We start from the raw sequence: 1153433 nt of genomic DNA, 5'->3' as shown, positions 1-1153433 counted from the left end.
CCAGCCCATCTCACACCCACAGTGGGACAGAACTGGCCAGGAAGGCCACAGTTAGGGCAGCATGGGGGATGCACTGATCCAGCATCACCCCTGCACAGCCTTCGCTGGCAGGGCAGCCTTTGAGGCTGTGCTGATTAAAGCTGCCCCTTCAAACTGAAAGCCAGAAGGAAGGCAAGCAACGGTACTGGAGTCCCATAACTCCCATTTGTCATGCTATTCCTTGCCTTACGCGGAGCATCACAGCATGGCACTATGATTTCATCGAAGCTAGGATCACCCTGCAGAGATTATTAATTAAGCAAGGTCACAGGCTGGGACCAGACACTCCCTCTCCGGGTCAAAACACTCCATGGAGTTTAAGTTCCACAATACAATAGAGACTTAAAACCACATCTGTGAGCTCCTCAGACTTGGATCTGTGGGGATAAACTCTGCAGGCTCGAGAGCAGCTGCTATTTATCCACTTTACTGCTCTGTGTAGAGTCTATCACCTCTGAATTCAGCCTATTGAGGCCAGGACCACTTTGGAATTTATAAGCTCTGTAGGGGAGGAAAACGAATTGGCTGAACGGGTCTGAGGTTTCCCCTGGCATGTACAATGTAGAGACAGCTATTGCAAAACTCTGAGCTGTGCCAGTGACAAAAATAAAACAGGTTTTAGAAGTGCAATCAAAAGACATCCCTTGGAATGTGCTGGCAGTCGCGAATAACCAGCATGTTACTTTGTTCACATTAGAAAAACTAGTGCAAATCTGGAGTTTAGCAATCAGAGTTCAGCACGACGTAAAGTGAACTGTACACATCTGAGAACAGAAGTAGCTCTAGGCAAGACACCTATGTATGAATTCTGAATTGAACTCACTTGGTAGGAGAACCAAGCATGTAAGATCACAGAAACTGGTATTTTCCCTTTCACCTCTAAGAAAGCAATTCAAGCCCACCCTTTGGCAAAAACACTAGCAGGATTTGGTGTATTGAATCTGAAACTACCTGAGGGCTTGTCTACATTACTTGCTGGATCCACAGGCAGCAATCAATCCAGCAGGGCTCAATTTACTTCATCTAGTCTAGACGTGATAAATCGACTGCCGAGCCCTCTCCCGGCAACTCCGGTACTCCACCAGGATGAGAGGCACAGGCAGAGTTGATGGGGGAGTGTAGGCAGTTGACTCACCACAGTGAGTCGATCTAAGTACGTAGCTGAAGTTGTGTAACTTAGATCGATCCCCCCTCCCAGTGCAGACCAGGCCATAGGTGCCGACTTCTCCTGGCGCCGGTGGGTGCTCGACCGCCCTATGCCCCCGGCCCAGCCCCGACTCCACCCCTCCCCCATTCCAACCCATTCCCCAAAGTCCCTGCCCCCTCTCTGCCCCATTGGACTTCTTCCCCGAATCCCCACTCTGGCCCCGCCTCCTCCTCTGAGTGCGCCACATTCCCGCTCCTCCCCCATCCCTCCCGGAGCTTGTTAGGCTGCGAAACAGCTGTTTTGCGGCGGCAAGTGCTGGGAGGTAGGCAGAGGAGCGGGGACCTGGCGCATTCAGGGGAAGAGGCTGAGGTGAGGTGGAGCGGCGGGGGGGACGGGGAGTGGGGGGAAGCTTGGCTGCCGGTGGGTGCAGCGCTTCAGCCACTGAGCACCCATGGAGTCGGCACCTATGGACCAGGCCTCAGATATGAGACCAATTACATACTCTCAGCGGAAAATGAGGATAAGGGATGGGACATGTTGGGAGAAAGCTGCTAACTCAAAAGCAATCTGTGTAGTTTCAGTTTATAACAGATTTTTATCAATCCATTACAAATGTGGCTGCAAGGCAGGACTTTCATAGTGTTCCATCAGCATTTTAATTAATTGGAAAAATCTGGGCTATAAAATTTAACTCATAAAATGAAGACACTTTTCCTGAACACACAAAGAACGTGGAAGACTTCACACTCAATTCAGCCAGGAACCGTGTATTTATTTTCAAAAGAAAAATTCCTTTGCAAGTATCAGCTTCTTTTTGCTTTAATTTGCAGCCAGCAGCAGGGGCTTTGTTTGCTGACTACACAAGGACACTCTACGGCGTGTGCAGACTGGGTTTCCAGATGTAACTGGTGAAGTTATGGTCACGGCTTATGCTGGCTGCGACAGCCCATGGTGGAATCAGTGATGGAACAGCCGAAGATTGGTGTGAATGAGAGTTATTCCCAGCTCATTGCATGCTTCGATCACAACTTGGTCAGCAGCTGAGCCAGATGGGGCAGCAATAAACTGTACTCCGCTCTGAACAGAGATTGGAGAAGCTAAAGGTTAGTGATGAAAAGCAAAAACAACTGGATGAATTGTGCAGTGAAACTGGGATATATGGTACAACCAGCACAGACTTGTGCTCTTCTCCAGTCCAGACGGTCAGCCTGCAATTCACTGTATTCCTGCTGTGCAATTAAAAACCCATGGCTGGCCCGTGCCAGCTGCTTTGGGCTCATGGGGCATGGCCTGCGGGGCTGTTTAACTGCAGTGGAGACTCCCAGGCTTGAGCTCTGGGACCCTCCCACCCTGCAGAGTCCTAGAACCTGGTCTCCAGCCCAAGCCCAGAAGTCTACTCTAGAATTAAACAGCCTCTTAGCCCGAGTCATAGGGCACGGGCCAGCTGTAGACATACCCTTGGAGTCCTAGACATGATCCAGGACCCCACTGTGCTAAGTGATGATCCCTGCCCCAAAGGGCTTACAAGCCAGTGAGTAAGTTACTCACATGACTAGTCCTGGACTACTCCTCACATAAGTAACTGCTTGCCAGTGTGAGTAAAAAGTTCACAATCTGCTCCTCTGAACTTAACAGCATTAGCTGGATATTTTTTGGCTACATTTGTCATACTTTAACACTCCTTTAATTCTAGAGCCAACATCAATGGTGGTTATCGAACACCGCTTCATGGAGAACCACTGTGCTCCAGAAAAACCTCTTCCAGAATGCAGCAGTTCTAGTTGGCACATTTCAAGCACCATGTGTAGAAAATGCAGACACACATTCCCAAGTGCACGAAATGAACAACTAAATAAAGCAAAAAGCACCCAGGTGTTTCCCTTACGTCACCCTGACATCCAGGCCGCACAATGACCCTACCTGTTTAGCTCGGTCCACATTATCCCTAAAAGGGAAGAATGCATCCGAGCTGAGGGAGACTGCATCCAGCTGGCCAATCCATTCCTTCTTCTCGGCCTCAGAGAGCTGTGCTGGGACCTCCTCAAACAGCGCCTTCCATTTAACCAGATCGTCACCCTGCAGGAACAGAGTCAGCTTACCCTGATGGCATTCCCTCCTTTTCCTGCTCTCTGACTATCACCATGCCAGAAATGGCTTCTGGACCTCCCTCCCAGCCACCTAGTCATACGAGGGATGTCATCTCTTTTACATCCAAGTTCACACCTGATCTTACGTGGTGCTCTGCTGCTGTGAACTTCATACCAGGAATTTATTAGATCCGAAGTGACTGTGGAAAGAGATTATCAACTACTGCTCCTGCTATCATCCCTGCTCCTCGCTTGTTTCTAGCCCATATGCTTTGCTTGGCCTGTTTGTGCTATGCCACTCTGTGTGTAAACACAGGACACACACAAACAGGATTTGGTATAAGGAGCTTCACACATGTCTGATGAAGAGGAGCTTGCCTTATGAGTCACCTTCTTAAACTGCACTAATCCACCTCCCATACCACCCCCTTAAGCAAGCAGTTGTTGATGTATGGATGATTCACTAGGCTCCCATTCCAGCTGTTGGGTTTATACTTTAAAAGGGCATATATGCTTTACTGAGGCAGTCACTGCCTGCAACAGCCTGACCCAGTTTGATTCTGGGAATCCAAGCAGCCACAGAAATGAACTGCAAAAATCAGAGTGAAAATACAGCAGGAAAAGTTTAAGTGCCGACCATACTTTGAACCTTTTATTCTTTGTTTTCTAAGATTCAGAATTAATTTAGTACCTGTTGGAGACTGTCAGATAAAACAGCCCTGGAGACGGACATCCTCTGAACAGGTAGAAAGTCAATGCTCCCTTACACTGCAGCACACAGTGGATGGGCAAATCAAGAGACCTGGTTCTACCCCCTGGCTCTCTGCCACTGACCTGCCGTGTGACCATGGGCAAGTCACTTCTCATCTTTGTGCCTCTCCAGCTGCCCCCTTTCTCTACTTATAGTGGAAGCTCTTCAGGGCAAAGCCTATCTCTGTGTATTTGTCCAGCGCCTAGCACAATGAGGCCCCATGCTCAGCTGGGTCCTTGAGGTGCTGCTTCCCAGTAGTAACAGCCCTCCAGCTACCTCTGGCTGCAAAAGACTATTACAGCTTCGCTGCCCACTTGTGTACCTAGGATAATGATTGTGGGGACAGTGCCTGGGGTGTGGACATTGTGTCTTCCCTAGGAGCTGGACAGGGATTATTTTTACACAGGCCAAACAGTTCTCAAACTCAAATGACCTCTGGCCATTAACAGTCTGGACCTCATTTGACCTGTCCCCAAATAACTGAATCCTGTTACCCATCCAACCTTCCAATACGCTCGACTTTCCCCCTCTAAAAAGTGACTGCAGGAGACAGATGGGTGGCTTCACTAATCAAAAGACCCAAATCTGGTTCCAGTTATTACCTCCGGTTTCTGAGGGGCTAAGAGTGCAACCCAGGAAGCATGCGCAGTGTGGTGTGAACAAGGAGAGGCTCCTCTCTCTCTCAACTACAATTCCTCTAGCCAATTAAAGAGTGTGCTGTGAAAGGGTACAACTCTCGCGGGACAGAAGATCCGGCGCTGTGATGCAAGACTGGGATGAGAGAGATGGAAGGGGTAAAAAGGGGCAAAGGACAAGACCACCCACAAGATTCAGGAATCCCTACCCTGGTCTATTTATCAACACTGATCCCACAAGAAACAATTTGCAGAACCTCCTGGACGGTCGTGAGGGAAAATCCTGGCGCATTACCTCGCCGGTCGTCCCGGTGACGTACTGATCAATGGCGTTGGAGATCTCCGCCCTCTTCACTCCAGCTTTGAACTTCATGGCGAGCACTTGGGGGTGGTGTCTCAGCCACCAGTGGTTTGCTTTGTCGCCCGCAAGACGCGTGCAGTGGATTCGGGACTGCTGGCCTGCCCCTATGCCGATAACCTGCAGTCACGTGCAGAACACTGTAATGAACAGCCAAAGCACGTCCCCGCGCACTGCGACCTTTATCAGAGCAGCCCCAACCCCAGAACCATTATAAACAGACATGAAGGCAGAGAAAACCCTAAGCCCTTCATCCTGCAAATTGCATCTGGGACAGATCCCAGCACTCGTGACTTCACTGGGGCTCCATAACTGGGTTCCGTGTGGACACTGGGGTCTACCTGTGTGCAACAAGAAGCAGGATTGGGACCCAAGTAACCAAGACTGGCACTGTGTTGAGGAGAACAGGCTCTGTCCATATTGTCTTTACGTGTCTCCCAAGTTCAACTGCTTATACTTTAATTCCCCACCCCACACTTATTAGTATCTCTCTCCGTTCTATTAAATCAATACTTTCTAGCCCAGGCAGAAAATCTACTCGACCCGCCCTCACTACAAGGATGTTTGTTTCTCTCACCCATTCAGTATGTGCCCCGTTACTATTTATTATTTGTGCTACCATAGCACCCTAGTGACAGACCAGGTCTCTATTGTGCTAACAGCTGGAGAAATGAACTAGCTAAATTTTTCTTCCTGAATTCTACAAGTACCTTCTGCCAAGGGAGTTAAACTATCACACCAAAAAAAGGTCTGATGCAGTTCTGGCTTTCATTGAAAAAGCAGTCTGTCTGTTCCAAGAATGACTAGGCCTGGTGAGAGATTCTAGCCAGCCTACCTGTTCTTGGAAAGAGAATTCAGGTCTGTGTCTAGACCACCTCTGGGTGTAACCCAGGAGCTGTGATCAGCATGGTATAAAACCACTATATAGCTTAGATGCAACTTCTGGCATATTACAAACAAGCCCCAGTCACGGCTGATAAGGAGGAAAAATCAAGTATTCAATCTGAACAACTGGTCTGTCAAATCAGGGCTTTGCAGCTGCCAATACATTTCCTATTCTGCCATGTGCCAGAAAGAGCAGGATTTAAAAATAGCTACACACTAAACGTAGCCCTTGCTTAGTGGGTTTGGAGTTTAATATGAAACTGGGCCCCCGGGGACACTGCCTCCAGGAGCAATGTTTGAAATGGGACCTTTTCAAGCCACCGAGAATGAAAGAGGCAGTGTATCCGCTTTGCCTCCTCAAGCCCTGGTCTTGTCAGACAAATTCTTCACTCAGCATACAGCTTTTCCTTCTCTCCCTTCAATTTGGGGTACATCCTGGAGTTCATATTTTTGCAGAATCTTCTGCTCTCCTGAACTATAAGCCCTGACAGCAGTTTGCCCTGTTTAGCTAAGTGTGCCGTTAATCCCACACCTATGTATGCCAGTCTATATGGCGGATTGTAAACCACAACCATTAAAAGGAGAAGGAACAATATTAAAATAAATTAATAATTTATTTAAAAATCAATTAAAATAATCAAATAAATAAAATTATTTTTGAAAAAAATAAGTAAATACCCCCCCCCGAACTACGCTGCTGAATTCTTCCCAGAGGGCCAGTTGCACTTTTGTGACACGTCTTTTGTCACAAGTCCTGCAGTCTCCAGACCCGCTGGCTCCTCCTGCTTATAAAGCCCCAGCATGCTTTAGGCTGGGAATGTCAGTCGCACACCCTGCAGCGAGCCCCCGAGGATGAGGTACACTCCTCGTTCTACAGTATTGCCAGGTTCATGGTGTAGAAACATAGGTGTGATGTTTTTACACCTCAGTGAATTTACAAACCCCAGGGACACCTGTTTTGTTATGCATCCTGTTGCCCCCCCTCTGCAGCAGAAAGCATGCTGGGAAGCCACACAGAGGAAAAGCCATTGAGCCACATGACATCTGGACATGGTGCAAAATGACAGGCTAGATTTTAATGTATACGTGCGCTGGCTGTCCCACGTAGCCTGGTTCTTTGAGGGCATTCACACACGGGGCCAGACTCGGCACACAATTACTACTGGGTATAGTGCTTACTATTGCTGGCCCCACAGCCTTCAGTATCATGTCTACAGCCGTGTGCCTGTCTGTCTGAGGTATTAATGTGTCCCCACATCACTGTAGTATCTGAGCATCTCACAATCTCCAATAAAAGATCCTCACCCCACTCCTGGCAGTGCTATTAGTCCCATTTTATAGATGGGCACTGAGGTACAGAAACTACAGGTCTTGAGGTGCCTAATGTCCACGGATTTTAGGGGCCTTGTGGATGGCCTGCCTACCCACACTGGAGGGGAATGGGTTAATGTAGGCCTGAGAGGCCAATTAATCCACCTGGAGGGCAAGCCAGGCCTAATGAAAGATGAAGCCCAGCTGTGGAGAAGCTGGGTGATGGGAAAAGAGAGGCCGTCTGGAGCAGAAAGAGACTGCAGGGAGATAGTGTACAACTCTGCAGTCACTCTTGGTAGTGGAGAGCCCTGAAGAGAACAGGAAGGAGCCTGGAGGACCATGACGAAGCCCGGTGGAGGTGAGATCCTGAGAAGACACAGGATTGGAGCAAGCTCTGGGGGGGGAGCCTGAAGAAAGGCTACTGGTGGGAAGGAGTCCAGGAAAGCAGCAGCAAGGTATCTGACAGAGCACAACATGGCTGCTCAGCCTAGGGTCCCCAGACTGGAACCCAGAGTAGCAGATAGGTCTGGGTTCCCCATCAGCCACTGGGAAGGTGGCATGAAGCCCCCTGACAAAAGGGACGAGGATGATTTAAAGCCCTGAGCGAAGGGGTGCTGGAACCTTGGGGACTGAAAACCAGATGTAAGGATTGGGGTGACTGATTGTTGGACTTTGTTGTGGGGCTCAATGTGACTTCGGAGGAGGACCAAGCCATGAGAAGAGAGATCACCACAGGATTGGAGTGACTGTCAGCAGTGGATGCTAGAGAGGAAAGAGCTGCTGTGCCCACGCCCAGCCATGAGGGGGCGAACCAGTGGGAAGTCCACTCTTCTACATGCCTAAACACCTTGGACCTGAGCCTAGGTGACCTGTTCAAGGTCAAACAAAGCCTGGGGCCGAGCAGGGAGCTAAACTGTGGTCTTGAGTCCCACCAGGCCAGCCTCCCCCACGGCTGGAAGCTGAAGCCAGACAAATTCATACGGGAAATAAGGGGTAAATTGTTAACAGTGAGTAATTAACCACTGGAATAACTTCCCAAGGGTCATGTTTTTCCTAAGAGAAACACTAATTCAACCAGGAATTATTTCAGTGACATTGTAGGACCCGTGTTATGCAGGAGGTCGGCTAGATGATCAAAGTGGCTTTAGACTCTATGATCATCCTGTTCCTTTAGTTCTGTCTCTTCAATGGGACTGACTACCCCAGACTGGGCGCACAGCACAATGCATGGACACACACACACACACAGATGCCCTTCGAAAAGTCTTATTAGGCTCCTGGCCCAGGGTAAGTTTTGTTTTGATGTACTGGTAAAGCACTAATCCCCCTCATTTCCATTGCCATAGCAGGGGGTGGAATGGATTCTGTGCTTGGGCAGGTAGCTTTTCAGGGCAGTTTTGCAACGGGTCCTACTGAAAGGTGAACTGTCAGGCTGGAGGGAGGTTACCAGTGGAGTTCCTCAAGGATCAGTTTTGGGACCAATCTTATTTAATCTTTTTATTACTGACCTCGACACAAAAAGTGGGAGTGTGCTAATAAAGTTTGCGGATTATACAAAACTGGGAGGTATTGCCAATTTAGAGAAGGACCGGGATATCATACAGGAGGATCTGGATGACCTTGTAAACTGGAGTAATAGTAATAAGATTAAATTTAATAGTGAGAAGTGTAAGGTTATGCATTTAGGGATTAACAACAAGAATTTTAGTTATAAGCTGGGGGCGCATCAATTAGAAGTAACGGAGGAGGAGAAGGACCTTGGAGTATTGGTTGATCACAGGATGACTATGAGCCACCAATGTGATATGGCTGTGAAAAAAGCTAATGCGGTCTTGGGATGCATCAGGAGAGGTATTTCCAGGAGGGATAAGGAGGTTTTAGTGCCATTGTACAAGGCACTGGTGAGACCTCACCTGGAATACTGTGTGCAGTTCTGGTCTCCCATGTTTAAGAAGGATGAATTCAAACTGGAACAGGTACAGAGAAGGGCTACTAGGATGATCCAAGGAATGGAAAACTTGTACCAGAGGGATAAATACTGGAGAGGGAGAGAATTATTTAAGCTCAGCACCAATCTGGACACAAGAACAAATGGATATAAACTGGCCACCGGGAAATTTAGACTAGAAATTAGACAAAGGTTTCTAACCATCAGAGGAGTGAAGTTTTGGAATAGCCTTCCAAGGGAAGCAGTGGGGGCAAAAGATCTATCTGGCTTTAAGATTAAACTCGATAAGTTTATGGAGGAGATGGTATGATGGGATAACATGGTTTTGGTAGTTAAATATTCATGGAAAATAGGCCCAATGGCCTGTGATGGGATATTAGATGGGGTGGGATCTGAGTTACCCAGGAAAGAATTTTCTGTAGTATCTGGCTGGTGAATCTTGCCCATATGCTCAGGGTTTAGCTGATCGCCATATTTGGGGTCGGGGAGGAATTTTCCTCCAGGGCAGATTGGAAGAGGCCCTGGAGGTTTTTCACCTTCCTCTGTAGCATGGGGCACGGGTCACTTGCTGGAGGATTCTCTGCTCCTTGAAGTCTTTAAACCACGATTTGAGGACTTCAACTGCTCAGACATAGTTGAGGTTTTTCGCAGGAGTGGGTGGGTGAGATTCTGTGGCCTGCGCTGTGCAGGAGGTCAGACTAGATGATCATAATGGTCCCTTCTGACCTTAGTATCTATGAATCTATGAAAGACATCCCCAGCTATTTCAAAACCAAAGCTCACAGGAAAGTGGAAACCCCCTTTCATAGTTTCTTCCTGCATCCATTAAGCCGACACTGAAGAGTTCACCAGATGGGCTAGCTTGGAGGACTGCTGTGCCTCAGACTTTCCGACGCAGCTAGATTGCAACAGATGTTAAAGCTATATGTCAAAGGCTGAGTAGAAAGAAATGAATAATTTGCCTTTTCATTCATCAAGATGAAATGACTTCACCTTTTACTGGAGCCATAAAACACACCTCCCCCAAAGAGTAAATGAAAGACCCAGGCTGTGGTCTTTCTTGGGCTGAGACTTCATATCATTTGTTCATAATTAACTTATTGCTACTGTGTTTAATAAATCCAGAGTTGAATATGAGCAATGTTACTAATGTCATAATATGAAATAACAAAAATACTGCCCAGCTTTTTTTAAATGGTGATTTTCTTCAGTACATCTCAAAAGCACTTTATAAAGTACGACCATTTTACAGATGGGAAAACTGAGCAACTGACTGGCTGTGATGGGGCGGCTGCCCCTCACTGGCAGAAAAGGGGTTAAAAGCAGCCCTAGGGAAGCTGTGCTGGAGGCAGCCAATTAGAAAGGGGCTGAGAGGAGCAGCCAATCATGGCCTGGCAGGCCCATATAAGAAACGGCTGCAGGCAGAGCAGAGTTCAGACGCTGACTGGAACTTGAGGGGAGAAAACCAGGCTCCTGGCAGGGGGAAGAATCATAGAATATCAGGGTTGGAAGGGACCTCAGGAGGTCATCTAGTCCAACCCCCTGCTCAAAAGCAGGACCAATCCCCAGTTAAATCATCCCAGCCAGGGCTTTGTCAAGAAACCACAGCACTGAAGACAAGTCAGTGCTGCAAGCAGGGACTGGGGGAACAAGAGGGAGCTCCTGGCTGTCTGCTAGGACCTACAGGCTGAGGCCCTGAGGTAAGAGCAGAAGAGGGTGCTGGAGCTGCATGGGAAGCCGCCCCAGGACAATGGACTGCAGTTGTCACTGAGGGAAGTGGCTGGGTGGAGATTGCAGGTCCCCCAGAAGAGAGCCCTGAACATACACAGAACCCTGATGAAGTCAGTGGGGTTCTATCTGGCCACAGGGAACTACCTCCGCTGATGCAGTTTCAGCATCAGAGCTTTAGCTTTATTATTTCCCTGGCAACCTATGTAGTCTGGCTAAATTAAGAGATCTACTTTCATGCCTCTGGATTCATTCTGAGTAACGAGCGAAGTCTAATGCCCTCTTAAAGTTTAGATTATAAAGAATGTTGCAGTATGTAGTCCCAAGTGGACAAAATACAGAGTGATAGCTGGAAAATGTCTACGATATTTAAAATAAAAGTTAAGATAAAAAGGTATTTTATCTTTAAGATACTCTGAATGAATGGAAAAGGGGGAAGCTTAATTGCATTTAATTTAGTAATAACGATCATACCCAACTCTCATATCAAGCTTTTCATCAGTAGCTATCTGAGCGCTTTACAATGTTAATGTATTAATCTTCACAATGACACCATGAGGTGGTGCTATTAGCCCCCACTGTACAGATAGGGGAGCTGAGGCTAAATGACTTGCTCAGGGTCACACAGAAAGTCTGTGGTGGAGCAGGGAAATGAACTTGGGTCTCCCAGTGCTCTAATCACTGAGTCATCCTTCCTTTCCTGTGTCATTAAGGAGTGCAAACCAACATGCTGCCCAGTATTATAATGGTTGGTTTGGCCATTGCAGGAAAGCAGACAAAGTAAGGGAGAAGGTCCTTCCTGCAATTCTTGGTGACTGTTGGTTTACTGCAAATTAAATGACAGTTCCACAAATGCTTCTTCCCACCCCAATCTTCCCCAAGCCTAATTAGCAACCTGCCCTGCATGCAGCATCTGTTCCACTTACAATTCCACAGAAACTGAACTGGTTGAAAGAAATCATGGGTCACTGAGATACAAAAGCTCCTCTGTAAAAACTGAAAGAGGTGGGTTGTAGGTAAGGCAATCCCATGGGAATCAAAGGAATGGAAGTTGAGAGCACTCAGCACCGCGTAGGATTGAGCCAGTAGTCCAGAGACAGCACACATCAGATGCCTAGACTATGTCTTAAGACAGTTTGTCATGAATTATTGATCAGGTTTCCCTTCTCAGCTTCTACTTGGGGAGATGAACACTGAATATTCCAGGGAAGAAAGCTGATCTCAAAGCTGTGGGTAGGTGATCAGCATGTCAGTTATCTCCAGACAACACCGCATAGGGAATCGCTTCAGCTAGGTGACTTCTTCTTTGGAATGCTACATGCAGGGACATAAGTTCTCCTTTATGTGTACCTCAAAAATAAGGGAGGGCGATGCCAACCCTTAGTCTTAAAAATCTATGAAATACCCTCTGGGATTCTATCTAGTCTGACCTCCTAAATAACACGGGCACAGAACTTCACCAGGTGGTTCCTGCATCAAGCCCATGAAGGAGTGTATTTTAGAAACATTCAATTTTGATTTAAAGATGGCAAGTGATAGAGAACCCACTGGTTAATTACACTCACTAGTAAAAGAAAAAGCCTTATTTCTAGTCTGAAATTGTGTAGCTTCTGCTTCCAGCCATCAGATCTTGATCTTTCCATTAAAATAAAGGCAGAGTGTCCAATAACAACCAAGAGGAGAAACATGTATGCTTGGCTAAGAGATTTCCCCATGAATGTGCATTAGCAAATTATCAAGCAAACCTAAGGCAATGAACCAGCTGGAATTCTGCTTATACAAACATGATTCTAGCCCACTTCTCACCCATCACAAGGGCCTTTTCACATACACATGGGACATGCAGTACTCCAACCACTGCAGAAATATCTGCAGTAGCACATTAAGATCACCAGTAAAAAGGCACCAAGGGTTGATGGGGCTGCTGCTGTACTGAGTGAGCAGAGGGTGAAGAGGAACTCAGGCTAATCAGACCTTTGTCTTGGGGCAACCAGAATTAATGCTCTCGTAGATGGAGACCTATTTAAAAAGCCTCAGGGACAGAAAATGCCAACCTTCCAGCCAAACGACTTGTCAGAGCTATCACAGTAGCAGCCGTGTTAGTCTGTATCCTCAAAAAGAACAGGCGTACTTGTGGCACCTTAGAGACTAACAAATTTATTAGAGCATAAGCTTTCGTGGACTACAGCCCACTTCACTGGATGCATAGAATGGAACATATAGTGAGACAGATATATACACACACACACACATACAGATAAGTTGGAAGTTACCATACAAACTGTGAGAGGCTATTTAGTTAAGATGAGCTATTATCAGCAGGAGAAAAAAAACTTCTGTAGTGATAATCAAGATGGCCCATTTAGACAGTTGACAAGGTGTGAGGATACTTAACTTAAGGGAATAGATTCAATTTGTGTAATGACCCAGCCACTTCCAGTCTCTATTCAAACCAAAGTTAATGGTATCTAGTTTGCATATTAATTCAAGCTCAGCAGTTTCTCGTTGGAGTCTGTTTTTGAAGCTTTTCTGTTGCAAAATTGCCACCTTTAAAGCTTTTACTGAGTGGCCAGAGAGGCTGAAGTGTTCTTCTACCGGTTTTTGAATGTTCTGATTCCTGATGTCAGATTTGTGTCCATTTATTCTTTTGCGTAGAGACTGTCCAGTTTGGCCAATGTACATGGCAGGGGGGCATTGCTGGCACATGATGGTATATATCACACTGGTAGATGTGCAGGTGAACGAGCCCCTGATGGCTTGGCTAATGTGATTAGGTCCTATGATGGTGTCATTTGAATAAATACGTGGACAGAGTTGGCATTGGGCTTTGTTGCAAGGATAGGTTCCTAGGTTAGTGATTTTGTTGTGTGGTTGCTGATATTTGCTTCAGGTTGGGGGGCTGTCTGTAAACGAGGACTGGTCTGTCTCCCAAGATCTGTGAGAGTGAGGGATCATTTTTCAGGATAGGTTGTGAGATCTTTGATGATGCGTTGGAGAGGTTTTAGTTGGGGGCTGAAGGTGACAGCTAGTGGCATTCTGTTATTTTCTTTGTTGGGCCTGTCCTGTAGTAGGTGACTTCTGGGTATTCTTCTGGCTCTGTCAATCTGTTTCTTCACTTCAGCAGATGGGGATTGTAGTTGTAAGAATGCTTGATCGAGATCTTGTAGGTGTTTGTCTCTGTCTGAGGGGTTGGAGCAAATGCAGTTGTATCGTAAAGCTTGGCTGTAGACAATGGATTGTGTGGTGTGGTCTGGGTGAAAGCTGGAGGCATGTAGGTAAGCACAGCGGTCAGTAGGTTTCCGGTATAGGGTGGTGTTTGTGACCATCGCTTATTAGCACAGTAGTGTCCAGGAAATGGACCGCTTGTGTGGATTGGTCTAGGCTAAGGTTGATGGTGGGATGGACATTGTTGAAATCATGGTGGAATTCCTCAAGGGCTTCTTTTCCTTGGGTCCAGATGATGAAGATGTCATCAGTGTAGCGCAAGTAGAGTAGGGGCATTAGAGGACGAGAGCTGAGGAAGTGTTGTTCTAAGTCAGCCATAAAAACGTTGGCATACTGTGGGGCCATGCGGGTACCCATAGCAGTGCCGCTGATTTGAAGGTATACATTGTCCCCAAATGTGAAATATTGACAGAGCCAGAAGAGTACCCAGAAGTCACCTACTACAGGACAGGCCCAACAAAGGAAATAACAGAACGCCACTAGCCGTCACCTTCAGCCCCCAACTAAAACCTCTCTAACGCATCATCAAGGATCTACAACCTATCCTGAAAAATGATCCCTCACTCACAGATCTTGGGAGACTGACCAGTCCTTGCTTACAGATAGCCCCCCACCCTGAAGCACATACTCACCAGCAACCACACAACAAAAACACTAACCCAGGAACCTATCCTTGCAACAAAGCCCGATGCCAACTCTGTTCACATATTTATTCAAGTGACACCATCATAGGACCTAATCACATTAGCCACACCATCAGGGGCTCGTTCACCTGCACATCTACCAATGTGATATATGCCATCATGTGCCAGCAATGCCCCTCTGCCATGTACATTGGCCAAACTGGACAGTTTCTACGCAAAAGAATAAATGGACACAAATTTGACATCAGGAATCAGAACATTCAAAAACCGGTAGAAGAACACTTCAACCTCTCTGGCCACTTAGTAAAAGCTTTAAAGGTAGCAATTTTGCAACAGAAAAGCTTCAAAAACAGACTCCAAGTAGAAACTGCTGAGCTTGAATTAATATGCAAACTAGATACCATTAACTTGGGTTTGAATAGAGACTGGGAGTGGCTGGGTCATTACACCCACTGAATCTATTTCCTTAAGTTAAGTATCCTCACATCTTCTTGTCAACTGTCTAAATGGGCCATCTTGATTATCACTACAGAAGTTTTTTTTCTCCTGCTGATAATAGCTCATCTTAACTAATTAGCCTCCCACAGTTTGTATGGTAACTTCCAACTTGTATGTGCGGGCGCAGGGTGGTGCTTCCCTTCTCAGGCTCCCCGGGGGAAGGCGGGCCGGGTGACCCTCGCCAGAGGAGGGTCCAGCCACCTCCTGTGTGTGTGTTGTGTGTGTGTGTGTCTAACTATATGTTCCATTCTATGCATCCGACGAAGTGGGCTGTAGCCCACGAAAGCTTATTCTCTAATAAATCTGTTAGTCTCTAAGGTGCCACAAGTACTCCTGTTCTTTTTGTCAGAGCTATGTAGCACGTGCCACCAGAAAATACAGTGAAGTAATGCATGGGTGCATTTTAACTCTAGACGAAGACAATCTGGTGTATGCAGATGAATAATAAGGAGGATGGATTAAACAAGGTATCTTCAAGGTGACCTGCAAAGGAAATAAATTGGGATTGCGCCCGATTTTGCTTCTGTATGATGTATATTGGTGGGGGAAGAGACTTTCAGGCTCCTCTTATCAAAAAAAAAGTCTGCTTTTTTTTTTTTTTAAAATGTCTCACAGGGTTAATTGAATCATGACATCACAACAGCAAGCAATTGAGAGGGGAAACAAATGTCAGTCTGTTAAAACTCTTTGGTAACATTTAAATACAATGCCTAATGAACACCTGGGAATAAATGTTTCTGTTAAAAATTCACACCCCATCTGTTCATTTATGGTGTAACTTTTGACACCACACATGAAAGGCCACCCTCCAAAGGTAAAAAGAAAAGGAGTACTTGTGGCACCTTAGAGACTAACCAATTTATTTGAGCATGAGCTTTCGTGAGCTACAGCTCACTTCATCAGAAGCTCATGCTCAAATAAATTGGTTAGTCTCTAAGGTGCCACAAGTACTCCTTTTCTTTTTGCGAATACAGACTAACACGGCTGTTACTCTGAAACCTCCAAGGTAAGTCTTCCATCAAAATCAAGGAAGACTTGACATTCCTGATACTCCAAAGTTAAAAGACAAAACAGAATAAAAAACCTCATCTGTTTGCAAAAAGCCCTTCTTTATACATCACAAATCAGCAAACTAAGGCAATTAAAATATATCCTTTGCGGATTGCCTTTAAATTAAACACTGTCAGACACCAGGTGTGATACCCACTCTCACATGGTAATGCCTGAAAAGGCCTTTAACAAATGAATGCCCACCAGCAAAAAGATCCCTCTTAAAAACCTGGACAGAAGATTTAGAAAAAAGAATGATTCAGGCCTTGATCCTGCAAACATTTAACAACATGAACAAAATTATTCAAGTTTTAATTCTTTGTAAGCTTGATCCCTTAGTCCCTCAATCACCATCCATTCCCTTGTTGTGAAAAGATCCCAGGATTTCACGTTCACAGGCAGCCACTTGAGAGCTATCGAACTTGAGCTACTGTTCCATGTAACAATGTCTAAGCCAGCTTGCCTATACTTGTTTAATAGCTTCCAGTACACTAAGTGATTTTACACCTGGTGCCTAACAAAAAGTACTACTGGCCAGTTTGGCTGAGACGGTACACCCCCCCCACCCCCCCCCAAGCAGCCCGGTTTGGTTACCTGCCCATTCTTAGCATAGCAAACGGAATTGGACTGGGTGTACTTGACAGCGACGGTGGCTACAGTCAAATTTTGGATAGCAGACTCAGGCAGCTGAAACAACAGAAAGCAATAACGAATGTATCCCTTAAATAACTGAGATTTAAAACATTCTGCAATGGGCTATAAATCTGCAAACCAAAAACCACTACACGTGTTATAGAATACCAGAGGAAAATGACTAAAAATTACCAATAATCTGATTATCTACTAATGTCACCAGTTCTTGTGGCCCAAACCAACCCCAAACTCAGGCCTCAACAGCTAAGTGACTGACAGTCAAACACTGGCCCTAATCCTCAAAACATTCGTGCACTTGCTTAACTTTACACAGGTGAACAGTCCAGTTGAATTCACTACTCACATGTACAAAGCTAAGCTTGTGCTTGCATATTTGCCAGATCAAGGCCATAGCTTGAAATGCTATTGACAATTTTATTTTACACTCATTCCGCTACTAATTTGTTAAATGGTTTTCCCATTGACCACGTTTCTCAGCTCCCCTTGAAGAAAGTAGAATATTTCTACATTCATATAGGTCTGCTACTGCACAGTGAAACATTAGGACCAATGTAAACCACATGTAAACTAACTGCCCACTGGTGATGTGTAAACCATCTGTGTATGGAACAGAGAGATCTAGGAGTTTATACAACACAATGCAACCAAATGAGACTATTAAACAGTGACTCAGAATGACACCACAATGGTTTCTTACTGTATTGCTGTGGAACTGTGGAAATTGAGAGAGGGACTTCCTATTTATAATCCTGATAATCAGCAACAAAGCGGTAGATCCAGCTCATCTTACTCAGGCAAGTAGCTAAAATGAAGGCAATGGCTCTACTTGCATGAGTAGACTTGGCCCAGTGCACCATTTTGCCGAAAAGACAAGTCTGCCTGAATGTTTTAGGGCCTCCTATGATAGGATCTCACTTCCTTTCCTGATTGGAGCCCACCAGTTCACTCAAACAGTCCTCTCGTTTCTCACTAGAATCACAGAATATCAGGGTTGGAAGGGACCTCAGGAGGTCATCTAGTCCAAGCCCCTGCTCAAATTCTCTTACACTTACATTTTTGTTTTTGCTAACAATGTTCTTGAACAGTGACTGGTCAATAACGCCGTTGTTCCTCTTCTGTGTGAGATGCAACCCAAAGAGGGTTCGAATCTCGTTTTCCTCTGGCTCGTAATCAAGCTCCATCTAAAAGCAGACAAATAGAAAGTAGTGCTGCACGCTCTTTGAACCCTTCCAATCCAACTTCCAGCAATGACCCTTTCGAATCTGACTTCCAACAATAGTTTACCTTAAAGAACAATGTCAATCTTTTACATAATCCAAAAGAGATGAGACGAAAAGGGATGGGATGCCAAAACAGACGTAGTACCAGCAAACTGGAGCACCAACTTATCAGCACCAAAACATAAAGAGTCACTTTAAGGGAGAAGATAGGAGTGTGCACACTGGATGTTTACACACACAGGGCCAGACTGTGGCCCACAAAGATCCAAGCGCAGAAAGAACCCTCCCTGCCCAGAACTGCCCCCTCCCATGTGGCAGTGGAAGAGGGCAACCATCTTTGCAGATTTCCCCCACCTTTACAAGGGGCACAGCTGGAGTGTGGAGCAGGACTTGGGGAATGCGTGTTGTAAGTCAAACACCAAGCATAAGGTCCCTTTATAGGGAATTTGGTGACAAGCAGCGATTGAGTCTTTCAAGCATTAAAGATTTACTAGTTACTACCGCAACCTTGCGCAACTGACAACGGGAGGAACCAGCCTTCAAGGCTGCCTGTAATTTCTTTCCTGCTTGCCTGAAGCACCTGAGCCACCTTCTCAAGCTCCTCTGACAGTAATGCTTGAATCCTTCTCTCATCGAGTAAGTTGGAATTTATATGCCGCTACTTATGTGGTGCTACTTAAGCTTTTAGCTTCCCTGTGTGTATCAGCCTCTCAGAGAGGGGCTGGGATAGGAGCAACATGGATACTTTGGCACTAGCATAAAATCTCCTAGGGAATCTACAATTTAAAGTCACGTGTACGCTGCTCAGCACACGTGAGCAGGGGACATGGAGATGGTAATTTGAATTATCTGGCAGCGTCATGTTAAATATTTGACAAGTAATATGGAATCAACGTAATATGGAATCATACATTACCGCGGAGTCTAAACTGTGCCTGCAACGTGATGATTCTTCATCACATGGTGGTTTTTTTTTTAAAAAACGGCTTGCTGTTGTCTTTGGTTGTACCCACAGATTGATCCTGAGATCATACAGAAGCTGTTTTGTTGTTTTAAAAGGCTGTGTGCACTGATGTAACAAATTGCTCAATTATAAGATTAATGACAAAGCTGGAGAATTTCATAGACGATATGGAGATTAGAGCAAAGTGGAGAGCAGTCCAGAAATTTTATTTCTGTAAAGTACTGTTGCTAATGTGCATGTCATTACAAAAATCAGTGAAGACATCATGAAAAATGTTCTGTTTTTAATATAAGCCTTTACTAGATCTTCATGGACATGCCAGTCTGTGAAATTCTAGATCCTTTAGAAATCGAATCCCAAACTGAATCAAAACCCTATTAGCTCAATGGGAACGTTCACATGCTCTTCACTGGGCTTTGGATCAGGCATGATCTGTGTGTAGTTCCAGAGCTGTAAACTCTGATTTGTAGAAAAATATTTCCAAGTAGTATTGAGAGAAGGCCACAGAAAAAGAAGCTTATAATGAAAATGGAGCTGTGGGTGGGCTGAGAAGTCTACATTGAGACCACAAATACTATGAAACATGTAGCATACCCACCTGGAGGATACAGTAACTCCCATTTTTCTTTCTGGAGAGGATTTTGAGAGCTTCCTCCTCATAGCCTGGGGCCACTATTCCATCAGACACCTGCAAAACACACACATACACACAGCATTAGCCCCCCAAGGGGAAAGAGCAACACTGATATGCAATTTTAGATACTGTCATTAGAAACACATTAGAGGCCTGGTCTGAAGCCAACAAGAGTCTATGGACTTCAATAGACTTTGGATGAGGGCTCAACCCTTCAACACTCACAAGTGCAAGTAGCATTACAAACGAGCATAATCCGTTTACGGACAATAGGATACTCACATGCTAAGTGTTTGCAGCATCCAACCATATGGATGGGTGCTACAGTGCCTTCAGGAGCATGTGTTTTTCCCCACCGAAGTCAATGGAAACACACCTCCCACACATTTCCTATGGGTGAATTCATTCCTGTATCTATTCAAGACAAGTTTCTTGTAATGGCATACCGGAAATACTTTACCTATATACAGAAGGGAGGTTTGTATTACATTCTCTTTACTTTGAGCATCTCTGAAATTCACGGTGATCAGTAAAAGTCCTGGTACCTTTGTGAATGTATTTGTCTAACTGGGTTCAGAAGAGATGCTTTTTTGATGATGGCAGGTTTTCTTTTCTAAAAACATCTTAACACTTGCCTACACAACAGAAGTGGGATTTATATATGGAGCAGCACCTTTCGGACCCAGGCTCTGACTGGTCAGAGACAGACAAAAACTCTCGGATACTTTGAGGACACAAATAGTGACGGAATGGAACCGCATTGTCTCTAACAGCATTAAAAACTGACAGAGGTGGTTTATTTTAGGGCCATAAAGTGATACATTTCCTTTTCGTTCATACTCTGTTTTCTTCCCTTCTTAAATAACCCTCAGTGATACCATGCTCAGCCTAGAACAAACACTAACGCTGTTTGGTTACGTATTAACGTTGTCTGGTTTAGTTTTGCATTCAGGGTTGTCATCTATTCTAGTGACTTGGGCGATATGCTCAGTTACGTAGCAGAATTAGGAGTACTACAGGGTCGTAGGCTCAGTCTATTGGTAGGCAGCAATCTACAAATGCATTTCTTTTCCCCCAGAAAGAAGGAGGCAGGCAGCTGTAGGGACAACTAGGAATTCCCCACTGTTCCGCCAGAGCTGTTGAATCACCTATTACTGAAGTACAATCAGGGGTTTAGAGACCTGCTTAAGTGGCCGACGTAGGTTATGATCCACTTTGGAAATTAGTAGTTTGACTGTTCAGTTTTCACATTTGCTGCCACTGATTGCACATGAGCCACAGCTGGGAAAAAAAATCAAGACGGATTTAAATTCTGCACCCTGGATAGCAAATGATCAGAATGGACCAATAAATACAAATGAATAAAATGGACAGAAACAAAAATGGACCAATAATAAAAAAAAAAAAATGTATGATGGAATTGCCATTACAACCAATGAGTTCACCAAGAGCTCTTCACCTTTGCAGAATAACTTGCGGTTTTTACACTAACCTCTCTGGAAATGATTTTAGCAGTCGGGACATCACAGATATCAGAGAGAGCGATGAAGTCACCAAACGAAGACATCCGATCAGCCCCTGTAAAATAATGTTTAAAAAGTGATTCATCTGCAGCACACACACAAACCCACCCCTCCGCCCCACCAAACCATTCACGACTCAGTTTCTTTCCTCAGAGTTTGCTAATTTCATCACAAAGCAGAAGAAAGGGACACTTAAGCACCACAAGAAGGAAAACAAATCTAAGGCAGTCTCCCTGCCACAAAACCCATCCTAAAAAATATTTCTGTAGGTTCCTATTTTCCTCCTGCACATTCTCACTTTCGAAGCTTCTGTAATGAATGTCTTATAGAACACTGACTTTTCTAAGGGAAACCAGAGTCAGAAATGTACATAACAGCGATTTTGTATTTTATATTTAATGAACTGGTGCTCATTTAAAACCAGAGACAAATCGCACCAGATAACACTGTGGAGGTTTCCCGTTCAGCCAGGTCAATGCTCTTCAGTGTTACCCTGCAACAACCTAGTCCTTCTAATCACTTGCCTCTCGTCACAGAGAATGTCAATTGTCTAGTAGTGCTTTTATATGAACAATGACCATCAAAGGTGACCTACAAATTGGGCGGGGGGGAGGGGAGGAGAAGAGACTGGGTGCGTGCCAATTATTTCCTTTTGAAACTGAGGTTTTATCTACCCTGCTTTTCCTGGAACGTGATGGACAACAAGAGAATGGGCAGAATGACATCAAAATATCAAGAGTGAAATCTGAGCCACTGAGAAGGGGCAAAAGGATTTTTAGCCTTCCTTTTTTCCCCTGTCAATACTTTAAACTCAAATATAAAACAAACGGTTGGGAGAAAAAAGATTTCTTTATGAACTATTCAACAGTACCCCACCCACAGTTGAGGGCTGAGAGCTTCCAATCCAGTTCTCTGGTTGTTCAGATTCCGCCAACAAAAGCAGGAAAGAGATTTCTTAAGTGAAAACAAGCAGGAGTTGGTTGAATTAGCTAAACTCACTTTGACTGAGAGCCAGTCCTGATTTGAATCTAGGTCCCTCGAGAGGAGAATGGATTGCGCATTAATCAGAGTTATTTAGACTCTTCTGGAGAAGAACCAAAAAAACAAGATCTACCCGGATCTTCTAAATATCACCATAAACTTGCAAAGAGAAGAACCTGTGAACCACACGGCACATTGCTCAGGAGCAAGTACTCTTGGTCTTCTCAGTTCTTTGCACAGATTAGTTTTTTTACTTGCCATCCCACCTCTTGCTCGTGCATACGCAGTTGCCAAAGGCGTCAGGGTTGCGTGTAAATCATGCACCATGCAGGCCTGAGCTTCTTCCACCGTGAGTGGCAGTCCAACAGCAGCACCTAGTGGATAAAATGAGCAAAGACAGTGGAAGAAGAAAATGAGAACTATGTTCTGGTCCAACTCCTTCATATCAGCAAAGGTGCCGGGGCATTTTAAGGAGGTGAGAGGACAGATATTGCAATGGCATTCGAAGAACAGAGTGTGACGGGTTGGATCACAGAAACCCCCTTGGGACTGCCACCTGATGTGCCAAGACTACTTCTGCCCCTGCTTTCCCTGCCAGCTTGGGACTCCAGCACCCTGTCTTGCTGGGCCAGACACGCCAGTCTGCTCCAACACAGACCCAGTGTCTGAACCACAAGCCCCAAAGCTGCAGACTTAGCTGAAAGTAACTTAAGAAGTGTTCCTGCCTTTAACACTCAGATGCCCAAATCCCAATGGGGTCCAAACCCCAAATAAATCAGTTTTACTCTGTATAAAGCTTATACAGGGTAAACTCAAATTGTTCGCCCTCTATAACACTGATAGAGAGATGGAAACAGTTGTATGCCCCCTCCCCCCCAGGTATGAATACATACTCTGGGTTAATTAATAAGTAAAAAGTGATTTTATTAAATATGGAAAGTAGGATTTAAAGTGGTTCCAAGTAATAACAGACAGAACAAAGTGAATTACCAAGCGAAATAAAATAAAACAAGCAAGTCTAAGTCTAGTACAGTAATAAAACTGAATACAGATAAAATCTCACCCTCAGAGATGTTTCAGTAAGTTTCTTTCACAGACTGGACGCCTTCCTAGTCTGGGCACAATCCTTTCCCCTGGTATAGCCCTTGTTCCAGCTCAGGTGGTAGCTAGGGGATTTCTCACGATGGCCGCCCCCTTGTTCTGTTCCACCCACTTATATATCTTTTGCATAAGGCGGGAATCCTTTGTCCCTTTGGGTTCCCACCCCTCCTTCTCAATGGAAAAGCACCAGGTTAAAGATGGATTCCAGGTCAGGTGACATGATCACATGTCACTGTAAGACATCATTACCCACCTGCCAGCCCACACGTATACAGGAAGACTTACAAGTAAAACAGATTTCAGAGTAGCAGCCGTGTTAGTCTGTATTCGCAAAAAGAAAAGGAGTACCTTTTCTTTTTGCGAATACAGACTAACACGGCTGCTACCCTGAAACCTGTCATTAGGCAAGGCACTGAATTTAGCCGTATGGAGTGGAAATCTATCAACTTCAATAGTCTCTAAGGTGCCACAAGTACTCCTTTTCTTTTTAAGTAAAACAGAGCCATCTACAGTCAATTGTCCTGGTTAATGGGAGCCATTAAGATTCCAAACCACCATTAATGGCTCACACTTTGCATAACTACATTAGGACCTCAGAGTTATATTTCATATTTCTAGTTTCAGTTACAAGACTGATACATTTATACAAACAGGATGACCACACAGTAGATTATAAGCTTTGTAATGATACCTTACAAGAGACCTTTTGCATGAAGCATATTCCAGTTACATTATATTCACGCTCATTAGCATATATTTATAAAATCATATAGAGTGTAATGTCACACAGAATGTCTCTATTTCTTCCATAAGACAAGTATCAATAAGATCCCACTCTTACCTGCAGGACTGACATGTTTGAACGAGGCTGCTGCGGGAATACCTAAAGCCTGCTTGAGTTCTTTCACCAACTGCCAGGCATTCAGAGCGTCGCACAGGTTGATGAACCCAGGGGATCCATTGAGAACTGCACACAGATCATAAATGCACATTAAAGGGCGAAGGCCCCTCTCTCCAAGGAGCCTGAATGCCAAGTACAAGTTATTTTAAATTTAAACTGCTACCGCTTAGAACCAAAAATTATACAAACTGTTTTCTTTTAAACACACCAAGCACCTAGGGAAAGAAAGATCTGTTTTCTGCCCAGCTGCTTTGGATATTGTATACCACGGAGTGCACAGAGCGGAGCCCAAACATAAGGCCACTATTCTACAGGACACCCACAGAGGAAGGACAGCCCCGCAGTTTACTCACTGCACTGTGACTCGGGAAAACCAGGTTCAGTTTCTGTCTCTGCCACAGACTGCCTGTGTGACTTTGAACAAGCCACTCAGGCCCTGATCCTCAAAGGCACTTTGGCATCCAACTCCCACTGATTTCAAACTCCCATTCCAATGGGAGTTAGGAGCCAGATCTTCAGGCATTTAGACACAGAGTATCCCTGTGCCTCAGTTCCCCACCTGTAAAATAGGAATAATAGCACTTTCTTCTACCACCCATTAGTCTTCCGTGTCTACTTTGGGCAAAGACTGTCTCTTCCTGCCTATATACATTCTAGCAGTGTGGAGCCCTAACCTCTAAAGAGGACATTGTAATGTAAGTAGTTAAAGAACATAGGAATACTTTATTTAAATATGTACATTTCTGCTCCTTCTATGGTGGGTCTTCTCAGAAACCCAAGGGTTTTTTTGTTTGCTTGTTTTTTAAGCTAAGTGGATATGGCCCTGATTCAGCAAGATACTTAACCACATGCCTAACTTTAAACACGTGTGCTGCCCAATTGACTTCAGCGGAACTACACACAGGGATAAAGTTAAGCAAATGCTTTTCAGCAAAGCACTTAATCCGGACCTTTAATCAGAAATGCTAAACCAGAAGAAGAGCACAATCTCTCACAGCATCCCAAATATGAAATAATCCCACCATATTTTAATACTATCATGGCATCTGCACACTCAAAACTATAAAAACAAAGAACCACCTGCATTTGTGAGTCTGGATGGGGCGGAGAAGGCTGATGGGGGAAAAAATTGTTCTTGTGTTCCTGAAGGAGACTAGGACACCTGAAACCGATATGGTTCTGCTGACATTCAATGTAGATTTACTAGCAAATCAGCTAGCAAGAGTCTCTTACGAGGTTCTTGAACTAAAACTACAAGGAAATGTGAATCATTAAGACCATTTCTTAATAGTATACTGCCTATACGTGAGGCATGAAAGCCAGAACTTCCGAACAGCGACACTGCAAACACAGTTATGAGGAGACCAAAAAAAAAGGCGCTATCTCCACCATATTTGAGGGTCATTCTGATATCATGGGAATAAGGAAAGGGAAACCAGCAGAAAACTATTTGTAGAAGCATGAAACAGAAGCCTTGCCTATATTAAAGGATCAGCTAGAAAAACAAGTGAAATGGAGAAATTTTGGAGCCACAGATGTCTGAAAGGATGCTAAATAAGGAGAAGAGGAAAGAGAACATTTTAAGAAATAGTAAAAAGGTTTTCCTTCCTGGGTTTTAGTAATAAGTTTGGACAAAATAAGCTGTTGAAACTCAGCCCTTATACACTGACTTAAATGGCACTGCATAGATTTACATCAGTTAAGGATCTATCCTTTAATATGAAATTACAGTAAATCTTGGACAGACTGTAGACACCGATTTTCCTCATGACAGCTACTGTGTCTCACTCTGTTCATTCGTTGAAATGCTTCCTACGCAACAACCAACTCTTTACTAGAGACCTTTGCTGTGTGGCATTTGAACTAAGCAACTGCAAGGCACTTCAATCTTCCAGGCAAACATCATGCCACAAAACAAGCCGGCTACTGTAATGGAAAGAAATCTTTTTAGAACTGAGGTGCAAGGCTGGAAAGTACATCATCATCCTCATACGATACCAGCTCATCATCCTGCTTCTTTTCAGAAAAAGCAAACCGAAGTATTGATCAAACACTTTTGCATTTGCTGCAAAATTAACAACAATTTTACCATCTCCACCTAGTAATGGGCCCAGACAACTGCTAGGATTTCTTTTGTTCCCAATTGCGTTATGTGTGTTCCACTATTGTGGGGATAGGGAAAGAAAACTGCTGCAGGAAACTAGGTGGAAAAGTGTAAAACAGAAACCCTTTAAGAATCAGTTAGAAAAGTAAAAACAAAAACAAAAAAATCAGGAAAAATTCTAGAGAACAAGTTAGGCACGACTTGACTGATTCTGTCTGATCATAGGGAAATAAATACATATATTGCCCTAGGATCAGGCAAGACCAAATCAAGCACCAATCTTACTCTCCCTGGGCTTCCCATAGCCTTGCTGGGGAGCAAGCAGCCAGAACTATGTTCTGCCTACTCCCCCGCAATACAGCAGGCAACCACTGGGGGAGCTACTGACCAAGGGACAACACCTGCACACCACACTCTAGCCCAGGGGTGGCCCCGGCCGGAGCTGCAGCCATGCTGCCCTGGTGCTGGGGAACTGTGACCGCGAGGGAGGGAGGCAGGGGAGGGGCCAGGGGCTAGACTCCGCCCCGCTCACCACGCTGCCAGAGAGTTGGGACGGCTCCTCCGCAAGCCTGTCCTGACCCTACTCCCTGGCAGGAGCTCGGGGGCCAGAGGGAAGGGTCCTGCGGGCCAGATGTGGCCCGCAAGCCAGAGTTTGCCCCCTTCTGCTCTAGCCCAGGGGTGGCCAACCTTTGGCTCCGGAGCCACACGCGGCTCTTCAGAAGTTAATATGCGGCTCCTTGTCTAGGCACCGACTCCAGGGCTGGAGCTACAGGGGCCAACTTTCCAAGGTGCCGGGGGGTGCTCACTGCTCAACCACAGCTCTGCCACAGGCCCTACCCCCTCCCCTGAGCCTGCCATGCCCTCGCTCCTCCACCTCCCCTCCAGAGCCTCCTGCATGCCACGAAACAGCTGATCGGGCGGTGCGGGGAGGGAGGGGGAGGCACTGAGCAGTGGGGCTGTTGGTGGGTGGGAGGCACTGGGAATGGGGGTGGGGGGAAGCAAATGGGAGGCTGCTGACATATGACTGTGGCTTTTTGGCAATGCACATTGGTAAATTCTGGCTCCTCCTCAGGCTCAGGTTGGCCACCCCTGCTCTAGCCTCATACCACACCACAACTTGTCCTGGGACTGCAGAGCGCGTGCTGGGAGGTGGCGCGCCCTCTTGGTGCCAGAAGAGCTGATCCAAACACTTCCCTTTTAAAGTCACAGAGCACGGCTCAGGAAGGCATTCCCAATGCAGAATCAAATACGCATTTTCCCAGCTGTCACCCTGGAGGGCCACAGGGTGAACTCTGCTGCTGTAGCTCAGCCAATCCTTCTGTGTCTTACCAGTCAGAGGAAGCTTAGGCCTCAGCGTGTAGAGCTGTGCAGGGGTCTGGTGGGGATTCATGCCATAACGCAGAGGAAGCTGGGATACTCCCTTGCTGTACTCTTTCCTGAAGTAATCGGAGATAGCTCCATCATACTGAGCAGTGTGAGTGAAAGCCTGAGGACAAAACAGGCAAGACTGTTTGGTTTCTAGGACACGCTCTCCAAAGGGAGCACAATTTTGTTCTAAAGAAAGGGCCAGACCTTCAGTGCCAGCTGACGTCTGGTTTCCAAGGAGGTGTCTTTACTACTAGATGCCTTCATCTCTTCAGCCACAGAGGCATAATCTGCAGGGTCACACACGACCGTCACACGAGCATGGTTCTTTGCAGCAGCACGTAGCAGGGTTACTCCGCCTTCAAAAAAGAAACCCAGAAGTGTGTAATACTGCTCTTCTGTATCCAAAATACCTGGAACAGCACATCTTAATCTAAGGTTGATGCCCTCTGACCTAGAGCTAAGGTATCACGGTTCCCTTCTCTACTAATATTCTTTGGTGCCTGCCATCTGAGGATCTCAAAGCCCTTTGCAAATATTAATGGTCCTGTATGTAAGCTCTGAGATCACCTTTCCCTCTTAAACCCAATCACACACAGCTTTTAAAACACCTTTGATCGCATAAGATGCCTGGTCCTTGCAAGAGACCTGGTGACCAGACACCAGAGAAAGGACATAATTCAGAACCTTTCTCTTCATGAGATGCTGACCAAGGATGCTGTCCTGTTAGGTTAGTAACTAACACGAGGAGCAAAGCTACGTATCAGAGAGAAATCCACATTTGCAAACCCTCCCTAGATGGCACCAAATCAAGGGTCCTACCCAATTTCATGAGGGAGTAAACTGTGCACAAAGACAAGCCCCTGCATTTGTAACTGCTCCTTTACAATGGTGATCTGCCTGGTGCTTTTAACTGCTTAGCTTTTCTTCCCCAAAGCTTCTATTTCTCGTTGCACTGCCGTGTGCTACAGGAAGACACTTAATCTGCTCTCCACACTGCAAAAGAGTCTGCCCAACCTGCCACTTCTAAACAAAACCCCTGCATAGACACCTGGTGCTTCTGTAAGTCAGGCTTCACTATTCCACCAGCTAAGCAGTGCGCTCACCAGTCAGTTAGAATGAATCCGTGTTGCTGTAACTTTCATTATTCTATTCCTGAAGGGCACCCCCATTTCACCTTGCCACCCCAGCCTGATCAACACCCGCCCTTCCTCGACTGGCAGTTGTCATAATGTTTTGCCAAGTGGTCATGACCATCTGAGCGAAGTGCCTTAACACTGTAGTATAGATCAACCAAAGAAAGGCTCAGAGAGTGACAATATTATTATCACCACTGCAGACCTTTATGTGCAGACCTTTGGGGGGGGGAGGAAAAGCTCAGTGGTTTGAGCATTGGCCTGCTAAACCCAGGGTTGTGAGTTCAATCCTTGAGGGGGCCATTTAGGGATAAGGGGCAAAAATTGGGGATTGGTCCTGCTTTGAGCAGGGGGTTGGACTAGATGACCTCCTGAGGTCCCTTCCAACCCCGATATTCTAAGATATGATTCTATGGATGCATGAGGTCTCCCAGGAAGAGGGACCAAGATCTCTAACGGACCAGAGATCAATGCCTTTCATCAGCTATCACATTTCCCATAGCTATCACGTCAGCCCTCAGTGAAAGTTTTGCTCTCAGAGTTTCCCATGGACTTACCGATGTCTATGTTTTCAACCGCCTCCTGTACAGTGACATTTGGGGAAGACACTGTCTTCACAAAGGGGTACAGGTTACAAACCAAAACTCTGGAAAGTGAGCAGGGAAAACCTTGGGTTACTCGTCAAGAAGTAGGGTAGTCAAGTTGGGCGTAGCTGTTTCCACAGTACAGTCACTGTTTTTTCCTCATGTCCTCGTCTCTGACATGAGACCAGCACAAAATCCTAAACTCAGATCTGTGCCTCTCCTAAGGAAGTGGAGATTGCTAAAACTCATCGATTCATACATTCTAAGGCCAGAAGGGACCACTGTGATCATCTAGTCTGACCTCTCGCACAACCCAGCCAACAGGACTTCCCTGTATTAATTCCTGGTTCCAGCTCTGCTTGAACTACACCATCTTTTTTAGGACAACATCCATTCTTGATTTTAAAATGTCCAGTGAGCGAGAATCCACTTGCTAAATTGTCCCAGTGATTAATTACCCTGAGCTAACCATTTTCAATATGGCCTTCATAAGCCTTTCATCTTCCAGACAGACCTATTTTGCCATGTCCCATTCATTTGGGCCTCACCATATTTCTAATCACCTTTACTACCCATCACTGTGTCTTTCCACAGTCTTCGTGAAGAGCCACACCCTCACCTGGTCACTTTGTGGCTGCTAATACCTGTATCTATGCAAGTCAAAACAGTGAATGCAATGGCTTACCATCTTGACTTCAACGCAGCCATGCAAATCACACCAGCTGAGGATAAATTCCCATATCTTTTAAGTCAGTTAATCAAAATTAGATATAGAGAGGGTAAATCATTGCTTACTGAAATACAGAGCAATGAGGACACTTTATTCCCTTCTGAATTTAGTCAGGCCGCATATTCAGACATTTACCTTACAAGGCTGAACCCCTGTTTGTCCATATCAGCTCCATCTTCTGGACTATTACGAGCCAAGATTCCTAATTATAAAAACAGTAGGTTTTTTAACAAAGGATAATTAAAACTTTCTCAGCATCTTTCTTCAGAGTACATGCTCTCTCTGAGATTTTATTCCATAAACACATTCTGATTATGTTTAAATTACAACAGCAGCAGCAAAAAATCCCATTGTATTGGCTTTCTGGTTGCTCAAATTTCACTGTAATAGATTTTCCAGCACTAAATCCCAGGGGAACTCCAAGTGCTGAACACAAAGCCCCAAAACAACCAATTAATGCGCAGCCAGCTGCTTATCTTAAAACATGGGAATGGTCACTGAAGGCTTTGGTGCATAGGTAAGGAGGAAAAAGCCACCCGTGACTTGCCACCCAACAATACATAAACCCCATGAAACAAACGAGGAGGTAAAGTGGAGCCTGGAGCAGAATGAGACAGCTGACAGGCGGGTGTACAGTAAGTGGGACAGGAATCCAGAGCTGAACGTCCCCTGAAGAGACCCTACTTTTCCAGTCCCCTCAAGAGCGTGAAATCAGATGGCCAAATAGGTCCAACCCTAAGAATCTTAAGTGCTGCAACAGGAGATGAAGCACTAGACAGCTCCTTGGCCAAATACCTGGAGTTCTTCCAAAAGTAAGAGTTTGAATCACCTCAATGAACAGTGAGCCAGTGAAGCTTACAAAATGCAGGAATCACCCACCAAAGCCAAAGCTGCCATGGGGCCCCATTCTGCAGGCCAAATTCATCTACAGGCCAAATTCAGTGGAGCTGCACCTGCTGGAACAGGTTTAAATTTCAGTCTGCCAGGAGTTTGCAAGGGAAGCCGAAGGCAGGCCACACTGCACTGCAGTAAGATCGCTGCATGTCACAACTCTCAAGTACTTTCAGAGCTGGGCAGCTCTGCTCGCAGCTGAAACCAGGCTGAAGTATTCTTCCTGTAGATACGTGCTACTCCCAGGATGCCGAGCTGTTCAGTGTGGTAAACCAGGATCAACAGAGAGGGGGGCCATTGCACATGAGCCTCCTGGCATGTCTCCTACTCAGTGAGCAATGCCTCCTACCTTGTTGCTAGAGTGATGAGAGGGGACCCCTCAGCCTCCAGCATCCTGGAGGGAAGGAACTAGTCTGACGAAAGGGTGCTGGTCAGTGTGCTACACGTTCTAACAGCCAGCGAACGACACAGCTCCCGTTGATTGCGTGTGGGTTACAACTGGGTGACCTGCAGCTTCATCGGTCCTCATTCCCCAGTTCTTCCACCCAATCCCCTGAAAGGCCATCCAGCAAGCCACCTTGATTTCCGTTTCAAAATGGAAGGACATCAGCAACCACTTACCAGCATGGACTGCGGGGTGCAGGGTTTTCACACGTCCCCCTAACATTTCAGGAAAGCCGGTCAGATCAGACACATCTCTGCTCAAGGGGGAAACAAAACATTGAAATGACTGCTCAGCACTTGACAGACGGAGTGGCTCTGCAGGCTCAAGATTCTCATTCCTGGCCTAACCTGGTCCCATTTAAGTCAATGGGAGGAGAGTCAGACTCTAAAAGTCTCCAAACTTTAAAGGGATGCCCAAGATTAGGAAGGCCAAAAATTAGACTTTGCAGCTTTGCGTGGCTAAAAATCATGACTTCTCTGTCTCCAATCGCTAATGAAGAGAGAGCACGATTCTTGTAAGTGGAAGGGCCCTGTATGTTCACAAGACTGGAGCAGATGGAAGGCATGATACACTAACAACGTATTTATCACACAACTCAGTTTCTTCCAGTATTGCATCCTTGTCATGAAGGGCTGATAGACGTTTAAGGTAGGTATGATTTATGGTTCCACTACGTCTGGCATCTCTGACATAGCTAGCAAAATGTTTCTGCTAATAATGGTTACTTGCAGGACCATGCTAGGAATGCTTATTTAACTCTCTTCCACAATTTAACCAATTTCCTAAACTTAACAAGGCACAGAGCTATTCTTTATGTAAAACCTACATCCAACACAGCCCAAAAGGGGAAGGACACCGCTTTCCAGATCTGCCCTGAACAGCACATCAGGAGTTCCCAAAATAAATAAATAACTCTAATGGGCATCAGCTGCTTTCCCCGGGAATGGAAACTCAGTAGGTCTTTTAAAATCAAATTAAGCTGACGCGCGCAATTATTTTGTGAGTGGGCTTTTATTCTGAAATAACCAGCCAAGTCAATGTGACTTACAAAAAAATACAACATAACCTCTGACTTAATCTATTTATTCGGACAGATATGGACTAGATAACTTAATAAGAACTTGTACAAGCGAGCTGAGAGATCAATCTTAGAAGAAACGTTATATGTGGAAGTTGACTCAAATCGTTTTAAAGATCCAGCATTTTAGATGCAGTATTATTCTGCTCAGACAGAAGTTCAAGATATCAGCACCATTCCTCCTGTAAAATGTGGCTTTAATCCCACTGCTGTTATGTTGTTCACTGTTCTTCAGAGTTAGCCTTAGCTAACGCATTAAGAAATTATGGATTTGCTTTTCATTTCCTTCACCTCGTGACTGTTTATAATTAGAAGGAACTGTAAATTGGGGAGGAAATGAGACTAACGTGACCATCCCAAAGTGCTGTCACCTCTTGAGAGAGGGACCAGAAACACAATCTCAGGTGAATTTTGGAGGAAGCATAAATTCATGGAGATGCCGCCGCAGCTTCTCTTGCCATGGCCATTCACGGAGAAGGTGAACAACAGCCAGTCAAGACAAGCGCTTTAACAGATTTGCCATCATTACACTGGAAACTATTTATATTTGACTGAAACTGCTTTTGAATGGTGGCGTGCGGACACCCAGAATCAAAACATTTCCTCAAATCATAGGCTGAACTGCATCGAGACTCTGCATGCCTCCCTTTTCAGTGGAGGAGTGCTCACGCTTTCCTGCCTGTCACATACACGGAGGACATCCCAAATCATTTGCCACTTTTGCAAAGCTGGGCCACCGTTTTCAGCTAGACAATTTGTGGTTTTGAACAGAAATAATCTACAAATCCCCATAAAACCCTGTAACATTTCCTACTCTCCAAGAAAGGGTAAAGACCAGTTTTCAGATGCCAGCACAGACTAGCATTAAGGCCTGATTTTTTAGGACAATACATTACCTGATAGGAGAGGAACTGGGTCAGGGCAAAATGAGAACACCGGATTGCAGGAACCCTCACTTCCCCATCAGTCACCACACACACTCCCTCATATCAACATTCTTTGGACTCAATCTGCTTCCAGCCAAGGAGCCAGACCTTGAGTTTTGTTGCATTTAAATGGTATATTTCCCTCCCCATCTTTGCCTCAAATCACAGCAAACTAATCAAATGATTTAACATTTTCAGACGTTTGATATATTTTTGGTTGGGAATAATGTTGACACTGAGAGAGAGCGCTCTTACCTGACGTTCAGGCCAGCACCCCTAAGACAGTTTGCCGTTCCTCCAGAGGCAACCAAACCCAACCCAAGAGAGTTGAGGCATTTTGCAAATTCTATCAGGCCAGTCTTGTCTGAGACACTGAATAAAGCTGGGAGAAGAAGAGAAGAGAGGGAACATTCTGGTAACACACAGATGGATATTTTCCCCTTTACCACATTGCATAAAGTAATAAAGTAACAGATTTGAGGCCAAATATGCAACTAACCTCACTAAACAATTTTTAAATCAAAACTAGAAATTACTTCTGTAGACGAGCTGCATGCTCAAATCCCAGCACGGTCTGCTGCCTGGCTGAGTAACTGCACAATCTAACAGTATCATTAAACATTTGCCCGTACTCCTAGAAGGCTATGCGGCCTAGTAGACAGAGAACTGAATTGGTACTAGGTTCTACACTTCCAGCTCTGTCACTTGCTTGCAGGATGACCGAGGGCAAGTCACTTTGCCGGTCTGTGCCTCAGTTTCCCCACCTGTAAGACAGGAATAATGACACTGACCTACTTCGTAAAGCACTTTAGGATCTATGGATGAAAAGATAAGAGCTGGGTATCATTTACAATAATAGTGTTTGGGTGAGGTTTTGGGAGTGAGATTTGAATGCCCTCTTCCCATTCATTTTAAGACTAATGATTTTAATTATTGATATGAATGGGAATTATGGGGTGGGGAGCAAATTATGTTGACAGCTTTGAAGAGCTCAGTCAGGATATTTTTCTAAAATATACCCTTAGCTCCAGTCATAAGGTGTTTGCTTACACAGTAAGGAAGACTACTTCCCGGCTGAAGTTTTCTGGCCTGTGTAATGCAGGGGGTCAGCTGAAATACCACAATGGTTGCCTTCTGGCATTTCAAATTAGTCTAATTCCACCTGCAAAACCAACATTCAACTGGACATTTTTTTAATGCTCGAACTGAGTGTCCACAACACTGAAAAATAAGGCCCTTTGCAAAAATAGCAACTTGCTTATTTCACTTGGCCTGTGAGTAGCTAATGGAAACTTTACAAGGGAAGAACAACAGTGTCTATGAATGGATTTATCAAAACGTGGCGCACAGTGACCGTGAATTCTTATCTGTTATCTTAGCAGTGCAGATTAATGGCACCTACAACCCACAGTTCACAGATCCAGCACACTGATATCATGAAGCCCTGAACTTGCATACATTTAACTCTGAGTAACTTCATGCATAAAAAGTTACTCAGAGGTGTTTGCAGGGTCAGAGACTAAATGCACCGAATAGGAATGAATGCAGTTGCTACTGTCCTGAGCATTAAACACACACTCTTCTAGGGACGTCTTCATTTTATGATGGGTAAACCAAGGAAAAGAAAGGTTAAGTTACTTGCCTAAGCAAGTGCCATAGCAAATTGGTGTCAGGAATAGAAAAAGCAGGCCCAGTCCCCTGCTGTAACTACAAGATCTTAACCAAGGCCCTGACCAGGGGTTTGGATCCGCACATGCAGACCCCGGGAGCACCAAAGAACTGATTGCAAAAAGCTGGGTCTCTTAACGGTTCCAAGTGAGGACACCAGGTCCCAGAAGATCAATGAGCAAGTCATAATGAGCAGGGAGGCAGTTTTTTATTCCCTATTTTGAAGGAGCTTCTGTATATTTATAGCTGCATCTGCTTATACTTCCAACCAAGTAACTTCTTAAAAAACTCCTAAAAGGAGTACTTGTGGCACCTTAGAGACTAACAAATTTATTTGTATTCATAGCAGCATCTGCTTATACTTCCAACCAAATAACTTCTTAAAAAACTCCTAAAGGAAAAAAGAGCACTTGTGGCACCTTAGAGACTAACAAATAAATTTTTCCTTTTGCAGATACAGACTAACACGGCTGCTACTCTGAAACCTAAAAAACCCCCGTTCACGCTATCAGCCCTGCAGAGCCAGCACAGCTATGGAGTGAGCTGGGTTCTATTCAGCTCCAGACATCACCCCAATCATTAACTAAGGCCATGTCCACGCTTACAAGCTTACAGCGGCGCTGCTGTAAGCGCACTTGACAGGAGAGAGAAACTTACTTTTCTCAGGGGTGTGAAAAAACCAAACACCCCCCCCCCCCCCCCGAGCAACAAAAGTTCTGGTGACGTAAGTGCTAGTGTAGACACGGCCTGAACGCCATGTTAACAGTCACGGCATGAGGCCAATTCATGATTGTGCCTTGCACCTTGCGCAGTCATTTACATCTGTGCAAATGGCAGGGTCCCAGATATAAAAGGCTATCTGGACACATTTTGCACATGCTTTACAGTCAGCTGACACTGGTGCAAATGACTGTGATGGGGACCCTGGACAATTGCAAAGGGAACCCAACCGAAACCCAAACTTGTGCTGTTTGTTTCAAACAGGATTTCACTGCACCCCTGCTGGGCGAGGGGGATCCAACTGAAATCTGTTTAACGGGCAACACGAAAAAACCCACAGGCCCCGCTTCCGACCTGCCCAGGGACATACAGAGATCGGGTCGGCAACCAGCGGCTCCCAAGCGCCCTCAGCTCGTCTCCCCCCCGCTTTCCCCATGGCCTGGGGCAAGAGCACGGCAAAGCCCCAGCAGCGCCAAGCCAGGCCCAGGCCCTACAGCCCCGGATCCGCCCCCACCCCGAGCCCGGGCCCGGGCCCGGGCCCGGGCACGCGCAGCCCCCGCGCAGCCCCCGGGGCGGGGCGGGGCCGGGCGCTGCTGCAGGGAAGGCTCAGACCGCGGGCGTTACCCAGCTGCCGCCCGCTCGCCATGCTCCGCGGCGGGCCCGATCCGGCGGCGGCAGCGGCTGCACGTGGGGCGGCCCCGGGAAGCGCCGGGCAGGAAGTGGGGCGGCCGCTGCATGCTGGGAGCGCCGGGGAGGGGAGGGGAAGGGGGGGGGCTGAGCCGTCTGCAGAGACCCAGCCCCAAGGGCGGGGGCGGGACCGCGGCGACTAGCAAAGGGGCCGAGCCGAGCCGAGCCGCGCCGCGCGCAGGCCGATGCGTGCTGCAAGCCCCCCCCGGTCCCCCCCGCTCCCCCAGCTAGGAAAGTGTCACCAGCCTAGCGGCGCCCGCAAAACCCTCCCGGGGCGGAGGCAGTTTTACGAGCAAAAAAAAAACCCACCCCGACCCAGCACCCCAAGGCCGCTCTTGGCCCGTCTGGCGTCTGACCCCGCGCCCCAGGGCAAGGCCACGTTGTGTAACAAAATCCCACCCGGCGCCCCCCTGCTGGCAAAACTTCCGAGCACCGACCTGGCCTGGCGCAGACCCCACCTCTTCCCCAGCCAGCCCCCGACAGGTCCAGAAGGTTTTCCAGGTTTCCATCAAAAGCGCCAGACCCATTTTGAAGTTCAGTGAAAGGGCAGGGTATAAACCCACCACCCTTTGGGCAAAACCTGGTTCTTGAGTAAAATGGTCAGTGCAAGTTTCGTCTCACAACCAGCATCCCTTCCCCACGCCTGCGGCGTGCCCTGAGCAGCTGTGGTTCTCAGCCAGGGGTGCGTGCACCCCTGTGGGCCCACCCAGGTCTTTCGGGGGCGGGGGGGTCCACCAACTCACGCAGCTATCTGCCTGCTTTAACAAGAGGCTACATAAAAAGCACCAGCGAAGTCAGGGCAAAGTAAAATTCCCTACAAGGACGTATACAGCTCTGTGTACTATACACTAAAATGTGAGCAAAATATTGATATTCCATTTGATTTATCTTATAATTCTATGGTGACCAGGAGAAAGTGAGCCATTTTTCAGTAATAGTGCGCTGGGACCCTTTTATTTTTAGGTTTGATTTTGTAAGCAAGTAGCTTTTTTTAAATGAGAGGAAACTTGGGGATAGGCGAGACAAATCAGACCCCTGAAAGGGGTACAGTAGTCTGGAAAGGCTGAGAGCCACTGGAAAATTAAACCTGTAAGAAAAATGATGCATTTCCCCATTTTGTCCTATAGGGGAAGCCAGAGAGCTTTGGTTCCTTGCAGACCACCTCAGTCTGAAGCTTAACCTCAGAATATAAAATTCTGGGCGTGCTCACCGAAAACAGATTAAAAAAAAAAATAGCCAGTTTAAAAAAATTAAGTTGACAGCTTAAATATAGCTAAAGTGCAAGAGCAGAGCAACAGTGAAAATTAGCGTGTGCTGGTGCTGGCCTATATAATAATACCAAGCTCTTATATTGCATTTTTCATCAGCAGATCTCAAAGTACTTTTCAAACAGGAAGTCAGTATCATTATCCTCATTTTACAGATGGGGAAACTATGTAGGGGTTTGCAGTTAAATGATGATATGGACTTGCTTGGTAACAATCTACACAGCAACTCGACACCTGCAGCTGGCCTTATTGGAAATTCCAGGGGGCGCCTGTCTGCTTCTAAAGGCCCCTCTCCCAGCCTTGCGGGGCGAACCACTGAACCCCGGATCCAACTGAATTCAGGGGACAACTAAGGAATAGCAGGGCAGGGAGTGAAGGTCATAGGTTCAGAACTAGGGATCCAGCGGGGGACACCGAGCGGAGAACCCCAAACAGCGCCCACTGCTCCACAAAGCTGAACCTGCCCAGAGGAACTCTGCCCGGATGCGTGAGACCAGGGAGGAATGGAAATAGGCCCCACAGTCAGAACACCCCCTCGTCCAGTATCCTCCTCCTGGTAGTGTAGATGGCCACTTTGGCTAGGGCTAGGAGGAGGTTGACGAGGACTCGCAACTTTGTGGGGCCATGGACAGGGTGTGAATATATGAAGAGGTGTGGGGAAAAGGGCACCCGGGAGGTTCTGGAATAGGGGGAGGAGCTGGAATAGGGGCTGAAACCTGTCACTTTCTAGATAAGCATGAGCTAGGGTCTCCCTCATGCTGAAAAAGGGGCAGGCATCAGGGATGGGGGTGAACTTTGCGAGGTACGTGCCCGTACTCCTGGCTCCATGAAGGAGCCGCCTACCAATATCCCCAGCAGGCTGCAGGACCAGGGTGGAATAGAGGCTGGCCCACTGGGGTTCCTCGCCCTCTACAGGTGGTAGAAAGTCCCGCAACTTGGTATCGGGGAAGGACACGAGGGTGAGGAAGTGAAACGTGTGGAGCACAAGCGTGTATAGTTGTTCCCTTGGTGCGGTTCGGAAGTGAACTGGCAGCAGGGCCCGCAGCCGGCTCGGATTATGGAGCAGAGGAGACTACGGGGCTCGTGGGACAGGAGCCTGATTAAAAGGTCTGGAGGGCCTGGGGTGAGGGGTGGGCGGAGAGCAGCCTCTCACAGGACCCTCTCAAATAAAACCCAAGAGGTGGGCGACAAGGCTGTCCCCACATCCTGGAGTATGTGCAGGAGGGTCTGAAGGATGGAGAGCCTCATGCGCCGACCGAGCACTTGGGGATTCACCCACTACACTCGCAGCTGGCCTGTGCTAGGCGACTCCGGCTCGTGAGGCTCAGGCTGCGGGCTGTGTAGACTTCCGGGCTTGGGCTCTCGGACCCTGTGAAATGGGAGTGTCACAGAGCTTGGGCTCCAGCCCAAGCCCAGAAGTCTACACATCAATGAAACAGCCCCGCCACCTGAGCTTCACGAGCCAGAGTTGACTGTAAATATATAATACCTATTTAATACGGTTATCTACATAGCACTATGAAACACACAGGGCCTGATTCTCCATTGCCCGTACTTTATGCAGTCATTTACACCAGTGCAAAGTCACTTCTGGTATGGTAGCATTTGACATCCATATAGCAGACATTTTGCAATAATGTGATTGACTGCACAAGTTAGAGGGCAAGGTAGGGTCAGGCCAAATGTTTATGGTGGAAAAAAATCTGTTTTCAGCTTTCCTGTATAATTACAAATACAGAATTTTAAAATCTGTAGTGAACAGTGCTGTGTATACAAATTCTTTTCTGAAATTAAAGAAACGGTTTGACAGTGTGCAGAAAGCACATACAATATATTGAAAAGTAATATTTGCACTTTATGAAGGCAGTTTGAGGACAGATCATATTAACAAAAAAGTTCACAGAGTCCAAGATCAGAATGAACCATTGCAATCATCCAGTCTGACCTTCTGTATAACACAGGCCATAGGACTGCCCCAAAATAGTTGCTAGAGACAATATTTTAGAAAAGTATCCAAATCTTGATATTAAAATTGTCAGTGGTGTTGGAGAATCCACCACGACCCTTGGTAAATTGTTCCAATGGTTAATTACCCTCACTGTTAAAAATGTATGCCTTATTTCCTGTCTGAATTTGTCTAGCTTCAACTTCCAGCCATTGGATCATGTTATACCTTTCTAGATTGAAGAGCCCATTATTAAATATTTATTCCCCATGTAGATACTTAGACACAATATTGCCAACCCATGCTTTTATCACAAGTCCCACAATAGTTGAAATGTATTTTAAAACCTGAGCTTCTAGGATCAAGAGACTGCATGAAAATTTCAGCTTTTCATTTTTTAAAAAAGCAAGTTTCTAGGCATCATGTTTGCCAAGAAAAGCTGGAGAACATGAAGCGAGAACAGCCTAAAGGCTCAGACACTGGAAGGCAAATAAAAACAACCCCAAATTTGGGGGGCCTTATCTCTTGATATTTGAACCCTTAGGTTCATTCTGTTTACATAAGTGAGAGATAAATGAGAAATAGTAAATAGAGTAAACTTTGTGCATGTATTACTCTTAGAAGCAGCTTGTGACTTACAGTAATAAATCTGTTCCAAAGGGTATCTGTGGCCAAATGAAAAATACTGTGAAATAGTACTGGTGCCATCATTATTATAATTTACACCTGAGAGAGAATAAAACTTCCATAAAGAGTACAAATTTAGAAAGTTGTGCTGGGCCTTTGGGACAATTAATGTATGAAAAATGAAAACCTGTGAGGTGTTATGCACCGCTTGTGACAGATATGGGAATTTCCTGCAATATCCAGGACAAACCTTATTGAATTAAGTTAAACCAGACTGAATTAAGTTTAAGTATCTTAGGAGTTCATGTTATTAAAAACGCAAATGTTTATGTATTATTGTGGGATTGTATGTAACTTCTTTAAGGAGGAGACATGGCTAATATAGACCCTATAAAATTTTATGAGCTCCAACAAACTCTTTGAAACAATGTGCTAGACACACATTAAATGACATTCCTAGGAAATACTGGGGAAGAAGGGAAGGCAAGGTCTTCTTTCTGGACCCATACTTTTGAAGCTGCACCCTGAGGAGAACACCACTGTCACCTGGTACATGAGCACAAGATCAGAGGCTCCAAATGGTTAAAAGAGTAATTCACAGATTCATGGGGTGGATGCTCTGAGCTAAGGCAATTACAAACTTGTGACCACAGAAAAATCTCTTGGTGGGGTTTGAAGGTTGACCTGCCGGAGCCCTTGTAGGAACTGGGGTGATTTTTGGTAAGCTTTTTAGAATGCATATAGATTCTTTGATTGTTTTCAGTGTTTTCTCTGTAATGCTTTTATCCTGAGAATAAATATGCTTGTTGAAAAAGAGCATTATGGTAAATTAACTGTGGGTAATTACACTGTTGGTAGCCTCTCAGGGGAAAAGCAAAGCAGGCCTGCTTAGGCAGTTGGATTTGCTTGTGAATTCACAGTATAGATAGGGAACTGGTTAGCTTGGAAATACCCTGGTCAGGAGGGAGAGAGATGCATGTCTCTGCCCGAGAGAAGTGATGGCTGGGAGCCAGAAGCCTAAGGGTGCGGGCCCTTAGCTGGAGGATAAGAGGAAAATACAGTTGCAGTTGACCTGAACTGCGACACAGGTATCCAAGGATGTAAAATAAATTGTAGGATATTACAGTGCACTATCTGAGAAACTGTAAAGAGAGAGACTGTGTATGTCATTTGAGAAATAGGGTATACTGTACTATTACAGAACAGATATTTGATCATACAGTCATTCCTGTGTCATAATACTGACACACACAAAAGCGCAGAGGAGACACAGCATCCAAACAAAGAGTTAAAGGGACACTGTCAAAGTAAATGATGGTGAATTTGCTTTCCCAGCTGATCCAACAGTTTGTTGTCTTTTAGGGCATGCTGCAAGGTCTCTGTCATTTCACGGTTTGCGTGATGGGGTGACTGGAGCCGGGGCTGAGTTTGTTCTGTGGGTCAGGACGCTTCTTGTGAATTGACATTTTAGTTGATCTTATTGAGCTGACAGTTTAGTTGTGCTTTAGTCATCTGTGTGGGTTAATATGTGACATGTATGTGCTGCAATTCACAACAGACATTTTAAAAAAATAGAAAACAAAGAAATAAGAGCAAAGCCTACCTGGGATTTAGTTTGCTTTTTAAAATTACTAAGAGCTAATTTGCTTTTTAAAATGAATATTATTACTAATTGCTGCTAATACATTTTTTGGTGATGATCACAAGCTTAGGGACAGCTGAAGTACCCCACACTCCCGCCTCTTCAGCAGGAAGAAAGGAGCTCACTATAGTTTTGCCTTGTGCTTTGAGCTGCCACTGGGGGCTCATTTGGTCCAAGAATGCAATAGAATCGTACTGAAAATTATAAGGAGAGACTAGGGTAAGACAAACAATAATAGGACCACAGACATCATATAAAATGTGTTACTTTGTTCATACCAAGATCTACATTCGTGCACAGACAATCAGACTTAATTAACTGTGCATTCTGCTGCTTTAATGAAGAAAAGTGAAAAGCAGGTCAACACTGAATAGGAATATACAAAGAACACAGTTCCAGTGTTTGCAGTTGTCAAGGAGATACCCCAGATTCCCCTCTCTGGAGAGGGTAGAAACTAATGGCAATGCTCTTTATCTACCTTGGCTTCAAATCATTATTGTAATGCTCAGTTTTTGCATGCAGAACACTAATAGGATTATAGGGAAAAAAGAGGTTGATTTAATCACTTATTAATTTTGGTATGTTAAAAAGACCTCTGGGTGGCCTAATTTTTTTTTTTTAGGTCTTCTCAATAACTAATTGTTTTGCTAATTGTTCATGCAAATCAAAAGCAATTAAAAGAATGTACCTTTTGAGTCAATTACGTTCGCAAAATCATTTGTCTTCCTTTACTCTCTTTATGTGACTCCACTAAAAACATCACGGTTCTAATAGCATCCAGACACAGATATTTTGTATAATTTGAGGAGAGCCAATACACAACATCTGTTCCATATGAACTGTTTTTCATACTAATGGTCATTTAAAACATCAGAAAATGAGAATCCAACGTACAATTCAGGAAGAGAACTAAATTTTAAAAGGTGATTGCTATTATTTGCATTACAGTAGCACCTAATGTCCTCATTCTGCTATAAGGGCCCATTGTGCTAGCCACACACACAAAAAATGGTCACTGCCCCAAACATTTTACAACATAAGACACCAATTCTGCAAACACTTATGCATGTGTTTAACGTTACTATCCACTATCCACCTAGAGGATAGTAGGGTCATAAGGAAGAGCCAACAAACATTTGTCAAGAACAAATCATGTCAAACCAACCTACTTTCCTTCTTGGACAGGGTTATTGGCCTTGTGGGTAGGGGTGAAGCTGTAGATGTGATGTATCTTGAATTTAGGAAGGCTTTTAAAAAGGCCCCACATGACATTCTCACGTGCTAATTAGGGAAATATGGTCTAGATTAAATTACTATAAAGTGTGTGCAAAATTGATTGAAAGACCTCACTCAAAGAGTAGGTCTCAATGGTTCGTTGTTCAACTGGGAGGATATATCTAGTGGGGTCCCATAGGGGTCTGGTACTAATCAATGTTTTCATTAATGACTTGGATAATGGAGTGGAGAGTATACTGATAAAGCTTGAGGATGACTCTAAACTGGGAGGGGTCACTAACATTTGGAGGACAGGATTAGAATTCAAAATGACCTTGATAACTTGGAAAATTGGTCTGAAAGCGACATGATGAACTGCAATAAAGAAAAGTGCAAAGTGCTACACTTAGGAAGGAAAAATCAAATGCGCAACTACAAAATGAAGAATAACTGGCTAGGCAGTAGTACTGCTCAAAAGGATCTGGGGCATAGAGTGGGTAAAAAACAGAATATGAGCCAACAATGTGATGCAGTTACAAAAAAGGCAAATATCATTCTAGGGTGTATTAACAGGACATATTTGTAAGACACGGGAGGTAACTGTCCCGCTCTACACAGCACTGGTGAGGCCTCAGTTGGAGTGCTGTGTCCAGTTTTGAGCATCACGCTTTAGGAAGGATGTGGACAAACTGGAGAGAGTCCAGAGGAGAGCAACAAAAATGATGATAGGTTTAGAAAACCTGAACTATGAGGAAAGATTAAAAAACTGGGTATGTTTAGTCTTGAGAAAAGAATACTGAGTGGACCTGATAGCAGTGATCAAATATGTTAAGGGATGTTATAAAGATGACTGTTCAGTTGTTCTCCAGGTCCGTTGAAGGTAGGACAAATACTAATGGGCTTAATCTGCAGCAAGGGAGATTTAGGTTAGATATTAGGAAAAAGCTTTTGAATTGTAAGGGCAGTTAAACTCTGGAATGAGCTTGTAAGGGAGGCTGTGGAATCCCCATTGTTGGAGGTTTTTAAGAACAGGTTAGACAAACATCTGTCAGGGATGGTCTAGGAGGTGTACTTGGTCCTGCCTCAGTGCAGGGGGCTGTATGAGATGACCTATCAGGGTCCCTTCCAGCCCTACATTTCTATGATTAGGGAATGACTCACAATAGTGAAGATATGCATATGCGTAAATGTTTAAAGGGGTATGGCTTAAATAGACAAGTTAGAGGCAAAGAGAAGTGATGTGATTTACCCAGCATCACACAGGAATTCAGAAGATTTTAGAACCCAGCTTTCCTGATGCTCAATCCAGCATCCTGTCTATGGGATCAATTGCCTCTCAGATTTATGGTGACTTCAGAAAGGATCATTACTAGCATCACCTGTTGGGTTATAGCATGGAATGCTAGAGTTAAGCTAAACATTTCTTGACTGTATGTTGTTCAAAAGCTGCTCCACACTAAACAGGCCACCAGCCTTCGGTAGCTAATTAACAGAGGTTTATTTAGCAGCTGTGCTGCGGAAAAGACTAGCTAAGTGTAGTCCATGGTAACCAGAGAGGCCCGAAAGCTATAATTATTTTACAGTTCCTCTATCCATTGTCTATCCCTGCGCAAGTGTGCCGGCACCCAGTGCCGAGAGGCAAAACAACAGCTGGGGTTGGTTCGCTACGCGGTGTGCTTCACCCAATAATCACAACGGGGTGGAGAAGCAGAAAAGTTTATTTGAAGCTTCAGAAAGGTACAGGGAGAATAGAATCTCAAATCCTGCACACAGAGCAGGAAGTTACACAGGCTTTTATACATCCTTTCTTCAGCATACTTATCCAATAGCAAGCTGCCCTAAGTATGCATATAGCCAGCCAATCTAGTTATCAGCTAGTTCCCTTGTTTTTTGTATCATTTGTTAAACTATACATAAAGCTGCTTTATTCAGCATTTTTCTTCCATATCTGCCCTGTTTGGCCTTGTTTAGTTTCAGGCAGTCTGACTCTGCAACATATTGTTGCAGATCCTCAGCATAACTTCTGCGAGCGCCTCCGGGGGGGGGGCCAAGGACACTTGGGCCTAGTACGCAGAGCTGCTGCAAGTGCCTCCAGGCCGGAGGGTGGGGGGGCAAGGACACTTGGGCCTAGTGCGAGGGGGCTTCATCGACACTCGTGGTCTTCCATCCCCTCGAGTTACCTACTGGCCATGCCCCAGTGTCCCCAACACAAGCAATTCTTGTGATTCTACCTTCAGTTTATCCTCAGCAGTTGATAGTGACTCAACTCCTCTTTCATTCATCAGCATAGGCTGACCATTCTGCTGGCTGTCCTTGGCACGTCTGGCAGCAGGATCACAAATACAACTGTGGTGACTAGCTTGTCAACAGCTGAGTGTTGCTCTTCTAAAGCAATTTAGGCCAGAATTTTCAAAAGCACTCAGCACCCACAGCTGAGACCAGATTTTCCAAAGTTCAGCTTCTGTTTATGCACCAAAATAAGCGCAGAGGAGCTGAGCATCCAAAGTGGAGAGCTGTTTGGAAAATAGGCACATACTTTTGTAGAAAACAGTACAGACTAGATAACATCTACACTTGCTGTTGGAGGAACTGCTACTGACTTCCTGAGGTCTCTTCCAACCCTAATCTTCTGTGATTCTCACAAGACAGGCAAAGCATGTAAAGAACAAGAGCGTGTGCTAAACAACAGTGCCACCTGTGGGCATACTGCTATCCGATATTTTTTATGACACATTCATCTTTGGCGCTTTTAGGTCAGTTTGATTTCTGGGTCTGCTTCCAAGAAGAAAGCCACTTCTATGTAACCCTTCTGCCCGTCAGAGTTGGCAGCAACAAGGGCCGGGTTCGGTATCTAGGGGATCCATTCCAATAACACAATGCAAACCGGCTCGAGCCCCCACCCAGTGACCTGGGATAAATATATACCACCCCCACTGGGCGCCTCCAAGAGGCAATACTTCCCCTCTCGCAAGCACATAGTCTGAGTGTAGCAAAAGCCTTTTAATAACAGAGAGAAACAATGTGGCATTATGTTGGGGAAACACCACCGACAGGATTCATAACACAACCCATGAGCAAAAAAACCCACCCCAAGCAAATTGGGGCATGCCCCTTTCCCTTTGGTTCTTGAGTCCAGCAACCCCAAATCACCCAAAGTCCCAAAAGTCCAATGACCCAAAAGTCTCTGTCCCTGGTCAGGGCAGCCCCAGAGTTCGAAAGTTTATCTGCGGAGCTTTACCTCCCAACCTGAGTGGAGATGGGACGGGGGTAAGAGGCACCTTACATGATCTGAAGCTGACCACCCCACAGCTCCATAGGCCTTCACTTCGCTCCGCTCCGCCAGCCACCCCACGAACTCTTTCGCTCAGCTCCGCGGCCCACAAGCACCTCCCACCGTCCCACGAACTGCTCCACCAGCCGGTCCACAAACTGCTCCGCGTCCCACCAGCAGCTCCTGCCGTCCTACAAACTGCTCCACCAGCCTGTCCACAAGGCACTCCAGCCCTTCCGCAAACTGCTCCACAATATATCTTCAGGCTCCCCCGCTACTTAACACAATGCTCAGTGATTTCAGCTCTTAGTCAGTTCAGCTCTTTGGTGAATTCAGCTTGTAGTAGGGGAGCCTCAGTGCTGGTGCACCATTAGCCCAAAGTGAGCTCAGCAGCCTGTAACCATACTCCTAATGGAATCAAAATTAGCTCTGATATTCCACAGTGGAGAGAGAAGGAAGTGCAATTAGCATGTAAGGCTCTCACCAAGGGGCCCGTGCCACCAAGCATTAATATTTGTCCCCAGCCTCTCTCAATTCACAGAGTTTAATGTTTAAAACCCATGACCCTTGCCTAGCGAGTGCCACTTAGTTGATGGTGAGTCCCTCCATCATAACAGAAGGCCAAGTACAGTTCCAAGCACAGTTCCCATAATCAGGGTAATAACAATTTATTCTTCCTGCCCCAATAACAGAGACACTGGGGATCCCACAGCAGCCAAAGTGACCATTTGGGCAGCTATGGCCTCATTCTAGGCGGGGTGGGTGTGCCTATGCAAATGAGATCGGCCCCTGAAGTTCTTTTCCACAACTTGCCACACCTCACCACCAGATGTCAGGGTGGAGCTCATCCTGACACTGCTTACATCTATTTTCAATTGTGCTAGCGTACCATCCGATCCCCTAAAGAGGTGGTAGTGGTGGGGAGAATGGGACAAGGCAGGATGTACTAAGCCAAACCTGTGTTCTTCCCGCCCCCCACGCAAAAATGGGCTAAAAAATTGCATCTGAAAAACAACAATTCAGTCATCTAAAGCACCAGCAGGTTAGTTATGAAAAACAGCCCCATTAGAAAAGGGTAGGTTGTTTAAATGGCCAAATTGAAAAAGGCACAGTTGAAAGTAATTTGGTTCCACCACCTTTAGTTTTGCAACAAAGAAAAAGCACCTTGCCCAGAATTCTTTTTTGGGAGCTTAAAAACAAACAAAAAGGCAGTTTTGTAATTATATTTGTCCACTAAGTGCAGAGACCTCAAACACCACCCCTCACTGAACGGAGCTGAGGCAGGTGCTAATTATTTCCAAGCTGCAGAGTTTTGATGCTTATGGTTCTCATCTCATGGTTCCTAACTTGTTTGTTGCATCCCACGGATTAGTGAAGGAGAAAAATTGTAGCTCAAATCCCTCCAGGGTGATTTGTTAGCTTGGCTTTCGCGTTACCTTCCTACACACTCCTTTATTTTATTTTAAATTCCATGAGCAGAAGTCATCGCTATACACCAATTTGTATGCAGTGGTCGGGAGGGTTTTTGTTCTGAAGTCATTTGATGCTAACGATAAAGCTGGCGATAATTTGTGGGGCATTTTTTTTTTAAAGATAAATAATTAGAAACAATTACATTACAAATGACTTGTTAGGATTCAGCCTGTTTACTGTTTTAACACCCTCTCTCTGTAGGAGCCTTCACCCAGTGCAAAAAACTGCTGCGGTAATTCTGAATGCAAATTGGAAGCACAAAAAGGAAAGCGCTAAGCGGGGTTTAAAAATAAGAGCGATTATCTCTTGTTTTCCTTCAAAATGGAGCAAATGGCCATGGCTGAATAACCAGGCCACAAGTATCTTCCCGCAGCCTGCATCTCAGAACAGCTATGGAACTACTCCACAGAAGCTGAAGTAGTCTCCATGAGCAGTGATGCGCCCCACCTATGGGCAGAGAGGATGGAAGGACTGTCCCCTCGGTGCGGTGACTGATACTTCCTAGGACCAGAGAGCCATAAGCAGCAGTAGGGAACAGGAAGTAAAGTGAGGCCAAACTATGGGTCTGATGAGCCACGTTTCTTTTCCAGAATGAACTTAATACATTCAAGGGGTAAAATCCTGGCCCCTTTGAAATTAATGGCAAACCTTCCATTGACTTCACTGGAGCCAGGAATTCACCCATAGAGGTTCAGACCAGCAAAGATCATTGTGATGATCTAGTCTGACCTCCTATAGACCACAGGCCACAGAATTTCACCCAGATTATTCAGTGTATTGTAGTATTGATTATTTTCTTCTCCGTTTTTGTTGCACTGAAGAAATGAAGAAAGTTGTTGAATATTAGCCACATAATTGTGCCCTTGGAGAAATGTCCAATGACATGCTAGAGCGGAGTCGGTTTATCAAAGGGCAGAATGTGGCTGTATTTCATTGACTAGTTTAATGGAGTTAAAATCTGACATTCTAAGGACAGAATCCTGTACATTTTTATTGATGGTATATAGCATTTAGCTAGGGAGTCTGATGATAGCAGGATTTTTTCACCCAATGCTTAAAAGCAAGGTAAACTTTGGCAGAATCTGCAAAATGATGGTTTGCTTCCAACCAAAGTTAGTTGACCCAGGCTGAGCACACTGGTACAGAAAAACACAATTAAAGAAAACATTGAAAAAAACAGGCCTTAACCCAACTAAGAACAGATTAATCACAATAGGTCTGATAAGCATCTTTTAAAGGTAACCTGGGGAGTTTCTCTATTCCAAGTCTATTCCTAAAGTGCTAAAATCCTGCAGCCAAGCACCATCAAAAACTATTGGATGCACAGGATTAGGTGGTTAGTGACCACTTATTGCCTATAGTCTTAAATTTAGATAATAAACCCTTCACGACAGGGACTGCCTTTTTTATAGTATTGTACAGTGCCTAGCACAACGGGATCTGAGCGCTAGGTGCCACCTTTATACAGGAACAATGTTAACAGACATGCCTGGAAGTTAGGAGTCCTGGGTTCTATTTCCAGTATGCATCCGATGAAGTGAGCTGTAGCTCACGAAAGCTTATGCTCAAATAAATTGGTTAGTCTCTAAGGTGCCACAAGTACTCCTTTTCTATTTCCAGATTAGGCACAGAGTTTCTGTGTGAATCCTGGGCTAAATTCTGCCCTGATTGTAAATGCACTGAAATTACTGTCAAGTATCCGAGGGGTAGTCGTGTTAGTGTGTATCCACAAAAACAACGAGGAGTCCGGTGGCACCTTAAAGACTAGCAGATTTATTTGGGCATAAGCTTTCGTGGATAAAAAACCCACTTCTTCAGATGCATGGAGTGAAAATTACAGATACAGGCATAGATATATTGGCACAAGAAGAGAAGGGAGTTACCATACAAGTGGAGAACCAGTGTTGACAAGGTCAATTCAGTCAGGGTGGATGTGGTCCACTCCCAATAATTGATGAGGAGGTGTCAATACCAAGAGAGGGAAAATTGCTTTTGTAGTGAGATTACTGGTGTTACAGCAGGGATAAGCTTAACCTTCTGCATTTTGTGTTGCATTCATAGTTTAGATTTTCTCCTCATTTTTCCAGAGCGTCACCCAACACTTTCTCTGTTCTATACATATTTTCCTAAACAGGGCTCAGACTCATTACAAAAAAAGAAAAACTATACCAATTGCCCATCTTCTCACAGACAGATAAGTGCTTCTGTTCTCGGCAGAGATTTGCATAGCATTTCCAGGGAAGCCTGTCCTTTTCTTACTAAACCACTCACCTGCATAATTCCTGTGTGCTGCATTTGCAAACAAAGCCTCATCTTCAGCCCCCTGAAATCAATGGAAAGACTCCTATTAACTTCAGTGAGCTTTGGATCAGCTCATAGAGCACCTCCATCAACCCCATATCTGTATGACGGGGAGTCACGTTTAGTCAGACAGTCCCTAAGGGTATGATAATATAGTCAGATCATGGAAGCAAGCAGTGCTGGCCATGCTTTGCTTCTAGTTCCCAGAGCAAAGGGGAATCCCCAAGGGAAGCTATCAGACAAGAAGTGTCAGCAGCAACCTACAAAACCAGTAGCAGCAATGGGAGGCGATAGGGAAAATCTAACCTGCAATAAAAGGGACAGAACCTGCTCTACCTGCTGTCACTCAGCAGCATGGGCATGCACCTTGCTCTTTCTGGAGTTTTCAGTATGGGGAGTAGTTGTCTAAGCAACTGCCCATGCAATTACCAGATACTGAAAGAGATGTCAGTGGCTTCAACAGTTTACAAACTCTGCTAGACCAGTTTTCTGGCCCGCTGGCATTTAGACTGACTCACAACCCTGAAATTCACGTTGTTACAAGGCTGAAAGGAGACTGAACTAAACAGGGTTCCAGTGACGCAACAGAATGCCTGATGTCATCTGATACAGCAGCTACGGGATAGAGTAGAAACTATCTTCTCTCTGCCCACGCTCTCCAATCCTCTCCTTGCCTTTCCAACTAACAGCATGATCAATTTTCCTGTCTCCACTGCCAGAAATTGAGCTGTCATTTTTGATCAGCAACTCTTGTTTTTAATCTACTCCCAGTGTTGCCAAATCTTGTGGTTCGGCTGTAAGTCTTGTGATATTTGGTGTGTTTTTTCCCCTTAAAGTCTTAGCTTTTAGAGTCATATGAATACATGAGAATCTTAGGCTTCCTTTTTAGAAGAGTGTATTTTTAGCCCTTGCGGCTGCAAAAAGAAGTTTGAAAACATAACCCCAAAAGGTTCAAAAACCCAGTAGACGAATAAAAAGATAGCTTATAGCTTATAGTTCATAAACTGCAACATTATTTGAAAACCCATGACATGATTTTCAAGGCCCAACTGATGATTTTTGAAGCGTGCCGACGCCACTCCTCCCATGCATGTATCTCATGAACGCTGTATACATCCTCAAGCTTCTTACTCCTGGCAGTGCTAACATGTTAGTTTTCTGCCCTCAGCCTTCGCAGCGCTATCCGCCCTAGTCTACCCAATTCCATGCGTCGGCTTGCTCTGAATTATGCTGCACACCTAACTTTGTGATCTACCTTCCAACTCACAGACTTACCTCCCTGTGTTGTTGCTTTCAGGTTTGTACCTGTATTTTCACTTCGTCCGACTTCTCACACGGACACATACCGCTCTTCCCTCAGCACTCCTCACTCTCTTCCTTCCTTCAGTTTTTCAGAACCTGATCAGAGTTCAGATGCAGAGGGCTGTCCCTAAACCTCATGCTCCAACTCTGCTTATTGCTTGTCTCATTTTCAGTTGAAATCCCCTCTTAACCCCTCACTCCTTCGCATTTGATATTTTACGTTTTATTTCTGTCACTTCCGCCTAACGATACTGACTTTCCACCTCTTCCCCATTCCGTAGGCTGGGATGGAATTTGGATGGGGCGCTACCAGTTTGTTGGTTTGGGCTGGTCTTTCAATTGCGTTTTTCGCTGTGTACGTCATTGTTTCCTCTGCAATCCTTGCCCAGCGAGATGATAGTACAGGTATTACGCAGATAAATATAAGGTAAGGCGATGCAGTGCTCAGGATTAGAAATGGACAAAACCAAGAGGGTTTTGCGAAAGTCTTGTCAGTCAGGTTTTGGTTTGGTTTCAGGCCTCATTATTCTTTGTTGATGGTAGCGCCCACTATATGCTAGGAGCTTTCTAAATGTGCAGTTCTCCCACTCCAAGACTGGGCCCTGGGCTACAGTATCCTGTGTGTTAGGGCTTGTCTACAAGTACAGCGCTGCAGGGAAGATAGTATCTCTGCGGAAGGGAGAGCTTCTCCTGTCAGCGTAGGTACTCCACCTCCCCAAGAAGCAGTAGCTATGTCGATGGGAGAAGCCCTCCTGTCAACGCAGTGCTGTCTACACTAGGAGTTCAGTCGGTATGCCAGGATTGTTGATTTCCACACCCCGAGCAACATAGTTATACTGACAAAAATTTGTAATATAGACCAGGGCTTAATCATTCTTATCCTGACTTCTTTCCTTTGGTAGTCTTAGATCAATGGTGAATTGAGTGACCAAACAGCGTTCTTAAAACCAGAATATTGTTTATATTAATAGTAGAAACAAAGCTTTAAAAGGGGTTTTTTAAAACGCAGTCTGCATGCATGTCTATTTTACCTAAAATCTTACTTACCATCCCTCCATGGTAACCTCAGCCAGCCTAACTTCTTCAGACAGCTCCAGTAGATGTCATCTGTCTCAGTCTGGTTCCTTCAACAACTCCCCTCCCCTCCACTACTTGAGACAGAGTCCTTTCAAAGGCCACTTTAGTTATTTTGATCTCTTGTGTTCCTGTCTGGACTTTGGCTCTTAACAACTCTCAAATGTTTGCTCCTTTCCTGCTTGTGTTTCCTGACTGTCCCCATTAAACTAAATCAATATATTCAAACAGTAACTGTCCCAGTAACCAATCAACCTACCGTATTAATAAATTATTACCGAGCAGCTCCAAACCCATCACAGATGGTCCCTTCCCAGAGTGGCTCACAGTTTAAGGCAGACAGACAAGAGACAGGTAGGCTGAGGTTATGGGGAAGAGAACAGGGAATGATGGATGTAATTTGCCTAAGTCAATAAAATTGTTCAAGAAATGCAGGAAATGCAACTATTCTTATAGCTGGTTAAGCAAAACAATGAAAACATTCAAAATATTTGAGCCAGCTCTTGAAGGCGAGAGGATTCCCTGTAGACAGTGTGGAGAAAGTGAGCTTGTCAGAGGGCTCTAACTGCGGAGAGGGCAGGGGCTTTTGGGGTGAGCTCAGGGAAGTCTTACCATGCACATGGGACTGTGCCTAAGAAGGCACAGAGGTGGTGGTGGGAGAAGCTGGCATGTAGGCAGAGAAGGCTGGGAAGCAACACAACACAACAAGGGCAAGTAAGCAGTAAGGGTGACATATAATATGGATGGACAGTACTGTGTAGTAACTGCCGTATATACTCGTTCATAAGCTGAATTCTTTTAGTAAAAAAGGGAAGCACCAGGGAAGGGGGTCGGCTTATGAACGCGTATAGAGGGGGAGAGGTGGGACACAGCCCCCTCCCCAAAAAAGAGGGGGCAAGGAGAGGCAGCAGAGTCAGAAGGGAAGAGGTGGGGCCAGAGTCACTCCGCTTCTGGCCACGCTGCTCTCCCCACAGCCTCCAAAGCAGCTGCCGCTCCGGCTGGGCCAGAGACATCCTCCTCTGGCCCGCCCCAGGTAAGGTGGGAAGGAATGGGATGGGGAGAGTGTGGGGGTTCCAGGCTAGGGGTGGGGCGGGGAGGGGTTACATGGGGAGGGGTTATGTGGGGAGGTCCTGGGTTAGGGGTGGGGTCATGTGGGGCGTGGTCACAGGGGTTACTCTCCTGACCCCCTGCTTCTCCCCACTCCCCAAAATTTCCCCACCAGTTGGTGCTCTGGCCTGTCAGGGTAAGCCGCTGGTGGGCCGGGACATTTTGTTTACTTAGGTTTACCTCCGTGCCTCCGGACGCTCGAGGTAAACAAACTGTATCGACCCGCCAGCGGCTTATCCTGATGGGCCGGGAGCCAAAGTTTGCCGACCCCTGAATTATAGGGTCAGTTTATGAATGGGTCATAAGAATTTTCCATTTTTACTTATCCATTCTGGAGCGGGGGGGGTGGCTTATAAACGAACCGGCTTATGATCGAGTATATACGGTACTTACAAGGAATTTATATATGGAAGCCTCACTTGTAATGTTACTACTCCAAATTTCTGTTTTACTCCTCATGTGCGTAGCACTGTGGGATGCACTGTAATAAGGCCTATTCCAGTTTTTCAAAATAAATCTGTCATCCAAAGTTAGCTCCACCATCAGGGTGAAGTTGAAACTTACCTCTCAGATTTGAACATGCATATTAATCGACTCACTTTAAATTTAAAAACAGTACTAGACCGAAAAGACACAGACGTTATTCAAATTAGCAACAACATGTACAAGGTAAAACAAGACTTGAATAACCTTATTCATGATGAGGTATGAAATACTGATTTCCCACACTTGGATAGAAATTGCACTTAAGGCTTTGCTTGTATTACAAGGTGTATAGTTTTGGCTGTGTTAATTATGTATTGCCACTTACACAGTTTATTAAAACTCTTTAAATCACTTATAAAGGCTCTCACCACTGGTCCCTCTATTAATTTGGCAAAGCTGTCTCCTTGACTATTACAATCATCAAGACGACAAGCAGGGGCCTGTTGACCAATATATGCTGGCTAGCATATATATAATAATATTAATAACGTGTAATATCTGCACCATATATGTATTAAGTATGCATTAAGCACAAATAGCATTAAGCACAAATATTATAGCAGTTATATAGCCTAAATTGGCCTATACATTTCCTATAATCCTATTCACTTATGCTAAGTATCCTATAACACCTTGCATTAGCTGAAGTAAGCTTTGGCGTAAGTAGATAGGAAAGTCAGGTCCAGAATATATGAGTATTTTACTATGGCAGCAGGTAGGGAGTTATTCTCACGGGCCTGTACTGGAATGTCCCAAAAGAAGAGGACAAGACATATGAATGTCTTTGCCAAGATGATCAGTGCCGCAACCCTGTGCTCTGGGTGTTCCTAAACCTCTGACTGGTAGAGGCTGGGATGGGACAACAGGGGATGGATAAGTTGATAAATTGCCCTGTTCTGTTCACTCCCTCCAAAGCATCTGGCACTGGCCACAGTCGGAAGACAGGATACTTGGGTAGATGGCCCATTGCTCTGACCCAGTACATCCCTTCTCATGTTCTTGTAAAGCCTAGTTTTACCCTAGTAAAAACCTAGGAGGTGCCTTCACGTCCACTGATACCTAGAATGTTCAGAAAAACAAGGTAGAAAGTCGATTGGTTAAATCTAGTTTCTGATGATGTACCTGGTAAATTTTACTTCTAAACGTGTAGGTTATAAAAAGATGACTTAAGAAGTGTAACTCTGGGAGCACACCGTCTATGTAAGGTGAACGTAGCAATGCGGCACAAGACGGCATCCCGGAGACTGGTATCATATAGAACCATTTTCCTGTACTATATTATTACCGTCTGAGGTTGGTTATTTGGTCTCTTGGGTATATTTCATATTGAACCAAAATGTGGTCAGGCAATTGACTATACAATTTATCAACAGGTTTGATAGCGCTTTGGTGCTGGTGAAAATATGCTTTAAGCCAGGGGTCTCAAACATGCGACTGCAGAGTTATTTGCTGTGGCCTGCCAAGCTCCCTTCCCCTCCCACCCCCCCGGAGTTATTTCCTGTCCCCGCCAAGCTCCCCTCACCCGCCTCCCCCCCCGCAGCACTCCGCATCCACGCTCCTCTGCCTACCTCCAGGCGCTTCCCACCACCAAACAGCTGTTTGGCGGCGCTTAGCGCTTTCCAGGAGGGAGGGCGGAGGAGCAGGGAGTACGCACTCAGGGGAGGAGGCAGAGAAGAAGTGGGGCAGGGATTTGGGGAAGGGGTTGAAATAGGGGCAGGGAGGGGGTGGAGTTGGGGTGGGGACTTTGGGGAAGGGGTTGGAATGGGGGCGGGGAAGCAGTGGGAAGAGACAGGGCAGGGGCGGGGCCTCATGGAAGGGGTGGAGTGGGGGCAGAGGCAGAGGAGCGAGCATTTGTATCTTTATATGAAAAGGTGTCAGTGATGCGGCCCTCGGGCCAATGTGCTAGTCCTCATGTGGCCCTCGTGGTAATTTCAGTTTGAGATCCCTGCTTTAAGCCAATGTGATAATGTATGAAGGATTCAAAGAGGGGAGTTACATGGTCATACTGATGCACAATCCACATCCATAGAGTGAAAGATGGTGGTTGTTGTTGTTTTTATTAAGGAACTATGTTCTGTCCATCTGTATTATTTAATGTAGGGCCTGATGTTGTTCCACTTAGAGTCAATGATAAAACATCCACTGAGTCACTGAGATGTGGGATCCAGTCCTTAAGAGTTCTCAGAAATCAAGGAAAATCTGATACCACTACCAGCTAATTAAATAAGTGCATTGATTTCCCCAGTTAGGCAATTAAAAACATGAAATGCTGCATTGCTAATTTTTTTCTTAAAATTAATTTTACAAATGTTTGTTGATTCAAATGAAAGGAAAACTGTATTGCTCAAAAGGAAAAGGTTTATTTGGTAAAAATGCCCCAAAATTTGAGAATATGTTCTTGCAGTCTGCAGATACTGGTTAGTTTAAATCCAGTGCAAATAATTTAATTCTGTTTCTCTACCTATTTTTTACACCATCCCACAATAATACATTCTGCATGGGAAGATATTAAAGGGGATGATGGCAATTTGGGATGTTTCCCAGTAACTTTTATAATTCTTAATAACTATTAGGAATAGCTCCATCAGATTCATATCCCAGTCATCAACAGCCTGAAAGACAGGTCACAGCCAGGCTTGTCTGCACCTGTGGATGGAACTAATGTGTCTTTGCACATGGTTGACTGTACAACAAAGAGTCAAACACATACTCCTCATAGGCACTGACTCTGTGGGTGCTTCAATGATCTTTTTTCCACAAGGAATATGGAGGAGACTCATCAACATTCCTGGAGAAAAACATCTGCTAATCCACCCATATTGGTTAACAGGTTTAACCCCTTTCTTGATAAAACCATTAGGTCCTCTCACTTCATTGCAGATAATTGTGGAGTGCGGGGGCAGGGGGGCACTACGGGAGCAGCTAATATAGTGCCATTTCCAGCTGACTGACAACATTAGAACTTGGAGCCCACACTCCTCTCAAGCATAAAGGAGACTGTCATAAATATAAAGGGAAGGGTAAACCCCTTTAAAATCCCTCCTGTCCAGAGGAAAAATCCTCTCACCTGTAAAGGGTTAAGAAGCTAAAGGTAACCTCGCTGGCACCTGACCAAAATGACCAATGAGGAGACAAGATACTTTCAAAAGCTGGGAGGAGGGAGAAACACAAAAGGTCTGTGTCGGTCTGTATGCTGCTTTTGCAGGGGATAGACCAGGAATGGAGTCTTAGAACTTTTAGTAAGTAATCTAGCTAGGTATGTGTTAGATTATGATTTCTTTAAATGGCTGAGAAAAGAGCTGTGCTGAATAGAATGACTATTCTTGTCTGTGTGTCTTTTTTGTAACTTAAGGTTTTCCTAGAGGGATTCTCTATGTTTTGAATCTAATTACCCTATAAGGTATCTACCATCCTGATTTTAGAGAGGTGATTCCTTTACTTCTATTAAAAGTCTTCTTGTAAGAAAACTGAATGCTTTTTCATTGTTCTAAGATCCAAGGGTTTGGGTCTGTGGTCACCTATGCAAATTGGTGAGGATTTTTACCAAACCATCCCCAGGAAGTGGGGTGCAAGGGTTGGGAGGATTTTGGGGGGAAAGACGTGTCCAAACTACGTTTCCCAGTAAACCCAGATAAAGTTTGGTGGTGGTAGTGGAAATCCAAGGGCAAAGGGTAAAATTAATTTGTACCTTGGGGAAGTTTTAACCTAAGCTGGTAAAAGTAAGCTTAGGAGGTTTTCATGCAGGTCCCCACTCTGTACCCTAGAGTTCAGAGTGGGGAAGGAACCTTGACAGAGACATAAAGGAATTATCTGTCTTTCACATCCATGGCAGAGCCGCTGAACTGTGATCAAGTATCAAATGCATGTCAAGGCAGCCGATCAAAGGCAGCATCCAAGCTAAGACTGGATCCCAGTGTTTTCAACTCCTGAAGCTATTACCAGCTTCTTACCTTAATTGATGAGGAGGTGTCAATACCAAGAGAGGGAAAATTGCTTTTGTAGTGACCTCCTCATCAATTATTGGGAGTGGACCACATCCACCCTGACTGAATTGGCCTTGTCAACACTGGTTCTCCACTTGTAAGGTAACTCCCTTCTCTTCATGTGCCTGTATATCTATGCCTGTATCTGTAATTTTCACTCCATGCATCTGAAGAAGTGGGTTTTTTCCCATGAAAGCTTATGCCCAAATAAATCTGTTAGTCTTTAAGGTGCCACCGGACTCCTTGTTGTTTTTATGGATATAGACTAACACAGCTACCCCACTGATCTTTGAGTATGGTTTCTCAACCATTTATACACCCACCTTATAGTATTTTCATCTAGACCACGTTTCTCTAGTTTGCTGATGAGAATGTCATGTGGGACGGTGTCAAAGCCTTACTAAAATCAAGATATATCACGGCTAATGCTTCTCCCAATTCACTAGGCCAATAACCCTGTCAAAGAAGGAAATTAGGTTGGTTTGGCATAATGTGTTCTTAACAACTCCATGTTGGCCATTACTTATTACCCTATCTTCCTCTAGGTCAGGGGTTCCCAAACTTGTTCCACCGCTTGTGCAGGGAAAGCCCGTGGCGGGCCAGGCCAGTTTGTTTACCTGCCGTGTCCGCAGGTTCGGCCGATCGCGGCTCCGAGTGGCCGCAGTTTGCTGTTCCAGGCCAATGGGAGCCGCTGGAAGCGGCGCAGGCCGAGGGACAAGCGGCAGAACAATTTTGGGAACCACTGCTCTAGGTGTTTACAAATTGATTGTTTGTTTATTTGTTCTAGTACTTTACCAGGTATTGAAATTAGGCTGACTGGTTTATAATCCTCTAGGTTCTCTTTGTTCCACTTTTTAAAGTTAGGTGCTGTGTTTGCCCTTCTCTAGTCAACAGGAACCTCACCCCTCCTCCATGAGCTCTCAAAGAAAATCGCTAGCTCTTCTGACAGTGCTTCAGCTAGTTCCGTAAATACCCGAGGACGAGGTTTGTTAGGCCCTGCTGACTTGAATACATCTAACTTATTGAAAAATTCTTTAATTTGTTTGTTCCGTATTCCGGATTGTATTCCTTTCCCCTGGTTGATAATCTGAATTGTGTGAAGTATCTGGCCTGCATGCTGTCTCACAGCACCATGCACCAACAACTGGTATCCCCTCACTTCCTCTGTTCCCTTAATATTCTTCCATGCTGCAAAATCTGCTGTGACTTAGGTCACCTTTCACTCGGAAGGCTCCCAGAGTGCTTTAAACACTTGGTTCTGATCTGGCAAGGGGGCTCTTGCTCGGCCAGTTCTCACTGAAGGAGAATGGCCTAACACAAAGCATCTCTGAAAAGTATCTTCCCTTTGGTTGGCAAGCTACTCTGAGTGGAAAAGCAGCAAGCACCGTAGTGAAGAACAGTGGTCACAGTCATCAGGGTAAAAGCTGAATTGGTTAAAAACATAACCTGATACAAAGAGGCCATGAAGAAAGTAGGCTTCCTACAAGAGCTGGTATGGAATCACATTTTGCATTGACATTTGTAGAGGGCTGGGTGAGGCATACATAAATCATTTGTTGGTTCGTTATGCCTATTTTTGTCATCATGAGTAGACCATTATAAGTAGGCTTGGAAGGATTCGATTTTTATTGGTACATGTCAGTCAATGTTGGCTTCACCGCACATGCACAAACGGAAAACAAATATTTCCATCAATAATTGAAATGTACAAATAGGCAAAGTAAGAAAAATGCTGCTTTAGAACTTCTTAGAGTTTGTTTTAAGGATATGTACTTCGTATAATTTAACGTGATGCTGAGAATTGGTGTCTTAGCAGTTTTAGGGCTTTTACTTTTTGAATCTCAACATCTAATGTAATTAAATAATTGTCTGCCCCCGTGCCTCCCTCCCAAATTTCCCAGAGCTATGAAAATTGAAATAGATAAAAATAGAAAAAATGCTTAAAATAAACATTGGTATTATCCATTAAAATTATAAAAATAAAAATCAAATTCTGCTAAGCTGAATGATTAGACCATGATTTTTGTAAATTTACTTTGTTCAAAATTATTGGTTAAATTATTCCTACAAGTAATTCTGGATTGGCAACTTCTTTGAGAGCAGTTCATTACAAATCTGCATTGTGCACATAGGCCACATGGTATGTTTCTGCTCCCTGTTGTATATGGGTAACTCTTAGACTCAAATTTCTGTTGCAAATGCTGGTGATCATGAGTTCAGTATTTCCAGCTCCAAGCATTCAAAAATCAGGCCAGCAAAACCATGAGATTGGCCTAAATATTATAAGATTTTAAAAATCTCATATTTTTATTTGCTTTCTGGTATTTGAGACTTTAGGGTTCACATTTTCAAACTTTTCTCTGCAACCATTAGGGCTAGAAACTTACTTTTTCTTTTAATGGAAGCTGACGTTCTCACTTAATTAAATGACTCCAGGAGTTGGGGCTTTAAGAAGAACATCAAATATTGCGAGAGTGGGCAACAGTGCAAATTCAGAATTTGTTTTATCAGAATATTGTGCACTAATCGCTTGGCGTTCCCTTTTTCAGTGAGCTTTCTGCCAGTGCACTCACTGGAAGAGCGTTTGCTGACAGGGAACACTTCAAGAAGTGCAACATAAACTTGGTTAAAAATTCAGATGCATATTTGGAGCTGTTTTGTTTTCAATATTCACCCTTCTTTAGCTGCTAGAATATTCCTGATGCTCTCTGCTAATCTGGCAACTCACATAAGAGTTATTTTTCTTAAATGGAACAGTACTGCACTTAACAGGGCTTTAAAACTGGACGCTCAAAATCACTTTTTCCCCTCCCTCTCAGAACATCCCAGGTCCTCCTGGTTTTGCGGGTATTCTGTCTGATGGAATAATTTCTACAGGCGTAGAACAGTCCCATAGGCAGCTCTGATAGTCTTCTTTGGCGTTTTCCATAATGTCTTCCACAGGCACCTGCGCTGAGCAGTTGGAATGAGATGTCACCATCAGTATTTTCTTTGTAATCCATATTGATTTTGATAATTGACAACAGAGTCCAGGACAATGGAAGTAGCATGGGTAGGATGCTGCTTTTACAAGACTTGCCCTAGTCCCACTCTCCAATATCTGATCTCTCTATCTATGATAGACTAGCAGACTCAGCTGCCGGCAAGATATCTGCAGCTCCCTCCCAGTAATAATGAACTTGGGGTGGCATCTGCAGGTACTCAAGAAACAGCTTGAATCTACAAAGGAAAAGCTTAGGGGTAGAATTGCATTTTTTTTAAGCGGTTGCTGAATGCAATATTTTACTACCTTCACAGTGGGCATTGCAATGTAGGTACTTTAAATCCAGATACTACTCATTAGCCATGTCTGTTTAGAATAACATCTGGCATCAAAAGAGAACACAAAAAGAAATCTGTTAGCTCAGCAATAAAATACAAGGCGTGCCATGCTAAAGATCACTAGGCCAGATAGATCATTTAGGTACAAAGCTGTAGGCTGATTTATGCAATCATTTGAAGGTGGTGATGTTCCGTGACACACTCCCTGTCATAGATAATTACCTTTGAAGATATTTTTGAACAGCAAACATATTATTACATACAAAAATACAATTCCATAACCCAGGATAAATTAAATTAAATTATGCACATAGTAAGAATTAAGCCTTTTAAAACTAAGTTTTCTTGCGCTAGACAGAAGCTGGTCTTAGAACTGATTTTCTTTTTGGTTTGTTGTTTATTTGATATCTGTTAGTTTTCCTGTATGGAATAGAAATGAGCAACGCTCATTGTGCTCCTGCGAAAAGGAGTGAAGTCAAGAATACAAGCTAGCCCAAGCAGCCCAATGCACATCATTTGGTCAGGTGACCTGTGGCTTTCAGGGTCTTGTATGAGTTACACTACAGTCCAGAGTAAGAGAAAGGTGCCAGAGACTTTTGAATATGATCACTGTTTTAGAAGTAAAGGAAGCTAGATTCTGTGGTTTTACAAGGAACCTTCCCTAGCTGGAACTACAGCTTTTAAAGATGTTTTATGCTGTTCCAGCCCTTTTACATGATGTATAGGGGCTGTAGTGTGGACAAGGGTCTCACTCCAGAAATTTAAGGCTTGGTTCGTCACTGTGTTACTCCAGTTTTACCCTGGAGTAACTTACACTGGTCTCCAAATAACTAGCTTTTGTTAGGGGACTTGAATCCACAGAGTGATTTGAAACTGTTCGAGCAGAAGAGAGCCACTGGGAATATCCCACCCCAGAGCATTTTTTCAGTATTTCCAGATCCATCATGATTTAACTGAGCTTAGTGCAAGATTAAGACAAACTGACAGTTACTGCTCTAGAAAAGATACGCTGGATAAGACAGTCCTTATGGAAGCCCATTTCTAAAATTTGCCAACTACATCTTAATATCAGGGGTTCTTACATTTGGAAGAAGAACTAAACCTTAATTATATGGGAGATGGGTGGTATGCTGCATTCAAATAGGTTTCATCTATTTCATATTATTTATAACACTCATGTACATCTAGATTTCTTCATACTGTATATCTCATGTCTGTGCAATGGCCTTCTTTCGTAAGAAGTACCTCCACTCGGTGTCAGATGACTGTCAAGAAGAAATATCTCCATACTGTATGCTTTGGTTATGCAATAACTTCTGGGAAGATGCCATTTCCCAGATCTGGGGCATAAAAAAATTGTGATCTCTGTTTCCCCTGAAAGATCTTCACTTTAAGTATCTCCTCAGTCTCAGGGCAGTACAAATGGAAGTTGCTGCTTTTACTGTCTATTTTGTAATAAGCTTGCACATAGCACACGGGCACGCTATGAAAGCACAGGCGTGAGGGCCCCATCCTGAAACCAGTTAAACATGTGAGTAACTTCACTCCCACAGATTGTTCCATTGACTTTCATAGCACTAGTCATATGAGTCACGTTACTCATGTCCTTAAGCGTTTTCAGCACCAGGCCCCACAATTGGAAGTCAGCCATAGAGGGTGCCATTTAAAGGATAGATTATTCTTTAGGCACAACTCTGAGCAAGAAGTGGTACATAAACTGCACCTCCCCAGAAGCAGCTCCTGGAGGGGTGCCACAAAAATTTTCAATTAAAAAAATTCATTTTCATTTACTTTTTTCACTGAAATTTTGATTTTCAGTGGAAATTTGAAAACTAAAATATTTTGACTTGGAAATGCCACACTGGTGCCTTATGGGAGTTGTAGTCTGGGTACCTTAAACTCTCATTCTCCTCTAGAGGTTGGGGCCTGGGTTCCTTGGCTGGACTACATCTCCCATGATGCACCATAGTCTCCCCCCTCTTGGAGAGCAAGTCACTGGCAATGGTGCACAATGGGAAAGGTAGTCCGGGAGCGAGCCCAGCTCATAGGGGAGAATGGAGATATCAGGCAATTGAACTACAGTTCCCATGAAGCACTGTGGCAGCATTTCCAAATAGAAATATTTTGGTTTGGGGGCATTCCATTTTTGGCAACAAAAAAAGTCAAAATTTTCCAGAGAAAGTGGATGATTTCACAAAAAATTTTACTGTGTCAAAACCCCAATTTTCTATTGGAAAAAGGTTCTGTCCAGGAGTCATTGTTCCTCAGAGGCACGATTCCTTCCAGCTTCCCGTTTGTACTGGGAAGGGGGACTGGGTTGTAATTTGCTGTTGGCCATTACCAGGAGCAAAACACCCCCTATACATGACTCAGTCACCCTGGCTGGTACACTGGGGAGGCGAGGGAGTTGAAGTCAAGGGTCCTGCCACTCCCTGGCTACCTGCCCTTGGAGAGTGGAGGAAACAGTGAGTGCCCTGTGCTCACACCCGCATGCTCTGATGCAAAATCCAGGTGTCTCACAGAGGTGCTCAACTGGGATTCTTACTTCCCTGCACAAGTGCATAGTCCTAGTCACAGTCTCGGCCTTAATCCACAGTGTAATCTTGCCAGGGATCAAGAAGATTACACAGGTGTTAGCCTTAGAAAATTAGGCCTCAGCTAACTTGTGCCAAGGGACCCAATAACCTGGGTGAACTCTCCTCTTGCATGAGTTCCGACACCAGAAGAGCCTCCGCTTGCTTGTGGATCATGATACAGACTTTGAATGTTTGGCTTCATATAAAACAAAAAAAGTGGCATGAGCAAGGCCTACGTTTGGCAAAAATCTGGGACATTGGTCTCATGCTGGGTCCTCTGCTGAGGGGTGAGTTTTATCCATACTAATGATCAGTGATTTTCTCAGGTCATTACAGCTGGTCAGAGACAGGGCTAGAACAGAATCTGGGTCACCTGCTGACTCCAAGGGCATGTCTACACTGCAACTGCGGGGTGTGGTTGCAGCACATGTAGACAGACTGATCTAGCTAGCTCAAGTAACCATAGCAGTGTATGCTATCTACATATGCTGCGGTCACACCTCCCAAGTGCAGTGTAGGCATGCTCCAAGTCCTGCTCTCCTCTCCGTTACGCCATACTGCCTTCTCCCAACACACTGTGTTTCCAACCCTTCGGGGGTGAACATGCTTCTCTCTGGGAAGGATCGGTTAGTCCCTGGGGAAGTATTTTATCTGATTTCACCAGACTAGGCGCTCTTTCCTGCACCACTAAACTGACCCCCACATTTGCCAGGCCGGCACAGGGCAGTTTCTGTGGTGCCTTGCTGGTTGCTCAGGGATCCAGGTGGTGCAGTTCCCTTGGGGTGCCTGGCCTTGGGCTTCCGTCCAGACACACATGTTGGGCATGTGGTGATGGGTTCTGAAGGTCTTGTTTCATCGTGTGGAAGAGGGGGTTCTCCTGATCCTGGGGGGCCGGGCCCCAGACCCAGGTCAGGTGATGGCTTGGATCTTGCCTGGGATGCACGCTTGTGGTTGGTTCTTGTTAACTAGACTAGAGTTTGTTGGCAAGGGGAGAGCAGAGAGAGTGTTGGTTGGAGTATCGGTGTGCATGCAGGCTTGCATTCGGTTCTTGAGGCACACAACAAAAACACTAACCCAGGAACCTATCCTTGCAACAAAGCCTGTTGCCAACTGTGTCCACATATCTATTCAGGGGACACCACCATCGGGCCTAATCACATCAGCCGCACTACCAGAGGCTCGTTCACCTGCACATCTACCAATGTGATATATGCCATCATGTGCCAGCAGTGCCCCTCTGCCATGTACATTGGCCAAACCGGACAGTCTCTACGTAAAAGAATAAATGGACACAAATCAGACATCAAGAATTATAACATTCAAAAAGCAGTCGGAGAACACTTCAGTCTCTCTGGTCGCTTGATTACTGACCTAAAAGTCTCAATTCTTCAACAAAAAACCTTCAAAAACAGACTCCAATGAGAGACTGCTGAATTGGAATTAATTTGCAAACTGGACACCATTAAATTAGGCTTGAATAAAGACTGGGAGTGGATGGGTCATTACACAAAGTAAAACTATTTCCCCATGTTTATTTTCCCCACCTACTGTTCCTCACAAGTTCTTGTCAACTGTTGGAAATGGCCCACCTTGATTATCACTACAAAAGGTTTTTTTTTTTTCCCTCCGCCCCCTCTCCTGCTGGTAATAGCTCACCTTACCTGATCACTCTTGTTACAGTCTGTATGGTAACACCTATTGTTTCATGTTCTCTGTGTATATAAAATCTCCCCACTGTATTTTCCACCGCATGCATCCAATGAAGTAAGCTGTAGTTCACGAAAGCTTATGCTCAAATAAATTTGTTAGTCTCTAAGGTGCCACAAGTCCTCCTTTTCTTTTTGTGGATACAGACTAACATGGCCGCTACTCTGAAACCTCACATTTACCCTTGTAACTCCCACTTTGAAACCTTCCCTTCACACCACACCACAGACCTCTATGACCTGAGTCAGAAGATGGATTCCAGTGTCTTGGAGCGGTAGCAGGCAGCTCTCCTCTGTAGATGAATTAAAGAGGGGAGATGCATACCACTTGATGAATAGTGGATGGCATTAGCATTGCTTATCTATAGCTTAGAGACCTGCTTGAAACACCCTCTGAATGGGAGCAAACCTTCCAACCACAAGCATTTATATTCACGCTTCCCATTCACCTACAGTGCCTAAAGGCCTTTGTGAAATGATCTGCATACACACATCCTCTTGCAGTGGGTGAGCTCAAGCTTTGGGAAGCTGTCATGCAGCTTAAACTTGTGCAATTTGCACTTAGTCATCAGTATAGTCCATTACAGTTTGCAAATAAGGGTGTGTGTTTAGATAGCTAATTTTGTAATAGCACCCTGCTACCATGGTGATGGACACCTAAGAAATCATTCTAACAACAACAACTTATAAATGCCACATATCTGCATGCAGTGTTGTTGTAGCTGTGTGGGTTATTGCAACAATCTGTAACCTACTAACAGCCCTCTCCAGCTGCTTCTCCCCCAACCCTCTTCAACCCTATAACTGGAGGGGTATTCACCTTGAACAGTCCTTTGAAATGTGTTAACTACTTATGCTAAACAATCTGTTCCACCTTGTATTTAGCAGTGACGCTCCTGAGTTAAAAGAAAAGGAGTACTTATGGCACTTTAGAGACTAACCAATTTATTTGAGCATGAGCTTTCGTGAGCTACAGCTCACTTTATCGGATGCATCCTGAGTTAGTTTCCCAGACCTGAAGAAGAGCTCTGTGTAAGCTGGAAAGCTCATCTCTGGTCCAATAAAAGATATTACCTCACCCACCTTGTCTCTTTACATATCTGCACCACATTTTGACAGATCAGTTTTTTTTGAAATGCAGTTTTAGCTATTAGAGGGTCAAATGGCTTCATGAGCAATATCACATTCACTAGTTCTTTTGGTAATGATTTTCATATCTGGGAGTTTTTTCCATATATCCCAGTCCTTCACTCTAGAAAACAGCCTCTAGAAAGTTCCACCTCCAAGCAAACTAGAAGATAAAAAGAGGTTTTATTATCCAGTGAAATGTGTCCATACATATATATATAATGTATCCGCTTTGATCTACACAAATCCATATTTTGTTTGGCTTTATTACAGTAACCACACTCTTAACCTAGTTAGATGGTTTCTGTATTAGCTCAATAACATCTAATTTTACCATCCATTCAATTCTGCTTTTACTTGGGCGAGACCCTTAGTGCGAGACCCTTGGGATCAAGAAATGAGCTTTGTGGTGATTTTTCTATTCTAGCAGCTTGGACATATGGTAACTTAATCTTTTGAGTGCGTTTCCTCGCTGCTTCTGTGCTTGATTAAGCTATATGGGCTTTTCCAGTAATTTGACTGTAGCAGCACTGTAACAGAAATACCAGTGTGGCTGGTTACAGATGCCATTAAGTTACTCTTTGTTATATCAACATCCTGCTGAATGGAGTTGGCTTCTAATTCACTGGGCCATGGTAACAAGACGGTAAAATTCTTTTCATTGTAAAAGGTTGTTAGAGAAAAAAACATTTTTTACTTTGGCTGGTAATTTGATTTGCCTGATGTATGTATTTTTGGAGGCATGCTGGGATCAATAGAAATGTGCTGTATTCTATCTTTGATGCAATCACGTCCATTGGATACCTAATCAATTTCTTTAAGAATACTTTTCTGGAGGCAAGTTACACTTGCTGACCCGTTTGATCATCAATAAGGCGTAAGTTTTGACAGGAGAGTAATTAACTATTGGAACAATTTGCCAAGGATTGTGGTGGCCATTTTTAAATCAAGAGTGGACGTTTTCTAAAAGATCTGCTCTAGGAATTATTTTGGGGCAGTTCTCTGGCCTGTGGTAAACTGGAGATCAGACGAGATGATCACAATGGTCCCTTCTGGCCTTGGAATTTATGAATCTGCAACTCACACCCCTCTGCTACCCGGCTACATACATCGGACTTCCTAAACCACTATCTCAAGCTGCTTTGAGGGGTTTCTGCCCTTATGTAGATGTGTGCACTACCTGGACTGATTTTGTGCCCAGTATATGAAGCAAGGTTAAGTTTCTGTTTAACAGTGGGTGATCCCTAATTATTTTGTACCGAATACACTTTCTGTGATTACGTTACACTTAGCTCCAAGTATCTGTTGTGGAATACACTCTTTATTCATTTATTTCCAATGCCCCAAAGCAATCTCTTGCCTAGCCTTGCCTAGCACATTTGTTAAAAGACTTCATAAAGAACTCTATCTCTGAATCAGCACTATCAGATCTTTGTCCTCCACCCCTATGTTGATGGATATATTTTATATTTGTGTGTTTTTTTGAGCGGAACACACTTTTATAAGAGGCTTTTATTGTAGGCATGACACCACACGCTTGATAGCGATGAAGACCTTTGGGTAATGTTGAAAACTCCTCCATATTTCTCACAAGCAAATCTGGCTTTTGCCACTTAAGCCATGTACTAAGGGTGTGGTGAAATCTCCATGACTGGCAACTTTTAAATAAAGATTGGGTGTTTCCCTGAAAGATATATGCTCTAATTCAAGCAGGAATTATTTTGGGGAAGTCCTATGGCTTGTGTTACACAGTGGTCCTCTCGGGCTTCAGAGTAGATGAAACTATGAATTTCTTTACCCTTGTAGTCTGTCTGTATGTTTTTTAATTAAATGCAGTTCAGTTTTTTTGATTGCTTACTGCCACTTTTATTTGGGAAGTATCATTCTATGCAATGAGGAGAAAGATAGTCCAGAAGAGGATCTTGATAAATGGAGAGATGCGTTGGAGAGACATGGCCTCAAAATCAGCAGAGAAAAAAATAGAATATATGGTATGTAATTTGAATAATGTAAACACTGAAGAAATAGCCCTGAAACTAGATAGGCAGACAATACCAAAAATGCAAAGTTTCAAGTGTCTGGGTTCCAGAATCTGGGGAAATGGGGAAACCGAGGACAAAATTAGAGCTAGGATAAGAAGTGCCTGGCACAAATGGAGAGAGAGCAGTGGTGTAGTATGTGATTGGAAGATACCAGTAAGATTAAAAGGAAAAGCCTATAACCAGTGGTCCATCCCATTTTAATGTATGGTACTAACGTTGGGTAAAAAAGAAGAAACATGAGCAAATCCACAGAGATGCGAATGTTGATGGATGAGGGGTGTCAGCAAGAAAGACCATGTGAGGAATGTGCATGTTAGAGCTCAAAGTAGGACCCCATATGAAAATATGGGGGAGTGCAGGCTCTGATGGTTTGGTCCTGATAACGGTGTGGGTAAGACAGTCCAACAGATCAAGGATGAAGGAAAAAGACAGAGGCCAACCCAAGAAGTAGTGTTGGGATGTCATAAAGGAAGATATGTTCACATGTGTTGTGATAAAGGATACAGCTTTGAACTGAGCACTTTGAAGGGAGAGGAGTCTTAGAGTGGACCCCATTTGCTGGGATTTACACAAGGAAGATGATGACTTTCATTTTGGAAGCAGTTTTCACTGGCCCTGCAAATATCACTTGGACCGTCCCTGAACACAGCTGTTGCCTGGGACACACCTACTCTTGTTTTTGCAAGCTTTTACAACACAGAGACTTTACCATGGCAAAGCCTCAGGCCATCTCTTTGTATTTAAAGGGGACCCTCCGGGACTATAGAAGTCTCAAAGCCCCTGAAATGACTGTATCATCTGGCCAAACAGCCAACTGCCAGGGCTCCAACACCTTCTGATACAACCCCCACCTGTTGTGTCCTCCCTTCCCCTCATCCCAGCATATCCCACATTTCCATAAGAACTGGAACACTCCAAAAAGGCTTTTCGGGAGCTGATTCTGCCTCCTCATCTGACTTCTCCATCCTTGCTATCGCTTCACAAGCTTCTCTTCCAACCAGCCCTCCAACGATGCCCACCAGGCCCCCTGCTGATGGCACTGAACCCACACTAGAATCATACTCTGGGTAAGACCCTGTTGGTCACTCAGAACCTGCTGCATCTTTTGCAGATAAAAATGAAAATTCAAGGTCCTAAAAAGACCACCTCTGGGTGTCTCATCTCCAAGCCTCCATGTTCCACCTCTCGACAGACCAGAGACCTCTTAATGAATGGATACATCTTCCATCCCCGCAACAAGAGGCAAAACAACCCCATCACGTTCCCCATTCACTGGGCTGAGGGTGGCATGCACACTCTGAGCAAGTGAAGGAAGAGCAGAAGCAGGAACTGATGTATCATTCACACTCTGTAGACCAGGGATGGCCAAAATGTGGCTCCAGAGCCACATGTGGCTCTTCAGAAGTTAATATGCGGCTCCTTGCATAGGCACCGACTCCGGGGCTGGAGCTACAGGGGCCAACTTTCCAAGGTGCTGGGGGGTGCTCACTGCTCAACCCCCGGCTCTGCCATGGGCCTGCCCCCACTCCACCCCTTCCCATCCCTTCCCCTGAGCCTGCCATGCCCTCGTTACTCCCTCTACCCCCCCACCCGAGCCTCCTGCTGGCCACGAAACAGCTGATAGGGAGGTGCGGGGAGGGAGGGGGAGGGAGGTGCTGATCTGCGGAGCTGCCGCTGGGTGGGAGGCGCTGGGAGCTGGGGCTGGAGGGACCTGATGTGGGGCTGCTAACATATTACTGTGTCTCTTTGGCAATGTACATTGGTAAATTCTGGCTCCTTCTCAGGCTCAGGTTGGCCACCCCTGCTGTAGACTATGGAGGGTCCAAGCCAGCTCCTCCATCACCCACTCGCCCAGCTCCAGGGCCCTTTCCCAATTCTGTCTTGCAGTTGCTCCTTCCAAGCAGAACTCTGCCCCACACCTTCCTGCTGTACAGCCCTTCCAAAGGAGGGAATGCTGGATCATTGCCACCCCATCCCACTCATCCCCCAACCATAATGCCTTACTCTTTGTCAAATTAACATGGCCCCTGACAGTTGCTCAGACCACTGGACGTAAGTCCCCAGCCTGTCATTCTCCTCACAGTTCGTGACCATGACTGATGTCATCCACAAAAGCTACAACCTGAGGGAAACTGACATTGACATGGACCTGGCCCTGGCCTTCTACCCCCCCACCCCCAACTCCACTATCTGATGTTAAGAGTCTAACAGTGGGATCCACGGAGAACCCCATGTGCTTAAAGAACAGCCCAGACCTCAGTGGGATTGCCTTCTGCCCAAGCCAGCCACTAACCAAAGGGTAGATAATCACTCCCTTGCACGGTATCTGCAGCCAGGAGATACAGGACTGGGGATCCCATAGTGCTGTAGTACATCACACAGATACTCATGCCACACTCGATCAAAGGCCTTGTTTTGATCCAGGGACTACACGTACCCTCACCACGCACCTGCTGCCCCTCCTCAAACACCTGCCGAAGATTACACACTGAGTCTGTTAGCAGCCTGCCCTTGTCTGCACTGGCCTGGGCTAAAGGATCAGGGTTGGAGCCACCTTACCAAGCCTCTTCAGGAGCACCTTTGCTAAGATTTTATAATCTGTATTCAAGAGGGTGAGAGATTTTCAAGTTTTCTAACAACCACCCGTCTCCCCCTTTGGTCAGCAGGATCAACAAGCCCTTGTTAAATGATCTCTCCAACTCCTACCTACTCAGTGCCTGATTAAACACAGTGGTCAACACCCAGGTGAAAACCTCTGGGAAAATCTGGTGCAATTCACTTGACAACCCATCTGTGCTGACCAGGAAGAGGGTGTGGTCAAAGCTGGGTCTGTGAGGGGATCCTTCCCATAAAGAGTGACTACTCTGAGACTCTGCAGCCTCCCTTGAGGATATAACACAACCCTTCTTTTAACTCCACCATTTCTCTACCCAGTGCCTCCTCCCCCCGTCTTCGCCAAACAGTCAGTATCTCTCCATTTTCTGAATCTGCCTGTTGTTGGCAAGATTCCTGAAAAACCGCTTCATTTCCTCCTTCCTATTTAGCCACCGGCTCGCCAAGGAGGGGTATGCCTCAGTTACGGTCTCTGAATTCCTAAACTGAGCAAGGAAATGAAAACCCAGGCCTCTTCCCCTCATTACTTCCATGAGCCTCGGATTCAACTTCCAAATTCCCTTCCCAAAGCGAATGACTGTATCCAAATGCCAAGTGACCTGCACCAAGAAATGATCTGAAACCTTAAATGCAATGGTCCTAAACCCTACACACTTTACTCCCTTCTGTATGTACAGTCTATCAGTTCTAGTCCCCCTTGCCCCTCTAAAAACATGTGTATCCACCACCCTTCTCACTTCTGGGTTGAGGTGTCCAAATCCCCTTTCCCCACCTGGTTTAAAAAGACTGCCTTCACCACCAGCAGCAGAGCAGGCTCTCCCAAGGCACTGGTGAGTTACTGAGCACCAGCACCCCATCACCATGCTTGCTGCTCCCTCCGTCATCCACCTGAGTGGCTCCTGCCAGACCTTGTCACTCAAACTCCACCATCGGGGCGGGCGGAGAAAGCGGCCCAGCTCATGCCCCTCTCCTCCTTCCACACTCCCTAGCTTTGCCTGGTTCTGTTGTTTTTCCTACGCCACCATGTTCAATGACGCCTGCTTGTGGCTTTTACTACTGTCCAGCTCTTTGCCTTCTCCTGGGTCTTTCCCCCCAGCCTTTCCAAACTGCCTGCCCTCCTGAATCCCAACATTCTTCCCTGTCCCCTAATCTGCTCCCTGCTCTCAGAAGTCTTCTGGTCTACTAGCTGCAAGAACTCCTCCTGGTGGGGCAGGCTCCCTAGAGAAGCCCTTCTCCCCACCCCCAGACTTGGGAGAGAGGCCCCTTCTCTCCTGTCCCAGCCCTTCTGGATTGGCCCAAACTACTCTCCATACCCTCTGCTTTATGCCCTTGCGCTTCTGCAATGCCTCCTTCTGTCCTCCTCCCTTCTCTTCTTCCTTTTTCTCCCCTGCTCCTAAATGAGAGCCTAACAGGAGGGATTCAGGCCTTCCTTGCAAATCCCCTGGGTGTTCTCCCTGGAGCTGCCGAGCAGATGCAGCCTGCCCTGACTCAGCAGCCACCTTGCTCCTCTCATCCAGGTTCACAGCTAGTTCTCTGAAAGGGTCAGGGGCCCAGCCTACCTCTGACAGGATCTACAAGGCTGGGGGAATGAGGCAACTTCAGGTTCACCTGGGACTAGTTAACTCCTTGTGTTACTGGGAGCAGGTAATTAGGCAGGAAAGTGGCTGGGTAACATAAAAGAAAACTGCTCCCAGGGGGTCCTCATTAGAACCAAGCCTTCTGGGGAGAGGAACAGTCCCCAGGGCACAGAAAGAGAAAGCTGCTAAAGAGAGGGCTTCTCAGGAGGAAGCTGGTGAGCGGTACTCCCCAGCAAAGGAAGAATGCTCCTCAGTAGGGGAGTTCCTGGAAGGAAGGGACTGTGGATGGTATGTCTCAAAGAAACTTGACTCTGATGAAAGACTTCACCTGACAACAGCAGATGCCCAAGATTAGAGGAATTAGATGCTGTCCTGAGGAAGGGTCCTTGAGGCTTGGCTTCCATGCAGAAACTTGGCTCTTCTTTACCTAGTGCCAAGAGGTCCCTAACTCCAGAGAAGGGTTCTGGGTCATGAAGGCCTCACTGGTAAAGGACCACCTTGTCTGCAACTGGGGTTGACAGACTAAGGTTAACTTAGACCCTTCAGATAGAGATGCTGAAGGGGAAACCTATTTGTGTGATGTTCTGCCATTGGACTCGACTAAACTAGAGTGCTGAAGGGGTGCTGTTTGGGGAAAGTGAGACAGAGCTGCAAAGGTGGTGCTGTGCTGGGTATCCTGGACGCGTTCCAGGGGTGAGGGGGCCCATTACAGGGGGTAGATAAAGATTACACTCCTTGCAAATAGATGGCCGTAGCTGCTAGTCATAGAAGTAGCTGTGTCTTGTTGAAGAGCAAATGAAGGTGGATTTGACTTGGGAGCTGGCATCCAGTGATAAAGAGCTGACCAGCCAAGACTGGTGACTGTGCGGTAAAGCCAAGCAATCAAGCGTATTATTTATTTTGCCTGGCCCTGCTTAATAAGCCTCTGAAGCTTTAAAGGGTCGGCTTTTCATAAGTGCTCAGCTTTGGTGTCACTCTGACTGGATTGGAGTTACCATTAACTTCAGAGGAATAGCCAATAATGAGCACACATGAAAATCCCACCCCAGATTTTTCAATCCTGGGTGCCTGAAATGGAAGCTTGGATAGTTAGCACATTTGAACATGTGGCCACTTTGTTTTAGATGGCCATGTTTAGACACTCAGGTTTGAAAGCGGTGGCCTAAAACTCTCCCTCAGACCGAGGGCGGCTTCTCTAAGGCAGAGTTGATTGGAATCACTCTAAAAAAGAGCAGCTATCCGAGAGCTTGATCCCACAGCCAATGCTACAGCTCCCTTTTCTCTCCTGTGTGATGGGTGCTTCATGGGGGAACTCTTACAACTTCCTTTTAAGAGAGAGAATTAAAAGGAACCCATTATTTTGCCTCCAAAACATAGGAAGACACCTGGTCCAGTGGCAGTGTGCTACCATTGTGGACCAAGCTGTTCCAAAGTGACTGGTGATTTTGGTGGCCTCCATTCATGGGTGCCTAGGGCGAAACATTTTAAGGGGCCTGACTTCAGAAAGTGCTGAGCACCTGTCCTCAGATAATCAGGTCCCTTGCAACTGTCTCAGTTGGACACCTGAGGCCCCAAAGCCACGAGTCACTGTGGGGAAAAAGCCTCTGATTCCCATAGGGGAGACTTACAGTGCCAGACACTTGCTGTCTGCTCACAAGGAGCTTGGAGTGACACATCAGGCCCCTTTATTCATCCTCTGAGGGGAAGGAGTGCCTTGTGTTGCCCAACAAAGCCTTTTATGCTAAATAGCAAGCAGCATTCCTGCTCCGGTAGCATAAAACTCTCACGCCTCTTCAGCATCAACTAAGTGATTGCCCCGAGAGATCAAATACTCCTGCAGAAACCTACCCTGCATAGGAGGAAGACAGCAGATTGAAGGTGGCTGCAGGTCCCTTAACTTTGATTTTCCTCATTGCTGCAAGGGCATGTAATACTAATGAATCAACTCTTTCGTTGCTGTGCTCTGCTCCATCCTCTCTGCTGTGGTAGAAATGATCTTGGTGCTGTGCTGTCTGGCACATGGGATATCTTTTGAGCTCAGTCCTGCAGGCAATCCTGCCCCAAGCCAGCACAGCACTTAAGCATGTGCTTAACTTTAAGTATGTGAGTTGACCCAGAGCGCTCAGCACCTTGTGGCGCTGAGCCCTAACTGAATCTTTCCCTAAGTCACTGGTAGATTATGCAGCAGTCAGAGGGTTAATGCTTTTTGCAAAGAATGTAAGAATGTAGAGAGACTTTTATTGTGCAAATAAGATGTCTGCCATTGTATAATGCTGAAATCTGATCGAAGACGGTGTCAAATCCAAGTGAAAAGAACGATGTACATTGGCCAAACCGGACAGTCTCTATGCAAAAGAATAAATGGACACAAATCAGGCGTCAAGAATTATAACATTCAAAAACCAGTCGGAGAACACGTCAACCTCCCTGCACACTCAATTACAGACCTAAAAGTTGCAATTATTCAACAAAAAAACTTCAAAAACAGTCTCCAATGAGAAACTGCAGAACTGGAATTAATTTGCAAACTGGACACCATTAAATTAGGCTTGAATAAAGACTGGGAGTGGATGAGTCATTACACAAACTAAAAACTATTTCCCCATGCTAATCTTCTCCCTACTGTTACTCACACCTTCTTGTCAACTGTTTGAAATGGGCCATCCTGATTATCGCTACAAAAATTTTTTTCTCCTGCTGATAATAGCCCACCTTAATCGATTAGTCTCGTTAGAGTTGGTATGGCAACCCCTGTGTGTGTGTATATATACATAATACATACACAGTGACCGGGTCAGGCCAGATGGCTACAAGAGAGTGGTCGAAGATAGATACATTAGTTCCAGGTTAAGCAGGTCCCTTTTCCCTGGGTAACATAACAGGGACTATTCCAGAACACTCAGGAACTTTCTAGAGCTAATTAAGGCAGGCAGGCTAATTAGGACACCTGTAGCCAATTGAGAAGCTGCTAGAATTAATTAAGGCTAATCAGGACACCTGGTTTAAAAAGGCTGTCACTCCAGTTAGTGAGGTGTGTGCGTAAGGAGCTGGGAGTGAGAGGACTTGCTGCTGGAGGACTGAGGAGTACAAGCGTTAACAGACACCAGGAGGAAGGTCCTGTGGTGAGGACAAAGAAGGTGTTGGGAGGAGGCCAAGGGGAAGTAGCCCAGGGAGTTGTAGCTGTCGCCCAGCTGTTCCAGGAGGCACTCTAGACAACTGCAGTCCACAGGGCCCTGGGCTGAAACCTGGGGTAGAGGGTGGGCCCGGGTTCCCTCCAAACCTCCCAACTCCTGGCCCAACACAGGAGCTTCCACCAGAGGTGAAGGTCTCTGAGCTGGTCCCCGACCCACATGGTGGATCAGCAGAAACTGCGGGGATTGTTCTTATTCTTTTTTTCCCCATGCTGGCCAGTGATGAGGTTATTTGAGTGAATGGCAGATTTGAGCCATGAAAGTGGCCAAACTGAGGGCTGCCATGAATCTCTGAGGTGAGCAAAATCCGTCAATAAGCGCAGGACCCACCAAGGTAGAGGAGGAACTTTGTCACTCTCTATATATAATCTTCCTACTGTATTTTCCACTGCATGCATCTGATGAAGTGGGCTTTAGCCCATGAAAGCTTACGCTCAAATAAATTTGTTAGTCTCTAAGGTGCCACAAGTACTCCTCGTTCTTTTTGCTGATACAGACTAACATGGCTACCACTCTGAAATCCAAGTGACAATCTCAACAATGGAATATAAATTAAGACTCCAGAATGTGGCCTGTTTGCCAATCAGACTGTTACACAACGAACCCCTGCAGATATCTTTCATATCATTCTGCATTTGGTGTGGTTTTTTGGAATGGTGGCTAATCTGATTATGCTCCAATGGCCGCCTTCAGAGCTCACCCCTCTCCTCCTCCAGGCCCCTGCTGGCACCTAACCACTGCTCACCTTCTGCCTCTTAAGCTTCTTCATGGTTTAGTCTCTGCATGTATACAGCAGCACTACACATTTTTCCGTGGTAGGTGGAGGGCGGCTCTTTCAGCGCCGGTTCCCTTGCCTGCTGGCCGAAGTCTTTGCATTCGCAGGACTGTTCTACCTTCCTTCTGCAAGGGAAAGCTAAGGGTCGCACCAGCCAGTTTAATGCCTTTGCACATCTGGTAGAACATCACTCACCAGGCCTGAGAGCTTCTCAGAGATTATGGCCTTGATTCAGCCATGTATTTAAGCTTGTGCTTAATTTTAAGCACACAGGTGGGCCCATTTGGTGTTGCCATGCATGTGTATATATTTGTGACTCAAGAGTTTTTCCTTGCTTACAGTGCCGTTTCCTCCTTACTGCTTCTGGATGTTTCAATTCCCTATCAAACTGGCTCTCGGAACTGCTCTGTCTGGGCAACCCCCCTGCAGAGGCCATGCTACAAAGGGGCTCAGAGAGCTGAAGTAGCATCTGGACTCACTGCATTGGAACTGGGTAAAATAGACCAGAGATAATTTTAAAAGCCTGGTCTCTTCACACCAGTGATGTATACACCCATTAGAGGTGGGGCTTGACCTCACTAGCCCATAATAACCAGCCACTATTGCAATTCCTTTTCTCACATTCATATTGGGTAATATCTGTGGCTATTCTCATGACACTGGATCCCCTTCCCTGGTCCCTTTCTCTCTGATTGGCTCTGCTGCACTCTGCTTCCTATCTCCCTGATGATGGTGGCAGGGCTGACATCACCCCTTTGATGTGATCCTCAAGGGTGACTATGAGGCCTTTGGGTCATATGTACAGCCCCTGGATAGTGTAAAGAGGTGGTTGTACAGAGCAGTTGTCTCCAGACATTGATTCCCTTGTTTCAGTAGTTGACTACTGTCACATTGTTTGGGGTGGAATCCAGACCAGTGAGAGTCTGAGTCACCCTTCCCCTGTAACCCTGGTTGCCTCATATGCTTCACTGCTGTAACTCCCTGTCTGGGACGTTCACAGTCAGCAGCAAGCATGCATGCCATCACCTGAGTGTCTGTTTAGAGCTACAACCCTGGTCCAGCAACTCTGACCCCAGCAGCCTGTCATCCACACACCAGTCATGCTCGCTGGTTTCGACCAGCCGGGGTTACTACTTGTAGGGTGACCCCAAAACACTCCCAGTCCTGAATTTTCCCAAAACCATGTGCTCTGCAATGTCCAGCCCTCTCCTGGACAGTTCAGAAATAAGTTTTTTTTGTTCCTCTACAGACACAAAAGCCCACCTCAGCTTATTAATTTAAGTGTGTGGCAGAGGAGAGTAAATATACTCTTCTTATTTAAACACAGCACTGAGTTGGTTTATAGTGAAAATAAAACAAATTTGTTAAGTGATGCCAAGTAAAGAATAAAAGTAAAGGTGGTTGCAAACAAATCAAAGTGAAAACAGGTATCTAAAAGTCTACAACTTAATCTAGCAAGGTACAAGTTTTGCTGAAGATGGTTTCTCTCACCAGTCATTCTTCTTCCCAGCCATGGTGGACTTTCTCTCAGTCAGGTCCTTTCACAGAAGTACAAGGTGCTGGCTTCCCTTGTCTTCCTAGGTGAAAGATCTTTGCCTAAGCAGGTTTCTCACCTATATTCAGTTTTCAGAAACTTCAACCCCTCCTTGGCCGAAAACCCATCTTTCTCAGCTTCCAAGAACTCTGGCCTCTTGTGTCTGTCTAGTGATGGGTGCCAAAGATGGCTTGTCTTTACTTATATCTTCCAAAGTTCAATGCCTTTTTTCAAGAGGCAGGATGCTGTTTTCCCCTTCCTGTGTGCTTCCATTCACCTATCTGTCAATGGGGCTTCCATTATTTTGATTCAACCATGCTTAATTTACATAGGAGACAGGTACATATCTCCACCCTGTTTGGCCACAGACTTCAAAATATAGATCAAGTATCAATATTTCCTCATACAGTGCTAATATAGGCATTGTACCATGATATTAATCACCATGGTGTCAGTAGCTTTCAGAAAAGATCTCTCTCTACACTTTTATAATACAGTAATATTGTATACAGTCAGTTAATTCAATTGCTTATCACGTGTGGTTCCGCCCCCACCCTGCATCTTTATAGACCAGTAAACCTTTGCAATGTATTCTTTGAAGATTAAAACCGAGACCCAGTGTGTCTCTCCTGCTGGGCATAGATGCCATGCTGTCTCCTTCCCCACTTGTTAGCTTGATTTCTTTGTTTGCCTGATAGTTGTTGGATCTTCATTGTCTCTGCCTGACAACTATTCAGGGAACCAAATACACATTCCTTTGTCTAGGGCAGATCTGTTTACCAATGCCCTCTGACATACCTGGCTTACACACATTTTAGTCCTCATTCCAGCATGTATCCATAACTCTTAATACACACTACATACATGCATCATGCCAGGATACTAACTATCACTGAGTTATTAAATTTCCAACGATACCTCACAAGGCACGTTTTGTACAAAGAATATTACAATCGTGTGTAGGCTGTGAATTTAGGGATAGTTAGGGTCACTTCCACGCAACGGACACCTTACTACATGCTCTCGTGCTCTGACACGTGTAGTGTTGGCTCAGTCCTGCAAGGTGCTGAGCACTCTGCTGCTGCTCCAACAGAGAACTTAAGAACATGCTCGGCCTTTGGCGTGAACACCAGTGAAGACCACTCAGTAGTTTTTCATTCTCTCCTACTTGGGCTTGCTAGCTCTCTAGGGTATGCCTACCATGCAAGTGGCGGTGTGATTGTAGCTCAGATAGGCAACCAGTGCTAGATTTAATCTAGTTAGCACAGGCAACACTAGTAATGTAGATGTGGCAGCATGGGTTAGCAACCTGAGTACACACTCCCTGGGAATCCTAGGGACCCTTAGTTTCTCACTACTTTCCAGTGCTCTCAGTCCCAAACACATAAAGCTACATTATTTAGGGCAAGTAGGCAAGTATATGGAACATGAAGATGCTCATTTGCATTCACTAGTTTATGCACAGACACCTGTATTTGCATGAATAAAAACTTCCCAAACAAAATCCAGATGCGTGAATGTTTGTGGGAAAGCAAACTAAGACAAACAACTGTTTGGATGAGGAACTATCGTTTTGTTCTGGGTTTATACAGCGCCTTGCACAATGGGGTCCTGGTCCATGACTGGGGCTCCTAGGTGCTACATAATATAAATAATAGTAATAACTAAAAAAAGTGCACACCTGGATTATGCTGAATCATGCTTCAGAACTCACAAATGTGTTTGCAACTCGCTTTCCCCACTCCTTGCGCATCTCCATATTCACAGGAACAGATTCTGCTTTTCACTTCTGTGTGAGTGAAATTGGAAATCAGAATCGGCAGTTTGCACTTGAACCCAGAATGGCAGAAACGTCATTCTCTTCTGCTCTTCAACAAGTTACCCTCTGGCTGCCTCCCACAGGGAGTGTTTGAGGACTCAGTTCAAAAAGGAATGAAGGATATAAATTTGCTTGAGACAATTATTATCCTAATCACAATGTTCTTTTTAAATAAGTGTTTGAGTAAATACCAAAAGGGAGCAATTAAACTCTTGCCTCATAAGACCTTGGCAAAGCGCTGAATGGTGAAGCCATAACTCCATTCCCTTTCTGGAATTTATTCAGCTCGAGAGTAATGGAGTCAGATTGGTAAATGGCAATCGGACAAGAAGAAGTTTGCCATGCTAGAGTCTCATTCACATAGTTAAAATTAGACTTGTATTCCCAGTGTTAGAAAATGCTGTTGAAACACACACACAAATGATACTTTTCTACTCACAGCATAGAGTAGTGGGCAACTTGTGCACAGATTTGGGAAGTGGGGACTAGAGCTGGCTGGGTAACATCTTTTGGACAAAATGTTTTTTTTGTGTGTGTGAAAAAATGTGGATTCCCATTTCCCAAAACATTTTACGAATTTGTGTTGAATTCATCAAATTGTTTCGGTCAGGGAAAAAAGATCCCCCAAAATCTAAATGTTTCATTTTGACATTTTCGTTTGGATTTTTGTATTTGAAATGACATTTGGTTTTGAATTTTGTTTTTATTTAAAAGGTTAAAAAAAATCTCAAAGAGGGAAACAAAATGTTTCATCTCAGTTCAAACCAAACATTTTGTTTGCCCCGAAACATTTTTTTTTTTTTAACTTTTTCATGTCGTCACAAAATTTTCATTTCAGGTTGACTCAAAATAAACGTTTTCCACAATTTTTCAGTTTGAGCAGAGAACCAAAAAGAATCAGTTATTTGCCCAGCTGTAATGGGGACTTTTCATCCTCTTCCTAATTGTTCTGTGACTGGCCAGAGGTATGTTCTTTAAGCTGTCTGAGCCTCTGTTTCCCCTTCCCATCCTTTGCCCTGTCTGTTTACATTGTGAGCTCTTCTGGGCTGTGGTCCCTTAAAGTCTTTGGAGTATCTCCTTCACAGTTCCTGAACGCGCACACTCCTCCTCACAGCATTCCGAACCTCTGCAGGGAAGGCGCATCACTTCTGCAGGCAACAGCTCCATCTTTGTTATTTCAACGCCATTGGCTTGTAGTTGCTCTGCTGCCTCTTCCAGTTGTTTCTGGCCATTAGAACCGGCTCCAAAGTAAGGAGAGGGGAGGGCCTTTTTAATTGTCATCTTGGCTTTGCAAGTCACAAAGCTGGCTCAAGTGTGGCAGAAATATCTTTTTCACCCCACGTGAGCTCCCAGATTTTCTAGTGCGAGGAGAAAAGACCCATCGGCCCAATGGTAAAATAAAAGGTGGGGGACAGGAAATGAGGCTCAAGGCAGGCTTTGCATGTTGAATTCACCCCCTGTTCCATGACATTATTATAAAGTTCTCTTTTATTTCAGCAAGTGTGAAATGTGGGTGTCTCAGTGACAATTAAAACAGCCCATTAAGCGATGCTAATAACTCATGGGCAAGGCTGATTTGTCCCTTCTGTTGCCCTATCCCATCCTAAAAGCATCCTTCCATTTTGCCAGCTAGCCCAAAAGAGCTTGGTAAGACTGTCTGAGTTAGGTAGGGGGTGACTCCTGCTGAAAGAGATTCGAGGCGAGAAGTCGTAACCAAAATTGCATGCACGTTGCCTTGGAACAGGCAGTCAAGATTGTATTGTGATTATTGTTAGAGGAAAAAAAGAAAGAAACTAAAAATTCTGCAGCTTATTCCATGGTGTTTAACTCTGCTTCCTTCCCCAGACCTGAAGAAGAGCTCTGTGTAGCTTGAAAGCTTGTACCTTCCACCAACAGAAGTTGGTCCAATAAAAGCTATTACCTCACCTACCTGGTCTCTGTCATATCCTGAGACCTACAACAACACTGCAAACTGTGTTTAACTTCTCCACTGCGTAGCTGGGGTTCTCTCCCCATTTATACATGCCAAAATTCATAGAGGCCAAGGCCACAATGGTGTTAGTATGTGTTGGCGTTACGTATTATATGTGTAGAGTTGGATGTAGGCAGTTGTAGGTTATGTTCTCATTTTAGGGCGTGTTTGACAATGTTGCCTTGTCTGATCAAATCCAGTTTCATTTATTGTTTTGTTAGGGTCACCACAGAGCTTTGTGCTTGGACCCCCAGGAATTTAGATCCTCAGCGGGTGTTAACCACCTGAGCATCTGGCCTGTTATTTTGAATATTCTTCTGCAGGAGGATTAAACGGAACACTGCAAAGTGCTAGGCTACAACTCAGCATGATGGAAAACTGGGTCAGACTTTTTGTCAGCCCACAGACCACTTTCCTTTAAGGGCAATGAAAACACTGGGGAGCTGCTAATGCATTCAGACACTGATCAAGGGCAATCAGGCTATTTCTAATCACACCTATGACCACGCTCTAATCCCTGCAGTGTTTTGTTCAACCCTGAACAGTAGAGAAATGAGATATTACACACAGGATCTCAAGGTTGGCCTGGTAATCCAGTGACATCGCAATGCAGAGGACACGTCCTAGCTGGGCTGGGGAATGTACGGTGGCAGCCCAATCAAGACCTGAAGGAGAGGAATAATAATACTTTGCACTTACATAGCATCTTCCCAGAACCTCAGCTCTCTTCACAAGCATTAATTAGTTAAGCAACACAGGACTGGGATGTAGGTGTTACTATTCCCGATCTATAAGTGGGGAAATGGAGGTACAGATGGAGTGAACTACTTCCCTAAGGTTAGATGGGAAGTGTTGTGACAGAGGCAGGATTAGACTCTTGTATCTTCTGACTCTTAGGGTGGGATGGGGGAATGGGGAGCCTCATAATCATAGTGGGTTTATAACCATATTTGGTAAATCAGTGGAGCTGGTTGGAAAATGTTTTTTTGTCTCCCATGGAAAATTATGATTTTTTTTAAAAAGAGGAAAAGTACCCAAAACTGGAAAAAATGTCCAAAAACTGTTGGGGAAAAAAATCCCCAAACTACTGGATACCGGGAAAAAATTGACCAAAATTTTAATATTTTTTTTTCAGCTTTTGGCTGAAAACTTTCTGGGTTGGGGTTTTCCAGTAAGAGGTTGAAAGTTTTCAAGGAAAGCTGTTACTTTCTGCAAAACTTCTCATCTTGTCAAAAATCATTTTTCAACAAAAAAAAGTTTCAGGAGAAAATTTTCACCCAGCTCTATGGCAGATCTAAAGCGTAGGCTCTCCCCTCCAGATGTGACTGTCACCTAAATATGAACGCTGGCCTGCTGACTGGTTAGAGAATGCTGATAGACATAAGCACAGTGCATGGTGAAGGCTAAGCTTATGAAGAGTAACAATTTTACATAGAGCCTTCCCTAGGGAAGCATTGCAAGCTGGTTTTCTTGTTGACCCTCATATGGGAACCATTCTTGCAGCTCCATGGGGAGTAGAACAAAGGGGCACATCTGCACTGTGAGGGAAAAAAACGACCCTGGGGCAGCAAATCTCAGAGCCTCAGGCTCTGAGCGTGGCTGGCGGGTGTTTTTTGGGTTTTGTTTTTCGGAGACGTAACCTGCATCCTGCACTAGTGACGCAACACAACTGTTTTTAGGAGGGGAAATGGAAAAAAACCCCTATTGATTTTCCAAGGGGCGCAGCCAGTTGAGTTAGGAGACGTCTCTTGGAGTATGGATGCTGCAGATATTACTATTACTACTTAGTATAGCCACAGTGTGGAATAAAGCTGTGATAAGCATAGTGCTCTACTGACCGGGGAGAGCACTCCATGCTTAAATGCAGTAAAGGTCGGGATTTAGACAATTGTTATCGCATTGTCACACCTGATATGGAGTCTGTAGTACTCATTATCTCAGGGAAGAGTCCTCTCTGAAGTGGAAGGATTTGGCTGAGCTCTTGAGCTTCAAATTGGCTTCCTCTTGGGAAGGGGCAGGTCCAGATTAGCTGCAGCCTGGAGGTAGTTTTGATTGGCACCAAGACCAGCTGAGGGGGAGAGGGGGCATGAGTGATACTGAATGACACCTGTATATAACAAGGAATAAACAAGCAGAATCTTACAACAACTAGACACACAAACCATCTAACTGGAAGTTGACACAGTGTTGCTTGCTGGATTTCTGGCCTTGTGCATTATAAGATGTGCTTTTATAAGGTGGTATATCTAAAATTTATCACCAGAAGTGTACACATTTTAAAGCAATACAGATTAGGATTAAATATCCTGTGTCAATTCATTTCTCTCTCAGCAAGGAAACAACCCACTCCTGGAGCTAAATCCAGTCTAATCTACCTATTTACCAATCCATTTCTACAGCACTCATCACCATGATGAGTGACAGTGGAAGTAATTAACCACTGGAACAATTTACCAAGGGTCATGGTGGATTCTCCATCAATGACAATTTTTAAATCAAGATTGGATGTTTTTCTAAAAGATCTGCTCAAAGAATTATTTTGGGGCAGTTCTCTGGCCTGTGCTATACAGAACAGACTAGATGATCACAGTGGTCCCTTCCGGCCTTAGAATCTGTGAATTTATGCAACTTCCTGACGGCTTAGAAGCTCCCACAATACTACATCACAGCTCTGAGTGTGTATCAGTTTGGAACTGTACAGCTGATTAGTGGCTGACTAGAAAGAGAGATAGATATCATACTTTAATGTGCTTGCAGTGTTCTTTTAGCCATGTTGGTCCCAGGATATGAGAGAGACAAGGTGGGTTAGGTAATATCTTTTATTGAACTGGTGAAAGAAACAAGCTTTTGAATTCTTGGAAATTTGAAATCTTGTGTCTTCCACCACCAAAAGAGACAAACTCTCTCATACTTCTAATCTAACAGATATGGAAGACTATCTTTTAATTCAAGAGCTAGAAGCCTGTGGTTTTGGTAAGAAGGGACTTTCATGGTTATGAACACTGTGTGAGGTATCCAAATCATGTGGTGATCGGTGTAGTACAAAAATGTCAATACATAGATGGGTCCTATTCCCAAATCCACATTTATTCAGGTCGCTAACGATCGTAGTGACTTATATGTAAATGTGGAGATGAGCAAAACTTGATGTGGTCTTGGTTTACTTGGTAGACTTGCTTGACATATAGACTTTGCAAAACTGAAACAAGGAGTATTTCAAATCCAGCTCCCATGGAATCCCAAGCCCCAGACTTTAGGAGAATTCAGATAACTGATTTTGATTATGGCCCAACTTTATTTCCAAACCTCACTGATTAGGTTATGGTTTTGATTGAGTGAGAGGGTATGTGTGTGTCCCATTTTACCTGAAAATCCTCAAGATTTTGTAGTAACAATGATTTCAGGTCAAAGATTTTACTCTCAACTTTTCTTTAGTAGTGGCCTTAGACTATAATAGATAAATCCCACTCACTGTTTAACTGCACTGCTGTTCTCCCAACTCCTGACTATGGGACTGAGTTGTAGCTATTTGAGAATGAACTCAGCCTTACAAGGCAAGGTATCCATGTATATGTGTGTGCAGTTGCCCTCTTTTACATAGAATCAGAGCTGCTCAGATCCTCCCACTGGCTGAGCTGTTGAGCTATTCCAACAGTGGTTGAATTTTACAGGCAATGGATGTATTTTTCTATCCTTACCATTCTTATCATAATTTCCGTTAAGTTGAGATTTGATAGAGAACCCCCATGTATACACAGCTAATCTGACTTCAGCTAAGCAGAGAATGCACATGTCGCTGCTGCTGGTTTTGACTCCCAGCCATTGCGTGTGTATTAAAGGAGGGCAGAGAAATATGATCTGTCATACGGGCCTGGCAAGCAGCCGAGTCATGAATTTTTTATGACACCTCTTCCTCAGGTGCTATGTGTGGGCAGATAGGTAGTTTCATCAAGGCATGTAGCAACTTCAGCAGACGCATCTTGGAATGCCACCCATTTTATCACTCAGGGACTGAACAAAGCACAGTTAAGAGAGACTGGATATTATAATTAACACAAGCCACTACAGGCTGCTGCGTCTGTCTCCGCACCATTAGAAGAATAACCTGTTGCCTTTGCTAGGAGCTATTGCAGTGGAGAAGGGAGCTAGATTTACTGAGAATACAGCAGCTATGAGTGGCTGAGGTAGCTGCTCCAAAGCTATGCTGTGGGGAGGAGGAAGGGGCTCGTATGCTGGACGCAGCAAATCTGGTTGGGTCAGAGCATAAATTTTGGCTTTCTGAGACTGAGGGGAGAGAGAGGAAGCGGCTCGTCTGCTTTTGCTTGGGCTCTCCCAAGGATGGCTTCACTCTTTCAGCACTTGCGGATCCTGCTGTGGAAAAACTGGCTGAGCGTCAAGAGGCAGCCTGTGAGTATGAAAATGAAGCTGCTGGAGGGGTGAGGAGAGAGAATGAGGCAATGGAATGGAGGGAAGGGGAGTTCAGTAGTTTTTAAAGCCTTTGGGAGCAAGTGACAGGTGTAGAGAGAGGAGGAGGGCTGGAAGTGAAAACTTGTATTTTTGCATCAGCTGAAGTCAAAGGCTCTGATCCTGCATCGGGATCCACCAGTATGGACCCTGAGCATACAAGTGGAGTTCCATGGAAGTCAGTGGGGCTCTACAGGGGTCCAGAGGTCCATGCTGGGAGGACCTGATGCAGGAACATGGCCATATCTGGTATTTTCACTGTCTGAACTAAGGACTTGATCCTACTGCTAGCTCCAGGTGAGCAGAGTGCAAGGTACAGAAAAGTGCAACAAAATGATTAGGGGTCTGGAACAGCTTCCATATGAGGTGAGATTAATAAGATTGGGACTTTTCATCTTGGAAAAGACACCTAAGGGAGGATATGATTGAGGTCTCTAAAATCATGACAGGTGTGGAGAAAGTGAATAAGGAAGTGTTCTCAGAACACAAGAGCTAGGGGTCACCAAATGAAATTAATAGGCAGCAGGTTTAAAACAAACAAAGGGAAGTATTTCTTCACACAATGCACATTAAACCTGTGGAACTCTTTGCCAAAGGATGTTGTGAAGGCCAAGACTATAACAAGGTTCAAAAAAGAACAAGATACATTCATGGAGGATAGGTCCATCAATGGCTATTAGCCAGGATGGACAGGGATGGTGTCTCTAGCCTCTTGTTTGCCAGAAGCTGGGAATAGGCGACAGTAGATGAATCACTTGATGATTACCTGTTCTGTTCATTTCCTCGGGGGCACCTGGCATTGGCCACTGTCGGGGAAGGATACTGGTCTAGATAGACCTTTGGTCTGACCCAATATGGCCGTTCTTATGTCTGCAGCTAATTCTAATTCTGTCAAAAGAATGCTGCTGAGGGGAAACTTCTCGAGGATGGTGAACATGGGGCCATTTTGGCCCCAAACTCTAAGGAACAAGGACTTGTCTATAGAGAGAAACTCAGAATGCATTTCCTCCCATGGTGCACCCAGCAGCCCTGCAGATCTTCCTAGCCTCCTCATAAGCAGCAGTGTTTCTTCGTCTCTCATTGATTCTTGTGCTGCTCCCAACACCCTGGCCTGCAATTACGTTGCAGGAGTTTACATTAGGAATACCGCGCGTGTGTGTGTGTGTGTGTGTGTGTGTGTGTGTGTGTGTGCACAAGGTATTCTTAATTAAACATCAGAGACTTGATTGCAAGGGAGGAGGAGAAAGTGGGTAATAATATAAAAGGACTATTTTCAGTGACATGTTGGTGTTCTAAATAGCACAGAGATGAAAAGGCAGGTAAATCAGTTGTCTGTACAGGCTCAAATGTTGCTGAATGCTGAAACTGTGCAAATAGCCGCTGAATGGGAAGGAGCATTTTCCTGTGTCTGGTTTGGTGGAGTTGTTTCCCCCATTGGACAATGCAAAGACTCTCTGTCCCACTCCTAGAAATCAGCTCTGCTGTCAGTTACACGGGCGTAAGTCCACATGCCCCATTGCCCTTGCTGGAGTTCCTCTGATCCATCCTCCCTCTGATGGTGTATCTCAGAGACGAATCAGGCTCCTAGGCAATGGGCCTAACTCTGGGTTTTCAGTAAAGAGAACATTTCATCACCTTTTGGAAAACTGTGTGGATAATATCTTTTTTTAAAAATTGTGAATATTGTTGAAAAATATGTTTAAAATGGGTCGGCTTTGAGCACAGCTGACAGTAAAACAATCCTCTCACGCTTTGACTTCTGGCATAATATCCACCATCCCAGGAACTTTTACACTCCTGCCATTACTATTATCTAGCACTATCTCAAGGTGTATAACATTATCTCCATCTAAGAGATGAACCTTCCTGTGTTTCGGTATTTCCAAGTGAATCACCTTAAGGTCATTTTGCAATTCTATTGCCCTTATAAATACTACCTGGTTTTTAATAGTGTACATATAATAGTAATACCCAGTTTTTATCATCAGTAGATGTCAAAGCACTTGGAGGTCAGTATTCTCATCTCCACTTTACAAATGGGGAGGCTCAGAGCAGCGAAGTGATTTGCCCAAGCTCACCCAGCAGCAGAGATGGGAGTAGAACCCTACTTTTCCGTATCCCTGTTCTAGCTACTAATAGCTTGTCTTCACTACAGCTGCTGGTTAATCTAAGCTATGCAATTTGAGTTACGTTGGTAGTGTAACTCAAGTCGACGTAGCTTAGATCTACTTACCGTGGGGTCCACACTATGCTATGTTGACGGGAGAAGCTCTCCCGCTGACATTGCTTCTGCCTCTCGTTGAGGTGGAGTACAGAAATCGATGGGAGAGCGCTCTCCATCGATTGAGTGTGTCTTCACTAGACCGGCTAAATCGATGCCGCTGCATCGATTGCAGCAGTGCCAATTTTGCTCATAGTGAAGACGAGCCCAAAGCAACACGGCCTCTCAAAACAAGACAACCGCTATTTACAGCATACTATTTATGATACATACCTATTGGTACTTGTACTTTCTAACCAAGTTCTGGTGTTCACCAATACCACCAATATAACAAATATGCCTTTATTCCTATTTTATAGCTTTGGTCGTTCACCTTAATTTCCTGGCCTTTGATTGTTTTTATAATCCTGGCTATTGTCCGAATCAAATTCCCTCTGGAACCACAACCAAACTGTAAGTAACTGGAACATTTCTATATCTTTGGGATTTAGTTCCCATTTCAGTGACGGACATATTACTTTTAAGTATTTGGTTCCTTTACATGTACAATTCTTTATAGTTTCCAGATGAAATTTCCTTAGGTACAGAATGCTGCATACAAAATGTCTGCTTTTCTGAGGTTATTTTTGTTTACAGGTCTTTCATATTATCTTCATAGTTAGAAAGTGGGGTTTACACATGTTCCCCATTGAGATCTTCTCAGGTACTACTGTAATGGGGGGCAATATAACCCCCTAGATAAACAAAGGGAGAGAGGGCAGTATGAGACAATCAGCCTGCTAAACCCAGGGTTGTGAGTTCAATCCTTGAGAGGGCTATGTAGGGATCTGGGGCAAAAATTGGGGATTGGTCCTGCTTTGAGCAGGGGGTTGGACTAGATGACCTCCGGAAGTCCCTTCCAACTCTGATATTCTATTCAGCAAAGAAAGTAAGTACAAAGCTATTGGCCCGTGCTGAGATCCACAAGGGTATTTAGGCTTCTAACTTCCACTGTAATCAGAAGTTAGGAGCCTAAATACTTCTATGGATCTGGGCCCATACCCTTAGCTGGTGTAAATGGGTGAAAGAGATCTGCCTCTTTATGCCAGCTGAAGATCTGGTCTTAAATGTATTCCATTTGGTTTGCACATAACCAGTGTTGCCAACTCTTGGGATTTTATCATATGATGAGCAATATTTGCTGTTTTGTTGTAAAGCTTCACCTCTGGGAGTCATGTGACTATGTGGTCGGCTTTCATTTTTGTAAAAAAGTAGGTTTTTAGTTCTTGTAGTTGCAGAGGAATACTTGGAAATATGGGGTGAAATCCTCCTCCCTGCTGTGGCCCTGTTACAGCACAGAAAAGGACTGTAGCCCTGTAAAGGGCCCTAAAACCCCTGTATCTGGCCAAAGCAGGATTCCTTTGGTGCAGCCACCACAGAAACAGCCATAAGTCTGCCTGCTAAGGACCCCCTTGCAAGTTGTGATGTAGTGTGCATGGCGGGAGTAGGACAAGGAATATGAGAGAAATGTCAGGGGCAGGGCTACAGCACCCCATGCTTCCTGACCAGCTGTAGTGCATATTTTTAAGGATGCAGTCACTAAGCGTAGGTAAGGAATTGTTTACAATCACATAGCGATGGACAGATTATTACATGTAGCTAGCACAGTCAGGAAAGAGAATAAGCTGCAGAGAGATAGAACGAGCTTCTCAGACACCGACTTTTGTATGCTTAAAGATTCTCACGGAAAACGTCAGTTTAAGAACATAAAAGTACCATGAGATCTGCAACTATGTCCAGTCAAGACTAACACAGCTCACATCTTAATATCAAATTCTCCATAGGACAGGCTCATATGCAATCGACAGATCTGGAATAATTCAGTAACTAATGTTCAATAATGAATAAATTGTGAGATTTTTGGGGTAAGGAGTATCTTTTTTTTGCATATCTGTACAGCGCCTAGCACATACTGATGCCTCTAGCTGCAACAACAGTACACATTGTAATAATAATGTGCTGTTCACAGATAATTAGGAACAGAAAAAGAGCTGAAATGGGTCAGGTACATTATTTGCTATGCCTACTAAAATATTCACTCTTGGAGTGGAAAAATTAACTAATTGGTACAGTAACTATGGAAAAAACATCACTCTGCGCCATCCAGGCAGCCCAGATGGTTTTACAGGTCATGGGAACGTGTACAAGATAGAATCTATCCCTAAGGGCTCAAGCCACTCAGTCTGCTGAGGAACATAAATTAAACTCCTCGCCCTGACTGGCACTTGCCTGACCCCACCAAACCTTCCTGTCCCTCTCCTCCACCTTTTTATTCTACTCCTTTTCTTTCCTTTCAGTTGCCCCCTCACATCTTTCTATTCTCAGTATATGCTCTCCCTAGGAGACTGATCCCTGTCTTCTATTCAGTGCATGATGTCTTGAAAACCACAACCAGATTCAAACAACTATTTGATATTCTTACTTAGCTGCCCAGTTACAATGCACCCATCACTGTAATGCCAAGTGCAAGTACATCGCTCTCCAGTTAGACCATAAGCTCCGCTCTTCCAATGACATGGACTTTCTGAGGAATCGTGCTCGACACAGTTTACAAAGGAGATGTCACTGGGCTGATTCACAGCCTGCTTCGCCGAGGAAAGGCCTGTGCACAAAGCAGAACCATGCACTGTGTGCTCTTAATGTGTCAGGAGCGTACCTCATTTCTGCCCTGAAAGGGTTCCTCATCTGGGGGCCCTCCATGAAGAATGTTCTCCTCCCTGCCCCACTTTCCATCATCCAGCATGTCCCTGGTTTTGACACTTGTAATCTCGGGGGTAGGGTCGAGTGCAGAGAGAAAGATGATCCTTGTGCTGAAAGCCAGTCTTGAGTCTAAGCTCTGCCCAGACACATTTGTATTGTAATGTACAAAGCGGGAGGACTGTGCTACCCATGAGCAAGGACTGGGTGGGTGGACACTGAAAGCCCACCGAGTGTGGAACTCCCATTGGCCTCAGAGGGGAGTACTGCTTGCAGGATTGGGCTCTAAGTTAGTAACTCAAGAGGGAGATGATAAGGCATGAGATAATGATTATCAGATTAATACTGGAAAATGCCACACCTCCGTTTAAAAGTAGAGGTTATACAATTTGCCTGTGGCACATGAGCCAGGATTTACCTAGGGTCCTACTAGTGTAGCAGAAGCAACAGATACATATATTACATTTTTAAAATAACAGACATTTAAAAAGCCCTGAACAGTTTCACTCTGGGGCTAGGAAGAGAGAAAGAAAGAACCCCAGGTGACAGATGCGAGTCACAAAGGCGCATCTGGAAAGCGCTCAGGTACTACAGAGAGGACGATCATATCTGAACACGAGTAGAACGGATCCTGCAAGGTGCTGAGCATCCTCAACTCCCATTGACTTCATGGGTGGTACAGGGGAAACCTGCACTTCCAATGCAGCATCATTCATGGGGTGAAATCTTGGCCCCACTGAATGGAAGTTTTACTGCTGATTTCAATGAGCCAGGATTTCACTCATGATCCCTAAATTAGCTGGTAAAATGAGCTTCCAGACACTAAGGGCATGATCCTGTGTTTAACGTTAAGCTCATGAGTAATCCCATTGAAGGCAATAGGACTAAACATGTGTTTAAAATTAAGCACGTGCTTGAATGCTTTCGTGGGTCGGGGCTTTGCTTCATGTTCTCTTCTGTATTGGAAAGCTTTAATAAAAGGTTACATTTTTGATCATTTTGAAGTTTTTCTTTTAACAAACGATACTTTAAAAAAACTTCTTGTGACACAGGAGGGAAGAACCTTTGCCCCAGGGCAAAGCAGATCACAAACACCCTGAAGGACAGCATGCAGACAAGTCAATAAGTGCTACCTAAGCAGCCCAGGTGGCTATAAATTGCACCAAGGGATGAGTCTGCCTCAGGATCAGCTGGCTAGATTGGTTCTTTAAGGCCACCTTTGCTCCCTGCCCTGGTTCCCTTGCCAAGCACAGTTCAACTGAACCTGAGAATTGGAATCTATAGTTTAGAAAACTTGTTTTGCGTTTTCAGACTAGTTTACCTCGTTCTCCCGCTAAAGAATTTGGCAACCCCCATCACGTTTTTAGGGAGCTAGTTCAGGGCTCATTGATGTTGCAGGTTTCCTTCTCTCTTTGCTGATACAAAACTGTCACGCAGGGACGGCCGATAGAGCTGAGCCCTGGCCTCTCTGTGGGACAGGCTGCCAGTTAGTATTGGTTTTGATGGTGACTGTTGCTATGTGGAGACCTACCCATTAGGCACTGGATTGAGATCACCACAACGAATGGTTGGTATGAGGCTACCAGCAGACTGTGCTCAGGCAGAAGACCAAGTGGGAGCCAGCTGGCCACAGATGGCACTAAGAAAAGGAGTACTTATGGCACCTCAGAGACTAACCACAGATGGCACTGATATCGTGGCTGTGAAAATGAAGGGAAAAAGCCTTAGTTAGAGTGGGATTTCTAAAGAGTTGGCACCGACCTCACTCTGCTCCCATTGAAGTCAATGGTAAAACTTTTATCAGTTGGTGATGCCTGTTTGTTTCTCCTGGGCCAAGTTCAGTCTTGACTTTTGGAGAGATGCCAACAACTCTGTTGTCAATATGTCACAATACACTAAACTGCTGGCAGCAGAGACCAGCTGGTAAACATTTTTAATGAAATCCTTTTCCCTGTATTCATGTGCAATATCTTATTACCAGATTCATAAAGCTAGGGATGGACCAGTCAGTTATTGGGTCATTCAGCAGATAATTCTGAAGTTGTTTGATTTTTTTAATATGTATATTTGGTGTCAGAGCTACATTTCGGAGAGATGCCAATGGCTCTTATGTCAGTTGTCCTTAAAGGCCACATAGTTGTCGCTAGGGCAGAACTGGTCAATATTTTAACAAGACTCTTTACCCCATGTTGATAGTGTTGTGGTTATGCCTCATCACTCAATGTACCGGTAAATAAAGGAGGGATAAGCAGATGAGATTTGGTAAAATAGGAACAACCTCAGTCTTCTATCCAGAGCGAGATTCAGATATTTTCTAAGGATTGAAGGAGTTCATTTAACTTTCTTTCCATTTCTGTGCACTTCAGTATTTTCTCATTCAGCCTGTGAGAGGCCTGCTCCAAGGCCCTGGATCTGAAAACCCCAAACTTTAGGAAATTCTGGATCTTGTTTAGTGTCTGGCCCTCATGCTTATAATGGAGTAAATTGAAACCTCATATTCATACTGGTGCTTTTAGCTAAATAGTTGCCTTTAATTTGGGAAGGTTCAGATCTTGACTCATCTGGATCAGTTGATGCTACCTAGTTGATACTAGACATGGGTGTATAGATTCAGATAATATAAGGATTTTGATCCCGTTCAACTACCATTGAAAACCTCAAACCAAATCTTTTTTTGGATATTCTACTTTTCTTTCATTATATTTCACTTCTGCCACTGTTCCGCATTTCTGGGTTTCAGCTGGATGTGGAAGTGCCAAAATAAAATTAGAGAGGCTGTTCTTGTACAATGTCCAGCCCAGCTGGAAACAGATGAATCTTGTTTCTGTAGATCCAACATGTCAGGATTCCCTGGATAAGGTTGGGAGAAGCATCCACATGGATGGGCAAATATTTGAACAAAACTTCCAATTTTTTCTTTAGCTTTCCCAATTGCACTCTAATAAACAGTCGGATGCCAGGCCCGGAGGTTAATAGTTGCATTTGGTACAGAGTTTTGTCAAATTATTCTTCACAATTAAGTTTTAGTCACCAATTAAAGGGATAAACATGGATTTGGGGAAAGACTGGGAAGTTCTGAGGAGCTTTCAGGTCACACAATGAAATCTTCTAAGGAAGATGGCAGAAGTACCACTGGAACGATATATCCATTAAAAAGCAATCAGACAGTAACTACAGTCCTGGCAGGGGGAAAGAAGAAGTTGAACAAGGAGGAATAATTCAGTAGTGTAAGAAAAAGCACATAATGCAGCAGTCTGAATTAAAAGCTACACGTTCTCATATAGTCCATGAGAAGGCAAATAAGCAAAAATGGACTCGTTGGAACACCGGTATTAGGTTAGTGGTTTCTAACCTCTCCTCACTCCCTAGCCCCCTTTTATCACCTCATGATGTGCCCTGGCACAGATTCTCAATAAGACCTGAATATAATTGGTAATTTGAGAAGAGGGTTGTCAAGGTTCCTCCCCCACTCTGAACTCTAGGGTACAGATGTGGGGACCTGCATGAAAAACCTCCTAAGCTTATCTTTACCAGCTTAGGTCAAAACTTCCCCCAAGGTACAAAATATTCCACCCGTTGTCCTTGGACTGGCCGCTACCACCACCAAACTAATACTGGTTACTGGGGAAGAGCTGTTTGGACGCGTCCTTCCCCCCAAAATACTTCCCAAAACCTTGCACCTCACTTCCTGGACAAGGTTTGGTAAAAAGCCTCACCAATTTGCCTAGGTGACTACAGACCCAGACCCTTGGATCTTAAGAACAATGAACAATCCTCCCAACACTTGCACCCCCCCTTTCCTGGGAAATGTTGGATAAAAAGCCTCACCAATTTGCATAGGTGACCACAGACCCAAACCCTTGGATCTGAGAACAATGAAAAAGCATTCAGTTTTCTTACAAGAAGACTTTTAATAAAAATAGGAGTAAATAGAAATAAAGAAATCCCCCCTGTAAAATCAGGATGGTAGATATCTTACAGGGTAATTAGATTCAAAAACATAGAGAACCCCTCTAGGCAAAACCTTAAGTTACAAAAAAGATACACAGACAGAAATAGTTATTCTATTCAGCACAATTCTTTTCTCAGCCATTTAAAGAAATCATAATTTAACACATACCTAGCTAGATTACTTACTAAAAGTTCTAAGACTCCATTCCTGGTCTATCCCCGACAAAGACAGACTATAGACAGACACACAGACCCTTTGTTTCTCTCCCTCCTCCCAGCTTTTGAAAGTATCTTGTCTCCTCATTGGTCATTTTGGTCAGGTGCCAGCGAGGTTACCTTTAGCTTCTTAACCCTTTACAGGTGAGAGGATTTTTCCTCTGGACAGGAGGGATTTCAAAGGGGTTTACCCTTCCCTTTATATTTATGACAAGGGTGAGGTGAGAATTATTAATGGGTTACCCCAATTCCTGGTTATAAACTAAATAGAAGAGGTGGTGTAGGTTGCAGAGCCAAGAGTGCAACGATATATCTAGAAGTAGCCCTAGCCTGTATCAAATGAATATTTCTCAATGGAGGAACATGAGGTAGAATCTGTGCTTGTGAAAATATGGTGGAGTGTGTATTACCAGCGTCCTGATCCAAACAGTGACGGTGCGTATGAAACACTGAGAGAGCTTAGAGAGGCTACAACAGCAAACAATGGCTGATGTGAATGTAACCGCCAAGTTATGAAGTGGCTTAATGTTGGTTTGGGGTGTGGTTTATCTGAAGCTGGGAACAACAAATTCTGGAGCTTCACCAAGCAGCACTGGGCTGGAGGCATGGAGTTGATGTTTTTCACAAAGGGTGTAACATTAGCCACTGGAGTCATGTGTCATGAGACAGGGGTCTTGATCTTTATCTTCCTGACCATGGCGATATGACTGGGCCAGGAAATAAAGTCACGGTTCCTTGCCAGCATAAGGGAGGGACGTGATGGGGATGGGAGCACAGAGTGAGAGAGGGAATGGTGTCTGGGGTAAGGGAGAAGATGGCATGCGCAGCAGATTTAAACATTTTGTTTGGAAAAGTCCAACAAGGTCAATTTTCATGTAAATATTTTTACTATACATTTTGTAAAATTTTAGTAACTACTGTATAAACGACAATAGACATCTAATGAGTTCCGAATGACAAAACACCATTCGGATTAAACACAGTGCTTTTTAATGAACAAATTTATCCACAAATACGTTTAATGCACTATTTAGCAGGCTGAGTGTTCTATGGAGTCCACGTGTCTTATGTATGGAGCATGGGAGGACCTGATAAGGTTTATAATATGATGGCATGATATGGCAAAGTTGAGAGTAAGAGAAGTTTCTTACCCCAAGAAAGTGGTAGTTCTGTGAGGAAGGGAGAGAGGGAGGGTGGACCAAAAGGTCATAAATGTTGCCTGAAACAAATAAAGAATGAATAGGGGAAGGAAAAATATTCTTAAATGGCAAGGAGCAAACATTTTTAAGGCCTGAGAAGTAACCACTCAGACTCCATCCATCTTGTAGTACAGAATATAAACGTTGGCAGGTGCTGCAAGGTAGAAGATGAATACAGAGAATGTGAAGTGGAAAAGTGAAGCACTAAAAACCAGAAATACAGGATGTAGACACGTAAGATGAAATTAATTAAGGACAGCAGCAGTAGGAAGCCAGTGAGTAAGTTAGCAGAGCAGATTCAGTCCTGGTATAAATTGGCGTAACTTCCAAATGGGAGTTGCATATTCTTATGCCAAGACTGCATTTTAACCAGGGTTGGAGAATGCCCAATCAAAGAGAATAAGGAAAAGGTAGAGAAGTGTATTGGTCAACAGATTACATGCCAGATCCTCAGCTGGTGTAAATCAGCTTCTCTCTGTAGGTTTACAACCAACTGAGCCTCTGGCTCTATGTTTGTCATTAGCATTTACCATTATCTCATGCTCCTGTCCTGGTTTTTCCCGTACAAAAATTAATAAGTAAAAGAGACAAACCTCTGGAAGTTTAAAGTAGAAAATGCCAGATATGTAAGTTTGATTTCCTTTGCCTGGTGTTGGTAATGATGGCCCTGATCCTACAAACACTTAAGTGCTTGCTTACCTTCCCTCACATGAGCAGTCTCATTGACTTCAATGAACATTCTCGCATGAATATTGTTAAGCATGTCATGTTTGCATCTCAGGGATCATGGCTGTATTCCTCTGGGCCCCAATCCTGCAAGAGGACTCCTGTGCTCATGGGAAGCGCCAATGAAATCAGCAGACCAAATCTGTATCTGGTGCAAATCCGTGTAACTTTAGTGGCTTTAGTCTAGTACAACGGGTTGAAAAATTTTCGATGGAACAGTTTTCCATCAGAAAATGCAGTTTTGTCAAAACCGAAACATTTCATGGGAACATATTGATTTTGACAGACTTTAAGGTGTAAGGTTTCAGAGTAACAGCCGTGTTAGTCTGTATTCGCAAAAAGAAAAGGAGTCCTTGTGGCACCTTAGAGACTAACCAATTTATTTGAGCATGAGCTTTCGTGAGCTACAGCTCACTTCATCAGATACATACCGTGGAAACTGCCACGGTATGTATCTGATGAAGTGAGCTGTAGCTCACGAAAGCTCATGCTCAAATAAATTGGTTAGTCTCTAAGGTGCCACAAGGACTCCTTTTCTTTTTAAGGTGTAAAAGTGTCAAAATGAACCATTTTGACTTTACTGTTTTAATAACGTCAAAACATTTGATTTTGATATGGTAGAAAAGTTTCTTTTTAGACTTTGTTGTTTCAAGATATTTTGATTAAACTTTTATATCCTATTCAAATATTAATTTTAATGTTTTATATATAATCAATAATAATTTATAATGTTTCGGCATAATCAAAGCAAAGTGTTTTCATTCAATCAAAATGAATCAATCAAAATGAACCTTTTGATGGTTCCAAATCAATTTTTTCTTTTGGAATTTCCATTCTGCAGGACATTTCAAATTTTTTGACTTTTTGTTCCAATTTGGAACTCAAACAACTGTCAAAATGTTGGAATTTCCTGGGGAACTGGCATTCCAGTGCCCAATCAGCTCTATAATCGAGCTATACTGATTTACAGCAGCTGCAGATGTGGCCTACTATGTCTCTCCGTGGGTGCGGACGCCTACCCAGATGGATCCAGGCGTAGGTCTGCATCTCATTGTGCTGTGAGTTTTGTTTGTTTGGGATTTATGTACTTTTCTTTAAGAGTTAGTAAAGAATTAAGAAACCTAAAGCAATTTTAGAGAGGGAACATGGTTTTGCCTGAGAGGGGTGTGAATGCGCTGGCTTTCATTGCTAGCAAAGGCAGAGTGCCATTGGATGTCTTATTAAAAAGATCAGACTCTGGCTTCTGAACCACATTGTCAGGGTGGGTGAATCCACTTGGACACGAAGATGCTGCTGTAAACTGCCCTCATCGCAGCAGGGGAAAGACTAGGGCAGGCGTTTCCTTGGACGTGTTGCTGCACGCTTTCAGTGACAGTGAAGGGCTGCCGCTGCTTTACATTGTTTCCTCCACAAAGCCAGGGGTTCTGTGAGGTACAACTCCTGCCCTGAGTGCCCCTTGGGGCTGGGGGCTTACCAAAGGCCATATGGCCAGCCAGAGGCAGAGTTGAGGATGAAAGCTCAGAACTTCCTGGTTTCTGCTCTGCGATGGATGTGGTGATGCTTTGTAACCACCTAAGAATACTGGTATGGAATCTGGCTACTAAGGGCATGTCTACACTATAAACTTAAGTCGACCTATGTTAGGTTGACTTACAGCCACCGGCAGTGATTCATCTGCCCGCACTGCCTTTCTTCTGTCCGTGGTTCGTGTCCTCACCAGGACCGCTTCCACTGACTTAAGAGGGGCAGTGTGGGGGTCTGAGAGACCGGGCTCTCGGCTCTGCGCGCAGCTCCCTGCCAGTAGCCCAGCTTCCAGCTCCCCACCAGGAGCCTGGCTGCCCCATCTCGGCTCCCTGCTCCCCACATATAGTTTGTTGTTTTAAGATCTGTTTTCTCTGAAATCCTTTTGTCCCAAATAAATAATACTTGCCCTTAAGAAGGCCGTTGGTTACGACGGTCATTGCCCCAGAAGGAAATGAACTGCGGGTACTGAACAGAAGCCAGGTCTGCTGGGAATCCCGGTTAATCACAGGGGTTGGTGGCCTGGTCTAAGAGTGGGAGAATGGCATGATTCCATCCTGAGAAAGGTGACAGCTAGAGGGATGCTCTCAGAGAGACCAGGAGTGGTCAGAGGTGGATGAGGCACCATTTGAAGAACTTGTCCTGCTTGCCCGGTAACACGCTCCACTGGCATAAAGAGACTGTAAAGATGGCAGGGAATGCCCCCAGTGCCAGGGGCTCTCTGGGTGGCAGAGAGCTGCCAGGACAGCTCTCTGTAACCGACCCTTGCAGCTCCAGCATAGAAGACCTGCTAGAGGCGAGCTGGGGGAACGAGTAGGTACGGCAGCTGCGCATCACATTCCAGCTGTGCTGGGCCGCAGTACAGTCCTTAGTTACCCCTAACCTTGTGGCTGCTGTAACTTACCTGGGGAGGGGCTGCAAGTCAAGGAGGTGCAAAAACAGCTTCAAGGCACCTTTGCTGTCCTCTCGCCATTTCTACACCAAGGTCCAGGGTAGTGGACTGTGCCTTTAAGGGAGCAGATCAGCAATGGCACACATCAGGAAAAACAAGCGGCTGGATCCAGGGCAGTTGCAACAAGGATCTGTTTGTCGTAGCCGCCAGCAATGGCATAAAGTGGGTGGAATACAGCCCACAGCTGGTGCCTTTGCGACATTGATATGAAGGCAACCAGCCTCTCCGGGTGCTGGTGTGCGAGTCACCATCATGGCTGAAACACTGTGGATTGACCTGGGAACCTGCAGAGCTAAATGCACGAACCACTACACCTTGAGCTAAAGGGCCCAGGCTCTATAGGTGGGGGCAGCACAATGTATCCTCTGTGGATTGTCACAGCAGGGCCCTGTAACACACACTGGCCCGAGGGTTACCCTTGCAGATGAAAACCTGGGTCCTGGAATGCAAGGAAACCGTTCTCTTTAAATTTAAATCCCTGGATTTAAATGTATTTATCCCACTGACTCAGAGCCGTATGTTCCAAGTGTTTGCTATGTTGCTAACACTGATGTTACCACTGGGACCGTTCAGGCTGTCGTTTCAGCTTTGCAGGCATTGCTGACCGCTAATACACTTAATAGGTCTAATGCTCGGGCCCAAAAAAGAGATGGAGAGAAAGTGGTGAGCAGATCAGGAAAAGGTGTGACTGGTCGTCTGTTGTGGTTAAAGGACAAGCTAATCAATTGCCACTACAGGCCACACAGAGTTTCCAGGTGGCTGACTCATTTCCGTATAAGAAATAAGAGCAGCCTTCTTTGCCAGGTGTTTTTTATTACTTGTGCATCTCTTCTCATATGCTGTGATTAAATGAAAGAGCTTCAGGATTTACTAGAGGTGCCGTCACTGAAAATAAGGGTCTTTAATGAGCCATGTTGGCTGGCAAAGGGCAGGGCAAGGCAAACTGTATTTAAAATGCTGGCCTCTCTAATCACGTAGACCCCATTAAATACCATTGAGGATCTGGCACTGCAGTGAAACATCCGAGGCTGGCCTGGGTCAGCAGGCTTGGGCCTGTGGGGCTATAAGATGTCAGTGTAGATGTTCAGGCTTGGGCTGAAGCCTGGCTCTGGGACCTTCCTGCCTCACGGGGTCCCAGGACCCAGCCCAACCCCAAACATCTACACGAGAGATTTACAGTCCCACAGCTCGAGCCCTGTGAGCCTGAGTCAGCCGACATGGGCCAGCCACAGGTGTTTTGTTGCAAAACCCTTAAGCTCAATTCTGGCCCTGGCTATGGGCTTGCACAAGGGAGGAAGGGGACATAAAGGCACCCACTCACTCCCCTGGGCTGGCTACATGGATGATGAATCACTGAACACGGGATGTGGGAGAGTGGGAGGAATGCAGCCACTGTGAGGCTGATACTGCTTTTCCCAAACAAGTTGAGGCCAATGGACAGGCATTGGTAGCTCCATCCCCCTTTGTGCCTAGATCAGCACAGACGAGCCAGCGCACTAGGGGAAGCCGTCTGGTTCCAGATTTGCTCCTGCACTGCCCTATCTGTGAAGCTTGTAGCAAAAGCCACAATGGAGTCATTACTTCACTGGGGACTGGATACAGAAACCAGTGGTCCTGCAAAGAGGTTGTCCCAAGCAAACCCTGAAGATCCACCCTGTGATTATGGATGTTTAGCCATTATGCTGGAGCTAAGTCCTGCCTTTCAAAAACAGGAACTAGCCATCACAGTTTTATGGCTTTTCTTATCTTTTATATATTCATCTTTTCCCCATTTCTCAAAAGCTTGTATTGTGTGTGTACTGACAAAAACCTTAGTAAAAATAAGGAACACTGGTTCCCATTTACACTAAGGCCCCTTGTCATGGTTCTGGCAGGCTAAAGGAGCCTTAACATAGGCAGACATGTCCTTCACAAGTACCAAATGAGAATCAAGCCAAAGCTCCTGAGCTTAGAAAATCATTATAGATTCAAATGAAGAAAACACCATGTCACAAGAATTAGATTAAAAAAAAATGTTTTTTTCAGGTTATCTAGCTCCTCGGAACCTCCCCAGTGCTGGTTTTTTCCCATTCCTACAAACCTTGCTCTGTGATTCAGATGCCAAGTGCAAGGACACACCATACACACCAGAAGATCTGTTACCAAGACTTCCTGGCAACTCCCCTCTCAGACGGTAAGGGAATATGAAACTGCCTTGTTGTTATCGGCTATGGAGCCAGCCATTCAGTGACGTATGGGGGCAGGCATGCATGCAATTTCTGTGCATCGCTCTCAGTGAGTGGTAGACCAGTTCTAGGCACTACAATGCTTTAGAAACGTGTGTAAGAATGGGCAAATTGCCCACTGGGCACGTTAAAAATGTTTCTATTAAAATAATTATAGAAGGAGCTGGCACCAACATTATAATTCCCTGATGCTTTCCACGATAAGAAAATCTTCCAACACTCAATGCACACACACACACACGAGGGCTGAAGTAAGGTTGCCAGAGAAATACAGGGGTGGCGCAGATCCCCACTGCAGGGGTTAAGATTTTACGAGCAGGACCTCTGTGCACTCATCTTTTGTCAATATTCCCTAAAGCAGCGGTTCTCAACCGGGGGCCCCTGGTGGGCCACGGGCGGGTTTCAAGGGATCCACCAAGCATGGCTGGCATTAGACCCGCTAGGGGCCAGGGCAGAAAGCCAAAGCCCTGCCATGCAGGACTGCAGCCGAGGGCCCCTAGCCCCAGCCCCATCACCCGGAGCCTGAGCAACTTAACTTTATGGTGCCCCCTGTGACATGGGCCCCTGGACAATTGCCCTGCTTCCTACCCCCTAATGCCAGTCCTGGCTTTTCTATGCAGAAAACCAGTTGTGGCACAGATGAGCCATGGAGTTTTTATAGCATGTTGGGGGGGCTTCAGAAAGAAAAGGTTGAGAACCCCTGCCCTACTTTGAGCCCTAAAAGATGCTCTTGGTAAATCAGCTCTCCTAGCTCGGAACGATGATCTATCACCCGAGGCGGGTGGGCCAGATACTCAGCTGGTGTAGATGATCTGTCGTTCCATTGAAATCAGCAGAACTTTGCTGACTTACACACATGATGATCTGGCCCAGTACCTCTGGGGTGACACTGGGAACCTTGTATTAGAGTGACTACTATCATTTCTACCGGGCTAGTGTCTAGAGGCCCCAACCAAGAGCAGGGAACCATTGTGCTCCGCATTATACGAACACACTGTAAGGGTGTGTCTACACTGCAGGGTAAGCCTGGGTCTGTGGGTCTCAAGTCATCAGGCTCGGTGCTTCTAAGCCTGCGCTTGAGTGTTCACACTGATAGTGACCCTGGGTTTAGAATTTCTGAACCCTGATCTCACACCCTCGATCGCACGTCCCCACTGCCCTTCACAGACCAGAGCCAGACCAGCCTATCCCAGGTTTCTTAGTGCACTCCCCAGCTGTAGCCCTTTGTTCGTGGTGCACTGTGGGAAAACTTGACTGTCCATTCCGTGGCACTGTACCAGAAACCATCTCAGCCTGTCAACACATCCAGCTGAGCCATCTTTTGGGTCTGCATGCTCCCGGCAACCAGAGCCAGCAACATGGATGAGGCCCCATTTGAAGAACTTGTCCTGCTTGTGCTTGCACTCCTGTTTCGGGAAATGGGCAGAGCACGGCAGACGTACCCTAAGTGATGGTTCTTGCACTAAAAAGTTTGCTACCTAGGTAGTAGAGCTGGTCAGAAAAGCTCTGATGCAACATTTCATAGAGACGGTTTGATTTTCTTGAAATTGTGATGGAACCCAGGCAGGGCTCTGATGGAATCCTGCCTGCCAGGTTTCTGAAACCTGCCTCATTTCCTCACCTGCCCAGCTCTTTGACAGCTGAGAACCTGAAAGCACTAGGAACCCGAGCTCCGAAGCTCTTTGGCTTCTCAATTCTCTGCAGTTTTCCTGGCGGGCAGCTGTGGAGTGGGGTTCTCAGGGCTCCCAGCTCTCTGTGTGTTTATTGAGTTGCCTGATAGGGAGCCAAGACCCAGGAAGTCTTGGGAGCTGCAATTTCCAGGGGAGCTCGGGGGCAGACCACCAGGGGAACTGCCCCAGAACTGGAGCTCCATCCCCTTTCACCTAGAATTTCAAAATTTTGGGGTTTCGTTCCAAATGGGAATGAAACCAAATCTGAAAATATTGAAATCCTGCATGAAACAGAATTCCCTTTCTCCTCACAGCTCTGCTAAATAGACCAAGCGCTGGACTTGCCTGAGGTCCCCTAGCAGATGAGTAGCAGAGCAATGAATAGAGGCCTGGTCTCTCGATTCCCGGCCCACTGCTCGATCCAGTAGACCAGGCCGCCCTCGCTGTTTTGGCAGTCATCATTTGTGCTTCTTAAAGAAGGTGGTTAATTAGGGATCAAGAAATTATAACTCTCAGGCCCAAAGTTGTTTCAATTGTTGCCATTCCTCCTAATTTGTCTTTTATTGTTTTGTGGAAAGAGGGCCAGATAAGGTTTTATTTTCCCAGCAGAAAATTTTGACAAATGTGGAAAAAAACTTGAAAACTCAAAAACTGATTTAAAAAATAATAATAATTTGGCAACTGAAAACCAAAATATTTTGGCCAAATTGTAGCACCCCTGCCTCCTCCCCCCAGTCATTTGGATTGTTAATCAGCTTCCCTGTCACTGGTGATGTTTATACATTGCTTTGTACAATATAAAACGAGTGTATCTGTATGTGCTCATGCATTTGTGTATGCACGCCCGCATGCTCATTGATTAGATGCTTAATTTATCCATTTTACAGGCTGTGAAAGCCTAACTGAAAACTGTAGGGTATGTGATAGCAGCAAAAGGGTTACTTGGAGCAAACAACATCCGGAGGTCTCTGATTTCAGTCATGGCTCTAGGGTAGGATCAGCCAATGGGAATTTGTTTTGATTACGTAACACTTCTATCTTGGTGTTTCACTGGCTGGATGTGTTGCCACTAGACATTTTTCTGGAGGATATTAGGGGAGCCACATTGAGAAAACTAAGAATTTGTCTCCTATTATGCAGCTTGGTTAAACTTGTCATTTTGCTAACTTACCTCTGAACTGTTCATTTCTATTGCTCCAAACACAGTAAATAAGCTAGTTTCTCAGCTTCAGTTCCATCTCACTTCCGGAGCAATTGAATGTCATCTGGCTGCTGCTAGCCAGCTGAGATTTCCCTCAGTGAAGTGAAACTGGTTCCCATGCCAACACCCTTCTCTCCTCACTCCCACCCCCAGTTTAGGAGATGATTCACAGGATGGAGGTAGAGCTCTGGTACCCTATGGTGATTCTCAAGAGGAGTATAGTCCCTTAGTGAGCACGGCCTGTTGTCTTAATTTAGAGTAGCCCCTAGGTTGCTTTAACTTGCAGTAGAGCCTGGGCAACTGTAAAATCAGGGAAACACAATCAGCTCCTTGGTGTCCCATCCCGGTCTTGTGCCGAGCATGTCTTGGGCAAAGGACAGAATCTGGCGTGATTATGTTTAGCCCTTCATTCAAATACAGGAAATTAGATAGAGATTGGACCTAATTAATGCCAGATGTAATTCAAATGTAGTCAGTGGGGCTACATAAGGGGTGAATTTGGCCTTCTCTTTGTATTCAGTATCTGGGCCTGCCACTGGAGTCAATGGTACTGAACCAGAACTTCAGCGCAAACTTCAGCGTAGCATGAATCAAAACCCCTCATCCAACCAGCCCTGAAAGTCAGCTCCAGCTTTAACCTGAGACCATCTCTAGTTTAGCATAAGTTCAGTTTTAAGCAACCGTATGTGGAGTTACAGGTCTTGTCTCTTTCTTTATAGGAGAAAACAGAAAAGGTCATCTAACCTGGGGAAGGCCATCCATCCATCACCGCAGAGTGCTGAGGTTCCAAAAAGCAGGAATGCTTCACGAGGTATGTTATTCAATTCTATTAGTGTTTAGAGAGCTCTCGGTGTGCTGCATGGAAAGGTCTAATCTTTTAAAGGTTCATCTTTTAAAGCTCTCCTGACAGAGATGCAATTCCTAGAAGAGTGCTGTTGAAATGATGGATATGTTCTCCATGGCCGCTTGAGTGTACTAGTGCTATTATTTTAAACTCGTGGGAATAATCACAAATAAATGTCTTTACAAAGCTCAAAAATTTCTTAACCCCTTAGGGATCAGAGGTTAGGCCCTCCTAGAGCCGAATCCGGTGTTGGAATGTGGCCAGAACACTAGGGTTTTCTTCTAAGGAATGCCATGAGATCTTTGATGCCCACTAGGGCCATCCAAATATTTCATAAATAAAAATGCATGTAACTAATATTGCCTTTTTCCCTGTTCAGAACTCGTCCACAAACTGACTATGATTTTTGCAAATTTCTTATTCAAAATTCTTCAGCAGATAATTTCTGTGAATAATCCTTTCCCTGTAGCTCATTTGTGGCAATGTGAATATTTAATCTTTGAGATGTTTTCATTGGTCACAAGTTTCTCTTTCACTGAAGGAGTACTGTATATCTTAGGTTTCAAGTATAAATAATCATAATTATTATTATACAGTATGTGCTAGGAGTTTCCCAAACATTCAGGATGGACATCTCTGTTCCAAGGAGCTCTAATTCAATTATGAATTCACAATTCACATTCTGTAATATCTATTACGTATTCATAATGACCAGAGGTGGTCAGGAAGGCTTAAGTTTTACATCTAATTCAAAAAATTACAGGTCAGATGTAAACTGGCATAACTGCATTGATTTCATTGAACAATATAGTTGCGAACCCGTGAATGTATACAAATTAGGTCTGTCAAGCAAGTAAAAATATTAATTGTGATTAATCGCACTGTTAATAACAGAATACCATTTATTTAAATATTTTGCATGTTTTCTACATTTTCAAATATATTGATTTCAATTACAACACACGTGTTAGTCTGTATTCGCAAAAAGAAAAGGAGTCCTTGTGGCACCTTAGAGACTAACCAATTTATTTGAGCATGAGCTTTCGTGAGCTACAGCTCAAAGTGTACGGTGCTCACTTTATATTTATTTTTGATTACACGTATTTGCACTGTAAAAAACCAGAGAAATAGTATTTTTCAATTCACCTAATACAAGTACTGTAGTGCAATCTCTTTATCATGAAAGTTGAACTTTCAAATGTAGAATTATGTACAAAAAATAACTGCATTCAAAAATAAAACAATGTAAAACTTTAGAGTCTACAAGTCCACTCAGTCCTACTTCTTGTTTAGCCAAATGATCAGACAAACAAGTTTGTTTACATTTGCAGAAGATAATGCTGCCTGCTTCTTGTTTCCAATGCCACCTGAAAGTGAGAACAGGCATTCTCATGGCACTGTTGTAGCCGGCATCACAAGATATTTACGTGCCAGATGCACTAAAGATTCATATGTCCCTTCATGCTTCTACCACCATTCCAGGGGACATGTGTCCATGCTGATGATGGGTTCTACTCTATAACAATGCAAAGCAGTGTGGACCGACGCATGTTATTTTCAGTATCTGCGTCAGGTGCCACCAGCAGAAGATTGATTTTCTTTTCTGGTGGTTCAGGTTCTGTACTTTCCACATTGAAGTGTTGCTCTTTTAAGACTTCTGAAAGCATGCTCCACACCTCGTCCCTCCTAGATATTGGAAGGCACTTCGGATCCTTAAATCTTGGGTTGAGTGCTGTAGCTATCTTTAGAAATCTCACATTGGTACCTTCTTTGCGTTTTGTCAGATCTGAAGTGAAAGTGTTATTAAAATGAACAATATTTGCTGGATCATCATCCAAGGCTGCTATAACATGAAATATATGGCAGTATGTGGGTAAAACAGAGCAGGGGACATACAATTCTCCCCCAAGGAGTTCAGTCACAAATTTAATTAACACATTTTTTTTAATGAGCATCACCAGCATGGAAGCATGTCCTCTGGAATGGTGGCCGAAGCATGAAAGTGCATACCAGTATTTAGCATATCTGGCACGTAAATACCTTGCAATGATGGCTACAAAAGTGCCATGCAAATGCCTGTTCTCACTTCTGGTGACATTGTAAATAAGAACAGGGCAGCATTATCTCCTGTAAATGTAAACAAACTTGTTTGTCTTAGCAATTGGCTGAAGAAGTAGGATTGAGTGGACTTGTAGGCTCTGAAGTTTTACACTGTTTTGCTTTTGAGTACAGTTATGTAACCAAAAAAAAAATCTACATTTGTAAGATGCACTTTCACAAAAAAGAGATTGCACTACAGTACTTGTATGAGGTGAATTGAAAAATATTATTTCTTTTGTTTATCATTTGTTCAGTGCAAATATTTGTAATAAAAAATAATATACCTTTTGATTTCAATTACAACACAGAATACAATATATATGAAAATGTAGAAAAACATACAAAATGTTTAATAAATTTTAATTGGTATTCTACTGTTTAACAGTGTGATTAAAACTGCGATTAATCACAGTTAGTTTTTTTAATCACGATTAATTGTTTTGAGTTAATCATTTGATTATCTGCGATTAATCGATAGCCCTAATACAAATAGTTCTAAGAATGTTGACTTCAGTGCAGCCATGCCGATTTACGTTTACAGTTGAGGATGTGCAGTATACCTCAAGTAGGATAATAAACAGTGCCACCCGGTGAATCACTGAGATCACTTCCTGCGGTGCTTTGGTGTTCCTTAGAGATGTCCCATCCAACCACAGGCCCAGCCTGACCTCCATTACCTAGTAAGACCTTGTAAGATGACTCCACCAGTGTGATGACTGCAAGACTGAAGACCCAGCATGAAAGTAAATGTGAAGACCCAATAAAACATTCGAATGGATGAGTTTTAAAAGGTTACAAAAGGAAAATGTGACCCTTAAGATTTCATTAGATCAGATAAATCCCTTAAATATTTGATATTGACATACGTCCTTGAAGATGGAGTAGTGACTAGAACTTTTTGGGAAATAGTTTTCATGAGAAAATGCCAATGTTGAAGCCAGAACTTTTTACAGAAATGGGTTGGTTTCGACCAGTTTTTCAAGTTGAAAATTTTTGGGGGGGGAAAAAAAAAAAGGAATGAGACTGTCGACATGTTTTGTTTCGACATTTTTGAAAAAAAAAGTTCAGCTTTTTTGGTTTGAAATTAATTTTTGTTTTAAAATTTGAGCTAATTATTGTAAAAATGAGGTGTAATGGTCAAAATCAAAACAAAACATTCTGAAATGATCAAAATGAAATGTTTTGAGAGCGAGCACACCTGATTTAAAAAGAAAAGTTCGGTTCACAACCAATGTCAAAATTATTACTTTTTGTCCCAGTCTGGGAGGAGAAATGTTTTGATACAATTTTTGTGCAATGGGAAAACTGTTTTCCGCCCTGCACTGTTACTAATCACACAAGCAAAGACGTAGCGTTGCTAATTGTGCTATTGCATGAGGTGGTTTACTCGAGAGGTTAAGAATCATGGGCTTATTTGTGTCAGAACATTACATTAAGTATAGTGTTTGAAAATTCTCATTATTACAGCGATATTGGATTCAGTAGCTAACCTGAAAAGCACCTTGGAGGACATTTCATCACTGTCCAACTTGAGTTCCAGAATAAACGTGGTCAACAAAATTCTAAGTTTGGGAAAGGTAATTTTTGCACCCGTGGCGCAGTGACATGGAATGAATTTGTTTTTTAAATAACAGAGTTTTAAGTGGAATGGGGCCGATTCCTAGCTGGTGTGAATTGATTTCAATGGAGTTATGATGATCGCGATGCCAGCTGACAAGCTGCCCCTATCCTTTGAACATGTATTTTATTTTAGGAAAGGGAAGATAGTTGCGGAGGATGGGTTGTTAAGTGACTATGGTAAATTTACAAAAAGAGAAGGAGTACTAGTGGCACCTTAGAGACTAACCAATTTAGTTTTCCTCTAAACATAACCAGCAAGTATTATGTTAGACATCCAAATTACTTTGCCACTTCACAGATTACCAAATACCAACAGACCATACCCTGATATACGAGCACAGGACTTTTCTATTTTCTTCAAAGCAAGGGCACTCCATGAGGCAAAATGTATATCCTCTTTCACATTCAACTAAAATACCATGTCACAGTCATTGCGATCATAGTCAGCATTTGCCAACAGCTACCACACGGTGGTTTCAGAGATGCCCCAATATCCGTCTGTGATAATAATTGTTTAGGGATGTGAGCTTTTTGTCAGTTAATGTACAACACTATTCTCTGGACTTTGTCACCCTTTAATTGATGAATTATAAACTATAATGAATATATTAATGTTTTTATGTTACGGCCCCAATCATGCAAACACTTACCCATGTGCTTAACTACAAGCGTGTGAATAGACTCAGAGAAGTCAGTGGCACCATTCACATGTATAAAATTAAAGTATGTGCATAAATGTTTGTGGGATCAGGGCTAAATTGTTTAACGTAATTACCACCAGTCACAATTCCTTACTGCTTTGATTAAAGTCACTGTCAGGAAAACCCTGTTTTTATCACCACTAAAGTTAAATTTCCCTTTTAGGTGCCGACACAGGATTCATCGGCAGCAAACATCAAAACTGTTATCTGTGAGATCCTGTCACCATATATAGCCTCTTCTGATCTCCCCTGGGAAAGCATGGGAGCAAATGTTCACAGGACGTTTTGTTTTACCAACTCATCTCTTTTAGAGTCATTTTTCCAAGCATTCAGAAGTCAGATATCTCAGGTGACTAGCCACCTCCTCTTGTCTCCATTGAGAATATTAATAATGGCTATTATTATTCGGATTGTTGTATTGGGGTAGTGCCTGGGAGCCCTCCTAATGGACTAAAAGATCCCATGTACAAGGTGCTGTACAAACACACAACCAAAAGATGGTCGCTGCCCTAAATAATTTGCATTCCAATTCCTTAGGAGAAAGGATAATGTAATTGCTTATGGGTCACATTCTTCAAAGCATCTATTGGAATGAAGCACTCAATGCCCATTGAAAAGCAATGAGACTTAGGCGCCTAACTTACTCCCACTGGTGTTTTGAAAATTTCCATAATAAAGATGGTTTGTTTCCTCCTGTTATTAGTCTGCCTGCTTTAGTAAATATAGGGATCTGCTGAGAATATTAGTAGATTTTTAAGGCCAGAGAGATCATCATGACCATCTAACCTGACCTCTTTCATAGGAGCCATATAATTTTACACAGTGTCAATCCCAATAATTTGTGAAAGAGCATATCTTTCAAATGGCCATATAATTTATCACTCAAAACAATTATATCTTAAATAAAGTGTATGCTCTCTATTTATCAGGACAAGGGCTGGTTTTCACTTGTCTTGTGTTCTCATTCTCAGTCTCATATAGAAAGCTAGACTATGTGACACCCATGAGCAAGGTTCTCCGAATGAATCGCCTGATGGAGTCACAGCCCGTGCTGCACAGATGCAAAGTCTTTAAAACTAGTTAGACCACAGGGATCTTATGCTTTGACGCATTCATACTCCAGCACTGAGATGCGTCTAATAAAGGAATCCTGGTCACGGCACTCGGCCACTTAGAGCCAAATGGTCGGCTGGTGTAAAGATGCTGCTTCGTTGACTTACATGGATTTCTCCCTGTTTGCACCATCAGGGAATTGGGCCCATGTTATTTTCTCACCCCTCCCCTTGGTTCTCGTTTTACCACCTGTCATCTTCCCTACGTCCATTGCTTTATGATCTCTGCTGTAGAACCTTGTTGTTCTGGGTCCACGAGGGAATCTGCGGAGAGGATTTCATGAAGGAGAACAAGTTATTCCACCACGCTGTGCTCATCAGTGACTCACCGCGGAAAGACTAGCTAGAGCTGGACTCCTCCCAAGACCTGTAACAGCTTAAACAATTGCTTGAAATGGAATTTAGATAGGCTGGCCAAATTCATCCATGGTGTAAACCCATTCATTTCAGCAGAGTTACACTTGGGAGGAATATGATCCATTGACACAACTGTAGGTACAATATGCAGAATCACCCAGATATGAGATCTGCTGAATGCCTGCGCAGGGGAATAAGGAGGCGTGTGGAACCTCCTTGCCTACAGAGTGTACCTGCATTGCCAGATCCTAAGTGGAGGGAAATCAGTTGCCAATGGACTGCTACCCTCCCTGCCCGCACAGGTTGGTGAGGAGTGGTTTGTCAGGTGTGTGGAATGAGCAGAACCCCATAAAGCACCAGGCGGCACAACTAAACTGTCTTAGAGGGGGTCGTAAACTGTGCTAGAAAAAGGGAGGGGGCATCTTACTTCCCCACAGAGCAGAGATTGAATTGTGACTCCATGTGACCCCAATCTGGTTCCTTCTCATGCTCTTGGGTCATTGCAGTTGTGTGTTATCCCTTGCTGAGGCTGGATTGTAAGGGTACAGCCTCCCTCAGAATAAATAGCGTACTCAGCCCACAATTGTATTACATTCAAAAATATTTTCCAATTTTAATTTTCATACAACTGGTAAAGGCCTTCCAAAAGTGTCCTGGGGTTACCAGAGTTTAAAATGCTCTGGTATGAATTCTAGATAGCTGTACCCGTTTGTATGTGCAATGTGAATATTTTGGTTATGTGGTGCAGCTAGTTAACAAATATTAAATTCTTCTTTACCCCTTAAATAATTTTATCTTGTTTTTATGGTTTAAGTTGCAGCAGGACCCTCAGTACCAGATGATGTTTGTCAAAGAAACCGTCTCGTTCCTGTCACTCATCTCACGAGTGCAGAATGAAACCTCTCTGTGGCATTTCCTCTTGATGGCCCCAGATGTGGTCCAAGGCAGTCTGAGGATGAAGGATATATTTGCTTTTCTTCAAAACACAAACAGGTAGGAGAACAGCAGGGATGGGAAGGGCGCTGACGGTATGGTGGTTATGCATGTTACTGAGCAGGCAGTTGTGATGTGGCAACTCAAAGCAACAAAACCTGAGTTTTGTTGGTGCAGGGCTATCTTACTATATGTCTGAAGGTCTCTAAGGATGGTGGGTAAAACACTGACTTTCAGTGAGACTCGAGCCCCTATGGGTACACAGCCCGCAGAAGTGAGCCTTTCAGCCTGAGGTTAACAGACTTGTGTACTAAAAACATCACTGCAGATATTCCAGCTTGGGCTGGAGCTCGCCCTCTGAAGCCCACCCGGACCTGCAACTTCAAAGTTCTGTCTACATGGCTAATTTTAGAGCACTAGCACAAGCCCTGCTAGCCCAAGTCTGTCAACCTGGGTTGGAGGGCTTGCTCCTATGGGCGGTGTAGACATACCCGATGTCGCTAAATCACTTGTGAAAGTGACTCCTGTGCCACTCAAGCACTTTTGCAAATTTTACCCAGTGTCAGCTGGCTGTCAGCCTGTTCTGAGGCATAGTCGGTATGCAGCTATCACTACCATGTGGAAGTTGAAACGCTAGGTAACTGACTGTCCAAAATGTCAGATGAAGACAAATCCTTTCTTCAGTGCTCTGCGATAGATTTTTGATGATGATGTTAGCTAACCAGCTCCTTCCAGAAGATCTCAGGGCCAAATGCGCTGGTATACGCTAGCGGCTTTGTACCACTCTCTGAATTTGGCTTAGAAGAAATCTTAAATTAGGTTTATGGTTACTTCGCATTGCTACATTGGCATCAAGCAGCCAGACCAGAGAGGTGAATCTGGCTTTTAGAGTTTTGTGGCTTTGAAACTATAGCTCTAGGTAGGAAGAAGTACCTTTGGCATGATATTTGTTGCTCAACAGTTACAGAGAAAATGGAGGGGACAAAACAGAGACTCAGACATAGGCTTTATTGCCCTGATTGAAACCTTTGACACTATCTTCAACTAGGATTGTGAAAACTTTCCTTAGTGGGCTCAGTCCTGAAGTCCTTTCCCAATTCTTACTCAGACAAAACTCCCATCGAAATCAAAAGGACTTCAGGATGTGCCCCAAATTGGGGTATCAGGAGAAATTTGTGCAACTCATCCACTGGCTGTGTGACTGAAAGCTGGATAGTGTATCTGCAGAGATCATTGTCTCTGGTCCACTTTATAATATCCAATGGAGTCAAACCACGTATCTCTTTGCCAAGTCTCTTTCCAGCAATGATTGATGGAGATGAGGCTGGCAAGCTGTATTTAATATCAAACACCTGCTAAGCTCCTTAACTTGAACAGTTTGAAGACCCTTACAGAAGTTGCCAAGAGGGTTGGTTGTGAACCTTTTTATGGAGCTGATTGTGATCTTGGAGGACTCACTCTTGCTCATCATTAACAAGAAGCAGAGGAAACTAAAAACAATCCAAGTGCCATTAGTCTGGAGAAAACTGAGATAATGTCCTAACCTGCGCTTGGGGACACACATGTAAGCTCTAGTATCCCGATCCTCAGTGGAGCCACTCTCAATGTGATAACAGATTTCACTTCCTTTGAAGGGGTTTTGTCAATGCTACTCTTTTTAATCAAGGAGTTACCTGTGAGTGTCCACATTCATTAGATTGCTGCTTCCAGACCTGTAACCAGGACTATATCACGCAAGAAGACATAACATTCACTATGCTATTCCATCTCACAGGGACATGTTATCACCTGTACATCAAAGAGCTGTGCAGAATTTTGTTCGTGGCACCTTGGAGCTGGTGTACCTAGAAAGTGGCATGATAAATGCAACAATAAAGGGTTTCTGCAAAGAACTTGCACAAATACAATTCGAAATTATGATTATGAAAGTACGTCTTAGCCAGACTGTGCATGTCCTCTACAGGAAAGATGAGGTTCTCAAGAAAATATTAAACAGTGATCTTTTTATAGGTGAATGATCAAGAGGCACACAAAGAACCTCCACCCATTGTGACGTTGATATTAACATATGGGAAGCTGCTGCACCAGAGCAGAGCAGTCAAGTAACATCTTGTGCAGAAAGTTTTGGAGTAAATTTTATTACCCCACAGGAGAAACTGAGGCCTTGCAAGCAAAGAAAACAAGAATTATGGATAGGGTTGCCAATTTTGATTGGACATATTCCTGGAGGTTTCATCACATGACGTAATAATTAATTAAAGATTAATCTTTAATTCCTGAAGACTCCAGGACAATCCTGGGAGGCTTTGGCAATCCTTATTATGGACACACCTAGTAAGCATTCCTGTTTTTTAAATTTTCCTGCCCAGCCAGGAAATTAATAATTGGACTCTTCAGCTACCTTCAAGACCACAAAAGTTCTTGCAAAACTATTCAATGTCGAAATAAAAGACAAACAGTTTCTATTTCTACTACCTACTCCTTTACAACATTTTTGCTCACTTTTGGCAATCCATAGCATCTAGTGCTCTCACTATTCCTTTCCTGATGCTTTTGGCACAATGAGTCAGGTGCAATTTTTATGCATGTCCCAGCAGCTCCTTCCCCTTTTGAGACTCTTGCTGCTTACTCTTTCTAATGTGCGCCTGGGCAGAATGAAAATATTCAGGTTAACAATGAGGGGAGAAAACCTATCCAAGAACATTACAATAAATATGGAGATACAATAAGCAGCATACTTCGTCCTTGCTTTGGGGCCATTCTTGCAAGGCAGTATGTGTTCGTCCACACAGTACAAATCAGCTCTACTATGCTGTTTGCATATCTCTTGCAGTATGTAAACAGGGCACCAGTTGTAACTCCACATGCAATGCTGCACTGCAAAATGACTCTGCACCTACCATAAATTTTATACATGCAGAACATAGAGGGCCTGATCCAGTGCCCATTGAAGTCAATGGAAAGCGTCCCAAAGATTTCAATAGTCTTTGATATATGCCGTGTTGTTGTAGCTGTGTTGGTCCCAGGTTATTAGAGAGACAAGGTGAGTGAGATAATATCTTTTATTGGCCCAGCTTCTGTTGGTGAGAGACACGAGCATTTGAGTTTATGCAGAGCTCTTCTTCAGGTCAGGTTCTTCAGGTTTTTCAGGCCTGCGTAAGCTTGAATGCTTGTCTCTCTCTCACCAACAGAAATTGGTCCAATAAAAGATATTACCTCACCCACCTTGTCTCTCTAATGGTCTTTGAATCAGATCCATAAGACTGTGAATATTGAATAGCTATTTTAATGGATACCACTGTAATACAATCAACCTAAGTGACAGCTTTTTCTTTTCTAAAAGAGCCCTTGTTTCCCTTCGGTCTGAATGTTTTAGAGAAAAAATGAATTCTCTGAAATGGCCACACGTTTCCCATCCATTTATCTTGTCTTCTGTGGATTCCCACTTTATCTTGATCCTTACCTGCTCTATTTCTTAGTTTCTTTCAGGATAAAATTCACCCTGCACAGTGCACCGCCAGGACTGTGTGTCACTTTTGTCCTACTTATGCCTTATTTTGAGAAGTTAAGTAGTGTATAGGTTTTGCTTGAGCTTCTTGATAGGAGTGAATGTAATGAGTGTAAGGTGTTACACATTTCTGCTATTATACTGCTATGGGTTTCATTCAAAGCCCTTTGTTAGCATTTTGTGCAGGATCAAACACATAATTAAACATAAGGGCAGCGTCTTTTTTGTCAAGTATTTTAAGAATGGTATGCCACACTCCAGCTATTTCCCCCGGTCTTTTGTTTCTCCCTGTAAACCTGGAACTACAATTTGTTATCATTGTTTTTCCCCCGTAGTGCTCTGATGGCATCTCAACAGGTTTCTCCTCCAGTCATGAGTAATGATGGAATCAAACCTATCCAAAAAAGGGCTTTGCGTCTTTTGTATTCCCAGAACTGTTCAGAACAAGGTAAGATCCTTCAAACTAGCTGTATCTTTGTTGAAAAACTGCAGTACCAAGGAGAAACATACTGTGAGCTTGTAGGCAACCGGACCAGTCCTGTGCCATTCAGCTTAATGAATTGTCCCTTCAACTTTTAACAAATCTAAATAAATAAATAAAATGTCTCATTGCCAATGGAAACTTAAAACTCTTCCTCAATTAATCTGCTGCTACCAAAAAAGATATATTTTTACAGCATGATAATTAACATGAATTAGCTTTCTCAGTGTAATATCTTAGTGGAGACAAAGTGCCGTAGTTTCTACCTCAGTGTAACTAGGCACGGTCAACCCCAGGTGGAGAGTATGGTATTGAACTCAGGTAACTATGTAGAGGTGAAAACTGCAGTGCCTTGTCTCCAGTTGGACTTTACAGTGAGATAGCTATCTCAAGGTAGTTGTCTTGCGTTAAAAACACACTTATTGGCAGTGAAGGCAAAGCCTTTGAAACTTGTAGGGTATAGTCAAGTGGGATTACATGAGTGGTCAGGAGGGAAATAAAACATATTTTATATATACATATACAAAATATGCTATTCTCCATGTGCTCCTTTACCTAGTCCTAATCAATTTTCTGTTGTCTTGTTCAGTATGATTCATGGATAGTAGATGTTGGCATTGATAAGGAGGTTGTGGGATTAGTACAGGGTGGAGTTCCATGCTTAAGGTGTGGTCTGGAAAAAAGCATGAAGTCAACTGGTGGGAGAAACAGACAGGGGAAGAGGTTCGAGGTCGCAATGATTGCAGAGCAGAGGGTATGGGAGGTGGTGCAAACAGAGATAAGAACAGACAACTGAGGGAATTGTGAAGGGCCTTGAAGATGAGCACAGGAAGCTGAACAAGCAGGCAACATCAAGTTGTATTACTGACAGCAAGATTCTGGTAGTGCTAATGGAGTACCTCTGCTAGCAGCCAGATGTTCATGATCCCAAGGTGTTCCTCATATGGGGAAAACATAGATAGGGAAACCAGGACACTTATTTAGCTGCTTAAATATAGATTTAGGTGCCTAACTTTAGACATCCAAGTTTGCAAATATAACCATAATTTTCAGTTCAGTTTCCAAATTAACATATGCATCTTCTTTATGCTTCCATTGTAGGCAAAAATAACAGCTCAACAGTGGCTGATATTTGCAATCTCTCCATTAACTGGAAAGACAACCGAAGTTTGGTATCTCAGATGGAAGAAGTTTGGAGGTAAAAAAGGACTTACAGAACCATGGAAAATGACAAAAATATCATTGAATCTGCATTTATGTTTTCACTTAAACTGATTTCATATTTTCTAAAACACTTTTCTTTCTTTTTAGAAAAATCAAATTACCGGAGTTTGATGGAGAAGACTTCAGAAGAGCTATTTTCTCAAAGGATTTAGAAAGCATACAAAAGTCCCTATATCTTTTAAAGGGCTTCCAACAAAATTTTAATAGAAACAAATCAGAAAACGTAAATCCATTCACAGATGTTGAGAATGAAACCATTCAGCGATTGTATGAAATTCTGAAGTTGGGAATGAATATCCCCTTTGACAATAAATTAAGGAAACCATTAAGTAAAGAAACAATTGATGAAGTCTATAACTTCACATCTCTTCTACTTCAGAAAGACTTTTACGGGACTTCTATTTTCAATACAGCAGCCCATTGGAAAGAAATTCAAAGTGCTTTTAAATTAGCTACAGTGATTTGGGATCTAGAATTTTTAAATAAGATTAATATTAATACAGTGAAGACATGGGATATCATCAAAATGAAGATATCTCATAGGATTTCATCATTCCCTGAAGACATTAAAAACTCTATCTATACAATGCAAGAAATCCCATCTTTGTTTTCAGATTCTTTTCTTAAACCTACTATCAATGAAGTCTTTCAGGAGCAGTACTTTATTTTCCAGAAAATCTTTACTAATGTGATGAATGTGAATATGATGAGTCAGTACTATCTATTGAGAAACGTTTTTGAACTTATGCAGATAATCCAAAATTCCACTGATGAAGATCTGTGGAAGGAGCTGAATGCCAGTTGGCGTACTGTTGAAAAACTAAGATCCACGAAATGGAACAACACTGACATCATTGCATATGGGCAGTTTTTAGATATATTGCACAACCTTTTATATACATTGAATAATGGGTCAGATGTTCTTTTCAATAAAGAATTGGAACAGCTGACAGAATTTGCTACCCAAGCGTTACAAGAGTATGGTGGAGAAGCCTCCAGGGTGGCCAATATCTCAATGACCATAGAAGCCATACAAAAAACCCTGTACGTATTAAAAGATTTGCAGCGAAAGTTTAATATTAGTCCATTAGAAACTATTGATCTAGTTTTTAATTTTAACAATAAAAACACTGGTAGATTTTTGGAAATATTGAGGGCGGGAATGAAAATCCTTTACGACAACAGATTGGGCGAAGCATCCGACAAAGAAAAAATTGATGCTGTCTATAATTTCTCGCATCTGCTACTTCAAAAAGAATTTAACAAGACTTTCTTACAGCACAATACTTCACTGGAAACAAAAGTGTTGGATCTCTTGCATTTAGTCTTGAGTCCCTTTCTCGTGGAAAATAACAATCGTAATGAAAAGCCACAGAATTGCTCTGTCCAAGACATTCTTCACATAATTCTTCAGATGTTGCTTAAAAATGTCACACTAAGTGAGTCCTTACCAGGAAGCCATTGCAAATTCCTGTTTATTTCCATGGATATTCAGACCAGAACAATGGAAAATCAAACATTTACTGAATTGTTTCAGCTTGCAGTAAGAAACCTAGAGCAGACTCCAGAATTTGCTAGCATCTTCAAAAACAATAATGAATATTTTTCAAGGGAGCTGTCATGTATCATCCAGTCATTACAATTTTCTTTTAGTTTTCTTTCAAACTTAAATACTGTCTCTAACTTTAAGAATCTTTGGATAGAAGAAAAGTATCAGACTCTGACAGCCATCTCTAAGGAGCTTCCCCAGAGTAATGCAACGTGCCTAATACCAGCCTTTCAGAATCTGGATAGTGTAGTTAAATCTTATCCTTTAAACATTTTGATTCCTATTATTTTGAATGAAACAGACTTGAAGTCACAAAATTTCTCTGGCAGTTCACTGGACTGGAATAGGTTGCCTTTGTCTACTGCCAGTCTTCTGCCAACTGTTCCCCAGTGGAATGCCAGTATATATGAATTGGTACAGATGGTCCAAAATGCCTCCAACCAGCCTGAATTGAGACTTTTCTCAAGAGTCTGTAAGAGCATTGGCAATCTGATGATCAGCAAATGGAACCTGACAGAAGTGGATTCCAGTATGAAACAATTGGAAATACTGAAAAAAGCTCTCAATGTTGTTGACATTGGATTAGCTCCCAGAAAAGCAAAAGCACATCAGTTCCTTCATAACTCTAGCTTGGGAATGAAACCCGCAGATTTGGAAGGTATATTTAGTTTGTTAAAACACTTCCTCAACTCAACTTCTGCCACAAAGAACAAACCTGACTTGGAGAGGATGTTTAAAAGATTTGCCCCATCAAATGAGATCCCCGCTGAAAGACTTTTCTATACTAATCCCTATTCAGAGGAAACGCAATGTTTTTTAAACTTAACTAGAGTAATTTGGTATAAACTCATAAATAAAGAGCTTTTATCCCTCCAAAAACTCCTTGCTACCATGGCAAAGGTGAACATAACTCAGCATTACCTATTGATCTCTTCCCTGCCTAAACTAATGCAGTATATCCAAAATTCCACTGATGGAGCTCAGTGGAATGAGCTCAACAGTTACTGGCACATTGCTGAAATACTGCGGTCCATGAAATGGAGCAGCACCGATGTGATTGCCTACAAGTCACTTTTAGATGCATTGCAAAAAGATTTACATACAGTGAAAAATGGCTCAGGTCTCCATTTTAGTAACGAATTGGAGCAGTTGATAAAACTTGCATCCCAAGAGTATGGTGGAGAAGATGCCAGAGAAGCGAATGTCTCAAAATATTTGCAAGCAGTACAAAGGAGTATATTCATTATAAATGACTTGCAACAAAAGTTTAATATCAGTGAATTGGAAACTATTGATCGATGGATGAATTTTGACAATAACTCCACCCAGAGATTGCTTGAAATATTGAGGGTGGGAATGAAAATCCTTTCTGACACCAGATTGGGTGAAGCATCCAATAAAGAAAAAATTGATGCTGTCTATAATTTCTCACAGTTGCTATTTCAAAAGGAATTTAACAAGACTTCCTTACAGCACAATACTTCATTAGAAGCGAAAGTGTTGGATCTCTTGCATTTAGCTTTGAGTCCCTTCCTGGAGGAAGGTAACAATGACAACAAAAAGCCACAGAACTGCTCTGTCCATGACATTTTTTACATAACACTTCAGATGCTGTTTAAAAATGCCACACTACGCGAGTTCTTACCAGGAAGCCATTGCAAATTCCTGTTTACTTCCATGGACATTCAGACCAGAACAATGGAAAATAAATCATTTACTGAATTGTTTCAGCTTGCAGTAAGAAATCTAGAGCAGACTCCAGAATTTGCTAGCATCTTCAAAAACAATAGTGAATATTTTTCAAGGGAGCTGTCTTGTATTATCCAGTCGTTACAGTTTTCTTCTAGTTTTCTTTCAAACTTAAATACTGTCTCTCAGTTTGAGAATCCTTGGATAGAAGGAAAGTATCAAACCCTGACAGCCATCTCTAAGGAGCTGCCCCAGAGTAATACAACGTGCCTACCACCAGCTTTTCAGAGTATGGATAGAGTATTTAATTCTCATCCTTTAAGCAGTTTGATTGCTTTTATTTTGAACGAGACGGACATGAATTCACAAAATTTCTTGAGCAGCTCAGTGGCTTGGAAGAACTTGTTCATTCTCTTCAGTGATGTCCAGGCTGATGTCCAGCGGAACTCCAGCGTGTCTGAACTGCTACAGATGGTCCAAAGTGCTGCCAGCCTCTCTGAATGGAATAATTTCTCCAGAGTCTGGGAAGCAGTTGACAACTTGCTAAGCACCAAATGGAACCTGACCAAAGTGGCGGGGTATGTGAAGCTGCTGGAAGTGATGAAGAGGGATCTGGCTGACAGCGAATTATCTCCAGGAATAATAGAAGCTGCTCATTATGTTCTTAAGAAACTGAACTCTTCTGATCTGCCAATCTTATTGAAAACGGACCTCAACCCAGAGTCTGCCCCTAACAGAGCTGATTTCAATACTGTATTGGACAGTGTTGCTCATCCTTTCAGTGTTATGGCAAAAACCCTTTTCAATAAGAGCCTGACTTGGAATGAAGGAGAACAAACCCTGTCTCCTAACAATTTGGTCTCACAGTAAGTTAATTTATTTCCAATTTCATAACTGTCACAATTTCTTGTAGAATCTACAATGACCTCTGGCTTCCAGTTTATTTTATTTGGCTATTAAAGGAGCAACATTACACTGAAGTTACATGAGCTACACCTAGCTAGGGACATAAAATACAATAAGAAAAGGTTCTATAAATACATTAGGAGCAAGAGACATATGAAGAAAAATGTAGGTCTCCTATTTAGTAGGGAAGGATCGCTAATAATGAATGACATCAAGAAGGCTATAATGTTTAATATGCCTGTTTTGCTTCAGTCTTCACTAAAAAGGTAAATTGTGACCAGATACTCAACACAATTAATATTAACAAGGGGGAAGAGCCGCAAGACAAAATAGGGGAAGAATAGGTTAAATAATATTTAGATAAGTTAGGTGTATTCAAGTTGGCTACAGCTGATGAAGTTACCCAAGGGTACTTAAGATACTGGCTGAAGCAATCTCAGAATGATTAATAATGATCTTTGAGAACTCCTGGAGGACAGGTGAGGTCCCAGAGGACTGGAGAAGGATAAACGTAGTGCCTATCTTTAAAAACGGGACCGAAGAGGACCTGGGGAATTATAAACCACTCAGCCAAAGTTTGATACCTGGAAAGATACTGGAACAAATTGTATTAAACTGTCTGTAAGCCCAAAGAGGATAATAGGGTTATAAATAATAGCCTACAGAGATTTGTAAGAACAGATTATGCCCAACCAACCTAATTTGCTTCTTTGTCCCTAGTGGATAGTAAACACAATATATCTTGATTTTAGTAAGGCTTTTGTCACCTTTCCACATGACATTCTCATAAGAAAAACTAGGAAAGCATAGTCTAGATTAAATTGTTACAAGGTGGGTGCAAAATTATCAGAAAGACTGGACACAAAGAGAAGTTATCAATGGTTCGCTATCAAACTTGGGGAATGTGTCCAATGGAGTCCCTCAGGGGGCTGTTCTGCGTTCAGTACTATTTAATATTCTCATTCATGACTTGGATAATGGAGTGGAAAGTATGCTTGTAAAATTTGTGGATGCCCACAGGTTTGGAAGGATTGCTAGTGCTTTGGAGGAGAGGATTAGAATTCAAAACAACCTTGACAAATTGTTGAATTTGTCTGAAATCAACAAGATGAAATTCAATAAAAACAGGTGCAAAGTACTGCAGTTAGGAAGGAAAAAATCAAATGCATAACTACAAAATGGGGAATAACTGGCTAGGCAGTAGTGCAGCTGAAAAGGATGTGGGGGTTACAGTAGGTAAATAATTGAATATGAGCCAGCAATGTGATACAGTTGCAAAAAAGGCTAACCTCATTCTGGGTGTATTAACAGGAGTGTCGTACGTAAGAAATGTGAGGTAACTGTCCTGCTCTGCTAGGCACTGGTGAGGCCTCAGCTGCAGCACGGCGTCCATTTCAGGGTGGCACACTTTAGGGAAGCTATGGAGAAATTGGAGAGAATCCAGTGGAAATCTACAAAAATGATAAAAGGCTTAGAAACCCTGACCTATAAGGAAAGGTTTAAAAAATTGGGCAAGTTTAGCGTTGAAAAAGAAGACCAAGGGGCGGACCTGGTAACAGTCTTCACGTCTGTTAAGGGCAGTTATAAAGAGGATGGGGATCTATTTTTCTTCAAGTCCACTGAAGATATAACAAGAAATAATCAGCTAAATCTGCAGCAAGGGAGATTTAATTCCGATATTAAGAAAAAGTTCCAGTTATAAGGGTAGTTAAGCTCTGAAATAGGGAGCTTGTGGAATCTTTGTCATTGGTGGTTTTTAAGAACAGGTTGGACAAACACCTATCGGGTTGCTCAAGGGTTATTTGACCCTTCCTCTGTGCAGGGGGCTGGACTAGATGGCCTCTTGAGGTCCCTTCCAACCCCCCATTTCTCTGATTCTGTGTCTGAGACCTACCACCCTTATTTATGGTTCCAATCCACACAGACATTGAGAACATGGGGGTGAGGAAGATTTCATAGTCACTAAACCATACGAACACTGGGAGATTTTCAAAAGTGCTCAGTGTTGGCCTATCTCTGTTCCCATTGAAGTCAATGGGAGTTTTAACCATTGGCTATAGAGAGAGAACAACCAAATGCTAAATGCTTTTGAAAAATCTCACCCTAGGGAAACTAAACTCCTTTGCCTCTTCCCCCTAGTTAAATGACTGCCACCTGCTTCTTAGTTTTCCCTACTGTGCCTTTAAAATCAGTCACTTTCATTCAAATGAGTGACCATTTAACATACATTTCCTTTTGCTCATTGTCTCAGAGTGAATTTCCGCAGAGGACTTCTCCTGTTGTTGGTGAGATAATGGCAAAAGAGATCAATGCAGTAAAAAGCAGGAGCATCTTCAGTGATTAAATATCACAGACTAGATCCTCAGCTGATGTAAATTAATTGACTTCACTGAAGTGATGCTGATTTACACCATCTGAAGATCTAGCCCTAGTGCTGCTGACAGGTTACTCAGTAATGCCCCTGGTTTCTTTTAAGCCGAAAAGGACTTATTCCAGTCTTATTTTTCAGGTTTCTGGTTTTAGAATTGGAAAACGCCATCTTACAGGTGTCAGCCGATAACATTTACAAGCCATACTTGATCTGTTTAATGAATGTGAGTGGAAGGCAAGACAATGAGTTGACAGGTAATAATTATTTCATTAACTCTGTGGGAGTTATCTGGTAATGTCTTAAGCCTATCTTTTTAAAATGCTGCGTGTAATGACATGAAGAAATGGTGCTGCGTGTTATCAGTGTGCTTGAAAGTCCATTGGAGCCGTGAGAGCTCAGCACCTCTGAAAATGAGGTCCCTTTTGATTCGTCTCATGGATTTTTATTTTTTTGGTCCTTAGATGTGTCACAGTATCAGTGTAATTTGTCCACTCCAGTAATCATAAAAACATGGAACACTCTTCCCTTTGTGGTTGCATGGCTAGTAAAATGTATGCTGCTGACTCCTAAATAGTGAGTCCTTAGTAAAATCAATCTGGTATTTCCTCCTCTGCTGTGTACTGCTGCAGCTTCTACAATCCTTTAAAGTGGCAGCCATTATCCTGAGAGCTAAGCTTCCATTGGTATAATGGTGTTTCATATGGACACGCTTGGTAAATACTTACAGCAGCACCGGAGTTGCTTGTTTGCCTCACATGCGAGGTGTTACCGACTCACTAGGTCTCGTATGCTTTCATGAGTGTTGTTTCCATTATGGGGTGTGTTTCTGGATTGGGGGGGGGGGCGTTATCTTGAAGGTGATCTCTGAAAAATCTTGGCAGACTCATTAAGGGTTTTAGTAAAAGGGCTGATGCAGATTACTTCCCCCAGAGCAAGAAGGAAGCAAGGACCAGCCTGTGACTCTCGGTTCCTACCCTGCTCCTGGGCAATGCTGCTATGTGAGGGCTTCTCGGGATGTCGTTTTATGGCTGTCTCCTGCCATGCCTGTCCTGGGGGAACTCTCTGGCTGCAACAGGGGCTCTTAGAGCCCCTTTATATCACTCTGTCCCTTTAATGCCATGTCGTAAAAGGGTCCAAGTGGGGGTGAGGCTCTCACAAGCTGGACCATAGGGGTACAATCCAGGCCTGAGAGCATGACTGCAGAGGTGCTAAGCACCATTTGAACTCAATGGGAACTGCGTGCACTCAGCACCTGCGGAAAGCAGGCCCCTGAAGAGGAAGTTCAGTTTTCCATTGTGCAGGGTTTCTGTAAGATCTTGTGTGTCATCTAAAGTAACTTATTTTCCCTTGCAGAAAACATAACACGTCTTCTGAACCACGCTCAGCTAGAAGAAGCTCCTTTCACTCAAAATGGCATCTATGAGAAACATGCATCTATTCCAGAGATCCTACAGTCAAAGGTAAGTCTGCTTAAAATGCTGACTCAGAGGAACCCCGCACTGATACTACATCAGTGTGCAATGAAGCGTTCAGGAAACCAGCATACAGAAAACAGTTTTTAAAACACCTGACGTGAGCTAGAAATGGAGCTCGATCTTACTGCAGCTGCCTGTGCTTTGGGGTTACCATTACCCAGGTCAGAGAACACTCTTTCCCACATGGTCAGTGCAAATGCCCCATACATGTTTGGGAGCAAAGGGAGGTGCTCAGAGTCTGCCCGGACTGACTCCGAACTACAGTGGTTTTCATCACCCCTCTGGAAGAGGCAATCAGTGCTGTGTGGCTTGTGACTGGCAGTTCATTTCCTTGTTGGATGGATGGAAGGTTTATCCATATTTTTAAGGCTCAAGCCATTCGTGAGACTTTCATAAGTGCTTAGTGAAGTTAGGGGCACCATTCCCATGAGACTTGTGGCCCTAATTCCCACAGGTGCATTTGAAAAATCATGCACGGGGAGATTTTTCAAAGGCACAAATGAAAATTCAGCACTTAAGTCCCACTGAAAGTCAATGGGAGTTAGGCATCTCTAACTGCCACTGGAAAATCTTCCCTGTAACTAACAAGACGTGCACCTTTGGCGTTCTGCTGGCATATTCCTGTCTATGATTGCTTGTCTCATTAGATTGTAAGCTCTTCCGGGTAGGGACTCTCTCTAAATATGTTTACACAGTACCTAGCAAGGCAAGTCTTTATGCTGATTGGGGTCCCTCAGCACAACTGGAACAATAATATAATAATAATTAATAATAAATAATTAACAAATAAGAGTTTTCATTGCTGGAGATCCTGTCCCAGGAATTAGTTAGTGCCAGGGTTGGCATTGTAATGCCAGTGTATCATCTTTTCTTGTCCTGATATGTCTTTCTTGAAAATAAAAATAGCCAGTTTTTCCCCAGACCACTCTGGAAGGGCACAGCAGAAACACAGGTTTCAGAGCCTGAGCTCCAGCCTGAGTGGTAATGTCTATGCTGCTATTTTGAGCCTCGTGCTGCTAGCCATACAAGCCCGAGTAAATTGACCCAGGCTCTGAAACCTGCTGCCACAGGATTGTGGGTTTTTTTTTCAAAGTAGATTGACCCAGAACTTGCAGACCAAGAGGAGAGTGGGCTAGAGTAGCTGTCTACCACCATGCCTACAATAGGGGACTCCTCCGTGGCTGCAACCAGGGTTTCTTTATGCCACTCTAGCTCTTTAAAACAGTATGAAGGAATCAGAGAGGTGTGGGGCTTTCACCACAGGTACCTGAAGTTAGTGTCCTATATTTAAGTTTAAACACCTAAATATTATTGAAGGGGTCACAGAGCGCACACTCGGAATTATTTACAATGCTTAACTTTTATGAAAATATATGAGAGAAGTCAAATACACTGTGCAAAATCACAAAAGTGGTGTAATGGACATCATGATGTAACACTGTTGTTAATTGTTTCTCTAACAACAGTACCTATAAGCCCCAGTGAGCTAGGCACTGTACAAACACATAGTAAAAGATAATCCCTCCCCTAAGGACTTTACAATCAAAATAGACAAGGCAGATAAAGGGTGGGAGGGGAAGCCAGAGTCAGGAAGAGACGTGACTTGCTCAAGGTCACATAAGACAGCAGCAGAATTAGGAGCTGAGAATTCCAGGTCAGGTCCCTGGACCTTTCTGCCTCTCCAGGGCTGGGAACAGTCACTGTGAATTTCAGTTCATTTTAAGACCTTTTGAACTAAAGGGCTCGAAAGCTGAATCCTGAATAAAATCAAAGCAATGTCTATATCTTTTAGCCTAAAGACCACTTCTGATCATCCTTTTCTTTAACTTGCGTCTGTCTCTCTTTTTTTAATTTAAAGACATCTCGCCTCCGAAGCATGATAAAACTTCTTTGTGACTACAAGAGCTTTAAATCACTGCAGCGTATCTGTCAGCTTCCTACTGTTAGCTTTGAAGCACTGTGTGAACAAAGTCAATTTCGTGAGAAGCTCCTTCACAGCTTTGAGTTAAGCAATCACCTTATGACAGATGTAGTTCATCACAACAGGGTTTTTCGAGAACTTGGAGATATACTGATTGGGGATCCCACCAAAATCCAGTCACAAATGAATTGGTAAGGACTTCTCTAAGCTCTTCTACACCAGTGTTTCTTCCTGAAATTATTAATGTGGACCCTTTATTTTCTTTTAATGTTCCCATTTTTTAAAATTTAAGGATTCAAGAAAATGTACCGCAAATTGATTATTTTCAAGATATCCCGCGGTATATGGCTATAATGAGTTCCATGATGAATACCACTGAGAATGCAACAGCTTCTCAAAAGCAAGGTAGTTTTACCTATTTACGTTAAAACCTTGGTTTATAAGAATGGTCGCTAATTTACTTGTTGCTGTTGGCCTTTCTGAGGCAAATTTCACAGATTGTCTTATGAAAGCTATATGGTGACGGAAGTAAGCATGTGCTATGTCCATTGGCTTCTTTTCTAGGACAGGCTGTAGGCCTACGGAAGTCAGTTACAAAACTCCTAATGAGTCAAAGTTGCTGGCTCAAGCCGTCAGAGGTCCGAAACGTATGTACAGGCAAACTGTGCTCGGTGCAGGCCCCAAAAGCTATGGCTCCAAAAATCCCTAGGTCTGCCAGAGGCTTACAGATTGACAAATTCAGACATGTTTGAGCACACGGTAGTGCTCCTCTCAGCCAACATGCACAACATCTTCAGTCTGGGCAAAAATATTTCTCTTCCGCTGTCTTAACATAGGTGCTCTGTGCATAGATATATAATAGTTCTGTAAGTATGGAGAAAACCATTATATCATTTTTTGGTTTTTTATTTTAAAGAAATGCTAATGGCTATGTTTAAAAATGTCGACCAGCTCAAAGAGGAGCTCAGAAATGAAGCAGGAATGTCCACAGCAAGTATCAAAGCCCTGATGGAAATGCCTCTCCCAGAAAACACAACTCAGGTAAGTTTATCCTAATTCTAGCTGAAGGTCCCTTTAAATTGGGCACTCAAATAATTAAATCCAGGCGCTATTAATGAAAGCAGCTCAGCAAATCTCTGCTCCTGTGGGAACGCAGAGGGAGATACGTGATGTTTAAGGGACACAAACTTTATAGTGCTTTATAGATCAAAATAGACACCCTGAGTTGTAACTGAAAGAACTTTGTAAGCCAGAGCAGCCTCTGGAGACCAAGAGCAGTATGTTCTTTGACTGACACGAGTAGCGGGTGGGTAGTCACATAGTGGGTGATTGCTGAAATATTTAGCTAGTGCATTGTGCATTGCAGTAATCCAGTTCAGTGGTCACAAATGCGTGGATATTTTTGGTGAGGTCCACACTGCAGAGAAACAGTGGCAATGCAGATGGAAAAGGGCATTTCTGGCCACTGATGCCACCGATAATTATAGGAGCTACCTCTGGGATCCAAAATATCCTTGCAGATAATGAATCTCAGCTAAGGATGGACACGCCATCCTCAATGATTCGGCTCCAAAGACTTCTTCCACTAGCCCTGCCTCAGAGCCTCACCATCATCTTGTCTCGTTTCAGTCTCAAACAGCTCACTTTTATCCAACCCCCAGCTTTGTCAATCACTGGGAAAGTTAAACTGTCGGGTCATTTCAGCCTGTGCAAAATGTGTTAAAGCACTACCATTCTGCTTTGATTCTCCATGCAGGAATAATAGGGAGGAGAAGGTATGTTTCTTAGTCTACAGCATTGGAAAGTGATGTTGGGGAAGAGTTTAGAAGCAGTAGTTTAACCCATGCATGTTGGAGTACCCTAATAATGTACCAATCTCCTGCTTTTTGTGCAAATACAGCTCGTTTCTCGGATTCTCCAGCTGGAGTCGTGTGACGTCCATTCCGTCGACCCAAAGCTAGACGCAGTAGTAAAGGAGTTCTGCAACCTGTCACTCCCAGAAAGGACCCGCCAGTCTTACATGCTGGGGGTCATATTCTTACGTCACTTAGACATTTACAATTTTCTGTACAAGGTTTGTGTTGGATTTTTAGAGCACTTTTCTGGCTTTTATTAGCTACTGTGGCTAAGATCCTCATCTGGTATACCTGTACTGGTATGGAGCTAGGCTGCTTCCCACCAGCTGAGGATCTGGCCTTGTGTATGAAATAACAAATAATGTTATATTGCATACCTATGCTGACATATACATTAAGACAACTGTCCGTTATAGAGCCAGCTGGTGTAAATTGGCATGCCTCAGTTGTAACCATTGGGGCCACACTGATTTACAGCAACTTAGGACCTGGCTCTCAAGCTACTCTTGCCTGGTACACCATCCAACTGGCTCACAAGCTACTCTTGCCTGGTACACCATCCAACCATCCTAGCCTAGGTCAGGATGTGAACCCAGGTTCCAGTGGATACAAAACACTGGGCTAAGGCTCACTGTACCAATTAGCTAACCCACTAAATCCAAAACTGTAAAAGGTTCTGTGATATTTATTTGCCCAATCCATAATAATGTTGCAATTGCTGTTATGGCCAATCAAATATTCAATATGTATAACTACGGTTGGTGACAACCATATGCTAAAATAGGTATGATTCATCAACAAGTATGTTTTCGATACACCTTTAACAATGCTGAAATAATTGTCCTTCTGAACAATGCAATCAAATGAGAATGACAGTGAACTTGGCTCTGTAGTGATTGACACAAGGACATAAGAACAGCCATACTGGGTCAGACCAATGGTCCATCTAGTCCAGTATCCTGTCTCCGATAGTGGCCAGTACCTGAGCTTCAGAAGGAGTGTACAGAACAGGGCAATTTTGGAGAGATCCCCCCCTTCTTCCCCTCCCAGCTTCTGGCAGTCAATGTTGTCCTGAGCATGGGGTTGCATTGCTGTCCATCTTGGCTAATAGCCACAGGTGGATCTAAGCTCCATGAATGCATCTAGTTCCTTTTTGAACCTGTTATACTTTTGGCCATCACAACACCCCATGTCAGTGAGTTCTACAGGTTAATTGTGCACTGTATGAGAAATAACTTCCTCTTGTTTGAATTAAATCTGCTGCCTAGTCATTTTATTGGGTGGCCCATGGTTTTTGTGCTGAGGGTCTTCTACTGTATTCCAGCCATCCTCAAAACAAACTTTCCCACATTTTAACTGTTCAGAGCCAGGTTCTTTAGAGCTATACCTAAAGTTCCAGAGTGGAATTTTCAACAAGTGGGTAAGTGACTTGGGAGTACAAGTCCCATTGATTTCCTATGGGATTTGTGCTCCTAAGGCACTTAACCACTTTTGTAAATCCCACCTCTGACCCCAAAGAATTAGTGCTAGATAGGTGTGTATATGCTGACAGTTATTTTCTTCCTTCCTCTGTCTTCTAGATGTTTTTCCCCAAAGAACTGCAGAAATCAATGGACAAGATGTTAGGCCTCCTGAAAGAGATGGAACATTTCAGGAACCAGGTGGCATCTGGCATGCGTCCGCTGTTAGAAGCCATTAATTCATTCAAAAAGCTACGGCAGTCTAGAAATGTGCCCCTCTCCAAGGTGTGTATTAGCATGGGAATGGTCCTGAGCTAAAATGCCTTTGGAGTACTTACACAGTGTTGCCCGTAGAATCTCTAAGTACATCCAGGGAAGTAGCTAGAGGTCAGCAAGTCTCTGTCAGGGTACCTAGAATGTTCTTGTTTGGAATGACATAGGTAGCAGTCACATGGTCAATATGGGCAAGGGGAGGAATGAAAACACAAAAGACTTACAGCTATGTTGAAGTGGGGTAACTAAGAAGGAGATTAAAGGAGACCTGCAGCCACATTGGAAAGACCCAACAAGAGGATAGTAAACACAGCACGAGAGCAGGGGTGCTGGAACAATTCGTATGGGGTGTGGGTGCTGAAACCAAACAGTGAACTCTCGATATGATAGAAACCACTTCAAGCCAGGGGGTGCGGCAGCACCCCTAGTTCCAGCACCTATGCTTGAGAGTGACACAGCAAGAGCCTGATCGGGCTGCTTCCCTGAGACCCCACTGCTTCCTCCATTCCACACCTCACCCCCAGATCCCCGCTGCTCGCTGCATCCCTCCTCCTTGGGATGGGGGAGTGAGGAGGAGGGGACGTGGAGAGCCAGTGGCTAGTAGACTGAGGAGGCTCGGCCCGGCACTGGGGCTGGTCTGGCTCTTGGGGCTCTTGGCTCAGCCGGATGCTGGAGCCGGTAGCTCGGCGGGGTGGGGGCCCTTCAGGAGTGGGAGGAGCTAACGCTTGGGTGGCCGGCAGCTTGGCCCGGGCTGACTCTGGAGCGGGGGTGGAGGATGGCCCAGCGCTGGGGGAGGCCAGCGGCTAGGCCCGGCACTGGTGCCAGCCTGACTCTGGCAGAGGTGGGGGTCGGGGCAAGGGGGCCGGTGGCTCGGGTTGGCTCTGAGGCTGGGCTGGCACACAGGGAGGCTGGTGGCGCAGCCTAGTGCTCAGAGGGGGGGAGTCAGGAGGGGCGGAGGCTCGGCCTGATGTGGCTGTGGTGGGCAGACAGGGGCTTCTTCTTTTATGATGGAAGGGGGGGTTTGGGGCTCCAGCGTGTGTGTGGAGGGACAGGGCCTTGGGCAGAAGAGGCAGGGCTGGCGGGCTAGCCTCCCCAAAACAGGGGTTCACCCGCTACCATGGGCCTGATCCAAAGCCAACAGAAGACAATAGAAAGTCTCCCATCAACTTCAGTGAGCTTTGGCTCAGGCTGTAATCACACTTATCATTGTGATTACACTTATCAGCCAACTGGCTGGTCATGGTACCTTACGCTATCCCTAGGGCTGGGTAACCATCCTTCCGCAGCTCATCTCTTGTCCTGTCATTATGCATCTTTTGCATTATGGGAGTAAATCTTGCTCTACATACTCCAGGGAATAAACCACCTTGAAATTAATGAGAGTTGAGGATGCTCTGCACTTTACAGGAGACCTCCAGCATGTCTCATGATTGGGTTCTCAGCTCCTTTCTATAAATTTGCCAACCGCTAACACATATCAGCACAAAGTATCCTTTGATATTTATGCTTTTCATTCATATTTATGAATAAGCATGCAAAGGACCAAGCCAGATAGTCTCAAGGTTTTCCAAGTAAAAGTCCCTTGTTTTGTACACAGATAAACTCTCATCCAAAAGCCAGCATAAATGTGGTTTACTTCTCCCACTGAGATAAGATGCTTTAAACATGCAGGTGTGTCTTTTTGCTTTTGTTTTTTGTCCCGTAGGCATTGTTTAAAACAACCAACATAACAATAGCTCATGGATCATTTAAGTCCATTTCGAAAGCTCTCTGCAATGAGGAAATCACACCCTTGTTTTTTGAATCTTTGCTGCCTAATTTTGGAGATCCAAAAAGACCTAGTTCTTCTATCCAGGATGAAAATATACAGAAAATAATGCGGAAATATGGCATTCCCCCGGATCCCAGTGAGTTTGCGGCGAAAGACGCGCCACAAGAGAAAACACTGAAACTATTCGCTTTCTCAGAGAATGTAGTTAGACTTAAACAGAAGGTCAGCTTAAAAATGTGTGGGCTAGATTCTGTTCTCTTTTGCACTAATTGTAAACTGGCGTAACTCAGTTAACTTCAATGGAGCTTCCCTGATTCATCATGAGAATCACTCCCTTCCTCCCACCCCCCGAGCTGGTTGAAATTTTTCAGACAAAACTTTTCATTGAACAATTGCTTGCTTTTTTTTCATGAAAATTTTGTGAAAACCTGTGTTGACATCTTTAAAATTTTTCATTACTTTTTCCCTTGCATCTTTCTGATGCCACTAGCTAAATGGGGTGACAGTTTTTTGGTTATTGAAAACTCTGGGTTTTGGTAAAGTAAATGTTCTTTTCGTGGGTTCCTTTCTAACCTTGAGAAACAATTGGAAAAAAATCTTGAAATTTTTTGCAGTTTTTTAAAAAAAGGTTTTGAACAGCTCTAGCCCCTACAGGTTTAGCGGCACACAAATGCTTCAGACCAAATCCTCAGCTGGGCTAAACTAGCAAAGCTGCATGGAAATCAATGGTGCTATGCCGACTTCCACCAGCTGGTTATTGTATCAATTCTTTGTGGAGCACTGATTGATTGATCATGGAACTGTAATGTTTCCTGATGTAGCAGTTTGTGTGGAATGTGATGTATTATTTTGTGCAAGATGCTGCATGATATGGCAGCTTGGGTCGTGGTAGCCCTGCCACTTCTGCAAGTGGAGACGTCTTGGAGCTGGCAGATCCCGGTGGAGAAGTGGGGAATGCAGCCTTCATGGCATTGTCCCTCTCTTCCCCCAAGCCTGCAGTAGCCCGTCTGTGGGAATCGGGCTCCAGAAGCCAGGTGGGAGTCGATGTGGCTGGGGGACACAGCTGCTTTCCACAACTCTACGGGAACTCATGAAGTCCCTTTTCTCGACATAGGTCTTGCTCCTCTAGGCATCTGTCTCTTCCATTTTATGTAACAAAAAAGAGCTGCATGTTTGTTTGAACACTGGGACAGAAACATTTGGGAGCTGACCCAAGCATTTCTGATTAGATCCAGCGAGCAGCTGTTCTGGGCCAAACCCTCAACTGGTGCAAATCTGCATACTTCTGTTCAATGGAGCTGTGCTGATTTACACCCGCTGAGGATCTGGCTCACTATGCTTATGGGTGACTTATTTTCATAAAGTTTAAAAGACTTCTGAGTGGAGTAGGGTGGCGGCTTAATGTTCCCTCATCTCCCAGTTCCTGTGGTGGGCTGGTTTTAGGACTTGACAGGTCAATGCTTTCATCCTAATGTGTCATTTTTCCAGCTGCACTAACATTATTAGCTCCTCCTCATTCACAAAAGTCCATTTAACCTTAAAGCAAAAAAAGCTCTGCTAGAACAATGAGAATCTTGTTGTCTTGATTTCAGCAACAGGAGACCTTGGGGTGGATTAGCTCTGTCAAGAGGTATTACATCAGTCAGTGCAGAGAGGGTTATGCAGACATTAATCGGACACAGCAACAAAAATACTCTTGGGGAGTTTCGTGCGTCTACTTTATTTGTCCTATTTGTTTTTTTTTTTGCCTTGCAGCACCTTTCTGCTTATCGTTTTATCTGGATTTGGTTAGTACCTCTACTGGAGCTTTAATATGGTCTTTCCTCAAACCTATGCTGTTTGGGAAGATTCTGTATACACCAGACACCCCAGAAACTCGAGCGATCATGGAAAAGGTATGATGTTGTGAATAATGAGAGGGGCTCCAGTCAAGCAAATCCCAATGAGAGAGCTTCTTGTTGAGTCTCCAGCGCAGGCTGGCTTTTTGGAGAAGTTGCAGAATTCTGTTTTCTGCCTGTGCTGGAAGTATTAGACTTGGTTGATAACCCCCCCGGGAGAAAAATGAATCTTGACACATTACTGTAGAACATAGCTGATGTGGTCTCAAACTGGGGGTAATCTAAGGCTTCGAAGACTCTTTGAGATGAAAGAAGAATGTAGATCAGTCATCAGCAAAGAATTGTTTAATGCATTTAAATTAAAAATGGGAGTGAGGTACTGATCGTGGGGTGTTGGTCGGGACCAACTGAAATTACGGAAGCTGGATCACAATTTGGCGAGCATTCAGAGCTCGGGGTTTGCTTTGGACCCATCGCTGATTGGGTTATCCCTAAAAATAATGAGGTTAGATAAGCTTGCAAACCCTTCGGAACTTGTTTCCAGTGCGCTGTAGCTTTGTATTTCTGTTTGTGGGAAGGCACTGCAGAGAGAATCCTGATCTCCAAGAAACGAAAATACAAATGAAAGTGAAAGGCAGCAAATTTAAAACTGGGGAATGGGAAGCGTGATTTCACACAATGCACAGCCTCTGGGGCTCTTTGAGACCAGCTGTCACTGAGGCCAAGAGCTTAGCAAGATTACAAAAAGGACTGGACATTTAGACAGATAACAAGAATATCCAGAATTATAATAGAAAGAATGTAAAAACAAATTATGGTGAAACCCTGTGTCCATTGAAATGAATGACATCACTGACTTCCTTGGGGCCAGGATTTAACCCCAAGAGTTTTGGAAGTGATGGAGACACTCACTCTTCAAGGCATAAACCAACCTCTAATGAATGGGGGTAGGAAAAATATCTCCCTGTGCTCAGATTATCCCATAACGATCTACTGCAGGGGTTTCTTGCCCCATAATCTGAAGCGGTTGATGCTGGCCACAGTCAGAGACAGAATGTGGGACTGAATGGACCCCAGGTCTGATACATTCTGGTGATTCCTATGGTCGACAGGTCAATTGAAACATAAAATTGTTAAAGAGACAGCAGCGATTTGTAATCTACCCCTTTGTGACTGTGGTCAATAGTTTCCTTTGCATGAAAAATCCAAGCAGCACTAGAAATGTGAGGGGCATTACGGGGTTTGGAAGCATTTCTCTGCAAAAGGCCTTAGACCCAAATCAGTCCTGGCATAAGCAGCAATATCTTCCATTAATCATAGAATATCAGGGTTGGAAGGGACTTCAGGAGGTCATCTAGTCCAACCCCCTGCTCAAAGCAGGACCAATCCCCAACTAAATCATCCCAGCCAGGGCTTTGTCAAGCCTGATCTTAAAAACTTCTAAGGAAGGAGATTCCACCACCTCCCTAGGAAACGCATTCCAGTGCTTCACCACCCTCCTAGTGAAAAAGTTTTTCCTAATATCATTACTCCTCGTTCTGTCATCTGCTACCACTGAGAACAGTCTAGATCCATCCTCTTTGGAACCCCCTTTCAGGTAGTTGAAAGCAGCTATCAAATCCCCCCTCATTCTTCTCTTCCGCAGACTAGACAATCCCAGTTCCCTCAGCCTCTCCTCGTAAGTCATGTGTTCCAGTCCCCTAATCATTTTTGTTGCCCTCCGCTGGATGTTTTCCAATTTTTCCACATCCTTCTTGTAGTGTGGGGCCCAAAACTGGACACAGTACTCCAGATGAGGCCTCACCCATGTCGAATAGAGGGGAACGATCACGTCCCTCGATCTGCTGGCAATGCCCCCACTTATACAGCCCAAAATGCCATTGTCCTTCTTGGCAACAACGGCACACTGTTGACTCATATCCAGCTTCTCATCCACTGTAACCCCTAGGTCCTTTTCTGCAGAACTGCTGCCTAACCATTCGGTCCTAGTCTGTAGCGGTGCATGGGATTCTTCCGTCCTAAGTGCCGGACTCTGCACTTGTCCTTGTTGAACCTCATCAGATTTCTTTTGGCCCAATCCTCTAATTTGTCTATGTCCCTCTGTATCCTATCCCTACCTTCCAGCGTATCTTCCTTTCCTCCCAGTTTAGTGTCATCTGCAAACTTGCTGAGGGTGCAATCCCTGCCATCCTCCAGATCATTAATGAAGATATTGAACAAAACCTGCCTGAGGACTGACCCTTGGGGCACTCCACTTGGTACCAGCTGCCAACTAGACATGGAGCCATTGATCACTACCCGTTGAGCCCGACAATCTAGCCAGCTTTCTATCCACCTTATAGCCTTAATGTCAATGGCAGTTGCTTTCCCTTCATCAGGACTGACTTTGGTCCTTCATCACAGCGCGCTGTGTAACCCAACAGGAAAATATAGAGAGTTTTGTGACTGCACCAAATTACTGCTTTGTGCTAACTCGATAAGGAGCTGAGGTCAATAAACTTTAGTAGCTTCTGAAGGAGTTTTCGGGGAGGAAAATGGTTGATTCTTGATTAACAGAACTGGACTTTTATTCTTAGACATAGAGGAAGTCTACAGTTAAAACACTTTAAGCTTCTCCCGCCGACATAGCACTGTCTATGCAGGGGGTTAGGTTGCTATAAACTACGTCGCTCAGGAGTGTGGACTTTTCAAACCTCTGCATGACGTAGTTATAGTGATATAGGTCTGTAGTTTAGACGAGACCTTCGTCATAATACTTAAGGCCCCAATCCAGCAAAGCATATAAGCAGGTGCTGAAGTCCAGCTCTGTTCAGCAAAGCCCTGAAACGTAGGCTAAACGTTAAGCACCTACATGTGACTGAGGCATGTGTTGAAGTTAAAGACATGTTAAAGTTAAGCACATGCTTAAGCATTCAGCAGAACAGGGATGGACTGCTGAATCGGGGCCTAAAGAAGGAAAAACTTGCTCAATGTCATGTGAAAGGACCATGGAAATATTAATTTAGCTTTTTGTAAACAGGTCAAATGGATTTATTTTATGTGTTTGTTTTGATTTGTTTTTTTAAGTCTAATGCAACCCTGAAGCAGATGGCTGATCTAATGCAAAAGTCCCAGGAATGGCTGGACAAGTCACCGTTGATCATGAATTCACTGACTACATTAAACGAAACAATTCCAGTTGTCAAGGTATTATTATCTCACAGCTAACAGGGTTCCTTTGTCGCTCAAGTTAACAGAAGGCTGGGGGCAGATCCTCTCTGATATAAATTGTCATAGCTCTATTGACATCCACCAACAATACAAACACCAAGAGATTCTAAAGGGGCACCTTTTCAGAGCTAAACCCTCCTTCTGAAATGCTTACAGTACTTCCTCTAAAACTTCCAACACACTGAGGACAGATGGTTGGCCATACAAAGGGGAGAATTCTCTTAGGTTTGTAAATGCAATTGCCTTCTGCTTGACGTAGCAATCAAAGCTGGGTGACTCATCACAGGGCTCACCCCAGCCTGAGATATCAAAGAAGTGGTTCTCCTCAGGAAGCAGAAAAGCTGGAATAATATCTAGTTTTTCTCATTAGAAAAGTGCTGGAGAGCCTAGAGGATGAACGAATGCCATTCTGCCTTTGTAGCTCAATGAGGAAAAATATTTAAATATCAAGGTAAAACTTCAAACTCTCTCCATGAGGAACAAGTCACTGTTCAAACCTGGAAAGCTGTAACGTGGCTCCTCTTTCTACTCACTCTCCGTGCTTAAGTTACTTTGAGGCACTTTGAGGTTACTTTGAGTTACTTAAGTTACCTTAGCAGCAATGATTGGCTTCTTTTTGGTGAAGAAACAGAGCACAGCCTGTTATAGAAAGCATATCTTGGGAACACAGAGTAAATATTAACTGGTCTCAGTGGGAGAAATTCACCACAGTGTATATGGCATAGCTAGACTCCTGGAAAATCCAGGACGGAGCGTGTGAAAGTCAGCGATGAAACATTCTCCACTGAGCGGACTCCCTTGTGGAATGAGCTATTAGAGATTCAGCTAAGCTCAAACCTGAAGGCCTGAAGCTCATTTACACGCAGGCCGCTCTGCACTGTGCTCTGACAGCGAACAGCGCCCTTACAGGGTCTGTCTACACAGCATTCTGGAGCCCGCGGGTTCGAGCCTCCCAGGAGGGTCGACAGACTCGGGCTAGCACGGCTCATGCTAGGGTTCTAAAAATAGCTGTATAGACGGGGCTGGACCTTGGGCTCTGAAGCCCAGGGAGAGGGGTGGGCTGAAGAGTCCAAACCACAGCGTCTAAGCACTGGCTGTATGTCTAGTTTCAGAGCGCTAGGGTAAACCACACCTGCTGATCTGGGCTGGGACACTTGCTGCTGCAGGCTCCAAAACTGCAGATACACCAAAAGTTGGTAGAAATTACATTTGCACATACTTTAACGTCTCTGTGTCACTAAGGATCCAGGCCTAAGTGCTTTCCAGAACCAGTCCGATGCCCAGTGAAGTCAATGTGATTGTTTTCCGTTGGATCAGGCCCTTAGAGAGCTGTAAGACACCGTCACTGGCTAAAGTTTTCTCTCTGTAACTGAAATCAAGTGAAGAGAGGAGGCTCAAGAAGGGTGTAAGTAACATGGAGGGGATCCAAACAGGATGAATGTCACTATCTCTCTCTCACTGTCATTTGATAGAATACCCTGCAGAATCCATTTGTGCAAGTTTTTATCAAACTCATGGTGAAGCTGGATGCTGTCAAACTGCTGAGCGAAATAAATGAACTGGGTAAGTTGCTATTCATACACCTCCTATTTATATAATAGTGCTCAGAACATCACAACTGCCTCACTGCCTTAGACCATTGGTGTAACGATTCCTGCTGGCCAGTAGCTGGTGCATTAGTGCCAATCAAGCTCATCCATAGTGTATATTTGCAATGCTCATGCTTTGTGGGACTGGAAAGATTCCTCCTTCACCCTCTTAAAATATTAGCATATGTCCTGAGCAATGTGGTTTGAGTGCCCACATTATGGATGGATGGGGGGAGAAAGGGAGCATTATGATCCTTGTTTTACAGATGGGAAACTGAGGCATAGAGGGATTAAGTGATTTAGCCAAGGGCACACAGGAATTCTGTGGCAGATTTTGCCTTGAAGTGCAGTCTCCTGAGTCCCAGTCTTGTACCTTAGCCCAATGCCACTCATCCTCTCCATAAATATGTCTTATGTGGCATCCAGTGTGTAACACAAAACACATTATCAGATGCATAAGCCAGTCTTTTAGCTGTGGGATCCCTGAAATGTAACCTGTTACTATGTTGTTGTTGTTTTTAAAGAAGCTAATGTCAAACCAATATTTTTAAAAAAGGTAAACAGGATGATGCAGATCAGGCCAGTTAGCCTGATAGTGATCCCAGGAAAAATTTCAGGAAGGCTGATGTGGGATATCATCAGTAAAGAATTAAAGGACAGTAGCATAATTAATGCCAATCAACATGGTTTTATGAAAAATGAGCTTGTCAAACAAATGTATCTCATCATAAACTGGTCACTAGTTTGGGCGAGAAAGGTAACTGTGCTGAGATAATAGATTTCTGTGAGTCATTTGACTTAGTCCTGCATGACATCCTCATAAAAAAAAATTAACACTATACAAAATTACTGTTTTCCATATTAAATGGATTAAAACCTAGTTAAATAATAGATGTCAAAATAATTGTAAATGAGGAATCATAGAACCCTAGAAGTATAAGACTGGAAGGGACCTTGAGAGGTCATCTAGTCCAGTCCCCTGCACTCAAGGCAGGACTATATAAAAACAAGACCATCCTTGGCATGTGTTTGTTAAAAACCTCCAGTGATGGAGATTCCACAACCTCCCTAGATAATTTATTCCAGGGCTTAACCACCCTGACAGTGAGGAAGTTTTTCCTAATATGCAACCTAAACCTCCCTTGCTGCAATTGAAGGCCATTGCTTGTCCTATCCTCAGAAGGTAACGAGAACAATTTTTCTCCCTCCTCCTTGTAACAACCTTTTATGTACTTGAAAACTATTATCACGTCCCCTCTGTCTTCTCTTCTCCAGACTAAATAAACCCAGTTTTTAATCTTCCTTCACAGGTCATGTTTTCTAGACCTTTAATAATTTTTTGTTGCTTTTCTCTGGACTTTCTCCAATTTGTTCACATCTTTCCTGAAATGTGGCACCCAGAACTGGACACAATACTCCAGCTGAGGCCTTATCAGCATGGAGTAGAGCAGAAGAATTAGTTCTTGTGTCTTGCTTACAATACTCCTGCTGATACATCCCAGAATGGCATTCCCTTTTTTTGTAACAGTGTTACACTGTTGATTCATATTCAGCTTGTGATCCACTATAACCCACAGATCCCTATTCACAGTACTTCTTCCTAGGCAGTCATTTCCCATTTTGTATGTGTGCAACTGATTGTTCCTTCCTAAATGGAGTACTTTGCATTTGTCCTTATGAATTTCATCCTATTTACTTCAGACCATTTCTCCAGTTTGTCCAGATCATTTTGAATTTTAATTCTGTCCTCCAAAGCACTTGCAACCACTCCCAGATTGGTATCATCCACAAACTTTATAAGTGTCCTCTCTATGCTATTATCTAGATCATTAATGAAGATCTTGAACAGAACTGGACTCAGAACTGATCCCTGTGGGACCCCACTTGATATGCCCTTCCAGATGGGCTGTGAACCACTGATTGATTACTCTCTGGGAGTGGTTTTCGAACCAGTTACACCCTCACCTTAGCTCCATCTAGGCTGTATTTCCCTAGTTTGTTTATGAGAAAGTCATGCAGGTACCTACTTGGAGAATAGACTTCTGATACCAGACGACTCTTTAATTGATCAGAAAAAGGCTTTAAAAGCTCCAATGGTTGGAAGCTGAAGCTAGAAAAATTCAGACAAGAAATAGGGTGCAAATTTTTAACAGTGAGGGTAATTAACCATTGGAATGACGTGCCTAGGGACATGATGGATTCTCCATCACTTGATGTCTTTAAATCAAGACTGGATGTCTTTCTAAAAGATAAGCTAGGGCTCAGACAGAAGTTATGGGCTTGATGCAGTGTTTACTGGATGAGGTTCTATGACCTGGGCTACGTCGGAGGTCAGTCTAGATGATGATAATGGTCATGTTCCAGTACCGGATATGGACTGGCAGCAGAGCCTGCTTATACTCATGTGACGTGTTCATCATAAGTTCCTTTAATGCTCTGCCAGGTATGGCTGAGGTTTCTTTAAATCAATGGTCACCAACCTGTTGATCCCGGAGCCTCGGCCAGTCAATCGCAATCTCCGGGCCGCTAAAAGTCCAGTGGGTTCAGGGGCTCAGCCCTGCCTTCCTTGGCCCCACGCCACTCCCAGAAGCGGCTGGCTGCTGGCATGTCTATGCGGCCCCTGGGGGAAGGGGAGGGTGAGGCGGCTCTGTATGCTGCCCTCGCCCCTTGCACCATCCCTGCAGCTCCCATTAGCTGGAAACCGACCATTGGGAACTGCGGGGGTGGCACTTGCAGGTGCAAGCAGTGCACGGAGACCTGCTGCCGCCCTCCCTCCAGAGGCAGCATGCAGAGATATGCCAGCAGCCAGCTGCTTCTGGGAGTGGCGTGGGGCCACAGCAGGCAGGCAGCCTGCCTGAGCCCTGCTGTGCTGCTGACCAGGAGCCGCCTGTGGTAAGCGCCTCCTGCCTGGAGCCTGCACCACACCGCCCCATGCCCAGCCCAGAGCTCCCTCGCAGACCCTGCACCCCCTCCCACATCCCAACCCCTTGCCCCAGCCCAGAGCCCCCTCCTGCACCCAAACTCCCTCCCTGAGCTTGCACCCCAAGTCCCTGCCCCAGCCCGGTGAAAGTGAGTGAGGATGGGAGGAAGGACTGGAGGGAGCAGGGCCTCGGGGAAGGGGCGAGGTAGATCCTGGGTTGATCTTAAATTCAAAATATGATCTTGTCTGTAAAACGGTTGGAGACCACGGCTGTAAATGAACACGGTGCCACCTAATGGCTGAATAGTGTAATATGGGTTAGCATTCCATTATAATTATAGTCCCTTCCAGCCTCAAAATTTATGAAAAATAGTCTTAAAAACCATAAGGCCTAGTTTAAATGACTCCAATCCTGAATGTTAGTCAAATAGACATTGCAAGAGAATCTCTGCAGTAAATTGTATTAATCCCCTCTGGCCACCAGAGGACACTGTTCAGACATAATTATTCACCCAAATAGTGAATTGGAAGCCTGATGGGAAGTGATTTTAATAATTCACTCACATCAGAACTGGAGTTTTGCTTTAAAGTTTTCAGGTCTCTCAGGTCCCCCTCTCCTCCCTACTCCCTCAGTGGAGTAATGTAGCAGCCACTTTAATAACATAAGAACAGCGATACTGGGTCAGACCAAAGGTTCATCTAGCCCAGTGGCCAATGCCAGGTACCCCAGAGGAGATGAACAGAACAGGTAATCATCAAGTGATACATCCTGTCGCCCATTCCCAGCTTCTGGCAAACAGAGGCTAGGGACACCACCCCTGCCCATCCTGGCTAATAGCCATTGATGGACCTCCATGAACTTATCTAGTTCTTTTTTGAACCCAGTTATAGTCTTGGCCTTCACAACATCCTCTGGCAAGGAGTTCCACAGGTTGACTGTGCATTCTGTGAAAAACATCTTCCTTTTTAAACCCGCTGCCTATTAATTTTATTTGGTGACCGCTGATTCTTGTGTTCTGAGGAGTAAATAATACTTTCTTATTTACTTTCTCCACACCAGTCATGATTTTATAGATCTCTATCATTTTCCCCCCCCTTAGTCATCTCTTTTTCAGGCTGAAAAGTACCAGTCTTACTAATCTCTCCTCATACAGAAGCCGTCCCATACCCCTAATAATTTTTGTTGCCCTTTTCTGAACCTTTTCCAATTTCAGTATATCTTTTTTGAGATGGAGCGACCACATCTGCACTCAGTATTCAAGATGTGGGCGTACCATGGATTTATATAGAGGCAGTATGATATTTTCTGTCTTCTTTTCTATCCCTTTCTTAATGATTCCCAACATTCTGTTTGTTTTTTTGACTGCCACTGCCCATTGAGTGAACGTTTTCAAAGAGCTATCCACAATGACTCCAACACAGCCCTTGTTTGTGTGAGTGGAAGCTGATGTAGATCAGGAGTGAGTCTAGCTCATTGCAACCCATATCAGCATGCTGTTTAGAATGAAATGAGTGCAAATAGTCACCTATTGGGTGCAATCACCTGTCCTAACTGCAGCAAAACCATCATACTTGTGGCCGCTGTTCCACATTAGTTACACTGCATTATGTAGTCACAATGTACAACAGCCAGAAGACAGCAGTACTTTTATTGGCTGCATTAACAGGTCTAATACACACAGCACCATGGCAGACCTACCTCCTACCTGACGGGCTTGGATAAAATAGATTGTGTTCACCACTGAGCTAAAACAGATCAGCAGACATGGCGATTACACTGAAAATCACTGGACGTGGAACGAATGGAGAACATCATACACAGTTTAAAAAACCAGCAGATTAGCAGTAACCTCTGGTTTGAAATGGCTGTCACATTCCATAGTTGGCATTCTCCCAAAGACAAACTGATGAGCGTGTAAAAAATGATTAACCTAAAAATTGGGTCAACCACATGCATTCATTGCACTGATAAATGCAGAATAATATTTTACGATTAATGTTTAGTGTGATTGTTTTTTTCCATCGTTATTAGCAGTAACAGCATAATGAAGTGATGGTTCTTTTGCTTCATTCCCTTCCCCCTCACCCCAGATGATATAAGGTTGGAATTGCAGAACAACGCTGACATCATCAATCAACTGAACACATTATCTACCCTGGCAGTAAATGTATCCTCCTGTGTGTCGTTTGATCGCATTCAGGTGGCAAAAAACAGAGAGGCGCTGGAAATGGTAGCTAAAGAGCTTTTTTTGAGGAATGAACTTTTTGGAAGTAAGTGCCATGTTCAGTTACAGAAATGCCCATGTAATTAATGAATTAACCCTTTTTACCCTGTTATCATGTGCAGTAGCCAAAGTGCAGTTCATGAGTCAAGTGCTATACCCAGAGTTCTATACTAGGAAGACAATAGGTCCCAGCAAACAATGCTCAACCTGCAATCTTCAGCCAATCAGCCATGACATATTGCATGGCCATGCCTCCTTATCACAGATGAGAGTGGGCTACAATCTGCTCCTTTTCATGCAGATAGGTGTAGGTAGCCCTTGGTATCCTGGCAAGGTGCCATTAGGGTCTTCTGTTGAGCCACCTTGGGAACCCCTGGTGAATCTCCAGGATACAGAGCTGTCCTCCAGATAGGCCTGTAGAGGGAAAGGGATATGTAAAGCAAGTAATATGAAGAGACCACACCTTTCTTTAGCAGATCATACTGTTCTTAAAATGCTTTAATGAAACCAAATAGTAGCCCATTATTGTAGGAGACGTATATTAGCAGATGAGAACTACATTCGTAAAAGTCAGATGAATTTGGCCTATTAATATTTGGCTATCATATCAAGTAGGGAAAAAGAAAGGATCTTATGTGTGTCCTTCGTTTAATTTTTAAAGGAATCGGAATGCGAGCTCAGGACTTTCTTGACAGTCCCATAAACTGTTCTTTTTTAATATCCCATAATTCAAGCCACCATTAAAAACATCTCCCTTATCAACAGAAACTCTACTAACCTTAATAATGTGATGTATCAGTAGTTATTAAAACTGATTTCTTGTACCTCTATCATACATGAGATTTGATAATCTGTATATGGAATATTTATAGTTTTCCTAGTCGGGTTAGATCTAAGACCAAGGTTTTCCAAAAGTGACTAGTGATTTTGGGTACCTCCAATACTGAGTGCTGATGTAGGAACAACTTAAAAGGGTCTGCTTTTCAGAGGGTGGGTTCTTGGCACCCAGAATCACCAGTCGGTTTTGGAAATGTCAGCAAAAATACAGTGTGAGCAACAACAGCTAACTCTGCTTTTACATGCTTGATAGTGACAACAAATTGCATATCTAGCTGAGCAGTAGGCTCTTCAGTTAAAAGACGGTTGGGTTTTAATATGCAAAAGGGTTATAAAAATGAGGAGTTCAGATTTGATACTTATACGTGGCACTATCCTACTGCAACCGTTGTTGACTGAAAAATAAATTTCACTTTGTTTTCTCAAGGTGTCATTTTCAATCTACCATCAAGCAGTAACAGACAGAGGAGAGCAACTCCCGACAGTCTCTCCCTTCCTCCACTAGTCAATTATACCATCCGAATGAGCAGCAGGATTTCCCAAACGACAAATAGGATCAGGGAAAGGATCTGGACCGTGGGCCCACATAATTCAACCTCGCAGAGCCAGATCTACAGCCGAGCCTTTATCTATATCCAGGACAGTATCGAGAGAGCAATCATTGAGTTGCAGACTGGGAAGAGTCCAGAAGAAATAGCTGTTCAAGTCCAGGCCACTCCCTACCCCTGCTACAATAAGGACATGTAAGTTCATGAGCCCTCAGGAAGTCAGCAAATCCATACCCTTGCACTGAGGCAGGACCAAGTAAACCTAGACATCACTGAGAGGTGTTTATCTACAGTGTTCGTAAAATCCTCTAGTGATGGGGATTTCACAGCCTCCCTTGGAAGCCTGTTCCAGAGCTTAACTACCCTTATAGCTAGACATTTTTTCCTAATATCTAACCTAAATCTCCCTTGCTGCTGATTAAACCCATTACTTCTCATCAATGACAATGACTTGCAGAACGTGTTATACATTAGCAGGATAATTACAATGATTGGGACTTATCGGCTTCCTCAAAGCCATACTCCATGAAAAGAAAATCATAATAGAAAAGGAAAATCTATATGAAGATTTAAAGAAATATTATTTTGTTGTTTTAAAGGATCCAGGATGAGACTCTGGCCCTACCGAAATCAATGGCAAAACTCCCAGTGACTCTAGTGGGGTGAGGATTTCACCCAGAGTGCCTTGTCTCATCATTGTACTATAAATATGTGAATCGTCATAATTCCCTTAGGTACTACTGTAGGTGAAAATTACTACCCCCATTTTATAGACAGGGAAACTGAGGCATAGCGAGTCACTGGCGGAGCTGGGATTAGACTTCAGGAGTCTTGGCCTATTTCAGTAGGTGTATAAATCCAGATAGTACCTTAGATAGTAGCTGAGTAGCAGATAGTAGCTTATCTGTTGAGGAAAAAAAAAGTCCCTAAGTTTACGAGCCTAAATATGAGCTTTAAGTTACTTGATATTACTTCAAGTCGCGGTATTTATTTTTCATTCCAGCAATTCCAGTTTAGACACCGTTCATAGTGTACAGTTCTGCTACATATGCCTCTCTCTCTCAGGGGTTGCAAGAGCTATAGAGGAGATGAGGTTGTAACTCTCCTCTCAACAATGTTGAGGGGAGACAGATGAGATTCCAGTACACTGAGCAGTCAGGGTTAACTGCCTGCTATACCAAGTGGTGCAGTATGAATGGTGTATGAACCAGAGTGAGTCTTGATAAACAGACTGGCACAGGAGTGAGGAGTTTTGGATTCTGCTCACCTTGAGCCAGATCTCAGTGGGCATAAATCAGCATAACTCAGCTGACTTCAATACAGCCATGCCACTTTATACCAGCTGAGGATCTGGCCCCTGGGTGCGACAGTTCTGATAAGAAATGGGATCCTGGGTCTGTGATGTCTCTGAATTATTACAGGGACCAGAGGCGGCATCCAAGCTGGGTAAACACATGTGTGAAAAGCCATTTTCAATGTATTTTACAGCAGTGAGGGATGTTCAGCAAATTGCACTGTTGGCTTGGACACTCATTCTACAGAGGGCAGTATAACTGACTCCACTCGGGCAGACCGAAAGGGTTGGGCAGGGACGGTGTCCCTGGCCTCTGCTTGCCAGAAGCTGGGGATGGGCGACAGGGGATGGATCCCTTGATGATGACCTGTTCTGTTCATTCCCTCTGGGGCACCTGGCACTGGCCACTGTCAGAAGACAGGATACTGAGCTAGATGGACCTTTAGTCTGACCCAGTATGGCCGCTTTTACTGCAGGACATTTCATACTCAAAGCACGAGGTTGTGCCACCTGAACTAAACAGCTAGCTGCATCCCGTAGGGCACTTGTTAACCTTATAGGTCGATCAGCCGAGAGACCGAGAGAGAGAGAGTTGTATTCTCCTAATGTAGGTTACAATAGGATAATTCACATGCAAAGGTCTGCCACCTTATTGTGACTGTGAAGTGGTCAGGAATAGTTCAGACAATATGTCAATTATTTACAGCAAAAATACAGATTATTATTGTTAAATCATTGTGTACTATGATGAACTATTTCCTAGAGGCACTCATTATTGAGCTGTAAGCTGCTTTTCTCGCACTCTTGCTGCCAAGAAAACAACTCACCTTCACAATTCTCTTTCCCCCACCTGGAAAGTTCAGGAGATGCCATTTCATTCAATCATTAAAATACCCAGGAGCTGTGGAATGACGCTGCAGTAGAAGCTGCTATAAAATCAACATTCATCAACTGATACCGCTTAGTTACCATTTTACAGGCAAAGTTGTGGCAATCTCATATGTCATTGTACCGTAACATTTGGAAACTGCTGAAATTTGGAGACCTGGTTGACGTTCATTTTAGTTGAAAAATGCAGTTTTATCTAAATCAAAACCTTTCATGAACGTGGGTTGATTTTTATGACGTCTTTGAGTTTCCAACTAAAACAATTCAGAACAAAATTAAATTTTAATTTCGCTTGAAATAGTTTCATTTGAGACTTTTTGCAGAAATAGTACTGGCTTTTTTCATCAGAAAGGGAACATGCTATATGTTCCTTAAAATTAATCTACTGTGGAAAATCAATCAGGTAACAATCTTGTTTTCAAATACAGTAGGCTCAATTTACTACCACCACTACTTCCTTTTGAGTGGAAGGAAAGTCTGCTGGCTAACGCATAGGGATGAGGATCAATAAATGTGGATTCTAATACCAGTTCTGTCACAGTCTGACACTGGGCAAGACACTTGGGCCACAGTTTGCAAATGTGGGTGTCAAGTCAGGCACCTGAATCCATATGTAGGCAGGGAAATAAGCAGCCTGATTTTCAGAAATGGTAATTATCTGCTGACTGTATTGACTAACTTTATTCGGAGTCATGAATTCCCAGCACTTTGGATTTAGGTGCCTATCTTTAGGCGTACAGTTTTGAAAATGTTGGCCTTAATTTCTCTGTGCTGCAGTTTTCCCAGCGGTTAAAATCAGACGAATAATACTTACATGGTAGCAGGGTAAAAAGGGTTAATTCATTAATATTTTTAAACTGTTTGGAAGGTCCTATGTAAGTACAAAATATCCTTATTCTAATAATTATATTCTACATTTAAAAATATGAGCATGGTTTTCCTCTGCAAAGAGTATTAGTTTGAAAAGTATATTCTTCATAAATCCCAATCCAGCACATTTTCTATTCAGCTAAATCCTGCATTTGTCTTTTACAGGTTCTTAAGCAGTGTGACCTACTCTCTTCCATTTGCTCTGATGGCTGCTTGGTCACTGTTTATAGCTGCTTTTGTGAAAAAGCTTGTTCAAGAGAAAGATCTAAGGCTATATGAGGTACAGTAATGAAATTATGACTAGATTTTCTATCTAGAAGATAATGTGACATTGACTGGAGCAACATAAGTGTTAAAAGCCCCATTTTCAATGTATAAAATGCACATGTTAAACATGTAAATGTATGGAGTCAATGAAATGAATGAATTGTAGTTGAAGGGAAATCACTTACTTTCTTTGTTAAAATGAGAGCTGGCGGCTGACAGAGTTTCTGCAAATAAACCAACTCCTGCTGCGTGTTTCCATTTAGGTGGGTGGGGATGACAAGCTGTCGATGTGTTATTAGTGGTTTTATTCAGTGAGGAATGGGGGACAGCTATATGAAACGTTCAACCTAAAATCAACTTATGTACAGCCTGGTTCAAGTTTAACCTGTGTTTCTGAACGTGCTGCAATGGTTTGCTGGAACTGCTCTGTTTGTGTAAACTGTCTTGCAAATCTTTTGTTATCTTGACTTTTCCTGAAAGGTCGCTCAGGGCAATCTAGTCACATAAGTCTCATGGCTCGTCTCTTGTGTCCCTGATTGGACCCATACCCCGTGTGATCAGGAGGGGTTTGCAAACTCAGGAGACACAATGTTCCCTGGGTATCTAAAGGAGAGGCTGAAATTGGGGCAGGCCCCCAGCCAGTACAATGCCCCAGGTGTTGTATTTTACATCATCTCTTGCGAAAGAGAGCTCTTGGCTCATTGCGCCTACCAGAGGGAAAATAATAGCATTGAAAGCAAAGTGAAGTTCTTTTCCCTGCCATAATTTAATTGGATTTTCAAAGTGAACATGGACTACAGCCTTGAGAGCCAAAGGGCTTTTGCAAGCCTAACCCTCAGCAATCAACAAGAACTCAGACAGATCTGTTCCTGTTACCATTCCCATGGAAACAGCTGCTGGATCACCAAAAAATGTCTTAAACTAATGGACACTTACAAAAATTGAAGGAAATTTCATGAATTCTTTTCTTAAAACAACCCAAAACCAATTAATTGATTGATCTAATTGATCGCAGCTTTCATGCCATTTTCCACAGGAACCAGAGTAGCGGCAGGCTTGTTAGAAATGTAACCAGTCGCATCAGTTATAGAAAAGAGCTGTGAATGTGGTTTCTCTTGCAGCACATAATATTCTTAGGCTACTAAAGCTGAGAGGGCCAGGTTCACAGCTGATGTAAATGAGTGAGCCTTTGTTGCAGCAGTGTCTGTTTATACCAGGAGGCTCTGGATTTCTAGTGTTAGGTAAGAGGGAAATGAGGAAATTGACTTTTTCTTTTACAATGCGGTCCTTGGTTGAGATTTTAAAAGTGTCTTTGAAGTAAAACCACTCAATAGTCTTTTAAAATATACTCAAAATGTTTTAGAAAAGCAACGAATACTATAGGCTTATACGAGAGGCTAATGTTAGTATTTGCGTTGGATTTTGGGGGCCATGTATACCTTCTGGGACATGTCACTCTTTTACCTGACTGTTCTGCAAACACAGGATAGTCCGAAGATGCAAATTTGCTAGGCTACACTGGTTTATAAGTAGAGCATATGCCAATATTAGAGAGGGCATGCGCTAATTTCATGCACTATCCAGAGTGTGAGAAGAGAGAGAAATATTTCAGTGACAAGTATATAATCAGAAATATCTCTTAATAAACAGCTGTCCCTTTTCTGCCTTCTTTTCCATAGTACATGAAGATGATGGGTGTCAACTCCAGCAGCCATTTCATTGCCTGGTTCATTGAAAGCGCCACCTTCCTTCTAATCACAGTCATGTTTCTCATCATTATACTGAAAGTTGGCAACATCCTGCCCAAAATCAATGTGGTGATTCTGTTCCTGTACCTCATGGACTACAGCCTCTCCATCATAGCCATGTGCTATCTCATCAGTGTCTTCTTCAACAACACCAATATCGCCGCCTTGGTCGGCAGCCTTATCTACAGCCTCACCTTTTCTCCCTTCATTGTGCTGCTGGTAATTGAGAATCATTTGAGCTTTTCAGTGAAGAGTCTGCTGGTAAGTTTTTTTCTCATTAAAATAAAGGGGTGAGGGTGTCTGGCAGCAGACATTTGCTTCTGGTGCTCCCGAGGGTCACAAATGAATGTGAGCTGAGTGGCTTCATTCTAGACTCTGCTTAGGGACATCACCAAGCCACTGCACAACGTGACGCAAGGTAGAATTCTCCAGGTTCTGATCAAGAGCTACCCACAGCTAGACTAGCAAGGCTGTTATGGATAGAAATGAGGGATTCTGTCAGCGCTTTAAGGGAAGGTTGCTGACTTCATTACACCTGGCGCTGCCAATTCGTTGATTGCACAAACCTCAAATTCCCCTTTACATAGCAATGAAACCAGACCTCAAGAATTATAACGTAATGCTTGCTCCAAAAGAGAAAAAACAAGATGATCAGATATCAGTTCCTTTCTGAACTGAGATATGGAATAAAAGGACTTAGCAGGAGGGGCAAAACATCTCACTGGCTAACGCATCTCTGTCCTGCAATGGAAACCTCAGATCCTGCACTCCATTGGGATCCCACAATGTAAAGCAGTTACACCCAAATCTTCAAATACATTTAGGCTCCTAACGTCCACTGATTTCAATTCAAATTGGGAGCCTAAATACCTCTGAGGATCTGGGCCTTAGTGTCGTTTTGGCATATGGGAGTACCTTTCTCATTGCCTGGACTGTATAAAGTCAAGGTATTAGTCTCATAAGTAAAAACCTCTGACTGGAGACAAAATTTTCTCTGGAATCATAGATGTTTAGGTCCCAAAAGCCAAATTCATTGCTTGCATAAGCAAACGTAAGTCCACAGAATTCAGTGGATTAATTTTGCCCCGTGCTTCAAGTAATTCTGACTGACTGATTAACCTGCAAAGTTGCAATTTTTCAAAATTTTGTATCGGCCAAAATCTCTCTTTGTGAATACTGCTTGCGTAAGATATCGAACTGTCTGATTTTTGTGTACAAATGCATGTTTTTGCACAAAGAAGCAACTGCATATGCAAAATCATAGGGGCACTTTTAGAGACCACCACTGAAAATTTTATCAATAATGTGTTTGATCCAGTGCTCACTGAAGTCAGGGGAAAGATTTGCTGCCACATCTCTGGCCACTGGATCAGGCCCAGTGAAGGTTTTTTTGTGAATTCTTCAGTAATTTTGTTTTCCAATTTGTTCCACAGAGCCTGTTGTCCCCAACTGCATTCAGTTATGCAAGTCAGTACATTGCTCGTTATGAGGAACAGGGCATAGGTAAGTAGGGGACATATGAAACTAAGTTTTGCTCCTTCATGACTGTGATACTTCATCAACATATTTCACACTATATTCTCTATATCTTTACTACAGGCCTGCAATGGGACAATATGTATAGCTCACCCATGTCTGGCGACAATACTTCTTTTGGCTGGATGTGCTGGCTAATTCTGATAGACTCTTTCATCTATTTCATTCTGGGCTGGTACATTAGGAATGTTTTCCCAGGTAAGAATGCCAAGTATTACAGGCGACTGCCACACAGTCTCCCTTGAAAATTATAAATCAGCCCTGGCGGATTCCAGAATTCATGGGAGTGGGTAGATCTGTCCTCGGCAGCGCCCTCCACTTGTAGATCAAGGAGGCGTGATTTGCTTTTTAATTGTATGTGACACACAGTAATAGCTTAGGGGGTGTCCCTGGGTTCCAGTTGTGACTGGGTATCTGAGAGGTGTAATGAAACTGTGACAGGGTGATGCAGCAGCCCAGAAAGGGTTAGGGGGTCCCTGCCGGTCACATGGCTAGGTGGGCTATATAAGAAGCTGGGCTGGGAAAGGCTGCATATCTTTTCCCCTGGCTGATAGAAGCCAGGGAAAAGCCTTTGGGGATGTAGCCAGTATTTGTCAGCATAGGAGCCGACTCCGTGGGTGCTCTTAGGCTGGAGCACTCACGGGGAAAAATTAGTGGGTGCTCTGCACCCACTGGCAGCCAAGCTCCCCTCCCCCCCCTCCTCCCTTGAGCATGCCATGTCCCCGCTCCTCCACCTACCTCCCAGCGCTTCCCCCTGGCCGCTACCAAACAGCTGTTTGGCTGCTCCGGGGGTGGGGAGGGAGGGAAGGAGCGGGAACATGGCGCGCTCAGGGGAGGAGACAGGGAAGAGGTGGGGCCGGGGCAGGGATTGGGGAAGGAGTCGGAATAGGGGCAGGGAGGGGGCAGAGTTGGGGCAGGGACTTTGGGGAAGGGGTTGGAATGGGGGCAGGGGTGGGGGCAGAGGGGGATCAAGCACCCACCAGTGGGAACAGAAGTCGGTGCCGATGTTTGTCAGTGGAGTTGTTTTATTTTGTGTCCTACAGCTCCTTTCATTTCACACAATAACTCATGCCCTGAGGCAAGGGGCTTTAAAGGACTTGGGTGTGGTGTTTGTTTCCCTTCCCTGGCTGGTGAAATGGTCTATCAGTGTACAGACACCTACAGTGGGCCTGGGAAGAAAAGTAAAGTGCTCCTTCCATCTGACTATGAAATTACTCAGGATAATATATTACACAATACTTCCTACTATGCAATCGGAGAAAAATCCTATACAGGAGTTACCAATCGTACACGTGGGCATCAAGGCGAGGATAAACTCCTCCGGACTTTATCTTTGCTATTCACCAGTGTGCAGTCACAGCCAGTACTTTCTGTAAGATGTCAACGAGCATATACTTCAATTTGCTTCTTTCCTCCTTTTTCCTTTTGTTTATGGTTGCAGGAAAATATGGCATGGCTGCCCCATGGTATTTCCCATTGCTTCCCTCCTACTGGGCCGAAAGCTACGGTGACGGACCATTATGGAATGAGAAGAGATGCGGACTCCTCTTCACCAAACTCTTGCTCAGAAAAGAGGCTGCATTCGCCAGTAAGATGTGTACGTGCCTACTAGAATTGTTAATGATGGTAACCCCGGCAAGCGCTATATGAAGCTAAGTTTACAACGGGGGCGCCATGTCGTGTGTAGGCAATGTTTGTCCAGAGGAATGGACAGTACAGGAATGGACTTGTTAAATACTTAACAAGTCCATTCCTGTACTGGAGAGATTGCTGGTTGCAGTGGTAGCCCAGTTGTTAAATGTAAGGGATAACTCTGAAACCTTTCCTTATCTAGAATCAGAATGACCGGGTTAAGTACACCCGCTCTGCCATGTCTATGTGCAAACTTGACACTGGCCCATGCAATCTTAGAGGGGTGCAGTTACCTAGTTTGGGCATGCAAATGCAGGTTTGCCTTTGACAAAAGGGATGCCTGTATTTAAAAGCTTGCTAGGTTTACTTAAGGTACATAAATATGGTTTGCTTGAAGAAAGGGAGTACTTGTGGCACCTAAGAGGCTAACGAATTTATTTGAGCGTAAGCTTTCGTGAGCTACAGCTCACTTCATTGGATGCTCACGAAAGCTTATGCTCAAATAAATTGATTAGTCTCTAAGGTGCTACAAGTCTTCCCTTTCTTTTTGCGAATACAGACTAACATGGCTGCTATTCTGCAACCTTTCACGGTTTGCTTGGTATTTTTAGCATGCCCTATGCGTGTTTTAGGGAATACCTTCAATTCTGGAAAGCTGAGCTAATATTATTTAGTTAACAACAGGCCTAACAAAAAACCCCTTACATTGACGTCAGGGAGTGATGGATCCAATCCCACAACTGCTATCAAGCCATAGTGCTTACTGCCTTGAGAAATCATATGAAAACCAGTTAGACTCTTCTCACTATGCTTTGTAGCAAGTGTTTTCAGGATCAGGACCTGAGGCATTATCTCAGACAAGTGGCAAGGGATTAAGGATGGCAGGACATAATTCCATGTCTGTTTCTTTTTAATCAGTTTGTAACATAAATTTCTTTAGTTTGTCTTCTTCAGAAGCATCTGAGCACAGAGCCAGGATCTGCTGAGTTTTAGACCTCGCTCTTACTCCCTCTGGGGCCTAGGGCAAGTCACTTCAGCTCTTTGTGAGGCTGTGTCTACACTGGAAACCTTACAACAGCGCAGCTCTATCGCTGCAGCTGTGCCACTGTATGGTTTCCCATGTAGCCGCTCTATGCCAATGGGAGAGAGCTTCATTTATTTAATATATAATTGAATTAAACCACCCGCAATGAGCGGCGGTAGCTATGTCGGTGGGAAAGCGTCTCCCACCGACACAGCTCTGTACACACCGGTGCGCCTGTCAGTGAAAATTACGTTGCCTGGGGGTGTTTTTTTCACACCCCCGACCGACAAAAGTTTTACCAATAAAAGTGCTAGTTTAGAGAGAGCCTCGGTTTCCTTGTTTGTACAATGTGGTTAACACTGTAACCCTTCCCTACCTTCCTGATAGGGGTGTTGAACAAACTGATTGATTAGTGAAGACGGGTTAAACGCTTCGTTCTTATATAATGCTTCTCGTGTTCATAAAGTGCTTATTATTTCAAATAATGGCTTTTTATAATATGAACAGGAATAGCAGCAGCTAAAATAATGAGAGTACAATGCAGACAGTTAAATTAGCATCATTATTACTACTAATGATAATAATTAATTTTTACAAAAAAATGCCTAGAGGCCCCAACCACGATTGCTCCCCCACCCCCAGCGAGGCCTAATGAGAGACAGTCCTGGTCCGAAGGAGCTCACCCTTCAAACAGACAAGACAGACAAAGGGAGGTGGGCGGGGGGAGAGAAGTAGTGGAAGAGTCTTGAGCAAGGTCATGGACAGGTCAGTCATCAAACCATGAATAGAGCCCAGGCAGGGGCGGCGAGTTACATGGGCCCATGGTGCCCAGGCTCCAGCAATATTCAGGGCCCAGGGGCCCAGCTCCACCAATGTTTGGGGCCAGGTCTCTCTCCCAGCCCCACCTGCTGCCCCCACGCATCTCCTCCAAGTGTCTCCCGGACCCCACTTGCTGCCCCGGGCGCCTCCCCTGGACCCCGGAGCATCCCTGTCTCAAGCTGGTGGTTGCCCCCTGCAGCTCCACCCTGTGCTCTGCTGTGCTGGCTCCGGGCATCAACTGCTGCCGCAGGGTCCTAGCGACCCCCTTCTAGGGCCAGGGCAGGCTGACCCTGACCCTGCCGTTCCACCTTGGACCCTTCTCTTTTCCGGCGGGACCCTCCACCAGCACAGGGGTCCCCCCCCCCCCCCGCCCGCAGTCACTGCTCCTGCCCCATGCTGGGCAAGGGGCAGCCCCATCCCCCACCCCCAGTGAGGCTACAGTGAGGGGCAGCAGCAGGGGAGGAGGCGCACATGTGATGGCAGCCCCCCCACCTGGCACACACCACAGGGAAGGCAAGGGGGCTTCCTGGACCTGAGAGGGGCCCTAGGAGCATGTGCAGTGACAGTGGTGAGAGGTGAGTGTGCTGCTGGGGGAAGGGGAGAGGGCCCCCCCCCCCCGGAGCTCGCTGGGGGGGTCCTCCTCTCTGGCCCCAGCCCTGGGGCAGCCTGCCTGCACCCCAAACTCCTCTTCCCCTGCCCTGCCCCACCCCAGAGCATGCACCCCCAACCAGAGCCCTCACCCCGCCACACCCTAACCCTCTGCCCCAGCCCTGAACCCCTCCCACACCCCAACCCCCTCATCCCCAGGCCCAGCCAGAGCCCTCACCCCTGCATGCTGCACCCCAACCCTCTGCCTGAGCCCCCCCACACCCCAAACCCCTCATCGCCAGCACCACCCAGAGCCCTCACATTTTTACATAATTTAAAAATATATATATAGGCTTACAAGGCAGGGGTGTGTGTGGGGGGGGTACTTAGACCTATTCTGGGCGCCACCAAAAATTATACAAATGTGCCGCCCCGGGTGTCTTGACTCCCAGTTAAGTACCCTGCCACTCGACACACCCTCCCTCCTCAGACAGTTGTGTATTTACTGAGCATTATTTGCGTTAGGTGGCATGGGCATGGGGCCACTTATAAACTGATTAATTTTTACTGGTATGTGTTGTTATAAGCTGTAGAGAGACAAGGTAGAGGAGGTAAGATCTTTTATTGGAACAACTTCTGGTGGTGAGAGAGACAAGCTTTCGAGCTACACAGAGCTCTTCTTCGGGTCTGGGAAATGTACTCCGAGTGTCACAGCTAAACACAAGATGGAACAGATTATTTAACATAAGTAGTTAACAGACATTTCCAGGGGCCATTCAAGGTGAAACGGCCTATTGACAACCCTCCAGTCACAGGGAGGAAAGGAAAGGGTGTGAGGAAAAGGCAGCTTGTTGGGAGGTTGGGGAGGGGGGGTTGTGTGGATTGTAGATTGCTGTAATAAGCCATAAATCCACTAGTGTCTCTGTTCAGCCCGTGATTTTTAGTGTCTAGCAGAGTAATGAATGTAAGCGCCCAGGCTCGTCCTTTGAAGGTGCTGTGCAGGTTTCCTTTGAGGACGAGGACTGAGAGGTCCGATATAGAGTGATCGTTTTGTGAGAAATGTTCAGCCCAGGTGACAGGGTGTTTTTTCTTTTCTCATTTTCCTGTGAGAGTTCATTGGAGAGTGCAGTGATTGTCTGGTTTCACCCACATCGTTGGTAGTGGGGCATTTAGTGCACTGGATGAGGTACATCATATGTGGTGATAGGCATGTGCAGGACCCATGGACCTTGAAAGGTTTGTTGCGGGAGGGTATTGATCATCATAGCAGTGGAGCTATGTCTGCACGTTTGGCATCTGTTATTCTGACAGGGTCTGGTGCCGCTTTGAGTTGCTGTGTGCTGGTCTCTGGGAAGCTTGCTTCTGATGATGAGTCTGGAGAGGCTGAAGGTTGTTTGAAGGCCAGAAGAGGGGCTTTGGGAAAGATGTCTTTTAAGATGTAGTCCCCATCGAGTAGGGGTTGTAATTGTTCAATGATACCCTGTATGGGTTCCAGTGTGGGGTGATAGGACCAACACATCTACAGCACCACATACAATCATGGAAGTTTGAAGCTGTAGGAAGTTAGAGGGAGAAATATTGGAAAGTTCAAAAATGATGCAAATACCAGGGAATGTTCCCAAGTTTTCAGCTGACAAGAATGTATTTCTCTTTATTGTTCTTTATAAAAAGCCCTATACCTTTTCTCGATAAAAAGGTCCATAGCCTCATATATAAAGTCATAAGTTATCTCTTCTGGTTCTTTTTTTAGATGTCAAAAGTGCCCTTCCTCCTAACCTCGAGCCTGAACCCCCCAACCTCACCGTGGGAGTCTCTCTTCATGGAATAACAAAGACCTATGGCTCCAAAGCTGCCGTTGAGAACCTCAGCCTGAACTTCTATGAAGAAAACATCACCTCCTTGCTGGGGCACAATGGAGCTGGAAAAACAACGACAATGTATGTCTCTCTTGAAGAGTGGTTATTAGACGCTGCGTCAAATGGGTCTGTGTTGCGAGTGGGGATGAGTGAAAGAACAAATGGGAGTTCTCAGTGTTATAAGGTCTGGATAAGATGTCTTCTTTGATTTGGTCTTTTTGTAATTATCGTACATGGTGTACCTTGCCCCTTGTCCATCCCCCCTGTTATAGATAAGGGTGTTTTTCTACTTTGGAGTCTAACCGTACTGGTTTAGAGCATTTTAACAGGGGAAAGTGATCTCTCCTGATATCGAGGAAACAGAATTAAAAGCCGTAATAGTCATTGGGTGCGTCCTAATCTAATGGAATTCCTATAATATTATATAGCACAGCAGTGACTGCAAGTTCCATGGCACTTTGGTGCCCATGGCAACTTGCTCCCAAAAGCAGCAGTTGATTGGCTTATATCCCAGGCTGCAGCAGTATTGGGAAGAAGCTTAATGGCTGCGTATTTAAATGAAAAGCAAATGAGTCTGCTGGGCTGGGAAGAGCAATGGGTTAATCTATTTTGGCCTTTCAGTTCTGCCAGGTTTGCATGTTTTCATTATTAGGATTTTTAAATAATGAATCTTAGAACAGACCTGTAGGACTGGATTTCCCCTGCGTCCAAGCTGTGCTCAGCACTAGGGTGGGATGATGAGCCCCCCAGGAGCTGTTTACACCTCCGGCGCTGTGAACTGGTCTGTGGAGAATCCAGGCATGCGTAAAAGCAGCAGGAGTTAGAGCAGCCTAAGGAACCCTACATCACAACAAGAGCAATGTAGCACAATGGAACTCCACCCCACAATTGACATCCATCCTAGCTCCCCAAACATGTCCTCTGTGCTGCACTAGGCTGGGGAATGACTGTTCCAGGAGCAGCTCCATCAGTCACACAGGTGCCTAGGTTAGAGACTATGAAACCCAGAGTTCTCCATTGTAAGCCCACCTCTCTGGAGTCCTATGCTGCAGACTTAACACAAGGCCCTCCTTCCTCCCTTCCACAGCACCCCAGCATTAGAGCGATAGGCACAGCATACCAAACCTTGCAACAACTGAAAGGCCCAGGAATGACGAACATGTAGGCGTTACCCGGACAGTACATTAAGCTGATAAGTAAAGAGATCCCTAGGAGGACTGAACCCACAAAGGCAGACACACCTTATGACTCTGGATTACTAATTCATCCTGTATCCGCCGAGGAGATCACAGAGAGAGATAGTGTGAGAATAATCATAGTGACTTTCTGGAACTTGACAGCTCGGGCAAATTCTGGCGGGGATGAGCAGGGGTCACAGGTTCCTTTCTTTTCCTTTTTTAAATGCAATTAAGGGAGGGTTTGGAGTCCCAAGGGAATGAAGAGCTCTTGCTCAGGGCTTAGCAGCAGCTGGAAAGGCCAAGGGGCAGCTTGAGAAATAGCTTCTCCTTTTAAACCCTACAGGAAGTCTCTGAAAGCGACCTATATTGCATTAGTAGTCATTCTGGGGAGAAAGTACTTTCCTCAGTTCCACTGGGTATTGCTGGGTAGGTAATTATTTGCCTGAACTAACCTACTGGATGGAGACCTGAACATGAGGTGCTCACTGCAGGTATTTTGTCTGGAAGTCTACGATTTGCTCTTTTTCTTGCTAAGAATGGCAGTGAACTCAGTGAACTCTCACTTTCAAAGCCAATGTGGTTACCAGCAATTTGGAGGTCACTAGATAGTGCAGCTAAAACTCTCTAAAATTTAGAGTGATCTTCACAATGTGGTTTTTCAGTAACTAAACAGCAGCTCAGGGGTCCATATTTATCTAAGTGTGGGGTAAGCCCGGTGGCCTGATGGCAGAGCAGTGTGCTTCCACAAAGAGGATCTGAGTTCAGAACCTGAGCTTTGGCCCCTTGACTCTGGGCCATCAGACCCTGAGCGTGTTGCTGGTATAGAATAACTTTCTTATGGGCTCCCCAGCAAAGACACAGAGCTGACAGGCTCTGAAGGGAACTGTCTTGTCCTCATTGGCGGAAAGGAGCGTTGCCATGATGTGGAGTCTTTGTGAATGGCAACAGGGGAGGGATAAAAAGGTGAAGTGGGGATACCTCTTGCTCCCTTTCTCTTTACCTGGCTGCACAGGTCAGTCCAGTCTTTCCTCATGCTGTAGGCCCCCAGAGCTGTCTGGGACTTCCCCTTGGCAGCTGGAATGTGGCTGCCTTGCACTAAATCAAGGAGAGTTATATTAGGAGTCCCGCTAGGGGAATTCTGCTAGGCGCTCAGCGAGCCCCAGGGGAAGAGAATCTCCGCATTTGTTTACGCCATTTTCTTTTTTCTCCCAGATCTATTTTGACAGGGCTGTTTCCTGCATCATCAGGCACGATATTTGTTTATGGCAAGGATATCAGGACCGATCAGGACCTCATCAGGAAGAACATGGGTGTCTGTATGCAGCACAACGTGCTATTTAGTTGCCTCACTGCCAAGGAACATTTGCTGCTCTATGGCTACATCAAAGTCCCGCACTGGAGTGAGCAGGAGCTGGATGAGGAAGTGAAAAGGTCTGATAATGCGGATGCCACACTCCCTCAGCATGTGTCACCTACAGTGTTCTCGCATGTTAATGCAGAGTATGGCTGTAATAGTCACCACAAGTGGTTGGACTCAATGCAGGAATCACTGGGTAAAATTCTACAGCCGGTGTTAAGCAGGAGGTCAGGCTAGGTTATTATAGTATCCCTTTTGGCCTAAAATCTTTGGAGCTAGGAAAACATGGACCCTGTCCCAAGGAACTTACAATCAGCTGTAGATATTCTTCTTGATGAGATTCCCCAGTATGGTTCCAGGTACTTTGCACCACTCCAGAGACAGAGCTCCAACGAGCCAGCTAAAATGGGATTAGAGCTGCTTTGTGTCACCAAAACGTGCAAAGACCAGGAACCTACCAGTGAATCTGGCACTTTGTGTTCTCCAGCCGCAAGATCCTGCCCTTAACCTTGACATGTCAGATGGAATTTTTGAAGCATCCTAAAAAACACCCCCCCGTGTCTGAGCTACATGTTAAACTATCATGCTGCATTATGACAATTCTGCATGGCAGTTCATGCCTGAGCAGTTTTTCATTTGTGTTAATGTTGCTTGATGCATTCAGATTCCCTTCCTTTTGCTAAATAACTGAACTGCAGCCTTTGGGGGCTTTTTTGCGTTTTGAAGGACTCTGAAGGATACTGGCTTGTACAGCCATCGTCACAAACTAACTGGCTCCCTGTCGGGAGGGATGAAAAGAAAGCTGTCTATATCGATAGCTCTCCTTGGTGGATCAAGGGTCGTGATCTTGGATGAACCAACCACTGGTGTGGACCCATGCTCTCGGAGGAGTATTTGGGAGATTATATCGAAAAATAAAAAAGGTACTGCAAAGATACTCGGGGTAGCATTTTTTAAATGCACCCAAGTGATTTAAGCTCCTAAGTGGCTACATCACTTTTGAAAATGGGACTTAGGGTACTTTGTTGCTTTTGAAAACATTACCCAAGATTCTTACACATGAAAATCCAGCAGCAGTAGCCACAGTTAGAAATGGGGGCCCTGGCAGGTAAAAGTTGCCCTTGCTGCTAATGGCAGGATTAGGGTTGGTTGGAAAATGGTTGGATGTTCAAGAATGGGTTCGGACAGGCTTGGCCAAGCAATTGTGTCCCTCATCCAGGCTCTGATCCAAAGCTCATTTAAGTGAATTAGAGTCTTCAGTGGGTTTTGGACCAGGTCCCCAGTCCTTGAAAAATATTTCCAGAAGAATTATAATACATTTATCAAGGAGGGAGCAGTTTTCTCGAAGTCTTAATTATTGTAACAATTTCATGAAAGGGGCCTGACTGACAGTCCACATGATTCATGCCCGATCTTGTACTAGCACCCAAGTGACTGGTCTGAGGGCTGAATGGTTCAACCAGGCCCGAATCCTTCTCCCTGGGCTATGAAGTAGCAGCAGGACTGCTCCCGGGGCATTACTCCAGCCACAGGGATGGATGAAGCTCCATAGCCCAAGCACCTCTGGATCTATAGCTGGTGGAAGATCCATTGGTACCACCTTTTTCTGCCTCTCTAAAAACCTCCATGGACTATGAGATATGGAGACCACAAAGAGCTGGGCTTTATGGGGAATAGGGTCTTTTCAGACCCTCGATGGGCTCCTGTTATCTTCCGCTAAATTCACTTTGAAAAATTAACTCTGCCATAGTGCTTAGGGGAGCTTTCAGTTTCTTCCTAATTTTGCCTCTTAATCAACTCCATTATTAATTCTAGATATGTACATATGATATTCAATGCACTGTCTGTAGCCCTCATTTGACTGTCTTTTGCCTGTACCACATATTTCAAAATCTCCATTTATTCTATCGTGTGTCTTTTGCTTTGTTTTCATATGCATTTTCCAGGCCGAACAATTATTCTCTCTACCCATCACTTGGATGAAGCGGAAGTTTTGAGTGATCGAATTGCGTTCCTGGAACATGGAGGACTCAAATGCTGTGGGTCTCCATTCTACCTCAAAGAAACGTTCGGTGATGGATACCACCTGACTCTCACTAAGAAGAAGGTTTGTAACTGTGTTGGGAACTGAAGAGGTTTAGGCTGAAATTTTCAGAAATAACGAGTGGTTTTGGTTGCCCAATTTGAAATACCTTCAAGGGGCCTGAGTTCCATCGTAAACAGAATTGAGAAGAGAGAGGCAAATAACGGTAGAAGGTCTTATCTACATGGTGGAAATTGACCAGAATAGCTATTCTGGAATAATTCTCATGTATGGACCCTTTATTCCAGATTAAAAATGATATTAGTCCAGAATAAAGTCACTTTTATTTCAGAAGAGTTCCCACTTGGGGAATTATTCTGGAATAGCTATAGTGGCCAGTCTGAGTTTCCCCAGACATGCCGTAAGTGGTGGAGTGAATCAAAATGAAACCTTGAGTCCTGATTCAGCACTTAACCACACTGGGAAAAGATAAAGGGTTTATGGGTAGGGTGACCAGATGTCCTGTTTTTAAAGGGACAGTCCTGTTTTTTGGGACTTTTTCTTATATAGGCGCCTATTACACCCCCACCCCCGTTCCGTTTTTCCACAGTTGCTGTCTGGTCACCCTATTTATGGATGCCTTCCAGTCACATGGCTGCTCAGGTGGGGTACAAAAGGAACAGGAAGCTGAGTCAAAAGGGGAATTTAGGGGAAGGGTGAGTCTTCTCTCCTCCTCGCTGTCTAAAGCAGGGAAAGCCTCTGGGAATCTTGGCCCAGTGTTTCTCAGCTTTCTTAGCTTGCAGTCATGCTTATCCATAAAGTAAGCTTGAAGGAGATTAAGCAGATGAAGGTCCCACATTCAAAATCAATGGGAGTTGTGGCCCTGATCCTTCTTGATGCTTTTGAAAATCTCAGCCTCGGCCAATGGGGCTTAAGCACTTGCTTAAAGTTAGGCATGTGCTTGAAGTGCTTTTCTGAAAGGGGGCCTTTGTGTGCAAGGTTTTAGTCTGATGTGCTAGGGGACAAGAAACAAAATAGTGGGATGTAACCAGAAAATAGAGAAATTCCCCAGGGGATGGGGGTGGGGGATTTCCTTGGCCATGGCATCTCCACTTCCGATTACCAAGTAGCTGCTCTTATTACTCCTGAGGGCATTCTGCGCCAAAAATTAAAAATTCTGCCCCAGAAAAATAAAAATTCTGCACACAATATTTTAAATTTTTGCAAATTTTATTTGTCAAATAAATGTGGAGACTCCAGCATAGCATTGGGTATCACTGGCTGCACAGAGGTGGGAGATCATTGTGCAATGCCCACGGGACATGGACTCAGCGGTGAGACTGCACCCAACCCTGACACAGCTCAAGGACTGGGGTTACCCCAGAAACACCCCAGAGCCCTGCCCCTCTGTGCCAGGTGCACCAGGCAAGCTCAGCAAGGCAGGATCCAAGTGTGGAGGGGCTTAGTGTGGGGGGATCCAGGTGTGGGTTGAGAGGGTTCTGTGTGGGGCAGTCTGGGTGCAGGTGGCTCAGTGGGGGATCCAGGTGCAGGGGGGATCTGGATGCACAGGGACTTGGTGGGGGGTTCTGGATGCAGTGGTAATGGGACTCTGCAGGGGTGTCCCGGTGAAGGTGGTTGGGGCTCAGTGGGGGGAGGGTGTGTGGATGCGGGTGGGATAGAGCCCAGCAGAGGGGGTATGGGTGTGGGGGGCTCAGTGGGGGGTCCAGATGCAGCTGGTTCAGGCTCGGTAGGGTGGGGATCTGTGTGCAGATGGCTTGTCTGGGTGGTCCAGGTGCAGAGGGAGTGGGGTTTATTGGGGGGGGGTTCTGAGTGCGGGGGTGAGGCTTGGCAGGAGGGTCTGGGTATGAGGGGGTCAGGATGCATAGGGGTTGGGCGAATGAGGGAGCAGCTCCCTGTACAGGAATCCCTCCTCCTGCAGTGGAGGAGTGATGGGTGCAGGAAAGGGGGGGGGGCGCTGAGGGGGAGTTTGCAGAGCTCCCTTCAGCTGGGGGAGAAATCTGCTGGTAGATCTGACCCAGCCCCAGATGCTTTGCAAGGAAAGAGGAAGTCCCATCCTCCACAGCCCAGCCGGGACTAGCAGCTGAGCCCGCAGGGTAGGAGCCATCAGCCAGGTCTTCGTCAGTCCCTCCTCCTGCCCCACAGTGATTTACCTCTCTGCTGGCTGCCCTAGGCCCGCAAAACATACTGCTGGGGAGGGTTGCATGACTGCTCTTGTGGCTTTGCTTTGCGTCCCTGTTAGGAAGTCATTTTTCTGTGGGGGAAGCAAAGAAATCTATACGGGACATAAATTCTGTGCATGTGCAGTGGCGCAGAATTCCCCCAGGAGTAAAGTCTTACAGAGGTTCTGCGTTCCTCCTGACAATGAGACCTTCAGTCTCCTCACTCCACGCTCTGCGCCTGTGTTGCGGTCTATGATGGTTTACCAGAGTAAGCCATACCATCCACAGAGAGAGCTGGCTGTCAACCCTGCTGCTATTTATAAATGATACTGGACCAGCTAAACCCCCCATGGCCCAGGGGCTGAGTGCTGGGCCAGCTCAGGGAGGAAGAGACTAACAAAGGGCAGAGGCCTTGAGTTTGCCTTAGAGCAGAGAGTTCTCTAACTAGGCCATTGACCCACCCTCTTTGCCCCCCTGAAAGCTGAAACACAGACGTCCTCCATTCTAAAAGAGGAATAGGATATCATGGGAGGTTAAAGGCAAAGCTGCCTGTCGAATGTAAATTCAGCAGTTGGGAGAGCGTCCATGGGAAATGTCTTCCCTGGAGCTGAGTGTTATGCCACTTCACAGAGGAAGAAATCTGCTATTGATACTATGGTATCATCAGAAGCCCTGCCAGGTAGGGTACTTTGCAGACACTTAGTGAGAGCCACTCCATGCCCCAAAGAGGTCACAGTCTAAATAAATAAGAGAGACAAAGTGAGTATTATTAGCTCCATTTTACAGGTGGGAAATGAGACACAGAAAGCCTAAGGCTCAGCTCCTCAGAGAGATATAGGTGCAGAACTCCAATTTAAATCAATGGGAATTAAGTGCCTACCTACTTTTGAAGATCTGGGTCTAAAGGTATGTCTACACTGCAGATGGGAGCGAGCCGCCCAGCCTGGGTACACAGACTAGCATGAGCATGCTGAAAATAGCTGTGTGAACATTGCAGCTTTGGCAGAGACACAAGGGGCCGGGTGAGTTAGAGCTCAGGTGGCTAGCCTGAGTCTCTGCTGGAGCTGCTTCGTACACACAAAAACAACAAGGAGTCCTTGTGGCACCTTAGAGACCAACAAATTTATTTCAGGGGAGGGATAGCTCAGTAGGGTTGTGAGTTCAATCCTTAAGGGGGCCATTTAGGGATCTGGGGCAAAAAAAATTGGGGATTGGTCCTGTTATTCTATGATAAGTTTTCGTGGGCTAGAACCCACTTCATCAGATGCATGGAGTGAAAAAATGTAGGCAGGTATAAATATATAGCACATGAAAAGATGGGAGTTGCCTTACCAGTTGGCGCTCTGTGTTAAAGAGGCCAATTCAATTAGGGTGGATGTGGCCCATTCCCAACAGTTGACAAGAAGGGAATGGGCCACATCCACCATGATTGAATTGGCCTCATTAGAACTACAAAAAGTAATTTTCCCTCTGTTGATATTCACCCCTTCTTGTCAACTGTTGAGAATGGACCATATCCACCCTAATTGAATTGGCCTCGTTAGCACTGACCCCCCATTTGGTAAGGCAACTCCCATCTTTTCATGTGCTGTATATTTATACCTGCATACGTTTTTTCAATCCATGCATGAAGTGGGTTTTAGCCCATGAAAGCTTATGCCCAGATAAATCTGTTAGTCTCTAAGGTGCCACAAGGACTCCTCGTTGTTTTTGCTGTTATAGACTAACACGACTACCCCTCTGAAACCTATCATACACACAGCTATTTTGAGCATGCTCGTGCTTGTCTGTCTACCCAGGCTGGGCGGCTCACTCTCAGCTGAAGTGGAGACATACTCTAAGTGACTTGCCCAAGGTCAATCAAGTCTATGGCAGAGCTAGGCCTTGAACCCAGATCTCCTGCAGCCCAGTCCAGTGCCTCAGCTGTAAGACCATTTCATCTGCCTTTGATAAAATTGGAATCTCGTGTCTTGAAGACGGTTCACATAACACTCGCAGATAAAGTCGTGGGTTAGGAGGCTGGCACCCCTGACTGATATTTGATCATCAAGAAATATCTTCTTTTCCTAGTGTCCAAACCAGAACCTGGCAGAGGAGTACAACACCTCAGCAGTGACCTCCCTGATCCAGTCACACCTCCCAGAAGCTTATCTCAAGGAAGATGTTGGTGGAGAGCTTGTGTATGTGCTTCCACCATTCAACTCCAGAGTCTCTGGAGCGTATCAGTCTCTCCTGAGGGCTCTAGATACTGGCTTGAGTGATCTCCATATTGGCTGCTATGGCATTTCAGACAGCACCGTGGAAGAGGTATGAGTTTAAAATCTTTTAGTTTTAATTAAATGATATGGAGAGTCTGTGATTAACTTTCCCAAAGATCTATAATTCTGCTTTAGGGCCAACCAGTGACACGACTGGGTGGGAATGGTGTGTTGTTGGTTTTTGGTAGGTTAGTCGGCTGGTGCCCCCTCCCCCCCCCCCCCGCCCACTGGGTTTTGTGTTTTGTTGTAGTTCTATTTTTTTTAAAGTCCAGCAATGAGAATGTTCTGGCTCACCAAAAATTCCCACCTTGCTCAGTGTTTTTCAGTATCTTCCCAGGAAAAAGAGATGATGGGCCGGGGGGAACGGGAGTGGTGCTGTGCTACTTAACTTTTTTTGGCAATCCCAATGAATCAGGGTGTTTCGGCTGAAACAATCAGAATGAGAGAGTTCATAATATCTACATTTTGTATGTTTCCATTATGCTTCAGGGTGAACACCATATAGGCCACTCAGAATGACTGTCTCCGTCTGTCTGTCTGCAAACCCACAGAGAAAGTGCTGCATCGTTTCCCATTCAGAAGCTTTAGTTCACTAACATAAATGTTTTCAGATGAAAGAGTAAATTCTTCAGAAACTGATAGGGGCTGCTGGAGAGGCATTGGTCCAGGTGCCCAGTCTGACCTGTTGGACTCTAACCCCCAGAAAGTGTTTTCTCTATCCTAGCAAAAGTCACTGTGAGGCTAGTGTTGAGAATCTGCTGACATTTCTTGTAAAGAAGATTTATTTCCCACCGCTGAATCATTAACTCCCACCAAACACAGGCATTCAGCGAAACATAAAGAAATTTTAAACATTAAGGGCTAGGTTATCACAGCCCTTTCCTGGCAGTGCAGTAAGGGGGCAAAAGGCCACCATTACCCCCTTGAACAGATCTCCTGGACTTGTCTTCACTGCAAAGTTAATTTGACTTAACATGGGTGTTGCCCATCCCCACAAAACCCCCTAACTTGAGTGCTTTTAACTTGGCTGGACCAAGAGGCTGTGTCTTCAGTAGGCAAAAAACTGTGTTCTTAAGTTAATTAACTTGAGGTAAAATCCTAGCAAGGACAAAGCAATTTGTGATTTTTACATGGGTCAGCAGCTCAAGTTAAAAACTAGGCTTCCCAGTAATCCTTAATGCGACTTGCTGACTTGTGTGAAAGTCACAAATTGCCTAGTCTTCACTACAATTTCACCTCAAGTCAAGAACACACCATTTTTGCCTAGTAAAGACAAGACTGAAGCAGGTATAGGGTAAAACCCGAGGGAACGCAACTTTTCAGTTGACAACACAACCATTCTGCCGTGCAGATACAGCCTACTGCCACGTGAGTGCTGTTAGTCTTCCAATGCCTTTCCACAATTCCCCCCAGGTGCCCAGACAAGTTCTTCTGTAATTCACTGGGAAAAAGTGTAACAGCAGCACTAAGAATCATGGGATGTGTCCCCAGAAGTCAGAGTGCCACTCATAAGTCAGTGCAGACACAGCAACTCGAGTGTTATTTCACAGCGTGGCCTCTCACTCGAGCTGGCTACTCAAGAGAAGTCACTTGAGTGTAGATAACTCGGGATAACTCCGCAGTGAAGGAAGGCCCTCTCAGTGGGGGGAGCAAAGGCTTCTTGCTCAGTACGCCCCACTGCAAGTGAACAGGCAGAGAGGGAACCTGGGTGGGTGGAGACTCACTCACTAGCCAAAGTAGCTGATAGGGTGCACAGTGGAGAGGAAGCCACTCCATCAAAAGCGGCAAATTTACACCTCACCCAGAGCAAGGAGGACAGCAGGGAGGGGACTTTAATTCAGAGGGGTGTCTCTGAATCTCACAATGTCTCATGAAGGCCAGGGGCACAACTAGATGATAAGAAGACAAGCTGAATGGTTGTTCTGTTTTGTCATTATGCTAGGGAATGATTGTAACTTGGAATATTCTTCTCTTTTGTTTTCTTGTCCTGTAGGTATTTCTTAACCTGACTAAAGACCTGGAGAAAGACAAACAGCATGATCCTGGATTGTCCCAAGAGGCCAGTGGACTAATGGACACCAAGGAGATGTCTCTGAGCACGGATAGCGTCACTGAAAGAGATGGTACTCATTTAACGTGATTTTATTCCCAATTTATACCAAGTGTAATTAATGACAGCTAGGCTCAGCAGTGAACACACTGTCTCCTTTCTTTGGTTAAATACAGACCAAACTTCAGCCAACCAATCATCACCTGTCCAATACAAGTACAGTACATAATAGTTTTATAATAATACTGGTTTCTAATTGTCTGAATCACAAAAAATGTTCTCAATATATTTTTTTACCCACCTTCTGATAAATAAGTCCTTCCTTAGAACACAGGATTGGGACTCAAGAGAACCAGGTTCTATTCCTGGTTTGGTCCTTGGCCTGATGAGTGACCGTGAGTAAGTTACATCACCACCCTATGACTCACTCTTGTCATATGTAAATGGAGACAATTAAACTGACCTCCTTTGAAAAATGCTTTGAGCTCCATTGATGAAAAGTGCTAGATAAGAGCTGGGTATTATTATTATTATTTAATCCAGTCAAATACAGCTCTCGGTAAAGGTGCAAATGTGCATCTGAGTGTAAGCACTGTAACGGATGCAGATGATTATTTATAAAAATTAGACCAGCCTCAAAGAAACTACCTGGAAAGACCTTTAATTTTGTGTAGCAAAAACGCAGCTAGGGGAGAGTGAGCTGGTTTCAGTTTCTTTCTGTCATAACCATGCTGGCAGATTAGAAACCTATCTTTTTGCTTGTAAATGGACCCTGTAAGATAGAGAAGTAATTGAGGAGATACAGGCTAGGTATTAGAAAAAACTTTTTTTTTTTGGATTTATAATTTTTTATTAATTTTTCCAAATACAACAAATATACCAAAATACCAGCTTCATCCAAATACACAAAGTAAGTAAAGAGGGGTAGATTAAAGGGAGGGGAAGCAACATGTCTATCTTCAGGGTCTGCATTCATCATAGACCTCTAAAAAGTCAGCCCAAATAATTTTGGGGATGCCAGAAGCTGGGAATGGGCAACAGGAGATGGATCACTTGATGATTTCCTGTTCTGTTCATTGCCTCTGGGGCACCTGGCATTGGCCACTTTCAGAGGACAGGATACTGAGCTAGATGAACCATTGGTCTGACCCAGTATGGCCGTTCTTATGCCCCTTCTGCGGAATGCCAGTTGTTAGGAAAAACTTTCTAACTATAAGGATAGTTATACGCTGGAATGGGTTACATAAGGGGGCTGTGGAATTCTGGAGGTTTTTAAGAAAAGATTAGACAAATACCTGGTCTAGGTATACTTAGGGTATGTCTACACTGGAACGCTCCCGCAGCAGCGCTTTGAAGTGCGAGTGTGGTCGTGCGCGGGTGCTGGGAGAGAGCTCTCCCAGCGCTCCTTGTAATCCACCTCCACGAGGGGATTACGCTCCCAGCCTGTCTACACTAGCGCTTTAAAGCGCTCAGACTTGCTGCGCTCAGGGGGGTGTTTTTTCACACCCCTGAGCCGGCAAGTTTGAGCTCTATAAAATGTAAGTGTAGACAAGCCCTTAATCTTACCGCAGTGCAAAGGGCTGGACTAGATGATGTAGGATTAAGTATAAACTCAATTCCAGCCCTGCATTTCTATGATTTTATGTCCCTTCCAAAGGAGAGCACTGAACATTATTTGCTTGGTCCTGTATTATATATGTGGTAATATTTCATTCATGACAAAGAAAACTCTGATGGACCAAATAGAGAAGAATATCTGGTACAAGCATTTGTCTCCATTTTTTATGTATTCTGTGCAAGTATCCATTAGTTTACATGGCAGTTCCTATGCCTTGTTCCTTTTCTTCATTTGCAATTTTCAGATAAGTTTTATTATTGATTTGTGTGTCTAAGAAGCTATTTATTAAATGATGAAAACATCAAACTTGCAAATATGAACAGCTTTAAGTTTCCTATGCCAGTTACAGTTGTACATGTAAGCTATTTGTGTTTTGCCGCTGGGGTAAGGAATGAGGAAGGATGATTCAGTGGTTAGTGCACTCCCCTGTGAACTGGGAGACCTGGGTTCAGTTCTGTGCTGTGGCATTGCTTTCCTCTGTGACCTTGGGCAAGTTACATTGGCCCAAATCCTGATTTGAACAGAAGTTAGGTGCCTAAATACTTTTGAGGACCTTGGTCTTAGTCACACTGTGCCTCAATTCTCTGACTGTAAAATGGGGCTAATAGCACTTCCCTACCTCACAAGAGTGCTGTGAGGATAAATACATTAAAGATTGTGAGGTGAGCAGATAGCACAGAAGGAGGGGGGGCAGCATATAAGTATTTAAAACAGGTAAAAGGCTCACTCCCTCTCGCACACTGTGAGAGAGAGGGGTGATGTAGTGACCTGATCTAGGAATGCCTGAGTTCTAATCCCAGCTCTGGCCTTGGGAAAATCATTTAGCCTCCCAGCTCCAAATCTCTCCATCTGTAAATGGGAACAGTAATATTTACATACCTCACAGAGGTGTTGGGGGGGGGGGTTGATTCATAACTCTGAAGTGTTTTGACAATGACAAGTGCTAAGTGGGGTTCTCTTTATTATGCACAGACCAAGTCCTGGTTAGATCAAAAAAGGTGACCGGTTTGCCACTGCTGCTCAAGAGGACAACAGCCGTTTTCATTAAGAGGTTCCACCACACCCGACGGAACTTGAAAGGCTTTTTTACTCAGGGCATCCTACCCGTGATCTTTGTGACAGTAGCCATGGGCCTCAGCACATTGAGAACTGAGGTGGCTGAATACCCAGAACTCCACCTTTCTCCCTCCCTGTATGGTTTCTCAGGGCAGGCAGATTTCTTTGGGTAAATCTCTCTTTTTTCATTATTATTAAACCTGTTTTACTGATTGTTTATAAAATGGCAGATTGTGCTGTCAGGAGAGTGACTAAGCAAATCCAGTGGAAAAGTGTTACACAGAAAACCATGTAATAATAATGGCATATTCCTAGCTGGTCTGCCTGGGAGAACAGTTTTGCTAAACCCAGCAATCTGAGAGCTTAAAAAAATAGCTTGAATAACTTAAAATCTCTCCCTAGGAATTAACTCGGAAGTATGTGCTCCAAGGTTTTAATGGTATTTGTCATTGAAATCCACTGCTGACAGCAGCCATCTTGCCCAAAGGGATATATTTCACTTCCTTTTTGTAATAAGAAGAGGGGGTGTACCTATTCCCAACCCTTGGGCCTTCAGCTCCAGGCTACTAGATTATAGGTCTGGGACTGAATTCTAGCTCCCAACTCATGTTGTGGGCCCATCTGCCTCTCTCTTCCCATCTTCATAAAAAAGCAGAGGCTCCATTATCTAGGCCTCACTTAACCAAACCTCTCAGTTACCCAAAGGTTAGTCATGTCTCCTCTCCCACCCCACCCCGAGGTTTGATTTCAGTACGTAAGCCCTTCCCTATTGAAGCCTGGGGATCTTCCTAACCATAAAGACTTAATTATGCTTAAAACCAGCCCTTGACTTCTCCAAAACCTCACCCAAATTAATGTAATGTGCAGCTTTCTAATTCAATAATGAAGTTTCCTGGCTGTCTCCAGTAGACCTGGTCTTTCAGTTAGGAATACCAAATTCAGCTCAAGCCTTCTCCCCGCTGCCTTGTTGCTCTTAGAGTTCTTACCTTAGCACTGCTCATGTCCTCTTCTTCTAGCCAACTGCTCTCTGGGTGGGGTGGGGAGGCAGAGCTACCTGCCTCAGTGAGTCAGCAGAACTCACGTCCTCCATTCCCAGCATGACCTATTCCTGCTAACAGGGTGGGTGGTTTAAGGCAAACACTGCCAAATGGATGGATTTGGAGGGAGGCTCTTCTTTGAGCGGACTAGAGTTTTTTGGCTTCACAGAAGACGGGGGGAATTGATGGAGGTGAGAATGTTGACATGTACCTGTTCTAACTACATTACCTGAAATCACAGTAGATGGCTCTCATTTGGAACGAAATTCAGAACTGCCATAATCGTATACGCCATAGCGACCCCTCCCACCCCCTAGGCCTGAATTCAGCAAAACACTGAGCCATGTATGTAACTTCAAGCATATGAGCAGTCCTGTGGAAGCCAGTGGAACTACTTTTATCCTTAAAGTTACACATGCGCTTAAGTACTTTGCAGCACCAGGGCCTAAAATAATTTATTTCCAATCCTTATTTCATGCAGTGGATGGGTTTTTACTACTGGGTCCGTACTGCAAGTATCTTGAACACTTCTCTCTTTCTTTGTTAAATCTTAGGAACTTTAATGAGACCACAGATGCTTTAGTTGCTTCGATGCTTTCTTTCCCTGGAACAGATAACACATGCTTGAATGAAAGCAATTCGTAAGTAGTTCTTCATCTCCTTCCTTTTAAATTCCTAATCTGAAAAAAGGAAATGACATAAAATTAATAGCTGTTGGGTATTAATAACATCCTTTGATCAGCTGCAAAGTTTTCATACCCTGGAGTCACATCAAAAAAGGCTTCGTCTCTTGCCAGAGTTCCCAAAGATAGACTCACTTCTTGAAGCAGTCTGATTTTAAAACTCCTTAAATTTACAAAGAAAATCAAACTTGTCTAAACTCGGAGGACTAGATTGTGCAGCCCACACACGCTATGGTGAGCGCTTACATGAGTAGTCCACTGACCTCACTGAATTTACTCACATGAGTAAGTTCTCATCATAGGTGGTAAGGGTTACCCTGTAGTAAATATAGACCAGAATGAACATCTTGGGTACTACTCAGCATAAGGAAGCCTATCACAGTCTAGCCCCGGAGGCCGGGTAAACATCCAAGCTTGAAGGGTCTCGTATCTTTTGGCTGAAGTGGGCAGAGGGTGAGGTTTCCTGGGATTTTACTGCTAAATCTTCAGGGGGTCGGTGCAGTAACTGCTGAGAATTCCTGAGTGACTTCGTACATTGTGTGCCGTGCAGAGAACTATTTGGGCTGCATAGACACAATTTGTCAGCCATCAGAGGACTATCCAATTAATGCAACACCCCTGAGAGGGGGGGTTATGTTTCTTTTGTAAGATAATTTTGTCCTCTTCATGTTAGCTTCTTAGGCTGCTTTCTACGGGATTTGAAGCAGCCTCACCAGGCTCTTTCTTAGAAGTCTCACAGCGCAATCACTAGAAACAGATCTAGCAAGAACCACTAAGGAGCAAGGCCAAGCACCACATCAGCAGAGCTGAGCAACCTGAGCCCCCAGTGAAGTCAGCAGGAGCTGAAGGATGCTCAGCACCTCCCAAGAAGCACCATGAGAAACATCAGTCTCTGCAATGTGTTACCTTTGCTCTGTCATCTTCAGTCCATTCACTAGAACTCTGCCATTGTGCAATTACAAGTCACCTGCTTGCCAGTATACAGAAAACCTCAGGGTAACGTGTGCTCATTTTCAGGGTGTGTTTGAACGACAGCATGCTTGGCCAGTGGGTATTCCATGGAAACCAGAGTACTAGATATTCTGCATGCAACTGCACAGCCAGCAGCCAGGTAAAGTTAAACCTTAATGGGGGAGAGTAAATTTAAAACACTCAAGAGGTACCTAGTGTGCTGGAGAAACTATCCTGTGGGACGGCTCACAGGCCTGGCATTGTGACTGGGGAGTCATTACCGCCAGGTCGCTGCTTCAGATTCATCCTAGCTTGTGTTACAGTCAGTAGCTCCTAGAGGCCCTAACTGGGATCAGAGTCTCCTTGTGCTGGGCATGATGCACAAACGTTGTGAGAGGCTGTCCCAGTGAGCTTTCTGCCCAAGGCCCTGCTCAGGCAAACATTTATGCATGTGTTTAGCTCTCCTACCGCAAGTAGCCCCAATGATGACAATGTGTTTGCAGGAACAGGACCTAAATGGGCAAAGGGTGGAGGAGAAATAGGTCTGACGAAGCGATGTGATCCCTTGTAGCTTTAAACTCCACAAATCGGAGGCCCAGGGATGTGCTTAGCTGAATAGGGGTAGACTTAAGCCTGTGCTTAAACTAAGGCACACGTGTAAGAGTTTTGCTGAATTGGGACACTAATCAGAATGTATGGCCCAACACTACAGAGCACCGGACTCCTGTCTTTGTGAAGAATTGACCCTTGGGCGGGGTGGGGGAATATAAATTTTGCCTTGTGATGTTTTTAATTAAAGGAACAATTTTTAAAACTTGTTTTCAGACTTGTCCAAGGATTGACTTCTCCCCACCTCACAAAAGAACTTTTTCCTCTCGGATGATTTATAATCTTACTGGGCATGATGTGGAAACGTACCTTCTAGCAACTGCCAAAGATTTCCTCCAGAAAAGGTTGAACATACCACGATTTCTTCTCTTTCTCTTTGTTCTGTGTCTCACTGGCCAGTGGCTTCTTACGTTTGATTCTCCTTTAGGAAAGCAGCCTTTTTATATTAATTTCTCACATTGCTTATTACGATAGGCCCAAGACGGTTACTTTAAAGTGTGGTGGGACTCCATGTTGGTTGCACTGAGCACTCTGCTAAGTTATATCGTACAGCGTATGCGTAACTACTGAAAGGTGCAGCTATAATGGGCAACCCCTCCCCCCCCTTTACTCTGATAGATTTTGAAGAAAAGCCTTTGTCCAATCTAGAAACTTAAGGAAAGAAATCTGGCAGAGTACCCAGTTAAACAAGCCTTGTACAGAGATTGTTGAATCAGAGTTTGGGTGCACACAGTATCTAAGTGGGTGCTTCATTTTAAAATGCGTGCTTCAGTCCACTGAAGTTAAGATTAGGTACATGCTTAAACCGGCTAAACCAGGGCCTTATGCTAGCTGGTGCTGTATAGCACAAGCTGGGTTTGTGTATGGAAAGTGCTAAGGTGCAAAAATAAATGTACAGTTAAATTAGTCAAGGGAAAACCTACTCTCCGTACTGACTGAAAGGGAACTGTTCATCTTCCATGCAAATCTTCCACAAATGTGGAATTGTACCACTAAAGAGGGTAGAAAGATAGCTTGACTCCGCAGGAACCAAAATGCATTTCAGAATCGTGTTCGTCGACACAGAGCAGGACTTAGCTGAACTGTTACCTGTTTACTTGCTTTTCAAAAGTAAAGGCTCCTGCAGCAGTGTTAACTGGGCCACACTACAAACACTGGCCCAAATCCTGTTCTCACCTGCACCTGTGTGAATCCAGGGTGACACCTGTGATGATCATTCGTTGTATAGTGCCTGGAGGCCCCACGAGAAATTGACGCACCTCCAGTGACTTCAGCGGAACTAATGCTGCTTCACACCTGCCGAAGATCTAGCCCGGCCTCTTTCCAATGACAATAATGCATTTTGCTGTATTGTTTACCATGCAGATATGGCGGCTGGAGCTTTGGGTTGCCTTTGACTACTGACCTCAAGTTTGATATACGCCCAGTGCCTGCAAACAGAACGCTAACTAAGGTAATGAATGCCTCCTGCTGCAATGCAGCTGTAAAGTCAGTGCCGAGTGGACAGGCGCCTGAAACGTCCATTCTAAATGAAGGTGAAGCAAGATTAATGTCCTTGTGTGTTTTAGGGGCGTTACTGAGTAAGCACAGAACTCTTCATTTTCCCGTTAACACAAAGGAAATACATAGAGAATTAAGGAGGGAAAAAGAAATTGAAGGAACTGGATTCATCTCCACTGGTGAAGGGAGGGACACTGTACCTCAGCTCCCCCTAACTCTGTTACTCTTGCTGCATCCAGGACCTGCACCACCGAGAGCCCAGCTCTTCACTTTCACAAGCTCTCACTCTCCCCAGCCGCTGCTGCTTTGCTCCAGTAATGGCTCACCTAGCCTGGCCTCGCTAGGACTCCTGTCCTCTCCTCCCACCTCCACCCCATTCCCTCACTCTGCGTCCTCTCCGCCAGGGGAGCAGCACAGAAGGTGCACCCAAGGGGATCCAGAATGACAGCAAGTGAGCCCTCTAGAGGGGTCTTTCAGTGCTGCTCAAGCCATTATATCCTGCCATCTAGCAGTGCCGGTCAGGCATAGGGATTCAGTTCTAGACTGCTCACGTACCATCTGTTATGAGGGTGAGCTGGGGTTTCTCCTCCCAGTAACAGAAGCAGTCCCTGGGCTTTGCCCAGTGTACACACTTCTCCCCTCAGCTCTACCCTGGTCATCAATCAAACTCCTACGCAGTCTTTCCACGCCTCATATTAAAAAGCCTTGTATGGCCTTCACTTGAACTGCCCTGGACAGTTTGCCTCTACTGTGCTAGAGGTCTGGCATTACAAATGCAACTGTGTCCGTTCTTTTAAATCAAGCATTGCTACAGATGACAAATGCCCTGCCTCCTAGAATACTACCTAACAGAGTGCCAGATATGCACCAGGGAGTTCATGTGAATAGACCCATAGACTCCTCGCTGGGTGAGTAACTGCTCACCAGTGTGAGTAAAGGGGGCACAATCTGGGCGGTAGTGCAGAGTCATTTGTACTTAGTCATGGGGCTGCTTGTTTTTCAATGTAGCAAGGTAGAGAAGGCCAACTGAATATTGGGCTATTTCAGAAAATACAGTCATCTTTTCTGGTTTGCATGCAGGTTTCATAGATTCATAGATATTTAGGTCAGAAGGGACCATTATGATCATCTAGTCTGACCTCCTGCACAACGCAGGCCACAGAATTTCACCCACCACTCCTACAAAAAAAACCTCACACCTATATCTGTGCTATTGAAGTCCTCAAATTGTAGTTTAAAGACCTCAAGGAGCAGAGAATCCTCCAGCAAGTGACCCGTGCCCCATGCTACAGAGGAAGGCGAAAAACCTCCAGGGCCTCTTCCAATCTGCCCTGGAGGAAAATTCCTTCCCGACCCCAAATATGGCAATCAGCTAAACCCTGAGCATATGGGCAAGATTCATCAGCCAGATACTACAGAAAATTCTTTCCCAGGTAACTTGGATCTTACCCCATCTAAAACCCATCACAGGCCATTGGGCCTATTTACCATGAATATTTAATTACCAAAACCATGTTATCCCATCATACCATCTCCTCCATAAACTTATCGAGTTTAATCTTAAAGCAAGATAGATCTTTTGCCCCCACTACTTCCCTCGGAAGGCTATTCCAAAACTTCACTCCTCTGATGGTTAGAAACCTTCGTCTAATTTCTAATCTAAATTTCCTAGTGGCCAGTTTATATCCATTTGTTCTTGTGTCCACATTGGTACTGAGTTTAAATAATTCCTCTCCCTCTCTGGTATTTATCCCTCTGATATATTTATAGAGAGCAATCATATCTCCCCTCAGCCTTCTTTTAGTTAGGCTAAACAAGCCAAGCTCCCTGAGTCTCCTTTCATAAGACAAGTTTTCCATTCCTCGGATCATCCTAGTAGCCCTTCTCTGTACCTGTTCCAGTTTGAATTCATCCTTCTTAAACATGGGAGACCAGAACTGCACACAGTACTCCAGGTGAGGTCTCACCAGTGCCTTATATAACGGTACTAAAACCTCCTTATCCCTACTGGAAATACCTCTCCTGATGCATCCCAAGACGACATTAGCTTTTTTCACAGCCATATCACATTGGCAGCTCATAGTCATCCTATGATCAACCAATACTCCAAGGTCCTTTTCCTCCTCCGTTACTTCTAGTTGATGCGTCCCTAGCTTATAACTAAAATTCTTGTTATTAATCCCTAAATGCATGACCTTACACTTCTCACTATTAAATTTCATCCTATTCCTATTACTCCAGTTTACAAGGTCATCCAGATCCTCCTGTAGGGTATCCCTGTCCTTCTCTAAATTAGCAATACCTCCCAGCTTTGTATCATCTGCAAACTTTATTAGCACACTCCCACTTTTTGTGCCCAGGTCAGTAATAAAAAGATTAAATAAGATTGGTCCCAAAACCGATCCCTGAGGAACTCCACTGGTAACCTCCCTCCAACTTGACAGTTCACCTTTCAGTAGGACCCGTTGTAGTCTCCCCTTTAACCAATTCCCTATCCACCTTTCAATATTCCTATTGATGCCCATCTTATCCAATTTAACTAATAATTCCCCATGTGGCACCGTATCAAACGCCTTACTAAAATCTAAGTAAATTAGATCCACTGCGTTTCCTTTATCTAAAAAATCTGTTACTTTCTCAAAGAAGGAGATCAGGTTGGTTTGGCACGATCTACCTTTTGTAAAACCATGTTGTATTTTGTCCCATTTACCATTGACTTCAATGTCCTTAACTACCTTCTCCTTCAAAATTTTTTCCAAGACCTTGCATACTACAGATGTCAAACTAACAGGCCTATAATTACTTGGATCACTTTTTTTCCCTTTCTTAAAAATAGGAACTATGTTAGCAATCCTCCAATCATACGGTACAACCCCTGAGTTTACAGATTCATTAAAAATTCTTGCTAATGGGCTTGCAATTTCTTGTGCCAATTCTTTTAATATTCTTGGATGAAGATTATCTGGGCCCCCCGATTTAGTCCCATTAAGCTGTTTGAGTTTCGCTTCTACCTCAGATATGGTGATGTCTACCTCCATATCCTCATTCCCATTTATCATGCTACCATTATCCCTAAGATCCTCTTTAGTCTTATTAAAGACGGAGGCAAAGTATTTGTTTAGATATTGGGCCATGCCTAGATTATCCTTGACCTCCACTCCATCCTCAGTTTTTAGCGGTCCCACTTCTTCTTTCTTTGTTTTCTTCCTATTTATATGATGGTGGTCAATCCATCCCGAAATCGGCAGCTTGCCTGGGCCAAAGAACTAAAAAATATCTGTTTCCTTCCCTTATTTTGCTTGTCCCTGTCTTCTCTTTTCTCCATCTTCCCTCTCTTAGTCATTATGGGTATTACTAGTTGTATTCTTTCCTACCTACTGATGAGTGGCAAAGCCACGCTAACAACACCATCTGCCCTTTGAGGGAGCGGGATGGACCCTCACTGCAGCCGGCTTGTTTCTTTAGTGCACTCAGATTTACCCATTGCACTTTCTCATCTCTTCAAAAACGTTGTAACAAGTATAAATTGGCATAAAAAAATCCATGGTTGGACTCTGAAATAAAAGAGGCACAATATGAAAACTGTCAAGATCTGGTAAATTCATGTACATCCTTATAGCCATGACAGTGTTCCTTCAAGCACAGTTCTGCTCTGAGATGTGGCTTCATACAAAATTGAATTGTGCTGTTACATAGTTTATTGTCTCAGTAACTTTCAGAGCGAACCTGCTCTGCTTGCAGGTAAAAAAGATGCTTTTATCTAACCGCCAGCCCATCAGCCTGAGCTGGCAGTCTGAGAGTTAGTGCTGTTTGTTGTTATTCATCTTGAGGTAACACTTCGAGACCCCGGTCAGGTATTGGAATCTCATTGGCCTGGGCAAAGACTCCCAAAGAGTTTACAATCTAAGTGTAAGATGAGAAAACCCAGGCTGGGTCATTCAACATCCCCAGAACCTCCAATTCAGCTGTAGATCAAGTGCAGTTGAGATGTGCACTGATTTTACTGCCCATCAACGGGATGTCTGGGCACCTTCCATGTAAAATCAAGAGCAAAATCCTTAGTGGACTTCATGGAGTCTCTGGCATGTCTCATTTTCAGGGTGAAAACTCTGCTAGGGGTAAAGGTGGTGGGTTTTTTATGTTTGGCTGGTTTTTTGTAGGGTTTTAGGAGTAGAAAGGGCACCATCTCTAGGTAAAGTCTCTGCAGTTGGAATGTTGGCAGCCGTCCTGCACCGAGCCCTCCATAGATGGACACCTGAAGTTGTTGTGGGTCTGTACAGAGCTCACTTCAGGATCTGGGCCCTTGTTAACAGGTCTGGTGATAGTGCACAAGCCCGCTCCCTTTTCCCATAGCAGCATTGCCTCTGCAGGGCTAATGGGAGTAAAAAATGTACATGTGTCGCTAACGTAAGCAGATAGAACGTGTAATACACAAAGTGTGTATTCCATATTCTGTTCTCCCTTCAGTTCCTCTGGATTTATACCAGTGTAAGTGAGAGCAGAATTTATCCCAGGGGGCACAGCTGTTGAATAACAAGGTGCTGTTTTCACAGTGTTTTCTACCCTGGGACAATTAAGTGCCCAGTAGGCACTTCAATAGGCCTTTTAGAAAATACCAGCCACTGACATTGCTGAAATGCAAAAGCACCTATTGTGGAAAAGCAAAGTGTCAGTACGTGTGATGCCCCAGGCACCATTAACATAAACCATTAGCAACGGGCGTGTCTTTCTTATCTTTCTGAAGTCAACCGAACTAGGTCTTCTAGAAGTCGATGGGACTAGTCACAGGCTTCGGCACAGTGTAGGATCCGGGCTAATGCACTCAGAATCTTGCATGATTGGGTCGCTGGCCCGTAATTTGTAGATGGCCCAGCTTTAGCAAATGTTTTTACTGCTACTGTTTTTAAATATGAGTTACGGACGCATTCATTTGTGCAAATGGAAGAAACCAATGTTCTTGGTCACGATTTTCTGCCTGTTGTTTTTGTTTCCCAATGGGGTACAGGTGTGGTATAATCCAGAGGGGTATCACAGCCTTCCAGCCTACCTCAACAGCCTCAACAACTTCATTCTTCGAGCAAACATGCCGAAAAACGAGTCTTCCAAATACGGTGGGTGCTAACCAATCCTTGACACAGCTCATGCTGCCCCATGTGAAGGGGGCCCAGTTCTCCACCTGCAGACAGAAGACAATAGTGGGTGGGCCAGATTCACTCCTGGTGTAAAATGGAGCTGTGCCCATTTAAACTAGAAGGAAATTTATCCTCTGGATGAAATCCTGGCCCCACTAAAGTCAGTGGTGAAACGTCGATTGACTTCAATGGGGCCATGTCTGCTAATGTTGATTCAATTCACTCTCCTTTAAAGGGTGTCAATATTTCACGTCTGTTTCTAGAAATAGGGGAGGGGACAAGGTAAAACCTTAAAAATAGGCTTTCCTTCTCCCACAAGCAACAAGGGCTTCTGCCTAGTATTGACTTCCACGTCAGCATCGAGATAGCTGACTGTAAAGATGTGACATTTCTATGCAAAGAAAGGCTACTTTAGGTTGCTTCCAGTGGGGTGTTAGATTTAATGTTTTTCTCCCTCTGAGCTGTTCATTGTTGGACTTGTGGTAATTAAAGCATTTTATTTTACAGGTGTATACGTTGTGGGGAGGGATACAAACATATTCTCACACACCCCTGAAGTCATTTGGTACACACCAAATGCAGGGTGGTGAAGTGGAGCGTAAAGGTTTATCAGCATTCATTTGGAATGACCTGCTTAGCTTTGCCTCACTGATACCATGCAGTGTCCCAAATTCATGCTGATAAACCTTCATACTCTACTGCACTGTTTGTTCCATCCGCATTACATGTGTAATTCAGGCATACTGGTTTGTGTGTTTGCCTGTGGCCAGGTCTACACTACAGACTTCTACTAGCATCCTCTGTATAGCTCTCATAGTCAACAAAGAGGTGTTTTTACCAGTGTACAGCTTGTTCCACTCGTGGGGCGGGGCTTTACTACTTTGGTCAAAGTGCCGATTTGTCAAGATAGCTATATCCACAGTAGGAGCACTTTGCCAGTACAGCATAACCGTATTGCTATTCCAGTAAAACATGCCTTGTGTCGATACCGCCGGTTATCTGTAGAGTGAGAGAGAAGAAAGTCTTATATTCGATTATGGGGCCTGACAAGAGTTCAGAACTCACCTATCAAGTGACTTGCTTCAGCAAACACCAGCCATTCTGCCACATTCTAGTCTCTCCTGGCCTCTCTCATGTCAGACGGCTTGTGTTCCTGCTAAAGGATCATACTCAGGGGAAACGGGTTAGAAAGTCATTTGGCTTGTCAACATAAAGCTCTTTATTGACGGGTGAATTAAAAGGTAAATCCAACAGAGAAGGAAGGCCTATTTGAAGCTCTAGGCCTCCTTGACAATAATTAAAAACACGATTACTATTATAACGATGTATTATGTGTATTAGCACAGCGCATAGGAGCCAGAGACTAGGGCTCCATTGTGCTAGGTGCTGTACAAACGCAGCACAAAAAGATGGCCTCGTCCCTAAGGGGCTTACAATCTAATATAATCCTAAGCAGAAAGGCAAAACATCTGCACAGATTTCTTTCCCCATCACCACATAATAATCACCAGCCAGTGTTCACGTGGCAAAACTCCCTCAGCACTCATCTTCTCGCGAAACAAAACCAACTCCCCGGCCCCACAGCCATGTCCACCATACCTGAAACACCCGCCTCTCGGGTCAGCAGGGCCCAGCTATTTCACACTCAGTGTGGGAGCAAATCCCCAAGTGGGAAGGGGCCAGCTGGCAGCCCTCTTTTTAAAATACAGATGGGCTCCAGCTCCTCTCTGCTGCCGCAGTATGGCACAGAGCCACAGGCCATCTCCCCAGCAGGAATGTCCCTGACCAATTTAGTTGTCAAGGGGTGAATCCTGGCAGTGGAGAGGAGTGTGGTGGGGTGCTGGGGAAGATTCCCCTACCCAGTCATCAGTGAGCTACTCAAGCTGAGCTGAGTATTCCACCAGCAGCGCCTTCTCATCAAGCCTTATCCAAAATAGAGTGGCCCGTGCCACGAGTGGGAATGGGCAGACACAGTCAGAGGGTCCCCCACAAACGTACCTTTCAACATGCCAAGGCCCCAGCATGGGACATGGGGTAAGACCCCCAAATGAGGGACGCAAAACTTATTTGAGAAGGAAACCCAAAGTGCTGCAGGATCTTTCCCTTTAACATGAACAAATATCTGCCACCCCAGCGTCACCATGCTTTATTTCTGGTTTAAATCATTTTCAACACGAAAAGGAAGGGCATGCCGCATATATGTGGAAAACAGGTACCTTGGGGACTAAAATGAAGGACAGTTGAAGCATATTTCCCAAACCGCTCTTCTGCTCGGAAAGCCATTTTTTCGTAATCTGTCCCCAAGCTTTCTGGAGATGGCCTTTTATGTTTGTTAGAGCAAGTCAAACCTCGGAATGCCCATTCCAGGAGAAATTCTAACATTTTAACATTTCATTCTGGATTATTATGAAACCAAAAAAAAAAATTTCCTGTGAGATGAACTTTTCCAACACAATTTTTGAAAAAAAAAAAAAATTAAATCAGGTCAATTGAAATACTTTGTTCTGATTTTGACTTTTTTATTTTAAATTATGTTAAAATTTATCATATGAAATAAACTTTCAAACAAAAAGTTGCTTTGAAACGAAAAAGATCGAAACCTTCCCTTCTGGTAAGTTTGACCTTTGTTTCAGACTTTTCCCCCCCGAAACAAAATTTCAACGAGGTTGACACATTCCCATGGAAAGTTTCAAGTTTGACAAAATGGTATTTTCTGATGGAAATATGTTCTGCTGGAATATTTTTGAACAGCTCTAAAGTTTGCACTGCATCTAGCAAGTTCTGGGTGTCCTTGGAAACAAATGAATGATAACAAATGACCAGATTGATAATTCCCAGGTCCCCCTAAGGAACCTGTACTCAGTACAGGGAAAATAAATGAATTGATGAGTAAAGCTTAACAGGACTTGTATAAACTGGTCTGAAATACAATTGAAGAGACCCTTCTCTGCAGTAGTTTGCTGGCAGCAGAAAGCCATTTGTTGCTGTGACAAATAAATGACAGTTTAAGAACCATTGAAGTGGCCAGATAAAAGCATAGTCATTTCAGCAATTTGAAAGAGGTGCCAATCCTGCTTTTGAGGTTTGACTTAAACTTCATAAATTTAAAAAAAGAAACACATAAAAGGAGCTTTTTGCCCTGTCACCAAGCAAATCATAATAGCTTTCGACTTAGGTATACTGGGCTTCCTTTTCTCCACACCTCCTGCCCCCACCCAAAAAGAAGTATTGAAATGGAAATTTTGACTTCAAGCTAAGCCGCAGTGAAGGAAAAATGGCTTTATTCTGCTGCATTAACAGATTAGTCAGACTGGATCACCTTTTTTTTTTTTACAGAAGGAAAACGTTTTCTAGTTGTTTGTACATCGTTATTAGCAACTGGAGACTTATATTGAATCCCTCAAGAAAAATATTGCTCTCGAATGACACCACTTTTGTTTTCCTTAAAATGAACTGCAGACCAAATCGCACCATTCCACGTGCTTCAATGATACAGACTGAATAGAGCACATAAAACGGAGGCCAGCATCTTTATACAGCATTATAAATTTAGGCACCGAATTGGAAGGCGGCTGATTTTCAGGGGCATGGAGTAGTCTCAGCTCCTTTTGAATTTTACTGCACACTCTGAGAATCAGGCCACTTCAGTACCTAAATATGGATTTAGTTGCATAATTTTAGGCATTTAAAGTTTGAAAATATTACCTTAGCCTCTTCCAGGTCCAAAAAGTCATGGAAGCTGGTCCCCTCTTCCATAGAACTTCACTGGAAATTGGAACTGATCCACTGGGGTTCAGTGGAGTCCCTCTTTTTATTGTATTATGCTGCAGAAGTCTATAGAAAAGAAGCCGTAACGAGGCCAATCAAAATCCATCCCCACAAAATAGTATTTGCCAGGGGCTGATGCCACAGATGGCTCATCAACGGCACAGCTCCCATCCTAGAGCAGGGAGGCTGTAGAATGTATAAAGCGACATTCTGCAGCTATGTTAAGTCCTCTTCGCCTTGGGAACCCAGAGCAGCTTCCACCACTGCACAGCCTAAGAAGCTCATTATTTCCATGGAAAGAATGGCCTGTGAGGGCCAGCAATTCCCCGCCTGCATGGCCATTGACACCAGTACAACGTGAGTGTTAAATGCTGCCAAATAGGATGGAAATGTTTTGCACCAGCTTTGCTCTTACTGTGCACAGGTGTAAACGACAACTCGGGGTGCAAAGCAGTGGAGAATCAGGCCTGGAGTCTTATTAATACTGGACCAGGCCTCTGAAGACATTGCTGTAGCAATCACAGATGTTTCATCAAGCTGATTCTTTTGTGGATTTTGTACAAATATGTTCACTCAAAATCAGTAATCATGAAAACAAGTAATTGTACATGTTATGGAGAAAGAGAAAGGAGAACTCTTGATAATTTTTCTCCTTCATACGAATTAAAAAAAAAAGTGACTACCTCTGGCATGAATCTGAGCATGATTTGGCCAAATAAATAACCTTTGCACGAACTCTGCAGCTCTTATAAAAACATGTCAATTAACTTTTCATTCCCGGCATCAGTTTCTAATCTATTCACGGGGCTCCCCCTAGTGGCTAACTTAGCAAGTGACAAATGTTTTTCTCCTAGAGGAACTCAACATTATTCTCTCAAAACAGGCTATTAACACGTAGGCTTTTCCATATGGAGAATATAGATCTGCAATAATACAGGGCCTATTCTGATTGATCCCAAAGCACCTTTACAGCACTCTGCTAGTGTAAAAGGAGTCTTAGTATAAGTGAGAATAATGGCCATAGACTTTGGTAAGGTTGTGGGTTCTAATCCATTTATGATTGTCCTTGCACTGCTGGAATATTTTTTTATCTCAGTGCAGTAGATAAATAGATTCTCATTGCTTCTAAACAGAGCAAAAGCCCTTCATATGTGATATAACCCATACTGAGGGCTAGATGCTGGCTTTGGAAGGGAAGTGTTTAAACCAAACATTTTGGCAGATCTCTGCATGCCATATAATGGTAAGAGAATCCTGCCACCCACTGCCATTTGATTGTCACAGACCTGATTTTGTGAATCTGATTGGGAAAGACTTGAGTTTCTCACAGGGCTAAAACCAATAGTCAGACCAATTTCTGGAGGCTGGCTGTTTCTTTTGGTCCAGGTGCTTCTTTCTCGCTTCACATGACAGAACTGTTCAGTTTAAACTTTCTCATCAGAAAATATACTGATTGCCTTCCTAACTGCAAACAGTGTTATCTGAAGCTTATTCCAATGTCTGCTGAAAGGCTGGAGACCCAGTGGAGAATGTGAAAGATGATTCCACACTGGGTTATCCAAGATAATACTTATCAGCTATGGGGCAGCTCATCAAAAATGGGCAAAAGTATGTCCTAGAATCACAAGAGCTGCCTATCACTCCAGTACATACTTAGTGATAGTGGTAGTAATAGGGAGAGGGCTGTTCAAGTGATCTAGTGAGCACCTGACTTGTAACAGGTGAGTTAAAATCCTGACTCTGTATCAACTCCTGTGGTGGCTTTGGCGTGTCACTCGACCTCTCTGCCCTTATCTTCCCCTGCTTTGAAATGGGGATAATGCTGACTTACAGTGTACAGTACCGCACTAGAGGGTACTGAGGCTTAGTTAATGGTGTCAAGGGTTTTGCAGATAAAAAGGACCCTAGGCTTGATTGAGTGCTCTTGGAAATCACTGGGTCAGGCAATTCTCAGCTGAGGACTTGGAGTCTGAATGGGGCCACTGGAAACGGACATATTAAATAAGTCTTTGTACCAACATAGGATGGTGTTCTTTCCAGGGACAAAGGGTGGGTGAGTGCTATCCACCTTCTACAGATGTGGAAACCGAGGCACACAGACATTAGGGCCAGGATTTTAAAATGTGGCCTCTGCGTGCTTCAGCGTTGGGCCACCCAACTTAAAGCACATGGGCCCTAATTCAGCAAGCTATTTAAGTACATGCCTAACTTTAAGTAGGTGAGTAGCCCTGTTGAAGTCAAAGGGACGAGTTACACAGCTAAAGGCGTATGCTTGGGTTCCTTGCTGAATTCAGACTGCAGGACTTGATTTTTCAGGGCTGCTGAGTATCCACAGCTCCCACTGACTGCAGTTGTAGGCACCGAACACTCCTGCAAATTAGGCCTTGCAAGAGCCGCTCAAAATAGTTGATGGCAATTGTGAAAATTCTGCCCAAGATGACGCCATGAATCAGTGGCAGAGAGCAGAACCCCACTCCGCCTGCCCCAGATTCCCTTCCATAACCGGTAGCCGGCATTACTTCCAGCCTCCACGCCTAACAAGGAACTTCACCATACATGTTACAAAACTACTTCTCTTCTTTTTGTAGGTATTTCCATTGTGAGTCATCCGTATCCCGGTGGACAGAGTAAAGAACAAGTCATGTAAGCTGTTTAATTTGGCTGATACCTGCTGCTCTGATTCATTTAGTGGCAATAGGAGCAAAACAGCTGCCCGGAAATCATGAAACACCTAAATTGGTCAATAACTTTTTCTGAATGATCTAATTGCTCTTTTCACAAAAGCAAACTGTCTCCCCCGTGTCTACAGCGCTACTGATTTCCCTTTGAGTTTCTTCCCAGAAGGCCTGATAAATGTGGGGACATTATAGAAACAGCATCAGTTTTGGAGCACGGCCACAGCAATGACAATAACGTATTTTTCTTTCTGCCTTTCCAAACAATCTGCTGTCACAGTTCCCCACCCTGCAAAGCCTTTCTGCCAGCCTTAGTGGGTACCACCCTGAGCGGTCTCTACAACCAGTAGGGAATGTTGGCAGGATCAGGCCCTTGATTTTTTTAAGCTATGAATATTGTCTTCTAAATCAGGGAGATCAAACATTGACTCTGTCTTTCTTCCCCTTTTCTCCTCAGGCTCAGTAGCTTGCTTGATATCCTAGTCTCAATGTCTGTCCTGATTGGCTACTCCATCACAACAGCCAGCTTTGTGCTTTATGTGGTGAAAGAACATCAAACCAAAGCTAAGCAACTGCAGCATATTTCAGGCATCAGCGTGACAAGCTATTGGGTGACTAACTTCATCTACGATCTGGTAAATTACTTAACTTTTATGCACAGAGAACAGGATTCTAGAGTGAAAAATCCCCACTTCTGTTCGTTACCTAGACTTATTAATATCATCACTACCAAAAGAGCTAGGTCTTGTTCTCAAAAGCATTACCGATTATTAATTGTGAACCATAACACTGGGGTATTTATAAACCTCAGCAGATTTATAAGAGATCAACATGGCAAAGACCAAAACTTGGGTTAGTTTTTAACATGTAGATGCCAAATTGCCTTTGAGGTTAGATTGCAGAGGTGGAATTCTTGTTGTCATCCAGGATTTATACATCTGGGTAAGGCTCATGGATCTGATCCTGCAGCTTCTACTCCCATGAGGAAGGGCTGCAGGATATGACCCATCTTCAGAACTCTACTGCAGATGGCAGACACTCTTGGAACCTTCAGAATACAAGATCCTACATTTGTAAACATCTCTTGGTGGAGATTTGCAAGATTGGAAACAGCCAACTGGTGGGTTAAGTAATATAATATATAAAGGTTTCCAAACTCCTGACATCAAAGAAAAGTTACCTTCTGTTACTGTTAGTCAGGTCAGGGGTGATGTGCTGTATATATCTGGACTTATCTGCCTCAAAAGGATCCCGCGCTTTTTTACGTCTTTTGAAAATGTCCCTTTCAGGATTCCATAGTCCCCTTTGTCTTATGGTTTGTGAGCCATTATGGTGCTCAAAGGTCACATTTTCAAGGTTTTCTCCTCAACCACAAGGAGCTAGGAACTTACTTAAAAAAAAAAAAAAAAAAAAAAAAAAAAAAGGTGACATTCTCACCTGACTCCAGAAGCTGAGGTTTTAAGAAAACCAGCAAGCATTGCAAGGCTCACAACAAAATCATGACGACTGACAGTGCTGAAGATAACCTCAGGGGGGGTGGCAATGAAACAGAACCTTTTCACCCAATAGATGATCCCCCAGCTCATCTGAGTTGATGTTTATCTGACAGCATGAATTTGCTTTCTCTTTTGTATTGTTCAGGATTTCCCCCCACAAGTTTGTTTGGCTCGCCATGTAACTGATTCTTATTTTGGTCATCAGGATGTCAGAATTCTGGCACCCATTGTAAACGTTATCCTTTTCGTGCAGCTTCCGCTTCCCACCCCCCATCTCCCTCCCACACCACACACACTAACTTGGACGTGTCCCTCAGTCAGGCTCACACAGCTTGTGGCAGAAACTGCTGCGGGCCATGTCTACAGGGAGAGGGTTTTTTTGGGTTTTGTTTAGCTACTGGCATGGCTACCCTGGTAGTTTGGGTGCTAGCCAGAGACTTTGGAAACCTGGCTTCAGTTCCCTCCTCTGCCACAGAGTGTGTGGCCTGGCGCAAGTTGTTTAGCTGCTCTGGGTATGTCTACACGGCAGCTGGGCAGATAGCATGGAGCCAGCGTGCTAAAAATAGTAGTGTGGATGTTGCTGCTTAGGCTAACCATCCAGGCTCCAGGCTGGGAGGGCTTGAGCTTGGGTGGCCAGCCTGAGTGTCTCCTGGAGCGGCAATGTGCCTGCTCACAGCCATTTTTAGCACATTATCTTGAGCCCTGTCTACCTCACCTGGGAGGTTCCCACCCAGCTGCTGTGTAGTCATCCACTCTGTGCCTCAGTTTCCCCTCTGCACAATGGTAATAATAGCACAGCCTTGCCTCACAGGGGTATGGGAAGGGTACATTAATGACTGTGGGGCACTCAGGTACCATGGTGGGGGTGGGAGGGGGGGGCATACGAAGCACCCATGACCTGGCTCTTAGCATAGACACTCTTTGCAGCAGTGCAGCTTGAATTGTGCAGGTGCAGCTTACCTTGGCTTGCAAGCTGCATCAATGCAAACTGTGCTGTGCTGATGTCAATGTACCTATATTAGCAGTTTGCAATGCGGCTACACTGCTGGCTAAATCCCAGGAGAGGCAAGGCTTTAAGATTTGATTAACTCCACATGACCCTCTGGGGGCAGGAGCCGTCTTTTGGTTCTTTGTTTGTACAGCACCTAGCACAAGGGGGTCCTGGCCCATGACTAGAGCTGCTGGGCACCACTGGAATAGGAATAATAACAACAGAGCCAAATATTCAGAACTACCCGCCTAAGCCTGCTCATGGAGTTGGGCAATGGAACAAGCAGCTCCTGGTTGTGAGTGCAAACGAGGGATTTGAACACACCATAAATGCGGCCAGGTTTGAAGAATTGGCGCTGAGTCACTGGTCATACACCTGTGACTGTGACTCTGGCCTATCTCTGCTTTCATGCTCCGGGCTCTCAAGTTGGTGCTGCAGATTTTTAAATGAGCCGATCGAAGTAGCCCCGGCATTCTAACTGCAATCACTATTCAGCAGGCTGAAACTAATCCAGAGCTCTCAGCAACTGGATATTTCTCACTGAACACCTACTAGCAAATTCTCTGAAATCCCAAAGTCGGGGAAACCAGGAACCGCTTGAGGCATCTACTGTGTAGATCCCTGGCTTGACAGAGTATTGTAAACAGCATAATGTGACTCTATAATAGGAAAGGCATGGGACATTTCTCATTCACATCTAGGCCTTTCATGCCCACACTTCCTAGGGTTCAAAACTGGGATGCTTCGGAGGGTCAAACAGAATTTAAAGTCTCCTCTCTCATTGATGGACAGCTTACTGCACCTCTAGAGCAAAATTGACACCTGGTGTCATTCCCTCCCCTGTACAAGCTCCATGTAGCTCTATTAGAGTATTAATTATTCTGACTACGATACACTCTTTAATATCATTTCACAGGTTCTTTTTATGGTCCCGGTTGCCCTCTCAATAGGAGTTATTTCAGCTTTCCAAATACCTGCTTTCTTCAATGATAATAACCTCGTGGCTGTATTTCTTTTGATGATGATGTTCGGGTAAGTGTGTGGCTCAGTTATTTGAATATGACTCCATGGTGGGGTGGAAGGGGATTTGCTTAGGGTTTGGAGTCCTGACCAAAGCTGTACGACTCTCCCATCACCGCTACTGGGAATCCTCTCTCTTGGCAGAATAGGAGAGGCTGAACTGACCCCGTAATATAGATAGCACTTGATAAACATTAACTAGTTAGCCTTCAGAAGGCTTGGGAGAGATGTGGCAAGAACTGTTATCCCCATTTTAGACAGGGGTGGACCAAAGGTGACCGCTTAAACTGTAGAGATTACAGAGACCCAAGACACCATGGTTGGGGTGGATGATGCATGGCTGTCCTTATTTCCTGTTTACACAGACTTTACCTGAATAGCAGCTCTAAATGTTCGTAACTAACACCAAAAACCAATATGCTCAAGGTCACAGAAACAGCCTGGATTGTAACTACAGCTGATTGAAACTATTCAAATGTCAAAATATCAGTGACATTCCCAAATTTAAAAAAAATCAGGAAAATTTAATAATTCTCCCCTGCCTCAGAGCAGCATTGTGAGGTTAAAAGGTGGTGAAGAGATCTGCTGATGAAAGGCGCTATATGAGAAGTAGGCATCATTACGACTATACCCGCCTGTGTATAGCGAGTGAGGCAGAAGTGCTTGAGCTGAATTATTTTGTTGCCAGTTTTCACCACTCTTTAAATTACTTTCATATTCTCTCTGCTGCCGGTGATCTACAGATATGCAACGTTTTCATGGATGTACTTGCTGGCTGGGATCTTCAAGGAAACAGGAATGGCCTTCATAGTTTATGTCAGCATCAACTTGTCCTTTAGCATTAATACCATCATTACTCATTCAGTTGTGTTTCTACTTTCCCAAGAAAAGGCTACTGATCAGGTAAGAGCTCACTAACACTTTGGGCTTGTCTACATGATGAATCAGTCTTCACTAAAGGAGTGTAAATTCTAGTGCACACTAGTGTGTTGCGCATTAACTGGCCTGGGTGGACCCTGCTGCTGGCATTCACTGAAAATTTCCTAGTGTATGCTAATGTATCCCGTTTTAAACAGTACTACTAATGCACCATGTAGAGAAGCCCCATGTTAACTCTTAGAAAACTGATTGGTTTCCAAGTCTAACACACGTTGGGGCCTGAGTCAAAGGCTACTGAAGTCAGTGGGAGTCTTTCCATTGATCTCAATGGGTTTTGGATCATACCTGTGGACTTCCATTGTTTTTCAAGGTTTTGAGGCAGGTCAAGTAGGGGACATTACTCTAGAGATCTGGTGAGGTTCTCTAAGGTCCAAACATGGGGCAAATGAGACCCTTTCTTCTCCATTTAATTTACCCCAGCCCCTCCCCCCCCCCCGTGGTTAGGAACTAGGGGTGGAGAGAGAGGCAGATGGGAGTGGACATCTGGGAGGGGGAAACCAGATGCATGTGGGAGAGATCAGGGAATGAATGCGGGTCCACTTCTTTGAGAAAGATGGTTGTTTTGGGAGTTAAGTTTCCCTAGTGCAAATTACTGAGGCTGAGTACTAAATCTCAGTGCCCCAAGGGCTACATCAGCAGACGAACCTTCTGTCATCTAACTGTGAAACAAGTGGTCTCTACAATGAATTCCTGTCCATACAAAGGGAAAAATGCCTCGAAGGCACTGACATTTCCCTAAAGTGGAGCACTGCTTTTTAATAGATCTACTTCTCGTGTGTCTTAGAGAATCCGTCCTGGCTAAAATGTAAGCTTTGGGCTTTTTTGTTTATTACAAGGACAATTCCTTAATTAAAAAAAAATCAGCCCTTGTCCCATTGTCAGGCAGTACCTGTTTACTAAACCCTTGGATCATGTCATTTGTAGTTGTCTAGCCACATCAGGATGGAGACAATCTCCTTCCATGCTAATTTATTGCGTATCCAATGTGCTATGTGTAATGTCAGTAGTGTTCAGCAGTCTTCACTGCTAGTGTTAGCGAATAACGATGTTATACAGGAGCTCTTCACTGCTAGGCTCGGTGCTTGGCTGTTTGTCATGCATTAGCAACTCCCTGGGCCAAACGTGTCTCCTTGTCAGTGGGCATGGAGCTGCTTGACCAAGAAGAACTGATGCGCTTGTGCTACAGAAAGCGAGAAGAAGGATTTGGGTACTACCTGTGTCCCTTTGAGCTTCATGGAGATGCCCTGCAATTCAGCATGCAGCGGGATGGATCCACAGCTCTGAGGCTCCATGAATGGGGAGCACATGGGCCGCAAGGGTTAGCGCAGCTAGATAGCTACCCCAACTTCATGAAGAACACCAGTCTGCAACCTGCTTACTCAGCTTTACCTCACCTGTGCATTCCCTGCATCAGGAGAATTCCCAGCTGCAAAGCCTCAGAGCACCGTTCTGGTGGTTGCCTGCTACCTGAGCAGTGCAAACAAGCTGGAATAAGAACCAAGGATCTGTACCAGGAAGTATGATCACTGGGTGCTGGCTAGAAGGGTGCCATTTCTAAAGCACCTAAGGGAGTTAGGCACCAACTCCCAGTGACTTTCCCACCCTGAATTCCTTGCAATTGTGAAACAAACCGTTTCGGAGCTCTTTGCTGTTGATTTATCTGTGGTTTGAGATAGGCCAATAAGCCCAAACAGGCGTCAGTCCCAATGCCGTCCCAAGAATAAAGTCACAATGATCATTGGTGTTTCTCTTCTTTCAGGGCTTGCATGATCTCTCTGAAATCTTGAGGCACGTTTTCCTGATCTCTCCACAATTCTGCTTTGGATATAGCTTGATTGAATTGTCTCAGCACCAGGCGCTGATGGGCTTCTTAAAAGCCTATGGCGTGGATTACCCTGACAGAACCTTTGAGATGGACAGAATAAGCTCCAAGCTGCTTGGCATGTTTATCCAGGGCACTATATTCTTTGCAATTCGGCTCTTAATGCATGACGGGATGATTCAGAAAGTCTGGTCTAGTATATTAGAGTAAGTAACATCGGTATTCCTACAATGGATGTAGATTAAAACAGAGCTCAGTGCTTTTGTCGTTGACATTGTCATCGTTATCAATTATAATTATTTTGCATAGCTCCATAAACTTACGCAACGCTTTGCAAACTCAGTGTAAGCTCTCTCTGCTGGCAGTTCCCATATCTACCTGTGGTTATAATGATGACTAATGAAAATGTGTGCACCTTAATTTTTTGTTGCACCTCCCTCTCTGTGGGCATTGGGAGTAATTGCTTATCCTGCGCTAATTCTGCATGTGCTGGACAATTCCAGTACCCGGGAAGGGAGCGGTATTCATTGTTGTAATACCTGCGTAGGCCAGTGAGTTCAATTTCAAAGAACAGGCCTGGCTGACTGTATCCATTCTGTGTTGGAAAGGCAACTCAAAGGGCTGCCATTTCAGGTCTCCAGTGCCACGGGATGCTGATGGGTTGATCGGAAGAGTGGCTCTGGGGCCAGCAGATCCAGAGCCCCTTCAATTCATACAGTGGCACCTTGAGCCCAAGCTGATCTGGGTTCAGTTCATGCATGATCTGCCCCCCAAATTCAAACGGTAAAAACTGTCATCAAAACTGAAAGCTGCCATGATGTAGGACCGACACCAAAAGCAATGCATTTGTTGAATACAAGGAAAAGCTTCATAAAGAAAGAACATTTGTTTTTAAGCTTAGTACATGGAATAATAATAGCAGAGAGTTTTAAATTAATATAATGAGAGCATATAATAGGATCTCATTTCAATTTTACTGAAAAGACACTAAGTCCTCTGCACACGCAGATCTGGAATGTAAAGTCACCTGTCTCCTTCGCCTTCAGATTCCTGTTCGACAAAGTGCATGGCAGGCCACCGCTTCTGCTGGAGGCAGCTGATGAAGACAAAGACGTTCAGGCTGAGAGGGAGCGGGTTGAGTCTGGCCGAGCAGACGTCGATGTGGTACAACTCCAGAGCCTCTCCAAGATCTACCATCTTCCTCTCAGAAGGATCATGGCAGTCAAAAATGTCAGCATTGGAATCCCAGCAGGAGAGGTAAGCAAGCAGGCTATGGCAGTAGCAGCCTCTCCTCTAGAAAATGTCCTCCAAGCCACTTCCTCATTGTCTTCCCAATCCCTGCTTAAGACTCAGGGAGACCATCTGACAGCAACTTATTGGACAATAACTTGCTTTACTGGTACCTCATCCTTCCTTTCTTCCCTCTGGTATTCGTCACCTCCATCTATTGAGTATCATTGATTATTTGTATTATAGTAGAGCCCAGAGAACCCAACTGAAATCAGAACCCCAGGAGCTAGGGATAGCATGGACATAAAGCGAGAGATGGTCCTTGCCTCAGAAAGTTTAAATAGACAAGACAAAGGAAAGGTGGGAGGGAAACTATGATAATCTAGAGAATGCACTCCAGCAGGGACTATCTTTTTACTGTGTGTTTATACAGCGTCTAGCACAGTGGGGTCTTGATCATTGGTTGTTTGTCTGTCATGGATTTACAGTTACCATTAGAAATGTAGTCATGACTCTTTATTCAGACTGCATTGGGCTTGGAAAGTGGGATGGGCAGTTAGAGAGGCAGTGTGGTCCAATGGATGGGACTAGGAGACCTGGGTTCCGTTCCTGTCTCTGCCACTAGCCTGCTGGGTGATCTTGGGCAAGGCCAGATTTTCAGAATTGCTGAGATCCCAGTTTGACACCAACAGCCAGATTTTCAGAAGAGCTTAGCATGCTGGGAAAATGGGAGCTGACACTCTTTGAAAATCTAGCCTCTGATCTCAGTGGGGGAGATTTTCAAAGGCATAAATGGCAGATACACCCTAAATCCCATGAAAGCCAGTGGGAATTAGACTCCTAACTGCCATTTGTGTATTTGACTCTCTCTCCCTCTATACCTTTGCTTCCTCTCCCATCTGTCTGTGTCTGCAGGACCAGGGCCTAAGAGTGGTACTGAGTGTCTGTACAGTGACTAGAAAAGGAGTACTTGTGGTCTGTCTACACTGCTGTAGGAGGTATGATCTGAAGCACATGTGGACATATTGAGTTAGCTTTAATCTGGCCAATGCAAGTACCAATAACAGTGAAGCTGCAGTAGCATGGGATTGCAAGAGTAAAACGATCAGGATTTGATCCTTCACATGGCCTACATATGAAAATGCACTTTGCAATAAAAGGAAGGCTAGTGTTATAGACACATCCATTATTTCCTACTATATTAAACAGAGGAGCCTAATACACACTGCAATACACTGCCCAATAAACAACCACCATTATAATATTTATATGCACTTTGACTGCCTGAGGCTTTTCCATAATTCGTCTTGCTCAAGGGCCAGGGGAGGAGAAGTGTCAAGTCGCGTTGAGCACTCGCTGCATAGCAATACGTTAGCATTAAATGCAGCATGCTAAATGTCTCTCTTTCTGTCTCATAAACCAGTGCTTCGGGCTGCTTGGCGTGAACGGTGCCGGAAAGACAACTATCTTTAAAATGCTAACAGGAGACATCGGGGCTACCAGTGGAAGATTGAGAGTTCGGGATCAAACTGGGTATGGAGGATTAGCTATTGAGAAGTGATGTATCAACAAGGCTGTCTGGAAAACAATTTGTCATTTGCCCTGGCTCAGATGAATCAACAAAGCAAATTAAAAAGAGTTAGACTTAATAAAAAGCAGAAAATTCAGCCATTTAAAAATATTATATTTATTTCCTCGGGTCTTGAGTCTCATTTCACTGACAAATTTTTATGCTGGTGCAACTCTGTTGGTGTCAATGGAGTTTCTCCAGATTTACACCACTGTGAGATCAGAATCTGGCCCTCAGTCATTAAGAGCCTGATTCTGTCACCCTTTCTCTTGTTGAATAATATCACGCTCCACAACTGGTCCCACTGAAATCAGTGGGTCTGATGATGGAGTAAAGTGCTACTAAACATGAGTAAGGTTGCAAGTCTGTCATAGAGGTCATGGGAGTCACGGATTCTGTGACTTTCCGTGATCCCCATAACTTCCGCAGCTGCAGGGCTGCCCAGGGGTCAGTCACACTGGCTGCTGCTGGAGTGGCCCCAGGACCAGCTGCTCAGGCAGTCCCCGGTGCCAGCAGTTGGCCCTGGGGATCACCCAAGCAACAGTCCTGGGGGTGGCCAGAGCAATGGCCCCAGGGAGGGCCAAAGCATTGGTCCCGGGGGCGGCCGTGGGGACCGCTGGAGCAGCAGCGGTCCCGGGGGCGGCCAGAGCAGCGGCCCTGGAGGCTTTCAGGAGAGCGGCCTCTGGGGGCCTTGCAGCAGCAGGCCACTGTGGGGCAGTCAGCCTCCACTGCTGGAACGGGGCCCCACAGCACAGAGATTTAGTCATCATGGGCATTTATAGTAAAAGTCACGGACAGGTGAATTTTTGTTTATTGCCCATGACCGGTCCGTGACTTTTACTAAAAATACCCATGTCTAAATCTTAGCTTTAAACATGAGTAAGGCCACTGGAAACTGGCCCATCAAAACCACTGGATATACAAGCAGTGTGAGGTACTATTCAGTGTGAGACGCACAATCCTTCCTTTTAGGAGCTAAGAATGTCAGATCTGCACAGGCCTTGCGATCATGAACTAAAAGCATTCCTGCCCCAGTGGGGGATACCTTTTCTTCCTGTTTAATAGAGCATATAGGAGACTTATGAAGTGTTTATAAAATGACCTTTCACCTTTTCTGATCCAGATCCCTGAGTGACATTGATGACACCCACTGGTCGCTCTTCGGCTACTGCCCTCAAGAAGATGCCTTGGATGACTTGCTGACAGTGGAAGAGCACATGTATTACTATGCTCGGCTACACGGCACCCCAGAGAAACAGATTAAAGGAGTGAGTAGACCCATTTGACTGAAGAGTTCCCTTTGGACCCAGTCAAGTCAGTGAGAGTCTTTGCATTGACTTCAGTGGTCTTGCTCAAGGCCATTATGTGTAATAATAAACAATGAGGATGACAATCATGAATTTCCAACCTGGGACTTCATTGCTTTGTGGCTAGATGGTTGTGGGAGGGTCACAGAACTTGACTGTTTTGTAACACGGGGTCACGGTATGGAATTGACTTAGAACTGGGCCGTGCTGTTAAAACTCTCCCTACATAGACATCTGTGCAAATACTCCCATTGACTTCAGTAGTAAGTGTTTACTAGATCAAGTCCTAAATGAACAAGTGAAGCCAGAATTTGTAAAAGGGATTAGTAAAAGTTGTGTCCCTGATGTTTTGATCCCAAGGGGTCTTTGTGAAATCGTTGAACTCCTATGTATTTTAACGTGTATTTCAAAGCAAGTCTCCACACTTCAAAGACTTCTGTGGAGTGAAACCCAACCTGGCAGCAATATGCTATTTCAAAGGACATTTAATTATAGTATCTGAACCACCAGAGACTGAGAGCTAGATCCCTCCTGATGTAAATCGGTGTAGCTCTCTTGAAGTCATTGGAGCTACACTGATTTGCACCTGTTGAGGATTAGGTCCTGAATTGTTGGCAAATACATACTTGTTCCAGATATTCTATGGTTGGTCTAATTCTCAATGTAAACCAAGTTTTTATTATTATTATTATTTGTACCCACAGATTGTACATCAGCTTCTTCATAGACTTAATCTGATGCCGTACAAAGACAGAGTCACCTCGATGTGCAGCTATGGCACTAATAGAAAGTTATCAACTGCTCTGGCCCTCATTGGTAATCCATCAATTCTATTGCTGGTAAGAAATCAGAAATTTTGCGATGAAAAAATGCGTAGCTTTTAAGGCCAGAAGGAACCATTCTATCATCTGACCTCCCGTCCGTAGCCTTGGATAATTTTAAAGTGCAAATTGCATCAGTCACTCATCACAGGTTCTTTTACTCAGCAGCTATGTAAGAAATGTTGCTGAGTTGGAGATTGGTGAAGCACACACACAAACTTTGGACTTTAGTTAGCAGAGACAAATATAACTGAAATGATAGAAAAATCAATATGCATAAGTACAGCAAAGTGGTTTACTGCATTGTGCTTACTTGCAACCTTATGGAGGCCATTAGATGTGAAGATGGAAAGAAAAATAAGTGGTGATGACGGTTTTGGCTGTCGCTAACTGTGTCATTCTGATGATCCCAATTAAAGGTTGGATTTACACCTTATTTTATGTCTCAGACCTTCTTCCCCTGAATACCCACACATGTCCCATGAGCATGGTTAGATCATTTTCTGGCCTTCGGTCCATTTATGGGTTTCCAGGAAATCATAATTGCTGTTATGATCGTTGACATGGCTTTTTGCATCAATACTTTTCCTAGTGTTTCCAATATATTCAAGAAGTTAACCTCATGGTTACACATACTAAAAATCCCCTACAAGTTCATTAGCATTCCTTTAATTTGTTCTTTGCTGTGCACTTGTGTATTGTAATGCACTCGTTACTAAATCTTATAACCCTAGGTCACTCATAACTAATAAAAGCAATTTTATTACATGCAATATTTTATACCTATATATCAAGCTTGGCTTATAACCTCTGTAGGGTCTGGTCAGGAGTCACAGGTCAACATGTATAACACAGGTCTTGGGATTTCACCCAGTTACCCTTGTACTGAGCCTAATAAGTTGTGTTTGACTTAAGCATTTCTTCCAGAAAGGCATCAAGTCTTCGTTTGAAGACATCAAGAGATGAAAAATCCACCGCTTCCCTTGGTAGCTTGTTCCAATGGTTAATCAGCCTCGCTGACAAATTTGAGCCTTATTTTTCATTTGAATTTATCTGGTGTTTACCTTCCAGCCATTGGTTCTTGTTATGCCTTTCTCAGCTAGATTAAAGAGCACTTTAGTTCCCACTATATTCTCCTCAGGAGGGTACTTACATATTTTAATCAAGCCACCTCTCAATCTTCTTTCTGGTAAGCTAAAAGATGGAGCATTTTAAGTCTCTCACTCTAAGGTATTCTTTGTTCCTGTCGTCACATTATTTAGTGGCTCTTCTCTGCACCCTCTGCAATTTTCCAATAGCCTTTTCAAAATGTGGACACTGTATGAAGTATTCCAAGCGTGGTCTAACCAATGCTGTATACGGAGATCATTATCCTCCTGACTGTACATGTCTGAAACGCCCCTACTTCAGACGAGCAGCGGTAGAGAGAAATCCAGAGGCTCTGCATGAGTGCTCCTTCACGGATACTATATGGTGTCTCCCTATTGCTCTTAAAAGGAAAGGAACCGAAAATGCCATCACACTATTCCATACTTATTGTCTATCTACAATGTCCATATCAGATTTAAGATGTGATCACGCCCTCCCTGGAATAGCAAGAAGGGGATGAAAAGAGCAGATAGTCTGTACCAGTGGCCCCAAATTGCCATGGGGTGAAAAACAGAACCAGAACAGTAGTGTTCCTTTAAGATACAATCTAGAAAGCATATATCTCTTGCCACATGGAGGATATTAGAATGTTTCACCTAAATGTAGCTTAACATTTTCTTCTTACATTATACTGGAGTTTTGCTCTGAAGTAGGATCATAACTACAAATGTTCTCTTTGTGCAAACTGCCATTTGCTGGTGTCAAAGAGATGCCTCAAGCAGTGGGTCTGGCTTTGATGTAAGAGTCACAGGGGTTTCTCTCTCGAGGGTCACCCACAGGTTTTAGACAGCCGGGAAAGGACGCACACAAAACATTCCATACATGCACACCCAAAGTCGCAGTTCAGATTTCCCAGTCAGGCTTTTCAGCTTGCAGTTCTCCAGGGCATAGCCCTAGCACACCAGGTTTAGTTCACTCGGCATCCAGAAGTGGCCAATGTTTAAATTACCCCCATACCATCTAAGCAATTGCTTTTCTCTGGCCCTGCTCCGATTGGCCTCATTCTCTGCTTTCCTCAACAAGCCTCACCTGGCCTTTCAGGATTAAATCAGGGCAATTAGACCCAGTCTTTTCTGCCTAATTGTTGTTAAGGCAACCAGCCTTATTCCCACATGTCAGCACTCTTTGGGCTCCTAGGAAAGAAAAGGAAGTGTGAGAGGATCAGAAAAATGTTTCAGCATAAATAAACATAACAGAGAAGGGGGGGGAAACCAAGAGAAGATGATCTTTCAGACGCCATTCATAGCACATTCACTCAGTCACACCACAGGCAACATAAGTCTTTTAAACTGGAGAAACCAACCCCACAAAGTACCAGACCACCTGCCACTGCTGTGTTGTAAATTCTGCAATACTTAGTGATCAGTTTTCCAAACATTGGGCCAGATGGGTACAGCTCTGATTTACACCCATTGAAGCGCCACCCCTAAATTTATATAATTCCTTCTAACTTCTCTTCTTACATATAAAATCTCAATAAAAAGGGAGAAGAGGAGGTTGTCTAAGCAGAAGCTGCTTTCTGAATAACAAGCTGTTTTCTTTCTGCTTAGTATAATACATTGTCACCAACAATAACAATTTTACAATAGGAAGCTGGCTGGTAATTTTGTTGATGATGAATGTGGTGGGGCACGACATACTGTTACTCATCTGTAGCTTATTGTCTATGGAATCCTGAAGACAGAAAACTTGTTTTGTCCGTAAATGAAGCAGATATTACCCAAAAGACAGATAGGTGTGGAGACAAAGAGCCAGTCTGGTATTACCTCATGTTTGGATCACAGCTACAATTTACTAATAAGTTGTTATTTATAGAAGTGTGAAATAGAACATCTACATAGAGGGATGTTTATCAGAGTCAGTTTTGCGCTAGGAAGAGTAAGGCTGAGATTTTCAAATCAATTGATATTTTGAAATGAATGGGAAGTGTGTTTCCAAATCCTCTAGGCAGCCAGAGTGTTTCTAAATTAGTTTAATGCTCAGATAAGGTCCTTAGCTGTGGAGAGGGCTCTGCCACAAACCTGCTATGTGAACTTGGGCAAGTCACTTCCCCTCTGTATCTATTTAGTTTGTAAGCTCTTTGGAGAAGAGACTTTCTCTTAGTATGTGTTTGTACAGCGCCTAGCACCAGGGGGGTCTCATCCTAGGCACTGCCATCATACATACAAATAATATGGACCAAAAGCTCCATATAAGAGCTAAGTGGTTGTATTGGTAGCTGTAGTGTCTGTAATGACCATTCTAAACAAAGAGCAGATATGGAGAGGAAGAGAAATGACATTTTCTTTCCTATTGAAACTTACAATCTGTTTTTTGTTGTTGTTTTTTAAAGGATGAACCAAGCTCTGGAATGGATCCTAATGCTAAACGACACCTTTGGAAAATCATCACCGAGGAAGTCCAGAACCAATGTTCCGTGATACTCACTTCCCACAGGTAGAGTTTACTGGCTGCCTTTATGCTTTATTAAGCCCAAACTAAAACTGCACTTTGGAACACCCTAGATCAGTGGTTCCCAAACTTGTTCCGCCGCTTGTTCAGGGAAAGCCCCTGCCGGGCCCGGCCAGTTTGTTTACCTGCCACGTCCGCAGGTTCGGCCGATCGCGGCTCCCAGTGGCCTCAGTTCGCTGCTCCAGGCCAATGGGAGCTGCTGGAAGCGGCGGCCAGTATGTCCCTTGGCCCGCCAAATTTCAGTGCCCCCAATGTTCCCTCGGTACTTGGAACTTTGGGGGCACTGAAATTTAAATACATTTCCAGTTCCAAGTTTTCCAAGTCTGTATAATGGACTGAATCCTAATTCTGAATCACAGCAGCAGAAAAATGTATCTGGATCTGCATTATGCTGCTTGAGCCCATCTTTAGTAACATCCACCTGCAATAACATGTAATAAGAAAATCCAGGAAGATCATCCAGGAAATGCTGAACACTTCCTGGAAATGTGTGATTGCTTTGCACTGAATGGATCCTTGGCCCAGATCCTCAAAGATATTTAGGCATTTAACTCCCTTAATTATCTTTGAGGTCCTGGGCCCTCCCTATTCTAGTGGAATAGGAGCCAGATAGAGATTTGAGGTGAGGTGATTAAGATGATGAGTTACAGGTTAATCTCCTGAGTAGCTCATGGGAAACCATTAATGTTCTGGCCATTAGAGTTTCTTTTATTCCCATTCAGTGACTGTATAGAGCATGGGTGGCCAAACTTACCGATCCTCTGAGCCACATATGACAATCTTCAGAAGTTTGAGAGTCCAGGCATGCCTGCAGGGGATTGGGGCTTCTGCCCCGCGGGAAGCACCTGCCGGGGCTTGGGGCTTCAGCTCCATTCCTGCTGAGGCCCCGAGCCATTGGAGGTGCACCCTGCCAGACTGAAGCCCCGAGACTCCCCTTCCCGACAGGGCAGAAGCCCCTACTCCACCACCCTGTTGTAAGGCAGAGGTCCTGAGCTCTTCCCCCGGCCCCCCACAGTGTGGTAGGTTGAGAATGGGGGAAGCAGGAGTGCTCTGCGAGCCGCACTTTAACTATAAAAGATGAGGCTCACGAGTCACAGTTTGGCCACTCCTGGAATAGAGTTTCTTTGTTTGCTTTTCAGCATGGAGGAATGTGAAGCTCTCTGTACCAGGCTGGCTATTATGGTGAATGGACGTTTCCAGTGCCTTGGCTCTTTGCAGCATATTAAGACCAGGTCAGTAAAATGTATCTACTATCCTTTCACTGTATTGCATTTAGAGCCAGATGCCCAGCTAATGAACAACAGTGGAGCTCCACTGAAGGATGCTGATTTACGTCAGCTGAGGATCTAGCTGTGTGTATTCAGGGCATTAGCACGTAGTGAACAAACCCTGGATGTCACTGAAAGCCTTTCTGTCTTTTGTTTCTGAGAATCTGTGATAAATAATGGCAGGGGGCTGGCTGGCAAACAAGAGTTCTGTTTTGTGATGAATGTTGGGGTTTTGGCATTGGGTTTCATTCTGCAGCTGAACGAAGCCGAGGCTTTTCATCATGTCTGAGAGTGAGAGTCCCACCCCAGACTAGCCAACACTCAGCTGTAGTGAGGGGGACCAAGTTCAAGGGCCTATTCCACAACAGGCAGATCAGGGTCTTGAACCAGGGTTACCCCATCCCAAGTGAGTGCTCTAGCCACTTGGCTTTTCTGGGGTTGGTTGGGAGTTCTCTCTCCCTCTCCCATCCACCCAGGACCTGAGAGCTTTCTACAAATCGACACTTGTCAACAAAAAAACATTTTGTTAACAAACTGTCAACCAGCTCTCTCAATAATGCATGTTCTGCCTCCATGAAGCTTTTGTTCAGTGTTTGAGAGGCATGTTCCTCTACACAGATGACACAATAACTTGGTCGACTTTAATATGGAAATTAAAAACATATGATATTGATGAACTTCACAGCTTATTAATGATCACCCTGACTGGATTGCTGATCCAGATTTATTCCTAGCATGACGCTGTTGACCTCACTGGAGTTACTCGGGGGCTGGCTTTGTTTCACGAGAGGTTCCAGCAAGGCTACTTGACTCTCTTGTGTCTGTTCCGTACCTGCTGTGCAGCATGCATTCTGATTTTCTGTCTAGGTTTGGAAGAGGATTCACCGTGAAGATGCACTTGATGAGCAGCGAGGTCAGCACGGAGGCTCTGACGGAGTTAATGCAGTCCCACTTTCCAGATACGTGCCTGAAGGTAAGCAGGATAGATCAGACCAGATGCTGGGGGAACTGAGAATGGAATCCCATATCAAACCTGTTATATTCACAATGGATATCTTGTAAGCTTCTTCTGACCACAGCTTTGACTCAGCAATAGCTGCCCAGAGCATTATGCTCTCAAAGCATAAGGGAATTGTACACCCAACTCCTTCTTCCAAAGCAGAGGCAAGGCTCAGATTTACAGAGCTGCCAAAAGGGTTTGGACACCGAGGTCCAATTAATTTCAATGGAATTAGAGCATCCAGATTTCCTAGGTGGCTTTAAAAACACAGCCAAATGGTAACAGTGAGCATGCAAGAGAGGAGTCTAATCTGGCAACTCCTTACTCACTTGAGTAATCCCACTGATGTCAGTGCTACAGAAGGCTGGAGTTAGAATCATAGAATATCAGGGTTGGAAGGGACCTCAGGAGGTCATCTAGTCCAACCCCCTGCTCAAAGCAGGACCAATCCCCAGCTAAATCATCCCAGCCAGGGCTTTGTCAAGCCTGACCTTAAAAATATCTAAGGAAGGAGATTCCACCACCTCCCTAGTTGTCTAGCTCCACTTGTTTTCAGTGGGAGCTGGGATTACTCAGTGCCTCTGGTGATAGAATTACATTGGCATCAAGGTGGAGTAACACAGTGTTGAAGCAGGACCAGCCAACCCTCTAGCATAACGCCAACTTTCAAAGTCATCCATCCAAACGCTAGTCCGTCATGCACTTTAGTCTTCCCCAAAAGCCTAAGATAATAGAAGTTTTAGTTGGATCCTCACATGGATTCCAGAATATACCTGATATTTGTTGCACAACAATATTTCCCATGCAAGAAATTTCTTCTCCAGCTTTCTCAGTCTTCACTGAGGCTAGCTGACATTACAGAATGGACTAACTAGCACGTCAGCTGGGGAGTAGCTTTACCAGCCAGGAAAGAGAAATAAAGCTCCAAACCCCTGTTCCTCAGGGCTTGTTTATTGGCCACCAAAGAGTACCACAAACATAAAGCAACTCACTGGAAACACATGAGGCCAGCGATCCTCAAAGTGTGCGTCATGACCCCAAACTGGGTTGAGACCCCATTTGGATTGGGTCACCAGGGCAGAAAGACCCAGCCCAGAGCTCTGGGGTTGGTGGTGGGGCTGAAACCCTAGCCCGCAGCTTCAGAGGCGGCAGTGGGGGGCTGAAGCACTTCTTATTTAAAATACTAACTATTCTGAGTCACCCAGGGCACTGGGGTTCGTGTAGTAATTTTTTTTGTCAGAATGGGGTCACGGTGTAATGAAGTTTGAGAACTGCTGCACTAGGCAGTCATTGCCCATAGGCTTTTCTCACTTGAGTGAGTCAGAAAGGGAGAAGACACATCCTCCCCCTTAATTCCGTTTTGAGTCAGCTTCCCCTACCTTTTTATACTACACCCAAGCAGCTGTATGGCCTGCCGGGACCTTTTACAGGTGGCAGTGACTTGACTTTGTCACTCTGCTCTTGTTCCCACAGGACCGGCATCTCAACATGGTGGAATATCACGTGCCCATCTCCGCAGGAGGAGTAGCAAACATATTTCATCTTCTGGAAACCAACAAAATAGCCTTCAAAATCAGGCACTTCTCAGTGAGTCAAACCACTCTAGAGGAGGTAAGAAATTCAGCATACGTTTCAGACATGAACTGATTAACAGACACATTGGACCACATATTGAAAGGGGCTTCATTCCGCTTGCCTTTTGAGTGTGCACACCTGTACGTGCATCTTCTCGCACTTCTGTCTCCAGATGCATATGGTAGCGCTGGTAAAATGCATAAGCAAAGTTGTGTGTGACACACATGAAAACATGGCACAAAGGACTTAGTCTGCCCTCAGTCACGCCGGTTCAGTACTGTTGATTTCAGTGGGACTATATAAGTGTAAATGAAGGCAGAATTTCAACCCACATTTTTCCGAAGTGAAGAGTGGTCTTGTGATTAGGGACCTAGGCTGGCAGTCAGGAGCTGTGGCTTCAGTACCTGGCCCTGCCGTTGACTTCAGAAGTTATTCACTTTCTCTCTGTGCTTCATTCCCTATCAGTAAAATGATAATATTCCTTTCTCCCAGCTTTTGCTTGTCTATTTAGACTGCCAGCTCTTTATGGCTGCTCTTTTCTTAGTATGAACTAGATCTTCAACTGATGTAGGTTGCCATAGCTTCATGAACTTCAGTGAAGCTGCGTCAACGTATGCCAGCTGAGGATCTGCCTCTATATAGTTATATAGTGAGGCCCCGATCTCAGGTGGGGCATCTAGATTCTGTTGTAATACTCATTTTGTTTATGATTGTTTGTAATGTGGGTGCCATAGTTACATTCCCTCCATTTCCACTTCAAAACTTTTTTCACCAGTATACAATATTGTAGGAGGAACCCAAGTTTAAGGGCTACCTTGAGTTAGGCCTGCTTGGACCATCCCATTGGCAGGGGATAGCTGGAGCACTAGGCTCTGCAGTCATGCCCCCAAGAGGACCCACTTTTAGTCCCGGTGGTGTGGTGGAGCTATCTAGTTTTTATGTCACCTGGCGATTCCTCTGTGACAGGTGAATCCTCAGCTGATCCGATAGGGCAGCTGTCCAGCCCCTTTGTGCCAGCAGAGTAGTGCAAAGTGAATGGATCTGGAAGCAAAACTATTACCCTGCAATCCTAGATACAATTCTGAGAGTGAATTGTGTGTGTAGATGTGTGTAATAGGGGGTGTGTGTGTAGAATGTAGATGTGTGTGTATGTGTATGTATAGGATTGCACATGTACACCATATAAATATATAGGTAGACGTGTGTGTATAGATATACATGTGTATATATAAAATATACATTAAAGCTGGGCTTTGCAAAGCAGCCCCAGACATGTAAGTGCCCCAATCCCATTTGAGACCTAGGTTTCTCAGACTCCTTTTGGAAATCCCATCCCAACCACAGAATCCCTCCCTCCCAGGGCTATGGTCCATAGGAAAAAAAGGCTTTTTTGGCAATTTCTTGACTTATTTTTTTAGGTTTGTTACATAACCAATATTTTCCTTTAAACTTTTAGGTTTTCATCAACTTTGCCAAAGATCAGACTGGGGCTGACAATGCAGATGCGAGTACAGATGTAGGCTCAGACTGCTCGGATACAAGTAGCCAAGATACCAACATAAGCGCCATCTGTTAAAGGGATATTGCGGTGTTAAAAAAAAATGTATGTTTCTAAACAATGGGTTTTTTACTTATTTTGTTATTAGCAACCTGGTAAACATGTAAAACTGGCATGTCAGATTGGTCTTGCCCCAGTCTTACAGTTCTTGTTCTAGGTTTATTTTATATCTATATTGCGAAGTTGGTGACATCTCCTGATACTTGCTGTTCAAATACGCTGGAAGCTCTTCGCCATTGGCTGTCACCAAGAAGAACAGTGGGGGATAGAGCAGAGCGGCTGCTCTGGAGTCAGGGACGTAAGTGAGAAGAAGGACGGGACAGTCGTTCGGACGCTAGCTGGGCCCTCAGGAAACCCGCGGTTCAATGTCCTACTTTGCCACAGACTTCCTGTGCGACCTTGAGCAAGTCACTTGAAATGTCAGTCAAATGGGGGGATCACAACACTTCCCTGCCCCCCAGAGGTGTTGTGAGTCTAGATACATTAAAGGTGGTGATTCTCCAGCAATGGAGTCCATCTTAAATAGCTATGTAAAGCTTTTCTCTGTATGTGGATTATGTCAGTATTAATACAGTTATTTAAAATCCATGCTTCCTGTTGTTTTTGCTTGTTTCTGTAATTTGCACCAACTCTACATGACCCCTAGTACAAATCTCCCGGTCCCACGCAATTTTCCCCTACCAATACTCCACAACTCTGCAAACCCAACAGCTTGACCACAGGAAGCATTGTACCGAGCAATATTGCCCAGTCACACTCCAATTTAATCACCACCTCTCTGCCACCAACTGAAACACGTTAACCTGGCCTCTCCCAGAACAACCAATCACCCAATCCCTGCAGAACTCCGCCAGGTTTATCCCTCACCCCACAGGGACGACACCTCCTGGAGGACAGTGCTTCCCAGCTGGGGTGCTGCACTTCATGCTGCCAATTGCTCTGTCTTCCCCTTTGGCCTGGGAGGTTCAGCAGTATTCAGGGCCTGGCAGGGTTGTTTCGACGAGGGTGAGAAATCAGTGCTGAGTCAGGTATAGTCTTATTTATTTCTCCTCCCCCCACAAAAAAAAACCACAAAAAAACCTTACACAAAGTCCTGTTGATCTGAGTCCAGTAGAAACAAACAGGAGCAGGCTGTTTCCTTGCTCAGACATCCCCAAGTCTACCTCTCAAGCGAGCTCTGTGCACAAGCAGCCCTGTCTCTCTGCTTCCTCTTGGGGTCATGCCCACAAATCCTTCTGGCTTTTGCCTTCACCACACACAGCCTGCTAATGATATCCTAGCCGCTGCATTTGCAAACAGAGAAACTCCTCCCTCCCACAGCTTAGCTCAGCTCTGCCATGCCACCTATTACTTTGGGTTATCTCCCAGTTATCTGCAGCTACTGTTACGTCATTGGCTTTAATGAGGCTTGTGACTGGATCTAAGATCCTGCTGATTGACAGCCATTAGCACCTTTCAGCAGAACAACAGGTTAAAAATCCCAGCATTGGATCTCGCTGCTATTTTCCAAGAGTAGTGGGTGTTCAAATGAGGTCAGAGAATATTATACCTGTATTATTTATTTGTATTTCCATAGCATTGAGGAGCCCCAGCCATGGACCAGAGCCCATTCTGCTAGGTGCTATCCAAACACAGAGCCAAAAGGTGGTCCCTGCCCCCGGCGAGCTTGCAACTGAAATACTGGTGGTGTTGTAAGAAAGGGGATCCCCAATAAAGCTGTGTGAAGCCTCCATTGCAAAACCTGAAATGACGTGAACCTCGCTTGGTTTCAGGGTCACGTACAACATTCAAACGGGGGCGGGTTGTTCAAACTCATTTTGGGCCAAGGGAAAATTTGATGAGACCTGTGATATATTTTGCTTTGATCTTTAGGGAATGAGTTTCCCTAGTTCAAGTTTGATTTTGAGGCTTGTTGCAAAAGTCACACAGGGGCAGGTATTGTTCATAACTAGTGTGTTCAGGATCATATTGTGGGCTTCAGCGTCATGTAGTTTGGTTGCTCCAGAAAGGTCATTGTCTACCCTTGATCTTTGTGCAAACTTCCTGCTGACATCACTGGGTTTCAATGGTAGCAGCTGGCCCTAAATTTAGAACCCAACCCACTGATCATAATTAAAACAGGAATTCAGTCCTCTCTACAGAACGCACTTCACACCTTTAACTTAGAAGTAACTGAAAATGCCGCCAAAGCATTCGTTGTAACTTTTATTTATTATTGTTGCTCCTGCCCTGTAAAAGGCTGCCTTTTCTCATTTTCATGGCATGTATTATACAGATCCTGGATGAAATTAGGCTTGTCTTTGATGGAGGTCTTGCTTTCTCTGCAAAGGATTCAGAGCATGTCTACGATTTAAAACCTATCTGGAATTCCAATCAGAGTATTATTTTATTATGTCAATTGCTTTGTATGCTGCCCCTGGAAGATGGATCTTCAATGCTGTGTCCAGATGTACTTTATATTTAACTGCGAGAGGCTGCGATACAGAGATGCTTGTGTTCCTTTAGATTGTACAGATCAAAAAAAAGGGAAATGATTCTTTAGAATACTTCAGCAAGTTTTAGTGGGTTTTTTTTAAAGGCAGAACTTCGAGTTTCTATCCAAGTCTAGCCACTGTACCTGATGGGCCAAGGGTACGATATATACTTAGAACTTGGTGGTAAAAGTAAAATGTCTGTTACCTCAGTCAAATCTGTAGGTATCAGTCCAAACAAGCAAAAGTTACACGCTTCAAGTAGTTTATTGGTAAACCTTGGAGAGGTGGTTTGAATTGTTTTGCCAAATAGATCAGACAGATTATAATAGATACAGCCCAGATCTGTGTTAGCTTTTCTGTGGCTTCCTGCAGAGCCCCCACACCACAAGCACAGCTGTCCCTGACTCCTGCAGATCCCTCTGGATCTACCCATGACTTTCTCTGGTGGAGGAAAACTCCAACCTTCCTCTCAATGGAATGATATGGGAGACTCTGTCAGAGGACCTGTTCAAATCCACCATAGAGATTTCTTTTCACTACAACTGATGGGAGGGCATACTCTGGTCTCACGTTTGGTTGGGAATAAGCGAGAAACTGAGATGCCAATTGATAAAAATTCTGACTTTAAAATCACCTGACAAGCCTGAATTTTGCCCAGGCAATATCAGGATAATATGGACTATTATATTTTGGTGCTTTAAATGCCAATCTCTTTAATTGACACAAATGGACTCATCAAAATGGGACAGTGAGCAATTAATGTGTGACTTACATTGCAATGGAATCCTACACACTTTAACCACTTATCGGTCAGCACGAGTCTATTTTCATGCAAACTAGTGGCTAGTTTATGATGAGGTGAGGGGATCAGTCCATGCTGACAGTGTTGGAAAATAACAGGTGACTTGATCTGAGGAATCACTCTGCTTATTTGCAGGTACATTTTCTCTCATTCTGTCTCCGTTTAAACCCCTAGCTCCCACTTTTCCCTTTATAAATATCCTCTTGAGAGGGCTAGATTTTCAGAAGAGCCTGGTGGTAGATTGTCAAGGACTCAGCACCTGAGCTGGTTGGGAATGTTTCGATGAAACGTGTTTTCACTGGAAAATGGCAGCTTGTCAAAACGGAAACTTTTTGCAGAAATATATTGGTCTTCACAAAAAATTTTGTTGGGAAGTTCTCAGATTGAGGGCGGACTGTCTGGTCCAAAGGAGCGAGCAACCAGAATGGCCAATAGCCCAGTGGTTAGGGATCTTACCTGGGCAGTGGGAGAGTGGGTTAAAGACACTGCTCAGAATCAAAGAAGGAACTTGAGCCTGTGTCTCCCCCGTCCGGGTGAGTCCCCTACCTGCAAAGTGCAACAGCTCCAAGAGAGGAGTGTGAGAATGCCTCTACAACCCGGTGGCTAAGGCACTCATCTGATGTGGGAGACCCCCCACTTCAAGCCCCAGCTCTGTCTGATGCACTCCCTGCTTTGCACCCATGATTACAGGCGGGTTTTCAAAAAAGCCCCTCTCCCATTGAGGCACCTACATAGGGGCAGTCGGCAGCTCCCGGGGCGACACTTGTGGCCAAATGTCCCGAAGCGTTCAGCACCCAATGTGCATCCGAGAGGCCGAGCTCTGATTCCGGCCCCTGAATGGAAGCTAAGCTCTTCTGAAAAGCTGGCCCCCGTTATGCCCTTTTGGTTTGTCTCCGAGGGAGAAGGAGCTGCCTGAGTACCACGGCTCATCAGCTCTCTGTGGGTGTGAGATGAACTCCGAGAGCAGGCCTTTGACCTCTGCTCACTCACACATTATCTTTTCAGCCTTCATAATGCCAGCCGATTTTTCAGGGAGTAAAGACAAGTCCCCGTTGGATGGAGCATGTGGCTTATACATGCTAATTAGAACTGCATGGTCCTCAACTGGGCTTAATTTGAGAAGGCTCCTGAAAATTACAGAGGAAAGTGAAAAACAGTCATACACTACGTAACGGCTAAAATAGTCTGGGGCCAGGGAGTCAAGTAGGAATTTTATAATTAGTTATGTGGAGTTGTGAGACTGATTCAAATCAATTTCATAATTGGCAACGCGGAGTTAGAGACACTGGCTCAAATCTCTTTCCCGTCTCTGTTAAATTAAACACTTCGGGGAGCTGTTTATTTTGTGACACAGCTCCAGGCTCAGACTTTGCAGACGAAGCTTCTGCTTTTAGCAGAGACATTGAATTCTGCTACTGTGTCTTCCATCTTCCTGGATCCAAATGCAAGGCCTTTATCTGAATGAGGCTGACTTCAGCAATGGGGTGAAATAGATGGCACCTGAGTGGTAAATTTGCAAAGTGAAGTTCATGCCAGCAAGGAAAACATCAGTCAAAGGGCACCATCCAATGAACATCTCTGATTTGCCTCTAGTTAGAATATAAAATCAAACTCTAGTGGGTTTTTTGTTGTTGTTTATTTGCTTACTTGCTTGTGTAAGAAAAACTAGCTTTTGTGTCATTTCAGCATGTGACTAATTTTACCCACATGAGTAGTTGGACTGACATGTCATTGGGACTTCATGTGTGTAAATTACTCATTGGCAGGCTCAAGCATGTAGCAACAAGTTCCCAACTCAGACCCCAGGCCTGCAAACACACGGGTGTGTAATTTTATTCATGTGAATAATGCAACTGGCATTAATGGGATTACTTATGTGAATAAGATTTCTCCTGGGATAAACTGTTTGCAAGCTCAGAGCCTTAGCTGATAATACTGTCACCAAGATTTTCAAAAATGGGTGCCTAAAGTTAAATGACTTATGTCCCTATGTAGGCCCCTAAAGAAGTGGCTGGGTTTTTCAAAGTACTGAGCAACCTGCAGGACCCTTTGAATTCAGAGGAGCTTCAGACAGTTTATTTAGGCACCTAAAGAAGGATTTAGAAGCCTTATTTTATGCCTCCTGTCATAAATATAAAGGGAAGGGTAATAAACACCTTTAAAATCCCTCCTGGCCAGAGGAAAAATCCTTTCACCTGTAAAGGGTTAAGAAGCTAGGATAACCTCGCTGGCACCGGACCAAAATGACCAATGAGGAAACAAGATACCTTCAAAGCTGCGGGGAGGGAGAAACAAAGTCTCTCTCTCTGTCTGTGTGATGCTTTTGCTGGGGACAGAACAGGAATGGAGTCTTAGAACTTGGTAAGTAATCTAGCTAGATATGCGTTAGATTATGATTTCTTTAAATGGCTGAGGAAATAAGCTGTGCTGAATAGAATGGATATTCCTGTTTTTGTGTCTTTTTGTAACTTAAGGTTTTGCCTAGAGGGGTTCTCTATGTTTTGAATCTAATTACCCTATAAGGTATTTACCATCCTGATTTTACAGAGGTGATTCTTTTTACTTTTTTTTCTATTAAAATTCTTCTTTTAAGAACCTGATTGCTTTTTCATTGTTCTTAAGATCCAAGGATTTGGGTCTGTGGTCACCTATGCAAATTGGTGAGGATTTTTTTTTATCAAACCTTCCCCAGGAAAGGGGGTGTAAGATTTGGGAGGATTTTGGGGGGAAAGGCGTTTCCAAACAAACTCGTTCCCAGTAACCGGTGTTAGACGTTTGGTGGTGGCAGCGAAAGTCCAAGGGCAAAAGGTAAAAGAGTTTGTACCTTGGGGAAGTTTTAACCTAAGCTGGTAAAAGTAAGCTTAGGAGGTTTTCATGCAAGTCCCCACATCTATACCCTAGAGTTCAGAGTGGGGAAGGAACCTTGACACCCCCATTTTTAAAAGTCTCAGTCTAGAGGTTGTTTAGCCTGCTGCCAGATCCCCAGCAAGTGTAAATTGACATAGCTCCACTAAAGTCAAGTGATCCAGAACAATTTACACCATCAGAGGATTTGGCCCAGTTTGAGGTTTAATTACATAATAATTTGCAATAACATTTTTTATTAAATTAATAAAAAAGTTGACTTCAACTGATTCTTAGTATTAAAACGTGTAAAAATGTGGATTAGATAGGAAATGTAAAAATTGTTTGAGTCACATTTTTGCTTAAAGCAGTCGAAAAAAATTACAGGACATGTCCTCAGATGGTATAATTCAGCGTAGTGCAACTGAAATCATTATGCTGATTTACACCAGCTGACGAGCTGACTCTAGGATTTTTTTATGAACAGAGAAAACTTTAAGTGTCTGCACTTAATAGAGGCAATAGGTTTCGTAAATGGGCTGCACACAAAAAAAGATCATTGGAAGGCAACTGAACATAGGATGGGGGGTTTTTTTGGTTTTTTTTCTACTGGACAATAGCTGTGATCTTGTCATGTAACAAAATGCGAACAGAGTATTTAAAAGAAAGAGGGGGTGATGAACTGAGAAAGGACAGACCCTAAATCCACTGGAATCATTAGCCTACAATGGTTTTTAAATAAGATTTGCTGTAGTTAGTTTATGGTTAGGGTAGGCCTCGTCCAGCCGCAGCTCGCGCCCAGCCCCACTTCGCGGCCCAGCCCGACCGGCCCAGCCCTTAGAGCCAATCCTTATCCCGAAGTTACGTATCCGGCTTGCCGACTTCCCTTACCTACATTGTTCTAACATGCCAGAGGCTGTTCACCTTGGAGACCTGTAGTTGTTTGAGGAGCATGTGGCAATGGGGAAGACGGCACTGAACCAGTGAGAACAACATTAGTATGGAAGAGCGGGTCCCTTAACTTTCTGTTGTCTTTGCTACTTATGAGGTTTGCATACGCAACTTCATGAATGAGAGAGGCCGGATCAGCCTATCCACTACTAAAGTATGATACACACTCTAAATATGATCCTGGATGAATTCACCTAGGGCCTCATCTCAAGGCCATTGACATTTAACCGCAGTTAGATACGAACGCTTGGCCCATGCCAGCTGACTTGGCTTGCAGGGCTTGGGCTGCAAGACTGCTTAATTGTGGTGGAGATGTTCGGGCTCGGGCTCCAGGGACCTTCCCACCTTGCAGGGTCCTAGAGCCTGGACTCCAGCCCAATCCTAAATATCTACACCACAATTAAACAGACCCTTAGCCCTAGTCAGCTGGCACAGGCCAACTATGGGTGTATAATTGCAGTATAGATATACCCTTCAGGAGTCTTTCCACTGGTTTTAGTGAGCTTGGGATAGGCACTTAAAGGTGCACCCCTGAGCAATGGGGGGCCAGATCTCACTCCCACTCAAGTCAATGGAAAGACATAAGTCAGAGGGAGTCGGATTAATCCATAGGGCACTATGTGGCATAGATCCCACCCTATTGTGTGGTGTGTAGGCTGTCTGCTGGTCCCCCATCCCATGGAGAATAACTTCCTTATTCCTGTTCTCCTAAATCTGCAAAAATATATAGAATCTGATCGTTCCCTAAGTGGGAATCACCCACCCAGTGAGGATGGAGAGGGTGGGAGTGGACAGGAAATACCGCATGTTTCACACAGGGATTTTCTATCCCCTTAATATCCCTGTAACTCTGTAACATGCACTAGAGGGTTGGCGTCTTAAACCTGAAGTTGCCTCAGAACTGCAGGCATCTTGGGAAGCCCACCAGAAGCCAGGGTCATCCATGTGACTTCCTCACTGTGCCCCCTCAAGGTAGCATCTGACCCACCCCCAGCTCTGGCCTGCCTCCTCCTGATTCGCTCAATCATGTTGCTCTGGTAGAGGGACTGCCCCTGCAGAAGTGGAGGGTGTTGCTGCAGAGCCAGCAGCCCCTTCACCTTTCGCACCTTTAGCCTGGAATCAGCGGGTCTGGGTCCCCTTTGCTCACAGACATGGAGGGGACAATCTAGCCCCTGGGTTTTTAATATGCAGCAAGTTTTTATAATGTGCAACAGCTGCATTTCATTCCTGTGCCTCATGATTTCTAATGAAGGCACAGATGCTTTAGGCTGACGTTTTCAAAGAAGCCTAGTAAGAGCTTGTCTACATGGGGAAATTATCCAAAATAGCTTTTTACTGTGCAACCAGCTATTCTTCAATAGCTCCTTGTGTGGACCTGATTGTTATGGAATAGTCATATCCCACAGGGAATTATTCTAGACTAGCTATGGTGCTTTAAAGGTACCTTATTCCGGAGTAACTTCTGGGTTGATAAGCCCGTAGGGAGCTGGGCACCAAAATCTGGTTACATTTCAGTGGGATTTGGGTACCTAACACAGTCTCCTTTGAAAATCTCAGCCTCTCTCTCCATGATGCTTAGAACTGGTAACTACAAGTTGTGACAAACTGAGTTCTGTAAGTGACTATTCGGATAGAAATAAACGGTGAGAGGCTGTGAATGTCTGAGGCGGCTATGCTAGGATTCAACTGACAATTAAGCAAGGGGAAGCAGAGATGCCCGGGGGGAGATGAGAGAAATGATCATCCAGCCTGAAAGACTCACACTTCAGCCTGGGCCAGGAATGTCTACCTAAATGAATGCATCCGATGAAGTGGGTTTTAGCCCACGAAAGCTTATGCTCAAATAAATTGGTTAGTCTCTAAGGTGCCACAAGTCCTCCTGTTCTTTTGCGAATACAGACTAACACGGCTGCTACTCTGAAACCTACCTAAATGTTAATGACTTGTAGTCCTCTGGGGGGGAGCTGCCCTTGCGTAAAGCGTGAATAATCTGGCACTTGGCTGTGGCTTATTTCACCAGCTGGATGTAGGCTGAGCACTTTTGAACTTGCTCGTGTCTCATAAATGCAGTCAGAAGGTAATGTAAAATCCCATCCATATCTTGGTCATGGTGCGAGGCAGTAATAAACTCTCTCAAAGGGACTGGGTGGGAGGAATAAAACTGCCCATGTACAGTGCAGCTCAAAAGATGACTTCCTGTCTAGCACGGCAATGCATGACGCGCACCAAAGTGACAGGGCCGCTGACAGGCCACGGGAGGGAAGGGAGAGTTTCACTGACAGAGGTGGGCTTCTTTGGCTTCTGTGACTGTGGGTTGTGATCTGAATGGCAGGAGCTGGGGATTTGGGTCTGCAAGTGATTTTTTCCCTATCCGTTAACCTTCAGAAAGAAAGGTTTCAGAGTAACAGCCGTGTTAGTCTGTATTCGCAAAAAGAAAAGGAGGACTTGTGGCACCTTAGAGACTAACCCATTTATTTGAGCATAAGCTTTCGTGAGCTACAGCTCACTTCATCGGATGCATACTGTGGAAAATACAGAAGATGTTTTTATACATACAAACCATGAAAAAATGAGTGTTTATCACTACAAAAGGTTTTCTCTCCCCCCACTCCACTCTCCTGCTGGTAATAGCTTATCTAAAATGATCACTCTCCTTACAATGTGTATGATAATCAAGTTGGGCCATTTCCAGCACAAATCCAGGTTTTCTCCCCACCCTCCCCAACAAACCCACTCTCCTGTTGGTAATAGCTTATCTAAAGTGATCACTCTCCTTACAATGTGTGTGATAATCAAGGTGGGCCATTTCCAGCACAAATCCAGGGTTTAACAAGAACGTCTGAGGAAGGGGGGGGGAGGTAGGAAAAAACAAGGGGAAATAGGTTACCTTGCATAATGACTTAGCCACTCCCAGTCTCTATTCAAGCCTAAGTTAATTGTATCCAATTTGCAAATGAATTCCAATTCAGCAGAAAATAGTAGGCCTGTCCTGTAGTAGGTGACTTCTGGGAACTCTTCTGGTTCTATCAATCTGTTTCTTCACTTCCGCAGGTGGGTATTGCAGTTATAGAGACCAGCTACCCTCTGTCAAGCCCCATCATGGCTGTTAATGAGGCACAGGTGGGCTGGACCAATTGCCTTTTAAAGTGGCCACCCCATGTTAAGTATTATGGGCCAGATCTTCAGCATAGTATAACAGCTGTAACTCGATTTGCACCAGCTTAGGGTCTGGCCTTTAGTGTCCTGAGCAATTTGTAGAGTCCCATTCTTGTGTTCACCAGCAAAGAATTCACACATTCATCACTTTTCAGGCCAGAAGAGGCTAGTCAAGCACCTAGTCTGACCGCCTGCATAACACTAGCCATAGAAATTCACCCAGTTATCCCTGAAAGCTTACATTCTTTTGTGAGTAGCAGGGGTACAATTGCTTTTCATCAAATGTTGCTATTATTATGACGATAATACCCGAGGGCTTGACTCAGATTGTGCCTGCCACTGTACAAATAGACAGTAAGAGACAATCCCTGCCCCAAGGAACATGCTATCCAAATAGGCAAGCCAAACAAAAGATGGGAATGGAAACAGAGAGGTGAAGTGATTTACGCATGGCCGCCCAGCCAGGAGCAGCACCCGGGGTCTCTGGATGTCCAGCCCAACGTCCTATCTACGATAGTATCTGGCTCAGCTCGAGATGGTGACTGAATTTTCAGATCCATGGGGAAAAGGCGTTTGTCTTTCAGTGTGTCTACACCCAGCTTAATAACCCCACTTCAGGAACACAACATTTTAAATTATGTCAGCAGGAATGTTCCCAAAATAGGTGTTGGCTGGAAAGCAAATTTGCCATGGGAGGTTACAGCTGTTTCTGAAGGATGAGAGTTCCAAGGATATCAATGAGGCTAGGAAGTTCCTGTCTTCCAGCGCATAATCAGCATCTGTGAGGTACATTATGAAAGCTGAAGAGTTTGAGTTGCTACACTTCAGTGGATGGCACCAGTGGAAAAGGTTTGCATGCTGGTTATCGATCACTAGTTTTCTTTGTCATTTTCCATGGGACAGTCTACTTTTCCATGGATGGGGTTTTTGACTAGGATTTTCAGAACTTATTGAGCCATTCTTTGGGACTATTGAATTCAACAGAGTTCTACCAGTTTACACCAGCTGAGGATCTGGCCCCTCTTCAGACACCCACATCTGAAAATTGGGCCTTGTGTGCTAAAGAGCTGAAATATAACTGAACCGCTCTATAGTCATGTCTGTGTATCATTTTTACTGTTCAGGCCCAATCCTGCCCTATTGAAATCAGTGTGAGTTTTGCCATTGATTGGAGCAGGATTGGACTGTCTGTTTGTGAGACTGAGTGCATGTGACTATTGGAGCTAGCTGAAAAATGGGGGAAGGGTGTGCCAAAACTATTCAAAGTATCAAAGTTGTTTCTGTTTTGCAGGGTTCCAAATGGACCCATTTTCCATTTTTTGGTGACATTTTCTCATATGTTTTACCAAAAATGTTTTTACATTTTTTGCTAACCCAACCCTCAATTTTCAGTAAGAAAATTGGAGCTGGGGGTGAGGGGGGGGGAATTGTACAAAAAACATTTAAAAAAAAATCCTGGAAATTCTTAGTTAAAAATGGCAGAAAATTTCATGCAACAGGGAAATTTTTGATAATGTAGGTAATTTTTTTGCTAAAAGTTTCGTTTTTGGGAAAAGCACCATTTCCTTCATTTAAAAAAAAAACGTGCATGCCAAAAATTTCAACCCAGCTAGTGCCTATGGGAGTTAGGTGCCCAAATACCTTTGAGGAGCTGGGCCTTATGCACACAGAAGACTAAGTCACTTGAGCACTTTTGAAAACTTTACTCCATATATTTAGGCTTGGCAGAATTCAACTGTAGTGCTTTTATAATTTCAACAGAGCGTATCAAAGTTTATTTTTAAGCATTTTATTCTATTTTTAATCTATTTACATTTTCGCAGTTGTGGGACATTGTGGGGGATCAGATACCAGAGAGAAATCAGACTACAATTATTAATGACAGTAGACACTGAGATTCAACAAGTTAAAATTTTATAACCAGTAAAATGCAGATTGTCAAAATATACAAAAGTAAATACCCTTAAATCCATCTATAATAAGTTCTCAAGCAAGATTTTTTCTTTCTTTGCCTCTCTGTAAATTTCAATTATTATCGATGGGAATATTTTTTGTCAGTATGTGTATTTACTGTGAAATCAATGTTTACCGACATGTACTGATAAAAATCCCAGCTTCCACACATTTTAACACGTAGCAAATTATCAGCCAATTTATACCCCAGCTGGGTATGCAGGCAATCCACAGAAAACCCAGTGACAGGTGGTGTGTACGGGGAAAAAGGGTTAGGACACACATCTGTTTGTGTCATAAGTCATTTGCTAGAAGCATCAGCAGGAAACAGCGTCCATATTGAAACAATTACAGAAATCCCAAATGCCAAACCAACATCATTACTGGCAGCCAAGCTCTCCCCTCCCCACCTCACCTCCTCTCCTGAGCGCGCCACGTCCCCGCTCCTCCACCTACCTCCCAGCGCTTGCTGCCGCCAAACAACTATAGCAAGTTCCGGGAAGGCCTGTATCTTGACTGTCAGAATACAGTAAGTAGTGATAGGGAGGGAGGAGCAGGAACGTGGCATGCTCAGGGGAGGAGATGGGGAAGAGGCGGGGCTGGGGCGGGGATTTGGGGAAGGACTCGGAATGGGGCAGGGAGGGGGTGGAGTTGGGGCGGGGACTTTGGGAAGGGGTTGGAATGTGGGTGGGAGGGGGCGAGATATGGAGTCGGGGGAAAAGGAGGGGTCAAGCACCCACCGGCGCCAGAAGAAGTCGGCACCTATGACAGCAATATAGGTTATGTATTTACCGTTCTTCCTTTCCAGGCAGTCTTATTTATCTCCTAGCCAGCTGTACCATACTCCCCTTTGGTTTTTTGGAGTTATGAATAATGTCTTTCTGATAAGGAAAACAACGAGGAGTCCGGTGGCACCTTAAAGACTAACAGATACATTTGGGCATAAGCTTTTGTGGGTAAAAAACCCACTTCTTCAGATGCATGGAATCCAACTCCAACACTTGGGCGGGTTTGTTTTCCTCCTCAAGTATAGCCTGTATGATGTTTCAGTAGCACTGGCTATCACTACTTACTCTATTCTGACAGTCAAGATACTGACTCGTGGTAAAAGAACAAAGTGGCAGCACATTTCAATCACTGGTGTGGCAGGATGGTGGGTGCCTGCCTTCACCTTTAACCCAGTCAATAGTTTGGGCCAGTGCCTCAGGTATGTTGGAGTAGCACCTGAGGAAGGAAGGAGGTCATGATGGGTAAATTTTGGTTTTCATGTAGGCTTAGTACCTATCTTAGATACTTACGTGGCCCCCATTACCACAGTATCTGAGCCTCAGAAACTTTAATGTATTTATTCTCAGTCATGTAAGGTAGGGAAATACTATACCCCCATTTTACATGTGGGGAACTAAGGCACAACGAGTAAGGGCTTGTCTACATGAACAATTAGTTTGCAGCAAGCTGGGGTCTGACTCTCCCTCCGCCCCTCAGCCTGCTGTACACTAACTGTCTGTGAGGGCCCTGCTGACACTTATTAACAGTAGGTTAATGTGCTTTGATCTAGTCCTCTTTGAGATGGGGCTAGATCAAAGTGCATTAACAAACTATTACTGTGCGTTGGCAGGGACCACACAGTTAGTCCACAGCAGGCTAGTGAGGGGTAGATTCAGACCCCACCTTGCCGTGACCTCCATGTTCATGTAGACAAGCACATGGTGACTTGCCCAGGGTCATACAGGCAACCTATGTCAGAGCAGGAAATTTAGGCAAGATCATAGAATCATAGAATATCAGGGTTGGAAGGGACCCCTGAAGGTCATCTAGTCCAACCCCCTGCTCGAAGCAGGACCAATTCCCAGTTAAATCATCCCAGCCAGGGCTTTGTCAAGCCTGACCTTAAAAACCTCTAAGGAAGGAGATTCTACCACCTCCCTAGGTAACGCATTCCAGTGTTTCACCACCCTCTTAGTGAAAAAGTTTTTCCTAATATCCAATCTAAACCTCCCCCACTGCAACTTGAGACCATTACTCCTCGTTCTGTCATCTGCTACCATTGAGAACAGTCTAGAGCCATCCTCTTTGGAACCCCCTTTCAGGTAGTTGAAAGCAGCTATCAAATCCCCCCTCATTCTTCTCTTCTGCAGGCTAAACAATCCCAGTTCCCTCAGCCTCTCCTCATAAGTCATGTGTTCTAGACCCCTAATCATTTTTGTTGCCCTTCGCTGGACTCTCTCCAATTTATCCACATCCTTCTTGTAGTGTGGGGCCCAAAACTGGACACAGTACTCCAGATGAGGCCTCACCAATGTCGAATAGAGGGGAACGATCACGTCCCTCGATCTGCTCGCTATGCCCCTACTTATACATCCCAAAATGCCATTGGCCTTCTTGGCAACAAGGGCACACTGCTGACTCATATCCAGCTTCTCGTCCACTGTCACCCCTAGGTCCTTTTCCGCAGAACTGCTGCCTAGCCATTCGGTCCCTAGTCTGTAGCGGTGCATTGGATTCTTCCATCCTAAGTGCAGGACCCTGCACTTATCCTTATTGAACCTCATCAGATTTCTTTTGGCCCAATCCTCCAATTTGTCTAGGTCCTTCTGTATCCTATCCCTCCCCTCCAGCGTATCTACCACTCCTCCCAGTTTAGTATCATCCGCAAATTTGCTGAGAGTGCAATCCACACCATCCTCCAGATCATTTATGAAGATATTGAACAAAACCGGCCCCAGGACCGACCCTTGGGGCACTCCACTTGATACCGGCTGCCAACTAGACATGGAGCCATTGATCACTACCCGTTGAGCCCGACAATCTAGCCAGCTTTCTACCCAATCTCCTATCTCCTATTGCCCTAAGTTAGAATTAGAACCGGTCAGAAAAATTCAGACAAAACATTGTTTCATCTGCATTTGCTGATTCAGCAAAATTGACATGTTTTGTGAAGACGTTTCATTGCACTGAAATTCTGATGGAACCCAGGCAGGTTGCTGGGGAGCCCGGGCTCCCAGGGTCCATAGCTCTGGGGCAGACTGCCATAAGAACTGCCCCAGTGCCACAAACCCCAGGATTTCCAGAGTCCAGGACTTCAGAGAAGCCCCACCATGAAGACTGCCCTGGTGCTGGGAACCCCAGGACTTCCAGGGTCTGTGATCTCAGGGCAGCTTGCCTAGTGGACTACCCCAGAGCCAGGGCTCTATTCCCTTTCACAGAGAATTTCAAAATTGGAGACTTTTGTTCCTAATCAGAATGGAACCGAAATGCTCCACGTAGCCTCCATCTTTCTCCACCCAGCTCCAGCTAGTAATACCCTAACATCTTTCCTCTCATCTGGAGCTTGTTTGCCTTCTGGGACAAGACTGACAGCTGCACCAAGTTGGACTCAATGTAGCAGAGGAGAGCTGTGGGGAAAGGTAGCTATAAGCAAACTTTTCACACCCCCACCCCCTTGATGCTGGACCAGTCAGAGGCCAGCTCGTGAAGTAATTCAGAGCAACCAAAGGGGCGCACTGGAAGGGACGATGCCTCTGTGAGGTATAGTGTCTCATAGTGCTATAATTGACATTGTCCTACATTACATAGCTTGTGGAGGGTGATGAGCATAGAAGTTACTATCAAGCCTGGGCCTTAATGGCATAACAGAGCCTTGCAATTAGAAAGTTAGAATTCTCTGACAAAAGGGAACAAACAAAATGAAAACCAAATCGCTGGGTACATTTGTATTCCTCTGTTAGCTATATTAGAGCTAGTTCAGTGTATAAATTAGAATTCAGTCATCGGAGACTTTCTCACCAAGGATTTATAGTGTTGCCTAAAAATACAGGAAAAAGGAAAGCTTGACTTTCCTTTGAAATTTGTAATGGTAGAACTGCAGAACTGAACTGAATATACTGTAAATAAGGATCATTAATCATAAGCAAAGCAGTCTGTGTTTGCTGTTATTTACTGAAACAACATCAATCATGAGTGGTTGCTTTGGTATTAATTTGGATTTAATATGTAAATCTGTAGGAAAGAAAACCATTCTTACCTGTAAATACGTAGGGATTTTTTTTCTTAGTGTTCTCTTGCTAGCAACTGAGTCAGGAAAAAAGTTTTAGCTACATAAAAGTGTTGGTATTACAATTTTCCAGACCTAGTCACAGACGTAGGGAATGATGGTCTTGGGGTTAAGGCTTAATCTGGAAGAGCTGGATTTAATGCCTGGCTGGTGTTTTGTGTGAGTTTAGGTAAGTCCATTAGTAAATGTCAGTTGTACAGGAGTATATATCCCTATTGCAATCGGGTGCTAGGAGTCTACATTATTAAAGTCTGAGGTGCTCAGATACCGGGGGAGGGGGCCATATGGATACACAGATGTGGTTTCAAAGTGTGGGTACAGTAAACCCTAAATATTGCATTCATACTTTGAGAGCAAATTCTGAAATGTTGAGCCCATCCTCTACCTAGCTTTTCTTCTCCCCAGTGCAGCTCATGAAGCAAGCCTAGAAATAGCTAATGGTTGCCAGAGGCCTTATAATACTCCCCCGCTTTCTCTGGGACATGGCAACCCCAAGCAGCAGCAATGAGTCCCTGGATCGCTCCCCACCAAATTGGCTCAGTGGATGAGAAGGCGTAATAAGGGCTGATTCCAGAGGTGAAAAGTAAGCCGGTCCGGTCCGGCGTACTGGCAAGAGCCAGTACACTGTACCAGACCAGACCGGCTTCCCCAGGCTGGCGATTTAAAGGGCCCAGGGCTCCGTGCAGCGGCTGGAGCCCCGGGCCCTTTAAATCGGCTCCCAAGCCCTGATGCCAGAGCCCTGGGGTAGTGGCAGCAGGGCTCTGGCGGTGATTTAAAGGGCATGGGGCTCCAGCCACTGCGGGGAGCCCCGGGGCTCCCAGCTGCTTCTGCAGCTTGTAGCTCCGTGGGTGATTTAAAGGGCCGGGTATTTAAAGGCCCCGCCTCTTCTGGTTGAGGCCCTGCCTCTTCTGGTTGAGGCCATGCCCCCTACTCAGGACTCCGGTGTACTGGTATGTCCTTTAAGTTACTTTCACCCCTGTCTGATTCACCTCTAAGAAGAGACCCACTTTAATAAGTAGGACTCCATTTATCTCCCTCTCAGTGCTGTTCTGTAATGTCTGCAATCAGAACATAGGAATTGCCAAACTGGATCAGACTAGTGGGCCATCCAGTCCAGTATCCTGTCTCTGACTGGCCAACCCCAGCTGCTTCAGCCAAAGGTGCAAGAAACCCTGCAATAGGTTCTTATGGGTTAACCTGCGCTCAGGGACACTTCTTTCTAACACCCGGGCATTAGAGGCTGGCTTATGTCCAGAAGCATGAAGGATTTAAATCTCTTCTAAGATTTCTTTTCAATCCAGACTCTGGGTGCTCTCATTTTCCATACAAATGGTTGCTCTTTCTTATAAATCCTGCTAAGCTCACACATGGCAATGAGTCCCACAGCCTCACTGTGTGTTGCGTGAAAAATCATTTTCTCGGATCAGTTTTAAATTTGCTGCCTCAGCCATCATAGTCATTGCCTCAGGCCTGGGAACAAAGACAGGAGCTGATACATCCTAAATGTTTATCGCCCGTCATAATAGGGATTTCATTCACTTAACATTTAACTTACATTTGTGGATTAGTCATGTTTTTGGTGTTTATGTAGCGGTGAGAGACTCCTTTAATCAAGGGGTTGCCAGAGCCTGCTGGTCCCCATTGAAGTCTGTGGGTCGGTTCTCAAGTCCCATACGTTCCCTATCATAATTCAAGTAGCAAACAGGAATTTTAGAAGCATCTGTGCAGAAAGGAGGGCCGTGCTGCTTTTGCGGGAGGATAATTCAGTGCATGGGGAAATTACGAGCAAGAATAAATGTTCCTTTCTAGTACATTCCTTTGTACTAATCAGGACCTTTGGGAAGCAATAAAAACAGGATGGTTACAATACTATTGCTTGTGACCTTATCCTGAAGGCTGCATCTGTGTGAGATGGCGCTGCCAAAAGACAGTGCTTTGTGGATGAGTTAATGCTGCTCCAAGTTACTGAAGCACAGACTTCCAACAGCAATGCTTCCTCTTTCATCTGTTGAAAAAGGCATTCTAATATGAACGAAAGGCTCATTAATTCCCATATGCTTTATATGCTTCAGGAATGCACACTTTCATCCCTCTTGCTTTTTCTTCCTTTTGACCCGTCTCAGAAAGATTCTGACCAAAATATCCAAAAGAGCTGGGCTGATTGAAGATTTGGTCTACACAGTAAAATTCTGCCCTAGGATTGAAGCCTTTGGGTGAACTTCTGGCCTCATCCAACCCTGAAGGGATTTTTGCTTTTCTTATTAGAAGAGCAAACACACGTTGGCGATCAGAATTTGCATCCCCCTGTATTCCTAATTTCTTTAATTCTATCTGGGCAGATTTTCCCTGCTCCAGTTAATGTAGCCCAAGTTGTTCAAATTATAGCAACAAAAAGGAGTGAAGGTTTCTTATTAACATGTAACATCACTTTTATCTGTGGAATCAACCCCGCAGCTGCGCTCACCATTGTTTTACCTTGATGAATCTGAGGGTACTGATCTCTGATTGACAGTATAAGGATCATTGACCTGCTTACAGCACATATGGCAATCAAAAAGGCAAATTGAAAAGGCTGGAACTTGAAAGGGGAATACTGCAGTACATGTTCAAAAGGAGGCATACTGGAAAAAAGGCAATTAAACCTTCACCAAGGCACCCTATCTGTCTAAGAGGAAGTTTAATGTATTTAGAGTTTTTAAAAAGCTTACAATGTGCAGAGCATGATTATTATTTATTTGAATTATCATAGCTTCGAGCAGCCCAGTCATGGACCGGGACCCAATTGGGCTAGTCATTGTACAAACACAGGACAAAACTCTATTATAGTTATTTATTACTTGAATTATGATAGTGCTAAGAGTAGGCTCCCATTGTGCTGGGTGCTGTATAAACATATAGTAAGAGACTATCCCTGCTCCAAGGAGAGTACGATCTAAATGGACAGGACAAATGATGGGAGAGGAAACAGAAGGGAAGTGACTTGGCCAACGTCACACAATAGGTCAGTGGCAGAGTCAGGAACAGAGCACATACCTCCTAGATCCTACTCCAGTGCCATATCACACTGCCTTTCTAGGGGCTGAGGTCCATGTGCCCCTCCTTGGCTAGACTCTGTTGAGATTACTTGTGGTGTTGTTGTGGACTACAGTTGGTTAGCAAATTATTTTTTTCCTCACAATTTTTTCCCCTTGAAATGTTTTGGGGGGTTTTATTGAAAAACTAAATTCTAAAAACACTTTTTGTTTATTTTTCCAACCCCTCCCCCCAAAAATTGTCCATGAAAAAAGAAAATTACTGGTGAAGATTTCCAGTCCATTTAAAAGCCATTTTCCTTTAAAAAAACATTCTGACAGAAAGTTTCCTACCAGCTCTATTACTGACGCCTAGAACGTGTTGAAAACCTTCTTGTAGAACCTTTGGGTGTGGAGAGATCTCAGTTGGTTACTAGTGGAGTTCCTTAGGGATCAATCTTGGGACCAATCTTATTTAACATTTTTATTAATGACATTGGCACAAAAATTTGGAGTGTGCTAATACAATTTGCAGCTGACACAAAGTTGGGAAGTATTGCCAATATGGAGAAGGACCAGACTATCATACAAGAAGATCTGGACAACCTTGAAAACTGGAGTAATAGACATGGGATGAAATTTAACCGTGCACAGTGAAAGGTCATGCATTTAAGGACTAACAAGAAGAATTTTTTGCTATAAGCTGGGGACTTATCAGTTGGAAGTGACAGAGGAGGAGAAAGAACTGGGTTGACTGGTCGATCACAGAACGACTATGAGCCGCCAATGTCATGGAAAAGGGCTAATGTGATCCTAGCATGCAGCAGGGGAGGTATTTCCAGTAGGGATAAGGAGGTTTTAGTACCGTTATACAAGGCACTGGTGAGACCTCACCTGGAATACTGCGTGCAGTTCTGGTCTCCCATGTTTAAGAAAGATTAATTCAAACCAGAACAGACACAGAGAAGGGCGACTAGGTTGATCTGAGGAATGGAAAACTACCTTACGAGAGGTGACTCAAAGAGCTTGGCTTGTTTAGCCTAACCAAACGAAGGCTGAGGGCAGATATGATTGCTCTCTATAAATACGTGAGAGGGATAAATACAAGGGAGGGAGAGGAGTTATTTAAATTAAGGGCCACTGTTGACACAAGAACAAATGGATATAAACTGGCCATCAGCAAGTTTAGGCTTGAAATTAGACAAAGGTTTCTAACCAACAGAGGAGTGAAGTTCTGGAACAGCCTTCCAAGGGGAGCAGTGGGGGCAAAAACACCTAACGAGCTTCAAGAGTGAGCTTGATAAGTTTATGAAGGGGATGATATGATGAGATTGTCTACAATGGCATGTAGCTGATCTGCGACTGCTAGTAGCAAATATCCCTAACGGCTGGTAATGGGACACTAGATAGGGAGGGCTCTGAGTTACTACAGAGAATTCTTTCCCAGGTGTCCAGCTGAAATGCTAAGGGTCCCACTGACTGCCATATTTTCCCAAATTGCCAGAGACCTTGGGAGTTTTTTTGCCTTCCTCTGCAGCATGAGGCATACTTACAGGTTTAAACTAGCGTAAATGGTGGATTCTCTGTAACTTGGAGTCTTTAAATCATGATCTGAGGACTTCAGTAACTCAGCCAGAGGATAGAAGTCTATTACAGGAAGAGGGGCAGGGTCTGTGGCCTGCAATGTGCAGGAGATCAGACTAGATGACCATAATGTTCCCTTCTGGCCTTAAGGTCTATGAGTGTAAGACAACAGAATGGAACTCCCCTTCTCCCCCAAACAACAGAATTATAGCCCTCTAGTGGGTTTAGTTTGTACACCAGGCCTCCTATGCGTGGACTAATTTCAACCCACAGCGAAAGCCCTAATTGCTCCCAGACATTACTCTAGTATTTTCACAAGCATCTTAGTAACGTCAGCCTTTCAGGCTAGTGTAGAATCTTAAGATGATTTGACTCATAATTGGTTCAGGCCCACTAGAACAGAAAATTTTGAATATTGAGGGATTTGTTCCCAAAAGGAAATTAAAAAAAGTCTTTTACACTCTTCGTCTAAGCAGCAGAGTCAGCATCAAATTATTAGTCTACTCTCAACAGCAGGAACATCTGCTGGAGTTAGACATGGCATTTTTAATTAAAGTCAGCAGCAAAGAAGCTTGTGGTTCATCAGTTCTGCTTTCACTATATGAATCGCTAAATCCAAAGGGCACGTCTACAAAGGATTTTGTCCGCGTGCACTCTCTGAAACCGAAATAGAAAAATAGCAAGTTAAAAAGTGACTAAAATGACAGATTATTTGCATTTGCAACCACGGGTTCAATCACTCATTGAAACCACTCTGTACAGATCGGAGAATCCCAAACTAATTTAAGATCTTTATGAGATTCATCTTTTGGTTCAGTGCTGGTTTTTTCTTCTTTCTGTGGAAGTAGGAGGGGCAAGAGGAGAGATTTCCTATGTAAAGCTACAACAAAAGAAAATATAACACGAAATGCCCCCAACATGCATACAGACACACTACAAGATGTAGTTTCAAGGAAAATCTAAATACTAATTTCTTAGGGAAGTTCTAAAGCTTTCACAACACTCAGCTCTTCTGTGAGTTCTCTCCCACAATTACTGGTCAGCATTAATGAATGGCAGATAGGCCATAGCCATTGCATTGTTTTTATAGTAGAATTTTACCACACTGTTTAAGGAGAACTGAAGCACTGTCACTTAGCTGGAGCAGATTTCTCTTTCCTGTCATTGGCGGTCTCGTGAGCTTTCACACAAACCCTGATAGCTAGCTTTTATCTTTATAGTCCCAAGGTCTTTACTGGTCAATAGGCAGGTCACCAGGAAGCATTGTGTCTCCGATCCACAATCCTCCTAGGGCTCCACTTTGTGAGGAGTAATTACAACAGCCTTTGGGCGCAGCTTCCCTTGTCTGGTGTATGGGCAGATGGGGCCATGACTTTACCTGCTCCCTGCCCTCTTTCATCCACTGACTCCCTCACCCCACAGCCCTTGCACACTCCCCTGGAGCTATGATCCGTGCAGCTCGTCTAGTACAATCACATAGGGCCGAGTGGGAATCTTTACATGATTTTTCAGAGGTGGAATTGGGCACCATATCCACCATCAATCAATTGGGTGGAGGGATAGCACAGTGGTTTGAGCATTGGCCTGCTGAACCCAGGGTTGTGAGTTCAATCCTTGAGGGGGCCATTTAGGGATCTGGGGCAAAAATTGGGGATTGGTCCTGCTTTGAGCAGGGAGTTGGACTAGATGACCTCCTGAGGTCCCTTCCAACTCTGATATTCTATGAACCATTCTGAGCATTTCTGTGGCGCATCTTTAGAACTGCTGCAGGACCCAGTTCCACCTTTGACATGGTGTTTTTGAGAGGGAAGAGGAGTTATTTAAAGAGCTGCTTGGTACCTGATTTAAAAGGGAAAAACTCTCACTGGTTCATAGTCTTTCACTGTGGGGAAAGCAACCTGACTTGTCAAACATAAGGGCAGTTGCCTTTATTTATCACTGTCATTTTTACTGTGCCCGGTGCTGTTACATGATGAATAAAATAATAATTGTAGCTATACTGAAAATCAGCGGGGAACTTTGCTTAATGAATAAAATATCAAGTACTGGTGTATTTACATAAAATGGGCATTACCACATGGGCAGCGCTCTGTTTTAGCACAAGGTAGAATATGAGGGATAGCTCAGTGGTTTGAGCATTGGCCTGCTAAACCCAGGGTTGTGAGTTCAATCCTTGAGAGGGCCATTTAGGGATCAGGGCAAAAATTGGGGATTGGTCCTGCTCTGAGTGGGGGGTTGGACTAGATGACCTCCTGAGGTCCCTTCCAACCCTGATATTCTATGATTCTATGATTCTATGATTTTCCCTTCCCTGTCAGTTGGGAACCTTGGCACCATACTTCACCCTGAGCTTTTCTTTGAAGAACCACATTGTTAAGAAATCACATTATCAATTTAGCAAGGCTAAGAGCATTGTTGTCTCGGCAGGATATGGAATACTTGATTCATGCATGTATGGAACTTGACTATCTCACTATATCACACCACTACGGAAACTATTTTACTGGCTTTCTGTCACATAACAAATTGATTTTAAAATACGTGGGCCTCATATAGGCCAGAATTCCTTTGCCTGTACTTTAAATACTGCATAAACCAAATTTAGTGATCTGTTTATTTTTCACTCCCCTATTGTCTGCAGCATTTTGCTTCTGACTCGCCAACGGTCTGCAATAATTCACTGTAGAGACAGGTGGTTCTTATATTTTCAGTGTCTGCAACGCCTTAACCTTACAAAATTGGGGATAATGAATCACTCACGACTTTTATAAATTTCCTGAATAAAAATATTTGTTAGCTCTTAGCTGCCTGGGGCAGTGGTTTGTCTTACGTCTATCTTAGTTGTAAATATTTGTAAATCTGCAAATAATGTTTCTGCACAATGGGGGCTATGTTCATATATACTGATTTATTGGGAAGGACTCTGAGCATATTTCAACTAGTGGAAGGGAAGATGAGGTACTTAGCTGTTTTATTGTCCTATACAGTATATATTGGCATCACATATTTTTCTAATGTAAATGCCAAGTTCACAAAAGAGCTCTATGGATCATATGTTGTTTGTAGCCTGCGCTGAACGTTTCAAATTGGGATTACTTGTTAAAGGCTCATTCTCTCAGGAAGACCTTTAGCAATGTTCTAATCCTTATAACCCGATCAGCTGGACTCCAGTTTTTGTGTATTGAGCACGTGGTGCATAAATCATAAGAAAAAGGAGCATGAAGCAAGGGATTAGCTTGGTGACTGCTCATATTTAGTGACTGAGTCAGCAAATAGAACATTACTTTAATTCCGGATTCTCACGTGGGTTTTCGAGTTTTGAGGAGGCAGATCCTTACCCCGGCTCCATCCCCTTTGAGAAGCGGGATGGGGAGCTGCGCTAACAAGGCATTGCCCTTGCATAGGGGACCCCCACATGGCACAGAGACTTCATTGCCTGTTCTTCAACTTCCAGTGCTGACCCCGCTGGCATCTTGGCCATCTGAGGGGATGTGAGTGCTAGTTTTGACAGAAGGACAGGCTGGGAGGTATAGCCAGAGCATGCTGCTCTCCAGTGATCCTTGCCCTGTGGTTATATATCACTTAGAGTTATGGCTTGCTCCTCCGGTGTGCTTGCATTCTGCTAGATTCACCTGGGCAGGGGAAATAGGGGACTTGCTGCCACTCTTCCACTGCCTTGATCCTGAAGGCAAGCCCAGAGGGCTGCTCAAACTCGCACTGGCTAGAATGGGGCCCCCGTGGGCGTTGCTGCTGTTCTGTCTCACTGATGGCTGTATTTCTCCTGCCCTGCCCATGCTGAGGCCTCACTTGTGTTTTGTTTTTTCCCCTGAGTCTGTTGGTTACTGTGTCGCTGCTTGATGAGATATCCCCAGGCAGGGGAGAAATCTGGGCTTCACACATCCATGATTTTTGTCCTTTTCTGCTGCATGCTGGGTATTGTAATGTCTTGCCACTGCTTGGAGCAGTACAGACAGCATCAGAGGAATCGCCGGCATTCTTCCTTACTAGCCCCTGGGGCCTCTTTCATTCCACTAGCAGGACCTCCTCTCCATCACCTGTATGTGCTTTTTCTTTTGGGACACTCTTCCTGCAGTAAGATGGCGGCCGCCGCATATAGCCCGCTAGTGCCTTCTGATCGCGGCCATTCCATGACGTGACCTTCCTGTTCCTCTGCAGCAACTGGCCCTGCTGCATCACTGGCCTCATCCTCATCATCTTCTCTCTCAGAAGAGGAAACTCAGCCATGAGTCATCCCCAAAGAAAACCTCCTGCCTTCCAGACATGCTGTCCTCTTCTGCATCAGTATGGCCTAGTGGGTAGAGCACTGGACTGGGACTCAAGAGAGCTTGGGGGGCAGGGGCGGTCTATTTCTGGCTCTGCCACTGGGTGACCTTGGGCGAGTGCTTCAGAAGAGCTAGATAATAATAGTAATCTGCGCTAGAACAAGAGCATTCATCACATACTCTGTATTCAAGAAGCTGCTCCCTAATGCCTGGCTTCCAACTTTTCCCAATCAAATCATGCAAATAAGATTGATGTTGTGGGATAGCTGTTCAGGGAGGTCACTCACTGCCAGAAATGCCTTGTGGGACAAAACGATGCTGGTTGCCAGCCTGTTGCCTTGACTATGCAAGGGATCTAAACATCTCTTCTTTCAAGGTGCCCACTTTTGTTTTCGCTTCCACTCTTGGTATGACTAGATCATTTATTCACTGCGGGTGAAATTCAGCCATGAGGCGATGGCCAGCACAAAGTTAACACACCACTTAAATCGCACCACTTGTGATTCCAGGCAGTTACTAAAGGGATACTGCTCAGTATTATTAACACAGTGGGGCGTGTTTCCCAAGCCCCAGAAACAGGCTATTACAGAGCTCTAACCACACTTTTCACAGCTGGAACCTAGCTCACAGATGTGACTACCATACTGCCAATGGCAACAAAGGGGGGGGCCTGTATTTTTGCACATGCAGAATGAGGTGCAGGTGCAAATCAGAGCGCCTGGATCTTTAGCTCTGTGTGTTGTAGCTCACGAAAGCTTATGCTCAAATAAATTGGTTAGTCTCTAAGGTGCCACAAGTCCTCCTTTTCTTTTTGCATTTTAATAGCCAATGCAGATTTTGCTGATGGCCAATTACACTTGCAAAAGATGGGTCATTGTTTTTTATATCAGATTCTCAATGCATCTTCATTGTTTCTTTCCTCCCTGGGGGGATAAGGAACAAGTGTTATCTCTAATACAAGGACAATGATTACCTTTTCAGAAAGATGCATTGTCACGTTCCCTGATTTATCTAGGGCACCCTAGATTAGGAGGCATAAATCTTATTTATTGAAGCCTGAATTTGCTAAGGTTGAAATTCATGGGGGGTGATATTTTACCCTACCAAATTTCAAATTATTTTGGATGTCAATAAGGACATTTTCTGAGACTTTGATGACACTAAGAGATTTCTAGACTCCAGATCCCATGTGAGGCTGAGAATCCTACCCTAAGTGGAGCAGTACACTGAAAATGGTGCTCTAATTAGTTGATTTGAAGACGATTATTTAACCTTATGCAAATGGTTGTGGAGGGCCCTCCCAAAAGCACAAAATATCCCCCAAAACTGAGGAGCTAGTGTTTGATTCTTTGCCCATAACTCCTTAGTCACATCTACAGGTGCCACATTTTTGTCATTTAGCAGGAATACACAGCTGGCTCCTGTGTTCAGTTTTGCACCTTCTTAAATTAGCTGATGAAACAAAACTCATCTTTGCTTGAGTAAGGGAGAGAGTGAATAAAAAGGGTTCTGCTACAAATCTTTGTTAAATATCACAGAAAGATCTGCCCCAAGGGCAACAGTGGATGCTGCTAACATTGTCCAAACACACTCAAAAAGAGACAGTGCTCTGATACCAAAATGATAGGCAAGGTATAGGAATCTGAATTGAATAGGAAATTTTTTTGCCACACCATTATCCCTAAGACACAACATGCAGGCCTTGGTTAGAAGAGCACTTAAGCACCTACTTAACTTTAAGCAGGTGCTTAAGTGTTTTGCTGGATTGAGGGGACACAGTGCAGTTATCCAATCTCTAACTATGGTTGGTAACATTGCTACAGCATTGCATACCTTGCATTTCACCCTTACTTAGCCCTAAGCCCAAGTATATACAGATTTTGGATACCTCTAAAATTGTCCTGAAAACTAGCTTTTCATGTTATGTGGAGAGTAAAAGGGGAGAATTCGATTGAAGAGAGGACCATATCCCTCTTCTTAGGGATCATACTTGTGCTTTTTCCTGTGTTGTCCCACAAGCTAGCCACCCCTTCTACCAAAAGCGTAATTTCTCCATATTAAACCTGAAAATTGAAGAAGCTACTTTTGAGGGTGTGGGGAAAAAACCCCAAGCAAACTCATTAAGATACATTTTAAACCCAGACTTAATAATTAACAGAAATTCTCCATCAAGCAGCAGTTAAAAGTCCCAGAAACAAGAGCGAAAACTTGTTCCCTAACAATTAAGTGTTGTAATATATCTCAACCACTGGAGAGACTGTCAGTAAAATAAAGGGTTTATGGCAATAAATGCCATTTTATAGTTATTTTATGGCCCCTGTTCTAGAAGGTACTTAAGCATATGCTGGGACTACTCATGTGCTTAAAGTTAGGCACATGCTTAAATACTTTCCTTGAGTAGTGGCCATTATGGGGAGTACCATATGATAAAGTAGTGTATGTGATCATAAAGATTGTGGGTGCTGAAACACTATAGTCACAAATGTTGTCTTCACAGCCGTGGGCCGTCAACTGCTCCCTTGATACGAATTGAAATTACTGCCTGAGTTCTGATGGAGCTGATTGCAAAATTTTAAAGTACAAAGGAAAATGGAATGGGTGCCAGGGTCCGTGTGCCAAATGAACATTTTACTCGTGCCCAAGCAGCTGCTGAAACACCACTGAAATTTAAAACAAGCTGTTTGTACATTTTACTGACAGCTGTTCTCCATGATTTTTGTCAACCAAATTTTGCCGCTCTGCACCACAGAATTCTTTTATTATGAAGTCCCCCCCCCACCCCAAAGAATAACTTGCTTGCTTTAATCACATTTGCTCAGAGATTTATGACTTGATGAGTATTCACTAGGAGAGTTTCTCGACATGAAATGTCAGTGAGCCTGTTATAAATTGCTTCTGGCATTCCTACTCTATCTTTGATTTGGCTGGGAGTATTTCTACCTGAAAGTGATAAATTCCTGCTATAACTGCTTTATGTGCTTCAGTAATTACACTGTGCAGAAAAGGGGGAAGGAGGGGCTTCTACAGAGATATCCTTTAAAAATAGCAAGCAGTAAAAGCAGTGGAATGGTTTGAACTCTGAAGTGTTAGTGAACAAAAAACAATGACCAGTGAAATATCTGTGTCGGATTGAATTTGATAAATGATCAGGAAATAGAAGAGACACAGAAACCTTTAAGGCCACTGTGTGAACATTTTAATATTGCCATGTCGTGATGATGCACATTTTTGCTTGTTTACATACACAGCAACTCAAAGACCACTGGCCTCGGCTTGCTACCTTCACCCCATCTCTCTCCACAACCTTTCATGCTTTGACTGCGTCTGCAGAGAGTCTTCCAGGCTGGAGAATTTAACGATTACAGCAGAGCCCAATCATGCCATCATTACAGTATTTAATGTGTTGGCATTTCCATTACGAACTCCACATTTTAAACATTTTATAACTTTCCTCAGATAGCTAGGTAACAAACCTTTGGCGTGGGCAAAGCAAGTGCAGTTCCACAGGGTGGAGTTTCATGACTGTGCTGTTAGGTCCCCACAAACACTACAATCACAAAAATCTTGGTATCATCCGACTGAGGAAGATTTAAAACTCATCTCTCTGATCTGCCAACTTGTTTTGGTTTCCTTTTCAGTCTGTATAACATGTGTATCATATGTGCATTGCATTTCCCTGCAGTGGCTGGCTAGTCTACACACAGGGTACTAGCCTACTACTGCTCCCAGCCAATGAGATCACCCATTAGCTTAAATGTCAGAGTCTGTGTTTTGGTAATGGAAAGTTCAAGTTTAAAACCAGTTTTGAGGGTTGTTACATAAGGTGAAAACATAAGAAATGGACCCTCATGGAGCTTCCTCTTCTAATTCTTGTTCTGCGCTTGCTGATTCTCTATGCAGAAGTAATGGGGCAATACCATGATAGGACTTGCTTTCATTGCTATTCCCTGACATCATAGTAGCTGTAGTATGCAATTCAAAAGGAGAGAAATGTTGAGGCTAAATTCAGCTGCCTATTGATACTCAATATGCCTTAAGCATTGAAACCATATTCAGTATTCCAATAAGAAAGGGTTGCTGTGATGCCTTCAATTAGAAGGACAGGGTCAAGAAAATAAATAGAGAAGGCTCAGTTTTAATTTTTCATACGAATTTGTACATTGACACGTATAATGAAATATCCCCTAATATGCATGTAAAATCTAATTAAAGTGTCCTACAGAACAGAGTATGTGGCAATGTAGCTCCATTTATCAGATTAAACATTTGCCTACAGAGAGCACTGAGTATTCTAAGTGCGAGAATTATTGAGGTTTGAAATAGGTTTGCACAGATAGTTGTATGTATCCTTATCAAAGCAAGAGGCAAGTGAATTACAAAATGGCATTACTCAGCAAAGGATTAATCTTTTCTATTTCCCTTAGCCGAGACTAAAAATTCCTCCTGCCTCCCGCCTATTCCAACTGAGAGAAAGAAGTTAAAAACTGCTACACGGCCTGCAGATTGACGAGGCACGGGCATGGAATTGGACAAATTTGCAACACTTCAAATAGGAGGAGGAATGCATTGGGCCAGATCCATAACTGATATAAAACGGAGCTCCACCGCTTGCAATGAGCGGTGCCAATATAAATCAGCTGAGGACTTGGCGGCAAGTGATCAATGGGCCAAATGAAATACTCAGCCAAGGTGGATCACAATCGAGACAGAACGGCAGAAAATTAACTGTGTACTCCTTTTCGCTCTCTCTTTTGACAACTGAGTGTGGCTTCTCATGTTCTATTGCCCTTGATCCATCTGACTGACAAGTAGATAAATCTCATTATGGATGTTTTTCCGTCTTAAAAAGACATTGCCAAATGGGTTTAGGCTCACAATTTGAACGGCTTTATAAGAACACTCCCAAAAGCTACATGTTTGACGAACATTTTGTCTTCTAATATGCTAGAAAAGCCCATGTGATTCTATAAAATATTTAATTACTACAACAATAATAATAATAAAAAAATAACTTTCTACCAAGCATTGTGCTTGCTACTGTAAGTAGTTCCATTAAGGTCACCTGGCTTGATTATACTCTTCACATAAGTTGGGTGGAATTCAATTATTATTATAATTCTAACAGATACTATTGCTATGTATTTTTATGCATTTTAAATATTTTTTCATGCATTTAAATTTCCACAGTTTTGCAAATTTATGGGTTTCAACATATTTTGTGGTTTTTATCTATTTAAATGTTCACAGTTGCAGGAAATTGAGGTGAGCATCAGGCAATAGGGGGTTCAGAAAAGTTGTTCTGAGATTCAAAAAGTTAAAGCTTTTTAACTGTTAAAACAGATTGTTAAGATCACATCAAAATATTCAAATATCCTTAAACTCTAGTAAGTTCTCAAGCAGCCTTTTTCTTACTGTGCTGATGTATAAATTTCAGTGGAAACACTTTTTTCATCAGCTTATGTGTGTATGGCGAAATCCACATTTCCCAGTCAATATCGAATCCTTCCATGCCTATCTATCCAGAACTGAACTTGATGAGGAACAGAATCAGAACAGTTTCCGTTACAAGGAATGGAAAACTTACCATTTTACTTTTTAAATGAACACAACTAAAGAGATGAAAGGGAATGAGAAATACAGAGACGTGGGAAGGCCTTAATATTTTAATGTATAAAAAATTGAACAAATAGCCTAAGGAAATCCATAAAAAGCTTAGTTCTGTTTTCTTCAGGAAACATACAGACTTGTTCCTGTGGCGAATTACTTTCCAGCAACTCTGCAAAAACAAACAAAGTGTCTGATCCTGCAAACACTGCCATGAGAAACCAGTCCCACTGATTTCAACTGCACGGAAATCAATGGAACTAGGTAGTATCTCTTTGCAGTACTGAGCTGAGAATGCATAGACCATTGCACTGTACATTTGAGTACGCTATTAATATTGCTTTTCTTGCATAGAAAATGCCAGCCCTGCCTCATGTATATTTCTGTGCTCTGTGCTGCAATTCTTTAACTGAGTAAATTGTGTAGTTTTGAAGCTGTAGACTTTTTTTCAGCTGCTGCGACACTTGCAGTTGGTTTAAATGGCCCAATCCTGCAAACATTTACTAAAATGTGCAGTGCTTGCAAAATGGACTGGTTGGACTATCGTTGCTGGGAGATCATGCTCTCAGATTTGCAGTTAGAGACCTCCCATATGCAGAAAAGGCTGGCACCATCCCTCCTTTCTTTGAACCTAGTGGAGTTGATGGGGCTGGAGATCTTCACAAGTGATGGGGCCTGGATGAGGAGCAGGGCAGCCAGAGGCGGGGCCAGGGAGTTGTGGGCTGTACGTTGTCCCCTTCCCAGCAGAGATCATAAAGGAGATCGTGTCAGTTTTCCCACTGAGCTCCCACAGGGCAGGGATGACCCATAATGATGGACCCACTGCAGCTGTGAGAGCCTTGGCCCAACTGCTCCTGGCTGCCAACTGAGCCCCAGGGCTTTTGTTGTGTGTGGCCCTGCAATGCGGATGGCCACAACAGGGGAGAGAAAATCTCTCATCCCCCAGGGCAGGGGGGAGAATGGGGGTGTCTCAGCCCTGGCCCCCAGGGTGATGGGAGTGGAGGGGAGGGAGTCTCGGCCTTGCTCCCCCAGGGCGATGGGAGTGGAGGGGGGAGTCTGAGCCCTGACCCTCCCCCTCAGGGTGATGGGAGTGGAGGGGGGTGTCTCGGCTCTGACCCCCCCCAGGGCGATGGGAGTGGACGGGGGTGTTTAGGCTCTGCCCCCCAGAGGGAAGGGATGGGAAGGTCTCGGCTCTGACCCCCCCCCCAGGGCGATGGGAGGGGAGGGGGGTGTCTCGGCTCTGCCCCCCAGAGGGAAGGGAGGGGAGGGGGGTGTCTCGGCTCTGACCCCCCCAGGGCGATGGGAGTGGACGGGGGTGTTTAGGCTCTGCCCCCCAGAGGGAGGGGATGAGAAGGTCTCGGCTCTGACCCCCCCCCCCCCAGGGCGATGGGAGGAGAGGGGGGTGTCTCAGCTCTGGCCCCCAGAGCGATGGGAGGGGAGGGGGGTGTCTCGGCTCTGGCCCCCAGAGCGAGGGGAGGGGAGGGGAGGGGAGTCTGGGGCCTGACCCCGCCCCCCCCAGGGCGATGGGGATGGAGGGGAGTCTCGGCCCCGTCCCCGGGATAAGAGTGGGCGGGGCTTGCGTCCAGGCCCCGCCCCCGGGGAGCGGGCTCCAACCGGGCAGTCGCTCTCCTGCCTGATCCGCCCCGCCATCCCCAGACCCTGCGCCAGCGGCCCTGGGGCGGGGCTCCGCGCTCCTCGCAGTCCGTGCGCGCGCCCGGCCACGCCCCCCGAGCCGACCCGCGCATGCGCCGTGCTTCGGGCGGGAGCCGGCGGTTGGTTTGAGCGGCGGCCGGTCCCGCAGTAGCGGGAAGATGCGGGCTGCGCTGCGGGCTCGATCCGGCAACCAGCCGGCTCCGGCAGGGAGGCCCGCGCCCGCGCCGCGCGGCATGGAGCGGCCCGCCGGCAGCTGGGACGGCACCCGGGCCGCCCTGCGGCAGCTGGAGGGGCGGCTGCGCTGCTCCCGCTGGTAACCGCGCCTGCCCCGGGGCCCGCGGGCTGGGGGAGTCACCGCGACCCTGGGGGAGAGTGAGCGGCCCTTCCCCCGGGACAGATTCACCCCCCGACAGGATCCCGCCTTTCCCCCCGCGGAGAGCCTGACCCGGCCCCCATGGGGCTCCCCCCCGAAACACTCCCTCCCCCCTGGGCTACCCCCCGAAACACTCCGCCCCCCCGCCGCGGAGAGCCTGACCCGGCCCCTGGGGCTCCCCCCCCCGAAACACTCCCTCCTCCCTGGGGCTCCCCCCCCCCGAAACACTCCCTCCTCCCTGGGGCTCCCCCCCCCCGAAACACTCCCTCCTCCCTGGGGCTCCCCCCCCCCGAAACACTCCCTCCTCCCTGGGGCTCCCCCCCCCCGAAACACTCCCCCCCCCCGAGAGTCCAGCTAGCCCATCTGATGACACGCCTGAGGCCTAAGTGTTGTTAATGTGTAGGGACTTTGGGAGACAGGAATTATACACTGTTCTGTTCTTGAACACTTACAATAAATATAGTGAATAACTCCTCTTCCTCAGGCCCCCTTAGTGCTTCCTGTTTAAAGAGCACACTTGACCTCCCTACCAGACACATTAAACCATCGGAAACTGACATCCTGTTCTAGTGGAGGGTTCTATGTAATTTTGATGTAATTGCATTGCCATGGTTAGGTGGTGTGATCGCTCCCAAAAGGACATCCACCTCAGTGGGAGTTGATACCCTATAATGATTGTATTGTAAAACTGCTGTAAAAATGCCCTTGATTTTCCCAATACTTGGCTACTGTGGTAATGGGCTTATACATCCCTAGAGAGATTAACAGTGAGCAGTGCTAATGTAGTGAAGCAGAACTGTGTTTACTTGTTTCAGAAAACTGCTGTTGGCAGCTTGATGAGCTGCTGTATGGACAGAGCCTAAGGAAGCTGGTTGTGCACTAAATCCATCTACACTGGAACCAGAACCATGCTAGCTGTCAGTGGGCTTAAAAATGTGTTGCTAGCAGGATTCTATCATGATTTCCCTGATTATTATGGAAGGAGACATTTTATCAGAGAACCATGCTAGCTACACTGTATGCTACTTTCCACTGATTCAGTAGCGTGATTTATAACACTGTCCTCAAACAGAATATCTCAAACTCATCAGAAAAATCATGCTAGAGTCCTGCTAGCAATAATGTTTTAACTGTAGGCACAAATACAGATGCCTTCAGACTAAACTAATTGGTTCTTTGATGTTCTAGGAGCTAAGACTTTTTTTAATCGTTAATGCTTTTCTTCCTCTCTGAATAGCATGAACATCCTTAAGGAACCTGTGTGCTTGGGAAAATGTGAGCATGTCTTCTGTCTGTAAGTACCATATTTACTTAAAATGAAACAGCTATAAAGAAAAGGACCCTAGTCCTGCAAACAGTTATGTATAATACCCTTAACTTTACATATCTGAGTAGTTCAGTTGACATCAGTGGGACTATTCTACATGTGCTTAAGTTTTCCTGGTTTGGAGACAGTGAGGTCAAAAGAAAAAGCTAAACAATTTTAAAAGAGAGTAATATTTGAAATTCATGCTGTCCTTATTCTTATAGTCGTTCTGTGGGAAAGGAGGGCTTGGGGAATACAACAGGGAAAATTAGATGTGTAAATGTTTTTTAAAAAAATAAAAATCAGGCTCTGCCTGATTGGGTCTTCACAAGGAATCACAAATCTTGGAATTAAGGCCTTAGTCCCACAGAGGTCTGCCCAAGCAGAGAGCCTTGTGGCTTTAGTAGGGATCCAGGTGGGTGCAGAGGTCTGTCTGAATGGAGGTTTTAGCAGGATCAGTGCCTACATATTTAGGGTTTTAGTTCATAGCTCATTGAGTTGTATTTGTAAGAGGCAAATTCTCTGAACTGTAAGGCTAAAATTATCTTCTTTATATTTGAATTGTAGTGCTGAGAATACCAAGGGGAGCCTTACAGTTACAGGAATTAGTCTGGAAAGATTCAGTAGTTTGTCCACGCTGTGGTACCCTCATCTGAAAGAACAATGTACATATTGGACAGGCTGAAGTATTCATAGGTTTTATTGGCATACCAAAGCGCAAACAGAGGATTTAATGTATCCAAACTAGCAGGAAAGGGAGAACGCTGTCTGTTTTCACTGTCCAGAAATTCCCATATAGCATGCAGGATCAGGTTACAGATGGGAAGATATGCAAGTCCTTAGCTTAACAGTTTACTTGATGTCAGTTAATTTGCATATCACCGTACCCTCTTGTTAATACGGTAGACACTGTGCCCATAAAGGTTTACATGATCAATATATTCTCCCTCATGTGGGGCTCTCCCTGTTTCACTGTAGGTAGGAGAGTGGCAGACACCACCAATTTGGTCTACTTAATGTATCCTCTCTTCACACAGGCACATCATACATCATTTGAAAGCTTATTATGTCTATTTTAAGATGAGGTATGATGTGAGGCTGTCACACAGTGTTGTTACCATAGAAATTGGTATAAACAATGGCACCATCAACCAGTTCAAATATTTACATTCACTTCCATCGGTTTAAAGACTCAGTATTGGATTTTGTGACCTCAAAGCATCACAACAATGGTCCAAAGGATAAAACAAAATCTAATAATAAATGTGCACAGGTATCATTGAAATGTAATAGTGCTGATGACATTTCTGGTCAACTCCATGGTCATTTTGTTCATCATTTTGGTCTCGGTCAAGAGCGTGGGAGTTGCCACGGTCTTTGTTGCCTTGGCACATACACAGTTTTGTGCAGGGAAGATTGTTCTGACTACAGACGCAGTTGATCATGCAGTGACGCATGCTGGTAGAGACACAAATAAAGTGTTACAGAAGCTTAGATGTCACTGGGCCCTTGAAGAATATGGGAAATAGTTCATTATCCACATTTTTCCATCCATCTTGCAATGCTGATCCAATATCTGGTGTACCTATGTTGCATAGACATCCAAATCTTTGTTTGATAAGATGCCCCTTTGACATGCTCATCAAAACTTCATCATGTGACAGCAGTTTGGCCAATGACTTGTCCTTTCTGATGGCTAGTTTGAGGTGCAAGCAATTCAGGTCTCTGTGGGTCTCCTTTTCTTTCTTGTTCTGGTCATACAGCACTGCTACAGTAGTTGTAGCATATGCTGAGTTACAGCAGTATGAGTCTCTTTAATAATATGTTAGTGTCTTCAGACTCAAACACCTTTTGAGTGATAGCTAACGTTTCCCTGACAAATGCTGGAACTGCAAGAGTATCTCCTCACTGATCACGCCATTAAAGAAATGAATAAAGTTTCAGAGCACTCAGATCCTCAAACGCCAACGTCAAGCCATTTTGAGCACAGTTGAATTGCTTACCAGCAGACATTTGATCTGCAGTAGAAAGCTGCATACACATCAGGCCTGAACATCTGCTTTGTAATTTTATAGCCCTGCGAGCCCAAGTCAGCTGACCCGGGCCAGCTGTGTCTGTGCTGCTGGTCTTTTATCGCAGTGTAGCCTTAAGGGCCTTGATGGGAAAATGGTAGCAACAGGCATTTTCTGATTCTTCAGGGCTAGTAAGTAAAAGGGCAGCAATTACACATTTTCCAAGGAGCTTCTGGCAATATCTTTCCCCATTTAAATCTGTTGAAAAGGTCCCAAAGTGACCTACTTCCACCACAGCCACTGTTTCTCTTCCAGACGTTGTCTACAACTTCTTTGGAACCTCACATCCCTCTTAAATCACTGTCTCTCAGGCTCTGTTGGAATCCCTTTACCATGTTCCATTTAAACCATCTTATCACAGAGTATTTGATGCTCTGCAAAATAATCTTCAAATTTAGTCTTGGTCAAGAGACTTTACTATGTGTAGGCTATATCATTGTTTTAATAAAAGCAGTTTTGAGAGGTGGTAATATGGATCATTGGGAAATAGTAATAGGAATCTTTAATTGAGTTAATTGGCTGGTTGTCAGACATCTAAAACATAGTAATTTAGTTTTGGATAACCCCACTCTAATTTGGAGAACAAATCTTCAAAGATTTTTGGATATTATTATTGAAGTAAATTTTTTTTTTTTTTTTTTTTTAGAAAAGCTTTCAGAACATCAAAAGATGCTCTAATCTGAGTTGAGGGTCAGGAGGAGTAACCAATGGATACCTTAGCTTTTGATAAAGGCTGCTTTTTTCCCCTCCAGGTCTTGCTGCTAGAAAGCAAATAGTCTTTATTACTAATCGGTTTCAGAGTAACAGCCGTGTTAGTCTGTATTCGCAAAAAGAAAAGGAGTACTTGTGGCACCTTAGAGACTAACCAATTTATTTGAGCATGAGCTTCATGGTCCTTTATTTATTCAGTGATGAACTAGTTTATTATTCATCTATACCTTCTGATCATTATTTCCAATCCATTTCCTGTGGTAGCTTATTCCTGCATAGTGGCTGTTTGTTTTATTGAACTTTTATATGATGGTTTAGGCTATTCAACTGTAGTTTGTTTCCAAACAAGCCAGCAAGAGGTCAGGTCAAAGTCTGACATGAGGTTATTCTGGTCCATAGCCCATTAGAGAAAACTATTAATATATTAAAAGGGTGGGAGGGAAACAGGTGACAATGTTGCTTTCACACATTTATCTTTATACAAGTGACCTGCAGTAATTGGGTCACATGTTGGAGACTTTTCTATGGGCTGTGATATTTATTATTTGAAATCCATCCCTGTAGTATGATCTGATCCAAAGTAATTTCAGTAGGTTAACAACAGTGAATGGATGTCCTGCATCAAGATAATGGAATATATACGGGAATGTACAGTTAACAGATTGACAGCCCCTGCCCTGAATAGTTTGGAACCTAAATAAATACATAAGTTAGATACAGAGTGGAAGAAAGATCCCCATCTGTAACATGGGATATCAGTTTCTGAGGATAAGAGAGATAACAGTTTAACTTCCAAAATACTCAGCACCTGGCAGCTCCCACTAAGAACAAAATCAGCTGGGTGCTGAGCTCTTCTGAAAACATGCCCATAAGTGACTTGCCCAGTGTTACACAAGGAGTCTGTCTGAGCCAGAAGTTGAACTGAAATCTCCTTAGTCTCAATCCAGTGCTTTACGTTGTTGAGAGAACAAGTGGTCTTGCAGTTAAAGTTCATGGGGGAAGAGTTTCAAAGATACAGATGTCAGGCACCTAACTGTCATTTGTGCCTTTGAAAAAATCTCCCACCTTGAAATTAACAGAGAGAAGTATACCTTAGTGTGGTGGTTTTGGAGAGACTTTAAAAACCCCACAGTGTTGGCCTAACTGCTCCCATAGGTCAGGTCTATGGAGACTTAGTGCATGGCAAGTCAGAGTACGAATCTAGAGAACACTAATCCGATAAACATGAGAGCGGTGTTTTTGAGAATCCCACCTGATAACTTGTATGATGGACCCAAAAGTCTTTTCGCTATAGTAATCAAATGAGTGAATATAATTCTGTGGAGGAGGATGGAAAAGTAGTACTTGGAAGCTACAAGTTTGGGTTTAAGTGACCTTTACTAAGCAAACTTGTTTCTCCTTGAGCTGTTCAGAAATAAATGCTCTGAAAAAAATAGTGATAAAATAATTCTGACACCTGTGGATTCCTAGGGGACTTCTTACTTAGAAATGGTGAGAGGTGTATAACTTAAAAGTACCAAGACAGTTTTAATAACAGACAGGTGAAAGTGATAGCTTACTATAGATTGGATTTTCTATCACACTTGTAAAAAGGAATGCTGTTGAAAAACAGCACTGTTTAGTTGAGGGGACAGAAGAATCTAGAGTTAAGCTATTCAGAAATGTAATGCCAATGTGTAGAAGTGAGGCTTTGGAATATTTTAAATTTTGATTAACATGGGTGAGTGTGAGATTCAAAAGTTTATTAAACAGTTTTGATGACACAGCTTCCTGATAAGACTTTTGCTTAATTCTGGCTTGTAATTTGCCAGGCCAAATATTTGATTTCCTTTTCTGCAGTGATAAGTGAATTGTAAGTAATTCTTGTAGTCTTTGCATGGTCAGCTTTTTGGAATTAAAATAAAAAAGTCTTGCCTATCAACTACTAACGTAGCTGGATACTGAAGAGAATATGCCAGTTTACTCGTGTTGAATGACTTGTGTTTATGCATGCTTGACTTTCAGAGCTTGTGTGGGGGACTGTATTGGCACAGAATGCCCAGTGTGTCACACTCCAGCCTGGGTACAAGATGTGCAAATAAATAGGCAGCTAGACAACATGATCCAGCTGTGCAGCAAACTGCGTCATCTACTGGGCAAGGACTTCACAGGTGAGATGAGATCTGGTCTCCCCACATTGTGCTCCCTATTCAAACTTGGGTCAATTTCATATGCTTTTAAAGGACAAGAAAACTGTCTTTAAAAAAGATTCTGAAGGGTTATATCAAATCATATTTGGAAAATCAGCATTTGAATGGAACAGTTGCTGGGTTTATCTCCTTCATCAAATCTACACAGATCTTTATTAAAGAAAGGGAAAAAGTCTAGAATTGCATTAGTCCACAATTCATTAGAATCTGTCTGCTAAATTTAGAGTTAAAGATATGTAACATTCCGAAGTCACATGACACAGTGAATTACAAGTAGGAAAATGGCAAGCACTGTCATATCCTATACTCTACATTTGTGAGAGCATGTAATGTTCTAAGGCTTAATTCTTCAGTGAGCCCTATACAAGGCGATCTCATTGCAGGTTCAGGGTTCTTTTCACTCACCATCGTCGTGTTGTTGCCGTCCTATATATAATGTGTCCAGTAGTTTTCAGATTAGGTTGTTGTACATGTGAAATCTTATGCTTTCTGCTTCATGATGGGGAGAGAGGCAAGTCTCAATTCTCTTGGGTTGTCAGAACCAGAGTGACACAACTGTACCTATTCTCTGTTGTGAAAATCTGTCATTTCTGACCATTGTGGTGGTGACTGTGCTACAAAACTGCAGAGTTGCTGATCTAGGATTTCCCTTCCATTATTTCCTTGCCAGACTTTTGGCTGAATGACAAAGAAGGGAAGATTGAGGCAAAATGATTGTCTCTTGAGTAGTTATCACATTTTAGAAAACACTCATTTAGCTGTCAAATACAGATGAGGTACTTTTTTCCCCTCATTGCTTATTTCCAATATTAATCTAAATAGAAGATTCTCCTTTATCAACCAGATTCCCTCAGAAGGTTCACATCACGATCACTCCTATGGTAGTTCTTTTTTGACATCCGAACACTGGATTGTGATATCACTGAAGCAGCGAGGCTAAAGGATGTCTAACAGTAATAAAGAGTTTTTCTTATGCAGCTGAAATCTCTGGGTAATCAAAAGCTATGAGTAAGATAGAAAATGTGGATGACAGTTTAATAGGGTTAGGGAAAATATTTAAGTGTGGTATAAGAATACATACTTTAAGAGTATAATGGGAAGGGAGGGCTTTTGAAGTGATTGGCTTGAGGCACTTTTATATAGTGTTGAAGAATAATAGTCAAAGCTGAGAAGCAACCTTTTATGGTTATCGAGTGAACTTTAGTGGTACTCCAAATGTCAAAGTGAATGGAGAAAATCATGCATGAGGTTCTTTTGGTCTGAAGTGAAGTTTCCCTATATGGTGGCTCTAATTACAAGAAGAATGGAATGAAATGTATTTTAAAATAAGGTTCATGCAGTGCAGTGGAAACCAGAGTAACAGATTAAATATTTTCCTGAAATTATTTTAAAGGTAAATATATTCAGCTTTGAGAAACTTGAGCTTTATTGTGTCTAATCTGTTTTTTTTAAAACCACTACAGTATTTTTACAAGCAATTTTTCAGTACTACTGCAGCAGGAGAGTGCTAAAATTTAAAGTGATGTGGTGATTGATTTTTCCATTTTTGGAGGATTCCTCCCTTATTAAGTATTAGTGACCTTTTATTAATCTCTCATTCCTGACTTAAGGAAAAAGCAGTTCTTGAGGGATGTTGATAGTGTATTGTCATAGATGCTATGGATGACATAACTAGGTGACTAGGCTTGATCAAATGAAAATAAAGACATTATTATGCTACATCTAATGACGAATGATAGAAGGCTGCAGGAATTGAAGATTTACAAATTGTGGTAATCTAGGTTGTTTTGCCACTCCTGCTCGCGCTTGGAAATTAGTCACTTCCTGTAGATGTGTGTCTAGTGGAACTACCTCACAAGTGTTAAGTTAAATATGTCTGTGCAGGATCAGACCTTTCTGGTTATGATGGTAATTTGCACAATGCAGATCAATGTATTTTTGCAGGGTTCCAGATGGGTTACTAAAGACAATACAAATAACAATTATAGTAAAGCCACAAAAAAGTAACCCTTCATGCCAAGGCTTACTTTCAGCCACATTTTTGTCCTGTGGCAATAAGAAATGGACAAATTTCTATTTTTGTGGTTTTGCCCTTTGCATTTTTTGGGCATGTAGCAAGGCAAATTGAGCAAGTCAGCATTCTGCTTCCACATGCGTATGTGGAGTAATTTTGGAAGGGGCCTTCTCCATGTAATTGAGGATGGGTGGAAATCAGGAGCAAACTGTCTTTGCAGGCAGAGATTTGGTAACACCAGCATGTCGGACAAAGATGAGTTTTGGGGCAGTTTTTGTGAGTGGAGGGCAGGAAGGTGGTTATGCTGGAAGGCGTATCAGACTCAACTATTGCACATGGATGCCAATCCAGGAAAGTACTTAAGTGTGTTGGGGGACCAGCTGTTTTTGAGAGAGCCTGCAAGACACACAGAAAAAAGTGTCTGTCCTGGACTCCTGCTGTTGGAGCCTCAAGTGAAAAACTGGATCCAGAATATGGGGGTCTCTTTTGTTAGGTAGTGCGCATATTCCTCAATGGTGATCTGGGCCCCATTGTCCTTGTTGCTATAAAGGCACCTAGTCTGATAACCCTTGCGCTGAAGATTCTCCAGTCTAAATAGACCAGATGGGGGGTTGGGAGAAAGGAAGGGGTTTTTTTAACCCTCATTTTAGTTATTGAGTGGCCTGAGGTCCGAGGCAGAACTAGGGGTAGGACCCATGGCTGATTTCCAGTCCAGTGTCTTAAATGATAAGACCAGCCTTTGTACGCTGTGTAGTTGTAGCTGTGTCAATCCCAGGATATTAGAGAGACAAAGTGGGTGAGGTAATATATATATAATTTTTTTTGGACCAACTTTTGTTGGAGAGAGACCATCTTTTAATATTTACACTTGGGATCCTGCATTTGGAGCCAGTCTTAAGCAACATACAAGAAAACAAAGTAGTCAGATCTCTGCAGACTTTTGTTGCCCTTGAGTATAAGTGACTGGTAGTACGTACACCTAAGTGGAGGACTTTCATTTGTTGGATTTGAGCATGGCTCTCTCTTTCTCTCAAAAAAATGCCATCTCTTTAACCACCTTTTTTATACCACAGATATGGAGAAGAAATCTGCAATTGTAAAGTAAGATCTGCATTGTGTAGACTTGAATCTGCACATCTTAAGAAAAATTAGTTAATATTGGAATTGTGTTATAAGAAATAGCCTGCAGGTGGCAATACAGTTATTAAATGTGTTAATGGGACAGTTAAATTTTTAATTCACATGTTATTTAATTCAAAATTAGAATACCTTAAGAATTTATCTTGTTTAGCCAGCATTGAATCTATGATGCTGCTCCTTAAACAATTAAAGTATTTTATGAAATCTTGAATACAAGTAATTGCGACATAATAAGAGCTTGATTATACCCATATAGGGCACAAAATGGAGCATATAATAGAAAATCAACTACTGTGCCTGCATACCAATTTCCATCTCTTCTATCTGTGCATTAAAGCATGCCATATGTCTAGTAGAATTGCACCTTAACTGTGTTCTTGTCTTGATGTTCTCTAGATTTGTACATGTACTCTCTGTATATTATGAAGAATTGAATTTTTTGAAGACGTCTCCTAGAACTACAAAAAAGTTTCACTACTAACCCCTTCACCTGAAGTATTGTGTATGTTGCTGCAGTTGCTAATGACTTTTATTTGACTTTCAATACTCTTCTCCCTTTCCCAAAATACAAAAGTCCTCTCCTCCACTGGGAAGGAGGAGATAAACTGCTCCTCTGAATTATTATCATTAACAGCTCTGTCATCCCCCATAGTTGCAAGACTTTTTTGTCTCACCATTTTTGACAATTCCCCTTCCAAGTGAACCTTATTACCTGCATTTACTAGAAAGTATATAATTACTGTAATTAAGGTGGGTAATTAGGAAGAACTTGTCGAATCATGAACATAATGTATGGCATACTAGAGATAAAGAAGCCTGATTTACAGTAATACTTTTCAAAATTAGCTTCTAAATACTTCAGTAGATTTTCTCAGTTCAATGTACTTTAAAGAGAAGAGATTCTGTCATAAATTTTCCTGACAACCATTTATAGATAATTTTATCTTATTCTTCATAACACAATATACCTTAAACTAATAGTTAAATTGAGGTTTTTTTAAATTCTTTCCATTTTTATATTAAACCAGACTTTACAGCTGTTGGTCAGATCCTGTTAAGCACACGTTGATGCTGGTGGGCAGCAAAATAGATTACCTTTGATTAGCCTTTATAGATCACAATTTAGTTTCCATATTTTGATGTGGAGGGAAACATATCGGATGCCTTCTGTAACAGATTACATTGCATTTTGTGTGTGTTGTGACATTTTTCATAATAGCGAAAGATGAGTGTTTGAATAGCTGGAATTTCTCTCCCCCTCCTACCCCCCACCCCACCCGTGCTGAATACTTAACTTGCAAAATAATCATTCTTCAGTGAAGGCACTAATGTTGCACAGATGGTACCAAAGCACTTCCCTTTGATTTTTAATAAGGGACTAGTTGTCAAAGAGATTTCTCAACTTCTGTTCTGAAACCCATAATAGAGAATAATTTGAAAGACACACAATGTGCATCATTATATTCCTTTGATGCAGATTAATGATAGCTAAGACACATTTTCTAATTGCTTCTTTTTCCTCTACAGTTTATTATTGCATTACAGCAAAAACTTGAATATGGAGCTCTTTAGCGATAAGTTTCTCTGTACCTCATAATATTTTTGTCTGGTCTGAATCATTTTACAGTCCACAGAATTGATTTCTGTTAAATGTCAACGTTAAGAAACTTGGCTTTATTATGTGAAAATAAACCAGACTTTGTGAATAGAGATGATTCTGTTTGTTTATCATGTATATGAATATTATGTTTAGCATATAGGTAATCAAGACCAAATTTGCTGGAGTTATTATAGGCTGGTTTTAATATGGGTACAGTGGGTTGTTTTTTTACATTATTGTAATTGCTTTAGGTAATCCAGAATTAGCAAATTCTGCTGTGTTGATCTGTCTGTCCTATTAAATAGATAATTTTTAAATTTTGGGGTGAGATATAAGTGGAATTAAGAATTAACTTTTAAACAAATACAACTAACTTTCTTCTTTTACATTAAGGTGCAAATTGTATCAACTTTTTGTTTCTATCTTGGAAGCAGCATATGATTCCTTTGGATCAAAATCTACTTGCAACTTTTTCTGACGGAGGCTTAATTGAGTGTTCTTAATTATTGTAATGGCCTCTGTATAAATGACTGTGAGAACTTCCTTTTTGTAGCTAATATACAATTCTTAAATTGTAACATAGATCCATGTGAATGTCCTTCTGCAGATAGAATAGAAGGAAATCGATTGTCTTCCACCCCTACTGAACACGTGTTAATCTGGGATGGGGTTACAGAAAGGAGGAGTTGAGGGTTCAGTGTCTCAGGTGTGTTTCCTCTCTCACAAAACTCTGAAAGCCTCTGCATCTGCATCATAGAATATCAGGGTTGGAAGGGACCTCAGGAGGTCATCTAGTCCAACCCCCTGCTCAAAGCAGGACCAATCCCCAATTTTTGCCCCAGATCCCTAAATGACCCCCTCAAGGATTGAACTCACGACCCTGGGTTTAGCAGGCCAATGCTCAAACCACTGAGCTATCCCTTGCCCCCTAAAAAGGAGTAGAGTTGGCACTTGTCCTAATTGTCTTTTCTCCCCCATGTGAGAGTCCCTAAATAGGTAGGAGAGTGAGTGTTGTTGCTTTTTTCCAGTAGCCAGGTGGAAAGATTCACCTGTAGCTGATACTACTAAGCAATGGTTCTTCTGAAAGATGAAGCCTCTGGAGAGGATCCAGGGACAATACCTTGTAAGAGTCTAGTAGTCCCCTTCCTAGAAGCTAGGTAGGTGGCTAAATTTCTATGGCTCATCTTTTATATTGGCCTGTGGCTAGTAAGTGTCTGGAAATCTGGGAATACTCAAATTTTCTCAGAGTATAGACCACATTTAATAGTCTTTTGAATGTATCTCCTCCTATTAATAATCATGCAATATCCATATAGCAACTGAAGCAATTGCTTATAGGAAAAATACTAGGAAAGTATTCAGTGTATTTTCAGCATTCTTTTAATGCAACTAATCTAAAATTGAGGAGTCTGACTTCCATGTGACCAGCCAGCCCTCTGTTTACTGTCAGTAGTCCACAGATCAGTTTGAGAATCTCTGTAATCCATTTTCCAAGCACTACTGATGTCACAAGTGGTACATCTGAAGCATAACATGCTATGCAAATATTTAATTATATTAATACTGCTTTAGAATTTGTACTACTGAAAGATAGTGCCTGTCATCACGATATCTCTAGGACTTTTCTCTTATTGTGCTATATGTGTTAAAATAATCTGGGCTGGTACAAAATCTCTACGCACATGACTCTTGCAAATTTATAAAAAGAAAAGGAGTACTTGTGGCACCTTAGAGACTAACTCATTTATTTGAGCATAAGCTTTCGTGAGCTACAGCTCACTTCATCGGATGCACCCGATGAAGTGAGCTGTAGCTCACGAAAGCTTATGCTCAAATAAATGGGTTAGTCTCTAAGGTGCCACAAGTACTCCTTTTCTTTTTGCGAATACAGACTAACACGGCTGCTACTCTGAAACTTGCAAATTTATTTAACTCTTGTTCTCTAGTCCAGTGCTTCTCAAGCTATCTGATGTGTGGTACCGGCAATTTTTTTCCCCAATGTGCACGCAGACCAGCAGCTGATGGCTCATGGACCGGCATCGGTCCGTGGACCACCACTTTGAGTAGCACTGCTCTAGTCCATAGAGATGAATGGTAGTTATATCAAGGTAAATATTTTAGAGTAGACTCTGCTAGTTGTGTAAACAGTGAAGACAAGATGAAAGTAAATATCTGCATTTTATATTGTGCATCTGTTTGCAATCAAGCCATTCCTTTTTTAGATACAGTTATTAAAACAAAATTGGATCTGAGATCTTATAAAGGTTAACTAGTTACAGGATTTGTCTCAATTTTAACTTTCCATCAAACCCATTCCTTAAAGTAAGTGGAGAATCTATAATGCTGTAGTTGACAACCATCATGCCTATATACCGTAGCTATTACTGGATATTTAAATGATTGATCAGCTAGCCTGAGGTTGCATTGTTTTTTGAAGTAAATCTCGGCCTAATGCCGTATGTTTCTCTTTTTTTTTTTAAACTGAATCTCCACATATTTAACTACACTTAATTGGAGGGATATGTAGGGTAATTTAGCTAAGGATAGGAAAGCCTTCTATCTTGAAATATCATTTTTGAAGATTATTGGAAGTATTTGTTTTGGTGTTTGACTGGTATACTGCAGAGTTTTTTGCAGTTTTTCATGTGAATTTTGTTAAAAGTGAAATTATCTCAAATTCCTTTCTGTTGGAGAGTGGGAAAGTAGCATGCCTGTCTGGTATCCATAAACTTACTACTGCTTGAGTTAGCGTGAGTGCTGCTACTAATTCTAAAAATAGAAGATATGGAGAAGACAACATTATGGCTGGAAATTGAATGCCCTGAAATAGAAGTAATACATTTATTACAATCTCATGACAGGCTTCCATTTTTAATATTCAGAATTTTGATTTAGTTCTATTTCCAGAATGGTAAACAGCTGATCTTGGCCTTAAAGCTCATTTTTAAAAATCCCTGTTTCCTACCAGATTCTGCAGAAGACTTGTTCACATCAGTAGGTCCTGATCATGAAACAAGAAGTAAGAAGAGGCAAATAAAAATGTGGTTCAGCCCACGCAGTAGGAAGATCAGGTGTGTGCTAAACAGCAGTTCCCTTCAGAAGCAGAATCAGCTGGTGACTAATGGTGGCAGCATTCACCAGGGCCCATCTTCTACTTTTGACTTCCTTCCTTCTCCTCCTCAAGAGAAGCCTTCCAAGATGACCAAGGATCCACCACCACACAGATCGAAGAAAAAGCTGAAGAAAAAGAGTCTAGCGCACATCAACCAAGTATGGGGTATAGAGAAGGAAAAGCAGAAAGAGGGCAGTGGAACTGAAGGGGAGACCCAAGATGAATTTAAAGAGAAGACTGTGACCTTTTGCAGCCAGCCATTAGTTTTATGCAGTCCCGAACCAAATAATATGGAAGAGACAGTAGGACAGGAGTCTGTAACGGAAACCGACCGTAAGGATGGAAGTGTGTCCCACTTGGAAATGGCCACACTTGTAAAACCCACAGAGGATAAAGATAGCTCTGCACAAGTTAACACAATGAATACAGAGAAACCTCTGCCATCAGAAAATGAAATTACTCCTTTAAAGCGCAGAAGGCAGCAGTCCATATCTTCCACTGTTTGTCATTCTAAAAGACTGAGAAGAAGTGACCAGAGTGCTGATACGCACTCAGTCAACCAAGGTGTTTGCAATCCTGCGGTAACTGCCATGAGCACTATTAAAATCTCTCCAACTATTAAACATGGAACTCCAGTTCATATCTCCTCTCCTGCATTTAAACTTACTGGTGGCACTGTATCAAAGACAAGAAGCTCTGCAATTTTTCAAGAAATAAATAGCCCTTCACTTTCAAAAACTCCCTCTACCCCATTCACTTCAAATACTCATAATCAAATGGAAACCACACACAGTCCTTCCCTCTTGAAGAAGTCTCCTAGTAATAACACAGCTACCAAAAGGAATCACAGAGGAGAGACCTTGCTCCATGTTGCTTCAATCAAGGTAGGACTTTCTTATTCTTCTGGTTTGAGACAATGGTTCAATGGTCACTTTAAGACAAGTGCAGATGTTTTTCAGACTGTCACTTTCAAATTGCAACATTAGTTCCATATCTCATGTTTTTCTGGGGCAGGGCCAATTTTTATGGTTTTGCTGTTGTATAGATCACCAAGTGTAATGAGAGTGTGTTAACACTGCAAAAACAAAACAAAAAAAAGCCTTATGGCAATGAGTCTCGGAGCTGGAGGTCAACTGACTCAGCCTTGTGGTATGGGGCTACAAAGAACAAAGTGTAGATGTTCCCACTCAAGTTGGAGCCCGGGCTCTAAGAGTATGTCTACACTGCAGTTAAACACCCATTGCTGCCCTTGTCAGCTCGCTCCAGCTTGGGTAAGAGCCTGTTTAATTGCAGTGTAGACATTCAGGCTCAGGCTGGAGCCCAAGGTCTGGAGCTGTCCCTTCTTGCAAGATCCCAGAGCCCGGGCTCCAGCCCGAGCCTGAATGTCTACAGCACAGTTAAACGGCCCTGTAGCTTGAGTCAGCTGGCATGGGCCAGCTGCAGGTGTTTAATTGCAGTATAGGCATACCCTGAGACCCACCCCCTTTGCCAAGTTTCAGGGCCCGGGCTCCAGCCCAAGCGGGGACATCTGCACTGCTGTTTTCAGGCCCACGGCGTAAGTCCTGCAAGCCTGCTTCAGTTTGCCCTGGCTCTGACGCTCGCTGGGGTATGTCCTCCCCTCTGGCCCCTCCACCCCCCTTTTTTTTCCAGTGTAGAAATACCATGGGTTCTCCAAATTGATGTCAAAGGTGTGGTTCTTGCAGCTATTACCCTTGGAGATTTCAATGTATACTCCTAGATCGGCTAGGATTGTCTTGCAATGACTTCCAGAAAGTGATATCAGTCTAGGCTTTGTTCTAAAGATATTGTATATGCCAAAAAGTTGAATGTGTGATTGACATTGTCGTTGGGTTTATTTTGGATATTTCAAGTCTACCCTGCTAGGTGGCCTTATCAATTAATTGGTTGGCTGTTCAAAGAGCACATCAACACTGGAGCTAGATTGTTTAAGTATAATTAATGTTGCATGAGACTACCTGAATACTGGTATTGCCTAGGTTTTGAGATCTTGACTTTACAGCACTAATAATAATCTTCTAATATCACTTTTTAGATGGACTTTTTATGGTTTTCTTAAACACAATTGAAAGCAAAAATTCAGTCATAACTGGTAGACAGAGGTAGATTGCTGCATATCAGGATTTTTGTACTATGTTCCTGTCTCTGGGAGGAGAGGGGATGATCTGATGATTATAGCAGGAGACTGAGAGTTAGGATTCCTGGATGCAATTTCATTTTTTTAACTATGCTTTGCATTTACACAGTGCTCATTCATCTGTGATCAAACCTGCCAGTTTCCTTGACGTTTTACAGTCAGAGTCCCTCTGTCAGCTTCTGTGGTGTTACAGTGGCATGCTCCTATTTCTTTAAATGGATTTTTCCTCTCCCTTGTTACTGTGTGAAAGACCCACACAAACAGGAAAAACTGTCTGTACTTAGTTAACTGTTTCCCCCTGTGTAGTCATTGTTGTCAAATTCACTAAATAAACAAGAAGGGGAGGGATATTTTTTTCATTCTCTTTTTGGCTATAGTAATCATAGGTGTTCTAATAGCAGTTAAAACAGTTTGACATAAATGACCTTTTTAAGTTTGTGTCCTCTTGAGAGGGTGTTCTTTGTTTTCTGTTGTACAGCTCCTCAAGTTCTCTTTCGGGGGATCAGACAGAGAAGTCTCACATATGGAAAATTTTGGTAATGTTATCTGGGGTCATTTCAAAGAACTTGTGCTTTGTGCATAAGCACTTTAAATATATTTTATATTAAATCATACATAAAAGATACAGTCTCATCAATAAAATGCCTGTACCTCTAGAATTGATATACCTGTAAACATCCTGACATTGACACACAACATTTCTATTTGTAGAGTCAAAGAATTTCCTTGATAAATAACTGTTTTCTTCCTTTCATGGAGGCATTATAGCAATTCTCACCTGCTGCTTATGAAACAATTCTTCCATTTGATTAAATGGAAGTAGAGCCTATGGGTTATGAGTACAAATCCTCTGTTTGAAATCATTTATACTTAATTAGTCATGGTAGAGAAAATTATATATTGTAGTTAGTGACTTGAGAGCTCTAAGGATGGTCCGGCTATTACTCCAGTTCACAGGTTCAGCATACTCATCTTTTTTATTATTAAAATGCTGCTTACAAACTATCCCTGTATATTTCCAGGAGGATTTTTTGAAAGGATGCTGTCAGGATTGATTGTCCTAAAATTGGGCCTATCTTGACAGCTTTCCCACACTTTTCCTTCAAGATTGCGGTATGTTCAATGTATTTTTGAGATGGGAAAAGAGCAGCTTTATCGTGAGATTCATAGTAAACTAAGAGAAGTCAATAAGGTGCAATTATCAAGGTACAGTTTTCTTGATGTTTATAGTCAGTGAGCTAAAAATGGAAATCTGGTGCTGTTCCCCATTAGTACTGGTACAATTTTTCTCAATTTTCTTTATTTGCATTAAAAAACCACCCAGTATTACTAATTATTGGTTTAATTAGATGGGGCTTCTCCGTTGCCCTAAAATAGAATGTGACTGCCTTTAAGTTCAACAGCTGAAAAAAGGGAGAATGATCTTGTGTTTAAGACGTGCAACTCAACTGAGAAGACCTGGGTTCAATTCCCAGGTCTACCAAAGATTTCTTGTGTGACCCAAAATTACTAGTTTAGAGTATGTCTGCACTGCAATTAGAAACCCACGGCTGTCCCATGCCAGCAGAATTGGGCTTGGGGGGCTTTGGCTAAGGGACTGATTAATTGCAGTGTAGACATTCAGGTTGGACCTCAAGCACTAGGACTCCCCCACCTCATGGTGTCCTAAAGCCCACGCTTCCTTCTGTGCTCAGAGATCTACACTGCAGTTATATAGCCCAAGCTCTGCGAGTCCAATTCAGCTGGCACCGGCCAGCCTGGTTTTTAATTGTAATGTAAACATACCTTTTATCTATCTGTGCTTCACTTCCCCTTCTGTAAAATTAAGATAATACTTTTTCTTCCACACTTGTCTTATGTATTTAGACTGTAAAATCTTGAGGGCAGCAATATCCTGTATTAAGTGTGCATACTGCTGCTAATGCAGTGCTCTAGGAACCCCTGTAATACAAGCTGTGGTGTATTTAAAACTGTTTAAAATTACAAGCTATGCTTTAAGTTTTAAGGGGTTTTTGAGTCTTGGTTGAAGGCAAGAGTGCACGTAGGGAAGCATGCGATCTGGGTCTTCAGCAGTCGGTCTGTAAACAGCCAGGTGAGCTGAATTATGCTTCTCTGTCTTAGGGCACAGCCTGCTTCGTGTGTGTGTGTTGATTCTTGTGTTTTATGGTTCTGGATTCAAAGAAGTAAAATAGTGTTATCTTGCAACCTTTGAGCAAGTGATTTTGTGTGTGTGTGTGTGTGTATATATACAGTGAACTGAACATAACAAACAAAAAGGGGAATTGAGTAATCTCTGTACTTGACTTCTCATGTAAATTAGGCTAAATTAGAGAATTTTAGACTATAATACATGTAAGGTAGCCCAGTCAGTGATTTTAGTTCCACAAGCAGAATGAGTTTTTCCTCAGTCTTTCTAACGTTGTTTTTCTGATTTCTTCATTCACCCACGTTTGTCAAATTGTCACTGTAATGGAAACAGTCTTCTTAAAAAAAAAAAAAAATCAGAATTAAAACTAAATTCTCTGGGACTTCATTAATTATAAAATCTATATTATTTTCATTAGCATGTAGACCCTAATACATTGCACTTAATGAAAGTTAATTGAGTTTTACTTTTTTTGTCTTTTTAAAGGAGATAATTAACAACATTATCAGGCATTAAAATTAAGTATATTGTGCTATTCCAAATCAATCGAAGCTGGTAGAGTGTGTGGCTGTTTCCCATTTTACTACTTCTACACTAATAATAAACATACTAAAAGCAAAATGGTTCTGAAAAAAGGTTATAGAGTGGATGAGCTTCATGCTGAACTGCATTCATAAATTAGAATGAACGTAGCTATTTGCCTAGTGAACTGAAATCATGTTTTTTATTACTCTCCATACTCATTAAAGGTAAAATTTCCAAGTAGTTAAAGTGCAAAATGTGGTCTTTTATACTTTTAAAATGATCTAAACGGTTGGGGAAAGCCCCACTCCATCACAGTCCTCCCACATCTTAATTATCTAAATTCTTCTATTACCAAACATTAGATCAGAGAACTACTGCCCTTCATATGTGGTGATCAAAACACGGGAACTTGCACCTCTTGGCTTATAATTACACAGGGTTTTAAATTTGGCCTGGAATTAGAGAATCCTGTAAACTCCTTGCATAAACTTCCCTTCAGATAAGATTTTGCGTGTATTTTTCCTGCAAGCTGAAGGGCGACTGGGTAGGAGAGACTGTACAGAAGGCTTCCTAAGCAAAAGCAGCACTAGTATAAAGTCCAGCAAGAGGAAAGAATGATAAACCATGGGGTGGGATGAGGACAACACAGATGCATAGCACATTTAGTTTGGAAGAGAGTTTGAGCTTTATGCCATAAAGTTTGAGCTTTATGCCCGCTCTCCGACTCTGGGAGTAGGAAGCAATTTACATGTATTTAGGTGACTTTATTTTAATTGAAGGAACAGTGTGGGACAATCAGGACTTGCTTTGGGTGTTAGTAAAAAGATTACTTGGCATCTATCCTCTCTATTCCAGGGATCCTCAATTTTTGTGTATCTGTCTGAGTTTAGTCTGCAGTACTGGACCCTTTACTTTCATGGTACTTGCATTTAGTGCAGTCAGGACTGTTGGGTAACCCCCTCTGAGCACCTGAGCTTTATCATGTATCCTATAGGGCTGCATTTCTAGAGAGATTCAGACGCATAAGGTATAAACCTCCTTTCACAGTGCTCCTGAGCCTAAAGTTACTATGTCCACACTCCAAACTCCTCTATAAAGTGACTTCTGGATTCTGTTTCAACAAGTTCAATTTACCAGTCATCTCTCCCCAAAACCTCAGTATTTTTACTGAGGACAACTAGAGTGGTTAAGTTTTATGTAAAAAAGGCAATCAGTTTAAATACCTAAGCCACATAAAGCTTTTTCACACAGCAACAGTGAAGAAAGATCCAGTTCTTTAAGAACTGGAAACTGATTGAAAAACCCCAGGAATTGGCAGGGTAACTCAGAAGCAGGTGCAATACCTGCTACTGCCTTTAATTTGTTTGAAATTGATTTAATCTCTTGATGTCGATTCCGCATGAGGCAGGGTAAGGCCGCAACCACCCCACTCCATGTGCCATACATAGCAGAAGAGATTTAAAGTTGATTGTGTCCTTTTAAATCTAAGTGCTGTAGTAATACTAAGCAGACTATTGTAGACAATAATTTCCAGGTTTTTTCAAATGAAATTTACACCTGATGGCTTAAATGTATTTCAGACAAATATAAAAGCCTCATAACTACTTAAAATATTGAATTTAGAAATAAAAGAATTGACCATGATCACAGCAATCTTTCCCAAATATTAGTGCTGAATGTAAAATTGTTTCCAGTGTTCTACAAATATTGCTTTTTACAGTGCTCAGTCTCTGTGACTTGTTTTAGTTATGAGACGGGAGCTTAACTCTTCTTGGATGTTTTATATTACAAATATATGTGCTGAACCACCATGCTCATTACTCACTAAATGATCTGCTGGTGAGGAAATTAATTTTAGAGAAATCAGAGGTGATTATTTTCTTTAAAGTTTCAGTCAGAGCATTCACAATTACTATAAGTTCTCTAATTCCTTGTCATCCTCTTTCTCCGCTTAATACAAGTTATAAATAAGATGTGGGAAAGCAATAAGAGCTGGTGGGGGGGAGGAGGGGAAATTGGGTTGTTTAACAGTCAAGTAGTTCAGTCATTAGATCAAGGTATTGGGTTCTTTTGTTTGACTTGCAATATAGTAAAATCACATGGAGCTTTAGAAAATAGAGAGGGAGTAGAATTCTGTGGACTTATTCCCTGGTCTCAGCTTCAGTCTTCTTCACGTGATACTCTAATTCTCATTGTACTTCATTTTTTCCCACCCTGGCACTTAATATTACCATTAACTGTAACTCACTGGTTATTATAAGGATGCTGCAAAATATCTTTAATAGAAGTAGAAAAGGGGGGAAATTTTATAAAATAGTTAAAGGGTTGCTGGCTGCTTTTCTTAACCATCTGTCAGCACTAGCATTTGATACAATTGATATTAGGACTTGAAAAAATCCACTTGCCCATGCCAAATGGGAAGCTTTTCTGGGGAAGTGCCATCAGCATCTGCAGAATCTAAGGTTTCATTAAAAAAGGGGAGGAGGGGACCTGGGGCTGGGGGTAATGGTTTTGAAAATATCCTTTTCCTCGTAAACCAATGCAATGCTGTCTTCTAGATTTGCAGATAGGTGGCTCCAGTGCCTTTCATGCTGCTGTGCTGCTTGGAGCTTTCCCAACCTGCAGCATAGTGAAGGCTAACCGGAGCTGTGTAATTTTTCATTGCTGCTATTCACAATCTTGATAATAGCTTAAAATGGCCTTCCCTTGGTCTGTCTCCAGCAGATAATGGTGCCCGCACACCCTGTGATGGTTTTCTTCCTGTACACAAACTAGTTAGTTCTTTGGGGTGTTATTCACTCTTTAACAATAACCCCCCCCCCCATTTTTTACAATATTAGCTTTAGCTAGCTAACCTCTTTTCCTGTGTCAAACATATGAACATCAGGCAGTATCCTCCCAAGTAGGAGAATCCCAAGTCTTTCCAATAAATTTGTTGGGCAGAGGCCTATATTCTAAATTGACCAAGGTCAGAGAAGTCCAGCTCAGTGAGTTACATAAAATTACTCAAAGTCAGCAAAAGTGAGAGACTGAATTAGTCCAGACTAAAAGGTCTACTCGTGTCACCCAAAGGTTAAGATCATAACTAGTAAACAAAGGAGAATGGAATCGGAAATTAACAACCCAAAATTGGTGGGTTGGAAACAAGGTCTAACTGGTGGACAAAAGAGGGGATGGGCTATCCTGTCCATTAACCCCCAGGTCCTTTTGAAAGACTTCTGGGGGATCTAATGCTGAGAAATGGGTGGACTGTAATGAGTGAGCTTTACCATCATTGCTGTTACGCCATCATCTGTTGGGACCCAAGAATCCATCATGACACCATTGGACATCTACTGTCCTGCTCCTGAGAAATGTCCTAAACTGACCAGGCAGGGCCAGAGAGACGGACCCAGATGACATTGCCACCTTCACAAGCTTTGGCTAAATCCTGAGCATCACCCGGATCATGAGATTTGGGTTTCTGCTGTCAGCTCCCGCGTGCCATGTTCCTTCCTTGTCCATCTTTTTTTCTTTTCTCATCACTCTTTTGCCTTTTGTTTAATAAGTCTGGCTAAGCCACCCAAGAAAGAGATTTACAACACTGCTGTGAGCCTGCAACCAGAGAGGCAGCTCTAAGTAATGTCTTAAACAGCCTGATGCTGAGATGCTGATACAATTTTGCCAGGTCTCAGAATGGCTGGTAAGACTGTGTGCTGCACGTGTTTCTCCACAGCCAGGGTAGCAGGTAAGCGTGAACACCACAGAAACTCCATTTTCTATCTTTGTGATTCTTTTCTATACCCTTTTGTGGCTATTTGTCCTTTTTTTTGTCGAAAGGAAGCAGGATCGGATTTCAACATCAGCTCCAGCCCATCTCAACTAACTTTTTTCTCTTCCCCAGATGACCATCCCCGGTTGTTACCATAATTAATACTATCTAAAAGAATGTCATACAAGGTTTTCCTTCTGAAAAAAAAAAAAACTGTATACAACTAAAAGGAATAAGAAATATTGTTAAAATGAAATTCTTACTTAGTACTTTACAATTCAGATGCTTTAACTATTTTTCCTTTTTTCTGTAGCTTTAATAAAAGGTTATTAAGGATAGCGCTATGGGACAAAGCAGGCTGAGGTGGCTATACTTGAAGCCCCAAATCATATTTCAGTGTTTAGTATTATGTAATGACAGGGTCATGTTAACACTTTTGACTCTTTGGGCCCATTTTTTCCATTAACCTTAACATAACAAGCCCTTGCTAGCGTAAGCTCAAACAGGCACAAAATATTTTAGTAGTATCATACCTCAGTGCAAATATTGTGTGATAGAGGGATTGATGACTTATCGTAGTGTCACAGAAACATGTAGAATCAAGCAAATAATTTTGTATCTGATCTTGAGAAATTTAACTTACTTTAAAATAAAAGCCAAAGCAAGTTTTCTGTGCTTTTTAGTTAAATGAGTACTAGATGGTACTCTTGAAACAAAAAATATGTATAGATGGAGACTCCTGTTGTGTTTTCTTTGCAGCCGGTGAAAACTGTCAAAAGAACATTAAATTATCACTCATCTTCCTGATTCCTTCCAATTGGAGATGGACCATATATAGAATCAGATCCTCAATTGGGGCTCAATTCTGCCAGGTGCTGAGCACTCTGGCCCTGACCCAGCAAAATGCTTAAGGCACTTGCTTACCTTTTAAACATGTGAATTATCCATTGAGGTCAATGCTTAAAGTTAATTATGTTGTTAAATGTATTGTTGGAGCACTGTTGGGAGCTTGGAACCTAGCAAGATTGAATCCCTAGTATATGCCAGTTGAAGATCTGTCCCCCCCTATTTTTTCCTTGCATGTTTCTTTTTTCAACGAGTATTCACTGTGAAGTAGTTGAGTGCATTTTCAGAACCTCTTAAAAGTTCAGGGTGCAGAAGACATAACTTCCATGGGTCTACTAACATGCCCTGCAGCTGTAAATTTAAACTTTAATTTCTGGCTGTATTTCCTCTGTCAGTCTCTAGGCCACAAACAGCTTTCTTAATGCATCACTTCTAATCCTGATTGACAGTAGCTGTTCAGTCATTGTGCATGTGTGTAATCAAAATGAAAGCTCCTCTCCCATTCCCTCCACTTTTATTGTGAATTGTAAGTGGTAAAAAAGAGAAGTTCAACCTCGGTAACAAAAATGGATTTTTTTTCTCATTTCCAGGGGGGAAAAAAATCCCACTTAACTCCATTGTAAACTGAGAAATATAGTTTTCTAGTTTTACTCTAACACTTTTTCATTCTGTATATGTTGACAGTACTTCTAGTACTTCTACAGAAAAATTTTACTGTAATAATTAAACTAGAATTTTATGGATTTGTAATATGAATGTTAACATTCTGAGCAGTTAATGTACCTAATGCCCACACCAGATTCAAATTATTTGTAACGGCTCTAAGGGAACACTGCAAAAATATCAACCACTGTTATACATGTTTGCAAACTTAATAATTTTAAAAGAGAAGCTCAAATATCACTTACCGTAGATAATTCTTTTTATCCATGGGAAAAGCTCTGTTGCACTGATCACTGTGTCCAATGCCTGTGAAGATTTTCTCTTTGTACATGGTTTCCACTTGTCTCTTTCCTTGAGACCAAAAAATATTCTAACTAAAATAGTTTTTTCTTTAATTGCTTAAAATATAACATTTTGCTGGGGTTGTGATTATAATGCATGGAACATATCTCTGTTATATAAATTCAGTTGACTGATATAAAACCAGAGCCTTTCAGCATTTTATGTGAATGTTGAGTTAATATTTCTTTTATCAGTTGCTGGTTATTTTTCTGCTGAACAGAGTTTGTTGTCTTGGAAGAGTTTTCTTTGGTTGTAAAGAATGAGGATTAATGCTATTCTACATTGTCTCAGAAATGTTCCCTGATATCATAGAACAGGTTTGATGCTTTCCTTCATTTGGTTTATTACTGTGCTCAATTTTGGGCCTCATATTTGTTGTTCCTAAAAAAAGAGGTGAATTCTAAGTTATGTAGTGGGATAATGATCGGGATCTCTTTCAGTTAATATACCTGATGGCATGAGAATTACAGCTATCGCATTGTGATTCAGGTATTAACTTCTTCCACAGCTTTTTGTTGAGAGAGAGAGCTGCTGGTTTTTAACCTTTTTGGGTTCCCTTTCTCTGCACTTGAAGCCCTTCCTTGTTTCAGCTTTTGCCATGGGGGCAGGAGATTTTGTTTTATTCCATATTGTGTCTCTCTGAGTTTGCAGTTCTGTCTTCCACTTCCAATTATTTTTCTCTCCTTTCTTTGCCATCCGTGTAGCCTTAGGTTTCTTGGTACATGGAGTTCTTACTTCTCCCTTGTGGTTTTTCCTACCTTGTCTCTTCTTCTATAGGTCCCCCCTTCTTTCTTTCTCCTCTTGCCTCGTTTTTCCCTCTTCCCATCTTAGAGTTTGTAGCTGGCAGTACAAATTTTGCCAAGGACAGTTCTAATAAGACTTCCCTGGGGACTGTACCTTGACACAGTGGGAAGCCTTATGTGTTCCAGTGACCGAGAGCTATGCTGGTGGGAGTTTTAACTCCTGGTAGGGCCATCAAGCTGGACAAGTGAAAAGATAGGAACCAAAAGAACCACAGTCAACTGGTCCTCGAGGTTGGGGTTGAGTGATAGGGCAATAACATATTCTCATAAAAATATTAAGCGATAGAAGCACAACAAAGTAGCCATTCCAGCGAACAGCATTATAAACAGGGGTGAAGGAGCCTTGTTCATGCTCTAAGCAATGTCTGACTGCACAGGTTCAGAATTCTAATAAGCAGGGAGTTTGGGAGCTGTTAAGTCACCCAACTTTAACCAATTTTATGTGTATTCTGGTCAATTGTAGCTTATATTTTTCTAGGCTCCTCCTTCTACTCCCCATAATTTCTGTCTCAGGCATTCCCCTTTCCTTCCTGTATTGCTTCCACCTCTGTGCCGTAGCAAAACTTCAATATCTTGTTGTGTTCTGCCAGAATGGAAATGAAATTATGATGGTAGCATAACTGCCAATGATATAAGGGTGCTGGCAGTTTTAACATGCATAATAATTGAAAGATTAAATAGAAATACTTTCTCTTTGCTTTTCTTTCAATATTTTAGTCATGCAAGTTGGATGTTTCTAAGACAGGCACATAAATTGGGTTCACTTGTGCATATTTCTAGCTAGTCATTTAGATTAGTTTGACAAAATTTTTGGTTTGAAGGACATGTACCTGGTCTTAATCCTTGCAGTCAGTCTTAGCCAATAGATTGCAGTCTACGCACACTTGTCCAGTTATGTATTCTGAATTATTTATAGTGTGTGAGATGTGCCTTATTCAGTCTGCTCCTGACTTAAATAAAGCTTTTAGGTGTTTCTGACTACACTATACTAATAAACAGTGTTTTTTTAAAAAACAAGGAGTAAAATTTGTCAGGTTGACATTGTCTAAATGAAAGTCTTGATTTAATTGTAATCAAAATGATGCAGCTGCTTATTGTTCTCTCCCATTTATTTTTCTCTTTGTTCTATCTATCCTTCCTAAGATGTTTAGCAATGATTTTTTTCCCCCTTCTAGGGTGATGTATCAGCCGTTGAACACTTACTGAAAAATGGAGCAGACCCCAATGTTAAAGACCATGCTGGATGGACACCATTGGTGGGTATCAACATTCTTCTGATATTTTCATTTTTGTCTGTTGTCCTTTCCTCCACACTTCCATTTTTTACAGTTTGTTCTTTCCTGCCCCTATCTTTATTGTATCCAAAACGTAAAGAAGACTGAAAGAATGAGTACTTGTGGCACCTTAGAAACTAACACATTTATTTGAGCATTACAGACTTAAAAGTCACAATTATTCAACAAAAAAACTTCAGAAACCGATTCCAACGAGAAACAGCAGAACTGGAATTAATCTGCAAACTGGACACCATCAAATTATGCTTGAATAAAGACTGGGAGTGGATGAGTCATTACACTAAAAAACTATTTCCCAATGCTAATCTTCTCCCTATTGTTACTCACACCTTCTTGTCAACTGTTTGAAATGGGCCATCCCGATTATCACTACAAAAGTTTTTTTCTCTCCTGCTGATAATAACCCACCTTAATCGATTGGTCTCATTAAGAGTTGGTATGGCAACCCCCATTTTTTCATGTTGTGTGTGTGTGTGTATCTCTATATCTTCCTACTGTATTTTGCACTGCATCTGATGAAGTGGGCTTTAGCCTATGAAAGCTTACGCTCAAATAAATTTGTTAGTCTCTAAGGTGCCACAAGTAGTCCTCGTTCTTTCTGCTGATACAGACTAACACGGCTGCCACTCTGAAACCTGTCATAAAGAAGATGATTATGAGAAATAGTCTTCATTATGGCAATGCGAGAGTGCTCTTCCTGTAGAATCATCCCACCTCTCATCAAGTGTCAGTATTCTCTATCACTTTTACCATCATATTCACCTATGATTTCTTAAGTGTGCAAAATGCTCTCTTTCCAGGTTAGAGTGCAAATACAGTTTTTTGTAAGTCTTGTCAACCGTTAATTAGATCTGTAGTTCCTACCATTTTGGGTGCACATTAAATAGTGGAGTTTGAACTTTGGTTACCAACAGGTATACCTTAGATATATTTTTGTATTCTTGCATGCTTGAATTTCATTAAAAAATTATAGGTAGTGAGTGCTAATCCCTTTTCATCCGCTGCCTTTTTCTCCCAAAGAGCATGTTTGACCCTAGTCGATAACTTGGAAGGCATTCCTTTATAGTCGTCTTTGCACACCACATGGTCTGTGTTCAGTTCCTCTGTGCTCTTTATCAATGCCATGTTTGAAAAGATAATTACTCATGATGGCCATTGCATTGTCAAAATTGAATAGTATCTCCATATCATGCTGCCAGTCTGAGAGATGCTATGAAAGTGAATGCATTAACTCATAGTGACAAACATCCATTATTAAAAAAACATTCTGTACTTTAGTTAAATTTTATGTCTTTTTTTTTTTCCCGTGTGCTTCTTGTCAACATCACCGGCTAGCATGAGGCTTGTAATCACGGGCACAGGAAGGTGGTGGAGCTATTACTACAGCACCGGGCATTGGTGAACACTACTGGGTATCAGAATGACTCACCGCTTCATGATGCTGCCAAGAATGGGCATATGAGCATTGTTGAGCTGTTGCTCTCACATGGAGCCTCCCAGGATGCAGTGTGAGTAGCTGTGTAATGTTGTTTTGTAATTGACATCTTTATTTCAAAATTGATGTTGCTGGTGAAAGTCCAGGATGTAACATTGAGTAAATTTTGATCCAAAGCTCTTAATACAAAATATATGGTTTATTCAATGGGAGTTTCTTTTTGTGTTCAATTACACAATGCCCCTTTCTAACTTGGATGTTATCTTTTTTGCTTAGGCTTCAGGATTGTCCTAAGCTTTTCTTTATGAAGTTTGGAACAAATCCCAAAGTTTGGGCTTTAAAAAAATAAATTAGCATTAAAAAAAAAAATCTGAGTGGATAATGGAGATTATTACTGATATTTTAAAAAAGTACTTCCATTTTAGCTATGTATATTTCTGGTGAGTTTGCTCTATTGATACGCATGTAGCAAACATCTGGAGTTGTAATGTGATTGATACTGACTCAAACACACAATAATTATTCATGGATTTATCTTTCTCGTTGTCATCACATCAGTTGAATGAGATGCTGGGTTGTTCATGTCATGCTACAATGGCAGTAGCGTTGCTATTTGTATCAGCAGCTACTGTATACAATCTGTAATCTGGTACCATGCATGTTGTCGTAAATGGCATGTGCACATTACATGCTTGTAGAATGTAGCCTTGTTCATGTCTGACTTGTTTGCTGACGTATGTACCTCCTTGGCCATAGTGTGAAGTGGGGATAAGGAAGCTTTAGTAAATTAGCTAGTTTCAAATGTTGTAAACTTGTTGAAGTTCTGTTACAGAATGGAGGTATTCGATCAGAAAATACTTCTAGTTTACATGAAATGTGTCAGGATATAAAAATAAATCAGAAAAGTACAAAAGGAATTGTTCCCTTGGCCTGGCAGCATATTTAAAAAAAAAAAAAATAGGGTAGTACATCTGCTTCCTCAGGTGTCAGCTTTCCAAGATAAAATGTTCACCAGTTGGGTATTGGTAGCTGCCTGCATGATTTTTACAACTCTCCTGGGTTTCTGAAAATATTACACAACCAACCAATTTGGGTATAAATCTTTTTGATAGCAGCCAAAAGACTGGAGAAATTGTACAGTAGAACTTTAAATTGGCAATACTAGAATTTTCAGGTCAGTCTTCTTATTAGCCCACCGTTTTCCGTTAGCCATACTGGCAAATATATGACCACCTTTGGTCAAAAAGTCTCCTACTCATTTCAAAACAAGAAAATAGATTGAAGTCCAGTTCCATTCAAAATGTGAACTGACAAGACATAGTCTAGTGTGAATATAAGCAATGTTCTAATATTTATTGTAGCAACAATGATATCTGAAACAGTGTGATATGGGGTATCCAAGACTACATCCCCTCTAAAATCAAATGTTTTATGAGACTGGCTACAGGTTGTATCAGCATACTGCCTTTAGTGGTACAGAAAAGGTCTCTGTTTGAATTTTTAAATGGGCAATGTTAATAACGGGGGGGCACTGTGACTTCAGAATTTCTAGGGTATACAAAATTCATTTATAGTTTCTTAAGTGGTTTTACACCTAGCAAGAATTTTTAAATGTACCTTGCCAAAGGCTTCTGTAAAGCGAGTGATGTCTGAGAATAATGATAATGCTAGATAATTCTCATGGAGTAATTTATACTGTGATTTATTCAAACTTTATTAAAATCTTCTGCGTACAAATTTAGCATTCTTTGTGTTTCATCTCTTGCAAATGGACCTGCAAATGCCATGGCAAGTGTTTAGTGTTATGCCACTTGGTAAGTGCCACAAAAAAGATTTAATTTTCCTCATCTTATATAGTCCTTCTGTATCTGTTGCTGAGGTGCTGTTGTGTAACACACTACTGTAGTAGTTGCAGAATTACATCAAAGATCTTTTCTTCCCATTTGGTAAAAGCAATTTGTCCTCTTACTCCAGTAGATGAAGTTACTGCCATGTTCTAATGTATAGAAGAATGCTACCCCTTCTCTGATGTCAGGAGTAAGTCTTCAATGTAATAGTACAGTGTAAGCTAGGTATTTTCCATCCGTAAATCCCAAAACGCTTTGCAAAGAGGCAATTATTATAATTGCTATTTTACAGATGTGGAAACTGAGGCACAGAGAAAATTAAAGTTCAAACAAAACTTCTAAGTCGTAGAAATACTTCTCTTATAACGCTTGCTCTTACTCCCAGTGTGACAGCACCCTACAATGAGACTCCTGCAGTTCCCTCCGCCTCGCAGCTCTTCAGTCTTCTTCTTTTTGGCATCCCTTGCTTCAATTTATTTTCAGTGAAAGCATGACATAACACGACGTCACATAAATTCTGACTTTTCTAATTGCCTTTGTAGCAATAGTTGTGACCAAACTGGTAATATAGAGGTTCAAAGCTCCTTATTGATCAAGGCAGGATGGTTTCTTAACGCTGAGTTGATAATCCCATTGTCTTTCAGGCTATTTATGTACACATCTGCCATGGGATTTCTGTCACTGTCAGCCAGGTTTTTGAAAGGGTAGAGATTTAGTACTGAGTTTTGAGCAAGATCTGAAGTTTTACTAGCTGCTTAAGAGTCTACTAGACGGATGCACAACTTGAAATGGAATAAGTTTGTGGTCTTAGGCTGTACTGCTCAAACTGCGTTGCTGTTTTCTTCATCTCAGTTCATCTGACTAATATTCCAATTTTCTACTAGTTTTTGTTCATTCCCATCTCCCCAGGCTCTTGAGAAGCTTAAAACTTCCTATTAAAGAGAGCCCTCTTTGACAATTAGCTGATTAACCTTTTAGAGCCATATAAAAGCCTGAATAATCAGTTTTCCTGTATCTCTCTTAGCCCACTAAGTTTTGTCAACATGTTAAATGTGTTCAAACCGTATTTGGGCCCCCTGTATAAATATATCCATCATTAAGCAAAATGTGGCTTTTGCAGTCAAACACTTTTATTTTGAGTGCAGAATTATGTAAACCAATATTTTCTTTTCAACAGTGTGCATTAGTAATTTGGGGTGTTGGAATAAAAGTGATGCCTGAGTTGAATTTAGGGTATTTCTACATTTGAGAGCTGGAGCTAGAGAAGACATGTCTGCACTAGCTTTGGTCGAGCTAGCACAGTAAGGGTAGAGTGTAGCCATTGGGGCACAAGTGATTTGTACCTGGCATCTTGGGCAGGCACGTACTTGGGGTGGCTAGCTCCCGCCACTGCTTGCGATACGATGACAACGCTGTCTAGCTCACTAGCTTGAACAGAGCTAGTGCAGGTGTATCTTCTCCTGCTCGAAGTGTGGGCATAACCTTAGAGTGCTAGTTTGAAATAGTTCTATATGACACTTTGTAAAAAGTGTACTATAAAATATAGTAACCTAGTTTAATGCTGCTTTTTAGGTATTTGGTATCTAATGTACTGTAGTGCCTAGAGGTCCCAACTGAGATGAGACCCACTGGGTTAAATTCTGTAGATATACATGGTAAGACCTGAAATCTTATGCTTTGTCTGCCCTGTCTGTTTAGATTGTAAAAGAGGAAGGAAGTCCTTTTATCCCCATTTGACAGACAGAGAACTGAGGCAAAGACTTGCCCAAAGTCACACAGGAAGTCTGTGGCCATGCCAAGAATTAATATTTTAGCTGTCCTTATACTACTCATATATAGAGAGTCTTTGTGAATTTTTAAAATTTTACTTTTCAAAACCTTTAAACAAACATCTGATATACCGTAGAAGTAAAGTTTACATCTAGTACATCTCACCTCAAAAATACTGTCAGATTTTTATCTCTATGATTTAAGTATAGGAAATAGCTTTACTATAAAAGGGAGTGTGTGTACATATTTTGTAGGATGAGAACACAGTTCAGAATTGTTTTTATTTTCCAGAAGACAAATCATAGGATTTCAGTTTTCCTTGGCAATACTTTTTTGAAAATCTGCAAGATTAAGCAGTTAGAGCATGTTCTTTGCTGTTCAATTTTTTTCTGACTAAGAAAGATACGAACTGCAAATGGAAAATATTATATGGACCAGTGGACCTATTAATTGCCCGGCTGGTCTAGTTAATTTTTTTAAGTTAATCTCCTACACATTTATGTTTTCATGTGCTTGTTCTCTTGAGTTCTGTCTTTTTTTTCCTTGCTTCACAGCAAGCCAAGTGACTTGAAAAATTAGATCTATTGCATTTGCAATTTCACAGTTGTTCATAAATGCTTTCACTCAAATGGGCTATCTTGCCAGTTCCTCATGCACAATAAGTTTAACATTGGTAAAAATTGTCTCATTGCCTTATTTCTTCTAGGTGTGTTTTAGCCTTCATCCAGTTGGTGCAAGTTTGAGTGTGAACAATCCCAGGTAAATGGGAATATTTTATTTAGAGGTAGACGTGCCTCTAGGTGCAGATGTGAGCAAGGCATGGGCATATACTGCTCCACCCCATGAGTATCCCAGATCATATTGTGCCTCAGATACTCCTCAGATACAATTCCTTCCTTGCTTCCCCCTTCCTTGAGTGCTGCTGGAGGTATGTATTAATTGGCTTGTTGCCCTATACCAGCAGCAAATCTTAACCCTTCCCACTCCCAACCCAGCTTAATTAGTGCTGGCTGATGCACTGGGGAGCAGAGCCAAGGCTCTACCCATTCCCCATCCACCTACTCCCAGGGGGAATAAACAGACCTGTTTGTTTGTGTACTCCCAGATCCAAAGTCTACACCGCCAATGCCATGGTATAAGAAGAGGGTTCTTACTGTTCACCATATAGCGTAAGTATGAACAGTGAATCAGTTACTCACAAGTGAAGGCGGGTGGTGGTGGTCGGGGTCTCTCTCCTCAGGGGGACTGAGTCATCTATCTGCCGCCCTGACTGGAAAACCGAGAAGTCTGCTGCTTGCCAGGAGCTAGGATTCATGAGATGACGGTGAGACTGCCGAGACTCATCAAGCCCTCTGATCGCTACCCCCTTCCTGCTTCTCCATGTGGGCACCAATGATACTGTCAAGAATGACCTTGAGTGGATCACTGCAGACTACATGGCTCTGGGAAGAAGGATAAAGGAGTTTGAGGCTCAAGTGGTGTTCTCGTCTATCCTCCCCGTGGAAGGAAAAGGCCTGGGTAGAGACGGTCGAATCGTGGAAGTCAACGAATGGCTATGCATGTGGTGTTGGAGAGAAGGCTTTGGATTCTTTGACCATGGGATGGTGCTCCAAGAAGGAGGAGTGCTAGGCAGAGATGGGCTCCACCTAACGAAGAGAGGGAAGAGCATCTTCGCAAGCAGGCTGGCTAACCTAGTGAGGAGGGCTTTAAACTAGGTTCACCAGGGGAAGGAGACCAAAGCCCTGAGGTAAGTGGGGACATGGGATACTGGGAGGAAGCACGAGCAGGAGAGCCCAAGAGGGGAGGGCTCCTGCCTTATACTAAGAAAACAGGACAAACAGCAAGTTATCTCAAGTGCCTATACACAAATGCAAGAAGCCTGGGAAACAAGCAGGGAGAACTGGAAGTCCTGGCACAGTCAAGGAATTACGATGTGATTGGAATAACAGAGACTTGGTGGGATAACTCATATGACTTGAGTACTGTCATGGATGGATATAAACTGTTCGGGAAGGACAGGCAGGACAGAAACGGTGGGGAAGTTGCATTGTATGTAAGAGAGCAGTATGATTGCTCAGGGCTCCAGTATGAAACTGCAGAAAAACCTGAGAGTCTCTGGATTAAGTTTAGAAGTGTGAGCAACAAGGGTTATGTTGTGGTGGGAGTCTGCTATAGACCACCGGGCCAGGGGGATGAGGTGGACGAGGCTTTCTTCCGGCAACTAACGGAAGTTATTAGATCGCAGGCCCTGGTTCTCATGGGAGACTTCAGTCACCCTGATATCTGCTGAGAGAGCAATACAATGGTGCACAGACAATCCAGGGAGTTTTTGGAAAGTGTAGGGGACAATTTCCTGGTGCAAGTGCTGGAGGAACCAACTAGGGGCAGAGCTCTTCTTGACCTGCTGCTCACAAACTGGGAAGAAGTAGTAGGGGAAGCAAAAGTGGATGGGAACCTGGGAGGCAGTGACCATGAGATGGTTGAATTCAGGATCCTGACACAAGGAAGAAAGGAGAGCAGCAGAATATGGACCCTGGACTTCAGAAAAACAGACTTTGATTCCCTCAGGGAACTGATGGGCAGGATCCTCTGGGAGAATAACATGAGGGGGAAAGGAGTCCAGGAGAGCTGGCTGTATTTTAAAGAATCCTTATTGAGGTTACAGGGACTAACCATGCCGATGTGTGGAAAGAATAGTAAATATGGCAGGCGACCAGCTTGGCGTAACAGTGAAATCCTTGATGATCTTGAACACAAAAAAGAAGCTTACAAGAAGTGGAAGATTGGACAAATGACCAGGGAAGAGTATGAAAATATTGCTCGGGCATGCAGGAGTGAAATCAGGAAGGCCAAATCCCACCTGGAGTTGCAGCTAGCAAGAGATGTTAAGAGTAACAAGAAGGTTTCTTCAGGTATGTTAGCAACAAGAAGAAAGTCAAGGAAAGTCTGGGCCCCTTACTGAAGGAGGGAGGCAATCTAGTGACAGAGGATGCGGAAAAAGCTAATGTACTCATTGCTTTTTTTGCCTCTGTCTTCACGAACAAGGTCAGCTCCCAGACTACTGCAGTGGGCAGCACAGCATGGGGAAGAGATGACCAGCCCTCTGTGGAGAAAGAAGTGGTTTGGGACTATTTAGAAAAGCTGGACGAGCACAAGTCCATGGGGCCGGATGCGCTGCATCTGAGAGTGCTAAAGGAGTTGGCAGCTGTGATTGCAGAGCCGTTGGCCATTATCTTTGAAAACTCATGGCGATCAGGGGAAGTCCTGGGCGACTGGAAAAAGGCTAATGTGGTGCCCATCTTTAAAAAAGGGAAGAAGGAGGATCCTGGGAACTACAGGCCAGTCAGTCTCACCTCAGTCCCTGGAAAGATCATGGAGCAGGTCCTCAAGGAATCAATTCTGAAGCACTTAAAGGAGAGGAAAGTGATCAGGAACAGTCAGCATGGATTCACCAAGGGAAGGTCATGCCTGACTAATCTAACTGCCTTCTATGATGAGATAACTGGCTCTGTGGATGAGGGGAAAGCAGTGAACGTGTTGTTCCTTGACTTTAGCAAAGCTTTTGACACAGTCCCACAGTATTCTTGCCAGCAAGTTAAAGTAGTATGGGCTGGATGAATGGACGATAAGGTGGATAGAAAGCTGGCTAGATTGTCGGGCTCAACATGTAGTGATCAATGGCTCCATGTTTAGTTGGCAGCCGGTATCAAGTGGAGTGCCCCAAGCGTCGGTCCTGGGGCCGGTTTTGTTCAATATCTTCATAAATGATCTGGAGGATGGTGTGGATTGCACCCTCAGCAAGTTTGCAGATGACACTAAACTGGGAGGAGTGGTAGATACGCTGGAGGGCAGGGATAGGATACAGAGGGCCCTAGACAAATTGGAGGATTGGGCCAAAAGAAATCTGATGAGGTTCAACAAGGACAAGTGCAGAGTCCTGCACTTAGGACGGAAGAATCCCATGCACTGCTACAGATTAGGGACCGAATGGCTCAGTAGCAGTTCTGCAGAAAAGGACCTAGGGGTTACATTGGACGAGAAGCTGGATATGAGTCAACGGTGTGCCGTTGTTGCCAAGAAGGACAATGGCATTTTGGGCTGTATAAGTAGGGGCATTGCCAGCAGATTGAGGGACGTGATTGTTCTCCTCTATTCGACCTTGGTGAGGCCTCATCTGGAGTACTGTGTCCAGTTTGGGCCCCACACTACAAGAAGGATGTGGAAAAATTGGAAAACGTCTAGCGGAGGGCAACAAAAATGGTTTGGGGACCACATGACTTATGAGGAGAGGCTGAGGGAACTGGGATTGTTTAGTCTGCGGAAGGGAAGAATGAGGGGGGATTTGATAGCGGCTTTCAACTACGTGAAAGAGGGTTCCAAAGAGGATGAATCTAGACTGTTCTCAGTGGTAGCAGATGACAGAACGAGGAGTAATGGTCTCAAGTTGCAGTGGGGGAGGTTTAGGTTGGATATTAGGAAAAACCTTTTCACTAGGAGGGTGGTGAAGCACTGGAATGTGTTACCTAGGGAGGTGGTGGATCTCCTTCCTTAGAGGTTTTTAAGGTCAGGCTTGACAAAGGCCTGGTTCCGATGATTTAGTTGGGGATTGGTCCTGCTCTGAGCAGGGGTTGGACTAGCTGACCTCCTGAAGTCCCTTCCAACCCTGATATTCTATGATTAGGAATTTTCCACATAGGGGTAAATGGTAAAAATATAGCACTGGGAGCTGATCTTTCTTTTTCCAAGAAGGTCTGGAAACCAGGGGAAAAAATTATTTACATTGGCCTGCTGAATAAAAATACAATGGCTAGAGGTGTTAAAATGAGGCATTTAGAACAAGTATTATTTATGTTGGATATACATGTGGATACAAAAATTTAGCATTTGACTGCCTAAATTGGAGATGACAAACAAAAAATCAGCCTTCTCAATGCTTTTGAAGCACTCCTTAATTCTGCATACATATCTGCCTTATCATACATTCTTTCCTTTTCTCTGATTCCTTATTTCCTGACTAGCAGGTTGTCCTTTCCCCTCACTACACTTTGCTGTATTGTTACTGTTACCCCATATGCTGGAACTGTATCTGTAGGCTTGGTAAAATGTGTTTTGGATTTTTTTTTTTAATTTCAGTGGATATTATCAATGTTTGTTTTAAAGCACTTTTTTTCTGATTTTATTGGTTTAAAGTTTTCACAGTTGTGGGAAATGATAGGGATCAGAAAAAATAATTATTTAATGACAATAGATGTTGAGATTCAGAAAGTTAAAGCTTTATTACTCTTAAAACACACATTGTCAGCACCACATGTCAGAGTATATGAAATAAATATGCTTAAATCAAACTCAAAGGAGTTCTCAAGCAGCATTTTTCTTCATTTGCCTGTCTGTAAATTTCAGTTATTATCAATGGAAATTGTTTTGGTTGGTTTGTTGTGTACAGTGAAATCAACATGTACTGATTTTTTTTTTAAAAAAAATTTGAATCCTTCTAAAGCCTCTAACTCCATGACGGAGGAATATTCTCAATCCCCGTTGTGCCCTACCCTGAGGCTGAACGCTGCTCCCTGCACCAAGTGCACTTGTTTAGCTTGAGGCCAATGTCAAGCTCCACCTGTTGTGGTCAGCCATGTCACCCTCATCCCTCAGTAACCAACATCCTTGGAATTTTACATTAAGATCCCATTAGACTGGCAGTAGCCAATGGACTCCCAACGCCCTGGAGTTCAGTAGTGTCGCCCCATCAAACAAACTCCAGTGCTAACGGTCATCAGCTGCTGTTGAGGAGGTCTTTGACTTTGTGGTCCTGCAAAATCCAGCATGGAAGGTCCTGAGGGGTCAGCTGCAGTATCATATGCAGCATCACTCTCCGTATTCATTTAAGCATCAGGCTTGAGGTGCCTTCGAAGGTCTTTGTTCTCCAGCACAGTGATCTTTCCAATATTAGATTTAGGCTCTCTTTAGCCTGGAGTGTTTTCACCATCAGTCAGTACTTAGATAAGTAGCTGATAGGCTTTTTGCCTCAAAGGATACATCTGGCTCTTGTAGACCTAAATTAACCTTGAAAAGTCTAATTTCACCCTCATTCAAGAAGAGGTATTTATTGGAGCACTTCTGGACTCTGGATTAGCAAGAGTAGTACATCTATCTTACCTAAAAAAGATGGAGCCTCTAACTTCAGGATTCTATCAACAAAGAATAAGAGGCTAAAGTTAAGGTTGAGGAGCCCTTTGTTTAAAAGGAGACTCTTCTATGTACTCTAAACTTGGCATGCTTACATGGATCACCTCGAAATGTGGTGTGCCTTAGTGAGGGTGATCTAAATTTGGAGTTATTTGAGCAAAAGGTCCCCAAGATAAAGTCTCTTCCTGCCCCTCCCCTGGGGGGGAAAAAAAAAAGCTTTTCTCAGGGTTGATTTTACTTAGTTTTTTCTGTTTCAGAGTAGCAGCCGTGTTAGTCTGTATCCACAAAAAGAAAAGGAGGACTTGTGGCACCTTAGAGAAATTTGTTAGTCTCTAAGGTGCCACAAGTCCTCCTTTTCTTTTTACTTTTTTCTGTGCATACCTGGAGGTCAAACCATGGCTCTGATTTTGCCTAAGGTGTCTCAATCACTCAACACTTGCCCCAGTTAGTGACAACCACTGCCCTCTTGGGAAGGCAACACTGAAGATGTTGTTCAACAAAGTGTTAGGTTTGAGCCTAAGGTTTACGCACCAAATGGATTACACTGCACACGTGTAGGCAAAGTATGCAAAAGGTTGCTACCCAGCCCATTTTCATGACCTGGGTGGCTCAAGGGGCTGTGCTGTGGCCATTAAACCATAGCAACACCTGGGTATTACGTGTTCAGAACCCACCCTTGGCAGAAATCTGAAAATGAAATGTATGTATGTATGTTGCTCCAATCTGCCTTTGTCAAAGGGTTGGTTTTTGTTTTGGGGGGAAGTGGGCAGGGAAATGTAATCTGAATACAGCAGAAAATTCAGAAATTGCTCAAAGTATATTCAAAAAGAAAATAAATTACACATGCAAATACTTGCTCGGGGAAGGAGAGAAGAGTGGAGTGCATAGGAGAGGGGTTGTGGGGCACAGGTCAAGGGATGGGACACTGGGAGTTGGTGGCAGGTTGAGTAGACGGTATTAGGGGTGTGGGGCCCTGTCAGGCTCCCATTCCTTCCTGTGTCTGTGCTAGGATCTGGGGGCTCTGCCCCTGCGCGGTCAATTTGAGATCCTCTTCTTGCTCCCCATATGTGTGGGCCAAGATCTTGGGAGGCCCTAAGGTAACACAGATTTAAACCTGAGAGTACCAGGAAATACAAAGTTAAGGTACACACCATCCCTGTGTGGAGTGGGGGGATGGGAGTGGCCTGGAGGGAAGGTAGACTGAGTGTGGCAGAGGAGCCTCGGCCAAAGCAGGAGCATAGGGAGTCTATTGGGTGGGAGAAGAGTAAGAGGTGTGCAGGACTCCATGTACAACTCGGGCTACAAAAATCAAGGAGGCAGGCGAGCCTCCATTAATCTGCCTGATGTGTATGCAGCAGCAGGGTGTGCCAGACTTGTTATGTTCTAACAGCTTCTAAAGTGCTACGGATTAATGGGTCAGGACTGGAAGGGTGAGCTGGGAATGGTGGTAGGGGAGCCTGTATGTTGTGGGAGAGAGGGAGTGGAAAAGGAGAGAGAGACATGAGTCTTTGCTTATGTGCTTAGTTACTGTATCTGCCATGTAATGAAACTGTCAAGTTCTTGATTTCTCTGGCTCTCCCTGTTAGCAACTATACATGCAAAACTTTTCAAAGCATGACCATTATCCCTACTCTATTATAGCAAAGTGTATAGAGGTGGGTATTTATGATTTCACACAACCATGTTGGGCCTAGCGGAGAGAAAAGTGGACTGGCACAAGATGCCATTGGGTAACATTAACTCTATTAATTAATTGTTTTTTGTCAATGAATAAAATTAATGGTTTCATGGAAGGTAGCTCTTGTCTTTTTTTTTTTTTTTTAAACAGGATTACAACGGGTTGATAAAGGCAACTGTGATATAGTATACTTGGATTTCTACTGGGCTTTGACTTACGACCACATGACATTTGATTTTTTTTAATGTGTATTATATAGAATTAACAGAACACACATCAGGTGGATTAAAATCTGGATCACAGACAGATCTCAAAATGTAGTTAGAGAGATGCCACTGAGCAGGGCTGTTTCCAGCAGGGTCCCCCAAGAATCGGCTCTTGTTCCGAACCAGTCCTTGGTCCAAGTCTGTTAAATATTTTTATTAGTGATCTAGACAATGATATAAAATATTTGCTGGTGAAGTTTGTAGATGAGGTACAGATTGGTGGGACAGGTTACTGTTGTAGAGCAATCTGAATCACTTGGCTAAATAATCACAATCCCAACAATGTGTTCTAATCAGTCTAATCAAGGTAATAGATCTGGGAATTAAGAACACAGGTTATCTACAGCAGTGGTTGTTCCAGAGTATACATCAACTCATCTAGATATTTGCCTAGTTTTACAACAAGCTACACAGAAAGCACTAGCAGTCAGTACAAAGTCAAATTTCATACAATGACTTGTTTATACTACTTTATATACTATACACTGACATGTAAGTAGAATATTTATATTTCAGTTGATTTATTTTATAATTACATGTTAAAAGTGAAAACGTAAGCAGTTTTTCAGTAATAGTGTTCTGTGACAGTTTTGTATTTTTATGTCTAATATTGTAAGCAAGTAGTTTTTAAGCGAGGTGAAACTTGGGTGTACACAAGACAAATCAGACTCCTGAAAGGGGTACAGTAGTGTGGAAAGGTTGAGAACCACTGATCTACAGGATGAGAGATTGTCTTGGAAAGCAGTGACTTAGGGGGAGTTAGGGCTCATCATAGATAATCAACTTAATGTGCTCTCTCATTGCAATGCTGGGGCATAAAGATCTTATGGAAAGAAAACCCACAATACTTGCCTCTGAAGCATCACATTGATCTAAACTAGAGATGGGACACCGGGCGGGGTGGACCACCTCTGAGGTAATACAGAGAATCCTTTCTAGGTGCCCAGCCGGTATGTCTTGCTCACATGATTGGCAGGGACCTTGCTGGGGTGGGGCATACCACCTTCTGTAGATAAGATGTGGTTTGCCTGCTCGGATCATCTGGGCGTATCTCACCTAATTATTTACTGCCATGACAGGGGCCACAGGCTTTGGCCCACTTAGCAAAATCTACAGCCTATGTTTGTTCAGTGTTACAGTTGCACAACTAAAATAAAAATATATATCTCAAAATATTCAGCATGTGTTAACATGGCCCACTTGTGAAAACCTGAGGTCTTGCATTTTCTAACATTATTGTACTTTAATTGTTTGACTCTAACATTATGTGAACATCCCTTATTTTTTGTCACTTTGCAATATCAAGCTTAGGCAGTGTATGCACTGGTAAAAGGCAAACTTAAAATGCTCTTTGAGACAAAAAATTCCTAATTGTCATAAAACCCCAATTAAATACAATATGAAGACTGAAACAGTGCAAATGAACAAACTGTGTAATAAGGCATATAGTTGTTCTTTCACTTAATTGTCAAGAGTTGAAGCCCTCGGGATTCTTTTGCAATAATAAATGACATCACTATCACTCTATGAAATAAAAAAAGCATACAAAGTAATATGAAATTTAACATTTTTAAAAGCTAGGTTCAGCCATCTGGTGTAAAGATGATGATTTTAATGTATATGCTAATATTTATTTCTCTTTTGGACCTGTTTGAAGGAACCATCTTACAGCAGCTTGATTTAAATATTGCCCTAATTTAAAGAGAAGCCAAAGCCTACCCTGATGATGCATGACAAAGCAGGAACAGCATGGTAGTATTTAATGGGCTGCAATTCCCAGGGCTGGACTGAGGTGTGACCAGTTATCTTTTAATCTGCAGCATTTGTAATATGCCAACTCCCAGCATTCAGAAATACAGGAGAGCTTAGGGGCTGGCACTATTGTGAAATTAGGGTGTTTTAGCAAAAACCCGTCCAGAATCTTTGACCAGAGATTCTCTCTGTTAACAAGTTGCGTGTGCTAAAGAGCAATGAAAAAAGTAGTGGTGCATTTAGCTTAGAATGATCATACAGCTTTGATTTCATTGTTTTTTCTTGGTTAAGATTAATACAAGGATCTTTATGCCAAATCATGTAACTATGCTGAGGTACTTCCACATATGGACTAAAATCAGATTTCCTCTAGATACAGGCTTTATATGGCAGCATATGGCTATCCTGAAAAGATAGTGCTATAGTGGCACAGCAGTTTTTGGACCTCTTTAGTTCTGTTTTTTCTATTACTCTTTACTCTGTAACATGGCATAACCGAGTCACTTCATTCCCATCGTGAGCTCTTACATTTCCTTTTAAGCTCTAGGGCCATGTAAGGTGGAAGGAAGAGGAACAGCTGTAGTAGACATTATTCCTACAAAGGACAAGGCAGGTACAATGCCCCAGGGGAGTGCTAGTGAGACCAGGCTTACCAACACCAGTTATTGTACCTGTTTTGTAGCTGCAGGCTTTTTCCCCTCTAACTACTGTCCTGCAGCTATAAGGTGGTGTGGGGTGGAGACAGATGTCACGGCCACACTCAGATATGCCCATGGTTCACTACAGGTACAACTATCCAAATTATAGCTGGTGAATTATGTGGGGAGTAGGAGGTTTCCTGCATGCCCCGTAACATGAGTAATCACCCTGATTTCTCTCTGTTGACAGATTTGTCACCTGTGACATACAATAGCAAACTGAATAAGAGAGAGACCAAAATTTGAGTTGATGCCTATAATAGAAAGCAATCTTGGCTAGCTGTGGGAGCCTTATGCGCATGGGTGTTTTCTGTCACAGTTGTGGTCTCGTTAACAGGCATCTTGTAGTACATCATATAGATCAAAATATGACACTGTTCTGTTTGAATTGTGTTTGAATTCTGGTAGCTGGATTATTTGCTAATGGAATATTGAATGAGGAGAAAATAACATTTACAATAAACCCTTGGTCTTGGCTTGATTAGTATCTCTAACCTACTATATAGAGACTTTCAGTATGTCTTTTATAGTCTGTAGTAGCTAATATGGATTTTTGTACCTAAACTGTGTATTTTTATACTTGCTAGCATATTTTTTTTTCTATATCAGCAGTGTGACACAATGTTGGTGGATTCAGGTGAAGACCTTGTATGCCTGTTTTACCTGTATATTTGTTTGTATTTAACTTGTAATAATCTGTTGGAACTTTCCATTTGGAATCAACATGCTTTTTCTTCCCTGGTGGCGTGATTGCAATTAAGCGTTACAAAGCCAAATGCTGGCTGTTGTGATAGATATCAATGGGTGAGCAGCAAAACATTTAACAAGGGCTGTGGTTTATTTAACCTATCATTTGGTTGTAAACTCTCTTACTTTTCATGTTGAATGTAGCAGCTTGTGATTCTGAATCCATCTGCCTTTGATGCAATTCTTGAATCTTTTCTGTGTGTTTTAGCAGAAATTGCATATTAGTAAGAAGGTGGAAAAACTATCCAGATAATGCATCCAGTTAGTTAAGAATCACGTCACACATTTTATTTACTTAAACCATCTGTGCTTGTTTTACCAGTAATATATTCGGTCTGCGCCCTGTGGACTACGCAGAAACTGAAAAGATGAAGTCTGTGCTAATGCTACCAATGAAGAATGAATCATATTCATTTAGTCAATGCGGGGAAGTAAGTGTTTCTAAAAATCAAATTCATCTTGTGAGCCCTGAACACTTTGGACCTAGGGTAACTAGGGCATCTGGCTTTACAGACAGGTTAGAAATGGGCTGGGAAAAATAGTCCCAGTCAAACTTGTAAAACTCTCCAACATTCCCAAGAAGATTTCTGTAACAAAAATGATATATAGAAGATTTTATATGCAAGACTGTGGGGTCATCTCCATAACTCGGAATGGTTCCCAAATACTGACAAACTTTATTCCACATTGTGTGTTGTCTTCCTCTGTTGTTTGTTGTTGTATACACGCATCCAGTAAAAAGACACACCTGTTCTTTGCTCTAAATGCTTTTACACACTTTAAAAGTATAATAGGCTATTCCAGTATCTCCCGTCACCCAATAATTAAGATGTTTTCCACTGCTGGGTTATTACACGTCTTTACAGTCTTCTGCCAGAGGCCTCTCAGTTTCTCGCAGCTGGAGATAACAAATTGGCCTCACTGTGTGCCTTAACAGTCACAATTGTAGGACTGTGTGTGGGTGGTGGTCTTATTTACACACACGCCCTTTTTCCCTGCTAGAGGAATGTATAGAGGCTTTAGTGTAAATGAAAATTAGACCTTACATACGTATTTCTCTATGTACCCATAAAATGTAATAAAAATATTTACTCTTCATTGTTTAGAATGCCCTGCAAGACCTTTGGGGCTGGGGGGAAGGGTGGTGCCTCTTTGGACAAACTGACTTTGTGGCTGTCTTTAATATTGTGTCTTTGTAGAATGGTTTCAACTCTTAGTGCCTCATTACAGTAAAATTTGTATACCATTTGTAAACTAATGTACAAACATTTATTCATGTGTTTTATGTGTCTGTGTTTGTATGTCTTGTGTGTGTATATAAACAAAAATATTATGGTAGCACCCAGAGGACCCAATGGGGGGGGAAATAAAAAGCTATGTTGTACTAGGCACTATACATTAAGGGTGATTTTAAAATCTTTACCCTTTCATGCCCCAGTTTAAACCGTTCAGAACACGTTGATTTAAAATGTTCCTGAGTACGTTATGTTCTCCAGTTGCTTAATACTCAGTAATTGCTATTAGTCGGGACTGTGTGGTGAGTTTCTTGTCACATTACTGTGACCTATGGAAGTTAGGCATGTACTACAGTTCCCAAACAGAACACGCTGCATCTTCATCAGCCCGTTTGCTGAAAGCTGCTACTGGTTCAAAAGGTCCCCAAGACCGAACTTTTAGTTAATTGAAAATTGCTTTGGTATGTTACATAAATTAAAGAAAGTATCTACAATGCCATAGCATTCCCTCTAGATAGATTTATGTATGTGTCCTGTAAGATGCCATGAATTATTCATTTCAAAGTCTTATTCTTTATTTAATAGACTGTCAAATAGATTAGTTGTTTTCTTTAAGTTCAGTTTAGGAAGGACTTCAGCATTTTTTCCTCTTGTTGTCACACAGCAAGCAAGCCCAGGCCACCCTAGAGAAGGGCCTGTTGTTTTACTGGGAAGCAGCCTCAATTCAGAGCAACAAAAATCACTGAGCAAACTTGCAGCAGTGCTGAAGGCTAGAAAATGTGTGGAGTTTAACAGCACAGGTAAGTAAGCCCACGTTGGAATGTCTCTTAGGTATGTATGTTTTAATGCTCACTTTGTACCAGGGTTATACATTTTAGCTATCAAGATGTTAACTGCATAATGTTTTGTAGATTGAAATAAAACTTCAGGTTCCAAGAATGATATAGTATTTATGCCGCTCATAAGACTGAAGCAATATAAAGTTTCACATCTGTTAGCCCACAGCCTATGGGTGCTCTTTCTGAAGAGAGAGAAGCCTCTGGCACAAGAGAAGATGTGAGCTTGCTGGCAACAAAAATGAGTTGACTAGAAACTTATCCTTTAAAAGGAACCAACCACCAGGATACTAACTCTGAGTTCCCAGCTTCCTAGTGCAAGACAGGCAGAATTCACTAAACGCTTATATTATGCCCCAATTACATTGCTAGCAGGGTACCGTGCCATTGAGGTGGTCGTTTAGCCCTCCTTAGCTTACCTACTGCTCTTGGAACCTTCCACTCAGTTCTTCTGGACCACAGGTGGTGAAGGTACTGCCTGCAGGAGCTGTGTGTGTCTGCCAGTCACCAGTTTGGCTGTTTTCATCCATATCTTCATACATCTGAGATCCTTCTCCCATAACAGTCCTTCCCTTCTAGGTAGAACCAGGAGCAGCATTTCTGTTTGTGAAGCTGTTTGCCTTGGGTGCTTGTTGCCTAGTTTTTTGTCTTTGGGTTTTTTGTTTTTCTGTTGCATTTCAGCACCAGTGTGGCTGGTGTTTTGCTGCTTACTTTGCACTTTGGCAGCAATTTTTGGGTAACGTATCGGTGCCGGCCTCTGCGTTTGTGCTGGTGTTATGGATGCTTAGCGCCCTGTTATTGCTCCTCTAGTTCTGATGCCTGAACACTACAGCTCTAACGCTTGCCATGCTTCAGCACCTGTCTTGGTGCTCCCATGCTGGACGCTGGGGATCTTTGCTCTTGCTCTGATTCCTCAGCTCCTTGCATTTCTGGCACCTCGCTGCATCTTTTCATCTTCTGTTTTTTTCTGTTTTGTTTTTGCGTCATTTCTGTTACATGACCTCTGACATGGAGGAAGGAAGGGAGACAGCAAAGCTGCTTCACGCTTGTTAGTACTGCAGGGCCATGTCTATAGTACATAAGGTAGAAAATATGGTTATCTTCCTTGGACTTTACCACAATGTCACATTTTGCCAGATGTCACCCTGAGTACTAAGAAAACATGGGAAAATACTTCAGGTCTGCCTCAACACCCCGGAAACTCCTGTCAATCTGCATGAAGCCAGCCTGGTAAACCTGCTGACTTAGGACTCTGTTTTTGTCTTGTTTGCATTGGTGCTACCTGCATTGGTGCAAACCCAGCTCCCCTCTCCGAAGCCCATCATTAGTGGGATGGCCTCGTCAAAGTGCTTGAAACCACTGCCTTCAAAGCTGAGGCCACAGTTGGGGCTCCTCTGCTTGGAGCCACTGGTGCAGTGCTTTAGCTCATCTTAGGCAGGGCCTCTCCAGAAGGTGAGAAGAGCTAAAGAAGAAGCCAGCAGCATTTCAGCATGCTGTTGTTAAAGTCTCTAACTCCAGGCAGCTGATGTTACTCTCCTTCCTCATTTAAAAGGACAGAAAAAATTCATAACAGTTTTGGTTCTGGCCCTAGAGTTGCTATCTGTTGCACTTTTACTTCATTACTTGAGATGTCTCTTGAGCTTTATTACACTTTTGGAGTGAGAATCCTACACAGGTAGTATCTTTAGAGGAAAAGCAACTTACTGATCTGTAACTCTTCTCTGAAGATAGTATTGTGACGAGTTCTTTTACCTGCCATCTGTCCTCAGAGTTTCAAGTTCATCTTTACTAAGTTGATGATGAATAGTTACATTTGTTGGATATTTTTTTTTAAGCATTCTCTTAATCCCTTTTATCGATTCTTATTCCTCTTGAGAGATTTACTACCCATGCAGTGTAGAACTGACTGAAAGATTCTCAGGCTGTGGTTAAGCTGATCATGTGTAATGGAAATGCTTAGAAGGGGCCAGGCTCATGCTCCACCTAACTACTGTTGCATGTTGAACCTGAAAATCTCGAGCTGAGACAATTCCACCAGTCTTGCATTAAGGTACTAACATCCAGTAGTGAGAATCCTATTGCAATTATACCTTTGGAGGAGAAGTAGGTTAATAGATCAGTAATGCTTCCTTCTCTTATAAACTACAAGGCTACACTTACAACAACTAAAAGCAGACAGAAATATTGTGGGTTTTCAGTTATAACACCCACTTGCACAAGTTTATAAAGAGAAGAGTTTAATTGCAGTGAATGAAAACAGATTTTGAGTTTGGGGAAGAATGGCTGCTCATAAATGGGGAGGAAAGAGTTCGTAAATTGGGGGTGACTGGATTTGCAACAAGTCTTATAGATCTGGTTATTTTAGGTTTGTAGGCTTTCTTACATGTGTAACTTTTTGTTCTAGTGACTCACGTCATTATCGCTGATGATCCAATGCGAAGTACTATCAAAGGTATGCTGGCCATTCTGGCTGGATGTTGGGTCCTGAAATTTGAGTGTAAGTATTTGAATAGGTGGAACGTTTATTTTTCAAACAAATGTATAGTTTGACCTGAGGATTAATATTGTCTGAGAACTTTCCATTCCTGTTTCAGAAACTTGTTTCAAATATGGATATTGGCTTAACCTAAACTATGGGGCTTTTTAAATTTTGAGTGACAAGAATTAATGTAATTAATTGTGATTACATGTAATTACTCCATCTGTGGAAAATGTGTAATGCATCATTGTTAATCAGATACCAGTGAAATAGTCATCCCCCAAATGTAAGGAGGGGATGAATTTGTTTACCGCTCAGCGTATTAGCAGTAGTGCTGGAATGCTCATGGTAAATGTTCCGATGTATGTGTTTAAGCATTTTAAATGGCTGTCGAAGGGCTGATTTGCTATAGTAGTATAAGACTTCCTGATCAGGAGAAATGACAGGATGACTAGTTACCAGCAAAAACCAGTCAAGCTTATGGCCCCATCCTTGTGTTCCTTATGCTTTGCATAGCTCCCACGGAAGTCAATGGAAAATTTTGGTGCTTTAGGGGTATGGGATCAGTGCTTGTAAGCAATATATAAAGCAGTAGTTACACTATCCAAAACACCTCTGCATTCAAGGACTTATATATGCCATCTAACAAAATAGTAACTTAAATGAAAGGGCAGATGAACAAATATCTATATAGTATACATCTGACTTTATTAATTCCCCTTCTAATTTACATTGTGAAAACCCTTCTTGTTTCCCTTGACTTCTCTGGGGACGGAACCCCTCTTCCCCCCCCTTCCCCCCCAACCTTTATAATTAATTTGTGTGCAGTTTGTCTATCAATGGAGAATTCATAGAGAGCTTTCTTCAAGTGGTTTCAGGAGTGTCTTGGATGATTAAACACTGGATATGAAAACTCATCTTTACTCAATAGGGACTCTTCAAATAACTTAGCCTAAATTTTTCAAATGGACTACTGAGTTTGGGTGCCCAGCTTAAAGGGGGCTGATTTTTTTCTAAAATGCTGAGCATGAGGCCCCTTTAAGGTGTTCCAAGTTGGGCAGCCAAAATCACTAGTCACTCTGGAAAACTTTGGCCATCTGCTTCTAATGTCCATGTAACTTCCTAACATCCACTTGATTTCTTCTCTGTTCTTTTCAAATGGCACATTGGTTAAATGTTCCCTTGGATACTTTGGATATCACTTATTTAAAACAGATTATATTCATCCCATTTATCTATAGGTAATTCAAAAAGAAAAATCTTCAAGGAGTCTTGGTACTGCAATCTGTTACAAGTATGAATAGTTTCTCATTGACTCCCTCTGACATGTGATAAATGTTGGTATGCCCAAACCAACAGGTTGATTTGGGTATCGAGGACTAGCTTCAGATAGTTTGGCTGCTGAAAAGTAGTGGGGAATTGTGGGACAATTATGGTATTGTAGATGTCTGGCTGCTTAGAGGTTACATGTGGGCAGGAAGATAAAACCTCTATGTGGCTGGGGGTAACAAATTTCTGAGGGGTTAGGAGCCAGACCTGGGTTTGCACAGAGTGCATATGGAGTTTCTTCAGTAATTAGAATTCTGTTTCACTGAGAATATTTAAATCTAACGTTTCTGTGGCAGATCTTGACTTTATCAAAGCTACATACAGGCTGTTCAGGAGGTTTGTTAATTTTCCAGGTCAGGTATCCTCTTCTTCTCCATCTCAGCATTTTACTGGTCAAACAATATAGAAACTAATACATAATGATGTCACCAGTACAGGATTATCTCTTCCTTCAATTAAGCACTAGGGAGAAGATGGATTTTTCTTGCAGAGGTGAGATTGAACATTTGTGAGAGAACTTGGTTGTTTTTTAACTTTAGAAACGTAACCGAAAAAAGTAAACGCAGTCTGTACAGAAATCTTTTTTCCATGACATTTTAATACACTTCTTTGTTTTCTGTTGAGTTTTATTTAATGTGGTGGTAAAGTACTGATGATTATACTCCTGGGTGCTAATGCTTATAGCTTAGTAAGCAACATACTTTTTAAAAGCAAGTGCTTCTCCTCCCTACCGGGAAATGTTAGTAATAACTCACGGGGTCTGATGCAGTTAAGTGCCTATAATTAACAACACCATTCCATCTGCTCCCACCAGTTTGTTGTTGGTCTTCTTCAGAGTCATTTACAAGTTAAAGATTGTTATAACAAATAATTGGATGCCTGCTGATGAAACATTTGTTAGGAAAAAGGGTTTTACTTTGCTCTGCTTTTCATACTCTCTCCTTATTTATCATTGCTTTCATGGCTTCTGTTTAGTAATTGGTTACATCCATTTAGATGAGACACAAAAATAAACTTTTAAAAGTGTGCCCTTACTCTGGTGTATTTCTCTTGAATCTATATCAAAGCCATTACAAATAAATTAGACATAAGAGATGTTTGTTTTGCTTAAATTTTTAAGCCAGGAATTCAAACTTGGGGTCCACTTCAAAACTCACTGAGTTAATAGAAAGATCCAGTATTTCACTTGTGAAAATATTCCCATTGCGGCACATGTTCAAATTGTTTTCCAAGTATGTTCTTTAAAGGAAATTTACATTATGGCCTGAAGAGTTTGTTCATGTCACAAAAAAGATACTTGCTTTGTACTTTGCAAAAAATATTTTAATAAAAATATGTATTTTTCTGTATGAACACCTCCCTTACAGCAGCTTTTCATACCTTGGTGTAATAAAAGCAATCTCCTTTCTCAGCTGCCTGAATCATTCTATAGCACCATGCAGTATTGGAGATTGTATATTTATTTTAGAATTATGTGTGATCTCCCTATATACTTGCTCACTAACCAGCTGAATTTGGAACATTCTAGTGAAGTGCACGACTCTTACTCGACCTAGGGACAAGGCCTGCTACTACTAGAGATGGCCCAGAACCCTCAACTATTTGAATTCCCTTTTGGCTCTCACTGGAGGCGGATGATGTAAGAGGGGTAATACTGTGCAAGAAGTATCTTCAGAGAGGAAAGATTTCATAGTACCTATTGCCAGTTGCTTATTGTCTATACATTTTATATGTACTTGACACACTATTGGCAATATCTCCATTTTCAGAGCAGCATAAAAATCAATTGAGACACCATTGTCACCCTGCTTCTTGCCGTTGGCCATATCTTTCATTGCTGTTATTTTATTGCCTTCATTATTTCTGGGACCTTAATAGAGACAGAAGGTAGCATATCCTCATCCTCCAGTAAGTATGTTGAGATTAAGTTTCAAGTATTACTGAATTTCATCTGTTTTTTTTCTTAAATCAGAATATAATTTGATTAAAAACAGCAGAATTCTTTAATATCTCTGGATTCACTCTTTTCTCCCTTTTTCCTAAAAAAAAAAAAAAAAAAAAAAAAAAGCTTGACTATTTTTCATTCCCCATTTAAATAGATGACAATCCTGATGCATGTTCTTGTTATAATAGCTACTATGAATGTCAGAATAAATGCATTCAAGAAACATTTTCATGTCAATGCACACATCAGGAATATGTAGCTTTAACTACACCACTCCAATCTCTACCTTGCTTCACAAAAATATGTAATTTTAAGGAGTTTGTAAAACTAATTATGAAAAATGGTTTCAGAAACCTTTTTATGTTTTTCAGTTTGAAATCTGATCTCATGTGTTTCTTCCAAGATACTCTGGATACTAGTAAGACTACTATGCTTAAGGCGTAGGCCAACCGCTTTGTCAGATTCTGTTAACTGCAAAGGCTGCTTTTGGTCCAGAATTCCTACTTTCTTTTCCCAGTCAATTCACCTCATCAGTTTCTGCTCTATCTGCATAGAGACCCCTATATTTCCATTTCCAGGGTCCCAATCTACAGGTAAGTGAACATTTGCTGTTGCTGCCACAACTAGACCCTGGGCCCTTTGATACTAATTTGGCTGTGCAATAGCAGCAGTAAAGATAAAACGTCACTTAACCTTTTAGAAAGTTTTTTAGGATGGTAGTATTCTAAAAGATTTAGAAACAAAATCTGTGCTTAGTTGTACCTAGTGTAAATCCTGCATAACACCATTAAGGTCAGTGCAGTAAGTTAGGGCTTATGCCACTGTAACAGTGGGTGAATAAAACCATACTCATGTGAATAGCCCTGGCTAATGCAAATAGCTTCACTAAAATCAGTAGCATTGTTCATGTGAGTAAGGGTTGGAGGATTGTGTCCTCACCTTGTAAAATTTACAAATTGCAGTTTCTTAATTTCCATGGCCTGGGAGCTACATGAACATGAAAGGGTAGTAATAAAGGTAAATTAGTGTGAGCATTCAGGCAGATGGTGCATTGGGAATTTGTGGTGTTTGCCCCAAATGTGTTGTGATGGGTTGTGGGAAGACTAGAGACAGAAATGATTCAGGGTAAACAAGAGGAACAGTGTGAGCAGCAGCACCTGTATGAAAGAAGTCAGTCTCCCCTTTCCCAAATGTGGGGACATTAACACACAAACTTACAACTTCTAATATTTAATGTTTATAATGCACTAATGCCTGGACACCTGCTCAGGGCCCCATTTGGTAGATGCTGTGTGCACACAGACAAACGAGTCTGTGCCACAGAGAGCTTAAAGTTGAAATAAGGGGGGTTTAAAAGGACTACTTTTTGAATGGTATGGATTTATATCTTTAAACACTGGTTATCTCCAAGATGAACAATTAACTTTTTTTTATAAGAGCAATTGCTCTTCACCTCGATCCTTCATCAGACAGATTCTCAACATGGTTTACTAAGAAATGGACACCCTGGTGTAGGTTACTGTACCCCTAGAGTATGATTCCAATCCCTTTGAAGTGGGAGGTATTCTTACTCTTTTGGGTAGCTGATCCAACAAACTTCAGCCACAGCAGTTACAGTCATCAGTTTAATGACAAGGATGTTCCCCAGCACAGATTGAAAAGAACCTGTTAAATGAATATACATGCCCACCCCAGAATTGGCAAGTCTATAACTTTCATTGGTGGTAGAAATGAAGAATGGATCAAGATTTTTTATAAAGGAATCCTGATTGCCGATGTTTGAGTGAACAAATTCTACTCTCTAGCAGGTCAGTCCATTGTAAGCATTGCCTTATTTTAAATCTGTTCAGAGGGTATATATTAGAAGTTAATAGGAGGTATGTAAACATTATGAAAACGGTTTATTTACAAACCTATATATAGTAGAGCCAGTTTGGGGAGGAAAAAACAAAACGAAAGAGGGCACTGTTGTGTGCCTCATGCAGAATCTATAGTTTTCACAAGGGGGGAACTTAGTCTATCCTCCCTAATGCTTGCCTACCACCACCACCTTATGAAAGTTTAAAAGATAGATCATCTTTTAAAATTCAGACATCCGTTATGGATTTGTCTTTGTTTTCCCAGGCTTATCAATTCAGGGATGGCCATCTTATTAGGATCTGTTCTAGGGAAGTGAAGTAGCATGTTAATGATAGAGTGTGATGATAATTGCTTTTTAATTGGGACTATAGCTTAATTCTGCTTCGTGATGGCTCATTCAGCCAGTGTCTCAGGATCAAATTCTCAGCTCTGGTCTTTCAGTACGGAAATTGTGAAATCACAGATCTTGTGGCATTTTCAAAAGCACTCTGCACTGGCCCAACTTAGCTCCCACTGGAGTCAAAGGGAGTTTTACATGCGACTTCAGTAGGAGCAGAGTTGGGCCACCGCTGAGAACTTTTGAAAATCCTTCTCTAAGTATATAAATATAACTCAATTATTTATTCATTCCGTATAGTATTTTATTTAATTTGGTCTCCTCTTAATCAGGATGACTGGCTGAATCTGGTAGAGGGGTTGTTAAAAAGGAAACTACCATGTTATTCAGGCACTCATGCATATTGCTGAATAAAGTGGTTATCATACAGCAGACTGCAAGTTCAGCTGTATAATGGTATTGTTTCGTTGTCCTGGCTTTCCAGTCTATTTGTATTACTGTAGTATATAGCAGTGGTTATCAACCTTTCCAGACTACTGTACCCCTTTCAGGGGTCTGATGTATCTTGCATACCCCAAGTATCACTTTGCTTAAACTACTTGTTTACAAAAATCAGACACACAAATATAAGTGTCACAACACACTGTTACGAAAAGATTGCTGACTTTCTCATTTTTGCCATATAATTATAAAATAAATTAATTGGACTATAAATATTGCACTTACATTTCAGTGTGATATTTGAGCCTGTTTCACTTGTGTGCTTTGTCATGCTGGGAGGCAGTGAATTACAATTTTCACGGTCGCCGCTTTCAGCTCCTCTTTTTAAAACTCTGTCCATTTTGACTTCGCAACCACATACACCCCATGACAACTTCAACCTCATTAACGTGCTTGCACACCTCAGTAAAGACATAAAATGCCTGTCTAATACAGTGTATATACGCATGTTACGTTACCATATAATTTAGTATATAGAGCAATATAAACAAATCATATGAAATTTTAGTTTGTACTGACTTCGCTAATGCTTTTTATGTAGCCTGGTGTAGAACTAGGCAAATACCTAGATGAGTTGACGTACCCCTTGGAAGACCTCTGCATACCCCCGGGGATACGTGTACCCGGGTTGAGAACCACTGGTATATAGGTTTCAGAGTAGCAGCCGTGTTAGTCTGTATCCGCAAAAAGAACAGGAGCACTTGTGGCACCTTTAGAGACTAACACATTTATTTGAGCATAAGCTTTCATGGGCTACAGCCCACTTCAAGCTTATGCTCAAATAAATGTGTTAGTCTCTAAGGTGCCACAAGTACTCCTGTTCTTTTTACTGGTATATAGGATGCCACTATGCTAGGCACCGTACATAAAACAGACAGTCCTGCCCTAAAGAGTGTAGAATCCAAGTACCCTGTCTCCTGTACTGAAATGGTAGCTCCTTTAAGAGTAGGAATCAGCTTTCTGTGTAATTTGAACTGTGTCTACCTCAGTGGGGCTCTGTTCTATAATTGGTGCTTCTAGGTGCTATCACAAAACAGTTGTTCTAATGTTCTCAGAGGTGCAGCCTTCCCTAGAGTAATGTGTTCGGTTCTAATCATCCTAGTTAAAAAAGGATATAGCCGAAACAGTGGTCTAGAGACATGGGAAGACTTCTGTCTGAGAAGAAAAAGATTGAGACTTACAGACTACTCCAATAAGAGGAGCTCTGATACAAGAAAACATAATTAACACTATGGAAAAGTATTTTGGGCCTTTCTGTTAACTTTTCTCATATTAGAATCTGAGGATATTCAATTGAACTAATTCACTCAGAACAGAAAAGAATACAAAGTATATGACTAACCTGTGGAACTCATGGTCACAGTATATCAGTAAGGCCAACAAGTAAGTAGCTTTAGAAATACTTAACGGAGGAGAATGTCCACAGTTAGTGTTTGGCTTATATGCTAAAGCAAAAGAGATTACAATTTTTTTTATTCTCACAGGGTTTGGAAGAAACTTCCCCTATGGGAAAATTATTCCATAATTATTTGTATTAGGATTTCTTGCACCTTCCTCTGAAGCATCTGGTCCTTACAACTTCCAGACAGGATACTAAAACAAATAAACCACTTCTCTGATCTAGTATGGCAATTTTAATATTTCCTTCACTTCCTTATGCATTCTTGTCTCTCTGCTGTTATCCTGTGTGTATTGTCTGTTCTCTTCCAAGTGGTGCTGTTTCCTGACCACCTATTAGTCATGCTATTTGACAGTAAAATGACATCTAGGATTTAGAAGTTTGAAGCAGCAACTGACATTCCCGTATTGCTGAGGATTCTAGTAATTTTCACATTGCTTCCCATACACAGACAGGAACAAGGTACGGGAGATTAGAGAAGAGACTTAATGACAGCTGTTCAAAAAGCATCTCAGCACACGTGGTTCTGTAAAACCGTCTAGCCATGAGTTGTCGAATATTACAAGAGCGATGACTTAAAACAAGTTCTGCTTCAGCATCGTTATAGGATAGACTTTCTCAAGTGGTGGAAGCCTACAGTCATATTATTACAAAGATCACTCCAAGGAGTGGTATATAACCTTAGTGAAGTCAACTCACTTAAAATGTCTGCATTTGAAAGATTTTCATCTGTGCACCAATAACTTATGCCCAAGACTTCTTTCCGTAACTGTAAGTGTACCGTGTACATTGTGTGATTCTGATAAAGTGGAGGTTAAAATGAATGAGATGAAAAGTCTTCAGACAAACCTTTATTAGTAGGGTGTGTGCATGTGTATACGTTTTAAAAAAATACTTAGCACTAATTCCTGTAACATTTCTAACTCTCGGTGTTGAAGCTTAGTGAAAATGAGATGGGTAACATCAGTATCATCGTCACTATCTTGGTTAAATGTTCTCATGGCAGTTAAAAAATTAAACCATTACAATGACTGCAATTAAATTTTACTGAAAGGATTTATCAGTGGAGTTGCCTGCATGAAATGGGGAGACATATGTATGCAGAGAAGATTTAATGTACTTTGCATTTTCTGCTAAAATAAGATGCCTTTTACCAGTTAGTCACTTTCACGATTTAAAGTTCAGTTATCCTCAGGGAAGTAACTCTGTAAAAAGATAACGTAGTGTTCCATGTTCATTCTGCTTCCTCTTTTGCTCTTATCAAATTTGCTTTGTTTACCACTGCCAGCACTACAAGCTCAAGTTGTCATTTGAAAATCAAGTTGTGATTAATCTAGCCTTGTAAAGCCTCACCTTCCTTAGCAAGGATCCTGGAATTTGAACTTTGCTGGCAGATTGACTGATGCATGAAGCAGAATAGCATAAAGCCTGTTCTCCAACAGGTATACTGGCTCTGCACTGCTAGCAAATAACCCAGATTTGTTGGTAACCCAAACAGAAAATGTGCAGTTGTCATTCTGTTTTCCTGACCAAAGCCGCTCTTTGAAAAATATAAACTGATACTTCAATGTTAATAGTCTAATACTTTTTCAGAGGTGCTGTGCACATAAACTTTCATTTACTTTATTGGAGTTGTGGGTGTGGAGTATTTCTGAAAATTGAGGCATATATTTTAATATGCATTTTAAATATGGGAACTTTTAATGTACTTTTCTATAAAAGTAAAAAGTTTATTTGTGGTGATCTGTAGATAATGCAAGGACCAGTCCTGTTTTCAAAGCTAGATCAGGTAGTACATTTCTCCTTTTAATTATAAGTAATACTCATTAACATCCGTGCATTCTTGAGAGGAGGGGAAAAAACCCAACCTTAAGGTGAAGTCCTATTGGGATTTCCTTCTGTCCATGTGCAGTGGTATCAACGTAAGGGTTGTGGGAGTCGTTTTAAAACTATGGTTAGTGCTTGAGTTATGAAAACCTTTGAAATATTTTGTCAGTATTTGCTGCTCTGGGTCTCCAGTAAATACGTGATTTCTTCCTTTTTCAGAAAATAAGTATCTTTTTGGAACCCTTTTTAAATTTTGTGCAAGTTCATGTTAATTTCCCACAAAGGAATTGAGCAGAACACGCACAGATTCAGGCTGGCATGCATAGATGAGAGGAAAAAATGTGGAAAACATAGTGTTGTGGCATCTAGACTAGGCCTGTAGAATTTTTGACCTCCCCATATACGGGAGGCCCTGTTTGCAATCAAATATATAAGCACAACTTGCCTCATCAAATTATCATTTGCTTTCATGTAAACAAATAGCTTGGTGAGTTTTTTATTTATAACTTGTCTTAAAATTCAAAAATCAGAATGAAAATTAAAATCAAACTGATCAGTGGCTTGTTGGAGCACAGTTGGGCTTTCAGGCTCCTTGGGGTTGGCACAAGCTGGAAGATCTCTCTTAAGGTTCAGTAGTGCCACCCATCACCATAGCAATGTCCTTCATAGACTTCATGGAATCTCGGGCTCTTCTTCCTTTGGAAGAAGGAAAACTGTAAGTAGGGTTGGTTTTTTTTTTGTCCTGGTTGAGTATTGGTTTTGTTGGTTTCAGATTTTAGGATGGGTGGGGGGCCTGTGTATAATGGAGTGTCAATATTGTGAGTACTACTGAGCCAGTGCACCTTTTGATGGCTGTTAACAGGTTTTATTGATCTTCTTTCAAAAGCAGCTTCACAAATGTGTATTCATGTAGCATTCACACTTGTGCACCTCTAAAACTCTACTCAAATGCAAATAAATTGGTGAATCTGAAAGGGAAAAGCCAAAGTTAAGGTATTCGGATGTTTCTGTTCTGATTTCAAACATCAACTACAAATGACCTGTTCCTGATCATTTTCATTAAAACAGGAATGAAATGTGATTCCTTATATTAGTAATGCAATACAGAGTCAGCTTTTTATTAGCTTATAACCAGCCCAGGTCAGGCACTTGCTATCATCTGATGGCTGTTGGTTGGCCTCCAAAATAAGGTTATTTAAGGGGCCAAATGATCAGCAAAGCAGTAGTTAATTGTGACATTTTAAAATGTCTGTTAATGACACTTCAGAGTTCATGCCCAATGGGAGATGGAGTTCATACTTGTCTGTCATTGTTTCAGGCAGCTTGAAGACCTGATGCAATTTTGTCCGTCTGATTTGTATTCGGAAGGTTATTTGTGCAATCGTGAGAACTATGCATGGTGGTTGGGTTTTTTCCCCCTAATTGAAATGAAAGCTTAGATTCTGCAGCATGAATGTCCAGCAGAGTCACTTAAATATATCAGGCAGGCCCAGTGTATGCTGTGGATGGAACGTTTGACGCCACTCAGCTACAGTGCTCTACTGCAGTACCTATTCCATCTAGGAGTAGGATTTCATTTTCCAGGGGCATCAAGCTATCATCTTTCAGAAGCACTTCTATAAATTCACTTTAAAGAAATTCTTAGAAATTGGCTAAAGTGGAATCTCTTAGTCTTTGATGTTACAAGGATTTCCACATATGTTTAACTTGATCTGGTAGGAATAATCCCTTTGACTTCAATGTAACTATTCACAGTATGTAAAATTAAGCACACGTGTAATTCTTTGTTGAAATGCGACCTGAATATATGAAGTACTCCTGTGAGTTGGCAATAACAATGTTTTGCTCTGTTGCCTTGACATGTGGCCTAATTGCAGGGGTGAAGGCATGTTTGCAAAGCAGAATTCGTGAACGAGAGGAGAAGTATGAAATCTGTGGTGGCCCACGAAGAGGCAGACTCAACCAAGACCAGCTGGTAGCTATTTTTTTTTTAAGTGATCTTTTATACCACTGCCACATGCGTGGATAAGAGATTTAATACTTCAGTGTGCACTTATTCAGGTGTTTTTGTGAGTGGTGATTGAATTTATTGTTAATGATTGTCACAAGCTGTTAATGGATATCTGACTTATATTCCCATGAACCTTGCCAAAGCTTCAGAGGGAAGTCTCCGTGTCATTATGCAAGAAGTTGCATGAAACATAAAGGCTGAAGTTTCCTCTAGGATTCTCCAGTCCAGTTTCAGTTGCTACTTGGAATCACTCCCATCTAAAAGGAAGGAAAAATATTGTAATTATTTTTCATTCAGTCTAGGTCCATCCTATCTTTTTAACTAACATCTACTGATTTAAATGGACCGGTGGTGTGATGTAATTTTATCACTTGTATTGTTGTAGCACCTAGCAGCCCTAACCAAGACCAGGGCCCTATCGTGATAGGCACTGTACTATCAGAGGACAAAGGTGTTCCTTGCCCCAGGGAGCTTACAGTCTAAGTAAATGCCTTTCAGAGACTAGCTTTAATTGGTTGGAAACGTATACTGAGGTTTCTAGAAACTGGAATGGTAACTTGTTGCACAACTTAGCCTATATTTTCTGATGCTCCTATTGAGCTAATGCTTGTTCCTTTGACTTCCCCATCATATGCGGAGCTGTGGAACCCTGTACTTATTCTATTTCTTGTTTTCTTTTTTCTTAGCTGCCTAAGTTGTTTGATGGTTGCTACTTCTATTTTTGGGGAACTTTCAACCACCACCAGAAGAATGATCTCATAGAGCTGGTTAAAGCAGCAGGAGGACAAATCCTCATTAGGCAGCCAAAGCCAGATAGCGACGTGACACAGACCATCAACACAGTGGCATACCATGCCGAACCTGGTTCTGACCAGAGTTTCTGCACACAATACGTTATCTATGATGTGTCTTCTAAATACAACCCAGATAAAATTCGCCAAGGCAAAGTCTGGATGGCCCCTTCCAGCTGGCTTATAGATTGTGTGATGTCATTTCAGCTGTTACCTGTTACAAAGTGAATATCCCGGCAGCATGAACAAGTTTCACAAATGACCTCCGAGCCTCTTGAGCAGTTGGAACACACTGCTAGGCAGTCTAGAATCAAAAGCTAAAACCGCTCTTCATTATTCACACTTAAAACCACAGTAGAACCCATTAATGACTGGGAGACTCACTGTGAATTGCTGAATTTTGTGAATAAATGAGCAAGCAATGAAAAATAAGGATAATGCATCAAAAATGTACTTTAAGTTAATTTGACACAGCTAATTTTCAGTTGTTATATTTCAGCATACTAATATATGTTCCATATAGTATTTTGTAATTTATAATGAAGTCTTTGTAACATGAAACCTTTATAACACCCTTTGTTGTTCAAACCTTCCCTTCAAAGTGGATGAAATCACCATTTCTTATGTGTGATGTATAAATTAACAGCGTTCTACCGTAAGTATCACATAGTCAGATTTCCCTTTAAAACCAAGAATTAAAAAATAGAAACCTTAAGTTAAATGCCTAAAACCATACTCCAGCATCTGCCTAATTTCACTGAGATCTAAGGTAGCTGTGTGCTCAGCACTCTTGAAAATGAATACAGATTTAGGAGTCTAACTTCAGACTCCTAAGTGGTATGTGCAAAACCACCTAAGTAACTTAGGACAAGTCCCATTAGACATTCCATAGGATTTGTGGTCTTAAGTCACTTAGGCACTTTTGAAAAATCCCACCCCTCTATTTAAAAATCTTGACCTAACCTACTCTTAATGTTTCACAACAGCATATGAGTCATTATCAAAACTCATTCCACTTTCATACCTGTAAATATATAATTTAAAAAAATCCTAGCAAAATAGCATCTCATTTAAGGTGTGATTTTTTTAAAAAAAAGTTAGATTTAAAGAGTCAGATTACAGCTATCATAAGAGTTGTTTTATCCATGCGTACAAATGGTAATTGTATTACACATATCACAGCTATCATAGCCCCTTTAATGGGAAAACTACGGCACCCACAAGCATAAAATCATGCCTTTTAGAAAATAGTTTTTATTAAAAATTTATCCTGATTGCATTTGAGTGAAATTTGACATTTTACATATTTCGTTCTAATCACTGATTTTTATTGAATCCTTTATTGCTTTCTTAATTGACCACAGTTTATGTTAATGTCTATAATCTCGCTTTTTTTCAATGTATTCGAATGGCTTGTGAAGCTTTTCATCCTGTAGGTTGCATATGGTATAATCATGACTTGGAGCCGGGTGATTGTAGTGATTGCTATGTGATGATGACGATGGCTGTGTGATGGGATTAAGCCTTTGTGTTCGCATTTTGTATTGCTTGTAATAAAACTTACGGTGCCAATGACTAAAATAATTTATTACGTAAGTTTAGCTGCAGAATAGATATGAAGCTTGTACATAACTTAACGAGAATTTCAGAATTATTTTGCATAAATTCCCGACACAGCAGCTGAGCGCAACAAAGATTCCGTCTGTGGGAGACTCTTCTGCGGGAAGGACAAATGATTTCTTTTCTATAGTCATTGTCACTGGGGATTGTAGGCCATTTCCATTATTCTCCATGGAACTCTTTGTGGAATGTTGCTTTCTTCGCAGACAGTACAATGGGTAAAATTTTCAGAAGCGGCAAAGTGACTTTAGGAGCTGAAGTCCCCGGGATGTAGATCTCTCATTTATCCTGGGTAGCCTTCGGACTGTCACCGTATACTAAAAGCAGGTCTCGTGCACTTGGCTTTGTGTGTGCAAGCGTGCACACAAATTTCACTGATTAACGGAGTAACGGTTGCAAACTGCTGATTTCTGTGAATAAGCAAATGATGTGAGTAAACACTACAGAGGCGAACATGTATCCATTAATTTATTTTGACACCGGTAGTTCAGTTAACAGCGAAATATCAAATCTAAGTAATAGACTATGGTATACTTCATAAAAACAAGACGCATTCATTGCTGTTGTCATGGAGCACAGTTTTACACCAACAGGGAGTTTAACCCTTTAAGGATTTACTAATCTAATCACTCTCCTCAAAATTTTAAGTGGAGAATCCACCATTTGGGGGGGTTTAGGGGAGCTGCAAATTCTAAGTCACACACATGGGAATTAAGGACTGAATAGAAGTGAGGTTAGAAACTATAAAGTTGCCACAAGTCAATGTCAGGGGATGGGAAAAAAAACCACATCCTCCTAAGTTTATTTGGTTTGCTCACAAGTGGACTTTTGTGTTTTTCTGAACTAGATCACATTTCCAAGCCGGGTCTCTATGAAATGCTGCAAGAACCATATAACATCAGAGTGAGTGTTATCTAGTCTTCTCAGCAGAACATACAAAAGTCATAAACTTGGGCCCAGATCTTGCAAGATTTTCTCTGCAGTCAGACCTTTGTTGATTTCAAGGGGGCTCTGTGTAGGTACCAGAATCTGCCTATGGGAATAATTGCAGGATCAGGGCCAGTTTTAGGGCTAGAAGATGGAATAATTCTGCAAAAAATAAATATATATATTTGAGACTACACAAGAATTTTTTAAAATCCGCTAAGAGAACCAGTGTAGCAGTATTCACTTTGAGTGTTTCAACTCTAGTACTTAGTATAGTTTACATTTACTGTTAAATTTTTTGACTTGCTGCTTAGTTAAAAAAAGCTGTACCCTCACATTAATTTGATTTGATTTCCAAGTGGTTTGGGTATTTGATTCCACAGGATGACCTGGTGAGGTTACTGCTGCAAAAGGAATTATTTATTTGATGTAGACAAAGAATCAAAGATGCAGAAAACAGAAACGCTGTTCAGATTTCACAAAAGTTAGGATTCTGTAGCTTTACTTCTGTAAAAGGCCAAACAAGGGCACGCCTGGAACCCCTTTTGAAGCATTTGGGGCCAATTTTAAACATTTGAACTTCCTGGTTCCGAATCTTGATTGCAATCCACAACTCTTACTAATCATTGTAAACAGGTTCAACACCTGTCTCTGCTACAGACTTGCTGTGTGACCTTGGGGAGGTCACTCAGTCTGTTTGAGACAAAGTTCCCCATCTGTGAAATGGAGAGAATACTTCTGCCTCGCTGGGCTGTTGAGGATAAAATCATTAATGTCTACTGGGTACTCCTGTAAGGGTAATGAGGCCTTTACAAGTGCTTAATCAGCAAAAGCTGGCCTACACAGCTAAATAGACAAGAGAGACAAAGAGATGGGAAGAGAAGCATAAAGGTCATGTAGCAGAGCCAGGAACAGAACCTAGGTCTCCTGGTTCCCAGCCCAGTGTTCTGACCACTGTACAGTTCTCATAATTAAACACTTTCCTTTCTGTTGTGTTTGCTTTCAGAGAGTGTTTTTGACTCCATTTAGTTCTTCCAGAAATCAGTGTGCCACGCTGAAGTTGGGCCACTCTGGATTAAATTCTGTAGCAAAATTTAAATTTCTGCCACAGCGTGAAATAAAATCCAAAGCTCTTTTTCTGAATGAAATATTAATATGGACAGCATAATAGGAGATTGTGTTATCTACATTAATATTCAATTCAATACCAAGGCCTCTGGTTTGGAGTTATTTTTCCCCCATTTATTTTGTGCTGTGGCAGCAATGTGAATTTTTCACACTGCTGATAACATGAACTGCATTGCAGAGGTGCCAGAGGAGGTGGAGGGATTGGCAGCCGGGAGCCAGGCACCGTTGGAGGGACGATTTGGCAGCTAAGAGCAGTATCGTGCTGGGCTGCAATCAGTAAACCAGACAGACATGCCCAAGGTCACGCACTGTGTGAGGCACCGAAAGCAGGAGTTCCAGCTGTGACTCCTGTCACACACCCCTTTAGAGGCACATCCCATGGCCTGAATGCAAAGCCCCTTAACATCAATGGGAGTATTTCCACTGAATTCTTTTGGATCAGGGTCTGGCTCCAGAAGCTGTGACTATTGGCTGCTGTTAGTGAGGAAGGTAATCAAGTCAAGTACCATTGACTGAGCAACAAAGATATATTGTGTTTAAGCCATCCAGAGCCCCCATTGAACAGTTTCCAGATTGTGTTTTAAACTCCACCAACCCTGAGCAATTCTTTTATGGCCATAGGCAGAAGGTTTAATAGAGAAACTGTCATTAACACAAGTGTTAATTTAATTTAACTGTAGCAAGGAGACTACAATTAAAGGCTAGGAGGGTCACCCCCACCTCCAAGCCATCAGATTCCCAATTCTTTGCTTTTAACACACTTGTCAAACACAAAGCAGTAAAACCTTTCAGGCATGAAATCACACTGAGCCATTGTTTTCAAATGATGGCCCGCCATGGAAGACCATTTCTAGACATGGCATTTTTAGAGAAATTGCTTGGTGAAAGATATCTTAACTTGCGCAGTGAGAAACACAGGAAACTTCCTGACCAAATAAACCCCGTTCAGGCTCTTGGACATAGACCCGATTTTCCAAAGAGCTTGGCACCAATTTAAACCCCTAATTAAGGGCCAGATTTTCAGAAGTGCTCAGCAGCACCTGTTGCACCATTTATGGCCAGATTTTCCGAAGATGCTCAGCTCAGCACCTCAGCATCGTTCTGGGCTCCATGGAAGATCTGGCCACTTTTTTTTGTGCCTCATTGGGACCTTAAATTCTTTGGAAAAGTTGCCCCGGTGTTATGGGTACTGAGCACTTGAAAAATCAGCCCTTAGGGAGAAATCCAGTGCTCAGTGAAGCAAACAGGCTCAGATTGACAACAATGAGTGTTGGATTGCCCCTTTGAAGGTGTTCTTTTGGAATTTTGAGTCTTCTGGTCATAAATATTAGGAGTGATATTTCAAGGTCCTTAGCATTCTCATCTCCCATTGAAATAGATGGGAGCACCCCATGAGAACAGACTTGGTATGCTGATGTTTAACTGATAATTGTTTCATTTCCACCAACCCCCAATACATTACTCAGGTGTTGAAGGTGTTTTCCAAGTCAAACTTTGTGTTTTACATGAAAATATGGGATTGCAATCCCTAATTCTTCTTCTAGTAGATGCAGCCATGTATTCCACTTAGGTGTGTGCGTGCTCAGCACACCGGAGCAGGAGAATCTTGCATAGCAGTAGTCATAGAGGGGTGGTGTTCATGCTTCATGGCTATCGTCCCTGCCCTGGCTGTATGAGGCAGTGCTGTCCTGACCCCACTCAGTTCCTTCTTACTGCCTGTGGCTGGAGTCGGAGCTCTGTGTGGTTTAATCTCACAACCCTCCATCTCAGTGATTTTTTTCTAGTTGTATATAGTTAGTGCCCTAGGGTGAGTTAGATTTAGGGTTAGTTGCGTATTTCCCTGGGGATGCCCTCACCAGGCTGTAAGCACTGTCCTTTGTGTCTGGGGGGGAAGTGATTCCCAGCATTCCCCACATGCGGTGCTTGCTCTGCTTGGGCAAGGCTCATGTCAAAGAGCAATGTTCGATGTGCACATCATTCATGAAACAGACTCGGGTGGCTTAGAGACCTTCTCCTAAAGCAGCACCTGCTCCAACAGACCATGCGTCCTGCTTCGGCACCGAGGCCTACGTCAGACCGGAGGTCGCCCTCAGGTTCTGAGAGAGCTGCTGTTTTGCACTCTGGACCTGGCACCTCGCCAAAGAGACAGTGGAGCCATTCCCCATCAAGGAAATGGTTGTATAAGACCTATTGTGACCACTCCATGACTCTTCTGCCTCCTCCGGACAGCGTATGGGTTGGTGTGGTGTTAATGGTGGCGTGCAGGTTGGAGCAGCTCCCTGTAATCATTCCCTGATACTGCGTAGGGAAGTGTCCTGTGGGCTGTCTTTACGGCTTGGGGCATTCTGACAATTGACCCATCTGCTACAAGGGTCAACAGGAAATGCCGTCTGTTCTGCTCTTGCGAGGGCCTTAGTTCAGGCTCCCTCTCCGATGCCTTCCATCTGCGCTGGCCCGTGGAGCTCCTGCACGCTTCCCCCCCAAGCCTGATCATTCCACAGGTCAGCCTCAAGCTGAAAACGGATGGGGCCAAGCTCATCCTCATTCCCCAGGGATGGTGAAGAGTTGGTTCTCTGACCTTCTCATGCTGTCAGTTCAGCCTCTCATACCCTTTCTTCTCCATCCTAACCTACCCTCACAGAATCACGGTCATACCTTGCATCCCGGGCTCAGGTCCTTGCATCTCCCAGTGTGGGTGCTTTGTGGTTGAGTGAGGAAGGAGGGCATTGCTTGACAGCCGTCCAACAGGTTCTCCTTAATAATAGAAAGCCCTCTCTCAGAATGGCCTATACAGCTCAGTGGAAGTGGTTTTCAGTGTGGTCATTTGCCCACAGAGTTCAACTGATGCTCGCATCTACCCAGTACATCTTGGAGTACTGGCTACATCCTCAGCCTGCAGGCCTTGCGCTCAGCTCACTGAGAGTGCATCTTGTGCCAATTTCAGCATTTCACCCCTCACTCATGGAAGATCAGTCTTTTCCAATGCAAGATTTCTCAAAGGACTTCTTCGCCTCCATCCACCAATCCAAGAGCCGTTCCAGTGTGAGACCTTAACGTGGTCCTGGCGGCCTTAATGGAACCACCGTTCGAGCCTCTGGCATCTTGTTCCTTCCCGTTTTTGTGTGAGAAACATGCATGCCTGGCGCAAATAATATCTGCAAGGCGGGTCTGTGAGCTGCAGGCTTTGAGGGCACGGCCTCCCTACACACAATTCTCTAAAGATAAAGTAACTTTATAGCTGCACCCAAACTTTTTGTCTAAGGTGGTCTCTTGGTTTCATTTGAGCTAGGTGGTATGTTTGCTGCGTTCTTTCCTAAGCTGCGTTCATCTCCGGAGGAGCAGTGTCTCCACACTGTAGACGTCAAGTGATGGCTAGCCTTCTACCTGGACAGGACTAAACCATTTGCTGCTTCTCCTCATCTGTTTGTGTCAAATGCAGATTGTATGAAGGGGCAAGTGGTCTCTTCACCTACGATCTCTATGTGGATATCATCTCGTATCAAGACTGCATACAAAATAGCTTTGATGGCACCTCCTCAGTGGGTGCGAGCTCAAGCAATGTCAGTAGTTCCTCAGTGACATCTCAATAGGGGACATCTGAGGGCTGCCACGTGGTCATTGATGCATACATTCATGAACCATTACGCTATTACCACATCAAGCAGAGTGGATGCAAGCGTTGGGTGGGCAGTCCTGCAATCCTTGTTTAGACAGACTCTGAGCCCTGCCTCCTGTGGGCGCTGCTTGTGAGTCACCTAAGTGCTATACATGGCTGCATGCACTAGAAGAAGAAGAAACGGTTACTTGATGCAGACGTGTTGTGCGACCCATCCTCTGTCCCCTCTGCATTGGAGTCTAGTCTCTGGGCATTCAGTGCAAAGGAACTGAAGGGCGGTGCGGGGGAGCTGCCTCATGTAGCCCGGGGAGGGGCTATGGCCATAAGGCATCAGCGCGGCCCCTCTACGGATACTACTAGGCAAAATTCTCCAGCTCTGGTGGACTGGATGCATGCACACCTACGTGGATTACCCATCTGCATCACATCTTGAAGACTCACCGTTATAGTAAGTTACCGTTTCTTTATTTCTATTATTGTATATGATTTATTCGGAAAGGATTTACTTTAGAGTGTAAATAATTGGTCGCAGACAACTTTAATAGAAGAAAGGGAAAGTCTTGCAGGTGGAGCCAGTGGTTTTAAGTTTGAATTAAAAATGAAGAAGCTGATCCATGCAAAATGTCTGTTACTTTCCCTGTCGCATGCCCTAAAGAGTGATTCTGCAACCTGGAGCACGCACACGGCCGGAGTTTTGAGAGAGGGTGCACTTCAGTTATGAGGAAGCCTGAGGGGTTCGCATTAGGGACTAGACAGTTGGACTTGTGGTTTCACTTCTCAGGCAGGGCTGCTAGACAGAGGAGCAACACCCCAAGAGTGTGTCTAGAGACCCCAGCCGGGGGCAGTGCCTGGACTGCGTTCTGACCCAGGAGACTTAAAGGGCACAAGGAGCCCAGTGAGGTGGGCTCCAAACTCCAAGCGTCCAGCCAGAGGCGGGAGCACCACCAGACCGTGTGTCTGAGACAAGTGCTTCCATGGTGCAAATGTGTCACACTGACCATGGGGAGGGGATTGAAAGAGGCACTACATGCTTGAGTCCTTGTCCCATAATATGCTTACGTTTGCACACCTTCTTTCATCCCGAAGGATCCCAAAGCATGCTGCAAACAGTGGCCCTGGCCTTGCATTGTGCTTCACTCTTGTGCTTTCGTGGGGCACCAGTGAAGTCAATGGGGATCTGAGCAGACCTCCTGGCATATGGGTCACATTCTGACTGCTTTGCACCACGCTGGCAAGGCAAACCCGACGTGTAGCTGGCCTGACCAACCAGTTAAGATGGATTTATGGCTGCCTTGCTATGCAGTCGGAGTGTATCAGCAAACATGATGATAGGTCAGATGCACTGTGTAGAACATATGCAGGTCTAGCTTGAGCTCTCATTTATACTAAGGCTGCTTTACACTCCTGCGGCAATAAAGGGGCTTTTAAAGTGGGTCTGAACTGGCCCTTTTCACTGTCAGAGGGGTGTGAAGTGGCCTCAGTGATTGTATAATGCCACTGACCTGCAGCCGGGGTGGCAGCCAGCCAGTGCACGGTGGGGGAGGGGATAGAGAAATTCTGGCCAGTTACACTAGTGCAAACCCCTGCTCTTCTGGAATATCATCTGATCCAAGCTTTAATGCCCCCACACAAGCAGAAGGGGCCTCGACTTTATGGCCTCAGCTAGAAGACCCATCAGCGTTAAACATGGAACTTGATTCACGCTGAGAGCTCTAACCCATCCTCAGCAGCCTTCGTGGGAGGTGGCGAGAGGAGAGGGAGCCGTATTTGACTGAAAGCTATTTGCATTTTGCAAATTGTATCCATTATTGTTGTAATCCACCAAATTACGTGTTTGCGAGCCCATGAAAATCCCATTATTCTTGCTTTTATTTCCTCATCAGTTTGGCTCAGGGCACCAATTGTGTCAGCATGGAGCCTCATTAGTGCCGCTGATGTTAGAGCCATGAAGCAACTTGGTTCTCAAAGCACCTTTCTGAAAGACGGTTATGGCAAGCTCTCCGTATGATGGTACCAGCCTGCATCCCTTCCCGGAGCCATTTGTCGGTGCGCACCTGCAGCAGGGCGACTAAAGCCGCTGCTGAGTTGTGTTGTCGTCCAGCCCCAGGAGCAGGTTGTGCCTGGGTTAACGGTTCTGAAAATACAGCCCAGAATCTCTGCATATAATAAATTGTCAGCTTCACACAACTCCCGGCTTATCAGGTATTGAAGGTCATGCCACATGTCATTCACAAGGCATATTCCCTAAGATTTGCAGGTCTTCCCTAGTGCTTACTCGGGTAACATACCCAGGGCACTCACACGAAGTATAGGCTTCAAGATCAGCCACTTGGAGTGGAGCAGAAGCCTTGGGGGAGCAATGAGCTTCTGAGGCGGTGAGTGAATAGAAGAGCGAGGTGCAAGAGAGAGCAGGAGGAGGAGAGAAGGAAAGAGAGCACCTCCATGCTTAAGTGGATGACCCTCAGGAGGTAGACAAAGAGTCCATTTCAAATGATTATTATCATGTTTACTAACATCAGTACCCTGGTGACTGGTACTGCACAAAAGGCCCCTAGATAAAGAAGCTGCAAAGGTGGCTTAAATCCTTATTAGTGGTCCGGCTGCAGCCCCAGCAGCCAGGAAGTGCAAGGGTCTGTTGTATTTAGAACTGATGGAGAATTTTTTGACTAAACCTCTCTCTCTTTCTTTTTTTTTTGCCATTGGAAAGTGCAGATTTGTGGAATCCGAAGCTGTTTGCGGGAAAGGGTTGGTTTTGACAAAGTTCCTCTATGGGAGGAGAAAAACGGAAGTGAAGAGCGTTGAAATGGGGGGTCTTTGGACACTTTCCCGTTTTTCAGTTCCAACCGACTTTTTCCTTCCACAATGAAATTAATATAGAACAAACCTATTTAAAAAATAAAAAAGGTCAAAAATGGAAACTGTTTGAAATTATTATGAGCCAAAAAATTGGGGCCGGGGAGGGGAAGGGTAGTTTTGGTTCACAAAAATGCAGAGATTGCATCCCGGGTCAGAACAGGAAACATTTTCAAAATCTCAAACATTCTTGCGGGGAATTCCTGTCCAGCTCTAACTGTGCAAAGGGTTGTACGTGCACACGGTAGGAGACCTGAAGATTTCACCGTGTGACTCGACAAGACATAGGCAGCACTGTTCTGATGTTACAGCCAAGGCTCTGAGGCACAGAGAGAGTCAGTGAAATGTTCACGGTCACACCAGCAGGCTGTGGCAGAGCTGGGAATTGAACCTGGATCTCCTGAGTCCAAGCCAAGAGCCTAACTGCACCATCTTTTCTCCTTGGCCCCTCTTCCCCAGGCCTGTGCTCAGACTGTTGCCCTTGGTGTGTGGTATTATGAAGAATTAGATTCACAGAGTTCATCCTGCGATGTTCCAAATGGATTCCAGATGGCCAATTAAGCTATATTTTGTCCTCGTTTGCCAACAATCTTCCTAAAACTATCATTACTTATGAGGCTAAATCACAATTTCCTTTCAGTCCTGCAGAGCGATAAATCTTTTTACATTTTTTAAAATATTTGATCTCTTAAGTGAAATGCATCCGAGCACGGAAAGCAGGGTATATAATGAGCCCGTAGGATGTGATCCATATACACAAACTTAAAAGTCGATGGTGGGCTCTCTGCTTCTCTCACACATGCACACACCTTAGCTGATATTAAACTTAGCATGTTAAAAAACTGAATTATAAATAGATTGATGTGAAAGTGATGAGAGAGAGTGGACGCAGGACCTTCATGAAGTGATTGTTCTTCACTGAAGGGAATCCTATACAATTCCTAATTGTGGGGGGGGGGGGAAATACACATGTCTAACTAGTTCACTGTATGGACGACTCCTTTGCAAAGTTAAAGTATTATATTAAAAAACCCTAAGTTAAATGAACATTAAAGTTGTAAAGTCAAGCATTCAAAAACTTAGGAAAATGCAAGAGAGGTAAACTATATGGCCACTTATGTGGGCTGGACAGTCATATTATTTGTGGGGTACTAAATAAGAGAGGATCTTTTTCAAAATCCTCAGTTCTGAGGGCCTTTTAAAGGTCTTCCATACAGTAACACTGTGCTAAACTAAACCTGTGTAGATTTTTTTGATTCAACTTTCTCCTCAAAACGCCTTGCCTTGGGGTACCACTTCTGCATCAGACTTTTGCAGGCTAATTCTCGACATTGTGATCCTGCATGTCCTGATTTCCAGACAATGCCGACTAATGGATTTTTGCATTAGTAGCTAGTATCAGGAAATCTACTACCAAAAGATTAATGTACATCCATTAGTTTTTTTTATTTGTTAGCACAAGACAACCAATTTCTGTAAATTCACAAGGACTTAAAAGGGCATGAAGCACTTGAAATCCTGTATCTGAGACGCGTTTGTGCTATTAATGTTGCTCTGATTAAATATTGTCGATGAAGCTTGATTCATTCACTGCACCGTAAGTAATGTGGTCTCTGCTTTCTGAGACACTAGTCTCAACAATAAAAAATTCTATTGTGTAGATCTTTGAGATTTTGTCTCCCTGGCACAGATCCCATTGGGAATGGCTTTCTAGCTCACATAGGTCCTGGATTACATGAGAAACAGTGATTTCACACATTTAAGTGTACCCCAGTTACATTCCCAGTATGTTGAACAGAAGACAACCCAAAAAGAAATAACATAGCTTGTCCTACCCCTTTCTGTGGCCTATGTTGTACGGAAGGTCAGGCAAAATGATATAATACTGTGGCTCGCAGACGACTATACCCCTTTCAGGAGTCTGATTGGTCTTGGTGCCCCCAAGTTTCACCTAATTTAAAAACTACTTGCTTACAAAATCAGATATAATGCAAATATAAAAGTGTCACAGCACACTATTACTGAAATATTGCCTACTTTCTTATTTTTACTATATAATTGTAAAATAAATAAGTTGGAATATTAATATTGTACATTTCAGTATATAGAGCAGTGTAAACAAGTAATTGCATGAAATTTTAGTCTGTACTGACTTCACTAGTGCTATTTATGTAGCCTGTTGTAAAACTAGGCAAATATCTAGATGAGCTGATGTATTCCCTTAGAAGATCTCTGGGTACCCCCAGGGTATGCATATCCCTGGCTGAGAACCACTGATACAATGGACTTAAACCCTGTTAAGCGAATGGCCACAACCACCAAGCCTCCAAGACAATGCATCAGAACTGTGCCTAATTTGATGTGGTGTTTTAGTAAATTTCATGAGAAGTTGTTTTCTCTCATCAGTGGCTCACTGTCTGGGGCTTTATATTTATGATTCACCAAATCTTAGATGTGCCCTAATCCAACTCCCAGGCTTCAAACCCACAGAACTGTGAAAGGTCAGGAATATTAGCATCTCCAGGCTAATTAAGCTAGAATAGCACTATATAGCTTTATCAGTGGTTAAGGCTTGATTCTGGAAGGTGTTGAATACAATGTCCCTGCTGCCAATGTTGCTTAACACTAAGCACATGCTTAAGCGCCTTAGAATCATAGAATCATAGAATATCAGGGTTGGAAGGGACCTCAGGAGGTCATCTAGTCCAACCCCCTGCTGAAAAGCAGGACCCATCCCCAATTAAATCATCCCAGCCAAGGCTTTGTCAAGCCTGACCTTAAAAACTTCTAAGGAAGGAGATTCCACCACCTCCCTAGGCAACGCATTCCAGTGTTTCACCACCCTCCTAGTGAAAAAGTTTTTCCTAATATCCAACCTAAACCTCCCCCACTGCAACTTGAGACCATTACTCCTTGTCCTGTCCTCTTCCACCACTGAGAATAGTCTAGAACCATCCTCTCTGGAACTACCTCTCAGGTAGTTGAAAGCAGCTATCAAATCCCCCCTCATTCTTCTCTTCTGCAGACTAAACAATCCCAGTTCCCTCAGCCTCTCCTCATAAGTCATGTGTTCCAGACCCCTAATCATTTTTGTTGCCCTTCGCTGGACTCTCTCCAATTTATCCATATCCTTCTTGTAGCGTGGGGCCCAAAACTGGACACAGTACTCCAGATGAGGCCTCACCAATGTCGAATAGAGGGGGACGATCACATCCCTCGATCTGCTCGCTATGCCCCTACTTATACATCCCAAAATGCCATTGGCTTTCTTGGCAACAAGGGCACACTGCTGACTCATATCCAGCTTCTCGTCCACTGTCACCCCTAGGTCCTTTTCCGCAGAACTGCTGCCTAGCCATTCGGTCCCTAGTCTGTAGCTGTGCATTGGGTTCTTCCGTCCTAAGTGCAGGACCCTGCACTTATCCTTATTGAACCTCATCAGATTTCTTTTGGCCCAATCCTCCAATTTGTCTAGGTCCTTCTGTATCCTATCCCTCCCCTCCAGCGTATCTACCACTCCTCCCAGTTTAGTATCATCCGCAAATTTGCTGAGAGTGCAATCCACACCATCCTCCAGATCATTTATGAAGATATTGAACAAAACCGGCCCCAGGACCGACCCCTGGGGCACTCCACTTGACACTGGCTGCCAACTAGACATGGAGCCATTGATCACTACTCGTTGAGCCCGACAATCTAGCCAACTTTCTACCCACCTTATAGTGCATTCATCCAGCCCATACTTCTTTAACTTGCTGACAAGAATACTCTGGGAGACCGTGTCAAAAGCTTTGCTAAAGTCAAGATACAATACATCCACTGCTTTCCCTTCATCCACAGAACCAGTAATCTCATCATAGAAGGCGATTAGATTAGTCAGGCATGACCTTCCCTTGGTGAATCCATGCTGACTGTTCCTGATCACTTTCCTCTCATGTAAGTGCTTCAGGATTGATTCTTTGAGGACCTGCTCCATGATTTTTCCAGGGACTGAGGTGAGCCTGACTGGCCTGTAGTTCCCAGGATCCTCCTCCTTCCCGTTTTTAAAGATTGGCACTACATTAGCCTTTTTCCAGTCATCCGGGACTTCCCCCGTTCGCCACGAGTTTTCAAAGATAATGGCCAATGGCTCTGCAATCACAGCCGCCAGTTCCTTTAGCACTCTTGGATGCAACTCGTCCGGCCCCATGGACTTGTGCACGTCCAGCTTTTCTAAATAGTCCCTAACCACCTCTTTCTCCACAGAGGGCTGGCCATCTATTCCCCATGCTGTGATGCCCAGCGCAGCAGTCTGGGAGCTGACCTTGTTCGTGAAGACAGAGGCAAAAAAAGGCTTGATTCTGCCTTGCCCTGTTAGGGATTGCGTGTTCAAGTCAAAAATTCCTTGGCACTTTAATTCTACCTTAATGATTCCTCAATCTATATTTTTCAATTGCGCGTAATCTTACAATGATCTTTGGAGCAGTTTACCAACAAAAAGCCTTTGATAACATTCAGGGTGGTCGCCGTGTTAGTCTGTATCAGCAGAAAGAACGAGGAGTCCTTGTGGCACTTTAGAGTACTTGTGGCATCCTCCCTTATGTCAGGTATCCAAAAGTCAATAACCCGACAGTATTCCTGACTGGAGAGCTAAAGTCTGATTTTTCAGCTTCCGGACATTATTATACTATAATGATGATTATTTTTCTGCCTGAAAGACGCATGGCTCATGACCTGGTGAATCCCACAGCATGTTCTTGTATTTCATCCCCACAGCAGCAGCTTTCAGAGCAGAAGCAGAGTAGCACTTTGTACCGCTGCACAGTTGGGTGCGTAGTTTCTGTTTCACCTAGTGACCTCTTCTATGTGCTGGCGATGGAAGAATAAGGTACTCCCAGTTGTACGTCATCAGATGGTAATTCCCAGGTTCGAGCCACACCACCTATCTGGAATGGTTTGCTCATGAAATGAGTGTGTGAATTTATATGGCATTTATTTAGTTCCTGCACATTTTGTGGGTATATTATTTAATATAACGTAGGGTAGATGTGGTGGATAAGATAAGACATTTGAAAAACAACCCCAGTGTCATTCGTATATGCTACAAGACATTGAAAGAGAACTCGATACTCTCTGCCTATCCTGTCCAACGCTCCTTCTTTTGTATGACCTATTTCTCCTTCCCTTGTCTTTTATCCTTCTCATCTACTCCTCCAGGTTGTCTCCCATCCTGTTCATATTTCCTTCAGCTTGATAATTTTACAGATTGACCCTCAAAGTGCCTCTCCCACTATTAGGGATGGGGCAGAGAGGAGTAACCTTGCATTTTCCTTTAGAAGAAGGTCGTGTTTGGTTTTGATTTCTGATCCCTGAATTAATAAGAGCTGCCCACAGAATATTGAAAAGGTCAAGGCCCCATACCTCCATAATACACCCAATGTGCAGTAACAGTAGGAGACATTAGCATTCTAACACACCATTCCTATGACCAAAAAAAAAATCGTAAATAAGAATGGAAAATGGCATAAAATGAAGTCAAACTTCATGACAAATGTTGTTATGAAACTGGAGACATGGAACCAGAGGTACCCATTCTCATTATAATGCTCACAGTGTAGTGTGACACATGCATTATATTAGCAATGTGTTCCATGAAAGAAACAAAAGGCATTTCTCTTTTGTCCTCTCCCCATCATGTAGCCTATGGGTGAACCTCACTAATGACTAGGAGACACCCTGCAAATGACTGATTTTTGTGAATTACACCCTGGTCTTGCACTATTAGGTCAATGGAAATTTTACTGGTGACTTCAGCGGGACCAGGAGCAGACTATGGGTAAAATTCTCACAGTGCAGAGGCCAGCACAAATTGTATGCACTGCTTAAATCCCATTTAAGGCTTCGAAATACATCTTGAGTGGGACTTATGTGATGCAAAGCCCTAGCACTGTTCCTCTGTAGTGGGAGTGTAAATTCTGCCCAATGTGACTAGCTAGGATATAGTGGGCAGGACATGTCACATGGCTTGAGTTCTATTCCCAACTCTGTCATTGCCCTCTTGTCATGACCATGGGCATGTCCCTTTGCCTCTGTTTGTCCTGCTAGACTTTGTCTGTTAGTAAACTCTACAGGGCAGGGATTCAGAGTAGCAGCCGTGTTAGTCTGTATCCGCAAAAAGAAAAGGAGGACTTGTGGCACCTTAGAGACTTACAAAGGTATTTGAGCATAAGCTTTCGTGAGCTACAGCTCACTTCATCAGATGCATACAGTGGAAAATACAGTGGGGAGATTTTATATACACAGAGAGCATGAAACAATGGGTGTTACCATACAGACTGTAACAAGAGTGATTAGGAAAGGGGAGCTACTACCAGCAGGAGAGCGGGGGTGGGGAAGAGGGGGAACCTTTTGTAGTGATAATCAAGGTGGGCCATTTCCAGCAGTGGACAAGAACAGTAGGGGTGGAAATAAACAAGGGGAAATAGTTTTACTTTGTGTAATTTCCCCCCCTACTGTTCTTGTCCACTGCTGGAAATGGCCCACCTTGATTATCACTACAAAAGGTTCCCCCTCTTCCCCCGCCCCCGCTCTCCTGCTGGTAATAGCTCCCCTTTCCTGATCACTCTTGTTACAGTCTGTATGGTAACACCCATTGTTTCATGTTCTCTGTGTATATAAAATCTCCCCACTTTATTTTCCACTACATGCATCTGATGAAGTGAGCTGTAGCTCACGAAAGCTTATGCTCAAATAAATTTGTTAGTCTCTAAGATGCCACAAGTACTTCTTTTCTTCTTAGGGCAGGGATTGTCTCTTTTTATGTGGTCTGACTACCTCACAATGTATTCTGTTCCTTCATTTTGACTGTTGCAGCTTAGTGTTAATGATTCATGGTAATACCACAGGGTATCAGAAAAAAGAAAAACAATATTTTATGCAGTCCTAGGAAGTTTCACAACAGGATTCAGCTATGAAAGCTTTAATGAGAAGAGAGGCAAGGCGATCAATTATATGAATTGTAGTAACATAGCACTGAGGAATTGTATATGAATTGTAGTAACATAGAACATTTAATAATGGGCCCGGACCTCACTGCTCTTGGCCCCTTTCAAACACAGAACACAAGACAGTCCATGCCCCAAACAGCTTTTCAGTGCCACCAATCACAGTTTGTCTTTTGCGCCATGTTGGTTAGTTACATGAATCATCCAATCAGACAAGAAACATTAAAACTAGGCAACACAGCACAAAGTTCTGGGCACACTGCAGATGTTCTCAATGGAGTTTTGGCAGATGAATCCCCTAAGTGGGCAAGTGGGATTTAAGTGGGGCATGGTCTTGAATTTCACCAGGAAAAAATTCCGAAATAATTTCAAAGACTGAATACATTTGATAATTTGTTGACCTGTTTTCAAATGGAAGAATAAAGGCAACATTCCCTGAATAGCTTATTTGTTGCAGTTTTTTCAGGCAACTCTTGAAACCATGGAAGAATGTGACCCTTTACAATGACCCCACTGTTGACATCTTCTCTGTCTTCGATGCACGTGACCCAAGTGGGCTCCATAACTAGTTGATTGATATTTCATACACTTCAGAAACCTCCCAAGTCTGGCACACAAAACATAGGTGCCCCAAGAATCTACAGAGGCTAAGGCACTGGGAGAACTTGAATTACAAGTTAGTCATTCTCCCTTCCAAATAAATCACTGTGTGAGAGCTTTATGTCTTCGGCGCTTACTGTATTAATTTTATGCATGAGTGCTTTTTTTCTTTTTTTGTCATGTGAAATATATCACTAGCCTACTAGAGCAAAATATCATTATATCTGAAAAGGGATTTGGTCACTTACACGTTGTCACCGAGGATCATTGCACATAGATTATGTAGGGCTGTACCGTGCAATTTTTCTTGTGTTTATTAAGTGATTATAAATGTTGAGCAGAATGCCTTAAGGGGACATTTAATGTCTGTTATTGTAGTGACATTTCGTTTAAAAAATGACCCACCTGGGGCGGGATGTGGCTGCCGGGCTTTGCTCAAGGGGATGTTTTGTGAGCAGGTGTCTATAGCCCTTTCTGGCCTGAATAAGCAGATCTCCTTTGCGTTCCTATGTTTTCTCTGTTGTTCTCATGCATGCATACTGGAAGGTGGCACAGTCTAGTTGTTAGAGACCAGAACTAGACATGAGGGCCTCAGGGTGGGTCTTGGCTTCTTCACAGAGTTCCTGTGAGACTTTGGCTAAGTCACTTAGATTTTTATCAAAGGGTCCTTTGGTTTTGGGAGTCTCCCTTTTTAGATGTCCAGCTACACTTGATTTTCCGACGTGCTGAGCACTCAAAGCTTCTGTTGGTTTCAGTGGGTACCAGGGTACAAGGATGGGCCAGAAAAGTGCTATATAAATATGAAGTAGTAATATTTCCCTTGGAATATTCACCCTAGTATATGTACTTGCACCCAAGGAGGAGGAAAAGAGTATTTACACAGAGTGTATGCTTTTGCATGGTGTGCAGATCTCGTCTGCCTACCATCTACTCCTCTCTCTGTGGGAGACAGCAGGGACATTTCGTTGGGGCTTTCCCCATCCATGATACCCCCCAGCCCAAAACAGCTCTCATGTAAGCTGCCTTCTCCTAAGGAAGATGGCTTCACCCCTGACAACCAGGGTTAGATTCTTGTATCAGAGAGAAGAATTAGAGGTTTCTAGCAGCCCAACCCTTCCCTCCCACCCTGAAGAGGGCTGAGCTATTCCAGCTCACTCCTCTCCCCATCTCGTGATGAGGAGAAGGAGAGGAAGGGATGGCCTCTTGTCTTCTGAAACTTTTCCTCCACAGTGTTTGCAGGTGAGGACAGTATTTTCCAGCCTGATCTTTTGCTTTCTGTGCCCCCAGCCTTGGCTGCTCTAGAGCTGCCCACAAAGTGACTGGAAATAAGATCAGGGTAACTTTCCTTGTACAATTTGCTGGTGGTTGTGAACAAAGACAGTATTGATATCCCAGACAAGATGTGAATCAAAGCCAGGCTCCTACTTCTGGCTCAGGAGTCTAGTAGTAGCAATGGGGGGTGGGGAGCAGGACATTTGCTAAGTCCTTTGTTCCCTAAAACTCAGCAGGAACTAGAAGTGCTCTGAAGGCAGCAGCAGTCATGAATCCCTCGTTCAGACTGAGACGGACTGATGGCTCGACTGAAGGTTGCTGGGAAATGGGGCCTTTGACAGCCCATGAAGTTAAGTAAACAAGGCAAATGGGGGAATCTGAAATGTCAACACCCTGTTCTCCCCTTCCCCGCCCAAATACCCCAAAACAATAAGTCTCTTAACTGTTTGAATCCAACCTTCACAGTACATTCCATAGCTCACCTGAGTACACACAATTGGCATCATAATACTATGCACTTCTCTGACCTCTTCTCAGCCAAGGATCTTACAAACATTAACTAAGCTCTGTAAGTTTGGTAAGGTGGCTCGTTGACTGCAGCAGGGAGGTTACTGTACCTTGCCCATGATCACATGGTATCAGTTAGTATCGGAACTTGGAATGGAACCCAGGGGTCCTGTTTCCTGCTGCTCTGATCTTATACTGAATCACAGTCTTTCCCCGGGGCTGAGGGAGGAAGAGCAAGGATGACTAGGATGTATCAAAGAGAATTGCTCCTAAAAGGCACTGCTCTTTCAGAGTGGTTTGCCTTGTTGCTCATACACTTTGAACAAAAGAAGCAACCGTATCCTATTCCACCAGATGATGAGTCAGAAGATGTGATACGCTCCAGCTCTGCTACAGATGTGCCGTTGTGATCTTTGGCAAATTAGTTAGCCTCGCTCAGCCAGATTTTCAAAAGAGCTCAGCTCCTATTTTGGTGACCAAATCAGTCGTCAGATTTTCAGAAAAGGTGTTCAGCGCTTTTGAAAATCTGGTCATGTCTCCCTGTTGGACACTGTGCTCTTTGGAACGCTGGCCCCAAATTGTGCATGCTCAGCACTTGAAAATCTGGCATTCTGTTCCTCAATATCCCCATCTATAAATGGAATAAAAACGGTTGTCCACATTTGTAAAATGCTTTGAGATCCGGGGATTTAAAAAAAAATGACTTTTTAGCTGTTAAAAAGTGAAGTCTGTGATTTGTTAATCAAAAAGACTGCAGAGAAGGGAAAATATATGACTTCTTATTTGTAGAAAGTAAACAATCTGAATAAACTACCTGCCACAAAAGAAAAACAACTAATATAAAGATATAATGTTGTTGTGAGATGGTTTATAATATATGAACCATGAGAAATGAAGCACAAGTGATTTGTGACCAAGACTGTAAAAAAAAAATCCCTGTATTACATGGTTGCATATTTGTTACTTTTATTAGTTTTATAATATATGGCCGGACCATTTTGCTTGCAAATCACTTTTGTGTAACACTGCATTTTCCTCCCCAAAGTGAGCTTTTCCTATCAGTTATATGAAACACAATTCCCTGCAAATGGCTAATCCTTGAACTTTATTAATGCCTCGTGTTCTTCTAAATGATCTGCATTAGCCCAGATAATAAAGCTCTTGTTTTGCTATTATGTATCCACCTTATCTCATGGGCTTTCCATAGCAGAGGAAGGATGAAAAATCTGTTAATAAAAATAATAATAATCCAAACCATAATATGGTGCATCAATAGTAATGTGATTTTTTTATACCAGCTGCTGCTCTTTGGGAATTTTCAGAGGCCACATACTAATCTAATTATAACCTCAGTCCATATTTTGACGTGATCTATCATACCAATATTGAATTTTCAGCCCTAATCATTTTGATATACATGGTGCACCGGAATAACAATAGTCTACAGAAAATCCCTAGGTTTACATCCGCACCCTAGCATTTTGATCAGGACACATGTTTTTTTGAGGTTTGTGTCTCAGCTTGACCTATGTTATTTATCACCAATGCATGTAAAAAATTAAGCACTGGGATACTGTAACATTTCTGCTTGTAAGTAATTCAATTGTAGACAATGGGATATTAACATATGACCTGTAGACACAGGTTCTTCATGTGAAGATTCTTAGCATTGCTTGTATTGAGTTTAAGAGTCCAAGCTTGCCCCCATTGAAATCAACGCCAGATCTGGCACTAAAAATACGATTTCATCTGAGGTAACTGTGTGCCTCATTAACTTTCATGCCGTTATGTCTGTTCCCCAGGCCCTGTAGCCATATGAAAAAACATTTTAATACTTTCCTGTTTTCTAAAATGCTCAATTTCTTTTCTCTCCCTGAACCAAGCTCCCAAGTGTTAGATTCTTCATAACAGAGCCTTTAACAGCTTTTATTGATAAGAGAAAGGCTATGACAGCTCCAGCGTCTGCTACAGCAGAGCCCCAGAATTGCTGACCATTGATCCCACTGTATGCATTGGCTCGAGAGTGGAAGTAATTTCCTCCTTTTGATGTCCTTGGGCCTCATAGAGATGGAAAAGCCGGGCCAATGTATTATAGTCCAATGCCCGTTTTTATTCCAGCTCGAAAAACGTGACACAGAGTACTAAGGAGCCCCAGTTACACGGTGAAACCTGCTTAAATGAACAGGTGCGTAATAAAACCTGTAACGAATGAACCTGCTGCACACCTCAATGCCGATAAATCCTGTTACACGACAGAAAATGTATCAAATAACGAAAACGGCTAATCTGACCCTGATAAATGCCTGTTGTGTAATAATTGGTGCCAAGACTATGCATGCAGCGAAACTCTTACACATTTAATTCCAGGTGAAAGAATTGAGTTCACAAAGGAATGTGGGGTTCTCTACACCTCCAGCAATGCATTCAATAATTTTCTCTTGTATAAGGAGATTTAAACAAATCATATTTGTTTGTTCTAGCGGGCAAGGAACCAATGTGTACTAAATAGACTGACAATAAGCACCTGTTTAACTTTTATAGTGTCAGTCATCCCATTGCAATGTATAAAATTAAGCACAAGCTCAATCCCGAATGCTGAATGTTCGGGCCTGTTCCAGTGAAGCACTGAAGTTTGTGACCAGCTTTAAGCCTGCAAGTAGCCCCATTAGCTTAAATGGGATTACTCATGCATTTAAAGTTAAGTGGGTGCTTTGGTGCTTTGCTGGATTGGGCCAGAATGCCCAGCACCTCACAGGATGCCAGCCCCAGAGCTTGCAGGATCGGTGCTGAAATCAGTATGGTCTAGCTTTTCAAAGGTATTTAGACACCTAATTCCCTTTGATCCTTTGAGTTCTAGTGACTTAGATGGGTAAGTGACATTTTCAAAAGTGATAGGCACTTAGGATCCTAAGTCCCATTGACTTTCAGTCTCTGGCCCTGCCATAGCTGTGCAAGGAAATACTACCCCACCATGGGATGCAGGCATAGTGCACATTTACAAAACAACCTAGAACAGGCTGGGTGACTCTCAGCATTGGGCACATAATCTGATGCACCTAATCTGCACATAATCAGCACTGGGCACATAATCTGGGTGACGCTCAGCAATGGGCACATGCATTTGATCATCACCGGGACATAAAGGGTCACATTTTCAGTAGTGGCTACTGCTGTGGGATTGCTCAGTGGTTGGGAGCTCAGTTTGTGACACTCTGGGCCTGGTTCCCAGAGTTGCTCAACTCTGCCAGGTCCAGCCAGTGAGCCCTCAGCAGGTGCCATTGCCACCACACTCACTCAAGTGTAACGTGTTGCCCCGAAGTACTGCCTTACCTCAGGAGCAACCCAACGGGACACAGGCGACTGGTCGTGTGCCTGTCCCAATGCTTCGCCAGCTCTGCAGCTCAGCCATTTTACAATGGCCCAATTTGGCTTGCTCAGTGTGGCTCATGTTAGGAGACTACATCTACTAACCTCAGACAGTATCTATTTCCCAGTAAGACACCTTAATGTTCACTTGTCTCAACTTGTTTGAGCCCTTTCTTATGTCTGGGGGGGAAACCTAGTATGAGAGACTTCCTGTTGCTCTAGCAAGAAGAGCCGTCAAAACTCAAGCCAATAGTTAAAGCCAAGATTTTTCAAAAGCAACTAGGGACTTTGGGTGCCTCCATTTTAGGGTGTCCAACGTAAGATGCCATAAAGAGGCCTGATGTTCAGAAAGTTCTGAGCATACACCCTTTTTTGCCACCCCTCCGCCTACAGCCTCTACTCTAGCCTGTAGGTTGGAACACTGGTCACAGCTGTCTGCCTGACTTGTGTGTGCTGGAAAGTTTGGGTTCCATATCAACCTGGTTACCTTGACTTGTCCCTGGTTGACCCACATTATGCCCTCTGTAATGGTCTCTATGAACTCCCCCATCATCCACGCGTGGCCATTCCACCTACATTCCCATTAAGGTAATGTTGAGCTCCTTCCCTTTCCACTTTGCAAAACCTTGGTTTATAGCTAAGATGGCGCGACGCTAATGCTGTTTTTGTCTGAATCAGAGACTACCATTTTCCTTGTGAACAATGCTGGCCGAACACTGGATATAAAACCCATTTGTAAATGTTGTTACCTTCTTATCAAGGCATCCAGCTGCTGTCATCATTACCAGTACAAGCAGCTTGTTTCAGGATGGATTAGAGATGCTGTGGGGTCTGAGATACTCTGTGGGTTTTCACACCCTGATGGTAAACGTGTTTCTTTTTCAATGTTTGTAAAGGAAAAGGGGAGGGAAGGAAATCAATCATGCACTGCGTTATCTGGCTAGCTATAAAATTAGCAAATGTCTACAGGACTTTAATAGTCCAGCACAGTAAACTTGAATCCAGTGGAAGTTAGGGGAAATTTAAAGACAAGAATTATACACTTGCAACTGAAATAGGTCCCAGTGCTCCCTTTTTGCTCTCAAATTCCTCTCATGCCAATAAAATACTAGAAGAATACAATGGAAGAGTGGATCTTTGGGTATTATAGCATCTTGACTTAGAAGTGCTTTAACCTTGGCCTCATGCTTCCTGTGGGGCCTGTTGTCTTTGCTACATAAATACCAGCACTAGCAAGGAGCATGTTGAATTTCATCTAAGGAAAATTAAATATGAAACCATCACAATCCCATTGATTCTGAACATGTGCTATATACGTTAAATTGAACTTAATGGACTGAAAAACGAGCATCTCACCACATATGTGAGAGAATTATTTGTTGCTCACATATTTATATTGGTCCCTTCCCCCTCCTTCAAAATACATGTATCCATCTATGGGGGCAGACAACACAGAAACTATTCTATTAGCCTGCTATGACTCTGTGCCGACTCCATTTCAGATCTTTTTTTTTGTGTGCGACCGATGAGAAATTCTCCTGGGAAGTTCTTTGTCTCAAAAAGCTTCAGTGGTAAAAAATAATGCAGTGGAAATACAGGAACAGAGTTGACATCCAGGGACTCCAGCAGGATTGTGCTTATGAAGCGAGCAGATGATGTTTGACTCCATCAAGCCATCTCCATGGTAATAATAACACGTTATTAAGACCAAGTCATTAATTATTAATTAATTAATGGCCCACTCTTAAAAACATGATTAGTATTTTGCTTTGGAAAGGCTATAAACCTCTAATCAATAAGGTTTAGGAAGAAACTTCCTAGTGTTCAAATGATCATATACCTACCTTGTCTTGCACCTTCTGAATCAGCTAGTGATGACTACAGTAGGACATGCAGCCTGGAATTTCCTATGTTCTTAACGTGAACATCACACTGGTGAGTATTAATATAACCCAGTTCTATCATACTGCTTTAATGTTATAGCCTAGTATCTCTTAGGTGAAGCTTTGCAACTTTTTTATTCAAACTATTTAAGTGTTATATCGTACATGTTCTTTATAGGGATTTTTCCTGTGTTTTGTTGACCACTTGCCAGTAACTATCGCTGACCCTGGCCAGTGTCATGGTCACAGGCAGATCAGTTTTTGTAAACCAGTCCCATCTGCAGTAGCCTGGTCTGAAGTGGTTCCATTATCTGGACCCTGTATTTACAGCTCCATGGTGTTTATCATTGTCAGTCACTGGCTGGGCACGTGTTACTTCAATCAGCCCACAAGCATTGTCAGCAGCATTGTTTGTGTCCTCAAGAAACAGGCAGCCAATGCCCTCTTTGGTTTTGTTTAGATGTTTGCTGTTCCTCAGGAGTGATAATGTCATATGACTACATTGGGTAGAATTCAATTTTTTTTATAATTTCGATGGAGAATAGCTTTTTTTTTAGGCCTTTTTTATTTTTACCAATTTAAATGTTCATGTTTGTGCAATATTATGGCCATGATGTCAATTTGTAGTGATTTAAATGTTCACAGCTGTGGGGAATCAGGCAAGAATTATTTCATGACAGGAGACACTGCAATTCCAAAAGTTAAAGTTTTATAACCGTCAAAACAGAAACTGTCAACATCACATGCCAAAATATACAAAGAAAATAGCCATAAATCAAACTCTCATAAGTTCTCAAGCAGTTTTCTTACTTTGCTTAGCTGTGAATTTTGATCATTAGTGATGGAAATATTTTTTCATCAGTTTGTGTGTGTACGGGGAAAGCGATGTTTACTGACATTTGCCAGTAAAAATCTAATCTTTCCAAACCTACATATGACCTTCGTGCAGCCAGCATAGCTGCTATCATCACAACCATGTATGTTGCTATCCCTTTTTGCTTGAAATCGAAGTCTCTCATATGTGCATTGAAGGTATAAGTTTGGCACTCACAATATTTTTCCTGTTCTACTTTCCTACTCTGTAGAGTCTTTTGTAATTTTTTCAGGACTTTGGGTCCAGATGCTTGTTAGAGCATGACACTAATTTTTGTTTTCTATCCACCCATAAATCTGTAGACTGGTGAGCCTAATAAAGCACCATGAGATGCGTGGCAATATTCTAATCACTGCAGAAAGGTCCCAAATTGTATTGGTTCGCATACCACTTTCTTTAAAGAATTGATGTTAGAAATAACATATGCACATTTCTTCTTTTATGCACATTTATTTTTAGGCCTCCATAGGATAACATAACTATCCGTTGAGTCGTTGTGAAGCGATGGAAACAGCTACAAATATGGTTCAGAGCTCTTTCTGTTTATCACTGGGTTCAATCATAACTGGGATTCGCAATCTGTTATCTTCCAATTTTTAAGTTCTCAGCCATTTGACTTTATGAACTACACCTGTGCCACGTAAAGCTAGAGCAATGCATATATCGATGCCAGACCTTTGCGATAGCAGCGAGAACTCAACCAATCAGCACCCATAGTCTACAGGGAATTTGCATACAATAATTTCATTGGTTGTATGAGGGAGAGTGCCCAGATGGTGGTCAATTGGCCCAACTGCCAGACACATGCGATAGCATGGGCTTTCAGCTACTAATAGTAAATAAATGCCTCAGGAAGGCTAAAGTGTTCCATTATAACATAAAACCGCTCAGGTATTTAGACAGTTCATCAAAAAGAAACACAGTGAAGCAGCCATTATTATTACTCGGCTTTCGTGATACACAGATTACCAGGAACAATTCAATATGTCACTCTTGAGTCTACTCTATGAGTAGCTCTTGGGGAAAACAAAATGTGGAGTTAATGAGAAGGGAACACGTGTGCGAGAGGGCCGGGGGAGGTTCTGGTGGAGTGGGTGTGTGTATGTAAAAGGCAGGGGTCTCTGGTAGGGGATGTTCATGTATTTCAGGGCAGGGGGCTTAGAGAAGGGTGGAGGTGGGAAAGACTTGGCTGGGTGTCAGGCAGCAGGTTACGCCTCAGAAGCTCGGGCTCCCTCCCAAGCAGGGCTGTCTACGGTGCTGGGTGAACCACTCCCTCTGCTCGGAGGAGGCTCAAATTGCATCCACCAGCTGAAAAATCAAGTCACTCTCCTTAGCCCAAGCTTTTTATGCACGTGAGCGACCATCACCACCCCTCAACTTTCTTGCAGCAACGGGAGGGAATTCTTCCCCATGCATCCCACGCAGCAGTTTCCTGTGTGGGGACTCAGAAGCTGGATATGAGTGTGCCGTTGTTGCCAAGAAGGCCAATGGCATTTTGGGATGTATACGTAGGGGCATTGCCAGCAGATCGAGGGACGTGATCGTTCCCCTCTATTCGACATTGGTGAGGCCTCATCTGGAGTACTGTGTCCAGTTTTGGGCCCCACACTACAAGAAGGATGTGGGAAAATTGGAAAACGTCCAGCGGAGGGCAACAAAAATGATTAGGGACTGGAACACATGACTTATGAGGAGAGGCTGAGGGAACTGGGATTGTTTAGTCTGCGGAAGGGAAGAATGAGGGGGGATTTGATAGCAGCTTTCAACTACGTGAAAGAGGGTTCCAAAGAGGATGGCTCTAGACTGTTCTCAGTGGTAGCAGATGACAGAACAAGGAGCAATGGTCTCAAGTTGCAATGCGGGAGGTTTAGGTTGGATATTAGGAAAAACTTTTCATGAGGAGGGTGGTGAAACACTGGCATGCGTTTCCTAGGGAGGTGGTGGAATCTCCTTCCTTAGAAGTTTTTAAGGTCAGGCTTGACAAAGCCCTGGCTGGGATGATTTAGTTGGGGATTGGTCCTGCTTTGAGCAGGGGGTTGGACTAGATGACCTCCTGAGGCCCCTTCCAACCCTGATATTCTATGATTCTATGACTCTCTGAACTCAGGGCTCCATGTGGCTGCAGGTTTTACAAGTGCTCTGAACCAGCCCTGTTCTGGATGAGAGGAGAGCTGGGGGTGTTTTGCCCATTCACCTCAGTAGCTTGAACTGAGTAAGGCAGGGCCTAGCAGAAAGTCACCCAGCTGCATGCCCAAGGAGCGTACAACATCTGTCTGTACAGCCACTGTGCAGAACACACCACTAAGTAAAACTGCTCTGCCAGCATGGTCAGCAGCTGTTAAGGCTGAAAGCAATCGGGAGAATGCCTTGTGGTTTGTGGGCCTTTTCTCGTGTCCTGCAGTGTGTGTGTGTGACAACTGGAGGGAGTGTGGGGTTTTTTTATAAAGAGTTTTTAGTGTCCCACTTCCAACAAGCTCATGTCCGACCAGTGGCATGCACACCACAAATTGGGACCCTCCACACTTTGCCCTTGATTGACATGTTTGATATTGGTTCTGTCTTGTCTGCTAACCCATCTGACAGTGCATAGGCAGGGATCGGCAGGCTGTGGATGAACTGACCTATGAAAGAGCAGCGCCAAAATCAGCCTCTCGTGAACTGCGGGCCACCACGTGTTATTAACACCTCAGGAATCCACGGGGGAGCAAGCAGAGCTGGCAAGAGTGAGTATACGCTGACTCCAGCCACCACTGTGCCACTCACTTGACTTATGAGGGGAGGCTGAGGGAACTGGGATTGTTTAGCCTGCAGAAGAGAAGAATGAGGGGGGATTTGATAGCTGCTTTCAACTACCTGAGAGGTGGTTCCAGAGAGGATGGTTCTAGACTATTCTCAGTGGTAGCAGATGACAGAACGAGGAGTAATGGTCTCAAGTTGCAGTGGGGAGGTTTAGGTTGGATATTAGGAAAACCTTTTCACTAGGAGGGTGGTGAAACACTGGAATGCGTTACCTAGGGAGGTGGTAGAATCTCCTTCCTTAGAAGTTTTTATAGTCAGGCTTGACAAAGCCCTGGCTGGGATGATTTAATTGGGGATTGGTCCTGCTTTTGAGCAGGGGGTTGGACTAGATGACCTCCTGAGGTCCCTTCCAACCCTGATATTCTATGATTCTATGATTCACCTCTATCTGATAAGCAGTGGTAGCAGACAAGGTACGAACTGCATTTGTTTTTTGGTGCCGCAATTTTTGGATGCCTTTAATGGAGCCTGATTTTTGGCACGCACTGAACACCTACCCTCAGGGTTTTCCTTGGCCCAGCCTAGACTCTTTTAGGGTTTTTATCTGTCTACCTACCTACCTACCTATCTATCTAATCTGATAAATGGATGAATATGCTGTAGCTTTTAAACAAGAAATTATCGGCACTTAGCGTCATGCCATCAGAATGGTCATATACTGTATCTCCTTGGTTGTTTTTTATTGGGGAGGGGTGTTAGCTAGCCTTCAGTGCATTGCAAGGGCAGGACTGGTTTAACTGAATATGACTGTAGTATGTAGGATTGTTGTAGCCACGTCGGTCTCAGGATATTAGACAGACAAGGTGGGTGAAGTAATATTTTTGATTGGACCACCTTCTGTTGGTGAGCTCAAAAGCTTGTCTCTCTCTCACCAACAGAAGTTGGTCCAATCAAAAATATTACCTCCCCCCACCTGGTCTCTCCTTGATTGTATGTATTTTTGTCTTTTCCCTTTAACAAGCAGTAAACGGAAGGAGAGTCTTTCATGCTATCTGGTGGATGGACGGTACAGTCACAGTGAGACTTTGCTCTTTGTGTGCATGCATGTTGCTTTATTATGTTTTTCAGACGCACGGCTGAATAGCTTTCACTGCAGTGATTCTGGCCTCCCTGCTGATTGGGCTGACAGCTCGATCCTCAAGAAGGTCAAGTAAAATGGAACTCAAGTCATTATGTGCCATTGAAGCAATTACACGCTGCTGACTCAGGGGCATAGATAATCAGCAGTCTGGGTGCTGACCGCGGTTGGTGGTGGCTGAGGGACGGATGAAGGGAGTTGCAACTCCAATTTGTTCCAGTCTTAGTCTGTTTCAATAAGTGCCTCTCTAATGCTGTTACACAAGGATGAAATATGCCTCATCATGCTTTGCAGGTGACACAAAGCAAAGATCGATTTCCACAGGAGTGTGGGGAAAATAATCTCAAATTCTAGATAACCACATATTAATAAGGCTCTGAAAACAGACAATACTGTGAGGCAAAGCTCCTGAGACTGAAGGAGATGTGAGGTACTCTCATTAAAGAGGCGAGAGAAGATGTATGCTCACACCAGTACGGGGGACAGGAAACCGGAGCCCGTTACAGCTTGAAAAGTTTGAATAAAGCAAACTGTATTTAAATTTAAAAAGCAATAACTTACCAGCTCCCTGTGGAGTTTCCTCTTCTCTCTTTCTGTCACCTAGGTCCCTGTGTGACTTTGCTGCAATTTCTCGGTGGTCATGTTTTCCCTCAGACTCATTTTCTCTACTTATCAGCCTTACGAAAAAATCATTTTTTTCTGTAAAAATCCTCCTTGTCTCCCACACACCCTCCCACACTCTGCCTCAGTCTCTCTCTCTGTCTGTCTCACTCACCCCAACTCCATTTGCTAATCTCTCCTATCTCTGTCCTCAGCTCCATTTTTACCACCTTCGTCTCTCTTTTCATTTTCCCAAGCAATGTCCTATGCTCTCCACCAACTCCCCCCCCACTTCCCTCTACCCCCTCAGCTCACCCTGTGCTCCCTTCTCTATCCACTGAGCTCCTTCCTACTTCTCTCCCCTCTGCACTCCCCTTATATCCCCTCAACGCCCCCAAGCTTCCCCTCCATCCCCTCAGCGCTCTCTCCATCCCCTCAGTTCCCCTGGTGTTTCCCCTCCATCCCCTCAGCGCTCTCTCCATCCCCTCAGTTCCCCTGGTGTTTCCCCTCCATCCCCTCAGCGCTCTCTCCATCCCCTCAGTTCCCCTGGTGTTTCCCCTCCATCCCCTCAGCGCTCTCTCCATCCCCTCAGTTCCCCTGGTGTTTCCCCTCCATCCCCTCAGCGCTCTCTCCATCCCCTCAGTTCCCCTGGTGTTTCTCCTCCATCCTCTCAACGCTCTCTCCATCCCCTCAGTTCCCCTGGTGTTTCCCCTCCATCCCCTCAGTGCTCTCTCCATCCCCTCAGTTCCCCTGGTGTTTCCCCTCCATCCCCTCAGCGCTCTCTCCATCCCCTCAGTTCCCCTGGTGTTTCTCCTCCATCCCCTCAGCGCTCTCTCCATCCCCTCAGTTCCCCTGGTGTTTCCCCTCCATCCCCTCAGCGCTCTCTCCATCCCCTCAGTTCCCCTGGTGTTTCTCCTCCATCCCCTCAGCGCTCTCTCCATCCCCTCAGTTCCCCTGGTGTTTCCCCTCCATCCCCTCAGCGCTCTCTCCATCCCCTCAGTTCCCCTGGTGTTTCTCCTCCATCCCCTCAGCGCTCTCTCCATCCCCTCAGTTCCCCTGGTGTTTCCCCTCCATCCCCTCAGCGCTCTCTCCATCCCCTCAGTTCCCCTGGTGTTTCTCCTCCATCCCCTCAGCGCTCTCTCCATCCCCTCAGTTCCCCTGGTGTTTCTCCTCCATCCCCTCAGCGCTCTCTCCATCCCCTCAGTTCCCCTGGTGTTTCCCCTCCATCCCCTCAGCGCTCTCTCCATCCCCTCAGTTCCCCTGGTGTTTCCCCTCCATCCCCTCAGCGCTCTCTCCATCCCCTCATTTCCCCTGGTGTTTCCCCTCCATCCCCTCAGCGCTCTCTCCATCCCCTCAGTTCCCCTGGTGTTTCTCCTCCATCCCCTCAGCGCTCTCTCCATCCCCTCAGTTCCCCTGGTGTTTCCCCTCCATCCCCTCAGCGCTCTCTCCATCCCCTCAGTTCCCCTGGTGTTTCCCCTCCATCCCCTCAGCGCTCTCTCCATCCCCTCATTTCCCCTGGTGTTTCCCCTCCATCCCCTTAACCCCTGCACTGCTCCCAGGGCAGCTATGAGACCGACGCTATAAGTGGCACAAAGAGGAGCTGATCCCCTGCTGCCTGTTCTGAACCTGGCTGTCTGCCATCTTTTATCCATGAGCCTGGGTGCTCTGCCATGCAGGGGAGGGAGATGTCTGAACCCCCTGGCCCCACTGCTTGGGGCTGGTCACAGCCCTGGAACCACAGGGCCGAGAGGCAGGCTTGGCACAAGTGGGTGAGGGGTAGGCAGAGCTCTGGCTCCATAAGCCTGCACACTGGAGCCCGTTCAGAAAGGGCAGTAATCTGTGCCAATAAGAGGATGGGCACGTGCGGCCCCTCTGGAACAAGGGGGAAGCAGAGACCAGACTGTGATTCTGAGAGTGACACTCGAGTTCCTGCATTGCCCCTTGGGCGTGCTGGATCACAGGGCTACAACCCAGCCACTCCATAGCTGCTAGATTGATCTGAGCAGCATCTGCTGACTATGCCAGCTCCTAAATGCACGCCTGTCCAGCTCCCTAGACCTCTCCACTGGAACGCCCCTGCATTCACATTAGAGATACCTCTCCGCCTTGGGTTTATGGACATACACAGCTCATAGCAAGGATTTACCTTCGCATCCTCTGAGCACAATTGCAGGTGCAGAGCCCTCACTGAAAACCAGGCATTACGAAATCGAGCCATGAGTGTCAGCTTTAGAGGAGGAGAAAGGACAGGCTGATAGTACAGGCTGTGCTCCTGGATCTAATAACGTATGTATCAGACACCTTGCTCTTGAGATGGCAGATCCTGGAAGCCCCACACGAATCTTTCAACAAGATTAAAGAGATGCTATTAATTGCTATCGATCATGGGTCAAGAAATTAAATTGCATCTGCAACTGTATCTCTGAAAGGCCGAAGAGTAGTTAATGGGTCTGCCTGGCCCAGTGCTGTGATTAATTAAAAGGGGAAGAGAACCACAAAATATTAAAATAAATAAATACGTTGAGATGTGTGTGCTTATCTTTGGAAATATACAAATGAAGAGACTAGACAGCTCACTAGAAGGTAAAAGTCTCAGTTTAATGCTTCCTGTCCTGGAAAATTGTTAATAAAACTCACTGTGCACTACATTATTATTAGCATTTATTATCAATGGGGCTTGTGCTCCTAAAACCCTTAGGTGCTTCTGAAAATCTCCCCCTATATGTATTACGCTAGCATCTAACCCAGATCAGGACCCAGATCAAGGTGCTGTACAAACACATACTGAGATACAGTCCTTGCCCTAAAGAGCTTGCAATCTAGGCCCCCATTCAGGAGAGCATCCCTACTCAAGACTGTACTTTATACATGTGCTTAATTTCAATCATGTGCTCAAGTGTGTTCCTGAACTGGGGCCTATGCAGCTGAGCCAGACAATGGACGGGTGGGAACACGGAGGCATGCCACAGTGACTTGCCCAAGGTGACTCAGTCGGTCATTATGCAATGTTGTTGTAGCCAGGTCGGACCCAGGATAGCAGAGTGACAAGGTGGGTGTGGTAATAAAGCTTGTCTCTCGCTCTCCAACAGAAGTTGGTCCACTCACCTTGTCTCAGTAGCTCATTAGCAGCGTTGGGCCCAGAGCCCAGGCATTATGACTCGCCTATCCATTAGGCTGCACCGCCTACTCTGAAGATACTGGAATGCGTTCCTTTTCCACGGCTATTCAAATGTTTAGCTGGCCAGGGATGTTAACATGAGCTGGTCCCGCTCTACTTTGCTGAGATGACTGCAGGTGTGTCCTTCTGTGACGTGCTTCTATCGTATTGAAACTGCTCAGAGCAAAGGGCAGCAGACAGATTACTGTACAATACTATGCAAAATACCGACCGACTAGGGATGAAGAATTCTGGGGCTAGTCAGCTAGGGACAGCTTGTGACCAGATCCTCCCCAGTGTGTATCCCCTACTCAGGAGCTGGCTCAAGCACTGCTCCCTGTTCACGCAAAAGGGGGTGGGCAAGAGGCAGGCCCATAGCCACCTCACTATGCAGCTACATATGGGCGCAGACACTTAGACTGGGATTTTCGAATGAGTGTAAGGGAATTAAGCACTCAGTTCCCACTGGCTTGCCATAGGAATTAAGCATGTAAATCCCTTAGGTCCTCTTTGAATCCAAGCCTTAGGGGCTACCAGTGACTGCATCACCCTTGCTGAAAAGGAAGTCTGAGGACCAATGGCACAGATCCGTAAAGGTATTTAGGTGCCTAACTCCCACTGAAATCAGTGGGAGTTAGGCACCTAAATACCTTTTGAGGATCTGGGCCAATGTCTCATTGTGGTGGTGAGGTTCTTCACATGTGACAGAGTTCTACATTGGTGCAAACCTGCCTCGTAGCTACCGGCTGTGACCTGCAGTGTGAGAACGCAAGCAGTCATTCTGTTCACCTGTCGTTCATAATAGATAGGGCTCCCGTTTACTGAGCATGACCCTGCCTTTGGACTCCCCTATCTGCCGACATGGGACGTTTTGAAAGGGGAGGTAGGTAAAAGCTGTTGAGCCCTAGCAGCAAGTCAATATCTTTCTTACTCAGCGTTGGCGATAGTTGGGCTTTGGAGGATCCAAGCAAGAAACCAATTGTCTGACAGTCCCTTTTCATAGAAACTCGTAAGCAATGCCAAGGTGAAGTGGTGGCAGTCCATGGTGCCAGTTAATGCCAGCGAGCAGGGCTGAATGTAACAGATGACTGCCTAAGGATGTGTCAGCTAAATAGTCATTCAGCTGTGTTATTAGTCATGCCCTTTAAGTGAGATGAGCCAGAACCACAAGACACATTAGAAGGATTTTTAGTCTATGTGGTTTTTACATACGCCATATTGTGTGACACAAAGAATTTATATCGCTACAGCAAATGCCCGTGTCCATTGAATAACAGGAATAACTCACAACTCTGCACACAAAGGGCTAGATGGTGCCTTTAGACACAGCTCTGAGCAAAAGGTGTTGCCTTAGGCTGCAATAGGACTCAAAGATACCCTGCTACAGGACAGCTCCTCCCCTGCGCCTGGACTCATACTGGTAGTAATTACAACAGCCCAAGGATGACTCTGCTGTGTTGGGCCGTGCACTGGAAGGACAGAGGCAAGGTTCTACCCACCCACTCCTTGCTCATTACTCCATCTCAGGTTGGGGTAAATGACCCGATGTCATCGGCTTACTCCCGTGCCAGTGTGTAAAGGGAGGTCGTACTAGCTTATGAAGGACTGTAGTGCAAGACACACGCTAGACCCAAATGAGATAGGAGGGCCCAAGGACCTACTTCTTAGACTGCACCATTTGCCTTTTGTTTGTTTTTAAACTGAAGAAATAACCCACAACTCAAAGCATCATGTATTTTTATATATGTAAAGGCCATGGACCATGGATCTCCCTGCCACTACAGATGGGCACAAGCCCAAAGCCTTTAGATGTAGGAACAAACTCTTGGCACAGCCCTTCCCACAATAACAATGGCAGAAGAACACCCTGGCACTGTAGAACAACAGGAATAATCCAACAAGGGGAAAAATTACCCACAAGTAACATAAAATGAGGGATGGATGGCAAATACCATCCTTTCGACAGAATTAGGCCTTATTTTGTTATGTCAGTGCCCAGCTAGCATGGATATAATCACTTCAGAAATGTATAAGTGAAGGGCTGGTTCTTATTTAAGCTTGTGTTCCTTTACATCATGAAAGGGGCCACAGTGTAAATGCGGTTCAAGTCCAGCCTATGTAAAAGGCTCTTCCTGGCCAGTCCATTATGTAATCCTTTAAATTCCGTTCTGTGGAACAAAAGCCCTAATTTCACCCAGGATACTGTCATCTGTTTTTCTGATCGCAGTATCCTCATCAGAAACCAGTGTTACCTCTCTGCTGAGCAGTGACAGATGTCCAGGGCCTTGCAGGTCAGCTTCCCCCAGGAGGAGAACTCAGAGATGTGGGGTCAGGGTACGTGCTAGGTGTAACTTGCTTTCTTTACACTCTCCAGCAGTCCTGGAATGGGGTGGTCAAATAGCATGCACGCAGTCCCGCCTTCCAGGCATCTCAGTCCAACAACAATGCCTGGATCCCATGGAGCAACCCTGTCACAAATATTGACTCTAATCAGAACCAAGGGATAACACAAACTCTCCTGCTCCTCCCATACCTTCCTCTTACCTGTGTACCCCAAATCCTGCATAATCCCAAACTAGCAAGACATCACGCCTTCCCAAGAGGCAAAACTTGCTCTCACACTAAGCTGATGCCCAAATAAATGTGTTAGTCTCTAAGGTGCCGCAAGGACTCCTCCTTGGTTTTCCTGCTACTAACATGGCTACTGCTCTGAAACCTCTCACACCAAGAACGCTAACTCGGAAGACTCGCTGTAACACCAACAACTGCTGCCACCTGTGATAACAATATCAGCTGCACCGGGCTTTAAGCTAGCTCTTTGTTTCCATGCTACCAAACCGGAACAGCGCTGTGAACGTTGGCTTTGTCCGCTGCTTCCAAGTCAGTTGCTGGGTAAACCATAGTACAATAAAGCTGTCTTGCCTACGAGCTGCATGCTCTCAATTAGCTTACCTCACGATTTTATTTCTTTTGAAATGACTTCAGCCACTGAGCACTCCCTCCCACTCATGGCACAAATTATCTCTGCTGCTTAACATGCCCTGTCTGTCCCTGGCCCTAAGTTACCTCCCCCGCTATTTCCCTGTCAGCCTCACCAGCCTTGTATTACTTTATTCTGCCTCCCAAACCCCAGCTTCCCCTTGGGCACTTTCTCGGTGCCTTTCTCAACTCCTTGCTGGTTCATTGGTGGCCTTTCCTTGCTGCAGCTGGGCAGCTTTTGGTTTGGGTGGCTATTCAGCAGGCACTAGAGGATACAACTGCAGCCTCTGGAGTGGGCAATGTGTTAGCAGCAATATGCTGCCCGCAGGCCTGCTTTTCACAGGGGCCCACATCCTCAACGGTATTTAACCTTGTACATACCTATGAGAAGCTCAGCCAGGAGCCTAATACAGGAGAGAAGCTCACTGGCAGGCCCTGAGGGTGACTGCCTCTTGGAAGTGATCAGAAGCATGGCCGGGCTTCACTGTATCTCCCTGCAGCAAAATCCATTTTTTCATAACCTAGGAGCGCGGCTTGACTACTAAGTTAAGCAGCTTGTTAATTTCCTCCTTTAAAAGCGCGACACCATTTTTTCCTAATATCTCTCTGCCAAATGATTTTCCAAAATCCAAGTTAGTAGTCCCCGCATTGTTTATCAAGCCACTTCTCAACTGGCTGGGGAAGAGAGACAGGGTCAGTCCCATCAGCCCTTTTTCACACCCAGCAGCCCTTTACTCTGCGAGGTGTCCCGCTGAAATCAACCGCACTACTCACGGAAGAAGGGATGACTCCATGCAAGTACTAGTGTGAGAGTCTGGCCTTTAGGAAACAATTAACCAGCATGGGCTGGGATATAGATATGTCTAGTTTAATTAATAATATTTTGCACGTGTATTGCTGTACATGTTCCAAGCACTGTACAAACATTAACTACATTCATTCATCTGCAATTAATTAGTGTAACTACTAATTAGGGTAAATAATGTGCCTCTCCTTCTGTAGGTACCAAATTGATTTTGTGAACTGAAAGCAAATTATTACTCTGATTAGATGGCATCAGGTTTAAAGTGGTACCACAAGGGGAGTGATAGCAGTGGGGTTAAAGGAAAGGCCCAAGCGTCAGGACGGTGGTGTTCACAGCACTACCATAACTTTTCAGTGTGACCTTGGGCAGTCATGTGACCCCCTCTGTGCCTCAGTTTCCCCATCAATAAAAGAAAGATCTTGCTATTGACCTCCTTTGTAAAACATTTTAAGAGCTGAGTATTTTATTAATGTCTGTTAAGGGGCTCCAAGATCCTTGGCTGGTAATCGCTGAAGAAGTGCCAAGGACGATTACCATTTTGGGCCTAGTCAAGCGCTTCCTACCACAGTACAAGACCTATGGAGTAAATCTAGTGTCTTGTGTAATTCGCCATCCTATAGTTTGAATTACTGGGCTTTCAATTCACTGAGCCAGAAACTAACTCTGTCACACCTGGGGACATAAGTGTGTAGGCTAGAGTTGAAAAGGCACGAAAGCAATTACAAGTTCAGGAGCCATCTTGCAACCAATAAACGAATGTTCAAGAAAAGGCTGCAGCAAAGTGCCGCAGCTGGTATAAATCAGCGTCACTCCATTCACATCAGTGGAGCTAAGCCAGTTTACACCGGCTGAGGATCTGGTGGTTTAACCTACTCCGCCAGAATCCAGGCACTCCTCAGCTATTTACAGCCACCAGGTGAGCTCCTGCGGTCTCTTCTGCACAGTCTTTACTCAAGCAAAACCCCCCGGCGGAGATCCCAGCGCCCGTGCTGTCCTGTTTCATTTGGAACTGGAGGAGAGTGATGAGCTGACTTGTAGTTTGGGGGACGAGTGGCAGAGTAAAATACACCAAAAAACATTTTTTTTTTTTGCAGGTTAACACACTTTATATTTAACAAAATAATTTTTAATAATATATTTTTACACATCAAATATTGTTGCTCGAACCCCGTATTTTTACAGTCAAGTTTGGGGTTTTTGTCCCATTCTTTTTTCCAGGCACACTGTTGTTTAGAGCGTTTTGAAACTGGCTAGTCATTGCCCGCTAGCCGCTTACAAGTAAGTATGATGGTCCCTTATTTAACAGTAGCAGTGTACATGGGCCACATTCTCAGCGGGTGTAAATCGTAGCTGACGTCAACAGCGCAATGCTGAATTCTGGCAGCTGCGAATCTGGCCCCACTAAAACCCAAATGGGGAGGAAATAAGAATACAGTGGCAACAGGCTGGTTGCAAACAAAGGATCTGAGCCTCCTACCATTGATGCCGAAGTGGGCCAGAGCCTCAGCTGGTTTACGTCAACATGGCTCCATCGATTTCGGAGGAACTGTGCCAATTTAAAGCCGCCGAGGAGCCGTCCCTAAGAGTTTTGCCATTGACTCTTTAACAAGAGCAGTTTCGGGGCCCAAAGTCTTAACAAAAAATTCATAAATAAAAAAGCAAACCATGGTTCAAAAGCCGTGACCTGGTTACAATAGAACTGTAAAGTGGCATTACTGTTTTGAGCAGGTCTGTCACAGTATTGGTTACATCTTCAGGAAGATAAACAAACAGGAGTCAGGGCTACAAAGCCGGAAAGTAACTCGCTTGCAGTGAGGAAAAGACTCTCTCTGGCTGCTAACCAAGACCACGGAGCTGCCCTCCTCCAGGCAGCTGCTTTTTGAAGATGGCTTCTCAGTGTATGCACCCTTTGCCCTAGTAAGTCCTTGATATAGCTCTTGGTGTGCTTAGCCTTTGCTGCAGAATTATTACATCTTGGTGTCCCAGTTACATGTTCTCATTCCATTCCCCTAAGAAGGACACGGTAGCTCCTTAATAATGGATACGTCATGGCTCTACTAAAGGTTTTCTCTGTGTTTCCACCCCAGCCACATCATTTATTTTTTATTCCCACGAATGTGAATTTCAAAGCTGACACTAGGCTACCTTAGTGCAAAGGAAACCATGTCTCTCCGTGCACAGAAAGCCTGGAATGCCTCTACTTTGTGTGGGCATGACTAAATCACACAGGGATGCTCATGAATGATTCAAGATCGCATATTATCTATGAATGGCTGCCACAGTAAAGTTCCAACCTGGGTGCAGATCGGTGCTCTGCAGAAAGGGCTCTTGGTGGTCTGCACGATGGCAAAGCTATTTGTACTGCAAGGAAACCAGTTTACTTAAGGCGTTGGAGGGCCAACCCCTCACCACGTTCATTTTAGGAACGGCTTTTGCTGGAACTAGCTGCTTTTAGGAGGGAAGACGTGTAATGTCTGTGGGAGACATTCAGATCCTCTGTCTCATGCTGAGTAGCACCTTGCTTTGTGATTGGGCCCACTGGCTTCAATTGAGCTACACCAGGAGGAAGGTATGACTCAGCATGGAGAGGAGGTTAATAATCTGGCCTTGTATGACAAGTGCTGCTGTAAATCCAGGGAAATATGCCTTTGCGGGCCTAGTTCACTGGTAGCACATCACACCAGTCTGAGCCTTGGCCAGTTTCCACTGGAGTCAGTGGGAAGAGTCCCAGGATGAGCTCATTTAAACTTGATCATTTGCTCTTGGGCTGCTAGGGTCTAGGCGTGTCAGAGGTGCAAGGAGCATGCTCACCTCCTGGGAGTGGGGATGTTACAGATGGGTTCCTTGGCCATGTGGGCACAGGCCTTGGGGAATGGTGAGAAAATGAGGGGCTCATTAAGAGTGGTCTCAGGAAACCATATCTTGTCCACTGTCCATAGGACAGGAGAACACACTAGGCAACAGCTCATACCATGTATGTTAGTGAGGGCATAGGTTTAGCTTGCTCTGTGAACAACCAGTTGTCCATTGTCACTCTTTCTGCGGGTGCTCCGGGGCAGTTTTGTGACATTTTTTTTATCACATCCAATATTTTAATTCATAACAAAAAATCTCCAGCAAACAGCTGCAGAAATCTCACTGGGGGGCTGGTCAGAGATGTGTTCAGATCTGCACTTGAAACAGAAACAGTGGCCAAATCTTGGTCTCACTGAGGTCAAGTGAAATTCGCCACTGACTTCAGTGAGACTAGGGTTTGAGGCAGAGTGGTGATGGCACAGTGACAAGGTACATGCAGACGTAGCTGCATGTTGAAACCAAATCAGAGGGCTAGGGTCAATGCTGATCAATGCATATTCACAGTGGGTCTGTGCACATTGGGCCAACAGTTTATGCTAGCAGAAGCCACAAAGGGCCGAACTAATCGCTGGTGTAAGGCAGCACAGGTACACCAGGAATGTATGTGTATCCAAAGTGATTACGAACAGCCCAAAACAAAGAGCTTGATCCATGCTGGTGACAAATGGGGCACAGTTTCAACCTCGGCTGCAAATCTAGTGTTTGTCATTTTCCAAATTATTTTGATTTGTGTTTTCCCATCATCTTCATCGGTATCAAGGGAGTTGTGTCCACCTACTGCTGTTATCTGGCATCATTTAGTGATTTGATTGACAGCTTTAACGTATCGGTCGTGATTATTGTGTAGATTTCTTCAACTTGATTGTCCCCACTCGGTGGAGAAAGCGTAACACAGACAGAGTGTTCCTAGCGCATGGTCGATCCCTCTTTATCTAGGCATCTAGCCTGACCTTTCTGTAGTTTACAGTCCAGTTTGATTTATTCCATCTATCCAGCCATCCACCTCCCATCTCTATTTTTAGCATCATGAGACATTTAAAAAGTGTTCATTCTTGTTTTACCCATAATTTTATTACCCAGAAGACCCTGGCTGTGAAAAAGTTTAGGAAGATGCTAAAAAAAAAAAAAAAATCACAACAACGAAAATGCAATTCACATTGTAGGAAAAGCTACAAGTTAATTGGCAGGGTGGAGGCATTATGAGCGGAGGAACCTGTGCAGGTATTTTCCCTTCCAAAACCTCAGCTATTGAGTCCCCATCAAGCAAAAGCAGATTAGATATCTAGCTACTGGATATATATTCTGTATACGGTGTGTGAGAACTTTCCTGTTAGCAAAATATTCACTTTTGTTAACCCTAAAAGGTTTTGCTGGTGACCCTATTGCAGCTGGCAGGAGGTTTAACATGTGCAGTGTAGAAGCCGTTACGTTTGTTTTTTAATAGACTTGTCATTGGTCTGGATTTTGCCTCTACAGAGTCTGCTTGCCGTGGCATTCGCGTTTTGAACACTGAGCAGGCTTCCACCAGTCCCCGTTGTGACAGTGACAGATGTTACACTCATCCACTTTCACTTCAATGCCAGCCGGAATTATGGTGGTTCCTGCAAAGCAGTTTGGACCTGGAAACACACATACAAAATAAATAAATAAATTAAAATTGGGGCTGGGTGTGTATGGGAGGAGGGTGGGGGGGCAGGACGCATGGTGGATTTGAGAGTGAGACCACATGAGAATCGTTTACGAGCAGGGAGTCTGATGAAGTCACCCCAAAGTACAACCCCGCTCCACCCCTTCAAATCACCAGGCAGTTCAACATCACCATAGTCCATTAGCACCAGGCAGGAAATCCTGGCCCCCTTGAAATCCATGGCAAAACCCTCATTCACGTCAATGGGGCGAGGATTTTGCCCATTGGGCAGTTCAATAACATTTTCGTAGAAGGCAGGAGAGTGCTGAATTGGTTTCCAAGCATAAAACAAAGCTTCAAACGTTTAGCTTCCTTCACGCCCCTCCCCTGTTATTGGATACTTTGTTATGGTCAAAGGCTTCCCCTGAGCAGCTGATTGGTAATGCAGTGTCCCCTTCCCGGCTGCAAGGCCGCAGGAAAACATTGGGACGAAATCTTCAGCTGGTGTAAATTGGCAGCGCTCCAGTGAAGTGACTGGAGCCCTGCCAATTTATACCCGCGGCACATGTGGCTGCTAAAACTCCCTCCAGCTCCTTAAATTCAGTCCCTGGGATCCTGAGCTGGTTCCCTGATAACAATGAATAATTCACAGCATCAATAATTGATTTGTCTCCCAAACAAGCTTGCTTATAGATTTTATTTTATAAAGGGGATTCCTTTAATCTGCTGATCTTGACTTTAAAAAAAAAAAATCTTTATTAGGCAATTTCAAACCCAAGTTGCTTCTGAAGTCAGCAGGATTTTTGTTTTCTCATGCCCATTAAAGGCCCAACAAAGAAAACATGGCCCAGCTGGTTATGTACATGCAATGCTTCTCTCCCACATACCCACTAGCATTGTGCATGTGTGAGTGTAATACTGAGCTTCAGATCTCAATAAAATCAATTCTGAAAAGCCAGAGATGTGAGGTTTAGCCTCTTTGAGGACTGTTGGCTGCATTATCCCAATCACCAGGCGAGCTGATTGTAGAGGTTAAATTAGCTAAACCAAACTGCTCTGGAAATCTGATTGTCTCGTGTATTTGGTATTGCCCAAAACTATGGCCAAGTGTAAAATCATCAACTGTGCTCTAGTTCCATTTTTTTGCATTTGTTTTCCTACTACCGGGAGCGAATTTGCAATAATATTTGAACATCAAAGCACGTGAACCACAGGCTAGTTGCAGAGCAGAGCTCTAAACTAGGCTTAGCACTGTCTGAAGGGAAAGCAGCTCCTTCCAATTGTATTTATTGATCTATCTCGTAGTGCATTTTAAATCTACATTTCAAGGAAAAAAAAAAGCATATCTGTAAACATGCGTATATAAGTGACTGTGAAACGGGGAGGCTCAATTGCATTCCAGGCTCTTTTCACATTAACGAACAGGTGGAGCTGGTTAGGCATTGGCCATTGGAGTGATTTTCTAATGGGAAAATGTAGTTTTGGCAAAATTATTATTATTTTTAATCTGGAATACTGATTTTGCCCCAAAAATTGATTTCCCCATCAGGGAAAACCAAAGTGAAATATTTTATTTTGGGTTGTTTCAACCCAAATTAGAATATTTCATTATCAGAAATGACCCAAAATGTTTCCTTTTGAATCAATTCAACAAAATATTAAACTGCATTTTCTTATTGCGGTCCATTGCTTTACAGGAGTTACAGTTCTGGCACTGATTCTCTGTGGTTCAAGCTCCCATGAGAGCTACATCTCTTGTATCAGGACAAAAATCAAATGTTTAAGTGTCAGAATTTCTCACGGGACAGAATTTCAAAACTGCCCTCAATTCTACGTACCGTACCAATGTTAAGAGTCCATTGAAAGTTTATTTCATGCCATTGGCTCGGTGCATGTGGAAATGTTAATATAGTCATTGTTCTCAAGTTGTCATCATCAGTAGCTGTTTCCCATTCAATATGACCCCCAAATTGACATTATTTGTAGTATAGTAGCACCTAGCTGCTTTATTGGGGCTCCACTGTGCTGTGTGCTAGTCACACATTAGTAAGAAACAGGCCCTGTCCAAACAAGGGTGCAAGCCAGATGACGGATGGGAGGGCAAATGACTTGCCCAAGGTCACACAGTAAATCGGTGGCAGAGCCAGGTCCAACACCCAGGCTTCCTGACTGTGCGAACAGTAACCCATCCGCTGGACCATTCATTTGCCTTTCTCGGCCAAACCTTTGGAAACCAAAGGAAGTTTTCAAGCGTACATGTGCACAGACAGACCCAAGCACACACTGGAAATGCTCTTCAAGTTTCTTGCGTTTTGAAAGATTAGCCATTTGCATGACATTCCCAAGAATTAAAAATGGGGACTACTGCTGGAACTGGTAATCTCTCCCAAAACGGAAGAAATCTAAGCATATAAACACTGCGTATACTGCAGTAGTCATCTACTTGAAAGGTTACCTCCATTCCATGGACAATGGACAACAGAAATATCTCCATACATATGAATTCAATAAAATAACCTTTCAAGTGACTCCCAGTTAGGCCCTGTGCTTTAACCTCACTACATAGGCAGAAATACAATTCAAAACTTTCTCCCCCTCCCTGCCCCCCACAAATCCATTTGCAGGAATAACATTTGTGGCATCCTATTAAACGAAGGGAGGGTGGTGAACTTCACACGTTTAGCTTAACATTTGCTCGCCTGAAATGTCTCCCCTGAAAACTGGAGCTATTATGGGCAAAGCAAGACATCTGGGCACTCTAAATTATAGATGAGTCTAAATCCGAGGGCCAAGCCATTTAATGGGAAGGAGGTGAAATGCAGTATGTAGCTTGGTAGGACTTACTGGTCCGTGCCTGTCACAGGCATGACTGGGAATGGGGTGGTCTGGCGCCATACCAAAGATGTTTGCATTTTACAGCATCAGAAAACTTTTTTTTCCCCTCTCATTAACTTTATTAGTACCATGACCTTACAGTACACTTCTCAGAGCCCACAGGCCACAAGTTTGACATTGCTGGTCTTAACTACCCAGAAGTAATTTAGATAGTTGTCAAGCAGAATAATTGGTGTTTCTTGGCTATTATTCACATTTAAATCATCCCTCCCTTTAATAAGTGCTGCTATAAATTTTGATCAGCTTTGTCTCAGCTTCTACTGTCCACGCTAATAGAGTCACAATAAAAGCCTATGAGTGAGACACCTCTGATGACTTTCACGCTAGCATCTGGAGCTATTATATACGCCCTCTATCTGCTACTTTACTACCATCCACTTTCATACTAATAGGAACCATTTCCTTGTAATCTATGGGTTAGCATAGGCGCCGACTTCCCGTCTTCCCGGTGGGTGCTCGACCCCCCCCACCGTCCCTGGCCCCGCCCCGCCTCTTCTCCATCTCCTCCCCCGAGCACACTGCGCCCCTGCTCCTCCCCTCTCCCAGAAAGTCGTAAGTGCCGCCAAACAGCTGTTAGGCAGTGGGGTGGCAGGAAGCGCTGGGAGGGAGGGTGAGGAGTGGGGACACAGTGTGCTGGGGAGGGGGCAGAAGGAGGCGAGGTGGGGTGGGGGGAGCTTGGCTGCCAGTGGGTGAGGAGCACCCACTAATTTTTCCCCATGGGTGCTCCAGCCCCGGAGCACCCATGGAGTCGGTGTCTATGTAGGTTAGTGCATTTGTCTCTGTTCTCCAATTGCCTGGCAGACTGTGGTGGGCTAAGGTATAGCCAAGGTGCATAGAAGTACCATGCTCCATGTTGGGAGAGAAAGGAAGCTCTTGTGACTAAGGCACAGGGCTAGGATTCAGGAGAGCTGCATTCAGTTCTTGGCTCTGTCACTGACTTTGGGCAAGCCATTTCCCGCAGGTCCCCATCTGCAAAATGGGAATAATCATTCCTCTCCTGTGGATTTGGACTGTCTGCTTCTCAGAGCAAAGGTGTCTCTGACTATGTGTTCATTCAGCGCCCTGCTCACTGCATTCCCAATCTTAGCTGGACCCTCCGGGCAATCACACAAATAATGGATAATAAAAATAACCATGTCGTTACCATGTGGCGCTAACATTGTAGCAAACAACTTTGACCTTTAAATGGCCACCCAGGATCTCCTCACTAGTCCTTTTAAAGGAGTACTGTGCCCGTCCTGCTACTCTGTGTGCTGCGGCTTTAAGAAACAAGGCAGAGAAGCGCAAGAAGCGTATTGCCTCGGAGTAACTCTGTGAGGCGGAGTCAAGCATCGGCTGCGTGGGCCCTGGTTGACAAAAGGGTACAGCCAGTCCTCCAGAAAGACCCATGAGAGCAAGGAAGGGGCTTCATGGGATCTCAGGCCTGTTTGAAAAGAGCAGGCCTGGCCCGCTGCAAGAAGGTGTGGGCAGGGCCAACTCCATGCACAGTGTGATTCCGGCCAAGATGAACGCCTAGAAAAGGGAGCAAGCTGAAACTGAGGCAGCTGCAGTGGGACCCAAGCAGATACGAGCACAGGTTTGGAGGACACTGGTGCTTGTGGGATATATTAATGATCAGAGACCACTGGAATTATTGGGCATCTTTCCATTGAGTTCAGAGGACTTTGGATCAGGCCCTAATAAGTTGGAGTGAAGGCTGAGAGTGCATGTCAGCAATTTACGGTGAAATACGGTACATAGATGTTGAAAATATTCCCAAACCAAGTATGACCATCCCAGAAAATTTAGAGCCAAGGTTAAACTTAAAAGAAATCCAGACATGTGACGGTAAAATGCAGTTAGGACACCCAAATAAGATACACTCTGCCCCCTAGGGATGCCATGCAATACCCAGGGGATTATGATTAATGCATTTTAATGTTTGTAATCCAAGATTAGAGTCCCCCACTCATGGTGTCACTACAGGAAAGAGTTAATGTTGTTTGGATGCCTTAATGGAGCATTTCCACTACTCCGCTTTGAAGCACACAGCATTTCTATGGCTGTGTATGTGTTCGGGCCGTATAGCTTTTTGTCCCCATCGAGTGGCTGGAACATGTAAAACATTTATGAGTCTGCTGCTGCCACGCCTCTAACAAACTTTAGTTCCAGACACTCATGCTTTTAAGATCCAGAGGTTCTGGGTTTAATCTTCATACCCGACCTGGAGCCGTGTTATAATTGATGTAGGTAGGTCTCTCTCTCTCTCTCTCTCTCTTCCCCTCCTTCCTGCTAAACCAGAAAAGACTTCAACAAAAGAAAATGACAACATCTGGATTCCCTTTTAACGACCACAATGACTCTGCGCTGTCTAGACAATGCTAAATGCGATTTGCATTCTGCTGTTTTCATGACTTTCGTTTTCATTCTTTATAAAATAAAGGCTTTGCTCTCCAGAAGCAGGACCAAATTGTGCTCTCTCTCTCTCTCTCTCTCTCTCTCTTTCACCCACACCCCTTGCGTCTTAATGTCAAGAGAGCTTACACCCAGGGTTTGGCTCTCTTCTCACTCACACAGATTACGGACTCCAGCAGAGTCACCTCTGATTTACACCATTGTGAGCAGAGAATCAGGCCTGGTCTCGGAGGACAGACTTTGGTCTGCAATTTTGCTTAATTAATCAATCACTCCGTATTGGCAGACATATTGTATGTATCATACTGCTGTAGGTTGGGTTAAACCTCATTTAAACTGTGGAGTGTGTCCTCCACCCCTCATTGAAAAGAGCTGTAAGAGACAGCTGCCACCCGAGAGAAAGAGGGCGCAGGAGCCCACCCAGAAATCTGAACTGTGTACATGAGGGAAGCAGGGAGACAGCCTGAGAAGGGTCAGAAGATGCGAAGCATGAAGAAGCTGGCTAAAAGAAAGTTGGGGCTGTAAGCAAAGAAACAATCTCTTCTTTTTGATTCCTCCTGTGTTCAGGGAAACAAGACTTTGTACACAAACAAGATTAAGGACAGAGTGTGGTGCACTTTCTCCACCCAACTGGAAATACCGACAAGATCTCAAATTCTGGCTAGCCACTCACGGTAACAATAACACATATCATGAATAGCAGCATGGTAGATAAAAGTACAATGACAAGATTGTGGCAAAAACGACTTCCCAAAACATCTCCTCCCTAGTACATGAATGTCACTCATCCAATGCTGAATGTTGAAAACATAATTTAGAACACCGCTTGAAATGTATTTTATCAATTTCAGCTCCAGTGATTTACATGCTAATAAATCTGATCCTAAATGAGTACGTTTGGTATTCATGAAAAGATCACTTTTTCATTCACACGGGACCTCTGCAGGATAGATTCTGAGAACCATTTTTGGACCAGGCCTTTTTGAAAGCTCTAGTAAATGAGTTTTGCCGCAGCACAAACAGGGCAGATTATAAACCCAATGTCTATATTTCTTCACCAGCCTGTTGAAGTAATTGTTTCTTCACACAGTAGGCTTACAGACTTCTGCGTACGGCTGAACCAAACTGCTGTCTGTGGTGTTCACAACAGCTTTTAATTCTCTGCTTCATGAAATCCGAGATACGTTGTTGTGTTATGACACCTAGAACAGACTTTTCCATCAAGTAGACTCATTTGCTTCTGTTTAAAGTCCCAGGTCAAACACACTTGAAATGCCACTAATTGCAGTGAGCTGGATTGAAAGGTGAACTAAGCACCTGTACCTCTTCAGAACAATGGTCTGTTTGCCTGCCAGACTCCTAACAACAAACAGATTCCAAAACAGTTACCAGATCGGGGCAAGGGCTATCTGCCCCCGGAGTACAGAGAAAAGCCCTTTTCATTAAAATTTAAACAAAAAGCTTCCTCTGGAGCTGAGGGTGGCAAAGAAGGGGGAAGAATGTTTTCTCGATTGCTGCCCTAAGGCTGCCTGTTAATCATTTTATTTGAAAATTCAATACTCCCACAACTCCCACACACATGAGAGACGGAGGGATTGCCTGGCACTTAAGGATGTCAGATTTATAGCACCAGGCTCCAATTAACTCTTCTGAATGCGTGAGGAGGAATGCAGCCAAGCTGTGTCGGGGAAGGGGAGGGAGCTGGGATCTTTTAGTGCCAAGGGGTTTGACAGGCTGAGGGAATCCTCTACCTGTCAGCCGCTAGTACAGACTGCAGCCGCTGACCCTGCTTGTCTGCCTCTAGCAGAGCCCAGGTTGGGAATTCTGTGCCTTCCTGCAATGGATTTTGGCTGCGTCCGTGGCACTAACATGCAGCAGGGATGACACTGGCAAAGAGCTGCCAAGCTGCAGAACCAGGCTGGAAGGAGAGATGCATTCAGCGCTGGAAAGGGATTCTGCAAGGCCAGGGGGAGGGCTGGATTAGGTCTCCTGCTTTGCTTCCTCCTTCCACACCGGCCTGGCTGTCTGCCCCATTCCCCATCCCACCACCCTGCTGGTGGAAGAGAGCTGCCCAGCTCCGGCCCTGGTGATGGTATGTAGGGCCAGAGCCGGAGCAGGGCTCTCTGTGTTCCACACAGCAGTACTTGGCTCGGCTTCCCGCCTGGGTCCCATATTTCCAGGAGCAAAGCAGGGAGAGCTGATGCAGAGATCGACCTGAGAGGACCAGACTGGGTGTGTGTAGACCATCTAGGCTGCTTGCAAGCTAGGGGAGCCCCCGGATCAGTTGTCTCTTACCCCTCTCCCTTTAGTCTGGTCTATTTCCCTACTCCCCCACCCCCCACATACCTTTTGTTGCTTCCATGCTCCTCTCCCACCTTCCTCTGCTGCCTCTTCCCTCTCCTCCCACCCCTTGTTCCCTCTTCTCCCTGCCCATCTGCTCCCCTCCCACTGTGCACTCCACAGAGCAGGACTTTGCAGTGACATTGACTAATGGTTAGTCTCATTCTGCCTGTGAGTCAGGGTTGGCTACAGCTGGGTTGTGCTTCTCTCCCTTGGGCTATGAGGGCTGGCTGGCTTCCAGGCCATCAAGCAAACTGCTGGACCATTCCACCCCTCGGTCCCTCTGCACAGAGATTGCAGCAGCCAGGGGGAATGGTAGGGGAGTAGCAGCTCATGGAGGGAAACAGATCGGAGGACAGTGCGAGGTGGGCAGGCTCTGAATGAGAGAGAGGAGAGGGGACAGGTGGGGGAAAGGAACTGGGAGCACAATGCACCCACTGGAAAGGAGAGACAAGGCAGGTGCACCATATGTCGGGCATGTGATGTGCTTGGACCCGCCTTGCACAATAGCAGCCCCACCTGGGTAAGACCTCAAGACACTACCGCAATAGAAATGTGAATTAAATAGTAATAACCCTACCAAGCTCTGCGATTTATTGATCCATTAAGGACCTGACAACTGCCTCTACATCTAACAGGAACACTGCCATGCTTCAAAAAGGGCAGATCTCCTCCTATGTGGTGTAATGTGTCCAAATGAGGGTCCAATCAGCAGCAAAGCGCACTGTTCCAATGACAGCCTGCTTGGAATAAGTGGCTTTCTCCAGAACTGGAAGCCGGGTAGTCACTGGGGAGCTTTCTAGCTACCTGTGCGTTTACACATCTGACAGCTAATCCAGCCATACAAAGGCAGAATCTCACACGAGGGAGCAGTAGGTGGATTTGTGATATTCCCTGGAGGAATGTCAACCTGCAAATCAATCAGCGGATTACATGGCAAAAATAAAGTATTTTGATCTGTGGCAGATCTAATCTAGCTCCAATACGCTTCACGTTGTGCGCCCTTTATCCTCACCCCAGTGCTCCGATAAGTGCTACCACGGCCCATGAACGCATACCGCTGAGGACCAGATCTGGCCACCACTGTTAAGCTGAGGCTCTAAGAAAAACACCAAACTATAGCAAACCTAGCAATAAAAAGCACAAGCAACAACGATACAGCCTTTCCCAGCAATCCTTCTTAAAGATCTTCCGTCACAAGGCAACACTGGACGAGGGTGCAAAGAGTCACAGCCTACGGGCTGGTGCCAGCAACCCCTTGCTACCATTCGGGCGTAATACTAAGCACTCCCCGCAGCAGCAAGGATCAGGCCCCACATCGCTATGGGCAAGGCAGTAGGAACTCAGAGGGACGGACCCTCCCGGGTCCTACAGGTGGCAACGGGGCTGCAAATGCTGTGCTGAGCTTCAGGAATGTGGGCTGCTTGCACCAAAGGTGCTGGGCTCTTCTCCGCCTGCTCTGTTCTCTCTGGAGTGATATGTTCCCCTTCTGGCGGGGTGCACTGATAGACTCCCCACGCAGAGGAGTCAAGCGACTGCTCCAATTTTAGGAATTAGGATGAGACCTTCATGGTGTGTGTGTGTGTGGGAGGGGGGGGGCGGCAGGTTATTCCATTACTGCCTGTTTCTTGAACTTTGCTTGGAAGCAGCCAGCGCTGGTCACTGCCAGAGACAGGAGTCTGGACTGGATGGACCTTGGGTCTGACCCAGCTGGGCGATTCCTATGTGCTTATGTTGTATGCAACGGGCAGATGGTTCCTCCCCCTGTGCTCATGCATAAGGACCCATTGTAACCAGCTCTTAGTGAGGCATTTAAACCCACAGAGAAGGGGTGGGGGGAAGCGGGAGCAATCAAAGGCCCAAAACTTATTGGGTCAGACCCTCAGCTGGTGTCAATTGCCAAGTTTATACCAGATGTGGATCTTCCCCATTAACAATAACTTAGATTAATAAATGCTAATGACATGGGGCACTCAGGCAGACAGAGTTTTATGCTCCTGGTTTAACACTGACTGAAATGAGTTAAAAAACAGACATGATTTTTTGTTTGATTGCTAAACTAACATTTTGAATGCGCCATAATCCAAGCCTTATGCTTTCTCTTTATGATCCTGGATGAGCACCTGTGTTGATAACAAATGCCAGAGAAGCATCCAACCCGACTGCTGTTGAGCCACTTTTAGAGTAAATTATGACTTTGTCCTACTCCCTGCTACGGCATTATTGAGATGTGGAATAAAACATTAGAATTCAATAGCATCCTGCAAGGATTGACTTAAAGCAAACAAGTAGCAGGGAGCATGTGGTTTAATTTTCTTTCCGACGCTGAGCATATGGCATCATGCCGACGTTTTGTACATTTTAGCAGTTCAGTGCCAAATGCCACAGCGATTCCTAAGCGCTGGGGGCTGCATTCTGCTCTCCGTTACATCTCAGGCAAGCCAATTGAAATCAATGGCTTTGCCGGGGGGCCTACATCCGTGCGGAGCTGAGCCACGTACGTGTGAACGAATGCTGCAATAAAAGATTAAACACTATGAGTGAGCAGGAATTACGTAGGGCAGATGGTGATGCACTGAATAGTACCCTGCACTACAAGAAGTCCCCTTGGCTTCAGTGGAACTACTCATGGAATAAGGTTCCAGTAAATAAAGTACTTTTCTGGAAAGTAAAGATATCACAATACGGACTTAAATTTCACCCAGCTGTATGGGTCCCCCTCCCTCCCCCAGTATGGCTAACATCTCCAAAATAATTCAGATAATTGGTTAATCCAAGGGATATATATTGTTTTAGGAAGAGGTGAACAGATACTTTCTTATCTATCTCATGTTGGTTAATTCTTGCCAATTACCTGACATACAGTAAGTACATTTAGACATATTTCCTCTGTCTCCCAAACAATGTGGCACATTCCCAAGGAGCGGAAGTTACATTGTGTAACCACAAGAGGGTGTTGGCTTGTTTTTTTGCTTGAGGTAATAATCCTCTCCTTGGCTCCATAATATTCAGAGCTGGGTAGATATTGCAAACATTCCCATGAATATTCATTCAAATGTCTTAATGAATTTGCTGTCAGAGTTTGCGGTCCATGAATATTCTAGCAGAAACGTTTGCTGAAATGGAAAGAGTTTCTGGCAAGTATGGCAGAACCTTCTCAGAAAGCGAATGCCGATTTCCTAGCCACGAATATTCACACCAAAAACCTTGTTCTGAGTTATGACCATCCAATCGGGGAACTAAAACAATAGCATCTGGCCGGCATGTCCAATCCAAACAACTCATATTCCCAACACTGATTATTCACAAAGAACTGACCACACACAAGCTACAGAGCAAGAATTATACACAAAAATAAACGGGGGAGGGAAATCAATCTGCTTGCAGCCAATCCACAAAACAAGAAAGAGGTGACAGTTGTAAAATAAATTATTCATTACAAATTATTCCCCCAGCTCTATTAATATTTATGCATTCACAGCAAGTCTGCTTAATTTCTCACGAGGGTGCCTGAAGTAATGACTGTGGCCCATGTAGGAGCATATCCAGGGGGTAGAGGGAAGAACTGGAAGTAGGACTAAGCCCGGATCTATTCCGGATTCTGTCACTATAGTCTTGTATATATTATTTTGTTTTCACAATGTATAAAAGAGGTTATTTATTTACCACTCCAGGCACTTGTGTCAACATTTCACAATGCACAACTCAACCATCCCCCTAAACCAAATGCTTGAGAAACCAGTGGGCCTTGCAAGACAATGGACAAGTTCCAAATCCCGGGTGCCTCAGTTTATCCACTTGTGGAGTTATTATAACAAGGCCTCACAACGCTGTGATATTTTTAAATATCTTGTGCCTGATTCCCAAGGTCTTGCACTTGGCTTAGCCATTTATATTTACACTTGTGCTAAATCACTGCACTATTCTGATCCGGTAAAATTGTCCAGCCATGTCGCACAGCTGGGCAAGTCGCATGGCGTGGGAGCTCCTTTGAGGTCTCTCAATGAAAGGAGGCTATAACAGAGCTTCCCTGCCTATTCTTGAACTCGAGGTGACAAGTTATTGTAAGTGCTATAACAAGTGCCAGTCAACATATCCCAGCTCACTCTGTTGCTGTCCAACCTCAATACTCATGCATCACAAAGCTTGGCTATTGAATCAATCAATGCTCTTAAATGCACCAGAATCCAGCCAAAGCATGCTATAAAACAAAGAGCAAAGCAATTGGGTCGGTGCATATTCTCACTGAATTTCCATTTTTTTGTTCTTTTTTATTGCTATCATTGTTTTTGGCGGATACTCTCACCCACAGCTATTTTCCCCAAAGCTTTCCCCCCGCCATCCATTGTCAGACAAGTCAGGAACTATGTGTTCAGCCTGTTTGAGATTTTTTGTTGTTTCAGGAGGAACTGTCTAATCACATGGATCAGCTATTTCACATACCTTACAGGCTGGAGACATTTCAAATTCCTTGCTCTGCCCACCTGGATGTATCATGAGCCAGGTTCTGATGCCTTGACTCACACTGAATAGGATGTTATCGCACAAGCAGGTCCCTGGATGCCAAGGGCTCTACTCGCAGAGTGAGTTATTACTCAGTGTGACTGGATATCAGAATCAGAACATAAGAAAGCCCATACTGGGTCAGACCAAAGGTCCATCTAGCCCAGTATCCTGTCTTCCGACAGAGGCCAATGCCAGAGGGAATGAACAGAACAGGGAATTATCGAGCGATCCATCCCCCGTCACCCATTCCCAGCTTCTGGCAAATAGAGGCTAGGGACACCATCCCTGCCCATCGTAGCTCATAGCCATTGATGGACCTATCCTCCACGAATTTATCTAGTTCTTTTTTGAATCTGGTTCCTAATGGACCCCACTTCTATATGATAATGCCGTTTAGATACGCTGATCTTGCACAAGCTTTTCAGATGTTAATTCCTTTCTCTCAACGCTATTTATACAGCACTCCAAACAACTATTTATAGCCAGTTCAGACTGTAAGAAAAGATCTCAACTTGTGTCCTTAATTAACTTGTCAAAACAGTGAGAGAGGTTTGGCTTCCCCCCAAGATACCAAAACTTAAACTCTTCTTCGGGGCCAAAATGAGGAATTCAAAAGTCAGCTGATTAAGATGAGGTTTGCCTGTCTCAGGGGTACATTTTAAAATAATGCTCCAGGATTCTACAGTGCTGGTCCAAAAACCCCCAAAAAACCACAGCAGCAACTCCTGTAATATATTGGATAGTAACAATACTAGAGTATTGCTTTTATTAGGCCAGTAACAATACTGTGTTATATTTATCATGTTTATTATTTTTCCCAAATACAACAAATATACCAAAATACCAGATTCATCATCATGCACAAAGTAAAGAGGGGTAACTTAAAGGGAGAGGAGGGGAAGCAACATATCTATCTTCAGGGTCTACATTAATCTTCGACCTCTAAAAAGTCAGCCCTAATTGATTTGAATTGTTCAGAAATTCCCCTACTGCAGAATGCCAGGTGTTTGTTAACTGCAAGCCAGGCATCAATATTTAGCAAGGATGGACTTTTCCATTTTGTCAGGATTAATCTTTTAGTGACCAAAGCTGCATGTTGGACCTACGCTGCTTTGTTACCAGGTAACCTGCCGGTATCTGGAATATCTCCAAGAAGGGAGCCTAAGGGGGATGGCTCTAACTGAGCATCCAGTATCAAACTGGCCCACTGACCCATCTCATACCAGAAATTCTCAACAAAGGGCACTCCAAAACATGAGTGCTAATGTAACGCCAAGGGATTTATAAAGGCGGACCGCTGTTGGAAATGGGAGGCCCTTTATCATTAGCTAGCCAACAGGAGCAGCAAATAGGGGAGTTTGGGGAGGGACTTCTCCAGGTGACCTTTGGGGTGAGTTTGTTGTCTGTGAGCCTGAGTGCTTGCTTGCCTGCCCTGTGCCTGCTTGATGGAAGGTTACAGTGTGGTCTGTTTTGAGGGGGGGCTGTGAGCTGAGCCTAGCGGCCTGCTAGGCGAGGCTGAGAACTTCCTAATGAGGCCTTAGCCTGCCATCCTTTGATCCCTTAACCCTCTAGGATCCTGTGGCAAGGGGGCGGGGCTAACTGAGGGAGAACAGGGGTTTAAAAAGCCAGCTCCTAAGCGACCGGAGGAGCTAGCGAACTGATGAGTTTTGTGAGGGAGAGAGAGAGAACCAGGTACACCTACGAAACATACTCAAAATTTAAGCCAATAACCACCTCTACTTCCCTTACTCCCCCCCCCGCAAAAAAACCCCATAACCCCACAACTACAAGACAAAAACAAAACCACCCTGCCTGCATTGTTTTGAATCTTGCAGAAGTCCAGCAGCAGAGTGCGGGATATGCAGTGTATTGCACTGAATGCACCCTGCCTTGTGGGTGGACGGCAAGTGAGTGTATTCAGTGCAAGGAACTCATGGCCCACAGAGACCAAGTACGGGCTCTGGAGACCAGAGTGGCTGAACTGGAGGAGCGAAGGGAGACAGAAAGTTACATAAATGAAACTTTCGGAGACACAGTAGGGCAGTCCCACCCCCGAGTCCAACAACCTCTGTGATGTTGAGGAGGATCAAAGTCTCAGGGAAGGAGAACATCAAAGCAGAGTGGAGGGAAATGATCTCATAGTTGGGAACCTCCTTCCAAATGTCATGCTATCCTCTCACACTGAGGACACCTCTGAGAGACAGGAGCCCAGTTATTGGGAAGAGACAGGTAATAGTAATTGGGAATTCAATTAGAAATATAGACAACTGGGTTTGCAATGATTGGGAGAATTGCATGGTGAATTGCCAGCAGGGTGTGAAGTTTATGGATCTCTTGAGACATCTAGACTGGCTTATGTGCAGTGCTGGCGAGAAGCTGGTGGTCGTGGTATAGGTAGGTACTAATGACACAGGGAAAGGTAGGCGAGAGGTTCTGGAGGGCAAATTTAGGCTGCTGGGTTAGAGATTAAAGTCCAGGACCTCCGTGGTGGCATTCTCTGAAATGCTTCAAATGCCGCACACTGGGCCAGTTGGACAGGCAGAACTGCAGGGTCTCAACGCGTGGATGTGATGACGGTGTTTGGAGGAGGGATTTAGATGTATTAGGAACTGGGGAGCCTTTTGGGAAAGGAGGTGCCTATACAGGCAGGATGGGCTCCATCTAAACCAAAACACCCAGATTGCTGGCATATAAAACTAAAACGGTTGTAAACTAAGGGCTGGGGGAAAGCTGACAGGTTCGGAGGAACACACGGTTCAGACAGAGGCATCCCGTAGGGGAGGATTTATTAAAGGGAATACTCTAGATCCTAGTAAAGAGGAGAGAATAGAACTTGATGAAGTAAAGGTAGGAACAGAAGAGAAACTGAAATGGAAAAGAGTCCCATTCAATTACATCACATGAAGGCAGACAACTAAATACTGACTGATCTTTTAAGTGCTTGTATACAAATGCTAGATATCTAAATACTAAGGTGGGTGAACTAGAGTGCCTGGTATTAACTGAGGATATTGCTATAATAGGCATCACTCCACCAAGTTTCTCTGATGCTAATCAATGGGACACAGTAATACCAGGGTACAAAACACATAGGAATGACACAGTAGCTTGTGCTGGTGAGGGCGTGGCACCCTGTGTGAAAAGAAGCCAAGAGTCAAATAAAGTAAAACTCTTAAATGAATCAAGCTGTACAATAGAATCTCTATGGATAGAATTCCATGCTTGAACAATAAGCGTATAGCAATAGGATGGTCACTGTGATAGTAAAATGTTCAGGGAGATGAGAGAGAAACAAGAGGAAAAAAACCCCAATAATAATGGGAGATTTCAACTATCCCTATATTATTATGCGTACAAAGGTAATACCAGGAGATACTAACTGAGATCAGGGCCCCATTCTGTATGTACACAGAACAAGAGACAGTCCCTTCTCTACACACAGAAAGGAAAACAGGGACTTACCCAAGATCAGTGACCGAGGTAGGAAGAGAACACAGGCCACTGGTCTGGAAGGCAGAAGGCCTATCTACTAGTCTCTCTCTCTACTCAGGTGCCCAGTCCCTTCCTCTCCCTGCCAACCACAGAATAACTTCCCCAGGCCAGCAGAACCCTCTCTGAACTATGGCAGCTCCTCAGAGGCGAAATGTGCAGCATCTATTCAAAATATGCTGCGTTCATATCAACGGTCTGTATTCGGCAGTTATTTAGGGTGGGGCAGAGGTGTAAAAAGCGACTAAATTTTAGGTTTAAAATCCACTAAACTGCATCAGTCTTAATGCTTCCAATTAAACCCCCCCTATGGCAGGGAGCAGGGTGTTGTGGTTGGTGTAAATCTCTGACGTGGTCGGCAAAATCTTTGCCAACCCATCTGCCACCACAAATGCTAGTCCTCAAAACTCCACAGCTTGTAAGCTGTGTGCGTTGTATGTAAATATTTTCAGCGTAGGCAGGTGAATCCTGCTTGCTAGCGTAAACAATAAATCCCCTCTTATAGACCCCGAGACGCAGACCTGATTGATTGCAGTCTTGCTCTTCACGTCTAGCTTCCACCAATAGAAGTCCCTGGTAGGAATGCAGACGGGCCATCTGGGATCCAAGAAAGTGAGAGCCTTTTGTGTTGAGAGTGGTATGGGTGAGAAAACTGGGAAGTGAAGCAAAGCTGAGCTGTTTTGGCAAGCATCCCCGTGAGAAAGAGGATGCTTCTATCTCTCTGACAGCATGGATTAAATCATTACAAATCCTTCCAAGTTTTTTTCCTCCAGAGTCTTTGCATTAGAATATTGAGGCAAGAACACGTCCTCCTGGATGAAAACCTTCCACTGTTGTGGGAAAGCCACCAATCAGGAGACGCAGTTGTTCCTCATCCAGCCAAACTAAGTCTTTGTTCCGTGATTAGTGGTTTTTAAAAGACAAACAATGCTCTTGAACAGAGCTGGGTGAGATTTTTAGTCCAAAAGTTCTTTTCCAGCCAAAAAAAGCAGACATGGGTGAACTGAACTATGTCACCAATTCACATCAATTTCAATAAATTGTTTCAATCCAAAAAATCTAAAAAAAAAAAACAAAAAAACCTGAATGTTTAAACATTTAATTTTGTGATTTTTGAAACGTTTCAACTTTTTAATTCAAAATGATATTTTTGTTTCAAAGTTACTTTAATTTTATTTTTAAATGGAAAAGAAAGCTTGAAATATAAAAAAATCATTTTGGTTCAAACAGAATGCTTAATTCAACCTAAAATGTACTTTTTTTTTTAAGATACACCAAAATTTTGAATAAATTTGTTTTTGGGTGAGCCCAAAATGATTTTTTTTAAATTTTGGGAATTTTCAGAGAACTTGAATGATGAGAGATTGACAGCCCTACAGGCTTGCACAGAGTTGGTTGAAAGTTTCTTACTGAAAGATTTTTTTCTGCAAATAATAACAAAATAATGATAAAATTAAAATGTTTGCAAAAAATTTTCCATTTCTGTGGAAATGTCAAGATTTGTCAAAAAAAAAAAAAAATCCCCAAACTCCAAGACTGTTTCAAGCAACTGAAATTGTTGCTGTTTTGACAAGAACCCAAACAATTTTGAGGACTATATTTTTTTTGTTGAAGGAAGGAAGGAAAGGGAAGGAATAATTTCCCAACCACCTCAAGCCCCAATTCTCTCTTTATTCATGGAACAGGAAGAGCCCAGAAAAGTTTTGGAAGCCAAGTCAACATTTCCTGACTTGCTGGAAGCCCCATAGAAGCTCAATTTCTATGCCCATTCGATCCTTGGCCTCTCTGCTGAAAGTGCTAATAAAAGATGCTAACTAAAGACAAACATGATGATGGTTTTTGTTATGTGACCCCCTCTTCCCTAACAGCTGAGATTTCCAACATGTGTTGAATAGGCCATCACATAGTAATGGATTTTAGCTACTCCTAGTTTGGGTCACATTCATCCTACTGACCAGGGGGTGAAAGACTTAGCATCCCATTACCAATCTCCTGCCCCATCCAATCCATCATGAAGATTTAAGGCCTGCTACACCGTTGCCCCACACTTTGTGTGATCAGTGCAAGTTGGGGGGTCAAATGTCTGACTGTTTTATATCCATTTTATGCCCATGTACATGACCAGCAGGTGCAAAAGAGTGGGCAGTCAGGCCTTTAGTTTTATCTTTGTTATGTTCCTTTCTGGACACAACAAAATAGGCCTAATCTAAAGCTCACTGAAATCAGTAGAGATCTTTCCTTTGACTTCAAAGAGCTTTGAACTTTCCCTTGACTTCAGCAGGCCCAGTGTTCCAGGTAAGAAACTAATTGAGGATATTGGCGTAAGTGGAACTAAATAAATCTCCACAAACTAATCTTAAATTATTTTCCATCTTCTCCAGCGAGGTTTTCTAGCTTTCATTTATTTTGCAGGGCAACTGAAGAAGCTGCTACATAAGAGTTACTATCTCTAAGTAAAAGAATTATTTGCAGTTTCCTTATCTATTTGAAATCCAAGTTGTTTACTCAAATTAAGGTGTAAATCATTAAGAGGAAGCTCAATCCAATTCCCATTCAAATCTAAGGGAGTCTTTCCATTGACTTAATCGGGAACTGGATCAGGGCCAACAAAGCAACATCGCAACCTTGTATTTGAGGACAGTTAACAAACGCAATGGTCCTGATTCTCATGTACTCTAAGGCCTCTTTGTACTACTCAGGCTGTGTAAAGGAGCTTTAAAATCATGGGATAAGAGGGAAGGTTCTGTCATGGATCAGTAGTTGGTTAAAAGATAGGAAACAAAGGGTAGGAATAAATGGTCAGTTTTCATAGTGGGGAGGGGTAAATAGCAGAGTCCCCCAAGGATCTATACTGGGAAAAATGCTGTTCAATAAATGATCTGGAAAAGGGGGTAAACAGTGAGATGGCAAAGTTTGTACATTTGTATTAAGTCCAAAGCTGACTGTGAAGAGTCACAAAGGAATCTCACAAAATTGGGTCACTGGGAACAAAATGGCAGATGAAATGCAGTGTTGATAAATGGGTAAAGTAATGCCCTTTGAAAAGCAATCCCAACTGTATATACAAAATGATTGGGTTTAGATGAGTTGTTACCATTTAAAGATCTTGGAGTCATCGTGGATAGTTCTCTGAAAACATCTGCTCAATGTGCAGCAGCCATCAAAAAAAAAAAAGAAAAAAAAAGCAAACAGAATGTTAGGAATCATTAGTAAAGGGTAGATAAGCCAGTAAATATCATAATGCCATGATATAAATCCATGGTACTCCCACACCTTGAATACTGGGTGCAGCTCTGGCTGTCCCATCTCAAAAAGGTATATTAGAATTGGAGAAAGTACAGAGAAAGGCAACAAAATGATTAGGGACATGGAACAATTTCCACATGAGGGGAGGTTAAAAATACCAGGATTATTCATCTTGGCCTATGTCTACACTAAAGAGCTTACAGTGGCACCAGTGAATATTCACACTCCTGAGCAACGTAAGTGGGAGTGTAGACACGGTCTCAGAAAAGAGAGGACTAAGGGTGGGGGAGGATATGACAGAAGTCTATAAAATTATGAATGGTGAGGAGAAAGTGAATCAGGAAGTGTGATTTACCCCTTCACATAACACAAGAACCAGAGGTCACCCGATGAAATTAATAGGCCACAGGTTTAAAACAAACAAAAGGAAGTACTTCTTCACATAACACACAGTCAACCTGTGGAACTCATTGCCAGGGGATGTTGTGAAGGCCAAAAGTATAACTGGGTTCAAAAAAAGAATTGGGTAAGTTTATGGAGGATATAAGTCAATGGCCATTAGCCAAGACTGTCAAGGACACAACCCCATGGCTTCAGGTGTCCCTAAACCTATGGCTGCCAGAAGGTGGGACTGGATGACAGGATGGATCATTTGATAAATGCCCTGCTCTATTCATTCCTTCTGAAGCATCTGACACTGGCCAGTCAGAAGACAGGATACTGGGCTGGATGGACCATTGGTCTGACCCAGTATGGCCATATTTATGAGAATCAGGCTCAATAAGCCAAATTCTGCTCTCAGTTACACCAAAGCAACCCACAATGGAGCCAATGATCTGGTGCCTATATGTCTAGTATAAGAACAGCAAATTAATTAGAAGGTTCTGAGGCTGTAGATTCTATGCAGGGTGATGAGCCAAAGTCAGAAGCAGATGTCTATTAACCAAACTGCAAGGGTATTGCTTTCATTTTGCTAGAACACTGTTATTATCTCAAATCTCATCTTCCCTATCTTTGTAATTATTAACACATACATGTATGAAGCCTAGCTCTGAATGGCATCAGTTTTCATTGGTTATTCCTCTGCTACGTGGCTTTCACAGAGATATTCTGATGAAGAAAAGTTTCTGAAACAGATGCTAGACCAAGGCACGTCAATGGTGATTTGCCAGGCAGCCTCAAGAGTCCACTGCATTTCAGGCTAATAAATATAGGGGATAAGCGTGCATTTCCTAAATGATGATCTGCCTTCCACTGACACAGATTGATTTAATCTTAGCTGCTTTGCATCAAACTTAGATTACCAATAGCTTGTTATCATTCTTAATCAAGCGCAGTAGTCCCCAAACAAATCAGGGACGGAAGGCATCCTAAGGGAATACACTGCATTACTCCTTTTTATTGATGGCACAGTTACTTAATTTGATGAGGAGACATAAATGCAGGCAGCACTAGATACCGAACCAGAAATGTTTTGGTACAAAGAAGATCTATAGATGCAATTTGAAAGCACTCTGCTTAGGAAGGATGGCTTCTACCAATGGAAATTTTGATTTGAGATGTGCACACAGAATACAGATTACTACTCCAAAAGGAAGTTAAATACAGGCTGCTGCTTTTAGCATTTAAAACAGATCAGCGGAAAATTGCATCTCCAAGTTCCTTTCCCCAGGCAATTCCTGAGCATCATGTCTGAGGTAACATGGCAAAGGCATGCCATCCCTCCAAGCCCAAACGAAGCTGCTCGTGTATTCGGATGTTTCCCACAGGTGTATGACTGTATGATCATCTCCAGCATAGCTATCCCTCCAGATTGCTCAGTTCTAATTAGTGACCCTTATTATGTTCCTGATTGGTAGTAAATGCACTATTCTTGGTAACCACGCACTGGGGTTTCCATTTTTGGAAAAAAAAAATGGGTGCAGTCTTATGCAAACTAGAGTTGTGTGAACTCTGGAAACCTTCCTCTTCATTGCAGGGTGGCCTTTCACTCCAGCAGAACCTTTTCCCTACCAAGTAATGGCACCAACACAAGCTGCTCCATGGCTCCGCAGCACCACATATAACTCAAAAAGGGACATATTTGCCACCGTTTGCTAGCAAGGGTTATGGCGTTCTCCACCACTGCTGTAGAGAAAGGCAGGAAGAAAGTTGCCTATACATGCACGCTATGAATTAGGGCCACAATTCAGGAGAGCACTAAATCATGTGCTTAAATCCATCCCTGTCCAAGACAATATTTAAGTGCTTAATTTAAAGCATGTCCTTATGTTCAATCTTGAACAGGAATACTTTCCTGACTAGGGGGCTAAGGCTGTGCAAATTTGCGGAAACAGCTCAACAAAAAGGCCAGAGAAATCTCCTGCAAATTCATTTTGCCCACGTTCGTGCCCCAAAATGTGTGCGTTTTCCTAAAATTTCACAAAAATGGTAATTCAGTCGCAAGAACACGCAAAACTGCAACATTTGGCCATGGAAACAACCCCATTCAGAGCTGATGCTGATCTTTAAAGGAAGGGCAAGCAATTCTGACTTTAGTTGTGTTCTGTTTCGTTCTCACATTTTGAATTTCACTGCAATATTTTGCCCACCTTCACGACCAGCATTCCTTCTCTGTTATGAGCTGTAATGGGGCTTGAATCAGAGAGCTAATGGTGACAGCACGACCCTCTGAACTAGATTTGCTGGATCTCACAGATGAGTTTAAGGCCCAGCTTGGAGTTGTGTGATTTCCTTTGTTTTGTTCTGAGCACGAAGCAGGAATTCATGTCTGGGTCCTAAAAGACAATCCTCCAAGAAGCCGAGTACTCTCAACTCAGCTTCTTGGAGATACTCAGCTCCTTGTTGGATCAGGCCTCACATTCATATTATCCTCTTGACTGGTTATTGAGATTTAATTGATGTAAACGCACACATCCCTGCTTTACCCCGGTGTGACTCATCCACCCTGCTTGGCTCCGACAAGTCCCACAATGGGGTAGACAATTTTCAGCTTTAAAACAAGAAAAAAGATCTGATTTTTGTTTAATTGAAGCAAGACCAAATCTTGACCACAGACGTCCCATGGGCCACCAATGGGGATCCAACACCAGTTTTGGCCCTTAGTATTAGATATGGCTTGGCATGTCAGGCTCAAGCTCATGCAACTCCCACCAATGTCCAGGGGAATTGTATGGGCAAGGTTGGCCTCTTAATCAAACGGGTCCCGTAGGTCTCAACAAGCAAGTGGTTCATGGTGTTAATTTAACCTTTCACGACGAGGCAAACCTGAGAAAAATACAGTAATGGGCCTCCCATCCTCGTTAGCTAGATGGCAGAGGTGCATGGTTTGAGAAGGCTGGGAGAATAAAAATGGACCCAAAGGCTATGTCTACACTGCAGCTGAGAGCGTGAATCCCAGTACTGGTAGCCAGCCATGCGTTGGCACGGCTTGAGCAAGTGCACTAAAATTAGCGGTACAGCCACAGCGGCATGGGCAAGCCAGTTGAGAACAAACCCGCCCGGACCCCAGGCTACTAGCCCAAGCCACCATCCGTGTTACCCTGCTACTTTTAGCATGCTGGGCCAAGCAGACCTAGCGCATCTTCTAGTCAGGCTGGGAAGCACTGCAGCGCACGGATACCCACAGTGTTCTTGGGCTGGGTAGTGCAGCCTGCCACCAGCTCTGGAAGAGGCAGGCGCGGCTGTGTTAGGGCTAAAGTTGCTTGGATTTTTTAGACAGCGTGGTCCCGCCTCATTCCTTCATATATCCCTGATGCTGCAAATAGATTTATCCCAAATGCAATACTCTGTGACGACAGTTTTCTGCATTGCCTTTGGGCCTGACCCAGCTCTAGGATGACCAGATGTCCTGATTTTATCGGGACAGTCCCGATATTTGGGGCTTTGGGTTATATAGGTGCCCCCCATCCCCTGTCCCGATTTTTCATACTTACCTACCCAGCTCCCAGTGGAGAGACTCTCAGCCGCTTCTGTGGGAGCCAATCAGGCTCATGGTTATTCATTGGAAACTTTATCTGGGGGGGAGGGGGGGGGAGAGGTTTCCTCTCCACAATTCAGTTCCTAATCGAGTTTGAGTCCACAGTGAAGTCACCTTGGTGTTATCGATACAATTGTATTGATAATATCACACCATGCTGTCATGGTAATGATTGTGCCGTCAGCAATACTGCATCATGACTTCCTGGTAGGATGGGTGGCAAAACGCACCACCAAAATCATCACTGGGGAAAAAAACCCCAACATTTACTGTGCCATGGGAATAAAATTTACCATGGCATCTCTGGAGTTCCCTCTCCTCAGAGCAGGAAACACTGCAGTGCAGTAAAGCCTCTCTAAGAAGCGAGTGCAATTGTTCTGATTTTCACATTTGCTCCTGCTTCTCCAGCCAGAGCTGGAAGAAACTGCAGAAGCAGAACGTTCAGAAGAGCTGTGATGTTGGACCCCACAGGACCGCCTGATTCTGCTGAGTTGCTGTTGCTTTGTTATAACTCCACTCCGGAGACTCCAGCCGTCTCATTATGGGGAGGAAGAGGAGAAATGATAATAAACTATCAAAAAACCAGAACACAGGGAATGAAATCTTTTTAACGGTCAAAGACCACTGCAGATTATGCAGTACAATTAAACTGATCTGGCCATATCAAAGAAGACATAGCTACCCCGACTGGTGCATTTCACATGCTCTGGTTAAGAGCACATGCCTGAAATAACAATGTTGCCGGAGTTTGGGAGCACTTAGAGCTGAAGTGAATATTTGCACTGAATGAATTTTTCAGTGAAGTTAGCTTCTTTTTCTTCTAGGGCCTGATCCAAAGTCCATTGAAAGCCATGAAAAGATTCACACTCGCTTAAGTGGGTTTTGGATGAGGCAAAGTATTTGCAAACAAACTGATTGCAATGAGTTTGTAAAGCAGAGGTGATGGCTGGCCTACATCTGCCCACTGTGTACAACCAAGGTGCAGAGTGTCTGTCACAGGAACGACATGAGGGGCGGGTCTGGCTTTACAAAAGCAATAACCACAGGTGCTCCTCCTTCTTTCTTCCTCCTTCCCCAAGCTTGCAAAGGATGTGCACAAAACATTCCAAACACAAACACCTGGGGCTAGATCCCCAATGGGATTTAGGTGCCTAGCTGCCACTTTAGGTACCCAATCCAAAGTTTAGATCCTCAAAATCCCTTCTCTGCTGCTACCTAAATTCCCTAGACACCTAAGTACATATGCAAAGTGAGCATATGCAAAGCCCCCTAAGCTGCTTGGTGCCTCAGGCCTGGTGGGATCCACAAATAAGGCACCCCTCCACCTAACTTGCCTGCAGGACCCAATCCGATAGACTCCCAGAGACTGGCTGCCTCACACAAAACCCAGCTGAGGAGGAGAGTGGGGATTTGAACCCAGGTTTCCCACACCCTGGCTGAAGGCTCGAGCCACCAAGATATAGTCGCAGGGGGAAGACCACAAAATCACCATCATGGGTTCGTTTGGCAAGAAAGAGCTGATCTGGTTTAAGCATTTAACTCCAGGAGAACATTCACAGCTGGGAGTCCCAAGCAGAGGGAAGCATCTCCCCGCAGCTCAGGGTTAGATGAGTTTTGGGTTTGGCCACGTGCAAAGCTGCCAAAATCCTGACATAGGGAAGCTGCTCAGTGCCTACACTCTCACAGGATCTTCACACACCTACCTCATCTGTAGGGTCTAATCTGGTAGGGTCTCACAGTCTGCTTTAGAGCACTCCTGTTGGACTGGGGCCCACACAACATACCCGAGGAGGAGCCCGCCCTACAGCTCAGGCCTTAGAACACTTACCTGGGACGCAGGAGATTTGCACCAGGCCTTGAACTTGGGACTCTCCCCCTGCCCAGGTGAGTGCGCTAATCACTGAGCTTTTGGGGAGGCATCACCACTTTGCCTTCTCCTCCTGCTTGGTTTTTTTCAACAACGGGTCAGTTCCCAGCTGTGAATTCTGAGTGTAGACAGGCACCTTCCTCCAGCCCAGAGTTAGATGTTTAACCCCCTTTGGGGGGTGGGGCCTAATTCCCACCCCTCTCCGCAGCATGTTTTATTGGCTAGCTCAGGCAGCCCCTTGCTCAGCATGCTGGCTATTGCAAAGTCACTGTGCTCACTCCAGGCTTTGTAAAGGGAGCCTGGGGCCTACCTCGGGGCCAAGGATTCCACGGGGCAGCAGGGTACCTACGTGGGGCGTTGCATTGAAGCCCTGAGTTCCTTTCAGGGATCTGGCCCTGGGGGAGGAATAGCTCAGTGGTTTGAGCATTGGCTTGCTAAACTGAGGGTTCTGAGTTCAATCCTTCAGGAGGCCATTTAGGGATCTGGGGCAAAAATTGGGGATTGGTCCTGTTTGAGCAGGGGGTTGGACTAGATGACCTTCTGAGGTCCCTTCCAACCTCTCTTTCCATTTTTGGGGGGAGGGATAGCTCAGTGGTTTGAGCATTGCCTGCTAAACCCAGGGTTGTGAGTTCAATCCTTGAGGGGGCCATTTAGGGATCTGGGGCAAAAATTGGGGATTGGTCCTGCTTTGAGCAGGGGGTTGGACTAGATGACCTCTTAAGGTCCCTTCCAACCCTGATATTCTATGATTCTATGATTCAACTATAGAGATGTCTCTGAAAAGGAGGAAGAACCCTCCCTTGCTGTACATAATCCCCCAAAGCCCCAGACCATCCTCTCACGCTTTCTCACCTCTCACTGGGATCGTGAGGGTTAATCAGGGTTTTCACACTCAGATCCTCAGGTGAAAGGTGCTAGATAAGTGAAGAGCAGTATTAATAGAATAGCAACACGACACAGGCTGTAAAATCTTCGGGGAAGGGGCTGTCTTTTTGTTCTGTTTGTACAGCGCCAAGCAGAGTGGGCTCCTGGTCCATGTCTGCGGCTCCTAAGCATTATTTCAATACAAATAAATAATAACATATTAATATCCCCTTACTTAAGTTGCATACTTCTAGAGGCTGAGCAATGTACTTCACTTAATCAAATGGCATTACAGTGCTGAGCTCTAACAACTCACATCAAAGCTGTGGGAGATCAAGGCCCAGCTGTGCAAAGGTACAGAGGCACTGAACTCCCACTAGTTAAAATGGAATGTAGATAATTCATTACCTTTGACAATCTGGACGATGGGAGTAAGGCACCTAAATACCTTTGAAGATCTGGGCCCAAGTGCCCAGCGCTTCTCAGGATCAGGCCCCAAATGGGAGATGAATCAATCTATTGTTTTTATATAAAATGCAGGCTGACATCTCCAAAGTCCCCTAGGGGATTTGCATACCAACTTCCTATGGGAACAGGGTGCTCAAATACCGTAGACAGCTTTAAAATGTTAATCTTTATTAAGAAATATACAAGTAGCCAAGATACTTCCATTTGAAAAGCAGCTAATTTGCATGTAGGTCAGCAGCATTACTTTTAAAATCAGATTGTTACTATGCCCACTTAAAAGATATATTTACAAGGCAAACCATCACTCTCACATACCATACAGCTGTCTATTGGTTAAACCACGTGTATTTCAAAATGTGCCTGGATACATAAGTAAGAAGATGTAATAAGATACCTTTGCAGATGGCACGACATTTTAGGTGAAGAATATTCATTTTAAGAATTATTGATAGATTTTAGCTGCAGGCAATAAAAGCTACTTCTGGGCCATTATAACCTTGAAGATAAATAATACGCTTTAAAAAACTTGTCTAAATAGCTCTAGCCTCAAATTAATTCTAATAGCACGGACGGTGCTGATCAAATACGGCAGAGATTTTCTTTTCTTTTTGACTTCATGTAAAGTAAACTAATTAGAAATAAACTAATAAAGTTAACAGTAACAATACAAAGTGAGGCAAAATGAACAACATGTAAGAGTAACATTTACAGCCAAAGAAAGGAAATATAAATAAAAAGATTAAACTCTTGGTTCTACTCCTTCAAACACATATACATGTGTGGAATCCTGATTTATGCAAGTATTCCCATTAGTGTCGATGGAATTGCATGTGAGTAAGGATTACTTGTCTGAGTAATATTATGCCAGATAAGGCCATATATCCTTAATATACAACACTGTGTCAATTTATTATTATTCATTATGGACCAGATTCTGCTACCCTTTGTCATTCTGTCATTTGTCACTCATAGACCTGAAGGGCTGGAAGGAATCTCAAGAGGTCTTCTAGTTCAGTCCTCTGCACTCAAGACAAGACTAAGTATTATCTAGACCATCCCTGACAGGTGTTTATCTAACCTGCTTGTGAAAAGCTACACAATCTCCCTAAAAAGAAAAGGAGTTCTTGTGGCACCTTAGAGACTAACAAATTTATTTGAGCATAAGCTTTCATGAGCTACAGCTCACTTCATCGGCAATTTGTTTGAGTGTTTAACTACCCCGATATGTAGTTTTTCCTGAAGTCCAACCTAAACCACCCTTGCTGCAATTTAAGCCTATTGCTTCTTGTCCTAGCCTCAGAGGTTGACAAGAATAATTTTTCCTCCTCTTCGTAACAACCTTTTATGTACTTAAAAACGGTTATCATGTCCCCTCTCAGTTGTCTCTTCTCCAGACTAAACAAACCCTTTTTTTTTCAATTTTTCCTCATAGGTCATGTTTTCCAGACCTTTAATCATTTTTCTTGCTCTCCTGGGGATTTTCTCCAATTTGTCCACATCTTTCCTGAGATGTGGTGCCCAGAATTGGACACAATATTCCAGTTGATGCCTTACCGGTGCAGAGTAGAGTAGAAGAATTACTATTCGTGTCATGCTTACAACAGTCCTACTAATCCATCCCAGAATGAGTTTGCTTTTTTTGCAACAGTGTTACACTGTTGACTCATATTTAGCTTTCAGTGGCATTCCTTGCACAGCAAGCAGGGCCGGCTCTGCAGTTTTTGCCACTCCAAACAGTGAAAAAACCGGCCGCTGCAGATGGCAAAAGGGAGAAGCTGCCACGTATTTGCCTCCGCGGCCGGCGGGACAGAGGAGTTGCTGCCGAATTGCCACCGCGGTTCGAGGAACTGCCGCCCCTTTCTAACTGCCGCCCCAAGCACCTGCTAGGAACGCTGGTGCCTGGAGCTGGCCCTGACAGCAAGGCGCTACTCAGAATGAATAAAGGGAACAGAATCTGGCCCAGTTTTATAATGCCTCATATCAGTGTTGATGTCCCTTTGGTGGTTATATACCAGACCCCCAGCTGTGGTCAGATCCCCAGCTTGTATAAATTGTCAGCTAAGGAGAAAGCTAAAAAAGTGATGTCTTAAACAGAGAACTCGGGGCTCATTTATTACACCAAAGTCAAAACACCACCAGCTGAGGATCTGTCCCTGGGTTTCTAATATTGCTGTTTTAAATGAAGTCCAAAAAGACAATCGTTCACATGTATAATAGCTGATTCACCGAGTTGTCTGCTGGGGTTTTTATACCATGCTCATTATTGTGATATTAATTCACCCTAATATAGCAGCACTAAGGCTCTTGGAAACCATTCACTGCTATTACAAGGCAGGGCCTGCCATTCTTATACAAATGTAGCTCTGACGGAAGTCAATAGCTGTTCCATGTCTGTAAAAATACAAGGTGAAAACCTCACCCACTGAAGTCAATGGCAAATTCCCACTGGTTTCAAGAGGGGGTGGGATTTTACTTGCAAGAGCAATATTACCCATAAAGCAGCAGGTTAATAACTGAGTTAAAGCACTAACTCTGAATTTTCTGGTTCTTTCCAGTTTTAGCCAACTCCTGAGCATCATAGTAATGCATTAGTTGAAAATTTAATGATTTTAATGTCTGTTTTAACACTTTTATATCTTTTAACAAAATAATTATAAATTCAGTAGAAGAATTAAAGCTGTGTTTCCTCCTTTAAATGCAATCATAGATGATGTATGTAAGAGTATTGGCTGCAAGTCAAGTCAGCACAAAGCCAAAATTGAATCTAACTCCACCGCTACAGCTGTGTATGATGGCTTTTGCAATTTTTTTATATTGGTTATAAATGAGGCGGAAACTGTGATTATGCCAATTTTGGAACAACACAGTTCTTCTAAAACACCAAAAATAAATAAAATTAATTTTAAAAACCAGCGCCACCAGCAGAATTCAGACATATTTATGTGAGCGAACGCTGCATTCCACTGTGTATACCAAAGGAACCCATGCAAACCTTACTTGTTAATGGAACTACAGCTAGTTAACATACTATCGCTATATGAAGGAGCACTGGTACAAAAGTCAGCGCAGTGATTGATTATCGGTATAATGTGAACAGTAAGTAATTGCCCATAAAGCGTGCAGATCTACGCGAAGGAATGAAAGAGCCCCCTTTCCATTTGGAACCCTAAACACAAGAGTGATAAGTAGAGTTGGGTGAAAATTTTCTGCACAGAACTTTTTGCCATTGGAACATGCCAATTCGTTGAAATCAAAACGTGTCAGTTGTGATAAAATATTGTTAAAGAAAAGAAAAGAAACTAACCGTTTGGATAAGTTGAATGGAGCATACCATTTAAGCCCTATGGGAGCATTTCAATTTTTCCTTTCAAAATGACTTTTCATTTGAAAATGTGTTTTAGCTTACATTATAAATTACACCATAATATTGCATTAAAAAGTTGGAATTGAAACAAAATATTTCAGTTGACCCCAAACTCAATTTTTTCAAAACTTTTGCTTCATGGGAAATTTTAGAAATTCTCCGGTTTCATTTTTCAGTTTGGAATGAAAACACATTTTTTGGAAATGTGGCAATTCCCACATAGCTCTAATGATAAGTGTTGCTGTGCGCAAAACCCACAGTCTAGGAAAGCCGGTCCACAAATCTAGACAGGGCAAGGTCTGAGTGATATGTAAATTTAACTGCCAACTGCAATTTAACTCCTTTCTCCACCGTCTTTCAATGCATGCACTTGCAGCCCTGCTCCCCCAGAGAGCCCTGTTGGTGTCAATGCAACTCGTGCGCAGAGGTCTGCTCACACACATCACTTTGCAGAATTGGGGCCTTAGTGTCTGAGTCAAAGCCCACTGAAGTTAGTGGAAAGATGCCCACTGATGGGCTTTGAATGGGGCCTAAATAAAGCAAATTCCCTCCTACCTCTGCAGATCTCCCAGGACAGTAGACTCTCACTGAGTTGCACTAATGACTGGGGCTCAGATCCTCAGAGATGTTTAGCTGCCTAACGCACATTGATTTTAGTAAAATAAATGGGAGTTAGGTGCCTAAGTGTGTTTGAAGAGACCTGTTATAAATGACTGACTGTGAAGAAGTAGCAAGGAAGTGAATAAACAGAACGAAAGAAATGTACTTTCTTAATTTAGGTTGGGACTCTAAATTTCTGACAGCGATGCCCTAGGAGGGAAAACAAATTCAAGGAAATGAATACATAATAATCCTTCTACTATGAGAAGTACATGGATTTCCTTAATATTTACATTCTTCAGAATATGCATCACTATGTTAATTAAAATGTTACACAGTCCAGAGTTTTAGGGCAATTCTTAGAGATGAGGCACTCCAGATCCAAACGTCTACCGAACTCTGGAAAAGTTCTGCTCCGCATCTGAATCTATCTGCAACATTTCGCAGCTGGGCGCTTCTCTCGTCAGTATGGATAGCGGGAGCTTGGGGATCACACAATAACATGTACTGCATGGGAATGCAAAAGAGCACAATGTGTGCTGATTAACACATGTCTTCTGGAGTGCAGGCCACTTCAGAGAAACACACACTAGCTTGAAATGAATGAGTGCCACTCTTTACTCTGCCTGCCTATCACCTGTCATTCAGCTGGCTCCCTGAGCTCTGACCACTCTAGAATTGACTCATTTCCACTGTGGAATGAGAGGGAGGCAGGATGCTGTGAGCCAATGCAGAAGTCTGCACCTCTTGTGCAATTTGGAGAGACAGAAGGGTCAGGCCAGGAATGACGATGCCCTGGCTACCCTGTCCAAGAGGCCAAACATGTCATGGAAGGGTGCACATGGGCTGATGATACTAACACAGTCGGGTTGCAACAGTGGCCTGGATGTGGCACTTTGTGGTCTGAAGGTGGAAGAACCCACACGCCACAACCACAACAGGACTTCCCCTCCCATCCCCCCACCCCGCTCCCTGTGCCAAGTCCTTTTAGTCAGGCTGGTGGTGGGTTTTGCTCCAAGGTCCTGAGCCAAAGCCCTTGGAGATCAGTGGAAAGACGCCTATTGACGTCAATGGGACGCAAATGGTCGGGTACCCCAAATGAATAGGTTCAGGGTCTATTTTGCCTCAGGCTGGTGAATGTAGCGAACAGACTTCAGTAAGAATGCAACTCATTTTTTCCACCACAAGGCCTTGTCATTTAAATGCAATTAATGAGATTTATGACCTTCGTAGATTGCTGGATTGCAATGCCGCGCAGCGAGTCAGGTTGCTGATCAAATAAACTGAGCATATGCCACTTTCTGGGGGAAGTCGCTGCATTGAATTAAATCACCAACTGGGAACTGGGCACACTGCTGTGTGCCAGTCCTTTTGGGCACCACGACAGTGCAAAAGGGCTGATTTGTCCATGTGAAGGCAACGGATCCCATTCTGAGCTGGTGGGGTTTTATACCCGGTTTGCATTGTAATGAATGATTACCCAAGTTGCAATGCAGTGAAGAATCAGGCTCCCCCTATGATGTTCTTTTATAGATTTCAGATTATTATTAGAATCCTTCAAGATCTTTTTCTCGCTTGAGAAATTATTCTTGGCTCAACCACATTAACCAACTCAAATCTTTTTGTGGCATTCATACGGCCTCCATTACTTCAGTATCAGAGCACCTTTAACCGCACTGCACTCCTGTGAGGCAGGGCAGTGCTATTATCCCCATTGTACAGATGGGGAACTGAGGCACAGAGAGACCAAGGCCCAGATCCTCAAAGTTATTTAGGCACCTAATGTACATTGAACTCAATGGCATTTAGGTGTCTAAATACCTTTGAGGATCTGGGCCTATGTGACTTGCCTAAGGAAATCTTTTGCAGAGCAGGGAATTGAAATCAATTCTTCTGCATCTAAGGACAGCGCCCCAATCACTGGACCAGCTTGATATTTAGCCAAACTTTTGATGCTTTGTCAGTGGTGAGGAATGAAGTATCACGAAGCCAGATTGTGGCTGTGCAGGGAAGTAAGGGGGTAAACATGTCCCCTTGTTTCTTTGGACTTCCTACCCAAACCACGGGCAGTGGTGCAAAAGCCCCTGGTGGGTGAAAGGTGTAATTGCAGCACCTCTGTAGAAGAAGCTATTATTTTGCAGGGGAAAAAAATCTGTGCGGGACATGAATTCTGCTCTTGTGTTTCTTTTGTTAAAAAAGTGGGCGGGGGGCATGGCCCCGTGGCCCCCACGGTTCTGGTGCCTGTGTGTAGTGGGCCTTCCATGGGCCCACTACATTGCCCACTCTGCATAGGTGGGGGGGACGGGACTCCAAAAATGGCCTTGGCTTCCCCGCCCCCACCCCCACGCCCCGCCCCAATGTGCAGTTCAGTACGGATGCACCAGTATGTACACTGCCCTAGGTACTGGCCCGGGGTGTGAGGTGGGAACAATCTGCATCTTGGGCTGCTCCTGCAACATCGAGATACCCCTTGCACAGGGCTTGAGGTAAAGCCCCTAGTGACTCCATTGCTATTCTGAAATGACCATGCCATTGCAAACAACAATATCCACTCAAGCTGTGAGGAGTTTCACTCCCCTTATAACAAATTATCTTGTGTTTCTTAGATACTAAGTTAGTGCTTTAACAAAATGGTTAAAAAAAGTGTCAATTTAAAAGATTGATGTTTCCTATTATATTTTTTCAATGCCAATTAATTACTTAATTCATTAGCAGTGGAACACAAGAATAGGCGTTGAAAAGCCTGTGCTTTGTGTAGATGCCTTTAATTATGGCTAATTAAATACTGTGGAAGGACCTGATTATACCTCTGAGCATTTCCTAAGCTGGAGAAAGAAACAGGGTCTTGTAGTCTTGAATGCATGTAACAAAAGCAGAACTCAACAACTACATGGCTGTAAAAAGAAAGAAGAGTACACATTATCGAGAAACACTGGGGGAAGCATTCCATCCTCAGTACGTGGCTGCCTGCCCCGTGGAGAATTATAGATGTTACCACTGTTTGTTTTGGATATTAGTAGAATCTGGAGTAAACTCGAGTAGGAAGCAGTGCATGCAGCCGCTGAAAAGGAACAGCAGTGCCAGTGAGTAAACACAGTCTCAAGGCAAATTGATGTAATGCTCACTAAAGTGAGGAGCAGATTTCCAGATGGCCATTGTACATATGGTTACGGCGGCTGCTCTCGCCAAAACTGCAAAAAAGAGCAGAACACTTTCCAAATGAAATCAGCATTGACCTTGGAAGATGAAAACGTGCCAGCCCCAGAAGTTGGGCTGGTTATTTGGTTTCTTTTCTTTTTGCTTCTTCTCTTTATTCCTCGCCAGTGATTGCACCAAAGATCAGAATCCAAAGAGTTGTAACCAAAACCATCTCTGTCTAACCAAAACCATCTCTGCCGCCATCTGAACCAGTGAAACATTTCTTTTGAAAGACATGTCGTGCTATCACTTTAAGGAAAGCCTTCCTCGAGATCTTGCAGTTGGCCATGCTGGCAAGCAGACTTATTTTTGGAACCCAACGTGCTGGCTGAAGCAGCGTGGTGGTGGTGATGGTGATGGTCGTGGTGGTGGTGGGGGAATAACAATTAAACAAAGTCTCTTCCTACTAGGACACCACAGCCATAGAGCCTCCTCTATATACTGTATTTCATTTTCAGTTCTTATTTATACCAAGAGTGATTCTTCTCTGTGGTCATGTCACTCTTTTGCTGGTAACAAGCCCTTTTGAACGCTATTTTGTTCTGCCTTAATTAAAAGGATCTGACTAGACCTGGGTGATAAAACTATGCCATGGGCTTTTATTTGCTATTGGCCACTCTTGCCTAGCCGGTTGGAAGCGGACTTTTGCTGCTGGGCAGCCTGATTGAACTTCTTAATAAATGGCAGGTTCTCAAAGTGTCAGCTACATATGTTACAGAATGGGATTGTTAACCACTGTATCACAAGTGAGCAATCAGGCAGCGAGACTAAATACTTCTGTGGAGTGTTGTCTATCCCTGCCGGGCTGTGCAATTCATTCTAATGATCATGGGGGCTATACTGGACTAGCTTCAATGTCAAGCTTTCTAATCTAGAATCTCATTTTGCCATCTTCCTCCTTGTGACATGAAACCGTCACCTACGCTGATGAGCAAACACCTTATGCTTTATAAAATCCTTTCTCTGCAGTTAAATGCTAATCTTTTAGCTAGAAATACACTCAAAGAGTCCAATGGCATCTTCTGAGTTGCATAGAGCCATTGTCAGAGGGCTGTATGCCAGTGAGATTCTATCAAAAGCTCTAATAAGAATTAAAACATGGTCCACAATACAAGACACACTTGGCTACATTTAAAAGCTAAAGTATCAATGGCAAGGTCACTCCTATTGATGATGCAGATATTTTTTGTTTTGTTTTGTTTTTTCTGCCCCAAAAAACTCTCCAGCAGAATGTGCGACATAAATCCTCAATTGCTCTTGCAGTTTTAATCTGGGGAAAGTATGAAAACCAGGGACTTCTGGGTGAAATGCACAACTGCAAAATATGACATGTTGGACAAGTGATTGATATGGCTTGGGAACATGAAGCCTAGGGTCATTCATCAAGTCCAAGTAGCTCATGTTGCAAGAAGCTGCCTACAAAGGATAAGGGGCCAGATATATTGTAGCCTTACCCCTTATGGATCCATTTATATATGTGCAAAATGGTACCTTTCTGATTTGGTAACATTCTCCACCCACTCTGCACAATCTCCATGGCCAGTGTAAATGACCGGACAAGGTGCAGCTCCTGAGTGAATGGGGCCCCAGATGGAACTCAATGCAGACAGACCTTCTTGGGTTTAGTCAGCTGTTCGCTACCATTGTATTGGAAGGGAATGGAATGGAGATCTTTTTAGCCCTAAGGTGTCATCAAGCTCCAATAGATCAATGTTTCCCAACATTTGCTGGTTGGTGACCCCTTATTCAAAGTTGAACGTTTCACGGCTCCCCCACCCCCGACATTCATTATGACAATGACAAGCATGTATAATTTCTCTCTCTGTGGGTATGCCACCACTGCGATAGAAATCCCTTGGCACTGAGCCTCAGAGCCCAGCTCAGCTGACTTGGGCTTGCAGGGCTTTGGCTGCAGGGCTAAACATTGCAGTGTAGACTTTTGGGTTCAGGCTTGAGCCTGGAGTCTGAGACCACCCCCCTTCCCAGGATCTCAGCGCCGGGGCTCTAGCCCGAGCCAGGCGAGCCTGAGTCAGCTGACCTGGGACAACCATAGTCCTGCCACAGGTCTTTTATTGCAATGTAGATGTACACTAAGTGTTTCAAGAGGTTGACACAGAATACTTAACCTTGATGGGTAAGGGTGTGCAGGGGGTCATGGAGCGAGCTAGTCAGAGACAATTGCTTCCATGCACATGAAAGGGGCGGAGCTCCTAGTACAGTTACTAACATAGTTGACCTCACAAACTTTGAAGGCTTTGGCCACCCCCAAAGAGGTGCTGGATACTTTCTTTTCTTTGCTTTGGAATTTGAATATTAGAATATCGCGATCCCTCCCCAATAGCCTTTCGTGACCCCTTTGTGGGTTGAAACCCATCAGCTGAGAAACACTGCAGTAGATCAATACGGTGCTAGTCTAACTTTGCCATGTATTCCCCAGTGTCACCTTCCCCAGTTAAAACAATCGTTGGCTAAAAAATACAAAGCTGCAGTCAAATCAGCACATTCACATACTGCCGGTTTGCTGTAAACTCTCCTGTGTAACTGTGTCCCACGACAATCCACATAGCCTTAAACAGTGGGAGCCAGTGTGCCAGTGGAGACACACTGATTTACACCACCTGAGGATCTGGCCCATGGTTATATAGGAATACATTTAGCCAGGGCTCAAACCTAAGGAGCTGTCCTTGAAAATATACAGTGGGCCTGATTCTCATTTGTGCTTTATGCTGCCAGAGCAGTACCAAGTGACCATTAATGTAAATGAGAATTAGGCTGCGGTGCATCACTATTACTCTAAACGTCAGCATCCTCCATGCAAAAGGTGCAATGCCTTCAAGCGTTATTGCTTTAAAAAAGGCAATTTGGAGGCTGAGAGACGACTGCCTGTTTGCTGAATGCAATGTCTGATCCAGTCTGCTGTTGCATATCTGGAAGTCGAATAGCATCACACTTGGACCTGCCAAGCCTGGTTACTGTTAGTGCTTCCAATTACCGGCCGTCTCCTCCAATCTCATTTTTGGCTTCACAACACACTGATGATTTATTTAACCTGAATTTAGAAGCGGAGCTTTTGTTTGATCAAATGTGAGCCTGGCGCTGGGGTAGAAGGGAAAGGAGCCGGCAACATTTCTGAGATCACACTAAGTGCAAATAACAGGGCCTACACGCATTCAGAAACCTGCTACTGTGCGCAACAGAGAACCGCTGGGTTGGGGCAGCACCATCTGTCATTGGGAACTTCAGGGATCTGGTTAATATTCAGTGTGCAGATCCCTAAAGAGGCACTGCCTGGTTTTAAAAGGTGGTTGCTCTGTTGTGAAGACGCTGTTGCACTAGAGCAGTGGGATTCAACCTTTTCCACGCTGTGACACCAGGTCACAGCAGAGAAATGTTGCTGGACTCCTTGCCCATCATTTCAGGCGCCCCCCCCCCCATCTAGCCTTAAAGAACGGGAGGTTAGATTGCAACCCCTCTGGAGCTGTTTGGGACCCGCAGGTTGAGAAACCAGGTCCTACAGCAAGTACCTATGTGGATGTACCACTGCCCTCTATTGGATGGCATTAGAGCTGCTTCTCTGTTTGCAACAGGTCTTATTAGTATAAGGGTATGTCTATACTACCCGCCGGATCGGCGGGCAGCGATCGATCCAGCAGGGGGGTCAATTTATCGCGTCTAGTGTAGACCAGGCCTAAGCAGCATCCCCTTTCACTCAGATAGTAAGGTCCTGGGCTTTCAAAACAGGATGCTCTGAGTTGTATCCCTGCTGCCACTGTGAAGTTCTGAGTGGCATCTAGGGTGAGTTAGATGCCCATTATTTGTATTGCAGTAGCATCTAGAGGTTCCAGTCAGGGATCAGGCCCCTGTGCTAGGCACTGTACATGTACATACAAAAAAAGAGACAGTTCCGGCCCCAAAGAGCTGGTTTGTTACTCTGTTAAGTAGCTATAGGCTGCGAATATAAAGAAAAACCCAGGGGTGAGAACTGATGTAGTCACTTATTTCTAGAAGTCCAGTGCACCTCAAGGCAAACCAAGGTATAGTGGAGATACTGGTAAAGCAGAGAATACATAGGTCCCTGCTAAATAGCCATCGCACTTTAAACCAAAATCAATAAATTGAGGTTTGCTGTTATAAGGTTGCATTTCCAGACTCCTGTGAATTCCCTCTCCAGAATGGGTTGCAAAACCAAGAGCTTTTGACATTAAAATGCAATTTCTGTTGACGCCATCGGGCGCTGCATTATGTAGGTCATGAAATGGTAGGGTATTCCCATTTTCCCACCTTTCTTATCCTTTCTTATCTCCACCACGCAGGGCTACTGCTTCACCTCCCCCTGCTATTCGCTGGTGGCATTAGGACTGGACATGTCATACAGCTCCAGCAGGAAGAAAAGAACAGCTTATTTTTTCCCCTGCAGTGGATCTGGCTTCTGCACAGCATAAAGGGAAAAGCCTTTGGGCGTCATGCTGAAATTCTGTCTTGCGGCCTTTCAGTGTATTAATCAACACAGCGTTCCTCCGGTCTGGAGAGGCAGCCTTTTGGTCCCAGCTATCCTGAATGGTAGGGGAGCTAACCACTAGGGACCCACTCTGCAGCTGATATCAATTGGCTGACTATGCTGATTTCCACCAGCTGAGGACCTGGCCCTGGAAATTCAGCTTTTACTATTTAATTTCAAAGCTATTATAAAATCGGACACAGGGCTGGGTCCTCAGGTGGGGTAAACTGGTGTATTTGCACTGGAGGGAATGGAGCTATGCTAGTATACACCAGCTCAGAGAAAACACAGTTGAAAAAGGTGGCTTCTGTGCTGCGTGTAGTGAATAAAAGTAATTGCCAGTATAACCGATAGGTTTCTGGTTTTAATCACAGTTTTTCCTCCTCCTTTATAATTACTGCTCATCATTTCCTGTAATGCATTTCTTGTTTGTGTGACACCGCTTGAAAAGTAACCAAAAATTCTCTGTCGAACCTTCACTTGCAGTGTTATCAGGGCACAAGAGCCCTGTGCAAATCAACGGCAGCGTGTCAAATAAAGGCAAACTAAATTCTTTCGTTAATTTTTGGCATCTGATGACCTGATCTGTAACCCAGCGAGTATATCTGCAATTACTATGCTGTACTGAACTTGGTAATTTGCCCCACTATCAGCATGCATTCTATTTCTCACTTACTGGGGATTAACAATGAGGCATCAGATCCTGCAGACCTTACTCCTGCCAGCAATCCTTACTCCTGGGAGGGTCCCATCGACTTCAAAGAGGCTGCTCCAATGCCGAACGGCTACCGGTGAGAGTCTGATTTTGCAGGATTGGGCCCTCTGAGAACTAGCAGCCAGGGCTTGCAGGGTAAGAATCTGTATAATCAAACCCATTGATTTAAAAGATCCATTGTGTTCCTCCTGAACTGAAACACTGCAGATTGACGGCAATAGATTTGCTCCACTCTGCTTGGCTACAGAATGAGGAATCAATCAGGGGGATTGCTTGCTCCCAGTTTCTGAGTCTTTTTTTTTTATGCTAAGAGATGAGAGGGGGAAGGAGGGTCATTGCTTTATTCTGCATCACAAGTGAGAAACTAGAAACCTGGTAAATGCCGTGACTTTGGCTAATGAGATTCAGAAATACAGAGGCAATATTAAACAGGAATTCTGAAACTTACATCTCCTGTCATTTTTCATGTGTTTTAATTGGGCAAGATGTAATTAAAGGCACAGTTGCCGTGGCGCATAATAAAAACTCTTTTCCCAAATATATTCTGAGGCTCCAGTCCTGCAAGATGCCCAATCCTGCAAGTACCCTCAGCTCCCACCAGGTATAATGGAAGAGGAGGAGGCCTGACATCTTGCAGGATTGGGCTAGTTAGATAGAAAGCACACTCCTAGCTGCAGCGTAGCTATAACCAGAGAGAACCAAAGCAGGCTGCATCCTAAAACAAAGAGTTAAAACTCACCTTGCCTTACTCTCCGTTGGCTAGCTGCTGACTGACTGCTGAGACCTAGAATTGCCGGCTTCTCTACAGAGCCCCCTAGCCTGCAAACTGGACCAGCAATCTCCCCCGCCCCGCCACACACCACTCACGCTCTTAAAGTGACAGCTTGCAATTCCAACACAGTCCTCAATACACCAGCCTACCATGGTCATATCATAATAAAAGTTACCATTCTTTATGACTTCAGTGAGAGCTTTTCCCAAGCAAGGACTTGGTGAGGCCTGCAGGAAAAGTCTGCAGGCTCCTGGGGAACTGTACACTCCTCCATGGGAAGCCCAAATGAAAACAACATTCCCCTCTTCTTTACCCCATGTTTTTATACGCACATTAGGATGACCAAGCCCAGGCAAGATCTGAATCTTGCCCAGCTTTGCTTAGCACAAGTGTGGAGGAATTCACTACAATCTTGTAAAAGGTTTTCCTCTGATTTTTTTTTTTTTTTTTTTTAAATCAGCCCTCAGTGTGCCAATCTGATTGCACTTTTTGCTGCAGGAACTCAATTACGTGAAAGAGAGGCACCTCAGCATTCTGTTCCGAAAATGACACCTTGACACCGACCACTTATTGGAGAACAGAGCGGATGAAAACACCCACAGGGAGCGGAGGATGATGGGAGCTAACCAAAAGGGCGAGGGGTTGGGCCAATGCTCTAGCACGAAGTCGATGACGATGATGAATTGCAACTGGCATGCCTTTGAGCAGCAATGGTGTGGAATTCCCCATGTTGCCATGTTGGAACTGTCTCTCTTTCCCACCCCGATTTCGTTGTGTGCTTTATTTTCATGTTTTCAGCCTCTCAGGACTGCAATAACTGGTCGGTGTCAAGGTGTCATTTTTGGAACGGAATGCTGAGGAGGCCTCTCTTTCACTTAATTAAATTCCTGCAGCAAAAAGTGCAAATCGCTTGGCATATTAAGAGCTGATGGAAAGAAAAAAATTAAGAGGAAAATTGTCACTTGCACATATACATAGCACAAAGTTAATCACATTCATTCACCTGCAGCAAAGGAGCATCACCTCCACAACTTACTTGCCAATCTTTCCCCAGGGCATGAACAAGTGCTGTTAGAAATTGCGGGTCCCTCTGGCAAACCAGTTTCACAAAGCTCACAAGCTTTCTGCTCTGCCTGGGAGACTATGCTCTTCTTCTGTGAGCATGTCAGGGTTTGGGATGAAAGACGCACCTTAAAAACATGTTTCAAATCCCACTAACCAAGCCAGTGGGAGTTCTGCAAGCTTAAGAACCAAGGATGCTGCTTAAACATATGATAATGTCCAGAACAAGATTACTGGAATGATCTAATTCTAAATGGTGTGTGGGTGGACAAGTGAGAACAAGACAAAAGCCCCAGGTCTGAAATTAGTGACTGCACCAGGGAGTCAGAGTGGATGGAAGGTTGGGGGCAGGAGAAACATGGAGAGAAAACTTCTGAGTGAGTTTTTCATTCTAATTTCTCCCAAACTCACTTAGCTCTAATCTTTAATTCATATTTTTATTCTATTCTCTTTGTGCTAGAAACTCCCTATTTCATGTAAAGGGAGCACCTCAGACATCAATTATTTGACATGTCAATCCCTTTTACACGTTCTCTGTTCTACATATAAGTAGGCACCAATAAGAGGCATTAAACATTCATAAAATTAGAAATACATGAAACCAGCCTCGGCAGCTCTTTTCATACAGCTATGACTAATAATCCAAACCCTGTGGAGGAGCAAAGTAAACCCTTCTGTAATTCTTTCAGAAAGCTTGACCAGTAGAACATCTTTCATAGTTTGCCTCTCAGTCATAGACATTAGATTCAATGGCCAGATCCTTAGCTAGTGTAAATCAGTGTAGGTCCATTCGCTTCAATGGGGCTGCACTGATTTACACCAGTTGAGGATCTGTCCTAGGTCTCTAAGGCAGCCAAATGGTTTGCAGTAGCATAATTGGATACAAACATCATTCATACTCTTCTAAATTACTGTGATGATTTGATTGCCCTGGGAATAATAATGACATGCCTGCTTTCATTTTAGTACCTTCTGAACTGCTCCGGTTCTGTCAGTTTACCTATGCTCCCAACCTGATCTTGATGTACACGGTCCAGAAGTACTGCCCTGGAGATAGGGAGATGCTGGAATCTGAAGACACTTCTCAGTGTAAAGGATTAACAGTGATTCCCAAGTTTTTACACAAAGTTTCAACAAAGTTGTCCCATGGGCTTTTCTCAACCTGTGTTTCTTATCACAGCAAGGAATCCTAGCATATACTGCAGATTTCCCAGATACTCAGTGTCTCTTTTCTGGATCAGTTCTTTGCCTACCATGCTAATCCACACACTTTTGGTTAAAGCGGATCAATAGGTCAAATCCTTAGCTGTTGTAAATTAAAGCGGCTCCATTGACTGCAATTCACACCAGATGAAGATCTGGCCCAGTCTTTCTTCTGGGTTTTACCCATTCATTGCTAACAATAGTTATGGCTGACATATACATAAATGGTTGTTTTCTTCTATGGCTTTAAGTGTATGCAAATGTGCTTCCAGAGTGACTGAAGATTATACCATCCCAGGTAGCACCTTGGACTCAAACACCATAGAAGAGTCAGGGGATACCAATAAGTAAAGGACATTCTCTATCTGTTTCCTTTAGTCTTGCCACAGCCCCAGTGAAAAATTAATTTGCCACCTACTACCTAGCCTTTTAAATGGCATCTCTTTCTGTGTGCCCATAACCTGACCAAATATTTAGCGTCTTCAAGATGTTTAGGCTAGAAGAAAGGGGTTAAGAAGAAGAAAAAGGGCTAATAATAGTTCTGTAACAGGTGTGATCTTCCACCAGACCTCCGAATGCTATTTTGCTTCCTTTACCCCAGAAATTGTATGCTGAACTCTAAAGCAACCTAATTTCCAAAGGTATCTATTCCTAATGTACATTAATTCAGTTCACCTCTTTGGGGGCTGTCACCTTGTTGTGATGAAGGGGCATGTGTGTTCCAATGATCCTCAGAGCTAAGTTGTCAGGAGCTTCATGTTCCTGGTAGGATCTCCCAAGGCGAACAGGTCTGAGGGGAGGTCCCAGGCAAAGCTCCGTCCAATCCCCCAAGTCCTCAATGGTAGATCAGGCAAAAGAGGGTCCTCGGATCTCAACAGCTGTGAAAGTGGATGAAGACTGCAGCAAGCAGAGATCTCCAGTTGTCTCGGACTTTCCCTGCCACTGGGCCACAGACCTCCAACTTGTCATGATCATGTGGTCGCTGTAGGCACACCATCTTCCCCAAATTAAAATAAATCATGTGCAGGCTTCTACCATGGGAAATAACATCTTCCCAACCTTCCAAGCCCTGCAGCAACAGACTAGTGGTTACAGGCACAGGACCCAGACTTGCTGCTGCCGGGGAGAGGCGCTTCTCCCCCAGCCCCGAGCTGCTGCAGTGAGAGAGGGCTGGGCGGAGTCCTCTCTCCCCACTGCAGTCCGGGCAGCCTGCACCCCAAACCCTTCAGCCTCGCTCCCCAACCCTCTGCCCCAGCCCTGAGCCCTCTCCCACACTCCGAACCCCTTGGCCCCACCCTACTACATGCATTTTGTTATGTGCACCAATATGAATGTTATGTGTCACACATCACCTCCATATTGGTGCACATAACAAAATACATTCCGCACATAGTTGTCAAAAATTAGAGGGAACACTGGTCCTGGGCCTGGTTTAGTTCAACATCTTCATTAATGGTCTGGATGATAGGATGGATTGCACTCTCAGCAAGTTTGAAGATGACACTAAGCTGCGGGAGAGGTAGATACGATGGAGGGTAGGGATAGGGTCCAGAGTGACCTAGACAAATTAGAGGATTGGGCCAAAAGAAATCTGATGAGGTTCTACAAGGATAAGTGCGGAGTCCTGCACTTAGGACGGAAGAATCCCATGCACCGCTACAGGCTGGGGGCAGACTGCTTAAGCAGCAGTTCTGCAGAAAAGGACCTGGGGATTACAGTGGATGAGAAGCTGGATATGAGTCAGCTGTGTGCCCTTGTTGCCAAGAAGTCTAACTGCATATTGGGCTGCATTAGTAGGAGTACTGCCAGCAGATTGAGGGAAGTGATTATTTCCCTCTATTCAGCACTGGTGAGGCCACATCTGAGTATTTTGTCCAGTTTTGGCCCCCCCACTATAGAAAGGATGTGGACAAATTGGAGACAGTCCAGCAGAGGGCAACAAAAATGATTAGGGGGCTGGGGCACATGATTTATGAGGAGAGGCTGAGGGAACTGGGCTTATTTAGTCTGCAGAAGAGAAGAGTGATGGGGCTTTTGATAGCAGCCTTTCAACTACCTGAAGGGGGGTTCCAAAGAGGATGGATCTAGGCTGTTTTCAGGGGCGGCAGATGACAGAACAAGGAGCAATGGTCTCAAGTTGCCGTGTGGGAGATCTAGGTTGGATATTAGGAAAAACTATTTCACTAGGAGGGTGGTGAAGCACTGGGATGGGTTACCTAGGGAGGTGGTGGAATCTCCTTCCTTAGAGGTTTTTAAGGTCAGGCTTGACAAAGCCCCTGGCTGGGATGATTTAGTTGGGGTTGGTCCTGCTTTGAGCAGGGTGTTGGATTAGATGACCTCCTGAGGTCTCTTCCAACCCTAATCTTCTATGGTTCTATGATAAATTAATTCAAACTCCAAAATAATGAGTAATGAGCGTATATTCTAAGTAAATTAAGAAAGAAGCTTAGGTGAAATGTGGATTTCTATGCAAGGAAATAAATTGTTATTTACATTAATTTGTGCCCATGTCCTCAAAGATGAGGAAATTTTTAATATTTATAGCCTATTAAAATAAATGTACATAATAACTGTGCCGGATCCTGGCCTCTTTGCCCACATAAAACTCCAGCTGAAATCAATGGGACTCTTCCTCGTACAGAGGAAAGGATCAGACTTTTTATTTTAAAATCTGTATCAACTGTGATAATTTAAAACTTTAATTACAGACGCAGGTGACAGATTGCCTATGAAACATCTTTCTCCTATCCAGTATTTCACCATGAATCTCACCCGTAGTCTATGCAGCTAGTGAATAAGTACAGTTGCCAGAAAGTATTTCATTGTAGATGTGTTAGGTTTCATCTGTTTTGTTGTGTGCAACTAATTACCTTCTTGAGGGTTAGTGGCAACAAAAATTAAATTAAAGTGAAAGCCAGAGCCCAAATCAGAAACGTATAAGGCTTATTTTGCTCATCCCTCCTGAAAATGAAAATGCCAGGGCACAGTCTAATATTTTAGCAACTGCATTAATGTGCATGTAAGTGGGTGAGAAAGCTTTTGCTCTGAAAAGAATTTCACACTTTAGTGAAGAAAAATGTTAACTAGTCTAGGGCTGCGTTTATTGGATTTTTAAATTAATTTCTGTGACATAGGCATGCCACAAAAGCCCCAGTGATGAATTCTTGCTAATGTCAACATTATTTTGGGAAAGAATTTTTAAATAGTGCCCATAATTCATGAGAATAGAGACCTCTGGGAATTTACTGCATAATCTTATTTTGCCCTTTCCTTGTTTTCACTCACAACTACACTTCCCAAACCAGTCTAGATTCTTTTAATTTTAAAATGTATCTGGATTTTTCTTTAGCAGAGCAGTGAATGGGAAGTGGGATGCAAACCTGACGTGGAACTATATCAAGCAGAGCCAATTTAGAGCAGTGGGTAAAGATCACACTGTAGCTAACTCAGAACAGCATAGGAAAAAAACAACCTATCTTGTCTTCCCAGAGGACTATGGTCTATAGCCGAGCTGTTCTCCTTGTTTAACTTTAAAACGTAAGAGCCAAATCCTCAAGTCCTAAGGACTTGGTCCTAGGCAAACAATCCGGTGCATGGGGAAGTTTCTCTCATCTTGTACATTCTTCCCCACGATCCAAAGGCGATAAGAACCCATTTAACTTGGACAGCAGCTTAAATCAGATTAAAAGAATTGGAAGATCATAAACTTAAAAAAAGAAAAAAACGAATGCACTCTGTGCCAGAGTGTATTCAAGAGGATTCAAGCCATCATAAAGAGCAACCTCCCAATTATCCTTAGGAAAGAGCTTTAAAGTATGTCCATCCACTGATAATGAGCTCTGGCTCTGAGACTGGGTCCCTTACCCACAAATCCAAGCACCACTCGCCAACTTCAAGACAGGCCTTTGGTGAGAGTAACAATGGAAGTTGTGTTAGGTGACAAGAAGCAAACAAGGGGACAGACCAATTTCACAGTACGACGGGCTGATTGGGAGACAATTGGCTGGATGCTCAGTTGTATCCAAGGGTGCGTCTCCTGAACAACACTAGCTGCAGTTCTGACCCATAATTAGCAACAAGTAGTGGTGAAAAAGGTGGGTAGCGTCTCATGCTGGATGTTAGAGATGGAAGGGTCCAAGAGCACGTGACAAAATACAAGATGAGAAATAACAACACACTCTCATGTGCAGAAAGACCTAGGCGAAAAAGCTCAGGGGACATCTTAGTGGGAATTTGCTTATATAGGCTGCTGCTCTTGCTTCAGTGTGAAATGAGCGGACAGTTTTCTTGTTGAGATAAAGTAAAGCCCATGGGGCAGGAGGGACATCACAGACCAGGACGGTCTCGAGCTTGATTTAAATAATAACAGGCAAGTTTAAGATCATGTGGAGACAAAAGTTCACAATAGTTGACAGACTTTTATCTGGAAAAGTCAAAATGACCATAAAGAACAACTTGGGGCAATAATTTTGTATTCTGTCACTCCTGGAGAACTTGAAATCCAGTAACCTTCCATCATTAGTCAAAAACCCTGTACAGTACCTGGAGCCATCACCCTTAAAATGTACTGTGACAATTTGGACAATGGGACATGAAAGAAGGAATGTTTCCTCCCAAATTTTAGCCTTGCAATGAACTCTGCCTACTGTATGTGCAACTCAATTAAGCTGCCTGATATAACAAGCTTTGCAGTCACTCCACTGAATTTTTCAAAGCACAGGATAACAGTTCTATTTCTTTGGACAATTAGGAGTAAATTTCCAGACCCGCTTGTTCAGGATGCAGGGGAAAGGAATTGATATTGGCTGCTTATGAATCTTCAGGTCAGGTAGGGTAGAGTCAACACATTTCTGCATTAACCTTCCTTCTGCACAGCGCTTCTGCCCTTGGCAACACATAATTAAGACAGGCATGAAAATCATTCTCAATGTATCAAAAGGAAATTATTCTCCAGTTAATGACAGCAACAGTTACCCATACAAGCAAGCTACACTGCTTACAAAAGAAAGCACAGCAAAGGACATGGGGCTCTAGCTTAACCAACAATAATGGCCTTTCGAGCTAAATTCATAAGGAATAACTTTTCAAATGAGAATGTGCATTGCACACTGCTCTGCAGATTTAATCATATCCCCAAATCTCTTTCATTTGCCTTTATAGAACAATAACCAGACAAGCAGTAAGACTGAGCCGAAATCTTTTGATCACAACATATCTTTCCACTGAAATAGTTTTCTTTAATGGAAAACAAAAGCTGTAGGGTGGGGGAAAAAATTGTATCACTCTGTTAAGGGAGATTGTCAAACAGAATGATCCATGAGCGTATTTGTGAAACTTATCTTTAATTGACTGTGTGCAGTGGAGTTTTCAGAAATAAAAGCTTGGTCTGAACATGGGTAGCTGGCTTCTTCTGGAAAGTGATGCAAAACCTCCTTTTAGCATATGTCAGAGGGCTTCGGAGGGTGATGTGACCCATTCGATATCTTTCTATGCTTTTGCAATCAAGGTACCAAGGATTTCACAGAGCCATAGATTCCAAGGTCAGAAGGGACCATTATGATTATCTAACCTGACCTCCTGTAGATTACAGATCATAGAACTTCCTCAAAATTATTCCTAGAGCAGATCTCTTAGAAAAACATCCAGTCTTGATTTAAAAACAGTTAGCGATGGAGAATCCACCTTGACCCTTGGTAAACTGTTTCCATGGTTAATTACATGTTACACCTTTCTCTGCTAGACTGAAGAGCCCACTATTAAATATTTATTCCGCATGTAGGTAGTTATGGACTGAAATCATGTCACCCTTGAACCGTTTTGTTAAGCTAAATAGATTGAGCTCCTAGAGTCAGTCACTGTAAGGCATGTTTTCTAATCCTTTTATCATTCTCATGGCCTTTCTCGGAACCCTCCCCAATTTATCAACATCTGTCTTGAATGGTGGGCACCAGAACTGGACACAGGATTCCAGCAGCCATCACTCCAGTGCCAAATACAGAGGTAAAATAAGTTCTCTGCTCATACTTGAGATTCCCCTGTTTATGCATCCAAGGATTACATTAGCCCTTTTGGCCACAACATTGCACGGGGAGCTCGTGTTCAGCTGATTATCCATCCCAATCCCCAAACATTTTCAGAGTCCCTGGATCCCAGGATACAGTCCCCCAAGATGAGAGGTCAACTATCAAGATGCCAGTAGAAACAATAATGCCAAACAGGAATGCTCATCATGTTTCCTATAATAACAAAGAGGTGACATGGACAGACAGATAACTGGTGAGCCTTAATCTCCCATATTTCTTCCCCACCATCCTCCCTTGCCTCAGAAACCCACCGTCCTTAACAGACCTGGGCTCTTGATCTTAAATGGCTTGGGGGTGAGTATAATAATCATACCTAGCTCTAACAAAGCACTCTTCATCAGTAGATCTCAACGTACTTTGCAAAGGAGGTCAGGATCATTATCCCATTCCACATAGTGGGAAGCTGAAGCACAGGGAGATGAAGTGATTTGCCCAAGGTCAAAAAATTGGTTTTGGTAAAAAGTTTTGCATTTCCAAATTCCATTTCTGGTAACATTTTTCAGTTTTGGTGAAAACAAATCTACCAAAAATCTACCAAACCATTTTACTGAAAATATTTTGTTTTTAGTTTTGGCGGGGAGGGGGCTTGGTTAGAGGGGGAGGTGTCAAAAGACTAGAACATTTTATTGACGTTGACATTTTTGTGCAAACATTTTCATTTTTGACCAAAAGCCACAATGAAAACATTTCAGACAACTCTAGAGATGTGTAAGGAGTGGAAGTTACACATTGATAAGAAGACATAGACATGAACAGCAGGGAGTTTGAGAGTATTACTGAGCCTATGATCTTACTGAGTATAAGCTGGTGTAACTCCCATGTGAAGTGGGCTAGAAGAAAGTGTAAGTTACACCTGCTTAGACTCACCTCTGAATTTATCCCAATGCATGACTAAAGAGAATGTCTCAAGGGGTGAGATGTGGCAAGGATAGACTGAGTGCCACTGTAGATGCTATTTAGGTAAGTACTAGCAGAAACGAATGGAGACAAATAATACCATAGAAAGGACCTGAATTACAGTTAGCCTAAGGTTAAGGCTCCGTTCCCTTCCATTCTCCAGTGAACGCATACAGCTACGAAGTGGGGCTTTACAAAACAAGGATCTGAGTGGCTGATTCTGACTAGATGGTGTAATGACTCCCTAAAAATGCCCATAGGCATAACTCACTGGATGAAGTCATAATGACAGTCATGTTACCGCAGTGGTTAAAGATGCTTTGTATCCTGACATAGGCTCCCCGCTTTGTGTGCTGTTGTTATGGTGATATTATGGCACAAGTAGTGCACTGGGTCTCTGTCAATGGAAAATAAATGCTTGCACCAAAAACGCTGACCAGTGGCAAATAATAACTTAAATCATCGAGGGCCCAACCCCGCTTTCACCAAAACCAGTGGGAGTTTTGCTACTGACTTCAATGAGAGCAAGAGCAGCCTATTGATCTTAGATAAATGTTGACCCCTGTCATCTCAATCTAGAGCCAAATGCTGCTCCCCTTACTCATGTAAATAGTCCAACTGACTTCAAGTGGGACTAAGTGTGGGAGCAAGGTAAGCAGGAATTAGCCTTTGGACAGCTGAAATTCTCACCTTGATTGATCCTCACTAGTTTTAGGACACATCCTTGCTCGGGTGAACAATCCCATTGAGATGACTCATGTGAGTAAGAGTGTCCTTGAGTTGCATTGATGGAAGTTGATAACGAAAGCACACACACAATGAGAAGGAACAAACATCGACCTTTGCCAGGCAAAGTAGTTTCTGGGCTGCATGTAGGTAATCAAAAAATCTTTATAGAATTTTGCTGTTATGTCTTCTTTAAAGCTAATACAGTACATTCTTACCATTTTTGCAGACAGGACAACACTGTTCTGGTTCATAGACTGGGTTGACACATTCAGGAACTGCGCAGTCTGCTACAAGACAGTGAACTTCATTGCTGGGCTCACAACGACACCATTCACATGGAGAGGGCTAGGAACAAATCTAAAATTAGCCCATTTCCTCCTGCAGCTCAAACATTTGTAACATTTATATGTTGCCATAAGACAAAACATCTACGTTTAATACGACTTCACTGCATTCATTCATCATGTGCAACACAAATTAGCCTGTAGGACAAAATAGTAAACTCTGAAATATTTTTAAAAGTGCTAAGGAGAATGCTCAGAATTATATATTTTTTAAGGACCATGTTTGTACTTTGTCCATTGTCACACTTACCTCTCTATTATAAAAGGACCCAGAACAGGTCAGCGGGTCTAAAGCAAGTCACCAGTTTGGCTTTTGTTTGAAGGCACATGAATGCATTGCACAGATCGTGTTCCATTGCTCATCTGTTGTCTTTTTGTGAGTAAGTCTGGTGTTAAGAGTTATAAGAGCAGAATTCTAGTAAACCTCAGCTCCGTGGCTGTTCTTGGGAAGGGGGCAGAAGGACTACATGATGTTCAAATGCACATTCATGTCATGTGTAAACTCACAGTTGCAAACCAACCTAATGCCCTGAGTGTGTTGCTGCCGGATCAGCTGGCTCAAAAGCTGGAAACTTCACAGTGTTGCAGCCTCGGGTTAGAAGAGTGGATACGTTTTTCGGAATCAAGAAGAATTTCTGTTGCTTTTCTTATAGGGCAGGGATTGTATTTTTGTTCTGTGTTTGCACAGTGCCTAGCACAAGAGAGCCCCGATTGGGCCCCCCAAAGCACCACCACAATATAAATAATAAATAATAATAATAATTTAATTTTCTAGCCCCACCCTGAAGAAGATATTTAAGCATATGCCCAAGATGAAGCTCTGAGTAATACCACTGAAGTCAATGAGTCACTTGGGAACCAACTGAACTGGTTACATTTTAGGACTGCCAGTCTAAAGGGTGTGCCTTGAACATGGTAGAGAGAGTTGTCTTCATCTCACTTGCCTTCCCTTTTAATGGGGAGTTGAAGAAATATTTTAAAAAATAGAAAAGTCACTGTTTCAGGTCTCCAAAACAACAAGTGTGTGCATGCAGGTGAGACAGACATACACACACATACAGAAAAGGAGGGCAATTGAAGAATTAGTGCCTGGCAGGCTGGTGTGTGAAATCTCTAGCAATCGAGCATGCCGTGCACCAAGTGTTCGTGTGGGCCATGCTGCTGCACACTCGAAAATCCATCGTGAACTTTGATCTACTCTAGCTTGAAACAGCATAGCACACGAGGGAACTTCCAGTGAGTGGGAGCAGGGGCCACACAATCAGCTCGTGTGCCCCACGCTAGAGTGCTGATGTTACAGCCCAGCATGCCACGCACTAATGCTCCATCCAGCTATGCCCTTAGACAGACTGGAGAGAGGGAGTGGGACTAGGGGTGGGGAAGAGAAATAAAAACGACTAAATTAAGCGCATGTGAAAACCAAATCACTAGAAAATCATTTTATTCGATTACCTGTCAGACACTGAATTCGGGCCTCTTCTGAAACAGCTGATCCCCTCACTAGCAGCTAAACTAATGGGTGGAGGGTACTGGTGCAAACTCTTCCTTCCATCACATAAGGCGAAAGCTGTAATAATGCCATTGAATCCAACGGAATTCCTCCAAATTAAATGAGAGCAGAACGCCGATGAAATGTTTCAGATCATGGTGACGTCTCTCACCAATTCGTACAAGACATACAGAACACCCTGAGTTCTGGTCTTGGCAGGTAAAAAGCTTTTCTGTTCACCTCGAAGGGGCTCCATATGTCTTGAATCAAATCATTTGTGCCCAGGGAATTCATTTCCACCCTAAAATGGACTAATTAAAGCATCCCTCGCTTTGTCTGAACGTCTGCAACCTGTAATCCCCATCAACTCTCATTACTAGTGGCTCTGGCAAATTAGATAAAATCAGCACATCCTGAGTTAGGGAAGCAGTCTGTGGAGGTGGAAATCTTCTGTCTAATTATCTGCCCTCATTCCACTCTGCTTTGATTTCTATCTGCAGCACCAGGAAGCTCAATTCCTTTTACCTGCTTTTCTTATTCAAGTCTATTTAATAACAATAAAAACAACACAGAAGAAACCCAAACTACTAGCCCAGGGATCAATAAGAAAATTGCTGTCTTGTTTTTCCCCAATTTAACCAATAGTTATATGGAATAGTCCAGCTCGATCTTCTGCTATATTGAGACCTTCATTAACACCTCCTGGAGAATGTCTCCCGGCCACAAAGTTACACTGGTTTCTGTGATGCTGAGCTGCTAGCCCTGCAAGCTATTCTACTGCATATGACTGAGATTGAAGTGCATCAGCAGATGTAGGAGATGCCCCTAAATGACTCTGCACTGAGTAAATGAGACATGACATGTATATCTTTTGCTTCCATGTTGTTAGCGTTACCTGAAAATGACACTGTAATAAAAGGTGATGTTATTTGACACTGGAAGCAGCTGTTGGGATGGGAGACCTTTACTGAGTTATAAGATGGAAAGAACTCTTCAGCTTTTCAGAGGATGAACATTCTGCAGAAGATAAGAGAATATTCAACTTATGTCACCCCCCTCTTTGAATTTCTCTACCAGCTTTCTATTTCCCACCACATCAAGTTCAACCTACTCGTTCTTGCCTTCACACCCATGCTTAACCTTGCCCCTTTATACTCATTAGTCTCTTATTGCAGCACCCACACATTCCCTCGCGTCCACCAATGATGCCAAGCTTGCTGACTACAAATGCCTCAATGCTTTCTTCAGCATCTCACCTTATACAGGGAACACCCTTCCGGAGTTGCTCTGTAAAGCCGCTCCCATCTTTAAGGATCTGATCCAAAGCATAGTGAAATCAAAAGGATTCTTTTTTCTGACATGAATGGGCTTTGGCTCAGAGCCTTAAATTCCTCCTAGAGACACACTTCTTCTGGGATGCCTACAGGAAACTAACTGACTGAGGAGTCTGTTATTTATCTCATGAATGAACTGCTCTTCTGTACAGAGAGATGAGTCAAGTGTTGGGAGGAAAGGCACTGAAACTGAAGCTGGGAATTAGTGCAGGAATTGGGATTCATATGAGGCACCTCCAGGTCTTTTTCTGACTTCTCTATCCAGCCCATCTGTTCTTATTTTCCTCCAGGCATCAGCTACTCTTCTACTGACCCTACTGAAGTTCTCTTCCAGATGCTGCTGCTTTGTTTGCTTTTTATTCCTATGCAAATATCATACATGGTGAGCGCTCTCTATAGTGTGCCGTGCGAAACTCAGACAGTTTTCAGCAGCACCAGGGTTGGGATTTAAAGGTGTGTCACTCATGGAGCATGGCACCGTGGTAAACAGTTTGTAAATTTGCAACCGGTGAAATTCAAAGGGGATGTTCTCCTGTCCTTATTGAAAACCAGTGATGGGAATGTTTGCTAACGCCTGACATACAAAAAGAGCATTCAGTCATGACACTTACTTTTAGACAGAGCAAATAGACTAACCAGAATCTTTTAGAGCTGATACTTTACTAAAAACTCTGAGGAGATCAATGAATTCAGATGAGTAAAGGGTTATGTATGGTACAAGATTTTAGGCAAGATTTTTGACACTATCCTTCTGAACAAGAACAATGTCTTATAAGAGGTCTTTAGGAAAGCATTTTTTTAACAAGACTTTTCAAGAACCAACCCATGTGCGTGTGTGTTAGGACTCGTCTCATTAACAATCCAACCAAAAGAAGGACCATGATTCATGTCCATATGTATATAATACATATGCACACGCTTATGGCAATATCACTTTGATAATATTTTTCAACAGAAATTCTGAACAATATGATGGGTCAAATTCTCTACCCCTTTTGCAGGATCTCCAATTAACATCCAGGTATACTAAATTAGAACCCCAGTGAGCGATGTCGGTATAGATTTTCATGTTGTCATTTCCATCAAAGCTCAGGGGAGCTGGTGAAATAATGTAGTGCTTTCATTTTCTAGGGCACTGATTCCAACTCTAGCCAAGGCAGTATGGCGCAAATGTGGCCATCATCTGACTATTGTTCAGAGGCCTTTAAGAACTGAGTTGGTGGATCCAAGTCCGGTGCCTTTCTCACCATCAGTACTGACAATGTTTTAGCTCCCCTGTGGGCAGTCTCAGCAAAGAGGCCATTCTCCGAAAAATCATAGTTCAACTATCATCTTCTTCCTAGAAGTGGATCCCTCCAGCACAGTGGTCGGGCTAGAAGATGTAAGTCTCTTGTCTTGGCAAGTGGTGGACATCTACAGCCACTTTTTAGAAAAGAAAATTAAAAATTGGGATAGAGAATACACACAGCGAAATAAGCATTTTATGTGCAAGGGAGGAGATAAGGATAAATCTGACAGATGTTATAAACCATACCAAGAAGACAACAAAGAGAAAGGAGAGATAAGGATTCAAGACGAAAAAATAATGATCCTTCCCCAAGATGATGATGATGATGATGATATTTATTTATTTTGCGGGAGAATGTGAAAACCTGTTGGGATTCAAAACCCAATATCCCAGTTCAACGCTCTACATTTGGGTGTCGGTTGGGCATGTTTCCCTGATCTAGTCTGGATGCAGCCAAAGATGGTGGCAAACCTATGACAATAACTGATCTCAAAAGACTTTGGACATTTTTGTCTAAACCTCGCCAGAAGCATTTACAAGAGCTTGGCATTGCTCAGTCTGAACCCTAGACTGGCCTAGACCCTGAATTCTAGAGTGAATCTAATCTAGATATCACCATCACCTCTTTGGTCACTGACTAGCTGCCTAAGCTATCTGCCTATTCCCCAAAACTATGCTGAATACTTGTCTTTACCATGTAGGTTTGCTCTTCAATTGTCTATCACTGGGTATTAAAAATTCTTACTAAAGCATGGAGCAAATATCTGTAAAATAAATATTATATAGTGGCCTCCCTTACAAGTTCTTCAGTTGCCTTAGATGAGTAGCTCTGTGTCTATTTCTCAATCAATTTTAGGTACTTCTAAGCAAACCTAGTTAGAGTGGTAGATAGGCAGTTATCTAAGACCACTGAAGAATTTTCAAGGTGACGAATGATATTTTTTCTTTACCTGTTTGTTCCATCCTTCAGCGAGATTTTCTCTATTCTCTGCCCCCCCCCCAGTTAATACTGTCACAATTAACTAGGAGGCTAACTGCAGCTCTGGCCCTGCCTGGTCTCTCTGAGAGCAGCCCCTCTCAAGTCTTGGGCCTCTAGCCATGACCCGTCTGTCATGGTGGAATTATTTGATTCTCCCCGTCTCAGACCCAGGCTGTGGGCTGCAGTCCCCTGAGATCAATTGTGGTTACTGCAGCAGGCTTGAGCTGGGTTCAGTACCTGCAGTTCATTTCCCCGAAGGGCAATGACAGTGGTAACTGGTAACCCAACAGCCCTCTTAAAGCCACATATAATTGATTTAGCACAAAAGCATTTCGGAGACAACAGATCTTAAAAAGAATAAAACAGTCTATATGCAGGCCTGCTTCTCCCTCAGGCTTACATTCCCCTGGACATGGAGAAACACTAGCTCTTTTAGAATCAGACTCCTCTCCAGAGCCTTCCTCTTTGTCAACAGGTCCCCAGATAATCCCTAACTATTCACCTCCACCCCTCTCCACCACTCCTTTCCTGAGAAAGGCTTTTTAACTGTTTGTCATTATTTTGATCTCTGGGCTGCCACCCTGACAAAACAAGGCTTGCATCTTCACTGGAGACAAGATACAAGATCCTCAAAGCTAAGTGCTTCTCCCATTGTCCTGTTTCAGAGTAACAGCCGTGTTAGTCTGTATCCGCAAAAAGAAAAGGAGTACTTGTGGCACCTTAGAGACTAACCAATTTATTTGAGCATGAGCTTTCGTGAGCTACAGCTCACTTCATCGGATGCATACCGTGGAAACTGCAGCAGACATTATATACACACAGAGATCATGAAACAATACCTCCTCCCACCCCACTGTATTGCTGGTAATAGCTTATCTAAAGTGATCATCAAGTTGGGCCATTTCAAGCACAAATCCAGGTTTTCTCACCCTCCACCCCCCCACACACAAACTCACTCTCCTGCTGGTAATAGCTCATCCAAAGTGACCACTCTCTTCACAATGTGCATGATAATCAAGGTGGGCCATTTCCTGCACAAATCCAGGTTCTCTCACCCCCTCACCCCCCTCCAAAAACCACACACACAAACTCACTCTCCTGCTGGTAATAGCTCATCCAAAGCAGGACAGTGGGGTGGGAGGAGGTATTGTTTCATATTCTCTGTGTATATATAAAGTCTGCTGCAGTTTCCACGGTATGCATCTGATGAAGTGAGCTGTAGCTCACGAAAGCTCATGCTCAAATAAATTGGTTAGTCTCTAAGGTGCCACAAGGACTCCTTTTCTTTTTGCGAATACAGACTAACACGGCTGTTACTCTGAAATCTCCCTACAATGTGCATGATAATCAAGGTGGGCCATTGTCCTGTAATAGTCCCCTAAGGGTTTGTTTACAGATTGCTAATCTGGATTCATTGTTTTGCTTCCTTGATTGTTTTTCCCACAGCTCCCTATTAAATTAGATCAAAACATTCATAGAGGGAAAGTCTTACAATCCAATATACAATAACTTCCCCTCACTGACCAGGTCACATACAGTGTTCAGAAAAAGAAAAGGAGTACTTGTGGCACCTTAGAGACTAACCAATTTATTTGAGCATAAGCAGCTGAAGGAAGCTTATGCTCAAATAAATTAGTTAGTCTCTAAGGTGCCACAAGTACTCTTTTTCTTTTTGCGAATACAGACTAACACGGCTGTTACTCTGGAAAGTGTTCAGAAAAGCATTACATCTCAGTATTCTCAGATTGTTTCATAGCAGTTCCTTGTCCACCACAAATACTTAGTAGTAAACAATTGTACAGCAGTGCAAACTTTACAAAAGATAGTTCACAAATATTTTCAAGGGGGCTGGTAGGAAGGTTGCATATCAGGTTATTTTTATCATCTAATTCAAGTTATAGTTGTCTTGTAGTTAAACCATCTACGGTTTGTTCCAGCTCTGTTGAAGGCAATGTGAGTCTTTCCACTGACACCAATGGATCTAAGGTCAGGCCCACGATGCATCTTACAGTGAAATACATGCATGCAAGTTCACAGAAAGGGCTGGATAAAAGGAGGAATCTGATTGGTTGATGAAAATTCCACATGGTTTGGAACAAATAGAGAAATGAACACAGCGGGGCCTATTTTGAAGACACACAATTCCCACTGAAGCCAAGATACAGCCACACCTTTCACAACTGCAGAGTAAATTCCACTGTTTTTAGGATAACAACTTTAGTCAGGACAAATTACCTGCCCTGCCCTTCTTTATCCATAAAGAGAATGCAGAAATATATGTATGTTTTAAGTCTAGATTGGAAAAAATAAACATATTCTCAATAATGTATCTGAATATTGACAGATATTGAGTTGCTATATTTTTTTATATATTTTTTGCTATGTGTATTTTGTAAGGGGTTTTTTTTGGGGGGGGGGTAAAGGTTGGTTGTCTTCTTCTGAAACATCAAAGATGGCCCTGGCTGGAGATGGGGCGCTGGATGGGGTGGGTCAGGGCTCTGAGGTGGCATGGAGCATTCCTTCTGTCATGTGCTTGGCCACAGGTGCTGGAACAATTTTTACAGTGGGGGTGCTGAGAGCCATTGAACTAAACTGTAAACCCAGTACACAATGCTTAAATAAATTTGCTCGTCTCTATGGTGCCACAAGTCCTCCGTTTCTGTTTGCGGATACAGACTAACACGGCTGCTACTCTGAAACCTGTATACAATGGAAGCCACTTCAATCCAGGTGCTGCGGCAGTACCCCTAGTTCCAGCCCCTATGTGCTTGGCTGGCTGGTTCTTGCTCACTTACTCAGGGTCTAACTGATCACCATATGTGGGATCGGGAAGGAGTTTTCCCCCATGTCAGATTGGCAGTGACCTTGGTTCTTTTTGCCTTCCTCTGCAGCATTGGGTGCAGTACACTTACCAGGATTCCTAGGTGCCGACTCCGTGGGCACCCACCGGCAGTCAACTCCCCTTCCTCCCCCCAGCGTCCCTGCTGATCGACTCCTTCCCTTCCCTCCCAGTGCCTTCTGCATGCCGTGGAACAGCTGTTCCGCAGCATGCAGGAGGCACTGGTAGGGAGGGGGAGGAATGGGGAAAGGGCATGCTTGGAGAAGGGGGTGGAGGCGAAGTGCGGGGTGGGGCGAGGCAGGGCGGGGGTGGGGGTTTGGAGGAAGGGGTGGAGTGGGGGTCGAGCATCCCCCCGGTAGAGAGGAAGTCGGCGCCTAAGCCAGGGTACATCTCCCTTAATCAATTCCCTGCCATTGCAGTGGCCCCAGGCACTCGTGCACCTCAGTGCCTCCTGTTCTCTGCCTTTGGCAAACAATAATTTAGTCTCCTGTGGGATGTCATGCTTGGGTCTCATTTCCATTGTTGGGTTTAGTGTGCGGGTGCTGGGTGGTGTTGGTGGTCTGTGATATACGGAAGGTGTAGTGAGGGGGTGTGGTGCCCCACCACCCCGCAGAGGGAAGAACCTCCCAAGACACCAAAGTGGGCAGAGCAAGTGGAACCTGTGCCCGCCCCCACAGAGGTCAAGGCGCAGGACAGGAAGTATAAAAGCCCAAACCCAGAGCTCACTCGGGCTGCAGCCGCCAGAGAGGCCAGATGCCTGTGACCTGGCTCCGGCTTGGAAAACCCTGACAATCCGCGGCTGACCCAAGGACTGGCCGGGCCGGCTAATGCCGACTGGTGCATGGAGGAGCTGCCAAGCCTACCCGTCGCCAGCTAGCCAGAGGAACCCATAGTGCTGGAACCCTCTGAGGATACCTCCCTGACCCAGGTACCCTACGAGGGGGAGTCCAGAAGTAGCCTGGGGGCAGCCGACCCTAGTCGGGCTGCAGCACAGCCAGAGGCCATGTCAGTGTGTTGCGGCCAGGATCCCCACTGACCCAGCAGCGGGTCTTTAGCCGCTGCTAGGGCCCTGGGCTGGGACGCAATGGAGTGGGAGGGCCTGCGTCCCCGCTGTCACCCAACTTGTGGGTGGCTGTCTTCCCCTCTCCCTGGTCGCTCAAAGCCAGGAGCCTGAGGTTTGCTGTTGAATGATTTGCTCAGTCCCTGCCAGAGGGCCTGAGCTTCTGACTGTTTGTTTGCTGGACCAACCCTGACCCAGGGCCCGGGCTTATATTGTATTGCTTGCGGAGCCCTGCCTGAAGGTCTGGGCCATAGACTGGGTATTCCCCAACCCAGCAGAGAGGGTGTAGCGAGGCGGTGTGGTGCCCCACCACCCCACAGAGGGACGAGCCCCAGCGAGGCCCCTTACAGGAGATCAAACTAGATGATCTGGTGGTCCCCTCTGGCAGAAAATTTATGACTCTATAACTCTATGAAATTCCTCTAACATATAGTTTGTGTGATTGTATCAGTTTCTACTGGAGCCTTTTCAGTTTCAATGCCATGGACTGCTTGGGAGAGAGTCAGATCTCAAAATGGATGCAAGCTGTAAATTCTGGACCCAGTTCCCAACGTTACCAAGGTTCGGGGGCACGTGGTTCTTAGGTTTGGACTCATTTTGACTTGGTTTCAAAAGACCTGCTCTCCATCAGGGATGCTGCTGCCACCCTTGCGGTTCCCATGAAGCAGAGGCAAGATGTGGCATGTCACCAAAGCTTTCATGGCTGCCAATAATTCCATTTCCCTGCTCTCTCATTGTCTGCGAGCCACTGGTACCAGCTCTCGTATAGATAATTGCCGTCAAACCTCCTCTGTGCAGAATCTACTGTTGGAATCATGCTTTATGCAGAGATAGCAGAAGGAAGTACAGAAAAAGGTAAGGTGACGTCTGTCAAATTGTGCACTGATACCTGGAGCGTAGATGTAAATGTTAATGATGCTAAGGACAATAGCAGTTCTGATGGAGATAATTTTTGTAGCTACAGTTTCAGGTGGTGAATTTATAGGGAGGAAGATGAATAAGATCTGAGCCACAACGGCTTCCACATTACAGCTAAGATAGTAGGTTATAAATGGGAAGAGATGAAAATAAAAAGAGACCATCGACACAGGATGGCATTCATCAGAGGTGACTGCAGGAGTTGAAACTGGAATAATTTTCATTGCTATTTAAATTGCCTCTGATCTCAGGCAGAATAGCAGGGGATTGCAAGAAAGCTGAAGGAGTGCCTTCTCCTAAGAAACTTAGCAGGTGTTAAACTATTGAGGACAGACAGATTAGCTTGACATCCACCCTAGACAAGATAGCAGGATCAATCAGAAAGGATGGAATAGTAGGTTATTTATTTATAATTAGAGGTGGCTTAATATTGCAAGATTCTGAGCAGCAACTTATTACAATACATAATTAGCCCCATTGACTTCAATAGGCAGAAGATATTCAGTGTGAATAAGGGTATTAGAATTATCCCATTCATTGCAAACATCCATTTGAATTCTGACTAACTTCAGTCTGGCCATGCTTGTGCCCTTTTTTATTTGTTATTCATAACCGAGGGTTTTTTTGTTCATCTTAATGTTTGGGGAATGGCTGTTCTTCATACAAACACGGCTATTTGCATGTGAGTATTCATTAGTCACTATTCATTACTTGTTGGTTTATTTTCATTTTAAAAGTTTCAAACATCCAATCAGAGCAGCTACAATATTGTGTGACTTACATGGCCATTCACACAACAGGAATCACAAAGGTTCACACCCTCCTCCATAGGCTGAACTGTGTTCAAATAAACTAGCTGGTGAATATTTACACACAGTAAATACCATCATAGAAAAGAGGACTGGTTCCCAAATGAGTCGTCAATAGATAATAGTGCTAAAATGGTTAGATAATTTATTTGCAATGAATAATTAAATAAATATTGACTGACCCTGAGTGCTGTTGTTAAGGAGAGACATAGAGCTTCTATGGCAGCTCCCAGCCACGCAAGGATTGCCCCTATGGAGGACACACCTTCCCTTCCCCTAACTATGCCCCTCCTATAAACAGTGGACTGCATCCCCACCACTGAGGATTCTCCATATGCTGCAAGAATTCCAGGCTAGCCGGTAAAGCTTGCTTAATGGCTGGGGGAGCAGCACACAGGGGTTGTACCATAAGAGCTAACCAGGTCCCATATTTGGTGTAACAGGAGGGTCATGTAATGATTGGCTTTGCTAGGTTTGCTGTATTTTCCATGTGTCGGTCCAGCTGACCAATTTCTAAGGCTATGTACACACTACAGCTTACGTTGGTGTAAGTCATGTTGCTCCAGGGTGTGAATAAGCCACCCCCCCGTGACGTAAGTTACACCCACCTAAGCTCCGGTGTAGACACTGCTGTCGGTGGGGGAGCTTCTCCTGCCACCGCAGCTGCCGCCGCTCCCGGGAGCTGGAGTAATTAAGTGGACGGGAGAACTCTCTCCCACCAGCTTAGAACATCTGCATGAGCAGCACTCCGGCGTTAACAGCTGCGCCATTGTAAGCTCTGTAGTGTAGCCATAGCCTAAGACTCCTGGAACTGGTTTTTGGTCTGGGTCGTCATCCTTCAATTAGCGGATAAAAGGGAACCAAATTTCGTGAGAGGATCCAACCTTGGCCTCTCCCAAAAGCCTGCATATCCAGAGTCCGTTATTTCATTGACGGAAGCTATTCAACATGACTCCGCACTTCTCTTCTAAGAGCAAAACTTTATGTAGACACACATGTCTACATCATTTTATTCCTGACAACAGCTGTACTTACAGAGCCCTATGGCTGGAGGGACTAGCGGTTTGTATTACTTGGGTTTGTAATTAGTATGCTTCTATTCCGATAGCTTTTTTCGTTTTGGACCCCCCCACCGCACGTGGAGTAAGTCTCCTTTCTAAAGGTTACCGCTGGGACTAACACAGGGATCAGGATATGGCTGGACCGTGTGAAGTACCGTCGATTTAGGACACCAAGAGAATGCATAATTTATCCCATGTATCTGCTTCCTGATCCACATTGCATTCTTCAACACCCTCTATTGTTGCATGTGGTCCTCCTGGTGAAGCATCCTTAGAGGGAGGCTTCTTTGGAAGTCTGGGTGAATCCAAAGCCTGTTTGGAATTTTGATTCTTGTTTCTTGTGTTTTCGCTGGGTCTGATTCTGCTGCTGTCATTGCGTTACCCTGATTAGGGACTAATCGTGCAATAAAACACTACTGACTATGGGTAAGAGCGGCAAGAGCAGGCCCTCAATGTTGCTAGGCTAAAGGGACTATATCAGGGACTTGACAGTAGCATAACACCAATATGCTGGTTGGTGGGGAGGGTCACAATTCCACCCTCAGCCCCCCCCTTATAAGGTAGCAATCTGCTGTCAAAAGCCCAGGAGACCTCAGGTCTGCACTTCCCCAGACTTACTACACTGGGGTCAGATCCTCAGCGAGTGTAAATCAATGTAACTGCATTGCAATCAGAGCCGCTGATTTACACCAGCTGAGGATCTGAATTTATGGCTGATTCCTATGCAGGGCCACAAAAGGGAGATAATCCTTGTTCCTTCAAGCTCCCTCCCACGAGCCCTTGCATGGGAACTGTCCAGAACGCAGCCCTTCAGCTGAGTTGAAGTAAGTGTTTGGAGTCAAGCATGTTGCAAGGCCTCCTGTCCCTGTATTTTCAGCACTTTGAAAATAACTCAGTGGGGGCGGAGATGGCAGTGGAAATTCTGTGGGCTCACTGTGGTGTGGGTGCAGTGCTTTGAGATTGTGCGGAGAACAGCATCTCCACTGGATCTTTCGCTCTTCTTCTAGGCTTAGCCCTGCTGCCTCTTGAGGAAGGCCAACCACACACACATTCCTTCCCCCCCCACCCCCCGATTCTCCTGCTGGTAATAGCTCACCTTTCCTGATTACTCTTGTTATGGTCTGTATGGTAACATCCTTTGTTTCATGTTCTCTGTGTATATACAATCTCCCCACTGTATTTTCCTCTGTATGCATCCGATGAAGTGAGCTGTAGCTCATGAAAGCTTATGCTCAAATAAATTTGTTAGTCTCTAAGGTGCCACAAGTCCTCCTTTTCTTTTTACACATTCCTGTGGTGTGAATGGCTCTCTGGGTCTTCTGGTTCACAGTGGCAAAACAAAACTCCACCTCTTGGTTTCGTTTTTTTCTTGGCACCTGCCAGAAGTTTGGTCCAGTCTTGTCAGTGACTGGTTTGTCCCTCTCCTCTGAAATTCTAGGGCCAGGAATTCTAGGAATTTGGACCTGAGATTCTTTTGTGCCATTCTGGCTGCACAAAGGGACCATGAAGCTCCCGGATCTGGGCAGCTGAAGATTCCAGTGTTGTGGGGGCAACACTGGTCCCTTTTGGCTTATATGGGTGGGAAAGGTGAACCCAGACAGCTGGTGTACTCCAGTGATCCCCCACGTGGTATAATGGCCCCTTGTGGACTGTTACCAGTGGGACGAATTTAGAGCAGCTCAGCCTAGGGCAGACAGAGTTTTGTCCATTCTTTCTCTGTGGCCCACACTGCCTTGTGTATTGGCTTTAAATAAGTTTGTTGTTGATGGGATTCATTTTTCCTGAATACCGTCCTCTTGTTCACTTACATTCAACTCAGGATTCCCCTGTGATTAAGAATCATGGGATACATTGGTGGCAATAGTTCATTCTGATCCTGGTCAGTGGTGCTGGCTTAGCTTGGCTGTTTCCTCCCCTTTATCTCCAAAGTAAAGGGATGTTGGCTGAGCCAGGCCTGAGGAGAGGCTGGGAGCTGCTGGCTTGCCTTCTCCTTGGTGCTGCTGACAGTGCACCAGCTTGGTGGGGGGATGAATCCGTGTTTACAGCTCTACACACACACACACCCCTTTCAGGGCCTGATCCCAAGCCCACCAAAGTGAACAGAAAGAGTGTTGCTGGAAAGAGCAAGAGAGAGCAAGAAAGGGATTAAAACTAGCCCCTGCTGCTGATGGCAGAGAGTGGGCTGGGAAGACTGACCTACTTACCCCCTCTCAATGTCCTGCTCCCTCAGCCCAGGGCACATGGTATGGCTGAACTGCCCCGATGCCACAACTGTGCTTGCCAGCCTGGCGAAAGGGGAGGAGGCAGATTGGATCCTCCATCTCTCGGGAAAGCCCACTCAGTCTTGCTGCTGCTATGTTACTGGTCGAGGGGGTGAGGGAGGGTGAATTGGGTTCTCCCGTCTGCTGAATCTCCATCAGTGGGGTAGATGCTGCTGTTTGGTTCACCAGTGCGTGGGTTGAGGTGTCCTTTCCTGCTGCTGTTCCTGGGAAGGTTGTTTTTCCTCTTCCTTCTATCAGTTTCACTCCCAAAGGTTCTTTCTTTGACTTAATGTTGGTTTTCTGTCAGATTGGTCGGTGAATTTTGAAGCAGAGGGAGTGGGGTGCATGAAAACTCCCTCAGGCAATCCCTGTCCCAGCTCAGCATCACGTGGTCTCCATAGGGGCAGCTCGGACTTAACACCAGATTTTAACCAGCATAACTTCATTGGGCTAACTGAAATCAACGCAGATGCGCCAGATTACACCAGCAGAGAATCTGGCTCCCAGGCTACAGTGGAATTCATTCCTATTTACACTGGTGAGAGTAAGAGAAGAAAACAGACCTAGGGTCTTTTAAATGGAAGCAAGTGTTCTTGGAATGACGTAGTGAGAAGGTCCCCACCAAGGTTCCAGGTTGAGATTTCTCCTATTTAACTTGCTAGTAAGCAGTTTGGATGAAGGACTAAGTAGCAGGAGATGCAGATGACATGAAGGCAGGAGAGGCTGATGACACTAAAAAGGATGGCAGTGTTGTACAAGAGTATTTAAACAGCGCAGGGCAATGGGTAAAAGACTGGCATGATGGAACTCAGTGTCAGACTATGTAAAATTGGGCACCCAGAAAGAACCACTGAGATGGCGAATATAAATTCTAAATGTTTCCTTAATCAAGAAAACACAGGAGGAAAAGGACCCAGGGCAAGAGTAATAACCAGAAATTCAGGGCACAGGACCAGATTATTACACCAGTGTAAATCCAGAATAACTCCATTGACGTCCTGATTTACAGCAGTGTAACTGAGATCAGAATTTGACACTCATTGTTAGTCACTGTCAAAAAAAAAGAACAAAACCAAAACCAAACAGAGTTTTAGGATGGATAAGTAGGGGATTTAATTCCAAACCACAGAAGACAATGGTCCCTCTGTACAGGGTATCTTTTAGGCCAAAATAATATGGGTCCAATCCTGCAAGGTGTTCAGTGCCCTCAGCTGTTACTGATTTCAAAGGAGCTGCAGGATCCATCCCTGTGTTGTAATAGGCAGGAACACTCAAGTTAGGGAAGCAATGGGTTAGCGGTTTGTGCTCAGGACTAGGACCAAGGAGCCCCGACACTGACTGACTCTGTGGCCTTGTGCAAGTCACTTAACCTCTATCTCTTAATGTCTCCTTTGTTAAAATGCTGGTTAATGCTGCCGATAAGACCGGGTAGGAGGTAGAGAGGATCAATTCGTTAGTGTTTGTACACTTTATATAAAATGCCAACGAATACATTTCGGAAAAGGTAGAGAGGAGGGTGGTGAGGCTCAATTTTATACTGGAATAAAATTCTCATAGGGAAAGTCTCCTTGATTTTAACATAGATTAGTTCAGGAATAGGTAACTACCTATGTTCCCTGTAAGATGCACGGCCACACAGCAGCCTATTAAGTGCTGTGCAGGCATTCAGGGAACCCGCCCGGCCACGACCTGCCAGGGAAGGGGTGCCCCTCCCCTGCCCAGACCTGCTGAGTCTGGGGGAAGGGGAGGGGGAGGGATGCCTATTCCACGGCCCCAACCCAGCCTGGACCTATCATGGCTGGGACCTACCATGGCCGGGGTGCCCTTCCCCCAGCCCCAACCCAGCTCTGGACTTGTCGCTGCAGAGAGAGGCACCTCTCCCCCCAACCCCGCCCAGGTGCTACTGCAGGGAGAGAGAGAGCTGGAGGGAAGGGGGAATCCTCTCTCCCCACCGTAGCCCCTGGGCAGCCTGCACCTCAAACCCCTCATCCGCCCGCCGGAGCCCTCACCCCCAACCCCAACCCTCTGCCCCAACCCTGAGCCTCTCATCCCTGGCCCACCCCAGAACCCGCACCCCCAGCTGGAGCCCTCATACCCTTGCACCCCATCCCTCCACCCCAGCCCTGAGTCCCCTCCCACACGCCAAATCCCTTGGCCCCACCCCCACCATATGCATTTTGTTATATGCACCAATAAGGAGGTGACGTGTGACACTTCACCTCCCTATTGGTGTACATAACAAAATTCATTCCGCACATGGGTGGGAAAAATTAGAGGGAACACTGGTAACTACTCCCTGTGCTCATTCAAATCCCTCCTGAAAACTCAGTCCAGCCAACTCACCTATGGACAGCGAGGGGAAGGGGCGGGGAAAAAACAATGCAGCCATGGAGGAGGAGGGCATATGCCTCCCCGCCCCCGCATAATTAGTGAGGTTTCCCCCTCTGTTAGTGATCCTCACTTTTTGGGTCATGGTGAATTTAGGATCGGGGCCCCATTGCAGTAGGTACTGTACCAACCCAGACTAAAAGTCAGCCCATATCCAAAGATTTTTACAATCTAAACAACATTCATCACCTTAGTAAGGCACCATCTCTCTGCTCTGCGAAGGGCTGTCAGGGAGGAAAGCTCCATGAGGATCCTCTAGCATAGTTTCTCTCCGATCATTCTGACTGTGAGGATGCAGAGGGCAGGCTGGAGTCTCCCCAGCCTCCCTGCAGACACCCAAGGTGAAGGGGGCACAGTGCCATGAAGGCAGGAGAGCCACATGAAGTTCTTGGGGGCAATCTGGCTCAGCGATAACAGTAATTAATAACAGGTTGGGAGGGGAGGGAGGCATCTAATTCCAACTGCTATTGTTTGAAATCCCATAGGGAGTCACATAAGGATGTCAGAGAAAGTCTTTTCTGCCCCCAGGGGATGATATTACCTCTGATCATGACTGGAAGGCAAGGAAAGGTCTTTTTCTCTGAAAGGATTTTGGAATTCTTTGCCTGTGTTTAAGAAATGGACTGGTATTTACCGAACATCCAGAGATAGCCCTGGATTAAATTACTGTTAGCAAGATTCCCCTGCTAAAATAGAGGACAGAGATCCTGGCTGTGTGGTTCTTGCCTTCATTATAATCCTACGCAGCTGTTTTGAGGCCCAATTCTCCTCTCAGTCGCATGGGTTTTACACTGGAGTAACTCCCTAGGCTCCAACAGAGTTATCCCTGACTTATGAAATCAGAATCACAGTTTAACATGGTCTCTATTTTAACCAACCATACTGAAAGCTGTCATTGAATGATTTATTCAATTTTTGGTTTAAAAACAATCACTAGGCTAATTATCTACTCGGGCATTACTTTTTAATTAATGTAATTCTGTGTAAAGCACTTGCAGCTATCAACACTCCATCAACCCACACGCCTACGCTTTTCAGAGCACTCTATTACAGTACCGAAAACCTTCCATGAATTCTTGCGCTACTTTTTCATCTCCTTCCATAGGAGCTGTGCTCACAGGCTAATGGCAGGATCGGTCCCGATAACATACAGTATGTAAAGCTGTATATTTACAACTCTCTTCATGAATCATGAGATTTCAGCCATATGGTCAAAGGAACTGAAATGTTTTGAAAAGACTCATGAAAAAAATGATTAAAAATAAAGAGCCAGATCTAGGCACAGAAGGGGAACCCCCGCTCCTGGAGAGGGGATTAGCTCTTTGTGCCATGGACTCCCCCACCTCTAGGCCTTCATGGAAGGCACTTAGTGAGGGAGAGGGTTGGGGTTGGGGGTGAGGGCTCCGGCGGGGGGTGCGGCCTCTGGGGTGGGGCTGAGGGGACACATGGACGATACCCCATATGATCCTGCCCTTAATTAGGAATGATAATACAGCCTATGGCTAGGTTAGCTTTTCCATGTAGCCTTCCCTCTGGAGTGCCTGGGAACAGCTGCATGCTAGGTGTTCTTCCCTGGATCTATCCCTAGCAGCGTGGTTCCTGTGGAGATGAGGGTGTTGCTAGGGCCAGAGCCAGTGCAGGCGTAACGCCGACAGACCCTGGTCATCAGCGGGCGGGATCGAACCGGGGACTTCTAGAGGTTAGTGCATGAGCCTCTACCGCATGAGCTAAAAGCCAACTGGCTGTTAGTTAAGGCTGTAGAGCAGACTCATTTTATCTCTCTAAGTCAGAGGTGGGCAAACTATGGCCCACGGGACCATCCTGCTCGGCCCCTGAGCTCCCGGCCCCTCCCCTGCTGTCCCCCCTCCCCCGCAGCGCTCTGGCCCACTGCTCCTGTCGGGCAGCATGGTAACATGGCTGGCTCCGGCATGGTAAGGGGGCAGGGAGCGGGGGGGTTGGATAAGGGGCAGGGGGTCCCCGGGGCAGTCAGGGGACAGGGAGCATGGGGCGGTTGGATGGGGCAGAGGTTCGGGTGGGGGGGGGCTGTCAGGGGACGGGGCGCAGGGGGAGTTGGATGGGGTAGGGTCCCTGGGGGCAGTTAGGGGCAGGGTTGTGGATATGGGTCATGTCAGTCAGGGGATAGGGAGCGAGGGAGGGCATTGGATAGGGGGTGGGATCCTGGGGGGTGGTTAGGGGTGGGGGGCCTTGGGAGGGGGCTGTCAGGGGTCAAGGAGCAGGGGGGTTGGATGGGTCAGGGGTTCTGAGGGGGGCGGGAAGTGGGAGGGGATGGATAGGGGGCGGGGGCCAGGCTGTTTGGGGAGGCATAGCCTTCCCTACCCAGCCCTCCATACAGTTGCGCAACACCGATGTGGCCCTCGGGCCAAAAAGTTTGCCCACCCCTGCTCTAAGTGGTCTCGGTGCCACCAGATGGGACAGAACACCACACCCAGAAGGTGTGTGGGTTACATAGTGGCACAAGTCTTCTCTGAGCAGATACCTTGTCTTCCAGCAGGTTTGGAAGGAGACCCAGTGGCTTATTTAATGGAGCAGATGTCTCGAGTTGGGCACCCACAGGTCGAGGCATACAAAATGAATGAACACTTCTGAAAATGCAGCTTTTAGTGATACTAGTGATGGCCACATGTTCATTCCTGGGTCTTATTTAGTGGGGAAAAACCCAAACACATGGGCATAAGGTTACAGACCAAATCCTCCTCTGTTCTGCCGCAAGGAGGAAGGATGGGCTTTTGGTTAAGGCACTGGACTGGGACTCAGGGGATATGGGTTTGATTCCTAGTGCTGCCACAGACCGTCTCTGTGACCTTGGGCAAGTCAGCTGGGGAGATTTACACAGACCAGGTAGGCCCAACTCCCATTTAAAACCCATGGGACTTGGCCACCTAACTCCCATCTACACCTTTAAAAACTTCCCCCCATGGGTATCTGCACCTCAGCTCCCCATCTGTCAATAGGGATGATAATGTTTCCTTTTTCAGTCATATCTATTTATATGTTGAGCTCTTTGGGGCAGGAGCTGTCTTTTACTATGTGTATATGCAGTGCCTGGCACAATGGGGGCCTGAACTCAGCAGGGGCCTCTAGATGCTACTGTAATACAAATAAATAACAACAACATGAAGTGACTGGAATTATTCCAGATTTACACCCATCTAAGTGAGAGCAGCATACGCCCCATTTACTATTAGACTTGGTAACAGAAACATCAAATTATATTACAAGACTGTACTCACGTATAATGTAATAGACATTATTATAGACACACCGTCAGTACCTAAAAACACAGCACACTTTTAAAGTAGGTATTGTTATAGTTCAGAATATGTCACGCCATTTTACTTTATTATGTATTTTTTGTATAAACTATGACAGAAATATAGTAAGTCAGTAATTTCAGATACCTTTGCACAGACACTGTCACTGTAATTTTGCCAGGAGGGAGACAATAAATCATACCTTTCCATTTGTCTGACATTCTGTTTCCTCTATCTGATTTCAGTGGCTGTGTGCTATCTTGCAAGCTAGCATTGTTCATTTTATTAAAGGATAGGCACGTTATTGAAATGTCTTTTGTACTATGATTTTCTAGCAGCACGTGAAATTGCTGAACATATAAGAAAAAGGTCTCATTTGTTCAAGCTGTAAGGCAAAATCACTGCTGAATGCATCTAAGAAGGAAAAAAATTATTAAGATTGAGGCCCTGTGCTGACCTTGTTAGTAATCAGTTTCTTGTAATTTACAAACAGGTATCTGAAAATTACTAGTGACTTGAATCACTGGTCAGCACACTGCCAAAAGGTTTTAATAACCTTTGCTCTTGCTATTATTAGCCTCCTTTGATCTGAGTGCTTGCCAAGGTTCAACATGAAACTGACACTGAATGTTCACGCTATGAAAGGAGGAGGCAAACTCTGTATGGAAAATTCGTTACCAGACTAATGAAGCTTCTCGGATTTAAGATGTCATATTTCTGTTCTCTTGTGCCACTTTAAAATATAGAATGCTCGTCAAAGCGGCAACTGGACTATTAGATTTACTTGGGAAAGGCGGAGTTTGAGGAGGAATGATCATCGCTTTTCAAATTAAACATGCCGCGAATATTTTCCTCTCTCATCCACACTGCACATCTCTATCACATAGCCTGCACGTGAAATGAGTGCAGAATTCCCTTTGAAATCAATGGGAATTTTGTGCAGTGAAGGAGCTTGGAATGTGCAATAGAAATCCCCACGGCAGTTAATAGATCTGAGAAGTCTGACCTAAGAATTTTAAATATAATGCAGACATTGATTAAACAAACTATAGTTCGAGTGACAGACAGTTTGTATATCAGTTTTGGGATTCATCTTGGTATAACAATATCATACAATTGGTAACAGTCTGCTAAGGTTCCAAAATGTGCATTTAATTAACATTTAATAAGGCTGTACTTATTGTAGTTGCTAATGGTTAGAGAAGGGATCTTGGTGTCACTACATCTGAATTCTGTTTTTGGCAGTCACTGTAGGAATAAAATCACTTAACTCTCTGCGCCTCATCTTACCCCAAGATAAAATGAACATTATTAATTATTATTAGTATTACCATCATCATCAGAGTGCACAGAACATAATTATAGACCAGGACCCTATGGTGTTAGGCACTGTACAAACACAGAACAAAAAGACATTAATACTTGTCAAGTCCCCAGGGGTGTCATGAGGATACCTGAATAACGTATGCTGTGCGTTGATAAAAGGTACTACCTAGCTTCCAAAATATTATGAGTACATTTGCATTAACAAAACATTTTTAAAAAGAAGTAACAATGGAACAGACGTTAGTATTCCCAAGTAAATGTTCCCCAAATAAATTAATAATTAATGTTTTACAAAGCCATACTTAATACAGTTATTACTACTTAGTATTTGGATTAACACCCAAAAGGTCCCAATCAGGATTGCAACTCCACTGGACAAGGGACTGCACCAGAAGACATGAATTCTGGCCTGCTGTGTTAAACCCAAGCCAACAGAGCACAGCGGTATATCCATGCATAGTCAACTAGAGGATCAGGGCCAAATTTCAGACATGATACAAGTGAATTTAAGAAGAGATGGGGGAAGTTGAGGTGGGAGGATGAGGCTGACAGTAAAACAGCATGTGTGAAATTCTGGTTCCATTAACATTAGTGGGAATTTGGCCATTAATTTCAGTGATGCCAGGATTCCACATCCTGTGTTAATTCAGTCATGTGCATATCCTGATGGTATGGAAGATCCCACAGTGGTAATGGATTATTTTCACTCTCTTTTTTTCACCCCTTGGTCATGCTTAGTCTAGATAATACTTAGTCCTGCTTTGAGTGCAAGGGACTGGACTAGATGACCTCTCGAGGTCCCTTCCAGTGCTACAATCCTATGATTCTAGGCCCAGTACAAATTATGAATGTTTACTGGCTACTTAGGGATTCTTTTGGGGGATGGGTGTGAGACAATGAGACGAAAGGAAGTGGTGAGGGATATGAGAGTGGGTATCAGAAGAAGGATAGATAAGGATCTGGAGGATGAGCGGAGGTGGTATGGCAAGGCAGGGAAAGGGTATCAGTAAGAACATGTTAAACAAAGCAGGTAGATGTAAGAGTCAGTCAGTAGCTGGTAGAGCCTGAGATCCTGTGGTTGGTGGAGATTGGCTGAGTTGGAACATGAGACTGGGGTAGCTCACCCTGCAGTACACAAGGAGTGTCTGTACTGAGGAGTGGGGAGAGCTGCCCCAAACTCCTGGAGTTCTGGTCCATATGAGTCTGGAGAAGCAAGGCACTGTGCTGGGTAGGCAGGCTTGCCAACCCTCTGAGCAGCTCCTAGGTTCAGAGCATTGGTAGTGAGCTGGTGTCGTAGGAGACATGAATACAAGGTGGGAAGGCCCTGCCATTGGAGCTGTGTGAGTAATATCTGTGTGGGAAGGAGGGGGATCACATAGCAGGACAATAGGTCTCTGGGCCCCAGTGTCCCTGGAGCAGATCCTCCATTGATATGGAAGTGGAAGGAAGGAAGCAAGACCTACTCACTTCTCTTCCTCATGGTTGCCTTGCCTTAGTACTAACTGATTATTGCACCATATTGGCTGACAGTATAGAGTGGATGGATCATTTATCCCCCAGCAATGAATGCTCCTAAACAGTATTTTTACGTGTTGATATATACACATAGAGAGGAGCACTCTGATGATCAGTCTGTGTCTTCCTATCCTGAGTGGTGAAAGAATCATGGGATGCACAGAAGCTGTTATGGACACACAATGGATTCATCAAAGTAAAAACTTAATAATTTCAAGGATGCTCCTACCTATGGCTATAAATGTATCATAGTCATGCTATAAAAAAGTATTTTAAATAGGGGGGGAGTTATGACTCCTTTTATTCCGTAAATTATGTATTAGAATAAAAAATCACCAAGCACACAGAAAAGCTGCAGTCTGATCTTCTCATGACTCCTTCATATTTGCCTAATTAACACTAAGAGTCATCTGACACATTGTCTCATTAAATCTACAAAAGTGTGTATGTGGAAATGCTAATTGAAAACACTAAGTGCATTTATGACAACCTGAGGCTGTTTCCATGTTGTCGTTGGGTTCCCCCCTGCACCCCATCCAGTGAGAAACGGGAGAGCTCCTGATCTGTTAGAAGAGTTTTCTAGGTTGGCACTGAATGGCACGGGTCTTGGATATTTGTAATTGAAACTGAAGCCACGGCTGATGTGTGGGGAAGAAAGAAGGTTATCTGACCACTTGGGTGAGGGGGAACAGAAGGCCACCACATGACCTCACAATAGGGTGAACCCTATATTATGTCATCACATGAAGAACGTCTCCACCCTTTGCTACTGCCACCTTCTGACTGCGTGGATGGAGGGAGAGAAAGGAAAGACCAACCTCCACTGGTCATTCTGACATTTGACCTTGGGAGCAGGGGAAAGAGTGGAAGAAGGCTCTAGAGGCAGCAGCTGTCAGGAAGTGGCTAACGAGATGGGAAGAGAATGAAAAATGAGGGAAGGAGAAAGGTAGAAGGCATAGAGCTCCGCCCTCTTCTCTGAACCCCACTGGAGGTGGTGGGAATTCTGCCTTTTGGGACTAATGCAGAAGTCCAAGGAAGGTCATGTTGGGAACTCAGACTGGGAGAGGAGGGTTTGTTCCTGCAGTAGTGAGGTAAGCTGAGTTAAGACTGGCTCCTCCCAAAAGCCCTGACCTGGTCCTGCCTCCCTTTTCCCCTGCACATTGCTCCCCAAAAGCCATCTCAAAACCCTGGATACTGGTCAGTTTTGTGGCTATTAAGGCCCAGATTTTCAAGGTATTTTGGCATTGCTGTATTCAGTGTTGTAATGCCTCATTGATTTAGGAGCCGAAATCCCATTGACAGTTGAAATAGACATCTTTGTGCCTAAATCACTTTTGAAAAGCAGATTCAGGCTCCTAAACCAGTCAGGTATTACGATGCTGAGTGCAGCAACACCTAAATACTTTTACAACTCTGCGCCTAAGTGCCTAGCAAGGCGATCCTGGGTACTGCCATCATCTTCAGAGCACTTACTGCATCCCTACCCACTCCCTCCAGATGGGATCCCCAACCCTGGGCTGAAGTTCCATGAAGATCTTGTAAGGTTCACATCAGGGTCACGAGGTCTTCATGGTTTTCTTAAAGGTTATTTGGCCTTTCTATAACATTGCGACCCTAGGCACCCTGTAGTCACACTCTACACACTACTGCAATGCTGTCAGTGCAAAATATGCCTTGTGAGGTACCATATGAAAGATAATAACATGCTGATTATTAATATCACTGTAAAATGCATGTGTTAACTTTATATGTGAAGCAATGAATTTTCTCTATATGATGTTTAAGACAAGATAGCCTAGCTCAGATAAAGATGACAAACAGGTCTGTCCTAGACAAAGCAATATGGGCTTACCTCAGTTTACATGTTAGTAGTAAACACAGCTATAGAGTTAAACCAGCAGGGGTTCTCCTGTTCCTGAACTTGAGAGACAGAGAATTAACATGGTTACTGCACTGGACACAGGAGACTGAGTTTTCCAGAATGCCTTCCTGACTTGTGAAACAAAGACATCCCTTTGGGAAATACAAGGAACACAGGGAGACTCTATCTTTATTCTTCACTTTAAGCGACAAAAAAAACAAGTGTTTTGATCTTTGAGATGGATCCTGGACAGGTCAGCCAGGAAAAGTCTGGAAAGGAGACTGTGGATGAGAGGCACCATCTTGAATGAAGACTGTATCTTGCTAGACTAAGTTTGAGACTTTTAGATGAGTGTTTTTGCTTTTAATTGCTTGTAACCATCTCTACCTTTATCTCTCTTACTTGGTATCCTCTAATCCTTGCTCCTTTCTCAATAAACTTGTTTCACTTTTACTCTGGAAGGGAAGGGAGTATTTACCCCAGTTAAATTAATAAACTATGATGCACTGACTCTTTAAAAGAGCAGTGAACTTAATATCTTCTGTGAATGCACAGTGGCATTGCAGAGAAACATCTCGGAGGAGCTCCAGGGCTGGAGTTCATTGGTTGTTTTCTGCTAGGTGAGGTTTGGGCTGGGAGAGCCTTGAGGGGTTTGCTCGTGAGAAAGACAGACTGATGTGGCAGGGAGCTGACACCAAGTCTAATCATCAGCAAAACTCTCTCTTGCTGAGGCTGAGAGTTAACACAGTGGCCCACAGCTTTTTTTCTCCCCAGCAGTGTGTAACAAACACATAAGGAGCTTTATAAAGTATACAAACTATTTTTGAAGCTAGATTTGCATCTGAATTTCAGCTCAGCCTTTCTTTTAGGCATGCAAATATCAACATTTGGACAGCTAGTGAGTAGCTGGTACAAATGAGGTGGCTGGCTGTCCACATGCTCATATTTGTGCATAGTTTATTATGGGTGCACAAAAATTATAGGCACTAATTGTGTCCTCAACATGGAAGTCAGATTTTGGAAAATGTGAGTCTTAGTAACAAAGCAATTCGCACCAGGTACCTCTCTTTTACCCCCAAAACTAGTCAAATGCCTCTGTACTCACTTAGAGCAACAGATTGAGAAAAAATTGGATTTCCCATATCTATGGAATTGTACTGCACTGTAAACAGAGTTTAACTCCATAGAAATACCTTGAGGAATAACAGGACTTTGCTATTTCAGTATAGTTGGAGTTTCACCATAAGCAAGCTTCTTGTAAGGGCCACTCTATCTCCACAGTATATCCCCTCTCACTTTCTCAGGAGCAGAGATGAGTGAATAATTGACTTTTCAGTTCGGTGGCTGACTTTGTGAAGTTTCAGTGCCCCTAAAAGTGCACTTTTTTGTGAATTTGCTATTTGCAGGAAAAAAATCACTCCGCTCTACACAGGAACCCAGCTATGAGCAAGAGGAGGCTTGACTGTGATCTAAATTGAATCAGGAGCGTCTCCACTGAAGTCCTGCATTGAGGATTGTTTGATGCGGGGCATTCCACTATCGGATAGGCTTTTCCTTAGTTGTTGGGTGGTCATGATGATCTTGGAACTCCTCTGTCTACTGATCAGTCTCCAGCTAAAAATTTAGCATGAAGTTCAGGTGGGGGTTAAGTTTCAGCACAATAAACAGAGAATCAAATATATCTTATTAATTTTAACTGAAGTTTTGCGCCTCAATCTCAGTGCATAACATTGAAAACATACACCTAGTGTTATCAGTGGTAAAGTACTCATTCATTGTTTCTCTGAGTATAAAGGTAAAATGTGACCATTAGTTCTGTGACAACTTATTTTTTCTTGCACAGGGTTTGTGACATAAAGATCCACTTGGCATCCCTTATGCTCTAGGATCTCTCCTGAAAAGGTTTTACATTAATTTAGCATGTGTACTCGACCCTGACCCAGGAATTACACTAGGCCACTTATTTTTGAAGGCGTCACCCAAAGATGGTAACGTACCATCTTCAAGGGTCAGAGATGATGCCTGTGATAGTAAGTTGGACTAATTTTTCTTAGGCTACCAACATTCCAATATGTTTTTACAGGTCACACCATCAGCAGCCTCATGTCGTATTCTTTTGCAAAGCAAAGATACACTGTTCATGAGTCTTTCAAGGATATGTGTTGTGACAGGGTCAGGCCAGATGGCTACAGGAAAATGACAGAAGGCAGATATATTAGCTCCAGGTTAAGTAGGTCCCTTTTCCCTGGGTAAGGTAACAGGGAAGGTTCCGGAACAATCAGGAACTTTCTGGAAACAATTAAGGCAGACAGGCTGATTAGAACACCTGCAGCCAATCAAGAAACTGCCAGAATCAATTAAGGCAGGCTAATCAGGGCACCTTGGTTTAAAAAGGAGCTCACTTCAGTTTGTGGTGCGCGTGTGAGGAGCTGGGAGCAAGAGGCCGTAGGAGCTGAGAGTGAGAATGCATACTGCTGGAGGACTGAGGAGTACAAGCATTATCAGACACCAGGAGGAAGGTCCTATGGTGAGGATACAGAAGGTGTTGGGAGGAGGCCATGGGGAAGTAGCCAAGGGAGTTGTAGCTGTTGCACAGCTGTTCCCGGAGGCACTCTAGACAGCTGCATTCCACAGGGCCCTGGGCTGGAACTCGTAGTAGAGGGTGGACCCGGGTTTCCCCAAACCTCCCAACTCCTGATCAGACACAGGAGGAATTGGCCTGGACTGTGGGTTCACGAAAATGGCCAAACTGAGGGCTGCCATGAATCTCCGAGGTGACCAAATCCGCCAATAAGTGCAAGACCCACCAAGGTAGAGGAGGAACTTTGTCACAGTGTCTAATGCACTATGGCACCTTATGAAGCTATTAGGCTGCTTCTAGGGGCTGGACTTCACAACGGGGAGATCAACGCTGCTGCAATCAATGCAGCAGGGATCAATTTAACAGGTCTAGTGAAGACCCATTAAATTGACGGCAGAGCACTCCCTGGTTGCCCAGCTCTCCAAGAACAGTAAGAGAAGTTGACCGGAGAACATAGCTGGAGTAGCATAACTTAGGTTGACTTACCCGATTGTGAAGAAAAGCCCTATTCTGACTAATGCTAGTTATGGGTAGATGGGAAATCCCCCATGAAAGAAAAACTAAACAATATACTGTTTACTACAGGTAACAACAGCAAGAGAAGATACTATCTGGAAATAAAGAAGTTCTATCTTGTGTTACTGAAATGCTGGAAAATACGAAGACTGAGGTGAAAGTATTTTCACTGCCAGAGAAGAAAAGAAACTGGCAAGTATATAGAGGGATAAGGCTTATATCCATGAAGAGTCAAAGGTTGCGCTTCAAAGCAAGTCTTCATTATTCAGCTATGAATCTGGAGGCCACATGTTCTAGGACTATAAATTCATGTGTTGGATATAGATGCTACTTGCAACAGCAGTATGGCATTTTCCTTAGCTTAATGGAAAACCTGTAATCTAACTTACTAAAATCACAAATATATGTTGCGTTAATGGTAAAGATTTTTTGAAAGTATGTTTTGGTCTTACATTTAAGGGTTCTTTCAAAAGTATCACTGAGTACTTTCAACCCAATTCTCCCAATAGGAACTTGACAGTTATGATCAATTACTGAGCCATATACTTCCCATTATTTTAAAGTCACCTGCATGGAAATTTAGCTACTAGTGAACTTGATTATCATTATTTAACCAGACACAGCAAGTCCAAATGCTAACGACAGTTACATACTTTGATGTTCTTGTAAATATTAATTCTCTGAGCACTAAACCGGCATTTTTTGTTGTACAAATTTGGGGTGGGATTTTTGAAAAGAGCTCAGCATTGGCTTAACTCTGCTCCCATTGGAATCAATGGGAGTTTTACCATTAACTTCAGTGGGAGCAGAGATAGGCCAATACCGAGTGCCTTTGAAAGTCCGACCACTAAAGTTCATATAACATGCTAGTATTAATAAATACTAAGATGGCTCATACCTTAAATTCCTCCAAGATTTTGTAATTTTTCCCATGATATTCACAAAAGTTTTTCACTTCTTTGCACTCTGGGCAGCATCCATTGTGTTCCACTTTAGTACACTTTGGGTGGATTTTAGGGCATTCTGGTTGATCACAAATAGGTCCATCCTCAGTACAGACACAAGGACAGTTGGAATGCCCTGGGAAAAAACGTTCTCCCAGTTTGTATACAAAGCCACTGTCATCCACACAGCCTTTCCCTCGATAGTCATCAAAGATCAGATTGTCATTACTTGAGGTCTGGTCGCCTTCATCAGCAGGATAGTCTTCATGATTGATGGCAGCTGGAGTGACCAACCCAAGTATTAGCAACAGAAGTATGCAGGCTTCATGAATAGGACAAGCCATCCCCCTCCTCAACTTTTGCATACGGTCCCAGTCTCAGATAGAAACAGCTGCTTCCATAGGGACACCAGAGGGGTGGTCTGAAAACAAATATTTAAAAGGAGAATAACTTGAAATATTAACAAAAGCAGATGTATGAAGACCATGCTTTCAACCTGTATCTGGAGATACAGTGCTTTCAAAACATACGGATGTTAAACATTGTTTCATTTGAAACAAGTCTCTTATCCTCAATTATTCCGAAGGAGAACAAAGCATACTAAATACGTACATTAAAGCAATCAATTGCATATATATAGAGAGAGAGATATAGACACATACACGTGTGTGCACACACGGGCCCATATGACATCTCCACTCAAATGCTGACTTACACTGGTGACTAATGTTTGCTTTTACCTAGTTGTACAATTGGGTCATCTGACACACAAAGAAGTGGAATGATTGCCTGCAATCGCACAGTGAGTGGGTAATTCACTGGGACTGAACGCAGGATCAGAACTGCTCCTTTCCTTTTGCTGTAACCACTACCTCTTCCCTGCTACAATACACAGCTCAGTTTCTTAAAATCAAGAGAATAAACAATCAGGAGAAGGCTTAGCAGAAAAAAAGAAAAAAGGTAAAACAATAATAGTATAAATTCTGGTCAGATTTGAGCTTCAATTATGAAAGACACTCCTGTATTTTATTTAGACTTAGAGAGATGGAATGCAACAGTGTTTTAAATGTGGCATTTTTTCAGAGGAAGGTAAAGAGGTTCGGCTGAGAACATCTGTCAAGTCTGGAGTTTTTGTTGTTTTTTTTTTTCTATAGTCCAATGTCCTTATTTACTATTTCTAGACGCTGACTTTTTTCTGGGAAGCAGTATTCAGATTTGTATTAATTTCCAGCTAGAAATTTATATAACAGTATTTTAAAATGTCTGGCAAGCGCACAGAATTATCGTAATATATTTGTCTCATTAGGTTAGTGACAGTCTCCATTCTAAAACTTAATATGCCATCACAGCTACGTACAACACTCATACCATTTGGCAATGGAGAGTAAGACTTAAATGGCCAAGATAATGATTGACTGATCTGAAAAGGGAGGAAAGCCTGGCCCTGGCCCAGGAAGAATTAGACACAAAAGAAAGACTCAGCACATATTTTCCTGTTACATTATTGTCTGTGTTGTGTGTCACATCACTGTCACCAGTGCATGCAGTCTCAATTCTTTTCTAAATGCCATTCAGATGCCAGTGTAACAGCAGCAGGAAAACAGTCTCTCACCTGTTTTCAGATAACTGGGCAGGGAATGACTGTCCTATAGTCAAAAGTATTTGTAGGAAACTTTTTATGAACTGAAAAAAGATTAGCTTTACGTTTATTAATCGTGAGGCTTGCAGTATCTGCTAATAGCATACATACAAATACATGAATATAGGTATGTGTATTTACACACACACACATCTGTAGAAATGCACACATATTTATATGGATATCTATTTCCTCTTCCCTCAAAAGAAACATTTCCTGTATACTCCGATTTTTGGTGAGTATTGATGTTAAATGGCTATATTAAAAAAATCCGTCAAAAAGAATGAATCTGGAGAAAGCTAGAACCTCACAAGAGAAGCTAAAGGATCTTGCTAAAAAAGGCAGTTTTTCTAAAGCTACTAATATCCGGAGACACCGGATATTACACAAGCTTTGTCAAAATCAAAAGATATCCTCTTAATTCAAGTTCTAGATATGATTTTATCACAAGGGTAAGGTACTGTAGTACCGTCAGCAAGAACTGTTATAACATGCTGTTTGGGGGAAAGGGGTGGGGGGGGGGGGGGGAAGTGTGATGCACACAGATAAGTCTGCATCATAAAACTGGAGAGTAAAGAGTTTTGCCCACCTAGAAGCCACAGGTAGGCATCAATTTTCTAAGCTCAGGTAAGTGGAGATTTAAGGGGGGGTGGGGTGGGAAACAGCCATCAGGAAAGCAATTGATATTTGAGGTAATGTGAAAGGATCCAACCAACCCAATAAACCTATCCCCGTTTGCTGGTCAGGCACTACAAATGAACGGATTACATATAAATCAATGCTGGTTTGGTACAGCCTGTGCCCCTCGTTAGATGTTCCACAGCAATTTCAAAGACCCAGGCTAAGGCATGGGAGGGAAACGGACCCGACTGCAGCTCCCTTCTAGGGAAGGGCTTTCACCAAGTAAACAAACCCGGCTCAGCTACGACTCACTTTAACAGTTCAACTTTTCCATCCTTTCTCGTGACCGGCTAACCCGGTGAGCAAAGGCAGATCTCCCCCAGAGACTCGCGGCTACTCACCTAGCGGGCTCGGGGTGTCAAGCTGCCAGGTGGGGGGGTGGGGGGGGTCACAGGCCAACCTGGACGAAAAGGTCAGCAGTCTCCTAGCCAAAGCAGCTCCTCTGGATCACATTTTCAGCGCCGAGTCCCGGGCAATCCCTTTCCCTCCACCTCCGGCAGCCCCCGCGGCAGGGGAGTGGAGCTTTCGCCCGGGGTTCAGCGTTCAAAGCAAGCGGCAGCTCCAGAGGCGAGGCTGCCTCGCAGCCAGCCAGTCTCCGGCATCGCGTCCAGCTTGCCCCGTGGTCCGGCGGCTCCCCGGCGGCGTTCTTCCGCAGCGGGGCTGGCTTAGGCGGAGGAGCCCGGGCGCGGCAGCCGCCGCCGGCTGGGGGAGCGCAGAGCCAGCCCCGGCTGGACCGCAGCCGGCACCATCCCCCGACGCCGCCTCCCCCGGCTCTCCGGGCGCTGCCCCCCGCGGCCCCGCTCGGGCAACGGGAGCAACTTTCCCCGGGCGGGCTTCAGCCCCGCAGCCGCGTGGCCGGGCGCACGGTGCCCGCCGCCGGGGTCCCTTCAGCACCGCGGCCAGCGCTCCGCATGGCGAGCCGGGCGCTGGGCGTGCCGGGCGCGGAAACTAAGAGCCCTTCCTGGGACGGCCCATTGCCGCGGGGGCCAGAGCCGAGACTACAAGACACGCGTCAGCAGATCGCCCAGGCAGGGGCCAGCCCCCGCTCCCCACCCCTCCCCGGTCCCGATCTGCTCAATCCGGAGCCGGGGGGCGCTCCCCCGGTCAGCCCGCAGGGCTCAGATTTCGGCTCCCTGCAGCTACTGGAGGAAGAGGCAGAGATGAGCGGCCAGGCGCCTCTCGCCAGCTCCCCTCGCCCTGCCGGCGATCAACCCGGTCGCTGCAGGAAAGGGGGGGAAAGCCCCACGTTGCTGCATTATTCAAACTTCGGAGCGGCTCGCAGGCTAGAAGCGGGGTTGGGGGAGGTAGGCGGGGGGGGGGGACTGGGGGGGGGGGTGTAGCCGAGCTCTTGTGGCTCTCGCTGTGTTACAGTCAAAACCGGCCTCCTTGCAATTCGTCTGGGCTGGCATTAGGCGTCATTGTAAAGCTACTTCTCCAGCAGCACCCAGAGGTTGCTCCCTGTGTTCAGAAAGACACACTTCAGCACAGAGAGACAGTCGGGATTTTATTGGGATCAAAGGCAGAGTTAGATGCATTTCACGCAAATTACAGCTCAGCCAACAATGAGGGCGAAGGCATTTAGCTAGTGGATCGCTGCTGGCATGGTGTCCAAGCATCTCCCCCCTCTCCCCCCAACCTGACATGACATCCAGGGGGGCTCACTCAGCTCCAGAGTCGAACAGTTCCATCCGAGCCCCCCGAAAGCAGGTGCTCCGCCTTGTGATCGAAGACAACGCTCTGCACCTCCTCCTCGTGGCCCACCAAGCTGGAAAGCTGCCCCGACTTGAGCTCCAGAGTCTTCACCGTGCCGTCGTTGCTTGCCAGGGCCACGACGTGACCTGGAATTCAGAGCAAAGTCATCAGAGTTCTAGAAGGCGACCTGGGGGAGCAAAGGCTCCAGCTGTGAAGTCTGATGCTGTGGACTCTTGCTTGAAATGCACCCACATCTAGCAGGCCACCCTGTCTGGCTCATCTCACTCCTTGAGAGGAAAGGGACATCCTTCAATAATAACAGAGGAGATTTCAGAGTGATTCAGTGAAGCTGAGGACCTGGACTTGCTGCTCATTGGGAAGGCAGCTATTCTATTTTAATTTTGGTTCAATGATTTAGGGCCAGATTCTGATACTCTGGCTGAGAAGCACTTTAGTCTACAGGTAGTTTCACTCAAACTAGTCAGCACTCCTGGATTAAGGTGCCATATCGCCCAAATGAACCAGAATCCAGCAGACATTAATGTTGATATTCCCAGCATAATAAATAAAGGTGCCTAGGTGAGTTTAGGCATCTAAATTCCATTGGACTTTAGCAGGAGTTGAGCACATAAGTCCCTTGGGTTCCAGTGAAAACTCCCAGCCTAATTAAACAGTCAATATAGAAGTGGATACAGCAGTTAAATGTGGGGCAGGGGGGAGAAGGGGGGCTTAAAGAATCCAAAGCTTCCTTGCACTTATTTTTAAAACAAGCAGTCTCTATATTTTATCAGTCCAAACAAGCCCAGTATGTATTTATAAGGTTATTATTTTGCAGTTGAAATAAAAAGCATGGCCAACAGCTGGTAAGTGATACATTTGAATCACCCCTTGTTTTCTCAGCCATCAGATGAAAGAAACTCTCTGCTTCGAAATTAACTGCAATAATCAGGATCTTCACATATGTCCGTACACACAAAACAATAACAGTACCCAACAACAACAAAATCAATACATTCATTTCAAGGCAGATATGGTCTGCTCAACAAAGCCATCATTGTATTTCAAGTCATGATTTGGGTCAAACACCTTTAGCTATTAGAGGCAGGTTCAATATACCCTCTGAATGATTATGGCCCTTTTTTATGTATTGGTACTTTTTTTTTTCCCCCTGAAAGCAAAGACATATCACCCATAGAAGCTGAATTAATGGTGACATTGACAAAGTCAATGCGGTATTGAAGCAAAAGTTTTTGAGGAAGAGTAGGGAAAACGGGTCCAAGTGTTGCCACACTTACTCCATGAATAGCTGATCAGGACTTAGGAGCGAACACAAGTGTGTGGGAAGAATCTGGCCCAAAAGAAAATGAAATTTTAATGATGATGAAGCCACAAGGATTTGTGTATCAGAATCTGATGTAAATTTTATCCTGGAAATATACTGTCCGTCCTTTCAGAATAATTCACGACAATGATGTCTCTTGTTATGCTCACCACAATAGGATGGCTTCATTTGACAGCGTATGAGGTAAACAAATGCCATTTTCTCCATTTATCAAGTGAAACATTCCAGCAAAATAATCTCAAAAATGCATTGAGAACATTTAATCACAGGTTATGCCTGGAGTGGTCATGGCTATTTGTACAAGAGGTGGAAGTATGGAAGTAGAGCTAACCATGATAAATATGCCTTATTTGCAAACCTTTATAACTACCGGGCTTCTTCATCTAAAACAAAGCCTGACACAGCAAAGATCTGTAGGATGGATTAGGGTGTCCAAAGCACCAGATGCGAATATTTATTATAAACTCTCTTTTAGCAAGTCTTTGCAAGTCTTTGCTGACAGAAGCATTACATATGGATTTCACTTGCAACCAGACTCTATAGGCAATTGCTGGGAGGTTTTCCCTAAGAGACAAACAAATGACTTTTAGCTCAGAGTCTTAACGTTGAAACAGCTGGGTAGGGAGTTACTGTCACATTTCATCTTTTTAAAACAGTAACAAATGCATATATTCAAAAGAGAGAGGATTTGGACAGTCCCAGTTAACGTTCGGAAAGTAAAATCCATCCAAATTGATATTTGAAACAATAAACTTATTTGTCTAGTTAAAATTCTCGCTGACTACTGTACAAGGGGAGTAGGACAGGCCCTAACAGTGCATCTTTATAACCTTTGCCAGCTAAATCATATGCCTGAAAGATACAGATATTTATGTTATTTGGTTGGGGTATGTGAATATCTGAAAATGTTAGTAAAATATAGTAACAATTAGCTAGATGGCGCAGTAGTGATCAAAGAAGTATGTGTCTGATAGCTAGTACTCTCTGGGAAAAATGTTTGGGGGTATGTAAGTGTTAGTGGAGAATGGTTCCTTTCACCCACCTTCAATGCTAGCCAATTTATGGCGCATTGCTATTGTGGACTATGAACAAAGCAACTTATTTGCTCTGGAGCAGAAGGGTGTATGAGTGAATGTGTGAGTGAGTGAAACAGCAAATGAGGAACAGAGGGCACATAATGGGAATGTCTCATTTTCATTACCCTTTATGTCAACACTGATCTACCTGCTCATGACGATTTGCTGATTATAAAGTAAATGTACTCCCTCCTTCCTGCCAAAACAAATTTTTTCTTGTTTCAAAGAAACAAAGGATCTGCTTGATTTTGAGATCCCAATGTCAGGAAGCAGGGCTAGCAAAGAGGATGGGAAAGCAACTGAGCACATTAGATCAGGAGTCACAGAGACAATAAGCATGGAAACTCAGGCTGCCATTTTTGCAGTCATTGCTCAAAGCAGTTATTTTTGCCTTCATCAGCAGTAATACTCATGAACAGATGGAGGGTACAGGATGGGCAGCTAGACAGTCAATGGCAGTAGAGTACTGGCCCTGGGGATGTGCTAGGAGTAATATGGCTCCAAAAGGGGCACTGCAAAATACTTTGAGACCTCTGGGGTCTGAACTCCGTCTACTCTAGCACTCACTCCACTGTTACTGCTAATGCAGCTACACTGTTCCTGCCTGTGACTAGAATAGGGGTAATTGTTCTTGTTCAGCTGACTGGTGTTAGCACCAATGTGAATCACTGTGCAGACAGAAGGCCACAGGAGATGGGCCAGTTCTTATGACCATGTTAGTTATACTTGCTCCTTGCTTTACAGTGGAAAAAAAATGCCAGAAGCCACTAGAGATCATAATGGTGGGACATATTCATAACATTCCCTGTTGCATATGTGTTTGGTGTCTGTTGTGTCTGTTCCTTCCCTCTCTACTGGCCAGCAGCATAGAGCTTAATTCCCCTTGTACAGACCATATAAGGGCTTGCAACAGATATATAATGTGTGGGAGTCTATGACTGTATGGTCACATTTCTTCTCTGTTCTTCCTTGACTTTTTCTGAGTGATTAGGGCCTTCTGAGCCTTTCCATCCAAATGCAGAATAAGGGAACAGAGCATATGGCCTCAGCAGCTGAATTAGCTATCTCCACACTGTTCCCAAATTCCAGTGTACAACAAGCGAAGAGCTGTTCTTGGACTCCAGTTGTAAGCTCCTGCATGGTAGCTTGTCATGCTGCCATTTACAGATTAGCCAAGATCTTTATTTTAGACACTGATTAATTACAAGCATAATCCTGAAGTTTTGGCCAGATCTATACCTGAAAAATGATAAAATCTTGAAGATCATTGCAATTCTCCCCTTGCCCTCTTATCAACATTGCCCTTTTAGAAAGACTGCACATACAAAACATACCCCTGGGTGTTCTCTCTTGAGAATAGAGGTGTAATATCAATCAGTTAGCACCTCAAAAGATGTTATAACTTTTTATTTTATGGGCCAGACCTCATTTGGTGTATGGCCATTGATGGAGTTATGCTGATTTATACCAGCTGAGGATCTGACCTTATAACTTAAGGAATATATGTAAGATTTTGGAGCTAGAGACGTTTTATACACATATGATAATAAGAGACGAACTTTTGATCTTTCGTACACTGATACAAATGAAGAGTAACTCCAGTGAAGTTTATGCACTGGGATAAAGCCAATATGAGTCCAAAGTCACGGCCATTATATGTTTAACTAAATTTGATTTTAAGTTCTACGGAAGCAGGGATCTGTATTTTTATTTCCTTGACTATAAAGAGCCATAAACACCAATGATGCTAAGTAAATAATAATAACAATAATGAAACCACTTTATATAAATACAGTATGAAATCCATCTCATGATATGAATTGTTGGCTACATGTAAAATAGTGCTGAAGCAGTTTAATTTAATTTGTTACTGCATGACAGATTTCTTCAGAATACAAAACTAGACAAGATTAATTTGCTGGGCTGATAAAGCCAAATTACCGAGGGTAGAGGGAACAAGACCTGTACTTGTCAAAGGACAAAAAAATTGACAATTCATATTCCAGGAGATCCTAATAGAAATCACAGCAATGATTACCAGCTGTCTTTGTAAAATGAATTCGGAGCGAAGCTCTGCCAAGACAACATTAGGCCACGCTTTACGATGCGACGTATCCAAGTATCCATAAACAATGCCATTTTTGCAATGGAATAGCCTAAAAAGCAGACTGTTTTACTGATATTTGGCTTTGACATTTGATAAATCATGTTGACCGAAGCCTTAGATTTTTTGTTATTAAAGGAACAAGTCACAATCCCAAAGGCTGTTTTGCAGTTAATGTATCAAACAGAAACTGAGCCCGCCGTAGAAAACACTCCAACAGATCTAACCTAATTTGCTTTCTACTTCCCTACTAAATCCTGCTATAGGCTTAGACTATTATGGCTAAATGTCCACGACAAACCAAAGACAAATGAAGGGCTGGTTGATTGGAATCATAAGATAATATTTATGTTGAAGCACTGGATTTTTCTTCAGGCAAATGAATGTAGAAATTATACATCTAATTTAATTATTGAATACTCTGAATATTTCTGTTTTAGCAGGACCAAGCTGCCTAGAGCCTCTACAGAATTTTGGTAGGATGAATGCTAAATGCCACACGCAAATCAACCAACCAACCAACTACTTAATGTTTCCTATTAGACTGAGACATTAGTGCTGATAAACCAGAATATAAATAGCATTATTTCTGTCTTTAATTCAATTATTTGTGTAGACCCAGTATTAATTCTTTGGCTTATTTGTGGAACAGAACAAGAAATGCATACAAAAATCATGTAAAACTCTCCCTCAGCCTTTATTCATATAAGTAGTCAATACTTATATTGACTATTCATGAAAATGAAGAATACAAGACTTGGATCATTGTTTCTAATGAAAGAAGGAGGTAATAAAATAATTATATTTCTCACTGAAAACAAACCAAGAGCAACAGGTTTCCCAATTTAACACCATCAGCTCTGCTTAAAACTGTAAGCAAAGAATTCTTCAAAGAAACAAACCCAGTCATTTCATATTTCATTCAAATTACAGGTGTCTTGCATGAATTTTAGCTATTTTGTTTATCGTTGCTGCACAGGGAAGAAGCCTGAAACTATTACAACAAGCAGGAAACTATTGTGTGTAGCATAGATGAAATAACATGTCATAGACAGAAAGCAAAGCTTTGATCAATCTGAAAATGATTTTTATACACATCAGAACCAATTCAAAGCAATTCTCCGGGATCAATATAGATAGACAGACATGCTTCTCAGCATTTATTACCTGTGGAGGGAATTATTGATTACCTCCATTGATTTCTTCTATGGATGTGGAGAGGCATCTGTTGTTTTTCCAGAAAGATGCCTCAAAGTGAAAAGTGTCAAGAAACTACTTATATTTTAAGGATTTACATTAATGGTTCAAGCAGTGTCATTACTCAGGACTTTGCAACCCCATTCAAAGAGAGGTGAAATATAATTTAGCTTATTTTTAGCACATGATTGTTAGTCAATACGATGTATTGTAAGAGAAGTTGCTTTGAAACCTTACTTGCAACTCATCTTTTAAAGTACACATTGTACCAAATACGTTTTCACAGCCTGTCCCCTTTGTAAAGCATTCCTTTTGTCAAAAGCATTTGGTAAAAAAGGGGGAGAAAAGGGAGAGGCTAAATTCCTTGCTGGTGTAAACAGCTGAAATTTCACTGAAGTCAATGGAGCTACAACAATTTACATCATCATTATTATATCCTATATTACAATAGTGCCTAGAGGATGCAATCACGGATTGAGTCCCCATTGTGCTAGGCACTGTACAAAAAGATGGTCCCTTACGCAGTTTGCAACCCAACTCAAAGACTAGAAACAACAGGTGGCCAATGGATCGGGCAGTACAAGGTAAAATGGGACAACTGTAAATATAATAATCTGTGGTCAGACGGCCTACCCATTGCCAAATGCCTTGTAGGCATCATCGTAGGAGGAAAGGACTTGGCTCTAAATTTACAGATCCTTACCTGCTGTGAATTTGAGGAGCTGATTGAAGCCAATTTACATCAGCTGAGGATCTGGCCCACAAAGTTTAAATTTAGTGTGACATCGCACAAGCACTTATTTTGGGGAACTTTTGGGGAGTAGGAATTAATGGAAGGGAAGGCATCCGAACACACCTGTGACTTTACAGGCAAATGAAGGGCTAGCCTCAGTCAGAGTAGATAAAATGTTTAACAGCTGTTGCAAAGTGTGATTGTAGTGGCTGTAGATAAAATTGTTCATTACTGTCATACCATGCAGAATGTTATTTACCAAGCAACTGATTTGCACCATACGAAAGATGTTTTATATATGTTTTTGTTCTATAAACAGCTTTCAACAAATACAGTAATTATTTCTTGTCTTCCAAACATAAACTATGTTTTGCTTAGGAATGCACTTCTTTGACATTGCTATAATCCCTAAATTCTAGCAGTACATGAATAAATCCTTTGAAACACTCTTCTCTTGCTAGTAACAACACATACCCCTTCCCCTCACCCACACAGAGCTTTTAGTTAAGTTTTTCACAAGAGAGAATGAAGAGGAATGTTCTCAAGAAGGTGCTAATTCATATGGAATAATTGACAAAATATTATAGTAACTCGGTCCAAGATAATTGGGAAAGAAAGAAAGGACTTCAAGACTTTGCTGACACAGGGAATGGTTTTTAATCAGTTGTTACTGAACTAACTTAGTTCCTGTTAAGAAATCACTGATTTTTCTCTCAGAAATAGTTAAGTCAAAGACGCTAGAGATCTGGCAATGTGCATTAGGAAAAATTACAATTATCTACAAGCACTTAAACTGCTGAGTCATCTTATTGATGCAAAATGTCCCATTGAATTCAATGCGATTACTCTCATGCGTAAGTGTTTGCAGGATCAGGGTCTTACTTTGCAAATAGAGAAATTTTATTGTGATTCTGTATTTTTTATTGTTTTCAGATAAACCAATTGCAAAACGCATAAAGGGAGAAGGAGACAATCAACAGAAAGAAAGTAGAAATACACAGAGTCCCAGGCTCAGGAAGGTACTTAAGGCCTAACTTTAAGCACATGAGTTGTGGTAGGTAGGGGCTTCTTACTATGGACAGATCCACTTTTATTTGGTTCTTTAATTGGACTGAAACTGTTGGAGCCTTGTAAGGGGAAATTTAGCTTTTTATGGTTGACTGAGGGTATATAAAGGCAGGACCCTTTAGGAAAAATCCTAAAGGAAAAATCATGGAGCAGGTCCTCAAAGAATCAATCCTGAAGCACTTACATGAGAGAAAAGTGATCAGGAACAGTCAGCATGGATTCACCAAGGGAAGGTCATGCCTGACTAATCTAATCGCCTTCTATGATGAGATTACTGGTTCTGTGGATGAAGGGAAAGCAGTGGATGTATTGTTTCTTGACGTTAGCAAAGCTTTTGACACGGTCTCCCACAGTATTCTTGTCAGCAAGTTAAAGAAGTACGGGCTGGATGAATGCACTACAAGGTGGGTAGAAAGTTGGCTAGATTGTCGGGCTCAACGGGTAGTGATCAATGGCTCCATGTCTAGTTGGCAGCCGGTGTCAAGTGGAGTGCCCCAGGGGTCGGTCCTGGGGCCGGTTTTGTTCAATATCTTCATAAATGATCTGGAGGATGGTGTGGATTGCACTCTCAGCAAATTTGCGGATGATACTAAACTGGGAGGAGTGGTAGATACGCAGGAGGGCAGGGATAGGATACAGAAGGACCTAGACAAATTGGAGGATTGGGCCAAAAGAAATCTGATGAGGTTCAATAAGGATAAGTGCAGGGTCCTGCACTTAGGACGGAAGAACCCAATGCACAGCTACAGACTAGGGACCGAATGGCTAGGCAGCAGTTCTGCGGAAAAGGACCTAGGGGTGACAGTGGACGAGAAGCTGGATATGAGTCAGCAGTGTGCCCTTGTTGCCAAGAAGGCCAATGGCATTTTGGGATGTATAAGTAGGGGCATAGCGAGCAGATCGAGGGACGTGATCGTCCCCCTGTATTCGACATTGGTGAGGCCTCATCTGGAGTACTGTGTCCAGTTTTGGGCCCCACACTACAAGAAGGATGTGGATAAATTGGAAAGAGTCCAGCGAAGGGCAACAAAAATAATTAGGGGTCTGGAACACATGACTTATGAGGAGAGGCTGAGAGAACTGGGATTGTTTAGTCTGCAGAAGAGAAGAATGAGGGGGGATTTGATAGCTGCTTTCAACTACCTGAGAGGTGGTTCCAGAGAGGATGGTTCTAGACTATTCTCAGTGGTAGAAGAGGACAGGACAAGGAGTAATGGTCTCAAGTTGCAGTGGGGGAGGTTTAGGTTGGATATTAGGAAAAACTTTTTCACTAGGAGGGTGGTGAAACACTGGAATGCGTTGCCTAGGGAGGTGGTGGAATCTCCTTCCTTAGAAGTTTTTATGGTCAGGCTTGACAAAGCCCTGGCTGGGATGTTTTAATTGGGGATTGGTCCTGCTTTTGAGCAGGGGGTTGGACTAGATGACCTCCTGAGGTCCCTTCCAACCCTGATATTCTATGATTCTATGATTCTATGACTCAGATTTACTAGACTCAACTATTCAGGGAAGAGAACTGTAACAGGAATTAATACCAGAGAAAAAAATACTTTTAGGCAAATTCCTCAATAGAAATTTAGGAATGTGTAGGGGGCTTTTAGCGAAGCATTGAATGATCCACCTTGTCGCGGTGATGGGTCATCAGGACAGAGTGATGGTGCTGCATCAGAATTGGGGACATCGGTTCCACATCAGCTGGTTATACTTCAGTCCCTTTGCATGGAGGGTTGTCCCTAGCAAGAGATGAGCTTACTATAGGATATATCCATAAGCATTTAGTTTTTGGAGAGTAAGGGATCTGGTCAGCATTTGGCAAATTTAAATGGAGCACACTGTTTAGCTCTGATTATGCTTCTATAAAGAAAACTTGACCTAGATGGAGAGGCATTCTTTCCAAAGCTTGAACAGTTCTCAGAACTTGACAAATTGCTTTTTGGTAAAAAAAATATATATATATCACTGGAAAATTACTCAAAGCAGAGAAAGCAGGTATCTGATAGGAGAAAATCCTTTATCCAAAGAGACTTATAAAAGACTTTACAAGATCCTGGACAATTAGTGTACAGTTATTTTTCAGCTGAACATGAATTTGTTTAAATTAGATTTTATTTGGCCTTTTGGTGGTATTTATTGTTTTCAAACTGGTTGCTTCTTAAGAAAAGAAAAGTGGAATATGTTGGAGGACAGTTTTTAGATGTCACTTTTCAAGTGAAGTTGTGAAGACACATTCACCATTCAGCACTAGATCTAGAAGGATGAGCTCATGGCTCACTTTCTACAAACAACCAGTTCTATCTCTTATCTATGAATGGCAGTATTTCATTATCTTTTCTATCCACGTGGAAGAAAAACAAATTGTATTTGCATCTAGTAGGAATAACTTTGTCTAAATATCAATTTTATATATTTATATACGTGCATGTATGGTCACCTGTGCAACTGAGTTTACCAGAATATAAGATTAAGTACATGGCAGATGGCATTCTGGTAAACAGTGAAAAGATCATTAACTCTGCTTAGAATTTCCTAACAGCAGGTAATTGAAGAGAGCAAACATACGTGAGGATTTATAGCCATTTATGTTTAGTTTGTGAAAGTGTTTGGGGTGGAATATCTGGTACTCTTCAATTGCTGTAGTACAAAGAGGGTATTTTCATGGAGAAGATAAAAAGTGCACTATTGAGAAAATAGGATGGAATAGGATCCAATAATGACTTCACACTGCCTTGGTCTCCGATGTTGTCTCTTAGGCCCAGCTGTTCTGGTAGTAACCACACACAGGAGTTATCCTTAAGCTGAAAAAAATAACAGATCAAGGGTTGGGATATTCAAAGGGACCTAAGGGAGTTGGGCACCCAATTTCCATTGATTTTCAATAGCAGGTAGGTGTCTAACCTATCAAAGCACTTTAACAAGGTGAATTTGGAGAGGTAAACTACAGAAGCCACTGAAATAGAGCAAGAAACGGATCATCAGAGAAATGAATAGTTTTTAGTTTTTTGGTAGCGATTAGTTAGAACTGTATGTCAACTAAGTGGCATTTCACCTGTACAGTGTCCACTGGCATAAACTAATTCAATCTGTTCATCTTATTTCTCAAAATGTTATGGTGATGTATGTATACATATAAAGTTGCTGGGTTTGGGTGCATTGAGAAGTAAGGAGGCTTTTTATTTTTGCGATGGGGATCTCAGCAGAGAAGAAGTGTGGGAGAGTGCCCGCTCTTGCTTTGGGCGACTCAGGAAGATCCTAGTTTCTTTGCATATTGACAGGCATGACTGACACAATTTCTGCACACTTGGAGTGAAATATTTTTCTTGGACAGAAAGGTCAGCAGTTTTATCATGCACAGACCTGGGGGACTGATAGCCAGACATTTGAAATTGGCTGTTAAAGCCACTGTAGTGTTACCTCTGTATCTGGCAATTGCCACTGGAGTACTGTGACCAGTTCTGGGGTCCACAATTCAAGAATGATGTTGATAAATTGGAGAGGGATTGAGTTTAACAAAGAGAAGGCTAAGGGATGACGTGAACAGCCTGGAAGTACCTACATAGTGGAACAGAAATTTGATAATAAAGGGCCAGTCTGGCAGACAAAGGTATAAAACGATCCAATGGCTCCAATTTAACAGTGAAGTTAATGAACCATTGGAACAACTTACCAAGGGTACTGGTAAATTCTCCATCACTGGAAATATTTAAATCAAGATTGGATGTTTTTCTAAAAAAATATGTTCTAGTTCTAACAGGAATCAATTCAGGGAAGTTCTCTGGCCTGTGTTATATGGGTCAGACTAGATGATCACAGTGGTCCCCTCTGGCTTTATAATCTGTGAATCTAAACATCGGACTGGCCCAATAGACATTGGTAATGATCGCACATTTGTCGGAATATTAATGATATTACGATGCTGAGTCAATGGGAAGCAGTACGAAGACATGTCAGAGTAAGGACTCGATCAATAATTGTGGTCTGAGGAACTTCAGAGAATGTGATGTTAATAACATTGCTGCTATAGCCGGCAGGGCAAGGAGATGACAAGAAAATGTCAAATGTTAAAATTCTGCAAGAGTGAAAGGTGACTGCAGAAATGAGTAATGATCAGTATAATCTGCTGATCTTCACAAATGAATTAATTATCATAAAATTATCTAAATGAGGTCCTAAATGAAACTCCATTCGCAGGGACATTTTCCACAATAATTTCTGATCAAGTGGAAAGTATCCGAATTACTGTTAGGGTTCAAGTTAAACCATCACTTTTAATAACAATTTTTATTCTTCTATTAAAATTGCACAAATGAAATTTCAATTTAAATGAATAAATACTGGACATTGCGCAATACCTTCTCCAAAATGTGTTAGTTACTTCTTTGATAGTTCAAGCAACTTTCCTACAACAGTCTGGGAGAAACAAACCCTGATGTGAAATATGTTAACTAAAACATCTTACCTTATCTTTCTAAGTGTTCTGGGAAACCTAGAATAATGTAAGTGATAGCAAAGTGCATGTTACAAATTGGAATTTACACTGGACTTCTTTAGAATTGGGATGCAAAATGGCCTACACTATTAGAGGTCAGTATGATGTCCAGCTAAAAGATCAGGGCATTCATATTATTCCAGTTGCAAGAATTCTATCTTTTTTTTACTGGCCTAAGAAAGGGGTTAAATATCTCAATATATAGACATAGATTTTCTGTCATTTCACAATGCAATATTTCTGTTGCGTTTTATAAACAATAGAAAGACAGCAAGATATTCAAAAACCTGTCTCTGTCTAATAGAAACACAATTTTCAGAAGCACTAGTAGAATATAAAATAACCCTCTTTTTTATTAATATTCTACTCCTCTCTCTCTTTTTGGAAGCCTGCAGTCATTCAATACAAGCCTCTCTGATCCTCCTTTCTTTCTCAAGTGATAATATGGATATGCAAGAGGAGTACGAGATCAGACCAGGATGTAAGTAATGACTTGTTTTCCCCATGGATCCCCGTATCTGTCATCTATTCAACCTTATCATTAGCTTAAAGAATGAAGGGCCAGATTTTTAATGGGATTTAGGTACTTTAAGATGCAGACGGGTGCCTAGTGAATTTTCAAAAAGACTTAGGCATCTAACTACCATATTTCCATTGAAATCATGGGAATTAGAGATGTGGGCACTTCTGAAAATACCACTGGATGCCTAAACACCTTTAAAAATCTGGCCCCCATTAGCCAGTGTCCACTACTGAACCTGGATCTTCATGGCAGGGTGCAGTCTCTAACACTGAGGTAATGCACTTCTTGTCTCTACTGTACTTCTAACTGGTTGTAATTAACACCTTCCTCTCTAATACAATTCCCTTGGCTCCTAGAAGAAACTTATAGAGTGCACTGAGCCTAATGACATTTCAGATGTGGTGCTCATTTATGATGAAGGATGCGTGAGATTAAAGTGGAATCAGGTGGTCGAGAGTTGTTGTCAGTTGTTCTGCAGGCGTGGATGTCAAGCTCAATTTTAGTCTTATAAGAATTTAAACTCATTGTAATCAGATGCATATAAATGACCTCAGGTGAAAAGGAGTTTGGAAAAAATAAACATTTTGCTTCACCTCACAAGTTGCAACCTTCGCTCCCAAACATTTTTACCCTGGAGTACGCGCATAGAATAAAGCACTTGTGTTCTCCTCGGGCTGGATTATAGAGGAAGCTGCTGATAAACACATGTTTTGAGCTCTAATGCTTCTAGTATTCATCTTCCATTTGCATCAAATTAGCTGATGAAACAATTCCATTTTGGCTATTAAGTTACTTTGCAAGACCAGAAGTAAATGAATAAAGACGGAGATCGTTATTCATCAGGTTGATCTTGTGTTTAAGGAATGGGATTGAAATACAGAAGACCTTGGTTCAATGCCTGGTTCTGCTACAGACTTCTTGTGTGTCCTTGGGCCAATAACTTATTCCTCATCTGTAAAATGGAGATAAAAATGCTCCCTTTCTCAGATGTTTTGTCCCTTTCGATTGAAAGTTATTCAGGGCAGGAACAGTATCTTACTCTGTTTGTTCAGTATCTAGCACAATGGAGCCCCAAACTGCATTGAAACCCTGAGATGCTACTGTAGTATAAATAAATCATAATAATTGGTTTAAGAGGTTTCTTTCATGTAGATTATTACGAAATGATTGGCACCTAAATGTTTTGCCCTGTAAACAACTAAAATGTGTTTTACCGTGATAGTGAAAGAACACAGATTTAGAAACTGGGTTTAATAAAACGTTTTCCAGGGAAAAACTTAAAACAGAGGCTCTGCCCTTAACATAAGCATGTTATTGTCAACAGTGGCGCAAGGCGGAACCAGGGAAGGAGATGCGGCTTGTTCTTTTACCTACACATTCCTACTACTGTCATTTTTCAGGTTTGTCATATTCACTGTCTTGACAGTGCAAACACTATTCTGTAAAATCTGTCAAAGAGGCCAGTTGATTTCCTATATCTTCTGATGCTTGCAGCTCTTTAATATCAGGCTGTCAGAACACCTAAGAGAAAGACAGGTGCTCACTTGTTCAGTGCTGTTACTGTGACTGCCATCACACATACTTTAATCATTAGCCTTATACTATGAAATTCTGACTTTTATACCCTTGGAGTTCCATGCTATAAAATGATACTAGCATAAATCTATCTTATGGGTCAGCTAGCTCACTTGCCCAGGGAACTATATTTATAAAATGAATCCTTTGTATTTTATGATCTGTATATTATTTTTTCTAAAATTTTCTTCTGTGATCTGTTACTTTCCTTGTTGTTTTTTGTAACTCTTTATTGAATTTATGATACCCACGGGTGAAACTCAGTTGGGTAACAGTCTTCTCTATCTTAAACCAAGGTAGATTAGGCACAGTCATGAGCAATGGGTAGAGCACCAACCCAAGAGTAGCCCTGGAAGGCCCTGGACTCAGAGAAACCTCTCTTAAGCCACATCTCCTTCCCTGGTTCCTCCTTGCACCATGCTTATCAGCAGCACAAAGCCACACCCCCTGTGCAGGCTCAGCTCTTCTGGTCAATGAGGAGGGGTGCATTCAAAGCACTACCCATTCCTAACCCAGGTGTTCCGGGGGGGAGTAAGTAGGACCCTCTTCTTCCATGGAGGATAGGTCCATCAGTGGCTATTAGCCAAGATGCAACCCCATTCTCTGGGTGTCCCTAAGCCAGTGACTACCAGATGCTAGGACTGGACAACAGGTGATGAATCACTCGATAATTGCACTGTTCTGTTCATTCTCTCTGAAGCATCTGGCTGCTGTTGAAAGACAGGATACTGGGCCACTATGATCTGACCCACTGTGGTCATTTTTATGTTCTTATGTTTCATGAAACCTTCCACACCTGAACTGTTACCCCATATATTGTATCTGAGTTGAATTTTAAGTGCTTTGAAGCAGGCACTGTGTATTTTTGTGTGCGCTCTACAAAATGCTGCATATTTAGCTTTCAGACCTGAATGAGTACTATTACAAATACTGAAGCATTTTTCCTTATTGAAGTGCAGTAATATCAAGGTATAGCCAGAACAATTGTAACAATTCTCAAATTAGTTATTGGGGTGCAACATGCACTTGTAACACACAAGTTCTTTTTCAGGTGGTTGCTTTGAATTAATTAAGAAGATGAAATTGATAAATCACACAGAGAAGCTTTATAAGCTTTTGATAACTGTGACAGGGTGCTGAGTGAGAAGCACTTAGTCAGCATCTGCCACTCCAGCCCCAATCAAAGGGAATGGATTGGGGCTGGTTGGATAGCCCTGTGTCTGCCTGGTAATGGGCAGCACCTGCCAGCCTCCTTAGCCAGGGCTATAAAGGCTGAAAGGAAGCCAGAAGAAGGGAGGAAGAGAAAGGCCAGGCACAGAGTGAGGTGGGAGACTTCTGGTCTGTTGCTGGCCAGGCCTGCATTTGGCAAAGTTGGCTGTGAAACCTGTACATAGGTGGAAAGTGGTGGCGGGAAAACAACTGTAAATAAAGAACTCTGATATTGATCAAGCTGAGGCATTCCTGACTGATTGGAGAGGGCAACAGGGGCTGAAACTAGAGGGGTCCAGTGTGAGACACGCTACATGTGGGGGCTTGTCTGGGATCTGAAGCCAGCACAAGAGTTTGGTGGCCCGGAGATGGAGGGAACCCTGCAGTAGCTAGCAAAGCAACAGGAGGAGATGCAGAAGGCACTGCAAGCCTTCCAGCACTCCCACCAGCGTGAGAGGCAGGCCTTACTTGCCTGGCAGGCGAAGCAACAGAAAACTCTCCAGGACTTTACAAAGGAGCAGGCCAATGTGCAGCAGCAGCTCCTACAAGACTGGTGAGACCCCCGGGAGGTGAGGGCACCCGCACAACAGTGTTAGGCCTATGTAAGATGGGCCGGCCGATGACCCGGATGCCTTCCTTTGTGCCTTGGAGTGGGTAGCCATGGTCGCCGGATGGGATAGGGCAACCCGGGCCCTACGACTGGCTCCCCATCTGGCCAGCGAGGCTCAAGCTGCCTGTATGGTGCTGAGCAATGACCAGGCCAAGGACTATAAGGCGCTAAAGGCGGCTGTCCTAGCCCACATAGGGCTGTTGGTGGAGAAATACTGGCAGAAATTTCGGTCAGCCTGGTGGAAGCTGACAGGCTGGGCCACGCATTGGTTGCAGCTGGATACCCAAACAGTGGGGGAAATCATGGATCGGGTGATCCTCGAACAGTTTTTACGGGGCCTCCCAGAGAGCATGAGAGTCTGGGTCAGGTGACACCAGCCAGGCACAGTGCAGGCAGCCATTAAGTTAACGGAGGAGTGCATGGAGGTGGACTTCCCCCGAAAGGAGGGTCGGACCTGAGTGGGGAAAAAAAGCCTGAGAAACTGCCCCCGGGAAGGCCCGGAAAGGAACTAGGAGGAGACCGGGGAGCCCCCAGTCGCCCTGGACAGCTCGTGTACCAGTACATAAAAAGGGGGACTGCCTGGAGATGGACTGTGGCCTAGCTGAGTTTTGCGGCTGGACTAATGTTGGAGGGCAGGGGAACGGGCGAGGACTAGCCACCATTCCGGTGTGAGTGTGAAGGAAGCTCCAGAGGGGCCTGGTAGACACAGGCTCGAACTGCTCGCTTATCTAGAGGGGGCTGGTAAAGCCACATTGGCTTATCCCTGGGGCAAGGATAAAGCTCAAATGTATCCACGGGGATTAGAAGCACTGCCCCATGGCACAGGTGCCCCTGGAAGAACAGGGCAGATTTGCCTGGAAACAGGTTGGGGTAGTGTAGGGGTTACTGTACCAAGTGGTACTGGGGACAGACTGGGCCCCCCACCCAAAAGGGAAAGGAGACAGTGGGAGGAAACCCAACAGCAGGAAAAAGGGAGGGACCCCACAGAAGGGAGGAGAACCCCCTACACTAGTGGACACCGGTGAGGGGGAGGACCACAGTCCCCAGGGAAAACAAGGAACAAGCCTTAGACAACAGAGCACAAATAGGGAAGGAAAAGGAGCAGAGGCCAAGGAGTGCCTCAGAATAGAACCCCCAGGTAAGAAGGCCAGGGCCCCACTGGGGAGGGTAGCAGAACCTGAGGCCCTGGGTGTCCTGGAGGAAGGCCAGACTAACCCTGATCCCCTGCCAGGGGAAAAAGGGGAGCAGCCGGGAGAACAAACCCAAGGTTGTGACTGGTGTGAAGATCTATGGGTGGCAATGGACTTGTGGGGCCGTCCCTCCCCCCAGTGTGCATTGTGTGGGTGGGGGATGAACGATGACCCCGGAGATCACCCAGTGGGAAGAGAGGGACTCCCCCGGAATAACCCCCCAGTACAGGGAGAAGAGGCTGGGCTAGGCCAAACCTAGCGGTTGCTTAAGGGGAAAGGTGTGTGACAGGGTGCTGGGTGAGAAGCACTTACTCAGCCTCTGCCACTCCAGCCCCAATCAAAGGGGAATGGATTGGGGCTGGTTGGACAGCCCTGTGTCTGCCTGGTAATGGGCAGCAGCTGCCAGTCTCATTAGCCAGGGCTGTAAAGGCTGGCAGGAAGCCGGAAGAAGTGGGGAAGAGATAGGTCAGGCACAGAGGGAGGTGGGAGCCCTCTGGTCTGTTGCTGGCCAGGCCTGCACTTGGAAAGTTGGCTGCGAAACCTGTACATAGGTGGAAAGTGGTGGCAGGAAAACAACGGTAAATAAAGAACTCTGGTGTTGCATCAAGCTGAGGCGTTCCTAACTGAATGGAGAGGGCAACAGGGGCAGAAACCAGAGGGGCCCAGCGTGCTCCTTGCTACAATAACACAGACAAATGTAACTGAAATCTTTGAAAAATCAGTATACATAAGTATAAAAATAAGGTAAGTACAGTAAAGTGGCTTCCTGCACTGTTCATACTTACAATCTTACATTGTGCATAGTTACAACCTTCTGGAGACCTTTAGAAACAAAGATGGAAGAAAATATAAGTGGAGATCACCCCAAGAAGAAAGTGCTGACCTAGGCTTCCTACCTGGCTGTCCCATGTCATCCCCATGTCCTAACAGGCTGGATAACCACATCATTTATACACCTTTTCCTATTCCACCCATGCACATCTGGGACCATATCTGATGAGGTTTCGGACCCTGCCCATGTGTGATATTCTGGCTAACCATAGTTAAACTTCCGACCATTATCACCCTCATTTGTGTCAATTAACGTCCCAATAATTTTGATATGTCAATGCAGTTAGCTCCATAGTTACTTTATTGAAAAAGTTCCCTACAAGTAGGGTGACCAGATGTCCCGTTTTCAAAGGGACAGTCCTGTTTTTTGGGACTTTTTCTTATATAGGCGCCTATGTCCCTTTTTTCACAGTTGCTATCTGATCATCCTACCTACGAGGCTATTGGATGTTCATTTCTGGGTTACCTCTTTATCACGCAATGCATTGCTAACCTATCACAGGAGACACATTGGAAAGTTTTATAACATTAGATCAAACACATAATACTCTTGCTAGCTTATACCAACTGCCAACTTCTACTGGGCCTCACTTTAAACCCTTAACACTTAATGCTGAAGACATTTAGCAGGCCTATTTTTAAAACACGTATTTTGGTTCTTCTGTTTGCTGTTATAGCTTCAATCGCTTCCATTTTGATTTCTATACACATGCTAAGCAGATAGATTACATTTTACATATCAGGTCAGGGGTCAACAGTCAACAAAATAAATGGACTGCTGTACATTCCTATGAACATTCGGCCCAGCATATCCTAATTAGGTACGTGGGAATCGTTTCTAAGCTTGCAGTTAGTCCTGACTATTTTATAAACCCCCTGTCCAATGCAAATTTTAAACTTTTTAAAGAAAATAAAGCAACCCAAATATAAACATACACCACCACCACCACAAACAACCCTGCCCTGTCTACTGTTTTGAACTAACTACGGATCAGTCCACAAATAGTGTGTTAATTGTGAGCACCGCCAAAGTCACCGCTTTCTGGAACTGGAGCAATTACATTCTCCAATTTTCATGACATGAAAATGAAAGCCCGAGTCACTTCTTTATCTACTGCTGTGTTACAGGAAGAACACACACATATATGGGTAATGTACACACTGTCATTCCAAGAAAAGCCAAGGCTGTGTGCGAAGAGCATGGTTATTACACGAGCCCAGCAAAAGAAACAGACATCCTGTGTGCTTTCCCCTTCTTTGCAGAAAAGGCCTTCATAAATTCTTCTCTGGCAAACAAGAGGCAATGATGTTACTACAGAATTGATGGGAAGCATATGTTTCATGTAGAGGAAGACAACGATTCAAGTAGGTGGTGCACACAGTGATCATCATATTGAAAAAGCTGCTGGTTTAAAGCAGATGAGGCTTGTGCTCTGATATATATAATTTTTTCCTTCTGAATTCTATTCATAAGATGATATGAAAAACATTTCTCAGGTAACAAGACATTCCTAAAAGCAACTAATGTTCAATGTTTAATTCATCACTGAATTATCTTGAAATAGATTAGACATTAAACAATATGAAATTTCCATCAAACAACACTTTTGCTGTGTCTCCTTTTCTTCCCATTATAAATGAGCCTTGAGTCCCACTGTCATAGGGCCAAGTCCGCAGTAAGGGCAAATCCACATAGTTTCATTAACTTCATCTCTTTCTTTTAAGAGAGCCCTGAGCTACAAAGTTTGGGTCCAAATCCAGACCTGGACTCACCCAAACTTCTGGAGTGTTCAGATCTGGAGTTCTGGTTTTGCCCATTACATCAGAAGAAGCCAGGCTCAATGTTCTGATTCAAACTTTCCCAAAGTTCACAGGTATTTGGAGCCAGAACTTTGGTATGGTTCCAGGTCTGATTTTCCTTAGACAGTAAAAAGAAAAGGAGTACTTGTGGCACCTTAGAGACTAACCAATTTATTTGAGCATGAGCTTTCGTGAGCTACAGCTCACTTCATCAGATACATACCGTGGAAACTGCAGCAGACTTTATATATACACAGAGAATATGAAACAATACCTCCTCCCACCCCACTGTCCTGCTGGTAATAGCTTATCTAAAGTAATCGTCAGGTTAGGCCATTTCCAGCACAAATCCAGGTTTTCTCACCCTCCACCCCCCCACACAAATTCACTCTCCTGCTGGTGATAGCCCATCCAAGGTGACAACTCTTTACACAATGTGCATGATAATGAAGTTAGGCCATTTGGATACTATTAATTTAGGCTTAAATAGAGACTGGGAGTGGCTAAGTCATTATGCAAGGTAGCCTATTTCCTCTTGTTTTCCCCCCCCCCCCCCCCAGATGTTCTGGTTTAACTTGGATTTAAACTTGGAGAGTGGTCAGTTTGGACGAGCTATTACCAGCAGGAGAGTGAGTCTGTGTGTGTATGGGGGTGGGTTTTTGGAGGGGGGTGAGGGAGTGAGAGAACCTGGATTTGTGCAGGAAATGGCCTAACTTCATTATCATGCACATTGTGTAAAGAGTTGTCACCTTGGATGGGCTATCACCAGCAGGAGAGTGAATTTGTGTGGGGGGGTGGAGGGTGAGAAAACCTGGATTTGTGCTGGAAATGGCCTAACCTGATGATTACTTTAGATAAGCTATTACCAGCAGGACAGTGGGGTGGGAGGAGGTATTGTTTCATATTCTCTGTGTATATATAAAGTCTGCTGCAGTTTCCACGGTATGTATCTGATGAAGTGAGCTGTAGCTCACGAAAGCTCATGCTCAAATAAATTGGTTAGTCTCTAAGGTGCCACAAGTACTCCTTTTCTTTTTGCGAATACAGACTAACACGGCTGTTACTCTGAATCCTTAGACAGTGTTGATGTTAGGTCTATGGAGTTAGTTTTGATGTCACAAAAACTTTAAACAAAGCTAAAGCAACCACACAGGGACACGTGAAATGGAATTTCAACAACAGAATCTTTCTTCCAAATTGTTGCTCTGCAATTGAAAAAATGCCTTTCACATGGACCTGAAATTGTATCCAGAATGGTCAAAAATTCTGCTGCTTACAGACTAAGGTCGAGAGCCTATCCTCAGATCTGAATGTAGTATCAAATGTGTGAGAGTGCATCTAAAAGGCCTGCTCTGAAGGTTTTGTTTCTTTGTTCTTACTGCTGCTTGCAAACTCAAGGAGAAAATATTTAAAGCAGAGGTCAGATGAAATATTTGTTATGAAAACTCACCATGCAAACTCCATTCAATTTAATATTTTCTGATATCCCCTTGACATCTTGTCAACTTACACTTGAACTGTACTGTTTACCTTTGCTCCCAAGCCCTCTCCACTTCCCATTTTTATAACTGATGAACACATCACTATCTTCCCTCTAGCTCAGACCCTGAGCACCACCTTCGGTTCTCTCCACTCTTTCCCCGCATGCATCCAGGCTGTGTCTAAATCTTACTGCGTCTCCCTTCGTGACATCTTTAGCTCATCACTTCCTGTTCTCATGACTGAGACCTCCTCTTCCTCCCAGACACCTACAGTCCTCCCATCCTCCTTTTCCCAGTACAAAATGCAGCTACTAAGATACTTTTCTTTGCCTGATCTTATCATGTCACTCTCCTCCACTGCCCACCCCCACCAAATCCAATTCAAACGTCTCATTGTCCAGAGCCCTGCATAGCTCTGTATTACTGATCCACCCATCTCTTTCCACTTTACCCTCTTCCCCTTCTGTTTCTCAGTACCCCATTTGTCTGAATCACATACAACTTCCTCCACTCAGTCTTCCACTGGGAGAATGGAAGAGATCACCTAGGGGAGTTACTCCATTTAATTATTTAATGCAATTTAATTGAACTTCAAAATACAGTCATGATGAAAGTCACAAGGGAGAAGTTAGGATTAATAGAGGGCTGTGTTCAAACAAACTGCCTTGTGGACACCACCCCTGCATGCACTGTTATGCAAACTACAACCCCCTTCCCATTTGCAATTATGAAATATCACTACAGGAATTGGTTATATGGAGTAGCAGATTAAGAAATATGGCAAGTATAGGAATATTAGGAAAGTGATGTCTTTTTAGCTGTCTTTAATGCCATTTAGCAGCTGGCGAGTAGAAAGGAGAAGCCAGCCCCATGTGACCAGCCAGCTTCTTGAAGAATGCCACCACATACTCTGTGGACCCACAATGGTCTATGGAGCTCACTTGGAGATTCGCTGACACTTTTCATGAGTTCTAAGAGGAGTTAGCTTTAAGTCTGAAGTTACAGAATTCTCTAAATTAGAATCATAGAATATCAGCGTTGGAAGGGACCTCAGAAGGTCATCTAGTCCAACCCCCTGCTCAAAGCAGGACCAATCCCCAATTTTTGCCCCAGATCCCTAAATGGCCCCCTCAAGGATTGAACTCACAACCCTGGGTTTAGCAGGCCAATGCTCAAACCACTGAGTTATCCCTCCCCACCCACCTGAGTGACCAAGTAGATGGGCTGCTGTGGGTCTAGATGCTAAAGATTACATCCTGTAGAAAACTGCATCTTCTCTTACTCCCTGGAAGATTTGGAGCCCCAAAGTTTAAAAATGTAGAAATTCAGTGGGGCAGTGAAATTGAGTGTTTTGCGCAAGGCCACAGAGGGAGTTGAAGGCAGATTCAGCATGAGGACCTTGATTCCCAGTCTGGTGCTCAAAACGCTCAACCACACCTCTCTCTTCTGACAGTAAATGCCCTTTTGGAATTCTCCCAATACGACGGTTAGTGATATGAATGCAACATCACAAGCCAAGTTCTCAGCTGCGGCATTCCACCTTGACAGCAGAGTGCCTCGGAAGAAAGCTCAGGGTCTGACATGCTTTTCACTGCTCTGAGAGACATACACCCCTCACAAAATGCTCAAGTCACCTCCTATGTTCTGCATCAGCAGTTTCCATTCACTTTTGTCTCCCATATGTGAAGTCCAGAAATAGTTAAACGACATGAAGAGTACTTCTAATGGATTGTGTTATTAACGTGTATTGAATTGTGCTGGGATTAGTTATGAAATGATAACTAATACCCACATTATATCTGACAGAGATTAAAAGCCTACATGTGGATGAGCCTAATCCACTCATCGCTTTACGGACCCAAAGTCCTTCAGACAGTGTTACAAATCCACCTGTTCCTCAGCACTGAAATTAGCATTTAGATCTAAATTAGCTGAAGATGTATAAAATCACATTTACTCTAGTAACAAGTACATGGACTGTATTATGGTGATGCAATGTGCTCCTGATCCACTAACTTCACAACAGAAAATTAACAGTAATACTGACACACAGGGCTATAGTCTTCCCTTTCTTTTCCAAACATGTCGCCATTTTGGGATCTTCAAGCACAGGTATGCTAGTTACTTAGGACCAGAAGCAGGTCATGGGCCTGAATGGCTTGATGACTCTCTTTCCTATACATGTTTTACTTTATAACTTCTCTCAAACTTTAGTTTTCTACACCAGACATATATGATTGTCTTATCTTGCCTAAAGGGGGATAGAAGTTGCCTGGTTCTACTATAGTTTTTGGTGGAGGCAGCTTCTAGGAACCCAACTGTAAGTGATATTCTGCTTGTGGTGCTACAAGTGTGGGATGTAAGAACAGAACTGGTTAGGTAAAGAGTTTCAAATGTGACTAGTGATTTTGGGTACCTCAAGTTATGGACTCCAACCAGAGACACTTTAACAGGCCCTGATTTTTAAAGAGTGCTGTGCACATGCCCTCTGAAAACAGAGCCCCTTAAAAAGTGTTTCAGCTGAGCCCTCAGAAATCACTCAAATCACTGTTCACTGTTGAAAATCTTGGCCTGAGTTTTAAATGAACCAATACATAAAAGAAGTTGGGTCTGAGTGGAAATTTGGTGAGTAAATATCAATGAGTTGCTTTTTAAACTCTAGATTGTAGCGACTTCTGAATAAGAAGGGTGGGTACAGGAACTTGAAACTGTTTTGAATTTATCAGCTCGAGTTTTTTCTGAACTGATTGATAATTAACAGGTATAAAGGATAAATTAAGAGGTGCCGACTGGTTTAAACTGGTTTTAGGGCAAGAGCTGAGTGATTGTCCTCAGACAAAGGCATAGGAGACAATACAAATAAATCAAGTTAGCAATAGGTCACCATGAGCTGTGAGAGGACAGAATAGAGGCAGTAATAGAGTAAAGAAGAAATTAAAGGGAAGCGAGTTAGGGCTAAAATGGGCTAGGTGTTGAGTGACAGCAGGGAAACAAGGGACCGGACAGGACAAATAATGTATGTGGAGAGAAGAGAAGTGAATGAATTGCTGATGACTGAGTGTTGTGTTATATTTCTAGCTATTAGACTGTTGATATCAGAGAGTGAGTGTGGAGCATTGTTTGGAAATTAGGGCTCGGGAAGAATGACTATGCAGCTGAAGAGTAGAGTCAATAACGTCTCCTGAGAAAGATAAATATGAACAGCTCATTAATGATAGATGGTTGGTGGTGTATTTCGTAGGAGAGTGCACAGAGGGGGAGCAGCAGGTTATAATGAGTTACATAGCAAGTGTGCCATTTAGCACACTGGATTGAATGGCGACAGACAACGTAACAGTAAGGGATGTGGTTGTAAGTAAAATTACATCTGGATTACAGCTGTGGGGGAGTGATTTCAGATAGGTTTGAGGCATGGAGTAATTGCTCAGGGAAATGTGGATAATGGGCTTTTGGCATCTAATAAGGGTGGTTAAAGCTGGAGGTAGGGAAGAAGCAATCTGAGGGGAAAAATCAGAGGAGATAATGTTAGGCAGTTTGCAGTGTTATGTGGACAGTAAGTTCTGCCAGCATCTACAGTCAATTGCCAGTCTAATATAAAAGTTTGGAGATGACAGGTAAATTGATGCAGAAAACATGAAGGAACTGGTAGAAGTCATATATGATGCTGGAATAAATTACACTGAAGGAAGAAAGCTCCAAGACAAGATTCAATCACTGCTATTCTTGGGGGCCTATTTTTCTCCAGAGGATACAATTAACTCCCATTGACTTTAATAGGATCTCTGGAATTGAAGGAAAGTTGCATTTGTCTGGTTGATGTCAGTCACTGGTAGAAGGAGAAGGGGTGAAAATATGAACAGAATACATGAAGATTGGAAATATCTCTTTCTAGTCAAGTGGGCTGGTATCCTGGGATGAGCTATAGCTCAGTCTGCCTGTGGGATCTTACTACCTTCTCCATCCTACAGATTCTCTCCCTTCTCTTCTTAGCCTTTTTATTCAGGAAAAATCAAAACTACAATAAAAAAAAAAGGCATGAATGCATTAAGCTGAACAGATTGCGCTTAAGTTTCTTTAATGTGAAAGACCAGTTTTCCTTAATACTGCTCAGATCTGAGAATCATAAAGTGCATAGATGATAGAAAACTAAACCAAACTGTTTGCTCATCCTGGGCCCAATCTGAATGTTGTCAAATAGGAGTTATTAATTTTGTAGTAATAGGTAAGTGGGTTGCTGACATCTGAGTGGCTTAGGCAAATTCCTCAACACTATACAAAGCTTTTGCTCCTTATACTGTTTTGCAGATGGATGCCCTGTATCTTTTATTTCATATTTATATCTAGAAATCTATGGCTGGGTTTTAAAATGATAACATCACAGGCAAAATACCAGCATTGCCGAATCCGGAATGTGATTGCTGTCTGCTTCTACTATTGTAAAACAGTGAAGTTCAAAATTCCTGGGTGTCTGAGGCCTCATGGCAAATAAATATATGTTCAGTACTTGATTTATTTTTTTCATGATTCAATCTTGTATCCAGGGGGAATGGGAAACATCTACTAACATGAATGTATTTCACGCCACAATGAGTCATGGCACCAGAAGTCATTATTTCTACTGGAAACACTGCAATCACATCTGATATTCCTGTATCAAACTCTTGCGATGGAAATTAAATTCATAGCATGCAGGTAATTATACCTACTCTTACACTGTGGAGGTGTATGCATTTACAGGCTAGTGTGCCAAAATTTTGCATTTATATTGCCAAAAGATGTGAGAAATTTCCGTTGGACTCAGCTATCTTCCAATGACTTTCAACATCTACACACCAGCAGACCTTCTTTCGCTTTTTTATTTTTAAAGATAAATTGCTTGGTTTGCTATCGAAGGATACTTAGAATTTAAGAATAGAACATATTAGCCTGTCACTCTTTCAGAGACACAGGTCTTGAAGAGTCTGAAGTAGTCGTCTTTATATGACAGCATAATAAGGATGTCAGCTTTTTTCCCCCCTCCATCTTTTTGAACGACATTTTCCCCAGCAGGGAAAATTAATACACTTCAAAAGATATGAAGAGCAGGAAAACATGGATTAGACATCAGTGTGATTTTCTAAAATGAAAGAGTGTGCAAATCACATTCTTAATAGATTTTGGTAAACTAGTTCCTTTTAAAAAAAACCCCAAAACATGGTTTCAAAACACCAGCCTGTGTGTGGCATTAAATTTGCTACTGAAGTGTGGAATATTTCTCTCTTATGTTATTAAATTTCAAAAATATATTCCTCAGGGCTTGTCTTAATTCTGTCATCTGTGCTTCTGGTAAAGATTCTTAACACTTGGACAGCTACCTACCTCCCATTTGGATGCTAACAGCAAATCAATCAAAATGGCGGCTTCTGTATTGGATATAGGCTTTTAGCAAGATGCCAGGAAATGTTTGTACTTCATTACTGTTTAGCAGTTTTTTGTCACCAAATGAAAGTTGTCCATACCACTTAACAAGAAAGACAGCCCCACACTGTGAGAGGGCCATCTCTTTAGGGTCAGACAGAGGTGTGATTATATTCATTGTTTGATCTTTGTGAAAAGAATGGTTGCCATCACTGTAAAGTCAAAAAGCGAGAAAAGCAAAGAGATATAAATAAGTTCAAAGCTATAAGAGTACGGAAAAAAGACACGAAGATAGAAGAGCAAGAGGAAAGAAAGGGATATACATGAAAGAATGGGGGGAAAGGAAGATCAAAGAAATGTGAATTAAGAGAAGGAAAAGTTAAAGTAAACTTGGGAAAAGAACAAGGAACCAGAAAAAAGGAAATGGAGCAATTACAATAGGTTCAGATTCAGATCAATAAGTTGGGCACCAGCAGTGATAAACATTACTATTGATATCTCTTCTGGCTAGGTTTGTGTGTTTGTGTGCACGCACGCATGTGTGTATATATTGTGATACAGCACGGCCAGAGGGCAGCAGGAGAGTGCTAGAAGGGAGCCTTCTTCCCTGTAGCGGGAAGAAAGTTTGCTATAAATTAATTAAAGCACCTGAAGCCAATCACCTGATAAAACCCCCCTGCTTCAATCAGACAAGAGGAGGAGTTGAAGCAGAGTGGATTGGTGTTGGAGCAGAGAGCAGTTTGGAGAGTTGAAGCAGAGTGGATTGGTGTTGGAGCAGAGAGCAGTTTGGAGGGAAGCAGAGGAGAGTTTGGAGAAGTGCTGTGGTGGCCTAAGAAGACCAAGACCATAGGTAAAGGGACACCTGGTTTGTGCAGAGGGAGGGCAGGAAGCCTCACAAGCCGAAGGGCAGGAGAGGGAAGTAGCCCAGGGGAAGGAACCGCTAGTTCTTGGTGCTCTTTTGAGGCTGTTCTTGATGTGGGTCACATGCTGTGTAAAATAAGATAATTTCTTGCACTGAGAGGCACTGCTTCTGGTGTTGACTGGATACAGTCTTAGTTTATGAAGAAATGTACAGTCGGTAAATCTCTTGCTGCCAGTGTAGCAGAGAAGTAGGATCTCTTGGCATCCTTCACAGTGGTGGCATAGGTTTCAAGGAATTCTTGTGTCTGACTGTATCAGACCACACTCTTCATCAATACCATTTACGTTTTCTTCCTTCTCGCTTTTTCTGTCACAGGTCCGTTGAAAACCATAGATAGAGGTCTGTGTGAGCAGGAGGGGGTATGCTGGTGCTACGGTGTCTACAGTAGTAATGAGAGAGCAGATGTAATACCTCACTTATTCTCTACTCCTTGGCCTGTTGGTTGGGAAGAATTTTCTATAACTAAGATAGGAATCTTGCAGGGCTAAGGGTTATCTGAGGCAGATTATGGTGGTGGTTTCCTTTTGTTATGCAGGAAGTGCTTCTTTCTGTCAGGAGAAAGAAGTTGTTTGATCAGGGCAGGGGTCAGTCCCTGTGTTGCTAATTTCCACATCCACATCTTTTAAAAAGAACCAACTTGAAAAATTATTTGGAAGGAAAATGATCACTAAAAATACTGAGCATTAAATTTCTTGTCTTTTGTGAAACAAATCAACTAAGCTGAAACAGTGTTTGGCAACCCTGCTGTGCATTTCTGCATACAGAATGAAGATGGAAGAGAAAAGGATGCAAAAGACTGGCTCTTACTGACAGGTCAGCTAAGGTGACTGAACTAACAGGTTAGCTATAGCTCCAGTATATACAATGTAAGGAAAATTTCCCCTTTCCTTTTAGTTTAGCTTTGAACTGGCAAATTTTGCAATACTGTAATTTATGTCTCCCAACAATAGGAACAGTGGTAAGCTTTTATAACAAGCAAGCAAATCTCAGAGCTGAATGGTTTTAATTCATCGATCAATAGAGAGCTGTTGAAAATTACAAAATGGTATGGAAAAAATGATAACTCTTACATTGTGAAAACTATGCTATGTTAAAGAGGTTCTATTCATTCTTAAAAATTGGACTCTTGTAGAATTCTGCAAGCATTATGTCGCAGAATGATTGAGTTTTATGATAAGATGAGTTTATGAGTTTTATGATTTGTATCTGCTTCAGGTAATTCTTAAAACGTGCATTGGAAACACTTCTTTTGGAATAAAATGAGGTGAATGTCAAATCTCCTACCTCTATGAAAGAGTTAAATCTTTTAAAGATGGGATGAAATTGGCCAAGAACTCCTTTCTCAAGTCGATACTCTGAATACAAACCCACAAGCATGCTAAAATGACATGTAATCACTACAGGGTAAATTTTTAATTTACCATATGAGTAAATTATTAATATTGCAAGGAGTCATACAGTTAACCATTGTAGACTGCCGTGGAAATGTACCTTTTGTTGTACCACATTATGCTAGTTTATATTTGAAGAAAAGATAGGGAAATTACAATTAATTAAAAAAAAAAGATGCTGAAAATAATGTCTATATTGGGATGCACTTGACCCTGGAAGGGGAAAGAAAATCAATGTGGAGGCTGAGAGAGGTAATCCTATAATCATAGCTGTAACACTTACCGTAATCAAATTCTGTATGTAACTCTACTAGTAAATTTGCATGTCATAGTATTTTAATCATGAATAATTACTGAGAAATAAAAGGAAATAATGGTGAGGTAAGAACCAGACCAGAAAATGCATTAAGAACATATACCCACTGATAAAAAAAAGATTTAAGATGGTGGCTGCTTTCCCATCATTTTAATACTGACTTACTAGAACATAATATACTAACTATCGTCTATGCTTCAGTCATCTTGGATCAATATGAGGATGAAACACAATAACTCAATATTTGTATTTAATCTATTTTAAGGCAATATTAATAGAACAAGGCCCCTGCTCTGGTCATCTGCGGGGGCTGCGCCTGTGATCTCTGGATTTAAAATCATGAGCTGCCACTGCTTGAACAAAAGCCTGTAGCGGGGGTGGCCAACCTGTGGCTCCGGAGCCACACGCGGCTCCTTGCATAGGCACCGGCTCCAGGGCTGGAGCTATAGGCGCCAACTTTCCAAGGTGCCGGGGGTTGCTCACTGCTCAACCCCTGGCTCTGCCCCAGGCCCTGCTCCCACTCCACCCCTTCCCAACCCCTCCCCATAGCCTGCCCTGCCCTCGTTCCTCCCCCTGCCCCCTGGAACCTCCTGCACGCCACGGAACAGCTGATCGGGAGGTGCGGGGAAGGAGGGGGAGGTGCTGATCGGTGGGGCTGCCAGTGGGCGGGAGGTGCTGGGAGCTGGGCGGGGGAGCTTATGGGGGGCTGCTGGACTTGAAAAGTACATTAAGTGTAACTGGATTCCTGTTAATGCTTTCCTTAAAGGACATGGTGCAATGAAAGTTGTATGCCAGACGATTTAACGTGGATCCTGATAATAAAAGAACAAAAGCCTGCAGCACAATCCAAATGGCAGTTGAAATTCCACCAGCAATTAATGATGTTTCATTTTGTCATGAGCAAATCCAACCCTACAATACCAGGATCTTATACTGAATTTTTAAAAAGGGCCAAATATTGCTGCCTTTATTTATGTAAAACTCCCACTGGCCTATAATGTTTTAAGTTAAAATACCATTTTAGAGGAACTAAAAGGTCATATTTAGATTTGATGCCATAATGGAGGTTGACTTTCCTAGCGTAACGTAGAAATGATGTGCTTTCAAAGGAGATATATTAATATGAGGAGAATGGTTAAACACAGGCTAAAGAGCAAAGTAACAAAAGAATGGAAAAATCCCCCACAGAATCAGCCTGCAGGATTTTTAAGAACACAACATTAGACATGCTCCTGGTTTCTTTACCTCTGAGTAGAAGGAGAAAAAGTAATAAGAGAGAAGGGTAGAACCATCACGGTTAAGCAGCAAAGTTTACCAGAAGAAAGAAAAGCATCCTAAGATTGGAGCCTGTGTCAGGTAATGTGCAAAGCTGGAAATAAAAAAAAATGGGAAAAATAAGACATGAAGAACAAATAGTCAAGGAAGTTATGGTGTCGGCTGAAGTGCTCACGTGCTGTAATTAATCAGGGGCCACGTTTTGGGCCTCCACACTTCCCTGGCACGGACCCCCCTGGAACTACCAGACCCAGCATGACATTCTTAAGGGAGAAACTACATCAGTGGTAGGTACATGATGCTAGCCAATCCTGTGCTTACGTCCAGGAGTAGAATTCATGGGGCTGATTCGCCACTGTTACTCTGATTGTAGATCAGTGCAACTGCATTGACCGCAATAGAGTTACAATGATGTAAACCCCATCTAATGGAGTGAAGAATCAGGCCCAATGTCACCTTCGCCTCTGGGTGCTGAAAGATGACATCTGGCCCCTCAAAGCCATGAAAAAAAGAGCTGAAGATTTGGTGTCGGTAGAGGAAGATCGTGAACTGTGACGCAAATGAAACCCTTTCCCTGTAAGCACTCTTAAAAAGCACCAGAACTAAAGTAGAAGGGCAGAAAGTAAGCAAAGCAAATCAGCACACTTTTTTCATGCATTTATATCAAGTAACCTTTCCCTGGCTTACAAGCCTTCCATATAATACTAAGAAGAAGAAGAAGAAGAAAAAGCAACACTTAAAAGCAGGTTTGCTTGGTATTCCAATCTCACAGACCTTTTACATGCAAAGCTCCCATTAACTTGTGTGTGTGAAATAATGACAAGACCCTTCATGAATTTGGCTTGGTCTTATCAATGCACTTTCACCCACAGTTATGAATAGAATCAACTTGTGCTAATGGGCACTGTATACTTCAGATCTAGGAGGGACACAGAATCATGGTCTCAACTCTCTTTCAAAGACAAAGTTTGTAATTTCCAGTGCCCTCACTTATTTTAAAATTTATTTTAGGCTTCTTAATGTTGGGAAATGCAACCTGTTTGTCTCTAACGAAGGAGAGGCTCCTTTCCAAAGCTGGGCTTCTGATAATCACAGACTGTGGAGGCTGTGAAAGGGCTGTCATTACCAACAGATTTATGTTCTCTAGTCTCTTGGCAGCAGATACTGCTACTGCTGACAGGATATACAGCACCAGGGATGGATGAGAATGCCCTTCTGGTTTGGGACTAGAGAGGTTTGTCAATCCTTCAGAAGCATCTGGAGGAAGCTCCAAGACAGAAATCCGCTTTTTGGATGGTGACAGAATCACTACATGGAGAGACAGTAAGAAACAAGTGATGGACAGGCACGTGGAGGATAAGGAAGTCAGAAACAATGGGAAAAGAGGTGGAAATGGAAGATACCAAGAAATATACATGTTCACTGGTGTGAAGAACTGTAGCATTTCAAAGAATTCTACCAGTTGTTATGATAGCTGGGATGGAAATTTGTAAGGGATCTCAGCCCTTACTTTTCAGGACATAAGCCAGTCACTACATGCTTGAGGTTAGCCAGAAACTTCCCCAGTGGGCATGTTATTGCTAAATTGTCTATTATAGGGGTTTTGCACCTCTCTCTAAAGCATCTGGTCCTGGCTACTGTCTGAGGCAGGATGCTGGACTAGATGGACCATTGGTCTGATCTGTTATGACAATTCCTGTGTTTTCTACATATTTCTAGGCTAAATTCAGGTTTCAGTTTGGCTTCCTGATTCACCTTACAAAAGGATGAATATTACATGCATAAATAAGGAAAAAGCAGAGGGTATGTACCGGTCCAAACTATTATTCAGCTCATTCAGTTTTATACACAGCATCACTGCCTGATTCAGACATAAAAAGTATCTTTAGAAATGAGTTTAAGCAGAATCCCAGTACAGCAACACTAAACAGTAGCCTGCATCAAAGTGGAATGAAATAAATATTCCTTACATATCCATCTTACCGGATACACAAGATTAATTATTTGGATCCCCTTTTAGAAGCTACATTAGAGCTAGCCAGAAAATGGAATGCCCCTCCTGCAAAACCCCCCAACCCTGGATGAATATTAAATCAGCTAGATTGACAGTGTCAAAAGAGGTCCTTTCAAGAACAATGATAATTTCTCTCTCGGGTTTAAACTTGTAAAGGGGACGGAATTATTTCAGAAAACCTGAAAACTCTTTCGATTGTAAATCCTTGTAAAGCAAAGTCAAGTGAAGCTGTCATTATAAGGGAAGTTTTGTTTGAAATTCCTCAAAGCTTGTAACATTCTGATTTTTAAATGTTAAACTAGTGAAGGAAACACAGGTTTGTTATACCCTATTCTTCCATAAAAAACAGCCAATCAGATTTGAGGCCAAACTTAATATGGAGAATGATATTTACAGGGAACCCCTGGGATATTAAAAGTCTCTAACTCTGCCCACTTCTGAAATGATTTCTTACTGGAATTTGGCTCAGCTTGAATTTCCCAGCACTGGACACCTGTGCAGAAGATGACTGATAATTCTTTAGTATATGAGAATACAAAGAAGGGTATTTCTCTTTCCCCTTTGCTGCCTGTGTTTTGCAGAAGAACAAGCAACTCTTATGCCAAACTGATTAATTTCTTCTACTTTATTTTAGCTCTAAGGATTATAGCACTCTGGACAACATAATTTCTAATGTAATATTGATAAGTGTGGGCTAGGTTTGCCACAGTACCAAAGAGCTATATTTTTGCTTCTTTGAGGAAGAGGGAGGGATTATGCTAATTAGCCTAATGTCTATTTTAAATAGACAAGCACATTTTCAGCATTGAAGTGCACATTACAACATTGCAGACTCTCTTCTTTTTTTAATAAGTAACAAATAAAATTCCTGTCTCACCTCTTGCTTACAGGTGGACTCGTACATAGTGACGGTTAAAATGCACTGCTGCACAGAGGGCGATGTGATACACAGGAACATAGTTCTGCATCTGCAATGCCTAAATAACTTCTTCCACCAACAAAACAAAACAATCACCCTTCAGCTATAATCACACAGCTCCAGTAAGAAGGTGTAAGATAGGGCAGAGGGCTGTGGCCCCAATCCAGCAAAGCATTTAAGCCCGTGTTTAACTTTGAGCATAAGTAGTCTTGTTGACTTCAGTGAAACTACCCACATGCTGAAAGTTAAGCACGTGTTTATGTGTTTTGCTGGATCAGGACCTGAGGGATGTGAACTGCTTTCTCTTATGCCCTCTTGTCAGTTACTTTCCTTCCTACCGCCTCACCCTTTACGGATATACTCACTGACTGATATGTAACTTGCATCACCTGTGACTCTATCAGATGAAGTTAGGTGGCTGGGTGATAAAATCCAGGATGTTTGATTACTTCATGTCTATCATTCATTTAATTAGCCTTCCTCCTTTTCAGAGATACAAGAACAGGGACCACACAAATTCAATGACTTTCCTCCAACACACAAGATGGAAGAAGACTTTTCCCAGAGAGTTCATGTTCAACACAGTATTGATCTAGGGCTGACATGTTTAGGAGCTGGCAGATTTCCAGTGCAAGGTGATTCATCATTTTGCAATCAATTGAGATAAATGAAATTGCTCATCTGAAATTATTTCTCCAACTCCCTCTATGATGAAAACATCGGGAACCATGACCCTCACTCATAAATACTATTTCAGTGACCCATGCAGTACGCATCCAGATCTGAGCAGGACCAACGCACATGCAAGAAGGTCCCTTTTGAGAGCAGTATCTGGCACTATATGAGCAACTATTGGGATCGAACACGGCCAATTTCTCCAGGAAAAGTGGATATTTTTCAGTATCAATTGTGGTTTCTGCACATTATTTGGGTTTAAAAAGATGCCTATCTTAAGCTCCAGGCATCCTTGACATAAGTGGCAAAAAAAAGAATAAATAACCAGCAGCAATTCCCACAACAGCCAACAGAGTACGGGATCAATTCTACAAGGTCAAGTACAATCTGGCCCCAATCCAGCAAAGCACTTAAAGAAGTGCTTCACTTCAAGCACATGAACAGTCCCAATAAAGTCAGAAGATCGAGCCCTATATGATCAAATATTTGATATTTGCAAGAACGGATCCCACCACTCCACCTCCAAGTTATCTGACTACACAGTTAAAATCTGTATAGTGACCATAAAATCAATATTGTATATATGAGAATCTGGGTACTCCAGCCTTGTTGCAAACTAGCCAGATCCAGTTGGCAAAGAGCACTCTTAGCCACCAGCATCACTTGGAATTCCAGGAACTAACCAAGAATTTCCAAATTCTGAGTCTTTTGGATAAGATCCCAAGGTCTAGAGCTGCCTCTGTTTCCTCAAAAGTCTGCTTGTGAGATTTGTCAGGTCCCACTATTGACATTGATGGGGAGCACCTATACATTTCCCTGCAAGTACTGGAGGCTTGGGGGTAATGTGTACATATTGTCCAGGGGTCCCAATGCAGCCATTATGGTGGAAAGGCATTGGTGGTGGCATCCACGGGTGTCCATACCACCCCTGAGTATGACGTCTGGAATGTAATTCTGACCTAGTACTTCCTTGTATGGGTGATCAGAGTTGGGATGAAAAACTTCCTCTTCCTCATTGCCTTCCTCCTCTCCGGAGAAAGGAGGAGCAGATCTGGTTGGTAGAGTGTGAGGAGGTACTGGTGCCAGGAGGTGTGACTCCAGTGCGGCAGCCATTCTCAAGTCCCTGTGCACAAGGAAGTGTTGTGGTCTCGGTACCGAGGGTGGTACCTGTATTTATTGTGGTACTGGGAATTGTTGTGGTGCAGGGAGGTGGTGTGGTGCTGGGAGAATCGTTGCCGATGTTGTCTGCCTCAAGTGAGGCATAGCAGGCTATAGAGGTATATGCAGCAGAGAGCCAGAAAATGGCGCCCTGATCTGAGAAGCCTTAGAGGTACTCTGCAGCTGCGAAACACTCAGTACCGACAGCACCAGTGTGGAAAGGGCAGTCTTTTCTCTGCATTCCTTTAGAGAGCCTGCCCGCGTAGGGTCTTTGGCTTTAGTGGTACCGGAAGTCCCTGCTGACTCACAGGTACTTAGCTGGGTCATGGTCGGTACCGCTGATGTGCAGCAAGTTGGGGAACGCTTCTTTTTTGATGAAGTCTTTGTAAGAGAAATGGTAGCTCTCCCCTTTGCTTGCCTTTTAGGAGACATGTGGCGTTGACAAGGGAGGGCTGTCAGAAGTCAAATTAGGCGATCGGTGGCCAGGAGAAGTTTGTGGTCCTGGGTCTGAGGCTGGGTGTAGAGATTTTTCCATAAGTATGAGTTTCAGCTTAAGTGCCCTGGCTTTCCTGGTGCGGGCCTTAAGATTGTGGCAATGTGTGCACTTTTGGGATACCTGTTGTGACGTTATGTCCCACATTCTTAATAGAAATATGCTTGTAATATGAATATGGCATAACTAAGATATATTTCATGCGAGATGGGTCATGTGCGGTATCATTGGAAAGGTTATGATTTACTGAATACAATTATAAAATTTGTATTCCTGTATCATCTCTCAGAGTAACAGCCGTGTTAGTCTGTATTCGCAAAAAGAAAAGGAGGACTTGTGGCATCTTAGAGACTAACCAATTTATTTGAGCATAAGCTTTCGTGAGCTACTGCTCACTTCATCGGATGCATACTGTGGAAAGTGTAGAAGATCTTTTTATATACACACAAAGCATGCTTCTTCTACACTTCTACACTTTCCACAGTATGCATCCGATGAAGTGAGCTGTAGCTCACGAAAGCTCATGCTCAAATAAATTGGTTAGTCTCTAAGGTGCCACAAGTACTCCTTTTCTTTTTGTATCATCTCTGTATCTGAAGTTATGAACATTGACTAAGTAACAATTACAATTGTATGTATACTTGGGGAACACCCACCAGACAGTACACAATCAGCCTGGATGGGCCATTAGGAAAGACAATGGGTCTTTGAAGATGCTGATCTCTCATCTTCCTGGAGTTCCTTCCTGTGGACGTTACATATAAAGCTTGTCTCATGATTGCTTCAACACTGCAAGGTCATGTGATAATGTCACCTGGTACAGAGTACCACCTTAGACACTGCTGGTATTTTTCCACTGGAAACAAAGGATTCCCGCCTTATGTAAATCCTGTTTAAGGCTGGGAAGGGAATTAATCAGGGCTCTTCTCCACTGCCTCCCCTCTCAAGAAGGAAGACTGCTGAAAATACCTGAAGAAACAAAGGAACTAAACTGGGGAAAGACAAGGGCTGAGTCCAGGCTGAGACAGGGGTCAAACCTGTGAAGAGTAATAACTGGAACTCTGAGCTGAAGAAACTCTGCAGCCTGCCTAAGACAACATTTAGGGTGAGAAATTACTATTTGTATCCTGTTTCTTAGTGTATTAAGCTTAGTATGCATGTTTTGTTTTATTTGCTCAGTAATCTGTTTTGTTCTGTTTGCTATCTCTTATAATCACTTCAAATTTACCTTTTGTAGTTAATAAACTTATTTTTTTGTTCATTCCAAAACCCAGGTTGTGCAATTCATAACTGGGAGTGTGGTGGGGGGGAGAGCTGTGAATATCTTCCTCCACACTGAAGGAGGGGGCAATTTTTATGAGCTTATACTATGTAGATCTCTATACAGCGCAAGACAATATAATTCTGGGTTTACTCTCCAGAGGGTGTGTACACAGGAGTTCTGGCCATTCCCCTTGCTGAGTCCTCCCACAGAGAGCTGATTGCAGACTCTGTGTGATTCTACAGTACGGTTTGTGTCCCTACTCGTGTGTGTGCTGGAAAGGGGCTTGAGAGCCTGTCACAGCAGCACAGAGTAAGGGAAACCCAGGCTGGTGGGATAGGCGGGCTCAGTGCGACCCCAGCACATCTGGTGGCACCCCGAAAGGGGGGTCCAACCCATCACACCTGTGTTTCCCCCAAGCAACAGACACACAGGGAATGTCCACTCGAAATTGGAATTTCCTCTTGGCAGGAAAGGCAACATTCAAAGCCTGGAGATCCAGGCATTCTTGAGTGGAATTATCCCAGAGAGGGATAAAATCATATAAAATCATTTGTTTTGAAACAGGGAGAAAGAAACAGGCATAGAAAGAAAGGAAAGAAGTCTTAACTAACTATTCTAATTACTATTCTACAGCTAATCTTAACTCTGTTTCTGAGGTAAGTCATGTGGAAGCACTGCTGGAGCTCCAACTTGGACCAAGAGTGGTTGAGAAGGAACTGGAGGGGTGGCTGCACAGCGCTAGTTAACTGCCTCTATAAGAGCGAGATGGGGAGCGTGCATGTGCGACCCACTGGGTACTGCTGTCGAAATTCTGCGACTAGAGGCCTGGGTGAGGGGGAGGGAAAAACCCCAGGTGGAGCACCCAAAGGGACATCACACAACAAATAAAGTACAGATACAGAATGAAAAATTGCTCAAAAGGAGGTTCACACAAAGCTGAGACCCAAGATTTACCCTTCAGGGCAAAGCAAAGGAATGGGTAATTTGGTTAACTGCACATTCTTCGGAAAGCAGAAAATATTAGTTTGGGATCCTAACAAGACTCTCTTAATTACTTCTGCTAATGGCCCTTATCATGGAAACATGACTGCTTCGAGAGCCAAGTCCTAGAGTCTAAACAGTCTATATTGTAAGAATGCTAGTATTTTAGATGTTTGAATATGCCTTAAACTGTGCCACTCCAAAAAGAACAAAACAAGAAGGCTTCCATGGTCTGAAAGACACACATTAACAGAGCTCCAGTTCCAACTTCCTCTTTTCTACTAGGATCTTACAAAGCAACCAGGACTGTTACTTCAGCTAACTCACCAATGGGAAGGACTGCTGCAGGTCTGAGGACAACAGAGAACTTGCCAGGAACTGAGCTGCTGCTTGTAGGAATCCATGCTGGAAATCTACTGTCCAGGCCAGATGTCTTTAGGTTTGAAATTAGAAAAATTACTGTGATCATTGCAGAGACTGAGCGAAGAATCTCCTTTGCAGAGGAGTGTAAGGATTTTCCAGTTATTCAGAAAAGACCAGGTTTTTTGATAATAAAACCAAAGACTTGGAAAACAAGTTATGATGTTCAAACCTAAGAATACTTGGTATTGCAGAAGAAGCTGAAGGCAAACAGTTTATTGCTTTTAAAACCAATCTGATAATAGTTATGGGGCGGGGGGAAACGCATTCACTCACAAAATAGAAGTGAAGAGAGAACAAAGGCCCCTCCAGCCATTACCCAAACAAGAGGACAACCACGTGGCCATCACAAAGACAAATAAGAAGTTTTAGCACATGGTAGGAAGCATAGAAAGTTTCTACATCTGTTCAGATATGGAGAGCAGTAAACCTTGTTGACAGTAATACCTGTCTCAGCTATACCTCATTTCAAGGCATGCTACTTAATGTAGACTATGTTTACACTGGTGACTGAACACAGGTCCAAGCACGTGGTTCCGCCAGTACCCCCTTATCATTCACATTTAAACCTCAGAAACAGGAGTTTCAAGGCATGTATGGGGCAAGAATGCTAGCACACCTGAGGTTTGTTGGTATGAACACACCTTGGGCTGTAGCATGGTCATTTATCTATGCCAGTTTGTAGTGTGGATGCGGGTAAGGGGCATGTCCTATGTCCAATACTCTCCCAGCCCTATGCCCACAATGCTCTGACCATTACCCAATTCTATAAAGGTCCCTGTCCCACAATTTTCACTCACAGTAGCAAGCTATGCTGACCATTTCACAATACTGCACTCTTTTCACCCAGTACACACGAACATGAAACATGCTGAGAGAGCAGCCACCTCTCAGCATGTTTCATGTTTCACCGTCAGCTGAGCACAGGAAGGTCGGAATAAATGTGTGATCAGAGTCCACCATCCTCCAGGACTTCTCCTGCAGCACAAGAAACTTACATCTGTACCAGGATGTTTCAGAATGGCTGGCAGAGGCGATGATTCACCATGTTCCAGTGCTAGAAACAGATAAAGCATCTGAGGTTCAAAAGCATTTGGAGGACAAAAGACAATGGCAAACCTAGGTATTTCTGAAGACATTTTGCTTATGTAGTGCCATTGTAATTCTTTTATAATTATAAGAGTTTTAACTGTGACATGCTTTTTGGTTATGACAATAATATTTCAGAGCTCAATCTCACATTGCCAAAAAACAAGACTGCCTCCTTTATAAACAGGCTTTTACAACAGTATACTTTGCAGAGTGCAGGTATGTGCTTTTGTGAGGTCACCATATGTTGGCATTATCGAGGCTTAAGGAATAAAAAATTGAAAAAGAACCATGGGGGGCGGAAGAGAATCCTAAGCTGTTCTGTCCCAGCAGCTATTGGACATAGAGAGAAAACCAATACAGATGAGGATGGTACAGACAGGCCAATGTGAAAAAATGCAAAAAGAAAGTTCCACCTTGGCATGGAGAGTCATAGAAACATTCATACACTAGATTATAAATCAGAAGTGTTAGGTAATAGCTTTCCTGTCAATCTGCATTTCACCTGTTGCACCAAAAATAATCATCATATTAGCTGAAGATGGCAAAGCATGTGTTCCCCATAACTGACTCTCAGCTGTGTATGGTGCAATAATAAATCAGACCCCTTGTCATGTACTTCCATCTCCTTTTAATGTCAGACATTCTTGCCTTTCCTTTAGTAATGCAAGTACATAGCCAGAATAAGACACAATCCTGGACTAATGAATAAAAAAATGCCTTTGGCTTTGCTGATGGCCCTAAGCATTCCATTGTGTATACCAGGATATGAGCGTGTAATCAGGAGTAATATCCTTGTTTTATGACCTCCAGTTTTCTTGACAGAGAAACACCTAACAGAGTTATAAGATAAAGGTTCAGAATGATTTTTGAGGCCATAAGGCTTTTGAAAGTCACTTTTATTTCATTTTTTTAATGGCACAAGAAAGGAACAGGAACAACACAGGTGCAATAAATGACTTTGTAAAGAATCTTTCCTGATCTTCTCATCCTAGACTCTCTGTCAAAACCACAATTCTAATATTTTTATTCCTTGTTTTAGCTTTGCTAAAACGGATTCTGTTTTGGGGAGGGAGGTGTTATTGTCTTTGGATTATTTCTTCTAAACTCATAAACTTCGCTGTTCAAGGAGGATCCTGACTCAGTTATGACTTTCTTGTCAGTATCATTATGTCTTGAACTAATTTTCTCAAATTTGTATCAATGAAGGTAATTGCTTCCGGCATGAAATTCGATCTCCTCTTTATCACATTATTATCTGGTGATAGAAGTCTTCAAATTCACTGTAAACTGGAATCACTCAAGTTCACCAAGAGAGGAGCTAGGATTAAATATTTGGATAAACCTCAGATGGAGCAATTCTAATTTCAATATCCCACTGTTTAATATAAGCAGCCTGAGAAATCTTAGTTTAAATTATTAACAGTAAAAACATTTTTGTTCTGCCATAATTTTACATTAGGCTTTGGAATAATAGAAAACGACACACTCCTGTCTGAAAACACACGAGACAAGCTAACCCTCGAAAAGACTGCACTTCAGGGAGAGAGGGATGGAAGGAAGGAAAGATTCCTGGAAGAAATGGATTTCAAGCAGGGATCTGAAAGGGAGGTGGAGTTGGCAGATTCTCATAGACTCAGAGACTTTAATGCCAGAAGGGACCACTGTGACGGTGATACTGCACCCATATTCTTCATAGAGATATTATCATGATATGATTATGGCATAACTATGATGTGTTTTATGCAAGATAGGTCATGTGAGATATCATTGAAAAGGTTATGATTTACTGAATATGATTATCCTATTTGTATGCATGTATAATTTTTGTATCTGAAGTTAGGAATATTGACTATGTATCTGTATTACAAATGTGTTTACACTTGGGGAACGCCCACTAGACAAAAGGCTCTCACTGGAGATGGCTGGCTGAGAAGGGCCCATTCAGGTTAATGAGCCATTAGGAGAAAACAATAGGCCTAAGAAGAGGCTTACCTCCTGAGGATGCTACAGACAGCCTCCAAGTTATGTCTGCTGTAACACTACAGGGACATGTGACCAGGTCACTTGGTGCTGGTCTCCATCTTGGGATAGCAGTAATTTTCCACTGGCTGGCGTGGGAACTAAGCTTGGAGACAAAGTCACATGCAAAAGCTATGGAAGGCAGGGGAATGACATCATTGTGGCTCTTCACTGATTCCCCACCCAAAGAGACTCCTGGAAACACCTGAAGAACAAAGACTGAACTGGGGGAAGTGCTGGACCAGGCTAAAGTGATTTTTAGCCTGTGAATGGAACACCTGGGGCTTCTAAGCTGTAAGCCAGTGCAGCTTTCCCCTTAAGAATCTGCAGCCTGCTTGCATCATCATTTAGGGTGAGGATCTGCTATTCATATCCAATCTCTTTAGTATATTAAGCTTAGATTGTGTTTTTCTTTATTTGCTAGGTGATTTGTTTATTATCCCTTATAATCACTTAAAATCTATGTTTTGTAGTTAATTGTAATTAAACTTATTTTTGCTTTGTCTAAAACCAGTGTGTGTGGGAGTCATAACTTGGGGCAGAAAGCTGTTGTATATTTCCTCACCACATTGAGGGAGGGGGCGAATTTCATGAGCTTATGCTGTACAGTCCCCTGTGCAGCACAAGATGGTATAATTTTGGGTTTACACTCCAGTTCCTTAGCTGGAGCCTTCCCATGCAGAGCTGATCACTGCGTCTGTATGTAACTGCAGCTGGGTGTGTCACTATCTGTGTGTGTGCTGGAAAGGGCTTAAGAGCTTGTCACAGCAGTACAGTATAAAGGGAGCCCAGGCAGGCTCAGTGGTACCCCAGTTCCAGGTGGCATCCCGCGGGGAACCCATCACAATCATCATCTAGTTTGACCTCCTGCAAATTGCAGGCCACAGAACCTCAACAACCCCCTTCTGTAATAGACCCATTACCTCTGGCTGAGTGACTGAAGTCCTGAAATCATGATTTAAAGACTTAAAGTTATAGAGAATCCATCATTTACTCTAGTTTAAATCAGCAATTGACCCATGCCACAGGCTACAGCGGAATCTGAACCCCCCCGCAGAGTCTCTGCCAATCTGACCTGGGGGGAAATTCCTTCCTGATCACAAATATGGCAGTCCCCCATCTAGTGTCCCATCACCGGCTGCTGGGGATTTTTGCTACTAGTAATTGCAGATGGGCCCTATGTCTTTGTAGGTAGTCTCATCAAAGCATCCCCGCCATAAACTTCTCCAGCCCAGTCTTGAAACAAGTTAGGTTTTTTGCCTCAACTGCTCCCGTTGGAAGGCAAATCGGAAGTTGGAGACTATTACTATTATAGGGCAAGGCCCCTCCCCTTCCTCCTCTTTCTCTCACCATTTTAGCAATCTGTGGATCAACCACCACCCTGATTTCTGGGCCCTGATAGAAGGTGCAAAAATTAAGAAGGTGAGAATGTGATTAAGAATAGAGACCTCTAAGGCAAGAGGTTTGGGAGATCTAGGGAGTAAATGAGGGAAATTGCTGCTCCATGGATAAAGATCTTAATAAGACACCTGAAAAATATGGTGCCACTCTCAGCTAGATCCCATTCATCTCTTACCTACCTATCTGCTCTCTACATTACTATGGTGACTGGTGGCTTATACAGGATTAATAATGACGCATTTTAAGGCTCACAATAGTTACAAATAACAAATGTAACAAATACAAATAAAATAGCATTAATATCACTATCACTTAATAATCAACAATATCAGTAATAAGCATTTGTGGTTTTTATTTTCAGCACTAAAAAAATCAGTTACTAAAAAAAAATCAAGTGTAAGATGCTACAAAATCTTACTTGCGTGTGGGCAGAATTACTATATTAACATTGTTAATAGGAATTTGGATATGCAGGAAAAAAAGTAGGTGTTTTCCTAATATTTGGGGTGAAATCCGAGCCTTATTAAAATCCCTGGGCATTTTGTCATGGATTTCAGTGGGGACAGGATTTTATCTTTGGAGGCTGATCAAGTACAACTGATGTCAAGGGGAGATTTATCAGCACTGGATCAGCCCTCTGATTTGCACAAGGAAACGCCTATTTGCTTGTGCAGTTGGAGTAATTACGACCGCAAGGAAAATGTATATTGCCCACACATAGAATCATAGAATATCAGGGTTGGAAGGGACCTCAGGAGGTCATCTAGTCCAACCCCCTGCTCAAAGCAGGACCAACACCAACTAAATAATCCCAGCCATGGCTTTGTCAAGCCGGCCCTTAAAAGATGGAGATTCCACCACCTCCCTAGGTAACCCATTCCAGTGCCTCACCACCTCCTAGTGAAATAGTTTTTCCTAATATCCAACCTAAACCTCCCCCACTGCAACTTGAGACCATTACTCCTTGTTCTGTCATTTGCTACCACTCGGAACAGTCTAGATCCATCCTCTTTGGAACCCCCTTTCAGGTAGTGGAAAGCAGCTATCAAATCCCCCCTCACTCTTCTCTTCTGCAGACTAAACAATCCCAGTTCCCTCAGCCTCTCCTCATAAGTCATGTGTTCCAGTCCCCTAATCATTTTTGTTGCCCTCCGCTGGACTTTTTCCAATTTTTCCACATCCTCCTTGTAGTGTGGTGCCCAAAACTGGACACAGTACTCCAGATGAGGCCTCACCAATGTCGAATAGAGGGGAACGATCACATCCCTCGATCTGCTGGCAATGCCTCTACGTATACATCCCAAAAGGCCATTGTCTGGCCCCACTCTCTGTGGGCCTACTCTCTGACTTTAATTAATAGAAGAATATAGAATCCAGTCAGTCACATGCAATATAAAAGCTCACTTGTGGTCACATAATTATGTTCCCGCAAATTCCCTCCTGTTTGAAATGAGATGTGCTCACCTCACAAAACCACCACGCAAACTGGGACAATTGGAGTTCTTCACCCCGGACTGCGATATTGAGTGCATTTCAGGTCACCACTCAGCTGCGCTGACAGGGCTGTGTAGAAACATTTACCTCTCATGCCTGTGCTGTGTGCTGTTCCAGACAGTCAAGCTGGGCCATCACTTCTGTGAACACTAAGTCAGACCATCACTTATTTTTTAAACCTGTTGGGTTTCAGTTTAATTATTTTCGCTTTAGAGATGATTATGTCGCTTCAGCAGTTTTCTTGCATTCTGCCTCTAAAATTTAAAACACTTTCAGATCTAAGGCATGAAATCTGGACATATTCAAGAAAGGATGGCCTAGTGATTAGGGTGCCAGCCCAGTCTTTGCTTCACCACAAGCTTCTTGTGTGACTTTGGGCAAGTCACTTAGCTTCTCTATGCTTCAGTTCCCCATCTTTAAAATGGGGATAACAACTATTTCTCTAACTCATATGGGTGTTGTGAGCAGCAATACATTAAAAATTGTGAGATGCTCAGATACTGTGGTAATGGGAGCTATATAAGGACAACAAACTAAGAACAGCGTAGGAAGGTGACCTCCGTAGAAAGACATTGGAAGGAACACAGAGCACTGTGAATGGTATCTATAGAAATGCTGTATGCACCAATGTAAGTTAATTCTTAAGATCTACCGGACTGCACCAAACTACATCACATGGTTGCTACCTATATAAACAGACTTGCAGCATACATGTATGTGGAACACATTGCCACAAGATATCACTGAAAGGATTGGGTGTTTACACAGATAACAAAAATATCCAGAGTTTAAAGATTAAAAACAACCAAGAGTTCTGGAAGGGATATACAGCCACTTAATTCAGGGCATAAGCCAACCTCTGACTAATGTGGGGTAGAAAGAAGTTTTACTCTCTGCAAAGATTTTCTGGTGCCATCCTTTGAAACAACTGGTGCTGGCCACTGTGGGTACTGGACTAGATGGACTACGGGTCTGATCCTGCCTAGCACTTCCTATGGATGTCTGCAAATCGAATTCAGATTTAGTTGTAAAATAATTTATATTCTTTTCCCCACTGTGTTAGGCCGTGTCTACACTAGCACTTATGTTGGCAAAACTTTTGTCACTCGGGGATGTGAAAAAAACCACACTCCCGAGTGACATAAGTTTTGCCAGCATAAGCACTTGTGTGCATAGTGCTATGTCAGCGGGAGACACTCTCCCGCCCACAGAGCTACCGCTGCTCGTTGAGCTGGTTTTCTTATGTCGACGGGAGAGCTCTCTCCCATTGGCATAACATGGCTCCATGAGTGCCCTTACAGTGGCACAGCTGTGTCGGTGTTGCTATAATCTTGTAACTGTAGACATGGCCTTAGTCCTCATTCCATAGTAGAGACAGACAATTAAGTTTCACGTAACTTTCATACAAAGTTCACTGTGGGAAACTGAAAAACGTGATCACCAGAGAATGCAAAGCTTTTTCTGCCAGCGAGCCAAACAGCAAGAAAACGACTGATTGTATTTCACTGTGTATTTTGGATCGCCATTTACACAAACCCAGAGAATGTAAGGATAAGAGCTGTACAGAAAAGACACATGAGTTAAGCTGCATAAAGTCCCCAGTCACTTCCAAAGTAATTCCAAAAGGTGAGTCTTTCATTTTAATTTATATATGAGCTGAATCTTTTCCCTGGGTGCTGGGATTTTAGATAGCCTAAAAGTTTACAGTGTCTGTATTTCAAGTCTGAAAAAGCTTTGTCTGATTAGAAAATGTACAAGTCATTTTTTGGGTGAAAAATAAAATGACAACATCCACTGGAGATGGATCCCACAATGGGCTAGTGTATGTGACTGTCCTTTCGGAAACATGTGTCTTTCAACTTGTTAACTTTTGGAACAACAGATAGGATTTAGGTTTGGGGAAGCGTTTCAGTCCCTGCCTGACAGGAGCTTCAGTGCTAGCAATGAACTGATCCAGAGACACAGTTAGGTCCAGAGATACAGTTCGAGTTCAGAATAAAGTGGATAAATATATCAAACTTGAATAAAACATCAACTTATTCTTAAGTGTGTTCTTTCAATCCTTACAGGAAAAAATGCTGTTTCAGAACAGTGAAACATCAGTGCTAGGAGTCCATCACCTACACAAAATTCATGCATTTACTATTAAGACCTTGATTCAGCAGACCAGCCGCATTCAGCAAAATACTTAAGCGTGGGCTTAAATGTTTTGTTGATTAGAGATGAACTAAAACACATGCTTAAATGCTTTGCTTAACTGGATCCTCAATGAATAAAATAAAATAAAATAAAAAAATCCTGAAAAAAATCTCAAAAAGATATGGTGGGAGTTTTATTATTACTGTTATAATTTTTATGATGATTGCAGCTAGAAGTCCCAGTCAGGGATCAGGGTCCCATTATGCCTACATCGTACACACAGATAATGATAATGGGATGATAATGGGATGCCAGCAAAATGCTATGATGCTCTTACTGGACAACAAGCGTTGCTTTTATGACTTTTAATAGTATAATCTGTAATGTGTTATCTCTTGGAGGCCCCAGATCAGTGATCAAGGCCCATTCTGCTGGGAAATGCACACATATATAACGACAGTGGGATTTCAATAAAAACATCGCACTATTACCATACAGTAAGACTATACTGGTGATATTTAAGATTGCTAAATTAACATAATTTTCGAAAGTAACTACAGCAGTGTGTTTAAGGATGCATAAATAAGTCTTCCCCACTATTGGCCATAAACACTGCTGCTAGTGATGCAAATGTGTCTTGTATGCCAATTGAGTTTAAAGATTACTGCACTCCTTCTCTTAGTCCTACAAACTGCACCACCTTCTAATCAGTAAGACAACTACTGCTGGATATTCTTTAACAACTTTGTCAAAAAGTTTATGGATCACAGGCAAAAGTTCAATATTAGTAATGTTTACATAAAATACTTTTACCAATGCTTAATGTTCCCTTCCCTTTCTGTAAAATTAACTTCAAGGTAAAAAAATAAAAACAAAAATACTGGTAAATAAGTGATTGCTCCTTTGTTGCCCATGCATCATATAATTAATACCATGATGTGATCTAACATGTTAAGGAAATAATAATTTGCAATCAACAGGCTGAGAGAAATTTGTTTATTAGTTTACTGTGATTCAATTTATGAGAATGTGCTTCATTGATCTTTGCAAAAGAACTTTAATTGGAAATGAATATCGCAATCTATTTACCACACCACTAGACCCAAGCTGCTGCTGTTCATTAGGTTCTACACCTGCTACTTAACTTTCCTGTGGGAGAAAAAAATTCTTGATTTAATACAATAAGGAGCAGCCCGCAAGTGGGTTCAAAAGACCACTGTTTTAATCAAGGAATTCCTTTGTTTTCTACACTATTTATATCACAGCTTGCATTTAGATATTGCAGATTTTTATGAGTGCTATCAGCTTGCCCAGTCATTCTTCCATTGGCTGGCAAGATCTGAAATAAAAGAATCCATATCCAGCACTCAAGGTTCAGAAGCAGTATCTGAACACTTAGGGCCACCCTGCCCCGCCCTAGAGCAAGGATATAGGCGGGTGCAAGGAGCCTTTCCCAACACCAAAGTACACCCCACAGAGAGGGCAGAAACAATTGTAAGGCCCAAATCTGGAGGAATGTAGGCATTCTTCTGCTCCATGCATAGCTGGGGATGAAAATCAGGGCAGGAAGGGAGAGGGCAGGGCCAGACCCTTCCTCCCTGCCTTGGCCTATGGGACTTGCTTGGTGTGTTAGAGGAGCAGACCACACCACCAGAAGGGATGGAGCAGCATGCGTACTCATTGCTCTGTGTGTGGGAGTTTTTGAAGTAGTCATGTCTCCTGACGAGCCACCTCTCCTGCTGGGTCGATGAAGTTCTTCATGGGGCCCTACTCAGGGACTAAGTTGCAATCCAGCAGGCAAGCAAAGTCATGTGGGTGGGCAGACGGAATGCTTCCAAGTGCAACAGACTGGGCTGATATCCACTGTACCTACTCTAATGAGGCACTAAGAGGAGGCATAATGGGGCATGAATAGCTGGAAAGGAGAAATGGCTGACTCAAAATCCTACTGACCACATAAACTGCCTCAGTAGCAAGCACGCCCTATCAGCAGCTGATTAAGCACACTGCTTCCCTGCAAGAATTAGTAAGTACCCCAAGCATGGTTTGCCAACTCAACATAAAACATCTTGCCAGGCAATGGCAGTCCACTGTGATACTAGATGTGTAGCTGGCTATGTGTTGCTACCCACACTGCACATCCTTTGTGTAGAGGTGATTGAAAAATTCACTACAAATAAGGGGGCTGATTCAGATCTCACTTTATACCAATTCAGTGGAGTTATTCCTGAACCTTAACAAATGTGTAAGTGAGATCATAAGGCCCAAAATTGAGTAAAACTTGGGGAATTTTCCATTGAATAATTATTTATTAATAACATTTTTCCCCATTATTCAGCCATTTCTGCTTTTGGCTGTAAGGATAGGATTTAGTCTTTATTTACTATTGATCTTCATAAGTGAGTTTGCCACAAATTTATAGCTCTCCCTGATGCAATATGTTTGTCCTCATTAAAAGATGCCAGCAAAATCCTGTACTCTTCTTTATAATGTTCTATTTCATTTTAACATTCTGTCCAATTAAAAGAATCCTATGAATGCATTTATCTGCTGCATAATAATTCAGAAGACTTTGAACAAATTAATTTTTCTATAGCTGACGGACAGATCATTATAATTTTCCATTTACCATTTTTTTTAGGGACAACTCTTACCACATGCCTTTCGATTGACCCAGACGAGAACATTTTCAGTTTGTTGGTTCATGACAATTTTCCAGATTTTGAACTTTTGTCCTGATTTTGAATAAGAACCATTTTCAAAATTGCAGACATTTTCACAGGATTGGGAAATTGCTTCCCACCCAGCCCATTCTGCACCTCCTGCGTACAGCAGAGCAGTGCTCCTTGGATATGTCCTAGACTGCAGTTGGGAAGGGAAATTCCCACCTCAGGCAGGGATACACACACTAGCTCTGCCCAAGCTAGCATGCTAAAAATAGCAGTGTGGCAATGGCCTCATGGGCAGCAGCTCAGGCTGGCCACCCAAGTTGTACTGAGGACTTCAGACAAACCCCTAGGAGCTAGTATGTGTGTGTCTATCTGAACTGGAAATCACACCTCCCAGCGGCTGCTGTGCAGACATCCCCATGAGGAGGTTTGAGGACAGGGCCAGCGGTTCCACCACAACAAGATCCACTGAGTGTGGAGGAAGTTCAATGGCCTGTACCACCGCTCATGGGTTGCACTAGGGCTCCACAGCATGAGAGAAAGGGATTCTGTTAAGAAAGGCCCTTTTCTTCAGCCTTTGTCCGTGGTCTAGGAATTGAACCTTTATATTCACTTTCCCACTCTTAAATTGTTCCCTCCTGGCTTGGGGAAAGTCTGATTAATATTCTTCAGGAATCCCTTATTAATTCTTCATTATGGTGTAGACTCAGAAAAGGCAAGGGGAATATTACGTCTGGCTTCCTGCACCTCACCAACCATTTCAATAAATATCCTAAAAAACAGACTGTGTGCAGAGAACGAAAACTACTGGGGACTGCTTGTATTCCAAACACTACTAGATATATCGCCAAACTGTCTGCTTTAATAAAAAGCAATATAGCACACAGCTAAATCCCGGAATTGGATGCTAAAAGATACAGTGTCATGAATTTGCCTTAATATATATTCAGCATAATAGATGTATATATATGTTATTTATATTAGCCATAGAAAGGCCATAGGAGCCTTTTGTATGCTACAGTGTTATACTAAATACTGTGGTACCAAAATACAAGTATGTATGATATTAAAAAATAAAGTACACACAATACATGCAATCTATAAATAAAGACTATCCTATGGAAATATATGAGCACTAAAATAATTTACCTGTGAATAAGAAGAATATAACTTACTTGTAGTTATAGGGCTCTTGTGTTATTAACTCAAACATTTTATTCAAAAAAAGAACAGGAGGACTTGTGGCACCTTAGCGGCTAACCAATTTATTTGAGCATAAGCTTTCGTGAGCTACAGCCTAATCACATCAGCCACACTATCAGAGGCTCGTTCACCTGCACATCTACCAATGTGATATATGCCACCATGTGCCAGCAATGCCCCTCTGCCATGTACATTGGTCAAACTGGACAGTCTCTACGTAAAAGAATAAATGGACACAAATTAGACGTCAAGAATTATAACATTCACAAACCAGTCGGAGAACACTTCAATCTCTCTGGTCACGCAATTATAGACATGAAAGTTGCGGTATTACAACAGAAAAACTTCAAATCCAGACTCCAGCGAGAGACTGCTGAATTGGAATTAATTTGCAAATTGGATACAATTAACTTAGGCTTGAATAGAGACTGGGAGTGGCTAAGTCATTATGCAAGGTAACCTATTTCCCCTTGTTTTTCTAACACCCCCCTCCCCCCCATTCCTCAGACATTCTTGTTAAACCCTGGATCTGTGCTAGAAATGGTGCACCTTGATTATCACACACATTGTAAGGAGAGTGATCACTTTAGATAAGCTATTACCAACAGGAGAGTGGGTTTGTTTGGGGGGGGGGGTGAGAAAACCTGGATTTGTGCTGGAAATGGCCCACCTTGATTATCATACACATTGTTAGGAGAGCGATCACTTTACATAAGCTATTACCAGCAGGAGAGTGGGGTGGGGGGAAAGAAAACCTTTTGTAGTGGTAAACACCCATTTTTTCATGATTTGTGTGTATAAAAACAAACATCTTCTGTATTTTCCACAGTATGCATCCGCTGAAGTGAGCTGTAGCTCACGAAAGCTTATGCTTAAATAAATTGGTTAGTTTCTAAGGTGCCACAAGTACTCCTTTTCTTTTTGTGAATACAGACTAACAAGGCTGTTACTCTGAAACCTGTCATTTTATTCAAAAGTCTTCTAATATCTTCTGGGTACATACTGCATTTCATAGAAAGTTTTCCACTGTGCCCGCTTCCTCTCTCACTCCCTTTCCTCCCTGTCATGCCTTAAATATACTAGAGGCAAAAATCTTGCCCTTGAAAGAGGATGCTGGAGTAGATGCTGGAAGATGTAACAGGTGTTTTTGAAGTTCTAATTGCTCTGGATTTTATCTTTCCCAGTTCCTGGTCCTGTCTGATCCAAATGCCATTGTAGTCAATGAAAATCTTACCACTGACTTCAATGGGCTTGTTGGATGAGGCCATGTTTGTCTTACCTGAAACCTGTATTCTTCTTCTAGTTATTCACAAATGCAAAAGGAAGGTATTTTTCAAAGGTCCTTTATTTTATTTGAGAACATTTATTATTTTGAATTAAGTCAATTTAACAAAAACAACTGCTTTTAACTAGGGCTGTGAAGTGATTAAAAAAACTAATCGTGATTAATCATGCGATTAAAAAATTTATCGGGATTAATCATGTGATTAATTGTGCTGTTAAACAATAATAGAATATACCATTTATTTAATTATTTTGAGATGTTTTCAACATTTTAAAATATATTGATTTCAATTACAACACAGAATACAAAATATACAGTGCTCTCTTTATATTTATTTTTTATTACAAATATTTGCACTATAAAAAAACAAAAGAAATAGCATTTTTCAATTCACCTCATATAAGTACTGTAGTGCAATCTCTTTATCATGAAAGTTGAACTTACAAATATAGAATTATGTACAAAAAATAACTGCATTCAAAAATAAAACAATGTAAAACTTTAGAACTTACAAGTCCAGTCAGTCCTACTTCTTGTTCAGCCAACTGCAAAGACAAACAAGTTTGTTTACATTTGCAGGAGATAATGCTGCCTGCTTCTTGTTTCCAATGTCACCTGAAATTGAGTACAGACATCTGCATGGCACTGTTGTAGCCGGCGTCGCAAGATATTTACGTGTCAGATGCGCTAAAGATTCATATGTCCCTTCATGCTTCAACTATCATTCCAGAGGACATGCATCCACGCTGATGATGGGTTCTGCTTGATAACGATTCAAAACAGTGCAGACCAATGCATGTTCATTTCCATCATCTGAGTCAGATGCCACCAGCAGAAGATTGATTTTCTTTTTTGGTGGTTTGGATTGTGTAGTTTCCGCAGTGGAGTGTTGCTCTTTTAAGTCATCTGAAAGCATGCTCCACATCTCGTCCCTCTCAGATTTTGGAAGGCACTTCAGATTCTTAAACCTTGGGTTGAGTGCTGTATCTATCCTTAGAAATCTCACATTGCTACCTCCTTTGTGTTTTGTCAAATTGCAGTGAAAGCGTTCTTAAAATGAACAACATGTGCTGGGTCATCATCTGAGACTGCTATAACATGAAATATATGGCAGAATGAGCGTCATCAGTATGGAAGCATGTCCACTGGAATGGTGGCTGAAGCATGAAGGGGAATACGAATATTTAGCATATCTGGCATGTAAATACCTTGCAATGCCGGTTACAAAAGTGCCATGTGAATGCCTGTTCTCACTTTCAGGAGACATTGTAAATATGAAGCGGGCAGCATTATCTCACATAAATGTAAACAAACTTTTCAGTGGTTGGCTGAACAAGAAGTAGGAGTGAGTGGACTTGTAGGTTCTAAAGTTTTACACTGTTTTGATTTGAGTGCAGTTATGAAACAAAAAACATCTGCATTTGTAAGTTGCACTTTCACGATAAAGAACTTACACTGCAGTACTTATATGAGGTGAATTGAAAAATACTATTTCTTTTGTTTATAATTTTTACAGTGAAAATATTTGTAATAAAAATAATAATATAAAGTGAGCACTGTACACTTTGTATTCTGTGTTGTAATTGAAGCAATATATTTGAAAATGTAGAAAAGCATCCAAAATATTTAATACATCGCAATTGGGATTCTATTGTTTAACAGTGTGATTAAAACTGCGATTAATAGTGATTAATTTTTTAATTGCAATTAACTTTTTTGAGTTAATCGCGTGAGTTAACTGCCATTAATCAACAGCCCTACTTTCAACACACAAATCTACTGCGCTGCAGTGATGATTCTAGGTTGTGTCTTTTCACAAAAGCTTTAAAGATACCTTTGCACTCCCTGCTCCAATTGTGAGAATTATTCCTCAGCCACAGGGAGGGACAGGGATGTAAGGGCCAGATTCTGCAATGCCCTAGAGCATGGGCCTAACTTTAAAACACAAAGAATTCTAAATGCAGCACCACCATCACCTAAAGCTAACCTGTGCTTAGAGTTGCAGCCATTCTACCAATAAGCTGTTGAACAAATCAGATAATGATTTATTATACAATACGTACATTTACACACACCACATTGATTTTTGCTGTGTTCCGAGACCATTAAAATGAGGGGAAATGGTCAAAAAAGGAGGCAAACCCCCCCTTTAAAATGAAATTTGAAAATAAAGTATAATTCAAATTTAATAATATTTACAGTGGTCATTCACCTAAAGAGATCAAATCATACTACTATAAAGCCATTTTTTATTGGGTCTGATATATTTGCCCCTCACCTACTAATATCAGCAGGAATTTGGGCCCAGATCTTTGGCTAGACTAAAGGACACAGACATTGATTTTAAGACTCAGTCTAGAATAGTTGCATTGATGTTTTTAAGCGAAGGAAAACATTGCATACCTTTCTGAATGCTGCCTGGATTCAGGAAAAGATTACCACAATTTGTAGGAGTGCAAATTAGAGACTGCTATAAAACCTGACTGATCTGCTAAAGCACTGAAGTGCTGGCAAAGCCTGCTTTGTCTAGAGACAGTGATGGTGGGAGGGGGTGTGTGTCTAATGTAGGAGGTTCACTGTTTAGGGAACTGGATAAAATGTTTGGGAGATGATGATCAAAACTAGGTATGCTCAAGTTAGCCCTAGTGACAGGATTCTACAGTAAAAAAACATTTTAAAGCAGTGCTGGGGAGTCTAGAACTTACCTGCCTAGAGAAGAAGTTGACTCAGCCCCATTAGAAGTCTTCATCTGCTAAAATCCTATTGGGATTGCTGTAGAGGAAGTTGCTACTTTATGAATAGGGTTGGACTGGATGACTCAAGAGGTCTTTTCCAATCCTAACATGAGATTCTACATAAGAATATATCGCTGTTCTTGTGGAGTCAGCATGACATGGGTTGACTACACCCAGATAAATTACAAATGTTAAAAGGGGAGTAACAAAAGAAATCCACCATAAGTAAAGCATTGCAAATAGTCTAGATATGTTTGAGATAACAAAATGATGCAGTGATCAGAGTGTGTTGTTTAATTCTCCCAACCCATATCCTCTCTTGCTCCATTCCTTTCACAGTGGTCACTCACCTCTTCACTTGCTCTTCCCTGCCCTGCACAGCTCCCAACTGCTCCTTGTCCCCCCATCCTATTTCTCTTCAACTAGTCTTTTACCTGCCTTATCCCCTCTTTGTATCCCCAACTGGTCCACACTGCCACCCTTCACCTGATCTCATCCCCAAATGGTGTCTCTCCTCTCCCAATCACTATCTCTCTACATCCTCTCCACCACACCACGTTAGTGGCTGTAGTAAGAGGAAGAGGGAAGTCTGTGGAAACCTCCTACTGGGGAGGAGGAGGAAGTGGTGAATTGGTGCTTTCAATGATGCTTCAGGGTGTAGTGCCTTGGAAGGGATGGTAGCTTTCAAAGAATCCTGCACATGACCACAAGAAGGTGACGGGATCAAAGTTAAAGGTTGTGTGGGAAGTGGCCAGCTGTATCTCCTGATCCCTGCGGTCTCCTCTCATTCTTCCACCGAGAGAATGATGGATAAGAGGAGAAAAATTCAGGACTCAGGCATACAATATGAGTGCCATGACAGATCTTCATTTCTGTCTTCCAAACACATAGGAGATAGAATAGGAAGAACACCAGGAGTCTGAAGTCCTTACATTTGCCATACATTTCAAGTGATTCATTAAGTCTTCTAAAGATCTATGAAAATTGCTGCAATATTATGTACATTCAGTATCCAGAGCTTTATAGATAGTCCTGGTTGCACAAACTGTGCTGATACCGTGGGATGCATTGGTTGATTTCCCAGCTGGAATATAAGTAGCTGGTATGCACTAATTACTGAATTTTTAAAAAGAATCTTTGAAAATAAAAATTATAGTCAGAGGGGAAACTTTTATTCTTACTTTGATATAGTGGCATTAATCTTGTAATTTTTGAGGAAGCACTGTAGTTCAGAAGTTAAAAAATGCAGTCATAGATGTAAAATTGAAGTCATCTCTAAACATGATGATACAGCTTCAGTACTGTGCTTTCTCTCTATATAGACTCACAGAAAAGACTTATTTCATAACCAGTAACAGACTCAGTTTTGAATGACTGATCTCCAAACCAGTGCATAAAATGGTCAGAATGAATGTAACAGCCAAATCTGGTATAGCACAATTTTATGGAAATAAATGTAAAGATGACACCCCAACGATATATGAAAAGAAGTGCAGCTTTAATCAAAGAATCAGAACAACATAATTCAGAAATATTCATTTATGGATAAACGTAGGTAAGGGTCTTAGGCAACATTTTGAATTTGGGTAAGTTGCACAGGTTTATCTATCTGATAACAGATAGATATCTGTTCCAAGTAATGGGAAGCTCTATCATTCCCAGTAGCAATGTTAGAGAGTAACAGAAGACATCCTATGTAATTCAAATCAGCATACAAATCAGAGGAAAATAAATTATGATTCCAAATCAAATCTGAATTAACTCAGGGAAAGCAAGAATTTTTGGCTCCTCCTACATTTCTGATCAAGAGAATTGGAACTTCCATTTATAAAACATAATTGAAACTAAATGTACATTGGATTTAAATTTAAAACAATTCCAGTTAAAATTATCCAAAGCAGAAATATATTTAATATCAAAGGTTCAGGTTCCAATTACCTTACTCATGTTGAATAGTACTTTCCTCCACAAATAACCTTCCTGAAGTCAATAAGACTATTAATGGAATAAAGGTATCAGAGTTTGGCTGAAAGTTACTTACAACAAGATATGAACATATCAGAAATGTTTCTCTGGTAAAGATTTCTCCCTAATACATGCAGCTATGCAATAGTGAGCATTGGCCATCCTAGCTTTGAGTACCATTCACAACAGAGGTTGGTGTCAAAAAGAACTCCTCATGCAGCTGCAAGGTGGAATATGGCTCTCATACTATCAGTAAAATAATTAAAAAAAAAATGAAAAGCTTATGTGCTCTGGCTGCCAACATAAAGTCCCATCAGCGCTGTTGAAGACCAAGACTTAATGAGGATTTATTTAAATTAAACTACTCACACACAAACTGATGGGTTTTAAATTAGTTGCAACCTCTCAGGGAAAGATCTAGGAGCCATTGTAGACAACACACTAAATTCCTTGGTTCAACACACAGAAGTCAAAACTGCAAATCAGACAGGCTGCATGATACAGAGAAATACAAATATACTAGCAATGAACATATATGTGCATATCTTAAATGCTACATTCGGGTTTGGTCACTCACGTGGAAAAGATCTCAGTGGAACACAAACACTCCAGAGAAGATCAATGAAAATGATTTTAGGCATGGAGTATTGGAACTCCTATCCTAAAAGAAATTTAAAATGCCAGATGATTAACAATAATTTGGAATATGTGTATATGATGGAAGTATAAAAAGTAATGAATGCAAGATTCATTTCTGGGTAAGCAATTCATCTCTGGGTAAGTGATTGCTTCTGTATTTTCAATCCTGCTTTGTTGACCGTATAGTCATCCCAGCAGATTTACTAGTGTGCTAGGCACTGGAGGAGAAATTTTCGAAGTGCTTTGTGTTGGTGTAACTCTATTCTTATTAACATTAGTGGGAGTAGAGTTAGGCCAATGCTGAGTGCTTCTGAAAACTCCACCCTAAAAACACTGCTAGTCGTAGGTTCAGATCACTGTGCTTTAAGACACCATGACAGGGAGAAAAATGAAGGGAGCTGCCTAGAAGGAGAGTGACAAGGGAAGAAGGGTGAGGGAAAGAGTGAGTTTGCCACAGATTTATAGACCTCCCCGATTCAATATGTTTATCCTGATTAAAAAAATAAGACTACAGCAAAATACTGTACCCTCCTTTGTAATGTTCAATATCATTTTAACACTGTTTAATTAACAGAATCCTATTAATATATATATAATATATATATATGCACTGCATAATATTTCAGGAAACTCTGAACAATAACATTTTTCTATTGGTTATCACAACCATTACAGTTCTCCAGAGAGGGAGGGGTCCGGAAAACAGAGAATGACAACAAAAACGATGCTCCCCCAGATTTTTGTAATTGGTGGGCATGGTATAGGGACAGGCAGTTGAACCTTCTGATTTACACTCTCCCATAATGTAGGAATGAGGAGACTCTTAATAAAAGGCAATGCATTTAAAACACAGAGGACATACTTTTTCCACCCAACATATAAATTAAACTGTGATACTCACTGACACCGGACATCATTGAAACAAACAGCTTAGTGAGATTTCTTTTTAAAAGGATTGGATATAGATGTCAGAGGAAAATCATATGCAATTGCATTATACTAGATAAAACACTACAAAAGTTATGAATCCCAATATTATGGAGCATAAACTGACCCTCAACAGGAGTCAGGAAGAAATTTCTCGTATCCAGCTGCAATAAGGCAGTTTAATGTGGTATAGGCATTTGATAGAGCTTATAGACCACCGGAGGACATAGAAGGTTGAATAGAAAGACTATTAGTTATTGCCTTACCAGAATACACTATGAGCTTTATAAGCCTCTTCCAAAGTTAAAGTAAGTCAGTGGGATTCCTTCCATTGACTTCAGTGGGCATTGGAACATGTCCTATACACATATCCTTTAAATTTGCCTAGGTTTGCCATTTTAGAGCACTATATTAATTTGTTTAACTTGTTTGCAGTCACTGAAGGCTGCTAAAAATTTATCAAGATTCATTTGCCACCAAACTTTTTTTGAGGGATTGCTGACTTTAATGTCTTGGACCAAATTTTACCCTCAGTTACGCCAGTACAAACCCTCATGACTTCAGTGAAGTTGCAATGATGTAGCTGACAGCAGAATTTGGCTCACTGTGTGGTTATTTTTGTATAGAAACCAACCTCAAGATACACAAAAATAAATGTATCAATAAATAAAACTCTGCAGGTTTTGCTGGGGTGTCAGGGAATAGAAATTCTAGGCTGGTACATGCATAAAAGATTAAAAGACAAATGCATGGGGATGGAGGAAAGTGGGGAAAAGAGGTGATTTTTTAATGTCTTAGCAACAGATGCCAGGAAGGCAGAGTCTGTGGGCAATGAAAAGAAAAAGCAGATTTAAAAGGTGCAACTAACAATATTTTGAATTGCTAAAGATATCATTTTCAGCTTGAAATAACAGTTTTATCATACACATTAAAATGTATGATTTGTTTCATTAATCACGCTCATTTCCCTTCCAGAGCTCCTGATATGAATCATACCTTATTTTACAAGACCAACGTAGAAAGGTTGAGTTTTTCCTTTTTACTTGACTGTTCAGCCTGATTATTGTGAAAATCATTTCCACCTTGAAATGCTCAAATGCTTTGTCTCTGAATGTGGAGGCTGCAATTGCTAGCCGCCTCCCTTCTCTACCTGCAGTTCCATTTTCTATTTTCTCCTCATTGAAATCAGAAAGGATACACAGAGTGAAAGAAATGGTTGCAGATTTTTGACTCAGAGACAGAGAAGCCATCATCAGTCAGAGAGAGAAAGAGAAAGAGAGAGAAGTAGGTATACTTACTGTAGCTATCTGGACTTAAAATAACACATATTCTCAAGGAGAGAATAACTAGATAAATAGGGATGAAGGGGCAAAAGATCTAGAGAAATTCAATGACCATTGGACTTTCTGGGTTTGAAATTTTACAACCCACTTGACACATTTGAGGTCTGAGTCTATTTTATTGTGATGTCAAGACCAAGGGATACTTGTAATGACGAAGCTCAGAAACACAAAGTTCAACGATATCATGGTCTAAATCCTGCCCTTGGATTCACACATGAAGCCCATATACTACCACGGAAGCTTCTTGTGCATATGCAGGCAGAAATTAGCTTTCTGCAGCTAGCAAGAATGAGTTGCAGAAGAGAGGTGCTGATAGTGAATAACAATCAAGAGAGGAAGGGGAAAATTTCAAGTCTATGTTCTTGAAGGGCTGCCTGGAAAAGGAAGATATTGTATCCATAAAAATTAGTTTGTGATTAAGAACAGATGTGCCTTCAAAAACTGTTGCCTCCTGATTGTTAATCAATCCAGCCAAAATCACTTTTACAAAAGGAAGACAATCCAGAGATATTAATCATTAAAAATATTGCATATTTAGAAAGCTGAAGAAGATCAGTGAAAAATGGCTTCGGCCAGGAATTGATCATTGGAGTCATGAACATAGGATACTCCTTATTAAAAACAACCCCTTTTCTGACAACAAATAATAAAAAAAAGGGTCAGATTTTCAACTGGTATAAATTGGCATCACTTCCTCAACCTCATTAGCACGATTCTGATTTGCAGCAGTTGAAAATTATGGCCCAGGATTATTATTTTGCTACTCATAGCTTTTATTCTTGCCTTCAATCCCTGACCCTGGGAAAGCACCATGTCAGGTGTCATAAGAACATAAGAATGGCCATACTGGGTCAGACCAAAGGTCCAACCAGCCCAGTAGCCTGTCTACTGACAGTGGTCAATGCCAGGTGGCCCAGAGGGAGTGAACCTAACAGGTAATGATCAAGTGATCTCTCTCCTGCCATCCATCTTCACCTTCTGACAGACAGAGGCTAGGGACACCAATCTTTACCTGTCCTGGCTAATAGCCATTAATGGACTTAACCTCCATGAATCTATCTAGTTCTCTTTCAAATCCTGTTATAGTCCTAGCCTTCACAACCTCCTCAGGCAAGGAGTTCCACAGGTTGACTTTGGCTGTGTGAAGAACTTTTCCTTATTCACTTTCTCCACACCACTCATGATTTTATAGACATCTATCATATCCCCCCTTAGTCTCCTTTTTCCAAGATGAAAAGTCCTAGCCTCTTTAATCTCTCCTCATATGGGACCCATTCCAAACCCCTAATCATTTTAGTTGCCCTTTTCTGAACCTTTTCTAATGCCAGTGTATCTTTTTTGAGATGAGGAGACCAAATCTGTATGCAGTATTCAAGATGTGGGCGTACCATGGATTTATATAAGGGAAATAAGATATTCTCTGTGTTATTCTCTGTCCCTTTTTTGATGATTCCTAATATCCTGTTTGCCTTTTTGACTGCCGCTGCACACTGTGTGGATGTCTTCAGAGAACTATCCACGATGATTCCAAGATCTCTTTCCTGATTAGTTGTAGCAAAATTAGCTCCCATCACATTGTATGTACAGTTGGGGTTATTTTTTCCAACGTGCATTACTTTACATCCGATGAAGTGAGCTGTAGCTCACGAAAGCTTACGCTCAAATAAATTTGTTAGTCTCTAAGGTGCCACAAGTACTCCCTTTCACTTTACATTTATCCACATTAAATTTCATTTGCCATTTTGTTGCCCAATCACTTAGTTTTGTGAGATCTTTTAAAAGTTCTTCACAGTCTGTTTTCGTCTCAACTATCTTGAGCAGTTTAGTATCATCTGCAAACTTTGCCACTTACTGTTTACCCCTTTCTCCAGATCATTTATGAATAAATTGAATAGGATTGGTCCTAGGACTGACCCTTGGGGAACACCACTAGTTACCCCTCTCCATTCTGAAAATTTACCATTTATTCCTACCCTTTGTTCCCTGTCTTTTAACCAGGTCTCAATCCATGAAAGGATCTTCCCTCTTATCCCATGACAACTTAATTTATGTAAGAGCGTTTGGTGAGGGACCTTGTCAAAGGCTTTCTGGAAATCTACGTACACTATGTCCACTGGGTCCTCCTTGTCCACATGTCTGTTGACCCCTTCAAAGAACTCTAATAGAGTAGTAAGACATGATTTCCCTTTACAGAAACCATGCTGACTTTTGCCCAACAATTTATGTTCTTCTATGTGTCTGACAATTTTATTCTTTATTATTGTTTCAACTAATGTGCCCGGTACTGATATTAGACTTACCAGACTGTAATTGTCGGGATCACCTCTAAAGCCCTTTTTAAATATTGGCGTTACATTAGCTATCTTCCAATCATTGGGTACAGAAGCTGATTTAAAGGACAGGTTACAAACCATAGTTAACAGTTCTGCAATTTCACATTTGAGTTCTTTCAGAACTCTTGGGTGAATGTCATCTGGTCCCAGTGACTTGTTACTGTTAAGTTTATCAATTAATTCCAAAACCTCCTCTAAGGACACTTCAATCTGTGACAATTCCTCAGGTTTGTCACCTACAAAGGATGGCTCAGGTTTGGGAATCTCCCTCACATCCTCAGCTGTGAAGACTGAAGCAAAGAATTCATTTAGTTTCTCTGCAATTACTTTATCGCCTTTCAGTGCTCCTTTTGTATCTCGATCGTCCAGGGCCCCCACTGGTTGTTTAGCAGGCTTCCTGCTTCTGATGTACTTAAAAAACCTTTTGTTATTACCTTTTGAGTTTTTGGCTAGCTGCTCTTCAAACTCCTTTTTGGCTTTTCTTATTACATTTTTACACTTAATTTGGCAGTGTTTATGCTCCTTTCTATTTACCTCACTAGGATTTGACTTCCACTTTTTAAAAGATGCCTTTTTATCTCCCACTGCTTCTTTTACAAAAAGAAAAGGAGTACTTGTGGCACCTTAGAGACCAACAAATTTATTTGAGCATAAGCTTTCGAAAGCTTTTGCTCCAATAAATTTGTTCGTCTCTAAGGTGCCACAAGTACTCCTTTTCTTTTCGCAGATACAGGCTAAAACGGCTGCTACTCTGAAACCTGCTTCTTTTACGTGGTTGTTAAGCCATGGTGGCTCTGTTTTAGTTCTTTTACTGCATTTTTTAATTTGGGGTGTACTTTTAAGTTGGGCCTTTATTATGGTGTCTTTGAAAAGTGCCCATGCAGGTTGCAGGGATTTCACTCTAGTCACTGTACCTTTTAATTTCTGTTTAATTAACCTCCTTATTTTTGCAAAGTTCCCCTTTCTGAAATTAAATGCCACGGTGTTGGGCTGCTGAGGTGTTCTTCCCACTACAGGAATGTTAAATGTTATTATATTATGGTCATTAGCAGGGTGGTCACCCTGCTCCGGCCCTGAAGGGGTTAAAAGCAGCCCCTGAGAGGGCTGCGACTGGGAAAAGCTGAGTGAGTAGCTGACCACAGATGTGGCCAGCTCAATCAGGGCCCAGCTGGCCCTTATAAGAGGGCTGGGGGCCAGGAGCTGAAGGAATCTCACTCTAGCCCTGGAGTTGGAAGGGCTAGCTGCCTGAGAGTGAGGTACCTTAAGCAGAGCAGTGCTGGGGAAGGGCAAAGGGAGCTGGGGAACTCGAGCCTGGAAAACCCCCAGGCTGCAGGCCTTGGTAAAGGCCCAGAAAGGTACTGGGGTTGCAGAGGGGCAGCCTGGTGATAGGCAAAGGCAGCAGGTCCTAGCCCCTTGCCAATGATGAGTGGTCATTACACTGCAGTCTGCCCCAGTGAGTGGGGGCTAGCTGATGACTAGCAGTAGCCACTGAGGAAAGGTGGGTTTAGAGGGCTGGGGATTCCCCTGGGAGGGGAGACCCAGAGTGTGGGTACTGCTGGGGCAGAACCCTGAGGAAAAGGGCACCGGGGACTGGGAGGGACACGGGGCCAGCTAGAGAGCTAATTCCCTGGACGACCAGCAGGCGGCGCTGTGCCGATGAACCTCGCTACAGGTCACTATTTTCGAGCGGTCCTGTTATAGTTACCTCTTGGACCAGATCCTGCGCTTCACTCAGGACTAGATCGAGAGTTGCCTCTCCCCTTGTGGGTTCCTGTACCAGCTGCTCCAAGAAGCAGTCATTTAAAGTATCGAGAAATTTTGTCTCTGCATTTTGTCCTGAGGTGACATGTACCCAGTCAATAAAGGGATAACTGAAATCTCCCACTCCCATTGGGAAACCAAGTGCAAGAGGAGCACCAGCTCAAGGACTTGACCCCATCAGACACTGCTCCTGTTGCTCTACTAGGATCTGCAAATTTAGTATGTCTGAGCATTGCTTTTCAGCTTTGATTTTTCATAAATAAGACCAGAATGTACGGGTATGAACCTCAGCTGGTGTAAATCACCATTGCTCTACTGACTCAAATAGAGTTACTCTGATTTACACTAGCTGATTTACCCCGCGTGTGTATAGAGATCATATATTTGTTTCTTACGTCAAACCTAGTCACTGATATGGGGCTTTACACTGATGTTTGCATTGCTAACTGCTGTATGCCCCACATTTATGAAAGCCTTTTTTCCTCCTTATGCTCAAAACATTACAGACTAGATCCTCAGCTGATATAAATCAGCGTGGCTCCTTTAAAGTCAAATACATTTGACTTTCTAGGGACAAGATGATATTTAAACAAATAGGGCCAGATACTCAGCTGGTGAAGATCAGCATGGCTCAGCTGAGATCAATTTACCAGTTTACACCAACTGAGAATCTGGCCCTATTTGTTTATAAGTCCTTTCACCCCAAGAAGAGTCAAGTCTGCATGAAACTGATATTTCTATGTCTCCCACAGCAATTGTCTTTAGCTACATGTCTTTAATCGTTAACATTAGGCATGAAAACATGTGTGATACTTCATTTTAAAATACCATATGAACGGCCTAGCTTACTGGAGGGCTCCAAAGCTCTTAAATCAACAGGAATCATTCAGATTAACCAGTGTTTTGAATGACTTTGCATCTTGGGAAGTAAGTTCCTGCCACACTTTCAATTAATTTTATTTTACTGAATTTCTTTTCTTCCCATTGGTTCTTTGTGTGTGTGTGTGTCTACTCTGCTAACTCCTTTAGGTATCACATTTTTATTTTTATGGTAATTTAAATGGCTGCTCATACAAAAAGGCCAGTATTGGAATGATCGCAAATGTGAACAGAGTTTACTCAAATATTTTCATCCTCAGCGCCACATTGGTAGGTGTGCTCTTAAAGCATTTTCCTCATTAAATGCAAATGTTAGAGCAGTATAAAAAGCTGCCAATAATATTCTAATGCATCACTAGTTTGGAATAAAGCTTTTTTCAATTTGAGCTCAATTGGCTAGGGTTTATTTGACTAATTAAAAAAAACATTAAAAAAGCCCCCAAAACAAACCTGCCACGCTTGCAGGAGAAATATTGCAAAATGTAATTATAATAATCCTGTAAGTTAATAAGACACAGTATGTGAAGAAAAACAAGCATAACATGAATTCAAGAAACCTCAAAATCAGATCAATCTGTAGTCAGAAGAATGGTGAGTAATGGAATCATTAATAATGCCGCATTACCATTCTTTGTAAGATATTATTCTGTTGTGAATGGTTCACGTCTGCTCCTCCATACACGAAAATATAACAGTACTGAGTGCTAATATCTATGCTATACTAAGTCTGCAATAGGCTCAATTCAACATATTCTATCAATTTTTCATCTACCAGCTGCTATGATCATTTTTGTCTTCCTTTGGCTAACCTTTCTGTCCAAGGTAAAGCTTGCTCTCTTGATTAAGAATAGCAGTTATGCAGCCACTTGATGTATTACATAATCTATCAAGATGAAAGCGAGAAACCCAACAGGTGTCTGGAGATCTTTGATCTATTTTAACATTTGGTATGTGTTCTTTACATTCTCTGGAACCATATTTGATGTTCTTAAAGTTGTTATGTAAATGTCTCCTTTGGTGCAACAAGGGAAAAAACATTCTCAAGCTCATATGTGATATGAGTAATACCTAGCAAACGTGAAGGTCTAGGATTTTGTTACATCTGAGTGAATAATGCAAACTGTTTTCTGAGAATGCTCTGTGAATTTTAAACTAATTCACCAAGGTGAATTAATATGAAAGTTTGCGTTTGCTTTCTATGAATGTTCAAGCTACCACAGATTTATGAGTCAAAGTATTGCAGAAAAGCGATTTTCAAAGTTTCAAGTTCACAGGAACAAATATTCACGCCAGAAGCGCTTGTGTGTGCTCAGCCAACTAAGGCAACGGAAACAATAGCATGTGACTCATCTGACTGATCAGAGGTAAGCAAGATATGTTGACTGTATTCATCATGAATCCAGGTTTCAGAGTAAGGCACTGCATTTAGCCGTATGGAGTGGAAATCTATCAACTGCATGAAAAAACTTGCACAGATACAGACAGACATCATCTTCCTTTCCAAATGCAAACAGATGGACATCGTACCAAAAGGACTGAAGGTAAAGAATCCATTACAATCTACATACCACACAGACTATGCTGACAGCTTGTGCCACACGCTCTCAAAGAAACTGCGGAATCACCTGATCAACATCCTCTACAGCAAACAGGGAAAGATTAAGAATGAGCTCTCAGAACTGGATACTCTCATAAAAAACCAACCTTCCACACAAACTTCCTCGTGGCTGGATTTTACTAAAACTAGACAAGCCATTTACAACGCACACTTTGCTTCTCTACAAAAGAAAAAGGACACTAAACTTTCTAAACTACTACATGCTACAAGGGGCCACAGCAATGGCTCCCTCAACCCACCTAGCAATATTGTTAACCTATCCAACTATACTCTCAGCCCAGCAGAAGCAGCTGTTCTATCTCGGGGCCTCTCCTTCTGCCCCTCCACCCCCATGAACATGATACAGTTCTGTGGTGACCTAGAATCCTATTTTCGACGTCTCCGACTCAAGGAATATTTCCAAAATACCTCTGAACAACATACTAATCCACAGAGGTCTCCCTACCAACACTACAGAAAGAAGGATTCTAGGTGGACTCCTCCTGAAGGTCGAAACAGCAGACTGGACTTCTACATAGAGTGCTTCCGCCGACGTGCGCGGGCTGAAATTGTGGAAAAGCAGCATCACTTGCCCCATAACCTCAGCCATGCGGAACGCAATGCCATCCACAGCCTCAGAAACAACTCTGACATCATAATCAAAAAGGCTGACAAAGGAGGTGCTGTTGTCATCATGAATAGGTTGGAATATGAACAAGAGGCTGCTCGGCAGCTCTCCAACACGAGTTTCTACAAGCCATTACCCTATGATCCCACTGAGAGTTACCAAAAGCAACTACAGCATATGCTCAAGAAACTTCCTGAAAAAGCACAAGATCAAATCCGCACAGACACACCCCTGGAACCCCGACCTGGGATATTCTATCTACTACCCAAGATCCATAAACCTGGAACTCCTGGGCGCCCCATCATTTCAGGCATTGGCACCCTGACAGCAGGATTGTCTGGCTATGTAGACTCCCTCCTCAGGCCCTACGCTACCAGCACTCCCAGCTACCTTCGAGACACCACTGACTTCCTGAGGAAACTTCAATCCATCGGTGATCTTCCTGATAACACCATCCTGGCCACTATGGATGTAGAAGCCCTCTACACCAACATTCCACACAAAGATGGACTACAAGCCGTCAGGAACACTATCCCCGATAATGTCACGGCTAACCTGGTGGCTGAACTTTGTGACTTTGTCCTTACCCATAACTATTTCACATTTGGGGACAATGTATACCTTCAGATCAGCGGCACTGCTATGGGTACCCGCATGGCCCCACAGTATGCCAACATTTTTATGGCTGATTTAGAACAACGCTTCCTCAGCTCTCGTCCCCTAAAGCCCCTACTCTACTTGCGCTATATTGATGACATCTTCATCATCTGGACCCATGGAAAAGAAGCCCTTGAGGAATTCCACCATGATTTCAACAATTTCCATCCCACCATCAACCTCAGCCTGGTCCAGTCCACACAAGAGATCCACTTCCTGGACACTACAGTGCTAATAAACAATGGTCACATAAACACCACCCTATACCGGAAACCTACTGACCGCTATTCCTACCTGCATGCCTCCAGCTTTCACCCTGACCACACCACACGATCCATCGTCTACAGCCAAGCTCTGCGATACAACCGCATTTGCTCCAACCCCTCAGACAGAGACAAACACCTACAAGATCTCTGTCAAGCTTTCTTACAACTACAATACCCACCTGCGGAAGTAAAGAAACAGATTGATAGAGCCAGAAGAGTTCCCAGAAGTTACCTACTACAGGACAGGCCTAACAAAGAAAATAACAGAACGCCACTAGCCGTCACCTTCAGCCCCCAACTAAAACCCCTCCAACGCATTATTAAGGATCTACAACCTATCCTAAAGGATGACCCAACACTCTCACAAATCTTGGGAGACAGGCCAGTCCTTGCCTACAGACAGCCCCGCAACCTGAAGCAAATACTCACCAACAACCACATACCACACAACAGAACCACTAACCCAGGAACTTATCCTTGCAACAAAGCCCGTTGCCAATTGTGCCCACATATCTATTCAGGGGACACCATCACAGGGCCTAATAACATCAGCCACACTATCAGAGGCTCGTTCACCTGCACATCCACCAATGTGATTTATGCCATCATGTGCCAGCAATGCCCCTCTGCCATGTACATTGGTCAAACTGGACAGTCTCTACGTAAAAGAATAAATGGACACAAATCAGATGTCAAGAATTATAACATTCATAAACCAGTCGGAGAACACTTCAATCTCTCTGGTCACGCAATCACAGACATGAAGGTCGCTATCTTAAAACAAAAAAACTTCAAATCCAGACTCCAGCGAGAAACTGCTGAATTGGAATTCATTTGCAAATTGGATACTATTAATTTAGGCTTAAATAGAGACTGGGAGTGGCTAAGTCATTATGCAAGGTAGCCTATTTCCTCTTGTTTTTTCCTCCCCCCCCCCCCCCAGATGTTCTGGTTTAACTTGGATTTAAACTTGGAGAGTGGTCAGTTTGGACGAGCTATTACCAGCAGGAGAGTGAGTCTGTGTGTGTATGGGGGTGGGTTTTTGGAGGGGGGTGAGGGAGTGAGAGAACCTGGATTTGTGCAGGAAATGGCCTAACTTCATTATCATGCACATTGTGTAAAGAGTTGTCACTTTGGATGGGCTATCACCAGCAGGAGAGTGAATTTGTGTGGGGGGGTGGAGGGTGAGAAAACCTGGATTTGTGCTGGAAATGGCCTAACCTGACGATTACTTTAGATAAGCTATTACCAGCAGGACAGTGGGGTGGGAGGAGGTATTGTTTCATATTCTCTGTGTATATATAAAGTCTGCTGCAGTTTCCACAGTATGTATCTGATGAAGTGAGCTGTAGCTCACGAAAGCTCATGCTCAAATAAACTGGTTAGTCTCTAAGGTGCCACAAGTACTCCTTTTCTTATCATGAATCCAGGCAGTAAAAGATTTGAAAATCAGAATAATTAATTGGAGGAAACTGTGATTGGCTCATGGACATCCGGTGAGTGGAAAAGGAAACGACATGTGTCAAATAAAGTATTCATTGCAAATTGTTCACTCATCTGTACAAACATTGGGCTAGATTGTCACATCCCTTACTGAGCCATTCAGGGGAGCAAGGGCACCACATATGGTGATTCTAGCTCTAGCTTCATTCCCTCCTACTTGCTAGCCAGAGTAGCTAGCCCAGTGTGTAGGAGAAATGAGCTGCTCCATGAAGAAGAACCCTGTGCAGCTTGAAACCTTGGATGTTTCACCAAGAGAATTTGGTTGAATAAAAGACATTACCTCACCCACCTTGTCCCTCATGAAAAAGGGAAGCCATGAAGACTCTGAGTCACAATTCATCCTCCAATCCATTCCTGGGCCAGTAAAACTACCTTATGAAGGACAGACAGTAAGGTTCCAGTCTAGCACATTATGAACTGTACAACTCTATGTGAGATGTAAGGTTAACCCTGTCACTACCATAATTTTTTCTGAATGTGTGTCAGTTTGAACAATTAAATCAGGCAGAAAATAATGCGTGAAACGTGGAGTGATATGGATAAGTGACTTAGCTGAAGTACGACTGGTCAGCTACAACTGCAACTCCTAGCCAAACTGTAACAACAAAGGTTTGTCTATATTTCACACGTAAACTCCTGTTTTCTAGAGTTATACAAATTGGCTGCAGGTAAAACTCCCTATATAGAGCTGTGTATGCTCAGGGTAGTCAGCAAATCTCATTAGCCAAAAAGCATGCGTTTCAGATGTGGGCATTTGCGAGGCTAAAAGAGTGACAGCAATTGACGTGAAAAGGTTGATGAAAACCCTCAGGCAAAGCACAGACACGTTCACTAGCAACCTGACATTTCCTGCATCCCTAGTTCCTCAGGGAAGCATAAAACATCTTATTTTATTCCTACATCCTCTCAGCTATTGGTCACATGCTCCATACCATAGAAGTCATTAGCATATAAAATATAAAATCCCTTTATATGGGGAGTGTTTAAAATCACTTCTTAATACCTATAAAATATGTGTTTAGGAACAACCATAACCATATGTAGCATGTAAAAAACACACCATAAGTAGACTTGAAAAACAACCCTCAAAACATTCCTAAACTACCAAGTTATAAGCACTAACTGACAGGGATTATTTCAAGGAGAACATTTATGTAATTGCAATAGGAAGCCCTGCATGTAATTCACATACAATCATCACGTTATGTGCATTTTTATAACAACCGATGAACCCATACAGACAACCGGTTCAACTTATGTGATGGGTGAAGGGAGGTCTGGATGGTTAAGGGGCTTGGTACTTGATTACAGAGTCTTTCTTCTCTAGGGACCTAGTCCAAAGCCCATTATAGGCAGTGCATAGACTCCTGTTGACTTCAGTGGCTTTTGGACCAAACTGTTAGTCAGTGGCTTAAATCTTGCTCAGGTCAGTAGTGAAGCACACTGGTGAAATATGTGAAATGGGTTGGTGATTTCAATCCAATTCCAAGTGAACAAGCCTCCACATCACAAAAATCACTTATACAATGGGTACTAATATACACGTTTGGAGATAAACAGAGAATACCGATTGAACAGATGCAGAGAATAAAATGCGGTATATCACATATAGACCATAGATCCGGCTTCTTCTCTATTTAATGACAACAAGAGGCAAGCTTCTAATTGAAAGCAGCAAGAATTGAAATAGAGTAATCACTTAAGCATAGCTGTAAGCTCTTGGGGCGGGGGGGGGGGGAAGGAGCATGATTTAGCACAATGGAACCCCCATTTTTACTGGAGCATTGGGGTGCTACTGTAACACAAATATAAACAATAAAAGATAGATAGTTTGACCTCTTTGCCCTGCTCCAGCAACATCAAAGGGATGGAAGCTTGTCAGCTCTCCCTAGCTGACGATTTCTCAGGTATAGGGACTTCTCCAACTGACGTATAGCCAACATAGCTGACTTACGAGAGGCCATGCCAGGAGTAGGAATGGGCATAGTTAGAGTGTTGTTGCACTCCAGCCATTCCCAGCTTCCTGAAAATCCCTTGAGAGCTACCACTAGCTGGTGTACTCTAGAGTAATTGCAACTGGCTGTTAGAAAAGGAGGACTTGTGGCACCTTAGAGACTAACCAATTTATTTGAGCATAAGCTTTCGTGAGCTACAGCTCACTTCATCGGATGCATACTGTGGAAAGTGTAGAAGATCCTTCCACTGAGTAGAGCTGAGAATCTGTGTCCTGATATTTGTTATAACTTGTAGCTCTCTCCCAAAATTGTTCCACAGTGGGTCAGAGAGGACAAATAATTTTCCTAGCGTTGGATGACACACTACAATACATACAGTACTTCTTAAAATGATCTTTATATACTTCAGGTTAGAATGCTTACATCTGTACAAAACCAAAATGAATGCCTAGTATTATATTATCAAGGTAATACCCCAGAATCCCCATTAAGTTCAATCATTATTTGATATAAATATGTGTGTGTTCGTGCACATGCTGAGAGAGAGACAAAAGGCATAAATGTTCTTTTGACTTTGAGTCACTACCGTGACTCTCAATTTTATTTGTCTTCACAACCTTGCAAGTAAAGTATAAAAAGGTTACTCAAATAATTCATTGCATGTATAGTGGCCACGACTAAAAAATTCAATATACTGTATGCCCTGAAATTCTGCAGGTTCCATGAAATGCTTGCTATGTGCACTGTAACTCAGAGCTGTTATGATTTCATTGTTGGATTTCACAGATTCTTAAGTCCTTCCCATTAGGGAATTGCAATTTTCAGGCGTTGTCATATGTGTTTCAATATTAAATAGAGAGTAAACTATTCTGAATGTTTTTCTTCCTGTTTTAACTAAGCTCAAGATTTTATCTACTTACATTTTCTTAAAAAATGCATAGAATTATGAATTAAATATATGCATCACTCATATTTTTTATCTACTGCACTCATTTTATATATACACAATTAGATTAAATATTCATGTGATCCTTCTTCCTTGCAAAGTACTATAACTTTTAGTTACTTATTCTCACAGATTTTTCTATTAGCTTTGTATAAATTGAAGACCATCTAGGGATAATATCCTAGGGGAACTTGGCCTAAAAATTTAACATTAAACGATTTCTAAACTAGTAGTAGTGAGTTGTCCATATGCTTGTGTTAAGCCTGAAGGATCTTCGATTACCCCTTAGTTTGTAGTTATGCAGCCTTAATGAAGTTTAGATACATTCATAGCTGTTAATAGCTCAACACACTGAGACCTTGAAGAATAACAACCAAGGTTACTTAGTAATGTAATGCAGTAAAATAAACCAGACTTCACCATCTATGCAAAAGAAGTCAGTAAACACATTGCTGATTTTAAGACATATGCTTCTTTAAAGTGCTCAGAACAAAAATTATGTAACTACCCCCATCCCCATAAGCCAAATTTATTGCAAACATTGCAAGCTGCAATAAGCAGGTAAAGACATAAATAGTCAGCAATTACAAATTTGCTGAAGAGGATAGTTAGGGGAATTATGCTAATTTAGAGAGATGAAATGCAAATATATAATCCTTGCATGTATAGGGTAACCACACCTGTGCCCTCACAAAACCACTAAATCAGCAAGCATGAGTCAACAATCAAACCAGGAGCATGCAGATCACAATGGAGCAGTAACAATCTTGGGGCTTAATTCTGAGAGGTACTGAGCCCCGAGAGTTCCCTCTGACTTTAGTGGGGATTGTGTGTACGATCAGCAACTCTGAGGTGCAGGCCCACAGTAAGAGACTGTATGTATTAAGCTAGAACAACATGCTAACAATCAGTTACTCCTCCAATAGCCCTTCCAACAGCAAGGCAAAGACACTTTGCAAAAGGTTGGTCTCCAAAGACCTCCTCTCAGTATCTCCTCAAGAGTTTTCTCACATGTCCTGGTTTCTCATTATACTGAAATATTATGGCTGTTAGCTTAAGAAATCACTAGTACTTTAAGAAAGGGCTGGCTGGCTATAACTGAATTATCATTAGCAGAAACACTACTTCAACTTTTGGAGATTATGATTGAATGAGGTGCTTCCTGGAGGGGCAGGTATCCAAATTCCCACTCTACCTATGGTTTAGCAAACATCTGCACGCACTCAAGTAGATCTTTGCCAGTATACTCAGAAGAGCCTGATATTTTGTTTCCCCAGGGCCCCTCTGGGTCAGCTATGGGGTGGCAAATGGTTGTAGAACAGGAGTGTGGCCCTTTAATGGCATGCAAAGCACAGGGGAGCCCTAGGCCTAAGCACAGAGCCGGCTCTGTTCCACCTGCACAGCAGCTCAGGGAGCATGCTGGGGCGGGGCAGGGTCAGTCTGGAAGAGGAAAGAGGTGGATTGAGAGGTAGGAAGAGGTAAGCCTCTGCCCCTGAAACATCCCCTAGGGATCAGCGAAGAAAGGACACAAATTCAGGCATCCTTCGCCTGAGTCAGCAGTCTTAGTGGCCACTGCAGCCCCTCTTTCCTGCCCTAACACCAGGACCTGTGTCAGCACAGGGACGAGTCGGGCCTAGCATCTCCTGGTAAGTTTTGCAGATGCACTTCTGTTTGGTTGCCATTTGATTAAACTCTGCAGGATGAATGCTGTGTGAAAAAATAGCTCCCGCTGTAGAGGTTTTGTTTACATCCTTTACACTATCCCCGTGGTTAACTTGTCATAATGCAACACTATTCACGTTCTCTTCAGCCGTTGTTAGTTGATTCATGCAGGTCTTTCAAATTTCAGATTGAATGAGACATGGCATTCAACTGAGGCAGCTGTTGGAAACGTGCTAACTATGGTTCTGAATCAGTCTGTAGCTGAAGCAAGCTGTGCTACTAGCTAGCCATAGGAAAAATCCATTCAATGAGCCCTTTGAACAAATCCATGCTCAATTGATGTAGCTCCTCTAAAACCATGACAGTGTTTGTGCTCTAACAAGATGGCTAAGACACATCACTGCTACCAATCATTGAATCTATTTCCCTAAGTTAAGTATCCTCATACCTTCTTGTCAACTGTCTAAATGGGCCATCTTGATGATCACTACAAAAGTTTTTTTCTCCTGCTGATAATAGCTCATCTTAACTAATTAGCCTCTCACAGTTTGTATGGCAACTTCCAACTTATCTGTATGTATATATATATATATATATATATCTTCTTACTACATGTTCCATTCTATGCATCTGATGAAGTGAGCTGTAGCCCACGAAAGCTTATGCTCTAATAAATTTGTTAGTCTCTAAGGTGCCACAAATACTCCTGTTCTTTTTGCGGATACGGACTAACATGGCTGCTACTCTAAAACCAATCATTACAGGAGAGCTCCTTCTCCTCAGGAAGTGGTGTCGGTCCAGGAAGACCGCACAATCAACAGCAGTAAGAGAATATGCTAGGGAGTGTGGGATAAAAGAGGTAAGATCAAAATTAGTAACCTTTTTCCCTGACAACCAGAAACTTCTATGCGTAAACGGTGTACCGTTTTTTTAATTTTAACATCATTTTAGTAAAATTCTTAAATTTGAAAGGCTCGGTGGTAGAATGAGAATTTGCTGAGAGAGGATGAAGACATCAAGGTGAGAGACTGAAGGAGAAGGAAAGAGAACAGCTTAGGAGACCCAGAAAGCTGAGGGAGAGTTAAAAATGGAGAATTCCTAGAGGAAAAGCAGAGTAGAGACTTGAAGGAAAACAGAATTCAACTGGGGGACAGGGATCAAGTTGAGATTGAAAAGAATGGATGGCTAGAAGGAAAGGGAGGAAAGCATAACAAAAGAGAGAGGTCTAGCAGGGACTGAAATAAGAGAGTCGGAAGTGGTTGGGTTACTGGGAAGGGTTTGGAGTTACAGGCCAGAGGAGAGAGTTGTATTGTAAAGAGATAGGGAGTCAATTAGGAAATAAAGAAGCTGAACAGCTGATCCAGATGGTAGGGGATGCTTGGGAGAAGGATCTATTGCAGACTGTGGAGAGAGAAGGTAGAGAAAATAGTTCTGGAGGAAATGTAGAAAGAAATAAAGCCAGAGAGATGGAAGTGTGAGAGGCAGACAGTAGAGGATTTTGAAGCCTAGGAGGAAACAAAAAACTCCAAATTGCCAGACCTTGAGCTGGTGTAAACTGACGTAGCTCCATTAAAAGCATTGGGGCTATGCTGATTTACACCAGCTGAGGATCTTGCACCAATTACTTCCCCCCCCCCCCACAATATTATTCTGTTTGTTTTCCCATATAAATGCTCCCTGTCTCCTGCTTACACATACTTTAGCCTCATCTTTCAGAATTCTGCCATGGTTTGACAGATGATCAATGTACCCAAACCTTTAAAGTTGGGAGCATTCGGAACCGGAATCTGAAATTAAGAAATGTGTTGTGAAACAAATGCCCTTTGTAATCTGGTTACCACCTGCAGAAACTCCTCTTATTTAATAGATTTTTGAAAGAAGAAAAAAGGCTAAACTGAATTTTAAAAGTGGTAGTGGAGAAACGAGGGGAATAATGAAAATCGGGAGTCTCAATGATTATAAAGGGAGTGTAAACTTGTCTACTGCTTATAGTAAGGGACAGAAAGTCAGGTTCAGCTTTGCCACCAACCCATTACGTGACCTTTAGCAAGTCACTTAACCTCTCTGTGCTGCCGCTTCCCTGTCTGTACAACAGATAGTACAATACTTACCTTACAGATGTATTTTGAGGCTTATTTAATAATTGTAATATGCTCAGAAAAGTGCTATATCCTGTAAATGAACAGTGTTGTTAAAATTTTGCTTCATAAACCAATCATAACAAGGATTGTATGCACAGCAGTTATTGTACCAAACCTTAAGGTCCTTGTTTAACCAGCAAAACTCCCAATGACTTAAATGGACTGAGATGGGATTGTGGAAGAGATCAGGAAAGAAGCTAGTAGCACTGCAGGCAGGAACACGTCTAAGTACTCCAGCTGTGGGACCATTATGCAATGTACCCATTTCCTGGCCTGACTGCTCCCACACAGGGAAAAGGGAATTAGGAGGAAGATGCACTTGGGACTCTCAGTGACACACACAGTAGAGAATGCACATTTGAGGTGGGCTGGACATGTGATAAAAATGGAAGAAGAATGACCAGGGGAAAAAAGCATGGGAGGAAGAAGACAGCAAGAGAGGCCATGGAAGACCAAGGATATGATGGAAATAATCTGTCAAGAGAAGTTTGAAGAGAAAAGGGCTGGAACTCCAAGACCTATGAACCTGGGTCATAGACTGGAAAGAGTGACGAAGAATCATCAGCAGCTCTGACCTCATGTAAATGGGAAAAGGAGTTGAGAAGTGAAGTTTTATGTATACGTACACACACACACACACATATATAGCCAGGTCTAGACTCGGAAAATAGCTTGTATTTAAAGATATGCTAGTTAGCACTTTTTAACTAACATGTTTTTAAACAGTAGTATAGACAAGGTAAAGCAACTTTTAAAACATTAGCTGGCCACGATCAACCCCACCAGCCAATATACTTTTAGCAGTGTCTGCACCAGAGTTTCAAACATTTTAACTAACATGTTTTTAAACACAAGCTATTTTCCTAGTCAAGATGTAACCTGTGTAGGGAGTATATTCTAGTTATTCATGTGGGAATCTAGGGGTGCCTCTCTAAATAACTGTGGGCTGAATATTGAGATTAAATATGACATACTGGAAATCCCATGGACAAAGGACACTATAGTGTATGCAGTATACACTATTGGTTGTGATTAATGCATACATTCACATCTACTGAGAGGCTATGTTAAGAATGTCTCATCGAGAATCCTGAAGGCACCAAAAATTGAGGTGGGTTTGGTTTCCCTTCCCTCTGCCCCCACATACACACTATTTGTCTATCTTTTTTATTCAGGTGGTAAGCTTCTGGGGACAGGGACAGTCTCTTTTTGTGTGTGTAAAGTGTCTATCATAATGGCTTCCAATGCTGGTTGGAGCCCCTAAGTGCTTCTCTAATATAAATAACAATAGGTGCATCAATATTTGGCATATTTAGACAAATACTGTTCCAATAGTCTCTCCCCCATGCCTTTAAAGCTCACAAATTAGCATAAACAAAGCTTTCTTTGCATTCTGGAAAAACAGGACATAGGTAAATCCCTGCAACCAATCTGAATTTTCTCCTGTTAAAATTGAATCTGTTCTTACGGTTTGGTTTGGTTTAGTTTTATCATTGCCGAGATTCATTTTGTATTGTGCTCTTTCCCCATAGATCTATTGGGGTCTTTCATCAGCCACAGCCTGTCCAAAAGTTCTACTTAACTCACAAAGTAAATGCAATGTTTGGTATAATATTTCAAACAGGTCACATTATGATTCCTAGCTTAATGGCCATTCATTTTGTTTCACATATGTTTAAATTCACACTTTGTGGTCAAGGGCAGTAATGCCATGCACAAAATAAATAAATAAAACAGAAATGCTCCTGATATGTGGCTTCTGAAATATGTTTTATATATGTGGGGACAGATTCTAATACCTGTAATGAATAGCACCTTATGGCAAGCATAGTCCCACTGAACACAATAGGCCAGATTCTGATATCCTTAATTTATGAATAGTTCCACTGGCTCCTATCTATACTGGTATTTATATCGCCCTATCACTGGGGTATCTGAGTGCCTCACAGTCTTTAATGTACATGTCCTTACAAGATAGGGAAGTTCTAGTATCCCTATTTTACAAAGATACACAGAGGGGCTAACTGAGGGTATGTCTATTCCACCCGCCGCATCGGCAGGCAGTGATAGATCCAGCGGGGGTCAATTTATCGTGTTTAGTCTAGATGCAATAAATCGACCCCCAGGCGTTCTCTTGTACTCCACTGCCGTGAGGGACACAGACAGAGTTGACGGGGGAGCGGCAGCAGTCGACTCACAACAGTGAAGACACCACGGTGAGTAGATCTAAGTACGCTGACTTAGCTACGTTATTCATGTAGCTGAAGTTGCGTAGATTCCGCCCCCAGTGTAGACCAGGCCTACTTATCCAGTTTCACAGTCCGCAGCAGAGAAGGGATTTGAACCACGGTCTCCCAAGTCTTAGGCTAATGACCAAATCACTGGGCAATCCTTCCCCTCTGTAGTATCTTCATCTACAAATAGTTCCATTCCATGACTACTTATGGAGTAAGTTACTTTGCAATTGGTCTGGGTCCAAAGCCCATTGAAGTCAATGGGAGTCTTTCCACTAACTTAAAAAGATTTTGGATCTGGCCAAATGATGCAAATATATCAGCAGCTGTCTCTTATAGTCAAAATACCAGCACTAACCATGAGTAAATAAAAAAAAATACATTCAGAGTAAGGCAACTTTCCTTTGAGATGGCAAAGTTTAAAACCTAACTTCTGTCTTTTCACGGGAGCACAATATGGCCTACCAACATAATGAAGTGTGACAGGCCATTTAAGGAAAGCACAGCTCAAAAAGATATTTGTTTTGGTGAAAAGAAATCATGTTTTCACTATCCTAATCTTCACAGGAATAGTTTTGTTTCCCCTCCCTTCTAAAAAAAATCCTTTGAAACCAGCTGAAGGATGTAGGACATTTTTCTGCAGCCTGAATTTTTTTTCATTTCCTAAGTGGCTAGGTGGGTTTATAGCCATGTTACCCACATGAGTGAAACCACATTTGGAGATTCCCCCATATATAGATTTTAATGCAGTAGAACTGATGTAAGTGGCTCCCCTCTCAAAGGATACATCTGCAGGTGCCATTAAAATCTTGACATTTACCACAATACAGTATTTACCTTATCTATGGCATTTACAAATATTCCTTATGCTTAGAATGGGGAACATTGCAAATGCCAAAGTGATTTTATCTATTGCAAGCAGTAAATGTCAAGAGTTTCAGAGCACCCACTGTATATATGCTCCAAAGGGTCCTCGATGTGTGTGCATTCTAGCAGAGGTCAGTCCTATGTACAGATCCCTTTCATATTCTGTTCCTACCAAGAGTTGGAATAATTTGCATGGGGGTCAATGCATAGGGACCATTGCTTTGCCTGGGTGTTCACTGATGTATGTATGTATATACAAACAAATTATGTTCAGTTATCTATGGCTAAGGCCTGATGCTCCCCAACATCTTAGTCGTGGATGCCTGGCATGTGGCAGTCTTTTCATGTCTCTCTTGAAGACACTGAATTGGTATGAGCATCTTTTGCAATTTGTTCCACTGTAGCTCATGGGGCTTTTTCTGGTGAGCAAACCTGTACAATCTGATGGAATTTAGCTCAGAGCATTGTTTCTCTAACTGAAGTCCAGAACAGTATTGACAGCATTTTTGTTTAGCAATTTTGAATCGCTCATATCTATTTGAAATTATTGTCCTTCAAAACAGTCCTAAACCTGGGAAATTAGATATTGAAGATGACTTATGTATCAAAAATTGCACAACTCCAGCATTGTCAATTTCACAGATCTATGAATCCTAACTTATTACAATTTCCTCTTATCCAGCCCAAGGACCTAACCTCACTCAATTATAACGGAAGAACAAGTAGTCCAAATATCATTTTAAATAAATAAATTGAATACCATACCTTTCACATTATATTAATGAAATGGAATGATACTATATGCAATGAAATGTCACAGGAGATGGATCAGCAAGCTTGTATAAAATTATACAGGCATGAGTACCTGAACTGAAATCCAAAAAGTAGTTTATTTTGGATTAGCTTTCTGTATTAATCTGTTATTTAAACCAGTGTGTACATACAAGTCTGTTCCTTTCCATGTCCTGTTAGTATATGATAAAGGTGATATTAATTTCAAAGAAATGCATGCCGGTCCCATATTCTCATAAGAAATGCCCTAATTTACCATATGATACCTCTAATCCGTGTTTCACTTCTCATATGAAGCATAACATTGGGTCACACTGATTTCACTATGGATTACATATAGCATGTCTCCAGTCACATGTATGCTTTACAGGAGGATTAAGCTACTGGGGTTAGCTCTGTGGGATGGTTATGAATTTGTGAATAATGGACAGACATGAAAGACTGTACAAACATTTAATCTAAACCCAAACCCCACCCCACATCAGAGTGGGTTTGGTTTGTAGCCAAACTGACAAACATTAACCCTGGGTCTGTGAATTTGTGGCAGATTTGGGCTAGTCTCCCATAGCACCTCTCCCTTGCCACCATGTTCAGGCCCCATGGCTGGCCCTCCCTCATCTCTGTTGCTGTCTATCCCCTTGGCCCCTCAAAAAAACCTGACCTGAAGCTTCTGGGATTCTTTCCATTGACCTCTTTGTGCTTTGGAACGAGCCTTTAAGCACTGGACCTCCCTGAGTCATTCAGAGCCACGGGGTGGCTGTTTTCACAGTTTTCCCCTGGGATCACCTGCTAGCACCACTGCCTTCTCCAATCCACCACATTTGCAGAGAGATCACGAGCTGGCATGACTCCTCCTCAACCCAACAGGCAGCAGTGGAGTAGGAGGAAACTCCCCATTCTCTACTATCTGCTACCTCCAAAGAGCAGAAAGACACAGCTCACACAGTACAGAATAGATATTCGGGGGTGCTACCGCCCTTTGCTAATCAGGGTAAGGAGTGGTCAGCAGCAATGTTTCCCATTTAATGATCTATAAAAGATGAGGGAAAGTTGCTTCCACCCCCCAAAGAGCATGTGGCACTTGTCTTACCTGACCCCTCCCCCCAAAAAAGAGAAAGAGGAGTCAGTGAGTAAGACCTGGGTATGGTTGTGACCCATGAACCCCTCCGTGCCAGCTGGCAAGGGGGTTATACGAATATCCTGATCCTGGTTTACACATTCTGGTTCAGCAAAGAGTATCATGTCAGGTCTTCAATGAAAGCCAGGGTCACATTGGTCAGTAATATCATTGTGAAATGTTTGCACAGATATTATGCAAAGAGATACATATGTATGCCAAAAAATGTTCTTAAAGTCTGTATCAAGGTAGAGTCAACAAACAGGTTTTGTGCCAGACAAAACATGTGTATTTACCTCTCTCTTGCTCAGCATATAAATTAAGCATTGTAAGCCGACACAATGCAAGCCTCATTTACCTACAAAGTCAACAGGGGAATGTTGAAATCAACTGGGAAGAAGCAGGACTCAGAAAGAACAAGCAAAGGGAGGGTTTTACTGTCCCTGAGGGCAGAAAATAAACATTGGGGATACAAGTAGAATGCAAAAATACACCCCCTTATCCTGAAGGTAGGCAGCAAATGGACAGCATGTTATATTCATGAAAATGGGATCTCCACCAGGCTTGGTTAAAACACTGCAAAGGATACTTGGGATGAGATAAACTTCTTTAAATAGGAGGTTAGCCTGCTAAGTTAAGTTTAGTCTCTAGACATCATGTTATGATTTTGTTTTATCTGTAACCCCTTTGTTTCTATTATCTTTACTCACTTTCTCTTGAATCTCGAATCTTTGATAATAAACCTTGTTTTCACTATAAATCAGTGCTGTGGGGTGACGCAAGGAGCTGATCCTGAGTTGAATCATACAGGCTGGTGTGTACACTGTTCCCTTGGGGACAGCAAGCCTAATATTTCTGTGAGCATTCAGTGGATAAGGGGCTGGACTCTACAGGGGAACACTTCAAAGAGGTTCAGGGATTGGTGTGCACCCAGTGGTAACCTGAAAGGCAAAGTAAGGGCTGGCCTAGCCCGAGGAGAGTGCTTGTGTGGCTAACGGGCTAATGGTATCAGGGAACTGACACCCAGTTAAGCGAGTCTTCCTCTTGCTGAGGTGGGTAACGAGGTGACACACAGTCCTGGGTACCCTGAGAACTGTCACAATGGGCCAAACAGATCAGGCAACCCCAATCCACACAAAAAGACAGCAATGGTTAGGAGGATTCCAGGGACATGAGTTCTTAGTGGTTTGGGTTCTGTATGACTTCTACTTACAAGCAAACTGCAGGGGTTGGCCTATTGCCAAGCCGGCTAAACAACCCTTTCACCCTTATGGACCAGGCACTGGAGGGTTCATTCAAGTTCAATATGTAATACAGGACCAGGTCCTTTTAATGGCAAGAGTAGGTGTTTCCCAGAAGTCAGGCATTGCCTGTGAAAATCTGAATACTGGCCTAAGCAGCTGCCTGGTGATATTTTATACACTAAATGTACAAACTATTTACCATATGATGGAACAAACTTCTTTACCTTTCAAATAAAGTTTTTTCCCCCTAAAAAACGAATTGCAAATTTTCTCAGAAGTTACTTTTCCAAGTCAGGACTACAACAGTTGTGATAAATTACTTCTTCATTTACTCTTTCCTCCATTGGGACAAAAGCTTTCCATAGTGTGGATTTTAATGTCTTAATGATATTTGCCAATAAACAGAGAGCGTAAACTAGAAATTAGATGCATGGCCGTCTTTCACCACACTTTTTGTGTACAATTAAGCATTTCAGAAATCACCCAGTGCTGGTGATCATGACAATTCTATTCATTAGTTACACTCTAGCAAGTAAACTTGAAGCCACAGTGCCAATTAAAACTACTTAGTTGTGTTTGGAAGTTAATTAATAGTAGATTAAAGTTCTGATTTTCATATGGATTTCTGATCCATGCTGTTAAGTACACTGAATGTGTCTGATGGTGGGAACAATTTTCTGTCAACTTATTTTCGTCTGAAAACAAGCTACTAAAATTTTCTTTATGCCTCATTTCTTGGTGACATTGAAGAAGGTTGTTTATGTTCTTTTTTCAAGTATTTTGAAGGTGTTCTTTTTCCCCATTCCAGTAAATGATTTTTATGCGTTAGTTGGTTTTGGATAGACTGCACAGTCATTAAAACTATACCCATAAAGAATTTAAAAATAGCTACTAAAGCTCCTATTTCCCCCCATCGTAAACCACTTTGAGCTCATGTTTTTGGCATACTACAATTTTTTGATAGGAATGGGATTTCAAGATACAAGGTAATGCACTGAAATGTGATTAATCTAGGACGAGGAAGAACCTAGAAGCCAGTGGGGTATATTTGAGAGGGCATAGATTCAAATAATAAAATCATTATAATATATGGCAACAGCAAGTTGAGATGACATATGCAATGTGATACAAAAAAAATGGTGAAGAAAAGTCAGTGAAATAAAAAGGAGAGGGTTAGAATTATATAAGGTGTTTAAATGACAATTAATTGATCAACATTTTTGTTTCAAAAGCTTTTTATCTTATTTGCCACTTACAGTTAGTCAGATTTCTCAGGAAACCAGTTGCCTATATACATTATTGAGGCCAGTGAATATTTTATAGACCAGATTCTTGGTTCTATTCTGGCAACTTTGTATGATTCAGACACCATAAAGTGACTCAATTCTGGCCAGGAGAGGCCAATGGAGAATCCCCCCTAGTGAGGGGAAACTCTCTACTGGCTCAAAGCTGATTGAGCTGGCCCCTGAGCCAACTATCCTGTACATCCCTGAAGTAAGGAAAACATTTCCATGGAAGCAATGGAGCTCTGCTTTGTTACATTGGATTTCCAGTGGCGAAAGGTCTTTTAGTGACCTTATACTATTGGTGTACATTAGAGCAGCCCGTAGGTTGTATGTACACACACAATGCTGAATGAAGTGCTACCTGGTTTGTTTACTCAGTCATGGAAATTTGTCAAGACGGGGCAAAATCAATGCAGCTATTTGTTAAGTGTCAGAGTGCTCAACACTGCTCTCAGTTACACCCGTGTAAATCCAAAATAACTCAATTTGAGTTCATTCTATTATGCAGCCTCATTGCATTTGAAGTCAATACTACAAGTTCACCCCACAGAGCCATTATAGGTAAGGCCATTGACTTCAATAGAGTTGGATGGCCAATGAGAGCAGAAACTAGCCCAGTGGCCATAAAATGTGACTGAAGATTGAAAACTGCTCGTTATTTCATTTCTAACATAACTGATGACAGATCCAACTAGGGGCTCAATCATATTTCAAATGGAATCAATGGGAGGAATGAGAGATTTCAGATAAAATCGTGTTACATTATTCAGCATTTTGGTTTGGAGAGTAATTTAGGTTAGCTGTGAAAGCAGTCCCAAGTTTTCATTAATATGGCTGTACTACTAATTCTAAGCAATCTGTGCTGCAAACTGCAGTTAAGAAATGTTAATTTAGGACAAAATCCCCCTCTACATTCAATAGTGTGGCTCTCTGTTTTAAAGTCTGGCACTCATTCTATGCCTGGGATTCCTAAGGACACCTATTGCACATTTTACATGTGAAACAAGTGTACCATATGCAATAGAGATTCAGAGAGGATAATGTTGTCCTTAATTTTGGCTTGCTTGGCATTTGTGCTTTTCTACTGAAAGATTTTGCGTGGTGTACATGACTTTATATGGCAGTGAAATATACAGACTGAACCTAGCATAGATGTAAATTGCTGGTTTGCTTTAGCTGTTGCCTGCAAGCTTATGCAATGTGACAACTAGTAGTTTTAGTTCTTTAACATGGTGAACCACTGTGCCCATTGAAGCTCCTAAGATCTATATCATAATGGGACCCCTTCTCCACACAGAGTCAGAATGAAATCAGTGGGCTTCTTCCAGGCAAGGGGTCCACTCACTGCACCACCATGCAGGATCACAGTTTAAATAGGGCTATACCCTATTTTAGAGTGATTTTTTCCCCCAAATACTGAGAGAGTCTGGAATTTTAGACACATCTGTATCCAGAATATCTTAAATACCCTCTTTTGTCACATTACCTACTTGTTGCTAGTGGTAATCTAGAAGTCAGTGTAAGTTACTGTGGTGTTTGATGCATGAAACTGATCATGAACCTTAAATTGCTAGCTTTTCTTAAACAGAATATGTCTGAAGTGGCTGTTTGATGGCCAAATTCTTTTTGCATATTTCACTGAGTCAGCCTGTTAGGAAGGCATGAGAAATACGGCAATCGTAAGTCATTAGTTTTTTGTGGTAGGTCAGTTTAAAATAATGCTTTATCTGGTCCTGTTACTACATTTACTGTAATTAAAACACATTTATCACCATACATTCTCTGCAATATTTGAGACAGGGAAGTCAGTTTTTCCATGGTCTATTGAACATTCTAGTTCTTTGAGTGGCCAGGGACATGACCTATACATGCCTATGATAGTCAGAAAATTCTACGACTATATACTTGTGCTTGTTTTTCATTAAAATTCAATGGACCCTGATTATGCTTGATGAAGGGCAACAGAGGGTCATTTATATCAGTGTAAAGTGGTTGTACTAGGCTCCCAAAGCAGAATGGGAGTATGCTATACTCAGTTTGCAGCAGGGTAAATGACTATACATACTACAGGACAATGAAGAATAAGGACCAATATGTTTTGTCTGAATGCCAAGTTAAGTCCTGATTCTGCTACCCTTACTCATGGTGAGTAATATCACAGCCTGCTTGGAATTCACCCCTATGAACACACAGGATCTACGCACCACTTAAGACCCATCTAAATTCCCTGAGGGTGCGGTGAATTCCACCCAGAATGATTGTGTATCATGTCTAGCAATCTGATGGCAAGAGAGGGTTAGTGATAATTTCTTCTAGTAATCCGAAGGTTTTTAAAATCAGAGAAATGCAGGCCTGTTGTCATGCTATGGAGACTCTGCTAGTATAGGACGAGTTTCAGGGTTTTTCAAAGTGCACCAGTGAGGCCCAAGGCATTAGAATATTTTTTTATCCCTCTGACACTGCATATCGCTCATGATTCAGTCATGGAGCCTTGAATGGACACTATTAACTTTAAATCTAGTCAACATAAACAAACATGAATTCAAAGTAGTTGAAGGTACTCACCTGCCCAAATTTGTGGCTTTACAATTTTACTGTTTTGAAATGACCACCCCCTCCAAATTAATACCTGATGGGCTACACAGGGGAAACAGTGAAGCTGAAACACACTGAAAACAGGGAAACGTAAGGCTTTTCTTTACTCTCTCTAAATTATCTTGGCGACTACCTCTAAGAATAGGAGGGGAGAAATGTTCAGAAGTGTGATGTTTAAGTTGACTGTATCCCTTTAAAATGCTGCCTGCCCAACACAAAGTGAATATTTTTTTTACAGGAACTCCATGTTTTTCAATGGAGTTCACCTAGCAGGAAAACTTCTCCAGAGCAGGTGGTGTTTTAACACTTAAAGACTGCATGTTGCTTTCACTCCTTCATGGGCAGTGGCATTTACTCTTTTGCCATTCCAGACAAGGGCATGAGGCTTTCATGGCTCTCCTTCTAAACTGCCAGTTTTCTAGATTAGTCATTTCACAGATGCAGAGTAAGTACATCTGACAGGGCTGACGTTCTCCTTTTAATACAGCTGGCTGGAATGATAAGAGTGAGAAGATGGGCTGGTGCACGGCAACCTTTTGCCCAGGAAAGTGAGAGTATCACCTATGAGTTGTCCCTCTCAGCTCCTGCAGATCACAAGTGAACCATAAGTGAACCTCTACTGCTTGACTCTGCAATTTGCTGTGTACTGTGCCAACAGACGGTTATTATTTACTAATTTATCAAAAGTAGCCTTCACAGGGTGATGTACAAGATTATATACATCAGAGCACAGAAATACTTGGAACGTCTCATCTAAAGTAACGAGACGGAAGGAATTTTTAACATTTGACCTGAAGCATTTTGAGAGTATAATCTGACTTCACACACTTGCAGTTAAATGAGAGAAAATGCTATACCAGGAGATTGCAGAGGGCATACATGGTACAACAAGGGAATTATCTGACCTGGAAAATATGGCTTTGCACAGGGACATAAACATTAATCATCTTACACAGATTCGATGGAGCCAAGGAATGAGGAACCTTAAATACAAATAATAAAGGTGGGGTTTTTTTTTGCAGGATAATGGGTAGCCACAATAGGTGTTTGAATAAGGGCCTGATGTAGGAGTTATACAGCAAAGAAATAAATGAAATGTGCTGTTGTGTTCTGAATGGATTGTAAATATGTAATGGATGAGGCAGATAGACCATACAGAACCACAAGACTATTACAAGAGTGTAAATGTGAGATTATAGGACTGTGAATCTATATCTGAACTATTTACCTATGATTTTTTAACTGTTACATTATTAATAAAGACCTTATAATGGCTGTTGTACTGTTTTTCTGGAGTCACTGGTTGAGTCTTAAAGGTGAAATGAAAGGTTTAAAACAACAAATAATATAATCTAGCACTTTTCCTCTGTGCATCTCAATGTGATTTACAAAGCTGTGTATTAGCATCACAGAGGGGGATACTGAGGGACACACAGGTTATGTGACTTGTCTGAGGCCATGCAACAACTCTGTGCCTGGGAGTCTACGAGAGGCCAGAGGAAACCAGCAATTGGGAGGGTGGGGAAATGTTCAGTATTACTGAAGAGGGGCTTTTGGGTGGTTGTTGGTGTGGGTGAGCATTTGGTATCTTCATCCTTGGTTCTTTAAGGGGTGCGGGGGGGGTGGGGGGGGATTCTCCTAAGCCCATGCAGTAAATGTGCATGCTGACACTGGAAGTGCTTTTATGCAGGAAAAACAAACCGTGGCCCTTTCAGAGTCTCTTCAGACAAGCAGGGCCAAATATGTGGCTATAAACAGCTATCATTTTAGGAAGATGGAAGCAACACAGCTGGTTTCGTGTAGGTGTGGAGGCCGCTGTCTGATCTATAAAGACTGCCAAATTCTGCAGCCTCACAATGTGGGTCTGACAGTATCATATGAGCCTAAGTGCACAATCCTATTACCAAGCCACGTTTTTAAAGAGCATTTTAAAGGAGCAGCAGACCATGGACATGAACAGTGCTGTGATTGTCAGCAACTGCTCTGTGGGGCCCTTATTGTAAAGGCATGGAAACGCTTCTGCCGAAGAACAGAGATACGGTGCAGTTTGAAAAGCGAAAGAATAAGCTAGCACTGGGAGTAACATTTGAGTAGCTCAACTGTAAACACCTGTAGTGAGAACCATCTCATCAACGTACAGGAGACATGTGGTACCTGCTGAAGTCAAAAGGGAGGAACTGGGTCCACGTAACCCACTAAACCCATCATGCTGGATTTGAGGCTTCCCCTGGAAGACCATGCACCTCTCTTGGTTTTGTCTAATCCCATACCTGTTGAAGTCAATGGCAGACTCCAATGGACTTTCGATCGGGACTCAGGTGCACAATTAGGTGAAGGAGGATGGACTGACACCTGGGACCAAGAATACTTTTCTCATGCCCCTGCCCACCTTTTCTTGGGTCTGCGTCTGCCTCGGCTGTGCGTAAATGTAGCGCTCCCGGACTGCGCTTGCCTGCCCCCTATGTTCAGGTGAGCACTCATTCTGGATAGCTAATACTGTTCTTTGCCTTCTCTAACCCATCCAACAACGGTAAGGACATTTTTATACAGTACAACTTATTTCAATGTACTATTTGGGCTAAATCCCGCTTGCCTTATTGATTCAAAATTTGCTGCTGAACTTAAGCAAGATTTGGACGTAGATGAAAAATTAGACAGAGAAAATAAAAGAGTGGATGAAAGAAAAATATATTTTTAAGATGGGGATGCTAATCTTTTGTTACAAGGTTTTCTTGAGGTATAAACTATAGAAATAAAAGATAAATCTGCACCATGATATCAGCCACTGCAGTAATATTTTAAATTATTCAAGGTCAGATTAGGCATTATCTTTTAAAGAGAAAATGTAAATAACAAGAAATATACTAGCTTTATCAACACTTCTGTATGCAAAGAAGTGGTTTTCTTTCAAGGTCACTGGCACATACATTTAAAACAATATGATAAAACGTGATAAAGAAAATGTGAAATGACTTGTGTTCCTACAGTAGAAGTGCAACATTTGTTTACTTTTGACAGTTAGTTTTTTAAAAAGAAAAAGTGATACGTGATATATAGCATGGTAGTATGAGGCAGAACAATGCTGCAGTTTATGCTGTCAGAAACAAACAAGGATGCTGGGAAGATCTCTGGAATTTAAAATGATTTTTTTAAAAAATCATGAATATGGAACCACCTACTACAGTCGGTCAATAACACTGCACTCTGCTCTCCTTGTAGAGAGAAAATAAAAGCAGAGTTTTAAGTACTTTCCTGACAAGGGAACTATAAATAAAATAACACTTTATTGTAAATATCATTCTTTGATTTAGTGAATTGCAAAAACAGTAGCAGCAAAACATAGGTCCCTTGACCATCACTGTATTTTAAACTGATGAACAAGATAAATACAATTTTGACATTTAATTTGGTCCTCTCTGCCCATTGCTGCAGAATCATGTAAGTTGAATTTTTAAACAAATCCCATGTTATCTCTTTAAAAGAATTAGATTATGCTGATGCAACATGCTAGTGCAAAATGTAGGCCTTGTAGGCAAAGTAATAAAGTATACGGCAAATTGAGTTTCAAAGCAACAGAGTGAGTACAACAGCGGTTCAACAACATTCTGTCCCAGGTTCATCTATCTTTATGCACATGGACTCTATAGCTCTAGAGGACGAGGAGAAGATGATCCTAGGAACTAATTGATCTCCATGGTTCCCAGCAGGCCCAAGCAAACATCCAATTGGAAACCTGCCTGGAAGTTATATCTGGAGAAATAAGCAGAAAATGCTGTTCCATGGTTGCAAACTCTCCATCCCCTAAGAAAGCCTTTAGGTGCAGCCTCCATCAGGTACTAGGTGGAAATCCAACAGCTCATGGATCTGTGCTGTCAAGAAGTTAGTGAGTTGGTGGAAGACTCTTCTACCCAGAGGCCCTTATCCTTTGTAAATGTCTCAAGAGGTGTATGGATTTGGGGACACCTGTGAACTTGGGGGATGGAACTTCCTGCCAATTCTGGACAGCGGAAATCTCTGTTCCTCTCCCAGTGAGATGATTACAAAGTAGCTTAATGCGGAAACTGGGTATCCTAATTCCTTCCCAGGTTTTCCTTTTCAGGAGTTGCCTGTGACCCTTAAGGACTAGTCTTGACTAAGGTTTGGAAGATATTAGCTAACTCATGTTAGTTAATGTGTAAACCACTAACATAGAAAAGTCAAAGTGCTTTTAACATGTGTTAAGTCAATTGAGTTGAACTTAGGTAGGCTTTAACCTGACCAGCCTGACACAGATCAAAGACACTCTGACTTGTCTACACTAGACTGTTAATATGTGTTAGCTAACCCCTTCCCAATCCTAGTTTAGACAAGGTCTACAGTAGCATAACACCTGCAATAACGGGTTGAACTCTAACTCTGTAGGATCAATAACAAACCTTTCTTTAATTTAAAAATGCAAACATTGACCTTAGAAAAGGCAGCTTTTATTTTTGTACATTTGACATTATGTAGAAAAATAAAACCAGTGACTACCTTATGCCATGCTACTAATTGTTCTGCATCATTGGCCAAAGTCAGCCCAGAAGTAAAGCAAGTGCAACTCCACTGGCTTCATCAGGCCTGGATCTGAAGCTACAGACCAATAAGGCTAATTAAAAGCCAGGACAGTCGACGTTAAAAATCTAAGCCAGCTCAGATTTAACTTGCTGCTCTATACTATTGCGTCACTTATGACAGAGTGGATCACCCTCTCTTTGGAGATTCCTGCAATACCTGAATCTACCCTCAAATTCCGTACTTAATTCTGAATATCTTTGCTGGGAGTTTTTTTTTTGGTTTTTGTTTTGTTTTGAGGTAGCTCTCCCAGGGACCCAATGTTATCTGAAGAAGGGACTCTTTTATGATTTTAAAAAAACCAACCAAACCCCGGAGTGTACATTCCCAGAAGTGACTGACTGTGATCTTGGTCCTTCTCTTCAATACCTTCCTGTAGAAGTGGCTCTACTACACATTCCAATCCACTGACCAGGTTGCACTGTGTCACCGGAAAAAAGTTACAAACCTCCCCCTAAGGCACAGTGAGGCTGTGACAGCCCAGGCTTCAGCGAGGGCTAGCCACCCAAGTAATAACACAGGATTCTGGGTGGGCTTGTGAACCCTGCACTGAAGCCCATCTTGCCACAGTTTCACTGCTCCAGTCCTCAGGGCAGCTAGATTAAAGATAGCTCGGATGTGTTTACATGAGCTGCAACCACACCCTGTGACTGCAGTGTAGACATATCCCCAGCAACTGGTATTTCTAAGGTGCCTACAACCAAAGTACAAAGACACCCAATAATAGCAATTATAATGAAGCTTGTCTGGTGTGATATTTTTTTTCTTAGCTTGTACATAGAAATTATTTGATCACAAGTTAGGGGAAAGAGCAGATTTGTAATCACTTACCCGGTGATTGTTTGGGAACAAGCATTATTACAAATTGTGCTGACCTAGCTGATTTTGTGGCTTATGAAAGGATATCCCCCAAATTACACTAAGACACTCTAAATCCTACTTTAATAAAACAGAAGCCTTGAAGAGCAAAGCAGTATTCAAAGAAGGTAAATCTTTAAAGGGCTGAGCAATGCCTTTACTCAGCAGGTATTTAACAATGTTAAAGTAACAGCTTCTTATGGCACCACATTTTCTGTGCCATGCACAGTAGTTATGTCTGTGAATAACAAACCCGGCAGGCCAATTACTACCACATTGTCCAGATTTTAGTTTGGCTGGAAAGGACTCAAGAGCTCCATTACGGAATGCACTTTCAGACAATCACTGTGTTATTCCACAGCCCGCTGGCTAACGAGGACAAAAGCTATTAAAGGAAAAGATAGAAAAGTATATCTAGGACAAAAAGAAAAGGAGGACTTGTGGCACCTTAGAGACTAACAAATTTATTTGAGCGTAAGCTTTCGTGAGCTATTTTTATGTCTCATTTTGAGTACTGTACTAAGCAAGTAGTTTTTAAGTGCGGTGAAACATGAGGTACACAAGACAAATCAGACTCCCGAAAGGAGTACAGTAGTCTGGAAAGGTTGAGAGCCACTGACCTAGGATAATGAAATACCAAACCATGTTGTGGTCTTATGGGGTAAAATGCCAAAATTATTCATGTGCAATAAGTCTTTGAATTAGAAAATGGAGAACAGTAAAAGTGTGCCATGATTTCTCTTCAGTCACAGAATCTTTGATCAAGAAACAAAGTTGAAACTCTTTATTGCCATTAGAGGGTGGGGGGAAGAAACCGTCGATATAGTGGACCCAGTGTTGCATCATAGAACTCAGTGGGCATCTTAACACTGATTTCAGTGTGATCAGGATTGGCCCCAGTATGGTTACCCTGATGAACATATTTACTCGTTATTGTGAGAAACTCAGATGATCCTTTCAGTAGTATTTCTGAAATCATTCAATAGACTGCCTAGCACAGAAGGGTGGGACAAAAAAACAGTTCATCTGCTTATTGAGATCAACTCAACTAGATTCTTGCTGCATTTTGGAAGTTACTCCTTTCATTTCTGTGCCTCACTTTCTAAAGCACACTCATTGCAGACAGCTGTAGGGCTCCTGCAATCCTCCCTATTGCGAATTTAAGGCAGGAGGGCTGTGCTTATTAGCTGTACCGATCAAGCAGGAGCTCCAGAAGGCATTGTAATCAGGGGCGTGTGCTCTCTGCTTCACCCCTTCATGGGCTGTAGGATGCACTCAGCCAGAAAATACTGACCAATGTGGAGGCGATGGGACCACATCCCTGTTAAGCAGCTAGTACCATTCACTAATGCAACTGTGCTCCACGACCTCTTTACAAAGGGAGAGGGGAGTTTCCTTGCCCTCTTTCTTCCCATTTCCATACGCACAAAAGCCAGGCACATACTGATTCTTAGTGCTGACTATAAAAATATTAGCTCTTCTTTCTTTTCCTCAGCGGAAGGTGTGCAAGCACAGAACCTTCTGCCTCCCATAATGCAACACTAGCTACAGTTCAGCTCTACTGTGGTTTACAGCCACAGCCTGAGTAGGGGGCACCATAACAAGAGATCTGGGGGCCCCAACCCCTCAGTTACCCACATTGCCCTGCAGGTCTCCCAAACATCACTCCTGCTTGGGGTGAGTTGTGCCTCACGAGTTTTAGCAGAGAATAGTCCCTGCACTCAGGAGAACAAAGGTATTGCATTTGTGGCCTGCCCCATGAGGTGGCTTGATCTTGAGTCCACCTCCCTTGCACAGGGACCGCTCACAATCTGGCTTACACTACTGTTGCAGTTCCCAGTCTCCTGGATAGTTGCACAGTCTCAGTAGAGTCTTTCAGGCTTGGACATCTTACTCGTTATACAGTTTGAGGAAGAATCTTCATTTGATAAAGTAAATGCACTATCTAATGTGAGGATCATTGGAAACATTTTCCTGTATTGCAGCAGGTTACGATGCAGATTGGAGGAATGTACATGACAAGGATCTGTCTTATTGTTGTAAAAAGGTGCTGCAGGAAACATAATGCAGGAGAACATTTCACTCTCCCTGCTGTCGCTTGCTGAGTTTGAGCAACCTATAAAAAGTTATTTTGTGTGAATTCTAAAAGACCAGCTGCAAAAATGAGTGCAGCCACTATGTGCTATTTCTAAAAATAGGGCACTATGGAGAACAAAAACGTGGAAAAATAGAGAGTTACTGACGGAAATCCAGCCCTAAGTGTTCCCTTTTTCTATTTTAAGTTTGTCTGAACAGATAATTTCCACAAGAAACACAGAAACGCTGCCACTTTCTCAGGTTACTGTTAGACGGTATGGTCCAGGGGATCAGCCATTAGCCTCCCATTTAGGAATCTGGGTTCTAGTCCTGACTATGCCTTGACATGTTGTAGGACTTTAGACAAATCACTTATCTCTCTGTGCTGACGTTTCCCATCCTGCCCTTTATCTGCCTTGCTTATTTTGATTGTAAGTTCTTCAGGAGAGGAAAAAATCTCATAGCATGTGTATATACAGGGCTTGGATTTTATATCTATGCACACTGGAATACCAATCATAATACAATTCAGATATAAGTACCTGTTTTGCCATTAGTGTAGCTATCCTACAACAATTCCCACAAGATACAAGCGTGGATCGAGAAGTAGCAACATCCTGATAAGTAAATTTACAAAAGTTAAGGACATATTAAAACAGAATAGAAAATATTGTAGGAATCCATGTGATAAACATTCATATATGTATCTGTAGTAATTATATCTTGTTTCTTATCTGCTAATGTAATTTATAATTAAAAACAAACAAAAGAACATATATAATGGAAATCTTGAATATATGTGAAATTTGAAACCTCCCACAACAACTCCCTTCCTTCAACCAGTGTAGTGTGCCTGGCTTGGGCTTTCTTATACCACAGCAATCCCTGGTTTCCACAATGGCCCCTTGGGAGCTTGCAGGAGTTAGAGCAGTCTTAAGGCTGCTCTAACTTGTATCAGGGGCCTTGCTGGTGCATAGTGGCCTTGAAGGAACAGAAAACTTAAAACCATCTTTGCACCCTACTCTTCCTGAGCTGTGCAGTGCTCTCTTTGGCTACAGTCCCAGGATGGGGGCCAATACATCTTCATTTATCCTCTTTGGAAACTGCTTCTTAGAATGTAAACAAATGTATAGTTTTAAAGATTAGCTCCCCTGCGCCACCCCAACAATAGATACATAAAAAAGAGTTAATTGATAAATGGTGCCCTGAAGTTCTGGAACAAAAATGCAAAATAAAATGAAATAAAAATAAAATAAAAGCATAAATCTACATTTTAGAGTAAGCCTGGAATATAGCTTGAACAAAAATTACTATCTTTCTAGCCCCCATTAAAGTCAAGGATAAAGCCATCATTATGTCCAGTATGAGCAGGATCGGGCCCTAAATTGCAACATAATACTTGGCACAGTATGTACTGTATAGGCATAAAAATCATCATTTCGCTGCCATCGACCATTTGAATGTTGTGGGCTGCATTTAATTTTCGTATTACTTGTAATAAAATCAAAAGTACCTTAACCAACATTTTCATTGTGTAGCTACTTCCATAAGGAATGTCAGGTTAAAATGGAAGCTTTAAAAATTGTTTTGTAGCCTGAAAATACAAATTTGAACATTTTTTAAAAAGGGCAGTAGATTTTGGAAGCAGGAAATCATAGCAAATATCTGTCCCTCTACCAGTTAGCTGCTGGAGGCATTGCTCTTCCTAACTTCTCCTGTCATTATGAAAGCCTGTTGATGCTTTGATACGTGAATTTGACAAAATATTTGAGAGTCAAAAGTTGAATATAATTTGAACTAAAGAATATGATCACTGAAATACTTAATCTTCATCTGCCCTATTGTAGAAGATGTTTTAATAATATCAGTGATCATATTCTTTAGTTCAAGTTATACTCAGCTTTTGATTCTGAAATTCTTTATGAAAAAGATTCCAACTCTTCATGGTGAACAGAACATTCTCACAGCAAAAATGTTCAATGGCTAATAGAATATCTTCTGTCAGATGGTAAAGCAACCACATTATGCTCTAGCTTCTTGTTGAGGGGAATATGTAACCCATAGTTACATATTGCTAGTGAGGGGTTTTCCCTCAGCTCATTATTACGCAGAATGTCAAGGAAAACATTAGTACAACCCTGTAGAGCATAAAAGGAACTGAACTACCATGAGCAGAAGCTTCTTTTCAATAGTATACTTGAAATACAGCTGAGTGGATGAAAGAAAGGCCACTTACTAGTCGTTCTTTGGGAGGACCACACCACTCCTCGTATCCCTCACCTCTATACTGCAGCACTTCAGGGACCCTCTAGAAAAGCAGAGCCCCGCATCGCAACCAACATTCAGGGTTGATCCTGTAAGCCATGTGGCTCGCCACCGACCCCCTTTCCTTCTGTTAAACCCCACTGTACAGAACAGAACTCTGAGGAAAAGGGGGAGGTGGACAAGTAGCATGAACACGCAGGGGTAACACTGCAAGAACTACTGTGACTGGTAAGAAACCTCTCTCTTTCTTCTTCAAGGTGGCTTCTGCATATCCTCCTTTGCGGAAGTCTAGGTCGCAGCAGCACCCAACAACTGGGGCAGGCTGATTAAACAGTTTACAGGACTGCTCTCTCAAAGTGAATATCAGATATAGATGTCAATAGATTCCATGACTGGATGTAGCAATGAGAGAGGTGACTACTTTATTTCAGCTCTTTTAGAGGAGGCAGAAGAGTGAATTAAAGGATTGGGCTTCTCAGCTTTGGTGGTCCCCTGACCACCAAAAGTTGAGAGAGCTCGCTGCCAATATAGAAATATCAGCCATGGGGTTAATAGAAGGAAGACAAGGAAGAGAAGTCTGCATCAAAGCATCCCAGGGAGCCTGAGAGGTCCTTTCTAGTAGAGCCCAAGGGGAAACATGAACCCACCGAAGGCTCAGCTCCTTTGTCTCAAGAACTGTCCCAGTGAGCCTCCAAGCTCTTCCTGGGTGAGGCCAAATCCAAACCCGACAGCTTCCAGAGCACAGTCTCTAAATCAGGAGTTCCTGGTACCTCTCCCAATTTGAAGGAGGATCTCTCCTGGATTCTCCCAGAGAGAAACCAGTACCATGCATAAGATGATGTACCCGTACTGATGAACCTGCACCTTCCTCAAACAATAGAAAGTGAGACTGAGTCTTAGTTTAAGTATCCCTGGTTCCTTCAGAACCAAGGAAGCAGGAAAGGAGATCTTCAGTCCAAGAGATGTTTCTTCTTCCTCTGCAACTGCATCACTTATCCCAATAGGAGGAGACACTCTGTGCTCTGATTCCTCTTAAACTTATGCCTTAGGGTAGAAAAGAGCAGAACTTAGGTTTTCACAAATGTTGGGCCCAAATGAGACATCAGATCCCAGGAAAAATTGACACTGACAGCACTCCACTTTGAGAGAGACTTTCCAGAATTGAGACCCATTCCAGCATGGAGGAACTTACAAGAGCTCGTTTCTTCCTAGAAACAGATGCTGCTAGAGTCCCTGGCATCAGAGATGATCCCTGGTGGCTCCAGAATCAAATCATGGAGCCAGTCCTCTCATTGCCAGAGCAGCCTTGGAACTGGATTCAGAATGTTCCTCTTATTGCAGGTTTCAGAGTAGCAGCCGTGTTAGTCTGTATTCACAAAAAGAATAGGAGTACTTGTGGCACCTTAGAGACTAACCAATTTATTTGAGTATAAGCTTTCGTGAGCTACAGCTCACTTCATCGGATGCGTAAAAGTGGACTTATTGCAGAAAGTCCCAGCACTGAAACCTTTTTTCCTCATTTCAGGGAAATTCAAAACCAACAAAGGCTAACCCTGTCCCTGCATGAAAACAGGGTCTCGACCCATGGGGAGATCTGAGGTTTTGGCCCAAAGGCTTCTAGCACAAAGAAGACCTGGAACTGAGTGTGCTTGTCTTTCTGGGACCAAGGCATAAAGAATCAACACACTGATCAGCAATGTGGAGAATAGCCTTTTCCAAGGCACATCAGGCCGTTGGTGTGTGCATCAGAAGTCTGGGAAGACAGAGGGCGCATGAAAACACTGTGCTTAAACCCAGCCTTTTCCCCAGGGTATTTAGGATCTGGATCAGATCTGATGTCTCAGAATGGAGCTGGAGATGGATGTGGAAACTGCACTGTGCAAAGTTGCCTTAAATTGCCTAAAAACGTATTTAAAAAACTCTAAACTGTGACAACTCTAACAAGCCACAAACAATTCAGTGTAAAGCCAAGAAAAGGCTCTGTGGACTCAGAGAAAAGGTCTTTAACACCAGGAGCTAGCCATGGAAAGAAGGACTTAGGCAGCCGGGGGCTCCATAGCTTTACATAACCTCGCAGCTGAATATTCATTGCTGTGAAGGGTATGGCTTTTCTGTCAGGTTCCTGAAGCTCAGTTGTGCCAGGGGGTGAATCCCAGAAGATGGAATGTGCAAAGGTCATCTTGAAGAAAAAAGAAAGTATCTATCTGTGTTAATAAATGGATCCCCATGACAACGCATGAATGGAAAATTATCAATTGATGCCATCACAGAGGAGAATGGAATGGAAACAACTTTTCAGCATCTAACACGATTTCCTTTCTATTAAGGTAAAAAGCAGGAAAGCTCATATAATTATTGTTTAGAAAGAATAGTTTGGGGCTTTAAAATACACTTTGGCTTAAATAATGCAAAAGGGTTACCAGAAAGTTTTAAGGAACACGTCTGTATTTACGACCAAGAGATGGAAATCTGCTGATGTGTCTGTGTTTTACGACTATTTAGTACTTTAGTCATAAATTGGAAGTCACACATTATTTTTTAGACATTGATTTCTGTTGCTTTTCTTAACTTAAAGCCAGGTTTATATTAAAACTTCAGATTTACTGTTAGTATGCTCTAAATCTTAGAAAATGCCAATATTTTCTTCACTTTCTTCTTCATTTGCTTCAGCATGCTTATTTCTTTCCTTTTATCTGCAAGCCTCTCACAACTGTTGGAAAATAAGCAAATAGCCCAGTATGAGGACAAATCACTCTAATAATGAGTCGTGACGATTGCTGGTGGCTCAAAACTCCAACAGGGAATGGGCTGTATTTTCAGAAAAGGTTGGATATTCTTTTTATTTTGCTTTCAGGGAATTGGGAGGAACAAGACGGCCAAGTGAATTGCACGTCACTTATCACAGTTTATGCAAGGGTGTTCCAAATGTCTGGACCAGGCTCTGCCATGATTGACAGAGCCAGTTTAAGATCTTTAATACTCTACTTCCTCCCACTTTCAGCCAACTAACTTATATCTTATCTTCGTGGGTAAAAAAGTACAGCAATTTAACCAGTTCAGAATAGGCTTGTCCTATTAATAGACTACAGAAATAACTTTGAGGCTTTAAAGAGTTCTCAGAGTTCTGACTCTGATGCTAGACTAGTTTAAAGAATATTTAAACTCTGCGGGGCACAGACATATATTAAAGACTAGGTCCAACATAACAGAAAGAGTTGAAAAGAACTCTCTTTACAGTTACTGTTCAGCTACTGATAAGTCTGACTTTCTTGCCTTTTTTTAATTTATGTCTTTGATGCCTTTTTTTCTGGTGTCTTTCTCTGTTTTGCTACCTGTCTTGCTGTCCATTCACAATGTAACTGAACAGAACTAAATACGAGGGGGAAAGGATCGAAACAGAAATACAGTGATGACCTAAAAGAAAAAGGTCAAATGTCTTGAAGTTAATCCTTAGTAATAAAGAATGTAATTTCATTTGATAGGAATAATATAATTTATTTTCAAATGAAATTCATTGCACTTATATATTTGACTCAGCTGAAGGGACTGCTACAATACAAATACTTTACAACTAGTAAATCAAAGATACATTTCCAGTGTTCATAACATTCCATAGATCATGGAATGAATGTACATCAGTATATATTAAGCCATTTGATGATCTGTTAATATTCTGATGTGATTACTTTTCATAATTTATATAAAATCACATTTTCCCCTTGAAATAGATTAGTGATTTTGATGTCCATTTAAGACAGGTGGTTTATTGCACCATAGATTAATATGCTAAACATGGTAAATTATTTGGAAAACTGCAAACATTGTTGCTTGGTTTGCCCAACTACAATCTGAATACATTCTAATACCAACAAGTAAACTCTCTTACTCTGCTACTCAGACTGACTTATGACTTATATGACATAAACTCATGCACTCTGTCAAAAAAAGTTAAAAAAAAAAAAGACAGAGAAAGTTTATTAACCAAAGCCAAACATGTGCCACAAACAGATAATGATTGGAAGAGAAGTATAAATCATGAATCTAAACTGCTTGTTACATTAATCTAGCAGACCCACTCTGCTAATTAGAATGCACACTTGAAGCATCTTACTTGACAGAGTTGGTGAAAGATTATTTCCTTGCCAGGGCATATTCAATATTCAATTATTTTCCGTTTAATAATTTATCCAGTATAATAGAGAAAACACTGTAAATAACCATCTGTCTCAAGGAACAGCTTTTATATTCACAATAGTTAGGCCATGCAAAGAGTCTCAAAGTGGGCTCTCAAATTCATGGCATGTTGCAAGGAAGGACATTCTGGTTTAACCTTTAGAAATCTGGAATTTTGCAGATTGCCAGCTAAACTGAGGTTATAGACATATTCTCCATATCCACAGTGAATTTTCAAGATTACAGATGTAAGTAATAAATTCAGGTGTTGTGGAAAAATCCAGGCAAACATCAGCCTTTCATTATATAGAATTATCCCCATTAAAAAGTCCACATTCCCCAATAGCTACGACACCACAGTCTCTGACATTCTATGTGCTGTTCAGGTTCTTACATCAGTCATCAGAAGTCACCCTTACTTCTAACCGTAGTAACTGAGCACCTTCCAGTAGTAGATTACACAATGTGACTGATGATTCAAAGTTTTTCTAAAAGATGTTCTCTAACTCCACCATGATTATTCGATTTGAAGAAGGAATTAAGCAAAGACTTATGGCCTGTTTTACGCAGGAGGTCAGACTAGCTGATCACAATGATTCCTTCTGGCCTTAAAAAAAACATCAATGGATCCGTGACACATTACAGTGTTTTGTATTCCAAAAATATGGAAATACTGTGGTATTTTTTCAAGGTGTGGTAGCTGTTTGCAAATATTACGCCACATTCTGTACTGGCCTCACTCCACTCAGTTCAATGGAGTTATGCTAGCAAAGTTTCTTAAACATTGACTTTTTACTGATGACCACTAAAATGCTACTCTCCACAGCATATCATCATAGTTGTTTCCAAGAGTGACCTCACAACACTAAGCAATTAAAAATGGATGCAAGTAGACCTCCTGGTTTACAGGACTGCTGTTTCAAGGAATGCCATATAAAACATGGTGTCTTTTGGTATCTAGATAAAGACATTTGAGTAAATTCTGCTCTCACTTGCATCTCTAACACTAGTGAGCGTGAAGGTAGACTTTGGCCCATTGTACATCAAAACCTTTACGGGCTACAAGAGAAGTGATTTCAAAAGTACCTAAACTTTTGCAAATGTAACTGCTTAGTCCCTCCAAGGGTACTCTAGTATTCTAATCTGAGTAGCCCAGCAGTGCTGGAGATCTCTAATGGAGCGTGCAGCAGGTTGCTGGAGCTCTGGTAATGAACGAGCATTAATTCTGTGCCTGGATTTACTTCCACAAGACATTGCATTACTATAATACAAATGTTTCTCTTTATGAGAATCCTGTATTCACTTGTCAACCATTGCTAGGCTTACTATTCACTTTTCTTGATTTCTCAAAGTAACCAGACTGAAAACTGTCCCATGAGTGGCTCTTGTAATGGAAACAACCACCACAGGAGTTGGATAAGTTAATAACTCCCTATACACTCTGTTCAGTGAATTGATATGACCTACCCTTGCCAGATAAAACAGCCTTAGAATAAAACCAGGCTTGGCTATTTCTGAGCTTAATCAAGGTTTATGCTCTGTTCCTGGTGCTTTCAAGACTGAGGCATCTTGAGAACATCATATGTAAGGCCCTACCAAATTCATGGCAATGAAAAACACGTCACAAACCGTGAAATCTGGTCTCCTCCCATGAAATCTGGTCTTTTGTGTGCTTTTATCCTATACTATACAGATTTCATGTGGGGAGACCAGCATTTCTCAAATTGGAGGTCTTGACCCAAAAGGGAGTTGGGGGACGGGATGTCACAAGGTTAATTTAGGGGGATCGCGGTATTGCCACCCTTACTTCTATGCTGCCTTCAGAGCTGGGTGGCCAGAGAGCGGTGGCTGTTGGCCAGAAGCCCAGCTCTGAAGGCAGCACCCTGCCAGCAGCAGCGCAGAAGTAAGGTTGGCATGGTATGGTATTGCCACCCTTACTTCTGTGCTGCTGCCTTCGGAGCTGGGCAGCCAGAGAGTGGCAGCTGCTGACTGAGGGCCCAGCTCTGCAGCCAGCAGCGCAGAAGTAAGGGTGTCAGTACCATACCATGCCAGCCTTACTTCTGCACTGCTGCTGGCGGCGACTCTGACTTCAGAGCTGGGCTCCTGGCCAGCAGCCGCCGCTCTCCGGCCACCCAGCTCTGAAGGCAGCACTTAACAGTGCAGAAGTAAGAATAGCAGTACCGCAACCCCCACGACAATAACCTTCCGACCTCCCCCCCCCACAACTCCTTTTTGCGTCAGGACCCCAACAATTACAACACCATGAAATTTCAGATTTAAATAGCTGAAATCATTATGTTTATTATTTTTAAAATCCTATGACTGTGAAATTGAGCAAAATGGACTGTGAATTTGGTTGGGCCCTAATCATATGGAACGGATGCCCACTTTTCAGTGCACTGTCGATGTGAACTGGTATAAAGGGTTCATATTCACACACATGTATGTACACCCCCCCCCCCCTCATCCTTCTGCATTACAAAATAACCTATTCCTATACCTCTAACTGGAAAAAGCCCTATCACTGCTTTAAGAACTGAGGGTGACAGGAAAAAAAACCAAACACCTGATATTTTATTCTTTGATCATTCCAAATTGAAGACTGACGACATGCTGGTTTTCAAATGAGTTCTTTGACTCCTATACCTTCCCACTCTTTCCATTAGAATCTCCAAAAATTAATAATTTAGTCTAGTAATACTGTAGGCCACACTAGGGTTATCTTCTGAATAAAACAGAAACCAGCACTACCCGCACTTAAGTTGCCAGAAGGTAGTTGGGCTTCTGAGATGCAGTGCCAGGAAAATAACTAAGTAATCTCAACTAATTGTAATAACTGGAATTTATCAAAACAGGCCGCAGCTTTATCTACCAGTATTAGCTAAGCTTAGGTGTTTTCTTCTTATTTGATCTGTTGATCTGCATTGGATTTTATGTCTACAGGAAAGAAAAGCACAGAAAGCCTCATTTACAGGATCCCTGAATAACAATCTACCAATGCTTTTATAGTTAACTGAAACTCCTAAGATTACTATCCACTCTGGCTACTTGGTTATACTGTGTTTAATCAAAACAGCTTATAGAGATAGCAGCTCAGCCTCTAATCTATGATCTTAGATGAAGGTCTATGGCAGTGGTTCCCAAACTTGTTCTGCCGCTTGTGCAGGGAAAGCCGCTGCCGGGCTGGGCCGGTTTGTTTACCTGCCGTGTCCACAGGTTCGGCCAATCGCAGCTCCCACTGGCCATGGTTCGCTGCTCCAGGCCAATGGGAGCTGCTGGAAGCGGCGGCCAGCATGTCCCTTGCCCCGCGCCGCTTCCAGCAGCTCCCATTGGCCTGGAGCAGCGAACCACGGCCACTGGGAGCCGTGATCGGCCGAACCTGTGGACGCGGCAGGTAAACAAACCGGCCCAGCCCGGCAGTGGCTTTCCCTGCACAAGCGGCGGAACAAGTTTGGGAACCACTGGTCTAAGGACTTTGACATAAGAATCAAACTCATGCTAGCCGTGAGTCATCACAATGGCCAATGCTAAGAGAGAAGACAAGCATTTAAAAAAGCTGAGCCAAATTTAGCATCTTAAGTATTTGCCAACCACTTGCTTCAATGGATTTGCCCCTGCTTACCCCAGGCTCAACTTGGTCTTTCGAACTTTTTTGTTTTGTTTGGTAATGGAGCTCTAGCTCCGGTCAGGCACTGGGTCTTTGTCCAGCTGTAGGTAAAAAGAAACAGCTGGTGAAAGAGAAAAGTAAAGAGGGAAAAGAAAGAAAGAAAACATTTCACTGCCTCAGAGCACCCCAGAAAGATGCTCCATATATTACCAGCTAAATTTCCTCTGAATTGAGGTTGCAATGATTTTTTAAAAAACAACCAACCCTCTCTGCATCTATTAGAATGTAGCACTAGGACTGTTGCTTTTTTCCAAAAGACGCCAGAATGGAATGACCCTGAAGGATTTAAACCTCAGGCGCAAAGGAGTGGTGTCCTGCAAGCCAATGAAATCTGCTTAGCACGGCTGGTACTGAACTCAGCCTGCAGATTCCTCTCTTCTGAAGTCCCGTTCCTCAGTGTTTACAAGAATTAAATTCCCCACTTTAACAAGATGGCTTGGAATACAGAAAGGCTTAGTAGTTATAACTGTAAACCCCAGCTGAGACATTAACACCAGAAATATGCACAAAATTTGTTTAGACTTAAAGTGGCTTTTAAAAAAATGATTGGGTAGAGAGGAATCTGACATCGCAGACACATATGTATCTGAAACAGGGACACAGAGTAGCTAGAAGAGTCTGTTATATGCCTCCAGTTTCTCAAATGCATTACATTAATTTTGCCACTTATTTCCATTATTCTTTTCCTGCTTATTCCCAGGGCCAATTAAAATGCAAACAGGAGATTTTGAAGGCTTGAGTTTGATAGAAGACAGCAAGACAAGTGAGGCATGGGACAGAACTGAAATATGACTGTTTAATGTGAGCATATTAATAGAAATAATTGGATTTCTAAAGTTCCACAATCACAAGCTTTACCTCTTATTGCCCATTAAATCAACTGATGTCTTGCACTTGTGATTTCAGAAGTGTTAGTCTTCTTTCAAAAAGTGCCATTCTCATTCAGTTTTCAGCCAGGAAAGTTTGTTGAGTTTCATATTAAAATATGTGGCAGTCTCCCATTCTGGGGCATTCTTCAGTGTTCTTTAACAAAGACAAAGGGTGGAATCCTGGTCCCAACAAAGTCAATGGGCAAACTCCCACTTACTTCAATGGGCCAAAATTCCATCCAATAGATTTTAGACTCAAGCGAAGTTCATAACACTTCATTAGCCTTCTTGTAGTCATTATAAAATAAATTAAATTATTTAGCCTAGGATTTTCAAAAGAGCCTACTGGAGTTAGGCGTCAGGATTTTTTAAAATTTAAGCAGGAGTTTGGTGCCTAATTTCTTTGAAAATCCCACTCTTAATGTTTATTTCTGAATTCTGGAGATTAGAAGTTCATCATCTTCCATTCCATACAGATCCAGGTCCACAATTCTGATTCACCCTTTCTTGGTTGTCAGCAGAACACTAGGTACAGCTAGGCTGCTCATAGATGGGATTTTCAAAAGATGCTCACCCACTTTGAAATTAAGTTAGGCCAATGATAAGTGTTATTAAGTGTTGAAGGCTGGAAGTCATTGCCTCAGTAACTCTGTTTAGGCTGCTCAGTGCTTGGAGTTTCAGTGTTAGTACTAACAGCAGATAATGCAGCCTGTTTATTCAGCAGACGCTTATGTTACTCATAAAAGACCATTGGCACAGTTCAGTGACAAAGTCACTTGGTCAGGTTTATTGCCCTCAAGGCATAGTCCTAGTGCCCTGACTCCATAGTTACAGGTACTATAACATGCATGCCCAGTGGCAAGAAGTTACTCAGTCAGCAGCGGAAGTTGTTGCTGTTCACTAGGCCACACAAAGAGTTAGGCAAGACTTACAGACTGAAACAAAGAACTGGATTAAACAATTTACGTACCTCCTTATGTGTTTAATGACATCTGTTTGTTACCTCCCCTTGTTCCTGATATCTTGGACAAAATATCCCTATTCATTAGTTTGTCAGACCATCTTATCTTGTATTACATTGGAATGTATCTGTACTAGTTGGAATAAATTTACATAAATATCTAGTGGCTAGAACAATATCAATAATTCTGCCAAGTTCACATACTGAACAGTAAAAAGAAAAGGAGTACTTGTGGCACCTTAGAGACTAACCAATTTATTTGAGCATGAGCTTTCGTGAGCTACAGCTCACTTCATCGGATGCATACCGTGGAAACTGCAGCAGACTTTATATATACACAGAGAATATGAAACAATACCTCCTCCCACCCCACTGTCCTGCTGGTAATAGCTTATCTAAAGTGATCATCAGGTTAGGCCATTTCCAGCACAAATCCAGGTTTTCTCACCCTCCACCCCCCCACACAAATTCACTCTCCTGCTGGTGATAGCCCATCCAAAGTGACAACTCTTTACACAATGTGCATGATAATCAAGTTAGGCCATTTCCTGCACAAATCCAGGTTCTCTCACTCCCTCACCCCCCTCCAAAAACCCACCCCCATACACACACAAACTCACTCTCCTGCTGGTAATAGCTCATCCAAACTAACTTGGATTTAAACTTGGAGAGTGGTCAGTTTGGATGAGCTATTACCAGCAGGAGAGTGAGTTTGTGTGTGTATGGGGGTGGGTTTTTGGAGGGGGGTGAGGGAGTGAGAGAACCTGGATTTGTGCAGGAAATGGCCTAACTTGATTATCATGCACATTGTGTAAAGAGTTGTCACTTTGGATGGGCTATCACCAGCAGGAGAGTGAATTTGTGTGGGGGGGTGGAGGGTGAGAAAACCTGGATTTGTGCTGGAAATGGCCTAACCTGATGATCACTTTAGATAAGCTATTACCAGCAGGACAGTGGGGTGGGAGGAGGTATTGTTTCATATTCTCTGTGTATATATAAAGTCTGCTGCAGTTTCCACGGTATGCATCTGATGAAGTGAGCTGTAGCTCACGAAAGCTCATGCTCAAATAAATTGGTTAGTCTCTAAGGTGCCACAAGTACTCCTTTTCTTTTTGTGAATACGGACTAACACGGCTGTTACTCTGAATACTGAACAGTGAACTTTTAAGCATCTGCTTTAATATCTGGCTTTAATGGCCTGACTTTGGTTCACAGCCTCTGGTACAGGCCTCAGACCTTGCACCAGGCCCAGTGCTCCAGGCTCTCTCTCTCTACTACATTGAACACTTATTAAATTCCGAGGCCAAGAATTTAAGGCCAAGATTTTCAAAGCTAGGTACCTAAAGTTAGGTTTCTAACTTTGCCTAAAATGATGAACAACCAGCAGCCTATGAGGTCACTTACTTGGTGTCTAAGTATGGATTTAGGACACTAAGGGTATGTCAGCACTGCAAAGAAAAACCTGCAGTGTCGAATTTCAGAACCCAGGTCTACTGACTTGGGGTTGCAGGGCTAAAAATAGCTATGTAGATGTTCCCACTCAGGCTGGAGCCCGGGCTCTGAAACCCAGCAAAGGGGTGGGTCTTGGGGCCCAGGCTCCAACACGTGGGGGAATGTCTACACAGCTATTTTTAGCCCCGCAACCCGAGCCTCACTAGCCCAAATCAATTGACCCAGGCTTGGAGACTCGGTGCTGTGTTTTTCTTTGCAGTGTGGATGTACATTGAGTGAATGAGGAGTAGAGCTGAGTGAATAATTGATTTTTTTGGTTCAGAACTGACAATTTGTTTCAAAAATGTTGTTTTGAAATAAATGGTCAAAATGATTCTTTTAGAAAATATCAAAGCGAAAATTTTCAACATTTCCCAAAAGACATTTTTCCTTTCTCCCCCTGCCCAAAAACCAATCACCACATTTTTGGAAATGATTTTGGTGCCCCAAAATGTATTTTTCTGTAATGTAATTTACTAATCGCTGAAAAAAGTCTGCCCAGCTCTACTAAGCAGCAACGTCCCATTGAAGCTGAAAGGGAGTTGTGCTCCTAAGACAGTCAGGTGCATTTGAAAATCCCATAACAAACTTTAGGCTCCCATTTTTTTAAAAAAATATTGGCCTAAGTCTTTATACCCATTTATTTTCTTTTGCTTATTCCCAGATTTAAAGCATGATAAATAATCTTTTATATTTAAGCTTCCCTACAATTCCTGATCACTTTACTTATGTAAACAGGTTTCAGAGTAACAGCCGTGTTAGTCTGTATTCGCAAAAAGAAAAGGAGTACTTGTGGCACCTTAGAGACTAACCAATTTATTTGAGCATGAGCTTTCGTGAGCTACAGCTCACTTCATCAGATACAGATATGTAAACAGTCATATTCACTTAAATTGGACCAACTGGCTTGAGTAAGGTAAGAAGGATCTGTGCCCAGATTAGAGGTAGCAAAATAATATATACAAAGAAAGTCAGAACCCAGCTTCACTGGCATGCTCCAGCTGTTTCGGGCCTTTCCAGTGAAGTAAAATAGCTGTAAACCTGGTTTAATCACCCAGGTTTAGGGCGGTTTTGCTTCATTGGAGTGGCATCATTTGAGGAAAATTATATTTTTTAAAAAAAATATTAAACTGATCTGGGGCCATAAACACAGAAATTCATTAATCATAATTGTACACCTATGGCATGATGTAACTACAGGGCAGAGTTAAGGTTGTTTGCATTTCCATAAATTAGTATTTTTACAGTTCTTTTATATGTAAACATAGCTCTGAATTTCATGTGTTTGGAATGTTTATTTTTTACATAATTACAAGATCCCAGTAATGTTTTTTTCCCCTAAAGTTACTGATACATACTCTCAACCTTGTTTCCATTTTAACACAATTTCTGTTTGGGAATATATATAGTTCTCCGTCATAATAGTTCTGAATTAGAATTATGATTGGAGCACAAGATTCAGTGAATTGGTGCTTATACAGATTTGTATCTATAGGGTCAATTTTTCAGATGTAGATGCCTGAATTCTTTTTTTTGCAAAATTTAACTCACAGATGAATTGCATACAGAAAGCATGTATTTGCATACACAGAATGGATAAACATCTACCTGTGTGTGGACGAGTGCTTTATTTTCTTGTGCTACAGGTACGCATGCAAAATCTTTCCTCCAAAATCAATTAATTCATCTCCCACAATCAATTATTTCTCCTGTCTCAGAACAATCAATTTGATGCTTCAAAATCATTCTGCCTTCACAAAAATCAATTCATTCTACACTCCCCTCCCCCTTCTTTGCAAGGCTTCTATATAGATTTTGCTGGTTTCACACTTCTCCTAGGATCTCAGCTTCCCACCTCCTCTACTCCTTGCTCCCAGACCCATCCTGTGAAAAGAGCAGCAGCTCCAGCCTTCTGCCCCATTGACTCCCCTCCTCTCCTGCAAGAAGGACAGAAGAGCTTCGGATGACGTGCCCTGTTTCCCCCCTTATTAAGGAAGCAGCATCCCCTGATGAGCAGCATGAAGGGGAGTCTGTAGGGGGAACACCAGCTGGAATTCCTAGCCAGAGCTAGGGGCCTGTCACTGGGGCAGGGGGAGAAAAAGCTAGGGTAGACATATCCCCTTCATAGACTCTGTGGTTTGGTATGATCACAATGAAGTGCAGCTCAGTGGCATAAGAGGTCTATTGGGATAAACTCCAGACTCCTACTTCGTCATCCGATGGACTCCCTCTATGGCCTTGGTAAAGTTATTAACCACTCTGCCTCAGTTTCACCATCTGTAAAATGAGACTAATACTTGCCTTCCTCAGAGGCCATTTTCATGGTTACTTGGTTAAGGTTTGTGAAGTGTTATACATGTGCTATGAATCCTCAGAATGCATATAAACCCCTCTAGTAGCTGAGGGCCTAGCATGCCCCACACCGTCAGCTTAGTTGGATATTTCCCCCTTGCAATACTCTAAATGTTGACAACTATGCACAAACAGTGGGGATCCACTTGTCTTACAGTAGAGGCCAGGTTGTACCTGAAGATTCACTCCACCCATAAACCCTACCAAATGCATGGACACACAAACAACTGTTAAATAAAATGAGCTAGCTAAGTCTGGATGCTTTCAAAAGGGTCACCTCACTAACCCCATAATGTTCATGCCATCCCTTCACAGTACAGATGGGATCATGACGAACAGCAATCAGTTTGATTAGACATGACAAAAACTTGTTTCTAAGGTTCACTCCAAACGCTAAGGCTGCTTAAACCAACATCCCAATGATTTCTTCTGCTTATAGTTAATACTCTATGGTTGGCATCCCTGATTGTAAGCAAAGATCTCCTTGAATGATGAGAAGTTTTGCACTTTATCAAAAGAGTCAAATTCAAGCTGGCCATAAGAACTGAAAGAGCAAGTCTGTAACAATTTAACCCCTGAACATGCCAATAGGGTTGCCAACTCTGACTGAAGCTATTCCAGGAGATATTTTCCCCCCAACATGACATACTGTCATTTTCTTAAAATATCCTATTAAAATCTCCTGGATTACTTTCAATGGTCACCGGGAGACGGATGCCAATTCCGTGAGACACCAGGCCAGTCCTGGAGGGTTGGCAACCCTACAGGCCAATGGAATCATTTTAACTCTAAAATTATGAGAATAAGTTCAAAATGAACTTTGTGGACTGATTGTACTTTCAATTTCTTCCAATTATAATGTTTATTTGCCTACATATATGTTTTTACAGCAATAAATATGAGCAAACAATGAATATTCATTTACAGTAGCAAAAACAAGTCTGAAACTCTGAGTATGAATTTTTAAATACCATTTATTTGTTCCCAGAAACCCTGTTGAGTGAAGTCAGGTTAATTGCTTCTGCGTCTCTTTGAATAATGCTCCAAAACTCAGTATTGACAGTTACACCATTCTTCTGTTACCAATGTATCCCACAGCCATAGCAGTGTATAACTGTTACTCATTTTGGCTTTTAGATCCACATGCTAGGTTAAAAGCCAATATCAAACACTCTTGCTCTGCCTTAGATTTTTAATCACCTTCTTATCCAGTGTGTATACATTTTGGAGGCATTATTTAATCTAACATGCAGCAAGAAGATTGCTGGCTCATTTTCCTAATATATTCCCTCAAAATTATCATCTTTCATGATGGTAATGGTGTCTTGTCTCCATACGCTACACTATTGTTGTTACCCAATATTCTGTTCAGCATTTATCAGTCGATTGCAATCACACTAAAGCTTAAAGGTAAACAGGATTCTGAGTTTTCCACAGTGTAGCAGCTCCAAAATTACTTAGCAGTCCATTAAAAAAGACTCCTATCAGCAGAGATGGGAAAGTTAAGGTTGCCCAGTGAAGTATTCATACATCAACTGGTGGGATCCTCTGGTTTTTAAGTAGTTGTGTTTTCATGGGTTGTTGCGGGACAGCATGGAATCCTGGACTCATGTCCTGAGAGGCAAGGGCAGGAGAAACTAATTTTCAAACAAAAATGTATTTAGTTGCAACTTAAAATTTATCTAGATACAAAAACAACATGGAGTCCTTGTGGCACCTTAGAGACTAACACATTTATTTAGCCCATGAATGCTTATACCCAAATAACTGAGTTAGTCTCTAAGGTGCCACAAGGACTCCTTGTTGTTTTTGCTGATACGGACTAACACGGCTACCACTCTGAAACCTGTTACCTAGATACAGTTACTGATTCCAGATCTTAAAATGTTTTGTTTGAAGATTCACAATTCATCATGAAGACCTACAAGTGAAAACATTTTAAGTTCACTCTCAAAGTGTTTGCAACTTTTACTCACTGTTCTATCAAGCAAAGACATCACCCAGCCAATGAAAGAACGGACTACAGTGTATGCAAGCCTAATAGATAAAAAAATCATATCAAAGCAAAAATAAATAAATAAATAAATCACAGCAGCTTTCTTTAAGCTACCTTTGCTGTGCTCTTCATATCCTGCATCTTTCTGCATTTAGACTTTCTCACAATAGAAGGACCTCTATGGAACACTAAAAATATTTTGAAGCGTGGCCTTCTAAAAGGAAAAAAAAAATGGGAACATTATTTCCATGACTGGCATTTAAAAGCAGTATCAAAACATTCTTAGTTCGATGGACAACAGGAACATTTACAGCCTGAAAATCATAAATGCCATGGAACAGATAATGATAACCTCCACTGACATGACGAATAAGATATATTCAGTTTTTAATGGCTTTTGTGATTTTTCTTACGTGAGCTGCATACTATGTAAAATGTATTTTAGTCCTCAGTACTTGGGAGCAAGATATCCCATTATTATTTCACATTAGCTCCATTTGCTGACTTGATGACTAAAGGCCTAGTGTCCAGATGCAGATTCTGCCTTCTGATGTTAATCTAACAAGCACAGAAGCCATGAGCCTGTCATTCTACAGTCAGAAGCTTGAATGAATCAGGAGAATCATTTCGTAAAGTACTGCGTAACGCTACGCTAGATGCAGTAATTATCTGGAGGAAGCTCTCAGTTCTGTATGAGAACATTTATATTAATAATAAAGAAAATGGTCTTATTTATTAAGATAAATCACTTCACCATAAAGATACTTGTTTTTTTCCCAGTCAAAAATTTTGCCAGAGGGCTTGATCTGAGAAGCTGTAGAGCGCTTTAGCCTTCAGCCACAAAGCACATGCTTAACTTTAAGCAAGTATGTAGTTTTAGTGAAGTCAATGGGGTTACTCATGTGCTTAAATTTGAGCATATGCTTAAATTCTTTACTGATGCAGACTAGAAGGCACGGAAGATTGTTAATTCTCCCAACACCAGTCACACTGGTATAATCTGATGTACTCTAGCTCAAAGGGATGAGAAATATTGATTTAAAGCTGAGTGGGTTTCTCCTGTAGCTTCCTGATAATAGTTACTTCCATTATAAAAACACGTCCCTTGTTCTGAATTTGCTAATAATTGCTGGTATTTTGCCTAAGAATTTGGGTTTTAGTTACGTTGTTCAATAGACTTTCATCTTTGAATAATGAGAGCTGAAACAAGTAAAGGTGAAAGACTATTACAATTAGTATTCAGGACCATAAATGTGTAAATATATGGGTAAGGAAAGCTTGTGAATTAAAGCTGTCTGATTGCCGGAGACTGGTGAAATGTTAATTATATCTGAATAGAGCATGCATTTATATGAAGATGCTGTATATGGTTCAAGTGTCATAATATCTTTTACTCAAATACAGAAAAGACCTTCAGATTCATTTAATTAGCAGTTATTCACATTATGACATTCAATACTTTATTTCTTCCTAAAAACAGGTAGGTTAAGAAAACACAAGAAGATATATACCGAAACCCCCACAATTTTTATATATATATATATAATACTGTCATGCTTCAGTGCCTCAGCCAACCATGAGCTGATGTGGTTAGGACGAAACTTGCCTAATGGGCAAGTTGTTGCTTAATTGATCATAATGGGGTTTCTTACACCTGCCTTTGAAATAGCTCGTATGATCAATTTTGTAAACAAGATACTGGACAAGACGACATATGGATTTAATCCAGTACAACTCTTTCTAAGATTCCCTGTTCTGCAATTCAAAAGGACCCACAAGTCTCCAATTGCTGAAAATAAAAATGTTTCATTTTTAAATCCAATTTTTTTGGTTTACGGTTGACAAAAGCCTTGAAAATGTGGAAGAAAAAAAAATGACAAAATGAAAACATTTATATTTTCATCATTTTTTGCAGGATAAACAAACAACATTCCCAACAGCTCTGATGCAGATATAGATATCCGTGTGCAGACATGTGCACGTTTCTAATTTTGCCAATATCTAGAATATAAGAATTCAATCTCATCATGCCTTATTTCAACCTGCTTTTGAGAAGCAAAAAGACATTTTCTACTAATAATAAATACCTGCACAGGTAACATGTAGAAGGATTAAAACTTCACACCCAAAGCCGCCCCATCTGCCCTCCCTCCCTTGCAACCACACACACCTGTTTTTTCTCTCTGGCTACACAAAGGATACTACATTCACAATATCAAGAAAATAAAAGTATCTCAATAAAATATTATCTATAGCAGAAGTAGAATCAGTAAAGACCTTCCATCTCCTGTGTCAAGGTTTCTTCCCCACTCTGAACTCTAGGATACAAATGTGGGGACCTGCATGAAAGACCCCCTAAGCTTATTCTTACCAGCTTAGTTAAAAACTTCCCCAAGGTACAAACTTTACCTTGTCCTTGAACCGTATGCTGCCACCACCAAGCATCTTACATAAAGACCAGGGAAAGAGCCCACTTGGAGACGTCTTCCCCCAAAATATGCCCCGAAGCCCTACACCCCCTTTCCTGGGGAACGCTTGATAAGAATAAGTTTCTACAGGTGAACACAGACCCAAACCCCTGGATCTTAAGAACAATGAAAAATCAATCAGGTTCTTAAAAGTAGAATTTTAATTAAAGAAAAGGTAAAAGAATCACCTCTGTAAAATCAGGATGGTAAATACCTTACAGGGTAATCAGATTCAAAAAATAGAGAATCCCTCTAGGCAAAACCTTAAGTTACAAAAAGACACAAAAACAGGAATATACATTCCACCCAGCACAGCTTATTTTACCAGCCATTAAACAAAAGGAAATCTAATGCATTTCTAGCTAGATTACTTACTAACTAACAGTTGTAAGCTGCATTCCTGATCTGTTCCCGGCAAAAGCATCACACAGACAGACGAACCCTTTGTTTTCACCCACTCCCGATTTGAAAGTATCTTGTCTCCTCATTGGTCATTTTGGTCAGGTGCCAGCGAGGTTATCTTAGCTTCTTAACCCTTTACAGGTGAAAGGATTTTGCCTCTGGCCAGGAGGGATTTTATAGTACTGTATACAGAAAGGTGGTTACCCTTCCCTTTATATTTATGACATCCTGGTATTTCTGAGAAGTGAATTCTTGCTAGCATTCTTGCACAGGAATAAAAAATGCTTTAGCAATAGGTAGAAAACTGTCCTCATTTCTGCATAATATCAGTAGTAAATACAGTGTAAAACAGCCTAATATGAAACACTTTCATTATTAACTTCCCCAGGCAACACAGAAGAAAAGTTTACAAAATGCAGACTGATATATTTCTATGCTCTCCATTCTTCTGCAAAGAAATATTATTGCAAATCAAATAATTGGTTGGGGCCTAGAAAGAAGTGAATTCACTTGCTGCTTGGCTTTCTTTTTGAAATAGGCATGATGTGACCTTTTGAAGATCTTTTACTTGTGTCTCTAGATCAGATACAGAGGAATAAATCAAATCCAACATCTGATCCATCTGTACTAAGGCCTTAGTTGCTAGTGATTCTAAAGTTGTACAGGTGTTTGTTTTTTCCCCTCTCCATTCAAATTGATTAAACATGGGATTGGGATTGCTTGAAGGCCTGAACCTTTATCTGCTGACTGGAAATTGTAGATGATATTTCTCTCATAGCCGCCATCACAAAGTCTTGAAAAGTGCCCAAGGCACTCTCTCTACAGAGAATCCCATTACATACAGGTAATTTGTGATCTATTCCTAATTAAAAACTCTTCATTAGTCCTTGCCTTGGACTGCTAGATTCACTGGATGGGATGGGCAAAGTCTTTCTTTTGCTGTGCCTAAGCATGTAAAGAACATTATACCCAGATCTCTAGGAAGACAAAATATCTCTGCACAAAATGTACCTAAGACACAAATAATTGGCACGAGCAAACAAAAATAGGGGGAAATTACTTCCCAGAAGTGTCACTACATACCCAAAAGGCAACACAGGAAGCAGAACCAGACAGAATGAGTCAAGAGGCAGCTTAAGCATCTTCACATAATAGTGCATCTTGGTAAGTCTAGCACCAATATGGATAGCAACGCTGTTTAGATAAAAACTGAGAGAACAATAAAGTAGCCTGTACCCCATCATAGAATCATAGAATATCAGGGTTGGAAGGGACCTCAGGAGGTCATCTAGTCCAACCCCCTGCTCAAAAGCAGGACCAATCCCCAATTAAATCATCCCAGCCAGGGCTTTGTCAAGCCTGACCTTAAAAACTTCTAAGGAAGGAGATTCCACCACCTCCCTAGGTAACGCATTCCAGTGTTTCACCACCCTCCTAGTGAAAAGGTTTTTCCCAACATCCAACCCAAACCTCCCCCACTGCAACTTGAGACCATTACTCCTTGTCCCGTCCTCTTCTACCACTGAGAACAGTCCAGAACCATCCCCTCTGGAAACACCTCTCAGGTAGCTGAAAGCAGCCACCAAATCCCCCCTCTCTCTTCTCCCCCGCAGACCAAACAATCCCAGTTCCCTCAGCCCCTCCTCACAACTCATGTGCTCCAGGATTTCTAAATTCATTTTATCCCAGGTCTCAGATACCATTTGAAGACATTCAAGTAAATATTGTGCACCACTTACATCTGAGATGTCAAAGCACCACTATTCCCTGTTCTAGCTGTCTAGCCTTAAGTTGAATCAAGAACACAGATGAAGAAATCTGTGACAGCAAAGGAACAGCTGCATCGTGCACGAAAATTCAGGCACCTCATCCACAATAAAACCATCAGGTGATGGTTTTAGTAGCAGCTAACGTTGCATTATGATTAAAGCTGAAGTTTGGACTCACTGTCCACTGCCGTCTCTGCTTCAGAGAGGATATCCCAGGCATGTCAAGAGGGAAGAGACAAGCATCTACAACCTTAACCTACACCTAAACATCTGATCCCTTCCTGCCTGATCCCCCATGCTGCTATGAAAATGGTGGATAAAAAGCCAGAATTCTCAATCCTGGAATCAGTCATCATGTTGGTCCACTGAGCCCTAGCCACCAGCAGCCAGGTTCCATCCTCTAAGACTTCAAGATTTCATGTTAACCCCATGGACCTTGTTGGACTGCAGCCATTACAACTGGAAACATAAATAATGTATTACAGGGCAAGTTTCAGAAGGAATTCTGCAACTGTTCCCCAAACCAAACCCACAGGAATGCCTGCAGAAGGCCCTCACCTTTTCTTATCCATAAAACACAGCTCAGCTTAAAACAGACCTCACCCTGAGCCCATCCTCTGGCACCTGACTTCTTATGCCGTACATGTCCATGGTCACGGGCGATACCATTCCTGCTCACCCCCTCTGTCGAAAGGCTGAGTCCAGTCCTAAACAGGGGAATCCTAGAATGATCTATTTACTCACTCAGGTCCCTCCCCTTTCCTTCAGCCCTTCCCATCATATGTCCAACCAAAAGAAAACTTATAATATGGCTAATAAATGAAGAAATGAGAGCAGCTAGTCACAGATCCCAGCTAGCCACTGTTGACAATAAAGACAAGCTATTAAATAAAGGGTCTTTCTTCAGAAGTCATACAGAAGCCCTATATATGTCTTCCTGGTCAACAGGAGGGCAAATGGGGCACTGAAAATCTCTGACATTAGGGGCAGCAGCTTTCAAAGGTGGCCCCACTGGAATTAATAAAAGATCCCAAACTTTCCCTTGTGTCAGCAGGGAAAAGGCAGGCGTCTTGCCTGTGTCTGCCAGATAAAATGCAACAGCCACTCAGCAGGGAGGCAACATGGGGGTGGGGGGAGGACCAAATTTCAAAACAAAGTCAGTAAATAATATGTCACAGAATGGTAAATAAAGACTACTAAGACAAATAATAGCAATATGTAGCACTTCAGAGTGAAGTGTTTATTATGGTTTGCTTTATGGGCTTGATTACATTCCCATTGCAGTCACAGGAAACACTCCCATTGGACTTTGATAGAGTTGTTCCTATAAGTTTCAAACTCTGCACAAGCATTAATTAACCAGGTAGTTCAATATTCTGCTATATATGGCTCAATTCTACAACTGTGTCTGTGTGGGTGGACTCCTGCACCCACGTGGAGCCCCACTGAAATTAATGGGGCTCTGGCAAGCATAAGGGTTGGCCAGCAATGCAGGATTGGGACCTGTAACGTCACTTGTCGCTAAAATAGAAACACCGATGAGTGAAATATGGACAGAACATAACAACACTGCACTTCCTGTCCTAAGCCATTGTGAAGAATACTGTATCCTACAAGGGGGATTTTAGGCAGGCATGATGATCTTTAAAAAAGGGAAGAAGGAGGATCCTGGGAACTACAGGCCAGTCAGCCTCACCTCAGTCCCTGGAAAAATCATGGAGCAGGTCCTCAAAGAATCAATCTTGAAGTACTTGCATGAGAGGAAAGTGATCAGGAACAGCCAGCATGGATTCACCAAGGGAAGGTCATGCCTGACTAATCTAATCGCCTTTTATGATGAGATTACTGGTTCTGTGGATGAAGGGAAAGCAGTGGATGTATTGTTTCTTGACTTTAGCAAAGCTTTTGACACGGTCTCCCACAGTATTCTTGTCAGCAAGTTAAGGAAGTATGGGCTGGATGAATGCACTATAGGGTGGGTAGAAAGCTGGCTAGATTGTCGGGCTCAACGGGTAGTGATCAATGGCTCCATGTCTAGTTGGCAGCCGGTGTCAAGTGGAGTGCCCCAGGGGTCGGTCCTGGGGCCGGTTTTGTTCAATATCTTCATAAATGATCTGGAGGATGGTGTGGATTGCACTCTCAGCAAATTTGCGGACGATACTAAACTGGGAGGAGTGGTAGATACGCTGGAGGGGAGGGATAGGATACAGAAGGACCTAGACAAATTGGAGGATTGGGCCAAAAGAAATCTGATGAGGTTCAATAAGGATAAGTGCAGGGTCCTGCACTTAGGACGGAAGAATCCAATGCACCGCTACAGACTAGGGACCGAATGGCTAGGCAGCAGTTCTGCGGAAAAGGACCTAGGGGTGACAGTGGACGAGAAGCTGGATATGAGTCAGCAGTGTGCCCTTGTTGCCAAGAAGGCCAATGGCATTTTGGGATGTATACGTAGGGGCATAGCGAGCAGATCGAGGGACGTGATCGTCCCCCTCTATTCGACATTGGTGAGGCCTCATCTGGAGTACTGTGTCCAGTTTTGGGCCCCACACTACAAGAAGGATGTGGATAAATTGGAGAGAGTCCAGCGAAGGGCAACAAAAATGATTAGGGGTCTAGAACACATGACTTATGAGGAGAGGCTGAGGGAGCTGGGATTGTTTAGCCTGCAGAAGAGAAGAATTAGGGGGGATTTGATAGCTGCTTTCAACTACCTGAAAGGGGGTTCCAAAGAGGATGGCTCTAGACTGTTCTCAATGGTAGCAGATGACAGAACGAGGAGTAATGGCCTCAAGTTGCAGTGGGGGAGGTTTAGATTGGATATTAGGAAAAACTTTTTCACTAAGAGGGTGGTGAAACACTGGAATGCGTTACCTAGGGAGGTGGTGGAATCTCCTTCCTTGGAAGTTTTTAAGGTCAGGCTTGACAAAGCCCTGGCTGGGATGATTTAACTGGGAATTGGTCCTGCTTCGAGCAGGGGGTTGGACTAGATGACCTTCAGGGGTCCCTTCCAACCCTGATATTCTATGATTCTATGATTCTATGTAATTACACAAGATGACCAGGACACCACGGTTAGCAAATTTACTTTATGAAAGCGTTGTGAGATCTTTAATTACTACAAGTTGTCAGTGATGTTGTAGCTGATGTTGGTCCCATGATACTAAAGACAAGGTGGGTGAGGTAATATCTTTTACTGGACCTACTTCTGTTGGTGAAAGAGACAAGCTTTCAAGCTACACAGAGCTCTTCTGCAGGTCTGGGCTCAAAGAACGTTCAGACCTGAAAAAGAGCTTTGTGTCATTTCGAAAGTGTCTCTCTCACCAAACAGAAGTTGGTCCAAAAAAAGATATTACCTCACCCACCTTGCCTCTCTAGGTGTCAGAAATTTACTTTTACAACAGATCAGAAATTAAGGGGTTTGGAGTTCCAGTGAATTTGGCAGGGAAAAAAAAACATTCTAAATCTGCAATTCAATTCTCCAAATCAAGTTAGCATTTCTTTGAAAGGACTAATTGAAATTGTTCCTTTTTTGAGTCGCCCTTATCTTATTCTCCAGTAAGTCTGTCTCTAAAGTTTTCATTAAGAGCTTAACAATGAGATAATTAAACAAGAAGTTGGAACTCTTACAGAATTCCATATTCTAAGAATTTTAATACAATCTACAGAGGTTCAATAGAGTTAGAAAGAAATTATGCCACCAACTTAAAAGAAAAAAAAATCAAGTGATTCTTAAAAGCTGACCTCCCAGTCTTATCTTGGAGGGCATATACATCCACTTTGACCCTCAAAATTCAATAAAGAGGTCTAAAAAGCCCATAAGTGTATGTCTGATGTTATTCCTGGTAATTCTGCTTGTGAGATACTTCTGATGATGTACTCAGAGTACTCTAAATCAGAGTATATACATGCCTGTTCTTCACAAGTGACAAAATGCTAGCCCTAAATGCATAGAAATGCTAAGACAGGGGCTTGAAGATTACCACAAGTTTTTGACCCCATTTATTCCTTTTTCTAAAATAAACCTTAACAAAGTAAAGCTTTTATGCAGTTGCTGATCAGATACTGTGCAAGCAGCCTTCCCACATGGTTTAAATTAGATATGAAAGAATTAGTATCCTAGGTTTGAGAAATGGTTGCCTAAAGGATTCATGCTGAGAACAAAAGAGAGAAAAAAGCTACTGTGGTCAAAGAGAGATGTCAATGTTTTGCAAGGGCTATTATTCAAGACAAAATATAAAACTCATTTAACTTTATGTGCTAAAGTGGCTTAGTCCTCTAAGAAACAGTATATGGATAATAATAATTGTATAGTTTCTTAGAAAAGAAAGAGGGAAAAATAAGCAGGAGAACAGCATTTTTGTGTGGTAAGAGGTCTATGACCTCTCGTGGGAATTCTTCACATAAGGTGTATATTGCTCCATGGGGAACAGAAATAGTTGTAAGCAGATGGGCTTGTGCAAGTAGAAACAGCAGTTCCACAAGTAACTGGTTTCTTTAATATATGACAGTTCACATCCACCAGAGCTTTCAGCACCACACTGCTTAATCACTCCTGACATTTTGCCCATTTCATACATTCACAATATGATGGCCAAATATGAAAAATAATGAGACCAAATGGCCGCGTAACCCTCAATGAAAACAATACAGTTTATGCAAAACAAACCACTTTCTTAGGGAACTCTCTGTTTAATGAATGTGAGTCCATCTGTTCACAACAGTTCCTTGGAAAGTACTTGTTTTGCCTACAAAAACCAATATTGACTGTGCTGGGTGGTTTGTTTTGTAAAATTGTGTAACATCTGTGAAAGCAAGGTTGTATTAGACCCAAACAGTCAAAACATAAAACTTTAAACTGCATTTCATTATGTTACAAGGTGCATACATTATAAGGGCAATCATGGGGGGGAATTCCTACTGTTAGCCAGAGAATGACATTGTTTTCTCTCCATGATGAATGGTTGAGATGGTGCAGAGGTGAGGTTCATATGTCTTCTCCATGATTATGAGGAATCAGACAGATATAGAGCCATTAGAGGCTAGCATAGAAAACCCTGTCTCTGCAGACAGCAGAAGTAATGGGCCCCACTGGGCCCCCAGGGAAGCCAAGAGTCATGCTATTAACTTCAGTGGGAGCGGGAGCAGGATAGGGCCCACTGTTCTTGCTTTTTATGATGGCACAAGCGAAGTCCTAATGATCGTTCTGCGGTGTCTGTATTCAGCAAGCAGCTCTGCTCACATAATTGGGTAGTTTATTGTGATAAGAGCTTGTTATCCAGTCCTAGGCAGGGCATCAAAAAAAAAACAAAAAAACAAAAAAAAACAAACAAAACCCCACCACACCATGTTTTCATAGTAAAATCCCTCGTATCGCAAAAGTGCACTGTACCAGGGCAATATTATTATCTGTGCAACCATACGCGCATTAGTATCTATTCTTTAATTTATAGAAATGCAACTACTGTGTCTTCACTTATTAAATGCCCCTGCTTTGGCCATTTTTGACGACCCCCCCCCCCCGCCCTTCATAGCATTACTGCGAGATTCACCTCTCTGTCACTGTAACCTGTAAGTCTTAAAGGAGAAGACAAAACAGAAATGGGACCTTTAAAAATTATTAGAACAAAAGGATTTTTCTAATAGGAAAAAGAAATGAAATGTATTTTAAAGTATAACTTAACAATAAAAATGAACTATTATAAAACGTGTAGCAAATGTAGCCACCTTTTCTAATCTGGGGTAGGGTTGGAGAAAAGCAGCTTCCAGGAGTGCTCAGAGAGCAGTGCACAGGCTGGGGTGATTTAAACTGAAACAGGCTGCCTGTGTATCTGGTATGCCTCTCTTACTCCAGAAATCAGCCGATGCCTAACGCTTCCCTTTCTCCAAACTCCAACTCTGCCAACCAGCTAAGGCCTGTGGGGAGACTTTAGGGGGCATCGTCTTTATTTTTACTTTACTGTGAGTTTTTGAGGGAAGAAGAGTTTATTTCTGCAGGATTGGTTGGTTGCTTTTTTGATATCCTTGTTTCCTTTGCCTGTTCCCTTTCCCCTTCTTTTGATTTACCCTTATCCTTTCCAGGAATAAAATGTTTGTTCGGCCTGATAATCTGCTGGTCCTTGATTTCCTGTAATTATGAACTGTAATGTCCTAGAAGTCATATGGGTTTTCTGTTAGTTTATGCATCTGGGTGTAGGCACCAAGAACAAAGAAACCAGGGCCCATTAAGCCTAAAGTGGACCACTGACCCCTTGTGGAGGGAAGAATTAGGAGTTCTCCCCCTTTACGTACAAAAGGGTAGTAATTTTTTAAAGAAAAAAATTAATATAAAGAGCTTTTATATTAATCTCTAGGCAAATTTAGACATTTTAATACTCTGGTGAGGGTGACTTAGTGATGCTCAGTTCTGTTTAGTTATGGTCCCAATTAAATAAATTGGACAGTGATTCTCAAAACGATATGTATCATTATCAGAAGGAGTTAGAAATATATGTTGTGACATTAAAATACACACTTAAAAAGACAATTCAGGGAGACACAGACTGATCAAATGGTCACATTTTGTACTGCCACTGGGATTTTCAGTATGGCTCAGAAAGTTATTCCTGGTAATGGAGGTTTCATAGTGGAAATCACAGTAAAACTCATTGGGGCCTGATCCAAAGCCTGTTGAGGTCAATAGGAGTCTTGCCAGTGATTTCAGCAGTCTTTGGATCAAGCCCTAAGAATACATATTTGCAGTAATAAATGAACGGAGCATCGGGAAGCTGAGCTAAAACTTGTGCACTCATTGAAGCAATTAGATGTCATCCTTGACGAAACCTTAATAAGAATCATTTTTCTTCCACACAGCATGTATATCTTTTGTATCCTTTGGGTATACCTGTTCAGATGTACAGGTACCGTGTGTGCAATATACAATTAAAAACAGAAACAGCAAAAATGAAAGGTTTCCTCCATTTTTGCACAGGTAAAACCCAGGGGGGAAAAGCTTTTCTTCAACTACTGAAAAGAAAAAAAGACACCTGCAGTTAACTGAAACCCCTTTAAAAGTAATTTTCTGGGACTAGTTTTGGACAGTAATCAATATTCAGAGTTCTTGTGGCCAGATGCCATAATATGCACACTGACTCATGTGTCAGAACACCACTTTCCCCTCCCCTTGGGTAGCTTGCCTTTTTGAGGTGCAGTCGCTGAGTCCCTTCAAGCCTCCGATCACCGAAGATTTAGCTTGGATTTTATGCAGCGGAAGTCAAGGCCAAGGGAAGGATCCTTGGATGCTTCCAGTCCCCTGTACCCTAGCAAGGACCAGGTATAAGCTAGGCTTTGGAGAATAAATCAACAGATTTCCGACTACCACGGGCCAGTAGGTATTGCAGTGTATAGAGATATTTACATTTCCCAATCTCCACAGCTCTAATTGTGACAAGGAGATGTGACATCATTAAAAAGGAAGTGGGATCAAGGACTATGACCTAACATACCCCCTCTCATATGTTCTTTTAGTGATCTGTAAATGCACTCCTTGTGAAACAACTATGCGTGAAAAAGCATTACTATTCTGCACCATGAAAGTTTTCGGTAAAGGATTCAATGCTTTTCTCTAGCTACTTAAAGGGCAGGCTTGTAGCTACAGCTAAAATAATAATAAAAATAAATAAATCACCATTATACAGTGCCTACTGTGTTACCTGGGACATTTCAAGGAGGATATAGGCTGAGGCTGGCAGATTTATTAAGGTGAAGGAAAGGGGATATAGACAGTAGGAGTCAGAGACAAAAATTCCAGTTACAAACTTTTTGTTTCCTTTCTTTCTAAAAGGGCAATGCACAGGGTTGTTTTCCTTTGTGTGCCTTTGTTTACTAAGACCTATCTTTGAGATATTAATTTACTGGCAGAATGTTTGAAATTGACAACTCCAGCATGGAATACCCTGAGGAAACAAAAGCTACAGAGGAGCAGGAAACAAAACCCTAGGGTATGAACTACTTCTCACTTTGCCAAGGTGATGGGGGAAAGAAAGAGAAGTCAAAATCCAGACTGGAATTTAAGTTTCACAGCAGGATGACTCTGTACAATAGACCACACCAAACCCTGAATTCAAATAATGCTGTATTTTAGGGATAGGGAGCAGCTTAACTCACAGCTAAACTTTGCATCTCAGACTCACATCTAATAATAATAATTATAAATCAGATCACCTTACAGTATAAGAACAGATAAATCTGTTGAGGGAAATAGTGACACATTTTCCAATTAGTCAGTTATCAGCTGGGCCTTCAAGATGAAGTCATGTGAGGTTTAAATGCCCCTTGTTCCAAAAGTTTGAAATTTTCTCTATTTTAGAAGGGTTTAAAATCCGAGAATGAATGATTTCTAGCCAGACACATACAAAAGAAAGAGTAAAGGATTGATCAAATACAATGGGCCAGAATTAGCTCTGGATTATGCTGGTTGGTCCCTGGCATCAGAAAGTATCTCCTCTGGAAGGAGAAGCATCAGGTAATGACAATACATTGGGCACCTGGAAGTCTGGTTATGCATCTGGAGTGTGGCCAGGCAGGTAGGAGAGTCAACACCCAAAGATAGATGTCCTATAGAACCACATGACAGATTGGCCTCTGGACACATTCTTCATACTGCATCCTGGGGAGCCACCACAGCACAAGGCCTGGAGGGCCACTCAACTTCCCAAGCAGCGCCATCACTTCGGGAAGCGCAAAAGCAACATGCTGGGAGGGGTCTGAGCAGGTGGATGTGGTGCAGTGGTGCCAATTCAGATTTTGGAGGGGGAGGGAAATTCCAGTCCCAGTTAGTGCCCCCCCATCCCAACAGGTATACCGGGTCTCCTTCGGTCAGGGAGTCTCCCTTATCTCTTACCTCAGCGGACTTCCCACATAGGAACAGATTCTCCATGTGCCAGGCTGCAGCACCATTTGGCCTGGCCATCCCTCTATCTAGACGGAGGGTAAGAGGGGCCATATTGTGTTGGTCATGTGACCATAATGCCACTTACTGAAATTTAGCCCGGTCACCCTTTGTCCGTACGGAGAGACAGCCAGGTCAAATTTCAGTGGCACTGTGACTATGCAGTTGGAGTAATGCTCTGGATGGCTCAGCAGCAGCTACTCTGATTGAGTATGAAACCACTCTTTAAAAGTTGTCAGGCCATAGTCCCACCCAGCTCCACAGCCTACGGACCTTGGAGCAAGTGCAAAAATTGAGGGGGAGGGGGATGGCTCACACAGACCCTCATAACTGGCACCATTGGTGTGGATGACCTTCTTGCTACGTGTGAGAACCACATTGCCTAGGGGAGGATGGTTGTTTGGCACTAGATTTTTGTTCTGGACACCAGAAGGAAGATCCTTCCAAGGAGAGAAGAGATCCTCAAGGTGAGCCAAGTAATAAGTAGAAAAACAGACAAAATTAAAAAAAGATATTTAGAGCGAATTATTTTCTGAGCTCTAGCTCCATTGTACTGTGGGGGAATCTAAGGCAAACAAAAGGTAAGAACAACTCTGCCTGGGCCACAGTGCTACAGTGATGTTTCGAATGCAGGAGTCTCTCATTCTGAGTCCTGTGCTTAGTCTACTTAAACTACTCAGCTGTCACTGCTTAGAGTCTGAGGCACCAGCTCACCCTCAGATCATGCAGGGGCCAGCATTTATGTTAGAGCAGAATGGCCTCCCTCAAAGGCATAGTCAAATCAGTCAGGGCTTTCCACCTGGACTTTGGTTCTTGTGTCTATGAACTTGGGGACTTCCAGTCTTTGGTCAGTTAAATCATTAATTTTTAGAATTTAAACGTGCTCCCATCTCCTTGCCTCTGAGCTCATGTATGTACATTAGTAAAAAATAATACTGCACTCAGCAAACCAAAAGTAAAATTACTTACCTACACATTGTATCAAGGCAGGTCCTCCTGGAGCAGCTCCTCATGGCTAGAGGTGGCCCCACAGGTGCCCTGACCTCAGTTTCCTTATTATAAGGTTCCTCATAAACTCCATTTTGGATCTTAGATTCAATAGTGCCCTGGCAGCAGGCAAATTTATTAACATAAATTCTTCAAAATAAACCCCCAGAGTCACATAGTCCACCACTATAACATGAAAGCCAGGCTTTTCCTCCACTTCCTTCTTCAGAGTGTCAGGTTCCCATGCATCTCCCTGGTGTCCCCAAACTGAACTCAAAGCCCAAATGAAAAAGTACAAAATAAACAGTTTCTGCCTGGTCTGATCACAACAAAAATGCAAAGTAACCTAGGTCTGCCCAGCTTGGGCTTCAGGTCTGAGTCCTTCCTTAATTGTCCCCAGAGCTGAATTATTTCCTTGGACCTTCCTTCTCCATAGGCTCAAAGAGGTCAGAGAGCAAACTTCCCTTCACTGGTCTCCTGGCCCTGAGCTTTCCCAGCTCTTAGTTCTTCCTGGGCTGGTCCCAGCTCCCTGTCCCTTGTCTGAAATACACTTCATTGGGACTGTTTCCTTGGACCTCCTCTTCTCCCTTGGCTCACAGAGGTCAGCAAGCAAACTCAACTCTGCTGCTCTTCTGGCCCTGAGCTTATTCTAGTTCTCCACTACTGTTCATTCCCAGATGCCCCATCCTACCTCCCCATTGCCACGTGACCCTTTATGTAGGTCGGGTGTGTTCTCTCCCATGGCTAGAAGGCAACTAACGAGGCACAGGTGGACTGGATTTGCTCTCTCTTAATGGGGCCAGTCCCCTTGTGACACCCATAGTTCTCCTACTCTGAAGTGGGCATCTGAATAAGAACATAAGAATGGCCATACTGGGTCAGACCAAAGGTCCATCCAGCCCAGTATCCTGTTTACTGACAGTAGCCAATGCCAAGTGCCCCAGAGGGAGTGAACCTAACAGGTAATGATCTAGTGATCTCTCTCCTGCCATCCATCTCCACCCTCTGACAAACAGAGGCTAGGGACAGCATTTCTTACCCATCCTGGCTAATAGCCATTAATGGACTTAACCTCCATGAATTTATTCAGTTCTCTTTTAAACCCTGTTATAGTCCTAGCCTTCACAACCTCCTCAGGCAAGCAGTTCCACGGGTTGACTGTGCGCTGAGTGAAGAAGAACTTCCTTTTATTTGTTTTAAAACTGCTGCCCATTAATTTCATTTGGTGGCCCCTAGTTCTTATATTATGGGAACAAGTAAATAACTTTTCCTTATTCACTTTCTCCACACCACTCATGATTTTATAGACCTCTATCATATCCCCCCTTAGTCTCCTCTTTTCCAAGCTGAAAAGTTCTAGCCTCTTTAAGCTCTCCTCATATGGGATCCATTCCAAACCCCTAATCATATTAGTTGCCCTTCTCTGAACCTTTTCTCATGCCAGTATATCTTTTTTTGAGATAAGGGGACCACATCTGTACATAGTATTCAAGATGTGGGCGTACCATGGATTTATATAAGGGCAAGAAGATATTCTCTGTCTTATTCTCTATCCCCTTTTTAAGGATTCCTAACATCCCGTTTGCTTTTTTGACTGCCGCTGCACACTGCATGGACGTCTTCAGAGAACTATCCACGATGACTCCAAGACCTTTCTCCTGATTAGTTGTAGCTAAATTAGCCCCCACCACATTGTATGTATAGTTGGGGTTATTTTTTCCAATATGCATTACTTTACATTTATCCACATGAAATTTCATTTGCCATTTTGTCGTCCAATTGCTTAGTTTTGTGAGATCTTTTTGAAGTTCTTCACAGTCTGCTTTGGTCTTAACTATCTTAAGCAGTTGAGTATCGTCTGCAAACTTTGCTACCTCACTGTTTACCCCTTTCTCCAGATCATTAATGAATAGGTTGAATAGGATTGATCCTAAGACTGACCCTTGGGGAACACCACTAGTTACCCCTCTCCATTCTGAAAATTTACCATTTTAATTACAATAACCTCCTCATTTTCCAACACAGAGGCGCTCTTCTATTTTTTTTTAAATCCCTCTCTAGTCACACTACAATGTCAGCAGGTGGAGCTGTTCACAGAACTGATTGGCTATGGAACTCAGCCAACTGCCCAAGCTGAGAAGAAAAACTATAAATTCCAATTAATAAACATTATGAAAGATTAGTCATCTTCAGGAAGGATAATTTATCTTTTACCTACTTATTCATCTATTATACATTAAATGGAAATGAAGAGACTTATGGCTAAGTAAGATATCAATGTGAGGGCATCCCAACATTTTTCCATCTCTCTGCAGGAATAGTCCATAAGGGGAAAAAAGGATTGACTGAGATATTTCTCTTCAACTGGAATTCAATGCAAGTTAGATGATGCCTTGGGTGGGGTCTCAAGAAGAACCAGGTGCTCATTTCAGAGAAGGGGGAGGGATAGCTCCGTGATTTGAGCTTTGGCCTCCTAAACCCAGGGTTGTGAGTTCAATCCTTGAGGGGGCCATTTAGGGATCTGGGGCAAAAATTGGGGATTTCTCCTGCTTTGAGCAGGGGGTTGGACTAGATGACCTCCTGAAGTCCTTTCCAACTCTGATATACTATGATTCTAAGGAAAGAATACACGTAGGTAAGTACACTTTATCTTTCTCCCAGAGGGCTGTTGGTACTCCAAGATCTGTTACAACTGGGAAGTAGCCAGCAGTAAAACAATTTTCTACAAATGGGAGGGAAATATATAACATCAAGAAAACTGAATTAAGACAGGGAAAACCAGCTCTTATTTGACGGTTTAGGGATTTTGAGGGGGTTGCTTCTGTTCTTTTTGTTGGTTTTTTATTTAGTTTTGATTTTTTCTTCCCTCACTATATGAAGCATTTTAATAAAGGAAAATCAAGGAAAAGATTGCAGAAACCTTTGTCCAAAACTCAGACAACACATCTGTTTTAATGTAATAGAGAAAAGCATACACTGAAGGCCAGGTAGCCAAATAGCAAAAAATTGCTTGAATGAAGCACTGTGCGGTTCTTCTAAATTTATCAGTCTGGAAATAGTGGATATGAACATTTCACATCCCCTTCTTAGGTCAATGATCTTATCCTAAAATTGAATCCAATTTTCTTCAAGCACTAGTTATACATAAAACAAATTTGAATGTCCCAACTCTATGTTAAGTGTCCAATGTATTCACTTAGTAGTGGAAGGTCTTAAAATTCAAGGAAAGCAAATAGTGAAAACAATAATTTTGAGAGACAGAAAATTCTGGTTCAGGCCCAAGAATCACCTCATCTGGGGAAAAAATGCATATAAGGATTTCAGATAGCTATAACCCCCAAACTTGCTAGCTCTTCAGTCCAATGTAATTGCTAACAGGAAAAATAATAATGGGAAATATCCAGAACACACCTCCATATATTCAAAAAAAGAAGATTTAGAGATTACCTGAAACTTCAAATCATTGCACTAGTCTCCCAATGGCATCTCTGCAGAGACACAACTTTAAAGTTTTTGGATGTGTGACATTGCTTCAAAAACAGGCCAGGAATGGAAGGAACATGCTACAAGGCTCTTAACACTGAGACTTTGATCTTTAGGAAGCTAGGACTCAAACCCAGCCAGAGTCCATCTAGAAGAAACTGCAATATATTCCTGGTTGAGAAAAAAATGGGATTCTTGTCCTTTGAAAAACACCAAGATCTCAGAAGCCCTTGAATTGCCAAATTTGTGGACAATTAATAGATCTGAGCAAGAGCTCTCCTCAATAGTCATTCTCTAGAAAGCAAGTCCTTTCAGGTTCCAGGCCAAGTGCCTCAAGTACTTTCAGCCTGGGAGTTTGAGAGGATCCTGAAATAAGATCATGTCACAGACCATGGGGGTTCAATGATGCTGAGTGCCGCCTGTAGGAATCAGAGATTTTGGGCATCTGTGCCACTACCTTCCTGTTTAGGCTTGAGGGGAACTCCAATATAGAGGTCTTGGGCTGCTGGAGTAGACTGCTTTGCAGGCATGGAAGCCTGAAAACATGCACTATGTTTTCTTCTCTTATTGAAGAATGTTTCAGTCCTTCTGGCCCTTGTTCCTTCATACCAAACAAGGATGCTTCCATTCAGAGGAGAATATGACAGTCGGTGATAAGTACTAGTGGAGATGGAATGGCTGCATGGCCACCCCATGTCCTATCCCTAGGCTGGGAGGTGGGAGATGTCAGTCACTCCTAAACCCTGCATTGGTTCCTATTCAGAAGGCCCATTCACTCTCTTCCTTCTGGGGAAACCAAGATAACCCCTCAAGAGCATGGAAGACACAGAGATAGGTCTGTGAGATATAACAAGCCCTCATTAAGCATATGTATGGAGACTGTATTATTAATCCATTTATTTTGCGTAACCTCATGGACCACTTTTTGTCCCTGATTAGGCCTTTTAACCCCCTTGATAATTTGTCAATATAAGTTTATGGCTGCACTTTTTATTGTATTTCATTTTAAAGAAGATTACATGCTTATGAAAAGGTGCCAGACTCAAAGAACTGGAGAATGACAACTAGCAGGACTAGCATAGGCAGCTGTGCTGTGCTCTCTCTTCCCTCTACCCTTTGAATATGCTTCATCCCCAAACTAGAGATGCCACCCCTCCCTCTCCACTGAGATCACCAATGGAGGTGTCAATTAGTGCCAGTCATTAGGTTACTAAATGAGGTACGGACAACTTTTCATGAAGCCTACCAGCTCTTTTTGGATTGGTCATCAAAAAGCTGTCAGACTTTTCATCACTATTGAACTGAGCCAGATTCTAACTACTGACCAAGGGGTGACAATCTCTGTACCCCATTACTAATCTCCTGAGGCATCCTCTTGCCACTGAATGCCTGTTATACCTGTCCTATTCTTTGCACTACATTTAAAAAAAATTATACACATGCGCACACGTACACACACATATATATATATAAACCAATTCATTTGATACTTTATTTTATAAATCCCTGATTTTTATTACATTATATAATAGAGTAAGCCTTACTCAAAGCACAAGAACTGACTAAGCTGTTGATCTTTTAAGTGAAGCTTTCATGGAAGAAAGGATAGGATGACCTTCAAGGGATCTTTAGTGTCTGATTGTCTGTAGGAATAAGCTAATCAGGAGATGAAGTCTTGTATCTAAGCCAGACTTTAGATGGAACAGTGCAGTGAGGCTTCCAGAATAAAAGAAAGGAGTTTTCATTAAATACTTGTAAACACATTCAAACTGGAAATATAATAATTGTACCTTTGTGAACTAGAATTAATATAAATTCAAGAACACATGGACTTAATAAAGTCACAAGAGCAGCCAATGTTATAAGAAAACATTTAAGATGTTGAATAGATTTATATTTAAAAATACTTGTGCCTAGTTTAAGGGAGATTTAAAAAAAAAACGACTGAAAAATTAAATAATCTGGTTTGTCGTTAGCTGCTAGAGAATCAACATTTTGATCAGTTATGTTCCACTTGGGAAGTGCAAACCTCCAATTACTTTCAGCTTGTGTTAGTTTAACACAGGGATTTCAAAAATCATGTGGACATTTCTGGCACACACTCTCAGAACAAACGATTCACCCATCACCAAGTTATGGGCTTAATGCCAGTACAGCCGAGAGTCCTGCTCTGCCTTAAAGAATAATGTTTAACCAGTCAGCTACCGCTGCATTCAACCTGGGGTACTCAACGAAACTAACAAATCAGTATATTGCTCTAATGAGGTACCACACTTGCATCCAGAACTTAGTTTTAGTGTTGGAGATATGCAGGCATGTGAGAAGAGAATACTTAATCTACAGTGTATCTACTTGACAAAAGCTGGCTCTATTAAACAGCTGTCCATCTTCCTGCACTCAGGGGAAGGAAGCACTCCTCCCTAGCAAAGATGAAGAGAATATCAATGGGGCTAATCTCTTCAAAGTGCTAAGAGCTCAAAGCAATTGCCTGCAGTAGTACACAGTCCCCACCTCATTAGCTCAGCAAAGAAAACAGACACAAATATACAAAATACAATCCCACATTTCAGGCAAAAATATAAAGCACTGAATTTCCAAACCATTCCCCCTCTCCTTTCCAAGATACAAATATTTCATACATTTTAAATCATGTGTATATAGTGAAAATGTAGTTATACATATTAAAAACCTCTTCTCCTTCCTTTCTACACATTTAAATAGCATGGACTCTGGTCACATTGAAAAATGTTCATGTCATGGCATGAGTATTGTACAGCATAACTCCCCTTGTTAAACAAAGGAAAATTACTCACTAGCAATTCCTTCCCTTTGGAAGGCAGCGACAGTAATGAATAGACTGTGTTATATGGCTTCACCTACAAGGACACAAGGAGGCAAAATACCTGTCAATCAGATCCTATATATGAAGGCCCTGGTCCACCCACTTCTTTCCAGTTAGAGAATTTCAGAGGCAAAGGAAGATTCTGAGAGAGAGAAATTAGATGCAATGCAGAAGTCAGGGGAAAAGGATGCATGATGGAAGAAAAGAGGACTACAACAAAAGATATGATCATTGAGCAATTTTGCCTTGTTTTACATTCCTGTATTCCTATCCTAACTACGGAGTCAGTCAAGGACAGCCAGTAGATATAGTCAGCAATGCCTGGAGGAGGAGGAGCGTTTATATTAATGTGTTGCTTGTAAGACTTTAAGACCAAGAGAGGCATCCTGAGATACAGCCATACAGCCCAGCGGGGACAAGGAAAGAGGTTAGGGCTTTAGGCCAACAAGTGCAGAGGACACAAGACCGGCCACAGTTCCAAAAAACAAAGCTGTCTGAGCACCAGGAGACAAACAACAATACCTCTGAATTATTCTTTGTTATTTTCCTGAGAACACTGGCTTGTTACAGCAGTAACTGTTTGTCCCAATGCTTTGCAAAAACACCTGTGAGCAGGGATCTGACCCTAACAGATTAGGTGCAAACACAAGGGAGTTTGGATGATAGAGTTGAGGTGAACCAGGCCATTATTGGTATTGCCAGCTGGAGACATACTGTCTGAAAAATATTAAGCCTCCATTGTCTTCATTAGTGATGGCTGAGTCAAAAAATGGTTGAGCTATAAAGTGATCTCCTGAAGAGATACATGTTAGGATACCAACCAGGCACGCAGAAGACATACTCCCAAAAGAAAATGAGCACTCCTTGTCTCCTCTACTCTGTTTACGTCTGTGACTGTTGACTATTGGCTGCTCTACTGTCATACATGCTTGTGGAACATTGGGGAATCTCAAGTTTGTAGGGCTAAGAAGATAGCCTGCAGTTATAAGAGGTTTATGCTCAGTCTCTGTTGGCCAAAGAAAGACTGTTCTCCTTGACCTCAACTCAAAAAGCTGGCACCTGTACAGCTGGTAATGAGAAGATTTGGGATAGGAAAGAGAGGCCAACTGAAAGTGGAGTTCGGGGAATCACTAGGCAAAAGGAGGACTAAGCTGGCTTGGGAAGAAAGATTCCTGGAGGTGGCGGATAGATTGCCACTAGGCTAATGTTAAGGACTTAAGAGGCCAAAGATGGGCCAGGAATCACATCCACACAGGCTGCAAAATGACTCAGACCCTTTGAAAGACCTATTGAACTAGCTGACTATCTGGATTGCTCCCCACTGGAGAGAGCATCCAAGGACTCTGAGGCAGAGATCCTATCTCTGCTGGATTCATCTTGGATCCCTCCTCAGATTCAGATTCCATCTTTTGTTTTGGCTTCTTTCCTTATTCCTTTGCTAAACAGGTCTGGAAGGAAAGGCAGAAGCAGAATTATTGAGAAAAGGAGCTGAAACAGGGACTAGTGACACAAACTCCAATTATTCCAGGCTGAAGAAGGCAAAGGAACTGGAGGGAAGTGGACAGATGAGCTGTTGTATACATGGTTGGTTCACCTCCTTTATTCCTGGTAGGTGGAGCTGTAACACTGTCTGTAAGACAGAAAACTGAGAGTGAATAACAACTAGAAGTAGGGATTTTGGATTTGTCTGAATTTTTACACCAAACTCAGAAAAATGCCAGTGCAATTCCAAAGGATGAGTCAGACAGAACAAGCTATGTTTCCATATTCTCCTTATTTTACCCTAAATGAATTTGAAGCTCAGGCATTGAATGATGAGGGAAAAGGTACCCTGTAGATTTATTAGTGTTATTAGATAATCTGCCTTTTGGATAAAAAGATGCAGGCCAATAGGATGCTTGTAATAAATAAATTCAAATATGTATAAAAATCACCTGCCTTTCAATACAGAATTTAAAGGCATAGGGAAAAAAAAACACAGATTCAGAATATCACTGCTGCGACAAAGGCTAACTTTGTAAATGCTGCATGAGAGTATCTCTTTTTTGTCAAGTTCTACTTTAACCATAAGTAAGAGGATACTAAATAAAGTGCAATGTAAAAACACCAGGAAAAATGGGGCCCAGATTTTCTCCTGCTCCTGAATTCTAGACTACTCCAGTTTATGCCAGCTGGCGGTGGTCCTCAAAGGCTGAGCATTGGTGGAGTGGAGGTGCATTCTGCCCCAGCCCCATGACCAGGCAGTTAATGCAGGAGAGCTGCATTAATCGAAGTGAGAGCTCTCCCTGGCTGGGAGAGTCTTCAGCTGGCCAGTTAGGACTAGATTCCATTTTGTGCCTTCTGATTGGTGCAAAGTGACCAAGAAGAAGAAGAATATCACTGTCATCACTGCCATTGGCACCAATCTCTCGCAAAGATCTGGACCCAAAACTCCAGCTGAAATTGAGGAAATGAAATAATTTTGGTGTGCTTCCCATTGCAGGATCAGACCTTAAAATACATTTCACTACAAAATATTACGTAGAAGTAATTATTTGCTTGGTTTCTTTTTTTTTAAAGCACAGCACATAGTAATTTAGCCAGATCTGAATTTATTCTACTAAGCTATTTCTCCTCTTTTTAGCAAAAGGATTATTTCTGTTACACCCTTCTGCAGTTATCAGATTTCTGTGGACTAGGTTATGCCTTCAGGTAATGGATAGTGCAGAGATGGGGCCAGTCCAGGAATAGCCCCCAGAAGCAGTGTGCCTCACAGACCCCCTCCTGCCCCCGAGTCACAGTTACAGTGGCTGAAATAAAGAAAAAAAATGTGTATGGAATTTATGAAAGTGTGGAACTGTTTCCTTTTCACAAATTTCAAAGTGGACACATTTTTCATTTGTCGTGAATGTTTCTGTGCATTTTCCAAAGTTTTAACAGCAATGATCAAAATCGTGTTCCATCACAATTTCAAACATGATTTCAACAGAAAAATATGAACAACAGTGTTGTGGAAACATTCATGAAAAACAAAAAACAGATGTCAAAAATGTTTTACGAAAAGTCTGTTTTCAGAAGGTGGCTATTTTTTACTCTACATTTTCTTTGGGCTAAAATGTCTCCCCAGCTCTAATCACAGTTCCTCCCCTGCTTTCTCCTTGCTCCTGGTTGTAATTTACCACTGATCTAGACGAGCAGTTAATTACTAACTCCTCCACCAGGCGGTGGCTCATCTACTCTGGCCAGTGACGGGTCTGGTGTAGAACCAAGGTTCACCCCGACCCTCCCATCTATTAGAGGGAGTGAGCAGGTGAATAGCCCAAAGCCAGGTTAGCCTGTCTATAGAAAATGTAAAGAGAGTTCTTATTCCCTTGTGCTGGTGTACAGCCTAAATCCCAAAGTAGCTCTTAGTACTCCCCCTCTAAAAGGTCAGTAGGAAAAGAGTGAAGAAAAGAATATCAGAATGACTCCAAAATGCACGCGGTAGAGCTGAAGATTATAGCTATTTCATCACACTGCACGTGCTAGAAAGCCATACTCTACAAGTCTGATTTTCCCAGAATAAAATACTTGCTCCTTTTCTTAAATTTGCACGTTGTTCAGTGAAATAAAAACAAGCTACAGAGGCTTTTATCTTCCACCTAAAATAAAAGGGAGATGGAACCTCTGAGCTCAAAGTGTATAAATTGCATTGAAATGTTTGACATTCAGTTTTAGATAAAACAAGGCTAGTAATTATTTCTAGTGCCACCTGAGCAGCCTATGGTCTTTTGCTAATAATGTGCTGTTTGCCCCGGCAAATAAAATGCAGACCAAATTAACTGAAACTTCTATTAAAGGATTATCCCATTTATGAAATCAACCTTACAGATTACAGAAAATGACTATGTATTCAATTTTGCTTGGGCACCTTTTTACTCAATTAAAAATGACTCCAGACAAATCCTTTTTGTTGTTTGACTTGAGCTCATGCAGTATATGAGGACCAGAAGGTTGGAATTATAACAATATTTACTTTAAACCTGCTAGTACAATATTCTAAGTAGCAGAGGCAGTGACCTGTGCAGTTAAAGTTGTCTAACATTTCCCATTATAAGACCCTGGTTTCGGTTGCTTATAACTTTTCCAACTTGACATGGTTCAGGCTGACATTTTGCCTTTTGAGAGTCTGCCTAAGGCTGATTCTGGGGGGAAAGTGTCAGCTGAAATGGTTCAGCTGTTTTTCAGGATTAGATTGGAAAATGATGTTGTTTAGCCCATTTTGAAAAAAAAATTCTCTCAACCATTTGTTGTGAAGCTCTAGAGCCTCTACGCTTTGGAGCAGGGACTTGAGATTTGGCAGGTGAGTCACCCTGATGCCAGAGATGTGTCTTTTGCTATCCTAATGAAAATTCGTCTTAATTTGGCCAAGTTATAACCTCTGGACAATCTCAAACTGTACATGGTCAGTATAGACTTTTTAGAGTTTGGCAGCTAAATTCTCTGAAGAGTCCATCTGCACAGAGCATGCTTCATCACCTCACAGTTCTATGTGCTGCCTGAATTGCAATCTCCACAGAGTGACTAAGCATCCTCATCCCAGGGATGAGCAGGACTTTCCTTATAATTACTCCTCCTAGCGGTTGTGGGCTGCTATGGCACCCTGACAATATGGAGGAGGAAGCTTCCTGGCTGAAATGTAGAGGGCTGAGTAACAGGAGGTACGGGGTGGAGTTGCTGGATAAGGGGAGCAGGAGCAAGAAAAGGCAAAGGGAGGGGGGCAGAACAGGAACAGGAGTTGGGAACTAGAGGACAGGACCAGATGGAAGAAGTTGCCACTGTGAGTGTTCTGCAATCAGACCCCATGTGTCTCAAGTTGGATACCCAGAAAATGAGGAACATACAGTGGTTAACTATGAAAATGTTGGTTTATGTAACTTGCTCAGCATCACATTCACCTAGGAACTTTGGCAGAGGCCGGCACAGAACCCTGCTCTCTAAGACGGCATTCAATTGCCTCACTCACAGGACCAACCTTTCACTGCCTCTGGATTCTCACCTCATTTCCAGCCATGCTGAGCTTTCACAACTGCAACTGAGGTCAATAGGAGCTTCAGTCCAACACACACACAGCTATGAAATGCGAGGTACTCCAAAAAATCACCTCCTAGGCATCTCAGTGTGGGCACCTAAACTCAGTTGACAGCTTTGACAATATTGGCTTTAATTCCTGTGCCTCTATCCCCCACGTGTAAAATGGGGATAATAATACAAGCTCGGTGGTTTGAGCATTGGCCTGCTAAACTCAGGGTTGTGAGTTCAATCCTTGAGGGGGCCATTTGGGATCTGGGGCAAAAATCGGGGATTGGTCCTGCTTTAAGCAGGGGGTTGGACTAGATGACCTCCTGAGGTCCCTTCCAACCCTGATGTTCTATGATTCTATGATTCTATGATAAGTGGAGTGAAGATAATTTGATGAATGCCTGTAAAGATCTAACATACTATGATGACAGCAGCACAAAAAAGCCCATAAGGGATGACTCTGTATTCAATTAAAGGTTTGGGTGGTGTGCGGTAAATAATGCCTGGGTCCACAAAGTGAATCCTGAGAATAAAAAGAAATATTGAATAGCAACCCACTCAAGGAGTTCATCCTGGGCACTAAATGGGGCAGGGGTCCTGTGAAAAAAATAGCATGTGACCATGTAATTAAAGACTGCACCTTATGCACAAGGGGCCCAAATTAATGTTGGACAGGCAACCTTAATACAGGCATTTCCTACATAAGAACAGCCACACAGGGTCAGACCAAAGGTCCATCAAGCCCAGTATCCTGTCCTCTGACAGTGGCCAATGGCAGGTGCCCCAAAGGGAATGAACAGACAGGTTATCATCAAGTGATCTATGCCCTGTAACCCAATCCCAGCTTCTGGCAAACGGAGGCCAGGGACACCATTCCTGCCCATCCTGGCTAATAGCCATTGATGGACCTATCTTCCATGAATCTATCTAGCTCCCTTTTGAACCCCGTTATAGTATTGGCCTGCACAACACCCTCTGGCAAGGAGTTCCAGAGGTTGACAGTGTGTTGCATGAAAAAATACTTTCTTGTGTTTGTTTTAAATCTGCTACCTATTAATTTCATTTGGTGGCCCCTTGTTCTTGTATTATGAGAAGGAGTAAATAACACTTCCTTATTTACTTTCTCTATACCACTCATGATTCTATAGACCTCTATCATATCCCCCCTTAGTCGCCTCTTTTCCAAGCTGAAAAGTCCCAATCGTATTAATCTCTCCTCATACGGAAGCCGTTCTATACCTCTACTCACTTTTGTTGCCCTTTTCTGAACCTTTTCCAGTTCCAATATCTCTTTTTTGGGATGGGGCGACCACATCTGCATGGAGTATTCAAGGTGTGGGCATACCATGGATTTATATAGAGGCAATATGATATTTTTTGTCTTATTATCTATCCCTTTCCTAATGATTCCCAACATTCCTAACTATTGAGTGCTTGCCTTGGCAACCTTAATGTTCTTTTAACAGTGTTTTTGGATGTAATACAGACAGAAAGTGAGTCTTCTAATATGTTTAGAAAACTCAGCAAACCTTGCAGCAGAAATCATATAGCCACCATACTCCTTTTACATAGAGCAGAATTTTGCTCCTTTTCCTCAGACTGGGTGTAAACGGAGAAACACTGTCCCATCCCACTGAATCTGCCAGGTATAGTAAACTGCTACATTTTCCTGGCACTACTCACTGGTTTCTGCATCTCAGCCATATCCTAAATGTCTTTCCTTACACAACAGAAGAGTAGTGTGTGCACCTTAGGGTTCAAAGAGAATGTCCTGCAGCATCTATAGTTCTCACTCCTTACACTAACTGTTGCTATTAACTGTGCTGTTCATCGTCTTTTCAGGTGGATTTGCTGGATGGAAACTGTGAAAAACACCCGAGAGCATCATATGCGGCAAGGTTGGTGGGTTGCTGATGAGGAAAGGAGGGGATTTGACATGTGCATGGTTTGTGAATGTTAGGTGTAGTGGTCAATATGTGCTGGAGAACAGATATAAATGCCTGGAGATGGTGGTAAACTTACTTACTAAAGGATAGATCTGTTTTTAATAATAAAGGATAAGTCACAGAAATGTTAGGCCACGATACTGCAGAGAGTCGCCCACATGCTTAACTATGAGCCAATGGGGTACCCACGGTGCACAACGTGAAGTAGATGTGCATGTCTTTGTAGGTCTGACATTAAGCTTGAGCCTGATGATCAAGTCTCAAAATGGGCTGTGCCCTAGCTATCTCAAGGACTGTCTCACTTTCCATACCATAAGCTAGCGTTGTAGTTTCTCTAACTTTCCTCCTCCCCACACACAAACACAAAAACCCCTGGAACTATATTTAGAATGAGACTTCCAAGCAGAGGGGTGTAACATTTTGTTTGCATAGGTTTAAACTGAAGACAAGATCTACACCTAAGAAAGTGATCCAGTGAGAGAAAAGCTCAGGCAGAGAGAGAATAGACTTTACTGTTGATATTTAATCGAGACAGATTTAGGCAGATGTGGGGTCTATCCAAAGCCCACTTTAGGTAACTAGGGTCTTTCCATTAACTTAATTGGGCTTTGAATGAGGCTCAGAGAGAAAATGAATATCACTTTACTGGTCATATTCTCAGCTTCTGAAAAGAACTGCATCACAGCGCCAATCAGCACTTCTGCCAACAGTAACATTCAGATAAATAGAACCAGCAAAGAGCATCTTCAGCAGCACCATCTAGTTTCTCCCAACAATGTTACAAAGAAACCAGGCTTTCTTGGTAGCAGCTCTGCACTGGAGAACTTTCAGCAGCTGTCACATTGACAAAGGATGTTCCCATCTTCAGACCAAAATATAAGACCTTTCTCTTTACATTAGATTTCCCACAATAACTATCTTAAACTGGTAGCAAAAGAAAATCAAACAAAAATCTTCCATTAAGTATAATCACGTTGTTTTACAAGGAACGGATTACTTTATTTATGTAAATTTTTATATGCAGCTATCTCGGTGATGGGAACAAGACACATAATTAGATTTTAAGCAATTTGGGGCAGGGACTGTCTTTTCATTCTGTACAACGCCTAATAAAAAAGGGCTGTAATCCTAATTAGGGCATCTAAGCACTACCAGCATACAAACAACAGAGATACAAATACTGTAATATTCTATTGTAGTCAGATATTATTGCTTATGACTGCGTTCTTTTAAATTATGCTTCCTTGTGGTCATTCTTCCCAACTTGGCATCTCTATTGTGGTTACTCCTGCAGAGAAAATTTTGGATTTTATCCAAATGATGGGAAATTTTGCCCATTCAGACTATCTGAAGCCGATAAGCTTTCTACTGGAAACTTCCCATCTGGCTCAAAATACTGCTATTGCGTTTTTCAGGGATGTGACTCCTTTACAAATGCCCCTACATTACATTCCAGATATGAAAAAGCAAAACTCCTTCAAATCCACATCATGCAGAATGTGAGCTATTTTTCTAAACTCTATATTCTTACATAGAGCAGAGCTGAATTCAGACTTGTGGAAGTAGTAGAAAGTGTATAATGTCAACATAGTTTCTGAAAATGACAATACATTCTTTAGGGATTGAATATAGAGATCTGAAAAATTCCTTATAAAATGCTACAGTGTCCCATGGAACTTTTTCTAGGAACAACAACTCAGTGAAATAATATTCTATATTCTGTAGTTTTTTTACCATTATGACTGTAGTACTATTATTAGTAAACTGCTACTCTCTCACATCTCTCATATTTGATTTAAATGCTTGTGTCTGGCCTCATCAGCACTTAAGTGCATGCTTAAAGTTGAGCACACGTTTAAGTGTTGCTCTGAACAGGAGTGTTTTCCAGAATTGGGACCTAAGTTTGTACTGTGATACAACTGATTATCTGCCCCTTGAAAGTGACGATTAATGTCCTAGGTAAAACAAAGCTATTTTTGTTCATTTTGTACAATGGCACTCTTAAAAATATAAAGGAGCAGTCAGTCACAATGCTAGTGACATATTGTAATATATGGCTGATGATGCAAAAAGCGTTGCACTATATATGCATTTCAATTCTTTGTACATAACAGACCACTTATTTCAATATGATAGGGTGCTGCAGGGAGAATAATACGATTTATCATCGGTGGTTATGAAACACAACTGTTGTATAAACGTATGAAGAAGCAGTAGAAAAGGAAGAGAAATAAACCCCACTGTTTTCCTCAGACAGTGAGCATTTCTTACCTTTATGTAATTCTTTTTTTGCATCATTGTAAATGTTTGGTTTTATGTAACAACTGAGTATTAATACAATTTGACAAATTGAAATAAGTGTGTGTCACATCATTAGTTGGTATAAACAGGCATCGATTCACGAAAGCCAATTTACACCGGTGGGGGATCTGGCCTCAGAATTTTAAACTCAATTACAAAATGCGTTCAGAGCAAAACACTTCTTTTGATAGTCAGTTTAAGAAAGGATCCTACCGGATGGGTCAAAGACCACCTGATTGCCAGGATGGGGGCCTGCATCTATAGATACCATTGGTGTTACCCTCCGAACATCCCAGAACTTCATCACACCGTAGGAGTCACAGGAAACAATGGTGTCACCCTGCCAAGTATTAAAAAATGAATAAATTATTATTTGTGCTTCAGAGAGGAAGAGAGCACAGTGGCAGACATGGAGCTCATGTGTAATAATGTTAAGAATACTGAGATAGTTACATGTTTATTATGCACCTATAATGCCCAGATTCAATGGGCTCTGTGCATGAAGATGAGAGAATGGCTTCTCAGATAAGAACACCCAAGCACATACTTGAAAGACAGTGGGGCACACTGTTAATTTCAAGGATCCTGTCTCCAACCAATTGCAAACCTTGTCTTGCCAAAGCTGGGAGTTACCAGATCAAAGGGCTATAAATGGTGAAAAGGTGACATGATTTGGGGGAAGTAGGGTGATTTGCCAGGTGCTGTCAGTGAACCCTGACAGGGAAACTTTAACAAGCTGACAGAGAGAAAGCCTCTGTGGAGAAGCCTAACGGCAGTTAGTCCAGAGGTCCCCATGTGGAAGATGGTTGAACACCTAATAAACTAGACATGTCCAGATGCTGTTTCCATGTTTTTAAGATCTGTTTTCTCTTAAAGGATTTTGTTCTAAATAAATAATACTTGCCTTAAAGCTGGCTCTTTGATCACTGATGACCATTGCCATTGCCCTGGAGGGAACAGAATTTCAGGGCCTGGACAAAAGTCCGATTTGCTGAGGTAACCATGGTCAATACACAGGGGACTTCAACTCAGGGCCTGGTCTGAGAGTGGGTGACCTGCCTGATTCCATCCTAAGAGACAGGCGATGGCTAAAGGCTTGAGACCTAAATGGGGGGCAGCTTATAGAGTCCAGGAAAGATGCAGTTAGCCTGGTAACTGTGAATTTGTAACTGAAATTGTATCTTTAAATGCTTTCATTTTGCATGTTGTTTTGTCTTTGAGAAAACAGAGAAAGTGAATGATATTTTAAAAAAAATCTCTAAAAAACATACCACAAGGGGGGAAAAGTTTATAAAAATTGTCAGGTTGACTTCACATTAATTGCAGATCAATTTTATATGTAAAAGAATATTTAAATATTAGCTACATTTGAAGTTAAGCAGCACTTACACTTTGATTTTTATAGTTATTTTTATTAAGGGTTACGTTAATATTACAATGCAGAGAAAGCTTATGTGGTTACTGACTGCTAACAAAACTAGTCATTAAAAATATAAATATATATACACATACAATATAAATATAATTAGTACAGTACTCTCATTAAAACTCAATCAATATAATACTTAATCTTTCATTGCAATATATCATAATCATAACCTGCACTAGACCTCCATCCCAGTCGGTGCTATTGGAGGAATTTAAAGAGGAACTACTTTCGTCCGTGAGCTTACTGAGCTCGGAAAAAATCAGTAGTTTTGCTGTAACAAATAGTTCACAGAATAGCCACACTTATAATATCTGACGGAAACAGCAAAGAGCAAAGAGGATGTTTCAAAAGGCACATGTATGATAGCGTCCATATAGAGCCTTTTGATGGCATTAGGACAAAACATGAAACTTTTCTGTAAGGTGTATTATTAAGAGCTCTCACTCTGTAGACCTTAACCAAATAAAACTCATTTTCTTCAGTGTGGGCCACATGTGAGCAGAACTGTATCCCTATATTAGCCATTTCTAAATAACTGTACAGGTTTAATAAAACCCTATTGTGAAAGGGTTTAAACACCAGAAGAAAAAGTTCACAGGAGGTGTGACACTTCTTGGGGACTGAGTCACCTTGTTCTCCCTGCCGCCAGCATCAGGGAGACATGCTTGTACTTAACTGGGTGTCATCTCCCTGGAAACACCAGCCTGTTAGCCACCCAAGTACTCTCCTCTGGGCTATTCCAGCCCCCACTTAACATTAAAAAGGTTGCAGAGCAGTTTTTAAACTAAGACGGGGGAAAGCCGATTGCTGCAGAGGAGCACGTGGATCGGACAGAGACTTCTCTTAGAGGAGAGTCTATTGATAGAGATTCTCTAGGTTTTAGTCAGGAGGAGAGGATGGATGAGGATAACATATGGGCCAGATCAGATGAGAAACAGTCACATAAAAAAGAATCTGACATATCAGAAAAGGGCAGACACATGAACAGTGACAAGTTTATAAAGTGCTTGTACACAAATGCTAGAAGTCTAAATAATAAGATGGGTGAACTAAAGTGCCTTGTGTTAAAGGAGGATATTGATATAATTGGCATCACAGTAAAAATCTTAAATGAATCCACATGTTCCATAGAATCTCTATGGATAGTAATTCTATGCTCTAATAAGAATATAACAATAGGGATCTATTATCGACCACTTGACCAGGATAGTGATAGTGACTATGAAATGCTAAGGGAGATTAGAGAGGCTATCAAAATAAAGAACTCAATAATAGTGGGGGACTTCAATTATCCCCATATTGACTGGGTACATGTCACCTCAGGACGAAATGCAGAGACAAAATTTCTTGATACTTTAAATGACTGCTTCTTGGAGCAGCTGGTACAGGAACCCACAAGGGGAGAGGCAACTCTTGATCTAGTCCTGAGTGGAGCACAGGATCTGGTCCAAGAGGTAACTATAACAGGACTGCTTGGAAATAGTGACCAGAATATAACAACATTTAACATTCCTGTGGTGGGAAGAACACCTCAACAGCCCAACATGGTGGCATTTAATTTCAGAAAGGGGAACTATGCAAAAATGAGGAGGTTAGTTAAACAGAAATTAAAAGGCACAGTGACTAGAGTGAAATCCCTGCAAGCTGCATGGACATTTCTCAAAGACACCATAACAGAGGCCCAACTTAAATGTATATCCCAAATTAAAAAAACACAGTAAAAGAACTTAAAAAGAGCCACCGTGGCTTAACAACCATGTAAAAGAAGCAGTGAGTGATAAAAAGGCATATTTTAAAAAGTGGAAGTCAAATCCTAGTGAGGTAAATAGAAAAGAGCATAAACATTGCCAAATTAAATGTAAAAATGTAATAAGAAAAGCCAGAAAGGAATTTGAAGAACAGCTAGCCAAAAACTCAAAAGGTAATAACAGACTGTTTTTTAAGTACATCAGAAGCAGGAAGCCTGCTAAACAACCAGTGGGGGCCCTGGACGATCGAGATACAAAAGGAGCACTTAAAGGCGATAAAGTAATTGCAGAGAAACTAAATGAATTCTTTGCTTTAGTCTTCACAGCTGAGGATGTCAGGGAGATTCCCAAACCTGAGCCATCCTTTGTAGGTGACAAATCTGAGGAATTGTCACAGATTGAAGTGTCATTAGAGGAGGTTTTGGAATTAATTGAGAATCTTAACAGTAACAAGTCACCGGGACCAGATGGCATTCACCCAAGAGTTCTGAAAGAACTCAAATGTGAAATTGCGGAACTATTAACTATGGTTTGTAACCTGTCCTTTAAATCACCTTCTGTATTCAATGATCAGAAAATAGGTAATGTAACGCCAATATTTTAAAAAGGCTCTAGAGGTGATCCTGGCAATTACAGACCGGTAAGTCTAAAATCAGTACCAGTCAAATTAGTTGAAACAATAGTAGAGAATAAAATTGTCAGACGCATAGAAGAACATAAATTGTTGGACAAAAGTCAGCATGGTTTCTGTAAAGGGAAATCATGTCTAACTGATCTATTAGAGTTCTTTGAAGGGGTCAACAAACATGTGGACAAGGGGGATCCAGTGGACATAGTGTACTTATATTTCCAGAAAGCCTTTGTCAAGGTCCCTCACCAAAGGCTCTTAAGTAAATTAAGTTGTCATGGGATAAGAGGGAAGATCCTTTCATGGATTGAGAACTGGTTAAAAGACAGGGAACAAAGGGTAGGAAGAAATGGTAAATTTTCAGAATGGAGGGGGGTAACTAGTGGTGTCCCCAAGGGCCAGTCCTAGGACCAATCCTATTCAACATATTCAAAAATGATCTGGAAAAAGGGTTAAACAGTGAGGTGGCAAAGTTTGCAGACGATACTAAACTGCTCAAGATAGTTAAGACCAAAGCAGACTGTGAAGAACTTCAAAAAGATCTCACAACACTAAGTGATTGGGCGACAAAATGGCAAATGAAATTTAATGTGAATAAATGTAAAGTAATGCGCATTGGAAAAAATAACCCCAACTATACATACAATATGATGGGGGCTAATGTAGCTACAACTAATCAGGAAAGAGATCTTGGAGTCATCATGGATAGTTCTCTGAAGACATCCATGCAGTGTGCAGCGGCAGTCAAAAAAGCAAACAGGATGTTAAGAATCATTTAAAAAGGGATAGAGAATAAGATGGAGAATATATTTTTGCCCTTATATAAATCCATGGTACGCCCACATCTTGAATACTGTATACAGATGTGGTCCCCTCATCTCAAAAAAAGATATACTGGCATTAGAAAAGGTTCAGAGAAGGGCAATTAAAATGATTAGGGGTCTGGAACGGGTTCCATATGAGGGGAGATTAAAGAGGCTAGAACTTTTCAGCTTGGAAAAGAGGAGACTAAGGGGGATATGATAGAGGTCTATAAAATCATGAGTGGTGTGGAGAAAGTGAATAAGGAAAAGTTATTTTCTTGTTCCCATAAGAACTAGGGGCCACCAAATGAAATTAATGGGAAGCAGTTTTAAAACAAATAAAAGGAAGTTCTTCTTCACTCAGCGCACAGTCAACCTGTGGAACTGCTTGCCTGAGGAGGTTGTGAAGGCTAGGACTATAAGAGGGTTTAAAAGAGAAATAGATAAATTCATGGAGGTTAAGTCCATTAATGGCTATTAGCCAGGATGGGTAAGAAATGCTGTCCCTAGCCTCTGTTTGTCAGAGGGTGGAGAAGGATGGCAGGAGCAATATCGCTTGATCATTACCTGTTATATTCACTCCCTCTGGGGCACCTGGCATTGGCCACTGTTGGCAGACAGGATACTGAGCTGGATGGACCTTTGGTCTGACCTAGTATGGCCATTCTTATGTTCTTATGTACTTTGCCTTGCAGGTTAATAGGTGTACCCAGGCCCATGACTCCCTTTGAAGCATTTCCCGGTGATACCCAGCCCCTGACACTAGCTACTCACAGAATTACCACATCCGCTGTCCACATGGAAACAGTGTGCACACCAGATTGTATGATTCATCTCAGGATCAGCCCTTTGCTTAATATCACAGCACTTAGATATGTTTATAGTGAAGGCAAACATAAGTTTACTACCAACGATTGAAGATTCAAGGGATAGTGAGGAAGGACATTGGAAATAAAAGGTTACATGTAAAACAAGATCATAACATGCTTTCTAGAGACTAAATTTAACTATTAGATTAGCCTCCTGTCTAATGAAATTTATCTCACCCAACGCCTTTTGCAGCTTCTTCTGTTAAGGTAGGCAGAAATCCTGTTTTCATGAATGTAAATGCACTGCCCATTTACTTCCTAGGTTCAGCATGAAGGAATGTCTTCTTTGACTTCTACTTATATCCCCAAAGTTAATTATCTGTACTCACAGTATAGCCCACTCCACCATTCACTTGTTTTTGTGTGTGTTCTTTTCTGCTGACTATATCTCTTTGATAACTTCCTATGTAAATGGTCATCCACTGTGTTAGCTTACATGCTTAATTTACATGTGACAGAAAGGTGAATAAACATCTTTTGTCTGACAAAAGCCTGTTTCTCCATCTGTACTGTGGTACTGAGCCTAAGAACATATTTCAGAGCATAAGTGCTTCATAATATCTGCACACACATTTCACAATGATATCACAGAGCAGTGTGACCTGGCCTTCATTTAAGGCGTCACATAACATTCTTTAGTGAACCAGAATGTACATAACTGAATCAGGATATTTTATAACCCTCTTGCTAGCTGGCATTAATGGGTTTTTGGGTCACAGAAGGCCTAACCAAAATAAGTAAATACATGAAAATAAAAATCCCCCTATTAGGGTTTCCAGTTTTATAAGGTTGTGAGTCAACCAACAAAACACACATCACCAAAGTCTCTGGCCATAGCTCTTCCTGAGGGAAATCATGAGTTGACCATCACATAGTTTCAGGTATTTTACCCAGTACAATGTACAATTAAGATAAATTTCAAACAACATAAAAGCTGTATCAAGAGGGCAACGCATGTCTATAGAATTCTCTGGTTTTTCATCAGCTATAAAAATAATCCATGCACCTTTTTCTTCAGTACACTGAGGTCCAATGTGTTTTACTGATTCAGCTCATGAGGCAATGCCTGGGGGCTAAAGGGTTATACGGTAGGGCTATGTACCTCTTGCAAGGGAGCGTCTGCACATTTTATCACATCTATACAGAATAGGGTTTTTCAGAGGAATATTAGAAGAATTCTGGAAACATGGCCAGGGGTGGGGTGGAGGGGAGGTTACTTGAGGTATGTAGAAGGGGAATGTATTCAATCAGTGTCAAAACTCCTGGGTGAAAATACTGCCCTAGCAAAGACCCTGTGAATCTCAGGCAGGAAGTTGAAAGAACAGGGTAAAATAACTGAAACAGTGCGATGAATGGCTTAAGATTACAATATAGCAATCGAAAGAGACTGAGAAGTGCTGCCAAACTCAGGAAGGCTTTCTTCCCCCCTACTCACTGAGGTGATGCAGAAAGAGTCATAGTTTTTTTTGGTATATTAGGAAAATTTGAAAGGCATATCTTATGAAGTCTGGGTGTTAAATGTATAAATTGTTAAAAACAAGCCAAAGAGTTTTCACAGATCTGCTTATAATAGATTATACAGTCTGGTATAACTTTTTCTCATGTTAGCTCCTCAGCAAATGATAATTTCATTTTACAATGTTGGGCCTGATCCTGGAACCCTGGCTCTTGGACGCTTCTTAACTAGTCTTTACCCATGCAACTAGTCCCATTGACACTCTGGTTTATGTTGTGGCATTTAGCAGCTTAGGGTAGGAAACAAGATGGAGCTGTATTGCCCCAGTGGGAGTTCTGTGAGGTACTGTGCCTCAGGAGGAATGTGAATGCTGCATCATCCTTGGACTTCTCTCCTCAGTGGGCTAGATTCATAGCCAGCACAGAGGGACAGGGAGGAAAAAGATCCTGCTTATTCCCCATCCCATATGGGAAAACTTGCACACCAGGAACTGTGGTTGTGATTATGACTTAAGGGGGTGCAAAGGAAAACTCCTTGGCCCTGATCTTCCAAACACTTAACTTCTGTAGGACGACTAATCCACTTAAAGTTAAGCACGGGCATAAGTGTTTGCAGGACAGGCAACCTTCTTCTCCACTGCTATGCACCAGTTCTACGGCTCAGGACAATCTCATCTTCAGTGGTTGGTTATATGCCTATGTATGGACTATTCATGTGAGTGAGGGTAGCAAGATCAGGCCTTTCATCCTCTTCAATATTAATAATAAGTCCACACGAAAAACAATGGCAAAAGAACTGGGAGGACGCAAAGGAAACCCCCACTCCCAAATCAGTGAATGCCATTGATCAGGTTAAGCTAGTATAATCTGTTAACTAGCTGCTGCCACAGCACCAGAAAGTAAAGCATTAAAAATGTTTTTGTATAGTCAAAAGAAATGTCTGTTTTGACCTTTAAATGTCTTATCAATACAGTCAAAGAGGAGGTGAATACATAATGCTAGCCAACTACAGATGACTACAGCAACACTAGAGGAGGAAGGAGAAAAGCAGATCGAGGGACGTGATCATTCCCCTCTATTCGACACTGGTGAGGCCTCATCTGGAGTACTGTGTCCAGTTTTGGGCTCCACACTACAAAAAGGATGTGGAAAAATTGGAAAGAGTCCAGCGGAGGGCAACAAAAATGATTAGGGGACTGGAACACATGAGTTATGAGGAGAGGCTGAGGGAACTAGGGATGTTTAGTCTACGGAAGAGAAGAATGAGGGGGGATTTGATAGCTGCTTTCAACTACCTGAAAGGGGGTTCCAAAGAGGATGGCTCTAGACTGTTCTCAATGGTAGCAGATGACAGAACAAGGAGTAATGGTCTCAAGTTGCAGTGGGGGAGATTTAGGTTGGATATTAGGAAAAACTTTTTCACTAGGAGGGTGGTGAAACACTGGAATGCATTACCTAGGGAGGTGGTGGAATCTCCTTCCTTAAAAGTTTTTAAGGTCAGGCTTGACAAAGCCCTGGCTGGGATGATTTAATTGGGGATGGGTCCTGCTTTGAGCAGGGGGTTGGACTAGATGACCTCCTGAGGTCCCTTCCAACCCTGATATTCTATGATTCTATGAAAAGGCTTCTCTACAGGGAGGACTCTGGCTGCTGTATGGAATCTGAAGTGCCGACAAACCCAGCAGCTCTATGATACAGCCAAAAGGTGCCAAAGGCACAACTGAGGATGAAGCAGTAGCAGCTAGAGCACCAGAAAACTCCTGAACTAGTGGAGAGTCAGGGACTAAGATGCAAAGCAGGTCTGGTGTATTATATGATACACCAGCAGTGTGGAGACAGTCGGTGCTGGTGCCCACGTCAGCTGTACTGAATTTAACAGAGCACGCCATGGCCAGAACTGGAGTCAGCGCTATGGGCCCCTGCTGATCTCTGTTTGGTATCGGGGATCTGATGGACCTGCTCCATCCCATGTGCTGGCAGGAATAAGGGGACGGTCAGCACATCTCTTACATGATGAGGAAGAGTCTCCCTGAACCCTGGAGTGGGACCTCTTTCTCACAACATCAGAGGAGGGAGTATGAGTCCTCTTCCTCTTGCAGAAAAACCCCAGAGTTCAAACATAGAGTGGCATCACAAGCTGGTTCTGAAGATGACTGCCTATAAGACAAGGACCTTAATCCCAAAGTGGGCCTCATTACCTGCTCCAGAAGGTGCTGCTTCAGCTGTAAATCTCTTTCCATCTGAGTCCTCTTTTTGAACAGAAAAAGCACCATTCCATAACGTGACCCTCACTGGGACATAACAAACATCTTATGCAGGGATTACTATTGGGGATTCCCCCTGCTACATGATGGACAGTGCTTGAACCCTGGTGAGGTCATCACACATGGCGGACAACTATTCTAACACTATTCTAACCCTAAACTAAACCTGAGGTATTACTAACTATTATCTAGAGGAAAAACTCTCCACAAACTGAGATTGAAAATGAGAGGTGAAAACAACACACAAAGCTCTGAATGTAGCCGTAGGCAGTGAGAAGGCACTAAAGGGGAGGAGGTTGGGCGGTGTTGCCCTTAGATAGCCAGGGAGGGGCTTGGGGCATAGGGTGCAAGCGCAACCCCTACAGGTCCTGCTAGGCAAAGTTCTCTGGCTTCAGCAGGCCGGGCACACACACTTATCTGGAATACATGGCTGCATGAAGTAGTACTGGAAGTATTATTACATAAGTTAAATTATGACTTAATTAGCATCACAGTGACTTGGTGGGATAAATATCATGACTGGAATATTGGTACAGAGGAGTACAGTTTGTTCCAGAAGGACAGGCGGGGAAAAAGCAAGGAGATGCTGCAGCATCCATCAAGAAGACACACACTTGTTCTCAAGTCCAGAAGGAGGTGGGAGGCAGACCAGTTGGAAGTCTCTGGGTGAAGATAAATGGGGGGAAATACTGGGGCGATGTCATGATAGGAGTCTACTATAGGCCACCAAATCAGGAGGATGAGGTAGATGAGGCATTTCTAGACAAATAACAGAAAAATCCAAAACACAAGACCTGGAAGGAATCGGAGACTAACTACTCAGACATCTGTTGGAAAAGTAATACTGCAAAACACAAAATGTCCAGTAAGTTCTTGGAATGTATTGTTTCAGAAAGCAGAAGTATCATCTAGGGGAACAGCCATTTTAGACTTGATTCTGATTAATGGGACACAGTTGGTTGGGAATCTGAAGGGGGGTGAAAGTGATCATAAAATGATTTATTTTTTGATAAAGGAAAGGAAGGAGTGAGAGCAGAAGAATATAGACAATGGACTTCAAAAAAGTAGACTTTTTACAAACTCAGAGAACTGGAAGGCAAGATCCCATGGGAAGAAAATCTAAGAACTAAGATGGGTGAGGTAAGATCTTTTATTGGACCAATTTCTTTTGGTGACAGAGACAAGCTTTCGAGCTGCACAGAGCTCTTCGGTTCTGGAAAAGGTACACCGAGTATCACAGCTAAATGCAAAGTGGAACAGATATTTTAGCATAAGTAGTTACCACAAATTCTAGGGGACAATTCAAGGTGAAGTGGCCTGTTAACATCCCTATAGTCAAAGAACAAAAAGGAGGGTTAGTGGGTTACCGATTGCTGTAAGCCATAAATCCAAGGTCTCTGTTCGGTCCGTGATTTTTAGTGTCTAGCAGAGTTATGAATTTAAGCTCCCAGGCTTTTCTTTTGAAAGTGTTGTGCACTGCATTCAGAAGAGTTGGCAGTTTCTCAAAGAGACAATATTAAAGGAGCAACAGCAAACCAACCTGAAGCAAAGGAAAGATTGCAAGAATAGCAATAGGCTAATATAGCTCTGTCAGGAGCTTTTTAATTACATGAAAATAAAAAGCAGAAACATAAACAAATTGCTAAGGACGAGAGCATGTAGGGACAAAATCAGAAAGGCTAATGCACAAAATGAGTTATGCCTTGCAAGGGACAAAAAAGGCAATATGAGATTCTATAAATATATTAGGAGCAAGAGAAAGATGAAGGATAGTGTAGGGTCTCTACTTATTGGGGAAGCAGGACTAGTAACAGACAATATGAAGAAGGCTGAGTGGTTTAATTCCTATTTTGCTTCAGTCTTCACTAAATAAATAGTGATTAGATTCTTAACACAATCCATATTAACAACAAGGGGGAAGGAATGGAAGCCACAGTAGGAAAAGAACAGGTTGAAGAATATTTAGATAAGTTAGAGGTATTCAAGTTGGCAGGGCTTGATGAAATTCATCCTAGGGTACCTTAAGGAACTACCTGAATTTATGTCAGAATAATTAACAATTATGTTTGTTATGGAGGACAAGTGAGGTCCCAGAGCACTGGAGAAGGACAAACATAGCGCCTATCTTTAAAAAGGGGAACAAAGAGGAGCTGGGGAATTATAGACCAGTCAGCCTAACTTTGATACCTGGAGAGATCCTGGAACAAATTATTAAACAATTAGTTTGTAAACACCTAGAAGATAATAGGGTTATAAAGCAGTAACCAACATGGATTTGTCAAAAAAAAATCATGCCAGACCAACCTAATTACCTTGTGTGACAGGATAACTTGTGTAGTGAATGGAGTGGGAGGGAAATGTAATGTATCTGCATTTTGGTAGGGCTTTGGACACAAACCCATATGAGATTCTCATAAACAAAGTTTGGAAATGTGCTCTAGATTAAATTACTACAAATTCAGTGCAAAACTGGTTGAAAGACCTTTCCCGAAGAGTAGTTATCAATGGTTCACTGTCAAACTGGGGACACTTATCTAGTGGGGTGATATTTTCATTAATGACTTGGATAATGGAGTAGAGAGTATGCTATTAAAATTTATGGATAACACCAAGCTGGGAGGGATAGCTAGCACTTTGGAAGACAGGACTGGAATTCCAAACAACTTTGACAAGTTAGAGAATGGATCTGAAATCAACAAGATGAAATTCAATAAAGACAAGTGCAAAGTGCTTCACTTAAGAAGGAAAAATAAAATGCTCAACTACAATATGGGGAATAACTGGCTAGGAGGTAGTACTGCTCCTTAAAAGGATCTGGGAGCTATAGTGGATCATAATTTGAGTATGAATCAACTATGTGATGCAGTTGCAAGAAACTGCTAATATCATTCTGGGGTATAATAAGAGGAGTATTGTATGTAAGATATGGAAGGTAATTATGCTGCTCTATTTGGTACTGGTGAGGCCTCAGCTGGAGTACTATGTCCACACTTTAGGAAAGAGAAGAGCTACAAAAATGATAAAAGCTTTAGAAAACCTGACCTATAAGGAAAGGATTAAAAAATCGGGGCATGTTTAGTCTTGAGAAAAGAACACTGAGGGGGCACCTGATAACAGTCTTCAAATATATTAAAGGCTATTACTCAGAGGATGCTGATCAACTATTCTCCATGTCCATTGACTGTAGAAAAGAAATAATGGGCTTAATCTGCAGCAAGGAAGATTTAGGTTAGATATTAGGAAAACATTTCTAGCTGTAAGGATAGTTAAGCTCTGGAATCGGCTTCCAAGGGAGGTTGTGGAATCCCCCTCACTGGAGGTTTTTAAGAACAGGTTAGACACACACCTGTCAGGGATGGTCTTCTAGGTGTATTTGGTCCTGACTCAGTTCAGGAGGCTGGACTACATGACCTCTTAAAGTCCCTTCCAGACCTACATATCTTTGATTTTGTGATTCTGTGGAATTTTAGAATATAGGGAGTCCAAATTCTGAAATCAGTTCAGATGAATATCTGAAGTAATACAACCTAAATCAGTGTAGCTACTTCTGATGTATATTAGTCTGGCAGAACAGAATGCAGCTTGTTGACTTCAGTGGGACTCCAGGAATCCAGGATCAGGCTCCAGATTATTACAACTTTAAAATGGGTCAGATTCTGTGTCTAAGGCTTATAACCCTAATTTTCATTTCTTTCCTGGCGCTAATGCATGCAAGAAAAAGCATGGGGTCATCAAGCAAATAGAGACATTTAGACTTGAAGACATCCATTTCCAAAGGAGAAGGTAATGACCTGCAAACCAGTATTAAGGTACAACTACAATGAAATGTTGAGGTTCATTTGCAGGGGATGTAATATTTCAAAACTTATTTCTGGCATATTACAAAGAAATGTTGGAAACAAAATAACGAAAAACGAACAGTGGTCAGTCATCATCTACATTTCTCAGAAAGCAATGAGGGACAACACATCAACTTTCTGATTATGAGGTTTTGAAAAATTACTCCAATCACCATAGATTAGATTTTCCAAACTACTCAGCGCTACAGCAGGTTGGAACATTTAGCAAAAGTTGCTGTTTTGTCAAAGAGCCAACATTTTGCAAAGACTTAGCAGTTTCCATGAAACTTCAACTGGGAATATTTTTGGGTCTACGGTAGACTGTCGATACCTGGATGGTTGGGATACTGGCCTGGGATGTGGTAGACCCAGGTGTAAGCTGATTTGGCATGATCTGGGATGAAAAATTGTGCTCAGAATCTAGTAGAGCAGGGACTTGGACTTGGAACCTTCTTTCCAATGCAAAATGAAAACAAATTTTGAAACCTCAAAAGTTGTCACAAAATGTAACTGTTGTCCTCTGTACAGCTCTACTCAGTACCAATAGTTGAGGGCAGGCTTTCATAAGAGCTTATTAACCAGATTTACAAACAATCTCTCCATGCTGAGTACTGAGTACTGTTAAAAATCTGGTCCAATATGTACTCATCTAATTCTCTGTAGTTACATATGGTTCCTTTCACAAAGTTCAGGTTATATAAATTGCAAAGGTGAGTCAGTCATGAAAAATATTACTAATACTTTTCTCAGGTGCAGTAATGACTATTCTCAAATTGCAGATTTATTCTGAATTAAGTCTCAATGAAGCTAATTTTCAATGGAAAAACAATATTGAAACTGGAATTAGCTCTGATGGCAGCCACCACAGACTTTCACAAAGGCATTGGCCCAAGTTTGCAAAACTGGATACTCACTTTGTGTGTCCAACTTGAGACATCCAAGACCTGATTTTCAGAGGTGCTGAACATCCACAACTCTATTGACTGGAGAGTTGTAAGAGCTCCAAATGAGACTATCACATGGTAGCATCCAAAATGTGAGAAGGGATGGGACATGGATGGCTATGAGGGACTTCTCCTTTAAATCGATCCTCCTCTACCCCACTTACAAGGGGAAGCGGTACTGCATAGATCCCCTGGGATGTAGGCTGCTTCAAACATTGGCATTAGGAATAGACCACCACACCTCCACTTCCTCTTCCCTTTTTCTCCCTTTTGTAGGTTATACCCATCAATATGGTCAATCCACTTACAAGAATTATTAGTTTCTATTATATCCAGTATATCATAATCTCTATAATTTAATATGATTTCTAGACCTTTTTGCATGTTGCTTGTGCTTCTGGCATTCTTGTACAGATGCTTTAGTGGGTTAATACACACATTGGTCTTAATCTTTTCTTTCAGAACAGCTCCATCTTCAGCCTTGTTTTGTATATTTGAAGTCTACTCCAAATCACTTGAATTACACGAATGCTTGTTAATTGCTACCTAATTTAAAACTTGCCTAACAAGTATTGTCAGGTTTGAACAAAGGCAATCAGCACCCCTTCTGGTTAAGAGGAACCCATCTAACCCAAACCCAAATAATCTTGGAAGGCATTCTGTAGCTCCAGTCCTTCCTTTCGATATCATCAGTGCGTGCATCAATGGGTCTGTACTATGAGACTTCTCCTTTCTTTATTATTATAATTTAACATCTGAATTACAATAGCATCGAGAGAGCTCAACCAGGCTAGTGTCTCATTGTGCTAGGCACTGTACACACATATAATAAATGACAGTCCCTGTCCCAAAGTGTTTACAGTCTTAGTGGTAAATTGTGAGCAGGGACAGTGTACAGCTGTACTGTTCTGGGGAAAATAATGTGTCCTATACCTGCTGCAGTTTACTCCTCCCATGAGCCAGTTTAGCTGCACTGGCCAGCACAATGGCGGAGTGGAGTAACTCATAAGCAAGCCCTTAGCTTGCACTTAATACAAGTACATCTAGAAGATGACCTGCATCACTCCTGTCTTAAGTTCTCACCCATGAAGTAATTTGTGGCCATATCAAAATGGATAGCTTCAAGTGTTATCTATAAGGATCATTACTATTGTTATTATTTACTGTTCGTATTGCGATAGCAGATAGGAACCTTAGTCATGAACCAGAATCCCACAGTGCTAGACGCTGTACCAGGACCCTACAATCTAAGAATCAGGATCAAATAATTTCTATTGCATCAAATGTTCTTGGCAGACTTTTCATGGATACCTACAAAGCTGTTATGAGCTTACTATTCCTTTCTAAAAAAGAACAGGAGTACTTGTGGCACCTTAGAGATTAACCAATTTATTTGAGCATAAGCTTTTGTGAGCTACAGCTCACTTCATCTGTGAAGTTTAGCTCTCCAAGATTTTGATTTTGACATACAACACATCTCAGGAGCTTCTAACAAAGTGGCTGATGCACTCTCCCGTGAAAGTTTCCCAGAATCAACTGGTTACAATCGTCCCTGAGATGTGGAAAATATCGTTAGTCTTTATATACTTGGTAGTATATTTAGAGGTGCATGTGTCTTATTAACTCTGTTTTCTCCTAGAGCTTCAGGAAGAAATCACAGCCAGTGTTTCACCCTATCTGTGATTTGGGGGGCGTGTCATAAATATAAAGGGAAGGCTAACCACCTTTAAATCCCTCCTGACCAGAGGAAAAAACCCTTTCACCTGTAAAGGGTTAAGAAGCTAAAGATAACCTCGCTGGCACCTGACCAAAATGATCAATGAGGAGACAAGATACTTTCAAAGCTGGAGTGGGGAGCGGGGGGAACAAAGGGTTCTCTCTGTCTGTGTGTCGCTTTTGCTGGGACCAGAGCAGGAATGCAGGTCAGAACTCCTGTAAAGGGCTAATAAACAATCTAGTTAGATATGCGTTAGATTCTGTTTTGTTTAAATGGCTGAGAAAATAAGTTGTGCTGAATGGAATGTATATTCCTGTTTTTGTATCTTTTTGTAACTTAAGGTTTTGCCTAGAGGGATTCTCTATGTTTTGAATCTGATTACCCTGTAAGGTAATTTACCATCCTGATTTTACAGAGATGATTCTTTTACTTTTTCTTCAATTAAAATTCTTTTAAGAACCGGATTGCTTTTTCATTGTTCTAAAGATCCAAGGGTTTGGGTCTGTATTCACCTATGCAAATTGGTGAGGATTTTTATCAAGCTTTCCCCAGGAAAGGGGGTGTAGGGTTTGGGAGTATTTGGGGGGGAAAGACGTTTCCAAGCGGGCTCTTTCCCTGTTATATATTTGTTAGAAGCTTGGTGGTGGCAGCAATAAAGTCCAGGGGCAAAAGGTAAAATAGTTTGTACCTTGCTGTAGCTCACGAAAGCTTATGTTCAAACAAATTTGTTAGTCTCTAAGGTGCCACAAGTACTCCTTTTCTTTTTGCGAATACAGGCTAACACGGCTGCAACTCTGAAACCGATTCCTTTCCACCTACTCATTAGCATAGTGTAATCTCTATTTACCCCTTTCCTAAATCAAATGAGTTGGACTTTTCAATGAGAGTGAATAAAATATTAGCAAAGGAATGGAGTTGTGTTTTAAGGATGGCTTTTGAAGAAAGAAGTAAGTGACTGACAGGGCATGTTAAACTAAAGCATTCTGCCTCTGGCAATGAGTCTTTTTCAAAAGTTTTAAAAAGAAATCTGGTTTAATTCTCATGTGAGCTTTCGGCATCTTCATCCCTATTATTGTTATTATTTTAGTTATTCATGGATGAAGCCTCTGCCTTGCTCGGTTTTCTTTTTCTTGCCACATTAAAAAGTCTTTTTATGATATATTTAACTCAACAACATGCCAGAGTGTCAAAGCAGTGGAACATGGTTTTCTTGCATGCGGGGGAAGAATGAAATGCCATCTAAGGAGAAAAGTTGGAACTCCGGTACATCAAGGCAAAAATTGTGCTCCATTCTCTTTGTCATGCTTTATTTTGCACTTCAACTGAGGAGGCATCAACTCTGTTATTTCATCTGGTCATACAGATCCATTATGTCTGGATGATTCACAAAGCTGATAAGATAGATGTTGGAAACTTGCTTCTCATATTTCATAAACTATTGTACATCTCGATTAGGTTTTTGTTCTATGGTAATTAAACAAGGAGGATGGTCTTGTGATTAAGGATCAACTCTGAGGCACTAAACGAGAACTCAGGAGATCAGGGTTGAATTCTTGGTGCTGCCACAGATTCTCTGCGTGACTTTTGCAAGTCATTTAATCTCCTAGAACTTGAGTTCCCCATTTGTAAAATGGGAATAAAACACTTCTGTTCCCCAACTCTTTGTCTTTCTTGCCTGTTTAGACTGAGGTCGTTGGAGTAGGGAACACCTCTTACTACGCATAAAACATACAGTCCTAAAGCACAATGGGTTGCCAGTCTCAGGTGGCTCTTACAGAATACAAATAGTTAATAATTTAATAACAAGAGTGAGTCTACCACTGTCACCAGCCATTTGCAAATATTAATTGATTGATCTATGTTACTTTAAGTTTGAGCTAATTATGCTTTTTCTTTTAGAATTATTGCTACAGTACATTTGTGAAAAATCTTAGTAACAGTGGTAGTAATGTTACCGACTACTTTGTGTAAAGTCTTGTATGTTATTAGATCTTATTAATGATAAAAATATGAACACTTGTGGCTTTCCATTAGTAACAGACCTCTAAATATATGCACAGTAAATCACTAGTGCCAAAAACATAATCAAATGGCTTTATCTAATTCTGATTGTAATAAACTCCTTTGGGGAGCTTTCCCTTGAAAGTCTTAACTCTGAAGGAGACTTATTAATTGCTTTGTGACATTCTGCAGATCTTTTTAAAGGGTACAGTATTAAAGAACATCTAATGTATTTTTCATTATGTTTTTTATCTTGTAAGAAAATTAGACATTTGTATTGAATTCAGATCTGGGGAAAACAAGTACAACACATTTCCAGTCATTGGTGTTGCACTATCTTACACCAGGTCTCAATTTGGTCTTTTGTTTTAAAAATTAAAATTATGTACATGAAAAGAATATTTTATTATTAATGAATGATTTTGAGAATACCATTAAGACTTCCACTGACTTCAATGGAAACATGGTCAAACCCTAAGACTCGCTCATGAGGATGAAGTTTTTTTGAGGTCTCCCCCATCCCATCTTCTACTACTGAGCATCTGACTGATGCCTGGAATGACAAAGTGTTTACAGAATAAACAACTGAGAGTCTGGTCCCTGCAATGTCCAGAGAATTTAATGGTCACATCTGCATGAGGGAGCAGATCCAACCCCCTCATACGTCGCCACAGATGTACTCTGACACTTGAAGCAGTAAGGTTCTGCTGCATAACAGGGGAGGAAAGATAAAGACACCTGATTGGGAAGCAGAAGATCCAAAAGTAGGGGTTGTCCGCTAACACATTCCTGCTAGATTCTAACAGACTTTTGTTGTGACTTTTTGCAAGTCACTGGCTCTCAGTTTTCTATCTATAAAATGGAGATACTGCTTCCTTTCTTAAATGCTTTGTCTGTACTGTCTATATTGCACGCTCTTTGAAGCAGGGAGTGTCTCCTACTATGTGTTTGTACACCTAGCACAGTCAAGCCCTGATAATTGTTAGTAACTGCAGACACTATTGCAATACAACAAATAAATAACAGATGGAGCAGGGAGATAATAGTGGTACTTTCTCTGTGTGGTGTGAAATCTGGCTTCCTGCACAGCAGTGAGCAGGGGTGGTGTGAGGCCAGAAGATCTGCTGCAGTAGAAGCAGGGGAGAGAGCTTTTAATTTCTCATTAAACTTGTAAAGTATCATATGCGAGAAGAGAAAATGCATCCGTAATCCATTATTAGAATTACGGCTAATCGATCTCAGACCACTTTTCAGGTATCAAGATTAAATCATCTTTCTTCCAATGAAAATAATTTTTCTAGAAATGACTCAGAATTATTTACTGGAGCAAGGATTCTGAGCTATATTGATTACCACTTCAAAAAAGAAGTGGCTCTATTTTGAATACATTATTTTAGTCAGGAGTGTGGATTAAAGGTTATTTACAGCCACTTACTGCAAATTTTTCCTCTATCCACCTTTTCACTAGCTTTTTCCTTTTACAGTTCAACTTCTTAATGATGATCACAGTAGGGTAATACCATTTGTCTTATCAGGCAACTATCTGTTACAAAAATCTAGGATTCCAGCAAAAGGATGCCACCACTGTCTCTTGGTATGTCCCCGACACTCTTTAAAGACCTGAACGTACTAAGGCAATTACTGAGAGGATACTTCTTCCCATAGAGGTAATATATCATCCAGGGGATTTTCTTCCCATCATGGCAGACAAAATCATCTGTGAGACTATTACTGTGTTAGTTCCGGGAGAAGAACACTCTAGGATTGCCAGCAGAGGTCTGTCAGTGCACAACCCCTACTTTTGGCCTGCTTGGCTATCTATTCGAGCTAAAGTTTGGCAAGTGACAGGGCCCAGTGTAAGACACTTACCTGGTTATTTGTGTTATATCTAATGTGGTTAATTATTCTACTCTCTTCATTGAGAATATGGTTCACAGCAGTAATCCCACTCACTGTGGATGCTCTTTAGGACAGGGATGGCTTTCTTTCTATTTTCTCTACAGCATTATGCTCATTGTCACTGTTTGACAAATACTTTATAGAGTGCCCATCACTTTGTCATTACTATTCACAATCACAATGGAATCCAAGACACAGAACTATGTCAAAATCCAGTCAGGAATCTATCCCAAGATCCCACTTACTGTTGTTATCAGCATCTTTATCCCCTGCTCAAAGAAGATCTCCTGCCAGTGAGCTGGCTGATGTTTTGTGCTAGTAGGTAGTGGAGATCATTCTTGTTCCTACCTCTGTTATTTTGCTGGCTGATTTCCCTTCAAGCTCCTGGCAGCTGAGGTCCATAAAGACCATGGATAAATTAACTGCACTTTATTACAAACCCATTAGGAGGATTATACAGCAATGTGCTCTTCTTTTCTCACATTCTCCCACAATGGGGGTGTGAAAACAGCCACACTGAATGGTGTGCTGGTTTGAAGGGCCATTCATAAAAATGCAGGGTGCCTGCATCAAAATTTAGATGCTGGAACTCGCTATCAAGATGCAAAGTAATCATTGCTGGCTCATGTTGGGAGGTGGATCTTCTTAGCTTCAATTTAATATAAGGGGGGTTGGAGTGTCTGTGGGGCAGAAGGAACTGAGTAATTGGACAGAAGAGATTCTGCAGGAAAACCCAAGAAACAGAAAAGCTTGGGGAGCAGCCTAGACTGAGGTTGAAATTTCATTACTATTCTTCAGATAGGCAATAAAGACAGACCCACAAAGGGGGTTAGAGCAGGGGTAGACACACAATCTGCTTACAGCAAGGTGAAAAGTATCCTATTGAAATGTTTATACCTAGTGATCAATTGTGAGAAGAGTGTTCTGGTATAGCAATCAATGTGCCTACCAGAATAAAATACTGATGGGGTTGAGATGGCATCATGTTGATAGGAAAAGTGGTGGGTGTGTTTATAACATACAAAGGAAAGGGACGAACTGAAAAGCTGAGTCAGATTTGGGTCAGTATTTCTTGCTACCAGCTTTATTTCCTTAGTGTTGTAGGACTCAGTAAAATGATGTGATATACGAATGATGAAAATGCCATGACGGTATTATTTCTGCCTTACTAATTTTACAATGTGGGAGCGGGTGGAAGCTAATAAAGAACACTTTTTGTAACCGTGGGTTATAGGGATCACTGTAAATAATAATCAAAGAAAAAGGAAGAGCTTTTGTTTCAGCAGATTTTCTAGTACTACTAACTTTCAAATAATGACGGATCATTGTTCTCTTCCTTTGTTTACATGCACTCCACAGGCTCCCCTCTTGCTGTGTGAAACAGAGGGAATCTCTCTTCCCTTTGCCACATCAAGTATTAAGAAGTTCCTTGAGGTGTTTGAGAACAGCACATGCTAGGCTTGCAGAAGTCCTTTGCATAAATTTACATAAAAAACTGAAGATCTGCGCACTCCCTGCAGAGTTACTGCTAGCCATAGTTGACACTACAATTGAAACAGTACAGAAGAGAAAGCTTCTTCTTCTTCTTCTTCTTTTTTGTAGAGGGGCTTAAGATGATCAATTCTGTTTTTCTTTTTATCCATCAAAGCAGTGCCTTTGAATGCCAGGAGTTGTGCAGCAGGAGGAGGTGAATGCTAATTCCTATTACTTGCTTTTCAGAATATTTTGAAAGATATCATGCCTAAACTAAAGTTAGGTGACAACCTTACCACATTAGGTATTCCCTCTATGATCACTGCTGATCATAATGAACTCATAGCGTATTACAATAGATGTCATGTGTTTCTCCTCAAGAGTTCTATTGTAATTCAGCTTCTACATACCATTAAAGTAAAGGATTACACACTTAAAAATAAGTGGGCAGTCATTGCGAATCAGTTTTGTAGTCACTGTAATAACATTATCACCAAAACTTTATTTTGGTTACTGATGTGTCTGTAATATATGATTCCACAAATTCAGTGATAGTGGTAACATATCAAATGTTCATTTTAAATAAACAGTTATCTATACTAATGCTTAGCTTTAATAAATCAGAAAACATTTTCCATTAAAAACAAACAAGCAGCACTTACCTATACATAATACTTTCACACAATATAAAATAAAGCTGGCTGAAATTTGTCTACCATTTTTTTTGACACACAGAATTTTGCTTGAAAATATTCCATTGTCCTTGATATTTTTTTTTTTGCATTTTCATTTAAAAATCAAACAAAACTTTTTCAGTTGCTAAAAACAGAAATATTTTTGATTTACAGGTGGTCAGTTTGACAAAAAGAAAATTGAAGAAAATTTTCAACAAAATTAAAAATATGTTCATTTTCATCAGAATTCTTCACCAGGAAAAATAATTGCTCTATCAGTTCTAGGTTCAGTAAAAGCCGTGTTATCCAGCATGTTGTGGGAATGGGGGTTGCCAGTTAGGCAAAAATTCCAGGCTCAGGGCTGGGGTGTGGCGGGGGGAGGGGTGCGGAGCATGGGCTCTGGGAGGGAGTTTGAGTGAGGGAGAGGGCTTGGGGCAGGGGGTTGGGACGCGGGAGGGGTTTTGGGGTTCCGGATCCGGGCGATGCTTACCTTGGGCAGCTCCCTGCAAGCAGCGACGTGTCCCTGAAGCTCCTTGGTGAAAGCATGGCCAGCGCCTGGTGGCAGAGGCAGTGCGCAAAGCCACCTGGCTGTGCCTCTGCCTAGGAGAAGCAGGGGCTAGTCACCACTTGTGGGGAGCCGCTGAGGTGAGCACCGCCCTGATCCGGCACCCCAAAACACCGGTTTCTAGAGTTTTCTGGTTCATAAAGTCCCGGAAAACACAGCTTTTCCTGTAGCAGTAGTAATAATAACAATAATACAAAATTTATCCTCCCAATTTCAAAATATTTTGTAATACAGGGGATGATCAAACTAAAGAAAATTCATCCCATCAATTCAAGGACTTCTTCACAAGGTATAAGTGATAATCTAATCCTTTAAGGACATAATCTTCATTCTGATCCTGAATGTACCTCTGTTTTTGTGCCTGCTATTAAATTTAGGTACTTCATTGCACCCACAATTATTTCCAGGTGATATTACTTAGATGTTTACCTGCAAAATCTGGTATTTAGACAATCAAAATGACTGTGATACCCTGTACCCATATGACACCCTGTACACCATGTTCATCTCCGCAACCTGATTACAATATATTGTGCACAAAGTGTGCCTTGTGAAGTAACATTTGAAAACTCATAATCTGCTGAATATTATTATCCTGTTCAAACATGTGTATCAATACTGCATGTGAAATTATGGGATATTGCTATATGTTTGTTACTGAAATATGCTATAGTTCTGGGTAACATCCTCAGATCATTTATCTCAAAAACAGAGATACACTGGCACATCAGCCAGGTGCTAAAAGGCCATTACCTGGTTAATGGGAGATTCATCAGCAGGGGAGTTATAAACAAGAAATTTACAATTCACCTGAAGGACAGTTGGCAGTTCACATATGCCATGGAACTGCCTGATCCCATGACCCAGCAAATATTTTTCCAGTACAAAGGGTCAGAGTAGAAATAGGAGAGACAGTGAATGCTGATCACCTCTCCTCCCCCATCTGTACTCACAGCAGCAAGATTGCTTGAAAGACAATAGAAGCATCATTGAACTGGGGGGAATGGTCCTAGCTGGAAGATTTTCCAGTTAGTATGGACTGCTGAAAGTTTTTGGGGAAGAGAAACATTTTTGCTTTCAAATCTTATTTAGCTTGGTAAAGTTTAGGAATTAGCTTCTGTGTTTATCTTTTTATTTCTTTTCTAACCAACTCTGATTAGATGCCTTATCAGTTATAATTACTTACAATCTATCTTTCTCTAGTTAATAAACTTGTTTTTTGTTTTATCTAAACCAGTGTGTTTCAGTTGAAGTGTTTGGGGAATCTCTGCTCAGGTTACGAAATGCTGGTGCATGATCATTTCCTTTGATGAAATGAAGGACTAGTAATGAGCTTGCATTGTTCAGTATTGCACTGGACAGCACAAGATGCACATTTCTGGGGTGCAAGGCTGGGACCAAGAATTTGCAGGTGTCACCCTATATGTAGTTCATGAGTGTCTGGGAGAAAATTCATGTAACTTAGTTGGGAGTGACTTTACATGCTAATGGAGGTGTCTGAGCAGAGCATGGAGATGCTGCATTTCAATAGTAAAGCTGTGTAAAAGGCACCCTGAGCTGGAGAGTTAAAGGAACATAGTGTCCAGCAGTCCAGACTGTACCCTGGGGCAGTGGTTCTCAACCACGGGTCTGGGGCCCCCTGCGGGGCCACGAGCAGGTTTCAGGGGGTCTGCCAAGCAAGGCCAGGGTTAAACTCCCTGGGGCCCAGGGCAGAAAGCCAAAGCCCCTCTGCATAGGACTGAAGCTTGGGGCCCTGAGCCATGTCACCCAGGGCTGAAGACAAGCCTGAGCTCATACTACTCTGAGACATAAAACCACCTCCATGAATGGCTGAAGCTATGTTGGTGGGAGAATCTCTCCCACCAACACAGCGCTGGGCACATGACTGCTTATGTCAGTGTAACTTATGTCACTCAGGGGGGTGGTTTAGTCATACTCCGGAGCAACATAAGTTATGCCAACAAAAACTGTAGTGTAGACATAGCCTTAGAAAATTTAAGTGAACAAAAATATAGCATCCATGCAGGTGCATGAGTGCATGTAAATTTGCATGTCAGTGGTAAGGAACCTGTCTCATGAGTGTATCAATGAAATATACAGCTCTTAGTATATATATTAAGTTTTAAGTATCAGAGGGGTAGCCGTGTTAGTCTGTATAAAAAAACAACAACAAGGAGTCTGGTGGCGCCTTAAAGACTAACAGATTTATTTGGGCATAAGCTTCTGTGGGTAAAAAACCCACTTCTTCAGATGCATGGAGTAAAAATGACAGACACATAAATATATATTGGCACATGAAAGGAAGGGAGTTACCTTACAAGTAGAGAATCAATCTTGACAAGGCCAATTCAATCAGGGTGGATGTGGTCCACTCCCAATAACTGATGAGTAGGTGTCAATACCAAGAGAGGGAAAATTGCTTTTGTAGTGAGCCAGCCACTCCCAGGCCCTATTCAAGCCCACACTGATGGTGTTAAGTTTGCAAATGAATTGTAGATCTGCAGTTTCTCTTTGAAGCCTGTTTTTGAAGTTTTTTTTTGTTGAAGAATTGCTACTTTGAAATCTGTTATTGAGTGTCCAGGGAGATTGAAGTGTTCTCCTGCTGGCTTTTGTATGTTACCATTCCTGATGTCTGATTTGTGTCCATTTATCCTTTAATTATTGGGAGTACACCACATCCACCCTGACCGAATTAGCCTTCAGCATTGGTTCTCCACTTGTACGGTAACTCCCTTCTCTTCATGTGCCAATATATGTTTATGCTTGTATTTGTAATTTTCACTCCATGCATCTGAAGAAGTGGGGTTTTTTTACCCACAGAAGCTTATGCCCAAATAAACCTGTTAGTCTTTAAGGTGCCTCCGGACTCCTCGTTATATTAAGTTTTGTTTGTTTAGTGACACAGTGAGTTTAAAAAACAGCTATTGAAATGAAAAATGAATTCAGTTGAGCCAGGGCCCTTTATGTAAATCTGCCACAGCAAATCCTAGCATGTTTTGCCAGGAGGTGTAGTTTTTTAAAAATCCTTATTCCTACAGTTTCTGCTTGGGATATACAAATTAATTCTCCTCTCAGAAGGAAGGGCAAAGTCTTCTGCACTGCTTGAATTTTGCATGTTAAACAGCACTTGCTTCTTGGATTATACATACAGAGGGCCACATTCACTGAAGAACACACAATTGAGCAAACAAAAGCACATTAAATGAGATAATCTCTTTTCCTTGTAATTATATTTAGGCATAAATTGGTATGACAGTTTGTTTATTTTTTGCAAATATGAAGTTCAAATATATGAGAAGTATGATTTATGATATGTTTATTATCTGTTTCTCCCCAGGATCTCTTAAAGGCTCAAACTGTCCTAAGATATATGCAATTCCTTAGCCATACAGAATTGTATTAAGTCAAGGGCAGTTACACTAGATTAGGCATCAAATGTACAGTCAGTCCTATTAAACATTGGAACTGATTCAAAAACAGAATCTCCATCCAGCAGGCAATTCTACTATTTTGACTTTTTTTCAGGAAAAAAAACAAAAAAGTCAAAAATATCATTTTTTTTCATGAATAAAAGGTTCTGAGTTTTTTCAGTTTTGAAATGTTGAAATGTTCTGTTTTGCATTGGTTTGGCATTAATCTGCATCTGCCTGAGCCACTGTGGTGTTGCATGGGAGTTGTATTTTGGTACCTCATGCCTCAGTTTCCCTGGCGCCCACTGGCAAACTGCATCTCTCGCAACATACCAATGCAGCTCACCCATGGGAGTCGGGCCCCTAGGGTAGAATGGAGGTATGAGGCACCCAAAGAACTGCTTCCATGAGACACAATGGTAGCTTATGTGCACTGTGGTGGAATATACTCCTGGGTTCACACCCTACACACTACTGTAATAATGCTTGTACAAGCTATGCCTTGTGATGTACCACTTAAAAACTCATAATTTGCTGATCAATGATATCATGACAAAATGAAAGTGAAGTTCTATGTGAAGTTATAAACATAAGCTGAAATCATGACTGGTTCTGCAGGTAAATCTGGGGAGTGGCCAAACCAGTTCCTCAGAGACAAAGGGTAAACTGACACCTCAGCCAGGAGTAAATAAGGCTGATGGACTATTACCTGCTAAGTGGCCATTCTTTGGCAGGAAAGGAGGTATGGGCAAAAAAAATCTATATTTTAGCAAAGGAACAGCATGGGATTACCTTCCATATAAACTGTCTGTTACCTTGCTCCCAGACGGAAATGCTTCTCAAAGGGGCGGGGGGACAGAACTATAAAAAGAAGGGGAAGACACCCCCTTCTCTTCCCTCGCCCATCACAGTCACTGCAGCTGAAGAGACAAAGGAAGCAGCTGTTGGACTCTGGATGAGGGGTCCTGACCTAAAAATTTTGGTCAGTAAGACTGCTGAAAGCATGTGGTGAATTTTGCTCTGAATCTGATACAGTTTGTTAAGCTGGGCACCAGTAAGCATTTTAGCTTTATTTTTCTTGCAACCATTTCTGATTTTGATGCCTCATTATTTGTAGTAACTTAAAATCTCTCTTTGTAGTTAATAAACATGTTTTATTTAATCCAGAGTATTCTAGTTGAAGAGTTTGGGTAACTCCTTTTGGGGTAACAAGTTGTGTGCATATTATTCCTTTAAAGGAATAACAGACTCCATATATTTGTATTATCCAGGAGAGGGCTGGGCAGTACAGAACATACGTTTCTGGGGGAAAATCTGGGTCTGGGTGTGTGTTGGGGGTAACCCGGTGATAATCTTTAAGGCTTGGTAAGAGACAAGGTGTGGCTGGCTGCAGCACACACACAGACAAAGTTAGAAGTGATCCACATGCTGGAGGCTGTTTGTGAGCAGTCAAGGTTGGACACTAGAGCAGCAAGGCATTGGAAAGGGCACCCCAGGTGAGAGGGCAGGGGTGACACAGCTACTCACTGGTCTGGACTTGTACTCTGGTATGTCACATGGACAAAGAATAATGTTGACCCCTAAATTTTTGCATTTTCTAGATGGAAAATATTTTTTTTAAAAAAATCCTGCAAAGTCAACATTTTCCTGTGTTGTTATAGCTCTGTGAATCCCAGGACAATAGAAAGACAAGGTGGGTGAGGTAATATCTTTTATTGGACCAATTTTTGTCAGTGAAGGAGACTCATAGAACCATCCTGAATGAGTTTAGGGGTAATCTGTACAGAGCAAGGGAATAGCATTGGTGTAGCTCAGGTTTATCATTAGTTCACGGTGCAGTTGTCCAGAAATTCTTCCTAAAGGTCACCCATGAAGAGATTGGCATACTGGGGAGCCATCCTAGTACCCATGGCTATTGTCCTATTTTGGAGGAGGTCCTGGAAGAAGCTAGCTCTTTGTGTGGTGAGTGGTTTGAGGAAGGTTTCTGTGAGTCCTAACATTCCTTCAATAAGAGTACCATTGTCTTAATAAAGACATTGGATTTATGGCTTATTACAACAATCTGTAACCCACTAACTCCCCTTTTTTTGTCCTATGACTGCAGAAATGTTAACAGACCACTTCTCCTTGAATGGTCTCTTAGCATGTGTGTTAACCCCTCACTTGGTAAGGCAACTCCCAACCTTTCATATGCTGTGTATATATACCTCCCTATTGTATTTTCCACTCCATGCATCTGATGAAGTGGGTTTTAGCCCACAAAAGCTTATGCCCAAATACATTTGTTAGTCTCTAAGGTGCCACAAGGACTCCTCATTGTTTTTGCTAAACAATCTGTTCCACTTTGTATTTAGGTGTGACATCCTGAGTACTTTTCCCAGACCTGAAGAAGAGTTTTTTGTAGCTTGAAAGCTTGTCTTTATTACTAACAGAAGTTGATCCAATAAACTATATTACCTTACCCACCTTGTCTCTCTAATTTCCCTGTGAAAAAAATTGATTTTGCAGAAACCCTGTTTTCCATCAAAAACAAGAATTCTATTAAACAAAGCTTATTTACATAAAAAGTATAGTTTAACTGATCAATTCTGCTTTTCATTTAAAAAGATGCCAATATTTTATTAAATATATTGAAAATTGAAATAATGAACATGGGACATTCCTGTGCAAGAGGTAAATAAATTTATATTACTCTTCTCAGAGCAAGTGCATTCACCATTCCAGAAGCACATGGAAAACTACTGACTAGCATCTATAAATCCTTGACAAAAAGGCATCTTTTAAGGAATTTTTATGTTGGCTCCATTTAACCTGTTTCGGAGGCATGCATCTGGTATATGATCCCTGGGGGTCCAAAGAAACTATGTATCACACTGGACAGCACAGAGAAAAGAGACAAGTTAAAATTCACAGCAAGGATGGAGACAGCCTCCACAATGGTATGTGCATTTATTCCAAGATAACTAATATACAGACAAGGGATTATTCCATTCCCATTTGTTGTGTACTCACTGATCCAAGGATATGGAACACTACTGGGATACATCAAACAGTGCATTATTCAAGGAAGAGAATTAAGGTATTAAACAGGTTAGAAAAACATAGCAGCTTTTAGTACCTGATACCAGAAGGCAATATCTGCTGAAAAGCAGGCATCAATCTTGTAATGTTTAGTGAAGGGGAAGATTGAAGCCCAAGAGGTGGCTCTACAAATCTCATTATGAAAAGCTATGTTCCTTTCTTTCCCGGAGGCTTCCATGGGAGAGAGAGCGCGAGCTCGGACAGTAGAGATAGCTGAAGAAGGAGGGTTTTTAGAGCTGATGGATGGTACAGTCAGCTTCTTTGCCGTTTCTTAGTGGGACGAAGACTTTCTAGCAAGTTTGGAGATCTTTACTGGGTTTACCATTAGGAAGAAAGAGAGACACATTTTGCAAAGAAACAATATTGTTTATCAAGGGTACCGGATGCTCTTGTGAACACCAGAGAGTTGCTGTAACGTGACAACAAAAGAAGAACAAAGAGAAATTTCTTGGTTCAAATGGAAAGTTATTTTAGCTTGGTGATGGATGAAGGAAAAGTATAGAGGATGTGATCTTATCTTGGAAGAATGGGAGATTAAGTTCAAGGAACTTCCAGTTCACCTACTCTACTGGCTGAAGTAATAGCAAAAGAGAGAGAATTTAATGGCTAAAACAATAAAGGAGGGTGAGATTGAAGGAGGTTGCCTTGACCTATAAGTATTTTTGTAAGATTCCATTTAGAGATATCAGTCTTGATAGGACTAAGTCTGGTGAAAGCCTTCAACAAACTAGTAATTTGTGGGAGAGTGGAAGTCTTGTTATATCCAAGATTCCTAAAGTAACTTGAAAGAACTGACTTCTGTAGATTGAATCTTGTTGAGAAAAAATGCCAAAACTTTGTGCAAAGGATAAAGAGAAAAGATTCAATGCCTTCAGCTCTGCCTTTCCACATTAAGAAATAAAAATGTAGCTCTAGTTGATAGTTATGCTCATATTTTCATCCAAAATAGACTCAACTTCCAGGATCATATTTCTTCGATGAAAATATAAGCGCAACTATCAACTGGAAGAACTACAGTTTTCTGTTTTATGGGAAAAAGCGGAGCTGAAGGGGGGTTGTGTACTAAATCAGTGCTCAGCAAAGAAGGTGTCTGGATTAACATAATCTGTCATAAAGAAGTGAGGGATGATCTTTCAATGTAAGTATTTCAATGGCCTACCTCACCATAGTGGTCAGCTCAATGGATCTGAGTGCCAGATTTCCTTAGGCCCTGATGAAAATCCCAACTCATATATTTGGGGGTTGCTCATAGGTTGGTATTAACAATTTACTGGGTAGCCAGAGGCTGAAGTCAGCCAGGGGGAGTTAAGACACCCTACTATTGAGCTGAACCATAACTGTATTACAAGCATTGCTATGTTTATCTTCACAACACCTCTCTGAGACAAGGAAATAGAACAGAGAGCGGAGAACTCAACGTCACATAGGAAGCTGTGGCATAGCTAAGGATGGGACACACATCTCCTGAGTCCCATTCAAGTGCTTTTATTTTAAGACCATCTTGCCCTTCTAGAAGGCAAGAGAATTATGGTTTGCAAGGCTAATACAGTACAATAAGAATTTGCAGGGATGAACTTGGGCTTCCTGACATTCAGAGTATCATCAGAACAAGACAAAAGGCATACATCTAGGGACTTCTCCACAGAAAGACTGCAGAATCCCTCTCCAAGACATTGTGTTACAGTATCTGGAATAAGAGAGCTGATGTCCATGATGGTTACTGAGGTGAATAAGTCAAGGAGCTTCTGATATTTGGAAGAGTTAGCAAAGAGAATTTTTCTAGTCTAATCTCATAATTTGAGAATCTGATTTCTGAGTTATATGACATGAATAATTAATTTGATCTGGATATATGCTTCAGACATGGATATAAGGATCCTCCTAGGATGGCTTCAGAACGTCTTTTCTGACTGCACCTTAGAATCACAGAATCCATAGAATATCAGGGTTGGAAGGGACCTCAGGAGGTCATCTAGTCCAAACCCCTGCTCAAAGCAGGACCCATCCCCAATTAAATCATCCCAGCCAGGGCTTTGTCAAGCCTGACCTTAAAAACTTCTAAGGAAGGAGATTCTACCACCTCCCTAGGTAACGCATTCCAGTGTTTCACCACCCTCCTAATGAAAAAGATTTTCCTAATATCCAACCTAAATCTCCCCCACTGCAACTTGAGACCATTACTCCTTGTTCTGTCATCTGCTACCACTGAGAACAGTCTAGAGCCATCCTCTTTGGAACCCCCTTTCAGGTAGTTGAAAGCAGCTATCAAATCCCCCCTCATTCTTCTCTTCCGTAGACTAAACATCCCTAGTTCCCTCAGCCTCTCCTCATAACTCATGTGTTCTAGTGTCCTAATCATTTTTGTTGCCCTCCGCTGGACTCTTTCCAATTTTTCCACATCCTTCTTGTAGTGTGGGCCCCAAAACTGGACACAGTACTCCAGATGAGGCCTCACCAGTGTCAAATAGAGGGGAACGATCACGTCCCTCGATCTGTTGGCAATGCCCCTACTTATACATCCCAAAATGCCATTGGCCTTCTTGGCAACAAGAGCACACTGTTGACTCATATCCAACTTCTCGTCCACTGTAACCCCTAGGTCCTTTTCTGCAGAACTGCTGCCTAGCCATTTGGTCCCTAGTCTGTAGCGGTGCATGGGATTCTTCTGTCCTAAGTGCAGGACTCTGCACTTGTCCTTGTTGAACCTCATCACATTTCTTTTGGCCCAATCCTCCAATTTGTCTTGGTCCCTCTGTATCCTATCCCTACCCTCCAGCATATCTACCTCCCCTCCCAGTTTAGTGTCATCGGCAATCTTGCTGAGGGTGCAATCCACACCATCCTCCAGATCATTTATGAAGATATTGAACAAAACCGGCCACAGGACCGACCCTTGGGGCACTCCACTTGATACCGGCTGCCAACTAGACATGGAGCCATTGATCACTACCCGTTGAGCCTGACAAACCTTGATGATTCAGATAGGCAACCACTACCTGTGGGATTCTATACAAAGTATTGATGGTGTGAGATGGGGAAAGGGGTGGTGAGTAGTCTGTGTGGCAGAGAGACAGAATCCCAGAGAACCCCTAAAAGGAATGGGGATACAGATGAAGCTCCCTAGCCACTGGAGTTGGAATCAATCCTGCTTGTGACGGAGGGTCTTCCTACAGTTACATCTGCATCTGATTGAATCTCTCTACCTACAGCAAAATGAATGAAAAACTGTATGAGGAACAATTCTGTTTTGGTGCATACTTTCCTCTCTGCCCCACTGTGAGTGAATAGCAATTTCTTTCTCCCTTTGCCTTGATAAGGACACTTCTCAGTCTTTGATTTTTTTTTACTTCTAACTTTCAACTAATAATACTAATATCTGCATTTAGAATGTAACCCAGTTGTGTAATTATATTTCTTATGCATGAAGACAGCAATAAACTTGGAAAAGAGCCTATTAGCCCTTCTGCATGTCTAATTACACATTTGATATTACTAGGTAACCTTTATAAGTGACTGGCTTTGAGCTTATGCAAAGAACTGAACACCCTGAATACATAAACAACAGCAGCAGCAGCAGATCCATGTTTGATTTTGTATTCTGTTCTTTTCTGGTTTCCGTCTGTCAGCTGTAGTCTGACAGCCCTGGCTTTATTTGGCCATCTATGGAAACATCTAAAAGATTTGGCTTTTGTATCATTTGGGTGCAGTACTGAATAAGAACTGACATCAAATATCAATATTATTGGCCTAGCTAAATGGTAGCTGACATCAAGCTGGACTGCTGAAGAGGTAAACAAAATTGAAATTTCGTTTTTGTATAAGAACTGTCTGACATTATTTGTCCTTCAGTAAATCAATGGAAGACTTACCAGAAATGCTGGTTGCATTTCTGCGTGGGGAGGGAAAGCTGGGTGCTGCTATTGAAGTATGTTTTATGAAGCCTTTTGGGCATTAATAATTTCAGAAATACTATTTGTTTTAAGGAAATTTAGTTACTGTGATTTTTCCCCCTAATCTAGTGCAGGCAAGGTGCGGAGAATATCAGTTATACACAAGCACCAATGAATGGTGACTCATTCCTCCGTTTATACGCAAGCATTTCTATACGCACACACCAAGGTTCAAACTTTGTTCTAAGTTACAGTGAATCTGAAGTAATTCCACAGAGGTAAACAGAGTTACTGTATGATAATGAGGTACAAAGAACGTAAATGCCTGTCAAGTTGGAAAGTGCTGTATAAGAACTTGTTTTAAATGTTGCGGTTTATCAAATTCTTACAGTTTAATACAGGTGTATTACAAAAACAGAGAAGATACTCAAGTTCAATGCCAGCTCAAGTTGCCTGAGTGAAATTTACATTATGCAACTGTACTGTTTTCCTATAATTGCTGAACACAAATATACATATCGGGTCCGATTTTTCAAAACTCAGAACAAAAATACTATTTTGCAGAACAGACAGTAAAGTGATTGTCCTTTAAAACTGTCCCATTTTGCCTTTTACGTGCACTGACAAGAAAGAGCTGCATCCATGACCCTGCCTCCATATTCTGTGCCAGTGGATATAGCCAATCATGGAAGGGTGCATAGGCTGCACTATGCAAAGTGTCTGTCCTCGATAATACCTAGAGAAGGGATTTTACCTCCAAGTGCAATTTCCCTTGGGTCTCCCTCTGATAGGGCACATCAGCACCCCTACTCAACTGAGCTATGTGGAATCTATTATTCTGGTGAGTCTTGTGTGTCTTGGGGCCATTCACTCAGAGCCTTTGAAGAGAGTCTGAGTCTGCACTGTAATCTCTAGAGAAATGTGCAAAACTATATCCTCACTTATGTATGTATTTTTGTAAGTAATGAAAGGGCCTAGCCCTGCATGAGAAAAAGCCATCTTGAACATTTTAGGTGATAAATTAGCTGTGATGTAGTTATGGAAAAGTAAGCAAATAAAATATTCACCTTGATTGATTGGTCCTTCAGTTCTCGTATAGATTGCGCCAATCACAACACGTCTTCAATTCTTCTCGTAACCTGGCCTTCCTTCTCCATGTACGGCCATGTCTTTTCATGATAAAATCTTCCCATCTCTTTGGAGGTCGGCCAAGTGGTCATTTCAGTTCCCATGGGTACCACTCAGCGACAGCTGCAGTCCATCAATTGTCAGTAAGCCTCACTATATGCCCGGCCCATTGCATTTTACTATGCCTGCTCTCAACAATGATGTCCTGCACTCCACTCTGCTGTCTGATCACTTCATTGGGGACTCAGTTGTGGACTGAAATTCCCAGGATTCTTCTTTCCGTCGCCCTCTCCATGACAGACAGCTGCTGCTCCTCTGTCTTCATCAGCGCCCATGTTTCGCTACTGTACAACATTGCTGGCAGTACTGTTGAGTTGAAGAAGCTGGCACATGTTGCCTGCTGCAAAATCCTATCTCAATGCCTCAAAGTGGCACAGCAGTGACCCTGGCTTCTCTGACAGTGAGGATAGTGGAGTGTATTCTTCAGTAGGTTCAACTATGCTATTAAGGTGTCAGACTACCAACCCAGGGTTGTCCTCCTTCTTGAAGTTGGGTGCAAGCTAAGTTGAGGAGGTAAATGCACCACTGACAGCATAGCCAGTGGGTGGATGAAGAAATGGCTAAAACAACACAAATAAACAGGCCCCAACTCCTTGTGTGCTCCTCGATCTGTTCTACGACAGTGGTAGGGAGTTCAGTTGACAAGACGCTGTTAAGAATTTCAGGGGACAGAAAAAGGACTGCCTTCTCAGCGTGCACCTATAACTGAAGGACACTGATGAGAAACAATTTGATAAACCATGTAATGGAGGAGAAGGCAACGACAGACTGCAACATCCTTGGTCTCTGTGAAACACGATGAAGAAAGGAGATGGAAGTGAAATGGAGAGATGAAAGTACCTTCATGTTGGGAAAAAGAAAAAGCCCAAGAACCTTTGGAGGAATTGGCTTCATCATCAACATGGAATGTTCTTCAAAAATCATCTCCTGAAAGTTTAAGTCATCCTGCATTGGGGTGCTACACCTCCAACTGAACAAGGAGAGCACCCTCAGAATTATTCAGATCTATTCTCCCACAAGCGCATGCAAAGATGACAATGTGGAAGAATTCTATCAGGAGCTCAAGGAAACCCTCACTCAAAAATCCACATATACGATCGCAATGGGAGATTTCAACACCAAAGTTGGAAGAGGGAAAGAAAGTGAAAGTTTCATTGGAAGGTATGGCATTGGCGAATGGAATCCACGAGGAGAATGACTGGCAACTTTGGTGGAGATGAAAGAAATGTTCATTGGTAGAACCTGGTTTAAGAAGAAGGCTAAGAGGAGGTGGACTTGATCACACCCAATGTGAAGAACAAGAACAAGATTGACTATATTCTGATCGATAAGTGGCGCATTGTACAAGACAGCTCAGTAGTGCCATCATTTAACACCAGCAGTGACCATTGCTTGCTCAGAGCACGGCTCAACTTCAACAAAAAGGTGGAGAAGAAAGCGCTACAGATGGCAAATCAGAGACAGTGGCCAAAAATATTCGATGAGGCAATCTTGAAAGTGAACGTTTCCAAGGAAGACTGGAGTCTTTAGATAAAATCTTCACTGATAAATTGAGGCAATGCATGAAATTAGCCAAGAAAGAAAGACCAAAAAGAGTGAAAGGAAGAATCTCAGAGGAAACATGGAACTTGCTAGAGAAGCGGTGGGATATGAAGTGAAAGATGGTAACAAACTTGAGTCACAGTGAGGGGGAATGGCTCAGAGACAGCAAGAAATAAACTAAGCTTTGTCGTAGGGATGGAGCATTATTGTACATATAGCAGGAACTTTACATACTATAATCAGTATGTGTGCCTTCATCAACTGTCACAGGATCGTGAGACATTCCTACAAGATACGCAATTTCATGAGGGGGAAATATCTGTTCATGAAGACTGTTTACAAAAATGGTATATGGAGATTTTAAGATCAAGATGGGATGTTTTTCTAAAAGATACACTCTAATTCAAACAGGAATTATTTCAGGGAAGGTGTATGGCCTGTGTTATAAAGGAGGGCAAATTAGATGATCACAATGGTAACTTCTGGCTTTATAACACAGTGACAATGAGAAACCTATCCTTCGTGCACAGAACTTACCTTCATGTTGAATGTAGCATGATTACAGGAATGCAGGTGACCATAGAAAGTCTGAGCACAGAGGCCCTAGGAAATCAACCAAAAAAAAAGAAAACAATTAAATGATTTACAGTTATGTAAATTACAGTATTTCCTTATAAATACCGAGCTTGATTTTACTGTCATGTACAAAGATGCACGTCACTCAACGTGCTAAAAATTAGCCACTGCACTTCTGCATTCATGACAAGGAGCAGATTTTTTAAAGACATGTGATGATGCTCATCTGCTTCCAGAATTGTGCTTAGTAGAAAAGATGCATTAAAATATTGTCAGCTAATGGCTCTCTTACAAAACACTTTTAATGAACTAGACACATACAATTATAGTCCTTTGGAAAGCAGAGTGCCAGCTTTCAGTGAATGCTTCAATAATGATTTAATAAAGTGTAGTGATTTTATATACATTACTGTGATGCTGTATGATTGAAATATGTCCATTTATATCATGGATATTGCCACTGTTATACAATTGCAACAAATCTTGTATGAAGTACATCATCTAAGGGATCAATGGAAAAGTTACAAGATATCAAATATGATTATCCTGGTTAAATCCATGTTTCATCTCTGTACCTAAAGTTATGAATATTGGCTATGGACTTATATCTTATACATGTAGTATTCATGGGTAACACCCACCAGGTAAGATTTACATCAAGGCTAGACAGCTTTGTGTTGATGGTCCATCAAAGACACTTAGCTCTCACAATGGGCCATAGAAGAAACTCATTCCACCCAGATAGCTCTTCCTGCAGATGCCTCAGCCTCCAAGGGGCCAATGGCCACCCCCTGTGAGTCATCAAGCCATGTAAGGATATTCAATATGCTGATGTGATCCTGGACTCCACCTTGTGCCAGTAACTTTCCACAAACTGGGCTGTGAGCTTTGTTTGAGACAGTAAAATTCCAGGCATGTGGCAAAGGGTAAAAAAGACCTCTGAGATATTTCCATTTTGCCTTTTTCCCACTCTGATTCTCTGGACTCTGGATTTACAACAAAAAGGAGTATTTCAAACTATGGATTGAGGACCTTCCAATTTTTGGAAGTTACCAGTGAAACTTTACAAACTAGTAGTCTATTCCATCACTGCTACAAACCAGATATAAGGACTTTGCAGTTATTTGTATGTATACAATCTATTAATCATTATTAACTCTCTTCTTTTCTTTTATTAATAAACCTTTAGATTTTAGTTACTAAAGGATTGGCAGCAGCACGATTATTGGGTAGCATCTGAGTTATATATTGACCTGGCTCCATGGCTGATCTCTTGGGATTAAAGAACTCTATGTGTGATGAAAGTGGTTTTCAGTAACCACTCCTCATAGAGTCCAGTGTCTGGGTGGTGAGACAAGGGCTAGAATACCCAAGGATACTGCATCTTTGAATTCCTGTTAACCAGTGTGTTGAGACAGAAGTTTACCTTTGTTACTGGCTTGGTATGGTATAATCTAATAATAGAATAACCACCAGTTTGGGGTAAATTGGTCTGATTTCTCAGCATTTTGTCCTGAATCTAGTATCTCAGCTGTGATCCACTGAGACACGGTGGCAGTTACATATACACCTTTAATGTCTGTCTTAAGAACCCAAAAGCAGTGAAATCAAAATTCATTATCTTCTATTGCCCTCCCCAGCAGGCTGTAGTTGACCTAGGGAGGCCCATAGTATAGGTCAGATGTCATCTCAGATTTCTGACATGTGCTCTCTGTGGACAGCAGGCATCCAAACTACAATATCTCCTGCCTGGGAAAGAGATGGCCAAGATGGGAGAAAGGAGCTAGCCAACCTATGCTCTCCAGACATGGGAAGCAGCCTACTGGCAAAGAAGTCAGCAGTCAGCAACCTACAATGCCTCGTCCTGGGAACAGATGACCTGGGTCTTCAGGGGATGGAGGACTGGCATAAAAGGCTCCAAGTTTGCCTCCACTACGCCAGCCTGATCCCTCCCAGAGAGATCTAACCTCCCTCCAGTTCCACACACCCTCAACAAACTACTCCTTTCCTCTGAAACCTGGCTCTTCTATACTGGGAGCATTTACCAGAGCTCTCCCCTACCTTGGAGGGATGTTCTTCTCAAGGGCCTTCCCTGTTGGTAAGCTGGGCCATGGGGAGAAAAGAATCCCCCATCTTGATAAAAAATAAGTACAAACTGACCCAAGGGGAAATAGCATTAAAATGCCTTCCATTAAAAATAGCCAAAGGTTTTGGGCAACGCATCACATGTTAAGAAACCACTCTGCACTTTGGGCAATATTTTACTGGCATTGGAACCAATCAATATTTGTTTATGTAAATGTGACCAACAGCAAGAACTGCTACTGAGGTTAGACCGTATAATACCCCCTCTATTTTTATGCTCACTTTATCTGAAATTCTTATTTTAGCTGAATTTACAATCATTATGCTCAACCCAGTGCTGTTATTTGGGGAAAATTTTAAACTCTGTTTAACCATTCATGAGTATGAGAGAGTGAAAAATTACAGGTTTTCCACCGAGGAAAGATTTTAATGTACTCTTTGGGGCATGGATAACTCAAAAACTGTTGAAATTCATAAGACAAACTTTCACAGCAAGATTAGTCCTAGTCTCTAGGCTAATTTGCAAAGAAAAAAAAAACACTTTTATGCATAGTATGGAATTTCTATTAAGTTTATAGTTATCTTACTCCCTTGCTGCAGACATATACACAACACAATACTTCATGCCGTCTTAACCCTGCTGGTCACTGGTTCCATGACTCAACCAGTCCTCAGTCCTCCTTCCTGGAGCTGGGTTATAATCCAACAGCCCCTTTACTTCCCCACGTGGCACTCACCAACTACTGCTTCCTCAGGCCAGCTGCAGCTTCACAGACTTCCGTCCTGCCTGACACTCCTAGGTCTACATAACTGGAGTGTTACAAGCTCCCACTCAACCTCCGCCTCTTCCTTTTGACCCTAGGCCTGGCCTGAGTTAGTCACATGACCTCATTATTACTCATCCTCCCCACCTGGGAAGGTGAGTTAAGCATATTGCAGGTGAGGCTGAGGCCCATCTCCCCTTACTGGGCCCAGGACCGCACACAAAAAGGACAAGGACAGCACCCTGTGACAAGGACAGCACACAAAAAAAGTATAATACAGCAGTTGCCCAGTAGGGATGCATCAATTAGAAGTAACGGAGGAGGAAAAGGACCTAGGAGTATTGGTTGATCATAGAATGATTATGAGTTGCCAATGTGATATGGCTGTGAAAAAAGCTAATGCGGTCTTGGGATGCATCAGGAGAGGTATTTCCAGTAGGGATAAGGAGGTTTTAGTACCGTTATACAAGGCACTGGTGAGACCTCACCTGGAATACTGTGTGCAGTTCTGGTCTCCCATGTTTAAGAAGGATGAATTCAAACTGGAACAGGTACAGAGAAGGGCGACTAGGATCATCCGAGAAATGGAAAACTTGTCTTATGAAAGGAGACTCAAGGAGCTTGGCTTGTTTAGCCTAACTAAAAGAAGGTTGAGGGGAGATATGATTGCTCTCTATAAATATATCAGAGGGCTAAATACCGGAGAGGGAGAGGAATTATTTAAGCTCAGTACCAATGTACACACAAGAACAAATGGATATAAACTGGCCACCAGGAAATTTAGACTAGAAATTAGACGAAGGTTTCTAACCATCAGAGGAGTGAAGTTTTGGAATAGCCTTCCAAGGGAAGCAGTGGGGGCAAAAGATCTATCTGGCTTTAAGATTAAACTCGATAAGTTTATGGAAGAGATGGTATGATGGGATAACATGGTTTTGGTAATTAAATATTCATGGTAAATAGGCCCAATGGCCTGTGATGAGCTATTAGATGGGGTGAGATCCGAGTTACCCAGGAAAGAATTTTCTGTAGTATCTGGCTGGTGAATCTTGCCCATATGCTCAGGGTTTAGCTGATCACCATATTTGGGGTCGGGAAGGAATTTTCCTCCAGGGCAGATTGGAAGAGGCCCTGGAGGTTTTTCGCCTTCCTCTGTAGCATGGGGCATGGGTCACTTGCTGGAGGATTCTCTGCTCCTTTAAGTCTTTAAACTACGATTTGAGGACTTCAATAGCACAGATATAGGTGTGAGGTTTTTTTTGTAGGAGTGGTGGGTGAAATTCTGTGGCCTGCGTTGTGCAGGAGGTCAGACTAGATGATCATAATGGTCCCTTCTGACCTAAATATCTATGAATCGACATGGAACTTCATTTGGGACTCAGGAGACCTAGGTACTATTCTAGGCTCTGCTGCTAACCTGCTGCGTGACCATGGGGAAATCACTTCACTGCTCTGTGCCTCAGTTTCCCTATCTGTAAAATGGGGATAATGATATTTGCCTGTTTGGATATCTACTGTTGAAAAGCACTCTGCTGGAACAAGATACTATTCTCATGGAAATTTTGCAATACAAATATAGCAATAATAAAAAGAAAACCAAACCATTACAAAATTCCATTATCTAAACTTCAGTTATAGGAAGAAAAAGATTCACAAAATGGGCCTAATGCTCTACTTGTGTTACTCCATTGTCTTCAATGGACACACAGCAACAAAAAATTTGGCCCTATATATTTAAAAGGGTTATAAATAATCAAACCACCACCCATAAACCCTGATAAAAAAGAAAATTTAAATATTCATTACCCAATTATGAATTCTCTCTTAGCAGAGATACATTATTACACACAATCCCCAGGGTAGATAGTGAGAGATAAATTAAATTTGGATAATAACATAATAGGAGATGGGAAGAGTGTAACCGAATATTCATGAAAAGTCTGGTGGAGAAGAATTCTGAGAATACAAAATCTAGTTTGTGTCCTAGTGGCACTGTCAAGCTACTTGTCAAAGCATTTTTTGCATCAGTGTAGTCATGGAAAATATACTTTGGCCCCTTTAAATTAATGTGTTGTTTGGTAGGATGAAGGGCAGTGACTTGCACTCTGATATATATATATATATATATGCTAATATTTTAAAAAATCCATCTTTCCCCAAGCATGGGAATTCAGAAGGAAAAGACAAGAAACATGTGGACACAATCCCCCCGAATGAGCAATTCTTGACTTTCCTTCTAGAAAGATCTCAATCTTTATCACCAATGAATGAAACAGACAATGGTCTTGTAAGGTGTTTCTAAATAGTGTCCCTGAAGAGTAATTACAACAACGCCACTAGATTCATCATAATTTGTAGTGTATCAGCAGATCAAATTTAATTGCTAATAATAATTGCAAATAAATCTAATATATTTAATCTAATATTTCAGAGTTTACATTTTATTGTTCCCTTTAGCACCCCCAGTCATGGTAAGATTTGTACTCTAACTGCATACATAAAAACTATATGACTGCACCTGCAAACCCTTACTGATGAACATAGTGCTTACTACAGTGAGCAGCCCCATTGAGGTCAAGAGGTAATAAGTATTTTCAGGATCAGAGCCCATGGTAAGAAAATGTTACATTTGCAAAATTGAGCACTCAAAAGTGAATTAATGATGCACACACAACCTTAACACTGCCTCCCCCTTGCATACACATTCTGCTTTGGTCTTTAATTATTTGATTGTATATTAGTATATCCTCAGGACCCTGGTCTCATTCAGTGTGAAATTTACCCCATGCAGACTGCCTGCACAAGAGGTGTAAGTCCCAGTTAAGAAGTATTTTGAATGCCCTATGTCCAGGGGTGAATTTCCCACTGAGTTAAGAGGAGGAGCCCAGTGGAATGAATTAGGCAGGGGTCCTGCAGAACAGGCTTTTGTGGAGCTCCCACTAAGGCAATGTGGTTCTGCAGTGTCTTCAGGGCAGAGTCCCTTTGCAATTAGCATAATCTGGTCCATTCAGTATTAGAAGTAATTGTTAAAGGTGCAAGAATATCCCATAGCTCATGGTTACAGCACTCTCCTGACAGCTGGGAGAACCCTGTTCAAATCCATTCTCCGCATCTGGCAGAAATAGGAATTGAACTTGCATCATCCACATCCTAGGTGAGTGCTCTAACCATGAGGCTAAAAGGCTAACACCACCACCGTTTCCTCTGGTCATACTTTAAATGGGACTGGATACAGTAGGCATGCTCAAAGTCTGCCTATCAGATCAGGCCCCGCGCACAACTTAGGTTGCTGAACATATCTAGTCTTTCCCTGGTTTGTGAATTGCTTTGGGGCCTAGGTGGGAGATAAGTGTCTGGGTGCTTACAGTGAGGCAGCAGTGCCCAGAGGCAGAAACTTAAGCACTGAGGGAACTTTTACTCTGAAAACTTAGGCATCAAGTGAGTTTAGGTGCCTTTAGGGTTCGACAAGAGCTTTGTGAGTTGCAATGGAACCAAAACTGGGATTTAGGCACCTCAATCTGAGACTGAGGTGCCTACATTAGAGATTTAGGTGCCTAAGTTCTATCATGGATCCCACCTACATAGAGCAGATGCAAACATTGTTGGCACTCCAGCACTTTACACCATAATGCCTGGCTTACTGACAGTACTTCTTGCCACCAAGAAAGCAATGAGGATGCCTGATATTTGACCAAACCTCTCCGTTTACAAGAGTGTTAGAGGCAAACTCTGGAACACAGTACTTTGCCCCATATAATGAGAGACAAGATCTGTTAGAAAGACAACATCTTATCCCAACATCAATATTTTGGAAGATTCTCCGATTTGGGTCCAAAGTTCCTGAGACATTATTGTCACAAGTCCAATGACCATCAAACTATGTCTCTCCAGCGAGAGAAAAATAAAAGAGCAAACTGTTTATTATAGAATTCCATAGTTTTAAAAGAGCAACAAATTTATCCAGTTCCCCCCTAAGGAATGTATTAATATCCTTGGGTACAAAGCCCAGGAGCCTCACAGGGCACTAAATTATGAAGAATACCATATTCATTTTTAAACTGAGTCACCAGTCTTTTGATATCTTTGAAATTTAAATTAGTAAAACAGGGTTTTCCTCCACTCTCTTTGAATTACTAGCTGCTAGCCACTTCCTTTTATGTGCACTACTTTCTTCTTTTGTAGCTTTGCCATGAAACTAACAATCAAAGAAAAACACCACAGCAGCAGCATTCACTGAAAGGAAACAAGTATTAAAAGTGAAGCATTTGTTGATAAAAATGGATATAAATATTCTTTTTCATTTCAAAGCTTTAAACTTCTATTTGAATTAGTGTTTATAAATAACACAGAAAAACATCCCTTGGTGCTTATCAAACTGTTAGCTTTCACTAAATATAGCTGTTAATTGCCTGTCTGGGATTAGAGTCATCTGAATGATCTTAAAAGACCCTGATGATGCGTCTATTTTTAAACCTCAGCACAAAAGAAAAGGTAGCTTCAGAAAGCATTTTGCCATTTTCTTGGAGCAGAGAAGCTAAAATAGGTAACCTTGAAGCAATCCTCATGGAACACTGAAACAAGGAACCTGAGTTCAAATAATTTCTTAGGTCTAATTTACACCACGCAAAAAGCCAGGGAATTCAGTGCCATGGGTGAAATTCTGTTCTAATTTCTCCTTGCTATTGAGTGATGCATATCTAGGCAAAACAGGACAAGTTAAGGATAGAGATTTCAGCCCAGCTCTTCATTTCTTTTCATCTATGGAATTAAGTTAGACCATTAACTGCTTACCACAGCAGTTGGGTTTCCCTGATATGTATTTAATTGCTGGTTTAACAAAATCCATTGAGCCATTTTTGATTTATGTGAGTGTGAAAACAATATTGTGCTGCATGTTTTAAGGTGCTGCTCAACCATTTTGAAGGCCTTGATAATTTGAACTCTTTCGGGACTGAGAATGTCATACCACGGGCGATAGACTTCCACAAAGAGCACATCCTTTACAGGGCTGAAAAGTTTGGTTGAGAAGTGTTATAACTGATTCAATATAATGTGCTATGTAAGTGCAGTACATAATTTTCTTTACTGATTTAATCCTTTATGATCTTTTAGATATACACATCTGAGCGTATCTACACCTGTTTACATGGACAGAGATTCAAATATGCAGGACTTCTTGGCCTTCCTGGGAGTTCTAGAGCCTTCAAGAAGTGCACCTACAGGGACTGGTGAGTGTACTCAGAAAAGTGTTTACACAGCAAAACACTCATCGGTATTTTCACTGGTCTTTGTGACTTGGAAAGAATGCTATGATCCCTGAGTGCACCTTAAAGAAATACTCATGGGCCAATGAACACATCCTTTCTTCAAATAACCATATGCCTTACACGTCCAAATAGGAAGTCCTAACTTTTCTACACTAAAGTAGAAAACATATGTATTAATTAAAATAAATAATGTCTTGCGCTTACATAACGCTGTTCATCAGAGGATGGACTTTACAAATGATGCCCTGTGAGGTAGGTAAATAGTAGTATTATCTCCCTTGTACAGGTGGAGTAACTAAGGTACAGAGTGATTAAGTGACCTGTCTCAGGTCACACGGGAAGTCTGTGGCAGTGTCAGGAAACAACTATTGGGATACCATCACAAGCAACTATAAATCAAGGCCCTGAAACTGAGACACCCCTCAAAATGCATTCATTGGAAAATTTCAAATGAAGGGGGGTTTTTGTAATGTTTCGCAAACAGTACTGGACTTCGAATGAAAAAGTCCTTTGAAAACCCACGATTAAAGAAGATAAGAAATGTTGACACTAAAGAATCATTGTGTTTTCTGTAACTCCTCCCCCACAAAGAGACAGAAGGGGTATAATGATATATACATATCGAATATGACATTGAAATGTCAAAATGAATAATTGTTAAATGGTAAGGGTAAAAGTTTTGATAGATTGATAGTAATAATTTGTAATAATGGATAGTGGGTGAGTTTAAATGAGGTAACACTTCGGCTCAGGTCTTGCAGGCATAAGTGTAGTTTTGCCAGTTCTTCTTTTACACAGAATTGCCAATCTGCTTAAAATGATGTTGTTGCTGATGGAACAAAGATAATGTTGTTCTGGAAGTTTTGAGGAAGAAACATACAAATCTGTAACAAGAAGAGATGTTTTACTGAGAAAACCCAGGATATAAAAACTGCAGAAAAACAGCAGAAAAAATGCAGGAGTTGGGTAAATTAAAATGTCCAGGTTACATAAAGAATTAAAGGGTGGCTGTGATAGAAGCTGATTGGAGAAAAGAAATATGGAATGTGAAAATGTATAAAAGAAGTGAACAGGGCCCAAATCAGAGAAACAATGGACCGAGAACTGAAGGAACAGGACTGAAGGACCAGACAAAGAGATCAGAGGAGGCAATAACCAGCATGAAATACAAGCTAACTTTCCCAGTGTCCCAGAATTAGGAAATCTGGGCCCTACACCTATTCTGTTTTGTCTGATATTATTTTCTGGCATAAATATATGTTCAGACACTGTAAGTAACACTAATTCTGTCTGAAATTGTATAAATAAAGGCGAGAATTGATTAAGTCTAAATTGGGTGAACTTGTGACTCAGTTCCCCCCATTTTACACCCTCCCCCCAACACAACCTACATCTCTCAGCTTTCACGCCCATGTTTCAAACACAAGACCAGCCTTCCCTTCAACAGGAAAAAAAAAATCTGCGAGTCAACCGCCAAGGTTGGGAACGTAAGCACAACAAAATTAAGATGCCCATCATATTAATTCTGTCACATTGCACATAAATATTATGGCAAACCCAGTGGCATTGGAGCAATTTTTATAATGACGGTGCTGAAAGCCATTGAACCAAAATGTAAACCTTGTATATGATGGAAACAACTTTAAGCTGGGGGTGCTGCTGCATCCTCAGCACCCGCAGATCCAGCACCTCTGGGCACATCTTTGAATCGACACATACAGCACCACGGTCAACAGATCAGTACAAATATGGAAGGAACTAAGGTAACTTTGCTTTGGGAGTACTTATTTCTGACTTTCCTCACTCCTGTGCATTTGAACTTCCCCTTAACGTAGCATTAACATAGCTTTTGGATTAAAATATTCTTCCAAGATATAAATGTTCAAACTTATTTTTCTTAATTGGGAAGAAAAATGTGCTTTCAGGCCAAGACCTTGAATGCTAAGTCAGTTCAAAGTGAACCTTGGAGGCTCTCCTGGCAAACCCTGAATACAAGGGTTTGTAATAGAAATGCTGACAGACCCCATTCATGCCTCTGTAATATAATCTGACTCCACGATAAATGTTTCATGAATTAAGAAAGTTGAAAAAGCCTTTCTGTTTGACTTTGTTCTTGAGATGAAAGCAAATCATCTTTTTGTCTTCTCCCCACACTTGGATTTCTAATACGGCAGTCTGCTAAAACCCTTAACCAGAGGCAGTATTTGAACAGACATGACCATGTAGGGTACCCTCTTCTATGAACTCCTGAAGGATTCATCAGCTTCCAACTCAACAGAAAAAAGTTTCAACAAACCAGAGGAATGGAAAAAATATGGTTTTGTGACCTATTTACTAAACATTTACAGAGTTTCGGTGCACTGTTTAAACAACTATCTTCCCCAGAGAAGGTTTTAAAAATAGATGTAATTGAAAAACAGACCGCTGACAATTTGACCCTGAGGTCTTCTCCACCGTAGGAAGTCTACCACTTTTTGACAAAGGGTGTCAAGAACTGTACAACCTTCCCTCGGGCAGCGTAGGACAATCAACGGAATTCAGTACTTGTTGAATAGAAGTTTTTAGCTTGTTTATCCAATATTTATAGTTCAGTCAACTTTGCTACAATGAGTGTTGAACTCAATTGATCAAGATCACGCCAGAGGATAAACTATTTCCAAAGATCTTGAGAGGGTAGGGTGGGATTCATTTTTTAAACCTCTGGCTCATTTTTTCTAGACACACCTTTTCAACCAGTCCATCAGGGTCCCACTAGAAAAAAATAGCAGTAGTACTCTCCCATATGCCACCTACATGAGACACCGAAAGGTGAGATCATCATGAGACTCCTCTCACAATAGCTCTTCATATTAAGATCAGCCTTTCCTTACTTATTTGGCTTTACCAGCAGAGAAATAGTGGATAACATTGACTTTTAAATCAACATTATTCTTCAGAGTCAACCACCTTTCTAATTAATAGGAACAGTTTGCATCCCTCTCACAGTTATTGTTCAAGACTATCTGGGACTCAGCCTCAGGCATTAGTTGTATTAGTCTTTACTTGGTTCATGTTTGTTAGTTTACCCTTGCAGCTAAAAGGGCTATAGTTTAATTTGTGTTTTTTTGTTTACACTGAATCAGTCCCATTGAATGGTAAGGGACTGTGTAATAACAGAGGTGCCATCTTCAAGGTAAGATGTGAAACTGAGGCTCTGAGCACTCGTGATCACAAAGATCCCATGAAACACTGAGGTGTGTTAATTAGCTTTTCAGGATGGGGATGCTGAGAAATCAAACCATGCAGGTCTAAATTCCACATAATCCTGCCTCTGAGGCTAGCACTCTTTCCTATTGCTCTTTAGGGCACCTCTGACTGCAAGCCCTCTGCCAACATTTCTCTTTTGTTGTCCTCAAAGGGGCTGGTGGACCGATCTCCTCTGCCTCCAACTTGCTTTTCAGTCCAGGTTGTTCCCCTAATCCAGGGTGCACCAGGTGACCACATCCACTATCATGCAGTGTCAGCGGCGCTAGTGTCTTTAAACAATACATGAATGTCTCTGGGGAGAGGAAAACCTCCAGAAGGAAGAAGGGTCTGGGACACATGCCGGCAGCCAATGCTGTTAAAGTTAGTGAAGGGTCATAGACACTCTCTAAATCATAGTGCAGAAGCTGGAAACCACTAGTTGTCCCAAATAGTACACAGTTGCTAAGGAACCAGAACAATTTTCTGCCTACCACACTCAGAATTATGGGATGTCTTCATCTGTGCTCTCATTTTAGCAGTACTGGCAATTGAAATGTCTCCAGCAACTACAGAACCCTACGGGGGGAGGAGTCAGCCATTGCCTGCCCCTCCTCCTACTGAATACCAGTGCAGGGTAGTCTGTACCTAGCAAGCTGCAAGACGAAGAAAGTGAGCACACAGTTCCCCCTCCCCCTGGAGGGGGAGCGGGGACTAGAGACGGCCATGTGGCTTGGGAGAGGGAGAGTGTAAGGTTGGATGGACCACCTCTTAAAAGACATCCAAGGTATTTATGGAATATCAATGTCCTTGAAGGGAAGGATGTATGAGGAGCTGTAGCTGGAAGGACCTAAGGATTATACAAAGTGTTTATTCACCTGGTTGATGTCCGCAGACAACACTAGAAACAGAACCCATTCCTTCTTCAAATGGATTCTGAGATCTACATGAACATATCAGATTGCCACTGCGTTAAGCACCCAATTTAGATGATTGCATTCCTCCCCCTGTAATTTTAGTGGTCCACCCTACAGAGGTTCTGGAGAACAATGGTCAATCAAGATGGCCAGTGCCACCCTGCTAATCAGGGTGAGTGTGTCCCTCAGCTCTGCTCACTGCATGAGTGGGATGAGACCCTTCTCTCTCACAGAACAGGGTAGTTTATTTTTATTGTAGCTAAAGGTCACATTAAATGAACTCATGATTCCAAAACTCTGAAAAGCATACAAGAGTTTTCATGAGTTATGTTCAAGTGGTATGGATATAATAGGTCTCTCTCATGTTCAGTCTTCTGAGCCTCAGTTATCTTAACCTAGGAAGGAGCACTACAAAAAAGATCAGATTAACTGAATTTGCTAATGGTGCCTAATAAGGGAAGTAGTGATCACAGTGAAAGCAGAAAGGAACATTCAAAAGAATTTATGTTGGCCTTGTAAATGAGATGACACGAAGGTGGATGTCAATACAAGTAACACATAAGTGGACTTGAATTAAATATAAGAAATAGAGATGAGTCCAAACTGGAAAATCTGCCAATTCTCTTTCCTCCCCAGATTTCAAGAGCAGGAGATTGATATTCAAGTTCCCTGCCTTTAAAATCTTAATTCTCTGTGAAACCAAATATAGAAAGAGTCTTATTTTTTTGGATGTGGTTCAAATGCAGCCCAAGTTTGTGGAAAGCTAACAAAAAGAGCTGATCTCATAAGATGTCCACCATTTCTCCACACCTTCTGTGGTTGTAAACTACTTGCATGTGTCCAGTGATTGTATTTTTAAAGCTGTACACTCTATGTCTTCTCTACCTAGGACTCTCAATAAATAAAATACATAAAATCTACAACTCAGGCTGGCACGAATATTGCAAAATCTCTTGAGTTTTCCATTCTATTTCAGTTAAAATCTCTTGAAAAGCGCTCACAACATTTAGGCACATTCAAACAAGAACCATAGCCTTGGTTCAGACTCAGACCCAAACACCAACCCGTTATTTAATTCACACCAGAACAGTACTTATTTGCCTATCTTGAATAAACAAAACTAAGTTGTTTAACTAGAACAAACAACTTAGAAAACATTGCAGGCAACCTATGGAAGAGTTGCCTGCAATAACGAAGGATGGCTCAAGGATAGGGAATGGTCAATAAGCCTCTTCCATTTTCAAAGTGCCAGTGAGAATCCAAATCAGGTCAGTGGTAGCAAAGCTATTACCCATCTGACTGCTATTTTCTTTTTTAAAATCCCATTTTTATTTTTAAAAACTCATTAGTAACAATACTGCATTTACACTGTGCATTCTATTGTCAAACCTGTTATATGTGGAACATACCCCATCCAAGTTTAACATGGCAAATCAATGGAGAAATAAACCAAAAAAAGGAAGATTAAAAAAAGAAGCTATAAACAACCCTGCAATTTTTATTAAAGCTTTCAGTAATAATTTGTGATTGGCATTTTATACTCTTGTGTCTTAGTGTTTGTTCTGTGCAATTTTGGTCCAATAAAATATATGATCTTACCCACCTTGTTTGTTCTGTATCCTTTATTGTCTTCATTAATCTACAAGGTGGGTTGATTGTGCTATAGATTTTCAAATGTATATGTTCAGCTCCTTCACCATCTAATTGCTGTTCCTTGGTTTATGAGCAAATAATGTGTGATCTCAGTCCATTATCCTACTGGGCAGAGAGCCATAACCCCAATTGGCACCCAAATTAGCAGTCTCGGCAGAGAAACCCAGCACTGAATGGGAATGGAAAGTAAACCACTTGCTCACCCAGGGCTTTCTGCCTGAGGAGTTGTGAAAGGTTCATCAAAAATTCCTAAAGTCTGTCAAATTTCAAAATGCTGAATTTCAAATGTTGTCAATGTTTTGAAACTCCGTCAGTTTTAACCCACTCTAATCATTTGATCAGGTTTGACAGATTCTTTGGGCGGAGGGTGGAAATTTTTTCTTAGCTTTTATTTAAAATTTGAATATTTCAATTAAATGTCAGTATAACAGTGACAGGATGGTGCTTCCCATTAAATTTAGTCAGAACCACATCCTGAGTTAATAAATTCCTAGGCCTACGGCCTCTGAATTTGTTCATCCCAGGATACAGTTATCATTTAAAAAGGCAGCATCCTCATGATCATGATTACCATACATTGCAATATATGTGTAGTAAATGTTTTTCGTTCAGATACTGAATTACGGAATGGGTCAGATCCTGGGCCCATTGAAGTTAATGGCAAAATTCCTATCAGTTTTAATCATAGGACCTCATCCTGCAATGCTTGTTTCTACAAAACTCACGTGGATTTCAGTGTTGTATTACATATTGCAGTAGCTATCCCAAATCATGTAGGCTCAGATCCAGGAAGGTACTTAAACACACGCTTTAAACTTCAAGCACATGAAATCAATTGGACTAATCACATGCTTAAAGGTAAAAGCACATGCTTACGTATCATGCTAAATGGCAGCTTCTGGATTTTCAAAATGGCTCACTGCTGGCCTAACTCTGCTCTCATTAGATTGCCCACAGTTCACATCAGTGGGAACAGAATTAGGCCAGTACTGTGTGATTTTGAGAGTCCCTTCTACATTATATAACCCATATAGCTCTCTGATCACACTGCAGGAAAACAATTTCTAATTTTTATATTTTGTGGTTACTTAAAAATATATGTAATTGAGTTCAGCTTTGTTCATATTTCCCTGTAAAGAATAGTTCTGACGTAAATGGAAAGGGAATTTCTGTTTCATTTTTTGTACCCAGGCATTGTGTTTGATGACTGAATTCACAGGAGTATAAACTATGTAATGACCCCTGCAGTCTTCAAAACCAGAAAATCTTACACAGGCTGTAATGGGACAGCACTAGTGTTGCCAACTTTCTATTTCAAAAACTGAACACCCTAGCCCCACCCCCTTCCCTGAGGCTCCTCCCCCGATCATTACATTCCCCCTCCCTCAGTGGCTCATTCCCCCCCACCCTCACTCACTTTCACTGGGCTGGAGCAGGGGGTTGGGGTGCTGGAGAGGGTGAGGACTCCAGCTGGGGATGGAGGCTCTGGGGTGGGGCTGGGGATGAGGGATTTTGGGTGCAGAAGGGGGCTCAGGGCTGGGCAGGGGGTTGAGATGTGGGCTTACCTCAGGTGGCTCCCAGTCGGCGGTACTGCAGAGCCAAGGCAGGCAGCCTGCCTGTCCTGGGGCACTGCCCTGCGATCCAGAAGCAGCCATCAATTCTGGCTCCTAGGCAGGCAGGGAGGGCAAGAGGTTCCATGGCACGCACTGCTCTCGCCCACAGACCTCCCCCCCACCATTGACCAATGGGAGTACAGAGCTGGTGCTTGGGGTGGGGGCAGCATGCAGACCCCATGGCCCCCCGCCTAGGAGCTGAAAACCGGATGCCTGTCAGCCCTGCCCACTCCCTGTCAGCAACTCCAGTCCCAGCAGCCAGCCAGGAGCTCTCTTTGCTCCCCTGGTCCCTGCTCACACTGAGGATTCTGTGGTCTGCTGCTCTTTCAGCCGGCAATCCAGCCCTCTCCCTTCCAGCTCCAGACAGAAACTAACTGCTGCTCTATTCTGCAGCTCCTTTTATATGGCCCCGCTGGGCCCTGACCGGCTACTCCCTGCAGCCTCTCTCATTGGCTGCTTCCCCACAACCACTCTAGGTTACCTGGAGGACTTCTCTTCTGCTCCTCTCTGCGAGGGGGTGTGGCAGGACCGTGAGGTCTCCAGCAGGGGTCACTGGGCCTAGTCTACCCCGTCACATGGGCACATCCCATGGCAAAGAAAATATCAATGCCAGTTGCTTTTGATTAACGTCAAACAAATAACGGGATAAGAGGCCATTAATAAAATGAGATGTCAAAAAATAAAAGCTGACCAGAAGCACTTTCTCCTGAAAGATTTCTTGCCTGTTACAGACAAAGTTGTCAAGACAAAAATGAGTTCTCCAAAACCCATTTAGCACCTGAAGAGAATAAGCACTGATGGGCCCATGAACGCCACCTATTCGACAGCAGTGTTCCCAAGATGCTAGTATAGCAAACAAACACTGAGAAGAGTAACACTCCTTGAAGCATTTTCACAGTTCAGTAGTGAAATTGCAGCATGACTTCAAGTTAATTGGAGGGCATGTCTGCATCAGCACTTGCCAAGCTGCAAGCTGGGGTGAATATCTACAGCGTTCCAGCATGCTGCACACTAAGTATCCGCGTGGACCCTGTTGCCGCACACTAAACATTTCCTACTGTGCATGGATGTACTGCAATTTGAAACAACCATATGTCACTGTATATATATGGAAAGAAAAGTTTATTTTTGAAATCTGAGTTTTTTGGACATTTGGGTGGGAGTCTCTGACCAAATCTATTCTGCTTCTGTCGTACACTGCATAAAATATTAGTTGCATTATTTTAATATTGCAAAATGACAATATTGGCCTGATCCTGCAGTCCTTATTCAGGCAAAGCTCCCAGGGACTCAGTGGGAGTTCTGCCTGAGTGAGGATTGCTGGACAGTTCCTTACAGTATGTAATGGAAAACAGAAAATACACACAGCAAACTCACATTATAGTAGATCTATCATTTTATATAGTCTGCGGACAAAAGAATTTCAGCCTTAGGGTTTTGCGAGTTATTAAAGGCAGCCAGCTCCAAAACTGTTAGTGCAATAATCTCATTGACACATACAAGTTAGGAAATAGAGGTCTCATTAACAAAGCCTCTAGTCTTTATTAGATCATATAAATAACCAAGAAAGCCTGCAAAAGATCGATTACAGCCTTTAAAATGTTTACAGAATTTGTGTTTAATTAAGACCATTTTAATATGCAAATCAAGGCTAATTATCCTCATTTATTAACGTTAGTCTGCCTGGGCTCTGAACAGCTTCAGCTGTGGGAAAGATAACTGCATCCTGTTTCTGTTGTTCTTTCAAAGGGGAACGGCAGAGGAAACGATCAAGTTCTGCCACCAGTATGTACTAAGGCTTTCAAAACTGCATTTCTATTTACCATTTGGAGATCGAGGTAAAAAAAATGCTCAATGTAGCATAAAATCTAGCTGACGTGTTAAGCACTGCTTCACCCACTATTTTTCTGAGTGCTTTAATTAATGCATTTCCTTCAAAGTATGTGATCTCTCTGGGAGCTTCTTTTGGTGAAAACCTGCCCTTCTTCAGTGCAGTGATTGAACGGATTGGTTTCTAACACAGCACATTGTCAATTAGAAGTTGATATCAGGGCATGGTCAGCCCCCTCCACCCACCGGAAATGGAAGCCTCCTACGCTGAAAAGCCAAGGCATTATAGCAAAGCCCTAGGAAATTAAACATGAAGCAAACAAGACCATGAAGAACCCAACAGCCTTCATCCACATGAAGGGAGAAGAGGCTTGTGGGGAATAAAAAGCAGCAAGGGGGGAAACAAATGTCTGTATTTTGATACCTTAAGAATGAAAATTAAAGCCTAAAATCCCACCTGAATTTGTTCCGAGAAAAAGGTAGGAAGAGCCAGAGCTGAGTTCTTGTAAAAATCATCTTCCTTTTTTCCCCTCCCCACTCCACTATTCTCCTGCCTCCAGAGTGAACTCTTAAGACTTCACAATCCAGAGAATCATTCGCCATTGTTCAGTATTGACTTGTTATTGAGGGCATAGGGGTTTTATGCAGTGGGGAAAATGTGAAATGCTTCTGTTTGCCACCTGCCCCATTCTAAAATCGATGTCTCTATTTTCTTTTCTTGTATTGTAAATGGGTGGCCTTGGATAGCTCAGAGGGCAAAAGTGGAGGTTTTCCACCTCTGATTCTTCTGTGATACCATACTAGACACTTTTAAATGTTCTGGGAAAATAAAATCACATAGAAAAAACACAGGCAACCACTGTAGGTTCCTGCTTTTTGAGATAAAGAGATCAGAGCAGAAAAAAACCAAGATTTCACAAATAGTCATGTACAGTCCCCATTCCACAGATCAGAAGCAGCGCTGAGAAGGCTGGTGCTGCCCCCAGAGTCATGAGGGGCTAGGCAATGAGCAGACAAAAGAAGCTGGCCTTTCTGCCTACCACAGAGCTGGTAGACAGACTGGCTAGACAGCTAGAAGGAAATCCAGCTGCCAGCTGTTTCCAATTGGATAATGAGGATGGAATTTGAGAAGGGACTTTAAAGGCTGCTGGAGAGGGCATGTAAGGGCATATCAAGCCTAAACGGAATCTAAGATCTGGCTTTAGGGGACAGGCCCAAGGAGCAGCATGAGTCATGGTCCCCATGAGCCTGCATCACATCTAAGGATCAGTTCCTGCCCAAAGGGAAGAAAGTGCCTTAATCCGGGACTAATGAGCCGTGGCTGGAGGGGTTGTGGAGCCTCTTTGTGACTGATGGAGGGAGAATTCTTTTTAGGCATCTTGGATTTGTGCCAGTCTTCAACTGGCTGTTCTTCGCAATGACACCAGGATTCTGGACGTGCTAAGAGAGCACCGGGACATTTCTCTGTGTTGGAGCAATCCCTGAGGGTATTCCTGCCTCCTGAAAGGTTGCAAGCATTTGAAACAACCTTGTGCCGGATGGGTGCTCCTATTACAGTCTCATTTTCTATTGTAAGTTATTGTTTGTAATTAGAGACTTTGGCACTTTCTGGCCTTTATTACATGAGAATATACGGCTGGGATTTTCAAAGGTGCCTAGAGACCTAGGAAGCCCAAATCCCACTAAGGTTAGTTTTACACAACAACTGGGAGGCAACCCTGAAGCATGTGTAAGCCTACCTGAGCCAGCTTGCGAAAAATAGCAGTGTCCTATGGGCTAGCCTCTGAAGTACAATGCCCACCCAGGACTCTAGGTATGTACTCTGGAAGTTAGCTTGTGCTGCCATAGCTACACTACTGTTTTTAGTGAGCTGTTAGGATATAGACATTCAGGCCTGCCTGTAAAGACCTATACTTTAAGAATGTAGGTGTATGTTTATCATTTAGCCAGTTACAGAGGTATAAAAGAAAGAATCTGTGTAAGGGCCTTCTCTCACTGTGACAGTCTGAGGCCTTGTTCTTAGGCCAATGCCTTTGGCTAAGCAGCAGAGGCAGCCATAAGCTGGGAAGCGAACGGTCACATCCTCACATCCCAAACGAGTCGATCTGGGGCTGTTAGCAAGGTGATCCGATCTATCACCTCCAGGGAAAGGGAAGAGCCTAGAAGATGTAAAAGGAAATTTAGGTTGATAGTTTTCTGTCTGGTAAGAACTCACTTATCAATAGACACAGCTGGGAAACCCTTATGTCTTTATAAAGGTACTTGTGAAATCCTTACTTCTGTATTGTTTTGTCATTATAGTTCCCACTTTGCTATTGTTTATTTGCATGGTCTCTGTTTGGTTCTGTGATTGTTTCTGTCTACTGTATAATTAATTTTGCTGGGTGTAAACTAATTAAGGTGGTGGGATATAATTGGTTAGCTAATCATGTTACAATATATTAGGATTGGTTAGGTAATTTTCAGTAGAATGATTGGTTAAGGTATAGCTAAGAATATTACTATATAAATTAGGGGCAAAGAGGAAGTAAGTTGGGATTCAAAAATAAGGAAAAGGGAACTTGGATTTAAGCTTGCTGGAAGTTCACCCCAATAAACATCGAATTGTTTGCACCTTTGGACTTTGGGTATTGTTGCTCTCTGTTCATGCGAGAAGGACCAGGGAAGGGGGAGAGTGAAGGAATAAGCTAGAGAGCTAGCTCCATAAAATCTAGCTCAGGCATGCCTACACATGCTGTCCCAAACTGCAGTGTAGACACACCCTGAGTGTCAGTAGAATTCCCTGTCAAACAAAAAGCAAACTGAGTGCATTTTCACATAATCAATGCAAACCCAAGCTCCTCACAGCCAAGAGGAGAAGCTGGAAGGTAAACTCTACCTACTTTCTAAGTGAAGACGTTTTCTTTCTATCCATTGGAGAGGCATAGCACAGCTACAGCTACTAGATGCTGTCCAACCCTGACTTGTAGGGACCACCTCTGGGGAAAAAGGAGTATTTTTTTTTTAATTATTCACTCTTTAGCCATTCTGTGGAAATGCCAGTTATGGAGACTGTATTTGTAATATGGACATTTTTCCTAAAAGAGGATGAGACCAGCAATTCATTTCATGTAGGCCACAGAACATCAGATAGTAACAGCTTTTGGTCACTGATGACCTTGCCCGGATTTGAACCATTGACGTAGACATGAAAGACACCACATTCTAGTACCAGGCTTCTGAACTATTATATCCCCAAACGATATGTTTTAACATGGATTCTGAGACCACTCGCCTGTGAGACCAGTGGAAATCTCCCAGAACCGAGGAATTGCTATATCAGATCACACCCAGAGAGTATAGTACCCTCTGAAGCATCAGAGACAGGAAATTACAAGTTATAGAACAAGCAGATTGGAATAACCTGCCCTTAGTACGTTTCTTCCTAGACCCCATTCTTTCAGGTTGACTTATGCTTGGAAGCACAAGAATTCATATCTCTTCCACACCATTTTTTTTTATAACCCCTTACTAATGACCAGGTCTTTTTTGAATCCTCCTCAGCTCTTGGACTCAATATCTCAAACCCAGCCTGTATCTCCTGTAAGGTTGCCATGTGTCTGGTTTTCAGCCAGAACACCCGGTCGAAAAGGAACCCTCCCCAGCCCGGTGCAAATGAGCGAGTGAGGGTGCGTGGGGGAGAGTGAGAGACGGGGTGGGGGCGGAGTGAGCGGGGTGGGGCCTTGGAGAAGGGGCTTGGCAAGGGTGTTTGGTTTTGTTCAGGAACGTTACATACTGTTAATAACTGCCTCCAAAGTCCTTTCTTCTCCTCAGAGTGCAATTGTACAAATAGGAAGAATGAGCCCATGAATCAAAACCATGAACATGATAACATTATAAGGAGGAGTCCTTGTGGCACCTTAGAGACTAACACATTTATTTGGGCATAAGCTTTCATGGGCTAGAACCCACTTCATCAGATGCAGGGAGTGGAAAATACAGTAGCAGGTATATATATACATAATATACGAAAAGATGGGCGTTGCCTTACCAAGTGTGCAGGGGGGGGGAATCAATCTAACGAGCCAATTCAATTAACAGTAGAATACCAAGGGAGGAAAAATCACTTTTGTAGTGGTAATGAGGGTGGCCCATTTCAAACAGTTGACAAGAAGGTGTGAGTAACAGTAGGAGGAAATTAGTATGGTAAAATCAGTTTTTGTAATGACCCAATCAAGTGGGTTCTAGCCCACGAAAGCTTATGCCCAAATAAATTTGTTAGTCTCTAAGGTGCCACAAGGACTCCTTGTTGTTTTTGCTGATACAGACTAACGTGCCTACCACTCTGAAACCTGTCATTATAAGAAGGATATGGCATAAGTTTTCTTGACAAACCTTAGTCAAGAAAACTACTTAGCTGATTACCTGTACCACCTTTCTTAGGGTTCTTTGAATTTTGATTGCTTAACTAAAGAAAAAGGACTCAAGAGTTTAATTAAATTTTATAGAGTTTTATGAATTATTCTTAACAACAGCAACAGAGAGTAGAGGATACAAGAGGGCAAACATAGTACTGGACTATGATTTTTCCAACATAAACTAGAAAGTTGATAGATACGGTAGCCATCCAGGTTTTCAGAATAAATAATACAACCACAATAGAAAATAACACTTATACTTAATCACTATCCTGAAAAGGTGACTTCGTTCAGATTTTTGACTAAGAGACCCTCAGAATATGGCCTTACTTGTGTCAGTTGGTTATCAAGTCTGGTGTTGGTAGCACAACAGAGGAAAAAATACAAAACTAAAGCATAAGACAATTTCGTCAACTGCTTACATGCCAATTCACCATGGTCTCCTTCCCAATGGATCTACACTAGCCAACCCTTTACACCCACTTCTCAGCCAACTATATTAGCCTGGGATCTGATTAACGCTCTAACTACCTAATGTAACTCCTACATTTATAACAACTATACATACTGAGTGCAGCTCAAGAGGCTCGCAAACTTGGTCTCGTTTTATGTCTGTACACACCTACAATTTGAAGGTCAGTATGAAACTATTAACTATGGTAGACATATGTACAGTGTTTCACAGTCTTAGTTAGCTTTGGTGACTTGTTCAGTGTCAAAGCTACTTTACAAAAATTTTGATTGCAACTTGTTACAGGACAAGGACACACACAGTAACTGTGTAACAATTTTTACAGCGCACACACAAACATATATATTTCCCTATTAATTAGGTACCCCGTTTCAAGAAGTAGTCAGTTTGACTGATTTGGGTCATCACTCAAAAGAAAGTCTGGGTGTTACTTATCACCAGGTCTTTGCTCAGCCATCAGTAGGAGTTGACACTGCAAACACAGGTGGATTGAAGGATGGACATGACTAGTCTTTTCCTAGTGCACTAGTGGGCAACCCGAATTGCTAGAAAATACAAAGGGACAGTTAAATGTGCTTATCCAAGCTAGGTATTTGATGTCATCAGGAGCATTCCCAGGTGACCGGTCCAGGACCTCAATCTTCTGGGAATTTTCAGTTCTTGGGAAGTGATGTGCTGAAGGAGACAGACCATTTTTTTTTCGTTTGTGCTGATTAACCAGCTTGGGTCCTTTTCTTGGAGATGCTGGACTGGATCAATCAGGTAGTGAACTAAACTTCTGCGAAAAATTTGAAACCATCCAGTAAAAATGTGAATGGTCCTCTCTTACCATTCAATCAGGGAATGAGGCAAAACTTCAAATGGGGAAAATGCACTTGACCAGCTCTGTTAGGCTTGTGCCCCTGCTTTAATGAACCATGCGGTTTTGCTGGGGATAGAATCACTTGGTGTCTGCCACCTGCACTACAGGCTGCTGTGAAGGTGGTGCAGAACTGATGACGTGCTTTGCATCTGGGCATAGGGGTCACCAGGGTAATCCTTCCCTGTGGCATCTTTGTGTGGGGCTACCTGGTGTAAAGCAGAATAAGGGCAACATCGGATCAGGCCCAATATCTAAGCGGGAATTAGAATTTAGGAGTTTGTGTCTCCTAATGCCATCTCAGACCACCCCTGATGCATCAAATGGCCAGTATAGTCCCCAAGGATGTAATGCCACCTACCATACAGGACACAGTGGCACAAGGAGTATTGTACTATAAAGAACCCCATTATCTTCATTTTCACTTCAGCTAACTTTGCACGCCAGTGACCTGGGAAGCAGCATGAAATGAGTACATATTGCAAACTGGCTTTTATAAACATTATTTGTTCAAAGAAGGAACTCTCTTTACAATATATGAACCATGACTAATTACAGAGGTCAAGGTGACCTTTGCTCCTCACTGTGTAAAGTATTTTTCTTCTCTAAAGAAGATCATAGTTTAATGAATAAGGTGTCAGGGAACACACACAAAAAAGAGAGACTAAGCAAGAGTAAACTCGTTCTTGGGCTCTGCTATAAATAATGCTCTCATTAAAATTCTGCCTTGAAAGAAAGGCAAGTCCATTAGTCTGGCAGATAATTTTTACTGCCTCCTTAGATGTACGCATATTAAAAATTCAGCTTTTATAATTGCCAGCCATCAACCACCTAGTCAATGCTGTTCTTGGAGTTTTTAATTATTTACTTCATTTGCATAGACACTCCAATTTATGATCAACCATTTAGTTATCAAGGGACAGTTTTAATAATTTCTCTTTTCCATTTTTATTTAGCCCTTTTGTATCCCAGTAAAAGCTCTGAGACAGTCCTTGCCCTGTGCTGAGGACTGTTAAAAATATATATGCTAACAGCACTGGCCTCCTTTTCCCCATTCCAGCCTACTCTGCTGCAGGGCCACGGTTTCTGATTAACATGTGTTAAAAGGTGTGATCGACTCCATAGCTAGGTTAAGTTAACACAGGACCCTGGATCCAACCAGTCATTTGCCCAAGTCCTCATGCCCCTAAAACGCTACCAGTGAAACTGAGCAGATTTGAATAGCTGTACTGATGAACACCCCAAATATTCCACCAGCTGCAGCAAGTTGTTGTCTGTCCTCTGCTTCCACCCAGAGGGGAAAACTCACCTTTGATGGTCTTTTTCCTTTTTCACAGGTGCCAGCAAGCTGGGGGAGGAGACACCAAATTCTGTCCCATACTTTCTTCCCAGTAGTCTAAGATTTTTTTTCCTCTTTCTCTTTATGCTGCTTTTTCACAGACTCCCTCTATCCCTGAGGACTATGCTGCTGCTAGGCCTTTGCACAGCTTATACATCACACCTAGTATTGCCCCCCCTCTTCTATTTGACTCACAACAGCAAGGGTCCGGGACTTTTTTCAAAGGCTTTCCGCCCCCTGCTTTCTGTTTGTAGCTCCATGCCCAGGGCACACACCTTTGTTCTCAGCATTCTGTCTGCATAGGACTTGCGCTCCTTGGATACACACGTGACGTCTGTGTCCTACTGTGCATGGGAGAGCGCAGCCTCCCAAATGAGACCCTCTGCCCTTCTGCAGTCAATCTCACTGACCCTCTGCTCCTGTACAACCACAAAACCCTGTGCAGCGGAAAAGGGCCATGAGCACAATTATTATTTTCAGCACCCTTGGTGTGAATTCTCTCCCACTATGCATCACAGCAACGGCTACAGGATAACAATGCGTCATGAAAGAATAATTGTAGGGCTCTTCATACTCCCTCAGAAACAACTAACCTATTGAACAAAAGAATTGCACTGTGTGTCATCAGGGTTCAGCTTCAGGCTCTGGCGACAATCAAAGTGACTGATCTGTAATCCCAGGTATCAGTGTGCTCCCTCCCTGGGTACTGTCTGGAAGCTTTCTGTGGATAGGATATTGAGGAGTGAATGTGAATAGAGCAAAGCAGCCTTGCCTGGCAGGAAGGAAATTGATTACCAGTTCCTCTTTCTGCCAGGCAAAACTTCTTTGCTTCACTCAGACTTTTCAACGGTTTGTCTGAAGACGGCCTCCAGTGGCACTGGGGGTCAGGGTGATGACCCTAGAGATTACGAATCAATCATTAATACAGAGCCTTTTATTCGGTTTCTTAGTAGCAAACAGAAAATAAAAATCATGTTCCAATTTTTGTCTTCTTTTTCCCTTCACCTCTTTCACTTCCCCTTTTCCTCACTCACCTGCTATTTTGCTTAACTTTGCCATTTTTACTTTCATTCTTGAATTTGTATTTCCCTTTTATACTTGATGTTATCCCTTTACTAAGGTTTTTTTTACCTCTTCCCTCTGCTAATTCACTGATCTCCCCACCATCCATATTCACCTGAGATTAATGTGAAACATTTCAGACAACTATCAGGTCTTTCCATTCCACAATCTCTTTTCTTCTTCCTTCCCTCTCTCCCACTCAGATCTCTAAAAATTGGGAGTATAACACTAGGGGAGAGGAAGATGTCAGTTACGCTGCTTAATGCTCTGCACAACAGTGCTCAGATACTATGCTTCTGAGTGTGTATAAAAACCTACATAGAATAGTATATAAGGCCCATTTGAAGCTTCTTGACCATCCAGCTTTTTCCTTTCAGTGTCCCCACTCCCTCTTCCTACAATGCTATTCTCTGTACAGCAAGAAATGGTGGGGTTTCACTTCAGAGCTTCCATGACACAGCAGTGCTGAAAGTCTAGGCCCAATTCCGTTTTCACTTACACCAGTTTTACACTGGGGATTTGTCTAGACTATTGTCAACTTCACGTGTTCCAAAACCATGGTGCCCCCTCTTCCCAAAACGGATATATTTTAAAAAATAATTTGAGGGTCATTTTTATTTACCTTCTAGTTTTTAAGCCTTTTGGGTGCACTCTGGTCACATTGCCAAGCTTTTTCCACAACCATGAGGGCTAGCAAGTTTTTTTAGCTTTTTAGTACAACATCAAATTGTGCAAGACTGCAATACAAATCATGAGAGAGGATAACGATGGAATTGCCAATGAACTTGAAATAACTAACACAACTGTAAATGCCGGCTTAGACAGTCCAAAACATTCCAGTGGAGTTTAGCCTAGGGCTCGCCCTTACATTGCATTTCCACAGGCGCTCTCTGCCACTGAGGACTATACTGCTGCTGGCCTTTTCACAGCTTATACTCAGCCTTAGTACTGTTTCCTCTCTCTTCACCTGTCTGGGCATATAGCACCAAGGGCCCAGGTCTTTTAAAAGTGGCCACTTCCTTTCCTTCCTGTGTCCTCTTTTGCAGGTCCATGAGAAAGACAGACACCTGTATTCATAGATTCATAGATATTTAGGTCAGAAGGGACCATTATGATCATCTAGTCTGACCTCCTGCACAACGCAGGCCACAGAATTTCACCCACCACTCCTGCAAAAAACCTCACACCTATATCTGTGATATTGAAGTCCTCAAATCGTAGTTTAAAGACTTCAAGGAGCAGAGAATCCCCCAGCAAGTGACCCGTGCCCCATGCTACAGAGGAGGGCGAAAAACCTCCAGGGCCTCTTCCAATCTGCCCTGGAGGAAAATTCCTTTCCAACCCCAAATATGGCGATCAGCTAAACCCTGAGCATATGGGCAAGATTCATCAGCCAGATACTACAGAAAATTCTTTCCTGGGTAACTCAGATCCCACCCCATCAGATAACCCATCACAGGCCATTGGGCCTATTTACCATGAATATTTAATTACCAAAACAATGTTATCCCATCATACCATCTCCTCCATAAAATTATCGAGTTTAATCTTAAAGCCAGATAGATCTTTTGCCCCCACTGCTTCCCTTGGAAGGCTATTCCAAAACTTCACTCCTCTGATGGTTAGAAACCTTCATCTAATTTTTAGTCTAAATTTCCCGGTGGCCAGTTTATATCCATTTGTTCTTGTGTCCACATTGGTACTGAGCTTAAATAATTCCTCTCCCTCTCTGGTATTTATCCCTCTGATATATTTATAGAGAGCAATCAGGTCTCCCCTCAACCTTCTTTTTGTTAGGCTAAACAAGCCAAGCTCCTTGAGTCTCCTTTCATAAGACAAGTTTTCCATTCCTTGGATCATCCTAGTATGATCTGTACCTGTTCCAGTTTAAATTCATTCTTCTTAAACATGGGAGACCAGAACTGCACACAGTATTCCAGGTGAGGTCTCACCAGTGCCTTGTATAACGGTACTAAAACCTCCTTATCCCTACTGGAAATACCTCTCCTGATGCATCCCAAGACCGCATTAGCTTTTTTCACAGCCATATCACATTGGCAACTCATAATCATTCTATGATCAGCCAATACTCCAAGGTCCTTTTCCTCCTCCCTTATTTCTAATTGATGCGTCCCTAGCTTATAACTAAAATTCTTGTTATTAATCCCTAAATGCATCACCTTACACTTCTCACTATTAAATTTCATCCTATTACTATTACTCCAGTTTACAGGGTCATCCAGATCCTCCTGTAGGATATCCCTGTCCTTCTCTAAATTGGCAATACCTCCCAGCTTTGTATCATCCGCAAACTTGATTAGCACACTCCCACTTTTTGTGCCGAGGTCAGTAATAAAAAGATTAAATAAGATTGGTCCCAAAACCGATCTTTGAGGAACTCCACTGGTAACCTCCCTCCAGCCTGACAGTTCACCTTTCAGTAGGACCCGTTGTAGTCTCCCCTTTAACCAATTCCTTATCCACCTTTCAATTTTCCTATTGATCCCCATCTTATCCAATTTAACTAATAATTCCCCATGTGGCACGGTATCAAATGCCTTACTGAAATCTAGGTAAATTAGATCCACTGCGTTTCCTTTGTCTAAAAAATCTGTTACTTTCTCAAAGAAGGAGATCAGGTTGGTTTGGCACGATCTACCTTTTGTAAAACCATGTTGTATTTTGTCCCATTTACCATTGACTTCAATATCTTTAACTATCTTCTCCTTCAAAATTTTTTCCAAGACCTTGCATACTACAGATGTCAGCCTTTGTGTCCTGGAACAAACATCGGTAGTGTCCTCAGTAGCAATTAAAATCTTGTTAGTTAGTTTGAGTTAACTGGAAATCAAATAAGACCACAAACTCTGATCTAGACAAATTTCAATGATTTCAATGGAGTTACTCCTGATTTACTGTGAGAGCACAGGCTCCATTGGCCTATGAGTCAATGAAGGCCTACCCAGATAGAATTAATAGATTAGGCATTTAAATATCTTTAAAAATCTGCTCTTAAAGATGTGGAAAGGTGCCTAGTGGGATTTAAACACCTTTTGAAAATTCCATTAGGAGCCTATCTGCATCTTTGGGTGTCTGAATGCCTTTAAAAATCTGGCCTTAATATGCTCCGTTAGCAGAATGAGACTTCTTAGTTTTGCTTTATGAAAAATCCTGCACTAATACAACTGCACCCTTCTGTTTTATGGCAGCATCCTTCCCATGATCTCAGCAAGGTGAAAGAAACCAGTGCTATTTTGAGTAGGCCCGATTCAGGTTTTTTTATCCATTGTTTTATGGTCCTCCATTCCTACAACACCATACATTAGCAGGCAGCCTTCAAGCGCTCCCTTTTGTGGGGGAGGAGACACATCGTATTAGTGATCTGCTTTTATCAAATCCATTCTATCTATTGGATTTGTAGCATGGCTGTTCCTGCTGTATCCAGGCCAAGGATATCTCAGACCATTCAGATGTTCTATTCTATTCAGAAACCCCTGAATACAGGTGCTTAACCAAAGTTTGGAAATCTCACTAGAATGCAGCAGGCTTTCTCGTGAGAGTCACAGTTCTTCCTGATTTTGGCTAAGTCACAAATAGCACGAGAGTCGTCTCTTTTTGTGCTATTTCAGGAATTCCACTTCTGGTCACGAACAGACCAAACAGTTCACACATCTCCACTCTAGATAGCAGTGGCTGTGCGAGGGGCTCAAATGCCCTCTCAAAAATCAGCATCTTCCACCTGTAGATGAACAATGTTACTTTGCTCCTGTTCTGAGATACAAAGTCACTGTAACAAACTCACACAGGCCACAGCCAGCCTCACCGTCCTCACCATGCTTAATTCAATATGGATCATTCAGTAAACTGCTACCTCCAATGGTTCCTTTGATTAGCTACACTATTTGTGGCATGAGGGACCAGGTGGTTGAGTTCAGCTCCCTTGCTGTGCTTATATTTAAGCTCAGTTAGCAGAGTAGTTTAGTCGTGCCTTCATCCCAGCACAGTGACAGCAAGGGGAGTCATGCAGCAGCATACTGCAGATATTCGGTGGGAAAACAGTTTTGTATTGTGATCTGTGAACCCCGTATAATCGACGCAGAGCCTGGGCGACACATGGTGAAGCTGAGATTTGGCTAAGGCAATGAACGTTCTCTAACTCTATCCCCTCCCTCCCAAAACCTCACCCAAACTCAATAAGATGGGGTTGGGGGGATTTTTCACCTCTAAATAACCCTTCCACGTTGGTATCCTTGCTTATACAACAGCATCCTGAGGTCAAAGTAGTGGAAGACAATCCTATATGCACCTAATTCATATGCTCAATACAAGAGCTATGCTTGCATATCCCTGCTCTATATGCATTAGTTTACAATATGTGGTAGTATTAATTGATAGTTGAATTTAGGGGCATCAGCCTTGTGCCACTTTCCTATTCTTTATTTTACAGGGGGAAATGTACGCAAACACAATTGCATCGATTGAGCTGGCTATTAGAAATCTAAGAGAAAAGTTTTGTTTTAGTTTAACTTTTTGTCATTGTGCCATTTTTGACAGCTGAAAATTGCTGAAAATAAATGACTGGCAATTGTTTGAATACCATTTTTACAGCACATTACTTTATAAGATTATTCTAAATTGCTAAAAACAGATCAATTTATCGAAACAGAATTCTTTAACAACCAATATGGATTAGCATTATACAGTACAGTATGCAGAAGCTCAAAGAATACTGTCTATCTTCTAATTCTTTTCTCAGATTAAGAAAAAGATCTCTACTCAAAAACTGATCAAAATATTGAACTTTATTCCTGAGAATACCTCTAACTGCTTTGTGACATACAGAGAACTTCCTTTACGAAAACCAACATGTGACTCAAACTACTGGATATGAGGCCTAGCTTATTCCAAATGATCTCATATACAGAAGGGTAAAGATTCCTAGAAAAAGAAAGCAAAATCTTGATTTTGCTGTCAGTAAATGCTGGCAGCCAGCCATTCTTTTCCTAATTTTGTAAATGTTGTGCCTTTATGCTAGGCAGATGTTTATCTAAATCATTTAACTCACTATCTTCTCCATTTTAGACACATTTGTATTAAGGGCTGCTCCCTGCGTAACAATATAGATTAAAAGTTAATTAAGAGGAAGCTAAAGAAAGAGAAAAGTAAATACTTTTGTTATCCTCCCCACAGCCCCACCAAGACATTTGTTTCTTTCTGGCAGGTTAAAAATGGAATAAAAATGTGAAAATAGGCAATTTAAAAAAACCAAAACTGTTATTATCCATTTCCTTGTGTGTGATGAGGACACCAAGCTAATTAGGAATATTTGTCCATTTACTACTGATAAATGGGGCTAATGAGTAATGTAAACCAGTTCATTTGGTTAGATTGTTTTGTACAGTTGATCTTTTTAAAAGTTGTACATCTAAATCAAATAGCAGACAATGGTGATCTATAATCACAAAAGCAACCCATTTTGGATCAGTGCTACTTACTATTTTCAGTTTTTCTCATTATCCAGTGTCCAACGATAATGATTCTACCACTACAGGACTAACGATAAAATAATATATTATTGCAAATGAATTCTATTCCAGAGGCAGAATAAAATATACCCAGAAAAACTATGTGCACAAGCATACCTTAGTTGATAAGAATATTTTCATTATCCATTCTTACTCATTTCTACCAAAAACCAGTCTTGCACTGCTGGAAATTCTAAATTCTGAAGAAAAAATACATATACAAGAATATGCTTTTTTTATCCTTTAGACTAACGGACCCCATGATTTCCAGATTCAAAAGAAAAGCCCGAAGAATAGAAATACAGTCAGTCTCCGAGGCATATTCATGTTGTACTGTATAAAGCAGGACTATTGTTCTTGCATGATATAATCCTCAAGATCTAAAGCTATTTGTATGTAAGACATCAGGTCTTAAAACACCTGCATGATAGAGGCATGTATGTGTGCCATTAAGATTGATCAACTGTAGGGGATCCTCAGTCAGCCTCTGAAAGGCAGCGTTCTCCCTGAGTATGGCCAATTTACTCCATCTGTGAACTCCGTCAGTGTAGGTTATATTTATGGCTGTAGGCAGGTGTTGGGGAACCTGTGTTTGGAGTCTCTGCTTTCTTCAGGGAGGAACTGACAAAATGTTAATTGTCAATAGCAGGATTAAAAGGGAACTGAGCAGGGAATACACTGCAAAATCCAATGGAAAGCAAATCTGCAGAGGAACAAGGATTCTAGGAAGGGATCAAGTTTGGAAAAAAACCAAAATTATTCTTTATTACCTTTTCAGTGTAAAACAGCCTGGTGTGTTTCTCTCACAATGTCTGATCCTTGCCATCCCTACATAGTCAAAACTCACCCTGACTTCAAATAACATTGATTACAATTTACATGACTGAAATCAATGAGTGTGTCAATGGCAACAACTGGATCATCAGGCCCTAAATCTAGTCATTTACTTAAGTCTAGCAGCCCAATTCTATCTTGCTCCATAGCCTCTTACACTATTCAGAGTAACGAAGCTGTAGAGGAGGTGGTTCTGTTTACTGGGGAACAAGCCTAATTAGCGCTTCCTCCGATGTTGCAGCAGAGCCAACTATGGCAGCTCTATGCTACTCCTGCTCTCACCCCTCAAGGGCGGGTCACACTGGGGTGATGACCACTTAGGAAGAGGTATGGTTGGAGCCCTTGGTGCCTCCTGTTCTTTGCCTGTTAAGTCTCCTAAGAGCTGTAATACTTTATTCTAATCCAGTTCTTTGGGCTCAATACAAGAGTAACTAAGGGTATGTCTACACAACAAAATTAGGTTGAATTTATAGAAGTCGGTTTTGTGGAAAGCGCTTTTATACAGTCGATTGTGTCCCCCCCCACACAAATGCTCTAAGTGCATGTAGTCGGCGGAGTGTGTCCACAGTACCGAGACAACCATCGACTTCCGGAGCATTGCACTGTGGGTAGCTATACCACAGTTCCCGCAGTCTCTGCCGCCCATTTGAATTCTGGGTAGAAATCCCAGTGCCTGATGGGGCTAAAACATTGTCGTGGGTGGTTCTGGGTACATAGCGTCAGGCCCCCTTTCCCTCCCTCCCTCCCTCCATGAAAGCAAGGACAGACAATCGTTTCGTGCCTTTTTTTCCTGAGTTACCTGTGCAGATGCCATACCACGGCAAGCATGGAGCCCGCTCAGCTAACCGTCACCGTATGTCTCCTGGGTGCTGGCAGACATGGTACTGCATTGATATACAGCAACAGTTTATTGCCTTTTGGCAGCAGACAGTGCAGTATGACTGGTAGCCACCGTCGACGTAGTCCTGGGCGCTCTTTTAACCGACCTCAATGAGGTCAGGGGCGCCTGGGCAAACATGAGAGTGATTCAGCCAAGTCATTTTCCTTTTAAGTTTCGTTTCATGGCGATTCAGTCCTACCGGCAGTGCACTGTCTTTTAATCTGCAGCCAGCAGAAGACGATGGCCAGCAGTCATACTGCACCGTCTTCTGCCGAGCACCCAGGAGATGACGATGGCTAGCGGTCGTACTGCACAGTCTGCTGCCAGCAAGATGTATAAAGATAGATGAAATGGATCAAAACAAGAAATAGACCAGATCTGTTTTGTATTCATTTTCTCCTCCCTCCCTGCATGAAATCAACGGCCTGCTAAACCCAGTTTTGAGTTCTATCCTTGAGGTTTTGAGTTCTATCCTTGAGGGAGCCATTCTGTTTCTCACAAAGCCACCCCCTTTGTTGATTTTAATTCCCTGTAAGCCAACCCTGTAAGCCATGTTGTCAGTCGCCCCTCCCTCCGTCAGAGCAACGGCAGACAATCATTCCGCACCTTTTTTCTGTGCAGACGCCATACCACGGCAAGCATGGAGCCCGCTCAGATCACTTTGGCATTTAGGAGCACATTAAACACCACACGCATTATCCAGCAGTATATGCAGCACCAGAACCTGGCAAAGCAAAACCAGGCGAGTAGGCGGTGTCAGCGTGGTGACAAGTGTGATGAGGACATGGACACAGACTTCTCTCAAAGCACGGGCCCTGGCAATGTGGGCATCATGGTGCTAATGGGGCAGGTTCATGCGGTGGAACGCCAATTCTGGGCTCGGGAAACAAGCACAGACTGGTGGGACCACACAGTGTTGCAGGTCTGGGACGATTCCCAGTGCCTGCCAAACTTTCGCATGCGTAAGGGCATTTTCATGGAACTTTGTGACTTGTTTTCCCCTGCCCTGAGGTACAAGAATACCAAGATGAGAGCAGCCCTCACAGTTGAGAAGCGAGTGGCAATAGCCCTGTGGAAGCTTGCAATGCCAGACAGCTACCGGTCAGTTGAGAATCAATTTGGAGTGGGCAAATCTACTGTGGGAGCTGCTGTGATGCAAGTAGCCAACGCAATCAAAGATCTGCTGATATCAAGGGTAGTGACCCTGGGAAATGTGCAGGTCATAGTGGATGGCTTTGCTGCAATGGGATTCCCTAACTGTGGTGGGGCCATAGACAGAACCCATATCCCTATCTTGGCACTGGAGCACCAAGCTGGCAAGGACATAAACTGCAAGGGGTACTTTTCAATAGTGCTGCAAGCACTGGTGGATCACGGGGTCATTTCACCAACATCAACGTGGGATGGCCGGGAAAGGTACATGACGCTCATGTCTTCAGGAACTCTGGTCTGTTTCAAAAGCTGCAGGAAGCGACTTTATTCCCAGACCAGAAAATAACCGTTGGGGATGTTGAAATGCCAATAGTTATCCTTGGGGACCCAGCCTACCCCTTAATGCCATGGCTCATGAAGCCATACACAGGCAGCCTGGACAGTAGTCAGGAGCTGTTCAACTACAGGCTGAGCAAGTGCAGAATGGTGGTAGAATGTGCATTTGGATGTTTAAAATGCACAAACACTGGCGCAGTTTACTGACTCGGTTAGACCTCAGCGAAACCAATATTCCCACTGTTATTACTGCTTGCTGTGCGCTCCGCAATATCTGTGAGAGTAAGGCGGGAGATGTTTATGGCGGGGTGGAAGGTTGAGGGAAATCGCCTGGCCGATGGTTACGCACAGCCAGACACCAGGGCGGTTAGAAGAGCACAGGAGGTCGCGGTGCGCATCAGAGAAGCTTTGAAAACCAGTTTCATGACTGGCCAGGCGACGGTGTGAAAGTTCTGTTTGTTTCTCCTTGATGAAACGCCCCGCCCCTTGGTTCACTCTACTTCCCTGTAAGCTAACCACCCGCCCCTCTCCCCTTCGATCACCGCTTGCAGAGGCAATAAAGTCATTGTTGCTTCACATTCATGCATTCTTTATTAATTCATCACACAAATAGGGGGATAACTGCCAAGGTAGCCCAGGAGGGGTGGTGGAGGAGGGAAGCACCAGGAGGGGTGGTGGAGGAGGAAAGGACAAGGCCACACAGCACTTTAAAAGTTTAAAAGTTTAAAACTTATTGAATGCCAGCCTTCTGTTGCTTGGGCAATCCTCTGGGGTGGAGTGACTGGGTGGCCGGAGGCCCCCCCCACCACGTTCTTGGGCGTCTGGGTGCGGAGGCTATGGAACTTGGGGAGGAGGGCGGTTGGTTACACAGGGGCTGTAGCAGCGGTCTGTGCTCCTGCTGCCTTTCCTGCAGCTCAACCATATGCTGGAGCGTATTAGTTTGATCCTCCAGCAGCCTCAGCATTGAATCCTGCCTCTTCTCATCACATTGCCGCCATCTTTCAGCTTCAGCCCTCTTTTCAGCCCGCCACTTACACTCTTCAGCCCGCTGCCTCTCCTCACAGTCATTTTGTGCTTTCCTGCACTCTGACATTGTCTGCCTCCACTCATTTGTGCTCTGTCAGTGTGGGAGGACAGCATGAGCTCAGAGAACATTTAATCGCGAGTGCGTTTTTTTCACCTTCTAATCTTCGCTAGCCTCTGGGAAAGAGAAGATCCTGTGATCCTTGAAACACATGCAGCTGGTGGAGAGAAAAAAAGGGACAGTGGTATTTAAAAAGACACATTTTATAGAACAATAGGTACACTCTTTCATGGTAAACCTTGCTGTTAACATTACATACATAGCACATGTGCTTTCGTTCCAAGGTCACATTTTGCCTCCCCACAACGCGTGGCTAGCCCCTCATACCTCCCCGCTCCCTGTGGCTAACAGCGGGGAACATTTCTGTTCAGCTACAGGCAAACAGCCCAGCAGGAACGGGCACCTCTGAATGTCCCATAAAGAAAAACACCCTATTTCAACCAGGTGACCATGAATGATATCACTCTCCTGAGGATAACAGAGAGATAAAGAACGGATGTTGTTTGAATGCCAGCAAACATACACTGCAATGCTTTGTTCTACAGTGATTCCCGAGTACATGCTACTGGCCTGGTGTGGTAAAATGTTCTACCATGGTGGATGGAATAAGGCTGCGCTCCCCAAAAACCTTTTGCAAAGGCTTTGGGAGTACATCCAGGAGAGCCGCGAATGCCAGGACAAATGAATCATTAAACATGCTTGCTTTTAAACCATGTATAGTATTTTAAAAGGCACACTCACCAGAGGTCCCTTCTCTGCCTGGTGGGTCCAGGAGGCAGCCTTGGGTGGGTTCGGGGGGTACTGGCTCCAGGTCCAGGGTGAGAAACAGTTCCTGGCTGTCGGGAAAAATAGTTTCTCCGCTTGCTTGCTGTGAGCTATCTACAACCTCATCATCATCATCTTCCTCGTCCCCAAAACCTGCTTCCATGTTGCCTCCATCTCCATTGAAGGAGTCAAACAACACGGCTGGGGTAGTGGTGGCTGCACCCCCTAAAATGGCAGGCAGCTCATCATAGAAACAGCATGTTTTGGGCTCTGACTCGGAGCAGCCGTTTGCCTCTCTGGTTTTCTGGTACGCTTGCCTCAGCTCCTTAAGTTTCACATGGCACTGCTTCGGATCCCTGTTATGGCCTCTGTCCTTCATGCCCTGGGAGATTTTGACAAATGTTTTGGCATTTCAAAAATTAGAATGTAGTTCTGATAGCATGGATTCCTCTCCCCATACAGCGATCAGATCCCGTACCTCCTGTTCGGTCCATGCTGGAGCTCTTTTGCGATTCTGGGACTCCATCATGGTCACCTCTGCTGATGAGCTCTGCATGGTCACCTGCAGCTTGCCACGCTGGCCAAACAGGAAATTGAAATTCAAAAGTTCTTTTCCTGTCTACCTGGCCAGTGCATCTGAGTTGAGAGTGCTGTCCAGAGCAGTCACAATGGAGCACTCTGGGATAGCTCCCTGAGGCCAATACCGTCTAATTGTGTCCACAGTACCCCAAATTCGACCCAGCAAGGCCGATTTCAGCGCTAATCCCCTTGTTGGGGGTGGAGTAAGGAAATAGATTTTAAGAGCCCTTTAAATCAAAAAAAGGGCTTCGTCGTGTGGATGGGTGCAGGGTTAAATCTATTTAATGCTGCTAAATTCGACCTCAACTCCTAGTGTAGACCAAGGCTTAGTGGGGTTTAGTGGTCTGTGATGTGCAGGAGGTTAAACTAGATGACCTGGCGGTCCTTCTGGCCTTCGATTCTCTGATGCTGCCAGATGATTAAGACACAGACACTATAGGCCTAGTACCCTGACTTCTGGAGTCATGTGATTATGTCAGATTCTCAGCTTTCATTTAAAAAACAAGCCTGTAGCTATCAGGATGATGAAGCAAAGGTTAAAGACATGTCTCTGCAGTGGTTGCACTTGGGACACCTGCCTGCATCTGCAGTCACCCTGGAATATTGTCTCTGAGGGGGTGAATGCCTCCTGCAGTTCCATGAGGAGTTAATGTCCAAAGCCACTGCTCTAGGAGGTCCATCAACACCAGCCCAGCAAAGGATTCTGTGCACGGCAGGAAAAGAAAAAAGTAGTAGGCCCTGCCCTGCCACCCACACATGCACTCTGATACATCTCAGCCGCTGAGGTAAGTGCTAGGGATTCCTCTGCTGCCACCCCTGCCTCCCCAGTGAGAAGGTAGGGTTGCCAACTTTCTAATCGCACAAAACTGAACACCCTCGTCCTGCCTCTTCCCTGAGGCCCTGCCCTCTACCCCACTCCTACCCCATGGCCCCGCCCCTGCTCACTACATTCCCCCTCCCTCGGTGGCTCACTCTCCCCCATCCCCACTCACTTTCACTGGGCTGGGGCGGGAAGGGGTGAGGGCTATAACTGGGGTGGTGGGCTCTAGGGTGGGGCCAGAAATGAGGGGTTCAGGGTGCAGGGGGGGGCTCTGGGCTGGGACAGAGAGTTGGGATGTAGGAGGGGGTAAGGGCTCCAGCTGGGGGTGCAGGCTCTGGGGATGAGGGGTTTGGGCTGGAGGAGGGGGCTTCAGGCTGGGGGATGGGGCCAAGGTTCCTAGCCAATGGGAGTGTGGAGCTGGTGCTCAGGGCGGGGACAGCACGCAGAGCTCTATGGCCCCCATGCCTAGGATCCAGACCTGCTGGCTGCTTCTGGGGTGCAGTGCAGGGCCAGGACAGGTAGGGACCAGCCTACCTAAGCCCTGCAGCATCGCCGACCACACTTTTAATTACCCAGTCGGCGGTGCTGACTGGAGCTGGCAGGGTCCCTTTTTGACTGGGTGTATACCTGGCAACCCTATCAGAAGGAAATGCTGCTATTTTTTGTGCGGGGGTGGGGGGGGAGGAGTCCCCATTGTACTGTCCTTGCCTGTTAGGAGAGATGTGGGGTTTCTCTGCCACTCCAAGTGTGTATGGATAGGCCCATGGCACTGGGATTATGCAGGTGTGGGGGGCAGAGGGGTGTGCCTAGGCCTACACACATTCCCTTATTCCAGTGCTGAATACTGTTTCCCCCTCTAAATATTCATGGCTACCAAAACAGCACCTTGGAATCGTTGCTGCTAAGCCTAAATTAAAGTATGCCCTGAGCCGGGCTAAGAATACAGGGAGGGCCAAAGGTGTTATAAATCACCTCTGCATACATACCCTGAACACCCATTCCTGTTCTGAACGTAGCTTGGCCAGAACAGAGAATCAGGGCCCAGATATTTATTCTAGTCACCAAGAGTGGAAGATCATGTGCACAGGCTTTGTCAGATGGTTAAATTGTGCTCCTTGCATATCAGTTTTGTCCCAATGTTTCTAATCTCTGTGTGATAAATGTCTGTTCTCTTTGAAAGATTATTTCTTCTCTACAAAACATTTTCAGGGCAAAACAAAACAGCAAAACAGAACAATCAGCTGAGTGAGAGACTGGCATGTAAAGCACTATCATTAGCAAAACACTAGCCTAAAATGCCCTTGCAGGCAGAAATCCTGGGTTCAGGCCACAAGAGAGGGAAATAAAAATGAGATACATATCCATATATTTTTGGAGAAAATTAAATGCTGAATAAACCATCGATCTGAAACCAGAGTTTACCAGTAGATCCTTTCTGTATCTGAAAGCTGCTCTAAACAATTCAGGAACCGTCAGGTCTCAGTGGATTAATCAGTGGCACCTTTCTGGCAATGTCTCATTCCTTCTGTGTTTTGTGCCACTACACTTCAAGTCCTGAAACAATTAATTTTAAGTAGTACTGCAGAAAGCTACTGTCAGAGTTCTGAACTTGAGAGATCAAGCCACATACTGCAATTCTCCTGTTAAAATGTATTCTTCCATCCTAAATCTGCAATCACCTACTAGGCACTCATGAAGTGGAGCTCTGAGATTGCTGTGCTGAATTGAAAACACCAGGTTTCAAACTGATGCAGAAGTGAGAGATGGCAATGCAGCTTCAGGTAGCAATGATGAAGGGATTAGAGCACTCACAATTGGATGCTACATTGGATTGTGTGTGTATGCATGTCTGGGAGTAAGGTATGTTCAGGAAAGATACAGAGATTGACTTGGGGGTGGAGGGTGAGTGTGTGTGTGTATGTGTGTGTGTGAGAGAGAGATGTCTGATTGTGCCATGAAAACTAAGAAGCCTATCATTGCCTCCCACAACAGGATAAAATAGACACAGAAAATTCTGCAAGTGATTCTAATGCATCACCCACACCTCAGGAAATGTTACAGCCAAATGAAGGAGTCCTGGGGCAAGTGATGATGTTAGTTATCTAGGCAGTTAACTAGAGGGCACCAGACCATGTATGCAGTGTATGTTAACGTGTTAATATCACTGTTTAGAGTACAATCCTGTTGGTGGCTGGAAAGTCAAACTTGGAAAGAAACTGTTGCTCTCTCTTAATCACATCATGTACTTACAGTATATAATTGGGGTGGCCACTATTAGTTGCCCCCAGGATCTTGGGACATCCAGGGATCTCAAGGCATCTGCACAGACAGCTCTCCCCCTTGTAACTTGCTCAGAAACCAAGTTACCATGGGTGGCCCAACTACACACTACCTCCTCTGTTCGGGAAGCTGTGGAGCAGGTGTCAGATTTGCTCTGAGCACTATGGACTCCCAGTGGGTTTTCTAATGGAACATCTGTTGGCCTCAAAGAGTATAATGTTGTATAGAACAGCTGCTCTCTGTTACTCCCCACACCTCTCCTGAAACCGTTAGCATGCCACTGCATGAAGCAGGAGTGATGCTACCTTATATGCTTTGTCCTGCCCCTTCCATGCTTACCAGCCAGTCCGGTTTGGCATTTGCACCAATTTCACACTCTCCAGGCCTCATACTGGAGGAATGGAAGAAAGAGTGAGTGGGGAAGAAGTATGACTTCTAAAACAGAAGTTTACATGTATTAATTAGGCCATCAGGGCCGTCCTTACCCATATGCAAAGTACGCAGCTGCGTAGGGCACCAGGAAATTTGGGGCACCAAATTTCCTGGTGCCCTATGCAGCTGCGTGCTGCTCCAGCCCCTGCTCTGCCTCTTGCCCCTAGCCCCTGCCCCTGCACCTATGTCACCACTTCCGGGAGCCACCTGAGGTAAGCGCCGCCCAGAGCCCGCAACCCCTCTCACACCCCAACCACCTGCCCCAGCCTGGAGTTCCCTCCCACACTCCAGACCCCTCAGCCCCACCCCCAGCCCAGGCCCTCTCCTACACCCCAAACCCCTCATCCCAGGCCCCACCCCAGAGCCCTCATCCCCAGCTGGAGCCCTCACCCCCTCCTGCTCCAGCCCAATGAAAATGAGCGAGTGAGCAAGGGTGGGGGAGAGCGAGCGACGGAGGGAGGAGGGATGGAGTGTGTGGGGAGGCGTAGCCTTGGAGAAGGGGCAGGGCCTCAGGGAAGGGACGAGGCAGAGGCGGGGCAAGGGTGTTCGGTTTTCTACAATCAGAAAGTTGGCAACCCTAGTCGAGACACAAGCCAGTGGCAGAGCCAGGAATGGAAGCCAGGCCTCTCAAATCCCAATCCAGTGACCTATATACTAGGCCATGCTGCTTCTGAAAACAGTGTTCATATTTAACAGTGTTGCATCATACTGATTAAAATGAGATCTGTGGTTATCTAATAACCACGGGTGGGAGAAATCTGTGTTTAAACCACAAAGTTTGATGAACTCTTCTCTATGCCCTGAGTTTGAGGGTGTCAGAGCACAGTGCTGGCTCCGAGTCTCTGCAACAATGACAATTCTGCATGTACCACACTTGCATTTGCAAAATGCTGGTTTGGATCAAGGGCCAGAACTCAATAAATTTGGATTGTCACTGCAATTGCTCACTATTCACCAAAACCATGCGTGGGACACTGTCTCTGAAGAAGATCCAAGAGGCCATAGCCCTCTCCTTCAAATCCCTCCTCAAGTCTAGCTTGTCTCATGAGACCTACACAAAACCAGCCAACAAACTGACTAGTTCAAGGGGAAATAGGTGTAATTTTTGCTTGTAGATTTAATCCTCTGCCCCACCCTTCAGATGTTTCTTGTCTTCTTAATCTCTGATCCTGCAATTGACTCAATGCACCTGTGTGGAGCCCCAGGGATGGCAAGAGAGTTCCTCTGCACGGAGGGAATAAATTGCAGGAATGGAGCCTTAAATTGTAAGCTCTCTGGGGAAGAGACTGTGTTTTCCTATCTGTGTGGATAATACCTAGTGTGAACAACTGCTGTAGCACAAATAAGAAATAAATAATAGGGACCTAATCCTCTTTCAAACTCATGTTTTCAGAAGTTCTTAATAATTAGTGCAATGGGACAGAGCTGCTCAGAAAACGGGTGTCTTCCATGGAAAGTTTCAACTATCAAAAAAAAAAATGAAAATGCTCAGCCAGCCCTAGTGTGATGCTGGTAGATCAGGTGCCAGCCAGCTCATGCCAAATCCCCAAGCCTCCCTGGATACTTACAAATGCACAGATAAGGCTAAGATTTTGTCATGGTTATTTTTAGTAAAAGTCATGGACAGGTCACGGACAATAAACAAAAATTCACAGAAACCGTGACCTGTCTCTGACTTTTGCAGCTGCGGCTCCATGGTTTCCCCTGCTACTGTGGTGGCTGGGAGCTGTGTCGTTCCCCTTCTGCGCGCATGGCAGCTGGAAGCTGCAGAGGGGACCCCTTCTGCTCACGGCAGCTGCAGGTTGACCATATTTCCCAAAGAGAAAACAGGACACCACCAGCTACTCACCTGAAGCGTCCCCCTCCCTCAGTGAATCAGAGAATGTCATGGAGGTCTCTGGAAGTCACAGATTCTGTGACTTCCAGGACCTCCGTGACATAAACATAGACATATGCATATCTGGAAACCAGTCTTGTTTATCTGTGGGTTAGCATTATCAAAACAGATATTAGACGTTATATTGATAAGAATGTGTTTAGACTCTATAAAATGCTTGTAGGATGCTGCATATATTGATCTCACTTATAACTCCATAGCACATGGCATAAAGTAATATTGAGAGTTTTCTTAACTCCCTCCAGGAAGGAGAAACTGACACTTGAAGACATCCCATCAGTGTGGTCTCTGGAGTGGAGGGGATATAAATGTCTGACAAGGAGAAACTAACTTTCTCCTATTCTGTCTGGATTCTGAAATGCAAAGATTCCTAAACATAAGCATAGAGATCCCCATGCTGCTTGACATGGGTTAGTCTCAAAAGACTCTTTGCATTGACAGACTACTATAACTCAGTCACCTTTTGCATCAAAGGCAAACACATTTATGTATATATGCTTGCTTGCTTTAACCTGTAAATAACTCTCATTTCTTTTTCCTAGTGAATAAGCCTTTAGTTTATTACAGATTTGGCTACAGGCTTTGTCTTTGGTGTGAGATCAAAGATACAAGTTGATCTGGGGTAAGTGACTGGTCTCTTGGGACTGGGAGCAATCTGAATATTTTGCGATTTTTTTTGGTGTAAGTGACCACTTATCACTAAGTCCCACTTGCCTCGGGGGCAAGATAGACTGGAGTGACCAGGGGAATGCCTGTGACTCCGTTATAAGTACTTTGGGATTTCACATTTGTTACTGGGTTGGTGAAATCTAATGATAGACCATACTATCAGTCTGGGGTGTTGGCTCTGAGGTAGACACTCACAACTGTGAGCCTCTCCAGATAGCGTGACCCCTACTATGAAGCTTTTACGGCTTGAGATAGAAAACGTTTGCCTCTTTTGCAGTTCAAGTTGCTTCCAACAACACAGTGTTTCTACTCCTATTCTGTCAATGATCTGCGAACAAAAAGTCTAAAAAGCCACATACTAAAGGTATGAGAGATTGGAGTGGAAATATCTTTGTTACTTAAGCAAGAATGGTTAGAAGTGAGTAATATTATACATGATGCAATAAATGGTTTCCAGGTTCAGTAAACACCAACATTTTGATTCAGTATTTACCCAGCCTGAAAGCTGTTCCCTGAGAATAGATTATTTACTTTTCAACATTATTGTTATTAGAAAGGAAAATGATTTATAATGTTCCTTTTTTATGGTTCTCTTTGAGAATTCAGTCATGCTACAGCCATCACCTCCCTCAGACTTCCTGATGAAGTTCAGGGGTCTAGTTAATAACTAAAAAACTGAAAATTGAAGAGCTTGGTAAAGGTTTGGCTGGGATGGGGAAAAATATATGATTAGTCAGATAATGGTCCAGGTTTTGAGTTAGAGGAACGGTGCAAACTTTGGATGTGCTAAAGACAAAACTTAATAGCTGTATTCACTGTGGGTGAGACTGTCATTGGTCTAACCTGGGGGAGCATGCAAGTGCCAGTCACAATTGCAGTATGTGTGCTCAGTGGAGCACGGGCATTGCTCCCTTGGAGCATATCACTCCAAAAAGGAAGGGGAGGAGGTAGGGCTATTCCTTAGTCCTCTCCCTTCACATTATTTGGCAACGGAGATGAGGTGCACGGGGGGTGAACCATCTCTAGGGTAATCCACCACAAAAATCTTTCGTGCATGACTCCCTTCTGTAACCTGTTTTGTTCAATGGATCTATGAAGCCACTGGGGAAGGTAGCGAGGTGGTCTGAGTTGCAGAGCCATCAGCACACAGAAGATATGTAGATATAGGTATCTTTCCTCATACCTTAACAGTGAGGTGTCTCTTTTCTCAATGCCTTGTCAAGAGTGAGATTTGGATACGAGCAAACTAGTTGAGGTTATCCAGATAAGACATGGGTGATGCTCGTTATCTAGGGAAAGCATCAACTGAATACAATGGGGATAGTATCTACCCATTCTGAAGGGGTTTGACCACCATATGTCCATAAAGATCATACTGATGGGCTATGTCTGGATCCTCAATTACTCCTGGAATACCAGATGACTCTTTTTACATAAACTAAAACTAGCAAGTGCAACCATTTCTCCCTGATGTGCATTGTCATCCATGCTTTTGTCACCTCTAGACTGGACTACTGGAATACACTTCAGGATCTCCCAGAGGTACATCTGATACAGAATATGGGAGCCCGCTTGCCAAACTGTCCCAGATTGAGGAAACATGACACCAGTGCTCCAAAAATTTCACTGGCTTCCTATTTGTTTCCATGTGCCATTAAGATGTCACTATTGAGCTATAAGGGCATGTGTACACTGCATCTGGGAGCAAGTCTCCCAGCCTGGGCCCACAGACTTGTACTTGTGGGACTCACACTAGAACTCCACAATAGCTGTGTAGACATAGCAGCTCAGGTTGGAACTTCGGGTCCGAAACCTGTGGGGTGTGTAGAGTGTGCGTGAGGGGCTGGACTTGAGAGTCTAGCCTAAGCCGCAACATCAGAGTAACATCTACCCAACTATCTTTAGAGCGCTAGCATGAGTCATGTTACCACAAGTCTGTGGACCCAGGCTGGGACGCTTGGTCTCAGATGCAGCACAGACATGGCCTAAATGGTTTGAGTCCCAACTACCAAAGGCGGGGGGCATGAACCACTACAAAAGTTGAGAAGAGCTGAGGTACATAAACTAGAAGTCATTAGATTTAAAAGTCCTGTGATACAGTGTGTCCTGGACTCAAATTCATTTCCCTTCTTGGCCTGACAGAACCTGACTGTGAAGAACTTCAGGGGAGGGCGTACAGTCTGCTCCCATGATTCTCATTTACACTAAGGCCCCTTTACACTACCAAAGCAGTGCAAAGGGACTTCATGTAAATGACAAACAGGGCTCCTCTTATCAGACATTTGTTACTTTTTGGAGGGATGTATGTTTTATTGCTGAATGCAGGGAAGTTTTTGTCTTGCCTGTTTATCCCCGCTCTACCTGCTATCTCTTAAACAACGGTGATATGTCAGCTCCCACCTCTGCTCTGCAAGTAATACCAATGTGGATTGCCCATTTGGAAAATTTTCCAGCAAGCACATTCATGCATTCTCCCATGTGGCCCCTCATGTGGGAGGAGCTCCATATAAACATCTGAAATGCCACTTCATCGTCCTCCTTCAAATCTCTCCTAAAAACTCGCCTTGCAATACTGTCCACAAATAAACTCTCCAATAGTTAGGCAGTGGGTGTGCCATGAGGTCTGCTTACTAAGCTGTATATAATCATTTCATTATTACCTTGGGCTTCCCCTGCCTGTTCGTTGTGTCTACCTGTTGCCTTTTGTCTCATAATTAGACGGTAAGCTGTTCAAAAGCAGGGACTGCCTTTTTGTTCTGTGTGTGTATGGTGTGTAACACAATGGGACCCTGATCCCTGATTAGGGCTTCTAGATAATACCACAGTACAAATAATAAATGTTGTACTTTTTTCATTAACTGATATACCTGCACCTAGCGACAATGTGATGGGTATATTTAAACTTACACACACACACACAAAATTACTAATTGATGACTAATTTATTTTTTCCTTGCTTCTTCCAATAAAGTGATTAAATTAAAAGCAACCTTTCAGAGATTGCATTTGCAATTCCTTCCATCTTTAATCACTTACTTTGCTTTAATTGCTAAATTAAAAACTATTAAGAAAGCAGCCTACTTCATAATCAATAATTTAATTAGAATTTCAGGGCCAAGAAGACAATGAAAATGTTATTTTTCAGTCAGATCTTTTCCAAGTCCTTTGAAAGAACTTTGCTCCCATTTTGCTTGAAAGTGACATTGGTGACATAAAAATTAATCTCATGGGGACTGCTATATATCATGTACACACATTACAGATATACACTGCCAGTAGGTAAAAAGTTCAACTTCAGGTCAATCCATTTGCTGCCCAGACAGGAATACTGCTTGCTTTTCTCATTCTATTTCCAAATAATCAGTGACATATCAGCACAACTTGACATTACACATTCCAGTAATACCTACTAGAGATACTGCATGTCAGAAGCCACAAGAGCATAAAAACGTACTGACATCTGCAACCAGATGTGTCTCCTGGCTGTAGCTTAACACACTTTAAATTATACCTTTTTTAAAAGCTCTGTAATTACCTTTAATATTTTCTGATGACCTGCAGTAAATGTAAAACTAATACAATGGCTTTTTAATTGATAAGATCTGATTCTTTTCGTAACATATCAGTTTTCTCCCACATTTCCCTCTATGACTTCTGTTCCCCATGCAACCCTACATCAGCATCTGTGCTACAACAAAGGGAGGCTTCACACACAGATACAAACTGTGATTTACGGTGCTTCATGCCTGAACTATGACCATCCATCATCCATAATTATAAGTGAGTTGTCACAGCCATGATTTACAAGATTCAGCCACTCTCAATGATTGAAACGGCTGGCCCAAAAGTAGCTACCAGACACGCAGGGGAAATTGTTCTGTTATTAGTAATATATGAAAAAGAGGAAGTGAAGTAGGAGCCACTAGAATGGTAGGGAACAGTCAATGTGGTATGTAACGAGGAGGAATGGCCTCCCTCAGAGGTGGACGCCTAGGGAAAGCCACAAGCCGCCCGATGGGCGAAGCTAGGAGGACCACACCCTGCACGCTGGAAGCAGAGGAGAGGGACAGGAAGAGGAAGTATAAAAGGCCTGCCTAGCAATTCAGTTAAGGAGGAGCTGCCAAAGAAGACAGACACATCTTCCCTGCTGCTGGAGCAGGACGCCAAAGAGAACTGCAGCTGCCCTGAGGGCTTGTGTGAGCTTCCTGAGAGTTCTGCCATTCCCAGTGCTAAGGAGCTGCTACTGCTACCCTTGGCGGTGTACCCTGGGGAGACTGAAGGTGACCCCTGGATGCAAGTATGCCTGAGGGGGAGAATAGGAAGCAGCCCAGGGAAACCAGATAACAGTATGGTTGAGAGCTGGCCTGATACAAAATCAACGTGTTGCGGGCGGATCCCCACTGACCCAATGGTGGACCACTCTGCCACTGTTAGGGCCCTGGGCTGGACGAGGTGGAGTTGGGTGGGCCCAAGTCCCCACTGCAACCCCACCACTGAGGTAGCAGTGCTCCCCCTCCTTAGACCAGGAGGCCTGCGCTCCTCAGACACTCCTGCCGGAGCTCCATAGACTCTGCTGGGTGCTCTGCTATCCAGAGCCTTGACTGTTTCCTACCCTGCCCTGCTTAAATGCTGGGCAAATAAACCTCTTCTGCTTTGTCTGGTTGCAGGCCAGAGCCCAGACTGTTTATGGCCACGCCCCACTTGAAGGCTAGGGCCAACTGAGAACCACTAATTCCCCCACCATTTTTCTTCGCTTGGAGACTACTCTAGCAGACCATACTGCAAGGAGGCTGGCCTCCTTAGAGGCTGATGTGGAAGGACAGCCACACCAGTTTACAGGTAGCAGGGAAAGCAGGAAGGGAGACACACCTTTTGTCTGGTGAACAGGTGAGAAGCAGTCTGCACTAGGAACCTTGAGATGGAGAAGGCAACAGCAAAGCCATAGGCACTTGCAGCAGGGGAGGGTCAGCAGTGAATGGCTTGCTAGATGGGAAATAGGTAGACAGGTAGTAATGCACCCAAGGAAATATATGGGCAAGCACAGGGGTAAATGGGAAGTCGCAGCCTAGGAAAGTTGAAGGAGAGAGGAGAGAAGATGTTGGAAGGCACAGGTCAGATCCTGAGCAGGGCAACGATGCAAGACTAAAATCCACAAATATAAAGTAACATACAGGACCAGAGTAGCACGTGCAGGCAACCTGGAAAATACCTTATTGACAGACTTTAAAACTAGTGAGAGACAATCCACAACTAATTCTTCTGCCTCCTCAGCTCTCCCCAAATCCATTCTTCCACCATGCCTTCTGCCCCTGCCCCCAGACCTACTCACCTCCTTGGGTACATCAGCACAAGGATAAACAACCCACAGCTGGCCCAGGTCAGCTGACTCAGGCCAGTCACTCTTATGACTATACAAACAGAAAGCTTCGCTTTTGTGGTTTATGACACTACCAGAACTTCTTCATGGAATTATAACCCAATAATTCACAGCAGCTTGTTATTTATTCCATATTTCATTGTGACTCAGAAGTTCCCTTGCACATCCAAGCCAGGGATTAAAAACACAAGACCTATTATTTACAAGCGAAGAACAAAATAAAAAATAAAATATATTTGTTACTAGTTAATTCTTCATACTATGAATTGGACCCTATTTCTAGCAGAAAGCTTCAATAATAGTAAGAGGATAAACCTTTTATGGAAGTCAGAAAATTAAGATGCAGATTAGGATCTAGATAATAATTCCTCAAAATATTGAGGCTATTTGGAGTTGTCAGTTTGATTTGGGCCCATCTGAACTCATGAGGATTGTACTCAAGATCTGAGTGGATGTACATTTTCTAAGAAAACAGGTTATTTTTAAAATATGTAACAGTTTATGTACATTATTCAAGTCTGACCTCTCTAAAACCTGGTCAAAGATTGAAGTTTTCATTACTCAAAGTTCTGTATTAATATGCCTAGTAAGGAATCTATTGATCTAAAAACATTTCCTGAATCTTTTTTGTTGCCTGTATTGTTACAGACATACTCGCTGACAGGTATTTTGAAATAAATTATCAAAATAACTGAAACTGGCATGATTATATTGTGTTATTTTGACAAATAAAATATGCAATATTGTGCACAGAATTTTTATTTTTTGGCGCAGAATTTTTAATTTTTTGGTGCAGAATTCCCCCAGGAGTAGGATTAGTAATTAGGATACATGCTTCAACCCAATTTAACCAAGATTCAGTCAACTAAAAGTCTCAGTTAATTCAGACTCTTTTGTGCCTCTCACGATTTTTATAGCCAAATGACCAGCCTCCAACCCTTCTTCACTATGTTCCAAAGTACATATGGATTGTAGCTTTTTCAAAAATATATGGCTCTTCTGTTCAGCCAGAACCCTGTTTATCCCAGGGTTGCAGAAATCTCCCATAATTTTCAGAGTTGTGTTGTCAAGGCTTTCACGATCGGTACCTGTTGCAATCCAATGACTCAATCTTGCACTGAGAACCACATTGCTGGACACCTTCGCCCATATGAAGAAACACTGAGGTCAGTGAGCTGTGCGGGGGTTGAAGGATTAGGACGCAATGCAGGTCCCCAGTGACTTGAATACATTACCATCTAGCACTTGTTATATGGCTGTGCGAAATGCAAGGATGAATCAGTCCAGTTCCAGTGTGACGGGACAGATGTCCATACCATAAAAACGTTACACCGTCATAATTGGCACTAATTAGCAATCTCAGCAGACAGCTCAAAAGCTCATACACACAGACACACATCCCATAATGTTTGCGGCACATTAGTGAGGCAGTACAGGGGGATCTTGTTTTGTTGCAAACCATGCTGCACATGTTCTGTATACAAATTAATGACTTCACTCTCCAGGGCTATGAATCCAGCACCTTTCCCAAGCACTAACATTTTACCAAAAAGAAAGAGCTATAACACTATCCAGCATTCTATGTATTTATAATTGTTTTATTGTTCTACATGGTCTTTCCTTGTACGACACATGCCCTTTTGTATCTGTATTTTCTGCTGCATATGGTTTTATTTTCTCCTGAACAGTGTGTCGTTCCTGTTCACTGAATTTGGTAACCTGGAAAAACTATGAAGTCTCACTAATAAAACCAACAATCTGGCATATTTGATTTTCATGCACCAGCAACTCTGATCTAGATTCGACTCTCTGTAAAACTTGTATGTTGCATGTTGCAAGTTTACTGCTATACACATTTTGCAGACTTTGTTTTCCAAGCAGGCTGTTTAATTTGCTAAGCAAATGAAAACCTCTATATGCCTGAAAACCTCTATATGCCTGAATTAGAACTCCATTTTTTAATCCCGCTCCCGTCCTGCCCCACAATACCCATTCCCACTGGCTTTCGCATTGTTTCTTGCATTTTTTACCCTGCTCCCTACCTCAAAAACCTTAGATCCCACAAATGAGACAGATTCCTCCATGCTATTAAAAACAAAAAATCAAAAAAAGACTGGTTAATATATTATAAACAGAATTCAGACAATTTTTACCACTAAAAGAATAAAACAAATCTTGCTTAAACCATGTAAAAATATTTTAACTCCTGTTAAATCAAATCTCTTTCTAGCTTGTTTTACATTGCTGAAATTCTATTTATGACAAACTGATGGAGATGTTAGAGTTTTCCTGAAAATTACTGCACTCTGGTTTTTTTGCCCATCCAATCCCACCCACAACTAAGTACATTTTATCCCACTCCTGCTATTATGGCAGTAGGTCCGGTGGGACCCACCGGATCTCAGTCTTGCTGCAGGCCTTTAGCCTGAATCATATTTTCTCCTGATGAAAGGAAGGCCATAAATTGGCACATGTAACAGACCGTGGAGTGTTATTGGTACCAAGTCCAGTCTCAAGATATTCCAACCATTCTGCAGAGATATGTCAATGTACTCCCAAGTTGATGTCCTCTTTTCAGTGCCCCCTCACAGCGAGGAAGCAGCCTCCCTTTGAAATTTACAGTGGTGCTGTTGTCTGGGTTAGGTAACAGGAAACTACATGAAGGCAAGTTTTCAGTAACATGGTTAAATAACATCCATCCTTGTTAACCCATCTGGTCTGGAAACTGAGGGACTATGATCCTGGGTCCACAGGCTCAAAATGTATTTCTTTATTATAAATTTGGAGCTCTTCTATCAGCAGGACAAAATACTGATTTTCCCAGACGCTGGTTCAAGCACAGAACTTGGCTGAGAGATAGTTTTAATTTTCAATTACAAAGATCAGAGTTGTTTTATGTATGCTGGATATTAACAAATATCCAATAACCAGCTAAGTTCTGTATTTTCAATTGGCTTTGTCCCTGTCTTTTTTCTATAAACCAAGTGGTAATTGGGCAAAAGCAGGCAGAGCAGGTTTCTGCTTTTTTTCAGCTGCCTAACTAGAGGAAGAATGGGAAAAACACAGCATAAATTTATAAGGGACAATCCACCCTACTCTGAGAAAACACTATTCTTATAAAAGAGGGGCTGGGTTTCTTCTTTCCCCTAGATTCTCATGGATTATTTATCTTCTTCCCTCTATTTCCATTGATGGGTCCTTGTAGACATCAGGAGCTAAAAGCCAGCAGGCCAGATCTTGCAGAGCAGACCGAGAATACAGGAGTAAGAAGATCTGACCCCATGGCCACCCTATTACTAATTTTTAAACACTAGAAGAAGGGTTTTAGACAACCCCTGTTCACCCTTTTTCCCTCCCCCCCTTTAGTTCTCATCACTTTCTGATTTCTTCCTTTTTCTTTGTCTCTGAAAGTGAATGAAACATGGCCCTTCAGCACATGCTTGTGGGCTGTCCTGCCCTATTATGTATAGCATGGTGCCATCAGCGGCATGAATCATTCTAACCAGTGTAGAGAAAGCGATATGCCCATGGAAGAGGGGGAAGCATGTTGTCCCTGCACACTTTCCTCGTTCTGTGAGCCAGGATGCTGAGGGAGTGATTTAGCCCTACAATCTCATATGGAGTTCCTCCTTGGGGTGGTGTGCTTCTCTTTGAGGTGAGCAGCCAGATTCCTCTCATGCTTCTCCTAGTCATGAGTCAGCTGGTGGGTCATTTTGGAGGTCAGTATATAGCTCTCAGTCAACATCACTGCTTTCTACAGTCACAATGTCTCCTGTCAATATTGTACCACCCACTCCCATACTCCAGGTGGGAGGATCTGGAGAAATTGCTGAAGGTACAACAAGACCAGGAGAAGAAGAATAACAAGGGGGCCTGTATCCTAGAGTTCCAACCAGGGAACTGACTGTTACTTCTGCTATCTACCTCTGAATCCAATCTGTTGGCCCTTGGCAAGGGCGCTTTGAAATAGCAAGAATAGTCAGGACTGTAGACTACAAAGTTTGCCAGCTGGGAAGAGGAGAGCCACCCAAACATATCATGTCAACTTAGGGAAAGTGTGGAAAGAATGAGAGGGGGTCTTCATCACCCCATTATCCTCTGAGACTAAACTCAGCTCCTGTGCCATGATGGTTCCCCAGTCAGGGACCGTATCAATCGGGGAAAGCTTATAACCTGACCAGGAACAACAGACACACAAACTCATCAACACATCCCCCTCTATGCTTTTGGCAACAGCAGGACAGATGCACCAAGTGTTCCACTGTATAGAGACTGAATCTGGCCAGAAAGTCTATGACCATTACTCAGAAAACTGTGGCCGACTGTGTGACAAGAGCTACAGAACATGTTGGCCATGAGAGTTGTTGAGGAGTCACACAATGAGTGGCGAAGTCCAAGAGCTCTCGCCCAAACAGAACCCTGCACAGACTTTCAAAAAATGAATGCAATATTCTAGTTCGACACCTATCCCATGCTGTAGGTTAATGAATTGCTAGAGAGGCTTGAGGCTGCCAGGTACATATCCACCCTTGACCTAACCAAAGGGTACTGGCAGATTCTTTCTTGTCCCCAAATTCAGGAAAAAGACAGCCTTCTTTATGGTCCTCGTCAGTTTAGAATCATGCCCTTTCGGCTGCCTGGGGCCATGCTTATGTTCCAGAGGTTAATGGATCTCGTATTGCGCCAACATAGTCAATACGTGGCCACTTATTTTGACAATATTGTCATCTACAGCTGGACCTCTAACTATCCCATAAAACAACTCAGAGAGCTCCTACAGGCACTCCAAGAGGCCAAGCTGATAGCTAACCTGGCTAAATGTTGATTAGCCAACCAGGAAGTGAGCTACCTGGGATATACCGTGGGCAGGGGAGGCTTATGCCCATTAGTAGGGAAGGTAAAAGCCTTGGCAGAATGCCCTATCCCTTCTATGAAGAAACAAATATGCTTATTCCTGTGGCTAGTGGGTATTATAGGCAGTTCATACCAACTTTGCCACAATAGCTGCACCCTTAACAGACCTACTAAAACAGGGGTGGGCAAACTATGGCCCGTGGGCTGGATCCAGCCCCTCGTGGCTTTGGATCTGGCCCACAGGATTGCCACCACCGGGGGCTCCGTGCTGCTCCGGGAAGCGGCCACACCATGTCCTTGCAGCCCCTGAGGGTGGAGGTGGGGGTGGAGAGGCAGAGAGCTCCGCACGCTGCTCTTGCCTGTGGGTACCTCCCCCAAAGCTCCCATTGGCCAGGAACGGGTTACCGTGGCCAATGGGAGCTTCGGAGGAGGTACCCACAGGCGAGGGAAACACGCGGAGCCCTCTGCATCCCGCCCCACCCCCAGGGGCCGCGCAGGGATGTGGTGCCGGCCGCTTCCCAGAGTGGCACAGTGCAGGGCCGGAGCTGGGGCAGGCAGGCAGGGAGCCTGCCCTGGCCTCAATGCACGCCACTGCCACCCCAGAGCCGCTCCAGCTAAGCAGTGCCGGGCCAGAGCCTGAACCTCTCCTGCACCCCGCACCTCAACTCCCTGCCCTGAGGCCCCTGCCGCCTCTCGCACCCCTCCTGCACCTCAACCCCCTGACCTGAGCCTCCTCCTGCACTCCACAGCCCTCCTGCACCCTAACCCCCTTCCGTGAGTCCCCTCATATGTCCCACACTCCTCCTCTGCCCCAACCCCTTGCCCTGAGCCCCTTCCTGCATACCGCACCCCCTCCCACACCCCGCACCCCAACCCCCTGCCCCGGCCTTGCAAGCAATTTCCCCACCCAGATGTGGCCTTCAGGCCAAAAAGTTTGCCCACCCCTGTACTAAAAGATACCTCACTCAGGAAGATCTGGCAGACCAAGGCCAGCGACAAAGCCTTCCACCTGTTAAAAAAACAGCTGGTCTAGGAACCCTTTTTATTTCATCCAGACTCTTCAAAACCTTTTATTTTACAAAAGGATGTGACGGACATTGGTCTTGGATGTGTACTATCACAAGAAGTAGAGGGAGAGGAGCATCCCGTCCTATATTTTTGAAGGTAGCTATTTCCCTGAGAAGCCGCCTATTCAGTGATAGAGAGGGAGGCTCTAATGCTAACACTGGCTGATGATGCCTTGAATTGCTACCTGTGGGACCAACCACCCCAGCTAGTGATGGATCACATGTCCCTACGATGGCTACAATCCATGAAGGACCACAACCACCAAGTCATGTGGTGGAATATGTCCCTCAACCATACTGCTTTCAAGTACTGCAGCCAAATGGTAAAGATCATAAAAATGCAGATTTCTTTTCCTGAGATGGGGGTGGTGGTGCGGTGGGGGGCTGTCAACATAAGCAGACCAGTGACTCTGAAATGGAAGGGGACAGTTTCTGATGGGCTTTGCGGGGCCCACACTGAACCAAGTCAGGGAATAGAGCACTACTGGTCTAGGGAATGTCCCATCCCTCAGCAGGTGCAGGACACAATTTAAAAGGATGCTGGTACCCAGGAAAACGGGGAAGGAGCTGCAATGAGGATGATGCTGAGAGCTGTGCCAGGAGTGGCAACAGTTTGTGAGGGCTACTCTAGGATCAGGGACTTGGATTTCCCACCCCCTCTTCTTGGGAGTTGAAAGCTCTAAGAGAGATTGGCTGAACAGTACATGAAGAGATCAAGGAGAGTCTGCTATGCCTGTGATGGTGCCCAAACCTGAGGAGCTCCAGACTGGAACAAAGTGACAGAGGGAAAACAAAATCTGGGATAGCTCAATGACTGGGCTGGGCACTTTGATAAACCCCTAGGGTCGTGGGTCAGGACCCAGTGGAGTGGGAGGGCCTGGGTCCCTCTACCTTGCCACCCTGCTTTTCTGTAATGGCAGAATCTCATGGGGAGCAACTGGAGCACGCGAGGGTGATGAAGCCACAGCCAGGGTCCCCTCTGGGATGACTAGGTCAGCAGAAACTGTAAGGCCACAACCTGAGCACCAGGCCAGCTGGTCATCAGGCCTTCCAGCTATAGGCTCTAAGAAAGTGAGTTAGCATTAATGGGAGTTATTTGATGCTATCAAAGCAGAAGAGTAAGTGTTTTGGACAAGCTCATCCAGTTTTCTTCCTCTTCTCCTGTTATTGATGCCTGCATTATTCATCAAAGACACCACACTACTTCAGAGCTTTCAGCTTTTAACTGTGCTCTTCAGCCCACAAATTAAGTCATTGATAAGGTTTGATGTATAGATTTTGAACACAAGTTTGGCCACTGTTATGCTGAGCTATTTTACCAATGTTTAAGTAATTTTTAACCCAAACAATAAAAATCTGACACGCTTGCTGTCTTCCTATTTGAATTCCAGGGACGTTAGCTTCACAGCAGGATAGAAATGGCATCACCTGTGTTATTATTCTAGCATTCTGCTGCAGAACAGTATGGAAGAATAAAAAGCATGTTTGAAATTGGTAGACTACACTGCAAAATAAGTGACAAAGTCTGAAAGCAATCATGGATAATGACATAAATTGTACTACGCACAACTGAATTACAGTGGTTGCCACTGAAAAGTCAACATTTGCCAACAATAACTACAGAATGATATCTGAGTTACCTAGTATTTCCCTATAGCTAGAATAAAAAATAAGCACAGTATGGCCCTAATTCTGTAAAGAGTTACGCATGTATTTAATTTTACATGAGTATCCCACTGAAGAGAATGGAATTATTCAGATGGGTAATGCTAAGCATATGTGTAAGTTTTTGCAAGATCATACCACAGTGTGTTACTATTAGTAAATGTTAACTTTTTAATGACAACTACTATTACATACCTGTTACAGAATGTGAAATCGCTAGTTACAGAATATGACAATTGTTTTGCCTCAGACAGTAATAAATCAAATATGACTTCACACATATAGACAAATACATGTTCCGATTTTTTGTTTGTTTTGTTTTTATCCAATTTTTTGAAAACTCAGTGTACATGCAGGCTGAGATGACTGAATATTTGGATTTGTGTTTATTTTCTTCAAACAAATTTGACTAGCACTGGAAATTACTCATCAGAATGTGAGAAATACAGATGAATGGCAGCCATCTTATCTTGGACAGAACTAACCATGCAGGTGAACTGTGCTTTAGGGGATTGTGAGTCTCTCACGTTCCGTACATTTAACATTCGATACACATTGCAATTCCCACAAAGAGAAGATGTTTACTCTGATGTGACAGCATAACAATATTCTGCTGAAAAGCCAGAATGCTTGTATTTCTATGAAACTGGCAAAAAGAAAGAAAAAAGTTCAGCACCTTTGCTTGACATGAAAATCTTCAGCTTTACTGCCAATAGATTCCACCACTGAATTGTGCCCACACTTGTAATCCAGTGGGAATTTGGCCCAGTGTTAGGATGCTTCCAATTCAAACTTAACAACAGCTTGTGTTTCCTTCCAAAACATTTGGAAAGTTCCACGATCATCTAAATCTTATTTACCCTTTCATAATCTTATTTCCCTGAAAACGACATACTACTTATTTAATGAAAGCATCATGGATATTTCTTCAACCTGTTGAAACAAACCATGCATGCTATCAGAAAAAAAAAAACATGCACATTTAATTCATTTCCAAACTCTGCAAGATGTTTTATAGGTTCAGCTTTGTGATTATAAAGATTTATTTTCCATTCTCCTCCAAAATTCAAAGCTGATGTGTCCATTTGACTTAGACAGAACTGACGTGCTGTTCTTTGCATCCATTATGTTTTATAATAGAGAGTTGACTTAGGCTAATGATTTAAGAGCAGGATATGATTAATAATGTGAATAGAAGCTTTAAACCCAACTAATAGGAAAATAAACCAGTGTATAATTTTCATGTTTCATTAAAGAACATCTTTAGTTGTATGCCTTAATACTAATTGATCCCAGAGAGGTGGGGAAATGCATTGTTCCAGTCTGACTAATGTGACTAAACTGCTTTTCGTGTTTCTGGAAGAGACCATTAGTATAACCTGATCATTCAGTATTTGAGAAAGAAACAAGGTGTTCATGATGAATGAGTCACTTAGGTGCTATCCAAATATGAGCAATTTATTTGAGATTTGCAAGATATCCCAAGGGACACAAGTAGAATAAACATGAAAACAATTTTAAACAGATACTATGTTTTGGACAAAGAACTTTTTTACAGTAGAAAGCTATCCATTCTTGAAAACCAGTGCAGGTGAACGAATACTGAAAAGGGTTTAATTCCAAGTTTAGTAAAGGGCAAACCATGGTAAGCACTGTATCAGAAACTGACTACTTTTTATAGTCATAGAACTGGAACAGACCTCAAGAGATCTTCTAGTCCAGTCCCCTGCACTGAAGGCAGGACTAAGTATTATCTAGACCATTCCTGACAGGTGTTTGTCCAACCTGCTCTTAAAAATCTCCAATCTCCAGAGATTCCACAACCTCCCTGGGCAATTTATTCCAGTGCTTAAGCACCCTGACAGTTAGGAAGTTTTTCTTAATGTCCAAACTAAACTGCCCTTGCTGCAATTTAAGCCCATTGCTTCTTGTCCTATCCTCAGAGGTTAGGAAGAACAATTTTTCTCTCTCTCCTCCTTGTAACAACCTTTTATGAACTTGAAAACTGTTATCATAGAATATCAATGTTGGAAGGGACCTCAGGAGGTCATCTAGTCCAACCCCCTGCTCAAAGCAGGACCGATCCCCAATTAAATCATCCCAGCCAGGGCTTTGTCAAACCTGACCTTAAAAACCTCAAAGGAAGGAGATTCCACCACCTCCCTAGGTAACCCATTCCAGTGTTTCACCACCCTCCTAGTGAAAAAGTTTTTCCTAATATCCCACCTAAATCTCCCCCACTGCAACTTGAGACCATTACTCCTTGTTCTGTCATCTGCTACCACTGAGAACAGTCTAGAGCCATCCACTTTGGAACCGCCTTTCAGGTAGTTGAAAGCAGCTATCAAATCCCCCCTCATTCTTCTCTTCCGTAGACTAAACATCCCCAGTTCCCTCAGCCTCTCCTCATAAGTCATGTGTTCCAGTCCCCTAATCATTTTTGTTGCCCTCTGCTAGACTCTTTCCAATTTTTCCACATCCTTTTTGTAGTGTGGGGCCCAAAACTTGACACAGTACTCCAGATGAGGCCTCACCAATGTCGAATAGAGGGGAACGATCACATCCCTCGATCTGCTGGCAATGCCCCTACTTATACGTCCCAAAATGCCATTGGCCTTCTTGGCAACAAGAGCACACTGTTGACTCATATCCAGCTTCTCGTCCACTGTAACCCCTAGGTCCTTTTCTGCTGAACTGCTGCCGAGTCATTCGGTCCCTAGTCTGTAGCGGTGCATGGGATACTTCTATCCTAAGTGCAGGACTCTGCACTTGTCCTTGTTGAACCTCATCAGATTTCTTTTGGCCCAATCCTCCAATTTGTCTAGGTCCCTCTGTATCCTATCCCTATTCTCCAGCGTATCTACCTCTCCTGCCAGTTTAGTGTCATTTGCAAACTTGCTGAGGGTGCAATCCACACCATCCTCCAGATCATTTATGAAGATATTGAACAAAACCGGCCCCAGGACCGACCCTTGGGGCACTCCACTTGATACCGGCTGCCAACTAGACATGGAGCCATTGATCACTACCCGTTGAGCCCGACAATCTAGCCAGCTTTCTATCCACCTTATAGTTATCATGTCCCCCCTCAGTCTTCTCTTCTCCCGACTAAACAAACCCAGGTTTTTTTCAATTTTCTGTCATAGGTCATGTTTTCTAGACCTTTAATAATTTTTGCTGCTCTTTTCTGGACATTCTCCAGTTTGTCCCCATCTTTCCTGAAATGTGGTGCCCAGAATACAATACTCCAGTTGAGGCCTAATCAGTCCGGAGTAGAATGGAAGAATTACTTCTTGTGTCTTGCTTACAACACTCCTACTAATGCAGCCAAGAATGTTTGCTTTTTTTGCAACAGTGTTACACTTTTCCCTCATATTTAGCTTGTGATTCACTTTGACCCCCAGATTCCTTTCTGCAGTACTCCATCCTAGGCAGTCATTTCCCATTTTGTATGTGTGCAACTGATTGTTTCTTCCTAAATGGAGTACTTTGCATTTGTTCTTATTGAATTTCATCCTATTTACTTTAGACCATTTCTCCAGTTTGTCCAGATCATTTTAAATTACAGTCCTATCCTCCCAAGCACTTGCAACCCCTCCCAGCTACATATTGTCAGCAATCTTTACATGTGTACTTTCTATGCCATTAGCTAAATCTTGAAGATATTGAACAGAACTGGACCCAGAATTGGTCCCTGTGGGACCCCACTTGATATGCCCTTCCAGCTTGACTGTGAACTACTGATAACTACTCTCTGGGAATGGTTTTCCAATCAGTTATGCACCCATCTTATAGTAGCTACATCTAGATAATATTTCCCTAGTTTGTTTATGAGACAGTCATGTGGGAAAGTATCAAAAGCCTTATTAAAGTCAAGATATACCACATCTACTGCTTCCCCCCATCCACAAGGATTGTTACCCTGTCAAAGAAAGCTATTAGGTTGGTTTGACACGATTTGTTCTTGACAAATCCATGCTGTTACTTATCACCTTCTTATCTTCTAGGTGTCTGCAAATTGATTGCTTAATTATTTGCTCCATTAACTTTCTGGGCACTGAAGTTAAGCTGACTGGTCTGTAATTTCCTAGATTGTCCCTATTCCCATTTTGTTCAAGAACAAATAAGTGTCCTGATCCTCATTTTGTTAGTGAAAAAAGCAATATTGGTGAGATTTCGGTGATAATGTGTTCAGCATTAAGTTATGGTAAAAAAAGGTATTTTAATATAAATAAAGTTCTTTTTTCCAATTAAGTTTTAAGTTTTATTTTTGTATTTCAATATTCACTCTCTTTTTGAATTGTTCATTCTTCTAACAAACTTCCTCAGAAACTATCTTCCATATATAAGAACAATGAGTCTTGACTGACTTCATTTTAACTTGTCGTGCTTAATGTTCATGATTCTTATTAAAGGACCTTTTATCCTGTCTGTTTCTATGATCCATAAATAGAAAGTGGCTAATTAACTTCAGAGTATTCCACTGTCCCCTTCACGAGAACTTCTCTCTCACATCTAATATTTGCATAACTATTACAGCAATGACTTTTTCTCCCTTCTTCGCATAGTTCTCCCCCACTTACTTTTATAATTACTTTTCATAACAACATGATCTTCCATATTCTGTGTATATTCGATATTTTGGTTGCTTTATGCTGCTAGAGTAGTGCAAAGGGGCCATAATACCAGTTCAACAGGCTAGTTGAGAATTCCCACAGTGTAGGAGGAATACCATGGTGATAGATGTTCTCTCTGCTTTTTGGCCCAATCCTTTCAGTATTACCATGGAAGATGGAAATCTGTCCCTCTTATTTTATTCCTAAGTGAACTTTTATTATTACATTCTTTATCAATTAGGATTAGATATTTAAATTGTGGTGTTGATTGAAAGCAACAGAGATCAAGAGGTTGTAATGTACCAAGCATCATGCATCATTCTGTACTGTATACACTGTGTGAATGCCTATCATTCCAGGCGTTTATTCACATAGGAAAAAGTGAGGCTAGGGAACAATGAGATGGAGAGATGTATATTTTCAGCCAGTACCCACAGTGATATATTCCCTTTCTTAAGAGAATGACCCATAACTCATGAGAGGTCAGCAGTGAATTATGAAGGCCATTCCCTCAAAAAGAAAACATATTAGACCTAGACACTATTGTGTCCTCTATTCCTCCTCACCCCCCAACCATTTTTCACTGCTAAATTTTCTTTATAAATAATTTAAAGTCAATTTTAATGCTTATGAAAGGTACCATACAGAGCTCACTGACAACTGTTCTATTTGCAGAATAAATACACCATCGCTGTAGCAGGGCAGTCTTCCACACACTGCCTTACCATTGTTTTCAACTCCATTCTGCAGGGGGCAGTTATAAGGCTGGGATTCATCCCTCAGCCTTTCTGCTAAGAATGCCAATAAGGACAACAATTAACGCTAACAGTGATGTTGATATCTGCGTATTAGCAAATGTACTTAGATGAACAACGCATTTCAGAGGTCCCCCAAAGAGCTGTTACATGGTGATAACTTTTTGGTCAGTATATAATACCTGAAGATGAAAGGCTCTGTGTTCTACTACCAAGTCCCCTGACAACACACTTGTTGATTTTCTGCACCAGCTTTCACTCTTCTTTTCATTAATCAACCATTGTATTTGCACAGTGCCACTAACTTCCGTATATTCGGAAAGAGTCCAAAACCACATATTACTCACTGTTCTGGCATCCCAGAGAGATAGGGTCTTGTCTGCAGAGCTGGTGAGAATGGTGTTGGAGAATGGAAGAAACTCTATACTATTGACCGAATCCTTATGTCCACGCAAGGTGTATCTGCATCTCTCACTATAAAAGAAAACAATGACAGAAATATAACTCTTGCCATTAAAGAGAATCAGCAGTCTAGAAGACAATGGCAGTAAAAGAGAATCCGATTTCAAATGGAGTTAATTGTCTCAGTTACTATTTTCAGAGAAGTTAGTACACAGGGGAAAGTTTATTGCATAGGCTAAAACAACCATCATCAAAAGGTTCCCTATGCTTTCTGTAGAGTTATTTGAACTTTTGAAAGGTTGAGCAGTACCCACTGCATTGGAGAGAAAAAGAATAAAGATCAAAAGACAGTGCAATAAGTTACCACCTTACTAATATTCCAGAGATCATTTATACAAACTATGGCTAGACAATGACAAAAGGTTAAAACACTAGGCATGTTGAGACTTGAGAAAAGAAGACTGAGGGGAAACTGATAACCATCGTCATATATGTTAATGGCTGTTGTAAAGAGGACTGTGATACAGCATGGCCAGAGGGCAGCAGGAGAGTGGTTTTATTTTTTTGAAGCAAAAAAAGGCGTTTTTATTTGCATAACACACTTACAAAACAAAAACAACAGCATATGCAATGTGTAACACAGCAACCAATCACAATTGTTTTCTCATTAGCTTCAGGGGAGGGAAGTGTTCAAGCTTGCCTGGGCCCAGAGCGGGGGGCTTCCTCGACTCTCTTGGTCTTCCACCCTTCCGAGTTACCTGGTGGCCCAGAGCAAGGGGGCTTCATTGACTCTCAAGGTCTGCCACCCCCTCGAGTTACCTGGCGCCACGCCCAGTGTCACCAACAATTTCCTCCTCTGAAAGTATCCAACAAGAGGGGCAGGCTGTGGGGTGGACAATCTGGGGGGAGGCACGTGCACCCATGTGTGAAAGGACCCCTCTAAGGTGGTGGTGTCCGCAGCAGCAATGGCTGGGGCTGGGGTCCCTTACTCTTTCCCCCAATCAAAGGGTCAAACAAAGGGAACCGGACAAGGACACCAAGCAGAGAACCTCGGACAGCGCCCACCACTCCTCAAAAGCATCAAGGGAGTCGGTGGACGCCGCCCAGAGGAACTCCGCCCGGATACGTGAATGGACCGAGGATCGGAAAACGGCTCCACAGTCACAGGAAACTCCATCGGCCAACCTCCTCTCTCTGGTTTTATAGATGTCCGTTTTAGCCAGGGCCAGGAGGAGGTTAACCAGGAGATCCTGTGACTTTGTGAGGCCATGGATGGGGAGTGCATAAATAAAAAGGTGAGGGGAAAAGTGCAACTAAAAATGTAATAGGAGATTTGTGAGGAGCCGGAACAGGGGCTGCAGCCTGGCGCACTCCAAATATACGTGCACCAGGGTTTCCCTCACACCGCAAAAGGGACAAGCATCTGGGATGGGGTTGAAACCCGCCAAGTACGTGCCCGTGCTCACAGCTCCGTGAAGGAGCCGCCAACTGATGTCCCCGATGGGCCTCGGAACCAAGGTGGAATATAGGCTGGCCCACTGGGGCTGCTCACCCTCCAAAGGTGGCAGAAGGTCTCGCCACTTTGTGTTGGAGCGGGACACTAGGGTGAGGGCGTGAAGGGTATGGAGCATGAGTGTGTATAGATGTTTCCTTGGCACAGTTTGGAAGCATACCAGCTGCAGTTCATGCAGCCAGCTCGCAGTAAAGGGGTGAGGGGGTTGATTGGGTCTGCGGGGCAGGGGTCCAATTAAAAGGTTCGGCTGGCCTGGGGTAGAGAGTGGGCAGGGCATGCCTTCGAGCAGGACCCGGTCAAGGTAAGCTCAAGCAGCGGGCAGCAAAGCGGCCTTCACCTCCTGAAGTATGCGCCGGGGGGTGCGAGGTCTGGAGAGCCCCATTCGCCAAGCGAGTGTCAGGGGATCCAGCCAGTCTCCCTGGTTGTAGTCCAGGAGGTCTCCGACTCTCGTGACTTCCGCCAGGATTAAGCTCTGGCACACCAAGCGGGACTCCGCCACCTGCACACGGAGCTGGGGGTTGTGTAGCAGAGGCTCCGTGAGGAGATCTGCCCCCGCAGTGGCCGCCACGGACCTGGTCGTTAAAAACAGTTTCCAAGTCCGGAGAAGGTCCTGGTAGAAGACCGGCAGCCCAGAGAGGTCTCGCGGAAGACCTCCCGGACGGAGATAAAAGAGCTGCCGGTCATATCGGAGCCCTCGGATAGGGTACAGCATGGTGTGCACCAGTATGCTCCACGCCGAACTGCCTGCACCATAAAGGAGCCTCTGTAGGGTCTGGAGGCGGAAGATGCGGACCTGAGTGTGCAGACACTTCAGGCTCTGTCCTCCTTCCTTCAGGGGTAGATGAAGAACCCCTGCAGGGGCCCAGTGCATTCCTGACCAAAAGAACCCCAGAATCGATGTCTGGAGGTTGGTCAGGAAACCCAGGGCCAGGACCAGGGTGTTGAGCCGGTACCAGAGCATGGACAGGACTAGCTGATTAAGCACCAGTGCTCTCCCTCGGAGGGAGAGACATTGGAGTAGTCCCATTCATTTCCGGAGCTGCTCTAACACCCCGCCCTCTAAATTTTCCCAGTTCTCCAGCAGAGAGGGATGCGTGGCAGAAAGGTAAACGCCGAGGTAGAGCAGCGGACTCGCGCTCCACCGGATGGTCTGATGCACGGGTGGGAGGGAGCTCGCCTGCCACCAGTCTCCTACCGCCAAGCCAGAGCTCTTGACTTAGTTGACCCAGGCGGAGGAGGCTGCTGAATAGATGGCCTGGCAAGCCTCCGCCCGCGCCAAGTTGCCCAGGTCCTGGACCACAAGGAGCACGTCATCAGCGTACGCCGACAGGACCAGCCGCAGCTCCGGCTCCCGCAGCACCAACCCTGTCAACCTCCTGCGGAGGAGACAGAGGAAGGGCTCGATCGCCAGAGCGTACAGCTGGCCCGAGAGGGGGTACCCCTGCCGTACTCCTTGCCCAAAGCTGACTGGTTCGGTCAGGGTCCAGTTGAGCTTAACCAGACACTCTGCGGAAGCGTACAGCACCCGGAGAAAACCCAGAAACTGGGTTCCGAAGCCAAACGCCCGCAGGGTGCCCAGGAGGTACCCGTGGTCCACCCTGTCGAATGCCTTCTCCTGATCTAGGGACAGAAGGGTGAACGACAGATCGTCTCTACACCCGAGTTCCAAGAGGTCCCGAACCAGAAATAGGTTATTAAAGATGCTGCGGTTCAGGACGGTGTAGGTCTGGTCTGGGTGGATCACGTCCACCAGCATGGACCCTAGCCGCATAGAGATTGCTTTCGCTACGATTTTGTAGTCCATACTGAGGAGCGAGACGGGACGCCAATTTCGTAAATTGCAGAGGTCCCCCTTCTTCGGCAATAAGATGAGCACAGCTCGCTTGCACGAAAGAGGGAGGACCCCGCTCTGCAGAAACTCAGCCCAGACGGTGACTAGGTCTGGGCCGAGGACATCCCAAAACACGCGGTAGAACTCCATGGTCAGCCCGTCCATGCCTGGAGACTTATTAGTGGGCATACGATGGAGAGCTTCCGAGAACTCGGACAGAGTGAGAGGAACTCTAGCCTGCCTCGGTCGCTTGCGCTGACCGTAGGGAGCTCCTCCCAGAGCACTCTGCAAGTGCTAGGGTCGGTCGGATCCGGGGAGAAAAGACTTGAGTAGAAGGCTCGGGCCCTCCTGCACATCTCCGCCGGTTCCGTGAGGGGGGCACTGTCTTTTGCCTGGAGGCAGGTGACGTTTTTCTTGGCCCCCCTCGTTTTCTCCAGGGCATAGAAGAAGCGGGAGCCGCGATCCATCTCCCAAAGGAGGCGGATGCGGGATCGAACAAAGGCGCCCTGGGCCCGATGGTCCTTGAGGGTCCGGAGCTCCTCCCGCTTCTCCTGGCACACTCCGCAGAGGAGCAGGTCCTCGGGGCTGGCGGCCAGATGCCTCTCCAGCTCTAAGACCTCCCGTTCCAACTGCTCTATCGCCGCATTTCTCTGTCGGCTGGTGCCCCGGGTGTAGTCGTGGCAGAAAAGCCGGGCGCGCACCTTCCCCAGGTCCCACTATCGCTGCGCCGAGGGAAAGGCACGCCGCTGCCCTCGCCAGGCCAGCCAGAATTCCCGGAAGGACGTCATGAAGCCCTCATCCTCCAACAGGCTGTTGTTAAAATGCCAATAGGCCAGCCCTGGCCTCTCCGCACAGAGGGAGGCTGTCACAGTGGCTAGGTGATGGTCAGAAAATGGGGCCGGCCGAATGCTGGAGGAGTGGGCTTGTGAGAGATGGAAGCGTGATAAATAAATGTGGTCCAACCGGGAGTGGCTTGACCGATGGGCCTCCACCCGGACAAAGGTGAACATGGAAGTGTCATCCGGGTGGTGGTCACGCCAGATGTCCACTAGGAAGTGATGTTCGATTACCTCCTGGAGGGTGTCCGCGGTGGCCGGGCTCTGCTCGGTCCCTGAGTGGTCCCGCTCCTCGAGGGTGGTATTAAAATCCCATCCCAGTACCAGGCACTCATGAGAATCTAAGGTGCCGAGGAAGGCAGATGCCTGCTGATAGAACTGCAGCCGCTCTGGGCCCGATGTCGGGGCATAGACATTAACGAGGTTAACCACGAGCCCCTCTATACGGACCCGGAGATGCAGCAGCTGACCCGGCACAGCTTCGGCGACCCCTAGCACCTCGGGCCGTAGGTCAGGGGAGAACAGGGTCGCCACTCCAGCCTGTCGAACCGTGGAATGGCTAAAGTAGACCCTGTCCCCCCACTCCAGCCGCCAACTGTCTTCGGCGGTCGGATCCGTATGGATCTCCTGCAGGAAAACCACAGAGCACCCTCCCTCCCAAAGGAAGGAGAGCACCTGGGACCTGCGGAGAGCCATCCTACAACCCCGGGTGTTCAACGTTGCGATGGTGAGAGGTGTCATGGGGAGGGCCGGGGAGGATCCTCACTGGCAGGGACGCTTGCATCCCCCAGCGGGCCACGCAACAGTCCTTGACCCATCCTGTAGGTGAGTAATTGTTCACGGAAGACGCGGACCCGCCAGTAGGTCCCTTTACCTTCCCCCATGAGGGCCCTTGTGGCCCGGAGGATTCGAGAAAAGTCCCCCCATCGCTGGAGAGCAAGCTGTACCTTGTTGCGGGAGCCACGGACATCCTCTAAAATCTTCTGCAGCTCTCCTCGCAGCTCATGGGGGATGGGGTTACGGTTTCCCGGTTGTTCCCCGGAGGGGCCCTTGGTGCAGCCCCATGGCCCACTAAAACGGGCAAGCAGGGTGCGGACCCCCGACGGGGTACCTGATGGGATGGAGCTTCTAGGCCCACCTCAAGCCCTGGGGTGATAGGGGGCAGTGGAGGGAAAATAGCAGCCCCTAATGGGTCCGGGCAGGAGAACGCAAAGGACGCTCCCTGGGGTCATCAGTTGGAAAAGGGAAGGAGACAGCCCCGGGGGTGGCGATAACATCGCAGGAGGTAAACTGGATAGGGGTAGGGGCAGGGGCAGGGGCAGAGGTGAGGTTCTGGGTTTTGGGAGGTAAGCAGCTGGATGGTGGCGCCTCCCGATCAGGCTTGAGGGTTAAGGGGGTGGGGAGGGACCTCTCAGTAACACCAGGCACGGGCTCTATGGTGGATTTAGCTGCCACAGTGTCAGGAGGTGAATTATCTTCTGTAGAGCCCCCGCCTGGGAGGAAAGTCGATTGCTCCGCACCAATGGGGGGTGCCCCTGGCGACTCGTGTCCTGGCCACGTGGCGCTGGCTGTCACCTGAGCAGGTTCGGTGGTCGTCAGCAGGGTGCCATCAGCGGCCGGGTAGATGGAGGAGTCCAGGGGCTCCTCGGAGGTGGGAGCAGAAGCAGCAGTTAGGGGGAGGGAGCATGGGGAAAAGAGGGGTGGAGCGAGGTCGCCCAGATCGAGGTTTGCTGGCAAAAGGTCATCCTCCTCCTGGGCGACCGGGGTCAGATGTAGGGCTTCAATCTCCTTGAACATGGAGGAGAGGACACTTTCCGCCGCCCCGGGGTTCTCCCCTATGGTACCCGCCATGACGGTTGCCTCGGGGTTCACGGGGGCTTCGGGTAGTGTCAGGACAGAAGGAGCTTCCTTGAAGGTTTTGGAGGAGAGGGTCTCCCGTGGAGGGGAGACACTACCTTCCGGTGCTGCCACGTCTTTCCCGGCTGACACCGGTGGATGGGACGCACTCATGGGCAAAGTGGAAGGCTTGGCATCGGTGCCCCCCTTCCTGGTCTTCCGGGGGGCCTCCACTTCGGGTAGATGAGGCGGAGCTTGGGCCTTCCGCTTGCCTCGCTTCCCCTGGACTAGGGCCCAGCCCTCCATGGCATCATCTGGGGGCTGGTTAGCAGGGGTAGTGTCAGGGGCTAAAGGCAATGGCTCAGGGACTTGGGCGGGGGGGGGGAACGGTGGGGCAGCATAAGGGGGGGAGGATTCTCCCTGGGGCAGGCTCTCTCCCATGCCTGGTGGTATCTCTGCCACACCCTCCTCCATAGGCCCCGCCAGATTGTCAGCAGCAAGGGCGGGGCTCTCCCACTCGTCTGAGAGTTGTAGGGGAGGTGTCCCTTGGGCCTGAGCGGGAGTAGTGGTGGTCCGAAGAGGAGGGGGGCAGGTTCGGGCACCGGGCGACCAGGGGCGTTGGCAATGACGGGGCCGATGTCCTGCCAGGTCTCGGGGATCCCAGGTGCCCCTCCTTGCCGGGCTAAGGGGCAGTCCCTCTGGACATGCCCCAAAGCCCGGCAGATGTTGCACCAGGCTTCCCCCATGGAGAAGTACACCCGGTAATGGGCCCCCTGGTGGGGGACTAGGAAGGACCCCTTGAGCACCTCCCCATCACACGCCGCCGACGGCAGTAGAAGCTGCACTTGCCGGCGGAAGGAAAAGATGTGACGGAGCGTGGGGTCCTTGCAGCCCAACGGGACAAAGGAGGGACAGAGGTCAGAACCAGGCGGACGCCCAGGTCCTCTAGCGGCTCTAGGGGGACAAACACCCGCCCCACCGCCAGGCCCCTCTCCACCGCTTCCTGGGCGGCAGCCTCCGATGCTAAGAAGACGACGACCTTCCCGTACATTTTGGAGGCCGCCGCAATGGCCGAGGGCCCCACCACCCTCGCCAACACCCATAGGTAGGTCTCCACATGGGGCGAGGTGGGCACCAGGAGGCATCGGACACCGTGCTTCCTTGTCATGTTGGGAAAGGGGCCCCGGCCGCTATTGATGGTGGCGGAGGTGGTGGGCGGGAGAGATGACGAGGTGGCAGGCGGGGGAGCTACTGCCGCCCGGGCATACGTCCTGGGGGCTGAGGGAGGGACACCCGCAGAGCTGGTGGAGGGGGCAGCTGGGAAGGACGCTGTGGTCGGTGGCGGGGCCGCAGCAGTGGGGGTGGCCCCTGCCATGGAGGGCCTGGTGGTTTTAGCGGGGCCCTTCCCCTTCTTCTTGCCCTGGCCTTTCCCGCTGGCTGGGGGGGCTCCCCTAGAGTCTGGGGAGGCGATGGGCATGGGAGTGGCGGAGGTCACCTCGGTGCCCTCCATTGCCGATGCCCCAGCGGGGGCAGTGGCAGGTGGTTAACAGGAGTTGGGGTCAGGTAAAAAGGGACAAGCTGTGGAATGGACAGTTCGGGGGGCGGGGGGCACATGAACCAATGTACGCTCGTACAGAGAGTCCTGTTTGGTTGGCTGGTGCTTCTGGCCCACATGGTGGAATCAGGGCGAGCATCTGAGTCCAGAGGCAGATATTAAACAGCCAGCAAAGATGGTGGAGGGGGGCAGTGGTGAAGATGGTAGTGTGGGTGTTGGGAGGACACAGATGGATCGGGGGGCAGCTCCATGCCACACCCCCTGTGTCCCTACAAACAAAGTCAAGACACAGTCAAGGCCTCCCCCCACACGAGAGCACTGTTCGAAAGTTACTCAGTCTTAAGGCCCCCTCCACAGCGATTTTTGTAGATTCCCTGGGCGGTGTTCCTCCGGTGGATGGCTTTTTCCCTTTCTTTTCCGAGCTTTCTTTGCAGCTGTAGCATTCCACGGATGCCAGAGCAGATGATAAGAGACTTTCTCAGCCGGATACGGGTCCACAAACAAACAGCAAGCGGCTGGGTCTGGGGGCTGGGTCCCTCCACTCCCTCACTCCAGGGAGCAGGTCAGCAGGCCCCCCCTCTCTCGGCAGCATCGTCCAAGGGTGGGCGGGGGGGGAGGCCAACAGCCAGCTGGCAGCTGACCAGCACTCAAGCAACAGCAGAAAGACAAAACAAAAAAGAGGGGAGAAAGGGGGAGAGCGTCTGGCCCGGTCAGGGGGGAAGCTGAAAGCAGGGGCAAAAAGCGAGGAAAGCCCAGGCCAGAGGGCAGCAGGAGAGTGCTAAAAGGGAGCCTTCTTCCCTGTAGAGGGAAGAAAGTTTGCTATAGATTAATTAAAGCACCTGAAGCCAATTAGACCACCTGAAGCCAGTCACCTGATAAGCCCCGCCCCCCTCCCGCTTCAATCAGACAAGGAAAGGAGTTGAAGCAGAGTGGATTGGTGTTGGAGCAGAGAGCCGTTTGGAGGAGTTGAAGCAGAGTGGATTGGTGTTGGAGCCGAGAGCAGTTTGGAGGGAAGCAGTGGAGAGTTTGGAAAAGTGCTGCGGTGGGCTAAGACGACCAAGACCCAAGATAAAGGGACACCTGGTTTGTGCAGAGGGAGGGCAGGAAACCCCACAAGCTGAAGGGCAGGAGAGGGAAGTAGCCCAGTTTACCGCTATACCTAGGGCCCCTGGGCTGGGACCTGGAGTAGAGGGCAGGCCCAGGTCCCTCTCTCTGCACTCCCCTCCTTTAGGACACTAGTGGGGTAGTTAATACTCCAGTTCAGGGATGAGAAACGGTGCCCTGAACCCTCCCCAAGAAGAGAAAGCACAAGACCCATCAAAGTAGTGCCAGCAATTTTCCACAAGGACTATGATCAATTGTTCTCCATGTCCACTAAAGGAAGGACAACTGATAATGAACTTAATCTGCAGCAAGAAAGATTTTAGGTTAGATATTAGGAAAAACTTTCTGGCTATCAGGATAGTTAAGCTCTGGAACAGACTTCCAAGGGAGGTTGTGGAATCCCCATCACTGGAAGTTTTTAAGAACAGGTTGGACAAACACCTGTCAGGGGGTAGTCTAGCTTTACTTGGTCCTGCCTCAGCACAGGGGACAGGACTCAACGATCTCTTGAGGTCCCTTCCAGCCCTAAATTTCTATGATTCTGTGAAATAAGTGTCTCAGTTCAGAAGTGCAAGGCCTGTTCAAAATACTGACTTTATTTTATTTTTTTATTTACTTTGCTTTATCAATGATTGACATTTGGATTGGTGATGGTCAGGAGAATGGCCTGGGAAGGGGATATTAGAATTGTAAGCATAGATGAGGCCAAACCAAAAACATTTAACCAACTCTTCTCTGCTCTGGAATTTTTCCAGCACCCTTGCTTCTGGAACAGTTTGGATGGGGAGGATAATGAGTTTATGAAAACCCAAAAGCACAATTCCTTTTTGCCCACATTGAGTTGTTGCATCCTTACTTGCTTGTCAAGCCAGTTTCCAATTTTTTGTTACTATGTAAGATTTCAAAAGGATTAACTTACACCGCCAAAACCCCCCACAGAATTTTACAATTAGTAATGAGATCAATTCTGTCCTGTATGTCCTCCTAGTGCCTCAAATAAAGAGGGGCAGATAAATTAGCAAACAAACAGAAAGCAGCAACCCACACTGCCCACTATAATTTGCAGTGTTAGTTCAGTATTTTATTCATTGCACATTTGGTTTGATAGCTAAAAACACACCAGTTCTGAGATGGCCACTGAATACATTGGGCTGGCAAATTAGATTACTGCGGGGGCTCAACTGGAAAAGACCAAATTTCTTACAGTATTCTCTTTAGGAGGCTGTTAGCAGAGGGAATTAAAGATGTTGTGGTTTTTTTTTCCATTCCTGCATGATGCCAGAAGACTCATAGAGCTGTTGCAGGGTTTTTTGTACTAAAAACGTTGGAGATCAGATGCAGACCACGAGATCTTAAAGAGGCTTGCCAGAGTCTCACACTGATCTGCCAGAGAAAAGCGAGTTCCCAGACTTACTTAAGACTCCTTTCCATTTTCCAGGCTAAAACATATATGTTACTTCACATCTGAAGATCAATATTGTCTTTGAAGAAGGCGTGTAGGTGTGTGTGTGTGTGTGTATCTGCTTCCAAAATGGAAATTTTACCCAGGAAATACATTTCAAATACACTGTATATTGTACATATTATTCTATTATAGATATTACATCACACTATATATTTTTATAGTATTTATAGTACAGTATGTGTTATTTTGTAACAAGAATTCAAGTTAAAGAATCTGTTATTTATATAATACATGTAGCTTCCCGGCTTTTAGAGATTACTGCACAGTTTGTCTGATGTTCATGATTGTTTGATATATATTATTATGTTTTATAATCCCAATGGTCACACTGCTTTAACCATCAGGACAGATATACATACATGCATGTGGGCATATGTACATCTCCGTTTTCAAAAGTGACTAGTGATTTTCAAGTGCCCAATCTGATATGCCTGAAGGGGAACTGATTTTCAGATGGTGGGTACCCAGCACTTTCTCTTAGAGCCATGTAAGGTGTTGACTGGTGATGCTGAATGTCCATCTGGAACTTTTGAAAATTTAGGCCAGTTTATATCTTAATGTAACATTATGTTCCATTAGAAGAAGAAAGAAAAGAGAGAGAGAGAGAGAGCGTGAGCACGCACTTTGGGGGATATACTTCTGTACAGTAGAATAATAAGAGGATTTATATCACACTCTTCCCAAAAAGATAGCTGAAAAATACATCTTATCTGTTTGTGGAAAGGGACAGCATAACAGAGAGGTGGAGAGGGGGAGGAAGAGTATTGTTCATGAGTTCATACGATCTAAAATAGGGGCATCCCAGGCAGACTGGCTGCAAGAACAGACTTGTGAGAGATTAATTAGGTGCCATAGCAGGAAGGTCCCATTCAGAATCTCTGAGCAAGGTGAAAATGGCCTAAAGTGATGGACAATAACAGCAATGGAAGGGAAGGAAATGAGTTGTACATTTCCATCAAGCACATAAACACTTAGGCTTGACACAGCTCTCTCTCTCTCTCTCTCTCTCTCTCTCTCTCTCTGCAACCTCCATACCAATGTGTAGTGATGAGAGAGCTTTCTCACGCTCCAGATTTAATTTACCACTCTGGTAACTGACTGACTGATATTTCTGAGAACCTCTGACTGCTATATAGAACAAACTCATCTTCCTTTCCAGCTGAGATATAATTTAAATGAGACTGCATTTCTTGCATACAAGCTCCCTTCTAGTTGGAAGGGAAAACTTTTATCTAGATGTTCTACTGTGGCAAAGGAAAACTTGGTTAGAAGCAATATACCAGCAATATACCACCAATGACTCTAGCACATTTTGTACACAATGGGCCAGATTCTACACTTTTGACATGGGAGTAAATCCAGAGAAACACCAAAATGCGTTGCTCCAGAGAGAGCCTGATGAGACAAAGAACAGAATCCTTTCTTTGTAAAACAAACACTCATTATAGATGGGCTTAGGTGCTTCAGAAATTTTTCAAAAAGAAAAGGAGTCCTTGTGGCACCTTAGAGACTAACCAATTTAATTGGTTAGTCTCTAAGGTGCCACAAGGACTCCTTTTCTTTTTGCGAATACAGAATAACATGGCTGTTACTCTGAAATCAGAAATTTTTGGGTAGCTCAGAAAATAGAGGAAACCACCTATTCCTAGTAGGTTAGGTATTTGTACCAACCTGACAATTCCCTTAAAGCCTGAGCCACTGGAGTCATAGGAATACATGAGTATCTCAGCTTTCATTTTTTTAAAGTACGTTTTTAGCCCTCATGTTAGCAGAGAACAGAATACAAATGTGACCCCAGTGTACCTTAAAGAACATAAGGCAAATGGAAATAACCCAAAATTTGTTAATTTTTTAAAAAACGTTGATTTGGGGGGAGGTCCTGACTCATGATGATTGAATATTTGGGCTTGGCAATTGTGGTAGTGTTCAAATACCACTTAGTAAAAATTTCTAAGTAGGCAGCTGGAAGCACTTTATTAGCTCTTTGTCTACTTAAACTAAAGAGGACAAACCATCTCCAACACCTTGCTACTTTGTCAGCTATCACCTTACAGACTCAGGGTTGTCAGTTTAAAAGTCTAGCGAGCCATAGACTGTGCGTGCCAGATAATTCCACCACACCTACGTGCAGCCACCATTCTGGATTTGCTGCTCAGAGCAGCAAGTTCCCATGGTCTCTTTTTGAAAATAGCAAAACCCTAGCTGTAGGGTATTAGGTGTAAAGGGATCAGCTGATTATGTTCACGCTAATTAATCCACGCAGGCTGGCAACTGAAGGTGTGTCCCTCTTAAAACCAGAATCAACTGCACCAGATTTTTAAATTAAAGAAATGATAAAAAAAAAAGGAATAATTAATCTTAAAATGGGGCCTTGTATAGTAAGTTACAATTGAAAAAAATGATAATGAAGCCCCAACACAACTTTAATCATGTAATCATACAAAGTGCAACTTATCTTAGTCCAATGCCATATTAGGCCTTGATTCAAAAAAGGCACTTAAGTAACGTGCTAAAACAGTAAGCCTCAAACAGCAACATCTTTCTTATTAATTGTTTTCTCAAATCATAAAATGGAAAATAACACTAAACTCCTTCTTCATATCTATCATATAACATCCTACCATCTGTATTGCCTTTGCTATCAACTAAAAACGTGTGGGAAATTTGCACCATAAAGTGATTAACAAATAATCTACACACAGTAGTTCTGTGAAAGTTTTGTAAAATCACACACCAATCTCAACCCTGTTAAGCTGATAGAATGGGACCAGTTAAAAGGAGAATACTATCAACAGAAACACACTCTATCAGTTACCCACTATGTGACTTTATCTCCAAAACGTGTTTAACTCAGGCACAGAACCTTTTGGGCCAAGATCAAAAAAGAAGTATAGCAAAGGGGCTGGCTTGAGACATTAAAATGCCAGTTTGTTTTATGATGTTATAAATACATCCTATCACGTCTTTCTATTTTATTACCTCTATTTTATTTCTAGGTAGCTTCACATATGACACATCCAATTATTCATGTCAAGAATATAAAACTACTAGTATTTCAGTAAAAAGTGCCTACCATCACTTATAACAATGATTTTTTTCTTGACCCATTATTTCACTAAACATAACCAGGATTTCATAAGACATTGATGACTGGGGACATATCCTCTATAAAGCATATTTGTCTTAGACAAGGTAGAGATGTGTATGATATTGCCAATATGAGCCATCCAGCTCAATGCAAGATATTCTTTCATAACCTCCCTTCAATAAAATGAAGTTATCCTCTAATTCTGAAAACTCAGTTTACAATTTCTGTGTAATTAATGTTTGTACAGTGCTTTGAAGAAGAAAAGTGATGGGGTACATAGGTGCTTATTATTATTTTTGTAAACATACAGAAATTCTCTTCCCTAATGTAAATTTACATGCACTTAGAAATAGAATGAAGATCAGATAATTGGTTGTATAAATAATTGATATTAATAATACTCAGAACTTAGAGTATTTTCATCTACAAAATCCTGGACAAACATCAGTGGCACTGTGCAAATGGATCTGTGTGGGCAGTCCCCTGACTTCAGTGCTGGTTCAGGGGGGTCTACCTGCACGGATCAATTTGCAGAGTCTAGCCCAAAGTCATTAAGCCTCACAACTGCAATTATGTTGCCTTATTCAAAGCTAAATTTTCTCACTGTACACTTTTAAACCATACTGGTGGATAAAATTAAGACTACGTGCCAAATCTCCCATTATTCACATCAGTAATCCCATTGAGCTCAGTGTGACTACTCATGGGAGTAAGCCAAGCAGTGGCTGGAGATTGGCTACATCAGAGCAGCAACCCAATCCTGCTCCCACTGAAGGTAATGCAAGTTTTGACATTGCTTTCAGGGGGAGCTGGACTGGGCCTTAGTTTATCACCATGGGAGGTTGGCAGTCCAAACCCTCGGTCCAATATACAACAAACTGCGCATGTAAAAAGAAACCGACCCCTGAAGCAATACAGACTTGACTGATACATTAAAAATTCTCCACTCTTCCCCACATCCCTTCCTCTTTAGTCTGCTAATATCAAAGCCAAGGCTTAACTGCTAGAAACAACAAAGGGGAAAAAACCTACGAGATGGTATGATGTTTTATTAATATTTTCTAGGTATATAAATAAACACATTTCCTCTGACTCAGCATCTTCACAAGTCAGCAATAAACTATCATTTATATTCTTCTGTTATACCTCCTTGAGAAAAATGAAAATTGATAAAAAGAAAAGGAGTACTTGTGGCACCTTAGAGACTAACCAGTTTATTTGAGCATGAGCTTTCGTGAGCTACAGCTCACTTCATCAGATACATACCGTGGAAACTGCAGCAGACTTTATATATACACAGAGAATATGAAACAATACCTCCTCCCACCCCACTGTCCTGCTGGTAATAGCTTATCTAAAGTAATCGTCAGGTTAGGCCATTTCCAGCACAAATCCAGGTTTTCTCACCCTCCACCCCCCCACACAAATTCACTCTCCTGCTGGTGATAGCCCATCCAAAGTGACAACTCTTTACACAATGTGCATGATAATGAAGTTAGGCCATTTCCTGCACAAATCCAGGTTCTCTCACTCCCTCACCCCCCTCCAAAAACCCACCCCCATACACACACAGACTCACTCTCCTGCTGGTAATAGCTCGTCCAAACTGACCACTCTCCAAGTTTAAATCCAAGTTAAACCAGAACATCTGGGGGGGGGGGGGGGGGAGGAAAAAACAAGAGGAAATAGGCTACCTTGCATAATGACTTAGCCACTCCCAGTCTCTATTTAAGCCTAAATTAATAGTATCCAGTTTGCAAATGAATTCCAATTCAGCAGTTTCTCGCTGGAGTCTGGATTTGAAGTTTTTTTGTTTTAAGATAGCGACCTTCATGTCTGTGATTGCGTGACCAGAGAGATTGAAGTGTTCTCCGACTGGTTTATGAATGTTATAATTCTTGACATCTGATTTGTGTCCATTTATTCTTTTACGTAGAGACTGTCCAGTTTGACCAATGTACATGGCAGAGGGGCATTGCTGGCACATGATGGCATAAATCACATTGGTGGATGTGCAGGTGAACGAGCCTCTGATAGTGTGGCTGATGTTATTAGGCCCTGTGATGGTGTCCCCTGAATAGATATGTGGGCACAATTGGCAACGGGCTTTGTTGTGCCCACATATCTATTCAGGGGACACCATCACAGGGCCTAATAACATCAGCCACACTATCAGAGGCTCGTTCACCTGCACATCCACCAATGTGATTTATGCCATCATGTGCCAGCAATGCCCCTCTGCCATGTACATTGGTCAAACTGGACAGTCTCTACGTAAAAGAATAAATGGACACAAATCAGATGTCAAGAATTATAACATTCATAAACCAGTCGGAGAACACTTCAATCTCTCTGGTCACGCAATCACAGACATGAAGGTCGCTATCTTAAAACAAAAAAACTTCAAATCCAGACTCCAGCGAGAAACTGCTGAATTGGAATTCATTTGCAAACTGGATACTATTAATTTAGGCTTAAATAGAGACTGGGAGTGGCTAAGTCATTATGCAAGGTAGCCTATTTCCTCTTGTTTTTTCCTCCCCCCCCCCCCCCCCAGATGTTCTGGTTTAACTTGGATTTAAACTTGGAGAGTGGTCAGTTTGGACGAGCTATTACCAGCAGGAGAGTGAGTCTGTGTGTGTATGGGGGTGGGTTTTTGGAGGGGGGTGAGGGAGTGAGAGAACCTGGATTTGTGCAGGAAATGGCCTAACTTCATTATCATGCACATTGTGTAAAGAGTTGTCACTTTGGATGGGCTATCACCAGCAGGAGAGTGAATTTGTGTGGGGGGGTGGAGGGTGAGAAAACCTGGATTTGTGCTGGAAATGGCCTAACCTGACGATTACTTTAGATAAGCTATTACCAGCAGGACAGTGGGGTGGGAGGAGGTATTGTTTCATATTCTCTGTGTATATATAAAGTCTGCTGCAGTTTCCACGGTATGTATCTGATGAAGTGAGCTGTAGCTCACGAAAGCTCATGCTCAAATAAACTGGTTAGTCTCTAAGGTGCCACAAGTACTCCTTTTCTTTTTGCGAATACAGACTAACACGGCTGTTACTCTGAAACATGAAAATTGATGAGTCTCATAATTTAACTGTGACATCTCCATTCTCAAAGTTCAAACTGCTTCTCGTTTCATTAAAAAGATAAGTCAATTTTAACCGCTTACATTTTGGTCTTGCTGCAGCATTTTAATTTATGCTGATAGGCGGTTTTCTTCTCAGAAACTTGGCAAACATACTTTTCCTGTATTTTGAACGGAGCTGAATTTAACTTGACAGCTATTCATTGACACCAAGTTATAAAGAGTCTTGCCATGACAAAAAACATAATTGGCCCTGCCCCAGTTCACAGTGAGGTCAATGGCAAACTCCCGTTGATTTCAATGAAAGCAAGATCAGGCCATTTGTTTACGCAACAATGTAATCTGGTGCCAACATAACCAATGGAGTCATAGCAGTTCTGGCAATATGTTAGCTGTTGGCTAACAGCTACCACAGTACTAGAAGAAGGAATGCAAAATGCTATTTTGGCTCTGCCCTTGCAATGAACACTATGCAGACAAATCCTTCTGCCCACATAGTATCTCATTCTCCATATGGGGGCCCATATCTACCTGTAGGGAGCAGCTCAGGGCATGAGCAACATTTAAGTTGAAAGAAAAGGAGTACTTGTGGCTCCTTAGAGACTAACAAATTTATTTGAGCATAAGCTTTCTTGAGCTACAGCTCACTTCATCGGATGTGGCTCACGAAAGCTTAGGCTCAAATAAATGTGTTAGTCTCTAAGGCGCCACAAGTACTCCTGTTCTTTTTGTGGATACAGACTAACACGGCTGCTACTCTGAAACCTGTCATTTGAGTTTAACGCACTGCTCAACAGAAACATTCAAAAAGAACAGGAAAATAATCTAATTGTGATGCTAGAGGTTAGTCTTGGAAATTTACTGAACCTTCCGGGATCTTTGCTCCTGGTACGTTTTTCCTAGTCTAAAAATTATCTTTTTGCATTTCTGTAATTTGAAAAAATGCCTCCATTGAACACTACTCAGAGAGGGAAAACTTACAGGACTAAATGGCATAGAGAACACACAAAGAGCGGCCCAGGATAGATAGGGATGGTAGTGCCTTGTTTGTGTCCTTAGTGACATCTGATGATTGAGGAAGGATTCAGATTGAAAACAAATATCTGCAGATATGTTCACCAAATGCCCCCTGTCTTCAGCTGATTTCAAACTTACAATTAATTGGGAGAAAGCAACTCGCTAGTCAGAACAATATTCTGAAATGGGACTGGAGAACATAAAAATACTCCCAGCTCTGGAAACAAGGATTCTATAAGTGCTGGAGAAAAGAAGCACCAAAAGCTTATGCCTTACCTCCACGACTGAAAAGCTTGTTTCTCAGCTGATTACAAATTTAAGACAGGAATTATATTATTGCAAGAAATAAAAGCAGAAGGCAACACAATATTTCTTAGTGTACACAAGTAATTTTGTGGGGAGAAAAATATAGTAACAGACTTTTGGAGGGGTGCCATTATATGTATATTAGTGGAAACTATATAACTGATTTGGTTCATGGAAGTTTTCAGCATTGGGTGGACACCCAGTAAGAAGACTGCTCAGTCTACCAAGAGGCATCAGTGAAGAAACACTGGTTGCTACGGTGTTGCACATGCATTTGGCTCCCTGATGGTTCTGGCTATCCTAAGATGCAATGAGGACCCCTACCTTCCACTCTTCTGATTGCTGAGCTTGTTTCTATCTAGACTACACTATGGTAGTGGCTGTTGTGTTTTCTAGCACAGAAGACTTTTACAAGTACCTATTGGAAACACCTAGAAAAAGAATATTGAAAAAAATTTGAAATTCTTTATTTTCCGCATGGTGTGTTTTAAATAGTCCTCAGAATCAGGACTTATTTGGTAAATACTGAAAATAATTTCTTATAGATACTATTATTTGACTGTTTTATGTGACTAAACTATATATCCTGGCATTACTCTAATTAGGCTTTAACAGGAGAGTGTAAAGAATCCTAACAGTGTATGACTATAATCTTTGTCACCTGTTCTGTAATGACTTGAAACATTAATAATTAGGCTTTTGCTAATTATCCTAATGAAGGATTAGTCAGATAATGATTTTATACTGCTTTGAACATGTAGAGCACTACATAAAGTGGTAAGTATTATTATTTAGATTATTTTTGGTTTCAGATAAAGGCTTTTCTGGTTTTAAAAGGAGAAAAGATAAAAGGTCTAATTAAAATAAAATAAAATTAAAGCTCCAATCTTGCAGAGACTTAGGGCTAGTCTGTACACAGTTTTGATACTGACTGAACTCTTTCAATTCAGAGTGTGATTTTATTCTGATATAACTAAACTGGCAGAATCCCTCGTTTGAATGCAGTAAAAGCAGCTTTGTATCAGTGTAATTGCATCCATGTTGGTGAGCTATGCTGATTTCTAAATCTATATAGCTGAACCAGTGCAAAATCTGCTTATAGACAAGACCTTATGGGGGTGCTGAACTTCATGCATGCGGATTGGGGGACTAATCAAGGACTTAAAGTTAAGCATGTGCTTAAGTGCTTTGTTGGATCCGGGCCAGAGTACACAGCCCCTCAGAGGAGCCAGACCGAAAACAGCCACAGTAATTAGCACCTGCATTGGTAGTGTCAACAGAAAGCCAACAGAGTGAATGATCATAATGAAGGGAGACAACTAGTTTTTCACGCATACTCCTGAGGCACATTGGCAAGGCAGACTGGGAAAGCCTGGGCTGTTGTACAGCAAGCTGTATCTATTCTGATGTAGAACAGATGATAGGACTTCCGTTCCCAGGATTGCCATTTATTTTTGGCGGGGGAGAAGGGAAGAAATACTTCAAAAATGCCTTAGCTTGTTCAGTGACAATACCCCATGAGATAAAAAGGCTTAGAACATACTACACATTTTTCATACCGGATTTAGATGGATATTTCACTTTCTTTAAAAATATCGACTAAGCTGGCCTCTGTATTTGCTCAGCTTGCTTTAAAATATCCACAGAGAAAGAGCTTGACTGTCAGAGGAGCTGAGCATTCCCACCTCCAGCTGAAGTCATCAGCACCTGCCAGGACTCAGCACTTCTCACAACCAGGCCAAAAATGTTTGCTAAAATAGATACCTTATTTGTGCGTCATTGTGTATTATGAATGGAAACGTATTATTAATAATAGGCAAAAGATTTTCACAATGACTAGTCATTTTGGGGGCCCATACCTGAAAGGGGTCTGATTTTCAAAGGGTCGGGGTTGAGCACTTTCTGAAAATCACACCTCTTCAATGGGTTTCAAATTGGGCACTTAAAAACGGAGGTACCTGAAATAACTAGCCACTTTTGAAAATCTTGGCTTCATTTTATGAAGCAACCATCTTCTATCCCCATCAAGGAAACGGGGGGTGCCACTTAAGTAGTTAAAAATAACCACAAATAGATGTAAAACATGTAATTAAACCATCGTGAAACATTGCAGTACTAGTACGACCATGCTTCTGCCCACCAGCTCTGTAGCAAAAGAATAAATTATATGCCTCACTCCCTGAGGACAGGTTTCAGAGTAGCAGCCGTGTTAGTCTATGTCCGCAAAAAGAAAAGGAGGACTTGTGGCAGCTTAGAGTCTAACAAATGTATTTGAGCATAAGCTTTCGTGAGCATCCGATGAAGTGAGCTGTAGCTCACGAAAGCTTATGCTCAAATTTGTTAGTCTCTAAGGTGCCACGAGTCCTCCTGTTCTTTTTTCCCTGAGGACAGTGGGCTTATCCTCAAATAACGTATCAGCTGAAATCAGCACTGAATTGATGTCACATTTCGGTAAGCATTTCTTAGGAGGCTTGTACTGAAGCTGCTTTTTGTTCTGGTCTCTAGCACGCCCTTCATATAGGTAAAACTTCTGCTTTTTTCTGATTTGTCTTGGATGACTAAACCCAGGTTTTTCCCCTTAATCCATCTAAGTTGATGTTGCTGCTGGCTGCTACAAGGCAACAGCGTAAAGCGGAAAGCTTCCTTGACTTGTGCTTTGAGGGATCAGATGACTTCCCAAGTGACTCTCTCTTTTTTTTTTTTTAAAAGTATCCTTAAACTTACTTTAGGCCTGCCTTGTCCAGACACACTCTGCAGGCATAGTTTTGTGTTTCAGTTTTTCAAATAAAATATCCAGGAAAGTTCACTTTCTAGATTTAATGTTCAGTCTTTCCTATACTTTATTTCCAGCAGACTGAATCGCTACAAAGCTGGTTGAATGGATGCTTCTATTATAGCTCCTGTTCTCTTCCATGAGCTGGTATTTATTTTTAGATTTACAAAATGTTTCCATCAGTCATTGGATCCAAGAAGAAAACTGTAAAACAGCATACATCTGTCAGCCCAAACAGATTCCTAAACCAGAATAAATTTTAGCAAGTTTCCTATAATTTCACTCCTCTGGCTAAATGGCTGACAAAGTCCATGTTGGTCAGTTTCTCCATGAATTTGCCTTTTCTCTCAGAACAGGGGATTTTAGCAATTTCAGAACTTCTTCACCAAAAGTTTTTCAAGTTGGGCCTTGAACGCAACAGTGTTTTGCAAATATTTTCAGTTTTGACAAATTGCAAGTTTTCAGTCTAAAAATTAAAAAGTTTTGTTGAAAAACTCCCAATGAGTTCTAGTTAGGGGCCAGATTGTAAAAAGTATTTAGGAGACTAAACATGCAGATAAACACCTAGCAGGATTTTCAATCGTTCATAGGTGCCTAACTCTCATTGGCTTTCAAGAACTCCCTTAGGAACTTTTGAAAACCCAACCCTTAGTCTGTATTAAATTGTGGGTGTCTGGCCCAGATGAAAACTATATTTGCAACATCTTTCTTACAGGAATTTGGCATGATTTAGCAGAATTTATAGTTGAAGAGGAAAAGGCTCTCCCCACTGATGAGTTGGAGGGGGCTCTCCTGAGGCCTCTGTTAATGTTGACCTTGGGCTCCATGAAGGACAGCTTCAACTCACTTTTATTAAATGCAAGATTCTATCCTTCTCCCTTGTGAAATGTAAACTGTTTTATCCCTATGGACAGGAGCAAGCAGCTGGACTTCAGTTATATAGCCCAACGCCATGGAAAGGAACAAAGACACCCCCTCACACACACACATACACAGGGTTTTTTTACACAAAAGGACGTATTCCTGAAAAATCAGCTCACTAATCTTCCCAACAATCCATAGGCTGGCCCTGCACAATAGTGAGGAAGGGAAGGTATTGGTTATGGGTGGGGGAAAGACAGACCTAATCTGCTATGTCATTCCCCCAGATTCCTAGATTCTTGAGACAACAGGATGGCGTGGAAATTTTCATATCCCCCCATCCGCACCCAGACAAGAAGATTAGTGTGCAATCTGAGTAATTCAGATTTCTCAATATGCACGTAAGAAACTGTACAGTAATTTGCATTCACTGAACTCCTCATCCAAATGCACAACCCACTGAAAACCACGCACAAGGTGTTAACATAATTCCACTGGAGATCATCCAATTATTCCTGTTGATACATACAAGAAAATGACTGAATCAAAAGCACAGTCAGATAAAAATACTGCAGCATGTCAAATCCAAGCTATGCGGCTGCCGCTGAACGTTAGTGGCACTTCTTCTTTCTTTGGAAGAGATGCCCTTTTCGTTCATATTACCATAGCACCTCCAAGGCAGGGTCTATTCATCTTTATAGGGGAAGGTTATAGCCTAAAATGCCGAGTTCCAATCTGTGCCAATATTATGCAGTACTAACATACAGAGTTTGGAACCAATGCTGTACTATTGTAAGTTAACATGAAGATATGTATATTGTTGGGGTTCCCCCAACAATAGCTATACAGCTTATTAATGGTTCAGTTTGATCTACTTGGTATAGAGCCGTTATACTCATCATTGGTACCCTGGTCCTCTTTTGACTTGATTTTCTTTCTCATTTTAAATTTGACTGACACTGCTTTCAATCTATGAAATTAGCAAATACTTTTGAAAACAGCACAAAATGGCTGAAACACAATAAATATAAGCACATAAATATTAAAGTGAGTAAAATGAATTTCAGTGTGTTTTCAAATTGGTTTTCTTCAGAGCGGGAGTTTCATTATTTGTCCAAATGAAATGGATTTTGAGTGGGTGGCGGTCTTAAGGAGGCATGCTGCACTGTTTCAATGGCTTTATGAGCTTGGGAAGATATGAATAATGGATTTGCTGTGCAGTTAGACACAGCACCACAACAAATACAATATCATTCTGGTTCTCTAATAAGCAGCTGCTAGAGTGAGGAATAAAAAGCCTTGCCTCCTGGTCTAACCTACAGGTGATATCATTTTCAGTCAGTTTATTTTTCATAACCATTGAAACAAATTACTGCATTGCCTCTGTCTGGTTTTATATGGAGAAACCACTGAAAACACAGCAAATAAGAGGCTGAATTCTAGAGGTCGTCTCTTATTCTGATCTGCGATTTAGCTCTTGAAGGGACCAACCTTTCAAAAGGCAGATGTGCCAGGGTGTGACTAAACAAAGGATACTCCTGATTTTAAGGAGGCAATTTCCAATTGGAAGGGATTGTGTAATTGTTGCTCTAGCCATTATGCACTCAGTTACATAACCATGGAGTCACAAACTTCTAGAAAGGTTTGGGGGAACAATACTGATGCATCTCCTGCTGTCTTAACTTGGGCACAAGCTCTCCTCTGCATTTACAGTTGAAGTGTTGCTGTAGCTATGTGGTCCCAGGATCCTAGAGACACAAAATAGGTGAGGTAATATACTTTATTGGACTAACTTCTGTTGGTGAAAGAGACAAGCTTTCAAGCTACACAGAGCTCTTACGCCTTTTTCAAGAACAGAATTTGGTCCAATAAAAGATATTACCTCACCCACCTTGTCTCTCTAACCAATATTTAGTCAGGTGGGAAAGTATTACAATGGAACAGCATTGCCAGGAGACAGGAATTAAGCTATATGCAGTTTTGCTGGAACCGTCTCAGTCCCTGGATATTAGAGAGACAAAGTGAGGTAAGGTTCCAAAGTCAAGTACTCGAAAGTTAGGAGATGCTTAAATTAAGGTTGTCTGTGCAATTTTAATTCCCTCCCTCCCTTGTGCATATGTTTATGGTACAGTCTTTAATTATGTGCTCACATACTTTTCTCCCACAGAACCTCTGCTGCAATCCTTCCCACATCCACGGCTCATGTCCTCTCCCCTTCCCTCTGCTCCTGCCCCTCTTGTTCCTGTCACCCTAGGCCATCATCTGCCCCCTCTGCTCATGCCTCTGTCCCCACCTCCTGCTCCTAATTCCAAAGCTCTTTTCCCTGTGCCCCTGCCCTGTGTTTCTTCCTCCCCCATATTCCCAATTCCTCATCCTTCTACATTCCGGTCAATCAGCTCCTCCTTCTCCATGCTACCTGTTTACAGTCAGGGGGAGCACTGGGAAGACCTTCAAATCAGTGGCACTGCTATGGGTACCCGCATGGCCCCACACTATGCCAACATTTTTATGGCTGACTTAGAACAACGCTTCCTCAGCTCTTGTCCCCTAATGCCCCTACTCTACTTGCGCTACATTGATGACATCTTCATCATCTGGACCCATGGAAAAGAAGCCCTTGAGGAATTCCACCATGATTTCAACAATTTCCATCCCACCATCAACCTCAGCCTGGACCAGTCCACACAAGAGATCCACTTCCTGGACACTAGGGTCCTAATAAGCAATGGTCACATAAACACCACCCTATACCAGAAACCTACTGAATGCTATTCGTACCTACATGCCTCCAGCTTTCATCCAGACCACACCACACGATCCATTGTCTACAGCCAAGCTCTACGATACAACCACATTTGCTCCAACCCCTCAGACAGAGACAAACACCTACAAGATCTCTATCAAGCATTCTTACAACTACAATGCCCACCTGCTGAAGTGAAGAAACAGATTGACAGAGTCAGAAGAGTACCCAGAAGTCACCTACTACAGGACAGACCCAACAAAGAAAATAACAGAAAGCCACTAGCCATCACCTTCAGTCCCCAACTAAAACCTCTCCAACGCATCATCAAGGATCTACAACCTATCCTGAAGGACGACCCATCACTCTCACAGATCTTGGGAGACAGGCCAGTCCTTGCTTACAGACAGCCCCCCAACCTGAAGCAAATACTCACCAGCAACCACACACCACACAACAGAACCACTAACCTAGGAATCTATCCTTGCAACAAAGCCCGTTGCCAACTGTGTCCACATATCTATTCAGGGGACACCATCATAGGGCCTAATCACATCAGCCACACTATCAGAGGCTCGTTCACCTGCACATCTACCAATGTGATATATGCCACCATATGCCAGCAATGCCCCTCTGCCATGTACATTGGTCAAACTGGACAGTCTCTACGTAAAAGAATAAATGGACACAAATCAGACGTCAAGAATTATAACATTCAAAAACCAGTCGGAGAACACTTCAATCTCTCTGGTCACGCGATTACAGACCTAAAAGTGGCAATACTTCAACAAAAAAACTTCAAAAGCAGACTCCAATGAGAAACTGCTGAATTGGAATTAATTTGCAAACTGGATAAAATTAACTTAGGCTTGAATAGAGCCTGGGAGTGGATGGGTCATTACACAAAGTAAAATTATTTCCCCATGTTTATCTTCCCCCTCCCACCCCCCACTGTTCCTCAGATGTTCTTGTCAACTGCTGGAAATGGCCCACCTTGATTATCACTACAAAAGGTCCGTCCCCCGTCCCATTCCCCTCCCACCCCCCGCTCTCCTGCTGGTAATAGCTCACCTTAAGTGATCACTCTGGTTACAGTGTGTATGGTAACACCCATTGTTTCATGTTCTCTATGTATATAAATCTCCCCACTGTATCTTCCACTGAATGCATCCGATGAAGTGAGCTGTAGCTCACGAAAGCTTATGCTCAAATAAATTTGTTAGTCTCTAAGGTGCCACAAGTACTCCTTTTCTTTTTGCAGATACAGACTAACACGGCTGCTACTCTGAAAACTGACAGAAGAGAAAGTCTCCTTGCTCTCAGTTCTTGTGCCTGGCACCATGGTGGCTTCAAGAAGAGCTATTGTAGAGAAAGTCCTGCTTTGTCCCTGCAGCCCTTGGATGAAGCATGCACGTGGTGGGAATGGTGCCTTCACAGTCAGGTCAGACATGGGAGCTGTGAGGGGATGGACTATGCCCAGTGCAGACACAATTTTCAGATAATTTAGCTCCAAACTCTAACAAGTCTCTCCTGAGCATGTGTGAAACAGCTACAAGATTTTTAATTCACAAAGTTAAAAGAGTGTAATTTCCCCTAACCACATTCTCAGAAATTGTGAACTATTTTAGATGAAATTTTCCCAAAAAACTTCCTCTTGAAGAAATGATTTCAATTGACCTGAATGGTTTATATTTGCAGAATTATAAACCATGAAAAACAGAGCAATCTTGACTATGGGAATCTTAAATATAGCTGACAATAACAAAGGTTAATAATGAACACAGACAATGACCAATGCTTTCTTTTTGTCTTTAAGAGCTGCCCTCTTCCATATATTGTCTCTAAGTGTCCTAAAGTTTACTTTTTACAAGTAAACATCCAGAGTTACCCTTGTTTTCAGTGTCATTCAATGAAAGTTGAATGACATTTAAATGAAATTTAAACTGGATTCTGGATTTTACCTCTGTACTTCTCTGAAAAATGGCATTGTGAGGTTCCATGTTCATTGTGTCTCAATAATCCCATTTAAAATGTGCTCTGTTTACAAAATAAGGTTCTTTTCTAACAAGCAGCCCTATAAATTCAACCACAGATCTGAAGTCAACATGGAATATTTCCTTTTCACACATGACTACAAATCAGCAAACTTCTTCAGGCTAAATTATGCCTTTTTTTTACACCTAGGCAAACCACAACATTTTCAGTGGGATTATACAGGTGTTACTGAAGCAGTAATTTGAAGACAAAATGGGTGGCACAAATATTATTCAGGGCAGCATGTGGTCTGCAAAACCTAAGTTACGAGTGTTAATCAATGAGATGAAAGAACAGAGCTTGACTTGTAGATCCCAGATTGAATTTGCAGTTCTGGCAGCTAGAAAAATCATTTTTACCTGTAAACTGAGCAAATTTAATACAGAATTAATTGAGACAAATATACAACCCCACAGTGTTCTATTTACAGTTACTGTTAAGAGTGGAAATGCACTTTCAATTGTGTCTGAGGCTGTACACTAAAACAAAGAGAATACATTTCATTAGACTATGAGAAAATTACCTAGGCTTTGAATATTAATGACATAAGCAAGGCCCAAAGATTTTCAGAATAGGCAGACGATCAAAACAGATTAAGAATAGCATATCTGAATCTGTTTGAAAGTCAGCTGGCCATTACCGTACAGTAAATATCAATACCTTTATAGACATATGACCAGATCCTGAGAGAGCTGGGCACTTTCAACATCTATTGGCTTCAACCAGAGTGGAGAGCAAACCTCATATAATTGGCCTCTCTGATTATTCAGCACTGATCGTTGTACGTCCACGTTAGACCCGATCCTGCACACACAAATGCTTAACTGTACACATATTAATGGTTCCAGGGGCTTAACTGGGACTAGAGTTCGGTTAAATTTTTCAGACAAATAGTTTATTCACTGAAAAATACACTGTTGGTTAACCTGAAACTATTGACGAATTCACCAAGTTGTTTCAGCCATTTTTTGTTTCTTTGCAAATTAGCTGCCATTCAGAAAACAACTAGAGGAGGCGGCGGCAGAGAATGAGGTGACAGTTGTGCGATGAGAGAGACAGCGTTCAGTGGCCCCCTCTACTTGATGTGGAGAAGGGATTTGAACTTAGGTCTCCCACAGTGCAAGAGAATGTGCCCTCCCTGCTGGGCCAAAGTTATACGGCAGGTGCCGTGACCAGTACAACCTCTTTCTTCTCCTCCTCCTCTAGCCATTTGGTGACTCTAGACTTTCACTTTTTTTTATTTATGTTTGGCCTTTATTTGTAAAAATGGCTGAAAACCAAACCAAACCTTTTTTTTTACCAGAAACAATATTTTTGTTGAGGTTTTTTGGTTTCCATTTCGGTTGATTTTTTTTTTTTTTTTTTTTACTTCCAAGAAACTGAAAACTCAATTATTCCCTTGCTCAGCTCTAATGGAGAAAACTCTCAGGTGTAAATTTATAAGCATGTGCATGAATGTTTCTACAATCAGAGCCTCCACTATTGGCCCCAAAAGCCAGCTTGGAGTACATGAAATCTAAGATTATAATAAGGTTAACAGGTCAGTGGCTACTAAGATTTTAAGGGCTGGCACTGTACATTTGGATGTGTCACTGTATAATACTCTCAGTAAAAATGTCATAGAATCATAGACTATCAGGGTTGGAAGGGACCTCAGGAGGTCATCTAGTCCAACCCCCTGCTCAAAGCAGGACCAATCCCCAACTAAATCATCCCAGCCAGGGTCATCTTCTTGTATAATATAAGTGTAAGCTATTTCCATCAACAGATTGTATAAATCCTAAATTGCAGAATGTAATCTTAGTTTGTATCACTGTTGTAGGTGTTGAATATGTAATCAAAGTAATGTCAAACAGTGATTGATAACCTAATAAGAATTATGCAAAAAGTTCACACAGTCAAGATTAGATTTTTGTCACCCCAGAGCACTAGCTGTTAATTTTATACACTGTATAACACACCACATCCTCAAGCTATTATTTTCATCTAAACTTTTAAAATGCTGTTACTTCATATCTATGCTATTACCATAAAAATGAAAGAAACAATTATATCTTTACAAACCATCCTCTAAGCAGAAAAACCTAACATATTAGTTTAACTGCAAACATCAAATATAGTACTTTATTATGCAGACGATAGGTATAACTTCACAGGTCAGGTACAGTACAACTTCAAATATAGTCATACTTTGCAGTTTAGTAGCCCCAGATCCCTCTATCTGATCTGACTGACAATAGGGGTTTGATTGTGAGCCATTACACACACATGCACCAATGACTAAGGGAATGTAACCATGTTCTTGCCCCCTGCATGCTCTACCACTATTGCAGGGCATAGGGAATTCTTTAAAAAGCCGTTACTCTCCCTCTTGAGTAAAGGTGTGGGCAAGGACAGGGAGTGAAAGGAACCAGGGCTTTCACATAGGGCTTTCACAGATTGCTTTCCCCTTGCATTAATGTCCAATCTGGTTTGTGCTGTGCCCCATAGTCAAGGTTTGTGGCAAAGCCACAATCTAGCCCCAAATGTGAAAGTAAAACTAAAGGCTGTAGCCTACAGGGCTAGCCTGCTTGCTTGCCTATATATCTTTTCTTATAGGTTTCTTAGTTTCTGATGGTTTTGATTATCTGTTTTATTATAATAGATTATAATTGGTTTATAGGTTTATATTAGAGTATATGCTGGCTGTAATGCAAGGGATCTACAGGCCACATCCTGTATGTTGACCTAAGGCAGAGTTAGCACATGTATGTTTGAGACCTTTCACCTAGATAGTGGTGATGAGCTAAAGCAGAAGGTCCATACCTTTAACATAGGTAGATAAAGGATATGTAGAAGCAGGTTGGAGTAGAGGGCTTCCTAATTTCATACCCTTTGTAAACTTAACAGATACACCACAAGGAAAGAACCAAAATAACCGGGTAGGGCAAAAATAACAAATGTGAGAATGATCTAATGTCATTAATATATGTATGTATATGTCATCAATACATATAAACATACCAGCCCATGGAGTAAGTGTAGCCTAACATTTTGTGGGTGAGGAAACTAAGTTTGGACATAGAAGGAGGGCTCAAGTACTCAAACTCTATAAGAGGGGTGACCCATCATGCCAAGGAGGTTTCTGAGTTCCAAAGCTTCTAAGTTTCTAAGCTTCAGGGTTTCTAAGCTTCAAGTCTTCTTTGTTTGTTAGTCTATTGGTTCTTAACTGTAAGTTTTAAGTCAGTTAAGTAAAACTCTACGCTAGCTTGGATAGCTCTTAGCTCTTTAGCTTCTCCTAAGCTCTGCACCTCCCACTCAAGAACTGAGGAACCTGGACCTGAACTCTCTTGGGATGCCAGAGGCAAGGCTGGTCCTTTGTCTCTTACCACCAGGTTATCAAGGAAGGGTGTGAGTATATTAATCAAAAGCTTTATAGTATATAATATCACATACATCTCTAGAACAATATTATTGCATTTTAACTGATTATTTTTACAATGTGATTACTATTTGAGTACTATCTATTTATCTCAATAAAAGTCTTTAAGGCTATATTTGTCTCCGTGTGAGCATCCTTATCATATCCCTGAGGGTCCTTGCAAACTCTGTGTAGCCTGATTCTGGGACAAGAACCTAATTATCTTCTGATCAGATTAACTGGCAAGCCTGTAACCCATACTATCCAAATTAATAATATTAACCTCCTAAAATCAGGCAACAGGGCCACATTCTGATACTCTCATTCCCTCCAAGTAGCACCTTACTCTGTGAGTAATCCTACTGAAGCCAGTGGGACAACTCATGGGATAAGGTGCTACCTATCATGAGAAAGGGCATCAGAATTTGACCCTAAATGTTTAGTTCTAATTAGTATGGGCCAGATTGTGAAGCGCTTACTCCTAGCGGTGAGCAGCCACTCAGACTCATGTGACTGCTCATGACTGCGCGTAAGGGATTCACAATCTGGCACTTTTATGTTCCACTACTTACGCTATAACTATGGCTGAGAAGGTACTTTTATTATAGGCCTTATTTTCAGGTGCTTAGATCTTTCCAAAGGTGTTACCCTGTGAGTTGAAAATGGAAGTTTGGTTTGGGTTTGACTTGGACTTGGAATAGATCATTTTAATTCCATTTCACCATTTTCAGTTATCCTGGCATGAAGGGGAGGATGATATACACTGAGCACACTCATCCTGAACTCTGTTGGCAGAATGGCAATTGGGCTTCTTTGATTATATTGAATTAGGTTTTCAAAGATGTATGGTAAAGCTGGAAAGGAAATGGTATCCCTGTCCTGGGAAATTTGTCAAAACCAACCCTATCTATAAATAGTTTCAGTTTTGACAAATAGGCATTTTTCAATCCAAAAAAATTAATCAAAAAAGTCTCTATCAGCGGTAATGCATAGGTCCAATGTGTGAATGCAAATACCATGGCTGCTCACAGAACCTCCATACATAGACATACACGATATTCCAAGTTTGAATTCATCATCATCTCCCTTTTCCAACACCAAGGCTGGGAAGAACTGATATTATGAGCTGATTCCATCCACATCTGTTGTGAGCCACCATTTGAGCGTTTTGAGTGGGTTGTCTGGATATATCATGTATACCATGTTAGACCACTGTGTCTCCTTGGACATCCATGGCCTCTCTCACCATGTACTCTTCCACAGAAAGCAAATTACGCAGTCAATGTAGGGTCATTCTAGCAACATGGCCAAACCACGGTATGATTATAATCACACATTGCCTTTTCAGTCTTCCACAGATGCCATCATTTCTTAGTGTAATCAAGCTTTGTCACACCTCATTTCAAATGGTTGCAGCTTTTACTCCAGAAGCTTTGTCAGTACCCATGTTTCACAACTGTAAAGTAACAATGAACATTGTATATAATCTGGTTTTAGCTGTCATGGACACTGATTTAAGGTTCCAAAACATTTTTATTCAGACACACAAACATTGTGCTGGCAGTAGCCATTCACTTCTCAATGTCATCTTCAGAGCAGTTGTTATGTGTTGTGATGGAAACTGTAGTAGTAGAAACTGTCTACCTTGTTCGATGTCTACACTGCTAATGACTAGTTTAGCCTGTTTCTTGATATTTGATGTTACCATTAATTTGGTCTTTTGTTCACTCAGTTTTAATCCTCATTCTCTGGCTGTTGTGTACAGGTTAATTATGGCTTCTTGGTTGTATTCCTCCATAAGCATTATCATTATGAAATTGTCAGCAAAGTCAAGGCAATTAATAATTTGCCCAATATCTTGCAGCCTCCATCAATGTTACTAAGGGAACTGGATATGATGCTTTTGAGGAATAGAGCATAAAGTAAGAGCATGCACTGCCGTTAGTCTCAAGTTTTCACTTCAAACCACTTTGTCAGTTCTCCATTGGCTCTTACTGCATGCCAAGTTATGATATGCAGACTCTGCAGTATTTGAATCAGCTTGCTTGTAAAACTGTACCAACTGAGTATTTTCCACAGAATTATACCAGTAACATATTTGACACACCTCACACTGAAAATGTAACAATGTGTTTCATTGTTAATAAATACAATGTTAAATAAAATGCACAGAGAAGATGGATAAAGGGGTTTTGTGCCACTTGGAAACAAAGCTCATTCTTCCCTTTCAGATGGTGCAGCTGCAAATCTCTTTCACTCATGTTGGTCCCAATCTGATTTCTTCTGCACAGAGACCTGCTATTCTAGATGACACTTCTTCACTTCATTTTTCAGCACATCCATTTCCAGTCTGTGACACAGATAACTAGACTCTAATAAAACACTCAGCACTAAAGCAAAAATAATAAAGAAGTGTCAAGTGTGTTGCCTTCATTTTTGCATGCCACGGAATATACAGGGTTAGATTGTTCCTTTAAGCTAAGCCATAAGTAGCAGTGCCCTAGGAGAAGCCCCAGGAGGACTTGTGCCTCACAGACACCCCCACTGCATATCAATTGCTTCCCCGCATTAGGCCAGCTACTCTGGCTGCTGTGTAGGCTTCCCCTGTCACTTGTTGACAGTGGGAAGTACTGAGCAAGTAGCCTCTGCTCTCCCCACCCTGGCTGGAGTTACTCTCTGCAGCCAAGAAAGGGCCATGACTATTTACCACACATTGAATAGCTGGCCGTCAGTGACATTACGCTAGAAGCTAACAGTTAGAATAGAGTCTCTGTCTAGACGGTACAGACATGAGTGAAAAAAACATTGAAAGGCAAAGGAAGTACAATGTTTCAGAATTACCTGGACATTCCAACACATATACAATGGGGACACTTAAAGGTTTCTACCAGTCCGAATGCTTTGCTGCTGTGGTGTTTCATAAATGGATGTATCTGAAATGGGTCTCAGATTGGTAAATGCTTTCAAGCAGGTAGAAAAATTTGGTTGCCCTGGGGCCAAATTCTTTTATGATATTGTGCCTAAGTACCCATGACAAAACCCGCTCACCGCAGGGGGAAGCACAGAGAAGAAGCTGTCTGCCCAATTCTAGATACCCCCAAAACCTCATGGAGAAAGATGTTCTCGTGACGGGTCTAAGGGTTGGCCCTGGAAGGGGCAATGGGTGTATATACTTCAGCATATACATCCTTTGACCTGACAGTGGTCTCTTCATCCCCTCTTCTGTGTGGATCATTCACAGCTCTAGAAGGAAAGATCTGTGAAGAAGGGCTGCTGCCGGTCAGAACAGAATGACACAGAAATAGCAGTCCTTGAGCATACTCATTCAGGGTCATTTAAACTTTGGTACAGAATTCAGCCCAAAGGTATTACAAAACTGTGTTTGAGGAGAGAAAGAGTTGTTGTACTGAATTATATTTATTCACATTTTAAGACGGTACAAAGACAATTCAGTGTCTGCCAACTTCAATAAAGCACCCTGGAGACTTTTTTATACAGAAGAAGTCATTGTTTAAGGGTTTCTATGTGACTCGTGTTCATATTGCAGTGACGCTAATCAAAGATGAACGTGGGCTGCTTTAATAGGATAGTCATATGGTAAAAGACAAAGCCTTCTGCCATTCGGGGTGGAAAAATCATTTGACAACACAAGATTTTATGCAAAGCCTACTCTTTCTGAACTCTTAAAAAAAAAAAAAGATTCATCGCTGAAGACTGCCTGAAGCCAAAAGAACTATAATCCAAATGAGAGCAATTGATATGTATTAAGGCATTCATTGCAACAATCTTTCCTTTTCCTATCAAATGACCAGCTCATCTAATTTCAAACTAGAATACATTAACAGTTAACAGCAGTTTAGGATTCAGGCAGTTGTGCCTTTCCATGTACTACTGCTTATGAATAATAAGGAATGTGCCAGTTCTTGTCCTCTGACTAGAGTTGTAAGCTATTTGCAATTTTGATCCAACGTCTGTGCTTTTGGGTAACACACCTCTTTAAGATGTACCACATATGGTACATATACAATTTGCACTACCTGGAACTGAAAGAATATAGAGGTGATGATTGAAATACTTCATCTTAATGAACTGTTCGTTGTCTTTAGTGATTAGCAGAAAATTATCTGACAGCTCTCACTACTGTGTGAATCTCTGACAATAAAATTAATTCTTGTTTTGTTTGGGATGCTGTGGGACAACGTTTCCACGAAATGGGGCTGGGGAAAGAAAAGGTTGCAAGTAAGGAGTTGGATATGCAAAGGATCTGATTGGATAAGGAATCCAGTCATTTGGTGAAAGACTATGCTTTCAGCTAAAATGGACTGCTGTCCAAAGTGCTGTTTATGGCATTATGCATATTATATATAGGGCTATGGAAGCTTTTTGTGGAACTATGTACAATATTTTGCAAGACCCAGAGTTAAAATTTCTAAACATTGCAAATGAGACAAAATATTCTATTTGCAACAGTGTTGTTTAGATACTAAACACGTATGTTTTAAAACTATTCTAAAAAGTGGGCTCGGTTCTCCAGACCAGACAGAGTGTGTTTGGTACAAGTTGGAGGAGGGGCAGTCAAAAGTGGCTTTAAGTCTGAACATTGCTCTATTTAGTGTTGGCTGCCAGTGATCCAAGGCTGAAATCCTCCTGGCAGCCAGTTAAGCCTAGTTTAGGGTATTTTTGCAGTCACCTTGGGGTTGATGCAGAGCAGCTGGAACATACTGATGAATCAGACTCACTAAATGATTTAACAAAGCCATCTTCAAAGGTATCAGATGTTAATAATAAAAGTTTAAAAGGAAACAAAAGAATGTGAACAAAAAAATATACATACCAGGATAAGTTAAATTACCACTGACAGCTGGTTTCTAATTTTAGTGGAAATCGTATGTACCTAGCTGAGTGCACAGTTCAGATAACAGAATAAAAACCAAATTTATAGAGAAGGAAACTAAGGACTTGAGGAAAACTATTCCTATTTAGCAGTATCTTATTTTTAAATTATCCAGTAACTTGATCAAAATCATAATTATTCCTTAATTAATCCAAAAAATAAAATTGCTGTACATTTCAAGCCTATTACCAGAGTCCAACGGGGTGATATACCCTTATTTTTCTAATAGTTTTTAGCAATTTGAAAAGAACACACCCCAAAAAATACCCCTGCAAATGAACAAATCACACCTCTTTCTTCACTAAAAAGCAGTATATGCCACTCTAATACAAGCTACACCCACACAGGTAGCTCCAGTGAGAATACCTTCCATAACAGGAGAGAACAACGAACCATCTAGACTTGGCTTTGACAGAGGCCAATATGGATGTTTTAATGGAAGTTGTAAAATTCCCATTATGTGCTTTATAATGTAATACTGTGCCATGGAGGGGCATTTCTTCTTGATCCCAGCTGGTGATTAGTTTATGCCCTGAAGCATAAGGATTGATAGCCCTTGTAATTCTAATTGTAGCTAATATAACTTCTGATGCTTCTTATTCCTATAAGTAACTGCTGTCTGATCATTGCTAGACCAAAGCACAGAAAAGTTTAGCTGAAAACTATTTCTTTACATTGTACTATCTTAATGTCAGTTAGAATAATATCCAGTGTCCAGTGATTTTTTAAAATCACTGTTATTATTGCAGCAGTAATTCTAACCTCATTCCTTCCCAAACAGTTTTCCCTTCTTTCTTTCTTTCTTTCTTTCTTTCTTTCTTTCTTTCTTTCTTTCTTTCTTTCTTTCTTTCTTTCTTTCTTTCTTTCAGAAATTTAAAGAGAATCCATTTGGACATTTTTTATGTTATCCAAGGGTGAAAAAATAGTGTTTCTAACCATGGCTTTAACGCTAACTCACTGTGTGACCTTGGGCAAATCACTTAACCTTTCTATGTCCCAGTTTCCCCATAAGTGACTGGAGCTCCTGGGTATCACAGTAATAAATAATAAACAGTATCCATCTACCTCACAGAGTTCTTGTGAGGATTCATGAAGTGCCGTTTGTATGTTGCTTTGAAAGAGATGTGAAATATTATGCTATTTTTATTTTATTAAGATATTTCTTAGTAACTAAGTTCTGTTTTTAAAAATATTTTGTCCTGCTCCTCCAATTAGATATAAATAAGTAAAAACTATGGAGGTGTTGCTCACAGCTCTGCAGTTAAGAATGAGTTGAGTTTTGCACTTAAAGTATAGTTTCATCTTATTTGTTATGTATATCTTCCCCCAAAATTACTACACTTACTCTTTGGGCAAAGAATGCTTTTTCCTTTGTATTTACAAATAAATCCATTAATTGCATTTATCAGTTAAAATTAATTTTAAAATGGGTTCTTTAAGAAATTTAACACTGAGTGTCCTGTCGTTTTGTCTTGAATGATTTCAATAACCGAACAACAAAGACTCTGCAAACTTCCCATGTAGTTAAACCTCTGAAAACTTGTGCATAGATTTTAACACTTTTTAAAGATGTTTTTCCAGGATTAATGATAGCTTCTCTCATTATTCTTTATAACTGAAATTTTCTTCTTCAGTGGCAGCTTAAGAGTCTATCTTGGGTATGTAGATGGTAAGCCTTTTGGGACAGTGACTGTCGTCCACTCTTTGTTTGTACAGGCCACAGCACAATGGAATCCCATTCTTGGTTTGTCCCTTGGCACTAGTGTGATAAACATGAGTTGAATTCCACAAAGAATTGCCCTCTTTCAGAATGGCTGGTATCTCTTAATATTCTCAAAGGGACCGAGGCCACACACTATCTTTAAAAAGCCCCACGGTCATCACCATTCATCCTTCACCAGCCCCTCACAGTGCTTGTCTCTACTTCCAGACAGCAAAGGGGACCACCATCTTCCTGAGGGCAGCAGGGCTCACTCCTACAGGGAACAAGAAGAGGGGATGGACATTTTAAAACAGGATATTTTATGGCCTCATTCTCACTGAGAAAATGGGAAATGGCAGCCATTTTAAAAGATGGCATGTTAATCCAGGGCAGACTATAGCCACAGTCCTGTTCAGAACACCTAGAGACGGCAGCCACTTTGAAAGTTGGCAATTCTTCACGAGTTTCTCTGAAGGAGAAGATTTTATCCATCAGCCTCTGATGACAGAAAAAATTTCCATTAAGAAAAATAACATTCATCCTAAATATTTCATTTAAAAATTACCCACTGCATCCATTCTGTTCACCAAGGAGGACAAGTGAGTAGAACCAGTGCAATACAGAAGGAAGAGAGTAGAGCAGAACATGAAGGTAAAGGAGGCAGATTGCACACTGGTTGCTTTGTGGTGCACAGGTGATGCAAAGCGGCTGCAATCCCAGTTTAACTAGCGAATTAGGTAATCAAAACAACCTTAACTCTGTCCCATGGAGACACTATAGAAAAATTATAAAAACAATGTACTGTATCTTTTAAAATCACAGTTTAATCTCCCGTGGCTCTGCAAACACTGTTATGATGAGTAAATCATAATTGTACAGCTATCAGCCGGTGTCATTACAGGGGCATGTTACGGTGATTAAAGGAGCAGTAACTGTGTAATTCCATACCTTAACATATTTTTATTTCTTTTACATTTATTCTTACATCCGAATCCCCTGAATTCATAACACTGCCTTTGAACAGAATTACAACTGCAGTTCAGCAGTCAGGAAATGCAGACAGTACATAACAGAAGCTAAGGGTATCGGTGAAAAAATCTATTGCCAGTAGAGTTAAGGTCAATAAGAAGGAATTCTGAAAATATATTACTAACAAATAAATTCTTAGCAATGGTATGGATCCGATATTAAATAAGGATGGTAAAATTGCCAGTCATAATGTAGAAAAGGCATTCAATAAATATTCTGCTCTGTATTTAGAAAGATGCATTGTATTCCTATATTACAGTGATAATGAGATACTTTATATTCTATCAGTGACTAGAGAGGACTATTCTTTATCTTCTATCAGTGACTAAACAGCAATTATTAAAGTTAAATGTTTTTAAATTAGCAGGCCTGGAAAACCTGCACCCAAGAGTAATAAAAGAATTGCCAAAGAGCACTTTGAACCAATAATGTTGATTTTTAATAAATCTAATTACACTGGAGAAGGTCCAAAGGATTGGAAAAATAGCTAGTATATAAAAGCAGGGGGATATTGAATTACAAAATGACAAATAATGGCTGGGGAACAGTCAATAGCAAGTAACTGTGGTCCTGATTCTGATACTTTTATTCCCATGGAAGACTTCAAGGGGGTACTATAGAGCCGTTCTTCTCTGAAGGCTGGTTCCACTATCCTTATGGCACTGGAATAGTGTAAAAGTGCATGAGCAAGAATGGAGAATTGGCTCAGTTAAATTTCAGTGTAAATTAGAGGAGAATTTGGCCCCTTTATTTTAAATGTTCTTAGTCAGCACAAATAATTTCTCAAATTAAAGGTATAACATAGTTTTTCCATTTTATATACTGTATACAGCATATGCATGCTCCGCGAAATAACTGTCTGTGTTTACAGTAGGTACTTTAAGCTAAACTTGATTTGCATTTCAGAGATAAAGCCCTGAATCTCTGAAGAGATTTGTAGTCAGATAACCACAATTAATCTTGCCATAATGACTTTGACAGCCCTGGATTTATGGTCAGGGAAAACAATCCTGAATTGTTTGCTGAGCTATTAACATGGGCAGCTATATATTTTCAATCTTAGTTACACTGGTGAATAATAAGAGGGTTATACAAAATAATGATTAGCATCTCCTCTACCCCTCCTCCCTACAAACTACTTTCTATGGTTACTACAGAGAGGGGTATGGCCTGGGAAGGCTGGATATATCTAAATACAACAGTACTTCCATCCAAGCAGGAAGGTTAGGTATCTCTATTTACCTATAGATACTACGTCATTACATAGCTTATGGTCATTTCCTTCAGCACACAGCTAGACCTCAAAGCTCTTCAAAACCACCACCACTATTTATGCAGAACAGTTAATACTGGGAGGCAACGGTGGGTACTCTCGACAGCAGTTCTTTTATGGCACTTGCATGTCTCTTGGGGGGGAAAAGATGCTGCATTTTTTACTCAAAACAGATCTTTAAATCAAGGGCAAACAGGCACTCCAAGAGAAGAACATTGTTGACGACAAAACTACCTTGCAGTATCCTGATTGTAGGAATGCCATTTATGGCTTGATATATGGCAGACACTTACAAGCTACAGAAAAGAAAAGTGCTTGTGAATAATTTCCATTTCAAAGACCAGACGTTTCAGAACCAGTTTCCCATCCTAACAGTAATAATAGAAAAACAAGCATGTAGCAGTTTCCCAGCTTTCCTGTCACTGACAATTATTATATCTTCTCTGCTTGCAAAATTCTTTACGTAATACTCTACTAAGTTGTGTGTGTTTTAATGTCTTATCGTACATGCATTATATTTTTGGAACTGCTTTGTTGCAAATTCTGAGTTAATTCCAACCAGGGATGGAGAGCCCAATACTGATCTCATTTCAAATGCTTACGGAAGTAACGTTTGTGAGTTAACTGACAGAAAAGATGCAAAAAAGACTCCTGATACCAAATTTACTACCCAGGAAAGAAATTGCCTTAGGCATTTGCAAAAATTATATATTTATTGTGAAGGAGTTCCGGGAATTGCTTTATGAAATCTGAGTTTATTTCTAGAGCTGAACAAAGATTATCTTTCATTACTACGAAATGTGGCCTAGTAGATCAAGCACTGGACTGGGACTCAGGAGCTCTGAATTCTCTGCCTTGCTGTGCCACTAGCCTGCCAGGTGACCTTGGGCAAGCTATTTCTCCTCACTGTGCCTCAGTTTTCCTATCAGTAAAAATGGGGATAATGCTGCTTACATCCTTTTTAAAGCGCGCTGAGATCTACTGATGAAAATACTATATAGGTACTAAGCAGAATCATCATCAAGGAGAGATTTTCTGCATGTTGCTTATTTATAATGTATCTTCTTTGGAAAGGTGACAGTTCACAGCAGAGATGACACGTAGCTGTGGCTGGGGGAGGCACAAATGAAAGGTTCTGAGGGGTCAAGTGCTGGCCCTCCCCTCAATTTCTCATGGATGGCCTGCAGTGAGGAGGAAGCACCCCCCTGGCAGAGGCACTCTCAGTGTGTCCATGCAGCGCAGGGAGAGAGGAACAACAGGGCTGCTGGCTGAGCTCCTCCCGCACCACATGGAGCTGCTTCACCTTCCCTGCTGCTGGTGTCCTACAAGTTGCCGCTGCCTTCATTCCCTAACTCACCTTGGTGGATGGACTCCAGCAACCAGGAAGGCAAAGCGGCCCCATGTAGTGGGGAGAGGAGCTAAGCTGACAGCCAGCCACCCCCGTCTGCTTCCTCCCTCCCCACGCTGCAGGGATATGGAGAATGCTGCTGCCAGGAGGAGTGCAGCCTCCTTGCTACTGGACCTCACCACAAGAGGCACCCCAAGAAATGGTGGGGGAGAGAATGTGACCCTGCATACGCCCTCCCCACCCCTCCCTGCGTCGCCTCTGGTTAACAGCCTTGATTTCTGTCTTATGCCTGTAGTATTTTTCAATGTGATGTTTTCCCAGAGTGTTATAATTTATCTAGGACACTCATCTAAGTATGTTAGCAGTGAAAAAACCTCATTGATAAAAATATGAGTTTATTAATACTAGCGATAACTTACCAGTGGATTAAATTGAATGATTTACCATTGATTACTACAGTAATCATAATAATCCCTCCCCCATCTGATCTTTCTGTTGCATACACTGTTTTCTCATCATACTCCTAGACTGTAAATTCTTTTGGATTTTCATTCCATTCGTAATGGGCTCCTGACCTCTGATTGGTGCCTTTAGGCATAACCACACTACTAATACTATAGGCAGAGCTCTTTACAACATCTGTAGTTAGAGTTGCCTAATTGTCCATTATGGATTATCCATTTTTAAAAAAATAATTTTGCGAAACTGTAACAATTCAGGCTGAAACTTCCCATGCTGGGAGTTAGCATCAGGTTGAATTTTTCTGGCATGTTTCAGTAAAAATAGTTCAGCTGATTCTGAGAATAAGGCTGGGGGGAAATGCATTGTTTTGCAAATGCTTAAAACCGGTCCCCCTTTAAATTGAGAAGTAGAGCTGGGAGAGTAGCGTTTGCCTAAATTAAAAAAAATAAACATAGGAAATTACGTTTTAAAAGCCTAAGTCAAAATAATGCCAAGGTTGTAAAGTCAAGCACTCCAAAAACAAACAAAAAAACCCCCCATCCTTGTCCTTTTGAATTATAGTTTTAAATATATGCTCACATTTTCCCACATAAGTCCCCTACCTCATTCAGTGCACAGAGTAGACAGTGCCTTGAGAATAAATAGGGGTTGTGCAGTGAATGAGGCTTTTATCTGAAGGACTTCTGACTTGTTTATTGCAGAAGTTGAAAGGTGTTGAATGAAGCAAGGGACTGCAGGTAGAGAAAGGATGGCCTTGTGGCTAAGACAGCTGAATTCCCTCTGAGAGAATAGACTGACTATTACATATACATGCAATACAGTATAGCTGTTATATTTCTACAAAAAAGGCACTGTAATAAATTTATTCTCTTTTTAGACATAACGTTTGCTATGGAAAATGGTTCACAATGAAGAAAAGAGGAAAATACATATCAATTTAGCAACAGCAGATGCTTTTAATTACAGTGACCACTATACTTTTAAAAAAGTGAATATGGTTTAATATCTAACTTTTCTTTTTCCCTTCCTTTAGGCCCCTAGCTTACAACACCATCTGTAAGAACATAAAAATGGCTATACTAGGTCAGACCAATGGTCCATCTACCCTAGTACCCTGTCTTCCGACAGTAGCCAGTGCCAGATGCTTTGGAGGCAATGAACACAAGGCAATTATCGAATGATCCATCCCGTTATCCCGTCCCAGGTTTTGGCAGACAGATGCCCCTTAGGGGGCTGCATCCCTGACCACCTTGGCTAATAGCCCTTGATGGACCTATCCTCCATGAACATATCTAATTATTTTTGAACCCAGTTATGCTTTTGGCCTTCATAACATCCCCTAGCAATGAGTTCCAGAGGTTGACAGTGTGTTTTGTAAAGAAGTACTTCCTTTGTTTTAAACCTGCTGCCTATTCATTTCATTGAGTGACTTCTGATTCTTATGTTATGTGAAGGGGTAAAAATAACACTTCCTTATTTCCCTTTCTTCACAGCATTCATGATTTTATAGAGGTTTATCATAGACCCCCCTCAGTTGCATCTCCTCCAAGGTGAACAGTGCTGTCTTTTTAATCTCTCTTCATATAGAAGCTGTTCCGTACCCCTAATATTTTTTGTTGCCTTTCTCTATACTCTTTCAAATTCTAATATGTCTGTTTTGGAATGGGATGACCAGAACTGCGTGCAGTATTCAAGGAATGGGAGTATTATGGATTTATATAGTACCATTATGTAGAGAATGACCCTTCGCCTGTGAGCAGTCAGTGTGGAATTAGGGTCAACTCCATCTGATTGTTTTACAGGATTGGAGCCGTAGGTTGGATCTCCTGTATTAGATCTCATCATGGCTTGCTGTCATCAGATCCCCTTTTCCTCAGGGGGCACTGGCCTACTTTTCACATTCTGTAAAAGGGTACATGTGGAGCGTACTGTGCTCTGGATTCCACCTGTCCAATAGTAAAACAAAATCTTTACATCAATCTGCTGACGAGGAGCAGCAGAAGAAGCAGCAGCTCAGTTGTGGGGAAGAGATGGGAGTAACACGAGCTGTACTTTCTTTTAGGAAGGTTGAATTGGGAGCTGTAAACAGCATGCAATATAGATTTTTTTTAAAATAAAGGGAAAATGGAAAGTGGCCACACTGTCAGATTAGTGAGTGGGAGGCTCTGGTGATGGGAAGCAGCACTCTGGAACAGAGAGCAGACTTCTCTTTGATGTTTCCTGAACTCAGCATCACCTGGCTCAGTTCTTGGGCAATTTTCACTAGGGAGTGCACATCAGAAAAAGTTTTATTTTGAGCCATTTGATGGCACACAACTGAAATTTGTCTAATACAGCCAAACCCACTGACAGAGTAAAATCTGAAAGGTGTCAGAGGGTCCACACTAAGCTATTAGCACCATGGGACTCCTTCCATTTGTTGGGTTCAGCTCTGACTATACCAGCATAGAGTGGAGCCAGGAAAGGGGCTACTGGATCCATGTTTACTCTACGGCAGTACTCATTTGGAACCTGTGTTCAGATAAATAGGTTCTATTTCAAACACGAAGCATTGAAATGTATGAAAATGTAAGAGGAAAGAACCCAAGCAGTCAAACAGCTGTCTCTCTGTTGCTATAGGCAGGGCTGGTATCTTTATGCGGTTGGGATGAAATTTTTCATGGCAGGTGTCTGCCTCAGGCTCTATTTTGGGAAGGAAATCTCAACCAGAACTGTTCAGTGGGATTATTCTGTGGTGATGGCACTAGGTCAGTAGCTTGATGGCTTCCTGGCAGAGGGATGCTTGTTTATGTAATGCATTGCAGATGCATTGTCTGTCAAGATCCACACTGTGGAGTTCCATAGAACAGATAGGAGTGCCATGCAAGCCAGTGTTATGGGCTCCCTATGCTGTTCCTGATGATATGTGATGAGTGTCACTGTCAGAGAGGGGGCAGGGAATGCACTCCTCCCATTCATACCATCTGGAGTCTCTCCCCTAGATCATCTCCCTCAGCACTTGAAATAGGACTGTGACCCTCTTTTTCATGTGGTACTTGAATAGGGAGTACACTGACCTCAGCCAGAGTTGTAGGGGCAATAGGTGAAGCTTGGCACCTTTACCGTCCCCTGACTGTAGCTAGGGGTTTGGCTGATCCCCAACAGCAGCCTCTATACAATGTGAATCTCCCGCTGCCAGTAAGACAGTTTTCTCCCTATGGTACAAAGGACCCATTACGTTTACATAGGGAGTAGCTTGTTTGCACCTACAGCCACAGCTGAAGCAATGCACGTTTTAAAAAGCACTTCATGAGATCTGTAAGTTCTTTTCGGAAGGGAGGGTGTTTTCATTAGGTCTGTGTGCTCTGCCCAGCATAGTAGGGATCCAGGTGCTGACTGGGGCCTATAAGTGCTTCTGCAATACAAATACTTTCATAATAATGTTATTAATAATATGATACAATGTACACTGAATTCAAGTCCTGTTGTCTTTTGTAACAGAACAGATAAATTATGCACAGAGAATCCTGACTCATGGGGCATGGACCAGTGTGCAAAATTTTAAGGTCAACATTTTCCAACACAATCTAATTTTCAGTGCCTTCCAGGTTTTTTATACCCAGCTTGAGGCATTTTATGAGACAAGCAAAATATCCTCTTTTTATGTCTTCGGTAGGGAATAGTAAATACTTGTCTATTTGTGGGGAGCAGTGTTTCCAAATGTCTTCTATACCCAGTTTGTACATACTGTATATACTGAAAATCTTTGCCACAGGACATCATGCAAAGAAATCTAACTTCAGTAGAGTAGCTGGGCAGATTCTTTTAGTGCCTTTTGGACTCAATATGATCAAATTAAAGTAAATAAGCGAGAACGCCGGCTACTGTTATAACACAGAAAAATCAACCAGTGACGTTTCCATGTAAGCTTCCTAATTTAATAACCATTGAGTCTCCTAAGTCTGACCGGGTATATTGTGCCACATTCTCGTACCACCTCCTATTCTAGCTAAGCATTTACACTTTCTCTTTACTTAAGGTTTTAACCATTATGTCATGATAGTCTTTCACATTGTCACTGTGCTGCTTACTTGTGGTTGTATGAGTAGCTGAGCCTCACTCATTGCCAAATGCCAAATGTACATCAGACTGTACAGAGAAGGTAGAAAGGCTAGCTGCAAATTAGTGTGAGTGGGAGGCTAGGGTTGGTGGTGAAGCTTTGTGTTAATTTCTGTGACAACAAAAGCTTCCTTGGTGGAGATATTTTAAGATGTTTAAAGCATAACCACACCTAAGCAAATTTAAAACCATTCAGACATAGAATTAAAGCTATTCTTAGCACTATTCATTAGAGCTTACAAACATGTTTTACATTATGCTGAAAGATAATCAAGTTACAAGAAGTTAGGAAGAGAGGCAAGCGATCGATACATGAAGACATGAGAAGTTTCAACCTAATGTCGACCATTCATTCTTGTCAGAAAGACTGCTGCTATAGTTAGGCTGGTAGAACTGCCTCTTATTAAGGTTGCCCAACACTTCCCATTGTAAAAAAACCTGTTTTCGGTTGCCTATAACTTTGCTAAACTTTAATTGTTTGGGCTTAAATTTCACAAGCTGGGTGTGTGCTGCAAAATTTATTTATTTCAGTCATAATAGCCAAGCCAAGGACAAGGCTAGTGAAAAATACAGTGTTTTGTTCATGATAAATTCTGGCAAACTTTCTTTGAAGTGATCTAGTGCCCCTATGCTTTGGTGCAGAGACTTGAATTTTGCAGGAGAGGTGCCGTTGTGCCAGGGATGTGCTCTTTGCTGTCCTGTGAAAATCTGCCCAAATCTGGACAAAAGTTAAGGCTTTGAAAAACTGCAGTTCAGAGATGCTCTGTAGAGACTTGCTAGACCTTTTGCAGGTAAGGTACAAAACTCTGAAGACTTCATCAGCACTGAACATGCTCCAGCCCAAGACTAAGTAGGACTTTTCCTGCAGTTGCAGCTCTGGACTGCAGCAGGCCAGGCCTAGTTTAGGAACTGAAAATGAAAGCAGAAGACTGTCTCTCCTGTGCTCTCAATGACCCCCGGCTGGGGCCAGGAAGCATGGAAGAGAAAATGGCCTGGTTCAAATGCGGAAGGGACAGAAGCCGGATCTGGGGGGGTGAGGGAGATTAGATTGGGACAAGGAGTCATACATGCAAATTAAGAAATATATAATGCCACCTCATTAAAGTGGAAGAATTTTTAGCTGAGCTGTAGGCAGAAACACACAAGTATTTCTAGAAGTGTCTCCTATAAAGTGGGCTCTAATTTGACCAAAGAAGGAATTTAAGGATATAGGCACAGTTGCCAACTTTCACACAGTAAATAAGCACCCCAAGTTTCACAATAAGCCAAAAATCAAGCTAATCCCATTTCAAAACAAGGCCAAAACAAGCCAATCCCAAAGAACCCCAACACTATGTGACTAGATCCCCATGGCGTGCAGTCTGGGACTGTGTTGGGCCTGCTGTGCACCCCGACTCTCTCCCCCACCCCCTTACCCCTGCTTGATGGGAGCCCATCAAAAAAAAGAAACAACAAGCTACAGCAAGCTACAAGCCAAATAAGAACAAGCTACAAGCCAAAAACTAGCCAACAAGCAACTCACAAGCCAACTGAGCCAAAACCAGGCCCAATTTCTCTGTTTTTTTTCCATGGGTTTCGCATGTTTCGATATAGGGCATGTATCCTTTAATCAGTCAGAAATCACACTTACAATACAACTAAAATAAGTGAAATATTGTTTAACTGGTCTACTCTTAGTTTAAAAAGTGTTGTGTAGTCATGCACCAGAAACAAAGCCTAGAAAACACACATTTAAGTTTCTGGCTCACAAAGCATTGATCTTGAAAAAACACCAAGGAAATTCAGATGCAAAGTAAAACAATCCTGTTCTGAAATACTCTAAATTACCTGCTTCCCAGCTCTCAGCTCACTAAAGCCCTGATCTAGCAAAGCACATACATTCTTAATCTAATGTTGATATCAGTGGGACTACTCATGCTAAAAGCCAACCATGTGCTTTACTGGAATGGGGCCTAAATATATATCTCTACAGGTGACCTAACACATATTTTATATAATATTTAGCTGTTAATTATAGTTATCAATCAGTTACACAATGATTTTCAATAAGTACACACCTGTTAATGTCCCATATTTTGCTGGTGTTGTCCATGGAAGCAGAAGCCACAAAATCTCCACAGGAATGCCACGAGCAGTCCCAGACTGCACGGCTGTGTCCTTCTAAAGTCACAATACATTCACCCTTTGTGAAGTTCCATATCCGTACTGTTGTGTCTCCACTTGAAGTGACCAGTTTGGTGCCACTGTTACCAAGAAAAAGGAAGAGAGAGGGGTCATTAGCAAAGATGGAGGGGAAGATTACTTGGAGGCCTTCTGCAAACCATCTTTTTTCTCTATAGGAGTACAGGATGGGCACCTAGAGTTACATTTTGAATAAAGTGTAGAAAAAATGTTCTAAAAAATCTCAGTCCTGTCTTTAAAGTGCTTTCTGATACAGATGCAGAGGAAACTGGCATTTTAGTGTGTATTAATGAAGTCACATTGAGAGAAAAGAAAACAATACTTAAAATAACTTTATTTCAGTGGAAAGTAAACATCGATTTCAAAAATACCACTCACTTTTTCTAATTTATTTTTAAGGTGATCAGCAATAAAGTAACTTAAGCGCAAACAATTGCTTTCATAAAAGGGTAAAAGAGGTTTTTCAAAATCCATACTAGTTTTTAACCAATAAATTGTTATGTAAACATTATAATTCTGTCTCCTCTCTCTCAGTAAGGTCGCATTACAGTAGCTAACATACAGTAGCTTCATTATATATTATATAAATGTGTGAAAATAGAACACCACTCAGATTTTTTGTCAGATCTTGAGCTGATGTAAATAGGCATAGGTCTACTGAAGAAAACAGAGCTTCCCCAATTTACATCAGCCAATGATCTGGCCTTCTATTTTATTTATAAATGCATCAAAGAAAAGAATGCCGTGAGATCACATACAAAATCTAGTACCACAAATGACTTTAATTCAAATGTCTGAACTACTACTCCTGACATCTCACCCAGTGAGAAAACAGCTGTGGAAACACAGAGTCAGAGTTTAAGGCCAGAAGGGACCATCAGATCATCTAAGCTGACCACCTGTGTATCACTTAGCACCCTCCAGTCACCCCCACACACTAAGCCCAACAACTGGAATTAGACCAAAGTCTTAAAGCTTTCAGGAAATTAAAATATTGTATGGGTGGATCTTGCCTTAAAGATCAAGCAAACCCTGGGTTTGTTAGACTTGTGGAGGATGTGTTGTCCAGAGTGGAGGACTCTCTGTTGGGAACATCCTTCCATCAGCCCCTCTGACATGAAAATGTGAGGACTGTGACCAGCTGCAGTACTGACCTCAAGGATCACAGCAGGACATCACTCAGATTGATGACAAACTGAGATATTCAGTCTTCTGTGCCTTGTAACAGAATGGCCTTTCTTACATCTATTACTTCTTCCCGCCCTTTCTTTTCCAATAGATGTCTGACAGATTGTTGCGTAAACGTATGTACTGAGACAGCTTGAAACATTTGTCTCATTTACTGGATAGATCTTAAGGCTCGCTTGGCATTATGAAATATTGCCAAAGGCTATGGCTACACTGCAAAACAAACAACCAAACAAAAAACAAAACAAAACACAGAAGGGAGCCTCAGAGCCCAGGTCAATTGACTCAGGGTCATGCTATGGGGCTAAAAATAGCAGTGTAGATGTTCGGGCTCAGGCTGGTGATAGGGTTCTGAGACTTGACCCCTCACTACATTTCAGAGCCTGGGCTCCAGCCTGAGCCCTAATGTTTATACTGTTATTTTTATCTCCATAGTGTGAGCTCTGCAAGCCCAAATCAATTGACTCAGGCTCTCAAACTCATTACCACAGGTCTCTTTTTGCTGTGCAGATGTACCCTAAGTATAGTTTTCGGCCATTTTTAACACACATGGTTCAACCTGCTATTTCTATCAAAAATCACTGTAAAACCAATTACACCTCATATTAAGGAGAAACTTTTCAAAGTTACATCTCCCTCTAGTTTTAAAACCATAGGGCCCAATTCTGCTACCCGTTCTCAAATATTTCCAAGAATAAAAGCATCTAGTATGAGTAAGGGTTGCAGGATGAGATCCTAATTTTGCCAGATTGCTACAAGCAAATGTGTTATTATTAATGAATCATTTGCCATTTTAATAATTCAAGCTAACTCTGAGTTCAAGGGACATATAAAAGCAACACAGTGATGAGCTATTATTCTTTTTATTCATTTATAAAGATCACATTTCAGGTGATGGGAGGGAAATTTACTAAAAAATACGTTCTTGGGCTAAGAACGTTGACTTTTTTTATTCAAAAATAATTTTAAAACAAATTTGGGAACAGCCATAAAATGAACGTTATGGAAAATATGATTGATTCAGAATGATTGCCACATTTATGGCCATTGTGATTCATAATGAGGCTTTATTTACTTCCAAACTTTTAAATACACAGTCCTGAAAAAGCAACACGAAACACAAGTTCTTTGGCCCAAATTCTGTCTCTCTTGGGGATGTAAGTTAGACATCTGATGTAAGCTGCCCAGAAAACTGGTATACATAGGAAAGTAGTCTAAATGGATCCCCATTGGCATTCTGGGGTAGGTCAAATAGAGTCTAGTTTTTCTTCCATAACAAGAGGGAGGGCAGAGTGCATCAGTCAAAAATACTGCATGTGAAAGGAAGAGTCCCATGAAGGATAGCTTCTGGTAGTGGTGAGTAAGTGCAAGGAAAGTGTAAAATAAAGGTACCCAATACCGCACCTCCTGCAACATTAAGGGTCAGATCCTCACCTGGTGTAAATCAAGTGTAGTTTCATGAAAGTCAATCGGGTTACACCAACTGAGGATTTGCCCCCATCCGTGCCATCCCCAAAACACCTGGCAGCATACTTAAAGCCCACAGTTGACACACATGCTGTGCAGTGTTGTTGGGAATGTCTGTGGTCGCACCCAACAGCATTTCATTACTGAAAATACATTTTGAAGTCATGACACTGGCAAATTTGGACAGCACTTAAATAAGTGATCATGAAAATACACGCACCAAATTTTAAGAACCTAAAGTTAGGCTCCTAAATCAAAAAGTCCTGATTACAAACATATTAACCATGCAGTTGTCAGGCTTAACATTTTTCCAAATTTGTCTTACCAAAGTGCAGCATTCATTACATTTACAGATACTGCGATAACATTTTGTTCTCTAGAGCTAATGACAACTTTTTAAAAGTGTGACCACTCTACATCTGTTTGATATAATATTTATCTTTATACTTGCCTGATTTTAATATCTTCAAAAGTTGACATTATATTATACCTATCGCAAATGTTTATCGGTCTATAATATACACACAGGCATATAGATCGATGATGTATTATTTATATTTTTACTGGAATATATAGTAACTATTCAATGCAAAAAATATATTATAAATGCCACATTAATGCTAAGCTAACACTGCCCCAATTATCAGCAGTAATTCCCATTAGGGACTCTACAAGTGTAAGATTTATTCACAGGAGAAAAAGAGCTTTGGTTAATTAGATTGAGGGCTTTCTCTCCCTCTACCCCTTTCACGGGGTAAACAATATTTACATTTCATGGATTACTAGCAGAACCTTATTAAGCCTGAAGAAGAAATATACTTTGACATAAAAAAGTAATTTAGGTTATACATGAAGTTAGATGCTTAATACAGGATTTGTGCTTATGGGCCTGACCCAAAGCACTCTGAAGTCAATGGAAAGTCTTCCATTGCAGCCAGTGCACTTTGTGTAAGACCCTATAAGCACAGGAATTTACTGATCCTCAGATTTGAGAATGAGAAGGAATCTTCACCTGGGCATTTGGTCAGAGACCTTGGAGTTTTTCATCTCCACCGGAAGCACTGACTCAGGCGAAAGTAGGTGTGTTCCACCTGGCTAATTTCCCACAGCTGCAAAATAGGCAGGCAGATGGTGGTGGTGGTTTTATTGTCTAATTCTATGTTTCCAGGTGTTTTTATTCATTTACTGTAAACTGTATTAATAAATTATCATCCATGCATAGACATAAGGGATCACAGTATAGCTACAGGACACAATCCCAAATTTTGCGGTTAGCCCGAACACATGGAAATGTGCGTGCACAATTCTTCATGCCAACTATTACAAATTAAGCCTTATTTTTTTCTCAATCTCTGAAACAGAAAGACTCTCAGCTATAACAGTCCGACACTGATCTAAGAGGGTTTTTTTTTTCTTGTTCAGGATTTTTAGAAGGACCAAAGGTTTATTAGGAATAAAAAAACACTTTATTAAGAGTAGTGCTTTACATTTTATCTCCAGTACAGATTCCATTAAAGCTGTAATTCTTTGCATTGTTTCAAAGGCTACATTTCCTTCCTAAAACTACATTTAAAAAAAAAAATTATTAGAGCACAGAGAGCTTTTGAACTATCAGTTTCAGCCTCTCCAGATAGAAATAGAGCATTAACTCTTGCTAAATCTTCATAAACCTTTCCCCCACATTCTGCTCTAAATTAAAAGATACAAGATACAAATGCTTTCAGATTTGTGATCAAAGACCAGAATTTCCACTCCACATAGCATGGATCCAACTATTGCCTCATGGAATAGTGTCCCCAAGACCCTATGAATTGATTGCCTTGCCATTACCAGCTGCATGTACTTACCGCTGACTACTGGTCTCCACACTTGATTCCCTTTCCCCACCATTCTATTCTTCTCACCTGTTCCCAAGTCTGGTTCACTCCTAACATCTACTTCTCCCATTCCTGCATTCCAAAAAGTTCTGTAGATGCACACCACAGACAAAAGAAACTCCCTACATTACAAATCCATTATCCCTTCAGCTCCATCGTATTTCCTAGAAAACAGCACTACTAATACTCACTGACTGATTCTTACACACCTACAATTAGGGCGATAGGCATTTTGTGATTCTGCAGCCAGGAGAAAGAGAGAGAGAAAGAGAGAGAGTTTGTTTCCTGAGTCTGCAGTCAACCTGCAACAATGGTTCAGAAAAACAAACAAACAAACAAACAAAAAACCCCTGCCTATTCATCTCCAGGAGGTATTAACTCTCAACTGTAAACAAGGCAACATAAATGCCAGTATTTCACTGCTGATCATTTCCGAGCAGAAACAACAGTTTAATAGGATTATCCCAAGATCTCAAACTGTGTGTCATGACTCCCCCAACTATTAAAAGTCCCTGTCCAGCTGTCAAAACCTTCAGCTGCCAACCTGTATGATGCAGTTAAACATTGTCCATATAAAAATCCGAAGCACAGTGAAAACTCAATATGGGATAACATTAAATGAATGAAATTTAAAATCAAAGTTTTAAAAAAATCATATGGGCCACTGTATTGATTGTATAACTGGTTTTCATATTCAGTTTAGTAAAAAATATCCATTTCTAATTCTAAATAGAGATGCTTCAGAATTTTTAATCAGCTGTAAGAGTGATGTTATAAAATCTAAAACTTCAGCTTTAACTGCAGTTTGCCCAGAAGTACACATTCACTGATAATTTTGTCAACCATGAATTTCATCGGCTAATATAGTGGCAATTCATCTAGCTTTGTGAGCTCTTTGTGAAGTTTCTCACAGTATTCTCTAATCTAGACTAAATATGAATAATGCTCTTAGCTCCAAATTTCAAACAAAAACTCTAGTAGATGAGAGAGGCATGATTTATTACAGATAAGAAATATTCTTCCTTTAACCAAACCAAATTATATGTAAATCCAGAAATTAGTAAATTATCATCCTTACCATTCTTATATCAAGAAAGCAAGTTCTAATATATTACCTCAAAAAATTTAACATTAAATAAATGTAGGTAAAATCAAAATAATAAAAAGTATAGGCTTTAATCCGTTTCATATTTCTAATGTAACGTAACAGACCAGATCCCCAGATGGTGTAAATTGGGGCAGCTCCATTGACTTCAACCCACTGAGGAACCATCTAAACATTATATTTTTCCATTAGTGCTACAGCGGCAAGGTCCCACACCAAGACAGATTAGGACGCTGAAGCTACAACATATTATTTAACATGAACTGCCTGCTTTTCCTATGCGTTTCTCTCACCACCACCTTTAGCTGTTTTAAATAGATATAAGAATTATACAATCTAGTCAATTCTCTATTTATATATAAATATTTATTTTTTCTCATTTATTCCCTTTTTGACGGGGATGGGGGGTTAGTGATGTTCCCTGTGGTGGATAGTGCAGCTGCAGTGCGGAAAATTTCAGTATCGGTGTTTCTCAAATGAAATGGAAGTCTTCATGTTTCCTTTTGGAAGGGCAGAAACCCTTTTCATTGGGAGCAACGTGACACCAAATTTTTCCGAAGATGGACGTAACATCTCCATTTTAAATCAAAGCAGAACATGTACATTATTCTGTGGCATTTTAAACCAGGAGGACTATAGTATCGATAGAGAATGAGGAAAGGATGAAAGAAAACAGCAGAAGGGCAAGAGATGGGAATGCTTTACTTCTTTACCTCTGATGTAACCATCCAATCAGAGAGGAGAAGAAAACAAGAAACATGGGAAGAGTGACAACTGGATAATTTATCTAATTTGTCATAATATCACTGGAGATATTATCATGATCCATCACCCACTAATGAGCCATTCATTAGGCAGCTGTGGAAGGAGAAGGGATGGCCATTTTGCGTGCCATAATCTCATTCTCTCAGTAATGATCTGGAGGGGAGGTATATCGGAAAGAAGCAATTATGCGTTAGAATTGTACACTCTGCATTTTTGTGGGTTTCTATTATTCATTTGGGGCTGTACCAGTGCAAAAGAAATGAGTTGGTAATACATGCTTTATTTGTTTGTTTCACACTTGTATAAAACTCAAATAAGGACATTTCTTTCCTTCTTTTTGTAACCTCACTCTCAATCTGCAACCTTAAAAGAGAGTTTTATTTTCATCAGCTGTAGTGTATGAAAGCTCTGGTCAGCAGAATTTGTCCTGGGTGCTATATGTAGTTGAAAACAGTAGCTATCTTTACTAAGAGGTGGAATCAAATGCAGCAGTCTCACAGAAGGAGTTTATAGACATTTTATATTTTGCTTACAGATAAAATGCATTCAAACTGAAAGGTATGGGTGGTGGCAAATTGGAGATGCCACCTTTCTCAACTATGTACACCAAACAGTCTCTCATTGCCAAAATGACATATTCGTGAAGAAGCAGCCTCAGGTTTCAGTGAAATTATTTTATTTAGCTATTGCATCATTGAAAAAATGAATGAAAAGGAATTCAACATCTTACTAAGAGAATTCCTGATCTCAGAGCATGTCCTCATGTCTCTTTAACATACTTCCTCCTGCCTCTGCACTTCCTGATAGGTACATGCAGTGTCCAGAAGGAGGCATTACGCCATGCTCATTGTGAGGGGATTTATTCTTCAGGGAAAAGCAACCGCAAATCTCCTCTGGTTGAGTTTCAGACAGTGGAGCTTTAACAAAGTTCTGGAGTTGCGGGGAGGGCTCTTGCCTACAAAATGCACATTGAGGTGCACTCTCCTCATATCTGGTCAAATCAAGCAGGAGCATACTGGGTTCACTGTTGGTTGAGACTGTTATAGCACTGCCAACCCCAAGCAATCAAAAATCATGAATCAACCCCAGTCTACCCCTTCTTCCAAAATCATGAGGCTTTAAAATAAATAACACAGTTATTTTCCTTTGTATTCTGGTTTCTGCATCATTAGGGTGCACTTGGGTCACATTTTCAAGCTTCTCTCTGTAACTACAAGGCTAGAAGCTTATTTAAAAAAAAAAAAAAAAAAAAAAAAAAAAGGAGACCTGAGATTCAATGCAATCATTTGTTCCCAGGAGCTGAGGCCTTAAGAAAACCCCTGAAGACCTGCGATAAAATTGTAATAGTTGACAGCACTGTCGTTAACATCTCCTTATTGTAGAGTAGGGTGACAGCTGGACTGGGGACATTTTGATTCATTCAGATGTCCCCAAATTCTAACACTCATGTCTGTGGGTGGAGAACCACACTTGCCACCCACTGGGCTTAAAATTCGTGGCTTCCTTCCACAACCTTTGAGGAAGCAGGAATTAACCCCAGAAACGAATGCCATACTCATGGGCAAACATCGTAGTTATTAAAAAGGACCATTCAAAGGCCTCGAGAGGAAGTAATGCCTAAACCTGCAGCAGTAGCAGGTCCCCATGCTGCAAAACACATAGTAATAATATTTTACGCAACCAAGAGTCCAACAGCCCCTCAGCCCTCAAAGATGGCACCTCCTGCTTCTTGCAATGATGTTGATTCTTGGGCACAGTGTGAGCATGGAGTGGTGAGGTTCTCTGTTGTGTAGCCAGGTGTCAATATGCTGGTTAAGGTTTCTTCCATGGGACCTGGGCCACTCCTTTAGCCTGCCTGTGGCTATGCCCGCAGCCTACTCCCTAGGCTGATCTCCTAGCTCCAAGGTTAGGATGAATTTCAGCCTCATTTAGAATAATTGCATATTTATACATAGGTTTCAGAGTAGCAGCCGTGTTAGTCTGTATTTGCAAAAAGAAAAGGAGTACTTGTTGCACCTTAGAGACTAACAAATTTATTTGAGCATAAGCTTTCGTGAGCTACAGCTCACTTCATCGGATGCATTCAGACTTATGCTCAAATAAATTTGTTAGTCTCTAAGGTGCCAGAAGTACTCCTTTTATATTTATACATAATAATAATAATAATAATGAACAGAATGGTTTTTACACAATTATTTCCCCAGTGTGATAGTAAAAATTGATAGTTTAAAATGTTTTCGACTATATATTTTTTCAAAAGCTTTCCATTTGTTGCATGTCTTTGTTTTTACATTTTTAACATTAACTCAATTTAAATTTACCTTTTTAGCTTGTCCCAGCACCACCCCTGTGCCAGCTGACTGGCCCACAGCCAGCCAGGTGGTCTGCAACCAATGCCCTGACCCTACTTATGCAGGGCGGACATCTTCACAAGTGGGGAATACACACAGTTTCTCTCAAAACGGCTGCCTTTAGGCCTCTGCTTATGAATCCACCTCTTGATGCTGGTGATCCTGCCAGTTGTTGGCCTGTCTCTTAAATTGCCTTTTTAGGTAAAGGTTTTGAAAAAGTTTGGGAGAAGTGAATTATCTCTGATTCCTTTCAGCCTCCATACATAGCAGTTTCCTTGCTGGATGCAAAAGGGTCTGAACAGCCTTTCATACTATTGGCCAGGAGGTCTTGGCAAGGGCTGAGGGGAGGGATCCCTCACAGTGACATTGGGCAATTGAGTTTCTGTCCCAAACATTCTTGTGTAGGGTTCTGCAAGGTTTATTCCTGTCACCACTCCTTATTCCACATAACATTGAAGGCCCCTTTGTGGGAGAAGAGGACTATTTTGCTTGCATGGCCATTAGCTCAGTCTCATTTTCATCATATCATGATAATAGTGTTCCTGAGATGTTGGAAAGTGAATAAAAGCAACTTGGTTGATGCTCTCACTCCTGAGGAGATGCTAGTAAAATTTAGGAAGTAGCTAAATCCTAGAGCACAGATTGTCCCCATATTAATGAAGGGGTGTGCCCATTCTAAAATATACAGGTTCAGATTTTATGACATACATAAACTTAATGACATCTATGCTACTTGCATGTGCCATGGGCATGCATAGTGCTCTGCAGACATAAAACAAGACAAGGTTCCTATCCTGAGGACCTTACAGTCTACTATATAGTAGATGAGCAGAGATTCATAGGTCAGGGTGATAATTATGGTGTCTCCAAACAAGGACAGACAGGGCCAAAGGAAGAGCTTGGGCGACTCTTCCTTAAAGTTTTGTTTCATAACTCTAAGAGGGACAATGGCAATGGGGGGAGGGGGCGGCACCTGACTAGAGTTTAACAGTAGAATGTCAGCTGGACCAGGACCAGGACACAGCTCAGGACCAGGACCAGGACACAGCTCAGGAGAGTGGGTATTTGCTGATGGACTCTGTTTTAGCTCATGTGATGCGGCGTGTGGGTGCTGCTGTTTATCCCCTCATACTGTACCACCCGGTGCCGAGAATGTGGGCACTGCAGCTTCCCACTGAGGATGGCCAATCCTTAGTTTAGCTGTTTCTTGGTTCTCATTTAGATTTGTTGTGCTTCTTTACATATGTTGTTGTTGATGGGCCCTTATTACTCCTATTTAGAGGGGGAAAGGTGGAATAATGTTTTAAATTAAAGGAAAAACATTCCACAGCATAGAATGGTAGAGGAGGCTGATTGGTTGAAATACAAAAGGGGCGGAGTCAATGGCCTATATAACTTTTCTGCAGCTCCTAAGAACTCAGTCTAGATTAGACTCATAGACTTTAAATTCAGAAAGATCTAGTCTGACCTCCTGAACATTGCAGGCCACAGAACACCACCCACCCACTCTTGTAATAGAACTGTAACCTCTGGCTGAGTTACTGAAACAAAATAATCATTTAAAGACTTCAAGTTACAGAGAATCCACCATTTACACTAGCTTAACCCTCCATGTGCCCCATGCTGCAGAGGAAGGCAAAACCCCACCACGGTCTCTGCCAATCTGACTTGGGGGAAAATTCCTTCCTGACCCCAAATATGGCTATCAGTTAGCCGCTGAGCACATGGGTAAGACCCACCAGCCAGACATCTGGGAAAGAATTCTCTGTAGTAACTCAGAGCCCTCCCCATCCCATTACCCAGCCATTGGAGATATTTCCTGCTATCAGTCCCAGATCGGCTACCAGTGTTGGATATCAATACCACTTAGATATCATGTATGGCTTAGTTTCTAGCAGAAATTCTTTTATACTTAAGACTGAGGCTGAAATGTGGTGGTGTAGTTACTGAATATTGCTGCTCTGTAAATCAGATTATTTATAATAGATTTTTAAAATTAAAATCCCCTATTTTGATGCATACAATGCACTCCCAATTTCTTTCTGCCTTCCCTCTCCCTCACTTATTCTATGAGTCTACAACACACATCTCTCATGCTATAACTGTAGAATGACACTCCTTTAAAAACAAAACAAGAGCCTAGGAAAGAACCCGTTTTATTAACCTACACGGTGTGTCATTTATCCAGGTAGCTGATACCACAGAAGGAGTCAGAAATCACAAACATATGATTTTCCTCATTTATCATCCTCATTTATCATCAAAACTGGGACAAGAATGAATTAAATTAAAAGGGTTCAAACTCAATCCTAAACTGGCATTTTATAAACCAATTAATAAATTTCAGGTCCAGCAAACACAGCAGCAAGCACCTGCTGGTCGATTGCAGGCACACTCCTTCTCCTCACAGGAGCAACAGATCACTCCAAAGTGCAGGGCTTCCACTAACGTGTTGATGTCGCTTCTCAGTTATTTCCAAACACTTAGTTGCTCATGTCATACTGAAAAGCCCAGAGTGCAGGGCTCTGGCCCTCCCTGAGGAATCCAGTCCCAGCCAGCAGGAACCCTGTGCTCAGAGCACACTGGTCTGTTTTCCTGCTCTCCAATACTATGCTGGGATTGGCAGGGTCCCTACTGAGTGCACTCTGACTTTGCTAAATACCCTTAAAAATCAGTTAAAGAAAAAAAAAAGAAAAGAAAAATATGAATCTCTGTCTTTCAGAAAGCTGAAGTTTCAGAGTTCACTGCATTGGGCTAAAAAGATCATGACAGACAGTGATATATTGCTTCCACTAACGTGTTGATGTCGCTTCTCAGTTATTTCCAAACACTTAGTTGCTCATGTCATACTGAAAAGCCCAAAAGAATGTTGAACACATTCAGATGAAACACAAACCCGCTTTTTTGTTTGTTTATTGAGGGAAGGAGGAAGGACGGAAGAGTTCAGTTATCTGTTTTTGTTAATATAGCCTTTGCACCAAAATACCACTAAAAAACTGTTCTCATCGTATTTCTGGCTCAACCAAGTCAGCAATTACTGCTACTTTTAAGAAGGAGGTGACACAAAAACTGCCATCTGGAAGCCTTTAGAAATTCTCTACAAAACTAGTAATGCATAATAAGCCTAGTCCAAATTATAGGTATTTTTTCATCCCACTCTTCCTAGTAGTTAGATTCTTTCATAATATGTTTGTGTTTGTCTGTTGTTCAATGACATTGTAATTGGTTTCCTCTCCTCCACTAGCTGGTTGACAAGTGGGTGTGGTGTCGTAGGAAAGCTGTGGCAATGGAAGGGGAATGTTCTCTTTGAGAGCGACCTCTCACCAGTTCTATGGGAGACAAGCACTCTGTGAAAGGACTTTGGCTACATTAAAGGGCAGTTGTACTTGAAGACAACGTAGCGTCTGCTCATTCAGTCAGACCCCCTCATGATACAAGGTGTTTCAGAAATGAAGACTAGTTGGGTATAGTTACATGGCCACTATAATGTAAAAAGAACATGTTCCCACTGCCAGTAGGGTTTGAAAATATAGCACATATGAGCTTTTGGGAGGATGGAAGGGCTGTAAGTAAGTTTATTGACCAAATCTCACCTGTGCTATGTTTATTTGGTTCTCCACATGTTTAAATATTTTTGTTTTCATTTTCAAGTGATCAGAATACTGGTGGAATATGCTGGCTCATCAAACTAAAGAAAGAAATCCTCAACTTCACAGAGCAAGCTTTCCCAGCAATGCCACTAGCAGTTTGATTCAGTCATGATGCAAAGGCACACCCAGTATCTTTAGGAGTAAGGACAGTTCAGTCTGCATGCAAATTCAGTCTTTGGTCTCTGCACGTGTTTTTTAATGTCTATAAGGAAATAGACTGCAAGTGCCAGTGCATTTTACATACTGTAGGTCATCATAACATCAACTTATTGCTCCCAAAACAGCAGCCAAGATCTTGTGTTACCACTTATCTCAAATAGTGCCTACAAGATGTTGACAGAGGGCACTGCAGTAGTCAGTGTTCAGTGTTTGGCTAGGCTCTCCACATTCACATCTGGGGTATTCCTCAGCCCCTACTTGGTCATATTATCACCAGTCTTTGCTATCCCAGGTCTCGCTCAATTTAGAGTACACAGTGTTTCATTCAAGGTTGCTGTGCGGAGGGAGTTGTCCTGAAGGAACCAAGGTCTCCAAGATCATTGGCCTTTCCTGCCATTTTGTTACTCTGTAGCCTTTCACAGTAGTATTTTGGGGTAATGGATTTTTAGAAGCAAAGCCCTTTCTGGACTTTAGACTCTTGGTTAGTAGTATGTATCCATATACACTGGGTGTCTCAGATCATGCACCTGTTTTTGTCTCCCCTTTTTAGTGAAGGCATCCTGCTGCCTCAGTAATGGTGGTGGAATCCCAATGAGGAAGTATAGCAACACCGTGCGAGTTTGTTTCAAGGTCTCTGTTGATCCTACCCCTTTTATGTTGGCCTGTTTCTGGAGTACACAGGTCCTGGAGTCCACTTTCGTTTTTCAGCTTCTTGATGTGCTTTTTGAATGTTTGGTCCAATATGACATCTGGGTACACTGGATGTTCATAATGCTCAAGGACTGGACCATTCCATGATATCTGGAGTTTTTGCTTGGCCTGGTGGTGTTTCAGATGGAAGACACACACTTGTGTTGTCTAGGGTTGGCATTCAGGAACTATGTGCAGTAGTATTCTCCATGTACACTCAGGGAGTCAATTAGAAAATGCTCAATGTCCTCAAATCTCTCCAAGTGGGTAGCAATGCAAAGATCTATATAAATTAATCTTCACATGCCAGGAAATTCTGGTTGGTCATTTGTGCAGACATTAAACAGCAAAGACGATAGCACGGAACTTTGGAGCAATCTAGTCCATTGACAGGTTTCAGAGTAACAGCCGTGTTAGTCTGTATTCGCAAAAAGAAAAGGAGTACTTGTGGCACCTTAGAGACTAACCAATTTATTTGAGCATAAGCTTTCGTGAGCTACAGCTCACTTCATCGGATGCATCACGAAAAGCTTATGCTCAAACAAATTGGTTAGTCTCTAAGGTGCCACAAGTACTCCTTTTCTTTTTGCTAGTCCATTGAGTATGCCATCGACTCTTCTGACCACCCATCTTGACAAACAAATATTGATTCTTGAGCGAGGAGGAGTTGACCTGGACCATCTTGCTATTTCTAAAAATTCTTGCCAGTTTCACCAGAAGTACACAGTGGTTCACAGAGGTGTAAGCAGCTGACAGATCAACAAATATAGCCCCTGTAATTTTGTAGGTTTCAAAGTTATCTTCTGTGTATTGAGTTAGGTTTGCAACTTCACCACAGCATAACTGTCCTGGGCAGAATTTGGTTTGGTCATCAGTCAGCTGCCCTTCCATTATTGGGGTTATTCTACTTATTATCCACTCACATAGATTACAGGTTGAGTAGAGTAATGATATTGGTCAGTAACTCTTTGCAGAGTTAAGATGTTTAGGGGGTTTGAGTACTGCAACCACTTTAGCCTGTTTCCACCTTCTTGGGTATCTGCATTGTCTCTGTGCAAGAATTAAAGAAGCAGCCACTTCTGTGCTCTTGTTCCAAAGTGTAATAATAGATCACTAGATATACATTTGAGACCAGCTGCCTCTCCACAAATCAGGGTTTTCATGGCTATTGTGAGCTCCTCAATGCTCATTGTGGGCTTTGGTGTTTATGAGAAGTGAGCAAAGTTACTGTTTAACATGTTTAATTCTATGTTTTGCTTTGTGGACTGGTTTACCATTCAGGATGAGCTGGTGTGCAACTTGGTTGGGAGAAATTGCAGGGATCAACTTTTCACTGTTGTCCATCAGAGTTCAGATTGCAAATGGTGGCCCTATTACAAACATGGCACAGGTTTGTTGGTTCAAGCAGGTCTCTCCAGCATTCACACTGCTCTTTTCTGATCTCTCTCATAAGTATTTCCCTGAACCCAATGGTTTCTTCACCAAAGGGATCCAGGACAAACAGTTCTGAACATCTCTTATGTTCTTGGCTTGTTTGTTCTGAAACCCCAAGTACAGGGAGTTGTGTCAGATATGTGCAAATTGTGACCCCCTGTTAAGCTCCCATTACAACTAACCATGGAAGAGACCAAATTTAACAATATGTACCGAGACCACAATAGAAGGGAGACAGACAGACTGTAGGCTGTGGCCTGGGCTAGATTCAAACAAGTCCATTGGCAATGAGCAGCTCTGAGTCCCAGTACAAATATCCTGAGTGATATAGTTCTTTCCAGCCTAGTGCTTTTAGAAATATAAGTAACTTCCTTCCAAATTCACGCAATTAAAGAATAATTAAATGAGAATTTTAAATAATTTAGGTACCCAGTAGAGGGATGTGTACTTAATACACTCTAATTTGCCTTTTAAGAGGTTTTGGAAGCATCTGGGGTAGGGAATAAAAATGGAAAAGCCAAAAAAAAAATTAAAAAATTGAAAACCTGCCATAGTGGTTGCAAGTAAACTATCTTCATTTGCCATCTGCAGCTGAGTAGCTGGGAATAGAAATATCTCTTCATGTCAGATTACATTTTGGGATGGTTTAGTTTATCTGTGCCTATTACAAACACTTGGGGCAAATCAACAAATGATGCAAAACACCAGTTTTGATTTAAAGTTTCTTAACACAAAGGGCAGTAAATTGAGGATTACATTTGGAAATTCTCTAATCAGACACATTGTGATGATGTGGAAATGCAGTTAGACATAATGAATGCTATTTTGTTCGAACAGAACACTTTAGCAACTATGTATGTGCTCACAAGCCCAATTCTTCCATTCTTATGTTGAGTAACAATCAAGCAAGTTCTCCCACATTGACTTCATTGGGAGTAATCAGATAAATTCATAGATTATAAAGACAGAAGGGATCACTGTGATCATCTAGTCTAATCTCCTGTATAACACAGGCCATAAAACTTCCCTGAATTAATTCCTGTTTGAATTAGAGCAGATCTTTTAGAAAAACATCCAATCCTGATTTAAAAATTGTCAGGAATAGAGAACCTACCACAACCCTTGGTAAATTGTTCCAATGGCTAATTACCCTTACTGTTAAAAATTTATGCTTTATTTCCAGTCTGAATTTTGTCTAACTTCAACTTCCAGCCATTGTAACTTATTATACCTTTGTCTGCTACATAGAAGAGCCCTCTATTATCTAATTTCTGTTCCCCATGCAGGTACTTATATACTGTGATCAAGTCATCCCTTAACCATCTCTTTGTTATGCTAGTCATTGTGAGTAAGAGTGGCAGAACTGGTTCTCTTGTATTCAGAAGTAATAAACTGTATTCCATGTCAATACTGTTTTTCCAAATAATTTCAGTCAAAAACTGCTTCCTTCCTATGCCCTATTGTATTTCTACGTAAATTAATACATTTAATCACATAAAGCCGTGCATGCTAACAATCAAGGTTCATAATACAGTTTGTTTTAAACAGTGCATTATGGTGGGGTTAATACACAAAGCCATTAAAGGGACTAGGGAACACAGCACTGGACTAGGACTGCAAAGACCTAGGTTCTCTTCTCAGTCCTGTCGCTGGCCTGCTGGGTGGCCTTGGGCAAATCACTTCACCTTGCTGTGCTTAGATTCCCCGTTCATTAAATAGGGATAGTAATACTGACCTCCTTTGTAAAGAACTTTAAGATCTACTGATGAAAAGTGTTACGTAACAGCTGAATAATTTTAATGTCAACATAAATCCCCTCTAGTGTGTAGTCTTTTCCGCCCTCCAAATGACTCCATGATCTCAAACTTTGTTGAGGGTTAGAAGAAAAAAAGTGTTAAGAAAGATGTCCAGATATGTGAACTGACAAACTACATTGTGTACAGAACACAACCCTGATCCTATTGTTATCTGGGCTAATTCTCCTGACAAGGTGTGGGCATTCACTCCCCCTTCCCCCGCCCCAATTTCTTTATAATATAATAATATGAGAGAGTTATTGGCATATTTTTCTGCCCTTTCTAACATTTCTCTTGTGCCGTGCATCATCAGCATGATATCCACAGTCCTGCAGTATTAAGATCCAATGCACATAACTTTAACTCTTTCCCCTTAGCATAGGCATTAGGATACAGTATTTAATTACATTATTATATTACTATTACTTAATGCATGACAATGTCATACACATTCACCTATAAACTAGACACACAAAGAATTTTCTAGTACTGTGTATATTATTCTATATATGTTACACAAACTAGTTTATGAAAGTAATTTATGGGACTATACCTGCTCTCTGCCACTGGGGGATCCCCTCAGCCATGCAGTTAAGGACGTTTGTGGCACTTTGCAGTATCAGGGTTAAGGATCCGGACCAATGAGACTACTCAAATGTATAAAGTTATGGTTTGGGAGCCTATATAAGAAATTAACTGTACTGTATATGTACAGAGGACAATTTTCAATAAGTCAGGCCAAAACTACTTTTTACCAGAACTCTCAATGGGACTTCTACTCAGTGAGACCTCTTTTCATTCCAGAAGTGTTCTAGAGTGTACTTTCCCAATCCCCATCATGCTGAAAAAATAACTGCACTGGTTTTGGTCAAACTTTTCATAAAAGGCATCTTCTTTTCAGGCAGAGGCTAAGTTTGGAATATTTTAGCCTAAAAAGAGAACATTTCTGAAATGTATAAGCACTTGAAAGCAAGGGGTCAGAATAGAAACCTTCATTATAGCAGGCACTTACTGTGATCACTTAAGCCCGAATCCTGCAACTCTGTTCACATAGGTGGATCCCTGAGTCCATGAGGAACAAGCTGCAGGATCAGGGCCTTAGCATACATTTTCCACATGGCTTATCTAGAAAACATGTATGTGACAAAGAAGTGGAATCAGGGATCTGTTCTGTACAAAATGGTGTTTTTCAGTCCACATATCTGGAAGGCTTTCTAAGCCAGCTTATGCTGGAGTTATAGGATGAATTGGAACAAAATATAGGACTGGAGAAATATGTTTGAAGACGAAAGGATCCATTCTATAGGTTCAGTCTAAAATATATTAGAAGAAAAAAGTATTATGGGAGCCATCCCCATATGATTAAAAAGTGGCACAACAGAGAGCTTCCCTTTTGTTCTCATTTATGTTTAGAAAATTTTAAATGAAAACTACATTCCACGTTATCACTTCATCTAAAAATCTTCTAATCCTGCACAGATGAACTAAACAATCCCATATCTTAATCTGGCGAAAAGAGATGTTGCTTTTCACGGCTAAACAGCTGCAGATGGCAAATTAAGATTGTTCACTTGCTTCTACTGGCAGCAGGCTTTAAAATTAATCTGTTGGTTGTTCCTTTTTTAATTCCTTACCTTTATATTGTTCCAATCCCCTTAAAAGACATATGGAGAAGCACCAAGACTTCATTGATTTCTTTTTAGGCCTAAAATGTCCTTTGAATGATGGTTCTACCTGAAGTCAGCCATTTAATATTCATCGAATGCTAAACAAAAATAACCAAGAAATGAGCAAACTATTCAGTAAGAATAAAACAAAAAACAAAAATACTACATCCTGATCTTTAGAGGTTCATCACCATTTTTTTTAATGGTAAAAGAACATGAGGTGTTTACACATTAGTTGTGCATATGCTCGAGGTGGCATCTCTAGTGACATAGTAAACAAGTGTTTGAAATTTTGTGTAGCCCACACACCTTCCATTCAGGATTTTCTAAAACTACTCAGAATTGGCCTAAATCCCCTCTTAGTGAAGCAGAATTGGATCAACACTGTACACTTCTAAGAATTTCCCACTCTATGGGCTAAATCTTTCAAGGTGCTGAGTACTTTGGTCCCAATCCAGCAAAGAAATTAAGCACTGTTGTGACAATTGGGCTGAGAAATTTATCCTAACTGTGACCTCAACTGTAAAAATTATATAAACATTTATAAAATATTACAAGAGCCTATATTAATACATGGTAATAGAAAGTAAGCTGAGTTGCTTTCAAGAAAGAATGTTACAAACAGGAGCAAAAGAAACAGACAGAGAGATTAAAGTAGTCCAAACAAAAAAGGCCATGTTGATATAATTCAAGGACTATTTTGAAATCATTGTTAAAAACAGAAGATGATGTACTGGAAGTTAATGAGCCAAAACTGGTGTGTTGGATATTAGACCTAACTGGTGGACAAAATAATGAAGGGATGGGCTATTCCACTCGACATTCCCTTTGTGGGTACTTAAAGACAGACGTGGGGAGAAGCAAAGAGCAAGCTTCACCACTATGGCTGCCCCCACCACCATTTCATGTGACCCCAGGCCTTCATCATCCTGATCCTGAGAGATGTCCTGTCCAGACCGAGCTAAACAGAGAGGGACCCAGATGACATCGGCACCCCTACCAGCTCCACCTGAATCCCAACCACCAGCTGAAACGAAACAGGATCCAACTTTGACAACAGCAGCAACAAAACCAGCTCCTGGTCATCTCAACTAACATCTTTGCTTTTACCCAAAAGAACAATTATTGCCACATCCAATACTAGCTAACGGACTGTCAAAAAAGGGTTTTTGTCCTCTTAAGACTCTCACCAGTTAAAGGGAAAGGGAAGAAGGGAGGTTGTTAAAATGAAAGCCTTATTTAATACTTTACATTTCAAATACTTTAACTGGTTTCCTTCTTTTCTGTATTTTTATAAAGGACTAAAAGGATTTTTAAATGGTGTGTGCTGTGGTGCTAAACAGGCCACGGTCTCTGTTTACCAAACCCCAGAACTTGTTTAACACTGTGTTGGGCAGTGACCGGGTTATGTTAACACCTTTGGCCCATTTATTTCCTGTAACATAATACAACAGCACATGATTAACTTTAAGCATGTGTATGGTCCCACTGAAGTCAATAGGAAAACTCAGGTACTTAACATTAAGTACATGATTAAGTGATTTGCTAGGATCAGAGTGCTCAGCTCCTTGCAGGGGCGAATTAGGGTTTTGTGGGGCCTCTGGGCCAGAGCAAGTTTTTCCAGGGGGCTCCCAATTGGCCGGGCCCCATTTGCTAATCCGCCACTGTCTTCTTGCAGAAACAAGCCCTGAGATCCGTTCTCCCAGCTCCATGCTGTCCAGAGATTCCCCTTCAGTGGTGGGCTGTTTTTTGTGGGGTTACAGCCCCTTTCTGCCTTTGGAGCATGGAGAGGGTCTGTAACACAGTAAAAAACGGGCCAAAATTTATTTTGGGGGCTTTGGCTCTTTACAGATGGCAGTGCTATGATTTCTAAATCCAAAATGGAACAGTTCTAGAAGTATATAACCAAAAAAGGAAAGAAACCCGTTTTACACAGTGTTATTAATTTCATTACACTATTATATTTACAATTCGATTCTTGATTGTGAGATCTCACACATTAAGTTTACCACAAAAATACTTTGGTTCATTCTTTGCGATACGCAAAGTATCAAATGTTCCAGTTTCCTGAAAACAGTAGTAGTTCTACTGTCTCAGCATTTTTCTTACCAGGATGCAGTTCATATTACTGATTTTGGTTGCATTTTGTTAAGTATAAAACAGGTTAATGTGAGATATGCAAATATAAAATATGTGGACAGATTGATAAATCTATTACATACATTAATAAAGGATACAATTTTAATATCTGTCACAGTTCGGAGCAACTACACCTGCATTGCCTCTCAGTGGACCAGCTAGAGGGCCCGCTCTCAAGTGTCCAGCTCTCCAGCCATTTCCTTTCTTGGGTGGAAACTCGTGTCTCAGACCCTTCTGCCTGGGGTATTCTCAGACTGCACAGAACCCTAACTTCACTGTGATATTCCCAGCAGAGACAGGCTGCCAAGCAGATCTGTTTGCTTTGCTTTCAGAGAGATAACAGAGTGATTATAAATTACCACACAGCTCTTTCTATGCAAGCCTATTTTATTCTTAAAGTAAAAGCACTAAAAAGAAAACCTATTCAAAACAATAAGAAACGACATGCATGCTAATAAGTTTACCAGACATCATCTCAACTTTAATATGGGCTCTAGCAGGAGGCAGTCTTACAGAACCCCACCCATGTGGTAGTAAGTTGATCACAACTTCAGCTCAGAACAAGCACACTTATAACATGTTTAGTTCACCCTTTATACAGTTCAGAGGTCTTCTGGAGTTTCCAGTAGCAGGTAATTAGATGAATAATAAATCCAGAATAATATACAAGCCAGGGCCTGTTATGAAGAAGGTTAATTCATTTCTGAGAGGAATGCATCTTAAAGAAGGGTTTTCCTCCCCAGGGTGTAGCTTCAAAAGAGTAGATTTGAAGTGGGTCACTTTCATTCCCTGTATCCCCAGGTACTTCCTAGGAAATCCACTTCACACGTATTGTTCCAAAAACCCTTTGATGCTCCTAATACCTTCCAGACATTGGATTAGCCAGTCTCCTAGAGAAGATACATATATACATACATACATACATACAAGTGCACAACAACACATATACAATTGCATTTTTAATACAGTAGACCCCAACGATATTCAAACTAATTCCATAAGGCTTAACTTAATTGAATAAATTTCATTCAGCATATTGCAGGAAATTGTCAGTCTGGTTTGCACTACAGTGTGTCCACGTTCAGAGATACCCAACTCTTTCTAAAGGCAGTTTTAATACGTCTAATTGGAATAAACTTTCATTAAAAACGAGTTTCTACTTTTTATATAAAATTGGTTCTAGGTACTTTGAAAATTTCTCACTTTCTTGTATCTGTTTTGTATCCATATTTTGCCTGTGTAGAGTATGCAATTCATCCTTCCGGTACAGTCTGGAATTGCTTCTTTGAATCCACTTTTATCCTAATATGAAGCCCACCTGGTTAATGATGCAGATTAAGAAAGTGCTCTGTAAAAGTGTTATCCTAATCATATGTACGAAACCTGTTCCCGGAAGTGATTTTTCTCTAATCCAGAAGCTCCTTATAGGGCTTTAGAGATGCTTCATTAAATGATGTAGTGTCAAAGGGTTTTGCTAAAAAATCCTTATTGTTCACACAATTCTTCTCCAAAGTTTATGCTTCCAGCTAACTATAGAGCATCATCAAACACTGACCATACGTCACTAATCATTATAGCATATACTAGATAGAACTTGTCGGAACACTTTTGGCGTAATGAAATAAGAGGCATGCACGCTCCACAGCCTGATGATTAGGGAACTAGCCTTGAATGTGGAAGACCCCAGTTCAAGACCCTACTCTGCCTGACTCAGAGCAGATTTTCATCCTAGATCACTCTGGATCAGGCAGAGCAGGTACCTTGAACCTGAATCTCCCACATCCCAGGGCAGTGGCCTCGCCTCAGGCCACACATACTCCTAGCTGAACTGCAAAGCTAAAGTTTCACCTGAAACTTGACATTTTGGCAATTCCATTTTCCAGAAAATGTTGGAAAGGTTTTGGTTTTGTTCCATTTCAAAACCTGAAAAGTTGCTGTCCTCTGGTCAGCAGTAATACTAAATAATATCATCTTAACAGCCCCCTTTTAGGATATGCATATTTCAACCATTTCACATAACATGCATACATCACCAGCGACCCCATGGGAAACCCTGAAAGCTGTCCTCAGGAACAAAATAATTGCCTTTGATTCATAAAAGAAAACAGTAATGGACAGAGAAAATGTAATGCCTTAAGATAATTGCACACACAGAAATACCACACAAAAAGATTAAATTAAAAGAGCTGCTCAAATCTCGAGAACAAAAACTGATCAGAACTGAACAACATATTAAATGATAACATGGGAACAGAGCAAATACACTGCTAGCAACCCAAATGAGGAAGCAGCAACCCTTCAACATTCTCCATAATTTCCACCCAGTGTAGAATGAAATAATAATCAACCCAGACAAAAATAACAGCAGCCTTTATTTTGAATAAGAGAAACATCCTTATTTCATCTCCAAAACAGATGTGACATATGCAAATCTGACTTATTTTATTGAGCACCACGCAGCAGCTGTCATACAACCACTGGAAACTGAGGAATTAGATGACATTAAGTTACTTAGAACACAGAACACCCAAGGACTCCAAGAGCAGGGTGCAGACTTCTACAATCCCCCCCGGAACAAATATGTAACCCTTACAGAGAGCACTCATACAAATTCCAACAAGACAATTCTCTGCATGCTAGTAGCCATCACAGAAGCACCAACGGAGGCAAGGATTTAAGACAGGGTCTCTCTTAGAGGCTCTTCTCCCTTTTGGATTCAGCCAAGAGCTATGTCAGACCCTGTTAGTGTAACCCCAGATGGTTCCCAAGGCAGATTGTCTTCTAGGGTGTGGGATGTTACAGGATATCAAACTGTCTGTTCAGTGCTTGGGTATGAAGCCAAATCATTATTAGAGTTTAAGTTTGATTCCCTCGCAAGATGAAAATGTAAGCCTCGCAAGATCAGGTGATTTCATAAGACTTCCATCATCTTCAGTCATAATTTTACACAGTGGCATCCACTGCTCTACTCACGTTACACACAGTGCATAACACTGGCACGGGCACCAAGTCATCATCATTGGGCCCTCCCACCTAAGGGAGCCCCACTGCAGGAACTAGCCCTATGGCAGCAGTGAGGAGGATCACTGCTGGGTGCCCCACTGCCCATGCAGATTTGGCCCCGCGGCCCTCGATCATGACAGTGGGGTCAAACCTGAGCAGTGTTGAGACCCCCATGCATCAGGTCATAATGCCACTCATAGTTTTGGTACTGCTGTCATAATGGAAGGGCCACTAGAGCTAAAGCTGAGTGGGCAGTGGGGAGGCCATAACTGCATCTTCTTGATGCTACCATGGAGCCAGCTCCTGCCCCAAGGCTCCCCCCAGGGGCCTGCCAGCCTTACCATGCTTCCAGCAGCCCATGTCCCCTCTGCTCGGTCCTCAGGACTTGCTCAATGACAGCCTCAAGACCTGCTACAAGTACAGGGAACTGCAGTGAAGAGGGGCAGCAGGGAGCCCTGGGATGTACCATGTGTAAAACTTCTGGGGATGCCCCAGATTATACAACACTATCATTCACATGAAATTTACAAGAATGACACATAGCATGAACACTTCTTCTGCTATTAATATTATGTGAAGGCACCCAGATTCTATGGTGATGCACACCAATAATAGAACCCTAAGGTAAGATAGATTGGAACCAGAAGGGGAGGATTGCAGGGATGGATGCAGATCTGCAATTCTAATCTGTACTCCCTATGATATTTGAATGGATTCTGATTCAAGTTCTGTTTCTGGCTAATCTCTGGTAAAAGGACATACTCACTTGGGACCGGGCTGTCTTCTATGGCAGCATTTCTCATTGCACCGCAACCCCCTTCTGACAACAAAAATTACTACATGACCCAGGAAGGGGGATCAAAGGCCAAGCCCCACCGCCCTGGGCAGGAGGGTCAAAGCCGAAGCCCAGCCACCCTGGGAGGGGCAAAGATGAAGCTTGAGGGCTTAAGCACTGGGCAGGGGGGCTGTAAACCCCTGCCACTCAGGGCTGAAGCCCTTGGGCTTCGGCTTCAGCCCTGGGCAGTGGGTCTCCGACTTTGGCTTCAGCCCTGGGCCCCACTAAGTCTAACACCAGCCCTGGCAACCCCATTAAAACAGGGCTGCGACCCACTTTGGGGTCCCGACCCACAGTTTGAGAAGACCGCTGCCATGGTGAAGAAGCATCCAGCACACTGAGGCTTCGTCTACATGATAGACTTATGTTGGTATAACTATGACATTCAGGGATGTGGAAAAGCCACACCTTTGAGCAACACAGTTATACCAACCAAACTGCTGTGTAGACACCACTGCAGCTCCTGCTGACATAGCTACCGCCTCTTGAGGAGGTGGGTTAACTACGTCGACAGGAGAGCGTAGGCAGCATCTTCACTAAGCACTACAGTGGCACAGCTGCACTGCTGTACGGGTACACAAGCCCTGAGAGTGCGTATGAAAATAAATAATAATATGAATTTATTTGAAGGTATGAAAATATAGCTCTTTTGTCTGTTAGCTGGATGAATGGACTTCAGCATTCTGAAGATTTCCATATTATACAGAAATGTATCATCTGCTTTTTTCTACCGTACTGTTATTGTACATAGATTGTTTCCCCTTTAGATATTTTCTTAAGTAAATTCTGTTCAGGTTCTACACAGGATCTGATTACTCACAAATCTGATCAAATACGCTACTCTTAATTCCCAGGAGTTTAAAAGTTCAGATCATATTTCTCAAGGGAATTTGAGTAACCTAAAAAACTTTAATAGGCAATATTCAACCTGACACCTACTCCTTACAGCATATGAAGGTAATCACAGAGCCTGCACACCGCTATGGTTAAACTTGACTGGGCAGTCCCAATATGACTAAAGTCTATTTTCAGGTCACATATTCACACACAGACAGAACTTGGTACACAAGTTACGAGCTTTTAAGAATATTTCTCATTTTGAAAAGTAACAAATGGAACTGAAATATATTTACATTTAAAGAAAGGCTTAAAATAGCATTTAAGACCACAATCCTGCACTGGGTAGGGCTAGCACACTCCCATATCTCAGATGGACCACAAATGCCTTTAGAGGAACAACAAGGAGTCCAGTGGCACCTTCAGGACTAACAGATTTATCTGAGCATAAGCTTTCGTGGGTAAAAACCCCACTTGTTCAGATGCATGGAGTGAAAATTACAGATGCAGACATAAATATACTGACACATGAAGAGAAGGGAGTTACCTCACAAGTGGAGAACCAGTGCTGACAGGGCCAATTCGATCAGGGTGGATGTAGTCCACTCCCCATAACAGATGAGGAGGTGTCAATTCCAGGAGAGGCAAAGCTGCTTTTGTAATGAGCCAGCCACTCCCAACCCCATTCAAGCCCAAATTAATGGTGGTAAATTTGCAAATGAATTTTAGTTCTGCAGTTGCTCTTTGAAGTCTGGTTCTGAAGTTTTTTGTTCAAGTATAGCTACTTTCAAATCCGTTATAGAATGTCCAGGAAGATTGAAGTGTTCTCCTACTGGCTTTTGTATGTTACCATTCCTGATGTCCGATTTGTGTCCATTTATTCTTTTACGTAGGGACTGTCTGGTTTGGCCAATGTACACGGCAGAGGGGCATTGCTCGCACATCATAGCATATATAACACGTCTACTAATGTTCTATACAGTTTTTCAGCACCTTCTAGGACTTTCCCAAGGAACAATTTATTTCATCATGCGATCTATTCACTTTCCCTCAACTGAAGAAAATGCCAGAAATATTAAAATTTGAAAAAAAAATGCCAAGCAATTTATTTGATAAGACTTATACAGGTGTTGCTCGAGCAATCATACAGTCACTTAAAACCTACTGGGTAAAAAGAAGGCATTTTAACCAATGTGTATTTCCGAAATGGAATAGAATTAAGTTGATATGCTGACAAATCAGAAATAGACTTTTTAAAAAATTGGTAAATACATAGTGATGATAATGTAAATGTTCAGTGCTTTGCAAGTGAACCGTAATCCTCAGCTAGCTGCAAAATTTGATAGCTATTTTCCACTAGTGAGTAAAATACACTGGAGTTTCATTCTACCATACTCCCTCCTCTTAAATGTATACATTTCCAGGGGCTAAGTCATAACTCTAGATAGCTCATAGGACTGAAGGGTATTTTGAAAGTGGTTGTGATGTATCTAAAAACTCTGTTGGAACTGTAAACTGTCAGTTTAAACTGTAAGGGGTTTCCTGGTGCTGTTTGCATGCTAAGGGGTTTTAAGGAAAAAAGTCCAACAGAGTCAGTCTGCAAAGAACCTAGAACAAGGTGGGGTGGGTGATGCCTCAGGGAGCAGCCAGCTTTTTTTTTTTTTTTTCTGCTTTGGTTACTGTGTTATCATCTTGGATTCTAAGGATGAAAGTAGTGTTACATTGCAAACTTCCAGTAAGTGCATCTGCTGTTTTTATCTAACTTCTCTGTGTGGATGCTGTGAACGTAACAGTAGTCCCCTTGGACGCTATCCTCTCCTCTTTTTGTATATTACAACTTTTAGATTAAATAAAACAGTCTCCTCTAGATTAGACTTTACTTCCATCACAACCAGACTGCAGGAAAAGCTCTTCCACTCCGTGAGGTAAATGTCAAAAAACGTACCTTGGGAGTTTCATTGCCAATTGGCATGTGCTTAGTGTACCATTCTCTGGCATGTGTGAATTAAATTTCAGAAGGTGTATGTCTTTTCTGCAGGAATTAATGGGATCTCCAGTTAACGCCCACAGACACACAAAAGGGAACTAACACATTCAGCAAACTGCAAATATACCGATGTCTAAAGAAACCTACCATACATTTCAGATATTAGAATTCCAGTTGCTTAGTAAAATACAGAAAAAAGCAGCAAAAATGTAGGAAATTCAAATTAAGACCAACACCTCATCCCAAATTTATAACATTCTTCTCCTCCTCCAACCCAAATTTATTGATTTTTTTCAGTTTCTACCTCAACTTAAACATTATTGGAAGCCATTTTTTTCTTATTTAAATCAATATATCCAGATACCAAATAACTCTTTTTTCCAGCTCCAAATGAACCAAAATTTCCTCTTATCTCAATCATGAGTATGTTGCCCAACACAACACACTTAACAAGCCAATCCACAAAATGTTTCTGACACATTTCAGATAAAGACAAACTGCAGTACAATATTTTTAATATGCAAAGGGCACTTACCAAGTACCAGAATTTATTAGTGTCCTTACACAAATTTCAATAGGTTTCAATTATGACTTTCTGAAAATAAATATGCAAAGTCACCCAAGTAGCTAACTTCACAGCAGTCTCAAAGGGCAGCATTTTATTTTAATACAATTCCTTCTTGGAATTATTTGACATGTACATTTGAATTGTTCAAAAGAGTGATTGCTTATTCCCGGTCAGCTAGTTTTCTGCCTTTGACTTTCCTGAACAGTCATCAGCATTCATCTCTCTTGCTGTTTGCTGAATTATTGAAGTGGAGATCATATCAGTGAATCACTCTAATTTAGGGTGGTCAATAATTTCACCAACTGGGGCATAGAAACCAAAGATCATTTTTGCATTAAAGAATCGTCATTCCTGATGAAAAGTGAAGCCTATTCAGTAACCATAGTATGGAACTGCTGATTGTTTGCTTTGAAAATCAATATAATGATAGACTTTTAAGTTTCCTAATCTAAGAAAAATCTATTGCATTTTGTATTTTGTCCTGAAAAGTATTTCTACTTTAAGCGGTTTTCCAAGGACAATTCTATAACTAAGGGATTTGTTTAAAAGATAAAAATAAAGTTGTATGGTGCTTTTTGTTTTCAGCGCCAGGTCTGTCTTTCTCATGTTACTCATGGGTCTAGGCTAGGGTGTATACTTAGGACAGGATGTCCCAAATTTTTGGTTGGCACAACCCCATTTTAATGAAATATTTCCTCCCAGATGCCTGGATAGCCTGGAGGACACCATTTTGAAGAGCAAAATTGCGTCCTCCTCACAGCATGACCTTGCACATGTGAGGTCATGCTGTGCAGGATGGCATTTTGCAAAGCAGAATGGTGTCCTTCATGCATTGTGACCTTGCAGGCACCGTACATGTGAGGTCAGGCCATGCAGAGCAAAATAACATCCTTCGAACACTAGGGATCGCCGTGACCCCATATGCTGATGGTGCAACCCCATTTGGGGTCACGGCCCACAGTTTCAGAACCGCTGATTTAGGGCATGTTCACCAACAAAGGCAGAGAGTATTGATTAAGAGGAATCTGTTTTTGATAAAGCAGACCATTGATAATAAGCTGCTCCCTAGGCTTTAACTCAACAAATGGGGCATGTCTTAAAGTATGAGCTGTCTTGTTTACACCAGACTTTTTGAACACCGCAGTAGGAGATTTGACTGCAGCATGTGGGGGGAGGGATAGCTCAGTGGTTTGAGCATTGGCCTGCTAAACCCAGGGTTGTGAGTTCAATCCTTGAGGGGGCCATTTAGGGATGGGGCAAAAATTGGGGATTGGTCCTGCTTTGAGCAGGGGTTTGGACTAGATGACCTCTGAGGTCCCTTCCAACCCTGATATTCTATGATTCTATGTGTAGACATACCCGAGCTAGCTTTGATCTAGCTAGTGCAGGGGTTCTCAAACTTCATTGCACCGCGACCCTGTTTTGACAACAAAAATTACTTCACAACCCCAGCAGGGGGACCGAAGCCTGAGCCCGTCCGAGCCCCAGGTAAGGGATGTGCGGGGGGGGGGGCAAAGCTTGAGCCTCACCTCTCTGGGCACGGGGGCAAAACTGAAGCTCAAGGGCTTCAGCCCCAGGCAGGGGACCTACAACCTGAGCCCTGTAGCCCAGGGCTGAAGCCCTCGGGCTTTGGCTTCAGCCCTGTACAGTGGGGCTCGGGCTTAAGCCCTGGACCCCAGCAAGTCTAAGCCAGCCCTTGTGACCCCATTCAAAGGGAGTCGTGACCCACTTTGGGGTCCCAACCCACAGTTTGAGAACTGCTGAGCTAGTGCAATACCAAACAGCAATGAAGCTGCAGAAACACAGGCTTCAGTGCAGGCTATTCAGTCCTGCCTGGATCCCTGGTACTTACTCATGCGGCTGGCCCACACCAAAGTCCGTGCTGTTATTGCTGTGTATGCTCACTAAATTAAAACTAATTCAGTGTGTCTATATGACCTTCAAATCACACTTCCGAAGTCAATGAAGACATACCCTTAATTAGCATGTTAGTGAACAGTTTCTAACAATTCATCTTTATATGCTAGTCTAAACAAAGCCTCAGTGTCCTTGGGCAACTAATTATCCCTGTGCCTCCAGTTACCTATTTTTAAAATGGGCACAATAAGACGCATTGTACAAGAGAGATGTTTCCCTTAATGAATGTGTGTAACACACATTAAGCTCCTCTGAGGAAAGGTGCAACATCCACAAAGAACATTAGCATGATTATAAGTAGCTGAAATTCCATGCTGTCACATGGGTGTAATTCCTAAAGACTTTGTTTTAAAAAAAAGCAAGCCAAAAATGGCTGAGAACTTAAACATTTAATGGTAACAGACTGCACATCCCAATGATGATTGAACCTGAGGATATTCTAAACAAAAAGAGCTCTCAATAATACTCCATTGCTTCACACTGACTCAAGAGACACCCTAGGTTTCAGAGTGATATTTAGGTTTATTGTGCATGGTGGTTGTGTTGTTTTGTGGATAGTTGTGAAGAATTGTTGGGCCAGCTCTCAACCATCTGTGCAGTCTCCCTCACACAACCAATGAAACTGTTGCATGCAAATTAGGTTTAGAGTAAGGTTGATGATTGATTGAGTTGTCCCTGATATTAAAATGGCCTTTGACACTTGTCATGCACACATGCCTTAGCCCTGGTCTATGCTTAAAATTTAAAGTGACCTATCTATGTTGCCCAGGGATGTGAAAAATTCACACCCCGGAGAAACGTAGTTACGCGAACCTAACTCCTGATGTAGATGCCGCTGGATCGATGGAAGAAAACTTTCTTCAGCTTAGCTACTGCTGCTCACCTTTACCTACATAGATGAAAACCCCGTTTCATTGACATAGGAAGTTTTATGCCTACGCCTGTATGTAGATGTGCTTTTATTGTAGCTGCACACCACAAACAGGCGTAATTTGTAAAGTCAAAATGGCTGAAAACTGAATAACAGACTGCAAAATACAGTGATGATTCAACCTATGATATTCTAAACAATAGAACTGCCCCCCGCGCTTGTAGCTGTTTCAATCACCTCACACTCACTCAACAGACATTCTAGTGACAATCCTGGAAACTTATTATATAGATATTAACCTACTTTTTAAGAGGCCAGCACTAACTGGAGGTCAAGTTCCCTTCCAGCCATACATTTCCATGATTTTTTGACTCTGAGGCATTCACTATGTATATCCTGTTATAGTAAAAACAACCACTGATATACTGTAGTCTGCAATGGTGCATTTTAGGGTGAATCAATCTAAAGAAAAATTATATTTAGCTGTACATATGCCATTTTTGAAAATGGACCCAGATACTTTAATTGATATCTGAGATGTGTCATAGAACACACACATGTGAAATATACCTATGTATAAGAGCACACGCACACACAGGAAAAGCAGAGTGGCTAACCAACAGCTCCATATATCAGCAGCCGATTAGTATGGGTAGCAACATTTGGCTTGTGGGGGCGGCTGGAAAGAGGAAAAAAATAAACATTTTAATCAAATCCATTACCTGGTTATTGATTTCTCTTTGCCAGGCTGATCCTGCAGAATACTTATAAAGCTTTTGACATTGAGACATTTGGCCAAAGATATTGGATTAGTCTAAGCAAACGCTCAGCTTCTGGTGTAATCTCTCATATTTCATTTATATGTGATTTATTCCTTTGTCCAGGAAAAGGCCGTTTTATTGATAAAATTAATGAGATTGAGAATCCCAAAGGGAATTTAACATCCACCCACTCAAGACAGGTTTGTGAAGTAAAAGGAATGGGGTTTCTTGGTCTGAAGAAGGATTCTGTTACATGCAGTTTGTTTCTTTCTATATGTTGTTGTACAATAAGCACTGGTTAGATTTTCTGCCCACTGTGTATTTACCAATTATTTATTCTTGAAGTTTTAAAATGGACAAAATAAACAATGCTACATTCCAAATACAGGTTTTGTTATACCCAGAATGCAGTGTCAATGGGTGCGTAGGTTACTCCTCTCTGCAGCTAAAAAGACATTCAGTCTGAAAGGCTTTTGAAAACAATTTTTTCTTGGGGAAAAAACAGCTTTTTGGGGGGATACGTTCTGTGCTATGACCATTTTCAAAAGCCTCTTGACATGTATCTAGTTTGCCAAGTCCAATGTGTTTTTGCAAAGCCTGTTATGTGGCTCAAAAGTAATCATGCCATCTCCCAAAAAAGGGTCAAGTTACTGTTATATTTAATATCTAGTCTGATAAAAGAAGGCTTTGTTGAGTTCTGCGTCTATCAAAGCCCTCCATAAATGAATCAAATCAATTTGGCTTTACAGTAAAAATACAAACTTAAGAGTCCTAATGAATATATTAGACCTATTGTGTTTCCATATCAATAATATTTTTACCAGGGATAAATAAGGTATGTGTTTCTGCAGTGAAATCTGCATCAGGTTTTAACGCCTCCACCTTACCTAAAGTCACAAAACAGAATGATTCAATCCCACTGCTATTTAACAGACCCTGCTGTGAATATGAGCCATACATCTCTCTTACATTAATACTTCAGAATGAGGTTGTCGTTTTTTCCCTGTGTGGACAGGGGTGTGGAGCTGCACTACTTAGCATGGACGCTCCAGCCAGAAACTCTCCCCACACTGTGAGCGGTTATGTAGGGACCATTTACAGCAGCAGTCCCTGAGATCCCTGCACTCTGACTGCAGAGATTGGCCACTCCTCCCATTGTCAGCAGGGCCGACCTTAGGAAAATGGTGCCCTGGGTGAACTTGTATTTTGGTGCCCCTGGCTCCTGTGGGCACTGGCACTCATGGATGGCCCCCATTTGCTCCTGGCCCGCGTGGGCTCCCTAGGCTCCCCGCCTTTGCCCTTAACCCCTGCACCCCCTCCCTATCTGTGCATCGCCCCCACACCACCACCAATGTTCCTCCACTGGTAGGGTTGCCAGGTGTCCAGCTTTCGACCGGAATGCCTGTTTGAAAAGGGAGCCTGGCGGCTCCGGTCAGCACCATTGACTGGGCCATTAAAAGTCTGATTGGCGGTGCAGCGGGGCTAAGGCAGCCTCCTGCCTGCCTTGGCTCCGCGTGGCTCATGGAAGCAGTGACATGTTCCCCATCTGGCTCCTATGTGTAGGGGCAGCCAGGGGGCTCCACACACTGCTTCCGCCCCAAGCGCCAGCTCTGCAGTTCCTGGCCAATGGGAGCTGTGGGGGAGATGCCTGCAGATGGGGCAGCACGCAAAGCTGCCTGGCTGCGCCTACACGTAGGAGCCAGGGGTGGGGGCATGCCAGTGCTTCCGGGAGCTGCCTGAGGAAAGTGCCGCCCGGAGCCTGCAACCCTCCCTCTCCCATGTCCTAACCTCCTGTTCCAGCCCTGATCCCCCTCCCGCCCTCCAAACCCCTGGTCTCAGCCCAAAGCACCCTCCTACACCCCAAACCCCTCATCCCCAGCCCCACCCCAGAGCCTGCAGCCCCAGCCAGAGCCCTCACCCCCACCCGCACCCCACCCTCCTGCCCCAGCCCAGAGCCCCCTCCCACACCTCAAACCCCTCATCCCCGGCCCCTCTCTGGAGCCCACACTCCTTGCCACACTCGAACCCCCCGAGCCAGCCCAGGGTGGAGATCGGAGGGCCTTGGAGGAGGGGCGGAGGAAGGGTGTTTGGTTTTGTGTGAATATAAAGTTGGCAACCCTATCTGCTGGGAGGAAGCAGAGAGTATTCTGTGTGCCTCTCCTCCTCCCATGCCGTGCTCCCCTGCTAGCTGGGAGCAGTTTCTGACTCTACAGTGGCAGCATGCACCTCTGCGCTGCAGCACCTTGACTATGGCACCCCTGGGCAGTCCCCTGGGTGGCCCACCCCTAAGGCCGGCCCTGTTTGCCTGAAAGGAGGGAACAGAGCCAACACCACCCCTCCCTGCCACTGTCCTGTTCCTTAAGAGGAGGAAGGAATGAGTCTCAGTGCTCCCTAGGGCACAGGATTTTCTATTATGAACCCCCTCTCCCCCGTGGCATTAGGAAATGAGGAATGGGGAGGGTTCTTGCTGACCCCTAGCTAGATGTGCATTGGCCACACACAATGTGGCCCTTACTTGTTATCATAATTCTCCCTTTTCTTTCAGCCCCTTGCTCTCTGACCCTGGTGTCCCTGGCAGTACTTTGCACTTTCAGCAGTGGTTGGCAGAGAGAGGCTTTTCCACAGCGAAACCTGAGAGTGTGGATGATACTGAGACTAGGTCACGGGGCTACTTAAATTCTCAGCCTCTTCCAGCCTCCACCGGGATAAACATTTTGATGAGTCACCTTTTGACCCGAGTAGGTTGACATTAAAAAAAAAATATGGCACTACTTTAGGCATGATTTTTGACCTCATCGATGCTAAGTGGAGCCTTTCAAAGCATCATGTTCTATCGTCTAGACAGAACCCAATAATATTCTCTAAGACATGATTTATAAACGCCTCTGCTTGTCTCTATATCAACAGAATTTTCCAAGACCTCTAGAACAGCATGCCAAGGTCTCCGCTGAAATTAACAAGACCATCAAATACAGATGAATGCTGTTTTGTTTAACCCGAGCTAAGAAACATTACTTTATAAAGGCATTTAGCAGATCCTGGAGTCATGATTTTGATAGCGTCTGCTTGACCTGCAAACCTTTCTAGCTTCAGAGAATACTCTCAGTGCAAATGATACTCTGTGCTTAAAGAGATGAGGTGAGTGAGGTAATATTTTATTGGTCCAACAAAAGATATTACCTCCCCCACCTTGTCTCTCCAGTATCCTGGGACTACAGCCTCAACAACACTGAATATTCTAAGCTTAAGTCCACCTATTAAACAAGAGAAAAGATACAATAGCAGGATAATTCATCAGTTGCTTGCTGTATTCGCCAACGAAACATGCCATATAAGACTGATATTAGAAATTATTGAAGTGTTAGGGAGGAACATATTTGCTGTCAGCGTAGCTTTTTCAGTAATATTGACACCATGATTAAAGAACCCTAGTCACTGTCAATTTTTCATCAAATCACTTTCCTTTGTTTTTGTTTCACTACTTACTAGTTATGCTTATTATTATGGAAAAATAGTTGCTTTATGCAACCAAACAGAAAACAGCCTAAATATTTTTGGAATCAGATTGATAGAGTGTTTGACTCTCTGTGTGCCCAGTCGCTGTTTCTCACCAAACACTGATGTATGAGGGCATTATCGCTTGATAATGGTTTGATGTGGTTGCATATACCAGTATTAGATCCCTGCTAGCCGGTACGATCTATAGGGAGTCTACAGTTTGAGACATGGAGAATGGAGGGCTGAGCATTGATCTCTGTTTTTAATGCGCCTTGATCATCAAATCAGCTGCATCCTTGTCCTCAAAAATTTGACAATGTTTAAGCCACACCCTATCATGCTGACCAATATTGTTTCATTGTTTCCTTGTAATCCCTATCCGTCTGTCTGTATCCATCTGTTTGCCCTTGCCTTATATTTAGATCATAAGCTCTTTGGTGCAGGACTGTCTTTTTTGTTCTCTATTTGTACAGCACCTAGCACAATGTGCTCCTGGTCCATGATTAGGACTGTGAGGCACTATGTTGACACAAATAATAAATAATAATATTTCCAGATGGTATTGATAATCCTTGGCCCTTCTTCCACCAACTCAGGTTTCCTTTTCAATTTTTCTGTGGCTGACTATGGGAAATGATCATACTATTTTAAATATAAAATTGCAATACATTAGCGTCTACTTTCACATATCCACCACTCTTTGCTACTGATTTTATGCTTCCTCTTTTCTTTTCATTTTCTCTCATTCTTCTTCCCTTCTAATATCATCCTGTGCTTTAAGAAGAAAACCGACTTTGACTATATTGTTTAATCACTTCTTTCCATCCTTGATCCTGACATCACAACAAGGGCCAACAACTCTTTTGTCATTTTACCTTCCCTAACATTTGTGGCCACTCATTTCTTCTTAACAACCCTTTCTTTCAGCTTTCCTTGTAAATTCCCAGGGTAGTTATCAATACAGTTAGCTAAGATTTAGTAGATTTAGACCATGAGGAAATCATATATTTAAAACACAGGTTCTAAAATTAATGAGGGTGACTCCACACGTCAGAGTAGGCTCTGTTTTAAACCTTTTTGCTCTTGGCTAATTCTCATGATTGACCATGGTTACACAGCCTCAGCAAAGTTCTTTGTCTCCTTCATACAACCTGTTAGCCTTCTTCTGTTGAGCATTTCTCCCAAATGTCCTCTTCCAACTTTCTGCTTTTCTACCACTTCTCCGAAGATATGTATCAATGCCTCCAATTCATCTTGGGGGAACCATTTAGACCAGATTACACATGAACATAGGACTTTGGGCCACAAGACTAGCTTACTCATCTTTTGAAGAGAAAAGCTATACAGCTCCTCACAGATGACATTATAGCTATAAATTCCATGAACTACCCAGGAGGCAGATGATCGCCCCTTCCTTTGACAAGAAGATAGCTGTGATTTTTTTCACCAACACTTACAAAAAAAATTAAAAAATAAAAGGAGAATGCTCTTGAGAACGTTCAAACTGAAGCACTCAGAGGTGGCCTCAGAAAAAAGTTAGTGATAAATCTTGCCAGATGAGCTCACACTGAAATAAAATTGTTTGTCTTTTCAGATAATAAGATTTTGCACACAAGTAGATAGAGATTTTTTGTTTTATTTTAATCTGTTAGCGATCCATGAATTACCATTTTCTTCAGATTTCAGGCTCAGTAGGAAGTTCAGTTTTTATACTCAAACATAGTCGCTTTACCTAGCAGGCTACCTATTTGGCCCATAGTTAGTGAGGATCTTGGATGTTCTGAGGTGCTCAAAAGAAAAAAATTCAAGGCTAAAATTATTGTTAAACATTATAATGCGGAAAAGCTTATAGTCTACCAGGTTAGGCCCTACTGTTCTAGGTGCTGTACAAACAAACAGAAAATGATGGTTCCTGATTCAAAAAGCTTATGAAGCCTTTCACCTGGTAGCGCTCTGGAAGGCATACTGGAAGGAGACCCGGGAACTTGGTTATGAAGTACTTGTGGTGTGTTCTTGCCATAATAAATGTGCAGATGTAGACATTCTGATTTTTCGCTTTTCTCAATAATTGTTAGTGATGTACATTTTTATGAACACCAAATGGCTTGACAAATACATATGTGGATTACTCAAGTTCAGTGAGAAAATAGGGCATTTTCATATATAAAATGTCTCTCTTCAAATGCTATTGTCTACACTGCCAAGTACACTGTTAGTGCTCATCATATAATATTAATAATATTGATATTATTTGTGTAGAATTCATAAATGAGATGCTGAGAGAGTAGAAATAATAAGAAGATATTGGCAATTCTTCTGTCCCAGTTCAACAGAATACTACCAGTTCATGAGCCCATGATTTGCAGCATAAGGGTTTGAGAATGAATCAAAATTACTACTCAGATTCAGAGGATCGGAAGTAAAAAGTTCATGTTGTTTCATGGGCTCAATCCCTGTTTTACATGAGAAAGTCTAAAAAATATGTTCCAAAAAGAAGGTACTCTATTAATATTCAATACTATATTAATGTCATTGAACATTATGCTAGCATATGTGGAGAGCAAATAATATAGCATTAAGACACTCCACGGTGAGTTTTATTGGTCCATTAACATACACCTCGGGTACGTGTTGTGGTTTGCAGTTTTAACCACCCAAGGCTAGTATTAATAGACCAATAAAATATAATACATGCCCTGAAGTATGGTTCTTTAGGTTGTTTTATTATTTTACAAAAAAACTTTTTTAAAACAGTTTTTAAAGCAAAAGGATAAGTTAAACTAGTACAACAATATTCCTCCACTATTTTTGAATACAATTATTTGTAAATGATTTTTGCCTAATCTTAAGGTGTCCTTCCTCCTCCTCCTCGTCTACATGTTTTGGGAACACTGGAGCCTTTCCTGAGCAGGTTGTGGCCCATCAGTCCCTTTCCCCTTTCACTTCATATTGCTGAAGCTCAGTTAAGAGATGTTCAGTGCTTTAGGTTAAGCAAAGTCCGACTCCTCATAGAGCTTTACTACACAGCATTTATATCTTGCAACAGAATGTGAGAAAGCAAATTGGCTTTAGAACTGTAAAGTACTGTTAAAAGTGTAGAAGTGTACTGGGGAGAATTTTAAAACAACTCCTTTTCCCCACCAGGAACCCCACGCTGCTCATTAACACTGCCGACTGCCAAACCACTTTCAGTTTTAAGTACAGTGGCTGATGTGATGTCTGCACTGCAATCACGGGGTGTAACTGCAGCTTCTGTAGACATCTCTGAGCTAGCTTTAATCTAGCTAGCTTGGGTATTGGAGCAGCAAAGCTATGGCAGCACAGGCTTCATTGTGGGCTAGCCACCGAAATAACTACCCAGGGTTCCAGGCAGTCTTGCAGAACCATGCTGAAGCCCATGCTGCAGCAGCTTCACTGATCTGTTACCCAAGCTAGCTCAATTAAAGCTAGCTTGGGTGTGTCCACATGAGTGGCAATCACACTCCTAACTGCAGTGTAGACATATATGAGACACTCCAAAGGGGCTGTAGGTAGATGGAAATTACTTGTCCCTGCACCAGTCTGGACTTCTGTGCCACAGGAAGAATTTCACCCATAGGGAGAGCAGACGCTGATGCAATGACTCATGCTCTCTTTTGGTGTCCACCAGGGATAAAAGGAGAGCAGCTCTAAGTTTTAAGGAGCCTCCCTTGTTGAAGCTAAAGTGATAGACTGAATCCACACATTCTCTGGTCACCGTGATTGGTGGTCAGCCTGTGGAAGCTGTGCTGACTCCCTAGGATCCCACAGGTAGAGAAGAAGCTGCAGATTTTTTCCCCCCATCATCAGGGGTCTCTGCCAGACTCGATCCTGTGGTGAATCTGGGTCAGTTTCTAAACAGCTAAATCTAAAGCTGAATGCACACAAGCTTATAACCCAGTTGTACCCGTTCCTCACTGCTCCAGTGGGGAGTGTGGAGCTGAAGAGAGATGTTCTGGGGAGGATTTAGGCAGAGTGCTTCAGAGAGTGCTAGGGGACTACATGGCCTTCCTTGCATGTGCTGGTTAAAGGTGCAGGATGAGTTCCCTCAGCTCATTCTGGAGGCTGCTATCAGGGGTGCAGGGACATGGGACCTTGCCTACAACCCCAAACTGTGGGGACATCCAGAGACATCAGATGTGATTTCTAATGTCGGCGTTCTGCATGAGACCTCTGTGGATGGCTGTGGAAGGAAGTGCCCCTTCTCTCATCACCCCTCGCATACTCACACAGGATGAGCCAGCATTTAGCCTTAAGTGATTTAAATAAAAAACGAATCCTGAAAGAAGCTCTTTCACCTTCAAAGCACTGTTCAAGCAGAAGAAGCCAGAGTGATTCCCCTTGCAGTTTGACCACTTGTCGCCTGAACTTCAGAAACAACGCATCTCTTTCTTCCTTCCCTCCAGCTGCAGTGCTCCACAGATGATTGGACCTCTCTGAAGTTTTCCTTTCATTTTTTTTAAAAAGCGCAAGGCCAAACTACTCTCAGATTTGCACAGGGGATCACAACACAGACACTCTGTTCTCCCTATACGTATTGTCCTGAGAGTTCCATGTAGATGGTGAGATCACAGTCAGGATCAAGATCCTCGGAGCAGATCCAGGAGCAGAACTGAGCACTAAGTCTGTAGTAGTATGAGATCCAATCACAGTGCCCTCCCACTTAGCAACTGTGTTCAAGAGCACTTCCCAGTATGGGGAGGGAAAGGCTGGGTCTATGCAAATGTTTATCTTGTAAATACACACATCACCCTTGTCGTGATCCACAGAGGATCTGAATCTGCTACAGCCCCCTACCTATGAAGTCTGGCTATTTAGCTCAATCTGTAGTGATTCATGGTTTTAGTTCTGGAAGTCCCTGGTTTGTCAGTCAGTATAGCTGTTATCATATATGGATATCTATGGTGCACATGAAATGATGTAGTGATCAAAATAGGTTTGTCATTATACCTCGTTTTCCAAGGGAATTATTTTAAATATGAGATTGTTATCAGTGAAATTCTTACCCAGTTAATAAGAATACAGCTTCAGTCAAGATGGCTTCAAAGTCAAATAGTAGTTTGATTTAGATTAGTACAGGAAAGAAAATTCAATTCTATTTTGCATCCAAATTTTGGTCAATAAGCAGAGCTGGGTGAAAATTTTTGGTCATAAAATTTTTTTCACCAAAACTTGCAGATTCAGGTCAACAAAAATATTTTTCAAATTTGCCGAATTTTGCCAGTTGAAAAAAAAAAGATGAAAAAATTGAAACATTTCATTCAATCCAAAACAGTTTTTCTTCTTCTTCTTTTTTTTTTTTGGTAGGGTCAGTGAAAAAAATGATTTTTTTGTTGTTTCTGGTCAACTCGGAATGATTTTTTTTCCACACTGCTCTAAGCTATGTTCTGTTTTTTCACTTGTGTAGAGACTGTTCCATTTCTTTCCCTTTCCAGATATTTAAGACTGGTGAAAAGCTGTACCAGAGGACTGTGCAACTTTGCTTTATGAAAGACAATTTAAAGGTCAGAACAGATTCTTTCCAAGGTTACATTAGCTGTAAGTTGAAAGGCAGCAATTTCCAATATTTCTGTGGGGAATAATACAAAGAAAGCATTCTCTGTGTCTGCCATAAAATATAAAATTGCCATAGGAACTCAGCAATATGGTTAGTAAATATTTTTAAGCCCCATAATTTTTTCCCGTAGTATTCTGGCGCTGAATGGGATTTTAGGTGAGTACAAAGGAAAGTGTTCTATTAATTTCAATTACAGTTCAGAGCTTGCATGGCATTGCTGAGACACCAGATGAAGCTTTTATTGAATCTGGCCCTTGGGGCAAATTCTCTACGACTCCTAAATTTCATACTGGATTTTTTGGCTTTGTTTTGAAGGCCTTTTGTGAAAGACAATCTAGCCTGTACTGTACCAGGCAACTAATGGCCAACAATAAACTGTGGTTAGTAGAAAAATCCTTATGCTCAGCCCTAAAACAAAATTTCATAGAAAAAATACAAACTTCAGAAAACAATTAAGCAAGCCAATGACACGTTGACATACAGAAATAGTACAATAGCAATAGACCAAAGGCTTTTAAAAAAATGTTTGTAGTTTTCCTAGTACAAACTGTGTAAAGATCTAGAGGAAAAGGTTACTCACCTTGTGCAATAATTGTGGTTCTTTAAGATGCATATTCCTATGAGTAAAAAGAAAAGGAGGACTTGTGGCACCTTAGAGACTAACCAATTTATTTGAGCATAAGCTTTCGTGAGCTACAGCTCACTTATTGGTTCGTCTCTAAGGTGCCACAAGTACTCCTTGTCTTTTTGCGAATACAGACTAACACGGCTGTTACTCTGATTCCTATGAGTGTTCCCCTTCAGGTATGCATGTGCCTTGATTGGAGATTTTCCATTAGCAGTGTCCTTTTGGCCTGCACATGGCTCCCTATGCCTCCTTGTGCTGGAAACCGAGGTTATATAGGGATGCATGGACAAACCACCCTTAGTTTCTTCTCCACCTGAACATCCCATAGAAAACAGTCTAAAGCAGAGGGGAAGGAGAGCGGGTAGTGGAGCATCTGTAGTGGGACACATCTCTAAGAACCGCAGTTACTATACAAGGGGAGTAACCTCTTTTTCTTCAGGTAGCATCCCCATGGGTTCTGCTCTTCAGGTGACTTCCAAGCAGGATCCCCAGAGGGAGGAGGGAGCTTCAGAGCTGAGTCTAGAACTGAAGATAGTACTGCAGAATCAAGTGCCGCATCAGATCTGGTAGCACGGATCAAAACATAATGTTCAGAAAATGTATATACTGAAGCCTATGTGATGGCCCTACATATCTCAGACACTGACGAGTTCTTAAGTAATGCTGTGGATGTGGTTATGATCTGGTAGAACATGCTATCACCCTTTCAGGGAGAGGAGGGAAGAATGCTGCGGCATAATAACAAGTGATAATACACCCAGATATCCACCTCAATAGTCTCTGACAAGAGACTGTGGACCCCTTGGATCTACCTGTGATGAAAATAAACAGTCTTGGTGACTTCTGAAATTCTGTTTGGTTCTACCTGCTTGACCAATGCCCTTCTAATGTCTAAGGCATGGAAACAGGTCTCCTGCAGAGAGCTATGCAGTTTTGGGAAGAATAGTAGGTGAATGGATTGGTTAAGATGAAATTCTGATAGTATCTTAGGTAAGAATTTGAGGTGTCAGCATAAGGAAACCTTATTCTTGAAGAACACAATAAAGGGGAGATCTGCCATCAAGGCCCCCAATTTCCCAAACCCCCTGGGCCAATGTGATAACTACTAAAAAGGCAGTCTTCGCAGATAAGTGGAGCAGAGAGCAGGTTTCCATTGGTATGAATGGAGGTCTCATGAGGTATTTAAGTACCAAATTGAGGTCCCAAGTGGGAGTGGGGTCCCTAATCTGGGGGCAGAGATACCACAAATCATTAATAAACCTTGATGACACAGGGTGAGGAAATATGGAGAACCCTTCTGCTGGAGGATGAAAGGCTGATACTGTAGACAAGAGGGTCTTAATCGAACTATCTGATAACCCTGATTTATTTTGATCTAACAGGTAATGCGGGATGACAGAGTGACACAGATGCAAGCACCAGACAGTGGCAATGTCACCAAAGGAAGAATCTCTTCTATTTCTGCAGGTAAGTAATTTGTGTTGACTCATTTCTTACTGTTCAGTAACACCAGCTGCACTTCCATAGAGCAGGAAGACTTTAACTCTGAGAAGACTGAGGATCCAGGCCCCAAGGAGAACCCCTAGATTGGGGTGAAGCACCTGACCTGAGGGGGGGGGGAGGTGAGGAAAAGTCAGAAGCTTGAATGGCTGTTGGACACAAAGGTGGAGCATGCAAGTGTCTCCACCAGATTGGTACTATTAGGGATAACTCTGGCTTTGTCCGGTCCAATCTTGTTCATCACCCTTAGTATTAGCAGTGTTGGAGGAAAGCATAGAGTGGACCCTTCATCCAAAGTAGGAGAAAGGCATCTCCCAAAGAGTGGTGGCCTAGCTCTCCTCCTGAGTAGAACAGAGGACACTATTTGTTCCTGGTGGTGGCAAAGAGATCCACCTCTGGGAGTCCCCACCTTTAAAATATATTGTGGAGAATTTGTGAGTTTAGCTTTCGTTCCTAGTCCTGGGAAATGCTCCTGCTGAGAAAATTGGTTGTGATGTTCTGAATACCTGGGAGATAGAGTGATGAAATTTCAATCTGATGAGCTATGCATCAGTTCCAGTTTCATGGCTTTGGTGCACAGGGTGGGGGATCTTGCTCCCCACTGCTAGTTGATACAGAACATGCAGAATAGTTTGTATGGCATGATCCTGATTGATTTGCCCCAATGAGGGGTAGGAAATGGAGGCAGGAATTCCTGACAGCCCTGAGTTCAACAGATTGATATGGAGACTGGTTTCTTGAGTTGTCCGTCTTCCTGAGTTGTGAGGGCATTGAGGTGAGATTCCCATCCCAAAAGTGATGCATCTGTTGATAGAGTTAATGGTGGAGCTGGGCAACAGAAAGGTACATCTTCACAGATGTTGAATTGATCTTTCTACCTATCTATGGAGTTTGTCACTTGTAAAGGAAAAGTCATCTGTCTGTCCAAGGTGTGAGAATAGGTCGTCCTGAGGCAACCCTGGAAGAAGAGAAGGCATGACCAGTCATGAAGGTGCAAGCTGCCATGTGTCCCAGGAGCTGAAGACAGTTCCTTATTGTGGTTCAAGGTCTCCCCTGAATTGCCCAAAGAAGAAGTACAACGTTATGAATCTGTCTAATGGAAGGTAGGCCCTGGCTGTCAATGACTGCAAAGATGACCCAAAAACTGTATTTGCTGTACTGGGGTTAATGTGGATTTTTCTACATTCAGTTGCAGACCCAACTCCTGGAACAGAGCCAGAGCCATCTGGATGGAAGATATCACTGCTTCATAAGAATGGCTCTTGAGTAGCCAGTCATCGATGTATGACTCCAGACAGCTTGACATGGGTAAACTTGGTGAAGTGTTGCTTACACTGCTCATTTACCACATTCACCACCAGGGAGTTAGGTAGAGGATGGGAGAACAAAAAGTCAGAGTCCTTAGAGGGAACATAATACTTCTTATCTGGTTGTTTATGTGATAATAGAATAATAACAGGTGCTTGCCATACAGTGTTAGCTGGATCCAGGAACACCTCACTAATGAGTGACACCACCATGCATGGTGTTCCTGACTGCAGGATATTCAACAGTTTGTGCTGTGAATCCTTGACTTATTTGAGTGCAATTTCAAGAGCATCAGTCACCCCCTTTATAAGATCTTGAAATTTCCAAAAATTGTTGGCCATGAAAGATGGCAGAGGCATAACAGCCTTGTCTGGAGCAGAGGATGAAACAGGTGTTTTAGGGGTGGCTTCTTAATCCACCTTGGCCTCCTGCTCTTCAAATGTCTCCTCCTATCATGGGACCTGGTTGGTGAGGAGAATACTGTAAGACTCTAGCCTCCTTATGACACACTAGCAGTGGTCTGGCAAATTGCTGCCCATAGGCAGCCCCGCAATCCCATTCGGGGGGCCCATGTTGGGATGGCATGCAGCATTGGTTCCCCCACCCTTGCTGATGAGCGCCATCTTCCCTATGACTTTCAAAAAATGGGTTCCTGAAAGGTGAGGTTGGAAAACCCTGAACAGAAATAGAAGAGACTGACCGGATGTTTCCTTTATCCTCAATATTGTCCAACAGAAGAGCACCTGCAGAAAAGGGTGAAGAGTCCTGAAGTACCAGAGGTCAGTGGCTGTCTGGAGATCAGGGTCTCGGTACCAAGAGGTGGTCAATACCCATGAGGAGCAGAGACTCCAGGTTTGTCTATTACAGACAGATCCTTAGTGTATCTGAACTCTTGTGGTACCAAATACAGGATTGGTACTGAGGCAGTAGCCAAGGATGCAGTAGGTGAAGCCGATGGTACCACTGATTGGGGAGGGGCGGCTATGCACTGACGGTATCTGGTGCCATTGCTTGTTTGGTACTGAGGGTGCCAAATGGGTAGGCACCAATGGCAGGGCTGAGCCCAACAGTTCCAATCCATCGTGCTTATGCTTGCTCTCCTTGTCCTTGGTAGAGGGTGCTGAGGCCCTGTTGGAGCCATGTTTCTCCTTTGAGTTCTGGGACCTTCTGGCCATGCTGGTACTGGATGAGGAGTCCCATGATTCAATGGTACCAAGCCCAGAGGTCAAGGCTTCAAAGACCATTGATCTGGCAGGCGACTTTGGCTTGTTCAGAACTGGCTCCTTAAGAAGAAAGTCTGCACCCCTCTTTTTGGAAGTTTTCCATGAAGCCTCCAAAGTCTTTACTTTCTTAGGGAAAGCCTCCACCGAGGTTGAAGGGGAACTGGATCTATCTGGAGACAGAGGTACAGGAGGGGGTCTCCTGACCTGACTCAGAAGTTGGTTGAAGGGAGCATTCCATCATCAAGAATCTGAGTTTAATCTCCCTATTCTTCCTTGCTTGGGATTTGAGGGCCAAGCAGAAGTTGCACTTCTGGGAGATGTGGGACTCCCTGCAGCAATGGACACACTTAGAGCTGGTCTACACTAAAGCTGTAAGTCGACCTAAGTTATGCTACTTCAGTTATGTAACTGAAGTTGACATAACGTAGATCAACTTACAGAGATGTCTATACTGTGCTAAGTGAACAGGAGACACTCTCCCTCTAACTTACCTTCTGCCTCTCGGGAAGGTGGAGTACAGACATTGACGGGACAGCGCTCTGCCATTGACTAAGCTTGCCTTCACCAGACCTGCTAAATCGACACCACTTCTTGAATCACAGCAGTGCCAATTTAGCCAAAAGTATAGACAAGTCCTGAGAGGGGCTGTTGTTCATAGGTGTAGCCTCTCAACAAGAGGCAGTGTTTAAAATATGGTGAGCCAGGCACACCCTGCCAGGAGAGTAAGGCTTCCCAAGGGGAGGGAGAGGAACAAAACAATCCTCTCACTACTTATCTTTAACTGACTATAATTATCACTAACAACTACCTATATTAACTAATCCTAAACAAACTACTACAGGAAAATCTGAATACAAGATAGTCGAGGCACGCTCAAAGCAAACACACTAAGAGTCTGCCTCAGGCTGATGCAGATGAGAAGGAACTGAGGGCAGTTTGCCCTCTCATCCTTATTTAGTCTATTGTTGTGTAGCACAAGGAGGCATAGGGAGCATGTGCGGCTGATGAAACACTGCTCATGGAAAATCTCAGATCAAGGGTTCAAGAGGCACATATGCACCTGAAGTGGACACCCACAGAGACACTACTTGACGTAGAATGTTTATTCCTTTTGTTTGTAGCAAAACTCTTGTCTTATGAAAAGGAAACCCAAGTTCTAACAGAATTGAGCCTTTAAAAATGTAAGAGAGCTTTGTTTTTAATATCTTATAAAGATAGATTATTATTCATTTGTATTATGGAACCAGCCAGGTTAGGCCCCATTGTGCTAGGCATTGTCTAATATTATTATAAGAGACAGTGCCTTCACTGAAGACCTTAAAATCTTAATAGACAAGACAGACAAGGGTGGCAGAAAGTAGGTATTATCCCCATGTTACAGGTGGCGAACCAAAGCAAAGAGCAATTAAATGACATGCCTCAAGTCACGCAGGAAGTTAGTGGATGAATAGGGAATTGAACCCTGGTCTTTGAATCCCCACTGAGAAGCCTTCCTACGGGAATACCCTTCCTCTCAACCTCCTCTGTGAATAAACCATTTATTCATGCAAATAAAAATTAAACTAATGAATGTCTACATTTTAATCATGACACCCTGTACAAGAACTTTCCACTTACATCTTGTTAATTTCACATCTCGAACATCTGATGTGTAGAAGCCCTAAACTGAAAAAAAGACCGATTAAATGTATTTTGTCCCATTATATTTATTTCATCCATTAACAGCAGGCGCATACTGTAGCAGCATTTCGTTTACTCTTTATATCGCATTCAGCCAGAGTAAATTCATATTGCAAGTGAATAATGATGTACCTTGCTCATTTTAAATTTCAATAATTGAATGAGAGACTGGGAGGCCTATTGAAAGGACTGTCTGCTGGTCAAAGACTAATGAGTTTTTTTTTTTCCTTTTTTGAATCTGAGTCATCGGTGTCATGGTAACAACGCATTATCGAAATCTTATTAGTATGCCCAGCAGCCTTATAAGTGATAGCATGCTTTTCTAATTGTATTTTCTGTTCTCAGGGAGGAGTTTGATGTTCATAAGAGGTGAGAGGATGGCAGTGTTCTGTTTATCTATAAGTTTGATATGGAATGTACTGCAGGTTCCTATGTTCAATGCAACCTGAGCTGCCATCATTGAAAAAAAAAAAAGTCTTCTGTAGTATTTAGGGAAATGGAAGACCCAACTTCCCATTCTTCCTCCCTTCCCTTGCCTCCCCCACCTACATTTTTTAATTCATTCAAATATCAGAGCGATGCCCCATTGATACATTGTACTGCCTCTAAGTATTAGGAGGGTATTCTGAAACAAAGGCACCATATTTAGGGTCCGAACCTACATTACTTATGCACCTGAAACTCGCAGTTAAGGCAAGGGGAATTTTGGGTACATAAGGAAATGCAGGATCAAGTCTGCAACTTTCCATCTTACTCAATAATAACCCATTTTAGGAAAGCACACAAGCACGTATGCAAGTCCCACTGAAAAAAATGGTACAAGCTGAAAATTAAGCACATACTTAAGTTCTCTCACAAATTGGGATGCATTCCTGCACTGAGGCTTAAAAGAGCACTGCTACTTCTTTTTCCTTTTTAAGATTCAATTAACATATGAGAAGCCAACAGAAGCTTTGAAATTAAAAAGATTTTTTTTAAAATTACTTCTGAAGAACAGCAAAGATAGTGCCTCGCAATGAAAAAAATGCAGATTTGGAGGCTTAATAAGGCTTTAAGTTAAAATTTGGGCTGTGGAGTCAAGCAGATATTCACTATGTTAAAATACAAAGAGCTCTAACTACAACTGCAAGCCATGGTTTACAACATACATCTGATGCAAAATCATTTTACTGTGTACATCTCCAACCTCAGGAGATGAAAAGCTAAGTTTTCCAGAGTACAATTAAATTACATTTTTCTATAGAATAACCATTAACTCTAAATATTTTTGGACTATTTCAGTAGCTTATGACTGTTTCCTGTTCTGAACATTACTTTGTCTGCAAAATCATTTGACTTTCTATAAAAGGGTTGGGGGGAAGCCCACATATCTATTCCTTAGGGAAATTTAAATATTTTAAATAAGATCCACAAAAATTATTAATACAAGGAAGTCAACTGTCCTATACAACTAAAGAACACGCAATGTTTGTCACGGTGCAGGGACACACAGAGAATGAACACAGCTAGACTTAAAAAGCTCAGTACTATTTGTTCGATGCATGGGCATGTGCACCAAGTTTGGGGCATACAAAATATCCAGAGCAATCAATCTTAAGTCAACACAGTGAAAGCCAAAGGAACGTTTATCTACATGTTTAGAAATTCAGCAGAGAGCACAGGGTTACACTGAGAATAGAAAGTCATCAAAGCAAGCCACCAAGGAACGAAAAGGCAAACAAGCACTTCCCCAGAAGGGATTAGCGCTGGTTGAGGGTACTGTTTGTACTAACCTTGGATGGAAGCAGCAGCCAGAAAGCCAATCAGTGTGGCCTTCGCCTGTCATAATGATGTTCCCATTAGGAAAGGCCCACATCTTCCAGAGGCGGTCATCACTTGCAGTTACCACAATGTCTTTCCGAGGATGCAAAGCCAAACTACAGAAGAAAAGAAAGACATACAAGAATTTGATTCAATTTAATCTTATTATATCTAAATAAGATATCTAAAGAAATCTAAAGCAACATGATTTGATTTTAGCAATAACAAGGTCTACATTACTATGATTTTGGATGGTGTGTGTAATATTTATGCTCCCAAAAGTTATAAGATACACAAATCCTTTATCTGTTACAGGCCTGATCCTGCTTCTATTGAAGTAAATGGCAAACCTCCCATTGACTTCAGTGGAATCAATACCAGGTTCAAACTCTTAAGGCCCCTATTCAGTAAGGCACCTAAACACGTGCTTAAGTGCTTTCCTGAGTTGATCCCCTAAATGAGTGCAATACATAATTTAAAAATATAAATTATGAACCCACAAAAGCAATGTGAATCACTAACACTGTTCCAGAAATAATATCCTCTGAAACATTAGCCTGTGGGCCTTCTCAAGACAGATGGGTTACAGGAGATCAGACTTTGTGCTAGTGTACTGTGTCCATGAGCTTAAGATCTCCTCAGCACACGGACATTACTGAAATCTGAATTACACTACAGTAGCTCTGGTTTATTGTTAATACTTCAGCCACTACTAGGCTAAGTTAAGTAAATTCATTTCAGTTCTACTCTCTGATTGTTCTACAGGTTTTCCTTTTGTGTAATGAAGTAATGAGAACACAATGGCTAGGACATTATGCATCTATTATAACTCTTAACTGAAAATTCCTTCCAACACAGTCTATTTTTGGTTTGGACATTGTGCACCTACAAAAGAAAATGTGAACCTGTGACAATGAGCATTACCAAATTCTTTTTATTTTGGCTTAACTGTTTGACTTAAATCAGTATAGTGATCAACACTGTGCTTGGTCCTATGTCCAAGAAGGACATAGACTCATGGAGCAAATGGCTTCAATAGACCAACAATACAGTTCAAAATCAAAATGGAATGAGGGATGAGAAACTATTTTTTTAGACGGATGAGAGAGAGAACATAAATATCTCAATATTAGAGTTGATCTAATGGTAGGTTGCACAGAAGAAGTGTTTTATGGTGGGATCAGAATGGAGAGAATGGATACCTAGCAGCCAAGTAGAAGAGAGTTTGACTCATAAGAAGTACATAAATGTTACACCAGAAAAATCTCTTGTTCCTATAGCCTCTTTCTTCTACACATAAATAATCTATTAATAATTATTCCACAGTTTCACAGACCAGCATTCTCTCCTCTAGTAGGCTAAGAATTTAACACTTCTTCAAATCTATCATAAAAACTCACTTTTTCCAGTTAGCTTTCCATCAAGAAATATCCACATATTCTCTCCTATCTCAAAGCACCAACTCATAGTACAGAAGTATCTTCAGTTTCCAGGGATTTAACAATTAGACACTCATTTGGACAAGGATTCTGAATCAAAGGAGGAGGAGATCTTGGCGCTCTTGGACAAAGAGGAGGATTTTGCCCTCCCATTTACTGGGGGAGGAGAAAGAGGAAATGATATTATTCACATTCTACAGTGATGAATATAGAATAATTACATTAGTTAGACTGGTAAGAATTTGGTCTGCAGCTGAGGAGGGAGTAGAAGGAAATGTCACAAGAAAAGAAAGATCTCCAGCCTATTACAAGGCAGAGGAGAGGCGTAATTGGTATGGGTCAACCTGCCTCAACCCAGAATTCTCATTGATATAGGACTCTCCCAGAACACAGGAAAATCTGTGATAACATGACTGTGTCTGAGGCCTTGCAAGGAAAGTAGTATTATTGCCAAAATGGGGGAGAGGCAACCAGGAAGGAGGCCAGAGCTACAAAGGAGAGTTCAGAATAACACCAGTCATAAAGGGGAGTCCATGGAGATCAAAGATAGAGGGGCCCACGAGGGTCTTCTCACCCTCGGAAGACAACATGGCAGGCTGGGTTAAGTTGGAGCTTCCCAGCTGGCAAGCACATGTGGGCAAAGCCATTGGCAGCGTGGCAGGCAGGAGCAGAGCCAGTGCACATGTGATGATGGAGCAGACGTCGGAACACAGTTTTCACCAGGCTGCTGCTGAGATTCCTCTGATGTAGTAGATGTAGAAGGAGAATGGTAGGAGAGAGGAAGAACAGAAGTAGATTCCCAGCAAGGCCTGTAGAAATGAGGTCTGCTCAGCGACAGGAAGTTCCTGCAGTGAAGCTGCTCTACAGCTATATTGCACGAAGCATTTTTTTAGGCAGCACTAGTGCCTGCCTACAATGGGAAAACTGAAAGCCTGAGGCTTTCCGCTTGGTTAATCTCATTGTTGAGAACAGCTGGATTTCACTGCTGTTTAAAAATTACAAAAATATCATTGAATACCTCTTGAAATCTTGATGTCAACCCAAACCCAATACTTTATCTTCTGACTGCCTCTCCCATCTGTAAGTTTGTCTGTTCTGCCTTTCACGGTACTTCCATAAGTAGTTAACTAAGCTGCCACTAGTATGCCTTTTCTTTTTGGGTGTATACAGTGATCAACAGGTTCTGACCTCAGCTATCAATCATCCCTTTTATAAAAGTCTTCCTACATTCTGAGACCTGCTAAAAATCTCATTCACATCACCTTCACTTCCTAAATTCAATTCAAAATTGCTGATGGTTTACTCTAGATTCATATCCACCTCCTCATTCCACTCTTCCAACCTGGCTGCTGCTTCATGGCTTCCCTACAATTGTCCATAGCTGGAAGTTGCTCATTTGCTTATCCGGCCCCATCTGTCTCGAACATTTTCTTCCCTGCCCTCCAAAGCACAACAACACTTCCTTCTCTTCAAAGCCAGCCTTTAGACCTTATTTTCTTCTTAGCATTTCTAAAGTGTTTTGTGATGCTCTTTGTTAAGAATGCTCTGTAAAAAATAAGGTGTATTATATATCAGAAGAAATAAACTCTTGCAATTGGAATGGAACTCACACTGTACATGTTATAGACTTTTCTTTTTAATTGCAGAGCTCCTGTAAAACGATGCTGTGACCCAAGTGTGTATTCCCCCCACCCCCGCAATGGAATTGTACAGGCATAAAGCTAACACCATTTAATGAACAGGAGGCTGGGTGACATCACCACCTCTGAGCTGCTTCTCAAAATGGGAAGCACATTCATCCAAAAAAAGAGTGCTATACACCATTGAGTGCCCTTGTCTTCATTTTTGGCAACCTGGCATTGAATTGATTCTTGTTTCATCTTTGTACACACCGTCTAATTATTTCCATCACAGAAGACTCTGGGTGGATTAGGGTGAAAATCAATAACAGGACGTGTGTTATATGAACGTTCGTTTTCTCCTCCTCTTTTTTGTGTATGTGTGCATGTGGTGGGAGAAAGGGACATAGCTAGCAATAGGAGAACTCTCAGACATTTGCTGCTGTCAAGTTGTGGAAACAGGTATATTTATATACCCATTTCAACAGCAGAAATCATTGAAATGTCTTCATCACTTGCAGTGGCAGATATGTAGTGCTTGCAGTAATTTGCTCTAAAAACATTCATGTATTGTATTAATGTACCTTGACTGAACAGCAAACAAACATACAGCATCTTAAGGTGCAGGCAAAAGGTAATTTCAATGTAAAATACATACTACATAAAAAGCTACATTAAAATAACATTTTTAAGGTTGTGATGTCAAGCACTCAACAGTTAGGAAATGCCAGAATTAAGGTTGCCTGTGCAACCTTAATTTGGCCCCCTTTGTGCATATTCTGATCACAAACTATTATATCCACAGAACCCTGGCCTCATTCAGTGCACAGGATGGACAGAGGTCAGTGAAAAGATAGTTAATGTCACAAAATATTAATGAATTTATCTTCACTATAATTCTCTGAGGTATATTTTATCCCCATTGCACAAACAGAGAAAACTGAGGCACAGAAGGATTAAAGACAAAAGTTGCTTATTAATTTTTGGTGGCTTTCTGAGACACCTACGGCCTGATTTTTCAGTGGACTTACATTTTTATAGCACTTTATATGTTCTAAGCACAGCTCCCACTGACTTCAACAGCAGCAGAGAGTGTTTGGCACGTCTTCAAATCTGGGCCCCGGTGCCTCAAGTTGGGCACTCAGAAAACAAGCAATACAAAATTAGTGGCCAATTATGAAAAGTTTGGTTTAAGTAACTTGCCCAGCACCATATGAGAACCCTGTTGCAGAGTTAGGGATAAAATCCAATTCTCCAGGATGAATTCAACTGCATTAGCCATGAGACCATCCTCTGTCTTCCTGAAATCCCCTGCCTCACTCACTACGCACTGCCAATTTCTGCAACAACTGAGGCAGGAATCCCTACAGAGAACAGCCTCATTTACGACACAAAACTGATTCATCCCCAGATCCAGTACAGCCTATGTACTGAACGAGGCAGGGCCTCTGTGAGAAAATAGTATGTGATCATGTAATTGAAGACAGTATCACAGTGCATACAAACAAAGGGGCTGAATTAAGGTTGCATCGGCAAGCTTAATACGGACATTTCCTAACATTTGAGTGCTTGGCTACATCAACATTTTTAATATAGGTTTCTTGGGATGCTATTTCCTACGTTTTTACAAAAACTGAAGTCAGAAAGTCCATCATGTAGGGCCACATTGTGTTCCCATATGGGACATCAGTAGGACAGGGACTTTTCGATCCACAGCCCAATCCTCTATCACTTGAGTAATGGAGTCACTGAGAGAAGTGGTGAGTAGTCATTCTCTGTGGAACAGTCACTAGACGGATAGGCAATACATCTTTTGCCAGTGGCGTGTCACAGCTATTTGCTGACCACAAAGAAATATTGAGATTCAGGAATCCTGGATCCAGATCCAGGTTCTGGAAGGGATAATTCTCTAGTGGTTATAAACTCTTCTACCCCAATCCCCATCATCCCCAGCTTCTATGTTCCTCTCAACACCACCACCACAGTTCTTCCTCCTGTTACCCCTCTCTTCTCCTCCACCCCTCTGCATCTGAGACAGGCTTCTGCTCTAGCTCCACCTACGTGCCAGTATGGGAAAAAGTTTCTCTACTCAGCTCTGATGCCTTGTATCTCAGTGGACCCTGGCATCTGGGAGGAGAAATTGCAGGGAAAGTGCTGCTCAGCCTCTGATGCCCCCAGGATGGTGCATGCTCAGTTATTCCGTGGGGATAGCACATGTGTAGACCAATTGATAAACAGGAGCTGTAGGAGGAGGGAGCATGATTGGTGCAGATGGAATTTAGCTGCCGAGCTCTAATAACCCTCAACTGAGCATGTGCAAACTGTAATTTTCAGAGGTTCATGATTTACCTGAATTTGAATGGATTTTCACAAGGACGGGATCCTTGACACCAGGGCAACCCTTCTGACAAATTTTAAGTCCCTGGTCCAAAGCATGGAGACACTAGAGTTTCTCAGTGAAACAACTGTAAGAATTTAACATGAGTAAAAACAGTATATTTTCCCATAATCTCATTCTCAGAAACTTAAAAAAAAATCAGCCTGAGTTAGACAACTGGACATAAGAACATCAGAACGTCCCTCCAGCCCAGTGTCCTGTCTACTGACAGTGGCCAATGCCAGCTGCCAAGAGGGAGTGAACCTAACAGGTAATGATCTAGTGATCTCTTTCCTGCCATCCATCTCCACCCTCTGACAAACAGAGGCTAGGGACACCATTCATTAACCTCCATGAATTTATCCAGTTCTCTTTTAAACCCTGTTATAGTCCTAGCCTTCACAACCTCCTCAGGCAAGGAGTTCCACAGGTTGACTGTTCATTGTGTGGAAGAACAACTTCCTTTTATTTGTTTTAAACCTGCTACCCATTAATTTCATTTGGTGGCCCCTAGTTCTTATATTATGGGGAAAAGATCTCTTTCCTGATTATTTGTAGCTAAATTAGCCCCCATCATATTGTATGTATAGTTGGGGTTATTTTTTCCAATATGCATTACTTTACATTTATCCACATGAAATTTCATTTGCCATTTTGTTGCCCAATCACTTAGTTTTGTGAGATCTTTTTGAAGTTCTTCACAGTCTGCTTTGGTCTTAACTATCTTGAACAGTTTACTATCATCTGCAAAATTGCCACCTCACTGTTTATCCCTTTCTTCATATCATTTATGAATAAGTTGAACAGGATTGGTCCTAGGACTGACCTTGGGGAACACCCTTCTCCATTCTGAAAATTTACCATTTATTCCTACCCTTTGTTCCCTGTCTTTTAAACCAGTCCTCAATCCATGAAAGGATCTTCCCTCTTATCCCAGACAACTTAATTTACATAAGAGCGTTTGGTGAGGGACCTTGACAAAGGCTTTCTGAAAATCTACGTACACTATGTCCACTGGGTCCCCCTTGTCCACATGTTTGTTGACCCCTTCAAAGACATGATTTCCCTTTACAGAAACCATGTTGACTTTTCCCCAACAATTTATAGTCTTCTATGTGTCTGACAATTTTATTCTTTACTATTGTTTTAACTAATTTCCCGGTACTGATGTTAGTCTGTAATTGCCGGGATCACCTCTAGAGCCCTTTTTAAATATTGGCGTTACATTAGCTATCTTCTGATCATTGAGTACAGAAGGTGATTTAAAGGACAGGTTACAAACCATAGTTAATAGTTCCGCAATTTCACATTTGAGTTCTTTCAGAACTCTTGGGAGAATGCCATCTGATCCCAGTGACTTGTTACTGTTAAGTTTCTCAATTAATCCCAAAACCTCCTCTAGTGACACTTCAATCTGTGACAATTCCTCAGATTTGTCACCTACAAAAGATGGCTCAGGTCTGGGAATCTCCCTAACATCCTCAGCCATGAAGACCGAAGCAAAGAATTCATTTAGTTTCTCTTCGATGACTTTATCATCTGTAAGCGCTCCTTTTGTATCTCCATCATCCTGGGGCCCCACTGGTTGTTTAGCAGGCTTCCTGCTTCTGATGTACTTAAAAGCCTTTTGTTACTACCTTTTGAGTTTTTGGCTAGCTGGTCTTCAAACTCCTTTCTGGCTTTTCTCATTACATTTTTACACTTAATTTGGCAGTGTTTATGCTCCTTTCTATTTACCTCACTAGGATTTGACTTCAACTTTTTAAAAGATGCCTTTTTATCTCTCACTGCTTCTTTTATATGGTTGTTAAGCCACAGTGGCTCTTTTTTAGTTTTTTTACTGTGTTTTTTAATTTGGGGTATACATTTAAGTTGGGCTGCTATTATAGTGTCTTTGGAAAGTGCCCATGCAGTTTGCAGGGATTTCACTCTAGTCACTGTACCTTTTAATTTCAGTTTAACTAACCTCCTCATTTTTGCATAGCTCCCCTTTCTGAAATTAAACAGTGTTGGGCTGTTGAGGTGTTCTTCCCACCACAGGAATGTTAATTTCAGCCTGAACAGTGACATCCTGGTGAAGTCATGAACAGCTGAAATCAGGGTCTTATAACAGAAATTGTTAGGCTACATTAGCTTCACCTAACAGCTCCACCTATGATAATAAGATTATAGTAGGAAAATAGTACTTCAAATTGGCGACTGGATTCTGGAAAGTTTGTGCTACCAAACGAAGAAATATAGTTAGCATATCTGCCTGAAAAATATTTGCCACATATTGGTCAAACTATAGTAAGTCCTTTAATTATAAGCCCTTCTAAACAGCTCACTCAGCAAAACAAATCACCCTGTTTATTCACGAGATGGTAACTAAGCCCTCTTTGAAATTATCTGATTAAACCCATGGAATTTGTTGGGGGCCTTTACGGCTACATCTTATGCTTGCTAGGAATTTCTAGGGATGGCCAGAAGACAAAGTCAGTAAGGGCCAAAACCAGCAAAAAGATTAAGTACAGTGCATTCTTAAGTACTAGGAACACTGGCAGTCCTGTTAAAGTCCGTGAAACTACTCACTTGTGCGTGTGTGTAAGAGCTTTGCTGAGCTGCATCTTAAAAACCATGATATTAGTGTTGCATAGAGGAAGTTTTGGTCTATTCCCAAGTCTCTCAGGTCATTACTAACAAGCAGTGAGCTCTAACAAATCTAACCAATTACTATAGATTCTAGTAGATAAAATAGCTTTGTTTGGATTGCATGTCTCCCTCCTCTGATGGAAGTAGCTTTTTGCACCCCAGTGGCAAAATTAGACATAGTCCAACTAGGCAGATGCCCATATATATAAGATCACCCCCAGGAACTCCTTTATGTGCATTTACTACTCAAAGTACAAACAGGGACAGTCAGAAGCGGAGACAAGCAGAGGGAGCAGACTGATGTGCTCTCATTGGAAAAGCTATTGAGAAGAACCATGACACATAACAGTCTGAGGCTGCTGAAAATGCAAAGGCTGGGCCGTGAGCTCCATTTACTTCCTCCCTGGGAGCACAAGGCTGGGTGAGGTAAAGGTGAAACAGGAGCCCATGTGACAATGAAAATCCCCCTGCTTCCTTCTTCAGCAATTGGGATGGAAGAGAAGCAAAAGAGAAAGTCCTTATCCCCATCCGTTACAGAGGAGAAGTTATTGTCCACATTCACCCCCTCTGAGATTTAGCCTTATTGATAATTCAAAAACAAACCATCAGAAAAACCTCCCCCTTAACAACCCCCTAGACTTTGCAGGTACTCCTGGTGTTCCTCTCTTAAACTACTTCCCTCTACTAGAGGCAGCTCATTCCACCTCCTTTATGTCTTGGTTGGAGCTAATTGGTCCCACCTGCCAGCTTACCTCAGCAGTAATTATTACCCTGACTTCTAATGCAGGGGTTTAGAACCTAAACCTAGGATTATTTAGCCCCCAAATCCCTGCATTCCTACTCAGGGCCTCAAAGTCTGCCTTCTTGTTAGAAAGTGGCGGAGGGGAAGAAAATATGGAGTGAAAGCAAAATAAAAGTAAAACAAAAAGTAAAGCAAAACCCATCAACCAGAAAATAAACAATAGAATAGGGCATAGGCAAACCCCACAATGTTCACATAAACAAATCAGATTATTTCATATTCCTATATGCTGGCCTATGTTTCAGGGTGGATCTCAATTATGGGGTTTTCAAAAAAAATATATTCTATTGTTATGGTTGGCCCTTTTTTTTATCCATGTGAGTTAGAAATGGGGAAGAAGAAAAGGTGCAAAAAGGTGGTTCTCTGCAGGGCACCAACATACCTACAGCCCTCTCTGCAGACCATCCAGCAATCCTTTGTAGACCACAATTCATCAACTGTCCTAATCTTCCAAAGGCTTTCAATCCACTTCTCCAGAGATGAAAGGCTGAGCAAGTAGCCTATGGAGCTATCCAACCCACTCCTCACCTATATCCTGCATGCAAAATCTTTAGTCTCAGCTGCATACTACTCATGGATTCACAATTCATATGCACACTCGTGAAGCTGCACCTCACTAATCTGTACTTTGTTATCCATCTACATTATAACTCACCCAAATATGGCACCACACTCAACAAAATGTAATAGCGGAGTGCTACATTGCAATGCAGTTTTGTTATCAACACTACATGGTTATACAAAATATTCTATAAATTAGAGTACATTATGAAATATTATCATTAATTGAAAATAAGCTAAAATTATATGAACAAAACTTTTATAGGTTTTTTGTTTGTTCACTTACCTGAAAATTAGCAAAATTCAGTAAGTTGCAATGGACCCCCCAAGTACTTATATGAAGTAGCTAGGTTTTACTGTATTGCTGGTCCAATATATAATCAAACCTGAGTAAATGTCCTATTCAAAGGTATGATGCTGATGTTAAATATGCTGTAGGCCCCGATTCTGCAAAGATTTATGCTCATGGTTAACTTTATGCACTAAGAGTAGTTCGTTCCATTGACTCCACAGGGCAGAAAGTTAAGTGACTGCATAAGTCTTTGCAGGACTGGATTCTTGCTTGATTTGGTGGGAGCAGGAAGTCTCCCCACAGAGCCCACAGGTAATATGCAAATTATTTCCATTGTTGCATTCCAATCTATTGTGAACCTCAGCAACATAACTCTTTTGTCCAAATACTTATAAATAATAAATGTGTCATTATTTTACAGCATTATTTTACACTTTTTAGAAAGTCTTCACTGAAACATTCTTCGCTTTTGCTTATATAGCTTTTGCTTATTACTGATTACCAAATTTTTCTTTGCTTTTAATTCAGATATTATGCATGTTCCAATGTAGCTGTGTAAGTGTGCTCAGCAGAAGTTTTTTTTCTTTCTTAGACCTGCCTTCAGTTGAGATGTCAGGAAGTTGACAGACTACCAGTTTACTTTAGAGAAGACCGATATACTTCCTTTGTGCTTGCAGCACCTGTGGACACTTAAGTTTTTATTTAAGCTTCATAGTTTAGACTGTGACAAAGCTGTGACTGCCATTATTTAAACAGATATATATTTTTAAACTATACCAAATTTAATCCAAATTTAGGCTAGCAGTTATTCGAACAAGCCCAGAAAAGTCTGTGTGAGAGTAAGTACAAGGCAAGTATCTTGTTATAACCCAAGGATCATATATATATTCCTGATAGACCTAGTAGAGAACAGAGAGTAGGCGGAGTCACTATTGAAAACTGTTCCTCTTCATAAGGCTATGAGCCAAATTCACAGGTGACATAAATGATGATGTAAATTACATATCAGCAGGTCAGTGTGCTGTAAGCAGGGCTGATTTGTACGTCCAAAGGAGAGCAGGGCAGGAGGAACAAACAGGAAGGTACAAGTTAAAGCCGGAGGTAGCAACTTATACCCTCTTGTTACTTCTGTTTTCTGAGACACCTTGCCCTTTGCCCTTGGTGTGAAGGCTATACCTGCTCACATGGATTTACCAACATGTAATTTATATTCCCCTTGTAAATAAGCTCTGAACGTAGTCTAACATCTGGCACATAATTTTCCTGTAGCCCCTTAGTTCTACTGATAGTTATCTGAGTAATGACAGCCAAATTTCTTTTGTATCTCCACCACCCTGGACTAAACTGACAGTGCAGGAGACATGGGCCCTTCACAGAAAGTAAAGAAGCCGCTTTGCACCCTTTGGAGGGCTCCCAGGTGAGGATTAGATTGTGCCCATTAGACACAGCCCTGAGCAGAGGGCAAAGTGGAGCTGCACCTTCCCTGGGGAAACTCGGGTAGAGATTGCCTCACAGGATCAGAATTCTCTGGTGCAGAAGTGGTGTAGGCAGGTGAGCAGGCTGCATCAATCCCCAGACCTTGCAAAGGTACAGCCTGTTTTCCTCAGTGCTCCATGCACCAATATGCAGGGGAGAGTGGAGCAATGGACCCGTCTCCTCTCCACCATTTTGGGGCAGTGTACACCATGGGGGGCCCTTAGAAGTAGTAGTCCCTACACTTCATTTAGCACAGGAACAGTGAATATTCTTTTCCTTGGTACAATCTGACCATGTGCAGATTGCATGGATGTCCCTGTGACTCTCTAAGGATTTACTGGTGCTACCTACTTATTGTAATATCATCACTTACACTGAACGCTCTTTGAGGCAGGGATCATCTTTCTTCTGCATCAAACCTAATAACTGTTGATCCACCTTACTCTTCGGGGAAGGGGTTCTAACCCCAAAAAGGGGACAGAAAGTTGTCTTGTTGGCATACAGCTGTATACTCCAGGGTGCCCAATAGGGCCATGACTGATAAGCATACGGATATTGGACTGGTGGCCACAAAGCAGGATCCAGGGGCCCTGTTCCTGTGAGACCCAGGCATTCTCCTTCTCTACTATTTTCCAATGGAGAAAATAGAGAGGAATATACCTCAAGTGCTCAGGCTACTCTTTCTGGTGAGCTACAATGCTCCTACCCCCTTCTCCCTGGGTTGGGGAAATAGAAAGTACCAATGTCTCAACAGCTTTGTGAAGTACTCTGATTCTGGTGACTGAAAGCCTTGTTAGCACTGCTGATATTGTATGAATCAGCAACTAGGATTATGGCACCAAGCCCACAGACAGGTCACTCAGTGCTGAATATGCCCCAAGCACTGAAATGGATGGTACTGAGGTGCTGGGTACCAATAACAGTGCTAAAGTGTCTGTGTTAGAGGAATCTGTGGTCTGCAGACTTACTGCAAATACTCTTCGTAGCCCAAACTGAGGCACCAAAGGGACCCACCTTAAGTCATTGGTTGCCTTTCAGCTGAGAGGCTTGAGATGAGTCTAACACATATTGATTCAAGTCTTGGTTCAGAGGTTCTCAGAGAGGGAGATCTATGTCTTGTGTCACCTGTGGAGTTATGCTCCTTCCTAACCCTTCTTGAAAAAGTCAATTTTGGATCAAATTTGACCACTAGAGTCTTAGATGTCTCAACCCCAGAGCTTGGGGTGGAATCATGGCTCGCCCTTAACCTAAATAAAAGGTGCTAATACTGAGGGGCTTAGAAATATCACAGAAGGGGCATATTTTAAAACCTGGAGATTTAATTTTCATGCAGACAACTCAAACCCTGGTATCATGGGGTGGTGTGGAGCTCCAACTTTCTATGACTAAATTTTCTCTCTTTTGAAAGCCAATGGGCAAAATAAAAAGTTAACAACTATGATAACTAATCATTAGCACTAACTGCAATAGGGTCACAGAGAAGAAGGCAGATACTGCAGGAGTACCATCTGACTGCCACATGCAGTAGGAAAAAACTGAGGGACGATTGGGCTCCCTCCATTCTTTATGCCCTTGGGTAGGGGGCAGGAGGACGTCGAGGACACAGGTGCAGCCCCAACAGACACTGCTGGCCAAAGGAAACCAATCTCTCATATATGGAGTGCAAGCACACCAAGAGTGGAATTCATTTGGACAGGTTTCAGAGTAACAGCCGTGTTAGTCTGTATTCGCAAAAAGAAAAGGAGTACTTGTGGCACCTTAGAGACTAACCAATTTATTTGAGCATGAGCTTTCGTGAGCTACAGCTCACTTCATCGGATGCATACTGTGGAAACTGCAGAAGACATTATATACACAGAGACCATGAAACAATACCTCCTCCCACCCCACTCTCCTGCTGGTAATAGCTTATCTAAAGTGATCATCAAGTTGGGCCATTTCCAGCACAAATCCAGGTTTCCTCACCCTCTGCCCCCCCCCACACACACAAACTCACTCTCCTGCTGGTAATAGCCCATCCAAAGTGACCACTCTCTTTAAAATGTGTATGATAATCAAGGTGGGCCATTTCCACCTGGATTTGTGCTGGAAATGGCCCACCTTGATTATCATACACATTTTAAAGAGAGTGGTCACTTTGGATGGGCTATTACCAGCAGGAGAGTGAGTTTGTGTGGGGGGGGCGGAGGGTGAGAAAACCTGGATTTGTGCTGGAAATGGCCCAACTTGATGATCACTTTAGATAAGCTATTACCAGCAGGAGAGTGGGGTGGGAGGAGGTATTGTTTCATGGTCTCTGTGTATATAATGTCTTCTGCAGTTTCCACAGTATGCATCCGATGAAGTGAGCTGTAGCTCACGAAAGCTCATGCTCAAATAAATTGGTTAGTCTCTAAGGTGCCACAAGTACTCCTTTTCTTTTTTCATTTGGACAATCACACGAAGGGCTACCTGACTGGCCACGATTTGGGGAAACTCCTTCAGGCCTTGTGATTTTATTGCATTTGTTTTACAGTATTTGGAAAGTGAGTTTTTAACATTAGATATTTATTTGTGCTGGTTGTAGGCATCACAAAGGGAGAAAGAGAAAAGAAACAAAAAGCCTTCAAAGTACTCGAAAACACCCAGAATACTCAAAAACCCAGATTCACAGTTGTTTAGGGAAATCAGAAATGGCCCTCAGGATTCCTTTTATTCTGTAACATACACAGCAAGAGAGGACAAAGGAATATGAATAAATAAGAGATTTGTCTATTTGGGGCCATAACTGAAGCTGGGAATAATGAAATATTAAATACCACTGGTATTTCCATAAGTATGAGAGATGCATTTTGTGAATATTGATAATAAAGTATAATCATCCTCCCCAAAACAAATAAGAAAAACTCATCTATCCACAAAAGCCCTGCCATTTATCAAGCATGGTAAAGCACTATGGGACATTCAGGGTCACTAAATTCACTGACTATTCCTAAATCCTTTAATGTAAAGTATATCTTGTTCTAGTTGTATGAGAGGGTCCCCATGAATAACTGAAATATCAGACTATAAAAACACAGAGTAAAGATGAACCATTATGCTCTGATAGCTGAATTGTTAGTAAGGGTATCTCTAATTCAGAATTAATCCAAGGAGCATACCTCACAACTATATTGCCTTACAAAGGATTGCACCTTTCTTTTCAACATCAATTTATCTCCCTTCTATTCATTGTTGGTTGCATGAAAAATGCTAAGTCATTGGGGGAGGGATAGCTCAGTGGTTTCAGCAGTGGCCTGCTAAACCCAGGGTTGTGAGTTCAATCCTTAAGGGGGCCATTTAGGGATCTAGGACCAAAAAAAAAAATTGGGGATTGGTCCTGCTTTGAGCAGGGGGTTGGACTAGATGACCTCCTGATATCCCTTCCAAATCTGATATTCTAAGGACATAGGAAATTTTATTTATCAGAGTTAATTACACTTTAATTCAAGATTCCTCTTCCATTTTATTGGACGTTTTGTCCCACATAAGGATTTTGCCAAATTAAGAACTCTGCTATGTACTATTATGTCTATATACTTACTATAAAGCACTCCTGGAATACAATTTGAAAAAAAGAGATAATTCAACACAAAAATGTTAGAAACCATCTGTATATATCCTTCTTCAAATATCCCCCATTTCCACACAGTCAGAATCGAATAGACCAAAGTTACCTAAACTACTCATGCCAGACTCATGCCACTCTGTTCAGAATATATCCTCTCCTCCAGCCCCATAATCATTTTTGTTGCCCTCCGCTGGACTCTTTCCAATTTTTCCACATCCTTCTAGTATTATGGGCCCTGTCATAAATATAAAGGGAAGGATAAACCCCTTTAAAATCCCTCCTGGCCAGAGGAAAAATCCTCTCACCTGTAAAGGGTTAAGAAGCTAAAGGTAATCTTGCTGGCACCTGACCAAAATGACCAATGAGGAGACAAGATACTTTCAAAAGCTGGGAGGAGGGAGAGAAACAAAGGGTCTGTGTCTGTCGGTATGCTGCTTTTGCCGGGGATAGACCAGGAATGCAGTCTTAGAACTTTAGTAAGTAATCTAGCTAGGTATGTGTTAGATTATGATTTCTTTAAATGGCTGAGAAAAGAACTGTGCTGAATAGAATGACTATTCCTGTCTGTGTGTCCTTTTTGTAACTTAAGGTTTTGCCTAGAGGGATTTTCTATGTTTTGAATCTAATTACGCTGTAAGGTATTTACCATCCTGACTTTACAGAGGTGATTTCTTTACTTCTATTAAAAGTCGTCTTGTAAGAAAACTGAATGCTTTTTCATTGTTCTCAGATCCAAGGGTTTGGGTCTGTGGTCACCTATGCAAATTGGTGAGGATTTTTACCAAACCTTTCCCAGGAAGTGGGGTGCAAGGGTTGGGAGGATTTTGGGGGGAAAGACGTGTCCAAACTACGTTTCCCAGTAAACCCAGTTAGAGTTTGGTGGTGGCAGTGGAGATCCAGGGACAAAGGATAAAATTAATTTGTACCTTGGGGAAGTTTTAACCTAAGCTGGTGAAAGTAAGTTTAGGAGGTTTTCATGTAGGTCCCCACATTTGTACCCTAGAGTTCAGAGTGGGGGAGGAACCTTGACATGGTGGCAGAGTGGTGGGATTAACCTGAAATCATTTTGAGATCAATTTGAGATATTTTGAACTAGAAATACAGATTTTAAAAAGGAAAAAAAAATTTTTTTCCTTTGGGGCTGCTGGAAAGGAGGTCCAACTGAAAGCAGCTAGTTTTTTCTCTGCTTTGGGGCCAGAGCAGAGACAAAAGGGGATTATCTTTGTGAATTGCAGGTTTTCTTTACCTGGAGACAGGGTACTTAACACCTGCAGGGAAATTCACAGTCTTCCAAACCAGAGTTGTTTTTTTTTCCCTAAAAGTAAACGGGGGGGGGGGAGGGGGAGGGGGGTGTTCTACCCATTTGCCTGGAGACAAAAGTGGCAAGAGTTGTTTTTTTTTAGGATTTTGATTTTTTTTTGTTTGTTTTATAAGGAGCACATGTTTGAAAAGGAATTTCTTTCCTTTGGGCTGCTGGTAAGCAGGTTTCCAAGTAGTTGGAGGTTTTTTGCTTTGATTTGGGGCCAGAGCAGAGACAAAGGGAATTGTCTTTTTCTGTAGGCTGACAATCACTATCAGAGAATAGGTACCCTATTCCAGCACAGCAAAATTTTACAGCCAAGTTTTTTTTGTTTTATTTATAAACCTCGGGTGTAAAGTTAGTTAAAAACAGAGAGGTTAGGATGACAGGATCCATGGCTCAACAAGAGCTGGAATTAGCCAGATTTCAGGCTGAGGAAAAACAAAAGGAACATGAAAGACAGATAGAACTCCTGCGGCTGGAGAAGGAGGTACAGGAGGCTGCCCACAAGAGGTAAATGGAGGCAAGGAAGCATGTGGAAGAGGAGAAGGAAAAAGAGAAGAAGCATGTGGAGGAGGAGAAGGAAAAAGAGAGGAAGCATGAACTGGAGATGGAGAAGGTAAAGGCTCAGCAGAATATACCAACAAACCCTAGCAATCCTTCTCCAGGTACCACTTCCCATCCCAGGAAAGTTCCGCACCTACAAGGCAGGTGATGATACTGAGGCCTTCTTAGAAAACTTCAAAAGGGCCTGCCCTGGGTACAGCATCTCTACCGACCAATACATGGTAGAGCTGAGGCCGCAGCTCAGTGGACCCTTAGCTGAGGTGGCGGCTGAAATGCCTAAAGAACACATGAACAAGTATGAACTGTTTAAATCCAAGGCAAGAGTCAGAATGGGGATAACACCCGAGCAGTCTCGTCGGAGGTTCAGAGCCCTAAGGTGGAAACCAGACGTGTCATTTACCCGACATGCCTACCACATTGTGAAACATTGGGATGCCTGGATATCAGGAGCCAGTGTTGAATCTCCAATAAATCTGCCCTTCCTAATGCAAATGGAACAATTCTTAGAGGGTGTTCCTGAGGAAATAGAAAGATACATCCTAGATGGGAAGCCCAAAACTGTAATCGAGGCAGGAGAGATTGGAGCCAGATGGGTGGAGGTGGCAGAGAAGAAGAAAACTGGTCGCAGTTGGAGCGGAGACCAGAAGGGACAACCCCAGACCATACCCTATTACCAGGGGCCACCCAAGGCCCCACCTACCTCCCAAAGAACCCTCCAGACCCCTTATCATCCCACCACCCCGTTCTCCAGCAACCCACCTCGCCCCAGTGACCCGTCAGCTGGACGATGTTTTAAATGTAACGAGCTGGGGCATGTAAAGGCCAACTGCCCCAAGAACCCCAACAGATTACAGTTCATTGCACCGGAATCACACCAGAGGTTCGCAGGCCCAGATACCTCCCAGATACCCTTGGAGCGGAGGGAAACTGTGAGTGTGGGCGGGAAGAAGGTCACCGCGTGGAGGGACACCAGAGCACAAGTGTCAGCTATTCATGCTTCCTTAGTGGACCCCAATTTAATCAACCCAGAGATTCCAGTGACGATTCAACCCTTCAAGTCCAACTCTTTCGATTTGCCTACAGCCAAGTTGCCTGTCCAGTACCAGGGCTGGTCAGGAACGTGGACTTTTGCAGTCTATGATGATTATCCCATCCCCATGCTGTTGGGGGAAGACTTGGCCAATCATGTGAAGCGGGCCAAGAGGGTGGGAATGGTCACCCGCAGCCAGGCTAAACAAGCCGTGAGGCCTAGCTCTGTTCCGGAAACTTCTATCAGGACCCGGTCAGAGGTGATGGACCCGGACCCCAGGCCAATGTCTGCAACAGCAGTAGTGGATTCAGTCCCAGAGACCCAGACGGAACCAGTCCCAGAACTGGAACCAGCCGAACAACCAACACCAGACCCATTGCCAGCACTGAATCCAGTACTTGCAACCTCAACACCAGAGGGCCCCACAGAACCTGAACCAGCAGCAGCCCATAACCCTACACAAGAGGCTCAGCCAGAGCCTGAACCCCAACATAGTGTCCCAGCGGAGAGCGGTTCACAGTTAACGGAAACAGCCCCATCCCCTACATCGCTTCCAGAGGGACCAAGCATAGGTCCACAATCCAATGAGGAACTGATGTCTCCAGCATCAAGGGAATAGTTCCAGACCAAACAGGAAGCAGATGAAAGCCTCCAGAGAGCTTGGATGGTGGCACGGAGCAACCCCCCGCCGCTCAGCTCTTCTAATCAATCCAGGTTTGTTGTAGAAAGAGGACTTTTATACAAGGAAACTCTTTCTGGTGGACACCAGGAAGACTGGCATCCTCAGAGACAGTTGGTAGTTCCAACTAAATACCGGGCCAAGCTCTTGAGCTTAGCCCACGATCACTCTAGTGGCCATGCTGGGGTGAACAGGACCAAAGACCGTTTGGGGGGGGGGTCTTTCCACTGGGAGGGAATGGGCAAGGATGTTTCTACCTATGTCCGGTCTTGTGAAGTATGCCAAAGAGTGGGAAAACCCCAAGACCAGGTCAAAGCCCCTCTCCAGCCACTCCCCATCATTGAAGTTCCATTTCAGCGAGTAGCTGTGGATATTCTGGGTCTTTTCCGAAAAAGACACCCAGAGGAAAGCAGTACATACTGACTTTCATGGATTTTGCCACCCGATGGCCGGAAGCAGTAGCTCTAAGCAACACCAGGGCTAAAAGTGTGTGCCAGGCACTAGCAGACATTTTTGCCAGGGTAGGTTGGCCCTCCGACATCCTCACAGATGCAGGGACTAATTTTCTGTCAGGAACTATGGAAAACCTTTGGGAAGCTCATGGGCTAATCACTTGGTTGCCACTCCTTACCACCATCAAACAAATGGCATGGTAGAGAAGTTTAATGGAACTTTGGGGGCCATGATACGTAAATTTGTAAATGAGCACTCCAATGATTGGGACCTAGTGTTGCAGCAGTTGCTGTACCACACCCCAGTTTAGGGTTTTCCCCATTTGAACTTGTATATGGCTGTGAGGTTAAGGGGCCATTAAAGTTGGTGAAGCAGCAATGGGAGGGATTTACACCTTCTCCAGGAACTAACATTCTGGACTTTGTAACCAACCTACAAAACACCCTCCGAACCTCTTTAGCCCTTGCTAAAGAAAACTTACAGGATGCTCAAAAAGAGCAAAAAGCCTGGTATGATAAACATGCCAGAGAGCGTTCCTTCAAAGTAGGGGACCAGGTCATGGTCTTAAAGGCGCTCCAGGCCCATAACATGGAAGCATCGTGGGAAGGGCCATTCACGGTCCAGGAGCACCTGGGAGCTGTTAATTATCTCACAGCATTCCCCACCTCCAACCGAAAGCCTAAGGTGTACCATATTAATTCTCTAAAGCCCTTTTATTCCAGAGAATTAAAGGTTTGTCAGTTTACAGCCCAGGGAGGAGATGACGCTGAGTGGCCTGAAGGTGTCTACTACGAAGGGAAAAGTGCTTGTGGTGTGGAAGAGGTGAACCTCTCCATGACCCTTGGGCGTATGCAGCGACAGCAGATCAAGGAGCTGTGCACTAGCTACGCGCCAGCGTTCTCAGCCACCCCAGGACTGACTGAACGGGCATACCACTCCATTGACACTGGTAATGCTCGCCCAATTAAAGTCCAACCTTACTGTGTGTCTCCTCAAGCTAAAACTGCTATAGACTGGGAGATCCAGGATATGTTACAGATGGGTGTAATCCGCCCCTCTGGAAGTGCATGGGCATCTCCAGTGGTTCTAGTTCCCAAACCAGATGGGGAGATACGTTTTTGCATGGACTACCGTAAGCTAAATGCTGTAACTCGCCCAGACAACTATCCAATGCCCCGCACAGATGAACTATTAGAGAAACTGGGACGGGCCCAGTTCATCTCTACCTTGGACTTAACCAAGGGGTACTGGCAGGTACCGCTAGATGAATCTGCCAAGGAAAGGTCAGCCTTCACTACACATCTCGAGCTGTATGAATTTAATGTACTCCCTTTCGGGCTGCGAAATGCACCCGCCACCTTCCAAAGACTTGTAGATGGTCTCCTAGCGGGATTAGGAGAATATGCAGTCGTCTACCTTGACGATGTGGCCATATTTTCGGATTCCTGGGCATAACACCTGGAACATCTACAAAAAGTCCTTGAGCGCATAAGGGAGGCAGGACTAACTGTTAAGGCTAAGAAGTGTCAAATAGGCCTAAACAGAGTGACTTACCTTGGACACCAGGTGTGTCAAGGAACTATCAGCCCTCTACAGGCCAAAGTGGATGCTATCCAAAAGTGGCCTGTCCCAAAGTCAAAGAAACAGGTTCAATCCTTCTTAGGCTTGGCCGGTTATTACAGACGATTTGTACCGCAATACAGCCAAATCGCCGCCCCACTGACAGACCTAACCAAAAAGAAACAGCCAAATACCGTTCAGTGGACCGAAAAGTGTCAGAAGGCCTTTAACAAGCTTAAAGCGACACTCATGTCTGACCCTGTACTAAGGGCCCCAGACTTTGACAAACCATTCCTAGTAACCACAAATGCGTCCGAGCGTGGTGTGGGAGCACTTTTAATGCAGAAAGGACCTGATCAAGAATTTCACCCTGTAGTGTTTTTAGGCAAAAATCTGTCTGAGAGGGAAAGCAACTGGTCAGTCAGTGAAAAAGAATGTTACGCCATTGTCTACGCCCTGGAAAAGCTATGCCCATATGTTTGGGGACGGCGTTTCCACCGGCAAACCGACCATGCTGCACTACAGTGGCTTCATACCACCATGAGAAATAACAAAAAACTTATTCGGTGGAGTTTAGCTCTCCAAGATTTTGATTTCGACATCCAACACATCTCAGGAGCTTCTAACAAAGTGGCTGATGCACTCTCCCGTGAAAGTTTCCCAGAATCAACTGGTTAAAATCATCCTTGAGATGTGGAAAATATTGTTAGTCTTTATGTACTTGGTAGTATATTTAGAGATGCATGTGTCTTATTAACTCTGTTTTTCCTAGAGCTCCAGGAAGAAATCCCAGCCAGTGTTTCACCCTAGCTGAGATTTGGGGGGTGTGTCATAAATATTTAGGGAAGGGTAAACCCCTTTAAAATCCCTCCTGGCCAGAGGAAAAATCCTCTCATCTGTAAAGGGTTAAGAAGCTAAAGGTAACCTCGTTGGCACCTGACCAAAATGACCAATGAGGAGACAAGATACTTTCAAAAGCTGGGAGGAGGGAGAGAAACAAAGGGTCTGTGTCTGTCTGTATGCTGCTTTTGCCGGGGACAGACCAGGAATGGAGTCTTAGAACTTTAGTAAGTAATCTAGCTAGGTATGTGTTAGATTATGATTTCTTTAAATGGCTGAGAAGAACTGTGCTGAATAGAATGACTATTCCTGTCTGTGTGTCCTTTTTGTAACTTAAGGTTTTGCCTAGAGGGATTTTCTATGTTTTGAATCTAATTACCCTGTAAGGTATCTACCATCCTGATTTTACAGAGGTGATTTCTTTACTTCTATTAAAAGTGTCTTGTAAGAAAACTGAATGCTTTTTCATTGTTCTCAGATCCAAGGGTTTGGGTCTGTGGTCACCTATGCAAATTGGTGAGGATTTTTAACAAACTTTCCCCAGGAAGTGAGGTGCAAGCGTTGGGAGGATTCTGGGGGGAAAGACGTGTCCAAACTACGTTTCCCAGTAAACTCAGTTAGAGTTTGGTGGTGGCAGTGGAGATCCAGGGACAAAGGATAAAATTAATTTGTACCTTGGGGAAGTTTTAACCTAAACTGGTGAAAGTAAGCTTAGGAGGTTTTCATGCAGGTCCCCCACATCTGTACCCTAGAGTTCAGAGTGGGGGAGGAACCTTGACAGGCCCAAAACTGGAAACAGTACTCCAGATGAGGCCTCACCAGTGTCGAATAGAGGGGAACAATCACGTCCCCCGATCTGCTGGGAATGCCCCTACTTATACATCCCAAAATGCCATTGGCCTTCTTGGCAACAAGAGCACGCTGTTGACTCATATCCAGCTTCTCGTCCACTGTAACCCCTAGGTCCTATTCTGCAGAACTGCTGTCTAGCCAGTCGGTCCGTAGTCTGTAGCAGTGCATGGAATTCTTCCATCCTAAGTCCAGGACTCTGCATTTGTCCTTGTTGAACCTCATCAGATTTCTTTTCTTTTCCTTGTTGAACCTCATCAAATCCTCTAATTTGTCTAGGTCCCTCTGTATCCTATCCCTACCCTCCAGCGTATCTACCACTCCTTCCAGTTTAATGTCATCTGCAAACTTGCTGAGGGTGCAATCCATGCCATCCTCCAGATCATTAATAGGGTAGATCTGCAGTTCTGTTATATGCCCCACTCTTCATGGCCTCTGCCACCAGAGAGTTTGGCATAGGCTGTGAAAATAAAATTCTGTTCCCTTGGAAGGCACGTAGTATTTTTTATCTGCTCTTCTGCAGTAGGATGGAATTGTTGCCGGGGTCTTCCAGATGGTCTTGGCTGAGGCCACGACAGCCTCAGTTACTGGGAGGGAAATCTTGGAAGGGATCAAAGTCTGGAGGATATCCAAAAACTTATTTTGGCATACCACAACTTCATCCAGCGGCATCTTCAATGAGTCTGCAATCCTTTTACGTGATTTTTGGAATCGTTTAAAGTCATCCCGTCATGGCTGGTGATGAAATGATGGGTTCATCTGGACAGCAGGATGAAAAATTGGCAGCTTGGGTGACTTCCTGGTCTGAAGTCTCTTCCAGTTCCTCAATTGCCTCTTTTTGGGGCTCAGAGGGTCCAGTTACTGAAGGTGATGGAGAATGTCTCAACCTCTCTCTATGTGGACTGGGAGGCTTAGGGTAGTGTTGATAGTACACTGTCCATGGGTCCCAGTAGGGCCACCGTGGTGGGAATGGCATTGGTGGTGGCATCAATAGTTTCTGTACCATCCATGAGTTTCAGGTCTGGGGCGGTACTCATGTTGGTGTAGTGGACCTGGTATAGTGGCTGTCTGGATAGGCGAGGAATGACAGGAGGAATAGATTTCCCCTTCATCACCATTATCCTCTGTGCTGGATAAAGGAGGAGCTGATCTGGGTGGTGTTGCAAGTTGACGTGGTACTGAGCACGCAGGAGTAATGGTACCAAGGTGCTGATGAGACTAGAAGGTCTTTATACCGGTGAAATTGCTGGGCTACTGGGAGCATTGGTACAGAGGTGGATGTTGTCAGCGGTACTGATGGCTTTACCGCAGTTGTCGGTATCAAGGGTTGTGCGCTTTGCACTGTGGAGGCAGGAGGTGGTGTCACAGACTGTAGTGCTGCCCAGTTGCTCGGCGCCGCATGTTTAAGTAGTTTTGGTGGTACCAAGGCAGGGTTTCCATTTTATGCCTTTGTCTGAGCCTGCCTGCTTAGGGGTTTTGGCTTGCCTGGTACCCACAGTACCGGATGATACCACCGCCTCAGAGGTAGATGGTCTCTGTGGCATCTGTACTGATGGGAACTGATGGGTCGGGGAACGCTTCTTCTTGACAGTTCCTGAGGAGAGGAGATTGGAGCCTGTTTTTTGCTGCCTTTGTGGAAGAGTGCTCCTTCCTCTGAGAGGGTGGAGGGGAACCTCTGTCAGATGCCACCCTTGGAGACCAGTGCTCAGGAGGGGTCCGTCACCCCGGATCAGATGCCAGATGCAGAGACTTCATCAAGAGGAGTTTTAGCTGTAGGTTCCTCGCATTCCTGGAGCGAGCCTTCAGATTATGGCAGTGGGAGCTCTTTAATGGGATGCGTGTCTCGCCGAGGCATTGGACGCAATGCGAATGTCTGTCAGAAACTGGGACTGATAACTAGTAAGGCAACATTTAAAACCCAGGGAGCCAGGCATGCCTCTTAGAATAGGGTTTCTCCCATGAGGGATGGTAACTATACTACACTAAAGGGTATACTTATAACTGATTGTTAAATTTCTAATGGAAGGGACAAAAAAAATTATTTTATTTTTAAAAATGGGGAAGAGATAGGGTAGTTAAGTATTAACTAACTAAATAACTGGGTTCTAAAACCAGTACTCTAAAGATAGACTAACGATAAAACTCAGAAGTGCTGCCTATTGCTTTGTCTCAAGCCAAGGGATGGTAAAGAAACTGGGGGTGGGGAAGCCGTTGGTCACATAGCGCTATGTAAATGCCAAAGGGAGCATGAGATAGGGACAGTGCATGTGCAACCCAACCAGGCACTGCTACTTAAATTCTCCGATCACAGGTGCAGGGACGCAGATTCACCTAAAGTGGAGCACCCAGAGGGACACTCCTTGAAGATGAATATATATTTTTAAATATATAAAAATTAAAATAGCATAAATGCAATCTTAAGGATTAAATATCAAACAGTCAAAAGTTTGGAAATTACAGAAGTTAAAGCTGTTTTCACTACTTTAACTCAGTCAACTTTCATATCCTATTTTTTGAGGTATGTGTTAACAGCAGACAATTATATCTTAACATTTACGTTCGGCAGGGACATCAGGAACTGAAAATTCTCCACACAAGCAATATGGACACTATATGGATAAACTTTAATGTCTGAATTTCCTGACTTTCATGTGCTTGACATTTCAACTTTAACGTTTCAATAGGTAATTTTGTTTATTGGTTTGGTTCTTTGCATTTTTATTTGGGGATTGGTTTGAGGGTGTTTTCTTTATTTGTTTTGTTTTTGTTTTTTTATAGGGAAGTTAAATGCAAAAATCCCCAAACCTCCAGCACTCTGTAGAGTTTACTATCAACCCTTCTGACATTGCCAAGAGAGCTTGTTAGTTCCTTCATCCTAGCCCTACGCTAAAGGCTTCCCAGATCAATGGCTATATCTCTTGCTGGGCTCATAATCTCTACATGCTCCTGGACCCAGCATCTCTAACAGTAGCCTTAACTGACTTTATTAACATCCTTAGAGAAATTCCTTTTGTTTATGGAGTCTACAAATCCTTATAATGCATGGGAGTTTTACTATGGACTTCACGGGGGCCAGAATTTTAGCCTCTAATTTTAAAACTACTGAAACAATTTTCTTAACACTTCTTTTTTAAGGGTCATTAAAATCTACAGATTCCAACAAACTGAGTCTGAAGTTTCTAGTTCAGCTATTACAAAATTTCTAATCAGAACATATGAGGAAAGTAGTGACTTATTTTTACACTCCAATAATTTTAAAACAGCTGAACTGCTTTCGGTCAAATATTCACCATCAGGCTATGACCGAATATGGAAAACATCAGCCTAAAAGGAGTTTGTCTGAGTAAGTTCTGAGCAACTGAAAAGGACAGGGAACTAGAATGGAAGTTGGATTTCAACTGTAGCTCAAACTCAGTACAGTTAGAGTTGCCAGGCATCTCGTTTTTGACCGGACCACCTGGTCAAAAAGGGACCCTGGCTGCTCCTGTCAGCACCGCTGACTGGGCTGTTAAAAGTCTGGCTGGCGGCACAGCGGGTCTAAGATGGGCTCCCTGCCTGCCCTGGCTCCACAGAGCTCCTAGAAATGGCTGGCACGTCCAGTTCCTGGGCACAAGGGCAGGTGGCCAGGGAGGCTCAGCGAATTGGCCCCACCCCTAGTGTCAGCTCCACAGCTCCCATTGGCTGGGAGCTGGGGGCTAATGGGAGCTGCGTAGGCGGTGCCTGCAAGCACCGGCAGTGCACCGAACCACCTGGTCCCTGTGCCTAAGAGCCAGACATGTTGGCCGATCCTGGGATCCGCACAGAGCTAGGGCAGGCAGGGAGCCTCCCTTAGCCCCGCTGCACCACCAACAGGGAGCCACCTGAGGTAAGCGCTGCCTGGCCGGAGCCCATACCCCACACCCCCTCCCACACCCCAACCCCCTGTCCGACATCAAAATCCCTTCCTGCACCCAAACGCCATCCTGGAGCCTGCACCTCACACCCCCTCCCACACCCCAACCCCCTGCCCCTGCTCTGAGCCCCCTCCCAGAGCCCACACCCACACTTCCTCTTGCATCCTAACCCCCTACCCCAGCCTGGAGCCCCCTCCTTCACCCTGAACGCCTCATTTCTGACCCCACCCTGCAGCCCATAACCCTAGCTGGAGCCCTCACCCCCTGCCGCACCCCAACCTCTTGCCCCAGCCTTGTGAAAGTGAATGAGGGTTCAGGAGAACGAGCAATGGAGGGAGGGGGGAAAGCACCAGTCGGGGGTAGGACCTCAGAGAAGAGGGTCAAGGGCGTGGCCTTGGGGAAGGGGCAGGGGTGTTCGGTTTCATGCGATTAGAAAGTTGGCAACCCTAAGTACAGTGTATAATCCTGGCGCCTGATGTAATTTAAAGCGCTTAATTATATACACATTTTCTTTGAGTTCAAATCCCATACCCTAAAAACTTGATGGTAAGCTATTTTTTGTAATTAACATGCTCTTTTTTGAGATAAAAGAACATGTCACTTTTTCACTTAAAATTTGAGGGGAAAATTAAAAACCCTGACATTTTACTGGTCACACTGGCATAGCTCCATCAAAGATGTCTCTTCTTAGATCAAAGGCTTCCTGATGTTTACTGTGATTAAAAATCTCACAACAGTACTAACCACTGAATCACAAGTTTTCTCCTGTACCTCAGCCTATTAACTTGGTTTCAAAATACCACATAATTTCAACAAGACTTCCTAAGCCTTCGGGTACCATTCTACTTGATGCTGCGGTAAACATCTGAAAGTAACATTCCTGCCAGACAGTGTTTCTGTATACTGTGCTGGAAGGGTAAAATCCTACATATGACTAAAGAGATTACTTATTTTCAACAACTGCAATTTTATACAATATTTACCTGAAGGGCTGACGTCTATCTTGCTTCCAAACTGCTTTCTATTCCACTTCAAACTGAGCTGTAATGAAGGCTAAGCATCTGCATGAAAGGCCACCGCTGCTTTCCTCAGTGCCCATTAATGAACATGTTAGGAATATGTACTTTTACAATATATTTTAGCAACTGAGAAGCCTCTTTCTTGAGCAGAAAAGAAGGAAAAATAAGTTGTCTTTCATACTATTATAAGACTCTAGGTCACCATGGTGATTAAAATGATCTCAAAATCAGTCTATACTTTGTCTGAGGAAGGCCTATGGTTTGATATGTGTTTGTTATTGTATATTCAATTCTTAAAAGAAAGTAATAGAAAAGTCTCAAATTTCACCTCAGCTTCACCACTTTCTATCTCAAATCCCACACAAATGCCATAACTAAACTAGTAAGGACAGATTCAAAAACAGCTTCCTAAATATTGCTCTGTAGACCACTGGTGGTCTGTGGAGAGCTAGAGAGCCAAAAGTGGCATGATCCAATGGCAACTGAAGTCAGCCAAAAGACTCCTGTTTAGTTCAATGGGCACTGGATGAGGCCCATCACACTGGCTCTCATCTTGTTCCAAGGTGCTAAACTGCATTAAAAGACAGCTAAGAATACACTAAATACTTCCCTAATGTATGTTACTTTTCCTATACAAGCAACTGCTGTCGAAGTCACAGAGATGCTATAGGATTATGAACGAGGGGAGAGGTTGTCCGCATGATCCTAAGATCAGTACCCGCCTTCAAGAAAGAAAGTAACTGGCCACCAATTGCTCAGGGAGAGCACATCAGAGAGGAGGCCTGGCTGTTCATAACCATCAGAGAGAGGGTCCTGGCAGCCTCCTACAAGGCTGGAAATAGATGAGGATGGGCAGAATTTTCCAGTTGATATCTGGTCCTCAGGTGGAAACTGAGGATCAAGATCCTCTCAAGATCAAGCTGGTCCAAGGGAATGGAGAGATGTATGGGTTGTGCCTGTGGATGGTAGCTTGGCCCAACCATAAGAAAATCAAGTTTGTCTACAAAGAATTCTCCAGCTGTCCAAGGAAGACAGATGGTCCTTGTTGGGGATTCAATACTCAGAAGGATCAAAAGAACATTCTGCAAGGGACAGGCAGACAAAAGGATGGTGTACTGCTTTTCCAGAGCCAAGATATGAGATGTCACTAAGATTAGATCATTTGAAGTCAACGTGAAAGGATCCATTGGTGATGGTTCACATAGGCACTAATGACACTGTGTTGGGGGTATCTCACAGATAGCAGATGACTTCAGGGAACTTGGAAGAGTGCTGAAGAAGAATATCCAAGTGATGTTCTCTGAGATCCTTCCTGTCCCATGAGCAAAGGACAATAGAAGGCAGAAGATTCTGGAAGTGAACTGGTAGCTAGGTAAGTGGGTCAGGGTTTTGATTTTGTGGAACATTGGTCCACCTTCTTTGGGAAGAGGGAGCTGTATAGTTTAGATGGCCTCCACATCAGTATAAGGGGGACCAATCTTCGTGGGGACAGCCTGGCTAGAATAGTCAGGTAGGCACTAAACTAATAAAAAGAGGGGAGAGTAAAAGGAGAGAAGATATGAGTACTCAGCACAAAATTGAGATATTGAGAAGAAAATTAATCAAGGAAACAAAGGACACGAAAAGAAGAAATTCTTTAACTGTCTATACATCAATGCTAGGAGCCTGGTTAACAGAGAGGAGGAATTGGAATTGCTCATTTATGAGCACACATTTGATCCAGTTGGTATTACTGAAACCTAGTGGGATGTTAAAATCAATGCTTATAACCTATTTAGGAAAGACTGAGTAAGCAAAAAGGAAGGGGGAGTGGTGGTCTATGTCAAAAATGGCATTACCAGTTTGAATCACTGATAAGTGAAAAGAAAATGGTCTTGAATGCTTATGAATCAATGTCCTAACAGATAAAGCACTAAATGGGCTATTAGTTGTTGTCTGCTCTTGTCATAAATATAAAGGGAAGGGTAAACCCCTTTAAAATCCCTCCTGGCCAGACGAAAAATCCTCTCACCTGTAAAGGGTTAAGAAGCTAAAGGTAACCTTGCTGGCACCTGACCAAAATGACCAATGAGGAGACAAGATACTTTCAAAAGCTGGGAGGAGGGAGAAAAACAAAGGGTCTGTATCTGTCTGTATGCTGTTTTTGCCGGGGATAGAACAGGAATGGAGTCTTAGAACTTTTAGTAAGTAATCTAGCTAGGTATGTGTTAGATTATGATTTCTTTAAATGGCTGAGAAAAGAACTGTGCTGAATAGAATGACTATTCTTGTCTGTGTGTCCTTTTTGTAACTTAAGGTTTTGCCTAGAGGGATTTTCTATGTTTTGAATCTAATTACCCTGTAAGGTATTTACCATCCTGACTTTACAGAGGTGATTTCTTTACTTCTATTAAAAGTCGTCTTGTAAGAAAACTGAATGCTTTTTCATTGTTCTCAGATCCAAGGGTTTGGGTCTGTGGTCACCTATGCAAATTGGTGAGGATTTTTACCAAACCTTTCCCAGGAAGTGGGGTGCAAGGGTTGGGAGGATTTTGGGGGGAAAGACGTGTCCAAACTACGTTTCCCAGTAAACCCAGTTAGTTTGGTGGTGGCAGTGGAGATCCAGGGACAAAGGATAAAATTAATTTGTACCTTGGGGAAGTTTTAACCTAAGCTGGTGAAAGTAAGCTTAGGAGGTTTTCATGCAGGTCCCCACATCTGTACCCTAGAGTTCAGAGTGGGGGAGGAACCTTGACAGCTCTAGACCACCAAATCACTCTAGGGAACAGGATGACCAGCTCCTTATGCATCTATTTACTGTGATAAACTCAGGACAGACAGCTGCAAGGAGTGGGTAGAAAACAGTCCCAGAAGGTTAAATGGCCCTCCTCCCTACCAACTGAGGAGGGGTGACTACAGGTCAGTCAGGCTCACCTGAGAAGAGGGTTACTGTTAGGATATAGATATTCAGGCCTGTCTGTAAAGGCCTATACTCTAAGAATTTAGGTGTATTCTTATCACTTGGCTAATTATAGAGGTATAAAAGAAAGAATCAAAATCACTATCTGCTGGTGTAAGGGCCTTCTCTTACTGTGACAGTCTGAGGCCCTGTTCTTAGGCTAAGGCCTTTGGCTAAGCAGCAGAGGCAGCCATAAGCTGGGAAGCGAACAGTCACATCCTCACATTCCAAACTAGTCACATTGAAATAAGGTGCTATTGGGCTGTTAGGCACTATCAGGACAGGATTGTGTTCCTATCACCTCCAGAGAAAGGGAAGTGCCTAGAAAATGTAAAAGGAAACTTAGTTTGATAGCATCCTGTCTGGCAAGAACTCACTTATCAATAGCTGGGATGTGAAATCCTCACTTCTGTATTGTTTTGTCATTATAGTTCCCACTTTGCTATTGTTTGTCTGTATAATCTCTCTGGTTCTGTGATTGTTCCTGTCTGCTGTATAATTAATTTTGCTGGGTGTAAACTAATTAAGGTGGTGGGATATAATTGGTTACATAATCATGTTACAATATGTTAGGATTGGTTAGTTAAATTTCAGGAAAATGATTGGTTCAGGTATAGCTAAGCAGAACTCAAGTTTTACTATATAATCTGTAGTTAATGAGGAAGTGAGTGGGTGTGGGAGGGTGGGAGATGGGAACAGGGAATGGGGATAAGGACATTGCAATCATGTTTTGCTAAAGGGGGAAATGGGAACAGGGAATGGGGGTAAGGAAGTTGGAATCATGTTTGGCTAAGGGTAGGAATGGGAACAGGGACAAAGGTGTAAGGCTCTGTGGTGTCAGAGCTGGGAAGGAGGATACTAAGGAAGGAAACTGGAATCATTCTTGCTGGAAGTTCACCCCAATAAACATCGAATTGTTTGCACCTTTGGACTTCGGGTATTGTTGCTCTCTGTTCATGCGAGAAGGACCAGGGAAGTAAGTGGGTGAAGGAATAAGCCCCCTAACAGTTACCAGAGATCAATTAGGATCAGCTGGAAGGGAATTGCCTGAGGTCAATTAGGATCAGGGGATTCCAACTAAGGGCAACCTGAGACCTTTTTAAACCCTCCCCTGTTCAGAGAGAGAGGGAGAGAAGGAGTCATACTGCCAGTAGGTTAGGAGCAGCAAGACAGTGAGCCGCACCAGGAGGGGAGGCTGCATTCCCTCCCATAAGAGAGAAAAAACAAGCCCAAAAGACTGGCGGAGAGAAGGAACGGATTGCTCCGTGCAGCCAAGAGGGACTGTTTTACCCAAGCCCGTCTCGCCAAGGCTAAAAACAGCTGAGGCTGGTGAGACCAAGAAGGTGCCTTGCCACACTATAATGTGTACCAAAAAAATTGCATGACTGTGGGGTATTTCAATTTGAGCAACATATTTTGGAGATCTCTTGCTGCCAGTACTAAAATATGCTTGGAATTTATAAATATTGTAGATGACCATTTCCTAACTCAAAAAGTGTTGCATGCAACGTGGGGGGAATCCTATACTAGACCTTGTATTGACAGATAAAGAGGAACTGATCAAAGAAATAAAAATTAATGGTAACCTAGGTACAAGAGATCATGACTTGATTACATTTATAATGTGCAAACAGAATAAAGTCCAGACCAGTGGATATATATATCGATAGATATATAGATCTAGATAGATTAGATAGACATACACACATGCATAGATACACACTTGGTACTTTAAAAGAACATATTTCACAAAGCTGAAAACAATTATGAGCCAGATTAGGAGGGAGAAAATATGTAATCAGAAAAATGTGAACAATAAATAGGAATTGATTAAGAACACTTTCTTAGATGTCCAAAAAGCCACACTCCCACAAACTAGGAAAAAAGCTGTATTGGTTCAAAAAAAAAAAAAAAACTGGCCTGATGGGATGTGAGGGCACCTACATAAACAAATGGAAGAAAGAGGAAGTCGATAGTAATTAATATAAATCCGAAGCTAGTAATTACAGAAAATTGATAAGGAAAGCAACGGGACACAAGGAGAAATCTAGGACGAGCAGAATTAAGGACAAAAAGGAGTTTAAAGTATAGTAGAAACAAAAAGAATCCTAACAACATTATTTATCCATTACTAGATGGAAATAGTAGAATTACCAATAATAATGCAGAAAAGGCAGAAGGTGTTCAGTAAATATTTCTGTTCTGCCTTTGGGAAAACAGATGATGTAGTCATATCATAAGATAACACACTTTATTTTCCACCTCAAGAGGATGTTAAACAGCAGCTACTAAGTTAGACTTTTTTAAATCAGCAGGTCCAGAGAAACTTGCACCCTAGGGTGTTAAAAGAGCTGGCAGAGGAGCTTGCTAGACCATTAATGTTGATTTTCAATAAGTCTTAGAACACCTGGGAAGTTCCAGAAGACTGGAAGAACGCTAATGTTGTGCCAACATTTAAAAAGGGTAAATGGGATGACTCAGACAACTATAGGTCTGTCAGTTTGACATTGATCGTAGGCAAGAAAATAAAGAATTAAAGGAGAGTAATATAATTAATTCCAATCAATGCCTGTTTATGGAAAATAGATCCTGTCAAACTAACTTGATATTTTTGATAAGATTATAAATTTGATTGATAAAGGTAATAGTGTTGATGTAATATACTTAGACTTCTGTAAGGCATTTGACTTGGTACTGAATGACGTTTTGATTAAAAACCTAGAAAAATATAAAATTAACCTGGCACACATTAAATGGATTAAAAACTGGCTAACTGATAGGTCTCAAAATGTAACCGGAAAAGGGGAACCATCATTGAATGGGTGCATTTCTAGTGGTGTCCTGCAGGGATTGGTTCTTGGCTCTACACTGTTTAACATTTTTATTAATGACCTGGAAGAAAACATAAAATTATCACTGATAAAGTTTGCAGATGATACAAAAATTGGGATAATGGTAGATAATGAAGAGGACAGGTCACTGATACAGGTGATCTGGATCACTTAGTAAGCTGGAGACAGGCAAACAATATGCATTTTAATACAGCTAAAGGTAGATACCACAGTATTCTTGCCAGCAAGTTAAAAAAGTATGGATTGGATGAATGGACTGTAAGGTGGATAGAAAGCTGGCTAGATCATCAGGCTCAACGGGTAGGGATCAACGGTTCAATGTCTAGTTGGCAGTCGGTATCAAGCAGAGTGCCCTATGAGTCTGTCCTGGGGCCAGTTTTGTTCAACATCTTCATTAATGATCTCAATGAGGGGACGGATTGCACCCTCAGCAAGTTTGCAGATGACACTATGCTGGGGGGGAGAGGTAGATATGCTGGAAGGTAGGGATAGGGTCCAGAGTGACCTAGACAAATTGGAGGATTGGGTTAAAAGAACCTGATGAGGTTCAACAAGGACAAGTGCAGAGTTCTGCACTTAGGACAGAAGAACCCCATGCACTGCTACAGGCTGGGGACCGACTAGCTAAGCGGTTGTTCTGCAGAAAAGGACCTGGGGATTACAGTGGAAGAAAAGCTGGATATGAGTCAACAATGTGCCCTTGTTGCCAAGAAGGCTAATGGCATATTGAGCTGCATTAGTAGAACCATTTCCAGCAGATCGAGGGAAGTGATTATTCCCCTCTATTCGGCACTGGTGAGGCCACATCTGGAGTACTGCAACCAGTTTTGCCCCCCGCAGTACAAAAAGGTTGTGAAAAAATTGGAGAGAGTCCAACAGAGGGCAACAGAAATGATTACGGGGCTGGGGCACATGACTTACGAGGAGAGGCTGAGGGAACTGGGCTTATTTACTCTTCAGAAGAGAAGAGTGAGGGGGGAACTTGGTAGCAGCCTTCAACTACCTGAAGGGGGGGTTCCAAAGAGGATGGAGCTAGGCTGTTCTCAGTGGTGGCAGATGATAGAACAAGAAGCAATGTTCTCAAGTTGCAGTGGGGGAGGTCTAGGTTGGATATTAGGGAAAAAACTATTTCACTGGGAGGGTTGTGAAGCACTGGAATGGGCTACCTAGGGAGGTGGTGGAATCTCCATCCTTAGAGATTTTTAAGGTCCGGCTTGACAAAGCCCTGGCTGGGATGATTTAGTTGGGGTTGATCCTGCTTTGAGCAGGGGGTTGGACTAGATGACCTCCTGAGGTCTCTTCCAACCCTAATCTTCTATGATTCTATGTATACATCTAGGGACAAAGAATGTTAAAGGGTGGGGGACTCTATCATGGGAATCAGTGACTCTGGAAAAGATGTGGGGGTCTGAACATGAGCTCCCAGTGCAACTCTGTGGCTAAAAGGGCGAATGTGATCCTTGGATGCCTTAAACACGGAAATCTCAAGAAGCAATAATAAGAGGTTATTTTCTCTTTGTATTTGGCACTGATGTGACAACTGCTGGAATATTGTGTTCAGTTCTGTTGCCCACAATTCATGAAGGATGTTGATAAATTGGAGAAGGTTCAGAGAAGAGCCATGAGAATGACTAAAACATTAGAAAACATGCCTTATGGTGATATACTTAAGGAGCTCAATCTATTTAGCTAAACAAAGAGAAGGTTAAGAGGTGACTTGATTATAGTCTGTAAGAACCTACATGTGGAACAAATATTTAATATTGGTCTCTTCCGTATAACATGATCCAATGGCTAGAAGTTGAAGCTAGGCAAATTCAGACTGGAAACAGTGAGAGTAATGAACCATTGGAACAATTCACCAAAGATCTTGGTGGATTCTCTAAGACTGATAATATTTAAATCAAGATTGGATTTTTTCCTCAAAGATCTGCTTTAGGAATTATTTTTGGGGAGTTCTATGGCCTATGCTATACAGGAGGTCAGACAGGATGATAACTGTTGCAATAAGGTGCTCGTATATTCTAGAGAATGCTTAGGTGATGTAATGGCAAGGCATTAGAATATAACCGGTGACTAGCCTGTGGACTCTGCAGCAAATTGTACTGTAGTGCCAGAGTTTGATATTTTCCAGATGGAGCAATCATACAGTATGCAGGATGATCCCAGGATACTCTAAATCCAACATACAGAAATATTTTCTAGCACTACCAATGACCCCTGTACATTTATGTAAAAAGAGTTCTCGCCTAAGTATGCTAAAATATGAGCCTGGATTGTAATACAGGATGTATGCATTTTCTGACCAATACTTTTTTTATACAATTAATATCTGTGTAATATCATCTTCATTGAACGGGTACCCAATGGACTAAGAGAAAAAATGCTGGTTCCCATAAGTGAACAACAGAAATGATATTAATTTATGAATGCCTCAAAATATACACACCATCATGTCAAACACAGGTCTATAGGAATTTAATTTGTTATTAGATATCCAGGAATGTACAAAGGTTAGTTAACGTCATGTAAAATATTAATATTACCATTAATCTCTTTCAGTTGGAAGAATTTTCAGGCTCCTTTTACTTAAATTTAAATGCAATTATTGTTTCTTTCATGTAATTAAGGAAGAGATCTCTTCCAAGAAAAAAAAAAGGAACAGGAACATCCACCAGCCAAATAAATGGACTAGCAATTAAGTAGAATAAGGGTCTAAAATGAATTTTACTACTGGTGCCACTATTTGTAAAACTAAACTAATATAAGATGTGCCCCATTAGTCTTCCCACCATGTGGAGTAAAAATTTTGCCAACATTAATCTTTAAACTCTGCATTGCACACTTCTACAATTACCATGCTAATGATATATTTTTTCTATGACAAATAGACTATGTAGCTCTGTTCCCAATCTTATAAAGGGCAACTGTCCAAGAACAGCTTCCTCTACATTGCAGGAAGCAATTGGGATATGAAAATCTGAGACGAGAATTAACTCCCTCTCTTTCTTTAAATAGCAACCGTGCATATGAAATCACCTACAGTAGCTGCTCAGAGCTGTAAAGTGGAGTTTCAGTTAGTGAACGAGCTGCACAGATGCAAGGTTCAGACTATTGTGTGAAGGTGACACACAGTACTTTTCTTTCCTATAGCCATTTAGTTCAGTATTATGTACATGGCGTTAGTTTATTAAATATATCGGGATGTAACAAATAATGTGCAAACAATGTGTTTGCAGGCTCCTCCAAAACCATGTAGCCAGCAAGGCAGAAACAAAAATATTGCAGTAAAGAATTACTGACAGTGGAGTGGAGTTTTGCAACATTATTGTTTGACTTGAGAAAATAAGTCAGTGTGTTAACATTCAATACCACACAGCACCAAACTACGCCTATATAGAAATGAGACATCTGCCACCCTCAGTCTCCTTAATATACAGCAGCCATTCCCGTTTTTTTCTGGAATGGTTCCAATAAATTCATTTATACTCAGTCTCATCGCAGTACATAAGTGGACAGTGAGGGGTACAATTTCAAACTGGTGCATGGGGCTTTAGATGCAGGGATCTCATTAATATAAGTAGGAATCACAGCATCAACTTTTTGTGCATGGCTCCTAAGTCATTCAAATTGACAAATTCTTTGTGACCCTTCTGCCCACCAGAACTGGCAGCAACAAGGGCCAGGTTCAGTATCTAGGGGTTCCGTTTCAATAACACAATGCAAAACCGGCTCAAGCCCTCACCCAGTGACCTGGGACAATTACATACTACCCTCCGGGCGCCTCTAAGAGGCAATACTTCCCCTCTCACAAGCACAGAGTCTGAGCGTGGCAAAAGCCTTTTAATAAAGTAGGGAAACAATGCGGCATTAGTTTGGGGAAACACCACAAACAGGATTCATAACACAAACCATGAGCAAAAGACCCACCCGCCAAGTAAGTCTGGCAGTGTCCTTTTCCCCTCAGGGTCGCAAGTTCAGCAACCCAAAAGTCACCCGTCCCACAGTTTCTGTCCTTGGTCAGTGCAGCCCCCAGAGTTCAGAAGTTCAAAGTCTGCTGCAGTTTCCACGGTATGCATCCGATGAAGTGAGCTGTAGCTCACGAAAGCTCATGCTCAAATAAATTGGTTAGTCTCTAAGGTGCCACAAGTACTCCTTTTCTTTTTGCGAATACAGACTAACACGGCTGTTACTCTGAAACATCTGCAGAGTTTACCTCCCAGCCTGGGTGGAAGTTGGGAGAGGTATGGGTGGGGGCATCTTTACATGCTCCGCTGGTCAGGTTGACGACCAATTGCCACACCTCTCCATGGGGTTATGCCACAGTCTTCACCGCCAGCTGCACCTCTCCACCAGCCGTCCTGCTATTCACTCTTCTCCGCTATCCAAACCTCTCCACTAGCCATCCTGTTAGCCACTCACCAACTTGTCTTCAGCCCCCACCCCTTAATACATCTCTCAGCAATTTCAGCTGTTAGCAGGGCACACTCAGAACCACTAGCCCAAAGTACGTCTAATGCTTAGACCTAGGAAACAGTGATTTCAGCTCTGCAGCACCTACCAAGACTCCTAACGGAGTCAAAATTAGCTCTATTTTTACACAGTGGAGAGAGGCAGGGTCAAAGTGCTGTTTAGAGCCCTCAGAAAGCAACATCCAAGTCCACATACCTATCCCCACCCCCCTCAATTCACTGGGCTTTGGAACCCATGTCCCTTGCCTAGCGAGTGCTACTAAGTTGAGGGCGAGTCCTTCCATCATAAAATGTCAAGTACAGTTCGACTGTCCTTGATTCACATCACCAGGATAACAACACTTCATTACTCCTGCCCCAATAACAAAGAGACTGAGGATCCCACAGCAGCCAAAGTGACTATTTGGGCAAGCAGTCCATCATCCTAGGCAGAGTGGGTGTGCCCATGCAAACAAGATCTGCCCCGAAGTCCTTTTCCACAGCTCACCACCAGATATCAGGATAGAGCTCATTTTGACTCTGCTTACATCTCCGTACTAAAATGTTATTTTACAGTGCATCTAGTGTATATATATCCTCTTCCATGTGTTTGCCCTTAAGTCCTTATAGCCTGATCCATAGCCTAGTGAAGTCAATACGAGTATTTTCATGTATTTCAATGGGCTTTGTGGAGACTCTTATTTAGGAAAAAAATTGCCATTAAAGTTCATGGGAATGTGGCCTGAATCAGTACTTCAGGATTTGGCTCTATATGCCAACACACAGTATTTATTTTCTCTCCCTACAAATGACGCTGCTCAGAGGTGCATGATAGGCAATATTGCAATGGGAAACCGCAAAGGGTTGCACGAGCCTGTGAAATATCTGCACTTATAGTTGCAACATTATGATTTATAGAAAATCTATTTCAAGTAATTTTTAAAGCTTTCTAAAATGGATTTGTCGGTGTTTTCACCCTTGTAAGCCTGACAGTCGGACACATGTTTCTATGGCAGCCTAGCTTTACAGGAAGGGAGATACAAAAAGCAGAGAAATAACATTTTAAAATGTTTTAAACATTTCTAAAAAAAAAAATCTTGTAAAAAGGTGTTACAAATTAACCACAGTAAAAGTACAGTGAGGTCTAAAAGATTCTTTTTGTATGTAAGTTATATAGAGACACGAATATACACTGAATACCTACTACTGGATATACACAGAGAACTTGGACTGAATGTACCATTTCAAAGGGCATCAATATGAGGGCAACTTTTGAATGACAGGGGTGAATCAATGGGAAATGAGAATGGAGGACTGACAGTGTCCACATGAAATGTTCAGTTAGGGTTTGATCCTACAAGGCAAAGCACTTGAGCATGTGCTTCATACTAAAAATGAGTAGTCCTCTGAAGAGCAGGTCACTAGCAAACCAAGATAACCTATTTTGATGTCACTGGGACCACGCATGTGCTTATGTGCTTTGATGGATTGCAGCTTGAGTGCTCTGTGCCTTACACAGTGAACACTTAGTCCATGAATACTTAAGGATAAATATTATTGTACAGCTGATCCAAGAACTGTACATGTGCCTGCATCATCTGCACAATGGAGCAGTTTAAATCAGGACGACAGTTCTTCTTAAATTGCCCCCCATTGCCCAGCTCCCTCGCATCCATTCATGCACAGAAAAATGGAAACCCATGGACCTGAAAAGCAATGTCTATTTTGCCCTTGTAAATATATTACCTTGGTTTGCTGTTGCTGCTGGTCTTTATATTTTTGCATAATAAAGGAGAATATTGAATACAAATATCCGTGTAATTAGAACATCAGTCATGTCGTTCTTTAATATAAATGAAATATTAATTCACTCCTCCATAAACTCCCTGGCCATAACTAATACAAATCATTAATTAATTAACCACAAGAAAAAGAAACATAGAAAGCTATCAGAAGCACATATATCCCATCAGCAATATATCTTAAAAAAAAAAAATAAAGGAAATATCCATTTTGGTGATTCATCCCAACTCCCCACCATCAGCCTCAAAAAGTGTACCCAGAGCATTACCAGCTTGAGCAGTATGCCAACTTCAGGCTGTGCTAATATAAAGCAGCAACCTTAGGTTCAACAGCTTCTCTATCCGGCTGTGCATATGGTGCTGCACGTTCTGCTGCCTCCTTGCTACACAGTTCATTAAAGACCTCACCTCTGCATTCAGGTATCATATACAAAATGTAGTTTGTAGCTGTTATAATTACCCCATTTGTCACTGAAATGTCATTGTAGGGGATCAGCTGTCTCCATCTTGCTTTCAGTTTCCCCAAATCACATGCTTGTGTTTTTCCACCAAAGGACAGATACTAATTCTTCCATGCATTTGGCAGGTTCAGGATGCAGGGGAAGCCTGGCCCCACACTGCCTCATGACTGCTTTTTAAAATATTCCTTGTCAAGCAAGAGAGAGGAACATTCATCCTGGCCATTACTTAGGGGGAACCAGGGATCAGGAAGTAGCTGTGGGGAAATACCTGGGGAATTATAGGAGTTTCTTAGCTGTCTATAGCAGTTTGATCTCCTTTCCCCCACACTTCTCCTTGGTTCCTATAAGGCTTTTAGAAATTTCCCAGAAGCTCCCGCTTCAGGGAGTTGTGCAGGGAATGGTAGGTACCCAGAGGGCAGCAGAATTACAGTTGTTTAGTATGGTGATGCAGGCAAAACTGCAATGGAAAGAAAATGGCTAGCATCCAGGCTATAATACCATACCACCAGTTCAATGCTCTAGGGCATAGACAGCCTCAAGGCGCGGACATGGGTTCACCTGAATCAGTGAGAAGTCCCACAAAGCAAATTCCCTAAAGTTGTAAAGCATTCAAATTGATATTTGACTTAAGGTGGCCACCTGGGCTTTGCATTCCAGAAAACAAACAAAAACAGTGTTCCACTGACTCAGTCAAAAAAGTGCAGCCAGACTTAGACCCCTGACCAGGCCGGCTTTCAGGTTAAGACAGGAGAGATCCTTCCTACCCACAACACAGCTTCATCCAGAACTGACCTTTGGAAGACGCCGCCAGCCCTTTTTACCTTGCCTGTTGGCTCCTGATTGGTTTCTGTATGCTCCCAGCCTTTCGAACCAATGGAGGGCCAATTCTCATTGGTTCCACCCACAGCTGATCCTGGGTGGCCTCGTTCGGGAACTCTTGGAAGTTTAAATGTGCTTGCGTTTTTCCACCAAAGGACATTTTCTTTGGGTGGGGTACGCAAGGTGACAGGGCCTCCAGCCGGAGGCAACAGATGCCAGGTATAACCCATCACAGGTGCTTATTTCTAATACTCCATTTATTCATGTGTAGAGAGTGAAGTGTATTAATAATCCCTTTAAATTCAATTCATTTATGTTTGGTTGCAGTCTAGATCTCTGTTTTTGTTTTCTGTTTTTAACTTGTTACTCAAATTGGAATGGTCAGATTTTTTTAAAATTAATTAAGCAAGAGCGGTGTTCTACTTGTTTTCTACCTAAGTCTACCTGACAAGCCCTGCTTGTTTGAATCTAGTAAAACAGTAGTCCAGCTGCTTAAACGGAGAGTGGATTTGAGTCTCCATTCATCACTGATGGCATTCTAATCCTCCATGAATCCAAACCTCTCTCCTGTATCATAGCCAGAATTCAGCAACGCACATCAGCATGGGCTTCACTTTAAGCACCTGCCTAAGCCTCATTGAAATCAAGTCTCTTTGAAGACAGTAGGATTTAATTGTTGAAGTGTTTACTGAATCAGGGCCTGTAGTTCTGGTGCATATATTTGCTGCTATCCAATAGCAACTTTTTCTTTATTTCCCTTATAAAACAAGAGTATCACTAAATATTTCCAAGAATATCACCTCCATTGAGTCCCATATTCCAGTCTCTTAAGTCCCAAATTTCATTTTATTCATATAATTGATTCTCATGTTGTTGGCCATAAGTACAATTTTGATAGGCATCCTTCAGGATAACTCGTGACCCTTTTGTCGCAATAGCCTCCCTGAGAACGAATCTCTCTCTTATACATACACATACCATTATCTATATTTTCCCCAAGTCTATAATCAGAGACAGCTGAAGACTAGACTTTTTTTCCCCATCGAAGTAGTGATCTAGTTTGAAAGCTCCTGAAAACATGAAGAGAGTTATTATATTATTGTAAAACTGCATACCATGCTAAGACATATCCCACTGCACAGATACCTTTCCCCTTAGGGACAGTACAATTTTAAATTTCATTTTCTTACTTTTGTTTGCAAGGAAGAGCCCATTCTTTCCTTCTTCAGCTGTTAGCAGCCAATCAAAAAAAGAATTTCAACAGAGATGTTTTGAAAAGCTAGCGCATAAGAAAAAATGCAATTGAAATAATGACTTCTTTGTTATTTTAGTTGTATTTTTTTTCATCTTTTTTTTTTTAATTTGATTTTTTTCCTCGAATTTGGCGCCCCATTTAACTTGGCACCCTAGGCAACCGCCTAATTCTCCTATATGGACGGGCCGCCCCTGGGGAGGAGTGTTGGAGAAGAGATCTGAAAAATCCAAGGAATTCTCTCCCTCACACAGGTAGTAGATTCTGTGGCACTATTTGTAAGCACAGAGAGCTGTCCAGGAGTCCTTACCTAAAACTTCCCTTTCCTAAATTATCTGGTGCCCGGCACCTCAGACATGGCTGCATTTCAGTGGTTTGTATGTAACGTGGTATGCTTTGTAATGGGACTGTAAATATCAGGCCTGGTGCAGCTAGCATGAGAAAACAGTGAACATTCTGGCCATTTTGTTTGATGCTTAGGCTAAGTTGGAGTTTCTCCCATAGACTGCTGTCAGATCAAAGGCTTGCACCTGCAAACATTAGTTTGCACAGCAGATTGGAAGGGTGGTGTTTGGAATTTGCTTAGCTTTTCCCCCTTAAATCCTCCCCAAGGGAAAGTAAATCTTCAGAAGCAGCAGATAAACCAGCCTGATCTGTACCAGGGTTCCATCAACATCACTGATTCTTACAATCTGCACTGCACACAGACAACCACAAAGGGAGGATAAAGGTCCATAAGGGATGTAATGAACACAGGCAGGAGAAGCAGAAGCAGCAGTTAAACAAACCTCTTGGTGTGGTAGGTAAATAGGGTCCTTGCCCTTTGGAGCCAAAGCACTACTCATTTTGAGCTGCAAATTCACCAGTATCCATGTGCTGCAGTGTACAGACACTCCAAATACATGTTGGGTGTAGAGCAAGGAAGCGGTTTTTAATTAGAGGGCAATGCTTGTCTGAAAAATCTCACTCTATTAGCAGGTGTTGATCCGACTGGGAAAGGATTAAGTGGGATCTGCTGTGTCAGTGATCTCCAGTCAAGATCAAATCACTTCCCACAATGCAAGGTGTAAGGAAGATATTATCAGGAAAAAGCATGTTGGGACCTGAAGAGATCTTGTGAAGGCATCACTCCAATGCATACACAGGGCCAAATTCCATCAATGAAGTTTCTCCACATTTATACCAGTTTAGATCACTGGACAGCAAAATTTGGTCCTTAAAAAGAAGAACTGAAAAGAATCCCAAATACCTATCAAAAATCAGCAAGGGAGCCAGATGACTGCACGTTTTGCTTACCTACCACAGTTCACAGCTGCTGCCTCTGTAACACTATATCTTGGCCAGGAGAAGAAGAAAGGTTAAAAAGGAACTAATTAAAGATGCAGCATTGATATTCAATTTTACATACATACAATTCCATGCATTCCTGTTAAAATATAGTCCTTAATGTCTATAGTTCAGTAACTCTTCTCCACTGACTTTCACATTTTTCCCCCCACACGATTCCTGAATCTGTCTCCAAGGAGAGAGAGAAAGCTATAATTCCCACTGAGTTCCAAACTCATTTTGCTTGCCTCTCAGACATGCAAAGGAAGAAATCAGAAGTAAAATATCTTGGGTTCCTACTTCTATGGCTTGGTTCCAAGAGATAACAAAAGGACCACTAATCCATTTTTGCCACTCAAGCCTCTGATGTTGTCTGTTTTCAGATTACCGAGGGATAATCTTAGCTTTTTATATCCCTTTTTGAGTGAAGAGGTTCAGCACAAAGAAATCTATTTATCAAAATAAACAGATGCGGTCATTTTCACCTGTCATTGTATTTTACAGGCTGTCCATCTTTTCCAAGTTTTCCCATCCTTACTCATTGAGCACGGAATAAATACTGAAAGCACATGCAGACAACCTTTCAACCTCCAAGTATATAAATACATGAGAGTGGCTACCATGCAAGAAAGGATGACAAATGGAAAGTACAGTAGACTCTCAGAGTTATGAATACCAGAGTTATCAACTGACCTGTCCACCACATACCTCATTTGGAACCGGAAGTATGCAAGCAGGCAGCAGTAGAAACCAAAACAAACAAAAAAAGCAAATATAATACAGTACCATGTTAAACATAAACTGCTAAAAAAAACAAGGGAAAGTTTAAAAAAAAGATGTGACAAGGTAAGGAAAGTGTTTCTGTGCTTGTTTCATTTAAATTAAGATGGTTAAAAGCAGCATTTTTCTTCTGCATAGTAAAGTTTCAAAGCTGTGTTAAGTCAATGTTCAGTTGTAAACTTTTGAAAGAACAACCGTAATGTTTTGTTATGAGTTATGAACATTTCCAAGTAACAAACAACGTCCATCCCCGAGGTGTTTGTAACTCTGAGGTTCTACTGTATCGAACACTCGTTTCCTCTCCCCCGCCGCTCACACAAGCTACAGACGAAGTAACTCTACAGTACAGATAGAGAAACAAAGCACATTTCAAAACCAGAGAGAAGTATATGTACAACTAACCTGACAGAGAAGGGACGAAGAGAGAAACACTTTCTAGTCCAAAATCTGAAATACACAGGAGCACGGCAAGGACATTTTTTCAAGTAGTCAGAAATGGCCAAAGATATTTCATCAGAAAGAAATTAGGAAAAAAACAGTTCCTAAGCCTGGGCTTCACACTGCAGAGTAACCTGATCAGAAATAGACACACACAGTAGGACAAAAGAATAAAAACTTCACAAAGTGCACACCCCCTCCCAAATTGTATTGGCCTGTGACAGATACCTAGAGTTCAATCTCTTTTACACTTGGGCAACACTTGTACAGCTGGTCAAGCCAATAAAGCATTTTTATTTATGTATTTAAATTTATATGCATATTAAAAATACCGAACCTCTAAGCACTCTTGATGCAATTTAAATATACAAGAAAATCAAAATCCAACCTTAACTAAAGTGCCACAGTACAACTCAATATGCCACCCGCAGATAAGGCAACCCAAAAGCTCAAATCCACCTCTTCTATTAGCCCCACCCCTGTTTATAGATGCCTAAGGGTGGAAAGATTAACTTTGTAGGTGACTCTGTGTGTCATCAGAGCCCCACAATTTTGAACCAAGAGAGACTACTAATTTTGAAATGTGTGTATTGGCATAATTGTTCAAAATCCAGCAAAAAAGAGAAAAAAACAGAATTTAGGACTATGTGGATATTTATGTGGGATATTAATTCATGTTTCATCATTTGATAACTTTACCCACACCTTTACACTCTCTCTCTGGGTATGCAAGTCTGGAAGTCACTCTGCATAGAGACTTTTCTTTTTGAGAAATAGCTAGAGCCAAACAAGACCAACACCTTAGTGATATAAAAATTAAAAGGGAGGAGTTCATTTTGTGTTGCTCTCTGGCCAATCCAAATAGGATGGATAAGATCTAGAAAGAGATATATCCTTTCCTGGCTGGAAGAAAGGGCTTGAAAGAATGCTTTGGAAAAATTTACCATTACTATCATCTCTTTCTCTCTCACACACACACAGAGTTTATTTTTCTTCCCAACCATCCAGATCTTTCTTCCTCCCCTCTCTCTTAACCCATTTCCCCTCACCAGTCCATTTTATATCTTCTACACTTATGATCAGCCAGTCATTGTGGTATCTTCATATCTCTTCCCCAACCCATAGGCCCCACCTCTTCAGCCCACTATCAGAGATGCAAGTGGTGATTTTCCACTCAAGGAGTGATATTTCTGCAAGATTCATCTGGCCCATAAAAAGGAGCATTTGGGCTCTCTCTTGTTATAGCAATGCTTGACAGGAGGTGCTGCAAGAAGATCCTGATGCACAAGCTTCCTATACTGGTTAGATGGAATCGATATGCCTGTGTAGGACTTGCAGGGATGAAGGCTGAAGATGAGGAAGATGTCTGCCTGAGTCTTGTGAAATGCGAAAGACACCGTAGCCATGCAAACAGTGGCAGAGGAGTCCTAGAGGGCAAGAAAACTGGTATGTCACACTAAATCTGGTATCCTAGAGAGGTCTGAATACAGAGCATCCTCATATTTCACATAAATTAGAACAGGTGTCTTCTGGCCAGTGTTCAGGGAATTCTGTTGTCGGACTGAATACAGATATCTGTAGAGAGGGAGACCAGCTAGACAGCACTATCTGTTACCTGTTAATTTGAAAACTAGAATTTTTCAGAGATACAAATAGGCCATAGGATGTTTAACTTACAGCAATTTGTATTCTGTACCTGTTCTACGCTGCCTGGAGTCGTGGATAGGTGTCCCATACATTGCATAAATAAATAAATAACTGAAACACTCTATTTAATGAAAGCATATTTCAGAGCTTAATATTTTAAATTTTCATTAATTTCTTCCTCTAGGTCAGTAGCAAACAAGTTACATTTCAGAGTATGTTAATGGAAATTCCCTATAATTTGTCTCTTAGTATTACCTGTAAACAAAAAGATATCTGAAAAGTATTTAAGCAATAAGACATGACAGATAGCATGTTCCTGTGAGAGTATAGTAATTATTGGGTAGAAGTAAGGCACAAGGACAAACCAAATGAATTTACCCATCTGAGCAATGCAATAAGCTTGCTAAATTGCCTGTTCTGTCTTTGGCACTCATAAAAGAAACATATAAAAATAAGGAACTCAATTGAAACTGATCACTTACTATGCCTTAGACATTGTTAGTTATTAATAAATTAAGTGTTGAGCTGGACTTGGTCCTGTACAAGTCACAAATGAAGACAGTTCCTGACCAGAGTAGCTCCCAATTTGAAAGACACGGATCAGAGATGTGTGGAAAGGCCGAAAAGTAGGGGCTAGCTTTTAATGTGTTTCTTCCTCACTTTTCATCCTTCTAAAGAAATGTTGGGGTAGTGAAAACATTTGACTGACATAAATTAGTGTTGTGGAAGAAATGGGTACAGTACACTGGGTACGCTTGGTACACTGGGATTGGAAAGTCCACCCAGAATGGGAACAATAATAGAAGACCCAGAGACAGGATCAGGAAGAGGATAGAAATAGGATTTTGAGGGAGTCGTCAATGGCACAGCGAGGAGAGAAACGGTAACTAACAAGACATGGGTCAGACTATCACTGACAGCAAATGAGAGAGCCCAAATTTATTTTAATGCCATAATTAACCACGATAGGATATGATTTAGTGGTGCATTAACACATTCCAGGTATAGTTTTATATTTTTAGCTGCCCAAGGTATGCATTAATGGATGAATGAATCATATTTTTAAATGACTTGCCTATTGTTATATGATATGGTTATGTATTTTTGTACATGTAATGTTTATATTTAACTTTTTTTTTCTATTTTGACATCTTCCCCTTCTATAGGAATAGTTCCTGCTAGTTGGTTAAAATAAAATAGTGGAACACAGGTATTCTAAGTCTATACTGTATTTTGTTGTTTTTGTTCTTTTACAAGTCTTTTTACTTTATTTTTTGAATACAAGTGACTAACTTAGAGGAATTTCTTCGAATTGTGCTTCCAGTTCTTTCTCTGTGTGGAAAATTGCAGACACAGTTTTGCTGGCCCAAAGTATAATACTCACATGTACAGAAGGTTTTTTGTTTTGTTTTGTTTTGTTTTAATTACTGGTTCCAGCAGTATTTCCCATTGCATGTGCAGGGAATCTCCCACAAACCAGTAGACTCTTGGAAAAACATAAGGAAGTTTTAAAATGCAGCCACTGTGTATGCTTGTCCCCTCTGCTCTCTGGAGATCTGGTAGGCAGAATTTCTCCCAGAGATCCCTAAGTGGCAGGATGGTTACACCAAGCTACAACCCTGCCCAATATTTTACATAGATATTGTGCCTTTCATTCTGATTGATTCCAAAGTGTTTCGTAGATTCACTGTGAGATTCTTTACTGTGCCTCTAAGAAGCCCTGGCACTGCCCAAACTCTTCACAACACACTGCCTAACATGACACTCCAATCCCCAGCACTTCCCCTATTCCGGGACTTCTGAGGAGGTCCTCGGGAGGCAGCCATACAGCTGTGTAGCACAATATCTGAAGGAGGGAGATCTTCCCTCCAACGGAACTGGGACTTTCAGGAGCTTGTTATCCACTTCAGCACTTTTATGTGGTGTAAAGGAGCTAGAGTGGAGGTGAGGCTCTCACCCTCTATGCATTTAGCACTCTTGCAAAGCAGCACTAAAGGAAGTTGCAGTTTCAAACTAAAAATATGCCTATTGTCATTCAGGCAAGATAAATGAAAAAGGGGAACATTGTTGTTCTAGTGAAAAATAGCACTGATGTACAGCTGTAATATAGAACCTCTTAGTTATAAGCATCCCACCAGTCTTGAAATGAACCAGTACCAAGGACTTGATTCTCATCTCCCTGTAGGCCAAAAATAACTCCGTTGAACTAAACAGAGTTAGTCTGGTATAAAATGAGTGCCTGCGAGATTGGAATCAAGCCTCAGGATTTCATAAGACCATTACATATCGGAAACACAAACTTTTATTGATTTCCTCAAAGGGCATGCAGTTATGTTGATCAGAGAGGTTTTCTGCAAGCAAAATTGTGTTTTCCTGAATGAGTCACGTCAGAGTAAGTGTAATCTCAGTGGCTAAAACTTCTGACTCACAGCAGCACTGAGAGCAGGATACTTAAATTACAACATTTCACTCTCAACTGGAGGCTTGTGTATATTTGTATTATTCAGATCTTCACTAATGACACAGGTGTGAAATATGGACTTGACTCCTGTGTGCTCTGTCAGTATGCCCATCCATCGTGCATCAAAGTGGTATCTCCATCTCATCTGAAAAATGAGCCTGTTTCTCTAAATTCATCTTGCGTAGTCCTGCCTTACTCCCAGCAATGAGACTACTGTAATACACTCCTAATTGGATTTACAGAACAGAACTGGCTGTTTGCCTCTTTGGACAGGAGCAAGGGAATCAGTTATGTCCCAGCACCTCCTGTCATTTGACTAGGATTGAGCTTTATTGGTCCCAAGGTCCTCACTTGTAGAATTCTCTCTTGGAAGTCTGCTGGAGTCTTGCTTTTAAGGCACAGTGATGAGTCAATGGACCATCATGTGAGTAAAATTACTCATGTGAGTACATGATAATAGGATCAATCCATTGTACTGTACAGTAATAACATCAAAGGGCAAAATTTAGATCTGCATGGGAGATCTGAGTTCCAACATTATGTTTTTCCGACTGGCAAACATATCCCAACGGCAGAATAACAGAGTCAAGATCTACTGTAAGGATCAGAGACAATTTTGTACAAAACAGTTACTAATTGACCAGTTCAAATTCCAAAGCAAAAGCCAATGGCTTTATTGCTTTTAACAGGAAATTATCTTGCTACCTTAAAAACAAAATTACTTGAATTCTCGTTTCTTTAGTGTGTGTGTGAAATATGGTTAATCCATAGTTGATCCAAGCGTTTTAAGATAAAGGGAATGAGTATCAGATACAAACCCCAACTAAACTATTGAGAGACCAGTCAGCATCCACATTTTAAACAAATTGTGTTAATTCAATAGGAATAAAACCACTGATCTACTTACAGTTACATTCACTTTCTTTGTGTTAGGTTTCTGCCTTTTATACTATTGTATAAAGTGATGTTATATTTTTTTTCAGTTTTAAAATAGCAAGGTACCCGATTCTGTGACCGTAACGTGGGAAACTGCTTTGTCTTCTATGTAGCTTTTGTATCTTTGAAAAGGAAAATGCATATTCTGAAGTCTTGTGTCTAATAAAATGTGCGTAAAATTGCTATTGTGTCTTTTTGAAATAAAATTACAGATCATGAATGCTAAACTGTGTTTTATTTTCTCTAACACACATTTGAATGCTATGAGTTTTTTCTGGATATATCAAAATTGAAGCTCAGAAAAATGTTAGAAGGCCCTTACTTATTCATTATAGAGATAGAAGAAAAAATAGAAATTAAATTACAAAATACAAATTCTATCAGAAGATACATAGAAAACAGTATGGAAATGTGGCAGTGATATTTATGATATATTAGGACTGTTGTGTACTAACTGGAGTCTACTAAACTATGTAAACTGGAGCTTTGGTTTAACAACAGGTAATATCCCATGACTTTCACCAATCAGTTTTTATAGTATTATAGAATCCCCATGCCCAACTTTGAAAATAATCTTTGGTCAGAAATCTGTAACAGCCTTACCAAATCATTAGTAATAAAAACAGAGGGTAAATATTGCCCCCATGGAAGTCAATGGCAAAACTCCCTTTGACTTCACTGGAGTCAGGATTTCACCTGGATTCTCTTTCCTTTGGAGATCAAGGATTTCTGTTTTTTTGTTTTTGTTTTTCGCTTTTGAGATAAAACCTAATTATTTAAGAATCTGATTCTGCACATATTTACCCATATAAATAACTCTATTCACGTGACTCCTCCCAAGGAGTAATTCACTGAATACACTAACATTATGCTACTTTCATATTAGTAACAGAGAGGAAGTGGGAGGCTGTTACAAATATAGACTAAAGACATGAAAAGACAGAGCATAGGGTAGGGAAAAGGAAACAATGAGCATCTAGGAAGAAAGAAACAGTAGAGTGGAAAGAGTTTTCAAGGTGAGCCCAAGATGCTTAAACAGAAGGTGAATAGAAGCCTGTGAAGAAATTCAGGGAGGGCGATATGGCCACAGAAGTGGCAGAAGAACATGTTACTCAGCTTTTTCAGTAACTGCAGTTCTTTAAGATGCGTGTCCCTATGAGTCCTCCACTTCAGGTGCGCATACGCTTCTCAAGTTATTGATTGGAGATTTTTTTGTTTGTAGCGTCCATATGGCCAAGGCATGCGTCTATGCATCCTCATGCCATACGCCATGGCTATAAACTGCCCTACTTCCTTCTCCATCTGAATGTCCCACAGAAAACAATGCGAAGCAAAAAGAATGGAGGGTAAGTAATGAAGCACTCATAGGGACACATATCTCAAAGAACCACAGTTACTGCACAAGGTAAACTTCTGCATCTCCTTCTTCATCTTCCATCTTCTTCTTCGAGTAGTGTCCCTGTGGGTGCTGATCTTCAGGTGACTCCCAAGCAGTATTCCCAGAAAGAGGAGGGAACTTTGTAACTGAATCCACAACTGATAATAACATCACATTACCAAGTGCCGCACAAGATCTGTTGGCATGGATCAAGGCATAGCGCTTAGAAAGTGTATATACTGTAGCCCTACATATCTCAGATACTGGAACATTTTTGAGTCATATTGTGGATGTTGTTTGCAATCTGGTAGAATGTGCTACCACCCGGGGTTGTGGGGTTGGGAGGGAATAGACTCCAACTGTATCACAGCAAGCGACAATACACCCAAATATCTACCTTGACACAGTCTCCGAGCAGACACTGTGGTCTCTTTAGATCTATCTGTGATAGAAACGAACAGTCTAGGTGACTTTAGCTAGGTAGAAGGGCAATATCTTTCTAACATCTAAGGTATGAAAACAGGTCTCCTGCAGTGAGCCATGTGGTTTTGGAAATAATACTGGTAGATGAATGGACTGATTAAGAAGAAATTCTGATAGTACCTTAGGTAAGAATTTGAGGTTTGGGCATAAAAAGTCTCTGTCCTTTTAAAACACCATAAAGGGGAGATCTGCCATCAAGGCCCCAATTTCCCCAACCCTATTGGCCAGTGGTTCTCAAAATTTTTAGGCTGTATATCCCTTTCCAAATAATGTAGTCAAACACATACCCCTGTCATAATATACTTATGATTAGATTGCCAAATCTTACTAAATAAAACGTATTGTCTGCTATTACAGGATTTTTTCTCGTGTACCCCCTGATGAGAGCTCACATACCCCAGTTTGAAAACCACTGCTATGGGCCGATGTGATAGCTATTTAAAAGGTCATAGCTTTGGCGCACACATTGAGAGGGATCTTGCTCCTCCTTGTTTGTTGATTTTGAGCATGAAGGTCACATTGTCTGTCATGATCCTGAGTGATTTGTCCCTGATGAGGTGTAGGAAATGGAGGCAGGCATTCCTGACTGCCCTGAGTTGTAACAGGTTGGTGTAGAGACTGGTTTCCTGAGGTTTCCATCAACCCTGAGTTGAGAGGGCATTTAGGTGAGCTCCCATGCCAACAGTGATGTAGCTGTTGTCATGGTTACTGTTGGAGTGGGACAATGAAAGGAATGGCTGCACAGATGTTGAGATGATTCTTCCACCAGTCTAGAGAGCTCCTCACCTGGAGGGGAAGCATAAACTGCTTGTCCAAAGTATCTCTGCCCAGGGATTAGGTTGTTTACCTGGAAGCAGAGGTAGTGTAACCTTGCATGATTGGTCACAAAGTTGCAAGCTGTCATCTGTCCCAGGAGATATAGACAGTTCTTTATTGTAGTTTGAGAACACCCCTGAATTTCCCTGACCAGACCTGACAAAGTTATTAATCTGTCTGTGTGAAGATAGGCACTGGCTATCAGCAAATCCAAGTATGCCCCTATGAACTGCATTTTCTGTACAGGAGTTAATGTGGATGTTATTATGTTCAGCTAGAGACCCAATTCTTCGAAAAGAGCAGGAGCCGTATGGGTGGAAGATAGTACTTCTTTGTAGGATCTGCCATTGAGTAGGGGACTGGTACTGACATGGTAGCTGAAGAAGACAGTGCCTTTGGACTGTACTGACGCAGGTGCCGATAGTGTTTAATGCTGTGGTTTGCCCCGTACTGAGAGTGCTGAGTTGGTAGGTAGCGATGGTGCAGCTGTATCAGGTAATAGCAGTCTGGATAGCTTATCCTTGTCTCTCATAGACAGAACTGCAGCTGTTGGAGCCATGTTTCTCTTTAGAGAACGAGGACCTTCTGGCTCTGCCAGTACCAGAGGAGTTTTTGCCTGTACAAAACTTCTAGGCTTCTGAGACCATGGAGCTAGCAAGGGGACCAGGGCCTTTTAGGAGGTGGCTCCTTATGATGAGAGTCTGAGCTCCTCTTCTACAAGGCTTTCCACAGCCTTCTCTGTCTTAGGGGAACCTGCACTGATGTTGAAAGGAAACTGGATCTGTCTGGAAACAAAGGTGCAGGGGGATGTCTTCTGACCTGATTCAGACATGGATTGAAGGGAATGCACCATCATCAGAACCCTCAGTTTAATCTCCCTGTTCTTCCTTTCCCTGGATTTGAGGACCAGGCATAAGTTGCTCTTCTGGCAGACATGGGACTCCCACAAGCAACAGAAAAACTTGGAGGAGCTGTCACTAACAGGTGTAGACTTCTGACAAAAGAGGCAGAATTGAAACCCTTGCGAGCCAGGCATGTACTGAGGTAGGGAAGGGAGAGGAAACAAGTTAATCCCCTCACTACCTATATCTGTCTAACTATAAACAATCTACTAACAACTAACAAAACGAACTAATTCTAAACAAAACCCTCTAGTTACCTCTATAAGAGATTAGCTGAGGCAGGCTCAAGGTGGACACACTAAGACTCTATCTCCGGTTGAGACATTTGAAAAGGAACTGAGGGCAGTTCACCCACACAGCCCTACACAGACTTGTTGTGTGACATAGGTATGCATAGGTCACGTGCCCGGGTTGAATGGATGCTGCTAACAAAAAAATCTCTGATCAAGGGATCAAGAGGCACATGGGCATCTGAACTGTACCACCCACGGGGACACTACTGAAAGAAGAGGAGGATAATTTTGTGAGAAGCATTTTGATTATACTAGAAGTAGGGTAGATATGAATGATAAATAGGGAAGCTGGAAAGAAAGTGGTTGTGCAGGGGTAAATTAGAGTGTTGGAGATACCTGCATCTGTGAAGGTGCATTGGCCACTTTGGCAAAGAACATCTAAGACGAAAGGTGATAATCATGCACAAGATACCAAGAAAGAGAGCCATCAAGGTGGGAGAGGAATTATGCAAGTGAGGTGTGAAGTAAGATATAAGCAAAGACAAATTTAGGTTGAACATCAGGAAAAATGTCTTAATGACTGTGGAATACTCTTCCAATAGAGAAAGGCCCATCATTTGGGTCCCTGAAAACTAAATTAGACAATGAACTAGAAAATGTTCCCTAGAGAGAAATCCAACATTAGCAGGAGCCATGGACTAACTTACATCTCTAATTTCTGTTTTGTCTAATATTGTTTATTTCTACTGCATTATTTATTAAGTGCTGACTATGTGCTCTGTGCTGCACAAGACACAAAATAAAAATGGCTCTTGATGCAAGGAACTTGGAGACTCAAAAGGAAGATGGAAAGAAGACAGCTTATACCAAGAAACCCAGATGAGAAATAAAGCTTTTTAAAGCTATTGACCATCCTCTTTTCAACAATCTGTGGGTCTTAAGAACATAGGAACATATGACAATGGACTGGCAGGGACCTCTTGGGTCTTCGAGTCTGGTCTCCTGTTACTGCAGACAAACCCATACGATTCAGGAATCTGAATGATTACAAAAAAGGGAAAGGTTCCAAATGATTCCTGAATATCTGATTAACAAGACAAATATTGGTACCTATACTGCAGCTCAACACACACATCTGCTAATTGAAAAGGGTGATGTTGTCAAAGACAGCTAAATGCTACAAAACTGGTGATCTGTTTATTCTGTTGGAATATTTAATTCTCAGTCCAACATATTTTACAGGCAACAAAGAGATAAAGAATTTTTAGTGAATTTTAACATTGTTAAGAGTCAGTCAAGTTAAAATTAGATCTTTTTTCCCCCCCTTTGACTTTTAAACATCTTGTTAGATATAATTATCAGCCGGTTAATAACAGTGGTTTAAATAGATGAGAAAATGTGATCTTTAAAAACTACTCAAATAGAATAACAAGTGAAATAATTTTATCTCAAGGAGCATGTAGCGGGGCAGTTACCCCTCTCCTGGGAGAAAAGGTAGGCTGATTGGGGAAGCGGCCACAGCTGGGGCCACACGTAATCAGGCCACAGCAGGCCCTGATAAGAAGGGCTAAGGGAGGAATTGGGTCAGAGTCTCTCTCCAGTCTTGGAGTGGGAAGGACTTAGCTGCAGGTGAAGCACAGGGTACCTGAAGCAGTGCAGTGGAAAGGCAAGAGGAGCTCCAGCCTGGCAACTCCCCAGGCTGAGGCCTTGTTTAAGGCCTAAAGAGGTACCGGGGCTGAAGAGGTATAGCCTGGGGATAGGCAGAGGCAGATGGTCCTACCCCCTTGCCAGTGATGAGTGGCCATTACAGACTGCAGTCTGCCCCAGAGAATGGGGCTAGATGACAACTGGCAGTAGTCACTGAGGCAAGGTGGGGATAGGGGGAGGGGGTTCCCCTTGGAGGGGAGTCCCAGAGTGAGGGGGGCACTGCTCTGGAGCAGCACCCCAAGGAAAGAGGCACCAGGATCTGGGAGAGACATGGGGGGCCTGAGGCAGGAAAGACACCAGCGAGCAGGAGTTGCTCCAAGTGGTGGAATTGAGCTAGTTCCTGGATGACCAGCAGGAGGTGCCGTGGCGGTGAGTGCTCAACCTGTTCCAGACCATTACACAGAACTATCTCAAAGCAGAGGTAAGGCTGCTGAATACAGCATCCACTCTAGATCATCAGTTCAGACCCCACGTCAAAGGCTAAATTCTGCCCTTTCTGTGGTCAATGAATTACGTGTGCATTCCTTAAGTGAAACCACGATTGTATAATGACTACTGACTTATATGAAATAAGTTGATGGCTGGACTGTAGCTCCTAGTGTCATCATAAAAGCTATCATAGTAATGGGCAATGGTACTGGCAGTTTCAGCACAGTGAATTGCTTTGTCATCTCTGAGATAATCCCTCCAGAACAGGGTTGAAGGCAAATTGATAGAATGGCAGGAGGAAGCTTTCACTTTCACTGCCTCCACTGCAACTGTTCTGTGATTAGAGGGCTTCAAGCACCTTTCACAAGCACTGCATTCAAAACAATTGTCTGATTAAAGTACATTTATTATATTGAATATTCAAAGAATTAAAATGGAGGTAAGTATGCATGCTGTGTTCCAATTCACAGGCAGAAAACTGAGGCAGAGAGAGATTCCACTAAAATGGTATGTTCATTGAAGGTGCCTCAATGACTCGGGAATAAATTACTGTCTTGTATTATATCCACAGAAGAAATATGGGAGAGGAAGTGGCAGGACAAACTTTCCATAATTCTTCATCAATAACCTGGAAAGATGACCTCTTGGGTAAAACACTACTTAGTTTTGAAGTAATATTTTCTACTCCGACTGCTAACAAAGACTTTTGTCAGTAGTTTTGGTGCTGAATTAGCATAGAAGCACTTAGGCATCTGTCATTTTGAATCAGCTTTCCATGTAGCAGGAATACCTGTTCAGGCAATGTTAAATCAGGAACATCATGCGTTAAACATGAAAAGACAAAACGGAACTTTTTGATGTTATGTCTGCGAGATTGGCTGGGAAAAGAGGATGCATTACTGTGTAACACATTTGGTCAGTGTTAAATTATGGCTATGAAACATGGATATTCAAACAATCGATAATAAAGAAATTACAACCCTTCAAATTATGGAGCTTTAGAAGAATTCTGAAAATACCATGGATAGAGTAGCCAATGAAAGAGTATTGGAGGTGATTAGAACTCAGCAAATGCTAATCAGAGCTCTTACGAAAAGAGAGATTCAATCTTCATGGCACATTTTAAGAGGTGTACAGTGGGTCACGCATGTTTACAGGCCCTGGAAGGGAAAGATGATGGCAGAAAAACATCTGGGGTGGGTGATGTCGTATCCTGGGTGGATCAAAAGGACTGTTCATCCACAGAGATTAATGGAGGATTGTTGCCATAAATATAAAGGGAAGGGTAACCACCTTTCTGTATACAGTGTTATAAAATCCCTCCTGGCCAGAGGCAACATCCTGTTACCTGTAAAGGGTTAAGAAGCTCAGCTAACCTGGCTGGCACCTGACCCAAAGGACCAATAAGGGGACAAGATACTTTCAAATCTTTGGGGGGGGGGGGGGGAGGGGGACTTTTGTTTGTGCTGTTTGTTTACGTGGTTGTTCTCTCTTGGGACTGAGAGAGGCCAGACAGAAATCTATCTTCTCCAACCCATCCTAATCCAAGTCTCCAATATTGCAACCAGTATAGGTAAGCCAGGCAAGGCGGATCAGTTTATCTTTTGTTTTATGTGAATTTTCCCTGTGTTAAGAGGGAGGTTTATTCATGTTTTCTGTAACATTAAGGTTTTGCCCAGAGGGGGATCCTCCGTGTTTTGAATCTGAATACACTGTAAAGTATTTTCCATCCTGATTTTACAGAGATGATTTTTACCTTTATTTTTTTAATAAAATTCTTCTTTTAAGAACCTGACTGATTTTTTCCATTGTTCCAAGATCCAGGCATTTGGGTCTTTTGATGATTTTGTAACCAATTGGTTAGGATATTATTCTCAAGCCTTCCCAGGAAAGAGGGTGTGTAGGGCTTGGGAAGGGGGGATGTTTGGGGGGAAGACATCTCCAAGTGGGCTCTTTCCCTGTTCTTTGTTTAAAACACTTGGTGGTGGCAGCATACTTTTCAAGGACAAGGCGAAGTTTGTACCTTGGAAGTTTTTAACCTAAGCTGGTAGGAATAAGCTTAGGGGGTCTTTCATGTGGGTTCCCACACCTGTATCATAGAGTTCAGAGTGGGGAAGGAACCCTGACAATCATACAGAGTGGGATACCAGGGTTCCAAGCTTCCAGCAATGGAGATGCCATGTAAGAAGTAGCAGAAAGACAAAATGCTTCTGAAATATAGTTGTAGTGGTTACAGCAGGGGGTGGGGCATCAAGATGTATGTGGCCAAATTCTGATATCAATTAATCTGGACTAAGCCAATGAAGTTATTCTGATATTACATTCAGAGCAGAATTTGGCCCATGGTTGCTATTGCTATTTCTGTCACTTCAGACTCTGTACAACCTTGGGCAACTCACTTAAAGTCTGGGGACCAAACTCATCCCTGCTCCCGCATAGTGCTTCTTGCACCTGGTGAATTCTCTAGGAGGCCAATGTGGCTGCTACAATTGGACTGTGAATCATGTCCTGTGTGTTCCAGTTTCTCCATCTCTAAAATGGGGAGAACACCACTCTACCACCATTGTAAAACTTTCAGATTCTTGGGGTGAAAGGTGCTATGTAAGTTCAAAATATTGTTATTAACAGTATTATACACATTTCCCCAGCATGAACTGTTCAGGACGAGATGACCATTTTTCCTCTTTGGAGAGTGAGGAAGTTAAGATGATTGTATTTCTCAACCTTGCTGTCCAGAAATATTTTTGAAATCTAGCCATACTAGCTAGATAAAACTAATTGTTGAAATCTTGTTCTAAATTAATTTTGCAAGTAAACCATATATCCGACAACCCTTCCTCGTATGCCCACAGGGTGAAAGAGAATCTCAAAGTGAAACCTTGGAAGGAGATTTATTTAGATTTTACATATTTTGACTGCTAATGAGAGGAGAATAGAAATGGAAGACATTTGAGGAAGATCTTTCTGGAGATGGGAGTAGCTACAAACACACAAAAGAATGAACAGATGGAGAAATCAAGGGCCCAATTCATCCTAGTGTAACAATGGAGGTACACCAGGAACAATAGAGCCTGGAGACTCAAGTATTTAGTGTTGTCTGCCCATTCAAAAAGGATTCTTTTTTTAATGTAATCTCTTTACCCCACAATACAGGCAGCATTTCAGTTTTACTTAAAGCTAATTTATGTGTTAGGATCAGCTATTTTATAAGTGTTCAGTAATAGAATTAGGATATGTTGAATATTACAAAACAACAGACAAATGTAATCTGCGTATTGGGAGACTGAGGAATTAATTTTAAATTTTACACCTGAACTGTCTTGGTTTAATTAAATAGAATAAGCCAGTATTTTAATACAAACACTAATAAACATATCAACAACAATAAGCAGATATTTATATAGAAGGCCAGGGGGAAAAAAACCCTTATTTACTTCTGCTAAATTATTTGGGATGCCAAGAGGTTAATAAGCTGTTTAATTGGCTGGTAACAAGTAACAGTTTTCACTGAACTCAGAAGCAGGTAAGCAGGTAGCACTCATTTACATATGCAAATCATTGCTTAATATTGCTCCTAATTTCTCTTCAGAGAAGAACAATATTGAAAATAATCTTCAGATGAGTACAGATTATCTTCAGCCTATTATAAACCAGGATTACTGCCTTTTTATATAAGAGTTATTATCTGTCGGGCACTTTGAGCAACACGTACTTTCCTAGGCATGTATTTTCAAAGCTTATTAGTATTTTGGTTGCCTTCATTTTTAGGCACCCATCTTGAAGGGGCCTGATTTTCAGAGGGTGAGGACCACCCAACTTCTGAAAATCAGGCCCCTGGAAGGTGTCTTCTATTCAGCCACCAAAATTGCTCATAGCTATTAAAAATTTGGGCCTAAATCATGAGGTTGTCTTGAAGAGCTGTCAATTTTTGTTTAATTATTAATCATACAGAACAAACGGCAGAAAGGACAACGAACAGCTGTGCCGTATGCTCCTTAATATCCATGCACCCTTCAAGGAAGCTCTAAGTATGAATATAAAGGTAGTGTCAAGTATCAGGGGGTTGGACTAGATGACCTCCTGAGGTCCCCTCTAACCCTGATAATCTATGATATCTGTGGTAAGCCTCTGAACCTGCCCAGTGTGACTAGGATGTTTCTAGAAGCCACAGTAGTCCAAATAAACTGAGTGCTTGTACAATTAATAACTTCTCTCCTGACTCCAGAGTGCTTATTAAACAATACAAGATGGTGAAAAATTTCTATCTTTAAAATAAACTGAACCACACAGAGAAGCCTATTTTGTCAACTACCTAAAAAATCAGATCCAATCTCCCCACTGTCCAATGAGATTTCAGGGTATTGAAGCATAATACAAAGTTACTCCCTAGGTCATGCCATAATCAATGATATTATTGACCTTATTAACATTGTCATAGATGTTCCTATTTTTAATTCCTCATATTTATTTATCTAAGTCATTCTCAGGCCTAGAAAGAACATTTTTGAAATGATAAAGATTAGAAAAATACTCAGCAGGAATGCAGGAAAACACAACCCATATTCAACTACTAGAGATTTTTCTTTTTCCCTAGTGTCTATGTACAGATTGTACAGTTATTACTGTACATTACAAAAACAAATACAATTACATGGAAAAAAGAGAATGAATGTTCACTATAACAACTAACCATATAATATTGTTGACAAAGTATTGGACTATTCAGGTCCTCCACATACAAAGTCCTTATCAGAATAGTTTGAATGGGGCACTGGCATTGTGCCCATTAGCCAGCCAGGGTTAACATTCACAAACAAACACCTTTCCAGGGGTGTTACTTACACATACACACCCCCCTTTCTAGAGGTTTCCCTCATGCCTTCTGACCAGGAGTGTTTAGAGGTGGGGCCCACCCTTCCTGACCATTATCTTTTGACCTATTAAAATAATGCCTACATTTATTTTAGAGCTGTCCTATTGCAGTCAATGCATGCATACAATTTTGGGCACTGCTGTACCTTTAAGAGATGACTTGTGAAGTAATCAGCCTACCTACACCTCCGATCAGCCCATCATTGTTGGCTCCACCCTGCAGTGGAACAAGGCTTTTTTGTCTGAATCAACTGCTGTCTGTGTCTATGCTTTCAGGGGTAGGGGCTGGTAGGTAAAATGAACAATGGGACAGCGTGGGGTGAATATACAGCAAGCATAAAGAACTGAATAAGAAGACAAAGTCATCTGGTTTAAGGTAAAGATCTGGGATGAGGGAAGATCATTTGTCTTTTAAAGGCCATCACATGTAAAGAAATACATATTTCTCTGTGGCAATTAGAATAATGCTTTCAATCGTAATCTTAATCTGCAACAATGTTACCTATTGACCTTAATCTGGTTTTCAACCAATATTTTAGCAGTACTTGATTAGAGGAAGCACATAAACAAGAAAATGGAAATGAAGAACAATGTAAACTAAGCAAATGAGGAAAAGCAAGATTGCAAAAGCAAGTTATTCTGCTCTGCCGTAGAGAATATAACCCATCCCCAAAGAATCAGAGCATGCATTCTCACAAAAAATGGTGAGATTGTTCAGAGAGCTTCATAATTAACATTCTGCTGAACTCTCACCATTTTCCAGGTAGAATCAAAATGTTTGGATTCCAAAACATGCTTGTTTTGCTGCTGTTGTGTTTTAAATCTCCTAGGGAAGTATCAGCTTTCCACATGCATGTCAATGTACTTTTTTTTTTTTAAAAGGAGGACAGTTCAGATTTTGAAAAGTTTGTGGTTGAGAAATTAGCCAAATTCCATTACCCTTTTAATAAACATTTTGGGGCAGAGATTATTAATTGCTTTTATAGTTGTACAGTAACTAACAACACAGCCCTGACCTGACTGAGGCCTCTACATACCACCAGAAGATAAATGTTAAATAATACTTATAGCAATAACTTAGTATTGAAGGTCAAGACTCTGGTTCTGTCTGTACTGCAATGTATATGGAAATTAATGTGAAACCTAACTTTGCCTCTTTGCCCTAACCTGCCCTTCTCATATAAAAAGCAGAAAGCCTAGGCAATCCATTCTGGTAATGACATGATAATCATCAAACAGCAGATCCTACACTCGACTCCACTCTCATTGACTTTGCATTGATCAAAAGCTAAATTAAACATTCCCGATTTCCAATTTGTCTCTTATCTGCAATCCTGCTCCCTGTTATCTACAATTTTTCAAAACTAAGTGCTATAGTGCTATTCACCAGTGGAGGAGTACATACTGAGCTTTAGAGGGCAACCACCGCCATTAACAGATGATTATTTGTTATGAAATGTGCTGTTCTACATGCTACCACCAATTTCTCCTTGAAAGAAAGAAGATTTGGAGCTGGCTCCTAAAATTAGGAAAGCAGTTTTAAGACAGAAGAGTAGAAATCTCCATTTCCTGCCCTTCTGATACGGAACCAGGGAAGTCAACAAGCACTACCAGACTCTGGCAACATTCATCAACATTAAGCCAAGAAATAATATGCCTACATGCTGCAGTTGTCAGTGCTCACCTGAATCTTACACTATCACAGTACATAGGGAATAAAATTACTCCACTTGGAGCACTAGTGTGCTCTGAGATTAGTCCTTGGTTTTCACATTGAAGGCACATGCAAAAATGGAGTCTCTTTTGGCTGGATTATAAAAACCCAATACTATTTTATGCCCTTAAAAGGTGTTTTCGCTGCTTTCCTTTTGTTTAATGTCTTCTCCAATGCTGCAGAGCACAGAAACAGCCCCACATTTCAGCAAAATGAACTTGCTCAAATCCTTTTAATGAAAGAAATAAAACTTTTTAGAAGAGGATGGAGAATGTAGCTCTTACGGGAGCCTTTACAAGCCATTATTCCTGACATTTAGTTTCTCAAACCAATAAAGATCTATGTGAAGTTTGTTCTAACAATTGTGCGCATGTACACAGCATATGCCTATGAACCTTGCATGTTACAGACACTCATACCCTTCCTCACTTTTTTCAACATTTCTGTGTATCTTTCTTGCAAACACTTATTAAAAGGAGAGAATTTACGTTTTACTCCATTTCCCCCTCCCCCAATTTTTTGTGCCAGAATATCATTGAATTTCTCTCAACATAAAGACATCTCCACGTTACCTAGTTAGGAATTTCCCCAACTGATAGATCAGAATGGCACTAATCAGAATGAGCCAGGGAAAGTATCCATTTGACCTCTTTTAGCACTGAAGAGCTAGTCAGTCTCCTGGCGTGCTGCATGGTACAATATTAATACTCAGAGCCCTAATCATTTCAGGCTTTTCATAATGGGGCTCAGTTTCTGCCAGCTTCTTTAGTGCCAAGACGCTTTTGGGATGGAAAATCTTTGCATGTAAATTTCCTTACTTGTCGAGACAACGTGGGTGAGGTAATATTTTTTATTGGACCAATGTCTGTTGGTGAGCGAGACAAGCTTTCAAGTTTACAGGACCTGAAGAAGAGATCTGTGTAAGTTTGAAAGCTTGTCTCTCTCACCAACAGAAATTGGTCTAATAAAAGATATTACCCCCACCTCATCTCTCTAATATCCTGGGACCAACATGGCTACAACAACATTGCCTAGTAGTTATGTATGGCATTTTGGCTTTTTCAGTCAATTTCAGGAAATGGACTGTTACTGCTCTAGTTCTTTCTTTAGGATTAGAACATTAATGTAGACCATCACACGCTCTCAGTGCGACAAAAAAAAATCTCAGTGAAAAAGCTCTTTAGAGAGTCTAAAGAAAACCTTTTATGTGCTGACCTCCACTGATATTCTTTTAAAATCTCAAATTGGAGCATGGTTTCTTTTCTGGGTCAACAACCTTTTTGATTAAGTGTTAAATGGCCCTTCTCATCTCTTTCACATCACAGGATTTCTTTGAAATTTGCTCCTCTAAATTACCATTCAAATTTCTCTCTTTTGCAGGCTGTTATTTTAGGTTACCATTTTCTGAACTACTGCGGGTCTGCTAACTTCTTTAATCTTGTTGTTAGTTGCATCAGCCTATCCTTGCCTCTAGAATTTTATATAGTGTCAAGTATGTGATGCAATTGGCAAATCATTAGGCATCAGATTATTAGCAGCTTCAAATCCCACCTTAGATAGATTTCAGAGTAACAGCCGTGTTACTCTGTATTTGCAAAAAGAAAAGGAGTCCTTGTGGCACCTTAGAGACTAACCAATTTATTTGAGCATGAGCTTTCGTGAGCTGTAGCTCACGAAAGCTCATGCTCAAATAAATTGGTTAGTCTCTAAGGTGCCACAAGGACTCCTTTTCTTTTTGCACCTTAGATAGAATCTTCCATTTTAGTACAAAAATGCACTTCTTTTATTCTACCTTTGGGGATTTGTTTTCTCTCTTATAGTACTAATACTAGCAACCATAGTATGGTTTTACAAATCATAAAGCTATATTTAAAGATTTGCTTCTATAGAGCTGGAAAAGAGAACATTAGCACAAATAGGAGAGACAGACAGAAGAGAACATCAGAGGGGAAAAAGAAAATAGGGGAAAAGCAGGAAAAGAAGATAGAGATGGAAAAAAATAAGGATAGAAGTGTTTTCTTGTGGTCCCTTTTTATTGTAAACAACTCGTTCCGTTGAAAATGTCTTTTATGGGAGGGTCCCTGTTATTTAATTTACTAAGGAGATTATTTCACCATGTGTATGTGATAGGTATTGTTACATTTTCAGCCTTATGACCTAGGGTTGATTGAGAAACAGGTTGACAGTCTGTTATAACTCACAGGCATTGCTGTCTTGTATCGAAGAATATATTTATTACAACTCTAGGTGCTCTTTTTAAAATACAGAATGGGATGGCTAAACATCTAACATAATTCATCAAGAATAAGTAAGGTGCAGATGGGCACAAAGAGAAAGTAGAAAGGACAGAGAGAGTATTATTATTATTTGTATTACCGAAGAGTTTGAGTCATGGGACCAAGACCCCACTGAACAAACACAGAACAAAAAGATGGTCCTCCCTGACCCAAACAGCTTACAATGTAAGTATAAGACAATAAATAACAGATGGATATAGACAGATGGAGAAGTTCAAGTAAACAATAAGATAATACTGGTCAGCATGACATGCTATCGTTTCTGCACCCTATCAGCCTTACCAATATCAACTTTTGTGCAGGCATCATGGGCAAGGGAGAGTTTTGAGAAGGGATTTGAAGGTAGCTTTGTGCATGTGCACAGGGAGCACCTCCCAAGTGTGTAGGGCAACATGAGAGAAAGCACAAAGAAGTGGGCAGTGGTGGCTGGCATTTGGTGCATAAAGCAGAGATGTGGCTGTGGGTCTAAGGGGGAAGTCATTTATCAGGCTGTACAGAAGTCAGCTATTGCCTAGCAGACTAGGGTTTCTCCTAAAACAACTGGGACTGAGGAGGTTGGAATGAGTGAGGGAATCAAAGTACAAGACAGATGAGAAAGCATAATGAGGCATGGTATGCTTAACTCATTACATGGCAATTGACATGTGCTTCAGGAAGGCTTCAATTTGACCTTCGGAGCTGAGCCCTAAAGAAGCCTTGTGGGAAGATATCTCATTATAACACAGCCCCTACACTCTAACACATCACATGGGAGCTAGGAAATTGATTTGATGCTGTTGAAATGCCAGGAAGGTAGCGTTGCACGATCCGCACCTCTTTGAGAATGACTCCAAGAGATTGTGTGTGTTGAGTCAGAGTCCAAATGCATGTGTGAACAAATGCACGCACATTGTGTGGATGGAGAAGTTTATGGCTTGCGTTTATATTGAGAGTGACCCAGTAGATTTTTCCCTCTGCAGGTACATTTTCTTGACAATTTCACAAGACTGTGATAATGGATTTATTAAGACAAACAAGAGCTGAATTGGACCCCCAGTGGACATGGTGCCCAAACGCTACTTTTGAAAAAGTCTTCTTCAAAGTTTCTTTTCTGCTCTGAGAGAATCAAGTCAAAGCCTGTTATGCTTTCCCCAGGAGCTGAAGGTTCAAATAAGGCATCCCTGAGTGGCTACTGCAGTCACATGCAACTTGGTTCACTTCAAGACAGCACAAACACTGAATGTGATTGTGCACAAAAGATGAATGCCATCTCTTGGACATACTTCAGACACTACTGAAAACCAATGGGATCCTTTCTGATATCTGTGAAAAAATAAACCTTGACACTAAACAGGTACAAGAAACTGAGAATTTCTCTCATGTTCCTCCCCTGCTCCTGGAAAAAAAAAATTTAAAAGGTTACTCAAAGTTTTTGAAAGAATAAGCCTTGAATGTTGCCAAAGGAAAGGCAACACAGATAAAAGCAAAAACTTAGCTGATCAGCCAAATACCAGGTTCATAAATATAGAGACAAGAATAGCAAACAGCTGTAACTACAGCCCCTCAAATGGCAGCACAGAACGTGAACTCATGGCTGCTGGGTTGGTGAGGATGACCATTATACTGTAAGTGAGATCACACGGAAGCTCAGGAATTTGATCTATGGTGGTGCTATCAGAGTTACAGGCTGGGAGCAGCAATCCAGGAGTGGTAACACACTACTCGCATCTGAAGAATTTGAGCAAGAGCTCAAACAGCTGTACTCCCTTGGGTCAGGAGAATCGGAGCTTTAATGACCAGCAAGTGCAGTATAAGAGGATCCATTCAAAACTAATAAAAAAGCAGACTTCTTCTTCTCAGGCACCTATTGAAATATTCAAATGACACAAGTTAGACTATTGGTATTTTCCAACTTAAATTCCCAGGCAGATGGTGGCAAAGTACATTGATATGGGTATATTTTTGCTGATTTGCAAAGTTTCTTTTATTACATGTATTCATGAAGGAAATGTTTTCTTTCTTTCTCTTCTATTCTGCAAATTCTCACAAACCTAAGTCATGAATACTTAAAAACACAAGAGGGTTTTTTCATGCACACTAGGTTATTCTGGGAGGTAGCTTCCCAACCCTCCCCCCTCCCCCCGATTATTTCTGAGAGCTTTGATTGTGCAGAAGTAAATTCACGGTTGAATAAGTCTGTACTTCTGAAAAAGACAATGAAAATGCAGCAAGACAGAAAAGGAATTAGCCCATGTGCAAATTTAAGTGTCTGAACGTTGCACTATGTAACTACATAGAGACAGAGGTGGTAATTAGTAATTGGACACAATTTACCTGGTGGTAACCATCAATCAGTTAGGTAGCTTGTTCCACCTGCCTGAACCAGAGTAATATTGCGGAAGCTTGTGTAAGGGTCTCATACTTTGCCTTTATAACTTTCTCTGCAATATGTTCTTTCTCTGGCATTGTCAAAAGCCACTTCAGTTTGTTTTAGACTTTGGAGACAGCTAACACACTACTTATAGCACCGCATGGAGGAAATGTATAATTTTGAAAACTGCTTAGAGAATTTAAAATATAATATGATAAAACAGCATTTATTTTTAAGTAATTTAACTGGTGGGAAAACTGGTGGGAAGACTCTTGAATGCACTAAATAGATAGCTAGATATATGTGCAGGAAAAAGCCAAGCCGGGGGGGGAGGGGCGGGGTGGGGAAAGAGGGACAGAAAGAAAAAGTTGAGATTTATTTTATTTTCTGATTTTTGGTCTTTGTGTTGATGATGTCCCAAATCAATAGTGCAATAAACTGCACAATACATAAGAGACCGCAAACACTCGTGTTCAGCGGACAGGGCACAGATTTTGTAATTTCATACATACTTTACAACTTCCTGCAGAGGTTCTATCCCATTATCAGTACATGCTGTTAGTATAAAAGAGAAATAAATGCGGCCAGTTAGCTGAATTTCCATCACAGTATCTGGGTGAAAACCATTAAGACTGAATTCAGGAGAAGATGCTCTGATGCTTTATTAGTGAGTCATATTTTCCTAAACAAAGCAGTTAGGCACAGCAACATGTCACGAGATCTGAACAAAAGATCAATAGGAAATCTTGCAGTAACTTCAAAATTAGTATAATTTTTGTTCCTCATGCATGGGCACTAGTTTTCAAAGACTGATCACCCCTCCAGCTACTCTCATTGCAGAGTAGTCAATCAGTAACACAAAGAAAAGAAGACAGAAAAAATGGATTTCTTAGCTGCCTGCTTTTTTTTCTTTAGGATTCTGGATTCTTTACAAATTGATAAGGTTCTCTTTACTCACAGCTAGAGCAAAATGTTGAAGGGAGCTACCAATCAGCTGCTTCTCCAGAATTTATACTTCCCACAGCAGGTGCTAAGATGCGTATTCGTTCAAGTTAACTTCCAAGCAAAACCGTTTAAACATTCAGCAATGGAATATTAAAATAATTAAAATTTTGCCTTAGGGATATGAGTAATAACTTTGAAACAAAATACTCCAGCCATTTACAGGAATATAGATTCTTGGATAAAGATGGGTAGGATCAGTGGCCTTGATTCTGAACTGTGCCTCTCAGGAGGTGCAGCCTGGAATGGTGGATTCAGGACGCAAAGCTGACTTTAAGACACCTTTGTGCCTCCCAAATTTTGGGCTTTCCTGGGGGTCTTCCCTAAGACCACCTTTCATACATTCAAGAATCTCTGATATTTTAAGGGATTAGGAAGATGTCTGGGCCCATATAAACTAGTGCCTGAATTAGTTCAGTGCTCTGGATTATGATTTATACATGGATGGCTGTTTGAAAAAAATAAAATTGTTGACTAAAGTTTCTGACAGTTTTCCCTTTGTCTTAACTTCCTTTTAAGCAATCAGGCATCCATATTCAATGGCTGTGGGTGCTGGTGGTGTGCTGGACCATGGCTGAGGTACTCCGGTTTCATATGTTAACATCAGTATGGGTTTCAAAAAAACCCCATCATCTCTGTGTCCAGTATGGTGTAATAAGTATGGAATTTGGCTCATTCTGACCTTCTATTATGTACTTCTCTGGGCTGAGAGGATACTGGATGAAAACATATAGAGGATGTTGTGACCACAGTTGCAGCAGAAGAACGTTGACTGCAGAGTTCATTTATTGGGCTCCCTGAAAAGTACAGCAGGCCTTTCTCTGGATCTCTGGGTATGATTCTCATTTACACCAAGAACCCTTTACACCTCTGGCAGCGTAAAGCGGCTTTTAGAGTGGACATGTTACATTTACACTGATTTTAAGATTTCTTTTATATTACCAGGGGCCTTAGTGTAAATGAGAATCAGGTCCTCTATGTATCTTGGCCTGAAATAAATAAGATGAAATTCAATAAAGTTAGCTGCAAAGTGCTTCTCTGAGGAAGGAAAAATCAAATGCACAACTACAAAATTGGGGATAATGGGCTAGGTGGTGTTAGGCCTGGAAAGGATCTGGGGGTTATCGCGGATCACAAATAGAATTATGAGTCAACAATGTGATGCAGTTGTGAAAATCATTCTAATATCCTTGTGGGGTGTATTAACAGGAATGTAGTATGTCAATCACAGGAGGTAATGGCCTGCTGTACTTAGCACTGGTGAGGCCTCAGCTACAGCACTGTGTCCAGTTCTGGGCACCACACTTTAGGAAAGATGCAGAGAAATTGGCAAGAGTCCAGAGAAGAGCAACAAAAATGATAAAAGGTTTAGAAAACCTGACCTATGAGGAACGGTTAAAAACACTGGGCATGTTTCGTCTTGAGAAAAGACGATTGAGGGGGGACCTGCCAAGAGTGTTCAAATATGTTAAGGGCTGTTATAAAGAGGACAGTGATCAATTGTTCTCCATGCCCAGTGAAGGTAGGACAAGAAGTAATGGGCTTAATCTGCAGCAAGGATGATTTAGGTTAGATATAAGGAAAATCTTTCTAACTATAAGGATAGTTGAGTTGTGGAATCCTCATCACTGGAGGTTTTTAAGAACAGGTTGGACAAACACCTGCCAGGGATGGTCCTTCCTCAGTGCATGGAGCTGGACTTGATGACCTCTTGAAGTCCCTGACAGCCCTACATTTCTATGATTCTGTGATAATAAAGTACATGCAATTTTAGGGTTTACCGCTATGACAAAGACCCTTAAGCACCGTTCTCCTTGTTTTAGAATATCAACCTTTCATAGTAATTTCTTTCTAATTTATTATTTCCTATGTATGAAAATAGCCAAAGTATTTCAATCACTTCACTAACAAAATAGGATTCTTTCAAAACCCTGTATAAAATTTACCCTAGCAAACTGTTATTTGGTGCAGATTTTTCCACACTATCAAATCTAAATTTCCACAACACAACCCTATAAGAATGAGCTTGTTACACTGGTGAGAAATTAATTCTTCAGGGAATAGAGCCACTGGCCACATGTTCAAGCACACTGTTCATTTACGCAATTTATGGGAAATGGCTTCAAATAAAAAAAAGAAAATCTATTTTCATTCCCGGCAAACCAAACAAATAGTACGGTTTTAGCAACAGTAATCTGATCAAGCCTAAGTGAGAAGAAACACTGGGGGAAAATGAGAGCAGGAATGAAGTTACCAAAAAAAAAGGCATTTTGTACGTAAAAATGAAAGTCCTTGCTATACGCCTACAGATATACACAAGCACCATATTTTGGGGGCAGATTCACTTCTATACTCTAAGTGCTTTGTGCTGCTCTGATGATACAATACATCTGTAAACCCAACCTAGTCAGCTGGTGGAGCTGTGCTTATGCTGCTTTGCCACAGCTGTGTGATGCAACCAGAACCCCGAATGGACTGGGGACTGTGGCCCATATCCACTGTTGCCGACTCTCATGATTTTATCAGGAATCTAATGATGATTGGTGGTTTTGTTACAGCACCAGCTTATAGCCTCTTTTTTAAAACACAAATTCGTAGCCCTCATCGTGGTATAGAGAAAAGCTTGAAAACATGACTCTAAAGACTCAAAAACCAGAAGACAAATAAAATGAACTCAAGGGTTTTTTGGAGTACTGACATAATTTTTGAATGCTTAGCACTGACAAAACTCATCATCATCAAGGTCAATCCCAAAGGGACATAGCCTCCTTCCAGATTGAGTGCCATTGGCAATACTGTATAGCGTTATTGATGGATTCATAAGAATGGCCATACTGGGTCAGACTAATGATGTAGCTAGCCCAGTATCCTGTTTTTCAGTAGTGGCCAAGGGCAAATGCTTCAGAAGGAATGAACAGAACAGGGCAATTATTGAGTGATCCATCCCCAGTTGTCCAGTCTCAGTTTCTGGCAGTTGGAGGTTACTAACATGCAGAACATGGGATTGCGTCCAAGACAATCTTAGCTAATAACCATTGATGGACCTATCCTCCATGAATTTGTCTAATTCTTTTTTTTTTTTCAACCCAGTTACACTTTTGGACTTTTCAAAGACCCCTAGCAAGAAGTTCCACAGGTTGACTATGCATTGTGTAGAGAAGTACTTCCTTATGTTTGTTTTAAACACAGTATTTACTCAGCCAAAGTTCATCACATTGTGTCTCTTCCTTAAAAAATGATCTGTTTCATCATCAGAACATGCGTATTGAAATGATTAATTCAGATTAAAATGTATATGGTCAGACTCAGCAGTCATTTAGTTTTAATTATGCAAAGTGGCATTTCAGTGCTGAATACAGTAAGGATTTTTAATATACATCCTTACTTTAAGTTTTAAATCTAATTAATGTTACCAATGCAAGAGCTAGTCAAAGCTCCCAACTATGCTACAATTTTCACCTGAATTTATTAAAAGAAAACCATGCCCATCAAATCTTGATCCTCCAAAAGTGAAATGAGATAAATGTTACACTAATAGTTACATGAGAAGTTTTATTTAAAGAATATTGAGTTCAAACACAGATGACATACTCTCTGGGTTATTTAACTTATGCCCCTAATCTGCCAGAGTATTTCAGGTATAAAAAATAACAAAGTGCTTCTTAAGGTTATCTACAAAATACCTTCTCTTTTTAAGGTCAGATAAAGAAAAAAAGAGATTCTGTATCTCTTTACTCAACTGGAAAAAATGGTTACATTATTTATTAAGGGTCTCAAACCCTTTTTCACAGGAAGTCAATGGAACTACTTGCATCAGTAATGGTTTGCAGGAACACGCCTTTTAAAGAGGGGATTGTTTCCATTTTGCAGGGCTCTTGTACTTTCCATCCTTCCTTCAAAACCAGATTATACCTCAAACTTCACAGTGACATCCTTTCATCTGGAAGTGATTTCCTTAGGCTTCAAAAGACATCAGGAAAAAAGAAAAACAAAATTGTCCTCCATTTCTTTCTCTAAAACCTCATTCAACTTTACTGGATATATAACGTAACTGGATATAGTTTTTCTTTAAAAAGTAAAGAATGAAAATTATAACTAAGTTATACAAGAAAAGCACCTGTAAGTAATAAAAGAAATCCGCAGGCTCTGAAATAGGATACTATTTCATTTTCAGCACATATTATGCTAATGTAGAAGTAGGTACTATAATTTAGCAAGTAGGAAGAGCTTTACATCAATTTGACAGTCTTATTAGCCCTCACTAGAAGGTGAAAGAAGAGGTAGTTATTGTTGTTGCAAACGAGTTTTTGGTATCTCTCTTCTTCTACCTTTTTAAATCTCACCTTGGGATTATTTTCAAGAAGAGATGTTACTACTTTAAACAAATAATACATTTTTCTTACATACTGTGATGTGTTGTTCACATTTTTGTCTAATTCTTTACCTGCAGCCATTCTTAGGCTGATTTCATTAGTAAATTTCTTACCCCAATAGGTAGCACTGCACTGCTTCTAGCAAAAGTGAAAGTGCAGGAGTAGGCTTGACACAAAGGTTTTTCTAATGGTGTCACCTAATCTTGATCTTTCCTCCCAAAACATCTCCATTCTGCATATTCTCTGACACTGTAGAATATACTGCTATCCTCTCTGGTCTGGGCATCCTATGGTTGGGGAGGGAATGGACAGAACACGGGCAGATCATGCTGCACTCCAGCAATCCAAGTGAATCCCAGGCATGTGTCCTCACTTCCCTAGCACACCTCCACTTCGGGGTCTGAAAGGAGAGAGGCATTCCACTACCTCAGCACCAAGTGCAGAACCCTTTTATGCCAGGGGTATTTCAGAGGTCAGTTCTGTCAGCCCCTTTACACCACTAGAGCAGCCTAAAGTGGTCCACTGGAATGGATAATTGGACCCCACAGCATATATTGTTGAAGCAGAGAATGAGGGAATATCCCCTTTTTAAAAACTCAGATATACGGCAGCCTTGGAGCAGAGAGAAAACAAGAGTGAAGGCTGATAAAAATTCCTTGTAAATACATGGGATAGGCAAGCAGGTTTGGGTACAGCAGGAAACAAACCAAATCCACTCTGAGCATTTTCTGAGCTTCATTCCCCCCAAACGTAAAACATTATTTACACTTCTTTCTGTAACTTCTTATTTTTACCTGTACGTGAGGCTACTGAAATACTATGCAAATACTTTTTTCTTGTAGTATTTGAAGCATAACTGAAACAGGAATTAGTGGAAATCTTGACCTACCAAGAGTGGTCATGATAAGTTTGGACACTTTGGTTAAGCTGCATATTTGAACCAAACCTCTGAATCTTTTGAGGTTTTCTCATCACTATTATGTCCTACAGATTAACACTGTGGCCATTACGGAAGCTAATTGAGGGCCCAGTTCCACAAAACCCTATTCACACAAATATTTCCCTTGACTACTAACATGAGCATCTGGCCCTAAAAGGAATATATGAAATAAAGTCACTAATTCTAGTATTGGTACATCCTCCAGAAGATGAATATTGTATCTGCTAACACTAGCAGAAAATTCAGTGTAGGAGATGAACAAGGGAAACTTCCAATCATAGAGAGCTTAGAGTTTCTTTGTTCCTTCAAGAAAAAGAGACCTTGTCTGCCAAGTAGATTTTTGCAAGCACTCACAGCTCTAATACTGCATATTAATTTCCTCACTGGTATCTGCTGATATGGAAAGAACGGATCAGGAGAAAGCCTTCTTACTGCTGAATGCAGCCAAAAACTTGCTCTAAAGTCTGAAGTATGTAAAAGTTTAAATGGGAATCATAGACTAATTTCCCCACTTTCAGGATAACCAAACTTTCTGTCCAATAGGGAAACTAATCCCACTAACCCTGGCCAATTTGCTTTTAAATGGCAACATTTTCCTTGGAATTGGTGGAGTCCAATTAACTTTGCAATGTGAAGCTTTATACAATTCTAATTTTTTAAGTGTCCTAATAATCTTTAAAAGGCTTGGCAGACTCTTATTTCCTCTAACAGGATCAAAATAATGGGACTTGTTAAAACTTTAAGGTGGAATCTATGATGGATTAGTAATTTATTTTCCCAGGCCCATCTTTGGAGTGATGAAAGAGTCTCTAAAGCATGACATAAAGGGTTAAAATTTTGCTCGTTTGGGGGACATCCTCAGTTGCTATATATTGTCATAGCTCCATTGAAGTTAATAGAGATCTGTGGCCCCTTTATTCCCAGGGAAATCAATGGGACTGCTCACATGAACAAGGCAAAGCGCACTTGGCTCAATATACAATAACCAATAAAGAGCTAGATCATTGAAATCTTATGGAATATGTGCTGCCCAACATGAATAAATGTATGAGAATCTGGGACTAAAATCACTACTCAAATGTGGAAAAAGTCCAGGGACCAGAATATAAGCAACTGTAAATTGGTGTAGCGCCATTGACTTCAATAGACCTATGACAATTTATTCCCCCCCGAGGATCTGGCCCCAGAACTAGAATTTGAATTTCTGTTTTCATTTGTTCCTCTGAATTTAAAGTAGTAGCACTGATAACTCAAGTCTGTTTTAGTTAATACAAATTTACTTTTACTTGTTCTGTTCAAAGTGACTATAGCTACTAGTACTGTCAGTCAAATCTGCTTTGTCTTTCAAATGTAATTGTAAGTGTGATGCTTTGCCAAATTCTGAACTCTTTCTTTCTCCTTACAAATATGAAATGCATCATCTGAAAGAAACACCTTGCTAGAAGACCAAAAATGGCCTATTGTAATACATCAAATACACATCCTATAGACAGCGGATTCTGAAAATAATTCCACAAAAATGGTGAATCTTGAGCACTAGTTCATTGTTACAAAGGGACTGAGATCATTTACCATGATACGAATATTCTGTCTGACAGAAAGGGTTCACGAGGATCAAAATTAATTTCCTTAATATGGTCCTGTGATTTAACAGAAATGTTAAAAAGCCACACAGCCTATAATGGATTGATAACAAAAATAGCTAGCTGATTGTTGCTGCTTTACAAATTATAGAGGATGATTGTTATTGTGAAAGATGCTGCTGCTATTCTGGTCTGATAGTTGAAAGTAAAATCTGTCTTCTACGTATTCACTATCATGGCTTCTGTGTGCAAAAGTAAATATACTCGCCATGCTCCGAAGAGTGTCCAAGGAATACAATGTTAAGATTTTAAAATGAAACCAATTATTGATGATAACCCAATTTATTCTAAGATTTTGGAATAAACCTAAAATGCCATTGCTCATAATCCCTGAATGTGTGAATATAGAACAACGTGTTCTTGTATGTTTTATATTATATTTGCTGGAGTCACATGGAGGCTAACTTCCTCTTGGCTGGCAGTCTTAAAAGAGTTTACAAAAGAAATGACACCTGGATTCTCTTCAATGGGAGATATTTCCTGTTGCTAAATAACATATTGCTTTCTATACACAGATCACAGCTATTTTAAATTGGTTGTTTAATTCTAGACAGTTTGAAGTAATAGTTTTTGTATCCTCATAACTACGCCGAAAACCCAACAAAGCATACCTGGGGGAGAAAACAACTATTTTGCCTTAGAATGCTACTAATGAGAGGATTATTACTGATATATCAGTAATGTATTAATGGTCTACAGAGCTTCACAACAGGTAAAAAATAGCAAGTAAAAATTAAGCTGCTGGACAATGAGCACACAAAAAAACCACAGACAAATACAGCACAGGTAACAAAACAAAGGGCTTTGCATGGAAGCAACTGCAAGTAAGCCTCATGGAATAGGTGGGAATTAAGAAGTGAAATTTGAAGGAGGAGAGGGAGAGTGATTGATACACATCAACGGAGTGTGCCAGGGCCCAGGACAACTTGAAGGGAGCATGGAGTAAGAAAAGCAGACAAAGGAAACAGTCAGGAGACCTTTGGATGACACTTAGGAGGAAATGGAGGCAGAGAACACTGCCTGGACAGCTTTGCAAATGAAGATATTCTTACATCCTTCATTGAAGCAGGTGGGAAACACATGCAGAGATTCATGAAGGAAGGTGACATGAACTGTGTGTGCAAAATAAATATGATCTTGGCAGCAGCATTTAGGATGGATTAGTGCAAAGGGAATGAGAACAAGCAAGGGAAATTTGGAGAGGAGAAGATTGAAATAATGAAAAAGGTAAATTATGAGAGCATGAGCTAGCATTGTGGCAATACGGATGGATTTTAGAAATATTGTAGAAAACAGTAAAAATTTGAGAGTGCCTAAGTGCAGATAAAAATGAAAGAGTCAAAGATGAAACCAGGGTTGCAAATGTAGGTGACCGGAAGGGTGGTGGTGGTGGTGTCAACAAAGCCAGAGAAAAGGGGATTTATGGTTGTATACTTTTAGACAGCACGAATATTAACTGACTGAAGAGAATATTGATGGGGGGAAGTGTAGAGGGTTTAAGGGGACAGATAAGGACCTCTGCTTTTGCTATGTTAAGTTGTCAGCAAGCCATCAAGGCAGAAATGTTGCAGAGACAGGCTGAAATGCATTTCTGGACAGAGGTAAACAGGTCATGATTTGATAGGTTTTTGAACATCAGCACAGAAATAACACTTGAATGTGTATGAGAAGATGAGGTCACCCAGTGATGAGATGTACAGGGAGGAAAAGATAAGGCCAAGGAGACCTCAGGGGCTGCCACAGACAGCCAGAGATAAGAGCGGGAGGGATAGCTCAGTGGTTTGAGCATTGGCCTCCTAAACCTGGGGTTGTGAGTTCAATCCTTGAGGGGGCCGTTTAGGGATCTAGGCCAAAAATTGGGGATTGGTCCTGCTTTGAGCAGAGGGTTGGACTAGATGACCTCCCGAGGTCCCTTCCAACCCTGAGATTCTATGATAAACCTTCAAAAGAGATGCTGAAAGAATGGCTGGAGAGGTGGCAGTAGAAGAATAAGGGGCCTATGTCAAGGATTAAAGGACATCAAGGAGAATTGAGTGAGCAGTGGTATTAAAAAAAGGAGAGAGGTCCAGGAAAATGAACGAAAAGTGAAGGCCCTCACCTTTGACAAAGAAAAGGTCACTGTAGGATAGTGGGAGCAGTTTAAGTAGCTAGGAGAGGGCAGAAACCAGACTAGAGTGCACTAGAGTAGTGAATTAGAGGAGAGGAAGCCAAAGCAATGGTTTTAAACTGCAAATTCAATTAATCTGGAGATGAGAGAGTAACTGGAGAGACAGCTGAGTTTGAGGGTCAGTGTTTTTCAGGAAGTGGGTTATTGTACTTAGAGGGGAAGGAGTCCGGAGAGGCGGAGCGGGTTAGGGTGGGGACCAAGAGCAGGCAGAATCCGGGAAGGGAGGCAGTGAAAGGGACATATGGAGGGCATGTAGGTGGAGTGTAGATAAGATACCTCAGTTAATTACAAGAGAAAAGAAGGACATGGTGTTGGGAAGGGCCAGGAGAAAATCTCCTTGAAGAAGTCAGTGAGGTCCTAAGCGGTGGGCAAGAGAGAAAAAAGAGGGGAGAGGAGTTGTAGGTATTTGACTTGACAGGTAGAGCTGGTTTGCAAGGAAGAGGGCAGCGGTGTGGAAGGAAAGAATAAATTAGCAGTGAAGGAAAGCTATGCAGTTCTTTCATTTTCACCATAGATGTGCAGTGGCATGAGAACAAGAGTTCAGGAGGTGGGTGCACAGTATGAGTTACATGGATGGGGTTTAGTGGGATGGATGGTGCATTAGAGAGATACATCAATGATGGAGTTGATGTTGTTAACTACAGAATCAATGGTGGTAAGTGTGGAAAGGGATGGTAGGAGGAAACTGCACAGAAGGAGGTTGGTGGGTTAGATGTTATGGATAAGCTAGATAAAAGGGTGGGAGCTGGGTGAAAGTGTGCCGTGTTTAAGAAAACAGAGTTCTCTTTATCTAACCACCACTTTGTTTCCTTAAACACGGCACACTTTCACCCAGCTCCCACCCTTTTATCAATGGAGTGATACCAATTTACACTAGGCAGGAATCAGTTTCTGTATCTCTTGACTTCCTTTCCTGTGCTCTAACCATCTTCCCACATCCAGAGCAGAAAACCATCCTTCCTTCCCTGCTATCAGGCCTACTGTTAGTTACAAAAGTATTCTTCAAGAGACAAAGTTCCTTTGTTCCATACACAGTGGCTTTCCACACCCTGGAGTCAATCTGTTTTCTTGTTGTTTAAACAAGATTTATTATGGTAGCTCATCTAATGAACTTTTTAAAAGGAATGTAATACTGCAAACATAAAAGCCCCAGTCTTACAGTCCTTCAACACATTCACTTGAATAACTTTTGTACAAATCTTATTCAAAAACCCTTTCATCACATTAGGCCAGACTGTGCCACCCCGATTCAAGTTGAGCAGTGCCTTTACTCCACGAGTAGTCCTATTCTAATTTACAGATCTACTTGTGGAATAAGGTATTACTCAATGTGACTAGGGGTTATCATAATCTGGCCCATTACTAGGCAGCACAGTCCTTGCATTAATGTATTAATATAGAGAAGAAAGAAAGAAAGAAAGAAAGAAAGAAAGAAAGAAAGAAAGAAAGAAAGAAAGAAAGAAAGAAAAATTGATTTTTCAGATGACTGATCACTCATGACTATACAATACAAAAAAATACAGATCACTGTGTCCACTTAGGGGTAGTTCAATGAAAAAGTTGTATTTCTGCTTATCAAAAGAAAAAAGATTCATACTAATACTTGAAGAGATAAAACTCTGCTACTATCCTTGCTTGCTGGGTGGCATTTTGACTCCTGTCATTGTCTTTTGAATAAGACATGAAACTGATAGCTTGCATGTCAGCTGATACACTATAATACTCCACGAGCAAGCTTCTACAACCATATTTATAAATCACTTATGCACTTGAGTCAATCAGATTACATTATCTGCTTACTGACAATATTAACTTGATCATATTGATGCTTACTGTATTCTGTTAGTTTTTAGTAAACATAGTAGTTCAGAGCTTGCTCAGAAATACTGCTGGGTTTTTTTAAAGGCACTTTTCTGGATAAGTTGGTTTCTGACTGACTGTAGTTTAATTTGTATCCCTTTCTTTCAGTAACTAAGCCTCAGCAATTCAAGAGCATGGCACTGATTTCATTTGGCAGAGTTTTATACCTGAGGTGTTTGGGGCTGCTGAGTTGTGTATTGGATTAGTCTATGTTTCCCTGTGACTAAATGGGGACAATGATGTTCCACATACATTCATTCTAACTTAGGTCCACAACTCTCAGTACTAGTAACACTATGGACCCCAGCGAGTCCCGAGCTATTGTAAATGACCAGGTCAGGCCAGTATGGGGCAGTTGGGGCAGGACAATGTGGCAGGGAAAAGGAAAGGCCCGTGTCTGGGGATAGAAGCAGTTGAGTAAGGACTGCTCCAGCCCCATTCCACTTTCTCCTGTGTGGGAATTCCACATTGTCCCTCTGGTGTTGGGTCTTGCCCTATAGAAAGCAGGCAGGGGTGGTCAGCTGAGAGCATCATCAGCAACCTGGACCAGGGCAAAACCAGCCTGGAGTGGAGCACAGCACAGTTTCATTCTGAAGGAGCCAGGACATAAGTGAGACAGAAATAAACAACATGGGGTGCTTCACTCACTTCTGGGAAGCATTTTTAGTGCTTCTGGAATAGCGGGAGGGAGGGGAAGGAGAGGTTGCAGAAAGGTAAATCTCTTTCAGAAGCTTGGAAGGATATAAGAGAGGAAGGGAGTGTGAGGAGGGGAATGGGGCTATTGCAGAGGCAGAAATTGTGAGAAATCAGGCAAAGCACATGTCCCCTCAGCATCTTACTACTTAGGGATACAAGGGCTAAAGCTTTCACTCTTTGACAGACCATATCAATGAATGACAAGTATAACAGTTTGGCTGTTGGTGGGGTGGATTTAGATAGCCATTGTTATCCTTTAACATTACAATCCACAGACAGCTCACTCCTCCTTTATAATTGTAAAGCACGTGCTCCCCATTGCACCCATCCAGCTCTGCTCTGTTCTGCTGGCCCTTCCCCTCCACCTTTCCATGCCCTCATTAGGCAGGCTAGTGCCACCACAGTCACTAATATAGAGCAGTGGCTTTCAATCAGCAACTGCAGAGCTTGTCTGTATTTAGGGGTTATCTGTACCCTCATCCTCTCTTGCACACTTATGCATGTCTGGACTGTCTGGCCCTTGGAGGTTTAGGGCCAGATTCTGATCTCTGTTCTACTGTTGTAAGTTTAGAGTAACTCTGGCTTCTATGGAGCTACTCTGCATTTACACTGGTATAACTGAATCTGACCATTTGTTTTCTATAGCTTTGTCCAAATCATTTTGTTATGCAGTAGAATCTTGCTAATTGGCAGAAAAGAGTAGGAGAATAATTGAGTTTTTTGAATGAACGAATGAATGAATGAATGAAATACACATCTAATACAGCAAGGATAAGTCATCACAAAATCTACTGGGCCACCCATATGCCCTGGCTGCTTTGCTCTACTCCCATGACACAAAGCAGCTATAAAACTCAACTCCCACTGGCCATTTAAACTGGGTTTGCAGTTGTTTGCATTGCTGGAGCAGCACAAAGCAACTGGAGCACAGTGGTGGATCTGGCCCGCCTTGTTCATTTAACAATTGTCATTTGCTTTACACAAGTGCTGATGCTGGATAATCCTCTAGTAAATGTAGTATAGTATAGGAAGATAATGATGAAATCAACAGGACTCTGAGACCGCAGTACAGCACCCTGCTGTTAATTTTTTGTTGAGCAAGAATAAGAGAGAACCACTTTTACTGTGTTATAGTTATAAAGTGGGACAGTTAGCAAGGGTCTGTTCGAACAAGTATACTAAGGCCAACATGTGGTGCACCTCCCTTGTATTCCTTTTTCTTGAAAAGTGTCCTTTCACAGCTATCATTCACTTCAGATTCATAACCCAGTTTTCTATCCACTATCACTTTTCACAGGACTCTATCTCCATCAAAAAGCTGTTGAAAAAAACTGTACTACATCAACTCCTTTTCCTTCATCTATTATGGAAGTAATGTCTTCAAAGAATTCCAGCAAGTTAGCTAAGCACAACCTGCCCTGCATGTATCCCAGCTGTCTCGCTTTAATCAAATTGCTTTTGCAGGTGTCCTACCGTACATCTTTAATACGCTGCTAAGATTTGCCTCACAGTTATTATTAAACTCACTGCTGTATAGTTCATAATTAGTTTCATCATCATTTTTTAAAATAGTCAACTTTCTTAACATGAAAGAAAAAAATTAGCAGTGACAAACAACTAGCCACTCAATAACTGTGAGATCTTCCTACACTATCTTTTTAGGGCTGGCTGATGCAAGTACAGAGATACTTTTAAAAAAACAGATTTTTACCCCATTTTGCATAAGACTTCAGAAAACTAGAACATGTTTCTGAATACTGAATATTTCGAACTCACTTAAGTCTTTGCGGGATCAAGGTCCATGACTCTCTTAAACTTTACACAGTTTGATTAGTCCCATTGACTTCAACTGGACTACCTCTAGCTAAAATATTTCAGACTAAAGTTTTTTTGGGGAAAAAAATGCAGATTCAATGCGTCAAAAATATTTTGAAAATTTGAATTGGCTTTGTCGAATTATTTTGTTTAAAAAAATCCCTCCCCCATAATTCTGAAAACAAAATTGGTTTTTGTTTTTTTTTTGGTCTGAAGTGATTTTGGGTCAAAATATCTTTTAATTTTACTTTTAAAAAATCAAAAATATTTTAAAATCATCAAAATAAAAACTTAACATTTCAATTTTGTCAAAACAATCTTTTTCAACTTTTCGATTCACCAGAGATGTTGAAAAACTTTGTTTTCAGTTCAACTTGAAACCATATTTTACTTTTATTTTTCGGAATGGCCAGTAAACCAAAATCTGTTATGTGCTCATCTCTAAATGGGACTACTCACAGGCAAGGAGGTGTTGCCTTATTTATCAAAAAGTATACACTTGTACTGAGGTTGAGATGGAAATAGGAGACAGACTTGTTGAAAATCTCTGGATAAGGATAAAAGGGATAAAAAACAAGGGTGATATCATGCTAGGGAACTACTACAGACCTAACCAGGACGAAGAGGTGGATGGGGCTTTTTTAAAACAACTAACAACATAATCCAAAGCACAGGACTTGGTGGTGATGGGAATTCAACTACCCGGACATATGTTGGAAAAATAACACAGCAGGACACATAGCATCCAATAAATTCTTGGAATGTATTGGAGACAATTTTTTATTTCAGAAGGTGGAGAAAGCTACTAGGGGAGAGATTGTTCTAGATTTGTTTTTGTCAAATAGGGAGGAACTGGTCGAGAATTTGAAAGTGGAAGGCAGCTTGAGTGAAAGTGATCATGAAATGATAGAGTTCATGATTCTAAGGAATCGTGGGAGGGAAAACAGCACAATAAAGATAATGGATTTCAAGAAGGCAGAATTGAGCAAACTTAGGGAGTTAGTAGGTAAGATCCCATGGGAAGCAAGTCTAAGGGGAAAAACAATTGAAAACAGTTGGCAGTTTTTCAAAGAGACATTATTAAGGGCACAAAAGCAAACTATCCTACTGTATAGGAAAGATAGGAGGCATGGCAAGAGACCACCCTGGCTTAACCAGGAGATCTTCAATGATCTGAAACTCAAAAAAAGAGACCTAATAAAAGTGGAAAGTAGGTCAAATCACAAAAGATGAATATAAAAAAATAACAAGTATGTAGGGACAAATTTGGAAAGGCCAAGGTTCAAAACAAAATGAAATTAGCTAGAGACGTTAAGGATAATAAGACAATAGAAAACATTCTACAAATACATTAGAAGCAAGAGGAAGACCAAAGACAGGGTAGACCTGTCTCAATGAGGGGCAAAAATAATAACAGAAAATATGGAAATGGCAGAAGTGCTAAGTGACTTTTTGTTTCAGTTTACTCCAAAAAGTTTAGCAGCAATTGGACATCTAACATAATGAACACCAGTGAAAATGAGGTAGGATCAGAGGCTACAACAGGGAAAGAACAAGTTAAAAATTACATAGACAAGTTAGATGTCTTCAATTCAACAGGGCCTGATGAAATATATCCTAGAATACTCAAAGAGCTGACAGAGGAGATATCTGAGCCATTAGCGATTATCTTCGAAAACTCATGGAAGACAAGAGAGATTACAGAGGACTGGAAAAGGGTAAATACAGTGACAATCTATAAAAAGGGGAATAAGGACAACCCAGAGAATTACAGACCAGCCAATTTAACTTCAGTACCCAGGAAGATAATGGAGCAAATAATTAAGCAATCAATTTGCAAACACCTAGACAAAATAAGGTGATAGGTAACAGTCAGCATGGATTTATCAGGAACAAATCATGTAAAAAAAAAACTAATAGCTTTCTTTGACTGGGTAACAAGTCTTGTGGATGGGGGGAAGCAGTAGATGTGGTATATTTTGACTTTAATAAGGCTTTTGATTCTGTCTCGCATGACCATCTCATAAACAAACTAGGGAAATACAACCTAGATGGACACATACAAAATAGGAAATGACCACCTAAGAAGAAGTACTGCAGAAAGGGATCTGGGGGGTCATAAATATGAGTTAATAGTGTAACACTGTTGCAAAGAAAGCAAACATCATTCAAGGATGTATTAGCAGGAATGTTGTAAGCAAGACACAAGAAGTAATCCTTCTGCTCTATTCCATGCTGACTAGGCCTCAGCGGAAGTATTATGTCCTGTTATGGGTTCCACATTTTAAGAAAGATGTGGACAAATTGGAGAAAGTCTAGAGAAGAGCAACAAAAATGATTAAATGACCTATGAGGGAAGATTGAAAAAAAAAGAGTTTGTTTAGTCTGGAGAAGAGAAGACTGATGGGAGGCATGATAGCAGTTTTCAAGTACATAGAAGGTTGTTACAATGAGGAGGGAGAAAAATTGTTCTCATTAACCTCTGAGGCTGGGACGAAGCAATGGGCTTAATGGCACTTTAGTTTAGACATTAGGAAAAACATACTGTCAGGGTGGTTAAGCACTGGAATAAATTGTTTAGTGGGGCTGTCATTGGAGACTTTTTTAAGAGCAGTTTAGAAAAACACCCCTCAGGGATGGTCTAGTTAATACTTAGTCCTGCCTTGAGTGCAGGGGACTGTACTAGAAGACCTCTCCCAGTCCCTTCCAGCCCTACGATTCTGTGATGAAGTCATTTAATCATTTACTATTTCTTCATTTCAATTTGGAGTCACTATACCTGCCCACCTGAGAGCTTTCACAAAAGTTAACTCCTAATTCTTAAAACAAAACAAAACGCAAATAGCAACTGCAATATAATAATTCACTGCCCACACAGCTTTCACAAACACTCACCAATCAATAATCATGTTGTAAAATGTCCCACAGTTCTATCTTCTCACAGTCCACCTCCTCCCAAAATGCCCAAGAAAAACTATGGTCTTTGTGACAGGTTTCAGAGTAACAGTTGTGTTAGTCTGTATTCGCAAAAAGAAAAGGAGTACTTGTGGCACCTTAGAGACTAACCAATTTATTTGAGCATAAGCTTTCGTGAGCTACAGCTCACTTCATCATCTAGAAGGTTAATAAATCCTGGCTTTGGGTGTGTGTATGCAAAAAAAATCAGTTCCTGACCTCAAAGAATCAACATGGCAGGCATATTTAGCGAGTTTTCCCATCCTTGCCCTCCATCCTTGCCCCACCCCCTTCACTTTCCCATGCTCCCAAAGGAGACTTTGTGATGTTTGTATTTAGGCCAGAAAAGTGAAGTTAATTTAAGGAGACGTTGTTCTATATGAAAGGTGTTTTGCCAGTATATACAGATGTTGTTTACTAATGGTACTTTAAGAGCTGTTAAATTTCTAGTTCCTTACTGATGACCAAATCCCACAATGGTTCTGTCAGCACCAACCCCTACAAGCAAAGTCACAGATCTCAAGTGGAACTGTGTGTGGAAGCAAGGACAGAGACCTTTGTGGGATCAAAGTGTATGGGTAAAACCCTCATCAGTTGCACAAATCTTGTGTAAACAAGCTGTGCAAAGATGAATTCACTGGAGACAGGATGAAGGGGAAACCCACCAACTCAAACCCCTCAGTCGCCAGTCTGCAGTCTCTATTAGGGTTGCCAACTTTCTACTTGCACAAAACCGAACACCCTTGCCCTGCCCCTCCTACGAGGTCCCACCCCTTCTCCGAAGCTCTGCCCCCCACTCACTCCATCCCCCCTCCCTCTGTCGCTCACTCTCACCACCCTCACTCACTCGCTTATTTTCACTGGGCTGGCTCAGGGGGTTCGGGTGTGGAGGGGTGAGGACTCCCTGTGGGGGTGCGGGCTCTGGTGTGGGGCTGGGGATGAGGGGTTTGGGGTACAGGAGGGGGCTCCAGACTGGGACCAAGGGGTTCAAAGGCGGGAGGGGGATCAGGGCTGGGGCAGGAGGCTGGGGCACAAGGAGGGGATCAGGGCTCTGGCAGGGGTGCAGGCTTTGGAGTGGGGCTAGGGATGAGAGGGTTTGGGTGCAGGAGAGTGCTTCGGGGCTGGGATTGAGGGGTTTGGCGGGTGGGAGGGGGATCAGGGCTGGGGTGGGGGTTGGGGAACAGGAGGGGGGCAGGGGTGCAGGCTCCAAGCGGCACTTACCTCAGGCAGCTCCTGGAAGCAGCAGCATGTCCCTCCTCTGGCTCCTATGTGGGATGCGGCCAGGTAGCTCTGCGTGCTGCCCTGTCCACAGGTGCCACCCCTGCAGCTCCCATTGGCCATAGTTCCCGGCACTTGGGGCAGGGGCAGCGCGGAGCCCCCTGGCTGCCCCTAAGCCTAGGAGCCAGAGAGGGGACTGCCATTGCTTCCAGGAGCCACATGGAGCCAAGCAGGCAGGGAGCCTGTCTTAGCTCTGCTGCGCCACTGACCGGACTTTTAATGGCCCGGTCAGCAGTTCTGACCGGAGCCACCAGGGTCCCTTTTCAACTGGGCATTCCGGTCGAAAACCGGACACCTGGCAACCCCAGTCTCTATGGTCTCCTCATCCCCAGCTGGGTTTTTGGTCAATTACTTTTGCAAGACACTCTCCCTGTCCCCATCCCACTCACAAATCCCTCCTTTTTAGTGCCACAGATGAATTTTAACATCACAAGTTTCTCCACATCATAGAAGGGGGTGCACAGTGTCTCTGCACAGCCACTTCGTCACCTGAAACCTGTGTGATAGAACTGTGTTATCTCCAGTTCAGTTTGGGCCAGCATGCTCTTCACACAAGGGATGGCAGGATTCCCCATCTTTGATCACAATGTGCAAGGTGAAAAGCAAATATCTATTAACATTACCACAAACACGGGTACAGACTGACAGAGACCTCCCTACAGCCAGGCATGAAATTCTATTTTATTTTCCTTTAGGACAATTACTACCTCTTTCAAAAGTGACTGTGACTTCTTTACAACAGCCAGATAACAATATTAAATGCTGTAGCTCAACTCATTCCACAGTGGGGAAAATCAGCTGGTTTTATCATTCTATTACATTGCCCTTTGGCATCTGTTTTGTATTAGACATTGGTGGAGAATCTGTAAAGTAACTATGAGAAGGCATAATTCTGTCACTTCATTTCTGTTGTGTTTTAATTCTCTGTAGCAATTAAAAAGCTATATTGAATCAATTTCTTTTCCTCCTTTAGGGAAAGATTATGGAATTTGATTTTATAAGCAACAGATCCATCCTCTTCCCACAAACATTATGGCATAGCAAACACATCTGATGGAATCACAAGGAGACAACAAAAGTAATAAAATCTAATAATACTTCACTAAAATTATACTAGTTTAAAATGAACACCTCTTTTATAAAAAGTCCTTTTCAGTTCTATTAATTTCAATGATTTGGGAATAGTTTTGTTAAAAAATTAATGCTCCGTTTAACAATAAGTTACTAAAACATTTAGGAACCACAGCTCATATTCTGCCAGTGATTTTTAAGCAGACTCCATTATTGATTTTAATGGAGAGTTCTGCTTAAAAATTGATGGCATGATGTAGTCCTGAGACAGGGATAATTGCAAATAGATCTGTGCCTCTCTGGAGGCCCAATGGAAAGGGGATCTGCCTGCATGGATCCAAATGGAGGGTCAGGGACTACTGATCCTTTATGACAGAGAGTTCTAACATTTCTCACGTGCATGAATTTTATGGTAAATTTCCATTATTTACAGCAGGTACATCTTAATTACAGCATGCATTTCTATTCTTATCTCTTCCTTCTCCATTGTAAATCATTCACTGAGCTATCAGAATCCTATTGACTACTAAATTGCCTAATTCTTCACATGGCGAGCTGCCTTACTAAAATGTAGGGCGGTGATGAATCCCTAAGTAGGGCTCAAATTCTTTAGGATGTACTCTGGGATGGATCCTCAAATTAGTAGAGCCACCACCCCTTTTCCTCCCACAATTTTTTGTTTACCTCCAGTGTTATCTGTGTGATACAGTAGAAGTCATTAACCTTTTCTAACCATTAACAACCAGTTACTACAGATATCTGCTTTAAGTGAAAAGGCCAAGTACAGTTTTGGTAAATTGTTGAGAATGCTGACCATTTAATGCTGACCACTCTATATACAAAAAAGTTTTGGCAGCAAGTAATAGTTCTATGTAGGGCTGTCGATTAATCACAGTTAACTCACGCTATTAACTCAAAAAAATTAATCATGATTAATCGCACTGTTAAACAATAAAGTACCAACAGAAATTTATTAAATATTTTGGATGTTTCTCACATTTTCAAATATATCGATTTCAATTACAACACAGAATACAAAGTGTACAGTGCTCACTTTATATTATTTTTATTACACATATTTGCACTGTAAAAATGATAAACAAAAGAATAGTATTTTTCAATTCACCTCATACAAGTACTGCAGTGCACTCTCTTTATCATGAAAGTGCAATTTACAAATGTAGGGGGATTTTTTACATAACTGCACTCAAAAACAAAACAATGTAAAACTTTAGAGCCTACAAGTCCACTCAGTCCTACTTCTTGTTCAGCCAATCGCTAAGAGAAATAAGTTTGCTTACATTTATGGGAGATAATGCTGCTCACTTCTTAATTACAATGTCACCTGAAAGTGAGAACAGGCATCTTCATGGCACTGTTGCACCCCATAAGGCTTATGTAAAGATTATGTTATATATATACATTCATAAGCATATTTCCATTAAGCCTTACGGGGTGCACTGTCACACTGGCGTCACAAAATATTTATGTGCCAGATGTGCTAAAGATTTTCATATGCCTCTTCATGCTTCGGCCATCATTCCAGAGGACATGCTTCCATGCTGATCACACTTGTTACAAAAATAATGTGTTAATTAAATTTGTGATCGAACTCCTTGGGAGAGAATTGTATGTCTCCTGCTCTGTTTTACCCACATTCTGCCATATATTTCACATTATAGCAGTCTCAGAGGATGATCCAGCACATGTTCGTTTTAAGAACACTTTCACTGCAAATCTGACAAAATGCAAAGAAGATACCAATGTGAAATTTCTAAAGATAGCTACAGCACGCAACCCAACGTTTAAGAATCTGAAGTGCTTTCCAAAAACTGAGAGGGATGAGGTGTGGAGCATGCTTTCAGAAGTCTTAAAAGAGCAACACTCTGATGCAGAAACTACAGAACCCAAACCACCAAAAAAGAAAATCAACCTTCTGCTGGTGGCATCTGACTCGTGATGACGAAAATTAACATGTGTCAGTCTACACTGCTTTGGATGGTTATCAAGCAGAACCCATCATCAGCATGAACACATGTCCCCTGGAATGGTGGTTGAAGCATGAAGTGACGTATGAATCTTTAGTGCATCTGGCATGTAAATATTTTGCGACGTCGGCTACAACAGTGTCATACAAACACCTGTTCTCACTTTCAGGCGACATTGTAAACAAGAAGCTGGCAGCATTATCTTCTGCAAATGTAAACAAACTTGTTTGTCTGAGCGATTGGCTAAATAAGAAGTAGGACTGATTGGACTTGTAGGCTCTAAAGTTTTACATTGTTTTATTTTTGAATGCAGGGTTTTTTTTGTACATAATTCTACATTTGTAAGGTCAACTTTCATGATAAAGAGATTGCACTACAGTACTTGTATTAGGTGAATTGAAAAATACCATTCTTTTGTTTTTAGTGCAAATATTTGTAATAAAAAATAAAGTGAGCATTGTACACTTTATATTCTGTGTTGTAATTGAAATAAATATCTTTGAAAATGTAGAAAAAGTCCAAAATATTTAAATAAATTGTATTCTATTATTGTTTAACAGCACGATTAATTGCAATTACTTTTTTTAATCATGTGATTAATTTTTTTAATCGCTTGACAGCCCTATGTCTATGAAACACAGCACAGTTCCCACAGCCATGGGGAAAATGAACAAGCACCATATAATCTTTTCTGGGATTAGCAGTGCATTGGACATACAAATTCACCAGAAGAACAGCTGTGCTGCACGGAGAAGTTTTCAATAGCAGCTATCTCTGGAGTGGAGGGCAGCAACCAGCACTCTGGGCAACAGAAGGGGAAAAGGAACTTTATGACCAAGGGTGCTATAGTAAAAACTCCTACAAATAGTGCCATGAGATATTTATGTGCATGCAGAGCAGACAGGACTTTGTTGCTCAAGGTCTTATCTGAACAATGTTAATGCAACCCTGTTCAGATATCAAAACAAGGGGAAACAGTGTCTTGGTCTCTCTGTAAAGGTAGTACAAGGTCAAAATGAAATTCAGTTGTTGATATGAGCCCATGAAGACAATGATGATATCAAACGGAAATAAAGCAGATCACATCTGAGTTCCACAACCCCAAGGATACAGTATGCTACCATTTGTTCCTTAATATTGGGAATGTCTGTTTTCAGAACACGTCCTGGTGCCCGAGCTATTTAATTTCACTTTTTGGAACACCCACCATCACCACCACCACCTACCCACAATGGCGGCTCTGGCTAGAGGCTGAGAAAGTGAAAGTGAAATTGAAAACAGTCTGACTTCTTAAGGACCACCTCTTAAGTGCACATGCTTCTTAAGGACCACCTCTTACTAGGGTGTCATCTGTTGTCATTCTGTCCCTAAAACACCTACCAGTGATTATCAGTCACCTAGCACAACCCCTTGCCCTCATCAGTTGTGCCAGCTCCTGCTTGTGCACACCTCTTAGATACCACACAAAAATTTTCCTTTGCATTGACCCCAATCGCCAGCACTGTAGCTCCTGTCTTTCACTTTAGTAAATATCAGGACAATGGGCTAAGAATGACAATATTAATTTATGGAGGTGGCATTGCAATGTCAAATCAAGCTTATGGTATCAAGATGAAATACAACAGTGTCAGGATAAATCTACAGCGCTGACAGCATGAAGTCAAAATGGAGGCATGTCACTGTAGATCTACAGAAGTAACATTAAACTGTCAAAATAAAATCAGCTCATTGGAATTTTGTAAGGCTTAATGGTTGTGTGTTTATTTTTTTCCCAAGGTATTATATAATTTACATTCACGCCCTCATCTCGGCAAGCAAGTTGTTTCCCTATTCCCACACAGTAAGTGTGGGTGAGTAAATGTTGTGCTTGGGTTAGAAAATGTTAATGCAATCTACAGTGAGGGAGAAATCCTGCATCTGCCTTTGTGACCATGGAGGATCCCCTACAACCCAAGCAGAACTAGAGTGCGCATGGAGGATCCCCTACAACCCAAGCAGAACTAGAGTGGCTCTGCTGCACAAGGTGAAAGGTGGGATTAGAGGGTGCATATCTCTGCAATATATTCCTGCATAGCAGCATAGTGGGGGTGGTGCATGGGCAGGACAAAGGAGGAGCCGGGCTTGAGGATACAGTTCTACGGGGATCCAGCTAACCTCTCCCTATGCAAAGCCATGCAAAGCCCTGCAGAATCTACCACAGCAAACCAGTCTATCTAGCAAACCTCTCCGCCATGCAAAGCCCCGTGGAAGCTACCATAGTCACTGAGCAGGAATAAATTCTGCAGCGTGGCTCTGTAGCCACTTCATGGCTTGGAAGAGAGGATTCCTTTCCCCACCACACATCTGCCCAGCACCCTGCCCAGGTATTGAAGTTGGGTGCTGGGCTGTAGCCTTACACCTAAATGCTGCAGATTTCTTCACTCAGTGTAAATTCCTCCTATGTTTCTTCTTCATGACTTGAGGTCGGCTGGTTGCTGATTCCTCTAAACCACCTCAGACTTTGGATAAATATAAATGTTTGGGATGCTCTTGTAACCCACACACCTCCTGTGTGAGGTGCTCTGTCCCATCTAGAGGCACCGAGACCACATACAGAGAGATTAATGATTAATACTGTGTGCTTTCTAGTGGCACCAAGACCACTTAGAAAGAGAGATTAATGAGTCTGCTCTACAACCCTAGCTAACAGCCATAGGGCTTTTAGCTCATGCAATAGAGGCTCATGCGCTAAGCTCCAGAGGCCCCAGGTTCAATCCCGCCCACTGACGACCCGGGTCTGTCGGCGTTACACTCTGAACCTACTGAGACAGTGTGTGTGTGCTTAAGATCTAACAAAAAGTAGTTTTACGTAAAAACACTCTTATTTGTACCAATCATTTATCAGACGGAGGAGCTGTGTCCGCATTGATTTAGTCCTGACAGCGCCTGGAGAGAAACAGGTTACCACTGCCTTGATTCTGAAAACCTAGGGTAACAATGTGACGGAGAGGAAGTAGCTCTGTAGGGGGCCAGCTCAACTCACTCCCTCTAGCTGTGTAGCACTGCTCCTAACTCTGTCCCACACACCGAGCTCAGGGACTATTTTCTTTGGAGCTCATGAGCTTCACCTGGGAGAAATCCTATCTCTCACGGCTGAAATTCAAGGGACTGTAGGGACAAATTATTGCAAATCGGCTCCCTACATATCTTCCTCTGAGGTGGAAGCAAAATGGATTAGGATGAGGCATCTCAGAGGAGGAACACTTACTTTTGAGAGAGAAGCCTGAAAACTGGGGCTAGACGTGCAATTTCTTTTTGGAACAGACAGATATGACAGAGATTTTCTTTTGTTCTTGACTTTGTGGGAAACCTGGTCTGAGTGAGTGAGGGAAATGGACAACCTGGATAAGGAGTTACCCTGAGCTAGCTTAAGGGTAGATTGTTAGATTTGTTTCACATTTTCTTCAGAGAGGAGGGCTGGATAGCCTCTTGAGTTGAGGAGGGTTCCTCAGGCTTGTAGTAGATCTCTTCCCTCTGTGGCGGTACGTGCATTGCTGGGCTCACTAAGAGGAAGGAGAGTTGGACACCGAATAGAAGAACCCAGAAGTTCATAGGTACAGACCCTTCTTGAGCTGCTGTTGAGGCAGACCGAACTGTGTGGCTCTTTGGGTGTTGGGGAAAAGAGGCAGAGCTCAGCAAGGGATACGCAATCCACCCTCAATGCTCCCTGGAGACAAAGTCCATTGTGAGGCTCAGTGGAGCTGAAGATTAATTCTGGACTTTCTATTTATGTATTTTTTGTAACGGCTGTTTTCATGATGCATAGATGCATCAAATTAGAGACTAAATGGAACTGCACTAGCTAAAATGCTTTTGTACAATATATCTGTATATTTTTCCCCATTAACTGAACCTGCAGAGAGATCAGCAGGGTGTTTTGACAGCGAGTATTTAAACCTCATCGTCAGATATGAGAAGGTGTATAGATGAAACATCTTGCTAGCATAAATCTATACAGTTTCAGTTGATTGAATCATGAACATAGATGAAACAGACAAAATGCTAGTCTTGTACAGGGCACCATTTCATTTCTCCTACATATTTAGCTACTTTCCACCACTAAAACAGGGTGATGGAGAGCCTTTTTGATATGGCTTTCATTATTAAAAATATGTATATTGTTTTGCATGAAATATTATGTGAATTCTTTGAGACAGTGCAAAAATACCCCACCCTCCAACCCCCAAACCAGAGACAATGTAAAAATTGTTGAAAGACAATGGGATTTTTTCCTGTTTCTGCAGAACCCTATCTTAGTGCTTTTTGACAGTGCAATTGATTTTCTAGTAAACTATATTCATTTTTGCTTCAAGTTTGCTATATGACTGCAGGACCAACACAAATCTGCAGGAAAGTTTGCTAAATAAAGGTGAGATTTTTTTTTCCACCACAAAGCTGCAGAAAACTTTGTCATTCATGAATGATATGAAATGTGTACTTTGGAAGCTATTGCTTTGGAATATACTGTATACCAGGGGTGGGCGAACTATGGTCTGCGGGCCGCATCTGGCCCGTCAGAACTTTTAATCCGTCCCTTGAGCTCCTGCTGGGGAGCGGCATTGGGGGCTTGCCCCACTCCACCCACCTGGTGCTCCCCAGCCCCTGACTAACAATTCCTTGTTGGGCATCATCTTCCCGCATGCAGAACCACACTGCGTAGGGGCCAATGGCACCACTTATCCAGACTTCACCGCACTGTTTCCGGGATCGGAGCCCCGCCTCTACATAGCAGCACGCGACCAATCCCCGAAGCGCCAGCCTCCTCGTGCCAGCCTCTGCCCAAACTAACCAATGATCAAGGCCAGCAGCATCGCAGGATACCGCCCCTAATCGAGTCCAATTAGGAACGGCGAGCTCCTTCATTGACGAATCGCTGAGGCACTGCTCCTCCAAGAGATTCGATTCATTCCTCATCAGCCAATCACCATGGCCCAGACCCTTCCAGTCTCCTATGCCCCCCCCTCGAGACTCTCAAAACTGCCCAGGGGCCACACCCGTCTCCGCCTGTGGTGGTGCCTGGTATGGCCGCATTGGTGTCACTGCAAGCAGGGCCCCTAGGAGTTCCTGGTACCACCCCTGTAGAGCCTCCCACCCACACGCGCCACACCCATGCGTCCTCCGTCCCACCTTGGTAACATCCCTTACTATATACAAACTTTGAATGAACACGGATTTCCACAATGAGAATGACACCGGACTTTGATGCCATTGTAAAGAAGAGTGACCAGCTGCATTGTTCACATTAATCAAAGAGGGCGTGGAAAAGGGGTAAGTTTGGTTTAATTATTGTAATGTGTTGTTATGATGGTATATTTATAATAATAAGTAAGATTTTATGTTTATTTCCACTAATACATATCTTTATTAAATAGACTTTATTTGAATATCTCTGAATTGTTAATTTAGTGAGCATTCATGGCCCGCCGTAAAATTTCCATACCCAGATGTGGCCCTCAGGCCAAAACGTATGCCCATCCCTGCTGTATACAGACTGTGAACATGTGACTTTCCCAGCTATATTAAAACACATCCTGTGTAAGCTCAAAATTCATGCCTTTATTTTGACTTTATTATCAAATGAACAAGACCATAAGAATGATCAAAGCCTCTCCTCCAGGCTTGGCTACTCAACCCACCCTCTATGTCATCTCTGCTACATAACCAAAATCACTTTGCCTGAACAAGCCAGCTCTGAAGCCTGTTTCCTCTCTCTAAGCTTGTTATTGCTGGTGGGAATCATATAGTGAGGATAGCCTGAGTCCCTGCCTCTAGGACAGACTATTAACTCCTTCCTGCTCTTTCTGGGGCAGAGATCTGTCATTCCATCACAGATTAAAGAGTAAGACATTTTTTCTGATATTTAAGGTCATGCATAAAAGCTTTTTTAAAATTTATTTGCATGACTATTCCACAGAATTTCCAATATAAAGCTTTTGGCACTATACACTTTGATAGTTTAATTGCCATTACTCGTTTATTTACTGTATTATGAAAATCCTGCCCTTATGTCTAGGAACCACATTGCAGAAGGAATTGATGGTTCTGGCTTTGCACAGAGTTCATGTCAAGATGATGCATGGCAGAGAGAGGCAGAGGAAACATGATGTGATCTTCACCTTATTGCCATTTCAAAAAGGAGCAGTGTGTACCCACCACCAATCAACCTACTAAGGCCTCATTGTGGGACACAGTCTGCAACAAAGACCCAGAGTGAGGGAATTTCACAAAGTTTGGTTCTCTTGCCTATCTTTAACTTCTGCATGAAGCCATTAGAGGAAGCTGAGAGCCATCATGGGCCCAAATGCCAGCAATATACAGATGTCACATTGCTTTGCATGTTCAAACTCATTGTGTAGTAATACTAAAGAGCATATAGATGCAAAATATAATGTATTGAATAAAAATGAAAGGTTGAAACAAAGATAGAGAAAATTTCCCACAAAGGTGTTTTTCACGTTGTCATATAAATGAGTATAAGTGATTTCAATTATATTTCACTTTTTTTCCATGTAATCAATAGAACATTTTAATATATGATTACATGTATCAATCCTATTTTATATGCTGAATATCACCCTCTCATTACTTGCAGTTTGCTTAAGCAAAGCAATCCATTCTGCCTCTGCTGGAGAAGAAACAAAACACTGTCACAATATCATTTGTCTTGCTCTTGTTAATGCTACTCATCATAACAAATTGTTGTGATTTTGAGATACGTTCCGTATTTGGAACATTTACTTAATAAACACAAGGTTGGAGAAACGTTTACATCTTCTGTGATTTGCACTAAAGACCAGGGACCAGATCAATTGGTCACTAACAGGAGTGTAGAGAGTTCATTCTGCGCAGGAAGAGAAGGGGAACAGCCACACCTACAGTATTGTCCTGCTCCCATTGAGTCCTCTTTGTGTAGCAAGGATCTGTTACTTGGGAGGCAGCTTTATGCAGAAGGGGGGAGGACAGGGGTGGAGCTAGGGCATGCACAATATTCCTCCCCCCATGCCCATCAGAAATCCCAATGGAAAATTAGTGTACCCTGGGGCTGCATTAACTCCTCTACAATTCCTCCATATTCCTAGCAACAGCAAGGCATTTGGAGAAAATGCTCCGTGCCATAAAAAGACTAAAGAGTAGGAAACAATGTCAGTAGTGTCCTTTCATATTTCCAAGCCAAAAATCACTTCTAAATGATTCATGCAGGCTTTCAGCCGCCTCTGGTCTTGGCATAATCAGAAAATCGCAAAAGAGCAAAAAACAAAATATTAAAATATTGACTCGAGTTTTTAACCTGTAAATAATATTTAAAGTATCAGAAGTTTCCAGCACCATTGGTTCCATAAGCTAAAACTAGTGTATTTTTTGTGCTGGTGCAGGTATTGAGAAACAAAATCACATTATAAACCATTATTTGTGGAGTTATCGGGCCTGTCTATCTGTCAATAAGCTCAATGTTATAGTGCAAATAAATAAATTTTAGATTACTCAAATTGTAGAGTGAGCTGTAGCTCACGAAAGCTTATGCTCAAATAAATGTGTTAGTCTCGAAGGTGCCACAAGTACTCCTTTTCTTTTTGCGGATACAGACTAACACGGCTGCTACTCTGAAACCTGTCATTAGAGTCTTCTGTGATTTGATGTGAGATGACATTTTGAAATGACAACATAACACTCAATACTAAGTTTCCCATTGCCTATAATTTCCTTAACAGACAGAGAACAAAGAGTCAAAAGTAAAAGCCAAATTCTGCTACTCAGACAAATAATGCAACTTTCATTTGTTTCTGCTCATACCGGAGGGCAAAATATTCAAGTTGCTACATTTGCTTTATTATTTATTACTTGTACTGTGGTAGCTCCTTTGAGAGCCCAGTCAGTTTTCTAGGCATTACATTGTGCTAGGCATTATGTTAACGTGTAAATAAGAAAACCCTGGACCAGAGAGCTTACAGCCTAGAATTGTGACAGGACATAACAGATAGAATAACAGACAAAAGGAAGAGATAAGAGTAAAATGGCCAGGCTATGTATAATAAGCAGTGGGCTCAGCTTGCTATCTGAATGGCCATTGTTTGCTTGGAATGCACTCGTGTCCATGAAGTGTTACACAGTTTAAAAAGAAGAAAAAAATGAATTGTTTAAAAAGAATAAAAATATTAGAGCTGGTTGGAGAAGTTCTGATGGAGCTTTTCGGGGCAAGGGCAGATTTAACTGATTTGTTGAAATCACAATGTTCTGTGGGGATGTTAGGTGAAACGTTCTGTGGAAATTTCAATGCCAGGCAGGTCTTGGTCAGCAATTTGCTTGGTTTTCTAGAACTTTCCTTTCCGGATCCTCAGCAGCCTGCTTGCCAGGCTACCTTGGAGTCTGAGACCCCAAGGCATCCAGGGTCCATTGCTCTGCAGTAGGCAGCAGCAGGCAGACTGCAGAGGAGCCCGGTGGAATGCCCCGGAGCTGGGGCTCCATGCCCGTTTGTGAAGATTTTTGAAACTTTTCATTTTCATTCCAAATTGGAATGAAAACTGTCCCATCCTTGAATCACAGTCATAGAGAGTTTAATTTAAAGCCAGAATGGACCACCAGATCTTCTAAACTGACCGCATCTATAACATACCACCCAGCACCCACATACCAAACCCAACAATCAAAATTAGACTGAAGTATTACAACCCATGGGAGAGTAAACTATTCTGTGCCAATGGCGGAGAACAGGAAGGATCTAGTTGCACCAATGCCCGAGGCCTCTACAAGGGCAGGGAATTAAGTGAGCTACCCAGATAATCCCAGCAAGTGACCCAAACACCATACTGCAGAGAGAGGTGAAAAAAAACCCAAGGTCTTGTGGAGAATTCCTTTCTGACCCCACATATGAGGATCATAAGAACATAAGAATGGTCATACTGAGTCAGACCAATGGTCCATCTAGCCCAGTATCCTGCCTTCCAACAGTGACCAATACCAAGTGCTTCAGAGGGAATGACCAGAACAGGTAATATCAAGTGATTCATGCAGTCTCGCCAGCTTCTGGCAAACAGGGGCTAGGACACTTCAGAGCATAGTTTTGCATCCCTGCCCATCCTGGCTAATAGCCACTGATGGACCTATCCTTTATGAACTTACCTAGTTCTTTTTTGAACTTTGTTATAGTCTTGGCTTTCAGAACATCCTCTGACAAAGAGTTCTACAGGTTCCTCATGTAATAAAAACTGTCCTATCTTGTACTCAGTTTGCTCCCTACACTGTGTTTTCCTCCTCAAACAATACTTGCTGCGGCATACTCAAACACTACACTGACAGCTATTCTGAAGCCCATTAAACCCCAGTAGCTCTATTCCACACAACAAGATGCTTCTGCCAGAACAGTTACTACAGAAGCAATATAATGATTGATAAGTCACAAAATATTCTTCGTAACTTACACACACATCAAAAAGATCTTGACTGAGGTATATATCATGAGACACAATCTGCAGTATATGTCACATTGCAAAATAATTGGCTGTAACTATTGATAATGAGGTTTATAAAGAATAAGATTTATACCACTGCAGAAGATTTATCTCTTGTACTTGAGGCACGAATGAAAATAATTTAACTAACAAGCTCTTAATAAAAAATATAATATCTGTACATTTTGTAGTCACCACTGACTGTAAAGGCACAGGGTTTGGCCAGGAAAGGAGCATATATTGCATACTGTCTCCTGAAACTCCCACTGGAGTGGTATAATTCTGCCCCTCTCCCAAAACTGCACAAAACCAGTATTACTAGGAAGGACTAGATTTGTATTGGTAAATGTTGATTTCACTGTCACGTACACACACCAATGGAAAAATATTTCCATTGGTGATAATCTATATTTACAGAAAGGCCAAGTAAGTAAAATGCTGCTTGAGAACTTATTGGAGTTTAATTTAAGCATATTTCTTTTGTATATTTCGGCATGTGATGTTGACAATGTGTGCTTTAACATTTATAAAGCATTGCAACTTTCATATCTCAATGTTAACTCATTAAATAATGTCTGATTTGCCCCATCATTTCCCCAAACTGTGAAAATGTAAATTGATAAAAAATAAAAATGCTTAAACTCATAATTTTGCACAACTGTGAAAATATAAATTGATAATAATGGGAAAATGCTTTAAAATAAACATCAATAGTATCCATCAAAATTATAAAAAAATAAAATTGAATTCAGCCAAGCCTAGGCATAACTGAACCCAATAATGTGTTCTACAATATATTTCAGTAGTACCTTCACCATGTCACTTGAAGATATTGTGTGCACAGAACAGGCATTCAACATTACCAGAAAAAAAAACAGCTGGTAGAATTGTTTGAGGAAAAGGAACTGGGACAATGTGAACATACACTGAAAGGGTCTAATGCTTCAAGAGAAAATAATTCAGTGCCCATGGCGAGGGAGTTCATTTGTAAGAATTGTCCCTCGTCTACTATCTCCCGTGCTCTCATTTCATAAAAATAAGTTACTAAATTTTGGGACACTATAAACCAATTGCAAAGTTGACGCTGTAGAGACGATCAAGAGGCGTGCCAACTGTAGTTGATTTATTAAACAAGAGGCACCTATGTGAACACGATGAGTGCCTTTGACAAATAATTAAAAATATAGTCTATAAAAACATCAACCCCATAATATATAATAAGGCAGCACAAAAAAATAAACTAAATTCCACACTCTCTTTATGTAAAACTCCTATAGAGCCATCTTTTTAGCAGATCTCCAGAAAAGATTTGCCTTGCTAGTCAGCAGATTTGGGCTATTTTGGTCCAAAGGAATTTGATGTTATTTGTGATTTCAAGACTTGTCTACTAGGCTCTAAATAAGATACATTTTTTATCCCCACACAGGCCACTGAAAGGTTATTAGAAGGTAATGACTTCAGGTCAATACTGAGTGGGGTCACCTTACAACCAATGATAAGTGAAAATCTCTGAAATCCATTACTAATCTCCTAGGCTATACTGTCTTTGCACACATATTTTAAATATTTTGGAAATTCTGGTGGGATTTATACCTTGTGCAGCCCCACTGAAGTCAATTAGGTTGCATAAAGAGTAAGTCAATGCAGAATTTTGTCAAGTATGTTTGCCAGGTAGACAATTGATCCACAATCTTATTGTGCAAAACTTGATTGTGAAATTTACTCCACCTGATGTATGCAATTTGTAGAAAATGTTGATATTGTATTCTGGAACTTTTCAAACCATGAACAAAATTTTGTTATATACGTTTACATAGCGGTACACTATAAAAACTTGTATAGGAGACAAAATTAATTTGAAGTAATGTAGTGTCTTGCACAACTTCTATCATTAGTTATGAGATATGAGCAGCACTGGTAAGATTCAATGGATCAATCTGCAAAAATTAACGACATGGTCTCTCATAACCTAGTTTATACTTTGCACCTCAAAAGACTGAGGATCGCAAAGTGCTTTAAAACATAGTTCAGGGACTCTTTCAACACCTCTGTAAGGTACATAACCATTATCTTAACTTTACTGATGTTGAACCCAGGGCACAGAGAAATTAGACGATTTGCCAAATATGATGCAGTAAGTCAACAGTAGAGTCAGAAATATAATGCAGTTCTCCTCAATCCCAGTCCTGTACTTTAAACCACTACACCATGGTCACTTTATTAAAAACAACCACCATACTACAATGAATCTGCAACTTCTTTAATAAATAAAATGACATTACATTAAAAGCATAGTGGAATTGGAAGCAGACTCCATGAAGGCAACCGCACTGAAATTTAATCCCATTTATGGCTTTGTGCGTGAGAGGGAGCCAATCTCACTGGCTGTTTTAAACTAAGAACTTTTTTTTCCTGCTCACACTTATGTTTAAATATATTTGAACACTGCCTACGTTCCATTGTGTTTTAAAATGTAAACCAAGCCGGCAAGGATCTTCTTTCTTCTCATGAAAGAATCCCACGAGATACCAAAAACTCCTACAGTTTTTCCAGACCATCTATGACAATTTTTAAGTGATGGCACTCAATTTCACTAAGTTATCTAGAGGTTTATCTAGCCATTCACCTTCACATGTATTTTATAAGCACAGACATTAACTACAGATTCCAGGATGGGGTTTGGCCTAAGGACAGTAAGTCCCAGTGGACCCTACTATAAGGCCCACCAGCTACAACAGCAGTAGTCAGAATAGGAAGCAGGGGTGAATGCCTAAAATAGTTGAATCCTCAGTGGGCCAGAGAAATCAAGTAAGAATTTATATAAAGTAGAACAGCTTCAATGGCAGAAATTGAGAGAGAAATGCCAAAATAGCCAGTAGCCAGGCACTCACCTGGGAGGCAAGAAGACTTGCTTTCAAGTCCCTGCTACAGAGCAGGGTTCAAACCTGGCTCTCCCATATCTCATGTAATTCTCTAATCACTGGGCATAAGGTGGAGATTAGCACCACCACCTCCTTCTCTTTCATGAATGGTTCATAAATTCCTTTGTGAATCTAGCCTGAATAATCAAAATGCTTCATTTTGATAAATGTCATGATGGTTAATTTTGACTTTTCAAAAAAAAATATTGTTTTTTCCTTTTCATAGAATCACAGAATATCAGGGTTGGAAGGGACCTCAGGAGGTCATCTAGTCCAACCCCGTGCTCAAAGCAGGATCAATCCCCAACTAAATCATCCCAGCCAGGGCTCTGTCAAGCCTGACCTTAAAAACTTCTAAGGAAGGAGATTCCATCACCTCCCTAGGTAACGCATTCCAGTGTTTCACCACCCTCCTAGTGAAAAAGTTTTTCCTAATATCAAACCTAAACCTCTCCCACTGCAACTTGAGACCATTAGTCCTCGTTCTGTCATCTGCTACACTAAGAACAGTCTAGATCCATCCTTTTTGGAACCCCCTTTCAGGTAGTTGAAAGCAGCTATTAAATCCCCCCTCATTCTTCTCTTCCGCAGACTAAACAATCCCAGTTCCCTCAGCCTCTCCTCATAAGTCATGTGTTCCAGTCCCCTAATCATTTTTGTTGCCCTCCGCTGGATGTTTTCCAATTTTTCCACATCCTTCTTGTAGTGTGGGGCCCAAAACTGAACACAGTACTCCAGATGAGGCCTCACCAATGTTGAATAGAGGGGAACGATCACATCCCTCCATCTGCTGGGAATGCCCCAGCATATACATCCCAAAATGCCATTGGTCTTCTTGGCAACAAGAGCACACTGTTGACTCATATCCAGCTTCTTGTTCACTGTAATCCCCAGGTCCTTTTCTGCAGAACTGCTGCCTAGCCATTCGGTCCCTAGTCTGTAGCGGTGCATGGGATTCTTCCATCCTAAGTGCAGGACTCTGTACTTGTCCTTGTTGAACGGCATCAGATTTCTTTTGGCCCAATCCTCTAATTTGTCTAGGGCCCTCTGTAACCTATCCCTACCCTCCAGAGTATCTACCTCTCCTCCCAGTTTAGTGTCATCTGCAAACTTGCTGAGGGTGCAGTCCACACCATCCTCCAGATCATTTATGAAGATATTGAACAAAACTGGCCCGAGGACCGACCCTTGGGGCACTCCACTTGATACCGGCTGCCAACTAGACATGGAGTCATTGATCACTACCCGTTGAGCCAGACAATCTAGCCAGCTTTCTATCCACCTTATAGTGGATAGAAACAATTCACTGAAATTGACATGAATCTGCAAAATGTTTCAGTGGACCCAAATCTGCATTTTTTGGCAAAAAATAAAAAATTAAAAAAAAAAAAGTTTCGGCCAAAAAATTTCATCCTGCTCTACTCCTGATAAGTCTTCAGTTGCTAGCACAATACAAAGAAAGAACAATAATGGTTACATTAATGAAGAGCATTATGGGACTGTCACAGTGTGGTTTAGCCTCTCAAAAATTTGCACTCGCACACGTTGTCAGTTCAGAGAAAAAAAATCAATCAGCAATTGGCATACAGCGATTAAATACTAATAGACAGTAACTTTGTGTATTGCTGATTCACAGGAAAGAAAATGAAAAGAAATAGTGACAAAAACATACCATCTGATCAAGGAACTGAATTCACATTATGACAACTTACATTAGGGGACCCTCCATAGTTCCCTCCAAGAATCTTGGGAGATTTGTGATAGAAAATGGCTACATACCACTTTGAGCCCCCATAATTCTGTGGCCAGTTGGGGGCCAGTTTGCTCCACCAGAGAAGATAAATTTATACAAAGCTGCAATGGCAGTTCTCCAGTCATGACCCTTCACCTTGATATATCCCCTATGCTGGCTCTGTTCTACTTGGGCATACCTCAGTCCTGAGCTGGCCACTAAGACCAGCTGTAACTGTGTTTTGAGCCAATGGAGTAGTGCAATGCAGACTAGAATCTGGATCTAACTAATGACAGAAAGCATAGAAATATAGGGCTGGAAGGAATGTCAAGAGATCATCTAGTCCACCCCTTCCTGCTGAGGCAGAATCAAATACACTTAGATCATCCCTGACAGAGGTTTGTCGAAGGGTATGTAGACGCTGGCAAGTTTCTGTGCAACAAGTGATACCACTTTTATTAAAGCGCTGGAATTAAACCGTCGTTGTGCATCCACACGGTGCTCCTTGTGACGGTGGAGCGCATCCACATTTAGCAGCTCTTGCAACGGCAAAGAAAGCAATGCACTGTGCAAGTGGCAGCAGGGTGCTTTGGGAAGGGTTTGCAGTGCCTCATGGGGCAGGCACAGCGACACATGATGCAGGTTTCCCAATCCCATTGTTCCATTCCATGGACATCCTATTACATTGCCAGCTGCTTTTCAGCTGGAGTTGGGGGAGAGAGGGGGGCAAAGAGTGTGTGACAGGGAGTGTGTGTGTGTATGGTGGGGGATAGAGACAGTGTTCTTTTAGGGGAAAGGGAGTGTGTCAGCATGCTGTCTTGTAAGTTCAGACAGTGGCAGGAAGCAGCCAGTCCTGAGGCGGGAGAGAGGGAAACCCCGACATCAGCCCCTATCTCCCTCCCCAGCTCTCTCTCTCTCACACACACACACATACACCTGCCTCTGTGTTCAACAGCACGAGCATTCCACATTAATGGTTTGCTTTGTGTCCCAGAGCAGATCAGCACAGCACCCAATGGCTGTCAGAAACAGAGCTTTGAAAGGGGAGGGGTGCATGCCTCCAGGGCAGCCGAGTTCAAAACAATGAGCAGAGCGGCCATTTGAGGGATTATGGGACACTTGTGGAGGCCAATTGATGGCTTTCTGCGCTGTAACGTGTTTACACTGCCAACATAGCGTTGCAGTCTCTGCGCTTTAAGGGTTACAACTCTTGTCGAGGTGGTTTTTTTGCACCTCTGCGATTGAGGAGTTTCCGCGCACTAAGTGGCTTGGCAGCGTGTACACCTTAGGAGTTACACCGCAGAAAGCTGCTTTACTGCACGGTAACTTGCCAGTGTAGACAAGGCCTTTAATATATTAAGTAACATGTCTATCTGTGTTGATACTTTATTATTAAATAAGCAAGTGAAATAGAGTGAACTGATTGGCCAATAATCCCAAACTTGACTGTAATCACCACAACTGACTGCTCAGAATGTGGAGCTCTGAATGTTACGCTCACAGTTCAGAATTTATGCTAATGAGATTAAAACCTTTTATTAACACAGTAGGCCTCTGGTGTGAGAACTGCCACGTTAATTTGCACCTAGTTGTCTTGACAGCGCTTTGTTTTGTGGCTTTATGTCCAATAACACAACAGGCAAAGATAAATATAAGGTGATTTACACCCTGTCTTGTTTTTCTGCTTAACAAACAATAAAAATACTGACAGGCTAAATCCTTAGTTTTTCTCACACGTCACCCAAGTTTATTCACATTGACTTTAACAGGAGTTTTGCCTAAGAAATGAGTAACAACTGATGAAAGGTCTCTGTATTTTATACATATTTAATTTAATTTACACAACATGGATGTACTGGGTACTAAGGTAAAATAAAAGCCTGCAAAAAAATAAAGAATGACAGATTTTAAATACTGTGTCTTAAAAATGCAATACGTCTACAAATCACATTTAATAAATTGATTATCCTGATTTATGCTTACACGTGTAAATGTTGGGCCAGTTCCTTGCACCTTTCCTCCCCACGAGGCCATGTGCTTTGTGCTGATCAGGCTGCTGGAAAGAAGCCCTAATGACTCAGCTACATCCCTAGCATAGGGGGATTTCCTGGTGATGTAAAATCAGCTCTACACCACCTTCTTCTTCTGTCCTCCCAGGTGGGGCCTGCCTGACAGACTATTGTTGCCAACATAACATAGAGCCCTCCCTGTATTCTAAATTACAGCAGGATCTGAACCCTGGCCCCCAGTTGGCCCCAAGATCCAGGGAGTGGAAAGATGCACCTCAGAGGCTATTCCAAGTGCAGCAAAGCCAAACCAAGGGTCCTGGACCCTAAAGTACAAACAGTTATGATATTTGCAGTAATCATCTCTATTGACATTTGTTAATATTTTAATGTCTTTACTTAAATCTTTCTAAACATTAGCTCCGTGACATTTTCCCCTCACTTAATTTTCGAGTTTATTTAATTTATTTGGTTTACCAGATTATTATTTCAAGGGTTGTTCCCTTAACTTCCTCAAACTCATGCCTAAGCCTCACACACTTGATTATCTCATTCTGCCTTCGGTCTATGGCAACAAGATACTATACAAGAGGAAACTGAGAATTTTTATTTTTTTTTTACAAAGGAAAATATTTTGATACGCTGTTATTGTCATGGGGAAAGCCCTGTATTTTACTAGAATGGAAGTATACTCTAGTTGAAGTAATGTGCTTCAAAGGATACCTTTTTGAGGGGACAAACTTTGTTAAGAAATTTCAGCAATAGTGACTGGTGATCTCTACAGGGAGAGTGTGGGGGAAGGGAAGGACTCCTACTCCCTGGACCCAGGATGTGGAATTTCCATTCCATGCTTTTTCCCTGGACTGGCAGCATTTGAGGAGCTCCAACAGAACTGGGCTCTGCATCACATACATGTGCACAGACCTTGCACATCCTTCCCAAATCCTGCCCCTCTGCAGAAGAACCACACTGGTTCCACAACGTGTGGTGCTTGCTGCACCTGCAGAGGAAGTGGCAAGATTTGACCTAAATGGGAAGTTCACACTAACCCAAGAATTAAGTTTGCATACTACACTACACTGAAACAAGATTTCCACTTGATTCACTATGAACTGATTTTTGCTATATCAGAGCTCTGTACGAGGGATCCACTCTGCTCAGTAATTCAGTAAAGCTGTGTCCAAATTTAAATGTGCATTGGGTGACATTAACTGTAACAATATTATTTCATTTTTTTAATTGTATATGGGTGAGGTAGGTGAGCTAATACATATTATTGAGACTACCTTCTCTTGCTAGGAGAGACAAGCTTTTGAGGTCCAATAAAAGCTATTACCTCACCCACTTTGTCTTTCTAATATCCTGCAACTAACACAGCTTTCTTGTTTTTGAAAGTTTCATCATACAGTAAACACTGTATACTTCTTCTTAAACTTTGTATTTGTTATTTTACACAAGCTAATGTTATTTTATTGGACATACTAAAACTGCTTCTTACAAACTTCCTCTTTTGTATCTGGAAAAATAAGAGCACTCAGAATAATAAATTTAATCACCTCCAGGAGAGGGGGGCGGGGAAGAAACACCACAAGAAATCAAGGATGTCTCAATCCAATATAGAATCACTTTACTATATGCATTCTGTACCATCAGAAATGAGTAAATTAGATTATTGCTGTGTAATGCTGTTCTCGGAATATATTGCCTCCACTCCTGGAGCTTGTGTTGTCTCATAAGGACCTTAAAAGCATAGACTTTAGGGGTCCAGTACGTCAAAACAAGCCACTAGTGGGTTCCCAAACTTACTAATTAATCTGCCACAAAGTGCAGAACGTGGGAAGAAGCATGTGGATCTGTGGAGGCAATATGATTAGAGAACTCCGGAAGTAACCCAGTTTTTTTGCCACTACAGATTCGCACTCTTGGAAACAGCAAGCAGGAAGGCCCCAGGAGTTGAGTTGGGGAGTCTTCCTAATAAAGGAGAAGAGACTGAAGCAGTGCCCTACCCAACCATTTTTAAAGCTAACCTCCCAAGCCATTGGAAGTCAGCATAAAATTACAAAGAAGTTGCTGCATGGATCCTACCCACAAGGCTGGGGAAAATGTATTCAGACAGCTGTGGTAGGCTAAATGCATATGTACGTTAACCTGCAGCTATTGACAATGAAACAAAATACTCATACAAAGACATGTCCCTTAAAAAAGCATTGCTTGTAAAGAAGCTTTCCTATAAATCCACCTGTCAAAATTCAGAGCTGAAGTTTCTTTCAGTAACTATGTCGATTTCAAGACACCGCTAATCATAGTGACATTTTCTGTACTATTCCATGCATGGAAAATATCCTTGAAACAAGGAAGAAAAGGATCAGGTAAAACATTTGAAGCTCCCTTGCCATCCTGCCAAGGGGAATTACTAGAAGGATTTCTTGAAAAGAAAAATGCATCTTCCATGAAAGAAGAAAGAACAGCCTGCCATCCAAAGAATTATGGAGAACAATAAAGCTGCCCAATAAACTCTAATGTAAGTTTAGTTCAGACTTGCATAACTAAGGACAAAGCTATTAAACAAGCAACAGGAAATAGGGACCTATTCTCATCACAAATGGACCCTTTCCTTTAACCCCATATGCACACGTAAGAGTTGTATGCTCCTAGCATACTCTGATGAAAATCGGCAAAGTGTACAAATGCAGATCCCAGAACTAGTGTGCTATGCAGAGAAACTATGCAGGCTTACAGTGAAGAATTCTGTCTTTACTGGAAGGTGCTTATGCTTATTTTTATCAATTAAAATATTACCCCAGGAAACAGGGTCTCCTATCTAGCTGACATTTACAGCTCAGATCAAGCATGAATATGCTTCTCAAACAGGAGAATTGAGCATGGCCTTGAAGTTTGGCGGGGGAGGGGGAGAACCTCAAGTTAATCATTCAGCTAAAGAACACCTGCTCTGAGCTGTCATAGTTACTTCAAGGATATAAATGACAATGTGGAAGATATCGAGCATACTGAGCCTGGTGTCTCATCACCATGTAGCAAGAGGGGTTGATGAATATGTCCTCTTTTTTTCTATGAGAATCTAAGTAGCAATAATATTTGGCACTCACTTAGTGCTTTACATCTTCAAAGCGCTGTATGAACATTAATCTTTTCAATACCTCTGTGAAGGACAGGAAGTGTTATCTTCATCTTAGAGATAAGGAACTAAACCAGAGATTATTATTGTTGTTTTAATTATTTGTTAAATTCTCATCATTTATTTGACCCTGAGAATGACACAAAGCAAAACATGGTCTCTGCCCCCAGGAGTTTCTAATCTAAACAGGAAAACTTGTCAAAGGCCACACATTGAGTAGCAGAGCTGGGATCAAAACTCAGCAGTTTCTGGCTTGCAGTCCTCAGCTTAAATCTGTGGTCTAAAATCGACGGTAATTTTTTTGGTGGAAAAATAATATTTTCAGCCAAGAATCAAACACTTTTAGGCTGAAAATTTTATCTGAAACCAAAAATGTTGATTGGGAAACGCCATCCTGGCGCTACCTAGGAATTGTATTTCAGATGCCTTATTCTCCTATCCATGGCTTCCTGGCTCATCTCCTCGACCAGTCTACATCTCCCTTGAAAATAAACCAATCTGAACAGAACAGCCAAATCAAAAGAAATTAAATTACCGATGCACAGGTATGCAACTGGTAAACTACCTATCATCTGAATAACGTATCAATCATTAAAAAAAACATAGATTTCTGATGGTTTCAGTTACTCTCTGATGTGCTATGTCCTGATCTGAGGGGGTTTCAGATCAGGACACAGCACATAGGCAGACCTAGTACTAAAAGATTACCTCCTCCTGAGTACGGGTAGGAAACACAAGTGTTACACTTGTACTGCTAGATCTCTCTTCAGTGTGGTTCTGATGACATACATGTTATGTTAGATACCAGGTTTACTGATACCCTTAAAAACACCTGGGATAAATGGACAGCCCTCCATAGTGCTTCCCATGATGGAGTCCTCCTGTCACTATCTAATGATGTTGTTAGCTGCAATAATGTATTTGTGTCTGCTTTCTAAAAGTGTTGGATAATTTTATGACCATTAATATTTGTTAGTTATATCATGTGAGCTACAGCCAATGTAATCTCACACTTTGGGACATCAACTGACCTCCTTTGGGGCTAACTCCCTTGTAATGTAGAGAATTCTACATAATGAAGTGCATTATGGAGACTAAGCTTTCGTGTGCTTATGAAAATAAATGAAGCTAATGCTGGAGGAAGGCACTGAGCTTGCTGGACCACTGGTCTGAGTTGGTGTGGCTAATCCTACGTTCTTGCTTTGTAAAAGCAAAATCATCCTGGCTAATCCATGGCAGAAATTACTTTATATCTCTTTTGAGGATCATTGTATTGTTCTAGATCATTGGGGGTTGCAACAAGATGCCAGAGGGTTCCAAACAAACCTGCCTCTCTTATATTACTAAATGGGAGGAGGTCTCAGTATGGAAAAGGTTGAAAACCACGGTTCTATGCTTTAATAGTAATTGCTGCATACCGTGCAACTCACTCACATGAGGCATAGGCTTCTGAAAAAAAGCCAGGTTGTGGCTTCGCCAAATGGAAGAATTTTGCTCTCAACCCACCCTTAGTTCTGAATGCTTCCACCCCATATCTAGTCATAGTGCATTCCACCTCTGAAAATGAATAACAATTGTGACACATTTACTGCAGAGGTGGAACCATGTGGGAGATGGAGGGACAGATGCATATTTATAGCCACACACATCTGCTCATAGAAAGGTCACAAAGCAGGCATTAGCAATGAAGAACTTCAAATGGACGCTCCCTGGAGGATATATCTCCCATCACCCCATAGATTCAGGTTGGCAACTTGTCAGAGTTACAGTCCACATCCCAGCTGGTTTATGTTAAACCACAGGAAAATATGTATTTATGCTCCTCACATCAGCACACTGAAATGTCAAGAGATTCACCTCTCAGTATGAGGACTCTCAGTAACACCAAAGAAAAGCATCTGACATGCCCCCTGGAAAATCCACACCTTGCTAAGGAACCAAATTGGGAAAGTGATTAGATGGAAATAATAAGCTTGTGTTGATGAGGCAGCACTAGGTGTGTAGAGTGGATATTCTTATCATGTGCTTATGCTCCTATACAGATAGTGTATTTGCTTTTACTTTACTTTGCTTGGAAAAGCAGTGATTTGCTTTTACTTAGTCTCAGACAGCGACCATTTAGTCCCGTATTTCTCTCTCTTTTTTTTTTTTTTTTTTGAGTTCTCCACAGTGGTGTCTCATCAGCCTAGGCAAATGAAGCACAGCCCAACCAAAGAATTGAGAAGCTAATTTCTAAAAGCTACACTTTTTGTATATATACAGATTTTTAAGAATTGTTAAGCATGTACATTTTAAATAAGTAACGTAAGGCCACCAGAAGTGCTTGTGGTTTGGTTAAAGTCTGTCACATTACTCACTCTGTCTCTGTAGTGACAGGCAATGCCAGAAAATGTAGTGATGTGGGTGAGGCTCAAATCCTGGTATAGGTAAGAGCACCTCAGGAAGCTGCCTTGTTACCATGGCAACTTATCACCCCAGGAGTCATTTTAAGAGGGTGTTGCTGTGGCACCCAGGGCTTGGTGAGGCCAAAGCAGGACTGCAGCAGTTAAGGGTGGTTCTGAGAGTGGAGCTGCAGGGGGCCCCCTGCAAAGGGCCAAGACACCAAAGCGCAAGATGGAGGTGAGTTTTCAGTCATTCTGGCCTGGTGGAGCAGAGACCACTGGCCAAGACTACAAGGAGGAGGACAAGCCTCCAGCTGCGAGGGAGGCCATCCCACTTCTTAAATGCCTGGGCACTGCTCTGACACTCCTGGGTGGTGAGTGAGGCAGCAGGGCCGTGGCAGCAGAGCTGCAGAGGGCTCCCTGAACAGCCGCAGGGCCAGCGACACTGGATCTCGGCAGGAGCGGGGTGAAGCAGGGAGGCTGTGACACTGGAAAGGCACAGCAGAGACTCCCAACCAGGACTGGAAAGAGGATGAGGTATATTGGAATTTGTGACACTTTGTGATATGCGTCTCACCTGTCAAAAAGGTCACGAGCCACCACTCGTTCTCCAGGAGAACATTATGTGCCAGATTTCCAAAGAGCTCAGCCGCCAGCAACTCCCATTAATAAAGTTAGGAGCTGAGTGCTTATGAAAATCTGGCTCTCAGTGATTTGTTCTGTTATGTTCGAGGCTTTCACTCAAATCTTGTGTGGTTTTACTCCTTAGCAGCTAGTGATGCAGAAAATGAACCAATGGAAGATGAAGTCCAGATGGTATATAATAATATGGCATACAGGAATGTGTGGCCAGACAACTGGGAACTTCAACCATGGAATAACCAGCTATGCTGTCCATTTGTGCACCTCTATTTTTCACTGTCATTATTAGAATCACCATGATCAATTTTATGGTTATATAAAACCCATCCCTGTAGCATCTATTGATAATTTGCCCTTGATGAGGTAGGAAGAATGTGGTGAATAGAGAGAGGGTGGTTTTGGTAGTGAGGTAAGGAGTAATACAGCAGATGAAAAGAAAAGGAAGGAATTTTGAAGGATAAATGGCAAGTGACAACACCCAAAATCGAGGGGTAAGCAATGGATGATTATAAATGAAATGTATTAACCTCCTGATGCCCAAAATCTGATAGCTATTGGAAGATCCTTGGGGTGCTATTCTTGAAAGAAGTTTTACAGAAACTCTTTTTTCTTACTTACAGTCTCTTGAAAAATAACACATTCCTCCATGAAGAGGAGATATCTGAGCCATTAGCAATTATCTTTGAAAAGTCATGGAAGACAAAAGAGATTCCAAAAGACTGGAAAAGGGCAAATATAGTGCCAATCTATAAAAAGGTGAATAAGGACAATCCAGGGAATTACAAACCAGTCCCCTTAACTTCAGTACCCAGAAAGATAATGGAGCAAATAATTAAGCAATCAATTTGCAAACACCTAGAAGATAATCAGGTGATAAGTAACAGCCAACATGGATTTGTCAAGAACAAATCATGTCAAACCAACCTATTAGCTTTCTTTGACAGGGTAACAAGCCTTGTGGATAGGGAGGAAGCAGTCAATGTGGTATATGTTGACTTTAGCAAAGCTTTTGATACTGTCTCTCATGACCTTCTCCTAAACCAACTAGGGGAATATGACCTCAATGGAGCTGCCGTAATGTAGATGCATAACTGGTTAGAAACCTATTCCCAAAGAGTAGTTATCAGTGGTTCACAGTAAAGCTGGAAGGGCATATCAATCAGGGTCCCGCTGGGTCCGGTTCTGTTCAATGTCTTCATCAATGATTTAGATAATGACATATAGAGAGTACACTTATAAATTTGCAAATAATACATAGCTGGTAGCAGTTGCAAGTGCTTTGGAAGATAGGATTAAAATTCAAAATGATCTGGACAAACTGGAGAAATAATCTCAAGTAAATAGGATGAAATTCAATAAGGAGAAATGGAAAGTACTCCACTTCGGAAAGAACAATCAGTTGCATACATACAAAATGGGAAATGACTGCTTAGGAAGGAGTATTGCAGAAAGGGATCTGGGGGGTCATAGTATATCACAAAGCTAAATATGAGTCAATAGTGTAACTCTGTTGCAATAAAAGCAAACAACACTCTGGAATGAATTAGCAGGAGTGTTGTAAGCAAGACACAAGAAGTAATTCCTCCACTCTACTCCATGCTGATTAGGCATCAACTGGAGTATTGTGTCCAGTTCTAGGCACCACATTTCAGGAGAGATGTGGACATATTGGAGAAAGTCCAGAGAAGAACAACGAAAATGATTAAAGGTCTAGAAAACATGACCTATGAGGGAAGATTGAAAAAAATGGGTTTGTTTAGTCTGGAGAAGACTGATAGGGGACAAAATAACAGTACATAAAAGGTTGTTACAAGAAGAAGAAAAAATTGTTATATTTAATCTCTGAGGGTAGGACAAGAAGCAATGGGCTTAAATTGCAGCAATGGAGGTTTAGGTTGGACATTAGGAAAAACTTCCTAACTCTCAGAGTAGTTAAGCACTGGAATAAATTGCCTAGGGAGGTTGTGAAATCTCTGTCATTGGAGATTTGTAAGAGCAGGTTAGACAAACACCTGCCAGGGATGGTCTAGATAATAATTAGTCCTGCCTTGAGTGCAGGGGACTGGACTAGAAGATCTCTTGAGGTCCCTTTCAGTCCTATGAGTCTACGAATTACAAAGAGTGAAGTATGTGACTTAGGGGGAAAACAAATGTGTCATTTCAAAGAAAATAAATAACTTAAAAACTAATACTGTAAGTTTTAAAAATGCGTTACTGAGTATTTCCTAATGAAGTTATCAAGATTTGAAAATGCTTTCACTTCTGTCTTCTTTATTCAAAAACACATAATGGAAACAAGACCATTTATCTTCTTAAATATTTTACTTTAAAAAAAGCAATTGTTTCCCTCCTTCGTATGATTTACTCATCTATATGAGAACCAAAGGACAGCTTTTCAAGGTAAAATAGCATTTAAGGAGATAGAGTGACAGCTCTCTTTTACAGAATGCAGTTGGATCCGAGTATGGGCACCTTGTAGTTATTCGGGAGAAAATGGGCACAGTGTGATAAGCAGATTGAATGGTGTTCCTACTTTTCATTTTTATTTCATTTTGCAGATTGAACATGCTTCTCTATTCAAAAAAGGAAAGTAACACTTTAGCATTAAACCTGCTTAACAGAAGAAAGCCTGGGATTGTCTGTTTATTATTTGGGAATGCAGTTAACAAAAATGTAATACAAAGGGATGCCAGTTCCCCTATTAAACATGTTCATATTATTAGAAACAGAAGCATTCCAGTAGCGAACAGACCCCTTTAGTATTTGTTTCACTCATTAAATCTCAAGTAAAACTGAAATTGGTATTCTTTCCTTATCCCTGTTTCATGTCATCTCAGAACTCAAAGAATAAAGGGTTCATGCAGACAGCATTTTCCCAAGGTCTGTTCTATTGGCAATACATAGTCACAGTGTTGCAATTCCTGTCTCTTATGCTACCCCCTACAACTTGTCAACACTTGAAACTTATACTCATTTGCAATCCCTTGCAGGCTGCCTGTTATGCTGACCACAGGACTGAGGTACCATTTCCTTATTAAATTGTATGTTTACATTAGAAAGGCCTAGGCTTGGGGCAAAATCGTGCTTCCTCTGAAGCCAATAGTTTTGTAGTTGATTTCAGGGGAACTAGGATTTGGCCCCCTGATGCGGATGACCGGTCTGTCAAGCCTGGATCAGAGGGAGCCCTGTTCTCCTGTAGGCCCCTAGGATGCAAGGATGTCTCATGGGGCCAGTGGCCCTTCAGGGAGAATCAGGGACTAAATGGCCTCTGATGACCCCATAAACTACACCTGGGAGCAGGTTGGTGCTCCCGGTGGTGGCTCATCAGACAATTAGCAAGGAAGCAGTGGGGTTCTATTAGAGGACTACCTGAAGAGTGTAAGTAGGAGGCTGCTCAGGTAGGAAGGGAGATCCCAGGTGAGAGGAAGGAAGAGATTTCAGTCCCTGGGGAAGGCCTGGGACTACACGCTCGGGGGATTCCACAGGAAGCAGTGCAGGCTCCTACAGGGGAGGAGCCCTGAGCTAGGGCTTAAAGGTAACTGGGAGAGCTCCCAGAGAAGACAGTCAGATCCCTGGGGAAGGGAGACAGTAGGGGACATCTGATTGTTAGCTCAGGGAAGAGAGCTGGTGGGTGCCTTTGGAGAGTCCCAGCAGTTTGGGACAGGCTGCTGCTGGACAGCTGAGCCGCAGGAGTAGAGCTAGGGGCAAGGTGTCCAGGGAGGCAGTCCTGGGGCCAGTGTTTCAAAAGGGAAATGGAATGGAAGAAACCCACAGTGGTTCCTGTGGGGGAGCCCTGATATAGGGACTACAAGAAACAGGGAACAGAAGAAAAGCCCAGCAGGGGTGGAGCATGATTTTATACTGTATTTGGACTTCTAGTGGGGAAAAGCCTGGAGGAGTCAGCACTCTGATAAGTTGAGCCCAGGAAGGGTGAAGGACCTTCTGTCTATGTCAGCTTTGATTTGGAGTGTCCCAGAAGGGGGCTGAACTTTATGTGACTTGGCCAGAGGGCCGAGCCACAGAAGACCTGGTGAGAGGCAGACGGGCTGCAGGAAGTGCTAGAGCTGAGAATACCAGTGATGTAATGCACTAATACAAGGGATGTGCTAAGGCTGAGTGTGGATCATTAACAGACAGGTTGACCTTGGATGTGAGATGGGACTTGCAAACTCTGAGCACGACCCTACGTTCTAGCAGACAGATGTGCAACCATGCTTCTCATGTAGTCCACAGGCCCAGAGTCTGCAGACCATCAAGAGTCCATCACTATAGTTTAGGACAGGAGAGGACGTACAAAGGGGACTCTCCTTTGCAGACCATTTTCTTTCTACCATGTTAGGAAGGAGAGTACTAGTTGACGTACACAGAGAAGCATGTCGTATTGATGTCTGGTGGGGAAATACACCAACCTTAACCAGCCGTGCTTGCATCAAAAGTCTAGTCTAGCATGCAGTATTATGAAGTTGCATGAAGCCACATGTACAAGCAGAGCAAGACTTGGGTTTGACTCTAGTTTGGTTATGAACCAAACCTGTCAGAGGTTAACCATGAGCTTGGTGGAGCCCAGGGCAGCCACTATAAACTTGTGCCTCTGAATGGGAGTCAGTTTAGATTTTTGTATGCTGCTTTGAGAATGAAGTCTTGGAACAGTTAAAGAATGTAACAAATGGCAGCTGACACTTGATGAGTAGTCCTTCCCCAAACTAGCCAATCATCCAGGTAAGGGCAATGGCCACTAGCACCTTGGTAAAATCCCTCAATCAATAAGCCAAAGGTAGAACTTGATACTGAAAATGTTTGTGGCCTACCATGAAACTTAGGTACTTCCTGTGCAATATGCATCTTGGGGATTGAAAGATGTGAACCAGGATTCAGAGAGGGAATTATTGAACTCGGAGCCGAACTTCTCTAGATTTGTGGGTAATGTGAAAGTCGAACTTGCAAACAGCTCAATTGTTGGGGATGTGTGATTCTCCCAAACCAAGTAAATGTTTTACATGCCATCACTAATGGGCATAGCACTCTCCCATGAGGAGCAATACTTAAATGCAGCCAAGTTAGAAGAAGCCATTCTAGTACTAGAAAGCTATTGTTTTTCTTAGGAATAAGTTTATTTTTTTTCTTTTTCACCAGAAAGAGAAAACAAAATACCCACAGGCAACAACTAACTATACCATTTAAACAAAGCTGAAAAAGAGCCAGCAATTTGTTGAACAGACAGCGAGCATGAAATGGGGAGAGGAAGTGAGTGACAGTTGGCCTTCTTTGCCCATTTATGCCCTGTGCGACTACAAAGAACACTTCTGGCCAAAAGACTTTCAACTTGGGCACATGCACAAGTGGAATATGCATGAGGATAATCACTCAAAGGAGAAATCAGACTTATTCGCAGTTGCTATCAATCAATGTACTTTCACAGACTTCAATCTGTCCTATTAGCTTTAAGAATTTTTTTCCTATAGGGGGTTAACAGAATTAGTGGCTTGAAAGATTCAAGCTTTCCCTCCATGAATAACACAGAGTTTAGCAGAAAATAATATAATGGTTTCCCTCCTGTTTTTTTCAAATGCCATTTTGAGGAATGTAAACTCTTTGTGCCAAGGCTGTTTTCGGTCACAAAACAATACAATGTTTTTGCCTTTGTAAGTGATGTCACCCACAGCTAAAGCTGCCTTCAGGATTCTCTACTTGTCATGAACATCAGATAGACAGACTATACTGATGCTTCTTATATTGAGCCTTTCTCAAGGTTCATGCACTGGAACCTCAAAGCATCTCCTCCAGTATATTAAGTTTAGTAGATCAGAGAGAAACTTTTCTTTCATATATAGCATCAAAATTACCCAGAAAATCTAGAATTCAAACATTTTAACCCTCATTTAGTTTTCTCAAGTTTTTAGTCTTTTTTCCTATTATTTTTGAAGGGGGTAGATTCACATATTTAGGCGTTTCTTCCACAAAGTCTTTTAAAGCCTTAATCTCAGCCTCCATATGGCTCACTGTTGAGCCCCAGTAACTTGAGTCCAAACCAGTGAACATTTCTGAGACCTTTACTTCCACAGAATACAGAGACTGGATATAAAACATTAAGTTTGACCTTACATTCAAAATCTTTCATTTTAAGGAGTTCCCTTCCCCTCTCCCTGCATTTTCTATACAACAAGATGGTGCTGGGGTCTAGGAGTCTGGGACTTGAAGGAGTCAGCCACCTCAGGATGTGTGTTGCTTTTCTTCATTTAACTGGTAAGACACATCGATCTTGTGGTTCCAAAAGGAAAAGAACAACTTTGGATTTTTGCAGGAAGTCAGGAGAGTTATGTTTCCTAAAGCTGGAATTTCTCTGCTATACATCGGCTCCAGTAGAGACTCGGGATCCCCTTTCCCCAAATAATCATGGTTAAAAATATATTCTAGCAGAACTAACAAGTCATGTACATAACGACTAATTAATCATGTAATCCTGTTATTGTAGCCCTCATCCTCCCTTTTCCTGTCCCCGCTCCCACTGTTTGCTACTCCGATTCACTCTATCATGACTAAAATGACATTGTAAACTCCTTTGGGCAGGGTGTATGCCTTTTACTTGATTTGTAAAGCACAGAACACATTTTGGACACAGCATAAATAATAATAATATACACATTTCATTTCTAGGCATGGACAAATGCTTTGATACAGTAACTAGAGGAATATATCGATCACTCTAGGAGGCAGATTAATGAGCACGGCAGAATCAGATTTAATTAACAGCTGCTAAAATGTATTTATCGATAGGGCAAATAAAGCTTCTCAAAGTCTGTGTCTTGTGGTTTGGTAGTTGACACTTTGACAGGCAACACTGACAGAGCTCTATTTTCAGCTGCCAGTCAAAGATTAGCAGTCTGACACCTAGGGAATTCCGTTAGTCATTAGATTACAAACTCAAACTTCCGCAGAGACAGGTTTTAGTTAGACATTCCCATTTCCTCTACCTGGGTCTGAAGCTACCATTCCCCTGACATTTTTAGAATAGATAGCTATCAGTAATATATAAATGGGAACAAGTAAAATGAGAGTGCACCTGGTTATTTGCCCAGATTGTAAAGGGAAATCTGATTGAAACTAATATTCTTTTCCTAAACTACATTCACATTAGCTAAAAGCTACCATTAGCTGAAAGTTAACATTGCCGGTGCTTCTCACAGCCCCATACCCAGCGGCACTGAGCCCGTGCTTGGTACAGCCAACGGGCAAGAGACACAAAGGTGGCTAAGCTACTTTTGTACTTCCCCCAATGCTCAAAGTTAGCCCAGTCACAGGGCAAGCTCTAATTTATCCAAGCTAGGACAGTCTGCCAAGGACCATTCCAGTGTGCCAGGATTGCCTGAGTGCAGCTATGCTCCCTTCCCACCGCCCCCACAGCCCATGCCAGAATGCCCCCTACATGGGTTGGTTTCAGGGGAAATGGGTGATTTAAAGCTGGCTTTACATCACCTGAGTCATCTACATCAAAGGAATCCCCAGCTGCCCCTTTAGGAATGGTTCAAAGGGTACTTAGCCCTGGCCAAGGATTTTACTCATAAAATGCAGTTCATGTAGTGACGATCCAGCAGGAATGTAGGATAATAAAAACTATTTATTGGCTACTGTGGATTAAAAAGGGCATTTAAAAATGTATTTAGAGAAAAAGTAGTGAAAACATTAATCCAAGAAGATATAATGCAAAAAATAAAACATAAGTATAAAGGAATGAAGACAAAAAAAAAAATAGAAAACATTGTTTGCATGGAGGGATAATACAGTAAACTAAATCAATGTGCAATCATTTTTTCAATACATTATTTCCCCTGTGAAACCTCGACATCTTATTTTCAGAAGGGTTTCAAGAGAAATAGGAAGTAATCTACTGAAAACAGAATAAAATAAAGTTAAATGTGTATATGGATATCTGTTGTTAGGTCGTTTTTTTGTTTTGTTTTGTTTTGCTTTTTTAGAAATGGTATTTTAAAGAGCATTTTCAGTCTTAAGACTACAGTCTGCAACAAAGAGTGGCAATATGAACAGGTGAAGATTAATAAACAGCAGGCTTACTGCACATATAAGACAACAGTCATGCACATGTATGCAGAAAGTGGCTGTAAAGCATTCATGGGACCAGTGGCAATTGAAATTTCTGCAGTTGCCACATGTGGAGCCAGTACTGTGTTGCGAGATGTGGCATAAATAGATGGTGATCCCAGAAATGACCCCTCTTCATGCACCTATCCACCTTTTCTAGATATATGTGTGTAGCAGGGTGGTCACCATAGAATCATAGAATATCAGGGTTGGAAGGGACCTCAGGAGGTCATCTAGTCCAACACCCTGTTCAAAGCAGGACCAATCCCCAATTTTTGCCCCAGATCCCTAAATGGCCCTCTCAAAGATTGAACTCACAACCCTGGGTTTAGCAGGCCAATGCTCAAACCACTAAGCTATCCCTCCCCCCTGCTCTGGCCCTGAAGGGGTTAAAGCAGCCCTGGAGAGGGCTGCAGCTGGAGAAAAGGAGTTAAAACAGCCAAGCTAGGCTGACTGGAGTAGCAGCCACAGCTGTGGCCACCTCAATCAGGCCCCAGCTGGCCCTTATAAGAGGGCTGTGGGCCAGAAGCTAGAAGAGTCTCACTCTAGCCCTGGAGTGGGCAGCTCTGCTCTGGTAAACCTGCAGGCCTTGGTAAAGACCCAGAAAGGTACTGGGGCTGCAGAGGGGCAGCCTGGGAATAGGCAGGGGCAGCTGGTCCAACCCCCCTTGCTGATGATGAGTGGTCATTACATTGCAGTCTGCCCCAGTGAGCGGGGGTTAGATGACAACTGGCAGTAGCCACTGAGGCAAGGTGGGTTTAGAGGGCTGGGGGTTCTGCAGGGAGAGGAGACCCAGAGTGTGGTGGTACTGCTGGGCAGAACCCTAGGGTAAAGGGCACAGGGGTCCGGGAGGGACATGGATGCTAGCGGCAGGCAAGACACTAGCCTGCAGAGGATGCTCTGAAGGCTGGAAAGAGCTAATTCCTGAGACAACCAGCAGGAGGTGCTGCACTGGTGACTCGTCACCTTGCTACAAGACCATAGGTGAGATACGCAGTGTAGATCTGAATGCATTGTATGTAACTAGGCTTGAAATAATTCAACTTTTATGTATTGATCATTTTGATGGATAATATTGATGCTTATTTTAAAAATTTAAAAAAATTCAGCAATTTAAATGTTCACATGTGAAAAATTATGAATTTTATGCATTTCTTAATTTTTAAATCAATTTATATTTTCACAATTGCTGGAAATTTGTGGGGGGATAAGACACTAATTACTTAATGACAGTAGATGTTGAGATTCAAAAAGCGAAAACTTTGCAACTGTTAAAATAAAAATTGTCAACATCACATCAAAATACATAATTTAAATATCCTTAAACTATAATAGTTTCTCAAGTATCAGTTCTCTTGCTTTGCCTATCTGTAAATTTTGATTATAGATGGAAATATGTTTTCATTTGTGTGTGTGTGTGTATGGTGAAATCAACATTTACTGATCACAATCTAATCCTTCTAACCCTATATGTAACTATATGCAGGATTTTTAAAAAAATATTTCCACACCTAATAGGGTCTGCTTAAGCACCACAGCTAGAGAACACACACGTGCAAACACATATAATTTGTGTGTGTATGCAGGTGTCTAAACTACAGCTTACTAGTTATGTAAATTTGGGAACAGATTCAAAAAGCTTTTGATATTAGCATTCAATGGATTTCAAAAAATGAAATCTCTCTAAGCAGAATATATCTGTCTAAATCTTGTATACAATGCTGATATTTAATAACATAGCTATATAGTTTTTCATTATGATTTCTATACTATAATCAGATTTGGAATAAATACTTTTGGTTGTTTTGCTCATGCATTAAAGCCAACAACAAAAAATGAAAATGCCCCTCTGCCTTTCAAGGTCACCTTAACCAATTCCTCATACACACTAAAATGGCAAGTTCATAAATCACTGAAACAATGAAGTATTGTAAAATACATCTAGACTATAGAGCTGAATTTTAGTTGCAGCACCATAACCTGTAGTGCATCATCTATGATCAATTAAAGATGACCTTAATTCAGCAAGATCTAATACAGAAACTTATTGATTTTTCTGATTAATAGCTTCTGTATACCTAGAGTTCTTGTAACCATTGCATGAATGTGTTAAATGAAGTGAGGAAATGGATTAATCACTTGTGGGGATAAGGCATATGTTTCTGCATGACTGTAGCACAAATATCATACAAATAGATATTGTGATTAGGGTGACCAGATGTCCCGATTTTATAGGGACAGTCCAGATATGTGGGGCTTTCTTACATAGTGCCTATTACCCCCCACCCTCTGTCCCGATTTTTCACACTTGCTATCTGGTCACCCTAATTGTGATTGTCAGCTAGAATCCTATACTCTTTCCCATGATTAAGACCCTGATTCAGCAAACCATATAAGCACATGCTAAAACACTGAGTCAGGGCCTAAATGTTAATTTCAGTTAAAAAGCATTTTATTAGAGTTTACAAAGAAAATGTGTCTACATTCAGGCACACTTACTCCCTGTTTACTATGGCTTCCACCATTGTATTCCATGGATATCGGAAAATCTCCCTTCGGGCAAGGTTACATCGGTGCAAGGCACCTTAAAAGCCCTATTCACTCCATTGTGGGGCCTGGAGACCAGAAAGTGGTGGATTAGTCAGAAGACGTGCTCATGCAAACACTATCAGTCCAATCCTCAGTTGGAATCAGTCTAAGGTACAACTACCTCTGCTGAGTCAGGAGGGAATTTTCACCCACCTACACACACTTGCTCCTCTATGCATCAGCAGTGAAAAAAGGTAGCCTACCATACACAAATTCCTGAATCTTGGAGCCTACTAAAAATAAGTGAGTTCTGCATATGGTTGAACCCTGCTCTTGCAGAGCAATGAATTTCTTGTAGTTAATATTCTGTGTAGGAAATACCATAATCTGTGAGATGTATTTTTGCCCTTTGGCATGAATTCACTTGCTAAGGACATAAGGAGTTTGTAAAAGGGAAGACAAGAAACACATCCACCTAAGACTTAAAATATTCTGACACCAGTATTTCCAATGAAAAAAGAAAACTAGTGGTCTTCCAAATTTACAAAATCAAAAACATGAGAAAGGACCCTACAAAACAGGTACAGTATGCATAATCCATCATGACAAATGGCACTAATGATCTTTAAAAAAGTTTAACTGATTTAAAGCATTGTATTAGCCTATATGCTTAATAAGCTATTGATACATACAATTCTTTTGGTTAATATTTTATTTTTCTTGGAAGGTTAGGAATTTTGATGTCACATAATCCTTTGATGGTCGGAAAGCATTTGTACCTACTCCCCAGCCCCTCTCTCTCATATATATATATACACACACACAAACTGAAAAGAGATAAAAAGCATTATCTTTTTTAGAACTAAATCTATGGACTGAAAATCCTGACCCCATTGAAACCAATGTGGATTTTGCAATTAATTTTATGGAGTCAGGATTTCACTCTATAGTGCAGAACCCTCTAGCCTGCCAGGTTGTAGCTGCTTCTGCTTCTTCTTGCATCCTGCTGTTGATTCCCCATTTTCTGCAAAGTTTGAGTTTTCATTAAAATGGATGAATAAATAAATAAATCTCTAGCTTGTACATTAATGACAGAGAAGGGGAGGAGAGGGATCAAAATGTGAAGCCATATGATCTTGTCTACCTGCCCTAAGCTATGCCATTGATGGCAGCACCCAGAGTCTGTTATATAGCTGGGGTTTGCCCAAGTACAACACACTGGCCATTCTTTTGCCATGCCCCTCCAAGGTAGGGTGAGGAAGGAGTGACACAGAGCCAAGGCTTTCCCAGCTGGCTCATTACACTGGCTTTCCAGCCCTTTTCTGGTGACAAGTATCTGATGGTAGAGAGACTGCTGAGCAGAAGGTGCAGGAAAAGACAATGGCTCCAACCTCCCCTCCACCAGAGTAACTGTAGGCAGCCTGCATAGCCCTGAAGTGGGGGTGCTGGGCTGGCAGGGAAAGAGGCAAAGTGAAGATTGCAGAGGACTGCACTGGTTCCGTACATTACCACTTCACCCTTCACCAGAGAGCACCTAGGCAGACATTGAAGGAATTGAAAGATACACCTCACTGAGGGATGGTGTCATTGGAAATACAAGCTGCTTTCCCTGGAAGGTAGATTTCCCAGCTAGTTCTGGGAGGGACAGTTTGCACCTCTCTGAGCTTGCAGAAGTGAATGTAGTCTTCTGACAGGTTAGTGGTCTTTTCGTTTTGATTTTTTTTTTTTTTACTATGGTGGGGTTGTTTGCTCATTCAAAACACCACACACTGATCTCTCCAGGCACCTGAGACTCTAATGCTCCGAACAGATAGAATGCCTCAGAGTGTCTGCGTCTGATTCAAGCTGCCACTCAAGTGCATACTACTCCACTTAATTCCTTGTGAACAGAGAACTCACAAGCAGGCCACATGCCATGAGGCAGAGAGGTCAGCCTGAAGAACCCGTGGTGCCATTATCTAGGCACACAGCTCAATCCCAGTCACTGTGTTCCAACTGCTGGCCATCAAAGTTTGAAGCATTCATATGCAACAGGGCATAATGTGATGACTTCCCTCAGTGGCTTCCACTGCAAAATCTCTGTTGCAGGGAAATGCCTCTCCTGACTATCAAAGGATCTCTGAAATGCAGAGTTCTGACAGGGCAAAATCCCTTGATTGGCTAACCTTTAATCCTGAAAAGAATTAGGTCAGAGGAATCAAAGAGAACACATACATTGTTATGTGAGGGGCATGGCCTTTGTTAGAACCCAGCAATCTTGGGTTCTAATAAAGATTTTTTCAAACGAAAAAACCAGATGAATCTGAAGAGCCAGGAAATAATGAAAACCCATAAAACAAATAAGAAGTAATAAGTAAAACCACAAAAAGATGTTCTAAATACAGAGAAATGCAATTCACAATTCCTTCAACTAAAGGAGAAAACTATGCAAGAGGTATCATTTTTCATGTAAGAAACTGGACAGAAAGCAAGTTAATCGAGAAAGAGGGATACAAGTGTCTCTAATGGCTAAGCCATTAGAGAGCTGTCTAGCCATATCCTTGCTCCTTAGAGGAAGAGAATAAGCTGAGCATAGAAAGCTGGGACACTGTAATGTCTGCCTTAGGTCACATAGCTGTGGCTCTGGAGAGGGTTTTCAATTCCTAGCTTGTTAGCCAGTTCTGATAAAGAGAGCATTTAATATGACTTTTGCCTAGGGAGGAAACTCTTTCTTAGAAATAATCCACCCTTCTTAGAAATTAAAGAAATTAAAATAAAACAACCAAAATCCAACAGCCATTTTTTATGCAAGACCTTCCATGTTTTGATATGATAACAGCTATCCAATCAGCATGTGGCGCGTCAGTTAGCTATTAAAAGGGAACTGCTCTGTCACAATCTCTGATCCTGATACACGAGCACAGGACATGAAAAGGGCTGGCACAACTTGCTTCCACATGGAGCAAAGGGAATCAGGGCCAAAATTGTGATTCTCTCTGGCAGCATTTGGACTCTGCCCAGCTTTGGGGGCAGTGCAGCCACGGGCTGTCCCTTACTCAGGTGGAATGCCAATCAAACCCAATATAGATTAATGCGGGCAGTACAGTCATGGACCCCTAGTCAGCCAAGAATTTGAGCATGTGGTTATGTCTATTCCGATTCAGCAAAACGCTTAAGCACATGTTTAACTTGATTTCAATTAGACTTAAGCATGTGCCTAACATTGAACACATGATTAAGTACTTTGCTGAAAAGGACAGCCAAATTGGGGCCTTAATCCTGTTTCTTGTACAGCATCATGAACATTTTTGGTGCTTAAGAAATATTAAATAGTCAGATGAAACAAAGGAATGTCATGGAATGACAAAGGAATGTGCCAAATAGAAAGTATAAAACTGGATCAACCTAGTGTAAGAAAACAGTAAACCTAAGGTGCTCTCTACAAATGGAGCTTCAAATCAAATTAACAATGTACCAAGATACTTCAAGAAATGTTGCACAGTCATTCACTTACTGGTATCTATTATTCCCAGCACTTCTGTGATAAATCAGTTTTTGCTTTTTAAGTCATAGCATCACCAACAAAAAGATGCAATGTCAATTCCTTCCTGTTATTTGTAGATATTTGTGAACAGACTACTTGAGCCACAAAGCAAAAAGTACATAACTGTGTCCTTCAGATACAATATAACAGCATTTTTTCCCAAGCTTTGTTGTCATTACCCCTGAAGTTCTGTGTATTTATCTGTAAGATCTTCATATTTATTTAATTTTTAAAAACGAGCGGGAACAATATTGTTGGGACCAAAATTAAAAATCAAAATAACTCAGATATTACTGTGACCGGAACCCTATAAACATCTAAGCAGACAAATAGCTAGATTAAAAGAAATCTCGTCTGGAGGCCCTGTAGGATGGTAAAAATGTTCATTAGCTTTTACTCAGGGTTGTGCCTTAAAGTCACAATTGACCCTAAATCTTGACATTCAGGAGAATAGCAGCAGCATTTTAGGGATTCATCCAATGGATTAGAAATGAATGTTTTTGCTATGCTGATTAGGTGAGCTTGATAGTGCTCACATTCTTAATATTACGAGCTGGGAAATCTTGTCATCTTTATTTCATACAAGGAAAGCGGAAAGCCTATACAAATTGTATGTGTAGTGTTTTTGTAGCTGGGTTGGTCAGAGGATATTAGAGAGACAATGTGGGTGAGATAATAGTATTTATTGGACCAACTTATGTTGGTGAAAGAGAGAAGCTTTTGAGCCACATAAGAGCTCTGTATGGCTCCAAAGCTTGTTTCTCTCACCAACAGAAGTTGGTCCAATGAAAGGTATTACCTCATCCACCTTGTCTCTTATACAAATAATCAGTCACTAGTCTGCTATTAGTAAATAGCTGTATAATGAGTTAAGATGTTGTTGTTATAAATTGTCTATTTGTAAGGTTGCATCCCACTGAATTAGAAGATACTTTGGGTGAAATCCACCCCCCCATTGAAGTCAATGGCAAAATTCCTATTTACTTCCATAGAACCAGGATTTCATCCTTTGTAAGCAACTCATTGGTGGTACCATGAAGTGAAGCTTAATGACTCAGTCCTACAGCTGAACCCGACATCACACTACTATGTGTGTAAACTGCAACTTGCTGTAGACAAAAAAAATAGATTCAGACAAACAAGACAGTAAAACTTTAGTGTACCAGCTTCAGAAGTTAAGGGAAAGATGAAACCTGGGTTACACAGTATATTATATGTAAGCAATGTCAGAATGGGCTCTACTCTGACATCTGGTGGTGAGCTGGAGAAGAGGACTTCAGGGGCTGATCTCGTTTGCATGGGGACACCCACTCTGCCTAGCGTGATAGGACTGCTTGCCCAAATGGTCACTTTGGCTGCTGTGGGATCCCCAGTCTCTTTGTTATTGGGGCAGGAGTAATAAAGTGTTTTTATCCTGGTGATGTGAATCAAGGACAGTAGAACTGTACTTGGCATTTTGTGACAGAGGAACTCACTCTCAACTAAGTAGCTAGGCAAGGGACATGGGATCCAAAACCCAGTGACTTGAGAGAGGATGTGGGTAGGTATTTGTACCTGGTAATATGCTCCCTTCTCTCCCTGGTGTAATAACAGAGCTAATTTTGACTCCATTTGGGCTCTTGTTACATGCTGCAGAGCTGAAATCACTGATGCCTAGGTCTAAGCATTAGACCTACTCTTGGCTAGTGGTGCACCAGCACTGAGGCTCCCCTACTAACAGCTGAACTCACTAAAGAGCTAAAGTTACTAAGAGCTGAAATCACTGAGAGCTGTGTTAAGTAGTGGGGGGGGGGGTTTGAAGACATATTGGTGAGTGGATGGCTGACGGAGAGGAGTGGCTTGTGGTGAAGACTGCAACTGAACCCTATGGAAAGGCATGGCAATTGGTTGTTGACATGAGCAGTGGAGCATGTAAGGTGCCCCATACCCCCCCCCTTCCACCCAGGCTGGGAGGTAAACTCTGCAGATGAACTTTTGAAATCTGGAAGGCCCACACTGACCTGGGACAGAAGCTGTGGGAGGGGTGACTTTTGGGTTACTGGACTCAAGAACCAAAGGGAAAGGACACAGCCCCATCTGCTTGGGGGTGGGTCTTCTGGTTCATGGTTTGTGTTTATGAACCCTAGTTGTGGTGTTTTCCCAATTTAATGGTAGTTAAAGATGTTATTAAAGATTTTTGCTATACCGAGACTCTGTGTTTGCAAGAGGGGAAGTATTGCCTCTTTGAGGCGCCCAGGGGTGTGTGTGTAATTTTCCGAAGTCACTGGGTGGGGGCTCGAGCCAGTTTTGCATTGTATTGTTGAAAGGGAACCCCTATGTTCTGAACCCGGCCCTTGCTGCTGTCAACTCGACCTGGCAGAAGGGTTACATATAGAAACAATTTCCTCCAGTTTTGCTGATGCAAGCACATTTTCTTGAACAAGTAATTAAGAAAGTAACTTGCAAGTATGTATAGTCTACAGAAGTAAACAACAGGAATTTTTCAATCTTAAAGTGCCATAATTGATTAGACTTTCCAAGAAATTATTTTGTGTATTTTCTTACTCTTCCTGGCAAAATATTCATTAATAATGCAATGTACTATCAAAACAGCTATACTAATATTAATTACCTGAAAGTAAAAGGAAAACTCACTATTCTAAAGACTTAATGTAACCCAATCTGTAACTAAAATTATATTACTCTGCTTTAATTAAGACATTATACACTAGTTTTCCTTGGATGCTCACAGTCATAATTACTGAACGTATGGGTGAACCCTTGAATTACTTTTAATAGAATTTAGCATTTGCGCTGGTGTCCCCAAAGGCAATAGCATATGAAAAAAAGCAATGTCTTCTGTCAGTGGAAAAAAGGTGGAGACGTGAACCTCTTCTGCATGAAATCTAAACGGAGAACATTAGCAAAACAAAAGTTAGAGTCCCTTTCTCCAATCTTGTCAAGAATACTGCTGCCATAGGCATGCTGTAGCCTTTTCCATTTGATTGGTTATAGCAGTGCCTAAATTCTACTCTGAAAATGCTGCCTGTGTGAAGATAGCCTCAAGTCTCCATTGGTTCCAGATGTGTCAGAATATCATTCACCCATGTAACGTTTTCCAAAGAGGGAGTTCTAAAGGCATTCTTGAGGACAGTTGCTTGTCAATTTGTGCTACTGTTGAAGTATATTCTATGGTAGTTAATGAAAAAATTGCAAAAGCAAACGGAGCACTATCCACTCATAGCTTATGTTGTTACAAATGTTTGCCAGGAGTGGATTTACCATGAAACAAACTCTGCGGTGGCAAGAGGCCCCCAACGACGGGGGGGGGGGGGCCCAAAATGCAGGACAAATATCTGACAGCCTGCCCCTGAGTCCCAGCTGGCAGTGCAGCCGGGCTCAGGCAGGCAAGCTGCCTGAATGCCATGGCCGGTGGCCCCACGCCGCTCCCGGAAGTGTCCGGCTGCTGGCACGTCTCTGCGCGCCCCTGGAAGGGGCGGCTCCACACGCTGCCCCCCCAGGCACCGCACAGAGACCCGCAGCACCCCTCCCCACAAAGGGCGCACAGACGCATGTCAGCAGCAGGGCTAAGGCTGCTCCCTACCTGCTCTGCCTCCCTCCTGCCACTCTGCTTCACTCCCAGAAGTTGCCAGCATATCCCAGTAAACCTGGGGTGGGGGGTGTTTCTCTCCATGTGCTGCCCCCGCCCTGAGCACCGACTCCGCAGCTCCCATTGGCCAGGAACTGCAGCCCATGGGAGCTGTGCAGGTGGTACCTACGGCCAGCGCCATGCAGAGACCCCCCTGCCCCACCGCCTAGGAGCCCCTGCTGGAGGGGTATGTGTGCTGGTCGCTTTGGGAGCTGTGCCACCCGAGATAAGCGCCGCACCCCTGCCCCCCACCAGCACCCCAACCACCTGTCCCACCCCAGAGCCTGCATCCCACACCCAAACTTCCTCCCAGAGCCCACACCTCTCATCCCCTTCCACACCCCTGCCCCAGCCCAGAGCCCACACCCAGCTCCCAAACTCCCTCCCAAAGCCTGCCCCCTGCACTCCAACCCCTGCCCCAATAAAGGTTCCTCACTACCTCACTTTATTTTCATTTACCTCACATTACTTATAATATAGGAGGAGGATGAAGAAAAAAAGAATGAAAAACAGGGGCGGGAGGGGAGATAAGAGAGAACGTTCTTTTTCGTGGCTGGGTCCTGAGGGGGGCCCTGAAAATGAAGCTTCGCACAGGGCCCCACTAACTCTAAATCCGCCACTGCAGTGGAGCAAGCTGTGGCTCATCTTGTTCCTGTTTTCATAAAGAATTTAGCACTAAGAAGTGTTCAAAAATACAACTGATAATACTGGAAACTGAAGTCCTTAATTAATGCATGGTATAAACAGCATAAACACTATTAGTGCATGCTTCCTAACACTGTGACGTACTGATTTTACGTAGGCCACTGCCTTCTACTGCGTGGAGTCCTACTAGCGCATGTACTTGCTCTCCGGTGAAGCTGGGCTGAAGAGAGGGTATGAGAAAAATGTTTAAAGACAACTGTGTTTGGTAGGCTCCTACCCCTTCTCCCGTTCTACAAAACAAGATTCCACACAAATATTTAAGTACCATCTACCAGGCAGTGGAAAGCAAAAAGACTGTCAAGCGCATGAGGTACATACAGAGAAACAGGTGCTTTGTAAATAGGTGCAAGCACAATTATGCTAAAAAGAACCTACGTTAAAATAAAGTTATTTAATCAAGAACTAAAATGTTTGGAAATGCCACAATGAAATTTTCCTATGCATTAATTCTGTTCAGTTCTTGAGTTTTATTGTCCATGCATTTTAGATTAATGATAGAACTATCCATGGCAACATGGTGTTACAACATACTGAGTGGCCATAACCAGTCAACTGGGGACATCTTTCTTAAGATTGCCAAGTGATGCCCTATATTGTCCAATTCTGAAAACAAAATTTAAATATATCAGAATTTAAATAATATTTATTTTCTTTGAAAGTGCAATTTGATAGGATCTTTCACAAAGCCTGCTTACAGAATTAGTTTAATAGAGTTTCATCTACAGTGAGGCCGAGACTGACCAAAGTATGAAAGATTACAGATGATTTTGGCATTCGTAAGAATTGGAACTTTCCAGTCTGAACAACAGAGGGCAATGATATAGTATATAAGTTCATTTGAGAATGCAAGCACCACCCATGAGGTTGAAGACAGAATTACTGTAAAAATATATGTCAAAATTAGGACTACCGAGTTTCAGTTAATCCACTCTAATTTAGCAAAATCAGACTCTACACAGGTGTGGGCTTTTCTCCCTCCAAAAATATTCTCTCTGAAGGATCATTAAATACAGTAAATAAATAGGTGAAAGAACAGGATAAATTAATCTTTAATGAAAATGATACTGCTAGTTGTCACAATTAAATTAATGTTTTTATTTTGTTATATCAAATCCTATGTTGAAGCTGAGTCAGCTCTGTGGGAACTTTTCTAATATGACAGAAGCATGCTTCAAAACAATTACAGTCAAGCCCCTCAACCAACAAACCAGTCACATTCAATTGTCATCCCCAACAAAAGTGTTAGATTATTATACACAGAAAGCTGAAGCAGATACTATGAATTTGTATTCAGTTCAATAACTTCCCTTCTACTATCAAGATCATGCATGACTTTAACATATTCCAGTAATAAAAACACTGCTGTATTTGTTTCATCATGTTTTCTTTGTATATTTCCAAATGTGCTTTGTATATTTCGACATGTTGTAGAAAACAATGTGGGGCTTAAAGATAATAAAGGATAGAAATTTTATCAGTACAGAATATGCTCCAGGGCCCAGCCTTAGAGGCAACACTGGACACAATGAAGGATTCTTCCACTAGAAAATATTATGTAGGAAATGAATGGTATATAGGTGGAGATACAGGCCAAAACAGTCTAAATTGGGTGTTTAATACTAAGCACCTAAATCCATAATTAGGCACTTACATGCTTTGATGAGCAGTGAAATAGTATTTAAAGTATCAAAACTAGCAGTTGAGTTAGCACCCATTTACATTACTGGGGCAGTTCATACCTCACAGCTACTGTTTCAGGTGTTCCGCAAACTCATGTAGACATTGCTTCATTGGTTTCACTCAGATAACGTTAGTATGGTTAAAGCACTGAAGTAGGACTCAGGAGATCTTGGCTCTATTTCTAGCCGTGCCACAGACTACCTTTGTGATAACAGGCAAGTCACTTAATCTTTTGATGCCTCAATTCCTCATGTGTAAAATGGAGATAAAGCTGTAGCTCACGAAAGCTCATGCTCAAATAAATTGGTTAGTCTCTCAGGTGCCACAAGCACTCCTTTTCTTTTTGCAAACATTTCTTTTGTACTGTTTGCCTATAAAAACGGCAAGCTCTTTAGAGGAGGGACTCTTTCTTCCTGTTTGTGTCAGCTCTTAGTACAATGGTGACCAGATGCTGAAAACCAAATCATAACCTAGTGGCCTAATTTTCAGAGGTACTCAGCACTCACAAGTCATATTAAAATCAGTGGGTCTTATGACTGATCAGACCTCTGAAAATAAGGGTAGTTTTATTTAGATGCCTAACTTAAGACACCCAAGTTTGAAAAAATTTGGCCTTTACATATATCAGCTTTAGCATATTTCATTTAAGATTTGCACAAATAATTGTACTGCATATCTGGCTGACACAGGTAGATGTCTGGTGTACTAGAAATACTATAAAATATCAAACAGTTGTCTCCAATTTTCTTGCTCAAAACAGTCCCCACAAACCATTCTCTGAGGAATCTCAACATATGACACAGCTACAGAAGTAGCTATAGTACTGAAAATGCAACATTTTTATGGCTGACTTAGAACAACGCTTCCTCAGCTCTCATCCCCTAATGCCCCTACTCTACTTGCGCTACATTGATGACATCTTCATCATCTGGACCCATGGAAAAGAAGCCCTTGAGGAATTCCACCATGATTTCAACAATTTCCATCCCACCATCAACCTCAGCCTGGACCAGTCCACACAAGAGATCCACTTCCTGGATACTACTGTGCTAATAAGCGATGGTCACCATAAACACCACCCTATACCGGAAACCTACTAACCACTATGCCTACCTACATGCCTCCAGCTTTCATCCAGACCAGACCACACCACATGATCCACTGTCTACAGCCAAGCTCTGCGATACAACCGCATTTGCTCCAACCCCTCAGACAGAGACAAACACCTACAAGATCTCTGTTAAGCATTCTTACAACTACAATACCCACCTGCTGAAGTGAAGAAGCAGACTGACAGAGCCAGAAGACAGAGCCTACTACAGAAGTTACCTACTACAGGACAGGCCCAACAAAGAAAATAACAGAACGCCACTAGCCATCACCTTCAGCCCCCAACTAAAACCTCTCCAGTGCATCATCAAGGATCTACAACCTATCCTGAAGGACATCAGTCTCACAGATCTTGGGAGACAGGCCAGTCCTTGCTTACAGACAGCCCCCCAACCTGAAGCAAATACTCACCAGCAACCACACACCACACAACAGAACCACTAACCCAGGAACCTATTCTTGCAACAAAGCCCGTTGCCAACTGTGCCCACATATCTATTCAGGGGACACCATCATAGGGCCTAATCACATCAGCCACACTATCAGAGGCTCGTTCACCTGCACATCTACCAATGTGATCTATGCCATCATGTGCCAGCAATGCCCCTCTGCCATGTATATTGGCCAAACTGGACAGTCTCTATTGAAAAGAATAAATGGACATAAATCAGACATCAAGAATTATAACATTCAAAAACCAGTTGGAGAACACTTCAATCTCTCTGGTCACTTGATTACAGACCTAAAAGTGGCAATTATTCAACAAAAAAACTTCAGAAACAGACTCCAAGGAGAGACTGCTGAATTGGAATTAATTTTCAAACTGGATACAATTAACTTAAGCTTGAATAAAGACTGGGAGTGGATGGGTCATTACACAAAGTAAAACTATTTCCCCATGTTTATTCCCTCCCTCCCCGCCCCGCTGTTCCTCAGATGTTCTTGTCAACTGCTGGAAATGGCCCACCTTGATTATCACTACAAAAGGTCCCCTCCTCCCCCCGGCTCTCCTGCTGATAATAGCTCACCTTACCTGATCACTCTCGTTACAGTGTGTATGGTAACACCCATTGTTTCTTGTTCTCTGTGTATACCGTTGCCAAAAAAAACCTGTGACCCAAGTGACACTGGTGAAGCAATGTCTGTCTGAGTTTGTAGAGAGCATGAAACAATAGCTAGGAGGTATAAACTGGCCCCAATAATTATACAGGTACTAATTCAGCTGCCAATAATGCTACTGTTCACTGCTTATCAACGCTTGTAAGAAAGGAAAGAAAGCACCATACTTTGAAGATCTACTTACTCCATCTATTCTGAGTGACCACTCATTTTGGCTTGACTTTTAACAACACATGGTGGAGTTAAAGGGTGGGGCAATTGGTTTCATTTTACTGACAGGCAGGGAAGTACTCAATTTTCAAAAGTTTGAGACACTCTACCTGAAGGCCTTCTTTGTAGAGTTCTAAAAAATTTTAAGACATACTTTTTAAAATGTCCATAGGGATTGTGACCTTTTTCAATGACAATCTAAAACCTCACATGCTTGAAATTTAACCACAGGGCTTCATATTACAGAAAAGCTTAACATAAGATAAATTTTTAAATAAATTATTCAAAATATAAATAGCTGGTTTTATGGTTGGTTGGTTGGGTTTTTGCCAGAACTCTTATTTTTCACTACACTCAAACACACAAGACCTTATCTCCAACCTCATATTCTTTCAGGAACAAACAACTCATTATAACAACTATAATAGACGTGTCCAGACAATGTGGCTTCATCTAATGGATGTTAGTTAAGGTCATGTATTTGATATCTGTATAGGGTGATCAGGTGTCCCGATATTATTGTAACTTTCCCGATATTAGAGGCTTTGTCTTATATATGCAACTATACCCTTCCCCCCACAAAAGAGTAGGTGACCAGGGGAGAGAGTACAATTTTTAGCCTCCAAGATTGGAGAAGAGGAACTTTTTTTTTTTTTTTTTTTTTGAAATAAAGAAACCACAAATTTGCAGTTTCTATAGATTTTTCTCTGCCTGGTGTATCTGACATTGAGAATAAATAATTATCACCATGCTACTTGCATATCATATTGCTGCAGCATTAGGAAACAAACAAACAAAATGACAGCAATTATGACGAAAACAAGTTCATGTGGAAAAAATGGACAAAAACACAGCTATCTTAAAAACAGAGTGAGCAATTTCAGTCGCAACACTGACGTAGATAATGACCATTTATGAAAGCTCTTTATTCCGCTTTGCAAATGTTGTTTACACTTCTTTCAGTGCAGACCGAGATTACTCCTATAAACACTCTAGTGCTAGGTCCAGTTTTGGCTGCCCATTGGAAATTAAATACATGATGTATATAATTGTCAAAATATGTCCTTCTCATATATCCCTCCTTAAACGGAAGATAGGGGCAATGAGATGCTATTGGTGCATTAGCCTTTTACATAACTTCCAGTAGGGTTAGAAATAAAAGTGAGTTCAGTGATCTCTTCCTAATCCATTACGCAGACATTTATTCTCCGCACAAAAAACATGATGATACTTTGTGACTAGAAATCTGTATATAGCAGTGGCCTTTGGCGAGGGTAATAGGGAAGCTGCTTGTCAGGATTAAGGTGTATTGGCAGAGTTTCATTAGGAATCTTTTCTGCCCTCTCTGTAATACACTGTGTGATCAGGAAGCTCAAACAATACACCTGGTCCAGACCATGAAATTAATCGTTCCCTAATATATGCACAAAAATTACCAAAAAACCCAATGAAGAAATGATGAGATTCAGTAGATTTTTGAGTGATATTCTAAACAGCAACTGAATTATAAAACTCCTGAAAGCTAGAAGAATGAGAGAACAGCTACTTACCAATAACTGAGTTTCTTTATGTAGATTCGCAAAACGAAAAGGAGTACTTGTGGCACCTTAGAGACTAACCAATTTATTTGAGCATAAGCTTTCGTGAGCTACAGCTCACTTCATCAGATGCAGCCGATGAAGTGAGCTGTCGCTCACGAAAGCTTATGCTCAAATAAATTGGTTAGTCTCTAAGGTGCCACAAGTCCTCCTTTTCGTTTTGCGAATACAGACTAACCCGGCTGTTACTCTGAAATCTGTCTTTATGTAGATTGTGGGTCCAACTGCAACCATTACTCCTAGTTGAGCACTTACATGAACAGGCCTGCTGAAGTCAATGGGACTACTCACATAAGTGATTGGTAACATAAGGATTGCACAACTGTGCCCTTTGTGAATAGATACACATCTCCAGTTTGTGCATGCACTCTCAGAGTCCAGGTTGAGACCCTCTAAAAAGCAGTGATTTGGGGGGATGCACAGATGCTCTCTCATGAAACCAAATATTCTGGGAAAGGTTATGAGCTAGATTGTGCTCACACAGGGATGGATAGGGTGATTGGCCCTTGTAAAGGCTATACAGGGAGGTGGGTTTCTTCTCATAGAATAGAATCATAGAATATTAGGGTTGGAAGGGACCTCAGGAGGTCATCTAGTCCAACCCCCAGCTCAAAGCAGGACCAATCCCCAATTTTTGCCCCAGATCCCTAAATGGACCCCTCAAGGATTGAGTTCACAACCCTGGGTTTAGCAGTCTAATGCTCAAACCTCTGAGCTATCCCTTCCCCCTTCTGCCTTACCCCCACCCACCCCACCGCAAAGGCTAATAAAATTGACCCTTTATAAGGAGCTGGGGCCCCAAACTTCCTCCCCTTTCATCAAAATCCCTAATAAAGGCTCCAATGAATTAGGGATGGAGGGTAGGAGCATGGATGCATACAATCTACTTGAAGAACAGTAGTATTTCTGATAAATAATCTTTCTTTCTCCTCTGAGCATGAGCCTTACTTCTGAGTGATTAAATGGCAGAACTAACTGTCAAAGGATGTAGATGTGAGATCCATGAGCTAAATGAAAATTGAGGACTGCTTTCCAAATTGGGCATCCTATCTAGCTGCTAAATTTAAAGTGCTTAAAGTTTTGACTAGTACTCAGGTAGCAGTTTTATTTATCAACAGTGATAATAAGGCCCCACCGACACAGTGGGGACGGCTGCTTTAGGCTTTGTGGAATGTGTTCTCAGACCCTGGAACTGTAACAAATGCAAAGTCATAACAACTTGCAAAGCTTGCTCATCTTAGACAATCAGAGCAGAAATTATCTGCTCCCTTAGATTTACCTCCATATGCTACAAATAATCTACACAATTTGCAAATGGCATTACTTTTATTTAAATCATAGCCAAAGGCCCTTTTTATTTATCTAAACTATATAGCCTGTACTCCCAACATAAAGTATGCCATTTAGAGAAAAATAAAGGCAAGTTGAGGGAGTAGTTCACCTGAAAATGAGTAATTGCTTTAGTATAAAATGGTGGCTGCGGGCACAAAGCCACCTTATCTTTATACAACACTATAGGAATAAGGGAGGTTATCTTTTATATTTAGATCTCTATGACACACCTTCAAGAGGGTCTCCATTGAACTGATAAGAGCTAAGCTGTACTCCCAAGAAGGTGGTGGCCCCTAAACTGCTAGCAAATTAGGAATCAGTCCTTTGAGGAAATCACAAGAGGGGCCTATAGATATGACCCTATAGTGTGTACGTCTTATTTGGCCCCGATTGTGACTTATCAAACCAAGTCAACTGATTGATGAAACAAACCTGATGAAACATCAGTTTACAATATATTACCCAAGATAGCAGAAGTTTGTAATAGCATTCAGCTATGTGTTGCTGATGGTGACTCTGTGTATGGTTTTCCTGGTGCAGGTTGAGACATGGCCTCTGTCTGTTTCAGATTGATTGTCAGCCTGTGCCTTTCTGCAGTTTCTGCAAATCTGTCCATAATCAATTCTATCTCTTTTAGAGTAGGTGCCCCTAGAGCACAGTCATTGGCACACAGCCGCTAATGAACAATTGCTTTGAAGACCTTTGTGGAAGATCATACCCTGTTCAGGTTAAATAATTTTCCAGAGAATCGGAAATGTATCTCTTGTAGCAGCATTGAGCATTGCTGCATAGAAGAGATTAAACAAGAATCATAGAATCATAGAATATCAGGGTTGGAAGGGACCTCAGGAAGTCATCTAGTCCAACCCCCTGCTCAAAAGCAGGACCCATCCCCAATTAAATCATCCCAGCCAGGGCTTTGTCAAGCCTGACCTTAAAAACTTCTAAGGAAGGAGATTCCACCACCTCCCTAGGCAACGCATTCCACTGTTTCACCACCCTACTAGTGAAAAAGTTTTTCCTAATATCCAACCTAAACCTCCCCCACTGCAACTTGAGACCATTACTCCTTGTCCTGTCCTCTTCCACCACTGAGAATAGTCTAGAACCATCCTCTCTGGAACTACCTCTCAGGTAGTTGAAAGCAGCTATCAAATCCCCCCTCATTCTTCTCTTCCGCAGACTAAACAATCCCAGTTCCCTCAGCCTCTCCTCATAACTCATGTGTTCCAGACCCCTAATCATTTTTGTTGCCCTTCGCTGGACTCTCCAATTTATCCACATCCTTCTTGTAGTGTGGGGCCCAAAACTGGACACAGTACTCCAGATGAGGCCTCACCAATGTTGAATAGAGGGGGACGATCACGTCCCTCGATCTGCTCGCTATGCCCCTACTTATACATCCCAAAATGCCATTGGCCTTCTTGGCAACAAGGGCACACTGCTGACTCATATCCAGCTTCTCGTCCACTGTCACCCCTAGGTCCTTTTCCGCAGAACTGCTGCCTAGCCATTCGGTCCCTAGTCTGTAGCTGTGCATTGGGTTCTTCCGTCCTAAGTGCAGGACCCTGCACTTGTCCTTGTTCAACCTTATCAGATTTCTTTTGGCCCAATCCTCCAATTTGTCTAGGTCCCTCTGTATCCTATCCCTGCCCTCCAGCGTATCTACCACTCCTCCCAGTTTAGTATCATCTGCAAATTTGCTGAGAGTGCAATCCACACCATCCTCCAGATCATTTATGAAGATATTGAACAAAACCGGCCCCAGGACCGACCCCTGGGGCACTCCACTTGACACCGGCTGCCAACTAGACATGGAGCCATTGATCACTATCCGTTGAGCCCGACAATCTAGCCAACTTTCTACCCACCTTATAGTGCATTCATCCAGCCCATACTTCTTTAAGTTGCTGACAAGAATACTGTGGGAGACCGTGTCAAAAGCTTTGCTAAAGTCAAGATACAATACATCCACTGCTTTCCCTTCAGTTTTGGATATTTGGATCATATTGGAACCAATTACACAGCCCTGCTTAATACCATTAGTGATAGGAAATGGGTCAGATAGAACACCATCTACACGGACTCATCTGAGCATTCTGTCATGCAATAGCCTCTGAATGTTGGTGCATTTACTGGACAACCAAACTTACATGATAATTGCCAAAGCCCAGATCTACTTATGGTATCAAATGCTTTATCCAGGTAAATACAGACCATGTAGCGGTTCTGTTGCTGTTCTCTACATTTCTCTTTCATCTGACAGGCTACAAATATGTCTCCCATTTCTCACGTTGGCCTAAAACCACATTGCAACCCCTTTGGCAATGAGTAGCGATGTTGTATAGCAGACGATCAAAGAGTACTCTTGGCCAGTACCATTCCAACAATGTAGAGTAATGAGATACTGCAGACTTTTCACCTTTCCTCTTGTACATGGTGACAACGGTGGTGTCTCTGAAGTCTTGTGACATGTCTTCAGTACTCCATATATCTCCTCCATACTTCAATATTTCTCCAGGAACGCCATGAGATCCAGGAACCTTGTAGTTCTTCATGGTACTGATTGCCATGCTGACTTTGTCAAGTGAGGGGGCTGTGTCCAGGTTGCCATTACTTGTTGACTGATCCACTACTCTTATTAGTGCCTTGTCTGTAATGTTGGACAGTGTGTTCAAAAGATCACAGAAATCTGTCATCACCTCTGAAGGATTTCTCCTTTGTCAATAATCAGTGCTAGGGCATCCACACTCTTCAAAGGCACTGTAGTGGTATGTGAAGGACTATATACTGTTTTGAAAGATGTATAGGTCTTTGGTCTCCTGACAGTTGGCCTAGCACTGGATTTCATCTACCTTTACATCCCACCACTGATCCCACGTATCTCTAAGCTTAGATTGCATGTCATGACAGATTCCAGTATGTTATAATTGTGCGTACAGGGACATGAGATACAAGAATTAGGTGATGCATGTCATGATTTTTAGTGAGTACCTGTTGAATTTCTGGATCATTCTCATAAAACCCATCCTGATAACATCATTTGCTGTACCCATGGTGGCATGAGCAGCTCAGTACACAATGTTGTGAAAAGTCACTGACTCACTCTTTACGTTAGCACTAGTCGTCAAGTCAGCAGGGCCAGACAAAGCTGCTGCAATGTTATTACAGAGCTGCGCTTGTGTAGCTTTATCTTGTAATCGCTTTTTGTTGAGCCATCTGACTGGGTTTAGATTTTGAGTTGTGATGTACTGGCCAAATTAATAAAATTAGCTTGGAATGGATCATGCAATGATCTGTCCAGCAGTCTGCCCAACACATGGCCGAAGTGATCTGTACATCCTGTCTATCTCTCCGCCAGACAATGATGTAGTGGATAAAATGTCACTGATTGGACCTTGGGTGCATCCATGACATTTTCTTTTTGTTTGGTAAATGGGAAAAGATATCTGTGATCGCGAATTGCCCCTGGACATGGTCTCTAAGTAGCAGAGTTCCACGCTTTTTCCTGGTCTCATACTGAGCAATGGCATGCAGCCAGATTACTGCATTACTTCCAACCCTTGCATTAAAGTCCCCCAAGATAAGCAGTTTATCCAATGCTGATGTAGACACCATGGGTTTGTCTAAGTCATTACAGAACTTTTCTTTACTACTGTTGGTATTTGTCATGGTAGGAGCATAAGCACCGATGATGGTAACATACCGCTTATGTTTCAGTGGCAACCAAAGAACCATAAGACAATCCCTTATGCCTGTAGGTAGACTTTTGAGCTAGGAAGCTAATGGATTCACTAAAGGCAAAGCCAACACCTAATTTTCATGGCTCTGTGGATGGGTAACCTCACCAGAACAACCCTGCACCCGACCTCTGCAAGTTGCCCTTCATCAGCACGGCCCTGGTTTCACCGAGTGCAGCAATGTCAACCCTATACCTGACCAGTTCTCTTGCAACAAGTGCTGTGCCTCTCTCAGGTCAGCTGCTGGCAGGGTTGTCACATGAAGTCCTAACATTCCACTAAGCTATGCTAATTGGTGTTGTGAGTCGCCTACATGCAGCGCTGCAACGACCATCAGGGTCACCATGCCTGTCGCTTCGCCACTTGCCCCGCACTGCAAGACTTTCCTCCATCATTCAGTATATGCATGAATTGTTTTTAGTGGTGATGGCTTGCATCACACCATTCACACACTCTCTCACCCATTTGCCTGTGCTCCAATGGCATGCTTTCACAAGATGACTGGTAGGGGTGAGGGGGCAGTCTACGGCTGTCGATGTGAAATCATTCCATGTATCCACTATTAAGTCCACCCTCCTGGTACACAGCATCTCCATGGGCAAGACTCCTGAGTGGTACCAACCCGAAACAAGTTCCTTGCACACCTAGTCAAATTCTGCCAGGGATCTCAGAGCAGTACAGGACCTCAGATATGTAATGAACAGGCCCACCAGTGTGTGGAACATGACCTGGCACTCAGTAACCCATGCCCGTGGCTAGCAGGTCGGTAGTGAAAACATCCTACAACAGCGTAGCAAACAGACGCAGGCATAGCAGTTGTGGCAGGGGTGATAACAGCAATGAAGACAGAGCAGGCTAGCGAGCAGAGTGCATACCCAGGGCCCATGCTGGGCTTGTATTTTCCATACTGAAGCCTGAGGTGTTCTGTCTTCACTGTTACTGTGATCCGTGCTAGTTGGATTCAAGCTAGCTCAGGTAGGCTAACCTGTGCAGAGCTTTTGCTATGTAGACATACCCTTAATCTTGATCCAAGATAATCAGGTACTTACAAGTGAGATTTTTTTGTACTGGATAATATAAAATTATTCAGCCTGTCTGATTCTAAAACCAATCTAACAGTTTAGAAAAATGCAAAAAGAGTTCTTTGAAACCAGAACTATTCTTGGAACTCTGCACCTCCCTCAATGCTTTGATTAGCATAAAACTTTTGAATTTAAAAGAACTTCAATTTACTAGTTGAAAAGATTGATTGATTGATTATAGACTAATTCTTGCCAGTGATGCCTCTAACTACCAAAATGATGCTGCTTTATTAAATGGATTTTAAATTAACAAGGCTTTTCTGAGGTGGTAATCATTATTATTACAGCACACAGGCACTCCTGTGTCTGAATACAACAAAAGCATTAAAAGTAAGGAACGTGATTCTTAATATACTTATAGACTCAGACTAATAGACTTTAAGGCTAGAAAGGATCATTGTGATCCTCTAGTCTGAATTCCAGCATGTTGCAGGCCACAGACGCAAACAGAAAGCTATGCACCTACTCCTGTAACAGACCCATAACCTCTGGCTGATTTACTGAAGTCCTCAAATCATTATTTAAAGAAAGTTACAGAGAATCCAGCATTTACTCTAGTTTAAACCAGCAAGTGACCCAGGCCCCATGCTGCAGAGAAAGGTGAAAACCCCCAGGGTCTGTGCCAATCTAACTTGGCAGCAAATTCCTTCCCAACCCCAAGTATGGCAATCTGTTAGACCCTGAGCATGTCAGCAAAATCCACCAGCCAGACACCTGGGAAAGAATTAACTGTAGTAATGCAGAGCCCTCCCCATCTAGTGTCCCAGCTCCAGCAGTCACAGATGGGCCATATGCCATTGTAGACAATCTCATCATATTATCCCCTCCATAAACTTATCAAGCTCAGTCTTGAAGCCAGTTAGGTTTTTTGCTCCCACGGCTCCCCTTGGCAGGTGGTTCCAGAACTTCACTCCTCTAATTGTTACTTAATTCCATATTTCTAAAACTACCTCCTTTTCTTTAAAAGAAATGCAGTTGAGGAGCTGGAATTCCTACTTTGAAGGAGAGGTATTGTATAGAAAAGTGGAACAGTTACAGATAGTTCCATGTTAATTGCCCGTCAGGTCAGTTTCTTAGGGTGCAATGTGTGTGATTTAAACAGAAAGCCATACATTCACAAATCAGATATCCTCATCATCTAAATAGCAACAACTTACCTTTATCTAACCTGCACTAAAATGACATCTTTTTTCCCTTTTTAAAAAAATTATTCATCTAAAAGAATAAGTTAGATGTCTGAAAGAAAAGCTAAATCCAGCCTTCAAAATAGAAAAGTTCACTATATTTCAAAGATATGTTAGGGATTAATAGAGATCCATGATAATAATGCTAGTTTCTCTCATGAAGTCATAGAAATGGATGTTGAAATATCTAAACATATAAAATGATGTTTCTGCATACTTGATGGCCAATCAAAACATGGTAAATATATATTTTCTGCACTAAGAAAAGGAGTACTTGTGGCACCTTAGAGACTAACCAATTTATTTGAGCATAAGCTTTCGTGAGCTACAGCTCACTTCATCGGATGCATACTGTGGCTGTACTTTCCACAGTATGCATCCGATGAAGTGAGCTGTAGCTCACGAAAGCTTATGCTCAAATAAATTGGTTAGTCTCTAAGGTGCCACAAGTACTCCTTTTCTTTTTGCGAATACAGACTAACACAGCTGTTACTCTGAAACCTGCCATTTTCTGCACTGAAATTATTAAATTAGCACAGTGGAAGGCTGTATCTTCGCACCATGTTCTGTTAAAAAGATCTTTAAGGCAACATACATAGAGATTACTGTGTATTTTCTTTTGTTTAAAAATGGGTTTTTGTCATGAATGGAGCACCGATGTCAGGTGAAGAGCCACTAATCAGTTTCAAATCTTCAGCATTCTGAAGTTCTCAGCAAGAATTAGCCCTTCCACAATTTAGTGCCATATACAGCAGTCCTTTGTAAAGCAAAATTCATGCTGAATATGCACTGTCCCTGAGTTTGACTAAGGAATGAAGAATTAATGGTTTTTAAAGACTCTGCTACTTAAAATGGGGAATATTATGGGAACGGGCAGCATTCTGAAAATGAGAATGAACTAAGTGCAACCACCATAAATGATTGAAGTGAGCCACAACCAAAACTCCCATCTGTCCAAATATAGCCTGCTACCCTGATGTTTCTTCTAACGCTTCTCTGATGGCACCAGCTCCTCTGAAGTGAAGACCTTCTCCCATTTTACCTATATGCTTAATGATGCAGGGCATCTTGGAAAATTGTTCCCTTGAAAATTTTTTGACCAGCTGTACATATAAACTACCCCCGACAAGTGTTTGTCTAACCTGCTCTTAAAAATCTTCAATGATGGAGATTCCACAACCTCCCTAAGCAATTTATTCCTGTGCTTAACTGCCCTGACCATTAGGAAGTTTTTCCTAATGTCAAACCTAAACAGTCCTTGCTGCAATTTAAGCCGACTGCCTCTTGTCCTATCAGCAGACATTAATGAGAACACATTTTCTCCCTCCTCCTTGTAACAATCTTTTCTGTACTTGAAAACTGTTATCATGTCCTCTCTCGATCTTCTCTTCTCCAGACTAAACAAACCCATTTTTTTCAATCTTCCCTCACAGATCATGTTTTCTAGACCTTTAATCATTTTTGTTGCTGTTCTCTAGACTCTCTCCAATTCATCCACATTTTTCCCAAAATGTGGTGCCTAGAACTAGACACAATACTCCAGTTGAGGCCTAATCAGCATGGAGTAGAGTGGAATAATTACTTCTTGTGTCTTGCTTACAACACTCCTGCTAATTCATCCCAGAATTATGTTTGCTTTTTTTTTTTTTTCAACAGTGTTACACTGTTGACTCATGTTTAGCTTGTGATCCGCTATGACCCTCAGATCCCTTTCTTCAGTACTCCTTCCTAGGCAGTGATTTCCCATTTGCATGGGTACAACTGATTGTTTGTTTCTAAGAGAGTACTTTCCATTTCTCCTTATTGAATTTCATCCTATTTACTTGAGATTATTTCTCCAGTTTGTCCAGATCATTTTGAATTTTAATCCTATCTTCCAAAGCACTTGCAACCCCTCCCACCTTATTATCATCCACAAACGTTATAGGTGTACTCTCTACGCCATTATCTAAATCACTGAGGAAGACAAGAAACAGAACTGGACCCAGAACGGATCCCTGCGGGACCCCACTTGATATGCCCTTCCACTGATAACGACTCTCTGAGAATGGTTTTCCAACTAGTTATGCATCCACTTATTGAAGCTCCATCTAGGTTGTATTTCCCTAGTTTGTTTATGAGACGGTCATGCAAGAAAGTATCAAAAGCCATATTAAAGTCAAAATATACCATACCAACTGCTTCCTCCCTATCCACAAGTCTTGTTACCCTGTCAAGAAATGCTATTAGGTTGGTTTGACATGATTTGTTCGTGACAAATCTATGCTCACTGTTACTTCTCACCTTATCATCTTCTAGATGTTTGCAAATTGATTGCTTAATTATTTGCCCCATTATATTTCCAGGTACTGAAGTTAAACTGACTGATTTGTAATTCCCCGGGTTGTCTTTATTCCCTTTTTCAAAGTTTGGCACTATATTTGCCCTTTTCCAGTCCTCTGGAATCTCTTCCATCTTCCATGTCTTTTAAAAGATAATCACTAATGGCTCAGATATCTCCTCAGTCAGCTCCTTGAGTACACTTTATGGCTCTAGCTAATTTAATCTCGTTTTCTGCCAGGGCCTTTTTAATTTTGTCCCTACATACTTGTGTTATTTTTTTTACATTCCTCCTATTTTCCACTTTTTTTAGGACTCTTTTTTGATTTTGATAATCTAAAGATATCTAATCTACAAATCAATGTTTGGTCCAAGCCAAGAGAAAGCTCTCTGGGCATAGAGTGAATCATAGAATATCAGGGTTGGAAGGGACCTCAGGAGGTCATCTAGTCCAACCCCGTGCTCAAAGCAGGACTAATCCCCAACTAAATCATCCCAGCCAGGGCTTTGTCAAGCCTGACCTTAAACATATCTAAGGAAGGAGATTCCACCACCTCCCTAGGTAACGCATTCCAGTGTTTCACCACCCTCCTAGTGACAAAGTTTTTCCTAATATCCAACCTAAACCTCCCTCACTGAAACTTGAGACCATTACTCCTTGTTCTGTCATCAGCTACCACTGAGAACAGTCTAGATCCATCCTCTTTGGAACCCCCTTTCAGGTAGTTGAAAGCAGCTATCAAATCCCCCCACATTCTTCTCTTCCGCAGACTAAACAATCCCAGTTCCCTCAGCCTCTCCTCATAAGTCATGTGTTCCAGTCCCCTAATCATTTTTGTTGCCCTCCGCTGGACTCTTTCCACTTTTTCCACGTCCTTCTTGTAGCGTGGGGCCCAAAACTGGACACAGTACTCCAGATGAGGCCTCACCAATGTCGAATGGAAGGGAACGATCACGTCCCTCCATCTGCTGGAAATGCCCCGGCATATACATTCCAAAATGCCACTGGCCTTCTTGGCAACAAGGGCACACTGTTGACTCATATCCAGCTTCTAGTCCACTGTAACCCCTACGTCCTTTTCTGCAGAACTGCTGCTGAGCCATTCGGTCCCTAGTCTGTAGCAGTGCATGGGATTCTTCCGTCCTAAGTGCAGGACTCTGCACTTGTCCTTGTTGAACCTTATCAGATTTCTTTTGGCCCAATCCTCTAATTTGTCTAGGGCCCTCGGTATCCTATCCCTACCCTCTAGCGTATCTACCTCTCCTCCCTTCATCTGCAGCTTGCCATGGAAAAGAAGGCACTGAAGCAGCTGGGCAGTGCATGACCTTTTATCATCACCTCAGTCATTTCAGAATGTTTGTGCCACAAAAGGTCTCACGCAGTTACTATAAGCTCTGCTTTTCTAGAAGACTCTTGATGCTCATCTGTTCCAAGATGCACATCTCACATGTGGGAATATACAGGAGCCATGTAAGAGCCACTTTGAAGAAGATTACATATTATCAGCCACAAAACTCTGCCAGTGTATATATCTCAACCTGTTTTCCTTGGAAAAAACCATCAAAATGTCATTGTGGCCACATTTAGTATTAACTGTTAATGTCAACAGTCTAATAAAACAATGATCCTTAAAGAAAACTAAGTAATACATATAAATTCAATTTGAAAAGAATTATTGGTAATAGCATAAAATCTGACAGATTCATTAAGGTCTATTTTCTGAGCCTTGTTTCGGAGTGCAATTGTTCGTGCAGTCATGACCATTTGATAAGGTCTCCTCTATATAATGTTTCCTAAAAACATAAAGCACAAACACACAAGTGATCATTTCCATTGCTGGGTACCTGGGAACAATGAGAGGGTTATTAACTGTTCCTTCAGGTGGGGAAAATGTGAGTCATTGCTATGAATTAGAAAATAAAATTACTCTGAATTTATGAAAAAGTAATCTCCATTGCTGAAATGCCAAGGCTTAGTTTACAAAAGGATTTACCACCCTACAGTGCTAGCTGCTTTCAAAAACTACATAGTGTCAGCATGTTATGAACGCCTCTAATAAAATTTCTGAAATATATTTTCTCCTGATATTTATGCAACACTAAAACCACAAACCACTCTAATCCTTTTGAATAATACTTTGTATTATGTGCAGAAAACATAGGTTCATTAAGCTTTGCTTCTTTTTGGATCCAAATAAAGCCACACCCTCTGTTCATGAAGGCCACGGTGTCTTGCAAAATACATGAATATTCTGACATAATCCATTATGAAACATTTGGATCTTTCTCTTAGAAATGGGACAGCTGGGGGTAATTTAGGTTTTCAAAAATCCTGGTTATATTTTTCAAAGGAAAAAACCAAATCCATACCTGGTTTTGGCTTCAGATTAACGGTATACAGGAGTGGTGTCCACTGGCTGATTGCAAAGCAATTGTTGGTGTGCCTGGAGTCTGGAGATGGTGGATTGCATGATACTGACTCCTCCTTCTTGTTTCCAGCTATTCCTACAAGTGCCCAGGCTCTGATTCAGGGGCCTGGTGAACGTGGTTACTTTGTGCTTCCCACCCCAGGTTATTTCCCTTGCAGTCCTCAGTGAAGATCTAATGTTATACACTATGTTTCTTCACCCCTCAGTCAATATCGCCTCTCACTAATACTTCAAAGGCACTTGTACAACATCTATTTACCAGACCCCTTGTAATTAAAAGACTTCCTCTCCTTGCACTATTGTCATCTTGGTCCACTGGTAGAATTAGCCAACAAGGAATCACAAAATAAACTCTTTGTAAACTCAGGTAAAGTGTTTGAAACTTGGGGGAGGAAAGTCCCACATCGCACAAGGAAGGAATAAATGTTACAGGAGTCCTCCTTGTCCCTTCTATTGTCAGTCTGCTGTACAATAATTACCAGAAACAGCAAGCTGTGTAAGAGCTCTGATGATACCGGAATTTCAAATGGTGATTTTAGGTGTTGAATCAGCACCTGACAACAGCTTTGCATAGGAGGCAAAACCTACTTGTATCAAAAAGTGACTCATTAGTTATGACATATTAAAAATGATTTATTGAAACTGTGGGCTGGGCTGTGATTTCCATAGGGAGATTATGGATAGTAGTAAAGTTCCAAACATGACTCAGGGCATGTCTACATACGGAGGCTACAGCAGCACAGCTGAGAGAATGGCAGAGCTGGAATTAGAACCAATCCTCTAATTCCCAACCCTGTGCTAAACTGCCTCGTCTGCCTTTTTACATGCTAAACTGGATTCTGGAACCATTACAGAATCACAAATTAATTCCATTCCTGATAATTTCCCATCTGTATATGATTTTCAGGAAGAAGATGTGGCTGCTTGCTGCCTCATCATAACAAAAATCAACTATACAACTACTATCTGAAATTTGCATCCCAAGCAAGAGGGAAAAAACTTGCAGGGAGAGGCTTCAGGCTCAGCTGGATGAATAAGCATCTCAAAAAGATTATTAAGAGCAAGCAGAAAGCCCATCAGGAAGAGAAAAGTGACATTGTGGAGGTCAGAAAGTGTAGGAATACAGTGAGAATTGCTACAAGTCAAGTTGCATTAGTTCTTGCCAAGGATATTAAAACAAACATCAAGAGGTTTTTTTAGTTATACAAATAAAAAGAGACTAAGAAAGGATGAGTTTGGGTCGGTATGCAGTGTGGATGGGAAGGAGATTAAAGATAATCTAGCTATAGCGGAAAAACTAAATTAATACTTTCCCTTGGCTTTCAATGATGATGATAATATGAAAAATGTGCATGAAGTCATTAAGGTTGATGGAAATGAATGTCTAGAAATAGAAACTACTACCCCTGAGATGGAAGAAAAACTTAAAGAGCTTAATTCACTTAAATTGGGGGAATCAGATAACTTCCATTCCAGAACACTGAAAGAAATGGGCCATAAGATTACTAGTCTGGTAGCAAGGATTTTAACACATCTATTTGAGGGTAGTACCATATGACTGGAGAACAGCTAACATCATACCTATATTTAAGAAAGGGGAAAAAAAGAAGGTAAATGATAAAGGGGATGTAATGCAATATGGGTTTACCAAAGGTAGATCATGCCAGACTAACATGTTTTCCTTCTTTGAGAAAATAACTGAGTAAGAGAAGTGCAGTAGATCTAATATACTTGAACTTCAGTAAAGCATTTAACATGGTAGCACATGGGAAATTATTAGTTACACTCGGGAAGATGGAGATCAGTACACAAATTGTAAGATGGGTAAGGAACTGGCTAAGTGGGAGAACGCAATGATTTGTGCTGAAAGGTCAATTAACAAACTGGAGGGATATTACCAGTGGAGCTCCTCAAGGATCAGTCTTGGGACAAATCTTATTCAATATTTCTATTAACAACCTTGGCACAAAAAGTAGGTATGTGTTAATGAAATTTGCTGAAGATACAGAGTTGGGAGGCATTGTCAATACAGAGGAGAATCAGGACATTTTATAGAAGGATCTTGAAGAATGGAATGACAGAAATAGGATGAAATTCAATAATACAAAGTGTAAAGTCACGTACTTAGGATCAAATAAAAAGAATTTCTGCTACAAGGCTCCTTAGTTGGAAGTTACAGGAAGAAGAGAGAATTGGGTATGCTGGTTGATCACAGGATGATTATGAGCCACCAGTGCGATGCAGCTGTGAAAAAGGCAAATGCGATCATAAGAAGTATCAGGAATCTCCATCCTTGGAGGTTTTTAAGGCATGGCTTGACAAAGCCCTGGCTGGGATGATTTAGTTGGGGTTGGTCCTGCTTTGAGCAAGGGGTTGGACTAGATGACTTCCTGAGGTCTCTTCCAACCCTAATCTTCTATGATTCTAAGGCATTTCCAGTAGAGATAGATAAATATTAATGCAATTGTACAGGGCACTGTTACGACTTAATATGGAATCCTGTGTACAGTTCTGGTCACCCACATTCAAGAAAGATTAATTTAAACTGGAACAGGCGCAGAGAAGAGCTACTAAAATGATCAGGAAAATAGAGGGTCTATCTTATGAGAGGAAACTGGTAGAGCTTGGCTTGTTTAGTCTCGCAAAAAGAAGGCTGACATATGATTGTTCTCTATAAATACATTAGGGGAAATACCAGGGAGAGTAAAGAGCTATTTAAGCTAAAGAGCAATGTTGGCACAAGAACAGCTGGGTATACACTAGCCATTAAAAAGAACAGGAGTACTTGTGACACCTTAGAGACTAACAAATTTATTTAAGCATAAGCTTTTGTGGGCTAAAACCCACTTCATCGGATGCATGTAGTGGAAAATACAGTAGGAAGATTTTATATACACAGAGAACATGAAACAATGGGTGTTACCATACACACTATAACGAGAGTGATCAGTTAAGGTGAGCTATTACCAGGATGACTATGTCTGGAGATGGGATATTGGACCAAGAGGGCCATGGCTCTGAAATGGCACTGAACATTCTCTCTCTCAGGGCTTGGCTGGCTAGTTCTTGCTCACATGCTCACAGTCCAACTGATTGCCATATGTGGGGTTGGAAAGGAGTTTTCAGGTTTGATTGCCAGTGACCTTGGAGTTTTTTGCCTTCCTGTGCAGAACGTAGGTGTGGGTCACTTCCCAGGATTATCTGGGTATGTCTCACTTAATCATTTCCCTGCCATTGTGGGGTCCTTGGGCATTGGTGCATCTTGGTTCCTCCTAATTTCTGCCTGTGGCACATAACAGTCTATTCTCCTGTGGGCTGTAATACTTCGGTCTAATTTCAGTAGCTGGGTATTGTGTCGGGGTGCTGGGTGGTGTTCGTGGCCTGTGTCATACAGGAGGTGAGACTAGATGAGCTGTGGGTCCCTTCTGGCTTTAAAATCTATGACTTTAAAACAGTGATACAAGTAGATTTTAACTCTTACCGGTAAGGTATCGACCTCCCAATCCCGCCCCCTCACAAAAAATGTTCCACGACTAGAGCCCTGAGTGGATACAAATTTATACCCACGGATGCAGATATCCATGGATAGAAATCGATATCCATGGAACCACAGGGCTCTCCCAGGAACTGCAGTGGCAAAAGGAGCAGAATGTGGGGCCCACACCGGCAGCTCTTCCAGCCTTGTTTTACTGCCCCAAGCCTTTTAGAAATCCTAAATTAGGCACCAGAATCATTAGTTACTTTTGAAAGTTTAAGTCATGATCTTCTAGACCTTTACGAATTAGAAATGTCCTTGTGCATTTTCATTTCAGTCAGTTTGTGCAACTGACCTTGTCTTGTCGAGGAGCCATTCTTCTACTGCTCACAAATATTGCTCAGTATGGTAAAAGAGCTTCTGAGAGTCTCTTCTAGCAACTTGATTCTTTTATGTTTTCAAAGTTATGTCCTTATGGTATTGTATATACTGATGTTTGAATGTGACCAGAAACTGGATGAAGATAGGCTGTGAACAAAAGAATATTTTCTTTGTCTCTATCTGTTTTTTTTATGTCTGAACAGCTTATTGTAGACCTGGGCAAATAACTGACTGTTTGATTTGATGGCAGTTCTGAGTTTTTTAAAAAAAAATTGGGTCCAACCTAATCTGAAAACTGCAAAAAATTTCAGCAAATAAAAGAAAATCAATTTGGGGCATTTGTAAAGGGATAGATTTGGGTGACAGTGATGGAGGCTTCCTTTATAAGCGTGAACCCAGTGGTTAGAGCAATGACAGGGGATGTGGGAATCTCTGGTTCAATTCCCCTCTCTGCCCGATGAATAGAAGGGATTTGAATTTGGGTCTCCCACATTCCTAGTGGCAATTCATAGTCACTCATAATGACAATGAATAGTAATTGAGCTAGGGAAAGAGATTTCAGAATGACCCTTGAACTTAGTAGCTAGGGCACTTACCTAGGCTGTGGGAAACCCAAATCCCGGCTCCAATGACTATTTAATTATTTACAAAAAGGAAAGACTGGTACTAAAATACTCCATATCCTAATGGCAAGGGCACTTTCCTGCAACATGGGAAATTCCTTCTCCATATCAAGCAGAGCAGGGAATTGAATCTGGGTCTCCCATATTGCCGGTGAGTGCTCTAAACACTGTGTTATAAGGGAAGCCTCTCTTTAGTCATGCTGCACACCACATCAAAGCCCCAAAATATTTTAGATAAAACTATTCAGCAAATTAGTGTCAATCTCACAAATAATTTGGGGTTAATCAATATGGCAATAAATTCTGCTGTGACTTAGAATCTGACTTTAATGGGTAGGAAAGAGAAAAAGGCAGAGCATAAGAACCTGGATAAATAAAATAGAAACCACTGAATGGGTATATTCTCACCGTAGTCATGCAACTCCAGTAACTAGTGGTGGGTGCTGAGCAAGTTGATGCCCCACACAAGAGGGGAATATACTCCTAAACGTATTTTCCACCTTTTCTATATTAATGTGAATTTAACATATTGACCCACAACCTTTTCCTACAAAGGACCACACTGGATTTTGAATTAGCTTTCTAGAATGACCGTTGCTGGGGGAAGCTCTGTTCTTCACTGGATGTCCATTATTACCAAGGATTACAGTATGAGTATATGGCCGGAAAAAGTTACCCCTTTAAATCAAGTGTTTTAAATCAAGTGTTAAGTGTTTCAAATTCACAGCACTGAACTCAGTAACCAAAACACAGCTAGAACAGCTGCAGTTTGGTAAAGATTAACTCTGTAAACCCCCCCCACCCCCCCAGCTCCCAAAGTCTGCCGTCAGGCAATACACTGAAGATGACAACACACTGATACTCTGAGCTACCTCTGAAATGATTGTTTATGGCATGTTTATATCGTATAGCAATGGGATATAGGAAAGCACCAAATTCATTGCCTTTTGTGTGAATACAGGCTCAGGAAAGAGCTCTCTAGAAGTCAACTAGTTCATTGCAGCACTTGGCTCCCACTTCTTTACTAGATTACTCTTTTAACATGACTGTTTGTTTTGACTGTCGGCTGTGGGTGCTAGACAACCTGTGGCAAACATGCAGAAAATGTTTTCTAATGGGCACTTTGTGTGTGGCCCATGCATAGCACACAAGATTGATGGATCTTTGCAAGAGGGTATATTGTTCTTTTACTTTTATAAGGATGATGAATAGCTCAAATTAGGCTTAAAGATGAATATTCCATATTTAATGGGGAAAATTAATATTATGTAATTCATTCAATTAGAAGGCGCATTTCGATATGTTCATGTAAACTTGTCACCATCATCTTTTCTGTGTTTATGGTCTCCTAGGCTTTGGGCAATAAAATGAGCATTCCAGTAAAATCAGCTAAAATTCCTGTGATTTAAAAAAGAATCTGTATGAAAATACTTCAAATTTTAAACAAAACCCTTAATTAAAACCCTCATCAGTGGGTCTAACAAAGTTCTTCCACCTCTTTTATCATATTTAAAACCTCTTCACATCTGTGTATAGCAGTGTTTCCCAAACTTGTTCTGCTGCTTGTTCAGGGAAAGCCCCTGGCGTGCTGGGCCGGTTTGTTTACCTGCCGCGTCTGCAGGTTCGGCCGATCGCAGCTCCCACTGGCTGCGGTTCACTGTGCCTGGCCAATGGGGGCTGCAGGAAGCGGCACAGGCCAAGGGACATACTGGCCGCCGCTTCCCGCAGCCCCCATTGGCCGGGCACAGCGAACTGCAGCCAGTGGGAGCCGCAATCGGCTGAACCTGCGGATGCGGCAGGTAAACAAACCGGCCCGGCCCGCCAGGGGTTTTCCCTGCACAAGCAGCGTCCCAAGTTTGGGAAACACTGGTGTATAGTACCATACGTCACATACAAACAAACTTCCAATGCCGGGCAGAGGTAATCGGATGTTAATTTTAATTCCATGAGTAAAAGAAAGCTCCTAAATCATTAGCTTTATAAGATACATCTGTAATGCTGGTAGACCAGGTGCCAGCTCATGTCAGCATCCCCATGTCTCACCTGAACACTAACAAATACATAACTGGAATCAGTCTGGCTCATTTGTGTGTTATTATTGTTATAATAGGTATTAGAATTTTTAATTTTATTAAATACTTGTGAGCTACTGTGTGCATTAATCTCATTTACGTTACAGTATGGGATACAGATACAATATCAATTCTCAAATGTTATAGTAAGCCTCTGTAATCATATAAATCATCAGGCAAGAGAGATACATTAAACCAGTGTGACATGCCAATCTGCAATCAAAGGTATTACATCCTGCCCAACAGGAAAGGTCCATCGACACCAGGCAGACTATTGTGGAAAATTAAGGCGGACAAAAGATTTTGTTGCACTGCTTGCTCTTCAAGCACATGAGAATCCAAAATTCCCTGATACCCTCCACATGGACTCCAGAAGACGTGGCTTGGGAATACTGTCTATCAAGACCAAGATGGGCAACTACACATAATATGCAAGCAAAGGATTTTCAAAAGATGAAAGAAATTACCCTGCCCATAAAATGGAATTCTCTTAGCTTTTAAATAGACTCTTTTGTAATAGTTTCAAGACTATCAGTCTGATAGCCAATTTACTGTTTTTCCTGTATGTGCTTATCACTGCAAAACTAGATGCAGCTAGCTGTCTTATCAAATTTACAGATCAATCATAGAGCAGGGAATATTAACCAGGATGCAGCTAGTCTTTCAGAACAACTCCAGGAGCCATCGTTTGAGCTCTAACATTATCAGTCGGACAGAGTTAGAATAGATTAACTTTCTACTTAGTGAAAAAGAAAAATATCATCCTGTCAGTCAGATCCATTGTAATGCAAATGCTTACTACTACTCCTGAGCTGACAGGGATGGAAGAAATAAAAAAAACATTGAACTCAAAGAGATCTAAACTATGTTAACTTGATTTTTGTTTCCTGGTGAGTAAATAGTAAATTATTCCTTACTTAAGCTAGGGAGTTAAACATTAACTAGAGAAACTAAACCAGCCAGTAACTTCTGAACATTATATGGGGTACTTATTATTAGTTTGTGTTAATTCCTGTGAAGGCTGAAGTGAAAAGAATTTACTGAAGAAAATATTTAGAGAAATGAATTTTTATGACTTGGATAAAAAAATTAAGATAAAGAGTGAATATACCATTTTTGAATTAAAAGCGTAAATCATACTGATGAAGCTTAGAAACTTCTGTGCTGTGCATTTATTCCCATGCACAAGTTGCTACAGAAGTCAGCAATGAAGGGGAAAGGAAGATTTGTTGTAATGGAGTAACTGATGATAAATACCACATCATTATTCTATACATGACTAGAAATGAGATTTAGTGGAACCTTAAATATGAGTTGCTACCACGAGCTGCAAGGCACAGGTTGCTGTCTTGGTACCAGAAGAGGAGAAAGAGAAGAGAGAACCATCCACAAAAAGCTAGATCTCCTTTTGTTTATACCCATTGTCTGCAGTGTTTCTTTGTGGGAGTTAATGGGCAGAGGCTGGACCCTACGTAACAGGGCTTCCCCCTTTTAGGGCTCGTCTTGCCTTCAGGACTGGCTGCCTGAGCCCAAAGCCGTTCTCTAACCTCTTTTTGCCTGGTGCATGGTTCGTACATTTTGCCACAGTATCTATTAATGTTTATATTGAAAACTGCAGTGTTATAGCAGTGTTAATCCCAGGATATTAGCGAGAGAAGATGGGTGAGATAATATCTCTCATTGGACCAACTTCTGTTAGTGAAAGAGACAAGCTTACACAAATTTCATCTTCAGGTCACAAGAAGAAGAGCTCTGTGTAAGCTTAAAAACTTGCCTCTCACCTGCAGAAGTTGGTCCAATAAAAGATATTACCTCACCCACCTTCTCTGTCTAATACATTGAAAATAATGTTTAGCCTGGTCACATGTCCTGTCTGTTCATTCATTCATGTCAGTTCATTAGTTGCTGCTCTTAACTTGCTGCCACAGTGGCAAAGTGAGGAAGCAGTAAGCTAACCACATCCCCTTTGAGCATGACTGTTACAGAAAGATTGTAAACCTGGATCATGGGAAGCATGGCTGGGGGGAATCATAGAATCATAGAATATCAGGGTTGAAAGGGACCTCAGGAGATCATCTAGTCCAACCCCCTGCTCAAAGCAGGATCAATCCTCAATTAAATCATCCCAGCCAGGGCTTTGTCAAGCCTGGCCTTAAAAACTTCTAAGGAAGGAGATTCTACCACCTCCCTAAGTAATGCATTCCAGTGTTTCACCACCCTCCTAGTGAAAAAGTTTTTCCTAATATCCAACCTAAACCTCCTCCACTGCAACTTGAGACCATTACTCCTTGTCCTGTCCTTTTCTACCACTGAGAATAGTCTAGAACCATCCTCTCTGGAACCACCTCTCAGGTAGTTGAAAGCAGCTATCAAATCCCCCCTCATTCTTCTCTTCTGCAGACTAAACAATCCCAGTTCCCTCAGCCTCTCCTCATAAGTCATGTGTTCCAGACCCCTAATCATTTTTGTTGCCCTTCGCTGGACTCTCTCCAATTTATCCACATCCTTCTTGTAGTGTGGAGCCCAAAACTGGACACAGTGCAGGGGAGAAGAGAAGTGTCTTAGAAGTGAATTCAGAAACCTGACTATAGGACTTATTGGTATGTCTCTTAAAAGTCTGTAGACAGCTCTCTTATGCATCAGATTTGTGCAGTACAGGGGCCTTCTAGTCTCTTCTCTGACATAGCCCATGTTCATATGGTGTCACTGATGTTATTACTGTTACTTTGGGGTATGCTCATTTATTAGGGTTACTCTTGGGGGGAGGGGTTCCGGCTGGAATGTCATCTAATAAAGTGGCTGTTCAGTGAATACAGAATTCTCCTGCCCCTCCCCTAACTAAATGGGTTAGAGACCATTCTCAGAGGTCAAAGAACCAACTTAGGCAGTGGTTCGCAAACAGGGGTATGTGTACACCTGGGGGGTACCCAGAGGTCTTCCGGGGGTACATCAACTCATCTAGATATTTACTCATCTAATTTTACAACAGGCTACATGAAAAGTACTAGCGAAGTTAGTACAAACTAAAATTTCATATAATGACTTGTTTATACTGGTCCATATGTTATACACTGACATGTAAATACAATATTTATATTCCAATTGATTTATTTTATAATCATATGATAACCATGAGAAAGTCAGCAGTTTTTCAGTCATAGTGTGCTGTGACACTTCTGTATTTTATGTCTGATTTTGTCAGCAAGTAGTTTTTAATCAAAGTGAAACTCAGGGGTAAACAAGACAAATCAGACACCTGAAAGGGGGACAGTCATCTGGAAAGGTTGAGAGCTACTGAATTTAGGAATCATCTTTAATGAGTGAAATCCTCTCATAGAAGTCTTTTGTTACATGAGTGATAATATAGTTTTGATCAAAGAGGAAGACCATTTTCAGATGGCAAGTTGTAAAGCATTTCAAATGATCTAAGACTGAGATCAAGATTAGTGACTGTGTAAGCCATGTTGATGCAGTTGGAAATCTTTTGGTTCTCTTAATGTTGCATTTGACAGAACCTAACAATAGAAGCATTTTGTGGACAAACTGACTTTTCACTTGAGCAACAGGGGAATCATGTACCCGTAGGAAATCAATTGTATCCAGTTACTAGAGAACTGCCTTATCTGGAAGGTCCTCCTGATTTCTGAAACATAAGAACATAAGAATGGCCATACTGGGTCAGACCAAAGGTCCATCTAGCCCAGTATCCTGTCTTCTGACAGTAGCCAATGCCAGGTGCCCCAGAGGGAATGAACAGAACAGGTCATCATCATCCCTGTCGCTCATTGCCAGCTTCTGGCAAACAGAGGTTAGGGACACAATCCCTGCCCATCCTGGCTAATAGCCATTGATGGACCTATCCTCCATGAATTTATCCAGTTCTTTTTTTAACCCTGTTATAGTCTTGGCCTTCACAACATCCTTTGGCAAGGAGTTCCACAGGCTGACTGTGCACTGTGTGAAAAAATACTTCCTTTTGTTTGTTTTAAACCTGTTGCCTATTAATTTCATCTGGCCCCTAGTTCTTGTGTTATGAGAAGGAATATATAACACTTCCTTATTTACTTTCTCCACACCAGTCATGATTCTATAAACCTCAATCATATCTCCCCTTAGCCGTCTCTTTTCCAAGCTGAAAAGTCCCATTCTTATTAATCTCTCTTCATACGACAGCCGTTCCATACCCTTAATCATTTTTGTTGCCCTTTTCTGAACCTTTTCCAAGTCCAATATATCTTTTTGAGATGGGGTGACCACATCCACACACAGTATTCAAAATTTATATAGAGGCAATGTGATATTTTCTGTTTTGTTGTCTATCCCTTTCTTAATGATTCCCAAAATTCTGTTCACTTTTTGACTGCCACTGCACATTGAGTGGATGTTTTCAGAGAACTATCCACAATGACTCCAAAATCTCTTTCTTGAGCGGCAACAGCTAATTTAGATCCCATCATTTGATATGTATAGTTGGGATTATGTTTTCCAATGTGCATTACTTTGCATTTATCAACACTGAATTTCATCTGCCATTTTGTTGCCCAATCACCCACTTCTGAGAGATCCTTTTGTAGCTCTTTGCAGTCTGCTTAGGAGTTAACTATCTTGAGTAGTTTTGTATCATCTGCAAATTTTGCCACCTTACTGTTTACCCCTTTTTCAAGATCATTTATGAATATGTTAAAAAGGACTGGGCCTATTTGAAATTTGAAAATTACACAAATCTTAATTTTTTCTACATAAAACCCCAGGACAGTTAGCTTTCCATAAATTTTGGAAATGGGGTTTATTTATGTCTAAGTGTTTCATATTCCTTAGCTTTCTGTTTTGTGTCACCTAATTTATACTGCTTGGGCCAGGGCCTTCTGTATTATACTTTGCTGATTCAGGCTGATGGGTTTTTAACTCCTCCCTTCCATGCTCCCTATAATTCCTCTCACCACTCATATGCAACCTGAAAAGACAAGGTGATAGCTGAATAATTGTATACTGTGAGGTTTCCATACAATGTTACCACAATGCATGCAAACCACCCTGGAACAGACTATCTCCTAGCAAAATCTATTGTTGGTAGCCTAGTTTGGCTCATGACACAATGTTGTTGAATGCATGGTACAATATGGATCAAAGGTCCATGTTAATGTTCCTGTCACTGTATCGTCCCATCCAAGTAAATGGGATCAAAGACTGGCAACAGATTAATTTTGACTTGCAGAAAAAGACAGGCTAACCTCTCTCCTAACCGTTGATGCCTATGCAAGGTGTCTAGAGGTAGCTTGAAATTGTACCACTTTTAGCAAAACCACTGAAGCTGAGGAAAATGGTTTGCTGAAAACAGATTCCAAAATAAGACTTATTAAACAATAGCTCTAAACTGAGAATTCAGGAATTTCAGACATTCTTAAATATTACAAAGCATACTAGCACTGTTATTCACTACCCTGAAACAAACAGGTTAGAAGAGAGCTTTTTTTGAAACGTTAAAAAAAAGAGATAAACATGTAGGTATATCAGTAAGCCATTTTGTAGCAAATATTTTATATTAAAGTGTCATTCCTCAAGGAACACTACAGAAAATTTCTGCTAATTATTTTTGAACACTGCCCTGGAACCAGATTTTCTTCCCATAGAATGTAAGTGGCAAAGGAAAAAGGAAATAAAATGCAGGTAGAAAAATAATAAAATATGAAAGAAAAAGAGTAAATTCAGATTGAGCATTCAGTCTTATACAAGGGAGAGGAAAAAAAAGAACAGATGTATATAAAGAATGTAATAAAAATGGAACGAAGTCTTACAGCATAAGTGATTAAGAAACAAATCAGTACAGTGTGAACACAACGTTTTTATTGGTTAGAAAGTTTTTACTGATTATACTAGCATTCTCTATTAAACACAGAGGAAATATTTCTCAAACCAATAAAAACATTCTGACTAGTAGAATCATTTTAAGTGCGTGACAATAACTGAGACCTTGAAAACATTCTTGTAGACTACAAGTCATGAAGAAATAATTTTACCTTGCCTAGAGGTTTTGCAACCTAATCCTCATGTTACACTGTCTTCAAGTTCTAGAGAGAATATGGACTCTGTTAGTGACAATTCCCAGTAGAGAGTTACTGAAATAAACAGCACACTGCCTAAGAGGCTTAACTGTAAAAACAAAAAGAAATGTGTCTCTTTCTTTCTTTTCTCAGTATAACTTGTTTATATGGCCAGGGAGTTAATATACGACGTATGTTCTAACATGCACCTGTCTGGATACAAAACTACAGAGATGATCAGGGAGCTGTTAAAGCAGTTTATGGAAGCCAATGAGACAAGCTATTTAAATCTCTCTGCTTAGGCACAACAATGGAGTGGGGGAAACATAGTATAAAAAAGTGACTCCTCTGCCACCTGAAGTCTTTAAATCAAGAGCACGTCTTTCTATAAAAGACGCTTGAGATCATCCACAGATTATGGTCTGTATCACACAGGAGGTCAGACCGGCTAACCTTAACAGTTCCCTCTGGCCTTAAAATCTATGAGACAAAGTTGCATGAGGGGAATGACAATAATCCTGTTGATGTTCTGATGTATACATCAACAGGGGAAACATGTTCTCACTCCTGGTCTGCTCCAATATCTTTTCAGGGGCTGCAGCCCTGTTTTAAATGTCTTGGAATTTTCTTTCTATGCTTAAAGAAAAGTAAAGCATTTGGTTGCAAAAAGGTCTAAGAAAGTGCTGTGTGGTTCTTCAATTCACAGAAAGTTCTTCTGTGGAAAAAACGAGCATCTTGTAACTGCAGTGCAACAGCCCATCTGCTTGGTTATCCTATGGTCAGATTTGACATTCACATACTGCATTAAAGAACAAAATAACACAAATCTGTACTGTGTAGACCTATATCTCTTATATATATATATCTCAGAGCTGTGCTGCTATTTCTTTGCTTTAAAGCTGCAGCTTGTGATGTCCGAGTTGATAATTTCTGGCACATGAAACTTTAAATAAAAAAAAGAGAACAAAATCCCTATATTAGGCAATCTAATAACTAATACTAATCACTGATTTTTTAATTGTTCATGTCATTTATTGAAACATGGTGACAAACATTTCAAAATGTCTTCAGTATTATAAAACGCAGAGTAGTGTTCAAAGGTATTCAAATGCTGTCCATTTGTCAATGGGTTTATAGGTTCAACAGAAACTAGGAGGGGATTTCAGAAAACTTGAACCTAGCAAATGGCTGTTGTACAGCTCGATATTACCATGCTGAAAATGTGAATGCTGAGAATTCCCCATTTTAGAATGTTCCAGTTATAACACTGCAAGTCTCTTATGCAATTTAAGTTTTAAATTATTGTAAATAGTTTCCAGTTACTAAAGTAGTAACTCCTATATAAAGACCATCTATTTAGTAAATTGTATTCAGCAAAACTATGACTGAATTACTAAATAAATTTAGAAATTCATAAACGTTAAGCATCTTATACTCATAAATGCTGCAAGTAACGGCATTTCGTTGTGAAGTAATTTAAATACCACAGTTAGGACAGGGAAAGTTCAGTTTGGTCTCAGGTATTTTGAATGAGACAAAATATGCCTCAAAGTGATAGGAATAGTATACAGTTTGTCATTTAAATACTAGCACAGCTCAAATATAATAGTTGTCACATTGCGTTAGTCACTGCCTTTTGCGTTAGTTGATATTTCACTGACAGGATCAAAGATGTTAACAGTAAAACACACAGGACTGGTAATGGGATATGGAGCCTTTCACCTCTAGATCAAGGTTTCAGACCCAACTAGGATTGAAAGAAACTGAACATCCTTACCAACGGTGGTCTCGTTTATAGTCCACTGTATGTAACATGAATTGTCAACAGCGAGGCTGAGACCACCAGTCTCAACAACCAGGCTAAAAACTAGCGGACATCAAGAATGAACATTTGTATCTTAAAAGGTGGTCTTTCCAGAACAGTATTGAAGCCATTGGAGGGGCACTCTGGGGAAGCTTGCACTGCCAGTGCCTGTCCTCCCTTTGTCTGTGGTAAGAGAACTTCAGGTCCCAGGGCAGCTAGCTCAGAAACTTTCACAAGCACTAAGGGTTTGTCTACACTACAAAATTCAGTCAACCTAGTTTAGTCGATGTAAAGCCACTGCAGTAATTTTGCATATCTAAACTTTGCTCCTTGTGTCAGCGGTGCACATCCTCACCAGGAGCGCTTGCATGGATTTACCTGTCAGTGTGGGACATTGTGGGAAGGCTGCTGAAAAACAGCAACAGTCAATGTAAGCCACACAGTGTCTACACTGACACTACGTCAACCTAACTAAATCGACCTAAGCACTACGCCTCTCACGGAGGCCAAGTTATTAAATCAGTGTAGTGGGCAAGTTACATTGGTGGGAGCTACATTTTAGTGTAGACACTTACAGAGTTAGGTTGATGTAAGCTGCCTTATGTTCTTACAGCAACCTAACTCTGTAGTATAGACCAGGGCTAATTTAACTACTTTACTTTGTAAGTTTGTTAATTTACTGCAGTTCTCACTGCAGGTTTGAGGCTTTAAATTATAAATGATAAATTAGTGACATTATAAAAATTTCCACGGACACAGACAATGGTGCCTAACTATAATAATAATACCTAGTCCTTATACAGTGCTTTATATCAGTAGGTCTCAAAGTGATTTACAAAGGGAGCTAAGTGTATACGATAATGACTTCACTGCAGGAACAACCAAAAGGAAAAGACGAATTGGGAGGGAGAAAGACTTTAATAAGGGAACATTAACTTCAATAAATAGCAAAAAGGGGAAAGATAAATATACTAAGTACTTTTTTGTGTGTAAATGTTCTTTTTCAGGTTTGCTCCTGTATGAAAATCCCTGGGTAACAGTTACTTAATGTAGTGACCACTATAGTTTAAATTTGCAGAAACCATTACAATTATTCCTCTTTATTTCAGCTGATCATAATTTTCCCCAAAAATACATTTTTGGGTTGAGCATCTGCATCCATGATCTGTGCTCTCAGTTTGTTTTTCACAGGGCTGAGAAAAAGCTATTTGGTTTACTGGAGAATGAAAAAAAAAGAAGAAGAAGAAACTTCCCCACTATAAATACATCCACTCTTTTTAAAAAATGAAACTACAAAAAACTAAACTCTGAATTTCAGCATACACACAGAGTCCTCAGTGAGGAGTGAGGGCTTTTTCCCAACTATGATAAAAAACTGGTTTTGACTTTTGACTGTGGAAACATTGTCACTCTGGGCACGCCTGGCTGAAAATTTTATGAAGTTGCTAGTTGTGCACAAAAATTTACAAATTTTATATTACTAGACTGTGTTCTCACACCTGTGTGCCTTCTTATGAAGAAATAACCACCCTGTAACCTGAAAATAAATGTTACCACTTCAACTTGCTAAAGAACAAGACTGCATCTCTTCATTTACGGTACTTGCATATGTTGCTACTTTTATTAAACAATGTAATATTATGATGTGCTTAAATGACAAAAGACAAAGGTTCCCCTGTGAAAAAAGTTATTTCCACAGGGAAATTTACTCTTGATTTATGAAGCCTTCCTTGCTTAAATAATGTGACAGTTAATGGGGTAATTGAAGTGCACAAAATGACAAGCATACTTTTTACCAGGATCTATCTTTAATCCACAGTTCTCTTCAGTTGGGAGGAACAAGAAAGAGTAGTGAAAGAACAAACAATGTCTTTTATGTGCAGCTAAACTATATCACAGGACACCTGTCTAAACCTCTACATTCTTTCAAAGACTCACAATTTCATTTTGCTATTGTTTTAAGGCATTGCTAGTTTGGTAATACTCCATTTAACAACTTAATGTATATGATTTTCTTCAAAAAGAAGAGCATGAAACTTTGTTCTTCATTCTTATTTACATGTCACAAAGTACAAATGCACCAGATATACCATAATCCCTAATGGCAAACACAAAGCTAAATACACTTTGTCCCGGTTGTATTAATTTTGATGGGATATATGGTCCAAAGGTATTAACATAATCCAGTTGTTTAACATAAAATAGTTTTAAACAAGGTTTGGGGTTAGATTTCTTAGTACCTTGGCAAATACACCATCATTTTTTTATTTTTTTAAAGATGTTATTAAAGATATAGAAAAGAAAATAGTTAAGGCATTTGAATTGTAAAGTATCAAATAAGTAATAGCTGGAGAAAGTTTTTAGAAGGGAAAAAAAACCCATTTGACAGTCTGTTAGGTGTTAACTGGTTCTGAAGGGGGAGAGAGAAGAAGTTAGTAGAGATGGGCTAGAGCTGTTGCTGGCATTGCGAAAGTCCATTTTTGATTTTAAGGCGGCAAAACAAAATGAACACACACAAAGGGGGAAATAAGAGAAGAGCAAAACTTGGGACGCCGCTAACAATGTCACCAAAAATTGTGAATGATGTCAGATATGTGGGCAAGGGAACAGGGACCTGATGGTTCAAAAGAAATAATATACCCCATCGCTATGTAAGTTGAAGGATAAAATGATGGAGAGGAAGGGGGTAGGTAACCGTAGCAATAAGCAAGAGAGAGCTCTATTGTTTTTTATGTTAGTAACCTACTAATGACCCCCTAGGACTAAGTTAAGTGTTTCTCAACAAGTTTGAGGTCACTCTTCCATGTTATAATTTGTCTTAGCTGACTGTTAACATTTTTTTCTTTGATTACTTCTTTGAATTCATTGACTTTGAGAAAAAGGTGAAAGCAAAAATCACAGGGAATGGAAGGTGAAGCTACTCTAATAATTTTCATAAGAGGTCGGAGTCTTTTTGGATATTGCACTGAGATCAGAGAAAATGCTTCTATCAACAAACCAGGAGGCTTTGATAACCTGATGTAAAAGGGCACAAAACAAACAGAGGTAGTAGGAGGACATGCATCTTTGGAGGAGAAGTACAATAAAAATAATTTGTATAGAGATACATTAGACATGTGGATTTCCCCTATATGGGTTAACATGTCAGTGTTTGTGACGGTTCATCCTGTCTCATTGCTGAAAACAAGCACAGCATAGCGGAAGGTGGAGGTAGGGAGAGGGGGACCACTGCTGGTTACTCCCTGATTCACATCTGCTCAGCCCTGACACAAGATAGAGCTGCCTCCCGTGAAGCCCTAATTTATCGCTCTGGAGAACTGGGCATAGCAGAGCTCTTCTCTGCCATTCCATCTCCTCTTCCACCCATATGCCAACAATACCCCAGATATGTTCCTTCCTTTCTTGTAGGTAGGGAGTGGGGAGATTGGCACAGTCTCCTCCACTAGTTTTTCTCCATTAGAGAGCTCACCTGTGCAGGAGAAATTCACCAGCAGCTACCTCAGGATAATTTAAGGCCACTTCCACTTTTCAGCGGACGGGAGAATCCAGTGTGTGGCTTCCAGACTCATTACTTGGACAATACCCCCTGTCCAGCTACACTTCAGACTGCACTGGGGGAAAGAATGTGGCAGATTCAGAGATCCAAATGACTCCTTGAAACAAGGTTCTCTCACACTGGGAGCACCCCTCGTGGCTAGGTCTGGGGACCAGTTCTCATCCAGGCTAGCCCACCTTCCTCCATCACTTGCCATGTCAAGGTTCCTCCCCCACTCTGAACTCTAGGGTACAGATGTGGGGACCTGCATGAAAAACCTCCTAAGCTTATCTTTACCAGCTTAAGTCAAAACTTCCCCAAGGTACAAAGTATTCCACCCGTGGTCCTTGGAATGGCCGCTACCACCACCAAACTAATACTGGTTACTGGGGAAGAGCTGTTTGGACGCGTCTTTCCCCCCAAAATACTTCCCAAAACCCTGCACCCCACTTCCTGGACAAGGTTTGGTAAAAAGCCTCACCAATTTGCCTAGGTGACTACAGACCCAGACCCTTGGATCTTAAGAACAATGAACAATCCTCCCAACACTTGCACCCCCCCTTTCCTGGGAAATGTTGGATAAAAAGCCTCACCAATTTGCATAGGTGACCACAGACCCAAACCCTTGGATCTGAGAACAATGAAAAAGCATTCAGTCTTTTACAAGAAGACTTTTAATAGAAAATAGAAGTAAATAGAAATGAAGAAATCCCCCCTGTAAAATCAGGATGGTAGATATCTTACAGGGTAATTAGATTAGAAAACATAGAGAACCCCTCTAGGCAAAACCTTAAGTTACAAAAAAGATACACAGACAGAAATAGTTATTCTATTCAGCACAATTCTTTTCTCAGCCATTTAAAGAAATCATAATCTAACACATACCTAGCTAGATTACTTACTAAAAGTTCTAAGACTCCATTCCTGTTCTGTCCCTGGCAAAAGCAGCACACAGACAGACACAGACCCTTTGTTTCTCTCCCTCCTCCCAGCTTTTGAAAGTATCTTGTCTCCTCATTGGTCATTTTGGTCAGGTGCCAGCGAGGTTACCTTTAGCTTCTTAACCCTTTACAGGTGAGAGGAGCTTTCCCCTGGCCAGGAGGAATTTCAAAGGGGTTTACCCTTCCCCTTATATTTATGACACGCCCCCCAAATCTCAGCTAGGGTGAAACACTGGCTGGGATTTCTTCCTGGAGCTCTAGGAAAAACAGAGTTAATAAGACACATGCATCTCTAAATATACTACCAAGTACATAAAGACTAACAATATTTTCCACATCTTAAGGACGATTTTAACCAGTTGATTCTGGGAAACTTTCACGGGAGAGTGCATCAGCCACTTTGTTAGAAGCTCCTGAGATGTGTTGGATGTCGAAATCAAAATCTTGGAGAGCTAAACTCCACCGAAGAAGTTTTTTGTTAGTTTCTTTGACGGTGTGAAGCCACTTCAGTGCAGCATGGTCGGTTTGCAGGTGGAAACGCCGTCCCCAAACATATGGGCGTAGCTTTTCCAGAGCGTAGACAATGGCATAACATTCTTTTTCAGTGACTGACCAGTTGCTTTCCCTCTCAGACAGTTTTTTGCTGAGAAACACTACAGGGTGGAATTCTTGATCAGGTCCTTTCTGCATTAAAACTGCTCCCACACCACGCTCGGATGCATCTGTGGTTACTAGGAACGGTTTGTCAAAGTCTGGGGCCCTTAGTACAGGGTCAGACATGAGTGTCGCTTTAAGCTTGTTAAAGGCCTTCTGACACTTTCCGGTCCACTGAACAGCATTTGGCTGTTTCTTTTTGGTTAGGTCTGTCAGTGGGGCAGCGATTTGGCTGTAGTGCGGTACAAATCGTCTGTAATAACCGGCCAAGCCTAAGAAGGATTGAACCTGTTTCTTTGACTTTGGGACAGGCCACTTTTGGATAGCATCCACTTTGGCCTGTAGGGGGCTGATAGTTCCTTGACCCACCTGGTGTCCAAGGTAAGTCACTCTGTTTAGGCCTATTTGACACTTCTTAGCCTTAACAGTTAGTCCTGCCTCCCTTATGCGCTCAAGGACTTTTTGTAGATGTTCCAGGTGGTCTGCCCAGGAATCCGAAAATATGGCCACATCATCAAGGTAGGCGACTGCATATTCTCCTAATCCCGCTAGGAGACCATCTACAAGTCTTTGGAAAGTGGCGGGTGCATTTCGCAGCCCGAAAGGGAGTACATTAAATTCATACAGCCCGAGATGTGTGATGAAGGCTGACCTTTCCTTGGCAGATTCATCTAGCGGTACCTGCCAGTACCCCTTTGTTAAGTCCAAGGTAGAGATGAACTGGGCCCGTCCCAGTTTCTCTAACAGTTCATCTGTGCGTGGCATTGGATAGTTGTCTGGGCGAGTTACAGCATTTAGCTTACGGTAGTCCACGCAAAAACGTATTTCCCCATCTGGTTTGGGAACTAGAACCACTGGAGATGCCCATGCACTTTCAGAGGGGCGGATTACACCCATCTGTAACATATCCTGGATCTCCCGTTCTATAGCAGTTTTAGCTTGAGGAGACACCCGGTAAGGTTGGACCCTAATTAGGTGAGCATTACCTGTGTCAATGGAGTGGTATGCCCGTTCAGTCAGTCCTGGGGTGGCTGAGAACGTTGGCGCGTAGCTAGTGCACAGCTCCTGGATCTGCTGTCGCTGCATACGCCCAAGGGTCATGGAGAGGTTCACCTCTTCCACACCACCAGCACATTTCCCTTCGTAGTAGACACCTTCAGGCCACTCAGCATCATCTTCTCCCTGGGCTGTAAACTGACCAACCTTTAATTCTCTGGAATAACAGGGCTTTAGAGAATTAATATGGTACACCTTAGGCTTTCGGTTGGAGGTGGGGAATGCTATGAGATAATTAACAGCTCCCAGGCGCTCCTGGACCGTGAATGGCCCTTCCCACGATGCTTCCATTTTATGGGCCTGGAGCGCCCTTAAGACCATGACCTGGTCTCCTACTTTGAAGGAACGCTCTCTGGCATGTTTATCATACCAGGCTTTTTGCTCTTTTTGAGCATCCTGTAAGTTTTCTTTAGCAAGGGCTAAAGAGGTTCGGAGGGTGTTTTGTAGGTTGGTTACAAAGTCCAGAATGTTAGTTCCTGGAGAAGGTGTAAATCCCTCCCATTGCTGCTTCACCAACTGCAATGGCCCCTTAACCTCACGGCCATATACAAGTTCAAATGGGGAAAACCCTAAACTGGGATGTGGTACAGCTCTGTAGGCAAAGAGCAACTGCTGCAACACTAGGTCCCAATCATTGGAGTGCTCATTTACGAATTTACGTATCATGGCCCCCAAAGTTCCATTAAACTTCTCCACCATGCCATTTGTTTGATGGTGGTAAGGAGTGGCAACCAAGTGATTTACCCCATGAGCTTCCCAAAGGTTTTTCATAGTTCCTGCCAGGAAATTAGTCCCTGCATCTGTGAGGATGTCGGAGGGCCAACCTACCCTGGCAAAAATGTCTGCTAGTGCCTGGCACACACTTTTAGCCCTGGTGTTGCTTAGAGCTACTGCTTCCGGCCATCGGGTGGCAAAATCCATGAAAGTCAGTATGTACTGCTTTCCTCTGGCTGTCTTTTTCGGAAAAGGACCCAGAATATCCACAGCTACTCGCTGAAATGGAACTTCAATGATGGGGAGTGGTTGTAGAGGGGCTTTGACCTGGTCTTGGGGTTTTCCCACTCTTTGGCACACCTCACAAGACTGGACATAGGTAGAAACATCCTTGCCCATTCCCTCCCAGTGGAATGACCCCCCCAAACGGTCTTTGGTCCTGTTCACCCCAGCATGGCCACTAGGGTGATCGTGGGCTAAGCTCAAGAGCTTGGCCCGGTATTTAGTTGGAACTACCAACTGTCTCTGAGGATGCCAGTCTTCCTGGTGTCCACCAGAAAGAGTTTCCTTGTATAAAAGTCCTCTTTCTACAACAAACCTGGATCGATTAGAAGAGCTGAGAGGCGGTGGGTTGCTCCGTGCCGCCATCCAAGCTCTCTGGAGGCTTTCATCTGCTTCCTGTTCGGTCTGGAACTGTTCCCTTGATGCTGGAGACATCAGTCCCTCATTGGATTGTGGACCTAGGCTTGGTCCCTCTGGAAGCGATATAGGGAATGGAGCTGTTTCTGTTGACTGTGCACCGCTCTCCGCTGGTGCGCTATGTTGGGATTCAGGCTCCGGCTGAGCCTCTTGTGTTGGGTTATCAGCTGCTGCCAGTTCAGGGTCGGTGGGGCCCTCTGGTGTTGAGGTTGCAAGTACTGGATTCAGTGCTGACACTGGGTCTGGTGTTGGTTGTTCGGCTGGTTCCGGTTCTGGGACTGGTTCCGTCTGGGTCTCTGGGACTGGATCCACTACTGCTGTTGTAGACATTGGCCTGGGGTCCGGGTCCATCACCTCTGACTGGGTCCTGATAGAAGTTTCCGGAACAGAGCTAGGCCTCACGGCTTGTTTAGCCTGGCTGCGGGTGACCATTCCCACCCTCTTGGCCTGCTTCACATGATTGGCCAAGTCTTCCCCCAACAGCATGGGGATGGGATAATCATCATAGACTGCAAAAGTCCACATTCCTGACCAGCCCTTGTACTGGACAGGCAACTTGGCTGTAGGCAAATTGAAAGAGTTGGACTTGAAGGGTTGAATTGTCACTTGGATCTCTGGGTTGATTAAATTGGGGTCCACTAAGGAAGCATGGATAGCTGACACTTGTGCTCCGGTGTCCCTCCACGCGGTGACCTTCTTCCCGCCCACACTCACAGTTTCCCTCCGCTCCAAGGGTATCTGGGAGGTATCTGGGCCTGTGGACCTCTGGTGTGATTCCGGTGCAATGAACTGTAATCTGTTGGGGTTCTTGGGGCAGTTGGCCTTTACATGCCCCAGCTCGTTACATTTAAAACATCGTCCAGCTGACGGGTCACTGGGGCGAGGAGGGTTGCTGGAGAACGGGGTGGCAGGACGATAAGGGGTCTGGAGGGTTCTTTGGGAGGTAGGTGGGGCCTTGGGCGGCCCCCGGTAATAGGGTGTGGTCTGGGGTGGTCCCTTCTGGTCTCCGCTCCAACTGCGACCAGTTTTCTTCTTCTCTGCCACCTCCACCCATCTGGCTCCAATCTCTCCTGCCTCGATTACAGTTTTGGGTTTCCCATCTAGGATGTATCTTTCTATTTCCTCAGGAACACCCTCTAAGAACTGTTCCATTTGCATTAGGAAGGGCAAATTTACTGGAGATTCAACACTTGCTCCTGATATCCAGGCATCCCAATGTTTCACAATGTGGTAGGCATGTCGGGTAAATGACATGTCTGGTTTCCACCTTAGGGCTCTGAACCTCCGACGAGACTGCTCGGGTGTTATCCCCATTCTGACTCTCGCCTTGGATTTAAACAGTTCATACTTGTTCATGTGTTCTTTAGGCATTTCAGCTGCCACCTCAGCTAAGGGTCCACTGAGCTGCGGCCTCAGCTCTACCATGTACTGGTCAGTAGAGAGGTTGTATCCAAGGCAGGCCCTTTCGAAGTTTTCTAGGAAGGCCTCAGTATCATCGCCTGCCTTGTAGGTGGGGAACTTTCTGGGATGGGAAGTGGTACTTGGAGAAGGATTACTAGGGTTTGTTGGGATATTCTGCTGAGCCTTTATCTTCTCCATCTCCTCCACATACTTCCTCTCTTTTTCCTTCTCCTCCAGTTCTTTGTCCCTCGCTTCCATAGCTCTCCTGTGAGCAGCCGCTTGGTGTTGTTCTGCCTCCCTTTCTTGTTCCTTCTTCAGCCGCATGAGTTCTATCTGTCTTTCATGTTCCCTTTGTCTTTCCTCAGCCTGAAATTTGGCTAATTCCAGCTGTAGTCGAGCTGAGGATTTGGTCATTCTAACCTCTCTGTTTTTAACTAACTTTACACCCGAGGTTTAGAAATAAACAAACAAAACTTGGCTGTAAAATTTTGCTGTGCTGGAATAGAATACCTATTCTCTGATAGTGATTGTCAGCCTACAGAAAAAGACAATTCCCTTGTCTCTGTTCTGGGCCCAACTTAAAGCAAAAAACCTCCAAACTACTTGGAAACCTGCTTACCCAGCCCAAAGAAAAAGCAAATGGGTAGAACACACACCCCCTATTTACTTTTAGGAAGAAAAGAAAAAAAAAAAAACTCTGGGTTGGAAGACTGTGAATTTCCCTGCAGGAGTTAAGTACCCTGCCTCCAGGCAAAGAAAACCTGCAATTCACAAGATAATCCCCTTTTGTCTCTGCTTGGCCACAAAGCAGGGAAAACCCAAGATGCTTTCAGTTTCAAAGCTGCTTCAAAGCCACAGGAAAAAAAAATTCCTTTTTAAAATCTGTATTTCTAGTTCAAAAAATCTCAACTGGATCTCAAAATGATTTCAGGTTAATCCCACCACTATGCCACCATGTCAAGGTTCCTCCCCCACTCTGAACTCTAGGGTACAGATGTGGGGACCTGCATGAAAAACCTCCTAAGCTTATCTTTACCAGCTTAAGTCAAAACTTCCCCAAGGTACAAAGTATTCCACCCGTGGTCCTTGGAATGGCCGCTACCACCACCAAACTAATACTGGTTACTGGGGAAGAGCTGTTTGGACGCGTCTTTCCCCCCAAAATACTTCCCAAAACCCTGCACCCCACTTCCTGGACAAGGTTTGGTAAAAAGCCTCACCAATTTGCCTAGGTGACTACAGACCCAGACCCTTGGATCTTAAGAACAATGAACAATCCTCCCAACACTTGCACCCCCCCTTTCCTGGGAAATGTTGGATAAAAAGCCTCACCAATTTGCATAGGTGACCACAGACCCAAACCCTTGGATCTGAGAACAATGAAAAAGCATTCAGTCTTTTACAAGAAGACTTTTAATAGAAAATAGAAGTAAATAGAAATGAAGAAATCCCCCCTGTAAAATCAGGATGGTAGATATCTTACAGGGTAATTAGATTAGAAAACATAGAGAACCCCTCTAGGCAAAACCTTAAGTTACAAAAAAGATACACAGACAGAAATAGTTATTCTATTCAGCACAATTCTTTTCTCAGCCATTTAAAGAAATCATAATCTAACACATACCTAGCTAGATTACTTACTAAAAGTTCTAAGACTCCATTCCTGTTCTGTCCCTGGCAAAAGCAGCACACAGACAGACACAGACCCTTTGTTTCTCTCCCTCCTCCCAGCTTTTGAAAGTATCTTGTCTCCTCATTGGTCATTTTGGTCAGGTGCCAGCGAGGTTACCTTTAGCTTCTTAGCCCTTTACAGGTGAGAGGAGCTTTCCCCTGGCCAGGAGGAATTTCAAAGGGGTTTACCCTTCCCCTTATATTTATGACACTCCTTGAAACAAGGTTCTCTCACACTGGGAGCACCCCTCGTGGCTAGGTCTGGGGACCAGTTCTCATCCAGGCTAGCCCACCTTCCTCCATCACTTGCCCTGCAATATCTGTTGCTCTCCCAGACTCAGGGTGCTCTCACTTCATGACTCAGACCTCCAGCTAGGTCACTACATAATCTTCCCCTTCCGAGGTATAAAAGTCCCTCTAGACCAGTTGTCCATATACTGCCCTTGACAGTCCTCTGTAACAGTTCCCAGTCTGGTGTCACTTCCCCAGAGGCTGGTAGGGGAACCCAGGCCCACCCATTACTTAAGGTTCCAGCCCAGTGACCCTATCAGCAACAGCCAAGGTCTACACAGTCTCAACCCTTGCTGTTCTTTCTCTGAACTTCTTCCTACTCTGCCTTCCACAGGCTTTCTTCCGCGCAACTCCTCTGGGTACACCCCTTCTGTCAGCGACAGGAGCCCAGGGCTTTTGCTGCCCCCCAGGTTTCCTCCTACCTCCCTCTCCTTGCCCTGAGAGCAACGGCAGACTTTCTCCCTGCAGCCCCATTGGTCTTCTCAACTACTGGCTTTATACAAGCCCAGCCTGCTGCTGCCCAGCTGGGCTTCATCTTCAGATAGTGCTTATGAACCAAGCCTGCCTCTTCTTCAAGTGCAACCTATAAGATTAATTGGCCCCTGTGACATTGCACTCCGTACGATTTTATGAAAATATGCTAATGAGTGTGAATATAATGTAACTGGAATATGCTTCATGCACAAGGTCTCTTGTAAGGTATCATTACAAAGCTTATACTCTACTGAGTGTGATCATCCTATTTGTATAAATGTATTTATCCTTGTATCTGAAACTAGAAATATGAAATATAACTCTGAGGTCCTATTGTAATTATGCAAAGTGTGGGCCATTAATAGTGGTTTGGAATCTTGATGGCTCCCATCAACTAGGACAATTGGTTGTAAATGGCTCTGTTTACTTGCAAACCTTCCTGTGAGTCAGGCCAGGAAGGATGAAGGCTTGGGGTCTCACAGGACATGTCACTATTTCACTATTTGAAATAGATGACCATGTCACCTGGTACTGGAATCCATCTTAAACCTGGTGCTTTTCCATTTAGAAGGAGGGGTGGGGACCCAGAGAGACAAAAGATTCCCGCCTTGTGCCAAAGATATATAAGGGGGTGGAACAAAACAAAAGAGGTTCCAGTCATGAGAAATCCCCTAGTTATCACATGGGCTGGAGCTAATAAGAACTGTACCAAGGGAAAGGATTGGGCCCAGACTAGGAAGGAGTCCAGTCTGTGAAAGAAGCTTATTGGAACATCTCTGAGGGTAAGATTTTATCTTAATGAGTTTTTTAATGTATTAGGCTTAGACTTTCATGTTTTGTTTTATTTTGCTTGGTAACTTACTTTGGTCTGTCTGTTATTACTTGGAACCACTTAAATCCTACTTTTTATATTTCATAAGATCTCTTTGGCTTATTAATTAACCCAGAGTAAGTAAGTAATACCTGGGGAAGCAAACAGCTGTGCATATCTCTCTACCAGTGTTATAGAGGGTGGACAATTTATGAGTTTACCCTGTATAAGCTTTATACAGAGTAAAACGGATGTATTTGGGGTTTAGGCTCCCAGACAGACTGAATACTGGGTGCTGGGAAAGTCCCTGTTAACTGAGAAGACCCTGAGCTGAGTGGGTCTTAGTTTCTGTGAACTGCAGGGGGGCATGGCCCAACCTCTTGGTCTATGCTGTAGTTGATTGGAGTGTCTAGCTCAGCAAGACCTGAGTGGAGGGAAGCCTTCTCTGGCAGGGGGATTTGTTCTCAGTGGTATCCCAGCACATCCAGTGACAATCTTGAGAGAGTTTCTGTGACCCACCCATTACAGCCCCCTCTGAGCCATCTTAACCCCTTCAGGACTGACGCGGGGTGAGCACCCCATCACATACATTTACCCACTTTTCTTTTTTTTTTTTTTACTTACAATGGTGCAGACAGACCCTCAAAATCAAGAATCAGGGCGCATATCCCTGATTATCAGTCTCTTGCTTTAATGAAGAGACCACAGTCTCTATTTTACTTGAGTTATTTTCCTCACATGTTCAAAAGATATTCTAGCCATGTTTTTTCTTTAGCATTTTATTTTCCTCTAAAAGGGTGTGTGCTGAAGTCCAAAAAAGAAAGTGTCTTTTGCAAAGATGAAAATTGTGTCTTTCTAGAGTGGAAAGACGTTATTTTGCCTGCCTAGGAAGGTCGGGCAGATATAATATATCACAAATACTAAAGCCTTTTTAACTTCCCAGGAATGACAAAGGAAGAAACCCAATATATCAGCACAGCAATGTAGATGCATGCAACTTTCCTACCCTTTGAAAATAAAGGACTTTGTCAAAATATACTCATTTATCATGCAGAGTTCTACCAAATGCTGAAAAAAGCCAAGGTCAAAACTTATTGTGCAAAGCCCACATGTATGTAATCCACATGCTTGCACTGCAGCTATTGATTTTCTTTAGTCTAAAGAGGGGCGAGACGATCAGAGAGACATGTGTGAGTGTGTGCCTGCTAAGGTACACCTTTGCACTGATAAACATATGCAACAGCAATAAAGTTGGGAAATCTGTGTGGGAAAATACCAATGGAGTTATTGCATACTAGCTGTTTAAGAAAAGGTATAATGAGTATTCCAAATGCTCATTGCTTATATAACTATATGGTACTTTCAGCAACTTAGTTCTGTGTAAAATTTTTCTTTACTCTTCTGACAAGACTGAGCTTTGGCCTGTGCTTCAGCACCAAAGCAGGCTGAGATACAGGAAAAAGTGTTATACATAATATAGTACTCTCTTAACCAGTTACACATACATACGCACTGAGGAAATTATGGCGCTTCCGTGGCTGGTGTGCAGCCCTCTGCTAATGTACATCCTAGAGAAGAGGAGTTACTGTCTGAGTTTAAAAATTGGTTTACAACAGTGGAAGAAAAGGCAAAAGATCACCCAACAACCACACAAACATATGTCAACAATTCCACTCCTCTGGCAAAATGGAATTTTCTACCATAAAAATAATGCTCACGTGAGCAGGAGACAGAGCTTTCTTGCTCTAATAACTAAAGACCACCACAAACCTCATCACCTTCTGGTCAAAGAGAAATTCACACCTCTTCGACCTTGCTTTCTCCAGTATAAACACAGAGAACCCTGTATGTTTTAAAAAAATCCTCAAAAGCAAACCAAAACATTCCACTGCACACACACTTCTCTTATGGAGAGGATGAGAGAAAGAACAAACAGATGGCAGATGTTAGTCACACTGTTTAACACACTGTTGGAAGGTGCTCAGATACTACAGTGATAAGGGCAGCTATGAAGATTAAGGAAGATAACTGACCAGATTTTCTTGCTGAATAAACTTTTGGTATCTACTAGCTTCAGAGAGATAAAATTCTGCCTCCTTTTCCAGAGATGAATGCAATACAGGAACAACTATCAGCTAGTCATACTCCATAAAGCTTTTCCAGTACTACTGCTGATTTACATATGCCTGAACAGAATGTGACCAGGAAATGTGTATCATCCAGGAGGCCATTTTGCACTGGCGGAGTGAATCAAATCTAGGAATAATGAAAAAACAAATGTGAGATGGATATCACAGGAAAAGAAGCTGATTCTCTGAATCATATGTGAATTCCAAAGATCAACAATGGACATGAATTGATTAACAGAATTATGAGAAGTCAGAAGCTGCCCACAGAGCAATTAAATATCTTCACTCATTAACATGAGCAAGTTTCCTCAATGTGGCCAGATCACAATCATGGAGGAACTTCTGGAGATTAATTGTGGTGCTTAATAATGGTCAGAGATCAAGAGCAGTACTGAACCCAAAGCCCATGTCATAAACAGTGGGCTACTGGACCTTTCCTTCATTCTGCGCAGAAAAATCAGCAGTACAGGACCAGAGGGAAGTTAGATGTAAAATAGCTGTCTGAAACCTGAGCTGTCATGAAATAGTATAAGAATCCATCTCCACTGACTCTTAAGATCACTTAACACCTCATGTCATAAATATAGAGGGAAGAGTAATCACCTTTAAAATCCCTCCTGGCCAGAGGAAAAATCCTTTCATCTGTAAAGGGTTAAGAAGCTAAAGGTAACCTCGCTGGCACCTGACCAAAATGACCAATGAGGAGACAAGATACTTTCAAAAGCTGGGAGGAGGGAGAAAAACAAAGGGTCTGTGTCTGTCTGTGTGATGCTTTTGCAGGGGACAGAACAGGAATGGAGTTGTCATAAATATAAAGGGAAGGGTAAACCCCTTTGAAATCCCTCCTGGCCAGGGGAAAGCTCCTCTCACCTGTAAAGGGTTAAGAAGCTAAAGGTAACCTCGCGGGCACCTGACCAAAATGACCAATGAGGAGACAAGATACTTTCAAAAGCTGGGAGGAGGGAGAGAAACAAAGGGTCTGTGTCTGTCTATATTCTGTCTTGGCCGGGGATAGACCAGGAATGGAGTCTTAGAACTTTTAGTAAGTAATCTAGCTAGGTATGTGTTAGATTATGATTTCTTTAAATGGCTGAGAAAAGAATTGTGCTGAATAGAATAACTATTTCTGTCTGTGTATCTTTTTTGTAACTTAAGGTTTTGCCTAGAGGGGTTCTCTATGTTTTTGAATCTAATTACCCTGTAAGATATCTACCATCCTGAGTTTACAGGGGGGATTTCTTTATTTCTATTTACTTCTATTTTTATTAAAAGTCTTCTTGTAAGAAAACTGAATGCTTTTTCATTGTTCTCAGATCCAAGGGTTTGGGTCTGTGGTCACCTATGCAAATTGGTGAGGCTTTTTATCCAACATTTCCCAGGAAAGGGGGGGTGCAAGTGTTGGGAGGATTGTTCATTGTTCTTAAGATCCAAGGGTCTGGGTCTGTAGTCACCTAGGCAAATTGGTGAGGCTTTTTACCAAACCTTGTCCAGGAAGTGGGGTGCAAGGTTTTGGGAAGTATTTTGGGGGGAAGGACGCGTCCAAACAGCTCTTCCCCAGTAACCAGTATTAGTTTGGTGGTGGTAGCGGCCAATCCAAGGACAATGGGTGGAATATTTTGTACCTTGGGGAAGTTTTGACCTAAGCTGGTAAAGATAAGCTTAGGAGCTTTTTCATGCAGGTCCCCACATCTGTACCCTAGAGTTCAGAGTGGGGGAGGAACCTTGACAGGAGTCTTAGTACTTAGTAAGTAATCTAGCTAGATATGCATTAGATTATGATTTCTTTAAATGTCTGAGAAAATAAGTTGTGCTGAATAGACTGAATATTCCTGTCTGTGTGTCTTTTTGTACCCTAAGGTTTTGCCTAGAGGGAGTCTCTATGTTTTGAATCTAATTACCCTGTAAGGTACCATCCTGATTTTACAGAGGTGATTCTTCTTTTCCTTCTATTAAAAGTCTTCTTGTAAGGAAACTGAATGCTTTTTCATTGTTCTAAGATCCAAGGGTTTGGGTCTGTGGTCACCTATGCAAATTGGTGAGGATTTTTACCAAACTTTCCTCAGGAAGTGGGGTGCAAGGGTTGGGAGGATTTGGGGGGGAAAGACGTTTCCAAACAACATTTTCTCAGGAACCCAGATAAAGTTTGGCGGTGGCAGTGGAAGTCCAAGGGTAAAATAGTTTGTACCTTGGGGAAGTTTTAACCTAAGCTGGTAAAAATAAGCTTAGGAGGTTTTCATGCAGGTCCCAACATCTGTACCCTAGAGTTCAGAGTGGGGAAGGAACCTTGACACCACAATACACCAAAAAACAGAGCACAGGATGCTAATATTATAATTATTATTTATTTGTACTACTGTAGTACCTAGAAGCTCTAGTCATGAACTACGACCCCATTGTATACCCCAAGAAAATTACTAAATTAAAACGTATTTTATCAAGAGGAGTGTATCAGGATTGCAGCATGAGAGGACCTCTGTCTGCCAGTGATGACATGGTACCCAAAACAAACAAAGCTGACAAGGCCAAAGATGAAAGTCAATTGTCTACAAAACCTGGTTTCAGTCCATTAGTGTCAGATTCAAAGAACTGACCTATGTCCCAAGATTCTGTTTGTGATGACAGAAGTTGCTGATTTTAGAGGACAGAAACATTGTGCTGGAACCTAGAGTAGGAGAGACCACAGAGGGCATGACATAGCTGCAGCAATTGACAATATGGAAAACACAGTCAGTAGAAACAACATCAGAATCAAGATGTACCTGCAAGATGAACCAAGAGGAAACCTAATTCATTATGAGCAAACCTTGATTAATGTTCCATTCCCTCAATGCAAGGCTGGTAAGAGACAAAGTCAGTTGCGAAGTTTCACAATTACCTCTAAAGAGACATGATTCTGGAAACTGTTAGGGACTAACCTGAACTTTTATTCCAAATCCACAAGCTTCAGTTTTAATGAGATCCAAGAAACAAACTAAAAAAAATGAACATTAAAAAAGAGAAAGAGCTGGGTGAGATTACATCAGGGCCTTGAAGGGCCCAGTGACCCCAGTGGTGAGGATTTGTATTGAAACTCGCATTCTACTTTCAGAATCAGTCGTATACAGTAAAAGACTCTAAAAAGAGGGGAGCCAAACAATGTTTACTTATATGAAGACATGCAAGAATATTCTTCAGTGACAGGAACAGAGTAAGAGCTAGTGAAATAATGGTGGCAGATTGTGGAACTCAAGGAAAAAAAGGGTAGAAAAAAAGAAAGAAGAAAAGGCTTAAAACAAGGAATGTCACTGACAGATGTAGAGTTGTTGAAGAAGTGGAGGCTTTAGATAACTAAAGATTAACCAGAAGAAGACTGCCTGTTAGGAATAATAAAAAAACCCAACCGTAGTTATGTTAATAAGAAAAATATTATGTAGGTCAGAGTGTTTAAATGAGGTAAACCAAATTCTTTATAATTGCAGTGCTGAAAACATTTTTAGCTACTTGAAATTGGTACCAAACATTAAATCATGCAAAAAGTCACTTAAATCACAGAAACACTAACAGATTTTATCTTCCAATGAAAACCAAGTCAGATTTCCATGTGTGGACACAAACCAATGAGAAAGATGTATAAGATGAGCCCCCGCAAGAATTGCTTATATAGGAAGTATCCGCTGTAACTCCATTGGTACAGATGAGTCTAGACTTGCTTTTTAAGTCATATTTTCTACCATCCACTCACTTTCAGTTGGAATAAATTATTTTGTGTGTGTGTGTTCCAAATGGGGTCTGAGAAGAGTTTGGGATTTTTTTTCCCTTGAGAACTTGGGAAGTGTAGGTTAAAGGTGTTTATATTTTACTTAACTGAAAATTCCATGTGCTTTAATGTCTCATGATAGTATCTGCCACCATGTTCTCAGCATTGTCTTCTTTTAGACAGTTCTCTATATTTCACACACAGAGATAGTTCTATGTACACTCACACAGAGGTGTTCATCCATTCAAAGGGCATTTTTCAGGACAAAAGATTTAGGAATCTTCACCTTCCTAGAGACTGCGACAAGGAAGTTGGGGAAAGATTAGAGAGATAAACCAAGAGGTAAACTATGGTAGTGGAAACAAGAGTGGGGAATATATATTATTATTAGGATCCCTTTAAATGTAAATTTTATATATATCAATTTACTGATTGCTTTCACCAGAATTCCCACACCTGAAGAGTAGGATAGCTAATATTCCCATAAAAAACATTTATAAAACTCTGAGTTGGGGGTACACAGTACTGAAAACTGTGCAGTAACTTTTTTATTTAAAGCATTTGGTAACGTTATTAACATATAACCTAGTGGTAACATATTTTCTTTTAATAGCTGCTTGGGGTACAATAAAATACAGTTAGAAAATGCAGGAATGAAAAAAAAAACGATAAAGTGCCCTGTCTTCAGAGAAACAAAAACAATATAAGCTTTCTCCTTTTTCCTTTGCCAAAAAAAAATGATTTAATCAAGGGTTTCTGTCAAAGTCAGAGAAAATTACAATTTTTAGTATGCAGAAATGAATTCAGATAGTGAATGTATCATCCAGATTTACTGAGGTGAAGAAAGGTTCAGCAAAGTATATATAATCAATAGTATCCATGTATCTGTTATTACCCTGGAACACCAGTTACAATTATAGCAATTGCTCAAATAGTTCAGCACACATCTGAACCACTCACCATATTCTTTAATAACTTCAAAAACTAGTTATGTAGGAACTCTGAACTAATTCAGTTTGGTCACACAAACCAGGAATAGACAATTTTGCTTAAAAGCTTTTTCTCAAAAACGTTACTGTAAATATACAGACAGACAGACACATACACCACTTGTCCTGCGGCAGCAGTGCCATCTGGATATTCCACTTTGCAAATATGGTGCTTTTAGCATACAAGGGAAAGCTACTGGCCACACCACTACTGAAACTTTCCCCTTGATTATCCTACTTACCCTCGGAATTTCAATTACCACTGGAATCAAACATCCAAAGTATGCCAAATCAAATTGACATCAATAGAAGCTCTGTGAGTGTGTAGTGGGGTGGCTGCCCCACTCCTATCCTAGATGGGGCTTCAGCAGGCCAGGGAGGCGGTACAGGTGGTAGCCAATCAGAGGCTGTGTTAGAGACAGCCAATCAGAGCCAGACTCAGCCATATATAAAGGCTGACCAGGAAGGGTGTGGACAGTCTCTCCCTGGTAATCAAGAGAGGAGGACTGGCTCCTCTGCTGGAAGGTAGCACCTTGGACAGAGCTGTGCTGGGGAGCTCTGGCGAAGGAAAACCCTAGGCTGCTGGCCTAGGCCAGGCAAGTGCATAGAGCCGAAGGGGAAGTGGTCCAGGGACAATAACAGGGCAAGGGGAGAGAATGAGGGCAGAGAGGCTGCCACTATAGGGTCCCTGGGTTGGGACCCAGAGTAGTGGGTGGGCCTGGGTCCCCCCCTTCCCCTTCAGCTACACCGGGCTGAAGAGGAGCATGGCCTGATCCAGGCTGTGGCTGGGCCCTGTGATAAGGGGCTAGACTTAGAGGCTGCAGCCGGCTACTACAACAGGTGCAGATTGTGGACTGCGATAACACCAAACCCCCAGAAGGGGGTGAGATTGGAGCAGTGGGCACTGCTGGAGGGCAGTGTCCTGAAGAGGACACTGCTGAGTGGGGAGCAATGAGGGTCCCCAAAGCAGCAGAGCAGATGTGGGGCAAGGCACCACACAAAATAGATGCTCTATGACTGGACAGAGCTAATTCCTGGAGCAAACAGCAGGAGGTGCCAGCGGTGGTGAGTCCTAACCCTGTCACAGAGTGAAAGAAATATACAATATAGTGCACAACATAATTCTACAGCACAGAGTGAGAGCATTGCCCTTAAGCTGTATATTTGTATCAAGGATTTTTATGGACATACCCAGATGCTTTAAATACTGATACAGTGTGGGCAGGGGTGAAGCTGTGCTGGTACAATCCCAAATTCATCACGCTTGGCCATCCTGAGCTATAGATTGTGTGACTGGTCTTGGAGAAAATTACTGTTTAGAGATTCTCCCACCTCCAGACACCAGTCTGAGTAAGTAACAGGAGGCAGTTTGCCACTCTGTGTATCTGAAGCTGCAGATGAAACCATTCACAACTTTTCCTGCAGGCAGAGTAAGATCTCGGCCTACAATAAGGAATCATGTTGTTGAATTAGATTAAATACTGCATATAGAGAGTTAGTTATTTTTAAAAAACAATAGAAACAGTTTCCACTGTTGCAAATGTTTACTTCTGCTTATATTTACTTTAGGGCCAAGCTTTAGATCCCAAACAGCTATTCTTGCCATAGTTTTCGGCAGCGAAAGAGTCTTTCTAAACAATGCAATCTTAATTTTTATACTGTTTTTTATAGAAGTCTCACTAACATTAACAAATCTGAAGAGCTAATGCTATACCCTGTTGCAGTATAGTAAATGAAATTAATTTGTAATATATAGGGCTAGATTGTGCCTATCAATCCCGGCTCCGCATAAGGTGGAGACAGCCATATGATAGTAAACATCCTTGAAGGAACTGTGGCTGACCACGCCGGAATTGTTTGGGTGTTTCAGGGAATGTGCAGTACAACAGCTCTGCCACCTTTTTGCAGGCGCTTCTTGTGCTGCCCTCTGCACCTAGTCAGCTCTGGTGACTAGTTTAGAAGTAATGCTCCATCTAACCTTTCATCCTCTTTTCCACAGGGAGGGGTCACCACTAGAAGGAAAAGGCCAACGAAAGCTAAATCTGTGCGCTTGACTGTATTGTCTGTAAAAGGGGGCAACTCCTGCATATATAACTCCCTGTTTCAGTGTGTTACGCATGTACGCATCATCCTCTAGTAGCTGGTCCATAGAAGACAACAGCCTATTGTATTATCATTCTTATTTGCAATAAATTAGCACCTGGGAGCCCTAGTCATGGACTAGGACCACATTGTGCATGGTGCTGAACAAACACAGAACAAAAAGCCCTGACCCAAAGAATAGTTACTCCATTATCTCAAGTGGTAGAGGCCCATTCTGAAAGTCCATGGTTCAAACCCTGCTGATGTCCCATGGGGGAGGATTGTTATAGTTGTGTATAATAAAACTTTTAAATTTGGTGTTTTTCCTTTTTCTTTAAAAAGAAATACAAAATTACATTAACACCACCGATCTTAAAAGAAGATGATTAAGGTTGCTAAGTCAAGCATTGCCAAGTTGGGAAATGACAGACCCATGCAACTTGTATTTATTCCTTAATGCTTATGCATTATCTATCATTATCCTAAGTACATGATCAAATACTATTTCTTCCACTGATACATATACAAATCACATTTCCTTCTGGTGGTATACTGTATTTAATATACTGTATTTATTTTAAAGAGGCTATTTATCATTATGGCTCGCTATTTGTATTTGGGAGCAATATATAGTTCTTGTGACCTGCAAAACAAGAATCAGTTCATAATGGAGGGCAAAAAGCAAGTCCAGACTGAAAATTAATCCAGTGAGGTTGTGAGTAGACGTGTCCAGAATACAAGTATTCTGTTTTGTGGAAAGTTTCGAGGTTTCAAAATTTGTTTTTTCTTTCACACCGGAATGCAAACAAAACCGTTTGAATGTTTTTGCAAAAAAGTTTTGCCGAAATGTCAGTTTTTTACACTGAAACCTGAGTATTTTGAATCAGGAAGGCTTTTGGGAGGGTCCAGGGCTTTTTGGTCACAAAGAGAGGCACTCTGTAGATAGGTGGTTAGAGTACTGTCCTCAGATGTAGAAGAGCCATATTCAAGTCCCTGTTCTGCCTGATTCAAAAGCAGTGTGTCATCCCATAGACGGACATAATATGCCATGTTTTGTTATAGAAGTAGGCCTCAGGGAAGGAGGAAAGATACAGAGACTCTTCAGTATCATCACTGAGAGGAAGGCTAGGAAATGGCTCCCAAAGTTTATTTCCTTTAGTGAGATCACCTTGCTGTCAACAAAGGAAGTACTACACCTTCCATGTTCTCCCTTCTGTTTTGCAGCCCACCAGTCAGATGGGGGATCTTTATATTTCTGTTTTTCCCTAGAAACAAAACAAGAGTGGATGAGGAAGAAAGAGGAAAAATCCCCATGCTCCCAAGATGGAGGACACAAAGACCAACAAATGGAGGGGGCAGACTGAAGCCTACCAAAGGAATTCTGACACTCAACTCCTTTGCTTCCTTGTGTCTTGGTAGGCAGAGCTACACTCTGTTGCAGTATAGTAAATGAACCAACTGTTCCTGTCTGCCTCTCCCATAGGATGGGGCAGAGAGAGCCATATGCAATAAAAGTCCATTTTATTATAAGAGAAAAGAAATAGGGTATTTCCAATTATTAAAATGTAGCAGAGAAAACACATATTAGCTTTCTTTCAAACCCTTTGTTAGATGTCCTAACAGTCAGCATTTGGGGAAAGCACTTTTTCAGACTGTAATTAAAATGATCATCTAGACTGAGGTAAATAATAAAATACCTAGCTCAATCTGAGCCCACTTCTTATAAATAACCCTGTACGCGTAATGTACAGACAGGCTTGTGCCCACTTTTGTTGAGACCCCTTCATTCCCAAAATGTGTTATGAATGAATTAATATAATTTTCCTTCAATTGAAGGATTCCAATGAGTCCTAGAAGATCCCAGGATCTGTCAATTTGCTCTCTTCCTTCTACAGCCTTCTTTTCTAATGGAAGACTCTGGATGTTTCTCCCACCACCAAAATCCATTAGTACTGTTTTCATTCCCTTACTAAACAGTTATTTAAAAAGTGACAAAATATGCTTAGTCCCCACCAGTAGCAAACATGCTGCCTATAATTTATCACTACATCTTGGTCCCTGCTCAGATTATCTCACTTTTTGAAGATAATAAACAGTTATATTTTCCCCCAAATTCTGTACCACAAAGTGTCTGTAAAATGTATTTTAAGTTATCCAAGCAAAAGAGTGCACTCAAAAGTCTTTCTTTTTTACTCAAACTCAAAAAAAAAAATGGCCCAATGCTAATTCAAATGTTACAAAAATATTTGCCCCCAGACTCAGATCCTTCATGCCACATTTCAGCACAATGAATTTAACTGTGCAAACTATACGTTTCTGAAATGAGGTAATAAAAACCCCAACAAGGCTTAGCTATAGCGATCTGAGTGATGACACTAATATATTTTCATATTATACACATTGCAGAAAATGGAAATGTCAACTGGTTAGTTTACAAGAAATCTGAACATCCCCAACAGCTGTAACAGCTTGTCAATAGCAGGTGCATATGTACTTGATGTTAAAATGCATTGTCAAGAAACACAGGAGAAAGTACATGAAGGTCAAATAAAAATTAAAAGAACAATCCATAGTAGAGAATCATGTTACCTACATATATTTACATTTCAAATAAAAAGATATTAAGATAACATTTGTCAAAAAATAAACTAGCGCAATGCCGCTTTTTGCTTTGATCTAATACCACAGTCACTGTGCTGTGAAATTTGAAGTCAGAATGAGATTAATAATCTACAAGGCTAAAGCTTCTTTCTAAAATAAAAAGGCAACTTTATTATCTATTACACACAGAAAAAGTACCTTCAAAAAACAATATTAAGGTTGCCAAGTCCAGGAATCAAAATTAGTAAATGACAGAAATGATGTTGCCTGTGCAATATCAGCTTGGCCCCCTTGTGTGCCAGCATTATGATAAAGTAATTACATGATCAGTATTTATCCTGGAGGACCCCGCCTCACTCAGGGCCCAAGATGGACTGTGCTCACAAAGTGAGCAGCTTTTCAATGTTTTGTTTTATCCTTATGGTTCAGTGTGGCTCCAGGCCTTATTCATTGCACACTACACTGCTCTGAAGAGAGGATTATTAACCTCCTCATGGGTTTTTCTATGGCATTCATCACTATAGTATCTGAGCGCTTCACAGACATTAAATTAATCTATCTTTAGGAACACCGCTCCAACCCCAATGAGAAAAGGGGGGGAAGTACTACCCCCATCTTACAGTGGGGAGCAGAAGCACAGTGAGTTTACAGTTAGAAGGATCCATTTATTTTGGGTGCCTAATCTGAGATGTCTAGGACCCGAGTTCTCAGAGTACCTACATTATATAGCAGATTGAGGGAAATTATTATTCCCCTCTACTCGGCACTGGTGAGGCCACACCTGGAGTATTGAGTCTAGTTTTGGTCCCCCCACTACAGAAGGGATGTGGACAAATTGGAGCGAGTCCAGCAGAGGGCAACATAATGATTAGGGGGCTGGGGCACGTGACTTATGAGGAGAGACTGAGGGAACTGGGGTTATTTAGTCTACAGAAGAGAAGAGTGAGGGGAGATTTGACAGCAGCCTTCAACTACCTGAAGGGGGGTTACAAAGGGGATGGAGCTCAGCTTTTTCAGTGGTGGCAGATGATTACAAGAAGCAATGGTTTCAAGTTGCAGTGGGGGAGGTCTAGGTTGTATATTAGGGTGGTGAAGCACTGGAATGGGTTACCTAGGGAGGTGGTGGAATCTCCATCCTTAAAGGTTTTTAAGGCCCGCCTTGACAAAGCCCTTGCTGGGATGATTTACTGGGTGTTGGTCCTGCTTTGAGCAGGGGGTTGGACTAGATGACCTCCTGAGGTCTCTTCCAACCCTAATATTCTATGATTTTATATATTTAACCACAAGTCTGATTGACATCAGCTGCAGCTGTGAGAGCTCTGGTCTTCTACAAATTGTACCCCAGAGCCTCAGTTCAGGTGCCCAGAAAATGAGGAACACACAATTAGTGACCACCTGTGAAAAATTTGGTTTAAGTGACTTGCCCAGCGTCACATAGCGACTCTGTTGCAGAGGCAGGGATGGAATCCAGTTGTCCAGGACAACATTCAACTGCCTTACCCATAAGATACTCTTTTCTCTTCTGTAAAATCTCTGCCAAATTTCAAGTCCCACCAACAAAGCATGCAGGTACTAGAACATTTCAAAGTGAAGATCTCAAGATTTTTTTTTAATATAGGCAAAACAATGCACTAAACTGTTATGGCTGAAATTCCCTCTCCCACAAAAAAATATCAGCCCGTGGCAAACACCCAGTCTGGAAAATTTCCGCCCAAATGATTAAAGCTGGGCACAGTTATAAGCAACTGAAAACTGGGGTTTACCATGGGAAGTGTCTGGCAACCTTAATAATATGTGGTGCTACCAGCCCCACTTATAATTAAAGTTTAAAATCGCACACTCTATTTATTGTTATATTTAAATTTAAAGAGATGGAGTGTAAATGTTCAATGGAATGGCAGTGGGTCAATAAGGCCTACAACACTCAAATTACTAATTCAAGACATGGCACATTGGTGGGGTCAGAATTTAACGGGTAGTGCTAAATTTCCAGATTTTCCAGTTTTGCTTGTGTTTGTTGCATTTGGCCTAAAGACCAGATGTGAAGAAGCAACCTGTAATTTTGTATGTGAGTTTAACAACAATGCTTGATCTGTCCTGTCTCTCCTAAAGCCATAATATCCAACCCTACTGATTTAAGCACTGGTTTGTTGTTTTGTACCATAATTGCTTACAGTGCCAATTTGAAAGACCTACTGCCTTTTCCTCTTATTGCCTCAGTTACTATTAATTTGATGGCTCCACAGCAGGGAAGTAACACTGAAGGCAGCAGCATCTCATGCCAATCCCTGACAGGGAGCCTAGTCTCCAACAGTGTTGATTCAGCACTGCTTGGGAACAGAAGAGCAGAGTGGAAGCAGTAGGAGTGGCAGAACCGGTGGCTGTATTCACTCAAAAACCAAACCGTTCTTTAAAGATGACATTCAGGAGGCCCACATAAAACAGACTCCAACGAGAGACTGCTGAATTGGAATTAATTTGCAAACTGGATACAATTAACTTAGGCTTGAACAAAGACTGGGAGTGGATGGGTCATTACACAAAGTAAAACCGTTTCCCCATGTTTATCACCCCCTCCCCCGCTGTTCCTCAGTCATTCTTGTCAACTGCTGGAAATGGCCCACCTTGATTATCACTACAAAAGGTCGTCTTCCCCCCCTCCTCTCCTGCTGGTAATAGCTCACCTTACCTGATCATTCTCCTTACAGTGTGTATGGTAACACCCATTGTTTCATGTTCTCTGTGTATATAAATCTCCCACCTGTATTTTCCACTGAATGCATCCGATGAAGTGAGCTGTAGCTCACGAAGCTATTGCTCAAATAAATTCGTTAGTCTCTAAGGTGCCACAAGTCCTCCTTTTCTTTTTACTTAAAAGCTGAGTAATTGGGATTTATCAGAGCTTCCTGTAGAGGACTTGGAGGGAAGAGGAAACTCACTGCTAGACCTGAGGGCAGGCTGCATGACTGCAGAGCACCAACCCATGCCCCAGCCTCCAACCCACAGCTATCATTTGTGGGGATTATCAGTCAGTGGTCACCCTTGATGCGTCACCTGTCCATTTGGTGCTGGCAGAAAGCACAGCTTGCCAGTATGCAGGCATTGCAAAGATACCACTGCATGACTTCCACACCTCTGCTAGGCAGCCACTAGGCTTCCACAGTGCAGGCAATGTGGGTGTGTTTCATCCAAATGCAGAAGTATGGAGCAAATAAAAGGGGATGCTGGTAGTGGAAAGAAGATCAGAAGAGAAAGAGTAAAGGAAATGAACTGTGAAACAAAATATTAGCTATTTTGCTTGGTCAAAAATGAATAGTGAATGGCAACATCCCATAGGCTGAATCAAGGTAATTGCAATAATAGACAGAAATTTCCAATACATCAGTGGGGCTGTTGCAGATCTTTAGTACTTTGAAAATACATCTGGAAGATGAAGAGATTAGCACTTCAAGAAAACAAAGGGCCAAATGCTCCTGCTTTTCACTTTCTAGGGATATTAATGCCCTCTAATTGTGGGAAAGGAGAGAAGATGTGGACAAACACCCTTCACAACCCCTCAACCCCACCCAAAAAAGTTCCTGAGACAGTTGAAGGCCCACTGTGCAAACAATGCACGGCTGGGTTCTCCACAAACCCATGAGCAAACCCTGTAGGTAGAATACTCCTCTAGCAAGCTGACATATTACATACCTCAATCCACTTCAGATATTAACATTCCTTTTTTCATCTTTAGTGTCTAATCTTCAGCCTCCACATCTCATGCAATTCGTGTGCGCATGAGAGTGTGAGAGAGATACAATGGGCATATGGCCACTCAAAAAGCTGTAAAGTCAGGCAAAGTGTACCCTGTAAAGAATGCACAGGGAGCTGGTGCTCAATATAGTTATCCAACAGATGCCTCATGGTTCCTTTCATGCTACATGATTAAGAGACTAAGGCCCTTGTATGGTGCCACTAACCTTTCCCACTGAGGATACTATATCAGGTTGTGCGAATGGTGGACTTTTGAATGGACCATTTCCTGGTCTATGGTTTGTGAAAGAACATTTGGGCCAAAGGATTTATGAACAGATATTTTCATAGTAACTTTTTAAGTCTCGCTGGTGTAACTATTAAACAACCGTGCTTCATCTGGGACTTTTAGTCTTAATCAAGACCTTATGTTATGTGAATTTTCTATTAGGTCTTTTTCACAGAAAACAGAAGTTAAATATCACAAAAGGGACATGGTATGACAGCACTGTTATAGAGTATGAGGGAAAGACAGAGAATTGAACTGGCAGTGAAATCAAATTACTTTTCCCAAAAGAGAGAGTTCCCTCCAAGTCATAATTAAAACCATTGATGCAGCAGAGATTAGCAATGTTACTAACTCTCAAGATTTGGTTTTGTGGTACCCAATTTTTGCTGTCCACAGTACACCATTACTCATGAAAACAATTACTTCACACTGCTACTGGGCTCATTTTCTGGTTTGAAATAGAACTGATTGAATAGTGTTGGTAGCAGGAAAGAATCACTTCTGTAGCAAAGAAACAGATTTTTTCTTGACTTGGGTTAAAATTTGATAAGTGTGTTTCTTTCCGAGAATATGGTCTTGAATTTGAGAAAGCAGCACAAAAATTCTGTGTGTTTGTGTATGGTGGGGTATAGTAGATCTAACCTAAAGAAGAAGAAGAAAAAAATTTCCAAAGACTTTCCCAACTGCAAGGGTCATAAAGAAGGAAAGCCAATAGGGTACAAAAGGACACAAATATTTAAAGACTAGATTATTCCTTTTAGGCACAGTCCCAAGATGCAAAATCCTTCCCTGAGATCTCATGGTCCTAGCTTTAGTAGTGTCTTCCCCACTGCACAAGACTCAGGTATAATTTGGCCCAAACATATGCTACCTAAAAAGTAGACTAAAATACACAGGGTATGCATAGATGATGAAACCCCTCTAGTAATATTGATTCCTCTGCAGTCACAAGGCTTTCTAAATGCACAGCATGATGTTACAGTATCCTGTAGTCCGAGTGGGTTATGCACAACAGCAACAATATACTTGGTATGTTTGCTGACATTTTTTTTCTTAAATCATCCCAAGGAAATTGAAGAAATGAAACAGCAAACTGGCATTGCAAAATGTTCATCTTCACTACTCCAAATTAGCACTATTCAGATTACATTCATTTTAAAGATTTAGCTTTTAAAATAAAAAAATAACAATCAAAAGGTACCGTGTTAAGTATTCAATAATTTAGGGATATATTCCATATCTAATAAGAAACCAGAATATGGCCTTATTATTTTACAAAAATTGGTTAATGTTGAAATTCTAAATTCAAACTGTGCTTCAACTTGTATGTACTGAGTGCAACATTCTATATATTAAAAAATTAATTCATGCCCAAGCAAAAGCTTCCTACATTGTTCTGTTGGAACTGAAAAATTCTGCAGTCACTGTAATTGCATAGATAAACATAAGTAAAGGAAATTTATAAGAAACATCTTTATCAAGTATGACTATAGTCTGGTGATTTGAGAGATCCTGAGTGACTCCATCTTGTATCCCTGACATCCATTTTGAATAAGCAAAAGCCACTCCACCATTAGATGGAAGCTGCAGGTCACATAGTGCAAAATATAGAATTGTTGGGAAAAGGTGGTAAACAACGATTCAGCCGATCATAACACTGTGAAGTAAATAACAATCGCAAGTCTAAAAATGGAATTGACAGCAGAAGAAAGTAAACTAGTAGAATGATGTCACGTGTCTAAATATAGAATTGAAAAACAGTTTAAAGGTCTGTGGCTTTTATGGTGCTGTGTGATGGTGATGCAGTGGTGATAAACTCCAGCCAGAGAAACAGATTCATCCTACTGCAGCAAGTATGCCTTGCCAGACCACCCAGCAGGGAGTGAGATTTTACTTGCTGTAAGTATAGCATAGAATTATATATTTAGGTCCTGTCATAAATATAAAGGGAAGGGTAAACACCTTTAAATCCCTCCTGGTCAGAGGAAAAACCATTTCATCTGTAAAGGATTAAGAAGCTAGGATAACCTCAGTGGCACCTGACCAAAATGACCAATGAGGAGACAAGATACTTTCAAAAGTTAGAGGGAGGGAGAAACAAAGAGTCTGTCTGTGTGATGCTTTTGCTGGAGACCCAACAGGAATGGCGTCTTAGAATTTAGTAAGTAATCTAGCTAGATATGCGTTAGATTCTGTTTTCTTTAAATGGCTGAGAAAATAAGCTGTGCTGAATAGAATGGATATTCCTGTCTTTGTGTCTTTTTGTAACTTAAGGTTTTGCCTAGAGGGATTCTCTATGTTTTGAATCTAATTACCCTGTAAGGTATTTACCATCCTTATTTTACAGAGGTGATTCTTTTTTACTGTTTCTTCTATTAAAATCCTTCTTTTCAGAAACTGAATGCTTTTTCATTGTTCTTAAGATCCAAGGGTTTGGGTCTGTGGTCACCTATGCAAATTGGTGAGGATTTTTACCAAACCTTCCCCAGGAAGTGGGGTGCAAGGGTTGGGAGGATTTTGGGGGGAAAGACATTTCCAAACAACGCTTTCTCAAAAATAAAACCCGGTCAGACGTTTGGTGGTGGCAGTGGAAGTCCAAGGGCAAAAGGTAAAATAGTTTGTACCTTGGGGAAGTTTTAACCTAAGCTGGTAAAAGTAAGCTTAGGAGGTTTTCATGCAGGTCCCCACATCTGTACCCTAGAGTTCAGAGTGGGGAAGGAACCTTGACAGGTCCTATTGTAGTTTTCAATACATTGTTAAAACCACCTGGTCTCTCTCAAACTTGACTGAATTGCTCTGGAGGAAGGGCAGTTCATAACACTGGTCAGTTGTTTGAAACCTGATCTTAGTTGTACACCTCTACAGGGTTCAAATTCTCATTTGTTTGGCATTCTTCCTAGTAAGTATCAATACAGAGCAGTCGGCATTTTATACTCCAGTGAAGCTGGCATCTGGCAGTCTCTTTTTTTGCATCCTACCCAGTCCCATCCAACTTGACATGTTTATTAATGAAGATTAATTCTGTTACTTCAACATATTTGAAAACTATTCAGTGTGTAAGAATAAAATATTGTCATTGTGTTTGCTACTCTGCCCTTTTGCAAAATGATATTTGATTAAGATAATTTGCATAATTCTGAATTAAGAATATCCTTCTGTTCAGAGATAATATAGTGACAGTTGTCACAGTTGTACTGAGACAAGGATCTGTGTTTTTTAGTTATTCTACTTTTTTTGCTTAGTCCAGACACTGCTTTTGAAAGCAGATAAATTATTACACAAGAGAAATGCTAATAAAAATAAAAATAAAATTTGGAATGAGTGCAATTGGCATTCACTATCTGTATAAAACTTTATATGTGGATTAGTTACACTAATTTCATGCATATTTCTTGCCTACTGTACCTAAATAAGATATTAATTCTATCCAGGCATACTGGCAATATTAAACTTAGATAGAAAATCCCTGTTCCTCAGGCGTACCAGAGGTCTGCTCAGTAGAGAGGAAGAAAGGGAAGGTAAAGGTATCTTTTTAAGCTACCTTTCCACACCCCTGATCCCAAGTGCTAGCCAGTTTGTTGTGTAAATGAGAGTAGCCTCGGGACTGCTTTCCAGAGTGCAGCATACTATATCTATCCTGCATCTTGCCTTAACATGCACCCAACATATCCCTACTAGGATTGGGAGAAGGAGTTGATTAGAGCCAGCTACACCACTTGTATGCCAGCTGGGGACTCCTGCTGGCTGATTAGGGCAGCCTTTGCTACTCTTTCGTGACACTAAATCAACATCAAAGGGACAAAATGGAGGCCAGGACTTGAACGTAAATGAAGAATTTGGACCATTTTTGGCGAGAAGGAACCAAATTCTGCTTTAACTTAAAATGATGTAAATCCAAAGCAATCCAGTGACTTCAGTGGAGTCACTCTAGGTTTACATCACTTTAGCAGAGAGCAGAATTTGACCCACAGTCATTAATATGAAGAAATATATGCTTAGCTATCATGTCTTCTTCCTCAGCTCTTTCCTGTGTATGGGTGTCCCTTCCCAACAAAATATTTTCCCTCTGGTTCATGCAGTAGCACTCTCTGGGCTTCTAACAGTGCTCGATAGGGAGCCCCCATCCCAACCTTGGATTCGCTCCCTCTCTTGTTGAGGAATTTAGTTTGAGGTCCTTCAGGGCATCGTGTAAGGGCCACCTTTTTGTTTTCTTCAAAGCTGAAAAATAATATGGTGTGAAAGACTGGGAATGATTTATCTGGAGAATGCCCTTTCTTCCTTTGCCTTTAAAATAGGCTAATAGGTATTGGTTCATTTTTAGATTGTTTACATGGGCCACAAGATGTACAGAGAAACACTATAGAAATCTAAATATAAATCAGATTAATTTATGCAGGATAGATCTGCAACTTTAAGCAGAAGTAAAAGAGCAATGATTCCTCCTGCTTTCCATGAATACAACTATATTAGCCAGCACACTGTAGCTATCAATAAAGTGATTGCTACTTATGAGATTACAATACACATTTTTCACACTGGTATCATGTGACTTAATCAGTTTGCTATAATCAGAATGGAAGAATAAAGAAATGATGGGAATAGTTTACAGTCATTTTGTAATCTGGCAGGGAATGGCAAACCAATGTATCTTGTGAAGATTGACACCTGATGATCATTTACTTCCAGCCAATTACTAATTAATGAAGCACGAAAGCACATTGATGAAATACACAAGGGTGATTACAGAGCACATTTCAGTATCATATTACTGAATAATTAATGCTAGGAAAACTTGAAGTGCAATTTCAGCATAGGGAAATAAGGATAGCCAGAACCTTTCAATAACAAAATGCCTGCTTGCTGCATAATAATGAATGATTGTTTCTGTTTAGCAATTTAGGGCTTTATCCTGCATTCTTAGTCCACCAATAACTCACACAGAAGCCTCTTTGAGAATTTTGCATCAGCAAAGGATACATGATTAGGATATTGAGGATGAATTTCTAGATTATATAATATTACAAAGGGGTGAAATTAAAAATCTTCTAGAGTTAGCGGTATTTATTTCCAAGCTTTGTCATGGCTGTATTTTGCACCAAATTGATAGCCCAAGAAGAAGAAAACTTTCTAATTTTTTCTAAATCTCTCACTGAAGATTAATACAGATGTCTGGTTTTCAGCTATTTATAACTTTATTGGGTTGCTATGAAGATATTTATCTTTATAACAGGAAATAAGCAGTGGCTCCCATTAGCTCATCCAACAATTGTCCTCTACAACTACTTTTTTGCCTCCTGTTAATCAAAGTGCTGACAGTCCCCCCCACCCCAAAGTTTCTTAAGTAAACCTAAAAAGTGCAGAAAGTGTCAAGTTTGATGTATCTAAAAAGCAAGGCTGCATTTCTTCTTAAGCTAATTGACAGTAAACAGACTTGCCTGTCTATCTGTCTTTGTCTAACTTTTTCCAGCTGGATAAACCCAATTGCTATTAAACTTGACAAAAGACAATGATATTATTAATGAAAGCAGCTACATGATGTTAGACTTTTCATTACAGTCTCCTAGTGAGCTTCAATTAATTGCAGGGCTGTTGTGCCTAAGAAGGCTGCAGATGGGAAGAAGGGTTATGAGAGACAGCACTGATGGATTGTTTTACCGCTCACTTTCAGTAGGGTATCTTATCCATCATTTTTCTGCCTTGAAACTTTAACTAAATTATGTTTCTGAAGAGTTATCTGTAAATTACCCATATATTTTCCACTCTTCTGAATAACATATACGCTAGCATACACATTTACATATGTGGATCATTTAGACATACCTTGTTGCAATGAATGGTCACATCCTGGCTTTGGTAATGTGGTGTTTAATTAACAAACCTAATTTTAAACCCAAACAATCTGAATGGGGCTAACAAACAATGATGCATGCATGTATTACAGGTTTGCTGAGCACAACAGCACATTCATATAGTCACTGTTCTGCTTTAGAGGGGGACTGGAAATTATTTTCTGGGTCATCTAGCCTATCCTTGTGAACAAGCACATGAGTTACTCTATCCTACTAACATTAAATCTAATTTTCTCTTAATTAAAATAAAACAATGATACTTCAATGACTTTTCTTAGCACATTACTTCATTGCCCAATTAACTTCATTTGTAGGCTTTCTAGTTCCTAAAACTTCACTTGAGTTTTCCTTTCTCTCTATTCAGGATTTCACTCCTTATCTTGTTGCCTTAGACCCCACCAAATATTTCTCCTTTTTTTCATTACTTCAAGATTTTTGCATCATTATTACTATTGATTGAGTACTCTCAATGTTCATAATCCTGAACAAATATCAAAGAATCCCCAGGGGCTTACAGTCTAACTCGATTGCTTGATGTCCCTCTATATGTCTTTTTATGTCTCTTTTAACTAGGACTTATCCAGTTGCTTCAGTCTCTCCTACAGAACACTTATTTGTGTAGCCCTTTATTAGACTTTTGATTTTATCTCTGTCCTTTCCATTTCCAGGTGCTTGAAATAGAATTCTCAAAATTGACTCTGCTCTTGTCATCCTATGGTTCACCTGTTTATTTAACTTGGATTCCCCACTACTCCTCCCTTTCTTTTCTCTTCTTCACCTTCATTCTTCCTACCCCCTGTTATTGTGGGTAGGTGTGAAGAATGTGAGAGTTATCTGTGTTACTTTTATTCAAGTTATTATATAACTCTGTGGGCTTGGTGGTTATTGTATTGCTAGCTATGGGATAACTAAAAGTTAAATCAGTCTTAGTTAACATTGCAGGAACCAAAAATCAATGGCCATAGACAGCCCCAGTGGCTGGTACTAAAACAATGAAGATGATAATTCCTTTGAAACTTATGTGGAATTAGGATCTGCCTGGTCCCACAGGAAGGGAGGAGGAGAGATTCCAGCTTGAAGGGCTTTTAGGCAGGAGCTCTGAAATAAAGATCTTCAAAGCAGCTAAAAAGCTGACCCTCTGAACATGCAGGAGATACAGAAGATCTTCAGAAAAGCACATTCTACTTCAGGAACACTACAGAACAGGAAGGTACGAAGGTTAATTCAGGCTTACTTACTTGCATGAAGTAAATGCTGAGTTTAGATAACACAATATGCTTTTGTTGTTTTAACCCTTTTCTCTCTGCTTATTATATTCTATGGATGAATAAATAATACATTGTTGTGACAAGCTGCTCTCTGTCACCACATTTTCAACTGATCACAGCTTCTAGGGAGAAATTAATAGCAGGGACCAAAGGGTAATATTTTTGGTAAACAGGGGTGGTGATCCACTCTAAAAGTGGAGTGAATTGTGGGATTACACTACAAGAGAAATGCAAATGTAGGCAAATGAAAGAGGTGCCCACCAAGAGAGGTCAAAAGTAAAGCTGAACCTGAACCGTAACAGTGGGCTTCTTTGACAAACTGGGATTTGCACTAGGCTGTGACAATTATTGGATCAGGTTTGGCTATTATCTTTTCTGACAAGATAAATAAAGTATCAAGAGCCTACCTCCTGCTGCATAATGTTTAACCTTTGAAAGTGAAAGTTGCTCTATCCCCAATGAACCAAAATTGTTTTGCTAGATTGTGGATAGAGAGACAGTCAGATAGTCTGGTGCCAAACCACCAAGGCCCTTGAAGATTAGCACAGGGAGCTGGAAATAGGATAGGATAGTGGAGAGTGCAGAGACCTTGTGTAATGTTCCTGCAGCAGCTATACCCACTCAAGAGATGAAATTTTTAAATGACAAAGCCTGACAGTCCTAACAAAAGTGTCAGCTTTGGATTGTTCAGTCTAGATGTGACCAATACATGGATTATGATTCCTAAATCTACAACAGACATCATTAACTAAGCTCCTTGATCGTTTTTGTTGCACTTCTCTGAACATTCCCAATTTGTCAATACTTTTCTGGTAATGAATTGCCCAAAAATGAACTTAATATTCCAGGTGCAGTCTAACAAAATACATATATAAGGTGTATAGTGGGCCTCCTTCCAACCCTCCTCTGTCCCTTCTCTCTTCCAGCTAGGCTGTGTGCTTCTGATGGTCTGAGTCTCGGTAGCAAAACTTGCAGTCCCCTAGTGCAGAGGAGGCCATTCTGGCCAGCCTTTAAACAGGAAAAGCAAAATGTGAGAAGCCCCCTGGTTCTCCTCCTCTCAGCCCCGACCCCGAGTCAAACAAAAGCTGGCCACAATTGAGCCATTAATCAGGACTCACTCATTCCACTCCTTTTCCTGATGCTCCTCTAGATGCAGCACCTTATGTCTCTGACTGATAAAAGATGCTCTTTCTGGCAGGAGGGTTTTTCCACTACTTCCTTTATCCTTCTGTGTCCAACACTTCTCAATTTTTGCCTCTTCCCCTGTTTTCTGTAAGGCTTCAATCTCTGACAGGGACTCAACTCCTCTCCCCTTTCATGGAAAATATCTCCCTAGCATACAGATTCTATTCCCCAAACAGCACAGGAAGCTCTACAAAATCAGGGACTTTCCATGCAAAAAGAGCTTCATGAATTATTAATAAACAATTTTCTTTCCCACAAGCAGCCCGAGTCCTAAAATGCACTTAAATACCTTGAGATGAACCAGTGAAAGAATTGTGTTCCCATATTTCCAGATCCTGCAGCTACAAAGATGAGTGAAACCTCTTGGAACCCATGCCCTCCCTTTCTCAGGATTGGTTGACCTGCTGCAAGGCCTGTTAACACAACAGTCTAGGACTACCTTACCCTTTGCAACTCTGTAATATAGGGACCAGATTTGCCAATAACAACTTCTTTGCTAATAAGAGGAATTTGTGCTTTTTCCTGGATTCTATTTTTGCCAGGGTTGAAACATAGGGGTATAAATAATGGATTTTCTTCTGAAAATACTCAGTGAATATTTAATAAAACCCTTTTCCCTCCCATCTGCAAAAGGACCAATTCATAGAGTCATCAATCCCTGGGTACAGGGACTTTGAAGTGATAATTGAGAGTATCATCTGACAAGGTGCCAGAAAAACAAAAGGAAAATATGTAGCATCTTCACAGATGGGTCAAGCCCCTCTGAACATGCTTCAATTTGGAAAATTAGCTTTAGAAATGGCGATATTAGACTTGTTCTGCAATTGATTCATCAAGCCCCGTTCCACGTGGAGATCCCTGAATCACCTTGCCAGCGTATCACACGTCTTCCTTTGAATATGTAATTTTCCCAAACAATCTCACAACTAGCACTTTTCATACTTGATTTTTCATTTCAGAAACTCTTAGAAAGAACCATAGAAACAATAAATAAATGATCTTATGGCTTCTGCATTAATCATCAAGTAAGTTTTCCAGGAGCTACTTATTGCTACATGGAGTATACATTGTGTTATATCAATACATGCACAGAAGAAAACCTGTTACCATTCATGCCTTGGCATCAGGTAGGTAGGTCCCTCACAGAGAAAACAGCAGGCCCCTCCCCTGAAAATGTAGACATGACATAGGAAAATACGAACGGGACATGTAAAAATAAGGTGCAAAGTTTATAAAATCTTGCAAAGACTCAGTATAACACAACACCGTCTAATAATGAGAGGAAGGATGGTCTTCTAACAAAGGCACTGGACTGGGACTCAGGAGATCTCAGTTCTATTTTATAGTGTGTGTCACAGAATTCCCATGTGAATTTGAGCAAGTCACTTAAATCTCTATGCCTCAGTTTCCCTCTGTAAAATCGAGACAATATATGTTCCTTCCTTACAGGGGTGTACTATGAATACATTCAGTTATGTTAGTGAGATGCCACACAGATGGGAACTACAGAAATACCCAGACAGAATGAAGAGTAAACGAGGCTAGCAGGGTTGATTTTGAGGCAGCTACTATTCATCAGAGTCTATAATCTTTATAAAATGATACCCATTTGCCCCGTACTTCATACCTTTTCCCGTCTTTCTTTCAGACATGGGAATTTCTCTATTACAGTGGTGTCCCACTTGTCCTTTGAACCAGTGTAAAGTGGATATGTAAGCACTATGCTGGCCAGCTGGGGTGCATTAATGAACTACGACTTGGAGGATTTTAACATGATGATCTATTTTTTCTTATTGGGTTCATTATTTACTCCTAGCACAGGGATGGACATATCTAAATTAATGAAATCCACAGGAGTTTTTGCACGGGTTGGGACATCAGACCTCAAAAATCTGTAAAATGGAATGATTACATCACACGTGCACACCCCTCCTCTTGGAGGCATTGCTTAGACAGTATTTGTCAGATTAGTTTGTTATAACTGTGCTATGAAGTTCCCATTTGTTAACATGGAGCCTGATCCTGTATTCGTTGAGCATCCAGAACTCCTACTAAAGTTAATTACAGTTTTGCACTGAGCTTCATGTACCATATAAACAGTTCTTTGTAGTATGGCATACACGTCAGAAAACCCTGCCTTTATTACTCCAGCACTTTTTATTTCTAATTTTGTTATTGGTCTTAACATGAATTCTTTGAAGTTAGACCAATTTAAAATATGGAAAAAGCTAAATTACATCAATTAGTATATACTTTTTAAACTCTGCTATTATGTTAAATAGTCTTTTTCATCAAGTACTAGAACAAATGTGGGGTTCAATGTGCACAATGAAGTTTGTGAATCACTTGTGGAAATAGAGGACTGATGCAGAATACGCTTAGTAGGGAGTCGGCTATAGTATAATTAAGAACTATGGTAAAATTTCCTACATACGCGTATATTATTACACACATTTAAAGTGCACTCATCACCATAGTATCTGGGGGCTCTTTACACAGGTCAAGCCTCAAGTACACCAATCATTTCCTCAAACTCAGGATCATACCCATCATGGGTGAAACACTGACCATATTGAAGTCTTGCCATTGACTTCTATGGGTCCAGGGTTTCTCCCCAAGACTGTACTCCACAGCACCAAACTAACTTCTTCAATGACATCAGGGATGGGAAAACATCATAGGAGGTCTACAAGACAGAACTGCATTTAATGGGACGCCTGAACTAGAAGCTGAATCTTATAATATGCTATAAAGCTGCCCAGGCTCAGACTCTAAGGTAAGTCCAGCAGGAGCAAATTTCAAAAGCAAAAGTCTTATCACTAAGAACCACTTCTCCGCGCTCCTGAAATCTTCACCTGTGGGACAGCCAGCCAAAATGTTCTTGACAAAGCCATTGCTGATGTGGCAGGGACAGGGCGAGAGGTGACCCCTGAGATAAGTAGGACCTAGACAGCTATGGGGTCTCTGTACATAACCATACCTTCACTTTCAGCCAGAAATGACTTGGCAGTCAGTGTATGGAGCAGAAGTATAACATGATCTCTTGGGTCAGCCCTATTCCGAAGACATTTACATGCATTTTGTACTAGCTCAAGCTTCATAATAACTATTTTAAATGCAAAACTTAACAAACCCTTAACTGTGAAGCTGCAACTGGAGAGATCATAATAAAATGACCTCTTAGTGGCCTTTAAGGGCAGCCTTAAGGTAGAATGTATCAGAACAGTCCTGAGGTAACAGAGTTATGGGTGATGGTGGCAAGGTCTACATCTGAAAGGAAAGGATGCGATTTCTTGACCAACTTAAAGGTGGCCAAAAGCATTTCTGGTCAGATATGGATCTTGCCATTATTATTCATTCATTCACTATTTCTAAGGCACCTATTGTGGAGTCCAAGCACTAAGTAACATTTACAGGCAGCAATGAGGGTGCCTCAAGGGGCAATATTCTCACTGCTCCCCAGGGTGAGGTGTTTTTATTAGTGTTTCCTTTTAAGTTTTTTTTATTTGTTTATTTTCTTCTCCTCATCGGTAATTCTTCTGTCTCTCCACATTTTCACACAACTTTCTCACTGTAGGCTGGTACGGAAAACAAATGCTGTTGCTTCATGAGGCCCTATGCAAAAGGTTGCAGGAGTCTGGCATTTAGGTCTGAAAATGATGAGGCATGGGCTTGTTCAGATCTCTCCTGGGAAGGTGTTCCACAGTTGAGGTTCCATTCCAATAGATCCTGTCTGCCAGACAGGTTTCAAAACCTGTCTGATTTTCTGCCAGCTTGCCCACCCAGGTCCTTAGCAGACTCCCACCCAGGCTCCCAAACTCCCAGGCTCCTGGCTCTTTGACAGCCTGGGTGCCCAGGGTCCTTGGTTCTGGGACAGCCTACCAAGCAGGCTGCCTCAGAGCTGGAGGTCCCAGGATTTCCAAGCTCCCCAGCTCTGGGGTGATCTGCCAGGCAGGCTGTTCCAGAGCTGGGACTCCCTGGACTTCCAATTCCTGGCTTCTCAGCGGCCTGGAGGCCCTGTGAGCCTCAGACTCCCTAGCTTCCAGGGCTCCAGGCAACAGGGAACGTCAGAAACTTGTAGAAAAGATGACAATGAGCTGTCATTTTGACTTTTTCTAAACGAAATTTGGAATTCCTGTTCCCCCTTTCAGAATGAAAACATTTTTGACATTTTGGAATTTCTCAGAATAGGAATCCTAGTTTCTGGTCAGTTCCATCTAGCACTTTAATATCTGGGCACCAGAAATATTAAATGCAGCCACATCCAGTCATAAGGACTGTGCTAACTGAGCCTTACCTGTATTGCACTGTTAAGGCACGTGAGGGAGTTTCTGCATACAGTCATGGTGACTGTTATGGGGAGGATGTTGCAAAGAGAGGAGTTTTACATTTCATTTTGAACATGGTGAGGTCTAAGGACATCTTGATTTCTGGAGGAAAGGAAAACTACAACTGTGGGCCTCAAGCCCCTGTGAACTCTGCTGTGGGCACTGTCACCTTCAGAGTGCATAATAAAGCTCGCTGTCATGGAGGGCAATGGAGATTCTGTCCCTGAGACAATAAAGGCCCAGCCTATTGCTGGTTTTGAAAATTAGAACCAGAACCATGAAGTGGATCTGGTACTTGGCTCAGGAGCCAGTGTAGAGAGTGAAGCGCTGATATTATCTGCTCCCATTGACCCATGCTGCTCAATAAATATGATGATGTAGTTTGCACTAGCTGGGGCTTCAGCATGTCCCCTCCCTTCAACCTCCAGCAGCATACATTGCATGGGACCCAGGTCCATTTGTAGGTCAACTGCTGGATTTCACAGGAGAAGGTATTTAGTACAAGAGTGCAGCTGGCAAACAGGTGCACACTGAGCCTTCCTGAAGCAAGTGCTGGGCATTACAATCTCTCTCTCTCTCTCTCTAAAGGATAATCAGTCTAATGTATATCTTCAGCTAATTCACAGAAGGTGTGGTTTTCTATCCCATCACACTGACTGAAATTTTGGGTGCAAGAATCCATTTTTATTTAAACCCACTTATATTTAGTTTGGAAACAAGGGTGACATCATCCTGGCTTAGGCAAAGGGCTGACTGATATCAATACATGTATTTACTATATCAACTGGACTAAATGGCACATTATGAAAATTTCTTTCTTTCTCACACAGGTAGAAGTATTTGACTAGATATACATTTTGTTCGTTTTTCATCATATTTGCTGGATTTTCTTGAAATAGTCAATCTAGCTAATGAGATAGAACATTATGGGTATCTCAAAATAAAGTATTTCATTCTTGTGATCAAGAACTACAGACTCTCATTAAGACACACTTTTACTAATTGTCACACTGGATAATTCACACTCAAATAAATAAATAAATACAAAAAATATATATAAACCCTCCTTGTCTTCTCAACAAAGCTGTAATAAACAGGATGGCCTAGTAAGAGGTCATATTACATGTCTAAAGCATCTCCAGGTTTTCAGAATAATACATTATGAACTACTATAAATAATGTAAACTAAAATATCTATCTAAATAAAGGCTAGAGTATGAATAAGGTGCAATTCATTGTTATGCTGTTCCTGGAGCATCTCAGGAGAATGTCAGAATCTCCTTTCTGGTTCCCCCTTTGTTTCAAAGCAGGAGTGCTGGAAGCTCCTTAAAAGTGTGGTGGGGGGACCAATGCGCAAACCATGACCCCACTCCCTACTCTACCTCTTCCCCCAAGGGTCGCCCCCCCCCCCCCCGCTCGTTCCTCTCTGCCCCTCCCCCATCACTTGTCCTTAAGGCAGGTAAAAAGTGATGGGGCCATGGCCCATCCTGTTCAGGTGCCCCTGCTCCAGAGAGGGAATAAACTGGGCTGGATCTACATCCAGTGCAGTCATTTGTCTGATGCTCTGCCATGACTATGTTGCCCAGTGCATTGAGGATGGGAAGCCAAGGCTCTGCCTTTTCCCCATCCTATTCGTACACATCCTTCCGCCCACTTGCATGACGTGGAGGAGGAATTCTCAGTTCTTCAGAGGTTGCTTTCACTTGGGAAGGCCTGCCTTTCTACCTGTTACGCGAGTAGCCAGCCCAGAGGCACACAGGGGCCCCTTGTGCCCCGTTACATTCTTGTGCTCCTGCATTAGCTGGGTCATAATCTGGCTCTAAATGAAGAACATGCATTTTGCTTTATTATTGTGCTCATTCACGTCCTTGTCAATTCCCCAAATTCAGTCATTTGAATTTATTGGGTTTTCTCAGTCAAGTGTGAATGAGTGGTGTTCTCTTATACATCTACTATTCAGTCATATAACTTACATTTTATACTCATTTTTTCTTCCATAATAAAAATATCTTTGACAGAGATTTGGTGACCAGTGAATCTGTATTCTTAGCCATTCAAATGAAATACAGAGGAAATGGATGTTAAGCATTACCACAATGCTATCTTTTCACAATAGTGAATTTTATTGTACAGCATTTTCATGAATGTTGGATAAGGGCAGCACAGTGCTGCAAAAATAACATTAAAAGCTTTCCAACTGTCCAAATAGCACAGTTAATGAATGTTAGCATAGGTCTTCATTTTGATGGGCTATATTAAATTTCCTGTTAAAAAAAAGCATTATATTTCTATGAGGAGGTTATCTTTTTGATAATAATAAGTAATGGAAGATACATCAAAGCTCTATTAAAGCATAACAAGGGAAATGAAATAAATGAAGGTATTTTAAATCACTTGTGTGCCATTTTCATGATTTCAATGCAGTACTTACTTCAAAACACTTTATTTCATAAAGTGCACACAGTTTGTTATTTAAAACAAATGTCCAAGGAAACTATTTTCTTTCTTTATCTTTATGACCTTTTTTGTGATTAAATGCAGCAACCTTGAAACATCATAAAAGGAAAGTGGTAGCTAAAACTTGTCACCTTTATGTATCCTTTAGGTTAAATAACTGACTTTGCTAGAAAAATCTCTAATATTCATACTCACAAATCCTACATACATATTTCTCAACCTTTTTAAGCACAAGGGGTAGGAGAGTGAAGGGGTTAAAAATATAAGACGGATAGGGTTGCCAACTTTCCAACTGCGCAAAACTGAACACTCTAGCCCCACCCCTTCCCCGAGGACCCGCCCTCCACTCATTACATTCCCTCTTCCTCAGTGGCTTGTCTCCCCCACCTTCACTCATTTTCACTGGGGCAAAGAGTTGGAGTGTGAAAGGGGGTGAGGGCTTTAGATGGGGGTGCGGGCTCCAAGGTGGGGCCAGAAATGAGGGGTTCAGGGTGCAGGAGGGGGCTCCAGGCTGGGACAGGAAGTTGGGGTGTGGGAGGGAGGGAGGGCTCTGGTTGGGGTTGCGGGCTCTGGGGTGGGGCGGGACATGAGATGTTTGGGGTGCAGGAAGGAGCTCCAGGCTGGGAGGTGGGGCCAAGAGATTTGGGGAATGTGGGAGGGGGCTGGGGTGTGGGAGGAGTGAGGGCTCTGAGCTGGGGCTGGGGATGAGGGGCTTGGGGTGTATGAGGGGGTGCCAGGCTGGGACCGAGAGATTCGGAATGTGGGAGGGGGCTGTGGGTTGAGGCACGGGTTTGGGGTGTGGGAGGGGTGAGGGCTCTGGTGTGGGGCCAGGGATGAGGGGTTCGGGGTGTGTGGGGGGGCTCTGGGCAGGGGTGCAGTGGGGGTGAGGGCTTTGGGTGCAGTAGGGGACTCTGGGTTTGGGGGGGCTCAGCACTGGGGGTTGGGGTGCAGGAGGGGGTACAGGCTCTGGGCTGGGGGTGTGGGCATTGAGGTGGGGCCGGGGATGAGGGGATTGCGGTGCAGGAGGGCTCTGAGTTTGGAAATGCTCAGGGCTGGGAGTTGGGGCTCGGGGTTGAAGTGCGGGCTTACCTCGGGCGGCTCCCAGTCAGCGGTGCTGTGGAGCTAAGGCAGGCCGCCTGCCTGTCCTAGGGCACTGTGCTGCACCCCGGAAGAGGCCAGCAGGTCCGGCTCCTAGGCAGGGGGACGGCAGAAGGCTCCATGGCACGCAGAGCCCTGTGGGCCCCCCATCTAGGAACTGGACCTGCTGACCATTTCCAGGGCTCAGCGCAGTGTCCAAGGACAAGTAGGGACTAGCTTCCCTTAGCTCCGCAGCACCATTGACTTTTGATGGCCCAGTCGGCAGTCCTGACCAGAGCGGCCAGGGTCCCTTTTCGACCGGGTGTTCCGATCAAAAACTGTACACCTGGTCACCCTAAACACGGATGAGGCCCAACAGAACTTAGTAATAAACAACTGTAATAATAATAATAATAATAATATAATAATACAACCACCAATTTGGATTGGTGAAGCGCTCTCATCTGATCTCAAAGCACTTTACAGAGAAATAATGAAGGCTCACAACATCTATTAAGGTAGGTAACTGTTATTATTCCCTTTTTATAGATGTGTGACTGAAACACAGCGAGATAAAATTACAGCTGAAGACTGCATTGTAAGTTAGTGATGGAGCTTAAAACATAACATTTATCCCAAGTCACTCAGAAATTCCCTCTTTTGTATCCGCCACAGAATACACAGAATTTCAGTTGGTACTCAAATACTAACTATTCCTTATCTTCACAATTCAAAAAAAAATATCTCAGTGGAAGTAATTACAGTGATGTAAGTTTAGGCCTTCATGCTGCAATCAGATTCATGTGGTTGACCTCTTGTGCCTTTGAAGGCCTCTAAGGTTACAGGACTGGCACCATAAGCTCTTTGGGGCAGGGACATACGCTTTGTTCTGTGTTTGTACGGTGCCTAGTACAACAGGGTTGTGGTCCATGACTGGGATTGCTAGGCACTACTGCAATACATAAATCATAGTAATCATTTACTGTACTCTTTCCCCTTTTCATTCCTGACTCTTTCACTTACCTCTGTCCCCACTATCAGAATTCTCCAGCTGCAAGTTTGAAGGTCCCTAGGTTGGCTCTACTACTAGGAGTATTTTTCATGCAAGTTGTTTGTTACAGAGGTCACCCATAAAAAGTGTTCAGTTGCCTTTGTAACTAACTAAATAAATGCAGTATTCTTTATACAAATTCTAGGGCATACAGGAAATACCACAACAGCATTACTAGTTGCCAAAACAAAGATGAGAAGGTTTTTAGGGTGACCACTGTGTAATCTATTATATTACTGCACAGGTTTGAGTTAGAAGACTCAAGAGAAGATGAACAGCGTTGGAAATTCAAGGAAGCCAGTGATTGACAGCTTAGCTGTTGAATCATTTGGAATGTAATTCCCAGGGTGGGTTTAAATTTAAGTATTAATTACCCTTTTCTTTAAAAAGAATCTCTGAAGTAATTTGGCTAAGTGAGCCTATGGACTCACAGCAATGGGATACATGAGTAAAATGCACCTATTCCCTAAGTGATCTCTAAAATGATATAACATAACTGAACTGTAGATTTCAGTAAATTAATCATTCATAAAATACAATAATATGCTGTGGAGGTGATTAGCTAAACTGCTTATACTTGCACAAACATGCAGGCATACATTTGCCAAAAGCTGTCCCCTTTAATCTTGCTAGACACTGTTTCATTGTCATGGACGACACCAATAACTCAACTCTGCTCTGACAGCTCTGGAACTTCAGAAGATGATTTGTGGAAGCCAAACTTATGCAAATAAGTATGCTTACAAATTAATTTATTTAATGGCCAGAGAACATATTTTTAACTCTCTTAGAACTGTAGCTTTCTTATTCCAAGTTGAATGAATATATTGCATAGTCTACTAGCCCAACAAAGCTATAGCATCTGTAACGATAAATCTGCAGATGGCTCCTCATTAAAAGAGTCCAGAGAAATCCTGTTACTATAGAAATTATTTCAGAGGGACTCCACACAGATGCAGGGATTATAGTAATGGATCCTGATGGGGGGGAAATAATTTAATGAAAGGAATAGTCTACTTATTTCATTGCATCTAGCCAATGTTTCTATTTTTAAAAAGAGCTGCTGTGGTGTTTTTTAGTCTACTGTAGAAACCAGTTCTTCATAGGTGGCACACTGTGAAACTTCTGAAATCCATTCATGTACCGTCAGGGCTTTTTCTGATTTCCTTTGTTGTGTCACACAAGAAAAAAAAAAACAAGTGTGCAGAGATTTCTGTTTGTAAGCAGAAACAAATGTCTTCAAGAGGGGGATACTCAAAAGAAATATCTTCTGAGCAAAGGAGATTTTTTATTCTATTCCAGCAGTTCACTGGTGGTTGTACATTTTCTAGTATTTTTGAAGGATGGCACAGTTCCATTGTATATGCATAAAGTTAGCATTTTCTGTATTTTACTCCCACATTTGTTTAGCTCGGCTACAGGGTTCTGTTTCAGTTTTTTGGAACCCTGCAAACTATGCTGCAAACTATCTTTCCTTTTGTGAAAAGTCTGTTTGAAAGGGAATATTTAAGTTAATAGAGTAAAAAAAAAAAGCATTGATTCCTCTGAGGTATGAGTTAAGTTGAGTCACAGAAAGGTTAAGTGACGTGCCCAAGGTCACACAGCAAATCAGCGCCAACATTAGAAACAGAATTCCTAATTCCCAGTTCTATGTTTTAACTATTTAAGCTATGCTCACTCTCATAACATTAAAATATCATTCATGAACATTCACTGTCATTTCATTACAAGCCCCTTGTTGCCGTATCATGATAAGATGCCCCAGGAATAAAGTAAAGATACATTAATTAATTGTATATGGTAATTAATTACCGTATGTACATAAAAGCAAAGTGCATGCTTCAGATGTTCCAAGAGACTTTTTTTAAATCTAAAACTCTGAAGATATTACTTTAGTTGAAAGGAAAGAATGAGGTGTTCTATTTCATTGGGAAGACCATGCTAGGTGTGAATAATATGACAAGCCCTGTACATAAAGCCTGCCAGAAGCTTTCATTATACCTTTGAAATTATCTCAAGAGAATATGATCATATATTGATATGTAGTGAACCAAACACACCAGAGATTAATTATATGATTAATAAAACCATGACAGACATTCAATGATTAAAAAACCCCACAGAAAAGGTTATTATACTATTTCTCAGTACTGATACAGAAGACATTTTTCATGCTAATCTATATAGCATAAAATAAACCTGTAAGCCACACTCATTCTAAACACTTGTTATTCAACAACATTGGTATCCTCTGACTTCACAGGAACTTTTTTATTCTCTGCTTATGAAACTTATACAGGAGCAAGCAACAAAGACTGCTGTTCCATGGTGCTGAGGGAAAGGAAAAACAATAAATATTCAAACAAGTTACCAAGGTCTGGTGTTGCTGTAATTGCATTCAATTTCTACGTGCAACATCACAATTACTTCTTTTAAAACCGGGAAAATAGATACTGAACAGAGTAATGCTGGATAATGGAGACAGCATGACAATGAGATCCAGTTCTGGAAATAAAAGCAACTTCCAAAGATCCTCCGAAGCATGCAAAAACTGAGTCTGTCTTCTTTGATCAATTGATTTTTCCCTAGTGTTACAGCCCTCCTACATCAGGGCTTTGGATTTACTTTCACTATCTATCGGTTCAAGTGTGGGTGTGGGTGTAAAAATACACACACACATGAACCTACCACTATATTGGCATCTACAACAGAAGAGCAAACAATTCTGTATTGATTTAGCTAGCTTCACTATATGCAGGGCCCCATGTATTCTGCAATTCTTCAGCTGTAGAATTTGCTGTGGAATATAATCTTTATTGCGGAGCTGTACTTCAGAATCAAAGTTTCCATATTTTAGTGTTTTCTTCTCAATATGCAATGGCTTTGAGAAAAAAAGCAACAAAATATTTGGAACCATAGGAAATAGGATGGGAAGTAATAATGAAAATATGATAATGTCATTTTATATTTCAGTGGTACACCAACATAAGGAGTAGTGTGCTCATTGCTGGTTATTTCATCTCAAATACTGCATAATAGAAATAGAGGGGGTTCAGAGCCAGGTGAAGTAAAATTATAAGAGCCATGGAAAAACCTTACATATGAAGCTTCTTGGAAGGAAAAAGCAAGTTGCACAGTCCTAAAAGGAGACAAGCTGCACTATGCCTCTTCCCAGGGAGAGAGCACAGAGAGGGAGCACACCTAGGCAAGGTGAAGTCTTCCTCAAGGAGAACTTCTCTTTCGTAGCTATCCTGCGTGATCTGCATTTGAGAAGGAGCTACTCATCTGTGTTGCGCCAGTGGAACTAGATCCCAGAAAACCCAACTGTATGTAGTCAGTATAAGAATTATAATGAACTGAAAACTGTAAACTTAGGAACAGTGCAATTGAATTTAAGAGCAAAATAAACAACACAGGGGCTACTGTACTGACTGTATTACTTATTTTCATAATTAGAGGCCTTAACTGCAGTTTTAGCTTACTACTGAGCACATGGGGACCCGACTGTTACCCTTCTTCAACTGACATACTAGTATTCAGAAATACAATTCAAGCAGGAGATCCACATGCAAAGACAAAAGTGATTGGACATGTTCTTTTTAATCATTTATAATAGAACAAGTGATCATCACTTCCCTTCTAACATTACAATATTACACTCTGAAGTAAGACAAAACATATGGAGACATGCAAATTTTTGACCCCAGTTACATTTCCACTGCTGTAAGTGGAGTTTCATGGATGTGACTGAGGGGAGAATTTGATTCAACACTAAGCCAGATCCGGTTTGCCTGACTTATCCAAGTTCTCAGTGGGAAATGCTGGAAGTTGGGCATTTCTCTTCTACCTGAAGACATATGAATTTTGTTCAACCACCACCTCAAGCCATTTCCTTATTCTAGGTAGAAGCCAGGAGCCATCCTCCTCAAAAATCTAAGAAATAATTAAATGATTTAATAAGAATTTTCATTCAGCCTCTTGTGACCATTATGTGATCAAGGATCAAATCATTGCCCTGTCTGCATTTTTCTAATAGTTTTAATTCAGATTTAGCTGTTACAAGTAAAATAGGGGAAAAAAAGGAGTACTTGTGGCACCTTAGAGACTAACCAATTTATTTGAGCATAAGCTTTCATGAGCTACAGCTCACTTCGTCGGATGCATCCAATGAATTGAGCTGTAGCTCACGAAAGCTTATGCTCAAATAAATTGGTTAGTCTCTAAGGTGCCACAAGTACTCCTTTTCTTTTTGCGAATACAGACTAACACGCTGTTACTCTGAAACCTGTCATTAAGTAAAATAGGAATGACAGACAGTGACGCATCCTGTAAAACAATGAATGTCGGAGGCATTAAGTAGACTTAGGAATTGATTATATAAATTAATGGGAAATATTCTCTAAGTATTTTATACATCTAATAATGTTCTGAAAAGCAACTTGTCACTTAATGACTACCTAAGCTGTTTTCAGAAAAAATAACCACTTTGGAGGCTTGTTTTACTAATGGCAAATGTGGAGGATACTTTATCTGAGTCAGACTGAATGACTTCTATTTTTATTATGATTAATATTGATCAAATAGGAAGTAATTAAAGAATAAAGGAAGAATAATTTAGGAATAACTTTAAAATTTACAGAAGTGACTGAAAGCTTTTTATAGCTAAAGAAATTACACCATAATGAGAACTCTAGTAATTAACCATTTACTGCATCTATATCGGTATTTTGAAGGCCCCTTTCACCATAATAATTGATTGACTAAAACTTGTCATTAACTCGGCCAAGGTTTCTCAAACATCATTGCACCACAACTCCTTTCTGACAACAAAAATTACTATGTGACCCTGGGAAGGGGGATTGAAGCTTGAGCCCCAGTGCCGGGGGGGGCGGGGGGTGAGGTGGGCAAAGCCAGGAGGGAGGCCAAAGCTGAAGCTTGAGGCTTCAGCCCAGGTCTGGGCAGGGGAAGGAGGAGTTGTAACCTAAGCCCCACTGCCCAAGGCTGAAGCTGAAGCCTGAGCCCTGCCCCAGCCCCAGCAAGTCTAACACCAGCCCTGGCAACCCCATTAAAATGGGGTCACTTTGCAGTCCTGACCCACAGTTTGAGAACTGCTGAACTAGGCCAATAGACACCAAGAGTATGACATTGTAAATACAGTAGTAAGTAGCCAAAATAATTTATTTTATTTTTTGCATCAGTGTTGTGAACTATGAAGAACATGCAGTAAAAGTTTGAGATCAGTATCCTTTGTAGACTATATGCTGCCTTTAGAAATTAAATAGTACTTGAACTGAAAATTTTGATGATCTCTGAACACAATAAACATGGCATAATGTCTACAAATTGTTGGCCTTTCTACAAGTGTAGATCAGCCTGTTCAGTAATCACACAGAATCTCACTTGTTAGATAAACATTTTGAGAGCATAGAGGTCGAGAATGTTTCTCAGGTCCCCTTTGGTTTTGGGGATCATAAAGCAGGAATAAAAAAACAACTCCAAAACTGTGTGGGAACCTCCTTAAAAGTCCCTAGGGTAAGCAGCAATGGTTGAATGTCCAGAGCTATTCCAGAATTTCATAACCACAATGCCAGTCTTATTATAATTGCAAAGGTCTCAGCCCTACAAGAGGCATCTGCAACATCAAGTGCCAACTGGAGTGAAGTTTTCAGCGAATGTCACAAATGTGAACTTGCCCCTTGCATCCTCCAGGAGCTTGGCAGAGAACTTAACCATTGTCTCCCAACTATAGAGATCATATTTTGCTAACAGTGCTTGCTGGTTTGCTGTCCTCATCTGGAGCAAGGCAGTCAAATACATTTTCCTAACAAATCCAGCCTTTTCAGCCCTTTCTTTCTGAGTTGCTTGGACCTCCGCTGCTGAGACTTCTCACTGACAGCTCTGATTATTAAAGAGTTAGTCAGTGGATGTGAATAAAAATGTTCAAACCCCTGAGCAGGTACATAATGCTTATCAATACATTTAGCGGTCAGGGGAAGTGAAATAGGGATTAACCATAAAGCCTTTGCAGGTTATAATACAAAATTTATTGGGAGGACAACCCTTCTCAGAGTAAGGGTCCAATAAGTAAAGGTAGAATGTCCAGTAAGTTGTGGGTATTTTCCTGGACTTGTTCAGACTGTATACCCAGAGCTGAAGCAATCCTTCAAAAAAGGTCCTGGTAAAATTTAAAATCCTCTGGGAGGGGAGATGAGGAATCTGGGACTCCTGGATCTTCCAGAGGTGCCAGGAAGAGAGATAGCATAGCCAAGGTTATCTCCCTAGTGGGAGGTTGCTGCTTGGGCTGTGGCTCTGGAGGATGGACATTTTTGAGCGGGGGCTCTCTGACAGCAGGGAAATATGCTTCCTGGCTGGGGTGGAGTCCTAGCTCTACATGAATGGGAAATCCCAGGAGGGCCACTGCGAAAAAAGGAATGACAAAGGAAGCCAGTATATCGGAGGCCAAGATAGACTGTCCTTACTATAACAGTGTGAACACTCTTGATACTGATGTTGTTTCCTCCGCAGGGCACTTAGAGGATCTGTGACATGTCTTCCACCATGATGGAGAAGCGCTAGAAAATTCCATGTCAAAATCTGATGAACCCTCTGTGGTTATGGTGGAGCCAACCTAGGTGGGGCTAAGGGCACCTGGCCTTGTCCATAGCCCAGGAAGAAAAGGGAAAAGTTAGTCCCAAAAACAGAAGCATTGTCGGTACTAGCCATGTTGCCAAGAGGCCCAGGAAATTGTATTTTTTTGCTTCCTGGCAGGATAAGGAATCAGTGCAGGCTCAGAGAGGAGTCTGGGTACTGACATCCTCAGCACCAAGGTGAAAAATATAGACAGTGCCACAGGGGAGGAGTGCACTGGTGCCGAATCCGCAGTCAGCTGCTTTAAAGATGGTGCCCATTTTGTCACCGGTACCAAGGATGTTGATGGCATTAACCTCAGCCCCGTTTCTGAAGAAGTTGAAGGGCCTGGAATAGCAGGCATTATTGATAGTCTCACTGACTCCTGAGGTAGTGACAAGGTTGGCATGGATAAACAGAGCTACTCTGTTGCTACCACACAGGCCTGTGGGGTCGAAGGTACCGAAAGCATGCAACTATGTCCGTAGATACCAGATTTGACAGTTGTCCTCAGACAGATCCGGAGTCAACAGTGTGGTACCAGACATCTCCCTCCCCAATACTGGGGAGACATGGATTGACTGCCTGACTCTAACCTTGGTACCAGTCCATCTTGTGGGTCTTCTTTCGAGGCAGTTCCTGAGACGTAGAGCAATCCCTTTGCCTCTACCGCCACTTCAGAGGTGGAAGAGGACAGTGTGATCAGACCCGAAAGCAGGCCAGCCGACAGCAATTCTGGGCCCCAGGGCAGAACAGTCAATGGGCCCCCTAGAAAGCCCATGCAGGGCGGGCTGGAGCTGGGCCCCACGCTGCTGCTGGACTAGCATGGCATTGCCACATGTGTGCGGAGCTGGCAGCTGATGCATGCATGCATAAGCCGCGGACGTGGTCCATCTGACATTTGGGTGGTGCTGTGCATGAGCTGGTTGGTGCCCAGTGAGCTGCTGCCGACTGTGCTGCTGGTGCCCAGTGAGCTGCCAGCTGCGCTGCCGGGCACGCTCTTCCGGCCTGCCCAGGGCTTCCACATGCCTGCCCGGCTGCCACCCCGCACGTGCCTAGGAGCCATGCAGCCCGCCTGGGTGATTTAAAAGGGCCGGGGGCCCCTGGGTCCTTTTCAATCATCCGGGCCCCTGGGCAATTGTCCCATTTGCCCCCGTCCCCCATCAGCGGATCTGTCTGCAGGCTGTGGAGGGTCCCAGTGCAGACATGGACCTCATAGCCTGCTCCAGAAAGTGCTGCTTTAGACACAGTTCTCTTGTGATCGGTTTTCTCTTTTTAAAAGAACAGCAGATGCTACACCTTTCTTTAATGCGACCCTTTCCCAAGCAGAGAAAGCAGCGAGTCTGTGAGTCACTGCTTTGGATGGAAACCCCACACGGCAGGCAATGTTTGAAACCTGGAGAACACTCCATAACTCCCAGCGCCGGGCACGACAATACAAGACTAATTATTAAAACTACACTAAAAACTAAACTTAACTATGGAGACTACTACTAGCAACTATTAAAATTATTTACAAAGAGAAAAACTTAGCAAAACCAGCATGACTCAGAGAGGAAAAAACTGTAAGGAGAAGTCTCACACATAGCGAGCTTCAACTAAATTCTCCCGCAGTTAAAGGGAACTGAGGGGGGGTCAGGGAAGTGCCACCCTTATAGTGCTGTTGTGAGGGTCATAAGGAGGCATGAAGCATGTGCACTGCTCCAGTGGGTACTGCTAAGGGCAAAATCTCTGATGCTGGTGCACTGGGTGCTAACACACTTGAGTGGAATATATGTCTGCAACCCCACGCAGAAGAATAAATAAGCCAGATCGATGCGCTTTTGTTATTCTATAAATAAGTGCCACACTATACTCCCACCACAAGGAGCCAAGGATATGACCCAGAATTCCAAATTTCCAATATTCCACTACAGACTTTCAATTAGTTGTGTAACCCACGGGCAAACTGTGTGTCAAATCCCCCTCTAGTGTACTAACAATACTTCTTGTAGCTGAAGTGATTGGGTTGTGTGCTGAAGGTACGAGGTTCAAGTCCTGCCATCAATGTAAGAAGGATATCCATGTATGGATGAGATCAAATTGGTTTTCATAGAATCATAGAATCATAGAATATCAGGGTTGGAAGGGACCTTAGTAGGTCATCTAGTCCAACCCCCTGCTCAAAAGCAGGACCCATCCCCAATTAAATCATCCCAGCCAGGGCTTTGTCAAGCCTGACCTTAAAAACTTCCAAGGAAGGAGATTCCATCACCTCCCTAGGCAACGCATTCCAGTGTTTCACCACCCTCCTAGTGAAAAAGTTTTTCCTAATATCCAACCTAAACCTCCCCCACTGCAACTTGAGACCATTACTCCTTGTCCTGTCCTCTTCCACCACTGAGAATAGTCTAGAACCATCCTCTCTGGAACCACCTCTCAGGTAGTTGAAAGCAGCTATCAAATCCCCCCTCATTCTTCTCTTCCGCAGACTAAACAATCCCAGTTCCCTCAGCCTCTCCTCATAAGTCATGTGTTCTAGACCCCTAATCATTTTTGTTGCCCTTCGCTGGACTCTTTCCAATTTATCCACATCCTTCTTGTAGTGTGGGGTCCAAAACTGGACACAGTACTCCAGATGAGGCCTCACCAATGTCGAATAGAGGGCGACGATCACATCCCTCGATCTGCTCGCTATACCCCTACTTATACATCCCAAAATGCCATTGGCCTTCTTGGCAACAAGGGCACACTGCTGACTCATATCCAGCTTCTCGTCCACTGTCACCCCTGGGTCCTTTTCCGCAGAACTGCTGCCTAGCCATTCGGTCCCTAGTCTGTAGCTGTGCATTGGGTTCTTCCGTCCTAAGTGCAGGACCCTGCACTTATCCTTATTGAACCTCATCAGATTTCTTTTGGCCCAATCCTCCAATTTGTCTAGGTCCCTCTGTATCCTATCCCTGCCCTCCAGCGTATCTACCACTCCTCCCAGTTTAGTATCATCCGCAAATTTGCTGAAAGTGCAATCCACACCATCCTCCAGATCATTTATGAAGATATTGAACAAAACCGGCCCCAGGACCGACCCCTGGGGCACTCCACTTGACACCGGCTGCCAGCTAGACATGGAGCCATTGATCACTACCCGTTGAGCCCGACAATCTAGCCAACTTTCTACCCACCTTATAGTGCAATCATCCAGCCCATACTTCTTTAACTTGCTGACAAGAATACTGTGGGAGACTGTGTCAAAAGCTTTGCTAAAGTCAAGATACAATACATCCACTGCTTTCCCTTCATCCACAGAATCAGTAATCTCATCATAGAAGGCGATTAGATTAGTCAGGCATGACCTTCCCTTGGTGAATCCATGCTGACTGTTCCTGATCACTTTCTTCTCATGTAAGTGCTTCAGGATTGATTCTTTGAGGACCTGCTCCATGATTTTTCCGGGGACTGAAGTGAGGCTGACTGGCCTGTAGTTCCCAGGATCCTCCTTCTTCCCTTTTTTAAAGATTGGCACTACATTAGCCTTTTTCCAGTCATCTGGGACTTCCCCCATTCGCCACGAGTTTTCAAAAATAATGGCCAATGGCTCTGCAATCACAGCCGCCAGTTCCTTTAGCACTCTCGGATGCAACTCGTCCGGCCCCATGGACTTGTGCACGTCCAGCTTTTCTAAATAGTCCCTAACCACCTCTTTCTCCACAGAGGGCTGGCCATCTATTCCCCATGTTGTGATGCCCAGCGCAGCAGTCCTTGTTAGCTGGGAGCTGACCTTGTTAGTGAAGACAGAGGCAAAAAAAGCATTGAGTACATTAGCTTTTTCCACATCCTCTGTCACTAGGTTGCCTCCCTCATTCATTAAGGGGCCCACACTTTCCTTGGCTTTCTTCTTGTTGCCAACATACCTGAAGAAACCCTTCTTGTTACTCTTAACATCTCTCGCTAGCTGCAGCTCCAGGTGCGATTTGGCCCTCCTAATTTCATTCCTACATGCCCGAGCAATATTTTTATGCTCTTCCCTGGACATACGTCCAACCTTCCACTTCTTGTAAGCTTCTTTTTTATGCTTAAGATCCGCTAGGATTTCACCATTAAGCCAAGCTGGTCGCCTGCCATATTTACTATTCTTTCGACACATCGGGATGGTTTGTCCCTGTAACCTCAACAGGGATTCCTTGAAATACAGCCAGCTCTCCTGGACTCCTTTCCCCTTCATGTTAGTCCCCCAGGGGATCCTACCCATCCGTTCCCTGAGGGAGTCGAAGTCTGCTTTCCTGAAGTCCAGGGTCCGTATCCTGATGCTTACCTTTCTTCCCTGTGTCAGGATCCTGAACTCAACCAACTCATGGTCACTGCCTCCCAGATTCCCATCCACTTTTGCTTCCCCTACTAATTCTTCCCGGTTTGTGAGCAGCAGGTCAAGAAAAGCTCCCCCCCTAGTTGGCTCCTCTAGCACTTGCACCAGGAAATTGTCCCCTATGCTTTCCAAAAACTTCCTGGATTGTCTATGCACCGCTGTATTGCTCTCCCAGCAGATATCAGGAAAATTAAAGTCACCCATGAGAACCAGGGCATGCGATCTAGTAGCTTCCGCGAGCTGCCGGAAGAAAGCCTCATCCACCTCATCCCCCTGGTCCGGTGGTCTATAGCAGACTCCCACCACTACATCATTCCTGTTGCTCACACTTCTAAACTTAATCCAGAGACACTCAGGTTTTTCTGCAGTTTCGTACCGGAGCTCTGAGCAGTCATACTGCTCCCTTACATACAGTGCTACTCCCCCACCTTTTCTGCCCTGCCTGTCCTTCCTGAACAGTTTATAACCATCCATGACAGTACTCCAGTCATGTGAGTTATCCCACCAAGTCTCTGTTATTCCAATCACATCATAATTCCTTGACATCACCAGGACCTCCAGTTCTCCCTGCTTGTTTCCAAGGCTTTGTGCATTCGTATATAAGCACTTGAGATAACCTGCTGATCGCCCCTCATTCTCAGTATGAGGCAGGAGCCCTCCCCTCACAGACATTCCTGCCTGTGCTTCCTCCCGGTATCCCGCTTTCCCAATTACCTTAGGGCTTTGGTCTCCTTCCCCCGGTGAACCTAGTTTAAAGCCCTCCTCACTAGGTTAGCCAGCCTGCTCGCCAAGATGCTCTTCCCTCTCTTCGTAAGGTGGAGCCCGTCTCTGCCCAGCACTCCTCCTTCATGGAACACCATCCCATGGTCAAAGAATCCAAAGCCTTCTCTCTGACACCACCTACGTAGCCATTCGTCGACTTCCACGATTCGACGGTCCCTACCCAGGCCTTTTCCTTCCACGGGGAGGATGGAGTTTTGTTTTTAAAATCTAGTTTATTTCATTCAGACAATGAAATGACATCCTTTAAATAGTTTTTTTTTAAAATTGTTATCTATCAATTATGTCCCCACACTCTGTCCCGATTTTTCATACTTGCTATCTGGGAACCCTAGTGAAACGTAATCAAATATAGGCTTTCTACACTTATTTGTCAGCCATTTTGGGTATGTCTACACTGCAATTAAATACCTGCAGCTGCCCCATGTCAGCTGACTCGTGGTTGCTGGCTTGAACTACAGGGGTGTTCAATTGAGGTGGATATGTTTGGGCTCAGGGCCCTAAAGCCCAGGCTCCAGCCCAGCCCTTAATGTCTATCCCACAGTTAAACAGCCCTATAGACCAAGACCAAGTCAGCTGACATGGACCAGCCGTGGGTGTTTTTATTTGCAGTGCAGACATACCCTTTGATTACTGGTGTCACATGTTGGTAGGTTTGAAGATTGAGTGGCAATTTGATGACAATTTGTGGAACACTTATATTTGAACATAAAGGACAGTGCCCAAATAAATACTTCAGAAAAGTATTTCAGGATGGATTTTCCTGAATAATTTTTAACAAATTTTTACTTGCTTTTAATGATAGTACTGATTCCAGTGCTATTACCTACTTTAAGTATGGGGAATCTCTCAAGTATAGGGAACCAGTAAAAGTTCATTTCATTTTAAAAGATATATAAAATGTGATTTTATAGGCTAGTGTAATATTAACAAGACAGAATAATAGGGTGTACACAGAGTTGTAACAGACTTTGATTGCTATATTCCCAATGATTATCTATCTCCCTATCAGCCAGAGACTAGGACCAGTCCCTGGTAAAAGTTAGAACCCAGAGAGTAATGCCAGAGATCACTGTGGGGTACTGTGGCAGGGCAGGGGTAAACCCCTTGAATGCCCTGCTAAAATGCTGGCTAAGCCCTAATTTCTGGTAGGGAGGCCAGATACGGGGGGCCAGGTGGTCAGCAGAGAGCCCAGCTGCAAGCCCTAATGAGGGCTGGCTCACTGCTATGAGTTGAGTTAAGTAACGACAGCTGGGCTGAAGAGGAGAGGGCTATAAAAGCCCTGGGGAAAGCTTAGTTGAGAGGCTAGCCTGGGAGGGGATAGGAGGGTTACATCTCTGTCTCCTCACCCAAGGAAAGGAGTCTCACGGGCCAGCAGACCCTGGGAAGGGTCTGGCTGGGGATAGCTGTTGAGGGAGAAAAGGGGGATAATACTGTTGCACTGTAAATAAAGATACAAGAGTGAAGCACCGAAGAAGGCGTGGGGTCTCTTTATTTAACCAGCCAACACAGGGCACAGGCACAACAGAGTGGAAACCTGAGCAGACCCTGTGACAGGTACCCATCCCCTAGCCACATCCCCTACACTAGAAGCCAGTAGGACAGGTATATAAGAGTTGCTACAGCCACTCCGTGTCACCTAAGGATTCCCCTAGATAGGAGTTCTTTAAGGATATGAATGTAGTGGTTTTACAGTTGCATTGCACCCCCTAGGATATTTTTCAAACATGGGGCAAGCTTTTCCAACATTCATACACACAAATCCATCCAACTCTAATAACATGTTTGTCATTGCCATGAAGGTATCATTGTACTCTACCGGATGAACGACCATTTAATTTTGTTCCACAGATCATTATTCAGATGTTGCACAAAAATAATTAAAGATTCTAATTGATTTTCAGTCAACAGAGGCTAGACCAGATGTTCTGTACTGAGTTGAGGTCATTATCCTTTTGTCAAAAATTACTAAGAATGGCAATTTGCTCATAATTATAATAAAAAAGCTATGAAATTTAATTTAGCGCATGGCCTGCTTAGCACATGGTTGAATACTTTTGGTACAATTTCTATTCACTCAACAAGCCCTCTCCTCTAATCAGACATGCCTGCTCCTACTTAAAATTGGTAGCATGAACTGCAATCAACTTAATAAAAGTAGAAATAAGAGCAATTCATTTCACTCAAGATCTCCAGCTATCTATTTTATAAAACTAAATAGAAATAATGTTGGTGTCCCTGCCTGGTTTTGGCAATACTGATTATGATGATACCTGCTCATGCCAAAGCAGAATCGGATTCTGAAAATCCTGATTTACACATACACAGCTGAGATCAGAATTTGACCCACAAGGTGGTATCTTGGTGTATAGAAAAGAACAGCGTGGGAGTTATTTACAATGATTGAAACTGTTATTGGTATAGTACTATACCAGCAAATAAAGATGAAGTATAGCAAAACTAAGAAAAAAAACACAGATCAGAATATTATACAAAGATACTCGAGGAAGAAGACTTCTGACTAGAAGCTGCTGGGTTTGTTTTGTTTTGTTTTGAAACAAAATTCCAATGGAGCCTTGCCAGCTTTCAACAATTATTGGGTAAAGCATTGTGAATTATGGGATTTTGTGAAAAATAGGCATTACAACACTTTCCCAGTTGGGAGCAACTGTAGGCTAACAGACACTTAACTGGGAGTCAGGACAAATGGATTCTAACCTTACAATCTAGTCTGACTTCAGAAAAAGACACTTGGGGACTGATCCAAACCCCACTAAAGTCGATCAGTTCCTTGGAAGGGATTTTAAAGGTGGTGAGATTGGCACGCAGTGCAGAGAAAGGTTTCAGAGTCGCAGCCGTGTTAGTCTGTATCCGCAAAAAGAAAAGGAGGACTTGTGGCACCTTAGAGACTAACAAATTTATTTGAGCATAAGCTTTCGTGAGCTACAGCTCACTTCATCGGATGCATTATGCTCACAAAAGCTTATGCTCAAATAAATTTGTTAGTCTCTAAGGTGCCACAAGTCCTCCTTTTTTTAGTGCAGAGAAAGGTGGTCTCTTTGGGCCACGGTAAATACAATACAATACTAATTTTTGGAAGACAGCTCTGAAATTCAGCCCTAACACTGCCCCTTCGCTACAAATTATTTTCCCTCTGTCCAGAGGAGAACACAGGCCTTGGGATTTTCAGAAACATCCAAGTGGCACCCAAGTGTGCACAAGGAATGCTACTGGACGTAGCACACTTATTATTGTGTGGTGAACTGTAGTAAATGAGGCTTTGTAAGGCAAAATACACACACCAGACAGAATGTAAAAGTGGCATACCTAGGCATAAAAACCCCATGTGAACAAATAGAGTGTGTCAGCACTTCCGTACAACAATCACAAACCTAGCTCATGTGCACTTTCATTCCAGACATGCAGGAAGTAAAGCACGCATCTCTCCTCTCTAACCATTAACAGCCACAACTTTATAAACAAAGTCACACGTTCACATAGACGGACCTTGGCATTGTGCAGCAGCAGCAATGTCATGAAGGACAGGGCAGTTGCTCTGAGTTATGCACAATTCATCACTGGCAGATTCTGTACTTCACAGTTACAGTGAAAAGGTGGCTCATGCATCACTGGTGAAGCTACATTGCTATACTGTAGTCTGTGCTTCCCACATTATTACCAGCGTACACTGCAGACAGCACAAGGCAGGGTATCTAGGATGCAAATGGACTGCAGTGGGCCAATGAGGCACAGAACATTCAGCATTTCCACAAGCTATGCTAATTATCCTATGGCTGACTCCAGCCCAACCCTGCCTTTAATCTCCTCACGACAATATTAATGGCAGTCATTTAAATATGTTCCTTATCAATTTGCACACACATTTTGAAAACAAATATCGTTGCATCGTATCTACTTCAGTGACATCAGAGAGCACAGTCAACCAATGAAATTACTCTTTATTCACACTATTCAGTGAAACTGATAAGTAACACTTTAGAACCAAATTTCCAAAGACATCTGTGTAACTTTCCCAAAACTTTGCACTTATATGATAGCTTTCATCTGATGACATTAGGGCATTTTACAAGCCATTCCTCATACCCATTTTAGGTAATGATAAACTGAGGCACAGAGAGTTTACTTGACTCGCAGTAGGTCAAACATTTAATCACTAGCAAAGTCCTTTCTCCCAGTCCCCTGCAGTAGCCACTATTCTGAACTGTACTGGCAAGTAAACAAGAGCACTACAACACAGTCTTAGGCAAAACTCCTATTAACTTCAATAGTTTTGCTTGAATATGGACTATGTGATTGGGCCATAGAAGTGACTCTGATTTTCAAATCTACTTTTAAACTTCAGATATATTTGCAATTTTTAAGTCTGCATATAATAATTGTGGGATGTTTTATTTATATCCGAGTTCCTTAAAGAGTATGATCTAAAAGCAAGAATGCAGGAAATCTAAACATTTTCTGTTACTTGCAAAATAACTAATAATAATACTAACAATAATTGAGACTGTGTGTGAAAATAAAAGGCTCTCTTAACAGGCTTTAAAAAAAAACTTTGTATTATCCATGAAGTTTCTCCTCTTGCATAGTAATCATAGACAGAAAAATTAAACAAACTAAGGCTTTCAAAATGGTTCACACTCACTTAGGAATAGAATTCATTGTGTATTGTATTCACATAGTTTCCCTGATTTCATTTGGAATTTATGTACTGAGATGAGATTTGTGCTGGGATGGTCTTAAAGACTATCCTGTAACGTTATACAAGTAGCAGTAGTGACTATTGTGGCATTTCTGGGTTATTACTAATAAAGCACTTTCCTGTACCATAACCGCATTGGCCTCCTTGCTCCTGCCTACACCAGAACACAAAATTTCAAGCACCCAAAAGTTAACTATGAAAATTATAAATAAAAACCTGACATTAATGCAATACTTAATTTAAATGATTTTCTAAGTATTTTCTGATGTAGCATTTATAAGGAAGAAGATAACCTAAAACCCAGCCTGGGAATAATGTAAATTTTTGATATTTGATGTAACTGGTACATAAGTCACCTGTCAGGACCACACCTCTCAATTCATCCTTAGGGTTTACATTAGACAGATATAGATACAGATTAATAGTTCCTAACTAGATAATATATTTTTCTAGAGGGTTGCAATACATTCTGCTGACCTCTTGCCTTCCATTCTTCATGTTTCTCTTACTGTTTTCTCTACCATGGAAACAATAATAGAACACGTTTCCACTAAGCATGCTGATGTACTCAACAGTAATTGTGTTTCTGGCCGAGAGAATCTGCATTAAATTATGTTAGCATTACAGTATTAGAAGTTCATTCACTTGCTGACCTTACAAGTGGAGATGAGATGAATCTGTGCTTGGAGAATTTCACTTGGAAAACTTGTAGATTATAATTCAGAAGTGATCCCTGCAGTCCCAAAGCTGTTATATTGCTTTAGAAAGATTGAACATAAAAGATTGGAGCCATTGTTTGGGGGCAAGGGAAGATGGTAATACAATATTTCTATTCTTCTGGTGTTGAGTTAATAGTTTGTATGATTAAAAAGCAAAGTTGCCTGAGGACCAGAGATGTCACACCTTTTCAGAGTTTACATTTTACAAAACTTAATTTCTGTGACTAAAGAGTACCACATATTTTGTTAAAGCTAAGTAACCCAAAGTAATTGTATCCTTTCCTGAGGCAATATTTAATTTTGATTCATACATTTTACAAAATCCTACATTGACTTCACAATAAAACTCTTTCTTCAAAAATGTTGTCAGTTTTCCTTGTGTAAGCCATCATAAAAATACAAAGCAAGAAACCAGGATAAGAAGATACATTAAACTTGATAACCATAAGATATCATCAGAACAACTCAATGCTTGTTTAGAGTCTAAAAGCTCAGTTACCTATCTAAAAAATTGGAGAAAATGCTAGTGCCACCTCTTGGTGAAAACATTAAACTGCCAATAATTCTTTCTAATTTGAATAAGGTAAAATAATTTACCATGAGGGAAAATAGCCAATAGGTGGGGTTTTTGTTTGTTTTTACAGTTTTCAACGTATATTTCAGGTTAATAGCTATTATATTTAGTGTATGTTTTGGATAAATTAGTCACCATAACACTGAAAGCAATGGAAAAGGGTAAGACTATGAATGTCAGAAAGACAGAGATGCACATATTGATAGCAGAAGTATAAGAACACAAATATCACAGAAAAAAAGCAAATTCAATACCAACACAAGGTAATACTGCTCTACAGAAGTCTTTCAAGTATGAATAAATAGTGGTTGCATTTTAACCCAAGGCTTAATACATTTGAGGGACATTTGGAAGAGCATCTGGCTCTGCAAAGTAAACAATTTATTATCCCCTGGATTGTTCAATAAATATCTTGAAGAAAAAATGTTTCTATCTGAAACTGCTAATATCAGAGAATGCTCATAGGGATAGTTCAGATCTTTTGCATCTTCTTTGTGCACTATAAAAGTGCAAACTATGGTAACCTTAAATTTACGTTCAGAATTACATTATAATCCTAATTGTCCTGTGTTTACCACTTTACAAAAAGTTTTCCTTCTGTCTCAAACATTCTACGATCTGGCTCATTTCAGATATGAATTGTTTGGAAAACCTGAAGAAAATCTCTTCAGACAGATTGAGTTATAAAAGATTGAAACAAACATCTTTTGTGTCTTAAATAACAGTTTCCGTTTTAAATCACATTCCACAATATACTGCTGTAATATTTTAAAATTTCAGTCACAAAAAGAATAAAGATTTAAGCATTTTACATTACGAAAGCTATGTCTACACTACCGCAGTAAGTCGACCTAAGATACGCAACTCCAGCTACATGAATAACGGCGCTAGAGTTGACATAGCTTAGGTTGACTTACTGCAGTGTCTACACTGCGCTGGGCCTACAGGAGACACTCTCTCATTGACTTACCTTACCCTTTTCATTCCTGGTGGAGTACCGGGGTCGACCACTGATTTAGCTGGTCTTCACTCGACCGCTAAATCAATCCCCGGGGCATCGATTGACGAAGCATCAGTCCGGCTGTAGCCTAGACAAGAGGTTAGATACAGCCACCAAAACCTAAATGGATGAGCTCCTGTCCTTTCAATCTAGCCATGCAGGAAGCATAATTTTAGTATTACTTTGTAAAGCTGTCCTCTATGGGCAAACTAACAATCTGAAATTGGGATGTGTCACTCCTTAGGTAATTCTGCCCTGAATTGTTGCTAGTATTTTCCATACCTAGCTTTCCATTCCACCTCAGCAGCCCATCTTCTCCCCATTCAAAACTTCCTCAGCATCTAGTACAAATAACAGTGAAATTCTGAATAAAATGCTAACCTTTCTGTAACTGTTGTGCTTCAAGATGGGTTGCACATGTCCATTCCACTGTAGGGCTGTGTGCAGTCCAGTGCACAGTTGTTGGAGACTTTTTACCCTTAGCAGTACCCATTGGGGTGACCTGTGTGTACTTTGCTGTTATGTGCACACCGCACAGATATAAAGGGCCAAGCTGCATCAGACCCACCTCAGTTCCTTGCTAGAATGATGATTCCGATAGAGAGGGAAAGGAGGGTCAGTTGTGGAATGGATATGTGCAACTCATCTTGAAGAACAACAGTTATGGAAAGGTTAACTATTTTTTCTTCTTCCAATGATTGCACACGTCCATTTCACTGCAGGTAACTCATAAGCCATCCCATCTGCAGGTAGGTTTGAAGTCTGTATGAACAGGGACTGGAGGAACCTCTCCTCCAAATTTAGCATGTTCCCTAGATTGCTGAGAAATTGCTTAGTAGGAGGCAAATTTGTGACATGATGACCAGGTTTCCACTTTGCAAATGTCTAACATGGGCACATGAGCCAGAAATGATGCAAAGGCCACTTGGGATATAGTCAAATGACCCAATACTTTATTCAGCAGCTTCATGTTAGCCAACTAGTAACAAAGGCAAATACAATCAGATATTCATGACAAAATCCTTTGCATGGAAAACGAGGTGCCCTTCATTCTGTCCACAAATACAACAAACAATTGCGATGAAGACCTGAAAGGTTTAGTCCATTCCAGATAAAACGCTAGCAGTCTTAACATCTGGAGCGTGCAGTGAATCCTCTCCCTTATTACTGTGAGGCTTTGGGAAGAAAGTCAGTAAGAATATTGCTTGGTTCACATGAAAACAGAAGACCACTATCATAAGAAAACTTGGATGAGAATAAAGGTAGCCTTTATCTGCATAAAAAAATGTAAATAGAGGATGAGATACCTTTGAGGAAGTTTACTTTTGTTGCTGGTTTGGTACATCTCGTGAAAGAAAAACCACCAGTTTTGGGGTGTGTCTTCCCTTTTTCTAAGCAGCTTGTCCTGAATTTGGTATTCTCAGTTGTGACCCACGGAGGCACAGTGACAAACGCTGAATCAGGATTTTAGGCCCTGATCTAGCAGAGTACATTAAGCAATGAGCAGTCTCACTGATGTCACTGGGACCTTAGTGTAATGCTAAAATGGTGCATTAGTGTCGGTGTGGGCCCCCTGTATGGGGTCAATGAATAAATGTCTGCTCCATCAATGTATAAAGCCCAACTTAAACAACTTTCATTCTAAATGAAGGTGTTTTTCCTTGCACTTTTATGCTTCTTCTGTTATCTTCACAAAATGAGAAAAAACACAGAAGTTCAGAGTTTGATAAAAAATGTTTTGGAAAAAAAATCCACTGTTTAGATCCATGAAAATTATTCTCTTGTTTCATTAAAAATGCTAAACATGAAAGGTAAACTTCAAAATATCCAGAAGCTTCTAAATCAGAAGCTAATTGTAAGAGTTTGTGGGATATAGAGGAATAACAATTCTAATTCAGCTCCCAGATAAATGTCAGCACAGCAACCATGTAACTCAGTGTTTTCAGTAGGTTCATGTATTCAATGACACAAACTAAGGACCAAATCCTGAGTGATGCTAAGCACCCGCATCTGCCATTTGAAAGCAATAAAAGCTGCAGAAATGATACGTGCCAAAACTGATTTGACTTTCAACAAGACACACAAAGAAAACAGAACTCCCTACAACAACAACAGTGTCTTCATTTTTAAATGGTGCATTGGGGAATAGGCAGGCAACTTCCACTAAAGTCTATGGGATCATACAGATAAGGGGAAGGATAACTCAGTGGTTTGAGCATTGGCCTGCTAAACCCAGGGTTGTGAGTTGCAATCCTTGAGGGAGCCATTTAGGGATCTGGGGCAAAAATTGGGGATTGCTCCTGCTTTGAGCAGGGGGTTGGACTAGATGACCTCCTGAGGTCCCTTCCAATCCTCATATTCTATGATTGCTTCTATGATAAAACCCTTCCCACACTGCTTAGGAAGCTGAGGGGTAAATGGCTTCTGAACATTTTAACCAAAAGTCCTTTCACTCTTTACAACTGCACAAAAATGTTATGATGATATACAGTATGTTTTTCCAGTGAAAGTTTTAATTCACAGGTGTGGTGGACATAAACTAGGGTGTGCCACATTATCAGATAATTTATTATACAAGCATTATAACACCAAATGAATATTTAATAAAATTTATACAGTAATATTCAGATATTACCATTTATAAAAAAGTGTAAGTTTACATCACACTGCACAAAAACTGATTTGCAAATAAATATTTATGAATATTACAAATAAATAATGGGTTCCTGCCTAGAAAAGAAACTTACAGTCTCTATTCACCATCAGGTACAGTACAATACAGAATAAACACAGAATCATGTGCAGTGATTAAAACAGGAACGCTTCATGTAAAAAAAAATCTAATTTCCTTCTTCGACAGGATTATTGGCCTCGTAAAATGGGGGTGGGGGAAAGCAGTAGATATGATATACCTTGATTTTAGTAAGGCTTTTGACATAGTCCCACATGACATTCTCGGAAGCTAACTAGAGAAATGAGGTCTAGATGAAATTACTATTCGGTGAATACAGAGCTGATTGAAAGAACAAACCACCAATGGTTTGCTGTCAAACTGGAATCCCACAGGGGTCTGTCCTGGGTCCAGTACTACTGAATATTTTCATTAATGACTTGGATGAGGGAATGGAAAGAAAGCTTATAAAATTTGCAGATGGCACCCAAAGGGGCTGCAAAGCACTTCGGAGGACAGGATTAGAATTCAGAATTATCTGGATAAATTGGAGGGTTGGTATGAAATCAATATGATGAAATTCAAAAAAAAACAAGTTCAAAGTACTAAACTTAGGAAGGAAAAATCAAAAGCACAAATATGAAATGGGAAATAACTGGCTAGGCAGCAGTATTGCAGAGAAAGATCAGGGGTTATAGTGGATCACATATTGAATATAAATCAACAGTGGGATGCTGTTGCAAAAAAAGGCAATGCAATTTGGGATGTATTAAAAGGAGTATTGCATGTAAATCACAGGAGGTAATTGTTCTAATCTACTCAGCATGTGTGTTGGCTCAGCTGAAGTAGTATGCCCAATTTGAAGAACCACACTTTAAGAAAGATATGAACACCTTGGAGGTAGTCCAGTGGAGAGAAACAAAAATGATAAGGGGTTTAGAAAAAACATGACCTATAAGGAAAGGTTAGAAGAATTGGGCATGTTTAGTTGAGAGAAGAGGAGGCTTGGGGGGACATGATAACAGTCTTTGAACATGTAAAAGGTTATTATAAAGAAGATGGTAATCAATTGCAATCCATGTCCACTGAGGGTAGGACAAGAAGTAATTGGCTTAGTTTGTAGCAAGGAAGATTTAAGTTGGGCATTGGAGATAACTTTCTAACTATAAGGATAGTTAAGCACTGGAACAGGTTATCAAGGGAGATTGTGGAATGTCTCTCCTGGGAGGTTTTTAAGAACAGGTTGGACAAACACTTGAGATTCCTTCCAGACCTAGAGCATGAGACAAAAATTGGGTGCTTTTTTATTGCCCCCAATATCAAACTCTAACCTAACGTCACATCAGCAAAACCAATCTTAATCATAACAAACCAGAAACGATTTTGTTAACATTCTGTTCATAACAATATTATTCCTAGTAGCAATCATAGTGTGCAGTTGACCTTGCTCTTGCTCAGCGATCTTGAGACACTTTACTAGTGACATAGTTCCTTCTCTCACAGTAACGACCTTTACAGAGTTATTAGTGATTAATATGCCTATTTCAGAAGCATGTTTCATTCTAGAAGCATGTGCTCTTCTTTATTCCTTAATTACAACCTTTTTAGTCAGAACATTTACTCCCTAGGACTTTCAAATTACTGTATATGGCTTTATCATTTACTGTATATAATTACAGTCAGTGCATTTTTTATAACGTAAGATGTTCAAAAACCAAATTTCATCCTCTATGTGACCTTAGCAGATGGAGCTTGGTTATTACTCCCTGAAGCTTTCGAATGTATAGGACAGATTGGATCACTTTCATCATTCACCTTTTGCGTTAGCCAAAGTTTTGGTCAGCTATTTTTGACCCACAAAAGGCCAATTTTTATGGCTTTTATGTATTCCAATCTCTACCAATGAACGTATAACAGACGCTTCATGGAAGGAATGGGCCTACTGTGTCCACAATGCACCTTTTCTCTTCAGTTTAACATTCATCAAGCCATTGCTAAAATCATTAGTAGTTGTGATAAGGAGGAAAGCTGCATGATATGATAGGCAAACTTTTAGTACGTGTTCACGAAGCACAGCTCTTCACTTTGCCTCATTTACAGTGAACAAATCTCTCTTCCCTGGCTCATTGCTACCAGAAGACTGTCAAAGGCTGGCAGCTTGAAGAATGAGTTAGCTATGGTGTGCTACATTTATTAAAACTATCATCAAGAAAGAATTTGAGCTACCTAACTCAGGTGAAAAAAAGAATATTGCACTGAGCAAATACTAGAACAGAAAATATTCCGAGAGAATTACATGCAACATTACTAAGTGAAATGTTGTGATATGTAGTGTATCTTGTATTGTTTCATAACCGATTTACATAATGTAGACAAAACGATGCCAAATTTTTCGTTATGAATAGCTGTACTCTGTAGATTGCTCCTGCTAGTTTTGGGGATTATTATATGACACATGTAGTAAGGAAGTCAGATAGTCACACACACAAAAAAACCCTTATCCTTATGCACGTAATTGTTGAGATTTTAAATTCAAAGTTATGATTCCTGCAGCAACTTGAAGTTCAATCCTTTTGAACATGTATAGAATATTGCATTACTGAACATGTTAACATCAGTGCCTCCCTACTTGGGTGCAATGTGTCCAAGTTATTGTGTCAGTCATGCTAGGGCTCAGTAAATACATCCCAAATATGCAGTAGATCATTGTATTATAGAATCCAGCTTCAGTGCCTTTTGGTAATTCTAGTTTCCCCATATGAGGTACTGGAGTGAACCCTTAAACTGGTAAACTGTTTCCAAGGTTTGTGAAGGCATTACCAATAATCAGTTTTTGACAGTAGAACAGAGTTTTAGTACATATATAACACAGGAAGCAAAACACAATCAGGCAAATGTTCAAGAAATTTCTGAATACTAGTCGACCTGGCTTCTTATGGGTCTCATCACAAATCTAATGGCACAACAGCCATAGTGACATACTTTTCTGGTAAAAAAAAAGAGTATGGAGTCAATGTAGGCACAGGTAAGGAATTGTTATTGGTGCTTGTTAGCTCAAGTGTCCTATATTTTCTGAATCTGACAAAAAAATTTTTGTTTTACTTTAAAAATTTTGGTGAAAAACAAAGTATATGAATTCTGGAATACATGTGGTACAGTAAAATGAATTCTATGAATTAGGAGTATGGATAACTACAAATTCTCCACGGAAACACACCATCCTTAATACATAAGCTTTCATTTTGCTTTTTAATGCTGCTGTGAGTTAAGGAAAGAAATCCAGCCCGGATTCTGAACCACAGAACTCTTTGATTTTCTCAGTTGAAGATTAAATAAAATAATGTAGGGCTAAATGCCTCATGTTGTATGGGTGTGATGCAGAACAGAGAAGGATGCTGTCATCAAGTGCACCCATACAGCAACAAGATGCGATACCATCGTGTACTCTTAAGCACTTGGGGTGGGAGGGAAGAGCCCAAGCTAGCATAGCCGTACATTCTCCAGAGCCTCACAAATATGTGGTCTGTCATTTTGAGAACATAGTCAGCCCCCATTTTGAGCATGTCTGTACTGTAGGAGGCAGAACCCCCAGCACAGGGCCCTTTGTGCCCCTTTCAGGAGCAGCAGTAAGTTTCATCTTAATGTGCTTTTTTCCCATGCCCTTCTGTACTGCTTTGGTAAGATGGCTCAGTGTGTGGCCAGTATCACTTCACTCCCCCGCCGCAAAGCATAACACCAGGATTTTACCCTCAATGCAGTTTTTTGTATTACAATACCAACTAGCCTACAGTATTACAATTATAAAGAACTAATCCAAGGTAATGTCATATTGCCAAGTGCTGTGAGACCTCCTACTCAAGTTCCATATAGAGCCCATTGCTAGGAACAACAGAAATATAGTATTGGTAGCCTTGTACATCAAAATAACAAGTACATCACCAATTAAGAGAACTGCAACATTAATTTCATGCCCCGTTTTTAAAAAAAATATCCCTGAGTCACGATTGCTCTGGGGCTTAGGCTTGCAATTCCATTAATGATTCTTATTTCATACAGTTCATAGTGTATTGAACCATACTGTGCTAATGGGAAAGCTGTAATAATTTACTGTGTGTATTTGCTGCTGTCTAATGTAAACATGACATGCAAGAAGTGTCAGAGTGTAAAAATAAAAGGCAGGTAATGGGAGGGGAAAAAATAAGAAGAGAATGACAATTCCATAATTCTTCTTAGAATGTTTGCCTTTTGGGTGAATAGAACGGCATTAAATGGTTAGTCAGAAGTATGACACTTCTGAAAGCTTATCTTCATTTATTTTCAACAAGGATTTGATGACTTTTACATTAATATTTTATTCCAATTCCCTTTTAATGTACTTACTATGATAGGCATCCAGCCAACTTTCTATATTCTAATGTGCCATATCCAGCAACAACTGTTTGATATGCTCATTATAATTTTTTTTTTAAATTGGATACATGAGGTTAGTGAAGCATTTATGGGATAGATGAAAAATTAAATGGCTTTTCATAGGCATCTAAAAATAGGTTATATCATTTTACTATTTACTTGTCAATTGTTTTGGCAAGCCTTTCAGTAAGAAAATAAATGGGAAACATAAAAGTTAAAAATTAGAAGCTTTCAGGTATCCAATAAATCCATTTGGCTACACTTGCCTACCTAGCATGATATGAGGTCCTTTCTCAGGTAAAACTCCTGTTTAAGCCAGGGAAAACCTAGGCTGACATTTGTGTCTTGTAATCACTGGACTGTCTTTTGGCAATAAATCAAGGCATACAGAAAAGTACAGTTCCAGCAGTCTACTCTAAACTACAACTAGACTAATCTCTAGTAGTGCTATGGCCCTCAGGTTTCAATACAGTGGCCTTTAAGGGACACACCAATATATGGACCAAATCCTGCAATCTCCAAAACAAAATGCAACTAAAATAGATAACAAAAATTGATAATAAATATATATATATATAAAAATGTAGTTATACAGAAAGTTTCCAAGAAGCACCAAAGGGCAGATTTACTCATGGGAAAAGATGAAAGGCAAAACTTGTGAAGGAATCAATAGTACAGAAAAATAAAAGCTGAGAAATGTCACTGAAATGTGAGAGATTACTAAATTTAGTCAAGTTGAATTCTGAATCCAGTGGAGAGCCATCAGTCAGAAGAAAGGAACAGCTGGTCAACAATATGGGCAACTTCAAGTGTTCAAAAATCATGATTTTTTTTTAAAAACCAATACATTGAGTCCTTTTTATTTGCCTTCTCGTCATAGAGCCTTTCTCTGCAACCCCAAGGGCTAGAAACTTAGAGTTTTTATCATATGAGTCAAAGAGCTGGGGCTTTAAGAAAGACACCAAATATCATGAGATTTCTCACAATCTCCATAAAATCTCAAGTGCTGGCAACACTCGGAAGATAAAAAGAAAAGGAGTACTTGTGGCACCTTAGAGACTAACCAATTTATTTGAGCATGAGCTTTCGTGAGCTACAGCTCATTTTTAAGACAGCTGGCCAAAAACTTTCAGATAAGTAGTTTATTCACTGAAAAAAGCAATTTAGGTTGACAAACTATTTGTGAATGCAGGTGGAATGTGGCAAATTGTTTTAGCCAACCAAAAAAAAAAAAAAATGAAAAAGTCAGAACATCTTGAGTTGACATTTTCTAAATAAAACATTTTGACATTTCCAAATGTTTTGTTCCAAAATCTAGCTAGATTTATTTTTAAAATGGGGGTAAAAATACCCCCTGAATCAGAAGCAAAAGAAAATTGGTTTCTCATTTCAGCAATGAAAGCCACAAAATTCCATTTGGGGTAAACCCAAAACAATTTTGGGGGGCTTTTTTGGTTCAGCCATGTGATAAATGAAGTGTGTGTGGGGGGGAATAACTCCCTTTTATGGACACCCAGCCAGCCAGTAGTTATAAAATCCCTGTTAGTAGCTGTTCTCTACTTGCTTTACCTGTAAAGGGTTTTAAAAGCCCATAGGTAAAAGGAAGAGAGTTGGCATATGATCAAAAGAGCCAATGGGAGGGCTAGAACTTTTTAAAATTGTGAATAAAACTTTCCCTTAGTCTGTCTGTTGTTGTTTTCCAGGGAGAGGAGACACAGCAGCGACAGGGCTGGGACTGTGCTGTAAGAGCTTTGAGCCAGGTATGGAAACCATCAGATCATACCTAGAGCTACTCATTGAAACCCCAGATGTGTAAAGAACAGGAGTACCTGTGGCACCTTAGGGACTAACAAATTTATTAGAGCATAAGCTTTTGTGGGCTACAGCCCACTTCATCGGATGCATAGAATGAAACATATAGTAAAAAGAGATCTCTCTCTCTCTCGATCTCTATATATATCTATATGTAGATATATATATACATATAGAGAAGGTGGAAGTTGCCACACAAACTGTAAGAGGCTAATTAATTAAGATGAGCTATTATCAGCAGGAAAAGAAAACTTTTGTAGTGATAATCAAGATGGCCCATTTAGACAGCTGACAAGAAGGTGTGAGGATACTTAACATGGGGAAATAGATTCAATATGTGTAATGACCCAGCCACTCCCAGTCTCTATTCAAACCCAAGTTAATGGTATCTAGTCTGCACATTAATTCAAGCTCAGCAGTTTCTCGTTGGAGTCTGTTTTTGAAGCTTTTCTGTTGCAAAATTGCCACCGTTAAGTCTTTTACTGAGTGGCCAGAGAGGTTGAAGTGTTCTCCTACCGGTTTTTGAATGTTATGATTCCTGATGTCAGATTTGTGTCCCTTTATTCCTTTGCGTAGAGACTGTCCGGTTCGGCCAATGTACATGGCAGAGGGGCATTGCTGGCACATAGAAGCATAGAAGCATAGAATATCAGGGTTGGAAGGGACCTCAGGAGGTCATCTAGTCCAACCCCCTGCTCAAAGCAGGACCAATCCCCAATTAAATCATCCCAGCCAGGGCTTTGTCAGCCTGACCTTAAAAACTTCTAAGGAAGGAGATTCCACCTCCCTAGGTAATGCATTCCAGTGCTTCACCAACCTCCTAGTGAAAAGGTTTTTCCTAATATCCAACCTAAACCTCCCCCACTGCAACTTGAGACCATTACTCCTTGTTCTGTCATCTGGTACCACCGAGAACAGCCGAGCTCCACCCTCTTTGGAACCCCCTTTCAGGTAGTTGAAAGCAGCTATCAAATCCCCCCTCATTCTTCTCTTCTGCAGACTAAACAATCCCAGTTCCCTCAGCCTCTCCTCATAAGTCATGTGTTCCAGTCCCCTAATCATTTTTATTGCCCTCCGCTGGAATGGAGGCCGGAGCACTCTGCACAGAGGTGCTTGGTGCCGGCTCCTGCCAGCCTGGAGCCATCTGGGGATGGAGGGCTGCTTCCATCAGGATCTGCCTTCAGCCTGAAGTCCCATTCTTTTTTTGTCCATGGGTGGAACCCTTTACAGGTCTTGAACCAATCTGTTTGATGCACCTCCCCCAGGCACTTGAGGCAAGAGTCGTGGGGGTCGCCCATTGGCATGGGCTTGTGGCAGGTTCCACAGGGTTTAAACCCTTGGAATTGAGGCATGCCCCGAACCCCAACAGGGGAGACAAACTGGGGTGGGGGAAGGCCTCCCACTCCTAGCTAACTAACTAAGTAACTTACACTAACTAAACTATTTACAGAAAGCTCAATTACAATCACTAGGGGAAGCATTTGCTAAGGCAAGCGACCACAGTTCCAACAACTGTCACTGGTGGTAAGAAGGAACTGAAGAGACGGCAGGTCAGCAGGGTCCTATATTCACCGCCATAAAGGTGTCACTCTAGGGGGCTCCACAGCTGACCCGATGAGGGCTGCTAGGGGTAAAACCTTCCAACGACTGTGCACACACACCTAATTGGAATCGACATGAACAAGCACTCGAAGAAGAATAAGAACAGGCCCTATGTACAGTTTTCACAAGATCAAGAGATCTGTAATAAGATACATAAGATTTACTGCTTGAGATGTCACTTTATACGAAGACTAACTTAACTTTAGTTTAAATATTAAGTACATAACATAAATTAAGCTCTATTTGTTTTGCTTAACAGTATACATCAAGTTTCTAAATTCCAATGAAAGTACTTGTACAAAATTTTCTTATCTCCAGTTTCCAGTTAGACAAAAGTTTTATTGTTGCTTATGCCATTACATAAGGTAAATTAAGCTTTTATCACAGTTACCATTATAAGCCTTATTGTTCACACTTTCTCAAATATTCAAATAAATTCTTTTGGGGCTGAAATTTGGAAGGGTGCCTCTGGGGCCAAAGCCGAATGTGTAGAACTTCCGTGATATCACATTGGTAAATGTGCAGGTGAACGAGCCCCTGATGGTGTGGCTAATGTGATTAGGTCCTATGATGGTGTCACTTGAATAAATATGTGGAACGAGTTGGCATCGGGCTTTGTTGCAAGGACAGGTTCCTGGGTTAGTCTCTCACAGATCTTGGGAGACTGACCAGTCCTTGCTTACAGACAGGCCCCCAACCTGAAGCAAATACTCTCCAGCAACAACACACCACACAACAAAAACACTAACCCAAAACAAAAATTCAGCTATTCACTCAGCTCTAATTGATAGCCACAGTTACTCAGCAGTATTTCCCTCTAGTGGTGAGGAAGTTTAAGTTTTTTTTAAATAAAGGAACATACTTAATCTGACATTGCTGGTGCTGCATGTCCTAGCTGTATTTTTGGTACCAAAGCAAACCGGCTATACTGCCTCTAAGGGGCCCCTTACAGTCCCTAAAAAGCATCCTGCTCTTGTAGAGCTTTCCAGTCACCCAAAATAATGAGGAGGGCCCTAGAGATTGAGAGTATGTCTACACGGCAATCAGAGGTGTGACTGCAGCATGTGTACCCATCCGTGAGGTAGTCTGACCTAACTACCTCAGGTAGTGAAGCTGAGTGAACTGCCACTCAAGTACCCAAGGTCCCCAAGTGGGTTTGTACTGCCATTGATGAAACCCATGCTGCTACGGGTTTTGGTACCTGCGCTAACTAAATTAAAGATGGTTCAGTCCTGCCAATATATACTGCATTCACATACACTGACTGCAATCTAGAGAAATCCTTAGCGAGAAGCCCGAAAGGGCCTCCATTTTTTGCCCAAATCAAATGCTACATAGAGTTTTCTGTTACGGGTACTTCAATCATAGACTCACAGAAGATTAGGGTTAGAAGAGAACTCGGGAGGTCATCTAGTCCAACCCCCTACTCAAAGCAGGACCAACCCCAACTAAATCATCCCAGCTAGGGCTTTGTCAAGCTGGGCCTTAAAAACATCTAAGCATGGAGAGTCCACCACCTCCCTAGGTAACCCATTCCAGTGCTTCACCACCCTCCTCGTGAAATAGTTTTTCCTAATATCCAACCTAGACCTCCCCCGCTGCAACTTGAGACCATTGCTCCTTCTTCTGTCATCTGCCACCACTGAGAACAGCCTAGCTCCATCACCTTTGAAACCCCCCTTCAGGTAGTTGAAGTATGCTAACAAATCCCTTCTCACTCTTTTCTTCTGGGGACTAAACAAGCCCAGATCCCTTAGCCTCTTCTTATAAGTCATGTGCCCCAGCCCCCTAATCAATTTCATTGCCCTCCGCTGTCCAATTTGTCCACATCCTTTCTGTAGTGGCGGGGGGGTGGGGGGGGGGAACTGGATGCATTATTCCAGATTTGGCCTCACAAGCGCCGAATAAAGGGGAATAATCACTTCCCTCGATCTGCTGGCAATGCTCCTACCAATGCAGCCCAATATGCCATTAATCTTCTTGGCAATAAGGACACACTGTTAACTCATATCCAGCTTCTCATCCACTGTAATCCCCAGGTCCTTTTCTGCAAGAAGTGCCACTTAGCCAGTCAGTTCCCAGCCTGTAGCAGTATATGGGGTTTTTCCGTCCTAAGTGCAAGACTCTGCACTTGTCCTTGTTCAACCTCATCAGATTTCTTTTGGCCCAATCCTCCAATTTGTCTAGGTTACTCTGGACCCTATCCTTACCCTCCATCTTATCTACCTCTCCCCACAGCTGAGTGTCATCCATGAACTTGCTGAGGGTGCAATCCATCCCATCATCGAGATCATTAATGAAGATGTTGAACAAAACCGGCCCCAGGACTGATCCCTGGGGCACTCCGCTTGATATGGGCTGCCAACTAGACATGGAGCCATTCATCTCTTCCCGTTGAGCCCAACGATCTAGCCAGCTTTCTATCCACCTTATAGTCCATTAACCAATCCATACTTTTGGCAAGAATACTGTGGGAGATCATATCAAAAGCTTTGCTAAAGTCAGGAGATATCACGTCCACGACTTTCCCCCTATGCACAGAGTCACTTATCTCATCATAGAAGGCAATCAGGTTGGTTAGGAATGATTTGCCCTTGGTGAATCCATGTTGACTGTCCCTGATCATCTTCCTCTTCTCCAAGTGCTTCAAAATAGATTCCTTGAGGACCTGCTCCATGATTTTTCCAGGGACTAAGGTGAAGTAGTTCCCTGGATTCTCCTTCTTCCCTTTTTTAAAGATGGGCACTATATTTGCTTTTTTCCTATCATCCAGGACCTCCCCGATCACCATGAGTTTTCAAAGATAACGGCCAATGGTTTTGCAATCACCTCATCCAACTCCCACAGCACCCTCGGATACGTTAGATCCGGCTCCATGGACTTGTGCATGTCCAGCTTTTCTAAATAGTCCTTAACCTGTTCTTTCACCACTGAGGGCTGCTCACCTCCTCCCCATACTGTGCTGCCCAGTGCAGCAGTCTGGAAGCTGACCATGTCTGTGAAGACCAAGGCAAAAAAAGCATTGAGTACTTCAGCTTTTTCCCCATCATCTGTCACTAGGTTGCCTCCCCCATTCAGTAAGGGTCCCATACTTTCCCTGATCACCTTCTTGTTGCTAACATACCTGTAGAAACCCTTCTTGCTGCCCTTCACATCCCTTGCTAGCTGCAATTCTTCCCCATAGCAATTCAATCTCTAATAACAAGCAGGAGAACAGACCCCTATTGTGAAGCCTTCCCTTTAGAGAGTATTTACATACAAATAGTGAAGGGTAAAAGTAAGAAACGTGTTTAACTCATCTAACTTGTTAATTTTATCACACAAGTTCTCTCTTCTTTTTCTTTTTTCAGGATTGGAAACTGATGTTTTTCTCCACTCTTAACACCTTTTGTGCCATTTAATTCAGAAAAGATCTCAAATGCCTTGAATTTCTAAACCATTCTAAATAACAAAAGAGCTTTCATTTCTCAGCCAATCAGCCTTCAATCACACTACTCTATTACTTGCAAATGCAATAAAAATGAGTAAAATACTTGATGGGGTTCATAATAGAGTGGAATAAGAACAGTATTACAGCTGATACCTCTCGACCCAGGAAAAGCACTCACTGATTGCTGGTAGATAAGTGTGTCTATCAAGTAGGCTGAAAGTGTTGGTCAGTCTAGTCAGTAAGAGAATCCATAGTTCAGGACCAGAGAATGTTGAGAAGAGTTACAGGTGCCTCGAGAAGGTTGAGAAGTGTGTATGAAAACAAAATTTAAATCTAACTTTTAGAGGTAGGGCTGCTCAACAGCTTTTCTTAACTACACAATCACTAAAACAAGGATTTTCCCAACTAAGCCAACACCAAAATTATTATTTATTTGTACTAATGTAGTGCCAAGAAGCCCTACTCATGGTGCATGGCTCTGTACCAGGGCGGGCAAACTTTTTGGCCACATCGGGTTTCCAAAATTGTATGGAGGGCCAGTTTGGGGAGGCTGTGCCTCCGCAAACAGCCAAGCGTGGCCCTGCCCCTGCCCCCATCTGATCCCCGCCCCATCCCCTGACAGCACCCCTTGGACTCCTGCCCCATCCACCCCTCCCTGTCCCCTGAGCGCCCCATCCAACCCCTCCTCTCAGTCCTGACTGCCCCCCTGGAACTCCTGCCCCATCCAACCACCCCTTCTCCCTGACCGCCCCTGGAACCCCTGCCCCTGACTGCCCCCCACTGCCCCATCCAACCCCTCTTCTCAGTCCTGATTGCCCCCCAGGGATCCCTGCCCCCATTCAACCCCCCTGTTCCCCACCCTCTGACTGTCCCGACCCCTATCCACACTCCTACCTCCTGACCACCACCCCAAACTCCCCTGCCCTCTATCCAACCCCCCTGCTCCCTGCCCCCTTCCCGTGCTGCCTGGAGCACTGGTGGCTGGCAGCACTACAGCCGTGCTGCCCAGAGCACCCGGACAGGCATCCGCACACCCGGCTGGAGCCAGCCACACCACTGTGCAGCACAGAGCCGGCAGCGCAGTGAGCTGAGGCTGCTGGGGAGGGGGGACAGCAGGGGAGGAGTCGGCAGCTAGCCTTCTGGACCAGGAGCTCAGGGGTTGGGCCGGATGGTCCCGCAAGCCGGATGTGACCCATGGGTCATAGTTTGCCCACCTCTGCTCTGTACAAACACAGAACAAAAGACAGTCCCTGACCCAAAGATCCTGTAATCTAACAGCCAAATCAGCTCCAACTCAGAGACTCCTCAGACATGATCCTCAGCAACACGACAAATTCACTATCCATTCTAACACAGAACTATACACAGTACACACATCACCGTTCAACACAATTATGTTATACCAATAAAATAAAAACCAGCAGGATCTTATTAAAGGGAAAAAGGCAAAATACCACATTTATTGTGAATACAGAAAGAATCCTAGTAAGCAGTTAGTTATAGTTATAACATTCCATTCAATCTCATATTTATTCACACATTCATTCATACAAACACACACACACACACACACAGGTTCTGCAAGGTTGTTATCATAGTTACCAGCCTTAGAGTTGCTCATGCCAAGCCACTGGCCAGGTGGCCTGGACATGAGGAGGGAGCAGGGCCTTGTCAGATGCTCATCTGATGCTCCTGGAAGTTGGTTTGCAGAATCAGACCCCAAAGTTCTCACTTTTTAGAGTCTATTTTTATAGGAATTTCTTCCTATGCCAGTCTATGGGAATTGCTTCATCATGCTGTTGCTGAATCAATCAGCAGATAGCACATTCCTGACGGCTCCAAGATGTTATCTTGTTCTTTGGTTCTCCCATTCATAGAATCATAGAATCATAGAATCATAGAATATCAGGGTTGGAAGGGACCCCTGAAGGTCATCTAGTCCAACCCCCTGCTCGAAGCAGGACCAATTCCCAGTTAAATCATCCCAGCCAGGGCTTTGTCAAGCCTGACCTTAAAAACTTCCAAGGAAGGAGATTCCACCACCTCCCTAGGCAACGCATTCCAGTGTTTCACCACCCTCTTAGTGAAAAAGTTTTTCCTAATATCCAATCTAAACCTCCCCCACTGCAACTTGAGGCCATTCCTCTTCGTTCTGTCATCTGCTACCATTGAGAACAGTCTAGAGCCATCCTCTTTGGAACCCCCTTTCAGGTAGTTGAAAGCAGCTATCAAATCCCCCCTCATTCTTCTCTTCTGCAGGCTAAACAATCCCAGCTCCCTCAGCCTCTCCTCATAAGTCATGTGTTCTAGACCCCTAATCATTTTTGTTGCCCTTCGCTGGACTCTCTCCAATTTATCCACATCCTTCTTGTAGTGTGGGGCCCAAAACTGGACACAGTACTCCAGATGAGGCCTCACCAATGTCGAATAGAGGGGGACGATCACGTCCCTCGATCTGCTCGCTATGCCCCTACGTATACATCCCAAAATGCCATTGGCCTTCTTGGCAACAAGGGCACACTGCTGACTCATATCCAGCTTCTCGTCCACTGTCACCCCTAGGTCCTTTTCCGCAGAACTGCTGCCTAGCCATTCGGTCCCTAGTCTGTAGCGGTGCATTGGATTCTTCCGTCCTAAGTCTTGAGGCTGTTGGGTGGATTCCAGTCTGCCCTCCGGAGGTCCTCTGGTTATTTCCACTTGACGCCTTCTTCAGCCGATGGACACTGGATTCTTAGGCTGGCACCTCCCTGATCATTCAGTTATTATCCACACCAAGCATCCATCCACATACATCCTCTATCTCTATTTTAATCACAATTGTTAATACAACAAAAGGGCGGGGAGTCTCTGGGTGCTGTTTCTGTTGTTAGAGTATTGCTTTGAGTCTCTCTCTCTGTGAATTGCTTTGAGAACAGACTCTGTCTTAGAATGTACTAACACAATTAACAGCTTGCAAGTTTCACACATAGAGGGAGAGAAACAGTACCAAAAACCAAGAGACCTCTTAATTAGTAATACCCTGGAATTTAAACTGTGGGGAATCAAACTCATTTGTGATTTTAACACAGAACTTCTTTAATATGAGCCAACAATCAGACTCAAATACAAAACATTGGTTTTGATCTCAACTGGATTAAGATATTTTACAGATAGACTCATTTGATGTTATTTGACTAAGTAATATGTGTGTTTATTGGTTTATTTTTAGATCAGGAAGGAAGATGGTGTGAAATGTATGACTCATCTGTGATTTGGTGCAAAATAGGTTGTGCTCTCCTTTGTTTCTTGAGCTTCAAATTCCTCCTTTCCCCATAAAGCTTGCCAGGGGAATTGGTGACAGCCCCTTCGGGGCTCTACAGGGGATAAAGAAGTGGAGCTGTCACAGCACTAACCCCCTGCAGCATCCCAGCTAAAATGGCTTTCCCCACTGCAGAGATGATCATCAGCCAGTTATGAATCAAGAAGGTCACTGTAATTTGCCAGCCATAGGCCCTGATCCTGCTGCTCTGCTCAGGTGAATCCCTGCATCTGCTAGCAGCTCCATTAAAACGGCCTCCAAGTGAGTGCAGGAGTCTGCTCTTGTGGAATGGGCTTGCAGGATTGTGGTGATCACATGTTGGCAGGGGGGTGGGGGGAATGTTATTTCTGCTTCTATGGGTGCAATTCTAACCCTTCACACTATTTGAAATTAAATAAGCGTTTTGCTTAATTATTTTTTCTTATGTCTACAAATCTGTTAGTATGAAGTAAACTTTTCCCAAACCAACAAATTTGATCTGCCCTTTTGTTTATTTAGTTTCAAAAATAAGAAAGAGCGATGGAAGAGCTTGATGGCCATGCAGGTTTTCCCACACTTGACTTATCATAGAATTGGAAGGGACCTCAGGAGGTCATCTAGTCCAGCCCCCTGCTTGAAGCAGGACCAATCCCCAATTTTTGCCCCAGATTCCTAAATGGCCCCCTCAAGGATTGAACTCACAACCCCGGGTTTAGCAGGCCAATGCTCAAACAACTGAGCTATCCCTCCCTCTTCTTCTACCCATCAGTCACCAGACTGATAGGGCATAATTATCCTTCATTGTAAATCATTATACCAGTCATCCAGTTTTTGAATTCCAAGCTGAATCCAGCTTTCCCCTGTTTGTAGTATTTAGCTCTTTATTTCCCCAATTTCTAAACTCTCCCTCAAAGCCCCATAAAAACATTAACAGGTACACAGAGGAGCCATGAAGGTAATTAGCCCTCAAATTTTTGAGCTCTGATATCCTATTACTCTAAACCATTTGAAAAGCTATGATTGTGACATAATTATAAATTGCAGAGAGCTGAAGAAGCAAACTATGTAATAGATCAACTGTGCAATTATGGCAAACAGTGTAAGTATGTACCATACCACCAACTCTTCTACTACAAATCTGTCTTCCATCAGCTGGTGAAGTATAACCGTCATCTTTCAAAAGGCACAATGCCAATCTACTCATGCTGTTATACTGATAATCAGAAAAATGCCAAATATTTCATAAGTAGAATACCATCTTAAATTATCTCCAAATAGATTACCATCTGATAACTCATAAAAACCCCTTTAATTTGTCTGTTTGCTTTATATCATATTCTTAGATCTAGGTTTGCAACAGTGATTAAAATTTCCAACATTATTGTTGTTGTTATACATTGTTACACAAAAGGCTATTAGTGGCTCACCGCTCTGTCAGCAACTTATCAGACCTGACATACTCAGTACACCTAACATACTGTTGTCATGATACTATAACCAAAGAGTGGCATTTAATATATCACTGGAAAACTAATAATTCACTCATCATTAATATTCTTGCATGGTATATGTACCAGGTGTGTCCAAAGAGTTATAAGCATGTGATAGAATTATGTTCTTGAAACGTGTTTGGCAAGCAATGAGTAAGCTCAATCTGCCTTAGACAAAGAAATTTGATTGTCTGACCAGCCTGGTTGTCAGAGACAATGAAGGTACATTTCCAAATATGGTATACAAAGCTATCACGCTAACAAGCAGGGGTGGTGGGAAACATGGTGTCTACATCCCAGGAGAGAGAAAAATTATCAGAGAATACATTTCCAAGGTTTACTGATCTGTAAAGACAGGCTGTCTGAACTTCAAGTGATAAGCAATTGAATCAACTGATTGTATACACTATTATTGTATTATAGAAGTGTATCAAAAAAGTCTTTTGTGAAAGCCTGTGATACTCTGGTGATTAATATCATTGTGAAAGGTATGCATTAATACTATGTGAGGAATTATTAATACTATGTGAGGAATTATGGCTACTCACTGATAATGTGATTTAAAGTCTGTGACCAAACACAGGGAGAAACAGGTTTTCTTCCAGACTGGAGGGAAGGAAGCTATCTACCCATCTCCCCTGTAAATTAAGCATTGTGGAATCAAAACAATGGAATCCCCATTTACAAACAAATCATCAGGGTGATGGGACGTCAACAGGGAGGGAAAAACAGCAGGAAACCTTCCTGCCTCTTGTAACCAAGTCAATGAACTTTGGGAGATATAAACATTTTGGTATCCATCACTTGGGGGACTAAAGGGCCCAGAGCTCCTGAAATCACAGAACACCAGATCCTTCAGCCAAGGCGGTTGATGTCTTTTGCGAACTGAGTTTAGGTAAGAAACCTGATTAGGCAAAGACTGTAATTTGTTGAAATTAAATATTAGTCTTAGAAGCACATTTTTACTTTTGTTTGCTTGTAACCCTTTCTATCTGTATTCCTTATATTTGGTATCACTTAATCTTATGGCTTTTTGTTAAATAAACTTGTTTTACTTTTACTATACATTAATTTAATGCTGCAATTGAAATAAGAGTGTTTGTCAAAACCCCAGTTAAGCTGCTGTTACTATCTCTTTAAAGGAGCAGCGAACTTAACTTCTGTGAGTGTTCCAGGAGAAAGCTGGACATTGCCGGGTGCAGTCTCTGGGGAGCTTAGGAGTTGGGGTTAACTGTTTAGGCTAGCAGAGTTCTCAAGAGTTTGCTAGCAACACAGACAAGCTGGTGTATCAGGGAATTGTCACACAGCTTAGCAGTCGCAAATCTCTCACTTGCTGAGGCTGAGACAGGTCAACACAATAACTCACAATTCTGAGAACTGCATTGACAAATGGCTCAAGGGAAATTCAGGACTGGGACTCTGCAAAAAGTAACTGGGCGGTGGAGGCCGGGCTGTGACTTGCATACTTGTAAGGCTGCTTCCTGGTGTCAGAGCTGTAAATAACAGCTGGATAGCATTTAAGGCACCCAGAGTTGCAGGGCGGGGGCGGTGACACAATCCCTCACTGGTCTGAGTTGAACCCCAAAACATCACAATAATCAAGCATTTTGTGTTAGGTGTCGCCGCAGTAGGCACTGATGAAATATATAGTTATATGTTTAATCTAAGAAATCTTTTGGGGTTTCAGTTGTTGAATATCCGTTTGCTTTTTTGGATAATAGAGCTGCTACTATGGCCCATGAACATACAGAGATGTGCAAAGCAGCTTGGGCATTGTTCTAACACAAGAACCAATTCACATCTTCATCAACACTCAATATTTTTTAGACTAGTCCCAATGCCACTTCACTTATTTTAAGTTAAGTTCCTTTTCAGGAGTAACAGCCACGGAATTTCACCTTGGAATGGAAATGTCCCCCAATGGACTTTCACTCTATAGCAGTCATTGCAGGGCATGACTCGGCAGCTTTCCCAGTGGTCTCCACTGCTGTATCCGTCTGCAACTGTAGCTACATGTAAAGGTATCCCTAGTCCTGATGACCTGAAAGGGACCAAACACTTCTATCCTGTCCTGCTATGCTGGTTCTTCAGGACTCACCACCACAGCAAAACTGAGGCAAAAGTAGCCTGTTCAGGAGAGTCCCACCGCTGTCTGGCTGAGCTAGCACTTCATGGTTCTGGAGGCTGTTTAGACATATTGGGCCATAAACAGAGGTTTGACAACTTTCTAACCATACAAAATGGAACACCCTTGCCCCACCCCATCCCTGAGGCCTTGCCCCTTCTCCAAGAACCTGCTCCACCCACTCACTCCATCTCCCCTCCCTCACTCCATAGAACCATACCATAGAATCTCAGGGTTGGTAGGGACCTCAGGAGGTCATCTAGTCCAACCCCCTGCTCAAAGCAGGACCAATCCCCAATTTTTGGCCCAGAAGGATTGAACTCACAACCCTGGGTTTAGCAGGCCAATGCTCAAACCACTGAGCTATCCCTCCTCCCTTGCTTTGTAGGCTTCTGTGAGGGGCACTACATACAGAACCTCAGCGAGCACACCCAAAACAGCACTTCTACACAGCCACATTTAGACAGCATTTCAAAAAACAAAGGAGGGGTTTCCTGAGATGAACGCTCCAGTACACAGAATCCAGCCACCTGGGCAGGGGTGGAGGGCTCATGCAATGGTGAAGGGGAGCAGAGGCTGCCCTTCTGATGGCAAATGGGTAAAGGGAAAGCCAGTTCCACTGCAGAGGGGAGGAAAGCGTTCTACACAGTGGCACACGGAAAGGGACCTGTAAACCTGGCTGTTAAGATGTGATCTGCAGTGTGGCAAACTAGGAGCCTGGTCCAGCTCCTCTCTGAACAGCCCCAAACAACTCAGCCTCTTATCCTCCTGCATGCCCAAGTGAACTCCTCAACCTGCTTTGAGGCACTTCTTCGCACTTCCCACAGGGTCGTAGCAGATGGGCTCCTCTGGGACAGACCCAGGCCCTGCTAGCTCCGCTTAGAGAACCATCCCTGGGAGCAAGAAGTTAGGGCTCACCATGAAATTAAGCTCCTGCATCCTGTGTGCCACATGGAATGGCCTCGTCGGCATGCAGTGAAAACGTACTATGCAAAGCAGCGGCATGGGGGCGCTGATCAATAATAAATGACTCGGGGGAAGACAGAAACAGAAGAAGAAAATGATCCCTTAGTTAGGCTGGAAACATAGAGCATCCCACTCTGCATCCCCGCAACCCTTTCCTGGCAGACAGGACCATTCATGGGGCTAAGGTGGATGTATAGATCTTTCCCTGCTCCCATCGCGGATCAGAAGGGGTGAAAGTCATGCTGGGGCGGTGGCCCAGTGACTCGGTTCTGCATTTCCAGCTTTCAGTCACTCAGGCCCAAGTGGATTCCAGGCTCTCTGTGACCAGTATGTTTAGCTGAAGGGAGGGGCACTCTCCCCAGCTATCATTCTAGGAGCATCAAACACCGTGCCCCTTCCTGTATGAGTATGGAAAAGTCAGGTCGGCACAGGAGGGTGGGTGAGGCACACTGCTGCCTGGGCCCCTGCTGATGGACAGCTAAGAACCAGCACATCTTTTAGTGACAAAAATCTGTAAGGCTGGGGCTGGGGGTTAGGGTGGGGGAGGGGGGGTGGACTTGGGGGTGGGGCCAGGGATGAGGGGTTTGGGATGCAAGACGGGGCTCCAGGCTGGGACCAAGGGGTTCGGAGTGCGGGAGGGCCTAAGGGATGGGGCAGGGGTTTGGGGCATAGGGAAGGGGCTGAGGGCTCTGGGGTAGGGCCAGGGATGAGGAGTTTGGAGTGCAGTAGGAGGCTCAGGGTTGGAGCAGGGGGTTGGGGTGCAGGAGGGGGTATGGGTTCGGGAGGGGCTCAGGGCTGGAGCAGGGTGCGGGCTCTGGGAAGGAGTTAGGGTGCAGGCGGGGGTTCCGACCTGGGGCAGGGAGTTGGGGTGTGGGCTCCAGCCTGGCTGCATGCTGCCCGTGCCCACAGGCGCCTCCCAGTTCCCATTGGCCACTGTTCCTGGCCAATGGGAGCAGCAGAGCCAGCACTCAGGGTGGGGGCAGCGCGTGGAACCCTCGTGGCTGCCCCTGTGCCTAGGAGCCAGACATGCCGGCCGTTTCCGGGAGCCACACAGAGCCAGGGCAGGCAGGGAGCCTGCCTTAGCCTTGCTGCATTGCCAAGTGGACCTTTAGTGGCTCAGTCAGCGGTGCCGACTGGAGCTGCCAGGGTCCTTTTTCAACTGAGTGTTCCAGAGTGGCATAATCAAAACTCTTAAATATTTAGTCTCAATCTGCTCTCAGGAAGGAATGTGAGTAATGCATATAAACTGGTGGAGGACAACAAAGATGGAACTGACTGTAAGAGTCACTAAGGGGACTACACTGTCAACTTCAGAAGTCTAGCTGTGGGAATTCCTGAAAATAACACACTAGGAGCAAGGACCCAGGAAGTGTGAATCCATTATTATGCATCTTTGAAGAAACTATTGAAGTGCTACAAAGGCATGTTTAAAGTGAAAATAAGGCAAAATATATTTCATGCTGACACCAATCTTTGTAACAGACCATGTTTTTTGGAAAAAATGCATATGAAAGATCTTTTATGACCATCACAAAAATTTCCTCTCTTACTAGGGAGACACATGTTCTATAGTGACTTTTTTTTAATCCACTGCAATCTAATACACCAGCAGTTCTCCATCATTCTTGCTTTTGTTTTTTGCATAAATTGTAATATAATCATGAAAAATCTCTCTTGCCCCCAAACAATCTAAACTCATCTTGTTTTAAAACACAACAACAAGTATTTTTCAGTGATTCCCTTCTCGGCCCTATCCCCACCCACTCAAAATCCTAGTAAACAGAGTAAACCTTAGTTATAGAGAGGAAATATTCAGAAATAGGTGGGGAAGAGAATCTCATCCCTGCCATAGTTATGGGATTAGCTGCACCTTTGTTCCCCTTCTGGTTTCTCCGAGTGCATCCAACTCAGGTGTTTGGCCTCTTCCCTTACCTGTGTCAGAGTATAATCTCATGATTCTTTCAATCTTAGCCCAGGATCTCTTGTGAACCAACTGCTTTTCATCTTATAGGTGTGACTTGGTTTCAGAAGCCTGTGTTTCTTCCCTTTGGGAGCCTGTGACTAGTGAGATTGACCGACAGCCCTCTTAAAACAAAGTATTTTTTATTTAGTAGCTGAAAAAAAGCATTAGAGAAAAGGATTCTAAAACAACAAGCACCCTACACACACATTTAGTCTCATTTAATCTTATGCATCACTCCAAGCTACATTAGATTGGCTTTCCTCTTCAGTTACAGGAACAGAACCAACCTACATTCTCTTAGCAAGGCCAGATCTTCCTGACCAGTATATACCAGTACCTATTTGAGAGGAGTGTTTTGAGGATTAATTCCTGTTTGTATGGTCTGTTTCAAAATGCAAGTCACTATGTAAACACTAAGTATTTTATTTTATTACTGTTACTGTCCCTGGCCAAATCCTGAGGTCCTTCATCAAAGCTTCTTTTTCTCTTATTCAGGTATAATAAGTGCAGTGGAATGTTTTAAATTCACAGAATTTCTTACTCATGTTACTCTGGGGCATGGGAAGCGTGGTTTCCAACCTGCATGGAGTTCAGATTGCACCCCCTTAACCCATGGTCTTTCTGGTTCTTTAAAAACCAAAGTAGACAAGAGACTTCTGTGCAGATGTTCCTGACCTCTGGCTGTGCCTGCCGTTCCCACTGGCTCTTGTTGATCATAGAAGAAGACATTCCTTCATGGCTCTCCTCAGATGCCCCAATAAAAGAGAGAGGGGACAAAAGCTCAACTTAAAATATGATCCAGCATCTCTCTCCTGGGCCTGAAAAGGAAAGAATCCATAGGAGCCCCAGACAACTCCTGCATCAACTTCCAACAACTCCACACAGCTGGAACACCAAAGTGGGGCTTCCATTAGGTCTGAGGATGGGGTGCGGCACAAGCATGGATTTCTTTCCCTAATGGGGGCACAGATTCATCTGCATTCAGATAAAGAGATTATGTGACCCTATTTTTATGTAGGGAAATTCACATTGAAGTCAATGAGAGTTTGCCTGAAGTACTGTAAGGAGGAAATAAAATCTGAGTAAAGGCATCAGAAACTGATTCCATGAACATCAGGAATATACAAACTGATTTGGGCAAATAACGAGCTAATATATCTCCATTTCTCCGACGTAACCCTAACCCTGAGTTAAGAGAGATGGAGCCAGCAGGAGAGCTAGTCAAAAATCAAACTTTCCCATGGGAACATGTCAGTGAAATTTTGGTGAGAAAAAAATTGAAACAAAACATTTAGATTGGGACAGAATGTTTCAATTTTTCATTTTGAAATTTATTTTAAATTATAAATTATTATATCAAATAAAAAGGCAAAATCAGAACATTTTGATTGCACTGAAATTAATTGTTTTCAAAAACTTTCTTTTGCAGGAAATCATTTTTGTTTGTTTTTGTCCCAATTTCAAAATATCAAAACTTCCCGCAGAATAGAAATCCAAAATTACACCAGCTCGAGTCAGCAGGATGTTGCTGCTTCAAGACAAAGAGGAGAATAATCTATCCGGAGTTTTCCTGTTGGCACTATATGTTTATCTAGCTCAAAGGTCAAGTAATATGTGTGGTTTAGCAGACAATCAATCAATTCTAGATTCAATGATAAAGATTAAGGTGAAGTGAAATGGGTGAGGGTTCTCTCCCCAGAAGTCCATCCTGGACCCAAGGAAAGTTAGCCAAAACTAATGCAAACCAGCCTTTTCCAACAAAACATTTAATCAAAAAATTTCCTGACAGCATTTAGGTACCCAATGGTGACTTTCAATGGAAGCGGGGCTTCTAAAATGCCCTTTGTGTCTTTGGAGACCCTTTGTGACAGCACTCAAACTCAAGTTCAACATTGTTCCAACTCAGCATAGCATGCCCAGCTTAGTAAAGGTCTTTCATTCATCTAGAAGGGATGCCTTTCAAACTGTTGATCATCCATCAAGATGTGCTGCAAGCTACAGAACAGAGATATTTTCAGTAGTACAATGGACAGTTAGTAGGGCTGGCCAGAAAACAAGAGTTTGGTTTAGAAAAAAAAAATCTGAGGTTTAGAAATGTGTTTTCATGCTGGTGTGGGACAAAAATGAGACCTTCTGAAATTTTTAATGAAAACACACACGAGAGGGGGAACCAATCCAGTCAGAATAGCCAATAGCCCAGTGGATAAGGTACTCGAGTGGGATGTGGGAAAGCCAGGGTCAAGTCCTTTCTTTGAATCAAGCAGAGCAGGGACCTGAATTAAGGTCTCTCCCCCTTCCCAACTTACCTCCAGGCTACTGGATATTCTGGGGTGAGGGTTCTCTCCCCAGAATTCCATCCTGGACCCAAGGAAAGTTAGCCAAAACTAATGCAAACCAGCCTTTTCCAACAAAACATTTAACCAAAAAATTCCCCGCCAGCATTTAGGCACCCAATGGTGACTTTCAATGGAAGTGGGACTTCTAAAATGCCCTTTGAGTCTTTGAAAATCTCCCCCTAAAAAGTGAGTACTGCAGCATTAACAAAACCACAAATCAGGTAGCTATCTCAGTCACTAATAGAGCACTTTGCCTCTTGCTACCACGCAGGTCTATGTTGCTTGCTCCTGTCTTCAGCATAGCATGACATGATGTCAGAACTAGCCTGAACCCACCAACAGTGAGGAAAAGGAATAGGGATGAAGGAAGGGCAAGTAAGTGAAACTTCTCTGCAATGAACTTTTTTTGCTTTTCCCCAAGCACTGGATCATCCCCCACAACAGGGCACTGAAAGGGAAAGAGGAGAGACAGCAGAAAGGCAAACAGAAAAATCAGATGTAACAGAGAAAGTGAAGTCTATTAAGAGGAGGATCTACAAACTGGCTGCAGGCCACAGACAGATCACTTGCAGCAAAAGGGCCCATTCCCACAGCAGCAGTTAGGGAGGAGGCCTTCTTGAAAGGAGCAGTAAGAGCTCTCTTAAAGGCATATGATCTTTAGGAAAAATCTTACAAAGAGTTTGTAATGGAACGTAAGTTCTTTTTCGGAAGTAATGGAGCTAATGTGTCCTATAGTCTCTCCAGAGATCTTCAATTTTGCTGTTAAATCAGCACTGTCATAATGAATAGGCCATTGGAATAGTGATATTCTACATCAGGACTTGTTCATGAGGGTACTGAATAAATTAATGTTTTCTCTGCACGATTGAGAGATGATGCAGATGATCTACTGTTGACATCGGACTTAACTCAAGATCAGAAGAGTATGTATGAAACTGTGACATACACTTCATTGGGAAACTTGAGCTATCCCCACTGAATAACAAAGGCATGCAAATGAGGATGCAAATTTCAATGCAATGAGATTCTGCCAAAAAGCTCACAATGAGGCACAAAGCAGAGGCTGTGGGAAACTGAGAAAGAAGATTATGGGGATAAATAACAAAGCAGTGAAAATGATATGTGGAAGATGTTATAAGGCACACCAACACTCCTTGTAAATGTGCCCAGCCTGAGAAGCTGAATACTATACATGTCAGAAAAAATGACATTGTATAGGTGATGTACACTGAAAGAGAGCAGCAAAAAGAATCGGAGAAAGAGGAGTTTTCCACAACAATCACAGTGACAGAGCTTGCCAGTATTTCAACCTAAAAGTGATAACAGCGAAAAATAACCACAGAGGAAACAACGTTCCTTGGTTAATTTGCACAATACACATGGAGACGGAGCTGCTAATGTTTGATTATGGGAATGCTGAGAATGAAGTTACCACACCTTTGTCACCACACCCTACTGAGGAGTAGTTTACCAAAGGTTATAACTGTAGCTCAGTAGCGGATTCAGCAGTAAATTAAGAAGATTTCTACATTGAAAACGTACGTGAGCATACCTCTGAGGGGTGTGAAAAAACCACGCCTCTCAGAGACATTGCTATGCTGACCTAACCCCCAGTTTAGATAGCGCTAGGTTGACACAATAATTCTTCCATCAACCTGGCTACTGCCTCTCGGGGAGGTGGATACCCATAGCGCTGGGAGAGCCCCTGCCATTGCAGTGTTTACACTGAAGCACGACAGCAGTGCAGCTGCAGCTGTGCCACTATAGCATTTTAAGTGTGGACATATCCAGAGGTCCGGTTTACACTGAAAATTTGTATCGGCATAGCTACGTCTCTGAGAGGCACGGAAAATCCACGCTCCTGAGATGTAGCTATGCCAACCTAACCCCCACAATAGACAGCTCTTGGTCAAAGGAAGAATTATTCTGTCGACTTAACTACTGCCTCTTGGGGAGGTGAACTAAGTACAGCGATGGGAGAACTCCTCCAGTCGATATAGTGAGTGTCTATACCAGGGGTCACAAAGTCCCGGCCCGTGGGCCAGCTGTGGCCTGAGAACCTCCTCACTGCGGCAGCGGAGGAGAGACGCATGTAGCCACGCCGCCGACTCTGTCTGCAGCAGGCACTGCCTCCCCGCCCCTCCCCCCGCAGCTCCCATTGGCTGGGGGAGAGGGACAGAGATACCATCACTAGTCGCTGGGCAGAGTCAGCTCTGGAGGCAGCATCATTAGTCGGTCATGGAGGCAGCGTCACTTTTTTCCAGAATGACTACAAACAAGTCAAAATACCGAACACAACGATCTGATGCCCACCTTGCTGCAATCCTGAAGGTTTCAACTGCTCAGTCACTGAGGCCAAACATCAACAAACTGACAGAACCGAAGCATTGCCAGGTGTCTGGCAAACACTAAAAACTCTCTGGCAGGCGAAGAATTGAATAATGTTCTATGACTGTTTTATTAATTCTAAGAAATTCAAAATTAAACAATACAATACAAACATTTTCTTTTCTGACTACCACTTTCAGTGACATTATTGGCCCACTGGGAGGATTTGAGGACTGGCACTGGCCCTAAGGTAAATTCAGTTTGAGACCCCTGGTCTACAATGAAGTGCTGTGGTGTTTTAAGTGTAGACATAGCCTAAGACTTCTGAACTTGTGCAGAAAACAGCAAAACTAGCTTACTGAATGGATGAGAACCAGAGTTTCCTTGCAAAGATTTTGGTCCCATTCTGGGTTCCGAAGAGGCCAGGCCAATGAAGACCTCACAAACTGCTGATGATGAAGGCAGGAAGAAAGGGTTTATGAATATACTTGGGCATCTAGAAGCCCCTTCTTAGGCTGGCCTCCGATGCCACCCATTCTGTCAGCCAATCTGATGTCAATGTGGCTTCCCCCCACCACCACACATGGTGTGCAGATGTTCTCCCTTTGTGTTTGGGTGAATTTTCCCCTTAAAGTTTTACTTTGAATTGTTTCTCTTTCATTTTGTTGTTCCTAAATCTTTGTGTTACCAAAACATTCTTTAATTTAAAATATATTTTATCTAGATGGGGAACAGAGGAATTAATATGGGTGGATGTGCATTATCTTTACTACATCTCCTGTGAGTTTTTGTCTTTCCTCCATCAACTGATAATGTTTAGTTTAGTAAAATTTGGGATAAATTAGAAAAACATTAGTCTCAAAATCATTGAAAACTTGAAACATTTTTGGCTGTTTATCTTGGAGGAACACAAGTAATATTCACACAAGGAGCTCTCAAAGGGCTATGTTAATTAATAGATCCAAGTAATTTAAAAAACTAAAACACTGCTCATACCATTTTGTAAGTACACTTACCTCATTAACAAAAACCAATTCAACTTTCAAGAATTCCTATAGGACTTATAAGAAAGATTATACAAATATTGCTGAGGTACTAACACAAAACATGTATGGCAATTTATCATCAGAGTAGTGTCTTCTGAGCCTTTCGGCTTGTACTTCTAAAATAAACTGCAAAATGTATAACAAACAATGGCTATTTACCCTACATTAAGTGTGGTTCATCAAGAGGTGTTGTCCACGTGGATTCCACTTCTAGTGTGCATGCGTTCAGATTCTTTTGGCCAGCAATGTACACTGGGGTCAAGTCTGCATCCTGGATGCCCCGTATGCCCCCTCCCCCACTCCATTTAGGACAGAACAGGTCCAACTGTCGCTCATTTCCTTTGCCAATACAGAATCCAGATGGCATAGGACTCTGGAGTAGTGAGGAAAGAAGGCAGGTCATGGAACCCACGTGAGCAGCATGATTCATAGATTGTAAGGCCAAACGAATTATTGTCATTGTCTAATCTTACCTGCCAGGCCATAGGACTTAACTGTATTAATTCCCACTTCCAGTCTATTAGCTGTGCTTTAACTAGAGTATATCTTTTAGAATACCTTTCAGACTTGGGCAGTTGCAGAAGCACCTTCCAGGGCTGCTGTTGGGCATGTACATTGAGAGAGACTGCTGTTTTTCACAGATACAGAGCTGCCCAACCCCTCTGTTAGCAGGGCAACCAATCCCAGCACCAACCCAAAGCCAGGACATGCACCCCTGATGCCCCAGGCTTGGCAGTGGCCTTGCACCTTGCATCAGTGCTGCATGAATTTTACTAGCACCCCGTTTGCTTCCTGGTTTGGAATAGGAATTTTTTATTTTTAAATCTCAAAAATTCTCAGTGGATGGAAAAAATATTTCCCACCCAGCTCTATTTGAAATGAAGCAGCATGCTGGGACTTCCTCAACAACTATGTCATAAGCCTTGTCTACATTAGGTAAGGTCTACAAAAATATCCGCCATTGCTAGCACTAATTCAGTTGCTCTGATATTAGCAACACGGAAAATCCTCGCACAGAAGGCAACTTTTCATCACCATGTCAATCATTTATCCCTGGGTATGTAAGCAAATTATTTTCAGATTGGGAAGTTTGAAAAGTGAAACAAATAAAGGTGTTACTTTACAATAAAGAGTACTGATCTCTTTCATACAAAAACAGTACACTTACCATATAAAAATTCCGATACCACATTTGCAAATACACAATGAATTGTGTATTTGCAACCCTGAGGGACTTTATTGTAAAAGCCATTTCTAATTCACTACTAATGTATCCTCTTGAGATGCTGTTCAATTCCATCAAACTCCCAAACACTTTACACCTAAATTCTATGATCTACGATTATAAAGGCTATCTGTAAAAATTATTTTTCCAGGGGAACACTGAGTAAAGATTATATTTTATATAGATATGTAAATGGTTAATTATATCAATATATAGATATATAAATGGTAAATGGAAGAAAGCTATGAAAAACATGCATGAAATATAATTATGCAATAAACAGACAAATGTAATATTTAAAATGCATGGTCCTCAGATAGCAAATAGAATAATCAATGGCCTATCTGTTATAATACAAGGCTATAATGCAATGTTACTTTCACTCACTGATGTGGGAGTGCCCACTATTTAACTTGTCTGGACACAGGTTATGATTTTTTTCCCTCTGTTTAACAGGATAAGGGACCTAATGAATTCACTGCTGTATCTCTTGGAGGGATATAAAGTCAAAGCAGTACTTTTGTTTCGATAACAAGTGACAAGATTTTTATCCCTTTACTCCCGCCAGGCAGCATCTTACTACACAAGGAGCCCCATTGACTACTTTCAGAGTAACAGCCGTGTTAGTCTGTATTCGCAAAAAGAAAAGGAGTACTTGTGGCACCTTAGAGACTAACCAATTTATTTGAGCATAAGCTTTCGTGAGCTACAGCTCACTTCATCGGATGCATCACGAAAGCTCACGAAAGCTTATGCTCAAATAAATTGGTTAGTCTCTAAGGTGCCACAAGTACTCTTTTTCTTCTTCCATTGACTACTGATGATGTTGTTACACTGCAGGTCCAGCAGCTCTGCTCCCATGTAACTTCCATGGACAGCTACAGCAGCACCTGCCACAGCTGCTGCAACAAGGGATGTACCATGAGAGACTGTGCAGTTCTTCACAGACACAGAGCAGCACAGTCCCACTCTGTTTGAAGGGCAACCAATCCCATCTGCTCCCCAAAGCCAGGTCATTTGCTCCAGATGCTCCATATTTGGCAGTGGCCTTGCACATCACCATGGATGGTGGGGGAGCATCAGTGCAAGAAAGCATCGAATTTAGCCCTAAACACTTAGAATTACAAAATGTCAGACTACCATTCCCTCAAAACATGATAGGGTGGATTTCTCAAATTGTCAAGGTATACACAGAGAGTAAAGACAGAAATATCAATCACATTCGGTTATTAAGCAAGTGCCCTTGCATTTGTTGTAAATTTCACCAGAGATTTAAAATAAAAACATAGATGTATAATATTTACAGTTTTGACAATGCTATAAACTCAACACATTTGTAGTCAGTAATTTAGCTATATGGTGAGTTTGAAATATGTTGACATTTGCAGCACTTCAGATAGTAATCCATAATTCCTAATAATACTTCAGAGATTCTGCGAATCAGTGCCGTATTTGCCTTTAAACATGAATTGAGATAATTTGTTAAAAAGTTTAAGATCACCAAAGTTACAAACTATATAGAATCATAGAAATGGAGAGCTGGAAGGGACCTTGAGAGGTCATCTAGTCCAGCCCCCAGAACTGAGGCAGGACCAGCTTAACCTAAACAATCCCTGCCAGGTGTTTGTCTACTCTGTTTTGGAAAACTTCCAGTGATTTGCCCATATCTTTCATAAAGTATGGCATCCAGAATTGGACACAGTACTCCAGCAGAGGCCTCATGGGTGCGGAATAGAGTGGGACAATTACCTTCCCATGTCTTACATATGACACTCCTGCTAATACACCCCAGAATGATACTAGCCTTTTTTCACAACTGTATCCGCCTGTTGACTCATAGTCTATTCGTGATCTACTCTAACCCCAATATCCTTTTCAGCAGTATTACCACATAGCCAGTTATTTTCCTTTTTGTGTTTGTGCTTTTGAGTCTTCCTTCCTAAGTGTAGTACTTTGCACTAGTCTTTATTGAATTTCATCTTCTCAGTTTCAGACTGATTCATCAAGGGTTGTTTTGAACTCTAATCCTGTCCTCCAAAGTGCTTGCAACCTCTCCCAGCATGATGTCATCTGCAAATTTTATAAGTATACTCTACTCCATTATCCACATCAATGAAAATATTGAACAGTCCCTGACACCTGAAGGACCCCACTTCAGACACCCTCCCAGTTTGACAATGAACCATTGATGACTACTCTGAGTTCAATACTCTTAGTTGTACACCCACCTTAACATAATTTCATCTACACCACATTTCCCTAATTTGCTCATGACAATTTCAAGTGGGACTGTATAAAAACCATTACTAAAATCAAGCTATATTGCTACTGGCTTCCTCTTATTGACTAAGCCAGTAACCCTGTCAAAGAAAGAAATTAGGTTGGTTTGGTACGATTTGTTCTTGACAATTCTGTGCTGGCTATTCCTTTTAACCCTATTAGCCTATAGGTGCTTACAAATTGATTGTTTAAAATTTGTGCCTGTATCTTTCCAGGTATTGAAGTCATAGAATCATAGAATCATAGAATATCAGGGTTGGAAGGGACCCCTGAAGGTCATCTAGTCCAATCCCCTGCTCGAAGCAGGACCAATTCCCAGTTAAATCATCCCAGCCAGGGCTTTGTCAAGCCTGACCTTAAAAACTTCCAAGGAAGGAGATTCCACCACCTCCCTAGGCAACGCATTCCAGTGTTTCACCACCCTCTTAGTGAAAAAGTTTTTCCTAATATCCAATCTAAACCTCCCCCACTGCAACTTGAGGCCATTACTCCTCGTTCTGTCATCTGCTACCATTGAGAACAGTCTAGAGCCATCCTCTTTGGAACCCCCTTTCAGGTAGTTGAAAGCAGCTATCAAATCCCCCCTCATTCTTCTCTTCTGCAGGCTAAACAATCCCAGCTCCCTCAGCCTCTCCTCATAAGTCATGTGTTCTAGACCCCTAATCATTTTTGTTGCCCTTCGCTGGACTCTCTCCAATTTATCCACATCCTTCTTGTAGTGTGGGGCCCAAAACTGGACACAGTACTCCAGATGAGGCCTCACCAATGTTGAATAGAGGGGGACGATCACGTCCCTCGATCTGCTCGCTATGCCCCTACGTATACATCCCAAAATGCCATTGGCCTTCTTGGCAACAAGGGCACACTGCTGACTCATATCCAGCTTCTCGTCCACTGTCACCCCTAGGTCCTTTTCCGCAGAACTGCTGCCTAGCCATTCGGTCCCTAGTCTGTAGCGGTGCATTGGATTCTTCCGTCCTAAGTGCAGTTAGGCTGACTGGTTTATAATTCTCCAGATTCTCTTTGTTCCACTTTTTAAAGATATGTACTATGTTTGCCCTTTTCTGCTCAACAGGAACCTCACCCCTCCTCCATGAGTTCTCAAAGAAAATCGCTAGCTCTTCTGACAGTGCTTCACCTAGTTCCTTAGTACCCTAGAATGAATTTCATTAGGTCCTGCTGACTTGAATACATCTAACTTATTGAAATATTCTTGAACCTTTTATCTTTCCTTGTTTTGGCTTGCATTCCTTCCCTCTTATTAATATTAACTGTGTTCAGTAACTGGTCACCATTAACCTTTTTAGTGAAGACTGAAGCAAAATAGGCATTAAACACCTCAGCTGTCTTGATGTTATCAGCTCTCCTTCTTCACTAAGTAAAGGACCTACACTTTACTTTGTTTTTTACTTGCTCTTAACATATTTAAAGAATCTCTTCTTATTGTCTTTTATGTCCCTGGCTAGGTATAACTCATTTTGTCTCTACATGCTTGTGCTGTTCTTTTGTATTCCTCACTAGCAATTTGCCCAAGTTTCCACTTTGTGTATAATTGTATGATTACTTTCTGAGTTTCTCCAGATGGAGCTATAATTGCCTCTTACTATTCTTCCTATCTTTCCTTTGTTTTTGACTAGTTTGCAGTTTTGCCTTTACGTATAGCTTTAAAATCTTATGTACATTTTAAGTTGATTAATCATTTCTTGTTCTTTACATACAAAGATTTCAGTTCAGAGTTTTTGTTTCCCTTATAACAGTTGATCAGATCACTAAATTGATACTGTCTAGCATGTACTGCTCAATGTTCTTGAGCTGTTTTTTTTTTAGTTGTTGTTGTTTCCAAAAGGCTGATTACTCTGTCTTTGTTAGTCTCCTCTCTTACTTAGGTTCCATAATTCTACCCTATCCTGGTTCTTTTCCTCTTACCTTTCTGATAACAGTATCATTTTTGAGCAAATCTAAGTTCAGATTTGAAATACCTGTACTATCTGAAACCACAGTGCTTAGTTTAACTCAGAGAACAAAGGTCTGAGTTCCATGCAGGTTTACTGCCTGCAGACACTTTTGTAGAAATGCTTATGAATATATTACAAAATCAAATGTCTTCAGAAAGAAAAAGATGTGCAAATGGCAGCATTTAGGAAAGACCTTAAATGGTTACCACTCATTAATTCTTGTAAAATTTTACTGACAACCTTAAAATTGTAGTGATTGGTTAATTTACAGATGTTTAGACAGCTTGTATTATGATGTTTGTTTTTCTGTTACTTTCCCACCATAATTTGTGAATGTGATATTATCAAAAAATATTTCAAAAATGTAACAGTGAGCATAGCCATTGATTGCAGGCAGCAAAATTTTTAATTAAAAAGAAATGCAGGGTGAAAAACGAAAACCATATAAATGAGATTTACAATTCAATTCAAATGAGTCAATGCAATGAGCCCCTACCGGGGATACTGTGCTGAAACATTAACTAATTTAAATGAGCTGAAAAGCATCTGACTAAATAACTCTTTTATCTGTGTTCCCCTGAAACAGTATTAATTAGTTTTCTTCATAACTCACTACACTACACCCTTAATGGGTCATTAGCATTTTTGTTATGTATACTATCCTTAAAGCTGATGCTCATCTGTGCTTTGTAAATTTTCCCTTTTGAAAATAAATAATTTCTATAGCTGCTTTCACTGAGTGCTATGTGAAACCATAAAAAGATAAGGCTGGAACAGATCCACCAGACCATTTAATCCACTCTCATTCATTGTTGTACTGTACACTATCTACTCTTGAACATTGGTAGTGATGTTGTCCCTCACACCCTACCATGCAACATTATTCAGTCGTCTAGCTCACCTTGTTATCAGATGCTTTTCTCCAGATCTAGAATATCTCCCTTTTGATTACCTCTTGTTATGGAAGCCCAGACTCATTTAGACTAGATTGGACCTCCAACCTGACATCTAGTCCCTCCAACACAAGACTGAAAAAACTGACTTAATTATTTCTAAACCATCAGAAAGGATCCAAAATGTTTTCCTAAATGTGCCAAACCACAGGTTTTCTCTTTTAAGTACCACAAATAAGCGGAAAGGATTTTACTGTCCCTATGTTTAGATTCAGTTTTAAAACAACAAAGCAAAATAGTGAAAGTAGGACAGAGTAAGCTGGCTGCAGATGTTTGGATAACTATGAGTCATAAACTTGCATAAGGGAAATTTGTTTGGTTAGTCCCTGGCTCAAACATGTCATTTTATACAGGGGCAAACAAAACAAACAAAAGAATTATTGACACCTAAATAAAGCCTGATGCCTTATATATAGTTCTGACTTCACAAAACTTCATCACTGAAGCAGCTCAGACTGTAAATAGGTTGGAGATGCCGTGACCAAATGCACCTCTGTATTTGCATCCTACACATTACTATAATCTTAGTACAAAGTATGCTTTGTGAGGTATCATTTGAAAACTGATAACTCACTGATCAATAATATCAGGGTGAAATGTACCTGACATTATACATTATACCTGACATTATACAACATTATACATAAATTATGAATTGCCCATGACTGATGTTAGTAGCACATGTTTAAACCCACAGAGCCCTGATTAGGCAAGAGTTGTTATGCGGGTCTATCTTAAACAAAGGAATGTGTGTTTACTTCAATTTACATATAAATAGTAAAAAAAAAAAAAAAAGGGGTCCTTGACTCAATGAGAAAGACAAGGCAAATCTGCATTTCAGCATACACAGGGGAGAAGAAAGAGTATGGGTGGACCTTCACCCCCAGACTATGTTGCCTTCTTTATCATTTGAATAAAGAAAAGGAGTACTAGCGGCACCTGAGAGACTAACCAATTTATTTGAGCATAAGCTTTCGTGAGCTACAGCTCACTTCATCAGATGCTTATGCTCAAATAAATTGGTTAGTCTCTAAGGTGCCACAAGTACTCCTGTTCTTTTTGCGAATACAGACTAACACGGCTGCTACTCTGAAACCTGTCATTTGAATAAATTTTGCTTTAGGGATAATCCTCAGAAAAATGAACTTCATAGGGTAATTGGACTATAGAAGTGAGGGGCAAAAACACCCCATGTATTCTCTCTTTTATCTCTCTCTATCTCTCTCTCTTTCAGCTAAGACAAGGGAATCAGCCATTTTGACTTTGGGAGAGATCCTTACCTGAAATTTGGTCAGCCCTGTTGGTGGAAACCTGTGGTAAGGCTTTTACCTTGACCTAAGTCAAGTTTGTTACATTTTAGTACAAGAAAATATTTTATTTTTATTTCTCTGGTAACTATTTCTGACTTCAATGCCCTTTACTCATACTCACTTAAAATCTCTCTTTGTAGTTAAATGAACTTGTATTATAATCAAACAAATCCAGTGTTATGTTTAAACTGAAATGTTGGGTAACTCCACTTAGAGCAGCAAACTGTTGTATATTGACCCTTTACCAGGGCAATAGACTCATAATACCTGAAATGTCCAGGAGAGGGCTGTGCAGAACACATTTTGGGGGAAGATTCAGGACTGAGAGTGTGTTGGGGTCTTCCTGCAGGTAGTAACCCAGGCTGATGGGGTCAGTATTGGTAGCAGGCTGCAGCTATACACAGACACTCAAGCTGTGATGTGCATGCTGTTTGTAAGACACCCACATTGGGAGCTACAGCAGCAAAGCATTGTGATACACCCCAGGTTGCAGAGCAGGTGGTGACAACACCTCACTGGTTTAGATTGCACCCCAGCATGTGACAGATACATAGAAAACTTTAATTTTCAGTACTGCAGTCTATTAACTTTTATGAGTATGAATGCTTACAACCAGCCAACCCACCCATGATCATAACTTTGCACAGGCTCTGGTAAGAATGACTTTTTCCTTTTGCAAACTCAAGTGCCGACACACGCATAAATGGGACAGATTAGGACTAGAGCGTGCCGTCTATTTTGATTTGATTAAAAGTTTAATATATAGATCTCATTTGTTTTGAAACAAACAAAAACAGAGATGATAATTTTGCAAATACCACTGTAGCCTTTGGTTAGTATCAATTAGCTTAAAATGCAAATGAAGATGATCTTTTATCTGGTTTGACAGGATCAGTTTGTTACTTGTTCATCTTGGTAGACTGCTTCCTTCTACACTGTTGATTTTTAAAAAATCTAAACTATGTCATTAGTTTCAAATGTAAAGCTAATAAAAAAGATCAAGAGTACTCAGCATTCTCAACTGGGGGCAGATTATCAGAAGAGCTGGGCTCTCAATAAGGCACCTAAGTGAAATGGAAAGATTTTCAAAAGTGCTCAGCGTCCAGTAGCTCCCATTGTTTTGTTGGGTATTGAACATTTTTTTTAAACACTGGCCATTTTATTTAAGTGCCTAAATGGGAACTGAACTTTTTTGAAAATGTGGACATTATTTGGCTGCCTAAATGGGAGCTGTTTTGAAAATCTGGTCCTAATATTAACCTTGGATATGAATGAAAAACAATGCAAGTTGGATACCTGTCTTAGGCATTTTTGAAAAATCTCGCTCTTTGTAAAAGGAATCAAACAGATGAAAACATTTCTTATAAGATAAGATTACATCTACCACATGGCTACTTCATTTTCTTCCCAAGACTCATATAATCTTCAGCCAGTTAATTCCCTACTGTAGGCCACAGAATATAAATATAGAAAACAAGAGCATGGTTGCCAATGTGTTTTCAAAATATTTCAAAATAATTTGTTTTAAAACTCCTAATAAAACAATCACAAACCAAAATGTATGACTTTTAGCAATTGATTAAATATCCTCTGAGAGATCCAAATTAGTTAGATTTAATAAGTTAGGAACAGAATCTTCAGGTATAGATACAAGAACAAGAGTGTTGTCAGTATAAAAGCATGACCATGTGCTCCGTTTGGCCTAGCCCGACGTGATGCATATATTGATTTGTACAGATAGCAATAGCTAAACAATAGCTAGGAGTAGGTCAAACAGCAAAGGCAAGAGGAGGCACACCTTGCAGAACATTAAAAAGACCTCTACTGTTGACCTATGATTAAGGCTGATTCAGCAGAAAATTATATTTCTGGCACACTGGTCCCAGCATAGGTTACAATGCATGGGCCTTGACAAAACTGACTATTGATGGAGATGTCTCCCAGAGTCACACTGGCTCATATGTGTTGGGACTGTCCCGGGATACAATCCTTGTGGCTAGAAGTAGGCAGGAGGATTAATATAATGCATACACCTCCTTAAAAATTACTTCCCAGAACTGTGTTTTTGGAAATAACACATCATCTTGGAAACCCTATAATTCAGATAGTTAGGTTCCCTGGAGCAGTGATTATAGCGAAATGAGACATACAGCTTAGCAACAAGGGCAGGCTGCCTCCAGGGATAGAATCCTGGCACAGCAACTTGGCTGCCCTGGCAGCTACAGAGTGGCTGACAAATCAGACAAGACGTTAACCACAGACACATTTGAAAAGATTTGGTCTGATTTTTTAGAAATCGTTAATTACTTCCTAGTGGATAGAAAGAGATGTCACTCTCCTTTCCCCCACCCTGTCCTCCTTCCTTCCTACTCCTTCACTTTTTTTTTGTTTTGTTTTGTTTTGCTTTTTTGTTTTGTTTTGTTTTTTATCCCCTCCCCAGCTTACTTATTGGGAAAAATAAAAATAAACTAGTCACACAACCACATGCTGTACTATGAAATACATGATGCTTTCTGAAAACTTAATCTGGTCCCTCTATAATTTTAGAATATATAAATCAGAGATGTAATCTGGGATCAAATAGTGGCATGTGTCATTTAACAGCATTTTCAAAGGTTTATCAAATTGTCAACCACATTGTAACCACTGTGTACAATATGACAGGTTTCAGAGTAGCAGCCGTGTTAGTCTGTATTCGCAAAAAGAAAAGGAGTACTTGTGGCACCTTAGAGACTAACAAATTTATCTGAGCATAAGCTTTCATGAGCTACAACTCACTTCATTGGATGCATTCAGTGGAAAATACAGTGGTGAGATTTATATACACAGAGAACATGAAACAATGGGTGTTACCATACACACTGTAAGGAGAGTAAAAAGAAAAGGAGTACTTGTGGCACCTTAGAGACTAACCAATTTATTTGAGCATAAGCTTTCATGAGCTACAGCTCACTTCATCGGATGCATGTAAGGAGAGTGTGCTTCATAATATGTGCTTCATAATAAGGCTGCTTGCAGGAACAGTTTCAAAAAATTCTAACTCTCCCTTTAAGACAAACTTAGTCCCTGGCAATCTGATATTTTATAAAGAGAATAAATATAATAATATGAGTCAAATGGCATTGAATAGACTTCCCTTTTACATCTGAGATAACAACAACTAAGAAAACAGTGTAAAAGAAAAGTACTGGAAGGGAGCTCCAACTTGATTTTGCAACTCTCATACAATACCCATTTATTCTATCAATCTTTAAAGGGCCACATTCCATATGAATCTTTTTTTTTTTTAAAGTTGCCTTATGAGGTGGGCCTGTCATAGTGCTGCTGTACTCAAGTGTTCAAAAACGATGAGTCAAGGCCCCAAACATTGCAGGATTGGCTTAAAAATAAGTAATATATTTAGGGAGGTTTTTTTATTTGCTTTCTGCTCCCTGAGCCTTTGTCGTAACAGTGTAGGCCAAATTCCCAGATCAGTAGATACTAAGAAACAAAACATTTCTGGGAAAAAGTTGCTAAAATTATTTTCTGTCATAATTTGAATGTGCTGCATCTGAAAATGATGCTTATCAAGCTATGTTTTGAACTTTAAGGTAAGTAAAAATAAAAGAAAATGGATACCATTTGTAACTTAAAAAAATAAATAGAAAGTAATGGAGAGGGACTAAATATGGAATACCTTCCTAATTTGCAATACTGTGCTATCAGAAAATGCAGGGAGAGATCTCAGTTGAAGATTGTACTCTGCTTCCTCTGGTCAAGTGATGATATTCACTTTGAAGAGAGCTGTAGCTCACAAAAGCTTATGCTCAAATAAATTTGTTAGTCTCTAAGGTGCCACAAGTACTCCTTTTCTTTTTTGCGGATAGAGACTAACACGGCTGCTACTCTGAAACTTTAATTTTTGTTGGTTTTGCAGTAAGGACAATTTTAGATTAAGTAAACTAACCACTTTTCAGGTATTTTTGATTATGTGAAAGCATTAAATGCACTGCTGTACATTATACAAAGTATCATACACAACATAACAGGTATCATTAAACAATTACAACCCATACTCGATGGGGACTATATCCTGAAAGAAATCTTTCCTAACCCCCCTCTTCTGGCCTTCAAACAATCCCCCAGCCTCACCAAACTCCTCATCAGAAGCAAGCTCCTCACAGACCAGGACACATCAACTCAAAGCAGCATCAAAACCTGCCATAACAGATGCAAAACCCATAGACACATCACCATTGCTACAATGATCAATACCCCACAATGCATATTTCAAGATCTATGGATCCTACACATGCCTATCACAACATGTGGTGTACCTAATCCAGAACTCTAAGTGCTCCAATAACAACTAGGTGGGTGGAACCTGACAGTCACTACAGCTCTCGAATGAACTCATGAAAAAAAGTAATAATGCCATATTGACTGTGGACGAACACTTCTCACAAAACAATCACTTCATCTGTAACCTTATGCATCTGATGAAGTGAGCTGTAGCTCACGAAAGCTCATGCTCAAATAAATTGGTTAGTCTCTAAGGTGCCACAAGTACTCCTTTTCTTATCCTCAAAGGAAACCTGCACAACACCTTCAAAAGATGAGCCAGGGAGCTTAAAATCATAATTTTGCTAGATACTAAAAATCATCGACTTAATAAAGACACTGGATTTATGGCTTATTACAACTATCTAACCCCTCCCCCCACCTTTTCTGTCTTCTGACTGCAGACGTGTTAATGGGCCACTTCATCTTGAATGGTCCCTTAGAATATGTGTTAACTACTCATGCTAAACAATCTATTCTACCTTGAATTTAGCAGTGACACTCGAGTACCTTTCCCAGACCTCATGAAGAGCTCTGTGTTGCTTGAAAGTTTGTTTCTTTCACCAACAGAAGTTGGTCCAATAAAAGAATACATCACCCACCTGTCTCTCTAATAAACTACATCATACTGTGTATTTCCATAATTTCTCCTCTATTAGCCCTAACCACTAACTTAACCTAAAGCTTACTCTTGGTTACAGTGTAAGGTGGTTGAGTATTGATTTAGATACCTGTCACATAAGCTACATCACCTTGATCAATCAAACCTTCAGCCCTCATTTGGTTGTGCTGATCACAACACGTCTTCCATTCTTCTCTTATCCTGGCCTTCCTCTTCCATGTGCGGCCATGCATTTTCACAATAAAATCTTCCCATCTCTTTGGAGGTCAGTCGAGTTGTTTCAGTTCCCATGGGTACCACTCGGTGACAGCTGTAGTCCATTGATTGTCAGTGAGTCTAACTATATGCCCAGCCTATCACATTTTACTGTACCTGCTTTCAATAATGTCCTGCACTCCACTCTGCTGTCTGATCACTTCACTGGGGAGTCAGTCGCGGATTGAAATCCCCAGAATTCTTCTTTCCATCGCCCTCTCCGTGACAGACAGTTGTTGCTCCTCTACCTTCGTCAACGCCCATGTTTCGCTGCCATACAACATTGCCGGCAGTACTGTTGAACTGAAGAAGTTGGCACGTGTTGCCTTGTGGATTTTTCCTTGGAGAACGTCCCTGACAGAATTGAATGTGTGCCAGCCAGCTTTCTTTCTTCGTGAGACTTTGCCATCCTGATCGTGGCGCACATTAATTTCTTGGCCCAAATAGACATAGTTGTTCAACTTCTTCTATTTGTTCTCCCTTGACTATTATTTGGGCTTTTGGCAAGGCATAAGACAGCATACATTTCATTTTAGAGCAGTTCACTTTCAGTCCGTCTTGGCTGCTTTTTTTGTTGAATTCTCACAGCATTTTCTGTAGTTTGATAGTGTTTTCGGCAATCAACGTGATATCATCCGTGAATCTGAGGTGGTTTAACTGCTCTCCATTGACACTGATTCCACCCTTCCAATTCATCTGCCTCATTACCATTTCAAGGCAGGCTGTGACGAGTTTCGGTGAAACCATGTCTCCTTGCTTCACACCTTTTTTGACTGGGATAAGAAGGGGAGTGTATAACAGAGTTATATCCACAGTGCAGTCAGAGTTTACTTCCTTTAATAGTTTGATATAATTTGTGTTGATGCCCTGTTCCGCAAGAGCTTTCAGCACTGCAATGAGCGCTATGTTGTCAAACACATTTTCATTGTCAGCGAAGGCAATGCATAAAGGGAACACACAAATAAGCTACATACTGGTAAATATGTATAATTTATTTGTTTTAAAACAATATTCATGTAGTAGTAGTTATATTTCTCATCAGGTATTCCATAGATGAAATATGAAGGCAGTCTTGAACCTGAACATCACTCAACAGGATCTTCTGAACAATGCATTATTTGCCAACTAGTGAAAAAGGGCACTGTTTTTGCTTTAGTGAACAGGAATTGTCTACAAGAGGCAACCAGTGCAAGATACATTTGGATTTTCAAAATAGGGATGCAACTGATTGAAGACCTGTTAGAATTCTGTCTGAATGCAAACAGTCATTACCTTGCTGCAAAAACCTGTTATACAATGTTTACACGAGGGTAAAAGTAGCAGACTTTGTAAATCTTTTCATTTCAGCACTCATACATGAGGCTTCATGATAAGATGGCAGCTCCCATGAGTGGAGCACCAGCACTGAGGGAGATAACTTGTTCTGGAAGGATATATAGGGAGAACGGAGGAGGTGTTGTACTGTATGTCAAAAACATACACACTTGCTCTGAGGTCCAACAGGAAGTGAGCAGTCGACATACTAAAAGTCTCTGGGCGAAGATAAAAATGTAAAAGAATAGTAGCAATGTGATGGTGGGGGTCTATTATAGACCACCAAATCAAGAGGAAGTGAATGAGGCATTCTACAAGCAGGTAACAAGATTAGCTAGCGTATATGAGCTAGTATTAATGGGGAATTTTAACTTCCCTGATATCTATTGGAAGACTATTACCACAAAACATATGTCCTACAAGTTCCTGGCATGTGTAGGGGACAACTTTCTGATTCAGAAAGCTGAGGAAACAAGGGGTCATCCATTTTTGATCTGTTATTGACCAGCAGGGATGAATTAATTGTGAACGTGAAGGTGGTCAGAAATGTTGGCGGAAGTGATCATGATCTCATAGAATTCAAGATCCTAAGGAAAGGAGGACATGAGAACAGCAAAACAAGGACACTGGACTTCAGAATGGCAGATTTAAACGAACTCAGTAGGCAAGATCCTATGGAAAGACTAATTAGGTAGAAAAAGATTTGAAGGAGATGGGCAGTTCCTAAAATATGTAATACTAGGAGCTCAACATCAAGCTATTCCAATGCATAGGGAAGATAAGAGCCACAGGACGCCAATGTGGCTGCACAAGGAACAATCTAAAATTCTCAAGGGATACATACAGGAAATAGAAACAGGGGCACATCACCAAGAAAGTATACATGGGAACAGAGTGAGTATGTAGGGACAAAAATCAGGAAATGCAAGACAAAGAATGAGTTACACCTGACAAGGAATGTGAGAGACAGGAAGGGGTTCTTTAAATATGTCAGACAAAAAAAGATCAGGAACAGTGTGGGTCTGTTGCTGAATGAAGACGATGACAGAAAGGCAGAGCTGCTCAATGCCTACTTTGCTTCAGTCATCTCACAAAAAATAACATGTGACTGGACAACTAGGACAATAAAGGGGAAGGGATACAGATCAGGATAAGTAAAGAACATGTCAGATCTATTAATTGAATGATGTCAGATTGGAAGGAGGTCTCAAGTGGGGTTCCACTGGGATCTGTTCTGGATCTGGTGTTGTTTAACATCTTTATTAATGACCTGGATGTAGGAATAGAGAGCAGACTGATCACATTTGCAGCTGATACAAAGCTAAGGGTGTTGCCAACACTTTGGAGGGTAGAGCTAAGATTCAGAGGGATCTTGACAAATTAGAGAACAAAATAAAATTTAAAGAAATGTAAGGTGCTACACTGAGGGAAGAAAATCCAAATGCATGATAACTGGTGTTGCAGCAGCACTGCTGAGAAGGATCTGGGAGTTGTGGTGGATTACAATCTCAATATGAGTCAACAATGTGATGCTGTTGCAAAAACAACAACAAAAACACAAATGCAGTTACAGATTGCATTAACAGAGGCATAGCATGCAAGTCACAGGAGATGATAGTACCACTCTACTGGGTGCTGGTTAGGCTTCAGCTGGAGTACTGTGTCCAGTTTTGGTCACCAATGCACAGAAAGGACGTAGAGAAACTTGAAAGGATCCAGCAGCAAGTGACAAAGGTGATCGAAGGGATTGAATGCAAGCCACATGAGCAAAGGCTGAAGGAACTGGCTATGTTTAGTTTTGAAATAGGAGATTAAGGGAGAACATGATAGTGGTCTTCTAATACTTGAAAGGCTGCCATAAAAAGAAAAGATGGAGAACAGTTGTTCTCTCTTGACACAGAGGGCAGGACAAGAAGAAATGGGTTCAAACTACAGCATAGCAGATTAAGATTAAATTTTAGGGGAAAATTCTTAACTGTAAGAACAGTAGGACAATGGAACAGGCTGCCTAGGAAGGTCATGGAAGCTCCTTTACTGGAGGAGTTCAAAAAGAGGCTGAATAGCCATCTGTCTTGAATGGTATAGACACAACAAATCCTGCATCTTGGCAGGGGGTTAGACCAGATGACCTTCATTGTACTTTCTAACCCTATGGTTCTATGCCAGCCTGGTGCTCTACTTGCTTACTGGTATACTTGCTGGTACACTGTAACCACAATTCACCATTTAAAGAAGTACAAGTTATGCCAGTTCCCCCCCCCCCGCCCCCCAGTTTGGCATCAGCTGTGGTTCCCTGAAACTCGCCTCTACTGCAGGACAAAATTATTTTTCATTAAAAAGAATAACAGCTGCAAACAGAGACTTCATATTACTGTTGACATCAGTGCTTTCTTCTGCTTTTGATAGTGCCATGTCTTCTGCTGCTTTTAAGGGTATGTGTGATGATTCATTCCTGCAAATAGGATTGCTAAAAGGGACATCCATATCCCTCAGTTCATCTTCAATAAGTGCATTACGAGCCTTTCTGCTAAACGTTTGTTCCTCTTCAATCCTGTTCAAAGCACGTATTTCTCCATACTTAGCCTCTGCATTGGCCATTGCCACCACTTTCCCGTCCATTACTGCCTCTCTGAAGCAATTTATGAACTCCAGCTGAGCCAGCCAGTGTGCAGGAGTAAAATCAGAATTTGTTGCTTTTACCTTTTAACGCAACACATTACACACATTTTCAGTGTAGCACACCGAATGTCATATGCCTGGGCATCTTTGGGTCAATGCACTCAGTTTATTTTCCATGCAACATTCTCGGTAAGAATGACTGCTTCATACAGATTCTCACCTGTCTGACATGTTGAAACTGTGCTTAATGGATGTCCTTGGGCTTATCACAGAGGAAGCATCTGTACTCAAGATGCATGCCATGGGACCTAGTATAAGGCAAGTCTTTCCGACAGCTAGCACTTGCCCCAGCATCTTCAACTTGTTCCTGGTTCTTGATGTAGTTCCTCTCCAACTTTGCCAAGTTCAGTTTATGGGTGCACTTCTTAGAGCATGTAAGGTGCCAACACACATCGTGTTTAATCAAATTCTACACAGTGGTATTCTCCAAAGTTTCAGCTACTAGTTGATACTCTGTCTCCCTACTGATGCATAACAATGAGCAAGACCAAAGTGAAACAAAGGACTTTGTAATAAATTATTTTGGGATTGTAATTATGTTATATAATGTATACTATGTCCATACCGTTTGCAGATGGATTCTGGGAATTTCTTGCTGATGTCTTAATCAGTGCCTCATTACAACTTTTAGAATAATAAACAAATCTGATAATCAATACCATGTCTCAGCTTTTTTGCAGATGATGGCATATCAGCTTGAAGCACTCCTTCCAATTATATAATCTAACGTTAAAAAATTAATCTGGTATCATGTTCTGAGCATTAACTGTACTGTCAGTGGACAGCTCCAAGTTAACTTTGTGAGGGCTGCATATTTGACATGCCTGTGTTAAAGTATAATTAATACATTGTTTTTTAAACCTTTTATTGAATATATAGCTACATAACTGTTCTGGGTCTGTCATGTTTGGTACCATTGTGTTTGTGGGAAAAAGAGCTTTCGAATGATACCCAAGCTGACCCGTTTCAGGCCACCCTATATTATCAAAATTTCCACCGAGAGACCTGGATTGGGGGGGGGGGTTGGGGGGGGAGTGAGTTCCCCCCGTTGCACGCTGCAGAGGATGACACAATTTAAATTTATGTTTCTGTAGATTTTTATGACTCAGATGACACTTTCCTTTCCTTTCCATCATTTACTTGTCCACAGAATTACACTTGGTCCCAGACTGAATAGAGGAAAAAAACATTTTCCTAGAATCTTACAATCCCAATGATCTGAAAGTTTACTTCTAACAGCTATACAATTTTCAGAAAGAAATGTGATTGGAAAGTCGACTGTGTCCCTTTAATAATCATATGTTAAGACAGCTTGATAAAGTGATACGATTTACCTAGGGTCCCATGAAGACAAACAATTACAATAAAAAAAATGAATGTAATGCACACAAATCATTTTGACTATGGAAATATCAATAATGATGACACTGAACTGCCTATGAGAAGATAAGCACTTTATTGCAGTTTGGCAAACTTTTACCAATCTGGGGACTAAAAAGTTATGCAAATACATGTTAGAAAAATGTGATGACTGTATATTCAAACAGCAAGCAGAGATCGATTTTGTCTACTTTAGGGTTTGCTACCTAATACCAATACACAAAATTCCCACTCAGTAGAATGGGTTACACATACCTGTTGCATAATATGTTTAATACTATTACTTACAATGAGTAAGCTCCACCTCAACACGAGGCCCAACATAAGGTATATGCCACATAAGAACAATACTGCCTTAGCATGGTAAGGGCAAGAAGAACTAAATACATGTTTTCTGTTACTAATTTCTATGGTTGTACATGAATAATACCATGTAACAACGTGTCAGATACATGAGTTTTTTTCTTCAAATGCTCCAAAATTTCACTTGGTCTTAACATTAAACTAACGGGTGTCCTTTGCTTTTCTTTTAGAAGACTGTTTTTATTTTCACTACATCATTTATCAGAGACCTTTGTCCAAAAGAAGCAACTAAATATAACTGATAAGGATGCTAATCATTTCTCAGATAATTCCTTTAATACTCTGGTGGATTTCACCTGGCCCTGATTCTTGTAAGTTCATTTCCCCTACAAAGTGCTTAATTTTTTAATAATTGTGCTACTTCCATCATCTGCTTTTTCCATAGTTAATTGGCAAAAAGTGTAGTCTTTCAACCATTTTTTGTCAATGGTTCTTTCTTGCTCTAGATATATTTGGCCTAGTTCACTAACGAATGCCTCCAATTCTTCCCCAGATTCTCTCCTGTGCTAATATCCATGGGAGGCAAGAGATGGTGGAGGATCAAGAATTTGTTGCCACTCCATTCTCTGGGCCAATCTGTGTTGACCATGGCACAGGCAGGATCTGCTATAATTTATGACAGCTGGTTATAGTCCTCAAGGGATTTTACACCTGCTGGGATGGCATAAACCTAGAGCAGGGATAGGCAACCTTTGGCACGTGGCCCACCAGGGTAAGCCCCCTGGCGGGCCGGGCCACTTTGTTTACTTGCCGAGTCCGCAGGTTCAGCCGATCGCAGCTCCCACTGGCCGCGGTTCGCCGTCCCAGGCCAATGGCGGCTGCAGGAAGCAGCGCGGGCTGAGACATGTTCTGGCTGCCACTTTCTGCAGCCCCCATTAGCCTGGAGTGGTGAACCACGGCCAATGGGAGCCGCGATCAGCTGAACCTGCGGATGCAGCAAGTAAACAAACTGGCCCAGCCCGCCAGGGGCCTTACCATGGTGGGCTGCATGCCAAAGGTTGTCGATCCCTGACCTAGAGTAATGCTGAATCATGCCCATTATCTAAATAAATCTACTGTCACAACTGATCACATTCATGCATCTTTCACTAGTTCATGTACATTTATCATATGGTAGGGCGCTTTTTATGGCATGCTAGCATATTTACAAACTGGGGAGAGAGAGGGGAGAAGGGGGAACAAAACCTTAGTCTTATATGCAATACACAAACTGTTCTTTATACAGTATCTTTTTTTAAAAAAACCAAGTGTTTTAAAAATGCATTATTGAATTTCTAAATGTGAAATATTATGTCAAGTCCTGTCATCAACATCAGGAAATAAATGATTATTGCACCTAAAATATGCCTAAAAATTGAGACTGTGTACAGAAATTAAATGATTATTTTTAAAAAGGAATGATAAACCATCCTGAAGAAAAATCTAGAGTGTTCTGTTTCACTTACTTTCCTGATGGGTGTATTTGGACAGTTAAAACTATAATGCTAGAAGATCTCCAGAGAGATATATTTTTTGAAAGACTAAGAAGGCAATTCACTGACAGAGGAACTGGCAGAGAATTGTGCTGGGAAAAGTCCAACAATGAATTTCACCTGTTGGACTATTTCAGCATTATATCAGTTTCAACATTCCAAGTCAAACTCCAAGGAATTTATTTTCCTCTTGAACAGCTTGTGTCTATTTTTCGGTAATTTTTAAACAATTTCACTATCCTGGTTAGCATCGTATGTTCTCTGTTAATCTTATCAACATGTGGACAGCTCATGGAATTTACGAAAACGGATGTTTTAGGGGTTTAAGCTAAAGAAAATGTATTTGCAGTTAAGATAAATCAAGTAAAATATAATCAGGAGTGGTACTGTATCTTTTTAAAACAATTCTATTTTTATGCATTGTGAACATACTCACAAACCCACCATCATTAACTACACAGAGTCTCATTCACTCCTTTACTGAAGTGTAATTCTGTGAATTTCAATGGAGTAAGAGCAGTGTAAACCTGGACCAGTGCAGTGGAGAAATCAGACCCATATTTGGTGAAATCAATATATCTAACAAATCCAGCAGTTAGTTCATTGAACAGTCATTCAATGATTGCGATGAAAAAGTCAACATTTAGCAATATTAGACAGTTGCCAGGTATTTCCTTTCCAAAAGTAGGAAAACCAATGGTATCTTAGACATGTGAGAAGGGGGGTGGGGGAGCGGATGCCTTCAAGGAGGCACAATTGATACAGATGCTCTGATGGGGCAATCTCCTTCCACTGGAACTGAAGCAGAGGTTGAGGTGTGCAGCCCCAACTCCCTGCCCCCTTTGAGGTAACATGCATCCCTGCAGTCTCAAAGAGGAAGCAGTCCCTACACTCGCCAAAGCATAGGAGTTGCTATTATCCCTGGTCTTCGTGTAAGGTGCATAAGGTAGTAGAAGATTCCCTGAGCCGTCTTCTCTACACAGCACCTACGAAAAGGTCCATCACAACCTGTCTCATTGTGTGGGCAAACACTGATTTTATTAGTAATTTAAAGGTTGCTCTATGACACATATAATATCTGAGTAGCTCACATATTAGATATTAAGGAATTTATCTTCGCATCAGCTACTCCTGAGTAGAAACTTATTGTGAATGATTTGAGGAGCACTTTGCATTACTCTTGTAATTATTCCATTATGTAAGTTACTCAGTTCCATATTTGTATTGCTTACATTTTATTTATGTCAGTGGAGTGCCCTCTTTTTGGTAAGGCACCTCACTTTCCCTTGTCTTTAGTACTCTTTGGTTTTGATAAATGTCATAGAATCAAAGAATATCAGGGTTGGAAGGGACCTCAGGAGGTCATCTAGTCCAACCCTCTGTTCAAATCAGGACTAATCCCCAAATTTTTGCCCCAGATCCCTAAATGGCCCCTTCAAGGATTGAACTCACAACCCTGGATTTAGCAGGCCAATGCTCAAACCACTGAGCTATCCCTCCCCCCAATTCAACAATGCTGTAAACTTCCCAACAATACAACCTTTCTATTTGTCCAATTATATTACACACACACACACACACACACACACGCACCCTATACATGTAAACTTGACCAGAACTTCTACAGGGTATACATATTTGCATGTTTCCTTTCTCTAAAGACCTATGGCAGTCACTGCAGATCAAGTACTATGCTCACCTTAATGGCAGAAAACCAGTTTAAAATGCTCAGACAATGACAAATGGCTGAACAGATTTTTCTCAAATTTTTCAAACACTTTTATTTCATGGACAAAACCCACATGAGATGCATCAACCCAAAATATATTTGGGAATAAAGTTGTGTACAACTGAAATGCCACTGCTGGTGTGCTGTATTATAAAGAGACAAATTTAAAACCTTAAATGTATTTATGTATGACTGGACTTTAATGAAAAGTTTGGGATCTCTGTGTTTGTTTTTACCATTTTTTACCACTTTTTAATATATGCATAACATTCAAGTAAACTGTCAGATTAATAAAAACAAAAGCCTGAGGGCATTACCAAATTAATTTTCAATTTGTACAGTAAAGCCTCAAAGAAAGTGCTTTACAGTAGAAATTACAAAGCAATTATTGGCAAATCTAATCCATCATTAAAATAATATAGACAATTGTGTGCATTATTTTTGAGTAACAAAAGTATTAAGAGCACTTTGCATTACTCTTGAAATAATTCTATTATGTAAAAAGAACAGGAGTACTTGTGGCACCTTAGAGACTAACCAATTTATTTGAGCATAAGCTTTCGTGAGCTACAGCTCACTTCATCGGATGCATAGAATGGAACATATAGTAAGAGATAGATAGATAGATAGATAGATAGATAGATAGATAGATAGATAGATATAAGTTGGAAGTTACCATACAAACTGTGAGAGGCTAATTAGTTAAGATGAGCTATTATCAGCAGGAGAAAAAAAAACTTTTGTAGTGATAATCAAGATGGCCCATTTAGACAGTTGACAAGAAGGTGTGAGGATACTTAAGGAAATAGATTCAATATGTGTAATGACCCAGCCACTCCCAGTCTCTATTCAAACCCAAGTTAATGGTATCTAGTTTGCATATTAATTCAAGCTCAGCAGTTTCTCCTTGGAGTCTGTTTTTGAAGCCAAGCTCTAAGATACAACCGCATTTGCTCCAACTCCTCAGACAGAGACAAACACCTACAAGATCTCTATCAAGCATTCTTAAAACTACAATACCCACCTGCTGATGTGAAAAAACAGATTGACAGAGCCAGAAGAGTACCCAGAAGTCACCTACTACAGGACAGGCCCAACAAAGGAAATAACAGAACGCCACTAGCTGTCACCTTCAGCCCCCAACTAAAACCTCTCCAGCGCATCATCAAAGATTTACAACCTATCCTGAAAAATGATCCCTCACTCTCACAGATCTTGGGAGACAGACCAGTCCTTGCTTACAGACAATCCCCCAACCTGAAGCAAATACTCTCCAGCAACCACACACCACACAACAAAAACACTAACGCAGGAATCTATCCTTGCAACAAAGCCTGATGCCAACTCTGTCCACATATTTATTCAAGTGACACCATCATAGGACCTAATCACATTAGCCATGCCATCAGAGGCTCGTTCACCTGCACATTTACCAATGTGATATATGCCATCATGTGCCAGCAATGCCCCTCTGCCATCTACATTGGCCAAACCGGACAGTCTCTACGCAAAAGAATAAAGGGACACAAATCTGACATCAGGAATCATAACATTCAAAAACTGGTAGAAGCACACTTCAACCTCTCTGGCCGCTCAGTAAAAGATCTAAGGGTGGCAATTTTGCAACAGAAAAGCTTCAAAAACAGACTCCAAGGAGAAACTGCTGAGCTTGAATTAATATGCAAACTAGATACCATTAACTTGGGTTTGAATAGAGACTGGGAGTGGCTGGGTCATTTCACATGTAGAATCTATTTCCCCATGTTAAGTATCCTCACACCTTCTTGTCAAATGTTTAAATGGCCCATCTTGATTATTACTACAAAAGTTTTTTTTCCCCTGCTGATAATAGCTCATCTTAACTAATTAGCCGCTCACAGTTTGTATGGTAACTTCCAACTTATCTGTATGTATATATATCTTACTATATGTTCCAATCTATGCATCCGATGAAGTGAGCTGTAGCTCATGAAAGCTTATGCTCTAATAAATTTGTTAGTCTCTAAGGTGCCACAAGTACTCCTGTTCTTTTTGCGGATACAGACTAACACGGCTGCTACTCTGAAACCTGTCTATTATGTAAGCCACTTATTTATCTTAAGTATGATTTATTTATTTTAATTTAGTGTCCTCTTTAGTTTCCCCTTTTCTCTAGTTTTACTATATCATATATAGAAAATTCCTGGGTTCTGATGAAATTTCATTCAAGAATACTTTAGACTTCCCCAAAGTACAACCTTCCTTCATTATTGGCAAGCTGTATGTATGCTGACTCAGATATACATTTAATCATCACTGTTCTCTCTTTGCTCTTTCCGAAGAAATATCTCATTTTCTCATGAATCTCAACATCCAGAAATTTGCTGCCAAGTTTAAATGATGGCAACTGAAATCAAAGCAAATCCTCTTGGATATAAATTCCACTTTGTGCATGTCTAATTAAATGGATAGCGTTAAACAGATACAGTGAAACTATTCCATTGCTGTTCAGTCTGGGACTTTGCTGAGTGATGTTCAGACATTGGTTGTGCCATACCACATAACAGGGCAGAACACAAGAAGGTGCTTCTGAAAGCAAGCACACCAGAACAACAACAACAACGAGACCTACCCCTCATTTGATATATAGAATGAAAGAAGTGACTTGCAATCACTACTGACCTCGATTCAACCAGTCAACTTAGAGGTCTTCATCATGTCACCTAGAGGGAAATCACTAGTGTCAGAAGTTGTCTACACAGGCATGAAGAGTAGGTATTCCAAGTCTTACAGGCCTATGATAACCAGAAACCTTCTAGAGCAGAGGTTCACAAGTTGTGATCCACATAACACTTGTGGATGATGCATGGATTGCTAGCTCTTTCTCCTTATTAAAATGACAGCTAAAATATATTTGGCACTTTCCTAATATTACTTTTCCATGTAAGCAGTTGTCATAGGTAGAGCTGGGTGATTTTTTTTGTTTTTTGGCAAAGAGAAAGCCCACATAAAAATGTGGGGATTTTGGAGGGTGGGAAGGAAATTCTTTCAGGAGTGAGGCACCATTCACAAAACAGCTGGAGGAGGTGAGGGTGCTGCTGTCTCCCTTTTAAGCTTCAGTCTAACTGTTAGGGCAGTCATCTGCCACATGGGAAAGACTGGTTCAGTCTCCTCTCAGCCTGATATAGAGAAGGGACTGAGTCTCCCACATTGGAGGACAGTGCCCTAGTCTCACCCCAGAGGATATACTGGGTCTCTCTCAGTCTCTCCTGTGGAAGTTGTTCCACTGTGTATAAATAATTAAATAGTAACTGGAGCAGAAACATGAACTTGGGTCTCCCACTACCCAGACAAGCTCCCTAACTACCAGGCTAGAGAGTCATTCTCACTATCTCCTTCTGGCCCAGTGACCTTCTTCAGAAAGATATAAGGGATAAATCAATCTTCTATTATGCTTGGGGTTTCTGAGTTTTTTAAAACGTTGGTGGTAGGAGAATGAAAATTCCACTTCTTTAAAGAAAATCACATTTGACAGTTCTTCATCAAGGGCAGAAAAAAAAAAATGACAGCCCAGATGGGGAATAAACGGCATTTATAAAGGCATGGTCATTGCATTTCTTAAATTGCAAAAACTGACACTTTAAATTATTTTAACCATTAAAAAAGTAACTGAACAGGATAGATAAGAGCACAAAATTAATAGGGTGAAAAAACAAAGAAAACTTACTGAAAGCACAAAGACTGATCAGCCTTTCCCTGCATTAACTCCTCAAAATGGTTTCACAGATGATTTAAAATAGAGTGACTGTGAAAAGGGTAAGATCAAGGCAGAATTTAAATATTTCTTCTCTATTTTCCCATTTGAATCAAGTTTTGTTTTTGGAATAGAAGAAACTATTCAAAATGCAGGACCGTAGCTCAAGAAGATACTATATAACAGATTTTATTATGCTCTGCCTTTCAGATCTGGAAACAGTAGCATTTTCTCCAAAACTTGCCTCACAAGTTGTATTAGACTTTTCTTTCATATTTCTAAAGATAGCATTTGAGATTCATTTCCAGGGGCGGGGAATCAATCCTCAATTTAAACTGTCTATTTTTGTTCAGCTGACATTAAAGTGATCATCATATAAAAAAAAAGTTATTTCTGAACAATAGGGGGTGAACCTCTGCATGCACCACTGAATACCAAGCACAAAACTTTGTATGAAAAAAGATTGAAAATGCAAAGAGAGAGCAATGCTCAACTAAAACAGTTTAGGAGAGTTGGGATGACCCCATAGTGAATTGACATTACTTTTTGCTGGAGAACATTTTGGAGCTAAGTCCCTCCTGACCCCTGAAGAGATTAAGACAATAGGAGAGCCCCAGTGGACATAGGGGACAGAGACTTTCTTGCACGCCTCTCTTCCCATAGAGATCTGCAGCCATGTCAAGGTCCACAAAGGGGCTCTAAGGTCCAGCCAAGAAGGTCCATAAGGGGGCTCTATTTCAGCCATGCCATTACAAGAGTAAACTGTAAAAAGGATTAAAGATTGGGGAGCCCCTGAACCCATCAAAGTGGGGAAGCTGAGTCAATGCAGCAAACTTCTCCTGCCCTAGAAGACACCCCAAATAAGCAGAAGGTGGTGGGACTTTAGGAGGTTAGGAGATGCTGGCCAGGATATGAGGGGTAGAGAGTGGGAGTACTTACTTTAAAGAGTAGCATTTCCACCTTAAAATTCGGCAGCAGTTAGTGCTGCTAGTGTTAACCTTTTCTCCATGCAGTCTGCTCACAGAGGGAGTAGGGTAAAGGCACCGTCTGCATATGGTGGCATGACTCCTAAAAAATACTTGTGCTACTGATGGGAGAGAGAACCTAGAGAGCCAAGTGGACATCTGTGCAGCTGCAAATTATTTCTCCTGCAGATGTGTAAGGATCTAGGGGGCTGGGAGGCCACCATCTCTGACTCTTCCATTTCCCCCAAACTTCTCTCCTCTGAAGGGAGCGTGGGAAGAAAATTCCATGAGGCGAACTGCGTCTTGAGCTCTTTGTCTGCTACCTCTTACCACAGGAGAGTACAATAAGATTTTATGTTCCTAAATCACTGTAGGCAGGGACACACATTTGAAATGTCTCCTAAAACTAAAATATTGATCTATTCATACAATTATAAGGATCAGGCTTGAGTCTAAATCTCACAATGAAATTTTTAAATCCCTTTCATGCTGCTAGATGCAGAAAGACTTAGTGAGTTGGAGGACTGTCTAATCTGTAAGCAGGTTAAAAAATATATATCTCATATTGTTGTCTTGGACCCCAGGATACAATGATTACTTTCTACAGCATCCAACTTTGACATTTACTCATTGTGGAAAAACGTGTACTACTTTTTGAAATAGGTTTTTCTCACTCTAATCTCACCACAAAGGCACTTAAGAGTCTGAAGGTAGTAGTGAAGATAAAATAGAACAATGCTGAATAGACAGTCAAGTATCAAAACACTCTTGCTAAAAGTTTGAACATATGTGTGCACATGTGAGTGCGAAGGCATACATGAGCTAATATTTGTATATACTCCAGCCATCTCTGTATCAAGATGTTAAATCCTAGGCCAAAAAAAAAGTGTTTATGAGTCTCCAAAGGCAAGAAATACAATGCAACTGGCACAGGCATGAAAGTGTATTAAACCTTACCAAGACTCTTCAGAAGTAGACTACAGAAAATTGCATCATCAGTGTAATGTTATGTGGAGCTGGCTTGTTATGCAAAGCAAAAATATTTCTATTTCACTTCACTTAAGATTTGTTTGCAAAGGCAATAAAGTAAGCTTTAAAATTCTCACACTGCAGGCATTATATGCCCCTGACATATTGTAAGGAGAGAACATTAGAGTCAAAACAGTCTCTTTCCTTGGTCAGGACTAAGGCTAGCTGGAAAACCTGTATTCGATTTTCAAAAAAATTGAGATTTTGAAGTTTGTTTGTGTTCTGATGTGAAATGCAAATGAGACTTTTCTGTCTTTCTTTCTTTCTTTTTTTTTTTTTTTTTGGTGGAAAAACAGAGACCCACAGACCCACCCTACAGTTGTCCAGTGGTTAGGGCAGGCCCTCACCGGGCATATGGGAAAAGAAGCTTTTGATTCAGGCAGAGCAGGGACTCGAAACTGGTCTCCCACATAACAGGCAAGCGCCTGAACCATCAGGTTATAAAGTTAATCTCTCCTGTTGGAGCTGTTCCACTTTATATAAATAATTAAATATTCAGTCAGCCAGAGTGTGAGAGGCTGACTCCACAGCCTGGTAGTTACAATACTCAGCTTGGATATGGGAGACCCATATTCAAGCTCTTGCTCCAAAATCAGGCAGAGCAGAGAGAAACCAGGTCTCCCGCATCCCAGATGAGTGCCCTAATTACTGAGCTTTTGGTTATTCTGGGATCACTCTAGTTTTGAGAAGAAATTCCATCCTGGACCAGAGAAACATTCCAATGAAAGTTTTGTCAAAACCAATGAATTTCCATGAACCTTTTCAGTTTTGACATATCATTATTTTCCAACCAAAAAGCAGCACAACCCATGTCAAAAAATTCCCAGTCAGCTCTAGATGTGACATGAGGGTCAGCACTTTCCTTTGCTTCATGCAAGGGAAAGACCCCACACATCCTTCACCAGGAAGAGTAGATAAGAGTGGTGACTCACTGGTTCTGTGACTGGACCCACTGCCACTTCCACTGGGGCTGGAAGGAAACTGCATTCCCCCAAAAGAAGAATTAGGAGGAAAGTAAGTAAATTAGCATTCACAAAGTTTCCATTCCCCTAATCCAGTTGTTCCCATGATGAAGACCATGAGGCCCTTTTGTAGTTCTTACACATATTTTTCAGTAAAGATTCAACAAGTCATATTGCATCAAAGAAATTTTCTGGGGCCTAGAGGGGTTTTGCAGATTAGATAATACTTTATGAATATAATGTACACACACTATTTCTACTTAGGTGACAGTCCTTAATTATCTGACAGAATCCTAACTCATTTCTCAAACAGCTGTAAAAAAGCACAAGATTTGGGAACTTTAAAAATGAGTTTCTGTATATTAAAGAGACTGACTGTCAGGTAGATGGCTCATATATCAAATGGTTGTCTGGTGCCATGGGATGTACAATTCTGCAAAGTGTTAGCTAAATTATCCTCTCTCATTCACGAGAACAATGCCCAGGGCCTTCAGTGGAAGCCCCGAAAGAATGTCTGAAGGGAAAGTTTAAGTTCAATACCATTTTAAGTTTACAGCAAATGGATGACCCTTAGGTACTTCTAAGGTACTTATTTAAGTGTGGAACTTGCGTATTATACTGATTGGATTATCTAATTTGTAGTTGCTCAAATACCATTTACTCAGTTTTGAACTCTGTAAACAGTAATAGCATGTTAGGTGATAAAGACCCTGAAAAATCCATGTTAGAAGTCTGGGTTTCCCTATATACCCAGAAGGTGTCATCACTGCTCCACAGAGGTTTTGTAAACAGCATTTACCTTTACCTAGAAGCTAAAATGCTTGGCTCTTAAAGGAAGAGGCTTATAACTGACAATGAGCAACGCTGTCTTCACATCCTAAACACTCAAGCAGTCTGAAGTAGATTCCATTTAAAATAAGAAAACCACCTGTAAATTGGATGATGAACCAGACTATAGCATTGACCTTTTGATTCTTCAAAACTAGACCTGAAGACAAGTATAAAGCACAGCAGGCCACTGAGCCTTTGCAGATCTCAATGCAGAATTGGAGCCTCAATGTGTAATTTTAGAATGAGGGGATGTTATAATACTGTCTGCAGCAAGTCAACAGGTCTGAATTTTCAAGGAGATTTTAAAAATATCTTCTCTGGAAGCCACTCATAACAAATGGGGAAACCTAGTATAATTAAATATAATGATGAGTTAATCCTTGGAGGATAACATATCTTTGACTGATCCCATCAGGAAAACCTTGATAATCTCACTAAATCCTTTATATTTGCTTTCCTTTATTATCTCTAAAGTCATATGGCAACAGTGGTAGGCATAGCTGTTTAAATCTGTTCTTTACACTACAGAGTATAATGTAGGGCTAAAAGGATGCAGAAGCACCCACTTCCATGCAAACAGGAATATATGTTTTTTAAAGAGTGTATGTAGCTATAGTTAGGGTGTTTGGGTGTCTCCCCAACCCAGGAGGTATTAATACTAAGCCCAGAGTTTGTTCAGGCCCTTTCTTCAGGGTACCATTTACTGGTTGCACTGACCACCTTTAGTAACCCCCAAAATAAAACACTTCAAAATAAGCCCAACAGCTACTTTCCCCCTGACTCAGAGGCTCCCTTCTCAGAGCTTCCCTGCCCCCTGGCCTACCACAGGAGTCAACCAGTTTCCTGTAAATCCCACTACCCACCCTTCCAGCCTCCATAGGAATCAGATGCTCATCAGTCAGTCACCTCATCCCTTTCTAGCAGGACCTGATAATCCCCTCTACAAGGTCCAAACACCAATTTTTGAAGTGGCTCTGCTTCTGAACAGAATTGGCTGGCCTTTGAGGGGAAGACTAGCCTGCTACAACAAACAAATGTATGTTTTAAATAATATTGGGCAATACACCTTCTAAAGACTTTTGCGAATGGATCACTTTCCCTTCTAGTGTGCACAGAGGGGCATGAGGTAGGATCAGTGTCCTCCTAAAATCCTGGCTGTACACTTCTGGGCAAGGAATATTAGTAACTCCCCTACGCAGACTGCAGAAAGAAATGAGACACAGTCACGCCCAGTTATCTTCCCTCACTGGATCAGAGACCCCATGCAGTATGCAGCTGTACCAGAGAAAATAAGTCAAAATGTTGACATTAGAACTTAAGAATATAAGAACATAAGAACGGTCTTATTGGGTCAGACCAAAGGTCCATCTAACCCAGTATCCCATCTTCCGACAGTGGCCAATGTCACATGCTTCAAAGGGAATTAACAGAACAGGTAATCATCAGGTGATTGATGACCTACCCTATGGGGTAGATTCAGCAAATCACTCATATGACTAAACCAAGTCCATCGAAAGCCAGGCAGAAATTTAAAGAACTACTGTGAAAATTTGTCAAAATGGTTTAGCAGTCATTCTAATAAAACCAAATAAGATTTTCATGGATTTTCATGAAACGTACTCAGATTTTTGAAAAACTGTTTCCAGTTTCACAAACAAGAACATTTTCGTACAGGGAGCTCTTGGCAGACCAGTACAGTGCCTGAATCACTACTGCTTATTCCTAAAAGTAGGCAAGCTAGCAGGCCATAAGAGGGCCTATGTAGCAGCCTTAGCATAACCGAGTCAGGAGGGGAGGGGGTTTGGGTGCCACAGAAAGGGCAGCTTGACCCCGGTGTCCTTCCTGATGAGATCTCTGTTGAAATTGCTGAGATAGGCATTTTAGGAAAACAGGAAGCTTGTCTATATATGCCCTCAGGGATGTGTCTGTCAGAGCCTCAAGGCATGCAAACTCTGAAAAAACACATCTGGCTCATTGATGATCAAAAGGAAACCTCTTGCTTGACCTTTGAAATTGCTTGCTTAACAAGTTTTCTTTGAGTGACGTGTTATTGTAATACTAATGAATAAATAAGGGAAGAAAGTTTGGGGTAGTTGGACTCTTCGGGGATTCTCCCTGTGGACACATCTTGGGGTCCCCACTGGCAGATGGAAGATTGGCCATCGGAAGACTGCCGCTGTGCCACTCGAGAGGCACACCCAACTTTGGTAATTATTGGGGGTTGGGGGTGTTTTACTAACCTGTTGCGGACATGAGTAAGTGCTTGAGACTAAGTAAAGTATAGCTTTAAGTGACAGCATTTTTGTGTTGTCCTGTTTGTGCCAGCCATCTATTGGTCAGACGGCCATGTCTCCCTTGATTTATTTCCTGACACCACCATGCACAGCGTAAAGTTACCAAGAGTTTTGGGTTGAAAGAACCGCAGATAACAATTTTGACCAATACAAACCTCCTTTTGTTAGCAACATTGTAACCAGCTCTACTTGTTGTATATTGCGTATATGACAGATCCTCATAAAAATATATTGGGTGTTTCCCCAATTTTTCAAACACTGATTTTTGGGAAGACCTTCAACTGACATTTGAGAAACCACATTACTAAAAATACAAGATCTAAGAAAAAATGTACTTTGGAGAAAACTCCATGGATTTAACAAGAACTTTGTGAAATTAAATGAGGAAAGACAATGTGTCTTAGGCTGATAACTTTAGTAGCCTTGAACCTGTAATATGGCTGCAATGTACACAGTACAAAACTGTTCCAAAAGATCTATAAATAGCAAAAGAAATGCATCTGGGTGGGTTTCAAACATGTATTTACAAAGAAACACACCTAGATAATTTGTCAGAAATTTCTGAACTTTGCTGCTAGCTGTAACCTATTTTTAAAGATGACTTTCACGTTTACTCTTCCTCAGCCCAAAGCACTTTAAGTGTGCAAATTTAAAACTTGATACTTTGACCCAAGGAAATGGGCTGCAAACAACTGCAAAAACATTCATTTTTTATCATTCAGCCTACTAGAACCTGAGTTTACAATCATCTTCACATAAAAGATTGTCATTATAAAATATTATTAAATACAAACCTGCCAACCAAAAGGAAACCATTTTTGTCCACAATGGAAAACATTCAGCTTCCCCCAACACTTCCTTTAAAGTCCTGTTATGGTGGTAAAAGCATGTGACTTTAGGAGTCCATCCACAACACCCCAGCCAGAGTGCTTTTTGCAGAACAGTGCTACCAGCTTTGTCAACTTACACCAGCTGAGGACCTGGCCCTTAGATTAAAAACATAGCTTAGCTCACAAGTGGACATGAATTTTAGCACATTTATCCTTGCTCATTTACACAAAACTCACAAAATCACTACAAATTTGGTCCAAATTACAGGTCTTTCCTCAAGAGTAGATGAAGAATGGAGCAAAAAAAGATGATGCAAACTCTGATGAGCATTACCACCATACTGATCTATTATTCCTTGGCAATCCAGTTCTGTTAGTTTTATTTCTCATGAAGACCAATTTACACACTCTTTAAATGTCTATAAAGAATGGCTGTTAACATCAGAGGTACATACTGTCAGACTCAACTACCATACAGATTCTGTATGCCAAACTTCCAGCTATCTTTAATGGATATATTGAGAATGTTGGTCCATCACATATGCTTTTCAGCTGGTTTGAAAATCCACTATGACAAAATGGACTAGGACACAGACACCAGAATTTAATATTTTCTAATGGCCAGATTCTGTTCTCAGTTACATCAACTACTAAAAGCGTCTATCTAGAGGAAGTCATTGGATTCAATGAATTTATTCTAGATTTACACCAGAGTAATAGAGATCAGAGTATGGCAGTAAATATATTGCATGGGAATCTCAGAGCAACTGCTCTGTACATTTTATAGACGAGGGTTAGGTCTCTTAGCAAGGACTCTGCATAGTCCACTTGGCCTGCACAGTGCTTTTGACAATTGTTTCAGAAGTTTAACAAGAACAGTTCCTTCACCACTTTCAGCAAATTGTTCTCTATGACCTTTTGAAAGATAAAACTCAATGATATACAATGATAAACTGAAAAAATTGGTAAGGTTCCTACCAGCTGACTGCTAGATCATGGACTTTTAAAGTGCTGCTCAGCCTGTATACTCCAGATTTCAATGGTCGGGTGCATTCCTTGGCACGAGAAAGATAAGGGTTCACTTGAGTATCTATGGGAAATTCTGAATCCTAGGAAAAAAGAAAAGTATTCATTCTTGGGATTACGGCACAAGTTTGTGTAACAAATCATTTATCAATTTAATTTTGCATGTATACAGTTTTGTCTATTTTTTCCGTTGCTCACTATTGGTTCCTCACCATTGCTTCTCGTAAACTGCAGTCAGCCTCCAATCCTGCAAACACTAATGCATGTACTTAAAGCTATGCACAAGTATGTTTACAGCATTGGTGTCTATAAATGATTACCCTGAATATACTCAAAGACCTAATTATTTGTTTCTTTAAATGCGTATTCCACGGAGTATGTTTCTGAAGCAATGTTAGTTGTTAAAAGGAGCCCAAACCCCACCCTTCTCTAAATCTGAAGCCTGCATCTACGCTGCTCAACACAGCAGTACATTTTCAAAGTACGATGCAAATGTACACTGTAAATACTGTGAAATATAATGGAAAATGATGACCGAGTTCTGCTGTCATTTATACCCATCCAACGTTACTGAAGTTTATGCAGGTGTATGGACGTAAATAAAAGAAAGAAATGGGTCTCATGCTTTAATTCAAATTGCCATTTATGAACCTGCTTGGGGCGGCATATATGTTGCTGAAAAGTGAAATTTGTTAAGCCAGCAGCACAGCAACACAATAGAAAATGTAACCAAAATTCTATATGCCACAAATACTCGTTTCATAAAGCACAAGGTGAACTTCAGAGTACAACTTGTTATGCAACATGTTATTATTTAACCAATAGAAATCTTTTTATATTGTTTAGCCAGCACTAGAGCAAGAAGTTTAAGGACGTTGCTAATTTGCTAATTTAAAAACCCTGGATTCAGTCTAGGGTTGCCAACTTTCTAATCGCATAAAACAAAACACCCCGCCTCATACCCCCCCGCCCCGCCCCTTCTCCGAGAGCCCGCCCCCCACTCGCTCCATCCACCCTCCGTCTGTCGCTCACTCTACCCCACCCTCACTCACTTTCACCGGGCTGGGGCAGGGGGTTGGGGTGCGGGAGGGGAGTGAGGGCTTTGGGCTGGGGGTGTGGACTCGGGGGGGGGGGGACACGGCGATGAGGGGTTTGGGGTGCAAGAGGGGGCTCCAGGCTGGGCATGTGAGCTCTGGGGATGAGGGGCTTGGGGTGCAGGCGGGGGCTCAGGGCTGGGGTGTTGGAGAGCTGTGAGGTGCAGGCTCCGGAAGGGAGTTTGTGTGTGGGAGGGGACTCTGGGCGGGGGCGGGGGTTGGGGTGCGGGGTCCCAATGGTGTTTACTGTGGCTCCCAGGAAGTGGCCATCAGGTCCCTGCAGCCCCTAAGCTAATGGGTGGCCAGGGAGGCTCTGTGCAGGGCCCTCGCTCTTGCAGGCACTATCTCTGCAGCTCCCATTGGTCGCGGTTCCCATCCAATGGGAGCTCCAGAGCCGGCACTCAGGGTGGGGGCAGCACGCAGAACCTTCTTGACTGCCCATGTGCCATGGATCCACAGGGACCTCATGGCTGCTTCCGGGAGCTGCGTGGAACCAGGGCAGGCAGGGAGCCTGCCTTAGCTCCAGGCCCCCACTGCGCTGCCAACCGGACTTTTAATGGCCCGGTCAGCGATGCCAACTGGAACCCCAGGGTCCCTTTTCAAAAACCGGACACCTGGCAACCCTAATTCAGTCCTGCTCTGTAGCAAACTCATTTTCAGACCAATGTGGCTTTAAACCACCTTTACACCTTCCCCATTCTTCAACCAATATCGTCTCCAGTGTAATTTAGAGCTGCATTTGCACTATAATTTGCGCGCTGGCTAAAGCAGTCCTACTTATGCTGTTCACTTTTTACTTACTCCTGTTAATTTATTTTGGGGGAAAATTAGGTCATTTATTTTTTAGGCACCAAGGGCCAGATTTGCAAAGGTCTGTCGGTGCCTAAAGATGCAGGTAGCTTCTTTTGAAAATCCCACTAGAAGTCTAAGTGGATTAGGTGCCTAAATCCATTGAAATCAATGGAATGCAGACACCTAATCTACTCAGGCACTTCTGTAATTCCCACTAGGCACCTATCTGCTTCTTTAGGCACCTAAATAACTTTAAAAAATCTAGCCCTAAGGCCCTGATCCAAAGCCCATTGAAATCAATGGAAAGAATCCAACATTGACTTTAATGGGCTTTCAATCAGATCCTTAAATATAGTGTTATATATACCTATCTTTCAGCATCCAAGACTGAACTTTTTGGCAGACATTTAGATTGTATGTGCAATTTGTTATAAAGCAAAGATACCACAGGGATGATAAAAACTTAGATTAGACTGGTCTGCATTGTATTAGACAACCAGTACAGAATTGTAGTATAGAGATGGGCTCAAATGCACAACCAGGACTGGATTTCAAATGCCGAAATGTTCCATGGTGTTGAGATTAAGGATTTAGGTCTGACCATTGTAAGGATGGGACCAGTAGCAAAATTTTAACCTGACACAGATTTCAAACATTCCAAGGGTTAGGATGTGTTGAGCCAGGGATTTTGTCTAAGCCCATCTTTAGTAATAAATTTGTTTTTTTAAACAACTACCAGAAAAATAAAAAAGGATTACTATTTACTCTTCAGAAAAGCATATTTTTTCTTTATCTAGGACAATACTGCTAAACAGTTGATATGTCTCTATATCCATATGGTTTTACAACCTGACTTCTCTGATCAATGTAGACTCTTAAACGTTTTCTAAAGACTAATCAACCAGCTAGAAGATTTATTACCTGCTCTAATTAGCCTGGCTACATGGGCTTTATTAAAAACAGATTGTCATTTAAGAAGTTCAGGAGAGTACTAATCTTACACAATATACATTAAGGACTTAAAAAAAAGTCCTTGTATCCTTAAAGGAATTCTAAAGATTTAGCTGACTGTACATGTTTGCAACATCCATAGAATATCAGGGTTGGAAGGGACCTCAGATCCCTAAATGGCCCCCTCAGAGATTGAACTCACAATCCTGGGTTTAGCAGGCCAATGCTCAAACCACTGAGCTATCCCTCCCTCAAAGAAAGTAATTTTTCACCCCAGATGGGACTTGAACTCACAATCTCTGGTTTAGGAAGCCAGTGCCTTATCCTTTAGGCCACTGGGGCCCTGAACAGTCCCAAAATACACTGGTGAAAAGAAGTTTCATACAGAAGAATAATTTATAGTGTTCTTTAAAATTCCCATCACCCAATAAGATTAAGAATGGAACAGGATCCACACGTTATTATCTGAGTATTATCTGAGTATTATCGCAGGGATACGGACATTCTTTTTAGTGTTTGCACTAGTTCTTGAACTCAGTCAGGATTAAATTGAAGGAATAAGCATCAGGCAATTAAATTCCAAAACTGCAGAATACTAGGAGGGTATCATTTTAATTCACATTTTAAAACCATTTTATAATTCATGTTTCTTGTTACAGAGTTCTCTCACCACTTGGTATCCCCTCATGGTCAAGAATGACATAGCTGCTCCTCACTGTACTAGTGCCCCTTGTTGACAGTCACTCAGGTGCTGTGGCAGTCGGGGTCTCAAACACATGGCCCACGGGCCACGAGTTATTTGCTGCGGCCCACCAGCAAATAACTTGCACAACCCACCAGGTGTGGGGACCTGGAAATATCTCGCTCAGAAAAACCTATACTAACAACTATAACTATACTAACTATTAACAACTACAAAACAAGAAAACAAGAAGAAGAATTAGACTAGGTAACTACACTAGGGGAACACTTGCAAAGCAAGCGAGTCACTGTTCCAATGGCTGCCACGGACGGTAAGAAGGAACTGAAGGGGGGCCGGGTCAGCAGGGTCATATATTGAGCGCCATGAAGGCACCACTCCAGGGTGCTCCCCAGCTGACCCGACAGGAGGTGCTAAGGGAAAAGGTTTCCGATGACCATGCACGTGGCGCACGCACACCTGATTGGAATCGATGTGAACAAACACTTGAAGAAGAACAGTCATTTATCAAAAAGAAAAGGAGTCCTTGTGGCACCTTAGAGACTAATCAATTTATTTGAGCATGAGCTTTCGTGAGCTACAGCTCACTTCATCAGATGAAGTGAGCTGTAGCTCACGAAAGCTCATGCTCAAATAAATTGGTTAGTCTCTAAGGTGCCACAAGGACTCCTTTTCTTTTTGCGAATACAGACTAACACGGCTGTTACTCTGAAACCAGTCATTTATCAGTATCTCTTAAGCTGTTTTTCCAGAGAAATACATGGACAAAACTTTACCAACATAGTTTATTTTAAGGATTTCCTCTTTGATTCAGGCAATGTCTACACGGTCCCACAGTGCAGACTATGGAGGTGTGAACTGCAGAGCACACCAGAGAGTTCCATTCTAACTACCCCATGTGGATATGGTACCTAGCTCACATTAGCATAGTCCTGTCTGAAAGGGGACTATGTTAACAGCAACCAAGTACCAGTTTGCACCAGCAACATCCATATGGGGCACTTATAGTGCAACTCTTTGGTGCACTTTACAATTCACAGCCCCACAGTCCACACCCATAGACAAGTCCAAAATCTGTTACACAGTTTTTCATGTGACATATCTTCAGACTTTTTAAAGAAAGTTCAGATACTACTTTCACAGAGTATTGGATTTTACTCTCTTTAATACACTTTTAAACTGTTTCTTTAAAGAGTGAGAATTTGTCCCCTTCTATGCAAGCCCTATTCCCTTATTGGCCTACAATGTCCCCTTTCTTATCTCATAAGAGATATTGTAGCTGCCATTGCAATTAAGCATCACTGTACTGTTTCCGTCCTGAGATTCTCCCATTGCTTAGGCCAGCATCAACTGGCACGAACTCTTCAGTCAGAGTACATTACTGTGATTAATTTAACCCTTTAAATGGTTCACTCCTTAAGAGTGTGAATCCTGCATTCTTCTGGAACATGAGATTCATCCTTAACTATGAAGATCCTATCGCACCTCAAGGTCCAGGTGGTGAAAATAGTGGTAACTCCACTGATGTCCAATTGAAATATGATTTCAGGGGAGTTACCCCAATTTACATCAGCTGAAAATCTGGCCCTCTAATATAATCAATCAGATTTACTACTGAGGTGACTACTTTGCATGGAGTTCAGAAATGGAAACAATTTTGGGTTCTGCCTAGTGCAGTGAACATTTAGTACTGAGCATTTTGTTTTGTTTATTAACTTACACAGAATAATACTTAGCTCTTAAATACTGCCTAACATCAGTAGATATCAAAGCACTTCATAATCTTTAACGTATTTATCCTCACAACATCGCTGTGAGGTAGGGAAGTATTATTATTCCCGTTTTCTAGATGGAGAACTGAGGGACAGAAAGACTATAAAGAATTGCTCAAGGTCACATCGGAAGAAGGAAATTGAACCCAGGTCTCCCCAGTCCTAGGCTAGTGCCCTAACCACTGATCCATCCTTCCTCATGTTTCTTCCCCTCTTCAGTTCACATGATGGGCTAGCTCAGTGTGGAGTTTCTGAGTCCTGGTTCTGCAAAAGAACCCAAACTTGCTCCCTTTGAATTCATAGGAGTTAACTGAGATCAGGATTGGACCCCAAGGTAATTACAGTTATTTAACATTGTGAAATAAATACACAATCCTTATATGGAGAGTATCATTCAACAAAAATGTGACAGTTGAACTGTGCTTTCTGATTGGAAGGTGCATGCCAACAAGTTTTGGCAGAGACAGGAGCTCTTCATTGTCTAATCCTCATTCTGTGTTCAAGCACTAACCCTCAGAGCAGGAGGAAATCCTCAGTGCAGCACAGCTGAGATGTAGCACACTGAGGATTTCTTGCAAATGCAAACATTAACTGCAAAAACGTATGCTATTTCAACATCAACAATAAGAATTTGTATTCACAAAAGTCAAAGAAATGGAAACGTTAAGATTCCAAAGCAATGTGTACTTATTATTATGTATTATTTTTGTTTGCTCTAGCATCCACAGTGTGCTAGACATTTGTATTACATTGCACATTAAAGGCCTTACGCTTCTCTCTCCACATTATCTACAAGACCAGAATAATGCATTTCCTGCCTGTAAACATCCTATTACTTTATCATTAAAGGCAAAGAACACTGACTTCTAAATAGTGACCATGAGAGAATCTCCATGTCCTTGGCCATTCTGAGCACAATGGCCTTAGTCTCTGCTGATACTGAAAACAAATGACCCCAGCTATATGCCCAAAGTGTCATTTACAAATCACAGTATCTTTGTTATTTAAAATTACACAGTGAAATGGATTGTGTCAGCCAATCGCAATACCAGGATGATGTCAGATATTACTAGTATTAAGCTCTTATATAGTGGTACCATAGATCTCAAAACATCTTACAAAGGGGAGGAAGTATCATTATCTCCATTTGACAGATAGGGAAATTGAAGCATGAGGAAGTGAAGTAAAACGTCCAAGGTGTCTCAGCAGGTCTATGAGAGTGACGGAATAATCCATGTCTCCCAACTTCCAGTTCAGTGCTCTACCCACTATTCAATATTATTATTTATTTGTATTACATAAGCACTTAGAAACCCCAACTGTGATTGGGAACCTATTGTGGTAGGCACCGTACACACAAAAAGAGAAAATCCCAGCTCCAAAGATCTTTCAGTCTAATAGACAAAACAAAGAGTTGCAGAAAAAATATTTTCAGTTTCCCATCTAATTTTACAAATGGGAAACTGAGGCATACAAAGCCTAAGTAATTTGCCCAAGGTCACCCAGGAAAGGTATAGCAGAGCTAAGAATTTTGACTCACATCTCCTGAGTCCTAGTACAGTGCCTTAACCATAGGACCATCCTTCCTACCAAGATATTAAGATACTTATCTGCTTATTAACCCAATTTACAAATCTGCTGAGGTACCTACAGGGGTTCTTCCTTCTCTGTCCTGCATCTTTACTGTGGGGAGACATTCCCATCTCCAACAGCAGCACTCTTCAGGACAACTTTGTGGCCCTCAGTCAGGATTTTTGTGAGAAAAAAAATTATGGGGCCCTCCCTTACACTAACAGAATTTTCAGGAGTGAAACTCCACAGTAATTTTAGATAGGAAGTTTGAGTACCATCCCAGTAAGATTAGCTGCAGCTGCCTGAATGCAAAGTCCACCCATTTTTCTGCCGTGTCCTGCTGCTGCCTGGTTTGAATGAATACTTGTTGTCATAAATATAAAGGGCAGGGTAACCACCTGTCTGTAAACAGTGCTATGAAATCCCTCCTGGCCAGAGGCAGAACCCTTTCACCTGTAAAGGGTTAAGAAGCTAAGACAACCTCGCTGGCACCTGACCAAAATGACCAATGAGGAGACAAGATACTTTCAAATCGGGAAGTCGGGGGGAACAAAGGGTTCTCTCTCTGTCTGTGTTGTCTTTTGCCGGGACCCGTGCAGGAATGCAGGTCAGCACTCCTGTAAAGGGTTAGTAAGCAATCTAGTTAGATATGCGTTAGATTCTGTTTTGTTTAAATGGCTGATAAGTTGTGCTGAATAGAATGTATATTCCGGTTTTTGTGTCTTTTTATAACTTAAGGATTGCCTAGAGGGATTCTCTATGTTTTGAATCTGATTACCCTGTAAGGTATTTACCATCCTGATTTTACAGAGGTGATTCTTTTACCTTTTCTTTAATTAAAATTCTTCTTTTAAGAACCTGATTGCTTTTTCCTTGTTCTTAAGATCCAAGGTTGTGTGTTTGGGTCTGTGTTCACCTGTACAAACTGGTGAGGATTTTTATCAAGACTTCCCCAGGAAAGGGGGTGTAGGGCTTGGGGGGACATTTTTGGGGAAGACGTCTCCAAGTGGGCTCTTTCCCTGTTCTTTGTTTAACACGCTTGGTGGTGGCAGCATACAGTTCAAGGACAAGCCAAAGTTTGTACCTTGGGGAAGTTTTTAACCTAAACTGGTAAAAATAAGCTTCGGGGATCTTTCATGCAGGTCCCCACATCTGTACCGTAGAGTTCAGAGTGGGGAAGGAACCTTGACACTTGTTCTAGGGCTTCCACTTAAGATCAGTAACAACCCAGAGTGCACAATATGACTTAGAAGTTCCAAAGCACATAAGCTCAGGGGTTTCAAAATACACTGTGTACTCTGGAGATCTACTATGCGGGGAACACCAGAGTACACAGCGGAAATAGGGAAGAGCAGACAGGCTGGCAAACACCTCTGTCAAAACTTACAGAAGATAAATGGTGTGTAAGCGGAATTTACCTAAATCAGTCCCAAAATTCAAGAAAGGTTTGACATGATGTAAGAGATATGTGAAATATTAGGAAGTATTGTGCATCTAAATCAGTACATTCATGTCTAATCTCAGCCTTGTCTATATCTATGAGGCTAAAATGCTAGGATTCTGCTTTGCCAGCTAATGTAGATGGAAGTCTAGGCAGTCAACTTCACTAGGCAAATGTCAGCAGAGTCAAACTTGTTACCTTGCTTGCAAAACGTGAGAGCATTATTAAGAGGGAGATAGCCAGAAAGTAACTCAGTGACACAAAGATCCCTGTGGTGAGGAGCAGGAATCTATTTCCATTTCAAAAAATCATTTGACAGCTCTGCAACATCAGTTTGTAGCTCTGCTTTGAAAATTACATCTTTCTACATCTGCAATGATGTTAGTCACTGACTTGCAACTTCCAAACTTTTAAACATGGATCAGTCATTGAATCATAGAAACACAGGGCTGGAAGGGACCTCAGGAGATCATTAAGTCCAGCTCCCTGCGCTGAGGAAAGACCAAGAAATAGACCATCTATGACAAGGGTTTGTCCAACCTGTGCTTAAAAATCTCCACTGATGGGGATTCCACAACCCCCCTTGGAAGCCTATTTCAGTACTTAACTATCATTAGGCCATGTCTACACTAACCGGCGGATTGGCGGGTAGTGATCGATCTGTCGGGGATCGATTTATCGTGTCTAGTGTAGACGCGACAAATCGATCCCCAATCGTCCTGCAGTCAACTCCAGAACTCCAACAGGGCGAGAGGCAGAAGCAAAGTCGACGGGGGAGCGGCAGCCATCAATCCCGCGCTGCGAGGATGTGAAGTAAGTGATTCTAAGTCGATCTAAGGCACGTCAACTTCAGCTACGCTATTCTTGTAGCTGAAGTTGCGTATCTTAGATCGATCCCCCCACCCCCAGTGTAGACCAGGCCTTAGTTATAAAGCTTTTCCTAATAGCTAGCCTAAATCTCTCTTGCTGCAGATTAAGCCCATTACTTGTTGTCCTACCTTCAGAGGACATGGAGAACAATTGATCACCATCCTTTGCATAAAAGTCCTTAACATAGCTGAAGACTGTTATCAGGTCCTCCCCTCAGTCCTCTTTTCTGATGACTAAACTTGCCCAGTTTTTTTTAACCTTCCTCATGCTTCCGGTTTTCTGAACCTTTTGTCATTTTTGTTGCTCTCCTCTGAACTCTCTCTAATTTATCCACTTCTTTCTTAATCTGTGGCACCCAGAACTGGACACAATACTGCCACTGAGGCCTCACCAGTGATGAGCAGAGAGGGACAACTACCTCCCGTGTCTTATGTACAATTCTCCTGTTAATATATGAATGATATATTTTTCATAACTGCAACACATTATTGACTCATATTCAATTTATGATCCACTCTAACCCCCAGATCCTTTTCTGCAGTTCTACCACCTAGTCAGTTATTCCCCATTTTGTAGTCATGCTTCTGATTTCTCCTCACTAAGTATAGTACTTTGCACTTATCTTTATTGAATTTCATCATGTTGATTTCAGACCAATTCTCTAATTTTTCCAGGTCATTTTGAAATAGAATGATGTCCTCCAAAGTGCTTGCAACCCTTCCTGGTTTGATGCCATCTACATATTTTATAAGCATATTCTCCATTCCATTATTCAAGTTATTAACGAAAATATTGACTATTACTGAACCCAGGACTGACCCCTGTGCAACTCCATTAAATACACCCTCCCAGTTTGATAGGAAGCCATTGATAACTACTCTTTGAGCAGGATCTTTCATCCAGTTGTGCACCTACCTTATAGTAATTTCATCTAGACCAGATTTCCCTGGTTAGTTTATGAGAATATCATATGGGACTGTGTCAAAAGCCTTACTAAAATCTAGATATATCACATCTACTGCTTCCTCCCTATTCACAAGCCAGTAACCCTGTCAAAGGGGGAAATTAGGTTGGTTTGGCATGATTTGTTTTTGACAAATTCATGTTCCTTATAACCCTATTGCCCTCTAGGTGATTACAAACTGTTTAATAATTTGTTCAAGTATTTTTCTAGGTATCAAAGTTGGGCTATAATTCCCCGGGTCCTCTTTGTTTCCCTTTTTAAAAAGAGGTACTATGTTTGCCCTTCTCCAGTCCTCTAGAACCTCACCTGTCCTCCATGAATTCTGGAAGATAATTGCTAACAGTTCCAAGATTGCTTCAGCTAGTTTTTTTTAAGTATCCTAAGATGAATTTCATGAAGCCCCACTGACTTGAATACATCTAACTTATCTAAATATTCTTTAATGTGTTCTTTCCCTATTTTGGCTTGTGTTCCTTCCTCTTTGTTCTTAATATTAATTGTTTTAGATATCTAATCACCATTAATCTTTTTAGTCAAAACTGAAGCAAAAAAAACCAAAAAAAACCAAGAGGCATATCTTGTGAAAGGCAATGATTGCTCCTCTGTATGTATAAGTTTATTCATTTTAAAAGGAAATAATGAGATATGTTAACAAATGAATGGGGTGGGGAGGGAAGAAAGGGAGAATTATGAAGCTTAGTTCTTATTATTTATCTACCGTATATGTCCAAATACCCTCACAAAGTGCTTACTTGTCTGGCTGCCCATTTTCACTGTACAAAATATTCTTCTCTTGGATGTCACCCAAAATGAAGAATGACTATGTATTTTTCCAATTGGAAAAGCACCATTTAGATCAGCTATTTTAACCTTACTCTCATTCCATTAAAATCAGTTTTTACTTCTTGCAAGAAAAGAGAGAGACAAGTGCATCTTCTTTTAAAAAGGGTTCTTCATGTCACTGTTTTAGGAAAGTGTTTATATGTTTTGTAAGTGCATTTATATTTTGGAGAACACAATTGCCTTTAAAAGAAAAGTTATCTATATACAAGCAACCCTAGTTGAAAGTATCAGTACTGACTACAATAACATTGTGACATCTTCTCCAGAAAAACTGCTTTTGCAGCAAAGGCGCCTCATAGCAATTTGGAAAGTAGGTTAGGTAGTCCCTGTATTTGATCCACTCACAGGACAGTTTGAAGATTCCTAGATCTTTAAAACCAGTGCAGCCCCTCTCTAGTATGAATTTAGTGAAGGAAATATGTAATCCTTAGAAGTATCAATTTGATGCAACATGTTAAAAATGTACTTTCTATTCATGGAATTATAATATTTCATTTTCTATTCTTGGAATTGTAATATTTCATCTTCTATTTCTAAATGCCACATAAAAATAATAGAGACAAGGTAGATGAGGTAATATATTTTATTGGACCAACTTCTATTGGTGGAAGAGAAATTTCAAGCTTCACAGAGCTGTTCTTTAACTGTGGAAAAAGTATTCAGTGTCACAGCTAAATACAAGCTGGGACAGATATGTTAACCTCTTATGTTTAACAATGTCACAGGAGACCCCTTAATTGCCCACTTCATTTTAACAATTCTGCAGTCATAGGACAAAGGAGGGCTAGTAGGTTACAAATTGTTGTAATGAGCCATAAAACCAGCATCTCTAAGTCCATGATTTTTAGTGTCTAGCAGAGTTATGAATTTAAGTTTCCAGGCTTGGCTTTTGAAGGTGTTGTGCAGGTTTCCTTTGAGGATGAGAACTGAGAGGTTATTCCATTTTCCACTTTTCACAATTTGTAACCTACTAACCCTCCTTTGTCCTACAACTGCAGAGGTGTTAATTGCCCACTTCATTTTAAGTGGTCTCCTGAAACATTAATTAACCCTTTATGTTTAACAATCTGTCCCACCTTGTATTTGGCTGTGACTAAACCTACAAATCTGTCACTGATTAGGGCCAGATTGCTAGATTAGGGCCACAGAGGTCACAGATTCTGTGATTTTTCATGACCTCCAGGACTTTAGGGCTTGGGCTATCAGCCCCCACCAAGCCCCTTGCCAGTAGCAGGGATCAGGCTTCCGTGAATTCTTGTTTATTGCCTGCAACCTGTCTGTGACTTTTACTACAAATAACCAAAATAAAATCTTAACCCTAGCTGTGACACACTGATTACTTGCCTCTGTCATATCATGGGACTGATATGGCTACAATAACACTACAAACATAAAAATGATTACTTATATTTTCAAAAGGGACTGGTGAGTTAGCATACTTCTATTTTTGGATGTCCATGTTGTGATACCTTACGAAGTGCTTCAGAAAGTGGTGAGCACTTCCCCATGAAAATCAAGACACTTTAAGGAGTCTCAAATTAGACACCCAAAATTGAAACACACAAACTCACCAGTCACTTTCTTTAAATTTTCCAATGGAACAACGCAAAGCACAACTAAAACACACCTGACAAATATTTTGTTGGAAAAGAGTAGAGGAAGAATAAAAGAGCTTAAGAAACAATACTGGAAGCCCAAAATCTGACAATACTCAGAAAGATTAATATTTGTACTCCTTTGAGGACAACAAGCGCTTTATAAGTAGCTGGTCAGAAAATGGAATTTCCATCTCATGGAAAGTTCCGGCATTTTGAAATTTGTTTTTGGTCTGAATCAGAATAAAACGTTGAAATTTCAATAATTTTCAAATTCTGAAAAGAAAATTGATTTGGAAACATCAAAATATTTTGTTTCATTAATGTCAAAATATTATAATATAATACAATACATAACAGTACATATATATCAAACTATTATAATACAATATAAAAGTCAAAATGGAACAATAAAGTAAAAAATAGTTTTTACCCTATTGAAATAAAATGTTTCAACATTAACAAAATGAAATTAAAAGCTGAAATTATTCATTTTGACACTTTCCCTTGAAAAAATTTCCTGCAAAACGCTTAGATTTTGACAAAAATGCATTTTCCAATGGCAAAGTGTTCTCTGTAAAATATTTTGATTAAAAATGTTCAGCATTATTACCAGTTACTATTATGAAGCACACAGTTACTTATGTATGTTTATTAGGGCTGACAAGCGATTAAAAAAATTAATCACGATTAATTGCACAATTAATGACGCTGTTAAACAATCATAGAGTATCATTTATTTTAAATATTTTTGGATGTTTACTACATTTTCAAATCTATTCATTTAAATTACAACATGGAATACGAAGTGTACAGTGCTCACTTCATATTTATTTTTATTACAAATATTTGCACTGTAAAAAAACAAAACTGTATTTTTCAATTCACCTCATACAAGTACTGTAGTGCAATCTCTTTATCATGAAAGTTGAACTTACAAATGTAGAATTATGTAAAAAAACCTGCATTAAAAATAAAACAATGTAAAACTTTTGAGCCTACAAGTTCACTCAGTCCTACTTCTTGGTCAGCCAATAACTCATACAAACAAGGTTGGTTACAATTTGCAGGAAGAGATAATGCTGTCTGCTTCTTGTTTACAATGTCACCTGAAAGTGAGAACATGCATTTGCATGTCACTGTTGTAGCTGGCGTTGCAAGATGTATACATGCCAAATATGCTAAAGATTCATCTCTCTCTTCATGCTTCAATCACCATTCCAAAGGACATGCTTCCATGCTGATCATGGGTTCTGTTTGATAACAATCCAAAGCAGTGCGGACTGATGCATGTTCATTTTCATCATCTGAGTCAGATGACACCAGCAGAAGGCTGATTTTTTTTTCTGGTGGTTTGGGTTCTGTAGTTTTGCATCAGAGTTTGCTCCTTTAAGACTTCTAAAAGCATGCTCCACACCTCATCCCTGGACTTTACTTTTGTTTTGGACTGTGCTTCAGATTCTTAAACCTTGGGTCAAGTGCTGTAGCTATTTTTAGAAATCTCACATTGGTACCTTCTTTGAGTTTTGTCAAATCTGCTGTGAAAGTGTTCTTAAAGTCAACACGTGCTGGGTCATCATCTGAGACTACTATAACATGAAATATATGCAGAATGTGGGTAAAACAGAGCAGGAGACATACAATTCTCCCCCAAAGGAGTACAGTCCAAATTTAATTGATGCATTATTTTTTTAATGAGCATCATCAGCATGGAAGCATGTCCTCTGGAATGGTGGCCGAACCATGAAGGGGCATACAAATGGTTAGCATATCTGGCATGTAAATACCTTGCAATGCTGGCTACAAAAGTGCCATGCGAACACCTGTTCTCACTTTCAGGTGACATTGTAAATAAGAAGCAAGCAGCAGTATCTCCCGTCAATGTAAACAAACTTGTTTGTCTTAGTGATTGGCAGAAAAAGAAGTAGGACTGAGTGGACTTGTAGGCTCTAAAGTTTTACACTGTTTTGTCTTTGAGTGCAGTTATGTAATCAAAAAAAAATCTGCATTTGTAAGTTACACTTTCACAATAAAGAGATTGCGGGTCAATACTTGTATGAGATGAATTAAAAAATACTATTTCTTTTGCTTATCATTTTTATAATGCATATATTTGTAATAAAAAATAATAATATGAAGTGAGCATTGTGCACTTTGTGTTGTGTTGTAGTTGAAATCAATACTGAAAATGTAGAAAAATATCCAAAAATATTTAATAAATTTCAAATGGTGTTCTATCGTTATGTGTGATTCATCACGATTAATTTTTTTATGAGTTAGTCACGTGAGTTAACTGCAATTCACAGCCCTAATATTTATTCAAAACAGATGGCTATTTTCAGGTGTTTATAACACCTGCCAGGCTGAAATCTGACAAATTTGATCTCTGCTTGAAAACATTCTTTCTTTTGAATGTTTCAAAATGGCCTCATTCTCAAAAATAACTTTCAACTGTTTCTGAGACTGAGAAGAGTGAATAAAACCACATTTGTCATTATAAAAAATAGTTACTTAAAAACAAATAGTTGCTGCATATAAACTGGAAGAAGAAACTTACAATTTCTTTTGGAGTTGGCCCTTACTTTGCATATATATGCCTTCCAATGGCCCAATAGGAACAGATTTTCTTTATGTTGAGAGACAATGGTTTTTTAAAAAAACATACATTGTGGGTATGCACTGAATTTTGTTCTAAGATCAATAATCTGCCATGATAGTCCATTTACATGTCACATTTGCATGATTGTAAATGGATTCGATATGTCCATTGAGTAGGTGATCTCACAGCAGTCTACTCAAGTTATGCATGAACGAATACAAAAATTGAGTTAAAATTTCGTTTTTAGGCCCCCAACTGTGCAAACAGCTCCAGATAGATCAATCCCTGTATCTATGCGGAGCTCCAGTCTTTTCAGTGGGACTCTGTGTGGACACACAAACCCACCTGCATAGAGCTCATTGGGGCCTTAATGCATAAAAGAATGTGGAATATGACCTGTGATGATACCTATGAAAAGGAGAATATAAAAGGATGCAGATCATCTGATCCCAGCCTCATTTTACAGGATATGTTAAAACGTGCCTGGAAGGCATGCAAAATATCCTGTCTTTTTGCAAATTCGCCCCAAAATAAAGGAAGCAAAAAAGTCAATGATATAAAGGTAGATAAAAGACAAAGTAACTAAGAAATAAATAAAGATGTTATATAAATACATGCATACATTTAAAAGAGAAAAATTAGTGGGCAAGATAAAAGTAGCACAAATACAGACCCCAGTCCATCAAAGCTCTTACGCACATGCTTATTTTTAAGCCTGAGAGCTGTCCCACTGAAGTCAGTGGGACTACTCACAAGCATGCTTAACTTTAACCATAAGGGTTTTGCTAGATTAGGGCCTTAGTGTCTCAGCAGAACCATGCTGTAGAGGTCAGTATTGCATACAAGCCCCAACTGCTTTCAAGATGATTCTAAGCTCACTAAGAACCCACGCAGTCCAATAGTGGGGATATACATAAAGAAATTATTTGAAAATCCAAACGTGTGCATCAAAGAAAGGGTAAAAATCATCTTAATTGCATCTCTGTTTATGATGGGTGATCTCCAGTCAGTTCAGTACCTCAACATTTGAATGCTTTTTATAAAGTTACTAATACTTCATAAGTGGGCAAAATAAATAAATAATAATAATGAAAGGAATAAGCTCTCTCAAGAGATTTCCAACCTCTTTCTTATTACTCCTGCACCTCCACTTCTTGTCTTCAAAAAAAACAGAAGGTGCAGGTTCTGAAGCACATAAATAATGACGCACTGACTAACTAACTAAGATAGATTTAAATTAGCTTGAGATTTGAAGAAAGGTTCAGGTCAGTTCATATTTTCCCCACACCCTGCAAATTCTGTCCCCACCCTCTTGACCCACACAAAGTCAGGTGACTTAGCTTTGGTGCTGAGGAGATGGTTTGATTCTAAATGTACCAACTATTAAGCAGGAAACCATTGAATTTTTGTATGTCTAATCATTATATTGCAAGCACCACATTATATGAGTGTAAAATATGACAACCCACTACTGTTCCAATTTGTTATTTGTCCTTTCCACCCAGACCAATTTTCCATTCTTCACTGTTAGCCATGTGTACAAGAAACTACAATCTGAGCAATTCAGAAATATATATATGTAAAATAAATGGAATGTCATTAATACATTCCCAATCTGTAGTAATCTTGTATGATCCCTAATATTCAAGAAACTTGCTTTTCAAAATGTCACTGGGTTCATCAGTATATCATAGTATGACACGTTACACGTTTTTTATTTTAATCAGAAGCACAATTGATTTTATAAGCATCTGAAATATCAAGAAAAAAGTTGAAAGCAATACCAGGAGAGCTCAGTTTTATTGCACACTACATCTTGCTTAGCTTGTTAATAAAACTCATAAAAATCACCCATAACGGTTGTGGCTACATAAATCTCCCTTATTCCGCTTTATAACCCTGATTTTTTTTCGTTTTCTTTTTTTTTTAAAACATAAAGATAATATGCAATAGATAGTAAAAGTTAGATTAATTAAAAAAGCCATTGTAAAACTGCTCTTACTTCATCTACAGGACTACTGTGTTCATCAAACTGTTCAGACACAGTTTAAGTACTGGTGCCAAGAGTAAATTTAAATCTGAAAGTGCTCCTTACAATGTTAGTTTTAAGGTTCTGCCAAGGCAACTTCTTACAGCAGTTGCCTATGCAGCAAAGAAAATAGGTATTGTGTTTACAGCTGTTTCTCAGGTGCTTAATGATACTTTCCTGGCTCAGAAATGAACTTACTGTTCACCATAAAAAAAGGAGCATAAGGTTTGAGAAGAAATGCTGCTGGCTTTAACTAGTAGTGTATTTATTTTATTACAGTAGTTAAAATTATACTTAGCATTGTTTAGTATATCAGTGGAATTAGGGAATAAGAACAAAATTGGAAACCATCATATATATCAAAAAGATTACATTTCTGATACTAAATAAGTGTACAATTCAACAATGTGCATAATGGTGTTTAGTACTCTTTTTTCAGATCATTACCATTATTTGACTATCCTTTAGTGCCCTTAATACAGATGGTAAAAGTAAATATCAAACTAAGGAATGCTTCTGAGCATATTTTATGTGATTCATACTGTATAATCCTACAGAAACAGAGGCAACTCTTGCACAGTTCATGCTCCTGCTCCTGTTAAACTCTGCAAACATGCTGGCCAATATCTGTGTCAATCACATATCTCAATTAATCATATACATTCAAAACAAATGAACTATATATGTAAAGGATCCAACACAAAATCATACACCATCAAGGTAACATGTTTATAATGACTCAAGGACAGATTCTGTCAGTCACCTAGGGGCTCGGCATTGAGGGTAATGGAAAGTGGCACCCAACCAGGTGGAGCTCTGAGACAGATTGTGCCTCCCCCATCTCCCTGGCACCACACGAATGTACAGGCTGCATCACTCATCATTTGTGCCACTCTGAATTCATTTATTTGCCCCGACTCACTGCAGGCACACAGACAAATTCATCCAAAATACCCATTACGTAAGCCCTATAAAAGAACCGAGTGGGGCTTCCACTGGGAGAAGAGCTACACCAGGGTGCCTGTATATGTGCTGCCCAAACTGGAGCCACATAGGCATTTGCAGAATATCACAATGGGAGCGGCCACAGACACACATCCATGTGTAACGCCGACAGACCCCCGTCATCAGGATCGAACCTGCGACCTCTGAAGCTAAATGCATGAGCCTCTCCTGTATGAGCTAAAAGCCATACGGCTGAGGCTGTAGAGCAAACTCATTAATCTCTCTCTCTAAGAGGTCTCGGTGCCACTAGATGGGACAGAACACTACACCCAGGAGGTGTGTGGGTTACATACTTCCCATAGCTGAGGAACCATGTCCTGAGCTCTAGAGACTTCCCAGTTGAAATCTGGGATGATCTCCCACTTGTAACACCGACAGACCCCAGTGGTCAGCGGGCGGGATTGAACCTGGAAACTTTGGAGCTTAGTGTATGAGCCTCTAGTCACTAGATTTTTTATAAGGGGTGCGAGAACATATTTTGAGAATCAAAGGGGTGCAAGCTGCAGTAAAGGATAAGAACCCCTGCTCTAGTGCACAAGCTAAAAGCCATATGGCTCTTAGCTTAGGCTGAAGAGCAAACTCATTAATCTCTCTCTCTAAGTGGTCTCCGTGCCACTAGATGGGACAGAACACCACACCCAGGAGGTGTGTGGGTTACACATGCAAGTACAGTAGCTCAAAACCCCACACTCCACATGTATGGAGGGACTGTAACACTACCGCAGCTCATTGGTTGGTATATGTGGCTTGGAGGGTGAGGGCTGGGACCAGCACAGAAGCCGTGAACCCAAACCCTTACTTGAGAAATGGATTTCATTTCCCCAACTGCTCTGCATTCACACAAGTGACATGGTTTTCACCCAGAAGGAATAGCCTTCACACTATGCTAAGCATAGGGACTGCTATCTGTCCTTCTCCCTGTCCCTTCTGTGGGATGTACAAGGTGGTGGGGGCGGGGGGACGACTCCTGCATCCTCTTCCATTCATGCACTGGAGTAAGGAAAAATTTGGTTCTCAGACTTCAGGTTCTGTGTAGTCTTTGTTCAGCTGTGAAGGACAGTAATGCAGCAGAGAAACTGAATTATTCCTGGAATAGCTTACACAGTGGACATATTCACAGCTCTTTTGGAGCTAACTCTCGTCTCACATGCCCACGTAGTTCCACTGAAATCAACGGGACTACTCACCTAAGTTAGGCCAGCAGGACTTGCTTTTTAATTTTTACAGTATCGAAGTTGTGAATGAGTGAACAAGTCAGTAAAAGTCAAGGACTATCCTGAACCTCAGTCCAAACATTCAATAATTCTTTAGGAAGAGTTAGATCGGTTTGGATAAGAAACCCCTTGCCTGATCAAAGGTATTTTTTGCCCATACCTTTTTCCCCATCTTTGTGAAAATCATGCCATATCATTGTGCAATATAGCACGTCTAGCAATCTCCTCGAGGTCAATAAATTGAGTCGCTGTGAGCTCAGAGACAGGATGCTGTCAAGAATTCAGTTCACTATATTCAGTTACAGTCTCCACACTACATAATGATTACCCAATTGTTTTATTACTCCTTGGTATTAGAAATAAGGATATTGTTGTGACTCTTGGATCTCAAATGTGGGCCCACAGGGTTCATGGAAACAGCCATGCTCCAACCCTCCACCTGGCAACCTATCGACAACTGCTTACCTGGGACCAGCAAAGACCAGGCCCAGCATGAAGGAGTCCTAGAGCAGCTGGTTGTCCTGCTGGCCCTATTTAAAAGCCAGCAGCAGGAACAAGAACCTGTCTGAACAACTGGGCCCCGCCCTGCTCCAGATTGTGTGCCTATTGCCCCTCGGCCTGATTTCCTGGCATTCAGACCTGGCTTGTCTCCTGGCATCTGATCCGTGTTTCCTGACCTTCAGTGGGCTCTTTTGGTATCCTGACCAGCCTGACTCTGGTTCCCAACTCATGGTCCTGATCTCCAGTTTATCTCCTGCTTCTGTCCTCCCACTATCCTAGCCCAGCAGACTCGACTCCTGTCTCATGACTGGAGACTCTGGCTCTGACTACAGGGTCTGGCTGCCCATAACCTGGCCCATGCCCATAACCTGGCCATGACAGATATAAGTAAATATGCACATTTAATTGTCATCCCTTGAATAGCAAAATTGTTTCATTCCATATTATAAATATAGGATGCACAGAGTCTATTCTTCTACTGATGCCCTTGGATTTTGGATTTTACACACCTAGCTCCCATTAACATTAATAGGATTTAGGTATATAAATCCCCACCAGAGATGGGAAAATAAACTCTCTAATATTTTATAACTAGTAATCTTCAGTGTGTTGATACTGATTCTTGTTGCCAAGACATCACTCAGTTATTATGGTAGAATATGCTCCAGCATATTCGTCAAATATATAATTACCCTGAATATAGCAAATCACTCCCTTTTGAGATGCAAAACCCTATCAATTTTTCCCCACTGTGTAAATATACACTACAGCTACACAGTTGCGGAAACGTCAATGATTTCAGAGAAAAGACATTCTGAGAACGTGGTTGCAAATTAAATCAGACTTGCGAAATTCCACTTCCAAAGGGAAGAAAATAGTGTTAAAAAATACTATCATCAGTCATTTTGGTAAAACAGACGCAAGTACATTTTATGCTTTGACTTGTACATTTTCAAGACAATTTTGGCATGTTACTCCTGAGGACATTACCTGTCTCATCCTCAAAAAAGGCCTACATTGGAGAAAGCGACTATATTTATGATTAACTATAAAATAAACATTGATGTAAAAATATGCAAACTTATGCAAAATAATTTAATTTTGTAGATTTAAATTTTGCTTAGGGTTCTACCAGACTTCAGTGATATTTTAAATGACAGCAACACATGGTGCATAGCCCATACAATTCAATTAGGTATATTAAAATAGGCAATTTTGATTATACGATAGACTTCTACTTCAGCTTTGTAGAGCACTTTATAAATGTTGCAGTTATGAGCCAGACATTTCATCATTTTTAACATATATTAACTACGAGAGATTATTATGAACTCTTTTTACTGTGCAGAGATCTGCTTAGACCTAATTTTAAAGCCGAACCTGAACTGACTACACCATAACAACTCAAACCTGACACAATCCCGAGTGAGTCAAGACATTTTCAGACCCAGCCCAAATCTTTGTCAGCACCACCACCACCTCATTCTAGGGGCTCAGCCTGGCTGGGGATTTCTGGTCCCCATGCCCACAATCCATCTCTGGCTGCTTCCTGCCTGTGGGGTTGGTGCCCCACTCCTGACAGCCACCACCACCTTGCTGCCCTGTATGTGCTGCAGATTGAGTATGCTGACAAGTCACAGAGACTCTCACTCCGCAGCATATGAAGTACGAGGCAGTCGCAGCTGGCAGGAGTGGGTCATGCAGCCACTGCGCCAACCCGACGGGCAGGAGGAGGTGAACAGGTACTACCCAAACCAAGCCCAAGAATCACAGAAGATTAGGGTCGGAAGAGACCTAAGGGGGTCATCTAGTCCAACCCCCTGCTCAAAGCAGGACCAACCCCAACTAAATCATCCCAACCAGGGCTTTGGGTTGGGTTGTTTTCAGACCAGATCCAACCTGACCCCAACACTTGCAGTCATGTTCCATCAGGTTCTTGTTGAGTTGCAAGGGTCTAATTCTTTGTATATACAACTCTGTATCCTTAACAACTTATCAGCCCTATTTACTTCTTCATTTCCTTGGGATAGCCACATATGTCAACTGACTAGGCAATTTAGGCCCACATTTTCAAACCTGGGTACCTAAAAAGAGGGTCCTAGATCCCTAAGGTGGACATAGGAACTTTATTTCCATTGATTCACTGGCTGTGTCAATCTTTAAAAGGCAGGGTGCCTATCATGCAATAGATTTGTGTGCCTTGAGCAGCATTAGAAGCTCCTGTACGCTCCTGCAGCTACAAGCTTTAATTTTTCCCCTGAAGTAGAGGGTCTGAGTCCACGCAGTCACCACAGCTGGCACTAATTAGCACCCTTGTTGACTCTCTCAGCTGAAATGCCAAGTAGTGAGAGATAAAGAAAACTACCCTGTCATCACATTTGTAAGCTTGGGAAACAACTGAATTGGTCTGAAATCAAAAGGATGAAATTAAATAAAGACAAGTGCGAAGTATAACACTTAGGAAGGAAGATATGAAAATGGGGAATAACTGGCTAGGTGGTAATACTGCTGAAAAGGATCTGGGGGTTAAAGAGGATCACAGACTGAATATGAGTCACCAACGTGATGCAATTGTAAAAACGGCGAATATCATTCTGGGGTATATTAACAAGAGAGTTGTATGTAAGACATGGGAGGTAGTTGTCCCACTCTACTCAACGCTGGAGTACTGTGTCCAATTCTGGGTGCCACACTCTGGAAAAGTTGTGGATAAACTGGAGAGAGTTCAGAAGAGAGCAACAAAAACGATCAAAGGTTTAGAAAACCAGCCCTGTGACGGAAAGTTAAAAAAACGGAACAGGTTTTGTCTTGAGAAAAGAAGACTAAGGGGGACCTGATAATCTTCAAATACATTAAGGGCTGTTTTAAAAAGGCTGATCAATTGCTCTCCATATCCACACAATGGGCTTAATCTGCAGCAAGGGAGATTTAGGTTAGATATCAGGAAAAACTTTCTACCTAAGAATAGTCTCCCCGCCCCGTCCTCGCCATGGCGCCGCGGAGCTCCCATCACACGGGCTCGCACAAGGCGCGCTCCCTGGCCTGCCAATAGAAAGCAAAGCAGCAGTGCCGGAACCTGGACCAGATCCATGGGGACCTGCAGCCGGACATCACGGCCAGGCTGCTGCACCAGGAGCCGGACCCCGACATGCCTGGAAGTGCGCAGCACTACTGCGTGCGATACTTTGTAGATTTGAATAGCATGAAGGAACATTTCAAATCTAAAGTTCACAAAAGAAGACTGAAGCAGCTGAGGGAGGAGCCTTATACCCAGCAGAAGGCAGAGAGAGCAGCTGGGATGAGATCCTACATTCCTCTAAAGAAGATAGAAGTACAGACTCAACCGCTTGTGATGGAGGAATCTGGCTGAATAGGGAGGACCAGAGATTGTGGCAGCTTCAAAAAAAAAAAAAAAGGGTAAGTACTGGACTAGGCTTCCAAGGGAGGTTGTTGAATCCCCATCACTGGAACTTTAAGAACAGGTTAGACAAACCTCTGTCTAGCTATACTTGGCCCTACCTCAGCATGAGTGGGCTGGGCTAGATCAGAGATGGATTAAGGTTTCCTGGGGTCCTGGGCCACAGCATCTGCCGGGGATGGGGTCGGGGGGGGTCGGGGGGTGGAGAGGCGCACTGAGGCTTCTGCTGGAGATGGGTGCAGAGGGGGTAGGGGATCCTTCCCCCGTCCCTCGGCTTCTGATTGGGACTGGGGGGGGGGGAGCACGTGGGGGCTTCCCCCATCCCACAGCTTCTGCCAGGGGACTTCCCCCGCCCAGCCGGTGGCTGGGGCTCTGGGCTTCCGCCGCCCAGCAGCAGAGTTTTTCCAGGGCCCCCCAGGTGGCTGGGGCCCTTGGGCACAGGCCCTGTCTGCCCAGTGGCTAATCCGTCCCTGGGCTAGAAGACCTCTCAAGCTCCTTTCCAGCCCTACATTTCTATGATTCTGTGAACAAGGGTGCACGTGAATAAAAGAGGTCACCTTTTAAAATTTGACCCACAAAGACTGTAATAACTAAAACTACATTGCATTCAAGTGTTTGACAAGTTCACTTTTGTCTCCCATTCTGGTGTACTGTGTTTTGTTGCGGTTTTCCCACAAACGTATGTAATTGTCAAAGTCTACCACTACTTACTACACAGTAGAACCTCAAAGATACAAACACCAGAGTTAGGGACTTATCGGTCAACCGGACACCATGTGGAACTGGAAGTAATCAGGCAGCAGCGGAGACACACACACACCACACAAAAAGCAAATACTTTACTGCCTTGGGGCATTAGCCCTGGGGCTCAGGGCCTCAGCCGGGGGAGGGAGGAGCTGAGGCTGCAGCAGCAGAGTGAGGGGGGTCAGAACTCCTGGCAGAATACTACACTTAGGAAGGAATAATCAATTGCACAAATATAAAATGGGAAATGATTGCCTAGGAAGGAGTCATGAAGAAATGGATCTGAGGGTCATAGTGGATCACAAGCTAAATATGAGTCAACAGTGTAACGCTATTGCAAAAAAAAAATAAATAAAATAAAATAAAAATAAAAGCAAACATCATTCTGGGATGTATTAGCAGGAATGTTGTAAGCAAAACACAAAAAGCAATTCTTCTACTCTACTGAGCACTAATGAGGCCTCAACTGTGTCCAGTTCTGGTTGCCACTTTTCAGGAAAGATGTAGACAAACTGGAGAAAGTCCGGGGGGGGGGGGGGATAAAAGGTCTAGAAAACATGACCTATGAGAGAAGATTGCAAAACTAGGTTTGTTTCATCCAGAGAAGAGAAGATTGAGCGGGGACATTATAACAGGCTTCAAGTATCTAAAAGGTTATTATAAAGAGAAGGGTGATAAATTGTTCAGCTATCCACCGAGGACAGGACAAGAAGCAAGGGACATTTAGACATTAGGAAAAATTTCCTAACTGTCAGGGCAGTTAACACTGGAACAAATTACCTAGGGAGGTTGTGGAATCTCTGTCAATGGAGGTTTTTAACAACAGATTTGACAAACAGCTGTCAGGGTGGTTTAGATAATATTTAGTCCTGTCTCAGTGCAGGGGAGTGGACTAGATGTCCTATTAAGGTACCTTCTAATACTGCATTTCTATTATTTGATTCTATGTATCACTTTACATGTGCCTGTATTAAAATGCATATTGTTTACTTGCCCCCAGTTTACTATGCGATCCAGATAGCTCTGTATCGGTGACCTGTCCTCTTCATCATTTGCCTCTCCACAATCTTTGTGTCATCTGCAAATTTTGTCAGGAATGATTTTATGTTGTCTTCCCAGTCATTGATAAACATTTTAAATAGAGCAGAGCTGATAACCAATCTCTGCAGGGCCCACTCCATGTTGAAACGAACTCAATGATGATTCCACATTTGCAATTCCATTTTGAACCCGATCAGTTTGCCAGCTTTTCATCCCTTCATGTGTGCCGTGTTGATTTTGTATCATTTTAGTTTCTTAATCAAAATATTGTGTGGCACCAAGTCAAATGCCTTACACAGGTCTAAGTACATTACATTAACACTATTACCTCTATCATCCAAACTTGTAATCTCATTCAAAATTGTATAAAGTTAGTTTGGTAAAATCTATTTCCAATAAACTCATGTTGATTGGCATTAATTATATTGCCCATCTTTGATCCTTTATTAATCAATTCCTGGCTCCATTCCTTAGGTGCTTAGGTGTAAAACTCTCAACTTTCAGTCCCACTTGCAGTCGGTCAACTTCAAGTTTACAGTACTGAAGAATGGAATTAATTTTTGCCAGCTTGCTCCTAAATAACACAATTGCAATACCATGTGTTTTTGTAAGATATCATAACTGCAAGTTATTATTCAATTTCTGAACCCATTCTAAGATCTCTAGACAGGAAGATAATTTATTTATGGGGGTTAGAACAGATGGCATGGTGACTTAATGCAAGTTTTACTCTGAAAAATGGCACTGACTTAACTCAATAGATCTGTTTGTATGTATTCAGAATCATACCCCCTGAAATGGGTTAAAGTTTTTATGGCTTTGTATGACTCTTCACCCTTCAAAACCAACATAGTTCTGAGAGGAAGATAGATTCTAGTTGTTCTTCTACAGTCACTTTTAAAAGTAGAACTACACTTTAATACACACTAGCTTTTTCCTCTGCAGATTTTTATTTTTCAAATCCTAACTAAATTACAAGGGTCACCTGAACCTAATCTGCCATGGCTGTTCATCCATATATAAAACACACATAAAATTGGCACAAACCTCATCACACTTTCACTACAAATCTAGAGTAGTTTTATGGTGACCCTAAACACTGGTGAATGCCTAGGTGCTCTGCTCATAGGTTACAAAGGGGTGTCTGTCTGGCAGAAGAACTAGCTGGTGCAGTATTGGATTGGGTGCAACAAGCATGATTATGTTAGGGGTGTAAGGAATGCAGCCAGGACACCCATTGTGCCAAAGCTATTCCCTGGGCCATATAGGGTATGTCTATACTGCACATTAAGCCTAAGTCTGTGGGACCCAGGCTTATGGACTTAGTGTTTCCAAGCCTGCACTTAAATGTTCTCACTGCATCATAAATCTTGGTTTACAACTCCTGGACCCATGTCCCAGAGACCTGCTAACATGCCCATACTGCACTGTGCAGACATTCTGACTCAGATCTGCAGCTTCACCTACATCCACACTGCAAAATGACAGGGCTTGAACCCAAGTGATAGAGGGAGTTGTGTTCTGACTGACCCCGCAAAACAGGGTCCTAGGACCTGGGTCCTGAGTGCTTGCTGACCAAGTTAGACTTATTTGTGTGTGGACGGAAGCAGGCTTGGGCTCAAACGTGAATCAGAACCTAGACTTAGTGTGCAGTGTGTAGACATACCCACCAGTTCCTTAGATGTAACAGCAGCTAGAGTACAAGTTAAGGCAGCCCTCAAAACTGCCCTAATCAGTGCCTGGGGCTGAACAAGCCCCTGACATCACAAGGGTTGGACAGGTTTAAACCACCCCACCTCTGCCCATCTGAGAGCTAGGTACCTTTTAAAGAGTTTGTTCCATTACAGCTTTTGGCTGCTCTTTATGTTTAAAAGAAGGTATCTTGCTCTAGATTTTAAGACCAGAAAAGACCATGATGATCATCTAACCTGACCTCCTGCATAACACAAAACATTTCACCCTCATACAAGATATAGGTTTGAAGGGAATTCAGACAGAATGTGTAAAAAATCAGCAGCAACTGAATCACTGGAATATGCTATTCAATTATAATGAAACACAAAGAGAAGCCCTACCCTTTTCATTGTGCACCTCAGCAGATGCACATGTTCAGTATGAAGCCAAAGTAGCTATGTAAATAACCTTTTCTTAAACCATGGATGAAAAATGTAGAACCAAACCATTCCCAAAATCATGGAATCATAGGCTCGTAGGACTAGAAGGGACCTCAAGAGGTCATCTAGTCCAGTCCCCTGCACTCAAGGCAGGATGAAGTATTATCTAAATCGTTTCTGACAGGTGGTTGTCTAACCTGCTCTTAAAAATCTCCAGAGTCAGAGATTTTACAACCTCCCTATGCAACTTATTCCAGTGCTTAATTACCCTGATCATTAGGAAGTTTTTCCTAATGTCCAACCTAAACTGCCCTTGCTGCAATTTAAGCCCATTGTCCTATCCTCAGAGGTTAACAAGAACAATTTTTCTCCCTCCTCCTAACACCTCTTTATGTATTTGAAAACTGTTATGTTCCCTCTCAGTCTTCTCTTCTCCAGACTAAACAAACCAAATTTTTTCAATCTTCCCTCATAGGTTGTGTTTTCTAGACCATTAATCATTTTTTTGCTCTAATCTGTACTCTCTCCAATTCAAATCACATCTTTCCTGAAATGTGGTAACCAGAACTAGACACAATACTCTGGTTGAGGCCTACTTGGTGAGGAACAGAGCAGAAGAATGTGTCTTGCTTACAACACTTCTGCTAATTCATCCCTGAATTATGTTGTTTTTTTGTTTTTTGCAACAGTGTTACACTGTAGACTCATATTTGGCTTGTAATCCACTATGACCCCCAGATCCCTTTCTGCAGTACTCCTTGTTAGGCAGTCATTTCCCAAATTGTGTGCGCGCAATTGATTGTTCCTTCCTAAGAGTACTTTGCATTTGTCCTCATTGAATTTCATCCTGTTTACTTCAGATCATTTTTCCAGTTTATCCAGATCATTTTAATCCTATCTTCCAAAGCACTTGCAACCCCTCCAAGCTTGGTATCATCCACAAACTTTATAAGTATACTCTCTATCCCATTATCTAAATAATTGATCAAGATATTGAACAGAACTAGACCCAGAACTGACCTCTGCAGCACCGCACTTGATATGCCATTCCAGCTTCACTGTGAACCACTGATAACTACTCTCTGAGAACAGTTTTCCAACCAGTAATGCACCCACCTTATAGTAGCCCCATTTAGACTGTATTTCCCTAATTTGTTTACAAGAAGGTCATATCAGACAGTATCAAAAGCCTTACTAAAGTCAAAATATAGCACATCTACCGCCTTCCCCCATCCACAAGACTTGATACCCTGTCAAAGAATGTTATTAGGTTGATTTGACATAATTTGTTCTTGAAAAATCCACACTGACTGTTACTTATCACTTTATAATCTTATAGGTGTTTGCAAATTGATTGCTTAATTATTTGCTTCATTATCTTTCAGGTACTGAAGTTAAACTGACTTGTCTGTAATTCCCTGGATTGTCCTCATTTCCCTTTTTATTGATTGGCACTATATTTTCCCTTTTCCAGTCCTCTGGAGTCTCTTCAGTTTTCCGTGACTTTTGGAAGATAATCGCTAATGGTTTGGATATCTGCTCTGTCAGCTCCTTGAGTACTAGGATGTATTTCATCAGGTCCTGGTGACTTCAAGACATCTAACTTGTCTAATCAATTTTTAACTTGTCCTTTCCATATTTTAGCTTCTGATCCTCCCTCATATTCACTGGCATTTACTGTGTTAGACATTGAGTCACTGCTAACCTTTTTGATGAAAATTGAAACAAAAAAGTCATTTAGCACTTCTGCCATTTCCACATTTTCTTTTATTGCTTTTCCCCCCTCATTGATTAACAGGCCTATACTGTCCTTGGTCTTCTTCTTGCTTCTAATGTATCTGCAAAATGTTTTCTTACTAACCTTTATGTCTCTAGCTAGTTTAATCTCATTTTGTGTCTTGGCCTAATTTTTCCCTCCATACTTGTTTATATTCATCCTTTGTAATTTGACCTAGTTTCCAGTTTTTTGTAGGACTCATTTGAGTTTCAGATCATTGAAGATCTCCTGGTTAAGCCAGGATGGTCTCTTGCCGTACTTTCTGTCTTTCCTATGCAGTGAGATAGTTTGCTCTTGTGCTCTTAATAATGTCTCTTTGAAAAATTGCCAAGCTCTCTTGAACTGTTTTTCCCCTTACATTTGCTTTCCATGGGATCTTACCTACTAACTCCCTGGGTTTGCTAAAGTCTGACTTCTTGAAATCCATTATCTTTATTGTGCTGTTTTCCCTCCTACGATTCCTTAGCATCATGAACTCTACCATTTCATGATCACTTTTATCCAAACTGCCTTTCACTTTCAAATTCTCAATCAGTTGCTCCCTATTTGTCGAAATCAAATCTAAAACCTCTCCCCTAGTAGCTTTCTCCACCTTCTGAAATAAAAAAATTGTCACTAATATATCCCAAGAAATTGTTGGTTAATCTGCGCCCTGCTGTGTTATCTTTCCTAAAAGATGTTTGCGTAGTTGAAGTCTCCCATTACCACCAAGTCCCGTGCTTTGGATGATTTTGTTAGTTGTTTAAAAAATAGCTTCATCCACCTCTTCCTCCTGGTTAGGTGATCTGTAGTAGACACCTACAGGGTTGGATCACAGAAACCCCCTGGGAGCTGCCACCTGATGTGCCAAGACTACTTCTACTCCTGCTTTCTTGCCCAGTCAGCTTAGGACTTCAGTGCCCTGCTTGGTTAGAGCCAGACCTGCTAGCCTGCTGCAAACCCAGACCCAGGTCTGAACCACGTCTCCTAACAGCTGTAGGCTTAACTGAAAGCAGCTTACAGAAGTGTTCCTATCCTTGACACTCAGATGCCCAACTCCCAATGGGGCCCAAACCCCAAATAAATCCATTTTACCCTATATAAAGTTTATACAGGGTAAACTCATAAATTGTTCACCCTCTGTAACACTGATAGAGCGATATGCACAGCTGTCCCCCCCCCCCAGTATTAATACATACTCTGGGTTAATTAATAAGTTAAAAATGATTTTATTAAATACAGAAAGTAGGATTTGAGTGGTTCCAAGTAGTAACAGACAGAACAAAGTGAATTACCAAGCAAAATAAAATAAAACCCACAAGTCTATGTCTAATAAAATTGAATACAGACAAAACCTCACCAGTTCCAGTAACGTTCCTTTTACAGACTAATCTCCTTTTAGTCCGGGTCCAGCAATCACTCACACCCCCTGTAGTTACTGTCTTTTGTTCCAGTTTCTTTTAGGTATCCTTGGGGATGGAGAGGCTATCTCCTGAGCCAGCTGAAGACAAAATGGAGGGGTCTCCCAGGGGTTTAAATACACTCTCTCTTGTGGGTGGAGACCCCCTCCTCTCTCCTATGCAAAGTCCAGCTACAAAATGGAGTTTCAGAGTCACATAGGCAAGTCACATGTTCCTGCAAGACTGAGTTCCTTACCAGTCAAGCCACATTTCTGGGAAAGCTCAGATGCGGATTGGTGTCTTCAAGTTCTATTGTCTGTTAAGTGCTTCTTGACTGGGCACTTAACTTGCACATTCCTTTCTCAAGAAGCTGACCAAATGCTTCTTACTAAGACTATTTAGAAATCAAACAAATATACAGCCAATATTCATAACTTCAACTACAAAAATGATACAGGCATACAAATAGGAGGAATAGATTCAGTAGATCATAACCTTTACAGAGATATGTTACATGTCATATGTAGCATAAAACATATTCCAGTTATGTCACATATATACATTCATAAGCATATTTCCACAGAACTTTATGGGGTGCACCATCACACCTACCATGACATCACTCTTGTTTTTTAACCCCTTTATCCTTACCCAGAGACTTTCAACATGTCTGTCTCCTATTTCCATCTCAACCTCAGTCCAAGTGTATACATGTTTGATATAAGGCAACACCTCCTCTCTTTTCCCTGTGCATGTTCAAAGTACAGTTTTCACAACCCTATAGTCAGTCAAATCAAAAGAAGTTTTCCCTGGCATTGTTAAAGGCACTTCTCTTCATTGTGGGACTATTAACCAGCCTAATTTAAAGTTTGTCTAGTTAAATAGCTAGTGCTATTTAAATTTATGCCATGCATAGATCAAATGTTACACATACACACTCAGAGTATATATTACATATAAAACATTTAATCTTTCAGGTCTTATCTCTTTTGTAAAGTTTGAGCAAAAACCATTCTGCCATTTTGAAATGGAGACTGAAAAACACTTTCCCATTATTTTTAAAAGGGTTAGATTTTGGCCCTCCATTGAAATAATTGTCACCTATCATCTGATAGCAGCCACAGCATATGAACACTGTGAAGAATGTGGGAATTATCTCTATTAATTTTTGCGGGTGTAATCTATATCTATACTTATCTCTCTGGGTTTGGGTGGTTATTGTATGACTGGCTAAAAGGTAGTCAATATTAAATCCTCAGAAACCCACAAACTCTGGTTGTAGGCAGAATTCAATTTCCTGGAGCTCAAAGGGACAATACCGGCAATCTACTGTGGGAAGAATAACTCCAATACCTCTGGAGAAACACATGAACTTGTTCAGGTTCAGATGCTCTGCTCCAAACCCCAGGAGATCTTCAGGAAGAAGTCTGAGCAAAATGACTTTACAATGATTCACAAGACAACCTGTGACTTTAAGGGGAGAGAGAGTCACTGACTGATAGAGGCTGCAGGAGTGCACTCTATCTCGCCCATCCCAATGCTGTGACTCTATCTAAAATTGGCCCAGAAAAATCAAAGTTTAGGTAAGATAGTATGGATTTCAGCTTTTGTTATTTTAACCCTTGTCAATCAATAAATAAATCACACTTGTTTTGGAAAGCTGTCCTAAGTCACTGCAATTCCATACTCGTCATAAGCTCCCAGACAGAATTCTGCAGCAGGGTCCAAATTCAGTTGGGCTTGGAGAGGTAATACGCTTCTGGGAACAGAAGTGCTGTAATCTGGTGAACCAGTCTAAAAGTGGGCTGAACTGGAAGTTCTGCCTGGAAAGAAGGGCAGGCACAGACTGGTGGCTTGTAAAAGGAGCTCATGGGAGTGAATGAAAGGGAGGCCAAGGTATAGTGCACACTGGGAACAGTAACAACTACATACAAAGTTTCATAGACATAATGGGTTGAATCCTGGCCCCGTTGAAGTCAATGCCAAAACTCCCATTGACTTTAACAGGACCAAGATTTCAACCAATCTGACTACATATACACACAGATATGGCAGCACTTGATTCTGAGGCAGACCTTTTATCAACAAGCAATTACAAGTTTAGAACAAATGTCTCAAGAGACATTAAAAAGCATTTATCTGTATATATGATCCAATGACATCCTCTGAGTAGGTTAATTGAGTTTTAGATTATTTACCATTAATATACCGTGGGAATCTGTCCAGGCACATGAAACTGATTTTGAGAAGGAAAGAAACTTGCTTGTTGGACTTACAGAAGACGAACATACTGGAAAGAGGAGATAAAGGCACTCCTGGGGCCAGGTTCTAATCTCTGGTGCATGGCAAACATTTAAAATAGTTCAGAAATTCTGCTTCTAAACCTCTGCACTCAGGACTACACAGTGCCATCACCAGATCTGCACTGTAGAGCCTGAAATCTGATCTGACATTCAAGAGGCTGACAGCAGCTGCAGCGTTTAGTTGAGGACCACACTGCATGCTACCACCCAGCAAAATGAGTGGTCATCTCCATAACTCTATGGTGTGTCTTGCCAAAAGACATTCAAGCAGCACAAAACACTACAGAACTAATCTAAAGCCACTGAAGTTGGTTCAAAGACTCACATTGGACTTTGGATCAGGCCCTAAAATATATGCCATCAGAAAAAAAAAAAAGGAAGAAGGGAAAAGCTGAGTACAAATCTATTACATTATTGGGCTTTTCAGTCCTAAAGGAGCGTGGTTATTTATTGGCAGTCTAGTTACAAGGTATTCTATTCATGTTATTTTTATCCATTTTTTAAAAGAACAGTTGTATTTTGACTAATAGAATAATAATTATTTTTAGACACTGAATTAATGTAGATTTTTGCGTCTTACAGTTATTTGTATGTTGCAGTAGTGCCCCGAAAATGCCAGATGATATCTAAAAAGAGTCCCTTCTCCAAAGAGTACATAGATAAAGCACGTTTATGCTTATGAGACAGGGATTTTTTTTTAAAAAAAGAGGGTCAAAGACAAAAGCTTCACAGTTTACAAAAGGAGGAGGTATCAGAAACTGCAGGAATTTTCAGAGATCAAAATGATCCTAGTGATTTATAAGCCCAATATTCATCTTCTGTAGCTAAGTGTAACTCTGATCTACATGGGCTGGTGGAAGAACACCACTTTCCTAGGGAAGAGTTTGATCCATGGGAGGCAACAGGACTACCAGTGGCATCTTCACAGGTCCAGGACCCTGCTGACACCATAACCTCCTTTGCCTAATTGAACTTCAGACTTTCTGGTGTGAAGACCTTTCCACTGTTCAACTGGGATCCTCCTTGACCCCTTGGCACCACCAAAGAGCATGGGGAACCCCTGAGCCACAGTGGTTCTATAGCATCAGATGGACTAGGTGCCCTGATGGGAAAGAAGAGGACCAACCATCTGGTGGTAACAACTATGAACAGCTTCTTAATGTTCAATTAAAATACGCTAATTTGAGAGTCCAGGTGACCACCTTAAAATCTGATCAAATATAACTAATATTGGAGGTAACTTCCTTTAAATGGATTGTGTCTTCTTCAGCGTGTATATATGCCAATCAATTTTCATATCCTTATCACAAAAAGAAATGCTATTCTAACTCCTTGACTATCTGTTTTAAAGACATAGCACTAAAAATGATAAAAAAACATACTGACTTCACAGAGCCTCCTGTTTTTTCTAGCAAACATGTATACAGACAGGCAGTGCTAAATATAAACCAAGAAGGAAAGATGATCTTGAGCTTAAGGCATTGCTCTGGAACTCAGGGGAGTTGGATTTAATTCCAGATTTTCCAATCGACTCTCTTTGTGTCCCTGGGCAAGTAATTCAGCCTCCCTGTGTCTCAGTTCCCCATCTGTAAAATGGGGATATTACTGCTTTTCTCCCACCCTTTGTCTGTCTTGTCTATTTACAGTTTAAGTTCTTAAGGGACTCTCTTAAAAATATATCTACAGTACCTTGCACATGTGCCCTGATCTTGGTTTGGGGTGCAATGTATTATCACAATACTGCTACTAATAACAGAAACTGGAATAATCCATAAAAACACAATAAATATGAAAACACAGTATATTTTGTACTTAACAGTCAGGACATCATGTTCCGATAACTTATCATGAAAATTTTGCTGAGAAGAGGAATTCAAAGATACACTTAGATGCCCCATTTGTAGAATGAATGCACTGGGCAAATCAGCTATTAGAAAAAAAACTTGAAAGTGTGTGCTTATTTGATTACAATCCTAAAACGGCACAGTTCCATCAGGGGAATAAAACTGCACACACAAAGAATGCAAGTACAGTCACCTTGTTCATTCTTCATCCGCTGAGACTGTCAAGTCACTGTTCCCTGCAGATAGCTACTTTAATTCTGCACTCAGAATTCTTTGCACATACGCTAGGAGAAATGAAGCATGCATGCACTGGTGGAAACCATGTAACTTTCCAAATTCAGTCTGTAAAACTTGAGACATTTCACAGAAGTAAGCTAAAAATCTTTGTCATTTAATAGCGGGAAAATCATCCTAGGATGATTACCATAACCAAACAGAATTTCACCAGAAAGTAATGAGAACTCTGCTAACGCAAATAATCTGACCAATATTAATCCCTTTTGCTGCAAGAAATTTTGATTTTTTTCTTTCAGATCTGATATTTAAAGTAGCATGTGCACATGGACACTGTAACACTAGCAGAAATAACCCTGCAAATTCAGTGGACTAAGCATATTTAAACTGTCAGTGTTCTAGCACCAATGAAGTACTTAAAAGCTTCTGAGGAGTATGTGGGAAACGCCTATGCTTTCTGCTGCAAGCTATGAATGGATAAAAGAGCTTCCACCTGGTCCTCTCTGGTGACAACTGGGGCTACAACTATCACCCGTTAAAACCTGGAAGTTTGTTGCAGGCTAGAAAGCTGCTGAGTGACTACTGTTGAAAATAGAGAGCTTAGCCAACCAGATGCAAAAGTGAGGCTGGAGAAAGGTCTCCAGGGAAAGTCTCTTTTTGTTCCTTCGACCTAGGCAACACAAAGCTGTACTTGAAACTTGGTATTATGAAAGAAGAAAGAAACTAATAGAAGTGGTATAAGAAAAAGAAATGAGAAAATTATTAATATTGTTTAGAAACAACTAAGTACACATTTTCTCTAGTCAGGATTTGGTAGAAGCTGGGTCAGATATTTGATCTTTCCTGGGCTTTTAAATTTTGTTCTGCACATACCACAAAGTCTATCTAGAAAACCAGGGAAATGAACAAAGTCCCAGGCTTGGCCAATTCTAGAATATTCAAGTCCCACAACTGTGACATCACAGAATTCCAGGATATTTCAACCAAAAACGTAGTTCTTACTTCTCGCAGGCTAAACAAAACTACTCACATAATGTGTACTTTTAGCCAATCTACTATGTGTTTTGTATCTCAGGTTCTCCTTAGTATTCAAATTTCAAACCAGCTACAGACCCTCAAGTGCATAAGCTGGTGCCTGAAAAAACAATGCTGTGTGTCCCCAGCCAGACCTGGAAATCTCATCAGATTCTGAACAAGTATGTCTTTCTATGTCCACAAAAGACCTGATAATCCTTGTTCCTGCTCCCATCCACTAACGTTCTGCTCTACCTCCCAGCTCAGCCTGTCTCCAGCCAGCTGAAAAGGGTTTTGCTTCCTTATTGCTATCTACCGTAGAACTGTTTTAATTCATTCACACATTTCCCACTCTGCAACACCTCCCACCAATCGCTATTCATAGTTTATATACTTCCTCTCTTCCCCATCAGTTTTTTCTCCTATTCATTTGCAACTCCTCACATCCTGCCAACATTATCCAAGGCCTTAAGAAAATAACCACCTCTCTTGACTTCTTTACTTCTGCTGTCATTCATTGTTGTACCCTTGCCCTTGCTTCCTCCATTTCCATACGTGGCAAAAAACTTTCTCTGATAGCTTCCCCAACTCTTCAGAATCTGTCATGGTTCATCCTCTTCTCCAGAATCCTCCTTTAACTATGACACTCTAGCCACAAATCTATTTCTAACCGTCTTCCAGCAGTACTTGGGAAGGTCTCTTTTTCTCTTATCTTCCATAACAACCCACACAGCAATATCCATGACCAATTTAAAATCGGGGTTTCGCTGCCCCTTTATTACGGAAAACATTTTTCTTTTTGTAAGCAATGACCACCTACTCTCTGCTCCTGATAGCACCCCCTCCTTGACTTTAGTAGAGGCTTTAATGCTGTGGACCACTCTATGGTATCTTGCCTTGTCACACATCTAGCTATACAGGATGTAGACATTTTTAGTTTCCTTCTGTCATGTTTCTGCTCTTACCTAACTCTTCTACCGCTGGTGAGGACTCCAGGTTGCAATAATACCCTCATGCATCCCCAAGCGCAAAGTCAGTGTTGATTTGGGGAGGGGGCGGTCTGCTCCTTTTACCATTCAAAAAGCCAATTCTAAATCATAACACTCTCTCCTTACCCTTTCCCCATACACAATACATGCTGCCTTCCTCCCTTCCTCCCAATTCCAAGTTTCTAATGGTTTCGTCACACTTTACTCATCACTCATAATCCCTGTAGTCTCTGCCCCTCTCTCTCTTCCTCCCTTTGTGTTCTCACCCACCTATAGCACATCTGCCAGTGACTGGGAAAAGAGATCACCATTGTCATTTGCTACTGCCCTGTTTCTGTGTAGGTGTTGCTTCCATGTATGATTATTAGTCCATGGGGCCGGACGAGTTGCATCCGAGAGCGCTAAAGGAACTGGCGGCTGTGATTGCAGAGCCATTGGCCATTATCTTTGAAAACTCGTGGAGAACGGGGGAAGTCCCGGATGACTGGAAAAGGCTAATGTAGTGCCAATCTTTAAAAAAGGGAAGGAGGAGGATCCTGGGAACTACAGGCCAGTCAGCCTCACCTCAGTCCCCAGAAAAATCATGAAGCAGGTCCTCAAAGAATCAATCCTGAAGCACTTAGAGGAGAGGAAAGTGATCAGGAACAGTCAGCATGGATTCACCAAGGGAAGGTCATGCCTGACTAATCTGATCGCCTTCTATGATGAGATTACTGGTTCTGTGGATGAAGGGAAAGCAGTGGATGTATTGTATCTTGACTTTAGCAAAGCTTTTGACACTGTCTCCCACAGTATTCTTGTCAGCAAGTTAAAGAAGTACAGGCTGGATGAATGCACTATAAGGTGGGTAGAAAGTTGGCTAGATTGTCGGGCTCAACGGGTAGTGATCAATGGCTCCATGTCTAGTTGGCAGCCGGTGTCAAGTGGAGTGCCCCAGGGGTCGGTCCTGGGGCCAGTTTTGTTCAATATCTTCATAAATGATCTGGAGGATGGTGTGGATTGAACTCGCAGCAAATTTGCAGATGATATTAAACTGGGAGGAGTGGTAGATACGCTGGAGGGCAGGGATAGGATACAGAGGGACCTAGACAAATTGGAGGATTGGGCCAAAAGAAATCTGATGAGGTTCAATAAGGATAAGTGCAGGGTCCTGCACTTAGGACGGAAGAACCCAATGCACAGCTACAGACTAGGGACCGAATGGCTAGGCAGCAGTTCTGCGGAAAAGGACCTAGGGGTGACAGTGGACGAGAAGCTGGATATGAGTCAGCAGTGTGCCCTTCTTCCCAAGAAGGCCAATGGCATTTTGGGATGTATAAGTAGGGGCATAGTGAGCAGATCGAGGGACGTGATCGTCCCCCTCTATTCGACATTGGTGAGGCCTCATCTGGAGTACTGTGTCCAGTTTTGGGCCCCGCACTACAAGAAGGATGTGGATAGATTGGAGAGAGTCCAGCGGAGGGCAACAAAAATGATTAGGGGTCTGGAACACATGACTTATGAGGAGAGGCTGAGGGAACTGGGATGGTTTAGTCTGCAGAAGAGAAGAATGAGGGAGGATTTGATAGCTGCTTTCAACTACCTGAGAGGTGGTTCCAGAGAGGATGGTTCTAGACTATTCTCAGTGGTGGAAGAGGACAGGACAAGGAGTAATGGTCTCAAGTTGCAGTGGGGGAGGTTTAGGTTGGATATTAGGAAAAACTTTTTCACTAGGAGGGTGGTGAAACACTGGAATGTGTTGCCTAGGGAGGTGGTGGAATCTCCTTCCTTAGAAGTTTTTAAGGTCAGGCTTGACAAAGCCCTGGCTGGGATGATTTAATTGGGGATGGGTCCTGCTTCTGAGCAGGGGGTTGGACTAGATGACCTCCTGAGGTCCCTTCCAACCCTGATATTCTATGATTCTATTCCAGGGTTGAACATAGTGGGAACAGCAAGCAGGGAGATCAACTGGTAGGCACCTTCAAAGGGCCTGCTAGCATTATTTGTTCCATCCGCAACAGCAAAGGGAGCTTCCTGGAGTGATGTTGGGAGTGGTTTTGGACCTTTCTCCTCCCTCCTGTGGGTCTTCTACTCAACCCTGTTACAGCTCCTGGTGCTTTTCCCTGCCCCATTGGTCCCAGCAAGTGAATCGGACAGCTGAAGGGAGGACCATGGAGAGTCACTCTTCTGCTTGAGGAAATGGCACCTCTGAAAAATCCCTCTTGGATTTTCAGAAAGAAAAGGAGTACTAGTGGCACCTTAGAGACTAACCAATTTATTTGAGCATAAGACACTCATAGACATGTCTGCCAAGTGCCTAGCACAATGGGGCCCTGATCTTTGATGAGGGTTACTAGGTACTACACTACTGCAAATTAAAAGATAACACTAACATTTACCACACCCAGTCCCCTGCACCTCCTTTATGTCTCTCTACCCCTTACCAGTTTCTTCCCCCAGCCATATACTCCCTCAACCTCTCTCCCCCAAAACCCTGCATGCCAAGACCAGGTATCACAGCTCCATGCCATCCAACCATCCCTGCCCATCCCTGTGTTAACTGTATTTGCAATTGGAAAAGAAAAGAAAAAAAAAAACACAACACAACACAGTTTGGCTACTGTTCCATAATCATTGTTATTTGAATTTTAACACAACACAGATATACCATTTTAAGTCTTCACCGAGCCCTTTATGAATGCGTTTATGTGCTGTCTCCAAGCTGGTGTATCCATACTATACAATGACTTTTTTTTTTTTTTTTTTTTTAAAAAGAGAGAAATGTCAAGGATCAAGCCCGGAAATTTCTTATGTAAGATCACTCTACTGTGTATTGTTATAGCGTGAGAACTACAAAGAAAAGCTAAGCCTCTCTCTTATGCTAAGGGCATGCAAGACACAAAGAGGTATTGCAGCTATATGCTTTATTGCTAACTGATAAAGTTACATTACTTAGTTCTGTTAAACATTTAATAGTATCAGTACATGCTATTTAAGTCTCCCAGTATGTAAGTGGGATGGATTTAGTCCTATTATGAAGGGTGTCACACACATGAAGTATATATATGTGAACAAGTAAGGAATGATGCTCTGACAATATTTTTAAAAATCCAGTAGGTCTGGGATTCCCCCACCCCCACCACTTTTTTTGTTGTTTATTTGTTCTTTTGCTTGTTAACCTGTGAAAATTCCTTACAACTGATTTAAATCACAGCAGACAGTCTCAATTTTTGCCCTATTACTTCAAGAGTAAGATTTGTTTAGGAGTCCTGCAGAAACATTTTGTGGGATTTGTAACGCTTGTTTGCTTTCTATTGTTTGAGTGAGGCATTCCTGCAAAAATACAAGATCCTTGTATGCACAATAAATCACAATTTTGATTGACTGATCTCCTTTAGATGACTTCCAATATGCAGTACTTTATCTGCAGTGCACAGACATTGGTACTAAATGATAAAAAGGAAAACTTCAAAAACAAAGAAATGACAAACTAGACACAAAAAAACATTTTAAATTGAATCTGTCATGCATGAAATAATATCACCCCTACCTGAAGCAGCAGTATTCTATTTTTAGCTAGCATTTTTTTTATAAACAAAATGCTACACCAAGAGACTTTTAAAGGTTGAGGGGTCATTTCTTTTTTAATGCAATGCACGAGTAGAAAGGCCTTACTGTGTTATGGAATGGGGGGGAAATAGAAAGCCGGAGCATGCAAGACAGGAATAAGACTGAATGAAAGAGGAAAATTGCTAAAGCAGCAGCAGGATGAGATATGAAAACACTAGTGAGTATTAAAAATCCCATGGCACTTTCTGCTTAAAAAAATCCCATTAACTTCACTGGGACTACTTGTGATGTACAATGATTTCACTGGAGTAAAACTACCACTATCTGGCCCCGTGTAAATGAGATCATCTGCTGATGGAGCAGGTGATGCATTTTGCAGGTGATTTAAAGACAGTGATGGGGTTTATAAACCACATACTATAGAGGAAGGGGTAAAGGAGCTGCTCTGGGCCACCATACCTCCCATGCATGCACAGACTAGAGGAGGGGCTTGAAGGGGAGCAAAGTGGCTACATGCTGAAGCTCTGCAAAAAGGAGCATGGGGGAGGTCCTGCTGCTGGAGCCCCTAACTACTGGTGGTCTTTGTGACCTTCTGAGTGAAAAGCATTCTGGACATTTGCAAAGTTGAAGATTTCTTTTTTGATTTTTTTTTGTGTTTGTTTGTTTACAAGCCTTTGTTTTTCTTTCTTGCATAGGGAGACCAGTAGGAAGTGATCCACAGAAGCAGCTGCATAGTACTCCAGGGTTGAAGACTCAGCTACTTATCTTTTGGGCCCTGGATTGGACTCCAGTAGAGAAGGTGGGCCCAGGCTCCCCTTCATGCCCTGTGAAGCGGCTGGAGGCAAAATGCCTCTCTCTGATACCAAATACTCAGGACGAGAGACCCCATATCCTAGAGAGGCCCAAGTCCAGGCTTCATCTGGCCAAAGTCCTAAAGCCCCTTGCTGGGCAGCAGTACTAACCTTTCTCTGGACCCTCTATATACCCTTGAAGGGGTGGACACAACTTGTAGCCCAGCTGGAGGGCTAAGCCACAGAAGGGCACAGACTGCTATAGGGCCAGAGGGGCTATCAACAGGGGGCTCCAAGGTAGAAGGCCACTTGTCATGTCCTCGCCCAACTACTAGGTAGAGTCTGGGGGAGCAAACCTCTTCACAGGCACCATCAATTATTTTGGTTCTGTATTTGGGAAAGCCAGATGGATGCATTGGTATCGTATAACTATATATTTTCTACTCCAACAGTAACTACGGAGGATGTTAAAAAACAGCTAATAAAAACAGACATTTTAAAATCAGTACATCAAGACAACTTGCATCCAAGTATTTTTAAAAAGCTGGCTGAGCCAAGGAGCTCTCTGAATTATTAATATTGATTTTCAATAAGTTTTCAAACACTAGTGGAATTCCAGAGAATGGTAAGGCGGCTAATGTTGTGCCAATATTTTAAAAATATCAAGAGGACACTCCAGGTCAGTATAGTCCTGCCATTCAAATAATGGAACAGCTGATACAGGCTCAAATAATATAGAATTAAAGGAGAGTAACATAATTAATGCTAAACATGGGTATGTCAACCTAACTGATTTTTTGGGGGCAGATGGGGGAAGATGTCATGTTTGGCTGATAAAGATAGTCGTGTTCATGTAATACATTGAGACTTCTGTTAGGCACTGTCTAGGTACTACATGGCATTTTGATTAAGGAACTAGAACAATACAGAATCAACATGGCACACATTGAATGGACTAAAAACTGGCTAACTGAAAAGTCTCAAAATGGAAGTGTAAACGGGCTTCTGTGCCTAAATCAACCCCATGGTGCAGAGGTTGGCACGCTCCTCCCCTTATTCAGGGGTTCAGGCAAACTGCAGCTTATTTTAGTCGGGCTTCCAGCTCACCCTTGGAGAAGCTGGTCTGTTCTTTTCCCCTTCCTCCTCCCCCCAACTACTAAGCTTCCTCCTTTTTTCAAATCTACACCCAGCCCTAACAGTCAGTCAATACAGATGCACCTGGAGAAGGGCTAACGTAGACTCTGACTGCAAGTGAACTGCTTCCAGATCAGAATGGGGATTATATAACATCACAACCATATACAATACTGTGTGTATATATTTATACAGACACTTAAAACTGCTTAAGCAAAAACTACTTGTTTTTAAAAGATACAGCCAACATCTCAATGGATCATAGCTGCAATGGTTAGGGGAATAATCTGGTTATTAATTCATAAGCTATTTGGAGTGTAACCTTAGCATTTTCTTTCATTTAACACCTCCAGTATATTCTACCCAAAGCAATTAAGACTTTATTTTTTACTCCCAGAAGTCAAGTATACAATGTAAACAACACAGAATAGGATGAATAGCAGAGCTAATACCATGTTTACGACCAGGATGCTTGTGGTATATTAGAGAGATTCAACATTTACACTTAGGCTTCATGAAAAATGAATTTCATTTTTCTTAAGGAGATGTTTGCATATGCAAAAGCTTTGTTTAAATATTGGGGGAAAAGATTTAAGAGTGAAAATCTATGATTCAACACAGAATTGTTAATTTCAAATATAAATACTACACTAAATGAGCACCTGAGCCCCTTCCTCCAGACTTTAGGCTTTTGAGTGCTTATTTTACATTTCAATCACATTTCTGTAAATTGAAAGGGATCCAGTATTATGCATGAATAATTAAAACTGAACTACATTAAAATGGAAAAATAGAAAAACAATTAGTATTGCGAACTATGGTCTCATTCAATTTACATCAATTTTTCATTTTGGTAAGTATACAGTACTGTAGCATGCATACTCTTTCTTTTTAACCATATCCCTGACCACTAATGTAGAACAACTACAGAATTCTGTATTTAGAATGGTTTCAGAGTAGCAGCCGTGTTAGTCGATCAGCAAAAAGAACAGGAGTACTTGTGGCACCTTAGAGACTAAAATTTATTTGAGCATAAGCTTTCGTGCGCTACAGCCCACTTCATCGCATGCACAGAATGGAACATATAGTAAGAAGATATTTATACATACAGAGAACATAAAAAGGTGGAAGTACCCATACCAAGTGTAAGAGGCTAATTAAGAGGAGCTATTATCAGCAGGGGAAAAAAAAAAACAAACTTTTCAAGTGATAATCAAGAGGGCCCATTTTGGACAGTTGACACAAAAGGTATTAAGAATGTTCATTTTGGAAGAATATTACTTTAAAAATATATCCTGGGTGATTATTCTTCCTGTTCAAATACATTTTTCCTTTTCAACATTTTGATATAATTGTGTATGGATCACAAAGTCAAGCATTATTTGTATTATAGTGGCACTTAGATACACCAGTCAAGATCAGGACCCATTGTGCTATCCAACTGTTTATATGACACACTTGAATTGTGATGAAATGCATCACTGTAGACTAAAATTTATTCTGCAAAAATCTTAAATAAAAAAAGAACTTAAGGTTGAAATTATGTTTTATTGGAATTCATGTAACACCTCTGAAAATTAATTTTCTTTCCAAAATTCTATACCTTTCAAAATAATGCAACCGTTAACAGGTCTGGAAATGAGCAGTGAATAGATTCAGCAAGTTTTCCTCTGCCATATAATTTTTCATCATTGACTTACACTGACCTCAAATATATAATCAAAGATCAAGACATGCATACAAACATCAGTGCATATATTGTGCCGCAAAGTGAATAAGGCAAACCTGTGTGTCAGATTTTTTGATTTTTTTTTTATTTATTATTTTTTGTGGCTCCTAAGGGTCCCAGGAGAGGGGCTCTCTCCTCCAAACCTTGTGTGGTGCACTAAATAGTACATTCCTGCAATTTTTAGTCTTTTTGCTTTCCTTTAAAGATAACAAAAACTGAAGTTTAAGGGGGAGGGCTCCAATGTAGCCATTCTGGCTATATTCATGATACATGGAAGTTACCTGGTAAAAAAGGCAGCACGGTTCCAATGTGCAGCTTTGGTTGCTAAAAAAATGGATCCTGAAAAAATAGAAAAGTCGATCTCCACCAAATATTGATGCCTGGCTCAATGATATTGTTGACCTTGCAACTAGCAAATGACTGGCATTCCACAGAAGGAGAATGCCCAAAAAATTCAAAGCAATTTTTGATGTCTTTTTAGAGGTCTAAGCTTAAAGTAGATAACCATAAAGATAGATATGTCACTTTCCCTCCCCTCCCTTTATCCTAACCCTCTTTACTTACTTTGTGTACTATGATGAATCTGGTATTTTGATATATTTGTTGTATTTGGCAAAATTAATAAAACATAAATATGAAAAAACAAAAACCTTAGAAAAATCTCAGGAAACTATGTTGAAAGAACATTCAAACTGGAAAAAAAATTGTGCTGGCACTCTCTCTTTTGCTGCCTTTTCATGTTAGCATGTAAATATTATCGGTAGAAAGTTTAGATATTTATCTAATTATTTTAAAACATAGAATTCTGCCAAGCCTGCTTATGAGGCTGTACGTGAATGACCACACGCGAGAGAGAGCGCGTGCGCCCATATACAATTGGACCCCATGAAGGGGGTTGGACTCACCACTTGAGCACCTACTTGTGGTTAGACATGATGTAGCAGCGCTCTCCCCATCTGGTGCCCCCAGCCCATGACTACCCTTCACATGATCGAGTGGTCTGCCTCTTCGCATGACTTGGCCTTCAGGCCAGGGCACAATTTAGTCCACACCTTCTGGGGTAACAAAGTCCGACATAAAACAGTAATGTCCTTAGAAAATGGTCTTCGGCCCCATCTCTGGGACTCATGGTCCTCACACCCTTTTCTCAGTGCCTTCGCCCCCTTCCCAAGGACCAGGATTCTCAGGTGGTCTACACTGTAACTGGGAGCAAGCCTCTCAGCCCAAATAGACAGATTTGCGCTAGTTCTGCTTGAGCTAATGCACTAAAAACAACAGCGTGGACAGCTCAGGATCTCAAGTCCACCCAGCCCCATGGGTCTGAACTCAGCTGGCTAGCCTGAGTCTCCACCGAGCCACAATGTCCACACTGCTATTTTTAGCATGCTCACTTGGGTGATGCTAGAACAAGTGTGTCTACCCAGTCTGGGAGGCTCACTCCTAGCTACAGTGTAGACATACCCTTCAAGCTGTCCTCTGAATCCTCTAACAAAAATCCTAAACTAAAGGTATATAAACTTAAACCTCCTATCCCTTTCTGCTGCTCTATTCCTCCACTGAGCACCTCTCAGAGCTCTCACCTAGCAAGTTCAAATCCAGCCCTTTTATGGAGGCTTGCCAATAGAGCCTGCTACACACCCAGTGGCTGCTGTCTGTCTCTCTCTCTTTTGGCCTCTTGCCAGACTCCCCAGGACTCTTGCCACACTCCCCCTCCCCAACCTTGGGAGAGGATCTCAGGACAAATTTCTCCATGGGTTCTTTCCTCACAACCTAGTCCCAGACAGTGACTGCAGAGTTCTTCACTTTCTACCTGCAGCTCCCTTTTCCACTCTCAACTTTCATCACTACTCAGCTCCTCCCCGTGGGACTTCCTCTCTAATTAAGGTTGGCACTCTTCTCCTCCTCCTCCCCGCCCACCACATAATGTAATTGGCCTCTCAGGCCCTCATTAACCCTTTCAGGGCCTGTGTGGGATCCACACTCCATCACAGAGCCCAATAACAATATGAATGATACAAATGATTTCCTAGGGTTTTTTTTTAAAAAGGCATTAGCCACTTCAATTAAAATAACAAATCACTAAGACAACACATTTAAGTCCTCAAAAGCCAGGCAATGCTGAAATGAATTGTAGTGATGCAATTCGAGCTCTGCCACCCTCATATGTGCATTCTAATACAGCCTCTCATTCCCTTAGCATAAATATATTATATATATATTATTTCTTAGACAATAGGCTACCAAATCATAGGCCTTTGCCTAATTCGTTGTTTATCGTTAGGGTGTACATTGAATGAAGCAGAGTGCTATAGGTGCCAAAGCAAAGGACTTGCCCTTTCCATGTGGCTCACCCACAGCAGAAGGATTCCTGATTTTCCCTGTACAAGGGAGCCTCCCCTGGTTTGACGGAGAGGACACCAGTGGCCACCTTTTATCTTTTTGCGACAGAAGTGTTCTTGCTTTGGCAGAGAGTAGATGAGTAAAGCTGCTCAATGTAACCCTAAATGAGCTAATAAGATTTTTAAAGTCCAAAAAGTGTGGTGAGGTATTTAAGTTGCAAATCATTGCTGTCACATACCAAAAGTGCGGGGGGAGGAGGGGAGAATGTCGTAGTCCTGGATGCAGTGTGTGGGTCTTTAAGAGGACCCTTCTGACTGACAGCTCTTGGCTGTCTCCAGCCTGCCTGGCACAGAACCTACTCTTAGACTAGACTCCTGGACATGCTTTGACCGAGGATGCTTCACTTAGTTTGAGCTGTAGATCACCACATGTATAGATCTCCAGCAAACAGACTATGACTGCCTGCAAACACTAAGGAGGGGAAAAGGTGGACAAACTAAGAGACATATCCTGACCTTTTCTAAAAACGTGTCTAAGCTGAAAAGTCCGGCACAGTCCCAAGTCAGTAGAATTAAAATCACAACCTGTTCTTGCATTTCAAAAATGGCAAAGTAGGGATTGCACATCTTGCTGGTGATAAAGCTTTCAGATACATACCACTATCAAATAAGGACAGTACAAGTAGTTTAAACACTCTTATGCTTACATTTTTTGTTAAAATACATTTTAGCTCCTAGATACTCTATCATAACTAAATTGCTACCTGTAGAATTCGGTGCCAGATATCTTGCCATACCTACCCTCTCAACTGTCGTGGCCACCAAAACACTGACACTCCAAAGAAGGATCACAAAACCCCACCCAATATCAATAATGAGGAGGTTCATAGTAGAAAGTACATATGAGAAAAAATGACATCCTAAAAATCAGCAAAATCTTGATAGGCAAAGAACAATGATGATTCCTCACACTCCACCAGATTATAGACAATGTCCAAAAAAAAAAAAAAAAACCAACAGATTGCAAAAATCTATCAATCCTCACTGAGTCCCAAGAAGCAGGTAGGAAGTTACTACGAAGTCCACAAATAACATCTTAACATTCTTCGTGTTCCTTGTTCACAGGCACCCTTCCTAATCTTGGGTTAGGTTCGGGGTCATCGTGAAAGCTTAACATATGCCTATTTTTCTCACTGCATAGTGATGGTATCCTTTTTATTGAAGGTTACATGCCTGTTATTCTCCGAAATGGTGAGATCTCAGGTGAAGTGGAAGAACGGCGTGAGATCACCATATCAGAGCTGATGCCTAGCAGTTTAGCTTTACAAGAATCAAAACTATGAGATAGCCAAAGAGAAGACCCATTTTCCACATCTTCATGGAACTGAAACATATGCATCTGCTCCACTGTAAGTGACTCCTGAGCAGCAGCCACCACTGGGAGGCTGGGACTTCTGTAGAGGGCCCCATACGCAAAGTACGCAGCTGTGTAGGGCACTAGGAAATTTGGGGCACCAAATTTCCTGGTGCCCTGCACAGCTGCGTGCTGCTCCAGCCCCTGCCCCGCATCTTCCCCATGGCCCCTGCCCCTTCTCCACCCCCACCCCGCCTCTTCCTGCTCCTGTTCCACCCCAGTCCTGCCCCCACTCCCCTGAGGAGTACAGCAGGACCGGGCCTGCACTCACCGGCGGCAGAAAGTGCAGCGACCCGGCCCCAGCCGTGTCGCCAGTGAGTGCTGTAGGGCGGTTCCCCCTTGCCCCCCAAGCCAGCTCCTCCCCCCCCCCCCCGCAGAGGCCTGGGGCCCCACACCCCCTCCCTGTGGGCCGGGGGGCGGGGGGAACTGCATAGGGCCCCAGAATAGCTAGGGATGGCCCTGCTTCTGTGGATTCTGTTACTAAAGAGATTACTGTGGAGTTGAAGATGGCATCAGAGGCTGAATTTCCAGTGATCGCATAATGTTCTGCGAAAATGTGGGCAGAGGCCCAAGTTGCTGCTCTGCAGATTTCCAAGATCCGTCACATTCCTTAAAGATGTCCCTAAGTAGAAATTGACCTCATGGAGTGTGTATAGACTCTGGATGAGTTGTGCCCTTAATAACAGTGATAATGCAACCAGAGATCTCTTTGGATAATGCTTGAGCTGATATTGCACAGCGTTTGGATCTTTCCATGAGTGAAAGGAAGGAGTTTAGGGGACTTCCTGAAGTCCTTAGTCTTGTCCAAGTAGAATGTTAGTGCTCTTCTAACATCTAGCTTATGGAGAATTGCCTCGCTGATATCACAATGTGTTTTTTTTGGGGGGGGGGGAGAACAGGAAGATAGATCTGTTAATTCATATGGAAAGCGGAGGCAACTTTAGGGAGAAACTTGGGATGCGGCCTCAGTTACTTTTTTTAAAGACAAAGACCATACTCGGTGGGTGTGCCATCAGGCTTGCTATTTCTCCGATACAGCTAGCTCAGCTGATGGCAATTAGAAATGCTGTAGTCATGGACAGGTGTGAGAGAGAAAGTTGCCATGGACTCAAATAGAGGTCTAGTCAAAGCCCTGAGAACTAGGTTAAGATCCCAGGCTGAAACAGGTGGTCTCACACATGGAAAGAGATTCCCAATGCCCTCAAGAAATCTATGCATCCACGGGTGAGCAAATACAGGAGTATTTCTCTACCTGGCCATGGAAAGCAGTTTTCTCCACAATATGTACCCTAAAGGGAGCTGAGAGAGAGTTTTGACCTCTTGAGATCTAAAATGTAATATAAAATCAGACGGAGGGAAGATGAGGTTGGGTTATGTGTTTAGAATGACAACAAACTTGGAATCATTTCCATTTTGTAGGTAATTACGTCGAGAGATCAACTTCTGGCTGTGGAGCAACATGTTTTTCAGCTCATCAGAGCATTTTGCCTCTAAGCCTTGGAACTAAGCCTGAAAGTGTAGGACCCACCGGTTGGGGTGAAGGATCAGCCCGTTGTTTTGAGAGAGCAGGTAAGAAATGGGCTGAAGAGGAACCAGATGACATATTGCCATCTGTGTCAGGTAAGGGAACTAGACTTGTCTTGGCCAGGAAGGGCAATCGGAATAACTCTTGCTTTGTCTTGTTGAATTTTCAACAGGACCTTGGAAAGAAGAGGAAACTGGGAAAAGGCATACAAGACGTCCCTGTCCCATGGGAGGTTGAGGACATCTCCCAGTGAATGTTTCCCCAAGACCGGCCCTGGAGCAATAACAAGGACATTTATTGTTCCGGTAAGCAGCAGAGAGATCCGTAGTCAAGGTCCCCCAAAGAGCGAATATCTCTCAAAGCACCTCTGACTTCAGTTTCCATTCGTGGTCATGAGAAAAATTATGACCGAGATGGTCAGCTGTCACATTCTGTATCCCTGGTAGACAGACAGCCGAGATGAGCACATTGTGATAATGCACCAATTCAAAAGTTTGAGTGCTTCTGTGCAGAGGGAGGGAGATATGACACCCCCTTGATAAATTACGTAAAACCTTCATGGGTTTCTTGATGAAAGGCAGAAAGTGTGCACAGGTGTTCCTGACAGCCCTTGGCTCCAAAAGAGTGATATCGAGAGTCACTTCTGTGGAAGACCACTTGCCATGAACCTTGTGGTTATGTAGATGAGCTCCCCAGCCTATTAGGGGAGGCATCTACATAACCGTGTCAGCACCAGAGTCCCCTGGAGGCTGAAGTGCCTTCTCCAAAAGGAGCTCCCAGTTCCTGTGAGACTGCAGTTTTAGCTGTGGCAGGGGAACACTTCTGTGGGACTCTCCCAGGCACAAGACACAGGGAGAGTGTCTGGCCATTACAGGAATCGACTCCTTGCAGGAGAGGCACCTCCTGGAACCAGGCATGCCCCTGGGCCAGGGGCTAATATCCTCTAGCAGTGAGGAATGCAGAAGAAAGGTTTTCTTTCCTCTTCCTCCTCCTCCTCTTTCCCTTTAAGTTTTTTCAGTTAAAAAAAGTCTTCTAAATGCCTGGGGGGAGGGGGAATCCCCCACACAGAGGGCAGGAAATGTAAACTAAAAAGTTTTTTCTTTTCCTTTTCTTTTTTTCCTTTAATCCCAACGGAGTAAAAGGAAACAATAACTATTAAGGAGAACAAAAACAAACAAGAACAACAACAACTACTTATGCTAATGACACAGAAAAGGAAGGGACGACTGCTCGCTCTCCAGGCCAACGGCGGTTGAGAAGGAACTGTGGGGGGAGGGGGATGTCCACTTGCACAGTGCTAGATAGCCTCGAAGCCGACCATGAGGGAGGGAGAACACGTGTGGGCTCAATAGACACCGCTACCAAAAATCTCCGATTAGAGGCACTCGGGCACACATACACGTACAGTGGAGCACCCATAGGGACACTACTCAAAGAATAAATCTTATTTCTATTTTTGTTTTTAATTTTTCTCACACATGGAAAAGGCCCACTGTATATCCTAAGAATGAGGCCATCATCAGCCACTACAAACAGAATATTGCATGCATTCACTCCAAGGAAAATGCAGGGGAACCCTCCTACAATGTAAGTTTCTCCCCTATTCCCCCAAATCACTATAACTGGAGTTGCAAAAGTGAGGGTTTACCTCACAAAAGATCTCCTCCTCCTCCTAACCCCAGGATGGTGACAGACTCTTGAGTCCAGCTTCAAAGCCCATTAAAATCAATGGAAAGACATCTATTGACCTCAATGGGTGGTAGAACAGGTTCTTGATGCCTACATTTGCAGAAACGCAATAATAGCTTGACATTGTTGAGGAGAGAGATGCGAGTGGTATGAAAATCCCCTGGCGGGAAGCAGGAGTAAGAAGGGAGATAGAAATTCTTCCTAAGCCCACTAAATGGTATCTCAGAGCAGAGACAAAGGGGAATATGATATCGTTGAAATACAATTCTTATATAAAAGACCACCACAGGTGCTGTGTAAATTCCTTTGGAAAAAACATTTCGCAATAAAAAAGTTTTCTTGCTCCACCGATTTATTATGCCTTGAATATTTCAGTAAAGATAAGAATTATAAGGTTACTATGTAGCAATACCTACATGAGTCACAGAAACAGTTTTAAAAGTCTGATTTCCCACTCCTGCAAATACACGTGCATATTGGTAACTACAGGCATGTGAATTGAACTCAAGGGACCAGATCCTAAGCTGGTCGAAACTGGCATAGCTCCACTGAAGTCAGTGGAGCTGTACTAATTTACATCAGCTAAAGATCTAGGCCTAAAGTGTTATTTATTTACATACATGTTTGCAAGATCAGGGTCTTCGTTTTCTCACTCTATTTTTTGTACCTTTTACAAAGAGCTTTTCAGTTTTAAGGAACAACTCAGACTTCTTACATACATGCACGCACATATCATCTTATCAAGAAACATAGACCTTGTAATAATAATTACAAGAGCTGTTATTCCTATCAGTATTGCATTTTATTTCTCTAAAACAAATTTTTTAAGTGCCATTTGCCATCATTTTCAACCTCTGTTCCACAGTGGTAGAAAATATCTCAGCCCCAGACCTTTACAATGCATCTTTCAATAAAGTTTTGCACCTAATAAAAACTTTAGAAAATGAAATTACATCTTACAGTAAATTACTGCCAGAATACATACAAGAATACAAGCTGAAAGTGCTTTGCTAATTAAAATAAAAACACACAAAAATTCAACTACGAAGTGCACTCTATCTGAAATCAGACATAAATTAATAAGAAAATAAAGAAAATCTATTAATAAAATCTACTCCAGATATATATAGACAATCATATTATCAAAGGTTGTCTGAGCTGTAAGAGTTTTTTCATTAAAGTAAATGTCTTATGGAAAATTAGATTCAAATGCTTAACCTATGAGGTATTGATGCAATTGATATAGGAAAATTACAGAGTAGAGATTTTGATATTGTTTCCTCACCTGTTATTTTGTGACCTAATTAAGTCTTGAAACAAAGCTTTTGGAACTAGGAAAAGGCATTCCCTGCACAGAAATCCCTTGCTGCTTTTTCACTGTTATTGTTATAAAACCTACAAAGACACCTTGGGTTTTAAATTAAACATCAGCTTTTATAAGACATTGGGATACTGAAGTGTTTGACTATCCTTGGAGAAAACTTGATAACTCAGCTACTGGCCATATTTGTAGCTAGTTGACACTGAGCAAATCAAACCAAGAGATCACTGTTTAGCAGATGGTTGGACCGCAGTGTTCTCAAAAGATTTAAAAAAACCACTTTAATTGTTAGAGCTCATTCATGTTTGAACAGTAAATTTAATACAAATATTTTCTAATTTTTGTACCAAAGACAATTCCTGAGTGGTTTGTTTTTTTTTCCCTTTTTTTAAACTGGTAATAATGTAATCAAGGTGGCTATCCTTGAAAGTATAAGATCTCTTACTAATTGTAGATGAACAGTTCACTGTCTCCGACTTTGGCTAAGCTTTAAACACTCTGAGCCCTCCTGAAAAGTTATGGAAAACATTCTTTTTACAGTCAATTCTATTTATATCTCACATGGTTTCTTTTATGTCTCTTTCCCTCTTTCATGATAAAGGACAGGATTAATAATTTGCATTGATCCCTATTGCTTACTCCTCTCCTGATTTATGAGGCCTGATTTGTATTTACACTAAGACCCCTTTACACATCCAGAGTAGTAAAGGGGCTTTACAGTGAGTGTAACTTTAATTTACCTCCACTTACATTCCCTTTATACCACCAGAGCACTTAAAGGGGTCTTAATGTAAATAAGAATCAGGCCCATCACATTATCTGTGACATTATCTTCAGCATAAATTGCAATGTCACGAACAGACCATGACTAAGTGAGGGACCAATCTGCTTAAGATCTGGCATGTTTGCAGCAGAAAAGCCTGGTAAAACAATGCAATTGAGGCAACCTCCACTGGTCTGATCCCCATCATCATTATAGTGGAGATCTAACAGGGATAAAGCAATCAATCAAAGCCTAATCTTTCCCACTTGGAGGAGGCAGCTACGAAATTTAGTAAAAGTATAATTATTAGAATCACTTCTCAAAGTAGAACTGTATTTCAGTAGATATGGGGGAAGAGAATTACAAGACAGAAATTATTATGGAGAGACGGTAGTCTGATATAAATAGCTCTCTGATATCACCAGCTTCCTGTTTTAAAGCAGATTTTGGCTTTCCCCCACCATCTCCAACTTGGCCAAAAATAAACAATGCACTTATAGTTTCTCATGCATGCTTTTCCACCAAAGGAAACATTTTGGAACAATATAGTCATAAGATGAGATTTTTTAAAAATCAGATTTTTCACTCTTGGGAAAAAATATCTAACTTTCTTTCCTAAAATGCCAGATTTGGTTTATTTTGTCACTTCAACAAGGAATAGTATACTTGACTATTCCTAGAATATTTAGTAGGCTATTTTTGGACTTATTCTCTAGTTTTCTAAACTAGCTCCAGGAGCCAAAAAAGACTTCAGGGTACCTGGATAGGATTCACCTGGGGCTTATAAAATCCATTGCAGCAGAGAAGCCTACCAGATCCAGTCAATTAGCATTGTAATGTAATAGGAGAAGAGACCTTATAAATTCCCAAGGGTGAAATGTTAGCCCCACTGAAGTCAATAGTAAAAGTCCCTTTCACTTAAGTAGGGCCAGGATTTAATCTTTACCCCAGTGCTCTGTGGAGTTCATGTATCTCTGACCTGCCAGGCTGAGAAAAATAGAGTTGCCCAGCAGCCAGAGGTAAATACAAGTGCTTTCCAGGTAAGTCAAAGGATTAAATTTCCTGACCACTGGAAAGATTCATCGAAGGAGACTGGGCCTGGGCTGAGTGTGGCATGAGGCACAGCAGTATTCAGATAACAGGAAGGGAGACAGGCCAGAACTGACCTGCCTCAGGTATACAGCAAGGAGAAGGACCGAATAGAGTGATAGAACTGAGCTGTTACCCAGAGGAAGGGGTAGAAAGAGGAGGGAAGGAACAGAAAATTAAAACTAAGCACTAGTCAGAGTGGAGGGACCTCGCTGATGTCAACCACAGAAGCAAGGTCTTTGCAGAATAAGAGATGGAACCATGCAAGGAATTCACTGCTATGCAAGCTTAATCAGAAGTCTGCGGAGATAGGGAGGGACAAGACTGGGGCTGGACTTTCCAGCTACATTTAGGTAGTCAAAAGCCTCTCTCCCCCAAAAAGGCTCCAACAGTTGCTGCCAGCCAAGCAAGAGTAGGCTGCTGTAGCAATTTTAGTGCCTTACATAGTTTTAGATATATTCGAATTTTTACTTTAATTTGGGGAAAAGAAATCATTGTATGGTCCCTCGCTATGACTCAGTCTCAGACTGGTGAGGACCATAGTATTTTAGTTAATATTAAAGTGAGGACAAAAAAAAGTCTCCACATAAAATTAAGTGAAATTAAAACACATTAAAATCAAGAGACTAAAAATGAGAAACCCCAGCACAATAATCCAAGCAAAACAAGAAAAATCTGAAGAAATCCTCTTAGACAAGCATAGCAAAAAAGCAACAAAATTTTGTTTTAAATTATTTGGGAGGAGACCACAGCCTGCAAACTCGAGCAACTGCATATCTTGTTGAACACCAGCTTGGACATCTTAACTGACCAGAAACAAGCAATCAGATTTTTCCACTCCCCGCCCGGTCCTGTCCCCTCTCTGTAGGCCGATACCTGGAACAACTCTGGTGTTTGACCCCTGAAGGCACAAAATGAACAGAACTGAAACTCTTGCAAAGTTTACAAGCCCTACAGCATGGGCCAGGATCCCTACTAAGAGCATGTGATACACAGAAGTAAGACTGCAGTCAGAACTTCTGCTTAGAGTTTTGAACTGCAGTATAGTTTCTAGTGCAGCTTCTGTGCACTCCCTATCCTAGTGCACTCACTCACTGTCACCCACCCAGTGACTGGGCTCCCGAGGCAGGACTTCTGACCCAACCTCACTAGTCCTGTATATTCTTACAACTCCATTCAATTATCTGAACTATTCTGTTCAAATAATCAAGCTAGAAAGATACAAACTCAGGAGCTCTTTAATGGTTAGATGTTTACCCTACATACATTGTCTGAACATGTGAGAATATAGAGCCAGACTCTGCTCTCAGTTACATTGATTCACTATCTTTCCACTAACTTAGTAAAACACAGAAGATTAGTTTAGATTCAATGAGCGTTTCATACCTTTGAATATCTCTTGCCCTTCTGCTTTGTTGGATCTTTGGCAGGATCATATGGAGCAACACCAGCATACAGATATTTTTGCTCCCTGTTTTCTTGAACAGCTTTCTGTGTAGGACCCTGTCTTCCATCCTCCCTTTCACACCTATGACCTGCTATAAAATAAAAAACTATTTCATCCTCTTAGAACTTATTTCTCTTGTTCTTCTTAAAAAAAAAAAGAAATTTCATTTACCTAGCAATAATCTCACTGTGAAAAAACTAAACAGAACTGGAAGCTGAAATTCATGCAAAGTAGGTCTTTGAAATAAAGTGATATCCAAGTAACCAAGGTTGCACGTATCAATAACTCTAAAATTATGCATATGACTCTTCCACTCCGTTCAGCCTCTTTAATACAAGTTCTGAGTGTGAATCCACTTAACTTTTATTACAATGCCCCAGAATTTCAGCATGCTGCAGATTCTGGTATTGAAAATATGAACAACACTGTAGTAGTCAAAGAAAAGCTGCAGGGTTTTGGTAACTAGACAGGGGAGAATTGTAATTTTTGGCATCCAATAAGGTGAGGAAATTATTTTGGAACCCAGGAAATAGCTGCGGAGGAAGGAATGCACCTCCTCTTTCCTTTCCCACAAATGTAGAGAGGGCGTACAAAACGTACAGAGCGGGCGTTTGAATTTTCACTCCAGCACAAAAAGCTTCCCCATTGTATTCCATCCCAGTGTCTGCCATTGCCTCCCAAACCTGACACAAACACATTTGCTTGATGTTTCTGCTAAAATAATCAGCAGTAAAATAGTTAATGTTGACATTTAAATTGTCATCAGATTTGACAGTTACTGCTTCACTGAGATGAATGGGAAATTTCAGAGTCTTTCAGGTTCTCCACAGACTAAGGCAGATAGGATTACATTGGTTTACACCTGCTTCATATTTAGAAAGTTTCCATTGCAATCATATGGGATACTGTGCATGTTGGTATTGCATTGGGATGGATCCTGCACCCCTGGAGGAGTAAGAATGGGGCACTGAATTTCCATGGGATTTAGGCTCTTAAGTCTCTTTTGCAAATCCCAACCTTAAAACATCACATGTAGAACTGGGCAACATTTTTCAGCTGAACTTTTTTTTTTTTTGGGGGGGGGGGGGAGAGGGAGGAGGAAGAGGAGAGCAAAAAAAAATGGTAGATATGACACGCTGAAATGTTTTGACAAATTGTTTGTGAAAAACAAAACCCACAAAAGTTACAAAATGTCAAAACAAAAAACATTCAGAAATTCCATTTCAAAATTTCCTTCATTTTTTTGTAAATATAAAAGATTAAAAGGCTCTCAAAATCAATACAAAACATTTCATTTGGAATCTAAAGAAATGTTTTGTTCAACCCTATTTTTTTTTTCCCCCCAGGATTGCTAGCGAACCAAAACATTTTATTTGTACGGCACTAAACACATAAAATAACTAGGCTGAAACAAAATTAAACATACACATCTAATAAAATCTGCTCTTTGTAAGTAAAGTTCAGTTCAGTTGTGAAATTCTAACTCTCAAAAAAACAGGATGCGTAAGTTGGATTAAATGAGGATCAAAACCTTCTGTATGATGAACTCCAATAAAAGCTACAAAAAGGTGAAAAGAACTGTGTCTTACAAAACAGACTAGCCCTATTATCAATTCTTTAAAAGTGAAGATGACTACTGCAGTAAACGCTATGAATAACATTTCCTGAAGTACTATATAATGCAGAATTTTTTATTCATGTGGAAGATTTCCCCCTCACTCAATAACTATCACCCACTCGCAATTATGATGCTCATGGGACATTGGGTTTGTTTGCGCTTGTGAAATATACATATTTATAAACCACCACAGAACCATGAAAGTTAAAGAGCTTAAAAAGTCAGTAACTGCTTGAAAGAATGACCAAAATCTAAAGGATTGTGATTACACTCTATAAAATGGTAACAGCTCAAGTTTCCCATTCTGACTGCCTTGTGCTTGGAAAAGGTCAGTCAGGTCTAAGTATTACAACTAATGCCTTTGAAATTTCCTTTTCCATGACATCCTGAGAGCAGTTACATCAGATCAAGGAAGGAAGAAACATGGTAACAGGCTTAGAAGTGAGTTAATTCAACCACGAAGAAAGTCATTGAGTTAGACTTCATAATTGGATAATAAACAGCTGCAGATTCCAGAGAATACAAGAAATATACTGAGCTGGTAACAATTTCATTGCATGGTTTTCTGAACCAATTCTAATAGCAGCGCTGGGTTCAAATATATACGTAAGCCAGAACAATGATTACTTAGAACTTTGGGGTCAGGAACTGTCTTTTTGTTCTGTGTACAACACCTACCACAATGGGATCCTGGTCCATTACTACAGCAATACAAGCAAATAATAATTCAGTGAACAAATATTAGCCCTTCTCTGTGTAGGCTCCTAGTTCAAATTTTGGACAGGGCAGGTTAAAAAGAAGTTCATATTCAACATGGGCACATTTTTCATTAATATTTTCACAAAATAGCCATCCCTCTTCTCAATTAAAAAATTCTCAATTTACCTTTTTTTTTTTTTTTTTTTTCTTCTTCTTCTTACTGGCTCTAATATTGTATCCTTTTGAGCCCTGGTCCCAGTACAGCCAAACTCTTTAGCATGTGAAGAGTCTTAAAAGGAAGCATGAGAGTAGGGACTCCAGTTGGCATGCACACACTTGAAGTTAGTTGAGCGCTAAAATGCTTTGCTCAATTGGCCCTTTAAGAGGATTTCCAATTACTAACTTGTACTTATTTATTTAGGAAACCGGAGGAGGGAATCATACTTATACCTAATAGTTAAAAAAAGAGCAAACATCTGATGGAGCTACAGGCAGAGTGTTAAATAACTTTAACAGCTGCAAATTCCAGGGCAACCGAGGGACACTGTCTTGGTATCCACTTTGGCCCTTTCTCCACCATCCTTCTAGTCTGTTACCTGAGCGGGTGCTGTGGTAAATCCAGACAGAACACAAATCAGTTCTGCAGTTTTGTTTTAATTCTCTCTTGCAGTAGGTGCTGGATTCCACTGCCCTGCCAGTAGCTAGAGGACACAGAACACAACTTCCAGGACTCTCTGGAAGGTGGGGACTAGTCCCTCAGCAGCTATCCATCAGCTCTGATTCTGTCCCCTACAGTTACAGACAGATGGGGACAACACTGAAGCTATTTCTACACTACAAACACCACAGGAGCACAGCTTCAGGTACACTGCTATAGCACTGTAACACAGACACTTGCTATAGCAAGAGAAGGTGTTTTTCTGTTAAGGTAGCAAATCCACCCTCTCAAGAGACTGTAGCTAGGCCTAGCAGTGTCTGTAGTTTTTCACACTCCTGAATGATGTAACTAGGTTGACCCAAGTTTTAGGTATAGATCAGGTTGGATGATCTGTGGAGCTAGCTCTGAAAGAGAAAGGCCAAATTCTGAACTTTCTTATGTTGCATGTTCGGGCCAAAGCAAAGAGAAACTCAGCATTCTTGCTGCACCAGTGGCCAAAACAATAGGGAGTTCATGCAGAGAAATGCTGTACATCCATTCCATACTGTAGATGAGTGCTCCACAAGGCATCAGAGAAGGGGAAAATGTGTATATGTTTGGAGCATGCATAACACAAATCCACAATATGCAAAATTAGCATACGAGCGGAGGACCGACCTTGTTGGCTACTTCCCAAAACCCAGTAGCCGCACATAGCAAGTCTGCATGTATGTTCTGAATTAGAAAGATGTGTGGAGGTTGAGAATGCTGTTTCCAACCTCTGCTGAGTCTCACACAAGTAACATTTTGTTTCCCAGCGCTTGACTCCCCAAAAGAGCAGCTGTACATACACTATCATGTTAAAAATTGAAAGGCAAGTAACTCAACAAAATTAACATGACAACTGAATAATCAGAGAGATCACGGATCACTCAGATTTTTGATGGAAATCTGGGGAACACATTTTTATCATGATGTGCAAAGGGGTAGATCGACAACTCCTTTATAACATCTTGCTGATCATGGAGTACATGTCCGACAGCTTTAAGTAGGACGCGTGAGAGAGCGCTATTGATTTGCAATGGACACTGGGTAAAATAGACTCGATGCAGTAAGTAAACATTACTCCACATCTCCCTTCTACTGCACCTGGACTTCAAGTGGTTGTTGAGCGAACGAGAGCGAAAGCAGACTTCACCCTTTTATTCCTCCCACCAGACAAAATAGCAGCCCTGTGCTCAGGGCGTGCAGGATGTGTTCTATATGTGTGCCCCTATACGGCAGGAAGGGGTCTTGCTCCGTCCATCCCACTTTCACCCTGGAACTGGCTAAGCACACATGAGGTTGGGGCAGGCTGCACCCTTCAAAGGGACGTGCACTCCTCCTGCTCTCTAGAGACCTGAGAGATTATGCCTCCCCATCCTGAGGCACGCCACGCAAAGTTTCCCAGGGATGACAAAGCTCAGCACTGCCAATAATGTGGAACCGCCCCATATTGGCACAATCTGGTCTCTAATTTTGGACACCCATTTTAAATCCATGAAACCCAGAATTTAAATATATAATTGACTTGAAATTGTCATTCTCTGACATATCAAAATGTATAAGTGTATTTTAGGAGTTTGGATGCAGATGGTAGAAAATAACTATCACTCCCTCAAAATGTGTAAAAGATTGCTTACATGCTATATTCTATCAACTCTGGCATGCCCATAAATGGAGAGAATGACATTTACACATCAAGTGTGGAACAGGCAAAGGGCAAGCACCTCTTCCCTCACATTTAGAAAGTTCAGTTGAAGCACATGGTTGCTAAGGTTAGTCACACACAATTTTACATTTAAGTTCTCTTCACTTTATTTATTTTATGTTGTTCCGTTACAACCAGAAAATAACGTGCAAGGTTGAGATGCTAGGTCATGCAGCCAAAGACAATTGTACAAAGTATTACAATACAAACCCATATAGTTATTTAGATTTAAAAATTCACAAAAATGGGTGTAAGTACCTTTGGCATCAACTAAAAACAGTCACATAAGAGACTGAGCAGCAGAGGTTTCTCACCCCAAAAAGTCAGAGAATAATAGACCAAAGATTAAATCAACTCAACCCAAGTTATTTGAGTGACTAAATTTTACCTTGCACAAGTACCAATCCTTATAATGGCCATGCATCTGCAGAAACCAAGGTAAAAACATGGGCTTTTTGGCATACCCTGAAGATCACACAGATTTGTAGAGCAAATGACCATTTGTATTACCCTTAAGCAAAATAGAAGAGGACAGAAAAGGAAGGCCCAAACAAAGAAGTGTTACTTACCAGTAATTGGGGTGTAAGATGATTGTCTGTATAGATCCAACCTTGGGGAAATATGCAGATACCTTGGGCCTGATCCAGTGTCCATTGAAATCAGTGGAAAGACTTCTATTTGCTTTAGTAGGCATTAGATTAGGCCCCATAAGTGCCAAGTCAGAACACTCTAGAAGAGCACTGATTGTTGGGACCACACATGAATGCAGACACACTTGCAAGAGATTAAAACAGCAGTAACAACCATGACAGGAGGTAGGTCTGCGAGGAACTAGTGCCTTAGAGCAGGAATCATCCTTTTAAAGTATTTGGAAAGCACTTAAAACATAGTGGGTGTTACCGCCAATAAATAAATAGGTAAATAGTAAATCTCAGACAATTTTCCTGAATTGGGCATCAGATCTGGCTGCCAACTTCAGAAAATAGTTCTGTAATCTACTATGAGTGTTGCATATTTGAAGGAGACAGAGGAGGTATGGAATAGTCTGACCAACAATGAAGAACCCCTTGCACTGAGCTACCTACCATCCAGTATGTCATAGAGAAGCTAGTAAAGCCACTTTCTAGCTCATCTAGCCAAAGCCAATCTGGTCAGGTCAGGATATGGAATGGAAACAGCATTAGTGGCACTGATGGACAATTTCCTTCTATCAATGGCTAGAGGGCCGAGAACCACTCTCTTTCTCTTGAGCCTTTCTGCAACATACCACACAGTTGATCATGAGATACTACTGTCCTTGCTAAGAGATGCAGCAGCAGTCCAGGGAAATGTACAAAAGAGGTTTGAGAGCTAACTGTACGGACACACACACAGAGGACAGTTATGGGAAACTGTACTATACCAATTCAGTTTATGGGGCATGAAGCTATCAGCCCTGGAGTAACTACAGCTAGTACAAAGTGCGCAATGGACATCCTCAGCTACACAGGCTACTGTGAGCACATCACACATGCCCTCCACTCAGTATGCTGGCTCCCTATAAGCGATCATAAAATTCAGAAAAAAACTGCCACCAACATTTGTCCTGTTTACATCTGTGCATAGGTCCACCTCTCAAGATTTCAAATACATCATCCCCAGAAAAAGCTTTTGATGACATGCTGCAGGATATGCTACCATCTTTCAGTATGCAGTGCAGACTGACTGAATAAAAACACACTGCCCATTGAGACATGAGTGAGACCAACACAGAGCAATAAAAAGCATGAGAGCCAATGGCGCTAGAAGGAAGTGAAATGAAATAGCATTTGCAAGGTGAAGTAGTGGGATGAGGTAAATCAAAGCTTGTGTGGGCGTGTGGATGACTGATGAGTTTAATAATTTGTACTGGATATGTAAAGTGATTTTGTTTATTTATAAGTACTCCCCTGCTTGTCACTTTTTTGGTATTATCAAATGCTCAAGATTTGGGGACAATAAATAAGTGTGTGTGAATAGCAGGACAGTGGTTCTCTGAATCACCTAACAAATGAAAGCTTTGTATAATATGAAAGACAGATGGAGCACTCATAATACAAAGCACTAGCACAGAAGAGGAACCCATGCTCCAGGCCTTCAGGCAACAGCACCTACCCGCCCTAAACTGGCATACAACAAGAAGCCTATACTCCAATTCCTGGCCTGAAATGTGACGAAGATGAACAAGGACCCCTCCACTGGCACAAAGGTTTACACATTTATTTGTAACTTAAGATCTCCACAAGTACTCCTCGTTCTTTAAGATTTAAAGTGGACTTACTGATGAGTAAGGTACTACTGCATGTGAGTAAAGGTATCAGAATCTAGCCCTAAGAAAATATTTCAGACAAGTAAAGAAAGGTTACTTATTTGTAACCAGAGTTCTTCAAAATGGTTCTGCATAGTCACACTTATGGGTACTGTGCTGTCTTGTGATGCCGTATGGTAAAACCTTCTCCCAGCAGTATCCATTAGAGCACTCTCTCACCACCAGTCCCTTCCCCTTCAGGATTTCTGAACATCCTGAGAGCAAGGCTATATAAGGAGTGGAGTGCCTTCTACCACCTCAGTTCCATCCACTGCAATGTTGGGGAACAAAAAGCAATTAGACTCTGACAAAAAGACAGGACGGTGAGTGGGGAGTAGGACTATACAAAGCCATCTTGAAGAACTGGAGTTACAAGTAACCTTTTCCTGTTCAAGTGGCTATACATATTCCCACTTAGGGTAAAGACTCATAAGCAGTGCTGAAAATAACTTGGAGGTGGGAACAAAGTCCTAACTCTATAGAGACTGAGGTGCCACTCTACCAAAAGCAGCATCTGCCCTAGAGGCCAAGTCCAAAGCACAATGCTTACTGAAAACGTGAACAGAATTCCAGGTAACAGCTCTTCCAATCTCCACAGCAGGGACTTGTTTAAGTCAAGCAAGAGACGTTGCCACAGCTCTAATGAAATGTGGACATATTGTCCCTGGAAGAGAAGTCTCTGCCAAAGAATAAAACATTCAACAATACGTTATTTAATGCACCTAGAAATGGTCTGGGAAGAAACCATATATTCCATGCAATTTTTAGCATAAAAACAAAAACAAACAAACAATCTGGATGATTTACAAAACCTTTTAGTTCTGTGTAATAAGCAGCAAGGATTATTCTTTCATCCAAAGTAAAGCTGAATCACCCTTATTATAACGTGGTTTTGAAAAACAAAACCCACCAAATCAATGAAATGATTGACATAAAAATCAGAAACCCACCTTTGGCAAAAACCTGAGGTCAGGCTAAAGAACCACTTACGTTTATGAAAAATGATGAATGGTGGGTCAGTCACAAGAGCATTTACCTTCTGGCAGATGGCATATCAATAAAATAATAGATAAACTTTAATAGATAAACAACGCAAGGAACACTCAGCAAAAGATTCAAAGGGTAGTTTCATCAGCATGGCTAGAGCCAAATTGAGATCCAAGAGGGACAGGATCTCTCAAATGACTATACATATTAAGTAAGCCCTTCATAAACCTCTTAATTGTATTAAACACAGTGATCTACCAGCAATTAAGGTATGATAAGCAGAAATGGTTACCAAATGAATCCTTAACCACTTCATATTTTAAAAAGATGGAATATTCTCTAGAATATAGGGCGTGGATGCTGAAGCGGAAAAGACGCCTTTCCCAGTCATCCCAAGTCACAAATCTGGTCCATTTTGATTTGTAATGTTGTCTGGTAGACTGATTCAGATTCGATACAGTTGATCACCCAAGCCATCAGATGCAGTGTGGGAGGTCTCAGTTGGGATGAAGAAACCTCTTCCTGTTCAGATAACAGATCTAGTGACAGAGGAAGACACACAGAGACTCTGCTAGACAGTCGGAGGACACAGTATACTATTGTTGGTGTGACCAGACTGGGACAATGATCATCATCCTCACCATGTCCTTACGTACCGTCCTTGCCATTTTCTGGATCAATGGAAAGGGGATAAAAGTCATACTGCAGGCTCCTTCCCCATTGCTGTAGAAAAGCATCTGACAAAGACTGGCTGTCCCTGCTGGCTCTGGAGCAGACAAGGCAACACTTCTTGTTGCACATTATTGCCAATAGGTCCAAGTCTGGTCGACTCCTTCTGGCAAGTATGTGGTAAACCAATTAATCCTTCAAGGACCACTCATGTTTCTGAGACATGTCTCTGCTGAGACACTCTGCAGTCACACTGCTCTCCCCCAGCAAATGCACGGTTACTGGAAACACATAGTGGAGGATGCACCAATCCCATAACCTTATTGCTTCTGCACAAAGAGGAGAAAAAAGTGAACACACACCCCCTGCTTGGTGACATAGTACATTGAAGTACTATTATCCATTACTACTTACACCATCCTTCCATGCATGTGAAAAGAGAATGATTGAGGGCTAAACAAATGGCTCTCAACTCCAACACACAGATGTGCAGAATCTTTGCCTGATGAGACCAATGTCCTCGAAGCACCCGATGATTCAGATGTGCCCCCCCACCACCGTTTGGCGCATCTGAAGTTAACATCACCAATGCTGCCAGAGCATCAAACTGGATACCTCTGAAGACATTTGTTCTCATTAATTACCACTACAGTGAAAGAAAGATGTGTGGAGGTATGGTGACCCACAAGTGCAAATTGTTCCGGACTTGGACAGTAAACCTGAGACATCCAGTGCTGCACAGGTCTCATTGGGCTAAAGGAGTTACATAGGTAGTGGCCACCATGAGAGCAAGGAAATAAGATTACTCTTCAAGTCAGACACTCCTGGGCATTGAGAATAACCTCCCTCAACCTCAGAAACCTGTCCTCCAGCAGAAAGGCTCTTTCTTCCACTGAGTCCAGTGTGGAACCTATGAACACAATTCTGTGAGTTAAGCATTGATTTGATTTTGCTTGATTGATTTGATTGTTGAGAAGACCCAGGTCCAAGAGTAGATGGATTGTAACTGCTAATATGGCTTAACAGGTATTCAGGCACAGCAACCTTCATTAGCCAATCATCTAAACTACCACAAAGAGGCATTTTGTAGAAACTCTGGGTGCTGTTGAGAGGCCAAATGGCAGCACCTCATATTGGCAATGGCAACCCACCCCACTAAATGAACGTATGTGATGAAAGCAACTGTCATTCTGGGGTGCAATCCTGAGCAGTGACGGGTTGTCACCGCCTCCCCTGTAACCCCGGATGCCTCACAATGCTTTTCTGGTTTAGGTCCTAACCTGGGCCACTCACAAAACAGACTACCAGCATGCAAGTCACACCCTGAGTGTCTGTGTAGAGCTGCAGCCCTAGCCCAGCAGCTCTGACCCAAGCAGCCTGTCAGAAAAGCACCAGTCACACTCTGGCTTCCACCAACCTTTGTTATGACTTGCAAGGTGACTCCAACACACTCCCAGTCCCAGATTTTCCCAAAACATGTGTTCTGCACTGTCCAGGCCTCTAGGGGACAGTTCAGATATTAAGATCTGTTGCCCCTGTAAGAAGTCAACAGTTTGCAACTTTAACAGGCGTTATCAAACAGTTCCATTTAAACACAACACTGGATTGGTTTAGATTAAAGATAAAACAAAACAAAAGAAGACAGGATATTAAATAAATTCAAGTATAAAAGTTAGAAATGGTTACAAGCAAATGCAAGTGAAAACATGCATCTAAAAAAGAATAAAATGTAATCTAGCAAATTCTGGTTCAAGGCTTTGTTCAAGATGGCCTTTCTCACCCACAGTCTTCCAGCAAGACAGTGAATGACCTTGGTCAGGATCTCTCCAAGAGGTCTAAAGATGTTGGTGTGTTTGTCTTCTTAGGTGAAAGAGATAAAGAAAGGGGCAAAGAACCCCATGTTAACAGTCCAGTGAACCTTTGAAGTGGATTCTTCTGAGGGTTACCCTTCAAAGTAAAGCTCATTCAAGCAGTAAAGGTGGCAATATGGAGTTTAATGGTGAAGGAAGCTCCAGGAGCTTTTCTGTCCCACCTTTGTGTTTGCTGAAATCCAAATTGTTCTCTTCCTGCTATCCTCTTCCCCCACTGCCTTTAGTATCCTGTTTACTACCTACATGTCAATTGAGGTAAATGCACACCCCTATGTTTATAATAGACCTGTTTAACAACTTTTACCTAGGAAGGGCTGTGTGGTTTTGAATGAGAGGGAGAGGAATTATTTAAACTCAGTACCAATGTGGACACAAGAACAAATGGATATAAACTGGCCACTAGGAAATTTAGATTAGAAATTAGACGAAGGTTTCTAACCATCAGAGGAGTGAAGTTTTGGAATAGCCTTCCGAGGGAAGTAGTGGGGGCAAAAGATCTATCTTGCTTTAAGATTAAACTCGATAAGTTTATGGAGGAGATGGTATGATGGGATAACATGGTTTTGGTAATTAAATATTCATGGTAAATAGGCCCAATGGCCTGTGATGGGTTTTAGATGGGGTAAGATCCAAGTTACCTGGGAAAGAATTTTCTGTAGTATCTGGCTGATGAATCTTGCCCATATGCTCAGGGTTTAGCTGATCGCCATATTTGGGGTCGGGAAGGAATTTTCCTCCAGGGCAGATTGGAAGAGGCCCTGGAGGTTTTTCGCCTTCCTCTGTAGCATGGGGCACGGGTCACTTGCTGGAGGATTCTCTGCTCCTTGAGGTCTTTAAACTACAATTTGAGGACTTCAATAGCACAGATATAGGTGTGAGGTTTTTTTTTTTTTTTTTTTTTGTAGGAGTGGTGGGTGAAATTCTGTGGCCTGCGTTGTGCAGGAGGTCAGACTAGATGATCATAATGGTCCCTTCTGACCTAAATATCTATGAATCTATGAATCTATGAATGTTTGCTAGTATTATACAGGAAAATTCATAACTTCACTTATAATATTGCTACATACATTTCACCACAATATTATTGACCAGTAAGTTATTATTTTCAAATGATACCTCACACAGCATTTTTTTACAAAGATTATTACAACGGTATGTAGAGTGTAGATACAGGGGTGTTCAGCGTCACTGCAACAAACTGAAATGTGAAAATATGCATCCTTTAAATCAAGAGTCACAAACCAAACCATGACCAAAAGGGAAGGGATTTATGGCAGTGAAGAAGAGGACTGCTGTAATATCTGCATTAAGAGTTAAATAAAAGTCATCTCAATAGTTTAGGGAAATACTTGCTGTCCCCTTCACTCATATACAGGAATTCGAACCACCAAAAAGTTGAAGATTTGGCTATTAGTTCTTTCCAGACCTTGTTTCCCCTGAAGTAATTTTAAAAAGCACAGCATGGGATATAAAGCACCTAAAAGGACATTTTTCACACAGGATGCTACAAAAAAAAAAAATCACTGAATATTTACACTAATTTCTTCCTTTTTTCAAAATTACAGGGTAAGTACTTCTTTTAGATACAGATATAGGTGTTATTCCAGAAGGTATTATATATCCTGTATTATTAAAGGCCTCCGCCGAAGATCAATATGCTAGAATGAGTTGTTGAGCTCTACAATACCAGAATTTTTAAAAGCTCTCAGGACATCAAATTCTGCCAACCTTACACTGAGTTAGAGGAGACTGCTCTCCTGCTTATGTTCTACACAGTGAACCAGATAGCAGAATCAGATCCAAAGTTAGGTTTCTAGGTCATGATCCCACCACGCTTACTCAGGCAAAGTAGTCCTTACTGATATGTGTAATTTCATTGTCCTCAATAGAACTAAATGTGAGAATAAGTATTCAGTGATAAAACTACAAAACTGAATCCTTAGTTTGTAGCTGTCACTAAAACAGCTAGTAACACACATTAAATGCAAGGACAGTAGAACCACTATTTTATGAACTAATTGGGGATTGAGGAGTTCATAAAACTAAACTGAGCTTCTTAAAATTACAGTTGGTATCGTGCATAAGTTGCAATATGATGCATTGCATCACTTTCTTCTTGTCTTTCAAACCACTGCAAGGCAATTGTCAATGCCCTGAAAGCACTGGAATGTGAAGGGATGTTGACTTGTTCTTCAAATGACATCCTTTTATTATGTGATTATCTTTTTCCCCACCTGGACAAATGGTTTGTATAACTTGTTGTTCACAAGACTGGTGTTTGTAAAATCAAGGTTCCACTTTATTTCAAACTTTGTATTATATAAGGTTCTGAATTAAACTAGATGCCTGTCTCATAGAGTCTGTGCACATTTAACAGAACGTTTTACCTCCAGTCACAGGGATCTCAATGGCACGCCCAGATTCTAAATTTTGTAATGTAGCTTGTAAACCTGTAACCTAAAGAGTAAAAATAAAGAACAGTTATGAGGACTTTGCTTTTGTACCCTATAACTATCAGTACAGAAGACAGAACACACATGAATAAATAAGCAGTAAATACCATGTGCAATTACTGATTTATCTAACTTGCGATCTCTGTTTAACTATATAAATATTTTAAAATTACTCATCTCACTCCATTCCTTTTCAAGAAATAGCTTGAATATAACTCATTTTTAAAATATTTAATCCAACGATATAAAATAATCTATCCAGAATTTCTGGTGGGAATTTTGCATATTTATTAAAACAATCAAATATAGATAATGTTATGGCCATATTGTGACATCAACTTGTAATCATAATTTCTCATTGAATTAAAAGTTAACCTGATGACACAATATGGCCCATAGCATTGTCACAATAAAACTGATCACACAATATGGTACTGTAAATTAAGGCATGCCTGTCATTCTAGTAGCCTAGTAGGTGGTAAACTGACCGGTCATGTATAAGATCTTTCATTTTCATTGCACCAGAGGATGATTTTGCAAGATAAATCTTTTATTATGCATTTAAATGATTGATCCCTTCCTCTGGGTGTCAATGTATTGGCCGTAACCCTTCTTTTCCTCTAGGACATTTTCCTTCATGTAGACATTTGTTCTCAACCCATCCCTGTGCTAAAGGGGCAAGATATCATCTACACCAATCTATAGATCAGATGAAACTAAAAGGGCCAGGGACAAGCAAAACACAATCTTTATCTCTCCATTTGAAGTACAAAGGTGTCTGTCTCTTGTACCTACTACTTCAGGAAGCAAGAGTTTTAAGATCATTCCCAAGTAGAAAAATGCACTGTGTAATTCTCTAGGATCTGAGCTAAATTATTTGAAGGTTCGCAATGATCTTAGAAGGCTTAGATCTTAGAAGCTTATGGATACTGCATCTCTACAGGCATGTTTTGAAGTACCTGAAACTATTGGAGATAAATTGACATACCTTTCTTTAAAGCTTTTTGACTGACAATATTTAATTAAAACTATTGGGGCAGCTAATAACCTTTAAGGATGGTTTCCTGTGCAGTATCCATAAAGGATAACGAGAACCCTGCGTGGATATAATACTTGTATCCATATCTGATCCACAATCCACAAACATGGTCCACAGATGTCTGCAGATATCCACAGATTTGCAGGGCTCTAAGGATTAATAGATCATCAAAATTATAGTACTTTGATAAAGTTTCAGTGTAAGTCCTCTGACTAGGTCATAGTTCTCTGATGTTTCATTCACAAATATGAAAGCTGAAAGAATGATTAAAAAGAAGATTCCAGTACGCCCATTCCTGTTGATAATTTAACACAGTCCTTTGCCCAAGTAAAGGCCCTGTTCAACTTAAGGTTGGCCTATTAGGGAGGACAAATTCCAGTCTGTATTAGTGATTTTGTCTCACTGATACTGAGCTAATTGTAAGTACTTCCAATTTAAACCATTAATAAAATGTTGTCTCTTCAGCTACACAACATCAGCAGGGCACTTGAAGGCAGATATGACTTTAATATTCTGTCTGGGTACATTAAACTAAAGCATCAAGATTCCTATAAAAACTTCAAAAGTATTTGTAAATAAGTCACATGAAACTCAGAAATAATCTAGCCTACTCTTAAAGAAAAAATATGAATCAGCTGCCTAGTGAGCTGTAGCTCCTGAAAGCTTATACTCAAATAAATTGGTTAGTCTCTAAGATGCCACAAGTCCTCCTTTTCTTTTTATGTTTCTGCTAGTGTAGTTGACCATGTTTTTACCTGACCAACTGCTCTGTCTCTCTCCAAGCTGGTTAGCATTTTCTGTCTCAGTATAGTCTGGTATTTTTCAGTCAACTGCTTCAACATTGGCTCATATGATGCATAATGTGCCTTCAGCCTATGAACAATAAAAGCCAAAATGTATTTTAAAGGATGACTGAGTTAAATCAGCAATTTCCACCTAAATAACTTTTTCCCCATGTACTATAGAGAAGAATAAAATGTAGGAAGGTCAAAACACAGGACACAGCTAGTGTTACTTAGCATGCAACCACCCCGCTGGAGTGCCAAGGAAAAAAATACGTATATATCAGTTTTTCAGTAATAGGATCTGTATATCCTGCCACCAAAACCTTTTGAAGTAATCTATCCAGTTTTGTTTTCTGTTTTCAGCAACTCCCCTAATCTTCAAAATACTTTAAATTTGTTACATACATTAAACTTTATTAATCTTTGCTTCCTTCTTGTAGATGGATGTTATTTCATTAGGAGAAAGAAAAATGCAGATAGGATTTGACAACCAAGTAGGCTACTAATTTAGAGAAATCAGCTACAATATAAAATTTTGTAGCATTAATTACAGTAGAAACTACATTTGGATCCCTTCATCAAATTAACAAGAAGCTAAGTCACCCATACCAACTCATGAATCAAAGTATGAGAATGCTTTATTTTTCAGGAGAAATTGTTCAGCTCAATACACAACAAATTAACAACTTCAAGTATATTGTGTTTTGCCAGAATGCTGGCAAAAAGACAAAACTGGGAGTTTTCTTGCAGTAAGATAGACTGTAAAGTTAAAATGCATATAAATGTGAGTCAGCCAAAATCATGAAAGGTGTTGAGAGGTACTTAATTGACATCTGCAACCCCAGGATTTGGCCCAAAGCTTGTTTTAAAATTGATCCACTCAAGGAAGAGATTCTAAAGAATTATCACTGTTGATTGGTGATCATCTACAACGTAACCCCCCCCCACCCAAAAAACAAACAAACAAACAAAAAAAAAACACAGATCCCTGCAGCAGTGGATCTCAGAGCCCTGATTAACTGACTTGGGCTCCTGGGACTCACACTACAAGCCTAAAAATAGCAGTGTAGACATTTCCACTTGGGCTGGCCCCTGGACTCTGAAACCCATCCAGGGTGGGTGAGTCTCAGAGTCCGGGCTCCAACCCAAGGGGAAACATTTACACTGAAATATTTAGTCCCATAACATGAGCCCAACAAGCCCGAGTCAGTGGACCTGGGCTCTGAGATTTGCTGGCAAGTTTTTTTTGCTTTTTTTGGTTTTGCGGTATAGATGTATTGGTCAGTAACCTAACCTTGGACAGCAAAGAATGGCAGGTAATACTAGCAAAGGCAGAGGAGCACAAAGTTCCCAGGAGCAGCAGCTATTATGTAATGATGAAATTATGGAAATTAATACTAAAGAACTCATAGGGAATATTCATATAACAGTTTGGGTTTATTTGCACCCAAAGCAGTTCAAATCCCAGGTAGAAAGCTCAAGTTTCAGGAGACTATTAACAAGGATAGAAAGACTAATTAATGAAAAGACCACCTCAAAAGGGCCTGATTCCCAAGGTACAACAACTTGTTACTGACTGATCTAGAAGATAAGACTACCTTGGTAGAAAAATTGATCTAAAAACCAGATATCACTTTGTAACAATGGGAAAATATCCAGAGGAAAGCCAATAGCTCATCTATTTGTTTAATCATTAAGGAAAATTACTACACAATACTTTACCAATAATACTTCCCTCCATTTAAAACAAGGAAAATATACAAAAAAGGAAATCATAAATCCTGCAGAAGATGATGTGGAGGAATTAGGGACCTCTCTCTATATATGGTGGGAATGACCTAGGACTTTGTTTACACTTGGGATGGTGCGTAGGGTTCACATAGCTACATGCTGCAATGAAAGGCAGGCAGCATCCCTACTCACTGCAGTGTGTAGCTACATGTGGCAGTGAAAGGCTCCAGAAGGGGGAGGAAGCATGGAGGGCTCCAGTAGTGGGGCATGACCGGAACCTTTCCCTGCTGCTGGAGTCTTTCACTACAGCAGAGAAAGGCTCCAGCAAGTGGGAGGCAGCAGGACACAACATTGCTAAAAATAGCAGTGGAGACATGGCAGGCACTGTTTGGACAAGTAGAGAGCCATGTAGGGGATATACCCTAGGGTTCAGGTGGGTAGGGCCCTATCACCTAAGCAATGTCTCACCATCTACATTGCTATTTATACCCATGCTAGCTGCGCATGCAGCATCCGTATGCTACAGGCCACCATAAGTACAAACATACCTTAAAAATGATAGTGACTGCGATGAAAATGGTAGATAGAAATTTTCAAAGTAACTAAAATTTAGACCACCCAGAGAACCTGTTCTATTAGGTCACAGCCCAAAGGAGGTTATTGCTTCTGAAAAGGACACATTAACTACACAATTACCACTAGCAGCCAGATGCTCATTTTTGGAAAATAATGGATCCCCAGCATTAGAGGCATGGAGGAGTAAAGTATTAGAAATCCTTTGAATGGATACAGTGACAGACAGCCTTACATAAATATCAAATAGATTTTATAATATATAATTACCATTCGTTTAGACTTTGAACAGAATTAACACACAGAAAATGGTAAGAGATCGACCAAACACTAATGGGTCTTTTGAAGGTAATAAATAGGATTAAATACTTCTATGGAAAGTTCATATATGGTAATAATGATAAAATAAATTAAAAAAAAATCTAGGGCCAGACTTCAACCCATGAACTTTAGCCACACAGTGATAAGGTATCATAGATCACTCCAAGGCACTTCACACAGAACTCGATGGGACAAACTTAGTTACTTTGTCAGCTGTAATACAGCACCTGCAAGAAGGTATGTAATGTGATGCTCACAGATCTCTTCAATAAATTCTTTGACAATATTGAAGCTCCACCAAAGTATTTGTTTCCCACTCGTATCTTAAAGCTACTTTTAAAAACATCTTCCTGCTTTATCGGATATTTTGTTGTCTATCGGTTAGAGCATAGGGCTATGAGCCACAAGACCAGTGTGAAATTTCCAAATCTGCCACTGACACGTTGTTTGGCCTTGAATTACTCACTCAACCGTTCTGTGCCTCAGCTTCTCCATATGTAAAATAGGGATAATATTGTGACCAAAATGCTCGCCTATATTCACTCCCTACACATTACTGCAATGATACTTGTAGAAAATATGCCTTGTGAGGTATCATTTGAAAACTAATAACTCACTGGTAAAAAATGTATGTAGCAACATTATATGTAAAGTTATTAACATAATCTGAAATTATGACAAATGTGATTACCAGACAAATCTGGGGAGTGGATAAACCTGTTTCTTAAAGGAAAAAAAAAACCAAGCTGGTGCCTCGAGTCAGATGTCAAAGTTGATGGGCAATCACCTGCTAAGTGGTCATTTTTTGGCAAAGAAAGGGATCAGTAACACATCGATCTACACTTTAACAAACAGCATTGATCCTTTTTCACCATGAGACTCCTAGTCTCCATCCTCACAGCAGGAAGGAATTTTATCTAGGGGTAACCTGCAGGAAAATGCATTTCACAGGGGGAATTGACTATAAAAAGTGAGGGGCAAGAACACCCCAAAGCTTCCCTCCCTACCTATCTCTTTCTTTTTCACCTAAGATGACGAAGGAAGCAGCCATTTGACTTTGGAAAAGATCCTGCCCTGCAATTTGGTCAGCCCTGTTGCTAAGAGTATGTAGTAAGAATTTTACCTTGCACCAAGTCTGGTTTGTTAAATTTAGTTAATAAGAAAGCATTTCCTCTTAATTGCTCTTGTCACCAATTCCGACTTTAATGCCTTGTAATTGTACTCACTTAAATACCTCTCTTTGTAGTTACATAAATTTGTTTTATTCTTTAATCAAAACCAATCTAGTGTTGTGAATTATTTGGGTAACTCCAACTAAAGTAGCAAATTGTTGTATATTGTTTCCTTACGGGGCAATGGATCTAAAAATATTTGAATTGTCCTGGAGAGAGCTGGACAGTACAGAACACATGTTCCGGGGGGAAATTCAGGACCAGGAGTGTGTGTTGGGGATCACCCTGCAAGTAGTAGCCAAAGCTGTTGGAAGCCAAAGGGTGGCTGGTGTGCTGCTGACAAACTAAGAGTTGCTGGACGAAGTTGGAAGCTACAACAGCAAAGTACAGTGAGGCACCTAACTTTTCAGTGGTGACCCAGCCCCGCACTGAATAGGATTGCACTCCAGACTACCATAAATATCACCTGCCTTTTGGGAAACATTTTGAGCTGTTCATATGAAAGATGCTGTTTAGGTGCAAAGTACTATTTGCTTTTATATATTTCCAATCCTTCTCCTTCATTCTACCTATCAAGAGGGCCTACTGATCCTTCTCTAAAATACAAAATGTAGCTTAAAAAAAAAAAGCTAGTCAAAATGAAATCCTTTCTTTCAAAGGAAGGCAGGCAACATGGAAAGCAGAGATGATAAAAGTTACAAAAAACTGCATAGTTGTATACATTAGTACAGCAAAAATGCCCAAAAGAAACAAAAAGAAGCAGATCATGACATTCTACATATTAGCTCAACAACTGTCAAGAACAAGAACTAATGACATTTTAAAAAAAGAAGATTGATTTAGTTGTATCTAACTCAAGTTGAAACAAATAAGTGAGCTTGTTCAATCACCATGAAAAAAAAAAAGGAATTGACAGTCAAGGAACGTTACATGCTTTATGTACCAAAAATAAGTCTATGTATGTATGTATGTATGTATGTCTCCTTTCTCTGCATCCCAGGAGGTTTCCTCCAATTTCTGAAACGCTGGAGACATTTGAATTTTAGAGGCCTAGGTTATCATTTCTCTGCTTTCAAGGATGGGCAGAACTGCCAATTACCAGAACTGCTTTGGTCTAACAATTTAAAATTCAGCCATGACATAACATTGCCAAGTAACAACTCAAACTCACTTAGCTTTCTGTTAAATGACAGTAAAAAAAAGATCAGTTTGCTTACCTTTTAATATCACTAATAAGCCTGTTTTTTTCCTGGGCCACTCGCTTATGGTGCATTCGATGGAAATCACGTTCTTTCTGTATTTTTTGCAGAGCCTCCTTAGCTTTGCTGCATGAAACCACAATGTCAAACTCTATTACAGACCTAAAAGTCGCAATATTACAACAACAAAACTTCAAAAACGGACTCCAACGAGAGACTGCTGAATTGGAATTAATTTGCAAACTGGACACCATTAAATTAGGCTTGGTAATAGTTCACCTTAACTGATCACTCGTTATAGTGTGTATGATAACACCCATTGTTGCATGTTCTCTGTGTATATTATATATATATATATATCTTCCTACTGTATTTTCCACTGCATGCATTGATGAAGTGGGTTTTAGCCCATGAAAGCTTATGCTCAAATAAATTTGTTAGTCTCTAAGGTGCCACAAGTACTCCTGTTCTTTTTGCGGATACAGAACAACACTGCTGCTACTCTGAAATGTGAAACTTGTAATTCCATCTCTTGAAGACAGGAACTTGGGAGACTGATTTAAGAGATGGATAATGGAATACAGAATTTTTAACTCTAAGTCTATGTCTACATTGTCCAGTAATTGAGACTACAGTTGTGTGAATAGCAGTGTGTGCTACATTGTAACTCCTCCATGTGGATGCCGCAGGGGCAAACTAGGAGGTTCCTTGTTCACATTACTGTAGTCCTGTTTGAAGAGGAATACGTTAAGTAGAAACCTTTTAGTTTCCCCTTATGGATCCTGCAGGTGTGGTTACAGTGCAGCACTTCGGTAGCCACTGCTATTTACACTGCCCTGAGATTAGGACTACAGGGATGTGGAGAAACCCTAAATCATGGATTCAAATCCATCCCAGACTGGTAGTGACTGAAATGAGAAGAAAAAGTTGGTGGCCTCAATCTACTTTCTCCTGAACTGTGTCTGCTCAAAAAAGAACACCATCACAATGCTACTCAGATGAGAGACTGAAGACTTAGCTGTCAAAGACCATTTTTGTGAAAATGATCCTTCCAGGTCAAAGTAGGTAGGTGGTTCAGATCCCACTCTCTTGGTGGCATTGCCAATTCTATCCCTTTTGGTGGGTACATATGTCAGAGATTTTAGTGTAAGGGCTGTCAGTCTTGCTCCCTTCACAAGCAGTTAGCTAAACAGAATTAGAGAAAAAAAGCAGGGCTATTTGTAGAACTAGGCTGGGATTGTCAAATTTTGAGCCATCTGTAATAAAGAGGAACCTTTCAGAAACCACACATTCTCTCACTTACACCAACGTCTTGCCTTTACCTACACACTGTATGCAGCACATATCATTGTATGAAGTGCTGCACATAATAAAACAAAAAAAGGTGTTTTTCTCTGTGGCAAAGGCAAGCAAATGTGTATGGGCTTTTGGTGCAGTGGGAAGGAAGTCAAGCAAGGGTTCTCTTTTTTAAATGATCATCAATTCTGAGGAAGGTTTTACACTTTGACAGTCAGACTTCAGCTGCAAACAGGGTATATAACTGTATGCACAGTTTTGAAAGTCAGGACCCTAATCTCTTGTGCCACAAGTAGATTAGATTCTGATCTGTAAAATAAGAATAATGGATTTCCTCACATGGACACTGTAAGGCTAGTTTAACTGACGTTTGTAAACCATGTAAATGTAATCAGATTTAAAGCTCTGGTATTCACTGGTAAGTATTACTATTATTATTACTACAATGCATACACAGATCAAAGATCTATACATCCAGCAATCATCACAGCTGCCAAATACATTCCCACCACATGAGGCGCTAGAAATTTTATAACTCTTTGCAATACATAGTGGTTGGGGTTCTCTGTGGTGAAGGGCACATTAAATCTGATTACCGTTAGAGATATGCACACACAGTCCATAGCCTCTGTTTAAACAGTAGGGGAAATGATTTAAAATATCTACAGCTGCAAGTAAAACACAGGATTATAAGACTAGAGGTTCCTCTGAAATGAAAGGCCAAAGCCTAAAGAGATTGAGGCATCTCACATCACCAGGATAACAAGATTTAATATTCCAACTGGCTTCGAAACCATGATATACAACTTGATTGAAAAGTAACTAATATACAAAGAAGGTCATATCTTCAGCAAGCGTAAATTATCACTCAGAACAATGGAATTATGCTGCTTTACCCTAGCTGAGATCAAACCCTCCATGTATATGTTAGTTAAATAGATGGATTTAAATTAACAAATAAATCAATGTATTCAAATACATTGTTTCAGAGTTCATGTTTTTAGCATTTCCTTATTCGTCCACTATACAGCTAGAGACAACATCCTTGCTATAGCAAAAGAAGTGTTACAGCTGAAGACAAAGCAACTGCCTTGCCAACCAATCAGAACTTGACTTCAATGGAACTATACTCATTTATACAAAGCCTAGGATTGTGTCCGGAAAATACAAGGGATAGAAGGAGAATGAAGATAGTTTGGGTTTTTTTCCTCTCTACATTTCTACAGTCTTCAAAATAAACGCAATTTTAAGTCTGATTTCCATGACTTTCAAATGTTTAATTTTTAGAACTAGAACACTTCATTTTTTAAAAAAAATTCCCTAAAATTAATAAGCCTAAATTTCAATTTAACAAAGTTTTTGCATGGTAATTAATGTTTGTGGAGGTATTGTTGGAGTGGAAGGGGCATTTCTGCACACATGCTGTATTTCTTTTAATGTTTTCCCTAGTTATTTCAGTAGGCAGATAGAGGCTTTCAGACTTTGGACAGCCTATTAAAAATGTATTATTTATTGTGCACAGGAATTGAAACTGATCAAGAATTTCTTTTTAAATGTTGAAAATCCATGGTGAAATGTGTCTGAGTAACAGGTAGGAATCTAATAAGTGTGTCTACAGTTGCCATACAATCATTTTCATACTGTATTAAAACAACAAAATTAGATTTAGTTTTAGACACTATCACTCTTCCCATGATAGTTAAACAACATTAAAGCAGAAGGAAATTGGTTTGCAGTCTCTTACACTGGGCCCCCATACTGGTGGTGTCACAACTAATGTCCCTTTTCAGCAAGAGGATTGTCAACAGCAGCAAGCTCAGAAGCAACTAATTTAATTAGAAGCTATTTTCAAATACATTTCACAGCGATGCATCTCACCATGAAAACTTTCTGTCTGATACACTGAGTATAATGAGTATTATCGTCTAATCAGCACTCCCCCAGTATGTTCAGCTGGAGGCATTGAAAAATAAAGCTTTGTATCACCAATGGGAAAAAAGGCTGATCATAGAAATCTTCAAATGAAATATGTGGTACAGTATATTTCACTCAGCACTGGGACTTGGGATGTAAGGGATAGAGCCTCAGCTGATGTACAGTGTCAGTAATCCACTGCAGTCAATGGACCTGACAATTTATACCAGCTGAAGATCTACCCTGATGAGTCAGAAGTTCATTATTACACTGTGCAAATGAGGAGCATTCTTTCTTCTACAGAGAAAAATCTTTAGAAGATACCATCAAACGGACAAAAATTTCAGAGGGCTAAGGTTTTGCTTTTCTTTCTTTGACTGCAGCTTGTCATTCCTCCCCTACCTACTTAAATGGGAGTAGCTAGTTGCCTGGTCCTCCCTTCTCTCCTCCCCCCCCCCCCCCGCCCCCAAGGTTCAGGGAGGCTGCACAGAAGAATAAAGGAATGGTTTTACTCACAGTTCATCTCCCAATAAAGCCCATTAGTTGTCAGTGCAATTCAACATTGAACACAAATGCAGAAAAGAGTTAGCAAAAAAAGACTGCAGTGTAGCTCACTGCTGCATCTCTCCATTATACAGTCTGAATGTAAATTACTGAGTATCTTGTAAAATCAGCTACTGTGGATCCATATGCACAGATACAGTCAATAAATGTAAACATATATTTACACACATACCTACTAAACAACCTAAAAACAATAGAAGTTTTACATTTGAAAGGACTACAGGATCAGGTGTTTAATAAGAAATTATTCTTCTCCTTTACATGCCAACTTGTTGCAATATGACAATTTGTAGCATTTTGATGCATAGCATTATATGGTAATTTTTCATCTATCCCTACATATTACATTTTCATAATCCTGTGGAGTATTTTGTTGAGACTATTGGATTTTAAAATATTATCAACTAAAGCCAAACAAACAGACACAAAAGAAATTCAGACTCAGCTCTCTAGACAGAGCTGAGAGATATTTGGCAATTTCATTCAGCACCTCATCCATAAGTGAGAATGTGCAGAGGCACAGAGAAAATAGAAATGTATTAATTCCATTAGGAGTTTGATTTTATTTTATCTGGAGCATTTGCTGTTTAAAAAAGGAGGCAGCAGCATGCCTTTAAAACTAACATACCTGGCAGCCAGTTTATAGTTTTCCAATTCCTTCTTTAATCTTCTGTTCTCCATCTCCAAATGCTGATTGTAGGTGTACATATCTGGGACAAATCCAATATCTTTATATTCAATTGCACCTTTCTGCATCAGTTCATACCTAGAATAATATAAATGGGTAGACGTTTTACTTTAAGTTCCTTTATCCCCCCCACCCCCAGGTGTTTTCCTTCCCATGTTCATGTTTACATTAACTATAATCACTAACACACGAAGCAGCCTTGATCCAAAATTCTCATTTATACTCAGACTTAGTGATATTACCACTCTATGTTATGCCCTATTTTGGTCCCCTTCATTTTAGCATTTTTTCATAACATTTCAAACACATCTTATTTGAGGCATACTGCCTTAACCTCAACAATTGTTCTTTTCCTTCCTTTCTTCTGGTCTATGCTTTCAAAAGAAAGCTTAAAGAAAAAATATTCACCTCAAATTGTACTCCTTTAAAAGTAGCAGTTTCCAAAGATACACACAGTCCTTTTAGGTCATGTAGTCTCTAACACACGTTTGTTTTTCTGAAGACCTCTAGGACTCAAACAAAGCTATGGAACATGTGGATGAATGACCCTATCAATTGTCCCAAGCATGGAACTCATAGTTTACCTGGAAAAATGTCCCCATAAACATCTTGTCCTTCATTTTACTAATAGCACTCTTTCATATCAGTATTACTTTTTTCTACTTCATTATTTTGGAATCAGCTAATCACAAACACATTTCCCATTGCTCAATGTGATATTTATACATTTTTGTTATTAGCCGGCCAAATCTTGAGCCTACGAGCTTCTGTGATGTAGAACTCTATAACCTGTTCCGTGCTCCACAATTGCAGACTGAGCCATACCTTAGGCAGTGAACAGTGCTTCTTAGGTAGCCACGTACATTTGCATAGTACTCATGCAGCCTCTCAGTCATTCTTGCAACAGTGTCTATGACTTTACCCTGTCTAAACCTCAAACTCTTTAGAGCAATTCAGCTCATGGGTGCGTTGTTACCGGAAATATAGAATCACCCAGCAGAAGGGCAAATTCCACTTTGGCTTGCTGACACTATGAAAAGATAGATGATGCTATCCACGAGAACAGTATCTCCTACGTGTTTGCTTCTGTCAGAGTTCTAGTTGAGCTAGGAGAGAGTATGAACTTCAAGATTTGCCAAGACTTTTAAAAAACACATCCATACACAAACTCAAGATCCTATGGGCCCCAGTTAACCCAAGGTGCCTCTGTACCAGTAGAGGTTGTAAAGAAGTTTCGTAGGTTCCACAGCCACAGAGAGTCCTCCCTAGTGCACAGAGGTACAGTACATTGCTTTCTTGGATCTGACTGGGTAACCTGACTCCATTCTCAGGGACAGCGGAGCAGATCCTCAGCTGGTGTAAGTTGCCATAGTTCTTTTGAGGTCAGTGAAACTATGCTCCAAGGAGCTGTGCCAAATTACAACCGCTCAGCATCAGCTCAATGGAGCTGTATCAATTTACACCAGTTGAGGATCTATCCTAGAATCCTTGGGTCTACCAAACCTGATTGCCATAGAAAGATGTGTTGGGGCTGAACTTGCTAGTGGAAATCATAACAGCATGTTTTGCCGCACCAAAAAGGCAAATATACTTTTTATGAATCTGTTTTATGCAGTTAGTATGCCTGGCAACAGCAGCAGAAATTAAAACTAGGAAGGATATATTGTACACTAGCTCCTGAACTGGACCCAAACAGCAGGCTTCAAATGAATAATTGCAACATTGCTATGGTTTTCAGATCAATAAAACACATTTGAGAAAGCTAGAAGTTCTGTAGACCATCCTACAAGGGGTGTAAACCATCTAGATCAGCTATCTCAGCAATTGAAAAAAAATATGGCTGTTTCCAATGGGAGTAAAGTTTCAAAGGATGAAGGTGAATGTTAGAAATTATTGTTTCCATGTGTATGTGCTCTGCCTAAGTCAATTGCTTATCTGTGACTTCTGGGTTACCCACGGTTCCTCAGAGGAGTAGGCACTGCCATTCATAGCTAGGAATGAGACGGTCACTCATGCATCTTTTTACCATCAGAAAAGTGATGGGATTTGTGTTATCTTTGAAAATATTCAATAGTATTTAACCAAAGCTAAAATTAACACTAGCATCACTTTTAGTTTTCATACCCAAAATAAACTTTTGATATCAGGTAGGCTAACCACACTACCCCAGTTACCCTACAAAGGAACTATGACCATAATCATTTCATTGTTTAAGTAAAGCTCTCATTAAAATCAAGGGCTCTTTTTGCCAAAAAGCAATCTCAGACCATGTATGGTCTTATCATTTGATGCTAATAAAACATTGGATAATCTAGTTTGTTAATACTTGCATTTTATATTGTGAAAACCATGTTTCAGGAAGAACTTTAAGATGGCACTAAACAGCTTATTTTAACTCTCAAACCTCCATTTTGTCCTGGTCTTTTAAGTTTGCCATGCAGCACAAGGCAAGGCTTCCCCTTTTCCTCATTATTTTTTCATTTAGCACTAGAAACCTTGGCAGTAACCACACAGAGTAGCTTTCCAATCCAGTGGGGAAGGGAGTCAGAGTACCAAAGGAAAGATAATGTTTAATATGAACCTCTTTCTCTTCCTTCAGTTAATAAGCAGTGTAATATCAGATTACTCCACTCACTGGTCTTTTTCCTCTATGCACTTTCTATCTAGTTGTATTAACTTTTCATTCTCATGGCTTGAGGAAGACCTGAAATATTTAGAAATCATTCTAAGAAACCCATATTAGTTAGGGTTAATTTTTCCCTGCTTTCTGGTGAGGTAAAAATGAATCTTAGAGCTCCCTTTTTCAGTTTGAGTAGAGGTAGAGGAAGAGAACAATTAAAATTGGTCTCATTATCTTGGTTGCATCTAAAATTATCTATGACACTAATATATATATTCATTCTCAACATTCTCCAACAAGAGTGATATTTTCAAATGTATTTAAGTGATTTAATAGAACTTGTGTTCTTCAGACATTTACACACTATTGAAAATTCCCACCCAAAAATCAATCAGGACCATACTGTACTTTCATTTTTAATCAGAACTCTCATTGGATTTCAAGGAACATTATGTCCATTTTAAACAAGGGAAGAGCAATGTATACAGAGATTATGGTCTAATGGCCTCATTTTCAAGAGTCATGGCTGATCAGTGCATCCGAAAAATTCAGGCCCTGGATGTCTCAGGATGGGCACCCAAAATTAATGGTAGCTTTTGAAATTGTAGGTCTAAGTCACAAAGGAAGTGCCTGGCAAAGCCATGAATTAATACCAGATCTCCTGAGCCCCAGTCCAGCACCTTAGACACAAGTTCATTCTTTGGTGTTTCACAACTTCATGTTTCATATTCAAACAAAACTCAAAATCTCAAATGAAACTAAGCTGCATACCACCAAAGTATAGACCTTGTTTAATCTAATAGCTGGAAAAGTATTAATGAATTTATCCCATCTAAGTTAAGCGTATGAGTAGGGCACACTATGAACAGCCATTATTAAATCCGGGCCCAGTGTGGCAAGCCCTTCACATGAGTTGCCCCCCAAGTCAAGGTGTACCATGATACCCTTTGATGCCCAGTTAGATTTGCCGGCAGGTACATGGTGCGAGAAGTACAGCCATGGCCTCTCCCTTTTCTGCCCTCTTGATCATGATGGGAAAGTGTTAGGTGCCCTTCCCCCTCTGCACCTAGAACTGCAATCTGTACAGCACCACCACCACCGGACAAAGGAGGAGAATCTTTACTCTTCTGTATTGCTCTCCAAGGCTGTGTGTTCGGGATAGACTTGATAAAAAAAATAAAGAAATCCTATATATCTCAGATCATTGCATAACTGCTGGCTACACTAGCTAGAAACCTATGAATGTCATGGGGTAAAACCATCAATATCACCAGTTGGAGATTCAATTTATATATACTCCTTTTGTCAAGCAAATTTCTCAACAGAACGCCCTAGCATGAAAGCCATCAACTTTCTATATGAAGATACATAGGACATGGATAATTGATGAAGTTAGCTTCTAACAGAGCTAAGAACCCTGAAAGAGATTTTTCAGAATTAATTGTATTTCATTAAAATTAACATGCTCTTCTCCAAGACAACCATTAAAAACCCATGTCTCATTACTTTTTCAGTGAAAAGGGGAAAAGCATGCTGCCAAAGCAGAAAGTGTGGTTAGGTATTACTATGTTAAATTTGGCTGGTGAAAATTCATAGAGTATTTATAGCTAGATCGTTCTCGCTCTTTTCTTTTAAAATTTTGAAAGGAATTGTGAAACAAATTAAAGTGCGGTTAGAGCCAAACGTACATAGTACAGGTGGGCATTCTTCAAGCTCTTCACCACAGTTTAACTCGAAATAACCCAAGTACCTACGACATGAGATTCTCAAGAAGAGAGACCACCAACTGTAAGGTTATGATTTAAAGCCCCCTGGTGTCTACCCTGAAATCATGAAATTCAATATGCTTGCAATACAAGCCATAAAACAGATTCAGGTCCCCACAAAAGTTTTGAAGGAACTGGGTGGTGTGATGATTCTGCAGTTGTTAGCTAATGGATGTGGGGATTGATTGATTAGCATGATACTTTATCTTTGGATATCAGATAAAATGTTCAACACTTTGAATATTTAAGATGACATGCTGTGTCACTACCATTCTTATTGGAAATCTCAGCAGCAAGGCCAAGAAAGAACAGAGCATAGAAGTTTAATTATCTCTTTATTCTCAGAGTAGCCACTCCAACCTATCACGAAGGCAAATTAGTGGAGACTTGCAGTGCCATGCTGAGCCTCTCTTACACACAGAGAGATTCAGTACACTGTAACTGCAGTGTACCTTATCAGCCTTACATTAAACACTCAGTAGCATGAGTTTATATTTACAATACAGTGAAAATGTAATATGTACTGACGACTATATACTCACTACTAGGGAAAGATTTTGTTTACTTCTGATTTAATATATGTAAAGTGCACTCTGACATTAAAGTTATAGGTGCTCTACAAATGCATAGGGTTACAAACAAATATATAGATAAAAGACATGGCCTTAAAGATCAGAATGGGTTCCCCTCTGAATGCCCTCCAATGAAGCAAGCAAATCTTTGTCCTTTGTTGTCCTTCCATAGGGCTAGATTTTTAACGTATAGTCTGGCCAGCATAAAGGGCAACACATTGTTGCACTGCCCTTGAATAGCCTGGGTGGGGGATTGTGACTCCATCATAATCTGCCTCCAGGTTTCTCTGCTGCTCCAGGAAGGAATGATGCTGCACTAGGTCGATACTCAGTGTAGTGAATTTCCCCTCAGTGTGCTGGTACAACTGCACAAAAGAGAATATTGCAAGCCTACAGAGTCTGCTTTCCACTCACACTGCTACCCCATAATACCTGTAGCCTATACAAAAGAGCGGGCATGCTCTGCACGCCCCCCCTACAGTCTGGCATGGCCACACAAACCAGTCTATGCTTTTGTCCATACTAAGTAAAGGTAGATTAGCAAATTAAGTACTCTGTTGTCTCAAGTTGCAATATAAACACTAATAATTTTGTCTAATTTAATACAGCATTAGATCTTAGGCAGACTATTACATTTAAGTGGATCATTTGATAAATTAGTCAAGCTCTTTTGGTGTAAATGGGAGAAGTTCTCAACTCATTATTTTCTCATTTTAAATCCCATTAGGACTTGATCACAGCATGGATCAGCTGTACATTAGCAAGAGGAAGGTACCAGTTCAAAGAAGAACTTGATAACACTAATCTGCTCTCACCTCATTAACAGTGTAAATCAGCAATTTAAAACCAGTTTAAAAAACCACTTGCTAGTATCATAAAAATGTATTACAAAGGAAGTGTCTTAATTCCCTAGGACTCGATCCTGAAAATCCTTACTTATACAAGTAGTATCAATGAAGTTAAAGGTATTGTCCATGTGAGGAAGAACTACTCATGTGAGCAAAGGTTTGAACGATCAAGCCCATAAACTAGGGTCTGATCCTCTTCTGTTTAGAGTCAATGGGAGCTTTGCCACGGATTGAATCTGAGCAGGATATGACACTTGCGAAGTTCCAGTTCTATACAAATTTGTCATTTATATCGGTCTAGTATTAGCTGTCTTTTGCCATCAGAGTTACATATCTGATATTAATCATCAACTGCTTACCATCTAAGAGTTACACAGGCTCCTGAATGGTGCTCTTTCTGAATGAATGTATTTAAAATAAGGACATTGTATACAGTGTATAAACCATAAGCTCTACAGGCAATGCCTGCCTTTGGAAACTCTGTATCAGTAACACCAATGTCTTACAAGTGGCTGGGGCTTGGTCCAATGAACTAGACACAGTGACTCAGGGAGTAATAAAACAAGCAAGAAGTTTCAAGCCTTAAATATGTGTTTCTAAAACGTTAGGCTTTTCATTATGTGAAAAAGACAACTTTTTTTTCAAACTGCATTATTCCAAAATAGCTTGTCAATCAGCCTAAAAACCCAAACAAAAACCCCCAAAGAATTCCCCCTGGCCTTAAAAGCAAGACTTAGACATTTCAGGTAGATAGGATCCCCACCTCCCACCCAAATTACTTGGAGGGCTTGAAATGGGCTAATGGAAGCTGTATCATTAGAAGCTTGCCAGCAGAGTCACCCCTAGAGATCCATAACATAGCTCTCTCCCCCGCACAGAAGCTGTGTCATTCTGACAGTTAATCAGTAAACAAATTATATGACTTGGAATATATATTTTAAAATTAGTGCATGGAACTCCTATACAGTTCCTCTGCTTGAAAATTGTAGGACAAAAAAATCTCTACAAGAGACCAGAGGTAAGTAATCACAAGGTCACTCTTCTAAGCAGTATTTGACTTAAACTAAAAAGAGAAAACATACAAGGGTAGCCATCACAATTTTCTAACCAGATAAAATGATAAAAGTTGTGCTCATTCTGCCTCAAGAAATGAAGTAACTACACAATAGAACATGCTCCAAACATTTAGACAAGGAAACTGCTATATGCTAGGAGTCCTGTGGCACCTTATAGACTAACAGACGTATTGGAGCATAAGCTTTCGTGGGTTGATACCCACTTCATCGGATGCATGCATGCCACTTTTACAGATCCAGACTAACATGGCTACCCCCCTGATGCTTGCTATATGCTGGGTTTTCAAAAGTGCCCAGATTTTGAAAAGTGAGAACAATGGAAGCTTATGGGTTCTGAGAACTTGTGGTCACTTCATTTAGGTGTCTAAACGGGAGCTGCTGGGGTTCAGCTCTTTTAAAAAAATCTGGCCCTAAAATGATTGTTTCCATTCTCAACTTAAGCTTATTTTCTTGAAAAGTAGGTTTCTCCAAGTAAAGTTTGACTTTTGAAGCACAAAGAGGCTGGATTGTCTACATTTATTCCAGAGTCCTCACAGTTAAATGGACATTTTAAAAGTTTTACCATTCCGTTTGGAAGCAGTCAAGGGTTCTAGCCATCCCCATTCTGACCAGGAAATTGCAAAGAAAGTCATCCACAACTTCAGGTGTTTCAGACACTGAATGCTTAGAAGTCAGAACAGATCGCTGAGCCTGAAATTAAAAAGTTTAGTATTTGTTATTGCAAATTTGTGCAATCCCTGAAAAAGATACAAGAACCCATTACTTCCTAGCCCAGTGGGTCTCAAACTTGTTCCACCGCTTGTGCGGGGAAAGTCCCTGGAGGGCCAGGCCGGTTTGTTTACTTGCCGCTTCCACAGGTTCGGCCGATGGCGGCTCCCAGTGGCTGCGGTTTGCTGCTCCGGGCCAATGGGAGCTGCTGGAAGCGGTGATCAGTATGCCCCTTGGCTCGCACCGCTTCCAGCAGCTCCCATTGGCCCGGAGCAGCGAACCACGGCCACTGCGAGCCGCGATCAGCTGAACCTGCGGACGCGGCAGGTAAACAAACTGGCCTGGTCCGCCAGGGGCTTTCCACGCACAAGCGGCAGAACAAGTTTGGGAACCACTGTCCTAGCCTATAATCCAATCCCAGGGCCACCCCTCCATCCAATAGTCATTGGAATAAAACAATGCAAGACATCTAGACCATTTGCGTGAAAGTGTGATGCTGTGTATAAGAAAGGAGACCATTTATATCACTGTTGCACTTTATATAAGATTTATGGAAATTGTGTATCATGTAAGGCATCAGTGGAAAAGTTACAATCAAGTATAATTATCCTGGTTAAATCCACATATCACGTTTGTATTTGAAGTTATGAATATTGGTTGTGTTGTATTCTTGATGATTGATATCCACCAGAAGGATTTACATCAAGGCTAGAAAGCTATGTATTGATGGCCCATCAAAGACACTCAGCTCTCACAAGGAGCCATTGAAGAAACTCATCACTAGTAGGCCTTCCTACAGATGCCTCAGACAGCACGATACCAATGACCTACCCCTGTGATTCAGCAAACCATGTAAGAACATGTGATATGCTCAGGTGACCCTGGACTCCATCTTGGGCCAGTAATTTTCCACATGCAGCTTTGTTTGGGATAGTAACATCACCACCACCACAGTTATTTTCTGACCCGTTATAGTCTTGGCCTTCACAACAGCCTCTGGCAAAGAGTTCCACAGGTTGACTGAGCATTGTGTGAAGAAATACTTCCTTTTGTTTGTTTTAAACCTGCTGCCTATTAATTTCATTTGGTGACCCCTAGTTCGTGTGTTATGAGAAGTAGCAAATAACATTTCCTTATTTACTTTCTCCACACCAGTCATGATCATATCCCCCCTTAGTCATCTCTTTTCCAAGCTGAATATTCCCCATGTTATTAATTGCTCCTCATAGGGAAGCAGTTCCATACCCCTAATCATTTTTGTTGCCCTTTTCTCAACCTTTTCAAATTCCAATATATCTTTTTTGAGATTAGGTGACCACATCTCCACACGGTATTCAAGATGTAGGTCTACCATGGATTTATATAGAGGCAATATGATATTTTCTGTCTTATTATCTACCCCTTTCCTAATTATTCCCAACATTCTGTTAGCTTTTTTGACTCCTACTGCACATTGAGCAGATGGTTTCAGAGAACTATCCACAATGAATCCAAGCTCTCTTTCTTGAGTGGTAACAGCAAATTTAGACCCCATCATTTTATATGTATAGTTGGGATTGTTTTCCCAATGTGCATTACTTTGTATTTATCAACACTGAATTTCATCTGCCATTTTGTTGCCCAGTCACCCAGTAAGTTTCCAGGCATGTGACAGAGGATATAAAAGACCCCGGAGAGATCTCTATTTTGCCTTTTTCCTGCTCAAAATCTCCAGTCTGGGGATTTACAACTAAAAGGGGCACCCTGAACCATGGACTGAAGACCTTCTAATCTTTTGGAAGTTACCAGAGAGACTTTACAAGCCAGCAATCTATTCCATCACTTCTACAAACCTCATAAGGACATTGCAATCATTTGTATGTATATGATCTGTTAACCATTTATAACTCTTCTTTTATTAATAAATCTTTAGTAGCTTACTAAGGATTGCCTGATTGTGATATTTGGGTAAGATCTAAAATATATATTGATCTGAAGGCATGTGTCTGATCCTCTGGGATTAGTAAGAATCTCACATATGGTGAATTAGGTTTTCATTAACCCCTCACCACATTAGCTCCCATCCAGATAAACAGGTCTAAGTGGAATGCCTACAGGGAACTGTTTGGCTTCTAGTTAATCAGTGGGGTACTGCAGAAGCTCTTTTGTTACTGGCTAGATGAATATAGTTATAGAATAAGCCACCAGTTTTTGGTAACTGCCTTCTCTATTTCTTGCAGTGCAGTGCACACGGAGAGTGCAGTGTGGCACTCTCAGTGTGGCCCATTCCAAGAACCCGGTCACAGAAGGCTATTACTAAAAAGCAATTTCATTGTTGTTTGGGGGAAGAGGCTATTCATATAGATATGAAGTAGAATGTCAAAATGGCCTCTTTTCTGGATACAAACAAAGAAATATGTACATGGCAAGTAACTAGAGATGTAGCTTTGCCATTTGCACTTTGGAGTGAAAATTTTAGCCTTAGAAGGTGTATATGATCTTTTTTTAAAATAAAGTAACCACACAAGATTATAATTGTGATGCAAAGGATCCCGTAGAATATTTTATGAGTTTTACAACAAAATTGCAGTACAGCTGCCCATTTGGGCTATTTTCAGAGACAGAGAGAAGTTTGAAACAGACAGGATTTTAGACTGAGATTGCTCTATTCCACGGGCACAGTAAAGTAATGCTCATACCTGCACCTGTCCCTCCCAATCTTTTATCAATTAGTACTGCAATTAATAGTCTAGAGTAGTGGTGGGCAACCTGCAGCCTGTCAGGGTAATCCGCTAGTGAGCCGTGAGACAGTTTGTTTATATTGACCATCCGCAGGCATGGCCGCCCACAGCTGCCAGTGGTTGTGGTTCAGCATTCCTGGCCAATGGGAGCTGCAGCCAGCGCATGCTGCTTTCTGCAGCTCTCATTGGCTGGGAACAGCAAACCGCAGCAACTAGAAGCTGCAGGTGGCCGTGCCTGCGGATGGTCAATGTAAACAAACCGTCTCACAGCTCACTAGCTGATTACCCTGACGGGCTACAAATTGCCCACCACTGGTCTAGAGCCTGGATAGAAATAGGAGGAAAATCCCCACACAACCTCCCCTAAATCTCATATGATATGAGCTGCATCTTTATATTCAATTAATACTACCCATTTAAATTAAAGAACCAAGGTCCTCAATTATGTGCAACAGGCTATAATTAATAGTATATGCTTAGTGTCAATACACACTCCAGAACAGTAGTATTTTGACTTACTAGAGATGTATCACAGACAGATACACTCTAGTTGTGAGAATGCCATGGCTTTATAGAATAAGTCTGCTGTCATATAATGGTCTCCTTTCTATGCTCCTGCTGTTCTGTTGGCCCAGTTCAAGTAAATGCTCAACTGTGACACATCCAAAGGCTACTTAGGAGGGCGAGGCACCTCACCACCACCCGCTCTTAGCATGTGGAAATCTTGTTCGTGCCTGCTGTGCAGGCACAGCACGCTGAAGAATCAAAGAGTGCAGAACGGGGAAAAAAATTGGCAGCATGTGACCTCCAGAGAAGGAAGAGGAGAACCCATGTATCCGCATTGCAGATAGAGGCAAGAAACCATTTTCAGGCTCTCTGCACAGATACTACAGCAGAGAATGGTTTGGAAGAGTTATCGGAGGGAAGAGATCAGAAGGAGACCCCATTGATTGGAAGGCATGAGATGCATTGTCCTAGGGATGGGGATTCCATGACCACCACTCCCAAGAGGAGGAAATGGGTGACGGTGGTCAGAGACTCCCTCCTAAGGGGGACGGAGTCATCCATCTGCCGGAAAGCTCAAGAAGCGTGCTGCTTGCCTGGAGCTAGAATTCAAGATGTGACAGTGTCTGAAGACTGATCAAGCCCTCGGACTGCTCTCCCTTCCTACTTCTCCATGTGGGAATCAATGATACTGCCAAGAATGACCTTGAGTGGGTCATTGCAGACTATGTGGCTCTGGGAAGAAGGATAAAGGAGTTTGAGGTGCAAGTTGTGTTTTCATCCAGCCTCCCTGTTGAAGGAAAAGGCCCAGGTAGGGACCATCGAATTGTGGAGGTAAATGCATGGTTGCACAGATGGTGTCAGAGAGAGGACTATGGATTCCTCGACCATGGGCTGTTGTTCCAGGAAGAAGGATTTCTAGGAAGAGATAGACTCCACTTAACAAAGAGAGAGAAGAGCATCTTCGCAGGCAGGCTTGCTAACCTAGTGAGGAAGTGTCGAGGTTCCTTCCCCACTCTGAACGCTAGGGTACAGATGAAAACCTCCTAAGCTTACTTTTACTAGCTTAGGTTAAACTTCCCCAAGGTACAAACTATTTTACCTTTTGCCCTTGGACTTTCACTGCCACCACCAAACGTCTAACCGGGTTTATTATTGGGAAAGAGCCGTTTGGAAACATCTTCCCCCCCCCCCAAAATCTTCACCAAAACCTTGCACCCCCCCCTTCCTGGGGAAGGTTTGATAAAAATCCTCACTAATTTGCATAGGTGACCACAGACTCAAACCCTTGGATCTTAAGAACAAGAAAAGAAGCATTCAGTTTCTTACAAGAAGAATTTTAATAGAAGTAAAAAATCATCTCTGTAAAATCAGGATGGTAAATACCTTACAGGGTAATTAGATTCAAAACAGAGAATCCCTCTAGGCAAAACTTTAAGTTACAAAAAGACACAAAGACAGGAATATCCATTCTATTCAGCACAGCTTATTTTCTCAGCCATTTAAAGAATCATAATCTAACGCATATCTAGCTAGATTACTTACTAAATTCTAGGACTCCATTCTTGTTCTGTCCCCAACAAAAGCATCACACAGACAGACCCTTTGTTTCTCTCCCCGCCCAGCTTTGAAAGTATCTTGTCTCCTCATTGGTCATTTTGGTCAGGCACCAGCGAGGTTATCCTAGCTTAACCCTTTACAGGTGAAAGGGTTTTCCTCTGGCCAGGAGAGATTTTAAAAAGGTGTTTACCCTTCCCTTTATATTTATGACAGGAGGGCTTTAAACTAGGTCACCAGCTGCTGGCGAACCTAAGTCTGGAGGTAAGTGGGATACCGGGAGGAAACACAAGGAGGAGGGTGCAACAGGGGAGGCCTCCTGATTCATACTGAGAAAGTAGGGCAATTAACTAGTTATCTCAGGTGCCTGTACACGAACGCAAGAAGCCTGGGAAACAAACAGGAAAGATTGGAAGGCCTGGCACAGTCAAGGAACTATGATGTGATTGGAACAACAGAGGGGTAACTCACATGACTGGAGCACTGTCATTGATGGGTATAAGCTGTTCAGGAAGGACAGGCAGGGAGAAAAGGTGGAGGAGTTGCACTGAATGCAAGAGAACAGTATGATTGCTCACAGCTGCAGTATGAAACTGGAAAAAAGCCTGTTGAGTCTCTTTGGGTTAAGTTTAGAGGCAAGAGCAACAAGGGTGATGTCGTGGTGGGTGTCTGCTATAGATCACCAGACCAGGGGAGGAGGTAGACCAGGCTTCCTTCAGACAACTAACAGAAGTTTCCAGTTCACAGGCTCTGGTTTTGGTGGGGAACTTCAATCACCCTGACATCTGCTGGGAGAGCAATACAGCAGTGCACAGACAATCCAGGAAGTTTTTGGAGAGTGTTGGGGACAATTTCCTGGTGCAAGTGCTAGAGGAACCAACTAGGAGGTGGGCTCCTCTTGACCTGCTGCTCACCTGCTGAAGAACTGGTAGGGGAAGTGAAAGTGGGTGGCAACCTGGGCAGCAGTGACCATGAGATGGTAGAGTTCAGGATCCTGACAAGAGGAAGAAAGGAGAGCAGCAGAATACGGACCCTGGACTACAGAAAAGCAGACTGACTCCCTCAGAGGACTGATGGGCAGGATCACCTGAGAGGCTAATATGAAGGGGAAAGGAGTCCAGGAGAGCTGGCTGTATTTTAAAGAAGCCTTATTGAGGGCACAGGAGCAAGCCATCCCAGTGTGCAGAAAGAATAGCAAATATGGCAAGCGACCAGCTTGGCTTAACAGAGAAATCTTCGGTGAGCTTAAACACAAAAAGGAAGCTTACAAGAAGTGGAAACTTGAACAGATGACTAGGGAGGAGTATAAAGATATTGCTCGAGCATGCAGGGGTGTAATCAGGAAGGCCAAAGCACAATTGGAGTTGCAGCTAGCAAAGGATGTGAAGGATAACAAGAAAGGTTTCTACAGGTATGTTAGCAACAAGAAGGTGGTTAGGGAATGTGTGGGACCCTTAATGAATGGGAGAGGCAACCTAGTGACAGATGTGGAAAAAGCTGAAGTACTCAAAACTTTTTTTTGCCTTGGTCTTCACGGACAAGGTCAGCTCACAGACTGCTGCACTGGGCAGCATAGCCTCAGGAGGCAGTGAGCAGCCCTTGGTGGTGAAAGAACAGGTTAAGGACTATTTAGAAAAGCTGGACGTGCACAAGACCATGGGGCCAGATCTACTGCACCCAAGAGTGCTGAGGGAGTTGGCTGATGTGATTGCAGAGCCATTGGCCTTTATCTTGGAAAACTCATGGCAAGTGGGGGAGGTCCCAGGAGACTAGAAATAGGCAAATATAATGCCCAACTTTAAAAAAGGGAAGAACTACAGACCGGTCAACCTCACCTCAGTCCCTGAAAAAATCATGGAGCAGGTCTTCAAGAAATCCATTTTGAAGCACTTGGAGGAGAGGAAGATGATCAGGAACAGTCAACACGGATTCACCAAGGGCCAGTCATGTCTGACCAACCTGATTGTCTTCTATGATGAGACAACTGACTCTTTTGATACTGTCTCCCACTGTATTCTTGCCAGCAAGTTAAAGAAGTATGGATTGGATGAATGGACTATAAAATGGATAAAAAGCTGTCTAGATAGTCAGACTCAATGGGTAGTGATCAACTGCTCGATATCTAGTTGGCAGAGTGCCCCAGACGTTGGTCCTGGAGCCAGTTTTGTTCAACAACTTCATTAATTATCTGGATAATGGGATGGGTTGCACCCTCAGCAACTGGGGGTGGGAGGAGAAAAGAGGTAGATAAGCTCGAAAGTAGGGCTAGGGTCCAGAGGGACCTAGACAAATTGGAGGATTGGGCCAAAAGAAATCTGATAAGGTTGAACAAGGACAAGTGCAGAGTCTTGCACTTAGGATGGAAGAACCCCATGCACTACTACAGGCTGGGGACAGATTGGCTAAGCAGCAGTTCTGCAGAAAAGGACCTGGGGATTACAGTGGATGAGAAGCTGGATACAAGTCAGCGTGCCCTTGTTGCCAAGAAGGCTAACGTCATCTTGAGCTGCATTAGTAGGAGCATTGCCAGCAGATTTAAGGAAGTAATTATTGCCATCTATTTGGCACTGGTGAGGCAAAATCTGCAGTATTGCATCCACTTTTGGGGGCACCCCACTACAGAAAGTATGTAGCACTACCTTTCAATCCTTACTCTCTGTATAGGTTAGCAACAACAATTGGCTCCTGTGCTCTTTTAAATCATCCATGGCCCTGGGCCATTGCCCCCCACACATCAGCAGGCTTAATTACATGACAGCTTACAATGTAGAGCTGTGTTCTAAGGTATGTATGTGTAGATAAAAAAATTTATCAGAGAAGAATGAATAATTTTTTATTCCAGAGGGCATTCTGCACCAAAAAGACAAAAATTCTGTGCACAATATTTTAAAATGCTGCAAAATTCTGCAAATTTTGTTTGTCAAATAAATGTGGAGGCTCCAGAATGGCATTGGGGAGCACAGAACACTGGCTGCATAGATGTGGGAGATCACTGTGCAGCTCCTCCTAGGACATGGACTCAGCAGTGAGGCTGCACCAAACCCTGAGACAGCACAAAGGACAGGGCATGCCCCAAAAACACCCCAAGGCCATGCCCCTCTGTGCCAGGTGCACCAGGTGTGGGCAGGATGGCTCAGCAAAGCAAGATCCAAGTGTGGAGGGACTTAGTGTGGGGGGATCCAGGTGTGGGTTGAGAAGGTTCAGTGTGAGGCAATCTGTGTGGGCAGCTCAGTTGGGGATCTGGGTGAGGGGAGGGAGGAAATCTGGATTCACAGGGGCTTGTTGGGGTGGGGGTAAAACAGTAATGGGACTCTGCAAGAGGGGCCCGGTGAAGGTAGTTGGGGTTCAGCAGTGGAGGAGTGGGTGTGGGGGGAGATGGAGCTCAGCAGGGGGTCTAGATGCAGCTGCTGGAGGCTCAGTGGGATGGGGATCCAGGTGCGGGGGGACGGGGAAGAGGGAACTGTGGCTCAGCAGGAGGGTCTGATTATGAGGGGGTCTGTATGCACAGGGTGTGAGGGAGCAGCTCCCTGTACAGGGATCCCTCCCCCTGCAGCGGAGGAGCAATTGGTGCAGGAAGTGGAAGGGAAGGGGAGTGTGCAGAGCTTCTTTCAGCTGGGGGAGAAAACTGGGGTTGGGTTGGGCCTGGCCTGGCCCCGATGCTGTGCAGGGGAAAAGCAAGTCTTGTCCTCCCCAGCCCAGCTGGGACTAGCAGCTGGACCTAGTACAGGGTAGGAGGCACCTGCTGGGTCTTCCCCAGGCCCACCTCCTACCCCACAGTGATTTACCTCTTCGCTAGCTGCCCTGGGGCCCCACAACATACCATTGGAGAGGGCTGCATGACCGCTCTTGGGGCTTCTCTTTGCTTCCCTGTCAGAAAGTCATTTTTCTGCAGAGAGGCAAAGAAATTTACAGGGGACAAATTGGGCACATGCGCAGTGGCATATTTTGTTTTGGGAGACTGAAATAAGACATTTTCTCATCTCCTACAAGAAAGCTTACTCCAAGTTCTTCCCGCAGCATTTTCACCCACTCGTAGAGACCCCTTCTCACAGGATCAAGCCCACTGGCAGTTTTTCCATACAAACTGACAGAATACTTAGAGGGTCATCAGTACCCAAATATAGTTTCAAAAGTTCATTAACAAGCTAACGCCTGAAGTTTTCATCTTCAAAGATTCCACAATCTTTCATTAGCATTCATCTCAGACTAGTGAGCGGGGGTTCATTGTGAAAAGACAGTTACCTTTTCCTGTAACTGGAGTTCTTTGAGATGTGTTGCTCACGTCCATTCCATATTAGGCGTGTGCGCTCAACACATGCACCCGTGCCTTAAGTTTTTCCCCCTCTGCAGTATCTGTAGGGGACCAGCTCTGGCGCCCTCGGGAGTGGCGCCCTCATGGTGCTGTATAAGGGATACTGCCAGCTCCCCACCACCCTCAGTTCCTTCTTGCCAGAACCTCTGACCCTGGGGAAGGAGGGCAGGTCATGGAATGGACATGACGAACACCAGTTACAGAAAAAGGTAACTGTCTTTTCTTTTTTGGTTACTTGCTCATGTCCATTCCATACCAGGTGACTCCAGTAGCCCTGGAAGTGGGTAGGAGTTCACGGATATGTGGATTGCAACACAGCTCTGCCGAACCCAGCGTAGTCCCTGGCCTGCTGAGTGATGGCATAATGAGAGGTAAACATGTGCACAGAGGACCACGTTGTGGCTTTACAGATGTCCTGGATAGGGATGTGCGCCAGGAAGGCCGCTGAAGATGCCTGCACTCTTGTCAAGTGGCCTCTGAAAAATCGGCGGTGGCGGAACCCGCACCAGGTCCTTATGCATGAGGTGATCCAATTGGAAATCATAGAATATTAGGGTTGGAAGGGACCTCAGAAGGTCATCCAGTCCAACCCCCTGCTCAAAGCAGGACCAATCCCCAACTAAATCATCCCAGCCAGGGCTTTGTCAAGCCTGACCTTAAAAACTTCTAAGGAGGGGGGGGGCGGCGGGGGGAAGGATAGCTCAGTGGTTTGAGCATTGGCCTGCTAAACCCAGGGTTGCAAGTTCAATCCTTGAGGGGGCCATTTAGGGATCTGGGGCAAAAACTGGGGATTGGTCGGCTTTGAGCAGAGGGGGTTGGACTAGATGACCTCCTGAGGCGCCTTCCAACCCTGATATTCTATGATTCTAAGGAGATTCCACCACCTCTGTTGGTAATGCATTCCAGTGTTTCACCACCCTCCTAGTGGGAAAGTGAGGACACCGGGTGACCTTTCATCCTATCCACTATAGCGATGAAGAGTTGAGTTGATTTACAGAAATCCTTGCCCAATAAAAACCATTCTGACTTCTTCACACCTAGGGTCTGTCAGGATCTGCTAGTACTCAGGAATTTTCTGTCCAAGAAATGCTAAAAGAGAGACTCCAAACAAGATAGGAGGTGGTAGAACAGAGACTGTAAAGAAAATGCATTAGAAGAGATTCCTTCTAAACTTATTCAGCTGGAAGCAAGGAAGGAAGAACAACAAGAAAGTGCTGAAGATTCCTTTTTCCATATGGAAAAAGCTACAGTTACTTTTGACAGCCATTACATTCTGGGATCACCCACCACATTACTTTATACTGTCCAAGACACTGTTCAAGGCAAGGACAACAGCAAACTTAATGAGGTGTAACAAACAGGACAAATTAGTACTGAAACAAGGATGGCAGCTAAGGAATCCCCCTTGGGCAGGGGAGCTCTGCATGTAAACCACCAAACCACTCCCAAAATAGGGGTGAAGCAGCATGATAGAGCAGAGCTCCACTATGCCCTATCTTCTGTTGGCAACAGGTCCTGAGAGCTTACACCAATGGTGTAAGTTGAGCTGCTCCATGCAGCTCTAGCTTGCACTGGAACTGTGCAGTTTAGGATCCAGGAGACACACCTAGTTCCCTAATTGGCCCCTATTTCCAGTGTACTCAAGCAGAAATCTCAAAAAGTGGACAATCTGCCCCTTATCTCTTGCAGGAACACACCTTTAATCACAGCCCTAGTATTTTCCTCCCCCCTCCCGCCCCCCCCAAGATGGTGGATGCTAACACATCCTAGCTGTTTGGCACATAGTAGTCTTGGTTTACTGAAAGTGCTAGTTATTCAAATTAAAGACAATTTCTTCTCTTCTTGAGTTTTACAGCCTATTTTTGATCTTCTTAGAGAAAATGAAAGCCATGGACACCAACTCTAAATAACCATGATTTCTAAATTCAGGGTGTGGGCTGTGTAATGCTTACTATACTTTTGGATACCTACTTGATCTATGCACCACAATTGCATAAATACTGCATTTCCTTAAAGTCTGCATTTAAATAGTGGATGAAATTCTTTTATTATGGAACCGGGTGTAAAATATACAACAATTGAACTGAAGTTACAGGGGAACTGGAGGTGTGCCAGGACATTAGTTTATGGTGGAATTTAGCCAAGACAGAGGAACTACCACTTGCAAAACGTGCCAGGGAATCTCATGGCTACAAATATTCATTGCTTCAGTTTTGCTTCAGATAAAGATGTGTTTCTTAGCACAGTGTGGGGATATTGATTCAGTAGGCAATCGGAGAGAAGACTAGTACTTGCTGAGTAATCAAAACCACTTGCTTCAACACCTGGGTTATCTAGTAAATGAGCACTGAACAACCTAGCAGATACTCCTCATAAAATATGCAGCAAACATTATGAAAGCATTAAGGCAAACAACAAGTGTGATTAAAAGTAAGTTTGTTTTGCACTACAGATCCTACCATCTAATGAAAATGATGGACATACTGTTGCCAAAAAACTATGATTTACAGTGAAAATTGTATTAAATATCTCAATACCAAGTCCAGAAGCAAAGAGAAACCTTTTAGCTCGAACACAAGAAATCATATTGAACTTGAGGCTAACTATGCACGTGGTGCGTTTTGCTATCAGTGCTGCAGGAAGCTTCAGCACACACACACCCTCAAGTGTACCATATATCAAGTGTTTCTGTGTAGCAGTCTTACAATTCAATAAACACTTATCACACAGCTGAAAGATCAGGCAGTTGTACTCTGTCAAAAGATTAGACTAGTAAGATTCTCAGTTGTTCTGGGGTGGTTTTTTTACTATTATTTTTAAGTGTCAAGGTACATAGTCAGATGGTAACTACAGCGGATTTCTGAAGAATTTCAGTTTAAAACTTTTTTTAAGAATTGGAAGTATTTGAATCTGCTTTCAGATGTACCTCTTATTTTCAGATTTCTTCCATCCAAGGTTTAATATTGACCACAGAACTGATGAGTTTACTTACACACACAAGCACACGATGAAGTACATCTTCCCTCAGTTGTCACTGAGAACTAGTCACTTTCATTTAAAAAAAAAAAGTTATATTCATTTGCCTTTGCAGAACAAAGATTGACAATCTCTCACTGCATAAAGGAAGAAAATATAAAAAGTTGATGGTATAATGGAAAGGAAAGATACCTTACTATGTGATTATAGTAAGCCAAACCAAGTAATTTTTCTGCAACTGGAAATAGCATCTGAACTCACTCTGACATACTTAAAAAAAAGAAACACCGAACCACACCCCACTATGTTCAAGTTGTGATCAATTCAAATTCTCAGGGGTTTTCTTAGTCCCGCCTAAAGGTGGGTAGCTGGCTGGCTCTGTAGGGAAACACACGATCTGGCCCTAGCAGCAGGATAAGTTTTCACAGAATCATAGAATATCAGGGTTGGAAGGGACCTCAGGAGGTCATCTAGTCCAACCCCTGCTCAAAAGCAGGACCAATCCCCAATTAAATCATCCCAGCCAGGGCTTTGTCAAGCCTGACCTTAAAAACTTCTAAGGAAGGAGATTCCACCACCTCCCTAGGTAACGCATTCCAGTGTTTCACCACCCTCCTAGTGAAAAAGTTTTTCCTAATATCCAACCTGAACCTCCCACACTGCAACTTGAGACCATTACTCCTTGTCCTGTCCTCTTCCACCACTGAGAATAGTCTAGAACCATCCTCTCTGGAACTACCTCTCAGGTAGTTGAAAGCAGCTATCAAATCCCCCCTCATTCTTCTCTTCTGCAGACTAAACAATCCCAGTTCCCTCAGCCTCTCCTCATAAGTCATGTGTTCCAGACCCCTAATCATTTTTGTTGCCCTTCACTGGACTCTTTCCAATTTATCCACATCCTTCTTGTAGTGTGGGGCCCAAAACTGGACACAATACTCCAGATGAGGCCTCACCAATGTCGAATAGAGGGGGACGATCACGTCCCTCGATCTGCTCACTATGCCCCTACTTATACATCCCAAAATGCCATTGGCCTTCTTGGGAACAAGGGCACACTGCTGACTCATATCCAGCTTCTCGTCCACTGTCACCCCTAGGTCCTTTTCCGCAGAACGCTAAGAGCCAGCCTACAGTAGGGAGGGATGAGGTGGGCTTCTCTTTTAGTGAGCCCCCAGCTTTGTGTCTCCGTATTTTGGGGTTCTTGGTGTTATTTTGAATTCTAAGAAAAAAAAATAGTGTCACATTACAGCCTTCCAACAAGAGTATTTAGGTTTTTAAAATTAACTTGTGGGTGTATGCTGTGAACATAACACTTACAATCCCACCACACCACTACGTGGTAGCCTATTGCGGTTTAAAAAAAAATCAAATTCTAAAAGGTAAAAGTATCTAAAATACTAGTTGTTAAATGAGTGATAATTTGACCACAGTTCTCATTCGGCCAAGCAACTAGGTATATACTTTTGTTTTTTAATAAAAAGCATGTGAGTAATTCTATTCCTATTCAGCAAAGCATTTAAGCGCATGTTACATAGTGATTAAAGCACATGCTTCAATGGAACTTAAACATATGGGTAAAGGGCTTGGTTTAATCAGGGCCTAAATATTTTATTTAACTCATTCCATTTAGAGAAAAGGATACTTACACCACATTTTAGTGAATTAAGTCTACTATTTTCCTTAAAATATTGAGCAATGCATGAAATATACAACAAGACAAGCAAACAGTGAATAGAGGAGTATCAGGGTGGATGGAAATGAATTCATTTAAGCATTGTTCTCACAGTGACATCATATATAAAATGTTTCTAGAGATTTATGCCATAAGAAATATAAAATGCTCTATCTATACTTATATTCAATAATTAAGCGTGTTCAATGTCTAAACTTTAAGCGGATAGAAATCAGTTTTATTACTGATGGATTCTTAACAGTATTTTGAAAACTCTTACTATAATTTGTGCATCTTCAGCCTGCTCCTGTATTGTCTGCAAAGCCTTTACCAGATCTTCATCACCTTCCAGGAGACTAATATCATCATCTGCTGGAACCTAAACCCAAATATAAATGAAGTCAGATCAATGAATATTTTAAATGGATTGTACTTTCTTCCAGAAGATAATTAAGTCCCAACAGCACACAGTTAAAAATAAAAAGGTCTTATGCTAGTAGCCATATTAGGAGCTTAGTGTTATAATTACACAACTGGATTGTTGTTCTACTTGGTACTGAAGCATACAATTAAAAAAAAAAAAAGGAGGTATCACACACTCAGTGATTAAATTTGCCCTATTTAAATCAGTGGCAAAACTCCCATTGACTTCTTTGGAGATAGACTTTCAACCCTGATCTCTTGGCACTTGATCCAAGGCTCAGTGGAAAGATTCTCATGGATTTCACCAGGCTTAGGGTGAGAGCCTGCTGTTTGACAGTGTAGATTCTGGGGGGAAGAATAGACTCACTGCTGGCACAGCCCAGGATAAAAGTCTCTCCTCAGTAGCACTTTCTGCTAACCACTGCTTCAGTCCTACAGTGGCGTCATCTCCTCACAACTTGGTCCTCCAGGCAGGTTCCTTAGAAGTCTCACCCTTTCAGAGGTATCACTGTCTCACATGAGCAGTATCCCACACATTTTAATTACCACCATAGTATTTTCTGCTCACACTAGATTCCTTTACAGTCCTACTTCTTTCAGAGAAAGAAATTCCCAGGTCTCCCTCAGCCTTCACCAACAAAGCACAGAAAATCCCCGAGAAACCAAACCTCAATAAAGCAGCTTCTGTCCCTCCAGACTTGATCTTTTAATCCCACGAGGTTCTCCCCAGCATCCTGGTATAGAACACCCACACTACTTCCTTAGAAGCACTACTTCTCCTATCCTAAGCACAAAATTAGCTCCTCTCCTACAGCCACCCTATGATTCTAACCCTCACCCATGCACCCCCTCTTGTAGTTTTCACTTCCCTGCTTTATGAGAAGACACATCAATCCTGACACACCCTCCTAGTGCTCTCCAGCTCCTACTCACACTTTGTTCACCAGTGTGGGGTTTACAGTCCTTCACACAACTACTATTCAGAAAGAGATCGAGCACAGGCTTGAGTTAGAGGATTTTGTTTATATCAAAGACCAAGATATTAATATACTGAAAACAATATCCAAGAAACAAAGATATATTATATGATAATATAAACATATTTAAATAATGAATAAGCTGAAATTAGCTCACTATGAATAAGCTGAAATCAGCTAAACTGAGTTACTGTTACCTTTTAAAAATTATTTAAATGGAAATAAGACATAATAAATCAAATGTTACTAGTTCTTTTTATTAAATGAAAATATATGCTTAATATCAAGCATATTTTAAAGTATGCTTCATAAAAGAGGATTTACTTCTTTGGTGCTAAGATACAGTGAATGGTGCATTTAAATAAAAAGAGATGGTTACTACAATACAGATCTTTCTTAAGACTATCTCCTAAGTTTTGAGATCTACTTTTGAAAGGTACTATAAAAGAAAAAGGTATTATTATTATTGGCAATATTATTAAGTAAATTACCTCTTCATATTGATAATCATCTTCTGAGTCTTCTGTAATGGTAACTTCTGTATGTTTTGTCAAGTCTAAACCAGCTGACGTATGTGGTGCTTTCCAATGAGAAAACAATTTTATATGACCATTAAAAAAAAACAGTTATTCATAAATCAGTCCTTATCAGCCTCTCCCCTGTTCTATGTAAGGCCAAATTTCACATATTTAGGGCTAATTTTGGCTCTTGGATGCCCAGTGAAAGGCATGTCTCTGCATTCAAGAACAGAATTTAGCACTCAAACTTTTCATTGCAGGACTGCACAGCACTAAAATACCACCTATTTGCTCTGCTATAGCTAGATACCAGTTGCTGTGCTTCATACAAACAATAAGCCAAACTCTACTCTCAGGTACACAGTTACAGTGGCTATATTGTACCAGGAGACTTTCATTGTCCTTATGCCTCTGGGTGAATTTCATCCTTTTAGAAAACTAACCATTTTTTATCAGGTTTAGAGATCCGACGTGGCAAATGCACATCTGTGGATCCACGCTTTGGGGGAAAATAACAGTAAATTGAGCATTGAAGCTTCTGTTATGTTGGTTTAACAGTCCTACATCTCCTTTAGTTACATGAGGGAAAAAATGGATTAACTGATTTTAATGGGAGGATTGAGAGGTATGTGTTTCAATGAATACTTTACAATCTCCTTCTGGCAAAGTGTTCCAGCAACAGCCCATGTGCCCATTGAGTTGGGCAGGGAGAACATAGCTGAGAACAGTTGCACTTTGCAGAGGACTTTGAAGAGATCCTCCTGAAGAACTGAAGCCCTGACCACCCTTCCAAGACTTTAGCAGCTGTCTGGCTCCTGAGTCTCAGCTCCCCACTCCCAAAGGCAAATACTGGAGGCCTTACATCATCAGCTACTTCTGTTCTTTTTATGCTCTTAAGAAACTACTAGTGGTGCCTGGATTCGCTGAGCCTTTAACTGGAGGGAGGCAGGGGAGAAGCAGGCAGCAAAGTGGTCCAGGGACCACTAACTGTATGCTAGAGGGGCAGAAAGAGCTAAGTGGCTACAGCTGCTCTAGTGTTTACAAGATGAGACAGGGAAGGAGAAGAGTTACTTCTGACCTATTTAACAAGGACTGGGAGCAAAATGCACAACAGGGAAACCACTGTTTTTTTTTTAAATGGCTCTGGAGATTGGTAGGGAACAGTAAAAGCAGAGGAAGTCTAGTGGCAGAAGAATGGATTTTGGAGGTCAGGAGTTTTGGTTGATTGAGTTTGGTAAGTAGTCTAAGAATCATTTTTTTAAAAGCTAAACACTCTATGATTAATTCACTCTTCATTCTTTCAATGTACCTAAAGTGACCATGATGCTACTTTATGTCTGGGGCAGATACCTTGTGAATGAGACTTTAAAAAGTGAGGTCCTATTTGCACAGCATGGATACTAAGGCCCAACTTTTTATAAAGGAGGGGCCAATGTATGTGTTCTACTTCTGTATTTATACCTACTCTGTGATTATGTGCCTGAATCAGATATTTGTATAGTGCCTCCTAAAATCCATGGTTTATTTGGAAAATTGCCCTTGGCTATATTATATTTTGTCTATATATTTAGAGAGAGAGGCAAGCAAAGGAAAAAGTTAACTGTGTTATTGCTAAAGGACAAGGCTTCGTTAGCTGAAGCTACAAAAATCTTTTGCTGATTTAAAATAAGCATTTAAGAAAAGAAATTTAAAATAACCCTTTATAGCATTAATTTTTAAATTTGCCTCAGTTATACACACTGCAAAGTATGTAGTAATTTACATGTGAGGTTTAGAAGGCTTGCCCCACAAAAGCTTTTGAGCTATTGGTAAGCCAAAGAAGTCTTAATATGCTGAGAACACTTTTCTCCCCTCTCTCCAGTAACTCAAGATCATGAAGGGATTTTGTTCCAGTTTTAAAAAACAAAGCAAAAACAACAGAGCTGAGAATAGTTTCAGCCACAAAGGACTTTTCAGAAACCTACACAGGTGCATGAACAAAAGTTTATAATAGAAATCACAGTGTAACTGCAACTGCTTTAATTATAGCAAAAGGTATAATAAAAGTAACATTTGAGGTATGTATGATCTACTCATCTGGGACTTACAAATGTTTTGAGTTCTAGTCCTGGCCCTGCTACTATAGTGTTGTGGGGCCTTGCACAAATCAGATTAAATGTCTGGTCCTTAAAGTCCTTTATCCATTGAATGGGGATGATAAATTACCTACCTTGTTGGGTATATAACAATTATGATTATGAAACCATTAATTAATTAGCACCATAACTGAATGGTACTTTATTTTAAGTTTGCAAAGTATGCAGAAGCTGAAAAATGTACTAAGTATCATTTTATAAAATATCTAATAATAAAAGACAGGATAATGTCACTGCAATTAATTAAGTAGCCTTTTGGTACTGTCATATTGTAGTAGTAGAGGTTTGAATGTTTATACGGTACAATTTAAATACAATATTGTGTATCCAGCAATTTGGCTAAAAACATTTCTCTCACTGGAAGCTTAATTGTATGAGAGACAGATTTTTGTCAACCTGTTTTACATATGTGCAATACTTCATTCCTTTTTCTCCATATTGACAGTTCTATTCTACAACTGTAGAATATTTTACAATGTGGATAGAAATTGTCATATGTGTCATATTGTCACAATGTCATATCCACCAGTCATTCCAAACTAATGCAAATGATCTTGGTGATTTAGGTGCTTCCAAGAAGCTGAGTTTGCTGTTAGTTTTTTAAAGTGTTTTACTGACTCAATAGCCCTTATGTGCCATTATGGTCTAGACTACTGTGTTGTTGCAGATGCTATGCATGTGGAATAAAACCTCATGTTAAAAATCTTGATGTGATTTTTGAAAAATCATATTTCAGATGCACAATCGTTTTTAAAGACAAAATTCCTCATTCAACTACATTTTTGAGCAAACATTGTCTACAAATTTTATTTTCAATGTCTTTTATAATATAGACACTCTTCTATAACAGCCGGGTTACTCTGTATTCGCAAAAAGAAAAGGAGTACTTGTGGCACCTTAGAAACTAACCAATTTATTTGAGCATAAGCTTTCGTGAGCTACAGCTCACTTCATCGGATGCATACTGTGGAAACTGCAGAAGACGTTATATACACAGAGACCATGAAACAATACCTCCCCCCACTCCACTCTCCTGCTGGTAATAGCTTATCTAAAGTGATCACTCTCCTTACAATGTGTATGATAATCAAGGTGGGCCATTTCCAGCACAAATCCAGGTTTTCTCACCCTCCGCCCCCCCCCCCGCCCCCCCCCCACACACAAACTCACTCTCCTGCTGGTAATAACCCATCCAAAGTGACCACTCTCCCTACAATGTTCATGATAATCAAGGTGGGCCATTTCCAGCAT

At 42.3% G+C, this 1153433-nt stretch overlaps 5 protein-coding genes across 5 annotated transcripts; 2 read left to right on the top strand and 3 right to left on the bottom strand.

The window, feature by feature from the left end:
* Positions 1-1937: 1937 nt before the first annotated feature.
* Positions 1938-36680, bottom strand: ATIC (5-aminoimidazole-4-carboxamide ribonucleotide formyltransferase/IMP cyclohydrolase). Its single transcript, XM_077830001.1, has 16 exons — positions 36556-36680; positions 33799-33925; positions 31716-31792; positions 30339-30405; positions 29447-29535; positions 27961-28112; positions 27718-27874; positions 24225-24350; positions 22549-22656; positions 21271-21356; positions 19743-19832; positions 18013-18141; positions 16901-16993; positions 4955-5137; positions 3107-3262; positions 1938-2263 (listed from the first exon to the last, which is right to left on the bottom strand). Exons 1-16 carry the CDS (start codon positions 36575-36577, stop codon positions 2144-2146), a joined length of 1782 nt encoding a protein of 593 aa, XP_077686127.1. The 5' UTR covers positions 36578-36680; the 3' UTR covers positions 1938-2143.
* A 50224-nt stretch (positions 36681-86904) lies between these two features.
* Positions 86905-209778, top strand: ABCA12 (ATP binding cassette subfamily A member 12). Its single transcript, XM_077829474.1, is given in 55 exon segments — positions 86905-86973; positions 89611-89704; positions 102578-102725; positions 106368-106459; positions 110060-110169; positions 113197-113375; positions 115090-115243; positions 115326-115417; positions 117159-117271; positions 118406-118502; positions 118616-122632; positions 125182-125297; positions 126397-126503; positions 128377-128630; positions 128732-128844; positions 129356-129480; positions 130340-130513; positions 131876-132040; positions 133734-133935; positions 135555-135694; positions 138704-138823; positions 140320-140410; positions 145448-145627; positions 146846-147161; positions 150184-150298; positions 151965-152294; positions 153467-153536; positions 153633-153767; positions 155011-155166; positions 159383-159569; positions 161879-162097; positions 162750-162946; positions 163970-164130; positions 168297-168533; positions 170478-170607; positions 173125-173377; positions 174800-174886; positions 175946-176039; positions 176705-176832; positions 177854-177941; positions 182994-183099; positions 189477-189531; positions 190021-190198; positions 192967-193082; positions 193814-193973; positions 195769-196022; positions 196878-197088; positions 198485-198594; positions 199755-199899; positions 200643-200777; positions 204241-204344; positions 205499-205591; positions 206495-206600; positions 208101-208238; positions 209659-209778. Coding segments are annotated over 55 exon segments (11886 nt in total).
* Positions 209779-242287: 32509 nt separating this feature from the next.
* On the top strand, positions 242288-303661 carry BARD1 (BRCA1 associated RING domain 1). The gene is made up of 11 exons (XM_077830404.1): positions 242288-242442; positions 243740-243796; positions 248596-248741; positions 256503-257530; positions 269053-269133; positions 270508-270680; positions 285871-285979; positions 287448-287583; positions 290024-290116; positions 301174-301271; positions 301994-303661. The coding sequence occupies exons 1-11, from the start codon at positions 242288-242290 to the stop codon at positions 302324-302326; spliced, it is 2409 nt and encodes an 802-aa protein (XP_077686530.1). The 3' UTR covers positions 302327-303661.
* A 39810-nt stretch (positions 303662-343471) lies between these two features.
* VWC2L (von Willebrand factor C domain containing 2 like) lies at positions 343472-421947 on the bottom strand. The gene is made up of 3 exons (XM_077830595.1): positions 421537-421947; positions 393013-393142; positions 343472-343620 (listed from the first exon to the last, which is right to left on the bottom strand). Exons 1-3 carry the CDS (start codon positions 421945-421947, stop codon positions 343472-343474), a joined length of 690 nt encoding a protein of 229 aa, XP_077686721.1.
* A 3617-nt stretch (positions 421948-425564) lies between these two features.
* SPAG16 (sperm associated antigen 16) lies at positions 425565-1150163 on the bottom strand. The gene is given in 19 exon segments (XM_077830377.1): positions 425565-425740; positions 567097-567223; positions 602840-602905; positions 664293-664419; positions 710661-710846; positions 759036-759179; positions 1046870-1047000; positions 1074582-1074608; positions 1086746-1086752; positions 1102522-1102594; positions 1107776-1107805; positions 1115478-1115520; positions 1117311-1117428; positions 1122355-1122462; positions 1126739-1126876; positions 1134243-1134370; positions 1148410-1148508; positions 1150021-1150145; positions 1150148-1150163. Coding segments are annotated over 19 exon segments (1869 nt in total).
* Positions 1150164-1153433: the final 3270 nt, after the last annotated feature.

Source organism: Eretmochelys imbricata, chromosome 11 (assembly GCF_965152235.1).
Source record: "Eretmochelys imbricata isolate rEreImb1 chromosome 11, rEreImb1.hap1, whole genome shotgun sequence".
NCBI lineage: Eukaryota > Metazoa > Chordata > Testudines > Cheloniidae > Eretmochelys > Eretmochelys imbricata.
This window is presented reverse-complemented; position numbering and strand designations above follow the sequence as displayed.

Bases quoted from the DNA above. Each gene is read 5' to 3' on its own strand.
- ATIC (XM_077830001.1), bottom strand. From the start codon at position 36,577: ATGGCGAGCGGGCGGCAGCTGG. The intron at 33,926-36,555 runs GTAACGCCCGCG...TTCTTCTCCCAG, and splicing joins GGCGAGCGGGCGGCAGCTGG to CTTTATTCAGTGTCTCAGAC. The intron at 31,793-33,798 runs GTAAGAGCGCTC...CCCCTTGAGCAG, and splicing joins GGTGCTGGCCTGAACGTCAG to AGATGTGTCTGATCTGACCG.
- BARD1 (XM_077830404.1), top strand. From the start codon at position 242,288: ATGCGGGCTGCGCTGCGGGCTCGATCCGGCAACCAGCCGGCTCCGGCA. The intron at 242,443-243,739 runs GTAACCGCGCCT...CTCTCTGAATAG, and splicing joins CGGCTGCGCTGCTCCCGCTG to CATGAACATCCTTAAGGAAC. The intron at 290,117-301,173 runs GTAAGTATTTGA...GCCTAATTGCAG, and splicing joins TTGGGTCCTGAAATTTGAGT to GGGTGAAGGCATGTTTGCAA.
- VWC2L (XM_077830595.1), bottom strand. From the start codon at position 421,947: ATGCAAAAGTTGAGGAGGGGGATGGCTTGTCCTATTCATGAAGCCTGC. The intron at 393,143-421,536 runs GTATGAGCCATC...ATTTGTTCCTAG, and splicing joins AAATCTTGGAGGAATTTAAG to CCCTCTCCATGTGAATGGTG. The intron at 343,621-393,012 runs GTAAGAATGTAC...GTGTGTTTCCAG, and splicing joins TTGTCCTGTCTGCAAAAATG to GTCCAAACTGCTTTGCAGGA.